Source organism: Ochlerotatus camptorhynchus, unplaced genomic scaffold (genome assembly GCF_037179485.1).
Source record: "Ochlerotatus camptorhynchus isolate MF236.1 unplaced genomic scaffold, CSIRO-AGI_Acam_v1.1 ptg000139l, whole genome shotgun sequence".
NCBI lineage: Eukaryota > Metazoa > Arthropoda > Insecta > Diptera > Culicidae > Ochlerotatus > Ochlerotatus camptorhynchus.
This window is the reverse complement of record NW_027040629.1, coordinates 2,107,290-3,172,266: the sequence shown is the minus strand read 5'-3', so window position 1 is coordinate 3,172,266 and position 1,064,977 is coordinate 2,107,290. Positions and strand designations below refer to the sequence as shown.

The following is a 1,064,977-nucleotide window of genomic DNA, read 5'->3' as shown; positions in this document are numbered from 1 at the left end:
GAAAATTTCAACCAAATCTCCTATATGAACATTAAACCAAAAGCGCCAGACCGTGTAACGTCAAAAAGAACTGAAACATTTAGAGAGTGGTTATCGCACCAAAAGACACGAGCCTGGATGTTGACCAGTGGAAAATATGAACTTTTATTTTTAGTGGCAATCTAGTTGATACGTTGCATAGGCTGCCTGTGATTTGTTGCAATATACGAACAAAATGCGCAAACTCATTAATGAATATCTCCACAATACTAACCTGAATCATGATGCTGTCTTGAGCAAAGTTGTTCCTTATAGTTTATTCTACGTGTGCTGAAATTCTGAGCTTAATCGTGTTTGCTGATCCAGTTCTATGCACGAAAGAGTGTAGGAATGTTATTTCTCCATACATTTCAACCAATATCCCCATATGAACTTTAAATCAAAAGCGCCAGCTCGTGTTGCATCCGAATGACCATTAATTTTCACAGAGTGTTTTTTTTCACCTAATGGCTCAAATCTAGGGGTTGGCCCGTTGACAAAAATGATAAAAAATGTCCCCCATATAAAAATTGTTATGGTTAATTAACTACTTCATTCGAGCAGATAAAATGACGTTTACTACCACTCGAACTTTGAAATAAAACATTATTTAGATATGTTTTCTTCCAGAACCTCGAGAAAAGTAGCCAACATTTGTGCGTTTCACAAAAAAATAGAAATTAGTTGGTCCAGTTTTGTGAAATCACTGGTGGAAAGTCACGCCAAAACTGCTTGACAAAGTGGTCAATTCTGTCCTAACGCATTGAAAGGACATTAGATTTTCTTCGTCCTACGGATAAACATTGAAAAAATGAGGGATTCGCTAGAAGCGCTTCTTTTGTTTTGAGAACAATGAGCGTAAATATTCATACAATGCGCTCTAATAGGATTTATGTTGTAGCTAATGAACTAACGCATCGGAACAAACCTATTATTGATTTTTGCACGATGAAATCATTGAAATTATTCGACGGTGAGCATGCATAAGGGCGTAAACGCGATGATCGATTCTCTTCGTCGAATTTCTCTTTTGTTAATAACTCGCTAGAATTAACGTTTCTCTATGCGTTTGCTGTTGCTTTTGATACAACCTGTTACAACTCTGCATTGAACAAATTATAGAAAATTGTTTCGCTTAGCTGTAGCAATGCAAAGAGAAAATCGATGAAGAGAATCGATTATCGCGTATACGCCCTTATGCATGCTCACTGTCGTATTGATCTTTTCTGATCGGTAGAACGGAAATGGGCGATTATGACGAAGTAGCGCTCTACCCTATAGCGTAGTGAAAGGATTTTAGTATTGTCGCGCTTATGTTAAATTCTCATTTGGTGACGGCCGAAGCGCGCCGCTCATAAGCGCGATGCAATCCCACCCATAAGGATTTTACACAGGTGTATAACTTTGATAGTATTTTATGGCAGCGGCTTGACAAGCGAATCCTGCATAAAGAGCTGGCGTTAAATCAATGGGCGCAGTTGTACGGCCATAAACAGAAAACATAGTTCCGTTAGAGTATGGCAGTGTTAAAATTGTAAGTAGAGAGTATAAAGCGAACAAAGGTCAATTTTGAGGAACTATTTTCTCACCTCTCATAACGAACATACGTTGTACCGGAGGAACATGAACTCATCCAATTTTGCACAGCAAATGCTATGTTAAATTAGACAAAGTTTACGTTGTATCCGGGGCCCGCGGTTACATTGTATATTCGTCATAATTCAGGTAACACATAGGTTGAAACAACACGTGCTATTTGGTCCAAGCATGTTCTAATCTAATCTAATACAAACGCAGCAAGTACGAGAAAGCGTCCTGGAAAATGATTAGGTTAAATAATGCCTAATAATTTTTATTGTCATCATTGACGTTTGCAGCATTCAGGCATAACATTTGATAACGGCACAAAAGCATTTGTAAACAAACTTCATCGGATAGGGGCAACTATCACTTTCCGAAAGTGGTATTGGTTTGCGTGGGCGTACTTTTGTTCGCGTGTAAAGGGCCTTAGAAAGTTTGTTTACGCGGTTGGTTTATGCCTGATATCTTTGATATGACAAAAACATCAAAACGGCCAGGCCTACTGCGTTGCATTTGCCGCAAAGATAATTCAGTGAAATGATTCGAGTTTAAATAAATCTATTTAAACATTGATGCACTTCGTGAATCTACAGGGGTGGAAGGATGCGTGGACATATCGTACCAAACGCTCCGAGTTATGTAAGAATGAATGTTACAATAATATGTGATGAAATGAATGGTTTATATAATATAGTGTAATGGAAAGATCTCACCAACTGCCTCCAATGTTAGCTAAATTTCTAATTTATAGATGACAATTGAATGATCGCACCAAAACAGGTCAACTTTACCGGGTTCTGAACAACTGCTATGAGATGTCCCAAATGGAGACTTTGTTCGGTCGCTTCTTCTTGATGTGGCTGCATCGGACTACTGGATGTTTGAGGTTTAATGGAGATCTATTTTGACGTAGGACTACGTCTTTGCTTTCTATATGGGGGTACACTTTGTTAAAACCGAAAATAGAACATGTAACAAATTAAGAAAGATTTTGAACGTTAATAACTCAGCTGCCCCTGGTCCAATTTCAATAATTTTATCGCCAATCGATCAGAAATATGGCTACGCATCGATAACAATGCTTTCGAATGTTGATTTTCAACAAAAAAATTATTGATAAACTGGTGAATGTCTAGCATTGTCCAAAAGCGTCGAATTAACTAACAAATCCACCAATTACCTACATGCATATGCTGCTTCCCCAGCACAGTCGTCAGAGAGTAGTAAGTAGACGAAACAAGTCGAAGTGGCATTCGCCTTCGATCCTCGGGCGCGTGCGAGTAGGGAAGATGGAATTGCGTAATATTTTGCACACTCATCGCCATACTCAGAACCAAACGCAAATTCTTCAAGATAACCACGATCCGTCGTCTGGCTCGTCGTGGCGGTGTCTGACGTATCTCCGGTCTGATCTACGAGGTGTGCTGAAGGTGTTCCTGAAAAATGAGATCCGTGATGCGGTCACCTACACTAAACACGCCAAGCGTAAGCGGCCATGAATGTCTTCTACGTTTTGAAGTGACAGAGACGCACTCTGTTTGGTTTCAGAGGTTACATCGTCACCAACTTTGGCAACAAAACGGCTCTTTTCAGGGCCACCAAGCTTATTACAGTAAAGAGTAGGAATAGAATTCATCTGCCTGTTTGTCCATATTCAGAACCAACGATCACACAAAATGCTCATGTAATCAAACTGGAAGGAGGGGAATAAATTATGTTGATCAACCTTGATCAACTTTGAATCGCCACGGCCGGATATTTTCGATGGAAGAAGCAAATTTACGAAAGACAGTGTCGATGAAGAGAATCGATCAATGCAGATAGGACCTATTGAAAAGTGACGCGAGATTTGTTTTCCGTACTGAGCTCCAATGCTACCGACGCCAGGGAGGCAGCTCCCACACCTGGACCGATAAACACAACCGGGGACCAACGGCTTTACTTCCCGAAGGAAGGCGTGATCAGAGATGTTATGCCTTAGAACATGCCGGTGGCGCCGACTGAGATTAGACCCAGAAGCCTGCTGGGGTGAGAGGTAATCACGCTAACCACCGACGCCGATATCTTTCAAGGTGATATCACCGCGAATGAGAACGACCCAAATTTGAGTTTAGTTATCTCAGAAATAAGAAATAAAGTGCAGGAACTCAGCGATGAGTAAATTTGCCTCATGTTTTCACAGGTTTTTCCAGGATTTTCCAGGGAAAAATTCCCGAATTTGAAAAAAGTAAAGATTGGATTCACTCAGTCTATTAGTACTACTCCAAGACTGAATAAAATTTTCGTCAATTTCCTCATCTTCTGGCAGATTTTTTAGGTTTTCCACAGGAAACCATGTGACAAATTTACTCATCGCTGAGTTCCTGCACTTTTGGCGATTATGAGTGAAGTAAACTCAAATTTGGGTCGTTCTCATTCACTGTGTACGCAAAAGTAAAAGAGCCAGTGCCGCTACTTGATAGCAAACTACTCATAATGGGAGGGAGGAGTTTCGTTTCTTATGCTACGGACACAAAACGAGACACGACTATCAGTTATTCTCTTCCGAAGTGAACGATTTCATCATGGCACCGAAAACCAGTGGAAAGGCCGCTAAGAAGTCTGGAAAGGCGCAGAAAGTCATCGTCAAGGGAGAGAAGAAGAAGAGGAGACAGCGCAGGAAGGAAAGCTATGCCATCTACATCTACAAGGTGTTGTAGCAGGTCCACCCGGACACCGGAGTCTCGTCGAAGGCCATGAGCATCATGAACAGCTTCGTCAATGACATCTTCGTATTGCTGCTGAGTCGTCCCGTCTGGCTCAATACAACAAACGCTCGACGATCACGTTCCGCGAAATCCAAATTGCGGTCCGTCTGCTGCTGCCAGGTGAGTTGGCCAAGCACGCTGTCTCTGAAGGAACCAAGGCCGTCACCAAGTACACCAGCTCAAAGTAGATTCGTACCATCTAAACAATCAATCGGCCCTTTTCAGGGCCACAAATCGATTTCCAACGTGAAAGAGGTTTTGATGATTTATTGAACTTTTAAATGTTCGAGAGCAGCGTTAGAAAAGTTCGCGATAAGAAATCAGTTGATTTGCCTTATGAAAATAATGTTGACAAAAAGTATAAGAGGTTGGAAAATGGAAAATGGGCGATTTCACGGACCAGACGCTTGAAAGGCAACTTGCAGTCAGCAGCTCGGTCGATTTCTGGTAACGACGGATCTCACGCAGAGCGACAGTTCCTGGCCGGTAGCGATGAGACTTCTTCACTCCTCCGGTGGCCATCTGTTTGAGAGGAGCCTTTTCTCCGGTGAACTTACGAGTGATCTGCTTGATGCGGCCATTATACGATGTGGATGCGTTGAACGCAATCTGTTTTAAATTTACCCAGCAAAATCATGGGCATTGGCTATAAGCAATATTTCATCAGATTCCAGACAAATCTGTACGATAGTAATTAGAACAGAAAATGAAAATATAAAAATGAGGTAAGGAAAATAATTAAAATATGGTTCAGATTAATACCTGGCTGAATAAAGATACGCATTACCATTTATTATATTAGACCACGTAGTCCTACACACTTAGATTTTTTCGCCGAGATGGTCACCACCGAGCAGCTCGGCATTTTATTTTACTGGATCTCAGTGAAAAACTTGCCGAGATTCAGCTAACAAACGGGAATTTTGCCGAGATCTCAGCTAACAAACATATTTTTTGCTGAATTTCCAGCAAAATAAAATGCCGAGCTGCTCGGTGGTGCCCATCTCGGCAAAAAAATCTTAGTGTGTACGTCACCATTGCGTACAACCCCAGGACTGTCCCTTGTAGTTTTTTTTCTTTACTACCGTGATTTTTAGCCGTAGGCTAGTTCATCACGTATATTTCAAAGAATAAGGTGAAACAAACCTATCTATCACAACAATTAAGCTGGGTTTAGACAGGGCAAGTCAATTGTACAAGTCAGTTGAATTCAACTGACTTGAACGCGAATTGAACGTGTAAACCATGCCATTCAACTGACTTGATCAACTCACTTGAATTGAAAAAAGTTGAACCAGGCTCAACTTTTCAAGCCAATTGAATTCAACTGAGTTGATCATTTGACTTGCCTAGTCTAAACCCAGCTTTGAGAAAATTGTAAATAGGGTCAAACGGGTTTTGATAGATTATTATTATTATTTAGCTTTATTAAGGAGGCTTTCAGCCTTGGGCTGGTTCGCCTCCAACCGGGTTTTGATAGAGCCCAGTAGCTAAAACCACATCGAGGTACACACAGAGTTTAATTACTGAGATTGGCTGAGTATTTCAGTATTTTTATTGCAGTATGTTGATGAATAAGTCAGAAAAATTCATCGAAAATGTCTATTTACTAGTAGTTAATGTATTTTTTTTTTTGTTTCATACAATGGGTAGGATTAAAATGATTTTAATTTTTTACGATTTATATTTGGAGACTGAGGTTAACATGTCTAGCACTTCCTGGTAGTTCACCGGTTGGTGGCTCTTTTGGTGTGTTGGATTGCGTGTCCGTGTTTGGAGCTCTACAACAGGGAATATTAGTGAATGTTTTTCCTTCAAAAACAGTAATCTGGCCGAAATTCGGTAATTTTTGAACCGCCAAGCAGCTTTACTGAGATCTCAATCATGTTTGGTGAATGAGTTGCAAATAAATAAATGTCACTTTTGGCTGAAAACTCAGTAAAACGTATTACTGCGGTGCCAAAATTACCGAGATTCAGCAAACACAACTACACACCAAATTTAAATCGCTGAACATCAGCAAAATGTTGCTGATTTTAGACTTGATGAAAGATCAGCAAACGTTCCAGCAAAATAATGCTGCTGATTTTTTCAGCAATTCCAACTTCTGTCAAAATGACAACCTTTTACTGAAAATCAGCAATCTTTACTGATCTTTCAGCAATTAAAAATTTCGACATTTGGCAGCATTTTGCTGATTAAACAATTAAATTCATTTTTTTTCTTTATTAAAGAGATTTTTAGCCATAGGCTAGTTCATCTCTTGAATTAAATTCATTAAATCAAACTTGTTTTCACTATATGAGCTTCCAGCTTCTGTAAATATACGAATAATAAAGATAAAATCACCAGACTCCTTTCCAAGTATCGTTTATTAAATATAACCAGTGTCCGAGCCAGTGTCCTTACCTACATAATTTTATCTAATTTGTAGTTTTTTTTAGCTCTTCTTCCTCCTCCGGTTTGAATTGTGGTGTACGAATGCAAAAATACTTGCGACTGTGATGCTAACAGTTTGACAGCTCTTTTACTGGGTGTTAGCACAGAGAACAGACGTTCAAGTTCGGTCAGAAACTTGTGTAAAATAAGTGGGAACGTCGCCGTTACGTGGTGTTAGCATCTCCTGATTTTCTCTATAAATTTTCCACTTTCGACCAATTTGGCGCTAGTATCGAAAAATTTTCTGTTGAAAATTGCCACTTGGCGCTACTAGCATTTAGTGTCTAGTGTAATTTGTGCAACGCCAGCGCCATCATGTTGTCAAAGAGGGTTTTTAAGTGGGGAAGTCGCCGTTAGTGGCGCTTAAGTCGAATAGGAATCTTTACACAAGTTTCTAGAGAAATTTTGTTCGAGCCTCCATGTCTGTTCTCTGTGGTGTTAGTTTATATTAGCTGATGTTTTCAGTAAAAATATCGTTTGCTGTTTTTCAGTAAAGCATTGGATTGCTGGTCATGATCCAGCAATCCGTTTTACTGATATTGAAAACTTAAATTTGGTGTGTAAGTGTATAGGTTTGCAATGTTTTGCCAAATAATCTACTCCAAGTTTTTAAAGTCAAATATTTAAATTTCATTTTATCCAGTGTCACTGAACAAACAATGATAAGGGGACTTGCGTCACCACAATGCTCATCTTTCACTCACTTCACACGAGAGGCTGGTCCTTCCTGCCCAAATCCCCCGCGCTCGAATTTGAGGTTTCGACGAAAAGTGTCCCTGTTGCATGTACTGTTGTATACCGACCGGCAGTGCTACAAATAACAGAGGGGTGAAATAATAAAATGTGTGTACAAAATTAATTCTTAAACACTCCTCCGGGTATCACTATGCGGGAAAATTTGCTGCCACATCAAACAATCGGCGAGGGGATGCTTCCTGTGGCACGTGTCTGCACAGACGGAAGGGGATGGAGGCAAACCCTTCTGGTTTTGAGCATGAAATATTACTCTGACTGGCTGACTGACTGACTGGGTATAGGAAGGCAGACTGTTTGCGCTGCTGGGAATCAGATTTACCGTATGACAACTTGTGCTACAGTATTGGTTGCAATATCGCTCATGGATTTATGTCTTATTTTATGTTTTTTTCAGAGCGGACTCGGTCACATGGAACCCACATAAACTGATGGGAGCTCTTCTGCAATGCTCAACGATTAACTTTAAGGAGGATGTAAGTATTAGCTGCATATTTTTGTTTTTGTTTATAGGCTATGATATTTACCTTAGGGGCCATACATAGATGACGAAGCATATTTTTGTCCAACTTTAGACCCCCACACTTCCCTTACAGCGCTCAGTATTTTTCTATACCTAATATATGACAAGAAAACGGTCATCTTGAATTTCCTAAATATATTATACTAGCTGAGTGAGCCCGGCCTTGCTCGGGATTCAATATAAGCTTGAGTTTATGCGCCGATTCAAAAAGGCATGCTATATTTTTTCTGTTTCATTCCCCCTTACAGATGGTGAGGGGTCTCGAACCATCATAAGAACCTTTCCCGGCCCCAAAAACCCCTGCATACAAATTTTCACACCGATCGGTTCAGTAGTTTCCGAGTCTATAAGGGTCAGACAGACATACAGAAATTCATTTGTATATATATAGATACCCTAAAAGACCCCATGTAATTTGGGAATCGGACAGAAGCTGTAAAGCAGAAAGTTTCAACTATGCCAATTGATTAGAAAAAAACCTCGTATTACATCGAAAACAAGTTTATCGCCAAAATTAAAAAAAAACTATCATCTAAAAATAATGTAAGGCAATAGCGGAGTGTATTCCATAAGGCATAAATACGTTTGGCATAATGGGCTTTAAGTATAAATACATCAGGCATAATGGTCGTGTCCAATATTTTCTCATACACATTCAAACTATATATTTTTCGGCATCAGTAATTTCATTAGTAATTGTATTAACTGAAAGTCAAAATAATATTGATCAATTACAGCATATGTTTTGGAATTACCTTACCTTCAACCTGTTTGATGAGATTCAGACGTTTTTCATATGCGTCACATATGGTCCGCACGACTTTCATAAGAATTTGGTCCCTATTCTTTTGATTTTGGCTTTGAACTGGATCAAATTAGATACCCTGTGCTCTTTTACCTTCGACAGTATTTATGACCACATGTAATAATCCAAGGGATTCAGATCTGGTGAACTGGGAGGCCATTCATCTAAGGTTGAAAAAGTTGGTCATCTGATTGAGCTTGCTATGTGAGAGGACGCTCCATCCTGTTTAAATACATAATGATCATTTCCAATCTTATACATTTGGTTTGACAACTTTCTCCAAAAATTCCATTCCATTTTAAGCGTAAACTTTAACGTTATTTTCCATGAAAATCGCACTTGCATATTCCTCCTGAAACTATCACTGGCGCGATATTTGTGTCACTCCCTGGCTCATTTTCGAGGTGGAAACCCACAATCTGTCGTTTTGAACATTATGAGACTGCTGCAGGGCAAACAACTTTTCGTCTGATAGGTCTAACTCTTCCGCAGCGTGCCGTGGTTGTAGAAGAATTGCTCTTTCCAGCCATAATTTCTTCGAAGCTTCTGGAACTTCATAAACTTTTCGTTTCTTGAAAGCTTGAAATCAGGACATTGTGCAAGAACGATTATGAAATATTAAGATCATCAATCATTTTACGTGCTGGGATTTTCGACAAATCATTTTTCTGGCTATTTTAATAACTCGTTCTGTCTTCACTGAACGGCTCAATCGGATCTCTTCTGGTCATCCAACGGCTAAATGCCCGCACCATGAACTTAACGCTACCCATCAAATCCTGTGCAGCGCTTGCGCCATCTTTCTTACACACTTGCATCCATTCTTTCTTCAAATTCTTGTCGTGTTTGAAGATCTTCCCTGTTTTCCGGAGCTTGCTCTTCATAATTGCCCAGCATTTTTCTATTGGGCGAAGTTCTGGCGAGTTTGGCGGAGTGCCCCTTCGGCACAAAAAACAACATCGTTGGCTTCGTACTACCAACCGGTGGAAACCAACGATTTAAAATTGGCTCACTACTTGACTAGCCTATTGGTCCCAAGCAAATCGATTAACGTGCCCCATTCTATTCAACAACACGATGTTTGTTTTGATTCGCTAAAAAAGTTTGACAGATAAAATGAGGGGTTCGTGGATTTTCCTATGTTTCGAAGGGTGCATCGATTAGATTGGGACCGAAAATAGTACCAGAGCTGAGCCAAAAAGTTCAACACGTTTCTTCGGGACCTACTGGTCTTAGAGTTACCTCTATGGTACTACTCCATCACCTGTTTTGCGTAATGGCAGATCTGGCCAAAACAGAGTGTCACCTTTGTGGGACCGGAGGAAGGATAGCAGACGCATCTGGAGGCATTCTTCTTTATATATTCGGCCGTTGATGGTGCTGGTTGTTATGTACGGCTTTCTGAATTTGCCGCACTCACACATCGCCTGCCACACTAAGTACTTCTTGGCAAATTTATCGACCTTCTTCTTCCAGAACTTCTCCAGAACATTCAGGCGGGACTTGCCAAAGAAAACTCCAGGCAGAGGATCTGCTTGGTGTCCGCTTTAATGTACGTCTCGTCGTCCATTACGATACATTTCGGCTGCACCAACCCCTCGCGGTACAGCTCCCTGGCGTGGGATTTGGCCACCGTATTCTGTATATCGGTTCGGGTAGGCGCCTTCCTTACCTTGAAAATATGAAGTCTGGCCCGCTTCATAGTCTGCTGGACAATTCAGACGGAAGAATTGACCTTGTTGGCCACGTCCCAAATCGAAAGGTTCGGATTGTGTTTAAAGTAATCCCTCACCTTCCTTGCGTTCACGGGGTCGATCGTCTTCGCTTTTCTTCCGCTGCCAGCTCGCCGCTGAGTCGTCTGAGTCTCCTTGAACGGTTTTACCACACGGGACATGGTTGAATTGTCGATTTCAAACTGTTTCGCGATGCACCTGTGGGACTGATCTGGATTTTCCACGACTGCTTCCATAATATTTTGTCGAAGCACTTCTTGCTTGGAAGCCATCTCGATAACCACTTTACAGATTGTGACGAGATTTTGCACATGTAAACATTACACTCTAAACTAGTTTTACGCATAATTTCATCAATTTTTACCCATGCAATAAAATGTTAACACAAAACAAAGTGTTGCATTTTTATTCGAGTACAATCTTAAGGATTGTGGGGCCTCCCTTAGCTCAGTCGGTAAAGGCGCAGCTACAAAGCAAGACCATGCTGGAGGTGGCTGGGTTCGATTCCCGGTCCAGTCTAGAAATTTTTCGGGTTGGAAAATTTCTCGACTTCCCTGGGCATAGAAGTATGATTGGACTTGCCACACAATTATACTAATGCAAAAATGGTACAGGCATCGAAAGCTCTCAATTAATAACTGTGGAAGTGCATCTAGAACACTAAGTTGAGAGCACGCAATAAGCTAATATGCCATACCCAATAAGCTTGAAATGCGAAGAAGAAGAAAGAAGAAGAATCTTTAGGATACTGAAGATTCGATCATCCAATCCAATCATCCAAATCAGGGGGGGGGGGTCAAGAATCCAAACAAAAAATGTCTACGTAGTTTATGAACAGCCCCTAAGACTAGTAAGACCCAAACTGAAATAAAGGGAACTCTCGAATTGCTTAGCAAGTTTCTAAGCTTTTTCAGAATTTGTGATCAAAATTTTATCACCTTCTTTAAACGCTGGAATAGGCTTTTGAGGTTTTCTTTTCAAAATTTTTGTGAGTTTCCAAAAGAGTTTTGAACTCGGGTCTAATTTAGAAACATTATTTTCAAAAGTTTTGTTCATCAGGGCATAGAATCGCTTTTTAATTTCTATTTACCCGCCACATAACTTTCATGGTAGGATCGCGTTTTCCTTGATATTGCCTCCTACGGACATTTTACAGACGCATTAAGGGCTAAAGATCGTCGTCTATTATAATTGAATCGAATTTAACCTTGCATTTTGGTACTAGGCAGCTCTTGCTCCAGCTATAGAAGTAGTCAGAGATTCAAGAGCATAATTAACACCATCTTTGGTTTGTAAAGGAATGTTTGGTTCGAAGTTATATTCCATAAATGTTCGATACTGCTCCCAATCAGCTCTATGGCAACCAATTGGCTACAAAGTTGACATGAATTAGTTAATACCAAATCAATAGTTGAGGGATTTCTCGCTGAAGAAAAACATGTTGGGCTGTTTGGATATTGAATAGTGTAGAACAATCATCAAACAGAATATTACCATTGGAATTGCTTTGAGCATTATTTCAAGTGCGGTATTTTGCATTAAAATCACCAATAATGAAGAATTTAGACCTATGACGGGTAAGTTTCAGAAGGTCACCCTTGAGAAAAATTTTTTACTGGCCTACGCATTGGAATGGCAAATAGGCAGCTATAAACTTAAGTTGTCCAAATTTTGTTTCAACAGAAACTCCCAAAGATTCAAAAACGTTGGTTTCAAATGAAGAAAGAATTTTATTTTTGATTCCTGTATGAACAATGATGGCAACGCCACCACAGGCTCCATCAAGACGCTCATTTCGATAAATTAAGTAATTTGTGTCATTTTAAATAACTTTTCAGTTATAATAGCGATATGCACGATATGAACTCTAAAAAAGTTAAATAGCTCGCCTTCATTATCTTTAAGAGATCATGCATTTTAATTCAAAATAATTAATGCTTTAACCCATTACTGAATTTCAAAGTAATGACAATATTGTTCGCAAATTTTACACCAGTTTGAATAGCATCAAACATGGAGTTAGTTTTTAGCATATCAGTAATCATGTCGATTAATTATTTCTGTAAAAATTCTATTATAAGAGCAGTAATGCTTCCTTAGTCAAAAGCATCAAAATTTAGAAATCCCGTTGCGCGAATCGCCTGGACGGGATTTTATTTTATTTTTTATGACTTGGAGTAGCTCAACTCCAAGTATTTTTTTTTTTCAATTCATCCTTGATCTGATCCAGGGTTTCTCCACAGTGCAGACCTTTTAAGTCAACCTTGAATAGACGTTCAGTGTTGGTGTCGTAAGTAAAAAATGGTGTTGCTTCTCAGCAATGGAATTTTGCCTGGATGATGAATCATTTTTATCATTCATGAGCATATCAAAATGATTTTTTTTTAACTAGTTCGTTTATTTACTAGGCTCAGTCGTATGTGACACTTTGCGGAGCCAAAATCAGTAATGTTTGATTTACATTTTAAATACCAGTATTTCTAGGTTAGTATTAGGTACCAATTACTCGTGGCGGGCTCGAGGTTAATGGGTAACAATTTCAATTGGAAGGATCTAGGTAGGAAACTGGTTTCTGAAGCCTCCTTCAGATACTACTCTCGGACGGTTGACCAAATCCTGACTGGGCAGGGGCAAGTAGCACAGGAACAGGAGGATAATAAGACTGGGACACAATGGCGGGAAATTGTTTGGAAAGGAGGGGATAGTCACATCAAACTCTAACATGAGACAAACAAAGGAATTCGTAGATCGCTTGCATGTAGGGAAGATCACGTGTTCCCAATACATCTCTTACTTCATGGAAGGGTTGTCTACCTCGGGCCACTAGGGTATCCAATAGTCGTGCTCTGGAGGCGTTATTACCCGGGCAATACCAAACTGCGTGATCGATGTCATCATAACCGGTTCTGCACCTACATATATTGCTGTCAACGAGGTTTATTCTATAGAGATGCGCGTCTAGCGAGTAGTGGTTGGACATAAGTCTTGACATCACTCGAATGAATCCCCGACTTACATCCAGACCTTTGAACCACGCTCTCGAAGAAACATTTGGAATAATGGAATGTAACCACCGCCCAAGAGAATTATTTGTCCAATCGTTTTGCCAACTTAAAAGAGAGCTCTGACGTACTAATGGGAAAAATTCATCATGTGAAATTCTTCTATCATAAATCTCGCCTTGTTGTGCGCCCACCTTTGCGAGAGAGTCTGCCTTCTCATTGCCTGGGATTGAGCAATGTGAGGGGACCCATACAAAGGTAATCATGTATGATCTTTCGACCAGCAAACTCATCTGTTCCCTTACCTTTGAAAGGAAATAAGATGAGTGCCTACCTTGTTTCATCGACCGAATAGCCTCAATCGAACTGAGACTATCCGAGAAGATGAAGTAATGGTCTATGGGCATATCGGAAATCATCCCCAATGCGAAGTTGATTGCTGCTAGCTCAGCAACATAAACGGAACAAGGTTCCTGAAGTTTCCGAAAGGCGGTTGAGTATTCATTGAAGACGCCGAAGCCAGTGGATCCATCAATGCGTGATCCATCAGTGAAAAATCTTCTATTGCAATTGACTTGTTGGTACTTTTCAGCAAAAATGTGGGGAATTGAGATAGGTCGAAGTTGATCTGGAACTCCTTGAATAGCCTGTTTCATGGAGAGATCATAGTCAATGGGGGAACTGTAGTTAGTAAAGCATACACGAGAGGGGTTATAGCAAGGAAGGCTAATATCCGATGACATATAATTAAGATAGATTCGCACGAATCTAGACTAGATGCTCAATTCGAGCATTTCTTCAAAGTTTTCAATCACAAGGTTGTTACCGACACTACATTTAATCAATATTCTTAATGAGAGCTCCCAGAAACGGTTCTGCATGGGTTTTACGCCCGCTAGGACCTCTATGCTCATATTGTGTGTTGAATGCATACAGCCAAGGGCAATACGTAAACAACGATATTGAATACGTTCCAATTTGATTAGGTGGCTTTTTCTTGCCGAGTGGAAGCAAAAAGAGCCATACTCAAGAACTGAAAGAATAGTCGTTTTATATAGTTTAATGAGGTCTTCCGGGTGAGCACCCCACCATGTCCCGGAAATTGATCGTAGAAAGTTGATTCTTTGTTGACACTTTTGTTTCAAATACGTAATGTGGGTACCCCAAGTGCATTTTGAATCAAACCAGACTCCAAGGTATTTGAAGGTTAAAGATTGGGTAATGTCTCTGCCCAAAATATTTAGACGCAGTTGGGCTGGAAACCGCTTCCTTGTAAACACTACCAATTCAGTTTTTTGCGGTGAAAACTCGAATCTGGACAAACCTTTTTAGCGAAGTCGAATATCCATTGGGAGGAGTATTCTTCACTATCATTGGAAGATGAGCGGTTTCGCATATAGCGAGCCTTTTTCCAAAGCGTTGTCATCGAGGTTTCTCTAGAAAGTCCCTCGATAAAAGTACGCCAGTAATTTCGTTTCTTTGCTTTTAGTAAGTTTTTAAGCTTTTTTTCTAGCTTTAGATACTTTTCAAAAAGCTCAGATCTTTCATGTCTACGATAATCTTTAAAGGCATCGGATTTCTCAAGATACAACTTTGTGCATTCGTCATCCCATCCAGGGGTGGCGGGTCTTCTTTTGAGGGATGCACTTGGAACACGTCGTTTCTGAGCTTCTAATGCGCTTTTGTAGATTAGCAAGTAACGATACTCTTCCAGTGGTGGTAGAGGATCGGTAGAATCAATACCAAGAGTTACCGCCGATACAAATTTTTGCCAATCAATGTTCCTCGTGAGGTCAAAAGGAAATTGAATTGACTGATCTGTTTTTAGACGACCACTTTTGATTGAAATAATAATTGGCAAGTGATCACTACCATGGGGATCATTGATAACCTTCCACAGACAATCTAATGATAGTGAGTTAGAGTACAAAGAAATGTCAAGACGGCTCTCTCGAGCAGGAGGGTTTGCTATACGTGTTGCTTCACCAGTGTTCAAGATAGTCAAGTTGAAATCGTCGCACAAATCATAGAAAATACCCGCTCTATTGTCATCGTATGATTCGCCCCAACCAGTACCGTGTGAGTTCATATCGCCCAGTATTAGAACTGGAGATGGAAGGATATTAACTGAACTCCAAAGCTGACGGCGGTTTATGGAAGTCCTTGGAGGGACATATACAGAAGCTATGCAAAGATCTTTGTTCTTAACATTTATTTGGCAAGCGACAATTTCAATGCCTGAAATTATTGGGATTGAGATTTTATAGAAGGGGTAGCACTTTTTTATCCCCAAAAGTACGCCACCCGCCACCATATGAATCATCTCGGTCCAGGCGGATAATGTTAAAATCGTGGAAGTTTAGTTCATCTTCAGAAGAAAGCCAAGTTTCACAGAGTGCAAATATATCACAATCAGAATTGTGAATCAAATACTTGAACGAGTCTAATTTAGGTATTAAACTACGACAGTTCCATTGTAATAAAGTGATCATATCTTGATCCTCACTCGACGAATTATCCATCGAAAGATATGAATTCACCAATGAGGGGCCATGATGCAGTCAATTGCTTGAAGTAGTTTCCGACTATAGGAACAAGCAGGTCAATAAGCCCTCAAAGTGGCGATTCGTCGGGAAAGCCGAGGGCATTCAAAATATTATCCACAATGTCCTTAAATTTAATCTTTCCTCGCTTGGACGGGAGAGTTTTCTTTGAATTGCGAGTAGACGTGGTGTTTATTTTTGGTAACCTCTTACGATTACCTTTATTAGGTAGCGGCGGGGTGGAAAAGCTGCAGCAAGGATCAGATGGAGCAGCAATTACCGATTTGTTCGGCTTTTTCAATGAATCCCCGCTACCTTCAGATTTTTGCATGCTTTTGAGAGTGGTTTTATTTTTTTCCGGCGCACTCCCAGGGAGCTAATCGGCTTCCTTTTACCGGGGGCGTGTACCTCCGGAGACTCACTCTCATCTGCTATGTCAGAGTCCAGTTCATCGGAAGACAAAATCTCAAAAGTGTTTTCATTTTGAGCGGCTGATGCCAACGAAGCAGAGGATCCATTTTGCAACTTAACCATTTCTGCAAACGTCAGCTTGGAGCGTTTTTTTATTGAACGCTTCACATTGTTGGTACGCTTCTTGTACGCGGGGCAGTCCTGCAAAGCATGAAGAGGTTCTTTGCCACAGTAAGCACATTTAGTTGCTTCCTGTTGGCAAGCACCCTCCATGTGGTCTTGGCTACATTTGCCACAACGGGGCTTGTTGTCACAAAAAGCAGCTGTGTGTCCCAACTTTTTGCAGTTGGTACAATTATATACCCTTGGTACAAAAAGTCGCACCGGGAAAAAAAACATTTTCAATTTCTAAGAACTTTGGGAGAACCGATCCAGCGAAAGACACCTGTAGTGAGCCTGAAGGGGAATAAGTCTTTTGACCATCTACCGTGGTCGCTGAATACAATATCCTGCAACCCAGAACGTCCACGGTAGATGTAGCAGCATTTTGAAGGCACCCCATACCTTCCATGACGTCATCACACGTCAGGCTCACTGCAGAGACCACGCCGTCTATCTCCACATCTCGAGATGGGATGTAGACGTAATACTCTTTGTTATAAGCCTCGTCGTCAGCAATATCATTTGCGATATTATATGTAGGCGCAGTTATACGCAGTTTGTTCCGATTGACCTGATGAAATTCGGTCCCCGGGAAACGACGCGTCAATATTCTTTTAATCCCTAAGAAGTTAAGGGCTTTCTCTTTCTGCCGAAAATAGACAACCCAAGGCGAGGCAGAGGACGCCTGATAATGGCGCTTTCTAAGTTTATCATTGGGAGGCTTACTGCCCCCCTTTGAGCCATCCATTAGAAATTAAAAATTGTCGTCAAAAAGTAATTATTATTTTACTTTTTTTTATTAACGAACCACCCTATGTGGAACGATTCTACTGGGGGAGAGACAGATGATCCACAAGCAAACAGTCAGAGGAATTTGGAATACAAAGACAGATACGTGCTACTATTTGCCCTTACCGTTTTTACCGCTATACTGTTGCTGCTCTGCCACAATAGATGCCGGTCGTACACACCGTCCGTGCGGTGGCTCACTGCTTTCTGCTGGTTATTGTTTCCAGTCGTACACACCGTCCGTGTGGTTGTCGTTTGCCGATGTGTATTACACGGCTCTTGCTGCTGACTATGGCTCCGATAAAATCAATTTGATATCTTCGAGCGGGTTAAAGATGGACAGTCCGATCGTAGGCTTCGCCAGGATCGGCTACTTCCTTATGTAATGCGCGAGTCACCTGAGGCACAAAAACTGCTTCCAGGAAAAAAAAACTTTTCGCGGTGAAAACACTTGTATAAATTTCATCAGAAGGGGGATCAAGAGATTGCCCTTTTCTTTGGCATTTAGGCGCCATGGCGGCAGTAAACCGTTTCTCGAAATCGATTGCCAAGTAGATTACAATAAGAATGCGAAGAATCGAAGAGGAATTTTCCAAATCGATATCCTAGAAGGATTACCTCGGGTAGGGTCCAAACAAGGATCGAAGAGGAATAAGAGTATAACAAGTTAAAAATTGTACCGGTAATATTGAGCACTGAAAAGTGCTGTTTAAATTTGTTGTAACGTTAGGTAGCAGTAATACTTCCTTCAGTAAAAAGCGAATAGATCCGCATGGGAAGAGAGCACGATTCTAATTGATCGTTAGGCTTTAAAAGGTTTTAAAAACAGCGTAAAAATGAACTTCTAATCAATGATGTTTTGCGCTATTAAATGCTGTATTCAACTAAAAATACTGCTTATTGCAGTTCTACACACTAAGAAATTATCGCCAATTTCGATATTTTTTACCGAAATCTGAACAGCTGAACTGTTCGGTAAAATTTATGCAATTCATTTTAATTGCTTTTCAGCTACTTTCAAACTAAATCTCCACTAAAATGACAAGATTTTATCATTTAAACAAGGTTGAACATGTTTTGAAATTATTTTCAAATTCAATAGCCTTTAAAATGAAGGTCGAAGTTTTACCGAACGTCAGCTGTTCTGATTTCGGTAAAATTTACCGAACACAAAAACAAAATCTTAGTGTGTAAAACCATAACAATTCAGAGTGAAAACCAACCCGCAGTTAAATTGTTACTTGATAATTTTGTTCTGGAATAAAAAATTTTTTTAAATGTACTTTATTTGTTATTAAACTTGTTAACAGTTTTTTTCCGGTGTGTTTTTTTTATCTGAAAAGGTAATCTAGTTTCCTACAACTTTGTTATAGATGTCATTTGGATTAGAAGAGCCATTTTTGTGCTATGATTTATTGAAAAATATAGAATTCGCCATTTTGCAAAATTAGGTGAGAGTTAAAACGCCCAAATTCCAGCACCAATTTGAATGATCTCCCATAGCGAACAATTATACTATGTTTCATGGAAATTGGAGAGAGTAGTCTGAAACTAGTTTTTTCGCTGTTTGGCGTGGATTTGCTCTTAAGATAAAATCGATGAAGGGAATGAAAGCCCTTTTCTCAAATCAATCGAGTTCATATGGTATCATTCATAATATAAAAAACTTTGAAAACGTCGGTACAGTTATTGATACACTTATCTATAATATAGAATATCGAACATATTATAAAATCGTCCTTTTTGTATTATTTTCATAGTCACTTTAACACTTATGGGTTATTCGTGACATGTTCGGGAATGAGATTTTAACTCGTGACTTTGGCGTGATGTTAACCACTGCACCAAGGCCGTCCCCACATATAATATGAATTAACCTGCAATGCAATATAAAAAGCTTTAGAAACCCTACGGAACCTCTATAGGGGGGGGGGGTGGGGGAATAATTGTTTTTTTTTTCAAGCTTAGGTGATCAATGTTGAGGTTATTTGAAATTTATAACTACATATAATCGTTTTTAAATACGGTGGTTTTATAAATGAAGTCTGCACCCAAATTTTTTTTTCTCCATTCCAGTCTCCAGTGAATAATCACTGTGGTTATTTCTAAAGCAGTAGTTTGCACTAGTTTACAATGCCACTAAAAATAACCACAGTGATTGTTCACTTCCGCGAAGAGATACGCCATACGTTTCCCCCACACGTTTATTATTTTAGTGTGGGGGAAACGTATGGCGTAATTTAGTTAGTTTTCTTTGTTATGGAGACTTTCAGCCGTGGGCTGGGATCGTGTCCTATTCTTCAATTCAGAACATCCCTAAAATTACCAAAAAATCTATGATTTTTCCCATGTTTTTAAAATACCTCTGGAAGAAACCAATTTCAGATTTTCTAGGAACAGATATCACTTAAAAGTGATTCCTACGATTCTACGCGCGGACCGTTCACGGTTGCCGATCACGAATATGGAAACGGATGTCTTTCTCGAGTGAAAGAGGTTTCAGCAAAGTTGTGAAACGCCTTAATCAGAGTAAATTCAGCAAGTGAACATAACGATTCCATAATGGACAATTTAATATTTTCGTAGTGGCAAACACTTGTTACATTTAATAGAGCTATTTGTGTCAGACACCAATCTATACACACGTCTTTAATTTTTTTTTTTGTAGTCACTGAGTGTTATCGTTACTTGTCCGAAGTTGAGATTTTAACTCGTGACATTTGCGCTACTAACTACTACACCAAGGCCATCCCCGTCTTTGAAGAAATTTTGTTTAAGCTATAATATCTATGAAATCATCACCATAAATTCTAAACAAGCAAAATTCTCACCGTGATTTATGTTGCGCACCTTAAAAAAAATCATCAGATAGAATAAATCTAAGATAGAATCAATTACCAATCAAATATTTATAAAACAAAACTGTGAGAATTGTTGCAGCACTTGGTAAAGTGCAAAAACATGTTACTTCGATACCAACGCATCCCACTGATGGTTAGTTGTATCCTTCTAGGCATCTGTATCTATCGCAATTCCGTTTGAAAAGCGTGCAAATAGAATTTCAATGTCTGTGTCAATGTCAGCTGCACGCTTCTCCGGATAGCCAGAAGGGTGATTCGTCCTATCAAAAACTTTCCGAGCACAGTTCATTGGAACTTTAGCACTTGTAGAATAAATTGTCAAAATATTTATCAGAAAATAAACTTAATTGAACAATATATTTTCAGGGACTTCTGATCAGCTGTAACCAGATGTCGGCTGAGTATCTCTTCATGACCGACAAGTTGTATGACATCAGCTACGATACTGGTGACAAAGTTATCCAGTGTGGACGTCACAACGACATTTTCAAACTGTGGCTACAGTGGCGTTCCAAGGGTACCGAAGGATTTGAGAAGCATATGGACCAGATGATGGAGATGGCCGAGTACCAGGTGAAGCGAATCAAGGAACAATCGGACAAATTTTACCTTATCTTGGAACCGGAGTGCGTAAATGTATCGTTCTGGTACATTCCAAAGAGATTACGAGGAGTTCCTCATGACGCAAAGAAGGAAACGGAACTTGGAAAAATCTGTCCCATCATCAAGTCCCGTATGATGCAGTCCGGTACATTGATGGTTGGCTACCAGCCAGACGATCGGCGTCCCAACTTCTTCCGGTCAATTATCTCGTCAATCGCCGTCATCAAGTCCGACGTCGATTTTATGCTCAATGAGATTGACCGTCTTGGTCAAGATCTATAAGGTGGAAACAATAGCAATACTTTATTGGATCTTAATTCGCAACTAGACTTAAATTGGAAGACTCTCCATCTATTCGCTGAGTATCGAGAGCAATCTTGGCGTTTGAAAACAGTAAGAAACTGCCCTGTCACACCTTTTCGACAGTTTCATTGGAGTTCAGAAGAATCGTACATTTGTCAACCAAGGAGTATCATTTTCAATGACATATCAATGACATATTACCTTAATATATAGGTTGAATTTTATTAATTTACAGTTACATATGATCTGCAAACCTAAGAATTTGCAATTTAATATTGACTAGTTAATAGAACCCGCATCTGTTATATTTACCACGTTTTTGTTTGTATGAACATATCGTTGGTTTTAACATAAAACTAACGACATAAAATCAAAATTCAAACCACGCGTTTATGGATATATCCAAACGAACAAACTGAAACGAAGTCTCTTAACAAATTACAACTAAACCATAGTAAAAGTATTTACGGAAATTGACTGTTGCGAACGATTAAACCAGAAAGAATTATATATACAAAATATATATACTATATACAGAGTACACGCATTCTCCCATTATCTATATACATGTTCATCCTGTTTCGCAATTGAGTACTGGTGACAGAAATAATGTACCTTAAAGGCATAAATTCAAACGGTTAATTTGTTCGACACAAGGGTCTGTTTCAATAAATTTCTGTTCATTTTCCATCCAATGAGCAAATGAACATTTCATCAATGTGTAGTGTGCAATAAATGAACTAATGTTAAAACGAACGGTGAGCATAACTCAACGGAATATATGTATAGCTGTACTATAAGATTATTTATTGATTTCGTTGAATGTTCCTTTGCCTCTGCTCACGGTTACGTTGTGAATGATGTAAATATAACTGCGCTAGTATTACACAAGAAACAAATTGCTTTAAACTCATATTCCCACAGCCAGAGGAATTGGAAAGATGAACGCTATAACGACTGAACGTTTCAAAAGATTGTTGACTAGAAATGCGTAATGAAACTGATTGTGCGCTTGTTAATATCGAGTATTTGCCAAAGATCTACTTTCTAAATTCAGTTACAAATCCAACTTGAGTTTATCCTCCAACGATCGAAATATCTTTAGCGACTGACACAAAGTGTAATTCAATCTAGCGTAATTAAACAATGAAGTGCTTGAAGTTTTATCACCTATACAAAGTTAAGTTTGAGTATGGAAATTTATTTAGACAGCTAGTAGTTTGATTCCAAGCATGTATTGATGCATATCTTTTAGGGTTCGAAAGCACTAGAAAATCAAGAGAGAAAATGAACAACAAAATCACAAAGTCTTCCTTCAAACGAAATGTTAATTAAACCATGATTCCCATTCATTCTCAGATACCTTCTATCGTGGTGAACTAGGGCAATGTCAACTTTAATGATAATAATGGTATTGAATAGCAGCTTGAGTAAAAGCTCTACTTCACCATCATGTATATTACATCTCGAGAGTGAAGGGAATCATAAATCGTATATTAAAGCAACTTAAGAAGAACAAATCATACTAATTAGTTGCTTGATTTGTTGAAACAGAACAAACTTGTTTAATCAGTAACAAAACAACAACATTGACACATGTATCATTAGAGAAAATTTAGAAAAAAAGAAAAAAAAAACACATGTAATTTCAAATTGAAACTCCAACGAAAGCATCTCCCAAACGTGAACGGTGTCGCGTAAGCTCGCCGATGGTTTTAACAAAAAAAAAAAAATCAACATAAGCGTGAGTAATAATGTATATGAAACAATTGTCGTGAGACAACATCGAAAACTAAGAATCAAATTAAACTTTGACAGCCCACTAACTATAGACCACTATGCCAACTAAGACACAATAGATGTTATGTGTTGTTTAAACGAAAGATAAACCAGGAAATGCAATTGTGAAATATGCAAAGAAAAAAGTTAATAAATATCTGTAACCCACAACCGGAATGCTTTTTTTTATGCAGCTGTAGCCCCTCCCCTCCGCGCATCACACTTTTATCATTCAATAATTTCGCGTAACCATAATTTCACATCCACATCCACATCTTATTCATCTTCAAGATGGATGTTTATGGTATACTTTCGTGCAATAAGGCCACTGCAAAAGGGCATGGGTTTCGTAGAACATTAGTCTCCCCCTTCTACTCTGCACGTGCGAGTGATACAAACTATTGGCAGGACTTGAAAGCAGTATTGTAACCAGTGGTGTGTCTATCTGTCTAAGATTGTTGAGATTGTCGCGAATTTAGTGTTTCGATTTAAATGTTATGAATGCCAGGATCTCTTCTTTTTATTCTGTACGTAAACGACATTTCCTTCATTCTCAAAAAAATAAAATTGCTAATCTATGCCGACGACATGAAGCTCTTTTTGGAAATAAAAAATGATGAAGACATCAATATATTCCAGAGTGAAATACACATATTCTACACATGGTGTAAAAAAAGCCTATTAGAACTGAATGTAAAAAAATGCAACTTAATATCATTTAGCAGAAAAAGAACACCATCAAACATTTCAATTGCATTAGGAAATCAGAATGTAGAAAAATGTGAAAGAGTCAGGGATTTAGGGATTATCTTAGACTCCAAACTAACTTTCATAGACCATTACAATACAATTATTCACAGGGCAAATAACATGCTAGGCTTTATCAAGCGCTTTTGCTATAACTTTCAGGACCCATACACAATTAAAACACTATATATTGCCTATGTGAGGTCAATACTGGAATATTGCAGCATTGTATGGTCTCCATTTTCAATCACGCACGAAGAAAGATTAGAATCAGTACAAAAGCAATTTCTATTATATGCCCTTCGTAAATTAGGTTGGACATCATTTCCTCTTCCATCATATGAAGCACGCTGCATGCTTATAAACATACAAACATTAAAAGAGCGTCGTGAATATGCAATGGTTTCGTTTGTAAACGATATCGTTTCGCAGCGCATTAACTCAGCAGAACTTTTATCAAAATTAAATTTTTATGTACCTACTCGACAACTCAGAAATCGAAATTTATTTGCCGTAACCCATCATCGCACAAATTATGCAAAGTTTGGGCCATTAAATCGCATGATGGCGTCTTACAATCAATACTGCGAAACCATTGACTTTTCAATGTCTCGGCATAAACTAAAACAATATTTTAACTCCATACGGAATCATAACTCGTAGGAAGTAAAAATATAATAGCTGACAATATATTTTTTAATATTCTTAAGAAAAACAAATTTGTATATGTATTTGTACTAGTCTACATCGGTTGATGAAATAAATAAATAACTGAAAGGATTCAAATATTAGTGCCAACACCGCCCACCACCCACTGGACAGCACGCAACCACTCCGCGAAGTTCCGCTACTCACAGCCAGATGCCGCTGACAGCAGGATTGGGAGGCCATCGGGAGGTGGTGTAAAGGGGCCATGATGGGGCGAAATTGGGCTGAAGGAAAATGGATCAACGATCGAGAGCGCAAGAAAATCACCCGCCATCGTTGCTAGCTAATTGCCTGGCGAAAGTAAAAAGTGGTAGTCGAAAACCAAGCTAGACAAACTCAAATCAAATGTGATATACATCATAGTGAAAGATTGTTATTCGAGTTAAAGTTATTAGTCTGCACGAGTCTTGAGGCGCGAAGCTCGATCAGTAGTGGAGGAGGAGCCAACCTACTGAAATATCCAGGTAAAAACCCCTTCAAGCCAAAACCCGAATTGCCCTCATCATTAACCGCCATCATGGTATCCTATTGTGCCCACAGGACCCCGTAGTTTACCGTTTACCGTTATCATTATCTACGGCGCGAACCAGCCGCGTTTACTAGTCCGTGTTCATCGCCATTGTGGATCGGCCTTGAGCGTCGTGGACACGTTATACCGTTCGCGAACGGCTCGGCAAACGGTACCGGGGGAGCACCCGTAGCAGAAGAGGAGAGAGAAGGGTTAAGAGGTGAATCGACTGGGCAACCAACAGTCGAAACCGAGGGACGAAGATCAGAAGCAAAGGAAAGGAGAAAGTGAAGGTGAAGGTGTAGCGGAACGGAGGAGAAGGGGGCCCCCATCGACAACGGAAGACGAAGGAAGAACTAGTGAAGGCTAAGGTAGGAGATAACCGCCATAAGATTTTCTTCGTCCTACGAATAAACGTAGAAAAAGGGGATTCGCTAGGAGCGCTTCTCTTGGTTTGAGAACAATGAGCGTAAATATTCATACAATGCGCTCTAACAGGATATATGTTGTAGCTAATGAACTAACGTATCGAAACAACCTTATTATTGATTTGTGCACAGTGAAATCATTTATATTATTGATCTTTTCTGATCGATAGAACGGAAATGGACGATTACGACAAGGTAGTGCTCTAACCTACTTTTTTAGGTAAATTTTCCGATTTTTATTTCCTTGATTTGTTTTCCGTCGATCTTGTTTTCCGTGCTGAACACCAATGCTACCGACGCCATGGAGGCAGTTCCCACACCTGGACCCTACCTATCGACCCATGCTATAAATGTTATAAATTTTTTAATTTTTTTTAATTTTAAAATATTCCATAAAGATAGCATTTGGTTATCGATGGTTCTGTTTTGATATTTCCATTTAAAACTAAAAAACATGAAACAGGAACTTAAATATGGAGAACTTAAGACCTGTGAAGACTCCGATGGATACGGGAGAATCCACTTTGGAGAATCCGGACAACAAGAAATTTGACATCTTGCCGACAATGCCAGACCCGACTTGTCCTTGTGTGGCTTCTGGGTATAAAATTCAGTCTGTCAAATAATATGTATTGGTCAGCGGCAAAACGTGGTCTACCGTACCTTGATGCGACGAAGGAATGGAAGCTCCGGTACGGATCAAATGGAAACTGAACGCCTTGGATATACTGATTCCGGTTGGGCTGGTAATAAACAGACTAGACGCTCGACAACTGGTTTCGTTTTCTTCTGCGGTAACGGTCAAATCAGCTGGATGAGTAAGGTGCAAGTTTCGGTAGCTTTATCATCTCTAGAAGCGGAATAAAACGCACTCACCTTGGCCTGTCAGAAGATAATATGGGTGAATGAGGTTGGACATCCTCAAAGCGAACCGACGAAACTATTCGAGGACAATCAAGGATGTTTTAGTTTCACCAAGGCGGAGAGGGGTAATGATCGAATTAAACATATTGACACCAAACGGAATTTTGTACGGGAACTATATGATCAGAACATCGTGAAGCTTGCGTACTGTCCAACCAACGAAATGATCGCCATTGCTTTGACAAAGTCTGTCGACCCCACCATGTTGCAGAAATTAACAACTACATTACTACACCGGTTTACAGCCGTAAACTGATTCAGCCAAGGGGGAATCAACTCTGCACACCTCAATCTGTGCCGATAATTTTCACTGTGCCGAAAGCTATGCCAAACGCTGTGCCAAAGCGTGTCAATCAAGTATCCCATGAGTTTGGCAACCCTGAAGATTAAATAGTGATGGTTCAAAAACGAAGCGTGATAAAAATAAATTTATGTATGCAGCCTAAAATCACTACTACTGCACGGAAATTTCACCAGAATAAGCAAACCAAACCAAATATGTTCCAAGAAGACTGATTGTAGCCCTGGTGCAAATCGGTTCCTTAGTTATACTCCGTCGGATGGATTCCGGAAAGCTGGATGTGGTTCTTTATCCGTGGTGTTGACTATGAAACAGTCCAACAACGATAACAACTGCGAGGTGGAGGTGGAACTGTTCAATCGGCTGCAAGCAGAGGATGGCTACATGAAGATTAGCGGGGGTTTGAACAACTTCGAGGTGTCGAATGAGATTCTGTTGTATGCCAAGGGGACGGTTCGAAGAGGTTAAAGATCGGGTTTACGTTGTTGAAATGTATTCAGATATACCTTGATGTAACGTAATTGTCACTTTTGATTTCCATCCCTGATTTCCAGCTTCCCTAATAAAAATTGTATGGTTAATTTGCTTAAAGACGTGTTCGGGATATCATCCAAACCATTTGTAGAATAGTTAAGTGATTTGGGTTATCGTTCGTTTATGGTATTTTTTTATTAGGGCTATTACCATTAAATCAAGCAATGCAATAATACCGTCGAAGATATGAGACAATGGTCCATCTATTGTTCATTTCTATTTGAATAAGTGAACTGTTATTTGTGAGATATCGACGATGGAAGTCAAAAGTAACAGTTACTTTATATTGAGGTATACCTGTATTGTTAGACGAATAAAACATAAAACAATGTTTAAAGAAAGCCTATCTAATATGCCGAAGACTGCACATTAGAGTATCATAAACAGGATGAGCTAGCGGTGGCTATGAAGAGCGCTCATCCGAGGAGGATTATTTGTATGACGCTATGTATTGGCCACCGTGTCTGTGAAATTGACCCATTTAAACCGTGATTTCCGATATTGTCGCTACCGGAAACGACAAGTAATTGTTGCAATCACATTGATTGCAAAAGTGGATGACCCTGAAGGTAATCTAGTTCTTGCTGTTGCTGGTTATGATCTTGGTGCTGCTATTTATCACCACACTTTAACAACTCTTGCAGAGAATTAGACGAAGTACTGGTTGCAGAAGAGTTCCTAGCAAAGTCCTATAGGTTTGACTTCTAATCTGGGAAACGATCGTCTAGTCCGATAGTTTATTAAATTCATTCTGAAGCGAAGATCAGCGACTGTCAACAAAGTGCGAAACCTTAGTACCTATTGAAAAATCGTCAGTAAAAAACGGTGATGCCGTTTTATAATATATTCTGTGTCATTATTGCCAATTTGTGCCCTAGCGAGCCGAGCAGTGTGCAGTGATGTGTTTCGGCACAGTATGCAGAGTTTATTACCCCTTGGATTCAGCACTCATCCAGGAGGAGTGAATCACCCTTCAAAGAGAAAAAGTGAGCAGTGTTTATTTAATATTTTTGCCAACACAGTTTTCTATTTCATGTTTTGTAACCGTTTGTTACAAGGTTTATAAGATTTTTAATTTGTGCATAATTGTTTAATGTACTGTCACGTTTTTATAAGTTATTTGGTGTTGGTTAGTAGGATAAATAAAATATTATGTGTTAAAATATTTTTAATTTGTTAGTAGGGAGTAGTGTTGAGTACTTGGCACTGATGAAGTCCGCAAGTAGTAGACGAAATAAGCGTATCTGTCAAAATATAAGCAATTATAACGGAATTGAAAGGAAATAAACCAACACACTCAAAGCTCTTCATAAAGGGACTTCGTTAAGAGGTTCGACAAATTTGAAAGATTGAGTAGGGAATTGTTTAAACTTTAAATTGTATAACAGTAAAGTGGGGAGAGGTTACAGCACATTGTGTGCAACAAGGAGATGCAGGTGGGAAAATGGAGAAAGGATTTTTGGATTGGGATATAGGCGTTCGCGTGTGAAAGGCGTCGAAAAGTTAAAGTGCCTCAAATAGCCAAACAATAATTGAGTGGTACTACTGAATTCGAGTGTGATGATTTGCTGCACCACAGCTAAATTCAGGACCTTTTGTGTTACCGTTTTGGTAGACGCCGCCATTTTGTCGGTTGACAAGATCAACCGACTTGCATGTGATCCGGCTTAGCAGTCCCTAGGGGTCTCTAGGTCTAAGAGTAAAGGAACTACCCTTCCTCAAGTCAGATCAAAAATAATTGGCTGGAAGGAATTTATCTCGGGAACCCTCCCTAACCGCCAAGGAGACGTTCCCCTCTCGGTAGAGTCACTCTGGCCTTGCCTGGGCTTTGCCGATGTAAGTCTATGAAGGAAGGCGTCTGGGAGGAATTGTAGTGTTTTCACGCGCCAACGAAACCACTTCCTCACACCGCTACTCAGTCAATTTTGTGCACGATCGCCACACCGAATCTGGCAGAACCTCGATCGTTTGACAGGACAGGGATTTTCGAACATAGAAAATAACTTTCGAAATGTCACTTTTAACCACGAGTTAAATTTAACTCGTGGTTAAAAGTGACATTTTGAAAGTTATTTTCTATTTTTCGAAAATCCCTGTGCTGTTGATCGACCAGTTTTCGTAAAGAACTTAGCCAAGGTTGTTCTTGTCTGTCAGAAATAACCACGCTCGGATAGCAGGGTTAATCGATAACTTTCCATCTATCAAATTTTAACCAAAAGTTAAAATAATCCACCAAATGGTATAGAGCCTAAAGTGAACTCGATACGAATCGAACGGTTTCTGTTTTCTCTATTTATCCGCAAGTATTTTCTCGGCTTCTGCGTCGGTCGCGTTCTGCGTGTCTGTGCTGTCCTGTTGGTCCTTCAGTATTATGGTTCACCCAAAATTTTGTCCGCACCCATTTGATTAACACGCAGAACAAACTGAGTGACTAGCTGGCCCATAGTACTGGGGTGACTGTGTGTATATGCAAGAGTTTTGCTTCGAGCATTCTGAAAATCCTTAACAAAAGGGTCATGTAGTTCAAAGTAGAGGAGAGTTGGCGAGTATTAATGAGGATATCTCCCCGTTAATCATGGAAAGCTTCGGGTCCTGTGGACCCAGTAAATTAAAAAAAAAATCTATCCGAGAAGTCCTATAAACTTCTCCGAGCTCGTTTTGCTTGCATCAAATAAATCTTTTTTTTTTCTTTTTTTTATATCTTTATTAAGGAGACTTTCTCAAATAAATCGTTTCCTCCAGTTTATTTGTTTTTGTAACAGATTTCAGGGGAATCGGTCTGGCATCCGAGAGGGATATTAAATGGTAAAGTTCGATATCTTCGTGTGAAATTCGTGTGAAGTAATATGTCACATCGAATTATTTTTTTCTCTCTACTGGACTTGATCCAGAACCGATTCTGAAGGAACTTTTCCGTGAGATAAAAAAAAGTTCATAGTACCCAAAAGATCTGCGATGGATATCGTTCACTTCTCAATCAAAAATGCATTCGAACTGATGTGTCACATCTCATAAATCGTCTATTACCAGTGTTCAAGTACGATCAGAGCAAGCGACGGTTATTTGATGTAGTTTGCTACTCGAGTATTTCGAGAGTATCAAATAAAATATTTGGCTGTTTTCAGCAAACAAAAAGGCCATCACACTATTTGACGAATTGCTAAATAAATGGAATGACAAATACAAACCAAATATTTGCCATAGCAATATTTGGTCATTACACCTTGGTCAAATATATTTGTCAAAACTTGCCCATTATTTGACGATTTGTCAAACAGTGTGATGTCAGTTTTATGATTTGTTTAGCTACGCTGTTTTTAGTTATTATAAATGGTGAATTATTTAAGTTTCGTCTTGGTTGGTTTGTCCCCAACAAAAATTAAAATCGATGTTTTCTTCGTCTTCTTTTTTCCGATTCTGATGATTTACCTCTCTATCATTAATTTGTCTTCTATGTAAGGTGAGCTTGCTTCTCACTGACTCCAATTCCTTGGGTTGCAGAACCATCTCACCATTATGGTTATGATCCGACTTATTTGGTTGGTTTGATTGCTGTTTTACGTTCTGATATTCATTCGATTTTTGTTTAAAATACTCCTTAGGGGCTGTAAATTAACTACGTAGAGAGTTAAGGGTGTTGGTTGGCAATTATCCACAGCGCATACAAATTTTAAGAATTGTATATGGGAAATTTTCTGCGCGGGGGGAGGGGGCGGGTCAAAAATAAAAAAAAAATGTATACGTAGTTAATGAACAGCCTCTTAGGTTTTTTGTTTTTAAAGTGTCTCTGAGATTCTGGAAATGCTCTCTTAACATTTAAATTTACACACGAAAGCATAAGCTGCTTCCATGTCTTCAGGTCCAGCAGCTTGAGCGTACCCGATGTACGGTTCTTTCAAGCGTGCCAGGGAGGCTGCTAAGGCATCTTCCTCGATGAATGCGTGAATCGCATCCAATTTTTCTTTATATTTGGTCTTTTGTTTTGCAAGCGATTTAATGTTTTGAGAAATCTCCTTGCACCGGCTGTAGTATTTATGAATTGACATCGTTCATCTTAGTTGGCTTTTACAGTATGTGAGCTCTTGGCGATCACCAAGAGCATTGGTCAAAATCACCTTGATTTCTTCTAAATTTTGTGGATTCCCAGCGAGGCAAAAAAGGTCCTTAGCTTTAACCTCAATTGTATTGATGACGGCGGTTATAAAAATTGTACATTGGCCATCTGAGACTCAGTCTTTGAAAACATCCGAAGTGTGGTTAGTTGAGTTCTAGCCCACCTGTGAATATCCGCCTTGGTGCTTGTTGGCCTCTCATGGCTTCAAGCATCTGTGTTAGGTTGTTCATTTGAGCGACGAGCTGATCCATGTTGAGGTTTTTGCTGTCGCACAGGAATAAGTGTTGTAAATTTGGTACGTCGTCTATTGGAATGTGCGAAAACTCTGTACTTTTCTCACATGATGCGTCAGAATTGGAGCTGTTATCGGTGATTTTCACTTGTACCGAGTTTAGCAAGCGCCTTGTTTTCCTTAAAACGTTTAGTGACTTTTGGACTTTTGGCATTTAAAACAACCTTAAAGTCAGTCAATATTGCTTTTATGAATGTTATGAAAGAGTTATGAAAATGTCGTCTATCTGGAGTGCGAAATTTTCTAGAAGCAAACTAAATATGTTGATTCGCTTCTCGGAAGCCCACCAAACTGGTATTGATACACTTCCCTACCTAAAATTTAAGAGGCGTAAATAATTTCAAAATCTCAAAGCTAATTAACCCGCTACCCGATGCGACTATATGCTAGTGCGCTATCGTTTCAGGTTGATTCGCAACTAGCAAGAGTAATGTAACAGTTCACGATTAACATTGTTAGGACGTAAGTTTATTCGATCACTCAAATCCAATTACCCGCTCTTCGCCGCGTCTATCCGGTAGTGTGCAGTCGATTCGCGTTGATTCGCGAAAGGGTTAGAGGAAATTAAAATCACTTACGATGCTTGTTGCTGTTGTTTCGTGTCGCGCAAGCCGACGATTCTGGCGCTCCAGGTGTTATTTGCAGGGGGATCCTCAACTCCTTCGACGACGAAATTGTCTGCTTGTCTCGGATGCTCTTTCGCGGGATCACTTTAATTACGTTTTGAGTTCGTAATTGTTCCACTGTTTTTTTTTCACAAATTGTCACTCTGCCGACTCCGGACGGCTGCGCCAATTAAGAGGTTTACTCTCGGTTTAACATAAAAAACAACTTTATTCTCTTATCTTCAACTACATGCGCTCACTTTTGCTACTTTAACTAAATTTTCAATAAACTAACACTCACTTCTGAAATCTAACTGATTGTTCGATCCATCGTCGAACCCTATTTAATACCTAAACTTGCTTATCCTACAATAATGTCCGGCGTGTTCGGGCTCCTTCAAATCTGCTGACGGTGGCTTGGTGACAACAGTGGCATGATCGCTGGTGTGAACGGTGGTGTGATATCTGAGTGTACTTGAACCTCAGTACTCAGCATAATCTGGACCTCTGGCGCATAACTATATAAATTAATTTTATTAAATCTTTAGGATTTGTTCCAAATCCAAATCGATTCACATTTATGTTTTAACCTAAGTGCTCCAGCTACGAAAGTAGCTTACCAATCTTAAGTGTCATGATATATAATTACATTGAATGTTTTGGAAGTCTTGGGCTTAGATACCCCGGACCAACTTATTCTAACTTTGTCCCACGCAACAGGTTTTAGTTTAGAAAAATTAAAAAAACATGTTTATAGATTTTCCATGAGCAATTAAATATCTATTGAAGCTTCACAACAATTTTCACAACGTAAACGCTTTGCTCATTTCATTTATACAGCACCATTTTTTCCACTCTTTGTTTGTTCCAAATTCAAAATAAATTACATTTCATTTTAACCTAGGTGCTCCAGTTACTACATTAACTTACCAGCCTTAATTGTTATGATATATATCTAAGTGTTTTTACATTGTTCCTGCCTTGGCAATTTAGTATTTTAAACAGGTTTTTAAAGGGTGTCCACGATGAAATTGCCACACACAAAATTGATTCGCAAAATTCGAGTTTTCATCCGATTGCCATCAAATTTTCAGGGATTGAGAAATAACTATTAAACTTCATTTTACCATTTTACTCGTATTTTATTTACAGTCCATACGCAAATGCCCGCACCTTGGCCTTAACCCCGGCCATAAGATTCTGCACAACCTGTGAATCAACCGTTTTTTGCATGTAAACCCATACTTTCTTCAGTTCCTCGACTGTCTTCACTACCTTAGGTCGTTTAAGAAGGTGCTGCTTCATAATCGCCCAGTACTTCTCGATGGGGCGGAGCTCCGGAGTGTTGGGAGGGTTGAACATTTTCGGCACGAAATTGACCTTATTGTCCGCATACCACTTCAGCACGTCCTTGGAGTAGTGGCATGAGGCCAAATCCGGCCAGAAGATTGTTGGGACGTTGTGCGCCTTCAGGAGAGGAAGCAGCCGCTTCTGGAGGCACTCTTTTATGTACACCTGTCCGTTCATCGTGTCCTGGGTCACGAAAGGTGCACTCCGCTTCCCACACGTACAGATGGCTTGCCAAACCAGGAATTTCTTCGCAAATTTGGACATCTTCTGAGTGCGGACATGCTCCGGAACGCTGAACTTATCCTTGGCCGTGAAAAACAGGATGCCGGGGATCTGTTTGAAGTCGGCCTTCACATATGTTTCGTCGTCCATGATGCAGCATTCAACTTTCGTCAGCATGTTGAGGTACAACTTCCTGGCACGGGTTTTGGCGGACTTGTTCTGCTTCTCGTCACGATTAGGGGCCTTTTGTACCTTGAACGTTCGAAGCCCAGCCTTAGTTTTGGCCTTCTGGACAAAACTTCGGCTTAGGTGCAGCTTCTTAGCCACATCCCTAACGGAGGCGTTCGGATTTCGGTTGAAGGCCCCAACTACGCGGTTGTGATTTTTGGTGTTGTACGGAATACTTTTTCCTTCACTTCTGGGCTTCCGATCGGTGGTCAACCGTTCCTCGAACCGCTTAATCACTCGCGACACCGTGGAATTCGCGATTCCCAACGTTTTAGCGATGGAACGATGCGAGAGATCCTTGTTCTCGTGATGAATGCGCAAGATTTTATCACGCACGAGCTGTTCTTTCGACTCCATTTCCGCGAGTTTTGATCACAGGACTTTAGATGTAAATAATGCACTATGAACTAAATCCACCCAAATTTTCATTAAATTCTACCCAACGGTTAAAAAGTTAGAGCAATTTCATAGTGTGGCAATTTCATCGTGGACACCCTTTAAACCTGCATGTCGTATAACAATTGAAATCTTAAAACTAAAAACTAAAACTAAATCTTATCTAAGTATAAAGGGAATTAATCGTTGGAATTGAGGATTGCAACGTTTTTTGCCTGAAATTATTTATTATTTTGTTGGACATTTGTTCTAAAGTCTCAACATTCGAAATTATATGTACTTCGGTAGTACTGCACCATCAAAATCATCTTTAGAACTTTGTTCTGAATCCTTTGAAGTGCTTTTTTCCTGGTAGTGCAACAACTAGACCATATTGGCACAGCGTAAAGCATGGCCGGTCTAAAAACTTGTTTAAATATTAAGTTTATTCGTCAGGCAAAGTTTGGATTTCCTGTTTATAAGAGGATACAAACATTTTATATATTTGCTACGTTTGGCTGGGATGCTCTCAATGTGATCTTTAAAAGTTAATTTTTGGTCAAGTATTAATCCAAGATATTTCACTTGGTTTGACCAGGAAATTGGAACTCCGTTCATAGTGACTATGTGACTACTACTAGGTTTCAAAAACGAAGCTTTAGGCTTATGTGGAAATATTATAAGTTGAGTTTTGGAAGCGTTGGGAGAAATCTTCCATTTTTGTAAATAAGAAGAGAAAATATCTAAACTTTTCTGCAGTCTGCTGCAAATAACACGAAGACTTCTTCCTTTAGCGAAAATGCCTGTGTCATCAGCGAACAAAGATTTGTGGCAATCCTGAGGCAAATCAGGGAGGTCCGAAGTGAAAATGTCACACAATATAGGCCCAAGAATGCTACCCTGAGAAACTCCTGCTCTAACAGGTAGTCGATAAGATTTGGAATTTTGGTAATTTACCTGCAGAGTTCTGTCAGTTAAATAATTTTGAACTAATTTCATAATATAAAGTGGAAAACTAAACTTTTTCAATTTAGCAATCAAACCTTCATGCCAAACACTGTCGAATGCTTTTTCTATATCTACAAGAGCACTCCAGTTGAGTGGCCTTCAGATTTGTTTGAACGAATTAAATTGGTAACTCTTAAGAGTTGATGAGTAGTTGAATGCCCATGGCGAAATCCAAACTGCTCATCTTCAAAAAATTGAGTTCGTATTGATGTGAAGCATCATTCTATTTAAAATTATCTTTTCAAAAAGTTTACTTATTGACGAAAGCAAACTTAATGAACGGTAGCTAGAAGCTTCAGCTGGATTTTTATTCGGCTTCAAAATTGAAACAACTTTTTTCCATTTATCAGGAAAGTATGCCAAATGGAAACATCTGTTAAATAATTTGACCAGGAAATACAAGGTACTCTCTGGGAGTTTTTTGATGAGGATATAGAAAATTCCATCATCACCTGGAGCTTTCATATTATGAAACTTTTTAGTTATAGACCTTACTTCGTCCAAATCAGTCCCCCAGGAATCATCAAAAATATTTTCCCGAGAGAAAATATTCAGATAATCCCGAGAAACTTGATTCTCAATAGGACTAGTAAGACCCAAACTGAAATTATGGGAACTCTCGAATTGCTGTTTCTGAGCTTTTCCCAATTTGTGATCAAAATTTTACCACCTTCTTTAAGCGCTGGAATAGGCTTTTGAGGTTTTTTCAAAATTTGTGTGAGTTTCCAAAAGGGTTTGGAACTCGAGTCTAATTTAGAAACATTATTTTCAACAGTTTTGTTCCTCAGGGCTTTTTAATTTGTTTTTGCATATCCCGCCAGATAACTTTCATGGAAGGATCGCGTGTTCTTTGATATTGTCTCCTACGGACATTTTTAAGACGGATCAAGAGCTGAAGATCATCGTCTATTATAATTGAATCGAATTTAACCTCGCATTTTGGTACTGAGGCAGCTCTAGCTTCAACTATAGAAGTAGTCAGAGATTCAGGAGCATAATTAATTTAATCTTTGGTTTGCAAAGGAATGTTTGGATCGGAGTTATATTCCATAAATGTTCGATATTGCTCCCAATCAGCAATATGGTAATTGAAAGTAGAGCTGTTGGGATTAGAAATTATTTCTTGGAATATTTCAAAAGTTACTGGAAGGTGATCAGAACCGAACTCAGCATGAGTAACCAATTGTCTACAAAGTTGACCTGAATCAATTAAGACCAAATCAATAGTTGAGGGATTTCTTGCAGAAGAAAAGCATGTTGGGCTGTTTGGATATTGAATAGTATAATAACCTGCAGAACAATCTTCAAACAGCTTCAAAATGCTTTGAGCATTATTCCATGAGCGGTGTTTTGCATTAATATCACCAATAATGAAGAATTTAGACAAATGACGGGTAAGTTTCTGAAGGTCACCCTTGAGAAAATTCTTTTGCTGGCCTACGCATTGGAATGGCAAATAGGCAGCTATAAACGTAATTTGTCCAAATTTTGTTTCAACAAAAACACCCAAAGTTTCAAAAACTTTGGTTTCAAATGAAGAAAGAATTTTATGTTTGATTCGTCTATAAACAATGATGGCAACGCCACCACAGGGTCCATCAAGACGATCATTTCTATAAATCAAATAATTTGCGTCTTTCTTAACCTTATGGTTAGATTCAAAGTGTTTTTATGTTACTTCATACGTGAAGTTAGCGATTTTCAGAGTTGGTTGGAAATGCTAACATGAAGCTTTAGTGTGATGATTTATTAGCTAGAGAATGATCTTTAGAAGAGGGGAGGTGGATAGTTCCGTTAGAGTTCGGCAGTATGAAAATTGAATAGAAGTTGAAAATGAGCGAAGGGCCATTAATGCGACAGTTTTTTGAAGATAGACGCACATCTTTTGCCTAACCCGTACGATGTACGCGGAGACTTGAAGTATTTTTTTGCCTGTAGACTTGGAGACATACTTCAAGTCTCCGCGTACATCGTACGGGTTAGGCAAAAGATGTGCGTCCGCTGACCGTTGTTAACAGCAGAGGAATTTGTACCTGGTCGGAAACGTGGAGCGTTTTCTACCTGTCGCTTAGAACGATATTGTAGGATCGCTTTGCGAGTCTTACATTCCCAAAAATTGGATTTGTGGTTTTCGCCACAATTTGAACATTTAAATTTCTTAGGATCTTCCTTCACAGGACAGTCGTCCTTTGCGTAAGAGGAATCACCACAATTCATGCATTTAGCTGGCATGTAACAATTTTTAGTTCCTTGACCCCATCCCTGGCACTTACGGCACTGAGTGTGGTTTTGGAAATTTTCTCCAGTCGTCCCGAAGTGTTCCCACTTCACACGCAGAAAAAACACTGAGGCGTAAATTAACAAAATATTTTGTTATTATTTAATACGAAATTTCTATTTGTTTCAGTTCACTAAAAAGATTCAAATGAATGCAGAAGTTCATTTAAATCAAATAAATAAAATTGTTTAAAACTGTTTTTATTGTTTTAACTAAATAATTTTTAAGTGCACATTTCCAACTGTCAGCATGTATAGACATCGTTGCTAATTATAGTTGAAAAAATCCTTCTTAGGGAAAAGCTGCCTTCAAACCTTCAAACAAAATTATGTCGATTTATATAGTTTTTCGGCAAGCAATCTATTAACTTGCATTTGAAATTTCAGCGCTGACTTGCGATAGGGCGAAATAAGGCTACCATGTTGATCATCGACGAATTAGTTCTTTGGCACTGCATATGCAGTACCCCTGTGTCTCACCGAACTTCGAGGAACAAAATCTAGCCACCTTCAACCTACTTCTGGTTCCGGAGATTCAACAGAACAATCCCTTGTTGAAGCAGCATGGTCACCATCAGCAGCTCAGTGCCAGCCGAGGTAGCAGCAGAATCGATTCAAAATTATCACCAGCAATAACAAATCAATATCATGTGTGGGATATATAATGAGCATTGTTAAACTGAGGTTAACATGTATTATTCCACTTCTCGAAATGGTTTAGAAAACCACCAGTGGGTTACATTTATAGTGGACATGGTCAAAATATATACCACCATTACCTACTCACTTGCTTTATTGGTTTTAAAAACAACCCAATTCTTGATCACTTCAGGTAACAGTGTTAAATAAAACGGAATGTTGTCTAGTGAAATGCAAACGCAATGGCTACCAGAGACCACAAGTTAATAAATGATTGCCGAAGTGGATACGAAGCAGGTTACGCACGAGATAAAAAATATATATCACCGCGAGAGTAAGAACAACTCCGAGAGCCGGATAATATTGTATGTATAACGAGAGAGAATGAGAGAAAAATGAGTAAGAGAGTTTCTGGATTCTTAAAGCCTGGTCTTGATCGACAGCTCGTTGTGAACAATTCTTGACGAATTTTTAATTTTTTTTAATTTGTCGGCTCCGATTTTGATGAAAATTTGCACAGTTGTTCTTTTTTAGTAAAGATGCCAATTTGTGTTATCAGTTCTTCAAATTGAATCACGACTACTTTTCTAACAGGGCCTGTGTAAAAATAGTACTAATGAGTTTAAAAATATATATTGCTGAAACGGTTTGTTGGATTGATTTGGTTTCTTGAGCAAAGTTGTAGATATAATTTTAGCAATAATGTTAAAAATATACATTGTAAAAAAATTCGTTTGTTTCAATGAAAAAAATTATATTTGTTATTAAAAAAGTTAATTTCTCAAAAAGTACATTTTTGAAATTTTCGTTTTATACCTTATTGAAGCTCATATTGTTTGCTACAAACTGGCAAAGTTTGGTGATGGTAAACTCAAAAACAAAAAAGTTATGATTTTTTGAAAATTTCACGATTTTTACATTTTTATTAAAAATACATGTTTTTTAACCGTGTATATTTTTTCAAGAATCGCATTTTAATTTTGGACAACTTTCTTGAAGACACCATAGCAATCAAGCAAGCCGTTTTTGCAATGTATTAAAATGTTTATTTTATAAGCGCTTTTCTACACAGGCCCTATTGGAAAAGTAGTCGAGGTTCGCTACCCCGAAAAGAAGCACCGTGAAATCAACGAAGGTATTAGAAAGAATCTTTTCAACTTCGCGCCTGAGGCTGACGAAGTGAATGAACTCAAAGAAGTTTTAGAAAACATGAAGGAAAAGTTTTCCAATGCATCCACTGCAAAAAGTGAAAAATTATTAATTTTATCGTTATTGCCTTATTCATGGTCAACACAAAAAATTATGGATCAATTTAATGCTAGTAGATATATTGTAACAGAGGCTAAGTTGATAAAGGAAGGTAATTCGTCAAAAACCGCAAAATATGGCACAGCCTTAAGTGATGAAACAAAATTGGCAGTCATAATTTTTTTTTTGAAGATGATGATATAAGCCGGGCAATGCCTGGTCAAAAAGATTATGTGTCTGTGCAGAAAGAAGGAAAACGACAAGCCATTCAAAAAAGATTACTAATGATGACTTTGAGACAACAATTAAAACAATTAGAGGAAAAATGCATTGATCAGCTTTCATTTGAACAGTGGTTTATCACGGATAGATGTGATTTAGAAACTATTGTAAAGCCTGCAGCCGAGTTTGTTTCATTTTTCTGCTTGAAATTGACAAGTTTGATACCACATGATTTCATAAAAACACAGCAATCTAATTTTTGAAAACTACATGAAATAATTTGCAAGAAGGTGAATTTTTAGTTACTTGCGATTTTTTTTTCCGAAAGCTACAGCTTTTTACAGTCTTATCACTGGAATGTCTAACAAGCTACCATTCATCCATTTGTTGTATATTTTAGAGAAAATATGCAAGTTAAACATTTAAGTTTTATTATAATTTCTGAAGAGTTAAGGCATGACTCAGTGGCTGTTAACTTATTTATTTCAAAAATGATAAGTTTTTTACGCATTAACCAAAGTAAACATATCAACAAGATTTATTTTATGTCCGATGGAGCCGCGTCACAGTACAAGAACAGGAAAAATTTTGCTAGCCTTTGTAAATTTAAATCAAAGTATGGAATTGAAGCCGAATGGCATTTCTTTGCAACATCACATGGGAAAGGAGGTACAATAAAACGCAAAGCTACTAGAGCAAGCTTGGCCAAAGAACGTGAACATCCAATAAAAAATGCAAGAGAGCTTTATAATTGGGCAAATAATAAAAAAGAAGAAGAATTAACAAAATTATCATTTAGTTTTGCCACAACAGAGGAATACGAAAGTATGGCTTCACACCTCAACGAGCAATATAATAATGCAACAATAATTCAAGGAACTCAAAAGCTTCATTCTTTTATTCCTGTTTCAGAAAATAAAATTAAAGCCAAACGTTACTCAAACTGTAATGATAATGTGTGTGTGTGTGTGTCATCCTCTATCCCTCACCCAGCCGGGGCGTTGGACAAGTAGAACTGCGAATAATTTTATCAAATCTTATGCTCCGTAATGGTGCCCTTTATGTTGTGAAGACTAGTACTTCAAAAAGGGTAACTTTTGAGGCAAGACAGGGTGTCCTCAACAAGTTAAGGGAACAGGATGCACTAAATGTCCACAACAGGTACAGCAAAACATCACATAGACGCCCTTATTCACACTAACTACTCAGGGGATAGAAGGTCAAGAAGAGCCACCGCCGCCAACTAAAGCTTGAACCGGGTACCTGGGACTCCCACGATATACCCGCGGCAATGGTCAGCAGACGATGCCCTGTGCGTATTTAGTATGTAATATGTTTTATTTGGATACACAAAATGTTTGAAGCCATGCGTCATCTAAACCATAATTTGCATCACCACAAATACACTTGTCAACAATCTTCAACTGGAACGTAATCACTAAATCACTTCACCCGGGAGCGCATTCCCGATGCTTCCACGCATATTTTTTTTTCCCTCCACTCCAACAACCAAATATCACTTTTCTTCACTTTTCTTTTTCAAGTCACTCCGTGCACAAAAGCAATGCACATCGCAAAACCCTGACAATAGATCAGCGCACTTCTCATCACCGCGTAAATAAACAGAAATTAAAATTTTCACTCGCGATGTCACAAATTTTTACTCAAACTGTAATGATAATGATACCAAAATATTCGATGTATTTTAGAAGTGATGTAAATAAAAAAATAGAAAGTAAGTGTATTACAATGAAAATAAATTATGTATCATCTGTCCATAAGGTTTCCGAATAAAAAATAAGGAAAAAAGAGCAGAAAAATGTATTTTATGGATTTAAGTTGAAATTTTAAAATAAAAAAGTAGTCGGGATTCACTATTACAAATTGTAATAGCGAACCCCGACTACTTTTCCAATAGGGCCTGTGTAGAAAAGCGCATATAAAATAAACATTTTAATATATTGCAAAAACGGCTTGCTTGATTGCTATGGTGTCTTGCAGAAAGTTGTGCAAAGTTAAAATTCAATTCTAGAAAAAATATACACGGTTAAAAAACATGTGTGACATTTGCATTAAAAATCGTGAAATTTTCAAAAAATCATAACTTTTTTGTTTTTGAGTTTACCATCACTAAACTTTGCCAGTTAGTAGCATACTCTATGAGCTTCAATGAGGCTTAAAACTACTTGAGTACTTTTTGAGAAATTAACTTTTTTAATAATAAATATATTTTTTTTCATTGAAACAAACACAATTTTTTACAGTGTCTATTTTTTACACAATTGCCAAAATAATATCTACAACTTTGCTGAGAACACCAAATCAATCGAACAAAGCGTTTCGGCAATATATATTTTTAAACTCATTAGTACTATTTTTACACAGGCCCTTTTCAAAAAGTAGTCGTGATTCAATTTGAAGAACTGATAAATCAAATTGGCATCTTTACTAAAAAGGAACAACTGTGCAAAGTTTCAGCTTAATTGGAAATGATCGGTCAGGATCAATTTGCGAACCTTCGTGGAATGCCTCTTGTACGAGTATTCTGTATACGATTTCTGGAGCGAACAGTTATTTCGCGGAAGTAAAAATGGCCTCCAAGCGTCACGACATCATGGTGCACATCAAGGCACTCAAGGACAACACGTTCTACAACTCATTCACGCAGCAAATGGTGCTACGCAATAGTCAAATTGGTGAATAATTAAATAAATAAATGAATTAACAGTGGCTCAGTAAGCAACTTGTTTGTAATCAGAATTGAACAATTTTGGTTGATTTTTCAATAAAAACAAGCTAACCTAACCTGGGGATGTAAAAAAAAATTGATTCTGAAACAATAAAAAATACGTTTCAAGCCAACTAAAAACGTTGATTACTTTAAATAATGCTTCAAGTTGATGCAAGCAAACATTTTTTTCGAATCAATAAAAACCGATGTTCCATTCAATAAACATAGAAGTATTATTTCAACTCAATGTTTTTGTTGAATTACTCCATCAATTTTATTGATCCATATTCTAATCAAAATTTTGTTAAAAATGATACGAATTTTGTTTCGTTGAACTATGTTTTTTCTGCGTGCACTCGGACATGGAGCATAAAGCTAGCTTTTCCTAAGGCCTTAAGGTTGTTTAGTTCACTAGACTTGAAGTGAACTAAATAAAAATCATTAGAAATCCCGTTGCGCGAATCGCCAGGACGGGATTTCATTTTCATTTTGATTACTTGGAGTGGCACAACTCCAAGTAATTTTGCCAGTTCATCTTTGATCTGATCCAGGGATTCACCACTGGGCAGTCCTTTCATGACAACCTTGAACACACGTTCAGTTTTGGTGTCGTAAGTAAAAAATTTATGCTGCTTCTCAGTAAGATACTTGAGAAGACATTTAAATCCGTCCAAGGTTTCAGCCAATACACGGCATTCACCCCGACGTCCAATTTGTAGTGAAAACTTAACTTTCACGAAATTCAAAAGTTCCATGCGAAGAGCATGGAAATCGGAAGTGGTTATCACAATAGGGGGAATCTTTTCCTTCTTGGCATTAAGCTGGGAAAGTTTACTAGAATTTTTCTTGGATGATGGATCATTCTCATCATCCGTGAGCAAATCAAATTGATTACTCAAATTAATTTCATCAGAAGGGGGGTCAAGAGTTTGCCACTTTCTTTTGCGTTTAGGCGCCATGGCGGCAGCAAATTTTTATCCAAATCGACTTCCAAGCAGATTAGTATAAGAATCTAAAGGATCGAAGAGGAATTTTCCAAATCGATATCCAAGAAGGATTACCTCGGGTAGGGTCCAAACAAGGATCGAAGAGGAATGAAAGTTGAACAAGATAGAAAAATTTTTACAGGTTGAGCACTGAAAAGTGCTGTTTAAATTTGTTGTATGCTTTAGGTAGTAGTAACACTTCCTTCAGCAAAAAGATAATAGATCCGCACGGCAAGAGAGCACGATGCGGACTGACTGGAGTTGTTTAGTTTATCAATGTATCTGTATAACAATTTATCACAAGCATTCTTCCAGGTTAATGAGTTTGATGATGATGATAATTCTTCTTAATATTCACATTACAATTATGACCCGATCATGTCACCCTCTTCGCGCATCAGACTGCTATTTTTCAGTAACTCCACATAATTGTGATTTTATATCTTCCTCCTTCAAGATGGATGTTTAAGATACACATACTTTGCTAGCTGACTGCTCTTTTTTCAGCTTTCATTCAGATTGGATCTATTGATTTAAATTATTTAAGCTTTCTTCCAGCTCTTCGATAACGGAACATCATTAGATTTATACTGTAATGATTCACTCTTACAGCTTTTACCCTGGTTTTGTCTGTTGATTTGTTTGGATTGGTTTTCAGCTTTTTGGTGTCGGCAGTCGCGGGCGGTCAATTTTGCTCATGCTCATGCTCTTAGTTCATTTTCAGCTTTTCGATGATGTAACGTCTTCAGATTTATATTAGGGGATCATTTTATTTAGGCTTCAGGCAAATCCAAGTACAAATGCATGATAACACTGATTCATTTAAAACCATGATCGCATCACTTATCAAGGTGAATTCTGATCCAACGAACCCAACTTACTAACAAAATCTCCTTTTCTGTGTCTTTCGTTGGGGTGCAGAGGTAAACACGGCCCACAAACAGCAAAGGTCACTCTAATATCCCTTCCCTACTCCCACCTGATTGCAAGGACGTGGCCGGCGCCGTTTTTGATCTACACAATATGGAGTCACTGAAACTTGTACAATGAGAATGGACGGTCACTTCCAACCCCATTCAGTTGATTCATTGTACAATTTCACTGATTCTGATCAATCACGGAGTAGCCACCATTGATATGTGCAGTCAGTCTAAGCTAAGCTAAGCTAAGCCTTCCATTCTATAGATATCAAGTAGCTCTACTACAACTCCATCCTTTATCGTTCGTAATACTTAACAAATAATGAATCATTGAGATACATTAGAATGCTTTATGTTCATTTGGATAAAAAGAAGACGGTCGTTTGGCAAGGACGTGATCTCATTGTATAACGATATTTTTGTAGACGTTATGCTTCTGATTATCTGTTTATTATATTATAAATATCAAAATTTCGGGATGAGGAGGGACCCAATTGAAGCGATTTGGATGAGGAGAGTGAAAATGTTAGTAACATTTCGTGGATACAAGGCGGACTCTCCTCCCCATTCATTGAAGCATTTTCCTGTTGGATGGCTCGTTTTCTGACCAAGTTGTTGGAAGGATATTCTTAACTGTCCCAAGGAAATAAATAGACGAATTGCCTATCAATCCATCCATTCGTTTTTGGTCCTTCATACAGTGATTTGCTGATGACAATGTTATTAAGCTTGATCATGTTCAACAGTGAGGAGAGCCCACAGCTATTGGACTAGTTTCCGTACTACAATGAATGGTAGACCACTATCATCATCCCAAGCACTCCTAAATTAAGAATTCCGTAAGAGGCTTTGGACCATACACGAATGGCGAACAATGATTAATTTTAGCATCGCTTTAGCCTGAATTCGAGCCATTTACACCATTTCCTAATCATCATTCAATAATCAAGGGAAGCTTAAAGTCCTGTGGACTCCCTTGAGAAGCCCAACTGATATTCTAGTAAAGTCAAAGAAACCATACGAGAAGTCCTATGAACTTCTCCGCGCTCGTTTTGTTTGCATCAAATAAATCCTTTTCTCCAGTTTATTTGTTTCCGAAAGATATTTCAGATGAACCGGTCCGGCATCTGGGAGGGGCCTTAAATGATACAGTTAGATAATTTGATGTTGATCAATTTCAAGCAAACATGTATGGCAAAAAATAAAAAATAAAACAGATAAAGGAAATCACACTATTTGAGAAATTTCCAAATAGATAGAATGACAAATGCAAACCATGATTGAACTGCTTGAAAGAATTAAAAAAAAAAACAATTAATTGTGTACACTGTATTTAGTTATTTGCGTGCTGATTTTTTTTAACTTTATTAAAGTGATTTTCAGCCGTGATCTGCGTGCTGAGATAACAATGGTAACAATGCATTTCACGTATCATCAGCTTTGAACACTAATTTACTCGAATGGCTTGGCTGGCAGTACGACTCCACTGCACGATCCAAAGCCAATTCTCACTTCATCGTTCTGACAGTAACCGCGGATAACGACTTCGTCATTGTCTTGCAAAAATTTTCGACTTTCACCGCCCAGTAGCTGTACCTGCTTGGTACCTTTCCAGCTCAGCTCCAACATCGATCCGAACGAATCCGACGCATCACCACTGATTGTGCCTGATGCCATTAAATCTCCCGGCTTGAGGTTGCACCCGGTAACAGTGTGATGTGCGATTTGTTGCAACGCTGTCCAATACAGGTTTTTATAGTTGGAACGGCAAACTGTTGTCGAGGCACCTTTAGGGGCTGCAGAAGAAATATAGGAGAACATAAATAATGATATTCAAAAAATTTCTATCGCCACCGGCTACAAACCGGTTTGACAACGCGTGGCAGAGCAAGACAAACAAAATTCTTACGTTTGATGTCCACTTCCAGTTTGATGTCGAAATTGAATTTTTGCTCATGTCTCAGGTATGGGAAGGGTTTCGGTTCCTGAGAGAAATTTTCCACTTTAAAAGGTTCCAGAGCCGCGACGGGTACGACCCACGGTGAAATTGATGTTCCAAGATTTTTCGCCGTAAATGGCCCTAATGGCACGTATTCCCATTTCTGAATGTCCCTAGCGCTCCAATCGTTCATGACGACGAATCCAAAAACGCGTTTGGCAGCTTCTTCGGTTGAGACGCGTTCTCCGAGTTCAGTTGGTGGTCCACCGACAAAGAATGCCATTTCCAGTTCAAAGTCAAACAAACGGCATGGTCCAAAGACCGGATCCGCTCCTTCGACTGGTAAAGTCTGACCAAGTGGTCTACGGATTGGTGTCCCGGATACAACCACCGAACTGGCACGACCGTGATATCCCACGGGTATATGCTTCCAGTTTGGCATCAGAGCGTTATCTTTGCCACGGAACATGATGCCAACATTAGTGGCATGGTGGATCGATGAGTAAAAGTCGGTGTAATCTCCAATGCTAGCTGGTAGATGCATTTGAACAGAGGACTGCGGAACTAGCGCAGTTTTCTGCAGATTCGTATTCTTGTGAAGTTCGGAACCCTCCAAAAGAAGATTTTGGGTAATACGACGTACTTCACCCCATGCTTCGTAACCAAGCGACATGAATGGATTCAGAACGGTAGCAGTCAGAGCATCCTGGTAGATAACAAATTCGATTAAACCAATGAACTAAAAAAATAAGTTATGAAACCTACATGATACTGCACGGGATACAAACTTTTCACGGCTCCAAGATCTAAAACATGTTCTCCGATGGCGACTCCCAGGCGGTGTCGAGACTGGTTTTGTGATTAGAAAAAAATGCAATACGTTGACAAAAAAATACTTCTGCTTCAATACTCAACCGTCATCGTTACTTACATCTTCTTGAGTGGAAAAAATGCCATAAGGAAGATTCTGGATTGGAAAATCACTATTCTCAGGGACGAGTACAAAAGACTTCATCTTTTTTAAATTCTTGCAACTGACCAGCAAAATCAGTATCAAAAGCAAATGATAATGAAACCGCAACTTTATGGTCGACAACGCAAACGACGAGAACGACAGAATTAGATGCTGTTTGTTTCAGAGGCAGACTGGAACTGAATAATTTTGGTATGTTTAGTCGTGTTTATCCGGCAACAGGTTGTTGTTTTCTCGCCGGTTTGCGTTCTGGCTAGTATTTGTATAATTTGTACATAGGCATTTGATGCATTATTTGATGTTTTTGTTACTGGATTTATATGCCCACGCTTGGTAGTGTTGATTTTGTATTTATTTGAAGCCAAATCTCTTTAACGCATGGTGTGTGTGGAGGTGGAACCACGCCTAGGCGCTTAATACAAAGGTGACACTCAAGGAAGAAGTGTTAGTTTGTCTACTAAAATGAACTATGACCATTTTGTATGGTAAGTTTTGCTATAAGAAATGCTCCTCGTGTTTCTTCGCGAAATTCATACAAAAAAATTTAGTTTAGCAAGGCATTTGTGACCAGCATACACATTTTTGTCATATGAAACAGGTCCAAACCTGTCCATATTTGTCCGATTTGTCTTGTATTCTCTATGGCAAAATAGTGATTTTTTCATGAACATTAGCGGCAAATAACTCAACACTACACTACACGAAACGAAAATCAATTATTGTATCCATGTGTTTCACTTATACATTTTTGCCATAGCATCAGTCTTATACATTCCATAAGACAAACCACATAGGTCCTATAAGAATGCATAAAAGGTATGTGTGACCGCTTATACATTTCATTTGACACATGATCTTCATTAACTTTTTGCAAGGCGTCTGCTTATTACTTGACTTATACATTTTTATGAATAATCAGCAATAGAAATTTGCCAAAAGGTATAAGGAGTTCTAGCCCACCTGTAATTACTCGCCTTGGTACCACATAGTGGTTGTTGATAAGACTTTTATAGTTTGTGTGCTATGTGGTACGGTACCCGTATAAAAAATCCAATAATAGTACAATGATATTCATGTTTTGTTCCTTATTAGAGATTTGAATAGATTTTTCTCCTTTACTTTACTTAAATCTTTGGACATTATTAGTTAGGTAGGTTCCGATTCAACACGTAGTTTCATTTTTATACCTTTGATCTTGAAATTTTTACCTAGAGGATGAGTGCGTAAGGGGGTTAGGTTTTTGATAAATCGAAATACGAAAGTCGAAGTACGTGAATATCAAAATTAATGAAGTGGAATTAAATGGAATATAACCTTTTTCTTGCTGTTTCGTTTAAGCATTCCACTAACAACCTAATTTCATTACTTCAACATTTTTGTTGATTACCATAAAATCACAACGAAATTCATGGTTTTCGGGGAAATTTACAGAGAAAATATGTTTTTGAAGAGCAAATGTACTGCAAAATGATACCACAACCATGATTTCAAAGAAAAGCCGGTCAAAATGAAAGGTTTAGTTTGGAATAGTATCCAACAAAATTTTAAGTAATTTGATGCTCCTGAATCCACATTTTGCATTTAAAATTATGTATTAAAAATCTAAAAGGGTAGAGCGCTACTTCGTCGTAATCTCCCATTTCCGTTCTAACGATCAATAATATCAATGATTTCACCATGCACAAATCAATAATAGGTTTTAATGATTACAATTGTTCTCAAATAAAAAGAAGCGCTCCTAGCGATTCCCTTTTTTCTACGTTTATCCGTACGACGAAGAAAATCTAATGGCGTTTCAATGCGTTAGGACGGAATTGAAACTCGTAGACGAATTTTGAATAAACTCGTTCAGAAAAGAGATGTAAAGCGCGAGTTGTGCTTAGTATGACGGAAATTAGATCAAAAACCCTATTGTCGATTCACAGAAATCTTAGCATACATCGAAATTGCCCAAAGAATAAGAAGAAACTAACGCAGCTGTCAAACATTCCAAATATTATTAGACGCAACAATTATCATAATCATTATCCCTTCCAATGGCAATCATGTAGCCTGCATGTGGCGAGTCAGCCATTACCCCTCCTTTACTATCGGCCTTGGATTGACTTGCGCTCTTAAGCGCCCATTACACATGTCAATATGTCAATTTTCCTTAAGTGGACCCTACACGATTGCTCTTATTGACAATAATCGTATTGTCAATACAATATTTATTGACGTCAATACATCGAGATTGACAATATTTCTGAATTCAAATCATCAATATTATTGTCAATAATTCCCCTTCGCGTCAATATATTGAAACGTGTGGGGTTTGCTTTAAGCACTTCAAGAACTTCGAGTCTAGTGAACTAAACAACCTTAAAGTGGACCCTACACGGTTGCTTTTATTGACAATAATCGTATTGTCAATACATTCTATATTGACGTCAATACATCGAGATTGACAATATTTCTGAATTCACATCATCAATATTATTGTCAATAATTCCCCTTCGCGTCAATATATTGATGCGTGTGGGGTTTGCTTAAGGCCTTGGAAAAAGCTAGCCTTATGCTCCATGTCCGAGTGAAGTGGGAACACTTCAGGAAGACTGGAGGAAATTTCCCAAACCTCATCCAGTGCCATAAGTGCCAGGGATGGGGTCACGGAACTAAAAATTGCTACATACCAGCTAAATAGATGAATTGTGGTGATTCCTCTCACGCAAAGGACGACTGTCCTGTGAAGGAAGATCCTAAGAAATTTAAATGTTCAAATTGTGGTTAAATCCACAAATCCAATTTTTGGAAATGTAAGACTCGCAAAGCGATCCTACAATCTCGTTCTAAGCGACAGGTAGGAAACGCTCCACGTTTCCGACCAAGTACAAATTCCTCTGCTGTTAACAACGGTCAGCGAGGAACAAATTCTACATTCGTACCTGTAAGTACAAATATCACCCCTGCTTCAAAATCTTCATCTATACCTACTCCCTTCATTGTTAACAACGTTCAGCGAGTAAATGGAGCTACCTATTCTGCTATTGCATCAGGTAGAAAACAAAATACTAATAAATGTAATTCTAACGAAAATATTGACTTAGGAAGCATCACTGCTCCTAAAATGGAATTTTTACAGAAATCATTAATTGACATGATTACTGATATGCTTAAATCTAACTCCATGTTTGATGCTATTCAAATTGGAGTAAAATTTGCGAACAATATTGTCATGACTTTGAAATTCAGCTATGGATTTTAAAGCATTAAATATTTTAAATTGGAATGCTCGATCTCTTAAAGATAATGAAGACGAGCTATTTAATTTTTTGAGAGTTCATAACGTGCATATTGCCGTTATAACTGAAACGTTCCTTAAACCTGACCATATTATTTCATTTATAGAAATAATCGTCTTGATGGAGCCTTTGGTGGCGTTGCCATCATTGTTCATAGACGAATTAAACATAAAATTATTTCTTCATTTGAGACCAAAGTTTTTGCAATTTTGGGAGTTTCTGTTGAAACAAACTTTTTTACGTTTATAGCTGCCTATTTGCCATTCCAATGCGTATTTAGGCCAACAAAAGAATTTTCTCAAGGGTGACCTTCAGAAACTTACCCGTCATAGGTCTAAATTCTTCATTATTGGTGATTTTAATGCAAGACACCGCTCATGGAATAATGCTCAAAGCAATTCCAATGGTAATATTCTGTTTGATTATTGTTATGCAGGTTATTACACTCAAAAAATTCCACACGTTTAATTGAAGTGTTTAAACACTCGATTTTTTAAATGCACAATCACATTTACTTTAAGTGTATTTCACCTTGGTTCAATGTGTTATACACGTTAATTTCTAGTGTTTCAAACATTGAAATGTTGAAATTTTTTCACCATCTATTCAAGTGTATTGCACATTGAATCACACTACTGTTCAAAACAGATGGATTTAAAGTGTTTTACATTTCAATACGATGTGAATTGTTGCTCAGAAAGGTAAACATCGAAAACAAGAGTTGTGACTTTATCCTATCAATCCTCCGTGGCACAGTGAGATCGAACGAAGACTCCGGCAGCAGCACACCCCAACAGTCCATGATCGAATCTCAAATCAGACCCATTAAAAAGACATGTTAAAGCTCTGGCTTCTGGAAGTTTTGTTTATATATTTGTCGATTCATTTTTAGAGTCGGTAAAGTAGAAGTCGATAAAGTAGAATATTGTAGAATATTGAACTATGATGTGCAAAGCTATTGATATCACCATATGAGGAACATAGAATCCAATTGTGTTACAATTCAAATCCATAGTGTTCAGGCATGGTTCATAGCATAAGATTCACACATGAAATGGATGTGTTTCACAATAAGCGCAAAATTAAGTGTGAGACACATGATGATGACGTGTGGAATTTTTTGAGTGTACACTGTTCAATATCCAAACAACCCAACATGCTTTTCTTCAAAGAAGTTCCTCAACTATTAATTTGGTCTTAACTGCTTCATGTCAACTTTGTAGCCAATTGGTTACCCATGCTGACTTCGGCTCTGATCACCTTCCAGGAACTTTTGAAATATCCCAAGAAATAATTTCTAATCCCAACAGTTCTAAAGACTGGCACACGCGAAAATTGGTCGACAAAAAATCGTTTCTTTCAGTCAAAATTCATTTCACAAAAATCTTCTTATTTTTCTTTTGGTAGTTCAATTAATATATTTGAACGAAAAAATGTTCGTTTATTGTTTTGGTTTGCCAAATCCAAAGTGCCGTGCATTCCGATTCATCCCTTCGATTAAATTTTGCACAGTGGTCTCATCGACCTTATTCGCCGCCGAACGCCAGTTGGATTTAAACCACCGACAAACCGACAGGAATGATCATACAAATTACAAAGGAATTTCTGCTCAAAGCACAAGACTGACATCTGCCGCCGTGTTCACGGAAAATGTTTATCCTAGCCACGAACACGCGTACAAAATTTATGAGTTGGTTCGTGTCTAATCTATTTCGGACAAATTATTTTTATCTAGATAAAACATTTCTATGGTTTTGACAGATGAGATCGATGCACATTTGAATTGGCCGGTATGGATTATCGATCAAGAGTTAAGTTTAAGTTTCATGTCGGTTTGTCGGTGTTTAAACTGCTGCTCGTTTTCCATGGATTTATTAGTTTTTTTTTTTTTTTTAGATTCCGTTTGACCGAGCACAGCTGCTCACTGTGCAGTAGCGAGTGTCACGTCTGACACAACACTTAGTGATGCGCCATAGCACAACCGGCCCCCTCCCATGACGTAATGCTTTCGGGCGGTTCCGGGGAGGGCATGGGCCTAGAGCACAGGGTAAGGTTTAGTGGGTCGAGAGTGCTACATCTCCCATCCCCACACCCTGAGTTATCTTCTCAGGTGTCTGGGAGCAGATTACCTCCTGTATAAAAAAAAGGAATGGTAGCAGCCGCTTTTCCAGGTACTCCTGGACGCTCTTGAATGATGGTTCCCGTTGTAATGAAAATGCCGCTTTTTAATCCACACGTGCATATGGCCTGCCAGACAAGATATTTTAGCCACCTTCCCTTTTCCTGATGCGGCATAAAACTCCTGTCCCGGAAGCTGTTTGAAATCCGCCTTCACATAACTTTCGTCGTCCATGACGACACAGTCGAACTTTGTGAGCAGATTCGTATAAAGCTTTCGGGACCGCTGCTTTGCCGACGTGTTTTGTTTGTAATCTCGATTCGCCACCTTCACCTTCTTAAACGACGACAACTCGGCTCGTTTCTTGGCCCGCTACACAGTAGTATGGCATACATTGAGCTTGCCAGCGACGTCCCGGATGGAGAGGTTAGGATTCCGCTTATATTTCACCGCCACCTTCTTCATCGTCGCTGCCACGTCCGGCTTACGATTGCCGCCGCTTCCAGGCTTCCTGGCGGTCGACAGACGCTCCCCAAACACTTTTAAAACGTTTGTCACGGTCGATTTGGCCACATCCAGCAATTTTGCCAACTTGGCGTGTGAGAACGTCGGATTCTCTTGCTGCGCGAGTAAAATTTTGTCACGCTGTCCCTCTTGCTTGGACGTCATTTTAAAAACTGGAGAGCAAACGGTGAAAACTCATCATAGCAACCATTGTAAATACACTCAACTTCCAAATGCAGCATATCAGGTTTTTTATGCATTTTTAACAGAAATACACCAATTTGAAGTTGACCATTTTTTGCGCGTTCCAGACTTTACTTTCAATTACCATAGAGCTGATTGGGAGCAATATCGAACATTTATGGAATATAACTTCGATCCAAACATTCCTTTGCTCTTGAATCTCTGACTACTTCTATAGTTGAAGCAAGAGCTGCCTCAGTACCAAAATGCGATGTTAAATTCAATTATAATAGACGACGATCTTCAGCTCTTGATCCGTCTTAAAAATGTTCGTAGGAGACAATATCAAAGAACATGCGATCCTGCCATGAAAGTTATCTGGCGGGATTTGCAAAAACAAATTAAAAAGCGATTCTCTGCCCTGAGGAACAAAACTTTTGAAAATAATGTTTCTAAATTAGACCCGCGTTTCAAACCCTTTTGGCAACTCACAAAATTTTTGAAAAAACCTCAAATCCTATTCCAGCGCTTAAAGGGGCTGTTCATTAACTACTTAGACAGTTTTTTTTTGACCCCCCCCCCCCATAAACTGTCTACGAAGTTTATGAACAGCCCCAAAGAAGGTTATCAGGAATTTTGATCAAAAATTCGGAAAAAAAAAACTCAGAAAGTTGCTAAGCAATTCGAGAGTTCCCATAGTTTCAGTTTCAGGCCCATCTGAATAGTCCTATTGAGAATCAGGTTGCTCGGGATTATCTGAATATTTTCTCCCGAGAAAGTATTTTTGATGATACCTGGGGGACTGATTTGGACGAAATAAGATCTATAACTTAAAAGTTTCATAATATGAAACCTCCAGGTGATGATGGAATTTTCTATATCCTATATTAAAAAAAAAAACCTGTTTAAAATACTGAATTGCGAAGGCAGGAACAATGTAAAAACACTTAGATATATATCACAACCATTAAGGCTGGTAAGTTATTGTAGTAGATGGAGCACCTAGGTTAAAATGAAATGTAATTTATTTTGAATTTGAAACAAATAGAGTTAAAAAATAAAATTAAAAAAAAACTTAGTTGAAGATGCTAATTTCAAATAACAGACTAGAGTGATAAAAAAATATGAAAGTATAGACGTATAGAGTTCATAGTTTCGTTATACCAACAGTTATACCCTAGACAGACTATGGCTTATATCATATAATATAGGCTGTCTTGCAATGAGCACTCATACATCTAGTTTTCACTGGAAATCCTATCTATGAGTGCTCATTGCAAGACAGTCTATATTATATGATATAAGCCATAGACTGTACAGGGGATTGTACGACTTTTCCCCGAAAACCAGTTCCCCGAAAACACTTTCCTCGAAAGTTTTAGCCCCGAAATACGATTCCCCGAATGAACCAGTTCCCCGAAAGGAACGTTTTCCCGAACACTATTTCCCCGAAAGATACAATTTACACTGTGCGATCTATTTAAATATAATCCTTGGGTTTGTTACAACTTATCTATATGAAATTGAGAAAAATATCTTTGCTGAATATTGATAAACAGAACAAAGTCGTTCAACACCCTAGATAAAGTTTGTGGTTATGACTTGTTATGACATTTGGCGGTTTATCAAATTGATATCTGATTGTAATGAGCATAAAGACTGAGCTTTGATATAAAGAAGGGAAAATTGTGTCAGTTTCATCAAATCTTTCGCTGGTTAACTACTTGTATCGAACAATACCACAATACACATATCAATGTGTGTCGAATTAAAGTGGACTCTACACGAGTGTTTGTATTGACAATAATCGTATTGTCAATGCATTTTATATTGACGTCAATACATCGGTATTGACAATATATCTGTATTCACATCATCAATATTATTGTCAATACTTTTAAGTATTGACAATATTTCTTACCGTGTGGGGTTCGCTTAAGACAATAGTTTGACTTTCGTTAAAACTACATGTAAAGGTCACACACTAAGATTATTTCACCGAAATCTGTGAAATTTTACCGAAATCTGAACAACTGAACGTTCGGTAAACAGTTCGGTGATTTTTCACAGATTTCCTGTAATTTTTTACCGAATATTCTGAAATCGGTGTATGGTGTTTTCTTCTTGCTCCATACAATTTTGGATTCGGCCTATAAGGAGTCGCAAAGTGACTATAGCATGTATTGCATGGGGACGCATGGTATCTTTTATTTATTAGTATGGAGTTTTTAAAGTTCGTACCTATCCAACACACACACACACACACACACATACATTGTATGCAATTAGCTCCATGGAACATACCAAGTTATACGTCAAATAATCAACTAAGATAAAAAGAAGGAAAAATCTTGCAACAAACAAAATTTTCCCTTCTTTGTATCACAGCTCGTTCTTAAACGTTTTGAAGAATAAATATCTTACTAATTTATAAAACTGATATCTAATCGTAATCAAATTAAAAAAAAACGAGCCGTTAGGGGCCATACATTAATTATGTCACGCGAAATTGAGGCAAAATTAATCAATCACAGATTTCTACACGTCCCTCCTTAGGGCGTGACATAATTTGTACATCACCCCTTATACAAAGAAGAAAAATCGTTGTTTGTTTCAAGAAATGTTCCTTCTTTGTAGCTCAACTCGTTTCTTAACGTATCGCATAATATCTATATCTAATTGGTTTTATCAAAGAGATGTCATTTTCCTTTCTTTGTATCACGGCTCGTTCTTCAATTTTATTACAATGAGATACCCTAATAAAAAATAACCATAAACGAACGATAACCCAAATCATTGAACTATTCCACAAATGGTTTGGATGATACCCAGAACACGTCGTTAAGCAAATTAACCATACAATTTTTATTAGGGTATCGCTTTGATAAATTAGTAAGATATTTATTCTTCAAAACGTTAAAGAACGAGCTGTGATACAAAGAAGGGTAAAATTTTGCTTGTCGCAAGAAATTTTCCTTCTTTGAATCATAGTTCATTCTTTGACGTATAATATGGTATGATGTATGATCCATGGAGCTAATTGCATACAATGTGTGTGTTTGTTTGATAGGTACGACCGTTAAAAAAAAACTCCATACAAACAAAGAAAAGATATCATGCGTCCCCATGCCATACATATTAGTCACATGGCGACTCCTTATAGGGTGAATCTAATAGCGAATTCGTTTATTATCGGGGTTGGAACCAGTTCCAACCCAGTGCGAAACCGAACTTTTTGTCAGTGCGAACCTCAACCTGAGCTAGGTTTTAAAAACAAACGAGCAAACTGACGTTTGTCAGAAAACAAGCAGACCCAATCTTGATACCCGATCCAGGTTGGAACTGAATAATAAACGAATTCGCTATAAAATTGTATGGAGCACGAAGAAATCAATGTGTTGAATAAAGACAAAAGTTTGACTTTCGTTAAAACTACATGGAAAGGTCAAAAGCTGCTGAAATAGGATTACACCGATTTCAGGAGCTTGACCTTTACATTTTGTTTTAACGAAAGTCAAACTATTGTCTTTATTCGACGAACATTAATATGTTTATTGTGGTATTGTTCGATACAAGTAGTTAACCAGCGAAGATGCGCAGATTCGGGGAAATGGTACATTCGGGGAAATTATTTTCTGGGAACTGTGCCATTCGGGGAATTGTATTTCGGGGAAAAGTTACATTCGGGGCAATAACTTTCGGGGAAAATGTTTTCGGGGGACTGGTATTCGGGGAAAAGTCGTACAATCGTACGGAGTATTAGAGTACGGCAGTGTGAAAATTGTACATAGAGAGTAGAAAGTGAGCAAGGACAACTTTAGGAAGGTACAAATCGGTTTTATCATCTCTCTTACTAAACTCCCCCTTTGGAGAGGGATGGTGAGGGGTGTCCACCCCCCGCTACCACTGGCAAGAAGAGATGATCACCGACACACTCATGTACCGACGATGTGTTTGAAACAGTTCTACCGATTTATACCTCGCTCAAGTTGTTATCTGAAGGAAGGCATCCAGTCGTAGGTTTGGAAATTGCAGCTATTGTTACCTCTACCACGGTATGTGCTCCTGTCATCGTCGACTTGACGATCTCGAGGGGACACGGGTAGGGTAGCTGCTGCTGCTGCTGCTGTACCTTTCGACCAATGACGGTAAAAAAAATCTACAGAAATTATGATTTGTAGACGTTCTCATAACATCAGTAGCTGACATGAACTTTTTCTATGTTAATTTTATAGTTTGATGTTTGAGTTGCAAAGGGATATTTCTGTTTTTTTTTAAATAAACTGCTTTGTAGAAGATATGAACTTGTAAATTGAAACAGCTGTTTTAAGTAAAGAATACCATCAAGTTACTCTCGTTCGAACAAAATCCAAAAAATTGATGAATATCTAAAAATCTCAAAATTCCAGGATTGTAGCCCAGAGAGAACCAAGCGCTTAAGAAATCCAAAAAGACATTTTGTCAGAATAGCAAAATAAGCATTTTGTCATAATTTGGATGAAATATGTTTAATTGAACACAACTACGAACATTTTACACATACTTGAGTTGAAATGACCGGTGTTTCATGTGCTGTTTTCTTTTACCCAGCATTCCCCATTGTTATAAAACAGATATTTTGGATAATGTGGAGGGATTTGTTTTTTTTTTCAAAAGCATTTTTACATCCGCCAGTTAACGGCGCCGGTGGTGTAGTGGTAAGCGTGATTACCTCTCACCCCAGCAGGCCTGAGGCATAACATCTCTGATCACGCCTTCCTTCGGATGGGAAGTAAAGCCGTTGGTCCCCGGTTCATGAGTTTGATGGGTCGATAGGTAGGGTCCAGGTGTGGGAGCTGCCTTCCTGGCACGTCGGTAGCATTGGTGCTCAGCACGGAAAACAAGATCGACGGAAAAAACAAACCAAAGGAAAAAAAAAATACATCCGCCAGTTAAACAGCGTTAGAATATTTATTGAAGTTCGTTCGATTAAATCAAATCAAATTTTCACCGCGCGGTCGGGATGGTCCTTAACGATATGAGCCTCCAGTGCTGCATCTTTGGCGAACAGTTCCTTACAGTAGGCACATTTGATCGAATAGTCAACTACTTCGCCACTCTTCTTATGTCTTTGAAAATGAATATAATATCCTGTGCTGCTGTTCGAAGTGTGCTCGCACACGGAACATTTGTACGGACGTTCACTGGTGTGTATACTACGGACATGGTTGAGCAGCCGAGCTCTGCAAGTAAAAGTTGGGATTGCTTCAGAATTAATCCTGCAGTAAACAAAATTGCAAACCTTACTTTATGAACGTGCTGAATTTGCACTGAGTACATTTCAAATTGCGAATTCCGAGATGTATGGCCTTTTTGTGCGCTAAAAAGTAGCTTTTGTGTTTATATTCCATACCGCAAATATCACACTTGTACGCCGATTTGGTGTGAGTGTCCTGCAATGTAGAATATATATACATACATTTTTTTTTGAACCTTTTCGCATTTACAATCTCACCTCGTGGTTCTTCCGAGACGACCAAACGTAGAAAAGTTTGTCACAGTAACGACACGGGAAGACGTGCTTTTTCGTATGTCGATTCATGTGAATCCGGAGCTGCCTTCGATTTGGGCAAACCCAGTCACAAAAATTACACTTGAACTCCTTCCCACTGTGACTTTCAAGATGGTCGACCAATCCAACAACCTTTTTCCCACACAGGTGACATTGTCGTTTTTGTCCACGATTGGGTGTTCGGCTTTCCAAATACTTGCGATAGTTCCTTTTCTTACGGGTATCCTCATCAAGTGTCTCCTCAGCTATGTCTTCAACAGGAATGGCTTCAGGGGGACTCGTGTCGTCATTTGTTGCCTCGTTAACTTCATTCAGAATGTCATCGTCGTTCATAAGGTATTCAGCATCATCGATGATATAATCGGCCGAAATCAAGTTCTTATGTTCATCTTTCAGGTTACCGTCCGATTCCAACGATGCTTCAAACTCCAGTGTTTCGTGTTTTTCAAACGTAAAATCTTCTCGATATGAATCATTCGTGACACAACTTTCGCGACATTGTTGCACGAAATTAACAAGATTTTCTATGAATGTTGTACAGTGATCACATATCACTGTGCTCCGTCCATCATTGGCCATCTAAAATAAGTACTGGTTAGGTCTGCTTCAATAAATCATATACCTTTACGCCTGAGTTACCTCGACATTCAGTGCCTCCTTTATGATAGCTGCATATGTTTGACTTTTGTACACATCCAAAAACAGGTCATACGTTTGATCAAACAGCTCTGCTTGGCATATACGACATACGTCTGCGACTTCACTTTTCAACGTACAATCTGCGAAACTGATTTGAAGCATTGGCTCTTCATCCACTGGTTGAAGAATTGGTTCTTCTTGCACCTCTTCCACTGGCTCTTCTTCAGTCCCATCAGATGTCCAAAGTAGAGTCGCCTCTACAGGTAGATATTTACATATGCCAGTCGAAAACTGTTTCTTCAGCCTGAGGTAATCCTGTAGCAGTTGCTCTGCATTCTTCCTGCGACAAAGTTTCTTAGCATGCATGGTCGATAGGATATCATAGAAAATAATCTTTCGCTTGGCTTGGGAAATTGATTCCACATTTTTCTTAACTGCCTCCTTAAGCAATTCTTGGATTTCCAAATCTGACAGAAATGATAAACCTTTCCAATGATCTAAATTATACTGAATCTGATTGTTCCAGCTCGCATCATTCGATTCATCTAAAAACAAAAATGTTATGAATGTCAGAAGGTTTCTTCAGAACGTTTTACAAACCATCCTTGCTAGTGTCATTTTTCCCCCACAGAATTCGCGCCTCTGGAGGATATGGTACTAGATCACCATTCCGGTAATTTTTCTCCGTTCTGAGGTATTGTTTTTTAACCACATACAGTTTTCTCTCCGAAAATCTGCCATAATTGGCCATCTGTTGTTGAACGTCATACAGCAATGGTTCTATGCGTTCTCCTTTGGATCGCGCCTCTTCTACACCAACATCGCGGCATGCCTTCAGCAGAGCTTGTATTTCATCTGGTAGAACATTTAAACCTCGTGAACTTTTACGAACCGATTCTGCAAAAGGACTTGCAGCTTTCATAATCTCCGGATTCTCCGCCTCCTTTTTTTCGATGGATATTTTTACGACATTCGAATGAGTTTCGGCCATTTGCAGGAATTTAGGATATTCCCTCAATATCTCCCAGCACTGCAGAAACTTAAAGTGTGTTTTGTAGCAACTCTTGTAGGTCTGCAACGCGTTTTCTAAGACGGATTCCGTTTCATCTGGATTAATAAGATTATGAATGTCCGAGAACTTCCTGACTTCACGCTGTATCGATAAAAATCGATGCCGTAAGCTGCTGGCTGTCCGAGCCTCAAGGTCCTGCTCTTTGGTAACGGCATGGTCGTACAAAATACCCCAGATATATATGTTATTTGAAACAGATTGGTTACAAATTTTCGAGGCATACATCCAGGATAGGCAAATTTGTTTATCTTCAGCAACAGAAAAGTTTTTGCCCCGGTTAGAGACCCGTTGTTTACATTCTGTTTCAGATGCTTCCGAGGACATGTCTTAGCAGAGGCTGAACTGAAATCATTCGGGTTTATGAAATTTAGCTAAACACAACCTAAATCGAAACAAATAGGCGGAAATAGGCAACGAATCGCGCATCGTACTTACCGACCAGCTGTTGCCTATCAACGAGAAAATAAATTAAATGTTAGCACTTGAAGCACTTCCTTCTATTCTAAAATTATTTTAATTGGTAAGCTGCAGTTTAATAGTATTTTTTCCATATTTTTTTTTTTTTTGTAACAATCGATACGGAAACAAACAAACAACAAATCAACTTATACACGGTTAGAAAAAAGTACCCAAAATTAAGTTCTTTTCACTCATCTCGGCACTATAGTGCAGGAACCCAAAAGTAGGTAAAGCGGGTCAAAGTAATTTTCATTTACTTATGTGCAGTTCGTATGGAATTTTCCACTGGCTTTTTAACCAAAAGTATGTTAGTTGTACCCAACAGTAGGTAAATATGATTATACTCAACGTTGGGTTCCCACACTTTACTACCCCTGTTGGGTGGTTTTGCTCCTCCGTTTTTGACAACATTAGAAGGAGAAAAGGAGACAAACTAGTCAAAAATAGGTAAAAGTAAACTTTCCGTTGGGTACTTTTTTCTTACCGTGTAGGGATGCCCAGGGTACACGGTTAACCAAAGCTACTCATTTTTTGTGTATGAAGGAAATATAGACGAGTGCACGGATGGATTTGAATTCACTCACTCGACAAAAAGTGACACAACAGCGGGGCCCTGAACACATGAATAATACTCACGTAACATTATGTACACACAGCAAAAAAAAATGTAATATCGATCAACGTAATTCAAGCTGATGTATGAAATAATGATGTAATAGCAAAAAGCAGATACAATATTACATCAATGGATGTAATTTTGTTCGCAAAATCGATGTACATCGTACAATGTGATATTACTCAACCGATGGATTGACCTGGTTGCAGCAGTTTCGATGTAATATTCAACAACTTTTTTTGCTGTGCACAAAACTTGTTAGGCCTTTTTCGCGCGAACCGAATACGCGCACGCAAACTAACAACAGTATAGGGCAGAGGATATTCTGCCCTTCCCGATAGTGCTCTTGGTTTGCGTGGGCGTACTTCGGTTTTCGTGAAAAGGACCTAGCAAATTATTTACAAAAGTTGACAGACCCTTTTCAAATGTTACGCGAGCATTATTCATGTGTTCATTTTTAGTAAACAGGGCCCCGCTGTTGTGTTGAAAAAAAATTCAGTAATGGTAATGGTTATGGTAGTCAGTAAGGTCCATGTATGGTTTTGTATTGTCGGTCAACTTTACGTGGAATATATCACGAATTGGTAATCATTAATTTACAGGCAACCTATTCGCGATATATTCCACATAAAGTTGATCGATGTTACAAAACCATCCATGGACCTTACTGAATACCATAACCATTACCATTAAAGTTCTCAAACCATAAGTAAAAAGGTTCTAATATAGTTCTCTTTCCGAAAATGTATGGAGAAAACTAAAATTTTAAATGGTAATGGTTCTTAACAACCCATTGTTTGTAAGGTTCACTTCCAAAAAACCATAATACATAAGTGATCGTTCAACCCTTGCACATCGTGAGCCCCCTAGCTTCACTACCAACAACAGAGAGAACTAAGTTGAAGTTTCGATTCAGTGTTTTAGAGTATTAATAAAGACGCAGTTCAGATTGGACGTATTTTGATTTTAATTCGACACAAATCAACCGAAAACCAATCCATTAAGCTATTTTTATAAACATTTTTTTTTTTTTTTTTTTCATGAGTTTTGTTAACTTTTTAGGTGAATTCCATTTCTCCTCGAGAATAATCGCAGCAATGGAAGTATCGCATATACATTTTGCCTTCTTTCAGAATTCGAATGATTTTTTGTTCAATCACAATGTCGGATTCTGCGATGGCTCTGTATTTTTTGTAATCAAGTTTCAAGAGTACTGGCTTATTGATACCGGTTCTTCCTGGAAGACGAATCACGATGTGAGTAAAGGGGGACGGATCTCTCGACTCTACATCCTCTTTGGTCGACTTACCCTCTGACTTTGATGAGGATTTCTTCTTCGCCTTTTTGTCACCTTTGCCAGGTTCGGAAGTCTGCTTCGTCTTGATCTGATGAATGGGAACAGCTAGAGTCTTTATGGGAAGCTTGATTGCTGGATCAATCACGGGCGGATCTGGTGTTGTTAGCAGATCTCCACTTTGAGGATCTGTCTGCGTTCGTGTGTCTTGTCGCTGGAATATGTTTCCTTTATAATGAAAGGAGCAAGACGGAGCATCCTCTGATACATTAGGAGTTACTTCTGTCACAGTGGCATTCGATTTGGCAGATCCCCAAAGTGTAGTGGAAGAGGACTCTTGCACAGTGGAGACAAATCCTTGTAACCTGTTCCCTTGGATGCCCACCTTCTCAAGAACCAAATTTTTGGACATCTTGATCTGATAAAGGAACAGGTTAAATCCTGCCATCAACGATTCGATGGTGACTCCTTCATCATCTGTCATACAATCATATGACCACATCGGCGGCAACTCCGGATCCTCCGGATTGAATCCCAAAGACTGAGCTTCCGCATTCAAGCCGCTGTCAGGATTGTCCGAATCGTCGAAAAGAGGAGCATCAGTAGATGAGGATTGTTCATCTTCTACCTCTCTGATTCCGAGATGACCATACGGACGATTGATGGAAGGTAGAACTGCCGTAGAAGAAATCTCTACGAGGGCTGCTCTATCTTCACTCGACCGCGAACTAGAGTTCTTCAGATGATAAATCTTGATCGCAGGAGACTCGTTCGGATACCTGTCCATGATAGTCTCGAGGTTTCCATCGAAAGTCGGCAACGGTACTTGCAAATGCGGGGCAGCAGCATTCACCACAATCGGTTGCTGTGGTACGAGCGATGCTACTGGGAGTTTCTGCGCTTCTTGCTTCGCTTTGTCTTCATCATTCTTCAGCTTCGAAATTGCAGTCTGGATCTTCACGAACAACTTGTTGTGGTATTTATTATAACGGAAATACTCCTCCGTGTACTCCTTTCGATGCTCCCGAGCGACGATATCACAAATCTCAAAATGTATCTTCTCGTTGTCATCGTAACACCGACGTATATTTTCCATCTGCAAATTCAGCCAGTGAATATTATTCGACTCGAGATTCGACTCTTCTTCTAGCTCTTCTGCAATCTGGAATAGCTTCACCTTCAACAGATCGCGCCGATCCAACAACCTAACGAGATTCTGCTCCATTTTTTGCTGCTCTAATCGTTTTGCTTGCGCTGCTTTCTGTTGTGCCACTGTTCCCGCAGGTTGACAATTCGACACCGATCCAAGCAGAGCATCCAACAAATTCTTCGGGGTTATGTTTCGCAACACTTTTGGGGTAACATCGCTGGGGTTTTTTTCCACTCATGTAGGGTAAAGTTTCTATACGAGCACTTGCTGCACGGCAGCATCCAAAGTTCTGGTTTATGTTCGACTGCTACGAGCAGTTTGCATACGAAAAAAAAAACACTCTTGCACTTGTTTCACTGTTGTGTCAAGGAACTAGCTTCAACACTTGCACTTGCTGCATGGCAGCATCCAACGTCCTAGTGTTTTTGTTCAGCTTCAACGCGAAAACTCAGCTTCCACTAGCACTTATGTGCTTTTGATTAGTTGCTACGAGCAACTTCCACGAAAAAGTACTTGCTGCACGGCAGCATCCAATTTTATTTTTGTTTCGTGCTCCGGACACGTCACAACATGATTCGCACTCGCACACACACAACGGTAGGACCGCGGGTACGAAGCGTCGAATGGCAGAGTGCCGATTTATTTGCACACGGTGCAAATTTGCGGAAAAGTACACTTTTTTCACTGAATTTCGGCCCAAACCAACATAAAAACCATCAATATCCGGTTCGAAGGACCAAATGTTTATAAAAATAGCTCAATGGATTGGTTTTCGGTTGATTTGTGTCGAATTAAAATCAAAATACGTCCAATCTGAACTGCGTCTTTATTAATACTCTAAAACACTGAATCGAAACTTCAACTTAGTTCTCTCTGTTGTTGGTAGTGAAGCTAGGGGGCTCACGATGTGCAAGGGTTGAACGATCAATAAGGTTAAAACTTTATCACACAAACGTTCATGTAAAGTTCCATAACCATTTCAGTTAAAGTTTAGCAAGGATTATAAACAATTTTTAACCATTTTCGGTAAGGTCAAGATATGGTTCGCGTTTATGCGGGTTAATTTGCCTCGTGTTTTCCCAGGTTTTTCCAGGATTTTCCAGGGAAAAATTCCTGAATTTGAGAAAAGTAAAGATTGGATTCACTCAGTCTATTGGTACTACCAACAATCAATACGAAACTAACGATTTTAAATTGGCTCACCATTGTAGTAGCCTATTGGTCCCAAGCAAACGATTAACGTACCCTATTGTAGTTGAAATTCTATTACTACACTATGTTTGTTTTGATTCGCTATGAAAGTTTGACAGATAACATCAGGGGTGTGTGGATTCATGCAGAACATGCAGGGGTGAGTGAAATAGCTTGGGACTGCTTGGGACCGTTGTTCTGGTACTGAGTGAGCCAAAAATAATAATGATTTTCTTCGGGACCCAGTGGTCTTAGAGTTACCTCTATGGTACTACCATAGAGGTAACTCTAAGACCACTGGGTCCCGAAGAAAATCATTATTATTTTTGGCTCACTCAGTACCAGAACAACGGTCCCAAGCAGTCCCAAGCTATTTCACTCACCCCTGCATGTTCTGCATGAATCCACACACCCCTGATGTTATCTGTCAAACTTTCATAGCGAATCAAAACAAACATAGTGTAGTAATAGAATTTCAACTAGAATAGGGTACGTTAATCGTTTGCTTGGGACCAATAGGCTACTAAAGTGGTGAGCCAATTTAAAATCGTTAGTTTCGTATTGATTGTTGGTACTACTCCGAGACTGAATAAATTTTTTGTCAATTTCCTCATTTTCCGGAAGATTTTTTAGGTTTTCCACAGGAAACCATGAGACAAATTTTACTCATCGCTGAGTTCCTGCACTTTTGGCGATTATGAGTGAACTAAACTCAAATTTGAGTAGTTCTCATTCGCCGTGTAGTCTGCAGTTGAACGTTAAAACAATCAGTTAAATTAGTTAATATAAAGCCAAGAAATACCAGTGGGTGGACGGCAACAGCAACACGCTCTTCCGAAGTGGGTGATTTGTGTATTTTTAATAATCCTGGTAGATGATCCCTTGAGCTCATAAGATTTATAAGATTGCGTAATGCTTTTAACCAAAATAAATCGAAATGAATTTCATAGATTTACCTTATGAAAACAATGTTGACAAAAATATTGAAGAGGGACAACTTTTTAGCCAAAAGAAATCGAAATGAATTTCATAGATTTACCTTATGAAAATATTGCTGACAAAAACAAAGGAAGGGGACAGACTAGAATCGAGCTATGGACTTTCAAGCAAGGGGGGGAGGTGGCTGTCAAATACGAACAATCTTCGCCTACCTCGCATAACTGGTTCCAAACGTAAACAAGCCATAAGAAACCTACAGCGTTTGTTTACGTTTGGAACCAGTTTCATACAAGATGATCAGTAGGCTGATTTGACAGCACGTCCCCCCCCCCCCAGCTTTCAAGGCCCAAACGCAATGTGGGCGGAAGCGGAACGGAAACGGAAAGTTTGACAGTTGTCACAAATGACATCAAGATGCATAACCGAAGTCGATTTGGTTCTAACTACCCGAAAAAAAATAACAACAAAAATACAATAAAAAACAATGTAACAATAAGACGAAAATTGCTCTGCATGCTTCAATCAGATTTATTTTTATTGTTCGTGAAGTAACCCACAATGAAAACACACCAATATTTAATGTAACAACAATTTTTATTGTAATAGAGTTGTTCATTATTGTTCGTGATCGAATCATGTTAACAATAAAATAAATGAAAAATACAATAAAAATCATTGTAACAACATTTTATTATGTATATTCATTGTACATCTAGGTGGCAGTTTTGCCGTTTTCGGAAGGGTACAACATTATAACAATCATTTTTATTGTCGACAATAAATATTAATGTTAGAGCATTGTTTCCACTGAAAATTTCACTGTAATTTTTTTTTCGGGTAGCTTTCAATCCGATAATTAGGCTTACTCAGATCGGGTTTTTCCGCTGCCGCTGCCGTTCCGCTTCCGCTGTCATTGCGCTCATTATTAGACCAATGCTTTGGCCACTCGTCTATTAGGTAAATTCAAATGGAAGATGCTAAAAGCGTATAAGAGCTACCTTGTGTAAGACGATAATCTTTCAGAAGTCGCCCAAAAAAAAAATCCTACGAGCAGCAAGCGTGTATTCCGAAATCTAAAACACTCGGCTGCGGTGTTTGCCGAAGTCAGAAACACTCGGCTTTGGTGCTTGCCGAAGCATCCATACACCGGGGCAAACAATTATGCACGGGCACCGGTACCGGTGCCTTGTTTGCTGCTTTTGGTGTTTTCTATCGAGCACTGGTACGGAGCGTACAACTCAATGCTCTTGGTGGTGTGTAAAAAAGGCAGTACGCAGTGTAGTGTTGCGTTTAGACATGCCTGCTGAGCTCCATCTACACGGAACCGAAAAATTACCCAAAATTAAGTTCTTTTCACTCATCTCCCATGTTCCGTTCAATATTTATAAAAAAAATCTGATCTTAGAATAAAATTGAACGAGCGTGTAACATAATGTAAAAATTCCAACGATTCTGGGTTGCTTCCTTTGAACGTGATATTATTGAGTTTGTTTACTTTCACTCGTTTGTGTGCGTGAAGCCTGATCCATTTTTGACAAATTAGAAGGAGACAAACGTTTGCTTGGGATCTTTTCCTTGTTTGTTTCCACTTCTGCAATTTCAGTATTTTCTTATCACTCCGGAAGAAGCGAAAATTAATATCAGGACGGAAATTGCAAGCCCCGAGTTTTCCCACCGCGTGAAATGGGGAAGAAAAAAGATATCTATCTAGATCGCGAAGGTTCGACGCATAGTGATTTGTTAAAATTTGTGATAGCAATTTTTCTTTCTTGTAGGCGATGATTTCCATGGATTCTCTCATAAGAAGCACAAAAAACACAAGAAACACAAAAAGAGCAAATCTCAACCGCAGCCCTTTGTGTCATCATCTTACGACTATGTCCCGGAGGAAGTGGAACAAACGGTGGAAGTTATGGAGGAGATCGAATACATGGAAGCAGATCTAGAGCCGGAAATTATCACCGAAGTTGAAGCAGAAACAGATCCAGAACCTTCAAGTTCAATAGCGATCCCTGCGGTGGCATCAACCACATCCGTTATGGCTTCTCCAGGACCTTCGGTAAAAACTACCCCACAAGGTAAAGGTGCTTCCGTGGGAAAATCGTCGAAGAAAAAGAAAGGCAAAGGAAGGGACAGTGGCACGTCCAGTGAAGAAGAACGATGGCTTGATGCGATTGAATCCGGTAAATTGGAGGAGGTGGACGACGAACTCAAGAAAATCAAACCAAAAGATCCCAAGCTGATGACTGCGAGACAGAGGGCCATGTATGAGCGAAATACTGACAAGGAAACTAACCTTGGCAGTGAATTACTGATGGCGCTTCCAACCGGGTATAAAGAAAAGGTAATGACCGCTGAAGCAATACAGAAAGCCCAATTAAAATCACAGAAGCGCAAACAGATGGCAGACGAGAAACGAGAAAAGGACAAGAAGAAAACTATGGAACGACTGTTGAAAAAGCAGGACTCAAAGTCAGTGAAGGCCAGCAAGAATCGTTTCACAAAAGCTCAACTACCCATGATAACGTACGTGAATACGGTAGAAGGTGCCACGATATCGTTACCTCCCAACGTGGAATTTCCTTTACAACCACAGAAACCGAAAGACCCACCCAAACCGATCATTTGTGGCATACCCAACTGTACCAACATAAAACGGTACAATTGTTCAAAAACGAACATACCACTTTGCAGTTATCGTTGCTATAAAATGAACGTTGATTCAATAAAACAAATCATTTGCTAGATTACTTGTTCCCTTTATTTGACTGGGACATTGGGGATTTTAGAAATCAACCTGAAATAAGAAAAAAATCATCGCCTGTAAAATTTGAAAATCGTCCTGCGTCTGATTTGATTTTTGAATTTATCGGCCAATGTGTAAATCGAATCTTGCGGTTCATGCTTCGTATGTGAAGAGACTTGTTTAGTTCTGGACCAGACCCAAACCAAAATGCTACTTACCAACAGTTGGTTCAAATAGTTTTCATAAGGAATCTTATCGGTTGCCATGTCGACTGCTACGGCCATCATTTCCTCAAGTTCCTCTGCCGTGAACGGTTCCCCTTCCTCTGTAATCAACTTTGTCATATAATCACGATCGACGAAACCCTTACCCTCCTGGTCCAGAACGCGAAATGCTTTCAGGAGTTTTTCCGGTGGGGCCGGTTCCAATCTGTGTCGGTATCAATTGGATTCAATTAGCATTTTTGCACTTTTCCTAGACGATGACTTACTTATGCTCGGCAATCAGCTGGCTGACGAACGGCAGGAACTTTGAAAGGTGAACCGTCCCATTGGAATCTTCGAACTCCGTCGCTGAAATTACTTCGTTGACGTCTGCCTCCGTGGGAACACATCCTAGGAATTAAATTTGATGAAATAAAGAAGAAGAAAACACAATATTTGTGATGGGAAACTAACCGAGGAATCGCAAAATTGTTCCGATCTCGCGCACATCAACCGTTTTGTTGCCGTGATGGTCAAAGATGAGAAAAGCATCGGCAACTCGCTTTTCTAGTTCGTTTGCGGGATTGATTTCTGTAATATGCAAAGTGGGATTGGGTTACATTGTTCAGTGTGCGGTTTCTAGCGTATTTCATGCTTACCAGGATAGTCTAAATCAGCCATGATGAACCATAAACCATCTACTACGTTCAAACAAAATCGATCAACTCATAACAATGTTGGTTACTAACAGCAACGCAATAGTGACAACAGCGAGGTATGAATCCGCATTCTAGACTAAGGTATGTACTTACTCAGGTACCTATCTTGTTCTACATCAGTACCCCTGTGGTCTATGAATTTTAACAGTGAGACCATTCTAGCCCTAAGAGGTTCTAACCCAATGTTCTTCAGTAATATGAACCAGAATGGTTTAGAAATAAACAAAATCTAGCGTTCATCGTAACTGCGATGATCGATTTTCGTTAGATTTCTCGGTGCGTTTACTATATTTTACTATATTGTATTGGAAAAATATCGGAAAATTGGATCACTTAACTGTAGTAATGCAAAGATAAAATCGATAAAGAGAATCGATCATCGCAGTTCTGAACGCTATAAATGCAGCTTGACATAGGTTTTATCCAGAAGACATTAAAAAATGCAGGTTTAGAGAGGTTGATCAGGCCTGTTCTAAACCATCACCCTCGAAAATAGATATAGAATATATCCTGGAGCCCCCAGCCTAGACAGTTTTAAAGTTAGACATGTTGAAGCTAACGGGTTCGATTTCTAATCTGGTAGAAGAATTCAAAATTTAGACGAACAATTGCTTTTATGGGCAGTACTTTTCCCCATCTTAATCGACGATATCCTGGTAGGTGTAATTGACCATGTACCAAACCGTATGTTACTTTGTCATCTTATCACTATGAAGCACCTCAACGACTTCGATTTGGCTGATGATGTCGCGGTATTAGCACCCTGGGACGCACCGTGAACAGTATTTTGGAAGCCCCCAGTCCTTCCGACAGAGTCGCGCCCCCCGCTGACATCGCTCATCGGAGTCGGCCCGGCCCTGCGATCGGAAACGAAGAGGGGGTCTTCCGAATCTCCCAATCAGGCGATTATAATTCAAGATCTGTCTTGGAACATCCCCTGCCAGATGTCGTTACCAATTCTAGATCGCAAAGCAGCCCCCGCCAGGCGACTTATCGTCACAGTCAGGTCATCTGCATGTATTACCAGAACGCTGGTGGGATGAATTCCAACATCGATGATTATTGCTAAGCGGTTTCGGATCGTTGCTTCGACGTCATCGCTCTCACTGAGACTTGGCTTGATACTCGCACATTGTCAAATCAAGTGTTTGGTTCCAAATACGAGGTTTTTCGATGCGATCGGAATCCGCACAACAGCCGCAAATCTACTGGTGGAGACGTTCTCATAGCGGTCGTCTCTGGATTGAAGGCAAAAGTTATCGAAAACGATTCATGGAATAGTATGGAGCAAGTTTGGATTACCATTAAGCTCGCTGACCGCACTTTGTTTTTGTGTGTAGTTTACTTTCCTCCGGATCGAACTCGCGACTCTACCAACAATCAATACGAAACTAACGATTTAAAATTGGCTCACTACTTGACTAGCCTATTGGTCCCAAGCAAACGATTAACGTACCCCATTCTAGTCAAAATTCTAGTACTACGCAATGTTTGTTTTGATTCGCTATGAAAGTTTGACAGATAAAATGAGGGGTTATTGGTTTTTCCTATGTTTCGAGGGGTGAATCGATAAGCTTGGGACCGAAGAGAGTACCAGAGCTGAGCCAAAAAGTTGATCACGTTATTTCGGGACCTTCTAGTCTTAGAGTTACCTCTATGACTCTACGCTAATTGAATCCCACAGTCAGTCTATTCGAGCTATAATGGAGATCGCTACAGCTGCTGACGAGATGATAATCATTGGCGACTTCAATCTACCGGCAATTTCTTGGCGATCATCTTACGGTGGATTCCTGTATCCGGACCACGACCGTTCTACATTGCACTCTGGAGCTGTAAGCCTTTTGGATCATTACAGTATCGCCACTCTGAAGCAATTCAACCACGTGGATAATGAGAATCGTAGCTTAGACCTTTGCTTCGTCACCGCTCAGGATACTGCTCCGCATTTGTCTATGGCTGTTTCGCCGTTGATAAAGTCTGTTCCACACCATCCTCCTTTAGTTATTGCACTTGAAGGCAACCAAATCCCTGAGGTCATTCCACCCCCTAGAGGTCTCCTACGATTTCCGAAATGCTGACCACGTCAGTAGCGGGGAACTTCTTTCGAATTTGAACTGGCCCAGGATACTCGTCCCTGCCGATGTCAATGCAGCTGCCCAAACGCTCTCCCATATTTTGGCTTACGTCATTGAGGGACACGTTCCAAAAAAAAGTTCCTAAACAAGGTAATCATCATCCTTGGCAAACCTGTGAACTCCGTATGTTAAAGTATTCCAAAAGAGCCGCCCTAAGAAAATACACCAAGTACCACACCCTACAACTCAAGGACCATTATGCGAGGATCAATCATGCGTATCAACGAACCAATCGCCAATGTTATCGGCGTTATCAACGAGATGTTCAACGGAAGCTTCGATCTCACCCGAAAACTTTTTGGAATTATGTGAATGAGCAACGAAAGGAGTCTGGCCTTCCATCGACAATGGTACTGAACGGCGAAGAAGCTTCATCCCCTCAGGACATTTGCCGTCTGTTCTCAACCAAGTTTGCGAGTGTATTCTCGGATGAGAACCTACCTGACGAGCACGTTTCTCTAGCAACCAGTAATGTTCCAATGTCTAGTCAATCTTTGGCAGCTATCAACATCGACCTTGCTATGATAACTAGGGCGGCTTCGCAACTGAAGTCTTCATTTAAGCCTGGACCTGACGGAGTTTCTTCCGTCTTTCTCAAGCAACACATCGATAGCCTGGTGGATACTCTCTGCCTTCTGTTCGAAACGTCCCTCTACAGTGCTGGAAATCAGCTGAGATGCAAAAGAAACATCGACAACTATCGCGGCATCACATCGTTGTGTGCCATATTTCAACTGTTCGAGTTAGTCGTTATGGAACCATTACCCGAGCAAAGCTGAAGATCAAATTGAAATCAAAATTTGCTGTTATGATGTAACTTATTTTGAATACTCTAGTTGATCTCATTTTGGTTGACTTAACGGTTAACACAGCAAAAATGAGAGCAAAATTTTACACTGTTGAAGCAAACGGAAAACAAATCCTGCTTTCAATGAAATCAATTTGATTACTCATTTTGCATTCATAATGTTTAACTGAATACGGGCCTGGCATAAATGGTTAGCATCCATGCTTCTCACGCTGAAAGACTTAAAAGTTGAATAAGTCAAATCTCTCCCCGGGCAAGTCAGGAATGATCTAAAATGTGTTAAACAAAACAAATAAACAAGAATCATTAGTTCAACAACAGATGAACTTAAATTAAATTTTAAACAAGACGTTAAGAGCAGAACTAAGTTGCTTTCATTTAAAAAGTTTTGACTGCATAATGAAATCACAATATGATATCAGACTTATGTCGCGACAATTGAAATCAAAATGAGTTTTCATTATGATAGAAACTGCAAACTTTAATATCGATTTGCTTTCATTTTGTTAACCGACTTTGCTCGGGTAGTCTCTCACTTCAAGCAGCACTTGAGCGAAGACCAGCATGGTTTCATGACAGGGCGATCGACTACTTCCAACCTTCTGTGTCTCACCTCGTACATTACGGAGAGTATGACAGACCATATGCAAACAGATGTCATCTACACTGACCTATCAGCCGCCTTCGTCAATTTGAACCATCCTATAGCGATCGCCAAACTGGATAGGCTCGGTATAATCGGCAGTCTCCTACGATGGTTCGCATCCTATTTATCTGATCTTCATTTGGAAGTTGCAATCGATGACTGCCGATCTCCTTCGTTCCCTGCCACTTCGGGTATTCTGGAAGGTAGCCACCTCGGCCCGTTGATATTTATTGTGCATTTCAACGACGTCAATTTCGTCCTCGACGGTCCACGACTGTCGTTCGCAGACGACATGAAAATCTATCTCCGAATCCGAGCCACCTGCTGACTGCCACCTTATCCAACTCAACGCTTTTGCTAATTGGTGCCAACTGAACCGCATTGTTGTAAATCCAACAAAATGTTCAGTAATCACGTTCTCACGGAAGAAACATCCAATTACATTCAGTTATATCAACAATCAATACGAAGCTAACGATTTTAAATTGGCTCACTACTTGACTAGCCTATTGGTCCCAAGCAAACGATTAACGTACCCCATTCTAGTCGAAATTCTACTACTACACAATGTTTGTTTTGATAAGCTATGAAAGTTTGACAGATAAAATGAGGGGTTAGTGGATTTTCCTATGCTTCGAGGGGTGAATCGATTAGCTTGGGACCGAAGATAAGTACCAGAGCTGAGCCAAAAAGTTGAGCACGTTTCTTCGGGACCTACTAGTCTTAGAGTTACCTCTATGGTTATATCACAAACGAAGTGACAGACGGAGCGGCTCGAAAACTTTGGTGACTAACTTGCAATTTCAATTTTTCAGTGTACCACATGGCAACACCACTACTACACTGAGATTATTAATCAAACGAAGTTCATAGAAATATCGTATGATTTTTTGCGACAAGATTTTATGTTGAATTTCATACGACCGAACTATGAAGAACTGTCAGTTTTTTGTCAATCAGCCATCGTATGATTTTTCATGCATATAACTATGAATCTCAATTTAAACGAACGATAGCTATCATAGGATATTATGAACAATTTCATTTGTCATTTCGTATGAAACTCATAAAGGATATGAATGAAAAATATAGTTTGAGTTGATTAATTACTTTATTAGTGATGGTGACGACTAGTACTTGAGTGATTTGCTTAGTTTAACCATAGAGGTAAATCTAAGACCACTGGGTCCCGAAAAAAATCATTATTATTTTTGGCTCACTCAGTACCAGAACAACGGTCCCAAGCAGTCCCAAGCTATTTCACTCACCCCTGCATGTTCTGCATGAATCCACACACCCCTGATGTTATCTGTCAAACTTTCATAGCGAATCAAAACAAACATAGTGTAGTAATAGAATTTCAACTAGAATAGGGTACGTTAATCGTTTGCTTGGGACCAATAGGCTACTAAAGTGGTGAGCCAATTTAAAATCGTTAGTTTCGTATTGATTGTTGGTTTAACGGCTTTCTAAGTCTTAATCTCACTCTAACGACAACGATTTAATCTGCCCGACGTTTCGGCCATAAACCATGAACTAAAACCTATGACTGAAGCGTCGGGCAGATTAAATCGTAGTCTTTAGAGTGATATCATAGAGGTAACTCTAAGACCACTGGGTCCCGAAGAAAATCATTATTATTTTTGGCACACTCAGTACCAGAACAACGGTCCCAAGCAGTCCCAAGCTATTTCACTCACCCCTGCATGTTCTGCATGAATCCACACACCCCTGATGTTATCTGTCAAACTTTCATAGCGAATCAAAATAAACATAGTGTAGTAATAGAATTTCAACTAGAATAGGGTACGTTAATCGTTTGCTTGGGACCAATAGGCTACTAAAGTGGGGAGCCAATTTAAAATCGTTAGTTTCGTATTGATTGTTGGTGATATTAAGACTGAGAAAGCCGTTAAACCAAGCAATTATTTATTATATTTATTATATTATATATATTAAATTGAGACTCCGAGGCAGCTCGTGTTTTCTGTAACTGTGGTAACTGTCGTCGACCCTGATGCTATTGGGAAAGGTGGAGCTGCAGCAATAGATACACGGGGGTTTTCGAACATAGAAAATAACTTTCGGAATGTCACTTTTAACCTCGAGTTAAATTTAACTCAGGCTGTGAACCATTTGCCGAGTTAATTTAACTCGTGTTTAAAAGTGACCTTTGAAAGTTATTTTCTATGTTCGAAAATCCCCGTGCTGTCGATCGACCGGTTTTCGAGCCACAGTTGTCAAAATTTAACTTCTTGTCTGTCAGAAATAACCATGCCCGATGCTAACATAAAATAGAAAATTTCTGTCAAAGATGACTTCTAAATTTATTCACCTTTCCATATGTACCGTTGGATTTGATAAAGAGTCACAAATTGTTGAGATATCGTTTAAAACCTAACACTGCTTCTTGATTCTAAATTCGTCCTACGAGTTTCAATTCCGTCCAAACGCATTGAAATGCCATTAGATTTTCTTCGTCATACACAGCAAAAAAAGTTGTTGAATATTACATCGAAACTGCTGCAACCAGGTCAATCCATCGGTTGTGTAAAATCACATTGTACGATGTACATCGATTTTGCGAACAAAGTTACATCCATTGATGTAATATTGTATCTGCGTTTTGCTATTACATCATTATTTCATACATCAGCTTGAATTACGTTGATCGATATTACATTTTTTTTTGCTGTGTACGGATAAACGTAGAAAAAGGGGATTCGCTAGGAGCGCTCCTTTTGTTTTGAGAACAATGAGCGTAAATTATCATGCAATGCGCTCTAACAGGATTTATGTTGTAGCTAATGAACTAACTCACAGGAACAAACCTATTATTGATTTGTGCACGGTGAAATCATTGATATTATTGATGTTTCTTGCTCGATGGAACGGAAATGGGCGATTACGACGAAGTACGCTCCGAGGTACGCTCTACCCTATGCATTGTAAAAAATCAACAAACTGAGTCACGTTGCATAGAAACCAGGCCAGTGACAAGGACTATACCAACAGCAGCGTTTGACAGTAGGCAGCATGTCCCGGGCTCAAATCATTTATTTTGCTGTGCTGGGCCCACTGTCACTGTATAACATGTTACCTACGCGCCTACCACTGGGGCTGATAGAAACACCAATACGATGTTATGAAAAAGGTTCACTCGTGTTCAACGTACGCACTGGTCTCTTGTGCATTGTGAACTTAACGATGGGGAAGACCTGAGTATCATACGGCAGGCTGAAGGTTGATCAGGTCTTATTATTGTGCTAATCTTTGATCATGAATTATTCAATAAAAAAAACTGATTTTGGTAACATTATTCACAATCAACATGTTCAAGACAGAGATTAAAATATTAAGTCAAATATGTATTTCAATAGCAAAAATTATCACATGACTGCTTGAAATTAAAAAAAAAAAAATCGGAAGTCTTCTTCAGATTCACCATGTCTTCAAACATCTTCATAAAACATGTATTTTCAGGTTCCTGTCTGTGTGAAAAAAATCAAATGTCTTCAAAATAAAAACTTACCTTAACAATCAGGCTAAGGCCTTGATGTCCTCTGTTGCCCGAAGAAGTCGGCTCCACTCTACTGCGAAGGGTCCTCAGGTCGCCTTCTACTTGGTCGATCCGCCTTGTCCATTGCGCGAATTTTCTTCTTGTTCCTTTTGGGTTGCTCTCGAGAGCATTCTTACGACGTGTCGCCCAATTTTTGCAGTGTGGACGATGGATGGTTCTCCCAGCAGCTAGTGCAATTCGTGGTTCATTCGCCTCCTCCACGTTCCGTCATCCATCTGCACTCCACCGTAGATGGTATGCAGCACCTTCCGTTCGAAAACACCAAGGGCGGTCCTCCATGAGCATAGTCCAGGTCTCGTGGCCATAGAAGACCACCGTTCTAATCAGCGTCTTGTAGATAGCCTGCTCCGGAGTCCAAAGTAGACACGATTCCCTGCTATAATGCATCTTTGAATTTCTCTGCTGGTATCATTTTCTGCGGTCACCAGTGAACCCAAATACACGAACTCGTCGTCACCGTCAATCTGAACTCGGAGTGGGAGGCTAACATTGTCTTCCCTATAACCTCTTCCTCTCATGTATTTCGCCTTCGATGCGTTGATGGCAAGTCCAATCCGTCTAGCTTCAGCCTTCAGTCTGATGTTTTTCCTCCATCATTTCAAAGTTCCGTGCCATGATGTCGATGTCATCGGCGAAGTCAAGAAGCTGCATGGACTTCCTGAAGAACGTGCCACTTGTATCTATCCCAGCTCTTCTTATCACACCTTCTAACACGATTTTTAATAGCAGACACCACCATGCCGTAGCCCCTTACGAGATTCAAACTGAAAACCTGTTGTTAAATTTGGCATCCCTGCTCTTCCTGAGTCGTTTGCGTGTTGTAAAAAAAAAAATTAAAATCAATAGGTAATAAAGTTAGAAACTTAAAACCGCAGCAGAGTTTATTCTGGAGAATCTGTAAAAAATATCGATGTAATGCAAACATAGAATACTCTGGATTTTCTACAATTACCCTAGATCTGGGGTGAAACATCCCCCCGTACTTACGCCAATGCATACTAAGAGATTTCCAAGGATTATTCCAAGTGAATTGTAAAGACAATTATGGAGAGAAATTGAACAAATTCTTATGAGAATAATTAAGAATGCGAAGATAAACAAAAAGAGAATTTCAAGAGTTTTCTGGAAGGATTTCCTAAAGTGTTCTGTACATAATTCCGAGACTGTTATGGAGGAACTTTCTAGGGAATACCGGACAGGATCATAACATTATCGAGGGAAATCCTGAAAGTAAAAGTAATTCTTGAGACTTTTTGGAATGATCCTAAGCAAATCCAAGAACCAGGATTAACAAAAAGGTTAATATTCTGTGACTTCGATAAAGAACAAATTTCAAAATCCTGGTCTTAGAAAACTATTTAGGATTATGAAGCACATTTATCAGAAATGTTCCTCTATGGACGGGCATTCACTATCCCAGAAATGGAGAAATTTTCGAAAATTGGTGACATGAAAAGTTTTTAAAGTTCTAAATAAAGTTGCCAAAGCTGGAAAAGTACAATGGGCGGATCACATTGAATGAAAGCCGACCACCAATCCCGCAAAGAAATGTGTTCGACTCGAATCCGACCGATATAAGACACAGAGGAGCACAGTGAACTAGGTGGTTGGACCAAGTGGAGCAAGATCTAGGAACTGTAAAACGCTCAAGAAACCGGAGACAAGCAGCGTTGTACAGCACGTGAAGCACCGAAGGACGTTGAACCAGTAAAGGTATAGTAAGGCAAGATCTGAGAGGATGTCTTGAAGAGTTGATTTATTTTCTACGTATTAGATATTGGAAAAGTGAGCTTGGGACCCAGAGCCTAACTGCCCGGAAAAGCATGTGGACGATTTCTTTTGAGGAAGTGGTCAGTAGTATGTCAACATTTTCCTAAAATTTTATTGTGAATATTTTTAGGTGATAATTACTTTGTAGTTGCAACATAAGTTCCACTAACCGCGTACAAACTCCAATACAGTCCGCCTTATGTTGCATCGATCATTACACATGCTACACCAGAAAATGTAATGACTTGAAGTAGGAATCTAGACACTTAACAGCAAATTGTCAGTTGTTGAAACATTTTTTTTTTAATTACATAAACACAAATACACACATATTGTCGAAGCAGCGGGAAATCCAGGGAAAAGGAAACAGTTACCATACACGTATTTAATATATATAGAATTGAATTGATAGGCTTAAACATTTGTTCATTCACTCATACAATAGTTCCAGTGGCTTTTGGAACAATTTAATATATTGTAATTTATCCTGTTGACGCATTGACAATGCTTTTTCTGTAGCTTGATGGGAACGTTAGATGTAAATGTGCAAATTGCTCATTTATTAATAACTCTGCACTCAATTGAAGAAACATGGATGTTCTTGAAGGAATCGATAGAACAGAGTTTGAGGTTTCTATAGCTACGTAGCTCACAGTAGATTGGTATTTAGACGAAAAGCTGTTCTCAAATTTGGGTCACAAAAACTGAAAGCGTAATAATAGCTGCCCATTTCAGACTCGCATAAAGAAAAAACTCATTGGCGTGAGTTTAAATGTTGTGATTTAGCTACTCTATGTGTGTCTACTGTGAACTCCGACCAATTGCTTAAAGTAAAACCAAGTTTCATTAGTTGAGTGAAAATTTATAAACAAAAGAGCAGTTTGTGTAAAAAAATGAGCATGCCAACCCTGGATGTAATTTTGAAACGCTTTACTGCCCATAAAGGCCTAACTGTCCCATCTCCGCTTGATTTCCAATTCATATGAGACAGTTATGCTTTTATGGGCTGTTAAACCTTATTTAACTGATAAAAGAACGATTCATCGATATTAACGAGCAAACCTCAAGATGTAATTAGAAAACCAAAATTGTCCTGTTGCACGCAGCTCGCTCACAGAGGCAAAAAATGCAAACCGCTTCTTCAGTTTCTCTTTGGCAACAACTTTTTTCTCAGCATCAGCTGATGTGTGAATCATGTGGGATTGTTCTGCTTGTTGGAGCGAAGTCGGGCTAACCCAGTGCGTTCCTCCTCCTCGTCGCTGGTATACGATGAGATCCCACCCACCGCCCCTCGCAATGAGGTAGCTTGCATCAGCTCCTGATCCGGAGCATTCTTGTTCTCGTACAGCAGAATGTTAAGAGTTTCTTCGAAAATGCGTGCTTCCGGGAACTCAACCTTGGTGTGCTTCTTATCGGTTGCGTAGACGATGGAAGTGCAGCACACTTCCGCTACCTTCTTACCATTACCGTAGAACGACCAACAGCAAATTTCACTGGAACCGATGACGTCTTTGATGAAGAATACACGACCACTAAATCGCAGCGAGAGCTTATCGAACAGTTCAATGTTTTTCAGCAGATTATCATCGGAAGTGTTGGTATAGCTATACTTGTTATTGTGACGATTAATGAGAAGCTTCACGACCGGCTTCGTAGCCGTAGTTATCAAATACTGCTCTTCCTTTTGTGACGTTATCAGTGGAACACGACAAATCGGTTCCGATTCTCGTGACTCACGTTCCTTCTTAGCAAGTACCTTCTCACATGCCTCACCCAGCTCTTCAATGCAATAATACTTGGATTCAGCTAGGAGTTCTGCGATTCCCTTGGTGGTCTCTGGCAAAGCAACGCTTCCATCCCGTAGGAAGTTAAGAATTGTGCCAAAATGAGTGCCACAGCGGTCGATGAGGATCCAGCCTAGGAGGTATGGATGTATTGTTAGATTGCTATGCTTCAAATAAATAATAACATTCAGTTACTGCTTCCAAAAACGAAAACAGAAATAATAAAATTAACTGAAATGTGCAACCTCAGTCATTGTGTTCAGCAGACTAACTTCCTCTAGGTACCTCATTATTGTTTAACTCTCTCTCCGGCCGTCAGATTCAAGGTGAAAGGAAAATAAAAGCGACAACACAACACAAAACTCCCATTCATCGAAACATTGAAATATCTCACCTTCGGAGTCAGTCAGCACCTCCATTCGGCCGCTGAACATAGCCCGGAGCATGGTGTCCTGTTTGCAGAGCGTTCCGATGGTCGTGTAGTGCAAAGATCCGCCCACATTCAACTTCACGTACTGCGATGGGTTGCCCTTGATGAGGGTTTTGTGATCACCCGACATCCTGGACGATTCGCCTTGGTTCTCAATTTTGATGGATTGTATATGTTCGATACTGTCCACTACTGTTCTTCCACGGAGGAAATCTACGGTGCAATCAATTTTACAACTAAAAACTAGTTAGCTTAATTTTCTCTACTTTTCTGTCTACTGCCTCCTCCGTCAGGGGGGCAGAAACTGGAATGATGGTAAAATGATGAATCGTAGTCTGCTGTCAAAACACGCAAGAAAAATCAGAAAAATGACTAACGTTCCACAGTAGAGTCCGCCTATGTGAGCACCCCTTATGAAGCGAACATAAGCCAGCAACGAAGTTGGTATGAAACTTGCATGAAACATTACCATAGCAATGATTGACCAAACATTTTCAATTTAATAGTAATATTTAACAAAAGTAATTTATTCCAAGTAAGAAGTGTATTAAAATGAGTGAAGAATTTGGAAAATCCGGCCTCTACATTGACGATCTCTACACACTGCGGGTGATCGATCCAGAAGTAGCCAACGAAACGAACGACCTGAAAGATGAATGTGAACAATTTACCGATAGTAAGCATGTTTCGTTTTCGTTTTCAAGCACAGGTCTAATGAATCCTGGCTTTGAAATGCCGGATATTAAGGAAAGTTATTGGATTATAGGGGATAAAGGAACAGTGGTTGGGAAATAAAGAGGTAGAGATGGAGGATTTGCTATACCTATCGACCCTGTTTCATGACCAGCAGAATCTAGATTTAGATACTAAGTTTATTTTATTACTGCTATATGTAACCTTATCATTCCCCTTTTACGATTGCTGAAGAGAATAAAATTGATTCTTGATTCTACTAACCCTTTCCCACTCAGGGCGTTTAGGCAAAACATTCTTGAAAACCAATAACTCTGAACATGTCGACTTGGTTTTGTTTTCTGACTTTAGTAGCAGGTAGCAGCATTACATATCATGCATATAGGGTAGAGAATTACTTCGGCGTACCGTTTTGGGTATATCGAACAGAAAACTTCAAATAAATCCATGATTTCAGAGTTAACAAGTCACATCCGTTTGGTACGATACTTAAGTTAAAAAACTACCGAACGAAGTCAATGAGAACGCGTGATATGAATGTTTGCACCCATTATTCTCAAAACCATAAGAAGCGCTCCGACCGAATCAATGTTTTTTTTCATCCGATAGGCCGAAGTGAATTCAAAGGCGTTTCAATGCGTTAGGCCGAATTTAGAATCCGTAGGCCGAGTTTGGGGTCAAGAAGCAGTAGGGTAGAGCGCTACTTCGTCGCAATCGCCCATTTTCGATCTATCGATCAGAAAAGATCAATAATATCAATGATTTCACCGTGCACAAATCAATAATAGGTTTGTTCCGATACGTTAGTTTATTAGCTACAACATGAATCCTGTTAGAGCGCATTGTATGAATATTTACGCTCATTGTTCTCAAAACTAAAGACGCGCTCCCTGCGAATCCCTTTTTTCTACGTTTATCCGTAGGACGAAGAAAATCTAATGGCGTTTCAATACGTTAGGACGGAATTGAAATTCGTAGAACGAAATTATAATCAAGAAGCAGTATTAGATTTTAAACAATATCTCAACAATTTGTGTCTCTCCAACGGTACGTATAGAAAGGTGAATAAATTTAGAAGTCATCTTTGTCAGAAATTTTCCATTTTTAATTTAAACTCGTTCAGAAGGTAAAGTGCGCGTTGTGCTTAGTAGGACGGAAATTAGATCAAAAACCCAATTAGATTTTTTAACAATATCTCAACAAATTGATTCGTTTTATCAAATCTACTCACGGAAAGGTTAATAAATTTAGAAGTCATCTGCAGTGACAACATTCAATTTTGGGAAAAAATAGGGGCAAGGGCGGGTTGTGCTTTGTAGGCGCAACATTAGAACTAAGCCCAAGTTCCACAAAAACATGACAAAAGTTTCAAAAAATTCGGATGAACTTTTATAAAGCCATTGTAAATGTTAAAGGCGTGGTGCATCAGAGTAACAATGGACGGAAAGATAAGGATTTTTTCTTCAAGATTCTGAGACTTTGATTGGTGATAAATGACCAGATTATGACCAGAAATTTCTGAGGAGTAAAATATTAGTTAGAGATATGAGATCTGCAGGCAATGACAGGACCTAGCCTGCAAAATTGTATGAAGTTCTATATATTTTCTTGAAGTTCGCAGAACATCTCTGATATTTGCAGAACGATTCTTAAGTTTGTATAGCTTCTCTAAAGTTCACAGAACTACTCCAGAAATTTTTTTAACGTTTTAAAATTCAGATTATTTAGATGTTTTGTTTAAAACTAATTACAGTACAATTAATTACATTTTAACTTGTAAATGAAAATCCAGTTCGCATACGTCTGCTACATTATCATAATCTATGATAAAGGTGACATAATTAATACAATGTTTAAGGATTTCAATTCTTTGTCTTCTGCCTATTCTGTCCAAAACTCCTGTTTAGGTTCACGTAAGAGAGAGGCCTTCGACCGCCAAGGATTGTCGCTAACACATTCTACAAATGCGACCACGCCTCACTAACTCGTAGACAATCGCTCAGTTTATGCTTTAGTGTTTCTGTTGCTGTTCGCAAAACTTACCTTGAAGTTCAAAACACTTTCCAGAGATCTTCTCTGAAGTTCACTGACCGAAGTGAACAGAACCTCAGTGAAATTTGCAGAACATAGACGGAGCTGCAGAATTTAAAGAAAACCTGCAAACCTTAATGAAAACTTCAGGAAAACCTACAAAGCCTCAAACAAGTTCTGGGAAATCTGAGGATCCCAATACATGTTTCCAGAATCTCTGTGATTTTTTTATCAAGATCTGTAGATTTTACTTAGGCTCTGAACCATTTGGTGGATTATTTTAACTTTTGGTTGAAATTTGTCAGATGAAAAGTTATCGATTAATCCTGCTATCCGAGCGTGGTTACTTCTGACAGACAAGAAGTTACATTTTGACTACCTTGGCTAAGTTCTTCTCGAAAACCGGTCGATCGACAGCACAGGGATTTTCGAACATAGAAAATAACTTTCGAAATGTCACTTTTTAACCACGAGTTAAATTTAACTCGGCAAATGGTTCACAGCCTTACCTGATTTTACTTACTTATACAAAACTAGAAATACTCAGAGGGAAAGATGAGCGGAGAGAATATTTTGAGCCAAATGAACTTTTAAAATCTGAGTCAATCGAACATTCCCATTAGATTTTTTCGAGGATTTCTTATTCTTACTAGATCAAATTTGAGAGTATTGCAATCGAACAGAAATTTAAGAACCTTTATGTTTCGTGTGCTTATCAAATTCAATTAGTTTTTGGAATCAAAACAGTATTCTACCTCTATTGATTAATTCTCGCGCAACACGAGAAAAGGGCCAATCATTGTTGATCGATTCCCTTCATCGATTGTCTCTTTCGCGAATAGCCCGACTACAAATTACATCTTTGATCATAATTTGATCTGTGCTGCGAGCCTAGCGAGATATTCGTTAATGTTCCCGTGGTAAACCAAACAGAAAGTCGATAAAGAGAATCGATCAACGAGGATAGGCCCTTTTCAAATGTTACGCGAGAATTGATCGCAAATGGAATGCGCAAAATAGGTCGACAAAAAAAATCGTTTTTTTCAGTCAAAATTCATATCACAAAAATCTTCTTATTTTTCTTTTGGTAGTTCAATTCATATAGGGGAAATGACGGCTTCGGCATGCCAGACTATTTTCGGCAACCCAAATTGAAACACTATTTTCACTGGATTTTCTTACGAAAACACTTCGCTGAATGCATGCAAACGATTCTTTATGCTTTCAGCTTCAATTTGACTATATTTTTACCACTGAGAAAAAGCAATCTAGCAAGGTTTTCTTGAAATGAAACACACGCACTACTAATTGTAGCTGATTTCGAGTTGCCGATAGTAGAACAGCAGATTGACATGCAGTTCAAATGGAACGGTTGCCGAAGAAAAACTGGATGCCGATAATACTCGCTCTCACTAGAGAAGATTGGAGCTTTGTAAAAGCGTTTCAAAACAGTTTTTGACAATTCTTTCAACTGAAATTGTTAGAGCAGCTGGCAGTAAAAGATTGTAAACAAACCAATAATGCATATGTGTGCGTTCCTTAGAGAAAAAGGCTATAGAAAGAAGGTCGCTGCTTAGGTTGCCGAGAATTCGTAAATTCCCCTATTTAAAGGAAAAATGTTCGTTTATTCTTTTGGTTTGCCAAATCCGAACTGCCGTGCCTTCCGCTTAACCCCTTCCATTCAATTTTACACAGTGGTCTCATCGACCTTATTCGCCGCTGAACGCCATTTAGATTTAAACTGCTGCTCGTTTTCCATGGATTTTTTTTTTTTTAGATTCCGTTTGACCAAGGCCCACTACCGCTCGATAGGGCGGAGTTCTGGGCTGTTGGGAGGGTTGTGGTCTTTGGGTACCACAACCACGTTGTTCGCATCGTACCACTCGATTGCTTTTTCCCCATAGTGGCAGCTCGCCAAGTCCGGCCAGAACAGCACAGGTCTATTATGTTGCTTTAGGAATGGGAGCAGCCGCTTTTCCAGGCACTCCTGGACCTAGAACTCTTGATTGATGCCACTTTTTAGACCACACGTACGTATGGCCTGCCAGACGAGATATTTTTCGGGAACTTCGATAGTTTGATGGTTTTGAAAATTTCAACCACCTTCCCTTTTCGTGATTCGGTACAAAACTTTGTCACAGTCGAACTTTGTGAGCAGATTCGTATACAGCTTTCGGGACTGCTGCTTTGCCGACGTGTTTTGTTTGTTATCTCGGTTCGCCACCTTCACCTTGTTGAACGTCGACAACCCGGCTCGTTTCTTGGCCCGCCGCACAGTAGTATGGGAGACATTGAGCTTGCCAGCGACGTCCCGGATGGAGAGGTTAGGATTCCGCTTATATTTCACCGCCACCTTCTTCGTCGTCGCTGCCACGTCCGGATTACGATTACCGCCGCTTTCAGGCTTGCTGGCGGTCGACAGACGCTTCCCGAACACTTTTAAAACGTTTGTCAAGGTCGATTTTGCCACATCCAGCAATTTTGCCAACTTGGCGTGTGAGAACGTCGGATTCTCTTGCTGCGCGAGCAAAATTTTGACATGCTGCTCCTTTTGCTTGGACGTCATTTTGAAAACTGGAAGGCAAACGGTGAAAACTCATCATAGCAACCATTGTATTACACTCAATTTCCAAATGCAGCATGTCAGGTTTTTTATGCATTTTTAACAGAAATACACCAATTTGAACTTGACCAATTTTTGCGCGTTCCAGACTTTAGTTGGTTAATTAATGGCTCCAAGAAATGTGCAAAATATTGCGATGCACTCAATTATTATTTTGCACGATAATCGAATCAAAAATAAAAGTAATGTGAAATGCTAGCTTCTAGCAAGGGTTACAAGATTATTTAAGTACAAATCCATGCTGCCGAATGTATTGGTTTTCTCCGCCCATCTCTCCTATAGTCGCTATATTCATAGTCTGGCGGATAGAATCTCGGGAACCAATTGAGCTGTCAAATAGCGGAAGCAATCAAGCAAATCACGACCAACAACAGAAAAGAGCACATCAGCTATTGCGAACAAAACCTCGGAAACCGTTTTCTCGTGATTCAAGGCTTGCCTACGCAAACTAACACTATCTTTGGGATGGGGAAAGATTCCCCTATCCGATGATGCCGGTAATTTGCTTCGATTGTCGAGGAAAGAATAATCAACGTTTTGTTTGTGAAAGTTGATAGGACCTTTTCAATTTTTGGTCTAAAATATATTGAATTGGTTCCGCTTTTTGATAGATCGAAATTCTATCCGCCAGACTATGAATATAGCGACTATAATCTCTCCCTCTGAGTATTTCTACTCCTAACCATGAAATCACGTAAAACGTGAATACAGTGGAATTCATTACTATGCCATTGAATGTTATATGAATCTTATTGAATCGCTATTATAGAGAGGTTACCTAAAAAACCCTGTATTTTCAGGTAAAAAATACGTTTCCGGGATGTTCAATGTACACCCTGTAACACAAAACCGGTATGTTATTTTACACACAAATCTGTTCACGATTAATCATGAAGTGAGGATTCAATTTCCGCTCCAGTCGGTGTATTTTTTCGTAAAAGGAAATTTCCCTTTGAGTTTGCAAAGTCCAATCTACAACTACTCTCTTACGCTGTATGTATGTATGTATGTAAGTAGCCACCATCCTAGCTTGGGTCTTGCCCAGCATGCGGCTCCACTCAACCGCAAGATCAAATTCCTTCATCATTCTGAATTCAACATACTGCTGTATGAAGGGCCAAAAAGGGTTGGACGGGCACGTAAGCAGAGGCACTTACGCGAAATCCGCGGGAATAAGAGAATCTCCTTCCAACAATATGATCCAACAAAATGAATAACGAAATTCGCAATACATGTTAAGCTTTCCACGGGATGATTTGTTTAAGAAGAGCGCGTCAAATTCATTGCAACTGTTGGAGTGAAATGTAACTATCTAAAATGACAGTACACATTCCCTCCTAGACTCTGGTTGGCACTCCACTCCATTGTCCAGTTAAAACTTCAATGATGCCCTGATGCTCCCTCCCGTCCTAGTATTTATTGTAATTTACATTATGAAGTTATATACAGGGTGATTCGGAATAACTGTCCCTTTTTAAAATGGTCATAACGATTGAACGCTTGCATGAATTTTTGATATCATTATATTCCAGATATTCTACATATATAATCTTCAACTAAGCATAGTTTATTTCAAATCTCTCTCCCTTTACCTTAATTATCAGCCACATTTGTCATGAAAATTAACCACAGCTGGCACGCACGCTTTAGTTCCAACACTTTTTGAGTCCTGGTGATGCGTTTAATACCCCGTTCACATTACAGCGTATATCACGTAATATACGCTGTCTTGCAATGAGCACTCATACATCTAGTTTTCACTGGAAATCCTATGTATGAGTGTTCATTGCAAGACAGCCTATATTACGTGATATAGGTTGTAATGTGAACGGGGTATAAGCTCTGATATTGAACGGATTTTCCAAGCATGCTTCCTTTGTACCTCTATAATGATGCAAAAATAAATGTTACATTCTTGCGAAGAGATTTCAGTTTCTAAAAGATAACACACGATTTTTTTAAAGATTTATGCCATTCTCCATTTTGACGTCAATGGCTGCTTGAAATCACAAACGAATGAAATTTCAAATCCTACTATCAACACAAGCTGATATTTGCACACACTTAAAACAAAAATACTTGAACATATACCCATTGAGAATTGCATATTTGTGAAATCGGTGACAGTTATTCTGAGTCACCCTGTATAATCATGTAATATATAATGTATATAAAATATGTAATAAAATAAAAAATATAATAAAAAATAAAGATGTTTTACAAAATACAAATAACCTAGATTATTGGGTCCTATACACACACTTTTTGTTTTATGTGCCATGAAATGACATAATGCATCATTGTATGTTTTGAAAATATAATACTAAAATATTGAATCAATAGACCGAAAATCGAGGTTATTTGGACATGAGACATTATATTTAAAAGGATACTACCAAACCGACCATCAAACGCACTGCCCACAAAAGCAGACACGTTCCCTCGAAAATGCAATCGAGAAATGTTCAAGAACAATCCTCATTCGGTGCATTCCCGATGTCGTCGAACGGCAAAAAAAAGGAAACTTGGTGAGCAAATTTGTGATACGGAATTTTCACTGAAAACAACCGCGAATTTCACCGCACCCAACTGCGAAACACGTTCAGAAGCACTTTTGGTACACTTTCGATATAAATTTCATTCGAAAAAACTTACTTTTTTTTTTTGCAAAAATAGTTGCAAGTGTACCAACATCAACACCGATCAGGCCAAGCTCTTTCACGCACCTTGCTGCGCATAAACTGAAATTAAAATTTTCACTCACGATGCCACAAATTTCTGGTCCGGGAGAAACAATCAAACCACGCTGATGCTTGCAATTTTGCGAACGAACAACTACTCTCTTACGCTGAGGCAAAAAAATCTTAAGAATTCTATAAGACATGACTTATGAACCTGGGCAATTTTGAATTCATAAGATACTTAGGGATTCCATAGGCACGAGCTATGGATTTCATAAGCATGACTTATGAATGATTATCGTAATACAAGAGGTACTACGCGTGGGTATTATACAAAATTATAATAGCAGTTTTTTTTATCGAAATGAAAATTATTAGTACTGCTATTATTTTGAACAATTTTACGTGGTGTCTCACTTTCCGACAGGTGTTTCCAAAAAATTTAATATTTTGTACCTAATCGTAAAATTGAACATATTTGTAGTTTGTAGCTCAATTAATCATAAGTTAACAAAGTTACATCATGTCAAAGTTGACAATTTTGATTGAAAATCGACATGCGCTGCATTTTTATCGAACACAGGTGTACTCTATTTACCAAGCGTTGTGATAGACGTGGGAACAAATCACGGAGTCAATAATCTGAACGCGCAGGAGTCGATTCCGACTATACCGACTATACTTTTTTAAGTTTCATAAGCTAACTGAAGTCTGTTTCATTAGCCAAACTTATGATTTCCATAAGAAAACCCTTTGTCGGAATTTCGTTCGTTTGCCTCAGTGTTTGGTATTATGGAAGTGATTTGAAAATTCTATCGTTATTCTAGGATTATTATGATACGAACCTGATTCTTTTATGCCTATCCAACAGAGCTCACCGAGTTTCGACGTATAATTGAACAGTTTGCGAGCATCGTGGAAAGTTTTGCTACCGAAGTTGATCATGAAAAGATGCGAGCAATAGGAATACAAAACTTGCTGAAAACCTTCTCCAAACAGAGGGAATCGGAACAGCAACAGATACAGGTAAATAGTACAGAAAATTATTGCATAAAGTATCAAAATCAACAAAAATGGCACTCACCAGTCAGATGGGAAAGTGTTTAGAGTGAACTTAATCATATTTAGGTTGATATGAGAGTTGTACACCAGTAGTAGGGTAAATGCGATCTAAAACAGCTTTGATTTTTTAAGGTAACATGTTTTCTTTTCGTAAAGTTCCCGATGCTCAATCATGGATTCAATTCCATGGTCAGAAATTCATCCAAACAAGCTAACATTATTTTTCTCTTTGTTCTTTTCAGAGTGAAATAATCGAGAAAATGGTCGAGCTAGATAAACTTAAGATCGAGTATCAATACTTGCAAAGAATTGAATCCGAACAACAGGAGATAATTGATAATTTCTATCAAAACCAATAAAATCAAGGTGGAATTTGGTCCACGAACTTAATCTTTGGGCAACACATAATTCAGATTCCGGGGAAGTGATACATCACGTACGTCAACAAAAGGGCAGCCATTTCGATCGAAAGACACTTTATTGCCCTTTCTCTTGTAACTACAAATCTGTGTTATCTGTCGGCGTGTGTTGCGTAGGCATGCAGAGGGTGAAAGAGAGGGACTTGTAATGTTTGCAGAAAATGTATGTCATTTCCGGTAAAATATACGACCCACAGAGATGCTACTTGTTTGTTTGCCTTTCCACACAAAATATGTTATCAATCTTATTTTTGTTTTCTTTTGTTTCGAGTAATATTTACATAAGATGGAAAGTTTTGCTCATGTCTTTGTGTTACAGGTAAGTTTCACTACAGATACATTTCTTTTTGCCATCTAGACACTACTGTTTATCAGGTGAATGTAAAGTTCTTGTTCTGCCAATCTAGTAAAATTTTATATTATTGCATGATTCTCAATCGCTTTTTCTGATCGGGAATAATGCTGTAATTTACATTTGAATGATCAAATTTGTAAATCTGTCCAATACTTTAGCATAGCAAATCAACATAGGTGTGGCTTTGACGTTTGTTGGCATCGGCTACTCTCAAATACTGAACATACGCAATAGTGTCATTAAGTGTAAATGTGTTTGGCTACAACTTTTCATAATAATCTAGATCCATCTAAACTTACACATTAGGACAAATGGGTACTGATCAATGGTTTACAATTTAAAATCGTCCGGTGGATGGGCGAGAGTAGGATGAAACAGGGGACAGGAAATGCTACGAGTTTCCTGTACATGAGAAGGATCATCTTCGGTTGAATTCCGTTTTGGCTGCAGGTTTTGTAAGTAGATGACGGGGTATTTGCACGGAACTTGATTTCAGAGTAACAAAAGTACTTACTGCGCTCACGATTGAATGATAGATGTAGTTATATGGGTTTGCTAGCGTGTAATGCACTCATTGACAGATTCACGTTGAAGAGGATGCCATATTGTCATCACCGGCGTCCATAGCGGAACTGGATTCGATCGATGCCACGGCAGCAGCGGCCTCTTTCTCGTCATTGTTACTTGCGGTACCTTTGGTAGTCGTTTCACAGTTGCTGCTGCTGCTGGTGCTACCATTGCTACCCACCGTCGTTGAGCTGGCGTTTGATTCGGTTTTGGGCTTCTTGCAGTCGCTTTCAGTGCCAGTCGTTTCAGGTTCTGGTGAACAAGCTCGCTTCCTCGATGCCGCACCAGCCAAGTTTGGCTTGAACTGAACTATGATTGCGGTCATGTTGTCGCAACCGGTACCATCGCCCTTTGTGTGCGGTGCCAGGCAGTAATCGAACATCTACAATTTTACAGAAGAAAGAGCTAGTCAGTCATTCTAGATGCATACCTACTTATACAGAAGAAAAGAAGATTGAGAAACCCGAGAATAAATTATATCTATAAAATACACTGAAGCAAACAGACTTCAAAATTCCATCAAGAATGACGTTCATAAGTGAATACTGGCCAATATTGGTTTCATAAGACACTCATGAATTGCATGACCGCAACTCACGAATAATATTTGTACTACGAGGTATAGCGAAAACAACATATCAAGAAGACTGGCAACTCTTCCAATTTCTCATACGTCCGCTATGGGACAGGTACAATTGCGTTATCTGCGTTAGCGTTGTTATGATATACTTCGTAGATTGGATACTAGCGACACTCACGTCTCTTCTGAAATTCTCAGTTAGGCTACTTTCAGGAATAATGCTGGGGAGTAAATATTGGTTCCAATCTAAACAAGAGTAACAGAAGCATGACTGTCGCTATTCCCGGCCACGCCCATCTTTACCATAACTAGGGATAGGGAAGGAAATGTTGATGTAATACTTACTTAACGAGAGGCCACCGACTTAGCGACACCCTCATAAGTGCGGAGTTGGAGGGTTGGGTAGGGTATTCGGTTAGGATTCACCTCAAGTTGGCGATGCAACCAAAAGTATGTATTGTTTATTTGTTGTTTATTTAATCTCTCGATAGCCGGCTATCGAAAGAACATATTCATTTTGTTTAGTGATCATGAATTTTAAGAGTCATGACGGAGAGCTTGGGATTAAACCCATGATTTTCTGCTCAGTAAGCAAAAACGATCCCTCCAGGGTCATCGAGCATCTCAGAACCATAACGCTTCACGACAATACAGGACTACGTTTTCGCTTGATATGCAAATAGTTTCCGAGGTTAATGTTCAATATCAAAAATACAAATAATGATGGTGGCGATTTATTGTGCTGTGGAAGAGCTTGGGGTTAAATCCATGATTTTCTGCTCAGTAAGCAAAATAGATCCCTCCAGGGTCATCGAGCATCTCATAATCCACAGCGCTTCGCGTCAAAGTACGAATATATGGATGCACTATCTATTATTGAATAACTATTATTTACGATAATTACATGAAAACAATAAAATATAAACTACAAATAAAACGTGACTACTAAAATCTCAAAAAGATATTATCACAAATATATTTCACGCAACCAGGAATCTCAAAACCATTAGACGCTATAATGATACTCTGCACATGTTAGACACAAGAAGAGGCCAAAAACCAAGCGTCCGACACACAAAACCCGCCAAATCCACTTGCAGTCACAATCAACGATTCTACATATCGCGAGAGCTCACGGAGCATAAAACCGCTGACTGCGACACTCTGAAAGCGAAATTGATAGCCTCTATGCTTCAAACACCCGCCCTCCAATCTCCTCCCGCATTACAACATCTAACGAATTCAAAACTCCGAAAATCACTCATCTATAGCAAGTGAGTGGAAGCAACCCTGCATGCAACTATTCTCCATAATACACTTTTTCTGCCTATTTATCTTTCTATTAGGCCTGTGGACATGCGTAAGCTTCGAAACTTCTAACCAAACTGGGAAAATTTCAGATCGCAAAAAAAAACTTGAAAAAAAACTTTCAAAGGTAATTACAAGTACAAAAAATATTGATTATTTTACGCAAAAACGAGCAAGTAATATTGAATCTCTCTTAGCTAATGCTAATTGACTGTAACAAAAATAATATGTTTGAATAAAATAAAATATGAATAAAAAGATATGCAAAATTTACTAGAAGATCATAACTTTATTGGTGAGAAGTTTCTAATAAGTTCCTCTGTATACAGAACAAATCTGATACTATAATCAGAATTGCTCAGTCTGCATGAAGCAGCTGATTTTATCAAGGAAGTTCTATTAACAACCAAGAATTAATCGTTTAAGGCATACTGAAGCATTAAGAAGGTGATATGTGTCACTATAGGAAATCATCATCGTTGCAAATATAAAGAAATTAAACATAAAACTTTGCTTCAGTACCGTCAACCTCCATGTCCATGGGGAGGGAGCTGGTACAATTACGTTATCTGCCGCTCAAAGGTAAATGCTCGTATCGAATGTTATCGCGATGATTTCAACCATATAAGAAAGGTATGTGTATTTGCTTATTCTTCTATACATTGCTTCCACCTTCGCCCAAGCGCAGCGCTACTTTATCTATCGCTTGGATTCTGGCAAAGTAGCCCGTCTTCTTGATATATTGTCTTCGCTCTTAGTAAATTTGATTTCTCAAGCGTTAATATTACACTTTTTAATGTTTCATAAGCTGATTTATGAACTTCACTGTTTTGACTTATAAATTATGTTTCATCAGTCAAACTTGTTATTTTCATATAAAATCTTGTGGCGAATTGGTTCTTATGGAAAGATTTCCTCAGGATAGGTTTCGCTGTTTCAAGACGAAAACAAATTATTGGGCAGTAGGTACCTCACATGTTCTTCTTCCTTTGTATTCTAAAGTCCCTACTGAGACCTTATGCCGGCCTTCAACTTAGTGTTCTAGATACATTTCAACAGTGTTGTTAATTGAGAGCGTTCTAATACTGTACCATTTTTTAATTAGTATAATTGTGTGGCAAGTACAACCACAAATAAAAAAATAAAATAAAATAAAATAAATAAATTTAAAAGTATCGTAGTTGGTAGTATTGCCACCTGTGGCGCGCATATTTAAATCCCTTGCGTTCGACGTTTTCACACTACCGCCATCTGTTCAACGTAGTTCCCACCACAATGTACTCAAAATATGGCGGTAATGTTTTAGCGACGATGTTTTATAGTGAGAAATATTCAATGTGTCATGTCTGTTTGTCTGTGGTACTACCATAATCTATGCCGAGGGAAGTCGAGATAGTTTTCAACCAGAAAAATTCGTAGACCGGACCGGGAATCGAATCCACCTACGTTTATCAGCATGGTCTTGCTTTATAACTGCACCTTTACCGACTGAGCTAAGACAGGTCCCACCTCGGATGTGCCTGCACTAAATTTGACAACCCCAAAGTGTCCATTTAAAACACTATTGAATATTCTACAATCGGCTCAATAGATTCCGGAGATATGATCGAGACGCAGTCGTAATTGAATGCTATTAGTACCCTATCATATCTTACCGCGTCACCATCAACCCTAAAATTCCTGTTTTCTTCCGGAGGACGGTCCCATAGCCATCTGGGTCCATGTTTATGTCACGACCCCAAATTCATTCGAATGTTTTCGAAGATCTGTGGACCTCTAAGAGCAGTTTCATAAACGGACCACTTTTGCGGATGTTCTGGATCTTCCGGAGGATGCTCCCATGGCCATCTAGGGGTCCATGTTTATGTCGCGATCCAAAATACATTCTTATATCACAGTTCCTAATGGTTTAATAAAAACCCACAGGATCAGTTTCATGGATTGACCACTTTTACGGATATTCTAAATCTTCCAGAGGACCGTTCCGTTGTCTTCAGGACCCATATATAGGAACCATGACTATATTCTGGCTTATATTAACATTTGTGCCTATTAATAAAAATTATAGATCTTAAGCCACTTGCAAAACCTATAAAACACCTTTGAAAAAAAAACATGTAACGACTCTTTTCGTAGACGACCCTATTTTCAACTAATTTAATATCAAAATAATTTATAGACCCTAGGAATTCTAGTGGTATCATAACTTTTTAGATTCATCAATAAATGGCTAAGCTATGTCATTGCAAACTTGCCGTTACACGTTTTTCTGAGACTTCGTAGTCGGCGTAATGATTTTTATCCACCGTGTTGGAATGTTAATGCCTATGGACTAAACTATTTAAACAACCTTCACTGATCTACATTAACAATAATTAATGAATTCTAAATGGTATTTAACTCTGCACATCGTAATGTGTGCCGCGATATTTAGCTGTGCCGAAAGCTGTACCAAGTGTTGCGCCGAACGTGCCGAAGTAGGCCGAAGTGTCAATCAAGGAGTCAATACCTCATGAGTTTAGCAACCCTGAAGTTATAATGACTTTTGTGATAGTGTCTACATTTTCAACTTCGTTGATGATTTATGACAAACCTTGACGTTCTGAATTCGAAACAAATTGTATCTATTTTCATGATTTCCATACGTTGTATCGTTGTATGAATTCCTGATGTCTTATCCCACAAGGCCAGGTCCTAGTATCCAATGCCATCGATTTACATTCGGTATCCAGAGTAACCTTGAAAGAAATGTACCGCGTGACCTCCATACAACACTCATTAATTTGTTCAAAATTTGCGTAAAAAAGTCACAACATAAGTTCCAAACATGCGTTTAAACGACTAATCCACTCGTGTAAGATGCGTGCTGATCATAATGAACCATTTGCTCTATTTACTGATTCAGACTGTGCACTTATTGAAGAAAACCAAATTCCCAGATATTCCCTGATATTACAGTAATTTTCAAACAACATTACAGGTACAGTACCATCCTGTCTTAGACGACCATCAGCTATTACTTTCCTAAGATATGTACTAGAGTTTCCTGGACATTTTTTCATAAAATACCACATGGACCTTTAACCCATGAAGAGTGGTTCAGTACAATCTCAAATTGAATAAAGTGTTCGACAGGCACCGCATTTTTCTAGATTCACAAATTTTAAACGTGGTTAGCGCCAGGTAATCAGTTCAAGCAGAAACCGGGCTGTTACTATGATTGATAGCGATGTGTAAAGGAAACTGCAACCATCTCGATATGAATCTACATAAAAAGCTTACTAAGACCTTTTCTAAATGTATCTGAACTCAACGCTAGGTTATATATTTTGTCCCTTGAGCACATGTTGAGACCCAGCTTCACAAGAAAGTTATTCCGGATAATATGCTTAATCAAACGCAAATTCGCAGCCGAATGGTATGGATTTCCGGTGGGAAATCGTATAAACATTACTTTCATCTCAAAAATTATGTGAGTTAATTCCATCTCTATTGCATTACCAGCAACTTCACAATACTAAAACTTCACTGAGAACTGAGAAGCAAATTCACTGAGCTAACCAGAAGACCTAGAATACTCAATAAAGCCGCTTGTCTACGTATTTGTTTATTTGGTTCTACATCAACAGACTGGGTTTAGTCCTAATGATGGATTAAGCAATACTAGGAAATACAATATAGTCAAGAAGTAACAAGCTGCAAAGGCCGTGAAATCCAACTTAATTCCTAATTCTTAAAAATATATCACGGAATCTCTGACGCAGCGAGTCGCGTGCCAAGTGAAAAACAAATAAGGAAGCAACACGATTGAAAATCCTTTGTAGACCATTGATAGCACCATACGATCTCTAGTTTGTACGATGAAAAGGTATCATCAGCATTGCGTTGTTACGGAGTGCTCGTGGTTGAACATCAACGTCGATTTGTTGTAGAATAGAAGGACAATCGATTCTGCACAAAGAATCCAGGTGAATTAACTGGCACTGACTTTCGTAGCTTGGAAGTCGATGAAGATCCCTCCAAGGGCAATCGTCGAAGGGCAAACCAGATGAATCGTCGTTTCTACTCTTTGTACACTGTTTTGGTAATTGGGATTCCATACAGGGCAGCAGTATTCTAACACCGACCGGACGAGGGAGCAGTAAAGCGACTTCAAACAGTAGATGTCCGTGAAACTTTTAGCTATCCTGAAAATTAATCCGAGCGTTCTGGATGCCTTGTCGATCACGTACGAGATATGCTGGCTGTATGTGAGTTGACAATCGAAGATGACTCCCAGATCCTGATCCTTTATGTGATTCACACGTACGTCAACGCCTTCTAGGATATAACTGAATGTAATCGTATGTTACTTCCGTGAGAACGTGATTACTGAACATTTTGTTGGATTTACAACCATGCGGTTCAGTTGGCACCAATTAGCAAAAGCGTTGAGTTGGAGTTGGAGAAGGTGGCAGTCAGCGATGGCTTGGATTCGGAGATAGATTTTCATGCCGCCTGCGAACGACAGTCAAGGACGAAATTGACGTCGTTGAAATACACAAGAAATATCAACGGGCCGAGGTGGCTACCTTGCGGAATACCCGAAGTGGCAGGGAACGAAGCAGATCGGCAGTCGTCGATTGCAACTTCCAACTGACGATCAGATAGATAGGATGCGAACCATCGTAGGAGACTGCCGTTTATACCGGCGTTCGCTATAGGATGGTTCAACTTGTCGAAGGCGGCTGATAGGTCAGTGTAGATGACATCTGTTTGCATACCCAAGTAACATTGAGAGTTTTATTGAGGTTTTAAAGCATGCTACAAGTCTAAATCATGGTCTACAGAACCCTTATAAAACCGAAATTGTTACTTGGGTATGGTCTGTCATACTCTCCGTAATGTATGAGGTGAGACACAGAAGGTTGGAAGTAGTCGACCGCCCTGCCATGAAACCATGCTGGTCTTCGCTTGAAGTGAGAGACTAATGGTTCCATAACTACCAACTCGAACAGTTTAAATATGGCGCACAACGATGTGATGCCGCGATAGTTGTAGATATTTCTTTTACATCCCTTCTTATGCAATTGGAAACATCTCAAAATGACCTGGAAACCAGGAATGACCTCAGGAATTGGGTTGCCTTCAAGTGCAATAACTAAAGGAGGATGGTGTGGAACAGTCATTATCAACGGAGAAACAGCCATAGACAAATGCGGAGCAGTATCCTGAGCCGTGACGAAGCAAAGGTCTAAGCTACGATTGTTCTCATTAACCACGTGGTTGATTTGCTTCAGAGTGGAGATACTGTAATGATCCAAAAGACTTACAGCTCCAGAGTTAAATGTAGAAGGGTCGTGGTCCTGATACAGGAATCCACCGTAAGATGATCGCCAAGAAATTGCCGGTAGATTGAAGTCGCCAATGATTATCATCTCGTCAGGCGCTGTAGCGATCTCCATTATAGTTCGAATAGACTGACTGTGGGATTCAATTAGCGTAGAGTCGCTAGTTCGATCCGGAGGAAAGTAAACTACACACAAAAACAAAGTGCGGCCAGCGAGCTTAATGGAAATCCAAACTTGCTCCACACTATTCCATGAATCGTTTTCGATAACTTTTGCCTTCAATCCAGAGCCGACCGCTATGAGAACGTCTCCACCAGTAGATTTGCGGCTGTTGTGCGGATTCCGATTGCATCAAAAAACCTCACGTATCTTTGAATCTTTATTCAATCATAAAAGTGCTAATCCAAGCAGCCCACCTATAGCACCGTTCATATCATAGTCGTTGTGCGACGACGTGGTAACGTTGTTATGTAGCGCTCGGAGTTGGACGTTAACTTTTTACTGCCCATGGTTACGCTAGAGCACCATGAAATTACAACCGATTTTTGTAAAAAAAATATTACAACATAGTCTGTACGCCAAAAATGCTACTGGAACTGTTATGCCGCATATGGCAGAACACTACTAAGAAGGGCCTTAGGTAGCCTAATCAAGGCACGGTATTACCAAGCCAGGGGCGGCGGTTTCCCGGTTCAGTCGAGGCAAATCTCTTAGGGTTGGAAAATTTCTCGACTTCCCTAGGTATAGAATATGATTGTGCTTGCCACACACTATAGAAATTCATGCATTGGTTAGCATAGAAAGCTCTCAATTAATAACTGTGGAAATGCATCTAGAACACTAAATTGATAGCCGGAAAACGCTTGTAAAAGGTGTAAAAAGCTTAGAAGAAAAAGCTACGTTCACGGTTTTGTTTTCATTTTGAGCACGCATTTGGAATCTCGTACGCTGCAGATATAACAATGAAATCGTTTCCAACTGAGGCGGTGGTGTCTTAGGTGAAAAGAACAAAAAAGAAACCCGATTTCGATAATTTACTAAATCTACTGCTCATGAACTGAACTAAAATTTCCTAGCGCTAGGAAGACGGTTAGGTTTGTTTGTGGATGGGATCGGAGAAGGAATATGATAATGTCGGAACTTCTCATCCGATAGTTGCCCTCTTTAGTGGTTGTTGTAATAGGTTTCAAGTTGCAAATTTCACAGTATATCTTACCTCTTCACAGATATCCGACAGTTTTTTGGTTGGATCCGCAATGCGATCCTGCACGAACTCAACAACGTCGTCGCTGGTCATGAAATTCCAGATCCCGTCGCAAGCCAACACCATGAATTCATCATCCGGGCAAATAGTGATCTTCTTGATGTCCGGTAGAGCGGAAATCATCTGTTCCTCTGGTGGGAGCTTCTTGTTCTGTGCACCGTAAAAAAAAAGAAACACATGTAATTCACAGCACCAAAACATTACCTCATCTAAAGCATACCATCTTGTAGCCATGATCGCCGATAGCTCGCGAAAGGTTGAGTCCACCATTCACGCGACCGTCCAGTGTAACCCGACCACCAGCTTTCTGTATCCTGTCAAATTCGACTTGATCTTCCGGCTTGTGGTCAATGCTCATTTCCAACGCCTTTCCTTTTCGGCATACGACACACCGTGAGTCACCTACAATACACGGAGCATCGTTATATTTCTGTAAATTAGAAAAAAATCGAAATCTGCTAACCGGCATTAGCTACGAACAGTTCCTTATCATGCAGCAACGCAACAACGGCCGTGCAACCGCTGTCCTTGCCTGGCTCATCCGTGATGTTATTCATGAATGCTTCATCTTCCTCGTTCATGTAATCTTCCTCTTCTTCGTCATACTCGCCTTCGCCTTCTTCATCCTCTTCTTCTTCGCTTACTTCTTCCCTGAAAATTAAATCACATTTTGAAAATTGAAACATTCTACTCTATTAAACTGCCACCAACCCGAAGGCATCTTCTTCGCCATCCTCCGTGCTTGAAGTCTCGTTCGAATCCTGAACGGGTGGAAACTCGTCATCCGTTTCCGTATCGTCGTCATCGGAATCGTAAACCGCGAGATTTGGTACTCCGTTCTTTACGCTTCGTTTCTTCGCACCAACCGGTGCAGCGGAAGAGGAGGATCCCGCTGACGAGCTATCCACACTTGCAGCGCTCTTGCTGCCTGATGACGATTCCGCTAGATCAGGCATGTTCTTGTTGGTGCTGCTTTCTCTTGCGCTATTGCTTGAGACTTCCCCATTCTCCTGTGCGGAAACTGAAGATGATACTGCCGATTTGTTAGCAGAATCTCCGACATCACCGTTAGCGACAGGGGCAGAGGAACTGTCCGGAGCACATTCTTCCGCTTTTGCTTTAATGGCAGCGATTCCATCGGATTCGCTTATCTCATCGCTTTGGTCGACATTCTTCTTAGTTGCCGACGACGATGATTCCGGTTTCTGGGCAGCTTCTTCGGTTTTGTTGCTTGAGCTGCTCACAGTGGAGTCTGCAGCATCTGCACTACCGGGTTTCTTGCTATCAGCTTCGGCTGACTTCGAAGGGCCGGCTGTGGAAGCTCCTGCGTTGCTAGAGCTGGGTCCGGGCTCATCTCCTTCCGCTAAACCCTTTCGTTTGCCCTTCAGAAATGGCGATGCCGGCTTCGAACTGTTTCCTTCCTTTATCTTGCTGAGTGCTGGATTCTTTTTATCCTTTTTGTACATTTGCAACACCTCGTTTAGGGGCATACACGCCTCCTTGCATAGATCATCAACATTATCGTCCTCTTCCTCCTCATCGTCGTCTTCAATTGCTTCTTCTCCGTTTGTTTTATCAGACAATCTCTTCAACTCATCTATGACCTTCTCGTTGAGCAAAGACGCATCGAATCCTATGAATGCGTCCTTAAGAGCTTGCTCAAAGTCCTTTGCCTTGTATGATTGCAACTTTTTGAGAAATGTAGGAAGATGCAAACTGCAATAATGGGCCACTTCCGCTCCTCCATGTCCGTCATAAACGGCGAAAAATGATGTTTTCTCATCGTAGCTCAGGATGCAGTTGTGAGCGTCCTGCAGAGTGGATAAATGCATAATAGTTATTTTGATGATGTTAAGGTTTGTGTTCTACATCGAAATATTCCCATTTCCCAAGAAACCATAAGTAAGTTTAGGGGACATCCATAAATGTCGTAGCATATTTTTAATCAATCTTCCCTCTCGTAGCATAGTTTGCTATTCTTAACGCATGGTTGGTCACAACCTCACCTTCAAAGATGTGGGTGGGACAAGGTACCTCTTAGAACTTTTTTTTATATTTTTGGAATCGGACATGTCCCACCCACTCCTCTCATGTCCATCTTCTATTTTCTTCACAGAATATCCTCAAAGTTCTCTCTTTCTCTTTCTCCATGATACTCTTGTATAACTTCTGCAGAACACATTTTTAATTTACTGCAATGCTCTTCAAATTATAATTAATTCTTGAAGTATTACCTAGGATTTTTTCGGAGATTTCCCTTGAAAATTCACTTGGGAGTTTTCCTCAACATTATGTTTTTGTATTTTTCTGACATTATCATAAACTCTCCATCGAATTCTCTAAAAATCACCACCGAAAGATTCTTGAAATACTCCTCGGAGTTCGCTAGAACTATTTTTTTTTTAATTAAATTCACTTCGGAATTTTCCTCAGAAGCTGTGATGTTGAAAATTGATCAATGTCCGACATTATGAATAATTATCTTCTTCAAAATTTCTACAAGTGAAATTTTTTTTAGGTCCACAATTTGTTAAATAAATTTTATGTTTAATATTAGTGCAAAATATTTATCTCCCTGAAGCTGAATAAAACAAAAACAGTTCTCTGAATTAAATTTATCATCAATTTATCAATTTTTATCAATTTTGAGTTAGCATCATTATTCAGTTTATCTTTCTATGTTTTTTGAGATGTACTATTGAAAAAAAGTGGTTTGTTCAAGAAAAATGAAAAACAATACCAAGTCAAATTGTCCCACAGCGAAAAGTAACCACAAGTCAGTCCCACTATAAAAAAATGTGTTAGAAATGTTAGACAACACATCGCAGCATGAGATTTGTGTCAAGACAGATTTTGTCCACTTCCCCTAGGGTATCTGGAACATGTCCGGATGTGGCCAATATAGTTCTTACGATACTCAGTTTGACCACCAATGGACATGGCTTTGAATTATCATGTGATTTGACGTATCGCTTGATGAATTTTGATTTAAAAAGGATTTACCACTCCTCCGGGGATACCCGGAACATGTCCGGGTGTGGCCATCTTGGTGCTGGTTAGTCATCATGACTCTTATTGATCTGATTTTTGAATTCTCATGTGAATTGATTTATCGCATGGTGGGTTTGGCACGTTTATGAAAAGCTCTGGTCTGATGAAGACCCATACTCACCGGAATATGTTCCGGCCATTGCTCTGGAACCAGCGGAACAAATCCAAAAACATTCAATAACGTTCTATGGGACCATAGTATCTTTCTACTGTTCAATACTGTGCTAAACTAATCGTCAGCATCGTCATGGAATTGTGACTGACTTGCGGTTATTTTTCTCATTGACGTTAAATGTAATCGCAAGTCAGTCCCACTTTGATTTTGGCCATAAAATAAAAAAAAAATGATATTTTTCCAATATTGTTGGGTAAACATAGATGCATTCTATCACATTGTACGTTTATTTTTAAATTTATCCCTCCAACATAAGTGTCAAATCAGAAAACTTGAAAAATCTTTGAACGCCTTTTTCTCATTTCCAGTTTTTTTTTACAGATGGGACTGACTTGCGATTATGGGCAGTTAAGTAAGCAGTTTTTGGAGAAATACATTACTGGATCTTTAAATAAACTACACAAAAGATTTTTCAGAAGAAAATAAATTCCCTGAGGATTCCCGGTTTTGCAGGTTTTTGTCAGATAGTAGATATCTTGCGTTTCAAAGGTTATTTTTGAAGTAATCAGACTGTTTTTACATTTCTAACTATTTTTGCGTTTGATCTTTTGGGTAATCATTAAATCTAAATTGAGAAATAAAATTAATTTTCAGGATCTTTAAAAAGTATTAGACTTGAAGTAAAAATTGTAAATTTTCCACAATTGGATTTTGTTCAAAATTTGAAATGTTTCAGAAATCTCAGAATTTTGATTTGTTGCATGCACATTTACCTAAAGGGCACTAGGCCTAGGGTCATTGGACCGTATGTATTAAACCGACAGATTAACAATAGATTATTGTTTAGAAGCCGGAGACGAACCAGCCCAGGGTTGAAAGTCTCATAAATAAAGATATAAAAAAAATATTGTTAAGAAAAAGTTACATCCATGGAATAACATTTGAGATCTCAGACTGAAAAAAAAACTCCTGGACAACATGTTAGGATTCTGAAACATTGGAAAAAAAAATCTAATTTCAAATTAGTTCTACACGCTAAGATCCGGTATCAGGTTGAGTGTAAACCGCACAAACTCATAATATGGGTAAATATGATCCATATATGAGTTAGTTTAGCAAATTTGACTTAAATTTACCCATATTTAATTTTAAAAATCCACCCATATTCTGAGTTTATCCGGTTTACGCTTAATATGGGTAAACTAAATACGGTTCGAACAAAAACGAGAATATCCCTAATAAAAAATAACCATAAACGAACGATAACCCAAATCATTGAACTATTCCACAAATGGTTTGGATGATACCCAGAACACGTCGTTAAGCAAATTAACCATACAATTTTTATTAGGGATGGGTGATAGTCTGACTGAACGTTGTATAAAATTATTCCGTTGAGTGTAGGTTAGTCCTGAATATAAATTAATTATTGTTTTATTTAAGAATAAAACAAAACAAAACAATCTTTGATTAAACATATTGAATAATTTAAGAATCTGCACGGTTCTACTAGAATAATTAATCACGATGAAACATTATTTTACACCTCATCTACCAAACGCACCTCAAATGACAGTTCAACAACCACATGAAAAACCATGGCATCGTTTCACTCTCACATCGGCTTCTTCAAGCCGCACACTTCAAGGCAAAAAGAACCACAAAATCAGGAATCAAGATGCCGGAAAACGACCATGCCGAAACGCGAAAACATTTAATCCTACACTCCCATTTCTTTGCCGTACGTACCTCCTGGCTGATCCGCCAGCCTTGCATCGAGCTGGAACCGCAAGCAAGCAAATCATTTGCCTCTTCGCTCGAATCCTTCGTTGTGAGTGGTTCCGATAGATACGCGCCCATTTTGGCTTGCAGGCAGCAGCACTTTGCAGGAGAAAATTTGCACGTTCGATTTTAACCTAGTTCCACTGGATATCACTGTTACCTCCTGGACTTATTTTGTAACTTCCGGCTTCCGGATCGTTATGCACTTGTATCTAAACCCAAACGGACACGATTCAATAGCGTACATTAGAAAATTCACCGGAGATCTGCTTTTTTCGCAACGTTTCACGGCGGCGGCGAAGGAAGAAAACAGTTTCACACACATTCGACTGTCCGTCGCGTCCGCGACTTTATGGCTAGAGTTGCCAGAACTATTTTTTTTAATATTGGTATCATCAGTGCACAGAAATCAGCATAATTATCGGTAAATATTTTGATTTATTTACTACAGCTAACTGCCCGCATAAACACGAATCATAACTTGACCTTACTAAAAATGGTTATAATCCCTGCTAAACTTAAACTGAAATAGTCTTGGAACATTATAAGAACGTTTGTTTGATATAGTTTTAAAGCTAATGTATTATAATATAATACATTAGCTTTAAAACTATATCAAACAAACGTTCTTATAATGTTCCAAGACTATTTCAGTTTAAATTTTAGCATATTATGGTTCTTTGAAACTGGACCTTACATATCAGGCATAACATTTGATAACGGCACAAAAGCATTTGTAAACAAACTTTCTAAGGCCCTTTACACGTGAACCAAAGTACGCCCACGCAAACCAATACCACTTTCGGAAAGATGATAGTTGCCCCTATCCGATGATGTTGTTGGTTTGCGTGGGCGTACTTTGGCTCGCGTGTAAAGGGCCTTAGAAAGTTTGTTTACAAAAGCTTTTGTGCCGTTATCAAATGTTATGCCATTATATATATTTTACTGTTCGGTTCGTTAATCGGTTTATCGATTATTCGAATGAAAATCGGCCAACACTACACGGTAATCGCAAAATACCCAATAATGACTACAAAGTAAGCATTTTCGAGAGAGACTGGGACTACCCATTCAATGAGTAAATATATTACCTATTTATGGGTATTTGCTACTCAAAAATGAATACTTACTACTTGTTTTTGTAGTTGCAATTACTCATAAATGGGTAAAATTTTACTCATTTAATGGGTACACAGCAAGAAAAAAATACTCAAAAATAAAGTTAAAAAAAACTCAACGTTGGGTTCTATCATTTGAGGTCCGCCGTTGAGTAAATCAGAAAAGCGGCGTCGGTTAAAATTTACTCAACTATTGAGTAATAATAAATAAACTCAAATTTAAGTTTATTTTAATTGAGGTTGCTCTTATGCGACTTTAACCATTTCATTTTCACAAGCGTTGATAGACGAGTGGTCAACACACAGGCTCCGTAATCTCAACGTCCATGGTTCGGTTCCAGCCTGCTCAGTTTTATTATTTTTTTGTCAACTTCAGGATTACTCAAAATTGAGTTTTCTTATTTAACTTAATTTTACCTAGCCCCACGGAAGCCACGTGATGAGTGAAAGGAACTCAATTTTGGGTACTTTTTTCTTACCGTGTAGTCCCAGTTTCCCTCGAAAATGCTTACTTTGTAGTCATTATTGAGTATTTTGCGGTTACCGTGTAGATGAAAATGAAACGTCATTTAAAATACATATAAGGAACGTACATAAATAATGATACAATTTGAAAGGGACCGGGACTAGTCACAAATTACGTCCCAACGGAAACTGAAATAAACACGAGTGTTCACCGGTTGAACTACCGATTACAAATTTATAACATTATTTCACTCGTTATTATCCCAAATGGTCATTACCCCGAATCCCTTGCGAAAAGCTATTGATTATATATGTTCATTATATATTAAAAGAAGGGAATATTCCTTTCTTTATCATACATCCAAAGAATTAATTATTTTCTCTTTAATATATTCAAAAAAGGGAACATTCCCTTCTTTATCGTAAATCCAAAGAATTAATTATTTCCTTTTGTTATATTTTCAAAGAAGGGAATATTCACTTCTTTATCATACATCCAAAGAATTAACTATTTTCTCTTTTACATATTCAAAGAAAGGAATATTCCTTGTTTGATCGTTTATCTAAAGAATTATTTATTTCCTTTTCTTACATTTTCAAAGAAGGGAATATTCCCTTCTTTTTTATATTATTTACATATTTAAAGTAGGGAATATTCCATTCTTTATCGTATATCCAAAGAATGAATGATTTCTTTTTCTTAAATTTTCGAAGATCAGAATATTCCCATCTTTATTATATATTTAACGAATTAATCATGTTCTCTTTCATATATTAAAAGAAGGGAATACTCAATTCTTCATCGTTTATCCAAAGAATTAATTATTTCCTTTTCTTATATTTTCAAAGAAAGGAAAACGCCTTGATCCATAAGAAGTTTTTCTATTCTTTTTATATACGCGAAAGAAGATTCCAGGAGTAACTATAATAAACAAAAAATAGTCAATCTAATACATGGCATACTTTTCTGGGGAATGGTACATTCTGTGGAATGGTTTTCTGGGGAATGGTTCATTCTGGTTGTTCGGAATACTTTTGAAAGAAATGCACCACCGTTTTTGTAGCAGCGTTAAATACAGCTCAAACTGCAAATTGTTTAATTATTCATTTAATCTGGATTTCCTTATAATATTTTCTACTCACAATTGATAGTTTTTCTTCACCTTCGTGCAACGAGTGTTATTTTCCTGTTTTGTTCCACAATCAGTATAATTCTAGTGTGACGTCTGCCCACGCTGTTAGTCACTAGTTTTATCGATCGGTTTTTAATAAAGGCACTGCACACAAGTTTCAATGTTTAATTCACTTAATTTCAGCAAAAACTAAAAAATCCAAATTCTATCCCGAAAGCTACTTCTGTCTTCCTTTGTTTTGATTTTTACTATTCCTCGATCCGTTTCAATACCAGCTATATATTTTTTACACTAGACCGGTATTTGGCCCAAACCGTGTTCCCAGTTTTCTTTACACCCCAGCCCGTAACTCCGGTTCCGCTCTGCCGGATGTCCCGGAATTACTGGGAATCTCCACTACGGCTAGGTTGGCCACTGCTCTCCGAAATACGCCTTTATTTGTCTTCACCATGGCTTGCCGGATCTTGCCATCCACAGCTTCTACAACCTCTTCAACTATTCCGCGGACCCAATTCTTCCGCTGTGCACCATCTACTATGAACACCAAATCTCCCACTTGCAACGGTCTTCGCTCTTCGTACCACTTTGTCCTCCGATTGATACTGGGTAGGTACTCCTTGCTCCACCTCTTCCACATCCTATCGGCCAGGTACCGTGACCGCTTATAAACGTTCCTCAGAGCATCTGCCAGTTCAACCTCCCCATCGACAATCTGATCCTCATCCTTGACAGCCCCGCGCAAAAAATGATTTGGTGTGATGGCTTCGGTTTCTTCAGTTTCTTGTGGAAGATATGTCAACGGACGTGAATTGACCATATCCTCCGCCTCCGACAACGTGGTCAAGAGTATTTCATCCGTTAGCTTTCTGCCGTCGTCTAAAGCTCTCATAGCTTCCTTAACAGATCTCACCATTCTTTCCCAGCTACCCCCCATGTGGGGTGTTCCGGGAGGGATGAAATGCCACTTGATTGCTGGACTTGTGACACTTTCCGCACATTCTGTACTGACCTTCTGCTTCGTTTTGTACATCTCATTGCTTGCACCCTTGAAGTTGGTTCCGTTGTCCGAAAAGAATTCGTCCGGCGAACCTCGCTTGCAGATGAACCTCCTTATCGCCATCATACAAGCTTGCGTGGTCAAACTATGCACCACTTCGAGGTGAATGGCTCGTACCGCAAGGCAAGTGAACAGAGCTACCCATCTCTTCTCTCTTCGACGACCGACCAATACTTCTACAGGACCCAGATAATCAACTCCGACCGAGCTGAAGGGGCGCAACTGCGGCGTGACCCGTTGAACCGGAAGTGGTGCCATCACCGGAACTTGTGGCTGACATCGGTTGACTTTGCACCACATGCAGTCTTTCACGACTAGCGAAATGGTTGATCGAAGCTTTGGGATGTAGAAGCGTTGACGAAGCTCGTTGAACACGGTCTCCTTGTTGGCATGACCATATTTTTCATGGTAATATTGGATGATCATACTAGTGATCTGGTGTCGCTTGGGAAGAATTACCGGAAATTTCGTATCGAAAGGAACCGATTCCGATAGCGCCAATCTTCCACCCATGCGCACAATTCCATTGGCATCGATGATCGGACTCAGCTTGTAGAGCCAGCTTGACTTGTCAACGAGTACCGGCGATTGATCCGGGTTGCGTCCACGGCTGGTTTCCAATATCTTCACTTCCTCCTCAAAGCTGTCCTGCTGGGCTTGTTTCACAAGCATAATTTCTCCTGCTTGGAGCTCGTCTTGAAGCAGCGGCGACCAGATGGATTCCGGTTTCGCTATGACAGAACGCTCCAAGTTGCGTCCCGCCTTCGATACTAGGATTGGATGCCTAGCTATTTTTCGCCGACAGTTGGCAATGAACCGAACTACGCTGGCTGCTATTCGAATCAACCTCAACCACCGTGACGTTACGTTGACGTTGATAACCGGACTGGATGCGTCGTGGAACAGCATGCATGCTTTCATCTCTTCCAAGACGTTGAACTTCGCTTTCTGCTGCTCGGGCCACTCTGACTCTGGCTTATGTAGAAACTGTGGACCGTTGAACCATGGACCGTCTGATTCCAGTGGTGGTCCTTGTCCCCATTTCGTAACGACGTCGGCGATATTCAAATCGGACGGAACATACCTCCAATCGTTAGTAGACGTCAGTTCCAATATTTCACAGATTCGGAAAGCAACGAATTGCTTGTATTTGTGCTGATCTGACCGGATCCAGCTCAGCACCGTTTGCGAATCACTCCAAAGAACGAATTTTGAAATGGTAAGTGAATGGTTTAATCTTACCGTTTGCAGCATCCTCGCCCCGAGAACAGCAGCCATCAGTTCGAGACGTGGAACTGACTGTAGTTTTAATGGAGCCACCTTCGAACGTGACATCACCAGCGAGCACCTTACATCTCCGTCGATTACAGCTCTGAAGTAGGCAGCACAACCGTATGCGTGAATGCTTGCATCAGTAAAAACATGCAGCTCCAGAGAGTTGATGGACGTTGAGCGAAACTCTTTGAAGTAACAGCGAGGTATACGTATGTCTTCCACCGTCGGCAACAGACCCGTCCAGCGTTCCCACTTACGAAGACTCTCGTCGTCTACTTCGTCATCCCATTCGCAGCCTGTTCGCCACAGATCTTGCACCACCATTTTTCCGTGGATTGTGAATGGTGTGAGCAAACCTAACGGATCGAAAAATCCCATTACGCAGCTCAGAACTATTCTCTTCGTAGGACGTTGACATTCGAGCAGATACGGCCGCACGTCTTGCCGATGCTCCATCGAGAACGAAAACTCATCGTGCCTTGGATCCCAGATGATGCCAAGTACTCGCTCAGTCCCGCTTTCCTTATCCTGATTGAAATGTACCGACTGGTCTTGCCGGACTTCTCCCAGTTCATCGAGAAACGCTCCGGAGTTCGACACCCAGTTCCTAATCTCAAAACCTCCCTTCGAGTGAACATATCTCACATCCGTTGCTCTAGTGATGGCCTCTTCGATTGTATCGACGCTGTCGAAGTAGTCGTCGACATAGTGCTTCTCTATTATCGCTGCTGCTGCTTCTGGAAATTGCGTAGAAAACTCGATGGCATTTTGATTCTTCACGAACTGCGCTTGGCACGGTGAGCATTTGGATCCAAACGTCGCTACATCCATTATGTACACGCTTGGAGAATCGCGTGATGAGTCTCGGAACACGAACATCTGTGCCTTCTTATCTGCCGCCCGTATCAGTAGCTGATGATACATCTCACGAATATCTCCGCCGAATCCGATGGGTCGTTCCCGAAAACGGTTGAGAACACCCGGTAGTGGAGTGAGCATGTCTGGACCTGTGAGCAACTGGGAATTCAAAGAAACACCATTTACCGTTGCCGCTGCGTCCCACACCAGCCTTACTTTTGCAGGTTTCTTTGGGTTCAGAACTACGTTGATGGGAAGGAACCATGACTCCTGCGGATCGAATTCAGCCAATTCTTCTTGTGTCGCTAGATGTGCGTAGCCCTTATGCTGGTATTCCTCGATCTGCTTTCGCACGTTTTCATACAACTCCGGTGTCTTCTCCAGCCGTTGCTCCAACTGTTTTAATCTGCGTACCGCCATGGGAAAACTGTTCGGAAATTTTGGGTTGTCGGTTTTCCACAGCATTCCGGTTTCGAAGCGGTCACCGACGCGCACTGTAGTACGTTCTAGGATCTCTCGAGCTCGTATTTCTTCCTTCGACTCCTGTGACACAGCAACCACCGACTCCTCCAGCGCGTATTGTTCCTTCAGCAGGTTGTGCAGATTTTCGTTAGTTATTTCATGGTGATACCCTACGAAATTCTGTCTATGCGGTTGTCCTCCTGTAGGTCCGTAAACTGACCAGCCGAGTTTAGACCTTACAGCGATTGGCTCTCCTTGTTCTCCAATTTTTGCTTGCATCGGTGCGATAACGTGAAGGTTGTTCAAACCGATTAGAATTCCGGGTCTTTGACTGGAATACGATGAGATCGGTAGATCACGAAGGAAATGGTAAACAGAAGACATTGCTGTGCCGTCCAGTGATTGTTTCGGCAGAAGAAGTTGTTCCACAGTCTGTACGGATTTCAAAAACAGCTTTTCCTGGTCTCCTGAAGCGGATATCCACAGATTCATCTTTGTTGAGCCTTCTTCAACTCGAGTGACGTCAGCGGTCCATTTTATCGTGAGTGGCTGAAGAATTCCTTTCACTCCGAGTTGGTCGGTTAGCGATCGCTCCACCAACGTAATTGAGGCTCCTTCATCCAGGAAAGCTAGTGTTTTCACTGTCCGATTCCCACAATGTAGCGACACTGGAATCATTCGGAAGAGGACAGTCCCTTGAAGATTGATGTGTGTGTTCATCACAATTGATGATACTGTTGGATGCAGCAGAGGATGATGGCGCTCCCAACACTCGCCGACGTTACATCGCATCTTGAATCGACAAACTGCATTTCCGTGGTCATTCAGACAGATTTTACACAGCTTGGCTTTTTCAACAATCTTCATACGATCCACGATCGACATAGCTTTGAAGTCTTGACAAAACCGCAGCCGGTGATCTGTACGCTTGCACGCTTTGCAAGGCTTTAGATTCTCGGGTACAGTGGTGCTAACTGCATTACTTTCTCTCGAGCTTTCGCTCACGCTGTGGTTATAGAATGCTCCTTTCTCGACGCAGGCATTGGCTTCACATGCTTCCGATACAATTCTCGAGAGAAAATCAGCAAACGTCCTCAAGGTGGCTTTCTTCTTTTTGGTTTTGAAGCGCACCCATTCGCGTTTATCGGATGAAGGAAGTTTGTCCACCAGACTCTGTACCAGCAATGGATTCACGAGATGCTGTTCCAGATCCGCCGCTTCAAGGTGGTCGCAAAGTTGCTCTACTGCATTTCCGAAAGGAATAAACGTTCCCAACTTCTCGGCCTTTGGAGGATCCAACTGCTTCACCTTCTCTAGGTGGTAATGTAACAGCTGTTCCGGACGACCATAGAGTTGTCGCAGTTTGTCAATCACTTTCGGTATGGATTTTGGTAGCAGCAATTGTCCCCGAACGCTCTCCAATGCTGGTCCTTTAAGACTCTCTTGTAGACGAACAAGATTTTCGATATCGTTGTATCCACATGCTTCGTTCGACGCTTCGTAGCTGCCTATGAACAGAGGCCATTCCTCCGGTTTCCCAGTGAATATGGGAAGTTTCCTGCAGATTCCGTTCCGCGCAGCCAGCTGCGTCTTCGTAGGTCCAGCAGATTTCTGCCCCAGCCCGTGTAGCTCTACTTTCTTCTTTACTTGCCTTTTCTTCGATTTCTTTTCCGGTTTCATTTCTTCCTCTGATTCCTCCTCAGATTCGTCGTATGTTTCTTCGGATTCCTCATTTTCCTCTTCGTTTTCTTCATCCGATCCGTCATCTCCAGAATCAGATTCTCCTTCCTCAGTTTCTTCTTCGCTGTCTTCATTTTCCGAATCCACAGGCCTTGCTTCCGTTTTTCCACTTTTTGTACCCTTTGCCGGCTTTAATCCGCTTTGGTTCTTCTCCTGTGCTAGCTTGTTGCCTTTCGAATGTCCTTCCAGTGGATCCTGCTTCCTTTTTTGGTTTTTGGAATCAGTCGTAGCATTCAACTTTCCCTTCACGCTTGCTATCTTCGCCTGGTACTTTTCACGCATTTGCTCCATTTGTTTTAAATGAGCTTGCTCATCCTTAAGAGCCTTTTCAAGCAATTCCTTTTCTTGTTCCATTTCCTGTTGCCGCATTTCGTTTTCCATTTTGAGTCTCTTTTCCTTCAGAACGCGGTCCATCTCCATCCTTTTCTGCCTCAACAGGCGTTCCATCTCCAACTCTTTCTCCTTCGCTCTTTGCTCCCTCTCTAGTTCTTTAAGCTTTTTCTCAAGAAGGGAACCGGACTGTCGATCGGACTTGACGCTAGACTTGTCCGAGTTCTCGTCCGTTACGAGCGTCTTTTTGGAGGATTTACCTTTCTTCTTTGGATCTTCCAGCTGCTTTGCCTGCTCTTCTTCAACCTTCTGGCACTTCTCCGTCGGGCAAAACCACATCTCCTGATCACGGATGTTGCTCTCCTGCACACCTACACATCGGTAGTGGAACCATTCGTTGCAGCCATCGCAAGCAATCATCCTTTCATTTGTCTCAGAAGTTGCTGAGCAGGCAGCGCAAGGGGTCATTGTAAGATTTACACTCATCTTTGAGGTTATCCGTATCCGATTATCAATTTTTGAGAATGTTCGGAATACTTTTGAAAGAAATGCACCACCGTTTTTGTAGCAGCGTTAAATACAGCTCAAACTGCAAATTGTTTAATTATTCATTTAATCTGGATTTCCTTATAATATTTTCTACTCACAATTGATAGTTTTTCTTCACCTTCGTGCAACGAGTGTTATTTTCCTGTTTTGTTCCACAATCAGTATAATTCTAGTGTGACGTCTGCCCACGCTGTTAGTCACTAGTTTTATCGATCGGTTTTTAATAAAGGCACTGCACACAAGTTTCAATGTTTAATTCACTTAATTTCAGCAAAAACTAAAAAATCCAAATTCTATCCCGAAAGCTACTTCTGTCTTCCTTTGTTTTGATTTTTACTATTCCTCGATCCGTTTCAATACCAGCTATATATTTTTTACACTAGACCGGTATTTGGCCCAAACCGTGTTCCCAGTTTTCTTTACACTGGTGAATGCTTTTCTGGAGAATGGTGCATTCTGGGGACTGAGATTCTGGGGAATAGTTTTCTGCGGAATGGTTTTCGGGGGAATGATTTTCTGGGGAATGTTACAGAACCGAAATATTTCCATTCAATCACAGACAAACAGACATAACACTGGCAATTTGTTCATCGAACACGTATTTAACGGTCAATTTCAATGTTTTTAGCTTGTATAGTACCACCACAGACAAACAGACATAACAATCGCAAGTCAAACAATCATTTAACGATCAATTTAAAAGTATCTTAGTTGGTAGTACCGCCACCTATGGCGCGCATAGTCAATTCCCTTGCGTTTGATGTTTTCACACTACCGCCATCTGTTCAGCGTACTACCCACCACAGTTTACTCAACAGATAGTGGTAATGTTTTCCCTAATAAACAAATACAATAAACGAAATGTATCCCGGATGGGTTTGGATGATTCCCCGAACACGTCGTTAAGCTCTCTTTTATGGTTATTTTTATTAGGGTTCGATTAGGTTATTAGGGTTAGCGACGATGTTTTACCGTTACCAATATTCAATGTGTTATGTCTCTTTGTCTGTGGTACCGCCACCTGTGGCGCACATAGTCAATAACCCTTGCGTTTACACACTACCACCATCTGTTCTGCGTACATCACAGTATACTAAACAGATGGCGGTAGCACAGACAAACAGACATAACACATTGAATATTTCTCACTGTAAAACATCGTCGCTAAAAAATTACCGCCACCTGTTGAGTTAACTGTGGTGGGTAGTACGCTGAACAGATGGTAGTAGTGTGTAAACGTCAAACGAAAGGGAATTGACTATGCGTGCCACAGGTGGCGGTACTACCAACTACGATACATTCAAATTGACTGTTAAATGCTTGTTCGATGAAGAACTTGCGAGTGTTATGTCTGTTTGTCTGTGGCGGTAGGGTTTTAGCGACGATGTTTTATATCGAAAACTATTCAATATGTTATGTCTGTTTATCTGTGATTCAATATTCTTGATTTCTCCATTCATTTTCGGGAAGTGAACTACATATACACAGAGAACAGACGTTAAGGCTTAAACATAATTATCGTTTAAAACTAGTGTAAAGATTCCTATTCGACTTAAGTGCCACCAACGCCGACTTCCCCACTTAAAACCCCTCTCACATAACTGCGCTGGCGTTGCAAAACAAGCTTACATAAGACGCTAATAGCGAATTTTTTACTATCGGGGTTGGAACCAGTTTTAACCGAGAGGCTGTTAACTTGAGTATTTTCCATTCATCAACCCGACTTGACATGTATTTTTTCTTCGTATTTATGTATTTTTTTAAGTTTTAAGTATCTTTGTATTAAAGTGTATTAAATTCATAATGAAATGTATTTTCCGTGTACAAAGTATTTTCGAGGTATTTTTGACTATTTTTATTACACTGAGGCAAATAGACTTAAGAATTTCATAAGACTCGACTTATGAAAGACAAATATGAATTTCATAAGCGCGACTTATGAAAGGTTTTCATCTAACATAACGTGGCTCTTATACGCCTTTAGCCATTCCATTTTCTTAAGCGTTGAAAAACGAGTGGTCAACAAACGAGCTCTGTAATCTCAACGTCCATGGTTCGGTTCCAGTCTGCTCCGATTTATTATTTTTTTGTCAACATTATTTTTCATAAGGCAAATCAATTAAATTCATACTGATTTCTTGTGGCTAAAATTCATAAGTGTTTCTTTTGGAATTTTTACGTTCTTTTGCCTGCGTGTAGGGCATTTTAGTTTCATCGTGTATGCATTTACGTATTCTTTTTATGGTGTATTATCCGAAGTGTGTATTTACAATTGGGTTGCTAAGAGCAACCGTTCCAGTCGTTGCCATTTGCGACACTATTTTACTTACGCACAGCGTTTCCATTTTGGCTTAATCACTCCTCTCCACACTGGTCGTTGCTATCAGAGTCATAATTTAAGTTACCGTTTTCCACAACGGCAAAACAAACTTTTGACGTTTATTCAAAATAGCAACCGTCTAATGCGTTGCTACCGGGTTGCTAAATTTATGAACTCACTACTTCCCAAGGTGCGGATTGCTATTTCCCCCACCTGAATAACAACCCCCGGTACGCAAGTAGCGTTATGATAGAGGTTGGTAAATGTGCATTATTTACTCATTGGTACGGTTGCTCGTTGCTCTAAGGGGTATTGAGATAAATACATATTCGTTATCTGTATTAAAAATGGGACCGAAATCCAAAATTTCATTAATTTTGGTACACTGGAACTATTTTAAATAAGTATGATTACATGAGCAAAAATCACCATCTTGGCGCCCCTTGGTGGGACTTTGTATCGAAGCGAGCTGTCAACGAATAGATTTAGTATCAACGATCAAATCTAGGATCAAATATTCAAATCTTGATTTAAAAATCGAGATGAATGTCTACGGGATCGATAAAAATATCGTTGTCCTCAGAAAACAAAGTTCTATCAGATGGTGTAAAAAAAAATAGTATCTTTTTCGATGTTAAACAATCCAATTCAAGTGATTAATGAAGTTGATCGCCCCTCGAACTCAGCCCTCGACTCAGCCACGGTTTTGCAAATCGTACTTAAGTCTTAAATATCCAAGCTAAGATAGCAGTCGAGAAAGCAGTGTTAGTTGATAACTTTCCATCTGCCACTTTTAACTAAGGGTCTGTTCATAAACTACGTAGACAGTTTAGGGGGGGGGGGGTTACAATTATCAACGGCCCATACAAATTTTATTTTTTTTGTATGCACAATTGTCTACGCAGGGGGAGGGGGGTCAAGAATCCCAAAATTATGTCTACGTAGTTTATGAACAGTCCCTAAGAGTTAAGTTTAGGTCGGCACAGCCTAAGTTTTTTTTTCTTTGGTTTTAAAGCAGGCGTTTCATTGTTATTGATACGATTAAAATAGTAGTGTGTTCAACGTAATATGAGATAACAACCCATTATTTTTTTGTAAGGTTCACTTCCAAAAAACCATAATACATAAGGTTAAAACCACTTCAAACTTTATCACACAAACGTTCATGTAAAGTTCCATAACCATTTCAGATAAAGTTTAGCAGGGATTATAAACAATTTTAAACCATTTTCGGTAAGGTCAAGTTATGGTTCGCGGGTACTGCCGAAGTAAGCATGGCTCGAACTCAGTAAGGTGAAGCGGGAATCTGCATACTTTTTAAGCTTTTTTGATTTAATTTATCTTTAAGTGTAGGAAATACCACTTAATCGTTAGTTCTGGCAACGCTTTAACCATAGAGGTAACTCTAAGACCACTGGGTCCCGAAGAAAATCATTATTATTTTTGGCTCACTCAGTACCAGAACAACGGTCCCAAGCAGTCCCAAGCTATTTCATTCACCCCTGCATGTTCTGCATGAATCCACACACCCCTGATGTTATCTGTCAAACTTTCATAGCGAATCAAAACAAACATAGTGTAGTAATAGAATTTCAACTAGAATAGGGTACGTTAATCGTTTGCTTGGGACCAATAGGCTACTAAAGTGGTGAGCCAATTTAAAATCGTTAGTTTCGTATTGATTGTTGCTTTAACTGCTTTAACAAACTGACAGCATTTGGTGAGCCGGGAACAATGAGTATATACAGGTGCAACACAAGAGGGTATTTGTTGGTATTTGTAGCAAAAAAGAGTTAACAAAGGTGATGACGAAAAACTCCTAAAAAATTGGCATGAAAAAAGTGGAGTTTGACGTCACGGAAGGTATACTTCACTAACACTACACAGCAAAAAAAAAACATTGTATTATCGATCAATGTAATTCAAGCTGATGTATGAAATAATGATGTAATAGCAAAAAGCAGATACAATATTACATCCATGGAAGTAATTTTGTTCGCAAAATCGATGTACATCGTACAACGTTATATTACACAACCGATGGATTGACCTGGTTGCAACTTTTTTTTTTCTGTGTATAACATATTTTGCACTACACGAATACCATTTTACGATCATTTCTTTACCTGTATACATCTCATTGAGCCGGGAAGCTATCTTCACTCCAATAGGAAGCTGCACCGTCGGGTTAACCTCACTTATTTTGACATCTGGCAGTGGTTTGTTTACATGGACTTAGAAAAAAATATTAAATGTTTTTTTAGATTTTTGGAGAGGAATATTTTTCAAACGAACATAGTCGGATATCATATCTTTTAATTCTTTTTTTTTTAAACCTCAAACTCACTTGAATCGACTAACAAGTGAAGGTAAACAAACCACCACTGGATGTCAAACTGATGAATGCGGGTTCATGGCGTTCATTCGTGACGTCAGCGTGCAGCATCTTATAGACGAGTGCACGGATGGATTTGAGTTCACTTACTCGACAAAAAGTGACACAACAGTGGGGCCCTGTTTACTAGAAATGAACACATGAATAATTCTCACGTAACATTTGAAACGGGTCTATCAACTTATGTGCACAAAACTTGTTAAGCCTTTTTCGCGCGAACCGAATACGCTCACGCAAACTAACAACACCATTGGCAGATGAAATTCTCCCCTTCCCGATAGTGCTCTTGGTTTACGTGGGCGTACTTCGGTACTACGTTTTTTTTTTTCGAAAAAACGTCTAAGTGCTTGTAAACAGTACCACTGAACTGTCAAAAAGGTTCAGCCTATTAACACTGAGTTCATTCGTGACGTCACGCTGCAGAACCTAATCAGGTTCTGCAGCGTGACGTCACAAATAAACTCAGTGTTAATAGGCTGAACCTTTTTGACAGTTCAGTGGTACTGTTTACAAGCACTTAGTCGTTTTTTTCGAAAAAACAAATTCTAAAATTTTTGAATTTTAACTTGAAAATTGTCGAGGAACAGCGCGGTGAAAGGATGTTGCTCGTGGACAATGCAGAAGTGTGGTTTACATCTCACTGCAGTCTGAAAAATTATCGAGAAAATCTACCCAAGAAAAAAAACGACTAAGTCCACGTAAACAGTACCACTGAACTGTCATCAGATTGAGGTTAACCCCGACGGTGCAAAACCTAATTAGGTTTTGCCAGCTGGGTGGCATGCCGCCATGTTATTGAAACCAACATCTGAAACGTCACAATTCAAGTGTGAACTTCAAAAATTGTAGAAAATCATAAAATAATATTTTATGAGTTCTAAGTTTATTTTTCACAAAATGTAAGCAAAAATATTAAGAATATCTAAAATATCAGTCACGCCTTTTTTGAAATTCTGGCTTGAATCTTCGATTTGTTTACAAATTATGAGCTGTCAGTGGGGCCCACGATTCGCGGGCCCGCAACGATGTTAGCTCTTTTCAAGGCAAGGCAAACAAGATAGGGCTGCCACCCAGCTGAGTTTTGCACCGTCGGGGTTAACCTCAATCTGATGACTGTTTACGTGGACTTAGTAGATTTTTTCTTGGGTGGATTTTCGCGATAATTTTTCAGACTGCAGTGAGATGTAAACCACACTTCTGCAATGTCCACGACCAACATCCTTTCAACGCGCTGTTCCTCGGCAATTTTCAAGTTAAAATTCGGAAATTTTAGAATATTTTTTTTCGAAAAAACGAGTGAATCGCCAAAAGTGCAGGAACTCAGCGATGAGTTAATTTGCCTCATGTTTTCCCAGGATTTTCCAGGGAAAAATTCCTGCATTTGAGAAAAGTAAAGATTGGATTCACTCAGTTTATTGGTACTACTCCGAGACTGAATAAAATTTTCGTCAATTTCCTCATTTTCCGGCAGATTTTTTAGGTTTTCCACAGGAAACCATGAGACAAATTTTACTCATCGCTGAGTTCCTGCACATTTGGGGATTATGAGTGAACTAAACTCAAATTTGAGTCGTTCTCATTCGCCGTGCAACTGCAGGAAAACTAATCCGAAAATAAAGAACGCTCGATGAACATTTCAAATGGTCCTATCTGCTTTGATCGATTCTCGTCATCGACTTTCTCTTTCGTTAATAACTCAGCTGCAAAACCTTTCCCTGTTGTATTTGACGTTTTGGACGCTAGATAAGAACCTCCTTTATCAAACTATGTGGTAGAATTAGCGCGAAATCTGTTTGCATAGCAGTGATTATGAAAAGAGAAAGTCGATGAAGAGAATCGATCAAAGCAGATAGGACCATTTGAAATGTTCATCGAGAACGGTAGAAGACAGACAGATTTGTTGTCTTTTCTTTATGGCGGTAAGCTCCAACTCGGATTAACTTTTAATACCGTCCCTGTTTGTATGATCTGAAAAATGTTTGCTCAGAATTATGTTGATTAACTCTGATGTCGACATCAAACCAGCCGGACATTCTTGATCGGGATTTAATCCGAGGATAATACCGGTTGGAGCTTACCACCATTAGTGAGATTGTTTTCATTATTTCTGACGAAGCACGCACCACACAGCTACTAGAAAAATTTATTACATACACGCTATTTCAAAACTACCCAAATTTGGGTACAATCCACCCAGATCGGTCAAAATTGAACCTATCCAAAAAATGGGGTAAACTGTGTTGGGAGTTACAAGTTGACAAGTCGACGTTGTTCATTTTGTCTATTTTTGTCACTCCCAACACAGTTTACCAATTTTTGGGGGTGATTCAGTAGTTTTTGACCGATCTGATCTGGGTGGATTAACCCAAATTTGGGTAGTTTTAGAAATAGCATGTACACATGTCCGTTGCATGGGTTTCGAACCATGACCTCCCGATCACCAGCCGTATGCCTTGCGACATGAGCTATCCTAGAATACATCATATGGGCTGCTCAATATTCAAAAAACCTTGCTTGAAACTGAATATCTATTAGCACTCCCGATCGTCGCAAGGTCCAGTGGGAATCATTAATTCATTCATCGTTGTTTAACATGAGACCAATTCTACCTCTTCACCTCTCCAATTTCCAAGGAAAGGATGCTGGGTTATTTATAAAACTAAATCAATGAATTTGTTGTCGTGAGTGATGTGATCGATGATTACGATTTAGAACACAAATAAAAAAAAGGTTGCGCTTGGGATTGAACTCACGACCTTCTACTTGGAAAGCGGAAACGGTAACCACTACTCTACTGATTTCGTCTTGTTGTTAGAATGAACCAGTGTTGTCGAATAATGAATCTAATACGTCGTTTATAAAGCATTTACAATGCATGCAATTAAAACATAGACGCATAGTGGCTATTTTTCTGACTGCATTCACCTTTAAACAGCAATATTGTAAAGCAATCCAATGAAATCTAATAATGGAGCTAGAAAACATTTATATAGGGCGTCTAATAGAGCATGTTATTAAATCAATTGAAAACATTCGAATTAAAGCGTCAATGTATGTGCAAATTACACTTATTCAGTTTGTTATTAGATCAAACTTCTGGCGTTGAAGTGGGAAGACAGTCAACGCTTATACAGTTAAGAAAATTAATCAGGTCAGAGCAACAGTGGAATAAATGTGCATCTTTCGATCTCAATGAGCTTTTTCAGCTCATAATTCGACAGTTCGTTTTATTCACCAATGTAAATATCTTAGCCTTTTTCTTTATAACTTCCATGTCAAAGATATCGGCAACTGTTTGGCAGAACAATGCAAGCTAAAACAACATGCAAATGACGATGTGGTTTCCATATAAGATAAAAGAGGAGGTTTATTCTACTATCCCTTAAACTATTTGCAACTGAAAGCAGACTCCCGCATCTTTTTTGTTAGCTTTAATTTTTCTATGTCTCCTTATTTTGCGTTGGCCTAACTTTCTTTGTTGGCCTGATAATTAAATCTTGTCTTGCTCCGTCCGTCAGTTCCCTATCTATTAATTATATGTTGTTGAGTAAGTGCTTTAATAACGGCTACATGACTCTACCATAACGTGACTTATCATGGTAAATGATATTCCCAAATGTCACAACAGAAGCACACCACATCAGGAATTATGATCCAAAGCCCACAGCCATTATCTAACAATTCACCCTATTCGAAAATTAAGCAATGTATAAGATTATTTATGATACCAATGACAATATGGGTATTTTTGGTTATTTATTCAATGATAATTGATGAAGAGCTTTGAGTGAGTTGGTTTATTTCCTTTAAATTCCGTTATAATTTAACGGAATTTAAAGGAAATAAACCAACCCACTCAAAGCTCTTCATAAATAAAGGGATTCCGTTAAGAGGTTCAACAAATTTAAAGGATTGATAATTGATGAATAAATTTAAAAGTGCACTTTTTGACGTTTCCCTAAATTTATTGATATAAATAGGCCTATTCTGCACGGCATGTGAGCTGGGGTGACAGTGACGTGATGGTGAAGTGACAATTGTCATCTTGGGTGAGGTGAGTCTCCGTGCAAATCAAATGGAGAGTCATCTCACCCGAGGTGACAATTGTCACTTCACTAGTGGCAGCGGGTCACCTCACATGCCACGCAGCACATAGGCCTAAAAGTGTTTTTAATTATTTTCACTTTCGTATACAAATATAAGAGTGCATATGCAGAATATGTCATACTGTCAAATATGTCAAATTTTTGGTCTCCCATGCAGGCATACAGGATTAGATTAAGCCCTTTCTCTTTCGACAAGGTGTCAAAAGTGACCAACGGGAGGGATCCTCAAAGTAATTGGTATTGAAAGACAAACTTTCTTATTTTTGAAATTATAAATATATGATCTACAGCAAAGTTGTAGCTGAGTCAACTTCAAGTAATTTTGAAACATTTTATCCATGTGATAAAGTTCTATTTTTTTCATCTTCTTATTGTTTATGTAAACTTTGATAAACGATAGGCTGACAGGGGTGTAATGATAAGCGTGACAGACTCTCACTCCAAAGAACCTTCTTCGTGAGGGAAGTAAAACCGTTGGTTCCCGGACCATTAGTTGATGGGTCAAGAGGTAGGGTCCAGGTGTCAGGTGTGGGAGCTGCCTCCCTGGCGTCAGTAGCATTACTCAGTACTGAAAACAAGATTGACGGAAAATAAATCAAGGAAAAAAAAAGCAACCACCCTATACTTCATTTGAAAGCTTACAATATAAGCTTCCATGAAAATCTTCAAACATAATAATAAAAATTATTGTCCTACTCTATTGCCTGTATCTTGGTAAGTAGGGCTTAGAAGATCTAATTTTGTTCCTACTAAGCAAAACTTGCACATTACCTCTATTATTTGGGCAATTTTTTTTTTCACAAAATGGAATGCTTTCGCTGCAGATGACTTCTAAATGTATTTACCTTTCCGTACGTATCGTAAGATTTGATTAAGATTAACTAATTGTTGAAATATTGTTAAAAATCTAACACTGCTTCTTGACCCCAAACTCGTTCTTAATTCGGCCTAACGCATTAAAACGCCATTGAATTCACTACGGCCTATCGGAAGAAGATACAAATTGATTAGTTCGGAGCGCTTCTTTTGTTTTTGAGACTAATGGGTGCAAACATTCATATTACGCGTTTTTATTGACTTCGTTCGGTAGCTTTTGAACTAAAGAATCGTACCAAACGCATAATGGACTTGTTGACGCCGAAATCATGGATTTATTTGATGTTTTATAATTGATAGACCCAAAATGGGCGATTAGGCCGAAGTAGTTATCTACCCTATATGGTTTAAAGAAAGGATGTTCTTGGGGTTTCTCCGTTCAGTACTCCAAATTGATTGACAATCACAAAGCTCGAATAGGAGAAAGTCAATTTTCGATTACCACCTGAATCCCCATAGTGCATTAGTAACGCCAACGTGTACCACGCGCTTGACTGTAACCCCTCTAAACTTCTACTAAATAGTATTCTAAGAAATGACAAACCGTATTGCAACGGAGCAAGCTCTCGTTTCCAAGAAGCATTTTAAAAACGAACTAAACCACCACAATTGAAATATAATGTACCATATAGCAACTAAAGCTTTCTGTTTATAGCATAAATGAGCATATATGGCTATCCGTTTTGTGTACCGAAGCACGAAACCTCCAACAGACCCTGTTGCATGCATAATATGGGCTGATGCAGTTACCCGCACCTTGAATCATACAAGGCTCACTGTTGATTATACTACACCATTGATATACATACGTATGTACCTATCTGTGCTAGGTACGGACGTGGAAACATCCAAGGGTCAAAACTCTGTCTGCCAGCGACACTGGGATTGAGAGAAGAAGAGAAAACTGACAACCGGAGAGGAAAATCACGGGATTGATACGATGAGGTCATATTGTGGTAAGGACGGAAATTATGTCCTAACTCGTTTGTAAATTTACGATAAACCTTTGTCCAGCGCAGCATGCATACCTAAATGCAGAAAGAAGTTTATTGTATGCAATTCTGTTGAGAGCTGGAGAAAATGTTATTTTGCTATTATCAGTACGCAGGCGCGTTGGAAAAATTCACTACCGATAGAATTCCAAGAAAACAACAGTCACCGTTGGTTTCAGGTGATTTGAAACTACTTTTAATAATTTGCGCTCACAACATGATCGTACAGAATCACTTGGTCATACATATCGGTGTCGATTTCCATACGGGTCGTGTTTTCGCCAAAGTACCCTCCAATAGGGTCAGGATAAACGTCCTTACGATCACAAATGTTCCGGAATATAATACCTCGAATGGGATCACACATAACAAGATAGTTTTTAGAGTTTTGTTTTGAGGCCTTGTCGGTCGTAAAGTTGTAGTAGGAAAGATCGAGCCTGGTGGGATAAAGTTTTTGTTTTCCTGTGAAGATTGCTTTCCAATCAAAGGCATTCTTTTTGTTTTTGTTGACCCGTAAAAGTGCTTGTTCGTAATCGATGTAGCCGGATATTTCGCCATGCTTTCCCAGACACCTTATGTAGATAATGGTCTAGGAATGGAACAAATCATACAGTTAATAACTGTAGCGAACAAAGTACCGAATTTCATACCGACAGCAGTCCCAGACGGTTGGCTCTCTCTCTAGCTCCTAGTTCACTTAGCAGTGGATCTGAAGTTTTTAGGTTTCTACTAAAGAATGCATTTGGATCTGGCGAGGCATACAGGAAGTCGATAACTTCCTTCCTTCGGGTCTTGAAATCGGATTCAGTTATTGACCTAGATTGAAGTGCAAATGATGTATTGATCATGCCACTGTAAACTTCTGTTATGCATACCTGAAGCCAGTTAAATACAAGCTTAGACCATTTTGTCTGTGGCCAAGATATCTAAGATCCTGAGTAGTAACGAGGCTTTTAAGGTACTTTTTGTAGGTGGAAAATTCAAGCAAACGAATGTCATGGTCAGTAATAATCATTTTGTATAGCTTTTACTTCACAATGTTGTTCAGGGACGAAATAACACATATAAAGCAATGGTTGCTAGGTGTGATAGGTCTTTAGTGGGCATTACACTGATGATGACTGCACATTGTAGTTTAAATACGCAACTGTCATACAACTGTTTGCAGTAATAAAGTGATCTCTCTACAACTCGATATTGAAGGGACCATCGAGTTATAGAATAACAATCCCATACAAAATCGCTAACACAGTAGCCATGAAATGAATGTTTGCTATGGTTCAATAACTCGATATAGAGCTAGTTGACACCGAGATCCTTATGTGTCACAAATCGAAAATCAAAATGTCATGTGACATATCTTATCACACAACTGAATAACAATTCGTCATTTTAATTGCCTGTATTGCATATCGCATATTAGCTTATTGCGTGCTCTCAACTTAGTGTTCTAGATGCACTTCCACAGTTATTAATTGAGAGCTTTCGATGCCTGTACCATTTTTGCATTTGTATAATTTTGTGGCAAGTCCAATCATACTTCTATGCCCAGGGAAGTCGAGAACATTTCCAACCCGAAAAATTCCTAGACCGGACCGGGAATCGAACCCAGCCACCTCCAGCATGGTCTTGCTTTGTAGCTGCGCCTTTACCTACTGAGCTAAGGGAGGCCCCTTATGTCCCGGGTGTTCTGGTTAAATTAAAAATAATAATCAATGTCTGACCCAAATTTGATTAATAGTCACAATCCCAAGGGTGTAAAGGAGAATTTTTTTTTTTGTAATAAGTATTAAAACCATGAAATGCTTCTTAAACTTTGAAACATTGCTCTTTTTTACTGCGAGTTACTCAGATTTGCTGTTCTGCCCTGGTTCTTCCCGTGTTTTGTTAGTCAGAGGACTGGAGCGACGGGGAAGCGTGAAGGATAAGTTTCCAATATAAGATTTTAAAGAAAAAGCTTCTAAATGAAAAAGTTTATAAAGAACCTTCATAAGATGATTTTTAAAGAAGTTTTTGTTTAAACCTTTTTTTTAATTCTTTATTTGTTTCAAATTCAAAATAAATTACATTTAATTTAAACCTAGGTGCCCCAGTTACTACAGTAACTTACCAGCCTTAATTGTTATGATATATATCTAAGTATTTTTACATTGTTCCTGTCTTGGCAATTCAGTATTTTAAACAGATTTTTTAAACCTGTATGTCAGTATAACAATTGATATCTTAAAACTAAAAACTAAAACTAAATCTTATCTAAGTATAAAGAGAATTAATCGTTGCAATTGAGGATTGCAACGATTTTTGCCTGATATTATTAATTATTTTGTTGGACATTTGTTCTAAAGTCTCAACATTCAAAATTCTATGTACCTCAGTAGTACTGTACCAGGGAGGCAACTTCAAAATCATCTTCAGAACTTTGTGCTGAATCCTTTGAAGTGCTTTTTTCCTGGTAGTGCAACAACAAGACCATATTGGCACAGCGTAAAGCATGGCCGGTCTAAAAACTTGTTTAAATATTAGAAGTTTATTCGTCAGGCAAAGTTTGGATTTCCTGTTTATAAGAGGATACAAACATTTTATATATTTGTTACATTTGGCTTGAATGCCCTCCATGTGATCTTTAAAAGTTAATTTTTGGTCAAGTATTAATCCAAGATATTTCACTTGGTTTGACCAGGAAATTGAAACTCCGTTTATATTGACTATGTGACTACTACTAGGTTTCAAAAACGAAGCTCTAGGCTTATGTGGAAATATTAAAAATTGAGTTTTGGAAGCGTTGGGAGAAATCTTCCATTTTTGTAAATAAGAAGAGAAAATATCTAAACTTTTCTACAGTCTGCTGCAAATAACACGAAGACTTCTTCCTTTAGCAGAAATGCCTGTGTCATCAGCGAACAAAGATTTGTGGCAACCCTGAGGCAAATCAGGGAGGTCCGAAGTGAAAATGTTATACAATATAGGCCCAAGAATGCTACCCTGAGGAACTCCTGCACTAACAGGTAGTCGATTGGATTTGGAATTTTGATAATTTACCTGCAGAGTTCTGTCAGTTAAATTATTCTGAACTAATTTCATAATGTAAAGTGGAAAATTAAACTTTTTCAATTTAGCAATCAAACCTTCATGCCAAACACTGTCGAATGCTTTTTCTATGTCTAGAAGAGCAACTCCAGTTGAGTGGCCTTCAGATTTGTTTGAACAAATTAAATTGAGAGTTGATGAGTAGTTGAATGCCCATGGCGAAATCCAAACTGCTCATCTGCAAAAATTGAGTTCGTATTGATGTGAAGCATCATTCTATTTAAAATTATCTTTTCAAAAAGTTTACTTATTGAAGAAAGCAAACTTATTGGACGGTAGCTAGATGCTTCAGCTGCATTTTAATCCGGCTTCAAAATTGGAACAACTTTTGCATTTTTCCATTTATCAGGAAAGTATGCCAAATGGAAACATCTGTTAAATAATTTTTCCAAGAAAGCCAAGGTACTCTCTGGGAGTTTTTTGATGAGGATATAGAATATTCCATCATCACCTGGAGCTTTCATATTTTGAAACTTTTTAGTTATAGACCTTACTAGTCCCCCAGGAATCATCAAAAATATTTTCCCGAGAGAAAATATTCAGATAATCCCGAGCAACCTGATTGTCAATAGGACTAGTAAGACCCAAACTGAAATTATGGGAACTCTCGAATTGCTTAGTAAGTTTCTGAGCTTTTTCCAAATTTGTGTACCACCTAAGCGCTGGAATAGGCTTTTGAGGTTTTTTTCAAAATTTTTGTGAGTTTCCAAAAGGGTTTGGAACTCGAGTCTAATTTAGAAACATTGTTTTCAAAAGTTTTGTTCCTCAGGGCAGAGAATCGCTTTTTAATTTGTTTTTGCAAATCCCGCCAGATAACTTTCATGGCAGGATCGCGTGTTCTTTGATATTGTCTCCTATGGACATTTTTAAGATGGATCAATAGCTGAAGATCGTCGTCTATTATAATTGAATCAAATTTAACCTCGCATTTTGGTACTGAGGCAGCTCTTGCTTCAACTATAGAAGTAGTCAGAGATTCAAGAGCATAATTAATTTCATCTTTGGTTTGCAAAGGAATGTTTGGATCGAAGTTATATTCCATAAATGTTCGATATTGCTCCCAATCAGCTCTATGGTAATTGAAAATAGAGCTGTTGAGATTAGAAATTATTTCTTGGGATATTTCAAAAGTTACTGGAAGGTGATCAGAACCGAAGTCAGCATGGGTAACCAATTGGCTACAAAGTTGACATGAATCAGTTAAGACCAAATCAATAGTTGAGGGATTTCTTGCAGAAGAAAAGCATGTTGAACTGTTTGGATATTGAATAGTGTAATAACCTGCAGAACAATCATCAAACAGAATATTACCATTGGAATTGGTTTGAGCATTATTCCATGAGCGGTGTTTTGCATTAAAATCACCAATAATGAAGAATTTAGACCTATGACGGGTAAGTTTCTGGAGGTCACCCTTGAGAAAAATCTGTTGCTGGCCTACGCATTGAAATGGCAATAGGCAGCTATAAACGTAAGTTGTCCAAATTTTGATTCAACAGAAACTCCCAAAGTTTCAAAAACTTTGGTTTCAAATGAAAAAAAGAATTTTATGTTTGATTCGTCTATGAACAATGATGGCAACGCCACCGTCCATCAAGACGATCATTTCTATAAACCAAATAATTTGCGTCCTTCTTAACCTTATGGTCAGGTTTAAGGAACGTTTCAGTTATAACGGCAATATGCACGTTATGAACTCTCAAAAAGTTAAATAGCTCGTCTTCATTATCTTTAAGAGATCGAGCATTCCAATTTAAAAAATCTACTGAATTTTAAAGTCATGACAATATTATTAGACAATTTTACTCCAGTTTGAATAGCATCAAACATGGAGCTAGATTTAAGCATATCAGAAATTATGTCAATTAATGAATTCTGTAAAAATTGCATTTTAGGAGCAGTAATGATTCCTAAGTCAAAATTTCCGTTAGAATTACGTTGGTTAGTATTTTGGTTTCTTCCCGCTGCAATAGCAGCATAGGTAGCTCCATTAATTCGCTGAACATTGTTAGCAGCGAGGGGAGTAGGTATAGATGAAAAATTTGAAGCAGGGGTGATATTTAACAGCAGAATAATTTGTACCTGTTTGGAAACGTGGAGCGTTTTCTACCTGGCGCTTAGAACGAGATTGTAGGATCGCTTTGCGAGTCTTACAATCCCAAAAATTGGATTTGTGGTTTTCACCACAATTTGAACATTTAAATTTGTTAGGATCTTCCTTCACAGGACAGTCGTGCGTGAGAGGAATCACCACAATTCATGCATTGACCTGGCATGTAGCAATTTTAAGTTCCGTGACCCCATCCCTGGCACTTACGGCACTGAGTGAGGTTTTGGAAATTTCCTCCAGTCTTCCTGAAGTGTTCCCACTTCACACGGACATGGAGCATAAGGCTAGCTTTTTCTAAGGCCTTAAGGTTGTTTAGTTCACTAGACTTGAAAAATCATTAGAAATCCCGTTGCGCGAATCGCCAGGACGGGATTTCATTTTCATTTTGATTACTTGGAGTGGCACAACTCCAAGTAATTTTGCCAGTTCATCTTTGATCTGATCCAGGGATTCACCACTGGGCAGTCCTTTCATGACAACCTTGAACACACGTTCAGTTTTGGTGTTGTAAGTAAAAAATTTGTGCTTCTTCTTAGTAAGATACTTGAGAAGACATTTAAATCCGTGCAACGTTTCAGCCAATACACGGCATTCACCCCGACGTCCAATTTATAGTGAAAACTTAACTTTCACGAATTTCAAAAGTTCCATGCGAAGAGCATGGAAATCGGAAGTGGTTATCACAATAGGGGGAATCTTTTCCTTCTTGGCATTAAGCCGGGAAAGTTTACTAGAATTTTTCTTGGATGATGGATCATTCTCATCATCCGTGAGCAAATCAAATTGATTACTCAAATTAATTTCATCAGAAGGGGGGGTCAAGAGTTTGCCCCTTTCTTTTGCGTTTAGGCGCCATGGCGGCAGTAAATTTTTATCCAAATCGACTTCCAAGCAGATTACTATAAGAATCTGAAGGATCGAAGAGGAATTTTCCAAATCGATATCCAAGAAGGATTACCTCGGGTAGGGTCCAAACAAGGATCGAAGAGGAATGAAAGTTGAACAAGGTAGAAAATTTTTACAGGTTGAGCACTGAAAAGTGCTGTTTAAATTTGTTGTAGCTTTAGGTAGTAGTAACACTTCCTTAAGCAAAAAGCAAATAGATCCGCACGGCAACAGAGCACGATGCGGACTCTTGTTTAAAACTTATTATAGACGCTTGCCCAGCGGATTGCTCATCTGACTAAATAAAACACACTCTGCAGACAAAATTTTATCATTTCATTTTTGCCGTGACTGCCTCTTACTACAAAGGGCCTGCGTTCAATTCCATTTGGCACAGCACAGTGGGACGAAATCAAAAAAGTGGGACATGGCTAGCTATTAAGTGCAGCATTTTGATGTCTTCGAAAATGTTTCCTATTGTTTTAGTACAGTCAAGATTCCTCACAATGGGAACCGGCATTAACGAATATTCGTACCATATGGGATTAGAGCTAATTTAGTGCAGGGTAATTTTAAGAAATAACTTCCTGGTGTCTTCTGCTAAGTTATTATCAAAATGGATGACCACCTTTTGGAAAAAAATTGCATCCCGAAGGTCACAAGTCTGGTGCTCCGGAAGACCCGAAACTCGAAACATCCGTAAAAGTGGTCTATTCATGAAACTAATCCTATAGAGCTCCGTGTTTTTTTTCGAAACCGCTCATAGACGTCTTATTGCAATTAATTTGAAATTATAACCGGAATGTAGACTCCAGGGACTACAGGATGGTCTTTCGGAAGATCCGCAACATCGGTAAAAGTGGTCAATTCATGAAACTGATCCTATGTAGAGCTTCACGGTATTTTAAAAACCACTCATAGACGTCTTATTAGAATGAATTTGGATTTATGACCGGAATATGGACGCTGGATACAACGGGGTGGTCCACTAGAAGATCTAGCATATCCGTAAAAGTGTCAAATTAATTAAACTGATCCCAGAGCTCCATGGATTTTTTTTTCAAAGCCACTCATTACCGTTTTATCAGAATGAATTCAGTGTTGTGATCGGAATATGGACCCTGGCGACCACATGGTGGTCGAATTAATGAAACTGATGCTGTAGCTGCGTGGTCTTTTCGAATCCACTCATAGACGTCTTATCAGAATTAATTCGGAGTTGTGACCGGAATTTGAACCCTGGGGACCACGGGATGGTTCACTGGTAGATCAGGAACATGCGTAAAATCGGAATATGCACCCTGGGGGCCACGTTATGGTCAACTGAAAGATCCGGAACATTCGTAAAAGTGGTCAATTCATGAAACTGATCCTATAGGTCTGCGGATTTTTCGAAATCACTCATAGACGTCGTATTATAATGAATTCGAAGTTGTGACCGGAATATAGACCCTGTAGACCACGGGATGGTCTACCTAAAATCTGGAACATCAGTGAAAGTGGTAAATGCATGGAATTGATCCTAAACCTCCGCGGGTTTTTCAAAACCTCTCATAGAAATCTTATCAGAATGATTTCGGAGTTTCGATCGGATTATGGTCCCAGGCGATCATGGAATGGTCCTCTGGAAGATCAAGAACATCCTGATAGTGATAAATTCTTGAAACTGATTCTCCGTTTCCGCTTTTTTTGAAAACCATTTCAACATTCGAAAATGTGGTCGATTAATGAAACTGATCCTAGAGCTTTGCACTAAAATGAGTTAGAAATTTAGAGCGGAATATGGATTTTTTTGTAATTCACTTAAAGTATACTATACACAGCTAAAAAAGTTATGTAAATTTATGTCACTATGATACACATAAATGTAGCGTTATGTATCATACAAGCTTACATTATAGATCGTGTAAATTAATGAAACATTTCATGAAATATTTCAAATATTGTATGCAACCATCCATCTTTGTAAGCAATATTTCTTGCAAGTTGCTAGTTACGTGAAAAGAAAGTTTACATGCATGAATGTTTGCATGCATGAATATTTACATCACCATTTAAATTAAGTTTTTTTTCTGTGTATTGTTATTACTTCACACGCTGGGTGTAAGATGTTGAACGAAATGACGTTGAGATTAGCTGCTAATGCCTGCTAACCTGCAAGATACACTTCCTTAAAGATAGCGTTTAAAATTTTTAATAACGAACATAAATCCATTAAACGAAGTGAAGGGGATTTGCTTTCTTGTGCAAAAATGTGCATTTTTAAAGTATTTGCAAATTTGTGAAACATTTAAAAAATGGGAAAATTCAAATTCGAAAATAGCCATGTCCCACTAAAATCATAAAATCTGTCATCACGCTTAAAGCCGTTGGTCCCCGGTTCATGAGTTCATGGGTCGATAGGTAGGGTCAGGTGTGGGAACTGCCTCACTAATGTGAAAAAAAATATTTTTTTGCCCAACAGTTTTTGAATACGTTTGAATTCGCGTATCTTATTGCCGGGACTGAGGGGGACTCCAACCACGAAAGTTGCGATTATCAGAACTGTGCTTTCTCCGATGCTCTCTCCATACTTTGGGATATAGATAAGCTAAAAGCAAACAAGAAGCGCTCATTTCCTTTCATACTCGACTTCGTTTGCTTTTTCTGCTGGAGAGAATCGAGGCAAGTGTGTGCGTCATTCTACCAACAATCAATTCGAAACTAACTATTTTAAATTGGCTCACTACTTGACTAGCCTATTGGTCCGAAGCAAATTGATTAACGTACTCCATTCTTGTCAAAATTCGAGTACTACACTATGTTTGTTTTGATTCGCTATGAAAGTTTGACAGATAAAAGGAGAGGTTCGTGGATTTTCCTATGTTTCGAGGGGTGCATCGATTTGCTTGGAACCGAAGATAGTACCAGAGCTGAGCCAAAAAGTTGAGCTCGTTTCTTCGGGACCTTCTGGTCTTACAGTTACCTCTAAGATTCTACCATGTTATACACAACAATCAAGACAAATGCTTGCTTGTGTAGGTGAAATCATATACAGAACACGGAATAAAAAAAGATTAAAAATCATTGCATCGTCTGTATGATCAACTTCTAACATTCGTTGCGATGTTCATGAACAGAGGATGATAGGAAATGGACCTAACATTCATTGTAATAAATTTTTGGTTAGCGTGACACTTATGATCGATTTCCTAGAGTACAAGATGATGTTCTCAAAATCATTTTGGAGTTTTTTTGACGACTTGATTGATCACCAGGACGATTCAGTTGAGACACATGAAAACGGATCGTAAATGATGCGCATAGACTCTAGAATAGTTGAAAGCGAGATAAAAAAGACAAAAAACCATTACATCGCCTGCAAGGTCAACTTCTAACATTCGCTACGATGTTCATTAACAGAGGATGATAGGGAATGGAACTAATATTCATTGTAATAAATTTTTGGTTTGCGTGTAGTCATAGTCGTGGTCGGTAGTAGGGGACATTATCTGAACTCCACACACTTAGATTTTGTGCCGAGATGGGCACCACCGAGCAGCTCGGAATTTTATTTTACTGGATCTCAGAGAAAAACTTGCCGAGATTCAGCTAACAAACGGGAATTTTGCCGTGATCTCTGCTAAAAAACATAAATGTTGCTGAAACTCGGCAAGTTTTTAACTGAGATCCAGCAAAATAAAATGCCGAACTGCTCGTTGGTTCCCATCTCGGCAAAAAATCTAAGTGTGCAGGACGATTTGGAGAACTTAGAACATCTTCTTAACAACGAAATGCGTGATAATGTTTGCACCATCTTACAAGTAAGGTTCCCGTTTCAACTGTGCATACAATGCCTTGGTTTTATTTGCATGCACGGTATCTATAGCTCATACCGTAGTAGGCTGTGTATAAAAGAAAATGATTTACTTATGTCGTTTTCGTTTTTACTACACTACACCGGTGTAGTGTAAGCAGCAATAAGTGCGAGTCATTGACAGTTCATCATCACTTCTTTGTAAACAAAGGTGCAACCGATAGCTACACCCTAATTTTTTTTCGGTGTTCGGCAGTGTAGCACCGGTGTAGCTACACCGCAAAAACGAAAACGACATTAGTTTGACAGTTGCACCATGACGAAGCGGCAGCGTATTAGTGATTTGTCCCACGCGCAAATGTCGCAAAAAAACATTTCAATCGCCGTGGGAGTGTCCCGGTGGACCGTCAAAAGAGTTTTAGACCGAAAAAAGAAAGGACAACTATCCGCGAAGGTGGCCACAGGTCGTCCGAGGTCAGCTCGGGTTTCGAGGGTTATCGCTGCTATCAAAAGAAAGATTCGAGTGAATCCAGTGCGTTCAATACGGAAAATGGCAAAGGAACACGGGATCAGTGACTTTACGGCACGGAAGATCGTAAAGGGAGATTGCGGGGCGAAGTCGAGGGCACGAAAAAAAAAAAAAAACTCACATGATTACCAACCGCATCCGGGAGTTACGAGTCGAACGATGCAAGAAAATCTTAAACTTCCTTAAGCAAAAAAATCCGGTAATCCTGTTCACCGACGAGAGCATGTTTACCGTCGATCCCGTATCAAATTCCAAAACCGACCGGTATATTAGTTCTCTTCCGGTAAAAGACGTGGTCGACGAGCACAAGAACGTGTATCTGACCAAGCATCCTGCTAGCGTTATGGTGTTTGGATTGGTGGCTTCCGATGGCAAAAAAATGGACCCGGTGTTCATTCCAGAAGGCGACAAGGTCAATACGGAGGTCTACATCGGGATTTTAAGTAAGTATGTTCTTCCGTGGATCAAAGAACAGTACGGTCCGAAGCCAAATGTTGTATTTCAACAAGATGGGGCTATAGAACGGCGCCGGTGGTGTAGTGGTAAGCGTGATTACCTCTCACCCCAGCAGGCCTGGGTTCAATCCCAGTCGGCGCCGCCGGGATGTTCTGAGGCATAACATCTCTGATCACGCCTTCCTTCGGATGGGAAGTAAAGCCGTTGGTCCTCGGTTCATGAGTTGATGGGTCGATAGGTAGGGTCCAGGTGTGGGAGCTGCCTTCCTGGCACGTCGGTAGCATTGGTGCTCAGCACGGAAAACAAGATCGACGGAAAAAACAAACCAAAGGAAAAAAAAAACAAGATGGGGCTCCGTGCCACACCTCGAACCGCACTCAGAAGTGGTTGCAGGAACATCTTCCGTTCTGGGCGAAGGATATGTGGCCGCCATCCAGCCCTGAACTTAATCCGCTGGATTACTCAATATGGCGCGTCATGAAGTCCAAGGACTGTTATAAACGCCACCCGAGTACAGCAAGCCTCAGACAAACATTGACCCGTACCTGGAGAGAAATGGATCCAGACTACATTATTGGAACCTGCCGTGCATTCCGGAAACGTGTGGAGGCCGTAATTGCAGCAAGTGGAAACTCTATCGATGATTAACATAGTTTATCATGAGTGAGTAGTGAGAAACATCCCCTTTTGAATAAATAAAAAATTCGAAACAAAATTCTTGAGAATTTTTTTAATTTTGACATTGCTCAATGGTGCAAACATTATCACGCATAGGTAATGCGTGTAAACCAAGGTTGCAAAGACTCATTTCAGCTAAAACAATGTTTTTCTAAATTATGAAATAATTGGATGCCATGATCAAATTTTAAATTGGTAGGATACAAGAAGAGGTTGCAAAGAATGTGTTTGACATATTAAACCTGTTTATTTCACTTCATGAGAGTCACAATCAGCGATTTTTCACAAACTCACTCACTCACTCACTCAGCGATCAGCAAATTGCTGATTGTGACTCATAGAAAGCAAAATTTACAGGTTTTATGTTTCCAACGCATACTTTGTAACCTCTTCTTGTAAGTTACAAGTAAAACATGCCGTCATACCATCTTTTGGTTTTATTATTCCGAAAAACATTATTTTAGCTGAAATGAGTCTTTGCAACCTTGGTGTAAACTCTATGATTTTTTTCTGTAAGGGCATCGAGCAAGGACATCTTGCAAAGTGCATCTTACAAGCCTTGGTTGATCTTGTTGATCATATTTTCTGAACTCTTTTTTATATAATGCATTTATTTTTCCAAGCTAATTTGCCGTAGCTTTGCGGAGCCGATATACATTGTCTAGATTACAAAATTACTTAAAACTAACGTTAGTAAAGCGGGGGCCGATTACTCGCGGCTATCTCGAGGTTAGGGGTAAAAAATTGTAACAAATGGATGGCAGGGTAGGGATTGAGAACACAAGGTTTGGAGAGCAATGTGCTCTTGATCTCGAACTAAGCGACAAACTGATGGAAACGACAAACATGGGGGTACACCGATGGGCAGCTAACAACTTGGGGGAGCACATGATGACACTAACTACTAAATCCTCAGATCTATCCGTTTTAAAAACACATACATTAAATTGCAATCGTCGAGATCTCGGCTCGCCAAGATGTCTCTAACGGTTTTTTCTCCGGGCCCGAGGGAAAGGATAACTCGGATCTAGCAACACAATGGAGGGTGCATGACCAAAGCACGTGGTCGATCTCGTAATAACCACTACCACAAGTGCACAAATTTCTGCCTGCGAGCCCGATTCGAAAGAAATGCGAATCTAACGAGCAGTGATTGGACATGAACCTTGTGTAAAGTCACAGCTCATGTCCAACCCTTTGAACCACGGCTTGATCGACACCTGTGGGAGAATAGAATGTAACTATCTTCCCAAATCACTCCCTTTCCATTTTTGTTGCCAATTGGTGAGGACTTCCTGATAGCGCCTTCCATATCGCCCATCTTAGCCAACGAGTTCGCTTTCTCGTTACCCGGAATAGAGCAATGAGATGGGACCCAGACTAAAGTGACGATATAGGAGCAGTTAGATAAAATACTCAATTTGGCTCGGATCTCGGTCAGGAAATACGAGGAGTGCTTCATCGGCCTCATCGAACGAATAGCCTCCAATGCCTCCTAAGACTATCCGTAAGAATGAAATAATGGTCAGAAGGTAGTGAGGCGATTTGATCTACTGCGTAGAATATGACTGCTAGTTCCACAACATATACGGAACAGGGTTTTTGCATTTGATTTGAGGCGCTATGAAATTCGTTGAAGATAATAAGAACGCCTGCAAAATCGTTTTCTTCTTCATTTGCTTTTGAGTGGAACAGCACGCATCGCACCAAAGCGAAGACGACGGACCACGACGAAAGCACCCACATCGACCGGAGGAAAGGCTTCCCGCAATAGGAAGCATGATTAGGCCGCCGTCATCCAGTCGGCATCGACTTGCACTGGTCACCATTTTTCAGGGCCACCAATTCAATAACGAAAAGAGTTAAGAACTAAATGATCAACATATATTTGTTCCGTCCACTAGCGGTCCTACGTCAAAAGCTTCCTTTCATGCCCCTAGTTACAGACCCATCTACAATTTTCAATTTATCTTGCGAATTTCAAGGTCTTCTTCTTCTTCTTCTTCTTCTTATTCTTCTTTCCTTTATTTAACGTCGGTCTCTGTTCCGCAATCTAGTGCTAATCTACGACGGACATCGATTACAATCCATTGACGGCAATCGAATGTGCAGGAATGCCTTCCACACCTGCGTAGGATATCGCATCCATTCAACACACATGGGCCGGGACCAACGGCTCTACTTCCACTCAGAATAGAGTGCTGAGGATGGTACTTGATCGTCCTTTCGACACTAGAATAACAAATTTACACGAAGAGGCAGGCATTGCCAAAATAGATTCCAGAATTAACGAAATTAAGACTAAATTTTCACACAAAATGTAATACTTCAGAACAAAGCATATTTGCAATTTGTATATAGTAGATTAGGTGTATATAGTAGTTGTAGGTTAGTTCAAGAGCAAATTTTCATTATGTCGTAAGTAACATTCGCACCAATCCGAGAAAAATAAAGTTTTGTTTTGATGACCGAAAAGTTATTCCTATTTTCAATTAAACTCGTATAATCTCATAGTGATAGCAATGTTTAACATATTTAGCAGGGTTTTAATCATACAAATGCAAATCGCTAGCTTTCATGCTAAAAAACACTGGTTTTGAGTCAAAAGTTATTATACATCGTTTGGTGGCCCCTATTGTTACTTAAGTCAAAGTGTATTTACCAGGATATTCGGGAGAATTATCAATTACGTCTCCTTACGTGCAGCCCTCATCATTTTAGGAGCACCGAAATCATCTTAGCAACCAACAGTTCGATTTATTCACTTTAATAATGAGAAAGCGAAACGACGAACGTACACTTTTCACGGGTTTCTCAGCGCTGTTACTTAAGGCAAACGACATCTCCATAGAAATCGGGTGACTTAAGTAACATCGAAAACTATTTTGATCGGAAGGTGATTACGTCAAAAAGCAATTTGACTGGTAAATTAATTTAAAAATGGGATGTGATCCTATATTCGGACAGTATAAAGTGTAATAGCAGGAGCATCGATTGACACTGATAGCTCGACTTTGTTTACCTTTGTTACATTCGACGTAATGAAAATTTGCTCTTGAGTTGTTGTATAAATAGTAGTTATAAGTAGTCTCTTTTTTCAAACTTAAAACAAACCAATCCCACCAAGGTGGTCATTCTTCAAACAGGCCTGATAGGACTAGGAACTGTAATTAATAATAATTGCAGTCCGCATCGTGCTCTCTTGCCGTGCGGATCTATTTGCTTTTTGCTTAAGGAAGTGTTACTACTACCTAAAGCTACAACAAATTTAAACAGCACTTTTCAGTGCTCAACCTGTAAAAAAAAAAAATTTCTACCTTGTTCAACTCCTCTTATTCCTCTTCGATCCTTGTTTGGACCCTACCCGAGGTAATCCTTCTTGGATATCGATTTGGAAAATTCCTCTTCGATCCTTCAGATTCTTATAGTAATCTGCTTGGAAGTCGATTTGGATAAAAAATTTACTGCCGCCATGGCGCCTAAACGCAAAAGAAAGGGGCAAACTCTTGACCCCCCTTCTGAAGAAATTAATTTGAGTAATCAATTTGATTTGCTCACGGATGATGAGAATGATCCATCATCCAAGAAAAATTCTAGTAAACTTTCCCGGCTTAATGCCAAGAAGGAAAAGATTCCCCCTATTGTGATAACCACTACCGATTTCCATGCTCTTCGCATGGAACTTTTGAATTTCGTGAAAGTTAAGTTTTCACTACAAATTGGACGTCGGGGTGAATGCCGTGTATTGGCTGAAACCTTGGACGGATTTAAATGTCTTCTCAAGTATCTTACTGAGAAGAAGCACAAATTTTTTACTTACGACACCAAAACTGAACGTGTGTTCAAGGTTGTCATGAAAGGACTGCCCAGTGGTGAATCCCTGGATCAGATCAAAGATGAACTGGCAAAATTACTTGGAGTTGTGCCACTCCAAGTAATCAAAATGAAAATGAAATCCCGTCCTGGCGATTCGCGCAACGGGATTTCTAATGATTTTTATTTAGTTCACTTCAAGTCTAGTGAACTAAACAACCTTAAGGCCTTAGAAAAAGCTAGCCTTATGCTCCATGTCCGAGTGAAGTGGGAACACTTCAGGAAGACTGGAGGAAATTTCCAAAACCTCACTCAGTGCCGTAAGTGCCAGGGATGGGGTCACGGAACTAAAAATTGCTACATGCCAGCTAAATGCATGAATTGTGGTGATTCCTCTCACGCAAAGGACGACTGTCCTGTGAAGGAAGATCCTAAGAAATTTAAATGTTCAAATTGTGGTGAAAACCACAAATCCAATTTTTGGGAATGTAAGACTCGCAAAGCGATCCTACAATCTCGTTCTAACCGACAGGTAGGAAACGCTCCACGTTTCCGACCAGGTACAAATTCCTCTGCTGTTAACAACGGTCAGCGAGGAACAAATTCTACATTCGTACCCGTAGGTACAAATATCACCCCTGCTTCAAATGTTTCATCTGTACCTACTCCCCTCGCTGCTAACAATGTTCAGCGAGTTAATGGAGCTACCTATGCTGCTATTGCAGCGGGTAGAAATCAAAATACTAACCAACGTTCTAACGGAAATTTTGACAATTTTGACTTAGGAAGCATTACTGCTCCTAAAATGGAATTTTTACAGAATTCATTAATTGACATGATTTCTGATATGCTTAAATCTAACTCCATGTTTGATGCTATTCAAACTGGAGTAAAATTTGCAAATAATATTGTCATGACTTTAAAATTCAGTAATGGATTTTAAAGCATTAAACATTTTAAATTGGAATGCTCGATCTCTTAAAGATAATGAAGACGAGCTATTTAACTTTTTGCGAGTTCATAACGTGCATATTGCCGTTATAACTGAAACGTTCCTTAAACCTGACCATAAGGTTAAGAAGGACGCAAATTACTTTATTTATAGAAATGATCGTCTTGATGGACCCTGTGGTGGCGTTGCCATCATTATTCATAGACGAATCAAGCATCAAATTCTTTCTTCATTTGAAACCAAAGTTTTTGAAACATTAGGAGTTTCTGTTGAAACAAAATTTGGACAACTTACGTTTATAGCTGCCTATTTGCCATTCCAATGCGTAGGCCAGCAAAAGAATTTTCTCAAGGGTGACCTCCAGAAACTTACCCGTCATAGGTCTAAATTCTTCATTATTGGTGATTTTAATGCAAAACACCGCTCATGGAATAATGCTCAAAGCAATTCCAATGGTAATATTCTGTTTGATGATTGTTCTGCAGGTTATTACACTATTCAATATCCAAACAGCCCAACATGCTTTTCTTCTGCAAGAAATCCCTCAACTATTGATTTGGTCTTAACTGATTCATGTCATCTTTGTAGCCAATTGGTTACCCATGCTGACTTCGGTTCTGATCACCTTCCAGTAACTTTTGAAATATCCCAAGAAATAATTTCTAATCCCAACAGCTTTAATTTCAATTACCATAGGGCTGATTGGGAGCAATATCGAACATTTATGGAATATAACTTCGATCCAAACATTCCTTTGCAAACCAAAGATGAAATTAATTATGCTCTTGAATCTCTGACTACTTCTATAGTTGAAGCAAGAGCTGCCTCAGTACCAAAATGCGAGGTTAAATTTGATTCAATTATAATAGACGACGATCTTCAGCTATTGATCCATCTTAAAAATGTCCATAGGAGACAATATCAAAGAACACGCGATCCTGCCATGAAAGTTATCTGGCGGGATTTGCAAAAACAAATTAAAAAGCGATTCTCTGCCCTGAGGAACAAAACTTTTGAAAATAATGTTTCTAAATTAGACCCGAGTTCCAAACCCTTTTGGAAACTCACAAAAATTTTGAAAAAACCTCAAAAGCCAATTCCAGCGCTTAAAGAAGGTGGTAAAATTTTGATCACAAATTTGGAAAAAGCTCAGAAACTTGCTAAGCAATTCGAGAGTTCCCATAATTTCAGTTTGGGTCTTACTAGTCCTATTGAGAATCAGGTTGCTCGGGATTTTCGGAATATTTTCTCTCGGGAAAATATTTTTGATGATTCCTGGGGGACTGATTTGGACGAAGTAAGGTCTATAACTAAAAAATTTCAAAATATGAAAGCTCCAGGTGATGATGGAATTTTCTATATCCTCATCAAAAAACTCCCAGAGAGTACCTTGTCTTTGCTGGTAAAATTATTTAACAGATGTTTCCATTTGGCATACTTTCCTGATAAATGGAAAAATGCAAAAGTTGTTCCAATTTTGAAGCCGGATAAAAATCCAGCTGAAGCTTCTAGCTACCGTCCAATAAGTTTGCTTTCTTCAATAAGTAAACTTTTTGAAAAAAATAATTTTGAATAGAATGATGCTTCACATCAATACGAACTCAATTTTTGCAGATGAGCAGTTTGGATTTCGCCATGGGCATTCAACTACTCATCAACTCTTGAGAGTTACCAATTTAATTCGTTCAAACAAATCTGAAGGCCACTCAACTGGAGTTGCTCTTCTAGACATAGAAAAAGCATTCGACAGTGTTTGGCATGAAGGTTTGATTGCTAAATTGAAAAAGTTTAATTTTCCACTTTACATTATGAAATTAGTTCAAAATTATTTAACTGACAGAACTCTGCAGGTAAATTATCAAAATTCCAAATCTAATCGACTACCTGTTAGAGCAGGAGTTCCTCAGGGTAGCATTCTTGGGCCTATATTGTATAACATTTTCACTTCGGACCTCCCTGATTTGCCTCAGGGTTGCCACAAATCTTTGTTCGCTGATGACACAGGCATTTCCGCTAAAGGAAGAAGTCTTCGTGTTATTTGCAGCAGACTTCAGAAAAGTTTAGATATTTTCTCTTCTTATTTACAAAAATGGAAGATTTCTCCCAACGCTTCCAAAACTCAACTTATAATATTTCCACATAAGCCCAGGGCTTCCTTTTTGAAACCTAGTAGTAGTCACATAGTCACTATGAACGGAGTTCCAATTTCCTGGTCAAACCAAGTGAAATATCTTGGATTAATACTTGACCAAAAATTAACTTTTAAAGATCACATTGAGGGCATTCAAGCCAAATGTAACAAATATATTAAATGTTTGTATCCTCTTATAAACAGGAAATCCAAACTTTGCCTGACGAATAAACTTCTAATATTTAAACAAGTTTTTAGACCGGCCATGCTTTACGCTGTGCCAATATGGTCTAGTTGTTGCACTACCAGGAAAAAGGCACTTCAAAAGATTCAGAACAAAATTCTGAAGATGATTTTGAAGTTGCCTCCCTGGTACAGTACTACCGAAGTACATATAATTTCGAATGTTGAGACTTTAGCACAAATGTCCAACAAAATAATTAATAATTTCCGGCAAAAATCGTTACAATCCTCAATTGCAACGATTAATTCCCTTTATACTTAGATAAGATTTAGTTTTAGTTATTTAGTTTTAAGCTATCAATTGTTATACTGACATGCAGGTTTAAAAAAACCTGTTTAAAATACTGAATTGCCAAGACAGGAACAATGTAAAAACACTTAGATATATATCATAACAATTAAGGCTGGTAAGTTACTGTAGTAACTGGAGCACCTAGGTTAAAAATGAAATGTAATTTATTTTGAATTTGGAACAAATAAAGAGTTAAAAAAAAAAAAAAAAAAAAAAAAAAATAATAATTGAAATTTCAAAAGAACTAAAGTTGAAAAGACGCATTTGTGTCACTTGATAAAGAACATTAAAAGTAAAAAAAGACGTAGTTAGTTCTCCGTCAAGTCAAAAAAAGGCCCCTTCCGAAGGAAGACGTGACCAGAGATTTTTATGCCTTAGAAAATTTCCACCGACCTCGACTGGAATTGAACCCAGACCTATTAAGGTGAGAAAGCAGTCACGCTTTGCACTACACCCCCGGCGCCGGCTGAACAAGGTCTTCAAGGAATGATTTTGGTTCAGTGCTCGAAATTCCCAGCTGTCAGCGACGGCTGCCAATTTCGGATGTCAAATATGACGCCAATTGCTAATTTTTCTCTGAATTGGCAATATTTCCGAATCCGACTGCGACTCCTCAAGTCCACAGCTCTGCTCGGAAGGGAACCAATTTCATCTAAACCATTATGATTTCCAAGAAGCTGGGTGTTTGTTGTTAGCATTTACCCCCACCCTTTGCAAATGGCTGTATTTGGCGCGAAGGGGGTGCCAAGGTCATATCGCAAACGAAGGCGTTGCACTTGTCATGCATCCACGGTTCCAGCACTGATGTCATCATTTGCCATTCGGTGGTTTCCGCGCGACAGGTGAGAAGAAAGGAATGTCCTTAACGGGAATGGCACACGCGGTGAAGCCATCACCCGTCATCGTTTGTTGTTCTGCACGCTACATAGCTACATACTACAGACGAGCTGTTGGCACTGCGAGAGTGCCAGGAGAAAAAACGAGCGTAAGTTAGTAGTAAAAACATTTTCATTATCAAACACGTACCGCACCCACACACATTGCTGAGATGGAGGGTTCTGCTAGTGAGTGTGTAAGTATGACGATGACGCTTGCCGCGGGATAAGGCACCGACGACAATACAAACATTGGAGAAAAAACACCCGCCAACGGTAAAACTTCCATTGATAGTAAAGAGAGCGTCTACAACGTCGCCGTGGAAGGGAGTAAACCACACGTATTTGTAAGCTCGTTGTAGGATGCTTTGAGAGAACGTGCGAGAAGAGCATCTTTTCCGAGGCAATCGTTCTGTTCTCCATGGAAAGAATGAACTTTTCCCCTTTTCCGGTTCATGAGGTACCTTTCTATGTGTGAAGGTTTATTTTATGATTTTCCACTGTGGGAGGAACAATGAAAAGCCTAGGCGGAGAGAAACTTTTCCGAATTGATTCTTCCGGAGAATGGGAGAGAGCTTGGATGGAAAGCAATAGTTGCAGCCGTATATTAGACACTTTCTTCCATAAGTTGCCATCAGAGTCGAGTGATTATTAGTAACGCTAGCAGTGTGGCAGGAAATATACGGTTGTTACATAAAAAAAAACGGGAAAAGGAAAATTGTTCTTCTGCTGTTCGTTTGTACACATAGTTTTTGTCAGTAAGTGCACTAATTTTTCGCAGACGCGCTCTGAGTGTGTGATCAAGGCCGAAATAATCTACGATAAATCTCAAAATCAACAAAGAAGAGCTACCAAAGTGAAATCTCTGCTCAAAATTCGTGAGCTTTGAAGTGAAATTTGCGATTCTTTCAACCGAGTGCTATCCCTCGATTGGTGTTCCTTTTTTCCTTGCGGTGTAGATGAAGGAAAAAGGGGGGAGGTTTTTGTATTGTGTCCGTGAAAATGTATTATCGAAGGCTACCCAGCGTTCGCCTTAGAATGCTGTAGAATAATCTGTCGTCGTGGAAGTATATTTCTAATGCCCTTGGATCAGGGTGGGAAAATATGAAAATCCGTCGCAGCGTGTTGTGATGTGAGGAAAAATCTCCAAGAATACGAAGAAAAGTGTACGGATGCTTGTGATCAATAAACACACAAGGAAGAGAAAATAGAATCAGCAGGGCGCTGTGTAGCTGTGTGAGCAGGGTGGAAAATCTTATCCTTTTTTGGTTCTGACAGCTCAGACAACCAGAAAACAACAAGGGCCTGGAGCGGTGGCGGGAGCAGCAGGAAAGCCGTCTATAGTTAAGATTTAGGTAAATAAATCAGTTCCTAAATTTGCGTTGGTTTCGACGGAAATCACGCCTAGATAACAAATGACTGCCCACAGGAGTCTGGTACGGATGAGTCCCGCAACTGAACGGAGAATTATCCTTGATTTTTCCTTCACTCTCGATTGCGTGTCAAAATTCCTTTAGCAAAAGTTCTCTCTCCAACCATGTGTGTATATACGAACGAATGCCAGTCCATGTCCCTACGCCTGACTGTGCACTCAGGTCATGAAGCATTCTGGTATACATATACCTAAATATGTACATATACGTGAAGTGCACGAGCACGGGGGGTTGACGGATTTGATTGAGGAACATATATGAACATATTTTGCTTTGCGTAAAGCTTCATTAGCTTCCTTCCCGTTGATTTTTGTATGAACAGATCTGTATTCGTAAAAAGAGAAATTTTTTTTTTTTATTATTATCAATATTTTGAGCAAAGAACAAATTGAAGTTAGTTGGGTTGATGCTGTTCAAATTGTTTATCTCATAGCAGATATGCGTGTTTCGTTCTCGCCTCGTAAACACCGGGTATGTAAATACGGGGGAAGTTTTTAAGATGTGGATGAAATTCAAGTGTTTGTCAATTTGTAAACAAATTTAGGTGAGGAAGCTGGTCCAGGGAGTATGCGGGTTCAATAACTTGCGTGAGGCTAAGTTTATAAAATATGTCTTACATTTTCTAGAATGTGGAATCACGTGTTGAATTAAAAAAATGGCTGTGAAATTGGGGGGCTATGCTCCTGAACGTACACAGCAAAAAATAAACTTTAATATTATATCCAAGAGGATGCACTTCAATCATGTGTAAAATCTCATGTATTTTTTATGGCCACAACAATAAACAAATGCAGTAAAAGCAGCGTAATGCCAGTTCATGCACTGTATTAATGATAATTTTGTCCTTTTACACCATATTTTCGACACGATTGAAGTGCATTCACTTTGATGTGATATCAACATTAATTTTTTGCTGTGTATCCTAAGCTGAACTTGCTGGTGATGTTAGATAGCTGATCGTCTCTCCATCTTCGCAGCGGCGCTGTCAATATTTGTGTTCCTGATGACGGCATTACACGTGCCCTCATCTTTACACATTTATTGTACAACATTATTCGTGTTGATGAACACTCCGCTAACAGTTTGCATCTCCCTTCTTATTGCCTCAAATATTAGACAGAGGGGTGACTTTGTGTGTCCAAAACGGTGCAGATAGTTCCTGAAGCAACGGAATTATGGCAGTTGAAAGTTGACCTCTCACTGTTCGAAAAAGTAGTGTAAATTTCTGTTACTATGATCACAGACAAACAGACGTAATTCTTTCTCCTCAATCGTCGTACGCGAATTTTAAAATTATTAGTGTCGCGAATTCCTCACCACAGCGTTGTTATCGGATCACTTTGACGTTTCTATACTTTCAATCGATGCAATTGTATGCAACACTGTTTGAGACTTTGACCTTTTTTCCGAGAATAGCTCACGGGATGTCGTTAGTGAGCTTCATGACGATATTTTTAAGGATTTAAAAAAAAAGTTACGTCTGTTTGTCTGTGCAAGTTACATTATAGGTCGTGTAAATTTATGAGACATTTGAAATATACCCAATATTCTATAAAACCATCCATCTTTGATAGCAACATTTCTTACAAGTTGCTAGTTTACGTGAAAAGTAAGTTTACATGCATGAATATTTGCATGCATGGATGTTTACATTACCAGTATAGTTCTGATTTTTTTTCTGTGTTAGTATTGATGAAGATACGCTGACCAGAATACCCCTCTTGCTACTGCTTGGTCCAGAGTTGTTCGGCATGATTCTAACTGTCGTTTGCCACTGTCCCCCTCTGTTGAATTTTATCCTAATCGGACAAAAAGTTCCGAAGATACGAATTATTATGTAAATTTTAAGTACCCCAGGGAAGCTGCCAGACTCTTTCATAAGTTATATCTCATTTGCTGCATCAAATCACATGAGAATGCAAAAATAAGATCATTGACGATTAGGTTGAGTAGGATCACGTTGGCCACATACGGACTTGTTTCGGGTACCTTCGGGTATCTGACATGAGTCAAATCCCATCATGCGATCAGGATTCGCGGGCCTTTCTTAGCTCAGTCGGTAAAGGCACAGCTACAAAGCAAGACCATGCTGGATGTGGCTGGGTTCGACTCACGGTCCGGTCTAGGAATTTTTAGGCTTGCAAAATTTTTCGACTTCCCTGGGCACTTGGTACAGGCATCGAAAGCTCTCAATTAATAACTGTGGAAGTGCATCTAGAACACTAAGTGTTGAGAGCACGCAATAAGCTAATATGCGATAAGCAATAAACTTGAAATGCGAAGAAGAAGAGAAGCGATCAGGATTCACCAAAAAGATCATTAGCGACCAGGTTGAGTGCCCAGGACAACAATGGCCATACCCGGACATGTTCCGGGTACCCTCAGGTGCATTTCCAGAATCTAGCCAAATGCCACAAAGTGACACATAAAATCTCATGAGGATTCACAATATCATTATTGGCGCTTAGGATGAGTTCCCAGGACCACACTGACCGCATCTGGACTTTGGCCGGAGGAATGACCAGAGTCTGACATGTGATGTGAATGGAACCCACAATCAGTGCAAGGATTACCAATGTCTGCAGATACTTTACCGGTTGTAAATAGCAGGGTGAATCAACTTCATTGAAGACCTTTGGAAGACAAAACGACCAGATGTCTATCTGTAATCACGTGACAAGAGACTGGCAAATCCACGAACCCTCGTCCAGTCAACAAATCCTTTGATCCCCTTAAATCACATTATTGGCAGATCATCGGCTGGGGCCTGAAAGGCCACATCACGCACTTTGTACGGAATTTCCTCCTTGATCGTACCTTCCAGGTGACTGTCGGGAACACTCGATCGGATCCGTTCCCCGAGGAAACAGGAGTGCCCCAGGGATCCGTCATAGCGGTTACGCTATTCCTGGTGGCAATGAACGGGGTGTTCAGCCGACTGCCCAAGAACGTGCACGTAATCGTCTATGCCGATGACATACTCATCGTCGTAACGGGACGAACGACTAAACGGACCAGGAATATTGCCCAAGCAGCTGTCTCCGTCGTCAGCAGGTGGGCGCTTTCTATTGGTTTCCAGCTCTCCGCTCCAAAGAGTGTACGGTGCCATATCTGTCACTCGGGCCATCTGATTCGGGGACCACCGATCACCATCCAGGACCATCCAATTCCGCTTGAGAAAACAGTATGTGTTCTGGGAGTAGTTCTGGATTGGACTCTAAGTTTCGACCAGCACTTCAGATCGGTGAAAGAAAACTGTCGTAGCCGCATCAACATCGTCAGGACAATCTCCCGCCCGCACCGCTCCAGTAACCGCGAGATCCGCCTTCGTGTCGCCCGGGCTGTTATCGACAGTCGACTTTTCTACGGCATTGAAATTACCTGCTTAGCCACCGAGAAGCTGAACCGCATCCTCGCTTCGGTATACAATACCTACGTACGCATCGTATCCGGCCTTCTACCTTCCACGTCTGCAGACGCTGCTTGTGCGGAAATCGGAGTCCTCCCTTTCCGCTATCGATTTGCTGCAGCTACTGCTACGAAAGCCGCTGCCCTCGCTGCTAAGACATCCGGGAATGATAGGGTCTTTCTCCTCAACGAGGGGAACAGAGCCCTCCACACTGCAGCCAACCTTGACCTCCCCCCGGTGGCCAGGGTCCACTGGCATGGAGAGAAAAGTTGGCGATCTAACGTTATCAAAATAGATAAGCGGATTAAGAGAGGACTCCAAGCCGGAGATAACTCTGTAGCGTTGAGGCGTTCAGTTGCAGAACTTCTTGGGTCGGTGTATCCGGGGCACGTTCATCGCTTTACGGACGGATCGCAATCACGGGCTGGAGTGGGACTCGGAGTGACAGGACCAAACTCCGCAACAAGTCAAAGTCTACCGGAGGAGTGTTCCGTTTTTTTCCGCAGAAGCCGCTGGTATTCTTGATGCAGCCATCACTCCTGCAGATCAACCGATCCTTGTGCTAACGGACTCACACAGCGTCATCCAGGCGCTGGAAGCCGAAGCCCCGAGCCACCCCTGGATACAAGCCATTACACGATATGCCCCACCCTCAACCGCTTTTACATAGATTCCCGGACACTGCGGTGTTCCTGGAAATGAGGCTGCGGACAGGCTGGTGGGATCCGGTCCATCTGGTCCCCGCTTCACCAGGAACGTACCACTCCTAGACGTCAAGCGTTGGATCGCGAATATTATCATGGAAGCCTGGCAGGAGGAATGGTTTCAGTCGCGGACCACTTTCCTGAGAAAGATCACAGAAACCGTACGACCCTGGCTAGACAGCCACAAGTACAAGGACCAACGGATCATTTCAAGACTTCGGACCGGCCATGTGAGAATTTCCCACAATTTTGGTGGGACACCCTTCCACAAGGTTTGTCCAATCTGCAGCATCCCTGCCTCGGTGGAACACGTGCTGTGTGTCTGCCCAGAGTTTCAAAGGCTACGCGAACAACACCGACTCCCAGAGAACATCAGGGAGCTACTTGGCAACGACCCCTCGACGCTGACTGCGCTGATTGCTTTCTTGAAGGACGCCCACCTGTACAACCAAATCTAGCACTCTCGTCGTTGGGTGCGCTGTCCGTGTTCTTCCACCTTCCTATTTTCCTGCCGTCGGGGTATCTCTGCCGGACTGGGGCACTGTCTCTTACGGTGGAGCTCTACCTTGTTCGCGCATCCATTCCTCACCACAGTCCCGATGTAACCCCCATTTTACATTAAGTTTTTTTTTTTAAATGTTTTCTCAGAGCCAGTTTTACGTTATGTTAATGTTAAACTGAAACGTTTCCTTAGAGGCAGGCCCTAAGCCTGACCTTCTACTATCAAATGTGATGAACTAGCCTACGGCTAAAAATCACAAAAAAAGAAAAAAAGACATTATTGAAAATTGAATAACCAAATCCATTAAAAAATCTTATTCTGATTCCTTAGAGCAGGTTCAAGCATTTCTATCTGAATTTTAATTTTAATGCGTGGCTAACTTCCCAACAAACAATTTTAGCTGCAGACTAGCTTATACAGGCAAAAATTAGCTGTATAAGCCAATTTTTTGCTGTATAAGCTAATCTGCAGCTAAAATTGTTTGTTGGGTTGACCTATTTTGGATAGAGAAAATTTAAAAGTGCTCACAAAAATTCATCAAATTTAGGTTATTGTATTACTCAAATTTGGACTAACCTCATAGAACATCTTATGCTGGTATATTGGTTTTCAAAGTATATTTTTGCGGTATAGTATCAAAATTCAAATTGGGAATTATGGGTAAATTTTATTAAAATATTCATGAATGGCACTCAATTTTACGCAAATTACGGTGAAAATTTATTCATTCGCTTGCCCACATAATATGACGTAGCTTGTTTATGGGTGGAAAACCAACCAATCTCTCAAAAAGAGCACGTTAGGTTATTTATGACTTTTCCAGTGCAATGTTATTGATAGCATAGCATATTTGTCATTTTATGGACATTTTATTTTGATATCATCCTGACATTGCGCAACCCAAGTAACATTGAAAGCTTTATAAATGTAGCATATAGCACTCTTCAAGCCTAAATCGTGATCTATAGAACCCTCATAAATCAAAATTGTAGCTTGGGAATGGTCTCAAAGGCGTATTTAGGTAGATACAAATGTTTGCGTCGAAATTTCTTAATATCAACACTTTAATTATTTGAGATATACCAGCAGAATGTTCGACAAAGATATATAACAATTTATTTTAAGCAAATTTAATGAAGAACTACCAAGGTCTGTTCAGGTACTTGCTTTTTTGCTTTGCCGAAATTTGCTGCAGCTTTTTGTAAGTTGCTGTAAGAAACTCATGTGCTGTAGAAAGTACGGGAACATACTTTAGCTTTTTACTGTACAGATTCTTACAGAATAGCAAGTGCGGAAAGAGATTGGTACATCATAGTGGTTAGCATCCTTGCCTCCCCCGCTAAAGGTCACGAGTTTAAATATCATCCCGGATAAGTGACGAATGAGATTAAATGTATTAAAATGACTATAAAAAAAACAATACTGGAACAAACCTAATGGTTCACGTTTTATACGGGTTTTTAATAAATAGCTTAGAGTGAAACCTTAAAAAACAAAGACGTAGTCCTACGTCAACATTCGGTAAATGCAAGTATGACAGTTTTTGACCAAAGTGTTCTTCTATTAGGCCCTAACATAAATTTCACATTTTTAATTCTATACAACATTTATTTCGTTACATGGCAGGAACATATATTTTTCCATGTATACATTGTATCCAGAGACTGTCCGTACCATAATTTAAAAAGATAGATAAATTAATTCTTGGCTGCTCGCTCATCAAGTATTTATCGATTATCGTTATAGTACTAGGCAGTTTGCAAAATAGTCAGGTTCAGGTCAAGAGTGATTTTCATATGAATATTAACAGCCATCAGCCACTACCTCTTGAGAGTCTGAATGATTGGGAAGTAAACAATTCTGCAATCATTTGGCATCCACTCTGATTTATGATGGTTTTTATAATGGCAATGAATAAGCCATTTAGTTTAAATACAGCATTTCACAGTGTAAAACGTTCCTGCTTAGTAGTTCACCTTTTCGCTGTTTTAAAAACCTTTTACAGTCTGGCGAGAAGTCAAAAACTGTCTTGTTTTAAAATTAAATTTAAAGTAGTTCTCAATCCCACCATAAAACTGTTCTAAAAATCAATCATAAACTTCATTAGCAATTTTTTTTATTAATGTCTTGATAAAATACTCTATAAACTAGTTCTATCATTATAAAAGGAATCATAAAACCATTCGGTTTTAAATGAGAGTAAAATGCATATATTGTTGCCTTTTCGGCTTTTGAAAGTGTATCATAAAATCTCCTCTGTTTACAAATTGAACTTTAAGGATGGATCCTCATAGTGAATAAAAACCAAATTTATGACAAGGATATCTAGAAGGATAAACGAAGTTGGAGGAAAAATTCAAGCGATGCTAACGACCGAAGGGAAGTCGAATTCAGTAAAATTTAGTTCTTTAGAAGAACCAGCACGTCCGGCGGAACGGATACCATCAACGACTGAGCATCTGGTGCACGTCCGGTGGAACGGATACCATCAATGACTGAGCATCTGGTGGAGAAGAGTGAAGTGAGCGTTCATAAAACATTGTCAAAACAGTCTGAAAACAGACCAGCCTTCTCCAGACCTTGCGAATAGATGACGATCGGAATAACTTGCGTTAGTACCAACAGCAAACCACTGAAACTGTCAGTTAGCGGACACTAGTTGGCTTCCGATCCATAGCTGCGATTTTATTAGGTGACCCTTTTACCACTTGGAAAAAATTCATTCAACCGTACATTCCTGTATCGTTTGATGGTGCACTTCCAGAACCATCCGGAAGAAGGGGATCTTTTCGGAAATGATCGAGGTTACAGCTGTGCGAAATGCGAAATGTTGTGAACACTTTCTGAGTAACTGCTTCCAAGCCATCGGGAGAGAAGCGCAACTATCGAAAGATAAACAAACTTTGACGTTTAACATTTTGTAGGCAACATTGCCGCCATAAATGCTACCATAAATCTGAACGGGTTAGGATCAAGCAAAATGGCTTTAGATAAATACAATTCAGTCTACAAGTTTTCTTCATAAAAACCATTTCAAAACCTTATGAATTTGTTAAGGATTTCTTGAAAGCAAAATAACTTTTTACAAATGGCCCATGAAAATCAACTTTTATGCCTCCGCCATATTACAATTATTTTGTTTGTTTTTTACAATCTTCGATTTTCAATCTATATTTCCTTGCATACAACTTTATTTTAGTTAATTTAGCAATGAGAAAATATTTAGAATGCAAAAATCATGAGAAATAAAAATCTCGGCTAAGCTTAATGATCGATCTGCAGAATATTTTTTTTATCATTTCATATCATTTAGTAAAATCGATGTTTTCCGTGGGCGGACTCAAGTTTTTGATGTTTTCACGTACATTTCACATCAAATTTTATGTGGCACCTAAAACTAGGCCACTTCATGAGAACTATTTAATAATTTTGGAAATTCGGCTCGATTTATATACGATTTTAATTTTAATTATTTGATAAGATCGGATGGTATTTATGAATCCTTTTTTATCTTGATTGTTGTTTTTCTAGTGAACTTAGCAAGCAGCTAGGGTAAATGGCTCGGATAATGGTTTTAATTGTTGTCAAATAGCTTTTATTGTAGCTTAAATACGGTTTTCAAATGGATCTCAATGTGTTTATCGTACAACCATTTTGCAGTAAATCAATCTTGAAGAGCTTCGAAAATATACCCTTCAGAACCTTCTCCAGAGTGGGCTAACTAGACAGATTCTAGCGTCAATGAGGTTTTGGTGGATGCATCAATGGCAAAGCAGTCTTGACCAGGGTTTTATGAATGTTGTTTTATAGTAGCTTTGTAGTATTTCATAAAACTTAAAATGTTACTTGGGAAGTCACTGACCGCAGAGCACGTTTATTATTCCGTGATGGTACCGAATCCTTGTTTTGAATGACTGAGCGTATATTTTCTATGGAAAAATGCCTCGATTACATGCTGTATTAGTGAAGGCAAGCGGTGTGACCGTAAAAACGATCTTGATAGAGCAAATAATTAGTGCAGTGTTTTCACACTCTGCCTAAGCATTCAATAATTGTACACTCTGGTATTGGGCATATGTGAGAAGTTGAAGCTAAAAAGTACGAATTACCCATAAACATATAGCAAATGAGCCATAACACGATCAACAATGAACCTTTAACTATCGAAAATGATCCACCTCTCACCCCAGCAGGCCTGGGTTCAATCCCAGTCGGCGCCGCCGGGATGTTCTGAGGCATAACATCTCTGATCACGCCTTCCTTCGGATGGGAAGTAAAGCCGTTGGTCCCCGGTTCATGAGTTGATGGGTCGATAGGTAGGGTCCAGGTGTGGGAGCTGCCTTCCTGGCACGTCGGTAGCATTGGTGCTCAGCACGGAAAACAAGATCGACGGAAAAAACAAACCAAATTCCAACAGCCGAGTGATTCTGCAATTTATTTTGCTGAGATTCAGTAAAAAAATTACCGAGACTCAGCTAACAAATAACATTTTGCTGAGATATTAGCTAACAAACAGATATTTTTGCAGTGCTAAATTTATAATTTAATAACTAGAATTCAATGCACTAGAGCTGACCCGACTAATCTAATATAACATAAACACGGCTGAAGTTCACTGATTCCTTCTATTTATAGATCAGTACCGACGTTAGCCACGTCTTCAATCTTTGGGGAAGGGAAGGATGATTAGTTCTACAATCGTTGTTACTACTTATACACACTTAAAATTTTTCGCCGAGATTCCAACAGCCGAGTGATTCTGCAATTTATTTTGCTGAGATTCAGTAAAACAATTGCCGAGAATCAGCTAACAAATAACATTTTGCTGAGATATCAGCTAACAAACAGATATTTTGCAGAGATATCAGCAAAAGTAAATACCGAGGTAATCGGCTGTTGGAGATTTTACCGAGCTAGATTAAGTGTGTAGGCTCCATACACACTGCAATCTGGTTGACAACCAGGTTGGGTTGATGCTCGATTGTATCATAGAGGTAGCTCTAAGACTAGAAGGTCCCAAAGAAACGTGCTCAACTTTTTGGCTCAGCTTTGGTACTCTCTTCGGTCCCAAGCTAATCGATTCACCCCTCGAATCATAGGAAAATCCACTAACCCCTCATTTTATCTGTCAAACTTTCATAGCGAATAAAAATAAACATTGTGTAGTACTAGAATTTTTACTAGAATGGGGTACGTTAATCGTTTGCTTGGGACCAATAGGCTAGTCAAGCAGTGAGCCAATTTAAAATTATTAGTTTGGTATTGATTGTTGATTGTATTGTGTTTTGGTTGCAAGACAAAATTGACAGTTGGTCAATCGGTTGAAGTAAAATGAACGCGTTTTTATTTAAGGTAGACGGAGTTTGAGTCTGCCAATCTGGTTGCATGTGGTGCATGTGGAAGTCGCACAAATATCGCGTGTACTTTAAATGGGTTGGTAAACAGGTAGACAAAACAAATCGAAACGCAGATTGGATTGTGTGTGTCATTTACATTTTTGGACACATGAAGATCTAAAAAAAAATACTTAAAGACTTGAAAACATACGTCTCGAATAATACTTGAAGTCTTGAAAACATAATCAGAGCACTTGATTGATCTTTTAAATACTTGCTGATCAGCCTGCCGTCTTAGAAGATTTAGAGAACTTCATTTATGCCGTATTGAAAATCTGTGAAAATAAACGAAGATCTCTAAAGTTTCCAGAATTTCTACTTCCACAAAGTTTTTTGAACTCAAAATCAGTTCTATGAATTCAACCGAAGCTCAGTGAACCCCTATACAAGCTTATCCGAACTTTCTTCATGCTCTATGAAGTTCCCTGAATTTGTGGAAGCTTCGAGAACTCCTGGGAAGTTCCATTATCTACGATGTTCCCTGAACTTCTATGATTTTTCCACAGCGTCTAAAAACTTCAACTTAGTTTCTACCAAGCTTGCAGAACATGTACGAATTTTCTATAAAAAAATGCCAACTTCTACGAAGCTCCACGAACTTCCTGCAAAGTTCCATAATCTTTATTTCAAGTTCTCTTATTTCGACCAAGACCTCAGAACATACATGAACTTCACCAAGCTTTCTAGAATACCTTAAAACTTTTCTACGTATTATCTTGAACATCCGGACTAAACGGAGGTCCCAAGTTTTCCATAAACTTCATTAAGCTTTTATGAAATAATTTCTCTTAAGTTTTATGAAGTTGTTCGAATTGCTACGTAATTTGCTAGGCTTTTTCTGAACTACTATGATGTTTGCTGCACTTCTACGGAATTCTCTGAACTACTACTAAGTCAATAAAACATTAACAATGTGCCCTGATGGTCCTGGAACCAGGGTTGCTTCCACGCCCGCTATAAAGCATGCTTTTCTGACTTATGAATGAAATCATTAGATGGTATAATGATATTTTATTGTTGCAAGATTCAAGAAGAGGTTGTGAAATATGTGTCATTCAGACACATAAAGCCAACCTGTCATTCAGGTACATAATGTTATGATTCGTGCGCTCACTCTCTCACATTTTTGGCTTAAGATGCTTGTTAAGTCCAAGGTTCTCACTTTAATATCAATATCTTTGAATTAGTATTTTAAGATCTAATCTAATAATCGTGGAATATTTCTAACATCATGGTTGACTTAAAAAATTGTCAAACTCCACGGCTAAATATCTACAAAACATGTGATTTTTTAAATGTTAAGTTTAACCTTCCTAATGCATTGGTGTCATATTTGGCCTGGAAACACTGTACATTTTTTTCTAATGCATTAGGAAGGTTAACAAACAACTTCCACTCAGGGATTTTAGTATATAACCATCGATAACGTTTGCATTGCATATTTTTGTAGAAGTTAACGCTGACGTTATCGACGGTTATCGTTCCTGAAATTCAAGATACAGAGAAATGTATATTTTCCTCAGTAACGAGAATATTAGATGATCAAATAAACTATAGCCACACCAAAAAGTTGCGGATGAACACTCAATCGAAACTTTATTCTAGTACATTAAACTCAACAAGTTTGAAAGTGTACAAAGAAGTCCGCCAGATGGTACGATTAATTTCTCTTAAGAAAAATACTTACCTAATGATAAATGTACAATGCGTCTCCATTACATTTATGCTCGGCCACGTCGCAACAAAAAGACAAACAATAAGTTACGACACTTGAGCCTCAATTGCTCCCACTATAAAAGGAACATTACGGATAGGTACACATTTCGTAGTTGTTCTTACCCAGTAGGATTAGAAACAACTTACACGCGAGGCGAATGGCACCAGCAGGTACTAATTGAAGGACAGCCAAAGTGACGCGTGTGCGGTTTGATTCATGTTGTCGCGTATTTCTTTGCTGCTGTACACAACACATGCCTGTTGGAATACAAATGGAAAATTTGTCCTGTAGAATTCAATTCTATGCTTTTGTGTGGGTGTAAGAAAACCTGTGTACAACAATCTGAAAATCATTAAGTTCTCTCACGCTTTCCACTCGATGGTGTAATAATAACGCTTTTAGGTGTGCAACGCTTTTAGGTGAAGTGTGTAGTACTGAAGGGTTATTTGCATCACGTTGGAAAACACGTTTGATGGTACTGCAGTTTGAAGTTTGTAGAGTCATTTGTAAGCAGCGATAGGATATATTTTATAAGTCTATGGTTAGGGGTGATTCAATTATGACATCCACAAAATTTTCGATTTTTCCCATACCTATTACACGTACTGTTACGTATTCTAGGACCTCCTCTCCCCTCAAGAGTGGACGTTATATTCGAATAGCCAATCGTTTTCATGTTTTCTATAAATGTTTACCATGTTCCCTTATATTGAAGGAATAGTTGTTACTCTTGACAATGCTGTAAACCAAATTCAGATTTGACCACCTGTAGTACGCCATGATTAATTTAATACAATACTTTATTTCTATTTTATTAACTGGTATTCAGTCAGATTTTTTTAAAATGAGCATGAGCATGAGGATTATTGACCATTGATGCTTGGGACTTGCTATCATCCTCAATAATCTCAATTTTATGATAGGCAACAGCAGTGCCGGCCGTGTCCGAATGCAGGTCTTTTAAGGAATGGGTAGGAATTTTTGATGATGATAATGATATGATGATATGGAACTACCAGTCATGGTAGCAAGAGAACTGTCGGTAGACTGTGGACTATCCTCGCTGTTCGACTTGATCAAGTTTAATTGTACTCAACCTGTCACTGTAAGAAGTGCCAAAAAACGGTTTGGGTGAATCCTTGGGCAACATCGCTCACGTGCAGCCACAGGATAAAAGAGAATGTCCTTTCAACAACATGATTATACATCCGGTCAAAAGACAGACCATCCAACAGGAGGGTGTCCCAATGAGTGAGGAGAAGAGCTCGCCCTGTATTCACGAAATGTTAAAGACAGAGAGTTGGCATTTCCACTCTCCTCATACATTTCGCTGCGCTCTGATGCAGCGACACTGGTGGACACTCCCTAACCCAGCATTTAGTGATTCATTAAGTAATATAATATCAAATATGTATGAAAAATAAATAAAAGGTCACCTTTTTAATGAAGCAACTTATCCACGCAAACTTCTTCTTTTTTATGTGAAATTTTGTGCAATGTTTTTGCCTACTGAGAAGAACGTCATGGGGTTAATCTCAGGCCGCTTCAAGATTTGTCACGAGTTCAAATCTCATCCCCACCAGTGACGAATGTCCCAAGAGTTTTAAAGCGAATATGAAAATAAATAAATAAAAAATCGCTTTAATTGCACACACTGTTTGGCAAAATGAACCCTGCTGCAAATCCAACCTTTTTATCCAACTAATCCAAGCTAAATCACCTCAGCACAAATTTGTTCATAAAATCTAAATTCATCATTCAAGATCCATTCTCGTGATCAAAAAATATTCTAAGTATTCTAAATCAAAGCCATGGAGGCTAACCACATCAATTACTGTGTATAGAAGAACTTGTGGGTTCTTCAATTCGTCCTGGAGCTCAGATCATTCAACTTACTAGAAACATATCCAAGTAGATCCTATGTCTATGCATATCCGTTTCCATGCATTTCCAACAAACCGTTGGGACATCTTATATGCATAGAAATATATTATAACATGTGCACATATACTCTATGGGCCTTTCTGGATATATATATATATCGTTGCTGAGGACTTCGTGCAAGGACTGGTTGATATAGTAGAACTCTGAACTCATGAGCCATTTGGATAGCCTTAAATATGTATACCTATGTAAAGAGTATCGTACCAATCCAGGTTGATCTAGTAGATAACATGTGCTGAACTCCAGGACGATTTGAAGAGCTTCAAGACGTCTTATTAACATTATATTGCTTTCCTAATTTTGTATCATAGACTTAAGAACATGGCTGAATATCTGTAAATTGTAAGAGTATCGTTTAAGGCTTCGCTTATCATTTAGATTTTAAGATATGAATTCCAGAATACTTTGAATAAAATACGTTGAATCTTTAGTTGCTACTTCAATGGAGAATAATTCATAAATTAAGCACGTTTTGAGGAAAATTGCTGTAAATTTATTAGATATCCTCTTGGGAAATTCGTCACTGGTGGGTATGAGATTTGAACTCGTGACAAATCTTGAATGTGAAGCGGCCTGAGATTAACCCCATGACGCTCTGCTCAGTAGGCAAAAACGGTCGATCCAAGACCAACGAGCCCATAATATCACATCACACCACTTATGATCGAGTTATTGTTGTAACCATTCAAACCCGGTACCTAAGATGACGATGGGTTGCAAAACATACACGATAAGCATGTGACGATGTGACCCTGAATCTCTTTAATATGAAGGAGCCTAATATTGATCTAACGATTTTCTGTACACCATTTCTCATCGAATGTTTGCTCGAGAAATGTCTATAGTCCATTTGCCTTATCGTTCATTAAATCATATAGGCATGCTGTAAGCTGTCTTGGGGATTTTCAGCTCTTTCAGTCTTCCAAAAGCAGCAAAAACGTTGTATTGTCTCAACACGTTGCACTATGGGCAAAAATGGGTCCAAAATTACCCAAAATTCGATATCTCAACAGCACGCTGAATTCCGGCCATGAAAAACGATTTTACCGAAGGGAAATCGTCCGGGGAATCGATTGCACGTAGCCCCATAGACCGGAGAGCCTTGTAGGTATGTGTTTTGGACTATTTTACCCCATTTTCCCCTACTTTTTGGAAGAAATGTTTTTTCACAGCTCTATTTTTCGTAAAACATAAGCACTTTATGCATGGTTTTAGACTACTATGTCTTTAAATAACAGTTCATGAGATATTAGGGGAATACGGGGTACACTTTATAGGGAAGTAAGGGGTAAAGTGAAAATACAATCAATGTTTTTAATAGTAAATCCATTTTTTCTTAATATCATAATATTTTTTTCTGAAAAAAAAACTTTTATTTAACTTTTCATTCCCCGGACAATTTCCCTTCGGATAAGTCGTTTTTCATGGCCGGAACTCAGCGTGCTGTTGAGATATTGAATTTTGGGTAATTTTGGACCCATTTTTGCCCATAGTGCGTTGGTGGTCATATGGGTTCACTTGACCTCACTTTTATCATCTGAAAGTTTTCTGAATCTTCATAGGAATTTTAATATGTAAGAAGCGTAATATAGGTCATGAGATATGGATTAGATAGGTGGATTAATTCAGGTTTTTATGTGACAGTTACTCTCATCACCACTCTCGATCATTCACTACAATGAGTCAAGTGATAAGTCTCAACATTGTACGTTCGATCGCGATCATAGCATCATTTTTTTTTTCAAAACTCGCCAATCCCGTGAGAACGAAAATCACACTCGCGTGAACAAATGCCTGGCTCATCACACCCACTGAACAACCTCAGATTTTAAAAACAAAACTAAGCATATTGATTGTCATATGTTTTGGTGCTTTGAATGTTGTCATCTCAGGATTGCTATAGTTAATGTATGGGATATTATCTAACTAGATTTTTTTCTCTTGTCATTTGTAGTTCAATTTTAACTGTATCTTGTCTGATTTTCGTTGAAAGAATGCACACTGGGGACAAAATCGAAACAATGTGTTGAAATTCAATAACTCATTCTTATATAAAAAAGTCTCAGAAATCGATTGAAGTAGGTTTCATCTTGGGCACGATAGGGTAAGTTGGGGTTTTCCACAGTTTTGCCCTAAAATCTCCTATTTTGCATGATTTGAATGCTGTATCTCAAGATACCGATGATATAGACGGATAATTTCTTGGGCAAAGTTGATCAAGAGGTCAAGGACTGTTGAATGATGGGCAGAACAATTCGGAATTCTTCCGCTAGGCGGCGCTAGTGAGCATTCGAAGTGTATATGTTTGTGCTGCTGTATCTCAAGATCCTGACTATTTAGACGGATGATTTCTTCGGCAAAGTTGATCAGGAGGACAAGGACTGTTGGATGATGGACAGAACAATTCGGAATTCCTCCACTAGGTGGCGCTAGTGATTATTGAAAGTGAATATATTTGTGCTGCTGTATCTCAAGATCCTGACTATTTAGACGGATGATTTCTTCGGCAAAGTTGATCCGAAAGTCAAGGAGTGTTGGATGATGGACAGAACAATTCGGAATTCTTCCGCTAGGCGGCGCTAGTGAGTATTCGAAGTGTATATGTTTGTGCTGCTGTATCTCAAGATCCTAACTATTTAGACGGATGATTTCTTCGGCAACGTTGATTAGGAGGTCAAGGAATGTTGGATGATGGATAGAACAATTCGGAATTCTTCCGCTAGGCGGCGCTAGTGAGCATTCGAAATGAATATGTATGCACTGCTGTATCTCAAGATCCTGACTATTAAGACGGATGATTTCTTCGGCAAAGTTGATCAGGGGGTCAAGGATTGTTGGATGATGTACAGAACAATTCGGAATTCCTCCACTAGGTGGCGCTAGTGATTATTGAAAGTGAATCTATTTGTGCTGCTGTATCTCAAGATCCTGACTATTTAGACGGATGATTTCTTCGGTAAAGTTGATCAGGGGGTCAAGGACTGTTGGATGATGGACAGAACAATTTGGAATTCCTCCGCTAGTTAGTGCTGTCTACGATCTTCTCTGGCTATTACATCCCAACTGTAACTTAACGCCTGCTCTCAACTTAGTGCTCTAGATGCACTTCCACAGTTGTTAATTGAAAACTTTCCAAGCCTGTTCGATTTTTACATGTGTATATTGTGTGGAAAGTACAATAATATGCCCAGGGAAGTCGAGAAATTTTCCAATCTGAAATCCTAGACCAACCAGGATTCGAACCCAGCAGGCTTCGAGTCGCAGGCTCTACCGACCAAGTTTATGGAGGCCCCCTGATCTATGAATGTAATCAAACTAAAATGCGAGATGGTAGCCTAATTAACAAGTTTTGAAGACAGTTTGGTGTACCTAGAACGTCTTAAACATATCGAATTCAAACGTAAATAATGTGCATGATATGTTTAACCCTGTTTGGAGATGTTTTAATACAAAGGGCTTTGAATCAGTGAACCTGGATGAGAATTTGATCTGAACTCAAGGACAATTTGGAGAACCGTGAGTATCTTATACACCTCAAAATCAACTATAAACGAACAGCAGAAACTGTATAAACGTGTTTCGGAAAGTTTTGTCGGTGAGATCATCGTGCAGATTTTAGTTGATCCAGTAGATCAAATAATCTGACTTCTAGAACAATTTGAAGAACCTAGAACTTCTAATACACCTTAAATTTATGTAGTTTGGAGATGTTTAGTTGCTAAGGACCTTGTATCAGTTATGGTTGATCAGGTAAATCATTTGATCTGAGCTCAAGACATTTTGGAGAACCTTGATTATACATCAAATAAATCAAAAACGATCCGCAGAAACTTTATGAACATGTCTTTGTAGGTTTTGTCGATGAGGACATCGTGCAGTTCATGGTTGAGCCAGTAGATCAAATAATCTGAACTCCAAAGCAACTTGGAGAAAAAATTGTTCTGGATTGTTCTGTCCGTCATCCAACAGTCCTTGGCCTCCTGATCAACTTTGCCGAAGAAATCATCTGTCTAAATAGTCAGGATCTTGAGATACAGCAGCACAAATAGATTCACTTTCAATAATCACTAGCGCCACCTAGTGGAAGAATTCCGAATTGTTCTGTCCATCATCCAACATTCCTTGACCTCCTGATTAACTTTGCCGAGGAAATTTTCCATCGGTATCTTGAGATACAGCATTCAAATCATGCAAAATAGGAGATTTTAGGGCAAAACTGTGGAAAACCCCAACTTACCCTATCGTGCCCAAGATGAAACCCACTCCAATCGATTCCTGAGACTTTGTTTATATAAGAATGACTATTTTTTAGTCTCTTGTTCCAGCGAGCACCGAAGTTATTGAATTTTAACACATTGTTTCGATTTTGTCCCCAGTGTGGAATGGTTTAACTAAAACTAACAAATGACGTATGTGAAGTAGTACCAAAAAATAGTAGGAGCATATAATAATATCCCAAAAGCGAATGAAGCACCATATTTAATATAAAAAAATAAATAAATGTGCAATCAAAAACATAGTTGAACTATGTTGGAATGTTTAAAAATAAAACAAAAGCTATTAGAAGGGCATCGCTCTGCTGAGTTCATCACTTCTATGATGAAAGAAATAAATAAATACATAAATAAATAAACCGCGTTCACGATGCTGGGTTTGAATTGCAAATCAATTGTGTTGATGATACACTTCATTCAAATTAAACCCTAATCGATTCTATTGATTCCCGGTTACGTCGTACTTCGGTCGAGCCCAATCCCACGCGCTATTCTCGTAATCCATATTAATCAACGTGGACGGTGGGAAGAGTGGGCAACAGATATTGCGGTGGAGTTTAAGTGCATGGACTAATAGATTTTTATATCGGACGTAATGAGTTTGTGAAAATATGTGTAATTTATGTTGATGAATATTTTATTCACTCTGATAAAACGGATCAAGACCTAGCCAGTGCTAGGTTTAAGTAGTTTGGTTCATATCAGTTGGATGTGTAATTTTGATGATTCCTATTAACCACTTCTAGAGATGTTATGTGCTCTTTCCAAGAAGAAAACTAGTTATCTGTTTTATATTGCTTTATTATTAACCGTTATCCCAAGACTACAATTCCAATGACAGAATCAACTTCAAATAACATATCCGCATTCACAGAACGGGTCTTGCTGAACCGTTATTTCCAGTTCGTTCAGGCCTGTATCGGTATCTTTGAAACGTTTAGCAGTAGCATTCATTTCACTTTGTTTCATTATTTGTCTTTGGTTTATCACAAGTCGCAGTGGACCCAGCATGGGAATCAAATAGTTGATAATATAGTCTATCCATGGAGCAACCGAAGAGCACTCAATCACCAATGTTTCCAACATAAACTCATGTATTGATATTACCTCCTGTATCATTCGTTTATGATACGAATGGACAAATATACGCAGCTGTTTCAATTTCGCTTTGGGATTGTTGAAAATTATTCCTAAACCGGAGTTACTGCACAAGGTGATGTCCTCGAGATGAGTGGAGTTGACTTGCATGGTTTGCCTCGATAGTAAGTCAATTAATGGTGACTGTAGTATGCGAATCCGCCGGAGAGCTCCAAAATTAATAATGAAATTGTATGTATGGCTATCGCAAAATGCATCCTGTACGCATAATGTGAAATCCTCTACGTTTTGCAAATGTTGTTCGTTTGTTATTAAAAATTCTCGCAAGAATCGGGAACCAACAGGGACGGTCAAGGTAAATCCTTGAATATCACATTGTTGTACCATACTCGAAAATGCACTGCACATTTGTTCAAACTTTTGCTGCGACCACTCTTCCACGACGAACCCACGTACGATTAGATTTTGGTAGTTGCAGGTCAAATTGTTCACAACTTCTGGCCCTACCACTTGGAAGTTTTTGTACCACCGATATTGCGTAATTGCAAATTGGGTGTTCTCCAGCCACGTTTTGCTTCGACGGACTGCTTTATACCACTCGTAGCAAACCTGAGATAATTTTAGGATGTCGTAATAGTCCAAATATTGAAATATTAGAAAATACAAGTGTTCTGGCATGTTTTGCCAATCCATGATAAACGCGATTTTGTTTAAATGTCGATATGTTTGAACGCAAACTAATATGTGGTTGATGTCATTCTCATAACCGCTTTTAATATGGTACTAGGTACATACACATTAACTGCGGCCATCCATACCAACCATAGGTAAAAACAATTTTGCCCTCAATTCTTGTACCGGAACTTCTGAAAAATATTAGATTAACTGAAGATTAAGTAAAATGTTGTCATTTTGACAGGAGTCAAAACTGCTGAAATTTTCAGCATCATTATTTTAAATAGTTGGACATGCTTAAGGCTCAAAACACAGTCAATCAATTAAGATTCTTCTTGTTTTTGAAATATTCTTCAATCATCATCATTAGTATACACATACATTCACACACAAGCTATTCGAAAATTTAAAGCAAGTATTTCATGATTTTACATCGTATATTTTCTGAGTAAAACACTATCACTGCATTTACTTACTTGTGTTCTTCGTAGAATTCAACAATTTCACGTAATCGAATACACAAAATGAATAAAAACTGGAGGTCAAATCTCTTGGTGAACAAAATAAAACACCAAGAAAATCACTCCGACTCCACATCTTTGCTAGGGAACGTAAAAGAATCATTGAACAAGCGTTGCCAGATGTATTACGTCTAGCAGTCAACATACATTAAAACATGCAAATATTAAGTTTCAACCAATAACATAGATGAGTGGATGATTTTAATGGTGAATGAATATCAAACACTGAATAAATAAAACTAAAAGGACCTTTTTTGGAACATAAACGTTCCAATTGCAAAGGTTAAAAAAGATTGAATTAAACACAAAAAGGGAAGATGGCAGCATTGCATGTAGCCTTTTATTGGCTTTCCCGCTCAGGGGTGTAAACAAAATGCCGTACAGCGTTGTCTGGCAGTGTGAATGTTTTGTCTACGACATTCTTATACGCTTGCATGTGTGACGCCACATTTACTGTTGCATTGAAAAGTAAAAGAATAAAAGAGATGGTAGATTTTGCTCACCATACCAGTTGATATTTATGATTCATTGACTGTTTTGGCACGGCGACGCACACTACCAACGAATTTTACCAATACTTTTAGAAAGTGATGATTTAGGAATACAAGAAGAAGAAGCAAAAGCAAATCGAGTGATGGTTAGTTGCCTCTTAACGTCAAATATCAGTTTTAAAGTGGTGTAATATATAATGTAAAATGTACGGACACGGAATCAGCGCATTTCTTTTATTTTGCCCGCATTTTCTGAATGTCCTTGACTGCCCCGCCGCTTCGTCGAAGTCGCTGCTTTGAAATTGCCCAGCATTTTTCGATTGGTAGAAATGCCGGGCAGTTCGGAGGCTTCATTAGCTTGGGGATAAATTCGATCTTGTTGGCAGCATACCACTCCAGAACCACCTTGGAGTAGTGACAGCTGGCCAAATTGGGCCAAAAGATGGCTTTATCCCTATGCTTGCGGATGAAAGGCAATACACGCTTTTTCGATGTCATGGGATGTCATCGTTTAATGGTTCCGTTTTCAGTCCACGACTGCAAATCGCTTGCCAAATCATGGCCTTCTTCGCGAACTTATCGGCAAACCCGAACCTGAATCTTCCCGGCACATCCCCACGTCCAGTCGCGATGTTAAACTTTTGACCGGGAAGCTGCTTAAAATCGAGTATGACATATCGACAGTGAGCATGCATAAGGGCCTATACGCGATGATCGATTCTCTTTGTCGATGTTCTCTTTCGTTCATAACTCGCTAGATTTAACGTTTATCGGTGCGTTTGCTGGTGCTTTTGATAGCCAATACAACTTGTTACTTCTTTGCATTGAACAAATTCTAGAAAATTGTTTCGGTTAGCTGTAGCAATGCAAAGAGAAAATCGATGAAGAGAATCGATCAACGCGTATTCGCCCTTATGCATGCTCACTGTCGATATGTTTCGTCATCGATCAAAGTGCAGCCTTTGTTGTTTCGTTCGTTACTAGAGGCGTGCTAGCGGCGCGCGAGGGGCGTACCAATTTACTTTTAGTCAGCCTTTTTGTGCTTTTGTCATCGTCAACTGCAACAAGCTGCTATAGGCCTTTTTAATGCACCACCAACGTAGAGGGCACCACGAGAAATCGAGAGGAAACGTCAACCAAACCGTTTGTTTACATCAGAAGAAGGATTTTTCACAACACAAATTAAAGCATTTTTCATTGAACATCTTGCCAATTTCCATCAGTAATTGTCTTATTTTACGATTTTCCACACATCTGAATTGATTTGCACCTAAATTATTCACACACAAGCAATCCGGAAGATCATAACCACTAAGGCACTATTGGAATTTTGCATTTTTCTCAACAGAAATATTCCTGAACACTAGCAGAATTCTTTCAAATATGATGCAGAATTAAATTTTTCAACTATTGCATCTCAGATGAATCAATTTATCAGGAAAAGTGAAAAAGTGTTCCGCTTCCAATGTCTGACGGCATTTCTGCTCACAACACTCTTTTTGACGTTCTCATATTCACCACCAGAGGTTGAATGATCGCTTAGTTTCTATTAAAAAGGCGTTTTGTACCTTTCGACCAATGACAGCATGATTAATGGTAAGCTCCCATCCCAGTAGGCTAAATCTTTAGACCCATTAGAGCCATTTCCCCTATATTGATTGATTGTAGCACAGAACAGAAGGGGAAGTGCAAACAAATCGAATCAAAAAGTGGCTAGTTTTTCTACTAAACAAGCAATGTGTTGTGGTAGCGTTCCACACGGGCTTTCTATGTGCACTCACATCATCATAGCATGCTGCCTATCTCAACTGCAGGCAGAAGATGCCTTCTACCGCTAGGTGCGCTAGTGTTCGCAAATGACAGTTGGAGCCACTTTCTGATCCGAAGTTCCACTCCTGTGTTTGTAGGGTAATGTGCAACTTCATCATAATCGTCATAGTCATAGTGAGACGAAACGACTTATCATATACTTTCTTGTCATTCAGAATAATTTTTATACGGGTTTGACATCAAAATTTATATCTAGTTTAGTTGAATTTAGGCAAACAGCAGTATGTAATCGGTAGAATATACTCATTTTAGAGATTTCCGTAGTACAAGTAACAATAATATCCATAAATGAGCTAGTAATTGTGATGTTGACTACACTGTCACGTTTTGTGAAGACAAAAACATCGATGAGATTTTGAAGAAAATCTCTATCATCAATGATAGCGACAGAAGTATCTCTGTAAAAATCACGTTGGATCTTTCATTGAAAACAAAATTTACAAACCCTGCTGCTAGCAAATAATTTTTTCAACGAACCGGCTTAAATAGCTTACTGGATGGAACGAGCAGAAAGTAGTCACACACAATTAAGTGTAAAAAAATATTGATTTTAAATAATTTTTCTGTTTTATGCAAGGGGACGACTCTTTCTACGATGCAGGAAAAAATGTGTTAAAACTTTAATTTGAACTGTTTGGGGAATGGTTTGAAATAAATTTATACATTTTAACTTAAGATTATTTTACATGAAATTGGTACAAATAAGTAACGTTTTGGAACTAAATCGTTTTATTTGGTATATTAATGGTTTGTTATAAATTATAATTTCAGAACAGATTAATATTTTTCTTATCCTTACTTTTCTTATCCGTACTTAAAGTGAGAAATTCATGTTGATTTCACATAAAGCCTTCGGTTGCTATCAAGATACTCGCTCAACTTCCTCACCAGTTCATCATAACTCATCTTTACCGATGTAAATTTATCAAAACGCGGTACGATACGACCACCAGTGGCAATTGCAATTAGTTCAACTTCGAGCCCACCAGCACAACGAATTGCTGGTAGTTATGCTTCATTGTCCTCTGGCAAATAACCAGCGTAGTCCTAGCATCCTTGGCCTGCTTAAAGTCAAGAATTTTATAATCATGCAGCTTGCGATAGTTCTTAGCCGAATTGACATTCAACATACGCTTTTATTTTGGCAGTTCAGTTTGAAATCTAGTTACGAGTTCGGACGACAACGGCACCATTAACCTCCAGCTAAGCAATATGATTGAAAAGTTTGATATCGTACTAAACAGCCAGTTCAAAGTCATAAATAATTAGCTATCCCTGCTCCAACTGGTTTGGTGAAAGTAAAATGTTTTTGATGAACTATTTCATAACTAGAATTAAAATACCATTGAATTTAACTACTTCATTTAATTTAAAATATATTGAAACTAGTATAAATATGCTTTAATACGTGATTAAAAGTAATAAATTGACGGAAAATACAACAACAAACAACTACAATAGTAACCGGTCACTACGATTAAAAAATCCAAATCTTAAAATACTTAAAAATACTTTACAATACTTATCAGATACTTCGAAATACTTAATTGGTACTAGAGCTATAGTTTAGAGTGGGATGCCCCTAGTGTTTTGCTATGGATAGCTACGCGCACGCTGAGTAGATATAAAGAAGATTGATGACGATTCTGGAGATTTCCGGCAAAAAGATGATACGCGATGCAAGTAGATGCGAGAAATGAAAGAAGCTTTTTCGAAGATTGATTCGCTAGTGTGAGATTTGTTGAGCATCTAGAATTGAGATTTAGATGTGTCGTCCCCCTCGGTTTTATGTTATTCTGGCAGCTCTATCACATGAAGCTTTGGTAGTGTCGAGTTCTCTCTATTCTTGGTCAAATAAGAATTCGCATACTAAATGGTTGATCCCTTTCATCATTAAGTCATTTGACACCTTTTTTAAATATTATCAATTTATTCTACATCCTTTTTGAATTCTCACTTGACGAGTGTTCAACATTTTAATCGCAGTGCGATGAATTTGGCGGGCTCCAGCTATTGGCTATAACTGCATTGTTGTTGCTTTCATACAATTTTCACGTAACGATTCCGCAATTACATGGTACCAGGTCTAGGGGCATCTCACTCTATGCTTTGCATTTTCCCTTATATACAAATAAAGTTCTTCGTGATATCTAAGATACCTGGAAATACCTAAAAAATACTTGAGAAATGTCTAGAGTTAGTTATTTTGCTAGGTTGCTATACCGATTCAACTTATTTGTTTGATGTCAGGATGTTGGTGAATTTGCTATGAAATTAACAGTAATTTTAATAAGAGAGTGAGCGCTGTATGCCACGAACCGTTTCCGGTATAATCTGTTCAACCAGAACCAGAGAGAGTTCTTTCTGATCTGATAGACATTTCATCCGCTAGGTTCTTGCCCGTCAAACTATGACTACGATATACCCGTTTGACGGACAAGAACCTAGCTGATGAAAATCTAAGCAAAATCGAAAGTGGCAAAACCTTTTACACCATACTATGGTGCGGACCCGGATCTCGTAGCTTCTCATCTTCTAAATGTAGAAAATGTTTATTTCAGATGATAAAAAATCATCAAGGCCAATTAGCTGGATACCAATGAAGCAATATATTTTCTTTGAACCAAAGGTGGAACCCGGGAGGATATGGTTTATTATTATTATTATTATTATTATTATTATTATTATTATTATTATTATTATTATTATTATTATTATTTGATATAATTCATCTGACACTTTTTTGTCTTAATGAATAACATAATGTAGGGTTCATACAAATATACATAAATAAAATTACACAAATTTAGTCAAGTATTACGAAAATGGTCAGTAAACCGTCGTTGCAGCGTAGACACCGGTACGTTGAAGTCGAATAAATGAAAAACTTCATCAAAGGTAGCTGACATAAATCTAACCGGATCATGCTGTCCATATAGGGTATTGCGGGGTTCAAACTGTAGGAAATTTCGTCGTCGTAGTAAACGTTCGGGGGCGTAGATATTCATTCTTGCTAGTAAGGATGGTGAATCAATGTCATTCCTGAGGATTTTAACGACGAACATCGCTTGAGCAACTTGACGTCTATTTTTCAGCGTTTCTATTCCGACTAGTTGACAACGATCCTGGTATGGTGTCAGATGCTGAGGATGACGCCATGGAAGGTTCCTGAAAGCATTACGTACAAACTTCCTCTGTACAGATTCGATTCGATAAGGACACCAAACGATTGCTCCAAATTCCAGAATTGACCGTACTAGAGCACAGTACAATGACCTCAAACAGAAAACATCACGAAATCCACTAGCAATTTTCATAATGAATCCAAGCTGCCTGTTTGCTCCCAGTGGCAGAATCAGTGACACATCGTTGATAAACAAGGAGAACAACAGTGGTCCCAGGTTGCTCCCTTGTGGTACGCCAGATTGATTAACGAACATCTCCGATTGACTTGAACCGATTTTTACACACAAGGATCTGTTGGTTAGGTACGACCTGAACCAATCCACTGAAGCAGACGTTACACCAATCTTCTCCAGCTTCTTCAGAAGGATGTTATGATCAACCCGATCGAAAGCAGCCTTCAGGTCCATGTAGACAGCGTCCACCTGCTTCCCAGAATCGACTGCTTGAATGCACAGAGAGGTAAATTCAGCAAGGTTTGTAGCAACCGACCTTTTTGGATAGAATCCATGCTGATCAACCGAAATGTAATGTTTAGAGCGGGCAAAAAGAACGTCGTTTTCGATGATTTCAAATACCTTTGAACATGCACACAAGGAGGTTATGCTACGGTAATTGCTGACATCTCGTTTATCCCCGTTTTTGAAAACTTACCCCTGGGAATTAGCTTTACTACTTTCACCATGGAGGGGTCGACGTTGGTAATATCAAAGATGTGATCCCGAATAGCTACTTCGGTTTGATCTGGTGCGAAAGGTGTCACGTAGTATGCAACTTGGTGTTCGTCAATTTTCAGCTGAGGCTCTTTTCGAGCAACCTTGAGTGAATTGAAACCGGTTGATACGGATAATGGTCCAGGTTGCCCAGTGGTTTGTTGCTGAGGTGTAATTGAAGTGGAGTTCATCAGGTTTGTTGTTTGATTGGGAGGATTAGCAGATGTAACTGGTCTCGATTCAGCAGTGGCGTTAGCAGTGGCACCGGTGTCGGTGGACTTCAGATTTGATTGTTGAGACGAGGTGCTTTTAGAATTTCCACATACGATTTGCACACGTTTGTTACCAACGATGAATTTGTCAGCTGGTTGATGAATGGTACTGTTAATATCATCGAGAACCTCGAAGAAAGAGGTATCATCGCATGATCTGGAACGATCTAGAGGATCAACCGAATCATCAAGTGTGAGTTGATCGATTGTCCTGTGAAAGGCGGCTTGATCCAACGAAAGGTTGGATGCTCTTTTCTTCTGGTCAAAAAGAATTCCGTTAATGGTTCGAAGATTCTCTCCATAGTTTCCCAGTCTTGTGTCCATCGAATCCATCCTGATGAGAAGCTCACGTAATGCCTTCATGATGATCTTGTCACGGTCATAAACAGCAGGCTCGAAGTTCAGTCGACAAGCCTGACAGAACCATAGGAGTCCCACTTGAGCAGACCATGACGCAAGATGACTTCTGTTCACTCCTACACAGCTTGGATGGTATCGCCGGTTACATGATCCACTGCAAACTATCAACTTGCTTGAGCTTAACGTTTTGTTGCATACGTTGCAATTCTCCATGACTTGAAGCTATGTTTGTCTATGGTGTATGATGTGTTACGCCTTTGGCTATTCTTCACGGGCTGCACGAGTCGATGTAGTGGTACGTGTGGGTATGAATACTGCTATGAAAACGATTGTCCGCTACTCTCGCGGGCAGATGGTGCTTTTCTCGGAAAAATCGACGTGGAGGTTAGATGAATGGCGCGTCGGAGGAATCAAACAATACACAAAGAACACTTCACTGCGTTGGCACATAAAAAGCCCAAAATCACTTCCAATCAAAAATTCACGACGAAAACTTCAGCTTTTATACACAACTACGACACTCCGTGATTGAAATCGGCACAGACGGATAATTAATTTGGTAAACAAACACAATTAAACGTGAAAAACTACTTCGTCTACAATGATGCGTGGCTCATAGTATTGACAGCTATATGTGGTATCTGTTTACATCCTATATCGATTTTGAACTCCATACTCTCGTTGTATGATATGGTGATTGACAAGTTAAAGAACTATTTGAAGCAACGGATGGAGTTAATATAATGGTTAAACGATTTTTTTTTATAAAGCTTTTATTTTTCCAGGCTCATTTGCCGTAGTTTTGCCGAGCCGATATTCATTGTTTAGATTACAAAATGGTTAAACGATAACATGAAACAATTATGGGAAAGACTAAAATAGCCGGATTAAAATTTTAAGATTTCCTACGTATTATAGAAACAAGCAATGCAATGTTTAGATGCTATAGGTATTAGAATTTTAATGGAACATTTTCGTTCATTGTAAAATTCGATAGATGTATAAACTTTCTTTCTGCTTCTGATTAGTCGTTTTCACGCTCCTGACGATGCATCAGCGCTTCCTCGACGACGCATTCGCTTGATTATCTTGGATTCTTTCGAAGGATTCTGTGACACGATTTTCTCGGTATCATGAGGTTACTTTTAGTTCCTCAACTGTACTGCAAAAAAACTACTTGGTCAGATGCTTTGTAACTAGGATTTGTGGAATGTATATATTCATTAGCATGATCTTTGTGAGCCAATGAACAATCTGTTTTCTCGCGATCGATAGACACCTTACAACGTATACTCGGGTGCATCCCATGCTAAATATCGCAAACATCGCTGTTTGTAACTACATATGTCGATCTTGAAGCTCTGCATTTTTACAGTTTGGATGGCTTAATAATTCTATTTCATAGACATAATAAAAATACTTACCCATTAACATGAGTTTTCATATGAATTTGAATAAATACACTGCGAAAGACTCGATTTAGCATACAAGTCAAGAACAAATCTCTAAACTAGCAACATATCATAAAAACAAGTGTTACTAAGATGAAAATATAACCTTAGTTTAAAATACTTAAAAATACTTACGATACTTACGAGGGATTTAAAAACATTGAATTGATATTAGGTCTTAAGTTTAGAGTGGACTGCTCCTAGCACCAGATCAAGCCTGGGACTTCCCTTAGCTCATTCGGTAAAGGCGCAGCTACATAGCAAGACCATGCTGGAAGCGCATTCATCACTTTGAGATCCAGTGGGGGTTTTTTACCTTTGCCTGTTAGTCGTTTCAAGTGGATTTGAGTTTTAAAATAAAATGGACCAAAAGATTTGTTGTCCGACTATGTGCTTTAAAAAAAATCGCTCTAAAACAATATAAAAAACATTTGAAAAATAAATAATTTCTTTTTGTGTAAGTCTATTTAAACAAACCACCACCAGATGACAAAAAAGTGAGGTTAAACCAACGGTGCAGCTCCCTACACGCGCTTGTTGAGGTTCATGAATGCTTGAGTTTCTAACCCAACAAAATCGGAAGCGATACTTAACAGAAACATCATCATTTTATTTTTAACAAAATGATTATTTTGAATATTGTCGATCCCATAGACTAATCACTATTATGATGAGGGAGCGACCCCGGCGTAGTGGTTAACATCCTTACATCTCACGCCAATGTCACGAGTTGAATCCTCACCCTCGGACAAGTCACGAATGACCCAAGAGTGTTAAAGTGACTATAATAAAACAAAGAAAAGAAAAATACTGTTCTGATGTATTCAGCATGGAGCAATATTTATCCGTCGATCTGAGTGTGCAAAGCAACAAAACACGTTCCACACGAATGGACCAACACAAATGTTGACTTTGAAACTCAGCGGTTGCCTTGATCAAGAGAATGTGGTCATGTCGAAAATCAAATTCATGCAGGCTGTTGGTTTATCGTTTAAGATTGCCCTGACTTTCAGCTAATGGATCATTTTAGATGGCTGAGTTTTGAACCCACCACAGCTTGCATTTGGCGCTACTGTATACGGACGATCCAATGTAAAATACTGTGGTAGCCACAGTACGGTGCTGTCAAAACCTCAGCATCTTCAATGATCCATTCGAATGAAGAAAAAAGCCCTAGCGCCTATACCATAGAATGCTCTCAATTAATAACTGTAGAAATGCTTCAAAGAGCACTAAGTTACCAGTAGGTAAGCTCTTGTAAAAGCGTGAATACAAATCCATAACAATTCCATATGACGCAATTCCTTAGACAACAGTTTTCAATATAATAGATACATACATACATACAATTCTCGCGTAACATTTGAAAAGAGCCTATGTATATTTTTTTGTAAACAAAGCTTGCTAGGGCCTATACGCGCGAACCGAAGTACGCCCACGCAACAAGATCATCGGGCAGGAGAAATTCTCCCCTACCCGATGGTGTTGTTTGTTTGTGTGGGTGTACTCCGGTGCGTGAGTATAGGCCCTAGCAAGTTTTGTTTATAGGCCCTTTGCAAATGTTATACAAGAATTGATCGATTTTCCTCATATTCCTCGTGCTGTTTTGCCATCGCCTGATTTTGTCAGCAGGAGTGCTCAACAACTTGCTCTAATTTATTTCCACGCACATCCAATTAAGCTCAGTACTATACCAGTGAATCATTCAGTAGATAGAATTTCAGCAACTTGAAAAACTGTCAATCTTGAATCATTTATTGTTTGTCCGATTTTGGGTTGTCGGTAGTAAAACGCCAGTAGAGCATATTAGGGTGATATTTTCCACATACAATATTTTCCATATATACGAGGCTGAACTGCATGGGCTGAAATCCCATATCGGATAAGTAACGAAAGTAATAACTCTAAGACTAGAAGGTCCCGAAGAAACGTGCTCAACTTTTTGGCTCAGCTCTGGTTCTATCTTGGGACCAATAGGCTAGTCAAGTAGTGAGCCAATTTAAAATCGTTAGTTTCGAATTGATTGTTGGTAATAAGGTGATCAACCGACTCCCAGTCAGTGCTGAGATTTTTCATTGTCATTGACAAACTTGGGCGCGATATTGCCAAAATTGTTTTTCACATAGTCACTGACAGACTTGATCATCAAAAAAACCTTCGTCAAAATCATATTCATTTTTTCGTCAATGACAAAGATTCACCAATTACAAAAAGTGTAATTTCGTGCATTATGTGTCACATTATTAAGCAGTTCAGGACGTAGATGCATGTTCATTTTAACGGCTCCATGTACTTGTGTTGCTCAAGTCATCTAATTTCGTTACAAATTTTAGTTAATAAAAAAATCTACACATGTTCGTCACTGACAGCGTCATTGGCAATCAACATGATTTGCCTTAACGATGACTGTTAGCTCAAATGAGTGACCAAAGCAGAATTGATAATATAACCGTGTATTGTTAAGATTTTGCAGCACTGCTCCCAGTTGCGTTCAAAATAAATAATTCCATCATCAAATGTCTGACCAGAATTCCCCGCTGTTACAGCAATCGACAGTAAACGAACCATAGGCCAGACATCACCACCATCAAACATTTGGCTTACAACGCCTTGACTTTGATATTTGGTAGACGTAAACACTCTTGGAACACCGAGGATGGGCGGCCTGCATTGGTGATTGACAGCATCGAAATTAATAACAAACACCAATTGATGTTTTCCATTGCACCTGAGGCTGTTCCCAAAATACAAACTGTAACCATAATTCAGCAAACGAATTCAATTATTTGCAATCAATCTTCGTTAGCAAAGTTTCTCGGGGAAATGTTAGGAGAATTATTTGCATTTATGCTTCAAACAAAAAAAAAAACAAATCAGCTCTTTGTAGCTCATGGTTCCGTGAAATAATTATTCTCAATCGTAATGAGGACATTTGTTGCATCCCATCACATCAAAGTTTTTTTTTATGTTTAGTTCATAGTGACACCGAAGTGAAAGCGTTAAGGAAAATCGAGCAAAGAAAAATGCCTAACGATTACGTCTTCATACACAATCTATACATGTTCTGATTAAAGTTTCAGAATTTATGTGAGAAGTTATAGGAAAAATTGTCGGTTAAAACAAAACGATCAAAGAGAACACAAAAGTTTTGATTGCTTTTGCCAACCGATTTATCGATAGCGATCAATTCTGCCGATGGAAATAAATTATTGACCTAATTAAAACAGTCTGGCTTGCTCTGTCTGCAGTTTCAACGGTCCGTGGGGGGAAAAAGACCATGCGACGATGTATGTATCATGTTCGGATGCTAGTGCTCTCACTGAGAAGCGCGCGAAATATTCGTTGAAAATGTATATACTTTGTAATTATTCATGGCATGGTTCAAATTGTTTCCCAGTGTTCTAGTGGGGGAGATTGCATGGTTAAATTTTTCATTTTTCGAAATGTTACTGAAATGCACTGAAGGAACTATCTTGTACTAAACCTTTACAGGATAATATGATTGTCTTATTGTCTAGAAAAGGATATCCTTAACTTATTACAACCCTGCAAGGAAATCACTCGAGTCATTTACGGTACGTCTATATGTGACTAATGTTGGCTATTTACAATTTATTTATGAACACGTGTTTCCGTGTCTCGTTCGCTAGATCGTAGATATAAAGCGTTGTTTATGCACTTTGCTACAGGACACGGTTTGCGTGAGAGATATTGGTTTTGTGATAAATTATACAAATGTTTTACAAACCTTGATTCAAGCATTCGGCATAGTCATATATGTGTTATATGCTTGAATTCACTAAACATAATAAACGGCGTTTCGGCTATTCTGGGTATGAATTTGAAATATTAGAATGAAGTTGATAGATCATCTGACATACATCAACTTCACACTCAAGAGATATCATTTTTTAGAACATAAAATGCCACACTACGATGGGGGTTGTGTATAAATTTAGCACACTTTTACTTTTAGGTGGCTAACATATAGAGAACGTTGCGTCGAGCGATGCGTGAAATAAGAATAATATCAATAGAGGACGATCCGGCATAATGGTTAACATCCAAACCTCTCACGCCAAAGTCACGTGTTCAAATTTCAAGGGTTGTGTCCTAGACACGACCGCAGTATGACGTAGAACAACGCCAAATTGATGTATGTTGTGAATATTTGACTATTATACTTTATCTTAAATTCTTCAAGTATTTCTGTGTTTCGGTTGTGGTTTAAAACACACGACAATTCATGTAAGCATAATCAGACCACCGTGTATCTTACGCATGATACTTATGATTACGTATTTAAATTTAATGTAATGGTTAAGAATTGATAGAATTTTCCCTACATACTATACCTACATTAAGTCTTGTTCTAGATTCTTTGTAGTTTGAGGTGATGAGAATGTGCGCAACTCTCCCAAATTGGCAACCCGTACTCTATGGCGGGAAAGATTATTTGTTTGTAGACAGCAAGCTTGTTTTTCAGGGATAGGGTGGATCTTCTATTGATAAGAGGGTACAACGACCTTATCAAGATGTAGCATTTTGTTTTTGTTTTGTCAACATGCTCCTTGAAAATCAGCTTGCTGTCGAGTGTTAGTCTGAGGTAGACTACCTCTTTGGACCAGTCCAACTCTGTGCCGTTTAGGCAGATTTTGTTATTCAGAGACAACGATCCACCATCAGGGAGAGTCGGAATATCGGAGGTGAATAGATTGAACAGGATGCGCCCAAAAATACTTCCTTGGGGCACACCTGCACCGATGTTAAAGGCATCCGATGTGATGCCATTCAGAGAGACTTGGAACGTCCTGTCCAGCACGAGGGGAAGTAGCCAAGTCGGAGGCACTGATTGAAAATCAGTGCCATATAGTTGTAGAATCTGGAACTCAAGTGCTTGAGCTCCAGATTCAGGATGTTGTCGAAACGCAGTTCGTCAGCCGTGATCTCGGATTCCTCGGGAAAGATGTCAGGAACCTGGTGGAGATTGGATACATTTTCAGTAACCTCAGCTTCGTGAGGGCTGGTGATGTTTTGTCCGAGATTGTGGGAGCTGACGAAACCTATCGCGGTAGCCTTCTCTTCAGGTGTTATGAGGTGAACCACTAAACCGTCAGGACAATTCAGTGGAACCAGCGGTGGACTAGGCCTCGGTTTAATTTTAAGAACTTTTATTACTTTTCAAAAGGGTTTTGCACAATCTGGGAGGGAACGGATGTTATTGGCAAAATTCTCATTTCTGAGTTCCACCATTTTGGCTTTGATAAGTTTGGTTAGACGGTTGGAATGGGTCTTCAAGGTAGGCAGCCCAGTTCTCTGGTACGAGTCTGATTAGGCTTTTAGTATTCTGATCAAGGTTCAGAGAATTACTTACCCGTCTGGAAGCTGGCACGTCTTGTTCGCGGGCTCGGGATACCGCCTCCTCGACGGCGCACAGAGATCTATCGATGTCATCAGTCGTCTCCAGTAGGGCGCCGAAATCGATGGCTTCGTCGACGACTTGTTGGAACCGATCCCAGCTTACCCGATATTAATTCCGACGGGAAGCATGAAATCGATTAACGGGGGAGCACTCCTCGGCCACCACCGGAAAGTGGTTCGAACTTAACTCTTGGTGGGCTACCGGTTGGAAGATGTTCTCCATGTTGCTGACGAAGATATCGATGATGGAGTGCACGCCGAACCGGCTCAGCCGGGTGGGAGCGTCTAGCGCCAGGATGGTGTACTGGGAATCTTACAGGTCATCGTTTAGGATTGTGCCGTTCTGATTCCACCTTTGGATGCCCCAAGCTTGATGTTTGGCGTTCAGGTCGCCAGCAGAGGCACGACAGCAGCGCTGTTTTATATCTTTTCAGGTTCAAGCAGAATGATGTGCAACCAAGTGGTACTCGTTTATGACGACTGGGTTTGGGGAAAACGTTTATTTTACGAAAACAGTAATAAAAATATGATTTCCACATTTTTCAAAAGTGTTTTGATTACAAATTGGAAAAATGTTTATTTGAGCAGATTTTTTAAGTGATATCCTATCGATAGCCGTATTTGAATTTAAATTTCATCTATAGATGACAAAGTTACAAGCGTTCAAAACCTAACACTATTTCACCACACACATATTTTTTTTGATTTGCACCCCAGTATAGTCGACAAAGACGTAGCTCTACGTCAAAATAATATCATTAATAAAACATCTTTTTTATTTCACGTGACGCAACGCTTTCGCTATGGCAGCGACCTTACTGAATTCAATTAAGGTGTTCCAAAGCCTAAAAACAGCTCTCAAATAAAAAGAAGTGATAGACAGTGCCTGTTCCGAAATTTATCGGTCGATTGTGTCCCCACGGTTTGATTTCTTTCTGCAAATCACATCGTCGGTTTCTCTGTAGTAATGTGGCTTTTGCTGTAAGTTTATTATTACAAAAATCGGTTTACATGTGTGGTTTTATGGACAATTCTAAAACTACACAAATCTTTTCACGCTTTTCCTGCATGATTTAGCATAAGTTAGATTAAGTTTAAACAATTTAGATTAAGAACTTACAATTCACACAAAATAGCATGAACTACTAAGTAGAAACAACTAGGTTTGAGTATTTAGCGGTAAGATAGTTGAACTAGCTTCTTTGATGATACGTTCACTTTGAAAATCTATTGTTAGTTGCAACTATAACTGGACTGCTCCAAAAATGCAAAAGTGTGATAAAAGTGCACGTTTACGTCAAATCGTTTTGTTGTATTTGGTGCACTTATTCCTTACTCCATAAGGAATAAGTGCACCGAAGACAACCAAACGATTTGACATAAACGTGCACTTTTATCACACTTTTTAATAAGTGAAAACGCGCTTATTTGTCCAGTTTGGTAAGAAATACGTAAAAATACAATTAGAAAGATGACACTGTAGATCTTCTCCATAATTTCCAAATTTCCATAAAAGCTTTAAGCCATTGTTTGATGATGATAATGCTGACAAGCTACAGTGGTTTCCATTAAAATAGGACTATAAACCGATTTTCATACAAACTAGCCACTTTGGCATTTTGAAACTATGTTTTTTTTTTATGATCAATTGAGCTGAAATTTTAACACACCACAAATATGCTAAATTTTGCGTGTACGGATATTTCAAATAATTGGAAGCGCTTGCCGGAAATTGACGGGCTGGTTGAAAATGGCCAACTAATACCCCGTTCACATTACAGCGTAAATCACGTGATATACCGTGTCTTGCAATGAGCACTCATACATCTAGTTTTCACTGGAAATCCTATGTATGAGTGCTCATTGCAAGACAGCCTATATTACGTGATATAGACTGTAATGTGAACGGGGTATAATTAGCACAATTGTTAAATGACATTTTCGAAGTGAAAAAGTTTTGAAATTTTCAACCATATTACCAATAAATGACGGCGTGCTTAAGAAAGTTATTAACGATATGATCAAAAATTTCCGAAATAATAGACTCGATAAAAGGTACATGCAAAATTCAGCAGATTTGTAGTTCTATGTCAAAATTTCTGCTCAATTGATCATAACAAAACATAGTTGCAACATGCCAAAGTTGGCTAGTTCGTATGAAAATCGGCCTATTGTCCTATTTTAATGGCCACCACTGTACAAAGAAAATCCATGAAAATGAGCCTTCCCAACTAACAATTTTAGCTGCAGACTAGCTTATACAGCTGAAAATTGCCTTATGCAGCTAATTTTTGTCTGTATAAGCTGATCTGCAGCTAAAATTGTTTGTTGGGTTATACCCCATACAGACTATGGATTATATCATGTAATATAGGCTGTCTTGCAATGAGCACTCATACATAGGATTTCCAGTGAAAACTAGATGTATGAGTGCTCATTGCAAGACAGCCTGTATTACATGATATAAGCCATAGTCTGTACGGGACATTAACACATAATTTTTATCAATCCTACAAACATGCTTTCAATACACCCGTCGAATTGCGTAGGAAAACGTCAATCCAATCAGACTGATTTGCATGTTTGACTTTTACAGAATTTTCATACGATATGTTCATTTCATTTCACGACACCATCAATTTACCATGAAACGTATTGCTGCGCGATTCAAGCAACATTTTCCCCGGAGATTAGTTTTGCGTAATGGACCGATTTTCCCCAAAAATCGCCTATTTCCCTTAGAGATTTCACTTCAAAATGTAGGTGGAGGAAGCTCGCAAAAGTTTCACTGCAAGACGCCAATCTCCTTCCTCTATTTTGGCTCTGTCAACGTGACACTCTAGTGACGGCTGTCGTGGGCCACTAATGCTTCGTCACAAACAGAGTTCCCAGTACTAACACAAGCCTGTTTTGGAGTTGCTTGTCTCTTCTGCGATAAGAGAAGCAAAACATTAAATTTTTAGGTATTTTTGCTTGATTCCGTCGATCTTGTTATCCGTACTGAGTACCAATGCTATTGACGCCAGGGAGGCAGTTTCTAGACCTGGACCCTAATCATTCTGATGAGGGATTTGGTTCCTGAGAAATTACCAAAAAGGTTGAATTTGGTTAGCCCTTGTTTACATACTGCATGTATGCGTGAAAGGAACGTATAATCAGTAGTTATATTTTTTCTAGGATAACTTTATGGCGTATGTTGCGTCCAACAGTGATAACTTATTTACCTTGCTTCAAATCTTTGTTGTTTTAATAATTAAATGTTCATAAATCCCCGAGGCATGTTGTCTTATAATTGAATAATAATCACAACACACTAAAGCTATACTTCTATCATTACAAAAAATAATACAATTGAAGGACACCTTCAAACCATATTTCATGGACACCTAACTTCAGAAAAAGTTAATCTCACGTGCTGGTTCACGGTTAACTCGTTAGCAGAACCGTTTTTTTTTCTAACCTTCGTCCGATCTACTTCATTGCTTTCAGTCACGCTAACAAGAATACAATTCCATTGTGTCACCTAGAGTAGAACGGTATTTTCATTGTCATGAACGTGCTTGGCATGAGATAGAAGCACCGTTTCTTTGTCCTGTTCTCCTAATGAGGATGCTCTTTAAACATTTTTGGAAACAATTAAGCATTCTGTTAAACCATTTAGACTTATCAGCAAGCAGAGATGGAAACGCACTTTGGAGCATCGTTCATTGAGTTTAGTATAGAAAACTAACAATAAATTCAATTGACTTTTTAGTAAATCCACCTAAAAATGGATATACTAAAATCAGTGTTCTACCGACCACACTTTAAAATTTTAGCACCGTAGAGCCACACTCTGTACACCAGAGTGCGCATCCGGGTGGGTTCAGTGAAAACACGGAGTGTTGCTCTACGGTGCTATAATATTGAAGTTCGATCGGGAGAATATTAGCTTTAGTCTATCGATTTTTAGAAGGATTTAATTATTGGATTGGGGGAGAGAAGGATTAGTATTTTCCATTTAATTCCACTACTTTATTTGCTTATCCTTGACAGATACGCGTATTTCGTCAACAATGTGCAGAGTTCTTCAGTGTCTTGTACTAATACTCGTATTAGTACAAGACACTGAAGAAGTCTGCACATTGTAGATGAAATACGCGTATCTGTCAAGGATAAGCAAATAAAGTAGTGGAATTAAATGGAAAATACTAATCCTTCTCTCTCTCATTATACAGGTATTCCACTAAGACGCCCACATTCATCAGGATATTGGATTGGATTGAACGTTAGTTTTCTATATTTAATAGACTCCCATCTCTGTCAGGTAGCATACCCTGCTGTAGTACATTTTTTACCCTTCTTATAAAGAAAGGTATACATACGGCCAGGGATGGAAAACCATTTACATATATTTCGTGCATTCATTTACATTCATTTGCCTCTAAATTTTTTCATCAACAGAATTACGTAAAATAGTGTTTGAAACTTTTGTAGGCTTTGATATTAGCTACATCTTTTGTCAAAAACTCAAATCTGTATCTCTTATGCATGATGAATCAGAGCGATAAGAACCCACCATTGTTTTTCAGTGAATCTAAATTGTATTCACTGAAAAACAATAACATGTTCTGCCAGCTCTATTTCGTACTGCATAAGAGATTCAGATTTTAATTATTCACAAAAGTTGTAGTTAATATCAAAAGCTATAAAAGCTTCATACATTATCTTACGGTATTCTGTTGATGAAAAAAGTTAGAGGCAAATGAATGTAAATGAATGCACGAAATGAATGTAAATGATTTTCCATCCCTGCATACGGCATGGAAAACCGACATTCGATCCGAGGTTCGAAGGGCCGATTGTTATATACCATTCTAATCAGCTTGACTAGATTGGGAAATGACTGGTTTTGTTTAACAAAGTAAAGAATGGTGTGTTTCTCAGCAACCACTGCACCAGATTAAACGCAGTAATTGCCAATAGAAGGTACCATAGTCCCATCCCAAGTAACAATTTTGGTTTTATGAATGTTCTGTGGACAATGATATTGGCTTGTAGAATGCTTTAAAACCTCAACAAAACTTGCAGTGTTACTTGGGCTGGAACGCTATTGAACATTTTTGGAATCGGTCTACTGGTTCCGAAGAATTCGCAGGAACATGTTCCGGTGAGTACGTGTCTTGAGACTAGAAGTGACCGGAAACGTGCCAAGTACATCATGCGACACTTTAATTCAATTGTGATGAACTAGTGCTCGGCCAAAAATCACTTTAATAAAGTTAAATAAGAAAGACTTTAATTCACATTAGAATTTATAAACATATTCTGGACATCATCCGGGTGCCAAGTGACCAGTTTCTGACTAGGACCAAAACCCATCATACGAAACAACACAACACATGAGAATTCGGGAACAAGTACTTGGTAGTTATATCGAGTGCCCCGTTTCGCATTGCCCGTATCTGGACATGTTGCGGGTGCCCCCGGGGAAGTGGCCAGTTTCTGACTGGGGCCAACACCCATCAGGTGACACATCAAATCACGTGAGAATCCAAAACTTAAATCATAATGTCATAGTGTCCTGGAACATATTGGCTACATCCAGAATTGTTCTGGATGCCTCCAGGGAGGTTGTCAAAATTTGTCTTCTGTGAAAACCTATCATGAGAATTATCCAATCATATGAGAATACAAAATCAAAATCATTGGCGGCTACATTGAGGGCCCAGTGTTCAGTCGGCTGTCGACAGAAGCAGAACACTCTCAATGTGTGTCACGCGATCTTCTGTTCACTCGGCAGCAACCATTGGCATTGTGTGGTCCTCCTCATTATTCTTCATCAGCAGTTCTTTCAGTCGATGCGTCGTCGACTTTGCAAAGCAACCGTTTCGTGATGAATGTGTGAGTGCTGACCACGTTTTGCGTCCATTGCTACAATGGAAGCGCTCTAACCCTCGTTGGCGAATCTGCCATACAAGTAAACCACTGGAAGCGGCTCTCGTTCTGGTAGGAGGTTTATTGGATAGCGGAAGATAAAATGTTTATTGTGTTGTACCTTTTGACTATAGTTTTAAGATGTATTGTATAGTGAACAAGAACCCTCGGCTCTGTAAAGTTAATTCGGTTGAGCCTTATCAAATAAATTAATAATAATAATAAAAAAAATAATACATTGAGGGCCCAGAACGACATTGGCCACATTGCCCTGGGTGCCCCCGGGAAAGTGTTTAGTTTCGTATTCGATCCAAAGCCCGTTAAACCGTTTCGGTTCGGTATCAGAGAAATCCAGCCTTACATTTTATATTCATGCCATTTGTTTTGCGTGAATCTATGACAAAATGTCGAAAGACAAAAGGTCGAAAGGACATAAGGTTGAAAGGATAAAAAGGTCAAAAGGGACAAAAGGTCGAAAAAACATGGGTTGAAAACCTGTGTTTTTTAAAGAAAGGGTGTAATTTAAAGAAGATTGAATTGTATTGATATTTTGTACATTAAATCACTGCTCACGTGGGAAAGAAGTAAAACCCTCTGAAAAATATAAGATTTTTATATCTCATCCTAGGTTTTCGAAATTTTTCGAAAGAACTGATCATGTGCAAAATCCTTTTGTCTTTCGACCTTTTGTTCTTTAGGCCTTCTGTTTTTCGACCTTCTGTCGTTTGAATTTTTGTTCTTTCGATCTTCTGTCCTCTGCCTCTCGACCTGTTGTCTCTAAACCGTTTTGTGTGTATAATTTTTATCTCTCTCTTGTAGCACAGACAAACAGACGTAACTCTTTGAAAAACTTGTTCTTGAAAACATAGTATCTCAAAACATATAACCTCAGTAACGACATCTCTCAGGCTTCTCGCGGAAAACAAGCTTGCTCGCTAACTCGTAAACAATATTGCATAAAAGTTCTGTAGAATGTATAGAAACGTCAAAGTGATCTGATGCCAGCGCTGCGGCGAGTAGTTCGCGGAACTGATAATATTCAAATCAATCGTTAAATGCATGAACGAAGATACATAATGAAGAGTTACGTCTGTTTGTCTGTGCTTGTAGTATCATCCCAAGTAACAAGCTTGGTTTTATGAGGGTTCTGCAGATTATGATTTAGACTTGTAGAGTGATATAAAACCTCTATAAAGCTTGCAATGTAACTTGGAATTGATAGTATTAGTTTTGAAAGGGATAGGAATAGTATCAATTGATAGGAGTGAAAATGATTAATGATAGGGATAATTTAGATGCTTGATATTGAGTATGTTAGCCGACAACTTAGGAGCAATTCTCTATTAAATGAGCAAACGACTTGGCACGGGCCCTTCCGATTTTGATGAAACTTTCAATATGTCCTCAGCATTGAAGATTATGATTTTTTTCACAGATCACGAGACCATTTTGACTCAAGATTAATTTTTGAAAAGGGCGTATTTGTTTTCTGATATGAATTTTTCAAAAAATGATATCTCTAAAGCGTTTATTCTATCAAAATTGTGTCTGAGATGAAGTTGAAGAGAATTCATTGGACTTTGGTGGAAACAAATAAACCCTTCAAAAGGTAAATTTTTTAAATAAATAAAAATAAGAATATAAAATGTGCATTTCTCTTAATTCGAACGATTTTTTCTTCGTGTCTGAAGACATTTTTTTGTTCATTAATTTATTTGATAAGGCTCAACCGAATTAACTTTACAGAGCCGAGGATTCTTGGTCACTATACAATACATCTTAAAACTATAGTCAAAAGGTACAACACAATAAACATTTTATCTTCCACTGTCCAAAAAGCGTCCTCCAACAGAACTGGAGCCGCTTCCATTGCAGCAATGGACTCAAAACGTGGTCAATACTCACACACTCACACACGAACATTGCTTTCCAAAGTCGACGACGCATCGACCGAAAGATCTGCTGATTAAGAACAATGAGAAGGACCACACAATGGTTGCTGCCGAGAAAACAGACGATTGCGTGGCACCCATCGAGAGTGGCCTGCTTTTGTCGACAGCCGAGTGAAAACACAATGCGATGACCTTTTGTCATAAGACAGTTTATTAAGAATAATCCAAGATAGAGCAATTTCAAATAAAAACGTTCATGGAAGAAAAACTTTTCATATTTTTTTCAAATTTAATGAATTTGAATGAATAAGAACATTACAATAACTGAATATAGTTCTTTAGGTTATTACAAATCAAAATGATCTTGGTGACCAACATTCTAAACGTAGTGGGCCTTTTTATATTCATGCGATAAATTAAAAAACATAAGTAATTTGGAAATCAAAACCTGTACAGCAATCGATTCATGCGTCAACACGTCTGATATTACAACAAAACTTAAGGTTTCAAGCGTTCCTGAATCCATATAATAAATCACAAACGGATGAATTGTAGCTTGGTCATTATTCCAATGATTGACCATTTTTCTAAACATTATTTTTACAATATCTCAAAAAACGACTAAACGATGTCGGTCACCAGGATCATTTTGATTTGTTTTGACCTAATTGTAATATTCTTAAGATCTGTATCCACAATAATCTAGACACCTTCAAATCAATGTAATTTTTGAAATATCGCACGAAGGAGTGAAAAATTTCGCTAATGTATAGCTGGGAGTCAATGACGAAAAAGACTAGGATTGGTGTTTACGTTCCATGTTTAGTGTTCAAGATGGCGACGAATGAAAAACACGTACGCTGGTGGATTTTGTACGGACGTTGTGTAAATCCTGACCTGTCAATCCAGGAACTAGCAAAAAATTTGATTTACCTAAATCCACTGTTGACGGTGTGATCAAATCATTTTCGGAACGTTTGAGGAAACCGAGAAGTGATAAAAACATACGACGTTCTGATCCTGTCAAGGACCGATTTTTTTTTGAATAAATTATATGTGAAAACACATGCACCCTTTTTATAAATTAGTCTTGAGTCAAAATGGTCTCATAATCTTTTGAAAAATCATAATCTCCTAAGACGCATTTTGCGCCAAATCGTATTCGGAGCTGGCAGCGCCCTCTCAGATTTCAATGAAACTTTCTGGTAGTGTGGACCTTGACTAAATATGCCACTTTGCATACTTAGTTTTTTCCAAAATTTATCTAGACTAACATTTGAGAAAGGCCAAACTTTTTCTGCCGATTTTTTCAAAAAAATATTTTGGAAAAATGACAACTCCTACAAAAATGTGTTGTATGCATGACTTTTAGAAAACTGTCCAAATTATCAAAAAAATACTGGAAAAAATTTCATTTGAGACCTACACTGAAAAAAATCGATTTTTAAAATTTAAAGTCGATATAAAAAAAGGCCATGTTTGAATTGGATGAAACTTTGCCTCAAGATAGGTAATTATGTTTACTACCAACCGTCCATACATTGCGAGATGGGCACTTTTAAGGAAAAAAAGTTTTTCTTACAAAAACTTTTTCATGTCTGAACTGATTTTTTTTTTTTATTTGCCATTTTCACACAAAACTAAACCAGTGAAGCTCAAAATCATCTCAGAATCCAATGAAGCTCAATTGGCGATTCAACTTTGTCTAATCAGCACTTAAGTTCACTTTGATTAATCGAGAATTTCATATGAAAAAGGCTCATGATGCATTTCTCGCCAAATCGTATTTGGAATTGGCAGCACCCTCTCAGAGTTCAATAAAACTATTTGGACATGTAGACCTTGTCAAAAAAAATATCATTCCCTTATTCTGTTGCCTACTACTGATGCAAAATTTGATAATATGTGAGAGAAAAAAGACAAGATTTTTCATATATCATATATCATATTTTCATACATGCTATTTTTTCCTTTTTCCAATCAAGTTAAATATTTTTGGTTCATTTTCTGAATTAGAATACCTTTTTGCCGCTACTTTGTCACCAGTTATAGGCACAAAACTGTGGACTTTCTGTGTGCCAGATATTGTCTTTGTGCTGTTATATAGTTCTTCGAGTTCTTCTGACATTTCGATGTAGTGTTCAGTGGATATGTACTCGAAACGTAGTTTTGTGATATTTTATCTATTTGTTCAACTGCCCAGTTATATAATTCTCGTGGAGCTGTTATGGTGTTTCCATAATCTCGGGTAAGACTAGCTCTCTTTGCCATTCGCTTGAGAGTGCCACCAATGGCATCACAGGGACCTTTTGCATGAGACGGCATGACTCACAAATGCTCATCGTTTCCTCAATTTCGTGGTTATATCCCATAGAATGTATTTTTTCTACCATCGTTGACGATATGGCCCGTAACTTATTTCGGTTGCATCTCGGATTATTTATATTTGCACAACATTTCAATGCTTTGAGCCTTAATTTACTACTTTGGTCCATGATAATAATTTTACCACAACTTGTCTTCACAACTTTCGTTATCAGATTGACTGCTGCTTGTATGAAATTAACCTTAGTTTTATAGTGCTCATAGGTAGAATGAAGTGGTAGGTATATAATGTAAATGGTTTAGGTATAAATAACAGAAGGGCATATAGAATTATGATGCGATACGTTGACTTCCCAAATCGTTGTTGATTCGAAAGAAGATCGCAACGGCGCCGGTGGTGTAGTGGTAAGCATGATTACCTCTCACCCCAGCAGGCCTGGGTTCAATACCAGTCGGCGCCGCCGGGATGTTCTGAGGCATAACATCTCTGATCACGCCTTCCTTTGGATGGGAAGTAAAGCCGTTGGTCCCCGGTTCATGAGTTGATGGGTCGATAGGTAGGGTCCAGGTGTGGGAGCTGCCTTCCTGGCACGTCGGTAGCACTGGTGCTCAGCACGGAAAACAAGATCGACGGAAAAAAACAAACCAAAGGAAAAAAGAAAAAGAAAGAAGATTGCAATTTAAATTTTATTCATACCTAATTCTTTATGGATAATTTGAGCTAAGAATTCTTAGTTGCTATAGGAGTATCGGATTTTACCTCAGTAGTAGACAATATAATCAATTATATTATTTTCTTATGATATAAGCCCTTTTCATATGTAATGCTCGATTAATCCAAGTGATTAGTTGTTGATTAGACAAAATTGAATCACAAATGGAGCTTCTTTGGGTTCTGAGATGATTTTGAGCTTCACTGGTTTAATTTTTCTGTAAAAATGGTACGTTAAAAAATCAGTTCAGACATGAAAAAGTTTTTGTAAGAAAAACTTTTTTTCCTTAAAAGTGCCCATCTCGCAATGTATGGACGGATGGTAGTCAACATAATTACCTATCTTGAGGAAAAGTTTCATCCAATTCAAACATGGCCTTTTTTTAAATCGACTTTAAATTTTAAAAATCGATTTTTTTTAGTGTAGGTCTCGAATGATTTTTTTTTCAATAATTTGGTCGATTTCCTAAAAGTTATCCATACAACATATTTTTGTTGGAGTTGTCATTTTTCCACCATATTTTTTTGAAAAAAATCGGCAGGAAAAGTTTGGCCCTTCTCAAATGTTAGTCTAGATAAATTTTGGAAAAACTGAGTATGCAAAAGTGCTTATTTAGTCAAAGTCTACACATCCAGCAAATTTGATTGAAATCTGAGAGGGTGCTGCCAGCTTCGATTCGATTTGGCGCGAAATGCGTCCTAACTGAAAACATGTTGAAAGTTTCATTCTGATCGGAAAGAGTCGTGCCAGATTTTGACTTTTTCTGGCGGATTTCACCTGGTAATAGTCCAAATGTAAATTAAATTAGATCAAGATCAAAGGCACTGCTGATTCATGGCAACACCCCCCCCCCCCCACAGTTGGATGCTAATAGCCAGAAAAGGCTCGTCTTTGAACCAAGCATTTCAATTACACTGATTGACACACTCTGCGAACCGTACCTGCACATCTTTCATATCAAGATTTTCATGTTTCCCGTTTGTTATGTAGAAGGAAAACACTTCATCACCGACGTTCTACGTGACTTCTGACGTACAAAACGACACATTCTACTCATACTTGATGTGTATTAGACATGCAAAACAGTTTCACAGAATATATCGACCTTACGTTGCTGCTGCAGTTCAGCCCTTTCCGGACCCATCGAATGCTTATAGGGCAGCGGCACTGGTGGTGTAGTAGTAAACGTGATTACCTCTCATCCCAAAAGGCCTGAGTTCAATCCCAGTCGGCGTCCCCCGGTCCATGAGTTGTGATGGGTCGATAGGTAGGGTCCAGGTGTCAGGTGTGGGAGTTGCCTCCCTGGCGTCGGTAGCATTGATACTCGGAAAACAAAAAATAAAACAAATTATTATTAGTACTTGTAGTGGTTAAATTAAATTCATAATTGGACGTAATCGATACAATGCATGGGCGGCTGCTTTCCGGTGAAAACGTATCCATAACAGGATTATTGGATACTGTGAACCCGTTATACCCATTCAGTGACCGTAAATAGATTTTGCTATGTTTGTTTTTGTCTTCACGGTCTGCTTGATGAACAACCGAGATATCACAGAAAGGATACTACTGGAGATAAATTTGTACATGATAAGTGAGGGAGGATCTTCAACATATCCTATACAGAGGAAACCGATAGCAGCAGGGTCCGTTATGTTCGGGACTCTTTCTCCTTCACCCACCTATGGGTGAGCACCAGTCACCTCCACTTGGCCGGAAACATGTGCTTAATTTAATTAATTAGTTTTTGTTTCGACCTAGCTGTCTTGTGTAAAATATGTGATTATGTGGTCTGCAGGCAAAGCCGCCTGGTCCTAAGGTTGCAAGTTTATTTTATTTTATAACTTTATCTTGGCCGCAGATATACAGAAACACGTACGGACAGCTCGGCCAGAACGACATACACATCCGCAGCGAAAAAAAAAGACAAAACGGTTTCACTCCGTTAGGCGTTGTCTGATCCTTCCCGAAAATAAACCAAACCGGGGCGCATTAGGCAACGTGAAATACAGAGGCGGAAAGTAAACCTATGCTGAATGTCAACACATCTGCTACTGAGAAATAAACGCCATCGTGTTGTTTCACCCATCCGCATTCGTCCGTTTTTCTCGTCTCGTTAAATGGGGGTAAATATTTCATGCTTTTGGAAAAGGGAGACCATGTTGTTCATTAGTCATCTATGTTTTGTACCGCATCCACGAAAATGTAAAATGGTAGCTCGGCAATCAAGAATGGCAGAATATTACCTAACAGGTATTGAGAGAAAACAAGTTTTCATTCAATTATCGAAATTTTGCAAGAAGCTGCCTCTGTTTATTTTGCTGTTCTGGCAAGCATAAAAAATATCATAAACTTTCGCTAGTGATGCGCCAGTGGTCACAGATGGTAGCATTTCATCATAATTAAGTGGCTCCATCTGAACCTCGTAAGTTTATCTTAGCTTCATGCTTCATTCATCATCTCCAAGATGTGGTGTTTACATCTGTGCTTTTTTGCTAGCGCTAGTGTACTAGCACTAAAAAGTAGCCAGGATAATGTAAACAGGGCGTCAGCATCTACCAGCATGAGATTTCAGGAACAACTGAAATTCGCGCTAGTTGGTTGAGCTGGTGGAGTAAGTGAACTAGCTCAAATGTAAACAGCCCATAAAACAGTTAATATGAGCTAGGTAGTGGGAAGCATGGAGATTCCCGGGTACAACAAATATCAGCTCTCACGAAACATGCTACAATGAAAGCGGAGCTCCACGCAAACAGACAGTTGCAATTTCTTGTGCGATGTCGGAACAGTGTCGGATATTTGCGCTGTATACACTTTAAAGTGGTAGTCATATCAACTATCATGACGGCCATTTTTAGACTCTTGAAGGAAATCAGTCCTTCTGAATTGTAGCTCGCCTTAGAAAGTCTAGAAGTCTATTCAAAATAGAATAATAGAGCCGACGATCGATAAATGCATTGCACAAAAAAATAACATCAAAAATCGATGTCGAAAATCAGTTCAGTGTTGAAGCAGTAGCAGCTGCTTTTCAGTCGGTCACACCATCGACATCTTTTTTCTTCTTTTTGTGCGCTTGCACAAAAGGCGATCTTCTTCAAATTCAAATCTGAAACAAGCATGTATTATGCGGTGATGTAGGGTTTTTGATCTAATTTCCGTCCTACTAAGCACAACCCACGCTTTACTTCTATTTATTGAACAGGTTTTAACAATAAATTAAATGTTTCTACCAAAGATGACTTCTAAATTTATTCCCCTTTCCATAAGTACCGATGAATTTGATAAAGAGCCACACATTGTTGAGATATTGTTAAAAATCTAACACTACTTCTTGATTCCAAATTCGTCATACGAGTTTCAATTCCGTCCAAACGCATTTAAACGCCATTGGATTTTCTTCGTCCTACGGATGAAGGTAGAAAAAGCGAGTTTGCTTTTCTTTTGTTTTGAGAACAATGAGTGCTCTAATAGGTTTTGAGTTGTAGCTTGTGAACTAACGCATCGGTACAAACGTATTACTGATTTGTGAAATCATTGATTATACTGATGTTTTCTGCTCAATAGAACGGAAATGGACGATTACGACGAAGTAGCGCTCTACTCTATAATCCAGAGTATTTAATTTTCTATTATGATAATGGAAAGGCAATGGAGATACGGATGTCGGTTGAGGGAGGCAACGTTTAATACGAACGAGCATACTACTTACTTACCAGTGGAGGTGCCGGATAATCATTTTACGTTGGTGCTGGGGAAATACGGGGAAGTGAAGCGTGAGAGAGAAACTCCCTGCGGATCTGGGCGACATGTACACTGGTGTGCAAGGCGTATACGTGGATGTCAAAAAAGAAATTCCCTCCTCGTTTAATTTCCTAAATTGTAAAGATAATATATTCTATGCTTTGCTGTTCTGTTGATGAAAATTCGGTTGAGGAAAAAAGTTATGAATGCATATGAATGCACGAAATTATAAAAATTATGATTTTTAACGAATTTGGTGAGGGGTACGGGCCTGGAAGCGTCCAACAATGGCCAATAGCTGATCTTCCCTATCGCTTCAAGATTTTACAAATCTTGGAAACTGTTGTGACATCACTTGAAGTTTCATTGTTGTATGATTTGTGAGAGCTGATATGTGTGCTCTTAAAATTTTGATGTGGTAAAGAGATAGATCGGAAATAAGGTTTCAACAGCGATTCACCTTCAGAACGCTAAAAACATGGGCACAATAAAACGGATTGCACAATTTTGCACCTATTATATGTGACATTTCATCGTTGATCGCGAAAATCTAGATTAGCCATACATTCCTACGATCAATTCTCGGTACATCCTTTTGGAAACTCACAAAAAATTTGAAAAAACCTCAAAAGCCAATTCCAGCGCGTAAAGAAGGTGGTAAAATTTTGATCACAAATTTGGAAAAAGCTCAGAAACTTGCTAAGCAATTCGAGAGTTCCCATAATTTCAGTTTGGGTCTTACTAGTCCTATTGAGAATCAGGTTGCTCAGGATTTTCTGAATATTTTCTCTCGGGAAAATATTTTTGATGATTCCTGGAGGACTGATTTGGACGAAGTAAGGTCTATAACTAAAAAATTTCAAAATATGAAAGCTCCAGGTGACGATGGAATTTTCTATATCCTCATCAAAAAACTCCCAGAGAGTACCTTGTCTTTCTTGGTAAAATTATTTAACAGATGTTTCCATTTGGCATACTTTCCTGATAAATGGAAAAATGCAAAAGTTGTTCCAATTTTGAAGCCGGATAAAAACCCAGCTGAAGCTTCTAGCTACCGTCCAATAAGTTTGCTTTCTTCAATAAGTAAACTTTTAAAAAAAATAATTTTGAATAGAATGATGCTTCACATCAATACGAACTCAATTTTTGCAGATGAGCAGTTTGGATTTCGCCATGGGCATTCAGCTACTCATCAACTCTTGAGAGTTACCAATTTAATTCGTTCAAACAAATCTGAAGGCCACTCAACTGGAGTTGCTTTTCTAGACATAGAAAAAGCATTCGACAGTGTTTGGCATGAAGGTTTGATTACTAAATTGAAAAAGTTTAATTTTCCACTTTACATTATGAAATTAGTTCAGAATAATTTAACTGACAGAACTCTGCAGGTAAATTATTAAAATTCCAAGTCTAATCGACTACCTGTTACAGCAGGAGTTCCTCAGGGTAGCATTCTTGGGCCTATATTGTATAACATTTTCACTTCGGACCTCCCTGATTTGCCTCAGGGTTGCCACACATCTTTGTTCGCTGATGACACAGGCATTTCCGCTAAAGGAAGAAGTCTTCGTGTTATTTGCAGCAGACTGCAGAAAAGTTTAGATATTTTCTCTTCTTATTTACAAAAATTGAAGATTTCTCCCAACGCTTCCAAAACTCAACTTATAATATTTCCACATAAGCCTAGAGCTTCGTTTTTGAAACCTAGTAGTAGTCACATAGTCACTATGAACGGAGTTCCAATTTCCTGGTCAAACCAAGTGAAATATCTTGGATTAGTTCTTGACCAAAAATTAACTTTTAAAGATCACATTGAGGGCATTCAAGCCAAATGTAACAAATATATAAAATGTTTGTTTCCTCTTATAAACAGGAAATCCAAACTTTGCCTGACGAATAAACTTCTAATATTTAAACAAGTTTTTAGACCGGCCATGCTTTACGCTGGGCCAATATGGTCTTGTTGTTGCACTACCATAAAAAAAACACTTCAAAGGATTCAGAACAAAATTCTGAAGATGATTTTGAAGTTGCCTTCCTGGTACAGTACTACCGAAGTACATAGAATTTCGAATGTTGAGACTTTAGCACAAATGTCCAACAAAATAATGAATAATTTCCGGCAAAAATCGTTACAATCCTCAATTGCAACCATTAATTTCCTTTATACTTAGATAAGATTTAGTTTTAGTTTTTTAGTTTTAAGCTATCAATTGTTATACTGACATGCAGGTTTAAAAAACCTGTTTAAATACTGAATTGCCAAGACAGGAACAATGTAAAAACACTTAGATATATATCATAACAATTAAGGCTGGTAAGTTACTGTGGTAACTGGAGCACCTAGGTTAAAAATGAAATGTAATTTATTTTGAATTTGGAACAAATAGAGTTAAAAAAAAAAAATTCTCGGTGCATCCTTTATCTACCCATTGAGCAGAACAACCACTAAATATCGCTGTTTTTTTAAATATTTCTTGCGTTTTGTGGACGCACATGCATCATTTTGCATGAGAATACAGGGCGTTTCTTGGGTGGGAAAAAAGGTGATTTTCCTATCTCTCCCAGATTAAAAATTGCAGTACCTAGCACTGAAAAAACTAAACGGTACCTCTATTTATGCTTTAGGATTGTAAGTCCCTCCACTTGGAGAATTATAAGGGTGTCGACTCAATGAAGAAAACATTTCCCTGATATTCTTTGAATTTCCAGTAATTGAAAAAAATCCAAATGCTGTGCCTACCCGTTTTTTGCAGATGTATATTAGTGCTTTCTGGACATTTTTTCATGAAATATCACATGGACCTCTAACCCAGTGCAATTTCAAATTGAATAAATCGTTCGATACATTTTATAAAATGCAAAGAAGACAGAAATCGACAGAACGACACATTTTAAACGTGATAAATGCCAGTTCAAGCAGTAACCGGGATGTTACTATGATTGAAAGCGACGTGTAAAGGAAACTGCAACCATCTCGATATCAATCTACAAAAAAGGATTGCTAGATCGCTTAAAGTTTTCAGCAAGTTCTTGATCCGTTTCTTATCTCGATTTACTGATACGAGAAGAGGCCTTTGCATTGCAGTTTTATCACCCTTAGAAGCTATTTTCTGACTGCTTTCGAACTCAACTCTAAGGGCCAGATATCCTCCATCTTCATGGTGACCAGCAAATCTCGATTAGCGTTTTCCTGGTTTTATTTCGTTTTCTCCCGCAATTTTGGTATTTTTTTCCGGTTTAGCGATATACATTTGAATTGTTTGTATGTATGTAAGTATTAAAGGTCCATTCGAAGATCTTGTCTTGTATGCAGCTCCACTTAATAGCAAGATCAATTTGAGCTACCGATCTGAATTCACAATATCGCTGTATGAAGGGTCAAAAAAGGAGGGGTGATCTCGCAAGCAGAGGCATTACGTGAAATCCACGGGAATTTAAGAATCTCCTTCCAACGATACAATCCATCAATACTTACTAAGCTTCCTACAGGACGGTTTGTGTTAAGACGGGTGCATCAATCTAACTGAAACTGTTGGAGTAGAATTCACACCACCACAATCGAATCGGTAGGAAAAAGATGGTGTTTATTCCCTGTTAAAATCTGGCTGTCAATCATACCATCGTCCAGTTTCAGGTCAAATGATACCCTGATGCTCCCTCCCAACCCAGTATTTATTTATATAATGAAAGCTTATGTAATAGAGAAATGAAATATTTACTTTTAGCGATATACATTTGAATTCAGCATAAAACTGAATGATATTGAGCAGAAAGTTAAATGGGTAATTCCCAAGACAGCAGCACCTTTGCTGAATCTTGAATTTGGTTCTGCGACACGTTCGAAGTCTTCGCTCAAACCTTTACATGCTTTTATTTGATTGAGAGTACTACTTCTAAACAAAATGTGAAATTCTCTCTGTATGTCCCTCGAAAATGTCTTTATAACAGTCCAGAAATTCTCTGTAGAACACTCTATAAAAATTTTAAAATTCGTCCTTAGACTCTCTTAGAATTTTAAACTCTTTCTAAGAGTTCACTGGAGCTACAGTTTTTTTAATTTGCTTGAAATGCTCCTTAAAGTTCCCATGCAATTCACCTCAGATTCTCGGCCAACAATTAAAAAGGGGTTATTAGCTTTTTTGAGCAAAAATTGAAATCCCCCTTCCAGACCAACACCGCCGAGAATTGTCTTCAAATTTTGCTCAGAATTATCTTGGAATTCTTCTCTAAATTCTGCTCTCATTAAAATTCTCTAGAAATTCCATTGGAAATGCCCTTGGAATTATCCCCAAAATTTCCCTATAAATCGCTTCCATTGGTATTTTTCACGAATCCCGGAATCTTCTTCACTCTTGGCAGGTATTGTAAAAACTCTTTTCGAGATTTTCCTAAAGTTGCCTAGAAAATATTCTCTGAAATACCTTGATGTTATATCTAGAATTCGTTCAAATTTGTTTCGGAAAAACATTCTAAAATTCTCTTAATAGTTCTTCAAAGTGTATCCTGTATCCTTAAAATCTTGTTCAGTCAAAGGTGTCGTGACCTGGTCGATGTTTCAAGCATCGAGCATTTGTCACTATGACTGTTTCAGCCAAATTGTTCCTAAAGAGCCTGAATTTATAAAGAGACGACATCTTATCCATTTGACAGGTCTTCTGCTCGTTTGGAATGACTTTTCCTATGACATTGACAGACAATTTATTGTTCCAATTTTGACATGTCGCCTCTTTATAAATTTAGGCTCTTTGGTTGTTCCTATCGTCCGTCCACTCTAAAATAAGTTAACAGAATAGGACTGGGCGACCTTGGTTCGATCTTTGGAAGATCGATCTTTTTCAAAATGAACGAATACAGTAACATTTGAAAGGTTTGCGCTAAAGAGCCTGAATTAATAAAGAGACGACATGTCAAAATTGGAACAATCGATTATCTGTCAAAGTCATAGGAGTTGAAGAAACAGAATAATACATTTTGATTGATTAGTCATTAAGGATTCGACACTACGCAAAAATTGACAGTGAGCAAGTGTAACGTTCATTTCTTCTTTGTTTTCGTTTGCTCGTTGCTTTGCGCGCATTTTATTAAAAGAAAAAAAATTCTAGCCGGTGATTTAATTGAATATTATAAAGGAAATAATTTCATAAGTACCAACGGGTAGCAACGTAAACAAGCATATTAAAAAAAAACTACAAGGGACAGCCCTATGGGGTTGTACGCAATGGTGACGTTGGACTACGTGGTCTTATACCGTATGCGTGATAATGTTTGCACCATTGAGCAATGTCAAAATTTAAAAAAATTCCCAAAAATTTAGTTTTCGAGTTTTTTTTTTATTTATTCAAAGGGGCGATGTGTCTCAGAGTCTTATACTATGTTAATCATCCATCGATCGAGTTTCCACTTTCTGCAATCACGGCTTTCACACGCTTCTGGAATGCACGGCAGGTTCTAATAATGTAGTCTGGATCCATTTCTATCCAGGTACGGGTCAATGTTTATCTGAGGCTTGCCTTACTCGGGTGGCGTTTAGAACAGGCCTTAGCCTTCATGACGCGATGTTCTTGCAACCACTTCTTAGTGCGGTTCGAGGTGTGGCACGGAGCCCCATCTTGTTGAAATACAACATTTGGCTTCGGATCGTACTGTTCTTTGATCCACGGAAGAACATACTTACTTAAAATCCCGATGTAGACCTCCGTGTTGACCTTGTCGCCTTCTGGAATGAACAACGGGTCCATATTTTGCCATCGGAAGCCACCAATCCAAACACCATAACGCTAGGGACGAGGGGACGAATCTATCTACGATGTAGAAAAGATTGTGTTTTGCTGTGGCTAGCTGCGCGCACGCTGAGTAGATAGAAAGAAGATAAATGACGATTCTTAAGATTTCCTGCAAAAAGATGATGCGCGATGCAAGTAGATGCGACAAATGAAAGAAGATTTTTCGAAGATTGATTCGCTAGTGTGAGATTTGTTGAGCATCTAAACTTGAGATTTAGATGTGTCGCCCCCCTCGGGTCAGATACACGTTCTTGTGCTCGTCGGCCACGTTTCTTACCGGAAGAGAACTAATATACCGGTCGGTTCTGGAATTTTATACGGGATCGACGGTAAACACGATTACCGGATTTTTTCGCTTAAGGAAGTTCAAGATTTTCTTGCATCGTTCAAATCGTAGCTCCCGGATGCGGTTGGTAATCATGTGAGTTTTTTTTTCGTGTCTTTGACTTCTCCCCGCAATCTTCCTTTACGATCTTCCGTGCCGTAAAGTCACTGATCCCGTGTTCCTTTGCCATATGTTCCTTATTGAACGCACTGGATTCACCCGAATCTTCCTTTTGATAGCAGCAATAACCCTCGGAACCCGAGCTGACCTCAGACGACCTGTGGCCACCTTCGCGGATAGTTATCCTTTCTTTTCTCGGTCTAAAACCCCTTTGACGGTCCACCGGGACACTCCCACGGCGATTGAAATGTCTTTTTGCGACATTTGCGCGTGGGAAAAATCACGAATACGCTGCCACTTCGTCATGGTACAGCTGTCAAACTAAGTAAATAATTTTCTTTTATACACAGCCTACTACGGTATGAACTATAGGTTGCGTGCATGCAAAGAAAACCAAGGCATTGTATGCACAGGTGAAACGGGAACCTTATTTGTACGATGGAGCAAACATTATCACGCATTCGGTATAATAAATGTTATTTGTTAACCGCAGCAGGAGCTGTGTTTTGTGTAGGAATAGGAATTTGAGTGTTTATACTCTTTAGTATGACGCGCTTGATGTAGATGGCTCACAGCGACTCAAGAAGAGCTACTGATTCCGATCAATAGCGGTGCGGCTTCTTTCTCCTTATATGGATGCTCATGTGGGCTGTAGCTCACTGCTTGCAGGCAGCTTTTCGTTGTGTACAGGAGAACACCACCACTCACCACGCGGTGATTGAATAAACACCGTTTGGTGAGACCGGATGGAATCCAACTTTGAAATCTGTGTTGTGAAAACGCTTTTCGCAAGCAACCGGTGATAATTCTAATTGTCATAGCAACAGTTGCACATTCGTGCAATTTTCAATAGTAACATTTTGAAGAAAAAATGATAAAATATTAATTCAACAGATGCGTAGACATATTTATGATCGATTGGTGATAAAATTATTGAAATTGGTTGAGGAGCAGCTGAGTTATTAACGTTCAAAATTTTTCATAATTTTGTTCCATGTTCCATTTTCGGTTTTCACAAAGCGCTACCCCATATAGAAATCACAAAAAATCAAAAGATCGATCTACCAAAGATCGATTCTTTGGTATCGATTTAATCAGTGGATCGATTCTAGAAACAAATATAACATCGATCCGTCAAGATTGATCTTTCTCTGAAGATCGTCCAATCCTACAACAGAATGGCCGCGGCCAGAGTAGACGCGATTCTTTTGAATTGGTCGCGTCGCATCGCGAATCGCGTCTACCCTGGCCGTACCCAATGATGAAACGATCCATGAACGAGCGTGATGAATGCGTTCAAACATATCATTCCGCACTCTTCCATCCCATAGCGTCATTTTAATCATACGTCCTATCTCCCTCACTTCGCGTTCTGTGCTTTGGTCGGTTCATAGACGTACATACTTCGATTTTCATAACACGAACCGCATTCGTGTATTCGGAGCTTTCCGAAATCTTTTTCGATCTTTCTTGCGTGTATCAGTCATTTCAGTGCCAACATTTCAAAGAGGCGTAATTGCTTTTGTAAACAATGGCTTTAGCTGTCGATTTCTCGCAACTGAAAGCTCACCTCTTCAAATTAACAATGCTAGATGGTAGAGGAAACGTTCCCCTACTTGGTGGTGTAAATAACTGTGAGCTTTTATTCATGAGAAATCGAAGGCTAAAGCCATTGTTTACAAATGCAATTACGCCCCTTTGAAATGTTGGCACTGATTTGTTTATTTCATGAAGGTCGACTTCTAGTGCTGCCAAATGCATTTTGCCGACATCAAACTAATTAACGGTAAGTTTATGATTAATTCATTACTAAAGGGTGATACGGTCAAAATTTGGTCAAGGGAAAACGCGTGTAAATCGATGAAATCGTTTATTTAAAAAATCAAATTAAATTTCTTTTTCAAGTTCAATTAGTATAAAATTCAGGAAAAATATTCAGTTAGGCTTCCGCTTTTCCAAATCCGAATTGCCGGGCCTTACGCTTGACCCCTGCCATCAGATTTTGTACAGCCACCTTGTCTACCTTCTTCGCCGCAGAAAGCCAGTTTGCCTTGAACTGCTGCTCGCCCTTAGCAGTTTTTTTTTGTCTTCTTTAGGTTCCGCTTGACAATAGCCCAGTATTTCTCAATTGGGCGGAGCTCTGGCGTGTTGGGAGGGTTCTTGTCCTTGGGAACCACCTGCACGTTGTTGGCGGCGTACCACTCCATGGCCTTTTTACCGTAATGGCAAGATGCCAAATCCGGCCAAAACAGTACGGAACAACCGTGTTTCTTCAGGAAAGGCAGCAGACGTTTATTCAAACACTCTTTCACGTAAATTTCTTGGTTGACAGTCCCGGAAGCTATGGAAATGCTGCTTTTCAAGCCACAGGTACAGATGGCTTGCCAAACCAGATATTTCTTTGCGAACTTTGACAGTTTCATGTGCTTGAAAACATCTGCTACCTTTCCCCTTCCTTCTGCCGTATAAAACTCCTGTCCCGGAAGCTGCTTGTAGTCGGCTTTGACGTAGGTTTCGTCGTCCATTACCATGCAGTCAAACTTCGTCAGCATCGTCGTGTACAGCCTCCGGGATCGCGCTTTGGCCGTCGTATTTTGTTTATCATCGCGATTTGGAGTCACTACCTTCTTGTAAGTCGATAGTCCGGCTCGTTTTTTGGCTCGATGCATGGTTGTAGACGATACACCCAGCTTATTTGCGGCATCTCGGAGAGAGAGGTTAGGGTTTCGCTTGAAACTACCGGCAACTCTCTTTGTCGTCTCAGCGGCTTCCGGTTTTCGATTTCCCCCCGATCCAGACTTCCTGGCTGTCGACAAACGTTCCCCAAACACTTTAATTACATTTGTAACGGTTGATTTGGCAACTTTTAGCGATTTTGCCAACTTTGCGTGCGAGTAGCTCGGATTTTCGCGATGCGCGAGCAAAATTTTGATACGCTGCTCTTCTTGCTTGGACGGCATTTTGACAACTGAAGAGTGAATTCCAAAATCAAAATAGGAGCAACATTCTACACACACACACCTTCAAAATGAGGGGTGTTCAGGTTTTTTAAATGCAAAATTGAAAGAAATACGTCAAGTTGATAATGACCAAATTTTGACCGTATCACACTTTATCTTATCATATATACTACACAAGGGTATTTAAATCTTATTGTTTTCGAAAAGAGTACGAGATATATTTTTCCAGAAGTATATATGAATCATTATTCAATCATAAAAGTGCTACTCCATGCAATGAAAAATAAATCCTCCCAAGCAAGGCCATTATCTTAAATTCTCATTTAGTTAAATAGTTCTCTGAGCTAATCAAACTGTTAAGAACACAATAAGGAACAATAACTAGAAGTACATCAGAAAAATTCATCATCTAATATTAATGCTGGGCTTAGAGAAGGTAGGGCAATTAATCAACTCAGTTGAAACCATGTCATTCAACTGACTTGATCAACTCCCTCGGAAAAAAAAGTTGTACCAGGCTCAATTGTTGAAGCCAATAAAAGATTAATTTTTAATCTGTTTTCAGTTGTAGTGGGTTCATTCTGGAAATATTCAGGAATTATCCAACAAAAACGATAGCCTCTTATATAATGTTACTATAACTTAACTTTGAGCTGTGCATCTCCATGGAAATATTTCCCAAGGATTGCCCGGTTGTGTATGGTCAGGAAGCAATAATGAATTCCGAGTCCTTCCATTTATGCAGCCACACCTTTTTCGTGCTTCCGTGCAGCGTCGATGAACCTGTGACGCCAGTTTCCACCTAAAGCTAAAGTAGTGCTCTTATCGGTCGGTAGAATGTTCCCAGTAAATAGCGAAATTTTCTTTTACCTTCTGCTACTGCATAACCGCTTTTCACATCTACTATTATGTTAATGCAAATAAGGGTCTTTGCCTAATTTGCTTGCAATTAGTGGAAGGTGGACGTATTCGGAATAATCGACTATATTGTAGCGGTTAGTATTTATCGCCGTCGTTAATGTTGCCACTTTTAGGATATTTCTTGGAATGAGGAAAATGAAATGATATTCTATAGAACACTTGAATAATTCATGATGCGGACTACCATTTTTGCAGTGAGCACAAGTGCAGGGGATCTATTCCCATTGACTCGAGTGACAGTGCTAAATGAAGTTTACCTTGACGACAATCTTCTCCACTCATCGAAATACTCCTTGTGAATTATCGCTTTCCTTCTTTATTGACAGGTAGCATTTACGCTTACACCTACTAGGCAGGTGCACATCATTTGTGCAGTAATGTAATTCGATAGCGTTTCCATCGAATCAATGATTGCTCATGTTTTCCCATTTTCTTTTCTCTATTTTTAGGTCAACTTGAAACCTTGGATCGGAACGGATACATATCAAATCGAATGCCTCGTTTCTACATATATACAAGTAGCGTAAGTTCAGAAGGTGTAAGCTGTAATCAGTAGCTTTAAAATCGATGAATTAGTTCTGAAGTCAGAAAAAATCGATTTCAATACATATCAGATAAAGTGGCTTTCCGTGATGAGTGAATGTGTACGTGCAGTGTGGTGTAAAGTGTAGGTCCAAGTAGGAAGCTATGTAAGATAAAAATCAAATTGCATCTAATGAAAAAGTGCCAGCAAAAGTTTCGTCCGTGAGCTACAGTAAGAGAGTGTGTTTTCACAGTTTCATGTGTATGTGTGATTGTAGTTCGAAGTTCGAAGTAAGTGGTGTAATAACAGAAGGAGAAAAATCAATCATCAAATTGCATCCCGCCACCCCCGGTGCAGTCGCTTGTTGCCGCCTACAACGAGTCAACTTCGCCCGATGCATACCCACGGCAGATGGAATCAGCGGAAACGGAAATACTAGGAGATCGTTTCTGCTGCTCACACCGATGCCCACAAAACGACGCGGTGATCAATTGAGGGATTGTTCCGTTTCGTTGCCACTGGACATTCTGTAAGTGTTTCACTTGTCCCGAAAGGGAGGCCTGCATTTTAATCAAATTACTTTTTCATAACCTATCTGTGGGCTGACATCGAAGTGAGGCTAGCATGTTCGATTGACACATATGTGAAACCAAATGAGACGTAGTACGAACTTTAGGGTTTAATGGAATTTTTATGAAATATGCTTTTGTCGTAGCCCGTATAACTTAGGTTCATTTATTTTTATGCAAAAAAACAATTCAATGATAGGCTGTGGCATCGTTGAGCTTACCGCTTGTGGACTCTAAGTAATCCTATGATAGGCTATGCAAATGAGTGAAAGTGTCCAAAAAGACCCTCAATTGTGTACATTCCAGGATTAATTCCTTTTTCTCATAAAGAGTCCGTTGTGGGGCACACCGCTTTCATATGGCCATCTATCAGAGCATGTGACGAAACCTTATGCCAGCATGTTGACCGTCGATTAATTGCTAGCAGATATATTTTTCTAGTTCAGCAATCTAAGCTGCAAGTAGCGATGGGCTAGTGCCAAATGACGATTTCAATTTGACCTTTTATTTCTGTACCTGCACGGTTCTAGTAGGTACCGAGCTACCCATAAAAAAGCACATTCAGGAACTCTTGCCGGTCGTCTGGCTGTTAATACCCTTGGGAGCCATTTATGCTCTCCGTTTTGGCTTTTTTGGCTTCCTAAGGCCTAGCAAAGCAAAAATCCCTACCTACATGTTTTCATCTCATTTTCCGGAAGCACTCGCTTATTGAGTTTCTCGTCTTTCCACCTTGGCCCGAGAAACAATATGATGGTGACGGCTTGCTTTTGGGTAAGGTACGACAGGGTAATATGCACCCCGGGGCAGAACACAATTTTGAGCTTTTTCAGTGGGTAACTAAAGTTATTTAACTGTTGTTTAAGTAACATTGCTTACTAAAAAGCTCTGATGGTAACAGTTTGGTGGCTAAATAGATCTAAACCGGTGCGTTTTTGGCTGTCTTCCCCTATTTTTGGGTGCATCAGCCAGCTCAGTTTTCGAACAATTCACGTGAAAATGAATCAAGTCCAAGGGCTGCAGCACAGCACAGCGGCACTCTGTGTGCTTCGGTTATAGACAGAAGGTAGATTGAAATCAATATCCATTATATGTGTATAACAAGAAATGCCGAGAAGCAGAACTGGTGCCTTCGGCTACAATACCATTCAGTTGCATGATCTTTGAACAGGAAATTGGAATCACGAAATGGTAATGAAATTAGGAAACCGAATAATTTACTGTCGAAGCGATTGCGAATCGTTGTGAGAATCAATTGATATATGGTGAACGGAATGCCGGTGATTTGGGTTTTATAAAACCTCCAATTGAGGAAACAACATAGAGTTAGCGCGAAACGTTGCCAACAAATTATTCATGTAAAGACACATACTATTATGTGGAATCATGGAACTTGAAATAAGAAAATTCATTCTGCACAAACACCTGGAGAACCTGGAGACCACGAGAGTTAGGTATCCAATTAAAATAATACTATCGAAAGTCCTATAAAACGATTCGATGCAAATGCTGAAAAACCGCATAAAACTGTGTAGTTTCTCTTATTCAACTTTCTGATGTTTGTAGGATAAGTGTAGTAATCTAAACGAATACAAAAACAGCAAAAAGGTCATAGCATGAGCATGAGCATGATTGACCACCCACGGTTGCAACTCTATTATTGCCAGATCAGCTGTAATTACACAGAGAACCAATAGACGATGCTTGGGACTAGAAATCATCCTCAATGTGTAGAAATTGGTGATCTCAAACTAGGCAATACCAGCACAGGTCAAGAAAGCAATGAGTAGGAATGTGTTGTCGTGACACTCGCTTTGATGGAAGCCGAGAACACCTCTGCACTGCCACGAGGAATCACTGGGATATTTGGTAATAGGGTTGGGATTGCAGCAGGTTTCGTTTTGGTAAACGATAAGCTGACTTGATTTCCTAAAGATCATATAACGCGAAGGAGCTTGGGATTGAATCCATGATCTTATGCTCCTTTTAATATAACACACCAATGATCGATTTGATGTTATTCCAATATATTGACATTTACAAATAAAGCAATTAGGAATCTTGAATGTGGAGGGGCTTGAGATTAAACTTTCGATGTTCTACTCAGCAAGCAAAAATGGTCGCTCTAAGGCCACCAAGCCCCTCATATCACAGCATACAAGCTACGACCGCGTTGTTATTCACAAAACACACGATAATCAAGCAATGTTAGTATAAGCTTCCTTAATATTATAGGACCTGGGATTTATTCAAACTCAAACTTGACGACGGTGCCCTTTACACAAGAATAAGCCTCTACGACCGATAATCTTTTAAACTTGCAGACAAAAAAGCTACAAAAAAAATGCTTATGCCTTCAATGAATTCTACTTTTACGCAACGTTCGTTGTTTCGATTTGGTCCTTACGTAAGACGGGAAAAAATCCATAAAACTCTAACATTTTGTTTTTGGGCTATCATGCCTCTAACTGTTTTCTAAGACTGGCGCGATGATTTTACCAGCGAACAAATATTGCACACTTTTTAAGCTATCTTGACTGAACTCTATTGCGTTTTAAAACGACTGATTACCCCTTCATATTTCACCGGACCCCGATTATGCGTCAAACTACCGCATCAAAACCACCAAACCATATAATCAAACACGAACCGCCCTCATGATCGTGTTACGGACACACCTAACAACGCATCAAAAACTAGTCTGCTAGTGTCAAGCTTTCATGTGCGATCGCAACATTTATTTTCTTTACGAATCATGCTTCACCATGATAAAAAAAATCATAATAAATTATCCGTAGGCAGCTAACCGTAAAAAACCAAGAAACATGCCCCTCTGGCAAATGGGAAACCATGAAAATAAGTCAAGACTCTCCGAAGGGACGCGTCCGCTCTCTCAAATAACGCATCTGACTCCAATCCAGCGCAAATCTGAACGAAATCTCAAATTATACTAAATGTTTCGATAATGTTTGGAATTCTGGTGTTGTTCATGTTAACACCAAAGATAGGGGCTTGGTGTATATCTTCTCGACAATCCAATTAAAATTTTTTATTCAATGTTTGTCAAAAAGTTATAAAAGCATTACCTTGCTCTATTAAAAAAATGTGAATACCTTGAAAAATTACGGAACTTTGGTCTTTTCAAAGATGATTTCCAATCATACGCTGGAATCATGTTTGTATATATGCAAGCCTGGATAACATAGTCGCTAAGAAAGGCTGTTCAACTTGATACCGTTCTGATCAAACCTAATTTGCATGTGCATGTGAATTTACGGCATGACCTGGAAAAGTTTACCTATAGTAACCTCGTATTAAACATTCATCATGTAAGGGAAATTTAATTATTGCTGCGTTTAAGGACCAAGCGCTCACCTCACGCAGAAAGGTGCTTTTTAGAAATATATATATATATGGCAATAACATGTTTGAACACACCGACAGTAGTGGCTATGCGGTGGTGTCCATTGTTGCTGAACATGACAACTTTTGTTCATACACAAGTTGGAAACTATTTTACTTCTTGATGGAGAACGTGAACAGAGCTTGGTAGAGGAAATACAGTGTGTCCAACTTGCAAAAACCGATGCAACAATCTCCCGACATGCCATTAAATTGTTGCATAGCCCAACTGAAACACCGAATAAACGATGCACATACATATAGGAAGCAGCAACACCAGTAGCAGTAACAGCAAATGTATTTAAATGACCCAGTATTTTAGAAGCAACATGTTGTTTACGCTCTTGATATGTAGAACGTTTATACGTTGGATGCTTACATATAGCAAGCCCCTTCCATCCCTAACCAATCGAGCGCAAGGTGTTAGGAGGATGTTAGTCTGTTGCATCACATGGTTCAAGTGTGTTTGCAGTGAAATGCGCAAATATTGTTAAAGTTTTGCATGTTGTTACTAACAACAAAAATTGGATGGTTCAGTTCATGCAGGTTACAGCTGAAAACTGGAAAAACTCACTAGTGAAATAAAGTCGATTTTCGTTCTTTACGTTATAAAACACAATATCGGAAGTAGTGCGCATTTTAGTGCATCATTGTACATTAGCTCTCAAAGATAGAAATAATTAGTGAGCAGAAAGATTGTATTTGTCAATTAACAGCTCATTGTATAAAGAAAATAACTCCAAGAGAGAAATAACTGATGAACATTTCCGATTTGATATTTTGAAAAACTTTTACCTATCAAAGAATAACTCATGATTCAAAGAAGAAGTCAATTCAAAGAGAGACATGATTTGTGAATATTCCATGTAGATTGTTTAATAGTTAAACGGCCATTCCATAGCAAAACGATATAGTGGGTTTCAGAATTTCGTAAACATTGGCAGTTTCTCGCAGTTTTATTTCTTATCGCAAAATAGCAGACCCTTGTTTTTTTATTATTTTTTCATTAGGGTAACCGAAAAATCGATTATTCCAAAAGGTTTTTTTTCTTCAAAAATTCAAATTCAACTTTTGAACCACTCAATGATCAAAATTTCAAAAATTATGATTTTTTAATGAAAAACATTGATTGAATTTGTTTTTTTAAATGGTTTTCATGGTTTGTAGTAGACCTGTGCGCCAATCAAAATATTTTCGGCGGCAGCATGATATGTTATTTTCTGCTGGAGGCAGCGGCGTGGCGGCGTGGGTCGGCGTGAGTTTATATCTAATGATTTAAAAAGAAAAAAAAAAACTTTCCAAACCAATCGCACGTGGACATGGACAAAAATGCTACCCACATATGAGTTCAGATTACTCAAAATCGCTTAAACCTAGGTCACTAATAGAGTAAATTTTCCAAATTTTTCCCGCGGAAATCTTCTCGAATATGGAGACAAATTAAGAAACCAGTACATAAGTTAGAAATGTGCTAGTAGACAGACTAAAACCAGAAATTTTGCTCATCCTACACAGAAAAAAATAAATGTTGATATCACATCAAAGTGGATGCACTTCAATGACATGAAAAAATATGGTGTAATATTACTTACCAAAAGGTCAAAATTATCATCAATACAGTGCATGAAATGACATTACGCAGTTTTTACGGCATTTGTTTATTTTTGTTTATTTTTGAGGCCATAAAATTCTCATGAGATTTTCGACATGATTGCAGTGCATCCTCTTAGATGTAATTTTAAAATTTATTTTTTGCTATGTATGAGTGACCTACGATTTCGCGAATTTGAGCTACCTGAGCTCATATATGAGTAACTCTTACTCATTGGCCGTACTTGCGGAATTTGTTTAGAAAAGTATGTAAAGTGCTTATTGGTGGAGTCGTATGGAAAAGTATTAAGTATAAGAAAAGTACGTTATGTAGGGGTGAATAGTATTAAAAAGCAATCTGCTGCTTTACGTAACATTTTAATGGGCCCTAGGAATTCTTTCATTTATTGAGCATTACACGTTATTAATATGTTGATAGCGATAAATTACTCTGATACATATTTGAATGCACACGCATTGTAGTGATATAACTTTTTGTTTATGTATTAGAAGATGAAGTATTTCGGATAAACGTAGAATCCCGCACAACTTGGACCGTCTGTAAGAGATTAAAAAAAAGCTTAAATATCAACGTGTTGTTAATAATAGTCACTTATTCGTCTTTATGTAAATCCGATTCGAATGATTCATGCCTGTGGGCTAGAGTGTGAACAAACGTAAAAAAAAATTAGATGACAATCGCTGCACCACACACAAGTTCTAATTTCAACGCGTTCAACATTCATTTTACCGAAAAGGTGCCACGGATTATAGAAGATTTAACGTAGGTCTACTAAATACTACTAAAATCACGACTAGAGCCATATTTACGAAGATAAATGGGTTTAAAGATTTTGTAAAAAAAATTGGTGAATAAAATTATGATTCTCCGATGAATTGCTGATGAAATGAGAAAACAAATTTCGACTACTTAAAATCGCGATTAGAGTCATATTTACGATGAAAACGCCCAAGTAACATTTTAAGTTTTATGAAACACTACAAAGCTTTAGTGTGATAATTTATTAGCTAGAGAATGGTCTTTAGAAGAGGGTAGGTGAATAGTTCCGTTAGAGTATAACAGTATGAAAATTGAATAGAAGTTGAAAATGAGCGAAGGGCCATATAACTACCTTTACATTTAAATGTTTGCTCATTGCTAAATTTACCAAAATATAGTTATATCCAAGGAAATATAGATTGAAAATCGAAGATTGTAAAAAACAAGCAAACTAATTGTAACATAGCGGTGGCATAAAAGTTGATTTTCATGGGTCATTTGTGAAAAAATTGTGTTTCTTTCAAGAAATCTTAACAATAAGGCATTTATGAAGAAAACTTACAGGCTGAATTGTATTTATCTAAAGCCATTTTGCTTGATCCTTTCAGATTTTTGGCAGAATTTATGGAGGTAAAGTTGTCTGCAAAAAGTTAACCGTAAAAGTTTGTTTATCTTTCGATAGTTGCGCTGTGGGATCCAGGGTACTTCCAGGCGGTTTTCTCCCGATGGATTGGGAGCAGTTATTCAGATAGTTTGCGATACTGTTTTACAACATTTCGCATTTCGAACAGTTGGAAGTGCAATCGTTCCCGAAAAAGATAACCTTCTTCCAAATGATTACAGAAGTGCACCATCAAACGATTCAGGGATGTACGCTTGAATGAAATATTCGAATAGTTGATTCTTTTGCCGAATAAAATCGCTGCTATGGATCGGAAACCAGCTAATCTCCGCTAACTAACAGTTTCAGTGATTTGCTGTCGGTTGTTATTTCGATCTCTGGAGAAGGCTGGAGAAGGCTGGTATGTTTTTAAACTTTCGACAATATTTTATGAATTTGAGGTAGACCTGTGTGCCGGTCATACCAACAATCAATACGAAACTAACGATTTTAAATTGGCTACTTGACTAGCCTATTGGTCCTAAGCAAATCGATTAACGTGTATCATTCTAGTCAAAATTATAGTACTACACAATATTTGTTTTGATTCGCTATGAAAGTTTGACAGATAAAATGAGGGGTTCGTGGATTTTCCTATGTTTAGAGGGGTACATCGATTATCTTGGGACCGAAGGTAGTACCAGAGCTGTGCCAAAAAGTTGAGCTCGACTCTTCGGGACCTTCTGGTCTTAGAGTTACCTCTATGGTTATACCATCGGTGGCGGCTGCGGCGTCACGGCGTTGGGCTTGATCGGCGGCTGCGGCGGCGGTGTGTATCGGCGTGCCACTATGGTGACCGTAAAAATATCGCATTAAAAATTTGAAATTAAACGATAAATAACTTGAACCGATTATATTTCATTTATATTTCTGATTAGTTACTTCATAAATTAGTGTGGGAGTTATTTTGTAACGTGATTTTTGCAGTATTCGTAGTTGTCATGGATAAATATCACTTTATCCACATTGTTCGGATGAATGCTAGACCTTCAAGCTGATACCGTCAATCCTGCTACATTAAACACTCTTTCGCTCGGAGTTCTTGTAGCAGGAATGCATAACAGACAACGATATTTTGTTCAGATCGCCAAACAGCCAAACAGAACGTATTTTGAAATTAATATTGTTTCCTTTATGTGCGTACTTTGCAATTATTGAATATTATATGCAACATAGGTATCGGGAATCGAGGTAATTGCATTTTCATTAAAAAAAATCTAACAAGCACAATCGTCATTGGCGTATGAAAAATGGTCTCGGTGGCGCGCCGACTCAAAATCGTCGGCGGCGCACATTCGAGGGCCACGCTCACTTTACTCTTCTTCACCAGATGGTCAGTCGTTGATGGTGTGCAGGTTCTTCTAAAGAAGTAAATTTGGCTGAAATCGACTTGTATTTTTCATCCTGCTTTGTCTAGCCTTCGAGATTTCCTTGTCATATATTTGATTTTTATTAACTATGAGGAACCATCTTTAAGCTCAATTTGTAAACAAAGTAATTGGGGAGTTTATGATACATTTGAAAAAGCCAAAAAAGCAACAATAAATGCTTTTTGCTCTAACGAAAAACCTACTGGTTTTATGGTTGCTTTTGTAATGATAGAACACGTTTATAAAGTATTTTATCAAGACATTAATAAACAATTGCTTATGACGTTTATGCTTGAATTACAGAACAGTTTTAAGAAAGGATTGGGAACTGCTATAAATTTATTTTTAAAACAAGGCATTCAAAGTGTTTTTTATGTTACTTCATACGCGAAGTTAACGATTTTCAGAGTTGGTTGGAAATGCTAACATGGAGCTTTAGTGTGATGATTTATTAGCTAGAGAATGATCTTTAGAAGAATGTAGATGGATAGTTCCGTTAGAGTACGGCAGTATGAAAATTGAATAGAAGTTGAAAATGAGCGAAGGGCCATTAAAGCGACAGTTTTCAAGATGACGCACATTTTTGCCTAGCCCGTACGATGTACGCGGGGACTTGAAGTATGTCTCCAAGTCCACAGGCAAAAATGTGCGTCCCTCTTGTTGCTCATAAACTGACTGCGGCTGTGGAATAGTTCTAGCGACGTTTTCATCACTACCTAAAGCCCCACGTCGCGAGAGCATTTCCAGTCGATGGTGTGTTATAATGCAGTTCTTCTTTACCCAACTATTGTGTTGCAAACAAGGCAGTTTTTGACTTTCTTGCCAGACTATAAAAGGTTTTTAAAACAGCAAAAATCTGAATTACTAAGCAGGAATGTTTTACACACTCCATTTAAACTAAATGGATTCTTCATTGCCGTTACAAAACCATCATAAATCAGAGTGGATGCCAAATGGTTACTGAATTGTTACTTGGGTGAGTCTAAAGATTTGGTAAATATATTATGATTTTCCGAAAAAAAATGGGAAAACAAATTTCAACTACCAAAATACCCCTAAAATCGCGATTTAAGCCATATTTACGGAGATAAACGGTTATAAAGATTTGGTAAAAAAGGTTTTTCGAAAAAAATTTGGTTTAATATTTACGAAGATCAACGGGTTTAAACATTTGATTAAAAAAATTATGATCTACCGAAAAAAAAGTTAACAAAATATATCGACCACCTTAATACGATAAACGGGTTTAAAGATTTGGTAAAAAAGTATGAATTTCCGATAAAATAAAATGGATAAACAATTTTTGACCCCCCAAGTAAGGAGTACCATTATTACGGAGAAAAACAGGGTTAAATGAAAATACGATTTTTCGATTTTCGAATCATTTTTTTTTTAACAAATCTTTAAACCCGTTTATCTCCGTAATTATGGGTCGAATCGCGATTATAGGGGAATTAAGGTGGTCAATATTTTTCATATCCATTTTTTTTTTCGGAGAATCGTATTTTTTTTAACAAATCTTTGTTGATCCATTTTTTTCGGAACATCACAATTTTTTTTTTACCAAATCTCTAAACCCGTTTATCGCTGTAAATATGGGTGTTATTGCGATTTTAGGGGTATTTAGGTGGTCGACATTTTTAACCAATTTTCCACAAAAAAGGAAAAAAAATCCACAACAAAAGCCTACCGGGGAAATCGCTCTCTCTCCGCAAACGTTAGATTGGCATTACATTTTTTCTACAAGTAGAAGATGTTACGAACTGCTTGATGTTGTAGATTTGAAAAAAAAAATCATAATAAAATTATTCCACAAAAAGGTAAAACAGGGAAATCGACCAACACAACCATCATATTGGTATTCAACAAATAGAAGTTAATGCAAGCTTAACCATAATGGAGCAGGAACTACAACTGTAAAAAAAAAATATTCCCTAACACAGACATCAGATTTCAGGTGTTAAGACTCATTGGCGTGTCTCATGGGGGCGACTTAGGGGACAGCTAAACCCGATCACCCCGTTTGCAAGCAGGTTGAACGGTTCCCATTATCCCCAACAAACAGAGATGTTTTTAATGTACTATATGTTGATTGCTTTTCTTAACCTTCACTTTACTTTTTTTTTAAATCTTGAATTATTGTTTTTGCACCAAATCTTTAAACCCGTTTATCTCCTTAAACATGGGTCGTATGAATATAAGCGTTTACTTTACGTTTCCCGTTAGAAAAGCACGGAAAAGTAAAGTAAACTTTTTTTTATTCATACGGCTCCATGTCTCTTATCGCGGTTTAATGAGTATTTAGGTGGTCGATATATTTTTACCCATTTTTTTTCGGAACATCACCATTTTTTTTACCTAATCTTTAAACTTGTTTATCTCCGTAAAAAATGCCTCCCATCGCAATATATTTTTTGATTTTTTTTTTCGGAAAATCACATTTTTTACCAAATTTTTAAACCCGTTTAACTCCGTAAATGTGGTTCTTATCGTGATTTTAATAGATGTTTAGGTAGTCGATATATTTTTACCCATTTTTTTCGGAAGGGCACAATTTTTATACCAAATCTTTAAACCCGCTTATCTTCATAACAGTGCGCGATTTTATTTATTTTTTTTTTCTTCAGAAAATCACATTTTTTAACCATATTTAAATTTAAATATGGCTCTATTCGCGATTTTAGGGGTATTTAGGTGGTCGATATTTTTCCCGATTTTTCGATTGTTTTTAAACCATTTTTTCGGAAAATCTATTTTTTTTTAACAAATATTAAAACCCGTTTATCTGAGAAAGTATGCATCTAATCACGATTCTAGCAGAATTTTTTGTTGTTAGAACAGAAGGCGCAATTTGTTTTACTTTTAAAATTTAGGTTTTTTTACGCAACATATCAAACAATCCTTTAGGATCCGTGCAGTCGTCTATAGCTCGTCTTCATTATCTTTGAAATCGAGCATTCCAATTTAAAATATTTAATGCTTTAAAGTCCATCCAATCCATCGTTGCTTATGCCTTTGTTGTCGTTTGGAACCAGTTTTGCGAGGTAGGTGACGATTGTGCGTATTTCTCGCGTAACTTTTGAAAAGGGCCTATTTATAGCCTGAAAAATACGTAAAGAGCAAATTGAAACATTGAACGTCGCGTGAAAGTGGAACTTAATGAAGGCCTAAGTACTTTTTCGTAGTTTTTAGTGTTCGGATTTGAAAGATCGTCGGTTACAGTGGCCTGCTTACTGAGTAGAAAAACGCGGTCCCAGGTCCTTACATATCAAAGAGATTTATGGTAAATCGCTTGTGTATCGTGTATTTTTCGAAACTCGTTGCTGTCGTTGGTTCCGGGTTTGAATGGATACAAAAATTTGAGCAACGGTATTATGTGATATGAGGGGCTCGGTGGCCTTAGAGCAACCGTTTTTGCTTACTGAGCAGAACATCATGAGTCTAATCTCAGGCCCATCCACATTCAAGATTCGTCAATCGTTTTATTTGTTAATATGACTACATGGTAATAACAGCAACTCGGTGATTAAAAAGGTGCTCGTCTGCCTAGTGGCAAACGTTTTTGCTTACTGAGCAGAAGACCGTGGGTTTAGTCCCAAGCTCCTTCGCGTTATAAGATCGTTAGGACATCAATTCAGCTTATCGTTTACCAAAACGAACCCTGCTGCAAACCCAACCCTCTTATCCAACATCCCAGTGATTCCTCGTGGAAGTACAGTGGTGTTCTCGGCTTCCATCAAAGCGAGTGTCATGTCAACACAATCCTTCCCATTCCTTTCTTGACCTGTGTTCGGGCGCGGCCGGCGCTGGTATTGCCTAATTTAAGGGCAAAGGAAGTCGACCACCCGCATAACAACGTCCGATTTGAATTTTTTGGATGAACCGTTCGCAAGAATGAACCAATTACATACACATATCCAAAACAGCAGAATGAACACAAGCGTTTGACTGTTCTTATCCGAAAAAGTATTGTTATCTAAGGACTGATCTCATTCGGTAATAAGTTCCAGAAATAGAGCAAGACCATGTTGGTTCGATTCCCGATGCAGTCTTAGAATTTGATGTATTTCAAAATAGCTTGTCTTTCCTGATCATAAGATATCATTGTAAATGCCATAAAATATGAAACTAGCTGAGTGTGCCCGGCCTTGCTCGGAATTCCATATAAGATTGAGTTGCTTTATTGTAAGTAGCCCCTCCCCTCTTATCTAAGGCGCTACCCCCTATGACCATCTCCTTATACCTTCACATGCGAAATTTGGTTCCATTTGCTTTATTAGTTCTCGAGTTATGCAGAATAGAGAATTATTTTCCATCATATTCTTGTTTTCGTAAGGGGTCATTCAAAAGTTACGTAGTATTTAGAGGCGAGGGGTGGTTTGGTCTTTTTTTCGCGCCTTATCAACCGAGACAATTTTATAGCTTTTTTATAGGGTTTTTCTCCAAGTATAATAAGATATGGGTATTTCCGGAACCTGCATGACATCTAGAAGCCGGAAATGCATGTTTGGCGTCATTTTTACTTCCAATATGGTGACTTCCGGTTTGCTGAAAAGCTGCGAAAACTCGTCAAATACCATTCAATATGGGAGTTTCCGGAACGGTATGACATATAGAAGCCGGAAATGCATGTTTCACCCCATGTTGAAATCCAAGATGGCAACTTCCGGTTTGCTTTAAAACTGCAAAAAATCGTAAAGAAATAGGCCTGGATAATATAATTATCCGGATAGACCTATCCAGTGGATAGAAATAAACGGAGTCTATCCCTATCCACATTTCTTTCCCTCCGGATAATATCCAAGTTAAAATTATCTGGATAATTTTAACTTGGATATTATCCATTATTTTTCCCTCCGGATAGTATCCGGAGTACTCCGAGCAGTTTATGTTTAGAATAGGGATGTTTGATATCAAATATGAACTCCTAAAAATGGGTATTTTTAGAATCGGGATTATGTCCAAAGGTCGGAAAATGACATCCGACGCCATTTTGAAATCCAAAATGGCGGCTTACAGTTTCATAGAAAGTGGGAAATACTGTCAAATACCCAGCAATATGGGTATTTTTGGAATCGGGGTGATCTCCAGAGACCGAAAATTGATATATGACGCCATTTTGAAATCCAAAATGGCGGCTTCCGGTTTCATAAAAAGTGGGAAATACTGTCAAATACCCATCAATATGGGTATTTTTGGGATTGGGGTGATGTCCAGAGTCCAAAAATTGGTATTTGACGCCATTTTGAAATCCAAAATGGCTGCTTCCGGTTTGATAGAAGATGGAAAATACTGTCAACTACCCATCAATATTGGTATTTTAGGAGTCGGGGTGATGTCCAGAGGCCGAAAATTGATATCTGACACCATTGTGATGATGTATGATACTATCTTAGAATCCAAGAATCCAAAGAAAAAGTGGCAAATACCTTACAATATGGGTATTTTCGGAACGGGGACGACGTGTAAGTGCCGAAAATTAATGTCCGTCGCCATTTTGGAATCCAATGATGCCGGCCATTGGGTTCAGAAAGTTTGCAATACTCAATAATATGGGTATTTTCAGAACGGGGATGACGTGTAGATGCCGAAGATCGATACCCGATGCCATTTTGAAATCCAACATGGCGGCACTCGGATTAAGAAAAAGTGTAAGTGCCGAAAATTAATGTTCGACGCCATTTTGGAATCCAATACGGTGGCCAATGGGTTCAGAATAAGTGTCAAATACTCTACAATATGGCTACTTTCAGAACGGGGACGGCCGGTAAAAGCCGAAAATCGATGTCCTACACCATTTTGGAATCCAACGTGGAAACCATCGGGTTCAGAAAAAGTGGCAAATACCCTGCAATATGAGTATTTTTGGAACGGGGATGACATGTAGATGCCGAAAATCAATGTCCGACACCATTTTGAAATCCAAGAAAGCCATTAGTTTCAAACAGAGTTTCAAATACCCTACAATATGGCTACTTTCGGATAGAAGACGACGTGTTGAGGCTGAAAATCGATGTCCGACACCTAACTGGAATCCAAGATGGTTGCCATTGGTTTTAAAAACCAGTGAAATACCTCAAAATATGGGTTTTAGTGGCAATCGGGTAACGCATGAAGACCTAAAATCGATTTCCAACGCCATTTTGAAATATAATATGGTGGCCACCTTTTTTATAAAATATGTTAAATATTATACGATATAGTCACCATATTGGATTCCTAAATGATATGAGACATCAGTTTTCGGCAGCTATACGTCATCCTCGTTCCGAAATAACCAATATTTAAGGGAATTGGCCACTTATTTTAAACCCAATGGCCATCATCTTGAATTCCAAAACGGCATAGGATATCATTTTCCGGCCTTTGGACATCACCCAGATTCCTAAAATGTCCATATTGATGGGTATTGACAGTATTTTCAATTTTATATAAAACCGGAAGCAGCCATTTTGGATTTCAAAATGGCGTCGGATATCAATTTTGGGCCTCTGGACATAACCCCGATTTCAAAAATACCCATATAGATGAGTATTTGACAGTATTATCTACTTTTCATGAAACCGGAAGCCGCCATTTTTTATTTAAAAATGGTGTCGGATATCAATTTTCGGCCTCTGGAATCACCCCGATTTCCAAAATACCCATATTGATGGGATTTGTCAGTATTTCCAACTTTTTATGAAATCGGAAGCTGCCATTTTGGATTTCAAAATGGCGTCGGATATCAATTTTTGGCCTCTGGACATCACCTTGATTCCAAAAATACCCATATTGATGGGTATTTGCAAGTATTTCCCACTTTAAAAAAAAAACCGGAGGCCACCATTTTGAATTTCAAAATGGCGTCGGATATCAATTTCTGGCCTCTGGACATCACCCCGATTCCAAAAATACCCATATTGATGGGTATTTGACAGAATTTTCCAATTTCTATGAAACCGGAAGCCGCCATTTTGGATATCATTTTCCATCTTTCCGATTCCAAAAATACCCATATTGATGAGAACATATTTCATATCAAACATCCCTATTCTAAACATAAACTGTTCGGAGTACTCCGGATACTATCCGGAGGGAAAAATAATGGATATTATCCCTATCCACTTTTTCCTTCCTCCGGATAATTTTAAAACTTTTCTATCCGGATAATTTTAACTTGACTATTATCCGTTTTAAAATTATCCGGATAGGGATAGGGATAATATCCAATGATAGATTGGATAATGGATAATGGATAGGGATAATTTTGATGCCTGCAAATACCATACAATTTGGGTATTTCTGAAACCAGTGTGACATATAGAAGCCGGAAATGCATGTTTGGCCCCATATTGAAATCCAAGATGGTGACTTCTGGTTTCGTGTAAAACTTCGAAAACTCTTCAAATACCATCCAATATGGGAGTTTCCGGAACGGTATAACATGTAGAAGCTGGAAATGCATGTTTGGCACCATTTTGAAATCCAAAACTTCCGGGTCTGGCTTCTACATATCATCCTGGTTCTACATGTCAACCGGTTATACATATCACACCGGTTCTGGAAATACCCATATTACAGGTATACCTCGATATAACGTAACTGTAACTTTGACTTCGATCGTAAATTTTTGGCAAACGATCATTCAATCAAGCAAATTAACAACACCATCGGATATATGAGACAATTACCCATCTATTGGTAATGTTGATTTGTATGATTGAATTGTTATTTGTGAGATATCGACGATTGAAGTAAAAAGTAATAGTTACGTTATATTGAGGTATACCTGTATATGATATTTTACTAGTTTTAGCAGTTTCTCAACAAACTGGAAGGCTCCACCTTGGATTTCAAAATGACGCTAAACATGTATTTTTGGGTGCTACGTGTCACACCAGTTCCGGATATACCCATATTGTATGATATTTGACGAATTTAACAATTTTCCAGCAAACCGGAAGTTGCCATATTGGATTTCAAAATGGCGCCAAACATGCATGTCCGGCTTCCGTATGTCACACCAGTTCCGGAAATATCCATTTTGTATGGTATTTGACGAATTTTCGAAGTTTTCCAGCAAACCGGAAGTCACCACTTAGATAACAACATGACGCCAAACATGCATTTCGGCTTTTACATATCGCACTGGTTCCGGAAATACCCATATTATTTTTCGTGGTTTTTTTTTTCAGTTTTCCCGGTTTCTCTAGATCAACTTTTTTTGCACGATTTCTCTATGCAACACTTTTGCACGGTACGTATCCTCGTGCAAAAACAGAATCGGGTCGCGCATCTACCAACTGAGTAAAAGAAGTTCCCTCATCTTATTTAAATTTTGATCATCGCACAATTTCGCATTCTTAAAAAAAAAGAAAGATGCTTTTGAATTATGATTCGATGAGAGGTACCGCATAATGGGTTTTGATGAACGTTAGACACTGGTAACTTACGCAGGGACACTCGGAAGATGTCCAGGTGTCGCCAATGTGGTCCTGGGCTGTCGTTATAACCATCATCGATCTTCTTTTCAAATTGCGTTGCTTTTCAAATTTTATCAGTTTTCTAAGTTCTTAGAAGCGAAAGGTTCAAACGGTGCCACTGTCAAGAGCCACCCTAATCATAAAATGAAATGAACTCCTACTTGTTATTTGCTGTACACATTTCTCGCCTAACTTTTCAAAAGGTCCTATCTAACATTTCACTCTTTTTGAGAAAAACGAGGTTGAAGACTGACAAAATCGTTTTTGATACTATTTTAAACCAAATCAACTTTTGACATTTTTAAGACCTTTAATAGTAAAATGCGATAGTTAAATTGATATTGAAATTATAATCTACCCGTTTCATACATTTTTTTTCTATGAAAACGTGAAAAATGTTACATAGGACATTTTGCTCTTGTCAGGTGTACATTGGACATGTTATATAGGACGTTTTGTTATAATCACAGTTACATAGGTCATTTATGTTTTCAACAATATTTGTTTGTTTTTAAGCATTATGAGTGCATAGTTTAGTTATACGAGTTAAACGAACAATATGAGTATTGGACAATGCATCAACTTTTTTTTAACGGTATATCGCAACACTGCCCACAGATTGTTTTGGTCGATCGTTGGTGGTCGCGTGAGCTGCTTTTTATTTGATAACAGTGTTATTTTATGGGCTATTCATTAACAACGTATACAGCTTTTCAGTATTCTTGACCCCCCCTCCCCATGCGTAGACAATTGTCCATATAAAAATTTTAAAATTTGAATGGTTCGTGGATAATTGTCAACCGCCCCCCCCCCCCCAGCGGAAATAGTAGAAAAATACTTGACAGGAAAATTCCGATGTACACAATCACATTGTTTTGGTTTGTTTGAACATTTTAGACGTTTTACTAGAATAAACACAAAGGACCGAAGTACAGATCTGCATTGTTTTGGTTTTTCTGATACTTCAGACGTTTGTTTTGATGAACATAGTTAAACGTCTTATGTAACCGTGAAACATCGTTAATGCAAATTTGGACTTCAGACGTTTTGTTAATTTAGAATTTTCACAATTCAATTGACATTAATCTGAATGTGTGTGTGTGCATAATGTTCTTAGGTACAAATGTTACAATATGCATTTATAAACTCGATTTGTTTATATTTGTTACTTAGGACCTTTTGAAAAGTTAGGCGAGAATTTATCCTACGCCGCGCGCATGTGTGTATGGGTAAGCATACTAGAAGTGATGATCTAGCACCTATGATTAGTTGGTTTTTTCATATAGAAGTATGTAATTATTTTTATACCAAAACGTTCTTCGAATCATAAGGAATCTAATGGTACCAATAATAGCCCACAAGTAGAAAGTTTGTAGCATACTTTTTGAGTTTTCAAATCAAATGAAAACGATTCTCGCTATAGACCATCGTGATGTGGAAACCAAGAAACGAAAAAAAAAACAGCTGCTGCAGCGCGTGTTCATCCAGCTATGCACACATTTCCATTTTGAATAGATTCGGATTGCGTCAGAGGGAATCATTTTACAATGTATGCTACATGCTCGTTCTTATCTAGAAATTGTTTCCACTGTTTCAACCAATGAGCTAGGCATTGTAAATGTACCTAGTCTCCTCTGTGAACAGCGAGTATACGCTACAGAGGGCCATTGCAACAAGTTGAAATTATTTCCAAATAAACCGAAAAAAAAAGTTCATGTAGTCGTTCAGTAAACATTTTATACAAACCCCAAAAGAAATCATCTGTGTCATTTAATTTACATTTTTTTGTGGAATAGTTATTTGATATGAATACCTTTCTGAAATATTGATTCTACACACAGCTAAAGATATAATTGAGAATTTTTATAAACAAGTTAATTGCTCAATATAATCATAAATAATTATTTCATAACTTATACAACAATACTTTTTCTTTCTTTGATTTTTTTTCCGTACTAAGTATCAATGGTACCGACGCCAGGGAGGCACCTCCCACATCTGGATCGTACCAATCGACCCATCAACTCATGGATCGGCTTTGCTTTCCTTTCGAAGGAAGGTGTGATCGTAGATTGTATGCCTTAGAAAATCCCGGATTGAACCTAGGCCCTTTTGGGGTGAGCGATCAACAATACTTATATATGTTCAGAAATAGTTTAAAAAATAACTATCCTGAATTTGTGGGCACTAATCTTGGTTGTGGCTGCGAGCGTGTATGAGGCCAGCGATCTTGCGGCTTGGAAGCTGGTAAATTCTGAATTCCAAATTGTTAATAACTCTTTTCTAACAACTGAAATCAATATTCAGTACTCAACTAGTTTATTCTAGACAATTTACAAACGTTTCAAAACATATTCAAAATAAATATAAAATTATTTCAAGTTTCAATAAGCAATGTCATAGTTACGATCCGCTTAGTCCTGAGGCGTGTATGATGTCAGCAAGTTTGCGGCTGGAAAGCCGATAAATTCTTAATTTCAGAATGCTAACAACTTTTTACTAACAACTTAGCAGCACCGGTGGTGAAGTGGTAAGCGTGATTGCCTCTCATCCCAAAGGACCTGGGTTCAATCCCCGTCGGCGCCGCTGGGATATTCTGAGGCCTAAAATCTCTGATCACGCCTTCCTTGGGAAATAAAACCGTTGGTACCTGGATGCGTTGTGGGTCGATGGTGGGTCCAGGTGTGCGAGCCGATACATTCTGAATACAAAATTGTTTTACCAATTTTGTTGAAAACTTTAGTCTTATGTTAAAGTATAAATTTTTATTTTTTCAAGAGCATTGCCATTTTCTTTTAGATATACAGGCATGTTTTAGAATGGCAAGCTTCCGCCCTGGAAGGCTGGTGATACTGATTGCTAAATAATTAATGAATTTTAGCTTATATGCTAAATCAATATAAAAAAGTTATTTTTCCAATGTTGCTTAAAATTTCAGTTATATTTTAAAGCACACATTTTATTTAACATGTGCATTTTCATTTATATCAACAGGCGTCTTTTAGAGTAGCGAGCTCTGGAAGGCTTGTGATAATGGTTGGTAAATAATTATACATTTTAGCAAATTCCATTCCTAACGATTAAAAAAACATGTTTGGCAATGGTTTGTTTCAATATTATTTATACAGTTGTGTTCAGAATAACAGCATGCTGATTTTCTTACAAAACGGCCAACTTTGACCTGCTGTAACTTTGTCCTCTTTTCACGCCAGAACAAAAAATATGCTCAACTTTGTATATATGAAACATAAAATTTTTCGTGGCCTTTGCCGGAAAGTTGGGGTCAAAGCAATTTTTTTAAATAATAGCAGCTTTTGGTTTGCAAATATTTGCTCTGCGAAAATTTTATAATTTTACAACTATGCTGTGTATTTGTTGATTGGGTGACAATTGTTTAATCATGAGTACTGCAACAAATTATAAATTCAAATCTTAACAGAAATACAAAACATTGGAAATGCTGTTATTTCGAACAATTTACCTAGTATCTCACTTTCCGACAGATGTATATTTTTTTTTTTTATAATTCGTTTCTACCAAATTGAACTGTAGTTCTGCCGTGAAAGATTGAACTCGATTGATCAAAAGAGAACAAAGTTACAGCATTTCAAAGTTGGCCATTTTGTATGAAAATCGACATGCGCTGAATACAACTGTATATATCTAGGGCAGCTATATATTTGCAGAATCTATTAAATTAAAATCTAGCTTCCACTAGGGCACCAGCTGGTCCTCTGGCAAAGCCGGGAGATCCGGAACTTCCGTAAATTGGTGAATTCATGAAATTGGTCCTAGAGCTACGAATTTTTCGAAAGCACTTCTACTAGACTCATCAGATAGAACTTGGACTTGTGACCAGAAAATAGACCGTGGTGGCCATGAAGGGACATTTCGGAGGATCCGGAACAACCGTTAAAGTGGTCGATTCGTGAAATTGGTCCTAGAGCTCTGCGCTATTTTCGAAAGCACTTCTAGAATGCTCATAAGAATGAATTTAGACAGGTGACCCTAAAATTGACACTGGAGGCCACTGGGTGTCATTCCGGAAGATTTGGAACAACCGTAAAAGTGGTCAATTCATGAAACTTGCCCTAGAACTCGTTTTTTTAAAGCACTTGTAGAAGACTCATTAGAATGGATTTGGACTTGTGAGCGAGAAATGGATACTGGCGACCACTGGATGACCTTCCGGATGATCATAAAATTGGTCCTTGAGCTCTGTGGTTATCTCGAAATCACTTATGGAAGACTCATTGGAATCAATTCAGACTTGTGACCGAAAAATGGACCCTGGGGCTGCAGGGTGACCTTCCAGAAGATCACGAACAACAGAAAAAATGTAGTTGAAGATGCTAATTTCAAATAACAGACTGTAGTGGTAATTTTTATACGATAGATGGAGTAGATGAAAGCATAGAGTTGATAGTTCCGTTAGAGTACGGCAGTGTGAAGATTGTATATAGATATTAGAATAGCGAACTAGGACAACTTTTAAGGAAGGTACAAATCGGTTTTTTCATCTCTCTTTACCAAACTCCCCCTTTGGAGAGGGATGGTGAGGGGTGTCCCCCCCCGCCACCACTGGCAAAAAGAGATGAAGACCGACCCGTTCAAGTACCAACTATGTGTTTGAAACAGTTCTACCGATTTTTTCCGCACTTCAATTGTTATTTGAAGGAAGGCATCCAGTCGTAGGTTTGGAAATTGCAACTATTGTTTACCCCTACCACGATATGTGCTCCTGTCATCGTCGACTTGACGATCTCGAGGGGACACGGGTGGGGTAGGTGCTGCTACTGTACCTTTCGACCATTGACAGTAATTGATAGTATGCTCCCATCCAGAGTTATGTACTTTGACTATATGTTTTTAGTATTACTTCTACGTGAAGTCAACGATTTACATAGTTGAAGATGCTAATTTCAAATAACAGACTGTAGTGGTAATTTTTATACGAAGAAAAAATGGTCAATTCCTGAAACTGGTAGTAGTAGCTCGTGGATTTTTCTAAAGTATTCAGGGTCTATTTTATTTTATTTTATTTTATTTTACTAGTCTTCGAACTGATTGTACAGACAGATATTTCTATTCACTAATCCTATTTCTAAACATTGTCTTAGATACATTAAAATCAAAAAGGACAAATACTTCATTAAGACCACGACATAACATCAAACGGATGGTTCTGTCCATAAAGAGTGCGGTGCACAGGAAGGCGGAGAAAATCTGCAGGCCGGATCGTTCTGGCAGGAATGTTTACATTTATATTGCTACGTATAGCAGTCTACGTTGCTCTTCAGGATGTCGAATATAAAAAGCCGCTGCCAAGGTCGGTAGATGTAGGCGCAGCGATGCTCGTAGGGTGGTAATCAAACCGGATCATTCCACGGAAGTAAACGAGGTGCAAATTGAAGAATGTTCCTTTGAATACGCTCGATCCGGTTAATCTGAACGACATGGTATGGCACCCACACCAGCACTCCAGACTTTTCAATATAGACTTTTCAAGCAATAAATGTCTTCAAACTGCTGCGTGTTTCGTTTGATGAATCCAAGCACTGCGTACGCCTTGGCGGTCGATAGAAAGAAATTACATTACATTTTCGGGCATTTACATCCATTTCGTTTAGCCTGCACCAGTGTAGTAACGCGTCGATGTCAGCTTGTATGGCACAGAAATCAACTAACGATGAAACTACCCGAAAGAACTTCAAATCATCGACAAACATTATAATTATTTTGATACATATGTAAAGTGGATAGAAATAAACAGGAACTTGGGTTCCAAAATAGCGCCAATCATTGATTTCCTTCCTTCCACGTTGTCCTTGTACCGCAAATACCCATATTGTGGGGGTACTTGACACTTTTCCTAACACCGATGACGTAGGACATCCTTTTTCGTCCTCTACACGTTGTCCCGTTTCAAAAAATATCTACACTAAGGCAAGTGAACATAAGAATTCCATCAAGTTCCACTTATGAACGACCCATATGAATTTCATAAACATGTCACAGTATAATTGGGAATGTACCCGCGTACCGAGGTGGCAGTTGTGGGTTCAAGTCCCACCGGTTTCCGGTAGCCGGGTTTTTCACAAAATTTTCTCCCATACGTGTGTTTCTGGCAATGTAATTTGCTTTTCAGTATCTCACTTTCTAATAAAACATAAAACAACATGACTTATGCAAGGTTTTCGTCTAACATGAGGTAGCTCTTATTCGCCTTTAGCCGTTCCATTCTTCTTAGCGTTGACAGATGAGTAGTCATGATACAGGCCCTGTAATCTCAACGTCCATGGTTCGGTTCCAGTCTGTTTATTATTTTTCATAAGGCATATCAGTTAAATTCATACCGATTTCTTGTGGTTAAAATTCATAAGTGGTTCTACTGGAATTCTTACTTTCTTTGGCTCAGTGTATATTGTGGTTTTTCGACATTTCTTCTCAAACCGTAATTTGCCATCGTGGATTCCTAAATGGCATCAATCATCGATTTTCGGCCTCTAAACGTCGTCCCCGTTCCAGAAATATCCATAATGTGGGGTATTTGACACTTTTTAACAACCCGGAAGTCGCCATCTTGGATTTCAAAATCACATGATATACAGTTCCGGAAATACCCACACTGTAGGTTAGAAACCACGGAGCTTTAGGACCAATTTTATTAAATGACCACTTTTACGGTTGTTCCGAAACTTCCGGAAGTTCACCCAGTGGCCTCCAGCGCCCATTTTCCGGTCTCAAGTCAGAGTTCGGTCTAATGGGGCTTCTGTAAGTACTTTCGAAAAACGGGAATCTGTTGGACACATTTCATGAATTGACCACTTTTACGTTTGTTCCGGATCTTCCAGCTCTCCCAGAGGACCCTAGTGGCAGATAAATTTCACCATCTATTTGCTCAATAAGTTTCCCCAATACTCCAGGACATTATATTTCCAAATTGCTTCAAAATCAGAGTTCGGCCCCAATTAGGTCAAATTTCATATGGACCTGTATTCCCATAGCGTGGTTATACCGCACTATAGGAATCTTATTGTATCCGCGCTATAGGAATCCAGCATTAACGAATCCGCGCTTTGGGAATCTTGACTGTATGTGTTAAGAGGATGAAATCAGTTTTTTTTAATTATGCAGGAGAAGTTGGCAAAATTTTCGATGGAAGAATATTAGCGCCTGCTATAAGTTTATTTCGATTTAATTAAATATTTGCTAATAGCATCGAGATTCAAAAAATTTAAATACAATTTGGATTTGGATTTGGAAACGATGATAAAGAAAAAAAAAAGTCAGAAGATACTTGATCTGAAAGAATTCAATATACTATACTAGATTTGACAGAAATATTTTTTAATACAAGCTGTTCAATAAAATATTTGTTAATAAAATCCGTAATACTGACTTCGATTTTATCCGCAAAAAAAGAATTATCCTTCGGAATTCTAGCAACCTCTATATCACTAGGATTTCCACCATTCACGAAGGCTATGTAGCACATTGTTGCCTTTGTCACAGTCATCGTGGCTTGAGCTTCCAAAACATGCTTGCTGTCTACGCAAATTTTATCATTTTTAGTCTTGAATCCAAATCCTGCTGTATTGTTCGCTGCTTCTCTTATATGAAGAAACTTCTTCTTCATGTGTTGCAGCTCTTTTCTCTTAACAATTATGACAGTTGTCCCATCTTCCGATAGACCTGTAAAAAAACGCTATGGACAAATATATGCTCTTATAAAAATATAAAATTTATGGTAAAATAAATTGTTGGAATATTTCGGCGTAAAATTTTATTAGTTGATTAGGAGCAGAGAGATATAATTTTTCTTGATGTGGAATCTGAAAGGCCACATATTATGCAACATTTGAGGATGAAATTGGAAGATTTTTTTTTTCTAAAAATCTAAAATTGAATTATATCTCATGAGAATCAAGTCGAAACAACATACAAAATGTAGGTTTTCACTATATCTACAATTCTTTCATACACAGTTTTAGTGAGAAAATTTAAACAAAAGAGTTAGAGCATAAAATATGGTTATCTCACTGAAACTGTGTATGAGAGGCTTTATATATATATATATATATATATATATATATATATATATATATATATACAGTCATTCCAAAGCAAAACGATATAGTGGTTTTCAGAATTTCGATAATTTTTTTTTTTATTGCAAAATATTAGACTACTGTTTTTTTGTTTTGTCATTAGGGTGACCATTTATTGTTAGGGTGGTCCAAAAAATCGTTTTTTTCGATATTTTTCTAAATCGCCATTTCCATATGTTCAGATCAAAATATTAAATGAAAGGTAATTAAAAGTTATTTTAAGAAAACGTACAATAATATTAAAAAAAAAATCGGATTTTTTACTGTAAACATTGATTATACTTGTTTTTTTATGGTTATCAGGGTTTGTAGACAGAGGGAGTAATATGTTTTTATATTCTTCCTTGAAAAGTTAGGCTTTTTTACATAACATATAAAAAAAATAAACGATGTGTTTTGTTTCGTTTTTGAGTTATATTTTATGAAGTTATCCAGTTTTGGCTTTTGGAGTATTGAATACTCCGACCAGGGAATCAAATCCACCGTTTCAGATAAAGATAATGTCATTCTCATTTTGGTTACACTCATGATCATTACAAACCCAAAATTCACAACTGGAGATATAATGCGATTATCATTTGTGTTACAGGTTATGATCATATGAAATAGCAATAACCTCCGTTCATCATTATCAACTGGAACTGAAAATTCCCCACGTAACACAAGAAAAACCAAATACTCTATAAAACGGGTAATTTCGAAACGGGATGACGTATATAGATCGAAAACCGAAGACCGCCATCATTTGGAAATCCAAGATGGTGGCTGTCAAAAAACTGTCAAACACCCTGCAATATGGGTATTTATAGATCAGGGATGACATACAAATGTAGAAAATTTGCTGCCATTTTGGAATCCTAGATAAAGCAAAAGCAGTACCTTACAATATGGATAATTTTGAAACCGGGATGACACGTAGATGCCAGAAGTTGAAGTCCGCTGCCATTTTGAAATCAGCGATTGATTTATGAAAAACTGTCAAATAACCTACAATGTGGGTATTTTTTAAATCAGAATGATATGTATGTCGAAAATCAATGTCCGCCGCCATTTTGATCAATTTATTTTACAGTTTTATCTAAAACCAACAGTCGTCATCTTGGATTTCAAAATGTCAGTGGACATTGATTTTCGGCCTATACACTTTATCTCAGTTCCAAAATGCCCATATTGTAGGGTATTTGAAAGTTTTTCTGAAACCAACGGCTGCCATATTGGATTTCAAAATGGCAGTGGTCATCGATTTTCTACATCTACATGTCTTCCCGGTCCATATTGTTGAGTACTTGACATCCAAAACAACTTTGCCGAAAACAGCAAATTCCTAGATTTCGAGATACATTACACAGTGATTGTTATCATTTCAGTGGATTATCGTGGATTATCGGATTATCAGTGGATTATCGTATGATCATGATGTGTAACACAAATGATAATTCATGATCTCAGATGTACACTGATCATGATTCCGTAAATTATTATTATTATACCTTATTATTTCAAATGCTACGTAATAAAGTGTATTGTTTTGTCTAACCAAAAGATGCCTGTACAGCGTTCTACAACTCTCTCTTTGACACCAACTTTCTATCTGGTTTAGTTTTGTTGCAATATTGTTCTAAACACATCATTTTGGGGTCGATAATTGACGGTTGCCTAGGCAGTATTTAAAAAATTGAGACAAAAACGTTAGCGCAAAAAAAAATATTAAAGGCTGAAATTTTTTTCAAATATGGTCGAATAAAAGTGGGAAATATGGTGCCTTGAACAAAATTGCTTTAAATTACATTCTGTTCAACTTTGCTGAACACTGCATATGTATATAAAAAAGTTAGGTTATGCATTCATACTTAAATGAAAGCCACCCTAATCAGCTAAATATTGCATCAAAATAAGGACACATTTATTCCAAACAACTTCTAGAAGGACACTTATTACCAAAAATGAAGAAAAAAATGTGTCGAGATTTTTTTCTTGCTAAATGGTCGCTTCGGACCCTTCAGGCATGTTCCAAGTGCCCTTGGGGAATTGTCCAGAACCGAACTAGAGTCCACCATGCCTCCACCAGTCGGCGCCGCCGGGATGTTCTGAGGCATAAGGGAAGTACAGCCGTTGGTCCCCGGTTCATGAGTTGATGGGTCGATAAGGAAAAGGCCCAGGTGTGGGAGCTGCCTCCCTGGCGGCGTCGGTAGCATTGGTGCTCAGCACGGAAAACAAGATTGACGTAAAACAAATCCAAAGAAAAAAAAAAACGTTTGTTAGTCTGAAATATAATTGTAATTTTAAAATAAGGCAACTTTAAAAATTCGGTTGATTTATTATGCATCCAAAATTTTAGTAATTATTTTGCGAGGAATGCAACCGCCCTTCTTGTGCGTGAGCTCGCTTGTCTAGAAGACGTGTGTTAGTCTGAAATATAATTGTTATTTTAAAATAAGGTAACTTTAACAATTCAGCTGATTTATTATGCATCCAAAATTTTAGTAATTATTTTGCAAGCAATGCAACCGCCCTTCTTGTTTAGAAGACGTTTGTTAGTCTGAAATATAATTGTAATTTTAAAATAAGGCAACTTTAACAATTCAGCTGGATTATTATGCATCCAAAATTTTAGTAATTATTTTGCGAGGAATGCAACCGCCCTTCTTGTGCGTTTGCTTGCTTGTTTAGAAGGCGTTTGCAAGTCTAAAATTTAATTGTAATTTTAAAATAGGGCAATTTTAAAAAATCAGTGGATTTATTATGCATCCAAAATTTTAGTAATATTTTGCAATCAATGCAACCGCCCTCCTAGTGCGCGAGCTCACTTGCCCATTACACATTCCTTGCGAGCTTAGGTGTAGAAAGATGTATTATGTTTTAATATCTCCGTACAGCGGCGCCGGTGGTGTAGTGGTAAGCGTGATTACCTCTCACCCCAGCAGGCCTGGGTTCAATCCCAGTCGGCACCGTCGGGATGTTCTGAGGCATAACATCTCTGATCACGCCTTCCTTCGGAAGGGAAGTAAAGCCGTTGGTCCCCGGTTCATGAGTTGATGGGTCGATAAGGAAAGGGCCCAGGTGTGGGAGCTGCCTCCCTGACGGCGTCGGTAGCATTGGTGCTCAGCACGGAAAACTATATCGACGTAAAAAAAATCCAAGGAAAAAAAAATTCTCCGTACATAGAGACATTTTAAAATTTCTGAAATATGTAATATTTTTATGATTCAAAATGAAAATAATAATATTCGAAAGGATTATTTATGAAATTCTTAAAATAAGCTTAAAAGCTTAGCTTAAAATAAATCAGCTATCTGATGTGTCAATTTTTTTTAATTTTTGTTGCATTGGAAGTTTCAAAGCTGCATCTAATATCTCTTGTACTTGGACGTGAAGTTCAAAACATAATTCAGTGGATGAATTATTTTGCAGATATCTTCGTCTCAGTGTTAAATTATTTACTTTATAAACTACATTTTTAATAAGATATGTGTCTAACAAACAACAGTTTTTAAAAGTTTTCGTTAAACCTCGAAATTTTTCAAAGAAAATCGTGAAAATGTGGAAAGCTCAAGGAAAATGTAAGTAAGTAAACATTAACTCTTCTAAATTATTGGCGCCCTCAAAGCTATGAAGCGCCCCATTTGGTAGGCGGCCCCCCCCCCCCCAATGAAGAGGGCTGCGCACGCCTGTGCACGTAGCATATGGGATTAGAGCTAATTGGGGACAAACTCTCATGCCGATGCCACTCCAAAAATAAATGAATAGGTTATTTTTTAGCTAAAAATTAATAATTGTTACCCACATTCATCAGCGTTCCTTCGAGTAACTTATTGCGTTTTTGGGTAACAGTTGGTCATTTGTGCGTTAAAATCCATTACCCATCTATTGAACATTCAGAAAAAAAAAAAAAAGGAAATGTAGACTTCTTTCCATACTAAATCTAGCCTCGCCGTTTTCATTCATTCGATGCATAAAAGTGGAATAGTAATGGCTTGTATAAATAAGTAAATTCTTTGGTTTTTATTTAAATACTTTATGAACATGATTTTTAGCCAAAAACTAGTTCATCATGGAGAGAATTTACACTGCTATGCATACTTTTTAGTCAAATGTATTTTAAGAGTATTATAATGTTCATCGTGAGTTTTGTCATACATATAATTTATTTTAAAGATTTTAAAGTAGGAAGGAATGGGTAGTTTCCCATAGAACAAGCAGAATTGTTGGGTACCGTAAAACGGGGTAGCTTTGGTAATTTTTAAAGAATATTATAAATATTTTTTACCACAACTAATGTTTGCAAAACAATTTTTTTTTTAACAAGTACTGAGGATCGAGAAACGAAGTGCTCAATTTTGCACCTTTTTTTTATATAACATAATATCCATTTAGCTAATGCGATCGTACAAATCATGGGGTAGCTATATTATGGTCAACCAATACATTTTGCAGATAATTTCAGATGTTACCGAGAAAAAGCACTTCGGGGCGATGATTTTTATTTATTTACTAATTCTTCACCAATCAAACGTCGACTATTTCAGTTATAATAAGTTTATAACGTCTGTTTTTTTATACCAACTTATCTGGCTCAACTCGAACATTTTTAGCATACTTTTGTTCATTGTCACGTCAATTGTTTCGCAATAATCGTTATAACAAAACATCATTTTATTGAACGTCCCATTTCTAGCAAAGTTCCTTCTTTGATTGTTGACATGAAAGAAATGTATGCTTCTTAGAGGACGAGTAGGAGCATAAATCTCTGTGGTGTTCACCCTTTGCACAATAACATCGTTTATCAAAAGCTATCATTGCAAGCTCTCTTCGCCTCTATATTAATTAACATACATCGCGATGGATGTTCCAGATCTTCCGGAGTACTGTCCCCTGGATCCCAGGGACAATGTTCTGCTCACATCTCCAAATTCATATTGATAAGACTTCCATACATAGTTTCAAAAAAATCTAATTCTAGAATCAGTTTCTTGAATTGACCACACTGTTCCAGATCATCCAGAGGTCCATATTCCAGTCACATCTCCAAAATAATTCTGAAAAGACGTCTATGAGTGGTTTTGAAAAAAACACAGAGTTCTAGAATCAATTTCATAAATTGATCACTTTTACGGATGCTCCGGAAATTTCGTAGCTGCTTATTGTGTCTATCGCTACCCATAACGAAAATGAATGCAAAGTAGATGAACATACGCTGTGGGTTGTTTTTATTTCTCGGCTTTCCACTTCACACTGCGTGCTGCTGCTATAGCGGGGAATGTTTGCACATGATTTGGAAATCCAAAAAGTATGCTATGAACTTATTATTTGTGTTCTATAATTGGCATCATTGGATTGCTTTTACTCTTAGTAATTATTTGATATAAAAAAATATACATAGTTCCATATAAAAATTTCAAGCAATCGTGGGCGTAATATGATCATGTCCATTTAGCGCACCTATACAAGCATATTCACCGCACGGGATAAATGCGTGCACCAAGAAGCAGTTCATTTTTACAATGATTAGGGTGGGTCTGTGCAATTATGTTGGTTGAAACTATCGTTTCAAAGACAAATCAAACTGAATAGTAGGCATTGTTAGAAATTGAGGTAATAAGAAGTTATGGTAGGGTTCCAATGTTTAGCAATTATCCATGTTCTACCCCGTTTTATCATAGCACTATTATAACACCGTGCAGCTCTCTTTGATGTAGTAACATCAGTGCAGCTCTATTTGACGCGGTATGCCATATGGAGCTTTTGTTGTCAGGAACATGTAAACTAATAACTTTTAAACAATTCTTAAAAATTGAGGAATTTCAGGAAAATGCGAACCAATTCTGAGCATTCGATAAAATAAAATCGTCACCAGAAGGCAGGTCTAATTTTATGAAATGCCGCACAGTGGATTGCTCCGATGATTCATTTTGATCATTTTGGTCAATCTCGATAGGTTCATGAGTCGCCTCGTAAAGATGGTAGTATAGTGATGGCTAATTTTATGATAAATCTGGGATTTTTTGTATTGAATTAAAAGTACATTCACTAATCCCAGTGAAAGTAATTGGGCAATATTATATTACTAAATTGTTTTTTTGGGAGTTGGCTATCGATGGATTGCCATAAATATCCAAAAAATTGCCCTGGCCCGGTGTTGAAACTAGAAAACCAAAGTAATGTCGAGTACTTTTGACCATTTTTTTCAGTAAAAACACATTCCTGTAAAAACAAATAGATTTATCAGTATAGTTTGTTCCCAAAAAATGATCTCTAATCAGTTCCGGACAGACAAGTGGAAGAAAATCCCAAGAAAACTTGCTCAATTTCTAGAAATTAGTAAAACAGTTCTCCCGGGCGCCCCGCTTCCTTTGCCCTTAAGATCACCAGTTTTTACACATTGAGGATGATTGCTAGTCCCAAGCATCGTCTATTGGTTATCTGTGTAATTACAGCTGATCTGGCAATAACAGGGTAGCAACCGTGGGCGGTCAATCAAGCTCAAGCTCAAGCTTAAGCAACATATCAAACAATCATTTAGTTTTCGACTTATATTTTTTAAAGTAATCAAGTTTGAGGCTTTCGCTCAGTTCGTCTATGTGACTAGACTACCATGCGTCTCCTTTGATACATAGCTAACATAGCTAAGTCATAAGTTGAAAAGTGAGATGGCAAACATAAGACAAAATGGGAATGGTCTTGACCAGTGAATCCAAACACATAAAGCAACCAACGACTCAGACAAAACGGTTGCTACGACTACCATGACAAACTTGCTCTGTAACACAGTTCGATCGGAGTGGCAGAATGATAATGATATATTGCTTGCCTGCTTTGTTGCAATATACCTACAAGGATGAGGACATAACTTGATCTGAATCGAGAAAAGACATAACAAAAAAAATCCCATTAGCATACGTGTATCATCTTCGGCTTTACATCGTGAAGCACCTTGTCAACAATTTGCACGTTTCCTTCTAGCGCCCCGAATGAGCTGTGTCGTACTTCTGACTTATTGTCATTAAAAAAAGGAAGAAGATTATATCATTATTGCTTTGCACTTCTGACATCGAATTATCATTCGGTTCTCGCTTGTCATTTTGTCATTTGGAGATATTTTTGATTCCTTGGTCTTGACACATTTATTTGTGAGAAATTGGAGAGTATGAAAATTTTATTTTTTTTAATTAATGCGGCAAACAAATTAGCTGTGAAAAATTATCAGCGCGGTGCATTTGGTGCATTTGGAATCGAAATAAAATACCAGACGCAAAAATCGTAAATTTCAAAATAGTGATAATGATGATGAGTTTTGCAGATGTTGTAAAAAAAACATAGTCGTGCTAGTACAAGTACAAATATTAGTAACGGTAACAGTAACAGTAATAATAACAGTTAAAATCTGAATAATCGTGAGACTTGACTGGTCATTGCGATTAAACAGAAAGAATTCATTTTCGTTTAAAGACATTGTTTACATTTGGTTGTTCCGCCTATTTAAATTGTTTGTCTAGTACTCTTCTTCGCCTGCATAACTGAATTCACTTACACCTTGTCATTCTCTAAAATGCATGAGATAATGGCTGATTTTTCCAGATATAGGAAACGGGTGCATTATGCGTCAATAGGCTATAATTTAATTGTAGCTCGTAATATTCTTGATAATGCTAGTGTACATTTGATCAGCTAATAATCCTAATATCTGTGGAATATGTTTCTCTGTCTTTATTGTACAGGCTCGAGGCTGAATAGCCATAGGCTTCCTGGGTTCTTGATGAATATAGATAGTGAAGTAAGGCTATAAGGAACGCTAAAAAATAATGGAGTCGATTAATTGACATTTCATGAAACATTCTTCAAATGAAAAATTTCATTTCTAGGCGATGTTACGCCATGAAGCATTAATTAACGTTCTCGTTCGTCAGTATCCGCCAGAGTGCAATAGAATAATTATTTAGGAAATAATTGCATTCATAAAAACTACCGTTTCTTCCGTTTTCTTTCCATTCAGTGCGCGTAAGTTTAGGAAAAACCTGGACTGCTTTGCTGAGAGCATTCTGAAATAAAAACTCTCATAAAACTCTCGTAAATTAAAATCCGGTATGGTAGAGTTGTCGCTTATTGTGGTACCTACCAGCTTTGAACGAACGGAGAGCAATGTCCTGCGGCATGAGAAGATGCATCTCAAAAAAGAAAGCATCAAACGTGTGGCACGTGTTAGGTAACACTAGTAGGAAAGCGTGAAATTGTGTTCATACGCACCCATATGCAAGGGGACTTTATTTGGGACATTCTACTCAGATATTAAGGGGGTAGTACACTATGTAACTTTCAAAAAATCGATTTTTTTGGGCTTATACATACTTTGAGATGTCTATTTTATGGAAAACTTCACCCGAAGTCCGTCCGACATTCCGTTCGAAAGTAATAGGCCAAAACGCGAACTAAAGTCCTGGCCCACGCTCAAAACTTAAAACGCGTTTTTCTCTTGATTTTTCTTGAAAAATAATAAAGTTGGCGTGAGTGATATCTCATAAACATTTCAACAGATTTGAAATCCGTTTGAAATAATGTATACTAAACTATTTTCTATACCTGCTCCCGTAGTCGATGTTCGATATCTCAAAAATTCGATTTTTGGTGCACACTTTTGTCTTCATTTCATGTGTTAATTTACTATATGTTCAAATCGTTCCCAACTTTTAAAAAATTAACATTTACAAAAAATCCTTCGTACGCAAATTGGAAATGTATCTAAAAATAAGAGAATAAAAAATTATTCTATGTCCACATGGAACCCATCCAACTAAGGAAAATTTGGCGGAATGAATAAATAAACCTACGCATTTCCTTTTTCAGGCCGCCAGTGTACATACTAACAAAAAGTTCAAAAAATAGGGGAAATGGATGTAATGTCGACCTAAGTGTCATCGGCTAAATTTTCAATAGCGACCAAAAATATCCATTAGTACCGCCTCAGTGACACGTTCATCTAGATAAAATTGATAAATAATAAATCTTAGATCCATAGGCCAACATTAGAGCCGTTTCCCCTATATCAAAAGTTTTTGTTCTGCGATTTTTGCCAAAGTTTGCATTTTCCATGAATTTTGATGAAAACCACACGGGAACAAATCCAATCTCCGAAATAAGAAAAATGCCTCATGATTTCATGAACATAGCGTATTTTCATGTTATGAAAATACACCATGAATAATATTCATGACAGGGTAGAGCGCTACTGCGTCGTAATCGCCCATTTCCGTTCTATCGATCAGAAAAGACCAATAATATCAATGATTTCGCCGTGTACAAATCAATAATAGGTTTGTTCCGATGCGTTAGTTCATTAGCTACAACATAAATCCTGTTAGAGTGCATTGTATGAATATTTACGCTCATTGTTCTCAAAACAAAAGAAGCGCTTCTAGCGAATTTCCTTTTTTTCGTCCATCCGTAGGACGAAGAAAATGTAATGGCGTTTCAATGCGTTTGGACGGAATTGAAACTCGTAGAACGAATTTAGAATCAAGAAGCTGTATTAGATTTTAAACAATATCTCAACAATTTGTGGCTCTTTATCAAATCCAGCGCTACGTAGGGAAAGGTGAATTAATTTAGAAGTTTTCTTTGACAGAAATATTAATTTTTTTGTTTAAACTCGTTCAGAAAAGAGAGATAAAGCGCGGGTTGTGCTTAGTAGGACGGAAATTAGATCAAAACCCCTATCATGAGCTATGTTTGTGTAACGCACCCAAGATTCCCGAAATCATGAATCATCCGAGTTGAAATCATGAACTAAGTTCATGTATGTAATTTTTAGCTTTTAAACCACAATATAAAGCATCAGACTGGAATCGAACAAAGAACTTTACGATCATTAGACCCATCCTTTTACCACTAGACTATCAGTACTTGTATAAAATGGAAGGCAAAAGGCGTATAATAGATATCTATGTAGGGTAAACGCTCCTATAGTTGCGGTATGTTAGAAGCGTTAGATTCCTATAGTTGTGTATGGAGACTCTGTACACAACTATAGGAACCTAACGCTTCTAACGTATTGTAACTATAGGAGCGTTTCCCCTAGTGCGGTGAACACGGTTTGCCAGGTAACGCTTGTAGCGGTCATGATTCCACTGCATTATGAAATCATGAATTTCCATCACAAAATCAAGAATCATTGTTATGATGTTTCATTTCATGATTTTTTATTCATGAAAATGGAATCGGATTTTCCCGTGCATTGATGGTAACAGCTTCTTCTCATCAGGAAGGGTGACTTAATTTCGAGTGCTGATTTAACCACGGATAATCAAACGATAGCTTCCGTGACCCCTGCCATTAATTGTAACACACTAGCTGACCTCCGCTGTTTTAATCGTATCTCGGTGGTTTATTGACCTATTTATGATAATTGATAGGTTCTAGTTTTTGAGAAAAATATATTATTTCAGATTTTCAACCAACATCCAAAATAAAGAGCTGCAGGAAAATAGTATATTCGACACAACCTCAAAGCACCTAGCGGCGCCGGTTCATGAGTTGATGGGTCGATAGGTAGGGTCCAGGTGTGGGAGCTGCCTCCCCGGAGGAAAATCCAAAAGGCTTGGTAGCCATCATAATGAAGTAATGAAATTGGGTTGTTAGCGGAAAGCTTCCGCTGGGATTTTCCTTATTAAAGAGTTATATAGATTTTTCTCCTTTAGTTTACTTAAATCTTTGGTTTTTATTAGTTAGGTAGGTTCCGATTCAACACATTGTCGTTTCATTTTTTTACCAGTGATCTTGACTTTTATACCTATGGGATTTTGATAAGTTCTTTAGTGGGAATGACACTGATAAAGACTGCACATTGTAGTCGAAATACGTATCTGTCGTAGATACCAAAATTAATTAAGTGAAATTAAATGGAAGATAACCTTTTTTGCTGCTTTATTGATTCGGATAATTATTTATACTTCCAGAAATAACAGTTTGAAAAAGGGCAGGCAAATTAGAAGTGCTTTACTAGAATTGCTCAAACTTCATGTGAACTCATCTAATCAGGCTTGAAATTATACCGAACCTTGTATAATTGATCCACCAGTCTCCAACATTTGAAAATTTATGATGCACATCCTGCAAAGTTACAGCTTATTGATTTTTTTAAGAGAGAAAAAACCTCTAACTTTACGAAAAATGCTTTTTCCACACCAATCCGGTAAGTTGCATCCATCTGTACGAGATCCGCATTCTGTTCTTTCACGAAATTTTAAATTTCGCCCATGGTGGATAAACTGGACGGTATTCTTTATTTCACACATTTCATTTCCAACAGCAATAAACGGCGCCGGTGGTGTAGTGGTAAGCGTGATTACCTCTCACCCCAGCAGGCCTGGGTTCAAACCCAGTCGGCGCCGCCGGGATGTTCTGAGGCATAACATCTCTGATCACGCCTTCCTTCGGATGGGAAGTAAAGCCGTTGGTCCCCGGTTCATGAGTTGATGGGTCGATAGGTAGGGTCCAGGTGTGGGAGCTGCCTTCCTGGCACGTCGGTAGCATTGGTGCTCAGCACGGAAAACAAGATCGACGGAAAAAACAAACCAAAGGAAAAAAAAAAATCCATCAGCAACGACAAAAGTGACCGAGATGCACTGCCCATTAGCAAGCCGAGAAAACCACTTCGGAAAGTATATTTCTCCAAAGGCTCTTATGGATGGGACAAACTAGTTTTGGTATTTTTCACGATATTTTCTCAACTAAACATGTATTTGTTAGTGCACATAGTAAAATACCGGTAGTTTTCAATCGATTCTAATGGATAACTCATTTCTGTCAAAAATACAAAACAGTCCCATTATGCTTTTATGGGTAATGCAGGCAATGGGCAATACTCAGCGATACAATAGGTGGTATTGAATAAACAGACTATCACGTGTCACACAACAACAAAATAATTGTTGCTATCGACAACTAAAAGCGCATCGATACACAATGTTTGTTTTTGATGGTTATTTTGACGTTGCACCTCTTGACGAGCTTAAATGTGTTTCATAACATCAATAACACTATAACAAAGATCACTACATTATTTTTTTTTACCTAGACTACGTCTTACGGGAAGGTACTGTCACGATTTTTTTTGTCATTTATAGATGAAATTAAAATCCGAATACACCAATCGATAGGAAATACCTTTCGTAAGCTGTTGCAAATAAACTTTTTTTTCAATTTTCTTAAAAAAAAAACTGTTTTAAAAATGGCCAAATAAAAAGTGATAATTTTATCACTGTTTTCATGAAATAAACGTTCTCCCCAAACCCAGTCCTCATAATCAAGTACAATTTGGTTTCACATCGTGCTGCTTGAATCAGAAAAGTTATAAAACAGCGCTGCTAATGTTCCTCAACTCATTTTCGCTCCGGACGGCGGGTAAGCAGGTAGCAGCAGCAGCAGCAGCAACAACAGAAGCAGTAGGAAGGTGGTTCCTGTCAAGCGCGCAGAGTTCGAGTTTTGCACCTGCTGCTGGTAGCGGCGTCGCCTCGATGGCGCAAGCGCTCCTTTCCTGAATGATAACTACAAATCTCGATTACTTTTCGGAAGCTTTTGTAAACAACGCATTTTATCGTCGGTTTGGCATAACTAATAGCTCGCCCCAACATACTAAAACCGCTTACAGGTTGGAAAATTTTTCCCCTATGTGATGGTAGTACTAGCATGCGTGGGCGAGCTACCAGTTACGGCAAATCGACGATCAAATGCGTTGTTTCCAAAAGTTGATACGTTCCTTCGAAAAAGTAATCGAGAAATACTTCTTGGACCAATTGCCGAGTTAAATTTAACTCGTGATTAAACGTGACACTTCGAAAATGCTGGAAATTGATCAGTTTTCAAACAGAACTCAGCCACGGTTACCAAAATTTAACTTCTAGTCGGTTCGAAATAACCACGCTCGTGTAGCAGGGTTTATACAACCCCAGTTTTTTGGCATAATTCTTCAAGTAGGAGGGACTTGCAATGCTTACCTCTTAGCATAAATAGAGCTACCGTCGAGTTTTTTCAGTGTTAGGTTCTGAAATTCGGCAGTGAGCGTTCAAAAGGGCATACTTGTAATGTTCGATTCTCTTCATCGATTTTCTGTTTACAGCTAAGCGAAACAATTCAAGCTGAACATTGCATTAGGTCCTAAGTAACACTGACAAGATTCTCTTCGTCGACTTTCTCCTTGAATCCACTCGGCCCAGGTATTTTCAGCACACATATCGATAAAAGAAGTTTTTATCTAGCATCTCATACAACAAACACAACAAGAAACGATTCTGTTATTAAGGCTGTGTTCCATTTGGTGAATTTTTACTTAAATTTGACAAATGGAAAATTTTCAAATAAACCTGCTATTCCAGCAGACTTATTTCTGACAGACAAGGAATCAATTTGACAGACCATTTCTCAAAAACGGCCGATGTACAACAGAGGGATTTTCGAATATCTTAATTTATTTTCGAAGTGTCAAATCTAAGTGAAAATTTTCCAAATGGAACACAGCCTTAGTATTTTTTTATTTGTTCAATCGGTAGATAAAAGATATACCGAGAACTTATTGGAGGGATTCATGGCTAATTGATATCATCTCGATCAACTATGAAATGTTGCATAACATTGATGCAAAATTGTGCACTCCGTTTTTGTGTGTGCATTTATGTTTAGCGTTTTGAAGTTGAATCGCTGAGGATCAATCTCATTACCATAGAAAAATTTCAAGAGTACAGATATCAGCTCTCACAAAAATTATAACAAAGAAACTGGAACTTCACGTTTGTTGCAGTCCAGTACACAAGGATTTTCAATTTCATGAGTGATGTCACAACCATCCAAGATTTGTGTCCTAGAAATCTTGAAGTGATAGGGAATATCAGCCATCATGACGGTCATTGTTGGACGCTTCAATGAATCACTTCAAGAAAGCCTTACTCATATCTGATTGTAATTTAGGAACCAAATGAAATAGAATATGTATTCGCATTTTTATGAGGTCCTGAAATTAACCAAGTTTTACTAAGTAGGAAATCCAAAATATGTACATAGGACCGAAATCATAGGTTACACAGCAAAAAATTAATTTTGATATCACATCAAAGTGGATGCACTACAATCGTGTCAAAAATATGGTGTAATACTACTTTCCAAAAAGGACAAAATTATCATTAATACAGTGCATGTACTGACATTACGCTACTTTTTTTGGCATTTGTTTATTTTTGTGGTCTTAAAAAGTACACGAGATTTTCGACATGATTGAAGTGCATTAAAATTTATTTTTTGCTGTGAACTTCTACTGTATTTTAAATCAATATCTAGAAAAAATGTACGAGAATTTCACTACCCAGCTTAACGCAGTCTACGTCAACCCTGCGGTCGTGTCTTGTACACAACCCCACCAATTTTTTCAATAGCTAATTGTTTCATTAATGAGCAGTTCCACGCCAAATTACGAATTGAACTGACGCAACCTTCTCAGATAGCATAGCATAGCATAGCATAGCATAGCATAAACCACGATGGACAATGTCGTAGGTGGTACGAGCTCCAAATTGTTGTTAAGAAGGAGACCCACCTTCATCCGTTGCTGTTAGATAGTGATTTGTGATTAATTACTACCTCTTATATAAAGGATGTGTCTCCCGAGGTGTCTCTCTCCAACAGACCTGAACTGTCCCGGCCACGTCCTTGCATCTGCTGGGGAAAGGGGAGGAATGTTAGTTCGACACTTACTTAAGGCCATCGTTCGGACATTTTGAGCCGTTTGTCTGTGATTTGGGTGGTTTTCCAGGAAACGTCCCGAAAATCCTGTGAAGGAAAGCGAATATCGGGAAACAAATTCCGTCCGATTGTAGCCAAGGATTTTGTTTTCCTAGTGGGGTAAAATTTGGGTGGAAAAGTGCATTCAACTTCAAGTGGTGTGCTTTTTCCGGGAAAGTGGCATTTCCACCCAAAGAGAATATGCACGTGAGTGTATATGTGCGCGCAAGGAAATGCAATCTTGCGCCTATGTTTTCCCGGGAATTTCCCAAGAAAGTATACCATATTTTTATACCAGGACATTCTGCAGACTATGCACAACATGATAGTATACATAAACATATGATTTTCGAAAATTTGTAGCATGGTTTTTCAATTTCCAAACCATGCGCCAAACATTCTCGCTGTAAATTCGTCACGGACATAGTAAAGAAGCAATCAGCAATTACGCATTTGTTTTACCACGTTGCCACATTTTCTTGTTCGTAGGTCCACGAGTCCTTTTTCGCTAGTTCGCTCATCATATCAAATTGATCAGGAATCAAAAATTATATCGAAGACCTACGACGGATCCGAAATTGAAATTGAGATCTCCATATATTCTTTCATCATATCAAACTGAACAGGAGTTCTTCAAAATCTTATCTTATCTATCGAAGACCTACGACTTATCGGGAATTGAAATCGAATGCTGCATATTCCCTCATCACATCAAATTGATCATTAATTCTTCCGAATAATCAGAAATTATATATAAAACGTATGACTAATCGGAAATTGAAAATGAGTTCTCCATATATTCCACCAACACATCAAATTGATCATAAATCCTTCTGTAGACATTCATATGTTCCCTCATCACATCAAATTGATCAGGATTTCTTACAAATTATCAGAATTAATATCGAACACGTATGACTAATTGGAAATTGAAATTGAGTTCTCCATATATTCCATCAACATATCAAATTAATCAGAAATCCTTCTGAAGAACTTCGGGCAGTTCGAATGTATTTCAAAATACAAGGATGATCAGGAATTATTTCGAAATTTCACCAAATTATCAGAAGTTATATGGAAACCCTATGACTGATTGGAAATTAAAATCGATTTCACCATAATGTGTACCCTATGTACCATATCAAAGTGTTCAGAAATTCTTCCGGATTATCAGATATTATATTGAAGGTCTTCGACTAATAGAACAATTGTAACCAAGTTTCCATGTATATCTCAATCAAATCAGGTTGATCAGGAATTCTTTCGAATTATCAGAAATTATAAAAAAAAAACTTCCTGATCAGATATTAAAATCGAGTTGTCCTTATGCCCTTACCATATCAAATTGATCAGGAATTCTTCCGAATTATCATACATTATATCGAAGGCTTACGACTGATCGGAAATCCAAATCGAGTTTTCCATATATTCCTGCATCATATCAAAGTGATCAGGAATTCTTCCGAATTATCATATATTATACCGAAGGCCTTCGATTAAAAGAAGAATTGAAATCGAGCTCTCCATATATATCCTTTTTCCATCAAATTGAATAGAAATTGTCAGTTGGTCAGTAAGAATGTATTTACAAAATGTAATAATGATCAGGAATCATATAGAAGACTTTCAAATAATCAAAAATTTGTTTTAAACCCGTTGAATACTATCCAACAATGTCAGTTTGATAAATAATTCATTCGAATTATCATAAATGATACGAAGACCTACGAAATTGAGCTCTCCATATATTCCCTGGTCATATCAGAGTGATCGGGAGTCATTCTGATTATCTTTGGTCTGTAATAATGTATTTTCAAAATTTAGCATTGATCAGGAGCCATGTAGACGATCTTCAAATGATCTTGAAATAAAACCATTTGAATATTCTTACATCATATGAGATTGGTTAGGAATTCTTCCGAATAATAAGAAATTATTTCGTGGACTTCCAACTTATAGAAAAATTTATATTGTGTTCTCCATATATTCGCTTCTCATATCAAGTCATCTTCCGAAGATCTTCGGTCAGTTAGAATGTATTTTCAAAATATAAATATGGTTAGTCGAAGTCTTTCAAATGATCTTAATTTGAAATTCAATCTTTTGAATATTATCGTCCCATATGAGGTTGATCAGCAATTCCTCCAATTTATCAGAATTTATATCGAAGACTTACGACTTACAGGAAATTGAAATCGATTCTCCATATATTCGCTCATCATATCAAAGTGATCAGTAATTATTATGATGATCGTCGGTCAGATAGAATGTAGCAAAACTTCGAATATTCAAAGGATTTTATTTCAATTTCTGACCGTTTACAGATCTTCGACATGATTCCTGTTCAACACTATGTTATGAAAATACGTTCTTATTGACTGAAGATCTTCAGAAGATGTCTAATGTCAAATGTCTATTGCTGATATATTTGTTATAAAAGGGGCGCTGGTGGTGTAGTGGTAAGCGTGATTCCCAAAAGGCCTGGGTTCAATCCAAGTCGGCACCACCGGGGTTTTCTGAGGAATAAAATTTCTTATCACGCCTTCCTTCGGAAGGGAAGTTAAACCGTTGGTCCCCAGTCCATGAGTTGATGGGCAGATATGTAGGGTCCAGGTGTGGAAACTATCTCCCTGGTGCCGGTAGCATTGGTACTCAGTACGCAAAAGAAAATCGACGGAAACAAACCAAGGATTTTTTTATATGATAAAGAAATATATGGAGAACTCGATTTCAATTTTTTTATTAGTCCAAGGTCTTCGATATAATTTTTGATAGTTCGAAAGTATTCCTAATCAACCTCATATGATGAGAGAATATTCAATGGAATTATTTTCAATGTTTAATCATGTGATTCTTATATTTTGAAATGCATTCTTACTGACAGAAGATCTTCATAACAATTTTTAATAATTTCGATTTGATAAGGAAATATTATATCAATTTATCAATTTATTTATTTAGTTAGTCGTTAATCAAAAGCGTAGATTACATTATAATATCATTACTTATGATCTATGATTTCGCAGTGCTTGGAATTATTTTTCAATTTTAGCGGTGACATATTTAGGACTATCATTTCACAGTTTTCATTATATATAGATATCATCTGACTTATCGGTCCATATTTCGCTTAGCTAGTGCGGTGGTGATCTACCGCGAACAAATGTCTATTACGCAATTTTCGAAACGGTGCATAAAAATTAAGTCTTGATAATAAATAACCTGAGTCAATGCGTTGCGAAGCTATATTGTTTACGGAAGAGACCAAGAGACGATGCTCTTTCAATACCTGAATGTTGATTAACAAGCAACATGCTTCATAAGATGGGAGAAGAAATGCTGTTCATCCCAATTAACTCATATAATAAAAACTACTTTTGGATTGACTCTATTCGTTCAATTGTGTAAGGTGTAAAGTGGAAACCAAAACGCTTTATAAAATAAAATTGCTTTATAAAATAAATATGAATTGCCTGCTCTAAGAATTATTGTGTTATAATGATCCACAATTGCTTATTTAGAATCTAGAAAAACACGTAAATCTTTTATTTTATATATTATTTATTTTATCAAACAAACTTTTACAACACCACGTCTAAAAAAACATGTACTTCATCAGCATGAATAAGCAGTTTGAGCTTTTTCAAAATAAGAGAGATATCGTTAACGTACAAAATGAAAAGAAGAGGTTCGAAGTGCGAGCCCTGAGGAACTCTTGACAGGACTTGAAATGAATTAGATTTTTTTCTCGCAGTATCTTACAATTTTCTGACGGTCCGTTCCCAAGTATCACTTGCAACATCGTTCTTGACAAATAAAACAAATCCCAGTTGTGAATAAGTTCTATATTAATTGCTTGCAAAACGTCTTGTTTTATACCCGTTGTATTGTTTTTGTGAAGTATTCAACCTTTCTGACATGCTGTTTATCTTGAAGTTATAATTCGGTATTGAATGTCTCAATTATCGGTTTACAACATATTTATAAAAAAAAAACTTGGTGAAAACTTGCTAGCCTTATAAACAACATCTTTTCGTATGTCAGTTTTAGAAACGTGAGCAAATATGAATACATCTTAAATATAACTTATTTAAAATATGAAAGTAATAAGTTATATTTCAGTGGTACACATGACTAGCAAATTTTCATCAAATACCATCAGTTATAAATGTGTTATAAACAGGTAATTAAGAGTTACAATACCGAATTATAACTTCAATATATGATACACGTAATGTTCTTGTTTTTCGAATACATTTCATTCATGTTTTATCATCCCAAGTATGGTGTGTAGAAGAGAAACGTAAAAAAAAAAAAGATGTTTGCAAAAATTGGGAATTTTATCAAGAATATGGTGTACAATTCTATTAACAGTATCAAGCTTTTTCTAAAGAGCCCATGACTTTTTTGAAAGTAGAATGTAAAGATTCTCCAAAAAATTGCATCTGCATTGGGAGTATGAGATCTCATTTTATGCCCTTTTTTCATACAATTAAATACCCCAGAATAATAACTTTAGTTAATTGATGATGGAAACATAAAAAAAATCCATTCGTTGGAAGGATGAAATTTATTTACAACATGCCCAAATTAGTAGGTTGCGTTATAATTATAATTAAGTTGCGCTAGCCAATTATATTTACCATAACATATGTGTTTTATATAGACATCACCTCTTGCACTTTTATCGTGTGACTAGACTAAGTAAAAAATCTTGAAAGCGATTCTGCTGATTTTTACTTGATTTATTTGGTTTAGTCCTAAGAAAACAATTTATTTTTAAATAAACTGCAATGTCTCATTTACACCAATGACTGCGAGCAGAATGCTCTCATTTTCTGCATCAGAAATAAATGAAATCAGCATGCGTTGATTGAAAATGCCATAGATAAGAATTTTAATTTCAGGAGGGAATAAGATACTATTTATTCGGCTATTTGGAAGAATATTTCAATAGAAATATTACAATCATAATCTGTGGCGAATAAAAAGTTTCACCTGCTATATTTGTTTTCATCCACACACGCTCAAATTCTTTAGATTAAGATTGGATAATGACTTCCTAATTATTATTTTTATGAAATTGCGATGCACTATTCATGTGATTGAAATTCTTACAATAAACCAGAATTACAATAAAAAGTGTTTCGGAGAAAAAATTCTGATCAGCCGTAAGGCTTCTATATAATTTCTGATGATTCGAAAGAATTTTATATGATGCGAGAATTTGGAATAATTCCTGATCATTCTTATAAGGTGGGATACTATTCAAACGATATAGATTCAATTTTTGGTCATTTGAAGGTCTCGACATTATTCCTGAGATCCTTATATTTTGAAATACATTCCAACTGAAAAGATCTTGAGATGAATTTATGATCAATTAAACATGATAAGAAAATGTACGGAGAACTCGATACCAATTTCTGATCAGCCGTAAAGCTTCCAACTAACTTCTGATAATTCGGAAGAATTTCGAAATATTTCCTGACTATCGTTGTATTTTGAAATACATTCTAACTGCCCGAAGATCTTCAGAAGGATTTCTGATCAATTTGATATGTTGATGGAATATATGGAGAACTCAATTTCAATTTCCCGTCAGTCGTAGGTCATCGATGTAATTTCTTATGGAATATATGGAGAACTCGATTTCAATTTCCAATCAGTGGCAATTTCTGATAATTCGTAAAAAATTCTGATCAATATGATATGATGAGGGAATTAATGGAGAATGCGATTTCAATTTCCAATCAGTCGTAGGGATTCCATATAACCTCTGACAATTTGGAAGAATTTCAAAATAATTCCTGACCATCCTTGTATTTTTAAAATCAGTATAACTTCCCGAATGTCTTCAGAAGGATTTCTGATCAATTTGATATATTCATGGAATATATGGAGAACTCAATTTCAATTTCCGATTAGTCATACGTGTTAGGTATAATTTCTGATAATTCGCAAGAATTCCTGATCAATTTGATGTGATGAATGTACGGAGAATTGATTTCAATTTCCGATCAGTCGTAGATTTTCGATTTAATTTCTGATAATTCGGAAGAATTCCTGATCACTTTGATATGATGAGGAAATATTCAAAGACCTCGAATTCAATTTCCGATCAGTAATTGGTCTTTTTTATAATTTCTGCTGATTCGGAAGAATTCCTTATAAATCTGATATGATGAGGGAATATTTGGGGAACTCAATTTTAATTTCCAATTAGCCGTATGTGTTCGATATAATTTCTGATAATTCGGAAGTATAGCCGATCAACCTGATATGATAAAGATATACCTATATGGAAAAATCGATGACAATTCTTCTATAAGTCGAAGGCCCTGAATATGATTTCTGGTAATTCGGAAGAATTCATTATCACTTTGCTAGGGTGTATATGAATCATTCGATTTCAATTTCCGATCAGTCGTAGGTCTTCGATATAATTTCTGATAATTCGGAAGATGTCCTGATAAAACTCGATTTCAATTTCCCACCATTCGTAGGTATTCGATACAATTTTTGGTCACACAAAAGAATTCCTGATCAATTTGATATGGTAAGGGCATAAGGACAACTCGATTTTAATATCTGATCAGGAAGTTTTTTTTTTATAATTTCTGATAATTCGAAAGAATTCCTGATCAACCTGATTTGATTGAGATATACATGGAAACTTGGTTACAATTGTTCTATTAGTCGAAGACCTTCAATATAATATCTGATAATCCGGAAGAATTTCTGAACACTTTGATATGGTACATAGGGTACACATTATGGTGAAATCGATTTTAATTTCCAATCAGTCATAGGGTTTCCATATAACTTCTGATAATTTGGTGAAATTTCGAAATAATTCCTGATCATCCTTGTATTTTGAAATACATTCGAACTGCCCGAAGTTCTTCAGAAGGATTTCTGATTAATTTGATATGTTGATGGAATATATGGAGAACTCAATTTCAATTTCCAATTAGTCATACGTGTTCGATATTAATTCTGATAATTTGTAAGAAATCCTGATCAATTTGATGTGATGAGGGAACATATGAATGTCTACAGAAGGATTTATGATCAATTTGATGTGTTGGTGGAATATATGGAGAACTCATTTTCAATTTCCGATTAGTCATACGTTTTATATATAATTTCTGATTATTCGGAAGAATTAATGATCAATTTGATGTGATGAGGGAATATGCAGCATTCGATTTCAATTCCCGATAAGTCGTAGGTCTTCGATAGATAAGATAAGATTTTGAAGAACTCCTGTTCAGTTTGATATGATGAAAGAATATATGGAGATCTCAATTTCAATTTCGGATCCGTCGTAGGTCTTCGATATAATTTTTGATTCCTGATCAATTTGATATGATGAGCGAACTAGCGAAAAAGGACTCGTGGACCTACGAACAAGAAAATGTGGCAACGTGGTAAAACAAATGCGTAATTGCTGATTGCTTCTTTACTATGTCCGTGACGAATTTACAGCGAGAATGTTTGGCGCATGGTTTGGAAATTGAAAAACCATGCTACAAATTTTCGAAAATCATATGTTTATGTATACTATCATGTTGTGCATAGTCTGCAGAATGTCCTGGTATAAAAATATGGTATACTTTCTTGGGAAATTCCCGGGAAAACATAGGCGCAAGATTGCATTTCCTTGCGCGCACATATACACTCACGTGCATATTCTCTTTGGGTGGAAATGCCACTTTCCCGGAAAAAGCACACCACTTGAAGTTGAATGCACTTTTCCACCCAAATTTTACCCCACTAGGAAAACAAAATCCTTGGCTACAATCGGACGGAATTTGTTTCCCGATATTCGCTTTCCTTCACAGGATTTTCGGGACGTTTCCTGGAAAACCACCCAAATCACAGACAAACGGCTCAAAATGTCCGAACGATGGCCTTAAGAGAGATACAGATAACTCTACGACCCCTCATGGGAAGGGTGAATTTTTGTTAGTAGGGGGGTAAGCCATAGGATACGCCCAGCCGGCCTTGCTGGAAATCTTTATATCAAGCATATAATAAATAGAAGCTGTAAGTAGTTTATCTGTCCGATGTTGCTGCCCATTACCTAAACATATTATTCAAAACAGTCTTCAGATTTTGGAGTTAAGAAACGTTATCAGCTCGATCTTGTTGCTTCGTTGCGCCTGAAAATGTTTGTTGATCCTAAACATATGCACAATTCATTCTGATCGATAGGAGGTTCTCATGTGTGAAAGGTTATTAATAGTATGTGGAATCGTAGATTACAATGAAGATTTGCCCTTGGCCTAACTCCCACTGTCTGGCAGTGGTATTATCGATAAAATCTGCCTGCAATCATTTCTTATGAATGCAAAGAAGCTTGAACCCGGGAGTTAGAAGGTGACAGCTCTACCGCAGCTACAATAGCCCATTTCAAGAACGCAAGCATTCCGAAGCTATTTTCACACATGATAAGCCCCGCTCCAATACATTATCGATGCAAATATACACCATTGATAATATACTGAAACTTTCAATCAAGCAGTAATGCAATACTCGATTGACGCGTATTTAGTAAGTTTTGAAATGATCGTCTTGAATTAGATGGATATTTCCTATCGGACAGAGGAACGAAAAGGTAAATAAACTTAGCTGAGCGTAACTACGCGTAGGTAAGAACAGTCGGCACCACATGCAATGGATAAGAATTTGAAAATTTTAGCTTAATGCACTTTTCAGCATCACTTCTGTACTTTCAAATTAACACTTTTTAAAAATGAAATTGTAAATTTATAACATTTTCACTAGAACAAAAACGACGTAGCAAAACAAAAACACGTCATTTTCGCAGCGCAGCCTACATCGATCCCCAACCAAAATTTGAGTTTTCAACTGACGCAACCTTCTCAGATTAAAAAAAAAAACATTGCATAATTGTTTCTTATGGTCAATAATTCGATTTTTCGAGTAATTCACCCAAAATTGCTTGATTGTATTTCCCTGAAATGGATTTATTTTTTTCCCACAACTTTGTCGCAAACGTCATTTAGATTGGAAGTAACGTTTTAGAGTTTTGGTTTGTTGAAAAATATCGAGTATGTCATTTTGAATTTCTTTGCAAGATTGAAAATGGCTGAAGCTTAGCTCAAATGTGAATTATTGACCATATCAAACAATTATGCAAAATTTCATGCAAAACGAAGAGGGTCGAGCCTGAATTATTATTTCTTTTTTGCTATTTTCCCTCTAATCCAGAAGATGACCTATTGGCCATCTTCCCCCGTGCTCTCATGCAATAAAATTATTGTCTCAATTCTCTTAAAAGCGCCAGCTGTTGTAAAAGGCATTTGCAAATCTGTGCTCTCCACAGATGTGGTCTATTTATCGTTTCAGCAATCAGAAATGACAAGTCGTGAATATCAAGACTCGTCACTGGGTGACGATAGATGATACAAATTTATATTCTACCTCAGAAATCACCTTTTTCCGTTGATGCCTTCATGATTATAAATGAATAAATAATGCTCCCTTGAAGTATGTGTATTAGTCATACGGAAATACACCACCGCAAAACGAAAACATAGCAAATTTATCTAAGGCTAAACATAACTTTTCCTTCTTCTCTATTTTTCTCCATTTCAGATGGTTACCCAAAGCGGCTATGAGGCCCATCGGGCCACCAGACACCTCCCACTCAGAGTGCGTCCTCATCGTAGGCGTTTCCCGTCCTAAGCTAGCGGCTCTGTTCTTATCGGTTATGTTGTTATCGCTTTTTCTTACGTTTCACATTCTGTACGACAGTGCTGTCTACAGCATACAGGTAAGTTGAAGTCTGTTTGGCTCATTTCCTTTGCCGTTTCCTGCCCTTGCTGCGGTCAAAGCAAGTGACTTCGTTAAGGATATGATTCACGGAAGCCGTTTCTCATACAATTGTGTTCACCTCGTGGCATTTTCTCGGGCACACAACTGACGATCCATTTAATGTACGAAGCTGAAAATACTACTTAATGTTTGCTGCAAAAAAGCAAGCATCGCATTAAACTCTCAGATACGTACGGCTTCTGGATGATGAGATTTGTGTCGCTGAAAACGCGAAGTGGTGGACGAGCATATGAGGTTTCGCTTGCTTGTCCGCGTTGTTTGTGAAATAGCTGCAGTAGAAAATCGTTTATTTAGGTACTTGATTCTATTTATGTAAATTGTGAACGAAACAAAAATGTAAAAATTTGGAATAATGGGAATGCCAGCATAAACCCTTCGTCTTATCAACGCGAACAAGAAACGGAAATGGAATCATTTCCAAAGCACACAATTTGAATTGTTACAGAGTAATTTTACTGGAATGTTTCTCTTATCCCATTTTTTTCATTCCAGGCAGCAACGGCCATATCCGAAAACAAAATCGCCATACTAACAAATCACATCCCGAATCCACCGACGATTAATCATCCCGTGCTATTCCCCAACAGGATCCATTTCCCCAAGACGAGCAGAAGACTTCCTCAAGTAATTTATTGGCAGTTGAATTTATTGTTGGAAATTGCATTCATATCGGAAAATGTGTTCTTCTCTGTGTTTTCTTTTCATTTCTCATTTTCACCACCTCGTGCAACCAATTTTCAACCCTCTCTCTCTATCGATGGAACCCACATACCACAGTGTTTGATAATTGGAGTGAGAAAATGTGGCACACGTGCGCTGCTGGAGATGCTGTATCTTCATCCACGGATTCAGAAGGCAGCTGGCGAGATTCATTTCTTCGACCGCGACGAAAACTATCTCAAGGGGCTGGAATGGTACCGAAAAAAGATGCCTCACTCGTTCCGCGGTCAGATTACCATCGAGAAGAGCCCCAGCTACTTTGTGACGCCCGAGGTGAGTGCCACGTGTTTGTGCCATAGCAAAAATTTGTCGTATTCTATTTTGGTCGTTCGTTCTGCTCAGTTTTACACGAAATCGATTTAAAATTCAACGGTGCGCTGTGTGGCGCCCAAGGGGTTGATAAGCATTTGCCGAGAACTTTTTTCCTCCCTTTTTCTCGAAGGTTAATTTTATCCCATCTCATTCTACGCCATTGTTGGATAGGGCTCATTCGATTGAAGCCACCACCATTCTGCACTGGCGGGATCCAATTTAAACCCGCTGCGGACGGAATGGTCTCGTAAAGGTTTTATTGTAAATTGTGCTGTGTTCTATTGCCATAGTAAGTTCCAGTAGTGACTCATTTCTTATATCCGAATGCTTCCTCTGTTTTCTATAGGTTGCCCTTCAAGGTTCACTGTGTATGTTAATGGATGAAAAGATATTATTTTCTCCTTTTGGCATTAACAAAAAATGTCACAACTTAACGCCCTTGAAATTAACTAAAATGAGGTCGGATTTTACTATTCTGTTAGGGTTAGGTTTGTATTTATATCTTCTTCTTTGATTATAACGAACCACTGATACTTTGCACCTACTTTTAGTTTACTATGCTTAGAGCAAAAAATTATTGCAATCAGCTCGTTTAATAATCTAAAAATATGAGCATGAGTGTTGTAGATTTTTTTTCCTTAGCTTAATTATAACATGGTAGTGGGAATTATGAAAACATGCACCACAATTTAATTTTAAGTATAATCAGAATATTTGGTTATTAGTTTTTAAATATGATCAACCCAGGTAACATTGCAAGTTTTGTTCCTTTGGTTTGTTTTTTCCGTCGATCTTGTTTTCCGTGCTGAGCACCAATGCTACCGACGTGCCAGGAAGGCAGCTCCCACACCTGGACCCTACCTATCGACCCATCAACTCATGAACCGGGGACCAACGGCTTTACTTCCCATCCGAAGGAAGGCGTGATCAGAGATGTTATGCCTCAGAACATCCCGGCGGCGCCGACTGGGATTGAACCCAGGCCTGCTGGGGTGAGAGGTAATCACGCTTACCACTACACCACCGGCGCCGTTACATTGCAAGTTTTATAGTGATTTTAAAGCATGCTACAAGGTGGACCCTACCTGGCTATCTTTAGGTGGACCCCATTTCACAAAAAAAAATTAAAAAGTGTAAATACTGTGATCCGGGGGCAAAATTGGTTGTTTGGTGATATAGATATTAAGAGAAATCCTGATAGTATTTCATGATGCGGCACGACTAGCCATTCCCCGGACTGGCCCAACTCCCGCGCAAAAAGCTCTTCGCTGGTGGTCTGAAGAGATAAAAGTGGCAGTAAAAGCTAGATGAAAGACACTTCGGCGTGTCAAGCGCCTCCCAGCTAACCACCCGCAAAAGGAATTAGCCGCAAGACCAATAGTTTTCCGCAAGACCAATAGCCAAGAGCCACTGGCTGGGAGGAAAAAGTTGGCAATCGAGACCGTTAAACATCGAAAGCCGAATTAAGGACTAGTTTATGGCAGGAGACAACTCTGCGGCGCTCCAAATCGCACAACGGAGTTGGGATAGGCATTGCGAAAAAGACCTCGTCAACGAGCTTGAGCCTACCGCCACAATGTTCTCTTTTTTCTTCCCCCCCAACACAGTATTCGCTTGGGTTCCGGGGCATAGTGGCATCCGACGTTGACAGACTGGTCGGGGTGGGACCATCTGGTGATAGGTACACCGATGAAGTTCCACTTCCGGACATCAAGCGATGGGTCGAAACTTCCATGCAGGTGGCAAGAAGAATGCTTGGCAAACCAAGGACCGTTTGTAAGGAAAATCAAGGAGAGCACGCGTCCATGCAAGAACCTTGGGAACCTGAAGGAGCAACGAGTCATCTCCAGGCTTCGCACAGGTCACACCCGGCTCTCACACGATTTTGGCGGAGGAGTTTTCCGCAAGACCTGCGTCGTCTGTAATATTCCAGCCACCGTCGAGCATATCCTCTGCGTGTGTCTAAAGTACGAGTTCGTGCGGCAACACTACGGATTTTCGGGGAATATCGGTGACATAATGGGCGATGAACCTTCGATCCTGGCTACCTTGGCCTCCTTCCTGAAGGACGCTAGTTTGTTTTTCAATGTTTAATTCCTTCCTCTCGGCCATCGGGGCATCTCTACCGGACGGGCGAACCACCTTCCACGGTGGAGCTCTGCCTTGTTCGCATTAGTCAATAAGTTAACTCAATGTCAATGGTCTTGCACGCTTTTTGACCTCGAAATTCTGCTTCATGTGCCGGTTCGAATGTTTACTGGGTTTGTACGACTTGTATCCTTCCCTGGCAAGGATGTTCCGCATCGTTTGAATGTTGGCGTTGTACCTTCAGGCCACATATCGGATAGAAAGACCGCGGTTGGTTTTAACGCACCTCAACACCTTGCTGCGCAGCTGACGATCCCTGGGTCAAGTTTTTTCGTAGGTTCGCTGATTCCTTTCCACACTCAGGGTTTCCTAGTAGGTTTTGAGCACTAGACAAACTGTTGTTTTCGGCATCTTCAGCACTTTTTTCTTCTTTCGACATTATTTCTGAACATGATCGACTACTTTGATCAAACTTGCACCAGTTGTTCTCTATAGAAGTTTAAACAAACCACTGTCAAAGATTTTCGATTCCCAACACTAGAGGCGTGCTAGTGGCACGCGAGGGGCGTACCTATTTAGTTTTAGTCAGCCTTTAATAGCTTTGACGAGTTTTTCTTTATAAAAAAGTAGATTTTTCTGCATTGTGGATTGACAAACACTTCGAGGAATTAGCTAAGTATCATATTACTAAAAACGTACGATTTTCAGCTCTCTAAAATCGTGATAATTCGGTATATTTATTCATGAAAGCACGGGTCTTAATTTTGTCTCAATTTGATCCATTTGCAAATTGTGGCGCTCCAGTATAAACATTTCTATTTGGAGCAATGTGTGAGAAATGTAGATCTGTTTAACGAAGGGGAAGCGATGAGCGCTGTAATCGTTTGTGGTGTTGTAGACAAAGCTTGCGGCCTCCCTTAGCTCAGTTGGTAAAGGCGCAGCTACAAAGCAAGACCATGCTGGACGTGGCTGGGTTTGATTCGAGAATTTTTTGTGTTCGAAAATTTCTCGATTTCCCTGGGCATAGAAGTATGATTGTAAAGGGTTATACGGTCAAAATTTGGTCAATATCAACTTGACGTATTTCTTTCAATTTTGCATTTAAAAAACCTGAACACCCCTCATTTTGAAGGTGTGTGTGTGTAGAATGTTGCTCCTATTTTGATTTTGGAATTCACTCTTCAGTTGTCAAAATGCCGTCCAAGCAAGAAGAGCAGCGTATCAAAATTTTGCTCGCGCATCGCGAAAATCCGAGCTACTCGCACGCAAAGTTGGCAAAATCGCTAAAAGTTGCCAAATCAACCGTTACAAATGTAATTAAAGTGTTTGGGGAAAGTTTGTCGATAGCCAGGAAGTCTGGATCGGGGGGAAATCGAAAACCGGAAGCCGCTGAGACAAAGAGAGTTGCCGGTAGTTTCAAGCGAAACCCTAACCTCTCTCTCCGAGATGCCGCAAATAAGCTGGGTGTATCGTCTACAACCGTGCATCGAGCCAAAAAACGAGCCGGACTATCGACTTACAAGAAGGTAGTGACTCCAAATCGCGATGATAAACAAAATACGACGGCCAAAGCGCGATCCCGGAGGCTGTACACGACGATGCTGACGAAGTTTGACTGCGTGGTAATGGACGACGAAACCTACGTCAAAGCCGACTACAAGCAGCTTCCGGGACAGGAGTTTTATACGGCAAAAGGAAGGGGAAAGGTAGCAGATGTTTTCAAGCACATGAAACTGTCAAAGTTCGTAAAGAAATATCTGGTTTGGCAAGCCATCTGTACCTGTGGCTTGAAAAGCAGCATTTTCATAGCTTCCGGGACTGTCAACCAAGAAATTTACGTGAAAGAGTGTTTGAATAAACGTCTGCTGCCTTTCCTGAAGAAACACGGTTGTTCCGTACTGTTTTGGCCGGATTTGGCATCTTGCCATTACGGTAAAAAGGCCATGGAGTGGTACGCCGCCAACAACGTGCAGGTGGTTCCCAAGGACAAGAACCCTCCCAACACGCCAGAGCTCCACCCAATTGAGAAATACTGGGCTATTGTCAAGCGGAACCTAAAGAAGACCAAAAAAACTGCTAAGGGCGAGCAGCAGTTCAAGGCAAACTGGCTTTCTGCGGCGAAGAAGGTGGACAAGGTGGCTGTACAAAATCTGATGGCAGGGGTCAAGCGTAAGGCCCGGCAATTCGGATTTGGAAAAGCGGAAGCCTAACTGAATATTTTTCCTGAATTTTATACTAATTGAACTTGAAAAAGAAATTTAATTTGATTTTTTAAATAAACGATTTCACCGATTTACACGCGTTTTCCCTTGACCAAATTTTGACCGTATCACCCTTTACTTGCCACACAATTATACTAATGCAAAAATAGTACAGGCATCGAAAGCTCTCAATTAATAACTGTGGAAGTGCATCTAGAACACTAAGTTGAGAGTACGCAATAAGCTTGAAATGCGAAGAAGAAGAAGACAAAGATTTTTCTCTCATGAGAGTATTTTTTGTCTCGCTCGCACGTTTAATGAAATCGTATTTGCGAGTTTTGTCAATCGTCTGATAAACTCACTTACCTCGGCATGCAATGCGGTTCTTATGCGTCCTTGGGAGCTTTGAGGTGGAGAGAAGTATTTGCTATCTCTCTCACACCAACGCAAATTTTGCTCCGGTCCGCTAATGCACGTTTAGATCTGAATACACCATTGAGGTGAGGCCGTGCCGTGGCATTGCACAATAGGAATTTGTATCATAAAACGACATTTAATTCAATATCTCAAAACGCCGTTGCATATGATGGAAAGTTTATACATAAAAACCTACCTTTTTGACTAGAAATCGAATCATTTTTGGGTAGTTTCAGGCAAAATAAGGAATTTTACTTTATTTTTTAGTGCCTAAAATTGCCTTATTATATAAGAGAAATGTCAGTTTATTTTCCTTGATTTGTTTTCTGTCGATCTTGTTTTCCGTGCTGAGCACCAATGCTACCGACGCCAGGGAGGCAGCTCCCACACCTGAAACCTACCTATCGACCCATCAATTCATGAACCTGAGATTTACGGCTTTACTTCCCTCTCGAAGCAAGTCGTGATTAGAGATTGTATGCCTCAGAAAATCCAGACGGAGCCGACTGGGATTGAGCCCAGGCTCTTTGGAGTGAGAGTCAATCACGCCTACCACTACATCACGGGTGCCGATAGTTCAGAATTTTGTTTTTATTATTGATTCTAGACACTTGGCAGCTGTCAAAATAGTGTAAATAGAAACAAGAATAGAATGTCGCGAGCTTTTTGCAATCTGAAATGATGCGTCGAAAACAACTGCACATGAATTTTTCGAAAATGCATCAAAGTAAATTGAACCCTCAATGAACACTAAGTTGAGAGTTGGCATAAGGTCCCAGTAGAGTCGTAATAAGCTAAAGAAGAAGGGAAGACGCGAGCTTGATCGATCATCGGTCTTTTTTTGTTGTGATGTAAGGGGCGCGGTGGCCTTACAGTCCAAATTATGATATTCTCTTCCAGCATAATGATTTGCTGAAGAAGGTCAAGCAAAATAATATTTACTGAAATATCAGCAAACATATTTTTTATTGCTGGAAACCCAGTTCATTAGAGTTATTGCTGGAAACCAGCAAAAATGAACTGTCAAAAAGACTCGTAATTTTTTGTATTAGTTGCATGGTCTTTTGATAAATAAGGCGGATAATGTCTTCAGTGTTTGTCATGTTTGAGAATAGTTTCTCTTTCGTAATTACTACGGTAGGATAAGGAAATACTTAGGCGAAGAAATATTATCCCAATGACACCACTTTTATTCACAGGTTAATTTAAATATTCGCCAAGACGTTCCTGGAAGATTTGTAAACAAGGCAATAATGCTTATGGAGATGGCTACATGTTCTTACATGTTGTGGATTGATTTAACAATAAAAACTGTTGGATTTTCAGCAAACTCTTATCAAAAACCATTTGCTGGATTGTCAGCAAAATTTACTATGCTATGGTGGTGGAGTGAAAGGATAGTACAAAGTCCGCCATGTTTCGCGCACAGTCTGACATTTGCTTATGGATTTTCTCATACGAGTAAAGAGCTACAGAGTCGCCGTCAACGCCAATATTTCTAATAAACTGTGTGTCCAGCAATAAAACATATGTTTGCTGATAAATCATTTAGCTGGAAGAAGATATCAGCATTTGGAGTGTAGGTACTCTGAGATTGGCATATACGAGAGTCAAATTTGGCACATAATTGAGTCATAGGGTAACCAACTTGAATTGGACCCCTACATATTTTGGACCCTTTTCATATATTTTCCTCGCTTACTGTCTAGTTTCTTCAAATTCATCTGGGTTGATGTTGTAATTACATTCTTTCAATTACTTGCTATGTCTCAAGATCATTAGTTCACCTCAAATTGCTTACAATTGCTCAATTTAAGCAGTTTTAGAAAATGTTATCGACAAAGTTTCATGTTTCGACGTTTGTCAAGAGGAATCGGCGTTAGTGTACTTGTTTTAAATTTGGTCTAAAATATACAATTCAATGATTTGTTTTTATCAAATCAGTTTATCTGACTTTGGAAGATGTATTTCACGTGTTTATAAAGATTTCACCTTAAGATTTTACTTAAAAAGTATTAAATAAAAAGTGTCCAAAAAAGATCGCAAAAAAATGTTACCAACTTATTTTGGACACTTATCAAATGAGAATCATCAAAAGAGCGACAAAAAAAATTCCGGTTGGTCGATCGTGCTATTATCTCAGATTTCTGATTAAATTGGTAAGTAAATCAATCAAAATTATATGAATTCATTGTTTTTAAATAAAGTTTCTTGTTTATCAGGCGATTCAAAATGGGAAAAACGGCAAAACACGTAGAGTGGTCCACTTCCTAGTTTTCCTAGTTCCTAGTTTTCCACAAAAGTTTTCCTATCTCCCAAACGCATTTAACTAAGGGGCTGTTCATAAACTACGTAGACGCTTTAGGGGGTGGGAGCGCTTGGCAGATGTCTACGGTCCATACAATTTTTTAAATTTTGTGTTTGAGACTGTCTTCTACGGAAGGGGGGGGGGGGGTTGAAATCTCTCAAAAACCGTCTACGTAGTTTATGAACAGCCCATACAAAAATAATATGGACTGCAAGCATAGAGTCAGGTCTCCGTATTAAGATATACTTCTGAATGATTTTTTTTTATGGTATGATCAGTTGTTTCTTTATGTTATATTATATTTCCTCCGTTACTCGCGCCAACTTTTGTAACACGAGTACTCACGCGTTGTACTTTGTACAACAGTGTGAGTTTTCCATTTCCTTTTTGCAGCCGAGCTACCAATCGATCTGAAATCAACGAGTATTCCTCAAAAAACTTGCTTTTAACTAAACAAGCTAAATATTTATTACAGTTAACCCCCAAAATATGCGGATAATAGAGAAAATGTAAATGGAAACCGCGTAAATGGTGTCCATACTACGAGGGTTCTGACTTAATTGGTTGCAACATGGAATATCTCGAGATCCTGACCAGATAGAAAGTTACTGTCTTGCCAAAGTAGTTCTAGAGATCATAACCTTTTTGCTGGTGGACAGTAGTTCAAAATTTACTCACTACATAGCGCTAGTATACATGTGATATATCTCGAAATCATGACCAGATAGAAAGTTATTGTCTTCGAAAAAGTTGTTCAGGAGTTCAAAGCCTATAGTTCAGAATTTTTTCACTATATGGTGCTAGTATATACGTGAAATTCTCATATAAAATATCTCGAAATCCTGATCATATAAAAAGTTACTGTCTTCGGCAAAGTTGTTCAGGAAGTCAAGGCCTTTTTGCTGGTGGACTTAAGTTCAGAGTTTTCTCACTTTGCAACGCTAGTATACATGAGGAATTCTCGCATATAAAATATCTCTAGATCCTGACCAGACAGAAAGTTACTGTCTTCGGCAAAGTTGTTCAGGATGTTAGGATCTTTTCGTTGGTGTACAGTAATTCAGAATTTTCCCTTTACGTGGCACTAGTATGCCGGTCATTCAGAGATATTTTATATGCAAGGATTTCACGTGTCTTTCAACGTCACCTAGTGAGAAAATTATGTACTTTCCACCAACGATAGGGTTTGATCGCCTGGACAACTTTGCCGATTACAGTACATTTTTAGCAGGTCTTGAGATATATCATATGCGAGAATTGCACGTATATACTAGTACCATGAAGTGAAATATTCTGAACTACCGTCCACTAGCCAAAAGGCCTTGATCACCTGAACAACTTTGCCCAAGACAGTAACATTCTATCTTGTTATGCTCTCTAGATATTTTATATGAGAGAATTTAACGTGTATACTAGAACTACATAGTGAGAAAATTCTGAACTATTCTACACCAAGCAATAGGCTTTGACCTCCTGAACAACTTTTTCAAAGACAGTAACTTTCTATTTGGTCAGGATCTCGAGATATATCATATGCGAGAAGTGTATATGTATACAAACGCCACGTGGTGAGAAAATTCCGAACTACTGTCTACCAGTCGAAAAGTTTTGACCCCCTGAACAAGTTTGCTCAATACAGTAACTTTCTAGCTGGTCAAGAACTCGAGCTATTGTATATGCGAAAATTACACGTATATACTAGTGCCTCGTAGTGTGAAATTTCTGAACTACTCAACCAACGAAAAGAGCTTGACTTCCTGAACAACTTTGCTGAAGGCATTTACTTTATATCTGGTCAGGATTCAGAGATATTTTATACACGAGAATTTCACATGTATACTAGCACCACGAAGTGAGATAATTCTGAACTATTGTACACTAAGAAATAGGCTTTGACCTCCTGAACAACTTTGCGCAAGACAGTAACTTTCTATCTGGTCAGGATATCGAGATATTCCATGTTGTAACCAATTAAGTCAATCCCACGTAGTATGGACACCGTTTACGCGGTTTCCATTTACATTTTCTCTATTATCCGCATTTTGGGGGTTAATTGTAATCAAAGTTTAGCTTTTTTAGATCGATTGGCAGCAACAAAATGGCAATGGAAAACTCATATGTGTTGTACAAAGTACAACAGCGCGAGTAACGGGGGGTTAACTTTTATGCATACCGTAAAACGGGGCGTAATTGATCAGTGGGGCAAAATTGATCGCTGAAATTTCTCGTGATATTTTTTCATGTGTAACCAGTGATGGAATTCTCACCAAAATATCATTTTCGCTTGCGATACGTTTTCTCTTGGGAACTTTCCCTCACTAGTTTCACACTCCAATATTTCCTGAGCGAACTTTCTGGGATGAGAGAATGAGATATCGCGAACTTTTTTAACTCGAATCACCAACGTGAGGATACGAAAAATATCAGATCATTTTTTCTCTCTATCTCTTTACACCACATTCGTTCTTGAAAATTGCACTGCACATTTCACAAGGGAAAGATTATAGACAGAAAGCTATCCCGAGTAAATCAATACAATCTCTAAAGACTGATAAGTCTGGTACCTGGCTGTCTACTGGCGCCTGTTGTTTAAAGTAGCCGTTATCAGGATGATGTGAACAGTTTTGTGCAACTGATTGATTGGTGCATTGGTTTCTGGCAAAAAAAATGAATGAATCAGCACAAGTGTCAACGCGACATTAACGTGGAACGGGGAGGGTAGTGTAAGATTTTGTGACTAGCAATTTTTATATTAAAACCGTTCCTCAGGATAGGGGGTTGCGGAAGGAGGAGCGCCTAATGTATCCTCATTTTCACGAAATACAGTTAATGCATGGCTCCTCTCATCACTAGTGTTCGTAATATCGTTCCTGTAAGCTCTTATGCAATAATTATATGCAGGGGGATGGTTGGGAATATAGGTGGTGGTGAACTTTTTCACTGTGCTATTACCAGTGCTGTAAATTCTCAAAATCATTTGAACATTTTTGATGAAAATTAGAAAAGTAGCTATTCGCTATCAAAGGGGACCTCCTCCGAATGGGTGATATCAGTTGCTTAGTCATTTGACGAAGGCATGGATCATTCTCATTTGAGAAACGCTATATATCATTCGATTGAGTGTAACCTACACACAAACGGAGCTCTGGTCGACATTCCGGCGAAAAAGCTAAGCCAACCCGACACCAACCTGACTTCTATCAAACCCCAACCCGATGTTGACCCGACATTGACCCGACATAAACCCAAAATTGACCCGACATTAACACGACATTGGGTCGACATCGACCTTAAATTAGCCTTACATTGATCCGACATCGGGTCGACTTGTCTGTTCGGGACCATTTTCCTGGATTTCTTCCATACTCCACTGTCGTATATCAAATGATACTGAGGCTGTGTTCCATTTGGCGAATTTTCACTTAAACTTGACAGATGGAAAATTTCCAAATAAACCTGCTATTCCAGCAGACTTATATCTGACAGACAAGGAATCAATTTTGACACACACCTTCTCGAAAATTGACCGATCAATAACAGAGGGATTTTCGAACATTATAATTTAGTTTCGAAGTGTCAAGTTTAAGTGAAAATTCGCCAAATGGAACACAGCCTGAGTGACTCAATTGACAGTGACAATGAGCTTCGAATGAGAAAGGGGCTCTTCAAATTATGGTCATGTGAGAATTCGTTTACACAATTCTGTGAATGGTTGTAGTGGTTCATCTTCAATCTAATGATATGAAAATTTACAGCACTGGTTACAAGTATCTATTATTAGCTGGTTGCATTGAGAACTAAAACCACAGACAAACAGACATAACACCTTGAATATTTCTCACTGACAAAACATCGTCGTTAATACATTACCGCCATCTGTTGAGTACACTGTGGTGGGTAGTACGCTGAACAGATGGCGCTAGTGTGTAAACGTCAAACACAAGGGAATTGACTATGCGCGCCACAAGTAGCGGTACTACCAACTACGATACTTTTAAATTGACCGTTAAATGCTAGTTCGATGAACAACTTGCGAGTGTTATGTCTGTTTGTCTGTGCTAAAACTATAAATAAATCCGGAAAACTTTGAGATTAGGGCGTAATTTCTTTTGTAAACACACACTTAATTCGCCGATTTCTCGTGAATTAAAGTTCAATCTAAAAAACTAACAACACAGACAGGTAGAGGAATGATTCATTTGGTATAGTATAGTTCGCTAGATTGTGCTTTGATTCGTGAGAAATCGCTGAATGACGTGTTTGTTTACAAAAGCAATTACGCCCAAATCTCAAAGTTCTCTGGAAATGGTATTTAATGTGAAGGATGCGAAAAATATCGGAGAGCGAGAAGAAAACAAACAGACACTCTCGCATGATCATCGCCTACCTTTACTCGCTGGAAAAAAAGAACAAAGCTGAGGGGATATTTGGTTGGTTCGAATCACGAGTACGTGTGAAATGATGTGAGATGGAGAGACGAAAGATCTTTCGCGATACGAAATGAAAATTTCTCTCGCTCTACGCTTTCATGAACTTTTTATCATCTCTCGTTCGCGAACTTTTTGTGAGAAGTTCCTTTGGGATTTATCTCTGCAATGAGCTGTGATAGAACTTTTTTTGAAAATGATTTTTCCAACACTGTGTGTAACATGTTTTTCGTTACTAAGCGTACGAATGTATCTTTGTATGCATTGTAAAAATATTATGCATAAGTACAATATTGGGTATACTCAGCGATCAAATTCACCCCGCTGATCAATTTCACCCCGTTTTACGGCACCTTCTTTGAAAATTTTCCCACCTAGACGGACCTAACAAATGCGAGATAGGAAGAAGTGACCGTCGTAATAAATTTTAGGCTCATAGGTTGAAAGAACTTTAGCATGTCCAAAATATATTCATTCCCATTCAGTGTGTCCAAAATATATTATGGAGACTGTCCAAAATCAAGTGAAAGGGTCCAAAATATGTGAATATCATGATGTAAAAAGAATTATTTTTCGAGTATATATCAATAAATAAAACATCTAGTGACATTTTACATCCAAGATGAGTAGCTTTCGAACACAACCGCATGTAAATTGCATAATATTAATAAACAAATAATATTATTTTGACATAAACGTGATCTCACTTCCTCTAGGGGTCCAAAATCAGTTGGTTACCCTAACAAACGTGAAATTCAGCTCAATCAATCACACTTTTCCGCAATTACGAATTGTATGGCCATCAATGCCCATGCTCATGAATGCAGATTTGAGCATTTTCATCGGAACTTCAATTAGTAATTGTTAGTCCGCGAGTTTATGGAATTTCCCAAAGTGGGTAACAATCACCGACAGATTGAGAACCGTCGAGGTATACAATTCGGAAGGGGGCCTGGCTTCCTAGACACCCCCGTTGGCAACGCCAATTGTAATTGCACCATTTGCGCGTAAAGGCCTTCCCTTCTTATTAATTGGCATATGGTCGATGAGTTCTTGGAAAACAAATCGATTACTTCTCCTATGTACGAAACCAGTCTGCCACTTGTGAATCTCGAATGCCGAGAAAATGCCAAATCAATGAAATCAAAACGCAACCAGTCTTACCGACGTCGGCACGCACTGCGAGACACGAAGGTCAGCTGGTGATGGCGACGGCGGTGTGTGCTCTTTGTGGATGTGGGTGGAAACATGTGTACCTACGTGAAGCTTCTGACAACCACATAGACACATTTTGAACGGAAGTCGAAAGGAAAGTCGAAAAGGAAATTTCTCTAACATCGTTTTCTGTTCGCGCGACAACGGTCCTCACGCATGTATTTATCACGATAAGTGTAAGCATACACAGCAGGGCATAACGGCAGATGACACTCAGTGTCGTAAAAAGTGGGGTGATTATTTCGTAAAATATTCCAAAAAAGTAAGCTCAGTTGGTCACGAATGAGAATGAATGATATACTCAGTGGGATTTCATCGTAAGGAAATATGATTTGTTACGTTAGCTTTTGAAGAACCACCCTAGATTTTCCCGCACCGTTCAGTTCGATGTTCTCACCGCCACTAACAGCCAATAGAGTGTGGAAATGAAATGAAAATTAGTCCCTGTCAGCAGTGTGAGAGAGTGACTTCGGTTTCGCTCCTTTCGAATTTGGGTCTACCTTTCCGTAGGAAGCGAAAAGTGAATTTCATGACCCGAGCATCGGTTGTGCCCACGGTCGGTCACTGCACTATGGGGATTCAGGTGGCCAATAAGAAGAAGATTAACTTTTCCTGAATCATGATTCGTGCTTGTTCATCGGTAGCAGGCCGACTTTTGTAAATATCAGTTACAAATTTTATTTCACTTTTCTCTACACTGAAAAGAGCTTTTCTTATGTTTCAAGGTGTTTCTGAAAGCTTATATTATAATCTCCAAATGAAGTATAGAGTGGTTATACTCCATCCTCACAAGAGGTGTATTTCTTACGTTAGCACAAAACATAAAATGAATAGTGTTATACGCGGTATAGTGTAGTATAAAATATTGAATGATCAAAACATTTTTTTATTGTCTGAATGTTCAATACAAAAATATACGATTTACTTTTGGGACAACCATTACGATTATCCTTTGGATGCCTAGAAATGGTTTACATCAATTCTGGCAGCGCTTAATTGCACAATTGAACTTTTGGTTACACGAAAGACATGGAAGAGGGTTATTTTTTCTAGGAATACGTCGATTATTCGAACATGTTGAATATGTTTACCATTTAAAACTCACATTTGAACTGCTTGTTGGCCATTTGTTGTTCAAAAAGGTCAAATATTTGCGTTGTTTTGCATATCAAGCTGCATATTTGGTCTTATATAACTGTCGATACATTTATCATCTCTTTGCATGAAATATACTTTTATCGACTTGGTTTCTGTATAAACATGCATTTTTTTTATCGTAAATGCTGCAAGAAAGTGCATACGTAAGCAATTTTTGTTTGCGAATATTAAGAAAGAATTAATTCATACTTATTTGTAACCTACGTGAAAATAACAAATTCACTTCCTCTCTAACTTCATGTTGAATATAAATAATCTGGTAATGCAGACGAATACCGAGTGGTTTTAAATACGAACTTCATGGCCAAGTTTTTTTTATCATCCTACCTTTCTCGATTGACTGCATTGCATTGACTCGATTGAGAGCATTTATACTATTCCATGATGTACATATTATCACATCTTGAGATTTGTTGGCTGTGCAGATCTTCAAGATTTTTAGTCCAGAATAGTTTGGAAAGCATCAAATCTCGATTGTTTTTTTTTTTCGAATGGACGTATCAGCTCTTGTAAACAATTAATTTGATCGTTGATTTGGCGTAAGTGGTAGATCACCCAAGCATACTAATACTACAATCAGATAGGGGAAATTTTCTCCTACCTGATAGTGGTGTTAGTATGCGTGGGCGAACTACCAGTTACGAAAAAACGACGATCAAATACATTGTTTGCAAAAGCTGATACGTCCCTTCGAAAAAGTAATCGAGAAATATCTTATTGAAACCATTCCAAAATGTGCATGTTATCAACAGGCTCTTGTCGTGACCGGACTCGATTTTTGGACCATCCAAGCGGCTTTATCTGGAACCTTCTTTCTTTTTTTTTAGTTTTCGCTAAATAGACGATTTTTTATTTTTTGCTTCCGTTCGTTACGAACTCACTCTTAAGATTCATTTATTGTGTCCTTTTTATCAACTAGCCTACTATTGATTCCACCGATCATTTTCTTTACGTCAAGCGATATATTTCGCCTACTATCGATCTCTAGTGAATGTCAGCATAACAACCGATATATTTGTCCTATTCTCTACAGCTCTCTTGAGTTTTTTGGAGTCATACAGATTTTCAGTGCATTGTTCAAGACAATAATTGAGCCTGTAGAACTTCAAGGTCATAGCTCCAAAATTGTTTGGAGAGTATTGTTGGCCCACTGCCAACATTGATGGAGACGGATGGCCACCAACACGTTAGCTCACTGCTAACCACTACTTTCACAATTTGCACAATAACGGCGCCGGTGGTGTAGTGGTAAGCGTGATTACCTCTCACCCCAGCAGGCCTGGGTTCAATCCCAGTCGGCGCCGCCGGGATGTTCTGAGGCATAACATCTCTGATCACGCCTTGCTTCGGATGGGAAGTAAAGCCGTTGGTCCCCGGTTCATGAGTTGATGGGTCGATAGGTAGAGTCCAGGTGTGGGAGCTGCCTTCCTGGCACGTCGGTAGCATTGGTGCTCAGCACGGAAAACAAGATCGACGGAAAAAAACAAACCAAAGGAAAAAAAAAAAAAAAACAATTTGCACAATATGGATGGCCATCCACGTATCAACCCACTGCTGATCGGTGACGTGGCGATTGTGTTCACACACTGTGAACACAACCATACATGAACACCACGATGATTCTATCGGCTCACTGCCGACGTCGATGATGATGGTGCTGTGATGACTCACTGCCACCGCACGCACACGTTGATGTCGACAATGCAATCAGCCTGCTACCGACGCTGGATGTCAATGAACAATTGGCGATAATGGTCCACTACCATTACACGCACGCTAACGAACGTTGGTGACGATGCAATCCAACAAGATAGCTTCCAAAGCACCCAGCGATAAGCTTCATCTACTGAAAATTCTTGCTGAACTCTGAAAAGAGCTCAACGGGTAACTCTTTTAAAGATGTAGTGAGCTATGTGCAGGTTGGGCTCAAGCTGATTCGAGGCGACGCTGAAATTAATCGGTGAATCCGGCCAGGTCAGGGGAATTTCTTCTAGCTTGGAAAAACGGCTACTTTGGGTTTGATTTAAACAATGTTTATTCCGCTGCTTCTGGTATAAAACTGAACAATGGTTCGAAAATGGCTATTGCTTTTATAACGTCAAAAGTTACATTTATGATACATTCTGCTCTGTGATTGGTCGATGGAAGCTCACTGTTTATTCGACCAAGCCAGTGACGGTCGGCTGTACTTCTCCCTCTCTCTCTACGACGACTCGATTCGTAACGTATACACACACAAAAGGATCGCGAGTGTTGTAAACGCTTCTTGGCACGGCTGACGGTGGTGATAGTTAGGAAGTTTCGCTATTGCGAACAAGTATTAAAAATCTAAATGATACCAATCCATGAGGTACATATTGTCAAGGCTCTCTTGAGCTTCACGGACTTATAAAGATTTTCAGGACATTGTTCAAGACTTCAATGAGCCTGTAGAACTTCATGATCTTACACAGTTCGAAAAAGTAGCGTAAATTTCTGTTCAATATGATGCACATAAATCGAGCGTCACATATCATATAAGTTTACATTATAAATCATGTAAAGTTCTGAGACATTTCATACAATGTAGCAAATATTGTATACAAAAGCCCATCTTTGTAAACAACATTGTTTGCAAGTTGCTCGGTTGCGTGAAATGAAATACAAGTCTACGTGAATCAATCTTTACATCACAATTAAAATTCAGAATTTTTATCTGTGTAGCTCATGAATAGTTTGGTGCGTATTAAAAATCTTATTGATACTAATCTTTGATGTGCATGTTGTCATGAGGTTGTGCTACACGTACTTATAACGATTTTCAGGACATTTTTCTAGATTTAATTGAGTATATATAACTTCAAGATATTAATTCCAGGCTCTCTTGTATTTCATGAAGCCATAAGATATATCAGGAAATTGTTCAAGATGTCATTGAGCCTATAGAGCTTCAAGATCAGAATTCCAGAGTGGTTTGGAAAGCATTAAATATCATATTGATACCATTCGATGATGTGCATATTGTCAAACGCTCTCTAAACTGCTTGGTCTCATAAAGATTTTCAAGACATTGAGAGTTCATTGGATCTGTAGAACTTCAAGATCTCCAGATCAGTTGATGTTATGTTGATGATGTATATGTTGTCAAAAAGCTCTCGAATTCACGAACTCATACATATTTTCAGGACATTGTTCAAGACTTCATTGAGTTTGTAGTACTTCATAATCTTAATCCAAAATGGTTCGAAAAGCATTAAATATCTCATTGACACCATTAGATGATGTGCATGTTGTCAAAAGGCTCTCTTGAATTTCAAGGACTCACAAAATGTCAAGACATTGTTCAAGGCTTCATTGAGTATGTAGAACTTCACTATATGAACTCCATAACGGTTTAGAAAGCATTCAATATCTTATTGATACTATTCGGAGATGTACATGTTGAAAAGAAGCTCTCTTATGTTTCATGAACTCATACAGATTTTTTGGACAGTTTTTAAGACTATATTCAGCCTGTGGAACTTCAAGATCTTAGCTCCAGAATAGTTTGGAAGGCATTGAATATCTTATGGTTACCATTATATGATGCTCATTTTATCATGAAACTTTAATAAGCTCGAAAGATGTGTTGAATTTTCGGGAACGTGCGTACCAAACAACACCGAGACTATAGAACATGAAGATCTTAACTTAATGATTAATGTAGGCACATTCTAATATAAAACTTGTAAACTAATACAGAATACGAATAAAAGTTTGTTTGGCCACCTCCGTGTATGGAGATTACCCATAGTGCGCTGGTGGAGGGGATGGCGCTTGCGTTTGCTTTTATTTTATGTTCTGTTGCGTTAATAATTTTCAGCAATGACTAGTCGGAAGAGAGACTGTTCATTTTTGCTGATCAAAGTCAGTGAGTGATAATGGGTTGGAAATTGCACCCACTTGGAAACCAGCGAGGAATTCTCACAATTCATGGTAGTTAATTATGTATTCGATCCACTGAAAATTCGATTTTTTTCGTGAGACCATCGCTGTTGATTAGTATAGAAGCAAGAAACTACCCAACTATCAATATTAGCTGCAGATAATCTTATACAGGAAAAAATGGTTTATACAGCGAATGTTTACCTGTTTTTATCTGGTATGCAGCAATAATTCTTTGTTGGGTAGGAACTAAATCATCGATTGTTTCATGCAGTAGCTCTAAACAGCATTATGGTATTTCATAGTTGTCGTTAATTATATGACGTTGACTTATATGAAATGTTTGGCTGCAAGTTTTATAAATAATTTATTTTCATAATTACATAAAATTCTTCAACTTTGCATTAGATAAACCAAGAGATAGCATCGTGTTCAGCATATGGCGAAGGTGGAATTTGCCACCAAAAAATTCTTGAATGGCTTGCTCTAAACATCTACAAAGTTCGCCAATCTTTATTTCTTGAAAATTTTCTCAACTTCTTCTAAGTTCCATAATGTTTCTTTCTTAATAGAGCCTACACAATCATGGGATGGTATCATTATTTATTGCTCTCCAAACTATTCTGGAACTAAGATCTTGAAGTTTCTCAGGCTCAATGAAAGTCTTGAACAACGTATAGAAAATCTGTATGAGTTCATGAAGCTCAAGAGAGCTTCTTGTGAACATGCACATCATCGAAGTTCTTTCAATTCGACCATGATCTCAGAATGACCTTCTCTAAACGTCAGGATAGAACATTTTCTATGAATTCTCCTAAAAATCTGAGCGTAGATAAGTTCCCAAAATTTCTAAATCAATCCCTGAAGTTCTAAGAAGTAAGCTGAATTTCTACAATACTCCCTGAGCTTCTGCGATGTTTCCTGAACTTCTAAGAAGAAACTGAACTTCTACAATTTTTGCGAAGCTCCTACAAAGTTCCTTAAACTTAGCTAGTTCATCTCGTTTGAATTGCTACGTAATTCGCTTGACTTCCACAAAGTTCTCTGAATTCCTATGAAGTTTGCTACACTCCTGCAAAGTTCGTTGCAATTTTTAAAATGTTGTTGATTTCCTAGGAAGTTCTCTGAAGTTTCCTGAATTTTCACGAAACTTCTTGGTTTATACATAATGTTTGGAGAAGTTCAACAAAATTCTTTGAACCTATACAAAACTTGATGAAGTTCTATAACATTTTCTGAAGTTGTCTGAAGTTCTATGAAATTCACTGAGGCGTAAAATCTCTGATCACGTCTTCCCTCGGAAGAGAAATGAAGCCGTTGGTCCCCGGTACACGAGTTGAAAGGTTGATTGGTAGGGTCCAAGTGTGGGAGCTGCCTCTCTAGCGTCGGCAGCATTGGTACTCTGTACGGTAAACAAGATCGACGGAAAATAAATCAAGGAAACAAAAAAAGTTCATTGAGCAATTTTTGCTGAGCTTTTCCAACGCTAGCTGAATTTCTATAAAATTTTATGCATTTCTAGAAAGTTTTCTAACCTTCTACACAGTACAATGAATGTCTACAAAGTTGTTGGAAGTTCTACGATGATTCTTAATGATCTATAAAGTTCCTTGAAATTCCATAACGTTCCTTTTACTTTCAAGAAGTTCTCCGAGCTGCTACGAAGTTCTCCTAAAAAAAATGATGTTCTCTTAACTTTTATGGATTGCTCTTGACTTCTATAAACTCTGTTTTATAAATCTAAAATATTGAACATTAACACCTTCTGCAGAACCGGTTATCTCCAGAGCACGACTATTTGAGACCCTAGTGGCCCGAGGTAGACAACCCTTCCGTGAAGTAAGAGATGTATTGGGAACCCGTGATCTTCCCTACATGCAGGCGATCTACGAATTCCTTTGTTTGTCTGATATTAGAGTTTGATGTGACCCTGATCGCCTCCTTTCCACACATTTTCCAGCCATTGTGTCCCAGTCTAATTATCCACCTGTTTCTGTGCTACTTGCCTCTGCCCAGATTTGGTCCGAGAGTAGTATCTGAAGAAGGCTTCAGAAACCTGTTTCCTACCTAGCTCCTTCCAATCGAAATTGTTACTAAAAAACCTCGAGCCCGCCACGAGTAATTGGTACCCAATACTAACCTAGATTTAAGGCCCAAGCGCAATGTGGGCGGAAGCGGAACGGAAACGGAAAGTTTGACACTTGTCATAAATGACATCGAGATGCCTAACCGAAGTCGATTTGATTCTAACTAGTTTTCAATCCGACAAGTAGGCTTACTCAGATCGGGCTTTTCCGCTGCCGCTGCCGTTCCGCTTCCGCTGTCATTGCGCTTGGGCCTTTACTGCTGTTTAAATTTTAATTACAAAATTATGGATTTTTGGCTCCGCAAAGTGTCAAACAGCCTAGTAAATAAACAAACCATTTTTTTTTAAATGCACCCTTCCACCGGCAGAATATTTTAAAAGTAGCGGTGAGAGCATGTTAAGGCATCTCGATCTCATCGAAATCGTTCAAGATTTTTTTTTTTCTAAATGAACCTAGCATCCCTGGGCTGAGTAGCTCCTGCTTTTTACGTCAGAGTAAAAAGAGCGAGAATGTGTTTTCATAAATCCATGTCTTTAAGACTACTCTTAAGCCGGGTTTAGATGATTCAATTCACTAGAACTGCGAAATGAACGACCAACAAATTTGGTCATTATCGAACTTGCTTAATTAAATTGAACGCCGACCACCATATCGGGGTGAGTTGAAATCAACTCATTTGCCATATCTAAACCCAGATTTGTGGAATGTGATAAGGGCATCGTTAAAGTGAAAGAGCCAGGAAGAGGGGTGTAAAATTGAAAGTTCGCCACCTAAACAAAGATCCTGAGTACAACTCTGCCTAGAGATGGTATCTTCATTTGAAAAAAAAAAAAATATGTATTGTATTTAGATCTGATGCTGGAAATGAGCCAAATACTATTTTTTTTTCAAGAAAGTGCTTTAGCGAAGACAACAAATCAAGAAGACTGGCAACTCTTGCATTTTCTCATACGAACGCTATGAGATAGGTACATTCACGTCATACCGCTACCGCTCAAAGGTAAATGCTTCGAACGAATTTGACAGCAAAGATTATGTCCTCAGGAGAAAGGTTTGTGTATTTGCTCTTTTTTCTATGCGTTGCTCCCACCTTCACTCAAGCGCAGCGCTATTGTATCTGTCACTTGGATTCTGGCAAAGTTGCCAGTCTTCTTGATATGATGTCTTCGGTTTTAGGCAAAGTCCTGTTATGGTCATGATTTTTTGCACAGTATTGGCTATTGGCACAGGCTATTGAAGTATGTGGAAAGTGTTGTTTACTAGGATGGTACAAAATATTTAATTTGCTCCACAAAGTTTAATCGGTTCTAAATCAAGTCCTGATCATTCTCCTAAAATTTGAGTTTATTTGGATGCGAACTCATACTGTTCTTTGAAGTTTACATGGGAATTACTATAGAAAAAGTAAAATTTTCGTTCTCAACGTTCTAGCCCTTAGTCATATTTAATGAAAAATTTGCTATTTGATCTTATGTGACATTTTCAACAACTTTGCCAAATACCACTTTATTATTATACTTCAACGTAATTATTTATTTATTGATTTCAAAACCGATAGCTTTCCGATTTGATTAATGGACTGGACTTGCATCTGTTACTTATGTCTTAGTAGCCTATTCTTCGTGCCAAACACACCAATATTACTTGGTGTGCAGTTTATGGAGCAAGAACGTCATCTTGGTAATCAATTATTCATAAATTATTCTGAAGTTCAATCCAAATGTGAAATGAATCTTTCGTACAAATATACCTTGGCTGTGAAACTCAAAGTTTAAACGTTAATTCAGTTGTTATAGATTTACTTTTTGCTCAATCGATCTCATGATAAGCTTGCATCCAAATCTGATCATTGAGGATTAATGACATACAAACAATCTTGCAAATGTTCATTACAGCTAAAATGCTATTTTTCCGATTTTTGTAGTTATAAGATATATTAATGATAATTCTTATTCACAAGATCCAAGAAGAGAAGGTAAAGTGGGTGTATGCCACATAAAACCTGTCAATTTAGCTTTCAGAGGGTCACAATAGTGATTAGCTATAACGATGAGCTACGCGATGAGCGAGCAATCAGCGATCATAAAATCGCTAGTTGTGACCTTCTGAAAGCAAAATTGACAAATTTTATATGTTGTATGTATGTATGTAAGTAGCCACCATCTTAGCTAGGGTCTTGCCCTGCATGCGGCTCCACTCAATAGTCAAGTGTCAAGTGATGTTTCCGTACTTTCTGCTGTTAGGCCGCATTCGCCTATCTCGACTAATGATGTTCGTAGAACAGGCCTACGTTTGAAAAATTCTTTCAGCACTGGCCCTGACGGAATCCCTTCCGCGATTATTAAGAACTGTATTGGAGTGCTGGCCGCACCTTTAGCATCCATCTTCAACCTCTCTTTAGATTCTGGGATCTTTCCCGACTGCTGCAAGGATTCTTTTGTTTTCCCTGTCTTCAAAAAAGTCAATAAGCAGTCGGTGTCCAACTACCGTGGTATCGCTGCTTTATGTGCAGTCCCAAAACTTTTTGAACTATTGGTGCTAGATTATTTAAAACACACATGCTCTAGTTACATCGCGACTGAACAACACGGATTTATGTCGAATAGGTCGACCGCTACAAATCTCGTTCAATACACATCATCAATCATACGCAAGATGGAAAGAGGTCATCAAGTGGATGCTATCTACACCGATCTTTCTGCTGCTTTTGATAAAATCAATCACGAGATTGCAGTGGCCAAACTAGAGCGACTTGGTTTTCACGGTTTCCTTTTTGATTGGCTTCGCTCATATCTCACCGGTCGACATATGTCAGTGAAGATTGGAGATCATTTTTCTCAACAGTTCGCTGTTTCTTCTGGTGTACCTCAAGGCAGTCATCTGGGACCGTTCATATTTTTATTGTATCTGAATGATGTTCACTTTTCGATCCGTTGCCTGAAGCTGTCTTATGCTGACGATTTCAAACTATACTTTGTCATCAAAGATCGAAGTGATGCATTGTTTCTTCAGCAGCAGGTGGACAAGAACAGGATGGTATTAAATGCTTCTAAATGTGCTATTATAACGTTTTCCACGAAAAAATCACCTATCTGTTATGCTTACAGTCTACAGGAGCAAATATTAAGCCGTGAATCTACCATTAAAGACTTAGGCGTTCTACTTGATTTACAACTCACCTTCAAGGACCATGTGGTTTATCTTTCCGCTAAGTCATCTTCTCAACTTGGTTTCATTTTTCGTTTCGCCAAAGACTTTAGGGACATTTACTGTTTAAAAAGTAGAAGGATCTGTGCCTAGGGGCACGAACGGAAGCTTGACGTAGGACCGCTAGTGGCCCGAATAAATGTAAAGAGCATTTAGTTCTTTTAATTGATCAATTATCTATTATCTCAACTCTTTCCGTTTTTTGAATTGTAGGCGTACCAAATTTGTAGTAATTTTTTCCAAAGAGAAAGTTGATTAAGAGAATCAATCAAAATCACTTGCACCTCTGCTTCCAAGTTTGGTTACAAGATTACAACTCTGGAGAGCATTTTGTGTGGTCGTTGGGGGCTTGTGGTTCTGAATTTGGACAAACAAGCATAGATAAATTCTATTCCAACTCTTTACTGATGTAAGCTTGATGGCCCTGAAAAGGGCCGTTTTATTGAAGAGGACATCCATGGCCACTTACGCTTGCCGTGTTTAGTGTAGGTGACAGCATCACGGACCTCATTTTCCAGGAACACCTTCAGCACACCTTGTAGATCAGACCGGAGATACGTTTGACACCACCACGGCGAGCCAGACGACCGATGGCGGTTATCTCGAAGAACTTTGCGATGACGCTTGGCGCCTCCTTTACCAGACCTTTTCCTCCTTTGCCACGACCAGTCAATTGTTGCTAGTTAGGTGTGAAGGAGTGGACTAGCCACCACCTTTCTACTACTGCTATTACTGTTCACCACGCCGTTCGAAGCGAAAATGAGCTAATGCCATACAGCAGCGCTCTTTTATATCTTTTCAGGTTAAAGCAGAATGATGTTCAACCAAGTGGTATAAAAGCTACAAAGACTCCTCCTATTATGAGTAGTTTGATATCAAGTAGCGACACTGGCTCTTTTCCTTTTGCGTACACGGCGAATGAGAACGACCCAAATTTGAGTTTAGTTCACTCATAATCGCCAAAAGTGCAGGAACTCAGCGATGAGTAAATTTGTCTCATGGTTTCCTGTGGAAAACCTACACACTTAGAAAAAATCATGTAAATTTAGGTGCTCTGAGAGTGACATATACGAGCGTCAATTTTGACATAAATTTGAGTCATAACAGACGCGAAATATAGCTCAATAAAACGTAGATTTTGTCGAGCAACGAACATTTCAGTCTCGGAGCACTTAATATTACATGACATGTTTGTTTCCGTCTCATCTTTTATGTCAACGACGGATTCCGTCACGTGTAAAATTAGTTATTTCTAAGTGTGTAAAAAATCTGCCAGAAAATGAGGAAATTGACGAAAATTTTATTCAGTCTTGGAGTAGTACCAATAGACTGAGTGAATCCAATCTTTACTTTTCTCAAATTCGGGAATTTTTCCCTGGAAAATCCTGGAAAAACCTAGAAAACATGAGGCAAATTTGCTCATCGCTGAGTTCCTGCACTTTATTTCTTAATCCTGAGATAACTAAAATCAAATTTGGGTAGATCTCATTCGCCGTGATATCACCTTGAAAGATATCGGTGCCGGTGGTTAGCGTGATTACCTCTCACCCCAGCACGCCTGGGTCCAATCTCAGTCGGCGCCACCGGCATGTTCTAAGGCATAACATCTCTGATCACGCCTTCCTTCGGGAAGTAAAGCCGTTGGTCCCCGGTTGAGTTGATGGGTCGATCGGTAGGGTCCAGGTGTGGGAGCTGCCTCTCTGGCGTCGGTAGCATTGGAGCTCAGTACGGAAAACATATCTCGCGTCACTTTTCAATAGGTACTATCTACATTGATCGATTCTCTTCATCGACACTCTCTTTCGTAAATAACTCGGCTTCACAAATGTTTCCTGCCGTCTTCGTCGAATTAGATGCTAGATTGTTGCTTCTTCCATCGAAAATATCCGGCCGTGGCGATTCAAAGTTGATCAAGGTTGATCAAAATAATTTGTACGCCTGCTTCCAGTTTGATTACATGAGCATTTTGTGTGATCGTTGGTTTTGAATGTGGACAAACAGGCAGATGAATTCTATTGCTACTCTTTACTGTAATAAGCTTGGTGGCCCTGAAAAGAGCCGTTTTGTTGCCAAATGAGTACGCAATTCCATCCTCCCTATTCGCACGCGCCCGAGGATCGACTTGTTTCGTCTACTTACTACCCTCCGACGACTGTGCTGGGGAAGCAGCATATGCATGTAGGTAATTGGTGGATTTGTTAGTTAATTCGACGCTTTTGGACAATGCTGGACATTTACCAGTTTTTCAATAGTTTCTTGTTGAAAATCAACATTCAATCGTTGTTATCGATGCGTAGCCATATTTCTGATCGATTGGCGATAAAATTATTGAAATTGGACCAGGGGCAGCTGAGTTATTAACGTTCAAAATCTTTCTTAATTTGTTACATGTTCCATTTTCGGTTTTCACAAAGTGTACCCCCATATAGAAATCAAAGACGTAGTCCTACGTCAAAACACTATATTTTTCGCTAGTCTGCTTCACATTAGAGTACTGTTCCGTAGTATGGGCTCCTTTTTACAGCACAGGGGTTAATCGTATTGAGGCCATTCAGCAAAGATTTGTACGTTTCGCCCTTCGTTGGCTACCCTGGAGTGATCCTTTCAATGTCCCTAGTTATGAAAGTCGCTGTAATTTGATGTCCCTACAATTACTTAGTGTTCGCCGAGGAGTCTCTAAGGCTACTTTTATCGTTGATCTCCTACTATCGGACATTAATTGCGGTTCACTTTTGCAGCAGTTGAATGTCAATATCAGACGCGTAAATGTACGTTCCTATTATTTTTTCAACATCTCGGATTCTCGCACAAACTACGGCGCTAATGAGCCGTTAACTAGCATTTGCAATATTTTCAACAAATGTTATAACTACTTTAATTTTAATATCTCCCTTGTTAGACTTAAGAATCTGTTTCATAATGTACTTTTAACTTCCTGACGGTTTCTGTTTTCTGTATTTAACTTAAGTTAATTATGTTATCATTAATATCTTTTTATGTGTTTAGGACTTAGCAAATGTATCTGTAGGATTCCATGTTATCTGTTGGTATTGAAATGATGAGGTCTTGCGCCCACTAGTGTGGGGTTTTCCCTCCAAATAAATAAATAAATAAATAAATAAATAATTAAATGAAGGATGATTTTCATTTTTGCAATTGGATTTTAAAAATTTAGAAGTCATTTGTTTCAAAATCCTGAGCTAAGAGATTTGTGGAATCAATCATGTTTTTTTTCAAATCTAATCTACGTTCAATTTTGGTATAGGTCCATACAAATTTAGGTGAACTGAGCTGTACACGCTAAGATCAGTTTACCTAGACGGTACAAAGAGATTACCGAGATTGGCTGTAAATTGCACAAACTCACATATGGGTAAATTTTTTTAACCCAAATATAGGTTCTTATGATCCATAAATGATTTATTTTTTATGCAAATTTGACTTAAATTTACCCATATTTGGGTTAAAAAATTTACCCATATCTGAGTTTGTGCAGTTTACGCCTGATTTGGGTAAAGTAAACCTACATTTGGGTTATCTGATCTTAGCGTGTAGGGTAGCGAATTACTTCGGCATAAGCGCTTACTTCCGTCAATTCTAGCAGAAACGTCAAATAAGGACTATTCAAGTTATAAAACGGGCATAACAAATTATCTGTAACAATATTTCAAACAATTTACTTCTAGAATCTCGAGGAAATAGAGTCTGATTTACAGTAAACAAGAATCGAGAATTTATTATATTAAATTCAAAACAATCTGCTGTCAAAGCACTACCGAAAAGACCACAAGGGTCACTTTCATAAAATAAACTGAGCTTCTGGATTCATACAGAACCTCACTTGAGTAATTGTATTTTGTCAAACAACTCAGAAAAAAATATAAATATTACTGGTGACGTTAATATCTATGCGTGTGAACTTGTATTTCTTTTCAGGCAAACATTTGAAAACTTCCATGAAATTACTCATAACTTAACACAATCTTTAATGTAAAGATACATGATATATGACACTTGATTTATGTGCATCATATTAAACAGAAATTTTCACTCACTACTTTTTTGAACTGTGAAGTGCTTTTCAACGCCATCATGTTTCAGTCGTTGAACATTCAAATATGTCTCTTCTGAGCCGAACCGATTGAAAAGTTTTTAATTTAGCTTGAAACCCATCATGACAGAGTCTATTTGCTGCGTCTTCGCTTGAAATGGCGGAGAAAATTAATTTTCATACTTCTGACAGTTCAATACCCCACATTCTTCAGGCGTTGCGGCATTTTACGTTGTGAATAAGCGACAAGTATCATTCTGGGAATCCATTGTCATCGTTATTTTTAACAATCTATCCAACGTAATTCAATCCGAACGTTCGTTTTGAAGTCAATATTAATTGAATTGTTGATTAGTTTAGGCACGGGTCACCCTTTACAAAAAAACAAAACGCCTCATCAAACAAACTCAGACTTTTTGGTTTGGACCCTATTTTGATGACAGCTAAAAGGCAAATGAAGTTTTACTTTCATGTTCGGCTAGCATTAGGGAGCCTGGGTCTTGGAATGGTTGCCCATTGTAGAGCAGGGATTTCACTGCTTGAATTATTAATAGTTGTGATTGCATTTCAAATGTTGCCATAGGATTGTGACCAGGGTTCTTCTTATTTTCACTTGTATTTTATGTTTTCCACTGGCTCATGGTGCCTCAATGCCTGCAGCGAAAAAAGCATTGACAGTGTTTCTATTCAGCAGTAATGCTATCGTTATCCTGTTTGTTCGAGCATAAAGCGGGGAACGAGCTTTTGTATTCATATTTTCTGTTGTAAATATGTTTGTTTACAGAGAACGGTTTAAACAGATTTATGGAACACAACGAATAAACAGCACAAGCAGGGGTTATTGTTTTACATTACATATACAATCGATTTCAACGGATGGTGAAATATTTGTTGATTTTCTGGCGTATACAACGATAAATGGATACTTTATGGTCATAAATAGTTGCTGGCGGATGGCTAGAATTCAGTTCATCCTATCTTTGGATTGGTAGTTGAATGACATTTTTCACCTTGACTGTAGTATACACCGAATATAATAAATATATTACTGCATTTGGGAATTATTGCCTCCGGGGACTTTCATTGTAACTGATAGTGAAATAGCGATGGTTATGAATTCTGCTTCCTGTTCAAATTTAACTAACGGTATTTGGATCTATACTCTAGAAAATCACAAAAACTTATGACGTTAAGCAAACAACCCGATTGTACTCGACCATGTACCTTTTTAATCTGATTTCATAACGTATCGATCAAAACTGTTGTATTGACATCCATTACAAAATGCCGCATGTGCATTGTCCTTTCCAGGTTCCAGAACGCGTCCGTGCGATGAATGCCACTATAAAGCTGTTGTTGATTGTGCGAGAACCGGTGACGAGGGCGATATCGGATTACACACAGCTTCGAAGTCACGCAGCGACGGCCACATTGCCACAGCAACAAAGTTTATCTTCCACATCGCCATTATCCAGGTGAGTGATGGATTATTAGCATTGGATTAAAGCGCATTACACAGAGGGGATTGTTTTCGCATCGGTCGAATAGTTTATTTGATGGAATTTTCAGCTGATACAGGATCGTAATTAATCATTCGACAAGTGTGGTAAAATGTGCAAGTGAGGCGACATATCGCTAATTAGTTCCAAAAATGTATTTTGGAAAATTTTCTTGATGTTTCAGTTAAGTCGAGTGTAGTGATAGTTGTACACATATACGAAATTTGTTTCACTACATCCGTCAACGATAATGTACTTCTCGTGTGATAAAATTATTCCAATTGGATTGACTCTTCGTTTTGGCATAAATGTGAGAAACCTCATTGATCCAAATCATTTGACCGTCATCGTCTTAGGTATCAAGCCCAAAATAGATCCTTAATAAGCTTTATTCGGTGCATAATACCTACGTTCCCTTTTATTGAAGAGCCAAAGGATGATGGTGTATCGCCGCTGGTGAGTTTTCATGTGACCTGTTCGTGGTTTATAGCTTCCGTCTCGAACAATCATTTTATTACCGCACGTTTAGAATCGATGGCTTGTCGTCGGCGTCATCAAACGACAATATAACAATCCCACAATTTGGTCGCCCTCAGAGGCAGAGAAGGAAACATCAACCATGGTACGCTGGAAATGATCTTCAGAGAGGTCAATAAACAGAATCGTTCCATTTTCTGCCATTGCATAAACTAATGACATCATGACGATGACTTCTTTGAACACAGAGAAAAAAAATTACCCTAAAATTAAGTTCTTTTTACTTAATTTTGGGTAATTTTGAGTTTTGCATCCCACTCTCACTTTTTGCCGTTGTCAAAAACGGAACGAGAGATTCGACTTTCTCATGACTATCGTTCAATAAGCTACTAGTAGGTATATGAGATATTCTCAAATTTGAGTCAATTGAACTTAATTTTGGGTAGAAAATACATACGAGTAAGTAATTATTTTTGCCGTAGCCAAATGCAAACTACTAAAAGCGATTTACTGAAAATTAGCTTATTGAACGGAACATGGGAGATGAGTGAAAAGAACTTAATTTTGGGTAATTTTACGGTTCCGTGAAAATGTTTTTCCTTGACTTGTTTTCCGTTGATCTTGTTTTCCGTGCTGAGCACCAATGCTACGGATGCCAGGGAGGCAGCTCCCACACCTGGACCCTATCACCTATAGACCCATCAACTCGAGAACCGGGGACCAACGGCTTTACTTCCCTTTCGAAGGAAGGCGTCATCAGATATGTTATGTCTCAGAACATCCTGGCAGCGCCGACTGGGATTGAACCCAGGCGTGCTGGGGTGAGAGGTAATCACGCTTACCACTACACCACCGGCGCCACTTGATGTACTTCTTTATAGTTTTGTTTTATCAAATCTCAAGTGGAACTCTAGTCTCAGACGTCAGCTAAGGGCTATTTTTTCCCGCACTTAAATATTTGACGATTAAGATAAAGCGAAGCCTACAATTATCCATAAATTGTGTATCACAGTCTGCCCATGATATGGTAACAGCTTTTTCACAACAAACGGCTTTCAACATTTTTTAAATTTAGCTGGCCCCCAAAATCATGTCCGATTGACCCCAATTTTGCGTAAGGTCTGGTTTAGAGACCGTATGTGAAATTCATGATGATCGTTTCCATTGGCACGCTAGTCCACAGCTATCAATTGAAAATTAATAGTCGCTTAATTTTAATCATAGATATTTGCAAGTCATTTTATTTTCAGGGAAAAAACAATTCCCGATTTATTTTGCTCAAATATCAGCTAAAATAAAGCAAGCGAGGTAATTGGCACCTACAGTGATGCCAAAGCTAACGTGAAAGTTCTCCATCCTGGGTGACTGCTTGTTTTTGCTTTGATCTGGGTTCAAATAATTTAAATTTCTGTCGAATCGCTTATTTTTTTACTGAACAAACATTTAATTTGGTTTTATCACAATGACAAGATATAATACTAAACACGCTAACTTTGTGCACTGTGTCTAGGTCGGTGCATGTTGTTGTCACCGTTTGAAGAAACTAAAAATTAAACTGGTGGAGGTTAATATCACGATTGGATTTGACTTTCTAAATGGAATTGAAAAGTCCACCATTGGCGAAATTGCCAGGTTTGAGAAGGTACTGGATGTGAATCCTGTTGAAATGGAAGCAACGTAACGGATTGCGGAGAAGAAGGCAGTCTTCAATAAGATAAAAATTGAAGAATTAATGTAGTATCGTCGTGGCTTGTTTCTTTGTTCTGAACAGGCTACTGTGGACACTTTAAAGCTTATTGAATCAAATGAAATAGATAAAAGAATCGATTTAATGTTAACAAACAACTTGTTACTGGGACTGAAATTTGTTTGATCATGTAGCACTTTCCAAAATTAAACGGAAAAGTTTATAGTTAAACGAGTTCAATAAAAAGTACACCTTTCAATAAAAAAAAAAGACCTACAATTGATGTTGAAACTTGTAAAAACATTCACAAGCACCTCTCAGGAGTTGATAAGCCGGATGGTGTATGATATGTCATGTGAAGATTATCCACAACAATGTTATGGCGAAGTACAGAAAATAGAGGTAAAGTGTCTCCATAATTTCTTTATAGTCACTTTAACACTCTTGGGTCATTCGTGACTTGTCCGGGGGAGAGATTTGAACTCGTGACTTCGGCGTGAGAGGTATGGATGTTAACCACTACGCCGGGGTCGCCGAGTTACTTGGGTTAAACTATGCCGACCGCGTACATCAGTACACCGACGGCTCCCGATCGATAAACGGAGTAGGTATCGGGATTTTTGGAGACGGTACTGCTGAAAGCAGCTGTCTTCCTCCACAGTGCTCGGTTTTCTCGGCCTCAATGTTCCGTGCCGCTACGACGCCAGCCAACAAACCGATACTTATCTTAACCGACTCACACAGCGTCGTTCAAGCGATCACCTCGGAAGCACCAAAACACTCATGGATCCAGGCGATTATCTAGTACGCCCCACTGAACACCGTGTACACATGGATTCCCGAACACTGCGGGTGCCAGGTAACGAGTCTGCTGATCACCTTGCCGGAGCCGAACCATCGGATCCCAGACTCACCGACAAGGTACCCCTACAGGACGTCAAGCGGTGGATCATGCGGACCATTCGCGCGACATGGGAGGCCGAGTGGTTCCACAAAAGGACTACCTTCATCCGCAAAGTCAGAGGGTCAACTGAAGCATGGAGCGAACAGGACCACCAAACTCTACTATAACCTGGTGGCCTGCCGTTTCGCAGAAGCTGCATCATCTGCGGGGTACCCTACACCATCGAACACATCCTGTGCAACTGCCCGGAGTGCCAAAATCTTCGGGAGTCGCTCTGGCTATCTCCAGCATCAGGGATCTGCTGGAGAATGATACTCTGACCTCGGCAGCACTAGTAACCTTCTTAAAAGATGCCAAAATCTACCACTTGATATAGCAGGAATTTTATTCGGCCGTCGGGACATCTAAGCTAGATGGATTTCCCCTATTGGACCCATGCCAGCTGAGCTCAGTTTTGTTCGGACTAAATTGAATATTTCGGCTGCCAAACGGTTTCAGTTAACATGTTGAATAGTTGATGTACCAGCAATCAAAATTTCAGAAATGTTGAAGCCCGTCCTGAAACATTACAGCTCATAAAACTTTTTTGAAGAGAAACTAAATCACAAGGTGTTATTATTTTGTTTGGTACTGTAGTTGTATTTGTTCAGCATCGATATGAAAGAACAATTTTTATAATGTGGCAGCTTTATCGGTCAATGCAAATCATCCGGTAAACTAGGATTTGGCCACTTTACCCCAAAATATAATTTCCATATTAAATATTAAATTCTCAGCGGTATCGGTGGTGTAGTGGTAAGCGTGATTACCTCTCACCGCAGCAGGCCTGGGTTCAATCCAAGTCGGCGCCGCCGGGATGTTCTGAGGCATAACATCTCTGATCACGCCTTCCTTCGGATGGGAAGTAAAGTTGTTGGTCCCCGGTTCGTGAGTTGATGGGTCGATAGGTAGGATCCAAGTATGGGAGCTGTCTTCCTGGCGTCGGTAGCATTGGTGCTCAGTACGGAAAACAAGATCGACGGAAAACAAACCAAAGGACAATTTTTATAATGTGGCGACTTTATCAGTCAGTCGGGATTATTCGGAAAACCAGGATATGGCCACTTTACACCAAAATATAAAATTCTTATTAAATCCACTTTGATCTCGTGATTCTGAATAACAAACAAAAAAATACAAAGTTCTAGGACAATTTTTATAATCTGGTCACTTTATCGGTCAATCTGGATTATCCGGAGAACCAGGATATGGCCATTATATTCCAAACCATCTATTCCATGTTAAATACGCTTTGATCTCATGATTCTGAACGACACAGAAGAAAACCGTAAGTTAGATACTTAGACCATTTTTATAATATGGCTACTTTATCGTTTGTTCTGGATACTTCTTTGGGCCAGTAGAAGGTCCCTGAGGGCGTATATGGTGTCGTTACACCATATATACAATTTCCAGTAATATACGTAAATGAAGATGTAAAACTATGTCGATAGATAGTGGCATTTCCTACTTTACCGGGAATTCGGGTTGATCTCGGAAGTCAAAAATCTCCGGTCAATGAGACTACCACCAATCGAATCAGCAAAGTTTTTCCTAAGAATATGTATAACATGTTGAACATGAAACGGTTTTAGGCAGCCGAGATATTCAGTTTAGTCACGGTTTCGTCATTTTTTCCCACTGTGCGACGGTACGCATTGCTGAAATTAAGCTGATATACGATATACGCATGTTGCCTGCTAAGGGAAACGCCCAATACGTGTAAGTGTACCACAAGAGGTCCTGGATCGTTATCTTCCGTTTGTGCTGGGGAGGTACGGAAAGGTCAAGCGTATTATCGGGAAGAAATTTCCTGCTGAGCTGGGGTTCGACATGCATGCAGGTGTGTGAGGTGATTCATTTCCTGTATCGGAAAGGGAACATTTTCTACGACAGAATCAAAAACATGTGTCTCTTGTGCAAGATGGAGAAACACAGAATGAATTCGTGCAGTAATCGGAAGGTCCGGAAGCAACTGGAAAAGGCAAAACAAAAGCAAAATGAAGTACGGTTGCAGTATGTTGGCTTGGTGGCAGGAGATGCACCATTGGACAGCAGCAATAAGGTAATGGAGGAAGAGTAAGAGGTGCTTGAGGGGGAAGCACTGAAAATAGACGCGATGATTGTGGAGGCCAAGGAAATCTGTGAAAAGAAAGCAAGCGATGCCCTAAAACAGGACCCACGACTGTTCTACGAGTGCAGTGTTGAAGTAAGTATTGAACTAGAGTATAAAGAGACAACGGAAGATTGAATTGATGAAGTTGCCAGAACAGGAATGAGGAATACGTTCTTATAGCACAGGATAATTCAGCAACCAGGAAACATCAAAAGATCTCATCACGATCTCATCACAAGATGCCCCTCTACGACAAAGCTAAAAAAAGTACAATTGTATTGATTGTATTTTTTTATTGTTATTGAAGACATGTTTTTAAAGTTTTGGATGGCCCAGGATGTTTCGGACGATGGCGCATATACTGAGTATTATCGAATTCTAGATAGTCTGTAGCTCTTTCTCCTTCTTCAAAAATTGGGCTCAATTAGAAATGTTATATCTATGTTGTCCTGAAATTGTAATGTGAAATTAAGGTCACTAAATATTCAGACAACAAAAATGCGATTTCATGAAAGCAAAACAGCTTTTTCACAAATAACTCATGGAAAATTAATGTTTATGCTATCGCCATATTGTTATTGTTCTATTTGATTTTTTACAATCTTCGTTTTTAAGAGGTTTTTCCTTTAAAATAACTTTATTCTCATCAATTCATCAATGAGCAGTAATAGAGATCACGAAAATTATCAAATTGTCTCGGTTGAGAGCAATGATTAACATAACAAATAACTATATTTTGTTTCTTAAATTAAAAATAATTAGTCAAATCAACGTTTCCCGAAGGTAGACTTATTTTTTTGATCTTCCGAAGCACATTTTACATAAGATTTAATATGTCACCTAAAAATAGACCGCAATATGAGTTTCGATAATTTTAGTTATTCTTTCACTTTAATGATGAGGAAATTTATAAGGATTTTTGACAGATTCATTTTAGAACAATGAATTTCGCAAGATCGGACGATATTTATGTTTCCCTTTTAATCTTGATTGATGCTTTATTTTAAGTGCGCTTAGCAAGCGTCAAAGGCAAATGGCACAAGTATTGATGCCAAATGGCTTTTTTTGTACTTTTAATAAGGATTTAAAATGGTTCTCAATGTATTCGTCATAGACCCTTTTTCCAGCAAGTCATTCTTGAAATGTCTCGATAATACACTCTTTAGAACCTTCTTCAGGGTGGGCCAACTAGACAGATTCTAGTATTAATGAGGTTTTGATGGATGTAATAAAGGCAAAGCTATCTTGACCAGGGTTTTATGAATGTTGTTTTCTAGATGCCTTGTACTTCATAAAACGTTAAATGTTACTTGGGTTGTTAGAAAGTCCCCTTCGTCATCAAAGTTGTTTATTTTACTGTGGCCTTTCTAACGGGGGTATTCAAAACCTGCTCACCAGAAGGCTCTACTGTGTTACATAACTCATAACGAATATACTTACCTACGGGATTGTATACCTCGTCTAATTTTATTATGTAACTTTTCGAAAAATAGCTCTTATCTTGGAAAAGAAAGGTTGTCGAATAAGGATGTCTACCACTTTACTTTATTTGATTAAAAAAATTCCATGCCAAATGACGAATCGAAAAAAAACCCGACCATCTTCTATTTGCATAAAAGTTTGTATGATCGTTTATTATGGGAAATCTTTCACATTTTTGATAAAACTCGGCCATGTTGGATCTTGTAAAAATTTTAAAATGGCACCCTTGGAATTTTTCAAAAGGTGACGTCTGAGACAAAATTGTAGAGAAACATAATGTTTTTCTGGGAAAAATATACAAAAAAAAGCTTTTACTATACATAAGAAAATTTACAAGGAATGTATTCTTGTCAGATTTTTTGTCTCTTTTTTTATGTTCATAAAAAAATGGTATGTTTGAAATTATGGAAACATGAAATTTGACAAAAATCGTGAACAAGAACTTTTGGTTAACATGTTTGATCTTTTTGTTAAATTTTATTTTCATGTAATTTTACTCAAAAAACAATGTTTGAGACATTTTAAATAATTTTATGTAGAACAATACACAAACAGCTTACTAAAAAAAAATAGACAAACAAAATGTTCAAAAGTTCTTGATCTATGGTTTTTGACAATTTTTAAGTGAACATGGTGTTAAAACTTTAAAAAAATATTCAAAACCCAAATGTGTCAAAATATACTTGCATGATTTTTGAAAAAAAAAATAAAATTAATGAAAAAGGTTATGAAAAATACAAACTTTTAAAATGTTCAATAAACGTTTGTATTTTTCATAAGCTTTTTCATTAATTTCGTTTTTTTTTCAAAAATCATGCAAGTACATTTTGACACATTTGGGTTTTGAATATTTTTTAAAAGTTTTTCTTAAAAATAAAAAAAAATGGTTATATTTTCCAGAAAGGCATACACGTATGTTCTTCTATAAAACTTTTTCAACAATATCATCACCGGTGATGCAAAATGGGTTAACAAAATGAAAGCAAAACGATGTTAAAGTTGGCAGTTCCTATCATAATGAAAACTCATTTTGATTTTTAGTGTCGCAAAATAAGTGTGATTACATATTGTGCTGTCAGTTTTTTTTTTAATGAAAGCAGCATAACTTCAAGTTCTGCTGTTAATATCTTGTCGAAAATTTGACTAAAGATCATTGTTTACTTTGACTATATGTTTAGTATTACTTCTGCGTGAAGTCAACGATTTACATAGTTGAAGATGCTAATTTCAAATAACAGACTGTAGTGGTAATTTTTATACGATAGATGGAGTAGATGAAAGTATAGAGTTGATAGTTTCGTTAGAGTAGGCCAGTGTGAAAATTGCATATAGATAGTAGAACAGCGAGTTAGGATAACATTTTAAGGAAGTTGCCAGTGGTGGCGGGGGAAGGGCCACCCCTCACCATCCCTCTCCAAAGGGGGAGTTTGGTAAAGAGAGATGAAAAAACCGATTTGTACCTTCCTTAAAAAGTTGTCCTAGCTCGCTATTCTACTATCTATATGCAATTTTCACACTGCCGTTCTCTAACGGAACTATCAACTCTAGACTTTCATCTCCTCCATCTATCGTATAAAAATTACCACTTTAGTCTGTTATTTGAAATTAGCATCTTCAACTATGTGAATCGTTGACATCACGCAGAAGTAATACTAAACATATAGTCAAAGTACATAACTCTGGATGGGAGCATACCATCAATTACTGTCATTGGTCGAAAGGTACAGTAGCAGCACCTACCCCACCCGTATCCCCTCGAGATCGTCAAGTCGACGATGACAGAAGCACATATCGTGGTAGGGGTAAAAAATAGTTGCAATTTCCAAACCTACGACTGGATGCCTTCCTTCAAATAACAACTGAAGTGCGGTAAAAAATCGCTAGAACTGTTTCAAACACATCTTTGGTACTTGAGCGGTCGGCTTTCATCTCTTTTTGCCAGTGGTGGCGGGGGGGGGGGGGGACACCCCTCACCATCCCTCTCCAAAGGGGGAGTTTGGTAAAGAGAGATGAAAAAACCAATTTGAACCTTCCTTAAAAGTTGTCCTAGCTCGCTATTCTACTATCTATATGCAATTTTCACACTACCGTACTCTAACGGAACTATCAACTCTATACTTTCATCTACTCCATCTATCGTATAAAAATTACCGCTACAGTCTGTTATTTGAAATTAGCATCTTCAACTATTATTGTTTAAGTTTTGACGTAGAACTACGTCTTTGTCGACTATACTGGGGTGCAAATTAAAAAAAAAAAAAAGTGTGGTGAAATAGTGTTAGGTTTTGAACGCTTGTAACTTTGCTATTTATAGATCAAAATGAAATCCAAATACGCCAATCGATAGGATATTCCCGAGTAACACTTGCAACATCTTGTATGAAAAATAAAAAACATCCAGTTGTAAATAAGTTATATATTAATTACTTGTAAAACATCCTGTTTTGGACGCGTTGCATTGTTGTTTGTGAAGTATTCAACCTTTCTGACAAGCACTTGTTATCTTAAAGTTATAATTCGGTATTGCATGTCTCAATTACCAGTTTATAACACATTTATAACTGATTGTATTTGGTGAAAACTGGCTAGCCTTATATACAACATGTTTTCATATGTCATTATTAGAAACATGAATACATCTGAGATATAACTTATTTATAACATGTTATTAATAAGTTATAATTCAGTTGTACTCATGTTTCCAAAAATGACATATGAAAACATGTTGTATATAAGGCTAGCAAGTTTTCATCAAAAACAATCAGTTATAAAAGTGTTATAAATAGGCAATTGAGAGTTGCCATACCTAATTATAACTTCAATATACGATACAAGTAATGTTCTTGTTTGTCGTGTTATAAACATGTTTTGATAACAATTATGAAATCTCTCAATGCATTCTACAAACTGCACTACAATATGGCTGAACAATGAAACAATGTATAGAATGAAAAAAACATTTAATTTGTGTTTTCAACATCACATGTACGTTTTGTAACAGAGAAAAGTAAGATAATTAAAAAAGAAAGTTGATATTCTATTTGTTTTTGTTTTTTGCAATGTTGGAGAATTTTATCCAGGATTTTTTATGCAATTCAATTTATTATATTAAGCTTTTTCTGAGAGCCAATGAGTTTTTTAGAAGTAGAATGTATAGATTTACCATAAATTTGAAACCGCATAAATGTTTGCAGTACGGAATCTCAGTTAAGGCACTTTATTCGCACGACAAAATTCCTCAGAAGAATAAGTTGTGTAAATTGATGATAAACAAATTCCATTCGTAGGAAGGATAAAATTAATTTACAACATGTCCAATACAGTAGGTTGCATTATAGTCATAAATAATTTGCGCAAGTCAAGCATATGTTATATATAAATCCCACCTCTTGCGCTTTTTTCGGTATAAATAAGTTGTATATAAGTGACTAGACGTAAATGTTTACCGCTGATCTTGTCATAAATAAGATATGTATACCCGTTTATGACAAATTGTGTTGCTTGGGATTACATTAAGAATCTGCTGATATATATATTTTTTTAATTTTCTTCAATAAACATTTGAAAAATGTACAAATTATAATATTATCTCTGTTTTCATAAAATAAACATTTTGCCCTACCCCAGTCATCATAATCGAGTACCATTTGGTTGTACATAGTTCTGATTGACATAAAACAGCGCTGCTGTCGTGCCTCTGCTCATTAATAGAGTCAGTGTCAGTTCCTATTGTAGTCGATGTCGATGTCGAATTTAGTGCACATTGATCAGAGCAAAATAGCTCAAGATTGATCAACCCAATGTAGTTATGTAGGGAAAATTCTGTCAATTCTCAACCATTACATTAAATTTAAATACGTTATCTCATGCGTAATATTAACAGTGGTTTGATTAGGCTAACATGAATTATCGCGAGTTTTGAACCATAACCGAAACATTTAAATACTTGAAAAATTTAGGTAAAGTATAATAGTAGTTCTACGTTATACTGCGGTCGTGTCTAGGACACGGCCCTTTAATTTTTTTTATTGAACACATTTCAGCTCATTCGTGACTACTCCGGGTGAGATTTGAACTCAGCATGAGAAGCATCCCGAGCAAAGCTGGAGATCAAATTGAAATCAAAAGTAGAAGGGTTTGTGCCTAGGGACACGGTGTACACTATAGGAGGTGAGATATTCCGGAAAATGACATTTGCGCGATGACGTCATTGCTATCCATCTCGTAAACAAGCGCGAGAGAAAGCAGTCTATGAGCGAAGTTAGTGTTTTCAATGCAATTTGCTTTATTTTATTGCTTTTATTGTGGATAATATAGTGGCTTGTGTTTTCTTCATTTAGTTAAAATACTGTACGGCTGGTGTTTATGATGCGTGATGTTAGAAATTAAAACGAGAAGCATTCTGAGCTAACGATTTTCTTTCTAGAGAGCAACACGAGGATGCCTTCTCTGGCTTTAATATTTGATTTGATCTGATGAAAGTCATTCAAATTCATTGGCCAAACCCAGACATACCCCGGATTCCACCAGCCTGTAATCTTGCTCGGAGAAATGTTCCGAGCAGATTTTCAAATGTTGTTGCGTATTTAAATTTCTACCGCAGGCTTCCAACCACAAAACTTTCAAACTTTCCTCACGCGGAAACCAAAAATACTTTAATTGTATCGAACACAGTTTATTCCCTTCGTAATTACTGCAGTTAATTACAGCACACTTCACCATTTTCAACAAATTAAACTCGCACTGCACGGCATAAAATCTATAGTGTACACCGTGTCGCACTACACAATTCGCGTTGCTACGGTTCGCGCTGTTGAAAGATAGCAATGACGTCATTTGTTTACATCCGAACCAGATGTTTACTGTCGGTAGTAGCCTGCCTTGTTATGTATGCCGTGCCTAGGGACACGAATGGAAGCTTAACGTAGGACAGCTAGTGGACGGAACAAATATGTTGTTCATTTAGTTCTTAACTCTTTCCGTTTTTGAATTGGTGGCCCTGAAAAGGGCCGGTTGTTTTTCAAAGGGTGGCCACACCAGTGCAACTCGATGCCGACCGGATGACGGCGGCCTATTCATGATTCCTATTACGGAAAGCCTTTCCTCCGGTCGATGTGGGTGCTTTCGTCGTTGTCCAGCGTCTTCGTATTAGTGCGATGCGTGCTGTTCCACTCATACGTCATGTCCGATGCATATACGTCCGTTGCTCGAAAGCAAATGACGAAGAAAACGATTTGGCAAGCTTTTTTATTATCGTTGCTTTTTTCCTCCCTATTGGTGATATGGTGAGCGAGCAACCGAGCATTGAGCTCGCTCATGTGAGCATGCGCAATGTTTCGTTTGTTCGATGCGCTCTATCGTTGCGTCCGTTTTTGGGATTTTTCGTTACTTGTCTGATTTTTGATTTTTTTTTTCCAGTATAGAAATTAAAGACGTAGGGTAAACGCTCCTATAGTTGCGGTACGTTAGAAGCGTTAGGTTCCTATAGTTGTGTATGGAGACTCCGTACACAACTATAGGAACCTAACGCTTCTAACGTACCGCAACTATAGGAGCGTTTACCTTAGTTCTACGCCAAAATTTGCGGTTATGATGAAACTTATTTTGAATACTCCAGTTGATCTCATTTTGGTTGACTTAGGCTGTGAACGATTTGCCAAGTTAAATTTAACTCGTGGTTAAAAGTGACAATTCGAAAGTTATTTTCCATGTTCGAAAGTCCGTGTGCTGCCGATCGACCAGTTTCGAGGAGAACTTAGCCAGGGTTGTCAAAATTTAACTTCTTGTCTGATAGAAGTTATAACGCTCGGATAGCAAGGTTAATCGATAACTTTCCATCTGTCAAATTTAAACCAAAAGTTAAAATAATCCACCAAATGGTTCAGAGCCTTCACAGCAAAAATGAGAGCAAAATTTTACACTGTTGAATCAAACGGAATTTAATTACTAATTTCTCATTCAAAATGTTTAACTCCATGCTCTCCATGCTTCTCACGCTGAACGACTTTAACTCAAATTTCACCCCCAGCAAGTCACGAATGCCATAAAATGTGTTAAATAAAATAAATAAACTTAGTTCAACGACAGATGAACTTAAATTTAGTTTTAAATATGACGTTAACAGCAGAACTTCAAGTTAAGTTGCTTTCATTTAAAAAGTCTTGACTGCATAATGAAAGCACAATATGAAATCAGACTTATGTCGCACAAATAAAATCAAAATGAGATTTCGTTATGATAGGAACTGCAAACTTTGATATCGTTTTTCTTTCAGTTTGTTAACTGACTTTGCTCGGGATGGATGCTAACCATTGCAAAATCAGTAATCAAATTGATTTAATTGGAAGCAAGATTAGTTTTCCGTTTGATGCAACAGTGTAACATTTGGCTCTCATTTTTGCCGTGTTAACCGTTAAGTCAACCAAAATGAGATCAACTGGAGTCTTCAAAATAAGTTACATCATACAGCAAATTTTGATTTCAATTTGATCTCCAGCTTTGCTCTTTGCGGTCTATGAGGGGTCGATAGGTAGGGTCGAGGTGTGGGAGCTGCTTCCCTGGTATTCAGTACGGAAAACAAGATCGACGGAAAACAAATGAAGGAAAAAAAAACTTTTTCATCAACAGTGTTAAGACTTGTGACGATAACTGAAATAACTAATGTTTACATTCTAGTCAAACATGTTCAAAAGTCAGATGCAGGGAAAATAGCGATTCAGCCTACGTGGCAGAATATTGTAGTTTGAAACGAGCCAAACAGAGCCATTTTCATCTCCACTGAAACTAATTGTTCGCTACATTTGTACAGAAATAACTTTAATAATTGGATCTTTGTTTTGTGTTTGTATAAAAGCCTCAAAGACAAATATAATAATTATTAAATTAGAACTAAACCAACAGAAGAAACAAACAAAATCCAATATTTTAAAAAAAAGTCGTTACATATGAGTTTCCATTTCAAGCTCTCTACCGTATGCTCTATATCTATGAATTTTATATAAATCATATCGAATTGAATAAATTGACGGCTTCATCATCGGTGCTTCAATGCGTGACGGATTGTGTGACGTACAGGCGACGACCATTAATTTGAATGGAAAGAACACATTACTGTTGTGATGTCCGGAACACGTAGCTACATCAGACGTAGCTCAGTTGTGTGACTTTTGATAGTGGGCACTTCTGAAGAAAAACACTCGTTCATACAATATTCACGGTAATTCAACAGATTATATTTAGGGCAGAAGCGTTGGTGCGTCCGAGCTTCAATATTTCAAGCAGAACGTAACGATCGTACCCGGGGGCACAATTTGTACGTTATTTAATTTTAATTTTCAGTACAAAAAATCATAATCCAACCAAAACGTAAATGACAAGAAGGAAAATTTTCTTTTCATGCCTTGCACCTTGTTTTCTTGTCTTCCTTTTTCTCCCACGTCATTGCAATCCCAGGTCATTCGAAGATTTGGCGATTCTGCCAAATGGAACCGTTAACGAAGCGTATCGGCCGCTGGCGATATCACAGTATCACGTCCATGTACACAGGTGGTTGGAGGTCTTCCCACGGGAGCAATTACTCGTTGTCAACGGTGACCAATTGATAGAGGATCCCGTGTCGCAGCTTCGGCGAATCGAGGATTTTTTAGGTGAGTAGCCTTTTATTTGTTGGTGATTCAGCGTGAAGAGGGTCCACATTTTTTTTTCTCGCTTGTGCAGAAGGCAGGATGATTCGGATTTTGTTTACTCTAATTTATCATGGTATACCGGAACGATGATGATCCATTTATGGTTCACTGTATTTCTATTTTATTACATTAGTAGGGATTTGCGACCGAAAAAGCATATATATATTTATTTTAACTCACCTAATATTCTAATATAATTTCAACAATCGCCCAGATAGACAGTAACCTAACCATAGATTTCTTATAAGTTGAGCCAATATCCCATATAGTGTAACAGCTTAAATGATAACGCTTTGTGAAGAATTATGTGTGTGATTTTATACCAGTTGCTTATGAACAAATAAACCATTAACAAAACGATTTTGAGTCAATGGCCAAAATGTAGACACGTATCCTCGATCTAAATAAATTTATCTCATAAAGTATCAATAACAATTAAAAGTTCGAGTTGCAGTAAGTGCTATTCTAAACGAAATAAAAAAAAATGGATCAAAATCCAAAATTTCCACAAATAACAATCACATGCACTGTAGTTTTCCATTAATTTTCGAAAATAGAAGCACCACTAAAATCACACGTCACATTGTTCGGTACAAACTGCTTCCCAAATGACACACGCGTTTTTCACTCTTTATTTGTTACAAATTTAAATTAAACTACATTTAATTTTAACCTTGGTTCTCCAGCTACTACAGTAACTTACCCGCCTTAATTGTTGTGATATATATATGAGTGTTTTTATATTGTTCCTGCTTTGGAAATTCCGTATTTTAGACAGGTTTTCTATACCCGAATGTCAGTGTTCACAGTGACTATGTGACTACTACTACGTTTCAAAAAGCTTGATCTAGGCTTATTTGGAAATATTATAAGTAGAGCCTTAGAAGCGTTGGGAGAAATTTTCCATGTTTGTTAATAAGAAGAAAAAATACCTAAATTTTCTGCAGTCTGCTGCAAATAACACGAAGGCTTCTTCTTTTAGCGGATATGCCTGTATCATCAGCCAACAAAGATTTGTGGCAACCCTGAGGCAAATCAGGGAGGTCCAAAGTGAAAATGTTATACAATATAGGCCCAAGAATGCTACCCTGAGGAACTCCTGCTCTAACAGGTAGTCGATTAGATTTGGAATTTTGATAATTTACCTGCAGAGTTCTGTCAGTTAAATAGTTTTGAACTAATTTCATAATACAGTCATTCTATAGCAAAACGATAAAGTGGTTCGCAGAATTTCGTAAAAATTGGTAGTTTTGTTGCTTATCGCAAAATAATTGACCCGTATTTTTTTTTGTCATTAGGGTGGTTAAAAAAAATCGACACTTTTCAAAAACGACTTTATTTTCGAAAATTCATAACTTGAACCACTGGCCCGATTTCAAAGATCAAAATATCAAATTAAAGGCTATTCAAAATACTTTTAAGGAAGAATATAATGATACTAAAAATATTAGATTTTGTATGGAAACACATTGATTATATTTTTTATGGTTTTCATGGTATAAAGATAAAAGCCGCAATATGTTTTAAAATTATTCCTTGAAAATTTACCCTGGGCATTGGCATAACTTTGAGGATTGCATAACTGCAACCAGGTCCCAGGCCTTGTCTGTATCTTTACATTTTTAAATATTCATACTAGTGATACCAGTTGTGATGTAGTGGACCACAAGTTGTTTGGAATTTAATTACTAGTCAAAATTAAATAATTGTTTTTTATTCTCTAAATAATTGAGTGTAATGACTGCAAAATGTTTTATTTGGTTCAAAACTTTTGGAATGTGACTTCACACAGGTACTACCTTTGTATTTGTCTTGATTGAGAGGTGATTTTTTTTCTTTAGATCAAGACGATGCAGTTTTGAAGAAGGCAACGATATTAACTATCTGCACGCTGGATCAACATATGTATAGCCATGATAGAGGGATAGAACATTATTTTATTTTCGAAAAAAACAGAACCATCAACAAATCATCAGGAAAGTTCTTTAGTATGGGATCCCGGAGAAGAAAAAAATTGGAAGTCCAGTCCACCACGATGTAGAAGGAAGCAGTCGATCGGTGGATCATTGGCAAGAGGTGGCTAATAACTGAAGCGAGTTTAAGGTGTTTCGCTGTGAGATCCTTATTCTAGTAATCACTTCGAAACACTTCAAAACTGCAAGTTCACAAATATCAGCTTCCAGGACACGCACCATAATGAAACTGTTACTCCACGTTCGCTGCACTAAAAATTAAATATTAATTTTATTCGGTATATTATACTGTCATTACTGTTCATACTATCATTCCAACTAATTCATTTAGGCATATTCAATTGACCTGCATTGGGTTATTATTTTGCATGCAATGATATGGGAAAAGGGGGACTCACGATTCAGCATGGAGAGTGTATGGGCCCATACATAAATTCAGTAATCCACTAAATTTTCAATAGCGACCAAAAATATCCAATGACGCGTTCATCTAGACAAAATTGATAAATAGCCACGAGTAATTGGTACCCAATACTAACCTAGAACATGCCATTTAAAAAAACAAGATCCAAAATCGCTGAACTTTAGCTCAAATGTGGATGATTTCCCATAACAAACAATTAAGCAAAGTTTCATGCAAATCGTAGAAGGTCGAGTCTGATCAATTCGTTATTTGGCGTGGAACTGCTCAATATTGATTTTCCGGATACGCTTTTGAAGCTGCACCCAACTACGGAATCCAAATAGCTCAAAGTCAGTGATACCTAGAGCTCGCAAAGCAATAAAAGTTTTCATGACGTAATTCGGTGAGCAAACAAAAACATTGGTGGTCGAAATTCGTATTCAATGAATCCTAATGATTGTTCCTGTCTGGCTGACATAGGCCAGCAGGGTGACCCGACGAATAGCAAAAGGACTGGTTTTTATGGAACAGCCAAAGCACGAACCAAACACGCGCACGTGGATGATTAATTTGCAATGTCCGATAATTATGAAACTTTGCCACGTTTTATTATTGGACATTTCTGCCATCTCAATGAGGCTGGACCACTCTTCGGATGGTAGCTCGTGCCAAGTTTGCCACTTGAAGCGTTCTTTCTACCTTGATCAGAAAGAGCACCCAGCACAAGAGAAACAGAATTTGGGATAACCAGTAGGAATATCTTTCGTTGTTCTTTCCATTTTATGGGGCCAGTCATCAGGAAATATCTGACTGCGGAAAGCGAACGAAAATAATTTGACTTTCCCACTTGAAATAATTGATATTTGATTGTTTCATTTTGAGAAGCACGTCTCGTTGTTGGACAGTGGTTTACCCCTTGTCGATCCAAAGTGCCCTGGTTACACATTCTATGCTATGCGGTATCCCGCTAGCATTGTCAGCTAAAACACGGCATAGTATGCATCCAACGATTATTTTAAAATTTGAATTTTGTAGCCAAAATTTCTTTTGACAAATAAAAAGCATGAAAACCCATTTTTGTGCTTTTTTAAGTTTTGGTAGATTTTATGATTTTTTTAGCGGAAGCTATTGGATTTTCAATCAATTTGTGCAACATCAATTTTCTTCTCTCATCTTCCATCAGGCACAACTTTTTGTAAGCTTCACGAATCGTGACGAAATTTGCATCATTGAATGAGGAACACTTTCCAAGTAAACTGTTGTCAAAAAATTCCAGAATCTAGGGGCGCTGCTGCAAAATAATTTGTGCATCCGGTTTCTAACTGAAGCAGACATTAATACCAGTGAATCACCTCAAAAACCATTGCAGATGCCGGGGTAAGACAGCGACCCTAAGCTTAAAGTAAAATTTAACCAAAACTATATCAAATATGATTATATTGATTTTCAGGAAATTTCCTTTTCATTTGATGATGTTTTAACACGAACCAAAACAAGTCCAAATAATGCAAGAAAAAAATCAGGCCTAGGGGTAAGATGGCCACATGATCTAAAGAAGATATAGAAGATTACTGTCTTCAGCAAAGTTGTACAGCGGTTGACCGGTTGGTTAGAGAACAGTAGCTTAGAATTGTATCACAATATGGCGCTAAGTTAATTTGCTGTATAAAATAGGGGAAATGTCTCTAATCTTGGCCCTTGTATCTAAGATTGGGCCCATCGCTAAAAATCTGCTATTTATCAATTTTGTCTAGTTGAACGCGTTATTGGGACGTCACTAATGGATATTTTTGGTTGCTATTGAAAATTTAGTCGATTGCTGAATTTATGTATGGGCCCAAATTAGGGACACTTAGGCCGACATTACCTGCATTTCCCCTATATCTTGAGATCTTAACTATATAGGAAGTTTCCGCTTTCGGAAAAGTTGAACAGCTGACTAAGGCAAGGGGCGTGCACTTCCAGGTATGAGTGCGTGATATTTTAAGCACTTCGTTTGAATTTATATACTTTTAGCGGTATTGATAGCAATCATCAAATAATTAACAATAATTAATGTAATGAAACATAAATTAAATGAATTAAAATAGCAAAGTTGGCCAGAAATCAAAATATTTAATTAAATTAAGGGTATATTTAACGTAATGAATGCAAGATCAGAGCGTAAAATTATTGACTGCTAAGGCTGAGTGTGAAAGCACTGCACTATTCAATCCATTGCTCTGTGCAGACCGTTTGTACCAAACGGTAAAGGACGAGGCAATGAAAGAGGCAAGAAAAAAAATTCAGTCACTCCCGAACAGGCGACTCACACCACTTGTCTTCACTCACACAGCATGTAATTGAGGCATTTTTCCATAGAAAATGTACGCTCAGTCATTCAAAACAAGTATCACGGAAAAATAAACGTGCTGACTGTGCTACTGACTGAGTGCTCGGCTATCAGTGACTCGTTAACCTCTGAATCATTCAGACTCTCACGAGCCAGTGAATGATGAGGCAGATGGCAGTTCATATTCATGTGAAAATGACACATTGAACCTGACTGTTTTGCGCAATGTGCAAGATTTTAAATATTTGGTCAGCAGGCTGCATAGTATTGAAAGACTACCCAACTAACAATTTTCACAATGTAAACGCTTTACTCATTTCATTTATACAGTCTCAAGCTGTATTCAAACGTTATACGATATGAGGAAACCTTTACTCAACCTCTATACAAGCAAATCTGGCGAACTTAGTCAGCTACTTATGGCTGTTGGAACGGTCGGGAGAAGCTCTTATTGCGTATCCATTAACGCTTCTATACAGCTGTTATCCTGCAGTTTAGTTGTGTGCGAACTTGAAAGGCACTTATTCAATATTTTCCCGATTATCCAATAATCACTACACAGCTTTCTCTTGAAGCCGGGTTAAATATTATTACAACTTTTTTTGTTGGAGGAATTGATTGAGTTTATTTTGCTGTGAGAATCCATTTAATCGAAATTATTTATAAGCACACCACCAAATTATTTACCCTACACCGGAGAACCTGGAATCGAACTCGAGACGACCGTATTGGCAAACCTTGACACTACCAACTTCGCAACGCCAACACTTTGAACTTATGTAAACAAATCAACATTCCTTTCTACAACAAAATCGCTGAGTAGAGGCTTTATAATAGTACACATGAATCACTTTTCTCGACTAGTTATAAAAGAGCAGAGTAAAAGCTGTAAAACTGCACACGTCTAAAAATAAACCTAGTTGACTGTGAAAATGCTTCCGAAGTAGCTCTAACACAGTTTATAAGCTGAGTATAGGTTGTTTAGTTGTTGAAAAAGCACTTTTGATGTTTATGTTATTCAGCAAGAGTGGTCGGTTGTGTAGAAGCCATCAAATGAGTAATATATTCACTTTGTTAGCTTTGCTTTGCAGCTACAAATTGAAAGGTGGGTAGTGTGTGTATAGAAGTGACATTAGCGTTTTTTGGCTGATGTTATGCAGTGCGACTGACAAATTGAATAATGGTTGTGAGAAAGTTGAGTAAACGCTCTCCAAAACTATTTTGCTAGCTTTTGCTTCTTTTCAGCTACTTTACAGCACAACGCTGGAAAAGTTGGCTTACAAAGCTAAAAATGTTAGTTGGGTAGTGCGTGCCGCTTAGGCCAAGGTGATCAAAATTGTGGACAGGTTTGTCCCGAATTATCTCACTAAGTGGTGCTAGTGTGCAGGTGGGCTTCACGTTAATGTCCGGATCATCTAAAATGTTGCCAATGGCAGAAAATCTATTTGATAAAAAGCACATACTGAAAGTTCACATTCATGCTTGCGCAATTTGGGGAGACAATTGTGAACTTATTTGTCCAAAACTCAAAAACTGTTGGTCACTTGAACAAGTTTGCCGAAAACAGCTACTTTCTAGATGGTTAGAGTATCAAGAAGAGATTTGAGTGGGTTGGTTTATTTCCTTCAAATTCCGTTATAATTGCTTATCTTTTTGACAGATACGCCTATTTCGTCTACTACTTGCAGACTTCATCAGTGTCAAGTACTCAACACCACACACCACCATTTGGAAGGACTTGATCATCTTACCAAAATTGTGGGAAACAAAAGCTTCGTAGAAAGCCAAAACCTAGTTTCATTAATTTACCACTTTTACAGATGTTCCGCATCTTTTGTTGAACCCCCCGAGGCCAAATGACGAATCGGAAAAACTCCACCTTCTTCGATTTGCATAAAATTTTGCATTATTGTGTATTATGGGCATTCACATTTTTACAAAAATTCAGCATTTTTGGATGTTGATTTTTTTCTTCGAAATTGCGTCTATGCCATTTTTCATTAAATTGTAGCACGAAAACGTCACTTTTGATCGAAATGATGAGACACAATTGTAGAGAAAATAAAGTAATTCTGGGAAAAATATTGATTAATTTTTTTTTTATATTTTGAGTAAAAATTCCAAAAAAGTTTTAAAAATTCAAATGTTTCAAAAAGTATACCTTCAATTTTTATTTATTTTTTAAAAAAGAGGTCATAAACATTACAATTTTGGAATATTTAGAGCTACCCAACAAACAATTTGAGTTGATCAACAGCCATTTTTTAGCCGAAGAGTCTTAAGCTCTTATTCAACATTCAATGTTTGTTGGGTATTGATGCTTGAGAATTGCCAAAAATCGATTAATGAAAACTTTTGGTTATATTTTTGAACTTGTTGCTAGTACGCTGTTTATGTAATTATTTTTAAATACTCCTAAAGTTTGCATTTTATATGAGCTTAGTTAAAAAATAATACAAATATTTAAGATACAACACTTTTTGAGATACTTTAGTTCTTAACCCTCTTTTGGATTTTTTACCAAAAAATAATAATAATAAAATACCGTGTATATTTTTCCCATAAAGACTTTTCTTTTCTTTAAAATATATTCAAAAATCTTATTGACGCCATTTTGAAAATAAATAAATAAACAAGATCCTAAATGACCGATCTTTTGAAAAAATGTGAATGTCACACAATTATGCAAATTTTCACGCAAATCGAAGAACGTCGAGCCAAAAATGCTATGTCTTTATTCTAATTGGCCCGGAAGCGTTGGGAGAAATGTTCCATTTGTGTAAATAAGAAAAGAAAACATTTCAACTTTTTTGCAGTTGGCTGCAAATAGCACATGCAACATATTGTCCATTAGCGTAAATGCCCGAATAAACATTGGTGGCAACCCTGAGGCACTTCAGGGAGGTCTGAAGTGAAAATGTTATACAACATACGGCCAAGAATGCTACCTTTAAGAACTTCTGCTCTGACAGGTAGTCTATCAGATTTTGAATTCTCATAATTTACCTGCAGAGTTCTATCAATTAAATAATTTTGAACTAATTTCAGCGGAAAAATTAAGTTTTTCAATTTGACAAACACTGAATGCTTTTCCTATGTCTAAAAGAGCAACTCCAGATGAACAGCCTTCAGATTTGTATGTACGAATTGAATTAGTAACTCTTAAGTGTTGATGAATAGTTTAATTCCCATGGCGCAATCCGAATTCTCATCTGCAAAAATTAGGTTCGTATTGATAAAAAGAGTGATCTATTCAAAACAGCCTTTTCAAAAAGTTTACTTATTGAAGAGATCAAACTTAATGGACGGTAGCTAGAAGCTACAGCTGAAATTTTTATCCGGTTTCAAAATTGGAACAACTTTTGCATTTTTGCAGTTATCAGGAAAGTATTCCAAGTGGAAACACCTGTTTTCTGATTGCCTCTCATCCCACAGGGCCAGGGATCAACCCCAGTCGGCACCGCCGGGATGTTCTGAGGCATAAAATCTCTGATCATGCCTTCCCACGGGAAGTAAAGCCGTTGGTCCCCGGTTCATGAGTTGATGGGTCGATAGGTCGGGTCCAAGTGTGGGAACTACATCCCTGGCATCGGTAGCATTGGTGCTCAGCACGGATACCAAGATCGACGTAAAACAAGTCAAGAAAAAAACAGAAACATCTGTTAAATAATTTTACTAAGAAAAATAATGTGAGAGTTTTTTTTAAGGAGATAAAGAAAATTCCATCATCACCTGGAGCTTTCATATTGTGAAACTTTTTAGTTTTAGGTCGTCCATACCAATTTCCCAGGAATCATCCAAAATATTTTCGCGAGAGGAAATAATCAAATACTCTCGAGCAACCTGATTCTTAATAGGACTAGTTCAACCTTAACTGAAATTGTTGGCACTCTCAAACTGCTCAGCAAGTTTTGGAGTTTTTCCCACCTTTGTTATTAAAATTTTACCACCTTCTTTAAGGAGAGTTTAAACCCCGAGAAACTTTCCGGTGCATTTTTATTTTTTCAAAAATATTGGGAAAAATTATCAAAAATCCAAAAAATCATTTTTTTCCTTAAATTTCTGGGAAAATTTACATGTAAAAATATTTTTTTTATCACACCATGATAGGTATATACATCATTTTCCAGAATGCTTTCAAGAACTGGCTGTGTTGGCGTTAGATTAGATTAGATTATGCCATGATGACTTATAAAAAATGTTTTTGTACGTGTATTTTCTTTGAAAAATTAGAAAAATGTGAATATTTCATAGATTTTTGATATGTTTTTCCAAATTTTTTAGAAAAATCAAAATGTAATTATTTTTTCCGAGTGGTAAACTAGGTTTGGAGCTCTTGTTCATTTTCGTCACATTATTTTCTTTTGTTCCTCAGGGCAGAGAATCGTTTTTTATTTGCTTTTGCAAATCTCGCCCTCTTTTGTTGTGGGATGGCGTATTCTTTAATATTGCCTCCTACGGACATTTTTCAAGCGGATCAAGAGCTAAAAATCATCGCCTATTATGATTAAATCTAATTTAATCTTGCATTTTGGTACTGAGGCAGCTCTTGCATCGACTAGAAGTAGTCAGAGGTTCAAGAACATTATTAATATCATATTTGATTTGCAAAGGAATATTAGGGCCAACGTTATATTCCATAAACGTTCGATATTGTTCCCAATCATGGTAATTTGGATTAGAAATTATATCTTGAGATAACTGTTTCAAAATTTACTGGCTGGTGATCAGAACCGAAGTCAGCATAGACATGCTTGGCTTACACAGTTTTGGTCACGAAATGCTCATTTGCTAACTTTGCACACAGTTGACGAAACATAGTTCTTTTTGAAGCAGTAGATATAATAGAGTTTAAGCTTGTAACAGATACGTAAAAAAGTAGATTTTAATTGTAATAATAAACTGTATTTGTTTTTGCGTTCTTCCCCGATTTGAATAAATCTTTGCATTATTTGGCTGTTATGGGCAATCATTCACATGTTTACAAAAAAATCGATCATGTTGGAGCTGTGATTTTTTTTTTTCAAGGTGTCGTCTTTGTTATTTTTAAATAAATTGTAGCACGAAAACGTCGCTTCTCGTCGAAATTACGTCTGATAGAAAATTGTATAAGAGTTTTTTGAGTGTGTTGATTTTTTTCACATTTAACTAAACAGTTTGCTTGGTAGTTGGTACCTACATTTAGTCTCAAACAGGTGTGCTACGATGTGTGTTTTAGGTAGAATGCTAAAGAATCTTGAGTATCCGTTTTCTTGATCTCTGTTAAGCAATGTTGATGGATTATGTTTAAATATTTCTAAATTTTCTGCTACGTCTAGTTTCCAAGGCGAAGATAAACTCCACAGTATATTAATATTATCCTTTGTCAAATTGTGCCTCTTTGTAAAGATATGTTTTGCAACCTTAGATTTAAATTCATAATGAAGTCCTTTACCTATCTCTTCGTTAGCCTTTTTTATCGCTGCTATGTGTTCATTAAAACATGTTTTCAAAGTCCTTTTCGTCTGCCCAATGTAGATATTATTGCAATATTTGGTAGACACCGGCTTTACTAATTAATTTATAAGTCATAGATAAAAGATGGATTCATCAGTAGTGTTTAGTACTTGGCACTGATGATAAGCAATTATAACGGAATTAAAAGGAAAAATAATCAACACACTCAAAAAGCTCTTCATAAAGTGATTCCTCTAAGAGGTTCGACAAAATTAAAATATTGAACAAAGTTGTATTTTATTTTTAGAAATTTGGAGCACAAATTTCAAAAAAGTGTTAAATTTTTTTTTGTCAAATTCTTTAACTATTTGTTAGTACGCTTTTTATGAAGTTTTTGCACAGGAAACGATATTTGTGCCATTTTAAATCGTTATCCGTGCAAAAATAAAAATAAATAATAAGCAAAAATATGACCTAAAGTGTATGCTCTACGATTTATGTAAATTTTCAAGTGACCATGGTTTTAAATACTCCAACTCTCAAAACAAAAGGCCAAATTTTTCCAAAAATGTGAATGATTTCGAATAACACACAATTATACAAAGTTTCATGCAAATCGGAGAAGATCGAGTCAAAATTTTATTTTATTTATCCTATTTGGCCAGTTCCAGGCCTTTGGTGTAAATGATTCCAGCTTTGAAAATTATTCCATGAGCGGTTATTTGTAAAAAAAATCAACAATAATGGTCAAGATGTATTTAATTTTTTACTGGAAATAACTGTTTCACGTGAATTCATATTCTCAGAGCGAGAGTATGGGTAGAGTTTAATTTTTAGCAGAACAAATTCCCTGAATTATGTTAATATCTGTCAGTAGATACTCTAAATCTTGCTTTAGCTACAAAATCGATTAAAAATCCCATAGAATTACAGCGACATTCACTATTAGCCGTGTTTTGTAGTGTCAGAATAATGGATATTGTTTCCCATTACCACATCCAGTACCATGGTCTCATCGGAGAATTATCTCCAACACGGAGGCAAATAAATATAATAATTTCATTAGGCTCGACTTATGAACTACACATATGAATTTCATAAGCGTGACTTGTGAATGATTTTCATCTGATCATCATTAAGTAGCTCTTATACGCCTTTAACCATTTCCTTTTCCCAAGCGTTGAAAGAGGAATGGCCAGCACACGGGCCTCGCAATCTCTCAACGTTCAGTGTTATGTTCCAGCCTGTTAAATTTTATTATTTTTTTGTTAACATTATTTTTCAAAAGCAAATCAATTAAATTCATACCGATTTCTTGTGGCTAAAATTCTTAAGTGGTTCTTATGGAATTCTTACGTTCTTTTGCCTCAGTGTTCGTGTCGTTAGGGCAGTGATTTTTTAATTAGCCAATTTTTCAGCAGAAGTAAATATTGTTTGACTCTTACGGGTGTTGAGATGCACAGAAAAACATTAAAATGTATTTTAAAATATAACGATTGCCTTATACAGTCTACCCTCCATAAAGCAAATGATTAATCGATTGAGATCAACAGAGAAGCATTTCGAGATTGTTTCATAATGGTGAAGCGCTTTTCACTTTGACATGATTAATTAATGCTATGGTACTTATATTTGTTTAAAGCGTAATAAATTACCCATCAATTCAAATTCATTCACTTCCCCCTTGCAATGAGATCAACACGAACTATTATCCTACATTTCAGGGATCGAGCCCCGAATCGGTAGCAACAATTTCTATTTCAACGAGACGAAAGGTTTCTACTGTCTGCGCAACGAAACCGGCGACAAGTGCCTGCGGGAGACGAAGGGCCGCAAGCACCCACGGGTCGATCCGGTTGTGGTGTCCAAGCTGCGCAAGTTCTTCGTCGAACATAATCAAAAGTTCTACGAACTGGTTGGCGAGGATCTCGGCTGGCCGGAGGAGTAAGGGGTCACCACTGACGACTGCCAGGTGTTGTCTTTTGTTTCAATTTTCTGTTCGAATTTCCGTTTCTAATGACGATCCACCCTGCGCGTATCCAATCATCGCACAAATGAAGGTTACACAAAGTGTAGGTAAAATATATCTACAAGAAGCTATTGACACGTCCCCCGCAAGGAAACGTGAGAAGGTGAGTGTAAAACTGAACTGAATTAAATTAGGAGTCACGATAACCAGAACCACTAGAGGAAAAATGCAAAAGGAAACAAACTGACGCTGCGGATTACTACAACGGAGAAAGTAAGAATGGTTACTACCAGCGCACGTTTTTAAAACGGTTAGATAGGTATTAATTAATATGAAATCGATATTTTCCTACCGCAGGGGGTGCTTTAAGCATAAATACGAAGGCTGCACGTAATGATTGGGGCCGGGAAGCTTGAACGAATATTAGATGCTTTATCTTTAATAGTCAGCAATTCATGCCCGATAAGTCAATGGCGAGTTTCATCAAACCGGTATAATAATTCTCTAAATTTTCAAAGCAGTGATTTAATTTCCGTTCACGAACTTTGAAGTCATCAGTGGTAGTCGGATTGAAACGGCACATCCGTTCTAGAGCTGTGAACTACGTGACTTTATCACCGCACAAACATTATCATTTCTAAGCTTTGCATCGTACACTATGTACAAAATGCATTCACCAAACTCCCTGCATGCGCTATTGGGATCATAGTTTCGAATATCGTCACCTCATGAGCTGTACGACGTGGTTAGCAGTACCTACGGTATTGGAGAAGCCCAGATGGGGAACCAGTTTGAAATGTCTCCCCTCATTTCCGGCTGTTATCGTGTCTACGGCTCAAGCAAACTGTATGCACGTAGTGAAAATAATTAAACTCATGGAATCCCGTCGTAGTTGTGCTTTCATTTAGATCGAGCTTGCGGGGAAAATTGTTCCATTGGATTTGTCGTCGGTACTGGGGAGCCCTTTTGAATCAAAAATCCATTAGAATCAGGGACGCCAACGGAGCGTGCCATACGAACGTGTGCCTCCTCTACTTGCTTCCTTTGCCATCGTTTACACAACGCTCGATTCGGTACACTACATCAAATCAGTTCATAGAGGACAAGGGATAACCACAGGCAAACAGACATAACACATTGAATATTTATCACTGTAAAACATCGTCACTAACTCACTACCGCCATCTGTTGAGTACACTGTGACGAGCAGTACACTCAACAGACGGCGGTAGTATGTAAACGTCAAACGCAAGGGAATTTACTATGTGTGCCACAGAGGCGGTACTAATAATTAAGCAACATTTAAATTGACCGTTGAATGCGTGATCGCTGAACAACATGTTAGTGTTATGTTGGTTTGTCTGTGGGATAACTGTTGACTGACTTCGTGACTGGTGAGCTTGTTCGCTCCCGTTCACTTATTTTTTTTATACTTAGCAAAGCACAACCGCACTCTTTTCCCTGTCCTTGAGGAGTATGTAAGGACGGCACTCAACTTCCAAGGAATAAATTTATGTAACACTGCTCCAAACCGAAGGCCAAGCGTCAAGACAGATGAATTTCATTACGGAGTGAGTAAATGGCTTGCGTGATGTGGTTCAGAACATGTCCGATAAGATTGTAGGAATATGCAAGCATGTCTGTGTGCACCGACCATCCACCGACAGACCAACTGAATAACCGACGTGGAATCGGTACCCGCAACCCATCAGACACAATTTCGCTCCTGGTTGCATTTTGGCAGTTGTGGCAGATTGGTGAGGGTGAAAATTGTTATCTAATAAATGGCAAGTGATAGAGAGCGAGAAGGTCAAAGTGAAGGTGGATGGTGTTTGAAGCTTTTCTGCCGTTGGGATGGATCATTAAGGTTCTTTTGTGGATCTCAATTTGTATCCTGATGTTATGTTTGACGCTTATGTCGTGAACATGCTAGATGCCCTGGTAGCATGTAATTTGTAATTTGTAACTAGAAACATATTGTCAAGATGGGCACATGTCTCTAATTTGGCGAATGTTGCAGTGTACTATGGGTCAAAAGTTCGACCTTAGTTAAAAACTTATAATATCTCATAGTCATATCCAAGGTTGCAAAGACTCATTTCAGCTAAAACAATGTTTTTCTAAATTATGAAATAATTAGATGCCATGATCAAATTTTGAATTGGTAGGATACAAGAAGAGGTTGCAAAGAATGTGTTTGACATATTAAACCTGTTTATTTCACTTCATGAGAGTCACAGTCAGCGATTTTTCACAAACTCACTCACTCACTCACTCAGCGATCAGCAAATCGCTGATTGTGACTCATAGAAAGCAAAATTTACAGGTTTTATGTTTCCAACGCATACTTTGTAACCTCTTCTTGTAAGTTACAAGTAAAACATGCCATCATACCATCTTTTGGTTTTATTATTCCGAAAAACATTATTTTAGCTGAAATGAGTCTTTGCAACCTTGGTCATATCTCCAAGCAATTGGAATCAAACATTTTACATAACATGATACCTAATTCAAGGTTCCTGGATACCTGGACGCACCTTGAGTAGATAGAGAGAATACTGATGAACATTTTGAAAATCCCTTGTAAAATGGTGTAGTGCGATGTGACAAATGAAAGCAGATTGATTCGTTAGCGTTCGAGATTTTTCAAGCATATTAGAGAATTGAATTTTAGATGCGATGCCACCCTTGGGAAGAATATACCAGTCGAATAGCTGAGCCATTCCATGAACAATCACTGATGAATCTACTGTCGCCATTGGAATGAACTTTTATTTTTAATAGAGGTTTTTACAGAGTATGAAGTGGGAACCCAAAGCGGCATCGGTGGTGTAGTTGTAAGCGTGATTACCTCTCACCCCAGCAGGCCTGGGTTCAATCCCAGTCGGTGCCACCGGAATGTTCTGAGGCATAACATCTCTGATCACGCCTTCCTTCGGAAGGGAAGTAAAGCCGTTGGTCCCCGGTAGGATCAGGGGTGGGGGAACTGCCTCTCTGGCGTCGGTAGCATTGGTGCTCAGCACGGAAAACAACATCGACGGAAAACAAATCAAGGGAAAAAAATAAGTGGGAACCTTAATACCATCAAGCGTCAGCGATGACAAAAGGGTTCATTCGTCAAATAACAGGTGTATCGCATGTTAAGATACTTTTACATGAACACCTTCTGCAGGATACTTCACATCATAACAGAGTCAGTCCATCAATTTTGATTGGATTTGAATGCTGACGCTGATAGACCCGTCATTGCAGTTTCTAAACTCGCTCGATTTGTTGAACAGGAACATCAATTTAAGAGTTGAAACGCGCGGGGAAGTTGAAACGGTACGTGTATTTCTTAGCGGAAGTGAATAGTCACTGTAATTATATTTGAGAGGCATTGTGTACTACTGCAAACTACTAGATTATAAATAATCTCTGTGGTTATTAACTTCCAGTGAGAGATACACCTACCGTTACAACTTCTGAACGCGTTTCAACTTGCCCCAGTGTAGGGCAAACCCAGTGTACTTTATCCAGCTTGTGAAATCTTTTGTATTTTTCGGATCCTGGGCTTGATATGTTTCTACAAGTAACTACTACTAAGAGAAAGAAAACAATTTCAATTAATGTTAATGTTTCGAAGTATATTATGATCCCACCCAGACAACCAGAAGTCGTATTACAATGTACAGACAGTATCGTAAATTGCTACAGTTTAAGTCAATATCGTATTTAAGAATGGCGTACCTCGCATTATGTTTAAGTTAAATCGTATAGAATGCAAATTTCCGACCCATATACGATAACTCATTTTTCCGTCATACTGTATCACAAATTAAATCGGATTACATCGTAAGACTTTTCAAAATGTATTTGTTATTACAGATTAAATTGTATATAATGTTAAATCAACTCGTTTGAAATTAAATTAAAATATGCACGTATATGGCCTCCACTTGTGTACGTTTAAGCCATTTATTTGCATTTTATACGAATTGTTTGTTTGTATATGTGTTTATATATCACGAAAACAACTTTGAATATAAGTGCATTCTGGTTGTCTGGGCAGGCATCAACAAATTTTGCCAAAGCTACCAACAATTTTTTAGGATCTTGCACCTAGGCAAATCTCCTATGTCCCGTGTTTGTGAAATTTTCCAAATTCAGGACTTGTACAATTGTAACAATTGTGAAATTCGAACAATTGTCAAAATTTTGATATCTATATACATTTACGAGATTAAACACTATGAAGAAAACAGGATCCTTGGAGGAGGAGGATTCGCAAGTAGCATCTCAAGTTGTATCGAGGTTAGCAGAAATTTTGGAGACTTTAACAAATACCTAAAAAATTAAAGTATGAGACATACAAATATTGAATTGAAACATTTAAACTTAACTTAAAATTATACTAAATTACATGCTAAAAAAACAATTTATAAGCTTAATAAGATTGACGAATGTATTGAGAACCATTTGAAACCCGTATTTAAGCTACAATAAAAGCAATCAAAACCTTTTTTAACCCATTTTCCCTAGCCGCTTACTGAATCCACTTGAAAAGGATTCAAAATAATCTTTATTTTGATCAGTGTCTGTTTTTCTCATTTAATCTCAAACGCACTGACTATCGCGTCTATCCAGGGTAGATGAATTGCGTTTGTTTTGAAAATCTTCCCTGTTAACATACGAGTGAAATGAACAAATGAGTCAATCCATCAACGAATACAGGTTTGTTAATATGTATCAACGCTTGAGTTTCCAATCCTCACAAGAAAAAAAAAAACAAATTCAATTAGGCACAAATGATTATTTATAATAATGTTCCATCGATCTGACTGAAAAAAGCAACATAACACGTTCCACAACGGTATATTGATGTAAAACGAAAATAATCATTTCGCATTTGATACTCAAAATCATCCCCACCAAGATGATTATCCATATTGATATTACAACAGAACAGGCGATAATGAATACGCATCTTTGAATGAACAAAAACAAATGTTGACTTCGAAACTCAGCGGTTGCCTTGATCAAGAGCATGTTATCATGTCAAAATTCAAATGCATGCAGGTAGTTGGTTTATCTTTCAAGGTTGCCTTCATTTTCAGCTTATTTGAGTGTAGAAGAAAGGTTTTTTTCAGCTCTGATTTTCATAACCGGTAATATAAAAATCCTATTTAATTTCCAAAATTATTAAAATGGTTCTCGGTAAGCGGCATATTAAATCTTATGTGAAATGTACTGAAAAACGAAGAATTTAAAGAGTAAACAAAATAATGGAAATATGGTGGAGGCTTAAAAGTTGTTCATGGGTCATTTCTAGATAGAGCTGGAATTAGGGCGTAGCAGCTTTTGTAAACAATGACTTCTATCGATGATTTCTAGGAACTAAAGGCACGCCCACGCAGACCAGACCTACCCGACGAAGAGGTTGGTTTGCTTGGGCGAGCCTTGAGTTTGTAGAAATCATCGATTGAAGTCATTGTTTACAAAAGCTGTTAGGCCCTAATTCCAGCTCTATCTAGATTTGTGAAAAAAGTTTTTTTTTTGTATAATGAAATCCCTAACAAATTCATAAGGTTTTAAAATGGCCTTTATGAAGAATACTGACTGAATTTTATTTACCTTAGGCCATTTTGCATTTATGAAGGCAAGTTGCCTGCAAAAAGTTAAACAGTCAAAGTTTGTTTATCTTTTGATAGATGCGTTGTGCGATCATTGCATCGAGGTTTTACTCCAGCGTTCTTCCAAGTGATTTTCTCCTGCTGTATTGGAAGCAGTTACTCAGGAAGTGTGCGGTACTGCTTGCAACTAAAATGGAACAGCTGGAAGCTCGATCGTTTCCGAAAAAGATCCCTTGCTGCCAAATGGCACCTGAAGTGGACCATGCAGTTTAAATTAAGTACGCTTGAAAGAAATTATGCGACGAGTTGACCCTTTCGCTGAATATAATCACTGGTATGGATTGGAAACCAGCCAATATCCGCTAACTGACAGTTTCAGTGGTTTTCTGTCGATACTGATGATCTGAAGAAGGCTGGTCTGTTTCATACGGTCAACACCGGTGATGCAAACGCCAGATGCTCAGTCGTTGCTGAAGTCGACTTCCTTTCGGTCTTTAGCATCGTATGAATTTTTCATCCTACTTAGTCTATCCTTCAAGATTTCCTTGTCAAATTTTTTGTTCTGATTACTATCAGGATCCAACTTTTTAGTTCAATTTGTAAACAGAGTAATTGAGGATTTTACGATACTCTTTAACAAGTCTAAACAACAACAATATATGCGTTTTACTCTCATTTAAAACCTGAATGTTTTTATGATTGCTTTTATACATTAAAAAATAATTGCAAATAAAGTTTATGATTGATTTGCAGAATGGGAGGGAGGGATTGAGAGTTGCCTTAAATTTATTTTTCAAACAATGACAGTTTTTGACTTTCTCAACATACTTTAAAAGGTTTTTAAAATATCAATTACTAACCAGGAATATTTTCACTTTGAAATGCTGCATTTAAACTAAACGGATTGTTCATTTTCATTATAAAACCATCATAAATCAGACTAGTTTGCCAAATAGCTGCTGAAATGTCACTTGGATTGCCACGCAGTGCACATAGTTATGCAAAATAGTACCAATTGGATGATATTTCTGCTATATACCGGATTTTTTGGTTGGTTCAGGTTAGTACGTATCCAAAGACTAGAAGTGCCATAATATACCACATGAGAATTCAAACACATGATTAATGAGTATCCGGATGAACCAGCCTAAGGCTGAAAGTCTCGTTAATAAAGGAAGAAAAAAAAGAACGGGTATCCAAAATACATTGTTCGTATACAGACATGTTGCAGGTACTCCTGAGCAAGTGGGCAGACTCCCTTAAAAATGTTGTAGTAAATCCACAAACTTAATTTGGCTTTCCATGGCAGTTAATTAAACCTACCGTCTTGGGTTTGATGATGTTGTGCCATAACTGATTAAGTTATTCAATTCAGGGTAATTTCAATTACTATAAAAACCACTAATTCAGATAGTGTTCCAAAACGTTGCAACGATGTGTTATCTGTAACTAGTCACATATACAGTTATGCAATATTCTGGTTTCAATTGAAGTTTAAACTGGGACATTTTGACAGCTACCATAGTAATACCATAGAGATATGTTTCATCATACCCGCCACCTTGAAGCAATTCAATATTTTACAAACAACCTTAAAGATGACAACTAAGGCTGTGAACCATTTGGTGAGTTAAATTTAACTCGTGGTTAAAAGTGACATTTCGAAAGTTATTTTCTATGTTCGAAAATCCCCGGTTTTCGAGCCACGGTTGTCAAAATTTACCTTTAGCATGTGATCCAAGTTCACGATTTCAGGAACGAAAATCACGCTATAGGTAGTGATGAAAACGTCGCTAGAACTATTCCACAGCCGCAGTCAGTTTATGAGCAAAAGAGGGACGCACATTTATTTGCCTGTAGACTTGGAGACATACTTCAAGTCTCCGCGTACATCGTACGGGTTAGGCAAAAGATGTGCGTCTATCTTTAAAAACTGTCGCATTAATGGCCCTTCGCTCATTTTCAAACTTCTATTCAATTTTCATACTGCCGTACTCTAACGGAACTATCCACCTACCCTCTTCTAAAGATCATTCCCTAGCTAATAAATTATCACACTAAAACTTCATGTTAGCATTTCCAACCAACTCTGAAAATTGCTAACTTCGCGTATGAAGTAACATAAAAAAAAACACTTTTAAACAGGGTGCCTTCCATTCATTTTGACTAAAAAAATGTTTTAGGAAATTATGGAATAATAAGATATTATGATGGTATTTTGTATGTGTAAGTAACAAGAAAAGATTTTAAAGCTTGTGTTTGACACATAAAACTTGCAAATTTAGCTTTGACAGAGCCACAATGAGCGATTTTCTGATCGCCTCTTCGCGAAGAGTGAAGAGCGAAGAGTGGGTGAGATAAATGACAAAATCGCTTATTGCGAACCTCATACAGCAACATTGGCTGATATTATGTGTCAAACATAAACTCCACAATCTTTTCTTGTTGCTTACACAAACAAAATATTATTATAATATCTTATTATTCCATAATTTCATAAAACATTTTTTTAGCCAAAATGAATGGAAGGAACCCTGCTTTTAAAATAATATACTGTTTTCTTCGGCCAGCACGCATTTCATTCAAAATACGTTGGAATTTTTTTTTTCCTCTGTTCGGGACCTAACACTACTGCGACCAGTAAATTGATCTATTGTCGTATATCCCGTGTCCTTAGTTTAGTGCATGTTGTATTACTGCATCACTATTGAGAAATGATGAAGTATTCGATTTAACGGCGCCGGTGGTGTAGTGGTAAGCGTGATTACCTCTCACCCCAGCAGGCCTGGGTTCAATACCAGTCGGCGCCGCCGGGATGTTCTGAGGCATAACATCTCTGATCACGCCTTCCTTCGGATGGGAAGTAAAGCCGTTGGTCCCCGGTTCATGAGTTGATGGGTCGATAGGTAGGGTCCAGGTGTGGGAGCTGCCCTCCTGGCACGTCGGTAGCATTGGTGCTCAGCACGGAAAACAAGATCGACGGAAAAAACAAACCAGAGGAAAAAAAAGAAGTATTCGATTTTTTTACAGTTGCCACTCTTGCATTTATCGCAAGGATCCGACTCTAATTGAAAGGTCCCGCTATTTATACCCTTCGGAGTGTTGAAACACCCTCCAAAGGCGCGCCCCTTTGTCAGTCAAAATTGGATTCCTTAGCAACAAAATTAAGGTATGACACCGATAATGACCATGCATCAGAACCCTAGTCTTAACCACTTCAAACTAGGGAACAACGAAGAGAAGATTAGGAATCACATAGATGAAGACAACTAACTCATTTTTTTGCCTTGTTTCAAGATCATCCTCGGTAGACGAAGCCGAGTCTTGTCACTATCAACAAGGCATTAAAAGTAACAAGGACTAAGATGTGTTCCTTGGATTACTGAAAAATCCTGTTTCCCTAGTTTGAAGTAGTCAGGACTAGGAATCTGTGGCAGATCTCACATCCCGTAACGTACCACGAAAGAAAAGGTGATCTACCCACGTTACGGGGCAAATACTCATTACGTTCCTATTTTATAACGTAGGAAGTATTTGACAACACCGGTGAAAACAAACGCGAACGGTAGTAGCCGAAGCTGAATGATTACGATGAGTGATGACACCGCTTCGTGTTTTGATTTGCGCTGTACCATCCGCTCAGATGTGTAGGTTCGTACATGTATAGATGTTGGTGTGCGTGTTTTCTTCCAACGCAGCAGTTCACCGTTGTCTCGTCAAAAACCGTTTGGCGCTGTTATCTGTATCTATAAATTCCAAAGAGTGAAGGGAGTCTGGTAGCAGGCATCTATCCAGCAGATGAAATGGACACACTTTCAGTTCAACAAATCAACACCAGATGCAATCGGGGATCCTTTTCTTCGAGATATACGGCCAGTTTGATGACACGTCCCATTGTGTCGGGCCACCATTCTGCTCAGCTGCATTCACTAATAATCAACACACTATTCGCGACGGATCCAACCACTCTGTAAGTATAAATTCACCAACAATTGAAAATGACAGCTGCAGCTTACCATGTGATCCAAGTTCACGATTTCAGGAACGAAAATCACGCTCAAATCATGTATCACGAAATAATGATTTTATTTTGTGTTTCTGTAGCGTTACGAACTCGTTGGTCGCGCTGAAAAGGCGTGAACTAAGTTCATGGATTTGGGATTTATTTCATGAAAATGTAATTAACTCGATCACGTTTACGGAAACTAAGTCATGAATTCAAATGAACTAGCAGTTCAGGATATCGTAATTTATTGTTCACGAATACCGGAACGAATTTTATGGGCGTGCGTTGACCGGTGGAAACTAGCGATAAATTGGCTCACTACTTGAAAGTTTTTTAGCTACTACTATGAAAGTTTAACAGATAACATGAAGGGTTCGTCGATTATCCTATGTTTTGAGGGGTGCATTGATTAGCTTGGGACCGAAGATACTACCAGAGCTGAGGCAAAAAGTTGAACACGTTTGTGAAGTTTTTGGTAGCGAGCCCATACAGCACCGCATTTTCGCCCGTTCAGGCAAAATTATATAGGTAATCTGGCAACCTTATGTCTTCGGTTGCTTGTATTCGGGTTTTTTCGTCATCACCATCATTTCCTCCCATCATCATTTTTTAGATCATTAGTCAGTATCAGTAGCTCGATGTGAATAAACCTAAATTCATAAAGTTAAGATTTTCTGTGGTGAAATAAAAGGTGCAGAAGAACTCTTGTTCTTTAATTTTGTGCATCCGAAAATTGCAAGTGTGTGTATCAGTGACATTCGGAGTACTGGCATCTCTGCTCTTCTAAAGTGCATCGTATGCACTTTCTTCCCTGTGCGCACACTGGAGCCGTGCTGTGGCCACCATTCGCAAAAAAAGACACAACGTAGGAGTAAGTTTTGAACATTTAAAACGAAAAATGTACTTGTTCAGAAATTCGTTGTTTGTTTCCCGTACGCTGTTGCCACCACCGCCGATTTAAGTCAACGGCGTCACACCGCTACTCAGCCAGCTCCGAGCAAAGTATAGTTTCCTCGCCGCCGCCACCGCTACCACCTTTGCAATAACCTGCGCACAGGTCTAAGTCTAACGTCAGATTCGTATTGACTACAAATGTACTGGGTTGATCAATTTCATCAATACCGACATTTGCAAATTTCTAATTTAAATTATTTTCTAGATAGAATAGAACGATAGAATCCTCGTAGCTACTGATTTTAATACCATTAGTTGGTCGATTTCCTATCATTAGAATTTTTTTCGACATTTTCGTTAAACAGTGATCAATTTACTACAGGTACTGTAGCGCATAAATTATCACTCTTCAGTTTGTTAAATTACTTCCGACTCCAATTCCACAGCCCTGAGCCACAATACACACACGACCAATCACATGAACTCTGAGAGACAGTAACTTTTACTCAGATGTATGAAATTTGTGAGTAACCTACACGGTAAGAAAAAAGTACCCAACGGAAAGTTCACTTTTACCTACTTTTGACTAGTTTGTCTCCTTTTTTCCTTCTAATGTTGTCAAAAGGGAGGAGTAAAACCACCCAACAGGGGTAGTAAAGTGTGGGAACCCAACGTTGAGTATAATCATATTTACCTACTGTTGGGTACAACTAACTTACTTTTGGTTAAAAAGCCAGTGGAAAATTCCATACGAACTGCACACAAGTAAATGAAAATTACTTTGACCAGCTTTACCTACTTTTGGGTTCCTGCACTATAGTGCCGAGACAAGTGCAAAGAACTTAATTTTCGGTACTTTTTTCTAACCGTGTACGTTTTTAGAAATTCCGCATACACAGCAAAAAAAATGTAATATCGATCAATTTAATTCAAGCTGATGTATGAAATAATGATGTAATAGCAAAAAGCAGATACAATATTACATCAATGGATGTAATTTTGTTCGCAAAATCGATGTACATCGTACAACGTTATATTATACAACCGATGGATTGACCTGGTTGCAGCAGTTTGGATGTATTATTCAACAGCTTTTTTTTCTGTGTACATCTGAGTAGAAGTGACTTTCTCTCTGAGTTAGTCTGATTGGTCGTGCACTATGGCGCCATAAAAATTTAAACAATAATAAATAAATTATTTATGATCATCTTGAAGTTTTTAAGAAGACTGATGGTTCAGTGCACCGAATGCTCATTGTGGGTTCAGTCTCAGGTCCAACCATTTGAAATATTTGCAGTTATGTAAATAGCCAATAGCGTTTACCAAACGCATCCTAACGAGATTCAAACCCTGTGTTATGAGGATGTCCGCACCTTTCTTAAATAAGTGTCCAGCTATCAATCCTTTCTATTCTCACCAGTTGCAAGGACGTGACCACACAGCAAAAAAATAATTTTGATATCACGTCAAAGTGGATGCACTACAATCATGTCGAAAATATGGTGTAATATTACTTGCTAAAAAGGACAAAATTATCATTAATACAATGCATGAACTGACATTACGCTGCTTTTACTGCATTTTTTTATTTATGTGGTCATAAAAATTACATGAAATTTTCGACATGATTGTAGTGCATCCACTTTGATGTGATATCAAAATTATTTTTTTGCTGTGCAGTACAGTTCTCGCTCATTAGAGAATGTACCGCTTCCATCTAACAGGCAGTGATTAATTCCAAATTGCTGCCTGTGAGGAAAGGAATGGACGCCTACATCACTCCTACACTAATCTAGGACTTGTACCACCTACGAATTTGGTTAATGCTAATGCGAATGCGATCATGGTGTTTTTAATAGTATGAAAGTAGGAGACAAACCAGACCATGGCTGAAAGTCGCGAGTCCCTTCTAGTTACATATTTTTGATTTCTTCATATTTTGTCACGTTGAATCAAAAAAAATATAAAACTCGAAGGTGAAATTTCTATTGCAACTTTTAGATTTTTAATAATTTACGTTAACGTTTCATTGCTGATATACAGGAAAACGCGTTTGTAAAGTTTTGAGATTTTCTAGAACAGCTAGGTTTTTCGAAAGGCTAGAAAAGAACTAATTTATGGTGAACTCTCTAACTATGTATTCATAATACGCTTCATATTCATCAATGGATTGCCAATAACGCCTAGCAAGTATTTATTATTCATAGCAAAACTAAACTCAAGCGCTGCGCGGTTCGTTCTATTGAAAACAAAACCCACCCTATCGAGACCATTCACTTGTAACACAATCTTTAAAAAAAAACATTCGCGCTCTCGATGGCTTGATCCTTGGCAAGACAGGATGTTCCGGGAATTTATAAAACAACAGGAAAAGCATTATCACATCACGTGATGCCACCCACACGTGTGTGGCGCAACATCCTCCGCACTCACCAACCACCCCCACATTAAACCACTCGAGGGACGCTGATGCACTGCTTTGTCGGACGCTTTCTGTACCCTATAGCTTTCAACGGCGCGAAGAGCAGCTTTAGTTTGTTTCTCGTCGGTTTGGCAATTCGTTCGGCTGTTGCAGGTATGTAGGTAAATGATGCTTAGGGTCGAGTAGCAAGAAGTTTCTTATTTCAATGTGAAATAATTACAGTAATTTGCATAAACTTAGATTTAAGAGATTGGTTTATTCTTGCTGTTTAAATCTACGCCCACGACAATGATGACGACGTGCTAGAGGACGAAGCTTGGGTGGGTCATTAGGATGAGTGTACCTTCAGGAGAATTACTGATAAACATGATGTCGAATACATCCTACATGTTTTTATATTCGTTGATGGTGAACCCAAGTATAATCGTATTATTTATTCAATCAAATGGCCCAGCATAAAGAGCTACCGAGAATTGGATTAGCTTTCCCAGGGAAATGCAGATTTTTTCTTCGAAAGCATGGGATAAGATCTTTCTTCCTACTCATGTGAATTTCTTAGAATGGTAATGGTATCTTCAAGATGTAATCTGTATTATTGATTTAAATTTAAATTTGAATCGATTCGATGGCAAAACCGCTCCACCAAATCAACAACTGTTTCTATTTTTATCTCTACTATAAGAGCAGAGACAAATACATATATGTGCACGGAAAGAGAGCAAAAGATCATGGGTATAGTTTTTACGATCAAAGCGATGAAAAATTCACCTTCAAACATATAAAACATTCAACTTATTTATAAAATCCCTTACTACAGTTTCCAGTCATTCATCATGCTCCTACAGTCCCACGCAATTCAGGAGCGTGAGGATCTCGAGAAGATGGCACTTTTTACGAACTTTCTTTTCCCCTCTCTTACTTTTCCATGGGAATCCTCGTCATCCTCGTGTTTCTTTTCCCTATCACGGATCCCACAGGCTGTTAGTCCCCTCATCAATCGACACGGGGCGTACTCGGGAACTTTTTGCCTTCGTTCAAGTGGATGCTTGGCCGGATGAGAGGGTGCTTCTTTTGGGTTGTGCGTGTCATTTGTCGTTGCCACCCCGCACCACCTGCCTGTGTGTTGTTCGATATCACCAGCACCTAAATTTATCCCAATCTCAAGTAGGTATTTCGGGTTTTTGCTTCTTGGCTTTCAATTTGTCTGCCCGAATGGTTCGAACGTAGACTGAAAATAAGTGTTATAAGGATAATTCTGATGGTGAGGATATATTGCACTTGAACTTCACGATTGACCTGTCCCTTATTTTTAAGATTTTTCTGTTGGATAATCTTATTTTTTTTTCAAACGGATACTTCGAGCTTCATAAGATTTAGCGCATTAATATTATGCTTTTAGTTGATTGAGTGTATAATTATCAATATTCTTCAACAATCAATCTGGAAATGAACTTATTTTCCTAGTAAATCTCTTTTCAACAAACCGTATCCAGCAAGTACCTTATGAAAAAATTGCTATAACTTATCCGGTTGAATTTCTGACTTCCTAAAATTTTGCTTTGCTTGCTTTTTTTCTGCACTTGGCTCAATAAAGAGATAGGCCATTCTAAAGGAACGCCGAAAATGTTAACGTATTCACGTATGTCAACCGTAATAACTCGTCCCTGGATCTACTCTTCCACCCGCTTGAAAAGGGAACGAGAGCAAATGAGGAGCCAAGTTTAGGAAAAGTTACAACGCCACGTAATCCGTGGAAGGAAAGCAGCAGCAACTTCTGACGGAAAGAAAACCCAAATAAAAAGATTATATTGCTCGGGATGACTTCAAAAGACAGAGGAATTGAGTGAACAGCCTAGGCAAGTGGATTAGGTATGGGTGATAATATTGAATGCTATGGGATGGTGATCATACTTTTTTATCTTTTGTTTCTAAAGTGATATCACCCTAAGAAAATTATGTTGTGCTCGACGTGAGTTTTCCTCAGAAGGGATATCGTAGAAGAAATTGAAGGGAAAATGTTTTTTTTAACAAAAAATGAAAAGCTCCTCAAACCATGGAAAAAGGATCCTTTACTGTGCAGCTACTCAGATTTACTGTCCTGCCTTTGTTTTAGTCAGAAGAGCAAAGCGACGGAGAAGCATCTAGAATTAGTTTCTAAAAGATGATTCTAAAGCTTCTAAAGATTCTTAAGAAGATTCTAATTGACGCTTCCAGAAGTAGCTTCCAGAAGGGACTTTTAATGAAGATTCTACATGGCCAGGACGCTAAATCTGAGTAGCTACGCAGTAAAGAAGTATTTCTCCAAGTTTTAACCAGCATTTCATCGTTTTAAGGTAATCGCTGTGAAAACCTTCATGAGTTCATTAAGGAGATGACCTGGCTATAATTGCATATCAGTCCCATATGGATATTTGCCAATTTTGAGATAACAACGCTATTCACTATCAAATGGCATCTAATTTTATATTATGTGATAAAACTATGGACTTTGTTCATGAAAAATGTGAAGACAACATCAGGTCAGTTGTCCCATCAAGCAAAATATTCGCATATCAGTCCCATCCTGAAATTCAATCGCCCATAGTTCAAGTTTAAGATCTGCTTTTTGAATTGCCATATTTTTCACTGATATAACAAAACATGCAAGCTTCATTGCAAAAGATTTTAACTTGAAATTTTTTTTCAAATAAGGGTAATCGAAACAGTTAGTTTTGCTTTTCACGACTTTTCGGTCGTTTATTGTGGCATTTTTCAAGAGTTAAACAGTCTACCGTTTGTCGTTAAATGTTGGTTGTTGCCACGATAACCTTGGAGGAGCTTCCTGTATGGCTCATAGAGTTTAATTTTAATTAACATGCGAGACTATACGACACTACACTTTACAACGGTAATACAACGGTTCTTCTTCAACTTCAGAGAATTTTTCAAGGTGCGAGACTATACGACACTACACTTTACAACGGTAATACAACGGTTCTTCTTCAACTTCAGAGAATTTTTCAAGGTGGTTACATCAACTCCAGAGAAGTTACAGAAACTTTAAAGAAGTACTGAAAATTTCAAGGATATCTGTAGAATTTAAAGAAAGTCCAGACAACTTTACAGAGCTCTAGAGAACTTGAGGTAAATTGTGGGAACAATACAATAAATTCCAGGAGCTACAATAAGCTTACAGATCTTTAGGGCAGTTCCGATAACTTCAAGGAAGTATTGAGATCTTATGCAAAGTTCCAACTTATGAGGTGGTTTAAAGACTTACAGGGTGTGTTGAGAATTTTAGAAAACTTCAGAGATACATCAGGAGAACGCAAGGGAACAAAAGAGACATTTTTAAAATTGTAAAACAGTTTCATTAATTTCTGGACGAGAACTACAGAAAAGCTCCAAGAGCATCAAGGACCATAAAAAATCATCAGGGACCATAAAAAAATCATCAGGGCAGTTATATTAACTACAAGTAAATTGCAGGAAGTAGCTCCAAGAACGTCAATCAATTTTCGAAACTACAGCAAAGTTCCGAAAGCAACTGGAAATTAGCAGAACATCAAGAGAATGCGGAAACAGTTTGAGAAAAGTTCCATAAATTTCCAAAAAAATTAGAAAAAAGGCAAAAGTTCAGCAAAGATCAGAGAAAGTCAAGGCAGGTCAATTAGTTTCAGAAAACTGCAATTTTTTCAAACAAACAACTTCCGAGAAGTTTAGAGGAATTTAGGGCAATCTTATTAACATTAGAGACGTTCAGAGTACTTTTGGTGAAGATTAGATAACTTTAAAGCAGTTACATTAATTTTAAAAAAGTGCCAGGAGCTTGAAAGAAGTTTAAAGGAACTATGGAAAATCCCTTTAATGGCATGTATATCTCCTGAAAACTGGAAATTGCATGATCTTCAGGAATGTTCCATACATTCCTGGATGATTGCCGAGACATTAGGCAAGTTTTTAAAACTTCAGGGCAGTCCAGAGAAGTTCAACGAAGCTTTTGAAGAAAGAAGGTCCTTGGGTAGTTACAATAACTTCAGGAAGCTCCATTTTTTTTTTGAAATTCAAAAGATCTTGAAGCTTTTATTCCAGTTAAAAAAACTTCAAACAATATTAGGAAACTTAACAGATGTTCCGAGAATTCCAATAAATTACGGGAACTACAGATAAGTCTCGAGAGTTACAGAAAATTAGTAGCAGAATCACGGCAACTTAAGAGAAGTTCCTAGAACAGTTGGTATATTTTGCAAACTTAAGGAAAATCCAAAGAAATTCAAAAAAAAAAAATTTCATCAGCATACTTCAGGAAAGGTCAAAGAAGTTCAAAACAGTCCCATTAACCTTAGGAAATTCTGAAAACTTTTAAAAAGTTTTGTGGAAATCAGGGAAATCCAGAGAATCTCTGGGAAGTCCAGAGAACTTCAGGGAAATCCAGAGAGCATATAGAAATTCCTAAAAGCTTTAAAATCTGTTCAGAAGTTTGAAAAAACTCCGAGGTTTTCAGGAAAATTACGGGTTTTAGCATCTGAAAGATTTCGAGAAGTCTAGAGAAGTTCTTACAACTTTAGGAAAATTATTACCAATTGGCATATAGTTTGATGTGCCGCATAAGGGTTTTGATTTAAGAAGAATCTGACCTCGTAAATCAACCATGTCATGATAGAACAGTTGTTATGAATTTGGTTTATTAAGATTAGGATCTGGATTCACATCGAGCTTACGAATGTTTTTTACGTCTCAAAAATCGAAAGCTATCAAAACGAATTGATTGGGTTGTGTGAAAGACTCTCTTCCCTGTAACTATTTTTAAGTTTTATGGCGAATTAATTAGCATAGCATAGCATAGCATATGCAATTGCACAAATCGTAGGTGGATATATAAAGATCAGCTCGTTTATTCCGCAAAAACATAATATGTTGTCGCAAAAAGGATACTCGGGATATTAAGTTTCATGGCGAATTAATTACACACAAACTATTCCCATACCTCAGTGTCTATTAGAGAGCACTAAATTGTGCTTACATATTACGTTCCTTCATTAAAATTAGGGCAACTCGCATGAATTTAAGGTAGTCGGGGGCGCAAATATGATAATTCAGCTCTCAATTTACCATCAAAGCATCAAGGATGTTAATCGATAACCGTCGATAACACCAACGTTAATGTCTGCAATGGAGAATTTGCATTGCAAACGTTAAGGCAGACATTGTCGCCGGTTATCGATTAACAATCCTGTACAGCACTGATGGAAAACCCTAAACATCTGAACAAATATCTGGCTGCGCAACCATTGTTCTCATCTTAGCGTTCATTGAGCATTTCTCTAGCTAATAATTGAGAGCGTTATAAGTCTACCTTTGCATCATCAATTATACCCTCCTTCCAGGGAGCCCTTCATATTCAGCATGTTGTTCGACTGCGTTCCAATAGTAATTTATTAGAAGTTCAATATGTCAATTTTGAGTTAACTACGTAATATTTATCTTATAATAATTTGTTCGATAACCTTAACCGTTCATTAGATATTACTGAGAAACCCATTGCATAACATATTTCTACTGCCATTGCATTCCACCGTTCTCTATTATATCGGTGTGTTTCTTTTGCAATCATAACAAATGATTAATTTGGGTATGTTCACAGCCATTTTCCACAAGATCATTTCATAGCTAGTTCGTGCAAGACATGGCTAGCGGGTCTTTTCAAATGACGGTGTACATCCAGTTCTTCTTCAGCAACGGACGACCTAAGGGAGGAGGGAAAACTCGTTTCCTTGCTGTTTCGCCAGATCATCCTAATAAACCATCCAATATGAGATTCGAATTGACAAAAAAAATCGAAGGAATACGAATTTCCATCCAAACAAAAGCAAATTTTATGAATTTTGTATTATGTTTCCACGATGCTCTCTGACTAACGCATTGCTGCTCCCGGCTACCGGTACGGTGTGACTGTGTCATTCCGTTGGCTTTGTAACCAATACAAATTTGCATTCCTCCTTCTGTGGCTTCAGTTTCTTGCGAGAATGAGGGTTTTGGCTGCTGAGGAAAGATGACATATGCTGGAAAGGGTAGGTTCTGCGCCATGATTGGATTTACTTATCATTACTAGCTCACTGCTGACGTTACTGGCCCTGACCCTGCGTGCAGAAGACACTGGTGCTGGTCTCAAACCTTTTCTTCTATGTGAATTTACAAGGCTCTGATAGATTTGAAATTATAGATTGAACAAATAGGTTGTTTTTTTTACACTCGTTCATCCGTTTATTTTATTTTTTACAAATATTTTCTTTAACGATTGAGCTACACAGGTGCATGAACCTTTATGAATACGTATGAAATGTCTCATGCATTATTATTGTGTATGTAACATTGCCTCAAAAAATGGAACAATACTGTACACATGGGGCTGTGTCATTTCGCCGAAGGACGTTTCGCCGAACTACATTTCCCCGAATGACATTTCGCTGAATGGGTCATTTCACCGAATGGGTAATTTCATCGAATTTTAATCATGAATTAATATACAATTGAATTGAATTTGGAACGCATTTAAATAAAAGATATTCCTGTGTAATCAGGAATCATTTCTATAAAAGTAAAACATTGATAATTTAATTTTTTTTAATCAGTACAACTCGAAAGAACTGACCATGGTCAAAAAAAGGAAGCAATCTTATTAATTAAAATATCTATTATTTGAAAATTTCTGAAATCAGTTCATCACAGCTCATGTTCAAAAGAAGGACGCATTTCATTTGAATAGTTTGCCAGGTTGAAAAAACAGAACCATCTTAATCTTTTTTCGAGACTGATTTCAAAATTTACTGAGCTTTGAGAAAAGTTAAAAACATCCTGTACTTCAATTTTTCGTAGACCAATGCATCAAATCACAATACGCATGGACATTTTTGGATGCTAGTGCAACATTGTCAACAACGGCTTTCCTTAGGCTGACATTAAAGCAGTTCTATGCCAAATGACGAATCGGAAAAAAAAACTCAACCTTCTCCAATTTGCATAAAACTTTGCATAATTGTGTATTACGGGCAATAGTTCACATTTTTACAAAAATTCGGCCAATTAGGAAGTTGTAATTTTTTTTCAAAATGTCGTCTTAGACATTTTTCAATAAATTTAAGCACGAAAACGTCACTTCTGATCGAAATGACGTCTGATACAAAGTTGCAGAGAAAAATAGAAGAAGGGGTGGATGGAGGAGTAAGGTACATGGTATTAGAGTAAAAAAAAATAAAAAAAAAGAGTTAGGGGAAATGGCTCTAATGTAAGATTGGGCCCATCGCTAAAAATCTGCTATTTATCAATGTTATCTAGATAAGCACGTCATTGGGACGGTAGTTATGGATATTTTTGGTCGCTATTCAAAATTTAGTCGATTGCTGAATTTATGTATGGGCCCAAATTGGGGGCACTTAGGCCGACATTACATCCATTTCCCCTATCTTCAATTTTAATATTTTTTGTTTTCAATATTTAAAACCATGGTTACTTGAAAATTAACAAGAATCGTTCAACAAGAACATGATGTACAGAACTCTTACAAACCAAAATTGTTACTTGGGTAACCTTAGGTACTCCATAATAACACTATGTATAAGAACATTAAAAATTAAAGCTATACCGTGCAGGATCAAAATCCATCTAAGTGCTGTAACATGCATGAGGTAGATTGATTTCTTTGGTGTACAGATTTCTGTCGCAAACGGTACACATACATTTTTTCCCCTTGATTTGTTTTCCTTACTGAGTACCAATGCTACCGACGCCAGGGAGGCTCCTACTTCTGGACCCTACCTTTTGACCCATTAGGGGACGGCTTTATTTCCCTTCCATGATCAGAGATTTTATTCCTCAGAAAATCCGACAGTGCCGACTTGGATTGAACCCAGGTACACCTACAAGTTGGATTTTTTTTAGTGACAAATGGTAAGCGGACAATCTAGGATGAGTAAATCACAGCCCAGGTCCTCATAAGCTCCTACTAGAGATGGTCGGGTATGGAAATTTCAATACTCGAACCCGACCCGTACCCGACTGATTACATTTTCAAAAAACCGTACCCGATCCGAACCTGACTTCAAAATACATACCATTACCCGTACCCGATATCAATACCTGTCCGTACCCGACACGAACCCGATCCAAAATATCCAGCTAAAACTGAAATTTTCGAAATGCTATTCTAAAATTAAAACTTTTTAACAACATATTTATTTTCGATTCATCATTCAGTATTTTACAGAATAAAGGAGTGAATATGAGAGTAAACATTAAATTACCGGTAGGCCAAAAACGCTTATTCATGTGAACGAATGTCAATGTACTTAAAGTTCCCGGTGAGAGGTTTGTTCTTTCACACTTGATGGCAGCGTTGCCAGATTGTTTTAAAACTTATCGGTATGGAAGGTATTAAAAAATCGGTATTTATCGGTATTTACTATTTAATTAATTTTATATCTTCGTCGTTTTTGAAAGTGAAAATTTTAACGATGGTGACGACTGGGACTTGAGGGAAATTACTTTATATAACGGATTTCTCAGTCTTAAAGCACTCTTCAATTTTTTTAATTTTTTTTTTCTTTTAAATATCGTTGTCCTCAAGTGGTGATCAAAGATGTGACCGAGTAGTTTTTTTCTTCAATTAAATATCATTAAATGAAACCAAAATATGGAAAATCACGAATAAACTATTGACAATAACGACAAAAAATATTTTCACTTGAAAAAGGCCACAACCCAAGGCCGAAATGTCGGGCAGATAACATCGTAGTCGTTGCAGTGTTTTAAGACGGAGAAAGCCGTTAGCAAAGTAAAATTTTAGCTTCTGAACTATGATCGGAAAATTCCGGAAGAAAACTCCGAGGAATGTTTGAATTAGCTTCTGAACGAAGCTGAAAAAACATCAAGGGAAAGATGAAAGAAGCTTTCCTGGATGAAGTTCGAGGAAAGTTCTAAGAAAAGTTGGGAAAACATCCGGAAAACTTTCAAGACACGAATTGAGAAATTGATAAACTGTCGGAAAAAAATCGTGTGTCACATCCAACAGAAGCCAGAAAATTTCGGTAATCGGAAGTATACTTCCAGAAGTAGCCATTTCCAGGGAAAGCCAGAAGAAGCTCGGAAAAAACTTCCAAGAGAAGTCGAACAAAAAACCTTTGGCTTATGGTCAAACTTTCAGAAGAAGGCGAAAGAAATTTATGGGAGAATTAATTGAGCTTCCTGGAGAAGACGAAAGAAACTTCCTTTAGACGCTGGCAGAAACTTCCTAAGGTAGATTGGAAGAAACATCTGGAGAAAGTCGGAAGCCAGAGCGCTTACGGAACAGTCGAAAGAAACAAAGACATAATTCCGGAAGAAAGAGATTCATGGGGATGTTCTAATGATGTTCTAATGACCGTTGTTGGAGCGGCAGCTCTCCAACACAAGAAGAATGAAATGTGCTGCACGATTTGAAGTGCTCTTTCACGTCTCTTTGGAAATGAAAGTGCAGTCTCGCAACAGCGTGTGTTTTATTCGCAAAAAATTGAGTAGCACCCGATCCCCTGCTGCAATATTATGCTGGGTTCCTTTGGATTATGTTTCCACCTCCTGGTAGTGTATGGCCTACTTCTACACTTCCGTTTTACGATTTCTGTTGATATCGGCTGCTGATGAAATCGATGATGGAGCTCGACGTTCGAGATCCAATTGTGATGTCACTTGGCTCGAATTATATACTGCAGGCATCGGTTAACGTAATTTCTACTGATACGCATCAGATTTCGCTGGCGTTTAGCAGCACAGATTGCACGTTGAAATTGAAAATCCGGATTGTTGTGCGTTGACTAATCTGATTTCCTGATCCTGATATTTCGTAAGCTTGCAAACCGTATGGATTCGTGTATGAGAAAACAGTCCGTAAAGCCTTGGGGTAAAATTCACACTTACAGAAAAACAACGATAACTTTTCCTCAGATGCTTTACCCGAGCAACCAAATGCGGGTTGTGTTTATTTTCAACTGGAGACTTAACAAATAATTCCTGGTAAAAAAAAACATGCTCATTCATTCTATTGAAAAATAGTATTTTGCGCAAAATATGGCACAATTGACTGTTGACTTTCTCCACTGCTTGCCCAGCAACCGTAAAATTGGAAGGGTTGTCCGTGTAAACATGCAACAATTTGGTCTTGTTGACATTGATGGTGTGATCCACAGAGGAGCGTTCGTCTAGGTCGTTAAGCTTACTTTGCTTATCAGACCGCCGTTGGGCTGGTAACGAAACGTCATCAGTCAGAATGAAGTCGTTGAGGTGCACCATAGTGATAGCTTTGCCTAAGCAGCTCTCGGTTTGGTACACGCTCAATTGCACCTACCATGATGTCATCAAATAAAATGAAGAACAGTAGCGATGATAGTATAGATCCATGTCTATCACAAGCAACGACCACAATAGGATCGGACAAGACTTTATCGTAGTCAATGAATACCAAATAAAGGGACTTAAGGATTTCGGACTGCTCCAGGATGATACGGAGCGTAACAATATTCATCGATCGCAGTTACATGATACACACAAAATCACGGCCTCCCTGTTCGGTAATTTTTTACTGGGTTTTTGAACAGCTGAAAAAGTCATAAACTTAAAAAAATTGTAAAAAATTGTATAAAAGTGATTTTTTCTTGAAATTTATACAGACTGTGTTCTTATTACATTTATTTGATGATAAAAATAAAATATGTTAAAATTGTTCGTTGCATTACGTGTGACCGTTATTTTCAGTTTACTGACTTTTTCAGCTGTTTGAAAACCCAGTAAAAAATTACTGACCCCAGTAAAATAATCTCTGTGTGTACCTCGAAAATTGTTGCACACAGTCAGATGCCCCTTCTTTTCGATCTTCTCTTAGACATTCTGCATCAAGTTTGTTGTTGCGGTGTCCCAGATATTACACACTAATTATTGCAACATTTGCACGGATAGTATAGGGTCAGCTTTGAGCATCTTTGCTGATCTTCATTTGACCTTGGGAGCTTTGTTTGATAATGAACCAGATATCTTCATACAGCTTCCATAGCTCTTCATTATAAATCATCAGTGGCCTTAAAATTGATAAATCAGCCGCCATGATAAGATTTGAGCCATTGTCGATTTCCCGTCCACAGACCCACACAATCCCGATTACGGTCACCTCATGCACTTTATAATGTTCGATTGGTCATCAGCATCACAAAATCACGCACTCTTGCATTTCACCCATCAAGATAAAAAAGTGTACCTGTAGATCAATACAGCCTATCCGTATGTATCGATAATCCTTTCCAGCAATCCTCCTGCAGCGCTATAATTTTGAACTCTCGGATCCTAAAAAATTCGGAAAGAATACGGATATTTCCCAAGAAATTTAGAATTCAGACTTACATGGATGTTCCAAGTTTCCAATCGTTTGGTCGTTTTCGTTGCCTGAGGCTCATTGCTTCGGTCCGTATTTGAAGTTTTAACTTAACACTTATGTCGTTTTCGTTTTTGTGGTGTAGCTACACCGGTGCTACATCGCAAAAACGAAAACGACAATAGATTATTTTACAGGAGTCAGTGTTTTTTACTGGGTTATTGATTCGCTGAAACAGTCGGAAAAAAATCAAATGACCTTCATCCGTAAGGAATCAATAAAATCGAAAAATTTAATGGGGCTAACATAACTAAGTCTGAACACGTTCGGATTAAATTTTCACATTTTTGAATTTTTCACAGATTTTTAAACTTTTACCGAACAGTTCCGCAATCCGTAAACTTTTACCGAACAGTTCCGCAAATTGGTATGTAGGCAAAAGTTGTTTACTTCAAAACTTTTGAAACCATTTACTTAAGTATGTAGTGAACTGCGTGGAAAAATACAACACGCATTTACTAATTGCTTGCCTTTAGATTAGGATGCAAATAGAAAATGAAGCATCGCTCCAATAAACGAAAAACAAATCTGCTACCTAAAATTCAAAAACATCCAAACAACAAACAACTAGGAACGCGTTCTCTCAGTGCCATTCATGCTTTATACGTTTATCTTAGGAACGCAGTGATAATAAAAACCTCACCAGAACTATGTTACAATAAAAAGTGGCACCATTAATGCTCAACCAACATAACCTTCCGCCCACTTTCATCGCTTCAAACAAACCCACTCCCATGGATTTGAGTCCCGAGCAGAACACAGGCATCCATTTTTTCGCACCACTTCTATCCTCTGTCCTCCGCATAGCTCCTTCAAACAGTTGAAAAGTTGTGAGGAAAGTTTTATGAATATTTTTTCACGCTTTCACCCGTTCCTATTGCGAAGGTGAGTGTATTCACAAAATGGGTTCCACTCCTCATCAGGAACCCATAAAAAATCGAAACGAGTTTCAGTTTGAAAGCCCCGGTGCCAACAGCCAGTCCCTGTCGAGCCAAGAAGCAATAAAACCGAAACATCAACAAGGGATAGCGAACATCGTCAGCAGAAGGCGGCATGATGATCCTGTGTTCGACGCACCTTTGCAAACCGAACGGACGAATATTCCATACAATTCAGCAAAATTCACAAAATAATTCAAAACGAGTGAAGCTCTTTATGAGACATTGATTGCCTATTTATCATTTAGCATTGTCTTTTGTCGGAAGTCGATTTTTAAAGCTATAGGAGTTTTCACTATGTAAAATGGATACACTTTATTTCTTTATGGAGAACTCGCTGCTAAACACAACGCACATTCAAAGATAGAGAGGAAGTTTTGAACGATTGCGTTTCGTTACGATATCTTTCGTCATCAACCTTTGTGTACGGTATCTTCCACCATGGCAAATATGTCGAAATTAAATTCTGAAATTATGCTGAATTTATGAAGCTAATAATGCGCTAACTGATATCCATGCTAGAAAGGCAATGGTGAACAGAAGTAAGTTCTGGTAGCTCTCGTGCACTGATTACAACCAAATAAATAATTATACATCAAAGCAGGTTCACACCCGCTCCTTACGAGTGGGTTAGTTCCTAGAATAAAGTGGAAATGCTTCCTGTGCAAACGAATAATCAAGTCACATACACACTCGTAACTGGATGGTGGCAACATGTGAGTGACGCTAAAAATGGTTCTTGTTACTCTCTGCAAACACCCGACCATGATTATAAGGTTCATCATCGACCGGGCGAAGCACAAGGATGCATCTTTGTGTTTTGTTTCGTACATGCTCCGAAACACCTTTGCTCGCTTTGGATGTTTGATCCCCGTCTCTCGTGTCGTGATGTGAATCACCTACGGTGAAATTAACGAGCTAATAGGTTTGTAGATTGCTGGAAGATTTAATGGACATAAGGGAAAAGTTGTTTGCGATGCTTTTCTGGTTTTATTTGATTGGTAGTTGGTTAGAACTATCTAGATAAGTAGCTATGAAACAAGATACCCACAGGCTTGACTTCAGTTATGATTGTACTTGCATATTTAGTAACTAGATAGGAGTTGTTCTTAGTTCGTACAGAAACGCACACTTCCGCAATAGTAAATTGAAATCTTTTATAGCATGTTCTACCATCTCTATGGTACCTCTTCAATAAAGGAAATGCTAATGCCGTTTTCAACTTCAACCGGCATTCAAGACTGTAGCTGATGTAACATAATAAAGATATCTTGATAAGAGTGTACCCATTAGACTGATGCAATGATGATTGAAAAATTTTAAATATTCCCTCCACAGTGCTCAAACGGTTCGAAATTGGGTCCTGAGTAAAGCCTGTTCCAGTTAGTATTTGGCCGCTTCTTTTTAATTACTGTAGCGCCTCTAGTTGTCGTAGAAAGAAACTATTTACAGCTTTTTGATCCGGAAGGATTTTTTAGTAGTGAAAATTTCATCAGGATTCATATAATTGTTCAAAAATTATCGAAGATGGAACGTGACAGACGTGAAAAAATTCTGTACACTCACTTTTTGATGGACGATAAAACTTACGTAAAAATGGACTTTGGACAAATCCCGGGCCAAAAATTTTACTTTGCTAAACGTAAGGGGGATGCTCTGAATAAATTCAAATTTGTCTTTGGAAATAAATTCGCTCGCAAGTTGATGCTTTGACAAGGCATCTGCAGTTGCGGAAAGAAAACAAAGGTTTTCATCACTGGAGCGACTATGAATGGACAACTTTACAAGGAGGAGTGTCTCCAGAACATAATTTTGCCGTTCATTCAATCACACGAAGGTCCCGTAAAGTTCTGGCCTGACTTAGCCAGCTGCCATTACAGCCACGATGTCATAGAATGGTATAAGCCGAATAATGTCGATTTTATTGAGAAAAGTATCAATCCACCAAATTGTTCAGATTTTCGTCACATTGAAAAATTTTGAGCAATTTGGGGAAATGTCTCTAATGTTGGCCTATGGATCAATTTTATCTAGATGAACGTGTTATTGGGACGTTACTAATGGTTGCTATTGAAAATTTAGTCGATTGCTGAATTTATGAATGGGCCCAAATTAGGGACATTTAGGCCGACATTACCTGCATTTCCCCTATCAAGCGGAAATTGAAAAAATTGTGGCAAAACAATCGAAACACCATCTGATTTGGTGAAGTGGTGGAAGAGGATGGTAGATGAGGTGGACAGTACTACTGTGCAAGACATGATGAGATGCATTCCTAGAAAAGCTCGATTATTCATCCGAAAAGCTGAGGAATAATTGTTGTTGTTTTCCCCCTTAAAGCTTAATAAAAATCCTACAAAATGATACACTGGAAAAAGGTTTCATGCAGTTTCCATTGGGAACGCATATGATATTTTTCCAACCAAATTAATGATTTTTATCTGAAATTCGCATAATATTCATATGATCACATGAATTATATGTGATAAATCACATAAACTTCATTGTAGTCATAAGGTTCATGTGATTTGTTGGTGCGAATCCCAATTATGAGATCACATGAAAGTTATGTGAAATTCTAATGGATATTTTCCATTGGAAATGTGATTTATTTTTTGAGTGTACCTTTAGCATTTTTGTACTTTATTTCCCCTTGGAGAAATAACCTATTTTGAGTGGCCAAATTCTAAATGGAACCGACTTTAGCCTCCTTAAATTTAAACTCATTTAGTTAGAAACTGATTTAGCACAAACTGTAGTAGTAGCCGTGATGTGTGTGATCTATTCTATAGACAGTCTAGTTATAGACATGTGGATACCAGTTTGACGTTTCCAAAAGAACTGTGTATTCAAATGAGCAGAAGAACTGTCGCATCTTTTTGTTGGGCGAAGTATTGTAATTTTAGACATTAATAATCCTATCTTGCTCTACCATAAGCCGGCTGCCTCGAAAAACTTCTGTCCTACTCCAGCTGCTACTTGTTTGGTTTGTTTTAATCTTTAGCTTGGTATTGTCTAACTTATTTCTACGCTTATATACTACCTTATGCTACAGCCCCCTAGGATTTATTTGGCCCTCTTTAGAATTGTAACTGTAATTATTTATTTTTCTTACACCTCAAAACTGTTCCGTTATTGCCTATTGAGAAGTTTAATTAAGAAAAAATTAGCACCACCCCCCCCCCCTTGGATTTTTCTTTATATACGCCAATGAGTATAACTCTGTATCTCCGCGGTTTTCAAGGAAAGTGATGTGATCTTATAAAGCATGGTAAGCAAATGACGCGACTCTAGCAACTCAGTAATGTAAAAGGGCTTGGGTTCTAACAAACGATCTTCTGCTCAGTAAGCAAAAACGGTTGCTCTAAGACCACCATGTTCCTTTCATCACAACAAGCTACGACCGACGATAGAAACTTACAACAGACCACCTAACATATGTGGAACTCGATCATCAAAAATCGACCCCATTTCAGTGATTTCAAGTGGTATAGAAGGACATCAATCTGTCAAATTGATTATACCAGCTGTAAAATGAGTAAGGGGATCAAGGGGATAGTCAATTTTATTAAAATAATTCTAACGTGGTTAATAATGATATGTCTCTTCTCAAATACTCCTGTACTAATGTCTTAGTATTTCCTTCACCATTTACGGTCTTTATTTATAATTATATAGCTAGCTTTAACAAAATCATCACCGCACAGCATAATATTAACGTTTACATTGAAAAAGTAGACATTATTTTCCGTTGACATTTTATACGATGACCTGCCACCCAACTATTTACAGCCCAATTTTGATACCAAAACGTATTGTTTTTCTGTAATTATGGCCAAAAAAGTGAGGAAACTCAAAACTGTAATTAATTGCATCAATCTTTGATTATATTATGTTTCATATAAGGAAAAATACGACTGTGCAAATTTTGGGTTAAGTGCATACATTTTGGAGTCCAGAGAGCAGCAGCAAAATATTCGAATTGTTTGCATTACAGTAAATTACTGTTTAACAACGCTCTTGATTGTCTTCTGATCGACTTGAAAATACTAGTGAAAATATCCTTTGAAAAGCCCCCTGTAGAGCTAGTCGAAAAAAGAATGGCTGCATTATCAAATGAGCTGTAAACAGCCAACTCCGTCAACAATTTACACTCATTGCGCATTATCTTGACAATTGACAATTCACCTTTTCGTTCACTATGTAACTCTTTACTCCTATGGTAAAATCCATAAAATCCCATAAGCAAACATCGGTCTCTGCGTGAAACTTGGTGAACATTTCCTTACCCTTTTACTCCTATGAAAATGCCATAAGATACTGTCAATCTTTCCGTGAAAGGACGGTGGCTTGCTGATACCTTGGTGGAATGAAGAGATAAGACAAAGCCCGCTAGATTTCAAGCATAAATGTCAGATGCAGATTTTACCATAGGAGTAAAAAGTTGCAGAGTTACCGTCAACATCAATGCTTATTGAGCATGCAACCATATATCTGCTTTCTTTCATAAGGGCCAATGCCGCAAACGTAAATAATTACTTTTTCGGCGAATTTCTCGAGAATGAAAACTCACTCAAGTAAACCACCACGATGATTGTGTAGAGCGAGAGTCCTCCTATCCGATAAAATTGGTGGCTTCAATGTAACCTTGAACTACGAGAAATTTACGAAAGAAGCCATTGTTTACGTTTTCGGCATTGGTCCTTATGAACGCTGAGTGTCGATATCACGAAAATTTTGTTTTCACACATCGATGTCCAACTATGCCACTGAGGCAACACAAAAATGGGGTCAACTTTTAGTCAGCTATTTTACATGAAGTTCCACATATGTTATGTGATCAGACTGAAGGCTGAAGCAAGGTGGATTAGACTTGTCATCAACGCATCGAAGACGAAATACTTGAGAGGAAGAGGTTCTAGGGAAGACAATATTAGCCACTTACCCCAAGTTCAGATTGACGGTGACGAAATCGAGGTGGTCGACGACTTCGTCTATTTGGGACCGCCAAAAGTGATGCCAACAGAGAAATTCAAAGACGCATCATGGCAGGGAATCGTGCCTACTTTGGTCTCCGAAGGACGCTTCGGTCGAATAAAATTCGCTGCCGCACGAAGTTGACTATGTACAAGACGCTGATTAGACCGATGGTCCTCTACGGCCACGAGACCTGGACTATGCTCATGGAGGACCAACGATGTTTTGAACAGAAGGTGTTGCGTACCATCTACGATGGAGTGCAGATGGATGACGGAACGTGTAGGAGGCGAATGAACCACGAATTTCACCAGCTGCTCTGAGAACCATCCATCGTCCACACTGCACAAATTGGGTGCCTATGACGGGCTGTGCATGTCTTGAGCATGCCGGACGACAACCCAGTGAAAATGGTTCTCGAAAGCGACCCAACAGGAACAAGAAGAAGAGGATCATCGAGGTGGATCGACCAAGAAGAAGGTGACGTGAGGACTCTTCGCAGACCTCGAGGCTGGTGACACGTGGCCATGGATCGAGTAGACTGAAGATGACTTCTTCGAACAGCTGAGGACATCAAGGCCCCACCCTGTAGCATACGCGATCGTATAAATCTTGAGCGACTTTTAACAAACACAACGTAATTAACCACGTGCATTTGCAATCGCGATCGTGATCTAATAGTGCGGATTCAAACAGAACGAATTTAAATTACACTCTAAAGCTCTTCATTTAAATCAGAAATGACTAACAAAAAAACAATGATTCTAATCCATTCCACGGTGCCCGGAATGCTTAATCATGTTTCAAAATGAACAAAAGCTACACTCATCACGCGTATTTAGCCGCAAAAACCTAACACACGCGATGGATGTTATCCCACCGGGTAACAAACGGAAGTCAAGAACAATGATAATAAATTTATAAGAATGTTTTTTAAACTAGAACATCCAAATGGTGCGGATTCATATATTATGAACTCAAATTGCACTGCCTTTGCATTCACTTAAAAATCGACGAAGAGAATCGATCATCGCTGGAACGCCCTTATGCATGCTCACTGTCGAGTTATTGATTTAATTTGCATCCCAAAGTTTAAAATCGCTAAAAACCTAAAATTTCTTGTGAAAATCGAACTACAAACCTTGCCTTAGAAAACCCCAGCCCTATACAAAGACAATCAACCCATCCCCCTACTGGAGCTTATCCACTTGAGCAGCACGCCAAAACAATGCCCCATTTTTAGACGATAGCAGATATTCGAAGCCACATGGTAATAAATAATATGTAAACATTATGCCAATGACAACATTATCCCATAAAATAGGGAACGGAAAATTTATATGCCCGAAACTCGGTCACTTGTTCTTCCTCCACGTTGGTTTCGCTAATATTGTGCAGCGCATTATTTTGCCGTGAAACCCTTCCGTCCTACCGACATCCCCACAGGCATCCAGGCAAAGGCTGAATGAGGACTAAAAATGGCTAAAAAGCATTTTTTCCGAACATAATCTCGATAATTACTTCGACATTGAAGGCGCTTTCACTCGAAGCGTGTTCCACCTGTTTTCGGGTGCAAAAACACAGATAGTATTGTATCCCTCGGAAATGGTTGTGTTTCCCATTCAGGTCCGGCACCATCCACGGCACGGCACGACATAGCGGGCGTTGTGAATCAAGGTGAGATTGGCCATGGTCCAACGATAACCACTGAGGCACGTTTTGTTTCGTTCCGTTCCGTTCCTAGCTCGGCGGACATAAATTTTTATCATCGACTGATTTAAAGGTTAATCCGGGTGTAAAACGCAAACAATACTAGCAACAGAAAATGGCAAACAAGGCACCTGATGATAGGTCCTGCCTGACTGTGGCCAGTCTTTGTTTATGGAGAGCGAATATTTTTTTTTCGCTTTAACCACGGCGTTATTTACATGAAATAAAAAGCCTATTTTCGCCATGTTCACAGCTTCTTCCTTTTTTCTGGGTCACTACATTGTATTTTGGATTTGCCTGGGTACTGTATTTGTGTCGGGCAGTTCATAAAAATGGACCGAAAAAGACTGCAGTTCGGGAAATAAAAATCATGATATGGGTTGATAATTGAGATTTCTGCAATTAATTCTCATATTCTTTCGGCTTTAAGGGATGCTCAAATTATAAATTATGTTTCACACATCGCATTAAATTCTTAACAAGATTCTCTCTAAAATATACTTTCACTAGAGTAAAACGACTTTTCAGTCAAGTAATCAGTAACGCTGGTAGATCACCTTTTCGTGGTGCGTTACTAGTATAAGATCAACCTCCGGACCCTAGTCCTGACCATTTCAAACTAGGGGAACAGGTGTTTATAGTAATCAAAGCAACACATTTTAGTCCTTGCTACCTTTTATGCCTTGTAAATCGTGACAAGACTCTTAGAAGTAGTCACAATGCCTGTTGAATTAAGAAGTTAATTTAAATTAAATTTAAAATTAAAATTAAAATTAAAATTTATGAAAAGGCGGATTTTTTTGGATAAGCTTCACTGGGTAAATTACTCAGCGCTTATCTACTATCTTCTTCTTCTTCTTCTTCGCATTTCAAGCTTATTGCATATCGCATATTAGCTTATTGTGTGCTCACAACTTAGTGTTCTAGATGCACTTCCACAGTTATTAATTGATAGCTTTCGATACCTATACCATGTTTGCATTAGCACATTAGCGAAGACATCATATCAGGAGACTGGCAACTTTGCCAGAATCCAAGCGACAAATACAATAGCGCTGCGTTTGAGAGCGTGGAAGCAACGCATAGAAAAATGAGCAAATACACAAACCTTTCTTCTGAGGATGTTATTTTTGCTATCAAATTCGTTCGAAGCATTTACCTTTGAGCGGCAGATGACGTGATTCTACCTGTCTCATAGCGTTTGTATGAGAATATGAAAGAGTTGCCAGTCTTCTTGATTTGTTGCCTTCGATGTTAGTGTAACAAGTACAATTATACTCTATGCCCAGGGAAGTCAAGAAATTTTCCAACCCAAAAAATTCCTAGACTGGACCGGAAATTGAACCCAGCCACCTCCAGCATGGTCTTGCTTTGTAGCTGCGCCTTTATCGACTAAGCTAAGGAAGGCCCCATACTATAGTGCAAGGTAAAAGTGGTTGTTGCAGATATTTCTTAATGAACCCAGCGGCAAGTTGCGTATCAAATGGACTTCCCAAGTAACAACTGCAACATCTTTTTATAAGAGAGAAAGAGAAATATTTTACTCAATGATTACATAAAAGTAACCATGAAATATAAGCAGTTTCAAATCAAGTCAACATGAAGTTACATCATGGCCTTCTTAGTAACATGACACATTAATGTCACATTTTTTTTTCCTCTGTTCGGGACATAATACCACTGCGGCCAGTAATTTGATCTATTGTAGTATATCCCGTGTCCTGAAGGCCCAAGCGCAATGGCAGTGGAAGTGGAACGGCAGCGGCAGCGGAAAAGCCCGATCTGAGTAAGCCTACTTGTCGGATTGAAAACTAGTTACAACCAAATCGACTTCGGTTAGGCATCTTGATGTAATTTGTGACAACTGTCAAACTTTCCGTTTCCGTTCCGCTTCCGCTCACATTGCGTTTGGGCCTTTAGTTTAGTGCATGTCGTATTACTCCATCACTATTGACAAATGATGAAGTATTCGGTTTTGATACAGTTGTCATTCTTGCCTTCATCGTAAGGAATCGATTCTAATTGAAAGGTCCCTCTATTTATACCCTTCGGAGTGTTGGAACACCCTCCAACGGCGCGCCCCTTTGTCAGTCAAAATTGGATTCCTTAGCAACAAAAATAAGCAATGACACCGATAATGACCATGCATCAGAACCCTAGTCTTAACCACTTCAAACTAGGGAACAACGAATAGAAGATTTGGAATCACATAGATCGACTAACTCATTTTTCCCTTGTTTCAAGATCATCATCGGTGGACACAACCGAATCTTATCACTATCAACAAGGCATAAAAAGTAACAAGGACTAAGATGTGTACCTTTGATTACTGTAAAATCCTGCTCCCCTACTTTGAAGTAGTCAAGGCTAGGAATCGGTGGTAGATCTAACATCCCGTAACGTAACACGAAAAGGTGATCTACCCACGTTACGGGGCTAATGTCACATGTCACATAATGGACATTGGTAACATCATAGTCAGATTGTCACAATATTAAGATAAAATGCGACTTATCTGGTCTCAATGATGACACAGTGTAACGTTTTTGTGTCGATCTAATGTTAACAATGTACTGTAACTGAATAGCCACACAATAGTGTCCGAAAAGTTACGAATATCTTGACCTGTCAAATTCGTGCGGAACAGTTGTTACGCTGAAACTTTATTTTTATAACGAATATGTAGCTTGGCCACTGTTGTTTGCCGCATTACAATTACATTTTCGTTTCAGCGTAACCCTAATAGTCGCATGTCTCCGATGGTAACACAAATGCAATCTCTATTATCTGGAAAAATGAAAGCTACACTGCAGCTCATAAATGTTGCACCAATCACAATCTAATTGTTTGTTCCTTTTTATTATCCAAATGGTAAAATATTAAATTAATGGTGATGCTGTTGTGTATCCTAAACCTTAGGGACAAATTAATAGAAACGAGTTTTTATTCTAATCTCAAGTAATTTTTCATATCATGAAACTTTTTGTTAAAAGTGTTACTCTCAAATTGAGTGCAGGATATTTTTTTCTTCGAATCATATGTGACCACAAAAATGATAATAATTCAATTAAAATATATGATGGCGCATTTATTTTATGACAAAAGTCTGTTCCATTTAGAATTCAGCCGCACAAAATAGGTCATTTCTCCAAGGGGAAACAAAGTAAAAAAACGCTAAATGTATCATTTTGTAGGATTTTTATTTAGCTTTAAGGGAAGAACACAACAAAAAGTATTCGCCATATACCTCTCATCATGTCTTGCACAGTAGTACTGTCAACCTCATCTACCATCCTTTTCCACCAAATCAGATGGTCTTTTGATTGTTTTGCCACATTTCTTCAATTTGCGCTTGATGATTGCCCAAAAATTTGTCATTAAGACGAAACTCTGGAAAATTTGGTGGGTTGATACTTTTCTCAATAAAATCGACATTATTCTGCTTATACCATTCTATGACATCGTGGCTGTAATGGCGCTGGCGAAGTCAGGCCAGAACTTTACGCGACCTTCGTGTGATTGAATGAATGGCAAAATTATGTTCTGGAGACACACGTAAGTTTCATCGTCCATCAAAATACATCCATTATACTTGGTCAGAACTTGCTCGGACAGCTTCCTTGCACGGTTTTGGCAACCAGGTTTTGTTTTGTTGGGCTGTTTGCTGGTATAGTACGACCGGAAACCTTCTCGCATACAGATTCGCCGAACTGTACTGTGTGCCGCACTGAACCTTTTTGCCAAATCACGACCGGAGTTCCCAGGATTCTTTTAGACTGCCCTTATGACCTTCGCTCGTAGTTTTCGGTCATATTATCATCCACTTCTACGTTTGTTTGTTTTTTTTTGCACGATCCAACGTAAGTGTTTCTCGGTAACGTTTAAGCACGGTATTTACAGTCGATTTTGGAAATTTGAGAGCCTTTGCAATCATTCCTCCTGACCACGTTGGATTTTGCACGTGAGTGTGCAGAATTTGTTCACGTCTGTCACGTTCCATCTTCGATAACTTTTGAAACTTTTGAACAAGTATATCCTGATGAAATTTTCATTACTAAATAACCAATCCTTCCGGATCAAAACGCTGTCAATACTTTCTTGCTACGACAACTAGAGGCGCTACAGTAATTAAAAAGAAGCAGCCAAATACTAACTGGAACAGACTTTATAAAACGCATAACTTCACCGTTAATATAAAACTGCATATTTTTTTCTGATAGGTGTTTTCGTTACAAATATCTCTTATGATTATTATAATTTTATCAAAGCCTCAAATTGTGTATGCCATAAAGGCACCCTGTAAAACAATATTCATCGTCGACATTAAACTAAAGTTAATCAACGCTTCAAGTTAACTTATTTATGATTGTATGTAATCTAATATTGTTATTTCGTCACTACTGTGTAACTAGTTTTGTAACATTGGATTGGTTACATATTAACTCACATCTTGCGCTTTTTTGGTTGCATTGCTGTTGCCTTCATGGTTGCTGTAATGATTTTGCGGCTCATAATTTGGACACAAAATAGTGGCAGCAACTTGTACGTGACAACTAGTTCTACTTGGGTTGTGTCTAATCGTATTTTATAAAATGCTACTAGTCCGGGAAGAAAAATAAAATTTGTATCAAAAATTTGATGCTTGCAGATAATTTCGCTGTTTATAATGTGTTGTGATTCAAAGAGTTCGAAAGAGGTTTTATGGTGGTGGGTTTTGCATTAGGAAGAGTGCCATGTTCCCTGTTTATGAAATGACATTACGATTTTTTTTTCTTTATTTAGGAGATTTTCAGCCGTAGGCTGGTTCATCTCCGAGATGGCATTACGATTTATCCTAGGCTACTATTTTTGAAAATCATAGCTGATAGATCTTGTATGGAACGCTTCGGAATTTTTAGAAAAAAATAGGGCGCACGCTTGATCCAGTTTGGGATACATTATTGACTGCTTTCGAGAACGTAATTTCGTTTGAATGGCTTGTTTAACCAGGGCTTGAACAATCGTCACGTGAGCCATAGCTTGTTATGATAGCCTAAAGAATGCGCAAAGAAATATTGAACATCGCGTGAAAGTGGAACTTAATCAAGCACTTTTTGAAGCTTTTAGTATTCGGATTTGAAAGATCGTCGGTTGTAGTGGCTTATTTACTGATAGTCAAATCGCTTGTTTATCGTGTATTTTGCGAAACTTGTCGTCGTCTTCGGTACCGTGTTTGAATGGTCACTACAACTCGAGTAACGGTATGATGTGATATGAGGGGCTCGGTGGCCTTTGAGTGACTGTTTTTGCTAACTGAGCAGAACATCGTGACTCTAATCTCAGGCCAACCACATTCAAGATTCGTCAATCGTTTTATTTGTTAATATGACTACATGGTAATAACAACAACTGGATGATTATTAAGTAGCTCGTTTGCCTAGTGGCAAATGTTTCTGCTTACTGAGTAGAAGACCGTGGGTTCATTCCAAAGCACTTTCGCGTTATATGATCGTTGGGACATCAATTTAATTCAATTGTTGTTTGGGATCCCTCGGTGGATTATTTTCAAACAGGTCTCAAACGAAAGGTAAAAAGTAATATTTTCATATGGTGAAAGGTTTAGCTATGCTTAGTTTTTGGTTATAAAGCATCACCATAAACACACCGTGAACCCATGTTATCTGTCAAATTTACGTCAACAGAACGCAATAGTGTACATTTTGTGTGACCATTTAAAGAGGATATCGCGCTACGGAGGTAAATTTGGGAAATTAGTAGTCTGAATTTTCATCGAATTAGGGAGATATTGAGTAAGGGAAGTTGACTGTAAATCTTTCAAAATTATTAAAAAGCATTGTGGTAATCTGTGCCATAGTTGTGCAATTGTGAATTGCTTGGCAAATTATATTAAAAGTTTGGTTTGGTTTTGGAAAAATATTATATGCTTAACTGAGAGCAATTACGTTTTTATTTGTAAATTGTGATCATTTGCTTCAAAAGTTATGTCTATTTTTGTTAAAAATTGTTAAAAATTTGTGAAAACTTCCTCCGAACTTGCGCCAGACTTTCGTTCAACTAGGTTGAAAATTGTGGTTAATTTCAAGAAAGCTGTGGATTTCGATAAATTTTGTGATCAAGTTCATTCAAAGTTGTGACCAATTTCTTTTGCAATTGTGACCATTTTTTGAAATAATCAGCATTGTAAAGTTATGGCCAATCTCTTGGTAAAAAGACATAATCTATTTATTTGAAAATAACGATTGTTGCTTACTAAAGCTGTGTCTATTTTGCTGAATTTGGAGAAAAAATATGATCAATTTCGGTGAAAGTTGTAAATTGCTTCTCATGAAATATTGTCGATTTCAGGAAGTAGGCCGCGCTGCAAAAATGACGTGTTTTTGTTTTGCTGCGTCGTTTTCGTTTTAGTGAAAATGTTATAAATTCACAATTTCATTTTTAAAAAGTGTTAATTTGATGTTGAAAAGTGCATTAAGTGAAAATTTTTAAATTACTATCCGTTGCATGTGGTGCCGACTGTTCTAACCTATGCGTAGCTACGCTTAGCTAAGTTTATTTACCTTTTCGTTCCTCTGTCCTCGATAGGAAATATCCATCTAATTCAAGACGATTATTTCAAAACTTACTAAATACGTGTCAATCAAGTATTACACTACTGCTAGATTGAAAGTTTCAGTACATTATCAATGGTGTATATTTGCATCGATAATGTATTGGAGCGGGGCTTATCATATGTGAAAATAGCTTCGGAATGCTTGCGTTCTTGAAATGGGCTATTGTAGCTGCGGTAGAGCTTTCACCTTCTAACTCCCGGGTTCAAGCTTCTTTGCATTTATAAGAAATAATTGCAGGTAGATTTTATCCATATAATACCACTGCCAGACAGTGGGAGTTATTATTATTATTTATCTTTATTAGGGAGGCTGAAACGCCTCCACAGTGGGAGTTAGGCCAAGGGCAAATATTCATTCTAATCGACGATTCCACATACTATTAATAACCTTTTACACATCAGAATGAATTGTGCATATGTTTAGGATCAACAAACCTTTTCAGGTGCAAAAGAGCAACAGGATCGAGCTGATAACGTTTCTTAATTCCAAAATCTGAAGACTGTTTTGAATAATATGTTTAGGTAATGGGCAGCAACAACGGACAGATAAACTACTTACAGCTTCTATTTATTAAATGCTTGATATAATGATTGCCAGCAACGCTGGCTGGGCGTATCCTATGGCTTACCCTCCCTACTAACAAAAATCCATCCTTCCCGTGACACTTATGAGGGGTCGTAAAGTTCTCCGCATCTCTTTAAAGTAAGTGTCGGACTAACATTCCTCCCCTTTCCTCACCAGATGCAAGGACGTGGCCAGGACAGCTTTGGTCTGTTGGAGGGAGATACATCCTTTATCTAAGAGGTAGTAATTAATCACAAATTACTATCTAACAGCAACGGATGAAGGTGGGTCTCCTTCTTAACAACAGTTTGGAGCTCGTACCACCTATGACATTGTGTATCCTGGTTTATGCTATGCTATGCTCATGAAATATTGTCAATTTCATAAAAGAATATGAACATTTTATTGTAAGATGCAGCAAACTTTGTTTAAACGTTTTACCATTTGATAGGCAAATATGATTTAAAAGGTGTTACCAATTTTGTTATAAGCTGCGACAAATGCCAATACAAATGGAAATTTCTGCTTTTCTCATGTGCAAACTTAGAAAAAATCATATAATTTTCGGTCAAGGGTCGATTTTGATATAAAATTGACTCATAACAGTACCAAATATTAGCTCAATAAAACGTACTTTTCGTCGAATAACGAACTTTGCAGTCTTGGAGCGCCTAATTTTTCATAACATGTTTGTTTACGTCTCATCCTTTATGTCAGAGATGGATTCCGTCACGTGTAAAATTAGTTATTTTCAATGTCGTTTTCGTTTTTGCGGTGTAGCTAAGCTGGTGCTACACTGCCGTACACGGATATAATTCAGGGTGTAGATATCAGTTGCACCCAGGCTGGATGGAGCTCCACTCACGAGTTTGAAATGAACCGAGCGTAGCATTTTTCTGAGGAGTAGAATGCCTACTACCAAATCATTGCACTGAGCTTCAGAGCTTGTGAGCGAAGGGGGATAAAATGAGAGTGAGGTTTGCTGCCATTCATGTTCATGTTTTCTATCACACGCTCTTACTCTTATGGGGTGTTTACACTTATGCTATTTCACTAGCGCTAATGAGCTAGCTGCTAGCAAAAAAGCACACTCGCATAATGTAAACAGGGCTTCAGCGTCTACCAGCATGAAATTTCAGGAGCAACTGAAATTCGTGCTAGTTGGCGAGTACACTAGCGCGAGTAAATCCGCACAGATGTAAACACCCCATTACTCTGGGTGAACTCCGAGCTTCTTGCGTCGAGCAAAACAGTCATCTGGAGTCTCGAAAAGCGCACCTCACGTCAAATCATCCTCTCGCTGAAGTTCACGCTCCCTCTCTCTCGAGGAGTTTTTGTTTACTTCTTCCATATTCCTACCGCCACTCACTTGAGGTGAGGGCTGGCTAAACTCGCAGGACAAGAGTGTTTTAAAACCTCCAGTGAGTTTGAGGAGTTTTGGCAAGACTGGTTGCACCTTTGTTTAAAAACAAATGATGTTGAGCTGTCAATAATTCGCTTGTTGGCCTTACACTTAAGGTATACTGCACCGCGAAATCGAAAACGACAAAGTTTGTAGTATTTTACTCGAAACTCTATTTTCACTGCAAAAGAATGTAACACATTTTGTTAGAAGTGACGACAGATTTAGTAAAAGATTGCTTTAATGTGCTTAAAATTATAATGGATTTTTTTTAATGGTTTCCTCTACATTTACAAGCACAATTTCTTTTTTTTTAATTTAAAAAATGAAAAAAAAACAAAAAGTTGATAACAAAACATATTCAATTTAATGTTATGCTTAGTCAATGAAAACAAACCCATTTAACATATTTTTGAAGAGCAACTCGTACAGCAAAATGAAAACAAAATTTGGTATCAAATCTATCAATTGCGTAAACTGATATCAAATTATGATTTCAGTTTGATGTTGATATCGAAACTTGATTTCAATTTGCTGTCATTTTGATGCTGGACTTTGCTCGGGATATCGCACCCTGTATCTTCACACTGTACTGTACACCATCCATCATAGCCTTGATCAGTCTGGTCTGTTTGGCGGGAAACCCGTTCTCGTCCATAATTATCCATACCTCATCATGGTTAATAGTATCGTCAATTGGAGGCGAACCAGCCCAAGGCTGAAAGCCTCCCTAATAAAGATAAAAAAAAATAGTATCGTCAAGGGCCTTGAAGTCGATGAAATGGTGATTCGTTGGGACGCTACATTGGACGAATTGGTTTGTTGTCTATTGGCCGTCCACGAAATCACCTTGATAACTTCTTACAAATCTGTTTGTGAGCGACGATAGACGGCGAAAGATAATCTAAGATGGTTACTAGATTAAGGGGGTTATTAACCCTCCCGGCTACGACCAGTAGTGTCCACAACATAATTTCCGACTCTGTTATACACTGGACATGAAATGCCCACACGAACAGGTTTTCATTATTTTACCACCCACAACCGTACCCGTCTTATAATTGATTACAACAAGCAACACACCACACATTGGCATCTATCAAGCAGTACCGTAAATTAGCTAAGACATTACAGGATATCCGTTTTGGAAAGTACATATGTCGTTCACAGTCAAGTAACGATAATATAGGAACCTAAAGCTTGTCTTACACCGACCAACCACAAATCAAGAGCAAATTTTCATTGCGTCGAAAGTAACAAAGGTAAACGAAGTCGGGCTATCAGTGTCAATCAATGCTCCTGCTATTACACTATATTCTGTCCGAATATAGAGTCACATCTCATTTTTGAATTTATTTACCAGTAAAATTGCTTTTTGACGTAATCACCTTTCGATCAAAATATTTTTCGATGTTACTTAAGTCACCGAATTTCTATGAAGATGCCGTTTGTCTTAAGTAACAGCGCAGAGAAACCCATGAAAAGTGTACGTTCGTCGTTTCGCTTCCTCATTATTAAAGTGAATAAATTGAACTGTTTGATAATTCTCCCGAATATCCTGGTAAATACACTTTGACTGAAGTAACATTAGGGGGCCAGTATTTTTAGCACGAAAGCTAGCAATCTGCTTTGTATGATTAAAACCCTGCTTAATATGTTAAACATTGCTATCACTATGAGATTATATGTGTTCAATTGGAAATAGCAATAGGGGAAACGCTCCTATAGTTGCGGTACGTTAGAAGCGTTAGGTTCCTATAGTTGTGTATGGAGTCTCCATACACAACTATAGGAACCTAACGCTTCTAACGTACCGCAACTATAGGAGCGTTTACCCTAACTTTTCGGTCATTTATACAAAACTTTATTCTTCTCCGATCGGTGCGAATGTTACTTTTGGGGGCGACTCCGGCGTAGTGGTTAACGTCCATACCTCTCACGCCAAAGTCACGAGTTCAAATCTCACCCCCGGACAAGTCACGAATGACCCAAGAGCGTTAAAGTGACTATAATAAAAAAAAAAAAAAAAAAAAAAAAAAAAAAAAAAAAAAAAAAAAAAAAATGTTACTTTCGACATAATGAAAATTTGCTCTTGAAATGATGGATGACGAACGTAACGAATGGTGACGGATAGATCCTATGAATTTTCGCGCCACCTCATATCCACATCAAATCACTACTAAGGTTTTTATCGTAGTAGGGTGTATGTACCAGTTATGGTTATGTGTTCCTATTATGGAATGGTGCAATTATAGTATATGGGAATTCCATAGGTAATCATTTTAACACACTAATAATAGGAAAGTATAACCATAACTAGAACATCCACCCTGCCTACAGAAAAAGGCATTCATTTGCTTGAAAAGAGTTAAACGATTTTTTTCATCCGTGTGATCGTTGACTGGTTTCACACCAGATGAACAGCTATCAACATTTATGCTTGAATCATTCAAATGGCTGATTGAACACAGTTCCTATGAAGCTTGTTGACTACGAATGCGAAACCAACCAGTAATATTCCCGTTCCAGAAATACTAGGTACCTACATAGTTACGGCGTTCAAGCTTCCCGGCACCACTTCACGACGAGCAAGCCTCATAATTCAGGGGAAATCTATTTTTGAGGCGTTATGTTTCCCCTCCCGGTGAATTTACATTAAATAAGCATTAGCGCAATGGTTTATTTTATTTCTCCGTTTCGTAGCCACAGGCAAATCTCGAAAACGAGTGAAATCGCATGAAAGCTCCGAACGAAAGAGAGAGACGGAAGTAGGTATACCTAAGTGCATGAGTGCCACGTACGGATGTAAAACGAAATCAAAGCACGAATTAAATTCCAATAAATCCTAGATTGAGAGCAGCAAAGAAGGAAACACAAACGAAAGTGAAAACATCAACCAACTTAAAAGCAATACTGAACGAGAATTATGTTTATTATTTTTAACCCTGTTTGTTCGAGAAAAAAATATCGACGGGAAGACAGCTACATTTGTACAGCAGTAAGCAGTAAGCAGTTTTACAAAGAGAAGCTGAAGTCAGCAACGAGCAGCGGCATAGGGTAAGCTAACTTCACAAATATCAAATCTATCGATTCCTTTGAAACCCGAATGAATCAAGCGAATGTCATTAGGAGAAAACGTTCATTAGCGATATCATTCATACATAAATGCAGCATATCCAGATACATATCATGAATGTGAAACAAAAAATGTGATCAAATATTGATATTAAGATACGAAAGAGCAAGGCAAGCAAGCAAGAATTGCTCTGAGATTAACACCGATGATAGGGAGATTCCAAGCATTGCACATTTGTATTATAACAATAAGTATAAATTACCGGTCTTTGTTCTAAATTTCATATTCAAATCAATTATATTTTGTTTTGTAGAGATAATTAATTATTTAAATAAACATTGTTAGAAAAATACGCAGCAGCAATACAACAAAACGGGAGTGCCTACACAGTAACCAAAAATACCATTCATCAAGTAGCGAATGTATTGAATAATAGAGGAGCGGATTCAAATCCAACTTCCTTGGAAACCTTTGCGAAGGTAGTTTCTAGCAACACTGCCAATAAAAACAAGATGGGCGTTGCTCAACTCGCATTGACGACGAATCTGTAACTATTTGCTCCCATGAGTGGCTAAGAGTAAAACGTGAGCAACATGATGGACTATTAATTCATCGACAAATACTATAAGCAACTGTAAGTATGTGCGAAAAGAGATGTCAACGTCAATGCGAATTGGATTGGACTTTGACATTTCATATAAGTCCTGATGAATGTAGGCGTCTTTAGTGGAATACCTGTATAAAGCAAGAAGGAAGGATTAGTAATATCTATTTAATTCCACTACCTTAATTGCTTATCCTTGACAGATACGCGTATTTCGTCTACAATGTGCAGACTTCTTCAGTGTATTGTATTAATACTCGACTCATTTGGCTCTAAACCAACCAGTTCACTTCTCTTTTACACTTGACTCTCACTATCAAGAAACGATTCATCATGGTATCATAGAAACCAAGATGACATTTGGTCCAAGTTAGAAACTGGTCACTTCCATAGAGGCATCTGGAACATGTCCGGATGTGGTCCTAGGCATCCATAAGACAACCATTAAACTTAATTATGAATGCTCATGTGATTTGAGGTGTCGTGTGACGGGTTTTATTCCAAAGCAAAAACTTTCCACTACCCCGGAAGCACCCGGAACATGTCCGGATGTGTCCAATATGGTCCTGGGCTAACGACATGACTAAAGGTGAGCTAAACTTTGATTTCTCATGTGATTTAGGGTGTCGCATTATGGTTTTTAGTTCGAGTCATATTCTGGCCACAACCCGATGTGACTTGAGGTGTCACATGTTGGGTTTTAACTCAAGTTAGATTTTGGCCCTTCCCCTGAGGAACCCATAACGTGTCCGGATGTTGCTAATTTAGTTCTGGGTACTCAAAATGACTACTAATGATCTTAGTTTGAAATTCTCATGTGATATGATGTGTCGTATGAAGGCCAGTTAATTTGACTTACATAAAGCTTGTTTCCAAAATACTCATGTGTTTTGATGATAAGACACATGATTTTACTGCCCATAAAATCATAACAATCCCATATGGATTATTATCAGAAATGAGTTATTCATTGAAGAGTATTACGATCAAAATATAGACAAATTTAAAAATATTATTCTTTTTCAAGTTCCGTTAGAATAAAATACAGAAAAAAAAAGGCTCAGCTTAGCTTGCGGTTGACCGAATCCGAATTGCCGGGCCTTTCGTGTAACTCCTGCAATCAGATTATGTACAGCTACCTCGTCCACTTTGTTCGCTGCAGAATGCCAGTTTGCCTTAAACTGCTTCTCGCTTCCAACAGTTTTTTTTTTTTGGGTCTGCTTCAGGTTCCGCTTGACGATGGCCCAATATTTTTCGGGAGGGTTCTTGTACTTGGGCACCACCTGGACGTTGTTGGCGGCATACCACTCAATGGTCTTTTTCCCGTAATGGCAAGATGCCAAATTCGGCCAAAACAGCACGGAACAATCGTGTTGCTTCAGAAAAAGCAGTAGATGTTTTTCCAGACACTCGTTCACGTAAATTTCCTGGTTTACGGTCCCGGTTGCAATGAAAATGTCGCATTTTAAGCCACAGGTACAGATAGTCTGCTAAATCAGATATTTCTTCGAACGAACTTGAAATATACTTGCCGGTTGCCGTATAAAACTCTGCCCAGGAAGCTGTTTGAAATCTGCCTTGACGTAGGTTTCGTCGTCCATTACCACGCAATCAAACTTCGTCAGCATCGTGTACAGCTTCCGGGATCGTGTTTTAGCCTTCTTGTTTTGTTTATTGTCGTGATTTGGAGTCACTACTTTCTTAAAAGTCGACAGTCTGGCTCGTTTTTTAGTTCGATGCACGGTTGTAAACGACAATCCCAGCTTGCTTACGACATCTCGGACGGCGAGGTTGGGGTCCCGCTTGAAACCGCTCGCCACTCTTTTTGGCGTCGCTGCGGCTTCCGGTTTTCGATTTTCCAACCGATCCAGGCTTCCAGGCTATCGAAAAACGTTCCCGAACACCTTTATCACGTTGGTGACAGTTGATTTGGCCACTTTTAATGATTTCGCTAACTCGGTGTGTTCCTCTTGCTTAGACAACAATTTGATCTCTGACGAGCAAATTTAAAAATCAATGTAGAGGCATCATTCTGCACACATACACACCTACAAAATAAGGGGTGTTCAAATTTTTTAAATGCTCGATTAAAATATATGCGTAAAGTTTAAGGCGACCAAATTTTGATCGTAACACCCTTTAGAATATATTGTAAACTACCGAAAATTTAAACTGGGCACTAAAAGCTGCATGTTTTGTTCCGAAAATACCGCAAAACATACCAAAAGTAGGTTGCCTTATCAATGACAGTCTATGGAGGAATAAAGGTTAAACAGCGTTTTTCACGGCTTGCTGTTTTTCCAGATAGGACTGATATGCTTTTATGGTGTCCGGCCATTTGGCCGAATGCCGTTTGGCCGAATGCCATTTGGCCGAATGTCGTTTTGCCGAATGGGTCGTTTGGCTGAATACTTGAAAAGAGACTTCCAATTTTTGAACACTGCTTGATCCTAAATGGTAGCCCTGTGGACTCTTTTTTTACTTTCCACAATTATGGTTTTTTGACATTATAAATATGGGATTTTTGGTAAAATTGTATATTGTATCAATCTGATTTTTTTTTACTTTTTATGGCTTCATTATTCGTATAAAGATGAGCTTGTAGTTATGTAATTAGTGTTTTTAGCTACCCTTTTTAACATGGGCAGTTCTTTGGAGTTTTGTTGTTCGGCATTCGGCCAAATGACCCAAAACCGCTTTTAAAGGCAGCTTAGGTCCTAGTTATAAACTGACCACTTTCCTGAGGAGCCCCAGAACGTATCCGGTTGTGGAAAACAAAGATTGAATTGCAGATCTCCACGGAATTTTGCATAAGTGTTTGTTTTGGTCAATCATTCAGATTGGATTGATTGATTGATTTCTTTATTAAAGAGACTTTCAGCCGTAGGCTGGTTCGTCTCTGAAAAATAATATATGAAAATACCTAGGAAAATACAGTTGATACAAATTCATTTTTTTTTCGCTTTCTTCCTAGCTGCTTATTTTTGCTCCTCGTCTTGACTAGTGAGTCCGGAACTGACAATTCGTCTTCTTTTTCTTCCATCGAATTTTCATTTCCTGCTGATTCATCATTCTGGTAACCCTGGTTCGTAATATATTGTTTCGCATTGTTGTGTTTTTGTTTCGTTGACAGCCTTCGTTTGTTGGTGACGGTAAGAAATTCATCCGATTCACTATCCGTCGATTCTTGTGCGCTATTGTTTCCATCAGAGTGTTGGTGCTGGGTGTTTTTGCTGGTTTCGCCTATTGTAGATTGGGTTTGATTGGTATCGAGTAATGTTTGTTCGCTGTTTTCATCGTTTGTGACCTTTTCTGCGTCTGTAGGGTCATTTACAGTAATGCGTGATGTAGAGCTATTACACTTTTGTCGGGGATGAGCCTTTTGTCCACAGAACCTACAGGTTTTTGCTTGATTGCGATATGTAATCAATGTTGTCTCACCGTCGATCGTTAGATAGGAAGGGATGAGTTGTTTGAGCTTCATCCGTACTACACGTACTCCATTGTAGATGCCGGGAAAATAATTTTTCCACATTTCTCTGCTGATGGAAAGAATAGTACCGTATGGTCGCATACTTTCTAAAATCACCGTGTTAGGTGTTTTCGGAGGGAGATCATGGATTCTCACGTTAACGGCTTCGTCTTCCACGAACACGGGAATTGTGTAAGCTTTTTTCTCGCACTGCATAGTGTGTTGTAGATGGTGTGATGCAAAGTAGCGCTTGGCTGTTGCTGCATCTACCATCTCGACGTAGACACAGTTTCTAACATTGTGAAACTGGATGTTTAAGGTGTCCGCTATGTCCAGTTTCAACTCACCGTACATGCATCTGGTTGCTTCGGCAGCACACTAAAGTCTACTACCAAGTTAAAATTCAGCAATGCAAAATAAATAAATAAATGTCGAATTCAATAGTTTTCAACATATCATAACTTAGCTACACCGGCGCGTAGTGGTAAGTGTGACTGCCTCTCACTCCAAAGAGCCTGGATTCAAACCCAGTTGGCGTCGTTAGATTTTTCTGAGGCATACAATCTCTAATCTGTAAAGCCGTTGATCTCCGGCCCAAGAGTTGATGGGTCGATACGTTGGGTCCAGGTGTGGGAACTGCCTCCCTGGCGTCGGTAGCATAAATCATTACTCAAATCATCACTTCCAATCGAAATGATGTCAGAGCTACAGTTGTAGGAAAAAATAATTCCTTTTCCAAAAAAAAAAAAAAATATACTCGATACGACCATTCTAGTATTTTTGAATGAAAAATAAAAAAAATCTTAAATAATATGAAAACACCCTCTTTAATGTTTCTTGAATATTTATTATAAAATAGTCTCTGAAAAATGCTTAGACATTTTTTTTGCGTGAAACTTTGAGTAGAAAACTATTATTTAGGATTTCAAACAAACAAAAGCATGAACAAAAATTTAACAATTCGGTCAGCAGTTCTCGCGTAACATTTTAAAAGAGCCTATCCTCGTTGATCGATTATCTTTATCAACTTTTAGCATATTTTTTAGCTTTGTGAGCAGGTGCACTCCCACGTTATTTGTGGAGCAGAGAAGGAGGAGCTAATACCCCAGACAGACTACGGCTTATATCATGTAATATAGGCTGTCTTGCAATGAGCACTCATACATATAGTTTTCACTGGAAATCCTATATATGAGCGCTCATTGCAAGACAGCCTATATTACATGATATAAGCCATAGTCTGTACGGGGTATAAGAGTTCATTTGACAGCATGTATATACGATTTCGTGAGCTGTTTCAGCAAAACAATTTGAAGCTTCGAAAGATTTTAAAGATGTTTTCTTGCTCACTTTAAAAATTAAACCGACAGAGTTCGCAATACCCAGGTGCCAATCAACGACGAACATTGATTGTGATTCATTGACGCCAATCGAATCATCAGGGAGGCGGCTTCCACACCTGGGTAGATATCGCACCCATAAACACATTACATCGAAACGGACTTACTTCCCATCAGAAGGAAGACGTGACCATAGATTTTTTCGCCTCAGAAAAATCCCAACGGCCTCGGCTGAGATTGAACCCAAACAAACTGAAGAGCACTTTAATAAAAAAATGACGCAACCTTCTCCAATGTGCGTGAAACTTAGCATAACTGTTTGTTATGGGAGATCATTCACATTAGTGCTAAAATTCGGCAATTTTGGATTTTGCATATTTTTACCAGTTTTTAAGAGTCCATGGTTCTCAGTTTTCTCATAAGCTTTTTTAAATAAAATTTTTAAATATTGAACTAGGACATTTTTTGCAATTTTTTCTCAAAATTATTGAACAAAATTAAGCTAGAAAGATTTTATTTTTCTCTGCAACTTTATGTCAGACCTCGTAACATATGAAAAGGGCCTATCATCTTTTATAAAAATAACTTGTAAGACCCTTTACCATCGGGCAGGGGAAATCCTCTCTTACCCGATGGTATTGTTGGTTTGAATAGGCGTACTTCGGTTCGCGCGAGAAGGATCTTACAAGTTTTGTTTACAAAAGATGAAAGGTCATTTTTAAATGATACGCGAAACTTCATTAAGATTAAAAAAAGACCTTTCCAGACTACATTATGTTTAAAACTGTTAAATACGCCATGTTGAAAAAAAATTCATAATCCAAAGTGCCGAATTACAGCCTATAATATACAATTATACACATAGGGAGAGTGGAAATGCCAACTCCCTATCTTTAACATTTCGTGAAAAGAGGGCGGGCTGTTCTCCCCACTCATCCTCCTGTTCGATGGCCTGTTTTGTTGACAATATCAGAGTCGAACAGTAAGGATAGTCCACAGTCTACCGACAGTTGTCTTGCTACAGTGAGTGGTAGTTCCATATCATCATCATATCAAAACAAACAATTATACACAGTTTCATGCAAATTTCATGCAAAGGTTGAGACTGATCGATTCGTGATTTGGCGTGGAATTGTCATTTTATATATACGCCATTTTGTATTTTTTGGAAGATTTAATTCAAATGAAAATGATTGAACAATATGATGGGTCATCATGATCACTGACAATGTTTTTTTAGTTCCATTTGGGGTCTCAACCAAATATGCAAAATTTGGGGACGATTGGTTGTAACCCGGCTTTGTATGGAAATTAGTATGAGAAAACCTACTTTTTTGCATCTTTATTACTAGGGACCACAATTTTGCACAAACCATGCATCTAAATACGTTAAAGTATAGCCCAAGAAGTGTTTGTTGAAGGATGTGTGGTGCTAGAATGCCTCTAAAAAAAGTTATAGCTGTTCAAAGATTAATGCTTCGAATTAAATGGCAAAAAAAACCCTTTTTCTGCCAACACTGCCGGTGTACCAATGAAAGTCAGACTCGAAACTGAAATAGCTTCGGAGTTTCTTATCTTATCGATTTGGTATGTTCAGATGAATTATTCACAAACAATTTTTCAATCTCATCTCGGCCTCCTCACTCATATAAATGGAAGTAAAGCTTCAAACTGCAATAACTTCGGTGTTTATGATCTTGTCAAGTAGGTATGTTCAGATGTATTCAAAAACATGTGCTCCATTTAATAGGCGTAGTTAAATATGGGGGGGGGGGCTTACTGTATGCTTTCCGGTCCTCACTTATATCAATGAAAGTAAAGATAAAGACTAAAATAACTTCGGAGTTTCTCATCTCTCGAGTTGTTAGGATGGGTTATTCAAAAACATTTGCTCAATCTCATAAAAGCAGTTTTAAAGCGAATACGTCCGTTCTCTTCCCTACTCTTTTGGTGCAATATACAATACAATATACAATGATCGTGCGTGCAATAATCTGTATCATTACTCCACTCGTTTGCCGGTTTTGCATGAATCCGGTCTAAATTTCGAAAAGGAATCAGCACTATTAGAAATGACGTTCGACTTGGGAACCCAACTGAAACGTACCCCACTTAAAGTTAGCCCAACAAGCGAAATCCGAATTTCTGAGACGAAACTGGTGAAGACTGTTTTCGTTTTCTCCTGTTTTTGGTTTTTGACGTAAGACTACTTCTTTGTTTTCTATATGCGGGTGGACTGAATGGCAGCTTAATATTTTAAACAAAAGCTATATAGAAATAATATAGCAGCTGGACTAATAATTCAAACAACATCTCCTGACAAACAAATGAACGGACAAGTGGATATTAAATATTTACACTACAACAAATTTTCGTTTTGAAACTTCTTATAGAGTAACACCCCCCCCCCTCCCCCCACTTTCTAACTACGCTTATGAGATTGAGCAAATATTTTTGAAGAATTCATCCTGAACATACCAAATCGATAAAATAAGAAACTCCGAAGTTATTTCAGTTTGAGACTTTACTTCTGTTGATATGAGTGAGGGAGCGGGGTATATTATTACCCCCCCCCCCCCCACTCTTACTTTACATATGAGATAGAGCTATTGGTTTTGAATAATTCATCTGAATATGCCGATATGGTCAAGATAAGATATTTCAGTTTGGAATCTGACTCCCATTGGTACACCGGCAGTGTTGGCAGAAAAAGGGATTTTTGGTGTTTCACTTGCTCATCTCAACGAGTCGATTGGTATATGACACTCGGCCCACCACGCCTCGGTTTCAAAAGCGTTATGTATACCCTTCTTTGTGAGAAGGGTATAAATATAAACGGATATTCAACCAACTGTGATCGCTACAATAAAATAAGCACAGTAAAATCAACATTCCGAATTCTCCAAGATTTGAAAGGAAAGACTTTTCCTTGAATTTTGAGACTCCTATGACTGAAATTTTGCATGCGGGCATCTTGAACAAACACATTTTTTTTCATGATATTTTAATAGCCTCCTACAAAATGATTGAGCGAAAATTGGCCCACAGCAAAGATCGCCAAATTAACTCATATTTTGAACAAACAATAAAATGTAGAAATTTACTCACATTTTGAATAATTAGGTATGTTTATATGAATTGAAAATCTCGTAAAAACATAATTTAGTTTTATTGAAGTTCTATGCGATTACAATATTCTCCAATCTTATCGTGATAGTGCACGTTTGGTACAGATTTTGATTGATCGTTTTTGTCAACAAAAAAATCTGCTGATCTTTTTCCCTGAGTATTTTTACTATAGAAACTTTTTCATTTGTAGATCAAATCGTGCCATGTCAGTTCTAACTAAACTTCTGTCCAATATATTGATCATATTTTTTTTATGAGTTGATCCAAATTTTGAATAGTGCTATGCAATCTCCCAATCAATGCAAATAAGAGCGCAAAAGGAAGGAAACTTTAGACATGGGCAGTAATTGAAACATATCAACTCGAACATATCGTCACCAGTCAGTGTGGTGAGTAACAGATAAGTCTTATATTTAAATGTATATGTACATAGAAAATTAGTACGATAGCACGCGGTTGAAAATATGCAGAAATACAAACAAGATTAAACTACTGTTAGTTTACTTTCTAGAGTCTTCAAAATGCTTATTTTAGGATTTTAATTTTAACAATATCGAGTTCATTTGCGAGGAGGTGGTACCATTACGTACAAAACACTTACTGATCAAAAATGGTTGTTGAAATTTTAAAGTTTAATGAAGGTTTGTGTTTGAGTTTTAAATATCGTTGATTTCTGTTCCTATATTGTTAAACATGGAGAGAAAGGAAATATGTGCCATCATTGAGCTAGTAAGACTTGAAAACCACCACCACCACCACCATACGTTATGTTTCACCTATCCTCGAAAAGTGTATGAGTATTCTTTAATATCTACGACCCGCAGTGTACAGGTTAGCTAATTTTCGTTTCAAATCACACATCAAGTCCGTCTAAGCGATTACGCCAAAAACTTGTAGCTGTTGGATGATTTTTGTATCAACTTTATGGTCAGATTAAACGGAACCTTGAAACTATCAAACATATCATAGCAGATACAAGACACTCTTTCCAAGAAAAAAAACTACTATTTTTGATGTCGTACTTATTCAAAGCAGTGAAAAAATAGTCTAGGAACATAAAAGAAGAAACCAAAGCGCAATTTAATAGTATAAATTGAAGGAAACTCAAACATATCACGTTCTATACAGAAATCGATAACTGCTAGTATTAATAACTTAAACGATGAAGTGATAAAAACATATCAATCAGACGAATCGATAAAGAGCGGAAATTTTGCATACCATATTTCGGTTGACAAATTCGTTCTCCATTGACTTTGGTTAATTCATTTACTTAGCAGGCAAATCTCGTGATAACTGCAGACTTTAGAGTAATCGTTGTTGAAGACATGCAGAACTTTTTGACGATCCCCGGCAACAGCAACAACTACATATCGTTACAACCAAGTCCGGATAAGAATTAAGGTGAAAAACTGCAGACCTAGAGAAGAATATAAGCGACTGTATACAGCTGTACATATCATTGAGCATTAAATGGGATAATCTGTAAATGTTCGAAGACGTGAAAGTATTTATAGCGTTATTTTTTAACGAGGCAGAGATCAAATTGAGAGATTTATTGGATTATTTACTGTAAACTATTTAAATTAAGGATTTATTACGATAAGTGCGAGCGTATGCGTGTAAGAATCGGAATTAAGGCAAGTTTAAGTAACTAGATTTAAGGTTAAGTGCGTGTAATTTTATCATTCATTCATATTGAATAGAGAGAAGGGAAATCCATTGAATTAAAAAAATAACAGGAAAATTTTAGTGAACTCAAAATTGTAGCAACACACAGAGAGATGGTAGTTTGGGTTAAGTTTTCATACAGTTTATTAGGAGAAAATGAAACCAGCTTGGAAATTGTTCCCAACCAATTGTGTATGTATACAGAAAGATGTGCAGAAAAGTTGCATTTAGGTGAAACAGCAACCCATTGAGTTAACAATTATGTTCCCAACAAAACTGTCTAGCAAATGACCCAATAATTAGTGATAGTCGCAAAACCGCAATTGATGCAAGCAAAGTTAATATAACCAAACAACGATCATTTTTATACGTTGAGAGAGTGTGATTTTACTCTAGCTTTTAATGAGACGACGACGAGTACATTTGGGTACATTTGCAGCCCAACATTTTTGTTGAACGGTTCAAGCTTTACTAATCCCACGGAAATGCTTTTCTCGGTACCAACACCACTTTTCAGGAAATGATTTCGTTTCAAATCTATTACATATTGATAATCTAGGAAAATGCCAATTGTTAATAGTTACACAATTATATTCACAGTTACCAAATAGGTTTAGTACAGATTGAGTTGAAAGTATCATCGATGATTGCAATAATGCAAACAATACAAATAGAAACAAATCTCGCGCCAAAATTTTAGTTGCATTGAAACATATAGAACTGATTGCTATTTACAAATAAACAAACACAAAAACAGGTTATATAATTTCCCATTGGTGATGAAAATCCAATAAAGTTCTGTCATCCTCTCTCTGTCCCAGGGAAAAAAAAAAAAAATCAAACAAAATTAAACTCCCCAATCTCTTCTCATAATCTAAATGGTTTGTGAAATTTTGTCATCGTTATTGTGAAGTTCTCTGTCCCTTTTCATCGAACGTCTTAAAAACAAAATTTTCAATTTAAAGAAAAAAAAAACCCAAATGAAAATGCGTAGCATGCTGATTAGGTCACGTCAAATCCAGAAATCTAAAAACAAAATGTCTGCTGGTCATAATGTCAAGAGAATAACCACGACAACCTTCATGGACTTTAATTATCAGTACACAAAAACATAAACAAAAAACAAAAAAACAAAACTATCAAAAACAAACTTAATGGAAATCAAATCATGTTTTAAACTCTTTTATGACTCCAAACTTATCTACATACGATTATGATAAGTTACTGTACCTCAAAGATTGAGACAAACCCGGAAGAAAAAAGAAAATGTTAAATAAAAAGTGAATGTATTTTAAAAGTGAATGCATTTGGGAGAGTTGTTTTCTTTTCTCCGGTTATTGTGAATATCACCAAGTACAAAGCGTCCCCATAATCAGCCGAGCTCCAAAAGCAGAACGCACAGTCAGTGAGTGATGAAAGTTTTTACCCACCAGACCGACCCAAAATCGACACAATTTCGTCAAAAGTTATTTGAATTTTTCGGGCTCTCCCAGGAAACACTTATCAAATAGGGGAATTTACGTATACTCGGTAACCTAAGTAGCGACCATCTTACTATAGTTTTTTTCTATCAGGAACGCACACATATGCAGTATTGGTTTGCTCATAATCTTTTCCTGCCAGCTGCTCTAACAATTTCAGTCGAAATAATTGTCAAAAACTGATTTGAAACGCATTTATAAAGCTCCAAACTTCTCTAATGAGAGCGACTATTATGAGCAACACCTTTTTATTGGACAACCTTTCTATTTGAGCTGCGTGTTAAACAGCTATGCTTTCATCGGCAACTTGAAATCCGCAATATTTTGTAGTGCGTGTGTTTCATTTCAAGAAAACCCTATTAGATTGCTTTTTCTCAGTGGTAAAAATATAATCAAATTGAAGCTGAAATCCTAAAAAATCGTTTGAATGCATTCAGGGAAGTGTTTTCGTGAGAAAATCCTATGAAATTAGCGATTCAATTTGGGTTGCCGTATAGTCTGTCATGCCAAAGATGTCATTTTCCCTATGCACACTATGCTTATTTTCAGTGGCGTTTCCTTAACCTCAATCTACCTGTGCACCAACTCTCAAAACATAAATAATTATCAAAATATTGCTTGCAATGGATAGATATCGAGTAAACTAGAAGATTAAGTGTATTTTTCAACCGATTCGAGTATGAATATGGTATTAAATTTGGTTTTGAAAGCAGGCTTGCAATTGCTCATTATAGCTGAAATGCTATTTTTCGTTAGTATGAAACAATGGGATACTATAATGATAATTTTTATTTGTAAGATGCAAGAAGAGGTGGTAAAGATTGTATATTTTTTTTTTATAATTACTTTATTTGTACAGGCTCAATCGAATAAACTTTACAGAGCCGAGTTATCCTTTGCGTTATACATTATTACTGTCTTAAATTTAAAGTTAAAGGAACTGGACCGAGTACTCGCGGTTGTCTCGAGGTTAGTGGAGATTTACAATTTTTTGGATGGGAAAAGGGAAGAAGGAGGTTTGAAATGTGGTTTACGATACAACTATTTAATTAATCCTAAAGCATGAAATTATTTCTATTCATCTTGAAAACAAACATTGAAAAAAAAACCCACACGTACAAAATACAAACTAAACACACGGTTAATCAAACTTACAATCTAAGGTTAATATCCTTAAAGTAAACATATATGAGTTTCATAAACTCCAGATCGCGTCTAGCCAAAATATCCCGAACTGGAACATTAGGTTGTCTACCTCGAGCCCGAAGGGAATCATAAAAATGTGATCTGACTCCACGATACTCCGCACAAGACCAAAGGATGTGATCAGCGTCCTGGTAACCTTGTCCACATTCACAGAGATTGCTGTCTCCCAACCCCACACGGAACAAGTGAGCGTTTAGACAATAGTGATTGGACATGAGACGAGACATCACGCGTATGAAGTCTCGACTCAAGTCCAACCCTTTGAACCATGCAAACTTCGACACCTCAGGGATAATTGAATGTAGCCATCGTCCCAAGCTCCCTTCACTCCATTGATGTTGCCAGCTAACGAGCGACTGCTGACGATAAATAGAAAAAAATTCACTATAGGCGATCTGTCGATCATAAATGTCACCTTCCATAGCGCCCACCTTCGCAAGTGAATCCGCCTTCTCATTGCCCAAAATTGAGCAATGCGAAGGGACCCACGCGAAGGTGATGATGAAAGAGCGCACGGATAAAGCACTAAGCAGTTCTCGTATTTTCAAGAGAAAATACGAGAAGTGCTTTACCGGCCTAATGGAACGGATAGCCTCGACAGAACTGAGACTATCCGTAAAAATAAAGTAGTGGTCTGGAAGAAGTGAAGCAATAGTTTCCAAAGTGTAGTGAATTGCTGCCAGTTCAGCCACATACACAGAACAAGGAGCTTCAAGTTTTCGAGAGGCGCTATGAAATTCATTAAATACACCAAAACCAGCGGACTCCTCTATTAGAGATCCATCTGTGAAAAACGTTCTTGCAGAATCAACATGGCCAAACTTTGCAGCGTATAATGACGGAGCAATCATAGGACGATGATGCTCTGGAATTCCGCGGATTTCCTGCGTCATAGATAAATCAAAATTCACTGAATTGCCGAAATCGGAGAAGACTACACGATTGGGAATATTTCTTGAAGGGCTGACATCCTGTGTTAAATAAAGGTAGTACAAAGTCATAAAACATGTTTGAGGATTTAGCTCCAGAAGCTTCTCAAAGTTTTCGATCACCAGTGGGTTCATTACTTCGCAACGGGTGAGGAGCCTCAGAGATAACTCTGAAAAACGGACGGATAGTGGCAACATGCCCGCCAGCACTTCGAGACTCATAGTATGAGTCGAGTGCATGCATCCTAACGCGATACGAAGACAACGATACTGGATCCGTTCCAGCTTGATGATGTGGGTTTTAGCTGCCAACTGGAAACAAAAACTACCATATTCTAGAACCGATAAAATCGTTGTCCGGTACAACGTCAGAAGATCTTGTGGATGAGCTCCCCACCACGTTCCGGTAATTGTTCGGAGAAAATTGATCCTTTGTTGGCATTTTCGTCTCAGATAAAATGGGCCGATACGAATTGTGATCCGACGCGGGTTTATCAGGCTTTTTAATGGCTATCACCCTCACTCGTCTCCAATCGTCGGGAACAATATTGAGCTCCAAGAGCTGATTGTACAAGTTCAACATGCGCCTCTTAGCGACGTCTGGGAGGTTTTTCAGCAAGTTGAACTTGATTCTATCAGATCCCGGGGCAGAATTGCCACACGAAAGGAGAGTGAGTGAAAGTTCCACCATTGAAAAAGGCTGACTGATTTCGTCTACCGAATTCGCGGTTTTGCGAGGAATCAACTGCGACGGCACGGAATCCGGACACACTTTTCGCGCGAATTTAAGAATCCATTGATCCGAGCATTCCTCACTTTCGTTGTTAGTAGACCGGTTACGCATTCTTCGCGCCGTACTCCAAAGCGTATTCATAGACGTTTCGCGCGACAATCCGTCTACAAACTGCCGCCAGTAACCCCGTTTTTTGGCCTTGATGAGGCTCTTGAGTTCGCGTTCAAGAGATGTGTATGCGTCGAAATGCTCGCGTGTTCCGCGTTTCCGAAAAAGTTTAAACGCGTCGGACTTTTTACGGTAAACCTCCGTGCATTGTTGATCCCACCAGAGCGATGGTGTTTTCTTACGAATAGACGATCGCGGCACCGGTCGTGTTTGAGCTTGAAGTGCGCTGTCGACGATGAGATTAGAGAGGAAATTATATTCCTCCAACGGCGGAAGCTCTTCCACTGACGATACTGTATCGCCTATCGTGGATTGGAACTTAGTCCAATCGATGTTACGGGTTAGATCATACGCGACGTTAACGGATTCTGACGAGTTGAACCCACTGGCAATCGAAATTTTGATCGGCAGATGATCACTACCGTGCGGATCCTGGATTACATGCCAAGTGCAATCCAACGATAGTGAATTAGAGCAAAAGGTGAGGTCTAATCTGCTACCATTCGAGGATGGACCAGCCAAACGTGTTACTTCTCCATTGTTAAGTATTGTCATGTTGAAGTTGTCGCAGAGATCATAAATCAAAGTAGAACGGTTATCATCGTACAGCTCCCCCCAGCCTGTACCGTGGGAGTTAAAATCTCCCATGATCAACCATGGAGCGGGAAGTACCGCACATATGTCGAAAAGTTGTTTGCGATTAACAGAGACTCTAGGAGCAATATATACAGAAGCAATACAAAGGCTCTTACCTTTAATGGTAGCCTGACATGCGACAACTTCAATACCGGGGAATTCGGGAAGATTCACTCTATAGAAGGAATGGCACTTTTTGATCCCCAAAAGTACCCCTCCTCCACGTGAATCCTCACGATCCAATCGAATAATGTTAAAATCATAAAAAGGGAGATCAATTTCTGAAGAGAGCCATGTTTCACAGAGGGCAAATGCATCGCAATTATTGTTATGGACTAAATACTTGAACGAATCTAATTTCGGAATAAGACTTCGACAATTCCACTGTAGAACAGTGATCAAATCCCCGACCTCGTTTGGAAAATTATCCATCGAAGGAGATGATAGCTGCAAGAAGGGGCCATTTTGAAGTCAATTGCTTCAAGAAGGATTTCACAGTGGGAAGCAATGTGAGGACAATGCTTTTCAGAGGATCAGAAATGTTGAGGTATTTGAGAATACCGTCCACAATGTCATCAAATGAGAACAACCCAGATGAAGAAGGGATTTCTGTTCTTAAAATTGGGGCATCAGGGGTTTTGGATGTCCCCGGAAGAGGTGGAAAATCCTGGGTATAGTCAGTTCTGCGGAATCCAGGAGGAGTAGAAGTCTCCTTTTTTCCACCACTCCTTGATTTGGGCAAGCTGATTTGGGGTTCTTTATTTGCAACAATCCGCGAACGGATGCGCTTTCGTTTCCGTGCAGAACCTTCCGGAAAACTGAAAGAAGTTCCCTCCTCAGCCAAGTCAGAGTCAGTCTCGTCATCTGACAAAAGAGAAAAGAGATTTTTGTCATTGGTCGATGGCGTGGCTGTCTTAAGCATTTCTGCAAAAGACCGCCTGGAACGTTCCTTAAGGGAGCGTTTCATTTTGTCCCCGAGCTGTTTGTACGCCGGGCACGACGAGAGAGCATGAGGAGGAGTTCCATTGCAGTACACGCATTTTGGTGCAGTAGCTGCGCAGGCGCCATCCTCATGCTTCTCCCCGCATGTGGAGCAGCGTGCCTTGTTGCCGCAGTGGGAGGCCGTATGTCCCAACCGCTTACAATTCTGGCAGTTCATGACCCGAGGTACAAACAACCGCACAGGAAGACGAAGTTTTCCCAGCTCGATGTATTGAGGAAGGGCAGATCCAGAAAAGGTCACCCGAAACGAGTCTGTGGGGGTAAAACTCTTTTTACCCTCGCTGAGCGATACTGACTTCATTCTATGAACGGCCAGTATCTTTACCGGAGGAAGCAAGGGGTTCTTAAATCGGCCAACCGCTTGCTTCTCCAGTATCTCGGGGTTCAGGCTCGCCTCAGTGACCACGCCTTCGATCTCCACATCAGAGGCTGGAATGTACACCCTATATTCCAGTGTGAAAAATTGGGAAACAGCAATTTCATTGGCCTGTTTCAGGTTAGCGACGGTCACACGAAGTTTGTTGTGCCTAACCTTCGTTATTTCGGTCACGGCAGAGAATCGCTTTGTCAGATCATCAGATATCTGAACAACATTCAAGGGTTTGTTTTTGGGCTGAAAATAGACAACCCATGGGCCAGTCGAGTCATTCGGGTAGGCCCGCAATCTGGTGCTTTTCTCAGCCTGCCCATCGACAGACTGAGACGACGAACCAGGGATGACATCATCATTTTTCTTAGATGAATGGTCATCCATGTCGTCTTCTGACAAAACATCCATTTTGTTCAACTAGTGGGAGCGCAAAACGCTCTCCCACTGAACGCACAGACACAATACACAGAAAACACTACAAACACAGAAATACAAAATGAAAATTTAACTAATGGGGGAGGAAAAGAAACAAAAAAAAACAAAAACTTATCTGATAATTCTATACTACTACCACCGAGCGTTATATGTGTAGGCGTTTACGCAGATGGCTGGAAGAGACGCGCTGCGTGGATGACCTTCGTTGTGGTGCACTTGATCGAGGCTCGGTACTCAGCGCACACAGGCGCACGATGATTGATGAACGATGTAGATGTAGAAACGGGTGCTCACACTCGATGATGATGATACGTGCGCGGGTATGCGTAAGCGCGTATGCGTGACCACGCAACGATGATGCCCAAATTAGTTCGCGAATTTCCAATAGCACGGATTACTCTTTCCGAAAATGCCACTTTCTACTAAAAAAACTCACTTTTCGATCAATTTACCGGGAACTATGCCAGGAGTCACTTAGTGAGAAAAAAAACTGATAATTTATATCAAGCGAATACCGAGAAAACTTCCAAAACAACGGAGCGCGAAACAAGTCGACCGTACTTCTTGCTAGGACGCAGTGAGATGAAGATTGTATATGACATATAAAATTTGTCAATTTGCTTGCAGAAGGTCACAACTAGCGATTAGCTGTAAAGATGAGCAACGCGATGAGCGAGCTATCAGCGATCATAAAATCGCTAGTTGTGACCTACTGAAAGTAAAATTGATAAATTTTATATGTCATACACAAGCTTTACCACCTCTTCTTGCATCTTACAAATAAAAAATATAATTTTAGTATCCCATTGTTTTATAATAACGAAAAATAGCATTTTAGCTGTAATGAGCAATTGCAAGCCTGTTTGAAAGTTGGTGCACAGGTAAAAAGTGCTTTTTTTTTACAGATTTCTGTGAAATTTTACCGTAATCTCAACAGCTGAACGTTCGGTAAATATTTAGATCGATGATTTTTAACATTTTTCCTGTAGTTTTTCACAGAATATCTTTGAAAAATTACAGGAACAATGTGGAAAATCACCGAACGTTTAGCTGTTGAGATTTCGGTAAAATTTCACAGAAATCTGTAAAATAATCTACACAGAAAACAATTCTGAATTTTAACTATCGAATACCCTGGACAGACTATGGCTTATATCACGTAATATAGGCTGTCTTGCAATGAGCACTCATACATAGGATTTCCAGTGAAAACTAGATGTATGAGTGCTCATTGCAAGACAGCCTATATTACATGATATAAGCCATAGTCTGTCCGGGGTATAAAATCTCTCTTCGTTTAATTTTGAGCTATACTTGGCATAAACAGTGAAATCGTTTACAAGCTTGCATGCAATATTGCTAATTTATGCGATATTGCGCTTAAATTTACACGAAATATCGCGTAAATTTATGCCAAATCTAGCGTTAATTTTATGTGCGCTATATCTCGCAGAAATTTACAATAATTTTTCAAACGGTGTAAGTGAATGAGGAGAATCGATATAGATACTCAGTCTACTAGTATACTCCTTGACTGAGTAAAATTGTAATAGATTTTCCTCATATTCGAGAAGTTTTTCCTGGAAAAATTTCGGAAAATTTAACTCACTTTTGAGTGCATCTACTTTTGACGAATTGAGTCGACTCGACTCAATTTTGTGTTGGTTTGAATGACCGTGCTCACTTTTTATTCGGTAGCAGTGACATCTAGTGTTGGGTGAGAGTAACTATAACATCGTGCACGGCCGATTAAACCAACTTAAATTTGAGTTTGTGATTGTGATTGTGATTGTGATTGTGATTGTGTAGTATAGAAGGGGTCAAGAGCCAGGTCTCCGATACTTTTATGCACCGTACATGCTATACCAGTAGAAAGGGGGTGGCATCACAACATATTTACCAGTAGGTTAAATAAGTTCTGTGTAATCCACGAATGTGAAACAGGGCGAGCCATAATAACATCACCGGTAGGGTAACGTATCGGCAAGACCCTATCTCAACATTGATGTATTAGCTGCCATAAGGCAAGAAACAAGGAAGGGTTCGTGTCGATTCATAGATAGCTGTAACTTAAGGTGGTTAATTCGCGTATATGTAAAATATAGGTAAAATTTGTACGAAATTACCTGATTGTTTATGATGCCTAACTTTACCGTAATGGCGCTCTTGATAGGTCTGATGATGAGTCCGATGAAAATCCCAGCATGGCGTTTATTTCCTCATCAGGGAACCCCTCGAATTTCGTTTGGTAAAGGGGGTAAAGGTCATCGCTGCTGCTATCGTCTGATACTGTTCCATCGCTCGCTTCCTACACAGATTCAACCATTGTAGGGGCGTTGTAGGTGGCGTTTTGAAATTGTTTTCTGTTATTTGCCAGCTCTTTCCAGAAATTCAAGGAATGGCCCGATCTCTTGATATCCTGTTTCACACCAGTTTTCCAGGTGTGTACGGCGATCAACTTTTTTCTTCCCTGTGATTTATGAACGTTGTCTTCTTCAAAACTTCGGCTTGATCTAAATAAAAGAAAATCGCCTCTCGATAAAGCCAAATTCAAAGGTAGGTACCTGTATGATGTCGCATTTCAAAAGTGTTGAACCAAATAAATAATAAAAAAATCTTTTTATTTTTGCAGCCATTAGACTCAATTATTTAGAAAAAAAAAAACAATTCATTGTTAAAATCATAATTCTAAGCCACACAATTCCAACAAACTTTTGGTGCGCTACATCCCAACTGGCATCACCAGTGTGCATCTTTCAAAATGTAAAGATACATACAAGTCCTGGGACCTAAGCGAAGACAACAAATCAAGAAGACTGGCAACTCTGCCTTTTTCTCATACGAACGCTATGATACAGGTACAATCACGTCATCTGTCGCTCAACGGTAAATGCTTCGAACGAATTTTATAGCAAAGATTACATCCTCAGACGAAGGGTTTGTGTATTTGGTCATTTTTCTATGCGTTGCTTCCACCTTCACTCAAGCGCAGTGCTACTGTATCTGTCGCTTAGATTCTGGCAAAGTTGCAAGTCTTCTTGATTTGTTGTCTTTGAGTTAAGCCATCCTCAAGGTTATGCCCAGGCACCAATTCAAATTTGAGTTTCTTTCACTCAAACCGCAAAAACGTAGGTTACTCATAGACTGAGTCACACAGTCTAGTAGTAAACAGTAACCCCTCCATATATGCGGTGGGTGGTACCGTCCTTCCTCCTTTGTTTCTCCGCTGTCCTTCATCCAATTGAGCTGATTTTCTGTAGATACTAGTTTACAGACACTAATCACATACAAGAAATCAGTGTAATTGGTATAAAGGACAGCCGAGTTCCACTCACCGCATATATGGAAACGTTACTGTACTCCTGGACTGATTTCCTCATATCCCAGCAGATTTTTGAGAAAAGTGAATTCAATTTTACTGTCACTGAAAACGAAACTAAAACACTTTTACTCATTCGTATGGAGAAATTTCAAAAAGCGTAGGTCACTCAGCGCATGAATAATCTAAGCTTTAAGCAAGAAAAATACGAATAAGTAAAAGTGACACACTCTCTGAATAAGATTAAATGGAAGATAACCTTTTTTGCTGCCGGCGCCGGTGGTGTAGTGGTAAGCGTGACTGCTTTCTAACACCCCGATGGGTCTGGGTTCAATCCCAGCCGAGGTCGGTGGGATTTTTCTGAGGCATAAAAATCTCTGGTCACGTCTTCCTTCGGAAGGGGAAGTAAAGCCGTTGGTCCCGGCCCATGTGTATCTGTGTTGAATGGGTGCGATATCCTACGTAGGTGTGGAAGCTGCCTTCCTGTACATTCGATTGCCGTCAATGGATGGCAATCGATGTCCGTCGGTGAGTGGCACTAGATTGCGGAACAGAGACCGACGTTAAATAAAGGAAAAAAAAAAACCTTTTTTGCTGTTTTATTAAAAGCATTCCGCTAACAACCTAATTTCATTATTTCAACATGAATAAGATTCGTTTTCAATGAAGTCTACGCGTAACCTACGTTTTTGCGATTTTGAGTGAAAAACCATTAAATTTTCTCCGTGATGCACTAGCCTTCGCCTGAAAATCAGTTTAATAAAGTATTAAAGAAAAACTACAAGGGACAGCCCAATGGGGTTGTACGCAATGATGACGTAGGACTTCGTGGTATGATATAATAAATATTTTTGTTAACTGCAGCAGGAGCTTGTGTTTTGTGTAGGAATAGGAATTTTAGCGGGCTTCTCTCTGTTTATACTCTTTAGTATGACTATGCTTGCCCTGAAAAGAACCTTTTGATATGAATTTTAGTTGGGACATGTTCAGAAAATTAACTCTTTTGGAAAATGCTGGTGGCCCTGAAAAGGACCGATGGTAGTACAGGCTTTGGAAGATTATGATGACGTGTAGGCAGCTGCGTATTCAGTGACGGCATCACGGATCACATTTTCTCGGCACACCTCGGGTTTTCTCGTACATCAGACCGGAAATGAGCTTGACACCATCACTTCGAGCCAGACGACGAAGGGCAGGCCCTGGATGTTATCACACGATGACACTTGGCGACTCTTTTTACCAAATCCTTTGCCACCCTTTCCACGACCAGTCATGCCTCCTGGTTGTTTACCATTGAACGGGTGAATCGCAACTAATGCGAAGGCGCAGTTAGCTGCCTGTTATATAGACAACCAGCTCTGCCGGTACCATATTTTCTCGCTTCCTACACAGTAACCAATGAGAAGTGAAAAAATATGGTACCGGCAGAGCTCTAGGCGCCTAATACATACGTGATCAATTGCGTAGGAAATCAGTTTGGCACGGCATTTGTGATCAGCTTACACCTTCCGGTCATATGAAACAGGTCAAAAACCGTCCAAATTCACCCAAAAAAAATTTGTTTTGAACTTCTGTATGGCAAAATAGTGAACTTTTCGTGAACATTAACGGCAAAGAACCTCACCAACACTGGGAGCCCGTGAGTTCCTGCCCACCTGTCATATTTCCTGCCTAGGGCAGAGCTGGTTGTCTATATAACACGCCAAGAGCAGACAGTCCTGGCCATGGATGTCGTCCACGCATCATTATCACCAACAACCAAGTAACAAAACGGCCCTTTTCAGGGCCACCAAGTTCATTTAAGAAAAGAGTTAGAGTAGAATTTTTAAAGAACTACAAAAATAGTTTTCACCATTAAGTCAAGGCTATTTTTTCTCATTGATGGCGCTGTTCCATTGTTATTAAGTTAGAAATTTGTTAGAAAGTGGTTCTTTGAATGCATATTATGGTCAAAATAAGTCAAAAGAAATCATTCATTATCGTTCAGTTTTTGCCTAGAAATTTTTGATAAATAGTATTTTCTTGCAGGCTTTCTTGTTAAAAGGGAGGGAATTTTTAAAATGGGAGGGATTTCAAATGTTAATCCTCCCTCCCCCACCAAATGTTACAGAGTGTCATCAAAATACATGGAATGTTGAGATATTGAGATCGTGAGAGTGAATTTTCTCTTTCAAATTTGAATGTTTTGGCTATCTGTTGATTGGTAGTGAAGCGGTTAAAAATGTATGGGAAAAAACCTTTTTCTTATTTAACTCTAGATTATTTAACAAAAATTTCCAGGAAAAAAACTGCAAGGCAAAGTCCATAAACGATTTCTTTAAGTTGTCGTCAACTTTTTTTGGAAAGCTATTCGCATGTGAAGCAAGGTAAATGCATATGGATTTCATGCATTACATATGTGATATATTTTTTGAGTGATTACATCTCTGGAGAGCATTTTGTGTGGTCGTTGGGAGCGTGTGGTTCTGAATATGGCGATGAGTGTGCAAACTATTACCTTAGAGAAATAATTATATAGAGAGCTCACTTAATCATTTCTCGAATAAAATAATTTCAACACTGTCATAAGCGCAATCTATTGATAAACGGGTGAAGCTTTTTGTTCCTGCCTTGCGCATTTTGTGTTCGTACCGTGCGCATGCATATTAATTACCGGCGAATTTTCGTTGACAATGAAAACCGAGATGACGACAACTTGATCAGCTGAAAGTTAAACTCGATTGATTTTAGAATAGGTCCGATCTTCATTTGTCGATAAAATGATCGATTTACTTTATTCGCTTTCTAAGGCGATCTGAGCGATGGATTTGCAATACTTATACATGCAATCAACAGTTCAAGGTTTGACCTTTTGATTGCGTGAGTCAATATTGCAAATCCATCGCGCTTGTGGTAGAAACCGAATAAATTTATTCGATTCTTTGATCGAAAAATGGAGATAGGACCTATTCTAAAATCAATCTAGGTCCATACAAAAGGTCTATACCACAATAATAAAAACAACCTCAATTTTTGATGCTTTCCTCATTTTTGAATAATTCTAGATAAACATTTCAAAGGGTGCTATCTGCATTGATCGATTCTCTTGATCGACTTCCTCTTTTGTTAATAACTCAGCTGCAAAACTTTTCCTTGTTGTATTTGAAGTCGATGAAGAGAATCGATCAAAGCAGATAGGACCATTTAAAATGTTCATAGAGAATTATGTTGTAATTATTGATACAAAAAGATCTTTGCTTCTACGGAAAAAAGTGCGTTGGAATCTTGGTTGGAATGCATTTTTTGCATTTCTAAAATTAATATTATCAAATTATATCCCGGTACTGTCATTCCTTCGGTGTTGAACCAGCTTCGAACGGATTTTGGAATTCTTCGTCACTGTGCCCGTTTCAGACACGCTTCGTGCTTTATTTAGCTGCATGCCTATCCGGTAGTCCAATGTACACTCGATATCTGATTTTCGTAGAATGTATAATTTTCACAAGTTTACTCCTGAAGCGTGTATCAATAAATAATTACTTGTTTGGTAAGTTGACAGCTGGTAGTTCATCGTACATGTAAAATGCGCACGCTTGCTGTAAATTAGTTCACCCGTTGGCTGTCATAATTGAAAGAGGCGCTGTTTCAGTGATGCGAGGTTTCCTTCGAAATGAGCTCTCTATTATAATTATTTCTCTAAGCTATTACGCAACACCATCCTCCCTTTTCGCACGCGCCCGAGGATCGGAGGCGAATGCCACTTCGACTTGTTTCGTCTACTTACTACTCTCTGACGACTGTGCTGGGGAACCAGCATATGCATGTAGGTAATTGGTGGATTTGTTAGTTAATTCGACGCTTTTGGACAATGCTGGACATTTACCAATTTTTCAAAAGTTTCTTGTTGAAAATCAACATTCGGAAGCATCGATGCGTAGCCATATTTCTGATCGATTAGTGATAACATTATTGAAATTGGACCAGGGGCAGCTGAGCTATTAACGTTCAAAATCTTTCTTAATTTGTTACATGTTTCATTTTCGGTTTTAACAAAGTGTACCCCCAAATAGAAATCAAAGACATAGTCCTACATCAAAAAAACACTTAATTTTGAGTTGATCTCTTCGACTGTGCAAGCTTTCCAGAAAGCTTTTGCATTGGAAATGAGTCTATCGCAACGAACACGGTCGACCAAACTACCTCAAAATTGAGCCGAGTCGACTCAATTTCGTCAAAAGTGGATTTACTCAAAAGTGAGTTGAATTTTTCAGGCATTCCAGGAAAACTTCTCGAATATGAGGAAAATCGATAGTCTTTTAGTATATGCCTACACGCAAAACAAATTTCTCTTACATCCAATGTAAGGTTGGATTTATCACATCCCCTGCATATGTTTCATATAACAAATTTTGATGAACATTTCAAATGATCCTATCTGCTTTGATCGATTCTCCCCATTGACTTTCTCTTTTGATAACTGCAAACATATTTCGCGCTATTTTTATCTCATAGATTGATAAAGGACGTTCTTATCTAGCGTCCAAAAACAACAAGGACATGTTTTGCAGCTGAGTTATTCGAAAGAGAAAGTATATGAAGAGAATCGATCAATGCAGATAGAACCTTTTGATTTTTTTTTTCATTCCTTTATTTAACGTCGGTCTCTGTTCCGCAATATAGTGCCAATCACCGACGGACATCATCCATCCATTGACGGCAAGGCAGCTTCCGAACCTGCGTAGGATATCGCATCCATTCAACACATTCCGAAGGAAGACGTGACCAAAGATTTTTAAGCCGACCTCGGCTGGGATTGAACCCAGACCCATTGGGGTGAGAGAAAGCAGTCACGCCTACCACTACACCACCGGCGCCAGCTGACCTTTTGAAATGTTTATAGAGAAATGTAATGGAAGTCCTTGCAATGGACTGCGCATACAAGCAAGTTTTTCTAAAATGCAAGTGGTTTGCAGGTGGCTAATGTGGCCCCTTTGGTTTCCTTGATAGAACCCGTTAAGTTTTCGTACTAAGTAAGTTGTAGTTCACAGACCAGGGGCTAGAAGCTCGAAGTCCCCTGAACGAGTTCCAACCGGATTCGTGACCCGATCGTTCCCACAGGGTCACAGAATCCTTAGAGGACCCCACCAGTACCTCGAGTAAGGTGCCGGGACATAACCTCTCACCGAAGAAGCCACCTCTCCGGTGTCCGCCATTGCACAGTGGTCCAGAATGCAGATTTAGGTGGAATGATATGTTTTGAGCCTGAAATTGAAACTTTAGACTAAAAGTCTCTTGAACAAAGTTGTTCCTTATAGTTAGGCCCTCATTTTTATGACAATAAATTCTAGGGTGGTTCCTATTATCATTAAAATCAAAAATCTAAATTTTTTGTTTGAATAAATTAAGGCATACATTCTTCGGCAAAGTTATAGCTGAGCTAATTTCAAGCAACTTTATTGAAAATAACTTTTTTGTATCTCTTAAATTATCCGATTTAGAGCTATTTTCTTGAATTGAGTTAGGGTGGCTCTTGAAAAAACAGTTTTTTTGCTCTAGTTTTCTTATTTCAAATTTCTCAGCAAAAATGTGCTCCGATAACTTTTAGATCTTAAGAAGGTGCAAGTTTTTGCTGCACAAAGCTTGTCAATATCTTTCGCCGATCAAGAATTATTGATGTTTTTATACTAAAAATATGCACTTTTCAAATGTTAATATCTCTGGTTGGGACAAACAAAAAAAAAGTTTTTTTTACGGCATTTGAAAGGGCGCATGTAATTCTCAATATAATGACAAAATTGGAGGTATCTTATTTTTTAAACTCGTATAAAATCAATTTGAATTTAGTCATATTTTTTATTATAATTTGGGTATATCTTTTTTATTAGAAGAGATACAGGCAACAAATTCAGATATAAAACATTCGTCTAAAAGAGTTTTAAAATTCTCTAGAAAATAACTTTCATGAGAAATTTCAAATAAAAAAGTCATTGTAGAAGAGACTTTTAGTCTAAAGTTTCAGTTTCAGGCTCAAAACATATCATTCCACCTAAATCTGCATTCTGGACCACTGTGCAATGTGACTTGGCATAAAGGGTGATACGGTCAAAATTTGGTCAAGGGAAAACGCGTGTAAATCGGTGAAATCGTTTATTTAAAAAATCAAATTAAATTTCTTTTTCAAGTTCAATTAGTATAAAATTCAGGAAAAATATTCAGTTAGGCTTCCGCTTTTCCAAATCCGAATTGCCGGGCCTTACGCTTGACCCCTGCCATCAGATTTTGTACAGCCACCTTGTCCACCTTCTTCGCCGCAGAAAGCCAGTTTGCCTTAAACTGCTGCTCGCCCTTAGCAGTTTTTTTGGTCTTCTTTAGGTTCCGCTTGACAATAGCCCAGTATTTCTCAATTGGGCGGAGCTCTGGCGTGTTGGGAGGGTTCTTGTCCTTGGGAACCACCTGCACGTTGTTGGCGGCGTACCACTCCATGGCCTTTTTACCGTAATGGCAAGATGCCAAATCCGGCCAAAACAGTACGGAACAACCGTGTTTCTTCAGGAAAGGCAGCAGACGTTTATTCAAACACTCTTTCACGTAAATTTCTTGGTTGACAGTCCCGGAAGCTATGAAAATGCTGCTTTTCAAGCCACAGGTACAGATGGCTTGCCAAACCAGATATTTCTTTGCGAACTTTGACAGTTTCATGTGCTTGAAAACATCTGCTACCTTTCCCCTTCCTTTTGCCGTATAAAACTCCTGTCCCGAAAGCTGCTTGTAGTCGGCTTTGACGTAGGTTTCGTCGTCCATTACCACGCAGTCAAACTTCGTCAGCATCGTCGTGTACAGCCTCCGGGATCGCGCTTTGGCCGACGTATTTTGTTTATCATCGCGATTTTGAGTCACTACCTTCTTGTAAGTCGATAGTCCGGCTCGTTTTTTGGCTCGATGCACGTTTGTAGACGATACACCCAGCTTATTTGCGGCATCTCGGAGAGAGAGGTTAGGGTTTCGCTTGAAACTACCGGCAACTCTCTTTGTCGTCTCAGCGGCTTCCGGTTTTCGATTTCCCCCCGATCCAGACTTCCTGGCTGTCGACAAACGTTCCCCAAACACTTTAATTACATTTGTAACGGTTGATTTGGCAACTTTTAGCGATTTTGCCAACTTTGCGTGCGTGCTCGGATTTTCGCGATGCGCGAGCAAAATTTTGATACGCTGCTCTTCTTGCTTGGACGGCATTTTGACAACTGAAGAGTGAATTCCAAAATCAAAATAGGAGCAACATTCTACACACACACACACCTTCAAAATGAGGGGTGTTCAGGTTTTTTAAATGCAAAATTGAAAGAAATACGTCAAGTTGATATTGACCAAATTTTGACCGTATCACCCTTTACCTACTGGCGCCACCAAACGCTCTTACTCAACCACCGTTACGATCTTCAACCCCGCGGCCAGCGTTACCGCCATACCTACCACCACTGAGCTCGTCACCGTCACCATCACCAACACCGTAGTCTCCGGTGCAGTGTTGGAAAAGTTCGCGATATTTCACGAAGTTCACCAAGGGAAAAGTTCACGAGTCATAGTGAGTTTTCGCGAACTTTTCCATTACTGCTGCGGTGTAACCACGGCCAGCGTTAACAACGCCGAATCCACCACCAGCCCGTACAGAATCACCACCGCCGTATCCACCACCACCACCACGTGCAGCATTACCGCTTAAAAGATCCATCAGTCGCCGGCCGGCCAGGTATCTGTAGAAAACATAACCTCTAAAGTGTAATTCAGTAGCTTTTTCATTCAATCACACTATATCAGAGTCCTGATTAGCCCGGTAAATCACTCCAGCCGACCTTGAAGCTAAGAATTGACCTCCAGATCGAGCTAGCCATCAAAAGAGATCGTTGGATGACCCACCCTCATTGGTAGGCCGTTGCTTAGCCAAGCCCGCTGAGGTGTTTGTCCTGGTAGCCCCCTAGGTACCCCACCCGAACAGTAACACACTAGATTGCGGAACAGACACCGACGTTAAATAAAGGAAAGAAGAAGAAGAAGTGTGCACGGAGCACTTAAAAAAATTGAGTGGAGTTGATTGGATATCGCCAAAACTTAGGTTACTCACAGACTGAGTAAAATGTTTCTCGCTTTTAATCAAAGTATGAGGAAAATCGATGAAAATTTTACTAAGTCTAGGAGTATACTAGTTAAAAGACGAAGTGGAATCTCTCTCAATTTTCATCATATTAGAAAAGTTTTTCCTGAAAAATCGAGGGAAATTTGAGTAACCTACGTTTAAACAAATTTGAGTGAACGTTTAATTGTCCGACAAAGGTGATCCTAATATTTTTTTTCCAATCCAAGTTTGGTCAAAATTGAGCACTTTTTGAATTTTTGATAAGAATATAATGAAAAACTGCGTTCTTTTTCCCACAAATATTCAAGTTCTCCCGCAAATCCAGATAATCCCAATTATCAAATTAGGCACAGTCAAAGGAGCAGTGGAGAGCAGGGGGTTATAGAGTTGACTGACCCTAGTCCTCACTAATAATTTGAAAATGCGATAATAATGGGAGATGCATGGACTCAAGATATCAGATCTAAACTGCCCATAATCGCAAGTCAGTCCCATCTGTAAAAACTGGAAATGAGAAAAAGGCGTTCAAAGATTACAATGTGATAGAATGCATCTATGTTTACCCAACAATATTGGAAAAATATCATATTTTTTTTTTATTTTATGGCCAAAATCAAAGTGGGACTGACTTGCGATTACATTTAACGTCAATGAGAAAAATAACCGCAAGTCAGTCACAATTCCATGACGATGCTGACGATTAGTTTAGCACAGTATTGAACAGTAGAAAGATACCATGATACCATGGTCCCATAGAACGTTATTGAATGTTTCTGGATTTGTTCCACTGGTTCCAGAGCAATGGCCGAAACATACTCCGGTGAGTATAGGTCTTCATCAGACCAGAGCTTTTCATAAACGTGCCAAACCCACCATGCGATAAATCAATTCACATGAGAATGCAAAAATCAGATCAATAAGAGTCATGATGACTAACCAGCACCAAGATGGCCACACCCGGACATGTTCCGGGTATCCCCGGGGAAGTGGTACATCCTTTTTAAATCAAAATTCATCAAGCGATACGTCAAATCACATGATAATTCAAAGCCATTTCCATTGGCGGTCAAACTGAGTATCGTAAGAACTATATTGGCCACATCCGGACATGTTCCAGATACCCTAGGGGAAGTGGACAAAATCTGTCTTGACACAAATCTCATGCTGCGATGTGTTGTCTAACATTTCTAACACATTTTTTTTCTAGTGGGACTGACTTGTGGTTACTTTTCGCTGTGGGACAATATGACTTGGTATTGTTTTTCATTTTTCTTGAACAAACCACCTTTTTTCAATAGCACATCTCAAAAAACATAGAAAGATAAACTGAATAATGATGCTAGCTCAAAATTGATAAAAATGCAGATGGGACTGGCTTGCGATTACCGGCAGTAAAAAGACTGTGGGGTACTCCCACTACCGGAGATTGGCCACTGTTTATCTGGCCTCGTTACCAGACCAGCCTCCGTTAGCCCAGTTGGTATAGGTCCCGATTTAAAGTAAAACCATACTGTAGGCGGCTGTGTTCTGTCTAGGAATTTTCCGGGTTAAAAATTTTCTCGACTTCCCTAAGCATAGAGTATGATTTCACTTGCCTCATAATAATACTAAAGCAAAAAAGTTCTCAATTAGCAACTGCGGAAATGTAAGAGAAATGGAGTTGAATGGGACAACGCAGCTCTCTGAAGAATTTTCCATTCTAGTGAGTGAGGAATTGGTGGAAGCCCCTGTTTTTCTTTATAAACTCCCGTAGATACAACAGTTGGTGGTTCTCCCCCGAGACGCGTATAGTTTATGCTTTATGGCAATGGATTTGTGATATTCAGTCAATGTACTCACTATTCGAGATATAAATACTATCCGTTTTCTATTATTCACTGCTCTCCAATTAAATATATTTTTTTTAAAGATTTCTCTTTTATATTTTCAATACATTTTGAAGTTCTCCAGATATTTCACATAAATTACACCATTTTATCAGAGTAATCAATTATACGCTTCTTTTGCTTTCTCTCTGTCTACAAAATACAACATAGGAACAATGCAATCGCTTATGGATCATATCATACAAATTCTAAATCACTGCAAGTAAGTTTTTATAGTTAGATTTTCTCCGCTTTGTGTTGTTGTTGTTTGATTTCCGTACCAACTGGTATTGTCCATTATCCTAACACAGAATGCAGCTGTTTGCATTAAATACCATGACTGATTTTTTTTTACAACTAAATTCACGGAAAACAGTTCAAGCTGTCCTCTTTCATATTTGTGTTTTCTTACATGGCTAGTGTGTTCTATATAAGGTATAACATTGTTTTACATCAAGAGATCATTTTTCCGTTGCTCAAATCAACAATATACCACTTTCTGATATAAGTAGAATGAAATTTAAATAAGTTTCAGGTTGCCGTTTGTTATCGCTTTGCTGGAAATTATTAAAAAAAAAATGCCTAGGTTCTTTGCCTGCGTTCGGTTAGAAACGATATGCACGTAATATGAAAACAATTGGTAAGCAACTACTGGCAATTTACGTCGTTTGAGTGTTTGTTTCGATTTGTTTTTTCTCATCTATGAATTATAAAACTATTAGTTTTCAGAACCTGTCTTAGTAAAAGCTTGTTTCCTACGTGTTCCGCTTAGTAAGCGCACTGGTAATCTCTGTTCGGGTTGTTTTGATTCGTTGTCATTGATTGGGAAGGATTGGGGAAAAATTCACTGGGGATTTCGCTGTGTCGGTTTTAATACGCTATTTGAGTCTTTGACTTTTTTGTGTAGTTATTGTCCAAAGAAAACCGATGAGTTTAGAGTTTTCCGCATCCTATTGGCAATTTCGCTATTCCTAATTATTTGTTTAATATACATGATTGGTTGAATAAAAAATTGAAATGGAATGTAAATGTTGCTTACGTGTGAAAAATTGGCTAGAAAAGAAGAGCATCATGTTAGACTTGTAATGTGGGGGTAGCGATTCTATGAGAGAATTGTTAAGATTGAATCATGTAATACTTTCGGTGTGCAATGACTGGGTTTTGCGTAAAAAGAGTTGTTTCGAATACAATCTTGAGAGAGCTAGGATGTTTTCTTCTTTTTTTTTTTGTTTAATTCAGTTTTGTGACAATCGTGACCTTATGTTATTCGTTCTATTATGCTTCGTTGCGATTATTATTGTATAGTGAGAAGTATTCGTTACTACGTATGGTTTGAATCGGAAGGAAACAAAACTTTTGCTATCTGACCTACATTAAAATAATACCGTAATACTTTCCGCATGACTTTCACATTCTTTTTTTTTTTGTAAGTGACTTTCAATGTTCAGAGAAGCAGATTTCAGGAAGCATTTCTGGCGATTTATGTGTAGCAGTTATATCGATTTGAAACATAACAAAATAGGAATTTGTAATGAAAATGTGTCTCGGTATGATTTGCAAGCCACAATGACTACCCATTGTTAATGTCCCTAATATCAGCCAAAGTGTCTCTAATATTGGGCCCATTTATACATTTCGAAGGAAAGCTTTTGCATATACATTTTGAAGGAAAGCAATTTGTTAAAAGCAATGTTTCAGTAGCAATCAAAAATATCCATCTGAATTGTCTTGACGCATTGATCTACGAAAAAATCAAGAACAGGAGATTTTTATCGATGGGCCCAATTCTTTTATTAGAGCTATTTCCCCTACGTAGTTTTTTCATGCCACAAGAGTTATCTTAATTCGTTATGCTGAAATTTTGGTAAGTCGTGATTCATAACATCTACGCATCATTCGAAAAATTACCAAAGTCATAGGTACTCTACAATACTACTCTAGATAATACATTTATCATTCGCTAGTTGGGATGCAACTTCATTTTCATCTACGGAATGCCATTCGTTAGTTGGGATAGCTTTTAGCTGTAAAAACAGTAGTTTTTCAATTAGATTATTCAAGGCTAGTTTGACATACTTTTCTGATGGCATAATGTGCCTCATTCATACTGCAATATAGTTGTACAACCAGGCTAGGTGGATGCTCGGTTGTATCAACAATCAATTCGAAACTAACGATTTTAAATTGGCTCACTACTTGACTAGCCTATTGGTCCCAAGCAAACCATTAACGCACTCCATTCTAGTCGAAATTCTAGTAATACACTATGTTTGTTTTGATTAGCTATGCATGTTTGACAGATAAAATGAGGGGTTCGTGGATTTTCCTATGTTTCGAGGGGTGCATCGATTAGCTTGGGACCGAAGATAGTACCTGAGCTGAACCAAAAAGTTGAGCTCGTTTCTTCGGGACCTTCTGGTCTTAGAGTTACCTCTATGGTTGTATCGTGTGTGAAGTGGTAGTAATACAAGATTGATAGTTGTTCAACCTGTTAAAATGACATCAAAGCGTTTTGATTTAAGATCGGCGGAGTCAAAGTCTGTCAAACTGGAATGGGGAAGTTGCACAAACATGGCGTGTATGCGTATGGGTCGCATGAAATCATCTAATTGACCACTTTATCAAGCAGTTTTAGCGTGACTTTCTACCAGCAATTTCACAAAACTGGACCAACTTATTTCTATTTTTTTATCAAACGCACAACATTTGGCTACTTTTCTTGTGGTTCTAGATGAAAAAATCTCAAAATAATGTTCTATTTCAAAGTTCGAGTGATAGTAAACGTCATTTTAACTGCTTGAATGAAGTGGTTAATTGTAAAAATCCCAACCTAAAAGCAGCCCGACGAGAAAATCCCAAACGTTGTTGGGCTGTTGAAAATCTAAAAACAAAATCAGTTTTTAAATGATCGACGTGTGCCATGGCTGATATTAGACGTGTTTGATTTCTGGCGTCACAGCTTTCCAAACTTTCACGCTCCTCTTCAGTCTCTTTTTCGGCTGGTTACGCTTCACCATCCGGCAATTTGAATTCTTTTTGAATTGATATTAATTTAATGATATTATACGAATAACAGTAATTAAGATTGGGATATTACATTGAAGAGAATCTCCTTCTATTGGCCGAGTCATACAATTTGATTTTCTAGGAACATATTTGATGTCAGTGTTGCACTGCCTATAATCCCATATTAGTCCCATATGGAAAAAGTAGGCATTGAGAAAATAGCAATCGAAGTAACTGTTACGAAGTGTGATTCCCACTCAAATATTTGAGAAATCTTAGCAAATTTATTATTATTTTTATCAAGTTAAAATCAGTTGCATTGAAGCTTGCATATTATGTTTTATCAGTTAAAAATATGGCAACTCGAAAAGCAGAACTGTGACCTCTAGATGATTGAATTTAAGGATGTGACTTTAAGCAATTACTTTGCTTGATAGGTCAAACTGACTGGATGTTGTTTTCACATTTTTCATGATCAAAGTCCGTAATTTTATCACATAATATGAAAGTAGATACCAGTTGATAGTGGATACCATTGTTATATCAAAATTTAAGATTGTAGGCAGTGCACTACAGCGTGATTAAAAGTTTCAGCACATTACCTATGATATACTGCTACTCATGGCAAGTCTGTCGCACAGGATAAATCAGCAATCCAGGAAAAATGTGCTTTTAGTACCATTGCACAGAGGAGTTTTTTGTCGAAAAGCTGGCCAAAATGGGGAAATTCTAAAGTTTCGGTTAAATTTATGCAATTCAATTCAATTGATTTTCAGCTACTTTGAAACTAAATCTACACTAAAATGACAAGATTTGATAATTTAAACAAGGTTTAAACATGTTTTCAAATTATTTTCAAATGCAATAGCCTTTAAAATGAAGGTCAAAGTTTTACCGAACGTTCAGCTGTTCTGATTTCGGTAAAATTTTCCGAACACGGACCCATAATCTTAGTGCGTATGATAATTAAAAGTATCACCGATTGCCTGCAAAAAGCGATTTACCTAACACAGATTTCAAAGATGAATTCCACCTGGTCTCACCAAACGTTGTTTATTCAATCACCGCGTGGTGAGTGGTGGTGTTCTCCTGTACACAACGAAAAGCTATCCGCAAGCAGCTAGCTATCAAGGCTGGCCTCAACCACTGAACGGATTCAGTTCCTATCATCGTGTCAGTGCTTTCGGCGCGTGGCGTTGAACATTGTTCTCCAGTACACAACGAAAGCTGCGCTCACATGAGCATTCATAGAAGGAGGAAGAAGCCGCACCGTTATTGATCGGAATCAGGAGCTCTTCGTGAGTCGCTGTGGGCCATCTATGCCAAGCGCGTCACCCTCATTCCAAACAACATACAGCTCACCAGCCTCATCTGTGTTTAGCATCCTAATAGGTCAGCATTACTCAACCATCACGACAAAAGGGTCCTTTTCAGGACCATCATACATTTTAAAAAGAGTATTTTTTGGACATTTGTCAAGGTCAGCAATCGGATGTTCCCATATCAAGATAGAGCTGGAATTAGGGCGTAACAGCTTTTGTAAACAATGACTTCTTTCGATGATGTCTTGAAAGTCAAGGCTCGCACACGCAAATCAACATCACCATCAGGTAGGGTAAGACTTCTCCTACCAGACTGTAATGTTGGTTTGCGTGGGCGTGCCATGAATTCCTAAAAATCATCGAGAGAAGTCATTGTTCTTCTGTACAAAAGATGTTATGCCTAATTCCAGCTCCATTTAGATATGTTTAAATCTAACATACCATGTACTTTAAAAGGCAACATTGGGGGTGCAATTTCAAAAACCAACGTTGGTCGTATCATGAAAGTGGTCTGATTTAGATCCAGAGATGATGGATTTTAATTCTTAATACGCCAATCGATAGGAATTTTTTCTACGAATCTGTTAAAATTAATTTTCATTTTTTTAAAAGTCATTATTGAAAATTGCACGAATGTGCAACTGTTGCTATGATAATTAAAATTATCACCGATTGCCTGCGAAAAGCGCTCTCCCTAACACTGATTTCAAAGTTGAATTCCATCCGGTCTCACCAAATGGTGTTTATTCAATCCAGTACTCAACAAAAGGCTCCCCGCAAGCAGCGAGCTGCAGCCCACATGAGCGTCCATAAAAGGAGGAGGAAGCCGCACCGCTATTGATCGGAATCAGTAGCTCTTCGTGAGTCACTGTGGGCCATCTATGCCAAGCGCGTCATACTAAAGAGTATAAACAGAGAGAACCCCGCTCAAATTCCTATTCCTACACAAAACACAAGCTCCTGCTGCTGTTAATAAATAACATTTATTATATAAGACCACGTAGTCCTACGTCACCATTGCGAACAACCCCATAGTCCTTTGAATTTTTTTTTTATATTTTTTTCTAATTCTTGGAAATCAGCTTTAGATGTACTACAACTCCACAAGGTACTGTACGAAACACCGACTAAATTTCTGAACTTAGAGAATACGTGAAACTCTATAGTATGCGGAGTAAATAACTGCAATTTCAAAAAAAATTTGCAGTATAGCTTATATTTGTAGGCTCAACAAAGTTTTGAACGTTGTCCTAATTTATTATTCGAATCCATGAAGCTTTGAGGGACCGCAAAGCATGATGTGGGACATAAGCTGTATTAGAAAATAACATATTCAGGACAACCAATGTGCTTGCCGCCAGAGAGCGACTTTTGAATACCCTCGAGGCCCAAGGAAGACAACCCTATATCCCTATCAGAGACGTGTTGGGTACCCGCGATCCCTGCTATATGCAGTCGATTTATGTGTTTCTGCAAATGTCTAGTATAAGAATTTAATTCGTTTTGTATCTCTTTATTAGTTTTTGTTTGTCTTGTCCCCCGTCTCGATGAGTCTCATCGTCGCCCACTGGTCACCATAGCCGGTCGAACTCCAGACGAATCTAGAACCACACTACCATTCATACTGGCGACAACGCTCTGATGAGACAACGAAACCTTACCCCCAAGCTCCTCCCCTTTTCCTATCCTTCGACAATGTACCTCTCTAACCTCGAGTAAGCCGCGAGTATTCGGCCCAACTCCTACTAGACATAGAATTAAGTGAATTTTGTTACAAACAAAGAAGAATGAATTATCGGCTCCGTAAAGCTAACGCGATTGAGCCTTAAAAATAAACGAATTAGATAACCAATGTGCTTGAAATACAGATGTTAAATTTCTACAGACTCAATGCGATAGACAAGAAAAATGATGGAGGTACATTTATCATTTTCCAGGATGCTTTCATGAACTGGCTGTGTTGGTGTTATATAAGATTGGATAAGAATGGATGTAATTTCGGCCTAAATGCCCCTAACTGGGGCCCATGCATAAATTCAGCAATCGACTAAATTATCAATAGCGACCAAAAATATCCATAAGTACCGTCCCAATGACGCGTTCATCTAAATAAAATTGGAGACGAACCAGCCCAGGGCTGAAAGTCTCCTTAATAAAGATATAAAGTCTCCTTAAATAAGATAAGATAATTTTGATAGTCTTAAAAATGGTTTGCTTTGTAAAATTTCACAAAAAAAGTTTCACCGAAGAGTTCAAAAATATGTCCAAAAGTTGTTGTTCAATGATTTATGTTAATTTTTAAACAATTATCTTAAAAATTGTACAGAAGATTGCATTTATCATTAGCTTTTAAATTAAAAATATTCTTAACAAAAGAGGGTATTTTTTGTTTTTTTTTTTTAAGTTTTGAAACATTTTTGGATTTTTTCCTAACAGTTTTTACCATCTTCATTTTTTTCTGAAAAGGAATCATGTTTTCATACAACTTTGCTTCAGGCGTCATTTCGATTGAATTAAAGTTAAATTTTTAGCTCAAATGTGTATAATCTACGATAACAAACAATTATGCAAAGTTTCATGCAGATCGGAAAAGGTCGCGTCGATTCGTCATTAAAGCTCTTCAGACTCATCAAAGTATTGTAAGAACCCTGATCAAACCGGTAAAGCTTCGTGGAGGCCCATAATATCATGCGGGGTATAATGTTGTAATGACGTAGTATTTCGGATTCTTAAAATCATCCTGTAGTTTTGATCTTCATGTTCTACAAGCTCATCAAAGCCTTATACGAATCCATGAAGCTTCGTGGCACCTCATGTGGGACTTAAGCTGTATTATATAATCCAAAGTGCCAGAAATTCAAATCTAAAATTTCTACAAGCTCAACGAGGTATTGTGCGATGATTCGACTAAACTTGTGCACCCGTGGAACACATGGGCCTCCATAATAACATCTGGATACACTTTCATGTTCTCTGAAAAATCCACGCGATTTTCCTTAGATGAAAGACCGAAGCTTTCAACATTGCCCATATTACTTGATTTAATAAAAAAAAAAAAAGAACAGCAATCACAGCCCCTCGTGAAGCACGGCCGTTAATTATAGCAGACAAATGCCTTCTGTGCAAATGCGATTTTCGGAATCTGGGATAACTGTGAAATACCCCACAATATTGGTATCTTCGGAATCGGAGTGACATGTAGGAACCAGAAATCCATGCTTGACGCCATTTTGAAATCCAAAAATACCCATATTGTGGGCTATTGACAGTATTTTCCAGGTTTTCTTGAACCGGATGCCGCCATCTTGGATTTCACCCTACACGTCACCCTGATTCCAAAAATACCCATATTGTGGGGTTTTGACAGTATTTCACAGTTTTTCATGAACCGGATACCGCCATCTTGGATTTCAAAATGGCGTCAGGCATGGATTTCCGGTCCCTACACGTCTCCCCGATTCCAAAAATACCAATATTGTGGGCCAAAAAATTAGATTTTTTTCGAACTAATTCGATTTACGAAGTCCTGGTTTGGTTCGTAAATGGAGGTTCCAGTGCATAGGTTTTCAAAATTATTTTGAAGTTGAGATCTCGATGGTATTCATAGTATTATCAAGGATTTATACTTCTATTGACAATATTTCAGAGGTTCTTCAAATCACAACGGAGTTGAGGCTTAAACCTTTTAATAGAAGGATTCCATGATATCCGACTAACAGTACAAATCTGTAGCATATCGTGGAAACATATCGCATCATGTTGGGCAAACTGCTGTGTTAACAAAATATCTTAGGTTCTTCAAAGTGTTTTGAAATTCAGATCTTAAAGTTTTTTTTCAGTTATAGTCACTTTAACGCTCTTGGGTCATTTGTGACTTGTCCGGGGGTGAGATTTGAACTCGTGATTTTGGCGTGAGAGGTATGGATGCTAACCACTACGCCGGGGTCACCCCCAGATCTTAAAGTTTTAAAGCCTTATCGACTTGTTGCTATATGTCAAAACAATCTACATATATGAGTTCGTATTGAGCTCCATGGAATCTTATTACATCATATTTGACACGCTTGGATTCAAAACAAATATTCTAGTTTTACAAGATTGATGATGGTCGGCTGGCTCAACGAAGGCTTTTACGTTCTCGCATCTAACGGTACACACCCAACCGAGGAATGTAAGATTTGCTTACAACAATGAAGGATTCATCATCGCAGGATGTTAGTGGAGCGATCATTTTCTCTCATATCCGATTTCGTTTATTATTCTGCTGAACGGAGAGAATCGTGGCAAGTGTGTGCGTCGTTCTACAATGTTATAAAAAAACCTTAATGCTTGCTTGAATACTCGAAAGCGAAGACAAAATACGATTTAAAAAAGATAACAAATCATTGCATTGTCTGCATGGACAACTTATACCATTCTCTGTGGTATTCGATAGAAAATGCAACTAACATTCAATGTAATAAATGTTTGGTTTGCGTGTAAAGGAAGGAGCGAATTCTCAATCCCAGTTCATTTTTATGATGATGGATTGTAGTTTTGATGTAAATTTGCAGTAGTGCATTACAAATACATTAAATTTACAACCCATCATTATGAAATTAATCCAGAATTCTGTGAATCTTTCCTAAACTCTCACCCACGTTTCCGTTAACCCATAAAAATTGATCCCTTCTATAAACCTACGGGATCTTTGATTAAAAGGGTAAAACTTTCTATTGTTCCATGATTCGAGCTTCTTGCAGTCATAAGAAATGGTTACAGGGAAATTTTATCTACAATGAAACTGCTAGACAGGGGAAGTTAGATTTTACATAATACATACACCCATATATACACAAAGAATTCAGTTCATACTTAAAATGTGTAGGGGTTGAGGTTGGATATGTTAAAATCGGCATCGTGAAGGCCGTTGCTAAGGCTGAAATCTAGCAAGACGTCATCACCTGCTTTGTCCGATAAACCGATATCTACCCCACCGTCCAGACTAAACAATCCAATCATCTGGTCTCACGGAGCTAGAAATAAACCATCTGTTTCCAAGCAGACAAGTTTGCTTAGAAAGTCTAGTAGTATCACTAACGAAACACCGACCTCGCTGCACATGTGCAACCAGCAAAAGCTAGCAGGTGCCCCATTATCAACCATTTTGAACTAAACAGTGGAAAAATTGGAGTAAACTAACGCACAAAAAAAAAAACAATGTTGAAAAGTAATAAAAAACACCTGTTGATCGGACGATAGCAATTTGCTTCGACTCTGTCGTGGTGATCCAGACGGCTCGCAGGAAAAGCTCGACGGATGATGGCGAAATTGGACTTTGCACCAATCGCATTTCGTTTTGCGAACACGTGCCATTTAGAGCCAATTAGCGGGAAGTAAACAAACATGGCACCCTGAGTCATCAGTGTTTATGATGAGATTCGATTGCGTTTCGGTACCGAGCAAGGTGTGAACAGATGGATTGGTTATGCTCCTAGATTTGCTCACCTGATGATTACCTACGTATGAACACCGACCGGGTGATGTGGAAACGCATGGTACCTAGCTTTCCGAGCGAATAAATTCGATAAACAAAACCTTACATAAAATCAACAGAAATGCTTCCGGAAGTCTCCGCTTTCTTCGTCAATGATGGCCTTAAAAATAATTCCTTACCTAGTTGTTCGGTGAAAAGTAAAATAAATACTGATGAAATTCGATGAAACCTTAATTAATATCTTCTGTACAGAAAAAAAAAAACAGTAGGTGAAATAAACCGCACTAGGTATAAAAACAAATGTACAAAAAGTAAAACAAAAATAATCCTTACAAACAGGATGAGATTTCTCCCTACCAGGCTAAAAACTTTTATACATTCTAGAACGACTTCTATGCGCTAATGAGTTTCGTTCGTCCTATCATCTCCTAACCTGCTGCATTCTTTCTTATTTTGGCATCCATTTGTCAAAAAATATAGCTAAATATTTCCCAACATTCCTAAGCTTAACTAGTAGAAAGCAATAAGTTACAATCAGGGAATAATTAAGTTAAAACTGATTTAAAAAAAACATTCACCTAAATATCTCAAACTCACACTTGTCTCACTCGATCTCACTTGTTTCCTACTCTCGCTCGCGTGGTAGCATTCTTTGCCTCACTCCCTTTCGGTCCTGTGGTGGTCAATGTTAGTCTAAGAATACAATGGCGGTGGTGCTCGTCGAATACTGGGATCCTGCGAAGGGCCGTGAGACGGCTGTCGATGCTTCTTCCGATGTTGATGGTTGGTCAGGGGACTGACAATTGTATTTTTCTGCTGTAATCGTTGGGCTGGTTGCTGGTGACGTTTCTTCTGAGGAGCAGACGGCTGCTGCATCAAGAGATGCGTTTGATGAGATTTGAAGAACGAATTGGTGGCATTAGGGTAACAATTAGTATCCCGCCTCCAGTTCGGTAACTGAATGCCCTGTCTTTGGCACTCATGTGCATAGGCTGCTAAACTGTCACAGTAGCACTGCTTATGGGGACATTCGCACATGTCAATTTTGCAGGATTCGAAATAATGTTCCGGGTTCAGCTGGGAGTTGCATTCACCGAAAACGTCCATTTTCAAAATTTTACATAACGTGAAGAATTTTTTCGATTTGCATTGAGAGTTCTTTGCAGCCATCTCTTTCTTCCTAGGACGCGTGCATGCCTTCTCTCCCCCAACCGCCCACGACTGTGCAAACTTCCACACATTATCGGTCATGTTGATGCCGGTCCTGGAGAACATGTCATCCCGAAACACGTTGTTATAGTTCCCGCACAGTCCACAAAGTTTATTTTTATAAATAATAGGAACCTCCACCTGAATAAAATTATTCCCATCCCAAGTCAGCTTGATTCCGATACTGGTGCTCACAATCACTTCCGTGCCATCGTCGCTTTTGTAAACATCCAACACGTCATCCAGCTTGAACGGAGGGTCCACTCTACTGCCATTGATCTTGACTCGCATTTTCTGACCAAGATTTACTTTCAAGTTGCCCAATTTTAACGTTACCGTTTTGGTCCAAGATGAAGATTTTGTCAACCTCGCGTCATTGGTCACCCGGATCGAAAAGGTGTGACCCTTGCAGTCTGCCGTCAGTTGATACTTGCAAGAACCCTGAAAGCTGTAAAAGTACCCGTCGAATGTTTTGTAGTGTGGATCCCCAAATACCGTGCATACTCCGGGACTTTCGACGCACTTGGAACAGCATTCGTCTTTGGGCTTGATGAGCGTCTCGTTGGGTTTGCATTTCTGAGCAGGACATTGGATTCTGGCACATCGGACCTCACCCGATCGACATTCGCAGGAAGCACACGCATTTAAGCTCCAGGTTTCACCGTTCTGAAATAAAAGAGAATAGCGAAAGTTGTTAGTTGTACACCAAGAGGAACGTTGTTACATTTATAGCGGAACTTCTCGAAAAGCTCAATGGCAATATACCGGTAATAATCGAGGCTATAATATCACAAGCAAAACACACACAGGGTCGAATATCATAAATCAATCGGCTTATTTCGACGAAATCGGAAAGTGTCTGTGTGTGTGTGATGTATGCAAGTGTTAGTTACTCACTTTCGCAAAAAATGGCTGATCAGATTTTAGTAGAACAAGTTACAGCTTATGTGTTTTGGGCTCCAGTAAAATCTTATGTTTATACCAATCGGATACGTGGTTCCGGAGATATGAGCAAAAAATGTAAATTTTTCAACTCACTCTTTTCTCGGAACCGAGTGAATCTGGTTCCTTTTTGTTTGCAACATTATTGATGTTTATTCGGATCAGACATTTTGTTCCGGAGAAATGATCAGAAGTGTAAAATTTTACAATTAAACAGATAAACTTACTAACTTTTCTCGGAGATGGCTGAACCGATTCGAGTGCAACCGGTTAATTTTTTTTTTGTATCTGATTCCCATAAAACCCAACTAAATTTTATCACAATCAAACATTTGGTGGAGACATCATGTCCGGACCAATTTCCCCCAGTGAACCTTATCGCATGAAAATACAAACCCACATTAGGGTGCTTCATTTTGACAAAAAAAAAAGAGTTAAATTTGTTGCATTTATTGGTAAAGATTGATGAAAGTTTAGAGATCGTGCAAATGGTTTGAAGTTTATATGGAGATTTTCTTGAATTACTATAGGAATATCACTTACATTGTTCTAATTTTGGTTCTAGTTGTCCAAACGTTGAAAAAATATAATATGTTGCAATGACAATGACCAACAAGCCTGTTGTTGTTGTGATGATATACATAGATATTGTTGTCTGGCACATATTCAACTATCAGTTTATCCTATTTTGTGGACTATACTAAAGTCTGGAACGCGCAAAAATTGGTCAACTTCACATTGGTTTATTTTTTTTAAATGTATAAAAAAACTGAAATGCTGCATTTGGAAGTTGAGTGTATATACAATGGTTGCTATGATGAGTTTTCACCGTTTGCTTTCCAGTTTTCAAAATGACGTCCAAGCAAGATAATCGGATGTTCATATGCACGTGTGTTCTAAATAGCAGCATTTTCATTACTACGGGAACCATCAATCAAGAGATCTACGTCCAAGAGTGCCTCAAAAATCAGCTGCTACCATTCCTAAAGCAACATAATAGACCTGTGCTGTTCTGGCCGGACTTGGCGAGCTGCCACGATGCGGACAACGTGGTTGTGGTATCCATATACCACAACCTTCCCAACAACCCAGATCTCCGCCTTATCGAACGGCCTTGGTCAAACGGAATCTTAAAAAACTAATAAATTCCTTGGAAAACGAGCAGCAGTTTAAATCTAACTGGCGTTCGGCGGCGAATAAGGTCGATGAGACCACTGAGAAAAATGTAATGGAAGGGGTTAAGCGGAAGGCACGGCAGTTCGGATTTGGCAAACCAAAAGAATAAACGAACATTTTTTCCTTTAAATATATGAATTGAACTACCAAAAGAAAAATAATGAAAAATTATGGTATGAATTTTGACTGAAAGAAACGATTTTTTTGTCGACAAATTTTTACGCTTCCAGTCTTTATATCGAAAAACTTGTGTGGCAAAATAGTGTCAGGTTTTGAACGCTTATAACATGGTAATTTATGAATGAAATTCAATTTTTAACCACACCATTTTAAACAGATTGAATATTAGATTTTTCTGGTATAAACATTATAGATGTTTATCATTAGCTAACTATTGAAAATTCATCCAAGTTTTTAGCAGTAACCAACCAATAACGTGCTCGCTCGCTATAATTATTCAGAAAACAAAGACGAATCGGTACCACTGTCATTTTTGGCGTTACCGCGTTGCGAAAAAAGGTCAGGTTTTGATCACTTTTAACTCTGTCAATAGCGGATGGATTTTAATTATTAACAAGCCAATCGATTGAAAGTCAATTTCAATATTCAATAGGTCACTATTGAAAATTACACAAATGTCCAACTGTTGCAATGGTGATCAAAATCGAATTCAATCCGCTCTCACCGAACGGTGCTTATTCAATCACCGTGTGTTGTGGTGCCCGATCGGGCGTCATTAGCAGCAGCAGTAGCAGTGCTTTCTGCACGTGGCGATGAACATTGTTCTTCAGTACATAACGAAAGGCTGCCCGTAAGCAGCGAGCTGTAGCCCACATGAGCGTTTATTCGCCGAAGAAGGAGGAAAAAGCCGCACCGCTACTGATCAGATTCAGTTGATTTTCGTGAGTCGCTTTGGGTCATCTATGCCAAGCGCGTCACTCTCGTTCCAAACAACATACAACTCGTCAGCCTTATTTGTGTTGAACACCCTAATACCTCAGCATTACTCAACAATCACGCCAAAACGGTTCTTTTTAGGACACCATAAATTATTGTTGTTTAAGAGCTAATTTTCATTGAACGTTCGCTCGCACTGGTGACAGCCACATCACCTAAAAAGCTCTTTGATAATGTATCCAGCAACCAAACGTTTGTGGTCAAATGCGTAACAGTATTCAAGTGGTACATACCAATTCTCGCAATGACCGAATACCACATGACCTTGTCAATCAACCTGAAACACCTCGAAATAAGATAAGGTTTTCTCCATGATGCTAGAAAAAAAAAAACAAAAAAATCTCGAATTTATATGATTGATCGCAAATATCTCACGATTGGCAAATTTTAGTAAGAAATTCCTCTCATCAATTTTTTTGCATTTTTTTTTTAATATCTATTGAATAATCCAAAAATTCCGTGCGTTTTGTGCACGAACATGCTTAATTTTCTCATCAGAAAACGTGGCGTTTCCGTGATGGGAAAAAGTGGTTTCCCTAACACAATCGCCGAATATTTATACCGAGTACGCAATCCTACGTCAAATCTACGGTCGAATCTTGGATATAACCTCTTACTATTTTTTTTTCTTTGCTTTTTCTCTTCATTGACCTACATACATCAGTAAAATACAGAAAAAAGGTGGAACTTATAATCAAAGAGCTGCTCAAACACCCACCAAACGGAAGCATAGGACTCGTTCAAATATTACGAGGCCTGAGGCCTCGTAAATATATAATATATATAAATACATGAGGCCTAGTATCAAAATTTTGTATCGGGTGGTCAAAATCAATTTTTATTTGCTTCTTTTTTTACTCCAAAAAATATTTTTATGCTCAAAAAATGTATGTACAAATAAGCTCCGATAGAAAAATTTGATACTAGCCTCAAATAAGATCAACTAAGATTTCGTTTGGTGGGTATATCAGCGATTCTGATTTTTTTTTTCTGTTTTTCTGACAGAAACACTGTGGATACTCTATGCCGAGGGAAGTATGGACAATTCGCAACTCGAAAGATTGTCTAGACCGGACCAGGAATTGAACCCACCGCCTCCGACTTGGTAGTATCAACCGGTGGAAACTAACGATTTTAAATTGGCTCACACTGGACTAGCCTATCGGTCCCAAGTACATCGATAATCGTACCCCATTCTAGTCGAAATTGGAGTGCTAAACTATGTTTGTTTTGATTTGCTATGAAAGTTTGACAGACAAAATGAGACCGAAGATTAGAGCTGAGCCAAAAAGTTGAGCACGTTTCTTCGGGACCTTCTAGTCTTGTCTAGTCTTCTAGACCTCTATGGTAGTATCGTGCAATACTGACTATATACTATCTGAGACCCCGATTTGATATATTCACAAACCGCAATGATCATTATATTATATGATAGAACTCCATAGAATTTTGGTCAACATTCCTAAGATTGAAAAAAAGATCATAACTCTTAATAATTCTAAGAAAACATGATTACATTTTAATCGCGTAAAATTTTTAACTGATATTTTTCCGAGTTTAAAAATTTTCAAATATTTTATTTTCTTGTAAAAATTACATCTCCACAGTTCAGTTTGGGTTCTACCCAAAACGGTCAGTTACAATCGATTAGACCGAATTCGTGTCGCTCTGCGTTCGGACCATGGACTCTGGCGGGCAAATCGACGCTGTTTACACTAATGGTTGCACTTGACCGAGTAGAGCTCAACATTCTTTTGAGCAAGCTTGAAAAATTTGGAGTGTCTGCATCCTTCATCCCGTTCGCTTTGCGTTAAGATTGGAGCTTCTCGTTCTGAAGTGTTCACGAACGTTTTCGGCGTTCCCATTGGCCTTGCTAGACAATTTATCTGGAGGGGGCCTAGATAATTATGGAGAGGGGGCGTATAATTCTGGAGGGGGCCTGGCCCCCCTGGCACCCCCATTAGCTACGCCAATGGGCGTTCCCCATGGAAGTAATCTGGGACCCCTTCTGTTTTCGCTTTTCGTCAACGAGCTTTCGTGTCTACTGCCACCTGGATGTCGGCTACTCTACGCTGACGATGTCAAAATGTATGTGGTTATCGGGGAGTTGCAGCTGATAGTGGATCGTATGCAGAGTTGGTGCTCCCGTAGCTTCTTGACGCTCAGCATCAACAAGTGCAATGTGATATCATTTCACCGCAAACAAAACCCGATAATATTTGATTATTCCATTTCCGGACAAACATTAGAGAGGATTAGCCAGATCAAAAATTAGGGGGTTTCACTCGGCTGTGAATTGACCTTCAAACTACAATGACATCCTGACTAAAGCTAACAGGCAGCTTGGCTTTATGTTCAAAATATCTGAAGACTTTCGCGATCCGCTTTGCCTGCGGGCGCTGTATTGTTTGTTAGTACGTTCAATCTTAGAGTATAGTGGTGTCGTCTGGTGCCCGTACCAAGCATGCTGGATAGCCAGATTTGAGAGTGTACAGAGAAAGTTTGTTCGCTACGCGCTTCGTCGTCTGCCCTGGCGTGACACGGCTAACTTGCCGTCTTACGTGGATCACTGTCGTCTGCTTGGAATTGACACCTTTGAACAAAGAAGACGTAACGCTCAAGCGAGATTGATTCCCCCGAATTACTTCGGAAGCTTTTCTTTTCCGCACCTGAGAGAGTGATTAGACGGCGTAATTTTGTACATCTCGCAGCTCGTAATCGGCAATATGGGTTGAATCAGAGATGCCAGATTTACAGACATGTCTGTGAATTTGCAGACTTTTATTTTTTTCACAGACATTTTTTTCGTTACAGAAATTTACAGACTTTTTAGTTTTTTCACAGATAGGGGAAATGACGGCTTCGGCATGACAGACTATTTTCGGCAACCCAAATTGAAACACTATTTTCACTGGATTTTCTTACGAAAACGCTTCGCTGAATGCATGCAAACGATTCTTTATGCTTTCATCTTCAATTTGACTATATTTTTACCACTGAGAAAAAGCAATCTAGAAGGTTTTCTTGAAATGAAACACACGCACTACAAATTGTAGCTGATTTCGAGTTGCCGATAATAGAACAGCAGATTTACATGCAGTTCAAATGGAACGGTTGCTGAAGAAAAACTGGTTGCCGACAATACTCGCTCTCTCTAGAGAAGATTGGAGCTTTGTAAAAGCGTTTCAAAACAGTTTTTGACAATTCTTTCGTCTGAAATTGTTAGAGCAGCTGGCAACAAAAGATTGTAAACAAACCAATACTGCATATGTCTGCGTTCCATAGAGAAAAAGGCTATAGAAAGAAGGTCGCTGCTTAGGTTGCCGAGAATACGTAAATTCCCCTATTTACAGACTTTTGTAATAGAGTGAAAAATTTAAAATTTATTTGGTTACACTGTTTTACATCTTTAATCAAATTACACGTCCGATGCATTTTACAACAAGCATTAGAAATTCGCGCGTTTTCAAATCCACCACACGAACGAGCTATCTCTGTTATAGAGAATAGTGAAGTTTAACGTACGCACATTAGTGGGTGCATCACCGTGTAAATTTGTTTATTATTTTCCTGCAGTTTTAATGCTGAACGAAGCAGCCATTTTCGCCTTTTTGTGCCTGAATAAGAGTCGTCAACATGTGGAAAAAAGCGAGAAAAATCAAAGCAAACCCGAGAGGAAACCCGATAACGACCTTTTTCAAAGGATCAGGTAAGCTATACGTTAAAGAGAATCAATAAACATACTTGCACTAATCATTATGTTGAGTTCCACGTGATTTGAGGTAGCGCACGATGCACTTCAGCGCATGTCAGAATCTGATTGATTGATTGACATGTCGGAATCTGTCCACTTCCCGGGAGGTACCCGGTACATCTGAAAGAGGCCATTGTGATCATTGGATCTGAATATGTCCACCATTGATCTTATAGTAAAATTCTAATGTGATTTAGGTGTCGCATGATGAGTTACACTCATATGAACTTACATAAATACACACATACAGAAACATTTTCTGATCCCGTTGAGATGAGTCATTGCTATATGCCATTCGTTTCTGAGAGTCTTTGAACGAATTTGTGTTTTTCAAGTGATATCAATCCTTTCGGTACAACTTGGTGTACGAGAAAGGCAAAAACGGTGGCATCAGCAAATTGTGTTGCAAAATATAATGAATATGTTGCTTGATATAACTTATTTTAAAACTGTATTTATAAAATCATTACAACACATCTCACTGCGTCCTAGCAAGAAGTACGGTCGACTTGTTTCGCGCTCCGTTGTTTTGGAAGTTTTCTCGGTATTCGCTTGATATAAATTATCAGTTTTTTTCTCACTAAGTGACTCCTGGCATAGTTCCCGGTGAATTGATCGAAAAGTGAGTTTTTTTAGTAGAAAGTGTCATTTTCGGAAAGAGTAATCCGTGCTATTGGAAATTCGCGAACCAATTTGGGCATCATCGTTGCGTGGTCACGCATACGCGCTTACGCATACCCGCGCACGTATCATCATCATCGAGTGTGAGCACCCGTTTCTACATCTACATCGTTCATCAATCATCGTGCGCCTGTGTGCGCTGAGTACCGAGCCTCGATCAAGTGCACCACAACGAAGGTCATCCACGCAGCGCGTCTCTTCCAGCCATCTGCGTAAACGCCTACACATATAACGCTCGGTGGTAGTAGTATAGAATTATCAGATAAGTTTTTGTTTTTTTTTGTTTCTTTTCCTCCCCCATTAGTTAAATTTTCATTTTGTATTTCTGTGTTTGTAGTGTTTTCTGTGTATTGTGTCTGTGCGTTCAGTGGGAGAGCGTTTTGCGCTCCCACTAGTTGAACAAAATGGATGTTTTCTCAGAAGACGACATGGATGACCATTCATCTAAGAAAAATGATGATGTCATCCATGGTTCGTCGTCTCAGTCTGACAATGGGCAGGCTGAGAAAAGCTCCAGATTGCGGTCCTACCCGAATGACTCGACTGGCCCATGGGTTGTCTATTTTCAGCCCAAAAACAAACCCTTGAATGTTGTTCAGATATCTGATGATCTGACAAAGCGATTCTCTGCCGTGACCGAAATAACGAAGGTTAGGCACAACAAACTTCGTGTGACCGTCGCTAACCTGAAACAGGCCAATGAAATTGCTGTTTCCCAATTTTTCACACTGGAATATAGGGTGTACATTCCAGCCTCTGATGTGGAGATCGAAGGCGTGGTCACTGAGGCGAGCCTGAACCCCGAGATACTGGAGAAGCAAGCGGTTGGCCGATTTAAGAACCCCTTGCTTCCTCCGGTAAAGATACTGGCCGTTCATAGAATGAAGTCAGTATCGCTCAGCGAGGGTAAAAAGAGTTTTACCCCCACAGACTCGTTTCGGGTGACCTTTTCTGGATCTGCCCTTCCTCAATACATCGAGCTGGGAAAACTTCGTCTTCCTGTGCGGTTGTTTGTACCTCGGGTCATGAACTGCCAGCATTGTAAGCGGTTGGGACATACGGCTTCCCACTGCGGCAACAAGGCACGCTGCTCCAAATGCGGGGAGAAGCATGAGGATGGCGCCTGCGCAGCTACTGCACCAAAATGCGTGTACTGCAACGGAACTCCTCCTCATGCTCTCTCGTCGTGCCCGGCGTACAAACAGCTCGGGGACAAAATGAAACGCTCCCTTAAGGAACGTTCCAGGCGGTCTTTTGCAGAAATGCTTAAGACAGCCACGCCATCGACCAATGACAAAAATCCCTTTTCTCTTTAGTCAGATGACGAGACTGACTCTGACTTGGCTGAGGAGGGAACTTCTTTCAGTTTTCCGGAAGGTTCTGCATGGAAACGAAAGCGCATCCGTTCGCGGATTGTTGCAAATAAAGAACCCCAAATCAGCTTGCCCAAATCAAGGAGTGGTGGAAAAAAGGAGACTTCTACTCCTCCTGGATTCCGCAGAACTGACTATACCCAGGATTTTCCACCTCTTCCGGGGACATCCAAAACCCCTGATGCCCCAATTTTAAGAACAGAAACCCCTTCTTCATCTGGGTTGTTCTCATTTGATGACATTGTGGACGGTATTCTCAAATACCTCAACATTTCTGATCCTCTGAAAAGCATTGTCCTCACATTGCTTCCCACTGTGAAATCCTTCTTGAAGCAATTGACTTCAAAATGGCCCCTTCTTGCAGCTATCATCTCCTTCGATGGATAATTTTCCAAACGAGGTCGGGGATTTGATCACTGTTCTACAGTGGAATTGTCGAAGTCTTGTTCCGAAATTAGATTCGTTCAAGTATTTAGTCCATAACAATAATTGCGATGCATTTGCCCTCTGTGAAACATGGCTCTCTTCAGAAATTGATCTCCCTTTTTTTGATTTTAACATTATTCGATTGGATCGTGAGGATTCACGTGGAGGAGGGGTACTTTTGGGGATCAAAAAGTGCCATTCCTTCTATAGAGTGAATCTTCCCGAATTCCCCGGTATTGAAGTTGTCGCATGTCAGGCTACCATTAAAGGTAAGAGCCTTTGTATTGCTTCTGTATATATTGCTCCTAGAGTCTTTGTTAATCGCAAACAACTTTTCGACATATGCGCGGTACTTCCCGCTCCATGGTTGATCATGGGAGATTTTAACTCCCACGGTACAGGCTGGGGGGAACTGTACGATGATAACCGTTCTACTTTGATTTATGATCTCTGCGACAACTTCAACATGACAATACTTAACAATGGAGAAGTAACACGTTTGGCTGGTCCATCCTCGAATGGTAGCAGATTAGACCTCACCTTTTGCTCTAATTCACTATCGTTGGATTGCACTTGGCATGTGATCCAGGATCCGCACGGTAGTGATCATCTGCCGATCAAAATTTCGATTGCCAATGGGTTCAACTCGTCAGAATCCGTTAACGTCGCGTATGATCTAACCCGTAACATCGATTGGAAGTTCCAATCCGCGATAGGCGATACAGTATCGTCAGTGGAAGAGCTTCCGCCGTTGGAGGAATATAATTTCCTCTCTAATCTCATCGTCGACAGCGCACTTCAAGCTCAAACACGACCGGTGCCGCGATCGTCAATCCGTAAGAAAACACCAGGTGGGATCAACAATGCACGGAGGTTTACCGTAAAAAGTCCGACGCGTTTAAACTTTTTCGGAAACGCGGAACACGCGAGCATTTCGACGCATACACATCCCTTGAACGCGAACTCAAGAGCCTCATCAAGGCCAAAAAACGGGGTTACTGGCGGCAGTTTGTAGACGGATTGTCGCGCGAAACGTCTATGAATACGCTTTGGAGTACGGCGCGAAGAATGCGTAACCGGTCTACTAACAACGAAAGTGAGGAATGCTCGGATCAATGGATTCTTAAATTCGCGCGAAAAGTGTGTCCGGATTCCGTGCCGTCGCAGTTGATTCCTCGCAAAACCGCGAATTCGGTAGACGAAATCAGTCAGCCTTTTTCAATGGTGGAACTTTCACTCACTCTCCTTTCGTGTGGCAATTCTGCCCCGGGATCTGATAGAATCAAGTTCAACTTGCTGAAAAACCTCCCAGACGTCGCTAAGAGGCGCATGTTGAACTTGTACAATCAGCTCTTGGAGCTCAATATTGTTCCCGACGATTGGAGACGAGTGAGGGTGATAGCCATTAAAAAGAATGATAAACCCGCGTCGGATCACAATTCGTATCGGCCCATCGCGATGCTGTCGTGTATTCGGAAATTGATGGAGAAAATGATCCTTTTTCGCCTCGACAAATGGGTTGAGACGAACCACCTTCTTTCAGATACTCAATTTGGTTTCCGTAGGGGTAAGGGAACGAACGACTGTCTCGCGTTGCTTTCCTCGGAAATTCAGTTGGCTTTTGCTAAGAAAGAGCAAATGGCTTCTGTGTTCTTGGATATCAAGGGGGCTTTTGATTCAGTATCCGTTGAAGTTCTTTCAGAGAAACTCCACGCTTGTGGATTGTCTCCATTAATGAATAATTTTTTGTACAATTTGCTGTCAGAAAAACATATGAGCTTTTCTCATGGAAACTCTACAGCTTTTCGATTTAGCTACATGGGTCTCCCCCAAGGCTCATGTTTAAGCCCCCTTTTGTACAATTTCTACGTTAGAGAAATTGACAATTGTCTTAATGACAATTGCACGGTGAGACAACTTGCAGATGACGGCGTAGTGTCTATCACAGGGCCAAAAGAGGTTGACCTGCAAGGATCCTTACAGGATACCTTGGACAATTTGTCTACTTGGGCTATTCAGCTGGGTATCGAATTCTCCACGGAGAAAACTGAGTTGGTCGTTTTTTCTAGGAAGCATAGCCCAGCACAACCGAAGCTTCAACTTTTGGGTAAGCCGATCACTCATTCTATGTCTTTCAAATATCTTGGGGTCTGGTTCGATTCCAAATGCACCTGGAGATCCCACATTGAGTATCTGAGACGAAAATGCCAACAAAGGATCAATTTTCTCCGAACAATTACCGGAACGTGGTGGGGAGCTCATCCACAAGATCTTCTGACGTTGTACCGGACAACGGTTTTATCGGTTCTAGAATATGGTAGTTTTTGTTTCCAGTTGGCAGCTAAAACCCACATCATCAAGCTGGAACGGATCCAGTATCGTTGTATTCGTATCGCGTTAGGATGCATGCACTCGACTCATACTATGAGTCTCGAAGTGCTGGCGGGCATGTTGCCACTATCCGTCCGTTTTTCAGAGTTATCTCTGAGGCTCCTCACCCTTTGCGAAGTAATGAACCCACTGGTGATCGAAAACTTTGAGAAGCTTCTGGAGCTAAATCCTCAAACATGTTTTATGACTTTGTACTACCTTTATTTAACACAGGATGTCAGCCCTTCAAGAAATATTCCCAATCGTGTAGTCTTCTCCGATTTCGGCAATTCAGTGAATTTTGATTTATCTATGACGCAGGAAATCCGCGGAATTCCAGAGCATCATCGTCCTATGATTGCTCCGTCATTATACTCTGCAAAGTTTGGCCATGTTGATTCTGCAAGAACGTTTTTCACAGATGGATCTCTAATAGAGGAGTCCGCTGGTTTTGGTGTATTTAATGAATTTCATAGCGCCTCTCGAAAACTTGAAGCTCCTTGTTCTGTGTATGTGGCTGAACTGGCAGCAATTCACTACACTTTGGAAACTATTGCTTCACTTCTTCCACACCACTACTTTATTTTTACGGATAGTCTCAGTTCTGTCGAGGCTATCCGTTCCATTAGGCCGGTAAAGCACTTCTCGTATTTTCTCTTGAAAATACGAGAACTGCTTAGTGCTTTATCCGTGCGCTCTTTCATCATCACCTTCGCGTGGGTCCCTTCGCATTGCTCAATTTTGGGCAATGAGAAGGCGGATTCACTTGCGAAGGTGGGCGCTATGGAAGGCGACATTTATGATCGACAGATCGTAAGTTTGATTAACCTTGTGTTTAGTTTGTATTTTGTACGTGTGGGGTTTTTTTTTCAATGTTTGTTTCCAAGATGAATAGAAATAATTTCATGCTTTAGGATTAATTAAATAGTTGTATCGTAAACCACATTTCAAACCTCGTTCTTCCCTTTTTCCCATCCAAAAAATTGTAAATCTCCACTAACCTCGAGACAACCGCGAGTACTCGGTCCAGTTCCTTTAACTTTAAATTTAAGACAGTAATAATGTATAACGCAAAGGATAACTCGGCTCTGTAAAGTTTATTCAATTGAGCCTGTACAAATAAAGTAATTATAAAAAAAAAAAAAAAATCATTACAACAGTGTAAGTGTTTAGAGCCAATTCATCATACATGGCTTCGTTGTACAGTACTCTGCATTTCTCGATGATGTTTATTTCGATATTCCTTCATATCTGAATCGTTTCAGCAACCCTGATCAGTGCTGCAAAATCTCGAGAATACTCGGTGATATTGATAATTTTGCTTTGGTCACTCATTTGAGCTAACAGTCACAGTCTAGGCAAACCATGTCATTTGTCAATAACAATACTGTCAGTGACGAACACGTGTAGTTTTTTTTTATTAACTAAATTTGTAACGAAATTAGATGACTTGAGCAACACAATTACATGGAGCCGTTAAAGTAAACAAGCATCTACGTCCTGAGCTGCTTGGACAACAAAAATGTGACACAGAATGCACGAAACTACACTTTTTGTTACCAGCTGAATCTTTGTCTTTGACGAAAAAATGAATGATATTTTGCCGAAGGTTTTCATGAGAATCAAGTCTGTCAGTGACTATGTGATGAACAATTTTGTCAATATCGCGCAAAAGTCTGTCAATGATAATGCCAAATATCAGCACTGACCCTGATCCTGATTCATCAACACTTTTTGAGCACGAAGTGTTTAGAATCGCATAGCTTATGAATTGCTCTTTTGATTGCCAATTTCTCCATATTTAGGTGGTGGAATGTTGAACCTCTCACTAAGATGTGCTCATTCCCCCACTGCTGGCGTGCAAAAGGACCAGTACTAAGTAAATAATGGATTTCTTCACTACATGGCATATAAGATCGACTCAAATTCAAGTTTAAATTACACTCAAAGAATAAATCACATATCCAATGGAAAATATTCATTATAATTTCACATAACATTCATGTGATATCATAATTAGGAATTGCACCACAAAATCACATGAACCTTATATGTCACATGAAATTTAAGTGATTTATCATATAGAACTCATGAATTATATGTGAAAATCAGATAGATATCATTGGATTTATTAATAGAAACATGTTATATGCATTCCCAATGGAAACTACATGGAAACTTTTTTCCGTGTACTAATTTCATATGTGCATCAAGATGTTGGTCTTATTAGAAAACAAATTCCTGTTAAATTTCGTAAAGTTTTACTCAGTCTATGAGTTAACTACGTTTTCAAGAATATGAGCAGTGTTGGCAAAATCATCAATCACATAATATTTTTCTGCTCTCATACGCTCTCAATATCAGACGTGATATTGGATCAAAATATCATGCTTGATATTGATTTTACAAGCTCCTTTGATATTGCGAGACAATTCACAGCATGCAAAAATCAAGCTGAGAGTTGACTCGACACAAAAATGATTCCGTTGCACATCGTTTTCTTAGAAACAAGGTTGCAAAGACTCATTTCTGCTAAAATAATGTTTTTCGGAATAATAAAACCAAAAGATGGTATGATGGCATGTTTTACTTGTAACTTACAAGAAGAGGTTACAAAGTATGCGTTGGAAACATAAAACCTGTAAATTTTGCTTTCTATGAGTCACAATCAGCGATTTGCTGATCTCTGAGTGAGTGAGTGAGTGAGTTTGTGAAAAATCGCTGATTGTGACTATCATGAAGTGAAATAAACAGGTTTAATATGTCAAACACATTCTTTGCAACCTCTTCTTGTATCCTACCAATTCAAAATTTGATCATGGCATCTAATTATTTCATAATTTAGAAAAACATTGTTTTAGCTGAAATGAGTCTTTGCAACCTTGCTTAGAAAGAGAAAGCATAGTTTGCTATCTCTTTTTAATCTTCACCGATAGCAGACACGAAGGGACTGCTGCAAGCCGTTATTGAAGTTTCAGTTGCATTCGGGTGTAAAGCAAAAATCATTAAACACAATCTCACCACAGTTTGGTGAGATTTGCAGTTGGTGAGTTTTTTTGCTTAATATTCTGACCTGCGATATCACAGCTTGCAAATCAGCCGCAGATGTTTGTTTGTTGATTTTTGTCTTCGAAAATCAAGCATGATCTTGCGCGTTGGTGAGATTTGATTTTTTTGATATTTTTCCAAAACTGAATATGAGTGAACTTATTTCAACTTGGAGTCGACCTTATTTGTCTTTAATCGTAATTTATCTTTTTTTTTAAATGCTTTTAAGTTCTTTTTTGCTCGAACATGACTTTTACTGACATATTTAAAAAATTTCATCTATCTCATGACCAATCAGGTTTCTAGGTGTAGCTAATTACTATCAGAGCTACTGGATTGTTACTAAGGTCGAGTGATTGAACAATTCGATGTCTTACCTCATAAACCTGACCCCGGTGGGTACAAGTGGACTTGAACTCTGCTGGCACCGGACACGAAGGACAGCAATCATTGAGACCTTGAACCTGATCTTCGATGGCACATTCTAGCACCGGACATGTGTTCTTCTCGCAAAACGTCGTTCCATTACGACATTCACATGCCGCACACTGGTCTGCTTTGTACAGCGCACCATGGAAGTGGACCACTTTACCGATTACGCAGTGCTTTTGAAGGCCAAATTTGACCTCTTCTCGGCGTTCCATGCAGCGGGCACAGCATTCTCCTGGGATCCGTATCTGCTTGCTGGCTGGACATTGTAGCACTGGGCAGGACTTTTTCGAACATGTCAGCTTGCGCCCGTCACAGGTGCACTTAACGCACGGATCCTCACTCAAAGTAGCCTCATTCGTTACTTTTTGACCGTTTAGCTGGCATCCTGCAAATTTAAAAGAAGCAAGAAGAAGAAATTAGCACCATTAGTTATAACATTGATTGGGACAATTTCGAAAGTTGTTCTGAAATCTTATACCTAGAATTTGTCAAACGATTCGAACAACGCTCTCATTGGCACAAAGACACTTGATATACTTATTCACAACAAAATAAAAAAAATCATGAAGGTACGAACAACACACCATCCCCAATGTTTCGGGAAGAGAACTCATGCCAAAAATGCCAGCGACGTTAGTTTGATCTACATTTCAATCGGCAATGGAACTGGACCAAAACAAAAATGGCAAACAAATAAAAACATTTGCGATTCCCGCTTAAGGATATATATAAACAAAAACAGATATCCAATTTCAATTAAAAATCGATACGGAAAAAAAATGCAAGATTAATCGCAGATCTCAGTTTTTTTTGTATTGTTGATCTGGAGCCAAACTGGCAAAACATCCTCACCCGAGCAAAACCATGAATCTATTGAGCGGAACAACAGCTTCTCTGAGCGTGTTGTTCTGAGCAACATTAGCAGGATACAACTATTTTTCTATCGATATGTGTCGTATTTATAATGCGGCATTGGTGGTGTTTTATTACGATAGCCCGTGGGAAGGGTATATAGTTTTTTTTTCCGTTGTATTTTAAAGACACTAACTAATCAATCCTCATTTGAGCTTTAATCGATATTCAATCGCCTTTTGCATTCGTTGGCACTGTGCTGGTGGTCAAGGTTGTGAATTAATAAATCCATCGATTGTTGGATTACTTTATGTCATAGAGGATCAACGAGACTGGTAGCTGTTCGTAAATACAATGAAATTCAACTAGTAATTGGAGGAATGGTTGAAATTTTTCAAAGCTAGTGAGTTACTGACATCCACATCATACAATCGTCGACGGACGATTCGAGTCCTGAACTAACAGTCAGCAACAGCAGCAGCAGCAGCAGTGTTATAGTTTTTCATCGGTATCATTATTACAACTCTTTAGTGATATTGTCAGTGGGACTCGAGCTAGCTCTGGACGTTAACGACCACAAACGGTCTTCAGGGTCTATGTGCCTCAAATCCGGCGAAAGACAAATTTGTACTTTATTAATGAGCCAATATTTATCACTCATTGTTTCGTAGGATACCGAAGCGAGGGAGGAGGTTGAACCAGAAGCGGCTCATATGGCACAGGTGGGGAAAATTTACGGGCTAACATATGCTACATTCGGTTAACGGTAAATTTACTTTGGTGCGGTTTTCAGCAGTTTTTTTCGATGCATAATTTTTGATTGCAAAGAAAATTGATCATCACTTTTATCGATCCATTCTACACACGATGATGACTTTCCACAGTAATCTGAACTGATGCTTCGATGAAAACTGGGTTTCCGTTCTTGACTAAAGCACCGAAGTAAATTGCCCCCTAATCTGCAGACTAATGCGGTTCGTCTTCTTTTATCACGCCAAACTCTCGGGCAGACGACCGAATGACTGCCCATGGCTCCAGCACGCGCGATCACCCGAACAGAATGATATTTTTGAAAACGAGATTCCTCGTTATTTATTGCTTTATCATTAGCAAATTAAATGATAGGAAATTTTTCTCCCCTTTGTTGTTCGTAGCGGGCCCATTGTGTCACGGTGTCTTGAAATAACATAACTCAAGTGATGATAATCGAACGGCTTCCCCTTGGGCATTTCGCGAGGGAAATTTCTGCAAACACGAAATTTATGATCCTTTTCCCGTTTCCGTGAACAATCGGAATTTTCAGATTAACAGAAAAAAAATGACTTTATCTTTATGTGTTCGGTTCGCTAATTTATTAATGATTTTTGCAAACGACATGTGAGCACATCTAACATTGAAATAAGAATGGAATTTTCGGTTTTGTGTGTATTAATTTCATAGTATGTGACAGGGAATGGCAAACATCGTCAGACTTTGCATTTTGAATGCCTTTAAATCGTGCTGCAGGAGTGTTCGGGATCGGCCATTGGCAGGCTCATACGAATAATTCAATTATGATATTGCCAGCAGGATTGGCTAACATGAAACGTCACAAGTCTGTCCATTGCAAGAGAAATTGATCACATACAATAAATAACGTGAAAACTGAATGAAAACCAATTTGCTCCCGCATTACGCTAATAAATCTGCACGAGACAAATCACTTCCTTGTCTAACGACAGTTCAATTCTGTCCGGCGACCGACAAGGCAGATCGACGGTCATGCTTTCCTGCCAACCTTCGGCGATTGATTTGTACGCAAACTTCTCGTGGGCCTGAAGACCACTCGTAGCGCAGTCAGGTTATAGGCTTGATCTGTCTATTTTCAGAAAAGTGGGCGGCGAATATGATTTACATCTTTATTTGCCTCAATTCATTAGCATTATATGGCAGTTTAGAGTAAGCAATGAATGTATAAAAAAATCCCAACGCGTGGATTACGTACCCCTCCGCTGCTTCATTGCTGCTACGATGCTTGTGTACTACAATCTGGCCAAACGAATGACTGGTGGGATCACTAGCTACCAACCTTCAAATCGATTTTGACATTGTCCAGAACCACTTCCTACTACTACTGGTAATGGATTGTGCTAGCACAATTAAAATTAATTCATTTTATGCAACTCGATTCCGCTGTTTTCATTAAAATGTAATAACCATTGAAAATGATAAATAGCATCTGAGTAACAGATCACTTTCACTTTCCTTTCTTTGAATTTCAGATGGATTAACCTGTCAGTTGAGACATGATAAGCTGTCCCAAGTAACATTTTTGGTTTTATGAGGGTTCTGTAGACCATGGATTTGGCTTGTAGAATGCTTAAAAACATCGATAATACTTGCAATGTTCCTTGGGATGTTAAGTAAAAAAAAATCTCACCCGAAGAACCAGTGCGAAATTTAATACTCAACCAGCGTTTCTCAATGTATGGGTTGCGACCCACCGACGGTTCATTTTTTTTAGGAAACTCTTACTGTGATTTTTTTTTTATTTTTTTTTTCGGAATAGATGAAATTTCATAAATTCCCTGAAATTTATTTTTAAGTATTTTCTTTATTTCCAACATAAACAGTTCATCCAAGTTATACTGGTTTCGTGATCTATGCCATCATGAATAAAAGATGTCTTATTTTTCATTCATTTATTTAAAGTAATAAAGTAACTCAGCGACTGAGTCAAGTAGACTCACTTTCTTTTTTTCCCATATACATTTTACTCAGTTTCGCAAAAAAGTGGAGTTACTAATAGCACTGAGTAACTCCACTTTGTACGAAACTGAGTAAAATTGGAATGTGAAAAAAGAGAGTTAGTCAACATGACTGAATCTCTGAGTTACTTTCAAGGGCCAAGACATCTCTAACGGGTATCGCGGGTTGTTTTCCTCGGACCCTGAGGGATGTGAATAACTCAGATCTGGCAACACGGTGTAACGTACATGACCCAACAACATGCTCGATATCGTGATAACCACTGAATTGCTGCCTGAGAGCCCAATTCGATAGAATTGCGAGTCTAACGAGCAGTGATTGAACATAAGCCTTGATATAACGCGTATAAAGTCGCGGCTCATGTAAAACCCTTTGAATCATGGTTTGTTCGACACCTGTGAAAGAATATAATGTAACCATCTTCCCAATTCAGCATCATTTCATTTTTTTGCCAACTGATGAGGATTTGCTGACGAGCAATGGAGAAAAATTCGTTGAAGGCGATTTGTCGCTCAAAAATATCGCCTTCCATAGCGCCCACCTTAACCAACGAGTCCGCTTTCTCATTACCCGGAATTGAACAATGAGATGGGACCCAAGCTAAGGTGATAGTATAGGAGCAGTTAGATAAAGCACTCAGTTTAGATCGTATTTCAGGCAGGAAATACGAGGAGTGCTTCATCGGCCTCATTAAACGAATAGCCTCCAATGAGCTAAGACTATCCGTAAAAATGAAATAATGGTCAGGCAATTCGCTCTACTGCGTAAAATATAGCTGCGAGTTCCGCAACGTATACGGAGCATGGTTTCTGCAGTTTATAGGAGGCGCTATGAAATTGATTAAATACACCAGCATTTATGGTTGACCCATCGGTGAAAAAAACTTTTATCGTTACTTACATGGTGGTACTTGATTGCAAAAATTGAGGGAACAACCATCGACCGATGGTGATCTGGTATTCCGTGAATTTCTTGCATCATGGTCAAATCAAAATTTACAGAGGATGGCTTGAAAGCAATCGCGATTGGAGATTAATGAAGAAGGACCAACCTCCAGGGTCATGTACTTATAGTACAAACTCATGAATCTTGTTTGAGGATTTCGGTCGAGCAGCTTCTTAAAATTTTCTATTACCAATGGGTTATCTACTTCACAACGGATAAGAAACCGGAAGGACAGTTCCGCGAAACGATCTGTCAGTGGGAGAACACCCGCGCGTACTTCGAGGCTCATCGTATGCGTCGAGTGTATACAGCCAAGTGGTTGCAGCTTCAGGATATGTGTTTTTGCCGCGGATTGAAAGTAGAAGCTACCGTACTCTAGAACCGAAAGGATGGTTGTTCGGTACAACCTGATCAGATCTTCCGGGTGGGCTCCTTACCAAGTCCCGGTAATTGTACGAAGAAAATTAATCCTTTCCTGGCATTTTTGTTTCAGATACGCAATATGTTTTCCCCATGTGATGGTTCATAGATGCACTGAACTTTCAAAGATTCAGGTTTGGAAATTTTTGAAAAAAAATCTAAATCGAAATTTTTAATAATAATTATATTAAAAGATGTACAGTTCATCCGAGTTTTACTGTTTTGGCACCATGAACAAAATTTGCAATCCCATGTTTTTCCTTCTTTTAAAAGCTGACAATTCTTTGCGATTTGACTTTGGCAAATATCTTCTATAGCATTTTTTTTTTCTTTGAAAGGACTTTGAATTGGGTTTTTTAAAGCAATACTCATAAGTCAAACAAAGGTGATTTCTTCCATTTAATTCCACTTAGCATTTTGTATCCATGTCAGATACGTATTTCGACTACAATGTACCAGTGCTATTCCAACTAAAGACCTATCGATATCCAACCCTCTTAAGTACTCATCCCATAGGTAGACATGTCGAGATCTGATCTAAACATAAAACTACAACGTTCAGAATTGAAATCAACCTAACTGATATCCCTAGATAAAATAAAAAAAGGAAAATCTAAATAACTGTTTTTCTTCTTTTGAGCATAAGACGGAATAATTATTGGCGTTTTGAGTTTAATATAGATAAGACTTATTTATCCATCTATTTTCTGCTATTTGTTCTCTTTTTCAGACCAGAAAATTTTCTTCACTGAGTGTTAAAAAAATAATTTTCCGGAATTTGAACTCTTTTGAGCAAAGCCACCTTTGGTTTTGGTGATGGAAAATGTAACCTCAAATAGGCTGAAGACGCTATTTTTTTATGATTCCGGGGATCCGGTGTTTTAATAGTTAGTAACAAAATCAAAGAAATTTCACGACTTTTATAAATAACTGCTTAATAGATACAAATAGATTTTACAATTATCTCAAAGTGTTGTTTTTCTTATTGCTACTTTTTATGCCTTTTGGCATGACTTGCGACCGGCCAGTTGACAGCTAGAGATCGAGCTGTCTCAATGACGCTGAAATTCTCTGGGTTGATTGTGGTAACGAGGGGACTTGCGGTGCATCGTAACAGCCGTAGCACGGCTAAATGACCATTCGGTCTGATGACCATTCGGCCTAATGACTATTCGGCATGATGACCATTCGGCCCAGGGGTTGAAACGATTGACATTTTTCACTACACTCACTTCGTTGTCATGCGCGAAAGTCTGACTGTATTTGTACTAGGATTGGGTGATCTTCAGAGAAAGATCGATCTTATATTTGGCTCAAGAATCGATCCACTGATTAAATCGGTATCAAAGAATCGATTTTTGGTAGATCGATCTTTTGATTTGTTTTTAAATACGGTTGTTTACGTTGGTACCCCTATAAATTCTTTACTTTATAATATTCAATTAAATCACCGGCCAGAAACTTTTCTTTGAATAAAATGAGAGCAAAGCAAAGAGCAAACGAAAACAAAGAGGAAATGAAGATCACACTTGCTCCCTGCACGGTAACCGCAAAATACCCAATATTGACTACAAAGTAAGCATTTTTGAAGAGACTGGGACTACCTATTAAATGAGTAAAAATATTACCCATTTATGAGTATTTGTTACTTAAAAATGAATACTTACTACTTGTTTTTGTAGTTGTAATTACTCATGAATGGGTAAAATTTTACTCATTTAATGGGTAGTCCCAGTTTCCCTCGAAAATGCTTACTTTGTAGTCATAATTGGGTATTTTGCGGTTACCGTATGTCTATGTGTGTGTCAATTCAGTTAAATTGCCAACAAAGTACACGGAAAAACAGAGTGATATATTAATGATTTAAGTTGAATCATTTTCGAGAGAAACGCGACAACTCATAATGAAGAATAAATTTTTACCATTTTCGTGTAGTTTTGAATCAATAATGTTTATTCAATCAAAATGTTTTATTCTTTTTCTCCGTGTAGACTAAATGTGACGGTAGGAGGGAGGTACAAAAAACCTTCAAATGTTGTATTCGTAAACATTGGAAACGCAAATAGTGACGTAATTGTAATCCAGCTAATAACATAGGGAGCGATGCTGATGTTGACGTTATGTGCGTTAAATTTACCACGCAGTCTGTGATGAGATTAAATCCTTTTTTTTTCGATGTAAGCACACCTAAAAAAATTTTTTTTATCGATCGATACGTTCGAAAGAAAAAATCGTTTTTTGGGATCTTTTCGTGGACAAAGAATCGATCCAAAAAATTGGAAATCGAGATGAAAAAGATCGATCTTCCAAATTTGTACATTCATCTTGTAAAATTATGGACTGCTTAAGGTGTTTCCTCGTAGAGTCCGTTTTTCCATCACACCTCGCAATTTTAAGAGCACACATCTCAAGATCTACGAGGTGTATACATCTGAAAATTTCAGACATTCCTTGCTTCTCCGCAGCAAACAACAAGTAGTAGTTTTAGCTACGTACATTCACAGAAACCTTATTATTTTCACATGTAAAGTTGCGAAGTGTAACACAAAAAAGGACGCTACAGGGAATCACCTTAAGCTGAGTGTGAAAGCACTGCACTATTCAATTCATTGCTCTTTCCAGACCGTATCTACCAAACGGTAAAGGACGAGACAATGAAATAGCCAACAAAAACATTCAGTCACTCACGAACAGGCGACTCCCACCGCTTGCCGTTGCTCACACAGTATTTATTGAGGCATTTTTTCATAGAAATTGTATGCTCAGTAATTCAAAATAAGGATTGGGTATCACGGAAGAATAAACGTGCCGGCTGAGCTACTGACTGAGTGCTCGTCTGTCAGTAACTTGTTTACTTCCCAATCATTCAGACTCTCACGAGGCAGTGAATGATGGCAGTTCCTATTCATATGAAAATGACTCATTGAACCTGACACTTTTGCACACTGATCTCACATAACATCTCATAATACAGACGGTAGAACAACATTCGAGCAAAAAGAAAATTATCAAATTATTTTGTTCTAATTTCTCAATTTTGGGAAGATTATACCATTTCAGACAAGAAATATTATAAGGCTGCTTTCTATTTTCATAATTCACACAAGCACACCATGAGAAAAACTAAAATACGTTTACGGTCTTCGGCGACAGTGTCGTATGACAGAGACTGTCATATGATATTTTAGTTTGGTACTGTCAGGTGATAGCTTGTTTTGCAAGTGTCGGAAGCAAGGGCAGACGATTATCACAGAAAATGCGTCGACTACGGTGACCGCTTACACTACTGATTCGGCCTGATGACCATTAGGCCTGATGACCATTCAGTGTGATGACCATTCGGCCTGATGAACATTCGACCTGATGACCATACGGCCTGATGAATATTCGGCCAAATCACCGTTCTTCCAAATGATCATTCGGCCTAATGATTCAGCCTTAGGGATTGATTTAAATTTCAAATTCAATATCCAAATAGTAAGAATATCGAAGCTTACATGTTGACAGCAAAATATCGACTGCAGCTCAATTATTACATAAGATCCGGTTTAAAATGTAATTGAAGGTGTCATATTAGACCGAGGTTAGGGACATATACCTTATAAGCAAACAATTACAAATTAAGTAGCGCACTAGCGCTGCCTGGCGAGTGAACACTAAACTGAACTGTTTACCATATAATAGATCTAGTTCATTAGAATAACTTTGAATCTTCCATAAGAGCAGGATCTCTAGATCGATGATAGGTAGTTCAAGTTGACCATTTTCGAATTTGCGCCATCTAGTGTGTTAGTTCTGCAACATCCTAGCCTCAGCTCCTTCAACTGGAATTTCTGATAATCTTTGCTGGAGGAACAAATATCCTATATGGTGAGGATCTCGTTTAATGTGCATCATATTTTTTACAATGACCCCTTCCCACGAGAGACCAATATTTTTAATTCCACTAAATTTTAATTGCAAAACATTTGTAATTTCAAAAATCCATTGAAATATCGCTAAGATTCGGAAATTTGAATTTGGGGTTAAATTGACCCTATGTATGTATGTATGTAAAGGATGCCACTTATTGTTACAGGGCACAGCCATAAGACAGTGGACTGTTCACCTCGTATGACTTGATCAAGTACGATACCTGGTTGTATTTCAATTTACCATTGTATGAAGGGCCAAAAACGGAGGGTGGACGTGTAAGCAGAGACGCTTACGCATGATACACGATGAAGAATCTCCTTCGAATGATAAAAATGTTCCAACCCGATACAGAACAAGTCCCAATGAGAGAAGAGTCCACATTCAACTCACGAAATGTTAACAACAGGGAGTTGGCAATTCCACTTACAATTTATCTAGGATATAACACCTTTACTCAAATTGACCCCATGGTACACCAAACCGGGAAATGCAAGATTCTATAACAGAATTGCATGAAAAGTATGCACAATTTGTAATGTTTGACTGCATGAACAGATTCTGTAATGAGGTCGCCTTAAGGATTTTTTTTTTAAATATCATCAAATTTTGTTATGTTAGCGTAATTTGTGAACAAAATTTGTTTTCCCAAATGCATTGAGTTTAGAAAACCATATCGTGAAGGTTTTATTAAAAAATATGCATTCTGTAAAAACTTGGAAAAAGTGCATTTTAAATTGTTGTATGAAACATATGCAGAGAATGCAATAAATAAATCCTTACATTGGATGTAAGATAAACAACGCGAGGTTTAAAGGCATAGACGAAAGGTTAAAGGATCGATTGTCTGTTTTCATCTCTTGACAAAATAATTTAGTTATGTTTCTCTTGAATAAGTCAAATATAGCGAGGGACCGAAATCCATACATCTAAGAAATGAATCAAAATTTGTACAATTCTAACAAAACACCTAGTTCAGTCCTCCTCCGTACTATGCTTAGTTTTTGCTACGTAGTCGAAGTTTTTAGGCTTCGAAAAAAAAAATATGATAATTTTCCCATGACTACTGAGATTGTTGAGTTGATTGATCCCGGCTCGTAAGGGCTCATTGCAAGAATTCTTTCTTATTTCTCAATCACCAGCTAGGTGAATTAACAACCATCGGACGAATTATTTCGGGCAAAGAATGGCTGAGGGGCTCTCGGCCGTAGTCATGTTCGCAGGCAGAAGAGGAAACGGTAATAAAATCATCAAATATGATTATACCTCTGATGATGACCATACGTTGCCGGTATAGAGGGAAGGATGATGTGTGCCGAGGCAGGAAAGAGGCAAAAAAGAATCAAAGCTAAAATACCGCGGGACCAACCACCGATTCTACTCCGGGATAACCACCGGGTTGTGGCTTGCCACAAGAAAAACAAATATGGAACCCGAAATAATGTGCACCGTAAAGGGCAGAGAAAATCGAAATCACTTACAATAATGATGAGTTGTTTTGAAATTTCCCATTCAATCAACACAATGGCATCAAAAGAAGCTGAACGAGAAGAAAGGCCAAAATCTGGGCACGAAGCATTGCGCAATAGATGGAACTACAGCCGGCTTCATGTTAGACATAAGCCGTATGAAACCCGTACTTCGCTGACTCTAACACTACTGAAGATGACCAGTGAAATTTGTTACAGCAGAACCAGCTTAAAATACGGACCAGATGTGTGTGCACACTCTTCACAACTTCCAGATGGGTTTATAAGCATGATTCGACATATTTTCAAGAATAATGCAAACCAATTAGGCACTGGAAGAGGCTGATGACTGCTGATTCCCACTTAATCCGGTCTCTGCGCGCCGTGTGGAAACATGACCAATCAAAAAGTTACACGATCAGGTGTTTTTTCGTGCTAGGGCTCACGGTTAGAGCGTTGTTTCAGATTTATATTTTTTTCTTCACCCACGCAAATTCCGTAAATTTGCTTCGAATGCACGAACATGCGCTTAACTCTGCGAGGATAAGCATTAATAATGGCTTAATCCTATGCGAGGAACGCTTGACATAAATTAGATTGGATATAATCTGCATCTCGCTTCTTTCCCGTTGAGGAACGATTTTTTTTTTATATTTGCAGTGCCCAACTGTGAGACACTGACGGTAGAAAGAGGCAGGTTGTTGTGAATGGTTGAACAAAAGCATCGAACAAGAGGAGAGAAATGAACGATTGAATTTATACCGTACAGATTACGCATAATCTAAATTGAATACAAATTATAAAATTTATTATGGTTATCTTTATTTATGTTGAAGAATCCAAAATCCATTAAGCGAATATCTTTGCAAATTTGTTTTAATAACGAGTGCAAATTTGTCATGCGTAGTCGACATTTTTTATATTTGTTTGGCAACCTGCAAGAAGCAGCTGGTAGGTAACTAAGGTCGGATGTCCCGAAAGATCTCAGCAAACAAAGCAACTGTATCCATAACTTTCGTTGGTAAGGAGCAAACATAAATGATCATTTTTGGTGGGCGTGACTGCTTTCTCCTCCCAATGGGTCTGGGTTCAATCCCAGCTGAGGTCGGTGGGAATTTTCAGAGGCATTAAAATCTCTGATCACGTTTTCCTTCGGAATGTGTTGAATTGGTGCGATATCCTACGCAGGTGTGGAAAACTGCCTTCCTTTCCTGCACATTCGATTGCCGTCAATGGATGACAATCGATGTTCGTCGGTGATTGGCACTACTAGATTGCGGAACAGAGACCGACGATAAATATGGGAAGAACGACGACTTTAGATTTCTCTGTCAATAAGTAAAACGACAACCATTGGTTTCTATAACGCCTACATTGCAGATAGTCTCCAGTTTATAGTCAACATTTTTCGCTTCTTCAGGTGGTCAGATGAATTTTTCTTCGGCATAACTAGTACATAGAATGCTGGTGCACCACAGTGGTCAAAAGATTTCAAAATTAGTCCTGATTAGTGATGCACCGAATATTCAGCTGCCATATAGTATTCGGCCGAATATCATACATTAAAGTCGAAAAATGTCCCTGAAGAAACATGCACACATAATTAAAATCACCGAATTCGGTAAAACAAGCAGAACAAGCCGCTAAAAAATTTCAAACGACCGTTACACGTGAGAAATCGATAAACTTGTCAAATTTTGTGTTTTATAAATAAATGGGGTAAACTGAACAAAGTCTGTACAAGTTCGGGAAAAATGTACTAATTATTGAATTTTTCGCTGGTTCACTTGGCTACTTTTTGCTAACATTGTCATGTAAACTCCGAATGCTTGGCCAAATAGCACTATTCGCTGCCTTCTCTAGACCTGATAATGTTCTCAAAATATGACTTGATTTGGTTGACATCTGGGGCCACTTTATGAAGACGAAATTCCTTTCACCGACACTCTATCACCACCTATTTAATTTTGTTTAATATGCGTTATGATCCATTTTCCTTACTTTTTTTTTAGATAGATATGTTGATGGAAGATAAATTAATGTAATATTCAAGTGTTTTCACGTGAGAAATCCTTTAAATATATATTTTCATTTTCCGTCATATAGGGGAAATGTATGTAATGTCAGCCTAAGTGTCCCTAATTTGGACCCATACAAAAATTAAGCAATCGACTAAATTTTCAATAGCAACCAAAAATATCCATTATTACCGTCCCAATGACGCGTTCATCTAGATACAATTGATAAATAGCAGATTTTTAGCGATGGGCCAATCTTAGTTCTATAGGCCAACATTAGAGCCATTTCCCCTACGTCATGAAACCTCTGTTGATGTTTTCCATGAAAGATGAATCTATCAAAGTCAAGCGCTCTTTCACTCGTCTGCTTTACCGAAGCTTGAAAGAAAGGCCAATGCAGCTTCGTCGCATCGATTTGGTCGATTGAAGCTGATATTGTGACGCATCGAATATGAGCACCTTAGTAAAAGTTAACGTTTTCACAGATTTTTGCTAAAAAATAACATTCAGGAATCATGTGAAATAGAAATATAAGTTCTTTAAGCAACTGTTACGTGTACTGCTCGCTGTAGAACCAGCGGATCGGTAAAATGCAATACAGTGAATGCAATGCTTGTTTTGTTGACTGCATATCTTATAATGTTTTAGAGATTTCGACCTCCGTTAGACGCCCTGATCAAAACCGAATATTTCATCATCAATAGCAGTGATGGATCGCTCTTCTGGTCGCAGTGATTTTATGTCCTGAACGAAGAAAAATTGCACCGAGACAGAAAAGTTCGTTACTCGACGAGAAAAACATTTGATTGACTGAATTTCGCGTCTGTAATGACATAATTTCATGTCAAAATTGACGTTCGGATATGTCAGTCTCAGACTTCATAACAGAGATTCAAGCTGGCCAGCCAATATTTTGATGTGAGTAAAGTTAGGGTGGACCCTTTGTTTAGGTAACTTTGGGTATGTTGTCGAAGATTTCAGCGTATTTGTTTTAATAATTAAAGAAACGCTGTTTGATGGTCGCTCGACCAATCAATATTAAATATAAACGCTCAAATTCACATGAAACATTAAACATAATCTTTATTGAGATTTCGTTTTTATGACTTTCGCAGTCTTGGGTAATTCAAACAGTTAGTTTTGCATTGCCCGACGTTTCGGCCGTTTATTGTGGCCTTTTTCAAGGGTAAAACAGTCTACCGTTAGTTTTACCCTTGAAAAAGGCCACAATAAACGGCCGAAACGTCGGGCAATGCAAAACTAACTGTTTGAATTACCCAAGACTGAGAAAGCCATAAAAACGAAATCTCCATAAAACCAGTCGAACAACCAAATCATAATCTTTATTTGAACAAATATGCTCAATCGTACGTATGAAACACGTCTAAATATGATAACTGATTTCAAATTCCAGGGCAAATTTCGATCCAACCAACACAACCACATAGGGGGAAGGCCATACGAGCCATATAACTTATTAAATCAATCTGATTTTTTACAAACTTGTTGAAAATGCTTCTAATATGCATCTCCATGTAAACCGTATCAAAATTCAATCAGGGGAAATGAATGTAATGTCGGCTTAAATGCCCCTAATTGGGGCCCATACATATATTCAGCAATCGACTAAATTCTCAATAGCGACCAAAAATATCATTTAGTACCGTCCCAATGACGCGTTCATCTAGATAAAATTGATTAATAGCAGATTTTTAGCGATGGGCCCAACATTAGAGCCATTTCCCCTATATGTCTAAGATAATGATAATAATGTAATATTGCATGAAAATCTCTAAAATATTATAAGATTTGAAGTCATAATTTAATCGATCGGCTGGTTATACAGTGAGCAATACATGTAACAGTTTCTAAAAATACCCTATGTACATGATTCCTAATGTTTTTTTCTAGCGAAAACCTAAAAAAAAACATTATTAGAGTGCTCATTAGGGTGGCCCAAAAAAACACTTTGTCTGGAAACCTGTGGACTCACCCTAGCCATAGATGATACAAAAAAACTTTTGTATGGTGGCAACTCTGATAAACGTGATTTAGAGGTAGCCCCAAAGAGACTATTGGAAAAAGCGGATTTTTCATGGTCAAAGCTGAACAAATATTTCTAATGCATCGAAATTTAGTGAAACCCAGCAATTTTAATTTTTTGTTAACATATTCTTTGGGGTCCCTACGATATGAGAAAAAATTGTCATGGCCTGCTGGATGCTCCATTCTTTCATAATTATTTTTAATTCCCAGGTTTTTTCGATTTTTTCAATGCATACTGTCATCCAAACATCAAAAGTTTCTATCAAATCTAAATTTATAGTTGATTTAATACAATTAAAATATTTACAAAAATATTATAAACAACATTGCGCAGCAAAGTGTATACCTATTGTTATTTAGTAATTCATGATTTTATGGAGAAAGGAAAACCATATTTTTTTTCAAATTTCATTTAAAATCTTTATATATTTGCAATGTTATACAAAAACGCTCAATAAATAAGATGTATTTCAAAAAGTAAACATTTCTAAGGGTTATTCTGATTTAAAGGTTCTCATAAAGGGTGTCCCACATCAAATTGCTTCACGGAAAAAACGCTGTAGAAAATTACCGATTGGCTATTTTCTATTGAAAATTTGGGTAGAAGTAGTTTAGAGTGTATTGTTTACACTGTATTTTTATCACTGTCAGTTTTTTGAACGTTGAAAAAAGGCGTCACCAGAAAATCAACGTCGCGAATTGATTTTGCGCAAGCACCTGGAAAGTCCTCAACTCTCTTATCGGGACATCGGAAAACAACTCGGAATCGTGCAATCAACGGTGAGTCGTGTGATTAAACGTTACTACGAAACTCTGAGCATCGAACGGAAGGTGAAATACGGTCAGAATGGATGTTCTATTAGTGATCAGGATCACAAGCGTGTCGTGAAAGCGTTTTAGTGGAATCCCAATGCTTCAGTCAGAGATGTGGCCAAACAGTTGAATCTGTCCAAGTTTTTCGTTCAAAGAGCCTAGAACCGGGAGGGACTCCATACGTACAAGTGCAAAAGGCTCCAAATTATGACGAACGGCAAAATACGGTGGGAAAGTCACGGGCCATGAGACTTTTATTCATTCATTCATTCCATACCCTTCTAATTTCCCGAAGAATTTACCTGCAGTTCTTGTCGCAAATCTTATTGAATACTTTTCAAAATTATTTTGAAATTCTCAAAGAAAGTCCTTAAGAATACTTTCCAGAATTCTCTAGCAGTTCTCAGCCGAATGCCTACCGAAACTACACCCATTGATGAAATATTAATTAATTTAATGTCGTGGAGAAGTTGTTAGGAAAACCTCTTTGAACTTGCCCCATTGCCACATCGCCTTGGCCGTTTTCGCCACCCACCGTCTCTGACCCTGACCAGGACTGATTCCAGCACTGCACTCAACAAAGTCCATCAGTCCTGGAAAGCTGAAAAATTTCAATGAGTCCGATGCCTGAATGCCCCGAAATGCCTGAAACCAATATGAACATTGAGCTAAAATTAGACTAAATGAAATGGCTTATAGCTATTCAGCCAGATATCACAGATTAACAACCACTGCAATCATATTCTTGTTCTCAAATTATTTCGTATCATTTTCTGTACCGGTAAAGTAAAAAACGCACAGTTTGTAGAAAGTTGTCGCTCGTGTGCAAAAACAGTAATGTAATGTAATGTACAGACCTTTTGAGATTATAAAAAAAGCATCACAAATCTGAAACAGCAAAAACATCACCACCGTGACTGCGCAATTGTAGGTATAGCTTTTTGGGGGGTCTCACAAATCGAAAGCTGTCCGCCTTTCCGCACTCATTTGGGGATGGAACAATAGAATTCCTTCCCTCTGGAATGCCAGATAAAGGCAAATAATCATTCTACTCGTGCGGTGGGCTAACTTTGAACCCCAACAGGACCGATGAATGGATCAATGCCTAAGAATCGTTGAATACAGGAAAAAAAATGTTAAGTGAAAAGAATTTTTATGCTTGCCCCGCGATAACTTCGTGTCGAGCGGGGAACATGCAATTAAGATATAAATAAAGTAAAATCTCTTTCTGTGTCTCAAAAGTAAGGAAGAGATTAAAAGAAACAATAAGATAAACTTTAAAACAAAACGCTTTGGGAAGAGCTGATCTACCGACTTGCGACCATGCGAGTATAAGATCGAGAAGTGTACGGTGGGTTCTTCCCTCTGAGCTGCAGCAGCCCGTTTTGTATGTATATCGTACCTTCCCGACCATGTCTGTCTGTCTGGCGCAGGATCGGAGATTGATAGCAGAGAATGACCTGCAGAGGCTTGGGAATTTCGCTCACTGTCGGTGGTCTTGAACGATTGCTGATGTTCTGTTCTTTGTGCTGCAGTCAACGGGTACCACCGGACAATCGGTCCGCTACCGCTACCGACCGTCGTCGCGTCCATTGGCAACAAAAACACACTTTTTTCCACATCTTACCGACAGCGGCGACGATCCAGCGATTTCGGGCTCGCATGTCTTCATTCACATTCGTCCTATTGTCTTGAAAAGTCAATAAAATAAAAGCCAACAAGCCTTTTCGGATTGGGTTCTGGACGTTGTTACCTTTTCCTTCGTCGTACCTACTACCTTTGTGTGATCTGGGACAGCCTGCTGTAGGTAAAGAGACGTTTTAAACCCGGAGGCCTTTTATGTGACCATTTGCCTTCCATGAATGGACGTGAGAGATGATTCATCCAGTTAATTTGGAGTGAAATGCTCCGGTCGGTTCCAGTGACAGCTGACATAACAAGCGTATTATGGGATCCGGTTCGATTTTTGTCTGTTTGTTGACGCAATTACGGATAAATGTATTACATACAGTAAGGTGGGGCAGAAGTTTGAGCTTAGTTGCAGACCTCATTTAAGATTTACAGCTTTCTCTTACAGAACTTTAATGAGTTTTCAGTCCATTCTGAGCTAGAACGATTGTTTGGCAGAGTGCTCAAAACAAACTTTCGCCCCACCGGTGCACAGTGGGCAAAAATTGACCTAGAGTCACACCAAGTAATAATGTCAATAACACAGGTATAAATTTAATTACTTCATTATGAAGGCTACCAAGTCTTTGGAAGTTTTTCTTTATCAGAGAGTTGCATACTTGACTTAAATCTTTGTTTATTTTTTAGATTCCGATTCTACACATTGTTGTTTTATTTTTATACCTGTAATCTTGACATTCTTACCTAGGGGATGAGTACTTAAGGGAGTAAGATTTTGATAATCCTTCAGTGGCAATGACACTGAAGACAGCACATTGTAGTCGATACGTATTGTCATGGATACCAAAATTAATTAAGTGGAATTAAATGGAAGATAAACTTTTTTGCTAGTTTATTTAAGCATTCCGTTAACATCTCAATTTCATTACTTTATTATAATTTTTAAGAATTTCTCGATTTGAAATATGGCAATGTGCACATAGAATAAATACATTTAGGACATAGGAAAAAAAAATCAAAATATGTGTTAATTAACAATTCTTTAATAAGAAAGTTTAAATTGAAATAGTTTTGGATCTCAAACCAATATGTCTTCGAATTCAAATGTAAACAAAAGATCCCGAAATTGTATCAATTAACTTAAATAAAAAAATAATTAAGAATTAAAAAAATTTAGTTAGTTTTCTTTTTAATTAAATTTTGGTGGTTTTTTTAATTATTCCAAGGGAGGATGTTTCTCAGAGTCTTAAACTATGTTAATCATCGATCGAGTTTCCAATTGCTGCAATTACGGCCTCCACACGCTTCCGGAATGCACGGCAGGTTCTAATAATGTAGTCTGGATCCATTTTTCTCCAGGTACGGGTCAATGTTTGTCTGAGGCTTGCTGTACTCGGGTGGCGTTTGGAACAGGCCTTGGCCTTCATGCTGCGCCATATTGAGTAATCCAGTGGATTAAGATTGGGGCTGGATGGTGGCCACATATCCTTCGCCCAGAACGGAAGATGTTCCTGCAACCACTTCTGAGTGCGGTTCGAGGTGTGGCATGGAGCCCCATCTTGTTGAAATACAACATTTGGCTTCGGACCGTACTGTTCTTTGATCCACGGAAGAATATATTTACTTAAAATCCCAATGTAGACCTCCGTGTTGACCTTGTCGCCTTCTGGAATGAACACCGGGTCCAATCTTTTGGCCATTGGAAGCCACCAATCCAAGTTCAAGTTTTTCTTGCATCGTTCGACTCGTAGCTCCCGGATGCGGTTGGTAATCATGTGAGTTTTTCTCCGTGCCCTCGACTTCGTCCCGCAATCTTCCTTTACGATCTTCCGTGCCGTAAAGTCACTGATCCCGTGTTCCTTTGCCATTTTCTTTATTGAACGCACTGGATTCACCCGAATCTTCCTTTTGATAGCAGCGATAACCCTCGAAATCCGAACTGACCTCGGACGACCTGTGGCTACCTTCGCGGATAGTTGTCCTTTCTTTTCTCGGTCTAAAACCCTTTTGACGGTCCACCGGGACCTGAGAAACTTCCCTAGATTCTGAGGCCTACAGCGTTTTTCCGAGAGGAAAATCCTTTGATATAAGAATAACAACAAAATTAAGATTTTTAAACTTCGAAAAATCTTGAATTTCAGTTATAGGAAGAATCATGAAAAATCAGATTAATTTTTTTTATCAGATTTTTAAGATACCTACCGTACCTTCAAATGGCAAGGAGTTTTGATCGAAGAGTGCTGTGCTTATATACGGAAGCATACAAATTTCCTCCCGTCAAATTTTTGGATTTTGCGTTGTTCCGGATTTTTTTTAACAGTAGAGTGATATTGGTAACGAACGGATATTTGAATTTCCTGAATCGAATTCTACAGTGCGCGGATTGTGTCGGGCGGCCAAGAGGTGTTTCAAGACTACATCCGGGACATGCCGTGCAAGCTCTGCCACAAACCGGAATACCCCGTGAAGCGAATTGTCTACATTTGCGACTTCCCCTGTAACACATCAGGCCAGCTTGGCGGGTTTACTTGGCCAGAATTGGTGATTTCGTTCCATTTTGTCCTTTATAATATTTCCATGCTGAAATTTACGAGTACACACCTTACTAGTACTGATACTACAAACATTTCCAACTCTAGACCAACAATTGAAACAGGCGGAACAACCAAACGTAAACAATGGCTTTAAATGCACATTCCTCGAGAATCAAAGCACATCCAAGCAATCTAACACCGTCATCTGATAGAGCAAACTTCCTTTATCTAATGGCATTTTTAGTTTGCGTGGGAGTGTTTTGATTCTCGAGAATTTTGTGTTTAAAGCCATTGTTTGCGTTTGGTTGTTCCGCCTATTTTAATTGTTGGTCTAGAACTCATTTAATACGCGTCAATCAAGCAATACAGCTTGATTGAAAGTTCCAGTGCATTATTAATGATTCCCACATTGAAATATATTGGGGCGAGGATAAATAAAAACTTCTTCGGAATGCGTGCGTTCTTGAAATAGGCTTTTGGAGTTGCGTTAGAGTTGTCACCTTCTAACTCCCGGATTGCAATCATTTATATAAAAATGGTTGAGGAGGATTCTATCCATAATGCCACTGCCAGTCAGTGGGAGCTAGATTGTAAATACACACACACACACCTACCGGACTTCAAATGGCCATATTCTAATGTTTGAATAAAATGCATTTATGTAGAATTCGAGCTTTCGAGATCACGGAGTTAGATATAAAATCTAGATCAAAGTCCAAAATTTAACTGTTATTCCAATCGAAAGGAATGAACTCCAAACATGTACGATTGTGCCCATGTTTGAAACTAGATGCTATTTAAAATACTTTCTACAAAAGATTATTGGGTTATTTAATTTTTTATTTGAAATGGACTTAGTTTTGGTTGAACTCATTCGGTGCAAATTAATTATTTACTCGTACTTTAAACGGATAAGAGGTTTTTGCATGATCTGAATTTATATTATAGATGTTTTAAATCATCTACTCTATCCTGGAGTGTTAATTCTTGATAAAATAGCTGAATCACTAGTCTTTCCTATAGAAAATAAACAGACATGTTCATAATATCTTTATACATCATTCAAGATTCCATCAGTTTCTATTAGCTGGAGTACTTTTGTATACTTTCAGATCAGCCTGCAGTCTTGAAAGAATATATGAGAGACTTCATCTGTATTTTCTAACAGTTGGAAATCATCAGAACTTGATTAACCAGAAGTCTTGAAATAATATCCAAAGAACTTTACTAATATCTACGTCTATCTAGAGATCTTTTGAATTTTAGCTGCTGTTTACAAAATATCCTGAACTTCTACGAAGTTCCCTAAATTTATTTCAAATTCCACATTTTTCCGTCTCTCTTAATTCTACGATTACTTCTGGAAAGACCATCATCATCTACGAATATTCTTGAACATCTGGAAATTTCTTGAAATTTAATGAAGTTCCCAAAACTTCCAAGAAGTTCATTGAGCTTTTTATGAAGTAAGATTTCTGCCAAACTGTAACGAAGTTCTGAAGCGAGAATCTCTGAAGATCTTAGAAGTTTGCTGAACTATTTTTAGATCTTCTACAAAATTCCCTGCACTTATATGAAGTTTTATGCAGGTTCTCAATTGCTACGAAATTCCCAAAACTTATACAAAGTTTGCTGCACTTCTACGTTTCTCGTTGATTTTCCACGAAGTTCCATTTTCATTTATGGAATTTCTTGAACATGTACGAAATTCCCTGAACTATGCCAAGCTCATGAGGCTTAATAAAAGAATCCTGTAATTATATGAAGATCCTCGAACAATAATGAGGTTCCCTGAAATTAAATATTGTTTAACTTCTACTAAGATCCCAAGACTTAAATAGAGTTCACACTTCTACACAGTTTTCTGAGCTTTTCCAAAGCTCCCTGAGTTTCTACGAATTATTCTGAAGCTCATTGAAGTTCCTTGAACTTTTGCTAAGTTTCGTTAATTAATACAATGTTCGCTGAACTTCTTAGAAGTCCTTGAAGTTTTACGAAATTTCCAGATGTTAAAGAAAAATCCCTGAACTTTTGGCCAATTTGTAGAGCCTGAAGACGTCTTATTATTCTATTTATTAATTAATAAATATTATAATATAAATAAAATATATAAATTCTCTACATTGTTTCTTCTAGTCTAGAACATTAAGAAAAGTAGACATTCATAAATATCAATAAAAATAAAAAGTAACTGTTGTGAAACTGCTGGACAAAATACCGATGTTTAAATAAAATACTGAAAATTCGTGGGGGAAGGGGGTGGGCCCGATAGCTATGTCAATGGCAACTCCAGTTATCTACAGCCACATAATTCTGTGTATTCTATAGCAGGAAGTCAAAAAATAAATTACAACTGAGCTCATACTGTGTAGACTAAATTAGGGTAATGAATAACAGTTTTGCAAACTGCCGCTAGATTGCAGACGTGAAACACATAGTTTCTTATGTAAAAAGTCCAACGAATCGATTGGAGCATGTGTCAGATAGTGTAGATCTTGAGATATAGCTCATTTTGCACCATTTTCCACAAAACTCGTTATTTAAGGATAATTAATAATTATGACTTTTGGGGAAAATAGGACAAAACAGGTTATATCTTTAGCCTGCACCGGATGAGATTAGTAGTAATTGAATTTCTTGGTTTCCTACCATATCATCCACCGCATTGTATGGCTGTAGATAACCGGAAGTCACATATAAAGCCAAATAACTTCTAATTTCAAAATTCAGAAAATGGTAGTCTGCACAAGTCAAAACCAGTGGCATTTGATTCCCCGGATTATTTTACATAAGGACAGGTATCTCCTACCTCTTGAAACCAGTGGCATGAAATAAGTGCAACTCTGGGTCAGTTTTTGCCCACTGTGCGGTGGAGCATAAGTTCACAAACTTAATGGCAGTTTTTGGAAGTTTTGCCACTGCAAATCATTAAATATCCCTTGATGGTGTGAAGGACGTAAAGAAACGCATATGCACATATATTGTTATAACTTGGCAAACCACGTAATCTACTCGAATATAATGTTTTTCCACAATAATGCAATAGATTCGCGAGGATTTTGTCACATTCTGCTACACTTATGATTTTTTAGAGTAAATAAATGCATTTTTGAAATTTGTGAATGGGTTTGGGACACGACTCGCACTTTTGACACAATATAGGCAATTTCAGTTTCTGATGATATATCAAAAGTCTGATACTCCAAAAATCATATTCAAGAAAAACACAATCATGCCCTGAAATATAACTACCCCTTCAATATTGAATTTTTCTTGTTGTACGTCTCCAAAGTTTGAACAAACGTTACAATCTTTCATCCCAAAACACACTTTTGCTTATAATTCTTCGAAAACACCACCAATTTTTGTGATTTTTTGGTAGAAAGTCTGTCTCTAAAAACCTTTTGTCCCATCTTACCCCTAAATGCAAATGATGATGGTCCCACATCTTACCCCTAAAACGGTTTGAGCTAGTCGATGGATGTTTAAGATACTTAAGTATGACAACTTAACCAGACTAGCAAACAAAACGACTAGATACAGTTACAGATATCAATACCCTCAAAAAATTTCAGTTGCTTCACAATGATATAAATGTGCAAAGGCTTAGGCGTTCACCTCCTTATTCACCCTTTTGTCCACCTAAAATATTCACAAGCATTCCCAGCGATGAACAGTTCATGAATAATCTCCAAAGTATTCTAATACACTAGCATACCCGGAATCTGTTGCTGTCATAATTTTCAGCAATGTTAGGAATGCTCACGAGTCCCCGGAATTCAGTTACAAAACGTTTTACTAGGTTCACTTTTTTATCAAATGTTAAATTCCGCACTTTATAGTATATCCGTAATACGCGCGCGAGGCTCAAACCTTTATATTTATAGTCACATTTACTTTTTTTTAATCAACTAACTTGCGTTTATCATACTTTTTAAAACGCTATGGATTGTAGACTGCTGCAAATTGAAAATTTAGTCGATTGCTGAATTTATGTATGGGCCCAAATTAGGGACACTTAGGCCGACATTACCTCATTCCCCCTTTATTAACTTAAGCATACCGCCAAAAAAAAAAACGTTTTGATTTTTCTAAAAATAATGGAAAAAGATATATTCAATACAGTTTCAGTTTTTCAAGTCTTTCTGCAAAAATCGAAACTTCGATTTTGTTTCGAGTTTAACTTTTGTTCATGATTATATAGAAAAAATAGATCAACTTTTTTCAGAAATCTAAGGATTTTCTTAGGTTTTTGATAAATTTTTTTCCAATATTTAAAAAGAAATCAAAAAGGACCAGAAAAATAATTCGAAGCGGTTCCCCTTTACATAAGATATCTATTCCTTGGGACCTCTCTTAGTTCTGACGGTAAAGATTCAACTTTATAGCAAAATGCAGCTAGGCAGTGGAAATTTACCGGTTTGTAAATTTTCTTTGCTTCCAATAAACTTAAAGAAAGTAGATTGTATTTATCAAACCACAATTTGGTTGCTTATGTGTTTCTTCAAAAAATATGTTCTATTCCAATTTCTAGAAAATTGTTTGCACATTAACAGCACCATCTATAAGCAGTCGTAAATATGACATCTTTCAACTAGCAGGAGATTCCAAATTCGATTCCACGCTGCGTGATACCGATTGAATCCAGGTGACTCCATCATCATCAAAATATGAATTTATAATTCATATGCTTTTAATAAGGTTGAACGGCTGATTTTATTTGCTGTCGATAAAGAGCGCGAGCTGATCATAAAAATCATCACCGGAGGGAGTCTCGTCGGACAGCCGTCAGTCAGTCGGTTCGGTACAGTTCACCCACCTTGATCCAGTTGTGCCAACGGTGATGGTGAACTTGCAGTGGAATTCCGCAGAAATTTTTCCCTATCCGCGATTTTCGAGTGTTTGTTGACGAACCAGGGCCAAACATTTCATAAGTGATTCCCGCTATAAAAATTCCAAACTCGAATCGCATTCACAGGCAGGGGTGCGCCACTGAAAGCAGCCTTTTGCCAAACTATGTCGTCGTCGTTCCAGGGCCGCCCAGATTCCTCCATTTACTCCAATGTGGATTATGATGATGGAGGTGAATATTTTCTCCCTCCGGTTCGCGCTTCGGGCAGTGTCAACTGTCACGCTTGCAGCACGCCAGCTCCTCTTACCGGTTTGTATATAAACAAGCAAAGTTTAATGGCATCGATAAAATCCAAAAGTCCAAAGATCTTGAATGTCAGAGGTACATTCTCTGTATCCAGAAAGCTGACGCGTTGAAAGGATTAAGTCCAATGAAGCGATGAATCCGAACGGGGGGCTTTGGCCGATTTTGCTCTCGAGAGCCATCAGCGGCATCAAGTGTGAAAAGGCAAAGATTGTTTACGGTATCATATTTAGTTTGTGTTGTGTTATGAATACATTCTATTCTCTACTGTTGTTGGTTGATCTGTTGGTGGCAAAGTGCCGGCTGAGCTTAGGCGGACGTTTAGAAGACGACTTGTATTATGAGCGCAATTCGTTGACCTACGACAATAGGTTTCCCGAAGGGACGGTCCGTAAAACCACATGATTGACGATGGGTCGTTGTGCTCGTTTCTTGAAAACTAAGTGTTTACATCTACCCGATACACAAAGAATAGTAACTAATTGAAAAATATTTACACAACAAGATAAAGTGTTCTATTCTGCTCAGTCAAGTGTGCGGAATTGGGAGGGGGCGATAATGGATGATAGAAGTGTTTTTGCTTATAAGATTAGTGTTTAGGTCTGTCAGGTATTGGATATTTTAACTTGATCCCTGACCTTAATAGACCATTCTATGAGAACTTTCCAAATTAGTACCAACCCCAGCCCGGTTGAATTCTATTCCCGTTAGACAGTTGGGTCCGATCCCCAAACCGATCTAGGGATTTTTAGGTTTGAAAAATTCTCAATTTTCCTTGTAGATGCCCTACAATGTACGAATGAGCGGCGCCAGTGGTGTAGTGGTAAGCGTGATTGCCTCTCGCCCCAGCAGGCGTGGGTTCAATCCCAGTCGACACCACCGGGAAGTTCTGAGGCATAACATCTCTGATCACGCCTTCCTTCAACCAGATTTATCGTACAAACTATTTCGATAAAATGAAGTAGAGATTGCACGAGCCCAAGGCCCAACTGCAAAGAAATCGTCAAAATTCGTCTTGATGAGCCGATTTCCCATATTAAATTTAGTTCTACGGTGTTTAAATGAAACTGTCATTTTAGAATGCTATCTATTGTAGCACTGGCCCAGCGCGGTATTGAATCTAAAATTGAAAAATCGATTATTTTGGTACGATTATTCGATTTTTTTTAATCGATCTCAAACATACCATAAATCGACTGGATCGATCTTTTTCTATCGATATAAAAATAAAACATATTCGCATTTGAATTATCTCAGCGCACAATTATATTGCGATATTGAATTTAAAATCGAAAAATCAATTCTTTTGGTTCGATTAATCGATTTTTTGAATCGATCTCAAACATACCAAAAATAGACTGGATCGATCGTTTTCTGTCGATTTTTGATTCGATTTAAAAATAAAATATATTCGCATTCGAATTATCTCAGTACACAAACAATTGGATTTCATAAAAGCATAGAACATGGATTGTTGAGCCCTTGGAAATCTTGGATTCCTAAGTGGTGTTGAACAATGATTTCCGGCCGCTGCACGTCGTCCACGTTCCGAAAGTACCCATATTGTTGAATATTTGTCAGTTTTTCATAAAAGAGTTTTGAAACAGGAAGGTGACGACTGGATTGTGTATGTTTTTCTATCTCTTTAATATTTCCAATCCATATTGTAGGATATATGACCATTTTTCTAATACTTAATTTTAGAAATAATTACCATAACTTTTTCTCAGTATTCTTCGGATTATTTTGGAATTTCCTTCAGTATTTTCTTAGCATTCCAAAAAACTTCAATTGAATTATTCTTTAAATAACTTTTGAAATCTGCTCAGAAATTCCTCAGAATATGCTTCTCATGGAATTCCACTTTTAGTTTCGATGAAATGCTCATAGGAATGCACTGGAATATTCCATGAAAATAAGTAAACCCTTGAAAACCTTCTCAGAATTCATATGGAATTCACCTTAATTTAATTTTGATAAATACTCAGAATTCTATAGAATTCTTTTCATATTTCTCCTGAAATTATAGCCAGAACTTCCTTGAAATTATATAAAGAATTCTTTAAAATTCCTCTAAAAAAATAACTTTTAACTCTCCTTACAATTCCTAGCCAATATTCTTTGGCATTCATTAAGTTTTCTCCTCTCAAGTTTCGATCTCCCGTTGAACTTCTCCTCAAAATTCACTTGGAATGCAACCAGAAATCTTTTGGAGTTATCTTCATATTTGCTTAGTTATTATGCTTAAAATATGTTTTTATTTTCCTTCTCACCTTGGAATTCTACTTAGAATTAAGTTGAAGGTTTTTTCGTTTGAATTCAGCTCAGAGCTATCTTGGAATTTTTCTAAGAACTCCTTTAAACATCTCTTGAAACAAAAAGTCCTCAAGATCACCTTAGAAGCATTCAATAGATGTCGCTTAGAAATTCGCTTTAAATTCTTCCAAATTCTCAAGATAATGCAATAAAATTAGTCATTAGCTCTATAAAGATTATTTTTTACAAAGTCTGAGGAATCTAAATTTTGATTTTGAAATTTGCACTAAATCTCAGGTTTAAGGTTTATTCAATCAACCAAATCTTAAAATTTTGTCTCGGATCTCAATTAATTCGATTTAAAGATGTCTAAAACAAATTCAAACTTTATTCCTTTTGCTTTATACCAGTCACAATTTTTGCGTTATACCAGTCACACAGCTCAGTCGATTTTAAATCAGGTACTGCCTTCACGCAAAATTTGGTTGCGATATCATCACTGGCCTATGGATGTTTTTATGGGAATTACCATGAGAAAAAAGGTTAGGTTAGGTTGGCTTTATTAGTGAGACATTGAGATCGGCAATTTTTTCGCGTACGCCGTCCCATCCCAACCTACTATTCCATATTATTCTAAGGCTAAGGTTTCTATCCGTGCTTATAGAAAATGTTTACGCTTCAACTTTGCTCAAGACCACTTTTATTTGAAATTTATGAAAATTAATTATCTTCTGACATTTTCCATCAACTGCTGTGCAGGCAACATTGATGAAATAGACGCAAATAATAGGGTAAAAGAATTAAGGCTAATATGTCATATTACTATATCCAGAGTTGCCCTGAATGCAGTAAATTAATGGCATCCTAACAAACGCTCACTAAAAGAAAGGAAAACTCCCATAGGTATATGTGAAATTACCAATAAACTCGCAATAAATTATTGAAAATGAGCAATTGACTAGTGGAAAGAAGCAATTGATTTTTTATTTCACAGGAAAAACAAAAAAAAATAATTAATTGAAAAGATGCAATAGAAAAAAAACAGCTTCGAACTGTTTCCATAGTAATTAGCATATAAACTTCAAAAGGGTCAGTACACTATGATATCGGAACCAAATGAGATCAAATTTGGATAAAAATTGGTTTTAACTTAAATTTTCAACCACCCTAAAAAGCATCTTCATCACACTCATTTGGGTGTGTGAAGACTAATATAAAGCCAAATAGGATAAAAAATAACAATTTAAGACTCCACCGTCGCTTATATGCATCAAACTTTGCATAATTATGTGTTATGGGCAGTCATCCATTTTTTTTTTAAATTTCGTTCATTTTGGATTTTTTTATTTTTTTTAAATGGCGTCTAAACGGTTTTAAAGCATGCTACAAGTCATAATCACGGTCTTCAGAACCCTTATAAAACCAAAATTGTTACTTGAATAGTGCGCATGTGAGCCTCCTGTTCAGTCTGAGTGTTCTTTTTTAAACTCTGGTCATTTAAGAAGTAGGTGTCTTTTGCAAAATAGTTCAGGTGACCAAAGCTTTCCAGCTGGGTGACAGATTAGTAGACAGTTTCTGTCTTATTTGTCTAATCTGAAATTTTAATAAAAACAATTTTACTATTGGTGATGAACCAACATATTCGACAAAGTTGTTCTCCCGTATAACCAAAAAGTTAGAACATTTCGAAGGTAGCAATTTTATTTTTAAATTATCATTTCATGAAAGACCGACTATAGCTATATCTCAAAATAATCCACAGAAATTGCTGCAAATGTGACCTACAGCCTAAAATTTTCCGCTTCTCTGAGAATATGTCTAAACGACGGCCATGCATCGGTTCCAAAAGAATGTTCAACCTGTTATCTGAACTCTTTAGTCTTCACATGACGTGTGTAATTTTATTTGTTTTGCCCTTCTACCACCTACGATGCCGCCGGCCGGTAAGAAAAGATCCAAAAAAAACAACCACCATCACTGATCGGCACGCCGCGGGTACATGAGGTGCGGCCTTCATCGTGGCCTCGATTCCCTCCTGTGCGAGAGAGAGGCTTCCCAGAGCGCACACAACACAGCGCAGACCTCTTTCAAAAACGATCCCGATGATGCGTTCTGTTTATTCATCCATCATTACGGTGGACGGAGCATTATTATATTCTACATCATCATTTAGTTATTAACATTTTTATGTTCTCAACCTTTCAAGACACAATTTGCCTCTCTTTTGGACTTGAGTTTTTTGTTGGCAGCGGGCCAGCAGATCTTGGCGAAGATCACAGAAGGACCGCGCGCCGGTCGAACTAATCCCGCGGGATCTGTTTCTTATTAACCTCTCTTCATTGAGGTAACGTCGTTTTGTTTGACTAAGTGCCCTTCTGTGAGCTTTCAGGAAAGATCGACAAGATCTACCGTGCACGGCTACTGCACCTGGTCTGTGTGCCGATCAACACAGGCATCCTCCGCGAATGATTCAGGTGACTTCTTTGTTGCCAACCGGATCTCACAACAAACCGCCCTCCTTTTCATCCCAATCTAGTGAATTATATGCATCAGGCAGAGCGAATCGATGTGAATACAAAAAATCAGCACAAGCGCTAGAGTTCGATAATTTATTGAATTTCACGATCTGTTATTCATTTTTGGACTCGGATTCTCAGGAAAATGGAAAGCAATCAATCAGAAAACGGGCAAAAGGTAAATGATGGCTTTTGGAGACTTTGGGGGATCTGTTGTTTTTTAATGATCACCGAGACAAGCCTGTTCCCACGGGGAAGATTTCCATTAAGATGGCAGTTTAAATGATAATGATTCGATCCTGATAAATTAAAATTATTTCGAATTACTGACAGAAATTCCAAACGGATCCAATGCATGTCGACAATGCTATAAAAACACATCTACTATTACAGAAATAACAGCATGATTCTTCAAAACTACGATCACCGTCAAAAAAAAGTCTATGGACCCCATTTCAATAGTTTACTAGCGAAAGATTGCAATAATTCAATTTAATAAAGCTATCGACAAAAATCAATTCTATTGCACATTCCATGAATATATTCATACAGTGTCCTTCTACAAGGTGTAAACAGATATATATAACCAGCCGCCAAGAGAAAAAAAATATTTCAAACAAATGCTCTAAGCTCATCCCCGTTTTATAAGCATGTTTATCACCCCAGAAATGCGCATTCCACCGAGCTCGTCACGAAACTTTGCCTCATAACACCAATAATATTGTGTCGATCTCCATATTTAATCCCATAAATTCACGAAAAAGCGAATCAATTTCGCGCGCTTATCCTCTAACGTCCTCGACATAATTCGAAGTTTGCTGGCTGGCGAGTAAAGGTGAAAACTTGACACGAAAATTAGACCTCCAAGAAGTTGAGTCAGGCGAATCTGGGATCGGATGCCTGATTCCGCTATAAAGCTTCCAAATCTGTTAACAAATTAACATTTTGACACTTCCCTCCGATCACTTGAAGGCTCTCCTTTTCTCTAGCTCAGTTGATCATCATCTTCATCGTCACCACCACCTTCACCACCGCTGCCACCGCCAAACCGCGTTCCCAAGTTGGTGGTTAGACTGGCCCAAATGTATTTGGGAGGATTTTTATTCATCTTTTTCATACTCTGAAATTATGAGCTAAATCGGGTTAAATGATTTATAATACATTTTGACCAAAAAGCCCATATACACTTTGAACCAAAAGTGCCAGCTCGTGTTACAACAAAATGAGCTGAAACTTTTCGAGAGTGGTTTTCTCACCAAAAAGCACAATTCTGGGGGGTGTCCCATAGGAAATTTGAATTTTTTGGGCCAGTCTATTGGTGGTGAGCAAGTTAAATATGCTCTGGGAGACAGCGTGAGATGAAGCATTGAGCTTTTATCTCCAGGCGATGTGATGCTTATGTATATGATAATATGACATTTTTATAGTACCAATCACAAAGACGAACCGCACCATCGTAAAAATATAAAATTATTACGGAAAAGAGCCGGATGTATTCCCTTAGGTGAGTGGTGGCAACTTTTCTTCCCACCATGTATTGAAGAATTTCATGAAATATATTCAGAAATAGATAAAAAAAAATATTTATTAATAGTTGAAGTTTTTTTACTCTGCTGTTGATATTTTGCAACGCGACATATTAGCCGGGATTGAAGTGCACGTTTCACAGTGGTTCTTCTTCTTCCTTTATTTAACGTCGGTCTCTGTTCCGCAATCTAGTGCCAATCATCGACGGACATCGATTACCATCCACTGACGACAATCGAATGTGCAGGAAGGCAGCTTCCACACCTGCGTAGAATATCGCACCCAATCAACACACATGGACAGGGACCAACGGCTTTACTTCCCTTCCGAAGGGAGACTTGACCAGAGATTTTAAAGCCTCAGAAAAGTCTCACCGACTTCGGCTAGGATTGAACCCAGACCCATTGAGGTGAGAAAACAGTCACGCTTACCACTACATCACCGGTACCAGCTAGGTTTCACAGTTGTTGAGCCCAAATAAAAAAACGTTATGTTGGGTATGCAAACGAGATTTTAGAAAAATGGTGTCTTCTGAAAAATGGGTAAGGAGGGATTGTGATCTGATTTCCATCATACTAAGCACCACCCGTGTTAATATGCTAATATCTCTTGTTGGGATAAACACAAAAGAATTGCTTTTGATGACTTTTAAAAGGACGTATATTATTTTATATAGGATTTTTGATTTAATTCACATCCTACTAAGCACAACCCACGTTTTGTCTCTCTTTTTTGAATGGGTTTTAACAAAAAAAAAATCTGTCGTGGATGACTTCTAAATTTATTCACATTTCCATACATACCGTTGGATTTGATAAAGAGTAACAAATTGTTAAGATATTGTTTAAAATCTAATACAGCTTCTTGATTCTAAATTCGTCCTACAAGTTTCAATTCCGTCCAAACGCATTGAAACGCCATTAGTAGATTTTCTTCGTCCTACGGATGAATGTAGAAAAAGGGGATTCGCTACGAGCGCTTCTTTTGTATTGAGAACAATGAGCGTAAATATTCATACAATGCGCTCTAATAGGATTTATGTTGTAGCTAATGAACTAACGCATCGGAACAAATCTATTATTGATTTGTTCACGACGAAATCATTGATATTATTGATCTTTTCTGATCAATAGGCTTTTTTACACAACATTTAAAAAAAAATCAACGATGTGCTTTTTTTCGTGTTTGAGTTATATATTTTTTGAAATTATCATGTTTTGGGTTTTCCCTCAATGTTCCTATGCGACTAGACTACCATGCGTCGTGACCACGTTACATTCACTATAAATCAATGGAGACGCATGGTAGTCTAGTCCCATAGGAGTATTGAGCGGGAACCCAAAACATGATAATTTCAAAAAATATAACTTAAAAACGAAAAAAAAAACATCGCTGATTTTTAAATATGTTGTTTAAAAGAGCCAAAATTTTCACGGAAAATATTAAAAAAAATGCGCCCTCTGTCTACAAACCACGAAAACCATAAAAACAAATGTAATGAATATTTTTCAATACTATATACCAATTTTTCATACAATCATATTTGTATTTGGATTTTTAAATACCTTTCATTTTATATTTTGATCTTGGAAATCGGCCTATTGGTGTGGTTCAAATGTTATGGTTTTTGAAAAAAAAAAGTCATTTTTGTCTTTCAGCATAAATTCCCTCCGGACTTGGGCATCGACAAGTACACAGGTGTACGGGATGTATATATGGTCGTAAAAAAGGAAATTTCCTACTATCTGCATTTCATCACTTGTGTTTCTAATGTAAGATGGTGGTGGAGGTGTAAGGTGGACGAGATGGATGTATTAATATGTAGAATTGGTACGCTTCTTTTTGTTCGTTACAGCGTTCCTAGTGGTCGGTTCCGGAATTTTTTGACAGAAATTTGATTACAATGTCTTTTGCTTGAAATCCTTTACAAAAATTAAAAAAAGTCTACGTTTTCTTGAATTGCCCCGCGATGGAAGAAAAAAGAAGAGAATTAATTCTGCACACAAGCTACGCGCAAGGGAGTTGGAAACGGACAAAACCACCGTTTCAAGGAACGATTGTCTGTTTCCCGGAAGGTGCAATCAAGGCGTTGAAGCGGTACAGTGGACCAGGAAGTGCATCAGAACGTCATAAAGGATTTCAAAGTGAATCCAGGAATACGGACGTTGTTGTGGGCATCAAACTCGGTGCTGTTCACAGTATAGTTCGGAATATACACATTAGAGACGGATCCTTGAAGTATCGGGCCATTAAGCAACCGAACCGAACCGTAAAGCAAAACATTATGGCAAAAACGTGGGCCCGAAAGCTGTATGGCCAGGTGCACACCAAATTCAATGAATGCATCCGTATGGTCGATAAAACGTATGTCAAATTGGACTTCAAACAGCTTCCGGGAGAGGAGAGTTTTATCTTGCCAGAAGTCGCAGAGATGATCACAAGAAACAATATAAGTTGTTGTGGAAAAGTTTGCCGGTAACCTGATGATCTGGTAGGGAATCTGCAACTGTGGCCAGAAGACTCCGATTTTCATTACAATCAACTATATGAACGGACAGTTATACATCAAGTTGACACTATAGTAAGAATGCGCAACAGTAGAAATCATTGAGGAAGGGAACTATACCGAGAAGGAGCGAATAAAGGTTGAAGAGAAAGCCAAGCAGCTGGCGCTATTGAAGGGAAATCGATTGGAAGATGAAAAGGAATTGTGTAGCGGTGCCGGTGGTGTAGTGGTAAGCGTGATTACCTCTCACCCCAGCAGGCCTGAGTTCAATCACAGTTGGCGCTGCTGGGCTGTTCTGAGGCATAACATATCTGATCGGGCCTTCCTTCGGAAGGGAAGTAAAGCCGTTGGTCCCCGGTCTATGAGTTGATGGGTTGATAGGTAGGGTCCAGGTGTGGGAGCTGCCTCCCTGACGTCGGTAGCATTGGTGCTCAGCACGGAAAACAAGATCGACGGAAAATAAATCAAGAAAAAAAAAGAAAAAAAATTGTGGGCATAAAGCGGAAGCAAAGCTATTAAAGCTATTAATATCCCTCCCAGGAAAAGTAATGATTAACAGTTATGCTAAAATGCAAACTTTTTTAGTGTCCAAAATCATGAAAACTTGGAAACTGACAAAAATCGTAGAACAAGAACTTTTGGTAAAATTTTTGAACTATTTGTTATTATGCTTTCTTATTTGTTCCACGATTTTAAGTTTTAAGTGTTCATAATTTTAATTGTTTCAAAAATAAGCATGAAATAAATATGCCAAAAGTTAACTTATGGGGTTTGTTTTATTTTCTGAAAGTTTGAAAAGGATCAGTCAACTAGATAATTTTCTACAGAGTTTTTTTTTCCGTGATGCTATTTGATGTGGGACACCCTTTATCGGATTCAGTGTAAAATTTTTTAAACAATTTCAAAGACGCCATTTTGAAAATTTTACAAGGTCCAAAATGGCAGAAATAAAAAACAATTATGCAAAGCATCATGCAAATCGAAGAAGGTCAAGTTTCTCCGATTTGGCATATGGCGTGGAACTGCTTGTCTACGAAAAAAAAATCAAGAATCAAAACGTACGTAAAGAGCGTTAAATATCTTGAAAGAAGCTCTCTTCAGTTCAGCTGTTGAGATTTCGGTAAAAATTATCGAAATTGTCGATAATTCCTAAGTGGGTAAGCTTCACGGACTTTTGGGATATTGTACAAGACTTCATTGAGCCTGCAGAACTTCAATGATGATGGTTGTATGGAAATTTCCCAATATTTTTATTTCTTTCACATAGAAATAGGGTTAAGATCTATTTGTAGGCCCACTTAAGCACAACCCGCACTGTACATCACTTTTTCAAACGATTTTTTACACAAAAGTAATTATTTCTACTACATATGGCTTAAAATTTAATTTACTTCTCCATATGTACCGTTGAATATGATGCAGAGTTATGCATCTGGCTTTTAGAGACGGTAAGTTTGTATGATGATTTCCTACACACTTAGAAAAAATAATGTAAATTTAGGTGCTCTGAGACTGACATATACGAGCGTCAATTTTGACGTAAAGTTGAGTCATAATAGACGCGAAATTCAGCTCAATCAAACGTACTTTTCGTCGATTACCGAACTTTTCAGTTTCGGAGCACTTAACATAACATGACATGTTTGTTTACGTCTCATCCTTTACGTCAAAGATGGATTCCGTCACGTGTAAAATTAGGTATTTCTAAGTGTGTAGACTAATAACGTACTAGAACTAGCCAAATATTCACTATTGAAAATGATCTATCATTAGACTAACCCTTTCGTACACCATCAATTCATCGATCAAAGTTCACTAGGCAAAGATTCAATCGAACTGTACCCTCGGAAACCCGTTTCCATTCGTATCAATCTGTATACACTCGGAATGCCACTTAATTATAGATTAGGCATATAATCAAGATCACAACGAGCAGATAAAAATCAATTTTGTAGTCTCTTCGGTCTCCCCAAGATGTGGCCTACCCATGACGACATTCGATCGAATCTGTTGAGGTGATTCATTTTGGTATGCCACCACCACCACCACCATCTCTTGTCTACAGATCGGGTCCCAAAAACCTAATAACAACTCACTACAACTGCCGATAGGATAGGGCTGGACGCCTGCTGACTATTGCTGCACTGCCAGAAAGGCCATGTGGAACAATAATGAATGGGAAAAAAGTTTCAACTTCGCGGTCAAGAGGCCCAACCGTGTTAGAGAAGTGATGAATAATTTGTTTTATTAAGTTGTTAGAGGGATTGGATTGGTAGAAAAATTGAGATAAATTGATTGTTTCTGATTCGGAAAATTTTGGTGTGTATAGATGAATAAAATATGTACATATTTTTAATATTATACACGATAAGTGGTTGTGAAACTTTGCATCGTCAACAGTCTTTTCCAAAACGTAATTCTTTAAATTTTACTCATTTTAAATACTGCATAGTGAAATTGCTCGTAGGAGTGTGATTTAATGAATTAAAAGGCACACAGAGGTTTTTCCTGAAACTAGGTCCATCTTACAGAATTCAAGCTTGAAATGAAAATCCAACGACAATGTTGTACAATCCGAATATGCGTTGAACTATTAAGGAATAAAAAAAATCTTTAAAAACAAAGCTGTATAATAACCTTCCTGGTTGAAGTTATGCTTCAATGTCCCAAACGATGAGATCAAAATGGATGCTCTCGTGTAAAGAATCAAATTATATAAACAACACAACAATCTGTTGTGACATTGATTTTCCCCGCTGTAATCAGTTCATCGAAAAATCATGCAGTAAGTTCTGGTGGTCCTGTCCAATCAAAGCGAAAAAGAGAAGGCCTGAAAATTGGCCATGCCATGCCATACTAACCGCACGAAGATATGAATAATAACAAAAATCAATAGCCGCCGGTCGTCAATTTGCGAGCCACATCTCCGCCGTGTTTTACGCTCACACCGGGATCTCGTGGTAGATGTTTTGACCACCCAACCAGCAGTAAATCAAAAAATTATCAACATAAAAACACATGTGTATTAATGAGATGCCGGCCGGCCGGGCGATTCGTCAGTTGGTCGGTCAAATGGATCCGCGTGGCTCTTCGGAGCACATTCGCTGGAGGTTTTGGAGCAACAAGGTGCGAAAGGCAGAAAGGTGAACCGCGTGTGTGTTCACCACGTATACAGCGTTAGGCTCATTACAAATTTAATGGTTTCGTCCAACAACACTAACGATTGATGGGAAAAGGATGGGTCTTCGTTGGAATAATTCCGAGGGTCTCCATCGTCACCGTTGGCATCAATCTCCGGCAAACAAGCAAACCCTCCAACCAAATTATGTGATTATGCTCAAAAATTTCTATATTTGCATCCGGGGAGGTGCTCGTGGACGAAGCTTATTTAGCCAACAATTTCAGAAGTTCGGTAAAGGTTAATCGAATCGGGTTCACCTAATTTATGGCGGTGGTCGATAGACAGTTTTACGATTTGGAACCGATTTTGCCGCGCGCACTTGAAGTAGAGCCCGGAACTCCCACGTAGCCGGCGTATGTTGATGAAGACGATGAAGATGATGATGTTGCTGTGTACCCCGACGAGGACCGTATACCTAATATTGTATCATAAATCATCGGTGAGAAACGAGATGAACATAACCCCGCAGCGCCAGCGGCATTCTCACAAGAATTCACCGATTGACCGAACATAACGAAAGCAGAGCTAATAGAGGATGAAAGATGATCATGTAATTATCAGGCTTTTTCAATCGATATTCAACTGACATGAGCATGGAAACATGCCGGCATGAAAAATTTGGATAACGGAAAGGGGAGAAGTGAAGAAAACAAAACAAGAGCACACGATCCAGCGTGGATTCCCGCTTGCCCCTTTTCAGAAGATCTTCTTTATTGGAAGCTAATTTGATTATAATGAGTTGGTTAATCGATTCGTTAAAGAATTGATAATGGCTACTTAAATTGAGATGCCAACGATTGAAACGAGCTAATCGTTGCAGATGGGTGGCCTCGATAGGCCATTGGAATGCGGGATGATGAAAGAGCACTTCTTCTCCAATGGAAGTGGATTTCGATGGAAAAAAAATGCTTCATATACTTACTCACCTAAACATACCGGGCAGCACTGGCCATTTTTCAACGGAAGAGGATTCGAGCAAGGGGTGTAGCATTTGATTTGTGACCGCGTTATCACACCGGACACACATTTGTAATGTTCACACGGATCGTCCGGATCAGTCCACTCGGTGCCGCTGTCTATCATCCGACCTTCGTGTAGGCAGCCTGAAATAGAAGAATTACAGAATGGGTTAAAATTCTGGCGATAATGCAAGATAATGCGGCCATGCCAATGGACCAATTTCAAAGAAATACAATGCAACGAGATTTCGTAGTCACATGTTGCGTAACTTTTGAAGTAATATCATTTAAGAATATTTTTATAAAATTTTAATTATTGTATTGCCAAAAATAAGGGTTTCAATCTCGGTAATACCGATACTGAAAACCGGTGATACCGGCCAAAAATACATTACCAAAATACCGGTTTACAATTAGTGATGTCGTGGTAAATTTTGCTGTTTTATTTAAGCATTCCGCTAACAACCCAATTTTATTACTTCATTATGATGGCTACCAAGCCTTCGGGATTTTCCTTATTAGAGAGTTGTATAGATTTTTCTTCTTTAGTTTACTTAAATTTAATAACCGGCATCAACGAATCAAATTCGTTGATGTCACAAAAAATTACAAAAATATTTGACGAACGGCTATCAAGCTTATCAAATGACATGGCACTATCAATAAAAGGGGCCGAATAATTACCTCATCATCGTCATCCATCGTCCAGAACTTCTGGAAATTCTTGAGGAAGTAAATTTGTATCTGGGGCTGTTTCTAGTCTTCAGATAAATGCTGCAGAACCGCATCAGAAGACCTTGGAGGAAGAATTAGCTGAAAGTCTTCCAGTACACAACAATAAAATATCTCCAAAAACTGACCATTCATCTCCTGGATGGTGGTTTTTAGGCAATAAATGGCACTGGAAGCAGGACTGGTCTAAATTTGACGCAAAACAACGGACTCGCAGGTTGCAGGAAAAAGCTGCTGGAAAAGCCAAACGGAGCAGAAAACGACGAAAACAACAACAAATCCACACCAGCAGTACCAAAAACATCGTCCAGGGATCGGACAAGCAACTACTGGCCACAGCTAAAGTACAATTTGCTGGTCCGCCATTGACCACCGACCACCCAATTGCAGCCCTCTCGGTCCCAAAGTTTATCAACTTGAAACCATCAACCAATACCGAACAGAAAAGCAGGTACAATACAACAATAAGACTGAAACGCCGTCATCACTTCTGGAATCAAATACAACTTCTGGATGGTCACTCGAGCCTATGCGCCCACCCATCGTAAGCTTGACGCAACAATCAGCTGATGGGGACGGGCGTTTCCTGAAAGCACGACTACGGGACACAAAAATAATGTACATCGTTCGCCTTTATTTGGCATATATGCATGACAAGGAGCCATCGTTTTGCCATGAAGGAATGACAATTTTTTTTTTTTATTTATTTAACGTCGGTCTCTGTTCCGCAATCTAGTGCCAATCACCGACGGACATCGATTGCCATCCATTGACGGCAATCGAATGTGCAGGAAGGCAGCTTCCACACCTGCGTAGGATATCGCACGCATTCAACATACATGGGCCGGGACCAACGGCTTTACTTCCCTTCCGAAGGACGACGTGACCAGATATTTTTATGCCTCAGAAAAATCCCACCGACCTCGGCTGGGATTGAACCCAGACCCATCGGGGTATTAGAAAGCAGTCACGCTTACCACTACACCACCGGCGCCGGCAAATGACAAATATTAGCATCAAAATTAATTTGCCATCCAAAGGACTACCGACTTCAGCGGAGGAACTTCGGAAAATCTTTTTCGAGGTGTATGAAGAACATGGTGTACCAAAACAGGCGGCATCTGATGACTTGGAATCTATTACCGTCATCTTAACAACCCAAATTTTCGGAAGCAATGACTCCTTTCGACGAGAAAGAGGTAAATAATAATAATAATGAACATTTTTTATTAACCGACGTACTTTCAACAATTTCTTCACTTAAACAGAATGCGACTGAAATTGTGATTTACTGTCAAAATTTCAATCGCACGAAAAGGCCAGCTAAAATGAACGAAATCTATCAAAATTTATAATGCTCGTCCTTCTCGGTCATTCTGGCAACTGAAACAAGCTGGGACAAAAGCGTGAAAAGTGAAGAAATCTTTGGAAATGCCTTTAATGCATTCAGAGCCGATAGAAATTTTCATGCAACTCAGAAGAAGTCAGGCGGTGGAGTACTTATAGCTCTTTCGGCCAATTTTAACTCAGAACTCATCTTTACACCTAATTCTACAGAATTTGAGCAAATTTAAGTGAAATCGCACATAGACGGTGAAACGCACGTGTTCGCCTCAGTGTATTTTCCACCAGACCATGCTCATAAAAGCACTTATGAAGCCTTCTTATGTATCTTACTCCCAGCCGTTGGGGATAGTAAAACATTGCAGATCATTTTTGACAAAACTGCTAATTTAGGACTGAACCAAATTAACCACATAAAAAACCAACGAAATTGGTATTTGAATTTTTTACTAACGAATATTTATGAAGATTTCTGTGTGACCGAATCATTAAATCCACTGTGGAAAAATGAAGCGTTTCACACAGAAATTGAATATTCTTTATTTGTGCATGAAAACTAAAGACCCAACGACTGCGAATTCGAAGAAGTCTTTGAATACAAATTAGCAGACTACGAAAAAAATTTATTTAAATCATACAGTGTCAATTGGCAATTAATTTTAAGGAATGTAGGAAATTTCGAAATTGGTATAGACTTGTTCTACAAATGTTTAACAGAAATAATTTCGGAAGAAATTCCTTTGAAGAAAAAAAGACGCAACAGAAACACACAAAATCCAATCTGGTATAACAGATAAATAAAAAACTTGAAAAATCGGAAGCAAAAAGCACATAAAATTTATAAAAAAAAAACACAATAGTAGTAATAATCTATTAATTTATTTGGATATATGCGATCAACTGAATTTAGCTATTAGTACTGCAGTTGAAGACTTTAATGCAAAACAAAATGAAATAAAGTCCTCTCCAAAGAGCTTCTTTAATTATGTAAAACCGAAGAAAACAAATCAAGAAGACTGGCAACTTTGCCAGAATCCAAGCGACAGATACAATGGCGCTGCGCTTGAGTGAAGGTGGAAACAACGCATAGAAAAATGAGCAAATACACAAACCCTTCTTCTGAGGATGTAATCTTTGCTATCAAATTCGTTCGAAGCATTTACCTTTGAGCGGCAGATGACGCGATTGTACCTGTCTCATAGCGTTCGTATGGGAAAATGGAAGAGTTGACAGTCTTCTTGATTTGTTGTCTTCGGTAAAACCCAAATTAAAATCTGACAATGTTCCTTCAATAATGCATCTCGACGAAAACGTAGGTGATAGCTCGGAAAAAACGGCAATCTGCAAAATTTTTTCTTTTCATTTTCTGAAGAAGATCGCGACCACGATTGTTTTGTATTTTTCCCAGAATTTTCGAGGGACATTGGCAATTATCTTAATCAACTTCAAGTGCAGGATATTTTGCAGGCTTTAAAAAATGTAGATGCCTCAAAAGGTTCTGGACCTGACGGAATTCCTCCAGTATTTATTAAATGTCTAGCAATGGAACTCACTGCTCCATTGTTTTGGCTTTTTAATATGTCCCTGGAATCTGGAACCTTTCCAAAAATTTGGAAAAGCTCATTCCTAGTGCCTATCTTTAAATCGACCTCGATCTCGACAAATTTACTTGAATTTATAGACTATTCATTGAATGCAATGGATAATTGAAACCACGTAGAAGCTCTCTATACAGACTTCAGCAAGGCATTTGACCGCATTGACATACCAATGCTACTTTTTAAATTGCAAAAAATTGGAATTGAGTCAGGGCTTCTAAAATGGCTTTAATCATATTTAACTAACCGCCAACAAAATTCAACGGAAAGAAATCTAGTCCAAATCAAGTCACTTCAGGCGTCCCCCAAGGCTCTCATTTGGGACCTCTTCTTTTTATTCTATACGTAAACAACATTTCTTCAATTCTCAAAACACTTAAATTGCTTATTTATAGCGGTGACATGAAGCTCATTTTGGAAATAAGAAATGAAGAAGACATCAATATCTTCCCGAATGAAATAAACATATTATATGGTGCAAAAAAAGTCTATTAGAATTGAACGTAAAAAATGCAACTTAATATCATTTAGCAGGAAAAGAGTAACTTCAAATATTTCAATTGCACTAGGAAATCAAAATGTAGAAAACTGTGAAAGAGTTAGGGATTTAGGAATTATCTTAGACTCTAAGCTAACTTTCATATACCATTACAACACAATTATTCACAGGGCAAATAACATGCTAGGCTTTATCAAGCGCTTTTGCTATAACTTTCAGGACCCATACACAATTAAAACACTATATATTGCCTATGTGATGTCAATACTGGAATATTGCAGCATTGTATGGTCTCCTTTTTCAATCACGCACGAAGAAACATTAGAATCCGTACAAAAACAATTTCTATTATACGCTCTTCGTAAATTAGGTTGGACATCATTTCCTCTTCCATCATATGAAGCACGCTGCATGCTTATAAACATACAAACATTAAAAGAGCGTCGTGAATATGCAATGGTTTCATTTGTAAACGATATCGTTTCGAAGTGCATTAACTCCACAGAACTTTTATCAAAATTAAATTTCCATGTACCTACTCGGCAAGTTCGAAATCGGAATTTGGATATGGGCCATTAAACCGCATGATGGCCTCTTACAATCAGTACTGCGAAACCATTGACTTTACAATGTCTCGGCATAAACTTAAACAATATTTTTACTCCACTCATGGCATTAAAACTCATAAAAAATAGGAAAGCTGACACTGCTCAATGTTTATTAAAGACAAAATTATACTTTTAACCTCTTTTCCAAAGTTGACGAAATAGATAAATAAATACATTTAAAGGGCGAACACGAAATTATTGCGACACCGAAAATGTCATGCTAATTTTCTTATAATGTTTAGAATCAAACCAAAATTTTAGGGTAGTTTTATACATATATTTACTTCAAAAATCAAAAGAAAAGTTAATCGATGGAGCCTTGAGTGTAAAATTGAACGCATTTTCGCTTGATGCCCTCCATCAAAGTCTTTACAGTGTCATCCGGTACCAGTTTCTCAGTTTTTTTTTTCCATTTTCTTAACATGTCCTTCTCGTCTTTGGCTGTATTCTTGCTCTTCCGAAGTTCCCGCTTCATTATTGCCCAGTACTGCTCCGGACGCAGCTCCGGACAGTTTGGCGGATTCATGTCCTTTGGAACAAAATGGACAGAATTGGCCTCATACCACTCCAGGACACTTTTAGAATAGTGGCTTGATGCCAAATCTGGCCAAAATAGCGGAGCTTCGTCGTGCTGCTGCAAGAACGGCAAAAGGCGCTTCTCGAGGCACTCAGATTTGTAGATCCCGCCCTTTGTCACTTTGAACTTGCTCTTGCCGGTGAAAAACTCCAACCCCGGAATTTGCTTAAAATCGGCTTTTATATACGTTTCGTCGTCCATCACACAGCAGCCATATTTTGTCAGCATCTTCTCGTAGAGCTTCCGTGCCGAGTTTTAGCCGTCGATTGTTGCCGCTCATCGTGGTTTGGAAAGTTCTGTACCTTGTATGTTTGTAGTCCAGCTCTCTTCTTTGCATTCTGGACGTAGCTCTGCGACATGCCGATCTTTTTAGCCAAATCACGGCTTGAGACGTTGGGATTTGCTTTAATCATCCGCTTCACCTTTCCCTCCGTCGTTTTGTTCTCCGGTCCCGGTTTTCTTCCAGCTCCTTTGCCGTGGTCCAACGTCAACCGCTCCTGGAAGCGCTTCAACACTCTGGAGACGGTTTAATGGTGAATGTTCAACATTTTTCCCAACTGCCGGTGCGACAGGTCAGGAAATTCCAGGTGTTTGGAAAGAATTTGTTCTCTCAACTCGCGTTGGTTCACCTCCATTTTCGTTGAATCGAGAAACACGACTTCGAGTTTGACAGCATGTATACAATACACATCAATGAGAAAGTGTGCAAAATTTGGTTGATTTTTACCCAATGGTAAAAAAGTTATGCCCTGTTGAATGTGTCGCAATAATTTCGTGTTCGCCCTTTAAGTAAACAAAACTGCATACGAATATGTACTAGTCTACGTTGGTTGACGAAATAAAATAAATTGCATTATTTTATGATTCTTCAATATTGTACAAATATTTACACAACTACACATAGTAACTCGGAGCGTTTGGTACGGTATGTCCACGCATCCTTCCACCCCGTATTGATGTTTATATCATATCTCAAATATGCTGTAAACATCAATTAGACAAGGAAAAAGATTAGACCTCATTTAACCTGATCATTTTCCAGGATGCTCTCTCGTACTGGCTGCGTTTGTATTACATTAGACATAAGACATTAGAAAGGTTCTGGTTTATAATAGGTTTTGTAAAATTGCCCCAATGTCACCAAAAAAAATCCTGGAAATGGTTTAATCATTTAAAGTCATGAGATTTGATCTAAGGCACAATGGGTGTTGTATTATTGTTGTTGTTGTATAAAATGTATTTGATCACTTCTCTGCCGGTATGATTTGCCTCATGCTAGACTTTGGTATAAATAAAAGATACGGACAACAGAATCAAGTTCTGATATGGCCAATGTGTTCTGGATACTCAATATGCCCACCAGTTATCATGTTTCCCATTGATTTCAACATCAAAATCACTAAATTCAGAAACTCACTTATCGAATCACGTTATACTCGTAGATTTAACACATGGCCGGCACATAGGCTATAAATGCACATCGACCTCGAATTTTCAATTACACAAAACTCGTGTCGTGGAAGCTTATATTTGTGCACCTAAAGTTTTGAAGTGGTAGTGAGAATAAGGATCTCACAGCGAACCACATTAAAGAATCAAAATAACACTACATAGATCATCGATCGAAGGGGGCATCGACATGTGGAAATATCGACTTATGGAGAGTACGATGCATGGACAAATGCAGGGATAGCTGAATCCATCGAAATATACAAAATATATGAATATAGAATTTATAGAATTATAGAATTTTGAGTTGTGGAGAGTTGGCTGTATGTAAATCAATCGAGATATCCATGGAAGGGGTGGAAGGGGTTTGTGATAAATACATCGGCAATACATTAGGAATAGGAAAAACGCGACGAAAGAGGGGAGGGTCCTCTAATATGAATAAATGATCTTTTTCCGAAACGATAATTTCAAGCATATTTTTTGTTCGCATTGCTGAATTTTTGAATAATAATTTTTTTTTTTTGAGAAACTGGTCCACCAATTTAAGAGTAACTGGATTCATTTTATAGGTAACGTGATTCGAGGGCAAATTGATCATAATGCCTTCCGTTTTTTTCCGGTGATAAATATCAGAAGATCTCTTTATATGTTTTTCTCTTGAATTGTTTTCCGTACTGGGTACTAATGCTACCGACGCCAGGAAGACAGGCTCCCCGCCTGGACTCTACCGATCGCCCCATCAACTCATGGAGCGGGGACCAACGGCTTTACTTCCCTTTACTTGGAAGGCGTGATCAGAGATTGAACCCAGGCCATGTGGAATGAGAGGCAATCATGCTCAGTACCGACACCGCTAGAAATTTTTATTGTATTTCATCACAGTACTCCAATGATAGTTTGTATAAGTTTTTCTCACGAATAAATAAGTTTTTCGGCTTAAAATTAAATTTCATTCTACTGACGGTCAATGTTTTGATTAGGTTGAACGTTGTTTTATTGACTTAATCAAGCGTCACTGAATTTGAGTCATATAATAAATTATGGAAAAAAAGTTCCAAATAATCCGTGAAATTTCTACTGATTTCCAAATAAATTGGCTACATTTAAGTGCAACTGTATGCATACAAAAACTGTTTTGCATTTTTTGCTAAAAATTCACCTCACAGAATGATTCTAGCTTCTGATACGGATTCTGTGAACCCAAGTTCATGAATCACATTTGCTACGAATGCACTGAGAAGCAATTTGAGAGTCTGATAAATTTTACACACCGACATTTTCAAAGTTGAAATTTCAGGTATGCCCTATAAATAAAGCACCCGATATGATAAGTAATACTGTAGAATGATAGCTACTGATTTTAATACCAATATACTTTTTGTAGAAATTTGTTTCGATATTTACGATAAACCGTGATAAATTTGATACTTGAAAAATGTACTAGTTATGGCATGATCCAGTTATGGTTTCCCCGATAGAGAGGAATAGCAAAACCAGAGCAAAATAATATTCAATTTTACTATCAATAACTTAGTAAGATATTAGTAATAACATTTTGCTATTGATATGATATCTATCACGAATTTAAGAGATAATTTTGATCCGATAGCAGAATAATCTATTAATCGGTTATTAAATTGATTAGGCCCAACGGCTTAGGCCCTGAAAAAAAACATAAAGTTACAAATATTGAAGAAAGAAATACGGATCGGAACAATCGGCACAGACCTACGCGACGAAATAAGGACTACGATTGAAAACTCGTAACATGGAACTGAAAATCGCTCGGCTTCCAGGGCTGCGATAGGTTAATCAATGACGAACTTCACCAGTAGAAGGCAACCTGCGGACCCTTCGCAGACTACGAGGCTGGCGAAGTGTGGCCATGGATCGAGTAGAGTGGAGATGTCTTCTTTGGACAGCAGAGGACAACAAGGCCTTAACCTGATTGGTAAGGTAAGTAAATTGATTAATTTTAAACAAAATTCTACTTCTTATATCAATAAAACTAATAGCAATTTTTGATGTTATGTTCCCCTATTTCAATAGTAAAACTTGCTATTGATTTGATACTCTACTTGGGTAATATATAGCTGAAGCATTCCTTTTTTCATAACGTTTGGCATAAGAGATATTTTCTTTGTCAAGGTACCAGAAATTCTACAAACTACTATAATTTTAAAAATAAGCATGGTAATTCTGACAATAATCGATCGAGATAAAAACTGCCAAAAGCAACGAATTTTTTAACAAACCGCCACTTGTAACTTACCTACACACTTATCACAGCACCTCCCGGGAGCCTTCTTGTTGTACAAATAGCAATCGTCCACAGCTGGACAGCTTTCCGGTTCACACTCCACAAAGCCATTCTGAAAATAGAAAACAATAATAAAAAGATTGTTAGTCTCTCGTGATGCATTGCATAAACAGAATCGACGACAGCCATTCATTCATAATTCTTCCATTCACATCAGGAATTGCCATTGAAATTTTCACGCTTATCACCGGCTCCCATTCATATTACTGTGCTTGTCCCTGACGCCGATATCAAGAGTAACAAGAACCCACTCTTATCGGCCTTCGCCTAATGATGGTCACGCAGTTTACTTGTATTGTTATCCAAATGGCAAAATCTCGACGTCGGAGCAGCGCCCGGTCAAGTTTAAAGCCAGCAGCGCAGTAGCGATTCGAACATTAGCATAAAATTTTACTATCCATTGACTGTTAGTTTTACGATTGCCGAAAGGACATTTTATCGCCCAGAAAGTTGAAGTAGTAAACGTTAATTTTTGCAACAGTCATTCTAGAGATGCCGCTGTCCAGATCAAATCCGCACAGATCTGTACGTAATCAATATTCACAGCCGATGGCGAAAGTTAAATGGGACGTGATTGATTTTTGCAATTGCGGAAGAAGTTTGATTTATCTCCGCACTTACCATGCACGCCTTGCTGGATTTTAATGTTTATTGAATTCATGCAGTTGTTTTGTTGGCTGGCGCTAGACTTTCCATCTAATTGTGCACTCAATTGAATTTGAATTTAATTCTGCTCTGATTGGAACTTCTACGATTTTTTTTTTAATGATCGAATGGACTCGTAGGGGAGAGTGGACACACTTGATCCCCTGTTTTAATTATGAGTATACCTCGGTGGAAAAAAAATAAATTTGATGCGGTGTTTGCACAGTCTATTAGGGAAACATCTTGTGTTACATTACAAATGCTCTAAAGCCTCCAAAGTGATACAGAGAGGTATCGTTGTTTGCGGATGGACTTTTAGCTGGTATTCCTTTTTTTCAAATTTCTAGCTGTCTAACCTGATAGTAAGAATACTGACCGCAAATGATATCCAAATCAAAAACCAGGTCTCAAGAAATCTAGAAATAAGTATACCCTCTAAAATGCCATCCGCAAACAACGGTACCTCTCTGTATATACATAAATTCTCAAAAGTACGTGTTTTCTGAAAGATGTCGAAAAATTAAAAGAGATGACATGTTTGTATGTTAACAAGGGAGAGTGGGCTTAGGGATCTTTTATATGAAATGTTTGCAATAATCTCGAGCGGCCGACATGGGGGATCAAGTCTTCATTAACTGAGTTTTGAACTTCAAATCATACTTAACGAAAGATCAAAAGAAACACAACAAATGATTCTACATATTCAAAGCTTTGAATTATGGAAATTTTGTGAAGTTATACTATAGGCTATTATAGGCTACTTTCATAAATATAAACTTTCTAAGAAAATGTCAGTATACCATTACCTTCCCTTTAGACGAAACTTGTTGGCAACTTGCCCTAAAAAATCCCATATGAATTTCGAAAGAATAGAGAATGATCAAGCGTCCCCTTTTATTGTAAAGCAATCATCCCCCGGAAGCTGGCTTCCAACTCACGTCAAGCAATATTTGACATTCGGCTGCGAATGCTTAAAGTTTTCATCCTGATTTATGGTATTAAACATTCAATCAGCTAAATTGCTCTAGCATGGTAAACCTTTGTTGTTCCACTATGGCTCCAGCTGAGGAAGACTACGGACATTTCCTGAAGATTTCCGCTTCCCATCGTCGTTGGCCATCGTCAGTAGATAGCAGAAGTATCCCTGTTGTCATTTCCTATCCTTGTAACATAGTGCCCTAGCCATTACTTCTTTTCCTATGATTTCATTTCAGTAGTTGCTCATATATATCTTCTCTAGATGGGTTACATCGTACATACAAGCACGGGATGATAGGAAAAACCGGATGACACGAAAAGCATCTGTCATTGTCGATGAAACATGGCAATAAACGAAGAGCTTTATAACTCGTGCACACAAGTTGATAATGTAAAGCCATCGCCATCGTTCTTATACACTCATTCTGACTGCCAGATTTGACCGGCTGCCAAAAGGAGTTTTTTCCCACGGTTGCTTACAAGAGCAAATCAAATAGCTTGCTGGTAGAACTGCACGCCAGGATGTCAGTTGGATACATTGTTGTACTGCAGTAGATTTACTGTCACGCTGGGATACTGGCGCTGTGGGCTAAATATAGTGAATGAAAATCCATCCCAAATGTTCAGACGGGTAGTGTTGAGATGCTTTGCATAGTAGCATAGTCATTATTCACGTCTTACTCGATAATGTTTTACGACAAACAAAGCCTTTAGATTATTTTATATGACTCCGTATGTTTTAGTCCGAAACTGCTAAAAACTTGCTTGCAGGGTTGCTTTCATGATATAATGATATTTTGTACTTTTAAGTTACAAGAAGAGGTTGTGAAGTATGTGTTTAACACTTAAAACCTGTCAATTTCAGATAGTCACAATTATCGATTTTGCGAAGTCAATGAAAGCAATCCTGATTGCTTGAATTTCAATCAGTCTTTACACGTTATTTAGTTAACAATATTGGAAAAATTAATCAAATGATGTTAACAAAACAGTATTATCATAATTTCAAAGTTTTAAATTTTTCTTAAAAAAAAATTGAAAATGTCAAAAATTATTCCATAAAAGTTCTCAAATTTTAGGTGAAGGTCTCTATTTCAAATGGTGAAGATTTTGGCGATGTTTTTTTGGATACTAGCAAACGCACCATCCTTAATCAAAGCTTAAGCGCCTTAACAGTTCAAATCAAAATACATAGAATAATGTTTTTCAACTTTTTAGATCTAAAGCAGATTAACACAATTTGGAACACCGAACCATAATTCGATTGTATAGCATGGTATCATAGAACACTTATTCATTTACTAATCACTTTTTTATTACTTCATTCGTGAAGTTAACGATTTACATAGTTCGAGATGTCAATAACGTCAATACCAGACATAAAGTGAACATTTTATACGACGGAGATGAAAGTATAGAATAAATAGTTCCGTTATAGTAGGGCAGTGTGAAAATTGTATATAGAAATTGGAAAGCGAGCAAAGGAAGGGACGAATCGGATCGAGCATTCCCTTTGCCAAACTCCTCAGTTGATGAGAGGTGGTGAGGGGTGTTTCTCCTCACCACCATTGGCAAAATGAATGATCGCTGATTCGCTCATGTACCTCCGGTTACAGTTCTAACGATTGTTACACACTCAAGTCGATGGTTTTATTTTTTAATTTGCAGCTATTGGTTTCCTCTACCACTGTCTATGCTTCCGTCATCGTCAACTTAACGATCTCAAGGATAACCGGGTAGGAGAAGTGCTGCTACTGTACCTTTCAACCAATAACAGGTATTACAATGTAAAATTACAATTTGAGAGCAATATTTTTCTCAACAAACATCCAGTGTGTCCTCATATATACTTCAAAGAACCAATGCAGTATGAGTTCACATCCAAATAAGCTCAAATTTTAGGAGAATGATTTAGAATCGATTGAGTCTGGTGGAGCAAAATCGATATTTTGAGCCACCTTACTGTCTATATACCACACTAACAGTTTTTTAACGGTTTTAGACCCCCCTCCCTCTGCATGAGCAATCGTTCATATATTAAAACAACACAGTTCGAAAAAGTAGTGTAAATTTCAGTTCAATATGATGCACATAAATGGAGGGTCACATATCATATACGTTTACATTATATATCATGTAAAGTTCTGACACATTTCATGCAATGTAGCAAATATTGTTTGTTTACAAGTTGCTCGGTTGCGTGAAATGAAATACAAGTTTACGTGAATGAATGTTTACATCACAATTAAAATTCAGAATTTTTATCTATGAAAGTTATATTCACCGTGAACATTTGGTAACCGCCCCTAAAGTTTCCACGCGGTGTGTGGACAACCCATAGGTTAAATAAATTAATGATCCAGGATTTGTAATTTCCAAAAGAGACTTCGAAAGGTTTCCAGACTTGCTTTTCTCAATCTCGAATCCTTTCTACGCTTTTGTAATCAACTTGAAATTATTCTAAATTATATTTAAGTGTGTATTCACCAAGGGGTAAGTCACTTAGCACAGCTTGAGCACATCCATCGGCACACCTTCGGCATACCTTTGGCACACCTTCGGCACAATTTCGTAGACATTGGATTGTTGTAATTAAAATGGGAGCACTGGATAACTGTCATAGAAGTTGTGCACAACATTACGTGCTGTTTGACTGTATATTCAGGAACATGCTATTCCGGCCTAAGACCCATTTTGGGCCTATCAAGCAAAAAACATCAAATAAATCCATGATTTCGGCGATAACAGATAAATTATGCATTTGGTAAGATACTTTAGTTCAAATGCTACCAAATGAAGTTAATAGGATCGCGTGATTTGAATGTTTGCACCCAATATTCTCAAATACAAATGCTGCGCTCCGACCGAATCAATCTTTATCTTCATACGATAGGCCGAAGTAAATTCATTGCGTTTCAATGGCGTTTCAATGCGTTAGGCCGAGTTTAGAATCCGTAGGCCGAGTTTAGAATCCGTAGGCCGAGTTTAGAATCCGTAGGCCGAGTTTGGCGTCAAGAAACAGTGTTAGAGTTTTAACAATATCTCAACAATTTGTTTCTCTTTATCAAATCTTACGATACGTACGGAAAGGTAAATAAATTTGGAAGCCATCAGTAATAATAACATTCCGTTTGGTGCTAAACTACGCTAGATTAAGAAAGACTAAGTGCGGGTTGTGCTTGATAGGCCGGAAATGGGGTAGTTAACCCTATACCACAGGAACTCAGACCAGCAGTTCACTTATAGATCTAAATACGAAATGTAGGTTCTAGATTGGGCTCAAGAGAAAGAGGCAGTTAATCAGACCCCATTAGTAACCCTTAATTCAAGTAATGCTGCAACTCATACAAAACAAACTAAAGAAGCCTATTCATCATCCTCTATAGTCGGTCTTCAACAATGTCCCCCACCGGTTCTTTCCGGCCGTTAATAGACCGATGCTTTTCACATCGCGAAAGGCTAGGTTTCTGGTCCGCCTTTGAGGGCATTATAAAACACTAAAACAAAGGATTTCTATTACCCTATGGAAAACAAAACACCAACATTTCGCAAACCCGCCACTTCCCGTGTCAAGGTGTCAGAAATACCGGGTTGCCGGTATGGGTATTTTACAAACAATTGCAGCTTGCTCTATGACCAGCACAATCGGCACACTTGTGGTACACTGACAAAAAAGATGACCCAAGATTGGTGTGCGGAGTGACCTACCCCTTGGTCTTCACATAGTTTTCTTGTTAGTAAATATTTACGATGTTCCATAATACCCTTACCAACTGTATCGTAAATAAAAGGTATGCATTTTATGATAGCAACAATTATAATTGCCATTCATGCCTTCTCTTGCTCGAAAAAAATAGTGTTACGCGTTACACCTACGGGGTATGTATTTCAAAATGTGTTATGTTTATGAAATGGAAGTGGAGGGGAGTATAAAACTGCAATTTTGGCTTTACATAATTTGTTACAGATCCTTAACTGTCATTGTTTTGTGCCCTGTATAAGATTAAATTAAAATCATTCATAAGTCACGCTTATGAAATTCATATATGTTGTTCATAAGTCGCGCCTTATGAAATTCTTAGGTCTATTTGCCTCAGTGTACCGACGCCAGGGAGGCAGCTCCCACACCTTTACCTTACCTATTGACCCATCAACTCATGGACCGGGGACGAATGGATTTACTTCTCTTCCGAAGGAATGCGTAATCAGAGATGTCATGCCTCAGAAAATCCCGTCGGCCCTGACTGAGAAAACACCCAGGCCTTTTAGAGTGAGAGTCAGTCACGCTTACCACTACACCACCTGTTAATCCAATCGAATTATTATGACCTAAACACGTTGGATGTGGACCAAATTCGGAGGAGCTGTTGTTTAAAATTAAGATTCAGTCGGAGTCGGTACTTTTTCTTTGACTCCGACTCCTTATGCTCAAAAATTCGTCCAACTCAGACTCCAACCCGAAGCCCTGAAAAAAAGGCCAATTCCCTACCACTTTGCCACAAACGTCATTTAGATTATACAAAACGTTTTCGTGGTATAACCAAAACATAATTTATTGAAAAATATCAAATACACCATTTATAAAAATGGGACGCTAAACAAATTTCACAAATTTTAATAACTACCCACAGCGAACCACTCTGCAAAGTTTAATGGAAATCAAATATCATTTAATGACAAGTTCAAGTTTTTTTTTAACATTTAAGCTTTAGGCAGGGAAGATGTACCACATGGTTATGGCCTTATGCTCCTATTATGATGTGTTCCAGTTATGATCTATGGAATTCCCATATGCTTAATGAGAATAACCACCACAATAGGAACGTATAACCATAACTGGTACATCTACCCTAATATAGGTTGTAGTTTCCAATGAAAGATTTCTCTCACATCCTTAACCTCTTACCGGTGTATGTGAAAGTGACACGGTTCTGCTCATAGCAGTGCGCACGGGAACAAACCTGAACATTTAAACAATTCTATCGCGGCTCTCTCAGGTTGCTCGTAGAAAATTGCACCCTTCTGTAACAACATTAGCACCTTGAGGCGTCCGCCGGCTGGTCGTCGCCGGGCTCCGTTCTCCGCCGTCATATCGACAGACAGCGAGCCGGTTGAATTAAATTGTAGAGGCACACCAAATTGACATTTAGCCGGTTGGTTTTACGCGGTAGCTCTCCAACAGACGTCGCCGCCGCCGACGACGACGACGCTGACGACGGACGTAATTCCAATCTCGGGTGGCAGTATTGCTGCTTTTCATAATCCGCTAATAGACAAACAGCGTAATCGCCGATGTGTGTCTGTTTGCTGAGAGATCGAATCAACCAACCAACCCCTCGGTCTGAGAAGGGGGAGAGAAAAAAATGTATGTGTGTACCCGTGAATAAAGATAATAATTCAAGCTCTTGCGGCGGATAAACGGTATTAGTTCGTTTCCAGCCACATTTGTGCGGTAATTACTGACGCCTTAATTACGTTTCTTTATTCTATTTATATATCATTAAGGGAAACACAACGAGCTGCAAGATAACATGCTGCCCGAGACGGGTGAGTCTACACTGTATGAGATAGATCCTGATCGATTTGGTTGGGGAAAAAATGAAAATATCATTATTTCACTGGAGCAATTTTCTGAAGGACAAATTGACTAATAATTATATTAGACATAGTTGTTAAGACTTATTTGCAACGTCGAAATTGAACGAACGTCAATAACTTACATCTATTGGGTAGATTCAATTTCTATATAATAGGGTAGAAAATAGGTCCGAATGATGAGTAGGGTGAGTGTGTCAGTTAAGGCACTAGTGCTCCAGTCTTTCTCCGTAGCACCAAACTCGAATTTCAAATAAATGTTCATGGTTTAATTTGCGTAGATGTATAGGAATATCTAACGTTATATCGAAATAGATTTTGTAAAGAATGAAAAAAAAAATTGAAATTTAAGATAGGACATTTACAAGACCCAAGGGCCAAAAACTGGCCTATTGAACTACAGGACGCTTGCACATCTATATTTATACTTCATTCACAGGTATTTTTCATCAATCACCCTTAGGATAACCTTACACTATATGAAGCACCATTTTATGGAGGCGCCCGATATTTTGTGCCATACCGTAAGTTGCCTTGATCAACTATTTACCGTGAAATGGTGGCGACGAGGCTTGATTACAATAACTGCTCCTGTTACTGCAGCCGTTGTCGTAGTCACCTCCGCCGCCGTCGGGTGGATAAATTTCCACGTAATGTGATTTAATAATCTGTCTCCGCCTTTAATTTAAACAACAAACTTTTTATTTTAGATAGTCACCATAGCACACTTAAACTACAATTTATTATGTGCACGATCGGACAGACATTAAAAATTCCTCGCAAAATCTTGAAGTGCACCAGCTTTTGGTTGTACCAAAAATAATGATGCTGTGATTTCTGAATTCGTCTAGAATTTGATTAGATGTTTGTAATACAACATAATACACAAACAACTGCCACTGTGTTCGGCTTGCTGAGAAAATTACTCTACAAAGAGCATAGGAACTGGAATGATTTTGAAATTCGTTGATTTGTGGAAAACGAGAAATGAATAAAAAAATCTCAATGTTTTATTCGATCACCAAAACGCCACTTTCTGCCATAGGCGATAATTCCCTAACTGAAATACTGTTACGATGCCCGATAGGAAACCGATTCACAGTTTTTTATTCGATCCAGAACGTGCGTGAACCTTGCTGAGAGCTCCGTGTGTAGGAAAACATTTAATTTACTGCAAATATCGGAGTGAGGAGGCGCCACCACCACAAACAACACCGCAGTGATTTTCTGGTCGTTTGGCGCCATCTTGAAAAATCCGCATATCAGCGGATATAATGATTGTAACCAGCGGAAAAAATAACACACTCTTGGCGCGGTAGGAAAATGATTGACACAGTATACCGCTTATAAAATATGTTAATTGATCAACGATCATGAAGGGGGAGCAGTGGGTAAAAATTATAGACCACACTCACGTAACACCACTACTAGGCGTAGCAAATTGCTGCTATATTTAATCGTGTCTGGGCTGGCTCCCCGCCTCAAGCGCAATTTAAACGGAAGAGTGCCATTTGACGTTTCTGCCTGGGCGCAGCATTTTTTGCACCATTAATTTCTTCCAAGTGCTCCCAACTTGAAATAACCATCGATTAAAGAAAATATAAGTATCCTGAGGACAAAACAGCCGGATTAAACCACAGTTTTGCTTTTTTATCATGGCCCTCCGCTTTGAACAAGCCTTCATAGTTTGGCATAAATTCTCGCCTAATGTTTTATGGATCAAACAGTAATGACCCGATTTTGTAATCTCCTCCAAGCATCTTCCACTTTTATCTTCCAATAATTTCACAAAACCGAAATTAAAATAACCATCTTCAAGATGGATGTTTAAGGTATACTTTGGTGCAATAAGACCACTGAAAAAGCGCATGGGTTTCGTAGAACATTAGAAAAGATTTTCAAAATCGGTACATTACTGTATAGGGTCGATTCAGTCCGCCATAAACCAAAGGCGCCGTATATTTTAATTCTCATTTTGACACTTTCAACTTTTCTCTCGAAACTGCCCCGAAGGAAAACTCTCCCGACGATAAATATATTTAATATCTTGATAAATATCGCCTGGTAAATTTTACTTCCCCAGCATCTTCTCGCTTCCTAATTGATAGTTGCCATGGCTTTGGGAGTGAGGACGTGTCCTTCTGCGAATATAAGAGCATTTATGGTTTTTCCACTGTTTATTCTCTACACAAGAATGAATTTAAATTTGCTTTAGATGCTTCTGTCGGCACGATGTATAACGCAATGAAAATTTCCCAGCATCCTTGCACACGCTATCGCTGCAGCAGTCATATCCTCCTTTTCGTCACGGGCCGGCAGCAGCTTTCGACGAAGTGCACTTAGTTCTGGCATTGAGCGAAAAACGACATGGAACACTACTTCACTGTGTCGTCACATGAACATACGTATAGCTGTGCCATGCGCCGGCTGCAGAATAAGATTCTAAGCAATGCAAGTTTTCCCAGAAAAAAGGAATCTTCTACTATGGAAGGTAGGTACACAACACATGTGTGGAAGATCGAAAAATGGTTCATTGAGCACTGACCCAATTGAATAGGATGAATGATTTATTGGAGCGCTGTCGGTGCTCTTGAGAAACTTTCATTCTATGGCAAATATTTCAGTGGTTTTTGTTGGGGAAAGTTTGATGGCCCGTAAGTGCGATGTAGTGGAACTCCTTTCTAAGTGGATTTCCCATCGACAAAAGTTGAATCAAAAGGTACGTATGTCGCGGGGAGCTCAATGAGTGGAAACTAACAAGCAACTCAGGTGAACTTTTGAACTTTAGTTGGGAAATATATTTCAGTACAACTTTTGACACTTCCTACACTTTTGCTGGTCCGACGTCCTTCGAGATTTTACTTGCTGCGATGCGCCAACTAACTCAGATCGTGGCTGCATGACTTCAGTTTCTTGAGCGATCCACACTTTCTAACACCACTTAGCTTGCTGCGCTCTTCTGTGCCTTGTACCGGTCGGAATCGAGGCAAACACCATTTTTGCGGGGTTGATGAGCGGAATTCTTCCTATTGTCCAAGCAATTTTGTATCCCAGCTCCTGACTATCAGCCCGAGGTTTGTGCTCTAGAAAACTTCAAGTGATAGGGCATACCACCAGGATGAAAAATAAAGTTGGTCGATTTTATTGATTTCTTACTAGCACCGATCATTTTGAATGCACCGATTTTTTCAACCGTTCAAAAACCCGGTTAAATTTTATCGTCTTCGATTATCTGAATTCAGTATGCAGGCATACAAAATTAGCTTCAATGTTTGTTGTAAATCTAATAAATCCTTGATCAATCAATGTCCAGATAGTTTCTGTCACTCACGTATAATTTAACACTCGGTTCTACCACCTATTTCACTTGGTAAGGGTCTGACTGATTTTAAACCACACGAACTGTTAAATCAAAGCCAATCGACAATCTTGTTTTCATTGACAGTGTTGTCAGAAACCCCCTAGGCATATGTTGTCAATATCCAATATTCTATTATTGTAGAGCCTTGCTAGATTTTCACATCTTTTGATTGACAATACATAACTTAAGTTGCTATTGCTAATTTACTTAATTGCTTTACCATGGTTATCAGATCGTTTCGAGCTTTTCAACTTAAGCTTGAATTGTCATGCCTATCGCTAGTATTTGTATATTTTCATGCAAGACTTCTTTTATCGATTGCTGACAGTTTTTCCATTATTACAGCAGGTGAGCGTTGATTTTGTTCTTTCATAATTTCAGGAGTGGCTTCAACTTTCCCACCCACTCTTATGGTACGTGTCTTACCAACGACCAAGAAGTTTTGTCTAAATAACAAATCTCCCTCTGTGCATCGAACTTTAGCCCTTAAACCAGGTTTTTGACGCATAACTCTGCTTCATAATTATTCTTTATTTGATCTTTGAATAAGAATAAATCTTTTAAAAGGAACAGAGAAGTAATTTTTCTTCTAAAAGACACCTCTTCGAACTATAAAAGAAGTGTCTCTTGGAAAAAGAACTATACTATGCTTGGAATCAATTGGCTTCCGTCCCAAGTTATCAATAAGACCGCTAATCGTCCTTTATGAATGTTTAAGTAAATATAGGGCTTGCGAAATTTATATTATTCGTATTAACATTTCCAAAAAAAATGCAACGCACTGACAACCACACCATGCTATTACAGCTGATAATCTGACGCCAAATGCAATTTTTTCTCTGAATTGGCAGTATATCAACATCAACCTTATATCACACAAAGGGCAAAAATTGGGTTTGTTGGTGACTTGAGATATGCCATGAGGACTCAATAATTTCGGATGCATAACTTATAGAAGGATTTCGTACACAGATAAAAATTCTGAATTTTAATAGTGATGTAAACATTCATTCACGTAAACTTGTATTTCATTTCACGCAAACGAGCAACTTGTAAACAATGTTGTTTACAAGAATGGGCTTTTGTATACAATATTTGCTACTTTGCATGAAATGTATCCAAACTTTACATGATATATACTGTAAACTTATATGATATGTGACGCTCCTTTTATGTGCATCATACTGAACAGAAATTTACACTACTTTTTCGAACTGTGTATATTTTATAAATATGAGTAGCATTTTCCATTTATAATATTTTTCCATTACCGGTTTATTACCAGTTTTACCAGTATTAAATTTTTCATTACCGAAAAACCGGTTATCAGAAAGCATACCCGCACAGTTCAAAAAAGTAGTTTAAATTTCTGTTCAATATGATGCACATAAATGGAGCGTCACATATCATATACGTTTACATTATACATCATGTAAAGTTCTGACACATTTCATGCAATGTAGCAAATATTGTATACAAAAGCCCATCTTTGTAAACAACATTGTTTGCAAGTTACTCGGTTGCGTGAAATGAAATACAAGTCTACGTGAATAAATGTTTACATCACAATTAAAATTCAGAATTTTTATCTGTGCAGTAATGAGAACCATTGGGAAAGATAATTAAAATCGTTTCATCACCAAACATTTTTAGATAACTCCCCGTCATTTATAATACATGCTGAAATAATGATTATAAAATAATGATTGGTAAAATCATTTGCTTACCATACTTTACCAAATATTAAGGTACAGAGAAGTTGTAAGGAGCACGACCCAAGCAGCACACTTCCATTGAAATAAGTTGCTGCAGCTTGATTGTGACTGGAATAAGTTTGCACACAAGTTACCACAATTCTTCAGTGACAAGTGTGCTGCTATGATAGTAGAGGCTTATCGGAGCACTAACAACGAAGAACAACTATAATTTCTTGATTAGAATTTCATGGTTTAAATGAATATTTTAGAGTATTGTCATTTTCATTCTGGATTCAATATTTTGAACTAGGAGTTGGAGTCGGAGTTGTTCTTGTTTTCCGTGCTAAGCACCAATGCTACCGACGCCAGGGAGGCAGCTGTCTCACACCTGGACCGGGGACCAACGACTTTACTTCCCTTCCGAAGGAAGGCGTGATCAGAGATGTTATGCCTCAGAACATCCCGGTGGCGCCGACTGGGATTGAACCCAGGCGTGCTGGGGTGAGAGGTAATCACTCTTACCACTACACCACCGGCACCGCTTACCTCGAATCATAAATTTGTAAAATTCCCTCCGAATCCAACTTTGTCTCCACAACACTCGTTTGTCGACATCAGCCTGTCTATCTTGTTCACTTCTACTATTTACAAAATCCAGAGCTCTCTGATTCGGCAGAGTAACGAAAACACTAATTTATTTCCATTTCGTCAAGCCAGTGTAGACTACATACAATGATTATTACAATGTTTACTTACATACTATGCATTAATTCTATTCTGTTTTAGTTTAGTTTGTATTTGCTGCTTGGACATAGTGATGTCAATAGTTCCGCAATGCAAATTATATAGGCGCATCATTCGATTGATTGGGCTATTATAGTGAGAACCTTTGCAATACGGTTTTTTTAACCTCATTATGCGTAGACTTGCATACATGGTGTAAACAACAGTTCTTTTCATTTAACTAGCATATATAATTGTTCTATAAAATTCAACGACGGTTCACTTGAGACTAGATATTTGAAAATAAATAAGATTAACAAACAAAATTATAATTCAATTAAATTGGCAAATGTTACACAGTGACTACCAGGGCCGGATTTGAGGGGAGGCAAAGGGGACAAATAGGCTGCAGGGGCAAATAGGCCCTTTATTATAGGGGGGATAATCCCTAATTACTTTATTATACAGCAACTTATTCCGATTTTATGTTCAATCGATACAATTTTATTCGGACGAACCTTGTCAGTTCAAACATCGTTCATATCGAATATTTTAAAAATCATCATAATTGTGCACGAAATCAACTCAAATGAAAACACGTTTCAGAAATTCTGCAATTCTGCAAAAAAAAGGACGAAGTTAGCGTTCTCTGTGACGCTGTTGAATACACACCCACAAGAGATGGTCTAGTATAAAAGAGGAGCGGACTGGCTGGTTTTGAGCCTCTCTTTCAAAGCCTGAGCCAATAGAGCAGCGCTTATCTTAATTACGTTGTGTGTTGCTAAAAAAAATCACCTAAGTTTAGGTTACCTGTAGTTTTTGAATAACCACAAAAGGAAGACCTCGGCAATATCATCTTTAAAAATACAGTGTGATTAAATAAATTCTCAAACGTTTCGATTCTTGATGTCATAATTAACCAGTATCAAGCTTTCACAGCACAAAGACAAGCAGCTTTGCAGTGTGTCGGGAGCAGATTCATTCTTCGAAACCAAACTGAACCAAACTAAAGCCCTGAGCATCCCGGATTCTAAATCCGGTAGTGGTTACTACTCGAGCAAACTCGGTTAACAAAATGAAAGCAAATCGATATTAAAGTATGCTGTTCCTATCAAAATTGAAAACTCATTTTGATTTCAAATTTCGTGAAAGAAGTCTGATCTCATATTAAGCTTCCGTTATGCAGTCAAGAGTTCTTTAGATGAAAGCAACTTAACTTCAATTTAATTTCCCTGGCAGCAATCCCTCTAACCCATCAGTCCTCTCCTGATCTAGAAGACGAACATTAAACTAATTCAACGAATCGACGAATAAACATAAGCAACAAAACGTGAAACACCCTTTAGTCTCTCTCAATCAAAACTCCTGACATTGAATTGTTTAAACCGAGCTTGCAATGCTCGTTTCAACCAAAATATTATTTTTCGGAATTATGAAACAATAGGATATTATAATGATAATTTATATTTGTAAGATGCACGAAGAGAATGCAAAGTTTGTGTATGACGCATAAAACCTGTCAATTTCGCATTCAGAGGGTTACAAAAAGCAATTTTATGATTCGTGAGCGCGCACTCATTGCTAGCGCTCATCATTATAATTAATAGCTAATTGTGACACTCTGGAAACGAAATTGACAGGTTTTATGTGTCATACACAAATTCTACATCTTTTTGTTGCATCTTACAAATGCAAATTATAATTGTAACGTATCATTGTTTCATAATTCCGAAAAATAGTATTTCAGCTGAAATGAAAAATTACTGTCAATGAAAGCAAGATTAGATTTCCGTTTTATTCAATAGCGTAAAATTCGTTGTGTTTAGTTGTGAATTTCGAATCCTTGGAAAGCCAGAAAGAATGTCCCAACCGAAAAAAAGACAAGAACCCGAATAGCCCAGACCCGGTCTGGCATTTCCGGTAGGTCGAATTTTGTCGACGCTCAAGCGGGAAAACTACGCTGACAGCCTCAGAATCGATGCCAATGCCTACCTGGTGGCTCTACTGGAGTATCTGACCACTGAGCTGATTGAACTGGCCGGAGTCCCTTGCAAGGACAACAATAGTCTCGTAATATGTTGCCTTTTCTGCCATCAGCATTATTCTTCGTCACATTCAGCTGGCCGTTTGGAACGGCGATGAATTGAGTATGCTTCTGGGCAATGTGTGCATCTCACAGAGAGGATAACTCCCCACCATTATAGTCAACTGCTGCCCAAAAATACCCGGGTGAAGAAGGGGCCCCGTAGCGATGACAACAATCCGAGCCAGGAGTTCTGATCCCGTCGTCAAAGTATGGAGATACTTTGTACCTTTGCATTTTATTTCTTTGGAAAGGCCAAAATGGTTTACTTCTCATTGACGGGATTATTTTGTTTTGATTTCATTAAGCCATAATTGCTAGTTGAACTTAAGGTCCGCACTTAATAAACATTAAATATCGAAAAAACAAATCTCTCAGTATTGCTGTGATAAAACGAGATACAAAACAAAACAAGATTAACTAAAGCAATAAAAAAGGTAAATTTTTAAAAGAAATTTGTTTTGCTCGGGTAAGCACTCAAAAAATTAGATTTGATTCCGTAGTATGAATGAGTGTACTACTATAAGTAAGTATGTAAAGTCTGGTCTACTTAAAATCTGGACAAATAAAAACAGGATTGATTTGACGTAAGAAAAATGTATTTTTTTTCAAATGTACTTTCATAAAAAAATTCCAAAATTATTCCGACGGCGTTTGGATGAACTCGTGGAATATCTTTTGAATTCCCACCATCATCTGCCGCACACTGGACTGGTCAACCTCAGCGGCCATTTTTTGCCAATATCAGTGCAGTCTACTGAGTCGTCTTTCCAGTTTTCTATAACTTCCGCTTTATAACTAATTGCCCAATACTTTCGATTGGGCGGAATTGCGGGCAGTTGAGTGGATTGATATCCTTGTCGACGAAATCCACCTTATTGTCACGGAACTTCACTGGACCTTTGTGTGCCTTAATGAAAGGTAGTATACATTGCTCCAGGCACTCTTGCTTATATAGCTTCGAGCCCATTGTTTTGTTGGTGACGAAAAGCTTGGTTTTGAGCCAGCAGCTGCAAATACCTTGCCAGATCATCAGTTTCCGGGCGAATTTATTGGCGAAAACAAACATGAATTTGTTGGGGATATCACCCCGTGTTGTGGCCAGATAAAACTCCCACTGTAGAAATGGCGACGTGGGTGTGCAGGATCAATTTTCTTTTCTCGTCTTCCGTTTAGTTCAACTTTTTCAATACTGCACGTATTGAGACGAAACTTTCACCACTGAAACATGGGTACGAGTGTCAACACAAAGCACTATCAAAACATTCAAAATCTGACCACCAGATGCGCTGCTATAGAATAAATAAAATGTCAGGATTCTAAACGGACCAGACTTTATATAATCCACCTCCCAACCATCCATGGCCGGCAATGCTTTTATGATAGAAAATTGTCTGCAGCTATATTTTGTTATCCCATTTTGATAGGTGTAATAAATTCTAGCCCTGAAGAATCTGGAAATTGGTGTTGAATTATAAACTTTTCTTACATTAAATTGATATTTCAACTGCACTGTGTGCAGTTAAAGTCTTCATAAAAGTTTCTACAATTGGTTAATAAAATTAGTTCAAATATATGCCGTATAGGTAGCGGTACTACAAAACTGTTCTTAGCTACATGCTCTAGATTCGGTTGGCTTGACACTTGAAATCGATGCCGAATTAAGTCAAGATTGACCACAGTGCAGGTATGTAGGTTTTAGTCAACAAATGTCACAAATCTATTAAGAGTTAGAAACAAGACTGGGAAAAGAATAATACCCAGGATGTACAATAAAAATGAAAAAAAAAACGCTAGAGGTCACAATGTTTTGAAGATTCCAATACAAAAGTTTTCCAATTAAAACATGTTTAATGGGAAGGATATGTTTGTTCATGATGGAATGATGAAATTGTGAACTATACCAATTTTAGTCGAATGGCCAGACACCTGCAGCAGACCGTTGTTTTATTATCCGGAGCTCTATATGTTGGAACCACTTAATAAAAATCAATTCGAGATTACAATAAACTCAGAAAACACGTTCTGCAACAACATAACCACCCAAAAATGTCGGAAAGATCAGTTTGTATTCTTTCCCCCAAAGAAAAACAAATATAAAACATGGTAACGCAAGTTAAGCCAATCGTCCGCTGACAGAACCTACTGCGTCAGATCAAATATGTCATGACAGGTAATAAATTCAAAATAAATGGAGTGGTAATTCAAATCGACGGTCTATTTTCTCTCACCATCCATTACCAACTCTTTTGCATAAACTTTAAATAGGTATAATTTCGTTTCAAAACTTTCATTTTGAAATCAAAAAAACTCCAATTGTGAATGTTACAAACCACCCTAAATTGTACATTTATGGTTAATAATAATGTCCAATATGCGCTAAAATTCATTAAGCCTGAAGGCACCTCAAGGTAAACCTGCCGAGCATAAAACCCAATCTCTCACGAGTCCCCACCCCCCACTCTTACTCTGCTGCCTGGCCTGGTGGATTGATGTTTTGTTATTATTTTCACCAGCGGAGTATCATCGACTCAGACCTCAGACTCGCGAGACCTTGCAAAATAACAGTGTTCGGAAATGTAGGTTCCGAGTGCGACCGGGGTCAATCTCTAAAGGCAATGCTGCACAAAGTGAGATGAAGAAAGTGGGAAGTTTAGGTTCCGAAGCAATGCAGTAGACAGGCAAAAAAACTGGTTGGGAGAAATTGTCTATAAATAGCACCACCGTGGTTATTCGAGATCAATTTCTCGTCAAAGTGCTGAATTTATTATATGCAGATAATTTTTTTTTTTGCTTCTGCAACGTCCATCAACGCCCATCCATCCATCGTTAATCGTTGACGATGGTAGATTGATTGCGACACAAGCCGGCTGCTGGCTATCGTAGAAGTAATCGAGAAGGACAATTTTATGTAGATGGACCGCATATGGTCATGGTGATGATGGTAGGTGTCGTTAGACTTACGAAACCGAACTCAAGGTGTACCTCTCAAAGTCTTCAAAAAGGGGATGGCCGAAATAGTATCACACAGGTAAGCTACCAGTTTGATTATTAGCCCTAAAATATGAGTCTATACAATGATTAACAAAATTAAAGCTTCCATTTCCCGGCGGTTTTCAGCATCTCGAGATTCGAGATATATAAATTCGATCCACAAAACTAGCAAAAAAAATGCATTAGCATCAAACTAAATTTTGACCGATTTTCATAAATGTATGTTTGGATTTATAACAATTGCTCAACTTTACCGATCATCTCCTTTAAAAAGTAATTTCAAGAAATAGATTACTTCATCACTTTCGTCAGGCATTGATGAATACTTGCATAAATTTTAAGAATCAAAGCAGACTCGATCAGCAATAGAAGTCGGCTTGACGAACAATAACATCTTTCAGGACTTAGAAAGCAAACCCATACAATGTTATGTAATGATTGCTAAGCATCAGTTATAAGATGTTTACGTGAGATGTTATGGTTTAGACTAGCCCACAAAAATAAGAAATGTAATTTAACGAATCAACGAATCAATAGTAAATGCTTTTTAAGATTTCTCTTCTATTCCATCGTGCAAAATTTTGAAATCATCGCCATTTTTTCTTTTTCTCCTATTTGCCACGAGCGCTATCATTAGATCGTTAGCCTTCGTAGAGAATAGAAGAACTATGAAAATGATGATGATTAAAAAATTTCGCATGGTGAGTAATGGGAGAGAAATCTTAAAATGTTTTTATTTTTCAAATGGAGTATTTTTTTTAAATGTGGATCTGCTACAATGGTAGAACCAAACTTTTTTCTAAATAATTTGTTCGCAAAATAGATCTATTTTAAGATTGCACTCGTATTCCTCCTCGCGGAAAATTTTGAAATCATCAGGACTTTCATAGTTCTTTTATTCTCCACGGGGGCTAACTTTGATTTACCAATTCAGATCAGAATTCTCATATCTGTCAGTGCTTATGAACTGTTTTACTTCTGAATGATTACTTCAAATTTACTGCTCTGATACATAGAGGGTGTCCCAGAAAGTATAAGCACACTTTCAACTCACCGCCATTTCTACCCCGATGAAGTTTATCAGCTGTTCATCGATGTGTGTTGTTGTTTACTAATTACACTATTCCCAACCGAAAATGGAGAAAGTAAGTATCGGAGCAGTTCAAACCGCCATCTGGAAGTTCGGTGAAGAAGTTACCTTCGAGGACACATCAAAATATGGCCGTAAACCGGTGAACCGAAAAGTGGACCAGAAGATCACCAAGCTTTCGTCAATAAGAAAGTGCCTCTGTTCGAGATTTGGCCAAAAAACTAAGAACAACGTGCCAAGTTAAGAAACGGGCTGAAAACGTTCACGAAGTAGAAGAAGCCAAAACGGAGTCAGAAACAAGCCGCATCCGTCAAACCAAGGGCTCGGAAGCTATATGAAGCCTGCTGTGTGGAAAATTGGCGTATGTTATTATGGACGATGAACCATACGTCATATTTAATTACAATATGCTTCTGGGAGACCATTACTATACAGTCCGTGATGGTCAAGAGTTTCACGATGCCCATAGGTCAATTTTTACTGGAAATTTTTATAAGAAGGCCATGGTTTGGCAAGCAATATTTGAATGTGGCAAGTTGTCAAAGCCATTTGTGACGAAGAAGACGATGAACACTGATATTTACGTTTGTAAGTGTTTGAATCGGCGTCTGTGGTCCATGATCCGTCAACATGAAATCCCAGTACTATTTTAGTCCGATTTGGTGTCAATGCACTACTCGATAGACACGGTAGCTTGGTACAAAGCAAACAATATGCAATACGTGCCAACTTTTCGGGTCCTTTCCAAGGGATATTTACGGAAACACTTCAAGGCAGCGAATTCAATCGAACAATTTGAAAAAAAAAACTGGACAAAGGTGGCCAAAATTATCGCCAAGGAATCTGTGCTGAAACTCATACACGGATAGAAATCTCCTTATACCTTTTGGCAAATTTCTATTGCTGATTATTCATAAAATGTATAAGTCAACTAATAAGCAGACGCCTTGCAAAAAGTTAATGAAGCTCATGTGTCAAATGAAATGTATAAGTGGTCACACATACCTTTTATGCATTCTTGTAGGACCTATGTGGTTTGTCTTATGGAATATATAAGGCTGATGCTTTGGCAAAAATGTATAAGTGAAACACATGAATAAAATAATTGATTTTCGTTTCGTGTAGGCAGCGTCAGATCAAAAGTTCGCTGCTTTGCATACGATTAAAGGAACTGTGGATTATTTTTATCCAATTGAAACAGAATACTATAGAGAACATATATATGAAATAAAAATATGAGTTCATTACCATAACGTTTTTTTTTTATTATTCCAATTATAAACTGAGCTTATACTTTCTGGGACACCCTATAGAAGGATGCTGTTTTTTAAAAGTTATTCCGATGAGTGCACCTAAGTCTGAATTGTATTGTTACGTTCCAACTGGAATTATGCGTCTGTCTTCAACTTTCATTTTAATTGCCGTTACTTGGAAAATGGTGACTATACAAACCAAATAATGTTGTTTTGTCAATCACCCATATTCCTATCTTTCTTCGATTTTTCTTGTCTGGTTCGAACGGTTGGAATGAAAACAAGAGTATGGATGAATATCTCACGATATATGCAATTTGCATGTCAATCTTTTTCGAAAGATAAGAAGATAAAGAAAAATGAAAGTTATGAAAACTATAACTAGAAGTAGAATTATATGTTATGGGGTTTAATCCATTATATTGGGAGTTTAATATGCTACATTGAAATAATCAAATAAACATTCCATTTATTCAATTACAACGTTTGCTATTTTATAGACTTGTTATTGAGCCAGGTAGATAAACTTAAGTTTTAGTTGAAAGTCACTTGTCTGTCATATTTATGATTTGTGATGTCAGGTACACTTTGATTTCTAAAGTTGTTTTGCTATAACTAACATTAGTAGCTTTCCGAAAGATGGGTGAACATATTTGGAACCTAATTATGAATAGTAAAATAAGTGATTTTCAAATTTCGAAAATTAAGCCTTATTTTAAGGATTTATTCAATAATTGCCCAATTTCATAAATTTTAATTTGGAGTTGAATTTCTAAATCATTGATTTCGTTATTAATATATTGCCGGCGCCGGTGGTGTTGTGGTAAGCGTGACTGCTTTCTAACACCCCAATGGGTCTGGGTTCAATCCCAGCCGAGGTCGGTGGGATTTTTCTGAGGCATAAAAATCTCTGGTCACGTCTTCCTTCGGAAGGGAAGTAAAGCCGTTGGTCCCGGCCCATGTGTGTTGTGAATGGGTGCGATATCCTACGCAGGGGTGGAAGCTGCCTTCCTGCACATTCGATCGCCGTCAATGGATGGCAATCGATGTCCGTCGGTGATTGGCACTAGATTGCGGAACAGAGACCGACGTTAAATAAAGGAAAGAAGTTATTAATATATTATTGACTGGAGCAGCAAAAACAATATTGTAGTCCTGCGTCAACTTTAGATACAACTCATTACTTCTTATTTCTACATTTTAAATTTCAACTCGGAAAAATAGCTTCAAATAGGTAAATGTTGACCGATTTGTCAAAAATTTTGAACAAAGCCTCAAGATTACATAGAGAACAAGTAGTAGTATTGCGAGAGGGGAGGATCATGTTTTGATCACCCTAATGGCGTCTAAAGATAGATATATTCGATTTGTTTGAATAAAAATCAATTTAATTAGAAAAATCCCAGCGAGTTTCAGTAAAACCACCATAAAGGTGCATATGTGTCTGAAACTTTGACTTTTCGCATTCCAAAACCGTATGAAAATCAAAAATCGGTTAAAAAATGATTGAGTTACTTATGATAGTATCCGTTCAATTACCCAAAATTGGTTTTTAACAATAACTATAAATTTTGGGGGTACATATTAGAAAAATTTCAAATGTGTCTCCATGGTGTACTAAAGTAGGCTAAACATCTATAATAGGTCTCTTAAAAACAAAATTAGCGTGTAACACCGTGTTATCAGCCGCTTAGTAGTGAATCGCCAAATATTATAGGGTAGAGCGCTACTTCGTCGTAATCGCCCATTTCCGTTCTATCGATCAGAAAAGATCAATAATATCAATGATTTCACCGTGCACAAATCAAAAATAGGTTTGTTCCGATGCGTTAGTTCATTAGCTACAACATAAATCCTTTTAGAGCGCATTGTATGAATATTTACGCTCATTTTTCTCAAAACAAAAGAAGCGCTCCTAGCGAATCCCCTTTTTCGTACGTTTATCCGTAGGACGAAGAAAATATAATGACGTTTCAATGCGTTTGGACGGAATTGAAACTCGTCGAACGAATTTAGAATCAAGAAGCAGTATTAGATTTTAAACAATATCTCACCAATTTGTGACACTTTATCAAATCTAACGGTACGTTTGGAAAGGTGAATAAATTTAGAAGTCATCTTTGACAGAAATATTCCATTATCAGTTACAACTCGTTCAGAAAAGAGAGGTAAAGTGCGCGTTGTGCTTAGTAGGACGGAAATTAGAACAAAAACCCTATCACACAACACAGTAATTACGATACGATAATCGTAATGAAGAATGTGGTAAAAGGTTAATGTAACGAAGAAAAATCAAAATCATATTCGTTAAAATCAGTGTTGTTAATGCAAAAGACTGTTGAATTATTTAAATACTAATACAGCATTATTATCAATCAGTGGACCAAGCCCAAAGTTTTACCCTTACATCAGAAAAAAACTAATCACTCTTTTTTTTTTATAAACCCCTCATAGTTTTCTAAAATTGGAGGAGAGTATAAGTAAAATTCATCATTTGTTCAGGATGAATTCCGACCGACGGGAAGAGATAAAATTCAATGAACAATATTTATTATAATAATCACGGATTCAAATCCATTCGTTAAAGGCGCAGCTACAAAGAAAGACCATGCTGGACATGGCTGGGTTCGATTCCCGGTCCGGTCTTGGATTTTTTCGGGTTGGAAAATGTTTTGACTTCCCTGAGCATAGAGTATGATTGTGCTTGTCTTACAATTATACTAAAGCAAACATTGTACAGGCACCGAAAGCTCGCAATTCATAACTGTGAAAGTACTTCTAGAATACTAAGTTTAGAGATCGCAATAAACTAATATGCGATAAGCAATAAGCTTGAAATGCGAAGAAGAAAGAAGATGAAGGATTTTTGATTTCTGAAACAGATGTCGCTAGTAGAACATATAAAAATACGACGATTTATGTTGTATGCAGAAAACTGGAAATGATGATTTTGACAAAATTGGAATCCTTTCGAATAAAATATTTGGTAGGTACACATGGTAGCATTTATTAGTACAGAACTTGCCATATATTATCATTCGGAATAACTTATTGCCCATAGGACAGTGGCGCCATGCTGTTAATAGTTGAGAGATCAAAACCGACAGCTTAGGTAATCCATTGAACGACCATCAGAGTTTGAATCATAATGTTAAATCGCCAAGCATTTAATCTGTGAAAGCTTTAGCAGTTAATCATAAAACGTTTTTCGTACCGGTCATTTACAGATTTGATTTCGCAAAATAGAGGAAGCAGAGGCGGCTTAACAAAGTGAAAATTTAGGTCATACACAATTTCCACCAAGATAAACATTCAAATCAATTATCGTGGAATGCAACACCATTATCATCGTACTAAAAAACGGATTTATCGCTCTCGGCCTCACGAGGTGTTAATTTGCCCGGGCTCGCGCCGATATTCAGGGAAATCTACAATCACTTTGGGGGCCATATCTTGTGGTAATTAATCAGACTCGTCGTGTCTGGGCTGTAGCTGCGGGCCCAAAGTCCAATCCGTGTTGGGGTCCAAGGGTATAGATTTCATCGCCTTTGGCAGCGCATTGACGTGATGAGGGGATGAACCATCGCCGTCGACGCTGGGAAAAATATTAGATGGCGCCAACGCATTTCCCCTCTCTGGTTGTTGGTGGAAGAAATGAACGTTATCAAGGCATGATGAATTGCGAAAAGTTGTCTTGAGTGAAAAGAGGCTGGAGCTGGTTCCGGTTTTCGATGCTTTTTTTTCTCCTGTACTCACACGGGTTGAAGGGTGTCAGCAATCATGATCATGATTGAATGTCATAAAAAGATTGTCCACGATAGGCACATCTAGCCGTTGAAAGATTGCCAGGGGACGTAATTTGCTCGTGTTAATAATAAGCATTATTCATAATTGTTTTCATATCATTAACCATCTCCTCGAGATGTCACAAGCGAAATGACTATCATCGTAACCTTCCTGGTTCATCATGCTGTCGAATGATGGGGATCACCAACGAGGAAAGACTGGGTCCGAATGTCTTTTATGATTTGGATAAAAAGCTAACATTCAGTATAACCTGTTGTGTATTGTATACCGGGATAATAGTCACTGCGTCATTCTATATAGGAGGGTGCCCTTGATCAGACGAACAGATTGCTCAATCAAGACCATCAGGCACCACCGCAAATGATGAACAGCTCCGACCCGATGGATTCCCATTTTTATTGCGTGGCATTTTCAGTGGCTTCTGGAATCCATCAATTTTCAGCATCCTACACAAAGCGCGAGAAATGATTGCGTTGTGGGCGTCTTTTCTACTTCTGTTCGGCAGTCAGTTACTATTATTATGGCTCATTCCGTGGATATGTGAATGATAATAAAAAACGAAGTCCGAGCGCCACCGCCACCGTTGACCGATGAGATTCTGTTGGATTTCGGGTGGTTTCGGCACGCACAAAGTTGATTCTGATGATCCAGTTAAATCAAGCGGCAATTTATAGGGTGCCTTCCGGTTACTGATTGCTCGTCTCCTCTCTCGCAGTGCAAGGCGGGGTACGTTATCCAGTAGCCTTTTTAATCAAATTCAGCTAGTCGGTTATTTCCTTTCAGCTTTATGATGAAGAGTGCTATTGCTTGATTGAGAAACAGAAAAAAACTGCTTATTTAGAATACTGATCACTTTCGGCAAACAAATATAAAGACCACTTTATTTAAGCATTTTTTTACAAGAAATAGTAACAGTGGAACATTATTTTTTGGCAAATTGAAACAATATGGAAAATATCCAGCAACAGGTATGGTTGATGAATTATATTTTTTTTGCAGTGAATAAAAACAACACTATTCGGACATCGTTCAGATAATTTACTCAAAACGCCGTGTACGAAATGACGGATTGACCAGCTTTCATGGATGTACATCGGATTTATCATCACCAAAGATTAATTTGAGTGCTTACATTCATAAATCTGTTGGTTTTTTTTTCGGAGAATTTTTTTGGTGATTTCCAATATATCTTTTGGTTCTTCAGAGCCGTTCTCTATTATTTGTATCAACTATGATAAACTGAATAATTCTAGTGAGATTTTAACGCTTACTTATTTAAATTTAAAAAAAAAGTGTGCATTTATGAGGTGTTTACACTTGTGTTGATTCAAGTGCTAGTGAACCTGTAGTATCGTTAGCGTTAGCGTTAGCGTTAGCGTTGTTATTATTCAAGTGCTAGTGAACCTGTAGTTTGCAAAAACCCATTATGTAAATAGTTTTTGGATGCTGATTAACATAGGTGCATCAATTTGTGGTACAAACTTGATCGGATTACACCAATTTTGGTTAATCAGCATTATGAACCAGCACATATGTAAACAGGCCATTAGGGAAGAGAAATAAGATAATTTCTGAATGATATGTGGTTCGGTTACGTTTGGCTGATGGCAGGAATTGGACATGGGGCAATTGGAACATGAACGGTGTAAATCATCGTTTATTTTAATTTTATGTGATTTGCTGTGATATTTAGTTAACCCCAGATTCTGACCACTCAGCTTGTGTGACCAAATTTATTTTTGTTAATTGAACTTTCAAACGGTATGATGCGTCGTAAGATAAGTTTAGGTAAAAAATTTTCTCAGGACACTTCCTGAGGCCCTGAGGGTATGTCCAATGGTGACCCTAATACAAAATATAATCGTCAGAAATATTGCACATTTCACACCAAACTGGACAAATAAACGCGTTTTCACTAATTAAAAAGTGTAATAAAAGTGCAAGTATCCGTCTTGGTGTCTTCAGCACACGTATTTGTTACAAGGCAAACAAGAAGTGCTCCGAAGACACCACAACGATTTAACGAAAACGTGCTCTTTTATCACACCGTTTTCATTTTTAGAGCAGTCCAGTTTCAGATGCAATAAACAATACTTATTTTAAATGGTCATATGATTTAATGTGTCATATGAAAGATCTTGGACATGTCAAGTTCTGATCTTCCCCGAAGGTACCTGCAATATGTCTGGATGTGGCTAATGTGGGCCTGGAAACTCAATATGATTGCAAATGATCTCATTTAAAGAATTCTCCTGTGATTTAATGTATGATGGATATTGACCCATGTTTTAAAATCGGAGTTGAACTAGCCAGTTGGTTAAAACCTCCATAATAAAGATTATACAAAAATATTTTTGGAAATGCGGTCCTGACCACTTAATAATAACTTCCATTGAACTAGGTTTTGAATTCTCATGTATGTGAGTTTTGATTCATGCCAGAAACTGGTCATTTCCCCCAGGGATACCCGGAACATATCAGTATGTGACCACTGTGGTACTAGACACTTAAAGGATCAAGCTTTCAAGGCCAAAAAATAGCGAAATATTGGGATCTTTTTCTCGGAAAGTAAGCGACATATTTCGAAACGGGTTACACACATTAATTGTTCTTACATTCATCTTCGAACATCATTATATTATATGATTCCTGGTGGTGTTTGTTCCACAGGGCGCCACTTCAAGGAGGAGGCCATTTTAAAAAGATGTTCTGCGGTGGCCCCGCTGGCACGAGCATACATTATCTTCAATCAAAACTTTCAAAGGGTTCACATTAACATTCAGGCGGCAATCAATGGATTTAAAAAAAAAATGTTTTTTTTTTTTTTTGAGAAAATGGCAGCCGTTCAAGGTTAAAAAAAAGGGTTGTGTCCTAGACACGACCGCAGTATGACTTAGAACCACGCAAAATTGATGTATGTCATACATTTTTGACTATTATACTTTATCTTAAATTTGTCAAGTATTTCGATGTCTCCGTTGTGGTTCACTTTTTTTTTCCTTGATTTGTTTTCCGTGCTGAGCACCAATGCTACCGACGCCAGGGAGGCAGCTCCCTCACCTGGACCCTACCTATCGACCCATCAACTCATGAACCGGTATGGCACATATAACTTTTCCGCGTTTTGGTTTAGTGAAACGGGACCCAAGGCTCATTCCTAATTGTGAAAGGCGATTACGCCGTCCACCTTTAGCCGCTGACTTGGTCCTGCTTGTTACAGGACCAAGTGCCACGCCATCCGAAGCAATGGTAATGAGCAAAAGAACGACAGCAGCGCTGTTTTATATCTTTTCAGGTTCAAGCAGAACGATGTGCTACCGCACCTGATAGGATTACCCGCCGTTTTTATGAATGGGGCGGGGCAGAAAGTATCTTTTGTGGAGACTATGTAAAAGAAAGGCTGGACTTCGGATGTTAATCTAATTGCATATTTAGAGGTACCAGATATGTTTTACAGTCAGTTGTTGGTAATTCACCAACAGAATAGAATGTACGCCTTTTTTAAACAAATTTTTTCTCAAATTTGAAAGTTTTGGCTCTATGGTAGGCAGGTAAAAAATTAACGGAATTTACTTTTGCTTTTACTTATAATTGTAGTTAGCTTATAATGTATTTCCCGGAATAAAGTGATAAGTCGATGTCTTTTTCGGGTTGTCGTTTAAGAGGAGGTGTTTTGCATGTATGCCTTTTCCAAGTTTCTCATTTCCTCATCCGCTGACTTGCTCCTGCTTGCTGCAGGACCAAGTGCCACGCCGTCCGAAGCGATAATGAGCAGAGGCTTATTTATATCTTTTCAGATTCAAGCAGAACGATGTTCAACCAAATGGTACTCGATTATGACGACTGGGTTAGGGAAAATCGTTTATTTCATGAAAACAGAGATAAAATTATCATTTGCACATTTTTAAAATGCTTTTTGCGGAAAATTGAAAAAAAAAACATATTTATTTCAGGAGAATTGTAATGTAATATCCTATCGATTGGCGTATTTGGATTTTATGTTCATCTATAAATGACAAAGTTACAAGCGTGCAAAACCTAACACTTTTTCACCACACATATTTTTTGATTTGCATCCCAGTATAGTCGACAAAGACGTAGTTATACGTAAAAAAAAAGAAACTGTCATTAACTGGCTATAAAAATCGAATTTTAAAAATATGCGAAATCCGAACAATCAAGGCCTTAAATAAACAGCTCTAAACTATAAATAAAAACAACTGAACAAATCGGATGTATTGAATTTGATTTATCACGGAAACCAACTTTGAAAATGAATTTTCGAGTTAGGTGCGTTTAAAATATTAGGTTATATTCCCGTTATCATGGAAATGGTACTCTTCAAAGCCACATAACTTCGAAATTTTGTATAGGATCAACTTTAAATTTTATGAAAAAAATCCTAAAGGGATTTCCTAACTTTGACAATTCCTTGCGGCCATATTGTTGAAGCTACAAGTGTCAAATAGGCTGTCATTTATTCAGTGTGTCTTACTAAATTACCATAGAGAGTTAAAGCGTCCAACAGCACGTGCAAATGATAAAATTGTTTTATCAAAGTAAGTGTTCTTTGCGAGCAACGTTCCGAGCGCTTCGCCCATTTTACGGTCGCAATAATCGCCCTGCCGAGAGGACTATTCGCAATGTGGTGAACAAATTCGAAGAAACTGGATCGGTGAACGCTCAACCACGTGAACGGAACGCAAGGTCTGCCGAGAATATGGCCGATGTACGCGAAAGTGTGCAGGAGAACCCGCAGCAGTCGATTCCGCGCCGCGCACAAGAACTGGGCCTCTCGCAGGCTTCAGCTTGGTGAATTCTGCGTCGAGACTTGGGTCTGCACCCATACAAGATCCAATTGACCCAGCAGGTCAAGTTTAACGATCATAGACATAGTTTTGGAGCAGTTGGAAACAGACCCCGGTTTTGGCAGAAAAACCTTCTTTAGCGACCCATTTCTGGATGAACGGGCAGAAATGTCGAATTTGGGACAAGGCCAATCCACACGAGGTCCACCAAGTGGCAATGCATCTCCAGTCACTGTTTGGTGTGAATTTTGGGCCTGATGCGTCATCGGTCCGTACTTCTTCGAAAACGACGCTGGCGAGGCTATCACCGTCAACGGAGAGCGCTACACGTCGATAATTATCGACTTCTTCTGGCCTAAAGTGGACGATATGGATGTGAACGATATTTGGTTCCAACAGGACGGTGCAACGTGCCACACAGCGCACAAAACAATCGATATTCTCCATGAGCGATTTCCGGGCATTGTTATTTTGCGCGGAGGCGATGTCAACTGGCCACCAAGATCATGTGATTTAACCCCGCTAGACTTTTTCTTGTGGGGTTGTGTTAAATCGCAGGTCTATGCCAATAAACCGCAAACCACCGATGCCCTCAAAGCCAACATTACTCAAGCCATCAACGAGATTCATCCCGATTTGTGCGCCAGAGCAGGGCGTCACAATATCAGCTTCAATCGACCAAATCGATGCGACGAAGAGACTGCTGGCTTTCTTTTTCTGTTAAAGTCGAACAGCTTCGCAGCATTCTAGAACCTCAGTCGGCGTGCACAACCAAATGTTCAATCGCTTGCCTCTCTTTCTCCCGTCGCTCCATTGGTCTTCTTTTCAAGCTTCGGTGAAACGGATGAGCGAAAGAGCGCTCGACTTTGATAGTTTTCTCTTTCATGAAACACATCAACAGAGGTTTCATGACGTATATGACGGAAAATGAAATAACACATTTAAAGCATTTCTCACGTGAAAACACTTGAAGATTACACGTAATATGTTTAATTTATCTTCCATCCACATATTTATCTAAAAAAAATTAACGAAAACGGGACATAACGCATTTTAAACAAATTGAAAGAGCGGTGATGGAGTGTTCGTGAAAGGGGATTGAAAGCCATAATGAGGTTTCGTTTAACTAGAAAATCGACATTACTTACGTTGAAAGCGATGAGCAATGCAACGACGAGAAGAGCCACAGCCAGCGTTTCCTTCTAAGAGTGCTTCTTTTTCATTATCATTTCTTGTTGATAGTCTAGCTAGGCGTTATAGAAATGAAGCGTTGAACACATTTGTATGAGAGAAACAAAACTCGAGTTCATTTTAGAGCTTCGAAAATGTAGAGCCCTGCGCCAGAGTAATATAAACTTGGACCTCTCGGATGCACGCCACCAAGCGAAGCCGAGGCGGCCATTTGAACGAATCATATTCCATACATAATGGTATTGATAGGCCTTTCAATCGAAAAATAAATTTCGTCAATATCTCACATACAGTTTGTTTTATTCAACTTTAAAAACAGGAAACGCTTAATGGAAAACCCTTTATACACACTTTCGATTTATGCAATAAAAAAAAACGTTTTTTTTTTACTTTACAGGTACCTAGACATGGCCCCTTAATAAGCTACATTGAACTAGGTTTGGTATTCGATCTACACTAAAAAAAATCTGAATTTTAACCATCGCTTATCTAATATCGTGTAAATTCACACCAAATCTAGCATTAACTATGACAAAAAGTCGAAAGTTAAAACGTAGAAGGACAAATGGTTGAAGAGAAAAAGGTCGAAGGGACAAAACGTCGAATGGAAAAAAGGGTGAATGAACAAAAGGACGAACGGAAAAAGGTCGGAATGGACAAAAAACCAAATGGATAAAACGTCTAATGAACAAAAGGTCAGTAGCTTTTATTTAGCAAAGAACTGCTCATGTCATCATCAAGATTGAAAAATATTTTTCGAGCATTTTTTGCTGGATTGTTCAATAGCTTCTACACAGTGAAAAATTCTGAATTTTTACTATCGCGTAAAATCACCTCTCGTTTAATTTTGAGCTAAAGTTGGCATAAACATCAAAATTGCTTACAAGCTTGTATGCAATTTTGCATATTAATGTGATATTGCGCTTACATTAAGATGAGATATCGTGTAAAATTACGCCAGATCTAGCGATAATAACGTGTTCGCTATATATCGCAAAAATTTACATGAATTTTTCATACGAGTTACTGCCAAAGATCTGCTGATGTTTTAAAGAAGGAGTTAGGTTCAAACGAGAGAAATAATTTTCGAGTACATCATTCACACACTAAGAAATACCTAATCTTACACGTGGCGGAATCCACCTTTAACATAAAGAATGCGACGTAAACAAACATGTCTTGTAAAATTAAGCGCTCCGTGACTGAAAAAGTTCGAAAGTACGTTTGATTGAGCTGCATTTCACGTCTATTATGACTCAATTTTATGTCAAAATTGACGCTCGTATATGTCAGTCTCAGAGCACCTAAATTTACATCAATATTTTTTAGTGTGTAGTTTACTCAAAGCCAAAGTTTGGAAACTACTTGGAACATGTCTGGGTTTAGTAATTTGGTGCTGGGCACTTAATAAACTAGACGTTCGCTAATTGAAAAGCTTTTAACTTAAAGCCCGCTAACTGAAACATGTTTCAGTTAAAGGACATTTATCTGTCAAATGTGTACATTTCAAAATGTCAGATGAACCAAACGAGCATGAGGGTGAACATTGACGGTATAGATGGCGTATCATTTGACGGGGGAGGTGCTCAGATGTTGTGACTGGCCATGTATTAAGTGTACCAAAATACGCTACGAGGGAGGAGGGGGGTCTATAGCTGGTTAAAAATATACTACGTCATATATGGTCTAGTTTATAAATTTCATTTAACTAACGTGTGAAATCAGAAACTGGTCACTTCTCCGGATGTTCCAGGGCACATGATCCGGATCGTCTAATATAACTACTATTGAACAATTTGTTGAATTTGCATGTGATTTCCGGTGTCACATGATGAATTTTGGTCTAAGTAAGAAACAGGTCACTTCCTCGAAAGTACTCAGAACATCTGAACTCTTGGGTTCCGTCCCAAACGCAAACATTATCACCACTTTCAATCAGCGTACCGTCACTGTCAGTCGCCGAGCTTTATTCTAGTTTCCTTGCGGCCATATTGTTGAAGCTACAAGTGTCAAATAGGCTGTCATTTATTCAGTGTGTCTTACTAAATTACCATAGAGAGTTAAAGCGTCCAACAGCACGTGCAAATGATAAAATTGTTTTATCAAAGTAAGTGTTCTTTGCGAGCAACGTTCCGAGCGCTTCGCCCATTTTACGGTCGCAATAATCGCCCTGCCGAGAGGACTATTCGCAATGTGGTGAACAAATTCGAAGAAACTGGATCGGTGAACGCTCAACCACGTGAACGGAACGCAAGGTCTGCCGAGAATATGGCCGATGTACGCGAAAGTGTGCAGGAGAACCCGCAGCAGTCGATTCCGCGCCGCGCACAAGAACTGGGCCTCTCGCAGGCTTCAGCTTGGTGAATTCTGCGTCGAGACTTGGGTCTGCACCCATACAAGATCCAATTGACCCAGCAGGTCAAGTTTAACGATCATAGACATAGTTTTGGAGCAGTTGGAAACAGACCCCGGTTTTGGCAGAAAAACCTTCTTTAGCGACCCATTTCTGGATGAACGGGCAGAAATGTCGAATTTGGGACAAGGCCAATCCACACGAGGTCCACCAAGTGGCAATGCATCTCCAGTCACTGTTTGGTGTGAATTTTGGGCCTGAGGCGACATCGGTCCGTATTTCATCGAAAACGACGCTGGGGAGGCTATCACCGTCAACGGAGAGCGCTACACGTCGATGATTATCGACTTCTTCTGGCCTAAAGTGGACGATATGGATGTGAACGATATGTGGTTCCAACATGACGGTGGAACGTGCCACACAGCGCACAAAACAATCGATATTCTGCATGAGCGATTTCCGGGCATTGTTATTTCGCGCGGAGGCGATGTCAACTGGCCACCAAGATCATGTGATTTAACCCCGCTTGACTTTTTCTTGTGGGGTTGTGTTAAATCGCAGGTCTATGCCAATAAACCGCAAACCGCCGATGCCCTCAAAGCCAACATTACTCAAGCCATTAACGAGATTCATCCCGATTTGCGCGCCAGAGCAGAGCGTCACAATATCAGCTTCAATCGACCAAATCGATGCGACGAAGAGACTGCTGGCTTTCTTTTTCTGTTAAAGTCGAACAGCTTCGCAGCATTCTAGAACCTCAGTCGGCGTGCACAACCAAATGTTCAATCGCTTGCCTCTCTTTCTCCCGTCGCTCCATTGGTCTTCTTTTCAAGCTTCGGTGAAACGGATGAGCGAAAGAGCGCTCGACTTTGATAGTTTTCTCTTTCATGAAACACATCAACAGAGGTTTCATGACGTATATGACGGAAAATGAAATAACACATTTAAAGCATTTCTCACGTGAAAACACTTGAAGATTACACGTAATATGTTTAATTTATCTTCCATCCACATATTTATCTAAAAAAAATTAACGAAAATGGGACATAACGCATTTTAAACAAATTGAAAGAGCGGTGATAGAGTGTTCGTGAAAGGGGATTGAAAGCCATAATGAGGTTTCGTTTAACTAGAAAATCGACATTACTTACGTTGAAAGCGATGAGCAATGCAACGACGAGAAGAGCCACAGCCAGCGTTTCCTTCTAAGCGTGCTTCTTTTTCATTATCATTTCTTGTTGATAGTCTAGCTAGGCGTTATAGAAATGAAGCGTTGAACACATTTGTATGACAGAAACAAAACTCGAGTTCATTTTAGAGCTTCGAAAATGTAGAGCCCTGCGCCAGAGTAATATAAACTTGGACCTCTCGGATGCACGCCACCAAGCGAAGCCGAAGCGGCCATTTGAACGAATCATATTCCATACATAATGGTATTGATAGGCCTTTCAATCGAAAAATAAATTTCGTCAATATCTCACACACAGTTTGTTTTATTCAACTTTAAAAACAGGAAACGCTTAATGGAAAACCCTTTATACACACTTTCGATTTATGCAATAAAAAAAAACGTTTTTTTTTTTACTTTACAGGTACCTAGACATGGCCCCTTAATAAGCTACATTGAACTAGGTTTGGTATTCGATCTACACTAAAAAAAAATCTGAATTTTAACCATCGCTTATCTAATATCGTGTAAATTCACACCAAATCTAGCATTAACTATGACAAAAAGTCGACAAATGGTTGAAGAGAAAAAGGTCGAAGGGACAAAACGTCGAATGGAAAAAAAGGGTGAATGAACAAAAGGACGAACGAAAAAAGGTCGGAATGGACAAAAAGCCAAATGGATAAAACGTCTAATGAACAAAAGGTCAGTAGCTTTTATTTAGCAAAGAACTGCTCATGTCATCATCAAGATTGAAAAATCACCTCTCGTTTAATTTTGAGCTAAAGTTGGCATAAACATCAAAATTGCTTACAAGCTTGTATGCAATTTTGCATATTAATGTGATATTGCGCTTGCATTAAGATGAGATATCGTGTAAAATTACGCCAGATCTAGCGATAAGTGGGCGACCCCGGCGTAGTGGTTAGCATCCATACCTTTCACGCCAAAGTCACGAGTTCTAATCTCACCCCCGGACAAGTCACGAATGACCCAAGAGTGTTAAAGTGACTATAAAAAAAAAAAAAAAAAAAAATCTAGCGATAATAACGTGTTTGCTATATATCGCAAAAAATTACATGAATTTTTCATACGAGTAACTGCCAAAGATCTGCTGATGTTTTAAAGAAGGAGTTAGGCTCAAACGAGAGAAATAATTTTCGAGTACATCATTTACACACTAAGAAATACCTAATTTTACACGTGGCGGAATCCATCTTTAACATAAAGAATGCGACGTAAACAAACATGTCTTGTAAAATTAAGCGCTCCGTGACTGAAAAAGTTCGAAAGTACGTTTGTCTGGGTTTAGTAATTTGGTGCTGGGCACTTAATAAACTAGACGTTCGCTAATTGAAAAGCTTTTAACTTAAAGCCCGCTAACTGAAACATGTTTCAGTTAAAGGACATTTATCTGTCAAATGTGTACATTTCAAAATGTCAGATGAACCAAACGAGCATGAGGGTGAACATTGACGGTATACATGGCGTATCATTTGACGGGGGAGGTGCTCAGATGTTGTGACTGGCCATGTATTAAGTGTACCAAAATACGCTACGAGGGAGGAGGGGGGTCTATAGCTGGTTAAAAATATACTACGTCATATATGGTCTAGTTTATAAATTTCATTTAACTAACGTGTGAAATCAGAAACTGGTCACTTCTCCGGATGTTCCAGGGCACATGATCCGGATCGTCTAATATAACTACTATTGAACAATTTGTTGAATTTGCATGTGATTTCCGGTGTCACATGATGAATTTTGGTCTAAGTAAGAAACAGGTCACTTCCTCGAAAGTACCCAGAACATCTGAACTCTTGGGTTCCGTCCCAAACGCAAACATTATCACCACTTTCAATCAGCGTACCGTCACTGTCAGTCGCCGAGCTTGAACAGAAACAAAAACTAGTGGATCATCAGCAGTAGCTTGGTGGCCAAATGACGACCGTTTATGAATACTGAGTAGAAGATCTTGGATTTTGTACCAAGTTTCGCCACATTATACGGTCGTCAATATCGTTATGTTTTTTTCTTAACTTACTGTATAGTTAATCATAAACGAACCCAGATGTTTATAAAGAAAGGGAGAAGAATTAGTAATTTCTATTAAATTTCACAAAATTCAGACTTCTTCAGTGTCTTTTAATAATACCCGACAAGATACTGAAGAAGTCTGCACAATGTAGACGAAATATGGATATCATCAATATGGATCAAGGATGCGTAATAAAAGTAGTGGGATTAAATGGAAATTACTAATCCGTCTCCCTTTCTTCATACAGGTATTCCACTATATACGCACAAGTTCATCAGGATTCAACCTTTTTATCCAAAAATCCGGTGATTTCTTGTTGATTCCATATTTGACCTGCATTCGGACTGAAAGGTTTGAAGGAAAACAATTGTACCCCATGGACGGTGAATGCTAGTCGCAACCATAAGCTGTTAATTCTATGCATCTGGCAATAAAGGAATAGCAAACACGGGCAATTTTGCTCAGGCTCATGTCAATGTTTTGACTATTAGTGCCTAGTAGTGATTCTCTATCTGCACCGATAGATCTAATAAAAATGTTTGTTAAATTTCTTACACCTTACTTATTAACACTAATAAGATTTAACAAACTGTTGTACTGAAACTGCAACAAAGTGCTCTTTGAGAACTTCATCAGGTGATAATTCTGAGTATTCTTAGATTGAGCCGTTTTTGCATTTAAACGAAGTGTGAGAATATGATGCTTCATTTCGAAAGTAAAATGTCTGAAATCAGTCCATATTTGGGTGGCAACCATCCAAATATGGACTGCTGCAAAAAATATATAAATTGATGGAGGTTTAGGGGTCATGAAAAAGTTTTATCTTTCTTCAGGAGTTTCTTGTAAGTACCTCCGGAAGTTTCTTCTGATTCCCTTTGAAAGATTCTCCGGAAAATTCTTCTAACTTATAAGTTATAATTTATTTTCAAGAGTTTATTTTTAATATTTCCCTAAATGAATCTTAAGATCACTCCTGGAACTTTATTCTAGTTTTCTTGGAATGTTAACCTCAACTTTGTTCCGTCTTTATTATGACGTTTTTAAGACTTCCACCTGAATAGTCCTGTAGCTTCTCCTGGAAGTTAATTCAGGTTTTTCTAGACTTGACCTGAAGGTTTCTTCTGACTGACATTGACCAATTCTAACGATTTATCTTCAAAGCTCCTTCCAGCAGGAGGGAAGCTAACATGCCCCGGAAATATCTACCAACTTCTTCTGAAAGTTTCTCTAATCTTTTTCTGAAAGCTTCTTCCGACTCATCCCGGAAATTTCTTTCGTCTTGGATGTCGAGAGTCTGTTAGCTTCCTGCGAAAAGTTCATCTAATTTTCTCCGGAAGTTTTTTTTTCGGCTGTTCTGGAAGTTCTTTCCAACCTCTCCAGAAAGTAGCCATTGGCATCCATTCAAGATTTCTTTTAATTTATTGATAGTTCTTAGCAGAGGTAGTTTCCCGGGAATGCAATATTTAGAAAGGACGTATATTTAACATGCTTTTTTTGAAACTAAATCGAAAAAGCATCCATAGAATTTGGTGAAATTAGTAGAAATTGATTCCCAGGATGTCACTGGTACCGTAAAACGGGGTAACATTGATGGTTTTTTAAAGTATAATCTAAATATTTTTTACAGCAGTGAATGTTTTTCAAATTTTATATTTTTAAAACAAGTACTGAAGATCCAAGAGTTAATTCGTTAGTAATATGTTGAATGAAAATTAAAGCATTTGCAGGATTTTTTTAGTTTTGTGATCGAACTTCAGTATTTTGATTTGGGGTTAATTTGATAATGTAGAAAAAATGAGTGAAACTCAAACAATTTAGTTCTTTAAATATAAAACTTTGAATGAGTAAATAATCAGAAAACTTCATAAGCACTAAGAATACAACATTGAATTTGTGTTGGCTGTATCGGAAATACATTTCATAAGTGATGGTTTGAGTGCTTTTTTCAAAAAGGCGAAAAACACGAAAATGTTTTTTTTTAATATTTTTGTAAAATATGTAACACATACTATATAAAAACTATATACGATATCAACGGAAATACCCTAAGCTACAATATGGAACCAATGTTTCTTATTTGGAAAAAGCACAGCGAGTAAATTTATTATGTATATTATACTATCAAAGTTACCCGCATTATCAACGATACCCCGTTTTATGGTACTTCAAAATCTAAAAAGGAAAATATGATCTTCTGCAAAGCAATTTCAAGTTTAGTGTATTCCATTCGAAAAAATGTAAAAATGTAAATTAAGACGAAAATTAATTCATAGTAAACATATTTTAGCGAAACTATAGCATTACTTCCAAAAACATATCCGACAATGCCCATAAAACGGGAGTTCACTGTACACGCAAATCCGCCGCCGCCACCGCCGACTACGCGACGGGAAGGCAGAGCTGAAAAGAGAAAGCAAGTCGGCATACCTTTTTCGCGAGGAGACAGCCGCCAGATAGCCACCACCAAAGAGTGTGTGAGTATATATATTCGAAATAAAAGAGGCAAAAACGAAGCAAGTGGTACGCGGCAAGCAAACGGCCTTTATCGACCTTGTTCATTGTATAATAACACTTGGCCGGCCGTTTCGCTTTACGTTGGTTGTCCGGACTCCGGTGTATGATGTCGGTGGATACACGAATGTAGGTATGTAAATGCTGAGCCGAAGGCTTGGAGCAGCGGGGAATCAAACTGGTCGGTAAGTGCCTAGCAAGTGTCACATCGTGGTCCAGCAATAGTTTTATACGATGGGGTGGATGAAATGTTTCTATTAAATTTCTAATCAAACAAATAACAAAATTGTTTTGGATCCTATGTGAATTGGAGCCTATCATGAATTTACGATATGTTGATATACTGAGTTTGATAAGATTATCTCAATTTTACGCAACAGACTCACCCTAGCATACTTCCGAAGACTTAATAGGAGAAGGATACAAAAAGCGAGGAATGACGGCATTTGAAGAGAACGAATCTTTGTAAATGAGAAATATTTCTCATTACCCGTCAACTACCATCGAAAAAGAAGAAAGAGAATAAGCAAAGGCACCCGGACGTATACGTGAACCCCTACATACAGTTACTCGGGAAATCGTGAAACAGAAACATGCGGCAGCCTCTATCTTGCCTTGATCTTCCAGCAGAGCAATAGTAGCGTTGGTTGTCATCAACAAAGCTAGTTCCATTGCATTGCCCCATTCCGACAGATGACAGAAATGAGATATTTCCCTTCATTGCATTTGCATGTTCAGCCACTTGGAAGCGGTAGTAAAACCAACCGTTTTGTTACATGAATTCAATAAGACCCTTCAAATGAATGGCAATCGCCACAGTTCCTTCATTCTTTGAGTTCACCCGTTCTCTTAAAAGAAAAACTTCCAGTGAGGAACATTCATCATTGAGAAAGAAATGGTGCAAAGCAAAGAAAAATTCCTAAACCGAATCAACAAACAAAAGGCAAAAATGAACGGTAAGATCAACAAACTGTCTCGTCGTCCCTTCCCAGCGGGGGCAATTCTCACGTAGGATTTGGACCCTCCAGGTAGACCGATAGACCTGAACCTAGACCAACATCAATGAATCTTATGAATTGCTTCTGCACACTGACTGCAACCTGCTGCAGCAGGACCGAAAAGTTTTCTAACTTCATTAAGCACTGGCGCCAAGGCTGTCTATTCTGTTGCTTCTACTTTTTCCCCGGAAACTTTTGTCCTCGTTGCTAACGTGCGAAGGATATTGTGAAGGACTTATCTACCTATTCGGAAGTTTTTTTTTTGCATTGGTATGCGGAACGACGATTCAAGTGAACGGTGTTGATTCACAAATCTGGCAGAAGTCTCTTGATGTGAGGATAACATGGATGACGATAATTCTACCTTAGGGATGAGGAATAAAAAAGTCATAAATTATGGCCACTTGAATAGGACTGCTTGGAAATTAACATAGGTCCAAAGCAGGTTGGAAGAAAAATAACCGTTGAAGGTGCGAAGGAAGTTGTTAAATAAAGTGTGCCCACAAAAAAAAAAACAATGCCTTCATTTAATACAAAAAAGTAACAGATTCTATCGTATCGTATAAGATGTAAGTTGGAGTTAATTGATTCCACTAGCTTCAAAGGTTATCTTATGATCAATACTACGTAGCTGGCAGAGTTTCAGTAAGGACACTCAATGATTCTGCAGCCATTGTTCGCGAAAAGCAATAAAGCATAAAAAGTTGCATTAGTATACATAAAGTACTGTCAGATTTTAAAATTTTGGAAGATTTTTATTACAATCCTAGTCCTAGAAAACTGACATATGTTTGATGGTAACACATTATTTAGTTTCGTTTCTTCGATACAATTTTTAAATATCCTTATCCTTAAGATTATATTTTAAAGGTGATATCAAAACTATTCGAAAAAATGTTATTTAACTAGGGCCACCAAGATTCAGTCTTCGGACACTTGTCTTGTCTTTGAGGAGATTCAAATTTCGGACACCCAATTTTATATAGCTGAGTGTGCCCGGCCTTGCTCGGGATTCAATATCAGCTTGAGTTTATTGGCCGATTAAAAAACGCATGCTATATTTTTCTGTATGTCATTTGTATGGGAGCCCCCTCCCCTTACTGAGGGGGGAGGGGTCACAAACCATCATAAGAACCTTTACCACCCCCAAAAACCAGTGCATACAAATTTTCACGCCGATCGGTTCAGTAGTTTCCGAGTCTATGAGGGTCAGACAGACAGACAGAAATTCATGTTCATATAAAGGGGAAATGGCCAAGGTTGCAAATACTCATTTCAACTAAAACAATGTTTTTTTTTTTTAATTATAAAATAATTAGATGCTATGATCATATTTTGAATAGGTACGATACAAGAAGAGGTTGCAAAGAATGTGTTTGACATATTAAACCTGTTTATTTCACTTCATGAGAGTCACAATCAGCGATTTTTCACACACTCACTCACTCACTCAGCGATCAGCAAAACGCTGATTGTGACTCATAGAACGTAAAATTTACAGGTTTTATGTTTCAAACGCGAACTGTGTAACCTCTTCTTGTAAGTTACAAGTAAAACATGTCATCATACCATCTTTTGATTTTATTATTCCGATAAACATTATTTTAGCTGAAATGAGTATTTGCAACCTTGGAAATGGCTCAAATGTTGGCCAATGGATCTAAGATTAGGCTCATCGCTAAACATCTGCTATTTATCAATTTTATCTAGATGAACGCGTCATTGGGACGGTACTAATAGATATTTTTGGTCGCTATTGAAAGTTTAGTCGATTGCTGAATTTATGTTGGGCCCAAATTAAGGGCATTAAGGCCGACATTACATCCATTTCCACTATATAGATTTTGTTTCAGCTGCGAACGATAGAAAACACTGCATAATCTCATTTTTTTTTTTCATTATACCTTCGTTATTTTTTTTTCCTCTGTTCGGGACCTAACACTACTGTGACCAGTAAATTGATCTATTGTAGTATATCCCGTGTCCTTAGTTTAGTGCATGTCGTATTACTCCATAACTATTGAGAAATGATGAAGTATTCGATTTTTTTTACAGTTGCCACTCTTGCATTTATCGCAAGGATCCGACTCTAATTGAAAGGTCCCGCTATTTATACCCTTCGGAGTGTTGAAACACCCTCCAAAGGCGCGCCCCTTTGTCAGTCAAAATTGGATTCCTTAGCAACAAAATTAAGGTTTGACACCGATAATGACCATGCATCAGAACCCTAGTCTTAACCACTTCAAACTAGGGAAAAACGAATAGAAGATTAGGAATCACATAGATGAAGACAACTAACTCATTTTTGTCCCTTGTTTCAAGATCATCCTCGGTAGACAAAGCCGAGTCTTGTCACTATCAACAAGACATAAAAAGTAACAAGGACTAAGATGTGTTCCTTGGATTACTGAAAAATCCTGTTCCCCTAGTTTGAAGTAGTCAGGACTAGGAATCGGTGGTAGATCTTACATCCCGTAACGTACTACGAAAAGGTGATCTACCCACGTTACGGGGCAAATTAGAATTCATCTTGAATATCATTATATTATAGATTTAACGTAGGATTACGGGCTCGGTATCAATATTCGGCGACTGTGTTAGGGAAACCACTTTTTCCATCACGGAAACGCCGTTTTAGATCACCATTGCAAAAGTTGGAACATTTGTGTAATTTTCAATTCATTTTAGCAGATTTGTAGAAAAATTTCCAATCGATTGGCTTGTTTAGAAACCAATCCACTTTAGAAAATCCATCCGCTATTGACAGAGTTATAAGAGATCAAAACCTGACCACTTTTCGTAAAGCCGTCGATTTTGGTTTTTTGAAATTGCACCTCAAAAAACTGTCCGACGATATGCTATGGAACTCTCCTATGCTGTTCCTATGCTCCTAAGCTCCTATGGAATTCTCCTTGGCAAAATTCTTTCAAAATTCTTCTCAGGATTCCTATGGAATTTTCCTCTAAATTGAAAATTTCCGCAGAAATTTAGTATTTTGTTCTTAATTTTCGAAGAATACTCCGTGGAAATCTTTAAGCGCTATCTTCAGAATTTGATTACCTAGGAATTTTTCTTGGAATTCCATTTCAAGAAACTTGGAATTATCAACAAATATTCTTGGATGTAGTTGAAGATGCTAATGTCAAATAACAGACTAAAGTGGTAAGTTAGTATAGAGTTGATAGTTCCGTTAGAGTACGGCAGTATGAAAATTGTAAATAGAGAGTTGAAAGTGAGCAAGGACAACTTTTTAGGAAGGTACAAATCGGTTTAATCATCTCTCTTTACCAAACTCCCCAATGAAATATTAATATTCAAATAGGTGAGATCTTCCGTGAAAGTCTACGTACTCACTTCCATTGTAACCAATTTGTAGCAAAAGATATTTCAAGATACAGCGTCAAATCCCATAATTGCTTCAAAAGTCAGCCTAATCTAATGTACTCAAGTAACATTCCAAGTTTTATAGAGGTTTTAAAACATTCTACAAGTCTAAATTATGGTCTACAGAACCCTCATAAAACCAAAATTGTTACTTGGGTAAGCTGTTCAAAATCTTAAGGATCAAACTGAACAAATTCACGTAAACTGACGAATCCATTTCATTTTACCTTCTCCAAATTCCATGAAAGTTCGCAAAATTATTCTGCAAGGTTGTGGTTCGGCCATTTTGACTGTCGCCTAAATTTTTTGAAATACCTTATTCGATATTTTTCAAAAAATCATAGCATAAAAACGGCTCATCTAATCAACATAAAGTCTGAGAAAAAGTAGTAGGAAACCAGATGGTCCTTTCAGAATAAAATGCACAATTAAAAAAAATCACCAATTATTAAAAAAAAAAATCAACAAAACCAATTACTTAAAACTTCATTAAAATAAAAAAAGGTGAATTTTTAAGATTTTCAAACTTATGTTTATCACAGAGATTTCATGTGATAAATTTTGAAAAAAAAATGTTAAAAATTACGCAAAAAAAGTTTATCCACCCCCAAACGGATACTACGATTTGAGTGTTTTTTACAGAGTTTTAGTGTGTATTCTGCAACTTTCTCGAATGTAAACATTGTGTCTAGCTGTCATTCAGCGCTCTTGAAGTTTTCATGCTCAAAATTTCAGTTTCGTGTTCAAAATTGGAAGTTATTTGTTGTAAAATGCCCAAAAAGGCACAAATTTCGAACAGTATCCGAAATTTGATTATTGAACATCACTAAAATGGCAAAAGCTACCGTGATATTGCCGATATTGTCCAGTTTCGCAAAGATACGGTCGCTAGAATTGTGCAGATGTACAAAAAGCGTGGTTCTATCTCACCAGCTATCGCTATCGGGGCGTTCTTCAAAGACAACTGGCCGAATTGACAGAGCTATTGTGCAGAAGGCGGAGCTGGACCGGGGACTATCAACTCCAAAAATTGCGAAACAGATTGAAAGCGAGTTTTCCATTCAACTGACATCACAATCCGTACGAAATCGTATTCATAAGAAAGGTCGTAAGGACAGAGTAGCTCTTAAGAAGCCATGGTTGTCCGTAAAAAAATATCAAAAAAAGATTGAAGCGGGCCCAGGACCACATTTCATGGACCAGTGATGACTGGAATAAGGTGATCTGGTCAGATGACACGAAAGTAATGCTATTTGGGTCTGATGGTATCACAAAAAAATGGCGGCGAACCGGTGAAAGTTTGAAAAAGATCACCTTATTCAAGTCATCACTGGTCCATGAAATGTGGTCCTGTGTCCACATAAAGTTCTTCAGCCTTTTAGACGAATCTTAATCTGAGTTCAGAATATACCCAGTTTTGAAGTTTTGCTAGACATCTTTCAAAGTTCAGCGGGTCTAAAAGCAGTACAATTTTCCCGTCTCAACGACTCCAGATGCATTTCCGAAATCCTGATTTAAGAACCCTGAATCTGTCCATAAAGCATTCCGGTCTCCACCAGTATGCTCTTTAGGTATACTTATCGAATTCCCTGGACACCCTGTACCAAACGCTATTGCATACTTACGACTTATTTCTGTCATAAACAACTGGGACTGAAATGTTCTACTCGGGAACTTCTTATATCACTGAAACAACTTTGATATTCGTGCATTCTGGTAGTCGGGATTTAAAAAGTTTTTCATAATTAGAAAAAAAAGAGTATTCAAATAAATTTCCACTTTGCCTTTTTTAGTTTATGATAATCACCTCTATCGTGACTCGATTCAGCATCAGCGTTTAGTTCTTATACAATCGTCCATTCTATGATGCCTCCCGGCAACAAAACTGATTATCCTTACCTTGCAAATGCATTTGTAGCATGCTGTCATGTCGATTTTGACCTCTTCACCTTCGTTCACGCAAGGCTCTCTAATACCAACTGCAAAGAGAGGAGGAAAATAAGACATAATTTATGGGAAATGTTGTCGAGTTGATGGTGGTGATTGTAAGAAGAAATAACTACTACTACTAGTACTACAAGGCAATATTGTAAACAAAATGCTTTGACTGGTGAACGCGCAGATATCCCACAAGCCCAATACTGTTTATTTCTACGACGGCACTTGGCTAAGAGTTATCAATAGGCTTCGAATAGCGAGATCAAATCTATTACCATTCCTCCACGAGCCAGCCAGCCAGACAGACGGATAGACAGTTCGGTTCGGTTTTCTTGGCGTTTGCCGAGATGGCTGACATGATTTTAAAAGGGAAAAAATATGACGAGAGATGGAAAAAAGCACAACAACTTGAGCTCATGTTTCATTTAAGTGGGACAGGGTCAAATGTATCATTATGGTTGTTTTTATTATTTATCTATATAAAAAAGTATGCTTCTAGTCAGCCTGTTTCGCGACAGTGGATTTACTACGCGAGGCAATCAAAGGCAGGGCTAGCAACAATAAGACACTTGCCTATAAAAATTGCATAAACGAGATTCGTTAAATTCAAACCATGTCATTATGTTTCATGGTACCAGCTCCGGCTTTGTGTTGTACAGTTGTAAGCACGTGTTCATGTACTGCGAACGTGTGACGTTGGCTTTGTCATTAATGGATTCTAAGTAACTTCCCGCACAACTTGCTTGAAACTGTGATGATTCCCTTTTAGAAAAGACAACGTATAGCTGAACGAGTAAATCCAACACAAGTATCCAGTCATTTTCCGAATAAGTACGCCAAATTAGTCACACTACCCAAAAATAAAACTTGTCAAAATGAATAAATCACTGATATTTATTTTTAAATCCTGTTCGTGTGTATTTTTAGCACATGATACACTTCGTACATGTCACTGCCCGCAACCACGCTCCACGCGCAGATCCGCATTTTTTGTTTTTTGGTTCACAAAAATGTTGTTGGCGAATTTGGAAAGACTTCCTCTGCTGCTGATACTGATCCGAATCCGATTGCTTTCCATTCGGATTTCGCGACTTAGCAGAGAGCTCTGACCCCCGCCCGGGCCGGATGATGACGGAAGCGTAAACAAATACAGAACAAGTGGGAAATAAGAGGCAATAACTCCAACCGGCTGGGATGAAATTTTAAACTTTTCGTTTGCACGCAGTTGTTTACATTCCAGAAGCATGGGTGGTGACATTTTTTTTAATTGCATAATTTGTGCAACTTTCAAGATTTCTTTTCAGTTGGACCTTTTCATCAATTCAAGAATCGCTAAACTATTGATATTTAAATCGGTAATGATGTAACTTGAATTCAATATTTAAATTGCAAAATAAATGTATGAATGACCATTAGGGTGCCTCATTTTGAATTAAATATTTCCAAAGATGGCAGGAGTTTATTAATGGAATTAGAAGGTGAATTGTCATTTGGAGAAGAACAATGCTGGGTCATTGAGGAGAAGGACAAATATGGATGTATCAGCTTCGTACTGCAGATCTTGAAATATAAGACAAAAATAAGGATGATAACTTTAGCTAGCGTGATTCTCTAAGGAAGCCTTAGAGTGAAACTCAAAAAGCACAAATGTCAGCTTCCACAAAACAAACAATTATGAAATTGGTACTCTCTGTTTATAGTAGCGCAGCAAACAAGGAGTAGCAATTGAAGTTTCATGCTAAAGCTTCCTTAGAGTATCACCTTAAGCCAGTAATTTATTTTTTCCAAGACCCCGAATAAATTGTTTATAAACACAGAGAAATCAACATGCAAGTTTCAGTATTTATATCATTTTTGAAAGCCAGGATCGAAATAAGTTTAACAAGTCTTGAGGTTTAAATAACTGTTTATTGTTGTTGTGTTCTAATTGATAATTTTCAGGCCACTGCAGGACATTCTGGATATTGACATCCTGCAACTTTTACTTGACGTTCATTACAAACGCATTACACACGCCATAAATATTGTGGAAAAATACTGTCTCACTTTTCCGTAGTAGAGAAATTTATACTATACTCACTGACTTCTAAGAAGATATTAATTATAATAATCCGTTTAAAAAGTAAATTGCTGAAAATTCCGGAAGTAAATCATACGTCCCTTCATTTGGTTTAAAGTACATAACACACTTTTTTCGGATCAATCGGAAATTTCACACGACCGGAAAATTCACTCTCCATGTTGACAAGTTTACCAAAAACAAATCCATCTTCCTTCACGGATGTTTGCGTCGTCACCGTGGTAAGGTACCGTTTGTTCCTCCCTGTTGTGGCTGCTGTTGCAGATGTTACCACCAGTTTGTGAGAACGGGCGAGCCTCGTTGTCTGAAAACTTTATAACATCTAATCTTGTTGCATATTTGACTCGGACAAACAACGACGACGTGCGGAAGACGACAACATCCCAGCATCTTCCGCAGTCGTGATAAGTACTGCTCTTCTCAACAACGACCGACCGCTACGTTAAATTAACAATGAGAAATGTTGATGATGAAAATCTTCATCGGGAGATATCAACTATAAACTCCGGATGAGGTGTAGAAGCATAACATCGTCTCCTTGAATGCAGTTGTTGTTTTTATTTTTGTTTATGGGAAAGTACATATCTGAACGTCTGCATCAGAATCCAAGGATCGAGATGTGACCAGAGATCTTGTAGGCGAGATACGGCCACACGATTCGCGATGTCTGTTAGTGCCGGTCAGCGTGAGATAATCCCTTCACTTGGGTGGATTAAATGCCGTGCATCTCTGCGGACGAGAAAAAAGACAGTTTTAACAAGGTGTCACCTGGAAAGACAAAGCATGTTTTCAAGTCTTGAGTTGTCTTGTTAAATGGGGAAATGTTACGTTACGTGTAGTTGAAAATGTACACGCTCAAGAGTTTCATTGATCCTTTGTCAGATCAGAACATCAACAGGTGAGCGGTGCTGAGTTTCGAAGGGCACAGCCTGTAGAGGTTGTGTGGGCATGGGAATTTGTTTCTTATTCAAACTGGAGGCGCCATTCATCACAAGATGTGAGGATGTCAATATTTGCTATTCCTACACACCGGTATACTCGGTTTTATTTACTTGTGAGTCATATTTCAAACAGAATGTCTTCTTGCGTTTGTTCTGACGGAGAAAATTTAGCTGAATGTGTGTGTATGGTTATGAGTGGTTGTTTTTCTGAATACACTGTATGACAAACTGGAATTTTTTTTTTTCGAGTGTTGAAAAATGTATCCATATTTGATTATATTTGATTATTTGAAAACGCTATCTCAATCACACATTTCGGTGATATTTATAATACTTAGGCAGTGTATTAAGCACGCGGAGCACCTCCATGCTGCAAGCTCGCTGGTCTCATAGCAGCCAGTAGTGTTCGCAGTGGTCCAAATGGTGAAAAATGTGATCGCGTGGAATTACTCCAAAGCCTTTTATTTTAGGTAGGGGAAATGGATGTAATGTCGACCTAAATGCCCCTAATTTGGGCCCATACATAAATTCAGCAATCAACTAAATTTTCAATAGCGACCAAAAATATCCATTGGTACCGTCCCAATGACGCGTTCATCTAGATAAAATTGATAAATAGCAGATTTTTAGCGATGGGCCCAATCTTAGATCCATATGCCAACATTAGAGCCATTTCCGCCACATAGTGTCTTGGAAGAAAATTTTAGACTTGTAAAGCCCTATCTTTTGGTGGTATCCATTGTTTGATTAATCTCCCTAAAAGTGAGACACAAAATTATTATTTTTTAACTGCTGATATTCCGCCGCACACCTATGCAATCGATGCAATCAACATTTTGGCGAATGTGCAATCAATGCTTGGATTCTGTAATCAGCTCATTCAAATTTTCATTATTATACCCAGAGTATACCCAGAACTAATGTTTCCTACTTGGGACATTCCGGGAAATTGACCAGAAATCACTTTTCCTGATTCGCAGGAAAATGTTACAATTTCCTGAGAAACAGCTAATGTGTAACAGTTTGTTCTGAAAGTAGATCATATTACACATAAAATTATTCCCGGGAAATTTTGTTTAAGTTTTCTGGAAAACTATCAGAGAATGTTGCAATTCCAGAAGTACATCAGAAGGAACATCCAGAAAACTGTGAGTAAATTTTCCGAATTAAACAGGAAACATCAGAACAGAACATGCATTCCTGGGTAAAATTGGATGAAACTTCCCGGGCAGTTCTGAAAATCTACCTGTGGAGAATTTAAGAAACTTTCAAGAAATTTCTCGGTAGAGTCACAAGAAACTTCCGGAAGAAGTTTAAAGAAACTTTTAGAGGAATTCTTTTGAATAATTTTCTAGGAGAAGTTGAAAGAATCTTCCGAGAGAAGCCAGAAGAAATGTTCAAGGGATGCCTGAAAACCCTCTTGCGAATTCAAAAGATATTTTGAGAGAAACCCAAAATCTTCGGGGTCAAAAAAATCTTCCAAGGTTAGTTGAGATAAAATTCTGTGAGAGATTGGAAGGAACTTTGGACTGAGTTTGGAAGAAGTTTAAAAATTGTATGAATTATGCGATTAAAATCACACAATGCTTCATAGATTCCCCAGATATATCTGGAACAATAACGGATGTAGCTAATGTGGTGGCGTGGGAGCACACTCTATATTACTACCATGGAGCTAGCTTTGAAAATCTCATGATGGGCTGTGATCCAAGTCAGAAACTGGCCACTTTCTCGGAGACATATGAAACATGTCCGAAAGTGGACTATGTTGACTGGGGAGTACGATATTACTGCCATTGAACATGTTTTTTTTTTTTAATCTTATGTCATTTAATATGCCTCCGGACGCGTTTTGATACTGAGACAGATACTGATTACTTCCCCGGGGGTACCCAGATCATATCCAGGTTGGCCAATCTAGTCCTGGGCACTCAATATGACTACCCTTGATCTTGTTCACGAATTCTTATATGTGTTGATGCTTCGCATGATGTGTTTATTTTTTTACTGATTTGTCGTCAACCAGTGTAGACCGTTTGACAAATTCTTACTTAAACGCTAGTTGATACAATTTTACTCCAAGTGCTTGCATAACATCTACATTTTATTATTGATGCCTAGCTAGCCTTGTGAAGAAAGTTTTTTTAAGCGACATCACTCTATTCAATGGGCCATTTTTGGCATAGTTTGTTCTTTGAGTAATCTCTGTTAGTATTAAACAAATTTCTATTCCGCAATGAGCGAGAAGGAGAATAAAATTTTATATTTTCCCAAATCTCTGGGCTGTTAACTTTTTGCGAAATTACATCGTTTATAAAAGCAATCATTGCGAGCTCTCGTCGCTTTTTGAGCTCATCTAAATTAATTAACATGCAACGCGATTCATAAGATGGAACCGCAAAACTCGTCTAATCCAACATTCTTAGGGCAAACAACAAGAACAACTTTTGAACTGATTCAATGCGGTTTACATATGTATCATGATATGGAGCCCAAATATTCGAGAAGAGGCCTCACATATGCTACGTAAAGTGTTTTGATTGTGTAAGGATCATTGAAGTACAAACTAAATCTTTTAATTAACCCGAGAATGTTGCTTGCTTTGTAGATAATGTTATTATAGTGATCATCAAAGGTTAATTTGGAGTCGAGGGTAACACCTAAGTATCTGACTTGATAGCATATATGGACTGTTTTCTGGCCAAGAGTAAGTTGGCTACATTGTTTAGTATTATCCAAGACGTTTCTAGTCTCTCAACACGAACTCACTGGAACATTATCCGGCCGTATCTCCGGAATAAATTGATTTAAAAGATGTTCTATGGAAAATTTCATTTGGAATTTGTTCCGTCAATGGTACAGTGGTTACAGAGATGCCGATCTTGAACATTTTTGCCACACACACACACAGGTGTGTTGGAAAATGTCGACGGTTCATACACATTTAAAAAAAATGCATATGGATGGCTGTCCTCGCAGATGGAGGGGGTCTAAAACCTCACAAAAACTGTCCACGTAGTATGCGCACAGCTCTATAAAAATAATAAAAATCGTCTTGTTTATAGGCCAAATGAGCATAAGGCTTAAATTGACTTGAAAACGACGAAATATAAAATTGTAGAGAAAGTCTTGAAATATACAAAATCGTAATTAGTAAAATTACACTAAAAAACAGGCTTTTTAATCACCAAAATGATCATATAAGCACCAAAATGGCATCGAATCGGCAAATTGGCCTTCCAAACGATTTTCTCGTTCTGCTATAATTTGGTTTTTCAAGCACCGAAATAAGCTATAAAGCACCAGAATTGCCGTAAATTACCAAAATTGTATTTTAAACCTCCATCTAAAAAACGGCCAGGCCTACTGTGTAGCATTTAAGGGACAAGATGATTCAGAAACCTGCAGGGCCTGTTTAAGCCAAAGATTTAAACACAATGCATCAGAATTCAATAAATGGATGGAACGTGGACATCTCGTACCGTACGTTCCGTTTTATTGTTATTTATAAATGATTGGTCGTTAGGAGCATCTAGTCTAAAAATGTTAAGGGATGCTCCATCTTCCTTTAGTGGTCCGGACATAAGCATTAACTATTGTCCTAGCCAGGCATGGAAAATCATTTGCATTCATTTCGTGCATTCATTTACATTCATTTGCCCCTAACTTTTTTTATCAATAGAATTCCGCAAAATGATGTGTGGAACTTTTGTAGGTTTTGTTATTAGCTACAACTTTTGTCCAAAGCTCAAATCCGTATCTCTTATGAATGACGAACCAGAGCAAATAGAATCCACTACTGTTTTTCAGTGAATGTATTTTACATTCTCTGAAAAACAGTAACAAGTTCTGCCCGCTCTTATTCGTGATACATAAGAGATACAGATTTGATTTCTTAACAAAAGTTGCAGCTAATAACAAAACCTACAAAAGCTCTATTCATCATTTTGCAGAATGCTGTTGATGAAAAACGTTAGAGGCAAATGAATGTAAATGAATGCATGAAATGAATGTAAATGATTTTCCATGCCTGGTGCTAGCCCTATAAGGCCTATGGTTATAGCGCCATTACTCGCTTTCTGAAAAGAGATGAAGGTAATAATAAAAAAAGCTAGTTTTGTGGGCATCTTTAAGAGGAAGTTCACCGAACCGAAAATTAAATTTCTTTTTCGGTGCGTTTTTATTTTCCCAAAAATACCGGGAAAAAACTTAAAACATCCAAGAAAATCAGTTCCCTCCTCAGGTTTCTGAGAAAATTCACATGAAAAAACATGTTTTCCGTCTCATCATTAAAAAAAATTAAACACTCAGCAAAACCGAAAGGTCGCTGTTTCGTGTTTTTTAGTCCAGCTTTATGCCATGATGACTAGAATTGCACATGAATCCTCCTTAAAAAATCAGAAAAAAAGTGATGTCTTTAGATTTCTGTTATCTCTTTCCAATACTTTTACAAAAATCAAAACGTAATTATTTTTTCGGAGCCGTGAACTTCCCCTGTGCGTGTGTGTGTGTGTGTGTGTGTGTGTGTGTGTTTGTGTCTTCACGCCAGCTGACCACAGTTCAACAGTGGAAATAAGGAAAAATTTAAGTCTGCATCATCGATCGATTTTCATTAACACCAGCTATGTCTAGAACCTAACACACAACTTGTTGCCATATGGGTCATTCCAGCTCAAGTGGGTATACCACCTGTGGTCGATGTCACCAATTTGAGCCAAACTTGACCAAAATGCTTATTTTGGAATTCTGAACAAACGCCTTTTTTGATTTTGCTCTAATGTGCCTAGATCCTTCTGGGCTACAACCGAGATGGATCTCTCAATTAATAACTGTGGAAGTGCATTTAGAACACTAAGTTGAGAGCACACAATAAGCTAATATGCAATAAGCTAATATGCAATAAACAATAAGCTGCAAATGCGTAGAAGAAGAACATGACATATACTTTCATGAATGGAGAGTGTGTTTTCAAAAAATGAAAAATAAAGGTTCAACGTTTATTTTTCTTTATAACTATAATAAAAAAGCTTTCTTACTCGTGAGATTGTATGTACAAAAAAATAATTAATTACTCAAATAACGGTATTATTCAAGTAGCAGCTGTCATCCACAACTGTAATTTTATATACCTGACAATCTATCGGATTTCATCGTACTTCACGTTTTGGCTGTATCCAAAAATTTTCACTTTTAGAACCACAATTAAATTAAAGACAGAAGTAAATAAATGAGGTAGTTATGATTTCAAAGAATGATAATCCAGCCAAGAACATGTGTAAAATAACATAAAAATATTACTGTGCCATCAGCGTGAAGGAATTCAAGGAAAAATAAAAATATATTAAATAGCATTGATTTTTCACCAGAAAAGCTCAAAACTACCTCTCACTCATCTGGCCATATCTCAAAAACTGTTTGCCCAAATCATTTGCCCTTGGAAACACATAAAGTAGAAGAGTTTTCCAAAGTGTGGTGAAAATTGGAGCCCAAAATATTAAGAAACTAAACATCCCACGCATGGTGAAAATAGGCTATTTTTTGACAATTTGGGTACCTTCCAGTAATCAGTCTGTTTACTGTAGTTACTATAACAAAAACAAAACGTTTTTACACATATAAGAAACTACATTAAAAAACCTTCAAGTTGACGTTCTAAGATCACGAATAGCTTATTTGGTTGTGGAGTAATCTCTTCTGAAAGTTGAAATTCTTAAAAATGCCGAAAATCCAGGGTTGTAGCCGAGAAGAATCTAGGCACATTCGAGCAAAATCAAAAAAGGCATTTGTTCAGAATTCCAAAATAAGCGTTTTGGCTCAAACCGGTGACATCGACCACAACTTTTTTAAATGCTGTACCCACTTGAGCTGGAATGACCCATACATAAATTGAAATGGTTCGCAAAATAATTTAAAATATAGAATGATCTCACCGATCTCTCAAAAATGACATGGTCCAAATTGCAGAGTTTTCGTTTTGTAAGCAGCAGAAACAGAAGAGCAGCAACGCCTCTAGCCATAGATGTGCCGCTGGGCGTCTTCGCCCTCCTTCTTTTACAGCTCGGAAACAGAAAATACAGAAGAACCGAAAATAACGGGAAACCCGAATCACAGCTCACATGACCGAATTCCGTTAAAAATACTTATGGAAATAGCCTTCAATTTTTATACTCACGCACTTTCTAGAAAAAACTTATCAAGGGCCTTCAACCAAAAAATCGAAAAAAACGCGACGAAAAATATGAAAACTGACAAATTTTCGCGTCCGTTTAGAAGCAGGGCACACTTCGATCAAAACTTGCAGTCAAAATTGTATTTTAAACCTCCATACCGTAAAACAGGGGGAAGTTGATCACTTTTCTACTGATAAATCTGAATATTTTTTCAACCATACGATTGGCACACAAAACAAATACTTCTCAAACCTGTACTAGCAAATACGTTTCGAATCTATGATGTTAGTTATTAAGTTGCTTGTTCAGTTTATTTTTTGGAATTAAAAAGAGATCTGAAATGAAAATTTTCAATTCTAGAATGAAGTACACCATGCAGAGTTTTATGCATAGCAGTATTCAGAAGTAAGCATTACTTGATTTGTGTTCGCTGAAGAAGAATCTGGTGTTAAAATTTCTCCAAACTTCTCAGATTAGTATGTAACTTAGCATAATTGCTTGTTATGGGCAATGATCACATTTTTTTTCTAAAATTCAACCGTTTTGGATCTTGTAAAATTTTCTTGAAATTAATAAAAAATTAGTACGGAAAAGGCATTTCTGACTGAAATGACATCTGACCAAAAGTTGAAGAGAAAAACTATGTCTCTTTGGAAAAAATAAACAATAAATGTTTTTGTTTAGTTATTTCCAGTAAAAATTAAAATACAGTCCCTTGCCCATTTCATGATTTTTTTTTTATAAAAAGGTTAATGAAAAATGAAAACTTTTGATATGTTCAAAACCATGGACAATTGAAAACTGATAAAAATCGTAAAACAAGAACTTTGGGTAAATTTTTGAAAATTTTTGATAATACGGTTTTTGTATATTGTTTCACAGAAAACAAATTAACAAACAGTTACAAACATTGTTTTCTAAGTATAAATTACATGAAAAAAACGTTTCAAAAATTTTACCAAAACTTTGCATTTGGCGTGGAACTGCTCTATATCTCTTAAATTACATTATTAAGGCGTTAACAGTTAAGCGCACGAAAATGACATTTTCAACCAGAGCACACATGCACGTTTTTGCAAAAGCGCCAAAATTTCATGTGATTAATGTTAGGGCTTCTTAAATATATACTTAAACATATACTTAATACACCTCAAACACTAGAAAACAAATGACCAAGCAAATTAAACATTGCATGTCATATAAGTATTGCACTTATAATCAATGCATTTGGTGCAACACCAACCACTTTCCATAGACCGCAAAACGGAGGCGAAGGCCAAAAACAACTCCACATACATTGTTGCAGAGCACCTAACATTGTTGTGCTGCACCCCGTTTGCTCTTGTACGCTTGTCAAAATAAACATCTTATCTAACAGCTTATGTCCATAACTATTATGAAATTTGTCACCCAGCATCGACAGCTTCTAGCCATCTGGGCGACAACGCCATCCACCAAACAGGTACCCTACATTATATAGTTTTAGACTGCTTTTGAACTTGTGTGTCTGCCGTGCTGCTGCGGTGTTTGTTTTCTACTTCTTCTGGTGTTCGAGTTGTTTGAGAGCGGCTATTAATTAAGACAGTAAAAAGTGGCATTCAAAGTTTCCGATTGGATGCACTTTTGGACCGCATGGTCGTCGTTGCATGATGGCGACAAGCATTCCGAAAATTTTCGCCACTTCCGGTTGGGAACCGGTTCATGTTAACAACTTGACTTGCCAGACTTTTGCGATTTTAATGTAGGTTATCCTGTTATTACAACAGCGAGCGCACCAACCGAAGGCTTGCAATTCAAATTTTTGATTAAAAATATCAACTTTTTTTTTCTGAACAAGAGCGCTCGTGGATGATGAAGGTTGTTTTTTATTCTCTCTCTTTATAGCACAAGTGCTTTCTGCAAGTGCAACTGGATGTTGGAGCAGCATTCTTCTCTGTCCGTGCGCGCGTTTCTTGATACAACCTGTGCTCGTCGAGTTCACGAGAGGGACAACAAATAAAACAAGAAGGAATTTGGATGTTTTATAGACACTTTATAAACCAGTCACGAAAAAAATCGCAAATGCTTGCAAATTGACGTTCGGTGAATGTGTCTCTCGAGGGCTTCGTGTGGAACCGGTCAACAGCTATCCAGCTCTGGCTATGATGGAGGCTATTATCAGAAAGCGCATTTTAGCCGGGAGCTTTATTTTCGAGAAGATACCTCTCCGTACATTCGAATACATATTGACATACATACGGATCTTGAGGCCAAGCGCTATCAAACCAAAATTTATAGGTTTGCCCGGCCGGCGACGACGGCGTACGCTGAAGATGACTCTCACAAGATGAAACCAACCAAATAGATCCGACGATGAAGAGGCTGTCGAAAACTCATCAATCGTTACCTCGGGTCGTAAACAACTATAGAGGTATAGAGGCGATTGGAAAAGGTGACGCAAAAGTGCTGATGCTATTTGTTTGAACGGGCTCCGACCGTGGCCTCAACCCGCAGCAGACACAACAACTATAACGAGCTGGAGACATGCGACAGCGACAACAGGTTTGGCAGTGGTACAAGCAGATAAAAAAAAATCGCACACAAGAACGCGGATCTTCATTCGATGTGGAAATTAATAATGTACACACAGGCAAAACCTGGCGACAGGGAGTGCCGGGGTCGTCTGAGGGAATTCTCTTTTTTATTATATAGGTGTAGTCTATCAAACACCTTAATCCAGAATCTAGTAGCAATTACTTACTACGAACAAATCTTCATTTGAGGTAGCATTTGCTGGAAATTGATCTTTTTCGATACCGTTTACTCACACCAACAAACCCAAAGCCAGATCCGATTAGTAGTAGTTTTTATACCATTTCGAGGTGATGATGATGCTACTAAGCCATTAGGAACTGAAGAAGTCAAATCTTTCGCATAATCAAGCCACGGTCAATCGCTATCGGACAGAAGTGATGATTTTTTGACTGGCTTCATCCACGGCGACTTTGACAGTTTAGATTTAGGAATTGATGGCGTGTTGCACCACCATATCTCTCACATCATTTAGGCAAAGGCACAAATGAAGCGTGCGGCCGTGCTTATAATTAGTTTACTATAGTACAATTAGATTGGCTCAAACAGACACTATCGCTCCATGGTTAAAACGGAATTTTATGAAACTTGATTATATACCTAAGATTTTCATACACAGAAACTTACAGTGTTGAAGTCGCAATTTTCCGAAACACAGATTTCATTTTAACATCTTGGCAAGAGGTAGAACAAATAATTATTTACTTATCGGTATTGTGCTGGGCTTGATTGACTAACTAATTTTCCGTGCATTTTGGTAAAATTTGTAGCATATAAAAGAATTTTATTTCAATTACAAAAAATGAGCGTATTTTATGCGAATTAAATTATGAACAGTATTTCAAGAAACACTCTTTATTTTTGTAAAAATGCGTTTTATTAAAATTGCTTAAAAACCATATGAGGATGAGCATTAGCATAAACTTTTTTTTATGAACTTGAGAATAAATCCACGATCTTCTGCTCAGTAAGCAATAAGCTAACCGAGTTTCTCAATTTGTTTTTTAGTACTGTATTAGTGAAATCTATATAAAAAAGCTTGAAGCTTTCGAATGCAGTTCAGAATAGTTTCTTTAATCTTGACTAAGGAAAACCGCTACCCGTTGCCAGCCCCCGGAAAGAGATAGTATCACTATAAGCCATCGGACATTGACCTGCTGGATTCGCACCATCGCGATCACCTTGGGTTCTTCATTGCCCATCAGCTAACACAGCTTCCAACATACACCGCATTGGATCTTTCTTTTTTCTTTTCCCACTTATCAGACCGATCTATTTAGATTGCGCCCATGAGAAATTTTCAACAATCTACAGTTTGTTTAAACATGGTTTTAAATGGTTAAAATCACAAAATAAAAATGCTTAACGCAAAAAAAAACAATACAATCTACAATCCAATCTACATATACAAACTCAGTTAGTCATGCTCAAAACATTAGCAATAAATCATGGATATTTGATAAACCAGCAGCTATGATCTCAGAAATCTATCTATCTAAACTAGATACCTGTAAGAGAGAGAGAAACGCGGAGACAATTAAAATAGCTGGCAACATTCTCCTACACAGTAGCATGACGCCTTCCATGACTCGTCGTAGTCCTTTGGTTTGTTTTTTTCCGTCGATCTTGCTTCCACACCTAGACCCTACCTATCGACCCATCAACACATGAACCGGGGACCAACGGCTTTACTTCCCATCCGAAGGAAGGCGTGATCAGAGATTGAACCCAGCCCTGCTGGGGTGAGAGGTAATCACGCTAACCACTACACCACCGGCGCCGTTGTCTCGTCGTAGTCGTCACATATTGTTGTTTTAGTGAAAATTGAAGTGAAGTAGTATGACGTTTTTTCGATTACCCAACGATCAGGATCAGCGAAAAAGTGAAATCAGTTCTGGATGATAAATAACAATAACTGTATTCTCCACCCATTGCATCTGAAATATTTCAATACTTTATTATTTCTATAATCCCAGCGGCATGGGAGAGTTGACACACTTTTTTTCCTTGATTTGTTTTCCGTACTGAGAACCAATGCTTTCGACGCCATCATGGAGGCAGCTACCACACCTGGACCCTACCTATCGACCCACTCATGGGCCGGGGAGCAACGGTTTTACTTCCCTTCCAATGGAAAGCGCGATCAGAGATTTTATGACTCACAAAATCCCGGTGGTGCCGACTAGGATTGAACCCAGGCCTTTTAGGGTGAGAGGTCATTACGCTTACCACTAAACCACGGCACCGCTTAATAGACACACTTGATCCTCTGTTGAAATTTTTGATATATCTATATGGGGGAACTCCTAGTGCATCTTTAAAAATACTCTAAAGCCACCACACGCTGTTAATCTGTGGCAGATTAATCAATTCTCATGTACATCGGATTCATCTTCATTAGGGTGCCAATGAATGTATGGGAATAAATGAGACCATCGACCAAAACGAACCATATACAAAACGTTTATTGGTTAAAAAAAACTATGCAAAATTTGAGCTCAATAGGACATGACTTAGGGGTGCCAAAGTTTAAACATTTTTCATCTGAAATTTTAGAAATTTGATGCCAAATGACTTAAAATGCATGAAACATCGAGATCTGGTGTTAGCTTAAAAATATTGGCAAAAATTTACTTTCTTTTCGTGAGATCCGGGATATGGAACATTGATGAATTGGTTTATAAAATTGATCAGAATTAATTCCAAACTTTTTGTATATCATTTAGACCCATGACTAGCGATAGGATAGAAATACTGCACCAGGATGGTTCTATTATATTTCAGTAAAAATGCAAGCAAAGATCATAACTTTTCACTAAAGGCATCTAAACATCACTCCTAAAATCTTCTCGTAATTTTAAATAATGTACAATTAGTTTGGAGATAATTGAGAACAAATTTATAAACCAAATAATCAATGTTCCATATCCAGGATCCTACACTCACCAAAATATTTTAAGTTCCAGAATGTCGATTTTTTGTCAATCGAATAAAACCAAAATTTTAAACTATTTTGTAATCAAAATTCAAAATGAACGTTTACATTGGCACCCTAATCTTGACTTAAGGTTTGTTTGGTTGCTTACATTCCTAAATAAACACAATGTTGGTGGATTTTTACACATGGATTTTTGGCTCTTCAGAGCCAACCCTAATATTTGTGAGGAAAATTCTTAAAAAAAACTCAATAATTCAAATTTCCCCTCATAGGAAACCAATCGATTTAGGAATAGCACCCAGAATAAATTTTTAATAAGGAAAAACCGATGTGCATGAAAGTTGATTAACTCGACAGTTTTGACACGGAATGGAGATCTATTAGAACAATCTGAATATTATATCCTTAGTAATTGTAAATAACGCATTGTAGAAATAACTAGACGAATACATTTTATTGGTTGCACACACTTAGAAATTAGTACCGACTTCGATAATTCTTTACCGAACTTTCAACAGCTTTGAGTAAAACTTTGACCCTCATTTCAAAAGCTGTTGCACTTAATTTTAATGTCAAAACACTGTCAGCTTTGGTTAAATAACCGAGTCTTGCCATTGTGGGGTAGTTTCCCTTGTTTTGTATCATTAAAACCAATGAGTTAAAATACATGATTTCTATCGAACAGTTCAGCTGTTGAAAGTCCGGTAAAAATATCAAAGTTGCTAGTAATGTCTAAATGTGCATGACATATAAATTTCAGGATGAGCGTGATGCTTCTAAAATATTGACTTGTAGTTGATCAAATATTCAAAGTTTGGATTTTTGGTTTTGGTTTGATGAATTTGTAAGAAGTTTGAGCCATACTAGTCAAATTCAGGGCTGTGGTTTTCTTGGCAAGTTTAATTTTCTGCCAAGTTTAAGTTTGTAAAAAAACATAATCTCATGGTCACATCTAAGTAACATCTTAAACATTATTTTTAAACTGAGAATTCGAATACTTCCCAAGGAGACAAGGATTTTTAAAACCTCAGAATAATAATCCCAGATTTTGTATGTTTATTAGATCTTTTCAAAATTTCTAGATACTGGATGGTTGGTTGTTTTTATTATAGAGGCTTTAATGATCCTGTGGCCATACACCTCTCGCTTCTAAATACCTTGAAATCTTGAAATTTTCCACTAATTCACATGAACTTCGGCCAAATGGCGCCAAACGATCAAACATCTGTAAAGATGGGTAATTCGTGAATCTAAATCAGAAATCGAGGTAAAAGAATGTTTTGCATATAAGTAGGATGGTCCAGATCTACTACAGGATCTCCTGACTTTCTGAGTCCATATTCAGGTGAAAACTCCGAATCAATCCTTTTCAGAACTGCGAGTTTTTTTTTTCAGAAAAAAAATAGGTTCAGCAGAATTCCGTAAAATGATGTATGAAGCTTTTGTAGGTTTTGGTAATAGCTACAACTTTTGTCAATAACTCAAATCTGTATCTCTTATGTACGACGAACTAGAGTGGGCAGAACTTGTGTGATGTAATTTACATTCACTGAAAAACTGTGGTGGGTTCTGTTCGCTCTGGTTCTTCATGCATAAGAGATACAGATTTGAATTATTCACAAAAGTTGTAGCTATTTTCATAATCTACAAAAGCTCCATACATCATTTTACGGAATTCTGATGATCAAAAAAAACCTAGAGGTAAATGAATGTGAATGAATAAGAGATTTTCCATGCCTGGATATGAGTCTGTTCTAGGTTCATTTTGACATTAATTTGCCACTTTTAAGGTTATTCTAGATCATCTGGAGAACCGTCAGTCAGAAAAGTCAGTTTCATAAATTAAACAACACTGCTTGTGCTGGAAATCATGATACTTCTGGAGTCTGACTGAAATTTAGTTCGTAGGTAACTGGTTTCATATAATTTACAATTTTCGTACACTAAAACTTCTCCTAAAGTTACAACATTTTCCAAAATTCACACTGAAATAAAATTGATAGTTCTATTTTTCTTTATAAATTCATTTATTTGTCAAGGCTCAATTGCGTTAGCTTTGCGGAGCCGTAATTCAATATATATTACAATATTTCTTGTGACTAAAGTTAGTAGAACGGGGGCCGATCACTCACGGCTTATCTGATCTGAGCTGTGTAGAAGATGCAGTGAGAAGAGTCACATTGTAAGAAGAAGCCGTGGGGCATGCACAACAGCTGCAGTGGAAATTTACAATAGAAAAAAGTGCGACGATGCAATCATTGCAGAGCCATATCGAGTTCTTCCTGAAAACGGTGGCGTACGAAGATTTCTAGATCACCAAAATCATCGGAATCTTCGTATTTAGCTGCTACGCACCTCAATGGAGCAGTTCCACCAAATGCTTGATGTACTCACCAAAGAGCTCATCGGACGAAGACGGATTTCAATGCTTTGGTAGTGTATTGGGGGATCAGATGTACCAACGCAATTGGGTACAGTCTACGGGAAGCTCTTGCAATGTTGGAAGCTAGTGTAACTTGCGAAGAAACCATCAGCACCTTTCGAGAAGGTGATCGGAAATCAACTATCGACGGCACGTTCTGCATTATGTCCTTTGTGGCAAATATGAACTGGACAGTGTATAATGGGTACAGTGATAAGTGAAAGAATCTTTTTGTGGAAGCTCGCCGTGTAGAATGGCGATCCAGGCGTTCCCAAAACACGTTAAGGGTGGTTATGCATAAATGCCTAGATTAAGATCATTGCTCAGACAGATGGAAGGTACAGGAATTAGTAGTGATGCTGAAACCAGGAAACCTCCGGTGATCCAGCATCCCATTCGCCAATATTCTTATTGAATAATCTTTAAACACTACTGGAAAGGAATATCCTCAACAGGCTGACGAAGAGTGAGCAAGAACTGTCGAAGAGCGAGAAAGGATTGTCGAGGATGCAGTTCAAATTCTGGAAAGGAAAATCTACGGTGGATGCAATACAATGATCGAGAGAGCCGAGAAGTCATCCAAACAGAAACGGAGGGGATATCGATTTTTCGCCGTGATAACGATAGACATCAAGAAAGCATTCAACAGCGCTAGCTGGGATGCTATCGCCAATGCATTGCACCACATGAGGGTCCCTAGTTATCTTTGCAGGATTCTTTACAGTTACTTCCAGAACCGGGTGCTGGTCTACGAGACAGACATGGGACAGAGGTCGATTAGGATCACGACGGAAGTTCCACAAGGCTCCATCCTTGGTCTAACGCTCTGAAACGGGATCTACAACGGCGTGCTGATGCTCAAGCTGCCCAATGGTCTCGAAATCGTTAGCCTCGCGGACAACGTCGTTCAAATGACGCTATGCGAAACGTGAGAAGAAGTTGGACTGCTACACAATACTAAAAAGTTATGTAAATTTCGGTTCCCTGAGACCAACACATATAAGCGGGCCTTTTGACATAAGAATCAGTTGAAAGAAACGTGAAAATCAATTCAATCAAACGTTCTCTTTGTCGACTAGCTGATGTTACGGTTTGAAAAGACTTAATTTTACATGAAATGTTTGTTTGCGTTCTATGATTTGCGTCCAATATGGATTACGTCTCGTGTAAAAGTAGTTATTTCTAAGTGTGTAGCAACCAAGACGATCGAAACGATTGAGAACTGGATAGCCCACCACAAAATGGAGGTGCTGCAAAGCGGCGTATCAGGCAGAAAGCATCGTCAGGGAGCATGTCATAGCCTCAAAGCACGTGCTGAAATACCTAGCAGTGATGATCGTCAACCAGCTAAACTTCAACAGCCACGCTGATTATACCTGCACGAAGGCTAAGACAACCATGGTAGTTGTTAGAATCATGCTGAAAAATTCAGGATGTTTGCCCTTACCGTGAATAATATCGTCGATTTTATGTGTCAAAATGCGGATACGCGGAATGCCGTCAGCAAGGTCAGTAGCGAAAATACTGTCGTAGCTGCAACGTAAGTGGAGAGACGATCTACGAATCACTGGGTTGTCCCAGGGACTAAAGGCTAAAGGCGAGTAAGGGTTTATTTTAATTTGCATAGCAAAATCGCTCAAATAGAAGGTAAACAATGACTGGTAGAATTTTCGCACATTATGTTTACCATCTCAAACCTTCAAAAGCAGTTTTGGAACATTTTATTATTGTGCAATATATCAAGTTGATATTTGGAATTCAATTTTTTGCATTTTACTGCCGTTTTCCCTAGTTCCCATCTCTTCATACAGTAACCCAAACCCTACAGTCATAAAACGCAACCAGCCAGGAGAGATGATCAAGTTTCCACCCCCACTGATGCTATTCCCTGGAAGCCAGGCTTGACTAAAGCGAAACCAGTTTGGTATGGTGAGCCCTTTCAAATTTCGACACATTAAATCGTGACACAATCTCAAAGATGGCAAGAGTAACGTAGCAGGCAGCAGCGAGTTCCCTTTCAGAAGATGTTCAGATGTTGTTTATTTTAAATACTGGTAGCTGTGTGACTTTCGAAGATGATTATCAAACATGAATATTTTTCGTCTTCTGTTTCTCGTTTCTGGCTTCTCGGATGGATGATGGCACTCGTGGCTTGCCATTTACTATGTATATCTCTATTGCAGGGTTGTCGACAAGCAATGGCCCGTCGGAGGCACTTCTGTGCTTCCGTCCACCAGAATTTGATTGATTGTAAAAGATGGGCCGTTGAGTTGGAGATACGCACGGATCTATGTAAATATTTACATCGCAATCATGGTTTTATTAGCAAAATCATATTTCCAAGAAAGCGATTATTTAGCTATTGGGTTTGTCAGTTGCTTTCTCATCGCATTGTATAGATGCAGAATGAATAGATGAATAAGTGTTTTATCCGATGATATTTGACCTAAATATCAAGACTGAGATACGTAAATTTTTCTAGACTCGACGGAACATCTCAATCAGAAGTAAAGATTTGTGATACCCAAAATATTTTCATTTTGGAAAATTTATCGATTTACTTGAGCGTAGGGTATCATTGAGCTCACCACACAATATACGAATGCAAGTACAATACAGGCTAAGAAAGCTCTCAATTAATAGTTGCGGTACTCAAAGAAAGCTACGTTGAGTGCGGGTGTGGAATTTCCAAGGAAAGAGGATAGAACTCCTTTTTTGAATCAAAGTCCTTTTGTTGCGATATATCGACTCATATGCGAGTTTAATAACTTGCTCAGTTCTTGTATCCATATCTGCTCGCTATAAGTGAATTTATGGGCAATCGAAAAGATTTTGAGATGTCAGACGGATCAAATCTCGTTATAGATGGAGAAATCCAGATTTTAGTTTATTAATTAACGATGATTCATACCCCAGTACTGAAATAAAGAAACTGATCGAAAGCATATATGTTTAAAGTCAAAGTCATAGCAGGATATTTTTTAATAGCACAAACAATTAAAATTGAATTCAAAACCCAAATAATAGTCAAATATAAACTCACCTAACGCAGCATCCGCATTGACAACATCCATCAGCAGGGACCAGAACAGCGCACTGAACAGCACTAGGCTAAGCGATATTTTCGAACTGGTAGCCATCTTTGCTGTGCTTCACTTAAACCACACTGATTAACTTCTTCACCGTTTCACTCAACCTGGATAGCCCTCATTGAACAGCACTAACAGCAATCATCGATCGCCGAGAAAACAACCTGAAACAAGAGCAAGAGAAAGACAAATAAATTAGACGATAATAGTAACGAGTAGAATAGCCACCGTGTCCAAAGGGTTTACCCTAATTGGCTTAATTGAATTCTTCCCATGAAAACGTACGGCGTTAGGGATTACCTCTATGAGTGAATCGCAAAAAGAGACTCAGTCTCCAAGGCGCCTCTACGCGGAACTAATTAAAACGTGTGAAACCACCTTTTGGCCATGGCCATTGAAAAGCCCTCACAGCTGGAATACGCACGCAAATAATGTTCGACCGAGCGTTTATCATTGCAAAAATCCCCATCCGCTTAGGAACGTGTGACGCCGTGTGTAGAAGAGTGAGTAAAAGAGGGAGAGGCGAAAAAAGCCGTTTCAATTGAATCCCACAGAAGTACCCTCTTCATCCTCACCGAAGAGGCTTCGGGTTTCCCTAAGCCGTGGAATCTATCGGTGGACCAACGACGTTATAGAGAAAGAGAGACAGAGATCTTAAGAATGCACAAATCCAAGGTGCTGTGGTGTGGTGTGCCGTACTTTGAAGAAGCGCTAGGAATTGTAATAAGCTGAGACGATGACCACGACGACGTGATGGCGGTGGCAGCGGATGGAACGCACTCTAGCGCCATTAAGTGAAGAGCAAACAAATCAACGAACAAAATCCGAAAAATTGGTATCCGTAATTCGAAGTAAAAACAAACAAGTGTATAAACAATTGAGCAAATCAGACATTTCATCATGATAGATGATTATCATGGTCAAAACTGTGCGTTGAAGGATAGGTCAAATATAAAAGAATAAGATTTGCCGAAGATGCGGACGGCCCGTTTGAATATGGAGAATTGCCAGTTTCAAGCCACTTTCAACCAAACTATGAGTTCTGGCTGTGCAGTCAGCACGGGGAATCCCATATGGTTAATTTCAGCTCATCTGTCATCACAATTTTCACCCCTGAAGATGGCACCAATAAATGCTGAAACTTTAGGGTGAATAACAATATAAAATCAAAATACGGAATAGATCAAGCAAAACAGAGATTGTTGAAATGTAACGTGAGAATTCTCACAAAAACAAACATAGATACTCTGGAGATGGAAATAAATAATAGTGCCTATCCTATTAACCGACTCAAGCGCTGTCAGTTTCCTGACCCGCGGCCCTTTGGTAAACTATGGTCAATAAGTATGTAGATAGAGGAAAGTAAATAAAACCATGATTGTTCCACGCACCGACATTAAACTGCAAAGTCGTGAATAAATCTGCGTCGACAACACCGAAGGTACAGTGTGGTGGCGGTGAAGAAGAAAGCTACCTCAAAACGTATTCGTGCACGTGAGTTGAAAAAAAAACTACTGCAATCTGTTTAAGTTTAGGTATCTAAAGTCGTGATTTCTTACTTGTTTAAAAATTCGCAAGAATGTTGGCTTCTAAAACTAGCGTGGATGTGATAGTAAAGGTGTATTTGTATACAACCAGTGCCAGGTTCCAGTGACACCGCATATGGAAAAGTTGAGCCACAAGATGTCGCAAGCCACCTGTTCATGCCCATTAGGGCGGTCCAAATATTGAGAAATAATATTTTTCTTTAAATTTCCAGATTGATACTTTCTCCGAGAAATACACTCTCTATTAACATAAGCTGATTTCGTTGCAACTATTTGCTTATACAGTAAAAGTTACATTTTCAGTAGTACATACTCACATTTCTCGAACATGTACACACTTAGAAATAACTAATTTTACACGAGACGGAATCTATCTTTGACATACGGGTTGAGACGTAAACAAACATGTCATGTAAAATTAAGTACGCCGAGACTGAAAAGATCGTTACTTGACGAAAAGTACGTTTGATTGAGCTGAAGTTTGGCATCTGTTATGACTCAATTTTCTGTCAAAATTGACGCTCGTATATGTCAGTCTCAGAGCACCTAAATTTATATGATTTTTTCTTAGTGTGTAGTCCAAATCTTGTTGCTTAATGCTTACTGACAATAGCTTGTTGATACTATTTCATATGAATTTGTTTGATGAAAACTTTATTAAAGCATATTCACACACAGAAGTCAGATTCTTATACAACTTCAGAACCAATATAACAATCATATGACATGAGTCAGGAAAATATTGTCAAATCATTCTTAGGAATTACAACCTACAAGTTAAAAAATATTGGTCTAAATTGGACATACAGTCAGGTATCCTTATTCCCGGATGTGTTTTTGCTCGTATTCCTTTATCAGGATTCCTAGATGCTCGAGCTTCAGCAGGTAGAATGCTGACCGGATATGCTATCCTTATCAGTGAATTAACGGCGTCCAAGCATAAGGAAAAATAGTATGCACAGAAAAAAAAATCTGAATTTCAACTATCGCGTAAAATCTTCCTTCGTTTAATGTTGAGCTATACTTGGCATAAGTAGCGAAATCGTTTACAAGCTTGCATACAATATTGCTAATTTATGCGATATTGCGCTTAAATTTACACGAAATATCGTGTAAATTTATGCCAAATCTAGCGTTAATTTTATGTGCGCTATATCTCGCAGAAATTTACATGAATTTTTCAAACGGTGTGGATGAAAAAACCATCCGGGAATAAGGATTCCTCACTTATACTAAAATCATTAAAATTAAATTTGTGGTGCTTTTTCAGATCTTCCATACATTTTACAGAGCTGAGATTATCAGAGATAGCGTTTATCATCAAACAATACGAATAATTCTTTTTTTGCACCACCCTATTGATCACTGGTGCATGAAGCCAGATGCGAAATTCCTTTGATACTTATAGCGAATTTGTTTATTATCATAGTTGGAACCAGTTCCAACCTAGTGCGAAACCGAACTTTTTGTCAGTGCGAACCTCAACCTGAGGTAGGTTTTGAAAACAAACGATCAAACTGACGTTTGTCAGAAAACAAGTAGATCCAATCTTGATACCCGATCCAGGTTGGAACTGAATAATAAACAAATTCGCTATGAGATGTTTTCGACAGGCGCCAATGCCCCTACTTACTTTTCTAATGATTAGATCTTTGTCTTTTATTGCCGATGGAATTTCACAGGAGCTTGTAATTTCGATTACCGACTACAGCGCAACAGCAAACGGCGCCGGTGGTGTAGTGGTAAGCGTGATTACCTCTCACCCCAGCAGGCCTGGGTTCAATCCCAGTCGGCGCCGCCGGGATGTTCTGAGGCATAACATCTCTGATCACGCCTTCCTTCGGATGGGAAGTAAAGCCGTTGGTCCCCGGTTCATGAGCTGATGGGTCGATAGGTAGGGTCCAGGTGTGGGAGCTGCCTTCCTGGCACGTCGGTAGCATTGGTGCTCAGCACGGAAAACAAGATGATGATGATGAGCAATGAGCAATGAGCGCAATAGAATCATCAAGTTGCCATAAGGCACGGAATGAGACTATTGCATGGCTGGGTAGTCAAAGTCTTCCATTCGTTAGTCATTTCAGGTGGATTAGAACAGGTTTAGGTGGGCGTTGGCCAGATTTGGATTTTTCAGATAAAATCCTGGATAGAACCCTGTCATTGAACGTCGCGTGAAAGTGGAACTTAATGAAGGCCTAAGTACTTTTTCGTAGTTTTTAGTTTTCGGATTTGAAAGATCGTCGGTTACAGTGGCCTGCTTACTGAGCAGAAAAACGCGGTCCCAGGTCCCTACATATCAAAGAGATTTATGGTAAAATCGATTGTGTATCGTGTATTTTGCGAAACTCGTTGTTGTCGTTGGTTCCGGGTTTGAATGGATACAAAAATTTGAGCAACGGTATTATGTGATATGAGGGGCTCGGTGGCCTTAGAGCAACCGTTTTTGCTTACTGAGCAGAACATCATGAGTCTAATCTCCGGCCCATCCACATTCAAGATTCGTCAATCGTTTTATTTGTTAATATGACTACATGGTAATAACAGCAGCTCGGTGCTCGTCTGCCTAGTGGCAAACGTTTTTGCTTACTGAGCAGAAGACCGTGGGTTTAGTCCCAAGCTCCTTCGCGTTATATGATCGTTAGAACATCAATTCAGCTTATCGTTTACCAAAACGAACCCTGCTGCAAACCCAACCCTCTTATCCAACATCCCAGTGATTCCTCGTGGTAGTGCAGAGGTGTTCTCGGCTTCCATCAAAGCGAGTGTCATGTCAACACAATCCTTCCCATTCCTTTCTTGACCTGTGTTCGGGCGCGGCCGGCGCTGGTATTGCCTAATTTAAGATCACCAGTTTTTACACATTGAGGATGATTGCTAGTCCCAAGCATCGTCTATTGGTTCTCTGTGTAATTACAGCTGATCTGGCAGTAACAGAGTAGCAACCGTGGGCGGTCAATCAAGCTCAAGCTCAAGCTCAAGCTCCTAGAAGACAAACACATGTTGACTTCGATACTCAGAGGTTGCCTTGTTCAAGAGAATGCTGTTATGTCAAAATTCCAAGGAGGAATCAACTCTGCACACCTCAATCTGTGCTGATAATTTTCGCTGTGCCGAAGCGTGTCAATCAAGTACCCCATGAGTTTGGCAACCCTGAAGATTTAATGACTTTTGCGATTGTTTATTTGTAATTGTGCAAGAAAACGAAGCGTGATAAAAATAAATGTATGCATGCAGCCTAAAATCACTACTGCAGCACGGAAATTTCACCAGAGTAAGCAAACCAAATCTTTTATGTTCCAAGAAGACTGATTGTAGCCCTGGTGCATGCCGGTTCCTTAGCTATACTTCGTCGGATGGATTCCGGAAAGCTAGATGTGGTTCTTCATCCGTGGCGTTGATTATAGAACAGTAAAACAACGATAGCAACTGCGAGGTGGAGGTGGAGCTGTTCAATCGGCTGCAAGCGGTCGACGGCTACATGTAGATTAGCGGGGATTATCGCTATCGAAGTGGTTCCTGTTGTATGCCAAGGGGAAGGTTCGAATGGGTTAAGGATCGGGTTTAGGTTGTTGAAACGTATTCAGGTTTACCTTGATGTAACGTAACTGTCACTTTTGACTTCCATCACTGATTTATAGCTAAAAACCATTAAATCAAGCAATGAATAACACCATCGAAGATATGAGACAATCCACCATCTATTGTTCATTCAGATTTGAATAATTGAACTGTTATTTGTGACATATCGGCGGTGGAAGTCAAAAGTAACAGTTACTTTATATTGAGGTATACCTGTATTGTTAGACGAATACAACATAAAACAATGTTTAAAGAAAGCCTATCTAGTATGTCGAAGACTGCACAATAGGGTATCATAAACAGGATGAGCTACCGGTGGCTATGAAGATCGCTCATCCGATCCGTATGATGCTATGTAAATACATGGCCACCGTGCCTGTGGAATGAACCCATGTAAACCGTGATTTCCGATATTGTCGCTACCGGAAACGACAAGGAATTGTTGCAATCACGTTGGTTGCAAAAGTGGATGACACTGAGGGTGATCTAGTTATTGCTGTTGCTGGTTATGATCTCGGCGCTGCTATTTATCACTACACTTTAACAACTCTTGCAGGGAATTAGACGAAGTACTGGCTGCAGAAGAGATCCGAGCAATGTCCTATAGGCTTGACTTCTACTCCGGGATACGATCGTCTAGTCCGATGGATTTATTAAATTCATCCTGAAGCGAAGATCAGCGCCTGTCAACAAAGTGTGAAACCTTAGCAACTATTGGAAAATCGTCAGCAAAAAACAGTGATGCCGTTTTATAATATATTCTGCGTCATTCTTGTCATTATTTGTGCGTGCCGAGCAGTGTGCCGTGATGTGTTTCGGTACAGTGTGCAGAGTTGATTACCCCTTGCAAAATTCAAATACATACAGGTAGTTGGTCTATCTGTTAAGGTTGTCTTCATTTTTAGCTAAGTAGAAGAAATAATTTTTATCAACACTGGTTCTAAAAGACAAAATCCATTGTTTGTGTTTGTATTGTTTTAATGCCTATTTCAGAACTTTCTCGTAATACGAGCAGTTTTAACTGACGTTGGAAATCTTTCTTTTAACCATCCAGATTCACGTACTGCTTATGAGTAACAAAATATGAAACTTTTTAAAGTTTTAATTCGTCACACTACAAGTATTTGAATCAACTAACAATCAATTTGTCATCTTCATAAATCGCTATCATTTTATGTCTAAGTAATACAAACTGGAGCTATCCTGAGAGACCACTATATAAATTTTCGCATGAAAACGGAAGAAGCTTTATCTTCTTGGAATTTGGTCAACCATATTCTGAATCAGATGCAAGTAGATATAAAAGATAAGACAAGTAGCTAGAAAAATAACTTGATCAGAATAATGTTTTATCCCTCAAACCCTTAATGGTTATTCAGATGGTATTGGTAAGTTGTCCGCTATAACAAGTTAAAAGTTTATTCTGCTATCAAAGCATAATTTAGCGGCACCGGGTGTGCGGTGGTAAGCGAAACTGCCTATCACTCCAAAGGGCCTAGGTTCAATACCAGTCGGCGCCGTCAGGATTATCTGAAACATAAAATTTCTGAACACGCCTAGGAGGTAAAGCCGTTGGTCCTTGGCGGTGGAACCATTGGTACTCAGTACGGAAAACAAATCTAGTAAAAAAGAAAAAAAAAAGGATGATTTGGAATCTTTATTTCATGTGCTAATTTTCATCTAATAGCAGAATAAGATATTAATATGTCATTAAAATGATTAATTTAAGCACCATACCAATAGCTTGATGAAATAAAAAAGCAGATGATATTAATTTCCTGTGATTTTTGCTATTCCTAAGATATGGCAACAACAAACTTTGCTACTCAGTTATGGTCCCATAGATTTTTTGATATTATTTCTAATATGTTACCTCCTATATCAATCAAACTAATAGCAATTTTTGATATTCTATTCGGGATAGGCGTATCAAGAATGTTGGGCTCCAGGACCTTCTTTGAATTTTAGTGCACTTCTTTAAATATTGGGCTTGGAATAGTTTAAGAAATTCCGTAGAAGTTGAAATATTCAATAGAAGTTTATTTAAAATACGGCGATCTCAGTATAAGTTCTAAGAACTTCGCAGAACTTCATAGAAGAGCAATAAATTTGATAAAAGTTCAGGGAACTTCGCAGAAGCTCGGTCAACTTTACAGAACCTCAGCAATCTTTGTGGGAGTTCAGGAAGTTTCAAGGAATATTGTAGAAGTTCAACAAACTTCCAAGAACTGCAGCGTTTTTTGGAACTTTGTTTTGCCCATATGCTTATTAAAATTCCTAGAAACTTCCCGGAAGTTTGGAACATGACATCCAGCCACGGTAGGAAAATTTTATCAGGCATACTATGATTAAAATCAGTGGTGCAACTTAATTGCAAGCGAAAGTGAATTGTGGATAAGGAGGAATAATTTGAGAACTTTGCTGGAAACTGGAACAGCCTAGTGCACCGGATACATGATGATTATGACGATGAATAAAGCTTTTGACCATTCAATTTTGGACAAACATGTACTTTCAATTAAAAAAAATGATCGCCTAAATACTTTATTCACAAAGGTATAGTTACGAAGAAGCTTGAATTCCTAAAATAAAAAATTTTGATTTTTTAAAAATATTGCTAATACCCCGTTCACATTACAGCCTATATCACGTAATATAGGCTGTCTTGCAATGAGCACTCATACACAGGATTTCCAGTGAAAACTAAATGTATGAGTGCTCATTGCAAGACAGCGTATATCACGTGATATACGCTGTAATGTGAAGGAGTATAAAGATATTCAAAATCTAGGAAATTCAGTTTTCTCCTAAGATTCATGAGAAAATAATATGTTAACTGTTCTTGTTTCTCTTCACGAAAAAAGTATGACCCGAAACCAAACCAGAAGGTCATTTTGTGCGGTTTTTTTAAGTCCAACTTAAAACGTAGGTATTTTTATTTAGAAACATCAAAACGTCGAAATTTAAAATGTTATTAAAAAATTCAGATTTTTTTTTAATTTATTTTTGTTACACGTAAAATCATCGAAGGGCACTAGGCCAAATTGATAGAATGAGTATATATTTTTTTTTTGAAAATAATTACATCTATGGAATAACATTTGAATTCTCGGACTAATCTCGGACTAATTTGTGAACATTACATTAGAATATATTTTAGCATTAGGCCCGATTTTTACATTTTATAACTTTGCGAGATTCCTGACTTCAATACGGTGTTTTAAAAGATCTCAGATTTAATAAAATCAAGGCTCTTGGACTTTAACGAAATTTTAGGATTCGGATACTTTGAAGCATTACGATGAGATTTGTGGCGGTAATTCTAAAGAAATTCTGGGAGAATTCCAGGTTATTTTGAGAATTATTTCTAGAAAATGTTAAGGACAACTAAAGGAATTCTATGCTAGTTCTGAAGAGACTACTATGGGGATCGTGACTCTAAAAAAATTGAACAGAATTTCAGGGAGGATTCAACTAGAATTAACCCTACGGTTAAATTAATGATGATATGACTACAATCCTGAAACAACGCCTAATGATGACCTACGACGGGAAAACTCTAAAATGATTATCAATCAATTAACACTTTATCTGTATCTTGGGGGTCAATATGACCCCTGGCAATTTTTGCAATCTTGATTATTCATCAAAACGATTTTTCTCTGACATTTTTGCATGCTAAAGTCTCCTAAAGCCTGCCTCTTAGTTGAGACATATTATCGAATTTTATATAATAGCTACCCGTTTTGAAGGATTTTCGACAAAGGGTACAGACAAAGGGATAATCAAATTCCGAGTAGAACTTCCAAGGGGATTTTTTTCTTATTATAGTTCAAAAAATTCTCTGCAGATAGTTTCCAGAGAATACCTCAGAGAATTCATAAGAATTTGAGGGATTTTGAGGAGTTTCTGGGAGAGTTTGGCAGGAAATGTTGAGCATATTCCCAAAGATTTTCTGAGTAGTGTTCCAGGAGATTATCAAGTTTCAAGATAGTTTCATGAACATTTCAAGAGGTCCTCTAATGGGCATTTTGAGAAGAACTTCAAGGTAATTCAGAGGTCAATGTTATGCACAATTATACTAAAATAATATATATTTCAGATGATAATTGAAGATGATAGATGAAGACAAGGAAAACAAAGAAAGAACATAAAAATGGAAGTAAGGGCTGCCAGCAGATGAATCAAGAGGTATTCGAAACAAAATTGGTAAGAAATGTCCATTAAAATTGATTTAATACAGATGAAAAAATTTCAAAACTATATACATGCCAGATTTGGAAATAATAGTTTTTGAATCTGGAAGTGTGTTTATGATACCATTATCCATTTGATAAAGGTAGAGTAAACATGCGGGGCTTATTGTAAGTAAAAGTGACCTCGGAGTGGTCGTGAATTACCAGGCATTCTGAAATGGGTCACTGGAGCTGCAATAGAGCTAACACCTTCTAACTCCCGGACTAAACCTGCTTTAAATAAAGAGTAATAAAAAGCAGTTTTCTTCCATAATAACACTGCCGGACAGTGGGGGTTGGATTGTACACACACACACACACACACACACACAACTTCAAGGTAATTCAGAGGTAGAACAAACGAATACTATAGTAATGGTATACCAAGAGATTTCTGAGAAAGATTCTTAGCGAATTGTAAAAAACGTCGAAAAACTGAAGAAAATCCCTGCGATAACTGGGGAAAATTACCGCCTCGGAAATAAAAAAATATTTTCGGAACGTTTTTATTTTTCTAAAAACATTGGAAAAAATATCAATAATCCAAGAAAATCGGTTTCTTCCTTAGATTCTTGAAAAAAATTACATCTAAAAATAGTTTTTCTATCTCATCATGAAAAAATATTGGAGTCCCAGCAAAACAGAAAAGTTAATGTTTTGTGTTTTTTTTTAGTCCAACTTTATGCCATGATAAATCACAAAACATATGTTTGCACGTGAATTTTCTTTAAAAAATAATAAAAAAAATGAATTTTTTTTTAGATTTTTGATATCTTTTCCCAATAATTTTAGAAAAATTGAAACTCATTTTTTTTCGGAGTGGTATGATTCCCCGTAAGAATATGTATGTAAATGTAGATTGAATTTCTAGAGTTTTTGGAGGCAATAGCTAAAGTTTTGTGAACTGAATTACAAGACAGTTAAGGGCTACTCACATTAGATCCGGATCTGAAGCGTTGCGGCAAAGTGACTGCTAAATCTTTTGTCTAACTGTCAAATTTACGTAAACGCAACGTAAACGAATATAATGTGGGTGGCCTTTTATGGAACAAATTTCTCATATCTATGGAATACCGGATAGAATTGAAAGATAATTGTTGGACGTCTTGACAGAAAAAGTAATTCTAAAGAATGATCTTAAGGAAATTCTTGAGACATTTGCAAATATATCCTGAGGTAAGCTCAAAAGAAAAAGAAATAAGTAAATTTAAACATAAAGTAAAAACATTCCAGGTTCCGCATAGACATACAAGATACAGGCTTAACACAAATTCTTTAAATCCTGGGACTTTGATTGACGTTAGTTAGTAGCCAACCTGGTAACAGCTCCCAAGTCTACTGACGAACTGGTAATTGCATTTGTTCCATCAAATGCATAATATCCGTTAAGATATTTCTAGCATCCCTTCCAGCGTTGCTATATAAAGTTTACCATAGCAGCTACTCTCAGCCTACAGTCCCATTTCAGTCAATTAGCATAACAAGGAATCACTTGTTTACGGTGATTGAAATTGTAACTCCGGACGGTTTTGTCACCAAAGCTAACCAATGCCATGAGAATTTAAGCGACATATTCGTGTGTCCCATTCATTATAACGTACAATGGAAGCTGTGACCACCCACTCTAAAAAAAAATGCTGATTGTACCCTTCCAATAATAAAGCAACGTTTGTCTTCTGTCGTCTGCCGGATGATATATGTGGCTATCTGACAAAAGTTCGCTAGATTTATTGACCACACTTTAATTGATTCAAGGGCCTTTGGCTGCTGTTGCCACCCAAGCGAGCGGAATAAACTAATAAACCAATTCAACGATATTCAACAGATTGGTGCTTTCAATAGCTGCCATGCTTTGCAGGGTTGAAATTTAGCAATATCCTTCTAAAAAATAGTTACATTGCTCTAATTAATTTGCATCAGCTCTACTTTAACGACACCGACCACTTGAGAACGCGTATGTTGTAGCAACGATTCCAGATATCAATCCGTGCAAGGTGCTGTCCAGTTTCGACTTGTTTATGTTTACGGTGAATTTGTCGCTACGTCCTTGATGCTTAGCAGGTAGTAAACAGAATATGGAAGTGTGTGATGAGAAATGTTAAACGATTTTTATTTTTCAACATCATCAAGGGAATGTTTATCGTCTCTCAGTCCTGATGATTCCAGGCTTTGATCATGGTTTCAACGGTAGTATGTATTGTCGTTACAGCTGAAAGCTGTAAAAACTTACTAGCAAAAATAGATTTAACTCTCGTTCTATACGTGAGCCATAGTGTCGAAAGTACTGCGCTGATATCGCACAATGATGCGCTATAAAATATAGAACGAGAGTAAAATCGATTTTCGCTAGTAGGCTTTTCCAATTTTCAGCTATAGTGACAATATTATGGTACCTTAACATGGATGTAGTGAACTTAAAGACTATTTGCCGAAGATTTTTTTTTTTTTTAATCTTTATTTTAGAGATTTTTAGCCTGAGGCTAGTTCATCTCTTTATTTGCCGAAGAGTTTTAACCTGGACCCAGGTTAAAGACCATCATGATGCCTATTGATACACTTTACATGCATACTAGCGTCGCGTAGTGAGATAAATTGAACTTATCTGTTCACCATCCTGAATTACTTTGGAAAATAAAGCAACATTCTAGATAGCAAAACGAGAAAAGGCCCTATAACGTGCACCAATATCATGTGAACATAAATTTGCAAATTTTGAATAAACGTAACAAATCGATTTACATCCTTCCAGAAATTTTATAAGAATTGAATCGATTCAGTCACACGTGAAACTGCTTAATTCGCAGCTTGTAGATTGTTTATAAATATCACTCTGTTGATTTGCATCACAGGCAACCTTGAGTTGGATAGACCTAGTTCGCAGTCCTATTGGTACAAGTGCAGTTTTAAGACAAACCTAAAAAAAAAACTTGGACCCCCCGTAGGGCATCTCCTAAGGGGTTGGTTTTCGTTTGAACACGCAGCTCATAACCTACCGTGGGTTCAGTGAAACCACCTTTGAGCTGTATTTTCCGCTTCTCCAGAGACTTTCCCGTACCTACTGTTTCTGTCAATAAACAAACACAATTGGCCAGGTCATATTAGTCTGAAACTGCTCCTGCTTTTATTAGTGTTTAGTTTCGGAGAACAGACGCATTTCTTCCAAAGAAAAGTACGCAGCCGCTCGATCGGCAATATGTGTAGACTCCAACAAAAGACTAAATTTAAAGTTGCGACTCTAGCTGCTCACAAACTGGTCTCTGCCGAAGTGCTAAGTCGAGAACACGATATAGGGGAATACATTCAGACAAACGGCCGTCTGACTGACTGACAGACTGACTGAGTGGTGTTGTGCAGTTCGGTCCGGTTGCATGGGCCCATAACGTTGGATGTGCGCTCGTCAGAGAGAAGCGGCTCAATTTTCGGAGATGGAATAATTAACAGGTGTATAAATATTTACTTCCTCATAATTCAGAGAAGCGTTTCGAAGCGATGATTCGCACGATCAGGTGTTTGAGTATTCCTGCTCGTGTGGCATAAATTTTGGCAGCACGCACTCTTCTACCCGGTCGGCGTCTGCTTCGTGAGTGGAAAATACAACGTTCCGGCACATTAGGGTGATTCTAGTGTTGGGGATTTTCAGATAATCGTTTCCCTATATTTAGCGTGTTTAGTAAAATATCACAAGGATTTTTTTTTTCCTAGGCTTTATTCGGGAGATATATTACAACGATATATCTCTATTCTATAACACATATGGTAGATTGCTCCACCAGGCTCAATTGATTTTATATCAGGTCCTGATCATTCTCGCTAAATTTAAGTTTATTTGAATGCGAACTCATACTGCACTGGCCCTTTGAAGTTTATATCGGAAAAGTATAAAGTTCACTTTCAACGTCCTAGAACTTTGCCAGAATGATTTACACAAAATCTTGCTTATTGTTCTTATGTGAAATTTAATCAGCTATAACTTTGCTGTAGCAAAGTAACTTTTTGATTAGACTTCATGGTAATTAGTTATTAATTGATTTAGAAGCTGTTAACTTTCTGATATGATTTATCGACTGATTTCAGAGCCACACTGCATCTTCCGTTGTATAGAGATACCTATCCACACACAGATATCAGTTAGTGATGGTATCATGTCCTGTGCTGCATTGTTTTCAATTATAAACTACAATTAACAGATCAATAGTTTCAGTGCCTCTGCCGGACGGACGGTAAAGCTATCGGTGTTATTTTATTTTATATCCGTAACACAACGTAGGGATCCCGCCCGTGCTCGATCAGGCTTCTATGACATAGGGGAAATGGCTCTAATGTTGGCCTATGGATATAAGATTGGGCCCATCGCTAAAAATCTGATATTTACCAATTTTATCTAGATGAACGCGACATTGGGACGGTACTAATGGATATTGAAAATTTAGTCGATTGCTGAATTCATGTACGGGCCCAAATTAGGGGCATTTAGACCGACATTACATCCATTTCACCTAGTAGCCTGGATTGTTTGCCCTATTTTTCGCCCCAAGCACATCAATTTTTCCTGCTGAGTAGTTCATGAAGCATGTCAGGAGAATATCATCTTCATAATTAATTAATAACTAAAAATTAATAACAAATGCGACCTTCAGCAAAGTTGCAGCTGAGAAAATTTTACATGAGTAAAGATAGCAAACTTTGCCGCAAATTATTACAGCGAAGGGCTAGAACGGTGAGAACAAAACGTTCACTGTTCCTATAGTAATTCCTATTAAACTTCAAAAGACCAGTGCAGTATGAAATTGCATCCATATGTGCTCAAATTTTGAGGGAATTGCCAGGAACTGATTTGTAATCGATTATGCTTCATGGAGCAAAATCAATATTTTTAACCACTCTAATGGCTACAAATTTCTATTATGGTGTGACCTATGGGATTTCCATATGTTATAATTGGAACACACCATAATAGCAAAGTATAACCAAAACTGAGGTGATTCATTTAGAAAAATGTGATAAATTTCTTATAGGTCACCCTCCAATTTAATTCAAAACGAGTCTGTCTCACAAATAGTTTGAAATTTGTATGGGAAATACTAAGGAAGCATTTTAAAATTCACTTATATCGCACTAACTTTGGTTCTAGCTGTCCAAATGATGAAAAAATAATAATATGGACTTGCAATGACAATGACCAACAATCATATTTGACAGTAATGCAAGAAAAAGAAAAATGTAAAAAAATACCTAATTGGTAGTTGAATATGTGCCAGATAAAAAAATCAATTTCATCATAACAATAATAGGTTTGATGGCCATTTTCAGCTAATCGTTATTGTGACCCTCTGAAACCTTAATTGACAGGTTTTATGTGTCATACACACACTTTACCTTCTCTTCTTGCATCTTTATAGTAAGAATTATCATTCAAATATCTCATAGCTTCATAAATCCGAAAAATAGCATTTTAGCTGCAATGAGCATTTTCAAGCTCGGTTTGGACAATATAAGTGAAATTCAATAATTTCCCATAGTAATTCGTAAAAATCTTCATATAAACTTTTAACCATTTGCACGAGCTCTAAACCTTTTTTGCAGAGACTCAAACTTTGGGGTTATGGAGGGTAGCCTATAAGAAATCCAACAATATTTAAAAAAAAAACACCTTACTGACAAACTTACCCTAATGAAAGTGCAGTTAAATCGAATTAATTAGCCAATCTTGAAAAAGAAAAACTTATTTCATCTTCAACTTGATGTGATGTGATGTGAATGGAACCCATCATCAGTGCAAGGATTACCAATGTCTGCATATATTTTACCGGTTGTAAAGTTCTGCCTGATGGTTTGTGCAGCAGGTTGAATCAGAAGAACAAAACGGCCAGATGACCATCTGTAATCACGTGACAAGGGACTGGCAAATCCACGAACCCTCGTCCAGTCAACAAATCCTTTGATTTCCTAAGGCAGCTCCCCTCCAACCCAGTATATAATATAATGTTTTAATATATATGAATTACAGTTATGTTCCACCACATGTTCAAAAATTTGCAGACATTTGGCGTTCAATGATGATTTCAAATACACAAAAAATGGGATGTGTGGAGAAAACTCCATTAAGAATTTGCCAAATTTAAGAGAATTCTGTAAATTTAGTTTAAATAGATAAAATCAGAATCAATTTGACGTGTCCAATCATCGAAAATGTTACCCGGATTAATAACCAAATAAGCATTAAAAATTCCGAGAAAAAAAAACGAACTTCATGTTCGTTCACACGCGCAGCCTACTCAACTTATTTCATCTTCAGCTTGATGACTAAAAATTAATAAATCTCTCCCCATCTTCACATATCTTTCTCGAAACATTCCCAAAATTAAGATACGTTAGCATCAACATCAATAACACCAAAAGCACAAAGCTCATCTATATAGCCAGGGTTGTCTGTCAGGGTGCAATAATACTTCCAATATAGGAGCTCTGCTGGATCGAATCAGGATACCTCCACTGACCACATGGGTGTGGTGTCAGTTTTGATGTAAACTATCTGTATTTTAAAAGGCACCTTTTGATTTGTTGATACAAATTGCGGTAAGAACAAACGGCAGCCGGTGGTTTTGGTGGTTAATCAGTGAGCATGCTGCTGAAATCGGACACTGTTTAGGTAAGCGATATTGGGAAGCTGTTCAAGTGTGCTACTGCAGATTCCGGGGAATTTGTGCATTCACGGACCATCGACAACGGCAGAAGCCTACATGCATCATGGCGACTGGTTTGGCTTCTTCATGATTCCCGCGAACCAGTAGCGACAATGCAACTCAAGGGACGCTGCGCGGTGGAGGAACAATGTTGCAAGCATGATTGGTCTCATGATTTAGTGCAGTAAACGTGCATGATAACAGGACATAGTTGGATAGCATGGATAACTAGTTTGCATATTCAATTCGATACCACTCCGGCTCCGACACAGGGCAATACACTTTTTTATACGCGCTGGTATGGTCGTTGCTTTACGGCTCTCTGGTACAATTTTATTGTCGCACATTTATCATACATAAAACATGAGTCATAACCAGGGCGAGCTCACGCTGCTGCTGCTCAGTGCACCCTGTTGGCAGTTGGGCCTGGGAGCAGCTCGAATGAAGGTTTCATTTTAACATCATGTCGAAAAGATGAGCATTTCTCCGGAAAAATCTTTCCGTAAAAATAGCTGCTTCATCAATTGGTGAATCAAATGTTTACTCATTACGTTAAGCCGATTGGGCTTAAAAGATGAGTCATCGATTTTGTTTGTCTTTAATAATTGATCGCAAATTTAAAATTGGCATTTGTCGTCAATAATTACCTTTACGCCATTAATCATAAATAAGAGATGAATTAGCCTACGACTGAAAATCTCTATGATAAAGTTTTAAAAAAATTAATCAAAAACTTTACATCAAGAAAGTATAGTACAGTAGGCTTTCCCCCTCAATTCACCTCACCAAACCAATACCAAAATGTTCCTAAGAATTCTCAATTTAATTTGCACTACGATCTACCGTATGCGTGATAATGTTTGCACCATTGAGCAATGTCAAAATTAAAAAAAAAATCACAAAAATGTCGTTTTCGAGTTTCTTTTTTATTTATTCAAAGGGGGGATGTTTCTCCGAGTCTTAAACTATGTTAATCATCGATCGAGTTTTCACTTGCTGCAATTACGGCCTCCACACACTTCCGGAATGCGCGGCAGGTTCTAATAATGTAGTCTGGATCCATTTATCTCCAGGTACGGGTTAATGTTTGTCTGAGGCTTGCTGTACTCGGGTGGCGTTTAGAACAGGCCTTTGCCTTCATGACGCGCCATATTGAGTAATCCAGCGGATTAAGATCGGGGTTGGATGGCGACCACATATCCTTCACCCAAAACGGAAGATGGTCCTGCAACCACTTCTGAGTGCGGTTCGAGGTGTGGCACGGAGCCCCATCTTGTTGAAATACAACATTTGGCTTCGGACCGTACTGTTCTTTGATCCACGGAAGAACATACTTACTTTAAATCCCGATGTAGATCTCCGTGTTGACCTTGTCGCCTTCTGGAATGAACACCGGGTCCATTTTTTTGCCATCGGAAGCCACCAATCCAAACACCATAACGCTATCATAACGTTCTTGTGCTCGTCGGCCACGTTTTTTACCGGAAGAGAACTAATATACCGGTCGGTTCTGGAAATTGATACGGGATCGACGGTAAACATGCTCTCGTCGGTGAACATGATTACCGGATTGTTTCGCTTAAGGAAATTCAAGATTTTCTTGCCTCGTTCGACTCGTAGCTCCCGGATGCGGTTGGTAATCATGTGAGTTTTTTTTCCCGTGTTTCTTTGCCATTTTCCTTATTGAACGCACTGGATTCACCCGAATCTTCCTTTTAATAGCAGCGATAACCCGCGGAACCCGAGCTGACCTCGGACGACCTGTGGCCACCTTCGTGGATAGTTGTCCTTTCTTTTCTCGGTCTAAAACCCTTTTGACGGTCCACCGGAACACTCCCACGGGGATTGAAATGTCTTTTTGTGAAATTTGCGCGTGGGACAAATCACGAATACGCTGCCACTTCGTCATGGTGCAACTGTCAAACTAAGTAAATCATTTTCTTTTATACACAGCCTACTACGGTATGAGCTATAGGCTACGTGTATGTAAAGAAACCCAAGGCATTGTATGCACAGGTGAAACGGGAACCTTGTTTGTACGATGGTGCAAACATTATCACGCATACGATAGCTGCACATATCTTCGCCCTGATTTGATGTGATCACTCAAGTTAGATTTGTTAACGAAAATATTTTTTGCACAAATCAGTTAGCCCTCAGCTGTCAAAGAAGCGGCAGTTGTTTTTCAGTTGATCAGTAGTTTTCTTCTTTTGGTGTGCCTGCAGCTCGGTCAGTGCCATTGTCGTCACAGTTGGAAGCAACAATTTCGACAACAATGGTCGAAATATCCAAATGGAAGTGCGAAGCTCCCCATGGGTGCGATTGCCAATTTCGTGAAAACACTGGACGTGAATCCTGTTGAAATGGACGCCACGTACCGGATTGCGGAGGAGAAGGCGATCTTTATTAAAATTCAAATCTGAAACAAGTATGCATTATGCCCCGATGCATAACCCCAAGCATTTAATTTTACATTATGCTAATGGAAAGGCAGTGGAGGTTGCAGGGAACAACGTGCAATACATACGAGTGTACGATTTACCATCGGAGGTGCCAGAATGATCCAACGTTGGTACTAGGGAAAGACGGGAAAAAGAAGCGTATCATCCGGGAGTAATTCCCTGTGTATTTTTGCCTAGACATGCACACTCCAGCATCTTAGACTTCGACATGTATTCATGGACTGAAAAGGAGATATACCTAAGGATTAATGCTAACTCTGCAAAGCAGAAGGACACTGGATAAATTCCTTTCTCAAGCGGAAGGCCAGCAAGCAGCAAGCGGAAGAGGAAAAAAAGCAGGACGAACAGGATAAAAAAAAACCAAGACCATGACAATGAACATAGCGAATACAGCATGTCGGATAGCAGTTCATATGCTAGTGTAGTGGCAGAAACCAGGAATCAGAGGAATTAAAAGAGATGCTGCATGAGAAGGTGGTTAAAATGAACGTGATGACGCCGGAGACTGAAGCTTGAACTGACCTGGTGTCATCAACGGCAGACACATTGTGTGGATCTGTCGGTATACGAAGCGATGCAGGAAAATAAAGCTCCAAGATACATTGAGCCAACCAAATAAATACACAGGGGAAAAAATACTAAAATCATTTATAATTTTCCAGCAAAAAAGGCATGTTGCTATTTTCAGCAAAACTAAGTACCTTCAATAGTTTTGAACGTGATACGAATAAATCATTTACGAGAAATAAATTTATAAAAAGTTAATATTTTATATTAAAACCGGGGTCACCCAATGTTAGTTTTTACAAACCAGTATAAAACATTATACATGAGAGATAGACAATTGATACCTTGAGATAAGTTGCTTCTAATAAATTATCCTGCAACCTTGTTGAACATTGTGCCGATCTATCTTAAGTAACTAAAAAATTGATCATGAGTTTAATCCAGTGCTGAAAATGGTCACCGTTTGGTAAATGGTAGGTTTGAGCTACTATGACGACCATGCAACATCGTCATCAATCAAAAACTGTATCACAAGTGCTTCATTCACTGCTGATAAATAGTCTGTCATTTTGTATTGTATTACGATGCCAGAAGCTATAATCTAGCAACTAACACGACAAACACCACCGAATAATTAACGAAAAAGAAAGTCGATAAAGAGAATCGATCATTGAAGATAGGCCCATATCCAATCAGAAAAAAATACAACAAGTGCGAACACTTCCTGGAGCACATAAATTAAAAAAGCAAGTGCAAGCGCTTTTCGATATGTAATTGATCGGAATAGTTTTCAACTATTATTTTTTCAAATGTATTTCAATTGAAGTTTAAGATTGAGCTATATTCCTCGTTGAGTTCATACTGAGCGTTGATTCCGAGAACGTGGATACCACCTTGTGTTTCTCCTCGACTGTGAGTATTGCTGTTTCCTTGTTACTCTCGAAATGTGAATTTTCAATCTGGACATATTAATATTCACAGTATATGGTAAAACCAACCGGCATTTTTTACCTTCGCATTCAAAACAGTTCAATGGAGAGTTTTGTTGCGTGACACGTTTCATGAATCGTAATATTTATTAATAAACCGTGAATTTTTGGCAGAGTTTCCATTGGGAAAGAACCCTTTACCTCCCGCAATCGTTGAATGTTTCGTTCGGAAACGACTTATCATTCTCAGAATCTGGAAATATGCACAACCACTGGGATCAATGACACAATACTATTTATAGCCAGTGATCCTGCGCTATGTCCGCAAAACTTTTCAGCCTCTTCCTTTGACGAAGAAGGATACCCGGAATCACTGTTTTCGTCGTTAGATATGGTATTTATTTCCGGTAATTACCTTCCGATTTCCCGGGAACTTGAAGTCTCCTTCCACTTCCCTCGGAAGATTCTTACAACTTCTTCGACGACATTCCTCCACATCCCCCAATAAGTCCTTCTGTTTTCTTTTGGGAGTGTCTTCGGACTGTTTCCGGAAGTTCCATCAGAGTTTCGTTGACAGCTTTTTTTTCTCGAAAGTTTCTTCTGACTTTCTCCAAAAGAGGATTTTGTTTCTACCACAATTACATCACTTGATCTTTCAGACCAGACGCGATGATTTTATTTCAACTTCCCGTGAAAGTTCCTTCCAACTTAAATCGATTATCTCTTCCTATATTCTCCACACACCCAATATCTTCCGGCTTTCTCCGGAAAAATAAAGCAAATTTTCCGGAAATGTTTCTCGTTGGGTGTGAAATAAATTGTTCCATATAAATACTCAATGTGTAATTTGTGTAAAAATAGCTATTTCCCTTGAAAACGAATTGAATTTCCGGGAATCAGGAAACGGTGCTTTTGATAAATTCTCAGGAATTATTTCTCGGGATGAACTGGAAGCTAAACAGGTCACTACGTTCATAGTGGACATGATGCGAATATTCCAATGGGAATACAATATTGGGGAATAAAAGTAAAATGACGTTTTGTGATGTTAATAATTAATCTGGTGTCAAAACTGTGCTCTCAAATAGTGTTTCTTGTAAATCTTACTATTTTTTAAAAACGTTAAATTTTGGCACCGTGTTAACGTGATAAACGGGTACTGTAGGTGATACTCAGCACCAGCGTTATTGTCCAAAATTTCCTCTATGACGAAGTCTATTCCAGTCCTTGATGAGTGAAGCCCTCAGTCAAGTTTTGTGTTAAAAATAACTGTATGATAATATATTGTCTTTGTACCGATATTGTACATGTTTAAAAATAAATGTTTATGAAACAATAAAAAATATCAAATAACGATGGGCATCAATGGGGTATTGACGATAGTATTTATATTTCGGTATTCAGCTAAGCAGTCTTTAAATTGATTGGAACAACCGATTATCGAAATATAAACAAATAACGATGCTCAGACTTCTAAACGAACGAGACTGATATTGTTCACAAGATATTCTACTCAGTAAGCTAAAACGGTCGCTACTAGACCAACTAAGTCCTTACATCACAACAAACCAGTAAGACTGACAATTGAACGATCACATGACATGAAGCTATTCAAATGGAGTAGAGTTTATTAATCAAGTGGTAGTATTAAGAAACAGAAGAAGAAGCATGAGATTCATCCCACGATCTTCAGCTCTGTAAGCAAAAACGGCCACCAATAGGCTATCGAGCCCCCCATTCCACTGCAAACCACTACGACTGCTACGAACGCCATGATCGTGTATTGGTATCATCATTCTAATCTGGTGATGACGACGACGACAAGTGTCACGCAAAATGAAATAAAAGTAAGGCATCGACATAAACGAGTAACCTTTCTACTCTTCTTCAACTTCTGCCTACAGGCAGCTACAGAAGCTACAGGTCAGAATTGAGGGCAGTTGGGTGGATTGATGTCCTTTTCGAAGAAATCTACCCCGTTGTCTCGATACCACTGTAGAACTTCCCCGCTGTAGTGGCATCTTGCCAAATCAGGCCAAAACTTTACAGGTCCATTGTGAGCCTTAATGTTCGGAAAAATACGTTTTTTTTTTCAGGAACTCCTGCTTGTACATTTTGGAATCCATAGTGTTTTATTCACGAAAACCTGGGTTTTTTGTCCGCAGCTGCATATACCTTGCCAGATAATAAGTTTTTCTTTTCCGAATTCGAACATCCTAGGGCAGGGTTACTTCCACTCACTTGCTATAAAAAAATGTTTTTCGGAATTATGAAATAATGAAATAGTATAATGCTAATTAGTGCTTGTAAGTTACAAGAAGAGGTCATGAAGTATATGTTTGACACATAAAATCTGTCAATATTGCTTTCAGTGCGTCACAATTAGCGATTTTACGACTCGTGAGCGCTCACTCTGAGTGAACGCTCGCGAATCATAAGATCGCTGATTGTGACACTCTGAAAGCGGAATTGACAGGTTTTATCAGTCAAACACATACTTTACACCCTCTTCTTGTTACTTACAAGTACAACATATCATTATAACATCTAATGATTGCATAATTCCGAAAAATATTTTTTTATAGCTAGTGAGTGGAAGCAACCCTGTCCTAGGGACATAACTTCGAATTTTTGTCCGGGAAGCTCCCCATAATCCATAATCGTCGTCCATGAGGATGCATTTTTCGTACTTTGAAAGAACCTAGTTGTACATACAACTTCCGGGCACGTCTTTTGGCCATTAGATTCTGCTTCAGCGGCCTGTTTGGTTACTTACTGGCCCAAAAAGATCAAAATCCTGCTGGCTGACGAATCCTTCTGACGGTGCTTTGGCTGCCATTGAATTTATTGACGATAACATAATCCGACAGCCCTAGGTTTGCCCCAACCATTCTCAACCGTTCTCAAATGCAGCTTCCGATCCTTAGTTCCATTACGAGGCTTGTTATGATCCTGCCGATCAATATTATGCCGCTCACGGAAACGTTTGAGAACACTGCACACGGTCCATTTAGCCAATTTCAACGATTTCGCGATTTTTAAACCTGACCACATCGGATTTTCCAAGTGGGTGTCCAAAATTAATTTTCGTTTCTCGGCTTCCATCAAGTATAACTTTTTTAAACAAAATTTCAAAACAAACTGCTGCCAAAACATTCCAGATCTGACCTCTAGGAACACTGCAGTGAAATAAACAGTGCGATTATTATTTCATATTAGATATGAAATGACTCAAGCGTTATCTACTACACAGCGAATTTATATTCAGATCTAGAAAGCAAAAAGTTCATTATCTCCACCGAACGCTCACTCACCTCACGAATGCAGATCGAAATCATATCAACATGGAAAGAAGAATCAATGAGTACACATCCTACAATACTAATACATTTCACTTATTAGCAATAATTTTAGTTGTCCTATTTCGTTCAATTTTCAAGCGAAGAAATACTATGTGAAATGAAAACGAAAACAATCACAGTCGTTTAATCAAAGCCACGGGTAATTCCTGATGGGATACATGTATTGATTTTTCCTACGCCCACTCGCAACAACTATTCATTGTAGTATGGAGGAAAAATCTACCATGTAATTTATAAATTACAAGTCCTAGAATCTCGAAAATTTTACAAAGAGAATCTTGAATGACTTATCCTGGATATCAGTGATCTCAAAAATATTGCAATGTCACGATGTTTTGAAAATTGCTCAAGGCTGAATGACTTTGACAGTTTTCGAAAGTGTTAGAATCCATGAAATGTCTCCAAATGCTGACTCTGACTTCTTTAAATTGGATATCTTTATTTATTTGTCAAATCCAGGTAGTCTCAGAATCTTGAAAAGTTTTCGCATGACACAATCTTAAAATGTCATGTTTAGGATTGTGTATTTTCATATTTTTCTGTATATGTCTGAGATATAGCATTTTTGTAAACCCAATATGGTAATTTTCCATAAAGACTCCAATTTTTTTAATTCAATAAAACCGATCAAAACGAATGTTTTATGAAATCAACTAAAAGCACAGTTCAACATATAACTAAAGCTCGGAATTAGCTTTAAGATGATAGCAGAATGCCATCAAAATTTCATAACGAGTAAACTAACCACAGTTCAAATCTCGCAAAACACACCACGTAATGGAATTTACGTGCAACTGATCCCAATGAGCGATGGAGACACAGCTCACTGCAGCAGCAGCAGCCGAGAAACCAGGAACTGTCTGGCTCTAAACGAATACCTCCAGTTTCAAATGTCATCAAACCACGAACGGGAGAGGCTGGCGGGAAAGTGTTTGGTTGCTGCTACTGCTAGATGTGTCTCGCCGGAAGGTCATCGTCATTGTCGTCGTCGTCGTCGTCGTCAATTCAAAGTGTTGTCTAACAGGATATTGACGAGGGGAACTGTGGGGTGGAGAACATTTGAAAATTTGAAACCATTTTGCAACATTGTTTTAATAGGTCAGAGCTCATTCTGAGCCATGTGATTGAAAATGTGAGCATTATTTAAACGTGACATCATTCACGCGCCAGCATCTCCCCCCTCCCCCCGGCGGATTCGTGGTATTAGGTTTTGTTTTTGTCTATGATGAGCCTGCGATGTATTGATCCGAGTGGGCAAAGGCTTAGGGGGGTGTGGGGGTGTTTTTATTAGCAGGCGTATTTTTTTCTATAATTTTATCACAGCACATCATGATGATTGGCGCCAACAGAGTCTTGTGGCTTCGAATCGCGTTTCTCGCGGAAATATGATTCTGCCGATCGGGTGGTGGTGATTCTTCCCATCCTCTCTCACCGTCGTCACCTTAACAACTCCCGAGCCGTTGTTATGCGGTTTGCCCATGGAAGCTTCCCGCTGCCAATGATGGAATATGTTCAGACGTCGTTGTGTTTCATCTCATTTTCGGATAGGAGAAATTTATTGCCATTATGATGATGGCAAGATTTATTATTTGTTTATATTTTTGATAGGCTATTTAGCGGCTTTGTTTGCTTGGAATTTTCCTTCCATCATGATCATTGAAAAGTGCAATACTCATTATCTGATTAATGTCAGATGTTATTATTACTAAAATTACTTATATTACTCAATTTCCCAGAAGAAGCTACATGAATCACACAGATGTAGTTACCAGCTCCGAGAGTCCGTGCTTGCCCGCACAAGCGAAGTGTCAAATTCACATAAATATAAGCTTGATGTTGACTTGTTTCCACTGCTAATGGGCCGTTTTTGGTGCTTCATAAAATTGAATCGCCATCATCATTTGTTGTTGATTCAATTTGATAAACGGTAATTGGCTTTTATCTACCCACAGCGATCCAGTAGTGGCTCAGTACATGAGCCATACGAGTGCGGTTTATTGTGAATGTGTTACTATATTATTTTTTTTCGTTTCATAAAGAGCTGTTTGTCTTTGATGAGAAGTTATATACGAAAAAAAGTAATCAGAAAAATAAGTGTCTCTTAGCGCCAAACACATAAGGATTAGATGTGTGTTTCTTACATTACGTATCACTTTTTGATACTTTATTTAGAATCCACACTTTTAAATTCATCCAGAAGCGTAAATGCAGATCGTCTTACAGATGTGTACACAAATCTGACGAATCTACGACAAAAGATCGATGAACTAAAGATCGAATGGACAAAATGGCAAACGGACTAAACGTCGAATAACATTTAAACTTTCATCACATTAAAAACAAATGCACAAAGGGTCACTAAAGGAAAAAAGATGCACGAGATCAGCTGGAAATTACACGAGGTAAATTTTTCATAACGATTAGAATTGATATTTTTCTGTGTGGATCGAAAAAGTGGAAAGCAGCCTGCAGAGCCTCTGAAGATACCGAAGCTGGTGAAATGCAACCATGTGTCGAGTGGAATGGACACGAATTCTTTTTACAACAAAGGACAACCAAGCCTTAGCCCAAATGGTAAGGTAGAATGGACAAAAGGTCAAAAAGTCAACGATAAAATCTACAAAACGTCCAAATGAACTGCTCATAATCCAAAGAAGGAGTATACTCTGCGAAATAAACTCTCCACATTCAAAATTCAAAAAATGTCCGCAGCCCAGATTCGAACCAACGCTGAGAAAATTTTTCATCGAATTTTAAAATTGTTACTCATTTTACGAGTATATTAGCCTGATTGAATTTATTTTTCGATTCTTTTCATATTAGAGCAGATCTAGATGCACATGGCCGTGATTCTGACTCATTTGTTGAGTTTCGTTTACTCAAATTAGCAAAAATGTAAGTCACTTATAGACTGAGTATCGTTTTGATTCATATTTCGGACACCTTCATATTTCGGACACTTTATAATTACATCTTGAAATATCTATACACCTGTATAATATAAATATTAAAAATATATCACGCTTGTTCCTTTAATCAACCCACCGATTTTCGGTAGTTGCTGTTTTTTAAGTTAGCAGAAAAGGTAGAAATAGGTTAAGTACTCGATGTGAACATAGTCGTGTTCTCGGTATTACCAATCCGGGTTCTTAAACACGATCCTTACATGGTTCTTTATTCTTTATTCTTTATTGGGAGCAGAGAAAAGCCCATTTTAGTGGAGCTTATAAAAGCTTTTTTTCTCAAATGGGCATAAAACCTCCTCATCTTTTCGCATCAACAGAACAGTACATTTCAAATGATACATTATTAACTTGAGACTAAACAAAATACGACCTTATTATATTTCTTACTACTACCTATAATTTACTAACTGAGCACTTCACGGAACCTATTTTTATTGATGGAACGTGACAGATGAAAGTCGAAGACATGGTAAAAACGGTTGAACACATGACACATACTACTAAAAGGCTCATTATAGCCATAATTAGTACGGAATGTCGATATACGCATAAATTGATGAGAACGGAGAGTACGAAGACGAATATCAAAATTCAACTCACGTAACAGTGTAGGACAATCTATGTGAGATTGAACAACATCAGATATGAAACAAGCCTTAGTGACATTCCTACGAATCTCCAGAAGGTCAAGGTCAATTAATTTACAACGATCTTCATATCTAGGGAGATTATATGGATCATTCCTAGGCAAATGTCGAAGAGCAAAGCGAATAAACTTATGTTGGATAGCTTCTACTTACTGAACGCTGTTCTGATAGTAAGGAGCCCAGACCACAACTGCATACTCCAATGTAGAGCGAACTAAAGAACAATACAATACAATCCTCTTTCTATCGGGGACGATCATTTGAATAACTTCATGTCATCGGGCTTGAACGGTCGTACCCAACAAGTAAGTTGTTTAATGGCTGAATAAGCCATTTTTTTAGCCGAAGGAGCATATTTTTGCCTGAAAAAGCTCTTATTCAGCATGCAATGTTTGTTGGGAAGTAGGAACCGTTTACATTACTGAGTTTTTACGGTCAGAATGTTTTTTATTTTTACTCAGAAAGATCACTTCACTTCCGAAGTGAATCCAGATCCAACCTACCATTCCCACTGATAAAAACGTGTCAGTCGTGAAGATACAGATGCGGTCTCTTGTAATAACAGATCACATCAACAATCCTCGCCCTCTCTTGTATCCAGTGGTGTCACGGTGAATTAATAGCTCACTGATAATTCAACTATAATAGAATAGCTTAGAAAGAAAGGGGTGTAAGTGACTTTGATCAATTCTCTTCATCGACTTTTCTTTCGTTAATAACTTAGCTACAAACACATTGCTGTTTTGAATGCTAGATGAGAACCTCCTTTATCAAACGATGTGTCAGAAATAGCGATAAATCTGCGAAAGTCGATGAAGTGAATCGATCAATGTCACTTACACCCCTTTTTCTAACCCCCTCATTTACAATTTGGGAATTAATACAAAATTTAGTTCCCTCTAATTAAAACTAGGGTACGGGTAAACTTCTCTGCAATCATCTTGCTTAAAAACACTAATCTAAACGTTACGATAGACGTTTCTATATTTGGACTTGCCCTTCCTCAGAGCATATAAAGCTATGCAGTCTTTCGTTAAACACAGTTTGAAAAAGTAGTGTAAATTTCTGTTCAATATGATGCACATAAATGGAGCGTCGCATATCATATAGGTTTACATTATATATCATGTAAAGTTCTGACACATTTCATGCAATGTAGCAAATATTGTATACAAAAGCCCATCTTTGTAAACAACATTGTTTACAAGTTGCTTGGTTGCGTGTATTGAAATACAAGTTTACGTGAATGAATGTTTACATCACAATTAAAATTCAGAATTTTTATCTGTGAACGCAGAAAGTTTTACCATCTTAATCTTAAACTAGCCCTGATTTACCTGGAGTGTTCATTCCTTCATTAAGTTCCCTACATTTTCATGAACTTCTCGGAACTTCTCTTACGTTTTAACAATTTACCTGATGGAAAGTACTTCTTTGAAGAAACCACAGTTTTCCAAAAAAAAAATTGGAACAATTCTGAAACTTTCAGAATAATCAATAATTCTTAGGAACCTCTTGAAAGTTCCTACAATTAAATCACGGATTCGTAACTTCCCTGAAAATAGTGAAACTCTAGTTCTCTGGCTTTCTTAGAAATCATGTCCTTATAGTTTTTTTTTCTATTTTTTACTGAAGCTTATGGTGCTGTCCTGAATTAATAGAATTTAACATTTACAGATTTTAGTTCTAATAAGTATTCGTCCCAAAAACTACAGATCTTAAAACTTCACCGAAAGTCTGAACTTAGATCTCTGAGCTTCCCTGGAGATCTCGAAAGCTAACTTTTTAAATTCTACAAATCTCCTAAAGTTCTGCATACTTTTCAGATGATTTGGTTTCTTGATGATTTCTTGACATCACTGATGTTTTCTGGATATTCCTGATGTCATAGAACTTCTTAAAAGTTGCTACTTTTTTCTGTTAGGCTAATGAATCATCGGAAGTTCCGAAATCCTAGGTATTTTCTTTCATTCCGCCGAACTTCTTTCTATAATTTTTATTAAAGCTCTTGAAGTTCTCTAACCTTTTTCTGTTGTTCTCGCTACTCTTCTGATGATGTTCCTGGAGTTGCACTGAAATGATTAAAACATAACCTAAAGAACTCTAAGCATCCCGACGTTTTTTAATTTCTTTCAACATCAGTGATGTTTCTGAGGTTCTGTAAACTTCCCCGATGTTCTCAGTATTTTTTCGAAATTTCTACGTTCCCACTGGTTTCCTGGCTTCAATGTAACTGCCCTAAGTTTATCTAAATTTAACTACAGTTCCCGGAATTCCATTAAAATTCCCGAAAATTCCTGTTATTGATGGTCTAAGTTCCTACAACTGCTTGAAGCAACGTACATCCTTTAAGATCTTTAATCTCAACTTAATTTTTGGCAACATCTATAAAGTTTCTGCAGTTTTCCGGAAGTTAATGGAACTGCTCTAAAGTTCATAGATCTCCATTCTAGAAATTTTCCCGTAACTCAAACTGCCCTTAAGCTATTGGAGCTCATCTGAAACATTTTAAAAGTTGCCCGTAGTTCTGGACATTCTTGAACCTTTCGGAATAACCCTCAAGTTTCGAAGATTCCTTTAAATTCTTAGATTTCCAATTTTTTCTCGTTTTCCGCATTTTTTCTGATACCTATGGAACCGACGAAAAGTTTTCAAAACTTTCCTGGAGTTCTCGGAACTTCATTAAAAATCTCGCAATTTTTCTAACGTACATGGAACTTCCAACTTTTGAACTTTGTTCTTGGAAAACTTGTAAAGTTCCTGCATTTTTTATGAACCTAATTGAACAGTTCTTAAGTTATCAGATTTTTCCTGAAGTTTTCTGAACTTCCCTAAAGTTTCTACAGTTCCAAAGTTTCTGAAATTCTCAAGAATTTAATAAAACTGCCACGATATTCTATGTTTTTCATCTAAGTTCATATTTTTTTCTGAAATTAATTTAACTGCCCATTAGTTTTAGGAATTTACCTTAAAGATCTAAAAGTTTCATGTAGTTCTCGGAACTTACCTGAAGTTTTTTTTTTTTATATTTATCCGAATGTTTCGGATATTCCCTAACGTTCTTATGGAACATCCCTGAAGTTGTCGAAATATCACTAAAAATAACCATTGAAAACTGACCAACTGCGGTATCAAATGATTATGTTTTCTTTGGAAAATTTTCAGCATGCTAAAGGCAAGGCATTTTTTTTAATTGGGCGGTTTTTGGCCTGCTTTTATGACTAGCTAGATAGAGCAATATTTCTAAACTTTGAGAGTGCCCAAACTTAGTGTAAATTGACATTCACAAATTCCTTTCCTTCCTGCTTTTGAATATGTGGATAAGGTGGTCGAAATATAATCAAAATGATTATATCTGCATCTTTTATACAAAGGAAACAATGAATTATGAATATTTTAATACTTTACTGATGAATAAGGGGCTGTCCATAAACAACGTTGACACTTTATGAGTTATTATATAGTATCCCGTGCTCCCGAATAGACAGTCATCCATACAAATTTCTCACTTTCAACCATTTTGCAACACTGTTTTCAAGGCCTGAGCCCAGTACTGCGTGCTGTCAACAATATCAATTGACTTTTAGATATTGGTCCAGCAATTCCGACCCTGACATCAGCCGGTACGGCTTTGATGTTACTATCCATAAGAATATCTCTAGGGAAAAGTTGAAAATCTATGTAAACTATGTAGAAGTAATACTAAACTATGTACGTAGAAGTAATACTAAAACATATAGTCAAAGTACATGACTCTGGATGAGAGCATACCATCAATTACTGTCAATGGTCGAAAGGTCGAGATCGTCAAGTCGACGATGACAGGAGCACATACCGTGGTAGGGGTAAACAATAGTTGCAATTTCCAAACCTACGACTGGATGCCTTCCTTCGAATAACAATTGAAGTGCGGGGGGGGGGACACCCCTCACCATCCCTCTCCAAAGGGGGAGTTTGGTAAAGAGAGATGAAAAAACCGATTTGTACCTTCGTTAAAAGTTGTCCTAGCTCTCTATTCTAATATCTATATGCAATCTTCACACTGCCGTACTCTAACGGAACTATCAACTCTATGCTTTCTTTTCCCACTGCGACCAAGCAAGAAGTACAGTCGACTTGTTTCGCGCTCCGGTATTTCGGAAGTTTTCTCGGTATACGGTTGGTTTAAATTATCAGTTTTTTCTCGCTTAGTGATTACTGGCATAGTACCCGGCTGAACAATTATCTGAAAGTGAGTTTTTTTCTGAGAAGAAAGTGTGTTTTCGGCATCATCGGAAGGAAAATTGTTTTTGCGATTGCCAATTCGCCAACCATTTTGCGCACCATCGGTGCGTGATCACGCATACCGGCACACAGATCATCGTCATCGAGTGTCAGCATCTGCCTCCGCATTTACACCGCTCATCTATCATCGTGTGTTCAGCTGAGTGCCGAGCCTAATACAAGCACACCACTACAAAGATCGTCCGCACACGCGCATCGAAGGTCACCCACGCTGCGCGTCGCTCCGCTGCTGCTGTGTAATCACTCGGTGGTAGTAGTATAGCAGATAAGTTTTTTTTTCCTGTTTCTTTCTCTCGCCCATCAGTTAAATTTAATTTTGTGTTTCTGTGTTTGTAGTTTTTTTCTGTTTATTGTGTCTGTGTGGTTTTAAGCATCGTTTCAGTGGTAGAGCGTTTACCGCTCCCACTAGTACGGCAAAATGGACGTCTCGTCAGAAGACGATATGGACATTTTGTCGGAAGTTGACACCAGTTTGCCACTCGATGGCAAGAAAAGACGAAAACGTCCTGTCATTCATGGTTCGTCTCAGAAAAACCCCCGATCGCGAGCCTATCCAGATGACTCGACTGGGCCATGGGTTGTCTACTTTCAGCCCAAAAACAAACCTTTGAACTTGATGCAAATTTCCACTGATCTGACGAAGCGATACTCGGCCGTGACCGAAATCACGAAGGTTAGGCATAATAAACTTCGTGTCTCCGTCTCTAACCTGAAGCAGGCTAACGAGATTGCTGCCTCCCAGCTCTTTACGATTGAGTACAGGGTTTACATAAAGGGTGATACGGTAAAAATTTGGTCAAGGGAAAACGCGTGTAAATCGGTGAAATCGTTTATTTAAAAAATCAAATTAAATTTCTTTTTCAAGTTCAATTAGTATAAAATTCAGGAAAAATATTCAGTTAGGCTTCCACTTTTCCAAATTCGAATTGCCGGGCCTTACGCTTGATCCCTGCCATCAGATTTTGTACAGCCACCTTGTCCACCTTCTTCGCCGCAGAAAGCCAGTTTGCCTTGAACTGCTGCTCGCCCTTAGCAGTTTTTTTGGTCTTCTTTAGGTTCCGCTTGACAATAGCCCAGTATTTCTCAATTGGGCGGAGCTCTGGCGTGTTGGGAGGGTTCTTGTCCTTGGGAACCACCTGCACGTTGTTGGCGGCGTACCACTCCATGGCCTTTTTACCGTAATAGCAAGATGCCAAATCCGGCCAAAACAGTACGGAACAACCGTGTTTCTTCAGGAAAGGCAGCAGACGTTTATTCAAACACTCTTTCACGTAAATTTCTTGGTTGACAGTCCCGGAAGCTATGAAAATGCTGCTTTTCAAGCCACAGGTACAGATGGCTTGCCAAACCAGATATTTCTTTGCGAACTTTGACAGTTTCATGTGCTTGAAAACATCTGCTACCTTTCCCCTTCCTTTTGCCGTATAAAACTCCTGTCCCGGAAGCTGCTTGTAGTCGGCTTTGACGTAGGTTTCGTCGTCCATTACCACGCAGTCAAACTTCGTCAGCATCGTCGTGTACAGCCTCCGGGATCGCGCTTTGGCCGTCGTATTTTGTTTATCATCGCGATTTGGAGTTACTACCTTCTTGTAAGTCGATAGTCCGGCTCGTTTTTTGGCTCGATGCACGGTTGTAGACGATACACCCAGCTTATTTGCGGCATCTCGAAGAGAGAGGTTAGGGTTTCGCTTGAAACTACCGGCAACTCTCTTTGTCGTCTCAGCGGCTTCCGGTTTTCGATTTCCCCCCGATCCAGACTTCCTGGCTGTCGATAAACGTTCCCCAAACACTTTAATTACATTTGTAGCGGTTGATTTGGCAACTTTTAGAGATTTTGCCAACTTTGCGTGCGAGTAGCTCGGATTTTCGCGATGCGCGAGCAAAATTTTGATACGCTGCTCTTCTTGCTTGGACGGCATTTTGACAACTGAAGAGTGAATTCCAAAATCAAAATAGGAGCAACATTCTACACACACACACACCTTCAAAATGAGGGGTGTTCAGGTTTTTTAAATGCAAAATTGAAAGAAATACGTCAAGTTGATATTGACCAAATTTTGACCGTATCACCCTTTACCAGCTCGTGATGTGGAGATCGAAGGTGTGGTCACCGAAGCGAGTCTGACCCCCGAGATCTTGGAGAAGCAGGCGGTTGGCCGTTTCAAGAACCCCTTGCTCCCCCCGGTGAAGATACTGGATGTCCAAAAACTGGGCTCAGTATCTGTCAGCGAGGGTAAAAAGAGTTTTACCCCCACAGACTCGTTTCGCGTGACCTTTTCTGGTTCAGCCCTTCCTCAGTATATCGAGCTGGGAAAACTTCGACTACCTGTGCGCTTGTTCGTTCCCCGGGTCATGAACTGCCAAAACTGTAAGCAGTTGGGACATACGGCGTCCCACTGTGGCAGCAAGGCACGCTGTTCAAAATGCGGGGAGAAGCACGAGGATGGCGCCTGCACAGTCACGGCACCAAAATGCGTGTACTGCAAAGGATCTCCTCCTCATGGTCTCTCGTCGTGTCCGGTGTACAAACAACGCGGGGAAAAACTAGAGCGCTCTCTTAAAGAACGTTCCAGGCGGTCTTTTGCAGAAATGCTTAAAACAGCCAAGCCATCGACCAACGAAACAAATCCCTTCGCTCTTTTGTCAGATGACGAGTCTGGCTCTGACTTGGCTGAGGAGGGAGTTTCTTTCAGTTTTCCGGAAGGTTCTGCCCGGAAACGAAAACGCATCCGTTCGCGGAAAGTTGCAGATCAAGAACCCCAAATCAGCTTGCCCAAATCAAGGAGTGGTGGAAAAAAGGAGACTTCTACTCCTCCTGGATTCCGCAGAACTGATTATACCCAGGATTTTCCACCTCTCCCGGGGACATCCAAAACCCCTGATGCCCCAATTTTCAGAACACAAGCCCCTTCTTCATCTGGGTTGTTCTCATTTGATAACATTGTGGACAGTATCCTCAATTACCTCGATATTTCTGATCCTCTGAAAAGCATTGTTCTGGCAATGCTTCCTACTGTGAAAACCCTCTTGAAGCAGTTGACATTAAAGTGGCCCCTCCTTGCAGCAATCATCTCCTTCGATGGATAATTTTCCAAACGAGGTCGGGGATTTGATCACTGTTCTACAGTGGAATTGTCGAAGTCTTATTCCTAAGATAGAATCGTTTAAGTTTTTGGTTCACAATAACGATTGTGATGCATTTGCTCTGTGTGAAACTTGGCTCTCTTCAGATATCGATCTTCCTTTTCATGATTTTAACATTATTCGACTGGATCGTGAGGATTCGCGTGGAGGAGGAGTACTTTTGGGGATCAAAAAGTGCCATTCCTTCTATAGAGTGAATCTTCCACAATTTCCAGGTATTGAAGTTATCGCATGTCAGGCTTTTGTTAAAGGCAAGAGCCTTTGTATTGCTTCTGTGTATATTCCTCCCCGAGTTTCGATTAGTCAAAAACAACTTTCAGATATCTGTTCAGTTCTTCCTACTCCACGGTTGATTATGGGAGATTTTAATTCCCACGGTACAGGCTGGGGGGAACTGTATGATGACAACCGTTCTACTTTGATATATGACCTCTGTGATAACTTCAATATGACAATTCTTAACAATGGAGAAGTAACACGTCTGGCTGGTCCATCCTCAAATGGAAGTAGATTAGACCTCACACTTTGCTCTAATTCATTATCGTTGGATTGCACGTGGAATGTGATCCAGGATCCCCACGGTAGTGATCACTTGCCGATCAAAATTTCGATTGCCAGTGGGTTCAATTCGTCGGAATCCGTTAACGTCGCGTACGACCTCACCCGTAATATCGATTGGACAACGTTCAAGACCGCGATAGATGAAGCCGTGTCGTCGGTAGAAGAGCTTCCACCGTTGGAGGAATATAACTTCCTCTCCAATCTGATCTTGGACAGCGCGCTTCGAGCTCAAACTCGGCCGGTTCCAGGAACGTCTTTTCGTAGGAAACCTCCTACCCCTTGGTGGGACCAGCAATGCACTGAGGTTTATCGTAAAAAATCCGACGCGTTTAAGCTTTTCCGGAAACGCGGAACACCCGAGTATTTCGAAGCGTACTCAACTCTTGAACGCGAACTCAAGAGCCTCATCAAAGCCAAGAAACGCGGATACTGGCGGCAATTCGTGGACGGTTTATCGCGCGAAACGTCGATGAATACGCTTTGGAACACGGCGCGAAGGATGCGTAACCGGTCTTCAAACAACGAGAGCGAGGAGTACTCGGATCGGTGGATTCTCAAGTTCGCGCGAAAAGTATGTCCTGATTCCGTGCCGGCACAGATGATTCCTCGCGAAACGACGAATTCGGTAGACGAGATCAGCCAGCCTTTTTCAATGCTGGAGCTCTCACTCGCGCTCCTTTCGTGTCGCAATTCGGCTCCGGGGGCTGATAGGATCAAGTTCGACTTGTTGAAGAACCTCCCAGACGTCGCTAAGAGGCGCATGTTGAACTTGTTTTGTCAGTTCCTGGAGTTCAATATTGTTCCAGATGATTGGAGGCGAGTGAGAGTTATAGCCATTAAAAAGCCTGGAAAACCCGCGTCAGATCATAACTCGTATCGTCCCATCGCGATGTTATCGTGCATTCGAAAATTGTTGGAGAAAATGATCCTTTTTCGCCTCGACAAATGGGTTGAGACGAACCACCTACTCTCAGATACTCAATTTGGTTTCCGTAGGGGTAAGGGAACGAATGACTGTCTCGCGTTGCTTTCCACAGAAATCCAGTTGGCTTTTGCTAAAAAAGAGCAAATGGCTTCTGTGTTCTTGGATATTAAGGGGGCTTTTGATTCAGTATCGGTTGAAGTCCTTTCAGACAAACTCCACGCTTGTGGCCTTTCCCCATTAATTAATAACTTTTTGTACAATTTGCTGTCAGAGAAACATATGAGCTTTTCTCATGGAAACTCTACAGCTTCTCGATTTAGTTACATGGGTCTCCCCCAGGGCTCATGTTTAAGCCTAAGCCCCCTTTTGTACAATTTCTATGTCAGAGAAATTGACAATTGTCTAAGTGACAACTGCACGTTGAGACAACTTGCAGATGATGGCGTAGTTTCTATGACAGGGCCCACAGGGGTCAACCTGCAAGGACCCTTACAGGATACCTTAGACAATTTGTCTACTTGGGCTATCCAGCTAGGTATCGAATTCTCCACGGAGAAAACTGAGTTGGTCGTTTTTTTTAGGAAGCATAGCCCAGCACAACCGAAGCTTCAACTTTTGGGTAAGCCGATCACTCATTCCATGTCTTTCAAATATCTTGGGGTCTGGTTCGATTCCAAATGCACCTGGAGATCCCACATTGAGTATCTGAGACGAAAATGCCAACAAAGGATGAATTTTCTCCGAACAATTACCGGAACGTGGTGGGGAGCTCATCCGCAAGATCTTCTAACGTTGTACCGGACAACGATTTTATCGGTTTTGGAGTACGGTAGTTTTTGCTTCCAGTCGGCGGCTAAAACTCACATCATCAAACTGGAACGTATCCAGTATCGTTGTCTTCGTATCGCGTTAGGATGCATGCACTCGACTCATACGATGAGTCTCGAAGTGTTGGCGGGCATGTTGCCACTATCGGATCGGTTTTCGGAATTGTCCCTCAGGCTCCTCACCCGTTGTGAAGTTATGAACCCACTGGTAATCGAAAACTTTGAGAAGCTTCTTGAGCTAAACCCTCAAACTCGTTTTATGTCATTGTACTACGTGTACATAAGTCAGGATGTCAGCCCTTCACAGCATAATCCCCATCGTGTATGCTTCTCCGACTTCGGCAATTCAGTTAGTTTTGATTTATCTATGACGCGGGAGATTCGTGGAATCCCAGAACATCATCGTTCCATGATTGTTCCGTCAATTTACGCTGCAAAGTTTGGCCAAGTTGATTCTGCAAGATCGTTCTTCACAGATGGATCACTAATAGAGTCGTCCGCTGGTTTTGGTATTTTTAACGAATTTCATAGCGCCTCTCGAATGCTTCAAGCTCCTTGTTCCGTATATGTTGCTGAACTGGCGGCAATATACTATTCGCTTGAAACGATCGCCTCACTTGCACCAGATCACTATTTTATTTTTACGGATAGTCTCAGTTCTGTCGAGGCTATTCGATCCATGAGGCCGGTAAAGCACTCCTCGTATTTTCTCATGAAAATACGAGAGCTTCTGAGTGCTTTATCTTTAAGATCTTTTGTCATCACCTTTGCATGGGTCCCATCTCATTGCTCGATTCCGGGCAATGAGAAGGCGGACTCACTTGCTAAGGTGGGCGCTATGCAAGGCGATATTTACGATCGACAAATCGCCTACAATGAATTTTTCTTCATTTATCGTCAACAGTCGCTCGCCAGCTGGCAAAATAAATGGAGTGAAGGAAGTTTGGGACGATGGCTATTCTCGATCATCCCTAAGGTGTCGAAGAGTCCTTGGTTCAAGGGGTTGGATGTGGGTCGAGACTTCATTCGTCTGATGTCTCGCCTCATGTCCAATCACTATTCGTTAAACGCTCACTTGTTTCGTGTTGGGCTGGGAGACAGCAATCTCTGTGAATGTGGACAAGGTTACCAAGACGCCGATCACATCCTTTGGTCTTGTGCTGAGCATCGCGGAGTCAGATCTGAACTGTACGATTCCCTTCGGGCTCGAGGTAGACAACCTAATGTTCCAGTTCGGGATATTTTGGCTAGACGTGATCTGGAGTTTATGAAACTCATATATGTTTACTTTAAGAATACTAACCTTAGATTGTAAGTTTGATTAACCTTGTGTTTAGTTTGTGTATTGTGCGTGTAGTTTTTTTTATGTTTGTTTTCAAGATGAATAGAAATAAGTTCATGTTTTAGGATTAATTAAATATTTATATAATAAATCATATTTCAAACCTCCTTCTCTCTTTCCCCATCCAAAAAATTGTAAATCTCCACTAACCTCGAGACGACCGCGAGTAATCGGTTCAATTCCTTTAACTCTAGATTTAAGACATTATTCATGTATAATGCAAATGATAACTCGGCTCTGTAAAGTTCATTCGATTAAGCCTGTAGAAATAAATTAATAAAAAAAAAAAAAAACTCTATGCTTTCATCTACTCCATCTATCGTATAAAAAAAAATTACCACTACAGTCTGATATTTGAAATTAGCATCTTCAACTATGAAAATCTTACTTTTATCTCAATAAATCAACTTTTTTGTATAACCGATGCATTGTTTTAATATTACTGATGAGTTTTCTAAAGATCCGTACTCGATTAGCTGGCGTATATAAGAAAAATTTGCGGCAAAACTTTGAATATCAGTGGTCTTTTACGATGTCAATGACATATGCGCACTGACATTGAGGCGATGACATTGATATTCTAACTGTGTGAGCTGATACTGACATCAGGTTGGTAGTGAAATTTATAATTTATCATAAATTTAATCATTGTAAAGCCTCGGACAGTTAAGATCTAGATGCAAGGAAAAATCACAAACAACTTGTAGTTCTGTTCAAACCGGACAGATCTAATACGAAAATAGATTTTTTGTCGCTAACCTAGAACTTGCAAATCATCCCACATCTGTGGCCATCATTCCGGTCGGGCAATTTCCAATAACCCCCACTCCTACACTCTTGACCTCGATGAACAACTGGTTGGCCTAACATCGTCGTGCGGTGCCTGTGCTGATGGTTGGTGATACCGCAGACATAAACGCGATAGAAATACGGGATCGCGGCTGCACTGCACTGGTGTTACCGCATTAATTTACGTGCTTCTAAGCTCATATAAACCAGCTGGTCGTTGTATTCGAGGGGGTATTAAACTCCAGTCCATCGAGAAGCATGTTTATGATCCTCATAACATTAGAGTTGATATACGGTTGATGAGAAAGAGAAAAGTGCCCGACTCAACCGACTCAAAGTGAGCTGCCAACAAGGGACCTCAGTTGAGTCGGTCGATGGCTGTGTGGATACTACAGCAAACAAAAAACGCCTTGTTGATGATATTTATTTGTTCTAGTCTAGTTACTAATTTATCTTCGACAATAATAAGAGTGAAAACAGTTTGTTTTATTAGCTGTTTCGGTGAGAACGGGACGCTTGCTCGGTGTGAGGCGGATGTGTTTATACGTTTCCGATTTCGGTCGGTTCGCAGTTGGTGAGTTTCAGAACATGTTGGCCGCCGCACCGCCTGTGGCTTCATACAATTTCCAGTGTACGGCGGCAGTGACTAAAGTTCACTTTGAGAAGACACAGGTTGCGAAGTGTGTTGGTAATTAAACAAGGTATCCCGCTGTTGTACGATTAGGGTGCGTATATTTGCGCGAGGTTCAACTGAAACAAAGTTCGTCGAAAGAAACAGAGGCCCAAATTAACGGAACGCTGTGAGGTTGGCCACATGGCAAATGTTCCTTCCTTCAATGTAACAGACTCATGAGGATCATTTATTTCGCATCATGCTCTGGTGTGCACACTAATCACTTAAAACGTAAAGTTCCCCAATCCCTCATAAGCTTCACTAAGCGACTTGAATCTCATAGATGAAGTAATCAACGGCCTTTTCAAGAGTGCCGCACTGATTCGACCCTAAACCCTTAAGCCATAAATAACCCTCGCGTACCGCTCACTACTGCATGTATATGGACTCATATAGATACAGAAAAATCGCTGATGGCGGCCGTACGTGACCGAAGATCGCATTCCTAGATCGCACTCCGATAATCAGCGGTAGATCAGCAATCACTACACTGAGCTCGCTATGATGGCCAAAGTGAGCCAACATCAATTTTCGCGCTTTAGGAACTAATTCCTCACGTGCCTTCCCCGCAACCTACACACGATACACACCCCTTGATCGACAAGTCCAACAGGTGCAATACCTGGCGGAATTGTCTTATATCTACTACTTTTGCGTCGGCTGTCTTCTGCGATTGCACAGTCCCGGCACGTAGCAGGCGTTGTTTAGAGCGTTTTTGTAGCAGGTGACAAAAACACAATGAGCTCATAAAACAAAAATAATGACGTGTGCTGCGTGATTAGACCTGCTTTGCTCTAAGTCACAGTCCGGCTTTACTATTCGAAGGAGTCCACGGGTTTCGTTTCAGAGAATGGAATAGATTTAGATCGCCATCCAGCGCCGCACTATCGTCTCTCTCCCTCTATGGTTTATGCTCGGTTTACACTAATGCTGTTTCATAATGCTGATTGGTGTAAACAGGCCAAGTTTGTGCCAGAAAGTGATCAGCTGCAAAAACTGTTTAAAATGCTGAAAACCATTATTGTTAGCGACAAGCAGACCAGCACCAGTGAATCAGCACAAGTGTAAACCGGGCATTACTGTTGCTGCTGCTGGTCAAGCGATCTGATCTAGTGAACGTTGCTAGCGGACTTGTTCTAATGCGATGATGGCTGGTTATGGCGGCAAAAAAGCAATTACAATTGTGGCGTGACGACAAGCCGACCGGAGGAATGTGATCGGGTTTACAGAGTGGGTGGATTGTCTTGCCAACGTTTTCCAACAAATTGTAGCAACACTGGGTGCCGAAAACGAATGAATTAACGATAATTATAAAATGTTGCAATTGGTGGACAGTTTTCCAAACTCTGATAGGAATTGCTTTTTAGTGGACATGTTACAGTGGTTGATCTTAGCCGCCCTGCCAAATGTTTCACAAATCTCAAACCACGGTAAAGCCACGAATAATATGAAAAGTGATAAAAATACTACATACAGCAATACTCCGAATAGCGCATCTTCTCGGCTGTCTTCCAACCAATTGAGTTGATTTTCAGTAGGTGACAAGTTTATAGTAGACCCTAATCAATCACATACAAAAAAAAAAGCCGCTCAATTGAATGGAGGACAACCGAGAAATTGCGGTGGGTGGACGGCACCAACCACCACGCTTTTCGGAGGAATCCTGTAATACAACAAAAGGCCTGACTCACAACGCATATCGACCGGTAGGATCAGCGTCATCAACTTTTGTTTTGCAACTGCAAAGTAGTAATTTACAATGACCGTAAACGCTGACCACAAATCATCACAAAGCGTTGAACTTCGCACTCATCATGTTACCGATCGTGCACAACATTTTTCAACATTTGCATACGAGGAGAAAAAAGTGCAAACCTGAAAAGCAACGCACGCATAGGAATTTGACTTCCGAAATCAATCCACCGCAGTCGTCGGTCGCCAGCTTTCCGCTTTCCGTTTAGACGGTAAATACATACATTTAATGGATCGTTTGTGTTATGTAATTGTAAAAAAATACGAGCTTCCAGAACGTGCTTGGCATCGCGTTTTGGCTGATTTTCCTGATTCCAAGGTCTAAATAGGAAGTGGATTGGCTGTATCAATTTTCACCCATCCAAGCATGTTTAGCAGGCGCTGGAGAGCCGGGTAAGAGGTTCGAGGTTCTTGGAAACGAGAAATATGATTGATTGAGCAACATAGGCACATAAAAAAGTGCATATTAAGGAATGTTTGCATTGCTGGGCAAGTTGACGATAGTGCTTATTTTCCACTGACTGGAAATTGAAAATGAGTCGAGTCGTACTGTGTTTACTGGTTCAGAAACGAACTTCAAAAGCAGTTTTTAAATTATGCTCAAAATTTAGCATATAAATTATTGTTTACAAGTTACACTAGAGCATAGTGGCATAGTGCATTTGACGTTACCCAACTGAAGAATAGCAAACTTCAGAAGGCTGTGTAAATTTTTGCAAAAATCTTAATTTGCATAGGCATGTATATAAAAATTAGGGAAAACAGCGTAAAACACGGTTTTAGGACAAAAGGTCGATGGACAAAAGGTCGAAGGACAAAAGTTTGCAGGACAAAAGGTCGAAGGACAAAAGTTCGCAGGACAAAAGGTCGAAGGACAAAAGGTCAAAGGACAAAATATCGAAGGAACAAATTGTCTAACGGACAAAAGGTCAAATTATGCGAAGAGGGACAAAAGGTCGAATGATGCGAAGGGGGAAGGTTGAATGGACGAAAGGTCGAATGGACAAAATGCTGAATGGACATAAGGTCGAATGAACAAAAGGTGCAAAGTATAAAAGATCGAATGGACAAAACGTCGAATGGACAAAGGGTCGAACTTGACAAAATGTCGAAATCGACAAAAGGTAAAATGTACAAAAAGTCGAAAGGAAAAAATGTTGAAATAGATACACTGGTCAAATTGTTGGTTTATCCTGGGGGAAAAAATCTCAAATATTTTTCATTCTTTAAATCATGAGCGAATCTTTGTCAAATTAAGGGGTTACGCCACCCTAGGATTTTCAAAAAATCGATTTTTTTTTACATAAAAAGGTACTCTGAAGTGTCAAGAATAAGGGACAATTGGTTCCTTGTCGAAGGTTTGTTATCTTCAACTATATATTCCCTTACTTTTGCCAAAAATCTGTACCTCAAACTTCAACCGCGTTTTTTTTTTGATACAACATTTCTCTCCGCGGCCCACACGATAGCATCTGCAATTTTGACTCAATTTGATCTAGACTTTGACGATCGCATTCTCTGATTAATTATCTAGAGAAGTACATACGAACTTTTCAATTGATCAAAAAATGCAATTGTGGTAAACAATTTTAGAAACAAATTTCAGGCGAAAAAACTGAGTTTTTGCAAAAACAAGTCCCATTTGCGTAAAATTCAAAAAAATTTCATCTCCGCATGTACTTCTCTAGGTATTCGTATATAAAATAAGAAAAACCACTCGTTTTTGTTCTAGGTTCATATTTACGACGAAGAAAGTGTGGGCCGCGTAACACTACACGGGAAGCAGGAACTCGCAGTGCTGCCAAATGCCACACATGGTTTCCCCTTATGAAAAAATACTGTAAGCACCCCTAATTATGTGTACTATAAGCCCATATAAGTTAATTTAGTATGTGACTTTATTAAATAACAAAAAAAAATTAATGAAGTTGGTGCATTTTTCTGTATTCTAGGGTGGCGTAACCCCTTAAGGTAACAAATAGTTACTGCGCGTGTCACTGTAATTAAAGAGAAAAATAACTCTTTAAATCATCAACAGTTCCTTGGTATTATTTGATGGTTTTTTTAAACTTATTTTTGTCCATTCGTCCTTTTGTCCCTCTAAGTTCAATTTAACCTTTTTCCATTCGACCTTTTGTCCCTTCGACATTATGTCCCTCTAAGTTCATTTTGTCCATTCGATATTTTGACCCCCTTCTCATCATTCGACTTTTTGTTTGGTAATTCGACCTTTTGTACCTTAGACATTTTGGCATTCAACCTTTTGTCTTTCGTCTTTTTGTCATAGATTCGCAGGACAGTTGGTCGAATGACAAAATGTCAAAAGACAAAAGATCGAAAGGACAAAACGTCGAATGACAAAATGACAAAGGTAAAAAACGTCTTATGAAAAAACGCCGAATGACAAAAGGTCGAAAGGACAAAACGTCGAATGCCAAAATGTCTAAGGTACAAAAGGTCGAATTACCAAACAAAAAGTCGAATGATGAGAAGGGGGTCAAAATATCGAATGGACAAAATGTCGAAGGTACAAAAGGTCGAAACGCCAAAGGATCGAATCATGAAAAGGGGGTCAAAAGGTTGAATGATGAGAAGAGAGACAAATAGTCGAATGGCCCAAAGAGGGACAAAAGGTTGAATGGCTCAAAGAGCAAGAAAAAGTCTAATAGACCTAACGTCGAATGATTACTAAAAAAAAGTTCGAATAATTAGAAGGATGACTTCATATTCTTTCTACACGTGCGCACATTTGTTATAAGCACAAGCTCACTACACGTTTCTGCAAACGTGAAAACTCACAAATTAGTGAATTTACTCATATGTGCTTAGTGCGAATCTTGATTTCAATGTACATAACGAAACAACATCAATGTTTAAGAACACATATAGATATTCCATACAGATTCAGAAAATGGAAGGAAATTGTAGGAAAATTAGAAATTAATAGGGATATACCGATGAGTGGATTATATGCCGTAAATGTTAACAAGCTACAAATTTTAGCATCCATGCATACCTAATATTTTTAATGTAGGGGAAATGTCTCTAATGTTGGACTATGGATCTAAGATTGGGCCTATCGCTAAAAATATGCTATTTATCAATTTTATCTGGATGAACGCATTATTGGGACGTTACTAATAGATATTTTTAGTTACTATTGAAAATTTAGTCGATTGCTGAATTTATGTATGGGTCCAAATTAGAGACACTTAGGCCGACATCACCTGTATTTCCCCTATATGAAGAATGTTGCTAAATATCCAATTGAGTGAAAATGCATTTTCTTCTTCTACCTTAGTTTGAAGCTCTTAAACGAGTTGTCGCCTGCTTTCAATTTAGTTTTCTTTAATCACTTCCACAGTTATTAATTGAGAGTTTTTCTATGCCAACCAATGTATGAAATTGTAAATTGTGTGGCAAGTACAATGATACTCTGTGCCCAGGGAATCGTAAAAATTTTCATTCCAAAAGATTTTCTCGACCAGACAGGGATCGATTCGTAATACCGAATCTACACTGACTAGGCCTGTATTTTATACTCACTAAGAAATAACTAATTTTACACGTGACGGAATCCATCTTTGACATAAACAGGGTGGTCACTAAACTGATGCAAAATTTGAAATTTTCGCTCCACAGTGTTCAAACGGTTTCAAATCGAGTCCTGATTAGCCTCCGAAAGTTTAAACTCATTTGACAAGAAACTGACTTGGCACAAACCATTTGAAGTTTATATGGAAATTACTATGGGAAAACAAAACTTTTTGTTCATTGTCTTCTGGATTTTTTTACATATTGTACTGTTAACAAATTCTATTGCTATTCTTATGGGAATTTTTATCAGCTACAACTTTGCGCAAAATTGTTTTTCAGCCAAACGTCAAATTAAATAGTTATTAATTGTTTAAAAGATTGATAATCTTACGGCAAAATTAAGCAACTGTATTGTGGGCAACACTGTATTCTGCAGTGTGACATAGTAACCATGATTTTTGTCCTCTATTATACGCGCCATAAACACCAATGTTGCCTGCTGAACAGTTGATGGAGCATAATCATTAGACATTAGTGACTTGAATCATTAATATTTTTTGTTCCTTACATTTGATCGAAAAGTGGTCTTGAACAAAGTTGTAGCTGAGAAAATTTTCAACAAGCTCAGTTATCAGTTACTAAATTATAGTGAACTGGTGAATTTTGAGATGGATATGAACCGAAATTATATTTTCGCCATAGTTATTCCCATATAAACTTCAAATGGTTTGTGCCAAGTAAGTTTCTCACTAAATGAGTTTAAATTTTGGGAGGCTAATCAAGGCCCAATTTGGAACCGTTTGAGCACTGTGGAGCGGAAATTTCAAATTTTTCATCAGTCTAGTGGTCACTGACTTTAAGAAATTTAATTTCCGGTTGTTTTCCGGGTGCCCAGTATATGTTTCTCGGTTTCATATAAATGGCTAAATATGATTAAAAAGATGGATTGGGGAAAAAGTATCGGCATGAATTTTAAAAATTCAACAAATCCTAAAAGCATCGGAGTGCCATCTCAATTGTGAAACAAAATTAATTTTCAGAATTTTTAAAATCAGCGCGGTTCCAAGATAGCCACAAATTGTCAAATTATGTTCCATAAGCGGGATAATTACTAAAAGATCAAAATTTGAAATGTTTTCAAAAGTCTCAGAATGTTGAAATTGTTCCAACTAACATGTAAATTTGTCAAGGGCACAGGCCAAGTGCTACTGGGTCTGGATGTTATAAAGTGATAAATGCACTTAGAATTTCTAGTTGAGAACAATGCAATAAAATCTACGGAATGATATTTGAATTCACAGATTAAGAAATTTTCGGACTGACATAAATAAGGAAATTTGATGATTACATAAGAAAATTTTAAACAGGCTAGGCCAGTTTTTTTTTTCATTCTTGAGCTTATCGAGATTTAAAACATCGGAAAATTTAAAGTCTCAAACTTGGAGTAAATTTCAAGATCCGATTTAATAACATAGGACTTGGACAACATTTTAAGATTCTGAAATTTGAATAATTTTCTAGAGAATTTTGATGAGCATGCCAAATGAGTTTTCACGAGAATTGTGGAGGAATCATTCTGAAGGGATTTTTAGAAGTTTCAGGTCTGTAATTTTGACAAGTATTTAAAGAAAATAGTAAAGCGGATTCCAAGGTACTTCTAAAAAGACTATGATGGGGATTTTGAGTAGAATTCCAGGGAGCAAATCTAAATTCGGAGGAGGCTTCAAAGAGAATTAGCCCTGTGATAAGGAGCGTTTCAAGATAACTCCAAGAAAATTCCAAAAGATTCTCTCAAGGGAATTTTTAGATGAATTTCCAGAATTTTGAAAAAAAAATGTATTCTGAATGTAAAGAGACAGATTTAGTTACAGGAGCATTTTCACTTATAAGTATCAAAAATATATGGTATGGTTCCAATTGAATTCCCACACACTTAAAAAAATTACATGACATGGTAATTTAAGTCTCATATTTTATGTCAACGATGGATTCCGTCACGTGCAAAATTAGTAATTTTTCTAAGTGTGTAGATATTTCTTGGTTTTTCCCGGATGTTTATGATTCCCAGTTAATTCCCGGTACTTCCGGTATTCCTGGTTCAATGGTCACCCTGCATAAAGAATAATTCGTAAAAAGATATGTCATGTAAAATTAAGTGGTCCGAGACTGAAAAGTTCGTTATTCGACGAAAAGTACGATTGATTTAACTAAATTAACGTCTGTTGTTAATAAATTTTATGTAAAAATTTATGCGCGTACATGTCAGATCGATCAAAGAGTGCTGTGCCTGCGAAAAATTGTTCTCCGATCATATTTTTGAAGAACAGAGACTTGATTTTTTCTGAATAAAATTCCACAGTATCCAGCAGTATTTCAATACCACATTCGGGATATTTCATGCAAGCTTTACCACATACCGGATTAGTTCATATCGGCCCCCGTGAAACGAACCGTCTACAATTAGGGCTTATCCTCCAACAAACACATCGAGGCAGCTTGTTGTAACGTTTTATTTATATCGAAGGCTCCTCCTTAGGTTTCGGAAGATTAAAAAAATGCAAGTGGAACCAGGGGGCTATTACTGAGCCGCATTTTAAAACCTTCATGTTTATGGAACAACGAAGCAACCTCTTAATGTTTTAATTGACTTCGAATATGCCAATACGTGAAAACCTATAGGTACCAAAACGTCAAAATCAAAGAGATGTTGGATTCGCGCTGAATGTAGAGGGTTTGACAGCTGTAGACGGGTCTAGACCTTCCTTGAAATTCTACTCACACACAAATCTACGGTTCGGTTTCATTTTCAATTCTGAGAGATTGGAGATTGTCGTGGATTATCTTCAATTGTCAGAGATAGTGAAGTTTTCTGGTGTGCTATAAATTGAAGCATTGCCGTGAATTCCACAAGCTGGTCTTCCAGAAAATCCAAAAAACAAGTTATAACGCTGACTCTAGAGCTCCGAGATTGGTTCGAAGACACTTGTAGTTGTGGTATTAGATATAATTTGGGTTTGTGTAATGAATATAGAATAAATAGAAGTTCCAGATCAACATTAAAAGTGGTCATGGCCACTATTTTTATAAAAAAAAACACTTTTAGTTGCGAAATCAGGATTACTTCTGTAGGAAACCCGAAATATTCGTACGAATGCCAGATTCAAATCCTTTCTATTTTCTCCACTTCAATAATTACAAAATTAATGGTTTTCTAGGATCGAAATCACAAGAATTTTGAAAATTTTGGTTCCTAGGAAGAAAAAATCTCAGATTTAAAATACTGGTTGCGATTCTGCAGCTTTTGAATGTTAAACCACAGACCAACAGACGTAACTCATTGAATATTTTACACTGTAAAACATCGTCGCTAAAATACTATCGCCATCTGTTGAATACACTTTGACAGGTAGCACGCTCAACAGATGGCGGTAGAGTAAAGACGTCAAATGTAAAGAAATAGACAATGTGCGCCAAGGGCTGCGGTATTACTAACTAAGACACAGTTGAATTGACCGTTAAATGCTTGTTCGATGAATAACTTGCGAATGCTATGTCTGTTTGCCTGTGGTTACACTGAGATTTTTTTTTAATCTCAGACTTAGAACAAATTTTAAGATCAAAGGCCAAGGTGTACAAATTCTGGCCCGTTCCTAGAAAACATTAAAAAACCCCAGACTTGAGCATGCTCACGAACTGGTATTTTTCATAATTCTGAAAGGACATTCAAATTTTCGTAATTCTACTTTTAAAAAAATCACTTCCTCACAGGCCTTAAAAAACTGGTCTGAATTCTGTTCAATTAAAGGCTGTGAAGAGCTTTTGGGATGCGTTGAGTTATTTCCTTTTAATTCCGTTAAAATTTGCCTTTCTACATATACGATTATTTTGTCCACTTCATGTAGACTTCCTCAGTCTCTAAAGATGAACCAGCCTAAGGCTGAAAGTCTCGTTAATAGAGGAAAAAAAAAAAAAAACAGTGCCAAGTACTCAAGCAACACTACTTAGACTCTAAGTCTAAAAAGTTTGATATAATCAAAGTAGACTATATCCAAAATTGTTGAGTGTATCGGTGTATGTATTTTTTGTGGTTATTAGAGTTGTAAATTCAACATTTTTTCTATGACTCGGATTTTTCCAATTCAAAATCGGAATTTGTGTAACAACCCTGTCTTGAGCTTTGAGTCTTTGTTTTAAAAATTAAGCCAATGTTGAGTCAAAGGTAAAATCGGTATTTTATGTTTCCCAGCCTGACCTTCTACGCAATTTGCCAGGTACAATACACGGCCAATGAGAGCAACTCAAAATTGAGTCGAATTTAACTTAAAATTGCAAAAAGTTGTGTTACTCTGAGTGAGTTAAAATTTCTTAGATTTTCCAGGGAAAACTTCTTGAATATGAGGCAAACCGAGATATATTTCAATAATTCTATTAAAATACTCCTAGACTGAGTAAAGTTTTGGTCGACTTTGCTGATATTCAAGCTGTTTTTCCTTGGAAAAAAGATTTTTTGTTTTATATTATTTATTGTTGTCATTTAAAGTTGACTTATACGTAAAACTTTTTTTTTCTAAAATTTAAAAAAAAATCTTTGAAAGAAAAAAATTGTTGTCTTAAATGAATGGTTTCCTATTTTCTTCTTATGAGTTATAATTCCGTATGGAGTAAAATTTTTGTTTTACTTTATGCCGAAATTTTGTAAAGTCATTGGTTTCGTAGTATTGATTGTAAGAGGTCATCATGCGAATGGCCCATATTTTGCATAATTTATGCGATGATGTTTTACGACAAATAAATTTCGATTTCGGAGTTCCCAAGTAAGTGCATAGAAATTTAATTTTGATTCAAAATTCTGTCAATGCGCTGCGAAACGATATCGTTTGGAAATGAATTGCATATTCACGACGCTCTTTTGCGTAATTGAAAAAGGAGACCATACAATACTGCAATATTCCAGTATTGACCTCACAGATAGGCAATATATAGTGTTTTAATTATGTATGTGTCCTGAAACTTATAGCAGATGCGCTTGATAAAGCCTAGCATGTTATTTGCCCTGTGAATAATTGTGTTGATTGATATATAAAAGTTAGTTTGGAGTTTAAGATAATTCCTAAGTCCCTAACTCTTTCACATTTTTCTACATTTTGATATCGTATTTGAAATTGTTGATGTTGTCCTTTTGCCATTTAGAGTTGAATTCGACTCAGTTACTGAGTTACTCTTAACGGTCGTGTACTACTAGTTTGGCATGTTTTTCCATACCGCGTAAGCCGATTTCATTGGCAGCATAAATTCAACCTTCTCTATCGCGGCATTTTCTTTTCTAGTGATACCGAACGTGTATACACATATAGAAGCGTGTTTATATGCGCTTCCATCCATTTACATCACAGACTCACTTTGTTAAATCACTTTTAATCGTTTGTTTACACAATTAAATTGGTTGTGGATACTACCGTAAACGAGCTCGAGCCGACCAATGCGCGTAGTATGTGATAGAACCGGCCGCGATGCGATGCACGATTCTACGGAATCTACGGGCCCGCAGGCGGATAAATGGGCATTTGTTGGCAGGTGTGTCGTCGTTGCGTTGGTGGGATTGAAATTTTCCAAAAACTACAATGTTGTCATAATTTGAATCGTAAAGTTTTATTGTATTTCCAGACGGACTATACAAGATACATCTCTTCGCGGATGCGAAATTCTCTGACGCAACTGGACTGTTTATACTTGACCAAACTGTGTGTTTTTTTTTTCCTGCCTTTTCTGCAAATCCCGCCAAATCACTTGCTTGTTTCATCAGGCGATAAACGTCTAATATTAGTCTAGCAGCCAATTCACACAATCCATGAATTTTCTCCACATTGCAACGCTAGGTTTCCCCATGAGCCTGACTTTGTGTACTCTTCCCAACGGAGATTTCTTGGTTCCGCTTCAAACGGAAGAACCACCCTAGGAGCGGTCGCTGAGCTGACCAAACAGCATCCCAGCAAGAGGAAGTCTTTTGGCTACTGTTGCCCGCGTGCGTTGCGAATCGTCATCTCGCCGTCGTCGTAGTCGTGTTGGTCGATGTCGTGTTGGTAGTTGTCTTTTTTGTCTCGATCGAAACCGAGGTTCGGGGCCTATCGCTATCTCTCAAGAATGAATTAGCTAATTTCCATCTATCTAAACATTTACATTATGCAAATGGAAAACGAAAATTAATTCGTTCGCTGGAAAGCGGCATTTGGCTGAAATTGGTAGCAGCATCTATACTGTAGGGAAGCGCGGGGTCATAGTGAACGTTGATTATCATGAACAGGTTTTTATAAAAAAATAATAATAACGTACAAAGTTTTTTATGACTCGATGAGTCTTCTATATTTTCTATATGAGTAAGCAAAACCTAAAAAAAAGCCCAATACGCGCAGTTAAGAAGACAGTTAAGAGTTAAATTACATTGTGAGATAAACAGATTTTTTTTTCCAAGGCAGAAAATTCTAACCCCACATTTGACTATATTGTGGTCCCTTGAATAAAAATCTATGTCAAACCTATGCCACGTTTTTGAGGTACCACTCTCTTTTTGAATCGGGATATTATTCACAATTTCGGCCATTTACAAAACATATGGCATTATTGCTGTCCAGGAATTATTTGTTGAAAATGGCTCAAGGAGCATTTGCTTGGAATATTTCTAATACGATGAATTTTATGCAAACGTACAATTGAAAAGATTAAATACGCCTTAAACCTTTGAAAATGCTCTATTACTACTCAGATTTACTGTTGTTTTTAGGCAGAGGAGCGTAGCGACAGGCAAGCGTCTAGGATGCGCTTTCAAAAGAAGCTTCATTTAGAATCTTCTTAAGAAGCATGCTTTGTTTAGAATCTTCTTAAGAAGCATGCTTTGTTTAGAATCTTCGTTTAGATCCTCTGACAAAAAAATCCACGGGCACTACAGTAAATCTGAGTAGCTACGCAGTAAAGGAGTGTTGTTCAAATGTTTAACGAAAATTTAATTGTTTTAATGTTGCGATATTCATTTTCTCAAATATTGTTTGACTTTTACCAAACAGTTTCATTGTTTAAAAATCACCGAACAACGAAAACGAAGCTTAGTGTTTACTAATAGATTTTATTGAAATAAATATATCATATTCTTCAATACATCGATTCCGATATATTTTCATAAATTTTCAGCTGTATCATTAAGTGTCATTTAAAGAATCTGTAAGTTAACAGCAAAAACAAAATATATAGAATGTTCCTGAATGCATTGGCCGTAATATTGCGGATCTTAAGAAAAAAAAAATCCGTCCGGCGGCTACCATAGAGTTCTACCGCAGCTGTCAAAGTTCTACCGCCAGTATGAAATTGAGCTGATTACTGAAAAAAAAACATAGTGTACATTGACTTATTTGAAGTGTTTTTACTGGCAATTCTTTGAAGGCTTGTTTATTTGACAGCTGCGGTGGAACTTTTTCTTCTTCTTGGAATTAATCCGTAAAACGTAAATAAATCTCTGGAACACAATATCTAACTGGATGATCAATAAAAACACTAGGTCAAAAATGTAGCTTCACAAGTCATGAACAAATCAAGCTGAACAATGCATTAGGTCCTAAGGAACATTGATCCGGACAAACTGACGCGATTGGTCATGGCGACGATGGATCGAGTGATGTGCGTTGTTCGAGTATCGGGGACACTCTCGAGTCCCTTTGAATCTCGAAGGGGGCTACGGCAAGGTGATGGACTTTCGTGTCTGCTGTTGAACATTGCGTTAGAAGGTGTGATCAGAAGAGCTGGAATAGACAAGAGTGGCACGATATTCATGAAGTCAGCTCCTTGGCTTCGCCGATGACATTGACATTATGGCACGGAGCTTTGAGATGATGGCGGAAACGTACATCAGACTGAAGGCTGAAGCTAGGCGGATTGGACTTGCCATCAACGCATCAAAGACAAAATACATGAAATGAAAAGGTTCTAGGGAAGACAATGTTAGCCTCGTCAACGTACATCAGTCTGAAGGCTGAAGCTAGTTGGATTGGAGTTGCCATCAATGCATCAAAGACAAAATACATGAAAGGAAGAGGTTCTAGGGAAGACAATGTTAGCCTCCCACCACAAGTTCAGACTGACTGTGACGAAATCGAGGTGGTCGATGAAAACGATATCAGCAGAGAAATTCAAAGACGCATTATGACAGAGAATCGTGCCTACTTTGGACTCCGGAGGACGCTCCGGTCGAATAAAATTCGCCGCGGCACGAAGTTGACTGTCTACAAGACGCTGACTAGACCGGTGGTCCTCTACGGCCACGAGACCTGGACTATGCTCGTGGAGGAACAACGCGCCCTTGGTGTTTTCGAACGGAAGGTGTTGCGTACCATCTACGGTGGAGTGCAGATGGATGACGGAACGTGGAGGAGGCGAATGAACCATCCATCGTCCACATTGCAAAAATTGGGCGACTACGGTGGGCTGGGCATGTCGTAAGAATGCCGCACGACGACCCAGTGAAAATGGTTCTAGAAAGCGACCCAACAGGAACAAGAAGAAAAGGCGCGTAGCGGGCAAGGTGAATCGACCAAGTAGAAGGTGACCTGCGGACCCTTCGCAGACTACGAGGCTGGCGAACTGTGGCCATGGATCGAGTAGAGTGGAGACGACTTCTTCGGACAGCAGAGGACAACAAGGCCTTAGCCTGATTGGTAAGGTAAGTAACATTGATCGATTGTCTTCATCGACATTCTCTTTCGTTAATAACTTGGGCACAGAACCGTTTCTTGTCGTGGTTGTCGTATTAGAAGCTAGATAATAACTTATTTCAACGATCTGTGTGCTGAATAAATAGCTGGGAATGTCTTAACATGACCGTGAGGATGCAAAGAGAAAGTCTACGAAGAGAATCTTTCAAATGCTACTTAGGGCCTAATGCATTGGTCAGCTTGAAATGTATACCCCAGAAGGCATCATATTTGGATCTCTATTCATGTGTAACAAGCCGTCATGATTTTCGGTTCTATGTCTTCGTCTCACACAGTATTTAATTTTTGACGTATAGTTTGCGAGATATCATCATTGACCAATTTTCTCTTACGAACAACTAATCTCGTCTACCAACAACAGTAGGAGATCATGCGGCACGGCATCGGCGGACGATTCAAACGCAAGTGGCAACAGACTGGATTTCCCATGGACCAGAGGAGGCAAAACTTTGTAGTGAACTTTTGTGTTCTTGCTTGCATATTACGAACGCGGACAATCTGGTCTTGTGTCTCGTTGTTGGGGTGGTGGTTTATGTGTGTTTGTATGTGCCTGTTTGTGCTAGTGAAATGAGGCAATAGCAAGGCGAGAGAAACCCCTTTTTGGTTTTTCATTCCAACCTCGTAGCTAGACTACGGTTGATGTGTTTTTTGCTATTCTTTCTCGAGTGAGGCCAGAAATGAAGAGATAAAGCCAAAATTCAAGTGAGTGGCAAATATCAGCACTGGCATAATATACCTACCCTACCCCTTCTTTTCGGGGCACAAGACAATGGAAAAGCGCAGAGAAAAAGTTCTTGACGAAGTGGAGATAAACAGTGGCTTTTATTTTTCTAATCTTGAAAATGGCGCCTTTGCAAAGATGTTTTTCGTTTTTTTCATTTCACTGAGACCCAGCATGGGAAATATGTTCCATAAAAGGGTGGTGCTGATGATTACGATTAATGCCTGTATCGCGCTTAATTCCATAATTTGTGTCTATTTTTTTTTTCAATCACTTGATGATGCTCATTATGATTTCATAATTGTCTGTCTAACTGATTGATAGTACATAAGGTAGAGTTTTTTATAAAGAAAGAGAGAAGGATTAGTAATTTCCATTTGATTTCACTACCTTAATTGCTTATTCTTGACAGATACGCGTATTTTGACGTCAATGTGCAGACTTATTCGAGTATTCTTTCCAAAAAGAAGAAGTGACATCGGACTGACTGGATGGAGAGTTACTCTATTTATAGCTGTGTAAAGTCAAACGGCAATGGCAATGCGTTGAACAATCCAATTTCACGTAAAACAGTTACGTCGGGAATGGTTTAAAAAAGAGCAATGTTGTGGTGCAATGGGATACGTGACAAATACTGATCAAAATCATAGTTGATTCCTTCCGAGGAGATTATTATAAAGACATATGTAGTTGTTGTTTTTTAATAATATTTAATATTGCGTGACAGTTGTCATCATCAGTTGGTGATATCAATAAAAGATCATGGTGTTTGTAGGGGTCATAGTGGTCGGCCTCAGGATTTATAAAATCGATCCAATTTCAAAAGCTTCATGTTGCAAGGTTTGAACAATCGTCATTCATAGAAATTGATTATGATGTAAGGAGCTCGGTGACCTTGTAGCAACCCTTAAAGCTAACTGAAGAGGTGATCGTAGGTTGAATCCCAGGCTCCTCTTATTATAAAAATTTAAAAAAAATAATAAAAACTCAAGTACCTCACAATGTCTATAGAATCAGTGAATTGGCACAATGAATCAACTGCGCTTTGAGTGACCGACCATTTTCAATGTACAAGTTTCAGTGGCTCCATATTTTAAATGTCAATAACTGCACCGTGTACGAACTTGCAATCAGGTGGAAGCAGGGGAGGAATATTATAGTGACCTTTGTAGTTTTGGGGATCATAGTTACCTTTGCGTCCCAATAGCGATCACAGGAGTGGTTCTGTAAGTAGGTAGGGTTCGATGGATCAGGATTTTCCTTGATAAGTGATCGTGTACAGCAAAAAATTTTGAATTTTACTTCGGTTGCGTGTAAACTTATATTTAATTTAACTCAAATCAGCGACATGCAACAAATGTTGCTTACAAAGATGGTCAGTTATTTAATAATAGATAGTTCATCCATACATTCGTACTTTGACGCGAAGCGCAGTGGATTATGAGCTGCTCGATGACCCTGGAGGGATCGATTTTGCTTACTGAGCAGAAAATCATGGATTTAATCCCAAGCTCTTCCACAGCACCATCATTTGTATGTTTGATATTGGACATTCACCTCGGAAACTATTTGCATATCAAGCGAAAACGTAGTCCTGTATTGTCGCGAAGCGTTATGGTTCTGAGATGCTCGATGACCCTGGAGGGATCATTTTTGCTTACTGAGCAGAAGCTCTCCGTCATGACTCCTAAAATTCATGATCACTAAACAAAATGAATATGTTCTTTCGAAAGCCGGCTATCGAGAGAATAGTATGCACTTATGAGGGTGTCGCTAAGTCGGTGGCCTCTCGTTAAGTAAGTACTACATCAACATTCCTTCCCTATCCCTAGTTATGGTAAAGATGGGTGTGGCCGGGAATAGCGACAGTCATGCTTCTGTTACTCTTGTTGAGATTGGAACCAATATTTACTCCCCAGCATTATTCCTGGAAGTAGTCTAACTGAGAATTTCAGAAGAAACGTGAGTGTCGCTAGTATCCAATCTACGAAGTATGTCATAACAACGCTAACGCTATAATATTGAACAGAAATTTACAATACTTTTTCGAACTATGTAGTTTTGCTTTAATGTATCATATTCCGAAATTGAAACTTGCGATCTTTTGCGACCCCATCAACTCAATGATGTAAAGGTGCCTGGAATAAAATCCACGATCTTAAGTAAGCCAAAGCGGTTGGACTAGACAACCGAGTCCCTTACATTACAACTAACAATCGTATTTTACCGAGCAAACCTTGTTTTTCGCACAGTTTTGACCGAGTTCTATCTCACTAGAGATTTTCTACGTACCTGTGATGACGATGACTGCCACGCAAAATGAATGACACATTTTTTTTTGCATTATTAGATAGACTTTTTTTTTTTCTCTGTTTGAAACATAAATCCACTGCGTCCAGTCATTTGATCTATTGTGGTAAATCCCGTGTCATTAGTACTATTGAGAAATGTTGATGTATTCGGTTTTGATACAGTTGCCATTCTTGCTTTATAGCAATGATCCGACTCAAATTGTAAGCTCCCGCTCTTTGTTGGAACACATCCAAAGGCGCCTTTGTCAGTCAAAAACGGATTCCTTCGCAACAAAATCAAGCAATAACACCGATAATGACCATGCATCAGAACCCTAGTCTTAACCGCTTCAAACTAGAGAACAGCGAATAAAATAATTATAATCACGTAGATGAAGACTAACTAACTCATTTTTCCTTGTTTCAAGATCATCCTCGGTGAATAAAGCAGAGAGGTAATCTACTAGGTGTTACTGGGAGAGACTTTCAAATTATCGCAATGATGTCATTAAGAAAACTACAGCAATGAAGGTATACCATGAATTTCAATCAGAACCGAGCATTACGGACCAAATATTGCATATCGTATGCTATCTTGCCCGAACTCTATTACATTTTAAAACGATTCTTTTTTCTCCTCCACAATTCTTTAGACTCTCGCCGTTATGTCTTACAAAACACTTAAGTAAGTTGCTGTTCGAAAACAAACACCCTACCCATCCCATAGACAACCGTCCATTTTACAAAACGGCCCTCATGACCGTGTGAGGCAGGACGCGTACGCATACGGCAACACATCAAAATTTAATCGGTCAAGTGACAAGCCTGCAAGAGATCGCGATAGCGACATTTATTTTCACGAACAAGATCTTAACTGATCACACGTACCTAACCCAGTTTACCCAAATGATTCAGCTGGATTGAACTTATCAAATCAATCCATAATCGATGTCCGGGTACGAATTCCAGAAGCTTCCACACATATTTTCCTCTAGCTAATCCTAAAACTGCCCAATAATTAGATATGATTTATTTTTCTTCCATATCATTTTCATTTTTGCTTGGCTGGCACTTTAATCATCAATCCCGGTCATTTACGGCGTGATCGAACGTGTTTTTTTTTTATTCGTTTTCGAACACACCACACTCGCGTGAGCAAAAGCCCAGCTAACAAAAGATTACGCACGATCGAGGTCATTCAGGGTAACAAAGGGTAATGCCAGAGCACACCAAGCACCATCGTATCTGCAACACGAGAGCTAAAACTTATTCAATCAAATCAAATTATCGCGTACGGGATATAAAACTAATGAATTGCGATCACCGGTCCACGATAACACAACCGAAAAACTCCAATCACTCCAGAATAAAACATATTCGAAAACTAATTTTATCAAATTATCACGATCGAGCTCGGGATCATCATAAAATGTGACCGAACCAATCAGCCCCTCACACAGAACTCTGAGTGGACAAAACGTCACATGGTCAAAAAGTCGAATTGATAAAGCGACAAATGGATAAACATTCGAATTAAATTTAAAAGAACGTCGAATTGACAAAAGATCATGGAATGGGCAAAAAGTCGAAATGGACAAATTACAGAATGGACGAATCATCGAATAGAATGTTCAACTTTTCCTATTTATATTGTTTCAAAAAACTACTGCTTAGGGACTGTTTATAAAACATGTAGACACCTAAGGGGTGCAAAATGGATCAACCTTTAGGGGTTGGTGAGTGCCTACGGTCCACAAAAATTTCCAAACATTTGTATCAACGCTTGTCTACACGGGAGTAGGCGTGTCTACGTAGTTTATGAACAGCCCCTTTTGTTATAAATAAGTAGTCAACTCCTTGAGTGAGAACAAAGTTTGGAGAATTTTCATCTGGAATATTCAGCAGCTTTTATCTGTCAAAGGATAACTGTTGTTATAAAGAAGGAGCCAACTTCAAAATAGAGATGTACCTATAACTTTCGACATTTGTCAGTGATATCTGGCAAATAATTACTCACTCGTTAAACAAATAATTTTAAATTATTCTCAAAACTCCAATATATTTATTTTTTTTAGAATTCTAATAAAATTTTTATCGAATTCACTCTTACACGTATACGTAATACAAAAGAACTTTTTTTTAATGCAGAACAACATACGAAAACAATGGCACTGAAACATTATGTTCGAAATAACGTGACAGTACCTGATTGCTCTAAAGTGAACCCCACACGTATCAATATATTGACGCGAAGGGGAATTATTGACAATAATATTGATGATGTGATTAAGCAAACCCCATACGCATCAATATATTGACGCGAAGGGGAATTATTGACAATAATATTGATGATTAGAATTCAGAAATATTGTCAATCTCGATATATTGACGTCAATATAGAATGTATTGACAATACGATTATTGTCAATAAAATAATCGTGTAGGGTCCACTTTACATATATATTAATACCGATGTATTGACGTCAATATAGAATGTATTGACGATACGGTTATTGTCAATAAAAGCAATCGTGTAGGGTCCACTTAACACTTCGACACAAACATATACACTCCTTCCATTATTCCTCACCTGGCCATTCACACATTGTCGTTCTCAGTGACTAAGAAGAAGTACACATCTGCATCATAGGTACTTAAATGCGCTTCTTGCAAGTCGAGAATGACGTGTCCTACGGCTGCTGTTCACAACCAATTAGTTCAACGGAAGCAACCCCCATTCACAGAACCAATCCGATTGAGCCCTAACGTAGCAATCTGAATCACGCTTTCAAAACGCCAGGAAAATCACAAACCGAAATGCAGCGCACATTTGGTACTCTCACGCACGTACCAGCTCACCCCGCTACATCAGCCAGAATTGTCCAACAACGTGTTCAATACAGATGTGTGTTGGCTATTTTTTTTTTTTTTTGCAATATAGGGAGAACTCTAGGAGGAGCAATTTACGGACGTACGAGGGAAAAAAACTGTGAATCGGTACTACTGCTGCTGCTGTTGTAGCTGTTTTTAAACTCATCTCACGTGCTCCACCGAATCGCACCACACTTACTCTAATGGAACGAAACTTGTCCGGTCCAAGCACGGCTTATGACACCAAGCCCAGCCGATCAAAATATGAGCAAACCACCCGTCAGAGAATTCAGACTAAGGAGAAAAAATAAATTCTCGAAACAAACTTTGTTGCTAATGCGCTTGGTCAATTTTGTCATTCTCTGTGATATGTCTGTTCCAGTTTTTTTCCTTCTCTCTGCTTCATGTGCATTAGCGTTTTTGCATATAAGTTTGAGATAAAAAGTGAACAAAAACCTTCTTGTAACGTAGAACCAGTCACACATACAACGTGGGATATGCGTTTTGTAACAGCTCATCGGAATTGGCGAACAGCTCAGCTGTGTTCTAAGCTTGCCATAAATGTGGAGCAGTGGTTCATAAGGCGTGCTCTACTGAAAAAAAAGGATTTTTAATCTCGGATTCAAGACACCCTTTTTCATTCAAAAGTACACTTTGCCCCACATTCCCTTTGCAGATCACCGACGTCTGGGATGGCCACGAGGACCGGAGCTCAAGGCATGCTAACGATGTTGATGTCATCGTCGATAACGTCACGGGCCGTCTCGTTAGGCTGACAAACGAATGTCCCACATGACGGACGGCAGCAGACGTCGCGTGTATAGAAGATGGGAGGTAGTGTACGTGTGTGTGTGTGGCAGCAGAAGGTATAGGTATCTCATCAGAAAATTCAAAGTGGTCACAGCCAGCGTTGCCAGGTCATTTTCAGAAAAATCTGGACCAGGTAAAATATAAAATCTGGAAAAATCTGGAATGCTCCAAAAAATCCTCTTTTTAACATAATGCTATTGAAATCAAAGTGATTTGCCAATCTCCCGTAAAAATAGGTCAGTATGATCATCTGGAGTTTATTTAAAGTACTAGAATGGTTGTATAAATTACATGTTTAAATAAATAATATAAAGCAAATAACTTGTTGGTATTGCTAAAATCATCCAAAAGTTCAAAAGTATTGACACGGTGTGCCCAAAAAGTTCAAATATCCATAACGCAGCATTTAAAATATTGAGTTAAATGTGGGTAAAAAACAGCAAAAAATATGGTTAGAATTGTTTTTTTTAAACTGTAACATTTTTAAAAAGAATGAAAAGAAAAAAATCAAGGAAATTTGATGGGATGGATTTTTGAACTAATAGTCCATGTAGTCCTTACTATTTGATGCAGTACCATAATTTAATGATTTTATTAGTTCTAAATAATTCTATTATTACTCTGAGGTTGATCAGATTTACAATTTAATTCTTGACATCATACAACACACAACACCCAGCAGACCAGTAGGCAATTTTATTTTTAAGCAAAACTCATCGGGCTGAAGTGGGAATCAAAGCCTAACATCGTGGAACTCACACACAGTTTACCTCCACTCCACTCCACTCTTCGCATGACCATTACGAATAAATTAATTAGAATAATTTTATTATATTACTAAAATAAAAGTCTGATAGCTTCATTTTTGAAGTCTCAAGAACTTCCTGCGTCCCAGATCATGAATTTTTTGTTAGTCTGGATTTACTTGGAAATCTTTACAGGATATCTTCGCCTTCTTTTTAGTTTTATTAGAATCATCCTAGAATTCTATCATTTTTTTTCTATACTCCCCTAAAATAATCTTGAAAATATATAAACTTTTCCAGTAACATTCTAAAGGGTCACGCACATTAGATCCGGATCGGACGCGTTGCGGCAAAGTGACAGCTAAATCTATTGTCTAACTGTCAAATTTACGTCAACGCAACGCAAACGGATCTAATGTGGGTGGGCCTTAACAGTTCTTAGCATTACCTCTTGTAATCTCTTATAAATCACTCTCCATTTCCACAACTCCCTCAAATTGGTAATAATTTCCAAGAATTGGCTCAATTTTGTGTCCATTTTTCTCTATGAAATTCTTAAAATATTCTTAACAATTTTCTTGGTACACTCTTCAGAATGACCGTCACACTCTTCTCAGACCCATCCGATAATTCCCTTTAAACTGCTTCGTAGGTAAGGTCAGAATTGTTTTGAAATCCTTTTCAATATTCCTAAGTACTCAAGTACTTTGTCAAAATGGTTTTGAAAGTCTCCTAGAAATTGTGCTTAAAATTTTATTAAAATTAGTCTCCATAGAAACATTGGACAGAAATCCTTTGAAATTATTCTCACGATTCGTATCAGCATACTCCTTAAGTTTCGTTATAAGAATTTTCTATGATTTCTCTTCCGGATTGTATTCCCTTTATTGACAAAATCTCCATGGAATTGTCATCAGAGTTGACAAGACAATTGACACCGTCTTCAACCAGAGGTTGCACAGACTCAATATTTAACACTAGACAACGGACAACACACCACACCCATTAGACCAGTAGGGAAATTTTCAGGTTGCCAAAATTTGCAACGGCTGGAGCGGGAATCGAACCACCAAAGTAGCTTGAAATTCTCCTTTGATTTCACAAAGAATTCGCCGCACACTTAATTGTGAACTATTTTCAGAATAACCTTAAAATTCCAATAATGTCCAACGTTGATGACCTTTAATAATTAAAGTAGCAAGTTTGGCTTTTTATTTTTGATAAGAGGGTAAATTAATTTCAGTGATATTTTTAAAGCAACATGTTTAAAAAACCTGGGAAAATCTGGAACATATTTTAAAAATCTGGAAATATACGTTGTCTGTCTGTGTATCTGGCAAGACGACTAAAAATCTGGGAAATCCAGATAAATCTGGAATACTGGCAACGCTGGTCACAGCAATACATGGTACGAAGAGATTTAGAGAGAGAGAGTGATCCAAACAGCAGCTTGCACGATGAGTGATCCATCAGCTGGATACGTAACGGGTTAAAAAAAGTATCATACGAAAGCCATCTTTCGTATCCCAGAGACAAAGGTTGAAATGACTAGGCTCAATCTGGGACCAATGACTATTAAGTAGGTTGCATTCATCGTTTTACCCAGAAATTCTAAAATAAACAACTGCAATAGATTTAAAAAATAACATTAATAACCATCATCTCAATATCTCCCTTTCAGCTGGTGCCGAAACTGACTGTAGTTACACGCAACTAAAAATGTATTACATTAAATGTTAGTTGCATTTCCTACCATCCTCCGCAGAGAATGATATAAGCTGGCCATGCAGACGATGTAATGATTGTTTATCTTTTTTATTTTGTGTTATGTCTACGCTATAGGGTTTTTGATCTAATTTCCGTCCTACTAAGCACAACCCGTACTTTACCTCTCTTTTTTGAACGGGTTTGAAAAGAAAAGGAATATTTCTGTCAAAGATGACCTTTAAATTTATTCACCTTTCCAGACGTACCATTGGATTTGATAAAGAGTCACAAATTGTTGAGATATTGTTTAAAATCTGCTTCTTGATTCTATATTCGTTCTACGAGTTTCAATTCCGTCTTAGCGCATTGAAACGCCATTAGATTTTCTTCGTCCTACGGATAAACGTAGATAATGCGCTCTAACAGGATTTATGTTGTACCCAGTGGTGGCACGAGTCCTGGAGTTTAACATTTTTTCCTTAACATTTGATACTTTTTGCGATAACCATTGTGACGACACACAAAAACAAACTGGCAAGCGGCAAAAATGTCATGACATTTCTAAACTGTTTTCTGCCAGCGACAGAACATTTTCGCACAAAGAAGCAGACAAGACCGGCGGCGCGCGCGACATAAATTTATGTCGTGTAGAATTTTGCTGATTTCTGGCTAATTACTGCATTTATTTGATGTTTATTGCATGGAATTAAAAGATAAGAATGAAGACTGACCACTCATAAGCATTGATGTTAAAATTATGCGTAAATAAGGGAGTTGGTAATTTACTGTCACACGCAAGCCTGCAGCTAAAATTTCATTACAATAAACTGTTTGGAAAAATCAGACTGCGAGATTTTATTTATTCTCTATCTCCGCTGTTCGCTTGGAATGTAGTTATAAACGGCCGTCCGTGTGCTGGCTGTTTTGTTTCGCTCTGGACGATGGTTTTTCAAAAAATGTACTGTTGCCACCTCTGGTTGTACCTAAAGAACTAACGCATCGGAACAAACCTATTATTGATTTGTACATGGTGAAATCATTGATATTATTGATCTTTTCTGATCGATATAACGGAAATGGGCGATTACGACGAAGTAGCGCTCTACTCTACTATACCACCAACCTTTTTATGTATTGCATTGTAGAACGACGCACACCCTTGTTGAACTTCGTTTCTCTTCAATTTCAATCAAATCGTACTATGAGCGCTACTTATTCGGTTTCAGCCTATCCATGTTCCAAAACATGGAGAGACCAGTGAAGAAAGCACAGGTTTGACAATCGCATAGTTCGTAGTTCGAGTCTAGCAAGCAACCTTTTTGCATGCATTGCAATGCATTAGGAAAAACGTTACGATAGGGGGGGGGTAAATTTCTCCTCGGTTTAGCGTGACATAATTAATGCATGGGCCTTAATGATAAGTGGCTGAAAGCTGGTATGCCTGAAATTTACTATGTCAGAAGCATCACTTATCTTAAGCACCATCCGGAAGGGTAGAAGCTAGATGAAATTGTTTGAAAAAATACCAGCAGTTAAATTTCCAAAATCAAGTAGAATTTACAGTTAATTTCCCATAACTGATAACTAACTAAATCAACAACAAATTAACAGTCCAGCCACAGACTATAGTTTATTTTTTCTTTGATTTGTTTTCCATCGATCTTGTTTTCCGTACTGAGTACCTATGTTAGCGACACCAGAGAGGCAGCTCCCTCACCTGGACCCTACCTATCGACCCATCAACTCATGAACAGGGGACCAACGGCTTTACTTCCCGCAAGTGGGAATAATTCGTTTTCGATGCATATGACATGACTATGTCATGTCAACAAAAGTAAACCACAGCCTAAAGAAATCATTCATGAACTTTATCGTTCACTTATTACCCGGAAATTATTGTTAAACAAGCTACAACTAAATAAAAATTATTTTTCCCTATACATTTTTACCCGCTTTACTACCAGTCCCAGAGAGAGAAAAGAAAATTAAAATTTGAGAGAGAAAATTCGCTCTCAGGAGCTCAATCTCTCAACATGCGATGTATTATGATGACACTCGATTTGTGATTTCCCTCTCACAGACTACAAAATAGAGTACCTGATGCTGCAAAACATGTCTGGTGTACCCAGAGATGCCAGATATATGGAAATCTCCGTAGATCTACGGATCTGACAATTTTTTTTGCGGAAATACGGATCCCTAGGCAAAACGTACAGAATTCGGTACAGTTTCTACGGATTTTTTTTATTCAGTGTACGTCAGTTTACTAGTTTCCTCCCTTCAGAATCCAATTTTACGATCCAGAGTATAATCTGATTCTGAAGGGAAAGAAGCATAAAGTAAAATACACCCCTGCAACTTGTGAACCGTTTTCTTGCTCGCTTTCCAACGCAACGAAAATACACAACGTACTACAAGACCCAATTACCGAGCTGTACCTGGAGTTCCTTAATTTAATTCTGCCGATTGTCGATAAAATTAACAAGCTTTTTCAAGCAAAAAAGCCAGAAATCATATCCATGCACTCTACTTTGATATGAAAAGTAAACCAAATCTTGAGTTATTTCGTAAAACCTCAAGTTTTGCTCGCTGCTCCTAATCCGAAAGAGCTTAGATTAGAAAACAACGATTTCAAACCATTGGGTTAAATATACTTTGGCGTTAAAGTATCAGTTCTCATCAGCTCCGTAAAATACGGCAGGAAAAGAATTACAGAATTTCAAAACCGGTGTTTATGATTCAATGTGGAGCTGGTTAAGCAAATGCTTAAACGATTGCAATTGGATAACGTGGTATTCAAGAATCTAACCCTCTTGGAAACTCTCGAAAAAAAACTGAAGCAATCCACTAGTTTGGGTCCTCTACTCGGTCATTTCAACAACGTTATTGACAAAGAAGACTGGCAGCAAGTCGATAATGAGATCAGTGAGCTGCAAGTTTTCGATTTTAAAGACATCGGCGTTACGGATGAAGACAATGCTGACGATTTTTGGACTAAGATTGTTGAGCTGTGGAAAATTGAATTGAAAATTTCTTCTTTCCATTTCTTCGGCGGCTACTGAATGCGATTCTTGCATTACCGCATTCTTCCGCGGCGGCTGAACCAATATTTTCAGTCTAACAAGACTAAACACGAAACACATTATCAAACGAAACGCTGGTTGGAATATTAAGAACAAAGGATTGGCTGACAACATTTGGAACTTCTAGCTCAGTTTCAATCCCAGTAGACAAGCGAAGCAAGTTCAACTCTGCAATGTATGTCACTAAATCACAGACAAACGAAGAAGAGGAAAAAGATTTCAGTGATGTTCTGCAAGTTTTAAACAAAATTTGTTATTGTCTGATATAGTAAGTTATTCTAAAATCATTTTAAAACACCTAAATGAAACAAAAATGATAAAATACACAAATATATTTCAAACAAACTGTCTGATTCACCAAGTACTTTTATATTCCTTAAATGAAGTAATGAAATTGGGTTGTTAGCGGAATGCTTTAAATAAAACAGCAAAAAAGTCCTGATGAATGTGGGCGTCTTAGTGGAATACCTGTATAATGAGAGAGAGAGAAGGATTGGTATTTTCCATTTAATTCCACTACTTTATTTGCTTATCCTTCACAGATACGAGTATTTCGTCTACAATGTGCAGACTTCTTCAGTGTCTTGTACTTATACTCGAGTATTAGTACAAGACACTGAAGAAGTCTGCACATTGTAGACGAAATACACGTATCTGTCAAGGATAAGCAAATAAAGTAGTGGAATTAAATGGAAAATACTAATCCTTCTCTCTCTCATTATACAGCAAAAAAGGTTTTCTTCCATTTAATTCCACTCAATTAATTTTGGTATCCATGACATTTTTATACCTGTGATCTTGACATTTTTACCTAGGCGATGAGTAGTTAGGTTTTGATAAGTTCTTTAATGGAAATTACACTGATGACGACTGCACATTGTAGTCGAAATACGTATCTGTTATGGATACCAAAATTAAGTAAGGGGAATTAAATGGAAGATAACCTTTTTTGCTGTTCTATATTTCTTAAAGAAAAGTATACATAGCACTTGTAAAAACCAACTTTTGACGTTAGACCCGGAGGGTAAAGTGTCTTATGCCAATCGACTAAGCTCGACGAGATCGACAAATGTATGCGTGTGTGAGTGTGCACATGTTAGTACGAGCGGTTCCGAAAAATCGAAATTTAAAACCATTTTTTTTTTCAAAAGTTCAAATAAATATTTTGCACAATAATTCATAAAAAATAGCTGGAAATACTGTCAGGGCGGGGTAGACATGTTTTTATGCAGAATATGTAAAAAAGGAGGGACTACGGATTTTAATCTAACTGCATATATAGAGGTACCTTACTTGTTTTAATCGCACTGCCCTCTATTAACAATTAACGGAACTAAGTGTAGCGTAATTTCTTATAGATATCACCATTAAGAACAGCAGTGACATCTAAAGGAAAATTAATGCAGAAGCATGGTAACATTATTAATTTGCTGCTCGGGGTCCAAGATGCAGGATGCTCCTCAATCTCAGAACTCTTTCAGGTGCAATTCAATACAATCGACGGTAGAGTCGATTTCGCCTAATAGAACTTTTGCTGCAGAAACTGCTTGATTATTCGTGTGCCTACGTTCAAGAGTTTCAAAACCCATGAGTTGACAACTGCTACACCGAATTCCATGATCGATCGCACTAGAGAGCACTGTGGAGATTTTAGGCAAGTAGGATCCCGAAACTCATCAGAGATGCTGAAGATGAATCCGAGTTGCCTGTAAGCTTTGGCTAAGATATTCGTCAAAGCAGAAACAAGTGTAATTCCTAGATCACGATCTTTTTCCACACGCTGCAGAGGTTTCCAAGTAATATTGCAAGTTTTATTGAGGTTTTAAAGCACTCTACAAGTCTAAATCATTGTCTACAGAACCCTCATAAAACCCAAATTGTTACTTGGGTTGTTTATAACCAAATATATGTATCTATAGATCGTATAATTGAATGTACTACGATTTTAGTTTGCGAAAAAAAGGGTAGGCCATGCTTGAAGAAGAATGGCGTGTTTGTGCTTGCACTCCGCGTTTTTCTTTCAATCTAAAGTGTTGGTGAGAAAAAAATAGTTCAAGTATGGAATAAAGTGTTGCTGCAGCCGCTGAAAATATCTTCGAGTTAAGAGTCAAGTGGCAGTTACGAACAAAATATCTACTCAACTTCCAACTCGTTCGATGCAAGTTCTCATCAAGGAGAAGTAACTAAAGAAGGTCTCCATTCGTGAAATTTTGTAGGATTTTTTTAGAGACTGGAAAAGTTTATGATAACCACAGTCGTTTGTGCTGGCAATCGGAGTTGTGCCCTTGAAGGAGGAAAAATAATGTTCCAACCGACCGGATTGAAGAAATCCGACATGGGTCCGAAGGGAAGTTGATTCCGATTGCAGGTGAGTGTTAAGAAACCATGCTATTTTTTCTGTTTGTTTTAGGTAAGGTGTCTAACCAACGACTACAGTTCAAGGGTTGATTAGAATCTGGAAAGATGAAGAACGTTCTCTACTCGACGAGATGGATCCGGAATTTTGACGTTAGTGTTTGAAGGAGATACCTGAGATGGGTCGAAGAAAGTCTACGAGGAGGCCGGTTGCTGTTCATGCATCTCCACTTGGTTATTTGGAAGAGATACGAAAAATATCGAAAAGTGATAGAGAAAGAGAGAGAAGAGCATTCCACTACAGATGACGATTATTCAACAGGACTTAACGAGGATCGAGATGACAAAGATTCAGCAGCAAGGACACAATACATAAGCGGTGAGATCTAACTGATTACAACTAGATATAAAAATATGAAATGCATCCTACTAAACACGTGCCATCTACAAAGCAGGAATTGCTTTGATGATGGAAGTGTACACGCTGTACCAATATACATTTTATATCGGTACTACGTGTATGCGGGGCTTGTTGTAAGTGAAAGTAACCTCGGTATGGACGTGAGTGACCAGGTATTCTGAAATGGGTTACCGAATCTTAACAGAGCTATCACCTTTCAACTTCCGGGCTAAAATTGTTTGCAATGGAATCAGTATAAGATGATTAAATTGCAAACATTTTTCTTCCATAAAAACACTGTCGAACAGTGGTAGTTGGATTGTATATACATACATACATACATACATAATACGATTTTAGTTTGCGATGAAAAGTGATGATAGGGGAAAAATTTACTTCAGCCTAATCGCCCATTCCCGGCCTATTAAGCACAACCCGCACTTAGTCTTTCTTAATCTAGAGTAGTTTAGCACCAAACGGAATGTTCTTATTACAGATGGCTTCCAAATTAATTTACCTTTCAATATGTACCGTTAGTTCTCATAAGGGGTCGCGAAACATTCGTTTATTATTGAAAATGCAACACTGCTTCTGGCGGCTCAACTTGACCGACGGGTTTTCTTGAGCCTATTAGCCATTCAAACGCCATTGAGATTCTCTTTGGCCTATCGAACGGAAATTCGCGTGCGCCTTTTGTACACTTTAGGTGCGCCTTTTGTGTTCGAGATCTTATTTTGCGTTCTTCAACACTTTGTCTTGCAGCTATTTCCATTTGTAATAATAACTTTCCGTTTGGTGCTAAACCACGCTAGATTATGAAATAACAAAAGCGGGTTGTGCTTAATAGGCCGGGAATGGGGTAGTTAACCCTATTGCATTTATGAACACGCAACGTGAGAAGATTTCTTGAGAACCACTCTTTGAAACTGTCGGTCAGGGCTCCCCCTGCAAGCAATCAGTGAAGCATCGCACAACCACGTAAATCTTGACAACGTCTGACTAGGAATGATCGGCAGCCAGTTAGAAGTATCATACCAATTTCTCTTATGAAAAAAGAGAATAGCTTGCTGCCTTGAGGAACGCCTGAGTTGTTTGAGAAATGGTCCTGATTGATGATAAATGCATCGACATACATGGGAAAATTTCATCATCTACTGAGTAGTAGCCATCATAACCGATTTGGACACATGTTTTCAAGATGTCTGAAATGCTTACCTTTGAAGCTAAAATCCCAGATTAGAAACTGAATTTGAGTAAAAATTTTTGATCAAATCTTTATGTTTTTCTAGTCAAATTGTTTTTTGGAGTTTAAATTATCAGTTTCTGGCAGATATTGCCGACGATGACATTCATTGCCACTAGGAATCGATGCAGGCAAATTTTAAGTTTAGCGAATTTCTATTGCTGATTATTCATAAAATATATAAATTAAATATTAAGCAGACGCCTTGCAAAAAGTTAATGAAGCTCATGTGTCAAATGAAATGTATAAGCGGTCACACATACCTTTTATGCATTCTTATAGGACCTATGTGGTTTGTCTTATGGAATGTATAAGGCTGATGTTTTGGCAAAAATGTATAAGTGAAACACATGAATAAAATAATTGATTTTCGTTTCGTGTAGCACACAGAAAAAAAATTGAATTTTAACTGTCTCTTAAAATCTCCTCTCGTTTAAAGTTGGCAAAACATTGAAATTTCTTACAAACTTGTATACAATATTGCAGATTTATGCGAAATTGCACTTAAATTTACATGAAATAAAATTATACATGTAACAAAATTATGCCAAATTTAGCGAAAATAACGTGTACGCTATATATCGCAGAAATTTCAATGAATTTTTCAATCGGTGTACAGCAATTCTAGTAATTTAACATATTTCCCAAATGTTATATGAAAGCATTTCTATTTTAGGGCATCTGCTTTTTTTCTGCTTTAATTAACGATGGCCTATTATGTTAACTATTTCTTATTTTATTTCAGAAAAAAAAACTGAATTTTATCCCTCGCGTTGAATTTTTAGCTAAAGTTGACATAATCATCGAAATTGGTTGCAAGCTTATGTAAAACATTATTATTATTATTTAGCTTTATTAATGAGGCTTTCAACCTTGGGCTGGTTCGCCTCCATGATGTAAAACATTGCTAATTTATGCGGTATTGCGCTTAATTTTACATGAAATATCGTGTAAATTTACGAAAAATATAGCGTTAAAAACGGTGTAGCTACCGGCATCGATTCCTATTGGCCAAGTGGGTCAAAATCGGTAACATCTTCCAGAAACTGTAAAATTAGGCTCTAAACAACAATTTGTCCGTAAAAACATATAAATTTGATAAAAAAAAAAAAAAAAAACAATAGCAAATTCAGTTTGAAATCCGGTCATTATGACGTTAAAAAAGTTAACACGCGAGGAAAGTTAATTAACTTCATCGTGGTTCTTAATTATGATGTAGATATCGACAAATAACACCACCGTAACGCTGCTTTCATTCACGTTTCTGTTGTAAACCAGCCAAGGTGGACAGCAAGTACTCATGGTCTTCAATCCATAGAACACATTAAGCACGATAGCTGTACTTTTCATGCGCTATTCACATGTACCTATCCCAAAGAATGTAATCTACTGACTTCGAAACGACTTCGTACCAGTTAATGTAAAACACGTGACGGACGTTCACACATGTGTACCTCAGGTATGGTCTAATGGTTTTTAGTATGTACGTGATTTTCAATAAATGATTTTTTATTTCAATATGGGTTGCTTCAGGAAACGAAAAAAGCAGGAGAATATTCTCAAATTGCGAACATTTTAGTAAACCCTAACAACTAACAGTTTAGCATTTCTTTCATGTGTGATATAAATATTATACAATAAACATTCAATTCTACAATTTACCAGCAATAGGTAGCTATCTAAGAATTTGTGTTTGTGTTTCCCTCGGCTCGCTTGCAGTAGGTAGTTGGCTGCTAAGCGCGGAAAGAATGCAAGAAACAGGTTTCTCGAGAACAATAAACAAGCTCAAATCTACGGCAACCTCGGAAATAGACAACGAAGCAACGTACAACGAAGAAGAGAAAAATCCCGCCCACGATAGTCGTGATGCTCCTCCCACTGTTTTCAGTCGGTTTTTGTGTCTCACCCACAAATCTCTACCGCACCGGGGCGCACTGTGCGCTCCGTACCGTGCTCGTCGTGTGCAGTGTGCGGCCTTTAGTTAGTTCGTCTCTTTTCCGAAGCCTTATTTCCGAGCTTCTTTTATGCGCTCTGATTCGGTTTTGACTTTTGTGCTGTTAGATCAAATCAAACGCCCATTCAAGGAGCGGTGGGTACTGAAAAGTTAATGTGCTATTTCGAACGAAAAGGAAACAAAATTTATTCCGATCGAATGACAATTTCTTGGCTCCAGTAACAGGTGCCAAGCACGAGATCGAATAACTGCGCGAAAAAAAAAACTAGAAATGAACACCAGATGATGGCTTCAATCATTGTTGTGAAGCTGTGATCTCGTGCAAGCAGCTGGTAGTATACACGGCCGATTGAACCAACGCAAAAACATAGGTTACTTGGAGACTGTGTAAAATTTTCTTCGCTTTTCTAGGAAAAACTTCTCGAGTATGAGGATAATGTAAGAGAGGTTTCATTCACTGTCCTAGACTGAGTAAAAGTCGATTTTCCTCATATTCGAGCACACGATTTCGTCAAAAGTTGGTTTATTTAAAAGTGAGTTAAATTTTCCGGGATTTTCCAGGAAAAACTTCTCGAATATGAGGAAAATCGATAGAGGTTTAACTCAGTCTATTAGTATACTCCTAGACTTAGCAAAGTGTTCATGGGTTTCCACATATCTGAAGAAGTTTATCCTGGAAAAGCCCGGAAAATTCAGCTCACTTTTGACTTAATTTTCAAGACAAGACCGTCCATGCAGATTTTTGAGGAAAAGCGAGGAAAATTTTACTGAGTCTATGAGCAACCGTCGTATTTGCAATTTTGAGTGAAAAACCACTCAATTTTGAGTCGACCTCATCGGCGGTGCAGCAGCACTGGCATTCAGTGTGGGGAATTTTTCGAATACTTCTCCAACCTGGCGCACAGCGATGTGTCTCTGCTGTGAACGCAAACCATGAACGTGGTACACCGCATAGGTTCTGAGACGAGTTCGTCGGACAACTATGCATGTGGGGAGTGGCAGCCAGTGGTGATGCTGTTTCAGATCACTGCGGACTCTTTGAGGTATTCGTGGCTGCAAGCGAATAAAAACTTGTTTTATTCTCGACGAACACCGTCGAGCGAGTTGGTCCGTACAAACAATAACAACAACAACGGAGATCAACTTGAATGCGTTGAGGATTCAGCCTAATACCTTTGACAGACATGATTGTAGTACCGTTGTACTCCTTCAATCCAGTACCACAACCAACGTACTAGATTTAAGATTAAAGAAGTTCATGATGTCGGTTGAAGGTATAACTGGCAAGGCTGTCACAATTGGCGCTTAGTTTACGTTTCGCGCGTTTTTATATGTCTGTGACACGCATTTTGTGGAAATTAGATATAATTTTCATAATTGAGTTTTTCAACTATCAATTGTCTTTAATTAGAATGTTCGTAACAACTATTAAAAACTTCACATTCTTCAGAAACTTAAAAGCAGAAAACTTCAAAGAATTCGTGAAAGTGTGTAAAAATTTACAGGGATATTTACATTAGAACTCAAGAGCCCCCACAACTTCTATAATTTGAAACATTCGACACTGCAATAACGTTGGAAATTCTTCTAGGAGTATTATGAAATCGTGAAGTTTAGATAGATCGGGTCTCAGAGTTTCTATAACTTCCCAAAGGTCCCAAAGCTCAAGAACGGCCATGAATTCCACCGCAAATTGGTTTTCCGGATGATCCGAAACATCCAGTAATATCTTAAACACGTTTTGATAGCAAATTCCTCAGCAACCGATTAACAACCAGAAAACACTGAAGCAGTTTACTTAGTACGCAGAAAGAGTCAGTTTATCCACGTGCTTTACAATGCTATAAAAATGGAAAATAGCATTTTTGGGAATCAAACTTTCCAGCAAATGATATTCCACCAATTAAAACTAACATTTACATCTTTACCGTCAACTGCGCCACTCGAATACTTTCGAACCAATTTGAATACATGTCATTGCACTAAAACCCCAAGCATAGGCGGTTAATGTCGAAATAGGCAATTGTTGATGTGCCGCGTTCGTATTTTTTTTTCGCTCATTCACGCCATGCAGTACCAGATGCCAAGTGATGCGTGCCTAAATTTATTTAACTTGTGGAACAATAAAACGAATTTTATGAGCAGTCAAAAAGATAAAACACTTTGCGACCCGCAAGAAATAATGCTCATATAGCACCTCCTTCTCCTTGCTTCACAGCCTGCAGCCATGAGCTAGGCAAATTGGTGAAGAAATTCGTCACACAACTGAATTTTATGCGGCTTATGGATGTGGAATGATGGTTCTCAATTACTGTGTCATTTGTGAAATAGCAAGTTATTTCGCATTCCAAACATCATCCGATGGATATTGCTGAAAAGCCTATCAAACTTCTCAATTCTCAATGCAAGGGGGTGGAAACTAACCTGGTTGTCTGACATGTTAAATCTAGCATGTAACATCAAATCGAAACTTCCACCAAATGACCGTCATTTAGCACTCGTGTAATTGCTATAATTATATATTTTTTACCAATCCGACGAAGCAAATGCGCACGCGAACGAAATAAGATAAGAAAACAGCTGTGAACGAGCCAATTCTAGTTCCGGGCGGCACGTCAGAATTACTGCTCCTTGTTCTTGGCATTGTAATAAGTGTGTTCTTGTTCAATGTTCATATGCTGCCAACATGGCGATAAGAAATTCGACGTAACAGCAACAATGCCACGCCGTTCCCCGGCAGTCTACTGCGGAAAATTTATAACTGCATCTACAGTCAACTCTTAACCACGATATTCTATGACTTAACACCATTTTTGCAATGTATTGACTATTTTGGCATTTAAAAGTTCATTTTTAAAGCCATTCTGCCTATTCTAGGTATGTATGATAGATTAGAAGTCATTTTTGGCGGTTTTTTTTTATAATGAGGATGTACATGCCGTTTTGATGACTTATTGATGCTTTCAAACCAATCTGGATATTCAAGACTTTGTTTATTATTTTCTAAGCCATTTTGATAAGTCTGGTGTTTTCAAGACTATTTTGGGGATTTTATGCTATTTTTAACTTTTCAAAGAGCACACGGAAAATGAAGTCAACCTTTTCTTGAAAATGATGTATCTCGAATTTAATTAATCCGTTAAATAATGCCGTTGTTTATTAATCTTTTGGTCACGCTACCTGTTTTTGTCGTCGCACCATATAATCCGGATTAGGATTTTTTAAATCAAAATTTTCAGAGGCCAGTACTATTTCCGTAGTGTAATTCAAGATTCGACTATATACTATTCTATTAGATTCTATTGAAAATTATTCAAAAAATAAGAAAAAAATATTGAAAAATAACTTTAATAGTTAAATATATCCGATTACGGTTTCCAACACCCACCAACCCCCCCACATACACAGAAAAAAATCTGATTTTTAACTATCGCGTAACATCTCCCTTCGTTTAATGTTGAGCTATACTTGGCATAAACAGCGAAATCGTTTACAAGCTTGCATACAATATTGATAATTTATGCGATATTGCGCTTTAAATTACACGAAATATCGCGTAAATTTATGCCAAATCTAGCGTTAATTTTATGTGCGCTATATCTCGCAGAAATTTACATGAATTTTTCGAACGGTGTAGAATGTATACGTGATTTATGAAACGCTCATATGTACACTTTGAAAATCCTTCAATACATATATCTCGATGATCTTATGCGGCAGAATTGGACAAATGAAGACGCATGGTGATCCCAAGGTGGTCTTCCTGTGAACCTTTCTCTCTTAGGCCGTCATCTTCATTAATGTGACTCATGAGTATAGGATTTCAATCGGCTATGTGTCACAATCAAGATTGTAACTTTCATTCCCAAACAAACAATAACAAAGGGGCGAAAGAAATCTCTAGAAGCACTAATAGGAAACAACCCTACAAATTACACATCCGACCACACAACTCTCTTTGTCACGTTTTCTTGGGATCGAAAATTCGGACCATCGAAAGACAGCGCCAACAAGGTAGTAAAGGATTCTCCGAATGAATTACAAAGGATAACGTGATAATGGAAAACATAGCTAACGAGCACGTGCAGCCTGAGAAACATATACGGTGTTATTGTTTGATGAAATAATAAAGGTTTATTTCGGAAAAAAATTTACATTTACTCTACAAATTAAGTGTAGGACTAGATCAGGCTCTACATTCATTCCAACATAGATGAGTAAATAAGATCTAGAATAAACTTCAGAAAGATGCTTATGCATTAGGGTGGATCAACTTTACAACCACCTGTTCCCGACTGTTTAATAAATGCGTATTGACGTCCACAAAAACTATGCAAAATTTGAACGAGTTTGGTTATAATCTCGCTTTGTGGATAATGTTAAATGTTGTATGTGAAAATTTATGGGAAACGGAACGATTTTATTCATTTGATTACCAAAAATCCAAATATTGCTCAAATTTCACCAAATCTCGGACTTAGATTGCCAATATTATACAAAACAATTTTGTCGAAGCCTGGAAACAGATTTGATCTTTTAACAAAAAGTTAGGCCAAGTGTTCCACATGTACCTACAAGCTCTTATATAGTCTGTAGGTATGCGCCGAGCAATAGGTTTAAATTAACATAATAATAACATTTTTATCAGAAGTCTAATCGATTTGCAGTGTTTGACAAAGTAGATGTGCATAGTACTCCCAGTCTAGTTCCGAGCTTTGGATGAATAATATTTGAATTTTTGACAAGCAAATGAATAGGTTCGTTTTGTATCCCCTACATTTACCAAACAAAATTTGAAATTCTCCCGAAAATCTAGATCATAACCAATTTTGTTCAAATTTGACACCGATGTTGGGGACCTCAATACAGATCGGAAGAGCAGTGGGGAACAGGGGCACTTGACCCACCCTATTATACACAGTCAATTCTCCTTTTCTCGATACTGAAGCATCGAGATATAGATATCGCAACGCATCGTCACTATTGTAACGCTTCACTTAGATTAGGGTAACTGATGATGGTTGGACCTATTTAGGTCGGTTTCACACGACGTCAACATTCATGTCGTATTTGTTTTATGAATTCAACATATAATTATAAAAAATGCGTGGTTAGGGGAAAGATCTACCTTTCTTGTTTCTAATAATAACATAAAAAGTTAAATGTTATGAACAAATGATTTTATAAAAGGTTTTTATTCAGCAAAGAATTATGATGTTGGTTGGACCTATACTGATCTTGGTTGGACCTAAAAAATGATGATGGTTGGACCTATTTTTGCAAATGCTAGTTTAGCCCATATTTGTTCAAAAACTTTGTTTAGAGCTTATTGGTTTCATGAAAAAACCCTTTTTATACAGTTTTTATGAATTTGCTATTTAAAAAAATCAAGAAATTTGAGTTTAACTTCGTTTTTAAAAAAGTTCACTTCCACGCATTAGCTATTCATCATGGCTCATTTTCTCGGAAAATCATTGACGCGATTTGGAAAATTTTAAACGTCAAACTATAGGTATTGTGGTCCCATTGAGAGCTATCGAATATTTTTGGAATCGGTCAACTGGTTCCGGAGATATGGCCGGAACAAGTTCCAGGGTATATGGAACATGGACCTAATTTTGACATGGAAGGAATAAAACCTATCATTCGATAACAAGATCAATAACAAAATTGAGTGCCTTGGACCACATTGGCCACTTCCGGGCATGTTTTGGGTACCCCCGGGGAATTTAGGGGCTTAAAATGACAGAATATCAGAACTTATTTCCGGTTTTATAGTTCTTTTTTCTCCTAGGAGTTTTTTTTTTCGGAAATATGTTTCAGTTAGCAATTTTTAGTTTGTTAACATTTTATTTCAAATTAATTCACACATAGAAGGTGTATGAGAAGTGCTTAATTTAAATTCATATTAACAGATTCTTTCGGCGCTTTCGTGGTAGTTCGGAAATCGGTGGTTACCCTTTCAGCCAACCTGACGATGGAATTCCTCCTTTAAATTTTCGCCCAACTAGTGACGCAAGGTCTTTAGCAGCTTCCCAGATCTTTTTGGCCGTCTTGGTACAGCCAGAAGCAGCGCACATACAAACCCAATCCTCTAGCTGGTTCTCCAAATCAACACTCAACACTATTTCCCTTCCATATTTCTTGCCGTGGCTTCCCTTAATTTTTGCGTGAAGTGTCGTTTTCGGAATATTGTACCTTTTCTGTGCCTGTAAGTGATTTATTTCTTGCTAAAAGAACAGCCTCTTGAAAATTTTCGACTGTATAACTCTTTTCTTTAGCCAATTTTTCAATCGAAGAAAATGATCACTCGGCCAAAACGAAATCGAATTTCAAATCAGCTGCGCATGAAAGATGTAGACAAACCGAAGAGCACCTAGGTGCCGTCTTAGGAAACACATAGGTCCAACTATGATCATATTTATCTATTCGAATTTCGTCAATTATTCAAACATTTTAGTGAAACCAATGGATAAATGGCGAACTAACGTGTTGTTTAAACCTTAAAGCAGTATTTTACTGCATGAAAATAAAAATAAATGTGAAAAATATTCCTTTTTTGTATGTTTGAAAGTAAGGCATGATGACGAGCAAATGCGTGGAAAGTGAACTGTTTTGAAAACACATTGAAGCTCAATTGTTTTGAAGTTTTATTTTTCTATAAAACACCCATGCAAATTAAAGAAAAAGAGTTTTTTTATGATAGTAAAGTGGTCTTTGAAAAAAAAAATTAGCGAAGACTGACTAAACTAGCGATTGAAAAAATAGGTCCAACCATCATCAGATTTTCGATAGATCCAACCAGAATCAATTACCCTACTATTTTAATCTTAGCACCGGGAGAATACTCCGGGGACTTCTGTTGGTTGCTATTTTGAGATCAGCGACATTCTGAAAATCAAAACAAGATGAAAACTATCACATTTATTATTATGCTTCATTTTTATCGTTCATTGTGATCATAAGTATGTTAAAATACTGAATTGGAATATAAAGATAGCATGTCAAAATTAGGACCATTAGTTATCTGTCAAAGTAAAGACTGGAACGCTCAAAAATTGGTCGACAAAAAAAATCTATTCTTTCAGTCACATAATTCATATCACAAAAATCTTCCTATTTTTCTTTTGGTAGTTCAATTCATATATTTAAAGGAAAAAATTTCGTTTATTTTTTTGGTTTGCCAAATCCGAACTGCCGTGCCTTCCGCTTAACCCCTTCCATTAAATTTTGCACAGTGGTCTCATCGACCTTATTCATCGCCAAACGCCAGTTAGATTTAAACTGCTGCTCGTTTTCCATGAATTTATAAGTTTTTTTGAGATTCCGTTTGACAAAGGCCCAATACCGTTCGATAGGGCGGAATTCTGGGCTGTTGGGAGGGTTGTGGTCTTTGGATACCACAACCACGTTGTTTGCATCGTAGCACTCGATTGCCTTTTCCCCATAATGGCAACTTGCCAAGTCCGGCCGGAACAGCACAGGTATATTATGTTGCTTTAGGAATGGTAGCAGTCACTTTTTCAGGCACTCCTGGACGTAGATCTCTTGATTGATGGTTCCCGTAGTAATGAAAATGCCACTTTTTAGACCACACGTGCATATGGCCTGCCAGACGTGATATTTTTTCGGGTACTTCGATAGTTGATGGGTTTGAAAATTTCAGCCACCTTTCCTTTGCCTGATGCTGTATTAAACTCCTGTCCCGGAAGCTGCTTGAAATTCGCATAAGTTTCGTCATCCATGACGACACAGTTGAACTTTGTGAGCAGATTCATATACAGCTTTCGGAACCACTTAAACGTCGAGAACCCGGCTCGTTTCTTGGCCCGCTGGACAGTAGTATCATAGAGGTAACTCTAAGATAAGTAGGTCCCGAAGAAACGTGCTCAAATTTTTTGGCTCAGCTCTGGTACTATCTTCGGTCCCAAGCTAATCGAAACATAGGAAAATCCACGAACCCCTCATTTTGTCTGTCAAACTTTCATAGCAAATCAAAACAAACATTGTGTAGTACTAGAATTTCGACTAGAATGGGGTACGTTAATCGATTTGCTTGGGACCAATAGGCTAGTCAAGTAGTGAGCCAATTTAAAATCGATAGTTTCGTATTGATTGTTGGTAGTATGGGAGACATTGAGCTTGCCAGCGACGTCCCGGACGGTGAGGTTAGCTTATATTTCACCGCCACCTTCTTCGTCGTCGCTGCCACGTCCGGTTTACGATTGCCGCCGCTTCCAGACTTCCTGGCGGTCGACAAACGCTCCCCGAACACGTTTAAAACGTTTGTCACGATCGATTTGGCCACATCCAGCAATTTTGCCAACTTGGCGTGTGAGAACGTCGGATTCTCTTGCTGCGCGAGCAAAGTTTTGACACACTGCTCCTCTTGCTTGGACGTCATTTTGAAAAATGGAGAGCAAACTGTGAAAACTCATCATAGCAACCATTGTTTATACACTCAACTTCCAAATGCAGCATTTCAGGTTTTTTTTTATGTATTATACACCAATTTGAAGCTGACCAATTTTTGCGCGTTCCAGACTTTATTGAAAGAAGTTATTCCAATCGAGTAAGACTTCTACATTCAGACAAACATGCTGAATGTAAAGCCTTTCTCAAGATTCGAAGAAGAGTTTGAAGTTGTGCAATAGCACTGTTTGGCCAGGATACGACTAGGCCCTACGTTGTGTCTTTACAGTGTGATGGAAATCGGCGAAGACTTTTCCAGAGTATAATTAAAACACTGCAATTATTTACCACTTGTTTCACTGTTTTATTGCCTCCGAAAGGCATCCTGCCTGCTCGGAGGAGGACTGAATAACTTAAACTATTCATCAAAAATTGAGTCCTTAAATATTAGTCCCGAACAATAAACTCACTCACAATAATTATTTACAACTAAAAACAACCATACAAAAGGTAAACAATAACAAATGCATACAAAACACTATGATACAAACAATGTGGATCGCATCGCTACCATCGTGCCGGGGGGCTTCTACTGGTAACGATTTATATATTCAAATGCCGTAGAGCCCGGCACCGATGGTGCGATCCAACATATCGGCACCCCAAAACGAATGTTTTGAATGAAGTTGAATATAATTAAATTTACCATGATGGTGGTGTCTTATGACGCTGTGGTCCAAAAGAGTGACACTTCGGTTCGATAGTGAACGCTTCGGTGATAGGACGCAGCGGTCCGGCGGGTGCACGTAGGAGTTCGGCAAATGGATGTATGGATCTAGTGGGAGAACGCGGGGGTCCAGCAGTGGACGCAGGGGTCTGGTAGTGGCGCAGTGATCCGGCAGTGGACGCAGGAGTCCGGCAGTGGACGCAGGGGTCCGGCAGTGGACGCAGGGGTCCGGCAAGTACACTGGGATTCATCAGATACGTTGGAGTCCGATGAGATCACAGCTAGTGTAACTGCAGTGCATCTATACTTCAATGGCACTAGTTGCTCGTTTACCATGGCGGCAAATTGATCCATACGTATCCCATGCCGATGATGGAGCGATGGCGAATATGAGCCCCTCGAGAAACAAAACTTCGATAGCGACTTCCACAAATCTTCATCCAAGTGAATCCTGGTCACGGCACCATATGATCGCGCACGGGCGGGATCCCTACGTTGTGTTTTTGATCGTTGTGATAGGTACGGAGATGGAAATAAATAAAACACACAGTTTGCTTGACCGTCCTGCCATGGCGGAGGTATTCGAGATACTGTATTGTTTTCTATATTTCTTTGTATAGTAGCTACAGTGGGTAGGGTAGTTGTACATGTAGATGACATTGCACAAACAAGCACTTTTCAGTCACACCGACTTCTCGGCTTTCTTTGTAACGTGGCTATTTTTATCGGGATTCGGCACATGGTCTAGAAAATCTGATAATTGAGTAATAGTTTCCACCATCAAATCCAACCGATGTCGCCCCGCCAGTTGTGGATAAAACAGTTTTTCGGTATGGAGATTTTCGAAAAATCGTCGATTTCTGTCCATATCTTGCTTCAAACGGTGTGAACATTTCTTCATTTTGTTCTGTTTAGTAATGGTGACATTATGTAGAAATAATGTATCGGACATATTACACAATTATTGATATTTTAATTATAAGTGAACTATCTGCACATATTTCTGAAAATTCCGATTTGGGAACCAGAAAATCCCGGCTTTGATTTCAGAAAATATTACCTTCGGGTTCAAAGAAGCCAAGAGTCAAGCCCAGAATAAAATTCATTGAATGAATGAATAAGATTCAGAGAAAACCGCTCACTCAAAAGAATCCCCTCGCGATATTCAGACGTTCTGTCATTACAAATAAATTCATGGGATTTTGATCATCTCATCAGGGGCGGGAAATTTCGCATAAAGTTGTTTCACTAAAGGACGTTTCGCATAATGGACGATTCGTATAATGGCCGTTTCGCATGATTTCTCTATCTCATGAGGACGTTTGTTCTAAGTGATGTTTCACATTTTGTTTAACTGTTTGAGTATCACATTGCAGGGCATTCAAATGTGTAGGGTAAATTACGGCTTCGGCAATACCTTAACCTATTATCGTCAGGGGGTAAACAAAGTCCTAGAGCACTCAAATTTGGCCAATACATGCTCTGAAACACAATGTATCCACATGCTAAAATAGAGCTCTCAAGCGTTTGTTTAGCCCCTGACGATAATAGAATAAGGTTTTGCTGAAGCCGTCATTTACCCTACAAATTTGAATGCCCTTCGGTACATAATTATATCGCGATGGTGATACTCAAATAGTTAATCAAAATGTGAAACATCACTTAGAACAAACGTCCTCATGAGATATAGAAATCATACGAAACGGCCATTATACGAAACGTCCTGTAGCAAAACGACTAAATGTCCCGCCATGAATGTATTTGTCGTGACAGAACGTATGAACATTGCGAGGGGATTCTTTTGAGTGAGCGGTTTTCTCTGAATCTTATTCATTCATTCAATGAATTTTATTTTGAGCTCGATTCTTAACTTCTTTGAACCAGAAGATAATATTCTCTGAAATCAAAGCCGGGATTTTCTGGTTCCCAAATCGGAATTTTCAGAAATATGTGCATATCATATGCAATTAAAATACCATATTCTAATAAAGAATAAGCTAAGTCTGTGTTACATCTTCGCAAGCCTTAGCCCTCGAACGGAGAATAAAATTCTACCATATGTTCTAAATAATAACATTCGGCAAAACAGGTCATTCGGTGTAATAGCAGTTATGCTTTCCACGGGATGAATTGTTTGATTAGGGCGCGTAGTATTCATTGAAACTGTTGGAGTAAGTTATATTATATTGAGGCCCAAATAATTTAAAATAAGATATAAAAAAAAAACATAGTTAAAATTAATTAATGAATTAAATTTACGTAATAAAAATTAGAGACAATCCTATTTAAAAGGTTAGGAACTTGTAGAATGAAATATTGTATTAATGAATGTTAACAAAAGCCCTATGTCCAATAAGAAATCATATGTTTACCATGATCTATTATACAACAGTTTTTTTAATCAAAATAGCTAGTTTGGTTATAAACAATTACCCAACATTTAAAGTTAGAGTAATGTATAGTTGAGCAAGCATCTGCACAGGACAGAAATCTTTCACGTGTTGGCTCTGTGTTCATTTTGGAAGGTGCTCAGGATACTTGAGTGAGTTGAGTTGACTTTAATGTCAAATTGACAGTTAGTAGTCCTTTCAATTATATAATAAAAAAAAGTTCAACCCTGGCGGATAAGGGGCTGTTTATAAACTATGTAGACAGAGTTTAAGGGGGGGGGGGAGGATGGCAATTATCCACAGCCCATATAAATTAAGAAAAATTGTATAGACAATTGTCTACGCAGGGGGAGGGGGGTCAAGAATCCCAAAAAAATTGTCTACGTAGTTAATGAACAGCCCCTAATTGTATTTAGAGCACAACATATCTGTAGTCCAGTTAGAATCCGGAAGCACTGTTTATTTTATAGCAGCACCCCTAGTTATCAGTTCTGGAATGTTTAGACAACAGTTTAAAAATGGTCCTCTGTCAGCGTAGATAGCGTAGGAAAGCTACCCCTACAGCGGGGAGGAAATTTAGTGGTACCGTGACAACGGGGTTGTTCTTATCGAAAAGGACATTATGCCACCCAGTTGCCCCTAATTCCGTCCAATCGAGAAATTTTGGGAAATTAACGAGCGATAGTTGAAGACAACTGGCATGTTGACCAGCAGCGTACTACAGATGATGGCGAGAATTTCAAAGAATGTTCGTGAATTTCTCAGAAACCCATCGGAATAATTGTTTGATATTGTATTAACTACTTAACATGTATTGACTACTTAACTCTCAAACCAAATCAATCCAATCCCGAGATAGAGCTGATTTATTACTTCCAGATTCTAACTGGACCAACGGTACTTATGGATTCACTTGACTTAGAAAATTTCGTAAGTACAACATGAAGATAGATATATATTAAAATGCACGATGGTAAATCAGTTTTTATATTATACTAGCTGAGAGGGCGAGCACACGGGATTCAGTATTAGCTTGAGTTTATGCGCCGAACCATCATAGGAACCATTCCCGGCCCCAAAAAACCCTGCATACGAATTTTACGCTGATCGGTTTAGTTGTTTCCGAGTCTATAAGGGTCAGACAGACAGACAGAAATTCATTTTTATATATATGTAGGGTTAACTACCCCATTTCCAGTTTATTAAGCACAACTCGCACTTAGTCTGTCTTAATCTAGCATAGTGTAGCACCAAACAGAATGTTATTATTACTGATGGCTTTCAAATTTATTTACCTTTCCGTACGTACCGTAAGATTTGATAAAGAGAAACCAATCTTTGGGATATTGTCAAAAGTATAACACTGCTTCTTGACGCCAAACTCGGCCAACGGATTTTAAACTCGGCCTAACGCATTGAAACGCAATTCAAACGCCAATGAATTCACTTCGACCTATCGTATGAAGATAAAAATTGATTCGGTCGCTCCGCTTCTTTTGTTTTTGGGAATAATTGATGCAAACCTTCATATCACGCGTTCTTATTGACTTCGTTTGGTAGCTTTTTAACTAAAGTATCGTACCAAACGCATAATTGACTTGTTAACTCTTAAATCATGGATTTATTTGAAGTTTCCTGCTCGATAGGCCCAAAATGGCCGATTAGGCCGAAGTAGTTCTCTACCCTACATAGATTTATAACTACATCATTATTCAGTGGGTACCAACAAGTATAGAGATATAAAGTAAATCAACTTACTTTGGGTGATGCTTCGCCACTTCTCCAGCCGCAAACGTACGCCTGATCGGAAATAACCCGGTAGCAGCTCTCGATTCAGCAGGCTCAATTTCAAACTCGTATTGTTTGATTTGTAGATTATTTGCACTGGGGTCCACTACTACTACAGATCGTTGTGGCGTTGATATCAAACAGAAGAAGAAACAGCAGCCGACCTAAAACGCACGCAGTACTTGAACGCGCGTAACGTATACATGAAACATTAAAAATCCGGACCCAGAGAGCGTCGAGAAATCAATCAAAATTATAGAAATATGTTTCAGTTGTCAATAAACGTCACTCTTCATTATAGCAATCATATGCACGATCATTCACACCGGGGACGACTATCGAAAACGAAAAAAAAAACATACTACACACACGATGGCAGGCAGGCAGCACGGGAACCGAAATAAGACCTCGCGCAATCGTCTGAATGTCGTATGCCAACAACCAACCAACTGATGGGAAAGGTTGTGTAGTATAAGAGAGCAACATCAGCAGCAGCCACTTTGCTGCGAGACCGGCCGAGAAGGGCACAGACATCACAGACTTCACAGATATCGACGACGATCGACGACGAGCCACTTTCGCGTATCGTATTCGCACCCCGCGGTCGCGTGTACTACTTAAACTAGTTTGTGAGGCCGCCGACGGACGACAACGACGTGGTGCCAGTGTGCCGGAGTCTCCGACATTGTAGAAGTGGTGATCATATAGGTTTTAGCTGGATGATGCGGAGACGGGCCTCAAAATCGAACCATTTTTGAGCTGTCAAATCGAATCAATTTTTTACCCTCCACGTAACGAATACGGATAGTATTGCAGTACATCAATAAGGAAAATATTCAAGTTCGTCTCATTCTATTTGCGAAGGGGTGTAGCAAAAATGTAAGTCACTTTTTCCCAAGGCATCAAAATCATTCCTTTAATATTTTTCATCAAAAAATTATTCCTTCTGCTTTCATGAATTTACGAAGGTAAACAAGCATGAGTCACGATTTGGCTCTACCGAAAATGCAGTTTGACAGCGTTAACTGTCAACTGATAGCGATGAATCTATTATTTCAAGGCTGCCAGCAGTGAAAAAAAATCACTCCGCATCACCCAGGGTTTTATTAGCATCTCACTGAGAAATCGGGAGCTACCATTAGAAGATTTGAAAGCTTTGTTTTCGTTTGAACAACAAAACAAACAATATGCAGAGTGACCTCTATTAACAGTTTGAGGAAATAATGGGTTCGGGTCGATTAAAAAATGACGTCCACTCTTTAACGAGGATCCCAGAGTTTGCAACTGTACGTGTAAAAACTATGGGGCTTACGCCTGCTCTCAACTTAGTGTTCTGTGAAACACTTCCACAGTTATAATTGAGAGCTTTCCATGCCAACAAATGCATGAATTGGTAGATTATGTGGCAAGCGCCACGATACTTTATGTCCAAGTAAGGCAAAACCATTTACAGCCGAAAAACACGGGATTGGGATGCAAGCCCGCCACGTCCGACTAACTAGATCTTCGATTGAAAATATTAATTAAAAATGCCCTAAAATCCCTATTCGAACGAATACATTCAGAAGCTTTATATAAGAAGCTTTAAAAATTTAAATTATAATTCTGATGACTTGGACTGCTGAAAAATCCTGGATGCCAGTACGAAATATTCCCAGGTGAGAAAATAAGAATTTTATGCCTATGCAAGTGAGCGTTAATGGCTATTCTTGACAGCAATGGTTGCTCCAGGTTGTGTTAAGTCCATAGGCCATCAGGTAAAAAGTGAGACGAATCAAGATGGCTTTCAGATTCAAAAGACCCTGAAGACGATTTCAGATAACCTCCATATCCAACGGTCTAAAAGCCACCACCAAAGTTCATCGGAACCACTTCGTAGGTAAGCTCACTGAATACTGCGTTGAAATGTTCACAACTTGCCTCACAATCTATACCATGTTCAATTCCCAAGTCTTTCGGTATTACCGTGAATCCATATCTCCTTTTAATTCTCCCAAGCACAACCCTTCATTACTTCTAAGCTTATCCAGATAAAGGGTGATACGGTCAAAATTTGGTCAATATCAACTTGACGTATTTCTTTCAATTTTGCATTTAAAAAACCTGAACACCCCTCATTTTGAAGGTGTGTGTGTGTAGAATGTTGCTCCTATTTTGATTTTGGAATTCACTCTTCAGTTGTCAAAATGCTGTCCAAGTAAAAAGAGCAGCGTATCAAAATTTTGCTCGCGCATCGCGAAAATCCGAGCTACTCGCACGCAAAGTTGGCAAAATCGCTAAAAGTTGCCATCCCGGAGGCTGTACACGACGATGCTGACGAAGTTTGACTGCGTGGTAATGGACGACGAAACCTACGTCAAAGCCGACTACAAGCAGCTTCCGGGACAGGAGTTTTATACGGCAAAAGGAAGGGGAAAGGTAGCAGATGATTTCAAGCACATGAAACTGTCAAAGTTCGCAAAGAAATATCTGGTTTGGCAAGCCATCTGTACCTGTGGCTTGAAAAGCAGCATTTTCATAGCTTCCGGGACTGTCAACCAAGAAATTTACGTGAAAGATTGTTTGAATAAACGTCTGCTGCCTTTCCTGAAGAAACACGGTTGTTCCGTACTGTTTTGGCCGGATTTGGCATCTTGCCATTACGGTAAAAAGGCCATGGAGTGGTACACCGCCAACAACGTGCAGGTGGTTCCCAAGGACAAGAACCCTCCCAACACGCCAGAGCTCCGCCCAATTGAGAAATACTGGGCTATTGTCAAGCGGAACCTAAAGAAGACCAAAAAAACTGCTAAGGGCGAGCAGCAGTTCAAGGCAAACTGGCTTTCTGCGGCGAAGAAGGTGGACAAGGTGGCTGTACAAAATCTGATGGCAGGGGTCAAGCGTAAGGCCCGGCAATTCGGATTTGGAAAAGCGGAAGCCTAACTGAATATTTTTCCTGCATTTTATACTAATTGAACTTGAAAAAGAAATTTAATTTGATTTTTTAAATAAACGATTTCACCGATTTACACGCGTTTTCCCTTGACCAAATTTTGACCGTATCACCCTTTACTTCCTAGAGTAATGATGGACATATGTATATCCTTTATTGCTGCCGAAATGCACTAGAAGTGCATTCAAAGTCCGGAGATCTACAATACAATATACAATATTCGACATCAAATGTACCGTACCTAATCCTCAAGTCCGTAATAAAATTCTAACAGAAGGGGTGCTCTTAAGTGCTCACGTAATTATTAAATGGCCGCATAATGCCAAAACTTTGAACTGGCTTAAAAGTTTTCAAATGCTTTATCAGCTTCTATCGTGTATTTTGGGGAGAATCGGGCAAAATTGAACTTTTTAAAAGTCTACACAGTGTTAAAAGGGTGCCATTTGATTTTCTTGAAATTTTTAGAATGGATGGGTGATGTTTGAGTTAATTTTCCCGGGCGCCAAAAAAGTTTTCAACTGTTTTATTAGGAACTATCATACACAGTTCGAAAAAGTAGTGTAAAATTCTGTCGTTATGATGCACATATATGGAGCGTCACATACCATACAAATTCACATTACAGATCGTGTAAATTTATGAGTCATTTCATGAAATATTCTAAATATTGTATGCAACCATCCATCTTTGTAAGCAATATTTCTTGCAAGTTGCTAGTTTACGTAAAAAGGAAGTTTACATGCTTCAATTTTAGCATGCATGGATATTTACATCACCATTAAAATTCATAATTTTTTTTATGTGTATATTATGGGGAGTATGGGGACATTTTTTAGCTCTGCGCTGTATGAACTGGGCTGCATTCAATTTCTCTAATAATTATACAATAGATGGGTGCTATTTGAGTTCTTTTCCCGGGCGCCAAGTAAGTTTTTAGCTGTTTTATTAGATTCTATCAATACATGAAATAGCAAAATTGGGGGAAAATCAGGCAAAATTTACCATATTTTGAGGTCTACACAATATGAAATGGAGGGCATTCGATTTCTCTGATATTTTTACAATGGAGGAGTGCTGTTTGAATACAGTTACCGGGCGCCCTAATATTTGTTTAACTGTTATATTAGGCCCTGTAGTAGTCCATTTTGCCTGATTTTTGGGGAGAATCAGGCAAAATGAACTACACACCAAAAAAAAAATGAATTTTAATGGTGATGTAAATATCCATGCATGCTTAAATTGAAGCATGTAAACTTCCTTTTTACGTAAACTAGCAACTTGCAAGATATATTGCTTACAAAGATGGATGGTTGTATGGTATGTGACGCTCCATTTATGTGGATCATAGTGACAGAGAGTTACACTTCTTTTTCGAACTGTGTATTTGTTGAGGTCTTCATAGTAGGAAATGAGCTGCATTAGATTTCCCAGATATTTTTAAAGTTTATGGGTGTCATTTGGATTTCCCGGACGCCAAATAAGTCGTCAATTGTTTTATTAGGTTCTATTAAGAATTTTGGGGGAGAATCGGACATAATGGACCATTTTTAGAGGTCTACACAATATGAAATGGGTACCATTCAATTCCCCTGATATTTTTTACAATTGATGGGTGCTATTTGAGTTCGATTCCTGGACTCCAAATAAGTTTTCAACTGTTTTATTAGGTTTTATCATATATTTTGGAGGAGAATCGGTCAACATTGACCATATTTTGAGGTCTACACTATATAAAACAGGTGGCATTTGATTCCCCTGATATTTTTACAATCGATGGGTGCTATTTGAGTTCATTTCACGGGCATCAAATGAGTTACAAAGCGCTTTATTAGCTTCTACCATGTATTTGGAAGATTCGGGAAAATGGACTTCTTTCTGAGATCTGCACAAGATGGACCCATCACCAATCAGTTCATTGTATCTTTTTACATACATAGGTATAGGCCATCAAACTAGCGGCATCTAATTAAGTACGATTACAAGCCCGGTTTTTCCCACTGTGCACTGGTGGAACGCAACCTTTAGATTGAGAACGAGTCCAAACGGATTTACGGATTTAAGCCGTATATTAGACAAGGAACAAACACAACTAGTGTACCAAGCTTGTAATCCAAGCTCGTACAATAATTAGAAGACTGCCTTAGCTAGTTTTTTTTTTGCCATTTGATAGAAACCTGGAAAGAATCAGATGAATAGCTAATTACAGATTAAATAAAAAAAACTGAAACGGAATAAGCATATTATATGCCGGATATACTTCTTTTAAGCTTGAGAGAGTTTTGAGTCACAATTTACCATTATGTAAGAAATTGGGAAACTTTACTCTTGAAACCGTTCCATTTATTTCGGAAATTTTAACGATTTTCGCAGTTGGAAAATTGAAACAAAGTTCATTTCGTCTTACCATTTTCGTTGGGAAACGTGACTTATGCCTTTGTTAATTATGACAGATTATGTTATACGATGCGACGAATTCCAGCGATATTTTTTTTAAGTTTTTTAGTTCATTTTATTAAAAAATGTGGCAAGTTTGCTGTTGATGTTGAATGAATAAGTATGAATTTTATTTGCAAAAATGATTGACCGATGTAATTAGATGTGATATCCGCTTTAGTTTACCCAAGCAACATTGCAAGTATTATCAAGGTTTTAAAGTATTCTTGAAGTCTAAACTACGGTCTGCAGAACCCCCATAAAACCATAAATGTTACTTGGGTAAGGTCATAGTGGCGTCAATTTGTCGAAACTCTGTAGCACTTCCACGCAAACTAACAACACCATCTTTTTGGGGAAGCATTACCCTTCTTGATGGTGGTGTTAGGTTGCGTGGGATTGCTAAGAGTTTTGACAGAATGACGTTTGAATCTTTGTTAGCAAAGGCAGACACGTCCCTTTGAAAAAGTAATCGAGAAATGTATATTTTTAGATGCTAGTGAAACATATTCAAAAAACCCTTTTCCTTCAAAATGTATGTGTGGGCCCCGTATTAGGAACATTAACCCTATATACAATCATAGAACGCAAAATTCTGTCAACTGGCCTTTTCAGCAGAAAGGAGAAATGCGCTGAAAACCATTAAATTCCACTTATTGGGGTAATTTCCCAAGATTTCAAACGGCCTTTGCTTTAGCCAAACGTCGCGGTGTGTGCTCCCGGTTTACTCATTCCTTATGGGAAATAAAATTACCGTAGTCCGGGGGCAAATTGATCACTTAATATTGTAAATATAGAAATAAATTATAAATATTGAGTGATTTGATTATTTTTAGGACCTTTTTAAAATCCTAAATTTGAAAACATCGATACGGAGTGAAATTGATCAACCCTTCAAATGACTTTTGAGTAAATTTCTAGTAACTGTATGGGATCTCTATCAGATGTAAGAATCCTTTTGCAAAGTGTATTTTTAGCAGAAATTAAAATAAAATTTTCTCGAAATGCATATTTACGCCTTCTTATAAAATCACTGAAAATTTCACAGAAAACTATTTATTTCTTCATTTTGAACACATTTTACCGTTATATTATAAATAATTCAACCCTATGACCGTTTGTTTAAATGCTGATATTCAATGGTATTGAACGTCAGTTAAATACAATTGTAAAGAATGCAGTAAAATCGACTTTTTTGTTATGAGAAACTCGTCAAAGCAATCATTGGAGACTCATGATGAAATGCTATCAAGGTATCACGTGAAATCTATCACAATTGTATCACTTGAAATCTACGTGACAACTAAAAACGTAACCCATAAATCAATAGGCTGCTCAAGTAACCAACAAGCCCGCTAATTGCCCTTTTTGCAATATAATGCTGATATACGGCTGATATAGAGTTTTAAAGCCCTATAACAACCTTATATTGCAAAAAGGGTGCTAGGCGATTATGAGAGGAAACGTCAACCAACCCGTTTGCTTACATCAAAACTACAATTTTTAAATCTCAAATTAACGCATATTTTTATTCATATCTTGCAAACTACTATCGAGACTGGTCTTATTTTATGATTGCCTACAGATCTAAGCTGATTTACAGCTCAAATAACCACACATTAGAAATCCGAAAGATCATACCCACTGCAAAATTGATATAGAAAACGAAATATGTCACGTGGATGACGATTTCTAGCACCTGCGATGGATAGTCAGGAAATGTGAAAATATTTCCCCCTTCCTATGTGTCACGGTGCAAATTTCAGCCCTCATAACTTTTTTAAGAGTTTCCCCATTCACCACCAGAGGCTGAAACGATCGCTTAGTGGATTTGCCTACTTCCTCCCGGTGATCAATTTTCCCCCGGACGACCTTTCATTAGGTGAAGTTGCTAATTTTTACAGCAAAAAACTGCATGAAACTTGTGCTAAAACCCTTTGGAAAAAAACGGATCTCGAAGATCTAGAATATGATTTCAACGAAACAGTTTAAACATCAAAAAGCCAATTTTAGGAATTCGTTTTATGTCAAGTTACTTTTGTGTCACCCAATATCCATATTTTTGAATTGAGAGCAGTCCCAGCTGAATGTGTGCATAAGAAAAGATTGTCTGGACTTAGTTATTTATGCAACAAATTTAAAAATGAAAATTTTTTCAGCAGTCGTACATTCGGAGTTACATACAATTTTTTTGCAATTTTGAAAAATACCCTTTGTGTGTTAATTATTTCTATCTGTAAATAGCGCAGTTTCAAGAGTGACTGCATATGAACGCCCTTGCGTATGATCAAACCGTTTTAATCAAGTAGGCTATGAAATATCACTGTCAAAATTTTTCAAGCTATCGGCAAGGCTATACTTAGCAACTTGCGAAAAAGTCTTTTTAGCACTCATTACTGAAAAGTGTCATTTTTCGACGCTGCTTTGAATAACATAATGGCCTACCTTTCATAACTAAAATAACAGATTCAAAACGTGCCGTAAAACGGGGTAGCATTGATAGTTTTTTAAAGTATATTCTAAATAATGTTTACAGCAATGAATGTTTTCAAATTTTATATTTTTAAAACAAATACTGAGGATCCAAGAGTCAATTCGTTAGTAATATGTTTAACTAAAATTAAAGCATTTGCACTACTTTTTTAGTTTTGTGACCGAGCATCAGTTTTTTTTAATTTGGGGTTACTTTGATAATGTTCGATGAATGTGGAAAAAAATGGCTGAAACTCAAACAATTTAGTTCTTTAAATATGAAAATTTGAATGAGTATATAATCAGAAAACGTTATAAGCAATAAGAATACAACATTGAATTTCTGACGGCTTTATCGGAAATACATTTCATAAGTGATGGTATGAGTGCTTTTTCAAACAGGCGAAAAACACGAAAATTTTCTTTTAATATGTTTGTAAAATATGTAACACATATTACCATATAAAAACTATATGCGATATCAACGGAAATACCCTGAGGTACAATATCGAACCAATGTTTCTAATTTGGAAAAAGCGTAGCGAGTCAATTTAATCTTTACATTATACTATCAAAGCTACCCGCATTATCAAAGATACCCCGTTTAACGGTACTTCTTTTCAGTTTTACTTTTTCGCACTATTAGTTTAGTTGGGAAAAGTTGGCTGTAATGTTAGTCTACCGGTATTATACATGTATTATGTATAATAGTCAACAGGTATTATGATGCAAAGTTGCAAAAAAATGTTTTCTGCCCAAAAAATGATCAAAAATAATTGTGGAAAAAAAGGAAAAATTTGTATACCAATAGTTGATTTATGATATTTTGGACAATTTTGAAGTGTCCATTGTGACCACTCCAGAAAAGTTATTTCTGATAAGATTTAAAATAAATTTAAAATTTTTAAAAAATGTACTTTTTTGGTTATTGAAGTTTTAAACAGTTTTTTTTTTCATTTATGACGAAAATTTGTGATGTTTTTTTTTTCAGTAGAATTTGTATTCTGTAATTACAATCCATTTTCCTACAACTTTGTCTCAAACGTCATTTCGTTTAGATGAGTCGTTTTCGTGCTATGATTTATTAAAACAATATTCGCCATTTTGAAAATTAGGCGTAAGTCAAAAGGGCCGAACACAAACTTGGTTTATTGCCCCTAGTGAACAATTATGCGAAGTTTCATGGAATTCAGAAAAGGAAAAATAAAATTGATTCGTCAGTTGACGTGGAACTGCTCTTAAGCATAAAAAATCAAAGACAAATGTATTACTCCTCACAAAACTCTCATCAATTGTAACCTAATCGCTAATCAAAATATGGCTGAGGTGTAAAAAAGTAATCATGAATAGCTACATTTTTCAAATCGCCAGCTAGTGAAAACTGAGTTTGTTTGAAAAGAAGCACCTATCTAAACTAATCTTATTACAAATATTTAAAATTACAATTTTCGTTATTTTGCTAAAATCCTAATTATTTTACGATTTCCACTTTCCCAACAGAGTTTATTCATAGTCGGTCCTGAGTGTATCCAAAGTTGCGTTATAGGGGAAATAACTCTAATGTTGGCCTATGGATCGAAGATTGGGCCCATCGCTAAAAATCTGCAATTTATCAATTTTATCTAGATGAATGCGTCGGTACAAATGGATTTTTTTGGTCGCTATTGAAATTTTAGTCAATTGCTGAATGTATGGGCCCAAATTAGGGACATTTAGGCCGACATTACATCCATAGAAAACCGTATTTTTAAATAGTCCTGTGTTAAAATTCCAGCCAAAACAACATGTGAAAAGCGGTCTTTTCACACACAAATTTGAAACCTTTTGAGCACTGCACTGTGGCCCATCTATGTCAAGTTTTCCCTACTTCTAGAGTTTGGTAACGTTGAAAAGTTCAAAACTATGATTTTCAGTATATAGCTGTCGGTGACGAACAATGCGCCTCCATTTAAACGATAACATTTCTCAACCGACCAAGCTCTAATAAAACCATCAACAACTTCTACATTTTTTTCCAATCATTGATTAAAACTATACCTACTATGCTTTCGACTCTAGATAGCAACACTGCCCAATGACCTCCGAAGGAATCACACTAGCTAGTAGTTGTATACAACGCGATCAATTGCCTGTCGCGGTCGCGTTTGCTGGCTGGTGGAGTATCATTGTACAATACGCACTATGCGTTGTGTATGATAAGTCTCCAAAGCCACCGACGCCGACGCCGACACCCCCACCGCCCCCGGTCAGATCTATCTTTAATGCGTGCGTGCTTGCTCTTACCCGGCCGTACCACTTCTGGCCATAAATTGTTGTCAGTGTTCGTATGTTTGCTCTATCGTTTCATTTCTCACATCTCTAAACGGTTATTATTATTTAATTAATTAAGAGATTGTTGGCACAACAATAAGTAGCGAATGTTATGATCTGCAACGTTTGCTTCATCGGTTTCGTTTATGTTGCCTCGTTCTCGCGGGGTCATTGTGGCAGGCGGATTGCGCGAGGTTCAAACTCTTGATATCACACTCTGGGTAGAATTTTCCACTGCTGCGAACGATGACTGTTAAGACATTTACATCAGCTATTTACTATACACACGTTCTTCTTCACGCACAGCTATTTCAGCCCCACTATCAGCCGTTGGGGTTGCCCAGTGGTGGTTTGGCAATCAGCATCCACATTCCTCTACACGGAGAAAAAGATTTGTAGAAAACCAAAACCCCTGGACGACACTCACGATTCACTAATCCATCATACGCATAACCCCGCGTGAGGCGGCGGCGCTCTCTTGTTTCTTCAGGAGCACGCCGTCGCCGCCGTCGTCGTGCCGTCACTCTTCAAGTGTCTCTTCTCTTTTGCAAATCTTCACATCCGCGCGCGCGGAGCTTCTGCCTCTAATTGATTTAACATACTCAGCTGTCGTTTGCCGAATTAAAGAAATCACATTTCTTCAAACACAACACACCGGGGACCGACCGCGACGGCTCGAGACGAAAAACAGGTTGGAGTCGGTGTAAGATAGGAAAAAAAACCAAACGTTCGATCTAGGCCCGCACTCTACACTTGTGGCCACGGCAGGAGAATTAAGCTAATCTTACAAGTCGCGACGGGCGATACAAATAGAAAATCTCCAGCCCTGGTCTTTCTTCCCGCTGATGATTCTCGTATCGCGAGAACCGATGGAGATATTAATTTAATGAATAAATCGATACACACTACACACTGGCCCAAGAGACGGGGACACGCAAAATTACATACTACAACAAAAGTTCCCGAACTGATCTCTCCCTCTACTAACAAAACTATCTCCCGGTCCGGTCCGTACAGTGTCTCTACAGTTCGGAGGCGCCGTTCTGTTTGGCACGCTGTAGCAAAGCAAACTAACTCGAAGGAGCGGAACGCCAGCATTCAAGAAACATCACCCCGACAGCGACGAATGAACGCTTGCATCTGGTTTCTACCCGAACGCGATGAACCTGCCTGCCTGCCAATGAACCAGCCCCAATCGGCTCATGGATGAAAAGAGATAGAACGAAAACATTGCCCACGATTCGAATGAATTCCCTACACCCAATCCCCCATCATCTACCAGCAGAAGTGAGACAAACAGAGGAAATTATATTTTCCTTCGGGTGAACAAATGTGGATTCCCCTTTCGCACATTGATGTGCCGGTGTGCTTCATCAGGGGGCTAATACCTACTTACCTACCTAGTCACCATTGTTGCACAAGTCATACACAGATCAAGAAATTACCTGTGAGCTCGTGGCTGTTACTTATTTCATAATATTGAACGCTCTCTTCTGTACTGCTCTGCGTCATAAGCATTAGAAGATCTAACAGGTGATAATGAACTCGTGATGCTATGGATTAAATACCTAATTCACTTTAGTTTGGGGAAGGTTAGGAGTGGGATCGTTGAGGAAATGGACAATATTCTTGTTATGCTGATACCCATATCACTTTCATGATTCGTAGCGCATTGAAAATTTAAAATTTATTAATCAACTGTCCAACATCAGGGGGGTTCAAAGAATCAAATCATAAAATCGCTGATTGTGACGTTCTTAAACCGAAATTTACAGGTTTTATGAGAGTTGAAGATGCTAATTTCAAATAACAGTGGTAATTTTTATTCGATAGAATGAGGAGATGAAAGTATAGAATTGATAGTTCCGTTTAGAGTACGGCAGTGTGAAAATTGCATACAGAGAGTAGAAAGCGAGTGTGATAAAAATCGGTAGAACTGTTTCAAACTCATCGTCGGTACTTGAGCGGGTCGGAGATCATCTCTTTAAGGGGGAGTTTGTTCAAGAGAGATGATAAAACCGATTTGTACGTACCTAAAGTTGTCCTAACTCGCTTTTCACACTGCCGTACTCTAAACGGAACTATCATTTCTATATCTCCTTATTCTATCGTATAAAAATTACCACTTTAGTCTGTTATTTGAAATAAACATCTTCAACTATGTAAATCGTTGACTTCACGCAGAAGTAATATTAAACATATAGTCAAAGTAGGTTTTATGAGTCAAACGCATACTTCACAACCTCTTCTTGTAACTTACAAGTACAAAAATATCATTATAACCAAGTGAGTGGAAGCTATCCTGGTTAAAAGTAACAATACACCATCGCGTCCCTTTTGACACAATTTTGTGTAGGTGTAGGTGTAGGGTAGGTGTAGGGTAGGTGTATATTGCCAATATCTCTTGCATCCCAAAACTTTTTGAATCAATCGTAAACGACAAAAAATTTCAGCAAGTAAAAAAATCAAATTACAGACTTCTAATCTTCATGAATTTGTAACCTTCTCTCTTAGAGCATTGGACAATGTCAAGCACGTAGAAGCTCTTTATATTGAGTAAAGCTGAAAAGCATTTGACCGAATCGACATAGGTACCATTGCACAGTTGGAAAAAATCGACGTAAAAGGAGAAAAAATAATTATCTCTAATCAGCGATGATTTACCCTTTGCAAATATAATGATTCTTATGGGGAAAAGTCTCAGAAATCCAGTGGAACTAGTTTCGTCATATGCAGAATAGGGCAAGTAGGGTTTTTTGGAGCATTTTACTCAAATTTCTTCAAATTTTGTATAAATGACTTTAAAAATACCTCATTGTGGTTAATATACGTTCTGAAATATTGTCACTCTTGTAGAAAAATCATCTGGAGAATCCATTACAAATTGTTTCATACATCACCAATCTGTGCAGACTATGCATTTTAGTAAATTTTACATTTTACCCCTTATTTTAGATAATTTTTAAAAGACAATTATAGTCAGTGATAAGAAAACCTGTCCAATGATAGTCCTTCTTGAAGGAAAACACCTTAGGGATCAAAAAATTACGTTTTAGGTTACATCGAAAGCAGATATATATAGCAGATGCGGGTGGTTTCGAATGAGTGGACGAGCGATCTTGCGATGGTTGATGAAGCATGGTGTGGAGAAAGCTGACAGCACGACTACCAAACTACGGGTAGTGTTCGACGCCTCTTGTCGGACGGACAGCGGAGTATCCCTTAATCAAGCGTTGATAGTGGGTCCTGTGTTGCAGGATGACGTACAGGATTTATCGCTTCGCTTTAGGATGCACCAGTTTGCGATTATTGCCGATGCTGAGAAAATGTATCGACAGGTTCGTCTTCACCCTGTTGATTTTCCATTGCATCGTATTCGCTGGCGGTTCTCCTCTTCGGAACCGATCAAACCATCGAACTAACCACCGTTACCTACGGTACTGCCTCCGCGCCGTACTTGGCTACAAGATGTCTTCTAGAGCTGTCAAAGGAAGGCGCTGATCAGTTTCCTCAAGCGGCGGATGTCCTGTCGAAGGATTTTTACATGGATGCTGACCGGTGTCGACGACGAAGAAGAAGGACGAGAATTATGCAGACAATTGCGAAACCTGTTGCAGTCTGCTGGTTTTAATTTACGTAAATGGGCGTCCAACTCGCCGTCTATTCTCTCGGTCATACCGCCAGAACTGCGTGAAGAACGAGCCGTACTTGAACTAGATTCCCCAACAACCATCAAAACCCTTGGACTCATATGGGAACCATTTACGGATCTACTCCACTATTCCGTTCCCAAATGGTCCCAAACTAACACAATCACAAGACGAACCGTGCTGTCAGACACAGCAAAACTGTTCGACCCACTTGGGTTGATTGGCCCGGTGATAGTCCTTGCTAAAATCTTTGTCCAATCTCTCTGGCGAACGTCTGAATCCTGGGACGATCCATTAGACGAGCTCCAACAGCAGCATTGGTTGGAGTTCCTTCTACGTCGCTTTAGTCACAACAGTAAGCCCGGCAATCGCCATGATCGCACTTATGGATTCTTACGTACTTCGGAACTCACTGAAGCCACCAACAACCTAGTTTGGTTGGCACAACTCGAAGTTTTCGCTAAAGACATCGCAGCAGTAACCGACAACAGTGAGGTTGCACCCAATTCGGACTTACGAAACCTTGCTCCAATTCTCGTCGACGGAATCCTTAGAATCCGTGGCCGTCTTAGAAACGCGGCTATACCCGAGGATAGGAAACATCCTGTAATCCTACCGGCACGGCATCCCCTTACCAAGTCAATTGTTACCTATTATCACCTGAAAAATTTACACGCCGGACCTCAGCTGCTTGTAGCATGTGTCCGGGAAAAGTTCTGGCCAATTCGCATTCGAAACTTGGCACGAAGCATCGTGCACGCTTGCATAAGCTGTTTTCGCTGTAATCCTCGTAGCTCATGGGAGATCTGCCTCCAGAAAGAGTTACTCCAACGTTGCCCTTCCTCAACACCGGGGTAGATCTTTGTGGACCGTTCCAGTATCGTAAAGGCAACAGGGCTCCTCCAACAAAGTGCTTCGTAGCCATCTTCGTGTGTCTTGTCACTAAGGCAGTTCATGTAGAGCTTGTCTACGACCTCTCCACTGTAGCGTTCCTAGCAGCGCTGCATCGGTTTATCGCTCGAAGAGGCAAGCCGAACCTTATAGAGTGTGACAACGCAAAAAACTTCAAAGGAGCAGCAAGGGAACTGAAAGAGCTGGCGAAGCAGTTTCGTTCACAACAACGTCAGGGTGAAATAGTTAACCGCTGTGCAGACGACGGAATAACGTTCAAATTCATTCCTCCACGCAGCCCAAACTTTGGCGGGTTGTGGGAAGCGGCGGTGAAGTCCTTCAAACATCACTTTCGTCGAACCGTTGGAAACTCCGTTCTATCTCAGGATGAATTCGTCACCCTGCTGACTCGAATCGAAGCCTGCTTAAATTCAAGACCGTTAACTCCTCTTACGGCTGACCCCAATGACTTGGAAGTTTTAACGCCGGGTCACTTCCTCGTCCATCGTCCTCTTACTTGCTTTTCTGAACCCGACCTTTCGGAGGTACCTCGAAATCGGCTTGACCGCTGGCAGGAGAATCAAGAGCTTCTACGGCGCTTGTGAAAACGGTAGACTATCGACTACCTGTCTGGCCTTCACCCTCGTACCAAGTGGACACGAATACGGGACAACATCACCGTAGGAACGATGGTTCTTCTGAAAGACGATAATCTTCCACCGCTGAAGTGGAGATACGGAAGAGTCAGCAATGTATACCGTGGAGACGATGACAATATCCGGGTAGCAGATGTCCGGACAACAGAAGGAGAATATCGGCGCGGCATCGCAAGGATTTGTGTGCTTCCCATTCGTCAAACAACAACCGAATCAACTGGTGTACCCGGTGGCAACCCAGATGACCACTAGGCTCTTCCATCGCAGTACTCAGTATTGCGCAACGAACGGAGGCCCTTGGTACTCCGGCATGTGCCGCGCAAACATGGCTACTCCGATGGGCAACCATTGAGTATGCCCAACCCCGATGACATCGAGACGATTTACGCAACCCCCTGAATCGCTACGAGAACGTCGTCATAATCAAGAAGTTGTTGTCCAGTAATATGAGCAATCGAGCACAACCTGGTTTGCTCACCGGTGTCGCTAATCTACGGTGTTGAGAAGTACCAGAATCTAAATCGATGGTGAGACCGGCGAGTCTTACCGTATTGTGGCGACACACCAGAGGACCATTATTCGATCAGGAAACATCTCTCAGCATCACTCGTCGCAGTTAAGTCGGTTGAAAGGTGCAACCTTTCTCCCCTATTATGAATTTAATCAGCAGTGTTACACGGTTATACGCGTTAGTGCCTGTTATACTATACCCTCAGGTACTGTATTACTGTAAAAATGACTGAGGAATCGAATGGTGATGGTTTCATATTGACAAAATGTCAGTAAATTGCCCATTTTGCCCAATTTCCCCCTTCAACTGAAAAAAACAAGCCATGATATACTTTTATACGAATTAAGGTCTGTTATTTGGATCGTTCGGGCACTTTCCCTCTGTAAAAATGTGTGAGGAATTTAATTTAGATGGTCTCATTTTGTGCTGACGTCAGCTTATTACCCATTTTTCCCGATTATCCCCTTTAATTTAATCGAATTCACGCATGTAATATTGAATACTCGTTTATTATATCATTGTAAATATGTTTTAAGCATCAAATAATGCTTGTCTCATCTTGTGCAGACTTTAGATAACTAAACATTTTACCCGATTCTCCCCTTTTATTGAAGAAAAAAGTAAAATCATACTCCCCTCAGGGATTTCATTTAGGTCCAATTATTTTTATTTTGTACGTAAACGACATTTCCTAAATTCTTAAAAAATAAAAGTATTTATATATGCAGACGACATGAAGCTCTTCTTGGAAAAAAGTAGTTCTAGCGATGCTGAAGCATTCCAGAATCAAATCAACTTATGTTATACTTGGTGTAGTAAAAGTCTACTCGAACTCAACGTAAACAAATGTAACGCAATAGTATTTAGCAGAAAAATAGAAACACATTTTTATATTGTTAGGCAACCAAAAAGTAGAAAAATGTAAAATTGTAAGGGACCTTCGTGTAATTCTAGACTCCAAACTAACTTTTGTAAAACATTATAGTACAATCATAACGAAAGCAAATAGTACGTTGGGCATTAAGAGGCTCAGCAATAATTGTCAAGACCCATACTGCCCATAATCGCAAGTCAGTCCCATCTGTAAAAAAAACACTACATGAGAAAACGGCGTTCAAAGATTTTTCAAGGTTTCTGATTTTACACTTATTTTGGAGACAGTAGAAAGATATCATGGTCCTATAGAATGTTATTGAATGTGGATTTGTTCCGCTGGTTCCAGAGCAACGACAGGAATATATTCCGGCAAGTATGGTTCTTCGTCAGACCAGAGCTTTTCATAAACGTGCTAAACCCACCATGCGATAAATCAATTCACATGAGAATTCACTAATAAGATCAATAAGAGCCATGATGAGTGACCAGCACCATGTTGGCCACACCCAGACATGTACATCAAATCACATGAGAAACTGTTAAACTGAGTATCGTAAGAACTATATTGGCCACATCCGGACATGTTCCAGATACCCTAGGGGAAGTAGACAAAAGCTGTCTTGAGACAAATCTTATGATGCGATGTGTTGTCTAACATTTCTAACATATGTTTTTTCTAATGGAACTGACTTGCGGTTACTTTTCGCTGTGGGACAATTTGACTTGGTATTGTTTTTCATTTTTCTTGAGCAAACCACCTTTTTTTCAATAGCACATCTCAAGAAAACATAGAACGATAAACTGAATAATGATGCTGACTCAAAATTGACAAAAATGCAGATGGGACTGACTTCCGATTACCGGCAGTTTAGCATGTAAAAAATCAAAATCTTGGTGGCCTTTTTAAAACTGTACATATTCCCTGTGTAAAAAAGATCTGAGTGTACAGCAAAAGATAACTAGGCCTGAGCGCCAAGCTAGGGAGGGGCGAAAAAAAATAGGATAGAAATTTTGGCCAAATGCCATTTCACCGAATGCTATTTCACCGAAAGCCTTTGTGTTGATGAGATCTGGCTACGCCTATGCCTGAGCGTAAGTAAGCTAAATAACTAAATTCCTTCAAATTTAAAACATTTGTTGTGGATTTAACTACAAATCAAAAGAACAGTTAGAAGCCGGGGGTTGTGACCCATTATACAAACTTAAGCCTCTCTCGTGTACATTCTTTATCCACAACCATACAAACCACACTCGGAACAAAGATTGTATTGAACCAATTAAACATTCAACACCTTGATCATACATAGGTAGACAAATTTAATTTCAAGCTCCACATTGACTGCACTAGGAAATGCTCCGGCATACCACGAGGAACTAGAAGGAAACTATCTTGAGCAAAATCTTTCATGCGAACAATGTCATGGAAACTCAATAAGTTGTCATAGGTTTAGTTAAGTTTTTTTTTATATATTTATCTAAAGTAACAGAAATTTATGATGACATGCAAAAGTTATACTTTATATATAATACATATAATGATATAATAATAGTGTTAAAGTGAACCACATATTTCTGGAAACTAAAAAAGGACAATTAACACCTAACACTACTTAACAGTAGACAATGGACAACACTAAATACCCAGTAGACCAGTAGGGAAATTTTCATTTCGCGATAAGTTCTATTGACTGCATAACTGCCCATAAGTGAAGATTTGTCTAATGTTCTGAAAACTAAATTCTGAGTAAAAAGAAGTTTGAGTGTTTTAAGCTATAAATCAATGAAATCACAAACATATCGTTGGTCAAACTAGATTTAACTCTCGTTCTGTACGTTACACATAATGTCGGACATAGTGCGCATTATAGCGCAATTGTGCGAACACAGCGCACTATGTCCGACACTATATAAAACGTACAGAACAAGAGTCAAATAGATTGTCGCGTGTGGGGTTTTCCAGTTTTCAACTGTACCAATAATATCGTGTATAAAGCTATAATATATGATAGAAACTGGTTAATGCTGGGTAATGCGCAATACAGATCCCATTGAGATCACTAGCCTCTTCCCAGCAACTCCTATCCCTACCTCCCCGTGGTACCGGCCGGGAACTGTGAGCAACCTTAGGGAAGATCGGGTAACCAACCCCGGTGGGAACTTTGGTCATAGGCTGACAGGGAAGTGGGGGTTTGCTTCGGCAAGCCTGAGCGTCTGTTCTCCAGGAGGAGCGGCTCACAACAGCGTCTGTTCCCATGTTAGGGACGGCTGATCTACGTCCGAGTGCCAGTGAAGGACTCTAAGCACAACTGTGCACCCTGGTCCTCCGGAAAGTTAGGGGGTTGGTGTCAGGCCCTGCGAGCCAGCCGTAAAAAAAGCATTGGAACGGAAAATCAGCAACAGAGGAATACGAACCGAGACCAACGGCAACGACCCCAGCGACGAAATAGGACTTGCGATTGGAAACTCGGCACGTGGAACTGTCGATCTCTCAATTTCATCGGGAGCACCCGAATACCCGCCAATCTACTGAAGGACCACGGATTCGGCATCGTAGCGCTGCAGGAGGTGTGTTGGACAGGATCCATGGTGCGAACGTTCAGAGGTAATCATACCATCTACCAGAGTTGCGGCAACACACGCGAGCTGGGCACAGCTTTCATCGTGATGGGCGAAATGCAGAAGCGCGTGATCGGTTGGTGGCCGATCGACGAAAGAATGTGCAGGTTGAGGATCAAGGGCCGATTCTTCAACTTTAGCATAATCAACGTGCACAGCCCTCACTCCGGAAGCACTGATGATGACAAGGACGCATTTTACGCGCAGCTCGACCGCGAGTACGATCGCTGCCCAAGCCACGACGTCAAGATCATCATAGGAGATCTAAACGCCCAGGTACGCGCAGAATCTCGAGGCAACGTTGCCAGAGGAGGGCGAGCTCGATGTGCCCCCTCTAGAGGACTGCTGGAGTACAGTAAAAGCAGCCATCACCGACTCAGCCGAGAGCACCATCGGGTACGTGGAAAGAAGTCGACGGAATGAATGGTTCGACGAGGAGTGCAGAGCGATTTTGGAGGAGAAGAACGCAGCGCGGGCGGTAATGCTGCAGAATGGAACCCAACAGAACGTGGAACGGTATAAACAGAAGCGGAAACAGCAGACCCGCATCTTTCGGGAGAAAAAACGCCGCCTGGAAGAAGCGGAGTGCGAGGAAATGGAACTGCTGTGCCGTTCCCAAGAAACACGGAAGTTCTATCAGAAGCTCAACGCATCCCGCCACGGCTTCGTGCCGCGAGCCGAAATGTGCAGCTTCTTGACGGACGGACGTGAGGTGATTGAAAGGTGGAAACAGCACTTCGATGCGCACCTGAATGGCGAGGAGAACGTAGGCACGGGAGACCAGCGCAATGGAGGAAACGACTACGTCAGTGCAACAGAGGACAGAACTGATCCAACTCCCACGCTGAGGGAAGTTAAGGACTCCATTCAGCAGCTCAAAAACAACAAAGCAGCTGGTAAGGATGGTGTCGCAGCCGAACTCATCAAGATGGGCCCAGAAAAGTTGGCCACTTGCCTGCACCGGATGATAGTCAGGATCTGGGAAACAGAACAGCTACCGGAGGAGTGGAAGGAGGGGGTAATCTGCCCCATTCACAAGAAAGGCGACCATTTGGAATGTGAGAACTTCAGAGCGATCACCATTTTGAATGCCGCCTACAAAGTGCTATCCCAGATCATCTTCCGTCGTCTATCACCTAAAATGACCGAGTTCGTGGGAAGTTATCAAGCCGGTTTCATTGACGGCCGATCGACAACGGACCAGATCTTTACCGTACGGCAAATCCTCCAGAAATGCCGTGAATACCAGGTCCCAACGCATCATTTGTTCATCGACTTTAAGGTGGCATACGACAGTATCGACCGCACAGAGCTATGGAAAATCATGGACGAGAACGGCTTTCCTGGGAAGCTGATCAGACTGATCAAAGCAACGATGGACGGTGTGCAAAACTGCGTAAGGGTTTCGGGTGAACTATCCAGTTCATTTGAATCTCGCCGGGGACTGCGACAAGGTGACGGACTCTCATGCCTACTCTTCAACATTGCTCTAGAAGGTGTAATGCGACGAGCCGGGCTCAACAGCCGGGGTACGATTTTCACGAAATCCGGTCAATTTGTATGCTTTGCGGACGACATGGACATTATCGCAAGAACATTTGGAACGGTGGCAGAACTATACACCCGCCTGAAACACGAAGCAGCAAAGGTCGGACTGGTGGTGAGTGCGTCAAAAACAAAGTACATGCTAGTAGGCGGAACCGAACATGACAGGATTCGTCTAGGAAGTAATGTCACGATAGACGTGGATACTTTCGAGGTAGTGGAGGAATTCGTTTACCTTGGATCCTTAATGACGGCTGACAACAATGTGAGTCGTGAAATACGAAGGCGCATCATCAGTGGAAGTCGTGCCTACTACGGGCTCCAGAAGAAACTACGGTCAAAAAAGATTCACCCCCGCACCAAATGTACCATGTACAGAACGCTAATAAGACCGGTGGTCCTCTATGGACACGAGACATGGACTATGCTCGAGGAGGACCTGCAAGCACTCGGAGTTTTCGAGCGACGTGTGCTAAGGACGATCTTCGGCGGTGTGCAGGAGAACGGTGAGTGGCGGCGAAGAATGAACCACGAGCTCGCTGCACTCTACGGCGAACCCAGCATCCAGAAGGTGGCCAAAGCCGGAAGGATGCGGTGGGCAGGGCATCTTGCAAGAATGCCGGACAACAACCCTGCAAAGTTGGTGTTCGCTACTGATCCGGTTGGCACAAGAAAGCGTGGAGCGCAGAGAGCACGATGGGCGGACCAGGTAGAGCGTGATCTAGCGAGCATTGGGCATGACCGAGGATGGAGAGCGGCAGCCGCAAACCGAGTATTGTGGCGTACTATTGTTGATTATGTCTTATCTTAAATGTGATGTTGTACAAATAAATGTATGTATATGATAGAAACTATACTGTTGCGATAAAAATTTCGAAAAATATGCTCCCAAAAAGTGGATATTAGACAAAATCAGTTTTCAATCCCCATCCCCATCCCCCAAAACTGAATGTTTTTGAACAATTTTCTCATCTATCATAGGATCATGGATAAAGATCATACCAACCAAGCGATACTGCTTTTGAAGATTTAGCATATGTGGCGTAAATATTAGCCGTTTCCAGCTAATCCAAACACATAAAGCAACCAACGGTACAGACAAAACGGTTGCTACGACTACAATGACAAACTCGCTCAGAAACATACACGGTAAGAAAAAAAGTGCCCAAAAGTACCTTCTTTTTACTCATCTCAATGTGCAATTCGTATGGAATTTTCCACTAGCTTGTTACCCAAAAGTAAGTCAGTTGTACCCAAAAGTAGGTAAATATCATTATACTCAACGTTGGGTTCCACACTTTACTACCCCTGTTGGGTGATTTTGCTCCTCCGTTTTTGACAATATTAGAAGGAGAAAAGGAGACAAACTAGTCAAAAGTAGGTAAAAGTGAACTGGCCGCTGGGTACTTTTTTCTTACCGTGTAGCTCGATCGGAATGGTAGAAGGATAATGATTTATTGCTTGCATCCTTTGTTGCAATACACACGGATGAGGACATAGCTTGATCTGAATCGAGAAAAGCCATAACAAACAAATTCCCAACACACGTGTATCATCTTTGTCTTTACTTCGTGAAGCAGCTTTCCAACAATTTGCTCGTTTCCTTCTACCGCCCGAGTGAGCAGTGTCGCACTGGCTGCTTGTCATGAAAAAAAGGAAGAATATTATATCGTTATTGCTTTCCACTCCTGACATAGCGTTATCATTCGGTTCGTTGATCGCTTGTCATTTTGTCATTTGGAGATATGTTTGATTCCTTGACCTGTTCTTTATTTATAAGCAGAGACGGAATCCAACTCTCACTTCATGGCACAAAAAATACGACAGAGACCACGAAGCTCACTTAACTTAACTAAAGAACCCTGCCTTACTCACGAAGCTTTTCTTTTTCCAAATCGTTCTTAGTAACAGGTATCAATGGTATCAATGATCAATCAAGTGCTTTTAAAGAAAAATTGGGAAGCGGCTAATTTAACTCCCTTCGTTGTTGTAAAATGTTATCAGTTTTCAAAATGTCAGTACGCAGTGTAACATTTAAGAAAATATATACACAACGAATCATAAGCATTAGATTTCTAAACGAACATTACAGCAGTATTCAGTCCCAATGTTAACATTGAATTGCGTCGATTGAAAACAGTAAAAACTATTTAGATGGTGAAAGTTACTCGTATAAAGCTCTAGTAATTAATGGAGAAATATGTCAAATAATTATTGTTGCAATTAAATCCCCCGTCAGTCATGATATAAAATCTCAATTAATCGTAAAGCAAAGCAGCACACATTGCGCTCTCGGTCGTATGCCTCGGTAAAGCACATGCATGCTGCCGAGACGACGTAAACAGATCGTGGGTCGTTAAAAAGTACTGCATATAAAAGCGTAATCTGAAATAAATTAATATAATTCGCCAATAATATAACTGTTTCCAACATCACTTGCGCCGCTCCGATTCCATTGCCTTGCTTTTATTTAAATTCTTCGCCAGGTCTCCAATTCGTTTGTTCATCACTTCGCGATTCTCCAGCCCACAATTGCAGCCCCAACTTGCTCACATCGCATCGTATGAAGCAGCAGCGGTTGTAGCCAAGGAACATTGCACTACGATGGAAGATTGTAAAATCATATGTTTGCTCTTCGTGGAACATTAAAATAATTTTATTTATTCATTATCAGCGAATCACACATACTCCAAGCTCACGCTTTCCATCCCTGACTGAGGAATGTCGTCCGCTTGGCCACCATGGAAGGCGTGGAGAGGGGCATCAGGTTGCACCGTTGTGGGTACCTTACATCAAGTAAATGCTTATGATTAACAGAAGAATTCCTCCCATCGTCGTCGTACTGGGAGATAGATTACAAGAGTTCATTGAAGTGCGGTAAGTGTCGACGGACCGTTCGAGACGTTTGTTTGTTGATTCCTTTTGTTTTCGTTGATACTTTTATTATACATCACTTTTGATAGCGCCGCCGTAGTAATTGGATCGTGAAACGGAGGACACAGCGGACTCATTCGCAGTCATGACATATAGGCATGACAATTTGTATTCTGAACAATTTCACCTAAGTACAGAATGAAAGATTGTTGATCATTCATTTAGCGGATTACATTATACTCATTATCAGTTCATATTGCAAAGACTTCTTAATTTCAGTATAAAAAAGCATAAGTTCCTTAAACAAAAGAGCAGATGTTATAGAAAGAGCATACCCTTCATATCAAATGTCATATATCTTATTACCAGTGAAAATTTGAAAAATGGGTGGAAACATAAGAAAAGTTTCCTTTTAAAATTATTCATGATCACTAACATGACAGAATTTACCTTTGCCAAATTTGTAAACTTTTCTTCTGCATTAGAAGATTACATCGGTTGATTACATTGGTAATTGGCAATGCATCAAAACGTGACGTTCAGTGATAGTATAGCTTTACGGTACACCTAACTGTATGAGAAAGGTAAAAAATCTGTTTATTCATTAGTCGATGATTTTCTAAACAATCGGGCTGATTAGAAAATCATCGACTAATGAATAAATAGAAAAACCCCTGAACTATTCTGAGAATAGCTGTTGTAGTTCGTCTCAATTCTGACCTATGAAAGCACACTTTGAATAGTCACTGAAAAACCCATGTGAACACCAGGGTGAAAACTGAAAACGTATATAAATTTACCAATAACAAGCCGTTATTATGTACGGGGAATATAGATGAATCATATCTTCAAAATCACAAGAGACAAAATAATTATGATCATGTTTCATCTTGTCCACAGACTGCTCTGCCTTGCGGTAATAATTACACAGACGCGCGAGCACGACTCTACCAAATACTAACGAAACATCTAAATTATGAATCACATCGCTTATGGTTGGCTCGGCACGTGACAAAAATTTCCAATTTCCCCTGATGTGGCACACTTGCTGCCTTTGGTCCACTGTACCCGTTGAACAATGATGAACTTTAGGAAGATATTCGTAGCCAGAATGTAAGTAACTAGTTCATCTAAACGTACGGAACGGGTAAACAATAGCTATTAAGCAAACACAACGCGACTATCTCACCGTTGAAGACTGCGAATATTTCACTAGCTACGGGACCGTTGCATAGCACAATCAAAATGATAATGGCTGTGATTTTATTACAGCAATAACGATGACACTGAAATTGAACCCAACAAATCAGGCTTCAGTGATGTCACGTTTTGTTCAGTGTTGAAAAAAATAGTAACCGTTGTCTTAAGTCCATTGTTCTTGTTCTTGTTTTCTTCGAATTAAGAGGAACTTTGCGAACTGTTATTTGATATATTATAGCAGCTACTGCATATTTACATCTTTCATCAATAAACACATAACCTACAAGTCGTCCATACCAGAGTTGGTAACGGTCAGTTTGGTCAGTGGCGCTTCTTGTTATCCTTTAGCCTAACTATTTTCCTAAGCTTAGATAGACCATTGGTGAATATAATGTGGGCGTCTTAGTGGAATACCTGTATAATGAGAGAGAGAAGGATTAGTATTTTCCATTTAATTCCACTACTTTATTTGCTTATCCTTGACAGATACGCGTATTTCGTCAATAATGTGCAGACTTCTTCAGTATCGAGTCGAGTATGCTGAAAATACTAATCCTTCTCTCTCTCTCATTATATATGTTTAAGTTAATTTGTGGTAAATTTTGATTTTTTTTTATGAAAAGTGAAGCCAGTTATTTTGGTAACACATTTATTTCCAAAATGATTTATTAAGATAACATTTATATTTAATTGGTGCACCACCTATTTCATAAGCTTGCAAAATTATTAATATTAAAAAACTGGGCTGTTTGAATCCCAAATCTTCCAACAACAGAGAATGCCGATACTTTCTTCTGTCACCATATTGTACCTTTCAATTACGAAAAGAACATTTTCACACCATGAGATCACGTAAAATTTACGTGAATTTCACATAACCTTCACCAGCACGACACATGGATTCGACCAGTAAATCCAGTCAATTTCATGCCATGTAGTTGAATTTTACGTGTAGCACGTAAATCTTATTAGATTCATGTTTTAAGAAGTCACCTGCATTTTCAGGTAAAATTTACGTTTGTCATTGATTCAGTGTAGAAATACGTCTTTGTACACTGCAATAAAAGTTCACTTAATATTCACCTGAAAAAGTACGTAGATATTTTCCATCGTACTCTTCAGGTGAAAATTACGTGTTTTGCGAATGAAAATCTGTTCCATGTGATTCATATAGAAATCAAGTGATTTTTACGTAAATTTTATCGAACGTTCCGATGATCTAGACATAGGTTTCACTTAAAAGCTACGTGAATTTTAAAGTAAATGTAACTGGATTTTATAGTAATATTCAAGTGCAAGGGTGGTAGATTTAATTTTAATTTCGGTTTATTATTTTATTGAATTTATCATAAACAATGCATTCTAGTTCAAACAGCAAAAAAAAAACACAATTCACTGATTTGCGATGTTGTTCAATTTCAGATAAAGTCCCTAAATTTAATTTATTTTTTTATTAAACTCACGCTTAGAAAACTTCAAGTAGACGATCTAGGGATTGTCCACATATTTGCTATTGTCGCCATATTGAACTTATGAATAAGCAAAGAGCACTAAAAAGAAATCTCATTCGTAAAACCTACGTGAATTTCACATAACTTTCACCAGTATGACACTTCAACTCGACCAGTCAATCCAGTTGAATTCATTACCATGCCATTGAATATTAAGTGTAGCAAGTAATTCGTACTGTATTACTATCTTTAGGAAGTTACCTGAATTTTCAGGTGAAATCTACGTTTCTCGTTGGTTCAGTGTAGAATTACTGGGGCACAAATCAAAAAAATGTTATAGAGAAATAGTGTCAGATTTTAAACGTTTATAATTTTGCCATTTCTTGATGAGTTTCAATTCCTATCACACCATTTGATTCAGATTTGAAGTAAGATTCGTATATTATAAAGATCATTAGCATACTATTTTTTATCAAACTTTTTGATCACAATCAACCAACCGTGCTTACTTGCTATAACTATCGAGAGAACAGAGAGATACGAGCCGATAGCAAGGTTATAAAAGAGCGTACCTGTACGTTTTGTTTCAGTTCGTCTGTGGTTGTCACATCGTTCGGCGCCGTTGATTCGTTCCAATATCGACATTTCCATCACATAGGGGAAATGGATGTAATGTCGGCCTAAATTCCCCTAATTTGACCCATGCATAAATTCAGCAATCGACTAAATTTTCTATATCCATTAGTACCGTCCCAATGACGCGTTCATCTAGATAAAATTGATAAATAGCAGATTTTAAGCGATGGGCCAAATCTTAGATCCATAGGCCAACATTAGAGCCATTTCCCCTACATAGAGGGTTACTATGTTCAGCACCGTCAACACCGTTTGAAAAATTCTTGCAAATTTCTGCGAATTCGCATAAACCAGCATGATGCTTACAAGCTTGTAAACAATTTCGTTGGTTATGCCGAGCTTAGAATTAAACGAGGGGACATGTTAAGCGATGGTAAAAATTCAGGTTTTTTTTTCTATGACAACAGATTTTAAGCTACACGAAACGAAAATCAATTATTTAATTCATGTGTTTCACTTATACATTTTTGCCAAAACATCAGCCTTATACCAACAATCAATACGAAACTAACGATTTTAAATTGGCTCACCACTTTAGTAGCCTATTGGTCCCAAGCAAACGATTAACGTACCCTATTCTAGTTGAAATTCTATTACTACACTATGTTTGTTTTGATTCGCTATGAAAGTTTGACAGATAACATCAGGGGTGTGTGGATTCATGCAGAACATGCAGGGGTGAGTGAAATAGCTTGGGACTGCTTGGGACCGTTGTTCTGGTACTGAGTGAGCCAAAAATAATAATGATTTTCTTCGGGACCCAGTGGTCTTAGAGTTACCTCTATGCTTATACATTCCATAAGACAAACCAGATAGGTCCTATAAGAATGCATAAAAGGTATGTGTGACCGCTTATACATTTCATTTGACACATGATCTTCATTAACTTTCTGCAAGGCGTCTGTTTACTAGCTGACTTATACATTTTATGAATAATAATCAGCAATAGAAATTTACCAAAAGGTATACGGAGATTTCTATCCGTATACTGTACAGAAGCACCATGAACACCACCCACAAGGATACAACCCTAGGTAAACCAACTCTTTACCGTCTGCAACGATCACCAACCAGGGCTGGCAAATGTCATTTTCAATGAAAGATCTCACGCGATATTTACAGAGATACTCCTGTCACTATCATCAGATGAGAAAACGATGATAGAGATTTTCTTCAAAATCTCATCGAATTTTTCATCATGACAAAACGTTACAGTGTTGTGATTATCGTAATTACTAGCTCATTTATTACTTTTCAAGTTACTTGTACCGAAAAAATCGTAATAATATATTCACTCTACCGATAACATACGGTTACATGCTTGAATTAATCTAAATCAGTTAGAAATGTAGATGTAAAAACCGTAATAGAATTATTCTCATGAGTGCTTGATCATTGGAAAATGACAAGAAAACGAATGATAGGTAGTTTCGTCTCGCGATAGCGAGAGGATCTGTTTTCTCATTCTCACATGACGGTGGTGATATTTACCAGCTCTGTCACCAACATCAAGGAAAACACACATTGATTCACGATTGCGGGGTGATCGGATAGATATAGGAAATCATGTATGTTATAGATAATTAGTTGCAATTATCCCGGTATGGCAAACGGATCCTAAGGGCTCTACTTGGGTAGCAATATTAAATGTTTTGTGTAAAAATGTATATTTGTTGTGTGTAATAAAGAAGATTAACTTTGAAAAGTCGGTTTAATGTAAACCCGTATTTTGTGTAACCAAATATGGCCGTTCACAAAAGTTATTTATTTAATGCATTTGCATAAGAGAAAAATATAACATTATATGGCTGTAAGCAAAAAAAACCGAAACAGAAAGAAAAAACCATATTTTCGACATTTTTTTCTTCTCCATATAACTCGAAACCAGTAGGCTGTGGAAATTTTACGTCTTCTAAAGTGTTGTTTATTTTGTCAAGATAAACAACTTTGCTCAAGACATCAAGTCTCTAAAACGTCAGAGAAAGAAGTTAGATTGTGGGGCCATCTTTGCGGAAGAGCTTTGAACTATTTGTTTATGTCAATAGATGGTCCTTATTATGATGGGAAACTTTGCCCAAAACACCAAGTCGCGGAAATACATCGTTTCGGAGTTATTAATTTTGCTCCGTTAGATTTCATTCCTGGCCCAGTGTGCATTGGAAGGACGGTCAGAAGGTCTGACTAAAGCACTATTCATCTCGGGAATAATGCACTAAAACGCCATCATACCACCAAAAAATAATAACGTTTCGCGCCATCGCAATCAGGACAATTGCTATTCTTGGGTAAAACCACCTTTGATAACTTCACATGGTACCACCTTGACATTTAATCACGGAATCTCCATTGTAAATACCTGAATATATGTACATACCAACAAAGTAGACTATCCGCAACTCAAGGTACATTTGGACACCTCATGGATTCTGGCATCTGCATAATTGGATTGGACTACGGAAAATCTCATCATTGGCATGCATTAGATGAACGAAATCTATGCCACTACACTTGATTAGCTGTATCACTTTGAACACTGAACCAGTGGAAACTCCTTGTTTCACATGTATATGTCCCGCCGAAGTCAAACAATATTGGATCTAACATTGTAAACAACTGTCTGATCTGGACCGGTCATCAGTTTACCCACGGTTTATGAATGGGAAATACATACGGTCCTTCGGAATCCCCGCGGTTTATGAATTCCTATGGATTTTGAATTGACGATACTGCTTATCGTCACCACTATTGGCACTGGTCACCGTTTCATCATGCGAAAATCTCAACCACCAAAACAACCACCTGTTATCGAGTCACGCGACGAATCACTACTCATCTTATACTTCCACCGGATTGAATCACACACGAAGAGGGACCATCAACAGTCGTTTTGCCTGGTCAGTACACTTATTGGTATATGTCCACCGAAGCCTGGACATTGGATACTACACCCGTTAATTTGAAATTATCCTTATCATGTAAACAACACCGCACGATCCCGACACCAAGATAACAACCACCAAACAAGGAAAGATCACGAACACCGACTAGTACGGCATTGGAGCCCAGCACAGTACTAGTTTCTAAGATCTTCAACTGAGTCATCACATCTGGATAGTATTCCGAAATTCTCTTCTCTCCTAGTACTAATCATGTCTGTGTTTGACACGCAAATAAGGGATACTCGTGACCGGAATATCGTTGGATTCGTGTAGGAAAACTCACACTAATGGCTACGGCTACATTCGAAACGGACATCGATCACAACTCTCACAATGCAACCTGGTTCGAACAATTGGACGCTCTGTTGATATTTTGCAATGCCGAAGTTTCTCTGTTTACCACAGTGACTATCACCGATTAATCCTACCTACCTATCCATACAATCAACCTCGAGACGGTACAGACGATACACATCTATTCAAGCTGAACATTGTGTTAGGTCCTAAGTAACATTGACAGACTCTCTTCGTCGACTTTCTCTTTGCATCCCCACGGCCATGTAAAGACATTCCGAGGTATTTTCAACACGCAGATCGATAAAAGAAGCTTTTATCTAGCATCTATACGCCAAACACATCAAGAAACAGTTTTGTGTTCAAGTTATTAACGAAAGAGAAAGTCTACGAAGAGAATCAATCAATGTTACATAGGACCTGTGTTCTCTCGCGGCCTCTCTATTTACTACGGTGGACAAGTGGTCGAGCAAAATCTACCTACTTCAGAGTGATCCCCGATAGCACCAATGCAACGGTTGTATGCACACTGGTACAAAATACGGATCGCCAAGGCGCAAACCCTGGTAGGATTTAAACTCAATCCCCCACTGACACCCTATCACTATTCAAATTGTTGCTAGGGGAAACGGTTCTACGGTTCCATTCACTATTCTCGTCATTTGGTGACCACAAGCGTAGCAGACCCAATCTTCTGCGTGATACAGATGCTGTTAGGGACAACAATAACAATATAATCCAATTCGCATTTGTTTGGTCGGGAATCAATAGGTCATGGAAGTAATCATCCTCAATGTGAGCAGCAGGTGCTCGTAGAACCCAATGCGGTTTACCTCCCAATAGTTTGGTTGGCCTACGAAAGAGGTCTTAGGCTAGACCTACCGTTCTTAAACTTCACTTTGGTTGGATGATTGGATAATTTGGATATCTGATTATAACTTCATGGAACCCGAGCGCTACTAGGAGTAGTGCTCAATTTATAAAAAGGGACAGATGATTGGAATATTGTTTGTCTGGTGAACAAAGACGTTTCCCACGGTTGACAATAAGTATCGTCTTTCAAGAACCCGTTGTCGACGGATTCGATAGAGATTCAATCCAATGGGCCCGGAGGAATTGAACAACATTTGAGCAATAGGATGCTTACACGTCCATCATAATAAGTTGCTGCAACATGATTGTGACTGAAATAAGTTACACATAAGTAACCACAACTGTTCAGTGATAAGTGTGCTGCTAGGGTAGGATGGATAGCGGACTCTTCCCAACACCGTTTCCCAACCTAGCACATATATCTTCCACATAAAACATAAAACAAACAATTTACTTACAACACTTATTACATATTTACAAATTCCATTACACATCACACCTAACATATTATAAATCCTTGTGCCTCTACTCCACTCAGCTTCCTAAAGAGTTGATTCTGATCAAAATTGACGGGTTGACGATGTGAAGTCGCCAAGTAGAGATGTCGGTGGGAAAGCAACTTGACATGCGTTACACCTGTCATTGACGCAATATTGTGGGTCCCGTTTTAGATCAGGGTGAGGTTACAACTGATAAAACAAAAGCCAACCGAGAATCACCAATCTTGTTTTCATTGATGGTCAGATTGTCAAATAAATTTATTTTAAATCTACTTATCTCCTGTTCTTGAGTCTTGCTTCATGTTTGCATCTTTTGTTGGGCCATCCTTAGTTTTTTTTTGCTATTTTTTAAATAACTAACAAGAAACCATTAGAAAATATAAGCTTAATATAGGCTTAAGGCTGTGAACTTTAATATGTTTTGAAGCAGGGTGCCTTCCATTCATTTTGACTAAAAAAATGTTTTAGGAAATTATGGAATAATACGATATTATGATGGTATTTTGTATGTGTAAGGAACAAGACAAATTTTTAAAGTTTGTGTTTGACACATAAAACCTGTAAAATTAACTTTGACAGAGCCACAATGAGCGATTTTCTGATCGCCTCTTCGCGAAGAGTGAAGAGTGGGTAAGATAAATGACAAAATCGCTTATTGCGACTCTCATGCAGCAACATTGGCTGGCATTATGTGTCAAACACAAACTCCACAATCTTTTCTTGTTGCTTACACAAACAAAATATTATTGTAATATCTTATTATTCCATAATTTTATAAAACATTTTTTTAGCCAAAATGAATGGAAGGAACCCTGTTTTGAAGTAATGAAATGGGGTTGTTAGCGGAATGCTTAAATAAAACAGCAATTCCATTTAATTAATTTTGGTATCCATAACAGATACGTATATCAACTACAATGTGCAGTCTCCATCAGTGTCATTCCCACTAAAGAACTTATCAAAATCTAAGTACTCATCCCTAGGTAAAAAAGTCAAGATCACAGGTATAGTTTCATTTTTATACCTGTGATCTGACTTTGGATGTGCTACACAACTTATTGATGGAATATTGCATATTTCCTGATTATAAGTAGCATTTTCCAATCCGGACACTTTTTCACGCTACCATTAAGGAATTTTTTGAGTAAAACTTTTCAAAATTTCATTGAATCAAGAGTGTATAGAATCACAGTAGGCATTGGTTGTCAGGATAAGTTTATTTATTTACATCATGGCTTCACCGGAGCAAGCACGTCGCGATTCGATCTTGCACGCTCGAATAAAAAATCCCAGGCGATCTGCTCCTGGCAGTTTTTTATCAAATTCATGAGCAAGAATCGTATAACTCGGTTGACCGGAAGAGTGCCCCAAAAGAATGTAAAATCAAAAAGAAGTTGAAATTTTCCAATTAGTTTCTTGTCTGGCAATAGTGCGCTGAAAAGCAAAACTTTCGTTACTTCTGGGACCATGAACCAGCAAATTTACCAGAAGGAGTGCCTACGGAAGAGACCATTGTCTTTTCTGCAGCAGCATGAGATGGATTACTCAAATTCCACCAAACAGTAGTACAGCAAAAATGGCGATACAGTGGTACCCAAGGAGATGAATCCGGCCAATACTCCGGAACAAAGACCAGTTAAGGAATACTGGTCAATTAATCATGTTTTGTTGTCTTTGACATCATCCACATCCAACGGCGCCGGTGGTTTAGTGGTAAGCGTGATTACCTCTCACCCCAGCAGGCCTGGGTTCAATCCCAGTCGGCGCCGCCGGGATGTTCTGAGGCATAACATCTCTGATCACGATCGACGGAAAAAACAAACCAAAGGAAAAAAAAATCATCCACATCCAGAGAGCCAGTCACTTTCGAATGTATGGGAATGGTAGGAAACCATTTGGAAATGCATGAAAATTTTCAGTTTTTATTCATTATCGTCTTTATGGGCAGTTTAAGATGCATGAAAATTGCACGAGTACATTACTATGGTGATAAGGTAAACACTCGTTTATTTATTTCCTTCTGTGAAAGCATATTTAGTCACAAATCGTGGATTTTCTGATATTCTCCATACTGCAGAAATAATTTTCCTCCCACTGAAGGGGCGCCATCTCTCGGATCTTCAGTATAGCTACTACTCAAATCATATAAATAATTGTGAAGCACATACTGGAGAAAAAGGGTGGAACTGTAATTTACCCGAAGGATTTCTAGCGAAAATAGAATTTGGCAGCTAAACAAGAGGGAATAGGGCTCGTGCAAAAGATGATGGACCGTGTACGAAGAAAAGTTCGAGCAACGGTGAAAAAAACCCGATTTACATGAAAGTAGATTTTGGACACAGCTTACGGAAGTGTGCTATTTTGATAGTATTGACTTTTTGCCCCAAGATCTCACTAATACAACCTTGCTAGTGAAGCCGTGTAAAATCGATTTGTTTATTATTTTCAACCACGAAATCAGCTGTCAAAGTGTTCGACATGACAGCGGTTTGTTTTCTATTTTCAACCAGTAAAATGCATGTATTAGTGAAACTGCTCACTAATACTAACGGTGGTAGAGAACTCTATAGCAAGTGACTTGCTGCCTTCGGCAAAGTAGTTCAGATAAACAAGACCTATTGGATGGTGCACAGTTCAGTTCAATTTTGTTACCAGGAATGTTAGTGCACCTTTGATGATCGCAGTAGACCACGCTTGAAAGTTGACATGTTTTTCTTTTGCTGCGTATTTTTCGTCAGCGAATTAAATTTGTTTTGCTTTGAATTTGTTAATGTGTGTGCTGAAATTTAGTTTCAAGTGTTCATAAAGTTATCATTTAGTGATATATCATGTTTTTCCTGTGTTGAGCCAAATTTGATAAAAAAAGAGAAGAATATAGCAAGTGAAAAATAGAAATATGCAGTGACAAAAGAAAGAAGCAAGAAAAAAGTTTGCCTTGAGTGATTCGGTTGACCTTGAATTTAACCTCCAAAATCTACGTCGCAGCTTCAGTTCTATTGTTTGGTGTCGGTTTGATTGCCTCTCGGGAGCCCGGTTCTCCGAGTTCGGATGCCACACTTTCGGCGTGTAGTTCTATTGAGAGATTCGTCACCGTGGACGAGTTTAACCCGGTCCGGTTACCGAATTAGCCCAAGAAAGAGCTGATAATGTGTCCGTCGCAAGTTTTGGTGCTGATTCGGTGGCAGACTCAGAAAGTTTTCCGCTTGCAAAAGTGCTCGACTGCTGGTCTCTTGCCAGTGTCGGAGATTGCGACTAATCTGAAAGATGCCTCGCTGGATACGCCCAAGACCGGACGGGGTGCAACTGGTGGCCGCGAGGGGTTCCTGGGAAAGCACTAGACGCAAACATCCTCCCAGATGACCATGGCAGTGCAAGAAAATTTGTGTTCGGAACTACGGAATCCATGGATTGGAGGATCAAATTAACATGGTGAGAGCAGTCCAAATACTTTTTACAATAAAAAAAAAACCATAAACTAAATACGTTCCAGGATTCAAAAGAACATTTTGAAACTGAAAGTATGTGCGTGTAATACTAATATCGAATTTATAGAGGTATTACATAAATGCGGGGCTTATTGTAAGTGAAAGTAACGGAATGAGCGTGACTCTCCAGACATTCTGGAATGGGTTACTGGATCTGCAAAAGAGCTATCACTTTCTATCTCCTAGACCAAAACTGTCTACAATGATCATAAATGTGACATTGTAGAGAGAGTTCTTCCATAATAACACTGCCGGTCAGTGGGGATAAGTTGGAATACACACGTACACACACACAGGAATGTTAGTGCACCTTTTATATAACGATTCTTTAATTCGAAATTGTGATTATTTATTCATATTCATCATATTGATTACGTCCCAACTGGAACTTTGCATTTGTCTTCATTTCACTTGTCGTTGAGTTACTCTGCCGTCGTTACATGTAAAATGGTGACTACACAAAAGTGCACAGCTACAAAGCAAAATTATGCTGGAGGTGGTTGGGTTCGATTACCGGTCCAGTTAAGGAATTTTTCGGATTGGAAAATTCCTCGACTTCCATGTGGATAGAGTATGATTGTACTTGATACACAATTATACTAATGCAAAAATGTTTTTTTTTTTATTCTTTATTTAGGAGATTTTTAGCCGTAGGTTCATCTCCGTGTCAAAAATGGTACAGGAATCGAAAGCTCTCATTTAATAACTGTGGAAGTGCATTTAGAACACTAAGTTGAGAGCACGCAAGAAGCTATTGGCTATTGGAGGACAAAGGATAATAAAAGGTATGAAAATAGTGCCATATTGTTTGCAAACTTAAATATAGGTCCATTCCTTTTTGTAAACGGCGATAGAACAGTTCTGTTGTGCGTTTAAACTATATGTTACTGTGAAATATTCCAACTGACTTTCAATTTACAGATAAATTACAAGCTGAAAGTCTGTTAACCCAATTGATATTCAGTTTATCTCTCATAATTCTGCAACATCAAAGTATGCAATGGTATACTTTGAAATATTTTAGACCGGTTTTATTCAGTTATTGAAAGTTGGACTTGATTTTGAATGTGATAGGGTTCTGAGTTCTGATTTTGAATTTTGAAAATTGAATCGTCAAAGTTAGGGTATTGTATGACGCAATATTTTAAAACTTTTAATAAATAATCGAATTTTGTACGATATTTAATTAAAAGTATAAATCATGAATTGTATGATTATTATTGAATTGAGCATCTAAAACAGCCGCGTAGTCCTACGTCAATAATGTGGTCGTGCTTCGGTCACAACCCTTAACTATTTGTTATAAATCAGGTTAGGTACAGAGACACCGTGAAATAAATGCAGTGCACGTTAATAAATAACCAGACGACAGAAGTTTTGACAATATTTTCATGTCAGTAGGTCATATGAATAAAAGACATTCATCATGTTTGCAAGCATTAAAAGAGATGTCGCTATCTGCGTAGTGTGATTATTTCTCCCGGACCAAAAATTAGTGGCATCGGGAGTGATAATTTTTAATTTCAGTTTATTTACGCGCTGCAAGGTGCGTGAAAGAGGTCGGCACGATCGGTGTTGATATCGACAGTGTACCAAAAGTGCTTCTGAACGTGTTTCGCAGTTGGGTGTGGTGAAATTCGTGACTTCACGGTTGATTTTCATTGAAAATTCCGTATCACAAAATTGCTCACCGAGTTTCCTTTTTTTGCAGTTCGATGACGACGGGTTTGCGATAGAAAAATAAGCATCGGGAATGTGCACCCGGATGTATTGATATGGTGAGTACGTTCCAGTTGAAGATTGTTCTTAGACATTTCTTGATTGCATTTTCGAGGGGACGTCCGGAGAGCTTTGAGATTTGGGCGTTGTTGCTTTTGCGGGCAGACGCGTTGGTCACCAGTAAGGGCTACCAGCATATGAATTAAGAGGTATTCGAAACAAAATTGGTAAGAAATGTCCATTCAAATCGATTTAATACAATTGAACAAATTTCAAAACTACATACATACGTGCCAGATTTGGAAATAATATGTTTTGAATCTGGAAGTGTGTTTATGATACCATTATCCATTTGATAAAGGTAGAGTGAACATGCGGGGCTTATTGTAAGTAAAAGTAACCTCGGAGTGGTCGGGAATTACCAGGCATTCTGAAATGGGTCACTGCAATAGAGCTAACACCTTCTAACTTCCGGACTAAACCTGCTTTAATTTAAAGGTAATAAAAAGCAGTTTTCTTCCATAATAACACTGCCGGACAGTGGGGGTTAAATTGTACACACACACACAGTAGGCCATATGAATAAAATAATTTACTTAAGGGGTTACGCCTACCTGCAAACTTTCAAAAAATCGATTTTTTTTTATTGTCCTAATCGAAAGTATACAAAGTCAAGAATATTTCCTCAAAAGATCAAGTTGATCCGATGAAAATTGTGAAAGTTATGCGACGTACAAAAATATTCACTTATAGTGGACTAAACCCAACTTGAAACTTTAAACGCGATTATCTCGGAATCATATTTTCAAAACCGGTGCCAAAAATTTCTCGAAATGTATACATTCGATTCGTCCGATTCGTTTTGATTTCTGTTCAGTACTATTTTGTGCAGTCCACGATCGTTCGGATTTCGTCTATCATTTAATTTCGATTTTTTACAGCCGATCAAAGACAAATTTTAAGGATCAAAAATCGGCACTTCAACTTTGCAAGGCCGCCATTTTGTCAAAAAAATTAAAAAGAAAACCGAACGATCAAGGACTAGTTTAACACATGCTTAACGATTTGGCATGGTTTTTTTTTATTTCAGATGATTACATCACAAACCGCAGTTGGCACCGCAAAAAGCGTTTTTTAGAATATCGTCCACGGGGAGCAGCCGTGCGGGGCACCAGAACCTCGTTTTTACAGCATCGACTGATAAATGCACCATTTAATGTGCGTTCAATAAACGGCAGAAAACCGATTTTCAATATGTTGCGTCGTTTTCGAGAAAAAAAAAAATCCAAACTTTCGCTTTTTTCGGTCTTGCAGGTAGGCGTAACCCCTTAACTCGCTCCATAAGAAAAGCAAGGGAAAGGAAAAGAAATACTTTTTCATACTGCCTAATGTTTTCAACAATATGTTTGCTAGGCTGCTCCTCACTTAAATTGTTATGTGCGATTAAACAGAATGAAACGGAAACGGATACTTAAACTAATGAAGGAAAAATCCGATCATCTTTTGAAACTATCTCACGTTGTGCAACCACCTAATGACTAATGAAGGCTATACGGCATGAATTTAGTATGTTATGAGTCAGAAAAACATCTGGGAAAATATTTGTCACATCGAAAACGGATTGGTCATATTCAGTGTATTCTGAAGGAGCATTCTCTACTTCTAGAAACTTTTCATGAACAAAATGTTTCAACTTTAGGTGATGATTCTCTTAACATGTGATTTGAATTACTATTTTTGGAACAGGAACTAAAATGTAAATTGTCTATTTTTTAAATAAATGCTACCATTTTTCGAGCCATTTTAATGCTGGTGTTTTGAATTTTACCGTATATCAAACATACTTATTAAAAATGCATATCCTTAAAAGTAAACAAAACATGACTACAAACTATGCATTGACATGCGGAAAAACAATGCTTAAGTGACATATTTACCTACTGTCAGAGATAGGGAAGGCAAGTGACGAAAACGAATCTTAATAATAATTCAATACCTACATCCATTTCAGTTTTCTTGTAGAATGGCAAAATCTCCTAGCATATCTCGAAACATATATCGATTGAGTAATATCACTCATATTTCTTTCACTTGTTGCATTGTTATTCTCACTGCTACCAAACCCATTTTCTGTAGAGAAAACATGGTCCTACTAGTAGAAAACGCAATCAGATAGCAAAATTTATTGGTGCGATATGGTGACAGATCATAATGTTTACACCTAACGGCAGCCCTTACCACGCGCCAAGATAATCTGAATGGTGGCAAATTATAGCACAATTAATCTAGATCTATTGCAACTAGTGGCGAGTTTTCCCCTGTTTGCGTCGCCTAAGGACACAATATAATACCACGCGCGACATTGTTCGGCTTAAAGTGGACATACATGTAAGGCTTGGTAGTCATAACTAATGTTCACGTGGTACATGCATTTTTTGTTGCCGTCTGGAGCAACAGACATGATATCTACCTACTATCACCTCGGCGCGCGGCGGGCGACCTGTTGCACTTTTAAGGAAATCAAACTGCCTGCCAGTTGTACCACTTGCTGCATGCGCCGGCGCGAAATTATCATTGTACACTCTATAAAAGGTTAATTGATTGAAATTCACAAGACGCAGCCTGATCGCAAAAAATGCTGGACATTTTCGCTAACAAATGACGTGTCGATATTTGATGACAAAAGTGTGTGCTTGTGTGCTTTCATTGTAAATCAAGTGGTCGTATTGGCATTCCAGAAAGTAAACAGTATGGCAATTCAAGTTTTTTGTTTCTCTCCATCCCTGCAGCTCAGCTCCAGACACAGGCAGCATCATGCCATAAGTTCTTGCAGATTGCGAGTGTGCACCACTTACTTCGTTTGTTCGTATTCCTACGAAATGTACATGAGTCAATCTCGGCTACGTGCGGCATCCAAAAAGTCGACGTCAGTCCATGATCGAGCGCACGAGTGCTGTTCTTTAGAGCCATTACATTAAGACCGTGGATGCGTATATGGTCTTTGAAGCGCCATGGACTGAAACACCCGGCGACATGTACAGAGGGGACCCCTTCGCCGGAACGGGCTATAAGTCTCGCAAAACATGTCGTACCGTTTCATTGAACAAATATGGCACAACGAAGAGTGCGTGGCATCTGTATTATTCTTTGACTATGTTTGAGCAAATTTGTCCCGGCCTTACATGTTACTTCTTTTGGTTCCTCAATTTAGTGCAAATATTTGGATACCTATATTATACAATTTCAAATATTTAAATTGCAGTATATTTTGCACAAATTTAATGAGTTTTTAGATCTTACTACAACAACACATGAAAATACGTACGCTGCATAGTGCGCCATTGAACTGCTCTGCGCTGTTTATTTGTTTAATTCCTCTGATTTTGGTTTACATGAATGTGTTTTAAATGTAATACTAAAACTATTGCAGCATCCTCGAGGTTATAAATCTTCTTGTAAAGAACCTGGAGATTTCACCAAAGTCATAGAGGTCTTCAACCAGCGAAAAGGTTCGGATACATGAAGTGAGTGGCTCGTAAGAACCGTAGGACGTCCGATCAAGTCTGGTCAGCAGCAAACACGAAGACTTCTGCCTTTATATGCCTTTGCCTTACTATGCGGGTGCATCAATTTCACCATTCAAAAGCGTTGCAACGAGAGTAGCTAGCTGGACTTTTTGGCGTCGCTGCAGCGAATCGAGTCCTAAAAGCCGGCATCGCTTGGAATACGGAGAGAGATTTTGAGGATCTAGCCAGGGTAGACTTCTGAGCGCAATACGTATAAATCTACGCTGAACACGTTCAATCCTGATGTCCCACGGAGGAGTCCAAATTACTTTAGCATTTTAAAGTATTGGTCGTACCAGTGCACAGTAGAGTGCTTTGAGTCGGTGAGGATCGGGGATATTTTCGTGAAGAATCCCAATTGACAGCGGAAGCAGAACGGCAGTGGCAGCGGAAAAGCCTGAGTAAGCCTACTTGTTGGATTAAAAACTAGTTAGAACCATAGGGTTGAAACTGTTGACGTTTTTTACGACACTCACTTCGTTGTCATGCGCGATAGTCTGTTTTTATCCGTACTCTCATGCTCTACCGTTGTCTCTCTTAAGTGGACCCTACACGATTGCTTTTATTGACAATAATCGTATTGTCAATACATTCTATATTGACGTCAATACATCGAGATTGACAATATTTCTGAATTCACATTATCAATATTATTGATAATAATTCCCCTTCGCTTCAATATATTGATGCGTGTGGGGTTTGCTTTACATAACACAAACGGCAGAACAACATTCGAGCAAAAAGATAATTTTAAAATAACTATCATATGACATGTGTGATTTCGTTCTAATTCCTCAATTTGGTGTAAAGTAAACCATTTCTGATCAGAAATGTTATTACTAGAACATCGTTGCTTGCTATTTTTAGAATTCACACAAGCCTAACATCAGCAGCTCTTATTATGAGAAAAACTAAAATACATACTTTCGTGAAGGTCTTCGGCAACAGTGTCGTATGACAGAGCCAGTCATATGACATTTTAGTTTCAGGGTGTCTACTCAATCCAAGGAATCAAATTCCCTGAGTTTTCCAGGTTTTTCCAGGTCGAATGAAAAAAATTCCAGATGCATACAAATTATAGACATTATTATTTTATCGAACCCCCCCCCCCTGTTTGCTGGTGTTCACACTGCTTGCACATGTCAAAAGAACTGTCAATTTAGATTTCAAAGCAAAACTGTATAAGAAATCAAAAGTAAATACTTCCATCATGAATTACCGGAAAATTGCTCTAGTTGCGGCAGACGTATTTGCTTTTATTATTTTAAATAAAATGAGAAAGAGAAGGTGAACTTTGTGGGGTAGGAAATGGTTGCTCAGGAGGAACACCGGCAGGAATTTGGCGCATATTGTCCATCAAGAGCTGCGATATGAAGATGAAAATGGATTTCAAAACTTCGCCAGGATGTCGATACCAACTTTAGACAAGCTAGTGGGAAAAGTTCTCATTAGATATACATGATTCCTTGAGTTCTGAAAATTTCTGTTAACAACTCAATTCTGCAAGGTCTTCAAACCTTCTGACGTCCCTGAAGTTTTGTTTCTGTTCTCCGGTAAAATTTCTTTAAAGATCAACAATCTTTCCTGACAATCTGCAAATGTCTCGGTAGTTCTACAGATTTCTTTGAAGTTCTGTGTGTCCTTCAGAAGTTCTGCAAATTTTTCTAAAAATCTACAAAGTTCCTGAATCCCTGAAGATTTAAGATCCTTGAAGATCAACAATTATCTCTGATGTTCACAAAATTTCTAATAATCTACAAACTTCTCGAAAGTTCTGTAATTTTCTCTGCAGATTTTTATGATTCAATGAATATCTGCACATATTTCTGAACATCTATACAATTTTCTAAAGAATTAAAAGATTATCTAGAAATTTTTGAGCTTTTCGGAAGTTTTAGTAAGTATTCTGAAGTTTTTCTAATTTTCTGAAGCTGTGCAAATATCTCTAAAGATCAGCGAACTTACCTGAAGTTCTGTAAATGTCTTTCAAAATCTAAGAACCGCAGTAATATTCTGAAAATTTATTTAAACATCTGCTAATTTTTTAGTAGATTTACGACCTACCCTCTGAACTTTTCTGAAGTTCCTTAAATTTATTTCAAATTCTGTAAAGTTTTCTGAAGTACTGTATTTCTGCTCTAAAGATCTACGAACTGTCCTGAAGTTCAATAAATTTTACAGTAGATCTCGGAACTTTTCTTAAGTTCTTTAAATTTCTTTGTGGATTCTTGATCTAAAGATCGGCTAACTTTCCCGAAGATCTGTGAGTTTTGCAGAAGTTTAGCAAATTTTTCTAAAAACGTACGAACTTTCTGACGTTCTACAGACTTCTCTTAAGATCTACGGACTTCTCTGAAGTTCTTTAGATCTATCTATTTCCGACTTCCATGGAGTTCTGCAAAATATTGTACTTTTGTACTTCGCTGCGAATTGTTTTTGGAATTGAGGTGCTTTTCTGACATTTAACGAATTTTTCTGAAGATCTCACATTTGTGTGAAACTGTAAAACTTTCTGTCAAATTCCTGCAAATATCTTTAAAGTTCTGTAACGTTGTCTTAAGCTCCATAGCTCTATTCCCAAGATCTACAAAAAAAACTTGAGGCTCAATAAATTTCTCAGTAGATCTGCAAACTTCTCTGATGTTTTGTAAATTTCTCTAGGGTTACCCTGAAGATTTGAAAATTTCCTTGATGATTACCTAAAGTTGTCAAAATTTTTCTGAAATATTGAGCTTCTTTGAAGTTTTAAATGTCTCTCACAAGATCTACAAATTTTCCTGAAATCGTGTAAATATTTTTTTTAAATCGCCAAACTTCCCTGAAGTTCTGCAATTTTTACTGAAGATCCATTAACATTTCTGAGATTCTTGTGATTTTTTCAGAAGTCCTGTAATTTTTTTCAAAATTCTGTAGCTATGTTCTGAAGATCTACGAACTTTTCTGATGTTGAATAATGTTTCGAGGATCTCCAAACTTCTGTGAAATACTTTATATTTCACCGTAGATTCTTGGACTTGTCTGAAGTTATGCGAATTTCCCTGAAGATTTGCAAAATTTTGCTTATAGTTTTACAAATTGATTTGAAATTATTTTTGCTTGCTTGAAGTTTTGAAAATTTCTTTGAATATTTATCTGAAGATGTACGACCTCTCATGTGATTTTGTTTTTATGAATTTCTGTTAATAACTTTTAATTTGTTTGTAGTTCTGTTCTCAAGATCTACGAACTACCCTGAAGCTCAACAAATTTCTCAGTAGATCTCCGACCCTCTCTGAATCTCAAAAAAATTCTATGTTGGGTCTCAGACCTGCTGTCTGGCATGCTTATTCTTATACAATACATGCTTCGTATGCTTCCTCTTGACGGTTGCCAGTCTCTCTTTTTCGGCTGTTTCCGTTTTACGACGATTTTGATCCTCCACATACAAATCAGCGAAGAGCGAGCGTGACAAGACTCTCTGAATGAACTTGTCTCGTTCGCACACGTTGTCTTAGCTGTCAGATGCTTGTCAAGTTCAGTGTCCTTAAGAAACGTTTCGAGAAACTGAACGAAATACTTCTTTTGAATTACGAATGAAGTGATAATTGGAAAATTCCCTGAGTGGAACCAAAATTCCCTGAATATTCCAGGTTTTTCCAGAAAAAAAAAAATTCCTTGTAAATTCCCGGTTTTCCAGGTTTTTCCAGGTAGTAGACACCCTGAGTTTGGTACTGTAATTTGATAGCTTGTTTTGCAAGTGTCAGAAGCAAAGGCAGTCGATTATCAAAGAAAATATGTCAAGTACGGTGACCACTTACAAGACTGATTAGAACCGAATGGACTTCGATTAGGCATCTTGATGTCATTCATGACAACTGTCAAACTTGCCGTTTCCGTTCCGCTTCCGCCCACATTGCGTTCGGGCCTCTACTCACACCATTTTCCTCAATTCCTGAGTGACAGGCTGAAAATAGTGCACCATTTCACTATAGGGATTTAGGTGTGTAGTAGAGTTAGTGTAGAATAAAGAATGAGTAAAATCGAGTGAGCGTGAAGCGTGATAGACCGTATGTAAACTTAATATCATTGGTTCGAGAATATTTATAAGCTAGCAGGTATAAGGTATAATAATGTACCTAAGCTCGTTGACGGTATTAGGTGTATATAGTAGTTGTAGGTTAGTTGTAGTTATAAATAGTAGTTATAAGTAGTTTTCTTTTTCAATTTAAAACAAACCAATCCCACCAAGGTAGTCATTCTCTAAAACAGGCTTGATAGGACCAGGATTTGTAATAAATAATAATTGAAATTCAAAAGAACTAAAGTTGAAAAGACGCATCTGTGCCACTTGATAAGTTATACAATCGCGAAGTGTGCGTAGTTCTGTTCCCTCGCGCTACTGATGGAAATAGATAGAGAAGATAATAGTTGCAGCGAGTGAAGGTAGTAGTGGTATTTCGTGTTAGGAAGGTAGATTGTCAGTGCCATGGATTCAGAGGAAAGAGAAGGAAATGAATAAGGCTGCAGTGCAGTGAGAAGGAACCCAAAAAAGTCCGCCCTGACGATCGGATACGGAGGGATGGAAATGGTTTGTTTGTTGTTTGGTGATACGGAGGTTTGTATTTTATTCGAGTCTTTTGATGTTTGTTACTGCAACACGGTTGGTGTGCGACTATAATGCGTTTGATATTGCGGTGGTCAATGGCTAAGCATTAGTGTGCGTAAAGTCTTCTCAACGAGTTGCTTGTACGAGACGATTATGAATGAGAGATGGCCCAAGCAACAATTTTTGTTTTATTGAAGTTCTATAGCAGTTGATACAACCAAATTATAAAACCTTCACTGACGACCACATTGCTTTAACAACCTCCTGAGAACCGCTATACAGCCATGTCATGGCCAATTGGCCCAGTTTTAATGCATTCATTATAACTTGATATGCGAACTACCTTAGGAGCAAAGGTTTTATGTTAGTTTTATCACACTCTACACGTGGTTGTCAAAAATGCAAACATAAAACCTCCTCCAGGTCAGAAAGTTTTAACAACCTTTTGATGACTACCATAAAACTATATTACAACCGCATAAATCGCTCCTGAAGAAGTTGATAAAACATGATACGCAAAACATTTTGACAACCTTGAAGGTTTTAAGTTGGGGTTTTTGGATGATAGTTAATATTGAGAAATATTTTATTGTGGTTTTATTCTTTTGATGTTTGATGTGGAATCATGATCCTTGTCAGTTGGTAATAATACCTGATATTATTGTATATTGAAAATAAAACGACTTTATTACAATTTTAAACCAATCTGTATATGCTTGACAGCATGCCGTGCAATATTTGTGGTGATTATTATACCAAATAGGAGCATAAATTCAGTGCGCCATATGAATACTAAAAAATAGGGATATTTTTAATTTGTCTGCATTTGCACCATGCATTAAAGAGTCATTAAAAGATTATCTATTTAGTACAAAACTGTTACTACTGTTGAGCAATAACCAGTCATTTATTATTTAATTATACATAGATGTGTGAAAGTGTTTTATCGCCTATCAATTAAAGCGTAATTATTCATACTGTGTTAAATTTGTTCATACGGCGACATTTTTTTCGTTATAACTTGCTACTCCTTAAAAATACCTCAATATAACATATTCTCCTAGATTGGAATTCTATAGCATAACATAAACCTAATGGTTGTATCTTAGCATTTCGTAGTCCGAATTGAGAACGTTAAGTTATATCTAAGCTCTATAATAGCTTGCTAGTTTTATTCGGTACAGCGAATCAAAACAAAACAAAAACCATGGCAACCTGTCAAAAAGTCAACATTCCAAGCGATCCTCCTATTTTATCTTGTAATCAAGATGTAAGAAATGCTTATTGGATCTTTTAAAAGCATTTACAATACAAGGTGTGAAGCCGTGATGCAAATACTGACTATCTCCAACCGGATTTAGTGAAACTGTCTGCGTTGTTTTAAGAAGGGTTCGTGGATCTGTCGGAAGTGTATCGGAAAGCCGCTTATTCAATATTTTTAAAAGCTCATTCACCACACTGTGCCTTATGTTGAATGAGGGAGCCCATAAGTGTAGATACTCCAGGAGTTTCATAATGGCGATTGTCTCATTTTCATCGTGTTTAAAAACACTGAAGGGATTTTCATTTCATGTATCTCAATAGATTTGTTTTTTTTTTTATATTGGTAACAATTTTCAGAGTATTTTTTGTTATTGTTGTAGTATATTTCTTATCTGTAAATTTTAGGCCTCTGATAAAGATGATGGTTGTAATGAGGTTTTGATGAAGGTCTAAGACTGCTTCAAGTTTTATATCGGTCATAAAAAGTATGCCATAAAACATAATTGTATGTTTTGTTTTGGTTTTATTCTGCAGTTATAAGCAGTGATATAGAGCCGCCTTACAGCTACCATTAAAACTATGAAGTCTGAGTTTTAATTTAGTAGTCATAAAAGAGTTTTATATTCGACTTGACGGCCTGATTTTATGACAAGCACACAAAACCGTAATACAACCACAGGCTGCAAGGGATGCTATGATAAAACAATGATAAAATAAGAATAAATCTTCCAAGCATTTAGATTGTTACTTGGGAGGGGCATGTGTGTGTGTTGAGCTGGTAATGACTGTATAGACGAGAAAAATGGTGAGTTCCAAATTCATCGTAGTTGCCGGCGTGATCACCGTGTTAGTTGCCGTAGGCGGTACCATTAGTGTATTTGGAATTGACCATCATCCGCTGAAGCTGTATGAGTTGTCGCGTGTCTCTGTTGTTCATTGCATGGCAGGCGAAAGCTGGATCGTGTTTTGTCGTGGAGTGTTGTGGTTTTAGATGCACGATTACCCCCTACCCCATTAGAGCGTGACATAATAAATCATCACCCCATATGAAACTGTGTAGCAACTAATACTTCCCCAACATCAAAATTAATTTAAACATTTTTATATGTATATTATTTGCATTTCATAGATTACACATATGTTTCACTTCACTATATCTCCTACAATACATTTCATATTATATTATATTGTACTGTATTGCATTGTTTTATATTATTTTGCATTATTTCAAATGTGTCTCCTTATTTTTCAGCTTTATATAAAATATTGCAAGTTTATTATTTCTTCCAGTTGAAGATTGTTCTTACACATTTCTTGATTGCATTTTCGAGGAGACGTATCTACTTTTGTGGGCAGTGCGTTTGGTTGTCGGTTTGGTGTGGTTGGTGGCTCACCCGCGCGTTGTGGCGCTGCCGTCAGGTAAGGGAAAATTTCTCCTATCTGATGGTGGTGTCGGCATGCGTGGGTGGGATGCTGGTTGCGCCGGATTGGCGATGGGATGCATTGTTTGCGGGAGTGGATGCGTCCCTTCGAGGGAGTATTCGAGATTTATGTATGTTCATCGTTCATCGTTTCATTTGTCAGAGTGATGACCACGGTCGCATGATGCATGTTCCTCGACTTTTTTACGGTTAGGTGTATACGAATAATTCACTATGATTTTATTTCCATCTTGATATAGTTTGAGTTTGAATACATCCTAGGTCCTATTATATTATTATTAAATATTCATTGATAAATATTTATAACAGGGTCAAAACACAACTGGAAGAAGCAACGTAACATCATTTGATTTTCTCTAATGTATGGTTAACGTTTATATGACAGTGAAATTAACCATTTTATTTTTCCTTTCCAGGATAGAAAGTTACATAACTTATTGATATATTTATTTGTATATTTGTAAATACTTATTTAATCAAATTCTGCATATGAGTGATGAGGAAGCTTATTGTGTTCGCGAGCCCTCCGTTTAGGCTGGACGCATTGATTTAAATCTTTAAGTTTATTTTCAGTTCTTCGACATTTTTAGATTAATATTATAATGATTCACTATTTTCAGCCTTCGTTCGAAAAAAAAAAACATTGGAATGCATGATTACAATTGCATAAAAACTGTTAAATGTCCAAATAACCTCGATTTTTCTGACTATTGATGCATTATGAAAGTTTACCATTATTCAAAAAAACATTCCATATTGCGGTAAGAAATTCCATGGTGCATAATAAAGTGTTTGTTTCAATTCCAATAAAATATCAGAAATTGAAATCAGTTGAATGTATTGAGGTTAACTGAAATCGAGCTTATTTGTATTTTGTAATACTTGTTCATTTAACATTATTTTATATATTGCATGACTAGTAAATTAGTTTTATTTCACATATTTAAAATCTCATTAGATCACTATATAACTATCATTATATAACTATAATTTTCATTTCTAGAAAATAGTTGTCCTGTAGATCCTGAAGGACCAGAAGGTGTATCAAATAGCTTATCATTGTTATTTTCTTTTTATTTTATTATAATATAATATGAATTTGGCCGGTTGCTTTTGGTGCAGCTTCACTTGGTTATTTGGCTGAGATCATTCCTTTTTATGTATTTATACAGTAACCCCTCCCTATCGTTTAAACAACAATTCAGCTTATCGTTTACCAAAACGAACCTTGCTGCAAACCCTACCCTCTTACCCAACATCCCAGTGATTCCTCGTGGAAGTGCAGAGGATTTCTCGGCTTCCATCAAAGCGAGTGTCACGTCAACACATTCCTACCCATTTCTTCCTTGACCTGCGTTCAGGCGCGGCTGGCGCTGGTATTGCCAAATTTGAGATCACCAGTTTTTACACATTGAGGATGATTGCTAGTCCCAAGCATCGTCTATTGGTTCTCTGTGTAATTACAGCTGATCTGGCAATAACAGAGTAGCAACCGTGGGCGGTCAATCATGCTCATGCTCATGTTCCTGATAGCTTATATTGTAAGCTTCAAAAATGACGCATAAAGTGGTTATACTCGGCCATTGAAAGTATAAAACATTGACTGACAAATAAAATCTAAGTCTGAATATGTTCAATAAAAAAAAAGTACAATTTAGAACGATTTAGATTCGGGTCATGCATTACAATTATGCAAGCAAGCTGGATATCAAATTGAAATCAAAGTTTTCTGTTATGATGTATCTTATTTTGAATATCTCATTTTGGTTGACTTGACGGTTAACACAGCAAAAATGAGAGCAAAATTTTACACTGTCAAACGGAAAACTAATCGTGCTTTCACTCAAATCAATTTGATTACTGATTTTGCACTATCAATATTTGGGGGGCGACCCCGGCGTAGAGGTTAGCATCCATACCTCTCACACCAAAGTCACGAGTTCAAATCTCACTCTCGGACAAGTCACGAATGACCCAAGAGCGTTAAAGTGACTATAATATAAAAATATCAATATTTAACTGAATAGGGGTTGTCCATAAACTACGTAGACAGTTTTAGAGGAGGGGGGGGTTGACAATTATTCACGGCCCATACAAATTTTAATTTTTTTTTGTATGGACAATTGTCTACGCAGGGGGAGGGGGGGTGAAGAATCCCAAAAAAACTGTCTACGTAGTTTATGAACAGGCCCTTATCTGTTCCTGTTCGCTACGATAACCACCCTGTTGATGTACATGAGCTCGACTTTCGTAGAGCAGATTTCGTCGCACTGAGGCACTCGCTTGCCCAAGCAGATTGGCAGTTCCTTGACACGTGTTCATCTATTGATGAAGCCGTCAACTACTTCGCTGAGGTCGTTGGCCGGGCAATAACTGATTCTGTCCCATTGAATAGACCCTCTCCCAAACCCGCATGGTCCAATGCTCGACTACGGAATTTGAAGCGTCTGAGATCGAAGGCCCTCCGTAAATACTGTCGTACTCGTAACCCATTCACCAAACGATTATTTTCAACAGCGAGCAACGAATATCGCACATATAATCGCATTCTTTACAAGAGCTACACAAAGCGTGTGCAGGCTAATTTACGGCTTAATCCAAAGCAGTTCTGGTCATTCGTGAATACCAAACGAAACGAGGAGGGGCTACTAGTCGAAATTCACCTGGGTGATAGAATCGTCAGCAATTCCCTTGAGAAATGTAATCTTCTGGCAGAACATTTCAAAAGCATTTTCAATGACACTACACACTATTTTTATTTCGCTGGGAACCAGCAAAATTTTGCTGGATTTTGCCGAGCTGGAAAACCAGCAATCCATCCAGCAAAGTAAATGTTGCTGACAATCCAGCAAATGGTTTTTGACAAGAGTTAGCTGAAAATTCAGCAGTTTTTATCTGAGAATATCCGTGACATTTTGCTGAAAATTCAGCATTGATTAAACAGTATTTTTTTTCCGGAAGTTTCCTTGTATTTTAATTGTCAAATTATTTTAAAAATACATTAGGAAAATTTATATATCTTTCACTTTTTAATGTTAACCTAATCCACAACATTTAAAAACATGTAGCCATCTCCATAAGCCTAGCCTTGTTTACAAATCTTCCAAGAACATAATATGGTCGAAGATTTTAAACAACCTGTCAATAAAGGTGGTGTCATTAAGGATAATATGTCTTCGCCTAAAAATAATCTTACCGTAGTAATTACGAAAGAGAAACTATTCTCCAACATCACAAACTCTGAATACTTTGTCCGACTTGTCTATTGATAGACCATGCAGCTAATACGAAAAATTACAAGTTCTTTTGACAGATGATTTTTGCTGATTTCCAGCAATAACTCTCATAAACTGGGTGTTCAGCAATAACAAATATGATTGCTGATATTTCAGTTAATTTTATTTTGCTGGACCTTCTTCAGCAAACTATTTTGCTGGAAGAGGATATCAGAATTTGGTGTGTACGGCTTCGTTGTCCCAAGTTGCCGAAGCGGTGATTGACACTCCCAGTGATGCTTTCAATTTTTCGATTACCTCGGATATGTCTTGTTCAGACTGGAGAGTTATAACATGTTATAACTGTTGTCAAATAATTGCAACACAGAAACCACCATCACGATAGCGCTATAACATGTTATAACTCTGTAGTCTGAACGTACTATTACAGTAGACCTCGTCGAATCCGCCATCAAGAAGCTAAAATTTTCTAATGCTGCTGGCCCTGACGGGATCCCCTCAAGCATCCCGAAACGATGCTGTTCAGAGCTTACAACACTGCTTTCGAAGCTGTTCAATATTTTATTACAGCAGGGGGAGTTTTCTACGCGTTGGAAATCGTCATTCATGTTCCAGATCTACAATAAAGGAGACAAGAGAAACGTCGAAAATTACCGAGGGATCACATCACTCAGTGCCTGCTCTAAAGTTTTCGAAATCATCATCAACGACGCATTGTTCTCTAGCTGCAGAAATTACATTTCTCCTGACCAACACGGTTTTTATCCCAAGAGATCAGTTTCAACAAATTTAGCTCCGTTCATTTCTTTATGTCTTCGGAGTATGGAAGCTGGAGCGCAGGTGGACGGTGTATATACAGATCTTGCATTCGACCGGGTTGACCACTCCATACTGCTAGCTAAACTTGAAAAACTCGGTGTATCCTCGGGTTTAACTCGTTGGTTCAAGTCCTATCTGACCAATCGGGAACTTTGTGTTAGAATCAAATCAGAGCAATCGGACTATTTTACAAACAGCTCCGGTGTTCCTCAAGGTAGCAACTTGGGACCATTGCTATTCTCGATTTTTGTGAATGAGGCCGGACTGATCCTCCCAACTGGTTGCCGATCGTTCAACGTGGATGATGTGAAGATCTATGTGATTGTTCGTAGCTTCGCCGATTGCTTGCGGCTTCAGCACCTAATCCATTCTTTTGAAGAGTGGTGCTCAAGAAACTATCTCACGTTGAATGTACAAAAATGTAATATTATCTCATTTCATCGCAAGCTGAAATCAGTGGCATTCAACTATACGATAAATCACCAACTTCTGCAACGTGTGGACAATGTTCGTGACCTAGGAATCACGCTGGACTGCGCCTTAACATTCAAGCTTCATTACTCGGGCATCGTTGCGAAAGCTAACAGGCAACTCGGGTTCATTTTCAAGATCGCTGACGAGTTTCGCGATCCTGCCTGTCTAAAAGGTCTATACTGCTCTCTACTGCGATCGATCTTGGAATTCAGCTCGGTAGTATGGTGCCCGTATCAAGCAGTTTGGATAGCGAGGATTGAATCTGTTCAAAGGAAATTTGTTCGGTATGCCTTTCGTCATCTTCCTTGGAATGACCCTGTGAACCTTCCGCCGTACGAAGATCGTTGTCAACTCCTGGGTCTTGAAACACTAGAACATAGGCGGACGATTGGTCAGGCCGTGTTCGCAGCGAAAGTACTTATTGGTGATATCGACTCTCCAGGAATCTTGGCTGAATGCGAAATCTATGCACCCGAACGAGTTCTTCGGTCGAGGAGTTTCCTGCATCTTGGACCTCGTGCTGCGAACTACAGCTTGCATGACCCAATACGGTTCATGTCTGGGCGTTTCAACGAGTTTTATGAGTTTTTCGACTTTAACTGTGCAGCGGAAACCTTTCGTCACCATATTCAACGCAGACTCCTGAGAAGGTGAGTAGCTGTCCATTTAATGTACACGTGAAGGATTGTGCTACCTGTTTATTTTTTGTTTCCAGTTTAACTGCATGACGAGGACTTCTACCTGATTCACGGACTACTCTATGCCATAATAGGATAACTTTTTTTTATGATATAGACTTGATTAATGTTCGTTGAAATTGTATTGTATTATGTATTGTGATTCATGTATTTCGAAAAGATATGGGGTGTTTTCGCCTTTTCTAGGCTTTTCCCCATCAGGCTTCATTTAGACACATAACGTGTCCGATGAAGAAAAACAAATTAAATGTGAGAATGTGTAAAAAAAATCGACGGAAACCGGTGGGATTTGAACCCACAAATCCCATTCAGTAGGTACAATTATAGTACGGGTACCACTAAGATCCACTTAATATTTCATTAATTATGTGTAGGCAAACAAATCCGTTTCCCAGCTACCGCAACCTGTGGAACATGGATATATTTATCCAAATCAGATATGCCTTAAATGTTGATGCAATTTGAAATTTATTTGAAAATATAGACGAGAAAAAATCGAATGGAAAAAGAAATGAGTGTTAAGTATTTTTTTTTTTCGTGATTTGTTTTCCGCGGCAGCTCCCACACCTGGACCCTACCTATCGACCCATCAACTCATGAACCGGGGACCAACGGCTTTACTTCCCTTCCGAAGGAAGGCGTGATTAGAGCGATTATGCCTCAGAACATCCCGGCGGCGCCTACTGGGATTGAATCCAGGCTTTCTGGGGTGAGAGGTAATCACCCTTACCACTACACCACCGGCGCCGCTTAAAAGAGTGTATAGTAGAAAAGATTCAACTTTGTGTACGGTTTTTTTTTCAAATTGGAACAATACTGCAGCCGTAAGACGATGATTATTAAAATCTCACGTAGTGACCTAGTGAGTTTTTCGCCCTAATTGCATTCGTTCAAATGACGTTTGGTCTAGTTGCCTTATAAACTTGCTAAACTAAATGTTGCCCCTCTCATTCTTTGAACCCTGTCACTTGTATTGTCGATCGTGGTAAGCACATCCTAAAGCATGTAATAAATTAGTTGTTACAAATATATTCTAAAGTTGTTGAGGTCATCGAGCATAATATGAGTAGATCGCAAACTAAACTAAAAATCTATATTTTAACAAAATCGCTTATGAGACCGACTTGCGGTGAGCGACAGAAAAGGCGTTATAAACTATGAAGGTATATTCGATTGATTAGGATGATACAAACTCGGAGTAACGAAAACATCCATACGGTAAGGTAACATGCGTTTGGTACTTTGTGAAGCATTCGAAGGAGACGCATGGCCATTTTCTGTATTAATGATTTTTACCGGAAATGGAATCCGCATTTTAAGAGGCAACTAACCATCACTCGATTTGCTTTTGCTTCTTCTTCTTGTATTCCTAAATCATCACTTTCTAAAAGTATTGGTAAAATTCGTTGGTAGTGTGCGTCGACGTGCCAAAACAGTCAATGAATCATAAATATCAACTGGTATGGTGAGCAAAATCTACCATCTCTTTTATTCTTTTAATTTTCAATACAACAGCAAATGTGACGTCACACATGCAAGCGTATAAGAATGTCGTAGACAAAACATTCACACTGCCAGACAACGCTGTACGGCATTTTGTTTACACCCCTGAGCGGGAAAGCCAATAACTGGCTACATGCAATGCTGCCATCTTCCCTTTTTGTGTTTAATTCAATTTTTTTTAACCTTTGCAAATGGAACGTTTATGTTCCAAAAAAGTTCCTTTTAGTTTTATTTATTCAGTGTTTGATATTCATTCACCATTGAAATCATCCACTCATCTATGTTATTGGTTGAAACTTAATATTTGTATGTTTTAATAAACTTATGTTGACTGCTAGACGTAATACATCTGGCAACGCTTGTTCAATGATTCTTTTACGTTCCCTAGCAAAGAAGTGGAGTCGGAGTGATTTTCTTGGTGTTTTATTTTGTTCACCAAGAGATTTGACCTCCAGTTTTTATTCATTTTGTGTATTCGATTACGTGAAATTGTTGAATGCTACGAAGAACACAAGTAAGTGAATGCAGTGATAGTGTTTTACCCAGAAAATATACGATGTAAAATCATGAAATACTTGCTTTAAATTTTCGAATAGCTTGTGTGTGAATGTATGTGTATACTAATGATGATGATTGAAGAATATTTCAAAAACAAGAAGAATCCTATTTGATTGACTGTGTTTTGAGCCTTAACAGACATCAAAATCCATACACCCGAAAAATGATTAGAAATCCATACTGAAACTTAATAAAGATATTTTCCGAGTCCGTAAGTCTGTGCGAAAACCACACCAAGTTGAGATTTTTTTTCTCTGAGATATATCCTAAATTAAAACAGGGGATCAAGTGTGTTCAATCTCCCCTATACATTCTTAATGATTTGCGTCAACTTAGTGTTGTATTTTCTAGTTGGTATTGAATGTCAATTACATCTCTGCATCCAAACTTTTACGCCCCAACTAGAACTTTAGGTTGCCCTCAACTTAGTATTCTTTGAGCACTTCTACAAATGAATCTAAAAATAAAAAATTAATAATAATAAATATGAATACAAACGATTTTGAACCTAACCTACTTCAAAAAGATCTCCAGACTGCACAGGTCGGCTTACACATAATAATTCATATTCCACCAATAATAAAGCAAATGCAACTCATTTTAATTTACTGCCATGTCAACGGCCGAGCCAAATAAATCATTTAATTATTTATTTTGTGACAAAACACACACCCGAATGCCTGAATCAATAATGTTTCCCATTGCTTATGGAAGTTAATGCGAACACCGAATGTGTGACCCTCTTCATGCTGTCGTGTGATTATGCCACATACAACTTCCATGTGCAACTGGGGATTAGCGGCACCAAAAGGGTTAATAAAAAGCAATTTAATTTATGGGCGAATAATTTGACTTGGAATGGTGCGATAATAAAGTGCACAGGTGTACACAGTCGGAACAATACAGCAAATATTGAATGAGCATACATTTATTTGATGTTGCTTTTTGTGTCTCCTTTTTGCAAATCGCGTGACTGTTTCCAGGCGGAGAGGATCAGGAGAATCAACCACGCCATAAATTCTATATTCAGAGGGAAGCTTTCCACTTACATTTTCATTCACAACCCAGCCATGCAAACAAAAACTCCTCCGCCACATTGGTGCTCTCTCCCCCCGCAAGGAACAATGCTATTTGAAACGCCGAACGGCATTGAAATGCACAATCCATAATGTTAATTAATTATAAATGTAATTCGATAGGCTACCCGAACGAACGAGCTGCGGAGAAAAATGGTCAGAACCAGACACGACGACGAAAGCAGCAAGAAGGCCTTCAGACCTTCCAGCCAGACTTGAAGTGCCATGCACTCCACCTCCTCCATGGAATAATATCAAAGCAAGTCCGTATCGAACTTATTGGCGAACAGTCAGTGGTGCGAAAAAGATCGGTATTAGTATTCAATCAATAGCGCTTGCCTAGCGATTAGTATACGTCTTTATATTCAAATCAATCAAATTTACGGCATTAAAAAATAAATAATTCCACTATTGCTCAATCACGCTCCGTAGGTACTCCCGGACGCGCTCTGCAGGGCGGCTGCTTCCAGTACAGCTTCAACCAATCAATCGTCGGCTTGCTGAATTTGAATGAACCTGAACCACTGTTGACAATAATAAGTTTGAAGCCCACGACAATTGTGCTGCGTGATTTTAAATTATTCTCACGTTTCTTATAAATTGTTTCAATTTGGTAAATAATTAATAACTGATGCTGCGAAGCATGCGTTAATAGCCTTTACACTGAATCAATACCTGCTAAGTCAAAACCTGGAAATTGAAAACACCTTGCCAAACAAAAGAACAGTAGTTGTGTTGGTACCATATATCTTCTTCTTTAGCTTTATTACGTCCCAACTGAGACTTTACACCGACTCTCGACTTAGTGCTCCTTTGTGCACTTTCACAGTTGTTGATTGAGAGCTTTCTAAGCCTGTACCATTTTTGCATTGGAGTTTTGTGTGGCAAGTGCAATAATACTCTATTCCCAGGGAAGTCGAGAAATTTCTATACCGGACCGAGATTTGAAGTGGAAAAATTCCTATATCGAATCGAATCGAACCCAGCCGCCTACACATGGTCTTCAAGCTGCGCCTTTGCCGACTGAGCTAAGGGAGGCCTTATTTTCATGTAATTCCTATAATGATCATATTTCATAATTGAAATTTAGTTAATCTGTGATTTAATGGATCAATTTTCAAACTTTGCTTTAATGTCTCTCAAACCTATAACCTTCCCATCCAATACGACGGAAATATATCTACTAAGTAATCTCCAACAGCAAGATCGATCCTACGACAGCAAAACAACACTCCCATAGATAATTCAAACGGTCTCCAATGGCAGATAACACGAATCCACCCAGTAATGTAATTGCGGTTAATTGACATTTGAATGTATAATCAACGAGAGAATATCTAATTTATTATGTTCATAATTTTGTTTTATTTAATTGAAATTCTCCTCCCGCAACGGGGCTCGATAGAAGCAACAACAACTACAGTTGCAGATGCAAAACATTGATCTGTCTAACACTACAAGTCCATAACTCAGCAGGGTTGTTGTGAATAGGTAAACCACTACTGCCGCTTTGGCAAGCGGATAATTTGCCCGCAGACCCTGCGGGTCCTCGCGAGCATGCAATCGAATGCATGCACGGTGGCACACTGAGCGAACTGGAACGCTAAAAGAGGTTATAAGTAGTTATAAGCAGGTTCTCATACATTTGAACATGGTCCGTGAAGGATAATTTTTAACGACAATCAAATAGGACCACCTTCCCTGTTGATTTTCGAGTAAAGGTCCAATATGTTGTCATACCTTGGCGGAGTAGAGTGTTTAAGGTCAATTAATCAACGAATTTCGAAAGAGATCAATCGTCGCACTTGCTAAAAGTAAAAATTCATTGGCGTAGTAAAAGGTGATAACCAGAAATGCGAAAACAGGATCAAAAAAATATCTAAATATATTTGTCCAGAGATGGGAATTATTCTATGGTGAACTCATGACCAGTGCTGATAAAAATCCTTTCTTCTACACTCAATTTAGCTGAAAATGAAGAAAACCTTAACAGATAGACCAACTACCTGCATGAATTTCTATTTTGATATAAACAAATTCCCTTGATCTAGGCAACCTCTGAGTATCAAAAATAACATTTGTTTTTCTTCATTCGTGGCTGGATTCTCATTATCGCCTCTGTTGTTGTAAATATTGATATTCGTCTTCATCTTGGTCGGGATGATATTGAGGATCAAATGCAAAATGATTATTTTCATTTTAAACAAATGTAGCGCTGAAGAACGTGGTTTTTAGACATAAGTCGACGGCAAATTATTGCCTCAAGCTGATCTGATGATAATATCGATGATTTAGGCAGTGTGGTCGACAATATTCAAAATAATCATTTTGCCCAAAATGTCGTTGATTATTTTGCTTTTGAGGATCACTTCTGATTTTAACAATTTTGGGTTTGATAATCGAGCACTGGTGAATATCAACAAACGCGTATTCGTTGATGTATAATAAACTCATTTGTTCATTTCGCTCGTTTCGTAACTACGAAGATGTTTAAAACAAACGCAATTCATCGACACTGGGTTGAAGCGATACTCCTTGCATGTGATAGTAAATGATAAAAACAGACACTGCTCATGACGATGAAGTATGCGACCGATGAGACTCAAAGCGGACACCTTCGCGGCTAGTTTATTCGACCGACAACGACAACTCGATTTTCTGGAGCACAACATTGTTCCGGATGACTGGAGGCAAGTAAGAGTTATCGCCATTCGAAAACCCGGTAAACCCGCGTCGGATTATAACTCGTACCGTCCCATCGCGATGCTGTCATGTATACGGAAATTGTTGGATAAAATGATTCTTTTTCGTCTAGACAAATGGGTCGAGTCGAATGGTTTACTTGCAGATACGCAATTTGGATTTCGGAGAGGCAAAGGAACGATCGACTGTCTTGCGTTGCTTTCAACTGAAATTCAACTGGCCTATGCGCAAAAACAGCAAATGGGTTCAGTTTTCTTTGACATTAAGGGAGCTTTTGATTCTGTTTGTATCGACGTCCTTCCGGATGAACTCCACGATAGTACGCTTTCACCAATTATGAACAACTATTTGAGCAACTTGTTGTCTGAGAAATTTATGAGCTGCTCTCATGGAAACTTGACAACTTCACGAATTAGTTACGTGGGTCTCCCCCAGGGCTCATGTTTAAGCCCCCTTCTTTATAATTTTTATGTAAAAGACATCGATGGTTGTCTTGATGAAAATTTCTCGCTAAGGCAGCTTGCAGATGATGGCGTTGTTTCCGTCACCAGGCCAAGTGCATATGCATACCTTAGACAATTTGTCTACTTGGGCTATGAAGCTAGGTACCGAATTCTCTCCGGAGACAACTGAGTTGGTTGTTTTTTTTTCTAGGAAGCATCATCCTGCACAGTTACAGCTTCAACTAAAGGGTAGAACAATCACTCAAAGTATATCTGTGTCTGGTTCGATTCAAAAAGCACGTGGGGAAAACATATTGCGTATGTGAAACAAAAATGCCAACAAAGAATCAATTTTCTTCATACAATTACCGGAACTTGGTAGGGACTCCGTAGACAGTTAAGAAGTTTTGCTTTTTTGGGAAAATCTAAAATTTAAAAAAATAAAAAGATCCCAATCATCTTTTCGCACTTTTTTCATTTTTTCCCCAAAATCACCTCTCTCTAAAGGGTTACGCACAGCCCCTTATTGTGTTCGATAATTTAAAATAATCCCAAATGGCATTTGTGATATTGGCACGAGGTTTATTAATTTACAATATACTTACCAAGATGCATTATTTGAACAATGCCATCCTCGTCCGTGAATGATATGTTTATTCCAAACACCGATTTCGAGTGCCGGGTGGCCGCATCAACCTTAAGGCAAACTACCTTCTGCCGAAATTTGGCAGACATAATTTGCCGCATAATTTCAGCGCCTCTGCGAATTAACGGAGGCAGAGTATTCCGGGAGATTTTTAGGCCGCATGCCTTCCACAAGGGGCCCAAAAGCAAATTGGCACCTTCCCATTCTGGATACCTTATGGGAAGGTTGTGCTCTGTTACCATTTGTAACGTACCCAGAAGCACATCGCCCCTAGTGGTGTCCACTTGCACTTTTGTTGATTTCACACGCTTTGCAGTTTTTTTGTTGCCGGTCAATAGTTTCCTCCACAATATCTAGCCTCTGGGCCACTTCCGGGTGGCAAGCATTTATGTGCCGTTTGAAATTCCCCGGATTAAACACTTTTTGTATGTAGACGCATTTGCGATCTGCGTCTATATCGGCGAGGCAACGATATTTGCTCCCATCGCCATCTTTTATTTCTTCCACCGCGTCACTTATCTTCCGTTTTAAACTTCCACGGTTCGTCTTGCTCATATTGGCAACTGGTAGCACTCGCCGCGAGTAGTAAACTGACTCACCGTGAACGTTCATTGAGGCCTGCACTCTTATCCGATCACACCAGTTCGTAAAGAACGAGAGAATGGAACGAAAGAGAATGGAAGGCAGCAGGAATACTCTTCGCACACAGGAGGTCACTCGCGAAGACTCGCGTTAATGGCATCGTTCGGTTCGTTCAGGATGTATGCTTTGCTTTCGTTATACCAAACGCATTTAGAGACGGTAAGCGCTTTTGAGTCGTACGATGCGAGTATCAGTAACCTTGGTAGGGAGCACACCCGGATGATCTGATCAGGTTATATCGAACAACCATCTTGTCAGTTCTAGAGTACGATAGCTTCTGCTATCAATCCGCGGCAAAAACACACATCCTGAAGCTGCAACGGGTTCCATACCGTTGCCTCCGTATCGCGCTTGGCTGTATGCACTCGACGTATACGATGAGCCTCGAAGTACTCGCGGGTGTTCTCCCACTGACAGATCGTGTCGCGGAACTGTCCTTCCGGTTTCTTATCCGTTGTGAAGTAATAAACCAATTGGTAATAGAAAACTTTGAGAAGCTGCTCGACAGAAATCCTCAAACGAGATTCATGAGTCTCTATTACGAGTACATGACGCTGGAGATTGCCCTTCTTCATTCAATTCCACTCGTGTTTGCCTCCAAGACTTTTACAGTTCCTCTGTAAATTTTGATCCGACCATGTTGTAAGAAATCCGTGGAATACCAGATCACCATCGGTCGATGGTTGTTCCCTTAATTTTTGCAAACAAGTACCACCATGTCAGTAAAAATAGGAGTTTTTTCACAGCTGGGTCAACTATAAACGCTTCCACTGGATTTGGAGTATTCAACGAATTTCATAGCGCCTCATATCAACTGCAAAAACCCTGTTCCGTATAAGTTGCGGAACTAGCAACCATATTCTACGCAGTAGAGAAAATTGCCTCACTACCATCTGATCACTATTTTATTTTTACGGATAGATTCGATCAATGAGGCCGATAAAGCACTCCTCGTATTTCCTGACCGAAATCCGAGCTAAATTGAGTACTTTATCTAACTGCTCCTATGCCATCACTTAAGTCTGGGTCCCATCTCATTGCTCTATCCCGGGTAACGAGAAAGCGGACTCGTTGGCTAAAGTGGGCGCTATGGAAGGTGATATTTTTGATCGACAAATCGCCTTTGCGGAATTTTTCTCAATTACCCGTAAGCAAGTCCTCACCAACTGGCACCAAAAATGGAATGAGAATGATCTGGGAAGATGGTTACATTCTATTCTCCCACGGGTATCGAACAAGCCGTGGTTCAAAGGATTGGACATGAGCCGTGACTCTATACGTATCATGTCGAGGCTCATGTCCAATCACTGCTCGTTAGACTCGCATTTCTTTCGAATCGGGCTGGCAGGCAGCAATTTGTGCGCTTGTGGTAGTGGTTATCACCCTCCATTGTGTTGCTAGATCCGAGGTATCCGCATCCCTCAGGGCCCGAGGAAAACAACCTTTGCGGCCCGTTAGAGACATCTTGGCGAGCCGAGATCTCGATTAATTTAATTTAAGTCATGTGTTTTTAAAACGGATCGATCTGAGGATGTAGTAGTTAGTGTCATCTTGTGTTCAAGTTGCTAGGTCCCCATCGGTGTCCCCCATGTTCGTCTTTTTCTCCAGTATGTCGCTTAGTTCTAGATCAAGAGCACATTGCTCGAATTGTTACAATTTGTTACCCCTAACCTCGAGATAGCCGCGAGTAATCAGCCCCCGCTTTACTAACGTTAGTTTTAAGTAATTTTGTAACCCAAACGATGAATATCGACGCCGCAAAGCTACGGCAAATGAGCCTGGAAAAATAAACGCATTGAGCTTCCTATAATAAGATAATTCAACAATACATACACCATATTTTTGACACGATTGAAGTGCATCCACTTTGATGTGATAAAAAGGGTAAACTATTATGCATGAAGTTCCATTTATGTTATGTGCGCCTATGCTCACTGTATAAACGGTCATCGATCCATGTCCCAGGCAACACAGTACAATCATAATCACACTCGCTACCTGCCAATAAAAAACGAATTCACCTTGGTATATGGTCTTCCCTAAATTATAATCCACCCATGACGAGATACGCCCCATCTTATTTTAAATTCCGACAAAAATGCTCAAGGAAGTAAAATAAGATGATTTCTGAATAAAACGTGGTTCTGAGTGTATTGTTGTTTATTAATTTATTTTATAAGGCTCAATTGAGTTAACTTTACAGAGCCGAGGATCCTTTTTTACTATACAATACATGTTAAAACTATAGTCAAAAGGTACAACACAATAAACACATTATCTTCCGCCATCCAATAAGCAAAACATGTTTATAATTGCGTTCAAAAATCAATGTTGCGTGGACTCGTAATAAAAGACCTGTTCTGCTTTGTCCACCCCAAGTAACAATTCAGTAATCATTTAGCATCCAATCTGATTTATGATGGTTTTATAACGGCAATGAACAATCCATTTAGTTTAAATATAGCATTTCAAAGTGTAAAACATTCCTGCTTAGTAATTCAGCTTTTTACTGTTTCAAAAACCTTCTATAGTCTGGCTAGAAAGTCAAACACTTTCTTGTTTTAAAAATAAATTTAAAACAGTTCTCAATCCCTCCTTAAAACTGTTCTGTAATTCAAGCATAAATGTCATTAGCAATTGTTTATAAATGTCTTAATAAAATACTTTATAAACGTGTTCTATCATTATAAAAGCATCCATAAAACCATTAGGTTTTGCATTAGAGCAAAAGGCATTTATTGTTGCTTTTTAGGCTTTTTAAAGTACATCATAAACTCCCCAATTACACTGTTTACTTACTTACTGTTGAGCTTAAAAAATGGTTCCTCATAGTTAATAAAAGCCAACTTTATGACATATAAATCTCGAAGGATATACGAAGTAGGATGAAAAATTCAATTCGATTTCAGCAAAATTTACTTCTTTAGAAGAACCAGCACACCATCAACGACTAACCATCTGGCGGAGAAGAGCAAACTGAGCGGCGCCCTCGAATTCATAAAACATTGTCGAAAGTTTAAAAAAACATACCAGCCTTCTCCAGATCTTGCGAATAGATGACAACCGACAGCAAACCACTGAAACTGTTAGTTAGCGGAGATTAGCTGGTTTCCGATCCATAGCAGCGATTTTATTCGGCGAAAGAATCAACTCGTCGAAAATTTCATTCAAGCGTACATCCCTGCATCGTTGGATGATGCACTTTTGTAACCATCCGGAAGAATGGGAGCGATTGCGCTTCCAGCTGTTCGAAAAGCGAAATGTTGTAAAACAGTATCGCAAACTATCTGAGTAACTGCTCCCAATCTATCGGGAGAAAACCACCTGGAAGAACCTTGGATCCCACAGCGCAACTATCGAAAGATAAACAAACATTGACGTTAAACTTTTTGCAGGCAACTTTGCTTCCATAAATACTGCCATAAATCTGAATGGGTTAGAATCAAGCAAAATGGCTTTAGATAAATAAAATTCAGCCTACAAGTTTTCTTCATAAAAGCCATTTTAAAACTTTATGAATTTGTTAAGGAATTCTTGAAAGCAAAACAACTTTTTCACAAATGACCCATGAAAATCAACTTTTATGCCACTGCCATGTTACAATTAGTTTGCTTGTTTTTTACAATCTTCGATTAACAATTTATATTTCCTTAGATATAACTTGTGTTTTGGTAAATTTAGCAATGCGAAAATAATAAAAAAAAAACTCGACCAAGTTTGATCTGAAGAATCTTTTTTTTTTTTCAATGTTAAATAATTAGTCAAATCGACGTTTTACGAGGGTGGACTTATTTTTTTCGATGTTTTCACGTACAGTTCACATTAAATTTAATATGGCACTTAAAACTAGGCCACTTAATGAGAACTATTGTAATGAATTTGGATATTCAACAAGATTTTCAAACCATCAGTTTCTATTTTAATTATTTTGATAAGATCGGATTCATAAATCCTTTTCTATCTTGATTAATGCTTTCGTAGCATGCGGCTAGGGTAAATGGCTCGGAAAGGGTTTTTATTGTTGCTAAATAACTTTTATTGTAGCTTTCAAATGGTTCCCAATGCGTTCGTCATACAACCTTTTGCAGTAAATCAATCTTGAAGAGCTTCGATAATACACCCTTCAGAACCTTCTCCAGGGTGGGCCAACTAGACATATTCTAGTCTTAATGAGTTTTTGGTGGATGCAAAAATGGCAAAATAGCCTTGACCAAGGTTTTGTGAATGTTGTTTTATAGTTGCTTTAAAGTATTTCATAAAACTTAAAATGTTGCTTGGGACCACCCGTGCTCCATATCGTACTTGGGATCAGGGTGCCTTCCATTCATTTTGAATATAAAATGTTAATGAAATTATGGAATAATAAGATATTATGATGATATTTTGTATGTGTAAGTATTAAGAAAAGATTGTAAAGTTTGTGTTTGACACATCAAACCTGTAAATTTAGCTTTGACAGAGTCACAATGAGCGTTTTTCTGATCGCCTCTTCGCGAAGAGTGGGTGAGATAAATTGCAAAATCGCTTATTGCGACTCTCATGTAGCAAAATTGGGAGGTATTATATGTCAAACACAAACTTTACAATCTGTTCTTGTTGTTTATACAATCAAAATATTTTCATGATATCTTATTATTCCATAATTTCTTAAAACATTTTTTTAGTCAAAATGAATGGAAGGCACCCTGCTTGGGATCATAAACGCCATTAGACTTTGTTGTAATATGATGAACCACTCAGTATTTTCAGAAATGTAAGGATTCAATTTAACACTTCTATTATTATCGTTAACTTACTTAAGCGACTATTTGTAGGTACTTGACCGTTTTGCTGAGGTGTTCAAAGCTTGCCTTCAAGAAAACTTAATTTCTGGATATCTTCAGAGAATTGAAGAATTTGCAGAGAGCAGGGGTACCAAATAACTCCAAGTTCCATATCATACTCTTCCATGTTCCAGAGTTCTGCAACTTCGTAGGATCAGGGTTGGGGCTATATGGCGAACAGGCATGCGAAACTGTCCATTTTTTGATTGTGGACTAATATGGCAGAAGATGAAAGTTCCAGAGATGTCAGAACATTACGACGATCATTGCTCAGTTCCGTGAACAGTGCTCATTTGTAAAAACTGAAGCATATCCGAACAACAGATCATTAATCTATATTTGTTATTAAAATTCACCTTTAAACGCAAAAAACCTTAGCGTAAAAATGTTACTTGAAAAAAAATCTTTTAATTATATTTAATCGAAAAGCCTAAAGGGTGTCCACGATGAAATTGCCACACACAAAATTGATTCGCAAAATTCGAGTTTTCATCCGATTGCCATCAAATTTTCAGGGATTGAGAAATAACTATTAAACTTCATTTTACCATTTTACTCGTATTTTATTTACAGTCCATACGCAAATGTCCACACCTTGGCCTTAACCCCGGCCATAAGATTCTGCACAACCTGTGAATCAACCGTTTTTTGCATGTAAACCCATGCTTTCTTCAGTTCCTCGACTGTCTTCACTACCTTAGGTCGTTTAAGAAGGTGCTGCTTCATAATCGCCCAGTACTTCTCGATGGGGCGGAGCTCCGGAGTGTTGGGAGGGTTGAACATTTTCGGCACGAAATTGACCTTATTGTCCGCATACCACTTCAGCACGTCCTTGGAGTAGTGGCATGAGGCCAAATCCGGCCAGAAGATTGTTGGGACGTTGTGGGCCTTCAGGAGAGGAAGCAGCCGCTTCTGGAGGCACTCTTTTATGTACACCTGTCCGTTCATCGTGCCCTGGGTCACGAAAGGTGCACTCCGCTTCCCGCACGTGCAGATGGCTTGCCAAACCAGGAATTTCTTCGCAAATTTGGACATCTTCTGAGTGCGGACATGCTCCGGAACGCTGAACTTATCCTTGGCCGTGAAAAACAGGTTGCCGGGGATCTGTTTGAAGTCGGCCTTCACATATGTTTCGTCGTCCATGATGCAGCATTCAACTTTCGTCAGCATGTTGAGGTACAACTTCCTGGCACGGGTTTTGGCGGACTTGTTCTGCTTCTCGTCGCGATTAGGGGCCTTTTGTACCTTGAACGTTCGAAGCCCAGCCTTAGTTTTGGCCTTCTGGACAAAACTTCGGCTTAGGTGCAGCTTCTTAGTCACATCCCTAACGGAGGCGTTCGGATTTCGGTTGAAGGCCCCAACTACGCGGTTGTGATTTTTGGTGTTGTACGGAATACTTTTTCCTTCACTTCTGGGCTTCCGATCGGTGGTCAACCGTTCCTCGAACCGCTTAATCACTCGCGACACCGTGGAATTCGCGATTCCCAACGTTTTAGCGATGGAACGATGCGAGAGATCCTTGTTCTCGTGATGAATGCGCAAGATTTTATCACGCACGAGCTGTTCTTTCGACTCCATTTCCGCGAGTTTTGATCACAGGACTTTAAAACTTGCAGGATGTAAATAATGCACTATGAACTAAATCTACCCAAATTTTCATTAAATTCTACTCAACGGTTAAAAAGAGTGCAATTTCATAGTGTGGCAATATCATCGTGGACACCCTTTACTCATCCTCCGACTTCTCTACTTACCTCGGTTTCTCTTCTCTTCGGTTTTACATGTTTTCCACCGCTCTGTTGTCCCTTTTTTAATCAAAAGGGAGATAAGGCTCTTACTACCAATGTTTTGGGTATTCAGGCATGGAAAGCAATAATCAGGGCCCAACAAAGTCACTTTCAATCGAAAATCGTCAAGCGACGACGAAGCTGTCAACCATCACTTTCAATTGAAAGTCATTCCGTCATCTCTTCGACCAGATCCCCTTCAACATCAACAGAACCACTTTCTATCAGTTTTCATGCTGTTTGTTTTGGCTTGACTCGTGTTCGTTTCGTATTTCATTGTCAAATGAACTTACTTTCGTATTGAAGCAAAACTATTCGATCCACATTCGCCCAGATTTTCTGACTTTTGTTGATTGTTCACTCATTTAAGCGCATGTGCACGTGGATGTTAAATTTATCATTGACGGGTGGTTTGTTTTCTCATCAATATGTGTATTTTTTTTTAATCGGGGTGACGCCTAGAAGCCGGAAATCGATATCCGTGCTATTTTGAAGTCCAATATGGCAGCTTCCGGTTCAATAAAATGTGTAAAATAGGTCAAATACTAGAGCTGCACCGAACAGTGCTATTTGGCCTGGTATTTGGCGTTTACATGCGAAGTTTCGCTAATATCTGACCATTTTCTTACAAATGAGTGGTCGACAAAACGATTGAGTGAAATTTTGTTAGTTCAACGCTTGATATTCGGCCGAATACTATGTCGGCCAAATATTCGGTGTAGCACTATCAAATACCCATCAATATGGGTATTTTTGGAATGAAATAGACTGGACTGGAATGGACGTTTTTGGAAAAGAACTTCACTGGTTGCAGGTCTAATATTGATGGGTTTTTTTTTTTTTTTTTAATCGGAGTGACCTCTAGAGGCTGGAAATCGTTGGTTTTTTAAAACAAAAGTGGTAAATACTGATGCCGACCCATCCATATTATTATTTTTGGAATCAGTATGACGAATAGAGAATGAAAATCGATATTCGACGCCAATTTGAAATCTAAGATGGCAGCTTCCGATTTAATAAAAAAGTGCAAAATATTAATTTCCATTTAATTCCACTACCTTATTTGCTTATCCTTGACAAATACGCGTATTTCGTCTACAATATGCAGACTTCTTCAGTGTCAAAATACTGAATACCGAAAAATTCCCATCAATATGGGTATTTTTGCAATCGGGGTGGCTAGAGCTTGGAAAAAGATATGCGACGCCATTTTTTAATTCAAGATGGTGGCTTCCAGTTTAAGGAAAAGTGGGAAATACTGTTAAATACCCATCAATACGGTAATTTATGAAATCGAGATGACGTCTAGAGAATAAAAATCGATATCCGACGCCATTTTGAAATCCATGACGGCGGTTTCTGGATCAAATACCATATATATGTTTTTTTTGTATCAGGTTAACGTCTAGAAGTCGGAAATTCGATATCGAAATTTTGAAAACCGAAACGACGGCTTCCGATTTGAGAAAAAGTATCAAATTCCCTAAAATATGGGTAGTTTCAGAACGGGGATGATACGTAGAGGTCTGAAATCGATGTCAGACGCCATCTTGCAATCCCAAATGGCGATTTCTGGTTTCTGGACATGCAAATGAGTTACTGAAAAGCAGAGCATGCACGAACTTGGGTCTAGGTCACATCACAAACTACGGTACATTAAAGTTTAATATACTTCCCAACGACTTGAAAGCAATAATTACCAAAATCCCCTTTAAAAGTAAGCTGAAGCAGTATATAATAAGGAATGTAAATAAAATAGAAAGTTGAGTTTGCAACGATATGTATACCCTTCTTTGTAAGGTCTATTTGTGAATTGTTCGTCAAACAAATCTGAGCAACAATATTCATAAAACCTGTGACCACTAGTTGTGCACCATCGCTAACAACTCACTGTCTACTATCGGCAACCCCAGGATCTTTAACGACGACGAGTATGAAGTCTGCCACCAATTTTCAATGTAATAGAAAAGAGCACTTTTTGTCTCAAGTATCTGCGTATATAAAGCCAGGTACCACTGGAAATATATGTACGATGATTAGCATATCCCTCCAGAGAGATAAAACAAATCATTTGTAAGTGCACAGACGGAGAATGAAAAACGGGACCATTGGAAAAGATAAATTAGTTATTCAATGGTTTTACAAGATACCGTAGTGAATGTTTAATTTGATCTTTAGAATGGAACTATGAGCGCATAAATATGTCACCCTTGATTATTACGGTCAAACAAAGCAATAAAACATTAGACAGAAAATGGCAAAAGTGGTTAACCCATGATTGCCACAAAATCGGTGCAGTAAAATTAACTTACGATTAGAACTGATTTTCATTTTAGCCACTAAGTACCAAAATATGCTTACAACGTCTGATCTTTTGAAGGCACCTTAAAAGATAAAGTACCTTTCTATTTTCCATGCACGTTAAGACACATATTTGACACCTCCAAAATACCAAATACACTGGGGCCAGTTGTACCGTCCACCCACCGCTATCTTTCGGTTATCCTTCAACCAATTGAGTTGATTTTCTGTAGAATTTTTTTTTATTGGTAACACTAATCACATACTAAAAAAAATCAGGGTAATTGGTTGAAGGACAGCCAAGAAACAGCGGTGGGTATACCGCATAAATGGAAGGATTACTGTGATGTAAATTTGCAGTAAAATGTAAAGTTGCAAGGAAAATGCTTTACTAGCGTCAACATGAGACTTAGTGCGAAAGTTATGAAGAGGGCAAAATTGATAGTTCCGTTAAGTGCAGCCTAAACGGCATCAATACAGGGATGCTCCTCATTAAATTTGTTCTATCTGATGGACTATTCCGAGATGAATGATAACTTCTCTGACAAAACATGCCCAGGATTACGCCCCACGTGTTGCTGTAATCAAAGAGCAGGGAAATATGTGGGAAAATATTGAAACCCGAAATCTTTTTTTTTTTTTAGATTTCTTGTCAATATGTTTATTATTTTTTTCGTCGTCAATATTTGAATCATTGTGATTGTTAATACTTTTGAGTATTGACAATATTTTTGCCCGTATGGTACCTGAAGAACGGCAGCAGGAAATTTATATAGAAGTTTAAATTGAGCGAGGACCATTTAAATTACACATGGCAGTACAAATCAAGCGGGCACTTCTTTTGCAAAACTCCCTACACAAAAACAGGTTACGTCGCATGTTATTTTCAATATTTTTTAGTGTTTAGTAGGTGAGGGAAGGTGGGTTAACGAAGGGGTTACACCACCTGTACTGGCAAAATAAGTTTAAGTAGGATAGAACAGACTAAAATGCACCCCGGGCCAAAACGCCCAATGTGGTTTCTTATAGCTTTCCATTCTTAATTCTGGGATTTTTTGTTAAAAAATGCTGGTTTATTGTAATGATGATATGGAACTACCACTATAGCAAGACAACGTCAGTAGACTGTGGACTGTCCTCGCTCGATCAAGTCTAATAACATCTGATGGGGGCGACCCCGGTGTAGTGGTTAGCATCCATACCTCTCACGGCAAAATCATTCCCGGACAAGTCACGAATGACCCAAGACCGTTAAAGTGATTATAATTTAAAAAAAAACATCTAGGGTAAATGACGGCTTCGGTAATACCTTATTCTATTATCGTCAGGGGGTAAACAACATCACTGCACCTATTGGCCAAATTTGAGTGCTCCGGGACTTTGCTTACTCCCCTGACCATAATAGGTTAAGGTATTGCCGAAGCCGACATTTCCCCTAATTGTTCTCAACCTGCCATTGTATAAAGGACCAAAAACGATTTGGGTAGATCCGTGGGAACATCGCATCAAAAGGATCATACAATCAATCAAGAATCAAGCAATCCAACAGGAGGATGACTTAATTAGACCTGTGCGCCACCGTACCACGCCGCCGCCGCCAACACTTTTTCACACGCCGCCGCCGCCGATGGTTTTGAGTCGGCGCGCCACCGTGATGATTTTTGATACGACGCCGTTAAAATTTTTGATACGCTGGCAATGTAAATATGTGTTTTGTACTTTTAAATTTTATAAGACGTGTTTCTTGCCAACCACTGTTCAGAATTTTACAAAAAGAACCAAATTAATGGTATTTTTACTATAGAGCAGATTTTATGAATTGGTTAACTGGGTCCGGTGATACGGACAGAACATCGATTTTCAAGACTTCAGAATGATCAGGTATTATTCTGAAGATCGTCAACTGTCCAACATTTCAGTTAACGCCTCTTGGATATTATCTCGTGATTCCAGGCGGCTTAGAAAATATTCCGAATATTCTACCTATTATTCTGAAGATCTCTAATTGTTCAATAAAACAAATCATGTCTCGAAGATATTCTCGCAAGAAAGTAGGCTGATCTGGAATTATTACCATGACAAGATGATCAAGGGTCTGCATAATGTTCTCTGGATAATTTGGCAATTCATATGGTTCAGACGATATTTTTCTGAACATCTTTAAGTGTTCAATGAATCATATCTGTTAGATATTTTCGTATCATAGCAGGTTGATCAGGAATTATTCTAAAGAGCATCAGATGATCAAAGCCCTGCATCATGTTGTCAAGACTTTCAGTCGATCAGGTGTTATTCTGGAGGCCTCCAACTATCCAGTAATTCAAATCTCAGATATTTTTCGGAAAGCAGGTTGAACAGGAATAATTCTAATGTCCTTCAGTTGGTCAAATACCTGCATAATGTTCTCTGGATATATTGGCAATTCATCTGGTTGATTAATGATTATCTTGTCATGTCTTTTAGATTTTCTTGCTATATAGCAGGTGGATCAACAATCCTCCCAAAAATGTGCAATTGATCAAGTGCTCTGAATTAATCATGTTTACTAGTTTATCAGGTATTATTTTGAAGATATCCAACTATTTTGTATTTCAAAACATGTTTGTACAATATTTTTTTCCAGAAAACAGGTCGATTCAGAAGTATTCTTAAAACCTTTATTTGATCAACGAACTGCATAAAGTCTTCTGAATTTTTTGTCAAGGCATTATTTCAAAGAACTTCAGTTCATCATTGATCTCCAAAAAGTTCTTTGGATATTTTGTCAATACTTTGTTTTTTGTTCTGGTATTATTCTGGAGGTTTCCAATTGTGCAATAAATCAATTCATATTTCTTAGATATGTATGTATGTATGTAAGTAGCCACCATCCTAGCTTGGGTCTTGCCCTGCATGCGGCTCCACTCAACAGCAAGATCAAATTCCGTCATCATTCTGAATTCAACATACTGCTGTATGAAGGGCCAAAAAGGGTTGGACGGGCCCGTAAGCAGAGGCACTTACGCGAAACCCGCGGGAATAAAAGAATCTCCTTCCAACAATATGATCCAACAAAATGAATAACGAAATTCGCAATACATGTTAAGCTTTCCACGGGATGGTTTGTTAAAGAAGAGCGCGTCAAATTCATTGCAACTGTTGGAGTGAAATGTAACGATCTAAAATGACAGTACACATTCCCTCCTAGACTCCGGTTGGCACTCCACTCCATTGTCCAGTTACAACTTCAATGATGCCCTGATGCTCCCTCCCCTCCCAGTATTTATTGGAATTTACATTATGAATTTATATATAATCATGTAATATATAATGAATATAAAATATGTAGCAAAATGAAAAATATAATAAAAAATAAAGATGTTTTACAAAATACAAATAACCTAGATTATTGGGTCCTATACACACACTTTTTGTTTTATGTGCCATGAAATGACATAATGCATAATTGTATGTTTTGAAAATATAATACAGAGTATTGAATCAATAGACCGAAAATCGAGGTTATTTGGACATGAGATATTATATTTAAAAGGATACTACCAAACCGACCATCAAACGCACTACCCACAAAAGCAGACACATCCCCTCGAAAATGCAATCGAGAAATGTACAAGAACAATCCTCAACTGGAACGTACTCACCAAATCAATATATCCGGGAGCGCATTCCTGATGTCGTCAAACGGCAAAAGAAGGGAACTCGGTGAGAAGATTTGTGATACGGAATTTTCACTGAAAACAACCGCGAATTTCACCATCTAACTGCGAAACACGTTCAGAAGCACTTTTGGTACACTTTCGATATCAATTTCTTTTGATTTTTTTTATTTTTTGCTAAAATAGTTGCAAGTGTACCAACAATCGTGCCAAGCTTTACACGCACCTTGCAGCGCGTACATAAACTGAAATTAAAATTTTCACTCGCGATGCCACAAATTTCTGGTCCGGGAGAAACAATCAAACCTCGCAGCGCCACACCTTCTGATGTTTGTTATTTTGCAAACATCATGAATCATGTTTTCTTTCTCGATTCTAAAACTTCTCGGAAAGCGAGCAAACTACCACTCACACACGTATAACCGTCCGGGAGGCAGAGTGCCAGCGCTAATCCGGCAAATGCAGCCGAAAACTATGAAGGCGAACGCACGCACAAAACAGAGAACAAACACAACCTTATCCAAAGAGGTTCCGTGCGCGACTGTCAATTCATATTTCATATTTCTATTCATATTTCTTAGATATTGTCTCAAAATAGAAGGATGATTTGAAAACATAACAAAATTTCCAGAGTATCAAAGTTTTTCATATTGTTTTCTGGATCATTTCTCAAGACTTCAGGTCGATAAGGAATTATTCTGAAGATTTCCAATTGTTCAATAGATCAAATAATGCCTCTGAGATATTTTGACGTAGGACTACGTCTGTGATTTCTATATGGGGGTACGCTTTGTGAAAACCAAAAATGGAACATGTAACAAAATTATGCAAGATTTTGAACGTTAATAACTCAGCTGCCCCTGGACCAATTTCAATAACTTTATCACCAATCGATCAGCAATATTTCTATGCATCTATAACAATGATTTTGACTGTTGATTTTCAACATGAAACTATTGAAAAATTGGTAAATGTCAAGCATTGTCCAAAAGTGTCGAAATAACTAACAAATCCACCAATTACCTACATGCATATGTTGCTTCCCCAACACAGTCATCAGAGAATAGTTTCTAAACAAAACAAGTCGAAGTGGCATTCGCCTCCGATCTTCGGGTGTTTGCGAATAGGGAGGATGCAATTGCGTAACATTTTGCACACTTATCGCCATATTTCGAACCACACGCCCTCAACGCTCTCCAGCGTTGTAATCTTGTAACCAAACTTGGAAGCAGGGGTGCAAGTGATTTTGATCGTTTTTCTGTTTCGTAAATAACTCGACGGCAAACACATTAATTACGTTTGTTGTTCTGGATGATAGAAGAGCATAGCAGAAATAGTGCGAAATAGGTTAGTGAAGCCATGGTCATCAAAAGAGGAAATCGATGAAGAGAATTGATTTTCACCCCTCTGCTTCTAAGCCCCTTAATTCAGTTGTCGTCATAGCAATGAAAACTAGCATCGCACTGCTTTTGGTTCTTGGGTTACACTTGCTGGTTGCAATTCTGCTGTTCGACATTTTCGAAGGACCACCAAAAAACATGCAATTGCACTAGGAATTCCATAAAAATCTAGTTATTCGAATAACGATTAATCGTAAAAATTTTACAGCTATTCGATTAACTATTTATCGAATTTTCAATTATTCAAGTGCGTTACCGACATCCCTTCTCATTTCATTTCTTAGTGCAGTAGAGAAAATAAATACAAGTACTAATTTATCTGAACAGACATAGAGAATAACCATGACGTGAAACAGGATCATAAATTCGCCGAAAAAGTGTTAAGCGTCTATCTGCTAATTACCAACTTGTTGAGAGAAGGAGTTTAACGAGAAAAACTAAAAAGGGGAGGAGCCTTAGCTGGGTGGACACTGATATTCTGTGGCCTGTCGCAGGCACCAGTTCAACCCCTGTCCAGCAGCAGACCGGCCGAGACTCTTGCGAGTGCCCAATCATTGAACCGAAGAATATGGGATTGTCCGGTCCGATTTGCTGATGCAGCTGCCTACACATCATCATCATCTTCCAAAGACTTTAGGCGTGTACTACTATCGGCCCTTTTCAGGGCCACCAAGATTTTCCAAAAAAGTTAAATTTCTGAACATGTGCCAACTAAAATTCATACCAAAAGGTTCTTTTCAGGGCAATCATAGTCATACGACCCGTTCAAATTCGTATTCCTACACAAAACACGAGCTCCTGCTGCAGTTAACAAATAACTTATATATGACTACGTAGTCCTACGTCACCATTGCGTACAACCCCATAGGGCTGTCCCTTTGAAGTTTTTCAGCTGATCGATGAAGACTATTGGCACTGATCACTGCATATCACTCAGAGAGCACATACAATCACCCAAGTATTATGGACCAGCTAGTCACTATTATGAGCCAGTCAGTTCTGCGTGTTAATCAAATGGAAGTGGTCCATAATTGTGGGTGACTCAAATCATCAAAACATCAGAACGGATACCGCACTACTTCGACGGCAAAAACGCTTGAAAAACTAACGAACAACGTCGTTTCACTGCACTCCCATTAGTCGCCATGCAACTAAAAAGCGGCGAATCGCGCCAGTGCCTGGGAGCCTTAATACGCCAAAGCACGCCGGCGCCGTCGCCGCCGACCAAGGTCATTGGCGTCACGCCAGTACGCCGCCGCCTCCGAGGCAAAAATGGTTTCCACGCCGCCACCGCCGCCAAAGAATACACCGGTGCACAGGTCTAGCCTTAATGCGTGGGGAGAATAGCCTTCACGAAATTTTAGGCAGAAGTGCTAGTTTAAGAACTAGCAATGCTGCTTGCTAAAATTCATGATTTAAAAACTGGAAAGCTATGGAAACGGGTATCGGGCGTTTTGCAACGGGGAGCATTTTGGATTGCCTTCCCCTAGTGTCTGCGGCAGGGAATAGTTCTAGCAATGTTTATCACCTAAAGCCTACTGTTGACGAAAGAATTTCCCGGTTTCGGTCATTCTTCTATAACTGTAACGCTGTTTATACCCGCTCTATTCACTCTCTCGTTATGAACAACGTAGCCATCTCGGAAAGGGCAGTAGGTTAAGGTGTTGCGTGCGGAACCAACATCAGAAGTCAGATGCTTATTACTTTCTCAAACATATCTTTGTTACTTCTTGCGTTAATTTGAAAATTACAAATTTGAAAGAAAAATGCTTTACTAATGTGCTTTTAAAAAATAAAGTGTAGTTATGCATCTTTTCCAAAAAATTTTAAAATCCGAAACATTCCGTTTCACAATTTAAAAGTGAACAGCAGAAAAGACAGCATCGGTAGCAGCAAAACAGAAATGGCCAAAGCGCTATAAATCATAAACTTTTGCCGTCATTACCAATCGTCAATTGCAGATGATGTGATATGGCTAAATACGATTGCGTGAATTGACGTGGAAGGACCATGAACTACGTAACTAAGGAAATTGATAAAACACACCCGCATCAACATCACTAACTATTGTAACGTTAGCGGAAGACGACCTCACTGCTCATGCATCATGCATTCCGAGCAGATCGAATCGGCCACAGGTACAATGCTTCCATAACTTTAACTTCATATAAGGAAAGGGCCTGACGCCACGTCGGGCTGGACTTGGCGGGACCCGCTGAGCTCGACGGTCCGCATCCACTGCGATACCTGCAAGTGACACGCGACAACGAGGGGCGAACTGCGCTGGACCACAAATAAAAACTGGATCATCAACTTGTGCGCACGAGTTCGCTGTTCGATGTTTTGTGATCACTGTGTGAGATGGAACGTGTGCTTGCATTTTGATGCCCGATTGTGCTTATAAGGCAATTGTGCAGTTTAAATCAGCGTGATCTGATTATTAATGAACAAAACGAAGCGCAACTGATATTGGCTACCTGAAAGGATGACGGATAGCATTTTTCTTATTCTTCTTTGCTACTGAGTCCCAAATGGAACTTAACACCTGCCCTCAGCTTAATGTTCTTATTTCAGCACTTCAACAGTTGTTCGTCGAGAGCATTCTAGTTTCTAAAATGAACCAAGAATCGAACCCACCATCTCCATCTTGGTTTGCTTTGAAGTCACGCTTGTATTGACTGAGATAAGGCAGACCCCACAGGACAGGTGACGATTTACACGAGGCCAATAAAGGGAATTTCTTTCTAAATGAATTACAGCGAAATACTTTCTACAGATGCGATGTTAAACATGATGCTAAAAAGCGCTTCAAAAGTCACTTTATATGCTTTGACGCATGATTGTGAAGCAAATTGGAAGTCTTCTCCCTTAGTCTATTAACACAAAATCGAATCAGTGGCACTTTCATGCTATTCCTTACCTACAAATAAATAACCAATTCCGTCATTTTTGATCAAATATAAGGCATTACACCGCAACCCACATTCCACCACGCTGATTGATCTCCGCGCGGAATGCAAACAACTGATCAACTCAACGACGGCAGGTAAGAGACGTGTACTTACAAGAAAAGCCCTGTTATCAGTGCTATTGAGGCAAGTCACGCTTCAAGAATTTATCGCTATCTGTAAACATACCGCATACGCTGTGAATATCACGAGTCTTCTAATCATCTATCAGACGTCATCAAAGAAAGACGCTCGTCGCTTATCTTCCCGTGCTGAACATCGTCCTATTTCAATCAATTACAATCAGCGTCAACTTTGATCTGTTCAAATATGCCATTTGATGCAGAATACAGTCACAGTCATATATAGTATATTTATCACCATCTTCTACGTCACTGTTCAATGGAACGGTCAATCGGAAAGTAAACATTCCAAAATATGCCAAAGATAAATAGTATTATTTAGTAATAAACACAAAACGACGGCAATTTTGACGGTTGTCCGGAAAAAAAACTAGATTAACTCGAACTTTATGAATACAGAAGTACGAGAATCATGATTCGCCAGGTAGATTTATTTGTCGTCCAAAACTCGCCATAAATCTAGGCAATCGGGCAGTTAGTCAACCCTATTCTCTATTGCTTTCAACACGGATTACTTATAAAACAAAAAATGTGTGTATGGTAAATCCGTTTCGAACAGAATACAGAATAGGGGTAACTTGGCATTCGTCTTGATAAACGATTTTATAGATCATTTAATCGTAAAAAAAAAAACAATTTAAGAACTCGACGTTACCCTCGCAACTTAACACTTATGTGCGAGAGGCCTTTTTTGCTATTTTATTCCCCCTGTTATTCAAGTGGAAGCTGGGTACCCGGACACCCCATCACGCACATAAGCAAAAATGGTCGTTACTAGGCCATCGAGCTCCTCACATCACTACAAACCTCGAAATGAGTCAACCTTCGGCTGAAAGTATCGTAAATAATGATTACCAACCATTCAACCCTTACAAACCACAACGACCGCTCAGTCCATAATCTCAACCCATGTTGGTAAGATATAAAAAATCAAATCTCACTAATGATCATGATCACGCTAGATTTTCGTAGACAAAAATCAACAAGCATTATATTTTTGGCTTATAAGTTCAGAATGTTCAGATGCAAGGTCTTAGGCAGGCTTGCTTTCTCTCACTTGCTATAAAAAATGCTTTTTTTTTCGGAATTATGAAATCATAAGATATGTCATAATGATAATTAGTAGTTGTAAGCCACAAAAAGAAGTTGAAAAGTATGTATTTGACAAATAAAACCTGTCAATATTGCTTCCAAAGTGTCATAATAAGCGATTTTACGATTCGTGAACACTCAGTCTGAATAAACGCAAACAAACCATAAAATCGCTGATAATGATGCGTTGAAAGCAATATCAACAGGTCGTATGTGTCAAACACATACTCTGTATTATATAATGCTAACGAAAAATTCAGAGAAATTTTCTTATAACCCATCGTAAAATTAAATAGAATGCTATTAATCTACTTTCTAGAATGCAAAATTTCCGCACCGTAGAGCCACACGAGAGCGCTCTCAAGTGTACCTTCAGTAAAAACACAGAGTGTGGCTCTGCGGTGCGAATATTTTGATTTGTGATAGGGAGATTCAAATAAGCATGATTGATGCGTACGCGGCTGCTACTCCGTTATTGCAAATCAGCTGTAATTACACTGAGACCCAACAGATGTTGCTTGGGATTAGCAATCCTCCTCATTGTGTAAAAACTGGTGATCTCAAATTAGGCAACACCAGCGCCGGCCGCGTCCAAATGCATAAATTACTGGAATGTTGCATCCAAGGGTTGGGTATATAGCAAGGTCCGTTTTGGCAAACGGTTCATTGAATACAGTGATGGGTTCGAGTTAAGAAAATAAAAGCGACTAGCGAATCTTGCTCAGTAAGCAAAAACGATCGCTCTCAGGCCACCGATATCACACCATTTATGATCGAGTTGTTATAGCCATCATCTTTTCCATACATTCTTTTTTTTTCCTTGATTTGTTTTCCGTCGATCTTGTTTTCCGTACTGAGCACCAATGCTACCAACGCCAGGGAGGCAGCTCCCACACCTGGACCCTACCTATCGACCCATCAACTCATGAAGGCCCGATCAGAGATGTTATGCCTCAGAACATCCCGACGGCACCGACTGGGATTGAACCCAGGCCTGCTGGGGTGAGAGGTAATCACGCTTACCACTACACCACCGGCGCCGCTTCCATACATCCTTCTTCATTGACGAAGAGTGTCCGACAGTAAACCCTTTGAAAAAATCCTATCGCATCTTTTAACTTACCTTCTCTTTTTTTCTATGCATGGACAAAAAAAAGGTAAAACCAGTCGAACGTACATGTGAACAGATTAGTTACCGTACTATAAGCGATTCTTATTTTTTCTAGAGTCTAGATGAGGAGTAATGATTGTTTTGTATAGCTGTGTTTTACGGGCAATAATTAAATTGTTTTTCAATCGACATAGAATTCCATGCTTCTTGGCAATTTTCTTGATGACATTGTCAATGTGACAGTTGAACTGAAGTTTATCATCAATAATCACGCCAAGATATTTAATCTCCCGAACACGATCGGTCTCATCATTAATTACAACAAAGACGTTATCATTTACTCGATTCCGCGAAATTACCATGAATTAAGTTTTACTTGTATTCAATTTCAACTGCTTACACTTCAACCATCTACTTAGAGATCGCGAATATTCATTCAAGTGTGAGACGGCAACTTCTACAGCTTTAGTTGCAATGAATAACAGTATCATCTGCAAACATATTAGTGTCGCAAAACGTAAAACATGTCGCAAGTCGTTAATATACATAATAAATAAAAGGGACCTAATACACTTCCCTAGGGCCCTCCCAGGTTATTCCCCATGGGACTGGGAATACAATTATTAAAAACAGTCCGTTGAGTTCTGTTAGATAAATAGCTTTCAAACTATTTATATGCAGTACTCATAATTCCAAAGCGCTTGATTGTACTTAACAGTAAGGGCCTAGTAATTGTTTCAAAAGCGCGTTCCATATCCAAAACCGGCGACAGTCGTATCTATACGCTCCAAGTTATCTTTCCACTTCGCTAATGCCCAATTCAACGCGGTTTCACAAGAATGACCTTCCAGATATCCCGATTGTCCTGGTTTAAACAAACTATTACTATTTGAATACTCCAACAGCTGGCCTTTAACAACAAGTTCTAAAAATTTCTCTAATGTGTGCAACATGTTGTTGGAACGAAACTCTTCGGCTTTGATCGTTCCGGCAACTTTTTGGATATCTCTGATCACGCCTTCCGTCTGAAGGGAAGTAATGCCGTTGGTCCCCGGTTCATGAGTTGATGGGTCGATAGGTAGGGTCCAGGTGTGGGAGCTGCCTCCCGTGCTCAGCACGGCAAACAAGATCGACGGAAAACAAATCAAGGAAATAAAAACTTTTTGGATAGGAAACACTAAGGATTCCTTTCAAATCTGTGGCACATGTCCAGCAATATGTGGCCAATGGCATGAAAGCAATCTTGAATAACTCTAGCATTAACATTATCTACTCCATCCGATTTTCCAAATGAAAAGCAAATAACTGTAAGGTCAGCTCTTGCTGACATTAAAAGTTATGGACCGCAATTACTAGGTTTTAAAAAAGATTTCAAAATTGTATATAACTCTTTGCTGTTGTTTTGGTGCTGGGCATATTAACACGAGTTTTTTTTATCGATTGTGAATATTTAATATTTTTTTATATATTGCGTTCCTTTCGTGGTGTTTTTCCTGAGTTGGTAGAACGACTGGTAGCAGAAACTATTCTCTTATCATGATTGAGGCGACCTCTTCTTGTGAATAATCTTGATTCCTCGTACGGTTTGAGTCTTCTGCTTCGTTCTCAATTAAAATGTTCTGATTTTGATTTCTAGCTGGGCAAACAAGACTCGACGAACGATTCTCCCGTTTCAAGAGACGGAAAGCCACATTTTGCGCGCTACAAAAGTCAGATAAATCCAACGTACTTATAATCTGAAATGCATTGTATCAAACCGGTTACAACGGCTTCCAGGGATTGAAACTGTATATGTGTCCAGATCTTCGAAACGTCATAAGAATTTTTGGGTCCGTTAAGGGCCAGAATAATCAATCGTCGCACTCCTGAACCGTTAATGTCAGAAAATTAATCAGTACTTTCATCAAGATTCAAACGTATTTTGAATGATCCTTGACCTCCATCGATGCCGATTTTTTATTGAAGAGCATAACTTCGAAACAGAAATTTATTTGATTCAAATGATTAACAGCCAATTGTCATACAATTACCCTTTCCACATTTGCACATGGCAGGATAACAACTTTCACAAATTATTTTAGGATAATTCAGATTACGTATGTTTGCTGTAATCTGGTTTTAAAATTCTGCTGACTACAGGGTTTGATTAATGGGTTTAGGCTGTTTTACTTTTTTAAAACACTGAAGCACTTTTGAACGATTCTCCTCGTGATTAGGCATTATGATTATCAATTTTGAAGTGAAACAACGTACGCCTGACAAATCTTCAATTTTGATACCATGACATAAACAATGACAAAACAACAGTTAGGAACATCTAAGACCTTGCATCTGAACTTATAAGCCGATTTTTGCAGTTATTTTAGTCTTACTTTTTGCCATGATGACATAGAACAAATGTTTTAACAGAGGAAAAAAGTATTGTTTTATGATACTAAAGGTCCCAAACTGTGATCGTTTGCAATAAAACGTTAGGTAAATTCACTTTTTTTAAAGGCGCCTTTAAACATAGCGTACACAATTGAACATCGATCATTGATTGATTTGAGGAGCTCGTTCCAGTTGATCATTGTTATTTATTATCTTTAACTATCCTGCGGGATAGCCTCGATCGCACATCTTTTGATCAGTTGGTGCGTTTGGAATACGCAGGCTTGACACTTGGCTAATTCTAAGTTCTTTTTCATAGCTTCATGTCCCAGGGCTTAATGGCCTTGCTTAGTAGCAACCAATTTTGCTTACTAAGTAGAAGATAGCTGGTGTTGTTAGTTTCTGTAAGTGAGCTAGCAGTTGCCACAAATCGTCGATTGAAGTGATTGTTTACAAAATCAGAATAGTTACGCTTAACTTCACTTCCCAAAGTAGATCCATTTCTAATTTACCCTTCTCAATAACAAAAACATCCTGCCTATGACTACCGTCGAGATCCAGCGAGATGAATGGATTACTTATTCCAAGCCCCGTTAATTCGGATCTTTATGTTGATTTTGCTAGATCTGGTCAGTCTAACCGTGGAGTCTAATCGTCAAAGCCAGAGAGGCAACTCCACGTAGACCCTGTCTATCGAAACCATCAACTCGTATGTTTCTATCAATCCTGAACGTTTACTCATTCGCTTCTCACTTTTTAATTAAATTTATGAACATTTTTATATATTCCTACACAATTGTCTTTGACCAGTTAATATGCAAAAATACAATTCACAGAAGCGATGCCAATCAAACGATTAATTTGAATAACAAAACCAGAAAATACATTCATAATCCATTTAAATACCACAACTTAGCTCCATCATGATGTGCGTGTGCAGTAACAACTGACATACATTCAGCTGCACTAATTAGATTACAAGATTACTTGAAAACAATATGCAAGTTCTATCGCAACGCCACAAGGCCCTTGTGGTCACAATAATAAAAACTGGCCGTAAATTATTCTACATTTGATCCTCTAAAGATTTACAATCAAATCACAGAGTTGTTACCGGCACATTTGCCATAAGGTTTCAATACTATTTCTAAAGATTATTTTGTCAAGGTATTAAACTAGGAATGTAGCTTTTTTATTGCAACTATACCTTTGGGAGTCCTATTATCGCGAGTTACGATTTATAGTTATTTTAACTTGATTCCGCAATAATGTCTTCATTTGAATTTCACAAATGCTCTCTCCCGCTGTGGGTGCTAACAGGTTCACGTGCTACTGTTGTGAACAAAAGAAATATGTAGGGCGAATGATTTTGATGTCAACATACAAATAGAGTATATTAAGATGTCAGATGATCAGAGCTGCAAGCATTTTCATGAACTAGTAAGGACTAGCATACTTACTCAAAATGCTCTAAAGTGTTAATTGTTCGGACTATTCAGCAACGAAATTAATCAGCATACACCGTTCGGAGCAGAGTGAAGTAAGACCATGATGCACTCAAAATCTAAAATGGAAAACCGCAATCAGCATTATGACAGGAAAACAATATAGAGATAGCAGCATACTTACACTTGCAAAGGTATTTAAATCCACGGGCCATATTTTCCAGGCCATCAAAGTTAAAGGTATTTGAGCTTTATTGATCATCTGTAGGATTATCGTTCGGAACTGACGATTTGTGTTGTACCACGGACAGTTGTACGCTGCTTCCGCTGCCTGAAAACTCTGTCGGATAATCATACACGCATGTCGTCAAATCAGTTAATGATTTCCAACTGCGCAATTTGAAGTAACTTACGCTTTCCACAATGTTCTGTCCGTAGAAACATAGAAGAAATAGTTCGACGAGGAAACTTGCAAGAAATAGTGCAAATTTTATCAAAGTGTATCCAGAGGCTGCCTGCAAGTAAAAATGGGTGTTGGTAATTCGTAGATTTGGTTCAGTAGAAAGCCAAAAGCCAAGTCTACAATACAGTGGCATTATGGGTGATGGTTTTATGTTACTACTGATAGAGAGTTTATCGTGGTAGTCTTCGCAAGCGTTTTGTCTATATCGGAGGAAAATCATTCTCAAATCTCATTCATTGAGCCTCTTTGAGAGAATAAACTCGCATGTGAATCTGGCAAACAAATCTCACGTTTATGATTCTCATGCATTTTCACGCACTCACACTCACACGCCAAAAAATCATTCCAGTTTGAAACCATAGAAACCGCTCAAACGTCAATTGATAGTCCCCTTTATTCTGCCCCGTGAGTGAGGTGAGCTGACTCGCTGTCACTAGTGAGGTGACAAAAGTCACCGCGAGTGAGGTGACTCTCCATTTGATTTGCACGGAGAGTCACCTCACTCGCGGTGACTTTTGTCACCTCACTAGTGACAGCGAGTCACCTCACCTCACTCGCGGCGCAGAATAAGGGGGAGTATGCTTATGTAGGGGAAATAGCTCTGATGTTGGCCTATGGATCTAAGATTGGGCCTATCGCTAAAAATCAGCTATTTATCAATTTTACCTAAATGAACGCGTCATTGGGACGGTACTAATGGAGATTTTTGGATGCTATTGAAAGTTTAGTCGATAGCTGAATTTATGTATGGGCCCAAAATAGGGGCATTGAGCCAACATTACATCCATTTCTCCTATGTTGTGTTAGTCTTCCATTCACTGATGTAAAAACAACACTAATAACAATGAATAACGCCAAAATATAAAGCAATGAATGTTTGAATGGGACAAGTCACTTGACCGTTTTCTCTTGTTACTCTAATTTTTCAAATCTGGTAAGTGAAATGTAGCTGAGGGAATTCTTGATCTTATGATATCATTAACTCATTTTTTGTTTTTGTTTTGCTACTTAGTCCCTTCTGACTTAACGCCGACCATATGATCTTGTATAGTAAAATGTAGTGCTGTTTTACATTCAAAATCGTCCATTTATATTTTTACTGGTCTGAGGAAAAGTATTCTGAGGGATTCTGAGTCTAATTTGGTGCAAATTATTTTTCGAACAAATGGGCTGAAAGCTTCAGAGGCTTCCAAAAAAATCTATTTTAGAAGATTTCCGCATAAGGACTTGTTTCAGGACACATAGTTCCAGAGACATTCCGGTATTATTTGGGGTGCTAACATGCTAACGGTATCCCAACTACCGTAAGGTTGCCATCCACCGCTCACGAAGGCTTCCTGTACCTTCCTTTAGCATCCTTTCGGAAAACAATTGCGTCTTTCTAGGAGCATGAGTGGTGATCTTACGGTGATTCCAGTATATCTCTGGAACCATGTGTTGAGTCTGCTTGAATCTATACTAGAAGATATTTCTGGAACCATCTAAAAACTTCACCCCATTTCAAAAGCCACATGTGAAAAGGGCACACAAATCTTCTGTGAACAAACCCTTGCAGTCCCTTCTCTCGTCACCCGACAACATCACATATCAGGCATAACATTTGATAACGGCACAAAAGCATTTGTAAACAAACTGTCTAAGGTCTTTTACACGCGAACCGAAGCACGCCCACACAAAGCAACAACATCATCGGATAGGGGCAACTGTCACCTTTCCGAAAGTGGTATTGGTTTGCGTGGGCGTACTTTGGTTCGCGTGTAAAGGGCCTTAGAAAGTTTGTTTACAAATGCTTTTGTGTCGTTATCAAATCAGGCATAACATTTGCTACATGCTGGTCTCTCTTTTGTACTATTAATGTAGCACACCATGGATTTGAGAGTCATGCGACGCTACGTCTCACAGCTCGCTGTCGCATTTGTGTACGCGTGAGATTTCCGGAAGCCTGGCTGTGTCAACTGGATCTGTTTTGCCTCAAATCCGGGAGCTCAAGTTTACTTTATCTATCAATTTCACTCCCATTAAATCACATTTGGATGATTAAGGCTTTTTAGATTTTATTTTAAAACAGGAATATGAACAGAGACGAAAATACCGGATGAAACCCCAAGCGCCAACGCTGGATTTCGGTTCAGGTGGAAGATCATACATCCACACATATTGAACGTGGTCTCCCGTATTTGACATGTGTACTGCAGGGCATTTCCATTCCGAGTTATATGTACGTCAATGCATGCCCCATTGATTTTTTCTAGCTTGAACTTAACGAAAAAAGCTTTCTCCTTCGAAATCCGGTGAGCTGCTTATATTTTAACGAGATTCGCATGCAGTGTGTTTGCCAAAATTTAGAATTGGGTTTCGCACTTCCCTTGGAGATGCTAAATTTGTTGTGTATTAGAGAACGCTTGCACAAAAAGACTAGGGTGGGAAACGGATTCGAAACTCAAATTTCATTAGCCAAATACATCCGTAGACCATATAGGTCCACCGTTGTATAATTGGAAATGCACCCCTTCAAACGTACACTGTTCTCTATATTTTTTAATCGCAGTTCGTACCGCTCAGACGCTTACAACCTCTTCCTTGGCCAATTTTCTCAAGGAAAATCCGCTCACAGTGCGCCATTTGTGCACGATACTTTTTCGTTGTTCCGGAGTAAGACCACGCATTTTGACAGGAAACACAAAACTGCGCACTTTTTTGATGCTATGTTATCATAAATGAGTAAACAAAAGGACGCAGCCAAAAAATGTGACCGTTAAAATAAGGTGTGCTTATACTTTCTGGAACAGTCTATATTCTTTGATATTTTACCTCTTATGTCTCTTATGCTGATCAACACCAAATTTTGGTATCAGGTCAGGTATTCATTAGTTATTTTCTCCCACTCGGGAAATTGCCTTTCCAATATAGCTCGCTCGGGCCGGTAGAGGGAAACAATCAACTTGTTGGCAAGCTGCTTCACAAAGTAACGTCGAAAATGATACACGTGTGTTAATCAGATTTTTTTTTCTCGATTCCGGTCAAGTTATGTCCTCAACCGTGTATATTGCAACGAAGCAGGCAAGCAATATATCACTATCCTTCTACAACTTCGATCATGCTATATTACAGAGAGTTGGTGCTTTGTTTGCTCAGATTGATTTATGTTTGCATACGTTGTTGGTGCATTCTCTATTGCTACCCGGTAAACCGATAGTTGCTAAATTCATAGTCTGGCAGAAAGAATCTCGAGAACCAATTGAGCTGTCAAATAGCGGAACCAATCGAGCAAATCCCGACCAACAACAGAAAAGAGCACATCAGCTATTGCGAACAAAATTTCGGAAACCGTTTTCTCGTGACTCAAGACTCGCCTACACAAACTAACGCCATCTGTAGGTTGTGGAAAGTTTCCCCTATCCGATGATGCTGGTAATTTACCTTCGATTGGCGAGGTAAGAATAATCAACGTTTTGTTTATAAAAGTTGATAGTACCTTTTCAATTGTTGGTCTACAATATATTGAAATGGTTCCGCTTTTTGATAGATCGAAATTCTATCCGCCAGACTATGAATATAGCGACTATAGGTAAACCTCAATCGCACATGATTCATTGTTCGGTTGGTCTGATGAACCAGCGTTTATTTAAACACGAGTTTGGCTATTGTTCGCACGCAAAAAAGAAAAAAAAGATGCTGTGATCGCGACCGAACATACAAAGTTTAGACCAGGCATTTTGCTAATTGAATGAATGACGGGGTTGAAAGCTCCAGAATGGGTTGAGACATGGGATAGTTTCAGATACAAGTGTGAAAAGGATCAATAAGTACGGCAAGTAACTCTCCTTGAGGTTCGACCGGCACTGGTTCCTTGCCCAAAGGCGCTATGGAAAAAGAAGTAAATTCTGGAGTGAAGAGGGTCATAAATTGTGTATGCACTTTTTTTATATCGAGTGCACTTTTTGAGAGATCCGGTAGGAGGTGATTTTATATATACAGCCATTCCATAGCAAAACGATATAGTGGTTCTCAGAATTTCGTTAAAATTGGTAGATTTGTTTTTTATCGCAAAATATTAGACAAGTTTTTTTTTGTCATTAGGGTTACCATTTCCATATTAGGGTGGTCAAAAAAGCCGATTTGTTTTACAAAAATTACTTTTTTCAAAAAATTATAACTTTGAACAACTGAGCCGATTTAAAAGATCAAAATATCAAATGAAATGAATGAAAAAGTCGTTTTTGAAACAAATCGATTTGTTAGACCACCGTAACAGCGAAATGGTCACCCTAGTGACAAAAAAACGGGTCTAATATTCTGCGATAAGGAACAAAATTACAATTTTTTACAAAATTCTGAGATCCACTATATCGTTTTGCTATGGAATGGCTGTATATATTATACATTATGTATTCGAATTAACCGTCCGGAATTCAATGCACTACGATACTTCAAGTTTGATAGTGATTGTGAGAAAGAGCGGAAAAAGAGTAGGCCTACAACTCCTCCTTAGAAATAGACCAGTTCCACGCCAAAAAGCAAAAAAAAAAAAAATTTTTAAAATTGACTCGACTTTCTCCAATTTTTATAAAACTTTGGTTATTCTTTGCAAAAATTCAACCATTCCGGAACTAGTTTATTTTTTCTCAAAATATTTGACCAAAATTTTTGTTCTTCAATTTTTGGCAATTTTCAAGTGTCCATAGTAACATTAGATATTCCAAAAGTTTGTATTTTTCATGAACTTTTTTTTAAATATATAATTGAAGATATTTTTGAGATAATTGAGTTCTTAAAACATTTTTTGAATTTTAACTCAAAATAACTGAACATTTATTTATTTTCAACCCACAACTTTGTATCAGACGTCATTTTGATCAAAAGTAACAATTTTGTTCCACAATTTATTGAAAAATTACAAAGACGCCATTTTGAAAAAATAATACATTTTTGCAAAAATTTGAATGATTTGAATGAATGAAAGTGTTATGCAAATTAGAGAAGGTCGAGTTTTTTTGATGCGCCATTAAGCGTGGAACTGCTCAATAGTTAAATAATCAATTGTAGGTTCTAAAAATGTTCGACCCCATAGAGTCTCTTATTTGAGCCTACCAAATAAATGACTGGAAGAAAAAGAATGAAGTTAATATAAATGCACAATGCATGGGTTTGTGCAGATCACGTAAGTGCATCCAAGTGTAAGTGTAACAAATTGATTCAATGTATGATACTTACGGTAACCATGAAGCCTTGAATGCAAATTATGAACGAACTTACAAAAAAGTTATAAAACAACGCAAAATTGAAAATTACATCCATTGATTTTTTATACCTACAAAAGAAAATTATTCGTTAAGTTGGCAATGTAAGTAACACGTAAGACAATATTCACTCTTCAATCTTTTGATGTTTTTGCACAACATTGAATAGACTTTCGTTTAAAGTTGGTAGCTTTCCGTAGGTATCGATAGATTCATTGGTTATGTTTTCCAAATCGTACTTCAAGATCATAAAATACACACATAAATGGGCGGAAAGAATGCAGAACAAAGAATCGAACCCCTGTAATTCAACGCAAATTTCGGTTAACCAATAACAAATAGCACTACAGTCGACATTACCATGTGTATGATGATAGCAAAACATCCTATCACAAGGTACAACGGGTATATAAATAAGTACACGAACCCAGAATAGGGATCAAAGGGCCACCAAATCAGAAAGGGCAGTTGACGTACCCATTCACCCGTAATAGTATAGTGATATATCATCTCCGGAATCGACAGAAGCGTAAAAGCCATCCCACTCACAACGTTAACGACTGCTACTATTGTTGTAAAACGAATTGCAGGTTTCATCACTTTGTCACATATTATTTGATGTTCTACGCTACGCACCTATCGTTGAGGTTTCATTTAACAGATAAACACATTCGATTCATCATCTTTCGAACAAAAACATCTTACCGATGCATCCCAATCATAACGAAGAGTTTGTACCAATCCCGCAATGGTGTTTCTCTCGATGGCCAGAACTAACATCTTCATCACTCCGATAGTGCAAAAACCAACGCACGGTGCTTGAAATGTAATCTCCAGGAATGTGAACTCGCGCTGTAACATTTGCACTAAATAAACTAATTCACCACATGAGGTGTAAAACAATAAAATAAACGCAATCAGGAAAATAGCATTCGTTCTCAATGCGGATCCAAGCGTATCCGGGTAAAATAAGCTGCAAGACGGAATTCCTGGAAAAAATGCGATTCTATCAGATAAGAGATGTATCACTTAGAATACATTTAATATTAACCGCTTGTTGCAAGAATGAAATCCAGTGCTTCAAAAGTTTGTTCGAAATTCACCATTTTGGAAAAAAAAATGTGCCAGCTGTTTCTGTTGATTACTAGTCCCGACGAATGCAAATGATGTTATGAATGAGCTGGTATCCGATGCTAATATACGTACCAGTTCAAATTTAAAAAAGAGCTCGATTGCAATGAACATAATTAAATTTTGATGACATAAGTATAGTGTACGAAGTTAATTGTTGTCCGTTGTTCAATTTAGAGCTGTGTGATAAACCCATGCCTAACCCTTCCTGTGGGCTCATCAACCATCGATGGATGTATTTTTTTCCTTTGATTTGTTTTCCGTCGATCTTGTTTTCCGTGCTGGGCACCAATGCTACCGACGCCAGGAAGGCAGCTCCCACACCTGGACCCTACCTATCGACCCATCAACTCATGAACCGGGGAACAACGGCTTTACTTCCCTTCCGAAGGAAGGCGTGATCTGCCCTGCTGGGGTGAGAGGTAATCACGATTACCACTACACCACCGTCGCCGCTATCGATGGATGTAGGTAAATGAAAGTATTAGGGACCTAGAATAAACATATTAGAATCATAAAACATTCTGACACCTTCAAAATTTGAGGTCAAAAGTTCACCAAGGGAAAAGTTCGCGAGTCATAGTGAGTTTTCACAAACTTTTCCATCACAGATTACAATTATAGCCAAGATCTTGTTCTTTTTCCCATGAGCGAGAATTTTGTTCTAAGTCTAAACCGACAATGTCGACAATTTTCACTAATTCACTCATTCTTTATCTTGAACGTTTTTTTTTCAGCCCAAGATCTCAAAAAATGATCTAAAGTCTCAGAATCTTAAAAAGTCATGAAACTCTAGAATTTTGAGTAATGAAGCAAAAAAGATTGAAGTTTGGAATGTTAAACCCTTTTTTTCTTCAATGCTTTTTACACTTCTGTAGCGAGCATTTGCACTTCCACAGCTATGAATTGAGAGCTTCCCATGACAACCAATGCATGAACTTATGTATCGCGTGATAAGCACACACTGATACTCTATGCCCATGGAAGTCGAGAAAACATCCAACCCGAAAAATTTCCTCGATCAGACCGGGATCGAACCTGCCGCCTCTGGCTTTGTAAATCTGAACCTAGACTATTGAAGACCCCTCTAATCTTTAACCCTCTACTGCCCAAATTATGGAATCTTTAATCTTTTCGGAGTCTGGGAAGTCCCAAGCGTAAATTGTTCTAGAATTTTAAATTCTTTAAGAAACGCTTACTTTTCAGGACACAACATTTTTAAACTCTAAAAACTGGGGTTGAAAAGGGCAAGGAAATTTAGAATACACGTGGATACAATGGTATCAATTCATCGATGACTCTTTCACATCCTGCTTCAGTCATAAATTATTTAAATAAATTGAACGGTACTGGTTTAAATCAGAAACCAATTACATATGCATCAGTTTGTATGATCTATTCATTGGAATCAATCAAATGCAGTTTCACTTGATAGGCAAGCCGTTATTACTCAATCTACGCCGAACTGTAAATCCCTTTCTACTGGACACTACGAAAAAGACATGTAAATTTCAGTGCCCTGAGACCGACACATGCAAGCGGCCCTTTTGACATAAGAATCAGTTGAAAAGGACGAGAAAATCAATTCAATCAAATGCACTATTCGTCAAATTGCATATGTTTCAGTTTCAGGACACTTAATTTTACATGCCATGTTTTTTAAGTTCCATGATTTGCGTTAAAGCTCGTGTAAAAATAATAATTTCTAAGTGTGTGGACTCGGTACGGTTGGTACCCGAGCAAAGCCCACCAGCAAAATGACAGCGAAAGCAAACTTTGATATCAACCCTTATAATAAAAAAATATAGCCGGTGCCGGTGGTGTAGTGGTAAGCGTGACTGCTTTCTAACACCCCGATGGGTCTGGGTTCAATCCCAGCCGAGGTCGGTGGGATTTTTCTGAGGCATAAAAATCTCTGGTCACGTCTTCCTTCGGAAGGGAAGTAAAGCCGTTGGTCCCGGCCCATGTGTGTTGAATGGGTGCGATATCCTACGCAGGTGTGGAAGCTGCCTTCCTGCACATTCGATTGCCGTCAATGGATGGCAATCGATGTCCGTCGGTGCACTAGATTGCGGAACAGAGACCGACGTTAAATAAAGGAAAAAAATAAAAAAAATATACCATACCCGAACGGTAACCCAAGAACTGTTCCACAAATGGTTCGAATGATACACACTTAGAAATACCTAATATTACACGTGACGGAATCTATCTTTGACATAAAGGATGAAACGTAAACAAACATGTCATGTAAAATTAAGTGCTCCGAGACTGAAAAGTTCAAAAGTACGTTTGATTGAGTTTAATTTTACGTCTATTATGACTCAATTTTACGTCAAAATTGACGCTCGTATATGTAAGTCTCAGAGAAGCTTAATTAACATAATTTTTTCTAAGAACACGTAGTTAAGAAAAATAACCATACACATTTGATTAGGGAACATCAAACTGAAATCATAATTTGATTTTCAGTTTACAAGATTGACAAACTTAATAACAAATTTTGTTTTCATTTTACTGTACATTTGCTCTTCAAAAATATGTTTTTATTACCTTAGCCAAACATCAAATTGAATACTCGTTTTGTTATCAACAGGAAAAATGTAAGGGTTCCTGGAGTAAAATGCACCAGTTAAGGAAATCAAGGTGTTTTCTCGATAAAATTAAAAGCAACAGTGAACATCATGTATCGACTAAATTTTCTTGAGCATTATTTAGTTGATTATATTCGCAACATAGGCACATGAAAACTTTGAAAAAATATCTAAAAAAGTGATTTAAGAAATTGATAAAATAATCTGGAAATGCCACTAACCAGGGCAAAATGCACATATGCTGGTGCAAAATACACCCCAACAATTTTTTTTTTTTTTTTTTTTTTTTTATAAAAGTTTAGTTTTTATTGTCAGTGTTTTTACAATTAGTTTTCTATATCTAGATGAAAATTCAACTCAGCTACATCAATTCTACCGTTACTTCCATTAACAAAGCAGATGTAATTAATAAAAAGTTTAAGAATTTCCACACGTTTCGTATTTCCTATTCCTATTAAGGCAGGTCTCACCAGGTCTTCAAATGTGAGTCGTCTCCATCCATCCAAAATGCCTGTTATCCTCTGCTGCAGGACCGTCCAAGCCGGGCCAACACGAGTGCAGGTGCAGAATTTATGGAGGAGAGTTTCCGCCGTTTGGTTGTCACAATGTGTGCAGTTCTCGTCCGCCACACGCTGCATCACAAAAAATAGCTTGCGATGCTCGATCTTCTCATTGACCAGGAGGTACAGTCTCGTCCGCTGCGCTGAAGTGAGCTGCTTCGCCGCAATGTTGCGCCACGTGCGCGGCCAGTTGGTTGTCGGGCTATTACGTTCCACCCTTGGCAGGTCGGTTTGGAGAACGAAATGTTGGTGGATTTGATCGGCGGAGGGGTTTTGTTGGATTTGGTGGGGAATTTGGGATAAACTAGATAGGATTATTTTGAGGTCAGGAAGACCTATAGAGATTGCTGGGCGGGGATTTACGTGGAGCAGAAGGGATCTATAATAAGGAAGGGAATCGATCTCACGAAGGTGCCGGTTAATGGCCAACGACTTACATTTTAGTGCTGGTAGATGCAACTTCAGTCCTCCGTCTTCTCTGCTCCGTGCTAGCTGCATCATTGGGACGTGGGCCACCATTCCTCTCCATAGGAAGGTACCCATCGTTGATGTAATTTTCGCAGTGTGCTTGGCAAGGGGCGGCAGTATCGACGACAGGTACCATATTCTGGAGGTGCCGAACGTGTTCAGCATGATGAGTCTTTGGTGCAACGTTAGTGTCCGTAGAGAGTGCAACCACATTTGCTGCGCGAACTTCCCTACCTGTGCATCCCAGTTCAACGTCGTCATCAAGCGGATTGAGTTTGCGAAGACAACACCCAGAATTTTGACTACATTCGCTGTTTGCAGCCATGGGGTGATGATCGCGTTGCCTTCGCAAAACCCAACGTCAATGGCAATAGTCTTCCGCAAGTTCAGTTTGGCGCCGGCGGCTAGCTCGAAGCGAGTGAACAGACCATTCATCGCCTCGATTTGCCCGACCGATGTGACGATGACGCTGATATCATCCGCGTAGGCCACTAGCAAATCATTTCCGCACGCTTGCTCGAGTCTGACCACCAGTGGGTGGAGGTACAGCACGAAGAGGTGCATGGACAACGGGTCCCCTTGCCGTACGGAGCGTTGGATTTCGAAAGAGCGAGAGAGATGCCCATTGATGAGCAGCCGTGAGGTTGAGCGATTGGCAATCTGTGCCAGCAGAGCGATGAGATTCTCGTTGAATCCGAGGGAGCGCATGGTCGAGAAGAGAAATGAGTGCCGGACCCGATCGAACGCATGATCGAGATCGTAGCTTATGAGCTTCCCGGCACGGCGATGGTGACGGAGACTGGCGATCCGATCTTTCAGAGCAAGGGTGGCTTGGAAGATGTTTCGCTCGGAGTTAGAGCATTTCTGTCCATCGCTCAGCACGTGGTGGGCTCTCATCACCCGCTCTAGCCTGGTCTTGATAATGCGGGAGAACAGTTTGTAATCGCTGTTGAGCAGCGAGATCGGACGGTAGGATCGTGCCGTGTTGTCTCCTCCTCTCTTTTTAACCAGCACGATAATGCCTTCCACAAATGCGGCGGGAAGATTGCCGTTGAGCGCTTCGTTGAGCAGCAGGTTCAGCTCTCGGTGGATAACGTCGAACATGCGGTAATAAAACTCTCGCGGGATGCCGTCGCAGCCGGGAGACTTTCTGGGAGCACTTGTTGTTATTGCCGACAGAATTTCTGCCGTGGTGATTTCACTCGTGCAGGCTTCATTCAGTGGGTCGTTCGGCGGAACGGCTCTCTCACAAACGAAGCTGTTGTCGTCTCCACCGTTTGCTTCTTCCGAGTAGAGCTCGGAGAAATAGCCCAGCAAGTGCGCCTCGATCGCTTGCGGTTCCTCGATGTTTGCATTTTGCTCCGTGGCCAGTTGTGTGATGACGGTTCTCTTTCTCCGCCTCTCCCCCAACTGGAATATCGACAGTGGTTCCCCCGCCACGTGCGTTTCGTTGATCCGCATGAACGTATGGGAGAAATTACGCTGCAGTGCCAACATTTCCCCTTTCAATCGATTGATCGTGGTTATCAGTTCTGGGTGCTGGTAATACCCGTCGTACGCTAACCGTAGCTCCGCATAGAGGCGCTGGTGTGCGCTGTAGAATTCGTCGAAAACTTCTCGAGATTTCCACTTGAAGAACGATTTTATTTTAGGCTTAGCGTACGAGAGCCACCATTCCATCCATGACCCGTAGTTCCTGCGTTGGCGGGTCCAATATTGCCACTTATATTGGAACTCCCCAACGTTTTCGTCAGTTAGAAGGTGGGGCCGAAGTGACCAGAATCCACGGCCGTGTTCGTGTCCAAGTTGGGGGAGGCATATTCGGAGTGTCAGCGCTTTGTGGTCGGTGAACGAGCAGACATGCGTGTGTGCTGCTCGCAGATTATCGCGCAAAACGCTGCTGACATAAATGCGGTCGAGGCGCGATTGAGCATTTCTGCTGACGTAGGTGAAGCCTGTATCGCGTGGACAAAGCTTTTCCCACACATCGTGCAGCTGGAGCTGCTGCACAGCTGTTTTGAGTGAGGGGCTTGTGTTGGGGCTACTTGAATCGCATGCTCGCAGCACACAATTAAAGCCACCAGCCAGAATCACATGCTGTGTCCGATGACGGAGGTAGTAGGCAAGCGTCCCATTAAAGAAATCCTCCCGAGCTGCGCGCTGCGAAGAGCCGGAGGGAGCGTAAACGTTGCAGATAGTTGTATCTTGCACTCTCAGCGCAAGCAGTCGGCCGTCCAGACTTCGTTCGACGTGAGTGGCATGGATGTGGTCCTTCAGAGCAATAGCTGTACCTCTTCTCATGTGGTCTACATTGGCGAAAACGATGAAGCCAGGCAAGGAGAGCTGCTCATTTTCAACCTCTTGCAGACACACAATATCGAGGTTTTGGCTACTGATGAAGGTTCGGAGCGCATTTAGTTTTGTAGGGTTCGTGATGGTGCCGATGTTGATGGAAGCAACGTTGTAGGATGTGAGAGCCATTTATGGGAGCTTCTCTCCACCCCGCTCTTCGTCCTCGCTGGTCCGGCGCGGTTTCTTTGCTCGGCGGTCGGCCCTGTCCCGCCTGCTACTCGTGGATGTTGAAGATTCGTCGGTTTCGTTGCCATTCCCGCTCTTGCTCTGCGATCGCAGCGCGTGTGGGGGCTTCTTGAACAGGTCAACCGTAGCCGTGCTGGTGTTGGCTGGTTGGGCAGTTACCGATGGCACTCGTTGCGACGACGACATTTGCGCTAGTAGTGGTTGCGGACACAGGGACGCTACAGCTGTTGCGGCCTGGCTACTACTCTGCGCATTCGTGTCCGTCTGCTTCGGCAATTCGGGAAATGCACCCAACGTTGCCGTTGGTGGTGCGGTAGGTTTCGGCTTGACTGGTTTCGGACCAGCTGGTTTTGGTTGCGGTCGTGGACCCGTTTGCTTCGTCACGTTAGCGTAGCTCTTCTGGACCAGAAGCTTTTTGTTCTGGACACATGATATGCCAGTGTGCGCTTGCTCGTGACAGTGGCGACAGGATTGAAGCTGTCCCTTGTAAACGACAAGCGCTCGTTCGCCGTCGATGGTGACCCACGAGTCAATATTTTCCTTCACGAGCATTCGAGCAGACCATATGCCGAGCGAAATACCACCGAAATCGTAGCCTTCACCCCACATTAGCTCGCGAATCGATATCACCTCACCGAACGCGCTCAGGAACTCTACCACTTTCTCTTCGGACACGTCTTCGGGCAGGTCATGCACCTTCACTTCCACACTACCATCCTCCATGGTAATACGAAGCTTGTGCTTCTTTCCGTCCAGTTCAACTTCGTGCTTCTCGTCATGATTGTCAACGATTTTTTGTGCTAACGCCAGGTCATTGACCTTGACGAAAGCACATGCTCCACCGCGGTGGCACTGTAGTCTCTGCACGTCTTCTTTCTTCAGGCCGAGCACTGAACGGCAGAAGCCGTGCACTTTCTCGAACGACGGCTTCACGGGGAAACTCGAATAGTCAATCTTGAAAGTGTTTTCACGCCTCATCGCGGACACTGCACACGCGACGCGGCACGATACGGATAGCAAAGCTAAAAAATATCTTCAACTATTGACTATTGAAATAGCGCTAAAACGTCAAGAAAAACACGTCCGCGCGTCTCAGAAGCTGAGCGATAACTGAATGAGACTGTCTTTGCCATCTTATAAATCAAGACCAACAATTGAAATGGCCTTAACTCCATTTTGTAAACAAACCTTGTAAGGCCATTTCCTCGCGAACCGAAACCTTCATTCGCAAACCTAAACCACAATCGGGTAGAGGAGAATTTCCCCTACCTGTTCATTATGTTGGTTTGCCTTTGCGGACTTCGGTTCGCGAGAAAATGGCCTTACAAGGTTTGTTTACGAAATGGAGTTAAGACCATTTAAATTGTTGGTCTTGAAATGATGATGACCAATTGATTGATTGAGGCGACCTCTGCTTGTGGATAATGTTGATCCCTCGTACCGTTTGAGTCTTCTGCTTCGTTCTCAATTTAAATGTTTGGCTCTGATGTTGGTTTCTTGTTGGGCAAACAAGACTCGAAGAACGATTCTCCCGTTTCAAGAGACGGAAAGCCGCATTTTGCACGCTACAAAAGTCAGATAAATTCAACGTACTTATAATTTGAAATGCATTGTATCAAACCGGTTACAACGGCTTCCAGGGATTGAAACTTTATATGTGTCCAGATATTCGAAACGTTATAAGAATTTTTGAGTCCGTTAAGGGCAAGAATAATCGATCGTCGCACTCCTGAACCGTTAAAGTCAGTAAATTAATCAGTACAGTATCAGTACTCATCAAGATTCAAACGTATTTTGAATGATCCTGGACCTCCATCTATGCCGATTTTTTATTGAAGAACATAACTTCGAAACAGAAAGTTATTTGATTCAAATGTTTAACAGGGAATTATCATACAATTACCCTTTGAACATTTGCACATGGCAGGATAACAACTTACACAAATTATTTTAGGATAAGTCAGATTATGTTCACTGTAATCTGGTTGTAAAATGTTGCTGACTACAGGGTTTGATTAATGGGTTTATGCTATATTGCTTTTTTTAAACACTGAAGCACTTTTCCACGATTCTTCTTGTGACTACAGAGCCAAAATTTTTTTTAATATCACATCAAAGTGAATGCACAGTTGGCAAACCGATTGGGACAATGGAAATCTTGGACGGTGGTTACATTCAATTATTCCTAATGTTTCTTCGAGAGCATGGTTTAAAGGCTTGGACTTAAGTCGTGACTTCATTCGCGTGATGAGTAGACTTATGTCCAACCACTACTCGCTAGATGCTCATCTCAATAGAATAAACCTCGTGGACAGCAACATCTGTCGGTGTGGAAACGGTTATGATGACATCGATCACGCAGTTTGGCAATGTACGGATAATGACGCCGCCAGAGAGCGACTTTTGAATACCCTTGAGGCCCAAGGAAGACCACTCTTTGTTCCTATCAGAGACATGTTGGGAACTCGCGATATCTGCTATATGCAGTCGGTTTATGTGTTTCTTCAAATGTCTAGTATAAGAATTTAATTCTTTTGTCTTTTGTCTCTCTTTAATAGTTTTTGTTTTTCTAGTCCCCTCCGCTCGATGAGTCTCATCGTCGCCCACTGGTCACCATAGCCGGTCGAACTCCAGACGAAACTAGAACCGCACAACCATTCATACTGGCGACAACGCTCTGATGAGACAACGAAACCTTACCCCCAAGCTCCTCCTCTGATCCTATCCTTCGACAATGTACCTCTCTAACCTCGAGTAAGCCGCGAGTATTCAGCCCAACTCCTACTAGAAATAGAATTAAGTGAATTTTGTTACAAACAAATAATAATGAACTATCGGCTCCGTAAAGCTAACGCAATTGAGCCTTCCAAATAAACGAATTAGTTAAAACAAAAAAGTGGATGCACTTCAACCGTGTCAAAAATATGGTGTGATATTACTTGTCAAAAAGGACAAAATTATCATTAATACAGTGCATGAACTGACATTACGCTGCTTTTACTGCATTTGTTTATTGTTTTGGCCCTAAAATTTACATGATATTTTTGGCATGATTGAAGTGCATCCTCTTGGATGTAATATTAAAATTTATTTTTTGCTGTGTAGGCATTATGATTATCAATTTTGAAGTGAAACAACGTACGCCTGACAAAATTTAATCTTCAATTTTGTGACCCTAAACATAAACAACACTTAGGAACATCTAAGACCTTGCGTTTGAACTGAAAAGCCGATAAAAATAGTCGAATTTGCAGTTATTTTAGTCTTACTTTTTACCATGATGACACAGAACAAATGTTTTAACTCGTTAATTTTTCACAAAATCAGAGAAAAAAAAGTATTGTTTTATGATACTAAAGGTCCCAAACTGTGATCGTTTGCAATAAAACGTTAGGTACATTCACTTTTTTTAAAGGCGCCTTTATACATAGCGTGCACTATTGAACATCGACCATGGATTGATTTGAGGAGCTCTATCCAGTTGTTTATTGTTATTTATTATCTTTAGCTATCCTATATTAGTCCCGAGGGGGCGACTCTATCTACGATGCAGGAAAAATTGTATTTTGCTGTGGTTAGCTGCGTGCACGCTGAGTAGATATGAAGAACATTAATGACGATTTTGAAGATTTCCTGCAAAAAGATGATGCGCGATGCAAGTAGATACAAGAAATCAAAGAAGATTTTTCGAAGTTTGATTCGCTAGTGTGAGATTTGTAGAGCATCTAGAATTGAGATTTAGATGTGTCACCCCCCTCGATTAGTCCTATCATTGGACTAGGTACACAATCACGCGTAATAAGTATTCACAATCGATAAAGAAAACTCGTCGTGAATAGGGTAAATTATGGCTTCGGCACCCATTGACTGTTTTCGGCAACCGAAATTGAAACGTTTATTTTACTGTATTTTCCTATCAAAACGCTTCGCTGAATGTATTAAGCCGATTCCTTACCTTTTCAGCTTTAATCTGATTACATTTTTACGACTGTGAATTCCTGTTATACCATATTTTTCTTTAAATGAAATATACATACTACAAAATACGGCTGATTTCGAGTTGCCGATAATAGAACACCTGGTTAACACGCAGTTCAAATGGAAAGGGTGCCGAAGAAAAAGAGACTGCCGACAATAGTCACTCTCACCTGAGAAGTTTGGAGCGTTGTAAAAACATGTTCAACCCGTTTTGATCAATTCTGTCGATTGGAATTGGTAGAACGACAAGCAGCAGATAAATGTCAACAAACAAACCTGTCATGTATGTGTGTGACGCTGAGAAATCGCTAATAGAAGTTCGGACGCTGCTTAGATTGACGAGAATACGTAAATTCCCCTATGCACAAGAAGGAAGATTGATCAGCATCAAAACAACAGCAAAGAGTTATGGAAAATTTTGAAATCTTTTTTTTTCTTTGTTGTTGTCTTTACAGACGGCTAAGACCATAGTTTGGTCCATCTCGCCTTTGAAATCTTTATTAAAACCTATTAATTGCAAACCGCGGTCCATAACTTTCCAGAACAATCAGGATATTGGGAAGGTCATTCTTGTGAAACTGCGTTGAATTTGGTGTTAGCAAAGTGGAAATACAACTTGGAGCGTAAAGAAACGATTGTTGCTGTTTTTTGGATCTGAAACCCGCTTTTGAAACAATTTCTAGGCCCTTACTGTTAAGTACAATCAAGCGCTTTGGAATTATGAGTACTGCATATAAATGGTTTGAAAGCTATTTATCTGACAGAACTCAACGGACTGTTTTTAACGATTCTGTTTCCAGTCCCGTGGGGAATAACCTTGGAGTGCCCCAGGGAAGTGTATTAGGGCCTCTTTTAATTATTATGTATATTAATGACTTGCGACGTGTTTTACGGGTGTGCGAAATTAATATTTTTGCAGATGATACTGTGTTATTCATTGCAGCTAAGGATTTAGAAGTTGCCGTCTCACACTTGAATGAAGATTTGCAGTATCTAAGTAGAGGGTTGAAGTGTAAGCAGTTGACATTGAAAACAATTAAAAATAAATTTATGGTAATTTCGCGGAATCGATTAAATGAGAACGCCTCTGTTGTTATTGATGATGAGACTGTTGATCGCGTTCGGAAGATTAAATATCTTGGCGTGATTATTGATGACAAACTTAAGTTCAACTCTCACATTGACAATGTCATCAAGAAAATTCCCAAGAAGTATGGAATTATATGTCTATTGAAAAATGATTTAACTGTTGTCAATAAAATACAGCTATACAATTCAATCATCTCTCGTCATCTAGACGTTTGCCCATCCATTTTATTTCTGTCAAATGCAACACAAATATTGAGATTGCAGCGCTTGCAGAATAAAATAATGCGTTTGATTTTGATTGAACGTGCAACAACAATAGCAGAATTTAGGAGACATTGCATTTCACACGTTAAAACTGTGTTTTGAACGGTTATCCAGTGATTTTTTTTAATGAATTGACAAATTATGTATCTTGACGAAGTTATTTTTAACGGATTATATTGTATGGATAGCTGTTATAACGACTTTTTAATAATTATTGTAGCACTGCAAAAACTATTTTGTTCGCCACGATGGTGATGATGGATTTTTTATATTTGATTTAATAGTAGTAGTGAAAAAAAATTTTTTTAGTCGTCTACAAACGTTTTAGCCTGGCACGCGTAATACGGATATAGAGGACTAAATTTAACATTTAAAAAAAAGGCAATTTTGAAGCTTATTTGGAAGATACCTTGAGTTAGTAGTATGTTTTCTGGCAAATGTTGGGGGTTTGTGAGCATTCCTGACATTGCTGAAAATTATGATAACATCATATTGCGGAGTTGCTAGTGTAATAGGATGCTTTGTTGATTGTTCATTAAATCTTGATCGCTTGTAATACTTATGAATATTTTAGGTGGACAAAAAGGCAAACTAAGAGGTGGACGTCTGAGCTTTTCCACATTCATATCGCTGTGAAGCAACTGTAAACTCTAGAGGGAATTTATATCTGTAACTGTAACCAGTTCGATTTTGTTTGCAAACCTGGTGAAATTGTCATATTTAATTATCTTAGAGATAAATCGTCCAGCTCAAACCTTTGTAGCGTTTAGAGGTGAGACCATCATCATTTCATCATCATCCTGCGGCATAATCTCGATCGCACATAATCTTATGATCGGTTGATGCGTTTGAAACATGCAGGCTTGGCAGTTGGCTAATTCTAAGTTATTTTTCGTAGCTTCATCTCCCCGGGCTTAATGGCCTTGCTTAGTACCAACTAATTTTGCTTACTAAGTAGAAGATAGTGGGATCTAAATACCCCTGGCCACTTTGCATTACTGAGCTGATAGGGTCGCGTTCTCGCATAATTTTTTTATCACACGCTATTTCAAAACTACCCAAATTAGGGTAGAATCCACCCTGATCGGTCAAAACTGAAGCTACCCAAAAATGGGTAAACTATTTTGGGAGTGACAAGTTGACAAATGGACAACATCGACATGAATCCGATCGACTTTGTTCATTTGTCAACTTGTCTCTCCCAACATAGTTTACCCATTTTTGGGTAGGTTCAGTTTTAACCGATCTGGGTGCATTCTACCCAAATTTGGGTAGTTTTGAAATAACGTGCAAGGTCTAAAATGTCAATTCAAGCGTAACAATTCAAATCGACGAATCTGATTTTGTAAACAATCACTTCAATCGATGATTTGTGGCAACACAAAAACTAACAACACCAGCTAGTAGGGCAAACTATCTGATGATGGTGTTTGTTTGCGTGGGCGTTGCCACAAATCGTCGATTGAAGTGATTGTTTACAAAAGCAAAATAGTTACGCTTAACTTCACTTCCCAAAGTAGATCCATTTCTAATTTACCCTTCTCAATAACAAAAACATCCTGCCTGTGACTACCGTCGAGATCCACCGAGATGAATGGATTACTTATTCCAAGCCCCGTTAATTCGGATCTTTGTTGATTTGGCTGGATCTGGTCAGTCCAATCGTAGAGTCTAATCGTCAAAGCCAGAGAGGCAACTCCACGTAGACCCTGTCTATCGAAACCATCAACTCGTATGTTTCTATCAATCCTGAACGTTTACTCATTCGCTTCTCACTTTTTAATTAAATTTATGGACATTTTTATATATTCCTACACAATTGTCTTTGACCAGTTAATATGCAAAAATACAATTAACAGAAGCGATGCCAATCAAACGATTAATTTGAATAACGAAACCAGAAAATACATTCATAATCAATTTAAATACCAAAACTCAGCTCCATCATGATGTGCGTGTGCAATAGCAACTGACATACATTCAGCTGAACTAATTAGATTACAAGATTAATTGAAAACAATATGCAAGTTCTATCGCAACGCCACAAGGCCCTTGTGGTCACAATAATAAAAACGGGCCGTAAATTATTCTACATTAGATCCTCTAAAGATTTACAATCAAATCACAGAGTTGTTACCGGCACATTTGCCATAAGGTTTCAATACTATTTCTAATGATTATTCTGTCAAGGTATTAAACTAGGAATGTAGCTTTTTTATTGCAACTATACCTTTGGGAGTCCTATTATCGCGAGTTACGATTTATAGTTATTTTAACTTGATTCCGCAATAATGTCTTCATTTGAATTTCACAAATGCTCTCTCCCGCTGTGGGTGCTAACAGGTTCACGTGCTACTGTTGTGAACAAAAGAAATATGTAGGGCGAATGATTTTGATGTCAACATACAAATAGAGTATATTAAGATGTCAGATGATCAGAGCTGCAAGCATTTTCATGAACTAGTAAGGACTAGCATACTTACTGAAAATGCTCTCAAGTGTTAATTGTTCGGACTAGTCAGCAACGAAATTAATCAGCATACACCGTTCGGAGCAGAGTGAAGTAAGACCATGATGCACTCAAAATCTAAAATGGAAAACCGCACCCAGCATTATGACAGGAAAACAATATAGAGAAAGCAGCATACTTACACTTGCAAAGGTATTTAAATCCACGGGCCATATTTTCCACGCCATCAAAGTTAAAGGTATTTGAGCTTTGTTGATCATCTGTAGGATTATCGTTCGGAACTGACGATTTGTGTTGTACCACGGACAGTTGTACGCTGCTTCCGCTGCCTGAACACTCTGTCGGATAATCATACACGCATGTCGACAAATCAGTTAATGATTTCCAACTGCGCAATTTGAAGTAACTTACGCTTTCCACAATGTGCTGTCCGTAGAAACATAGAAGAAATAGTTCGACGAGGAAACTTGCAAGAAAGAGTGCAAATTTTACCAAAGTGTATCCAGAGGCTGCCTGCAAGTAAAAATGGGGGTTGGTCATTCGTAAATTTGGTTAAGTAGCCAAGTCTACAATACAGTGGCATTATGGGTGATGGTTTTATGTTACTACTTTTGTCTATATCGGAGGAAAATCATTCTCAAATCTCATTCATTGAGCCTCTTTGAGAGAATAAACTTGCGTGTGAATCTGGCAAACAAATCACACGTTTATGATTCTCATGCATTTTCACGCACTCACACTCACAACGCCAAAAAATCATTACAGTTTGAAACTCAGAGAAACCGCTCAAACGTCAATTCAGGCATAACATTTGATAACGGCACAAAAGCATTTGTAAACAAACTTTCTAAGGCCCTTTACACGCGAACCAAAGTACGCCCACGCAAACCAATACCACTTTCGGAAAGGTGATAGTTGCCCCTATCCGATGATGTTGTTGGTTTGCGTAGGCGTACTTTGGTTCGCGTGTAAAGGGCCTTAGAAAGTTTGTTTACAAATGCTTTTGTGCCGTTATCAAATGTTATGCCTGAATTGATAGTATGCTTATGTAGGGGAAATGTCTCTAATGTTGGTCTATGAATCTAAGATTGGGCCTATCGCTAAAAATCTGCTATTTATCAAATTTATGGTAGATGAACGCGTCATTGGGACGGTACTAATGGAGATTTTTGGATGCTATTGAAAATTTAGTCGATTGCTGAATTTATGTATGGATCTGATAAACCAGCGTTTTTTTTTAAACGGAAGTTTGGCTATTGTTCGCACGCAAAAAAGAAAAAAAAAGATGCTGTGATCGCGACCGTACATACAAAGTTTAGACCAGGCATTTTGCTTATTGAATGAATGACCGGGTTGAAAGTTCCAGAATGGGTTGAGACAGATACAAGTGTGAATAGGGATCAATCAATACGACAAGTAACTATCCTTGAGGCTCGACCGGCATTGGTTCCTCGCTCAAAGGCGCCATGGAAAAAGATTACTGTGGGGGAGAGGGTCATAAATTGTGTATTCACTTGTATATATCGAGTATTGCACTTTTTGAGAGATCCGGTAGGTGATTTTATATATGCACGAAATTCTGAAAACCAATGATCGAAGCAGGCCGCGCTGCGAAAATTACGTGTTTTTGTTTTGGGGCGTCATTTTCGTTCTAGTGAAAATGTTATAAATTTACAATTTCATTTTAAAAAAGTACAAAAGTGGTGTTGAAAAGTGCATTAAGTGAAAAATTTCAAATTCCTATCCCTTGCATGTGGTGCCGACTGTTCTAGCCTACGCGCAGTTACGCTCAGCTAAGTTTATTTACCTTCGATAGGATTTATGTCCTCGATAGGAAATATCCATCTAATTCAAGACGATTATTTTAAAACTTACTAAATACGTGTCAATCAAGTATTGCACTACTGCTTGATTGAAAGTTTCAGTACATTATCAATGGTGTATATTTACATCGATAATGTATTGGAGCGGGACTTATCATGTGTGAAAATAGCTTCGAACTGCTTGCGTTCTTGAAATGGGCTATTGTAGCTGCGGTAGAGCTGTCACCTTCTAACTCCCGGGTTCAAGCTTCTTTGCATTAATAAGAATTGATTGCAGGCAGATTTTATCCAAATACCACTGCCAGACAGTGGGAGTTAGGTCAAGGGCGAATCTTCATTCTAATCGACGATTCCACATACTATATTAATAACCTTTTACATATCACAATGAATTGTGCATATGTTAAGGATCAACAAACATTTTCAGGCGCAAACAAGCAACAGGATCGAGCTGATAACGTTTCATAATTCCAAAATCTGAACACTGTTTTGAATAATATGTTTAGGTAATGGGCAGCAACAACGGACAGATAAACTACTTGCAGCTTCTATTTATTAAATGCTCGATATAACGATTGCCAGCAACGCTGGCTGGGCGTATCCTATGGCTTACCCTCCCTACTAACAAAAATCCAACCTTCCCGTGACACTTATGAGGGGTCGTAGAGTTCTCTGCATCTCTCTTAAGTAAGTGTCGGACTAACATTCCTCTCCTTTCCCCACCGGATGCAAGGACGTGGCCAGGACAGCTCTGGTCTGTTGGAGGGAGACTCATCCTGTATCTAAGAGGTAGTAATTAATCGCAAATTACTATCTAACAGCAACGGATGAAGGTGGGTCTCCTTCTTAACAACAGTTTGGAGCTCGTACCACCTATGCTATGCACGAAATTCTGAGAACCGCTATATCGTTTTGCTATGGAATGGCTGTATATATTATACATTATGTATCCAACTGAACCGCCCGGAATTCAATGCACTACGGTACTACAAATTTGGTATTGTGTACTACACTGAGAAAAAGCGGAAACAGAGGAGGCCTACAACCCCTTCTTACGATTAGACCAGTTCCACGCCAAATAGCAAAAAAAAATAAGAAATAAATGACTTGACCATCTCCAATTTTTATGAAATTTTGATTATTTTTTGCAAAAATTCGGGTATTTGGCATCTAGTATTTTTTTCCAAAATGGCGTCTTTGACATTTTCCAATAAATTGTAGTTTTTTTTTGTTATTTCGAGTAAAAATATTTGACCAAAAGTTCTTGAAAATTTTTGACAATTCCGGAGTGATTTGAGATTTGGGCGTAATTGCATTTGTAAACAAACACGTCAATCACCGATTTCTCACGAATAAAAGCTCAATCTCGAAAAGTAATAACAATGATTCCTCTATCATTTGGTATAGTTTGTTTGTGAGATTGAGATTTTATTCAAGAGAAATCAGTAATTGACGTGATTGTTTACAAAGGCAATTACGCTCAAATCTCAAATCACTCCGGAATTTTCAAGTGTCCATGGTTATATTAGATATTCCAAAAGTTAATTTTTCATGAGCCTTTTTTAAATATAAAAATTGAATATTTTTTAGATAATTGAGTTCTTAAATTACAATTTATTAAAAAATTACAAAGACGCCATTTTGAAAAAAAAAAACAGAGACGAACCAGTCAACGGCTGAAAGTCTCTATAATAACGAAATCAATCAATCAATTAAAAAAAAAAATTACAAGTCGAATTTTTGCAAATATGTGAATGATTGCTCATAGCACACAATTATGAAAAAAAGAGATGAACTAGCCTCAGGCTAAAAATCTCTATAATAAAGAAAAAAAAAAAAAAAAAAAAAACAATTATGAAAAGTTTTGTGCAAATCAGAGAAGATCGAGTTTTTCCGGTGGCGTGGAACTGCTGAATAGTTAAATAATCAATTGTAGGTTCTAAAAATGTTCGACCCCATAGAGTCTCTTATTTGAGCCTATCAAATAAATGACTGGAAGAAAAAGAATGAAGTTAATATAAATGCACAATGCACGGGCTTGTGCAGATCACGTAAGTGCATCCAAGTGTAAATGTAACAAATTGATTCAATGTATGATACTTACGGTAACCATGAAGCCTTGAATGCAAATTATGAACGAACTTACAAAAAAGTTATAAAACAGCGCAAAATTGAAAATTACATCCATTGATTTTTTATACCTACAAAAGAAAATTATTCGTAAAGTTGGCACTGTAAGTAACACGTAAGACAATATTCACTCTTCAATCTTTTGATGTTTTTGCACAACATTGAATAGTCTTTCGTTTAAAGTTGGTAGCTTTCCGTAGGTATCGATAGATTCATTGGTTATGTTTTCCAAATCGTACTTCAAGATCATAAAATGCACACATAAATGGGCGGAAAGAATGCAGAACAAACAATCGAACCCCTGTAATTCAATGCAAATTTCGGTTAACCAATAACAAATAGCACTACAGTCGACATTACCATGTGTATGATGATACCAGAAAATCCTATCACAATGTACAACGGGTATATCAATAAGTACACGAACCCAGAATAGGGATCAAAGGGCCACCAAATCAGAAAGGGCAGTTGACGTACCCATTCACCCGTAATAGTATAGTGATATATCATCTCCGGAATCGGCAGAAGGGTAAAAGCCATCCCCATCACAACGTTAACGACTGCTACCATTGTTGTAAAACGAATTGCAGGTTTCATCACTTTGTCACATATTATTTGATGTTCTACGCTACGCACCTATCGTTGAGGATTCATTTAACAGATAAACACATTCGATTCATCATCTTTCGAACAAAAACATCTTACCGATGCATCCCAATCATTACGAAGAGTTTTTACCAATCCCGCAATGGTGTTTCTCTCGATGGCCAAAACTAACATCTTCATCAATCCGATAGTGCAATAGCCAAAGCACGGTGCTTGAAATGTAATCTCCAGGAATGTGAACTCGCGCTGTAACATTTGCACTAAATAAACTAATTCACCACATGAGGTGTAAAACAATAAAATAAACGCTATCACGAAAATAGCATTCATTCTCAATGCGGATCCAAGCGTATCCGGGTAAAATAAGCTGCAAGATGGAATTCCTGAAAAAAATGCGATTCTATCAGATAAGAGGTGTATCACTTAGAACACATTTAATATTAACCGGTTGTTGAAAGAATGAAATCCAGTGCTTTAAAAGTTTGTTCGAAATTCACCATTTTGGAAAAAAAAGTGCCAGCTGTTCTTGTTGATTACTAGGCCCGACGAATGCAAATAACGTTATGAAAGAGCTGGTATCCGATGCTAATATACGTACCAGTTCAAATAAAAAACAGAGCTCGATTGCAATGAACATCATTAAATTTTGATGACATAAATATAGTGCACCAGTATGAAGTGAATTGTTGTTCGTTATTCAATTTAGAGCTGTGTGATAAACCCAAGCCTAACCCTTCTAATGGGCTCATCAACCATCGATGGATGTAGGTAAATTGAAGTATTAGGGACGTAGAATCAACATATTAGAATCATAAAACATTCTGACACCTTCAAAATTTGACGTCAAAATTTCACCAAGGGAAAAGTTCGCGAGTCATAGTGAGTTTTCACAAACTTTTCCATCACAGATTACTTTTTTAGCTGGACCGTTTATCATCTATCTATAACCAAGATCTTGTTCTTTTTCCCATGAGCGAGAAATTCTAAGTCTAAGGTGCCGACAATTTTCACTAATTCACTAATTCTTTATCTTGAACGTTTTTTTTCAGCCCAAGCTCACAAAATGGTCTAAAGTTTCAGAATATCAAAAAGTCACTCAAACTCTAGAATTTTGGGTAATTTTTCAACACCAGAATTATGAAAAAATATTGAAGTTTGGAACTCCAAACCCTTTTTTTTCTTCAATGCTTTTTACACTTCTGTAGCGAGCGTTTGCACTTCCACAGCTATTAGTTAGGAGCTTACCATGACAACCAATGCATGAATTTGTGTATCGCGTGATAAGCACACACTGCCCAAGTAACCATAGGCACGTTATTTCGCCTTTTTGGCTATATACAGCTGAACAACGGCTATACCAGTGTTTGCAAGTTCTGATGAGGCCCGTATATAGCCAAAAAGGCGAAATAACGTGCCTATGGTTACTTGGGTGAAACTCTATGCCCATGGAAGTCGAGAAAACATCCAACCCGAAAAATTTCCTCGAGACCGGGGATCGAACCCGCCGCCTCTGGCTTTGTAAATCTGATCCAAGACTATCGAATACCCCTCTAATCTTTAACCCTAGTCTTATTTAAATTTTTTTCTAGAATTTTAAATTCTTTAAGAAAAGCTTACTTTTCAGGGCACAACATTTTTAAACTCTAAAAACTGGTATTGAAAGGGGTAAGGAAATTGAGAATAAACGTGGATACAATGCTATCAATTCATCAATGACACTTTCATAGATTATTTAAATAAATTAAACGGTACTTGTTTAAATTAGAAACCAATTTTATATGCATCAGTTTGTTTGATCTATTCACTGGAATCAATCAAATGCAGTTTCAAATCAAACCCTACTTCACTCGATAGGCAAGCCGTTATTACTCAATCTACGCTGCACTGTGAATCCCTTTCCACTGGACTCGGTACGCTTGGTACCCGAGCAAAGCCCAGCATCAAAATGACAGCAAATCGAAATCAAATTTTGATATCAACCCCAATAAAAAAAAAACATACCATACCCGAACGATTAGCGGCGCCGGTGTTGTAGTGGTAAGCGTGATTGCCTCTCACCCCAGCAGGTTCAATCCCAGTCGGCGCCGCCGGGATGTTCTGAGGCATAACATCTCTGATCACGCCTCCCTTCGGGAAGTAAAGCTGTTGGTTTCCGGTTCATGAGTTGATGAGTCGATAGGTAGGGTCAAGGTGTGGGAGCTGCCTCTCTGGCGTCGGTAGCATTGGTGTTCAGCACAAGGCTAGTAGTGGATATGAAAACAGTGACCAAATAGTGACTTTAAAGCAATAAAAAAGTGACTAATAGTGAAATTTATTGATCGAAAAAAATGGTTACAATCAGGGCTATTCTGCGCGGCGTGTGAGGTGAAGTGACAGTGAAGTGATGGTGAAGTGACAATTATCACCTCGGGTGAGGTGACTCTCCATTTGATTTGCACGGAGAGTCACCTCACCCGAGGTGACAATTGTCACTTCACAAGTGAGAGCGTGTCACCTCACCTCACACGCCGCGCAGAATAGGCCTGAATTTTATAAACTCACAACCACAACCCATCCTGATCATTTTTCGTGCTCCTTTAAAATAAAAAAAAAAGGCGCCGGTGGTGTAGTGGTGCGTGATTACCTCTCACCCCAGCAGGCCTGGGTTTAATACCAGTCGGCGCCGCCGGGATGTTCTGAGGCATAACATCTCTGATCACGCCTTCCTTCGGATGGGAAGTAAAGCCGTTGGTCCCCGGTTCATGAGTTGATGGGTCGATAGGTAGGGTCCAGGTGTGGGAGCTGCCTTCCTGGCACGTCGGTAGCATTGGTGCTCAGCACGGAAAACAAGATCGACGGAAAAAACAAACCAAAGGAAATAAAATAAAACAAATCATGGTTTACCGATCGCATAAGTTTGCCTCGAGAAATTATTATTTATTCATTATACAGTGAACAAGGAAGTCAGGATAACCGGGAAAAAGGCGCGAATTCTAAATCACCGGGAAAAAAATCGGGAAAAGTCCGTGAATTTCGATGACAAACCGGGGAAAATAAGATTCTGGAACTTTAAACAATTGCAAGGCCCCTGGACTTTAAAATAATTTCAGGATACAGTCACTTTAATGAACTAAATATTATGAGATTTTGAAAAGATTTTAGGATGAATTCTGCAGATAACAACAATGTGACTCTAAGAGAGAATTTACTAAAACTCCAAGTCAAGTCTTGGGACTTCAGACGTTCAGAGTAGAATCTTTAGGTAGTTCTTTTGGAAAATTCATGACGATTGTGAAGCGGATTCCAGGTCCATTTCAAATGAATATTCAAAATAAGTTCTTAGAAGAATTGTGATGGCAATTCAAAGGAAATTCTTAGAAAATTTAAAGATAATTTCAAACGAATTCTGAGTTTCATGGATCTCACAATAAAAACCAAGGGAGTCGAATTTTGAGGGAACAATTCCAAAGGAAATTCTGATATGAGTTTTATGAGAATTCCGAGTTTAATTCCAAGAGCATCTCGAGTAGAATGTCAACGGTATTCCTGAGGAGAATTCCAAGCGAATTTTCAGAAGAATTTAGTGGAGAGCTCCAAGATAGTTATGAGCAAAATTGTGTGACAATTCTGAGGATAATTGCATGTAAATTATAAGGAATATTCAGACTAATTCTAAATAGAATGTAAGAAGCATGTAAGGCTCTGAACCATTTGGTGGATTTTTTTAACTTTTGGTTAAAATTTGACAGATGGAAAGTTATCGATTAACCCTGCTATCCGAGCGTAGTTATTTCTGATCAGGGTGCCTTCCATTCATTTTGACTAAAAAAATGTTTTAAGAAATTATGGAATAATAAGATATTATGAAAATATTTTGATTATGTAAACAACAAGAAAAGATTGTTAAGTTTGTGTTTGACACATAATACCTGCCAATTTTGCTACATGAGAGACGCAATAAGCGATTTTGTAATTTATCTCACCCACTCTTCGCTCTTCACTCTTCGCGAAGAGGCGATCAGAAAAACGCTCATTGTGACTCTGTCAAAGCTAAATTTGCAGGTTTGATGGGTGAAACACAAACTTTACAATCTTTTCTTATTACTTACATATACAAAATATCATCATAATATCTTATTATTCCATAATTTCATAAAACATTGTTTTAGTCAAAATGAATGGAAGGCACCCTGTTTCTGATAGACAAGAAGTTAAATTTTGACAACCGTTGCTGAGTTCTTCTCGAAAACTGGTCGATCGACAGTACAGGGATTTTCGAACATACAGAATAACTTTCGAAACGTCACTTTTAACCACGAGTTAAAATTAACTCGGCAAATGGTTCACAGCCTAAGTAAGTTTTAGTAAGTTTTTACCAAGCGAATCTTTATGCCCGGCTGTATTTCCCTGTTGTGAAATATACATTTTAATTAAGCATATATGCGATTGAGCCGAAGAGATCACTAAGCTAAATGGGTTATAATTTAGTAATCAGAAATTTCCCTGGCTCAAATCAAACGGGATAATCACGAAAATTTCGGGAAAACCCCGGGAAATTACAAATTGCGATTTGCTGGTCACTATGATTAGGGTCTCTTCATAAACTACGTAGACATTTTTTTGGGATTCTTAACCCTCCCCCCCTCCCCCTGCGCAGACAATTGTCCACACAAAAATTTTAAAATTTGTATGGACCGTGGATAATTGTCAACCCCCCCCCTTAAACTGTCTACGTAGTTTATGAACAGCCCCTTATGACTAATGCTAATTTGATTTTTGTTTTATGTCACCCAAAATTTGAAAATTTAGGTCTTTTAAAAATTATTTTCCACTCTACGCTTTATCCTTAAAGTACACTTTTTCTTATTATTGATTTATGGTTTTATCATTCAATGAGTCACTTATACGTAAATTTAATTGTTGTTTGTTATTTAATATGTGCCCCTCCTCGTCCTATTTGAGTGATGTCGGACATAAAATGAAAATATTATTTGCATCATCCTTATGCCTTATTAGGTAATCAAATAATAATAACAAGGCAAATGTTTACAATTTTTAGACAATAAATTTTAAAGACCTCGGATATAGACATTTTTGAAACACCTCAGATTTGTATAGCTCTAAGAGCTACACATCTTCTCTAGATAGCGGTCCAAGAAAAAATCTCATTATTCTGGAACGAGGAAAATTTTCCAAAATGGAAGGATCGTGAATACACACGGCAAATTAATCTGACTCATATTTGAGTCAAGTTAACTTAAATTCGCAAAAACGTAGGTCACAGAAATGAGTAAATTTTTACTCAAAGATGCGTAATTGTCACTCATATATGAATAAATGGCATTCAAATATCTGTGATATTTGATCATATTTGAATAAAAATGTACTCAAATGCGAATTCTAGTTAACGGGGCTCACATATGAGTCAGATTTATTTGCCGTGTAAAATATTTTGCATGCATCTCGGACTTAACATCTGGAAATCGAAAAAAAAATTGAAAGATTCCGGGATATCGAAATCTCTAAGACAAACAAGTTGAGAAACTTGTGCGGCCCGGAATAATTTTCATATTTTGAATATAGGGAATGTAAGTTCACAGTCCTTGAAAAATTTAAATTAGTAAATTTTCCAAGACCATTTTTTGAAATATCTAAGACTTGGAAAACTTCCAAGATCACGAAGTAAAGAAGCCAGGATGTTGGAATCAGATTTGTTTTTTTATCGAAACCTCAGAAAATTTGCGATCTTTTACTATTTGGTCTGGAAATAAAATCGAAGATAACGGACCTGAATGTCCAAATCACGGAGATGAAATAAATAAAAATATTGTCAGCACGTAAAAAAAAGATCGACGGAAAACAAATCAAGGAAAAAACATAGACACTAGCGCCACCACACTATGAGGGTTTGCATGATACAAGTGGTTATTGCACGGACGTAAAAAGGAACTCACATGATGAGTAAAGTTTACTCACTTTCTATTTGTTTAATACAACATTTTATTCACATTCTTCAAAACTGGATTTACTCACAGCTGTGAGTAAATCCACTTTTGACGAGTGAGTAAAATCATAGAGGTAACTCTAAGACCAGAAGGTCCCGAAGAAACGTGCTCAACTTATTGGCTCAGCTCTGGTACTCTCTTCCGTCTCAAGCTAATCGATGCACTCCTCGAAACATAGGAAAATCCACGAACCCCTCATTTTATCTGTCAAACGTTCACAGCGAATCAAAACAACCAGTGGAAACTAACGATTTTAAATTGGCTCACTACTTGACTATTGGTCCCAAGTTCATAAATCTATAAGCGTACCCCATTCCAGTAGAAATTATAGTACTACACTATGTATGCTTGTTTTGAGTCGCTATGAAAGTTTGACAGATAAAATGAGGGGCGCGTGGATTTTTTTATGTTTCTAGGGGTGCATCGATTACCTTGGGACCGAAGATAGTACTAGAGCTGAGCCAAAAAGTTAAGAGTTCCAGTTAGATTTTTTGCCGAGATGGGCACCACCGAGCACCTCGGTATTTTGTTTTGCTGGATCTCAGTTAAAAACATACCGAGATTAATTTTTTTACCTCTATGGTACTACTCGGTCTATCATAAGTATTAACGAACAAATCCGCTTAGTGGGATGATTTTTCAGCTGTCAAACTGTAGTTTTTCCTGCAACTAGATGCTATCCAAGTATCAACCATGAATTGTAAAAGCCCAAACGCAATGTAAACGGAAGTGGAACGAAAACGGCAAGTTTGATAGGTGTCACAAATGACATCAAGATGCCTAACCGAAGTCGATTTGGTTCTAACTAGTTTTCAGTCCGACAAGAAGGCTTACTCAGATCTGGCTTTCCCGCTGCCGCTGCCGTTATGTTTCCGCTATCATTACACTTGGGCCTTAAAGGCTAGCTTGACAACAATTTACTGATTTTTTATTAGTTGGGACGTAAACCAATTTGCCAACTCCCAACTAAAAAACAGCCCGACTAGAAAACCCCCAACGAGCGAATGATGACTGTACTTGTATTCAGTGCAGTGTTAAAAAGTATGTACGATTCGAGATAGAACGACATGATGTGAAATTTGAAATAATTTATTAGTTGGAGACTGGGACAGTAGGCTAAAACAACTCTAAATCAAATTCCGATCCAAAGTGTGACGACTAAAAATATGTAAGATGTAAACCATTAATCACGTCGGTTGAACTGTTCATTCGCGTGGGATTCCCCATTTCCTACCTCTTCTACAAAGTACCCCACAAATATGCATTGCATACCTAGCGCCAGGTTAAATTGCAATATCTGAGTTCATTCTGACAAAGTGTTATTATTTATTACCGAAAAGATCTACATACACTTTGACTCACGGCGATTAAGTATGAGACTGAAATAGCATAACATTCTTCATGAATCTGACGTTTGCAATTCCGCAACACGTTCTAAATATCCAAAATTACTTAAAAATGTTTGACGAGTAAAGCAAATCTGTGCTTGCAAAATTTTAGCAAAAGTCGAGTTTTTGCATTCCATTCTAACACAAATAGCCATATACTTCTGTCTTAAAAAAACATGGATGAGCAGTTGCCATGTGAACTTATCAACAATGATAGTGAGGTTTAGGCAGAGCAGTCCATAGTATGCCATGGCAATATGTTCATATCGGACCGTTCATATATACAGTGATAAGCAGGCTGTGGAGTGTAATTTTACCAGTCATCCAATGGGACATACCCCCAGAATACCCCAAATAACGATAGATATAGGCAACAGGTACTAACATAAATAATAAATATGTAAACAACATTTCGAACGTAGTTAGAACTGCTTCTAAAGGGTACCACCCTCGAACGTTCGGTTACCATGACCACGTGGGATCCCAAACATTGTGCCCAGTGCAACCCACTTCATTAGAATCAACAACAAATACTGTGCATGGCTTGCATTGCTAGTTGGTTTCGCATTTATCTTGAATAATGTCACTATTTAAAATCTGTAACTGGTGGAAAACTCAGTGTCCCGACGTGGAACCCAACTACGATTCATTTTCCGTCCACTGCACACGGTTGTGCCTGGAGGAAGGTGAAAAAGATAGCATAATCGTGGGCTCCCATTCGGGTCACCTATCGATTTACCAGCCATCGAGTAGAAGCACAGCGGACGGAGAATCTGACGAGGATCAACTCTTTGAAAATGTGTTCCAGTATTCAGATGTGATATTGGAAACTAAATTAACACTTCCTGTCATTGGAATAACGAGTGGAAAATTTACTACGTAAGTGGATTGTCAAAAGGAATTTAAATGTCATAACCCAGAGCCTAAATGTTGTCCTCTTCAGAGCGGCCAAAGCGGACCCAAAATTACACATTGCTGTGTTGCATCCAATGAAGGTGTGCATTTACCAACTTTTAACGCTGGATGGCATTGCTGACCATGGTAGGTTCATTCTTAAAACTATACATTACAAGGCATTAACTCCCACTATGTTCTTCTCAGGCGATCATACAAAACTGATGATGCTATACGAGCACCCTCTCGGCAAAGCAGCATTTTCATTATGTCGGGGAAACTTTGGGGGTGTTAAAGGGCGCGATTTCCTCTGCATTCAACACATGGATGGTTCCTTGAAGTTTTTCGAACAAGATGGAATATCGTTCGAGCGTGATTTGCCAGGTGAACGGAACATTCCCTCGCCGATACATTACATACCCAGGACCGATTGTTTCGTAACGGTGTCCCCTGGTTGGGATCTTGAGTGCTACCGATACCAAGATCTTTCTGAGCCAAATGTCTCGCTTCGAAGAAATGATCCCATCTGGTCGCTGTGCATCGGAGAATATGCACTGGATTTGAATGTGCATCAAGTATCAAAGTATACCAGTTATTATTTTATGTGATCAAATGTTACTAATCGTTACAATTTACAGTGTGGAGTCGGTTATAATAGTTTTGGGAGAGAACAATCTATTTTGCCTAACAGATACCGGAAAACTGAAGTTTATCAAAAAACTGGATTACTCACCCATCTGTTTCTTCTCTTTCGTCATCGGATGGTATTGGGGTAGGTGGAAGTAGCATTGTATCACGAACAAAATATTGCAATTTGCAACCACCAAAATATCTCCTTCAATCCCTGTCTCTGTTATACGTTTAAACTAGTTCTATCTTACACTTTCTTTTACAGAACCAGATGCTCGACTTATGATAGCAATAGTGTCGGAAAGTGGTTCCTCACTGCTGTATGAGGGTTCCCAAATAGTTTGGTCTGCAGAGCTACCAGAAGTACCAGTGGCATTGTCACGTGCCAATGTATCTGGATTGCCAGGGGCACTTGTGACGCTAGACAACACCGGTGTCCTTAGCGTGGGCTTCCTCGGTTCGGAGCCCCATCTCTTCAAAGTACCTCCGTTGAACCTCGCTCCTTTGGAGGTCGCAAAATGCCAAAAGGAAATGATGGAATTGGAAAAGGAAATTCGAGCCGGAGTTGATTTTAGCGATATTGCCTTGATCAATGCTGCCACGGAACGGGACGTAGCATTGCACGCTATACTCGATCCGAAGCTTGAACGATGTACCTTTTCTACTAACATCTCAACCGAGGAAATAAGTGTCAGCATGTGTCAAATTGTAGTAACAGCAACAACCCGCATCAATCTAGAATTGCTTCAAATATGCGTTGCAACAGATCCAGCACTAAAGTGTAGCAAAGAGATTTTCATGTTTCGCGATATCGGAGCCGACAAGGTTCAAAAGGTAGAAACCTGGATCTATCCTTTCGAGGCAGCAATTCCAGCTGGCTTAACGGTTCATGTTTCATGCTCTTATACCAACAAGCAAGGCATCTCAAGGGTGCTTCAAAAATGTGTCATTCTACCGCTGGAAATGTTTGTTAAATCAACTCAGGCTTCTAAAGAAGCCAGTCATAAGGTTACGCTAACAGTTCACAACTCGAATGAAGGACTTGTTAACCTGTTTCCGGAATTCTTTAGTGAAGGAAGTCCGCACGCCCTAGGATTGCTGTCGGTCATAACAGGGAGCAAGGCCACCATTGTGGCAGCGAAGAACTCTAACCGTTACAGGTACTGCACTATTCATTACGATTTTTTTGAAAGAGTACCCTGAATTGACATCTATGCATGCATAAACATGGTTCGAATGTAATACAATACATAATTTACTTTATGTTTACATAAGTTTCAATAGAAATAGTATGCGTTATCAGCAATACCAGACCAGTTAGCAATCAGTCAGTCATCATTCCTGAATACCCCCAGTAGGCCCTTAGATAAAGATTTGAGCAGTTCCACGCCAAATGACGAATCGATCAGTCTCGACCTTTCTTCGATTTGTATGTACTTTTTTTTGCGTAGGATTACGTTTTTTGGCAACATATTGGGGTGCAATTTAAAAAAAAAAAACAAAATCGACCGTGTTACGAAAAGAGGTGATAATAACTCTGTCAATAGCGGATAGATTTTTATACTAAACAAGCCAATCGATTATAAATTTTTCTACGAATTTGCTAAAATGAACACTTTATCAATTATCAATAGGTCACTATTAAATTACACAAATGTCCAACCATAGAGGTAACTCTAAAACTTGAAGGTCCCGAAATAACATGCTCAACTTTTTGACTCAGCTCTGGTACTCTCTTCGGTCCCAAGCTATTCGATTCACCCCTCGAAACATAGGAAAAGCCAATAACCCCTCATTGCATCTGTCAAACTTTCATAGCGAATCAAAACAAACATTGCGTAGAACTAGAATTTCGACTAGAATGGGGTACGTTAATCGTTTGCTTGGGACCAATAAGCTAGTCAAGTAGTGAGCCAATTTAAAATCGTTAGTTTCGTATTTATTGTTGGTCCAACTGTTGCAATGGTGATCAAAATTATCACCTATTGCCTGCAAAAAATCGCTTTCCCTAACACAGATTTCAAAATCGAATTCTTCTGTTTCATGGGCACTTTTTAATTAGAGCGTAACAAATTACATTATAATAGCATGTTTATGAACAACATTTTATGATAAAATTTAATAGAATGGTTTCTGCACTCAGTCGAACGTTAGGTTTTAACATTGTTTTACTCTTTCAGGGTACAATCAGAAGATCTGTCAGCAATACCGTTGATAATTTCTGCACTTATTGAGCGAATACAGCGACGCAACGGAAGTAACACTGATCCGGATAGCAAGAAACCTATTTTAAAAGTTTCCATTTCATCAAGCCCCCCGATCGAAGGATTATTGGAGGAGATCGATAAACATTACAATCTTCGGCTGCAATACAAAAAAGTGTCGGTATGTATTTAGGTATAGGTAAGTGAAGCACGTTTGGAATCAGTGTCGGAAAGATCATTCTCAAGAATTTCTCACTCAGCTCTCACGAGTGAAAATGTAATGTTATTTCGTCTCACTCACATCTCATCACAATGTAGACGTTTGCGGCCACCGCAGTTGATGAAAATCAGGAAAATCAGGCAAATTAATGCCACGCCGGTGATAATATTTGCCTGGTGATTTATTAGCATACAGCTGCACCAAAGCCTTGACAAGATTTGCCTGAGCCAATTTATGGTTGCGAATAAATGCTAAATTTTTTTTTCACGTGATGTACATTAGGGTGGGTTAAGTTTGTATGGTGGATCACAACCCCCTGTTGCCCACTGCTTTTCCGATGTGGTGTCAAATTTGAACGAATTTTGCAACCAGGCTTGATGAAACTCCTCAAATTCCCTAGAGGATTTAAAATTTACCTTGCGAGTTTAGGCAAACACGTGGTTTCTACACAGCAAAAAAAGTTGTTGAATATTACATCGAAACTGCTGCAACCAGGTCAATCCATCGGTTGTGTAATATCACATTGTACGATGTACATCGATTTTGCGAACAAAATTACATCCATTGATGTAATATTGTATCTGCTTTTTGCTATTACATCATTATTCCATACATCAGCTTGAATTACGTTGATCGATATTACATTTTTTTTTGCTGTGTACGTGAAGAACGTTTCGAATTGGTTCCATAATGTGGCCCCAGTTAACATGGAGAAAGCGGGTTGCATCACTCTGAGAGATATGATCAGCACCTCAATCCAGCTTTCCATGCTCGGTAATGGCGGCCTGTTTGTATGAATAAATGTATCCTTCACTGTGCTTTTTGACACTATCTGGATGTTCGGATTTTAATCCCTCCCTTTCCCTCTCCCAGGAACAGAAAAAATGGAACAACATACGCCCTCCAGTTAGTGTCAAAAAGTACAGTGAAGGATACATTTATTCATACAAACAGGCCGCAATTACCGAGCATGGAAAGCTGGATATCTTACATGGAATCAAAGAACAATTCTTTTTATAAACGTGGTACTTGTTGCTCGAAAATATCTATTTAGAGAGGGTTTACCATTTCCCTCGTTTTACCTTCCTCTTTCTCTTCCATTCTCTATCACTGATTGCGATAGCTCAATATGTAAGCGTAAGTTCATATGCGGAAACATCACTATGCCACATATCTCGAGAACGAGTAAAGATTGTGACGTAAATGTTTCCTGGACTATTTTTACGAATATTGTTGTTTATGCAATCGATCAGTTCGTACCGAAGAAAACTCCAACCGAAAATAAAATTATTATATTAAAACAACGAAATTACAATGATTTTTACTGTTGAATTTCGAGTACATTAACATTTATTGTTAGATTATTGTACGGGAGAAAATATGGAATTCGATTTTTAACGATACAATGCTCAAACAACGAAAATTAGTGTGATGAGATCAAATTTGTTTGAGAAAAATCACTTTTTTATATTGTTAAGATGCTTAACAACCTCCCTTTTTACTGTAAATTTATCAAATACCATGATTTTCATTGTTGTGAATCTTGAATTCGTTGTGATTTTATAGTGATGGACAAAAATGTCCAATGTTTTGACAGTAAATAACATGGTTACAATGACAATGAAAATATAACTCACCCTCCATGATCAAACCCTCGTTTGAAACGTCTTATCGTACAGACTATGGCTTATATCATGTAATATAGGCCGCCTTGCAATGAGCACTCATACATCTACACGGTTAGAAAAAAGTACCCAAAATTAAGTCCTTTTCACCCATCTCGGCACTATAGTGCAGGAACCCAAAAGTAGGTAAAGCTGGTCAAAGTAATTTTCATTTACTTGTGTGCTATTCGTATGGAATTTTCCACTGGCTTTTTAACCAAAAGTATGTTAGTTGTACCCAACAGTAGGTAAATATGATTATACTCAACGTTGGGTTCCCACACTTTACTACCCCTGTTGGGTGGTTTTGCTCCTCCGTTTTTGACAACATTAGAAGGAGAAAAGAAGACAAACTAGTCAAAAGTAGGTAAAAGTGAACTTTCCGTTGGGTACTTTTTTCTTACCGTGTAGTTTTCACTGGAAATCCTATGTATGAGTGCTCATTGCAAGACAGCCTATATTATATGATATAAGCCATAGTCTGTACGTAGTATAAAAGCTTCTGGAATCACGTGAAAGATCAACCAAAGGAATCGGGTCTGCCCTCCGCGATGTCCAACGGGGATCGATAAATGTCTAATGTGGATGGTATCGCGAATCTATTCAGGTCACATTTCTGCAGTGTTTTTGTCAATGAGGAGCTCTCTGACGAACACGTTTCAAATGCTGCAAGTGAGTACGTTAAGCTGTTTAATCTCATCCACTGTATAGGAGTCCTAAGCGCACCATTAGCATTCATCTACAACCTCTCGTTGAATTCTGGAATCTTCCCTGATGGCTGGAAGAATTCTTTCGTTTTCCCTGTCTTCAAGAAAGGCAATAAGCAGTCAGTAATCAACCATCGAGGCATTGCGGCTTTATGCGCAGTTTCAACACTTTTTGAGCTGATAGTTTTGGACACACTTGCCTCTCTTGCACACTTCCTCCAGTTACGTTGCCTCCGAACATGGATTTATGCAGAAGAGGTCCACTGCATCAAATCTCGTGCAACACACATCTTTAATAATTCGCGAGCTTGAAAAAGGTGAACAAGTTGAACCACAAGATTGCTGTTGCCAAATTAGAGCAATTATGCTTCCATGGTTCCCTTCTTAATTGGCTTCGTGCTAACCTCACAGGTCGTCAAATTTCAGTGGAAATAGATGACTGTATTTCTCAGTCGTTTCCGGTTTCTTCTGGTGTACCCCAAGGTAGTTATATTGGGTCGTTTGTATTTCTGCTGTATTTGAATGACATATTCCCTTTTCAATCAGGTTTCTGAAGGTATCTTATGCGGATGATTTTAAACTGTATTTCAGGCATAACATTATAACATTTGATAACTGCACAAAAGCATTTGTAAACAAACTTTCTTAATGCTGCTTGAAGGTTAGTTGACAATCTTAGGACTTAGTTAGACTTAGGACTTTGACTGTAGTAATATCATAATGATATTGAACCTACTATCACAGACAAACAGACGTAACTCTTTGAAAAAGTTTTTCTTGTGAACATAGTATCTCAAAACATAGGACCTCAGTAATGACGTCTCTCGGGTTTCTCGCGGAAAACAAGCTTGCTCACTAACTCGCAAACAATATTGCATATAAGTTCTATATAATGTATAGAAACGTCAAGGTGATCCGATGCAAGCGCTGCGGCGAGTAGTTCGCGGAACTGATAATATTCAAATCAACCGTTAAATGCGTGAACGAAGATAAACAATGAAGTGTTACGTCTGTTTGTCTGTGCTACTACCAGTTGATTTGTTTCATGCAGCTGGAGATCCAGAGCCAAAGTGCGGGATTCTCACTATGCCCCACCTGTTCACTATACCCCTCCTTCCCCTATTTTGAACTAGACCCCTTGTACCACCTCTAAATTCAAACGTAAAAAGCGTTAAAAGCTCAATTTTTAATATTTTACTTAATTAGTCCCAATAGTCTCCGAACGATTAAAAAAAGCCCCACCCTAGCGTTTCAACCATCGATCTAACAACTAAAATTGCGGTAATATGTTATTTGGAATTTAAAAAAATATAACGATCGCCTATGTTTTTAGTAAATATTTTTCATGCGATCAATTTAGGGAGTTTTTTAAACACTAAATCCATCTTTTAAATTTGTCGATCCTCTTAACGAAATCTCTTTATCAAGAGCTTTGAGTGTGTTGGTTTATTTCCTTTAAATTCCGTTATAATTGCTTATCTTTTGACAGATACGCGTATTTCGTCTACTACTTGCAGACTTCATCAGTGGTGTTGAGTACCGTGCCAGCACCATATCTGACGCGTCCCTAATGATGACGCACTCGTCTAATTTTTATCGCATCTCGATTTTGACAAGATATTTTTTAAAACTTTGTTACACCATCATCACTAGAGCACAGGAACTAATATTTGCAGAAGTAACATTTCAAAAATAATGATTGAAAATAGTAGAACATTATTGAGTGCGTCGATTTAGGAACCGCTTCGAATATGGGGCCCCCACGGTACTTGGCACTGATGAAGTCTGCACGCCGCCAGCGACCACCTCTACTCTATTGGCGATCTAACGATAGACGCTTTCCCCCCTATTCTGCGAGTCACGTGACTCTCTCTCACCGGTGAGGTGACTATCCATTTGATTTACATGGAGAGTCACCTCACACGAGATGACAATTGTCACCTCACCGGTGACAGAGAGTCACGTGACTCGCAGAATAAGGGGGTTTATGTTATCGTTAGATCGCCAATTGCACATGTTATCGTTAGGCCACCCTTCTGTTTAAGCCACCCGTAACAGACCTAAGGATAGGCTGCACGATCCGGAGAGAGGAACCACTCTTCCCTGTCAGCATCCAAACATGGTTCCACCGGGGTTGGTTACCCGATCTTTCCTATGGCTACTCGTTCCCCGGATACTAATACTTTTCTTTCGGATCCTTACGGTATGTACCGGTATGGTGGCTGTGTTTTTTTTTTTTAACTTTTTATTTGTTTCAAATTCAAAATAAATTACATTTCATTTTAACCTAGGTGCTCCAGTTACTACAGTAACTTACCAGCCTTAATTTTTATGATATATATCTAAGTATTTTTACATTGTTCCTGTCTTGGCAATTCAGTATTTTAAACAGGTTTTTTAAACCTGCATGTCAGTATAACAATTGATATCTTAAAACTAAAAACTAAAACTAAATCTTATCTAAGTATAAAGGGAATTAATCGTTGCAATTGAGGATTGTAACGATTTTTGCCGGAAATTATTAATTATTTTGTTGGACATTTGTGCTAAAGTCTCAACATTCGAAATTCTATGTACTTCGGTAGTACTGTACCAGGGAGGCAACTTCAAAATCATCTTCAGAACTTTGTTCTGAATCTTTTGAAGTGCTTTTTTCCTGGTAGTGCAACAACTAGACCATATTGGCACAGCGTAAAGCATGGCCGGTCTAAAAACTTGTTTAAATATTAGAAGTTTATTCGTCAGGCAAAGTTTGGATTTCCTGTTTATAAGGGGATACAAACATTTTATATATTTGTTACATTTGGCTTGAATGCCCTCAATGTGATCTTTAAAAGTTAATTTTTGGTCAAGTATTAATCCAAGATATTTCACTTGGTTTGACCAGGAAATTGAAACTCCGTTCATAGTGACTATGTGACTACTACTAGGTTTCAAAAAGGAAGCTCTAGGCTTATGTGGAAATATTATAAGTTGAGTTTTGGAAGCGTTGGGAGAAATCTTCCATTTTTGTAAATAAGAAGAGAAAATATCTAAACTTTTCTGCAGTCTGCTGCAAATAACACGAAGACTTCTTCCTTTAGCGGAAATGCCTGTGTCATCAGCGAACAAAGATTTGTGGCAACCCTGAGGCAAATCAGGGAGGTCCGAAGTGAAAATGTTATACAATATAGGCCCAAGAATGCTACCCTGAGGAACTCCTGCTCTAACAGGTAGTCGATTAGATTTGGAATTTTGATAATTTACCTGCAGAGTTCTGTCAGTTAAATAATTTTGAACTAATTTCATAATATAAAGTGGAAAATTAAACTTTTTCAATTTAGCAATCAAACCTTCATGCCAAACACTGTCGAATGCTTTTTCTATGTCTAGAAGAGCAACTCCAGTTGAGTGGCCTTCAGATTTGTTTAAACGAATTAAATTGGTAACTCTTAAGAGTTGATGAGTAGTTGAATGCCCATGGCGAAATCCAAACTGCTCATCTGCAAAAATTGAGTTCGTATTGATGTGAAGCATCATTCTATTTAAAATTATCTTTTCAAAAAGTTTACTTATTGAACAAAGCAAACTTATTGGACGGTAGCTAGAAGCTTCAGCTGGATTTTTATCCGGCTTCAAAATTGGAACAACTGTTGCATTTTTCCATTTATCAGGAAAGTATGCCAAATGGAAACATCTGTAAAATAATTTTACCAAGAAAGACAGGGTACTCTCTGGGAGTTTTTTGATGAGGATATAGAGAATTCCATCATCACCTGGAGCTTTCATATTTTGAAATTTTTTAGTTATAGACCTTACTTCGTCCAAATCAGTCCCCCAGGAATCATCAAAAATATTTTCCCGAGAGAAAATATTCAGATAATCCCGAGCAACCTGATTCTCAATAGGACTAGGGGAAACGCTCCAATAGTTGCGGTACGTTAGAAGCATTAGGTTCCTATAGTTGTGCATGGAGACTCAATACACAACTATAGGAACCTAACGCTTCTAACGTACCGCAACTATAGGAGCGTTTACCCTAGTAAGACCCAAATTGAAATTATGGGAACTCTCGAATTGCTTAGCAAGTTTCTGAGATTTTTCCAAATTTGTGATCAAAATTTTACCACCTTCTTTAAGCGCTGGAATAGGCTTTTGAGGTTTTTTCAAAAATTTTGTGAGTTTCAAAAAGGGTTTGGAACTTGGGTCTAATTTAGAAACATTATTTTCAAAAGTTTTGTTCTTCAGGGCAGAGAATCGTTTTTTAATTTGTTTTTGTAAATCCCGCCAGATAACTTTCATGGCAGGATCACGTGTTCTTTGATATTGTCTCCTACGGACATTTTTAAGACGGATCAAGAGCTGAAGATCATCGTCTATTATAATTGAATCGAATTTAACCTCGCATTTTGGTACTGAGGCAGCTCTTGCTTCAACTATAGAAGTAGTCAGATATTCAAGAGCATAATTAATTTCATCTTTGGTTTGCAAAGGAATGTTTGGATCGAAGTTATATTCCATAAATGTTCGATTTTGCTCCCAATCAGCTCTATGGTAATTGAAAATAGAGCTGTTGGGATTACAAATTATTTCTTGGGATATTTCAAAAGTTACTGGAAGTCCGAAGTCAGCATGGGTAACCAATTGGCTACAAAGTTGACATGAATCAGTTAAGACCAAATCAATAGATGAGGGATTTCTTGCAGAAGAAAAGCATGTTGGACTGTTTGGATATTGAATAGTGTAATAACCTGCAGAACAATCATCAAACAGAATATTACCATTGGAATTGCATTGAGCATTATTCCATGAGCGGTGTTTTGCATTAAAATCACCAATAATAAAGAATTTAGACCTATGACGGGTAAGTTTCTGGAGGTCACCCTTGAGAAAATTCTTTTGCTGGCCTACGCATTGGAATGGCAAATAGGCAGCTATAAACGTAAGTTGTTCAAATTTTGTTTCAACAGAAACTCCCAAAGTTTCAAAAACTTTGGTTTCAAATGAAGAAAGAATTTGATGTTTGATTCGTCAATGAATAATGATGGCAACGCCACCACAGGGTCCATCAAGACGATCATTTCTATAAATTAAATAATTTGAGTCCTTCTTAACCTTATGGTCAGGTTTAAGGAACGTTTCAGTTATAACGGCAATATGCACGTTATGAACTCTTAAAAAGTTAAATAGCTCGTCTTCATTATCTTTAAGAGATCGAGCATTCCAATTTAAAATGTTTAAAGCTTTAAAATCCATTACTGAATTTTAAAGTCATGACAATATTATTAGCTAATTTTACTCCAGTTTGAATAGCATCAAACATGGAGTTAGATTTAAGCATATCAGAAATCATGTCAATTAATGAATTCTGTAAAAATTCCATTTTAGGGTCAGTAATGCTTCCTAAGTCAAAATTGTCAAAATTTCCGTTAGAACGTTGGTTAGTATTTTGATTTCTACCCGCTGCAATAGCAGCATAGGTAGCTCCATTAACTCGCTGAACATTGTAGTAACACTTCCTTAAGCAAAAAGCAAATAGATCCGCACGGCAAGAGAGCACGATGCGGACTGATGGTATGGTGGCTGTTGATTCTTGGTATCGCTTACATTTCTTCCTCAAGTACTTGTAACTCCTCTTCCGTTACCTTGTCATTGTTGTCGAACGATGCACCTTCTGCCACCACACCAGCCAGGCGCGGATTTTGAGGGGGCCGAGGGCCACCACATTTCAGTAGCCCCCACAAATTTCGGACATTCCAATATTAAACCAAACCGCGGCATTCCGTTAAAGAAGTGACATGCAGCTTCGATGGTTGGCAATTTTGGATCGTAGTGCGTCAGTAACAAATCTGACTGCTTGAATTGTTCAAAAGACCGCTGGAAATCGAAATTCAACTACCAGTAGCTTGTCGAGAGGTTACCAGCGCGAAATTTCGACGTGAAACCCATGTTCTTGTAGACGTTGCAATAGCTGCTCTACCTGTTGACCAATTTCACTTCTGAAACTAGGCGGTTGTACAGGGAGAAGCAGCATATTAGAAATATTTCATCCAGTTTCAAACGGTGGTTAATATCACGTGTGCTTATAACTTCTGGAACAGTATTTGTCTTTACTACTTAGTCTAATCTTTTTGTGTATTTTTTTAATAAAACATAAAATGTGATTATCATTGAAATAGAGCGATCTACACTTAATCGACGAAAAATAAAAATAATAAAGGTATATATGGGCTCTATTATGTAAGTCAAGTCGAGCGTCACATTCTGTTATACCAAAATAAACCAGTGACGCTCGATTCGTCTTACATAACAGGACCCTATATATGTGCCCAGCGTGACTTACAAATGGATTATACATTTTAGGACGAATTGGAGGTTCGCACAGGTCAAATGCGACTTTTTGAGCGTAGATTTGTCGTTAAGCTGCAGGAACGCTCGTTGCGAGCCTTAGATGGAATACTGATGTTGCTGAAAAAGAATCACGTTGGAATAGCTAAAACATATGCTGAATTGAAAGCAATCAATTCTCAAATCAAGATGTAAGATAAACGAAATTTCATTGACACAACTCACACAATAGGTAACGATATGCGATTTTCCAGATCTCAAATCCATCTTTCAGGGCTTTTCAGTTTGTTCGAAGCCTGTTTCGTCCATTCAGATATTTCAGCGAAATGCCTGGACACGGTCAGAAGCATTTTTACGACACCCGTGTTTGACTGTTCTGAGCACAGTTGGGAGGAAATGATACAACCGATGTTAAATTTCTTATCCCAAAACGGACCCCTCCGTGCAACGACGGGCATATCGTCATTCGATGAGAAGTACGTGTTTGCCGTGGATGATAACTTTCACCTGGAACAGTTCAAGAAACAACTTACGGCCTTGTTTGCTCGTATCGGCGAGAAGCGTTCCAAAACTAGACGATCCAGTGCGGATTTCGAGGAAGAGTTGGAAGAACTTGCTGATGAAAATGAAGCAACAACGAGCGAATGGGTCAGTTACGAGAAACCGAGTGATATGCCTCTATAATAAGGATGTTTAGGTTAAGGAAGATTTAGGTATGTGCTAAGTGGCTTAGTAGGTGCTTGTCATCTATCCTCGTTATCTCGTTTAATGTAATGTGATAGTGAACGAAAGTAGATCTATCACTATCTAAACTCAATAAACAATGGTAAAATTATTTGCTTTCTAATTTAACTTATACTGTACCATAAATCGAACAGTGTCTAATATTGGACAGGTTGATGTTTAATCAACATTATCCGATAAAACTGCATTTCTATGATTATCAGTGTATTCTCGTAATCGCTTATTCATAGAGCAAATCGATTAAACCTCGAGCTGTCCATAATTAGGCACTGTTCAACTGATGGTGCTTGTACGGTACGATTAAAATGGACCACCAAAAATCATTCACTAAAATCAACCATTATCATTTATTTTATTTATTTTTTTCGTTCAGGAAATGAAGAAAACCATATCAGTAAAGTTTTGTGTTATTTGTGTATTGTAGGCACCTCAAAACCATTTCCAAATGCCTTTCTCCTCATACCTACCATCAGATTTTGTACTTTTTCTGCTTTGTTGTTTGTGGAGATTGACAATTGACAATACAGTTAGATATCGATTTTGCCAACAAGTTGTTTTTGCCGTTTGTGTGGTCCACAGGTTTATTATATGTCAACCTTTAAGTCGGTTTCTTTCAAGTCCTTTCTTCAATATAACAAGGGCATACAAAAATAAGAAACAAGGAGTTGAATTAGACAGTGTTGCGAAATTTTAGCTTAACGATCATTGAGTACTGTTGGCAAACACGATATCTCACTATTATATCATCAATATTATTAAAAATGTTTCCAATATCAAGCCTAATAGAAAAACACCATAACGACGATTTCACGGTGCTTAACGACGGATCGGGTAATCATTGAGATCATGAGTGACGGTTTACTGCAGAAGTCAACAATACAAGATGACAAAGTACCAGGGCTTTCGGATTGCATTTAGGCAAGTACAGATATTTTGCTGAGTTGTTTGTTGGCTTTATATTTGAAGTGGATACTGATAATACTTTTATGTTCTATGTACTACAAGAATCAGCTTTGATTAAATAGTTTAATAGAACTCGTATATCCCATACAAGATCGATCTGCTCACACTAAAGTAAGAAGTTAAAGCTTATTCTAGCCAAATCTAGGGATAAACTTAATCTAGTGCCCTTGTTTAAGTGTTTCGCAAAAAGAAACTATAGTTATTATACCTCAACTGAGTTCAGTGAACAAATAGAAAGGGCAACAAAACTTACCCTTGTCCAAGGATCACAGCATGATGCATCGGGATCACGGAATTCAAATCGGAAGTTAGAAATCCTTTAGGTGGTCGCAATTTTCACGATGGCAGGGAAGTTAATTTTAAATATTGACAAAAGTATCTCAAAATATAATGGACTAAAGGTTGATTAACTTCAGATCAGGATTCAGTCCCCATTAATTGGCGAATTCGGGATAAATACTTGTTGACCTATTATGTTGTTATAAACTACTTATGAAGTGGTTTTCCAACAGTAGAAGTTATTTCATATTTTCTGTACTACTACAATGTTCATTTAATCTTTTTGAATACTGAATTCAGGAAATACAATTTTTGAACCTACATGTGGTTAAAAACAAATTAAATTAAATTCATGAAAATAAATAAAATAAAATTCAATGTGCAGCAATAATAAAAAAAAAAAGTACTTAGGCGCTAAGTAGTGACCTTTTGCGACCATTCGTTACGGTGGAAAGCCGTCAATATCTGTATGCTGTTTTACTTAGGCTAGAAAGAAAATACCAAACCAAAGAACAATGTTAAGTTCGTTCAATAATCGGCACTTTGTCTTACACAATTCACTGAACTAGTTTCACAAGCAAAGACCAAGACAAAGACAGATGCTATTTTGTTTTTTGTTCTTGATCGAGGAACTGTGTCAACAAAAACCGAAAGATGTGAAGCTTTAATTTAGGCTAACAGTCTAGCAAAACTTTTGCATATTGCACCAAAACTTTAAAACACGCATTGAAAACACATCGACAATTTGCTCAATGCTCCTCAAACTCATTGTAGTCGTCACGATCAAATCACGCGAACAACTATGGAAAAAACTACTTCCTTCTATTTCCCACTAGGAGACTGTTTTTTCTTAATCATACTCACCTGTTGCTGTGCCGTGACAGATGCCTGCATTTGCTGCTGTGTTGCCTGTTGTGTTTGCAACAGGCTTGTGCTACCATCTGGTGCTGCAGATGCTGATGTTATAATCTGTTGCGACTGTGCTTGAATCTGTAGAACTTGCTGCGTGGCTGTCTGTGTTTGTTGCTGTTGAGACTGACCTCCAGCGGTAACTATCTGTTGGGTTTGTTGCTGCAAGTCTGCGCTGGTAACAGTTGCCACCGTTTGGGGTTGCTGGACTGTTACTGCTACCAATGACCCACTGGATGTTTGTAACCGCACCGGACTAGCATTTTGCCGTTGCTGATTTTGTAAAGCGGTCAAAATTGCTTGCTGTTGTTGCTGGGGTGTGGCTCCAGCCGCCACCTTGATGGTTCCGATATTCTGGGTGGGAACATGTGTTCGAATATTGCCAGCCGCAATGGCCTGGGCAGCCGATGTCGCAGTCACAACCTACAAAAGATGATGATTGTTAATGCCAACAAAATTTAGGGTAAGGAAAAAATCGTTACCATACATACCTGTATAGTTTGCCTCTGATTAGCCTGTTGTGAAACGGACACAGGAATGACCCTTCCGACGCTAGTTTTACCCAGAACAATTTGCCCTCCTGCCGCCAACGACGCTGGCTGAGCGTGCCGGATGACTTGCTGTATTTGTTGTACGGTTACGGTACCTGCAGGAAGATTCTTAGGACCCTGAACGAAAAGCTGCGTTGGCTGACCAGCTTTGCCAGCTACTTGAGTAATTTGAGTCATTTTACCACTTTTTCGCTGAGCAGCAATGATTTGCTGCTGAAGCTGAAGTTGACGAACCTGACTTTGATTGCTAATCGTCTTCAGTTGACCGGGTTTTACCTGTGAAAGTGTCATTCCCGTTGCTACTGTTCCAGTCGAAGTCTTCACCAGTGTAGCAATTTGCTGACCGGATGTTCCGGCTTGCTGCACTTGCAGGTTAGCAGGAGCGAAAATCTGTGTCTGTGGCATCAGCTGTTGCTTATGCTGCTGACTGATCAGTTGTCGTTTCATCATCATTTGCATCTCGCTTTCAGTGACCGGTCGAGTGATCATTTGTTTCGTTCCGACTTGTTTGATGAACTGTGTTCTCTGCTGTCCAGCGACCTGAACTGTGGCTATGGTTCCTGCCTGAGCTGTGGAGACGGCACCGGAACTGCTACTGACCGTAGCAACTGATACTTTCTGTCCAGCCGATTGCACTTGTAGGGTCTGTCCAACGGGTCCCGTTTGGATTATGTTGCCCTGAATAATAGCAGGACTGACCAAGGTTTGCTGCCCGCCGGCCTGTTGGAGTACAGTTGTGCCTCCTTGAGCGGCATTCGGATGTAGTACCTTAAGCTGTTGTCTAATTGGTTGCTGGCGGTAAAATTGTATCTGGGATGTATTGATTGGTTTTCCCGCACTCGTAACAGTTCCCACCGATATGCCTTTGGCGACGACACCGGAAACTTGTTGACCAGCCATGGACAAACGAAGCTGTGCTGTCTGTAGCTGAGCCTGCGTTAGACCTTGCCCTAACCCGCTAACACTCACCACCGTCGGGCTTTGGGATCCCGAACGTTGATGGAGAACCACTTCTTGCAGCGTGCCAGGCGGAGCAACTATTCGTTGGGCTCTCAAAGCAGACGTCGTAAGTGTGGCGACCTGCGATTGTTGCATCGGACTGCCCGTCGTCATAACAGTACCAACTGTGGCCAACTGTGCAACAGACACCACTTGGGGCAGAGACTGCGTTGCCAAAGTTTGTACAATCGAGTTCGAAACCTGCGTCACAACTGGAGTGCTCTGGATGATCTGCGGCGTTGATTGATGAATTGACACGATCTGAGGCTGCGACAGTTGATTAGCCGAAATGGTCGTCACCGGTGTTGTTAACACGACAGAAACCTGTTGCTGTTGACTGTTCTGAGCAACAGCTAACTGTTGCGTCAGGAGATTTTGATTCGAGGGACTGGCAACGATGGCCTTCATAATTTGTTGCTGATTGGAGTTGGAACAAATATTAACCACGGGCTGAGCACGTCCAGTTTGCATGGAAGAAGGTGCCTGAACGAGTGTCGCCACCGCTTGGGACGCATTCGTCCCTACACCGCAGACGACGATCGTTGCTTGTCCTCCTGCGGCCGCAGTAGCTATGTGTTGCTGCGTGTGCGATTGAAGCCGGATCTGCTGTGCCACTTGCTGTTGGATGTCGTGTGTCGACTGTGATTGGGTGATTTGCTGCTGTAAATTGAAGAAAATTTAAGAAGTTGCATTTATGTTCCAAACGGTTGCCTTGAACATAATTTTCTTCGCGACTAGAATCCACCGTACGTGTTAGAAGAAATCGAGAAATCTCGATTACTTTTTCGAAGGGACGTATCAGCTTTTTTAAACAATGCATTTGATCGTCGGGCTGGTGTAACTGGTAGCCCGTTCACGCATACTAACACCGAGAAATTAAGAAAACATAATCATGTAGTTGAATAAGAAAAAAAAGGCCATCCAGAGCTCGACTAGTTCACTGATTTTCGACTCGTTTGTTGGTGAGGTAGTAATTTTGAAAAAAAAATATAAAAGAGGGCTGGGTCAGTTTTAGAAATGGTATGAGTAATTTATCAGAATTTTAAATCATTTTGTCAAAATTTAGCCAACATTAGTTCTTATGTTGTTGGTAAAAACGGTATGGATTTATTATTTAAAAGTCAGTAAAGGCGCAGCAAGACCATGCTGAAGGTGGCTGGGTTCGATTCCCGGTCCGGTCTAGGAATTTTTCGGGTTGGAAAATGTCTCGACTTCTATGGGCATAGAGTATGATTGTACTCGCTACACAATTATAATAATTCAAAAATTGTACAGGCATCGAAAGTTCTTAATTAATAACTGTGGCAGTACATCTAGAACACTAAGTTGAAAGCACGCAATAAGCTAATATGCAATAAGCAATAAGCTTGAACATCAACAATTTACGAATTTGTTTCGAAATTTACGCGGCACGCATCCGCGCGTAAAAACGGACTCCAGTGTAAATAGGATATTTTGCTAATACAACTTACGTCAAACATGATGTGATGAGGTCCGTCTAAGCTCTACGGATTCTTTCATGACATCGAACAAGACTCATTACTCCAGGAGAATTCAGAGAACCAGATATACTCAGATACTATATATTCCATAGATAAGCGAAGGCACAAAAAGTGTTTTTGGAAACCATGAAAAATAAATGCTCTTACTGGCATTCGGGAAATATGTTCATGCCATCATAGAGCTCTTCGTTGTGCAGTTTTGTTTTGAGCCCAAAAGTTTCAAATGAAGTGCAAAGCAAATCTTTGCAACAATGAATCAAGAAGTGGTTAGCGTAATATTTCCTTCTTCCTTTTTCCGCGAAATGAATCGGAATGTGGAGTGTGAAAAGCATTTTGTGCCCATAATATTACAATACTTCCCCTGAAAAACACTCCATGACGAAGTCATGTTCGTTTGGCTACACTAACTGACAGTTCGTTTGGCTACATTCTACTTTTCCCCCGCTTATCTTTGGAATCTATAGTATCTATAATGACTGATACTGATCATTCTTGTATGAAATTGGATCCAAACGTAAACAAACCCTGTAGGTTTCGTATGGCTTGTTTACGTTTGGAACCAGTTATGTGAGGTAGGCGACGATTGTTCACTCAAAATAATTCATACGTCAATGCTACGTGAAAAATCACGTAGATTCTAAAAAATGCTTTTTTATTCCAGTTTATCTGACAAAGGTAACTATCATCGGACTTTGGTTGTATATGAAATGAAGCGCCAGTTACTTTTACTGCACGTACTTTTTTAAATTCATTTTGACAGCTGCATTCCGCGTTCATTCTGTGTATGAAGAATAAGCAAAATGGCGCCTGTTGAAAACAAACTGCAAGAGCTGCTAGTTCATTTAAACATCACGCAACATTTCTTAGAAATATTTGATGGTAAGAACGGTTTAATGTGAGATTGTATCTTATATTGATGTGTCTTTTTTGATTTGAATAGAATGTGGAGTCGATTTTGTCGATTTGCTCAGAATTACGACTGATCAACTTCGCAAGTTTTTGGAACCAACAAAAATTTTCTGGCGTATGAAGTTACAAGATCTTTATCTGTAGTAGATGTGCTAAAAATTGAGTTATTTGAAAGTTCTCCAGTATCAGTACACAAAATCGGTGATCAGTCTAAAATGTATTTTCGAGTTAAAAATAGTTCCAATGTTAATCCTGTAGAAGCTAGTTTGTAGTTTGTAATAAAATTTGATATATTATTCATATTGTTTTATTGCATTAATATATTTTGCATTATTTTCCAATTATGTATTTTAGTTAGGAGCATACGAATTGGAAAATAATGCAATCATTGTAATAATTGACTATGAATCAATCAGATTATATATAAAAAAAAACAAAAGGTAAAAATCAACGCAAAACAACGTGCTTTCCACAGAATTTTTTGATAAAATTTACTGGATTATCATCTAGGTTCTACCTAAACACTCCGTAAAAGATACGGGAGAAGTCACGTAGCTATTACGTGAAATTCCAGTGAGATGAGAGTTCATTAGTTCATTCTGTACTACCTATGATCCACGTGAGTGCTACGTGAAAAGTGCGATGGAAAAAAGCCACGTATGTTTTCACGTAGCATTGACGTGTGGATTATTTTGAGTGTTCATATTTGAAGCCACCTCCTCCTCTTGATAATAACAACCTGGGTCTGGCAAATTGATAAACAAAACAAGATAAGCGTGACTCTCTCAAAGTGAATGTAGTAGATGTTGAGTTTGATATTTTCGTTTTTCGATAGGAATTGGAAGGTGGAGCTACGAGAAGATTGTGTAGATGCTTTGCAAGTGTACTGGTAAAAAAGGAACAAGGTCACGGGAACTATTTTGAAGTGATTTGTGAAATTTGTAATAACATTTCGTATCAGAAATGGTTTAATTTACAATGTTTTTCGTAATTATGAAACCATTAGATGCACGCAGAGAAATGATTTTTAAATTCAAATGGATATATAATAATAAGATATTTTTGGTATTGATTCAAATATTTAATTAATATTTGATATTTTAATTCAAAGACAAATATTTCAAATCAACAAGCCGGTTGTAGAGTCAATAATCTGTTTGTTGATTCAAATATAGTTAAATCGCTGATTGTGACGCACTGAAAGCAATATTGACAGGTTTTATGTGTCAAAAACATACTTCACGACATCTTCTTGTTACTTACAAGTTCTTATTATCATCATAACATCTAATGTTTTCAGATGACCCATCATTTCCCGTGACCCATCTTACCCCACCTTACCCTAAGTCTTATTGGTAAACTTTTTCTTCTTTTTCTATCCCAGATTAAGGAAAATGAAGTCGGCAAGCGATCCTCTAAAAAGTACAAGTCAGTTTACATACACAGGTAGAGTAAAGTATACAAAACAGAAAGTACAAATAGTTAAGAAGTTAACAGAATTTGATCAAAAATATATACTAATATATTCGATTCGAAATACAGTACTGGACAGATAAATCATACGCTCAACCCAAAAAAGTACATTACATCATATGTTTGCTATTTTGCACGCAATTTCAGCAGTATATTAAGAAAAGTTCAAGTATTTCTCATGGTGCATTCAATTAGCTGAATGAAAATTGTTATAATATTCTGCTATTTTTGTTGCAAATTTAAATAAATATATGCTCACTTTTGTGCTTGGACAAAATAAATCATACACTCCTAAGATTTTATTTTTTAGCCATCGAATAAAAACAAAATCTGAAGATTTGGCATCACGGTGTAATATTTGACAGTTCTTGTTCCGGGAAGCGTGCGCATCGCACCATTGTGTTTTGTTAGCGTCATTTGAAAAGTGAAAAATGTCGGGAAAGCAGATTTCTCTCGATGTTAGAAATTTGGTGATTCGCGATCGTGAAAAAGGAATTTCTTTTCGGAAAATTGCCGAAAAGTACTCGATCCAGTTGGAGCTGTTCAGGACATATGGAAAAAGTACGAAACACGAGGAATTGTGAGGAATTTATCCGGACAAGGACGTCATCGTGCGACAAGTAATCGTGATGACATCATAATTGTTCGAATGGCTATGCAGAATCCGAAGTAATCGTCGAGGCATATTGTGGAATCGATGGATCTCAATGTAAGTCGACGTACTGTTCGCCGGCGACTTAATGACAGCGGTTTGAAAAGCTGTTTGGCATCGAAGCGTCCTTTTATTAACAAGCGGAACCAACGGAAGCGACTGGAATTTGCTAAAAAGTACGCCGGAATGACTGTGGACTTCTGGAAACGAGTTTTGTGGACGGATGAGAGCAAATTTGAGTTATTTGGACAGAAAAGGCGATCAGGGGTTTGGCGAGGTTCCGGTGACGCTCTAAGGAACCATACATTCAAAAGATGGTTAAACACGGGGGCGGAAATATCATGGTATGGGGAGCATTTGCGTGGTCTGGTGTTGGAATCTTGGATCATATAAAGGGAATAATGACTGCAGATGTGTACATTGACTTGTTAAGTGAAAATCAGGAAGTTTCGCTACTGAAAACTGGCCTGGAATCCAATTACATTTTCCAACAAGATAAATCGGATCAAAACGCTGGAATGGCGTCCCAATCTCCCGTTCTCAACCCAATTGAGAATTTGTGGTCTTACTTGGACAACAAAGTGGTTTCCAACAAAAACGTTTATTTTGAAGCACTTGAAGCAGCGTGGGAGAATATCGATTCAGGATATCTACAAAACCTTGTCGAAAGTATGCCAAGACGGTTGGAAGCAGTGTTGAAAGCAAAGGGTGGTCATACCAAATACTGAGAGTGTTGAAATGTAAGTTGAAAGTTGAATTAAATAAGAATTTTCAATAAGAAATCAGGCGTACTCGAAATTCAACTCGAAATTCTTCTTTTACAACTTATAAATGATGATTGAGAAAGTCATACAATATATTGAATATTCTATACCTGCACAGTTTTAGCGAAAAACATACAGAAGTATTGCCGAACAAACCATTATTGTATGTTTGAATCTACCTGATATATCGAGCTCCAAAGAAAAATTATATGGGTGTATGATTTATTTTGTCCAGTACTGTCTATACAAACATATTTTAAGATCAAATTCCCGGATATTTCCCGCTTGGTTTCGATTCCCGGTTCTCCCGGTTGAGTGACCACCCTGATTAGGTAATGTATTGCCAAAACCATCTTTATCCTATCAGTGGTGACCGAGGAGAATATTTTTAGAAAATACAATAGTTTCACCAACATCCTTAAATATTAAAACGAGATGCTTACTTACCTCAAATTCTTGAAATAAAGGTTTATCCTGTTACTGACATAAGATTGTGAAGTGACTAGCTTTAAGCCACCCCTCTTGATTCTAAGACATAATAAATATTCAGAATTTTACACATGTTTGTAAATCCACGATCTTGATGTTGAATTCCAAGACATACAAAAAAAATACAAGTCCCAGAAGACTTTTTTAAGTTCACGGATCTTAAAAATCGGACATCTGGAAAATGAATCAAACGTATTTAGAATACAATTAAAAGAAATAAGGAATGCGTCAAAGAAAACCAAAAGCTCAGACTTAAAGAAATCAAAATCCTGATATTTGTAAAGTTCCGGGGAAATGCAAAACGGGGTCTCAGGATAGCCTAGTCAATTAAGGCTATTTTCTAGACTTTCGTGGACAACCAGGACGATTAAGCATGACTCACAATATACCTACAAATGCGTGCTTGGATTGGCATAGAAACCTCTCACTTAATAACTGTGCTTCAAAGAAAACTAAGTTGAGAGTATGAGAGCCCCACCTAAACCACCGACAAACCGACATGACACTTAATTCTGACTTATGTCCGAAAATCTTAAACGGTCGATTTAAATGTACAGTGACCCGAACTGTCCAAATCATAGGATTGTTTGATCTAGATAAAACATAATTTGTCCAGAATAGATCAGACACGAACCAATTCATAACTTTTGGATGCGGGTTCATGGTTTAGCTAAATATTTCCCGCGAACCAGATGTCATTAGTGTACTTTTTTTTTTTTTTTTTTTTTTTTGTTTATTAATTTATTTGATAAGGCTCAACCGAATTAACTTAACAGAGCCGAGGATTCCTGGTCACTATACAATACATCTTAAAGCTATAGTCAAAAGGTACAACACAATAAACACTTTATCTTCCGCTATCCAAAAAGCCTCCTCCATCAGAACTGGAGCCGCTTCCAGTAGTTTCATTGTATGGCAATTTGTTGTACGCCAACGAGGGTCAGAGCGCGTCCATTGCAGCAATGGACGCAAAACGTGGTCAGCACTCACACACTTATCACGAAACGGTTGCTTTCCAAAGTCGGCGACGCATCGACCGAAAGAACTGCTGATGAAGAACAATGAGGAGGACCACACAATGGTTGCTGCCGAGTAAACAGACGATCGCGTAGCACACATCGAGAGTGGCCTGCTTTTGTCGACAGCCGAGTGAACACTGATTAGTGTACTTTGGTCAGATTTTTTTTTTTGTTTTTGCTATGGTCATTCATGTCGGTTTGTCGATGTCTAAACCATGCAAGAAGGCTCACGCAGAAATGGTTCTCGGTCGAATTGACATAGGTGAATTTATCCCCTCCGCCCATCTAGGGATGGATCACTCTTTTGGGACTTTTTCATTACTTTTTAATATTGAATGCTCACGTTGAATCCAATTGAATGTTCAGTTAACCCTTCTTAAAAATAGATAGTTATTCTAATATCCCTATCAACATTCAAAATTTCCGCACCGCAGAGCCACACTCATTGTTTTCACTGAAGGTACAGTTGACCTAAGTAACCAACAAGCCCGCTAATTCGCCTTTTTGCAATATAAGGCTAATATGCGGCTAATATAAACCTTAGCATGCCCTTGTTGGTTACTTGGGGAGAGCGCTCTCTCTAGTGCACCTTCAATCAAAACACAGACTGTAGCTCTGCGGTGCGGAAATTTTAAGTTAGTTGAGTTGGTAAGTTGTGGTAGTTGAATTAACTCACATGAACCGTGTATTGTGGCCTTTTGTTTAACTCGTTTTTTTCAAAGCCCATTTGTTATTCATATTTTTTAAATTAGTATTATACACTGAAGCAAAGTAACGTTAGAATTGAATAAAAACCAGTTATGACATTTCGACAAGAGAATTTTTTATGGAAATCATAAGTTTGACGTATGAAACTGAATTCATACGTTAGCTTATGAAACTTAAAACACAATAATACACAAAAATGTACTGCCTATAATCGCATATCAGTCCCATGTGGATTTTCGTTAATTTTAAGATAACAACACTCTCCACTATCAATTGGCATCTACTTTCATATTATGTAATAAAACTACGGACTTTGATCATGAAAAATGTGAAAACAACATCAAGTCAGTTTGTCCCATCAATCAAAGTATCAGTCCCATCCTGAAATTCAATCGTCCAGAGGTCAAGTTACAGTTCCACTTTATAAATAGTCACATTTTTCACTGATATAATAAATCGTTCATGCTGTATTGCAACTGATTTTAACTTGACAAAATGATCGAATAATTCACTTCTTAGCTTCAACTGCCATTTCCTAAATGCCAACTTTTTCCATATGGGACTGATATGGGATTATGGGCAGTGTAGCAGACCCTTCAGGTAGGACGGGAGGCAATGTATAGACCGGCAATCGGGCCAAACAGCCTGCACAAAGCCACCTAGAGATCACCTGACCAACACACAGAAAATCAAATCGATCACGTTCTAATCGACGGGAAATTCTTCTCCGACATTATCAATGTCAAACGGCGCCGGTGGTATAGTGGTAAGCGTGATTACCTCTCACCCCAGCAGGCCTGGGTTCAATCCCAGTCGGCGCCGCCGGGATGTTCTGAGGCATAATATCTCTGATCACGCCTTCCTTCGGATGGGAAGTAAAGCCGTTGGTCCCCGGTTCATGAGTTGATGGGTCGATAGGTAGGGTCCAGGTGTGGGAGCTGCCTTCCTGGCACGTCGGTAGCATTGGTGCTCAGCACGGAAAACAAGATCGACGGAAAAAAACAAACCAAAGGAAAAAAAAAAAATTATCAATGTCCGCACGTACCGCAGTGTGAACATAGATTCGGACCACTACCTAGTTGCAGTACACTGAACCAAAGAGAAACGTAAATTTCACCTGAAAATTCAGGTAACTTCCTAAAGATAATAATACAGTTCGAATTACTTGCTACACTTAATATTCAATGGCATGGTAATGAATTCAACTGGATTGACTGGTCGAGTTGAAGTGTCATACTGGTGAAAGTTATGTGAAATTCACGTAGGTTTTACGAATGAGATTTCTTTTTAGTGCTCTTTGCTTATTCATAAGTTCAATATGGCGACAATAGCAAATATGTGGACAATACCTAGATCGTCTACTTGAAGTTTTCTAAGCGTGAGTTTAATATTAATAATTTAATCCTTATTTATTAAATCCTAAATTAAATTGCAGAATGCGGAATCGGATTGATTGAGCTCCTCATAATCTCAATCGATATGATTCAAGATTTATTTCGACAAACGGAAGTCAAATGGAGGTTAAAAAAAGAAACGTTTGTAATCGAAATTTGAAGATGTCAATACACCAATACTTAATTTCCTGTTCCTACTATTTCATACAGAAAATGATTAATGAAAATGAAAATCTATGAGATAGAGTTGAATTGTGATCTAATAAAAAATAAATTAAATTTAGGGACTTTATCTGAAATTGAACAACATCGCAAATCAGTGAATTGTGTTTTTTTTTGCTGTTTGAACTAGAATGCATTGTTTATGATAAATTCAATAAAATAATAAACCGAAATTAAAATTAAATCTACCACCTTTGCACTTGAATATTACTATAAAATCCAGTTACATTTACTTTAAAATTCACGTAGCTATTAAGTGAAACCTATGTGTAGATCATCGGAACGTTCGATAAAAATTTACGTGAAAATCACTTGATTTCTATATGAATCACATGGAACAGATTTTCATTCGTAAAACACGTAATTTTTACCTGAAGAGTACGATGGAAAATATCTATGTACTTTTTCAGGTGAATATTAAGTGAACTTTTATTGCAGTGTATGCAGGCGCTCAAAACTCTCGACGGTGCATAACACCCGTCGAAGTCGAACGCCGCGACCCAACATTGAGCAACTACGGGACGCCGGAGTTGCCAAGAACTACGCGCAGCAGCTGGGAGTTGCACTATCCACGGAAGAGCAGCTTGGCGCAGCTACTCTTGAAGATGGCTGAAGGGACATCCGTTCTGCCATAAGTAGTACTGCGGACCAAAGAAATGACTGGTTTGACGGCGAATGCAAACTGTTAGTAGAGGAGAATGCTGCAACACCGCACGAGATTGAATGTGGAGCGATACAGACAAGCGCAGAACAGACAAATCTCGGTTTTCCGAAGGAAGAAGTATCAGCAGGAAGACCGAGATCGCGAAGCGATGGAAAATCTGTACCGCGTTAACGACACACGGAAGTTCTACGAGAATCTTAATAGTTCGCGCAAAGGCTACGTGCCGTAAGCCGATATGTGCAAGGACTTGGACGGTAACCTTCTTACGAACGAGCTGTGCGATCACACTGCTGAGCGCCGCCTACAAGGTACTCTCCCAAATTCTATGCCTCCGCCTGTCACCTTTTTGCAAGAGAGTTCGTGGGGCAATACCAGGCGGGATTCATGAGTGCCCGCGCTACCACGGACCAAATTTTTGCCATTTGGCAGGTTCTGCAGAAATGCCGCGAATACAACGTGCTCATACATCATTTCTTCGTCGATTTCAAATCCGCATACGACACAAACGATCGAGATCAGCTATGGCAGATTATGCACGAGTACGGATTTCCGGATAAACTGACGTGATTGGTCAAGACGACGATGGATCGAGTGATGTGCGTTGTTCGAGTATCGGGGACACTCTCGAGTCCCTTTGAATATCGAAGGAGGGCTACGGACTTTCGTGTCTGCTATTCAACATAGCGTTAGAAGGTGTCATCAGAAGAGCAGGGATAGACACGAGTGGCACGATCTTCAGGAAGTCCATCCACCGCCGAAAATGATACCAACAGAGAAATTCAAAAACGCATTATGGCAGGAAATCGTGCCTAAAATTCGTCGCCGCACGAAGTTGACTATCTACAAGACGCTGATTAGACCGGTGGTCCTATACGGCCACGAGACCTGGACTATGCTCGTGAAGGACCAACTTGGTGTTTTCGAACGGAAGTTGTTGCGTACCATCTACGGTGGAGTGCAGATGGATGACGAAACGTGGAGGAGGCGAATGAACCACGAATTTCACCAGCTGCTGGGAGAACCATCCATCGTCCACATTGCAAAAATTAGGCGACTGCGGTGGGCTGGGCACGTCGTAAGAAAGCCGCACGACGACCCAATGAAAATGGTTCTAGAAAGCGACCTAACATAAACAAGAAGAAGAGGCGCGCAGTGGGCAAGGTGGATCGACCAAGTAGATGCGTAACTCATGCCTATGGAATTCATAATATTGCCCAGGTTCATAAGTCATGTCTTATAGAATTCTTAAGATTTTTTTGCCTCTGTGTACTTATTTTTTGTTATTGTTTTTAAGGATGCACCCTTTGTACCCTTACCAAAATCCCACCCCCGCTCATCACTATAACTTTTGATGACATCAACATAATTGAAATCATTTTTTACTTATGTTTAATGTGGATATATGTGGGAAAGGTTGAACAGCACTCTCCCTTATTCTGCGAGTCATGTGACTCTCTGTAACCGGAGAGGTGACAATTGTCACCTTATATGAGGTGACTCTCCGTGCAAATCAAATGGAGAGTCACCTAACGGATGAGAGAGAGTCGTGTGACTCGCAGAATGTGGGGGACTGTCTTAGAGCATCTTTTTGATAGTTTCTCGATTAACTTGAGAAAAAACCGTGCTTGGAATATTGTCTCGGGTGGGCCTAAACCGTTCGAAATCCTATATTGATTTTTTTTTTCTAAGTAAACTTAACACTTTTTAAGTGAACTTTCTAAATTCTGGAATTAAGACAAATAAAAAAACATCCATGATTCGGAGACTTTGAACCATTTTCAAGATCTGGGACTCAAAACAAATATTCTGAATGCTGATAATTGGTAAGTTTTTCGAAGAACCAGATTTCGAAAAAGTTTCATAATTCCCTTTGATGCTTACATTTTTTTCAAACCCTGGATTTTAAAATTTGTAAAGATTTCGGACTAAACAAATATTCTAAAATCCCGGATGAAAATTCTCGAGTTTCTGGGACTTGAACATATTTTTTTACACAATTTATATGACCAGTTTTCGTATGTTTAGTTGTAATCCATAGTTTGAGGTAGTTGTTTTTATTGATACGGAAGATGATTTTCTGGAAGGAAGTATGTACCTATTTGATGTCGGGACAAGATGAACTGCAACTTCGAAAACAAAAATCATTTAAAAGGCGAAATACGACCCGCGTGGAATGCAATTTCGTAACAAATCTATGTGGTAGTAATTTCGAGAAAATTATGTTCAGGACATTTGCTTGCGACGATTGAAATATTGTTTGATAATTCGAACCTGTACTTGCTGGACCTGTTGTGCTTGTTGTTGCTGCTGGTGCTGTTGTTGCTGCTGCTGTTGTTGTTGAGCTAGTTGCTGCTGCTGCTGTTGTTGTTCCTGCCCCTGCATCATAACGGCACTCTTTTGCTTTTCCTTGGAGATTCTCTCCGCTCGACGGGTTGCAATCTCCACCGGTGTCAGTGGAGTATCGTAGTTTGTAATGCCGTATTCGGTCAGCACTGCTGCATGTTTCGGATTTTTCAACTGTGGGTTGGCTGTCACTTGCTTGGCATGCGGTGCCTTTTTGCTGAAGGCCAGCTTGATGTTTTCAAACTTGGTTCGCGATAGCTTGATGAACGAACTGTTTCCATCGCCAGTGAAAAGCTGAGCAGTTCGCATTGCTCGCATTCCCTTCGAAGGAGGCTGTTTCAGGGGATTCTTGCTCTTTTTCTGCTTCTTTGGACTTTCGAGCAGCTTTCCTTCCTCACGAGGAATGATAACCGCTTCGTACCGGTAGCGGCACTGTTTCGGAAGACGATACGTTCTGGAGCTTTGATTAACGATATCGGCTACCAGATCCCAGTTGGGAGTGTGTCCGGGAGATACCAACATCAGGTTCAATGGCAAACCTTGTAGGTTTTGGATCACGTTCAACATGGCCATATCCTCATGTATCATCCATTCAGGCATACCTTCCGGTTCGACTAGTTGCTTAACAGGCAGGGCTGGCTTCAGACCCGCCATCGGGAAGGGCTTAATAATGCCCTTGTAGCGCTGGAGTTTGTAATCCTTCCGTAACTTCGCTATTTGCGGTGATGGACGATCGAACAAGGACCGTGGGGCATAGTATGTATCTTCTTTCCTAATCTTGGCCGGTCGGCGGCCATCCGAATAAAAACCGGCCTCCGAGCGGCTTCTTTTGAATTCCTTTTTCACGTACACGGGTGGTAGCTGTGATTCGGGAATAATGTCCGCTTCGTACAGGAAACCGAGCGCATGGTCCACGTAGATGTCATTGTCATCTTGAGGCGGTGTCGGAGGGCACCACATCTAGATTGTTCATAAAAAAAATGTCTTTAGAAATACTACTAACAATATTCGGTCTGGTACGCACAATCAGGTCAAGAGAATTAATTTAAAAACAAATCAATCTACTACTTACCGGCATTTTTTCCATCGTGTTATCCGATATCCAAATCTATAAGTAGAGAGAAAAGAGAAAAAGAGAAAAGGGCTTTGATAATTATTTTGTTAATTTTCGTAAAGCATAATTCATTGCTATCAATCAATTGCCTTTTGGTTAGGACTATCTGATGCCCATTCTTCGTGTAGCAAGAAGAGAAGAACAACATTCACTATTGCAGCACCACTTCCGAATGGGCATCAGAGAACAGAAAAATTAACAAAATAAATTATCGCCTTGCTGTTTTTTTGTGTGGCTCTGCTAATTTGCTACCCTAATAACTGTGCGGCTCCATCCGGCAGCGGCTTCAATTTATTACATCCGAGGCAGTTCGGAATGGCAAGGCTGTTACGAAAATGTTGATCTCGAGTTCCTATCGCTCTTTTACACAACACAAATATTTTGGTGCCAACAAGAAAAGTCGTTGCCATTAGTGGGTGTTTGAGAAATGGTTGCTTCCATCAACCTCTGCCATTGCCAGACCGAGCACTGGTCAGTTCCAGTTTGCAGATTCGGTGCAAATTAGCATTCTACGTACAACAGCATTTTCCATTTTTTCTCTCTTTTTCTCTAATACAGATTTGGATTTTGATTTTTTTTTTTCTCATTGTAAATTAGATTTGGATATCGTTTTTTTTCGATTTCTGCTTTCTAGGTTCTAATTTTGTTTGCTTTTCTTTGAATGACACCAAAACACCGATACATACAGACCTTACCGACCAAATACCAAGGACGATAAATTGAGCCGAGCTTGACAGAATGACAGTTGAAGAAAAGTCCACATAACTTGTTTGTTTTATAGTTTTCAGCAAGGAATTGTTTATTCTATCAATTATTCTTATATGTTGCTGCTTTTTGGCCTAGCATCCTAGCGCTTTCAATTGGATTATTTTTAGTACAATTTGTGAATGATATTCAAGACGGCTAGAATAATCTTTTAGATTTTGATCGATGTTCAACGCTAGAATTGGTATTCATGTACATATTTGCTAGTTAATATTTAATTGTTTAGCTCCTATTGTTTTATTTTCCACAGATTGATTCTTAGTTAGTTTCACTGAATCATACACTTTTTTGAGAGTCCCTTGTAGAAACAAAAATTGAAATGCAGCGTCACCAACCCAGTTAAAAAAAAAAACAATTTGAACAATTTTGCTTCCAGCCCAGAGGAGTTGTAGTCTCCCTCCCAGCAGACGAAAATAACACGTCTGGTAGTCCCAGTTGTACCGTGCTCAAAAGTGATATGAATGCACCATCATCAGTTTTTCGTACGCTCGTCAAGTTGTTGGTTTAAATGACGCCTAGTCATTTGTTCTTTAACTAATGCTGATTCCGTAAGTTCCTCGGAAAAAACAACCAACAACATCAGTACCTATATCAATTTCATTCAAAGATGCATCATATCTCACTAACGCAACCCTGTGCCGAAACACTTGCATTAAATATTATTAGATTTCTTAGGTTTATTCTCATTTAACTTCATCGCAATCACCTCCTAAGCATGTCGAAAGTTCGATGGTCGGCAATACCAAGATGCAGAGTTTGAAATAGTATTTTTCCGTTTATTATTGCTCTTATTGGAACAATGGACGTAACAAAGAGGCTTCCATCCTATTTCGAACCACCATTTGTTTACTGACGATTGCTTATATTCAAATCTACCGTTCCGTTCTAGCCACGCTTTAGATCATGAGTTGCATTCTGTAGCGCTTCATCTGTGAAGATTTGCAGCTTTAGAATTTTCAATTCTTGAGATCGAAGGTGATCCAGCATCGATTGGAATTGTATCTTCATTCCAGCTTCAGTTATAATGATGGTTCCTTGAACTGGATAGCATCTTTTCTTGGTCAGCAAAGATTGCTTGTACGATATGTACAGCGCTACGTTTCGTGTTCTGGCACCTAATCAGAATTTATTTCACTGTGCCTTCGTCAGTCACGCCTAGGCCGAGTAGCAATGTCAACGCTTCATCTGGGTTCTCATGTTTTCAAAGCCGTGAAGCACGATTACGGTTGGTCTGAGTGTGGCTAACTGAATCAAGGCAAATGCTAGCGGCTTCGGACTGCCAGTCTCCATACATTTAGGTACTAAAGGTAATTGCTTCCTGCCTCTAGCAGTAGCTGAAGACAATGGAATGGAACTTGGTTTAGTACAGATTGTGGCAAGGATTGTGTTTGTCTAGATTGAATTTCCTCCATAGTAGGTGTGCCGAATTGTTCGCTCGAACTTACAACAGTCATAGTCATCGTGTAGAAGCTCATCATTTCTCGAGCCTTGCGATTTTGACGTTCAGTAACAGTGGCCTGGTCTGGATCCTCACACACGTCAAACACTAATTCTGCCTTGTAACAGTTTTCAATGCAAGTATTTTGGTACAGGGTCGCGAAACAATCTTATTTCTTCGGCATTGTTTAACATTTTCCTTGTGTTTACATATCCTCATCGAACGGTGTGCTCGGTGTTTTGCCCGTTTAGAAGTTTGTGAGTACATTTTGAGCACTATAATTGCATGAGCTGATTCCAAACCAAAAAAATAACTTGCCTAAAACGCAAAAATCTAAAATTTAAAAAGAACACAAAGATGAACTTACTCAATAATGATAATACGGCGCAGCTAACTGTATACACTGAATTAATGATTTAAACTGAGAGACTGTCTAAGATATAATTGCAAATAAATAACTGATGAGTCCCTGTGCATTTCTATCTAGCGGCTTTATAAACATATTAACACGGCATTATTTCTTCTTCCATCAAAAACTATCACCACTATCACTATGTACATTCTCTTTCCATACGCCACCTTCTCCTCGTTCCCTGAGGAGATTCCGCTCACGTTTCGCCATTTTCATGTGTCACTACACCATCAACCTTAACGGACGCCCGAGTTGTGCGCCCAGCGTGCAGAGGCGTAACCGATTTGTCACTTGCCACTGAGTCCGAATTCTCACTGTTAGCCATGGTAGCAGCTTTTGGCGTTTTAGAAACCCAACTATCTAGGGTTCGATTGTTAGCCGATTTCGTCGTCAGGGACTTTTTAAACTTTCTTGCCTTTGGAGACGGTGTTCTCTGGGGTGCGGCAAACCCGTCCAACACCTTGGCATGTTTCAGCTGTTTTACATCGGTGACCAGAATCTTCAATTCCTTGATCGTTTCCGACACTTCAGGATCTACAACCAAAGCGGTGGCACTGGTGTCGGTTTGCGGGTGTGTGGTAGATAATTCCGTAGCAAGCGTGCTCTCATCTTCCGTTGTGACATTATGGTGGTTATTGACCGCACTAGTCGATTCATCTTCTACAACAGATGATGATTCATCGTTCGTTGGAGTATCGCTTTTACTGTCGCGCTGTTCAGCAGACGCATTCTTTTTACCCTTGGAGCTGTCTCCGGTTTTAGGTCTCTTTATGGCAAGAATTGGGCTATCATCCAACGTCCATAGATTTATCTTCACCGAGCCACGAGACCTCGTTCGAGGAGTACTATTACTACCCTCACCCGCACCGTTGTCCGATTGTTTGGAATCATTTAACGCCTTATGATTGCTGCTGCCATCATCCTGGCTTTGGCTACCGGATTCTTCATCCTGCGATGAATAGTAGTTATTCATCTGATTTGAATCCGAGTCCGGTGCATCATTCGAATCTATCATTACATCTAAGCTGCACTCACTGTCGAACTCTTCCGTGGGTCTCACTTCTTTCACCACATCTTTGCTTTTATCCGTTTCACTTTCACCATCCTCGTCATCTCCTCTAGACTCACTACCCCCGGTACCTCTTTTTGCTGGGCTTTTCCTCAACCGCTTTCTACGCAAATTAACCGGCCTAGCGTTATTATTACGAACACTTTCTCGTTTTGTCCTACTTGTACTACTTGCCGGAGATTCACTTTGTCGCCTTAGTTTCATCTTCTTTGTTTTCCTACCAACTAACGCTGCCATCGTTGCTCTATTTCTAGCCTTATCTGTGTTCTTGTCTTCTTCCCCTGCTATTGATGATATTGATCCCTTACGTTTACCGAGAAGCATTTTGTGTGAATTTTTAACAATCGCGACTCTTCTATGGATAAGCTTCCTTCCATCTTTACTAACGTTATTATTGTTGGCTTTTCCACCACTAGAACTACGGTTAAAGCTAGATTTATTAACCTGATTGCTTGCGTCCTCCCGGGAGAACGTCAGAAGATCGTTCTCCTCCACTTCCAACTGCCGAGCGGCTTCTTCTTCGCGTTTGGACTGGGCCAACCGGTTTGCCTCCCACTCGCGTTTCTGCTGCTCGATTTCCGCCTCAACTGCCTTCAGCTGTAATGCCGTCCACGTACCTTCGGTGTCCTCGACGAAGCGCATCGCGTATCGTTCGATTGGACTCAACTGCAAGAAGGAGAAAAATGTGTTAGTTGTTCAACTTCTTGTTTTCAGCTAACAGCTACAAAATCAAGTGTCCGAGAACTGTGATAGCATTTAGATATACCGTTAAGCAAACTAAAAGCGGTCTGGATCGTCGATAATAATTTTCCCAAAATGAGTATTTAAACTCAATATACATATTGTTAACAGCAATATAAAACAATATGTGTAGGTAATTTGGGGAGAGTAAAATATCACAACAAACAAAAGACCAACCTGTTTGATAAGATTTTGAACTTCCTTCTCAGCCTTGCTCATTTCCGGTTCCTTCTCTTTGGGTTGTTGTTCCTGGTCGATCGGAATGTTTTCATCGAATTCTTCCAAATCGGCCGATGCTTCGGCCTTTGCGAACTTGGCCGCCTGCACATCTTGGTCGTCCTCGGCAGCTGCCAGGGCTGATTCGAATACATTTATCGCGGATTTCGATTCCTCCAGTGTACCACCACTGCCGCCTGGAGGTGTGATAGTGGCGGTGCTCGTTCCAGCTTCCATACTCTGCTGCAGTCTTTCCTTGCGCTCTCGGTCCCGGTCGATGACCTCCGCTAACCGTGTCGAAGCATCCTCCTCCACAACATCCACCGTGAAGAGATCCTGGATAGTTGAACTCTTGAAGTATGCAGTCGTAAAGTTACCACCCTCGATGGCCAAGTCTCCGAGCATCCTCTTCTGATTGGCTTTCTTGAGAATATTTTCCTCGATGGTCTTTTCACTGACCAGCCGATAGATATGGACATCTCTAGTCTGACCGATCCGATGGCAACGATCTTGTGCCTGCGCGTCCATGGTAGGATTCCAATCGGAATCGTAGAATATCACAGTATCCGCCCCGGTGAGATTAATACCAACGCCACCGGACCGCGTGGAGAGAATGAAAGCAAAAACTCGCTTGTCGCCGTTGAATCTTTCCATCAACAGTTGCCGCTGTTCGACTTTGGTCGTGCCATCCAAACGCAGATATATGTGGCCGTGGTAGTTGAGGAATGCTTCCAACACATCCAACATACGCGTCATTTGGGTAAATATCAACACCCGATGACCACCATACTTGAGCTGCTTCATCAGTCGGTCCAAAGTCTGAAGCTTTCCGCAGTCGTACTGGATAAGACGGGGATCCGGGAACTGGAAAACAATATTAGGAACATTAGTATTGAGTCAAATTAGTGTCGTGCGTGTTGCATCACAACAAAAGCCAATTTCTAACAAACGTGAAATTAGCCACTAAAATGATGCCCTGAGAGAGTGTAGCAAGGTTCTAGAGGCCTATCGCGATAGACGCAAAAGTCCGCTGGATGGTCAATGCTTGGGGTTTATTCTGGCTCTATTGCAAAAATCGTAACAAAGAAGAGCTTCGAAACAATCGATTTTAAGAGCCAACTGAAAAGTTAGTACACATTACGATTAATTGACGCGCAGCACTATGGTTCAATAAGCTTGCCCCGCAACATTGCTTCAAGTCGCGCCTTAATTAGTATTGATATTACAGATCCTCGATCAGCTCAAACGCTCACAATATTGCTGCGCGTCAATGTGTCGAGTGTGAGCTACTTTTGAAAGAAGTTTAGACCTCACTCACCTGTGTACTCATTGCCGATATAATCGGATGTAGGATCTTCAGCGCGGGTTTCAACCTTTCCTGGATTGCTTCATCCGTATCTTGTTCCTCATTTGTCCGGGAAGGATAGGGATGTGATACATGGATACTTGGTGCCGGAGCACAAACTGCAGGTACGTAGATGACAAAATTGTTGAACACCGATCGAAATTCTTCCGCTCGCTGTTCGATGGATTTGATGGCCTTTGCCAGACTCCAACTGCCATTGCGCCACACTTTCTGACAGTAATAGGGTCCTACGGAGATAATTGGAACCGCATCCACGTCCGCGAAACCTTCATTTAATGCTTCAGCCACGGATTCACGTAGATCTTCGCCATACATTGGAACGGCATCACATCGCTTCTGGTTCATCCGTCCCAGTAGCTCTAGGATTTGACTTCTTCGTTCTTTGCGCGACTCGTCCACACTGGCCAGGTAAAATTCGGTGCGTATTTTTTGCTCCAACTCTTCCTGTGTCAAGTTGGCGGCGGAAGTAGAATAGGAATGATGCCTAAGTTGTTGAACTATTGAAGTAGCTAGTGTTGATGAGATTGGACTTGCCGTCGAAGGAACATTTTGGTTGCTGCTGGCTGCCACCTTGGTTTGCGTGACGCTTCCAACGACATTTACTGCAGAGGGAGTACTTATACGATTGACCACTGTTAGACGTTGTCCACTGGTGGTCATAAGCGTAGTTGAGGTGCTACTACTCGGCGTTAGAATCAACTGCCTTCCAGCGGAAGTTTGCACAATTTGCGCTACGTGCCCAGCACTGAACCTATTACTAGGAGTACTACTATTGCTAATGCTACTACTGCTACCACTAATCATATCACATCGTTTACGTAGATTTACAGCCGACGATTGTGGATCGTCGAGCGGAATCGCTGTTACCGTTGCCGCCGGTTGCGGATTGATCTCTTCGATCAAAGGTTTCCTATCTACTAGCGAAGAATTTACAAGCGGAACATAACGCGTTCCTTCAGTCTTCATGGCTGGACTGGTTCCAACTCGAACTCCAGTACTATTTCTGCTGATGATTGTTTCCTGAACACGCAAATTTGGCACCCGGACATGCAGCTTCAGTCTACCCGTAGGACATCGTGGTGGTGGTTCCGGTGTTGAATCGATTTCCTCAATCAACCGCTTCGGCATGCATAACCGTTGCGAGCGGTAAGCGACGTATGCGGATAGGAACAGTTCCAACTTCACCAACACCAGATTCAGGGAAGACAGGTCTACTTGCTGTGCAACGAAAAGAACGACATTGAAGGTTTTGCACCCTTTTGATCAACGGACAAAAAAAATAACATACCGTGAATGGATCGTAATTAAACATATTGTATACGAGCGAAGCTGTTCGGAAGTTGATCCCTTCCATTCGAAATGGCGAAATGGTTGGACGTTCCTCGAACATGTTGGGGTGGTTGCAAACCTTCCGGAGTTGCATCAGTACGTTGATCACGCTTAACAAATTGCCTGAGGCAAGCGTTTCCCGCGTTCTGAAACGAAAATAATCGCGTTATTTAAACCAGTAATACGGAACTTAATCTCAATGTACGTACTTTGAACGACTCATGAAATCGTCGTACAAAAACCGTTGCCTTTTGGACAACCGGCACATGACCACATGTTCGTATTTCTTTGGCATTTGTTTCTCGACCTCCGATTTCAACCGACGCAAGAGGAACGGTCGTAGAACCTGAAATTAAATTGAAGCAGAATTCTCATTACAAATCTGTAGTTTCGGGCTTTTCTTCTAATAGACGTAATCTCCAACATTATGATTATTGATCCAACATACCCAAAGAATGAATAAAATCAAAATGAAGAGAACAATAAATTAACGGGTATCGGAACGGTATACAGACTGCGAAAATAAAATATAAACATAAAACGTAATGCAAAACACACCAAAGCCGACTGCTACGTTGTTATCAAGGCACGGAAGACACTCAAATTTCAAAATCAACCAGACAGTCTTGATAAAAATGCAGCTTCGCCCAAAAAAAGAACCCTACTTCACCACGAATGAAATGATCCCTTTAGAAACTTGGACACGACGACGAAAACAAATAAAACGTGGAAAAAATAATCATAATACTACATTACGTACAGGTTACAGACCTTATGAAGGCGTTTGATTATCGTCTCGTTGTACTCCGAGTTGCCTTCAATCATTCCCGTCATCGGATTGGAGAACCATTCCTTAAACTCCCGATGGGATTGGAAAACGTGTGGCATCAGGAAGTGCATCAACGACCACAGTTCCATCAGGTTGTTCTGCAGGGGCGTTCCCGTTAGCAGAAGGCGTCTGTCATGGAGAAACGAGCAAAAATTAGCTAATTTGGTTCACAATGGAGTATTGGAAGATAAATTCGTTCAGATAAAAATAAAAATCAGACAAATGCCTCGATTGTCATCTGATGAACAGCTTCGAAATTCTAAAACAGACTCTCGATGCCGATCAGTGCGTTTAGTAGAATATCATCATAAAGAAAAGAAGGGGTTGGGGGGGGGGGGGTGATCTCCGTTTTCAGTTACACTTATCATACTCACTGTTCTGTTTGAAAATTCAACAGCAGTTGCCACCGTTGTGACTTGAAATTTTTGATGTTTTGTGCCTCGTCCAGGATAAGGTATTTCCACTTTTTCCGTCGAAAACTCTGATGATCCTGGATCACCAACTTGTATGATGTTATGCACACATGGAATGCGTTCACCTTAGTCCAACCCGTCCTCTTGAGTTTACGCTCCTTTTGGGATCCATAATATGTGAGTATTTTGAATCCGGGGCACCACTTCTTGAACTCCATCTCCCAGTTCAGCATCACAGACGACGGAACGATGATCAAGTGAGGTCCCCAGTTACCCCTCATGCATGCCAAATGGGCCAACAGCGAGATGGTTTGGATGGTTTTACCCAGACCCATTTCATCCGCCAGGATTCCATTCAGCTTACGATCGTGCATAGTCACCAACCAATCGAGCCCAATGTGCTGGTACTCCCGCAGAGTGTGCTTCAGCAGGAATGGAATTGGTGTCACAACACTAGTCGACGAGAGGGTATTGCCTTTTGGCTGAATACTTTCGGCGATGGCGGCGGCATCGTTCAGAATTTCATCCTTTTCGCTCTGACTTTTGCCGGCCATTTCATCGTCGAGTAGGTTCTTCAGACCAATGTCCTCGTCCTCGTCGTTTTCCTGCTGCTCGTCCATATCTTCGTCGGATGGAGATAATTCTTCGTCATCAGAGTCCTCCTCCGATGGTTCAGATTCGGCTTCCGATTCACTCTTGCCATCGTCCGAGTCGACTTCCATCTTTTCGTCCACCTTGGGCGGTGGCCGGTTATACTTTGCCATCAGCTCCTCTATACTCATTTCGTTTTCAGCCTGTAAAGAGGGGAGAAACTTGGATTACCTATAATATTTTGCTAGCAGTCAAATAAGACTTACATTCAGTTCATCGATTTCCTGCTTATGATTCTGATTCTTTTCCTGTTTTTCCTGCTCCATAATAGTACCCTCATCATCAGTGCTGTTCTCGGCTGCCGAAAAGTCCTTATCATTACTTTCACTTTCCTTGTCGCTTTCCTCCGGTTCCTGAAAAGTGTGTTATAATATGAAAAGGCGTGTTTTTTTTACATAATATGAAAAGCTGATGTTTTGGACCGCAATGGCTTCAATCAGGCAAATGCCTCGATTGTCATCTGTTAGGAAATCGACTGCATCCAGAATGGAATTGATCAATGTTCAGGTACTTGTAATAGAGTCATCATGGAAGCTGAGCTGGCGACATTTAATCAGATTCTTTAGAAATGGCAAATAGTTACTCACCGATAGAATAATCTTATCCCTGTTCTCCAGGTAATCCTTCGGCAGGTGCTTCAGGAAGTCATCGAGATCCATTTCGGATTCCTTCTGAAGAGCCGCCACCTCTTCGTTGGTTCCGGTTGCCTCCGCTTCCGCCTTGGCAATTGTTTCTTCGTCATCATCGGAATTTTCGCTATCGGGCTGGAACTCATCATCGGAGGCATTCGGCTTCGGCTGAGGTGAGGGTACACGACTTGAACTCAAGCTGTTTGCCTTGCTCGTGTTTCGATCCTGCACCGCTTTGGGTTTGTTCATTCCTTCCACTAGCTGTTGAGAGTATTTTTCTGTTTGATCTACGATGAAGCTGAGCTGCTGATCAAGAGCTTTCTTGCGCTTTTCTTCCAGTTTGGTTTGTTGCTTGTATTCAACCAGCTTTTCCACATTGCCCCAGAAGATCTTGATTTCCTTGGCAACAAAGGCGGCTATACGCTTTAGCTGCTGCTCTTGGGCCTTCTCGGCCCGCTGCGCAGCCATTGCCTTGTCGAGGAAATGCTTCTGGACCATGCGGGCACATTTCTTGGCCGCAGCTTTCTTCCATTTTCGTTCCTGGGCGAAATCTGCGGCCAACCAAACCATTTCCTCAAGCAGATAGTCCCAGTGTGCCTTGGGCCGCTGAGGCTCCTGTAGTTTTGGAAGCCGTCTCTCGCTCCATAGACCCTCCTTCTGCAGTTCCTGTATCCGCTGCATCACGTACACCTCTTGTTTGGCTTTGTTGGTATAATGATCTTGACCGTTGCCACCGGTTGCAGCGTTTGAGGAAGTTCCATTGTGCTGGGCATTGGAGTTTCCACTGTTACCATTTCCGGACGCCACCGAAGAGCCACCGCTTGCCACCTGAACTGCACTGGTTGATGCAGAGGCATACGCAGAGACTCCCAACGTTGATGAAGCCGTCGCTGCAACGGGAGTTGCTGGGACGTGCTTCCGCTTTTCGATGGTCGTGGTCGCTCCGATTCCGATCGGATCCGGAATAATGGGGGTGCCGCCTTAAAAAAATGTAACGAAACAAGGAAAACATACAAACAATCAACAAATCGGCATACACAGACCAGGTACAACATTGAATATGGAAACTATAAATCAGACAAATGCCTCGATAGTCATCCTAAAAATAAGCTTCTTTTGCCTCAAAACGAGGCAAACGAAACAATCAGTAGTAAAGTCATCATTAAAAGAACTAATCCGTACGATAAAGCAAACATAGGGTTCACACGATGCTTCTTGTCGAAGTTGGAATGTTGCATGCTTTTCTGTCAGCCATACAAGTTTTCTATTGCTGTTTCGAACTATCTACAAACCAATGATAGCACTTGTGCTAAATGACCGATGGACATGAACCAAGAAAAATAAAACATTTGAATATGGGAAATGGTATGACTTTTGAGAAACAACAGAAAGTGGAAACTGAAACATTACTATGCCAAATTAAAAGCATCATCATTCGCTCGAGAAACATTCATATATTGAGAAAGCAATGGAAATTAAAACACGCGCTTGTTAAAGTAAACTGAGAATAGCAGCTAGTGAAACTGAAAAAGGAAACAATGAAAGCAAAACATATGTCTTGTTTATTTGATTTTTTTTTTTTTAGTGAGTGGAACGGTGCGAACCTGGCACCAGAGGTACAGAGGGGTTTCCTACCACAGATGGTACGCTAATCTGACCAAAGACCATCCCGTGGCGACCTCCCTGAGGTCTTCCGGGTATGTGACCTACATGTACACAAGGGAGAAAAGAGACAGAAGCCAAGAGAAAAAGTATAAAGATGCGGAAAGAACAAGGAGACAAGTGATTCCGGGGTAATTCAAAACTTATCCTCACTCAAAACCGTAACGAAATAATTCTAAAACCGATTGGATTCAATTTAAAGTAGTCACTCATTGATGTTTTTATTTGTGTAAATGTTTATCTTGTAAACTTCGACCTACAGGTTTCCGAAATGTCCCATGTATCAAGCGCTAAAGTTAAGGCCGATTGCGAATATAAGGCTTGGTAATGATGAGCTTAGTGTATATTTACAGGATAAACATGTGGAAATGATAAAAGGACCAACTCAATCAGACATACACAATGTGGTCGTGTGCAAACTGAAAAATTAGATGTTTAAATAAACGTGAGTTGTGATAGAGGTATGGATTGGTGGCATGTATGAACAGTCAAACAAACCGAAGGGTTTTCACAAGTGAAACAAACAAAACCTGCAAAAGCATCGAGTTAGTAGGCACAGAATCAAATGGTAGGACTTTACCCTGCTGACTCAGCTGAGCCACTGCGGCTGGTAATTGCGTCGACACGGCTACTGGCGTCGCTCCTACACCTGGAATTTTAATTTCTGCTCCTTGGGGTAGGTTCGACGACGAGCTTCCGCCGCTGGTCGACAGCGATGACGGTAGCGATCGGTTCGATTGCTGTAAAATGGAAAGCGCCCGTAAGTGATCTGTAGCACGATGATTTACCTACAACGAACCTGTTTAAGTATTTCTCCTGCTTCTTCCAGATTGGATGATAATGGTTCTAACTTATACGTTCTCATAAAGTTCAAAAATGCTGGCGTATGTGGCTTCTTTCTCCATACAGGATATTCCATCATAGTACCACCGGACTGAAGAAAAAACAGTTCCGCTACATGTTCAGAGTACCTGGTCGGGGGAAAAACAATATGGTTTGGTTCATGTTAGTATTTGAAGCTTTGAACAGTTGGAATATTGTGTTAACTTTATACTACACTGGCTTCAATCAGACAAATGCCTCGATTGTCATCTGATAGGAAATTGGTCGCATCCAGAATGGAATTGACCAATGTTCAGACACTTGTATTATAGTCATCATGGAAGCAGAATATTTCTATGAAATCCAAATGAATACATATGGGAATTTAAAGGGAATTTTGAGAGAATGCTGATAAATTTCCGAAGGATAACGCTTAAAAAGAATTATGGAGAATAATTAAAGCAAACCCCCCACGTGAGAGTTATTGAGTAGTAAAATAATTGTACCATGAAGTCTTAGTTTCCGGGAGAGGATGCCTAAATTGCTATGCAGATAATTTCGCAGGCTGTTATGTATAATAATGTCAGGAGAATGCCAGAGCGAACCATAAGATTATTTAGGGGAATCAATCCCGTAAATAACTCTGAAGACATCTGGGATCCTTCTAAGGGAATTCGTGTGAAAATGCCATAGGTATCTTCTAAGAATAAAGAAATTGTCTAGCTAATTCAGACATAGAAAAAAATCAAGATTCCGGACACAGAATTCTAGATTCCGGACTTAGTACATTGTTCATGCTTACAAAAAACATCTTAGATTCCGATATAAGAAAACTTTTCAAAAGCACAAGTCCAACTTGCACGGCGAGTCGGATCTCATCATAATGGGAATCACGATGGACACAGGTTATCGATAACCGCACTTCCGGATAAATCCCTACCCGGGTGTTCGAAGAAAAGTTGCGGACGTCGCCAGGCATGGAAAATCATTTGCATTCATTTCGTGCATTCATTTACATTCATTTACCTCTAACTTTTTTCATCAACAGCATTTCGCAAAATGATGCACATAATTTTTGTAGGTTTTATTATTAACTACAAGTTTTGTTAACAAGTCAAATCCGTATCTCTGAAAGATGACGAACCAGAGCGAACAGAAGCCACTACTGTTTTTCAGTGAATGTATTTTACATTCACTGAAAAACAGTAACAAGTTCTGTCCGCTCTAGTTCGTGATGCATAAAAAATACAGATTCGCGTTTTGAGCAAAAGTTGTAGCTAATAACAAAGCCTACAAAACCTCTTTATATCATTTTGTGGTATGCTGTTGATGAAAAAAGTTAGTGGCAAATGAATGTAAATGATTGTCCATGCCTGGACGTCGCCAGAATTTACCGAATTCATGAACATTTATTCCGAGAGTAAACAATGTTATGAATTCCTAAAAGGATTTCAGTATGTTAAATTTAGCATAAATTACCGGGTATCAACTACGACATACTTTTGCTAATTCAACACCTCTTCAAACATAAATCCGATTGCGTCGTAGGCATCCCTAGCTTGCGCAGTTTCAGCTGTTGCATATTAAATATTGATTAGCAAACGGGTGCTTATAATCTTCAAATTAATTAATTTTCCCTTACCTTTTAGTTCGGTAATATAGACTTAATTGTAGTTTGTAGAATAATATAGCAGTTTCTCCTAAATTTCTATTAATAGATGTAGCCTATTATTTAAGAACACTAGTCAGTAATTTGATTCGGTATTTATAATTTGTTCTTCTCACCTTATGTTGATCAGTATTAACTGTAGGAAAAAAACTATGTTTAAGCACTATATAGGTTAGCTTAGGTTAAGAAACTAGATTTTTAAGGATATTAAATATAGAATAATTTTCACTTTCACTTTCTTATCTATCGAGCTACTTTTGTCTTCTATCCCGTTTGGCAAGTCATCAACGGATGACAAATCGCGATCACGACAGCGAAGGTGACATAGCGATCATGCGAGATCAGTGACGGGTCCCGCTGCTCACTTCTCATCACTCACAGGAAGTCGAGGGGTTCGCCGAATCGGCGTAGTAACACCGGGAGTTGTGTGATACTGCAAAAAAAAAACAACCGACTGCTATTTACGTGCGTCTTATATTTACAATGCTAGATAGAGCTAAAATTAGGGCGTAACAGTTTTTGTAAACAATGACTTCTCTCGACGATGTCTCGACAGTCATGGCTCTCCCTGGCAAATCGACATCACCATCGAGAAGGGGAAAACTTCTCCTTCCCGATGGATTCGTTGGGAGGCGTGCCTTGAATACCCAGAAATCAACGAGAGAATTCATTGTTTACAAAAGCTGTTTAGCCGTTATTCCAGCTCTATCTAGAATGGACAACAGTGAACTACACGATAAAAAGTTGTCACATCTAACCCAAATGCTCAGTCTGTCATTCGGCACTACGAATCGAAGTGATTTATCATTAATTTTCAAGTGAGGGGCTGTTCATTAACTACGTAGACAGTTTTTTTTTTTATTATTGACCCCCCTCCCCCTGCGTAGACAATTGCCCATACAAAATTTTTAAAATTTGAATGGACCGTGGATAATTGTTAAAATATGTAAAAATTGAAAATTTGCCTTTTTCTGTACGTTTTGGTAATCAAAAAGCTTATCAAATCATAGGAAAAGTGGTCTTCTAGGAAATTGTAAGTGGCTCCAATGGTAATGTATATCTGCAGGTAAATAGTTGATTTTTAGACTACGTAAACGGAAGCTCCACCGCTTAAAATTTTCTTTATTGTTGCAGGATCGTTGCATTATCCCGGAATGCAACGAGGATAAATTTCTACTTTTTCGGGTTTCGAATTCGGGGAGCAATAAATTTGCGCAGATAAAGGAACAGGAAAAGACCGAATTGCTCCCATCATTTTGTTGAAGCAGACTTGGTTGAATATAAGTCCCAAAGTTTGTTGTCGTGGGGTAATTTGAGATTAATTTCATGTGGCCACTCCCCGCGGGATGGAAAATTTGCAGCACAAACCCATTCCTCTCAATTCTTGATTTGCTGGTATAGCCCAGGCACACAATATGCTAGGTATCTAAATCCGCTAGCACGGAGGAGTCCATAATCCAAACATAATCCAGTATATCCAGCAGACTGACTTGGACGTCGATTTCGGGATGGGAATCTACAATCATACAAAACATAACCTAAATAATATCGGTGCATCAAAAAACGCATTTTCATTATCTTTCAAAGACATTGCAATGAAAATTAACATAACATTATATTATTCGACAAACAATAACAATGATAGTATCGCACTATTTTGAACTTTTTTTTTTCAATAATTTATAATTCAAACTCTGGAACAGGGCTTTACATTTTCGAAGCTCTAAAATGAACTCGTGTTTTGTTTCTCTCATACATACGTGTTCGACGCTTCATTTCTATAACGCCTAGCTAGACTATCAGCAAGAAACGAAAATAAAAAAGCAGGACGCTTAGAAGGAAAGGCTGGCTGTGGAACTTCTCGTCGTTGCTTTACTCATCGCTTTCAACGTAACTAACGTCGATTTTCTAGTTAAACGAAACCTCATTATGGCTTTCAATCCCCTTTCACGAACACTCTATCACCGCTCTTTCAATTTGTTTAAAATGCATTATGTCCCGTTTTCGTTATTTTTTTTAGATAAATATGTGGATGGAAGATAAATTAAACATATTACGTGTAATCTTCAAGTGTTTTCACGTGAGAAATGCTTTAAATATGTAATTTCATTTTCCGTCAGATACGTCATGAAACCTCTGTTGATGTGTTTCATGAAAGAGAAAACTATCAAAGTCGAGCGCTCTTTCGCTCATCTGTTTCACCGAAGCTTGAAAGGAAGACCAATGGAACGACGGGAGAAAGAGAGACAAGCGATTGAACATTTGTTTGTGCACCGTGCACGCCGACTGAGGTTCTAGAATGCTGCGAAGTTGTTCGACTTTAATAGAAAAAGAAAGCCAGCAGTCTCTTCGTCGCATCGATTTGGTCGATTGAAGCTGATATTGTGACGCCCTGCTCTGGAATTTAAACCGACTGTCATAAATTTATCACCATCGACTAGTACACTGAACTAACGAGAAACGTAAATTTCACCTGAAAAATCAGGTAATCTTTCAAAAATATAAATCCAATAAGAATTACATGCTACACATAAATATCAATGGCATGGTAATGAATTCCACTAGATTGACTGATGGAGTTCAAGTGCTATACAGATAAATGTTAAGTGAAGTTCACGTAAATTTTAAGGGACCTCATGATGTGAAAACTGTCTGCGTATTTGTTAGTTCAAAATGGCGGCAGATGAAAATATGCGAGTTTTGTTTCTAGGAGATTGGGATTTTTAATGTTTGTGAGCGTAAGTTTGATTAATATCAATATATGAATCCTAATTTTCAATACCCAAAATAAATTGAAGAGTGTAAAATCGGATTGAGCAGTCCTCACAAGCTTAATGGCCGAACTACAGGAGTGCTTACAACAAAAAGACGTCTATTGGAGACATGATGTCCTTTTCGAAGTCATTGGTTGTTGGAGGAAAATAAATGTAAGGATCAAACTTAATGTTTTAAATAAACCAATAACCAACTTTAGCTTTATTCAGGAGCAGCAATTTTTATAGAGCATTATGGAGCAAACAAATGCAAAACAATCAACTTAACAACAACCAGTCAACAGGATTTATAATTAAGAATAAGTTTAATACACATGATAGTTACTAAAAAGAACAGTTTTGTTTTACGTTAATTATAATAAAGTAAAAATTGAACAAATAAGTTAAATTTTATTTAAAAAAAATCCGGATGAAATAATGCAATACCACTGTATTAAAACACATGAAACATACCACAAATTCACATAAATATTACTACAAAATCCAGTGACGATTACTAAACAATTCACGTAACTTTTAAGTGAATCTAATTTGATGATCATCGGAACGACCGATAAAATTTACGTGAAAATCACTTGATTTTCATATGAATCACTTGAAACAGCATTTCATTCCCAAAACACGTAATATTCACCTGAAAAGTATGATGGAAAATATCTACGTACCTTTTCAGGTGAATATTACGTGAATTGTATTTGCAGTGTACTATTTCCTGCCACAAGTGACGCATAAATTTCACTTGGATTCTACTATATGTCGTAAATTTTAATGATGACGTCGGAAGTCGCTTTTCCCACGCGCGTGTTTCGGGTTGGTGGGCGCGACAACTCTCATTTCAAATTAACTGTGCATTATTTCCGCATTCGCCCTCTGCAGTGAGTTTGAGCCCTGAAACTTGTGAGTTTGACGGAACCACCAGCACCAAATTGTCGGGGTAAACTGACATTACACTGGAGTTGTCAAGTTGCCCCCGGGTTGATAGACACTAATAGCGAATTCGTTTATTGTCGGGTTAACACCACCGACGAACCGACATGCCACATCAGGAGCATTTCGTTTGTCCACAATTCGAATTGTCAAACGAGCGATTCGAACTTTTAAACGGGCGATCAGATCTGTCAAATGAGGTTAGACGCAAAGCAAGGCAATATTAATTATACGTGGATTCGTGGATTGTGCTACATTTCCCCGAATCCCATACAAACATATACCCCATTTCCCGAATCTAATTTCCTCGAATGAAATCCAAAATTTATAAAATACCTTGACTCGCGATTAGGTTGCTTTCGCGAGCATTAAGAAGACATCTTTGTCTTGAATATTGCTACAATTAACCTTAAAAGAACAGCTCATGATTAAAAGAAGGGAAAATCTCTGTTCAAAGTAAATCAATGGGGCGAGAGTTTTAGTTAGGCGGCGGCAGTACCAGAAGTGGAAGTGTAAAAATTGGTAATATATTTTTAAGAGATTTTCCCTTCTTTTATACATGAGCAGTTCTTTCGAGAACTTTGGCAAAACTAATATCGATGATTTGACAGATTGCTAATATATTTTTAGGAGATTTTCCCTTCTTTTTTAAATTTATTTAAGAGATAAGGGTTGAAAATTTCCTTACCTTTTTTTTCGGGGATGTGGCATTCGGGGAACCGGCATTCGGGGAAATGGGTATTCGGGGAAACGACATTCGGGGAAATGTAGCACAATCGGATTCGTGTCCTTGATCATGGTATGACGCGATCGGATGAGTAGATGTCGGTAGTGTTTAACGTATTTTAAATATGGCGTCTTGGGCACGAATTTGAAAGTAGCTTGTATGAGCTGTCACGTCGGTCCGTCGGTGTTAACGATTGTACGACTTTTCCCCGAAAACCAGTTCCCCGAAAACACTTTCCTCGAAAGTTTTATCCCCGAAATACGATTCCCCGAATGAACCAGTTCCCCGAAAGGAACGTTTTCCCGAAAACTATTTCCCCGAAAGAACTAGTTTCCCGAAAGATACAATTTACACTGTGCGATCTATTTAAATATGATCCTTGGGTTTGTTACAACTTATCTATATGAAATTGAGAAAAACATCTTTGCTGAATATTGATAAACAGAACAAAGTCGTTCAACACCCTAGATAAAGTTTGTGGTTATGACTTGTTATGATATTTGGCGGTTTATCAAATTGATATCTGATTGTAATGAGCATAAAGACTGAGCTTTGATATAAAGAAGGGAAAATTGTGTCAGTTTCATCAAATCTTTCGCTGGTTAACTACTTGTATCGAACAATACCACAATACACATATCAATGTGTGTCGAATTAAAGTGGACTCTACACGACTGTTTGTATTGACAATAATCGTATTGTCAATGCATTTTATATTGACGTCAATACATCGGTATTGACAATATATCTGTATTCACATCATCAATATTATTGTCAATAAAAGTATTGACAATATTTCTTACCGTGTGGGGTTCGCTTAAGACAATAGTTTGACTTTCGTTAAAACTACATGTAAGGTCACACACTAAGATTATTTCACCGAAATCTGTGAAATTTTACCGAAATCTCAACAGCTGAACGTTCGGTAAACAGTTCGGTGATTTTTCACAGATTTCCTGTAGTTTTTTACCGAATATTCTGAAATCGGTGTATGGTGTTTTCTTCTTGCTCCATACAATTTTGGATTCGGCCTATAAGGAGTCGCAAAGTGACTATAGCATGTATTGCATGGGGACGCATGGTATCTTTTATTTATTAGTATGGAGTTTTTTAACGTTCGTACCTATCCAACATACACACACACACACACACATACATTGTATGCAATTAGCTCCATGGAACATACCAAGTTATACGTCAAATAATTCAACTAAGATAAAAAGAAGGAAAAATTCTTGCAACAAACAAAATTTTCCCTGCTTTGTATCACAGCTCGTTCTTTAACGTTTTGAAGAATAAATATCTTACTAATTTATAAAACTGATATCTAATCGTAATCAAATTAAAAAACGAGCCGTTAGGGGCCATACATTAATTATGTCACGCGAAATTGAGGCAAAATTAATCAATCACAGATTTCTACACGTCCCTCCTTAGGGCGTGACATAATTTGTACATCACCCCTTATACAAAGAAGAAAAATCGTTGTTTGTTTCAAGAAATGTTCCTTCTTTGTGGCACAGCTCGTTTCTTAACGTATCGCATAATATCTACCCTAATAAAAATGTTATGGTTAATTTGCTTAACGACGTGTTCTGGGTATCATCCAAACCATTTGTGGAATAGTTCACACATTTGGGTTATCGTTCGTTTATGGTAATTTTTTATTAGGGTATCTAATTGGTTTTATCAAAGAGATATCATTTTCCTTTCTTTGTATCACGGCTCGTTCTTCAATTTTATTACAATGAGATATCGCTTTGATAAATTAGTAAGATATTTATTCTTCAAAACGTTAAAGAACGAGCTGTGATACAAAGAAGGGAAAATTTTGCTTGTCGCAAGAAATTTTCCTTCTTTGAATCATAGTTCATTCTTTGACGTATAATATGGTATGATCCATGGAGCTAATTGCATACAATGTGTGTGTTTGTTTGATAGGTACGACCGTTAAAAAAAAACTCCATACAAACAAAGAAAAGATATCATGCGTCCCCTTGCCATACATATTAGTCACATGGCGACTCCTTATAGGGTGAATCTAAAATTGTATGGAGCACGAAGAAATCAATATGTGTTGAATAAAGACAAAAGTTTGACTTTCGTTAAAACTACATGGAAAGGTCAAAAGCTGCTGAAATAGGATTACACCGATTTCAGGAGCTTGAACTTTACATTTTGTTTTAACGAAAGTCAAACTTTTGTTTTTATTCGACGCACATTAATATGTTTATTGTGGTATTGTTCGATACAAGTAGTTAACCAGCGAAGATGCGCAGATTCGGGGAAATGGTACATTCGGGGAAATTATTTTCTGGGAACTGTGCCATTCGGGGAAAAGTTACATTCGGGGCAATAACTTTCGAGGAAAGTGTTTACGGGGGACTGGTTTTCGGGGAAAAGTCGTACAATCGGTGTTAACACCAGTTCCAACCTAGTGCGAAACCGAACATTTTGTCAGTGTGAACCTCAACCTGAGCTTGGTTTCAAAAACAAACGAGCAAACTGACGTTTGTCAAAAAACAAGCAGACCCAATCTTGATACCCGATCCAGGTTGGAACTGAATAATAAACAGTGGCGTTTCCTTAACCTCAATCTACCTGTGCACCAACTCTCAAAACATAAACAATTATCAAAATATTGCTTGCAATGGATAGATATCGAGAAAATTAGAAGATAGTGTTTTTTTTTCCGTTTCGAGTATGAATATGGCATCTAATTTGGTTTTGAACGTTGGTGCACAGATAAAAAGTGAGGTTATGGGAAGCCACTGTGCAAAGGTTAACATGCACCAAAACCGCTTAAGGGACGACCTCGAATCAGTAAAACCGTTTAAAACTAAACATCTAAATTACGTAAGATACGAAAATCGTGCAAATTGCGAACGCCGCGCAAGACAACCATAGAGAAAAAACAGCTTATTATCACTTAAAGCACAGACAAACAGCCGTAACTCTTTGAAAAAGTTTTTTCTGAAAACATAGTCACCCCTATTCTGTATTTCGTTTCGAACGAAATTCTCATACAAAAAAATATTTTTTTGTATGAGAATTTCGTTCGAAACGAAATACAGAATAGGGGTGAGTATCTCAAAACATAGGGCCTCAGTAACGACATCTCTCGGGCTTCTCGCGGAAAACAAGCTTGCTCGCTAACTCGCAAACAATATTGCATAAAATTTCTATAGAATGTATAGAAACGTCAAAGTGATCCGATGCCAGGCGCTGCGGCGAGTAGTTCGCGGAACTTATAATATTCAAATCAACCGTTAAATGCGTGAACGAAGATACACAATGAAGAGTTTTTTTTTTCCCTTTGGTTTGTTTTCCGTCGATCTTGTTTTTCGTGCTGAGCACCAATGCTACCGACGCGCCAGGAAGGCAGCTCCCACACCTGGACCCTACATATCGACCCATCAACTCATGAACCGGGGACCAACGGCTTTACTTCCTACTAGGCGTGATCAGAGATGTTATGCCTCAGAACATCCCGGCGGCGCCGACTGGGATTGAACCCAGGCCTGCTGGAGTGAGAGGTAATCACGCTTACCACTACACCACCGGCGCCGTTATAATGAAGAGTTACGTCTGCTTGTCTGTGCTTAAAGGGTGCCACAAAAATAAATGTTGATTAATTTTGGTTTCCTCCCTAGAAATTCTTTGTTTCAAATTAGTTATTTTACCGCACGTATTTTAAAGTTTCCCGACCGTACCGAAAAAATTCTAAACTTTTCATAACCACGGCTATGCAAAAAAACGTTTCTTGCTATTTTGCCATAGTTCGATAGAAGCAGTTATTATCTAGTGCACAAATCGTCAGATAATGGTTTTGCAGCTACAGAATTACTAACGAAACCGAAAGTCGATGAAGAGAATCGACCAAAGTAGAGAGAAAATTTTGAAATGTTCATCGAAATTATCAACATAAAGATATTTGATCATGGATAAAAAAATGGATAAAAAAAATTGTGCAAAAGTAGGCCGACGTATTTTTGATCTTCATCCAGCCTTAAAGGATTAAGAGTATTATCAAGAAAAGACTTCCTAGTTAGTTGCATGAAAAGAATTTCATGATAGGTCACACGGTTCCAGAAATTATTACGAAGACCCTTATAACGGGTGTCACTTCACTGTGAAAACAAAGTTAAGTGATAAATTGTCATTCACGGTAGTCAGGCATATCAAATAGGAATCACTTAACCGTGAGTGAAACACTTTCACTTCACTTCCTATTCCTTTGTGTCACCCGTAATAATGGACGAAATTGCTTGAAATACACCAAAAAAGTGCAATCCGGTCTTCTAAAACATAAAAATCTTTTTCGTAATTTATCAGCAGAATTCTCGAAAAAACAACTTTCCAAATAGACCAATGTTCATTGATCGATTCTCTTCACCGACTTACTCTTTGAATCACCATGGCCGTGTAAAGGCATTTTTGTGGATATTTTTGACACACAGTTTGATGAAAGAAGTTACGATTACAATTCAGCATCCAATGCCAAAAATACGCCAGGAAACGGTTTTTGTAGTCAAGTTATTAACGAAATAGAAACTCGATGAAAAGAATCCATCAATGTAAGATTGGTCCTTTTTAATATAAAGAGATAAGCATTAGTAATTTCCAGGGGCCTGGCTGGCGGCCATGTTTTTGATGCTTTATCTGTTCTTGTCTTTCTGCTTACAGCACGATTTTGCTTCCCTTTCCTTCATGTATACGTCAGGCCGTATTTAAATAAGACCCGTGATCTTGCCTACTGTCAAATGTATAGGATTGATATGGGGTTGTCAGTTTCCTGGTAATTTCCATTTCATTCCACTACTTTAATAGCTTATCATGATAGATACGCGTATTTCGACAGGACACTTAAGTCTGCACATTGTAGACGAAATACGCGTATCAGTCAAGGGTAAACAATTAAGATAGTAGAGTTAAATTACTAATTCTTGAACTTATCAAAATCTAACCCCCTAACTTAAGGGGGTTAGATTTTGATAAGTTTTTTAGTGGGAATGGCACTGATGAAGACTGCACATTGTAGTCGAAATACGTAGGGTAAACGCTCCTATAGTTGCGGTACGTTAGAAGCGTTAGGTTCCTATAGTTGTGTATTGAGTCTCCATACACAACTATAGGAACCTAACGCTTCTAACGTACCGCAACTATAGGAGCGTTTCCCCTAATGGATACCAAAATTAATTAAGTGGAATTAAATGGAAGATAACCTTTTTGCTGTTTTACTAATTCTTCTCTATCTTTATACAAGTACACTGGAGTCGCTTTTTACGCGGGTGATACGTCCCGCGTAAAAAAAAACCGCGTAAAAAAAAACCGCGTAAATTCCGGAATCCGCGTAAAAAAAAACCGCGTAAATTCCGAAATCCGCGTAAAAAAAAACCGAGTAAAAAAAGACCGTGTAAGAAAAAAACGCGTAAAAAGCGATATACCGCGTAAATTCTGAAATCCGCGTAAAAAAAAACCAAAATCCGCGTAAAAAAAAACCGCGTAAATTCCGGAATCCGCGTAAAAAAAAACCGCGTAAATTCCGAAATCCGCGTAAAAAAAAACCGCGTAAAAAAAAACCGTGTAAAAAAAAACCGCGTAAAAAGCGACTCCAGTGTATTCCACTAAGACGCCCACATTCATCAGGATTCCTTTTGAAAAATTGAGTGGGAATGTATTTTAAAACACACACAAAAATGATTATTGTACTTTACATTCGTTTGAACGCTTTGCTATTTAGAAACAATACTATTTTTGCGGTAGTCAGTGAATAATAATGTTGAAAATTCAGTACAAACGGTAAAATCACAATTTTACTTTGAATTTCATGCTACAGTATAGAAGAAAAAACATAGGACGTTTTCACTAGTCAAGTTGCACATCGGACATGTAACGTCGGACGATGTTTCTTAATGACATAATCCATGAGTGTTACATTGGACGTTTTGTTACTAGATGATACTACACACTAATCGAGTCAGTAGGGTTTTACTGAGTTTTTGAATTGCGGAACTGTTCGGTAAAAGTTTAAAAATCTGTGGAAAATTTATTAATGAGAAAATTTGTTCTGAACTTTTACATACTTAGTTCTGTTAACCTCATTTAATGATAGAAAATAAAATTGGTCGATTTAATTGATTCCTTACGGATAACGGTCATTTGAATTTTTACCGACTTTTTCAGCAATTCAAAAACCCAGTAAAAAAATACTGACTACTGTAAAAAAATCTTAGTGTGTAGATTCCTTTTCACAGATTTCAGAATAGAGTACCTAACCTAACCATGCCCAGCCTTTAGAAAATGAGCACCAATCATGTTAGGCAGTCCAAATGTCCGAATTAATAATCGTGTACCCATCATTTCAAACAACTATTTCCCCACCTGAATAGCAACACTTCTTCTTCTTCTTATTCGCATTTCAAGCTTATTGCTTAGCGCATATTAGCTTATTGCGTGCTCTCAACTTAGTGTTCTAAATGCACTTCCACAGTTATTAATTGAGAGCTTTCGATGCCAATACCAATGCATGAATTTGTATATTGTGTGGCAAGCACAATGATACTCTATGCCCAGGGAAGTCGAGAAAATTTCCAACCCGAAAGATTCCCTCGACCGGACCGGGAATCGAACCCGCCGCCTCCGGCTTGGTAATATCGTGCCTTTACTGTCTAGGCTATGAGGCCCCACAATTGAATAGCAACCCCCGGTACGCAAGTAGCGTTATGGAAGAGGTTGGTAAATGTGCCTTATTTACTCATTGGTACGGTTGCTCTTAATGGAAGAAATTGTATCACTTATGCCGCGGATACACTTGCATGACCTACTATGAGCAAGAGAATTATTTGTATAATAATTATGAGCACCATACAACAAACTATACACAAACTATACAAGTGTGACCATGGATGTACTTATAATTTATTATACAAATAATGCTCATGCTCATAGTTTGCCATCCAAGTGTGTGGCCGCGGCATATTGCAATGATAGAAGAGCAATAGTATGTATCGATTAACTCAATTGGTTTACATTTGTTTCTAAGGACCTTTTGAAAAGTTACGCGTGATTTCCGACTATTTTCGGCACACAGTTCGATAAAAGAAGCTATTTTCTAGCATCTAATACGACAAGACACGTCAAACGTTTCTGTAACCGAGATATTAACCTTTAATATTAATTGTAATTTATTTAGTCAAACGTAATCCTGATGGATGAACCTTTTATCAGAACAACGAAAATTATTACCGGAAGAGAAAGTCGATGGAGTTAATCGATTGAACGTTTTGCATTGTTCTGGATGCTATATGATAAAAGAAACCTTTAACCACCATCCCTAAACGACAACAGTTTGATAATAATAAAGATACAGATGTAAAACAACATTTCCACTTACTTTTCTTTAATGCTCCTTAATCTCATATACTTGTGTTCTAGAATGAGCTTCTTGAGGGCGGAAATGTCATGTTCTACTTCGACCACAGGATTTTGCTCTAACTTTAGACGTTTTCGGGCCGTAGGCGAAACGGGAACTGACCCGACAGGGCCTACAACTGCACCCGCACTTGTTCCAGTCACTATTCCACTAGCCGTCTGAATGTACGTACTTCCACTGCTTGCTCCAATGTTACTTCCAAACACACTCACAATGCCACTTGATTGATTTCCAATTATTATTCCACTTGCACTAGTGTTATTGTTTCCACTTCCTATAACAGCAGTACTCTGCGTTCGCACTCCACTAACCGATTGTGCTCCGATAACGTTTAATTCATTGCTTACACTACTCACACCACCAATTACATTACTGCCACTGTTTGTTGATGACACAAATTGTTGCTGATTGTAGTGCACTGCTCCACCAGCACCGACAGTGCCGGCTGGAACCAGACTAACTGTATTGTTTGTAAAGTTTTGCTGTTGCTGCTGCTGTTGCTGTTGAAGTGGCTTATTCACGAGTCCTGATGCAGTGCTCTGCATTGGCTGTAGCTGCTGAAAGGTATGCTGTCTTTCGTCGGCTGGCGAACGGGACATTGGTGATGTAGCAACCACAGGCCCAACGGGCAACTAGAATACAAAACAAACTTGCTAATCGTTGTTTATAAATACCGGTACCTTAAACTTACATGGCCTGCACTGCTGATGCTTGATATTCTGCGGTCAGTCCCAGCAGGAAGGGCTAGGTTTTGACCTCTCTGCCCTCCCGCTGAATCACCTTCATTCATTTTTTAATCATCTGCAATGGAAAACAAAAAAATAAGCATTAGCAAAACTTTTCTGACGAAAACTCAGTATTTTGCAACCATTCACATTGATCAGACAAATGCCTCGATTGTAATCTGGAAATACTTCGCCGCTCAAGAATAGAGGAGCAAAATATTCATTTATTTAATGTACATTTTTCATCATTCAAGATCAAGCTTGATCTGCTTTTCCTCACTAACAGAGTGCTTAGGTAAACAAAGCGTAAACAAAAATAGCCCGCGTTTTACATCTTCACTGCTGTCACTGTTTGAAACGTTGTTCATCTCTGGATACATCTTCACCTGATAGTGCTGATAAAGTTGGAACTGTTTCAATCACCATCGTAACTGTTTTTATACATATTACCGAACTTTTTTACGAACGTAATACGCAGAACATAAGCATATTCCATTATTTATTACTTCTCCATGCTTAAAACATAGTTGTAAATTGTTCACATAAAAAAAAAAACTACAAAAAGTATGTGTATTTAAATTTCCGATCAAAAGCGTTGGAAAATTTTAATTTACAAAAATAAAATAATCACTACAGCACAGCACTTCAGCAGTCAGCGAGTTGAACCCACCGCAACAAGCAGCAGCCATCTTGAAAAATTCTCTTGTCTGAGGACTCGCCCTGTGTTGAGGATGGAAAATTTTAAAATTACCTCAACTAGCTAGCGAATTTGATCCTAGCTTGGGATTTAAAACATTCATTCCAAACTCGCGATGCACTTTCACTCGGTTTCGAACGGTTCCGGGTGGAAAATCGGTACGATTTTCGGCACTAATTTGCAAACTTATGACACGAACGACAAAAATGCTTCCTTCTTCGCGACTGCCGGAAAAGAGAATGATGGCTTGCCAAGAACGAACACCATTTTGAGAGCAGCATTGCCAACAGAATGAAAGCTATTTCCGGCCGTAGACGCCAAGCTACGCGCTCAAGGGGTGATTCGTAGAATTTAAAATGACAGTTCGTACACACTTCTTAATCACGGCTTCCCTGTTCGGTAAAGGCCAACGATTACTCTCAATTCGCCATGAGCCTGTAACCTGGAGAGATTTGCTGCTGGGGGAACGTCCAGTGTCGTTTTTATCATTAAGAGCCGAAGCCGAAAACGATCAGAGCTAAGGAAAACGAAAATCTAGGCAAAAATGATGAACAACAGAAAGCTGCAGTAAACATAAACATAAGCGGTGAAACGTGATTGAATGTATGCGTTAAAGTTACACTGTTATTTTTTTGCTTTGTAGCTTTCCGCTTGACAGTTAATATCATTAATATTTATACTAAAATCTATAATAACTATCATTTTGTGCAATTTTTACACCAAATATTACTTCAGATCAAGTTGTACTTCCCCTAGGGTACACTCAAACAATTTATCACATATCTAATGGATGAAAACCATGTGAATTTCACATAGCTTTCATGTGTTCACATAGCTAAACATCCCACCACAAAATCTCATAAATATTATGAGGCCGATGAAATTCATATGAAAAATCATATAAAATTAACGCGATCGCATAAATGTTCTGTGAAATTCAGATGAATTCCATTAATTTAGTTTATATGGATGAAAATCATTTGCGTTTCCAATGGAAGCTACATGAAAACTATTTTCGGTGTAGTAAAGTGTGGGAACCCTAATAAAAAATACCATAAACGAATGATAGCCCAAATGATTGAACACGTCGTTAAGCTCTCTTTTATGGTTATTTTTATTAGGGAACCCAACGTTGAGTATAATCATATTTACCTACTGTTGGGTACAACTTACTAACTTTTGAGCTTAAGCTTGAGCTTGAGCTTGATTGACCGCCCACGGTTGCTACTATGTTACTGCCAGATCAGCTGTAATTACACAGAGAACCAATAGACGATGCTTGGGACTAGCAATCATCCTCAATGTGTAAAAACTGGTGATCTTAAATTAGGCAATACCAGCGCCGGTCGTGCCCGAACACAGGTCAAGAAAGGAATGGGAAGGATTGTGTTGACATGACACTCGCTTTGATGGAAGCCGAGAACACCTCTGCACTTCCACGAGGAATCACTGGGATGTTGGATAATAGGGTTGGGTTTGCAGCAGGGTTCGTTTTGGTAAACGATAAGCTGAATTGATGTCCTAACGATCATATAACGCGAAGGAGCTTGTGACTAAACCCACGGTCTTCTGCTCAGTAAGCAAAAACGTTTGCCACTAGGCAGACGAGCACCTTTTTAATCACCGAGTTGCTGTTATTACCATGTAGTCATGTTAACAAATAAAACGATTGACGAATCTTGAATGTGGATGGGCCTGAGATTAGACTCATGATGTTCTGCTCAGTAAGCAAAAACGGTTGCTCTAAGGCGAGGGGCAATTCACTGCTCTCAAAATGAATCGAAAATACGTGAATGAAAAAAATACACAAAAATTCATCATAACTCGTCATTACTCAAAAAAATGCAAAAAAATACAAAATTCGGAAAAAAAATACACAAATATTCGACGAATAATAAAAATACACGATAATTCGCCATTTGCACGAGAAATTCGAAATATGTACAATCAAAATGCTGAATTCGGACAAAATGCGTAAATTTATTATTTTATATTTTAATCCGAGCTCGAATCACAAAACAATGCATTAATGAGTAGGATTTCACCCATTTTTAAGAAAAGTGCCTTTAATCGTTTATTAAATAAAACAACATTAATGAATAGTTGTAACCCAAATATAAGTAACGAAGGCGTAACAGACTTGGTAATAGATGCTTATTTATGCGTAATGAGCGAGGTAAGGGGCTGTTCATGAACTACGGGGGGGAGGGGTTAGTTGACAATTATCCACGGCCCATACACATTTTTAATGTTTTGTATGGACAATTGTCAACGTAGGTGGGTGGGGTGGCTCAAGAATCCCAAAAATCTGTCTACGTAACTAATGTCAAGCCTAGGAGAAACTGCTATATTATTCTACAAACTACAATTAAGTCTATATTACCGAACTAAAAGGTAAGGGAAAATTAATTAATTTAAAGATTATAAGCACCCGTTTGCTAATCAATATTTAATATGCAACAGCTGAAACTGCGCAAGTTAGGGATGCCTACGACGCAATCGGATTTTTGTTTGAAGAGGTGTTGAATTAGCAAAAGTATGTCGTAATTGATACCCGGTAATTTATACTAAATTTAACATACTTAAATCCTTTTAGGAATTTATAACATCGTTTACTCTCAGAATAAATGTTCATGAATTCGGTAAATTCTGGCGACGTCCGCAACTTTTCTTCGAACATTTTATAAATTCTTTTGGTCGAACCGATAGATGTCGTCGAAGCATCCCACAGCTGGATCTGGAAGAGAAGCGAATACAGTGGTAAGGGTGAGTGAGCAGCTAGTCGCAGAGCCCGCGATAGATGTTGTCCACTGTGCGCCAAGTACCGTCGCCGATCCCTCTCCTAGTGGCCAGGTAATTGTAGATAATGCCAATAAATCGAACCGACCGGTGACTGGGACGGTCCCAAAGCAGTCTGTATGTGAAGGAAATAAAGATGATAAACCTGCTAGTGTCGTAAGCGGGGTCAGACGTAATCCGCCGCGGAACGCGCGTTCGATTCGGTTGTCAGACTGTCAATTGTGTGGGGAGCTTAACAGTATGGAAATGGTTCAGTGCGATAGTTGCAAGCGGTGGTTTCATTTTTCATGTGTAAAGGTAACGCAGGAAATCCAAGATGTAAGTTGGTTCTGCGCCAGCTGTGCTACCCTGAGCAGTAAACAACCAACGGCTCCCCCCGTAGTTGATCGAGACCAAACGGCAACAAATCCACCCCCATCGCAGCGATCTAGGAGCATTGGAAGAAGCTCACAGAGCGAGTCAAGAAGGAGATTGAAGCTGCAGTTGCTGAAGATCGAAGAGGAAAAGAAATTGGAGCAGAGGTACCTAGAGAAGAAATTTGAAGCGCTTCTTGAGTACGGCAGTGATACATCAACAGTGATTAGTGAAACCGAGGCGAATAGAACAGAGAAGATCGAGCAATGGGTAGCTGATACGGAGCGGTGTGGAGAAGACGCAGATTCCGGTCTGGAACCAGAAGAAATAGGAGGACCTGTTTCAAGCAACTTGAGAGGTTCTTCAGAGCACCAGGCTCAACATTTCGGACGAAGTATAAGCCAGCCAGCGCATCCACAGGATTATCCAGCACCATCAGGGTTCCGTAGTTCCCAACCTGCCCATCATCCGATCATCACTAATCATCCGTCGCTGATTGAACCACGCTCGTTCGTTCCGGGTCAAGGGTCAACACCGATGCGTCAAAGTCATCAAGTGCCAACGTTTCCGTCTATGCCACATATCGACGATGAAACGGTATGCATTTTAAACAGAAGCCAGCTGGCCGCCCGGCAGGCAGTCTCGAAAGATCTCCCGGAGTTCAGCGGAAATCCTGAGGATTGGCCACTCTTTTTCTCAGTTTTCACCAACTCCACCCAAATGTGCGGGTATTCGAATGAGGAAAATATGCTGCGGCTTCGAAAGTGCCTAAAGGGAAGGGCATTAGAAGCAGTCAAGTGCCGTTTGCTCCATCCATCAAATGTCGGAGGTGTCTTGTCTACACTGAAAATGTTGTATGGCAGACCGGAAGCAATTGTGCAAGCAATCGTGAAGAAGGTTCGAGCTTTGCCATCGCCAAACATCGATAGGTTAGAGACGGTGGTCAACTTCGCGCTCACCGTAGAGAACTTGGTAGCAACAATCCAAGCATGTGAAGTACATGATTTCGTCTACAATGCCTCGCTACGATACGAACTGGTGGAACGACTACCTTCGACCTTGAAGCTGGATTGGGCTAAACACTCTAGGAATAAACCCAATCCGAACCTGCTTGACTTCAGTTCGTGGCTGTATTCAACAGCAGAAGACGCTAGCGCGGTGATGGCATCGGTAAGCGGGGACTCAAGGCCTCGCTCCAGCAAGAAGGATGGATTCCTCAACGTACATTCAGAAACCGAGTCGAGTTGTAACAGATTGTACACGGCGTCGTCGAAAGCGAAAGCAACAGCATCTAGTGAGTCGGAGAAACAGTGTCCCATATGTAAGGCCGGTTGCCTAAGCGTTTCAAAATGCAAGCGTTTCGCAGAATTCAGTTACGATTCGAGATGGGCTGCTGTGCGAGAGTGCAAACTTTGCCGAAATTGCTTACACAACGGGTCATGCAGACAACAGAAGCCATGCGGAATGAGTGGTTGCACTTATTTACACCACCCTCTCCTCCACAGTGCCGAACGACAGCAAGTTAACAGATTTTCAACGGGAACAACCACCACTGCTACCATGCTTGGCATACACATTTTTGGTCACAAACTGCTCATTTGCTAATAACTTTGCACACACTTGACAAAACGTAGTTCTGTTTGAAGCAGAAGATAGAATAAAGTTTAAGCTTGTGATAGGTACGTAAGAAAAGATAGATTTTAATTCTAGTAATAAACTGTATATGTTTTTGAGTTGTAAAAATGAAGTGAGAAATGTTCGCTGCACATCTCGGACTTTAAGCTTAAACATTCATTGGTTTTGATTCAAATGTTAAAATTTACTTATTCTTTGCATACCTATAGTAAGCTTTGATCCTAATCTATCAATTATTTTCAAGAAAATCAATTTTCAATAACTGAGTGAAAATTTATTAAAAAAATGAGCAATTGGTGAGTACAACTGTGCATGCCAAGCATGACTGCTACTACGTCAGAGCGAACAGCCCAGCAGAGCTGTAACATCCACCAAGGACAGTCAAAACTATTGTTTCGAATACTTCCAGTTCGTCTTTACGGGCCATCCAAAACAGTGCAAGCGTACGCATTTATCGATGACGGGTCTGAACTTTCCTTAATGGATCAAAGCCTAGCGGAAGAGCTAGGATTGAAAGGACCACGGAAGTCATTATGCCTGAAATGGACGGGAGAAACGCAGCGATTGGAGAATGCGTCACAGCTAGTAAGTCTACAAATCTCCAGTTGCAGTAATCCGAACAAGAAGTACCAACTTTCCTCTGTACATACCGTGCAAAGCTTACAAATTCGACCACAGACGCTGCTGTATTCCGAGATCCAGGAGAAATACCAACATCTTGCTAGGCTACCGATCGAGTCGTATGAGAACGCCTGTCCTCGGATACTGATAGGTCTTGATAACCTTAGTCTCGGACATCCGTTGAAGTGCAGAGAACGACAGCCGCAGGAGCCGATAGCCGTTAAGACACGACTTGGATGGACCGTCTACGGGAGCTGCGAACCCGAAGACGTCGTTGAACATTCCGTGAACTACCATTCTCTCCAGATCTGCAAGTGCAACAAATACAGCGATGAAGATCTTCACCAAGCCGTAAAAAACTATTTCGCACTGGACAGCATTGGCATCGTGAAGCCCGACAGACTTCTACAGTCGCAAGGCGACCAGCGTGCACAGATGCTCCTTGAAACGCTAACGAAGGCTCAAAATGGGCGGTATGAATCCGGACTTCTTTGGAAGTACGACAACGTTCGTTTGCCGGATAGCAAACCAATGGCGTTGAAGAGATGGGAGTGTTTGGATAGAAGGATGAAACATGACCCATTACTAGCAGAAGCAGTTAAAGCGAAGATCGAGGATCACATCACGAAAGGTTACATTCGGAAGCTGACTGATGAGGAGGTTCAAGCGAAATATCCACGTGTTTGGTACCTACCAATGTTCCCGGTGGTAAACCCAAACAAACCTGGAAAGACGCGGCTCGTTTGGGATGCGGCGGCAACCGCCCACGGAGTCTCATTGAATTCCGTATTACTAAAGGGCCCGGACTTATTAACGTCGCTGCCATCAGTACTGACTCAATTCCGAGAATTCCGAACGGCAGTTTGCGGCGACATTCGTGAAATGTATCAGCAAGTCTTGATGCGGGAGGATGATCAGCCCTACCAGCTCTTCTTCTATGCGGACAACGGAGAAAATCCAAGCACTTACGTCATACAAGTGATGACCTTTGGAGCCTGCTGCTCCCCGAGTACTGCACAGTACGTAAAAAACCTTCATGCAAGTAAATTCGAACAGGACTATCCGGCTGCAGTCGAAGTGATCGTCAAGCGTCACTACGTTGACGATATGCTATTGAGTGTCGAACAGGAGGAAGAAGCAATCAAGCTAACGGGTGATGTGAAGAAGATACATGCATTGGCGGGATTTGAAATTCGTAATTGGGCGTCTAACTCTCGGGCAGTACTGGAGGCGCTGAACGAATCAGCCACAACGGAGAAAAACCTGGGCGGTGAACATACGGTTGAAAAGATTCTTGGAATGTGGTGGAACACTACCTCAGATCACTTCACGTTCAAAATCTCCAATCGTATAGACGAACTTTTTTTATCGGGAAGCCGTCGACCAACAAAACGGGAGGTCCTTCGGACTCTCATGATGATTTTCGACCCGCTTGGGCTGATTGGCCACTTCCTAATGGTTCTCAAGACGCTTCTGCAGGAAATATGGAGATCTTCAATCGGTTGGGATGATTTGATCAACGATTCACATTTCGAAAAGTGGTCAACATGGTGTGCAGCCCTTCCTGGAATAACAACGCTTCAGATCCCTCGATGTTATCGGACATTGACCTCTACAGCCGAAGACAATGATATCCAGCTACACACATTCGTCGATGCGAGCGAAACTGGCTTTGCGGCCGTGGTATATCTGAGGTTCCAAGAAGCAACTATCATTGAGTGTGCGCTAGTGGGATCTAAGACAAGAGTTTCACCTCTCAAGTTTCTGTCAATTCCACGCTCCGAGCTTCAAGCCGCGATTATTGGAGTTCGGCTAGCAGACACCATAGGCCATTCGCTGTCAATCAAGGTGAAGCAGCGATTCTTTTGGACGGATTCTAAGGATGTACTCTGCTGGTTGAATTCCGATCACCGGCGTTATAGCCAGTTCGTCGCCTTTCGTGTTAGCGAAATTCTCGAGACGTCGGATGTACGCGAATGGAATTGGGTTCCGAGTAAGCAGAACGTAGTAGATGAAGGAACGAAGTGGAAAAACAATCCCGACTTGTCCGCTTCCAGTCGCTGGTTTAGTGGTCCAGAGTTCCTGTGGAAACCGTCGGATCAGTGGCCTACCACCAATCATCGCACCGGAAACACCACCGAAGAACTTCGCCCACACTTGCTGTTGCATGCGGAAGTCGCAAACCCGGTGATCGACCTGCATCGTTTCTCCAACTGGCAGAAAATGCTTCGCTGCACAGCTTACGTTCTTCGCTATGTACGCAATCTGAAAATCAGCGTATATCAGATGGAACGGATCAACGGACCCCTACAACGACGAGAGCTGAGCGATGCTGAATGCTATCTGTTCCGAACAGCACAGAATGCCGTTTACGCAGATGAGATCACCATTCTCTCTAGAAACCGGCACACGGAGAATCCAGATAGCTCTATCCCTAGAAGCAGTACACTTTTCCATCAATGTGCCTTTCTAGACGAACACAATATCCTCAGGGTTCGAGGTCGAACGCAAGCTTGTCCGCTCATCGCCCGAGATGCCGCTCAACCGATCATACTGCCTCGTGAGCATCCGATCACACGGCTCATCCTCCTTGATTTCCACAAGCGATTCAACCACCAGAATCATGCAACAACGCTCAACGAAGTTCGTCAACGCTACCGTGTTCCCAGACTGAAAGCGACGTACAGGACTGTACGGAAAGAGTTCCAGGAATGCAAAAACGACCGTGCGTCTCCGCAGCCTCCCGCAATGAGTGACCTGCCACCGTACCGTCTCGCTGCTTTCACACGACCGTTCACATACATGGGGGTGGATTACTTTGGTCCTATAACCGTCATCGTAGGACGACGTTCCGAAAAACGGTGGGGAGTCTTAGCAACATGCCTCACAACCCGCGCTATCCACTTAGAACTAGCTCACACACTGACAACCGACTCGTGTATCCTGGTGATACGAAACATCATGGCCATGAGAGGGACACCTGCAGTTATCTTCAGCGATCGTGGTACCAATTTCCAGGGGGCATCCAAAGAACTGAGAACAGTGATGCAGAACATCGATCAGGAGCAGCTCATGCAAGAGTTTACGACGCCTAATACGGAGTGGACCTTCATACCACCAGCAAGTCCACACATGGGCGGGGCTTGGGAACGCCTGATCCGCAGTGTGAAATCCAATCTCCATAAGTTACCGTGGACAAGACTTCCAACAGATGAGATTCTCTATAGTACGTTACTAGAAATTGAGAATGTCATAAACTCACGACCTCTGACGGACATCCCTATGGAAGACGATGAATCACCGGTGTTGACACCCAACCATTTCCTGCTAGGATCGTCAAATGGGATGAAGTCATGGGTGCCGTACAACGATAGTCCCAATGTGCTCCGAAACAACTGGAAACTATCACAGGCTATGGTCAACGAGTTCTGGCGGCGGTGGTTGAGGGACTACCTTCCGTTTATCACCCGGCGCACCAAGTGGTTCATGAAGGTGAAACCAATCCATGTGAACGACGTAGTGGTCATCGTAGACCCGAAGGCCCCTCGTAACAGCTGGCCTTTGGGACGAGTCATCGCAACTAGACCTGGACAGGATGAACAAGTGAGGAGTGCCACCGTCCAGACTGATCATGGCATCTACGAACGGCCCGCAGTGAAACTCGCCGTGCTTGACGTAGGCGTTAGGGATCAATACGCTTCCGGAGGACCTGCTGCGCATTCGGGGGGGAGTGTTACTACGCCTATCGATTCGGCGAACCCCTCGACTTCCTGTGAGTGATGAGAAGTGAGCAGCGGGACCCGTCACTGATCTCGCATGATCACCACTGCATGATCGCTATGTCATCTTAGCTGCCGTGATCGCGATCTGTCATCCGTTGATGACTTGCCAAACGTGTATAGAAGAAAAAGTAGCTCGATTGAAAGAAAGTGAAAATTATTCTATGCTTAATATCTAAAAGTTTCCTTAAAATCTAGTTTCTTAACCTAAGCTAACCTATCTAGTGCTTAAACATAGTTGTTTTCCTACAGTTAATACTGAAATCAACATAAGGTGAGAAGAACAAATTACAAATGCCGAATCAAATTACTGACTAGTGTTCTTAAATAATAGGTTACATCTATAAATAGAAATTTAGGAGAAACTGCTATATTATTCTACAAACTACAATTAAGTCTATATTACCGAACTAAAAGGTAAGGGAAAATTAATTAATTTAAAGATTATAAGCACCCGTTTGCTAATCAATATTTAATATGCAACAGCTGAAACTGCGCAAGTTAGGGATGCCTACGACGCAATCGGATTTTTGTTTGAAGAGGTGTTGAATTAGCAAAAGTATGTCGTAATTGATACCCGGTAATTTATACTAAATTTAACATACTTAAATCCTTTTAGGAATTTATAACATCGTTTACTCTCAGAATAAATGTTCATGAATTCGGTAAATTCTGGCGACGTCCGCAACTTTTCTTCGAACACCCACCTAAACCTGTTCTAATCCACCTGAAATGACTAACGAATGGAAGACTTTGACTACCCAGCCATGCAATAGTCTCATTCCGTGCCTTATGGCAACTTGATGATTCTATTGCGCTCATCTTTTGGCACCACCCAGGGGAGACTTGGTCCTGTACCCAAAGCTTAACTTATCTCCATTCCACTCAGCTTCTCGCAATTTCTTGTGATATAGTGGGCGGAATATTATTATATGAGACAGTTCAATGCAGACGTCTTTCCAAATTTGGCAGATCGACAGGTAATCGGTGAGTTACCACGATAGTTGCTATTCAACAACTCGACAACGTCCCATCGTCAACGCCTGCTATGAGAATTTCCCATTGCAGACGCCAACGAAATGACGTCATCGAGCTATAGATCAAATAGCCTGTTTATCGCCTGGTACCTTATAGCACGATGCTAGAAGGCGAACCGGAAGAATCGATGAGCTACCTCTCCCCCACATTAGGTACAACTAACTTACTTTTGGTTAAAAAGCCAATGGAAAATTCCATACGAACTGCACACAAGTAAATGAAAATTACTTTGACCCGCTTTACCTACTTTTGGGTTCCTGCACTATAGTGCCGAGATGAGTGAAAAGAACTTAATGTTGGGTACTTTTTCTAACCGTGTATAGGGCTTGAGTGAGGCAATAATCATTCGATGTTTTGGTTCAGTGTACCAAGTTTCCAAACCTGGCGTCTAGTGTCAGAACTGGCAGACTGCGGGCGAGTGTGTGCGTGATGTTTGTTTTGTTATCAACAAGTTGTTTCGTTATCGAAATATTTTTTTTAAATAAATTGATGCCGGTATTTAGTTAGTGGTCGTAATTTAGGTATTTAATGATTGTTAAAACTTTCCTCAGGACAAAGAACTTATAGGTTTAGAAAAAATCATCACATTGTTATAATTCAAAATCCTATCGTTTTTTTTCTGCAGTGAAATGACTTCTGTGACATTGAGTTCAGAAATACATCCCGAACTGACGGAGTATGTAGTTAAATTGATGTTGAAAAACCGGATCAACACGGTGTTCGATTTTGCGAAAGCAGAAGATGATCGCTTGATGCGCATAACGAATCTCTCGTACGAAGATGTTAGTGCCATCAAAAAAGATATAATTTTGCAGTTTTCTGGAAACAGCATTCAGGTTGTAGAATATTTTCAATATCTAGAAGAAATGGTTGAACCACTAAGAACCGGCATAAGAGGACTTGATCTGTTGATCGAAGGCGGACTGCTTCCTGGCCATGTGATGGAAATATGTGGGGAATCAAGTTCTGGGAAGACTCAAATGTGTACGACGATGGCAGCAAATATTGCCCTCAAACATAAGTTGGATGTCTTTTATGTAGATACAAAATGCGACTTTTCTGCTCATAGGGTTCAAAAAGTTTTACAGCTGAATAAGTGCTCTGATGACGAGATGAAAGAAGCTATGGCAAGAATCAAAGTTGAGCGGATATTTTCACCCGAGGGCTTGATTTGTGCAATGGAGGATCTACTCGTTAAGGTGGATGACTGGGAAAAATTCAAAGTTCTGATCATAGATTCTTTACCTCCGCTTTGGTACCTGCATCAAAACTCAAAAAGCATGTGCTATCCATTGGGAATGCTAACGCGTTTGATTGGACTGCTAAGGAAGCTAGCTTCTGAAAATCTTATCTCGGTAGTGTTGGTAAATCTCAAAATAGCTTCGTCCGATTCATATGCCCTGGGCGGCGGCTCGAAGAGAATAATCAACCAGAGAGAATCTAGTGCGTATCCAGCATTGGGACGCTTTTGGGAGACGGCGCCTACAACCAGAATACTGATGAGCAAAATCGAGGGAAACGATACTGGACAGGAGAGGCTATTAACGATCTGGAAGTGCAGCTTTCTAAAATGCGGCGATCGACAAATGGTAACACTGACTGATGCAGGTGTTGTTTAGTTAGCCGTTTTTTCGATTAAATAAGCTAATTACACCATCATGCTTTGAATTTTCTGAGAAAAATCCACCTAAAATAATATCTACAAAACAATTATATGAAGTATTAACTTTCGAACCAGCCTTGTATGAGCTTTGTCTTTCAAGCCGAACAATGGATTGGGTCCTAAGCAACACTGATCGATTCTCTTAATCGACTTTCTATTTCGTTAATAACATAGCTATACAACCGTTTCTTGACTTGCTAGATATTTGTTTTCTATCATCGAACTGTGCGGTGAAAATAGGAAAATTTAATTTAACGGTTCTTTTCAAGATTTAAATGAATACTGTCCCCTAAAAAAAAAGGTGAATTGTGATATGAATAACTTACACATTGATTTTATAATGTGCTGATTTGTACTATGTATTAAACATCTGTTCATCTTACTGCTGGCTTCCATGAAATCTTTACAATTGTGGATCACACATAACTCGTTCTTGTTGCCGGTTGGACTTAAATCCCATACTATTATAATACTGGAGTAAATTTAAAATGTCAAGATACGTCGACTATTCTATTTTAAATCGTAAAAGTCAACTTCAAGTTACTGTGCTCACTTACCATCCCGAGCTCCTTCTCAAGGTTTACCGCTATATTTTTCCCTTTGGTACATCTTAAGAACCTTTTTCGGTGGTACCAATTCCCGGCTCAGCCCAGGTCGTTTTTTCTTATTCGTTTGTTTGCGGGCCACCTGAGTCGCTTCCGTTTGTCCACCAGAAGGGCCCTCTGCACTTGCGGGTTCTTCTGTTTCAACCTGAACTCCATGCAAATCTTTCTTCAGTATAAGATCGGAGTCGTGAGCAAAATTACACTTGCTGCCGAATCGACAGCGACCCTTCCTATAGCTCCAGCAAATTTTACGCTTCTGCTCACTGATTTCATGTTCCGGATCAATCTGAAATCGTTCAAGAGCGCTTTATTTTAAGACAAACTATGTAACCGGGTTAACGGTTTCGGTATCATGGAGTTATTATGGGGGATCAGCCATGCCGGGTTGATGAAACTTTACAAATAACATTACCATTTTGACATGCTTCTCCAAACTTGCCATCTTGGCGTCTTCTGCTTCCTTAAAAGGATTACTAAAGACACCTCCAGGAATCGACTTCTTTTCGTTGGCCAACATTAAACTTGCACTGGGAAGCGTTGAAGCAGTACTGGAGGAACAAAATCTACATCGTCACATTGAACTAACGAGCTCCAAGCGTGTTTGCATGTACCTCTGTGTGGTGTTGTCCGTTTTCTTTTCCTCACAGTTTGATTCATCGCCGGAATTACTGGATCCGGATGACGAACTTTCATCCTCGTCACTGGTTCCATAATCTGCGACAAGGGAGAACATAATTCGTGTCTGTTGCACCACGAATAAAGCCAAATTTTAAATTATTATTCAGGAAAAAAATGTTTTTTTTTATACAAAAAAGTCCTATGCAAAATGGAAAACTTTTGTGTGTAAACAAGTTATGACAACACTAACGAGGATTCCATAACGCAAAATTGAATAATAATTTGAGAAAACGTGTAACAATCATAACGTTTCACGGAAAGACGAAATGACTCAAAATTAAGTGTTTTGTACGTTTTGTACTCATTTTGACAACTATAAGTGCACACAGAAAAACAAAACTACCCACCGCTTGGGTTTTTTAAACTTAAATTTGAGTTATTTGACCTATGCCCGTTTCATTTCCTCTCGCTATTGTTGTCAAAAATAGAACGAAAGATTCGACTCAACCGTCTAGTTCCGTACGAGAAGCCAAAATTGAGTAATATGCGATATACCCAAATTTGAGTTAATTGAACTTAATTTTGGGTAGAAAAAATTGAAAATAACTTAGCGATTGGTAATTTTTTTTGCCGTGCTTAAATGCAAACTACTTTGAGCCGGTTTACCCAAATTTGGCTTATCGTACGGAACATGGGAGATGAGTGAAAAGAACTTAATTTTGGGTTGTTTTGAATTTCTGTGCAACCAGTCAAAACCGAGGGGCGATTCACTTGTGTATTTTTGATTCAGGCCAACGTATTGAAGTATTTTTTTTTTATCGAATAAGCGTGTATTTTGTGTAATAATGTATATTTTGAATATTATGTATTTTTTTGTGTATTAGAAAAATAAAAGTGTATTTTTATGCATTAATGTATTGAAAATCAGATATAATGTCGTTTTCGTTTTTGCGGTGTAGCACTGGTGTAGTGTAAGCAGGAATAAGCGCGAGTCTTTGACAGCTCAACAGCATTTGCTTGTAAACAAAGGTGCATCCTATATCTACACCCTAAAATATATCGGTGTACGGCAGTGTAGCACCGGTGTAGCTACACCGCAAAAACGAAAACGACATAAGTGTATTCTGTCATTTCAGTGTTTATGTTTACCACTCGAACCGAGGATCTCCCTTTTTATGGCACAGACCTGTTGGTCCATATTATCGAACCGAGGATCAAAAGGATGAAACTCACAATGTTGACGTTTTGTTTGACAAATGCACAACACACGTTAACTTTGAAATACCCACTGATCAGTAGAATTTTACCCATTTTAAAGAAAAGAGGCTTAACTCATTAACTCATTAGGGACTGTTCATTAACTACTTAGACAGTTTTGACGTAGAACTACATCTTTGTCGACTATACTGGGGTGCAAATCAAAAAATATGTGTGATGAAGGAGTGTTAGGTTTTGAACGCTTGTAACTTTGTCATTTATAGATGAAATTAAAATCAAAATACGCCAATCTATACGATATAACATTACGAACCTACTGAAATAAATATTTTTCCAATTTTTCTGTAATTAAACTTTTGAAAATGTACAAATGTTAATGTTATCACTGTTTTCATGAAATAAGCCTTTTTCCCAAACCCAGTCATCATAAACGAATCCCTAATAAACGAATACCACAGACAAACAGACATAACACATTGAATATTTCTCAATGTAAAACATCGTCGCTAAAACATTACCGCCATCTGTTGAGTACACTGTGGTGGGTAGTACGCTGAACAGATGGCGGTAGTGTGTAAACGTCAAACGCAAGGGAATTGACTATGCGCGCCACAGGTGGCGGTACTACCAACTACGATACTTTTGAATTGACCGTTAAATGCTTGTTCGATGAACAACTTGCGAGTGTTAGTGTGAATTGTATCCCGGATGGGTAAACTATCCCACAAATGGTTTGGATGATACCCCGAACACGTTGTTAAGCTCTCTTTTATGGTTATTTTTATTAGGGATACCACTAGGTTGCACATCATTCTGCTTGAACATGAAAAGATATAAATCAGCGCTGCTCTCCTGCCTCTGCACATTACCGATTCGGACGGCGTGGCACTAGCTCGGGCACTAGGTCTTGCAGAAAGCAGGAAACCACAATGAGGAATGCGACACAATAAGAAAAAGAAATGTTTGTAAACCCGCTCCCCCTTCACAAAAACCTCTACCCCCCCCCCCCCCCCCCTAACAATAATCCGAAAAAGACATGGACTTTGACGATCACTTTTTTCCGGGAAATAAATTTTAACCAAACCACAATTATTAGTAACAACCAGGACCGTACACGATTGCTTTTATTGACAATAATCGTATTGTCAAAACATTCAATATTGACGTCAATACATAGGTATTGACAATATTTCTGTATTCACATCATCAATATTCATGTCAATAATTCCCCTTCGCGTCAATATATTGACGCGAAGGGGAATTATTGACAATAATATTGATGATGTGAATTCAGAAATATTGTCAATCTCGATATATTGATGTATTGACAATACGATTATTGTCAATAAAAGCAATCGTGTAGGGTCCACTAAAGGATAGTACAAAGTCCGCCATGTTTCACGAACAGTCTGACGTTTGCTTATGGATCTTCTCATAGGAGTAAAGAGCTACAGAGCTGGGGGGGGGGACGTGCTGTCAAATCAGCCTACTGATCATTCTTGTATGATACTGGTTCCAAACGTAAACAAACGCTGTAGGTTTCTTATGCCTTGTTCAGACTGGAGAGTTATAACAGTTCAGTTATAATCATACGTTCAGACTACAGAGTTATAACATGTTATAGCGCTTTCTTGATGGTGGTTTCTGTGTTGCAAATTATTTGACAACCGTTATAACATGTTATAACTCTCCAGTCTGGACAGCGTTTGAACGTACTATAAAGGGCCACCCACATTAGATCCGTTTGCGTTGCGTTGACGTAAATATGTCAGTTAGACAATAGATTTAGCTGTCACTTTGCCGCAACGCGTTCGATCCGGATCTAATGTGCGTGGGCCTTAAGGGGTCTAGTATTTTATTACTACTTCACTCAATTTTGAGTTTATCTCATCGGTCGTGCACACATTACATGCGTTACTCACGTGAAATTTAACTTCAGTTTGGACAGTTCAATTTGCGATCAACTTACTTCAACTGTGATTGAGTACGTTCAGAAAGCTGATCAACTTCATACTTTATTTTGTTCGCTTTCAAGCAATAAGAACACCAACCACCAGATCGGAGACGAATTGAATCAACTTGAACCGTCATTATCACTCTCGATATCTCACGCCATATTTACAGTGCAGGAGCTGTTGGTGTGCACGAATTTTTGATTTATTTTTCGATAAATTCACTTACAATTTTTTTAAATCGAATTTTTTTATGAATAATAGTGTCTTACAAAACATTCGGAAAATGCTGAAATTTATTGGTAACTTGTGCTTCGGATGGTAAAAAATAACTTAACCATATTTACACTCATGTTACAGATATTGGTGCTAATCTGACGGATCCTATGTTCCAAGGCGTCTATAATAATTCCACTAAGCATCAGGCTGATCTGAGCAACGTTTTGGAACGGAGCTGGGCGGCCGGTGTGCAGAAGATTATCGTTACATGTGGTACACTTTCCGATTGCGATCCGGCTTTTAAAATTGTGAACGAAAATGGTAAACAATAACTACCTTATAATTTATTAAAAACTGCGAACCGGTGCTTCTACTTCTTTCAGATAAGCTGTTTACAACCGTCGGTTGTCATCCGACCAGATGCGGAGAATTCGATGCCGATCCGGAAGGATACTTCGCGTCTTTGTGCAATAAAATAGATGAAAATCGTGACAGGGTCGTAGCGATAGGAGAGTTCGGTTTGGATTACGATAGACTTCACTTTTGTGAAAAGGACGTTCAAAAAAAGTACTTTGAACAACAGTTAAAACTAGCCGAAAAATATAAACTGCCATTGTTTTTGCATTGCCGTAATGCACATGAAGATTTCATTGAGATTTTAAGAAGGAACCTAGAAAAAATTCCCAAGAGAGGTGTCGTTCATACGTTTGACGGGACGTTAGAGGATGCCCAAACGTTAATCGACCTAGGGTTCTATATTGGCATCAATGGTTGTTCTTTAAAGACGGAGGAAAATTTAAAGGTGGCTTCTGAAATACCAGACGACAAAATAATGGTTGAAACGGACAGCCCCTGGTGCGAAATTCGACCATCGCATGCTGGCTCAAAGTTTATCCATACAAAATTTCCAGCCGTCAAAAAAAAGGAGAAATGGGACAAAGATATGCTTATTGCTGGACGATGTGAGCCCGCCATGATCATGTAAGTTTCATTATTAATTTTTAAAAAACTGTGGGCTAATTAAGTCATATTTCCGATTTGTAGGCAAGTACTAGAAGTGCTAGCAGGGATCAAAAATAAATCTGTGGAAGACCTTGCAGAACGCTACTACGATAACACTATCAAAGTATTCTTTTCTTGAATAAAAGTTGCATTTGATTCAAACAGTAATGACATTTGCTTTCAATTCTTGAGTTCAGTGTTAATCGTAAATTAAAAGAAAACAGATCATCTATCTGAGCATGTTAGTATAGGAAAAAAAAGGTCGGTTAAGATGGCAGCAAACAAACGAAATGAGAAACTATTCCAAAAGCGAAGGATTGGGAGTTACTCCCACTTTTTGAACTCGCAACCATCTGGCGGCTTAACGTCCACAGGCTTGGCACCTACTTCGGCCCAATTGGTGCTGAGGACGGTTCCACCAGATTCGTAGAACGATTTCATCATAGCCTTTTTGGTGTCCTCGTTTGCGTCCGCATATATTTTTCGGAATAGGTCCTGCACTGCTTCTTCACCCTGTTTTCAAATAGAACCTCGTCATTGAAGCTGTCAACTATAAATAGAATGATTATCAAACCTGTGGTTTGTCTTCCGCTTCCTGTTTTTCGATCTCCTTAGTTATCTTTTCCCAATCGTGCTGATTCTTTTTCGCGCTCGCTTCTGCTGATTTGATTGCTTCCCGTCGCTCCATAGCTTCCCAACGATGGCCGATAAGCTTCGCCAGCTTGATTTCCACCTTGCTAGGAGTGGCTTTGTACGAACTTTGCTCGACATTGATGGCGTCCCATAGTTTGATTGTTATCGGTTCGATTCCGTCCGCCTTGAGCTGAACCTCGCTCTGTTCGAGCGTGACGGAGTAGTTTTTTTCAGCAGCATTTTTTAGCAAAACTGTAACAGTTACACTCGTATCCGATTGATACCAGTCGTACTTGACCGTGCTGGTCATCTTGAGTTCTTTGTGCTGTTTTACTTAGCGAATGATAGTTACAGATTTTCCAAAATTTAATACCTAATGTTAAAAAAAGGATGCTTGATCATTCACGCACAAGAATGTTTTGTATTTTCTAGAAAATAATTGACAGATCTGTTCAGCGTTACCATCAGTATTAGCGTTACGCAGGTTGGACCCGAGAATCCAAAAGGGTCTCTCAGCATAAAAGGCCAGCGCTTTACAAATCAAGAGCAAATTTCCATTACGTCGAAAGCTGAGTGGTCGAAATCTGGGTATGTTGCCTATTGGTCCCAAGCAAACGATTAACGTACCCTATTCTAGTTGAAATTCTATTACTACACTATGTTTGTTTTGATTCGCTATGAAAGTTTGACAGATAACATCAGGGGTGTGTGGATTCATGCAGAACATGCAGGGGTGAGTGAAATAGCTTGGGACTGCTTGGGACCGTTGTTCTGGTACTGAGTGAGCCAAAAATAATAATGATTTTCTTCGGGACCCAGTGGTCTTAGAGTTACCTCTATGGTATTACCTATGCACTGATAAAATTTCAAAGATTGGTTTTATGTGTCACACATGAATTTTTGCAATGTGATCAACAAATGAAATCTATGTTTCGGACACATGCTTAATACGTGTACACATAAAAGTCAAGTGTAACCACACATAATATTCATTTGACTCATAAATTTCATGTGTGCTTCTGGGTGGATTCTGTTTATGTGTGGTCACATGAAAATCATGTGGAATTTCACATGGAAATTCGTCAACAAAAATGTGTGGAATTTTATTAGTGTGGTATTACCAACAATCAATACGAAACTAACGATTTTAAATTGGCTCACGACTTGACTAGCCTATTGGTCCCAAGCAAACGATTAACTTATCCCATTCTAGTCGAAATTCTACTATTACCTTGACTACTACACAGCACATCGAGTGAGTCCGCAGCTACAGAGGTGACAATACGGGGGCAAAAATGAACAACTTTTCTGTCAAACGTGAACCAGCTCGTGATTGGCTGATTTGATGTGTGTAAGATAGAGATAGACATAGATAAAGATAGAGAAAGAGATAGAAATTAAAGAGTAAGAAGCCAATTGTCACCTCTTCCCTAGCCTCTTCCTCTTAGGTCGGCAGTATAAATACTCAGAGGGAGAGTGATGGGCGGAGAGAATGTTTTGAGCCAAATGAACTGTAAAAACTGAGCCAGTCGAACATTCCCATTAGAATTTTCTGAGGATTTCTTATTCTTACTAGATTAAATTTGAGAGTATTGCAATCGGACAGAAATTCAATCACCTTTATTTTTCGTGTGCTTCTCAAATTCAACTAGTTTTTGGAATCAAAAACAATATTCTAACTCAATTGATTAATTGATCTTCATTGGAAAAAAAAAATGTGCAAAATATTGCAATGCAATCAATTATTATTTTGCACGTAAATCGAATCAAAAATAAAAGTCATGTGAAATGCTAGCTTTTAGCAAGGGTTGCAAGATAATTAAGGTACAAATCCCTGCTGCCAAATTGTATTTTGTTTTCTCCGCCTATCTCTCCCTCTGAATATTTCTAGACAAATAAAAATCCAGCTGTGTTGTCAAAAAATAAAACGGTCAGGATTAGAAATACTCAGTGGGAGAGAAGAGCAGAGATGATGTTTTGAGCCAAACGAACTGTCAAAATCTGAGCCAATCGAACATTCCCTTTAGATTTTTTTTATTCTTACACTGATACAAAATCCATTGGCAAAAATACTATATTTCTGGTTTAAACTCGGCTCAAACAATGAAAATAAATGTCATGAGATTAGATTTGTTCGAGAAAAATCAGTTTTTTATTGTTAAGGTCAGGTTAAGGTGCTTAACAACCCCGCTATTTTACCACAAACGAAGTGACAGACGGAGCGGCTCGAAAACTTTGGTGACTAACCTGCTATTTCTATTTTTCAGTGTACCACATTGTGGTAGATAGAGTTGGTGTGGAATAATAATAATGAAATAAATAAAAACTTGAGAGGTGAGTCAAGTAATGAAACACTCAATTTGAGTTAAACTAAATTAGAGTGGAGCGTGGCAGAAGTGATAATAGAGAGATGCGAACAAAATCTCATGCTTAGTGAGGGGAAATTCTGACACAGCACGGAGGTATAAAAACGAGCTACCTAAGCTCGTAGAGGTCATTCTTGTAACTAACTTTGGAAGCAACGGAGACCAAACAGCAGCAGTAGCAGCAGCAGCAGGAGCATCAGCAGCAGGAGCATCAGCAGCAGGAGCATCAGCAGCAGGAGCATCAGCAGCAAGAGCAGCAGCAGCAAGAGCAGCAGCAGTACTGGAAGCAGATTAGTCGAGATTCGTGTAGCCGTGACCGAGGCTGGAAACCTCGGTCCGGTCACGACACACACCATCTTCTTCTTCTTTCCTTTATTTAACGTCGATCTCTGTTCCGCAATCTAGTGCCAATCACCGACGGACATCGATTGCCATCCATTGACGACAATCGAATGTGAAGGAAGGCAGCTTCCACACCAACTCTATCTACCATCTGAAATTTTGAAAGTAATAGTTATGGCTGATAATATTGAAGATAATGAAAGTTGAAACTGATGTCAATATTGTAGTGGAAATGATGAATTCTATAACAATAATGATAATAATAATAATAATAAAATAGGATGCATGTGTACTCAAGAGTACAGGAGGGGAAGGATGTGGTAGATAGAGTTGGTGTGGAATAATAATAATGAAATAAATAAAAACTTGAGAGGTGAGTCAAGTAATGAAACACTCAATTTGAGTTAAACTAAATTAGAGTGGAGCGTGGCAGAAGTGATAATAGAGAGATGCGAACAAAATCTCATGCTTAGTGAGGGGAAATTCTGACACAGCACGGAGGTATAAAAACGAGCTACCTAAGCTCGTAGAGGTCATTCTTGTAACTAACTTTGGAAGCAACGGAGACCAAACAGCAGCAGTAGCAGCAGCAGCAGGAGCATCAGCAGCAGGAGCATCAGCAGCAGGAGCATCAGCAGCAGGAGCATCAGCAGCAAGAGCAGCAGCAGTACTGGAAGCAGATCAGTCGAGATTCGTGTAGCCGTGACCGAGGCTGGAAACCTCGGTCCGGTCACGACACACATGGCAACACCACTACTACTGGATTGTACCACATGGCAACACTACTACTAGATTGAACTAGCATTTTCACCAAATGTACTAGAATGTTTTGGTTCTATCTCTTTCACTCTACTCAAAACTGAAATGCATAAAAAAATGATAAAATGAAACGCACTCTTTGAACACTGCCAAAGAATCATTGTACACAAAATCAACTTTGTTCAAATCAAAACAAAAAAACTAACCCATCTGGTGGATGATGGCACAAGCTTCCAAAAAAATTCTATTACAGTGAACCACATTATTTAAATGGATTTCTTCGCCACCCGCATAAACGCGAACCATCACATGACCTTACCGATAATGGTTATAAATTGTTTATAATCCCTGCTAAACTTCAACTGAAATGGTTATGGAACTTTACATGAACGTTTGTGTGATAAAGTTTTAACCTTATGTATTATGGTTTTTTGGAAGCGGACCTTACACATAATGGGTTGTTAAGAACCATTACCATTCAAAATTCTTGTTTTCTCCATACATTATCGGAAAGAGAACTATATTAGAACTTTTTTACTTATGGTTTGAGAACATTAATGGTTATGGTTATGGTAGTCAGTAAGGTCCATTAATGGTTTTGTATTATCGCTCAACTTTACGTGAAATATATCGTGAATTGGTAATCAGTAATTTACAGGCAACCAATTTGCGATATATTCCACATAAAGTTGATCGATGTTACAAAACCACTCATGGATCTTACTGGCTACCATAACCATTACCATTAATGTTCTCAAACCATAAGTTAAAAGGTTTTAGTATAGTTTTCTTTCCGAAAATGTATGGAGAAAACAAGAATTTTGAATGGTAATGGTTCTTAACAACCCATTATTTGTAAGGTCCACTTCCAAAAAACTATAATACTTAAGGTTAAAACTTTATCATTAAACGTTCATGTAAAGTTCCATAACCATTTCAGTTGAAGTTTAGCAGGGATTATAAACAATTTATAACCATTTTAGGTAAGGTCAATTTATGGTTCGCGCTTATGCGGGCAGTTAGTCGTCTGTCACTTCGTTTGTGATTTTACTGTAAATTTCTCAAATACCATGATTTTCATAGTCGTGAACCATAAATTCTGTTTTGATTTTAAGGCAATCAACAAAATTGTTCAATGTTTTGACACACTAATAAAATTCCACACATTTTTATTAACGAATTTCCATGTGAAATTCCACATGATTTTCATGCGACCACACATAAACAAAATCCACCCAAAAGCACACATGACATTTATGAGTCAAATGAATAGTATGTGTGGCGAGGGGCGCGCCCTTTCAGATATAAGTGCGTGATATTTAAAATACATCCCTAATAAACAAATACCATAAACGAACTGTATCCCGGATGGGTAAACTATCCCACAAATGGTTATGATGATACCCCGAACACGTCGTTAAGCTCTCTTTTATGGTTATTTTTATAAGGGATCGTAGTTATTTAAATACTTTGAAGACAGTAATAACAAAGAAGAATTTAAATACTTAAAGCGGTATTGAAAATAATTAACAAATAATTAGCGATAATTTATGTAACGACAAATAATTTAACTATATTGTTAATAATTTATATATAAAATTTGTGAGTAAATAAAGTATTTATTGAAATTCAGAGTTTATTCAAAGTATTTAATGCAGTAATGGTCAGCAGGCTGTGTACCCGCATAGAAAAGAACCATTTCTAGAACAGTTCAAACTTCACTGAAACCTTACTAGCTATGTTAACTTTATACAATATAATATACACTATAGTATTGAAAGACTAGTGCGTGCCCCGATGTGTGGTTATACATGGCTTTTATGTGTACACATATTATCATTATGTACATAGATATCATTTCAGTGCCAACATTTCAAAGGGGCGTAATTGCATTTGTAAACAATGGCTTTAGTCGTCAATTTCTCGCAAATGAAAGCTCACTCATGAAAATGAATGACACCAGCATGCAGAGGTATGTTTCATGTATCAGCTAGCATTTGTAATTTGGAGAGGTGGGTTTGAATTTGCGAGAAATCGACGTCTAAAGCCATTGTTTACAAAAGCAATTACGCCCCTTTTGAAATGTTGGCACTGATTTGTTGATCACATTGCAAAAATTCATGTATGGGACACATAAAAACAATGAAATTTTATCAGTCCAGTAAATATCATGGTTTCAATGACAATGAAATTCATTGTATTTTTATTGGATTTTTTATGGGGTTTTAAACCAAAGAGTTAGCCCATGCATTATCTGTCAAAAAACCCGAAAACGTATGCATTGTTCGCCTGCCTTAATAATATTTAAATTGAACGCTGAAATACTAAAGCCCTTTAATTAAAGTATGGACGACTGTCACCACAAAACTGAAAAAAAGCTGTTCCAATCGAGCAAAGCGGTGCATTTTGACGGTTCGATTGGAACAACTTTTGACAGACGTCCATACTTTTACTGTAGGGCTTTATAATACTAAGGCTAAATACGTGTTCGATACTGAGCAGAAAGTATTACACCTGTTTGTCTGTGGCATTACGGAAATATCGATTTAAATTTTCCGGATTAAGGAGAACATACTGTAAGTATATCGTTTTGTATCGTTCAACTACTGTCATTTGTCACTGTTTTGGTGAAGTTTTGTTTACTTCTTTTGTTCATTTTTCCGTTCATTTTCATATTTCCACCGATTTCCACTGAACCGTGCTCGTTTCCTCCACAGCACAGAGCAGCATAAGCAGTAGCAGCAGGTAGTAGCAGTCACAAGTCTCAAAAGTGCAAGTTTTTCGAAAGCTGAGAGAAAATCAGTCGCACATTTTGCGATAACGCAGCTATTGTGTACGGCGTAGAATTTTGCGAAGAAAGTTGTTTATGTGCAAGCAAACGACGATCTAGAAACGATGGACGATTTGAAACTCACGACCGATTAGAATATTATGATTTCAAGTTAAATAGAGCACAACGGGGGTAGGTACCAGATAACACTCGGATGGGTTTCCCCGACACTTTCTACGGTGTTTTTATAACGATATGAAAAAGGAGCGTTCGAAGAGCAGCAATACCAAGGGCTGGACTTTTAGAACAAAGAGAAGGAGAAAAAGGCAACTTGTAAAAATTGGAGAACATTTTCTTGGTTTTTAATTTCGTGAAAAAAAGCTTTTCGTGTGAACGTCCTGAAAAACCGGGTCTAGATCCCGAAATTTACCAGCTATCGGAGCGGAACGAGTGTAGTGGCATAAACTCGTAATTGAATTACGATTACAACGCGATTTACTAGCTTGAAGGAAGGAGTGATCAGCGCAAAGAAACGAAAAAAAAAGCTAACGGAGCATTAAAAAAATAGCGACTGGTAGAAATAGGCACGGAGGCATCGAAGCAACGACAGTCTAGCCAAACATGAAAGCCATCGAGGCAAAAATCGTCGTTTTGGGTTCTCAAGGTGAGTATCTTTTTTCTTTCGTACGCTGTTTGTCAGTATTTGTAGTTTGTTATTCTAGTGTTCTGCTGGTCGAAAGACCTTCGACTATACGACATATTTACAAATCATGTATTTAGTTTAACTGTCTACCGATACTTGTTGTGATGATTCGATCTTCCGATAAATCAGTATCGCTTTACGTATAAAGTATATTATATGATCTATGGAGAAGATAAAAAACGAAATTGTATTTTTTTAATTGAATTTTTAAGTCGAACATCAAAATCTTTTTCTCCAATTTTAAACTTGGAAATTGGATTTTTAACAACACAAACTAAACACCTAATATAAACATTTCAATGCAGTAACAGCAGTGATATATAGGTAGGTTAATATCAAGCTTCCTATAAACTGAAATAATTTTTGATAAAATATTATATATCTTGACTTAGTGTTTGGCCTTCGCCTGGTTTTAATATATTTTTTCATTGATTTATTAATTTACCTTAAAATCATAGTTCGATGACATCTGTTCTTATCTAATCATTTTTATTGGCAGTGATTTTGTAGTCTAGCAGAATTACGATAGTAATTTTTGCGATAAAGTTTGCTTCCATTGATAGAAATTGATTTCGGCAGGCCTCGTATGAACTTCGAACGGTCTATTCCAGTGGTGCTCAGCTGAAGGCATCTGGCGGGTCATATTGCTAGTTTCTATGTGAAATGCGAACTGTACTTAGCGCCTTAGTGAGGGGTGAATTCAAAGAGTCTCCTTAGCGACATTCCACAAAATTCATTGCAGCAATAATAAAATAAATTTTTAGAGAAGTTTCAAAGCAATGCTGACGAGAATTGGAATTCTGAAACCATGATAGAGAATTGTGATAGGAATTTGAAAAGAATCTGAACTCAACTTCAAGAGTCGATTCTAAAAGAATCCTGAAGAGAATTTAACATGTTCAACAGTGTCAAGGAGAGCTTGTTTAGCAGTTAGTTTTGAGTTAATTTCCATGGAAATTCAAACTAACACTAATTTAAACAATTTAAAGTTGATTCTAGACATAATCCTTGGTCAGTTTGCGGGCATACATTCCACAGACTGAAAGCATTCTGTGGGCTGCACAAACTCACTCAGGCCCGCGGACCGTTGGATGAGTACCACTGGTCTAGTACATTTATTTCCATGCATGAACTGGATACACTAAACTGCGCGTCTAAATTAGTCCGTGTTATCTTGCAGAGGATTTTGTTTTTTATCAGTTTCTATTTGCCAGGTTTATGTCACTGCCTTGGATACCTTTTGACTAATCATGAATTAAAAACGTGCGATAATCTTTTAGTATGCACACGAATTTAACCGATGCCTGATAGCATCAAGTGTATGACAGATTACTCTAAACTGAAGCAAGGTAAGGGTAAGAGCTTGACAATGTTGAAACATACACTGATAAAATTTCAAAATTTTTTTTAATGTGTCCCACACATGAATTTTTGCAATGTGATCAACAAATATACTTAATATGTGTACACATAAAAGCCATTCATTTGACTCATAAATTTCATTTGTGCTTCTGGGTGGATTCTGTTTATGTGTGGTCACATGATAATCATGTGGAATTTCACATGGAAATTCGACAATAAAAATGTGTGGAATTTTATTAGTGTAGGGAGCTGTACCGTCGGGTTATCCTATCTTTCTTTTTACATCTAGTGGTGGTTTGTTTACATTGATACCAGGCCAAATCGCCGCTGAGCCGCATCCAGTTTGTGTTTCCAAACTCGGCTAGACTGCTTCAAGCCGTACAATGCCTTGTTCAGCTTGCACACCTCGGTCTTCCTTCTTCCGTCAACGAAGCATGGGGGCTGTTCCATGTATATTTCCTCGTCGAGGTCACCCTGCAGGAAAGCCGTCACTGCATCCATCTGGTCGATCGTGAGGTCGTGCTTGATAGCCAGGGCAAAAAGGTATCGCAGCGAACTATAGCGAACAACGGGAGCATACGTTTCATCGTAGTCTACCCCGTTTCGCTGTGAGTAGCCTATGATGACCAGCCGCGCCTTGTGCCGTTGAACTCCTCCTGCAGCACCACGTTTCGTTGTGTACACCCATTTGCACTTGATTACCTTCCTTCCCTTCGGTAGCTTGGTGAGCCCGTCCCGAGCCAATGCTTCTTGATGAGAAACGGGGTCGTCTTCGAATTCACCATCCATGCCAGATGCTAATGCCACTAGACCGTCGTTGTCACTCGGTCCACTAGTGCTATCGTCAACGGGAAACCATGGAAGTCGCTCGATTCATTGGAGATTGGCTGTGAAAGTGAGATACCAGGAAGGCCAGTGCTATCAACGTGAAAATCTTTGTACTTGGCTGGAAGCACGTGCACCTTTGACCGAGGTGGTTCTGAAGCTTGTCGCAGAGGGAGCACAAGGTCAGTCAATGTGGATGTGTTGGTATCGTTATCACCGCTTGAATCATCTGCTTCATGGTTCTCGTCTTCTGTATCCGATTCGCAAGGCTCGGTCGGTTCAATCGGAATAATCGGCTCGAATACGGTCTCGAACCAGTCTGGCAAACGTTGCCTTGCTACGCCGAGCATCGGGACCTACAGCTTCAGATGGGACTCCTTCGTCTAGGAAAACGACTTCACGACTCTTGATAGTTACCTTCATCTTCGGGTCGTATAGACGATATCTCTTGGTTTCTTCATCGAATCCCGTCAGCACGCATTCGTGGGATTTGGGGTTCCACTTGCGTCGTTTCTGCTTTGGAACCTGGACCAAGGCTTTCGTTCCAAAAACACGAACATGTGAAAGGTTTGGCTTTCTTCCACTCCACGCTTTTTCGGGGGTCACACCATGACCACGGGTAGGTGATCAATTGATCAGATAAACAGCTGTTGACACAGCCTCGGCCCAGAAGCCTTTCGATAACCTGGATTCGAATAGGAGACATCGCGCTTTCTCCACGATGGTCCGATTGGCGCGCTCGGCCAATCCGTTTTGCTCGGGAGTGTAATCGTTGGTTGTCTCGTGTCGGATGCCCTCTTTCTGCAAATAACCTTGGAAACCATTGTTCAGATACTCCTTACCATTGTCAGTCCGTATTGTTTTCAGCTTCTTGCTAACATCTCGACTTCTGATTTGGTTTTCAGGAAGTACACGAACATACGTCTAGTTTTGTCATCGATGAAAGTAATGTAGAACCGATTACCGCCAATCGAATTCATCTCCATCGGTCCACTGATATCCGAATGAACCAGTTGTAACACCTCGGACGCACGGGATCCGCTTTTTGGAAACGGCAATTTCGACTGCTTTCCCATAGGGCAAACGCGACAGTCTGCAGCGCTAGCTTCAACATTCAGTGTAAGCCAAGATGACCCATGCGTTTGTGCCAGAGATCGAGACTTCCAGCAGCATTACACGACAAAACCTGTGTGTTATTCGACGCCTGGTCCAGCTTGAATTGATTGTTGGAGTGGCTATCGGTTGCCACCAGCTCGTCGTTTGCGTTGTGCACTTTGCAGCCATCGTTGTTGAAAGTTACGGGATACCCCTTCTGTAAGATTCTGCTGACCGAGAGAAGATTCGCCGTCAACCCATGAATAAGCTGCACGTCACTCACTGCAACGTTGTCTTGAGCATCCCTGCATACCGATTGAAGATTTGCCGTTCCGCAGGCAACAATATCCATCATGCCACCGTTAGCTGCAACAACCTTACCGTCTGCTTGATCTAGATTTATGAGGAGCTCTCGATTGCTCGTCACGTATTGAACAGATCCGACTTGATGAGCTTGTGGAGCAAACCGATCTGCCGAGAAAGTCCTTTGTCCTCGAATGCCGTTTCCAACTTGGTCCATGCAGCTTCGGCCGATTCCGCGTCCTCAATGTGCACATAGATTAGCGGATCGAGAAGCAGGATCAGTTTCAACCGCGCTCGCAGATCCTTCTGCACATCCACCGGTTCGAATGTTCCGTCTGGTTTCTGCTTCGGCTTCACTGCATCCCAGAGTCCTTCCAGCTGAAGAAAAGTTTTCGCTGCGAACTTCCATGAGGACCAGTTGTCCCGTCTAGCCAATCTCTCGATGGGAGGAATACTTGAGGAACCGCCTTGAGAAACTCCGTTGGAATTCGAACTTGTAGTCATTTTTCTATCTTCTTTCACGCTGGGCCCATAACCTGTAGAGAGTAGCTAAAGACGTCTGTACGTTGGTAGTGGTTAGAGAAGAACTAATTTTAATTAAGACGTTTACAATTAAGTATAAATGTCAAGGCTAGCTTCGATTGCTAACAGCTTCGCTTCAACAGTAACTAGTCTTTGAAGCGGTGCATTTAGCAACGTGAAGAGCTGCAGTGTAGAAATAATATAGGTCTAAGTTAGCCATGAGTTATTTGAATAAAATTCAAGCACAACATGTGAAAAGGGCATACAAGCTTTTTGTAAACAAACCTTCTTATGCTCTTTTTTCGCCACCCATATGACACCAACGTAAACCTTTAACATCACTGGGTAGGGGAAACTTCCCCTTCCCGATGAAATTACTGGTTTGCGTAGGCGACCCTCGGTTGACGAGAAAAGGGCCTACAAAGGTTTGTTTACAAAAAGCTTGTATGCCCTTTTCACATGTGGCTCTTGAATTCGTTCTTCTTTTGTCGTCGCTCAAACGGACTAGACGCTATTTTATTTTGCTCATTGACTTCTCGATACAAGATCTCACTAATACAACCTAGCTAGTGTAGCCGTGTAAAATCGATTTGTTTATTATTTTCAACCACGAAATCCGCTTTCAAAGTGTTCGACTTGACAGCGGTTTGTTTTCTATTTTCAACCAGTAAAATGCATGTATTAGTGAAACTGATCACTAATACCATAGAGGTAGCTCTAAGACTAGAAGGTTCCGAAATAACGTGCTCAACTTTTTGGCTCAGCTCTGGTATTTTCTTCGGTCCCAAGCTAATCGATTCACCCCTCGAAACATAGGAAAATCCACTAACCCCTCATTCTATCTGTCAATCTTTCATAGCGAATCAAAACAAACATTGCGTAGTACGAGGGGGGCGACACATCTAAATCTCGATTCTAGATGCTCAAAAAATCTCACACTAGCGAATAAATCTTCGAAAAATCTTCTTTCATTTCTCGCATCTACTTGCATCGCGCATCATTTTTTTTGCAGGAAATCTTCAAAATCGTGATAAATCTTCTTTCTATCTACTCAGCGTACGCGCAGCTAGCCACAGCAAAACACAATATTTTCTGCATCGTAGATAGAGTCGTCCCCCTCGGCGTAGTACTAGAATTTCGACTTGAATGGGGTAAGTTAATCGTTTGCTTGGGACCAATAGGCTAGTCAAGTAGTGAGCCAATTTAAAATCGTTAGTTTCGTATTGATTGTTGCTAATACTAACGGTGGTAGAGAACTGTATTTCTCCCAAGAGGTTATGGGCCCAGGGAACCGATAAACCGGTTTTTTTTACCGCCGCTCGTAAGATAGTCGCGTTCGGGAGTGTTCCGTCGTTTTTTCAGAGCTTGAGATGGCCACCCGTAAAAATAAGTACCATAGAGGTACACTGAAATGTATTGTAACCATACAATAGAGTTTATTGTATTTACAATAAATCGTATTTCCGCAACGATAAAATAACAATAGAATGTATTGTTTTTACAATAGAATTTATGGTAAATGGGGAAATATACAATAGAACAAGGGGGTTGTTATGTATCTTGCAAAAATCACTATTTCCCGAACAAACTTGAGCCATTTACCATTAATTATATTGTTGTTCTATTGTTGAAAACTCTTACAATTGTAATAACAATATGTTAAAATTTCTTGTACAATATACGCACAATAAGATCGATTGTTGGCAATAGATTTGGATGTAATTGTATTTTATTTTATGGTAATTGTATGGTTGTTATTTTTTCGGGCACAATCGAGAAATTGGGTGTCCCACGTCTAAACGGAAGCAACTACAGCAGCTGGAAATTTAAAGTTGTGCTGTTGCTGGTTCGAGAGGATCTCTGGAAGTACGTGACTGGCACGTGCCCAGTGCAAACGGAAGCGAACGCAGCAGCGGTAGCGGCGTGGCGAAAATGTAACCACAAAGCGAGGGCTTCAAACGGTCTTCTGGTAGACGATAGCCAACGAAATCTGATCCAGGACACCACTACGTCAAAGGAAGCGTGGGAGAATTTGAAAAGGAACTACGAGCGTATGACGCTCACGTCGAAGGTATCCATCCTCAAGAAACTTTGCGACGTGCGGTACACCGATGGGGAGGAAATCGACAAGCACATCACCGAGTTGCAAGATCTTTTCGAACGGCTGTCGATTGCAGGCCAGGTGCTTGATGCTAATTTTCAAGTTGCGATGGTCCTTCGAAGCATGCCGGATTCTTTCAATCCACTTACAACGGCACAGGAAAGCCGTTCTGATGCTGACCTAACGTTCGACCTAGTCAAGATAAAGCTGGTGGACGAGTTCCGTCTCCGAAGACATCGTGCTGGCGAATGGAAGACCTAATTTCGACGATGCAGGATGTCATTTTCGACGATGCAGGATGTCGGATTTCCAAGGGCAGCAAGGTTATAGCTCTTGGCTCGGTATCTGGCGGTTTGTACAACCTTCGGATCACCCACAGAGCACATATGGCCAACGGCAATTGTCACTCGGAACATTGTTAACACTCGTGGCACCGGAAGTTCGGCCACAGAGACTCAGAAGCAGTCGCCGAGTTGGAATCGAAGAATCTGGCTACCGGGATCAAGATAGTGAGCTGCGGTGTTAAAGCTGTGTGCGAGTGTTGTTTGGAGAGCAAGTTTGCCCGGCTCCCTTTCCCCAAGCAATCCAAGAAGAAAACAAAGCAAGCACTCGACCTCGTGCACACGGATCTATGCGGAACGATGAACACACCAGCGCCAGGTGTTTGTCGATACTTCATGGCGATTACCGATGACTTCACGCGGTTCTCACTGGTGTATTTTTGAAAGAAAAACTTGCAAGCAGTTGATTACATCAAGCATTATGTCTTCTTCTTCTTGTTCGTATTTCAAGCTTATTGCTTATCGCATATTAGCTTATTGCGTGCTCTCAAACTTAGTGTTCTAGATGCATTTCCTCAGTTATTAATTGAGAGCTTTCGATGCCTGTACCATTTTTGCATTAGTATAATTATGTGGCAAGTACAATCATACTTCTATGCCCAGAGAAGCCGAGAAATTTTCCAGCCCGAAAAACTCCTAGACCGGACCGGGAATCGAACCCAGCCACCTCCAGCATGGTCTTGCTTTGTAGCTGCGCCTTTACCGATTGAGATAAGGGAGGCCCCTTAGCAATCAAGCAATATGTGCAGGAGATGAAGACAACGTTCGGCAGGTCACCGAAAGTAATTCGATCGGACCAAGGTGGTGAGTTCAAGAACCAGCAACTAGAGAATTTTTATCGTCAAGAGGGCATTCGGCAACAGTTTAGTACCAGCCACACACCCCAGCAGAACGGATCAGCTGAAAGGAAAAATCGTTCGTTTGTTGAGATGGGAAGGTGCATGCTGCTTGATGCCAGAATGCCAAAGCAATACTGGGCTGAAGCAGTAAACACAGCGTGTTACCTCCAGAACCGTTTGCCGTCAAGTGCCGTGCCGGAAACGCCATACGAACTGTGGACTGGAAAGAAACCAGACGTCACCCATCTTCGATTGTTCGGATCACAAGCCTTCGTGTGGGTTCCAAAAGAGAAGCGTACGAAATTGAACCCAAAGTCGACGAAAATGTCCTTCGTCGGTTATTCGCAACAGCACAAGGGTTACCGTTTCCTGGATCTAGCGACGAACAAGGTTCATTCCAGTAGATGAGGTTCGGAAAACCGAACCTCACAAGGGAAGTATCGTTTTTTATCCTTGCAAACCTATTTCCGTTGAGGATGATGAGAAACCCGTTGTTACAGCCGATAAATTCGAGTTGGAGCTTTCGGAATCCGATGAAGACGATTTCGAAGGGTTCTATGATGAATCCTTCAGCGCCAGAGAAGATTTTGACACTGCCACCGAGGACGAAGTCGAAGATGTACGACGGTCCAGCCGTAAAAATAATGATGAACCCCGTTCCGATGATGAAGCTATACGCAGTCATGAACGCCACGAGTGGAAGAAGACAATGGATGAGGAATTCGGAATCCTTCAAGAAAACTCGACATGGGAGATCGTGAAGCTGCCATAGAAACAAAAACCATTTGCATGCAAATGGATCTTCAAGAAAAAGCTGGATGAGTCTGGCCAAGTGACACGTTACATAGCGCGACTCGTAGCACATGGCTTCAGTCAGAAGTTCGGTATCGACTACGACGAGGTTTTTGCTCCAGTAGCCAAACAAACTACGCTTCGAACGCTGCTGACGATTGCCACACGTCGATCCCTGCAAGTCAAGCACATCGATGTGAAGTCAGCATACCTGCACAGAGACCTCACCGAGACCATTTACATGAAGCAACCAATGGGCTATCAAGTAGGATCTAAAGAGGAGGCAAGGGGAAGGTCACTCCGCGCACTAATCTTGAGTCATCTTTTTTGTCAGTGTGCTGGTCATAGAGCAAGCTGCGATTGTTTGTAAAATACCCATCCCGGCAACCCGGTATTTCTGACACCTTGAATGTTTTGGTTTGAAATCGTAAGGATAAATCGGATTGAGGATGATGCGGGAAGTGGCGGGTGCGCGAAATTTTGGAGTTTTGTGTTCAAATGATAGTAAAAGTCCTGTGTTTTAGGGTTTTATAATGCCCTCAAAGGTAGACCAGAAACCTAGCCTTTCGTGATGTGAAAAGCAACGGTCTATGAGCGGCCGGAAAGAATTGGAACCGGTGGGGAATATTGTTGGAGACTTCTGTAGTTTGTTTTGAGTGAGTTGCAGCATTATTTGAATTAAGGGTACAAATGGGGTCTGATTAACTGCCTCTTTATCTTGAGCCTACTCTAGAACCTACATTTCGTAGTTAGATCTATAAGTGAACTGGTGGTCTGAGTGCCTCTGGTATTTTCAATTAGAGACCTTATTGACGTTTAATCATCTTTCTGTCTAATCTGTTTCCCTCTTGCTCGCACTCGTTCGCTTTAAATGATACAGTAGTGTGCGGCGATTAAACGTCAAAAATCTCTAGAGGATGTTCCTAAATAAACAGTCAAACAGCACGTAATGTTGTGAACCTGGGACTTGTGAACAACTTCAATGACAGTTGTCCAACCGTGCTCCCATTTTATTTACAACAATCCAATGCCTACGAGATTGTGCCGATGGATGTGCCCAGCTGTGTCGAATCTAATTTCGGCACAATGTGCTGAGTGACTTACCCCTTGGGAGGAGGTGTGTTTGTTGAAGCGTAGCATATACGGGCTAAATCAAGCGGGTCGTGTCTGGAACCAGAAAATCACGGAAACGTTGAAGCAGCTTGGGTACAAACTATCCAAGGCAGACCTCTACGTTCGGCGCATCGATAATCAATTATCGTTCATATTGTTGTACGTCGACGATATGTTGATTGTGAGTCCCGACAACAACGAATACGAGAGGATCTGTCGAATACTCGTCGAATATCTGTCGAAACAATTCAGGCTCAAACGTGTTCCGGCAGTTTCCGGAAGATTGCTGAAAGGTTTGACATGGGCCAAGCGAAGCCATCGAAAATACCCATCCTAGGTATCCAAACGTGAAGCAAAAGGAGGAGTGTGTGCACCAGACCCGATTGCTGCGTTTATTCTGGGACGAAAAAAAAACTACCTAACTAATTTTTTCCTTGTTTAAAGGTCTTCATTGGTGGGCAAAGCCGAGTCTTGTCACTATCAACAAGGCATAAAAAGTAAAAAGGACTAAGATGTGTTTCTTTGATTACAAAAACAATCCTGTTCTAATAGTTTGAAGTAGAAATGCTCAGAGGGAGAGATGGGCGGAGAGAATATTTTGAGCCAAATAAACTGTCAAAATCTGAGCCAGTACATTCACATTAGAATTTTTCCGAGGATTTCTTATTCTTACTAGATTAAATTTGAGAGTATTGCAATCGAACAGAAATTCAATCACCTTTATGTTTCGTGTGCTTCTCAAATACAACTAGTTTTTGCAATCAACCACAATATCAAAGATATTTAATTAACAAGATATCCCATTAATCAATTCCTCGTACAAGGCAATGGATACACCACCCTTATGTGATCGCAGTGACATCTAGTGAGTGCACATTGAAACTGTGGGGAGTCCCCCGATAACTTCACCACCAGGGCTCAATAAATGACAGGTGTCAGTATGACAGATGCCAGCCGAGGGAAGAAGATGATCGATGTCATCATCATTATATTTCGATAGCAAAATTCTCGCGTCACTTTTCAAATCGACCAATGTAACAAATGTAAACAAACCGAGTTAAGCGATACAAACTGTTGCTCTTCTATCATTGTATGTCATACAAAAACATCCATCCAAATTCACTTTCATTTATTTAAGATAATCAAAGGTAAAAAATTGTCCAATGTACAGTTTGAAATGATGGGTACATGATTGTTACTTCGGTCATTCGGACTGCCTAACATGATTGGTGCTCATTTTTCAAAGGCGGGGCCAATCTAAAGGTAGGTACTATACTCTGAAATCTGTGAAAGGGAATCTAGTATCATGTTGACAAAACGTCCAATGTAACACTCATTGATTATGTCATTGAGAAAAATCGTCGAATGTAACATGTCCGATGTACAACTCTACTTGTCAAAACGTCCTATGTGGTTTTTTCTATGTTGTAGCATGAAATTCAAAGTAAAATTGTGATTTTACCGTTTCTTCTGAATTGTCAACTTTATTATACACTGGCTACATTAAAAATAGTATTGCAAAATGTATTGTTTTTAAACAGTTAAATTAATAATCTGTCGAACTTCAACTTCGATTTTCTCAAAATGGTGGATATGTTACATTGGTCTATTTGAAAAGTGACGCGAGAATTCTCACTTTGTTACGATTGTATCGGTTTTCAATCATCACGGTGTTTCGCGAAAACCCATTAATGGGTATAAAAATACCCATTTCCGCTAAAAGTGCCCCTCCTCATTTAATGGGTAAACTATGGTTTACTCATAAATGGGTAAATGGGTGGTCTGTCAATAAATGGGTGTTTTTTCACCCATTTTCTTATATTGTGTTTACCGTAAAATGGGTGAAAAAATACCCATTTTTACAAATGGAGGATGCAAGCGATCGTTGATGTAAAAATGTTTTTAAAACATTGAAAATAAATGCAGGTGTTCCGCTCAAATTTTTCACGAAATATTATAATACAAGTTATCCATTGTATTGTCTTATCCGTAAGCCTCTCCAACGTTTTGGATTCTAACATTTTCCGGAGATCATTGCTGCGGACAGTAACTGTTTGCATCGAGGTTTGCATTCCCAATGAGCCGGTGACGGAAATGAGACGATAAAATTTCGAAGTGTTTTTTCACCCATTAATGGGTAAAAAATATACTCATTATTCAACCGTGAACTGATTCTTTAAATGGGTATTTTTTCACCCATTTTAGGATTTCAAAATTCCCCCATTTTTTGACAGCTGCATACATGGTTTGAAAATGGGTATTTTTTTACCCATTAATGGGTTTTCACGAAACACCGTGATTACCACGTTATACGCAACAGAAACGCTTGAGAATACAAGGACACATCCAAGCTGGCCTTGTAATATGTTTTTCTTTCGAGTGAACGAGTTTCCAATATCACCACCGGTATCAGTAAGATGCATTGTTTACAATAGCAGATACGTCCCTTCGAAAAAGTAATCGAAAATTGATGATTTGTGAATCTGTTGCTCAACATAATCTTTATAAGCATAGAAGTATACTTCGAAAAACGCAACGTATTGAAATCATTGCTTTGTAATAAAATATGCCATCTTCCTTGGCCAACGCTGCACGCATTCTATTAAAAAATTACATTGGAATAATGATTACATTCCTATTTTATAAAGAAGGTATTTGTCAACGCCACCGAAATCGCAAACTGAAGCTGCCAGAGCTGAGTGATGATGAGTGATGACACCGCTTCGTGTTTTGATTTGTACTGTACCCTCCGCTCAATGGTGTGGGTTCGTACATGCATAGATGTTGGTGTGCGTGTTTTCTTTCAACGCTGCAGTTCAACGTTGTATCAAGAGCAAATTTTCATTACGTCGAATGTAACAAAGGTAAACAAAGTCGAGCTATCAGTGTCAATCGATTCTCCTGCTATTACACTATATACTGTCCGAATATAGGATCAAATCCCATTTTTAAATTTATTTGCCAGTCAAATTGCTTTTTGACGTAATCACCTTCCGATCAAAATAGTTTTCGATGTTACTTAAGTCACCCAATTTCTATGGAGATGCCGTTTGACTTAAGTAACAGCGCTGAGAAACCCGTGAAAAGTGTACGTTCGTCGTTTCGCTTTCTCATTATTAAAGTGAATAAATCGAACTGTTTGTTGCTAAGATGATTTCGGTAGTCCTAAAATGATGAATGGGCTGCACGTAAGGAGACGTAATTGATAATTCTCCCGAATATCCTGGTAAATACACTTTGACTTAAGTAACAATAGGGGCCACCAAACGACGTATAATAACTTTTGACTCAAAACCCCGTATTTTTTAGCATGAAAGCTAGCGATTTGCATTTGTATGATTAAAACCCTGCTAAATATGATTAGTCAGAGGAAAATAATAAACAACTTTACACGGCGTTGCTCGCGCTAGTGTGCGTGCTTTAAACGTCACTAATCTCTATAGAGATTTTCACGTCCGGTTGTATTGGTGCGATATGTAAGAGCGTGTTAGTGAATATCCGAGGAAAATACATAAAGCTGGGTTTAGATTAGGCAAGTCAAATGATCAACTCAGTTGAATTCAATTGGCTTGAAAAGTTGGGTCTGGTTCAACTTTTTTCAATTCAAGTGAGTTGATCAAGTCAGTTGAATGACATGGTTTACACGTTCAATTCGCGTTCAAGTCAGTTGAATTCAACTGAGTTGATCATTTGACTTGCCTAGTCTAAACTCAGCTTAACAAATCGATGTCAAACTCATTTTGACAGATCTACTTTCATACACTTTTTAGGTTAGCCAGAGGAAAATAATAAAAAACTTTACACGGCGTTGCCCCTAAAGCCCTACAGTAAAAGTATGGACGTCTGTCAAAAGTTGTTCCAATCGAACCGTCAAAATGCACCGCTTTGCTCGATTGGAACAGCTTTTTTCAGTTTTGTGGTGACAGTCGTCCATACTTTTACTGTAGGGCTTTAGTTGCCCCCGCTAGTGTGCGTCCGTTAAACGTCACTAATCTCTATTACCAGGAAGTGTTGACTTTAAATAATGTTGAACCGAGGCGATGCTCGACACCCCTGTACCAATGTCGAATATTTCAGAACAGATGTTGTATAGGGGGGCCTGAAATGATCTAGTTTGTTTTTGATGATTTTCACTAGGAAAATCGGAAAATTGTATCGCTGTAGCTTACACGCTTAGAACTCCTTTTCGACGTCCAAGAATGCCATATAGCTGAGGTTTTAGAAACTGCTTTATTCCGCCTGATAATGTCCGTGACACAAACAATTTGGTGGAAAGTCGAATGTTCTTTTTCGATAGACCAAAGAGGAAGTTCTCCATGTGGTAGCTTTTAGTTCTTTTTTAACTTTAGATAGTTACCAGCAATATGGAAAGTTGGCATTTTTGAAGCACTTGTTAGAAATCAAGGGTAAGATAAAGTTGTTTTACCAGATGTTTTAACCCAATGTTAAGCATGTTGTCAAAGACAAGGGGCTTCATGTTCTAAGATGTTTTAATTACAGCTATCGCATCATCAGTCGTCACAATCTGTTCATCCTAAAACGCTTCAACACTGTGGACTGTTTCAGACACGAGATCTTCAAGTGGACTTACAACCCTGTTACTCAACTGGTGCGAACTGAGAAAGAGATTTCCAAGCAAATGAAGCGAAAAAAAAAACAGTTATTGTATATTTAAGGATTGAAATGCACATGAATAACAAACGTGACAATTTTGTTTGAAGTAGAGATTGTTAAGTATTGGTAGGTAAAGTTTTTATTTTTATCAGACCGCCAAAATTTACTTTCATTAAGATAACGGTAATCGTGCTGTAGCACAAGCGACCTTTGATTAATTTTGCACATGCGGAATGTGCATCTAGTGCAAACCAGTAAAACAATGAAGTAAACAATTAAAGCTTAATTTTTGCTATTCTCGGTTTCAGGTGTCGGAAAGACTAGCTTAGTGGTAAGATATGTTTCGAACGTGTACACAAAGGAAGTTTCGCCAACGATAGGAGCGTCATTTTTCACATGCAAAGTTAATCTAGAGGATTTCAAAGTCAAAATGCAGGTATGTCTGATACACCGTTCGTTTCAAAGAATACTTGTAGTACCAGAATTTTAAATTGCCATTGCAGGTCTGGGATACAGCCGGACAGGAGCGATTCAAAGCGATGGCACCGCTGTACTATCGGAATGCAAATGCGGCTTTGCTGGTGTTCGATCTCACGCAGTACACCTCCTTTGTTGAAATCAAAACTTGGGTTCAGGAGCTCCAGAGGAATGTACAGGAGCCAATGGTACTCTCACTAGTTGGCAACAAGCTCGACCTGGAAGAGAAACGGGCAGTTTCCCGGGAAGAAGCCTCACTGTACGCGACCTCGATTGGAGGAAATTATTTTGAAACTTCAGCACTACAGGATCAGGTAGATAGGAAAACTGTGGCATTACGTGCGTCAAAGTTTGCATCAACTAGATTGTGTGTATTTTAGGGAATCGAGCAAGTGTTCATTTCCATTGCTGTTGGACTAATAAAACTTTCTGGTGAACAAATTTGTCCATCGTTGAAACGGTATGAATCGTCGGATTCATTGGTGCTATCAGGATACGCCAGTGGTAAGCTTAGAATTATTATTCAGTTTTTATATTGTTAACGCTTCGCTTATCAAAAAAGGTTTGCTAGTTGGAGCTACCACTCGCTTCGCTATAAAGAATGTTTTTCGGAATTATTAAATCATAAGATGTTTTAATGATATTTTGTACTTGTAACATACAATAAGAGGTTGTACAGCACAGGCTTGGAAAATAATTTACATTCATTTCTAGCATTCATTTATATTCATTTATCTTCAACTTTTTTCATCAACAGAATTCCGTAAACTGATGCATGAAGCTTTTGTAGGTTGAGTGCATACAGATTTGAATGATTCACAAAAGCTGTAGCTAATCAAAAAACCTACAAAAGCTTCCTGCATTATTTTACGGAATTCTGTTGAAAAGTTAAAAGCAAATGAATGTAAATGAATGTAAATGATTTTCCATGCCTGGTAAAAGTATGTTTATGACACATAAAACCTGTCAATTTCACTTTCAGAGAGTCACAATCAGCGATTTTATGGTTCATGAGCGTTCACTCTGACGCTGATTGTGATTCTCGGATAGTGAAATTGGCGGGATTTATGTGTGTGTGTGTGTCAAACACATGCTTTACAACCAGGGCTGGCAAATTTCATTTTCAATTAAAGATCTCGCGATATTTACAGAGATACTTCTGTCACTATCATCGGATGAGAAAACGATGACAGAGATTTTCTTCAAAATCTCATCGAATATTTTGTCATGACAGAACGTGACAGTGTTGTGATCATCGTAATTACTAGGTCATTTAATGCTATTAAAGTTACTTGTACCGAGGAAATCTTAATAATATATTCACTCTACCGATTACATATGGTTGTTTGCTTAAATTCATCTTAATCAGTTAGAAATGTTGATGTCCACACCGCATCAGAATTATTCTCATGAGTGCTTGATGATTGAAAAATGACAAGAAAGCTAATGGAAGGTAGTTTCGTCTCGTGATAGTAAGAAGACCTCTGTTTTCTCATCCTCACATGACGGCCGAGATATTTACCAGCTCTGTTTACGATCACTTCTTGTAACATACAAGATCAAAATATCAGTACCGTGACATCAATGAGATACAGAGAGAGGTGAAGCAGATCGTGAAATATGGTTGTATTAGTAATCCAAAAAATCAACGTAAACGCAATTAGTGACGTCACTAATTGCTTGTATCGTAAAGGGGTTTTACAACACCAACCTGGTCTATACAAGGTGTGGAATTGTAGGCCTGAATGTATTGGTGCACTTCGTTTTTCACTCGGCTTTCATTCCGCTTCGCACGATTCGTTTCTTTCGTTCACTCAATCACCCTTGTAGTGACGTCATAACGTTTGTTTCGATCGGCGCATGCATATAAGAAATTTAATATGGATTTTAGAATTTATGTATGGTACCAAAATTTATAAATGGTCTGCCACTAAATGTTGAGATACTTTAATGATAATTAAATTATCACACTGTATACCATGAAAAAGCAGCCTATTTGTGAGTTTTTGCCTGTTTCCAAGTAAGGAGTTATCTAAAAAACCAAATCGGCAGCTGATATTTCCCGCAGACTTTACAAAAGAATAGAAGCAAGCAGAATCATCATGCAAAAATAGCTACGATTTGTTTTCCTTCTTATTTCGCGAAATTACTTTCGAGTGTTATGACGTCGTCACCATCGTCTCCCACAAAGTTTACATTTTTCCCTCTACCAACACATACGCCAGGGCTAGATCTCCACACCTTGTATAGACCAGGTTGTTACAACACAACTTAACCGACTGCTTCACCTCGGTAATCCAGCTCATTGCCGTGACATGCCCTACACTGAAAAAAGTTTTCACTTAGTTTCTATTAGGAACGCACATAGTATTTTTCCAAAAACAAAAACAATGATTTTTACCTGAATATCACATAGCATTAGAAATTCTATATGAGAAATCATATAGATTTCATTGGACACATAACGTTCATGTGATTTGGTGGTGCAATTTCCAATTATGAGATCACATGAAAGTTATGTGAAATTCACATGGATATTTTGTGATTTATTTTATGAGTGTATTACAGACAAACAGACATAACATATTGAATATTTCTCACTGTAAAACATCGTCGCTAAAACATTACCGCCATCTGTTGAGTACACTGTGATGGACAGTACGCTGAATAGATTGCGGTAGTGTGTAAACGTCAAACGCAAGGGAATTAACTATGCGCGCTACAGATGACGGTACTACCAACTACGATACTTCAAATTGACTGTTAAATGCTTGTTTGATGAACAATTTGTGAGTCTGTTTGTCTGTGCTTCACGTTTAAATCAGTTAGACAAAAAATTAATACGCAGTGATTTATGTTTCTTTACGCGTCATATGATTGTGTATTGTATAGGTACATTTTGCCATAAACATTTGATTTGCAATTTATACAACAAAAAATTGTGTACACTTTGAATCATCTCTATATTAAACAAACACGGTGCATCATGAATACAATCTCTGTTTCGTTGCCCTTGTTCAATTGATTCAGAATGTAAAACATACGTTAGGAAGTACAAGGTACGGCGGTGCTCTAAATCTGTGTTTTTTATTCTATTGACATTTTGTTTTATACGTTAGGGTGGTTCAAAATATCGATTTTATGAAATTTGTTATGCATTAGTAAAGATGACTCGATATGCTAATGTTTGCGATGATTATTTTGAAAAAAAAGTCAATATAAATCGCAACATTTACACACGCAGTTTATTGACGAACCCCCGGTATTAGGTGTAGCGCGGGATTAGGGCAGGTCACGGGCATAATTTCTAATGATTTCATAATTAAAAAAAAAACAATTTAGCAATTAGCAAAGCCAGTGGAAGCAACCTTTTTTTGCTAGCTCATGATAACAAACTTACGTGTCACATGTAGCTCACCATGTGCGTCGCGTCCACCATGTGCAACCTGTGCACGACACAGGTGTAAATAATAAAAAAAAATGCGTTAAGATTTTTATAGAGTTTATGGTCACATTATAGCTGTACTTCTTTACTCCATACCACAAGTGATCATGAATACACTATTTTATAGTGTGACTCAATTAAATCTTCGACCTTGGTTTGCATCAAAAAGGATTAAATTCAGTTCAGATTGTCTGCTTAATCCCTAATGCATTGATTTCTAAGCATGTCGATATCACTACCATAACAAAACTCGTTAAATAGTGCACCTAAAAGCGGGTTTTTTGTTTGGCGGGTGGCAAGTTTGTGAATGGTCAAATGCCTGGTGTAAGCCAAGCAGACTTTCTATCAGCTCTTGAAACATACCACAAATTTTCCACAATAGATGACGGTTTGCATTACTAGTTGTAATTGAAACTTTCAGCAGTCACGCGTCAGACGGGAGCAACACGGAAACAGCAGTCTGGTACGCTTTGGACGTGTATCATATTTGCAAACCGGTTTGAATGTGTGAGTCCAAATTAGATTGTGATGTATGGGTGCCTAAAGCGTGCATTTCTCGCTGTGCACTTAGATATCTGATTGCAGACAAAGAGAGCAATGGAGAAAGAGAGCGCAAAAGCTCGCTCTCACTCTCTTGTCAGTTGTAAATCTCTCAATTACCAGCGAGTCAGTCGTGAATACTTTTCAAGTTTCCAACGAGGCTTTCAGCGCAAACTTAAGCTACACCCGAAATCCTTTTGGAACTACGTAAACGAGCAACGCAGGGAATATAGCCTCTCATCGTCTATGGAATTCAACGGAGAAGTTTCTGCCACTGTTCAGGATATATGCCACCTTTTTTCCGAAAAGTTTGTCAGTGTATTCAGTAATGAGATACTAACTGACGACCATATTAACCTGGCTGGCAGGAACGTTCCAGTAAACGATCAAACACTGGGTGCAATTGATGTTAATGCAGAAATGATTTCTAAGGCTGCGACTCTGCTCAAGTCATCCTTCAATCCTGGACCTGATGGAGTTCCATCTGTATTTTTGAAGAGACATATTGCTAGCTTGTTAATTCCGCTTCTTCGCCTGTTCCGAATGTATCTCTCAGGTGGCATATTTCCATCTTGCTGGAAATTTGCGCACATGTTTCCCGTCCACAAAAAAGGAAGGAAACGAGCTGTGGATAACTATCGATGAATTACATCGTTAAGTGCCGTTTCGAAGCTATTCGAGCTAGTGATTATGGAACCGTTGCTGTCCCATTGCAAGCAGTATTTGAGTGCTGATCTACATGGGTTTACTGTCGGCCGCTCTACAACTACCAATCTGCTGTGTCTCACATCGTATATAACCGAAAGCATGTCGGATCGGGTTCAAACGGACGTTATTTATTCAGACCTATCCGCAGCATTCGACAAGTTGAACCATGCTATTGCGATTGCTAAACTCGGCAGGCTTGGTGTATGTGGTAATCTTCTGAGTTGGTTTCGATCATATCTTACCGGTCGGCAACTAAAAGTTGCCATAGAAGATTGCAGATCAGCTAGCTTCTTCGTCACATCAGGTATACCTCAGGGAAGCCACATGGGACCGTTAATTTTTATACTGTACTTCAACGACGTGCATCTGGTCATCGAAGCTCCTCGGTTATCATATGCAGATGACCTCAAAATCTTCCTACGAATCTGCTCCATTGCTGACTGTCACTTTCTTCAACGTCAACTGAATGTATTCGCTAGTTGGTGCAGGTTAAACAGAATGGTAGTGAACCCAGCCAAATGCTCCGCTATTACGTTCTCACGAAAACAACAACCGATAATATTTAGCTATGACCTGCTTGGCTCGACAATCGAACGCGTGAATCAGATGAAAGACTTGGGTGTGATCTTGGATTCACAGCTTTCATTCAAGCAACACATCACATATGTTGTTGATAAGGCGTCAAGAACTTTAGGGTTCATTTTTAGGATAGCTAAAAACTTCACTGATATCTACTGTCTAAAATCTCTCTATTGTTCGCTTGTTCGATCGACACTTGAGTATTGTTCAGCTGTTTGGAACCCAAACTATAACAACAGTGCCGAGAGAATTGAATCTGTTCAACGTCGCTTTCTTCGTTTTGCGTTGCGTAGATTGCCTTGGAATGATCCGTTTCGATTACCCAGTTACGAAAACCGTTGTCAACTTATCGATCTAGAACTTCTCCGGACTAGAAGAGACTCAAGCAGAGCCCTAACCGTGGCCGATATCCTGCAAGGAAGGACAGATTGTGAGGCTATCCTGAGGCAAATTGACCTGAACCCGACCCGACCGCTTCGTAATAACCTTATGCTAAGACTGCCTCTACGTCGCACAAATTATGGAGCGTACGGTGCGATTTGCGGACTGCAGAGAACATTCAACAGAGTTGCATCTGTTTTCGACTTTCATCGATCCCGTGATGCGCTTCGTCGAAAGTTTTCTTCTGTTTATCGCCGACAGGAGTAACTGACTATGTTTTTTAATGTTTTTTATGTTATGACCATGCTTGAATGTATTTTTTTTAACATAGTTGATAAGGTTAAAATCATTGGGGCTTCATCCAGCCTGTTGATGTAAAACAACAGTAAAACAGAAACAGAGTATAGTTTTTGGATGTACTCATAATTTATTATACAAATTACCGATGGATGCGCCGTTGCGCCAGTCACAACTTATGAGCTTCCCCTGGTTCATTCTGATATCGTTAATAAAGAGTTGATTAATTCAAGTTTGCTACCGAGGGGACTTCATAAATTTTCTCTAGATTTTGACACTGTTTTGTGTCAACAAATGTTTTAGGAAGTGTTTGACGGATATTCTTCAGTCGAAAAAGTTGGCCTTGTGATAAAAACGAGAATTAGTTACGTTTTGCAATTCCTCTTACTTCGGTTAGCGCGAAAAGGACCATAAAAGTTTTCAAATCTTACGTTAGGTAGTGATTAATATAGTAATTGAGAATATGTCCCTCGAATTCATGGAGCTTTTCAATGCAAAAACAAATATGTGGTGGTAAACTATTCGAAACAAAGTTTGGTGCACAGGTAAACAAATGAGGCACGCGACGCCTCTGCATGTATCAGTTATGGTATAATGTTGCTAATTTGTGGTAAATCCTGATATTTACCCCCTCAGACTGCTTCTCAAAAACAGGAAGCACTTTTGTCAAGAACATGCGTTTATGTACATTGCCCATTGTAAATTAAGATCATCAATTTCTATTCAGGAGGATGAATATTGGTTTTCTATCTAATTGCAAGTGAACTGGCAATAACGGAGTATTACCATAGAGGTAACTTTAAGACTAGTAGGTCGCGAAGAAACGTGCTCAACTTTTTGGCTCAGCTCTGGTACTATCTTCGGTCCCAAGATAATCGGTGCACCCCTCGAAACATAGGAAAATCCACGAACCCTCATTTTATCTGTCAAACTTTCATAGCGAATCAAAACAAACATTGCGTAGTACTAGAATTTCGGCTAGAATTGGGTACGTTAATCGTTTGCTTGGGACCAATAGACTAGTCAAGTAGTGAGCCAATTTAAAATTGTTAGTTTCGTATTGATTGTTGCTTATACTTTGTTCAGACTACACTCAAAGATAAATTAAATCAAAAAAGCTTGAAAAGTATGCACTTTCCCACTTTACCTTATTGAGTCCGAGCCATGATTACTTCGACAGTAGTCATGCATGATTAAACTCGAAATAATCTTTCCAGTATTATTTTATTCTTTTTCAATACTGATATATAATAAAAAAAGATTAAAATTCAATCAAAAAATTTTAAAATAGAATAAAAAATGATTAAAAAATATTCAAAAAAAGATAATCTACAATCTAATCAACCATGATTAAACGGGATTAATATCAGATGCTTATTTTTTAGAAAGAGAGGATTAATTTTTAATCATTCGATATGATTAAACTGAGTTTGTGTGTGTTTGTGTGTGTGTGTGTGTGTGTGTGTGTGTACAATCTAACCCCCACTGTCCGGCAGTGTTATTATGGAAGAAAACTGCTTTTTATTACCCTTAAATTAAAGCAGGTTTAGTCCGAGAGTTAGAAGGTGTTAGCTCTATTGCAGCTCCAGTGACCCATTTCAGAATGCCTGGTAATTCACGACCACTCCGAGGTCACTTTTACTTACAATAAGCCCCGCATGTTCACTCTACCTTTATCAAAGGGATAATGGTATCATAAACACACTTCCAGATTTAAAAAATATTATTTCCAAATCTGGCACGTATATAGTTTTGAAATATGTTCAACTGTATTAAATCGATTTGAATGAACATTTCTTACCAATTTTGTTTCGAATACCTCTTGATTCATCTGCTGGCAGCACTTACTGGCCCTTACCGGCGACCAACTCGTCTGCCCGTAAAAGCAACAACGCCTAAATCTCAAAGCTCTCCGGACGTCCCCTCGAAAATGCAATCGAGATATGTATAAGAAAAATCTTCAACTGGAACGTACTCACCAAATCAATACATTCGGGAGCACATTCCCGATGCTTATTTTTCTCTCGCATGCCCGTCGTCGTCGAACGGCAAAAAAAGAGAACTCGGTGAGCAATTTTGTGATACGGAATTTTCACTGAACATAAACCGCGAATTTACGAATTTCACCACTCCCAAATGCGAAACACGTTCAGAAGCACTTTTGGTACACTTTCGATCAATTTCTTTCCTCGATATGATTAAACTGAGTTTAATGTAAAATTGATTAAATTTCAAGCAAAATGGGAATAGTTCAATTTATCAGTGTATAGCTGATATCATGTAATATAGGCTATTTTGATTTCAAAAGTCATACCTACGATTTCCGGTAAAAATTTGACGTATGAGTGCTTATTGTATAGACATTTTCTGAACAAAGTAGGACACCTTTCATGTATATTGTAAAGTGGTACTTGACAATCGATACCAATTTATTACTCATTTTCGCCCAAAAATACTAATGGCAAATACTAATACCTGTACCTACAACTAACAACATACGTTCTGTTTTTTTTTATTTCAGGTATGAATGGCGTTGTTCAGATGGGAATACCGGTCGAGTGTGATAATGTACTGACGGACGGTACCGGCCGGTTGGAGACACCTTCCTGGAGTAGAGAACACATAGCACATGCGGACGAGCAACGAGCTGGCTGGTGCTGTTATTAGGAACTTTTTTCCCAGATGATGATTGCTTGACAAATGACAGAAAGATTACAAGAAACCAGACTTTCACTTGTGATAATAATTCCTGATCCCACATTGATTAATCGAAACACACACTATCTTACAATAAGGTCACATAAGTTTGTAAATAACGCATAACAGGAGCGAAACCTGCAGTTATAAGAATAGCAATTTAGCGCACTAAGCAATGACCAAAAGTATTGGCCGACGATGTAGAGTTTTGTCGTGTATTTCGAACCAGAAATAGCTAGGGCTTCGTATGATGTATTTCGTTACACACTCCAAAAAGCACCTCATGACAAAACTGATCTCTCGGAAAAGAACACGTTCTTCTGCGAATAGGATTTGTGGAGCAGTAAAAATCAACTCATATCACAGCATCGAGTACTCATTCATATATTTATATTCATATATTGCTACGAGGGTCAATTACAAGTCATAATTAAAGATTTGTTATTAGATTACTTCGGACGCTTGTAATAAAACATATTTTGAAAAATTTTACCGCCAAATTTTTGTATATGTATTTTTTTATTCTTCGAAACTGTAGCTTTTATGTGGTTTGCAGTAATCTGGACCAAGTGTCAAATAGACGTATCTGCTTGTCGACAAAATGATGTTTTGGATGCATTTTAACAACATAAAAACTGATAATTGTTTAGTTGAAGATGCTAATTTCAAATAACAGACTAAAGTGGTAATTTTTATACGATACAAGAGGAGGAGATGAAAGTATAGGATTGAAAGTTCCGTTTAGAGTACAGCAGTGTGAAAATTGCATATAGAGAGTAGACAGCGAGCTAGGACAACTTTTTTAGGAAGGTACAAATCGGTTTTATCATCTCTTTACCAAACTCCCCCTTTGGAGAGGTATAGTGAGGGGTGCCCCCCCCCCCCCCGCCACCACTGGCTGATAATTGTTGATTTTAAAAATAGACGACACCCCCTATGATCTCAAAATTTAGCAAAAGACATGTGCACCTCCCTACAGTTGTCAAATTTACTTTTGGGAATATTTCTCAAAAATTACTTTTCCGTTTTCTTTTCAGCTGCGTATCAGGCTTTATGTTGTTAAAATGCATCCAAAATATCAGTTATGTGACAAACGTAAAAATTGGGTTCTTTGGGTATTGGGGTACATGCATATTCGTAATCTGCATTAAAATGGATCCCAAACCCAAAATTTCATCAATTTTGGTACACTGAAACTATTTTAAATAAGTACGATCACATTTGCAAAAATCACCTTAATAGCGCCCCTCGATGTCACTTTGTATGAGAGCGAGCTGTCAGTTTGGCAGTTTAGTGTTTCAACAGTGAAGTTATTATTTTGCTTTAAATCTTGATTTAAAAATCGAGATGAAAGTGTGTAGGTTCGAAAAAATATCACTGTGCTCAGAAAACGAAGCTCTTTCAGATGATATATAAAAACCGATATTTTTTTTTTCAAGATTAAAGAACCCAATTGATCAGATCATATTCCTCAAGAAAAGTGAAATGTCAATCAGAATGCTCCACCTTTATGTCGATCACGATACTAATATAATAGCATAGAGCTAACGCTAAGACTAGTAGGTCCCGAAGAAACGTGCTCAACTTTTTGGCTCAGCTCTGTTACTATCTTCGGTCCCAAGCTAATCGATGCACTCCTCGAAACATAGGAAAATCCACGAACCCCTAATTTTATCTGTCAAACTTTCATAGAGAATCAAAACAAACATAGTGTAGGACTAGAATGGGGTACGTTAATCGATTTGCTTGGGTCCCAATAGGCTAGTCAAGTAGTGAGCCAATTTAAAATCGATAGTTTCTTATTGATTGTTGGTAATAGAGCTTCCCTAATAAAAAATAACCATAAACGAACGATAATCCAAATCATTGAACTATTCCACAAATGGTTTGGATGATACCAAGAACACGTCGTTAAGCAAATTAACCATACAATTTTTATTAGGGTTTCCTTTACCGATTTCAGCCTGGTACGCAGCTGAAAAGTAAAGCCTGGTACGCAGCTAAAAAGAAAACGCAAAAGTAATTTTTGAGGATTTTTCCCAAAAGGAAATTTGACAGCTGGGGTGTTTTCTGCTAAATTTTGAGATCATAGGGGGGTGTCGTCTAATTTTAAAATCAACAATTATCAGTTTTTATGTTGTTAAAATGCATCCAAAACATCATCTTTGCAACAAACGTTAAAATTACCTAACGAAATAATTGATCAGACCATTATTCCGCAAGGAAAGTGACATTTCATTCAGAGCACCACCTTCATGTCGATCACGATACTAATATAATTGATCTTTCCTTTACCGATTTCTTTTGAACTGCGTACTGGGTCAAGAAATGCTAAGGAAAAGTAATTTCTTTAGCATTCCATGTCCTATCCCGTAGCAGGTAAAAAAGTCATTAGATTTCAGCCTGCTGCGAAAAGTAACTCGTAAATTTTATAATGGCCTTATAGTATCGTTCAGAATCAGTACATATATTTATTATTTATTGCAAACATTGCAATTGATGTATCTTATATTTATAAAAAAATGTCCAAATCTCTATGGTCACCCTAATCGTTCCAGAAGAGATTCCGTACAAATACTTCCATTCCACTCTGTACTTGAGAGGCTTATGTTTACCAACACCTGTTGCCATGACTACGGAAATCGTCAGCTGTTTTTTATGTTGTTGTTGCGTAGCATGGGAGAGTGAATAACGCTTGACTTTGAAATTTGTGTATTTATTTGAAAAGTTTGCAAGTTCACCAATTTCAATTAAAGTTTATATTTGTGACAAAACGGGAAATAAACGAAGAACGTTTCAACTGGAACTATGGATATGAAAAGTGATACAAATGATGGGATAGGAGTTTCAGATGATGTGCATAGCATGCAGAAGGTGAAATTTAAATTTAAAGAGCGCAATGGCGGGTAAGTATCGTTCAATACTATAATATTTATTATTGTTGATGTTGATTCCGCTGATTCATATTGATTATATATGGACGTTACCTTGTTGCAGTTATTTATCTCAAAGACCTACAAAGTACCGACAAGACATGTTATTAGAGTTATTATTGTTGTACGTATGTATGTATGTCACCTTGTTGGAGTTATTTATCTCAAAGTACCTACAAGACATGTTATTAGATTCTATAACATTCCCCAGGAAACCATATGGGATGAGAGGCAATAACGCTTACCACTACACCACCGGCGCCGCTAACCATCCACAATAGATCCGTTTGCGTTGCATTGACGAAATTGGACAGTAAGACAATAAATTTGTCCGCAACGCGTCTGATCCGGATCTGATCTAATGTGGGAGGCCCTCAATAATTAGCTTTGTTTCTGAATGATATGTTCAAGATATTAGAAGCACACGGGTGCCTTTGAGGTATGAAAAGATTCCGTAAAATTAAATTGATATGTTCCTACACAGAAAAAAAAGTTGTTGAATATTACATCCAAACTGCTGCAACCAGGTCAATCCATCGTCATTGATGTAAAATTGTATCTGCTCTTTGCTATTACATCATTATTTCATACATCAGCTTGAATTACATTGATCGATATTACATTTTTTTTGCTGTGTAGGTGCAAAAACATGTGAGTATTTTAAAGTTTATTGCATGTCGAATGTAACATTTAACGATTTTAAAATATACAAGCCAGTCAGTGCTATTCCACTTTATTTGCATCGCATGAGTGAAACCGGCGAGGCTGGATTTTGCATATAAATAAAGGGCTGTTGATTAGCTACGTAGACAGTTTTTTGGGATTATTGACCGCCCCCCCCCCCCTGCGTAGACATTGATCATGCACAAATTTTAAAATTTATATGGGCCGTGGAAAATGCCACCCCCCTAAACTGTGTAGGTAGTTTATGAACAGCCCCTATGTCTAATTTATTTTTTCTCTTTGATGGCGGTAAGCTCCAACTCGGATTAAATTTTAATACCGTCCCTGTTTGGATGATCTGCGAATTGTTTGCATAGCATCGTGTTGAATAACTCTGATGTCGACATCAAAGCAGCCGGACATTCTTGATCGGGATTTAATCCGAGGATAATACCGATTGGAGCTTACAGCCATGAGTGTGCATCTCATATTATTGCCGCTACAGTTGAAAACTGGAAAAAACCCACAAGCAAAAATCGATATAATATATAAAATATTTTTTAAATTTAATTAATCACCGCATGCGGAACTTGAATAGGTTTCAATTGCATCTGACCTGACTGCACTCACATCCTCCCAACTCCGGATGACTCACGAATGACTTATAAGGGGCTGTTCATTAACTACGTAGACGGTTTTTTTAGGATTCTTGACCACCCCCTTGCGTAGACAAATGACCCTACAATTTTTTAAATTTGTTTGGGCCGTGGATAATTGTCAACCCCTCCTAAACTGTCTACGTAGTTTATAAACAGTCCCTAATGTTAAATTTCTTTGGTTAGTTATAAAAAATAATAATGATTATTTTTGTATTTGTTTTGCTTCTTTATAGAATACTACTCAATATTCATCACACAATATCGCACAATGGGCGCGTTATGAGAATTCGGTTTATCCACGTTTGCTTCAGTCATAATAATGAAAAACTTATTGCGGTTGATCACAGGTTGTACTGATTTATTATGTGATTTTTTTTTTAGTTGATATTAATTTACGTCTTCCAGGGATAACTTGTTTGTGTTCAACTTGACTACAAGCCAGTATTGGGTGATTCGAAAGTGTGTGAACCGTATCACAGCTATTGAATCTATTCCTGGTACGAGCCAACTTTTACTGGGCAACAAGGATGGACTTCTTGTAGTTCTTAATTGTGGTGAGTATTTGTATTGTGCAATTTATGCTATCTTTTGGTTAATTTTTCTCACAGTTATCTTGTCTAAACATAACGTACGGTCTCTTTGTTAGAATAACTTTAAAAGGAAAAAAATCGGAAATTCAGGAAAGAGGGCGCTTTCCTCGTCATTTTCATTTTATGATGTACAAGGGGGTCAGGGGCCATGTCACCGGTGTGAATATTCACACCATCCATAATACACCTGAGAAGGGGATAGGAGTGAGCAACACAGCATCTTTACCCATGGGGGTTAAAAAAGTTCTGCGAGGTATACTTATGGTAAACCAGCTGCTCAGGGATTGTAGAAAGGAAAGGGTTGGGTAGGTTTTGTGTGAAAAGCGCATAAGTTATTATCGTATCGTTGAAAAATGACCTCGTTTGGTTTGCACTCTCGTCACATAGCGCATCGATTACATCACACCGTCAATGAAAAAGAAATTAAAAGAGATTGAAAGAGATTATTAGTGAGTTTTAAACTGTGATTTACCTATTAGAAATACATTTGTAAAATTGTCTCCGTGTACTGAACAGCCATCCCTTTTGCCCTCCCGCCGCCTAAACGTCTGAAGGAGTGTGACGTCAAACTCCGTCATCCATTCAATCAGCCGGAGAACGAAAGAGCGTGCAATGAGCGTCAGCGACCCTAATAAAGGGTGGGGGAGCACCATACATACCACAAATCGTGCCACCGCACCACATATTGTTGGGATGATAACCCGAATAGGTTGTTAGGCACTTCTTATGGTTATCGTTCATGCGGGTGTTTCAAAGCAATTTACATCTAATCAACCCTCTATGGTCACGGATCTGGCAATCTTCACATGACTATGCGTCCCGGTGACGACTACTACGATCTAGCCGGTTTACAATAGGTTTTATACAAGAGTACTAGAATAGATCGCAGTATACTTACAGTTTTCGTCGTTCCCATGTACTCCTTGTTTACCTTCAATACTACTTCCTTCTCTTGTTGTACATATTGTGATTCTGGATATGCCACTTCCATCATCCTTCTGACACAAAATAATGGATCCTCGCTCCGGAAGGTCTTCAAAACTGGGAGGATTAAAATCACCCCTCGTGCACAACCCTTCCACATGACCGAAAGAGCGCTCGGTCCGATTGGTCTCACCCGATATTCTTGAAATACTTGACATTTTGAATGAAACATTGCCATTTCCAGACTTCGTGTTGTTGTGAAGGTTTTGTGCTTAATGCTTACTGTGTCTTTCGCTTCGTATTTCTAAGAATTGACTCTATAAATAGAAAAAAAACAAAAACAAACACAACGCTTCCCGCCCACAAGCTGTAGATCGAGTGCAGAATCTTTGTGATGATACTTTCCAAACGTGCATACCATAGAAATAAATCCAATTCAATGAAGGATGGATTAAAAAACAAATGATTTCCACTACGACTAAATCCAGCAATTCTACTGAAATATCAAATGCTGTGCTTAATCATTTATTATTAGTACAGAGCAATAAACAATGTACGGTGATGATTAATCTGTTTATATGCTTTTATAAAAGCGGGTTCAAATGCACTTTTGGTAAGCATCAACACTGATCTGGCAACACTAGTGTGCATCTTTCCAATGTGGTAAAGATCCAGATCAGCCCTGGGACCTGGTAGCCTAATTAAGCTACCTCAAGGTTTTGCCAAAGCCCAGGGTTTTCCTCGTCATTTTGAAATTATTACTTAAATTTTTCATCGGAGCACTTTTTCACACAAAATATGGGTCATTTTGAGCGTTTATGTCTATTTTTTAGGAGCTTTTTGTATGGATCGTTGTAAATAAAAAAATAAATAAATTGTTGTTCCAGAACCCCGATGAAAAATTTAAGTAATAATGTAAAAATAATGGGAAAAGTGCCTACTTTCGAATGGTGAAGGTTTCGCGTATGTCGATTTTTGTTTTGTTTTAAAGTTATTCGCCAAAGACTACTTTTAACACATTCAATCAGTGTTGTCAAAATCAGAAATCAATTGATATTTTTCCGCTCTCATGCGCTCGCAATATTACGCGTGATATTGGAACAAAATACCATGCTTGATATTGATTTTACAACCTCCTTTGATATTGCGAGACTAATCACAACGTGCAAAAATCAAGCTGAGAGTTGACGCGACACCGCGCGACACAAAAATGATTCCATTCATTGCACATCGTTTTTTTTAGAAAGAGAAAGCATAGTTTGTTATCTCTTTTTAATCTTCACCGCTGGCAGACGCGAGGGACTGCTGCAAGCTGTTATGGAAGTTTCGGTTGCATTCGGGAGTAAAGCAAAAATCATTAAAATCAATCTCACCTCAGTTTGGTGAGATTTGCAATTGGTGAGTTTTGTTAGCTTAATGTTCCGAACTGCGATATTACAGCTTGCAAAATCAACCGCAGTTGTTTGCTTGTTGATTTTTGTCTACGAAAATCAAGCGTGATCTTGGGCGTTGATGAGATTTGATTTTTTGATATTTTCCCAACACTGCATTCAATGAAATTATGGATATAATTATTATTTTTTCATGATTTAGCAGTAATTTTCATGGCATAAAAATTGTGACGGCTAAAATTTCAGCATTTCAGGATATACAGCTCCTGACTTTTTCAGGAAAAAGTTGATGAAAAATATAGGAATGACTTTTCAGTTTTACAAATGGAATGAATTTCTACAAATGGAATGAATTTCCATCAATTTTGGATTATTTTATTAAGGACTTCTTATTCACTTCAATGCAATGAACTTCAATCATGTCGAAAATCGCATTTAATTTTTATGGCCACAAAAATAATCAAATGCAATAAATGCAGCGTAATGTCAGTTCTTGCACTGTATTAATGATAATTTTGTCCTTTTTGGCACGTAATATAACACCATATATTTTTTCCAACTGATCATTTGGCATAATCCCCGAAAAATCATGGACAAAATGAAGTTAAGGAGGCGTATTATACCTGTTTAGACTGATTCAAATTTGGAAGTTTTCGCTCCACAAATCTTAAACGGTTCCATATAGGGTCCTAATCAGCTTGCCAAAATTTGAGCCCTGACTTCGCACAAACCATTTGAAATTCATATGGAAATTACTATGGGAAGATCAAGTTTTTCGTTCGTATCATTCTAAACATCCTGCATGGTGCTTTGACGGCATATTCGTTATTCGCACGTATAGAAATCTTGCTCAGCTACAACTATGTTGAAGTTCCAAATTTTGTAGGACTTATAGAAAAATTATTATTCTATAAAACTTAACGACATAGGGTAGAGCGCTATCAATCAGAAAAGATCAATAATACCAATGATTTCACCGTGCACAAATCAATAATAGGTTTGTTCCGAGGTGTTAGTTCATTAGCTACAACATAAATCCTATTAGAGCCCATTGTATGAATATTTACGCTCATTGTTCTCAAAACAAAAGAAGCGCTCCTAGCGAATCCCCTTTTATACATTTATCCGTAGGACGAAGAAAATCTAATGGCGTTTCAATGCGTTAGGATGAAATTGAAACTCGTAGGACGAATTTAGAATCAAGAAGCAGTAGTAGATTTTAAACAATATCTCAACAATTTGTGACTCTTTATCAAATCGTATGGTACGTATGGAAAGGTGAATAAATTTAGAAGTCATCTTTGAAAGAAATATTCCATTTTTTGTTCAAACCCGTTCATCAGAAAAGAGAGGTAAAGTGCGGGTTGTGCATAGTACGACAGAAATAAGATCAATAACCCTAACTTTTCCACTCATTATTTATTAGTTTGTTTATCTGCCAACACTGGTATGAAAAAATTATCGCTAGTAAGCCAAGCCAATGTTTTTGTTTTCAATATGTCAATCACGAAGACATGGGTACAAAAAAAGGTGTTGTGTTCTAACTTGAATGTGTTCCTCGTGGGTCCGGTGAAAGCAGACTTTGTTTTGCAGAAGACTCCGACCAATAGAGAGACATTGCAGGTGTTCTTCTTTTCCCGACTTGTTGACATGATTTCCATTATAGAAAGTCTCTCAGTAATGACTAAAAAAAGTCGGGAACCTGCCAGTGAATAACCTGAAGCGAAGTGATGCAGTTAAAGAGAGGATTAATCGGCTTTTTGTGATCTGGTGATGTATGTAGTTGCATATAAGTATTGTGAAACATATTACATAATAAACTATTTATTTATAGATCTACAATCAATTAAAACAGGGAATAACGCGAGTGACATCTACCGGCGACAGCAATTCATTCGTAACAATTCGGGACAATTGAACTGTACATTGATTCACCAAGCAGAGATAGTATTATAATCATTTTTACTGTTAATCTAAATTGGCAGTACATTATATTCTGGTAGAAACATGATGCTGCAAACATCAGTGGTGAAACGGAAGATATACTGCTCCATAATCTAACATCAGAACCGGGTTCATCACATGGCAATGAGGGCAGGCACTCATCAACGATAAACTTATCGACTCTTCCAAAAACAATTATGCTGTAAACTACAGCTCGATTAGACGCCATCGTATGAAAGATCATGAGAAGCTGACCGAAGAAATAGGTAAACTTGTCAGTTTCGAGCCCATTTCGAACCGAACGTTCCACTTACCGTTCATTGGGATGGTAAGCTTCTGCCGGGCTTAAATGAGAAGAAAGTAGATTGCCTACCACTATTGGTAACCGGTGAAAACATGTACAAGTTGTTGACCGTCCCAGCCCTTTGGAAAGGGACAGCGTTTATCGAGGCAACGGCAATAAAAGATGTCATCGAAGATTGGGATATAGTTGAGCGAGTGTCAGCTACGTGCTTCGATACAACTACGGTAAACTCGGAACACAACGTAGCTGTGTAGCCCAAGCTTCTGGGCAAAAATATGTTGGCACTGGCCTGTCGACACCATGTGGCCGAAATTTTTCTCAAGCATATTTTTGAAGTTTACGGAAATGATTCAAATTCCAGTAATTTCAACGATTTCAAGGAATTCCAAAAAAGCCTGAACGATAGCTCGCTTGAAACCAACTAATATAGAAAGGTAGAACATTATCTTGCGTTTGAACGTCTTGCCGCTCCTTGAAAAAAATTCAATCGTTGATTTCTGTGTGAAAAAAATAACCGAGCACCAACTTCGAGGCGATTATGAGGAACTTTTGGAGCTAATAATGTTTCTCGGTGAAATATCTCCGAAAACAGCTAGTTTTCGGAAGGCTGGAGCTATAAACCGAGCAAGATGGATGGCTCGTACTATTTTTGTACTGAAAATGTGGATGCTTGATGATCATCTCGACATTACAAATCATTGTGTATTTTTATTGCACAATGTTAAGTAATGTATCGGCTGACCAATGCTGCTATTGCTCCCAGGGTGGATCTTGAGTTTATCAAGATCTTTACAGGTATCATAACCAAAAGTACACTCAAGTTGCAATTCGTGTGATTTAAAATCATTTGTGGTACTTAACGGAAACGACAATAGCATTATCGTTTTTCAAAGTTGAAGTTAAATGATCGAAGCACTGCACAACCCGAGAATTGTTTATGACCAGCCATCTGCGAGCACCAAGAAACGCAAACACAAAGTTCCACGATTCAAGCCTTCAAAAAGACCTATTTATTTATCGAAAAGCTCATTATTGAGTGACTTTGTGACGGAGGGAACATGTGCGTTTTTCGATATTTTGAAAATTGGACGAGATTTCCTAAAGAGTGATCCTGCTGAATGGTACAAATCTAACGAATATTCGGGTGCGCAGAAACGGGTTGCAGCTCTACGTGTAGTAAATGATTTAGCAGAACGGGCGGTAAAGATGGCTCCAGATTTAAATGGAAAATAGACGAAAAATTCCGAACAAGAACAATGTTTGTTACAAGTTATGGAATACCACCGTTCATTGAATTAGTTGTGTTATAGAAATAAACAAAACTTGTTAAATATAATAAATACACGCAAAATTGTTCTTTATTAAAATCATCTAATCTCTTACGGTTGTTTGCGATGTATGACATTTTATTTCATGTTGTATACCATACTAGTGCGCATTTCATTAATTAGGAAATATTTTTCGGGTCCATGTTAAATACTACAGATACTCGCAAACAAAAACATCCACGGTGTACAGTTCTGCCTACGGCTGCCGTTTACGGATATGGGAACGGATTTTCTTAACAGTAGATTTTCGGAACTTGTTTTGACAGTATGTTTCAACATGCTCTATAATTTTTCAACTTTGCAGTAGTTTTAAAATTATTTTACCTGGGAACAAAAAATTAACCTTTTATACATTCAATTGATTAAGCCATGGCATTTTAAAAATATTTGCTGAATAGATGAGTACAAAACGATTTATAACATTGAAAAAGCACGGAGAGGAAGGGATAACAGCTAACAATTCCATATTTTAGAATAGAAAACAGCAATTTTTTAGATAAATCCAGATCATTGAAACGATATCTTAAAGATAGATGATACATCTGCAATATCTCTACATTGAACAGAATCTTCTGCAAAACAAAGTCTGCTTTCACTTGACCCACGAGCAACACATTCGAGTTAGAACGCAATACGTTTTCTGTACCCATGATGCGGTTTCTTACGTGATTGATACATTGAAAACAAAGACATTGGTTTGGCTTACTAGCGATAATTTCCTTATACCAGTGTTGGTAGATAAACTAATAAATCAAGACTTAGAAAGTTATGTCGTTAAGTTTTATGGAATAACAATTTTTCTATAAGTCCTACAAAATTTGGGACTTCGACAAGTAGCTGAGAAAATTTTCTATACGTGCAAATATCGAATTTTTCCTCAAAACGCCATGCACGATGATATGAACGAAACACTTGATTTTCCAATAGTAATTCTCATATGGTAAGATGATGAGGACACAATATGGAACCGTTAAGACTTGTGGAGCTAAAACTTCAAAATTTGCATCAGTCTACTGTTTACCCTACTAGGACTTAACGCCGGCCTTCAACTTAAAGGTTGGACACGAAAATCTTGTTGGGGTTTACAAATGCGTTTTATGTTTCATAGTTCAATGTAACAGCTATACATTAGTAAGTATTATGCCTATTGTAAGACCATTGTCTTCCTTTTTACCACAGGACATTGCTCGAACTTTTCTTCGTACACGGCATCATTTTTTGCTGTTGCCACTTGTTTGGCTGCCAAATTCCATTTCCGCTTGAAATCCTTCAGTTCATTTGCAGTTCCACTCTTTTTGTTCAGTATGTACCTCACAATCAGGCTTGCCAAAAGCTCCATCAAGAGTCATCAATAAGCTGAGCTCCAGCATATTTTGATGATGATATATTTTGCTCTCACGGAGCTATACTTGATGCTCAAGCTGGGCTCTTGCCTACCCGCATCGCTGAGAGGGATCCGGAGCTCGTTCTCGGGCAGCGTTGCCAGGTTGCCAGATTTATTTAGCACAGCCAGAGAAATTTTTGCTCTGCCAGGCAGATTTTTTGAGAAATCTGGCAGCTTCCTATGTTAATTTGCTGTGCCAGATTTTCGCCAGACATTTTTTTCGGGTTTTGCCAGATTTTTTCTAAATAAGCCTGGCATCTCTGTTCTCGGGTGTACATCGACTCTGCCTACAGAGCAGAAATTTTAACTTCGTGATGCGCTCGTGCAAAGCAGTAAACTTGGAGCTTCGTGATGTATTCGCTCTTAAGCAAACCCCACACGCATCAATATATTGACGCGAAGGGGAATTATTGACAATAATATTGATGATGTGAATTCCGAAATATTGTCAATCTCGATATATTGACGTCAATATAGAATGTATTGACAATACGATTATTGTCAATAAAAGTAATCGTGTAGGGTCCACTTTATATTGGCTCTTGATGGCTTTTCCCAGTGCGCATGAATGAGTGAATTGTGTTGTATTCGAGAAAGAAGTGCACAACCAAGAAATTTAAAAAATGGAACGTATGCATATATTCCGTAACTCCAAATTGTCAATTGTATTCGTAGGATAACTGTCTATATTCTCGGTAAACGCCCCTATTTTAGGCAAATCATAATAGCGCTCGTGTTTGTAAACTAAACCACGATTTCGGCATTTCAACTGTCTCGTCATCGTATAGCAGGTCATCTCTTGTGTTGAAAACTAAAATCGCAATTGATATTCAAGAGATATTGGGCTATGCCGGGAATACATACATAGAGTCGTAGATATAAAAATTCTACGCGTTTCTATCATGTATGAGTATGGTTGCCATATCAAAAACTTGAAAAGGAGGACATTTCATTTAAGGTTTGGCGACTAAGGAGGACAATGATTCCTTTTCTTAACATTAAATGAGGACAATGAGTTTTTATCAAACGTTTTAATATGTGCGCTATCACAAAATTCTCGCGTAACATTTTAAAAGGGCCTATCCTCGTTGATCGATTCTCTTTATCGACTTTCTCTTTGGTTTATCAAGGCAACATAAAGGAATTTCTCGCTAAGCTCGCAGCACAGTTCGACAGAAGATGATGTTAGCTTGCGCCTGAAACAACACACTGAATATGAAATTCATTTGCAGTCGGGTTATTCGCGAAAGAGAAAATCTATGAAGATAATCGATCAACAATGATAGGCCTTTTTCTCGTGTTGCGCGAGAATTCATGATTTGCAAAGGTTCAATTGAGATTGTTAATAACTTGTAGTCGTTACCTATTCAATTCATCTTCTCGATATACTTCTGAAAAATGCATCAAGCTAGCCTTCATAATTCATTTTTGATACTTGGAAATGATCTAGTCTAGCTGATTTGCATGAAAACTACTACTTTACAGCATAAAACCATCCCAACTTTTATCATTTACAAAAATCAGAATACATGTCATCGCTGATAAAAACCAACATGGAACATCTAAGCAACCTGTTAATTTTACCATTGATTCAGCATCGGACTCTAAAGGCCCACGCACATTGGATCCGGATCGGACGCGTTGCGGCAAAGTGACAGATAGATTTCTATTGTCTAACTGTCAAAGTTACGTCAACGCAACGCAAACGGATCTAATGTTCGTGGCCCTTAAGGCCGCTGCCATAGTGGGAGCGAAAAGGCGCGATTAGCGTTCTATACAAAAGAATTCATATTATTTATATTATTCCTTACATTCGATTTCAGTATGCCTCTTCGTTCTCAGTATGGCAGCGGCCTAAACAAAATACCTAAAATCCTATAGAACCAGAACGTCAAAATCGAACACATGTTAGATTCAATCTGTGTGGCGGTGTTCCATTTGGTGAATTTTAACTTAAATTTGACAGATAGGAAATTTACAAATAAACCTGCTATTTTTTTTTCCTTTGGTTTGTTTTTTTCCGTCGATCTTGTTTTCCGTGCTTAGCACCAATGGTACCGACGTGCTAGGAAGGCAGCTCCCACACCTAGACCCTACCTATCGACCCATCAACTCATGAACCGGGGACCAACGGCTTTACTTCCCATCCGAAGGAAGGCGTGATCAGAGATGTTATGCCTCAGAACATCCCGGCGCCGCCGACTGGGATTGAACCCAGGCCTGCTGGGGTGAGAGGTAATCACGCTTACCACTACACCACCGGCACCGTTGAAAACCTGCTATTGTACCAGACTTATTTCTGGCAAACCAGGAATCAATTTTGACAAACACCTTCTCGAAAATCACACGATCAACAACAGAGAGACTTTCGAACATTATAATTTATTTTCGAAATATCAAATATTTTTAAAATAAATTATAATGTTTGAAAATCCCTCTGTTGTTGTCCAATTTTCGAGAAATTGTTTGTCAAATTCGATTCCTGCTTTGTTCGAAATAAGTCTGGTAGAATAGCAGGTTTATTTGAACATTTTCCATCTGTCTAATATAAGTTAAAATTCACCAAATGAATCGCAGCCTATAAATGTAGGGGGGTTGACAGCTGTAGTATACTCCTAGTACCACTATCGAATGGAATTTGCTAGATAAGATGAGGTTGAGTCATAATTAAACAAATAAGCTCAGCAAACAACGCTCTTTGAAAACAATTTTATGAATATGTTAAAATATGTTATATGTAATTAAATATGTAGAAAAATTATTGAAAAAGGAGGACATGTCCTCTCTTGGGATACCATACGGTAACCCTATGTATGAGTTGCACATTGCAAATTTAATGCTGTGCTGAATTTTGAGGTAGAGTAAATGCATTTTTTACCCAGCTGATTATTTAAAATGTTAATCGATGAACGCGTGATAATTATCACACGTTCATTGAATAACGTTTCAATTAACATTGATTTAAATTTCTTTTCAAATTGAAGTTGTGTTTTGTTTTAATTTTTTTCTCACAAGATTTACACTTTAATTCACCATCTACTGAATCTCCTAACTTGTTGAAGAACAGAGCCGTACCAAAATTTGATTTGCGTTTCTGCGACATCAACAACGACATGCGACAACGCTACACCAACAATTGAAATAGACGGAACAACCAAACGTAAACAATTGTTTTTAACACAAATTCCTCGAAAATCAAAGCACATCCAAACAATATAATACCATCATCTGATAGAGCAAACTTCCTTTATCTAATGTCAATTTTAATTTACGTGGTAGTGTTTTGATTCTCGAGAATTATTTGTTTACAACCATTGCTTACGTTGGGTTGTTCAGCCTATTTCAATTGTTGGTCCAGAAAGATTTCCGAGCTACCGTGTGTGCAGCGAGAGTAGCGAATTGAATGAATGAACATGTTAAAAGGCAACAGGAGAATACGGAAACACCACCAAGGGATTATTCATAAACGTAGTAATTAGTACTTTTACTAGTTTCGTCAGAAATATAATTTCGTATATCCACTCATAAAGCACTTAGCGGAAAAAAAAACGATCAAAGATTATTGTGACTGAGTTTGAGTAACCCAAAAAGTGGTCCCCAAGTTTAAAAAACATCAATCTCTTAAAATGTTACGTTATCTGGGAACTGTCCTATAGTCCATTGAATGTATTGTTGTGTTGTTGTGTATCATAATATTGAATGAAAGAACCGTGTAGCAATCAAAGGCCGTGCGTGCTCTCTCCGAAAGCATAACGAAGCTCACCGTTTTACCGAGTCCATCCCGAAGTTCAAAATGTTGTTTGGTGAGCAGAGCCGATGTAAATCATTCCTCACCCAAGAACGACCCCGCATCGCTCATCGTGATGCGTGTTTGTGGAAGTCCAGCTTGAGCATCAATCTGAGCTCGAGCTCTTTTGCGCTCTTTGGATTTGACATCATTGCTCTTTATATGTTAGGGATGAAATAGCTCACGATAAATGAGCATCTAAACGGCATAATCTGAGTTTGAGGAGTTTAGGCAAGCCTGACTCACAATTGACCAGTTTTTCTCTATTGGCCTTAGTTCCGGAGTATTGCCAAGTCCAACCAGAATAGGAAATCCACCTCATGCTGCCCTATAGAAGGTAGTAGTCGCTTCCGTAGGCACTCCTTCTGGTAAATTTGCTGATTCATGGTCCCATATGTAACGAAAGTTTGGCTTTTCAGCCCGCAACTGCAGATTGCGTGCCAGACAAGAATTTTTTTGGGGAATTTCGACTTCTTTTTGATTTTACATTCTTCCGGGGCGCTCTTCCGGTCAACCGAGGTATACAATTCCTTTGGAATTTGATCAAAAACTGCCAGAGGCGTATAGACCGGGCTAGCACCGGTGAAGCCATGATATAAACAAATGAACTTATCCTGGCTTAAAGCCTGGTAGCCGGCTGAAAAGGATTGATCAACTCATCATTCCGCAAGGAAAGTGAAATTTCATCATTCAGAATCACGATACTAATGTAATCGATCTTTCCTTTACTAGCGGCGCCGGTGGTATCCAGCATTTTACGAGCGCTTATGGCCGCCACAATCTGGCTGAGTTTTTGGTAGGGAACACATGAATTGACGTTTGGGTTGGGTCGTTTGACTGGTAAATGTTCAAATTTGATCGTTTACACGTCAAACAACACAAGCTAAACTTCAAATCTTATGTTCCCTACGAGAAACTCAGCCAGATTGCGGTGGTCATAAGCGATTGTAAAATGCTGGATAGTGAGTTGATGGTTCATGAGTTGATGGGTCGATATGTAGGGTCCAGATTTGGGAGCTGCCTCCCTGGCGTCGGAAGCATTGGTGCTCAGCAAGGAAAACAAGATCAACGAAAAACAAATCAAGGAAAAACAAATCTTTCCTTTACTGATTTCTTTTGAACTGCGTACTGGGTCAAGAAATGCTAAAGAAAAGTAATTTATTTAGCATTCCGTGTCCTATCCCGTAGTACGTAAAAACGTTAGCGTACTTTTCAGCTACGTACCTACCAGTCTTCAAGAAATGTTAAGGAAAAGCTTCCGTGTATTTTGCTCAGGGTCTTCTACAGATTTCATGCTGTGCATTCATGATTCCGGAGATTTCTTACCCGGAAACTGCTCGTCGTTTACCTCAAAACCAGGAAATTCATCTTCCGAGCTTACATTGCGTTGAATTAATTCACCACCGGCAATCAAATACTAATTCTCACATCCTTATAGTATTAAATAATCAAGAGCAGACATTTTAAGACAATTGAATCCGAAACATCCAAACACGTGAACTGTCGAAACGGTCGAAACAACAATGAAACACCATTTGGCGTTGACGGCACTGTCGAGACAACGTATCTTCACGCAAAAATGGGCAGTTTCTTATGGGAGTTTTCGGTGGAGTGAAAAGATAAGACAAGGTTTGCCATGTTTCACGCACAGAATGATAGATGCTTATGTAATTTCACCATAGGTGTAAAGAGTGGTAATTCATCACAGCAAGCTGGGATACTGTTATGCGTTTATTCTGACTCATATTGCCGGTTGCCTTGGTTTTTAGACTAAATTAGAGTCCTTTTAGATTGGGTCGACGGGGTATTTTGGTTTGGTGAACAAAAAATTGTTTCTATTTTCAATTAGATGGATAATTCTTTCAAAATTCCCATTAACTAACATCTCAGGAGTGTTGCTATCAACTTAGTAAGGTATTGAGAGTGTTCCTGTTGAAAAACAAACGTTGTTTAACCAATCAATATGTTACGACCTTTTGCATGCCGTGTTTTTACATTCGACCGTGCGCTTTAAAGCGGTTTAAAAATGCATTATTATGAGTAAGTACTCACAAAAAGCGTAGTTATCATTTTATAGACCACCCACAACCGTTTTACATTGAATATTTGGTAAATTTGCACTTTTATTAGGAAAAAACAACAGGTCTTTTGTACAGTTTTTACGCTTCTGTCAACTTTGTTACACGATTGACACCCCCATAGAAGTTAGGTGTCGTATGTAACATTGAGCTATGTTTTGGTCAGTTGGCACATACGACGAATAGATTTTTGATGAGAAAATGAAACAGAAATGAATTAGCGGGCCCAAATTTTGCCTTTAGGAAGAGTAAGCAGAGTAGAGTCTGGTAGCATTAAAATGTGAATTTGTTTACGTTTGTTACATACGACCCAATCAAAAAGGACTCCAGTAATGTGAAAATATATGACAGTTGAAAACATATGTTCACACGTCAAAGTACAAAGATAATAACAGGTAAACAACCCGATTATTCGATACGCCACCTTGGAATGCCCCCTAGCTACTGGAAACTGTTGCAACAAAATGAATCAATGTATGAAAACGGTGTGAAAATTTTGTGATGTGACAAAATTATTTTGCTGGGATTCTAATTGGGAGCAAAATATGCAATACATGTGAAAATAAAACATGTCAGTCACGATAATTTTTCCTCAGTCTTCTAGCCATGATTTTGAAAAAATAATTAACAAATTGCAAGTAAAAATATTTTTCAATGTATATGCTAGCTAATAGGATGCATATTTCCAAAGGGTGCCTTCCATTCATTTTGGCTAAAAAATGTTTTATTATATTATGGAAGAATAAGATATTAGGACGTATGATAAAAGCGTTTACTTTATGTTGTATACGTGCACATTTCACGAGATACGAAACGTCAATTGACGAAACTATGATTATAAACCTTAAACTGGCAGCACGGCCAGCTGCTTAAAAACACATTCAATACATTGGGAGATTGCCGTAAAAGCTCGACGCAGATGTCGTCACTGTATGATGATGATAATGTTGACAGACTGCATATAAAATTCGTGAAAATTAGCATTAAATCATAATTTTCATCAAGTTTGCGTAAAATCCTTTCAATATAACATTCGAATTGAAGAAGAAAATGTTTTCACGATCAGACTGATGTGCAGCTTTGACTTTTCCAGATGAACTTTCATAAGATATATTCATTTCATTTCACAGCTCCATCAATGCTGCATCGTACATATGATGTAAACAGAAGTAAATTGCTCAATTACTCAAAATAAAGATGATTTGTCATCTTGTTATCACTTTATAAACCATCGAGCACCATTTTATAGTATGGTGCGTGTTGAGTAAATCATGTTCCGTTGCGTTTTCCGTCGAAAATTGTTAGTATCAATATGTTTACCTAAAAAGGCCAAAATGAACATTTATTGAATATTGGCGTCCTATACAACCATTTCTCCATTATCACCAGCATGATACAATCTTTTCTAAGTAAATTCACTTAATTTCCACTTTCATGCAACTGCGCAGGAGGAAACCTCTACCTGTGGGTGCAAACTTCTTTTCCTTTATTTAACGTCGGTCTCTGTTCCGCAATCTAGTGCCAATCACCGACGGACATCGATTGCCATCCATTGACGGCAATCGAATGTGCAGGAAGGCAGCTTCCACACCTGCGTAGGATATCGCACCCATTCAACACACATGGGCCGGGACCAACGGCTTTACTTCCCTTCCGAAGAAAGACGTGACCAGAGATTTTTATGCCTCAGAAAAATCCCACCGACCTCGACTGGGATTGAACCCAGACCCATTGGGATGTTAGAAAGCAGTCACGCTTACCTCTACACCACCGGCGCCGGCTGGGTGCAAACTTGTTATGCATAATTTTCCATGAAAACATCTCCGATCCATACCGAAATAATAACAGTTAGTTTGCAAACACGTTTTCTTACACGATTCAAGCAAAAGTTTCCACCGGAAATTATTAGTTTTATTGAAGAGGACATCCATGGCCACTTACGCTTGGCGTGTTTAGTGTAGGTGACAGTGACAGCATCACGGACCTCATTTTCCAGGAACACCTTCAGCACACCGCGCAGATCAGACCGGAGATACGTTTGACACCACCACGGCGAACCAGACGACCGATGGCGGTTATCTCGAAGAACTTTGCGAAGACGCTTGGTACCTCCTTTACCAGACCTTTTCCTCCTTTGCCACGACCAGTCAATTGTTGCTTGTTGGGTGTGAAGGAGTGGACTAGCCACCACCTTCCTACTGCTGCTATTGCTGTTCACCACGCCGTCCGAAGCGAAAATGAACTAATGCCTTTTTTTACTTTAAATGATCTATATTTCTTGAATTTGTGTGGTTTACATGTATAACTTATCAAGTGACACAGAAGCGTCTTTTCAACTTTAGTTCCTTTGAAATTTCAATTATTATTAAATACAGTTCCTAGTCCTATCAGGCCTGTTTTAAGAATGACCACCTTGGTGGGATTGGTTTGTTTTAAATTTGAAAAAGGAGACTACTTATAACTACTATTTACAACTATAACTAACCTACAACTACATCTAATCTACTATATACAAATTGCTTATCAAAGCATGTTCTGATAAATTAAATTTTTGTGCAAATTTAGTCTTAATTTCGTTAATTCTGGAATCTATTTTGGCAATGCCTGCCTCTTCATGTAAATTTGTTATTCTAGTGTCGAAAGGACGATCAAGAACCATCCTCAGCACTCTATTATAAGCGACTTGGATTTTGTTCCTGTGAGTCTGTGCACATGATTCCCACACCGAAGCTGCGTAGAGGATCGCAGGTGCTATGATTTGTTTGTAGATAGCCAGTTTATTCACACTTGAGAGGCGGGATCTGCGGCAAATCAGCGGATATAGAGACTCAACCAAGGCAGAACACTTGACTACAGTTTTCTCTACATGCGAACGGAAGAGCAGCTTTTCATCAAACAACATCCCGAGATAGGTTACTTCGGCAGACAACTCAACCCTTGTGCCATCCATGATTACAGTACAAGATGGAGCCGGTTTTAGTTTGGGCGATTGCCGATGGAGGAACATGATCGCTTGTGTTTTGGAGGCATTGATTTTGATTTTCCACGTGGTGGCATAATCAGCAAAGGCGTTAAGGCATCGTTGAAGTTTGTTCGTTATTTCGCGAGGCATCCTTCCTTTGACGGCTATTGCGGTATCATCTGCGAACAGGAAAAACACGCAACCGTCACCGAGGGGAGGAATGTCGCAAGTATAAATGCTGTAAAGCAAGGGGCCCAGCAGAATGCCTTCCGGGACACCTGCTGGGATGGAAAACGTGTCTGAAAGACAACCATTCAACGATACCTTAAACGACCTTTGCTGGAGGTAGTTACGGGTGATTTTAACCAGATGTAAAGGAAAGTTGAAGTTACAAAGCTTGTACACAAGTCCATCATGCCAAACATTGTCAAACGCCTTTCAACGTCTAACAAGGCCATGGCTGTGGACTTGGATACAGCTTTGTTACTTCGGATGTTATTCATCACCCGTACTAGCTGATGATTGGTGGAGTGCCCCTTTCTGAATCCAAACTGTTCCGGAAGGAGAATGTTGTTTTCCTCGACAAACGTGTGCAAACGATTGAGAATGAGTTTCTCGAACAAATTGCTCAGCGCTGAAAGGAGGCTGATTGGTCTGTAGCTTGAAGGCAATGTTGGATCCTTACCGGGCTTGCGGATTGGTATAATTTTTGCTACTTTCCAGATGCTTGGAAAGTAGTGCAGATCCAAGCATCTGTTGAAGATAGCGGTTAGAAGAGACTGCACTTTCATGCTGAGTCTCTTCAAGATCAAGTTGAATATACCGTCAAACCCGGGGGCCTTCATGTTCTTGGTGCATTTCAGCGCTGAGCAAATCTGTTGTACTGTAATCATATCCATCGGAGGCACGACACAAGGGGAGGCGCATCAAGGTGTTGAACGCATTGCGTAACCTGATCTTCGAGCGGACTTTGGATATTCGAGCCAAGCAAATGCGATGAAGCGACATGCTTGCCGATCGCATTTGCTTTCTCCTGTGGGGTGATTAAAAGCCGATCGTCATCATTTTCGACTCTGAGAGGTGGAATGGGTTTGGGATGAGTTTTCAGGACCTTGGCTACCTTCCAGAATGGTCTGGAGCGGTCGTCCAGATTCTGGACAACACGCCCGAAACTTTCATTTCGGAGTGAGTCCATTCTGGAAGCAATCTGTCTGTTCAGATCAGCCATTTCACGTTTTTTGCCCAGATCTCCAGTCCTCTGAAACTGGCGTCTACGAACATTTCTCAGGCGAATCAAAAGTTGGGTGTGGGAATCAATGGCAATAAACTTACCCCTCACAGGAACTGACACGTTGCAGCCCAGTTCAGCCACCACCGGTTGGTGGTCGGAGCTGATTTCGTTCAAGGCTACCGGCTTGGACAAGCCGATATGTGTCAGGAACAGGTCTAGCGTCGATGGGTTGCCCGCCGGTGAGATGAATGTTGATTCATCCGAAAACCAAACGGAGTACAACCCATGCTGTAAGTGGTCGAACAGGAGACGACCGTTCTGGTTCTGCTGGTAGTTCCGCCAGGCCTCATGGCGAGCATTCAGATCTCCTCCAACTACGAAGCGGGAACCGGTACGGGTGATGGTGGACAGGCCCTTCTTAAATTTAGCCGCTAGTCCACTGCTGGCGGCACACTGTCGAGGGCAGTAGACGGCGATGAACTGAACGTATGCAGTCGACGACTCCACCTCCACACCAAGGGCCTCGATGATAGAGGTGCGAATATGGGACAGAGTGTGGTATTTTATTCCTTTCTTGACGACGACCGCAACACCACCCCCCCTGGAGCTGGTGCGATCAAGCCGGATAATGTTGTGGTCAGGCAACCAGAAGCTGTCGCCGGACTTTAGATGGGTCTCGGTTAGAATGCCCACGTCGATGCTGTGCTTGTGGAGGAAGTCGCCAAGCTCAATCTCAAATACTGGATGATGAACTTACCGAACACTTGGATCTGTTCGGGCTTATTGCGGCACTTACGAAGAGCACCGGACATGTTGACGAAAATTTCCATCAGTTCATCCGCTGAGAACAGATCGGGGTTGTTGTTTTGCGCTGTTGGTTGTCTCCAGAATCCAGGGGGGGATGGAGAGTTTTGGCCAGCAGAATCACCGAAAGTTGCTTGAGCGGGATGCACCCGCGAATTCGCTTGCCTTTGCTGAGGAGCACGAAGAGGTGGAAAATCCTCCGTCCGAAATGCCGTCCTTGCGTCCTGGTTGGTTGTTAGTTGCCACCTGTTTTCGGATGCGTTTGAAGTCCTCGCGTTTGGAGCACTGTCTGTCGGAACCTTGATGTCCACCACCACAGTTGGCGCATTTTAACGCCACGGCTCCATCCGCAGGGCAGTTGGAAGTGGCGTGTTCTTGAGCGCAGTTGCTGCAGCGTGGCTTGATGTTGCAGTTGCGGGTACCGTGTCCAAAATTGAGGCACCGCTGGCACTGCGTTACGTCACGATGGCCGCCACGGTATGGCTCCCATCGTACGATGATGGAGTAGATCGATCGGATGGCTTGCAGCGCATTGAGAGTCACCGTCCCTTTCTGGAAGTGCACCAGGAAGAGGCAATCCGGGTACGTCTTCACGTTTTCGTCTCTCCTTGTCATTCGGAATACAGCGATTGGGGCTAGCTTGTACCGGTTGATTTCAGCTTCGATCATCTTGGGGTCGAAGTTTGGTAGACCCCTGATGACTACCTTGAAAAGCTTCTCACCGGGGATGTCGTGCGTGAAGAATTCCGCCTTGGAATCCTTCAGATATTTCACGGCCACTTCGTACTCCGCTTTTGTTCGCAGCATCACCTTGGTGCCGATCCTGCCGAGCTTAAACTCAGCTGCAACGCCCAGCGATGAGAGATCGCCAATCAGCGTGTTGAGTGGTACTTGCTTCACCACCAGTGGAGGAAGCTTGATTTTCACCGCACTCGGGCCGGCAGAATTCTCGGTTTCGACGGCGTCGCCGAAATCACCGATGTTGCTGGCGTTCTTCGCGGTAACATCGTCGCGTCCGCTCGTATCATCGGACTGTCCTTGATTCTTCTTCCAACATCGGTGGGAAGAGTAGCGTACCTATTTGAGGTAGGTACCGAGCTACCCTCACCACTGTTTTTCTTCTCCGGTTGGTCACGAAGTCTGCTCCGGGAGCGCTGTCTTCCCATCACGCGATGCGACCGAAACTACTGACGAAGCGACGTGCAGTATATCTGCGAACGTTTGTAACAAACTATAGGTTAATCGAACAACTCGACAGAGCGAACAAAGACCGAACTGTACTGCTTGACGTTCAAGCAGAGAATCATCATGAGCTAATGCCATACAGCAGCGCTCTTTTATATCTTTTCAGGTTAAAGCAGAATGATATGCAACCAAGTGGTACTCGATTATGAGGACTGGGTTTGGGAAGAACGTTTATTTCATGAAAACAGTGATAACATTATAACTTTTTATTTGTACATTGGAAAATGCTTGACATTACCACTTTTTTTAATACTTTCACGTTAAAAATCATCATTCGAAAGCAATATTATAGATGCGTCGGAAGATTTATGATCGATTGGTGTTAAAATTATTGAAATTTGTCCAGAAGCAGCTGAGTTATTTATGTTCAAAATCTTTCGTAATTTGTTTCATGTTCCATTTTCGGTTTTCACAAAGTGTACCCCCAGTATAGAAATAAAAGACGTAGTCCTACGTCAAAATGTAACTCAATTACCATTAGTAGAAAACGAATCCTACCCGATAAAACAATCACTTTAGGAAACCAGATCGCAGCATAGTTTGGTCTCCTTTTTCAATCACACACGAAGAAATAATAGAGTCCGTTCAAAAGCAGTTTCAGTTTCATAACATTTTTCAATAATGTTATAGTAACTAATTTCTGAAAGAATTTACTTGTGTTTTATACAATTAGTATCAATGCTCCGTCATATCGTATCTTCAAGTGCTCGTCGCAAGCACCACATTTCGTTCAGGCTCTTTGGAACTACATGTGATGAAACATGAAACGCAGCTTTACAGTGCATTACACATAATTACTCATTACTTACTGCCTCAGGCTAAAAATCTCTAAAATAAAGAAAAAAACAAAACAAACATTACTTACTCACACATGAAATCCGCTCGACCAACCTGGCAGAACGCGCCCTAAACCTCATTGAACCAAAGGGCTGGGATTTTCAGTTCCAAACTAGGATATTATCAAAAATTATCTCGTAGCTACATCGACGATGCATTGGGTACATCCCTATCATTTGGAAACAGAAGATGGTTTATTTTGTTATGTATGGTAATTTGCATAATTTGAGTTTTCCGTAAATAAAATCAGCGTTGCATAATTTTCATGACTCCTTGCCTTTTTAGAGTTGCGTAAAGGGTATATTTTGAGAAGGTACACTAGTAGTATAGTAGTTGTTCCCCACGCGATTGAGATGCATGAAATAACTCAAAGTATGAGTCCGAACTAATGTTTGCGGACGCTGCATGCGTGCATGCGTTCAGAATTGGCTGCGAATGGCTCTTTATGTAATTGCATTTCTGTTGTTTCTCGCCCACAGACACCGGCAATGAACTAATGCGCTTAAAAGCTCACAATGCACGAATCGAGCGGATATCCTTTCCGTCTTGGCACGGAAAACATCAACAATATCCACATCCACACTCGCATCCGCAGCAAAAACAGGACGCAAAGTACTCTGCAAAACCGACCAACTCATCCGGCATTGAGAATCAACAGAAAGCTAAATCGAGCAAAATCGCCTTACCGATGTTCCTAGTAACGGCGGTCGGATGCGCCAAGTTGTTCGATGTGCGAAATTTCTTCGAAATGCATCAATTGAATTACGGGACAGCAGATTCAATGAAGCGCATTGAACAGCTACAGTGGGTTCCAAAGACGGATCTATTGCTAGGTTGTGGACTGGACGGAATGCTCAGGCTCTGGACCACTGATTTCAGACTAGCCAAAGAGTTGAACCTGAACAAGATGAGAACCAACTACTTGAAAAAGTTTCAAATGGGAACTATTATGTGCGATGGAACTATCTGTGAAAGTCAGGACGAATCCAAGCGTGAAGTTGAGCGAGTAGTCCAAAGCATGACTGATGATGGACGTACCAAAGGGTATGTGAAATCGGCTCAATTTACCCGTAGCGGAAAGTTTCTCCTGCTTAATTGTATGGACAATTCTTTGATTATACTTGCTTGTGATGCCTGGCAGATATGCAAAATAGTAGCACTTTCTAGTTTGTTCATTACGCATTTCGAAATCGTACACGTAGAACAGCATCCACACTCTCAGGCCGAGTTTGTGATGGCAGTTAAAACAGTTGAGAGTGATTTGTTGCTAATGAATTTGGAGGACGGTTGCAAAAGCTTCGTAGTTCACAGTCCGGAAAGCAAATGCTATAAATTCCGACTCTCCAACAACGGCAAAATGCTGGCCAACGTGCTGAAAAGCGGTGAAATTTTCCTCCATAATTTGGAATTCCATTTGTGCGCCGTGAATGCGAATAAATTACAACATTTGGCAGTAGGGAGACCAACAGGAAAAACACATCCGCGACCATCGAAAACAACTACAAGTACCACTACCGCACAACAACGGACGAGAGAACCGGTGGCGAATAGTAATTTAGCCACTCCCTCCATTGTAGCGACTCCGTCATTGTACACTGTACCAGTCACGGTTGCTTCTTCCGTTTCAACGTCGACCGGACAAATAGTGTCCGTATTCCGGAAGGAGAGCAAGCTTAAAATAGATAAACGATTGGAGGAGATCCACGATAAGGTAAGCTGCACTCGGTTTGCTTGGCAAAATGCAAGGGCCCGTTGTTGATTTGAATTTTGTCCGTCATCCGGTTATTGCCATCCACTGCGGATGGTAAGAATGCGGTGGTTTTGCTGTTCATGTTGATTTTTTTCTAAGATAATGAATTGGTTATTTGATGCTGTAGAAACAATAACAAGCAATGATCTGCAAGCTTGTACCTAGCATTGAATGTCATGCCATCTAATAGCTAGTGCTAGCTAGAGTCTTAGATAGCAAACTTGATTAGTTTCATTCGTAGGTTTTGATTGAAAATAAATTTAATTTATTCATGTTTACAGAAGTCACAAGATAGCAAGCATACTTGTGCTTCTACTTGACGGTGTCTACGAAACAGAATTAGGCATTAATTTGTAAAGTTTGTTTTTTCTCTCGATCTTTATCAAAATAAAATCTACTTGAAGCATTATTTTTCCTATTTTTTGTATGCTTTCTGCATTTTTTATATTCTTTCTATCATTGTTTTATGATGATTGTTTATTTCTATAAAAAAAACTTTTAAACTATTTGCATGCTTGCTACAACTAATTACACTATCTTCGCACAGTTCTCGTTCTTGCTATGTTTTGAAAATGTGAATTTGACGTCTCTTTTTGTTTTGTTGTTTACAATCACGTTCTATAAAAACTGCCTGTAGGGAAGAAAGAGGCGACACAAATATTTTCCTTTGGTTTGTTTTTTTCGTCGATCTTGTTTTCCGTGCTGAGCACCAATGCTACTGACGTGCCAGGAAGGCAGCTCCCACACCTGGACCCTACCTATCGACTCATCAACTCATGAACCGGGGACCAACGGCTTTACTTCCCATCCGAAGAAAGGCGTGATCAGAGATGTTATGCCTCAGAACATCCCGGCGGCGCCGACTGGGATTGAACTCCTGCTGGGGTGAGAGGTAATCACGCTTACCACTACACCGTCGGCGCCGTTAGCCACAAATATTTATAAGATACATACGTTATTTATTAGTTCTTCTTATTTTTCCTGGACGACTAATTGAGTTTTTGCATTTGCTTTCAGCTGTGCCCGCAACTCCCTCAACCCTTTCCCGCCCAGAGTGTCAATTTTAAAAACCAGTATCTCTGGAGTGTCTTGAGATATTGGCCTGCATTTTTTTCGTTTCGTTTGTTTGGCAGGCTCAAATGTTATAAAAATAACATAGCGGAGCCGAGTAACATGAAATACCAATTTTGGTACTCAAAATACAAAAAAATAAATATAAAAATGCATTTTATTACAGGATTTTCCTGGGTGGCGATCGAAGCGGTGACAAAGCGATCTTCTCCCGTTGCACGCAACTTCTTTCTTTTCCGAATTTGTTCCTAATTTTCATTAAACCCGAATTGTGATCGCTGCTGCTGCTTCTGAACGTCGTTTCCCGTTGCATGCTCTCCGCTACTCTCGTCGGTCGTCGGGGTCGTCACGTCCATTTCGTTATTTTCATCCAACATCTTCGACCCCGTGTCCGTTTCCTTGTCGCTAATGACTAACGACGCACCTTCCACCACTACACCAGCATACGTACTGCTGCTGTTTTGTTTTCTTTCACTTTGCTGCTTTCCTTTTTCCTTAAGTTGCTTCTCCGGTTCCTTCCGAGCCTTCCGCTTGGGACATGAAAGCTTCCGGTGTCCGTCCGCCTTGCACAGAAAACATTTATCTTTGTTGCCATCATAAAATATATTTCCTTAGCGATTGAAGAAATGTAATGATGTGGGGATTTCCTTCTTCACATCCATATATATATACCGCGTATCCCTGTATATACCTCATGGCACAGATCAGTTGGAAATTTCTCCCGGGTGATGCGTTTAATTTTTCCATATTTCCCCAGCACTTTATCCAGCTCGCTGTCGGGTACCTCTGGTGGCAAGTCATACACACGCATATATTGGATGAATTCACTAGCATGCGACATGCGTACCTTTGTCGTCGTTCCATTCGCATAATGGAAGATTAAATCCTCTGAATTATATGTCAGAGCATGGAGCATCGTTTCTTCTGATTTGAACTTCATGAAGACTCCCCTTTCCTCACCAATGCGATAAACAGCTTCAATTTCAGCCGGATCCGCGTCGAGTGCTTTGGCGAAATTTACAATCTCTACGATGTTTGATTTAGCATCACCATGGCTGAAGCTAAACTTGATGGTGGTTTTTATTTCACACATCTTGCACCGTAGCAACAAAAGGCACCGAACTGCTAGCAACGAACAAAGAGCAACTATATACCTAATAGCGAGTCTAGAAAATAGGCTATCGCGTGGTTCACATCGAAATAAAAAAAATCGACTGCTGCTGGAACAACTATGGATTTTCTTCCGATAAAAGAATAATACAGGTAATATTTTTACAAAAATCTGTTCTAATTTCAGAAAGTTATAGCTCACAATGTCTAAAAAGGCACAGTAACCATGGGCGGGAAAGAGTTAATTTTTTCAAACGTTTTCTACCTCCAATACATTGGTCTTCCCTTCGTCTTTAATCCAAAACTTTTTCTCCGGAAAGTCTACAGTTCACGCAAAACAAATGGCATGAACATCCAATGTAAGGGTGGATTTGTTACATCCTCCGCATGTTTTTTTTTTTACCAAAAAATGTAATGGCAGTTCTTACAATGAACTGTAGCGTATAAGCAAGTTTTTCCAGAATAAATATGTTTGAAATGATTTTCTAGTGTATTTGGGGATCCAAACTTTGTCCGAAAATTTAGTAAATATAACAAAATAATAAGATTATTAAAAAAAAAAACCTTTAAAGCGGCTGAAATTCTCTTTAATATAGAAATCTAATCTAATCACATTACATAATCTGTTCATGCGGTGGAACATTGCAAATTCTGTTTGCTTTTTGCACTCGGTTGAGTGTTCCAAACTTGTAGAAAAAACTCGCGTCATTCCAATCACACTGACCCAGAACCGCTTTTATTTAGTGCCGCTGCTATCAGGAAGTTTGAGATACCTGTTCTTATGTAAAAAAATCCGTTGAATTCAATGATTAAGGGGTAATTTTTTTTTTTTTATTATAGTCACTTGGGTCATTTGTGACTTGTCCGGGGGTGAGATTTGAACTCGTGACTTTGGCGTGAGAGGTATGGATGTTAACCACTACGCCGGGGTCGCCCCCTGGAAAGGGGTAATCAACTCTGCACACTGTGCCGAAACACATAACGGCACACTGATCGGATCATTAGCGCACACTTTGACAAGTATGACAAAAATATAATATAAAGCGGCATCACTGTTTTTGCTGACGTTTTTCCAATAGTTGCAAAGGTTTCACACTTTGTTGTCAGCCGTTGATCTTCAGGACAAAATTAATAAATCCATTGGACTAGACGATCAGTTTCCGGATTAGAAGACAAACATATACTTTGCTCGGATCTCTCTTGCAGCCAGAACTTCGTCCAATTCCCTGCTTTATTAAAGTGTGATGATAAATACCAGCAACAGAAATAACTTGGTCACGTTCTGGGTACTCCACTTTTGCGACCAACACTTGCTTGGCGTTTCCAATAGCCACAATTCTTTGGTGCAAACAATGTAAATATTTACCTTTTTTGAAAAAACCCAGGTAATCATGATGTTTGATTATTGAAAACAATATGAATGAAGAAAAGAGACCAACTGATGTCATGATTACCTGAGATTTATCAAATAATGTAAATATTTACAACGATTGCATCGAAGAATATCGGTAATCACGGTTTACATAAGTCAGGGTGGCCAGATACATAGCATAATAAAAATCAGGACCTTACCTCCCTGGATGAGCGATCTACGGAACCACCGGTCGCTCACGCTGTTTATTCTTTCAATAAACAGAATGATACCCTAATGTACATTCTTAGACAATTTAATAGATTGGCTTTCTTTAAAAAAAAACTAAGGTTTGTTTTATACACCTAACAATATATAGTTTTAACAACCTAAACACGATCAATAAACCCTTCAAACCTTCCTCTTGCCATACAACAGAACAACATTCGGAACCTCGTAGTTGTCCATCTCGAGCAAATCGATCAACTTTTTTTTTCAAAATCCCCACTAATCTTGAGGTACACAGTTCGAAAAAGTAGTGTAAATTTCTGTCACTATGATGCACATAAATGGAGCGTCACATATAACACAAATTCACATTACAGATCGTTTAAATTTATGAGTCATTTAATGAAATATTCTAAATATTGTATGCAACCATCCATCTTTGTAAGAATTATTTCTTGCAAGTTGCTAGTTTACGTGAACAAGAAGTTTACATGCTTCAATTTTAGCGTGCATAGATTACATCACTATTAAAATTAATAATATTTTGGTGTGTAGCTATCATCCACTTGCAGCCGATTGAACAGCTTTACCGCTGCCTCGCAGTTGTTATTGCTGTGGTACTGTTTCATTATTAACGCCATGGACGTAGAACCACTCGTCTTTAACGCGTTTTACCGGATTTATGAGGATCCGACGGAGTTGAGCTTTGGAACCTGGTTTTGTTGATGTTAAATGGCCTGAATCTAGGATCAGATTTGGTTTACTTGGCCTAGTTTGTTTATGCGGGTGGAATTTCGGTGCTGCGGTAGTTATTTTATGTTAGATACATCAATTCATCACGCTTCGTTTTCTTGCACAATCACAAGCAAACAATCACAAAAGTCACTAAATCTCCAGGTTTGCCAAATTCATCGGATACTTGATTGTTACGCTTCGGCACAGCGTTTGGAACAGCTTTCGGCACAGCTAAAACATTCGGCACAGATTGAGGTGTGCAGAGTTGATAAACCCCTCGGAAGGGCCCCATTTTGCTCGTTTCTCCCCATTTTCAAATAAAAATAACAGTTATATTGCTTTATAGGCGACTGCTAGTAATCGACAGCCATAAAATGCACTGAACGGCATAATAGAACGCTAAAGAAATCAGCTACAGATAGAACGCTAAGAAAATCAGCTATAATTTAACCCTGAACAGACCAATGAATTAGCCACCATAATAAACAAATACACACCTAGAAATAACTAATTTTACACTTGACGGAATCCATCTTTGACATAAAAGGCGAGACGTAAACGAGCATGTCATGTAATATTGAGTACTCCGAGACTGAAAAGTTCGTTTAAAGATTTTTCTTTCTTTGATTTTTTTACGGCCGAGCCAACGGCTTTACTTCCATTCAAAAGGAAGGCGTGATCAGAAATTTTATACCTTTAGAAAATCGCGGCGGCACCGACTGGGATTGAACCCAGGCCTTTTGGGGTGAAAGGTAATCACGTTTACCACTACACCACCGGCGCCACTATATGTTTAAAGATTGTACTCGAAAAAAAAAATGCAACACTTTCTTTTGTGTATGAGTAAAACTAGTTTAGAGTGTAATGTTTACATGTGCAAAATCTCGTCACACTATAGTCGCTATATTCATAATCTGGCGGATAGAATCTTGGGAACCAATTGAGCTGTGAAATAGCTGAACCAATCGAGGAAATCCCGACCAACAACAGAAAAGAGTACATCAGCTATTGCGAACGAAATTTCGAAAACCCTTTTCTCGTGACTCAAGGCTCGCCTACACAAACTAACACCATCTTTAGGTTGTGGAAAGTTTCCCCTATCTGATGATGCTGGTAATTTACCTTCGATTGGCGAGGAAAGAATAATCAACGTTTTGTTTATAAAAGTTGATAGTACCTTTTCAATTGTTGGTCTACAATATATTGAAATGGTTCCGCTTTTTGATAGATCGAAATTCTATCCGCCAGACTATGAATATAGCGGCTATAGTCACAATTTGTGAAGTGGTTATCTAGATAGCTTCAAAGCAAGAAGTGCTTCGGGAAAAAATATGGGAGCGGTCGTGGAAAATCCAGGCTAGTCCCACAGCTGGATCGTGAAATAGTTTGGAATCGACAATCCCACTCTGTTTCGTGGAGACCCAGACAACCCAGCGGCGAGCTGGTGGCGGAAGAAAAGCGAAGACGACCGTCTCCGTGAACGCAAGGAAGGTGAGGGATCGCTTCAAGCGCAATCCGAACCTTTCGATTCGGGACGTGGCCAAGAAGCTCAATTCTTCCGTCTGGTTCATCCAGCAGACAATGAAGCGGGCCGGACTTCATGTCTTAAAGGTAATGAAGGCGTCTAACTGAACCGATAAACAGAATACGGTGGCCAAATCCCGCGCCAGGAAGCTGTACCGCGAGTTGTTTGTGCAGCCGAAATGTATCGTAATGGCGGACGCCAAGCAGATCCCCAACCTGGAGTTTTTCATCGGCAAGTCCCACCTGGATGTTCCGGAGAAGTTCCGGAAGAAGAAGGTAAACAAAATTGCCAGTGTGGCAGGCGATCTGTGGGTGCGGCAAATTGAGCAAATATATAAATAAGAATGCCTCCAGAAGCGCCTGCTGTTCTTCCTCCGGTTCTACGAAGATGACACTCTGTTTTGGCCGGATCTGGCATTGTGCCAATACGCGAAACCGGTGATGGAGTGGAACGAAGCCAACGATGTTGTTTTTGTGCCGAAGGAGGCAAATCTGCCAAACTCGGCAGAACTTCACCCAATAGAAAAATTCTGGCCGATTATGAAGGGCAAGCTCCGGAAAACAGGGAATGTCTTCAAAAACGACAAGGATTTGAAGAAAGAGTGGATGAAAGTGTGTAAGAAAGATGGAGTAAGTGTTGCACAGGATTTGATTGGTAGCGTTAAGTCCAAGGTGCGGGAATTTAGTCTAGGAAAAAATTGTGTACACTTAGAATCAATATCCAGAGGCGTCCCACCGATGGCTTGGAATTGCAAATACAACTGTGTCTCGTGTGATAGGTACCTTTACCGAGCATCTGAGTAGCCGAAGGAAGGACGGGAGTTGTCGTAAAAGTGGACAGTAAAATGGCCTGGAAAGTGGTGCAATAGTTCAAGAACCATCCAAACATGTCAATTCGAGATGTCGCTAAAAAGTCCAAGGTGTCAGTCGGTTTTGTGCAGAAAACCATGAATCGTGCTGGATTACATGTTTACAAGGTGCAAAAAGCCCCCAACCGGAATGAAAAGCAAAACATCACTGCGAAAACCCGCGCCCATGAAACTTCACACGAAGTTGTTAACCAAATCGTGTTGCATCGTGATGGATGACAAAACTAACGTCAAGGCCGACTTCCGTCAAACAAATTTACAAATTTTGTAAATCATAACTCATTAGTAGTTTTCATTCCCTGAAAATTTCAAGAAAATCCAATAATCGGTTTAATTTTGGTGAGTAAATATGTGTGTGTCATTTTTATCGAATACACCCTTTAAGCATTGGCCGCACAATGTCTCAGTGCATTTTTAATCGTTATCAGCATATAATTCTATGCTAACTCACATTTCACTATTCAATGACATAATTTGTTCACCCAGTCACCTGTTATTAATTTTAATTTTTATTATTATAAAAACTTTAAAATTTTACTTTTCCTCTACTGTTTTGCTCATGTACCTACTCATTTCCCGTGTATCATTTCATTGTTGGTCGGTCCAACTGAAAAAGAAGAATATTTGTGTTACGGACAAACTTGTATTTCTAGCGTTCAGAATCATAAAGGCCTATCTGCGATGATCGATTCTCTTCATCGATTTTATCTTTACCAGATAAGTGAAGCCGCGTCATTAACAAAAGAGACTATCAACGAAGAGAATCGAATCAATCGATCATTGCAGATAGACCCATATGAGTCTGAACGCTAAGTTTGTATATCAGAAGATGATGAAGTAGAAGATATCCAATTACATTCGGTATGCTTTTTTTACCATTTCAGATATCGAAAACATTGGTCAAAAACAGACTGCTTCCTATTTTGAAAGAGTTTGGCGAATATCCGGAGAAGCATCGTTCCACCATTTGGCGTACTCTGCTCGAACTGCCACACAATGCCGATTGCTTCAATGCGTTGCTACTGCAGGGACACCATACTTGTGTGGCGGATTACGATCGCAAATTTTCCGGCTTCGAAGGACGTACGGTTCGGAACATGAAAAAACTAGTTTCCTGTCTGGCTCACTGGTCAGCGGTTTTTGCTCAGTGCGATTTTGTGCCATTTTTCGTGCATCCCTTCGTTCTACTGTATCCGAATGATTCGCTTACGTGTTTCGAAACCGTTGCCACGGTGTTTCTAAACCAGTGTCAGTTGTGGTTCGAGTTTGCTCCACTGGAACCGTTTAATTATTTGGGAATGATAGAGAACATTCTGTGCGAGTATGAGCCGAAGCTGATGAATTTTTATCGTTCGGGCAATATATCTTCCCGAGTCTATGCCCTGACGTTGATGGAAACGGCTTTTGCGGAAAACTTTGATGCCAATCAATGGACTCGTCTGTGGGATCACATACTTTCGAACGAAACCTATTTTATGTTGTTTTTTATTGTTGCGTACAACGCTGCCCACAGAACGACTATCATGAATTGCGCCACTGAAAAGGATGTTGAAGCGTTTTTTCGTGAACCATCCCTGATAGACATCAACAGGCTGTTGAAAAGGACTTACGATATAGCGGAACGATGCGCGGAAGGCATTCATCCCGCGTACTACATGAAATCGTTCGTATCACTCAGCGGTATTACAGAAGAGGCCAAAAGCTCTAATTTAGACGGGCGCCATAAACCATACCAACGTTATGGACCCAATCAGCTTCTAAATCGTGATGAGAAGCCAGTCAGAAGCACGTACAGCAAATTCAACAACTTTCCGAAACAGCTGGTCGACATTAGAGCTGACGAGTTGAACTGTTTGAAAATGGAACAACGCCGATTGGAAGACAAAATAGTCGAAATGGAAAAATTGGAGCACATGCTGAAGGACCGAATGGTGGAAAACTCCATTCAAGAGGAACATGACAAACGGATGAAGGGTGAGAAGAACTGTTGCAATTAATATTGGGGAATGCAAGCAATGCACTATTCACTGTGTTTGGGATTATATAGGGTGTTTGAAAATTATAAGAACATATTTTTCAGTACACGCAAAATAAATAGCATACAGAAGAAATGTAAGTGTAGATTTCATACAGTAATCCCTCCATTTATGCGGTGGGTGGCACCGTATCTATATCTCTGCCGTCCTTCAACCAATTGAGCCGACCTTCTGCAGATAATTAGTTACTGGTTGACAATAATCACATGAACAAATAATGTTATCGACAAATATAAACACACTAAATCTACATGTTTTTGCTGAAGGCAGTATGTGGCTAGGTGCATTTCTTACACAGTTATAGCACTTGTTTAACTCTTTGTAAATAGAGTAAATTTTCGACTGCGTATAGGGGAGAAGGTGGCAAGCTGGGACACAATATCAACTACTCTTTTTAAAGCTTAGATTATGTAAGTTAAAGGTTTGGTTAGCGCCAATTCATAAATGAGTGAATAATGTGATAGAATGTTCGTGTGTTTTGCCTTTTCTGAGCATGAGCACGGTTGCTACTCTGTTATGGCCAGATCAGCTGTAAATACACAGAGAACCAATAGACGATGTTTGGGGCTAGCATTCATCCTCAATGTGTAAATACTGGTGATCTTAACCTAGGAAATACCAGCGTCGGCTGCGCCCGAACGCAGGTCAAGAAAGGAATGGGTAGGAATGTGTTGACGTGACACTCGTTTTGATGGAAGCCGAGGAGTCCTCTGCACTTCGACGAGGAATCACTGGGATGTTTGGTAAAAGGGTTGGGTTGGGTTTGCAGCAGGGTTCGTTTTGGTAAACGATAAGCTGAGTTGATGTCCTAACGATCATATAACACGAAGAAGCTTGGGATTGAACCCACGATCTTCTGCTCAGTAAGCAAAATCGTTTGCCAATAGGCAAACGAGCTATTTTTTAATCATTGATTTGCTGTTATTACCATGTAGTCATATTAACAAATAAAACGATTCACGAATCTTGAATGTGGATGGGGCTGAGATTAGGCTCAGTAAGCAAAAATGGTCGCTCTAAAGCCACCGAGCCCCTCATATCACATCATACCGTTACTCGAGTTGTTGTGACCTTTCAAACCTGGCACCGACGACGACAAGTTCTGCAAAATACATGATAAACAAGCGATTTGACCATAAATATCTTTAATATGAAAGGACTTGGGACCGCGTTTTTCTGCTCAGTAAGCAAGCCACTGCAACTGAAGATCTTTCAGGCTATCATAACAAGCTATGACCGACGTGACGATTGTTTAAGCCCTGATGAAGCAAGTCAAATGAAATTACCTTTTTGAAAGCAGTCAATAATGTATCCCAAACTGGATCGAGCGTGCGCCCTATTTTAGTCTAATATGATTTTAAATTTTTCCTGCTTCGGTAAATGTTGAGCATTTTGAAGATATGTTTTTTTTTTAACCAAGAACCAATGACAAACCCTTGCATTAATAGTCCCTTTAATGTTGTCCATATAATCATAGCTAATCGATTAGTATTTAGAAAATTTTATAATATTTTGTGACTCCGACAATAAATGATAAAAGATCTTATGTATCCCTAATTTATTAAAATGTTCAATAAACGTATAATTATAAAGATTTTGTACGTTTTTTTTTGCATGAAAAGGATTTTAATATTCTACAATTTGGTGAACTTCAATACTTAAAGGTTTCTTATTTTTATCGAAGAGATTCTCAATTCCTCATCTCATCTATTTATCTTTAACAACTTACAAAATTATGTTTGAAAACTTAGTTTTGGTAGATATTTACCATTTTATTCGATAATAGTTTTTCAATAATCACCATTATAATAACTTGAACATTTATTAGAAACATTTTATTTTAGATATTTCTTAAAGTATGGGTTAGGATTAGATAAAAACAAAAATTGGCACTTATGATTATTTTTGAATTACAAATTAACAGGAGCAACAAAGATAATAATATTCAACCACAGATGTCGTTTGCCTGGCATAGAGAAGGTAACACCAGAACTCGCTTGAATGAATGCTCAACACTCCGGAAGACGGAATTTTAACTCGTATCACTAGAAAGGCGAGGCCTGACGGTTCCCTTGTGAACCTGGTTTCAGACGGAATTACGAAAATAGTGAAAATATGTTAACCAGAGCTGCTCTTTTGAATAACAGACTACCACTGAAGCTACTTTTTCATTTTATATTTCATGACGTCACAATTTAGGGTACTTGCATGCTTTATTTTCGGACCGGAGTCCACGTTTACGCTGGTGATGATACTGTTGGTGATGCTGATTAGGGTTGGTCGTGCTGGCGATGATAACGGTGGTTGACCATGATGGATGACAATTTTGGTGGTGTGATGGTGAAGGTGGTGGTGGCGGACGGCAGCAGCCGATGATAGCCGGTAACTAGATTCAACCCGGTAACACTAGCGTTGAACACACCCCTTGTAGCACACTTGTTTCAAATCAATTAATTATATGATTTGAGTAGTAGCTATACTGAAGATCCGAGAGATGTCGCCCCTTCAGTGGTAGGAAAATCATTTTTGCAGTATGGAGAATATCAGAAAATCCACGATTTGTGACTAAACATACTTTCACAGAAGGAAACAAATAAACGAGTTTTTACCTTATCACCATAGTAATGTACTCGTGCAAATTTTGTGCATCTAAAACTGCCCATAAAGACGATAATGAATAAAAACTGAAAATTTTCATGCATTTCCAAATGGTTTCCTACCATTCCCATACATTCGAAAGTGACTGGCCCTCTGGATGTGGATGATGTAAAAAACAACAAAACATGATTAATTGTAGAAACTTATATACGACTTATATACGGATCAGTCATAAACAAGTTGCTGTAACTTATTGTGATGAAAGTGTGCTACTCGGGACGGTGGCTTTGGTTACGGTGGATCTACGATGGTGGACGGGTAGTTTTAATGATGGCGGATGTGGCTTTTGGGGGGCGGTCACTGCCTCTCGATGTGGCAATAATCACAATGGCGGCCTTCCGAGACGTCGGAAACACCCAGCCTCTTCGCGGACCACGAAGCACCATCGTTCCACTCACCGGACACTTTCCTGTCAGATTAGACCGCAAAATAAAAGAAAAAGGCCCTTTGGACCTAACAACCAGCATTATTCCCCAGTGACGTCACTCTTCTAAACCAGCATAGCTTTCACAATCTTACAAACTAAATTACCTTTTTCTCATATATAATGAGAGAGAGAAGGATTATTAATTTCCATTTAATTCCACTACCTTATTTGCTTATCCTTGACAGATACGCGTATTTCGTCTACAAGTCTGCACATTGTAGACGAAATACGCGTATCTGTCAAGGATAAGCAAATAAGGTAGTGGAATTAAATGGAAATTACTAATCCTTCTCTCTCTCTCATTATACAGGTATTAGGTACTAAGACGCCCACATTCATCAGGATTTTTCTCATAGTTTTCCTGGTTTCTGTTGGTTCAACTGAGAGTGGTCGGTAAAAATTTTACTTAACGGTTAATTAACTTCACTCTTTTATCGTATACTAACACGAGGCTACAAAAAATAAGAAGAGATAAACACTGAAATTAACACGTTTTCACCATGCGGTTTTTTAATTCACTACCTCTGATGTACTCTTACACACGCGCGCACTTCTACTCCGTTCTAGGATAAGTTGGAAAAAGATCTAGAAGCTGAGCTATGTATATAAATTTTAAAATAATGTCCTTAATCTAGAACATTCCACTTGACATTTATGTTTTGTGTTGTGAAACACCTTGCTATCAAAACCATACGCGCCATCTGTGGATGAGCTCAGGTACTAATAGGGCTGGGATATGTTTTGCCCGCTCAAACTGTTATAACAGAATCGCACTCATATCGGTACTCGTGGAAGTGGAACAGGCTCACACACTCGCAAGCCAACAAGTGAGTGCCACTGTTACCAATCATTAAGTGAATGTGCTAGTTTAATCTGAAGGGCGTATTCGTTTTATACGGTTATAAGTTTGTGGAGGAGCCTACAAGTAATAATTTGGAACCACTGGTTACAGACCATCAGACCATCATGGAATAAAGTTTAACACAAAAGTCGCACAAATGGACAATTTCATTTTGTTTTCCATCCAATTGTGATGATTTAAAAAATATATATTAAAATTTTTGACACGCTAGAAACAATTTGGATTCTAATTTGAATTCCCTTCAAACTTCCACCATCTACTGAATTTTTTTGTAATTCACTCTACAGTATTGTTGGTATTCTCAGTTTATTCTATGTTTAAAATACTCTTGTTATATGCATTACAGTTCCTTTGGTAATTTCTTCAGAAACCTTTTGAAATTCACCTCCGACCTGCTATTGAAGTTTGCTAATAATTTTCTTGAAACTTTCATCAGAAAACATGAAAACACCTGAAAATTTTCTCAGAACATTGAAATTATCTCTCGGGCTTAAAGATTCTTTAGAATCCTACACACTTAGAAAAAATTACCGACTTCGGTAATTCATTTACCGAATTCTCAACAGCTGAACGGTCGGTAATGTGTTCGGTAATCGAGAACATTACCGAAAAATCTGTAAACTGAATCAGCAAAATTAGCTGTCAAATTTACCGAACGATCGGTAACGTTTACCGAAAAAACAAGCTTGATTTGTAATTGATTTTACCGGAGAACTGTAATTTTGGAGTCGATATGAAAAATAAAAATTACCGAAAGATCTGTAATTTTTTAAAAAGTCTACCGACTTAAATTTAATTCACTTAAATATTGTTTCAAGGTGTTTTTCGGGTTTTATCAATTATACAAATTAAATACAAATACTCAGATGAATAATTTTTTTGAGTTCATTCAATGATGTCTCTGATTCACGGGTAGAACTTGCTTCATCGCATTGAGTAGGCATTTCATGGCCGATGAAAAGGGTTTCCCCGAGTGGATCGTTTCCCTTCGTGATACTTCCGGCTGGAACAAAGCTTTCAAGTGGATGCTTTTCAATTATATGGCGTTTTAAAGAATAGAAGTTTCTATATCTTGCATCACATTTCTGATATGTACAATCAAAAATTGTGTTTTCCGGTATCTGTAACAATGGGTATTTATTTAGATAACGAAATATTATTACTTACGGAAAATATCTACGATTCGCTCATCTTGGTGTTGCAGCTGGTCCATAACAGCCTCCATAATTGAACTTTTTATTTTTCACAAATTTTCACTTACAATTTTTTTTTAAGAAGGTCGAAAATCAGAATATGGTGAATTTGACGTTTCTCGCTGTGAAAACTACCGAACTCGGTAATGGAACGGTTTGTTTACCGAAACTTCAGTAAAATATTTCACCGAAGTCAGTGATGAAGCTGATTTACAGATCTGCCGGTAATTTTTTTTACCGTTTTCGTTGAGTTGAAATGAAATCACCGAAATTCGGTAATTTTAGCCAACATTGTCTTATTATAAGAACTTTGAAAATATTTCAATGTGTCAGATTCTTGGGAATGTTTAAGAGTCATTGGAGTTTCATGGAAAAGAAAAAAAAATTCAAAGTTACAAACTGGATTTAAAGAAGAAAATATTTAAAAAAAATTTAAAATCTGAATAATAATTCTCAATCTTAAAAACCAAGAATCATGAGGATTTTCGTGATCTGTAATTATCAGGAAAAAAATTGTAGTTTTTTTTCGAGTTTTCCGAAATAATGAATCTAACTTCCATCCGATTCGGAAACTAAAACAAATGTGGAGGATAAACAATAAACAAAAAGTTGACAAAAACCAGTTAAACTAAAAATTTATACTTTTTTCTAGATACATGAAATCTAAAAAATATATATTTTGCGACTGAGTTAGGAGGGCAGTTGCGCCCCCTTGCCTCTTCTCTTGGCTACGCCTATGGCCTCTAGCATGCTTTTCCTTTAAATACCTGCTCGAAATGAGATTTGCCATTAAGTTCGCTCGTCAGGTAAACTTCTAGTTACGTTGCTGGATTACGCAAAATACTCTACAATTTTCAAAATATTTTTTACTGATTTTATTTTCTGATTTTTTTTTCCTTGATTTGTTTTCCGTCGATCTTGTTTTCCGTACTGAGCACCAATACTACCGACGCCTGGGAGGCAGCTCTCACACCTGGACACTACTTATCGACCCATCAACTCATGAACCGGGACCAACGGCTTTACTTCCCTTCCGAAGGAAGGCGTGATCAAAGATGTTATGCCTCAGAACCCAGGCCGGTTGGGGTGAGAGGTTTTCACGCTTACCACTACACCACCGGCGCCGCTTTCTGATTTTTCAACACCAGTTGAATCAAACTTGCTTTTAGTTGAACAACGGAAAACATAAAATAAAATAAGACCGTGTAAAAAAGGGTTTGGTGTACTGTTATTATACCGAAGACGACAAAGATGATGATAATTTGCATGGAACGATATGTAAGGCAATGAATGGCATCCTTATTGCCGCATAATCTGTATATATGTTACCATGAAGTTATGATCGTTTTTTTTTGTTTGTTCTATGGATATATGCATAATGGATTCGAACCGACTGCTAGTTGGATATGGAGACATAAATTAATATCCGGTTATCTATCGTCAACTTCGAACAGTGCTCGGAGCATTTTGAACGATATATAGCTATAGCATATGTGCACGGAGAGCAATGAAAAATTATCATAATGCGAGATGAAAATTATTGGCTTGGAAAATCCTTTTTGCATGCTTCTTACATCCGGTATTCGTTGTGTTTTCATTAAGCAAAATTGATTGGGTAATGACTTTATGTTACTATTACGGTATCAGGAATTTTAAATGAAGAATAAATTATACTGTGGTTCGATTTTTTGTGCACTCTGGTCGCCTGATAAAGAGTTTGATTTCAAGATGAGAAAACGAGTAGTGGCATGGTCCTGAAGATGATAAATTTGACTCTCCTTTGCAGAGGTTGAGAGGAAGTACGAAGAGGCTCTGACGAGCGAGGAGCAACGGATCGAGATGCAGCGGAAGCTACTGTTACTGCACAAGAAACAATTACGGGAACGAGAGAATGAAGTCCTGACAGAGTCGAGGAATGTGTTGCTGCGGAAGAGTGCTGCTGCCCGTGAATGCGAGCTCGAGACATTGCTGAAAACGTTGCAGCAGGAGGTAAGAAAATTGGATAGGTAGGAAATTTGCCTGCATCATTCTCACATTAGGGGCTGCTCATAAGCTACGTAGACCGTTTTTAAGAGGTTTTAAACTCCTCCTCCCGCCTCGTAGACAGTCGTCCATTTTTGGAAATTTGTATGGACCGTTGACATTCACCACCCGTTGAAGTGTCTACGTGGTTTATCAACAGCCCCTTAGTTGCAGCTCCAGATGATGCCACGGGCCTTAAAAAATGATGAGTTTCTCTTTTTAGTCGAATTCATAGGAATTTGTTTGAAGAGAGGTATACGATGCATAATATTATGTTTTACCTCGATTCCGATTTCTATATTTTTGATAGGTACCTACATAGTTGTTAGTATCCATTATTTTTCAGATATGAAAAATTTACGTAGAAGCTTTGTTCTCGTGGAACTTAAATTAAACGTTTAATGATACCAAACAAATGCTTCCGGATTTCTATAAAAAATTGAATGATTTTCAACGTAGTTTGAACTCTGCCCATAAACATAACAATCTCATGTGAATTCGAATTGGATAAAATCATTTATCTACTGTAATCGATTCTACCTATCTAAATATGTCCAAAAATATCAAAACTTGGTTGTCCCAGCCATAAAATACCATGAAAGCTGGCTTGCTGTTTTTTTTCCAAATGGGACTGTTATGCGTTTATGGGCAGAACTATAGAATCAACTAAAAATATATAAGTTTCTGCTCAAAATTTTCAGTTTATTTTCAGAACACAACATACAAAACAAAATTACACATCGTTGCATCGACTAACAACAACAATTTTGATTCGAATAGTAGTAGATTTCGAGTTCTAAATATAAGGGAAAAGCAAAATGCAGCATACAGCCTACGAACGCGTGACAATTGCGCTGCTTCTAATGTTTACCAATGCCATTCGATAATTCAATTGACTCTCTCGCCACTCTCCATATCATTACAGAGACACTGCGAAGAAATCGATCTCATGTTTGCCGAAGAGGACATGAAATTGCGGGAGATGGAACTGCTGGCAAAACGGTACGATACAAATGCGAAATTAGTGGACGATCGATCTTTGGACCAACGATACCAGCAGGCAATTCAACAGCTGGAACGTCAGAAGCAAAGGCTCTACGAGGATATTGAACGGGTAATAAAATTTGTTCCGTTTCCTTTCATGTTTTCACTCTCGCCTCCCTCCACCCGTTGTCGGTAGGTGGTGGCGCATTTCCTGTGATTGCCATAATATAACGGATCTATCCTAAAGCATGGGGATGGTCCGTGTTATATACGTCCTTCGAGATGGCTTTGGGGCGGGCGTTTGCTGAACCTGACTTTTTATCTCGGGGGATGTATCAGATGCGAAGCTCAGGAAAGGCCATGTCCATCTTCAGCGCATGGCCCCGTGATATAATGGTCTTGTCCTTATCCATCTAGTTTCGATCTAGGCTGATTTATTTAGGTTTCGATGCCGATTTATAGGGTGTGCCGATAAATGTTCTCTGCTGACACATGGGGTTAGAATTTGATTGAGGGTTGCGTGCGTAAAATACAGCCGAAGTTACTAAAAGTGGCACTTTTGTTGCCGAGGATGAAGAAGGAAGCTACCGGACGGCAATAACAATGACTGATTTGCTTACGTGCTTTAATTACTGCTATAAAATTTATTCGGTGGCAGTTAAGATTGGTGCAGTGTTAGCTTTGTTTGGAATTATGGGCCGATTATTATTTATTGTGCATTTACATTTTTGCAATCCAAATCAGCATTGTTGTGATTATTCCGAAGGAAACCACTGATTCCTTTAGCGAACTTCCGAAGAGGTTGCTACAAAGCTGAAATTTTATTTATTTCTTAGTTTTATAAACCTATCATATTGATAAAAACTTACATTTTCAGTCTCCTTATTGCTAGCTCTAGTGAAATCATCATTCTTTATACAGCATTAAATAGCAAAACGATATTCTCAGAATTTCGTAAAAAATTGTGGTTTTTTTCCCTATCGCAATATATTAGACCCGTATTTTTCTACGGCCCTTATCTACAAACCATGAAAACAATAAAAAACAAATGATTGAAATCAATGTTTTTCAATACAAAATTTTCATATTCCAACATCATTATTTTTTTCCTCTGAAAACCGACTTTCCATCCGAGTGTTATATACCAATCGACTCAACTCGACGAGATCGGAAAACGTCTGTGTGTGCAAGCATAGGAAAATTCATTAACTCGCGTGTGCACCATAGACACAAAATAGTCATCCTCACTTACAAACAGATTTCCCAACGAGTGTAATTCCTCCAACCAAGTGACTCTGCTGGTAGACTCGGAACTCACAGCAGTAGAAAGAAAAAATGAAGGATTAACTGAAACAGCCGAACAATTTTCTTTATCGATGTAGAACGCGATTGAATGCGTAAAAACCGAACGCTTACGATTTAAATAACCGAGTGTGATATTTTTGATTTTGGCTCAGTGATTTAAATCGGTTGGCCACAGCTGTTTTAACACTCCGGTAAAATTTGTAACACCAAACTTGCTATGTTTGAAAAACCATAACTCAGTCATTTATTGACGAAACTACAGACTTTAAATAACAACGCGGAATAGAGATTTTCACGTCCGGTTGTATTGGTGCGATATGTGAGAGCGTGTTAGTGAATATTCGAGGAAAATACATAACAAATCGATGTCAAACTCATTTTGACAGATCTTCTTTCATACATTTTTTAGGTTAGTCAGAGATATAGAGATTAGTGACGTTTATCTCACGTGAATTTATTCCTGAAGATCTTTACTTCAGAAATGGAATATGGTTATAAGAGTATTTGCACTTTATGCTTGCTAAATTCTTAAGTTCGCCTTTGTAAAAATTGTTAATATATTTGTTTTTAAGGGGCAATCATTCACATTTGTGCTTTTTTTTTAAAAGCAATAGTTTTGGAATTTTCGTACGGCAAATGATTTCAAAGGTCTCAAATATTAGCAATTATAACGGAATTAATAGGAAATAAATCAACACACTCAAAAAGCTTTTCATAAAGGGATTCCATTAAAAGGTTCGACAAAATTAAAAGATTTCTCAAATTTTCATTTCTGTGCCAAAATTATAAAAAAAACGTTCTAATTTGGCAAAAAGTTCTTGTTCTACGCTTTTTGTCAATTTTTAATCGAAGAAAGTTTTCAATATTTCATATGTTTGCATTTTGCATAAGCTTATAAAAATTAATCAAAAATATTGCACAAGGACATTTTTCACACATTTTTTTTCAAAATTGCTTAGTAAAATTCTTTGCTTAATTTTTCATAGAAAGACTTTATTTTTCCCTACAACTTTGTCTCAGACGTCATTTCGATTAGAAGTGATATTTTCGTGCTACATTTTATTGAAAAATGTTGCATACGCGAATTGCAAGTTTCAAAATGACCGAATACCCGGCCGAATGTGAATGATTGTCCCTAACAAACAATTACGCAAAGTTTCTTGCAAATTGGAGGAGTTAGAGCCATACATTTTTTTTTTTAATTATTTGGACTGGAACTGCTGTACAGTTTTATGTAGAGGAATGGCTTCGGCATGACAGACTATTTTCGGCAACTCAAATTGAAACACTGATTTCACTGGATTTTCTTACGAAAACACTTCACTGAATGCATTCAAACGATTGGCTTTCAGCTTCAATTTGATTACATTTTTACCACTTAGAAAAAGCAATCTAGCAGGGTTTTCTTCAAATGAAACACACGCGCTACAAAATGCTGCTGATTTCGAGTTGCCGATGAAATCCCTCCCCTTGGCTAGTTTTTTAACCTGGACGTTGGTGGGCGGGCCTAATCTTATGCTTCATAGTGGAGCGTTGGAGACGGTTGGTTTAGGTCCGGCATCGTTGGCTCATGCCGTGACAGAATGGCGTCATGAGTATGCGATGAGGATTACTGAGCTTCCCTCTCTGATGAACCATTGCATAAGAGAACCAAACTTCTAGCCTGAAGTGATAGTATCACACTTGTTACTCCTTTATTTGAAAGCCGCGTTGTAGTACGCTTACGTATAGGCACTGACGTTGGGTGCGATACTGGCTGGATTGGATGGGTTTTGCCGCAAATCACTCTTATTTTATTTATTTTTACGCAGATAGATTTATTTGGGTTTGCAAGGGAATTATACTATTAAAATATTTCAGAAAGTGCCCAACGGTGCCCCTGCTACTTGCGTGACAAGCTTTCGTTGTTGTTTTCATTTAGGTATTACTCAGGGAACAATGTTAAACACCATTTTTGTACATGGTATTGCAACTAATCTTATATGTGCTTCATTTTGATTTGGGATAAGTGTTTGAACTATGGCTCGGGATTTCCACCGTGGCGTGCTTCTATTGTGACATAACCATACGTATTTTTGTGGTGCAAAATAGTAGAAACGTGTGAGCGTAGTTGAAGCATATACCCTATGTAATTTAAAAATCAGATAAGAAACTAACTTCAAAGTGAAGCATTTTAGTCACTTGAAGGGTGTCACCTGGGACGAACTAAATATAGGTCAAAGTCAAAAACAACTTGAAACACGTTAAATTTTAGATAACATTCATAAGTGCAGGTACTTAATAAAGCATGGTAGGTAGATTAGAGATTTCAATTATTTATTAAATTAGACTAGAGATATCATAATCATCAAACGAACTTAAATAAGAAAATTTAGACAGCCTAGTAGCATTAAGTGAATTAACAGAAGAGTTAGGAGGCGGAGGGTCCGCTTAGGGAGGCAACTAGCCTTTAAAGCAACTGGCAACTAGCTTTTTCATGTATTGTCTGTTTATTTTGATTATTGCTTTAAAATATCAATTTGGTATATATGTGAAAGGATGAATCAGTGGGAGATGGATTTTCGGTTTCTTTACATTTAGAATTTACATTTACATTCCTCAAAACCCCTAAATAACCGGCCTCTTCAATCCCTTCCTTTTCCCATGGCGTTCAAGTGGTCCGCATAGACTATTCAGCCATTACCCGTCCTTTATCCTCGGCTTTGGATTGACTTTCGCTCCCATTGCCCCACCAAACGTTGCAAAATGAAAAATGAAAATGATTTCGAGTTGCCGATGAAATCACAGCTGTTTAACACGCAGCTCAAATAGAAAGGTTGCCGAATGAAAAGATGTTGCTCACAATAGTCGCTCTCCCTAGAGAAGGTTGGAGCTTTGTAAAAGCGTTTCAAAACAGTTTTTGACCATTCTTTCAACTGAAATTGTTAGAGCAGCTGGCAGCAAAAGATTGTAAACAAACCAATACTGCATATGTGTGCGTTCCTTAGAGAAAAGAGCTATAGAAAGATGATCACTGCTTAGGTTGCCAAGAATACGTAAATTCCCCTATTAGATTAGATGGTTTATATTCTCCAAATCGTGCTGGATTGGAGTTCAGACCAAATGATCAATCTCGACTGATACAATGCCCTTAGCAACGATACATACCCAAGCAGATGTACATCGTTCACGCTCCAATTCCAGGTGTATAAGATGTTTTAGATTCTCTAAATCGTTCTGGAGTTAAGATTAAATGATCTACTACTAAATCTAGCGACTGATACAACGCCATTAGCAACACAGCAAAAAAATAATTTTGATATCACGTCAAAGTGGATGCACTACAATCATGTCGAAAATATGGTGTAATATTACTTGCTAAAAAGGACAAAAATATCATTAATACAATGCATGAACTGACATTACGCTGCTTTTACTGCATTTGTTTATTTATGTGGTCATAAAAATTACATGAAATTTTCGACATGATTGTAGTGCATCCACTTTGATGTGATATCAAAATTATTTTTTTGCTGTGAACAGCACATTTTCAAGCATATTCGTAGAGTCCACGCGCAACAATTACGATTCACTTCTATGTATCTTACATGTTCTAGGTTTTCCAAACCGTTCTCGACTGCAGACCAAATAATCTACTAGATCAACCATTACTTATACAGTATCCTTATATGTACAATCAGAGTTTAGAAGTCGATACACATCATTTACGATCCATTTGATGTATACAAGATGTTCTAGGTTATCCAAATCGCCTTGGAGTTTATATCAAATGATCTACTATAGGGCTGTTAATCGATATCCGATCAATAGGAGATGTTAACGCTGACGTTATCGACGGTTATCGATTAACAATCCTGATCTACTAGATCGATTACGACTAATACGATGCCCTTAGTACTGAAGTATGTCCACACAGATTCATAGAGTTTATCTGCATAATTTACACTCCATTTTTATGTAAATCTGATGTTCTAGATTCGACAGATCGTGCTGGAGTTCACATCAAATGATATACTAGATCAAGCTCCACTGCAACAATTCGCACGCACCAACACATTCGCATAGGTAAGCGAAGCAACTGCTGTAAAACGAAAGCCATTGAGTAGGTTATCGCGAGTTTCAGAAACGACTAGATTAGCGATGGCGCTGGTACACAGTGTGAAGAGCACATTGGTTAATAATGAGCTTAGTGATTTTTCCTTCGGCCATATTACGTTGAGTGTGGTTGCAACTATAGAGATGGGTAAAATGGATCCCTCAGGTGAATGGTTCAGAACCGGTTTATTCATATAAATGATCCGGATCTTTTGAATCGATCATCAGTTCACTCGAACCCAGTTCAAATACGTGTGCTCAATTTGAACATTTCGTCATTAAATATATATGAAAGTATTTCTTTAAATATTTTTAACAATATCATTATAGTGAAATGTTTTAATTTGAAAATTATGCGTCTCAATCGAATCATCGATGAACAAAAGGCAGATCAGCTAACCTCCGATGGCTAACTGGAATGAGCTGTCAAATGCAGGAAGACAAACAAATGAAGCAGAACTTAAGAGCGAGCGTGAGGTCAGAGTCTCAAAATTTAATTTAATTATCATTTCTGACACACAGACAAAAAAAATCTAAATTTTACTGGTGATGTAAATATCCATGCATGCTAAAATTGAAGCATGTAAACTTCCTTTTCACGTAAACTAGCAATATGTAAGAAATGTTGCTTCCAAAGATGGATGGAATATTTCATGGAATGTCTCATAACTTTACACGATCTAAAATTTAAACTTGCATGATATATGACGCTTCATTCATGTGCATCATAGTAACAGAAATTTAAACAACTTTTTCAAACTAAGCAGCCCAGTTCTGAAAGTCGATCTGAGCAAAAACAGAGAAAAAAAAAGAACCATGAATCTTCTAAACGGATCTGGATCTGATTACACATCTCTATTAGCAACCACTTTGAGCTGTCATTATTGTTAGGGCCCGTTCAAATAGGTCGTATGAATAAAAGCGTTTACTTTACTTTTCCCGTAAGAAAAGCACGGGAAAGTAAAGTCAACTCTTTTTATTCATACGGCCCAATATAACGTTATACAAAAAGTGTATTTTTGAATATCGCTCACCCCTCATCTCGCAGTTTTCCTTCACCTCATACATGACGTTTAAAGCATTGCCAGAACGTAATATTGGAACCTTCCCTTAGAAGCTGGTCGCTCAGCAGTAAATAGATTTTATGGCATTTCAGTCCCCATCCACTTCGTAGGCAGTAGCCTGTGCTAATTGATGGTTATTTACATACTTGGGGCGTTGGCAATCATCCTACTCACTAAATTGTCCACGTGGTTTATCGACAGTTCTTTGAATGTCTTGATTTTATCTTTCATCTACAGGTATCGTATTATGACTCAACTGGAGCTGTAGCAGCCACCATTTACAGCAATGTACGTTCTGACAAAAGTTACAATTTTCCAGCTGGCTATTTAAAGGAAGATAATGGAATGCTTAAGGTGCGTATATTGTTAGCAACTTTGTGTACAAATCATCTTTTGAGCAGAAATCAAAGCAATCAATAGAATGAGATAAATACAGTTCCATCTCTGTAATTGCTAGTAGCCCATCCTATTTCAACACAGCATGATTCAGCAATATATACGTCTATAAAACGCAATTTCACAGAACAAAACGCATTGAAACGGTTGTGGCCTGTTCCCAGTATACCAAGCCCATTTTCCTTGTTCATCCGTTCTGCATTTCTAAGCATGAAGCGATGCTAAAGATTCAGTAAAGTTGTGGGTGTATGTAACTAAATGGGGACAACACCGATGGACATGCATTTTCCAATTTCACGTTCAATTTAATTCTGCTTTACAAGGGGTACGACTGGAATAGGGTGGATTTGCTAATTGACAGACAATGGACATCTTTTGGGCCAAAACTTTGCTATGCTAGTATTTGATTGATGTAGGAAAGATTAATAGTCTATATTTAGTTGTAAAACCCTATTATTGCCTTGATGATCTAAAATGTATAACTTTGAATATTGATGTCTTTGAATTGAAATAGAACCCATGCGATTTTATAACTCTTCCTTACTTTTAAGTCAATTGTCTTTTATATTTTTAATCACATTCTGTGTTTCGATTTTTCTTCTTCGCAGGACTACGAGATGAAAATAAAACATTTGGAGGCTCAACTGGAAACATTAATTCGTGTTCAGAAGCCATCATGAAAAAACTTTATAAAATGTGGATATACTAATTAAATGCTGAAAATAATACCAATGTTGCAGTGAATGTTTATTCAGAAAGTAAAGGCTAAAAGCTAATCCCATTTAAAACTACATTAACGCCTTACAAAGCCACACTGAGCGCTTTTCACTTGTAAATGGAGTGTGTATTAAATGTGAATGCTGCTTTCCAATAAATAACACTCTCCCTTCCACATACGTACAGTTTGGAAAGTGAACTCAAATGCATTCACAGTCATAAGGGTTAGGTATGTACGAGGATCTGGCTGAGAGCTAATGGTAATTTCTAAATTTGCATTACAAATCTGCTAAGCTGCAGCAGAATCGAGATGGCACGGTCATAGCTTTTTGCATCGTCTTTAAGTACACCCCACACGACGAAAGATTCGTCTGTCAATATTTTCACATCAATATTTCGATCAACATTTTTCCTGGGTCATAAATTACAGGGCCGCTCCCCAATACATTTGTTACATTCGATCGACTTTTCCGAGATAAATGACAACTTTACTGACCCAGGCTCAGTATCTGGTCCCTGCTGACTGCTGTAGTCAAACACAATTGAAATTGTAAGGGAAATATTGAAACACGAAATCAAACATTTTTGGTTCTGCGTCGATATTGATCATCAATATTTGCATAAATATTATTGACAATACTTTTGAGTATTGACAATATTTTTGCTCGTGTGGTGGGCGCTTTAGATATGTCGTAGGTATGTATACACATATCCGAAGCGGAGCTAAAAGTGTCGTTGATTTGGTAAACTTACATGCTCCATATGACTATGTGCAATGTCGGTGCAATGTACACCAGGGGCAGCAGGGCAACCAAACGCAACGCAGCGGCAGAGAAAGACGTCTTCTAATTTACATAGTGCGACAGCGACAGCGACAGCGGTTAGTGCCATGTTTGTGTTGTCCAAATTTAATAAAGTGCATCAAATGGAGTGCATGTATTGCACCTGTTTCCGTGTTTTGCGCAACTGATCAACCAAATTTGAAAAGAACAAGCTTGGCATAACTTTACTGACACGAGCAGTTCCATGCCAAATCTTTCAGGAAGGGTCTAGCACGCATTTAGATTAATTTGACATGTCTTGCATCCCATCTAGATGAATTTTTCACATGTTTTCTGATATGGAAGGTGATGTGCTTTCCAGGGGTCAAGGGACCATTACGACAAAAAATATAGTAATTTTAAAGTATCCACCGTTAATAGCCCGATTAGGGCCATTTTTGCAATATAAGCCTGATATAGGACTATCAGTTTTTATATTAGCTGTATATCAGCATTATATTGCACTTTTTGTATTAGCAGACTTGATGGTTTCATGGGTATGCTGTATTTCGGCTGTTTTTTTATGAACCGAACTGGTTTCTTTTTAATCACAATAATATAGTCGTCTCTTTTTTCATTTCCTTCACCTTTTACTCAAGCATATCTATCTCTTCGTCTGTTTACTTGTCGTTGGTGTTGGTAAACGATGCACGTCCAGTGTATGTACAACTACTGCTCTGTTCTTCATCCTGTTGTTGCCTTTCGATTTGTGGACGCTGTCAACCTTCTGCTTCGTTCAGGCATTCATCTTGCATAAGAAACATTTATTTTCAATCCCTTCCAATTGAGGAAATGAAGCGTTCTTAGAATGATTATCTTCGCATCTACACTGAGAAAAAAATAACATAAGAATTCCATAAGGCATGACTTATGAAACTGGACAATTTTGATATTATACTTGGTAAGTTTTTTTAACGCTTCAGTAGCGAGCGTTTTGTATGCTCATAAGTTAGTATTCTTGATCTAGATGTACTTCCACAGTTGAGAGCTTTATATGCCAACCCATTCATGAATTTGTATATTGTGTGGCAATCACAATGATCCTCTATGTCCAGAGAAATCGTACCGAGTCTTTACAGACTGGGCTATCTGAGGCCTTTCATTTTCATTTCATATGTCACTTCCCAAGTAGCACAATTCTGTCCCAAAAAGTTGCAGCAACTTGTTTATAACTGAAATAAGTCGTATATGAGTTTCTTAAACCAATTTATAACAAGGTGCTACTAGGGTTATGAGTTATGTCGACTTCGGCAATCATTGCCTTTTTCGGCAACCAAAATTTAAACGTTAATTTCACTGTTTTTTCTAACCAAAACACTTCGCTGAATGTATTCAAACGATTCCTTAGTTTTTCAGCTTCAATCTGATTACATTTTTAAGACTACACAGCAAAAAATAAATTTTAATATAACATGCACTTCAATCATGTCGAAAATCTCATGTACTTTTTATGGCCACAACAATACATAAATGCAGTAAAAGCAGCGTAAAGCACTGTATTAATGATAATTTTGTAAAAACTCTTTCAAAAAGTTTTGAACAATTCTGTCGATTGGAAAAGATAGAGAAGCTAGCAGCAGATGAATGTAAACAAACAAACACGTCATACGTGTGCGTGACGCTGAGAAAATGCTAATATAAGTGCAGAGGCTGCTTAGATTGACGAGAATACGTAATTTCCCCTACCTGCATAGGTTAATTATTGGTTCGAGATATAAAACAACATTATTTTACCAGTATTTTTTCTCCAAATCATTTATTAATTCATTTTTTTTCCATTGACTAAACATTTTTTGACATTCATTTCATTTTACATTCTTAAACACTAGTTAAAATTAAATATACTCGGTGGGTTTTCAACCAGTCGCACAGTGGGAAATCAAAAATAGTAGGACATATTTGCGACGAAGACGAAACTAATAAGTGTAGCATTTTGATGTCTTCTTTAACGTTTCTTCATTTTTGACTATGTTATATGAGTAGTGAAAATATTCGCTTAAGGAGGGTATACACTCAGATAAACAAATAACTTTTTTATGTCTTGTTGATCTTGTCTATGTTGATGTACATCCATGAAAACATTGTAAATGAAGTCATTTAAAGAAACTTTGCCCGAGTTGAAACTTTTCTATCTCGCTAGTGGACGAAGTTATAGGGTGAAAATGCAGTACAAACGGACATACCCCCTTAAAAAGTGTTTTTTTTTTACCATAACTTTTTTGTTTGAATTTTACCATTTTTTTTCAATGTTCTACAAAGTTGGAAGTGCTTTAAAAATGCATGTTTTTGGACAAGGAAACAAATCGTTATCACTTTGTTTTAAGGATTTACGTCCGATGTATGTAAAAGTGAACTATATTGCGCTCCAAAGTGATGTATTAATTCATATAACTATTTTTTTTTCTTCTTTTTTTTTCCCTTGATTTGTTTTCCGTCGATCTTGTTTTCCGTGCTGAGCACCAATGCTACCGACGCCATGGAAGCAGCTTCCTCACCTTGGCCCATCAACTCATGAACCGGGGACCAACGGCTTTTACTTCCCTTGCGAAGGAAGGCGTGATCAGAGATGTTATGCCTCAGAACATCCCGGCGGCGCCGACTGGGATTGAACCCAGGCCTTCTGGGGTGAGAGGTAATCACGCTTACCACTACACCACCGGCGCCGCTTGAGATTTTTTTTTCTGAAAGATGTCTAAAAACGCATTTTGAAAAATTGGGGAATACTTGATCCCCCTTTGACGGCATGTATTGATTTATAGGAGAGTGCACTCAGGATCTTTTCATATCATGTTTTTTTTTTCGTCGAACCTCTGACATCATATATGTGTGTGTGTGTGTGTGTGTATTCCCTCTAACCCCCACTGGCCGGCAGTGTTATTATGGAAGAACTCTCTCTACAATGTCGCATTTATGGTCATTGTAGACAGCTTTAGTCCGGGAGTTAGAAGGTGATAACTCTATTGCAGATCCAGCAACCCATTTCAGAATGTCTGGAGAGTCACGCCCATTCCGAGGTTACTTTCACTCACAACAAGCCCCGCATGTATGCATCACCGTTATCAAATGGATATTGGTGATACATACACACTTCCAGGTTCGACAATATTCTTTTCAACCCTGGCATGTATTTAGAGTAATTTTGATATTTATTTTTTTTTTTTTAAATAAATGGAAAGCTCTCACCATATTCTGCTCTTCCGCCGTCGTTATTTGCTTCTTTTGGAATCCCTTGAACTTTTTCTCTAACGCTTCGTATTTCATTCCGTGCTTCACCGGCAATTTCCTTCCGTAGACCGTCCTTGGTTGGTTGGTTCTAATATGATTCCGCCTTTTTTGGTCGGTTTGATGTCCACCATCTGTTATTGAATTGCCATGGTGATCTGGGACGAGGCTCACGTCCAAAGTCACTGGTTCATCGAGCGCTCCGTTTGCGAAAGGAGAATGAAAGAAATACGAAAGGGATCAGTTTCAAGAAGTGACAGTTTCATCAGATTCCCCAACTAACCATACTCAAGCAAAGTACGAATATACAAGCTATATTGCGACTATATGGTTACTTGGGTACTCATATGGCCGTCAGAATGGTTCATCGGTTGCGAAGTGAAGTATTTCTGAAAGTGATGCGTAATATTTTTCAATGTTTTGAATTTATCCTAACGTTACCTCAATGTTATATGACAGACAAGCAGACACAACACATTGAACATTTATAATTGTAAACCCTACCGCCATCTGTCGTATATACTTTGATGGGCAATACACTCAACAGATGGTTGTAGTGTGTAAACGTCAAACGCTAGGGAATTGATTATGTGCACCACAAATGGCAGTACTACCAACTAAGAAACATTTAAATTGACCGTTAAAAACGATTTTGATGAACGTTTTAAGAGTGTTATGTCTGCTTTTCTGTGATCATACCTTCACTATCGCAACTTCGGGTAATCTGCGGAAGTACTTGCATTTTTCTCAGGCACTTTTGATCTAACTGCAATTACTCTCTCATACTCGAAATGTGCCACGAACAAATTGGCACAACGACGCCCTATACGCTCTCTGACCGAAGCGCAGGGAACCTCTGACATCATATATACATCAAAATATCAGTTTTGCTTCACCAAGCTCAATCGATTTCAAAGCAAGTCCTGATAATTCTTCAAAAATTTGAGCCCATTTGGATGTGAGCTCATACTGCACTGGGCCTTCAAAGTTTGTATGGGAATTAATATGGGAAAAGTGAACTTTTTTATCTCATGGTTCTAACGCTTTGCTGGAAAAGTTTGCAATTTGATCTAATGTGAAATTTTCCCAGCTACACCTTTGCTGAAGACTACTTTTGGATTGAATATCAGGGTAATTAGTTACTAATTAATTAGGAAGATGGTATTCTTGTGACATGCTCCATCAACTGCTCAGCAGGCAAAATTGGTGTGCTTGGTGCGATGAATAGGGCAAAACAGCCAAGCTACTTTAATTTTTTTTTGTATATGGAACTACCACTCACTGTAGCAAGACCACTGTCGGTAGACTCTGGACTATCCTCGCTGTTCGACTTGATCAAGTTTAATAACCTCTAAAGGTCCGCGCACATTAGATCCGGATCGGACGCGTTGCGGCAAAGTGACAGCTAAATCTACTGTCTAACTGTCAAATTTACGTCAACGCAACACAAACGGATCTAATGTGCGTGGCCCTTAATTGTACTCAACCTGTCGTTGTATGAAGGGCGAAAAACGGATTGGGTGAATCTGTGGGCAACTATGCCCATGTGTATTCACGGTATAAATGATAATCTCCTTCCAACCTTCTTCATACAACCGGTCAAAAACAGGCCATGGAGGATGCCCCAATGAGTGGGGAGAAGAGTTAGCCCTCTTTTCACGAAATGTTAAAGACAGGAAGTTGGAAATTTCCACTCTCCTCATCCATTTCGCTTCAATCGGGTGCCCCGCCCAACTATCATTTTCAGCTTTATAAGCCAACTTTTCCAGCGTTTTGCTGTAACGTAGCTGAAACAAAGCTGCAGATACAGCTACAAGCAGAAGCTAGCAAAATAGTTTTGGAGAGCGTTCACTCAACTTTATCACAACCATAATTCAATTCGTCAGTCGCACTGAATAACATCAGTCAAAAAACGCTAATGTCACGTCTATGCAAATATTAATCAACTTTTAACTTTTAGCTGCAAAACAAAGCTAATAAAGTTAATATATCAGGCATAACATTTGATAACGGCACAAAAGCATTTGTAAACAAACTTTGGTTCTCGTGTAAAGGGCCTTAGAAAGTTTGTTTACAAATGCTTTTGTGCCGTTATCAAATGTTATGCCTGATATTACTTATTTGGTGGCCTCTATACAATAAACCACTCTTGCTGAATAACATAAACATCGAAAGTGCTTTTCAACAACTGATCAACCTGTACTCAGCGAATGAACTGTGTTAGCGCTACTTTGGAAGGTATTTTACAGTCAACTAGATTTATTTTTAGACTTGTGCAGTTTTACAGCTTTTACTCTGCTTCTTTACAAAGCTTAATTAACTAACCGAGAAAAGTGGTTCATGTGCACTATTATAAAGCCTCTACTCAGCGATCTTGTTGTAGAAGGCCATGTATTTTTATTTACGTCAGTTCATAGTGTTGGCGAAGCGAAATTGGTAGTATCAAGGATCGCCAATGCGGTCGTCTCGAGTTCGATTTCGATTCCAGGTTCCGGTACAGTGTAAATAATTTGGTGGTGTGCTATATAACTAATTTCGATTAATTTGATTCGCAGTAAAAAATAAACTTCATAAATTCCTCCAAAAAAAAAAAAAAATGCGTGAAGAGAAAACTGTGTAGTGATTATTGGATAATCGGGTAAAGGTTGAGTAAGCACCTTTCAAGTTCATACACAACGAAGCAGCAGGATAACAGTTGTATATAAGCGTAAATAGATATGCAATAAGAGCTTGTCCCAACCGTCAAAACAGCCATAAAAGTAGCTGACTGTTCGCCAGATTTGCTTGTACAGAGGAGGTTGAGTTAAAGGTTTCCTCTTATCGTATAACATTTGAATACAGTTTGGGACTGTATCAGCGTTGCCAGATATACCGATTTATCGGTATTTATACCGATTTCTGAACTAGATACCTATATACAGATAAGGTTCTTCAGAATACCGATTTTTAAGATTTTATACCGATTTATACCGATTTTTTTTAAATAATCAAAATTATTATTGCCTGTCCCCGCTCGAATTTCGGAGGAATATCTTATATTTCATTCTTAAAAATCATCTCTAAAGATGCCTTATGCTTCATACTCTTTTGACTACTATTTGCATTTCCTACTTTTGATTGGCTACCCATCATTCGAGAAATATATTTTTAACATTATTTAACTTCCGGAAGTTTTTATTCATTTTTAAACTTCCTGAAGTTTCATCCAACTTTCCCTGGAATTTTCTTCCACTTTACCTTGGAAGCTTCTTCAGCCTTCGCTCGAATGATTCTTTCATCTTCTCCCGCCAGTTTTTTCAACTTTTCCGGAACTTCAAGGATGCTATCAGATTTTTATTGCGAATCCACTTTAGCTGCAGAAACGTTTAAGAACCTCTGAAACTTCAGAAAAAGTCCAGACTTTTGTATAAGTTTCGATGAATTAAAGACAGTTTCAAAAACTTCTGTTACTATTCAAAAACCCGGAAATTTATGAAAAGTCCAGCGAACTCCAGTGAACTTAAGGAAATATCATAAATATTTTGAAAACTTCACGAGTCCAAAAAACTTCAGGGAAATTTAATGGTTTTCAGGAACTTAAGTGAAGCTCAGAGAACATCAGGACAGATCAATTAATTTAAATGAAATTGCTGAAATTATAAAGGAGTTTCTAGAAACTCAGGCAATTTCCGAAAACTTCAGCAATGACCTGAGGGGCTCATACAAATTTACGAAACGTAAGGAAAGTTACATGAACATTATAACATTGCGAGAACATTTTATGGGAAGCTCTATGCTCTTTTAATGGCAGTGTCGATAACTTTAAAAAAAAAAACGGGAAGATCAGAGAACTTCAATGCTGATGTTACAATACATTCACATTTTAATCTTCAAGAAAGTCCAGAGACCTTCAAAGATGATAAGACATATTCTGGTAGTTACAGTTCCCGCATTTTTAATGAATTTCGAGGAATTCTGGAATATTCCTAAGTGCATTTCAGGAATGTTCCGAAAACTTGAGGGAAATTGTGGAGTCTTCAGGGATGTTTTATTCTTTCGACTGTTCCGTAAGCGCTCTGGCTTCCGACTTTCTTCAGATGATTCTTCAAATCTACCTTAGGAAGTGTCTGCCAGCGTCTCTAGGAAGTTTCTTTCGTCTTCTCCAGGAAGTTCAATTAATTCTCCCAGAAATTTCTTTCGTCTTCTTCTGGAAATATGGTCAGCCAAAGGTTTTTGTTCGACTTCTATTCCTAGCTTCTTCTGGCTTTTCCTGGAAATGGCTACTTCTGAAAATTCACTTCCGATTTCCGAAACTTTTCTTTGGATGTGACATCCGATTTTTTTCCGATAGTTTATTTAAATTTTCGCCACAACTTTCTCAATTCGTGTCTTGGTAGTTTCCGGATGTTTTCTCTACCTTTTCTTAGAACTTTACTCGTACTTCATCCAGAAGAGCTTCCTTCGTCTTTCTCTGGATGTTTTTCAGCTTCGTCCAGAAGCTAATTCAAACATTCCCCGGAGTTTTCTTCCGGAATTTTCCGATCATAGTTCAAAATCAAAAATTTTGCTTTAATTAACGGCTTCCTCAGCCTTAAAACACTGCAACGAATACGATGTAATCTGCTCGACATTTCGGCCATGGGTTGTGGCCTTTGTCAAGGGAAAATATTGTTTGTCGTTATTGTCGTTATATTTGTTTGTCGTTATTTTAAGACTGAGAAAGCCGTTAAATAAAACAATTCCCCTCAAGTCCCAGTCTTTACCATTGTTTAAAATGTTGCTTTCAAAAACGGCAAAAATATAAATTTAATTAAGGGGGTAGTACACTTTGAACGTCCAAAAAGTAAGGCATTTTCGTTAATTTTTTTAAGCAATAAAACACTCAGGGAGGGCAAATATGTTATAACCCATTTATTAGGCATCCTTCGAACTACAATTTGTATTTTTTTGAACTCGATTGGCGTCTCCCTGTGGCCGGTGCATCAGGTCGCGCGGGCGTCCTCGCGCAGAAGTCGGAAAACGGCGTGGGAGAATACTCCTTTCCATGTGATCCTGGAACATAAATCGAACAAAAATCCTGATTAGTAATGAAATTTGGGTTAGAAATACGTACTCCTATTTTTTTTTAAATTTTTTTTTTCAAAAATTGTGGCCTTAGGAAAAAAAAGTCCATTTTTCACCCTAAAAATACTAACAAAATCGTGGATTAAAAATCCATTTTTGACAAAATCGAAAATGTGGATACGTAGGGGAATTTACGTATTCTCGTCAATCTAAGCAGCGTCTGCACTTCTACTAGCATTTTCTCAGCGTCATGCACATATATGATGTGTCTGTTTGTTTACATTCATCTGCTGCTTGCTTCTCTATCCATTCCAATCGACAGAATTTTTCAAAACGTTTTGAAAGCGTTTTTACAACGCTCCAAACTTCTCAGGTGAGTGTGACTATTGTCGGCAGTCTCTTTTTCTTCGGCAACCTTCCCATTAGAACTGCGTGTTAACCAGCTGTTCTATTATCGGCAACTCGAAATCAACCTCATTTTGTAGTGCGTATGCTTTATTTGAAGAAAAATGTAGCATTACTGGATTGCTCGATCGTTCAAATATAATCAGATTGAAGCTGAAAGGCTAAACAATCGTTTGGACACATTCAGGGAAGTGCGTTGATGGGAAAACATAGTGAAATTAACGTTTAAATTTTGGTTGCCGAAAACAGTCAATGGGTGCCGAAGCCAACATTTACCCTATTTCTAAGCAGAATTTAATTCTTGACAAGAAAACCTACACTCATAAAATTCGACACATTTTTATTGACGAATTTACATGTAAAATTCCACATGATTTTCATGTGTCCACACATAAACAGAATGCACCCAGAAGCACACATTAAATTTATGAGTCAAATGAATAGTATGTGTGGTTACACACGAATTGTATGTGTACACATAAGAACTATGTGTCCGACACACACATATCATTTGTTTATCACATTGCGAAAATTCATGTGTGGGACACATAAAAATAATCATTGATTTTTTATTAGTGTAGGCGATATCCAAATTTGATGATAACTGGTTTCGAGATAAACGCGTTTAAAGATAAAATTGCTCTCTTTGCGCGCCGGTACATGTTTTAGGAAATCGCTTCGTAAAGCGGTAAGGAATATTCTGGCGGACTTGGAGTCTTTTCTAAATTAAAGTATACATCCCAAGGAACATTTTAAGCCAATGAATTTTTTTTTGAAAAATCAAAGTGTACTCCCCCATAGTAAATACCGATAAATACCGATTTTTCAATACCTTCGATACCGATAAGCTTTAAAACAATGTGGCAACGCTCTACTCTATGGTCATTGCGCAAAGTATCAAATGTTAAGGGCAAAAACGTTAAACTCCAGTACTCGTGCCACTACTGCTCGTAACACAACGGCTTCAGTTTGCCAGCACACATTCTATAAGACGCAGCGCCAGATCCTCACCAGCCGAATCAAATCGCGACCAACGCCGAAATCAAAACCGACAACTTCAGCGTCCGAAAATAAACGCGTCTAATAGCGGCCATGGCCAAGGTAGGAAATTATAGGTTGGCTGGAACTAACGGTCTAGTGTTGGTAAGTTATTTGCCGTTAATTATCATGAAAAGTTCACTATTTTGGCATAAACAGTGTCTAAAGAAAATAAATTACGGGCGGATTTGGACAGATTTGGACCTGTTTCATACAACCGGAAGGTGTATGCTGGTCACCACAAATGCCATGCCAAATTGATTTCCTACGGAAGTGATCAATCTTTGATGTGAATGCCACGAATAAACACGAGGAGGATTGATTGTAGCAAAACTTGCTATATACAATCGTCAGTTCATTTTAGTAAACAAACTAACACTTCTTCCTTCTGTGGCACCTCCGATTGCCCGCCTTGGGCCACTAGACTGGCCCACATTTATATGGGGGGAACATTTTATAATTTTTTTCAAAGGGGCAACCTCTAGGTTTGTGTCATTAGGTGAGAAAACCACTCTCTTAAAATTTCAGCTCATTCGGATGTAACTGAACTGCTAACGTTGAAAGCCAAACTGGCAAAACATTCAGGCTACTAGGGGAAATGGCTCTAATGTTGGCCTATGGATCTAAGATTTGGCTCATCGCTAAAAATCAGCTATTTGTCAATTTTATCTAGAAGAACGCGTCATTGGGACGGTACTAATGGAAGTGTGTCCTGCCTCCCCTATAGCTTGACATTCCATAGTTATGGGTATTTTTAACGCATAAACATACAGTCTTCAAATGTTAATATCTCTGGAAGATGGGATTTTTTTCGTCATAAGGCACCTACCACTACCACTATAAACTAGTTATATTCAGAAAATCCTTAAAAACAGAATTAAGTCATTACAGACCATGTGGTTGAAGACGATGATGATATAAATATAAATAAATTTACTGTGACGATTCACTGTACTAATACAGCAATCCACTTTTTGGAGATTAGACAAAATTCCATGTAGAATTTGAAGCGTGTTGCTCAGTGCTGAATTTGCATCACTATTTGGGTCGAATTACTCATAATCTGCGCAAAATATTTCATGCACAATGGCAATTAGATCTTTTACAGCTTGGTTGAATTTCATACTCATCCGTATCATGGAAACCGGCTCTAATTCATCCAGCAGAAATCATTGACCCATTCCCTTACAAATTAATTTATCCATGCATACTCCAGTGAGAGGTATGTGCTGCAGACTCGCATGCTGAATGATTTATTGAGGTACAATATTATCAAGATGAATATTTTAAACAGCTCGATGCTGCTGCATGGAGATGAGCTTGTAATTTAGTTCCTAACTGAACTGTAAAACATAGCGATTACGCACTACCTGCTCCCGGTTTGTCACCATCATACAAAATTTGCATCATGAGATAATTCGTCTGCAGCAGAAATTATCATCGCACTTTAAAGCCTGCGCTGACAATGATTTACGGCCCGAATGAGGTGATAAATTTTCACTTCTGGCAGTGCTCTAGTTTTGGACGCATTATAGCACGCGCTGGTGGACGCAGTATAGCACAGGATGGTGGACGAATTCATCATGTATCATGGATAGGAATTTCCTAAAATATCACTTCTTCACTTTGCCATCAGTTGAACGGATCTCCAGACAAGTGTATCAGTTGAAGTGGTTTATGTGCCATCAATTTTATTAGATTATTTAGAAATAAACACAGACCATCTTAGTTTAACAATCTGCAATACCTTATTCTCATCAACAAGAAAACGTCGTTAAAATGTAATAAAAACTTTTCTTGATTTCTATCTATGCGATGGACTAGACAGTGTGGTTAGGAACAAAAACTATTTTGATGGTGTTGTAAATATTTTGTTTTGTCGTCCTCATATCTATAGCTGCAAAGCACACAACCTTCAGCGGGTCATGAGATGGTAAACAAGTCCAAAACAAACGAAATGGAAATTTACAATAGTTTTATTTTTGTTTTCTCTTGATTTCACCAAAAATAAGATGAGTCATATCGTGAAATCAGATTGCGAGTGTCCGTTATTAGTGAGATATGAATGTCCTGGAATTTGAAGATCTCTGTAGCGCAGTGTTTTAAGCAACCGCCCGCTAATTTTGTCTCAGCTGTGTTCTATAAAATCCAGTAATTTATTTACATGTGATTAGTATCAATCATAATTCAGCCGTATTCCTAATGCAGTGCATAAGTGTAGTAAGGCGGTGGGAGGTGCGAATGCCAATTCCAAGACTCTCGATTCCAAATACTGCCACGGGTTCCTCTACACTAGACCTGTGCGCCGGTTCACCGGTCCACACAATTTCAAACGACAACTAAAAATTTCATCATAACTCAAGAATTAAACAACATACACGCTAACTTGAAAGTACTCATTAATGAGTAAAAAAAGACCCATTTTGAAGAAAAGTGGCTTAACTCATTAATGATTAAACAATTTTACCCATTAATGAGTATCTGTTACCCATTAATGATTAACAATTACTCATTAATGGGTAACAGATACTCATTAATGGGTAAAAATTTTACTCATTTAATGAGTTAAGCCACTTTTCTTCAAAATGGGTCTTTTTCAACCATTAATGGGTACTTTCAAGTTAGCGTGTACACGGTTGATCAAAACGTCAACCAAAAGGGTATGTATTCAGTTTTCAAACGATGTTATTACATTTCACCGTTTCGAACGAACTGTCGCACTTTACTTGTGATCGATGCCATCATGATCTGCACAGTCACTGGTGACACTGTACCGGATAACTTATTCCACTTTAAACGCATTTGTTGTGCATTTGTCACTTCTTTACCGCATCCTCGAAGTTTTCGCTTGACAATTGCCCAATATTTTCGACCGGCTGAACTCAGGGCAATTCGGAGGATTAATCTCTTTGGCGACGAAATTAACATTGTTTGCAGCATACCATTCTAGTACCTCCTTAGAGTAGTGGCAGCTGGCTAGATCCTGCCAAAACATAACGTTGGTCTTGTGTTGCCGAATGAAGGGTAAAATCCGCTTATTCAGACACTTTTTAATGTAAACCTTCGACGTCATTGTGTGAGATGTGATGAAAACCTTGGTTTTAAGGCCACAACTGCAGATTCCTTGCCAAATCATTAGTTTCCGAGCAAACTTATCAGCAAAAACAAATTTATACATGGAAGGGACATCCAGGTAAAAATTTCATCCGGGGATTTGACATATGTTTCGTCATCCATTTAAATACAGCCATCAAATTTCGTCAAAACTCGTTCGTATAGTAATCGTGCTCGCTTTTTGGCCACTAAATTTTGTTTCAGGGAGCGATTCGGATGTTTACTGGCACAAAAAGACTTATATCAACAATCAATACGAAACTAACGATTTTAAATTGGCTCACTACATGACTAGCCTATTGGTCCCAAGCAAACGATTAAAGTACCCCATTCTAGTCGAAACTCTAGTACTACGCAGTGTTTGTTTTGATTCGCTATGAAAGTTTGACAGATAAAATGAGGGGTTATTGGTTTTTCCTCTGTTTCGAGGGGTGAATCGATTAGCTTGGGACCAAAGAGAGTACCAGAGCTGAGCCAAAAAGTTGAGCACGTTATTTCGGGACCTTCTAGTCTTAGAGTTACCTCTATGCTTATATCCTTTTCTTGAAAGTATGTTACGCACGGTGGAAAAGTTGGAATCGTATTTCTTTGCCAAATCACGTATGGAGACACCTGGGTTGCTTATCACGTACCTTAACACCTTTCTCCTCAGCTCTTTGTCCCTAGTGCCACTTTTATGATAGATGCTCTACGCTGTGCTCTATCCCCACTCAGAGTATCCTTTTAACGTTTGATTACAAGACTCACCGTTGACTTTGGGAATTTTAACACTTTTTCTATTTTTGAGGTAGACCTCGAAGGGTTCTCTAGATGTTTGTGCACAATTAATTTTCTTTTCTTAATTTCCATGATCCGTAATTTCGGGATGCGTCGATCAATCGAGAAAAACTTTTCACCAATTTCTTCGTCAATGAAACATCAACAAATGCCTGTCAAACGTTTTTTGTTCCAACCACCAGGGGCGCGGTGGTGTATTAAACCGTGCGTCCAGATTTACTTTGAATCGTGCTTTATAACGTTGAAGCACACGCTTTTCTAATCAACATGAGGCTTAGTGCGACTTTTATTAGCTAGAGAAAGTTTTGGAGACAACAGAATTGATACTCCGTTAGAGTACGGCAGTATGACATTTTGAATAAGGTGTACGGGTGCCCTCTTGGGAGTCTAAAGTAAGCAAAATTCCCTGCCACAATTCGTCTTTGAATATACCTAGGAGAAATAAATGGAAATGTTATTTTCTCTTACCGAAATAAATAAAAGGACGCTATTCAAAAATGGATGTAAATAATTGTTAATTTTCAATGCATGATTTAGCATGCCATCAATTATTACGGCTACAAATTAATCAAAGAGTTAGTTCCAATAATCATTAATCTCGATTTTTGCTAAACTTTAAGCATATCTAATCGGTAGAAGTTCTCAAAATTCACAAAAATCATTGCACAATGGGATTTTTTTTTCTAAAAAGGCATTTAACTCAATATCTCAAAACGCCGGTGGATATGATGCGATATTTATACAACAAAAGTTAGCATTTTGACTAGAACTCAAATGCCTAGGTGGTTATGTACGGCATGAACCATTTTTAAGTAATTTGAGGCAGTGTTATAGTCGATTACTAAGTGAAATGTCAATCGATTTTAATAAAATTCTTTTCAAAGCTAAGATTCGTAAGAGAGTCCTTCGTAAATTCTCTAGACTTTCTACGCTTATTTCACCGTCTCGCAACTTGGGCTGTGCTCCTTTTGCTGAATTTAAATTTAAATTTGGCAGATGGAACATTCTCAAATAAACCTACTATTCCACCAGACTTATTTCTGACAGACCAGGAATCAATTTTGACAAACACCTACTAGAAACTCGGAAGAGCAACAACAGATGGATTTTGGAACATTATAATTTATTTTCGAAGTGTCAAATTTAAGTGAAAATTCACCAAATGGAATACAGCCTTAGGCTGTGTTCTATTTGGCGAATTTTCACTGAAGTTTGACAGATGGAAATTTGTCCAATAAACCTGCTATTCCAGCAGACTTATTTCTGACAGACAAGGAATCAATTTTGACACACATCTTCTCGAAAATCGACCGATCAACAACAGAGGGATTTTTGAACATCTTAATCTATGTTAGAAGTGTCAAATTTAAGTGAATATTTACCAAATTGTACACAGCCTTAGTGTCCTAGATGCACTTCCAGCAGAACTAACAACTTCATTAAATTATTGGGAGGGCAAAATGTTTTTGCTTGTTATTTTTACAAAATGGCAGAAGCTAGTTATCCTGACAGAACTCAAAAATCAGTTCTTGAAGCGTCTTGTAAAATTATTTGCCGTGCGGGACCAAAATCCGTACAGAACCGAAATCCGTACACCCTGTTGATTTTTTTTATTTGTATGCATCATAACAATGAAAATATTACACATGAATACAGATTCGTGTTCATTCATGCATTAGCTTGATGTTTACGTCAACAATTAAGCAGTAGGTCATGACATTAAAATAAGAAAAATAAAAAACCTAATCACGTGTCAGGCTTTGCTGTCAATCGGTTGCGTTTTTAACGATTTTCTAAGAAAATCACCCGGATTTACTTCCAGTTGTTAAGCGTATTTAAGTGGTTTTTGCAAGTAATTTCCTGAAGATCGATCGGAAAGGTAAGTGTTTATCATTTTATATCTCAATTCCAAGCAATTGATCATTCAAATGGTATTTATTTATCAAAATTACTACTGTACGGATTTCGATCCATATTTAACAGCTGATTCTAAAGCCGTACACATGTGTATTAACAATAACGATTCTACTTTATCCAATGTTTTTCAGTAGATCATGGAAGCGCCGGAGGATTTGGAGAAGGCTATGGCAATGGTGCGTGCGGGAAAATCTTACCGGGAAGCATCCAGGGATTTTGCCGTTCCATTCACCACCATAAGAGATGCCGTATTGAATCGCTACTCGCGTAAAAAAGGAGCTCCACCTGCGTTCACGGCCGAGGAAGAAGCAACGATCGTGCAATGGGTGCTTTCTTTGGCCGCGGCAGGTTTTCCTGCAGGCGAAAAACAAATGGGTACCTATGCAATTTGATAATAGTCTCATCCATTCTTCGTAATTTGTTTGCCAAATCATTGATGACTACATACTTTTAAATGTAATGGTTCTCCTTTGAGTTATCAATTGAAATTCGTGTTGATAGGTTATCTCATATGTCGGAAAATTGGCAGAATCGTTCCATAAGGAAAATGCGTTTAAATATCCAGTCCCAACTCGCGGCTGCATGAGGCGGTTTTTGAAGCGTCACCCGGAGCTAGCAAAGAGAACGGCCAACAATCTTGGAAAAAGGATAGCAATAACTGAGGGTGGTGTAAGGGAATGGTTTTTCAACGTTCAAGCCTATTTGGAGGAAAATAACATTGAAGAAGTCCTGTCAGATCATACAAGGATCTTCAATATGGATGAGAATGCCTTCTTTTTGGTGCCACGTAAGCAACGAGTTCTTGCAGGAAAGTATTCAAAAGCAGTTCAAGCCTTGTCTGTGAACTGTGACAAGGAGAACTACACGGTTCTAGTCTCGGGTTCAGCTGCTGGTAATCTTGCATCTCCATTAGTTTTGTTTCCCTACAAATTCAGAATTCCTGCCAACATCGTGAAGAGTGTTCCGAAAGGATGGTCTGTAGGCCGATCTAACTCCGGTTGGATGAATTCAGACATATTCTACGAGTTTATCTCGAAGGTGTTCTATCCGTGGGCTGTTGAGCTCAAAATTACATTTCCCATAATTTTATTTGTTGATGGCCATTCATCACACGCTACGTTCGAGACGGTGGAGTACTGTAAGCAGAAGAACATAATATTGGTATCACTTGTTCCGAATGCCACCCACGTGATGCAACCACTCAATGTAGCTTTTTTTTGTTCCCTTGAAAAAGGCGTGGCAAGAAGAGTTAAAAAAGTGGAGTTTTGAAAATGATGGGGAAATGATTTCCAGAGCCGATCTTGCTCCACTTTTAGAGAAAGCGATAGACGGTATGGCGAGCAAAGAATCTTCATTGATCAATGGGTTTCGTAAATGTGGTTCATATCCATTCGATGCAAATGCAATCGATTATCAATCGTTTCAGAATCCTTCCGATAAACCATTATCGTCTCCGGAACAGTTTGGACCAGAAAATCTGCATGAAGACGATCTGCCACTCTCTGATGATGTTCGTCCAGTGCCAGAAAAGAAAAAAAAAATACTAAAATTTCATGCAGTGCTTAATATCGAAGTTGGACCCACGTCAATTAGCATCATTTCGAGATCACCGTAATAATCTTGTCTGGTCTGGACCTGTGGAAGATACTAGTTTGTTTTACCTCTGGCATAATGCAATGGATGAGATCGAAGGCCCACCGGAATTTATGATCGTTGATACGCCATTTATAACCATCGAGGGAGCCGATATTTCATTCATCGACAACTCCGGTATTACTTCGAACAATGCAGTATGGAATACTGAAGAAGGTGGATAACAAAAATCCAATTTAGTTTATTTTAAATATAATAGTCTTCTCTTCAGTTTGCTCTTATTGATTCGACAACATTGGCCAAGCTACACCACTCAGCTTAGTCCCGGTTATTAATGTCTTGTAGCGTTGAGCTGGAGTACGCTCAAGCTCCAAAATATTGCGTATCTTGCACGTTTCATAAGTCAAAATTTCAAAGACCTCGAAGTTGTGATAGGAGGTAAACTCTAGTAGAATATTTAACCCAAAGCACTGGTAAAGAATACAATCTTGGAGGAAATGAATCCTTGAACATGATATTAGTTAGCACAAAAATCAGTTATTTTTCCTTTGAAGCGATTGGAGCTCATGAATCTAACGCTGACATTCAAACGAGTATAGATGTTTTGGACTCGCAGGCAAACAACTTCTAAAAAATACTTTATTCAAGCTTGAAACATGTTTTTTACATTGATTTGGATTGATTCAGATTCATGTACACTGCACCAAAACATCCGCAATACTTCGAATGATTATTGCATTGCTCGAGCCCCTTAACAATATGCATTCGAATTTCGGATGATTTTCTTATGGTTGAATTCGTCGTCAGATGATGAACATCCATATGACTGTCATCCAAATACAGGATGATTTTCGTTTGAAAATTAGCTATAAAACATACGGCACTCAGAGGACAAACATTTAAGAATAGTGTGAAATATTGTGTTTTGCTGTGGCTAGCTGCGCGTACGCTGAGTAGATAGAAAGATTTATCACGATTTTGAAGATTTTCTGCAAAAAGATAATGCGCGATGCAAGTAGATGCGAGAAATGAAAGAAGATTTTTCTAAGATTTATTCGCTAGTGTTAGATTTTTTGAGTATCTAGAATTGAGATTTAGATGTGTTGCCCCCTCGATATAACTAAGGTAGTTAATACTAACATGTGATGTACATATTTCGTATAGGGGTACCCATATTATGACCATGCACAATAAAGGTCAAGAAATGAAGTCGATTAATTTAACGAGCATTTTGAGATCATCATTAACAAAATAAAGGGTGTCCACGATGAAATTGCCACACTATGAAATTGCTCTAACTTTTTAACCGTTGGGTAGAATTTAATGAAAATTTGGGTGGATTTAGTTCATAGTGCATTATTTACATCCTGCAAGTTTTAAAGTCCTGTGATCAAAACTCGCGGAAATGGAGTCGAAAGAACAGCTCGTGCGTGATAAAATCTTGCGCATTCATCACGAGAACAAGGATCTCTCGCATCGTTCCATCGCTAAAACGTTGGGAATCGCGAATTCCACGGTGTCGCGAGTGATTAAGCGGTTCGAGGAACGGTTGACCACCGATCGGAAGCCCATAAGTGAAGGAAAAAGTATTCCGTACAACACCAAAAATCACAACCGCGTAGTTGGGGTCTTCAACCGAAATCCGAACGCCTCCGTTAGGGATGTGGCTAAGAAGCTGCACCTAAGCCGAAGTTTTGTCCAGAAGGCCAAAACTAAGGCTAGGCTTCGAACGTTCAAGGTACAAAAGGCCCCTAATCGCGACGAGAAGCAGAACAAGTCCGCCAAAACCCGTGCCAGGAAGTTGTACCTCAACATGCTGACGAAAGTTGAATGCTGCATCATGGACGACGAAACATATGTGAAGGCCGACTTCAAACAGATCCCCGGCAACCTGTTTTTCACGGCCAAGGATAAGTTCAGCGTTCCGGAGCATGTCCGCACTCAGAAGATGTCCAAATTTGCGAAGAAATTCCTGGTTTGGCAAGCCATCTGCACGTGCGGGAAGCGGAGTGCACCTTTCGTGACCCAGGACACGATGAACGGACAGGTGTACATAAAAGAGTGCCTCCAGAAGCGGCTGCTTCCTCTCCTGAAGGCCCACAACGTCCCAACAATCTACTGGCCGGATTTGGCCTCATGCCACTACTCCAAGGACGTGCTGAAGTGGTATGCGGACAATAAGGTCAATTTCGTGCCGAAAATGTTCAACCCTCCCAACACTCCGGAGCTCCGCCCCATCGAGAAGTAATGGGCGATTATGAAGCAGCACCTTCTTAAACGACCTAAGGTAGTGAAGACAGTCGAGGAACTGAAGAAAGTATGGGTTTACATGCAAAAAACGGTTTTACAGGTTGTGCAGAATCTTATGGCCGGGGTTAAGGCCAAGGTGCGGGCATTTGCGTATGGACTGTAAATAAAATACGAGTAAAATGGTAAAATGAAGTTTAATAGTTATTTCTCAATCCCTGAAAATTTGATGGCAATCGGATGAAAACTCGAATTTTGCGAATCAATTTTGTGTGTGGCAATTTCATCGTGGACACCCTTTATCATCAATGGTATGCAAATACGTTGATTAGACCAGGGTGATTTTATATATTTTTAAACTAAAATTTAAAATCTAGCTCCTAAGAAATATTCAAGAAAATATCTGAAGACTCAACCCATGGGTTGACACGAATTCAAAATAAAATATATAGGGGAAATGGCTCTAATGTTGGCCTATGGATCTAAGATTGGGCCCATCGCTAAAAATCTGCTATTTATCAATTGTATCTAGATGAACGCGTCATTGGGGCGGTACTAATGGATATTTTTGGTTGCTATTTAAAATTTAGTCGAATGCTGAATTTATGTATGGGCCCAAATTAGGGACACTTAGGCTGACATTACATACATATCCCCTATCAATAATTGAGCTATTTTTTTAACAATCCTGGACACAGGGCTGGAAAGCACTTCAGAGCGTTAGCATAGCAAATTTGTGCATGCATCTCACAACACTCGACAAAGAATGTGTGGTTCTCCCATTTACTTCGCACACGCTTTTCCAACTAATCTGTGAGAAAGTGATCCACATAATGAGTGGTACACTCCGTGCGGCACAAGGAGCGAATATAATGCAACAAGCGCTAGTATCTTCTTTGAATTCTTTGCAGGCTTTGCTATACAGGAGATGAAGAAGGGCATAACGAAGAAGAATTTTGTCTTTTTGCTGGGTTTCCCTGTGCAACCCTACACTGAGTGGAGCTCTTTGCGTCGGAGTCGTCGGAGCGATGGCTACACATTGAGCTTTCGTTATTTCTGTGTGTGTCGTGTCTACTCTTCTACGCTGCTTTACACTTGCGCAGGGTGAAAGACAAGCAAACTTTGTGTTTGCGTGATCACTTTGTTTATTTCAGAAAATCACTACACTGCGCGCATTCGGGTGATCAGATGACAGCCCTGCCTGAACATAAATATAAGAAATCAAGATATCGCACGTTTGTCCAGAGTGGTTGATTAATCAACTTTCATGTCCTTCCGATTTTTCTCCATCACCAATTGTTAGTTTGGGTGCTTACATTCCTAAATCGGTTGGTTTTAAAATATTCTGCTAGAGTAAATTTTGCGTACATTTTAGTATGGGAAGATTCTGTCCATAACCTATTATTTGTATGAAAAATAATGATGAAATAGAATAATTATAAGTTTCCCTGACAGAATATTTTAAAATGTACCGATTTAGGAATGTGAGTGCCCAAACTAACTTTTGGCGAAGAAAAACCCAATGTACATGAAAGTTGATTCGTCCGCCATTCTGGACACACCGTGTATCGGACAATTGAAAATTAAAAAAAAAAAAAAACATAGATAGAATTATTCGAAACTTTGGACTTCGAAACATTTTCAAGATTCTTGAACTTGGAAAAAAATTCCAGATTTTATACTTGAACCATTTTCATTATTTTTGGACTAAATATTTCTTTTCCAAAATCTCGTATATCATGAACTAAGACAAAATGTGAAGGCCCCCAGTTAAGAATTGCAAATCCTGAATTTATTAACAATAGTAAGAACTCAGAAGCATTGGCGTAGCTAATGGGGGTGCCAAGGGGGCCAGGCCCCCTCCAGAATTATCCAGGCCCCCCCAGAAATGTTTGATGTTTTTTTTACTCGCCGGTATTTTGTCAAGCTTGTCAATTGTTAACAGCAATTATTAAAATTTGACCGCAAACAACGATTTTTTTAAGTTCTTTATGTTGATTACTTTTCTTATGTTCTGCACGAGAAGAAACAATTTTGAGAAATAATATTATAGCGATAATTAATCGATGGCATAATAAGACGTCTGCAGGCTCTACAAATTGGCCATGAGCCCAGAAATTTTTCTTTAACTTCTGGGAACTTCGTACAACTTCAAAGACTGCTAAGAAGTTTGCATCGTAGAAATAAAGAAATCTTAATAGAAAATCTGGGAACTTCATAGGTCTTCTGAAAAACTCGTAGAAACGAGGAACTTATAAAATTTCGGTAAACTGCGTAGAAGTGGAAAATTTATTTCAGTTTGAGCAGTTTCTTAGAAGTTAGTTAATAAGAATATTAGCTAGTCCGATGCATTGAATAAAAAAATGTTCTGGATGAATGCTTTATAACTTTTTTGCTCTTTATATATCAGAATTATGGCATTCAAAATGCGGTATCATAAAAACCTGAGGAAATTAAGTTCTTACCTGATTTTCCATAACTTTTGTCAAATTTCAAGATTTTTCAAAAATTTTAAGTTTTTATTTTTTTTTACTTGCTTATTTCGAAAAATTCTGTAAGTCTCAGAATCTAGGTAAGTTTCCCAAGATTTTGAATTACGAATTTTGAAGTCCAGGAAATTCAAAGCTTGTCTAAATCTATGATATCCAAACCCTTTCTTAATCCCTAAAATTTATTTTCAACAGGATTTCATCGATTCTTTTTCTTGCATATTTATTTTGAAGAGTTTTATGTAAATTTTGATTAGGCTCACCATGTGATAATTATTTGAAATTCTCATTTCATTTGTTTTTAATATTTATGTACTATATTGTACTTTTTTTTATGAAATGACTACCTTCGTCTTAGAACATTGACAATTGATCTAATTTCGTTGACTTTTATTTAAATTGGTATTCGAAAAATTTATTCTTATAATCTGTATCAGAGGTATCTTTTTTTGGAACAAAATCTGGAAAACACATGGGTTTGAGATCTCAAAACTATTTTTATTTGAACATTCACAATGTTAAGAATTGTGCATGGACATATGTCTTTCACATTTTCTTAAGTCCTAATGTATGAAATTTATTTTGTATGCTTTTGACCATGTTTGAAAGCCAGAATTTAAGAAAATTATAAAATTCGAGCATCAAGATATTTAACTGATGACGCAATATTCAAAAACCAAACAAAAGGTAGTTACAAAATTCATAGACATACCTAACTCTGAGAATTTTGTTAAGTTTGAGATGGTAAAATTTATGAGATCCAGAAACTATATGATTTCATTAGAAAATGCATGAACAAGTGATCATTGCTTGTTCAAAATCAGCAAGCTTTTAAGTCTCCCACAATCGAGGTCCCAGGTTGTTATGAATTAAATGTAATCAAGTTTATTGTATCACCAATAAAATAATAGTAAGCCTCAATGTCTTTTGTTCACAGAAAAAAAAACCGAAAAACAAGTTGCATGGACCCCCAATTTGATTAAATAGCATCTTCTCCAGTTTTTATTTAACCGTAGTTAAGCAAAATAAAAAAAAAATACAACAGCCCCCCCCCCCCCCCCAATTTTCTAGCTACTCCAATGCTCAGAAGAAAACAAAAATGTAAAATATTGTAATTATTCTGTGATGTACTATTACTTATAACTATTTGAAACCCCAAAATATAAAAGTATATAAATATAGATTTTGGACTTAGAAAAATGATCATGAATTTATTTTTTAAAGATTCTAGTTTCCATTCGGTTATATGCAAACCATTGCACGCCCAGGGATGGTGGGATAACTTTCTTCTACCGGACCGGGAATCAAACCCGCTGCCTCCGGCTTGGTGAAGGAATCGTTAGCTTATTTGGATAACCAGATGCTATCTACACTACATTCATAAAATAATGACAACTTCTAACTCACACAGCTCACTAAGCGTAACTCCAAGGATACGTGTAGGTGCTCAGGTTGACACCCGCTTCGCTATTGAATCGCCTATCCCAGTAAACATCCAATCTAAGTTTGCAGAACTTTCATCGTACAATTAGAATAAAATATGAATATCATCGTAAAACAAACACATCCATTGTCAACGAATCCAAACACTCAAAAGGCACAGCTTCGTATTTTCCCAGCACCAATCTACGTTTCGACAAGCTTAGTGTCATGCCAACCTTTGCCGACAACGTGAGCTGTGTACAGTTTAGATGTTTTATCTGAGAGTTCCATTTATTTTCCATTTTATCATAAACATTTGTAGCGCGCTTGTTTTCGTTTGTGGTCCATTTTTTCGACGTTGTTCTTCCACCTTTCGCTTATCTGATGGCACAAATGGCTCGCGAAAATGACAAATACCCTTTTTGCACTTCCGAAATAATAGCTTTGTCAGAATTATGATGTTTTTGTTTAAATACTCGAGAATCCGTTAAATTCATACCATTTGTGTTGTGATCAACTTTTGCCAACTGATTTTCTGCTGTTCATTTTAATCCACATAAATGGAAACGGATTTTGCGTTGGAATTTAATCCACCATCGGCAAACTGTACGTGACATTGTTCGGATGTATCGAGACTAGCTAAATATAGATTAAATAAGGCTCCTGTCAGGGTGGCGTGATGACGGATTCTCCTAGAATTATTGTCGTCGAAAAAGTTTTGTCAAGATTATTGGATCAAAGAAAAGAAGAATCACAGGGTTGATGGCACTGGCGATGGGTTTTTTTTTTCCGTGGGGAGATTTTCTGGTAAAGCCCTCGAAAAAAGTTATCTATAGGTAGCACTCGAAAAATTCTCATTACGCATAAAAGCTCTTCTTTGGGAAGATGCTGTTGGTTGCTCTTGAGCATCTTTTCACCTTCATCCGTTGGAAAAGTTTTTGAGATCCATCTCCATTGTTGGAGCACGTGTCTTTTATAGAAAGCAGGTTAGAGGGCAGCAACAGAGCGCCTATATCGCTTATATAAAGCGCCAACCCTGTGTCATTGCCATTCGTTTCGTTACAAGGGATTGTAAGATATTGCTTGACTTTGCTGATATAGGTTCATGCTTAGATGCGAGTTTCACAAATGTTATACATATAATATAATGTTAGCGATGCATTATTTAGATTTATTCACTATTTTTTGGACGAGTCGAATAGACACCCAACCAGGAAATGTAAAATTATATTACCGATTTGAATAAAATGTGTACAGAATTTGTAATGTTTCACCGCATGAACAAATGCTCTAATGTGGTCCCCGGGAATGTTTTTGAATAATGTTGTAATTTTTATGATGGCTAATTTTTCGAACATAGTTTTTTTTTTTTTTTTTTAACTCCTTATTTGTTCCAAATTCAAAATAAATTACATTTCATTTTAACCTAGGTGCTCCAGTTACTGCAGTAACGTACCAGCCTTAATTGTTATGATATATATCTAAGTGTTTTTACATTGTTCATGTCTTGGCAATTCAGTATTTTAAACAGGTTTTTTAACCTGCATGTCAGTATAACAATTGATATCTTAAAACTAAAAACTAAAACTAAATCTTATCTAAGTATAAAGGGAATTAATCGTTGCAATTGAGGATTGCAACGATTTTTGTGCTAAAGTCTCAACATTCGAAATTCTATGTACTTCAGTTGTACTGTACCAGGGAGGCAACTTCAAAATCATTTTCAGAATTTTGTTCTGAATCCTTTGAAGTGCTTTTTTCCTGGTAGTGCAGCAACTAGACCATATTGGCACAGCGTAAAGCATGGCCGGTCTAAAAACTTGTTTAAATATTAGAAGTTTATTCGTCAGGCAAAGTTTGGATTTCCTGTTTATAAGAGGATACAAACATTTTATATATTTGTTACATTTGGCTTGAATGCCCTCAATGTGATCTTTAAAAGTTAATTTTTGGTCAAGTATTAATCCAAGATATTTCACTTGGTTTGACCAGGAAATTGGAACTCCGTTCATAGTGACTATGTGACTACTACTAGGTTTCAAAAACGAAGCTCTAGGCTTATGTGGAAATATTATAAGTTGAGTTTTGGAAGCGTTGGGAGAAATCTTCCATTTTTGTAAATAAGAAGAGAAAATATCTAAACTTTTCTGCAGTCTGCTGCAAATAACACGAAGACTTCTTCCTTTAGCGGAAATGCCTGTGTCATCAGCGAACAAAGATTTGTGGCAACCCTGGGGGAAATCAGGGAGGTCCGAAGTGAAAATGTTATACAATATAGGCCCAAGAATGCTACCCTGAGGAACTCCTGCTCTAACAGGTAGTCGATTAGATTTGGAATTTTGATAATTTACCTGCAGAGTTCTGTCAGTTAAATAATTTTGAACTAATTTCATAATGTAAAGTGGAAAATTAAACTTTTTCAATTTAGCAATCAAACCTTCATGCCAAACACTGTCGAATGCTTTTTCTATGTCTAGAAGAGCAACTCCAGTTGAGTGGCCTTCAGATTTGTTTGAACGAATTAAATTGGTAACTCTCAAGAGTTGATGAGTAGTTGAATGCCCATGGCGAAATCCAAACTGCTCATCTACAAAAATTGAGTTCGTATTGATGTGAAGCATCATTCTATTCAAAATTATTTTTTCAAAAAGTTTACTTATTGAAGAAAGCAAACTTATTGGACGGTAGCTAGAAGCTTCAGCTGGATTTTTATCCGGCTTCAAAATTGGAACAACTTTTGCATTTTTCCATTTATCAGGAAAGTATGCCAAATGGAAACATCTGTTAAATAATTTTACCAAGAAAGACAAGGTACTCTCTGGGAGTTTTTTGATGAGGATATAGAAAATTCCATCATCACCTGGAGCTTTCATATTTTGAAACTTTTTAGTTATAGACCTTACTTCGTCCAAATCAGTCCCCCAGGAATCATCAAAAATATTTTCCCGAGAGAAAATATTCAGAAAATCCCGAGCAACCTGATTCTCAATAGGACTAGTAAGACCCAAACTGAAATTATGGGAACTCTCGAATTGCTTAGCAAGTTTCTGAGCTTTTTCCAAATTTGTGATCAAAATTTTACCACCTTCTTTAAGCGCTGGAATTGGCTTTTGAGGTTTTTTTCGAAATTTTTGTGAGTTTCCAAAAGGGTTTGGAACTCGGGTCTAATTTAGAAATATTATTTTCAAAAGTTTTGTTCCTCAGGGCAAAGAATCGCTATTTAATTTGTTTTTGCAAATCCCGCCAGATAACCTTCATGGCAGGATCGCGTGTTCTTTGATATTGTCTCCTACGGACATTTTTAAGACGGATCAAGAGCTGAAGATCGTCGTCTATTATAATTGAATCGAATTTAACCTCGCATTTTGGTACTGAGGCAGCTCTTGCTTCAACTATATAAGTAGTCAGAGATTCAAGAGCATAATTAATTTCATCTTTGGTTTGCAAAGGAATGTTTGGATCGAAGTTATATTCCATAAATGTTCGATACTGCTCCCAATCAGCTCTATGGTAATTGAAAGTAGAGCTGTTGGGATTACAAATTATTTCTTGGGATATTTCAAAAGTTACTGGAAGGTGATCAGAACCGAAGTCAGCATGGGTAACCAGTTGGCTACAAAGTTGACATGAATCAGTTAAGACCAAATCAATAGTGGAGGGATTTCTTGCAGAAGAAAAGCATGTTGGGCTGTTTGGATATTGAATAGTGTAATAACCTGCAGAACAATCATCAAACCGAATATTACCATTGGAATTGCTTTGAGCATTATTCCATGAGCGGTGTTTTGCATTAAAATCACCAATAATGAAGAATTTAGACCTATGACGGGTAAGTTTCTGGAGGTCACCCTTGAGAAAATTCTTTTGCTGGCCTACGCATTGGAATGGCAAATAGGCAGCTATAAACGTAAGTTGTCCAAATTTTGTTTCAACAGAAACTCCCAAAGTTTCAAAAACTTTGGTTTCAAATGAAGAAAGAATTTTATGTTTGATTCGTCTATGAATAATGATGGCAACGCCACCACAGGGTCCATCAAGACGATCATTTCTATAAATCATGTAATTTGCGTCCTTCTTAACCTTATGGTCAGGTTTAAGGAACGTTTCAGTTATAACGGCAATATGCACGTTATGAACGCTCAAAAAGTTAAATAGCTCGTCTTCATTATCTTTAAGAGATCGAGCATTCCAGTTTACAGTATTTAATGCTTTAAAATCCATTACTGAATTTTAAAGTCATGACAATATTATTTGCAAATTTTACTCCAGTTTGAATAGCATCAAACATGGAGTTAGATTTAAGCATATCAGAAATCATGTCAATTAATGATTTCTGTAAAAATTCCATTTTAGGGGCAGTAATGCTTCCTAAGTCAAAATTGTCAAAATTTCCGTTAGAATTACTTTGGTTAGTATTTTGATTTCTACCTGCTGCAATAGCAGCATAGGTAGCTCCATTAACTCGCTGAACATTGTTAGCAGCGAGGGGAGTAGGTACAGATGAAAAATTAGAAGCAGGGGTGATATTTGTACCTACGGGTACGAATGTAGAATTTGTTCCTCGCTGACCGTTGTTAACAGCAGAGGAATTTGTACCTGGTCGGAAACGTGGAGCGTATCCTACCTGTAGCTTAGAACGAGATTGTAGGATCGCTTTGCGAGTCTTACATTCCCAAAAATTGGATTTGTGGTTTTCACCACAATTTGAACATTTAAATTTCTTAGGATCTTCCTTCACAGGACAGTCGTCCTTTGCGTGAGAGGAATCACCACAATTCATGCATTTAGCTGGCATGTAGCAATTTTTAGTTCCGTGGCCCCAACCCTGGCACTTACGGCACTGAGTGAGGTTTTGGAAATTTCCTCCAGTCTTCCTGAAGTGTTCCCACTTCACTCGGACATGGAGCATAAGGCTAGCTTTTTCTAAGGCCTTAAGGTTGTTTAGTTCACTAGACTTGAAGTGAACTAAATAAAAATCATTAGAAATCCCGTTGCGCGAATCGCCAGGACGGGATTTCATTTTCATTTTGATTACTTGGAGTGGCACAACTCCAAGTAATTTTGCCAGTTCATCTTTGATCTGATCCAGGGATTCACCACTGGGCAGTCCTTTCATGACAACCTTGAACACACGTTCAGTTTTGGTGTCGTAAGTAAAAAATTTGTGCTTCTTCTCAGTAAGATACTTGAGAAGACATTTAAATCCGTCCAAGGTTTCAGCCAATACACGGCATTCACCCCGACGTCCAATTTGTAGTGAAAACTTAACTTTCACGAACTTCAAAAGTTTCATGCGAAGAGCATGGAAATTGGAAGTGGTTATCACAATAGGGGGAATCTTTTCCTTCTTGGCATTAAGCCGAGAAAGTTTACTAGAATTTTTCTTGGATGATGGATCATTCTCATCATCCGTGAGCAAATCAAATTGATTACTCAAATTAATTTCATCAGAAGGGGGGTCAAGAGTTTGCCCCTTTCTTTTGCGTTTAGGCGCCATGGCGGCAGTAAATTTTTATCCAAATCGACTTCCAAGCAGATTACTATAAGAATCTGAAGGATCGAAGAGGAATTTTCCAAATCGATATCCAAGAAGGATTACCTCGGGTAGGGTCCAAACAAGGATCGAAGAGGAATAAGAGTTGAACAAGGTAGAAATTTTTTTTTTTACAGGTTGAGCATTGAAAAGTGCTGTTTAAATTTGTTGTAGCTTTAGGTAGTAGTAACACTTCCTTCAGCAAAAAGCAAATAGATCCGCACGGCAAGAGAGCACGATGCGGACTGTACGTAAGTGATGTGATTTTCGCAAATAAACACGAGGAGTATTGATTATAGCAAACCTTGCCACATACAATCGTCTTAGTTCATTTGCGTACCCAAACTAAAACTTCTTCTTTCTGTGGAACCTTTGATTATCCCCCTCAAGCTTTAGCTCAGTCGGTAAAGGCGCAAAGCAAGACCATGCTGGAGGTCGGTGGGTTCGAATCCCGGTCCGGTCTACGAATTTTTCGGGTTGGAAAACTGCTCGAATTCCCGGGCATAGAGTATGATTGTACTTGCCACACGATGATAATAATGCATAAATGGTACAGGCATCGAAAGTTCTCAATTATAATAAGTATTGAAGTGTATCTAGAATACTACTAAGTTGAGACCACGCAGTAAGCTAATATACGATAAGCTGAAGAAGTGTGGATGATTCATCAGTGACTATTTTTGCATGCTGGATCGTTTACGATTGCATTCTGCTGAGAATTTTGTAGAAATAATCACTTTTTAGTTTTCTGACTTTAAACATTAGGGGCGATCCATTTATTATGTCACGCTAAATTGAGGACAAAATAATCTCAATCCCGTCTTAAGTCCCGTTTTTCCTATACCTAATGCATTGCTTGTCACAAAATAATAAACACCCTTCCCTTGTTAGAGCTTGAAATAATATATGCAACACCCCTAGCTTGATTAAATTTAAATTAGTATTAACATGGTGGTTGATGTGGTCAATCTCTTAGCCAAAACATATCTCACCCGCTGATTTAAATCGGTAGCGTTCGAGCTACCTCTGTAGAGCAATTATATCGGCTGTCTTTCAGTGTATCCTTCTTTCGTTCTACTGCTTTCAGTTCCCAGTCTACGTGTATACCCTAATAAAAATGTTATGGTTAATTTGCTTAACGACGTGTTCGGGGTATCATCCAAACCATTTGTGGAATAGTTAAAAAAATTGGGTTATCGTTCGTTTATGGTAATTTTTTATTAGGGTAGTCACTTGGTTGGATGAATTTACACTCGTTCAGCAATCTGTGTGCAGTCGAGGATGGCTATTTTGTTTCTGTGGTTTCATTGAATGAATTTTCCCATGCTTGATAACTACTGATAAACAATATTTCTCATAATTTAGTGGTCTGAAATAGATTGTTTGGTTAAGGCGTGCAGACTAAATTATTAAATGTAGGCGAAGCAGAAGCATGTGTTGTGTAGGATCAGTCTTGTAAGCGGTCACGGTAGTCGACACATTTTCTGTGATAATTGACTGCCTTTGCCTCCGACACTTGCAAAACAAGCTATCATAGTACAGTACCAAACTAAAATGTCATATGACAGGCTCTGTCATACGACACGGTCGCCGAAGACCGTCACGTATGTATTTATTTTAGTTTTTCTCATATTAAGAGCTGCTAATGTGGTACTTGTGTGAATTCTGAAAATAGCAAGTAATGATGTCCTAGTAATAATATTTCTGATCAGAAATGGTTTGATTTACACCAAATTAAGGAATTACAACGAAATCACACATGTCATATGATAGCTATTTTGATAATTTTCTTTTAGCTCGAATGTTATTCTACCGCTTGTGTTGCGTGAGAGAGACGACGGTAGAGCATGAGGGTTCGAATACAAACAGACTGTCGGGCACGACAACGAAGCGAGTGTAGTAAAAAACGTCAACTGTTTCAACCCCTGTGTAGGAATGAGGATTGAAAGAGATGAAAAACTTTGTTTACATTTGCTTTTTTCAATGTCGATAAAGAAGAACATACGAGACTTTTACTCGGGTTGACATTTCTCTTCAGGTCTTACTCAGTAATCTTAAAAGCTCTTTGGATACTCCAGCATTTTATTGGCCGATTATTTCGCCTTTTTCGGTCTTACATCAATATGTGAGAGATCCATAGAGCCGGTCAGCTGTTAATGGTAGAAATTATAAGCGCCTACAATGCTTATATGATGTAACCTCAAAGTGCTTGTTGGTTACTTGGGTAGTTTTAAAGGAAAAGGGATGATGCTGCTGCAGCACGTGACCCGTCAAAATTTTGAGCAAAACTGTTTCCCTGATTTTTGAATTTTAATAACATTCTTGAACTTTAAATCTTTCCAGGTACACTACATCCATAGGGCACCAGCAAATACTAAAAGGGTTTCGCCCATGCATGAAACGATAATTAATTCATTCTGCTGTGACCCTTACCACAGCCATCTAAAAATAGCATCTATGTTAGGTTCTGTTATGAAACACACACCGAGAACATTCCCAGGGCTGTGATGCTTTCATGTGTTGTTTAGCTGTACAAGCAGCTATAAACTTTTTTAATTAATGATTGCTTGCTACCTACCTAGTTTGGTTTCGGTAAAATAGTATGTTTTCTTCCAAGAAAAAAAAAATATGTGGAAAACAGCAAAGATGTATTTTTTTTTAAATAATTTTACTTTTGAAACAAAGTTTAATCTTGTTTCAGCCAACAACGAATTAACGAAGCAATCTTGAGGCATTATTTTATGTGTAGGTAATTTGCATTTAATGTATTGGCATTAAGGATGGTATGTTTGAAACAAACTGTGGTAAGAGGAGATCTGACAAGCTCTGGAGAAGCTCTTCCGGATGTACTAGGCGAGTACACTGACCCAGCCTGGCTGCCGTTTTGTGATGATGTTTAAATTGAGGTTGCACTACAAATTTGATCCGGTCTTTGGCTTGACCCTTCTTCCTCAAAATCGCTACACGAAATCGTTAACAAAACCTGGTAGGGAGAACCTCAGTTTCTTCTTCAAGATGAGCTTGTTCCCGATGTTTTTGCAAATATTGCATCGCCTGCTTTTCTTCACGGGTTTTTGCCTTAAAATTCTTCCCGATATCAAACAAACTCCGCAATGATCCATGAAATGTGTTCCTTTTTTCGACGTCTTTCTTAGCCATTCTAAGTTTGCATTTTAATAAGGCATCCAGGTATTGAAAAATAGCAACAGTTTTTTCTTTATGCTTATGTCATTTACCAAATGTGTTAAGTTTTTTCTTCCAAGCATCCTTTAATTCCTTTATTGTTAGGAAGGCACTAAGCTTACAACTTTTTTTTCAGCACGCAAATGAAACATATATTTACGAAAAACTTCACTATACGTCGGCAAGTTAACAGCATGGCCGAGCTACGGCAGATATTCTCCAACTAGTCAAATGTCAACCATTTTTAACAAACTGTCGTACTATTCTCTATCAGTTCTCTGCTTGTTGTCTTCTTCAAACGCACTACTGATTGATCATACATCCTCAGATCGCATCCTTTTTTATACTAAAGCATAGGTAGAAAAAGCCAAGGTAGAAAAGTTTACGTAGAAATAAGTACTTGAGACCGTGGCTTGCCTGTAGGAGAACACTGTTAGTGTGTGTTTTTTAATTAATACCCAAAAGGAAGCCAGATAAACATTATGCTTTATGCGGGTACTTTTTTGGCACCTATATGGGGTAGGAATTTAAAAGAAACACATATAAAGAGTTATCCCGTATTAGGTGGATATGTTAAAAAGTCATTGTACTTTCGTCAGATTGTACTGTAAACTAAACAGCACTAACGGTTGTCCTGTACAATCTTCGGAATTATTCTACGATTTATGTCTGTCTATGCTTCTATTTTACGTGGTCTCAGATACTAAAAAGTAATATCATAAAATGTTTTAAAGTTTGGGTTCTTGAAAATTCCAAAACACAACATGATGATATTTTCAGATACATGCGTTTGGTAAAAAGTAATGGTTTTTACATACCTATTTTGATTTTTGGACCACCCTAATGAAGAATAATTGGACCACCCTAGTGAATTATTTCGTATTAGATCCTAAATGGTGGTTTATTTCGATATATAAGCAGGTTGGAGACAATTGTGAACAGTTTTAGAAGCCGACTCATCAATCTTCTATATTCCATATAGAACTCATGAAAAAAAATCTAAGCCAAGAAAGTCGATTTTTGAAAAAAAAACAAATTTTTCGAGGTAACAACAAATCTCGTTTCATGCATTTTTAAGACATTTGGCATCAAATTTTTTTTTTGATTTCCGAAATTTCATGGGAGATTTTCGAGAGTGAAAAAAGTCAAACTTTGGCGTTTGCGCCACCCCTAAATCATGTCCGATTGAGCTCAAATTTTGCATAGGGTCATTTTTCGAGGCAATAAACATTTTTTATATGGTTTGTTAGCGAAATTAAAAATTACCATTTTCGCTGGCAGTCTAATGAGCATGATTGACCACCCGAGGATGCAACTATGTTATTGCCAGATCAGCTGTAATAATAAACAGAACCAATAGACGTTACTTGGGACTAGCATTCATCATCAATGAGTAAATACTGGTGATCTAAAATTAGGCAATACCAGCGCCGGCCACGTCCAAATGCATGCCATGAAAGGAATGCGTAGGAATATGTTGTTTAATGAAAGCTGAGAACACTTCTGCACTTCCAAGAGGAATCTCTGGGATGTTCGATAAAATGGTTGGGATTGCAGCAGAATTCGTTTTGGTAAACGATATGCTGAATTGATGTCCTACCGATTCCATAGCGCGAAGATGCTTGGGTTTGATCCCACGGTCTTCTGCTCAGTAAGCAAAATTGGTAGCCACTAGGAAACCGAGCTCCTTATATTACAAAACAAAAGATCAAGCTTCCGTTCAATTCGCTCTAACTTTACATCGATCCCGGCGATGACCTCACCGACGACGATAACAACTGTTCTTGAGAAGAATTTGATATGGATCTCCAACAAACACGTCTTTCTTTAAACTCAAATATTACTTATTTAACGTATCCGTCTACCGGATTTCATTCCGCTCAGTGTAGTGTAAGGGGCTTAGGTTCTAATCCACGATCTTCTGCTCAGTAAGCAAAAACGGACCATGCCTCAGGGTTATCAAGCTTCTTAAAATCACAACACAACACCAAAAAATATGATTGAGTATTCGCTTGGTATGTAATGAACAACTAAGATACATGCTAATTTATATAGCTTCAGTGGTTAATGGTTAAATATTCGAATGGTACTGCCAACGACGTCGAATTTGGAACTTACCATCTGTCTAGGATATGACACCTTTGCCCGGCACCTCCACTGGATCTTTATGTCCGCTATATGTCACTGTTTGCAAAAATATCTAATAGCAATTACCTTTGTCGAAATAGGAGGTTCATGCCTACCGATTTCCCCAGAACCGGTCGTTTAGTCTTGGGCGTATCCAGTGAGACATCCTTCAGATTGCTCGCAATCTCCGACACCGGCGAGAGCAGTAGCCGAGCACTTTTGCAAGGGGAAAACTTACTGGTTCACGGCAACGTCGACAACCGAATCACCACCAACACTCGCGGCGGACACATTATTCAGCACTTTCCCGGGCTAATTCGCCAACCGGACCGGTTTCAAACTCGCCCACGGTGACTAACTCTCGATACAACTACACGCCGAAAGTGTGACATCCGCACTCAGAGAAACGGACTCCCGGGACGCAATCCACTATAGCATAATTTCATGAACACATAAAACTCAATTACAGCACAAACAAACACAAGCATGTCAGATTTCAAGCGAGGTTTACTGCGATCACTTCTTGCCGAAAAAAGCATCCAGCCAGTGCTGTAAATTCTCAAAATCAATTGATATTTTTTGATGAAAATGAGAAAAGCAGCTATTCGCTATCAAAAGAGACCTTCTTCGAATGGGTGATATCAGTTACTTAGTCATTTGACGGAGGCATGGATCATTCTCATTTGAGAAACGCTTGATATCATTCAATTGAGTGTAACCCACACATAAACGGAGCTCTGGTCGACATTCCGGCGAAAAAGCTAAGCCAACTCGACACCAACCAGACTTCTACCAAACCCCAACCCAATGTTGACCCAACATTGACCCGACATAAACCCAAAATTGACCCGACAACAATAAGACATTGGGTTGACATCAACCTTAAATTTGCCTTACATTGATCTTACATCGAGTAGAATTGTCTGTTCGGGACCATTTTGCTGGGTTTCTTCCATATTCCACTGTCGTATATCAAATGATTTTTTTTATTTATTCAATAATTTATTTGATAAGGCTCAACTGAATTAACTTTACAGAGCCGAGGATTCTTGGTCACTATACAATACATCTTAAAACTATAGTCAAAAGGTACACACAATAAACACTTTATCTTCCGCTATCCAAAAATCCTCCTCCATCAGAACTGGAGCGGCTTCCAGTGGTTTCATTGTATGGCAGTTACGCCATCGTGGGGCAAAGCGCTTCCATTGCAGCAATGTACGCAAAACGTGGTCAACACTCACACACTCATCACGAAACGGTTGCTTTACAAAGTCGACGACGCAACGACCGAAAGAACTGCTGATGAAGAACAATGAGGAGGACCACACAATGGTTGCTGCCGAGAAAACAGACGATCGCGTGGCACACATCGAGAGTGGCCTGCTTTTGTCGACAGCCAAGTGAACACTGGTGTATCAAATGATAGTGAGTGACTAAGTGAATAAAACTAAGTGTGTAGATATTGCGCATTTTGCACCACGGTAGACTCCTGCGCTGTAAATAATCCCTAAGATTTTTTTTCGTGCGGGTAACTTTTTTTTATTAATTTTTAATTCTCTGCAACGCTAGGATGACGATATGATATCCTTTTATAAAATATACCGCTGAATTTCATTGAGAATGGTAGGGATTTTATGTTTACTGGCTTGAGCGAAGACAAATCTGATGGATTATTTCCAACGCAGGGGTCTGCTTTGGTGCAAACCGAACGGTGAAAGTTCATAACAAAAATTTCCCCATTCATTTACGTGTATCACTTCTTGCGTATGTTGTGAAGAAGCTTGCAAACAATTTTATCATTTACTTTTTCCGTACCGATCAAGCGTCATTGCAGAGGGAGTTTTGCATAAAAAAAAATGCAAAAGGATTATGTCATTATTATTTGCCGTTACTGGCAATGCGTTATCATTTGGCTCGTTGATTGCATGCGATCTTGTCATTTTGAGATATGTTTCATTCGCTACGTGTGAGACAAAGTTGTAGAGGAAAATAAAGCCTTTCTAGAAAAATATACACGGTAATTTTATTAAAATATTTTTGCATTTTTGTATACACCCATTCCATAGCAAAACGATATAGTGGTTTTCTGAATTTCACAAAATATACGATCCGTATTTTCATATTTTGTCATTAGGGTGACCATTTCCATCTTAAGGTGGTCCAAAAAATCGATCTTTTCCATTTTTTTTTAAATTTTTGAACCACTGGGCCGATTTAAAAGATCAAAAAAATCTAATTAAATGTAATTAATAATACTTTTTAGGAAAAATATATCTCTATGAAAAAATAGGGAATTTTATTTAAAAACATTAATTGTATTTGTTTTTTTTTATGGTTTCCATGGTTTGTAGACAGAGGACGCAATATGTTTTTAATATGTTTTTTTTGCCGATTAAGAATTTTTTACACAACACATCAAAACATTAGCGATGTGTTTTTGTTTTCGTTTTGAGTTATATTTTTTTTTAGTTAGGGTAAATGTTGGCTTCGGCACCCATTGACTGTTTTCGGCAACCAAAATTTAAACGATAATTTCACTATGTTTTCCCATCAACACACTTCCCTGAATGTATTCAAACGATTCTTTAGTCTTTCAGCTTCAATCTGATTATATTTGTACGACCGAGCAATCCTATTATGCCAGATTTTTCTTCAAATGAAGTATACGCACTACAAAATGGGGCTGATTTCGAGTTGCCGATAATAGAACAGCTGGTTAACACGCAGTTCTAATGGGAAGGTTGCCGAAGAAAAAGAGGCTGCCGACAATAGTCACACTCACCTGAGAAGTTTGGAGCGTTGTAAAATCGGTTTCAAACCGGTTTGAAAAATTCTGTCGATTGGAATGGATAGAGAAGCAAGCAGCAGATGAATGTTAACAAACAGACACGTGATATATGTGCGTAACGCTGACAAAATGCTAATAGAAGTGCGGACGCTGCTTAGATTGACGAGAATACGTAAATTCCCCTATCAAGTTTTGGGTTTGAATAAAAAAGTCTCTATGAATGTCATGGTAGTCTAAGATCAGAAATTAAAATAAGTATAGATAATGTGACCATGTTACAGTCGCTATAAATCAATGGAGATTCATGGCAGTCTAGTTGTATAGGAGTATTGAACGAAAACCCAAATGATTGATATTTTGATTTTTTAAATCGGCCCAGTGGTTCAAAAGTTATGAATGATTTAGATTTGTCCCGTCCGTATTCACCATGCGCCTCCATCGTCGGTTATTTCAACTTCCAATGAATTTTTGTCGAAAACCTGATAGATTGTCTGATTTTGGTATCAAATGTAATCCATCATGATAATCCTAATACTAATAATCGGTATGAATGCCAAAATCACTATAAACGCCAACTTCCCAGTTACGTTGAGGTAATATTCTGTTGAACTCAAAGTAGCTACCGTCACCGCGGGGTTCTGAATCGGATGGACCCATGTGTGGTTATTGTTGAGTGAATCCCTAGTTCGAGTAGGCAAAAAATCAGCATCCACCAACTGATAGTGCACTTTAGCTGAGGCGTGTACGATAAATCAACAAACACGCGGGATAATTTATTATTTTCTGTCCCAGCAGAAACATTTCTCTTGTGTGTCGTTGGGAAATTTGAAACGTTTTCTGACCTTGGAGGATCCGTAGACTTGTTGGATTGGCGGTGATAAAAACGAGCAATGTTTTATGGGAAAAAAAATCAGTAGTGATATCTACGTTTTTTAGGTGATATTTATGTCAGTAATTACTGGGGATATATTTAATAATATTTATTAATATTAAATACATAGGTGAAGTGATTAGCTGGAAGCTAATTTCATTGATTAAAAATGCCACTTTGAAGTGGAGCCTATTTAAATTATAGAGAGATAAATTCATTCAAAAGTCTTTCTTAACCCTTCAGCGGCCATAAGGGAACCGTTCAAGTAAATCAATATATAGGGGAAATGGATGTAATGTCGGCCTAAATGCCCCTAATTTGGGCCCATACATAAATTCAGCAATCGACTAAATTTTCAATAGCGACCAAAAATATCCATTAGTACCGTCCCAATGAGCAAAGGGCCATTTTATTCAATTTTTATATTGCCGTACTCTAGTGGAACTATCTACCTACCCTCTTAAGACCTTGCTCTAGCTAATAAATTGTCACACTAAATCTTTATGTTAGATATTCTTTAATTTGTTTTGGTATGTTCATGATTGGCACCTGAGTGGCCACCTTGATTTGGTTCTAAACAAAAAAGTAATTTTTTTGTATGGATTTATTTTTAACGTGTTTTAGTGGTCCTTCCAACCTCTCAGTAAATATAGTATTTCAGGGTTGCCACCACCAGTGCTGTAAATTTTCATATCATTCGATTGAAGATGAACCACTACAACCATTCAATCAATTCTGTGCAAACGAATTCTCACATGACCATAATTTGAAGAGCCCCTTTCTCATTCGAAGCTCATTGTCACTGTCAATTGAGTCACTCAGTATAGTTTGATATACGACAGTGGAGTATGGAAGAAATCCAGGAAAATGGTCCCGAACAGACAAGTCGACCCGATGTCGGATCAATGTAAGGCTAATTTAAGGTCGATGTCGACCCAATGTCGTGTTAATGTCGGGTCAATTTTGGGTTTATGTCGGGTCAACATCGGGTTGGGGTTTGATAGAAGTCAGGTTGGTGTCGGGTTGGCTTAGCTTTTTCGCCGGAATGTCAACCAGAGCTCCGTTTGTGTGTAGGTTACACTCAATCGAATGATATATAGTGTTTCTCAAATGAGAATGATCCATGCCTTCGTCAAATGACTAAGCAACTGATATCACCCATTCGGAGGAGGTCCCCTTTGATAGCGAATAGCTACTTTTCTCATTTTCATCTAAAATGTTCAAATGATTTTGAGAATTTACAGCACTGGCCATCACTAACTTGCTGTACAATATTATTTTTTGGAATTAGTATACCATCAGATGTTGAAATGATATTTTGTTCTTGCAAGCAGGGTTGCGGCCATTCCTTTGCCATAATTTTTTTTTATCGAAATTTTGAAGTCATTAGATGTTATGATGACAAGTGGCATTTGCAAGTTACAAGAAGAGATCGTAAAGTATGTGTTTGACACATGCAACCTGTAAATTTTGCTTTTAGAAAGTCATAATTTGATGCTCAATTAAATCTCAAACCTCTTCATGAATAGTGTTAATGATCATAAAATTGCTGATTGTGACTCTCTAAATGTTTCAAACTAGTCGACAGTTCTAAAAATAAAACTGCAACACAATCAGCGTAACGCACCGTTTTAAATGGTGTTGGTGCAAATTTTGTTTGTTTGGGTGATTCGTAATCCAGTATCTGGTAACGAGTTCGAACCACGAGAAGAGGACCCGGACGACAGACAGACAGACAGACAGACAGACAGACAGACAGACAGACAGACAGACAGACAGACAGACAGACAGACAGACAGACAGACAGACAGACAGACAGACAGACAGACAGACAGACAGACAGACAGACAGACAGACAGACAGACAGACAGACAGACAGACAGACAGACAGACAGACAGACAGACAGACAGACAGACAGACAGACAGACAGACAGACAGACAGACAGACAGACAGACAGACAGACAGACAGACAGACAGACAGACAGACAGACAGACAGACAGACAGACAGACAGACAGACAGACAGACAGACAGACAGACAGACAGACAGACAGACAGACAGACAGACAGACAGACAGACAGACAGACAGACAGACAGACAGACAGACAGACAGACAGACAGACAGACAGACAGACAGACAGACAGACAGACAGACAGACAGACAGACAGACAGACAGACAGACAGACAGACAGACAGACAGACAGACAGACAGACAGACAGACAGACAGACAGACAGACAGACAGACAGACAGACAGACAGACAGACAGACAGACAGACAGACAGACAGACAGACAGACAGACAGACAGACAGACAGACAGACAGACAGACAGACAGACAGACAGACAGACAGACAGACAGACAGACAGACAGACAGACAGACAGACAGACAGACAGACAGACAGACAGACAGACAGACAGACAGACAGACAGACAGACAGACAGACAGACAGACAGACAGACAGACAGACAGACAGACAGACAGACAGACAGACAGACAGACAGACAGACAGACAGACAGACAGACAGACAGACAGACAGACAGACAGACAGACAGACAGACAGACAGACAGACAGACAGACAGACAGACAGACAGACAGACAGACAGACAGACAGACAGACAGACAGACAGACAGACAGACAGACAGACAGACAGACAGACAGACAGACAGACAGACAGACAGACAGACAGACAGACAGACAGACAGACAGACAGACAGACAGACAGACAGACAGACAGACAGACAGACAGACAGACAGACAGACAGACAGACAGACAGACAGACAGACAGACAGACAGACAGACAGACAGACAGACAGACAGACAGACAGACAGACAGACAGACAGACAGACAGACAGACAGACAGACAGACAGACAGACAGACAGACAGACAGACAGACAGACAGACAGACAGACAGACAGACAGACAGACAGACAGACAGACAGACAGACAGACAGACAGACAGACAGACAGACAGACAGACAGACAGACAGACAGACAGACAGACAGACAGACAGACAGACAGACAGACAGACAGACAGACAGACAGACAGACAGACAGACAGACAGACAGACAGACAGACAGACAGACAGACAGACAGACAGACAGACAGACAGACAGACAGACAGACAGACAGACAGACAGACAGACAGACAGACAGACAGACAGACAGACAGACAGACAGACAGACAGACAGACAGACAGACAGACAGACAGACAGACAGACAGACAGACAGACAGACAGACAGACAGACAGACAGACAGACAGACAGACAGACAGACAGACAGACAGACAGACAGACAGACAGACAGACAGACAGACAGACAGACAGACAGACAGACAGACAGACAGACAGACAGACAGACAGACAGACAGACAGACAGACAGACAGACAGACAGACAGACAGACAGACAGACAGACAGACAGACAGACAGACAGACAGACAGACAGACAGACAGACAGACAGACAGACAGACAGACAGACAGACAGACAGACAGACAGACAGACAGACAGACAGACAGACAGACAGACAGACAGACAGACAGACAGACAGACAGACAGACAGACAGACAGACAGACAGACAGACAGACAGACAGACAGACAGACAGACAGACAGACAGACAGACAGACAGACAGACAGACAGACAGACAGACAGACAGACAGACAGACAGACAGACAGACAGACAGACAGACAGACAGACAGACAGACAGACAGACAGACAGACAGACAGACAGACAGACAGACAGACAGACAGACAGACAGACAGACAGACAGACAGACAGACAGACAGACAGACAGACAGACAGACAGACAGACAGACAGACAGACAGACAGACAGACAGACAGACAGACAGACAGACAGACAGACAGACAGACAGACAGACAGACAGACAGACAGACAGACAGACAGACAGACAGACAGACAGACAGACAGACAGACAGACAGACAGACAGACAGACAGACAGACAGACAGACAGACAGACAGACAGACAGACAGACAGACAGACAGACAGACAGACAGACAGACAGACAGACAGACAGACAGACAGACAGACAGACAGACAGACAGACAGACAGACAGACAGACAGACAGACAGACAGACAGACAGACAGACAGACAGACAGACAGACAGACAGACAGACAGACAGACAGACAGACAGACAGACAGACAGACAGACAGACAGACAGACAGACAGACAGACAGACAGACAGACAGACAGACAGACAGACAGACAGACAGACAGACAGACAGACAGACAGACAGACAGACAGACAGACAGACAGACAGACAGACAGACAGACAGACAGACAGACAGACAGACAGACAGACAGACAGACAGACAGACAGACAGACAGACAGACAGACAGACAGACAGACAGACAGACAGACAGACAGACAGACAGACAGACAGACAGACAGACAGACAGACAGACAGACAGACAGACAGACAGACAGACAGACAGACAGACAGACAGACAGACAGACAGACAGACAGACAGACAGACAGACAGACAGACAGACAGACAGACAGACAGACAGACAGACAGACAGACAGACAGACAGACAGACAGACAGACAGACAGACAGACAGACAGACAGACAGACAGACAGACAGACAGACAGACAGACAGACAGACAGACAGACAGACAGACAGACAGACAGACAGACAGACAGACAGACAGACAGACAGACAGACAGACAGACAGACAGACAGACAGACAGACAGACAGACAGACAGACAGACAGACAGACAGACAGACAGATAAAATGAGGGGTTAGTGGATTTTCCTATGTTTCGAGGGGTGAATCGATTAGCTAGGGACCGAAGAGAGTACCAGAGCTGAGCCAAAAAGTTGAGCACATTTCTTCGGGACCTTCTGGTCTTAGAATTACTTCTATGGTACAACCGTCGGTCGGTTGATAGAAGCGTTGAAATTCCGGGTACGAGTCGATTCCTTTTTATTTTGGTTCACTGCAGGTTTAGCCAATCAAGAAACACGGTTTTCTGTGATTGGGAACCAGGTAGAAGGATCGCTGGACATTGTTCCATCATATGTTTTGGAAGACTCAGCTTCAATTTGATCAGCATTTTCAGTACACTTTGGAAAGGCAGCAACCACCTCAGAAGATTCTAAACCTTGTTTGGCTGGTTTACCGGGCGAATTAGGAGCAACGGGATCTTTTTCAGTTTTTGATTCCCTACAGAAAAAAACTTCGAGAGACGAGGAGTTTTAGCCAGCACTGCTGCATCTTTCTCTGCCTTCTGCTTCGAAGCTGTCCTCTTCGGATCACTAGATGGCTGAATGATTCGAGGCATTATTCAAAAACAGCTGAAATAATAATATTATTTCGTTAAAAACAATAAACCAGATTCTCTGCATGACGCATATAAAACTTACGTTTTCATGTTTCCTTCCTATGAGAGGTTGCAAAAAGCAGTTCTTTGAAAGACTATTTCGAGTACCCTTAACACGACCTCACAGGAAAATAATCAGCTTGCAATTAAACCAATCCTTGCGATGCTTTGTTTTGATTTTGAGAGCTGATTTTTTTTGCATGTTAAGAGATTTCTGACGTTTAACTTTCATTCACTACACGCTAACTTCTGCTTACTCACCAGGTGAGTCGATCGTACTCACTTTCATCCGATGTATCGAGTTGTCAAAAATTGAGTAAACGAGAAATGTCAAACTGAGTAAAAGCCACTCAGTCAGCAAAATCCTGGACTTGGAAAAAATGCCAGTCATGTCGGAGGAAACCTCATAGAAAATGTTACTCAAAACCGGCTGAAATGCCTTCAGGTAAGTACGAATTGCTTAGGGAAACGGTGTTGAAACGTTTTTTGCTCCGGTAGAATGAATCCGGAGCAGGCAATTTCCATTTCCTTGAATAAAAATCAAAACAAAACCCTCCCCGCAACTGAAAATACCGGCGAGTGGATTTGACTCAGTCTACGTGAGAACGTAGTTTACTCAAAAGTGAGTCAACATAAGGCTACTCAATTTTGAGTAGCCATACTTGCCGCTGAGATGAGTAAATTCGACTCAATTTTGAGCGTGTAGCACACGAGGATGAATGGATTCATTATTTTCCCATTGATCTATTGACGAGTGCACGGATGGATTTGAGTTCACTCACTCGACAAAAAGTGACACAACAGCGGGGCCCTGTTTACTAAAAATGAACACATGAATAATGCTCGCGTAACATTTGAAAAAGGCCTATCAACTTTTGTAAATAATTTGCTAGGTCCTTTTCACGAGAACCGAAGTACGCCCACGCAAACCAAGAGCACTATCGGGAAGGGGAGAATTTCCTCTGCCCGATAGTGTTGTTAGTTTGCGTGAGCGTATTCGGTTCGCGCGAAAAAGGCTTAACAAGTTTTGTGTACATAAGTTGATAGACCCGTTTCAAATGTTACGTAAGTATTATTCAAGTGTTCATTTTTAGTAAACAGGGCCCCGCTGTTGTGTCACTTTTTGTCGAGTGAGTGAACTCAAATCCATCCGTGCACTCGTCTATTTCCCTCTCACGTTTATTCTGGTCAACTCAAAATTGAGTCGAATTTACTCATCTCAGCGGCAAGTATGGCTACTCAAAATTGAGTAGCCTTATGTTGACTCACTTTTGAGTAAACTACGTTCTCACGTAGACTGAGTCAAATCCACTCGCCGGTATTTTCAGTTGCGGGGAGGGTTTTGTTTTGATTTTTATTCAAGGAAATGGAAATTGCCTGCTCCGGATTCATTCTACCGGAGCAAAAAACGGTTCAACACCGTTTCCCTAAGCAATTCGTACTTACCTGAAGGCATTTCAGCCGGTTTTGAGTAACATTTTCTATGAGGTTTCCTCCGACATGACTGGCATTTTTTCCAAGTCCAGGATTTTGCTGACTGAGTGGCTTTTACTCAGTTTGACATTTCTCGTTTACTCAATTTTTGACAACTCGATACATCGGATGAAAGTGAGTACGATCGACTCACCTGGTGAGTAAGCAGAAGTTAGCGTGTAGCTCACACTTTGTCAAAAAGCCGTAGAGGATGTTCATTTGTGTTCATTTCGTGTTCAACCTAATCAATGAGGTACATAGAGAGGTGGCGCAGATGTACATTTTTAATTCAAGTTCATCGCAATGCCATCACTTAGACGGTTCATTCGAAAGTAGTGATGTTCAATGTAGGTACGTCCAATATTCTTAAATAAAATTAATTATGAACTGAACTTAAAGAACCTTAATGTTTACGTACATATGTTAATGTGAACGTAAAACGTGAAAGTAAAAAAATAATTTGTATTAGCATAAAAATATGATAATTTTATAATTACAGAAAATATCTGACCGGCCTCTGCGGTCGGAGCATTTGTCCCCTTTGCCCCCCCCCCCCCCCAATCCGGGCCTGGTTCAACTAGGTGGATTGATTGGAATTTTAGAGGCATTCTTCTTTATTTAAAATAGAGAAACCAACTTTGTTGATGTAAAGCTATTTCAAAACATCACAGCATGCAAGATACTCAAAAGAAACGTAAAACTTAAATATTTGCGTGAAGCTCATAAAATTTATCGTTTAATTTTGGTGCACCATGCAGTAGAATTTTTATTGTGCCACAGCTGCAAATCGTATTACCGCAATCACGTGGCTTCTGTTCTTTTGCAGAGTTTATCCCCGGAAGGGACCGGCAGCAATAAGCAATATTGCTTCGAATTGGAATCGTCCGCCTCACCATCGACGAGCCCACAACGGGAAGGCACCAGATAAAACCTTGGGCTTGGGACTTGGGCTGATGCATTGCTGCACGGGGCAATTCCATTGGACCAGTAGCGGGATGTCATTGGGATGGTTTGTGATATATTTTATTACATCTTGGTGCATTTTTCTCCCATTGTAAAAGACTAAGGAGAATGGAGCTGGGAAAAAACTCCCATGCTGCACATGAATCGCATTTCTAGCCATAAATCCTGCAGCTTAGCGGATACACTGCCAGTGACAAGGGTTTTAATATATTGGTCGATGATAGAGGAAATTGTATAATTGAAGAAAAGTTAATAAAATCTGTCAGAGGTCATCTCGCCAATTGGTCGCCAGTTCGGTATTTGGGAAAATTTATAGCTCTATGTGGGGGTATGTAGCTTGCAAGAAAAATTGCAGTCGATTCCAATTGGGAAAGTATATAATCTTCATCGCTTCTTATATTCTTAAGATATTGAAAATCTTTTCGGATTAGACTCTTTACAGTATCAGTTTTAGGATCGATTCTAGCTGGATAGTTCATCGATGCAAGGGAGGCGTAGGATTAGTTTGATTGGGTATACGATATGCAGGGTAAGTTTGGCTTAACGTTTCGCTGTGACTGGTCTGACCATCAATTTCGATAAGATCAAAATGCTGGATGGCAACAGAGAAAACCCTTTTAATTCTACGGATTTCAATTTTTAACGTGAAATCAGCGCTGTTGTACGTGGTTCATATCAGCGGAAAGTGTTCAAAAGCTGCAGCTGTAGGTCTGTATATACCGATCCATCGTCGATGTCCTCAGAAGCCGATATTAACAGAAATTAGAGAACATAACGTGCACGAAAGGATGGAATCGAAGTCTGTAAGCAAAGACTAAATTGAAGCCAGAGACCTATTGATTATGCCATTATTCATTTCTGACTTCCTGAAACTTCTGCCAGTTCAGTTCCATTGGATTTCATCATCTTTTTTTTTTTTGCTAAAAGCAGACCAGCAAGTAAATATAATCAAGTTTAAATATCAAATAAAAAAAAAATGCGCAACTTTATGGTGGAATAATAATTCTTCACACGTTTCGTACCGCACCGTATTTATGGAACCGTTCGGCATGGACTCGTTTGCACCATATCAACCATTCGACTACCGTTCGTCCCGAAATGTTGCGGTTTGACGTCTGCAATAAAAACAAAAATGTTCGGCCGAAGTATCCTATAACGAACGAGAATACATTAATCATATTCACTTTATGTTTTTTGGGATGAAAGCTGTCAGTTATGACACGTAAGAGACATTGCATTCGATATGCCCTAGGGTTGAATTTCGTCTTGTTTCTGCGTCATGTAAAGTAAGAGTTCTTAAATTACGCGACCACTGAGAGCAACTTAAAATTGAGTCAAATTTGACTGAAAACTGCAAAAAGTGGGGTTACTTAGTGAATGTGTAAATTTTTTTTCGTGATTTTCCAGGAAAAACTTCATGAATATGAGGAAAATCAAGAGATGTTTTACTCAGTCTATTAGTATACTCCAAGACTGAGCAAAATTGTGATCGATTTTCCTCATATTCAAGCAGTTTATCCCGGAAAAGTTGAATTCGACTCAGTTACTATTATCGGCCGTGTAGAGTGTTATTTCATTTCATTTCATGCTTTCGATTTATCGTTCTGTACGGATTAATTCTTGTAAATGATAGAGGGGAAATGACGACATCTGCACTTATTTATCTATTATCGTCAGGTGGTACACGAAGTCTTAGAGTGTTTATTTTTTGGCAAAACGATGCTCTAATTGTACCTTTATGGAAAAAAATCTACGCTCCACTTACGATGACAGATGACAGGTAAAGAAGTACCCAAGCCGTAATTTATCCGATAAGACTTCTATTTGATTGTTGGACAATTGCCCCAAGTCTACTGAAATGAACAATTTTGTGTCTTCCTTCTAGTGGTGACGGTGGGTTATTTTTCTTTTAAAGTTTGCCAAATTTATTGATCAGTCTTATCATTTCATTGTATTTTCATGATTCACGATGTGGGTGTAATTCCCCATTTCTTGGAAGATAACTTCTGGTTTGTGTTTGCCTTAATCCCAAGTTCAACATGACGATGTAGCATCGATGATGGCATTTGCTTTGAAGATCGTTATTTCCGGTAATAGATTAATGGTCCTTTTGCTTTGTTGGGAAATCTCTTTGTGTACGCTTGGATAGCTTCGTGGGTGATGAGACCATCAATGGTTGTTAATCCAATCTATTGAGTAGGGTAAACACTACTATAATGGAGTACAGTAATTATTTGAAGATTTTTGGTGTAAATGCAATGTTGATCGCTAACTCATTATCTTATTTATCGATAAAATATGAAAATTACAAGTCCTTCAAATCTCATTGCATTTCCACCTATATGTATTAATTTATTTATTGGGAAGGAGAAGCTCAGTTTGAGTAGAACCATAAATGTCCTTCTTCAAACTAGCGCAAGGTCCGGCATACAAGTTACATACATAAACTGCCTTTTATCGCACATCAGTTCCATACGGATTTTCAACAATTTTGAAATAACAACGCTATCCACTATCAGTTGACATAGCATCTATAGTACCTAGACATAATAGGGGGGTGACACATTTAAATCTCGTTACTAGATGCTCAACAAATCTCACACTAGCGAATCAATCTTTGAAAAATCTTCTTTCATTTCTCGCATCTACTTGCATCGCGCATCATCTTTTTGCAGGAAATCTTCAGAATCGTCATCAATCTTCTTTGTATCCACTCGGAGTGCGCGCAGCTAACCACAGCGAAACGCATTTTTTCCTGCATCGTAGATAGAGTCACCCCCCTCGGGTTAACCTAATTTGTTTTTATATCTGGCGGTGGTTTGTTTATATAGTGTAAAAAAAATTTAAATTTTTTTTAAAGATTTTTTAGAGAGCAATTAATTAAAAACTCGAATCCACTTAAACCGTCGTCAGCGTGCAGCATCCTATTGCGAGCAGGATTTCGAGTGTAATCTCATTGCCATGGACTGAAATACTATAGGAAGAAGAAGTAGGGACGACGGGGTAAAACGTAAGCTTGAATTAAAATTTAAGCGAAAATATATAAAATATACGCGATAAATTAAGTGAACATTAATCATAAGAGTACTTTCCCTAATTACATATCTGTAATCTTGTCATTAGATGATGTTTATTCCGAACCAAAAAGAAAATGCCTTGAAAAAATCATGCGGGGTAAGGTTGGTCTCCCCTAGGGCCACATGGAATATCACATGATCCTGGTCATATAGAAGGTTGCTATTTTCAGCAAAGTTGTAAGTTAGTTAAGTGGTTAGAGAACAGTAGCTCAATATTTTCTAACTATGCGGTGCTAATGTGCAAGTAAATATTTCATGTATTACATAAATCATGAGATCTTGACTAGGGTAAGTGGCTAGAAATCCCTTTATGAAGAGCTTTTCGAGTGTGTTGATTTATCTCCTTTTAATTCCGTTTTAATGAAGTCTACAAGTAGTTGACAAAATACGCGTATCTGTCAAAAGATAAGCAACTATAACGAAATTAAAAGGAGATAAATCTACACACTCAAAAAGCTCTTCATAAAGGGATTCCGTTAAGAGGTTTGACAAAATTAATAGATAATTCTAACGGAAATTTCGATAATTTTGACTTAGGTAGCATTACTGCACCTAAAATGGAATTTTTACAGAAATCATTAATCTAATCTAATACAGTCGAAGCTCTTTATAGCGACATCGCAGGGGACTGTCGTTATAGAGAACTGTCGTTATAAAAGATAGTCGTTATATAGAATTTCAATGTCGTTATAGAGAGAGAAACGTTACTCCATGCTAAACAATCAATGTTTATTTTTAGATGATTCCAGATTATACCAAATCAAATGTCAATTCATTCTTCTCCTAGAACCTGATTTTTTAATTAGTCTGGAATAAACAAATTTCATAAATAATATTTTTTAAACATTAAATATATGTTTATATTTACCTCCAAATGAATCAAAACCTTTCTCAGTGATCATTTTCAAACTTGCTTCAGTAACATCAGTTTCAATGCTGCTCTCATTAATACATATTAAATGGTTTGGTTTGACAAAACCAGCTTTAACGAAGCAATTAACAGTTGTGGATTGTTTAACGTTGTTATGCCATGCATCAGCTATCATTTTAATGCACTGTAGTAAATCAATTTTCAGTGATTTACCATTTTCAATAGCATTCAGTTGATATTTCAAAAGCTTGTTGCGGTAGTGAACTTTCATAGACTTGATTATGCCAAGATCAAGTGGTTGGAGCACAGAGGTCATATTTGGAAGAAAATATGCCAGTTTGATGTTGCTCAACTTTTGCTGAATGTTTGGATGGCTGGGACAGTTATCGATAAAGAAAATTACTCGCCTTCCTTCAATCAAGTTTAAGCACCCATTCTTCAAACATGAAGCTTACCATCCATGCTTTTTTGTTGCTTCTATAGATGACTGGCAGGCTCTTGATATGTTTAAAGCATCTAGGTTTAGCACTTTTACCAATGATCAGAAGCTCCAACTTTTCTGATCCGTCCATATTTGTGGCGACAGCAACCGTAATTCGCTCTTTAGAGTATTTTCCCCCATGACATTTACCACTTTTGAAACAGTATGTTTTATTGGGTAAGGATTTGAAAAATAGACCCGTCTCATCTATATTAAACACATCTTGTGGACTGTAGTCAGCAGGACATCGCAGCAGAGGCAGACCCAGGGGCTCATGGCGGTGTAGCCTCAATAAGGAAATTAAGCAAGTCGATAGAAATCTGACCTGGGCCCAGGTCAAGGCAAGAGCGAGCAGCCGCCCAGGATGGAAGTCTTTCACGTTGGCCCTTTGCACCGCTGGTGGTACACAGGACCCTTAAGTAAGTAAGTAACCACTACGTGAAAATCTCGGTCAGGTGGTCAAAATTTACGTCAAAGAAAACTACGACCAAAAAACTTCTTTTATTAAACCTTCAAATTTAATATTGTCTACGGCTATTAAACCACTGTGAGATGCAAAAAGTACCTTCCTGATACTGAAAAATGTCGCAATAGAGAATGACAAGTATGGGTAAAAAGCAACGATGGTGTGTCGTTATGGGTAAAGGTCGTTATAGCGAAATGTCGCAATACAGAAGAGGATTCTTATGAGAATTTGAAGGGACCTGTGATAATGTCGTTATAGAGAGATTTGTCGTTATACAGATGGTCGTTATAAGGAGCTTCTACTGTATGCTAAAAACTAAATCTATTTTTGATGCAATTCAAAATGGAGTTTATAATATAGTCATGACTTTGAAATTCAGTAAAATATTTTACATCCTTTACATATTTTGAAAGCTCGATCTCTTAAAGATAATGAAGACGAGCTATTTAACTTTTTGATAGTACATAACGTGCATATCGCCGTTATTACTGAAACGTTCCTTAAACCTGACCATAAGGTTAAGAGTGACACAAATTATTTAATTTATAGCAATGATCGTCTTGATGGAGCCTGTGGTGGCGTTGCCATCATTGTTCATAGACGAATCAAACATAGAATTCTTAATTCATTTGAAACCAAAGTTTTGAAACTCTGGGAGTTTCTGTTGAAACAAAATTTGGACAACTTACGTTTATAGCTACCTATTTGCCATTCCAATGCGTAGGCCAGCAAAAGAATTTTCTCAAGGGTGACCTTCAGAAACTTACCCGTCATAGGTCTAAATTCTTTATTATTGGTGATTTTAATGCAAAACACCGCTCATGGAATAATGCTCAAAGCAATTCCAATGGTAATATTTTGTTTAATGATTGTTCTGCAGGTTATTACACTATTCAATATCCAAACAGCCCAACATGCTTTTCTTCAGCAAGAAATCCCTCAACTATTAATTTGGTCTTAACTGATTCATGTCGACTTTGCAGCCAATTGGATACCCATGCTGACTTCGGTTCTGATCACCTTCCAGTAACTTTTGAAATATCCCAAGAAATAATTTCTAATCCCAACAGCTCTACTTTGAATTACCATTGGGAGCAATATCGAGAATTTATGAAATAGAACTTTGATCCAAATATTCCTTTGCAAACCAAAGGGGGCAGTGCGTTTGGTTGTCGGTTTGGTGTGGTTGGTGGCTCGCCCGCGCGCTGTGGCGCCGCCATCGGGTAGGGGAAAATTTCTCCTATCTGATGGTGGTGTTGGCATGCGTGGGCGGGATGCTGGTTGCGCCAGATTGACGATGGGATGCATTGTTTGCGGGAGTGGATGCGTCCCTTCTGGGGAGTATTCGAGATTTATGTCTGTTCATCGTTCATCGTTTCATTTGTCAGAGTGATGACCACGGTCGCATGATGCATGTTCCTCGGCTTTTAACGGTTAGGTGTATACGAATAATTCACTATGATTTTATTTCCATCTTGATATAGTTTGAGTTTGAATACATCCTAGGTCCTATTACATTATTATTAAATATTCATTGATAAATATTTATAACAGGGTCAAAACACAACTGTAAGAAGCAACGTAACACCATTTGATTTTCTCTAATGTATGTTTAACGTTTATATGACAGTGAAATTAACCATTTAATTTTTCCTTTCCAGGATAGAAAGTTACATAACTTATTGATATATTTATTTGTATATTTGTAAATACTTATTTAATCAAATTCTGAATCTGAGTGATGAGGAAGCTTATTGTGTTCGCGAGCCCTCCGTTTAGGCTGGACGCATTGATTTAAATCTTTAAGTTTATTTTCAGCTCTTCGACATTTTTAGATTAATATTATAATGATTCACTATTTTCAGCCTTCGTTCAGGAAAATACAAAAAACATTGGAATGCATGATTACAATTGCATAAAAACTGTTAACTGTCCAAATAACCTCGATTTTTCTGACTATTGATGCATTATGAAAGTTTACCAATATTTTTAAAAAGCATTCCATATTGCATTAAGAAATTCCATGGTGCATAATAGGGTGTTTGTTTCAATTCCAATAAAATATCAGAAGTTGAAATCAGTTGAATGTATGGAACTGAAATCGAGCTTGTATTTTGTAATACTTGTTTATTTAACATTATTTTATATATTGCATGACTAGTAAATTAGTTTTATTTCACATTTTTAAAATCTCATTATATCACCGACCTCGGCTGGGATTGAACCCAGACCCATTGGGGTGTGAGAAAGCAGTCACGCTTACCACTACACCACCGGCGCCGGCTGAATGTTGATTTGTTTGATAGCGGTGATTCTCTTGAACAAGCTATGGGCGATATGGATAGCGCGTCTTTCTAAACACTTCCATGTAAGGCCTTTGGTGTGTAGTATACGGCAGAGAGATGAGGCTGATATTCTCATCCGGAAATGATCTTTAAACAGTTTCCCAGCTTCCTCGAGGTATGGAAGAGGTTTTTGTTTATACAGGTTAACCAACCAGCGTTTCTCTGCTCCAAATTTTCTGGTAATAGCTGCATTTTGCCTTCTGCCAAAAGATCCATCCCGTTTGTAGACAGTAATCCAGTTACTGATAGTTGTCCTGTGTTTGCCTTACATAAGTGCAAGTTTGGCCCTCGAAAGACCCAGAAAATAATACTAATTTTTTAGATGCTAAATGTTGTAGTCGAGGTTGATGTCATCTAAGCTGTCAATTTGCAGAGTGATATTTTTTGACATAAGGAAAAATCTGCAGATAGTCTAAAAGGGAATGCAATAAGCAATATTGCTGATTGCATCTGAAACTGGACTGTCCCAGCACTTATTGCTTGCATCATAAGGAATAAGTGCACCGAGGACACCAAGACGATTAGACGTAAACTTGCAATTTTATCACACTTTTTAATGATTGAAAACGCACTTATTAGTCCAATTTGGTGTGAAATGCGCAATACTTTTAAGCATTTTAATATTACATCACTTCTGATTGGCTGTTACTGCGCAACGCAAAAGGAAAGAGAAATGTACTACAAACTACAATCTTCATTATGATTGGTTGTTGTCATGTTAGTAGGGAAGCCGTTTGCTCGAATGGGGAGGAAGGAAGGGACATTTTTACTGCTGCTGAACCGTTGAAGGTCGGTAAACCCAGGGCGTATAGAGTGCCAGCGGCGGTGCAAGATCGTCTCGAAACTTATTCGCTGTTGCCAACAAGACGCTTCCTTCAGAAAAAATGTGCAAATAAATGAGTAGGAAAATGTTTGTAGAAGACAACTTTCACTACAATTTGAGTATTTTATTTAACAGTGATATCTTAAATAATATAAACTTTTTTAGAAATATAATCATAAGCTTTACTACTTATTACTACTCTATTACTCTACTATGTAGAGGCTTCCATCATTATATAAAAATAAAATCATAATTTATGTTACTGTAAGTACCACCCTACTGTAATTTTCATTAACATAAATGACTTCACAGCAAATACTATGCTGGTAAAAATGCAATTACAGGATCAACATATTTATTGACCCCTATTTTTCATTCCTGGACAACTGTGCGTGCAGTGCTTCAGCTAGGTTAACGCACCTTCAGTGTTTTTTTTTTTTTTTTTTTAATAATTCGTTTATTTTTCCAGGCTCATTTGCTGTAGCTTTGCGGAGCCGATATTCATTGTTTAGATAACAGAATTACTTAAAACTAACGTTAGTATAGCGGGGGCCAATTACTCGCGGCTATCTCGAGGTTAGGGGTAACAATTTGTAACAAATGGATGGCAGGGTAGGGATTGTGAACACAAGGTTTGGAGAGCAATGTGCTCTTGATCTCGAACTAGGCGACACTCTGATGAAAAAGACAAACATGGGGGTACACCGATGGGTAGCTAACAACTTGGGAGAACACAAGATGACACTAACTTCTAAATCCTCAAATCTATCCGTTTTAAAAACACATACATTAAATTCAAATAGTCAAGGTCTCGGCTCGCCAAGACATCTCTAACGGGTATCGCGGGTTGTTTTCCTCGGGCCCTGAGGGATGTGGATAACTCATATCTGGCAACACGGTGTAAGGTACACGACCAAACAACATGCTCGATATCGTGATAACCACTGCCACACGCACATAAATTACTGCCTGAGAGCCCAATTCGATAGAAGTGCGAGTCTAACGAGCAGTGATTGGACATAAGCCTTGATATAACGCGTATAAAGTCGCGGCTCATGTCCAACCCTTTGAACCATGGTTTGTTCGACACCTGTGGGAGAATAGAATGTAACCATCTTCCCAATTCACCATCATTCCATTTTTGTTGCCAACTGATGAGGACTTGCTGGCGAGCAATGGAGAAAAATTCGTTGAAGGCGATTTGTCGCTCAAAAATATCGCTTTCCATAGCGCCCACCTTAGCCAATGAGTCCGCTTTCTCATTACCCGGAATTGAGCAATGAGATGGGACCCAAGCTAAGGTGATAGTATAGGAGCAGTTAGATAAAGCACTCAGTTTAGATCGTATTTCAGGCAGGAAATACGAGGAGTGCTTCATCGGCCTCATTGAACGAATAGCCTCCAATGAGCTAAGACTATCCGTAAAATGAAATAATGGTCAGAAGGTAGTGAGGCAATTCGCTCTACTGCGTAAAATATAGCCCTTCAGTGTTATGAAGCACAATCTCAAATCTCATTCATGGAGCACTCTTGAGCGAATAAACCACGTGCGAGTTTACAAACAAATTTCACGCTTGGTCCTAAATAGAGATAATAATAATAATAATATAATTTCACGCTTGAGATTCTCTTGCATTTCCACACATTCACAGTCACAACGCCGAAAAATCATTCAAGCTCAAAACTCATAAAATTCGGTCACTCGTTAATTGATGGCATGCACATGAAATTATGGTTAGTTTTTCAGATTTTAGTTTTGTAGTTTTTTTTGCTGAACACTGCTTTTGACGGGATAGCTGCCTGGTGGCACGGGCTATTATTTTTATTATTATCACCGTCTTCAACTGAGTCGTGCAATCTTAAAATTTTTGTTTAGTAAATTTAAACTAAAGCATTTGTCTTATTTTTGATCACATTTTTAGTCAAGTTAAAATCGAACTATACATTAACAGCATTAAAAACTAAAAGGCACGGTGAGACGATCGGATGAATGTGGCCGTAGTTTGTCCTATGGGATGGAACAGCTTACAGCCATGAATTGCGGAAGCATCGGGGAGGAATATTCAGCGTCGGGTGAACCATGCTTGAATTCCTGCCTTCTCTTATTAGTTGGCATAGTTACGAAACAAGTCAAGCTTAATGAGCTATCCATGCATTCGAATAATATTAATGATGGCCTAATGTCCGAAAAATAGACCAACGTTCACTTTGACAAAGGTTACCACAGCATCTGATGTAAACATGTCACTCAAGTAAAGTAATTACTAACTTCTCGAAATCAAAAAAGCAAGGACCACAGAAGAACTTGAACTCTGCAAATTGCTTGTCTTTTATCGGATAATTTATGACTTTTTTTATACTCGAAAGTTTATTTATTCGTATAATCCTTTCCTGAGGGACCGTAGCAACCCGGCTATCGTACGGGCTAAAAATAAGTGCACAATTTACGACAGCAGTCCTACTCCCAAAGGTAAGTGTATATGTGAGGACGGTTCAGAGTGCAGTTTTTTCCCTATTCAGTTGCTCTCTTATTGCAACTCGTACTCTGAACTCACATATATTTCTCACTCCCAAAGTACGGGGTCTCAGGAAATATGTGGAAGGAAGTGTGTGCCAGCGTAGCTGTTGGATGATAAATTTTTAACTCTTTTATACATCTGCTTACTCGAAAATATGAATATAATTTGCTGAAATTACATTCCATTCAGGGCCAGGACGGTACACCACTTCCTACTACTTTCTGCTTTTATAGCCAAGAGAATTTTTTATTTCTATTTCTGCCAGCCAACAACAGCGGTAGCAGCATTTGCAACTTAGCCCCATACATCACACAGATTATGCGGGAAGCGAGGCACACAGTCACTAGCTCGTACCAACACGTGGATGTAGTTTTACTAGGTAGGGTAGGTGTTCCTGTACTTGTGGTGAATAAAGGTAGAAATTCAGATAGTGTTAATTTTCATCGGTAACTCTCCTAAAATAAAGTAAATTTGCATATTTAAAACTTAAAATAAGCCCAAAATTGACGGAGAACAATAAGTTTTCCTTGCACCTATAGTTGCTGTAGTGTTCCTTTAATAGTGGAATCCATTAGAAACCACTATTATAGGAATCAAAATTAGAAACTATCACAACTACTAGAACAGTGGAGGACGTGTTTTCCATAGATGTATACAGTTTAATCACAATGTAATATTTTTCCAGCAAATATTAAAAATTGTTGTATACAAATTGTATGGAGAATATTTATTTATTTTTTTTAATAAATAAAATGTCTTAGTTCCTCCATTACTGGCTCACCCACCCTGCCGGAAGTAACCGGAATAAAGAATCCTTTACCTACGTGTAACGCAGGATGTTTCACGGATATGTACATGTATATATAGCGCGCAGTGTTGCTACCGTTGCTTAACGCGGGGATAGCAACTTTTTCACTTTGCTATAAATTGGTTCGCGGTAGGTACGTAGCGAATACTGTTTCACGCCGAATTGTTTAGTTTCAGAAAGTTGCATGCATGCATTCAGAAGTGGATATCGTTTTGTTGAACAACTTCAGAAACTACATGTTTGAAATTATTTTTATTACCATTGTTGTTTTGCAGTAAGACCAGGCGGAAAAATGGCAGCTTTTTAGTTTTTATAATCAACATTAAAATAAACCTCTACAATAAGAGGTATCGACAAACTAATGGCATTGCAATTCAATAATGATAGACGCTAATAAATGTTTGCTCTAAAATACTGACGTAGTTCCAAATCGGGTCCTGGCAAAATTTGAACGTTTTTGGTTGAAAACTGACTTTGTACAGACCATTTAACCTATATATGGTAGTTTCCGTGCACAGTAAGAACAAAGTATCTTGTTGTTAATTAATTTATTTGATAATGCTCAAACGAATTAACTTCGCAGAGCCGAGGATTCTTGGTCACTATACAATACATCTTAAAACTATAGTCAAAAGGTACAACACAATAAACACTTTATCTTCCGCTATCCAAAAAGCCTTCTCCATCAGAACTGGAGCCGCTTCCAGTGGTTTCATTGTATGGCAGTTACGCCAACGGGGGTCAGAGCGCTTCCATTGCAGCAATGGACGCAGAATGTGGTCAGCAGTCACACGCTCATCACTAAACGGTTGCTTTCCAAAGTCGACGTCGCATCGACCGAAAGAACTGCTGATGGAGAACAATGAGGAGGACCACACAATGGTTGCTGACGAGAAAACAGACGATCGCGTGACACACATTGAGAGTGGTCTGCTTTTGTCGACAGCCGAGTGAATACTGAGAACAAAGTATCTCTAAATTAAAATCTTTTCACTTAACTGGAATCTCAAATTTGAGTATAAGTATAAGTATACGTATGTAGATTGATTAGTTTATTCTTTGGGTGTCTTTTACTCATCTCCAACCAAAAATTAAGTTTTTTTTTGTTCCAAAACTACGAAGCAAAAAAATAATTTTGGTATCACATCAAATAGGATGCACTTCAATCATGTCGAGAATATGGTGTAATATTACTTGCCAAAAAGGACAAAATTATCATTGATATAGTACATGAAATGACAAAATGCAGCTTTTACTGCATTTGTTTATTTTTGTGGCCATAAAAATTACATAAGATTTTCGACATGATTGAAGTGGATCCTCTTGGAAGTAATATTATACGTATATATGAGTCGTCCCACACATACATGAGAACTAATCCATTTCTCGAAGATGTACACAATGTGTCTTCAAAAGCACTGATACAAAAATAGCTATTTATGCAACAAATTTGCTAACAGAAGATTTTGTTGGATAAACTACGACTGACAAAATCGAATTTTGAAACATTTGTTGTACAGAAAAAAAGAGTTTCGAAGAATAGATCTTTTTGACACTGTTATTTTAGTTAGAAATAGAAGGTCATTATGTTATTCACAACAGTGTCGAAAAGTGACACTTTTCAGCACTGACTGCCAGAATAGTTGTTTAGGTCTCAGTACAAACGGCCGAATGATGAATGGCCATTTGTCCTGCGGCCAGGCTGATTTCTCGTCGATGCTTTCTTCCGGATCTCGATGTACTCGGTGCGCTTCGGGTAGGCCTTAGTTGTAGCTTTGTGATCAGCACCACAGTTGGCGCAAATGGGATCGGCTTCATCGAGTCTGTCGCAGGCGTCGGTTTTGTATTGTTTGCCACACTTGATGCAGCGGCTGATCATATGGCAATTCTTCGTTCCATGCCCGAACAGTTGGAAGTTCAAGCATTGGGTGACTCCACGGCTGACCGGCTTGTACCGCTCCCACTTCACCACAATGTTGAACAGGACGCGGATGCCCTAGAGGTCCATCAAAGTTGTTGAGTTCTTCTCAAGGTGGACCAGGTATAGCTGGTCGTGGTATTTGACGGCCTTGTTGTGGCGGGCCATCTTGTGTAAGTGGACAGGCTTTTGTCCATTAGCCACCAGCTCTTCCAAGAGGACGCCTGTGTCCTTGTCGTATAGTCCTCGCATGACCACCTTGAACGGCTTAACAGTCTCGATGTCGTGGGAGAAGTACTCCACCTGTGCTTGGTTCAGTATGGTCTGTACCGTCTTGTAATATTTTAATGCCGGAACCATCAATTTGTATCCTTCCGTGCACAGCTGGATGGTGCACCGGACGCCCTTCGTGATGTAGAAGTTTATTTTTTCCCGCAGTCCGGGAGGAAAGCCTTTCACGTAGAAGGGCGACATTCTGTCCTTTCTCGGCGGTCCTGTTGTTACCGTCAGCGGTTCTGCACCGTCCTTCAGAATGGAGAACCGATTGTTGTCGAGCAGCTTCTTCGCGGCAGTCACGTTGTCATTTTTGTCTTCAGGCCTAGACCGTTTCCCGGGATTTCCGGCACTCGCGCGATTTTTTACCCATGGCTGGGTCAGCGAGAGCATCTCTATTCAACGCGAGAAAAAGAAAAACGGAACAACGCAATCGAACTAACGAAGAGAGCGAGAGAAAAAACGTCGACTGTACTGCTCAACAGACCGCCAGCGAATGATTCAAGAATGAGCTCGACACCGCCCTCTTAAATACACACTACGAAAATGTCATGTAAATTTAGGTTCCCTAAGACCGACACATGTAAGCGGCACTTTTGACTTTTGAAAGAAACAAGAAAATCATTTCAATGAAACGTTCTCTTCGTCGAATTGCTTATGTTTCAGTTTGAGAACACTTAATTATACATGAAATGTTTGTTTACGTTCCATGATTTACATCCAATATGGATTACGTATCGTGTAAAATTAGTTATTTCTAAGTGTGTAGTTTTTGCTGGTTGACTGTTGACATGCCAAAAAATGGATGGTACAGTATATTGAGGTCTCGGGGTAGGAATGCATGCTAGTGATTAATCGATTCTTTGATTTACACGATGTTTTAGACGATGCTTGATCGATTGATGCCAAAATATTGAAAATGTATCATGAAATAGCTGAGTCATAATCATTCAAAACCTGACCACTATTCGTTACATGTTCATTTTTATACTCGCAAAGTTTACCCTCATATGGAAAACAAAGACGTAGTTCTGCGTCAAAAAGAAACAAGTTCAATTGGTGGCTTTGGTGCGTAGAATAAGGAAAAAATGTAAACTTTTGGGAGAATAGTTTGGACCTGATTTGGAACCGTCCGAGTAAAGAATTCCAAAATTAAATTAGCTTGATATTCGTAAAATAATGGGCATAAACAGCACAGAAAATGTCCATCCCCAAGAAGTATTTCACTGGCGTGGAAATTGAAAGTCTTGAGCAATGAACTTGTTTTTTTTTCGCTCACAGTAAAATATGAAGCTACCTACCTTGTAAGGAGGATCCTGGTAGGGCCTCCAAAACTCTGACATATGCGCCAAACGACGAGAATCGTCTATCAGAACTCCGATTGGTCTGCCTTGCTAGCTGTTTGTCCAACTCTACAGCAGAATCCACATCCAAGGATGTGCTAAGCATTCAACAAGCTTTCCAATATCCTTTCCCATAAATTTTCCCAAAAGTCGATTTGATTAGCGTAATAAATTCAATTTTAAATTACTAATTTGAAACTTGAAGCCTGGTGTTTATTGACAAGAAATCACAAAAAGTTTCAACAGGATAGACTCTGGAAATAATAAATTTATTTTTATTACTTTGCAACACATTTCACTTATGGATTTTTCACTACGTTTAAATTGTTTTCCCCATCACTAAGACTTTGTTTCAATTAGCTTCTAGATTCAGATTCGATTTAAGACTTTACAGATCGGTGGTTTGAATCGAGTCGGTGCTCTTTCCGTGATCAGAAGCCTTTTTTTGTTTTCCAAATTTCGTTTTTATTCCGGTCCTATTGTGCTTCATTCTAAATATTCGTATTAAAATTTTCTTTGTTGTCTGATCGATTAATTGACCACTTTGTCAAGTAGTTTTGGCGTGACTTTCTACCAGCGATTTCACAAAACTGGACCCCATAATTAATAATTTTATTAAACGCACAAATGTTGGCTACTTTTCTCGAGGTTCTAGAAGAATAAATCTCAAAATAATGCTTTATTTCAAAGTTCGAGTGGTAGTAAACGTCATTTTTAGTGCTCGAATAAAGTGATTTATTGACATGCTACTCCCCTTATTACCTACTGATACGAGCACTTTGGTTGCCTATTTCTGAGGTAAAAATTAATTCCACAAAAAGGGTTGTTGAAACTTGGACTGTAAGTCCGTTTCAACCTAATATATTGATGAGTTAGGTAAAGAAGTGTGCGTTTGACTAGTACTGTCGCAATAATGACTCTTCGCTCATATTCAACTTCTATTAAATTTTCATACTGCCGTACTCTAGCTGAACTATCTACCTACCCTCTTCAAACCTTTCTAAAGCTAATAAATTATCACACTAAAGCTTCATGTTAGATAGTATTTCCAACCAACTCTGAAAATCGTAAATTTCCCGTATGAAGTAACATAAAACACTTTGAAACCATATAATTAATTTAACGAATATAATGTCTGCAGAATGTGAGTTGATTTTATTACAACTCATAAATATTGTACGTAGTGTTGGCAAAATCAGCAATCAATTGATATTTTTCCGCTCTCATGCGCTCGCAATTTCACGCGTGATATTGGAACAAAATATCATGCTTGATATTGATTTTACAAGTTCCTTTGATATTGCGAGACTATTCACAACGTGCAAAAATCAAGCGGAGAGTCGACTCGACACAAAAATGATTCTGTTGCACATCGTTTTCTTAGAAAGAGAAAGTATACCAGTTTGCTATCTCTTTTTACTCTTCACCGATGGCAGACACGAAGGGACTGCTGCCAGCCGTTATGGAAGTTTCGGTTGTGTTCGGGTGTAAAGCAACAATCATAAAACTCAATCTCACCACAGTTTGTTGAGATTTGCAGCTGGTTAGTTTTGTTAGCTTGATATTCCGAGCTGCGATATCACAGCTTGCAAAATCAACCGCAGTTGTTTGCTTGTTGATTTTTGTCTACGAAAATCAAGCGTGATCTTGGGCGTTTGTGAGATTTTATTTTTTGATATTTTACCAACACTGATTGTACGCATGTGTGGACAACATGATTTTTTCATCCATAAATAAAAGGGATCTTAGCCAATATTGGTCAAACGTGCCTTCAAATCATTCTGCATTAATACATTTTCGAAAAACCGAAAGTTGATTCTCAAAAGTTTGTTCTATTAATTTCACGCGGTGATCAGCTTTTCCCCGGCTTAGGGTACTTAATTTAATTGCACATATATATCACATAACCACGAAACACAATCACTTACAAGCGTTTGCAGAAGCGTGCCCGCCTTTCTTTTACGTCAATGTGCACTGTGCAGATGCAAACCATGAGAGTGTCGTTGATGACTTTATTTAATATTTTCGAAAAATGAAGTGGGCCTGATGCTGATGTAATTTCAAATTGAACGATAGCATGTGGTAAGGAAAAAAACTTGCTGCAATATTAACCCGATTTCTAATTAGCTCCACCAACTATCCGACATCATAAATTCGTTTACCGGGTAATAACGAAATTTCCAATAAATTGTTTTAAATTACGTTCCACCAGAAATAATGGTGTAATTAAATTAGTTGGTACGAGGCAAAGTTTTATTAATCTACGATTCCTACACGTTATATCCCTGATAATCGCATTAGTGGTAACCGCTGCCTGGTACTAACATGTATATCTCTAGAGCATTCAGCTATTGTGTTCCCCATCGAACCCCTCCCTGTATGGGGTAGTTAAAATGGATCCCGGAATTGGCCGGACAATGTGCATCAGAGCATTGTCGAATCCAACCAGCCACGGTTGGAGGATGGATGAAATGGTCGGCGGTCGATTTGCAATTTCATACATATAAATGAGCCGCACCAGCCACTAACGTGTGGTACCTTTGGGGCTGCAGGTGCGAACAGGCCAAACAATCATTTGCTGTGACTGCCATTCATGTTATTACACAGGCCATTGAAAGGGTATTATTACTGCTTTAATGGGTTAGTTTTGAGCAACGGTTGTTCTTGCAGCTGCCTGCCCAACTAAATAGGACGAATGCTATCGCTATTCACATGAATGTCCCATATTAATAGGAGAATCCATAGGTGTTTGGTAAATGGGAAAGGGAGAAGTGCATTTGACCTAGGACTAGGTTCATGTGAACATGGCCGGATTTGAAGGTGGAGGGAGGATGGTAGGAGGAAAAATATGATCGTGCATTTGATATTTAGACTTCGAAAGCAGATAATATGGGCCCCCTCTTAATGATAGAAACCCCGGGCCCCCAGTATCCTAAATCTGGCACTGCGTATGAAATAAAAAGTATTTCACGTTTCCTCGTCAATCAAAGGGGTCATGCAATAATTACATGAGCAGTTATTTTTTATATTTTTAAACCTGCCCATTGTAAGTTTTCGTAAAATTAAACAAAATTCCTATCCCCCTTGGTAAGATATTACCCTAAATGCTTACGTAATTATTGCATGGCCCTCAAGCAACATTTCTGTGGAGATTTCCATTGCGTAATGCACTAATCCCAATAAAAAAATAAGATAGAAAATTCATGTTGTCAATTTTTCAATAAAGGGTTATGAACGGTTTCGCCCCCCGCCCGGGACCTTATGCCAATCACGGGGTATTTCTCTGTAACTAATTTTGTCGCAGACACTCTCATTCATATATCTTGCACACCTTCCATCCTGGGCGCTGCTCACTTTAGCCTTTATCTTGTTACAATTTGTTTTGCAAACTGGATTTAAATATAAGTAGAGAACATATACAAGTTAGCTATTTAAGAATTAGTGTGCATCACCTGGTAATTACCGTGCGACAACCCCTCGTCAAGTAAACAACGATCGTTAAACGGAACGCACCGCAAACGTTATCGCTTTTACACGCACACACAGTCAGATGGAAACCGAGTACAGGCACCGGCGGTACCGGCAGAAATTAGAAAGCCGAAGACAGAAGTCCACGGATCACCGTCGCGAGAAGCAGCGCTAACGTTCTTTTTTGCACGGTGCACGCGAAAAGGGCAGAACGGCCATCTTTGGTGTACGCTCATATCGCGAAAAAAGTGTCCACGCAACTGCAGTCCTCGGTAAGTGAGGCGCTTGAGGCGATGAATTTCTTGGCTAATCGACGGTTTATAAAACACTAGGTAGCAGAAAGGTGTGATTCAAATAATAAAAAACCGTGCTGGAGAGGGGATTCCCTTGGACGGGGCTGTTCCGTTCCTAGTCGTCGGTATCTTATCCGGGTCATTTCTTCATCCGAGAGTCAGCACCGAAGGAAACTTTCCTGCAAAGGAAGTGGTTCTCGTACAGAGCTTCCGACTAACAAAACCTATTAATAGGACCGAAGACCACGCACTCAACCCCCACGTGGGTAAGATACTGTCTGGACGTTACATAACCTTCAACCGGTGAACACTGACGGTCCACCACGAAGTGACTGTACATCCGTCAGACTCCGTCAGCTGGGTAAACCCAAGAACAACAAGAGCCCCTGGAGGGTGAGTAAACTTGATCCTGACGCACAATGTGGGTAACTAACGCCGGTTGCCCTATAAGGCTCTTTTTATTCATCCATCTTCATAGATGGGACGAGCGTGACAGGATTCCGTCGCTTCTTTTCACGACCGTGCTCTAGTGCGAGTTCGTCAATCAACGTGAAGCAGCCAGCTGCACCGTGCCGTCTGATCGCGGCGAAGGCGCCTTGGTGTCGAGTGGCTTGGAGAGGTGAGCTCGACGGTGGATTGCAGCACGGCTAGCCCACGTCAAGCGAAACGGATCCAAGTTCTGATGATCAGAACTGTGGTGTGCGTGTGTGCCGTACGGAGAGGTCGTAGCCAGTGTGAGCTCGGCTGTGCTAATCACGCTGGTGTAAGTAGGCAAGGACGAACTCTGTGACCGGTCTAAGACAGAATAGCTGGTGCTATCTGGCACCGACAGCAGTGGGTTGACACTGATGTGGGGAGAAGACGTGGCGGCTGAGGCAAGCCGGAATTCTCATCTGCTTTCAACATCGTGCGCAGTGGATGCAGCATGATAGCATTCGAGTCATTTTCAGCGTTTGCGGTGTATGAGTAGCCAGCCAGCAAAACTCAACGGGCCCTCGAGTAGAAGAGTACAAGTATTAAGTTTAAGTAGGACAGGAAAGAAGTTAGGTATATGCAAGCTAGGACATAATGTGATGTCACTCAAGGAAAAAATAACCTGCTCCAATGTACATCCACCCTTTTTCGTTGATTTAGTGCGCATATGGTCCAAATCAGTAGCTAGTCGGGTGGTCTGTAGTTTCTCTTTCTATGTCAGGACCTATCCTCGCAACAATCTATACCCAGGTCACATTCCTATCGACTTGTATGATTTCCTTGTTGAGGCTCCGTCACCATGAGCTACTGTGTCTGCCTCTGCTGCGATGTCCTGCCGAGTTTTTATCCAGCACTTGAAGCTTGCTTCCCTTCTTAGTGTATGGGTGTCCCACGTTCACTAACATTTTCGAAATTCAGTTGACATCGGGTTTTGATTACATAGAAGATGAAGCTCAGTATTCAAGATACAGTTGTGAGGCCACCAGGCCCGAATTATATACCACAGACAAGAGTGATATCTACCTACATGCACCATGTCTCGCTGGCGTGTAACATAATGTAACATATGAGTTGTACATTCGGATTTGGGTGCGTAGACAAATTTGAATTGATCTCCAGATAGCTCGTAACATAGCAAAGGCAGACCTGGCCTTTTTGATTTGTGCACCTATGTCTCTATCGGTCCTATTGGCTATTGGAAGTATTCGGCTTTCTCAACTGCTTACCCTGCTACCGCAAAGTTTGAAGGGTTGTACGTGTTGATATCCAACGATTTGCTCTTAAGCTGGGTTTAGACAGGGCAAGTCAATTGATCAAGTCTGTTGAAAAAAAAAAAAAAATTGGGCTAGGCTGAACTTTTCAAGCCAATTGAATTCAACTGAGTTGATCAAATGACTTGCCTAGTCTAAACCCAGCTTTACTGACGTTGATTGTTAGATTTGCCGCAGAGGAGCGTTTGGCTAAGGTCGTAACCATGAGTAACCACCATGACGGGCCTAATCAAATACATGCGGTAATTAGCAAGTGTGTGTATGTGTGTGTCATCCTCTATCCCTCACCCACCCGGGGGCGTTGGACAAGTAGAAATGCGAATAATTTGATAAAATCTCATGCTCCGTAATGGTATAAAGGGCTGTGAAGGCTAGTACTTCAAAAAGGATAACTTTTGAGGCAAGACAGGGTGTTCTCAACATATTAAGGGAACAGGATGCACTAGTAGCCCACAACAGGTACAGCAAAACATCACATAGACGCCCTTATTCACACTAACTACTCAGGGGGTAGAAGGTCAAATAGAGCCACCGCCACCAACTAAAGCTTGAACCGGGTACCTGGGACACCCACGATATACCTGCGGTAATGGTCAGCAGACGATGCCCTGTGCGTATTTAGTATGTAATATGTTTTATTGGGATACACAAAATGTTTGAAGCCATGCGTCATTTAAACCATAATTTAATTTGCATCACCACAAATACACTTGTCAACAATCGTCAACTGGAACGTACTCACCAAATCACTTCACCCGGGAGCGCATTCCCGATGCCTCCACGCATACTTCTCTCTAGCCATCCCCAAACAATCCCTCCTCCAGCGACTCCAACCACACAACAACCAAATATCACTTTTCTTCGCTTTTTTTTCAAGTCACTCCGTGCACAAAAGCAATGCACATCGCAAAACCCTAACAATAGATCAGCGCCGTTCTCATCACCGCGTAAATAAACTGAAATTAAAATTTTCACTCGCGATGCCACAAATTTCTGGTCCGGGAGAAAAAATCAAACCACGCAGATAGCGCCAAATCTTCTGATGCTTACAATTTTGCAAACATGATGAATCATGTTTTCTTTCTCGATTCTAAAACTTCTCGGAAAGCGAGAAAACCACCACTCACACACGTATAGCCGTCCGGGAGGCAGAGTGCCAGCGCTAATCCGGCAAATGCAGCCGAAAACTATGAAAGCGAATTCACGCACAAAACAGAGAACAAACTTAAAACACAACCGTATCCAAAGGCGTTCGAAACTCGACCTGGTCTACCGAAACCATCGGGTAGCCCGAAATTCCACATTGTAAAATATCACATAATAGGTTTTTGCAAGATTACAGGTAAAGTCTTAGTCTGGATCAAGTTAAAAACAAGCGAAGCTGTTCATATTAATTTTCCCAAACATGGAGTAGCTATACAGCAGTGGAAAATTATGTCAGATACGACATAATGGTGCTGATTTGAAGTAATTAATCTCCTTTTCTTTGCAGCTCCGAGTTTTTTATCATTCTCTTTAAATATGTATGTAAGCATCGATAAAAATGGATGAAACAGATGGAATTGATAATAATAGTAAATTTAGAGACTAATTATTTTATTAATTTAAACATTATGAGATCATAACAAAGCTTCGATATTTTACGGTACCGCACGGAGAACAAATTCGTTAAGTTAAGATAACAATCCTTATAGTTAATTTCACATGGAAAAATATTCTTGTTTGAAAGAAACCTATAGTTATTCCAGCATTAATTTGACCGTCAACTCAAGCGTATCTACCTAATAGATTCAACTGTTCATCTTATACTCAATTCAATTATAACAACCGTCAAATGTAATTTATTTATATAATTTGGTTTCAACTGATCATCATAAATCCACATACTTTTAACTTGTGATGCGTAGAGCAGGCCATAAGATACCTGGCTCTCACGCAGATGAACACGGTTCAAATCTAGGCTGAATGTTCTTGTTCACTTTTTTATGATTTTGCAGTTGTGTTAAAAGTTAAAAGCAAAACAAACTTCCTTAAATGTCGATAATGAAGAGCAGTTCGTTTAATAAACATTGTAAAATTTTGCTTTCCTAACAATAGTTTTCTTGAATCAACTGAAACATAGTTGTATATTGAAGTTTGACGTTTGTTCATCTACTGAAAAATATAGTTAAGCCAACCGAGGAGCCAACTATGGACTATAGTTGTTGCCCTCTGTATATAGTCAAACCAACTATATTTTCGGGTTATTTCTAAAACAATTGAACAATTTAGTTATTATGACCGGAAAAATAATTGTGTCTGCTATAATTTGTTCTCCGGGAGTCTTATTGTATCATTGAAACGTAGTATTTTGACTACTTTTATTAAATTTTGAATAATTTCAGCTGAATTTGTTTGGATCCGTAACAAGTTTGTATCGTCAATAGTTCATATACGCCTTCATAACACTTTTTCTCAAAAAACTCAAGTTGAAGTATTTTAAAACCTTCATTGATTTGATTGTTAGGATCAAAACTAACTTCCTGTGAAGAAAAAACTAAGGAACATGAAAGTTGCAAAAAAATTTCTTCAAACATAGCGTGTGTCGATGGATCTCCGATAAAAAAACTGAAACAGTGCTCTACTTGGAACGCTGGCGACACTCCTACTAGATTTAGGAAAATTATGTTTTAAATTAAAAAAAAAACACGACTCCGTAAAGCTCCCGTAAATGACCCTTTTTAATAAATGAATTGCATAAAAAACATTATAGTAAAAACTATAAAATCTAATGAATCGTTTTTCTCGACACTTTATCCAGGTCTGTGTACGCCACTGGCCTAGTTGATGACTTTGGTTGCAGGTTACCATAAAATTCTATGCTACGTAAAACATGGCATGGTAAGCGATTCGGTCGCAAGTCAACAGGAGCTACGAAATGATTGTCTCAAAGTTGGTTGAATGTTTCAATGTGGGCCTGTGGGTTACTGCCATAGTTACCTTTTATGAGTGATATCTGGATGCAATGATAAAAGTAATAAAAAGAGGATTGCCCCCCCCCCCCCACACACACACACAAAGATCGCTGGTGCATTTTAGTGTTAGGTAATAAGTTTACCTTTGTCTGTACCTAACCTTTTAGCTTACGGCTTTGAAATTACAGTGAATATTCAATGTGCAAAATGTGTCTTTACTGTGCCTCGTTACGTAGCTATTATTTTTGTGGAGAATGCTATCTTTAAATTCATCCCGATTTAGCGAATCACTATCATGATGCATAAATAACAACATTGTGAGCCGATAAGTAGAAACGATAGCCGGGGATTCCATCAATTCACAACAGACAACACATTCGATCCTTGCATAAATAACGTAGGCTATAATCTGGTAGCATGGGTAGCATGCAAGACGGATTCATCTCTTACTTTGGCATCGACTTCTTCTGGGCCAAGCTAAAGCTGTGTTGAGCTACCCCTAAGAGTCACGTTGACAGCTTGTGTATGAAAATCCTGAGATGTCCCTTGGAAGCAAGCGAATGTTCGGCATTGCAGCACTATAAACACCCGGCCCGGGTCCAAGCTGCCAGGGGAATTGTGAACACCATCTTCTGGTGCAAATCTTACACATACCAACGACGACCCTGCCTCACCCTTCCAATTCGTTTCACTGTGAGACTGGTTCACACTAAGCTGCTCAATGAAATGGAGATTTGTTGTGTCTGTTGTTCTGCGAAAAAGTATGTTCCGGCTCTGATACGATTGGTTTTCTCCAGGACAACGAAAATGTTTAAGTAGAAAAGGATAATTGAATAGGAATCTCCTGAGGCTGGATTTCACTGTCGTGCACGGAAGCTATTATTGCTTTCTGATTGAAACAAGGCGATAATAAATGTTACAATATAAAGTTGTGCTTCGATATTTCGTTTCCCATAAAATAAGTGCACTGTGAAAATAAACTAAAACTTATCAATATTCTAACGTTGTGAATTGAGCTCTTTATTAGTGTGCTTCGTGAGTGTGTGGTAACATAAATCCGTAAAAAAATACATAAGAAAACTCAATCGATCTCATTCTGACAGATCGAATTACAAATATGTTTAGGCTAGCACCGGGGGAAATAATAAACAATTTTACTCTGCGATACACCCGCTAGTATACAAACATGTCGCTAATTTATCACTAAGGGTTGCATCATGCAAGCCTTGTGTCTTCAGAAAAATTGATCTAGTCTTAGTCCTTAAATTGGTGACATCATTTTTGTTCAGAACTATGCCACTAGGACGGTACTGCGCCAGATTAAAAAAAAAAAATTACAAGGAACGAACTGTTGACGTATGACTACGCTACTAAATGTTAATTATTTTGAGTAAAGTAAAGTGAGTCCGGATATGCAACGGAACCCCACCCTGGGTGATTGTAACGCCAGACAGCACTTTGTTTAGTTCCTCGTCGTTACGGAAAGCCAACAGCACTTGACGGTGCCAGAGAAGGAAGAAGTGTTAGTTTGTTTACTAAAATGAACCTAGACGACTGTATATGGTATGTTTTACTACAATCGCAACTCCTCGTGTTTATTCGCAAAACTATTATCACTTGCGTAGGAAATCAATTTGGAAAGGCATTTGTGACCAGCATACACCTTCCGGTCGGTAGCTAGGTAAGCAGTGGATAAAGGTGGAAGTGTCCAATATCTCTGAAGAATGCTCGATTAATTCACGAATTGATTATGGGAAAGCTATGATAAACCGACAGGGGCCATTTTACACCCCAGGGGTACGTTATGGACAGTCCAACCATTTAGGAGTTAATGTGCCTTATTTTAAGTATTGACTGCTTCGCCTCTACTGATAGGCTATTGGGATGTCCCAAGTACGGTTATATTAGTAAATTTAGGCTTTGAAACATTGATTTCATGTCCCAGACAGTTCGAAAAAGGAGTACTATACACATTTAATAATAAGATGCACATAAATTGAGCGCAATTGGTCACACAAGTTTACATGATAGATCGTGTAAAGTTATGAGACATTTTATGAAATATTTTATACATTGCATGCAACCACCCATCTTAGTAAGCAACTTGTATATCTTTGTAAGTTTCTTGAAAGTTGCTAGTTTGCGTGGGAAGGAAGTTTACATGCATGGATGTTCACCAGTAAAATTCAGATTGTTTTTTTTTTGTGTATGATTGTGTGGGTGGTATAAATGATACGACTAAATTTAACAATTACTGACTTGCACGTACATAATTAACTTCACTTTTACAGCTCAGCTGTTTGCATTCGGATTTGCAAATTATTTGGCATAAACTTTATCAGACCAACGAGCAGCAAACCAAATAATGCTGATATGATTGCAAAGGTGAATTAACATAAATGCATGCAACTTACTGCTCATTTCAATGAATAATTCACAGTCATTGCTTTGCGGTGCTCATAATCATTTATTATGCCACTCATCAGTGTGCCATATTACTCTCGGTTTGTTCAAAGGACGAAATGAAAAGAGCTCATCAGGCAGGTCGGATTGTTGCAGTTCATATAGTAGAATGGTGCCGTGCGGTTGGCAAAATTTCGTATTTTGTGTTCAGTAGATACGCTTCTAATGTTTTGGCAGTTATTAGATTAGAGTATAAATGTCTATAAAGTGCAAGGATGCTGATTTATTTGGTGGCGATGGTTGTTAGAATAGTCAATTATATGAAAAGAGCCAGCTGGCCTTGTTGCTTCTCACGGTGGTTAGTTGGTAAGGTATTATAGCGTAGACTATTAGGAATTCACCAGCATGGCTATGTTCTTCAACAGTGGTTCTTGATCTTTTGTCGATTGCGACCCACTTTGAGGAGTTTTTTTTTCCTCTGTTCGGGACCTAACACTACTGCGACCAGTAAATTGATCTATTGTAGTATATCCCGTGTCCTTAGTTTAGTGCATGTCGTATTACTCCATCACTATTGAGAAATGATGAAGTATTCGATTTTTTTACAGTTGCCACTCTTGCATTTATCGCAAGCATCCGACTCTAATTGAAAGGTCCCGCTATTTATACCCTTCGGAGTGTTGAAACACCCTCAAAAGGCGCGCCCCTTTGTCAGTCAAAATTGGATTCCTTAGCAACAAAATTAAGGTATGACACCGATAATGACCATGCATCAGAACCCTAGTCTTAACCACTTCAAACTAGGAAACAACGAATAGAAGATAAGGAATCACATAGATGAAGACAACTAACTCTTTTTTTTCCTTGTTTCAAGATCATCCTCGGTAGACAAAGTCGAGTCTTGTCACTATCAACAAGGCATAACAAGTAACAAGGACTAAGATGTGTTCCTTGCATTACTGAAAAATCCTGTTCCCCTAGTTTGAAGTAGCCATTCAGCGTTTGAACGTGGTTCGGTACAGACGTAGGATTGAAAGTGTGCTGCAGTTATCGAGCAAATATTGAATTTGAAACAAAACCCTAGTTCCTAACAATAGACTTCTGTTTCGCTATTGTTAGCGCTGGACTCTGGAACCGTAACGGAACAATAAGAAATGGAAACGAAAAAGATTCATGCAGCTGCCTGAAGGTCATTTTGGGCCGAAAACAAAGATGCCAACTGATCGGGAGATCTTCGGATTCTTCCGGACACGGAGCTGGAATACGGTGTGTATGTTATGTTTCATACAGAGGAAATGATGAAGACTGAACTGTTGAAATGCCCACCCGAAGCTACGTTCGTGTATGAATGTCACCAGGAAACAAAAGTTACGTTCGCTGCAGCACGAGGTAACTTCAGGTACGTGAGAGTTTTTGGGCTTCCTATTGAAGTGGAAGACAAGCACGTGGCGATGGCCATGTCTAAATACGGGAAGATTCAGCACATGGTACGCGAACGGTATGGAGCAGACACGGGCTACCCCATCATGAATGGAGTGCGTGGCATCCATATTGAAATGGAAAGCGAGATCCCATCTCAGATCTACATTCAACACTTTCAAGCGAAAGTGTTCTATGACGGAATGTCTAGCAAATGCTTTGTGTGTGGCGGCACAGACCACGTGAAGGCAAAATGCCCCAAACGTACATCTGTCAATGAACGACTGAATCAGCAAAGCGGTCAAGGTAAAGGGTGTCCACGATGAAATTGCCACACTATGAAATTGCTCTAACTTTTTAACCGTTGGGTAGAATTTAATGAAAATTTGGGTGGATTTAGTTCATAGTGCATTATTTACATCCTGCAAGTTTTAAAGTCCTGTGATCAAAACTCGCGGAAATGGAGTCGAAAGAACAGCTCGTGCGTGATAAAATCTTGCGCATTCATCACGAGAACAAGGATCTCTCGCATCGTTCTATCGCTAAAACGTTGGGAATCGCGAATTCCACGGTGTCGCGAGTGATTAAGCGGTTCGAGGAACGGTTGACCACCGACCGGAAGCCCAGAAGTGAAGGAAAAAGTATTCCGTACAACACCAAAAATCACAACCGCGTAGTTGGGACCTTCAACCGAAATCCGAACGCCTCCGTTAGGGATGTGGCTAAAAAGCTGCACCTAAGCCGAAGTTTTGTCCAGAAGGCCAAAACTAAGGCTGGGCTTCGAACGTTCAAGGTACAAAAGGCCCCTAATCGCGACGAGAAGCAGAACAAGTCCGCCAAAACCCGTGCCAGGAAGTTGTACCTCAACATGCTGACGAAAGTTGAATGCTGCATCATGGACGACGAAACATATGTGAAGGCTGACTTCAAACAGATCCCCGGCAACCTGTTTTTCACGGCCAAGGATAAGTTCAGCGTTCCGGAGCATGTCCGCACTCAGAAGATGTCCAAATTTGCGAAGAAATTCCTGGTTTGGCAAGCCATCTGCACGTGCGGGAAGCGGAGTGCACCTTTCGTGACCCAGGACACGATGAACGGACAGGTGTACATAAAAGAGTGCCTCCAGAAGCGGCTGCTTCCTCTCCTGAAGGCCCACAACGTCCCAACAATCTTCTGGCCGGATTTGGCCTCATACCACTACTCCAAGGACGTGCTGAAGTGGTATCCGGACAATAAGGTCAATTTCGTGCCGAAAATGTTCAACCCTCCCAACACTCCGGAGCTCCGCCCCATCGAGAAGTACTGGGCGATTATGAAGCAGCACCTTCTTAAACGACCTAAGGTAGTGAAGACAGTCGAGGAACTGAAGAAAGTATGGGTTTACATGCAAAAAACGGTTGATTCACAGGTTGTGCAGAATCTCATGGCCGGGGTTAAGGCCAAGGTGCGGGCATTTGCGTATGGACTGTAAATAAAATACGAGTAAAATGGTAAAATGAAGTTTAATAGTTATTTCTCAATCCCTGAAAATTTGATGGCAATCGGATGAAAACTCGAATTTTGCGAATCAATTTTGTGTGTGGCAATTTCATCGTGGACACCCTTTACTTATGCAGGAGTGGTTACTGATGGTGAAAAGAAGGAGGATTTTCCAGCGCTCATCGATTTTGCTTAGCAAACAGCAGGTGGAGATGGATCGAGTGCATCAGCTGGTCCAAGTAAACCAATCAGTGTGGATGCTCTTTTTGTGCAACCAACGGAAGAAGCCAAGAAGGAAGGTAGCGAAGAAGTCCCTCTGACAACAGCAGAGGACAATGATTTGATGGAGTTTGAAGAGGTCAAGGGAAAGAAACGTTCAAGAAAGCAGCAGAAGAAAACGGTCAATGAAGGTCTACGCTCCAGTTCAACAACGTCGGATTCGGATGGCACTTCAGCGGCCAAAGTGAAAATCAACACCTCAGGTAACGATTTGATTAAAATGCAGGTGAGAAGGTCTCGTTCTAAACAGAGTAAAAAATGAATTTCACATACAACATTGCTGCCGTCAATCTGAACAGTACTAACAACTTAGTCTATAAGATGCTCTTGAAAGATGTTTTGCACAATCATGATGTGGATATCGCTTTTTTACAAGAAGTAGTGTACGAAGACTTTTCCTTTGTATCAAACTACAACGTCATCGTTAACATTAATACTGACAAAACAGGAACTGCAATTCTTCTGAAAAATAATCTTATTTACAAACATCACATAGTAGATCCCTCAGGGCGTTTAATATCTGTTGTAATAAATGGTGTAAATTTCGTGAATGTTTATGCATTCTCTGGCACAAATAAAGAAAAGCAACCTGACAATCTTTTTCTGAATGATACAGCAATCCATTTATCAAAATCGGATTGTAACTTTTCGGTTATTGGGGGTGATTTTAATTGTATTCTAAACAGCACTGATTCTAATAGCACGGTGAAAAATTATTGTAAAGGGTTGGGTAAATTAGTAGAACAACTACAGTTAAAAGACGTTTTAAAGAAATTAGGAACGGCTCAATACACTTTTTTGCGAGGGGAAAGTGCATCTCGATTAGATCGGTTTTACGGTCCAGAAGCATTTGTGAATCGAGTACTTGACACAAAAACAATTACGGTTCCTTTTTCGGATCATCGTGCAGTTTTGTTAAAACTGAAAATGGAAGAACAGGAGTGCGGAGCGCGGTAGAGGTTACTGGAAGATCAATCCGAGCGTGATACAAGATGATGCAGTGTCGGAGCGTTTCAAGTTAGAGTATGCTCGCTTGAAAACCAGGCAACTTTATGCAGACAGGAGTTCATGGTGGAACTTCGCTTTCAAAGCTAAAGTGAGGAATTTTTACAAAGGGAAGAGTTGGCGGCTAAATCAAGCTCATGCAGCGGAGAAAAGCAGGCTCTATGCAACGCTTGAAGATTTAATTAGACAGAAAAAATATCTGGAGAACAATTGGAAGGAGACATTGCATCGGTAAAATCTAATCTATTAGAGATTGAGCATAGAAGAATACGAAACTATGAGCACAAGATTAAGGAATCGAGTCTGGCAGAGGGGGAACGTCTGAGTCTCTTCCATGTCACAAAGAAATTAAATAAAAGTTCACTTGAACAGTGTAGTACTGACACGAATGGCTTACAGAACACTTCAGAGATGCTTCACAATATTTATGATTATTACAGTAAACAGTTTTCCAAAGAACCAGAAGAAAATACAAATGATCTTGATAACCCATTGAACAACATATCATTGTTTTTAGATGCAGCGGATAGTGCTAGTCCAATGCATCCGATCACCACGGAAGAAGCTTTCATTACTTTGAAACAATGTTCAAACAAAAAATCACCAGGACCAGATGGACTCACTTATGAGTTTTATCTGGAACATTTCGACACAATAAAAGATGATATGATTGTGGTATTCAATGGCTACCTTAGTGGCACAGTGATACGTCCAAAGGAATTTAGTGTGGGTATCATCACTTTGATACCAAAGAAAGGAAACCTGGCTCTGCTGGAAAATCATCGGCCAATCAGCTTACTAAACACAGATTACAAACTTTTCTTTAAAATCCTGGCAAACAGAATAGCAAAAGTAATTGGTAAAATAATAGGTCCAGGTCAGAGTGCCATTGTAGAAGAAAGAGGTTGTGAAAGGAGGTTGAAAGATATTAGGCGGATTGTAACAAGAGCGATGGAGTCTAAGAAGTTCATAGGATTCTTGCTGACTGTTGACCTTGAGAAAGCTTTCGACAAAGTAAATCACAATTGGTTATGGAAAGTGATGGAAAAGCTCCAGTTTCCAGCAGATTTGATCGGATGCATCCGTAACATATATGAAAAAGCAACATCACGAGTCCTTTTCAAAGGATTTCTTACATCGGAGTTCTCTATAGGTTCATCAGTGAGACAGCGATGCCCACTTAGCATGCTCTTGTTCGCACTGTAGGTAGAACCGCTAATAAGAACTATTAGTAACAGCAGCTGTGGGATCCTTATATATGGTAAGTTCTTGAAGGTTGTTGCATACGCGGACGATTTGAATATTTTCATCAAAACTCAAGAAGAGTTTGATTTGGTGATGCAAATCCTCAGCTCTTACGCCTGTTTTGCTCGAATAAGACTAAATCTAGAAAAATCTTCTTTTCTACGGTTTAACAATGTGCCATCTGGACCACAATTAGTCAAAGAAGTTAACAAAATCAGGATACTGGGCGTTATTGTCTGTGAATCTTGGAGCAATATGATTGATGTTACTTACGAAAAAAATATCAAGGATGTTAATTTCTTATTACAACGGCATAGGTGCGGAATCTTAATTTATACGAAAAAGCATGGCTTATGAATACTTTTGTTCTTTCAAAATTGTGGTATGTCGCCCAAGTTTTGTCACCGAAAAATAAACACCTTGCAAAGATTAAGAAAGCTGAGGGACAGTTCCTGTGGAACGGGCATATATTCAAAGTTTCACGAGATCAATTATGCTTAGATTATGAAAAAGGAGGCTTAAAATTAATTGATCCTGAATCTAAATGTCAAGCACTGTTCATGAAAAATATTTTGTTTAACAAAAACGGTGAGGAAAATGAAGATAAAAAATACCTAATGAATTACAGAAACAAAGGACAACTAACACGCAATGGGAAGGAATGGATTGAAAACGCAATCCGTATAAAGGAGGAATCTGTTTTGAAAACTGTGAAAACAATGTATTGGAAATTAATTAATGATAAAAGGATTACAGTAGGAATAGAAAATCGATTTCCTCAAGTCAAATGGGATGTTGTATGGGAAAATATAGATCAAAATTTCTTACTTTCACCTGATAAATCAATTGTTTATAAATTAGTCAACGATATCATTACAAACAAGGAAAAGCTGTTGGAATATAATATTGGAAATTTATCCAATGTTGATTGTGAAGTTTGTGGCGTGCCTGATAATAATTTGCATAAAACTCGTGAATGCAAAAACACAACAGAAATTCGAGATTGGGTAAAAAATATCATGCGGAAAAAGATGAATACAGAAGTTGAACATTTTGATCATTTACTACAACGGATATTAAACAAAAAAAATCAGCAGAACTGTGCTGTCTTATGGTTAGGGATACATACGTTAGCTTGGTGCATTTCAAATGAAGCAAATGGTAGCCTTTATTGTTTATTAGAGAAGCAAGATGGAACAATAGAAATATTTTTAAGAAATGCTTCGGTAGTTTCTTAAATTGTGGTTAGATAACATGTTGTTAATGAAAACTGATGTAATCGTTGAAAGAATGCGTGATAGAGTGATTGAGGATGTGAATGATTGAGAGGATGAATGCAAGAGTGAATGAGAGTGTGTGAGAAACTCTATTTTAATCATAATTTTAATAAAAAAAAAATAATAATAAAACACAAAAATATTAAAAAATTTAAAAAAAAAAGTAGTCAGCACTAGGAATCGTTGACAGATCTTACATCCCGTAAGGTACCACGAAAAGGTGATCTACCCACCACGTAACGTTTTGAGTTCCTCAAACATAATTCCCAGGATGAATATTTTCATAGTATCGAAATATTGAATATAATTCTTCTTCCTATACTTTGTTTTCGATAAATGATCATGATGATGATGATGTTTTTGATTATTTTTTATTAGGCCGGAGCAAATATTTTTTTTTCCTACCCACCCTCTTCAAAATTTAAAAAGTAAGAGGTTTTTGGTTTGGAAATTGTGACGAGCCATATAAAAAAAACTATGGTCCATACAAAAAATGTGACAAAAGGGGGAGCGGGGGTTGAACATGGGCCAAATTTGCGTGAAATAATTAATGGACCTTCGCTATGGAATGGTATAAGCTTTTTCGAGCTGAGATATAAAAATCTAATAAATTTAATCCAGTTTCGTTATGAGGATTTATCGAACATTGTAAGTAATTTCAATAATTATTTGTTTTGAATATGCGATAGAAAAAAGTTTATATTTCGGGGGCAAAATGAACAGCTCACGATGGTGGTAAAATGAACAGTGTGCAGATGGTTCATATTACCCTCAGCACTGGTTTAAATGGATCATTTTAGATGGCTGAGTTTTGAACCCACCACAGCTTTCATTTGGCGCTACTGTATACGGACGAACCAATGTAAAATACTGTGGTAGCCACAGTACGGTGCTGTCAAAACCTCAGCATCTTCAATGATCCATTACCTCCACTGTATGTTCATTTCACCCCCAGTGTATGTTTATTTTTTTTCCCACTGTATGTTCATTATACCAGCAAGCCTAAAATCCAGCCTTGTATTAGAAGATGGTGAAAATACAGGAATTTTAATGATTTATTTTTTATTTTTGATACATTGCTATTGCATGAATATGAATGAAAGTTTTACTTTATTCGATATGTCCAGCATTATATTGGTTTATAAAAAAGGAAACGGTGACATTGTTTAGGGTATTAATTTTACTCACAGTTCCCTTATATGTCAAACGAAAGACAATTATAATGGAATTAAAGGAAATAACCCAACCCACTTTTTCAGAGATGAACTAGCCCGTAGCTAAAATCTCCTTAAAAAAGATTTTAAAAAGAAAGAACTCAACCCACTCAAAACCAAATACTCACTCGTTAAGAGGTTCCTGTGAGGCGTAAAATCAACTGCACCTGCTGCCGAACTTCCAACTCAAAATTATCGAAGCCATTGGGGTTGAAGTCGACACATCGCTTGGCCCCATCACCATCATTTCGGCTTACTGCCCCAGACAATTCAACAACAGGGATGGGTCGACAGCGGACCTTTGACGAGATATCTAGGCGACGGGAAAAATATATCATTACTGGCGACCTGAACGCCAAACATCAAGCCTGGGGCAACAGCTGGTGCAATCAAAACGGCACCATCCTGATCAACGAACTGCAGGAAGCGCAGTACAACATCTTGAGTCCGGACACTCCCACCCGGTTGAGTAGGTCCGGTACTCACGCCACACCATCGTTATCTACATCAGCAACATGGGCAACATCTCGCAACCTGTCGTGTATCAAGAACTCAGCTCTGACCACTATCCGGTGGTGGCTGAAGTGGGTTTCTCAGTCAACAAGTTCCAGGCATCGAGACGAAACTACCATCGGGTAGATTGGTCGCAGTTCACACACTTAGTTTTTTCTACCGAGCTCGGCTGTGCAAATCTCGGCAAAATTTGTTTCACTGAGATCTCAGCAAAAGTGATATTTGATAGTTGAATCTCGGATAATGCTTAGCTGAAACTCAGCAAACAAATGAAATGTTTGCTGAGATCTCAGTAAAACTTTATTTGCCGAGATTTGCACAGCCGAGCTCGGTAGAAAAAAACTAAGTGTGCAACACTGCGTTGACACCAGTATCGACTATGACGTTCACCCGGAAATGACCGACAACATCAACCATGCTTGGCATACACAGTTTTGCTCATTAACTGCTCATTTGCTAATAACTTTGCACAGAGTTGACGAAACATAGTTCTGTTTGAAGCAGTCGATAGAATAGAGCTTAAGCTTTTTATTGGTTTGTAGAAAAAGGAGATTTTAATTATAGTAATAAACTATATTTGATTTTGTGTTGCAAAAATGAAGTAAGCAATGCTCGCTGCATATCTCGGACATTAAGTGTAAAAATTCATTGGTGTTGATTCAAATGATAAGATTCACCTACTCTTTGCATGTTTACAGTAAAGTATGATCCTAAACTATCAATTACGTTAAAAAAAAAACTAAATTTCAACAACTGAGTGAAAAGTTATTAACAAATGAGCAGTTGGTGTGTACAACTGTGCATGCCAAGCATGCTGTGCTCCATCGATAAAGGGATTTCCCGGGCCAGTGAGCAACATGTTCCAGTATCCAGGCAGGTGAGTAATACTCTGAACCTTGACAGGCCTACTAAAAACCTCATTAGACTCCGCAACACGATTCGCAGGCAGTACCAGCGTACTGGGCTGACCAACCTGAAAACCAATTGCAACCGTTTGAACAAAATCATCCAAGCCAGGATGATGGATCTCAGAAATACCGATTTTGCAAACAAGATTCGTTCTCTTCCAGATTGTGCTAAGCCATTCTGGAAAATGGCAAAGATTTTAAAAATAAGCCGAGGCCCATCCTTCCCCTTGCCTCTCCTCATCAGAATCCGGGTCCATCCTTACTCATAACCCCAGTTGAATAGGCCAATGCTCTTGGTCAACACTTTGTGAATTCACATAACCTTGGCCAAGCCATGGTGAGTCCCACGAGCCTGCAGTATCGGAGGAAATGTCTAGAGTCGCTGCCACCCCCGTCGTTGTCCCTGACGAATGTAGAATTTCGGCTGATGAGGTGATAGCAGCCATTAAATCAACCAAGAACATGCAGGCCGCTGATGTCGAGGGAGTGGTCAACCTCGAGTTGAAAAACTTGACTTCTTCGAACACCTTGCAGCGGTCTTCAATAAGTGTTTGGTGCTTGGCTTCTTCCCTGCATGCTGGAAGTTAGCCAAAGTCATTCCAATCTGCAAGCCTGGCAAAGACCCTACCAGTGCCAAAAGCTATCGCCCCATCAACCTCTTGTCCTCCATCTCGAAGCTATTCGAAAAGTTGATACTCAGCCGTCTGCTGGTGTTTTTAAATGATAATAACACCTCAATTTGGGTTTAGAAAAGGCCACTCTACCATCCACCAACTCGCACGGGCTACTCACATCATGAAGCGGAACAAGCCCGTTGCCAATACATCTGCCATGGCATTTTTGGACGTCGAGAAGCCGTTTGACCATGTCTTGCATGATGGTCTAGTTTTCTTAAACAATTCACCTTCTGATACGTTTAACATTAATGCAGGGTAGCCTCTTTGGTCCTATTTTCTTCAACATCTTCACGTCAGATGTTCCTCCCCTTCCGGGTGGTGGTATTTTGTCAATGTTGGCGGATGACACTGCCATCATCTATAAGGGTCGAGTGATCCATGCTCTGACGAGAAAACTCCAATCAGGCCTGGATGTTCTGTCCGACTATTTCAAAAGCTGGAAGATTTGTATCAATGCAGCTAAAACACATACCATACTACTTCCACACTACAATTCACCTCAGCTTGCCCCGCCTGGTAACTTAAAAGTCCACATTGATAATACTTCCATTGAATGGTCAAGTGAAGTCATCTGCCTTGGTCTCACCCTTGATAGCAAGTTGCTGTTCCGTTATTATGTGGACAAATCATCCACCAAGTGCAACATCTTGATTAGGTCGCTCTATCCACTTATCAACAGAAAGTAAAGCCTTTCCATAAAAAACTTGCCGTCCACAAGCAAATCATCCACCCCGCTATTGAGTACGGAACGCCAATATGGGAGAGCTGTGCTAAAGGGTGATACGGTCAAAATTTGGTCAAGGGAAAACGCGTGTAAATCGGTGAAATCGTTTATTTAAAAAATCAAATTAAATTTCTTTTTCAAGTTCAATTAGTATAAAATTCAGGAAAAATATTCAGTTAGGCTTCCGCTTTTCCAAATCCGAATTGCCGGGCCTTACGCTTGACCCCTGCCATCAGATTTTGTACAGCCACCTTGTCCACCTTCTTCGACGCAGAAAGCCAGTTTGCCTTGAACTGCTGCTCGCCCTTAGCAGTTTTTCTGGTCTTCTTTAGGTTCCGCTTGACAATAGCCCAGTATTTCTCAAGTGGGCGGAGCTCTGGCGTGTTGGGAGGGTTCTTGTCCTTGGGAACCACCTGCACGTTGTTGGCGGCGTACCACTCCATGGCCTTTTTACCGTAATGGCAAGATGCCAAATCCGGCCAAAACAGTACGGACCAACCGTGTTTCTTCAGGAAAGGCAGCAGACGTTTATTCAAACACTCTTTCACGTAAATTTCTTGGTTGACAGTCCCGGAAGCTATGAAAATGCTGCTTTTCAAGCCATAGGTACAGATGGCTTGCCAAACCAGATATTTCTTTGCGAACTTTGACAGTTTCATGTGCTTGAAAACATCTGCTACCTTTCCCCTTCCTTTTGCCGTATAAAACTCCTGTCCCGGAAGCTGCTTGTAGTCGGCTTTGACGTAGGTTTCGTGGTCCATGACCACGCAGTCAAACTTCGTCAGCATCGTCGTGTACAGCCTCCGGGATCGCGCTTTGGCCGTCGTATTTTGTTTATCATCGCGATTTGGAGTCACTACCTTCTTGTAAGTCGATAGTCCGGCTCGTTTTTTGGCTCGATGCACGGTTGTAGACGATACACCCAGCTTATTTGCGGCATGTCGGAGAGAGAGGTTAGGGTTTCGCTTGAAACTACCGGCAACTCTCTTTGTCGTCTCAGCGGCTTCCGGTTTTCGATTTCCCCCCGATCCAGACTTCCTGGCTGTCGACAAACGTTCCCCAAACACTTTAATTACATTTGTAACGGTTGATTTGGCAACTTTTAGCGATTTTGCCAACTTTGCGTGCGAGTAGCTCGGATTTTCGCGATGCGCGGGCAAAATTTTGATACGCTGCTCTTCTTGCTTGGACGGCATTTTGACAACTGAAGAGTGAATTCCAAAATCAAAATAGGAGCAACATTCTACACACACACACACCTTCAAAATGAGGGGTGTTCAGGTTTTTTAAATGCAAAATTGAAAGAAATACGTCAAGTTGATATTGACCAAATTTTGTCCGTATCACCCTTTAAGTACCAACATCTCAAACTCCAACGGATCCAGAACAAGATCCTTAGGATGATTCTCAAGAGTCCCCCGCGAACTCAAAATTCTGAGATCCACCGATCTGTCTGCTCTTCAGACACTGGAAGTATCGGAGTACGCTCATCCTCGATAGGTTCAGAGATGCCTGTCTGAGATCAAATCACGAGATCATACGCAATCTTGCTAATTAGGTTAAGTAACACTAGTTTACAAAACAACATAAAAAGTGTGAACTTTAGTGGTTGACCAACGTTTCTAATGCAAAATCCTACGCTGAATTCAATGCCGTGGTCAGAAAAAATTAAAGTAGAGCCATTTTTGAGATATACAAAAATTTTGATTTTTTGAATTTTGGACAAAAGTACGATTACTAAAATGTCAATATCTTTGGAACTAGTGCACCAATTGAACCAAAATCGTTCACTAGAATATTTTTAATTAAAAATTTAATTTTGAAGTCATTTAAAAATTTACAGCATTTTTTTTTTATTTTTCCTGCGAATTTTCCATAAAAATCTTGTTTAAATCAACATTTTTAATGGGATAAAAAGATTCAAAAAATCATTCCATAATTTATTCTTAAAGTCCATTCAAAACTGGAGAAAATGAGTCTTTAATGGATGAAATCGGTTGGAAATTGTCGAAGTTATGATTTTTTTTGTAAAATCATGGAAATTGTATGTTCTAAGATTGGCCGTTGTCCCGCTCCTAGGTTCATGCACCCCTTCCAGTAAGCCTTTCTGCGGACGTGTACGCATACGGTGCATTTCACTAACACTACCAGCTGTCACGATAAATTAAATGGGATATTTTCAACAATATAATTTACGCTAGTGTTTGTGAGACCGCTCGGCGAGAACCTAACGCAACCAACTCAATTTGACAGCTTTCTTTCTTTAACATTGGTTAACTACGACAAAACGTGAATTCAAGTGTAAAAATGATCCTCAAAAGTTTTGTTACGCGTGTGGCAACTATATATTTACAAAATCGGTCAATTTCACTGCTTCGTTGCAAACTGCATACAGGCTTTATTTTAAAATTGATCCTGGAGACTTTGACGAACCGTGGATTCCAAAAGTATTATGTAGTTCGTGCAAAACGTGCTTGGCTAGGTGGATGTCAGGCGCAAGGTAAATTGATTTTTTGAATAACTTTCATATAAACAATTTATGTACAGCATGGTAGTGCTTTGTTCTTTCCTGATCGACATTATCTTACTTCATCTATTTTTGATAAGTGTTAATGTCTTACTTACTAACTCACTTATTTGTTATCTGTCAGTCGCTATTTGTCCTTTGACATGCCCACCATATGGCGTCGACCGTTTTGTCATGCAACGGATTGTTATTTCTGCTTGACAAAAGTTAAGCAACAAGGACGTCACAAAACAGTTGAGTATCCACAAGTGGCTTCTATGACAAAACCTGTTCCACATTCAAGTTCGGTCCCGTATCCTGTTTATCCAAAGCGGAAACGAGCGCCCTCTGTTGAATCGACCGTTACAAAAAGTGAGGAGGAATTCAAGGAGGAATGCGAGGAAGACTTCGAGGTGGAATTGGAAAGAAACCCAAAACTGTTTACACAATCTAAATTTAATGATTTGTTGCGAGATCTCGACTTATCGCAGGAGAAATCAGAATTGCTGGCATCACGCTTGAAAGAACACAACATGCTGAGCAAGGAGGTCAAAATGTCTTGTCACAGGAATCGTCACAAGAAATTTGACAAATATTATTCTACAAAGGACAAGGCATGTTTTTGCCATGACGTAAACGGCTTGTTTGAAGAGTTTGGTGAGCCATATGATACCGTTTATTCATCGATAGCAGCAAGTTGAGCTTGAAAGCCGTTTTACTGCATCAAGGGAATGAGAAACCTTCTATTCCATTAGCTCATGCCGTTAATATGAAGGAAACGTATGAATCAATGGCTCTATTGCTCAATTTGATAAATTACAATCAACACAATTGGAAAATTTGTTCCGATCTTAAAGTGGTTGCCATGTTGACTGGATTGCAACAGGGATACACAAAATATATGTGTTTTTTGTGTAAATGGGACAGTCGAGCTCGTAAGGAACACTATGTCCGAAAAGATTGGCCAAAACGGGATAATTTCACAATTGGTAAAGACAACGTTAAAAATGATACTCTTGTGGTAAAAGAACGCATAATACTTCCACCACTACATATAAAACTTGGGCTATTCAAAAATTTCGTCAAAGCGTTGCAAAAAGAAGGGCCGGCATTCCAGTACTTGAAATCAGTATTTCCAAATTTATCTGACGCAAAGATAAAGGAAGGTGTATTTGTTGGCCCACAGATCAAAAAACTGCTCAATGATTCCGCATTCAATACAGTTTTGACACCAGATGAGGAAGAAGCGTGGAAATCGTTCCAGCGTGTTGTCACAACCTTTTTAGGAAATTTCAGAAGTCCAGATTATGAGGAAGCCGTCGATGAATTGCTCAAAAATTATGAGAAAATAGGTATAAATCAAAAATATTGTGTTTGTTACATATAATTAATTTCAAATCCTTTTATTTCACTGAACACCAAACACTGAACACTGTATGACCAATGTAAAATCATAATCAATGGAAAATAAACGTAATTTTACTACTAGTTAAGATTTTCCAAATTCAAATCAATTTACATTCATGTTTTAACCTAGGTGCTGAAGTTACTACAGTATTGAAGATTTGATGAAATGGTGATCAAGCAACTTATTTATAAATCAATATTTTATCGGAAAATCCTTTCTGGATAATTTCCTGGTTTAATACGTTGGCAACTCAATTTCAAAAATATACCAACCACATAGCAAAATCTGTATATTCAGTATATAGCTAAAGTTATGCTTACAGCATCAAATACAAAACTGTTGAATTCCCCGGTTTGCAAGCTCTGTCAAATGTATACAGCACAACTCTTCAATGAGCATCTGGCGATTAAACTCAAATTAACTTTACACTGCATATTTCCAGCACGTTAAAGCAAGCATAAATGGTCGACAACTGGGATTGCAGTAGGTATGTATTTGCCTCAAGCTATTTACCTGTTTCAGGAGAACAACTACCGTAAAGTTGGAAAGCATTAACGATAAAGTTGAGAGGAACCGGGGAACAAGTGCCTCTTGTTCACTGTAACTTTAATCACCACCACTATTAAGATGCAGACCGAACGATGCGCAAACAAAATAAGAGCCAAACTATGTAGCTATTCCTTTGCAGCATTGCGGCGCTCTAGTTTGAAAAGCGACAATTTGCTTCTTTTAATCTTCGCCTTAATCTCCGACCGGAATGATTTCCCCGTTTTGCATATATTGTTTAATTGGGCCGTTTCGATGCAAACTGCATCTGAGGTCTCGCTGTCTCAGTGTTAAGAGCCCCACATGATGGAAGCTACAAGAGGGGATGCATAAAATGCTATTTGTACGCCCTAAAGCTGGGCTAAACCATTGGCATCAAATGCACCCTAGAAATTACATTACTGACCCGGATGTGAATACAAACGATGCAAACATTATGCATTTACTTCTTAGAAATGGGAATCTTCAAAGTGCTATGCGCCTTGGTAGGGAAGAGCTGATTTAATTTTTACAGTTATAATTGCACAATTTTTTTTCTTGATTTGTTTTCCGTCGATCTTGTTTTCCGTATTGAGTTCCAATGCTGCCGTCGCCAGGGAGACAGCTCCCACACCTGGACCCTATCACCTATCAACCCATCAAAAACTCATGGACCGGGTATCAACGGCTTTAATCAATCCCAACTGGGATTGAACCCAGGTCTTTTGGGGTGGAGGCAATCACGCTTACCACTGCACCACTGACACTGCTTAGAAACTTTATGTTTTTGGATGCATCATATAGAGATTACTAAAGTATGATTGCGTCAGTGATTTGTCTTCATCGGAAAAAAAATTGTTTGATTTGTTTCCAATTATGTGGGATTCATCATCAAAGGATGTTAGTGGATACCGCATGAACCGAAGATGCGATATACCTTGTTGCGGTCCAATGCAAAAAAATTGGAGACCGAAAAATGTAGAGTGTCTTAGTGAGGTAAATTAGTTATGTCGAAAAAATAGGAATCAGATAGCCGACTAGACTCGAAACCACGAACGTTGCGATTCTGAGACCTGTGCTTTCTCTACTGCTCTCTTCATGTCTATGAATATGGATAGCCTAAAAGCAAAGATGAAGCGCTCATTTTCTCGCATATTCGACTTCGTATGCTTTTTCTGTTGGAGAGATTCGAGGCAAGTGTGTGCGTTGTTCTGCAATGTTCTACAATGTGCGTCGTTCTACAAGCTTACTGGTATCGTCGAAAACGTGGATGAAACACGAAATAAAAAAGACAAAAAAACATTACATCGCCTGCATGGTCAATTTCTAACATTCGTTGCGATGTTCATAAACAGAGGATGATAGGAAACGGAACTAACATTCATTGTAATAGATTTTTGGTTTGCGTTTCTTTTTGGCCAGTACAGCGCTCCTAGTGATTGGTTCTGGGATTTTTTGACAGAAATTTGTTTTCAATGTCTTTCTCTTGAAATCCTGTGCACAAATTAAAAAAAAAATACGTTTATTTTAATTGCTACGCGATGGAAGAAAAAGATTTCCCGGAAGGTGCAATAAAGACGTCGAAGCGGTACAGTGGACCGGATACTGCGTCAGAACGTCATGAAGGCTTTTGTTTTTATAAATTAATAAATAAATAAATAAAAAATATAAATAAAAATTTAAATTACATAAATAAATAACTTAATCAAAATTATAATAATAAATAACTTAGTTAATAAGTTAGTAAATAACTTCACAAAAAAAATGAGAAAACATAATTACAAAAATTAATAAATAAATAAAAGAATAAGTAAACAAATCAATACGTAAATAAATAAATAGATAAATAAATAAATAAATAAATTAATAAATAAATAAATAAATAAATCAATAAATAAATAAATAAACAAATTAATATAGAAATAAATAAATAAATAAATATATAAATAAATAAATAAAAAAATAAATAAATAAATAAATAAATTTATAAATAAATAAATAAATAAATTAATAAATAAATAAACTTATACATTAATAAAGGGATAAATAAATAAATCAATGCATAAGTAAATAAATAATGAATAAATAAATAAATCAATGCATAAATAAATAAAAAAATAATAAATAAATCAATACATGAATAAATAAATAAATAAATAATTTAAAACAACAAAATAATAAATAACCTTGTAAAAAAATTATAAAAAAAACAATTAATAAGGATATCTATAAATAAAAAATAAAATAAATAAATCAATAAATTAACAAATTAATTAACAAATAAAAAATTTAAAAAAAAATGTAAAAAAAAATGTAAAAAAAGTGATAAATCAATAAATTAGAATACAAATAAATTAATTATCACATGAACAAATTAATAAATTCATCAAATAATTAACAAATTATTAAATTTTGTTATGACTAAACATATCAATAAATAAATAAGATAATAAATGACAAAAATAATAAATTTCAATCTTAATAAATAAATCAGCAAATTAATAAAAAAAATTATTAATAAATAAGAAAATCAATAAAAAAAATCAATTATTTAAAAAGAAATAACATGTTTTAAATGAATTTTAATAAACAAATAACACAAGTTTACAGCATTTTTGAACTCGGTAAGGTGATGATCATTTCCAATGCAAAATCCTACGCTGAATTCAATGCCGTGGTCAGAAAAAATTAAAGTAGAGCCATTTTTGAGATATACAAAAAATTTGATTTTTTGAATTTTGGACAAAAGTACGATTACTAAAATGTCAATATCTTTAGAACTAGTGCACCAATTTTAAATCTTTTTTTATGAAAATGAAGCTAAATAAATTTGCTATCGTTCACTAGAACATTATGTCTTAATTAAAAATTTAATTTTGAAGTCATTTAAAAATTTACAGCATTTATTTTTTATTTTTCCTGCGAATTTTCCATAAAAATCTTGTTTAATCAACATTTTTAATGGGATAAAAAGATTCAAAAAATCAATCCATAATTTATTCTTAAAGTCCATTCAAAACCGGAGAAAATGAGCTTTTAATGGATGAAATCGGTTGAAAATTGTCGAAGTTATGAGCATTTTTGTAAAACACTTAAAAATGTTGCTGAAATACAACAGCTTTAGAGTTCCTTTTCTAGGTGTCGTTGTAAGCATCCAAATCGCATGTAAAGTTTTCATGGGAGATTCTTTTCTCTACATATCAAATTGATTAAGGCATATCAGGATTTAAAACCGAGTTGATACAAAAGAAATTTATTTAGGTTTTATTAAAAATGATTGAGAATCGAATAATTTGTCTTCGATGTTTTGAACTTGTTTCTCGAATCAGAAACCAACAATAGTCACCCATCATTGCTTCATCCCAAAACCCTTGGTAACGACGTTCCATCATCTTCATTTGTTGGTGAAAACGTTCGCCGTGCTCATCACTCTCGTCACCAAGATTTTCCGGGAAAAAATCCATGTGAGAATGTAGGAAATGTATCTTCAAAGACATATTCACACCTGTGTTCAGTGAAATAAAAGGATTTGAAATTAATTATATGTAACAAACACAATATTTTTGATTTATACCTATTTTCTCATAATTTTTGAGCAATTCATCGACGGCTTCCTCATAATCTGGGCTTCTGAGATTTCCTAAAAAGGTTGTGACAACACGCTGGAACGATTTCCACGCTTCTTCCTCATCTGGTGTCAAAACTGTATTGAATGCGGAATCATTGAGCAGTTTTTTGATCTGTGGGCCAACAAATACACCTTTCTTTATCTTTGCGTCAGATAAATTTGGAAATACTGATTTCAAGTACTGGAATGCCGGCCCTTCTTTTTGCAACGCTTTGACGAAATTTTTGAATAGCCCAAGTTTTATATGTAGTGGTGGAAGTATTATGCGTTCTTTTACCACAAGAGGATCATTTTTAACGTTGTCTTTACCAATTGTGAAATTATCCCGTTTTGGCCAATCTTTTCGGACATAGTGTTCCTTACGAGCTCGACTGTCCCATTTACACAAAAAACACATATATTTTGTGTATCCCTGTTGCAATCCAGTCAACATGGCAACCACTTTAAGATCGGAACAAATTTTCCAATTGTGTTGATTGTAATTTATCAAATTGAGCAATTGATTCATACGTTTCCTTCATATTAACGGCATGAGCTAATGGAATAGAAGGTTTCTCATTCCCTTGATGCAGTAAAACGGCTTTCAAGCTCAACTTGCTGCTATCGATGAATAAACGGTATCATATGGCTCACCAAACTCTTCAAACAAGCCGTTTACGTCATGGCAAAAACATGCCTTGTCCTTTGTAGAATAATATTTGTCAAATTTCTTGTGACGATTCCTGTGACAAGAAATTTTGACCTCCTTGCTCAGCATGTTGTGTTCTTTCAAGCGTGATGCCAGCAATTCGGATTTCTCCTTCGATAAGTCGAGATCTCGCACCAAATCATTAAATTCGGATTGTGTAAACAGTTTTGGGTTTCTTTCCGATTCCACCTCGAAGTCTTCCTCGCATTCCTCCTTGAATTCCTCCTCACTTTTTGTAACGGTCGATTCAACAGAGGGCGCTCGTTTCCGCTTTGGATAAACAGGATACGGGACCGAACTTGAATGTGGAACAGGTTTTGTCATAGAAGCCACTTGTGGATACTCAACTGTTTTGTGACGTCCTTGTTGCTTAACTTTTGTCAAGCAGAAATAACAATCCGTTGCATGACAAAACGGTCGACGCCATATGGTGTGCATGTGAAAGGACAAATAGCGACTGACAAATAACAAATGAGTGAGTTAGTAAGTAAGACATCAAAAATAGATGAAGTAAGATAATGTCGATCAGGAAAGAACAAAGCACTACCATGCTGTACATAAATTGTTTATATGAAAGTTATTCAAAAAATCAATTTACCTTGCGCCTGACATCCACCTAGCCAAGCACGTTTTACACGAACTACATAATACTTTTGGAATCCACGGTTCGTCAAAGTCTCCAGGATCAATTTTAAAATAAAGCCTGTATGCAGTTTGCAACGAAGCAGTGAAATTGACCGATTTTGTAAATATATAGTTGCCACACGCGTAACAAAACTTTTGAGGATCATTTTTACACTTGAATTCACGTTTTGTCGTAGTTAACCAATGTTAAAGAAAGAAAGCTGTCAAATTGAGTTGGTTGCGTTAGGTTCTCGCCGAGCGGTCTCACAAACACTAGCGTAAATTATATTGTTGAAAATATCCCATTTAATTTTGCGTGACAGCTGGTAGTGTTAGTGAAATGCACCGTATGCGTACACGTCCGCAGAAAGGCTTACTGGAAGTGGTGCATGAATCTAGGAGCGGGACAACGGCCAATCTTGGAACATTCAATTTCCATGATTTTACAAAAAATTTCATAACTTCGACAATTTCCAACCGATTTCATCCATTAAAGGCTCATTTTCTTCAGTTTTTAATGTCTTTCTTAAGAATAAATTATGGAATGATTTTTGAATCTTTTTATCCCATTAAAATGTTGATTAAAACAAGATTTTTATGGAAAATTCGCATGAAAAATTAAAAAAAATGCTGTAAATTTTTAAATGACTTCAAAATTAAATTTTTAATTAAGACATAATGTTCTAGTGAACGATAGCAAATTTATTTAGCTTCACTTTCATAAAAAAAAGATTTAAAATTGGTGCACTAGTTCCAAAGATATTGACATTTTAGTAATCGTACATTTGTCCAAAATTCAAAAAATCAAAATTTTTGTATATCTCAAAAATGGCTCTACTTTAATTTTTTCTGACCACGGCATTGAATTCAGCGTAGGATTTTGCATTAGAAACGTTGGTCAACCACTAAAGTTCACACTTTTTATGTTGTTTTGTAAACTAGTGTAATATACAACAAATAAATTTATAAACAAATAATTAAATGAGCAAAATAATAAAAAATAAAAAAATCAAAATAAATAAATAAGAAAAAAAAAAATATGTGTATGAAAATAAAAAAAAAAATTAATGTTGTTGTAAAATAACAAATAGAGTCCATATTCATATTTTTCCTATACACAAGATTCAATAAAATCTAATTTTAGCTTTAAATCCAAAAATCGCTACAACATATCAGGTATAACATTTGATAACAGCACAAAAGCATTTGTAAACACTCTTTCTATGGCCCTTTACACGCGAACCAAAGTACGCCCACGCAAACCAACAACATCGTCGGATAGGGGCAACTATCACCTCTCCGACAGTGGTATTGGTTTGCGTGGGCGTAGTTTGGTTTGCGTGTAAAGGGCCTTAGACAGTTTGTTTACAAAAACTTTTGTGCCGTTATCAAATGTTATGCGTGATATCAAAATATCAGCGATGTGTTTTTTTTTTTCGTTTTTGAGTTATATTTTTTATACGTTATCAAGTTTTGGTTTTTCGCTCTATACTCCTATGCGAATAGACTACCATGCGTCGCGACCATGTTACAGTCGCTATGAATCAATGGAGTCACCTTGTTACCTTGGTTGAATTCAAGTTGAAAATGCGATATTTCTATGGCCACCAAAATTATACGCTGATGCACGCCGTCGCCTCACAGTGGGATGAAATCAAAAATAATGGGACATGGCTATTTTTAAAATGGGAATATATTGGACACGGTGTATGCAACAATATTATAATATCACGAGCAGTGGTGGCACAAGTACAGGTTTTTAACATTTTTTCCTTAACATTTCATACTTTTAGCAATGACCATAATGAAGACACACAAAAAGAAACTGGCATACGGTAAAAATGTCGTGACATTTCTAAGATGATTTCTGCCAGCGACATAGCATTTTCGTACTACTGGCATTTATTATATCCGCCGTTCACTTGAAATGTACATATTCAAGACCGCCCGTGTCAAAGCGGATAACCACAGGTGGGCTGGAACTCACGGACCGCTAGTGAGTTATTTGTCGTTGATGTTTATGAAAAGTTCACTATTTTGCCATAAACAGTGTCAGTGTATGCTGGTCACAAATGCCTTGCTAAATTGATTTCATACGCTAGTGATGGGAATTTCGCAAATAAACACGAGGAGGATTGATTATGGCAAGTACAATCGTCATAGTTCATTTTAGTAAACAAACTAACATTTCTTCCTTCTGTGGCTGTTTTGTTTCGCTCTGGACGACGGCATTGAAAAAAAAAATGTCCACCACTGAGTAAGAGACAAATTGTATGCATTTAAAAATTATAAAATAAAATAAAATTAATAACTAATTTGACGCACTTCTTTAAGCAAATGCTATTCGCTAGGTGTGATTTTCCACGGACGTAATGTGCAAATATTTCTACATGTGCTACGTAACGAGAAGTTTCAAAGCGTTGTAACTTTTCGTGAATTTTAGTTAATCCAATTTTCCAGTTAGGTAGGTACATACAATTTTCTGTTGCGGCACTATCGGCAGAATGGTTTACATTTGCGTTAACTGTGAGACTTCTCGATAGCCTACTAGCATTAGATGCACACCATATCATGCTGAGGTTCGATTCGTGGTCTGGCAGAGATAAATTAATGAACTGGTGATCTCACAAAAAGCATTCAATTATACGAAATACAGAGCAGACATGTGCTCCAGTTGAAAAGAAGATCTCCGTAGCGAAATGACAATTCTGAAAAATAGACCCGATGTTGTTGTAAATGGTCAGCAAACACGCTGTGCACCCAGGTGTATAAATAATTGCATTTCAGCTAGAGCCCTCCAGCATGCTGACGCTGATACTGCTCATTCGTTGTAAAAAATGAACGTCGATGATCTGGTCCTTTAAAACAGCATGCACACCAGTGCACCATGCTTTCGCGCTAAAACCCGGGAAGAATTGAATAACATTCTCTTTGCCAGATTAAATTGAACGTAAAATTGGAAAATCACGACTAGCGCCATTGTTTCCGAAAGCTTATCGCCGAAATGGATGCGTTGCATGCCATCGTGGAACTACGACCGGTATTGTCATCGGTACCTACTGCATCCATGTGTTGGCTATTGTTCGGGGTGCTTTTGTCAGGCCAATAATCACTTTTGATGTACGTGTTTGTTTTTGAATTGGCTTTATATCTATCGTTGCTCACATCGTCTTCTTGGTTTGCGAAGGTGTGCTCCTATCTGGATGAATAAATTTGAACTTTGTTTCGAAATTGGATGTAGGCATGAATCTTTTGAAATGATTGAATATGCGTTGTTGATTTTTTCCGCAAACTTGTTGTGTGTTATGGGCAATCATTCACATTTTTTACAAAATCTGGCCATTTTGGATGTTGTATTTTTTTTTTCAAAATGGCGTCTTTGTAATTTTTAATAAATTGTATCACAAAAACATCACTTCTGATCAAAAATTTGAAAAAAAAATGTACGTTGTATTTTTTATGTAATGTAGGAGAAAATTCCTGAAAAGTATAACTCAAATATCTCAAAAAGTATAACAATTTTAGACATAGTTTAGAACTTTTCCGTTTTTTATGAAATATGTTTTTGCATACCTGGTGCGCGTCCCCATGTTGAGAGCCACTGCAATAATCCAATACGATATACTGTTATGCATTTTTATGACCGTTAAGGGACGGCTAAGCGGCGCCGGTGGTGAAGTGGTAAGTGTGATTTTCTCTTACCCCAAAGGGCCTGGGTTCAATCGCAGTTGGCGCTGCCGGGATTTTCTGAGGCATAAAATCTCTGATCAGGAAAGTAAAACCGTTGGTCCCCGATCTACGCAATGATGGATCGATAGATAGGGTCCAGGTGTGGGACTCTCAGTACGGGAAACAATATCGAAGGAGAATAAATCAAGGAAAAAAAGGGATGGTTAACTTTTGCTTTATTCATTTGACTTTTCTGACAACGACGTGGCGTTGTTTACACATCATCACCTATGAGTATGACGCTTTGCTAAAAGCGCTTTCTCTGCTTAGTGGCCATTTCCCAACGCTATAATGAATGTCGTTAAACCCATAAAAATGTATTATTCAACTCGCACCCCCATTTGATGCCACTCTCCACTGTTGCAATATGCAATTTAACAAGAGCATCAGGTCGGGGAGTGTGCCATGTGCCACACTGTCATCATTGTGGTCGCGTGTGAAAAGCGAGGGCAAGGAAATCGCATATAGGGTAATTTGCCAATTGTTGTACGTGGTGCCTTTTTTTTTTTTTGCTATTTTGGTAAATGAGAAAGTGCATTTTTTTTTTATTTATGTTTCAATTTATGATCCAACCTGTAAATCCACGACTCATAGGTTATTTATGTTCGTAAAAATTTTGTTTATTAAAAGTCTTTATTTGAGAACTAGAACTAAATTTTTGCACCTATCAATTCCGTTGATATTATATTCTTGCACACTTTGTATCTATTAAATCAAAATCAGTGTCTTTTTTGTTATGAGAATGATTTAGTTACTCTTTAAGATGTTTGAAAGTAATTTTTTGTGTATAACACAAACGACATCAGTTATTGTCAGATTTAGGCGTCATCCCTGTAGATAATAATCCAGGACAATTATGTTACCGCATAAATATTTTGCACTTTATAACAGGGAAGTCAAATATGGAAAAAAATGACTGTCATACAAAAAAATCAAGATTTTGTTGTGAATTTTACAATGTTATAAAGCGTAATGCAACAGGTTGTTAGATATAACTATTCATTTTCTGAGAGAGAGAGAGAGAAAGAGAAAGAGAGAGAGAGAGAGAGAGAGAGAGAGAGAGAGAGAGAGAGAGAGAGAGAGAGAGAGAGAGAGAGAGAGAGAGAGAGAGAGAGAGAGAGAGAGAGAGAGAGAGAGAGAGAGAGAGAGAGAGAGAGAAAGAATATTCATTCCAAGCAGTTCGAAAAATAAGTGTAAATTTCTATTCAATTCATGCACATACATGGAGTGTCATATATCATATACGTTTACATTGCAATGTAGCAAATATTGTATAAAAAGTAAAAAGATCTGTGCCTAGGGGCACGAACGGAAGCTTGACGTAGGAATGCTAGTGGACGGAATAAATGTGTACAGCATTTACTTCTTTTTATTGATCTATTATCTCAACTCTTTCCGTTTTGAATTGTAGGCGTACCAAATTTGTAGTAATCTTCTTCAAAGAGAAAGTTGATTTAGAAAATCAATTAAAATCACTTGCACCCCTGCTTCCTAGTTTGGTTACAAGATTTCAACTCTGGAGAGCATTTTGTGTGGTCGTTGGGGGTTTGTGGTTCTGAATATGGACAAACAAGCACAGATAAATTCAATTCCAACTCTTTATTGATATAAGCTTGGTGGCCCTGAAAAGGGGCGTTTTATTGAAGAGGACATCCATGGCCACTTATGCTTGGCGTGTTTAGTGTAGGTGACAGCATTACGGACCTCATTTTCCAGGAACATCTTCAGCACACCTCGTAGATCAGACCGGAGATCCATAGTAGCACCCTTGTTATAAATTGGTCTTGGAAACTTATATACGACTTATTTCAGTTATAAACATGTTGCTACAACTTCTTGGGATAGAATTGTGCTACTTGGGATACGTTTGACACCACCACGGTGAGCCAGACGACCGATGGCGGTTATCTCGAAGAACTTTGCGATGACGTTTGGCACCTCCTTTACCAGACCTTTTCCTCCTTTGCCACGACCAGTCAATTGTGACTATGGCATGACCAGACACTCCCGGGTAACTAGCTCAGTAGCATGAGACCTCTGAACTGTGTCGCAGGGCCGGCATGTTACTGGGTATTCGGAGGGGCTACGCGGACAAAGTATGAAACACAGGAATATTCACATTTTCTAACACATTTATTTGCCATATTCTGTGGCGTGTGGGTGTGGGTTTTCACATATATATGGCGTGTATGCGAGGGTTTTAAAATTTGCACTGTACTCACAGCTGCAGCGGGATCTCCTACGGCGTCGCGATGCTGGCGTTGGCCCACACGGCTGCTCCTGCACTACCGTGTGGCCGGAAACTTGCGGCGCGGGCTGCAGACAGTGTTGTTGCAGCTTTGGGAGAATGGCGGATCTGGTGGCGTTCATCAGCCACATACGGCTCAGCAGGCGTTGCTGGCTCGTTTGGTTGGCAGGCGTCTTCCGTCGTTGACGGCATCGGCTGACCGTGGCATGGCCACCTTGGTCGAGCCGAGACGGGACCCTCCTTGGCAATTAAGGCCATCGGCCTGAGGGAATCGTCCCTGACGGACGATCGAGGATCATTTACTGTTAGGCTCGGAAGCCATCTTGACTTCCGAGCCGAGCCGTGTAAAACCGTTTTATGTACGGTACGAGGTCCTATTGTAGGGTTATATTTCCGTCAGGTTGGCTGATAACAATAATTTAAGCCTATTTACCGGAACGGAGGCAGTCCAACATCCCAGAAACCCCACAAGGGGAGGGGGGGGGGGGGGGTTACACTAAATGGCACTGCACTTAAAAATACCGGTCTTTTGCACACGGACGCCTGTTTGTTTGTGGTCAATTTTCCACTGAAAGATGGCCTCTGCAATATCTCCAATCATTATCATTCTCCCTCTTTTCGCACAACCATTTTTGTGCGAGATGTTGTATAAAAGTTTTTTTTTTCCCTTCAGTAACGTTCTTGTTCTTTGCAGCGGCACAAACCCTCTCGATCTTGTGTGTGTCTACTGTTTTAGGTTTAACAAAACGTGAATTTTCACAACCAACAATAACTCATACAGAAGAAAATCCACGGATTGTAACCAACTGGTTACACAATTGTTGATTGTTAGGTGTGAAGGAGTGTACTAGCCACCACCTTCCTACTGCTGCTATTGCTGTTCACCACGCCGTCCGAAGCGAAAATGAGCTAATGCCATACAGCAGCGCTCTTTTATATATTTTCAGGTTAAAGCAGAATGATGTGCAACCAAGTGGTATAAAAGCTACAAAGACTCCTCCCATTATGAGTAGTAGTAGCGAAACAGGCTCTTTTCTTTTTGTGTACACGGCGAATGAAAACGACCTTAATTTGAGTTTAGTTCACTCATAATCGTCAAAAGTGCAGGAACTCAGCGATGAGTAAATTTGTCTCATGGTTTCCTGTGGAAAACCCTAAAAAATCTGCCAGAAAAAGAGGAAATTTACGAAAATTTTATTCAGTCTCGGAGTAGTCCCTGGAAAATCCTGGAAAAACCTGGGAAAATACTAGGCAAATTTACTCATCGCTGAGTTCCAGCACTTTATTTCTTATTTCTGAGATAACGAAACTCAAATTTGGGTCGATCTCATTCGCCGTGATATCATCTTGAAATATATCGGCACCGGTGGTTAGCGTGATTACCTCTTATCCCAGCACGCCCAGCTGGTCCCCGGTTGAGTTGATGGGTCGAGTAGTAGGGTCCAGGTGTGGGAGCTGCCTTCCTGGCGTCGGTAGCATTGGAGCTCAGTACGGTCACTTTTCAATAGGTCCTATCTACATTGATCGATTCTCTTCATCGACACTCTCTTTCGTAAATAACTCGACTTCACAAATGTTTCCTGCCGTCTTCGTCGAATTAAATGCTAGATTGTTGCTTCTTCCATCGAAAATATCCGGCCGTTGCGATTCAAAGTTGATCAAGGTTGATCAAAATAATTTGTACCCCTGCTTCCAGCATTTTGTGTGGTCGTTGGTTCTGAATATGGACAAACAGGCAGATGAATTCTATTCCTACTCTTTACTGTCATAAGCTTGGTGGCCCTGAAAAGAGTCGTTTGTTGCCAAAGTTGGCGATGATTTAACCTCCGAAACAAAACAGAGTGCGTCTCTGTCACTTCCAAAACGTAGATGACATCCATGGCCGCTTACGCTTGGCGTGTTTAGTGTAGGTGACAGCATCACGGATCTCATTTTTCAGGAACACCTTCAGCACACCTCGTAACTCAGACCGGAGATACGTCAGACACCGCCACGGCGAGCCAGACGACGGATGGTGGTTATCTCGAAGAATTTGCGTTTGGTTCTGAACATGGCGATGAGTGTGCAAAATAGTACGCAATTCCATCCTCCCTATTCGCACGCGCCCGAGGATCGGAGGCGAATGCCACTTCGACTTGTTTCGTCTACTTACTACTCTCTGACGACGGTGCTGGGGAAGCAGCATATGCATATAGGTAATTGGTGGATTTGTAAGTTAATTCGATGCTTTTGGACAATGGTGGGCATTTACCTGGTTTTCAATAGTTTCTTGTTGAAAATCAACATTCGAAAGCATTGTTATCGATGCGTAGCCATATTTCTGATCGATTGGTGATAAAATTATTGAAATTGGATAAGGGGCAGCTGAGTTATTAACGTTCAAAATCTTTCATAATTTGTTACATGTTCCATTTTCGGTTTTCACAAAGTGTACCCCCATATAGAAATCAAAGACGTAGTTCTACGTCAAAAAATGCACATCTTTGCCATCACATCAGCAGGCGAAATTGACATATTTGATTTCATGCGGAACAGAGAGAGATTAAGGAGGAGAGTAGATCGAGGCAGAGTGGAGCTAGTGCATGAAAAAACGAGGAGACAGTTTCCAACCACCGGAGAAGATCGATTGTAAGTGAACAAAAAAGGGAAAAACGACAGTGAGGAAATATATGGAAGAGAAGAAGATTGAGAGTGAACGTGGTTTGTAGTGGTTCCCCCGTGAGTGCTTGATCCGCCCGGGTTTCACGATTTCAAGTGGAGAGTACGGACATCACAATCAACGATATTGGTTGAGGGGATCCGGGGGCGATTGCCTGGTTGTTCGGCGAGTCGCGTGCTGGTGGTGGACGAGCGTCGTACCATTGTCGTACCACACGCGCCGGGTGAGTGATAACCGAAGCCTTTGAGCACAGACAAACAGACGTAACTCTTTGAAAAACTTGTTCTTGAAAACATAGTATCTCAAAACATATAACCTCAGTAACGACATCTTTCTGGCTTCTCGCGGAAAACAAGCTTGCCCGCTAACTCGTAAACAATATTGCATAAAATTTCTATAGAATATATAGAAACGTCAAAGTGATCCGATGCCAGCGCTGCGGCGAGTAGTTCGCGGAACTGATAATATTCAAATCAACCGTTAAATGCATGAACGAAGATACACAATGAAGAGTTACGTCTGTTTGTCTGTGCTTTGAGGTTAGGGTCTAGTGAGGTCTGGCGGGTCCATCCCGCTGCTAGTGCACAATATCCGATGAGCTACCACCCCGGAAGCGAGCACGAGGATCGTTGACAGGAGTACCTGAATCATCGAACCAGATCCCCGTCTGAATGTCCGGAAGGTAATGACGAGCCCACTCTCTCTCTCTCTCTCTCTCTCTATTTCTCTGCATGCATGCATAAAAGACACCACGGCCAAATACCCCCCCCCCCCCCCCCTTCCACATTAACAATATGTATCTTTTGTTCAATGACAATATGTAAATGATGAGACAATTTGTTGTGTTTGTGCCACTATTCCTGAATAAGTTATTGTTGTCCCCTTCAATTTTTAAGCAGGTTGTGAGCCCACCGATCAGGAAGCTGGCCTTGATATGTAGGTAAGAGTACTCGGTTCGAGCTAGTTACACGTTGAAGCAGCTGACCTAAATGCTTCGTTTTTCGAAAGTGTGTTCACCTGTACTTCGACATGACAGCTTTGCTCATATTTCTTTGCATAACAGCCCGAGCAAAGTAAAATACCAAAATGATAACAAGTTCTATTACCAGGTTATCACTTTTTGATAACTGAATATGTTATCATTATGGTTGAATTAACAGCCAACATAACAAAAATGATAACAAAAAATTGCTCGTTGGATATCACAAAAATAACTAATTTTGTTATAATTGATAATATCCTAAATAACAAATTCTGTACGCCATACAAATTTATTTCATAAATTTCAAATCATGTTATCATTTTGATATCAAAGCCTTACGCTGATAACTGAAATATGATTAGGGATTAAAAGCACTATTTTCTATTGTTTCAATGCAATAATATTTAAAGTTTTGAACTAACCTGGCATCGTTAATAAATATATAGTGAATTTTTCATGATAACAACTGATAACAAAATTGATCAAGGCTGATAACTAAATAAGTTATGCGATAACAACTGAAAACAAATGATATCTGGGATAACAAGACTTGTTATCTAGATGATATCGGGTTGTTATTCTACTTTGTTCGGGAGCACTCTTCCTGCTATCCAGCTTTCTTCAGAGGAAATACGGAAACCTCTAGAAGATGTTGACACAAACAAAGGGCCCGGCACGGACGGCATTCCTCCATTGCTTCTGAAAAATTGTTCTTCTACACTAGCACCCCCAACTGCTCGTTTATTCAATCGCTCGCTGCAGGACAAGACATTCGCGACTGCATGGAAAACGGTCGTATCGATAGTACCAATTCACAAATCCGGAAGCTGTAATAGCGTTGATAACTATCGTGGCGTGTCCAAACTGAGATGTCTAAATATATCAGGTTGTTATTTTATTTTACTCGGGTCTCTGAACAGTTTTATTTTAACTTGTCTAAAAATATGTTTAACAGTAGGATTAAAGATATAGTTTATATTTTGTTATAATATGTTCAATCTGTACGACTCAGCCGAAGATGCACAGCAAAACATAAATTTTAATATTACTTCCAAGAGGATGCAGTTCAATCATTTCGAAAATTTCATGTAATTTTTATGCCCACGAAAATAGAAAAATGCAGTAAATAAGCAGCGTAATGTCAGTTCATGCACTGTATTAATGATAATTTTGTGGGAATTCATAAACAAGTCCAATGGTGGTTATATCAAGAGGCCAGTATCACATTTGACACATCTGGACATCCACAATGCACGTTGAATAGTTTCCAGTTTTTAACTCATCATACAAATCATAAAATTAAGAAGGATCAGCTCACTCCTTTGGTGGATTAATTCCGGTTACATACCATGGTAAACGTTATGATCATGGGTAAATGCTCCACAGTGAACATGGTGAAGTGTTCAATAATTGGAAAATCACCCTAGCACTCAGTCTGACAAAAACTTTTGCACCCCAACGTGGCATCAGGTTGCACATGCACGTACACACATTTTAGGTAGATCGCTACATCCACTCTCGACCAATGGCTTGGCAAAGAAATTGCGACAATCAGCGATGCGTTTTTGGAGACGATTTTACGCTTTCGATGGGTTTTTTTTTACGCTCGTTTCCAGCTGCTTCATGTTTCGACGATAATTCATTTTCAGTTATGCATTGCCGACAGCGTTCTTCAGCAGTTGACAAATGTGTGCGATGTGAATGTGACAGGACAGGTTGTGAATTTTAGGAAAGTTTTTTTTTTCAAGTCGACTTCGGCAATACCTTAACCTATTATCGTCAGAGGGGTAAACAAAGTCCTAGAGCACTCAAATTTGGCCAATAGATGCTCTGAAACACAATGTTTCTTCAAAATTGAGCTCTCAAGGACGTTGTTTACCCCCTGATGATAATAGGTTAAGGTATTGCCGAAGCCGTCATTTACCCTTCGTCAGGTAGAATAGCGTCATGCTATCTAAAATAATAATCATCATTGCATTTCAGGCTGTGGCTCGAAATAAATTAAAATTAGGGATTTTTTCTTCAAGAACATCGATACGCATACCCCGCTAAACGAAAAGCACATTAAAAGAAACGAGGTAGAGCGAGCTTGATCTCACGGTAGGGCAATGTTGAGAATCGGTGCTGAGGAACGAACGTTGAGAAAAGTAGTTAACATTTAAATCAATTATAAGAATCGTAATGATTCGTACCTTTTTTTCAAATCTTAAAATTAATATTGCTTGAAAAAATGCTCTATTTTCTGATTTGAATCTTATCTAAATTATTTGTTAAACATTATAGCAAACCCCCTGCTGGGCATATTGAACACATTATTCTCGTTAACACATTAAAATAGCTCTTTTGTGCAGATGTACCCGGGAAGTAACGTTTACTGGGAAATTTAATTTTATTATAATATTTTCATAAACGTCTTTTAGAGCATCAAATTGTTCATTCGAGTGAACGATGTCTATAAAATGCGGTTGCATTTATATGAAAGTCATCACGTTCCGTCTGGATGCGGTACTACAAAGAGCAGCACGTGGACCGGTGTTTAAAGAAAGTAATTCAAAGTGATTTGTGCTGGAGGGGTGGCAATAACTGTAAGATTGAAATTTGAAGAGAAATATTGAAATTAATTTTATTTACCTTCTGGTTTCGAATCAAGAAAGTTGGATGAGTTGTTAGGGGAAGGTGGGGATACTTTATCGGGGGGTAATTCTTCGCAGCATACAGTGTAAATATTTTCGTTTTTTGACAAAACTCAGGTAATCATGACAGATCCTGACGCAGTAGGTCTCTTTTTTCATTCATGTTTGATGATGTCATGATTACCTGTGATTTGTCAATGATGTAAATATTTAAACGTCGTGCATTGAAGAATTTGTAAATGCGGCCCAATTTTCTACACCATAGGGAGGTATGAACCCTTATTTTATAAAATAGTATGATATCGAAGACAACATATCAAGAAGACTGGCAACTCATCCATTTCCTTATACGACACCTTCGCTCAAGCGCAGCGCTACTGTATCTGCCGCTTGGATTCTGGCAAAGTTGCCAGTCTTCTTGATATGATGTCTTCGATGATGTCTAGTGTTCAAATAAATAATATTTCTTGCACATCAACTGTATATTAAGAGATTTTTTTTACGTGCAAAAATAGAGAAAATGAATCAATCCACCGACGGTGAGACTTGCGCTTTCATTACACTTAACCAACCAAAGTCCCATCATTTGACATCAAATCGCACAATGATGCATTCGATTATTAGTCATAATTCGAGCCAAGGACCCTGGCTTACCCTGAGATTGTTCCGAAAGGTCCCGTAGACATGGCTATGGTTTAAGTCTCCCCACCTCGAGTGGATCAAGTCTCTTTATTGGATAATATTTGTATTTATCAATTCAGGCGTAGCATTTGATAACGACACAAAAGCTTTCGTAAACAAAAGTTGTCAGGCCCCTTACACACCAACAACATCATCGGGCGGGGGAAATTTTCCCCTTTCCGAGAATTGTATTGGTTTACGTGTGCGTACTTCAGGTCCGCGTGTAAAGGGCCTTACAACAAATATTGTGTGTCGATAGCCATATTTGACTATGATAGTCACTTAAACCACAGACAAACAGACGTAACACTTCATTTTGTATCTTCGTTCACGCATTTAACGGTTGATTTAAATATTAGCAGTTCCGCGAACTACTCGCCGCAGCACTGGCATCGGATCACTTTGACGTTTCTATACATTCTATAGAACTTTTATGCAATATTGTTTGCGAGTTAGCAAGCAAGCTTGTTTTCCGCGATAAACCAGAGAGATGTCGTTACTGAGATCCTATGGTTTGAGATACTGTGGATAACTGACCATCAGCCGGAAAAGAATCTGCCCGATATCGCTGAACGTCTTACCTCCACGGTGGTTGATGATTGAGAGAGGAAAATGCCGTGTCCAGTTCGTTGTCCTCGCAACGCTCATCATGGCTTACTACGAGTCCCTGCGATAGTGCTGAATGTTCAGCACACTGCACAGAGAAGCATTGGGCGTTCTTTGCACCCACACATATCTTCCCTTCACTCATAAAATTCGTTTCATGGTCATAGATCCTTCCCTGTTTCACGAGTTCTCTGTTCCTCAGTCCACTTAATAACTGTGCACGCACGAATCTGTCCTCGTCGTCAACGCTGTAGTTTCACGATCGTGCTTTACACATCAACCCGGCGTGAAAAGCGACCGCCGTTTTCCTGCTTCATTCTAGAAAAAGCCTCGTGCTCTGCTGCCGTGTCCGTTCGGCGTTACTGGTGTGTTCCAGTGTGTTCTGGCTTGCGTTTTTGGTGGGGATTGCTTCAGGGGTAGATGGGCTAACCGATGGCGATCTCGATGAATAAGCAGATGTACCTTCCTAGTTCGATTTTTTTGTCATCGTGTGTGTCGGTATCGGAGTCACTAGCATCACTCTCTGAGATGCTGCTGCTGTCGCTACTAGAAATCATCTCAGAGTCGATTTTGTTATCGATTTGAACATCTTCCTCAACGCAGCCGGTTGGTTCGTCAACCAGTCGAACATACCTGCCGTTGCTCTCAGTCATATTTCTAGGATCTGCTCTCGGGTCCACGTGATCATAAGATCCGCAGCGCGATTTTTTTAATCCGCTCTGTTAATGCAAAATGTGTCCGGTGCGCGATCGTAAGATCCGCTGCTAAAGAACCGGTCATCATTTCATCAATGCGCGACCTTTCCGATCCGCTTTTCAAATGCGCGACGTTTTGATTCGCTTGCGCGACTTTTTATGCCCGCTTCCCCAATGCGCGATCTATCTGATCCGCTCATCTTGTGCACAATCTCAATAGATTTGCGTTTTATGCACGATGCGCGATTTTTTTAATCGACTCAATCTAACCTCACTTTATTTTTATATATATTCTTTTTTTTCTGTGCGGCGTTGAAAATTTTGGGAGATTCTTTTCCGACTTCTAATCGAGGTTCTGATTTTTGCGTTGCAGCAAAGGTTGGTTGTTGCAACTCCTGGCAGGATCGCCATTGTGGATTACTGACCATCAGCCGGAAAAGAATCTGTCCGATATCGCTGAACGTCTTACCTCCACGGTGGTTGATGATTGAGAGAGGAAAATGCCGTGTCCAGTTCGTTGTCCTCGCAACGCTCATCATGGCTTACTACGAGTCCCTGCGATAGTGCTGAATGTTCAGCACACTGCACAGAGAAGCATTGGGCGTTCTTTGCACCCACACAGATACTATGTTTTCAAGAAAAACGTTTTCAAAGAGTTACGTCTGTTTGTCTGTGCTTAAACTGTAGGTAGTGTGATCACGTTGCACACTGTGCCAGAAATGCAATCTAGCGGAGCAAAATTAAAATCTCTTAACGAAGCATTTCCGCGACTTGGTGTCTTGGGTAAAGTTTCTCATCTTGATAAGGAATGAAGGTTTGAATATTAAATTTTACGTATTGATAAGAGTTGTTTATTTAGTAAAAGTAAACAACTTTGTCGAAGACATGTAGGTCTTCAAAACGTCAGAGAAAGAAGTAAGATTGTGGCGCCATCTTTGCTATTTGTTTATGTCAATAGATGGTCCTTATTATGATGAGTAACTTTACCTAAGACACCAAGTCGCGTAAATGCTTGTTTCGGAGTTATTAATTTTGCTCCGTTAGATTGCATTTCTGGCCGCGTTGTCAGATAAATTCTCAACAGTCAAATATTGACAAATCTATGGCAGAGAAAATGGCTAGTCTGATCACAGCTTTACATAAAACCGACTTTGAAGGCATTAGGGTGGGTCAAATTTACAAACCCCTGCTCCCCACTGCTCTTTCGATTAGTTTTGAGGTCTCTAACAACTGTGTCAAATTTGTAAAGGCTGACTAAAAGTAAATTGGTACGCACAAAAAGACAATAAGTTTAAAAAGTCCATTAATGGTTGCTTAACAGTACTTTTATTAAAACTTCAAAGTTACAGCATTAAATGGTTGCATTACTCCAGTTCGAATGAAATCTCGAACCTTCCTCTTGATGGTGCCCGCACAGTGGAAACGGACACGAAATCAGCGCAATTCTTCCATTTTGCCCGCTTTTGCTGGATGTCCTTGACTGCCTCGCCGCTTCGTCGAAGTCGCTGTTTTGAAATTTCCCAGTATTTTTCGTTTGGTTGAAATTCCAGGCAATTCGGAGGATTCATTAGCTTGGGGACAAAACCGATATTGCTGGAAGCATACCACTCCAGAACCGCCTTGGAGTAGTGGCCGCTGGCCAAATCGGGCCAAAAGATGAGTTTGCCCCAATGCTTGCGGATGAACGGCAATACACGTTTTTTTCTGGCATTCTTCGATGTCAACATGGGATGTCATCGTCGAGGATGTGACGAATGGTTTCGTTTTCAGGCCACAGCTGCAAATCGCTTGCCAAATCATGGCCTTCTTCGCGAAATTGTCGGCAAACACGAACTTGAACCTTCCCGGCACATCCCCACGTCCAATCGCGGTGTAAAACTTTTCATCGATCAATGTGCAGCCCTTGTGTTTCGTCAAAACACGGTCGTACAAGAGCCTTGCACGCTTTTTGGCAACGGAATTCTGCTTCATGTACCGGTTCTAATTTTTACTGGCTTTGTACGACTTGTATACTTCTCTGGCAAGGATGTTTCGCACCGTTTGAAAGTTGGCGTTGTACCTTCTGGCCACATCTTGGACCAAAAGACCGGGGTTGGCTTTAACGCACCTCAACACCTGGCTGCGCAGCTGACGATCCCTGGTGCCAGTTTTTTCGTAGGTCCGCTGATTCCTTTCCACACACAGCTTCCTTGTAGGTTTTCAGCACTCGACAAACTGTTGTTTTCAGCATCTTCAGCACTTGCTTGGAACTGGACCACTCCGGATGCACAATATTTTTCTACTTTCGAGTTCCATTTGACGTTATTTCTGAATGCGATCGACTACTTTGATCAAACTTGCACCACTGTCAAAGATTTTCAATTCTCAACACCAGAGGCGTGCTAGCGGCGTGCGAGGGGCGTACCAATTTACTTCTAGTCAGCCCTTATTTGGTTACGATCTGGTTTTTTTAACGATTCAATGGAAAAAGGTATGGAATATAGAATGATACTATTGATTATCAAAAATTCAAAAAAATGCTCAATGTTTTCCAAATCTAGGACTAGCAATGGCAGAACTATGCAGAACAACTTTATCGATGATCGCAAATTGATTTGACTTTAAAAGACGCAATTGACACCGTGTCTTCAGCCAGAGGTTGCACAGACTGAACACTTAACACTAGACAACAGACGATAAACAATCCTAGTAGACCAGTCGGGAAATTTTCGGGATGCGAAAAGTTCCACCGGCTGGAGCGGGAATCGAACCCTCACTTCGTGACACTCTCAATACACCTGAACGATGGATGACGCCGCTAACCGCACGACCACGAAGCCCACTACTAAAATAACGTACCTTCTACTTTAGACCTAGTGCATACCTACAGAGGGATATGTAAGAATATAGGTATGCGCGGAGCACTAGGCCTACCCAACTAAAATTTTCAGCTCTATAAGCCATCTTTTCCAGTCGCACGCTATTGTCACTTCTATGCAAATATTAATCAACTTTCAACTTGTAGTTGTTGCGGCGCCGGTGGTGTAGTGGTAAGCGTGATTGCCTCTCACCCCAGCAGGCCTGGGTTCAATCCCAGTCGGCGCCTCCGGGATGTTCTGAGACATAACATCTCTGATCACGCTTCCTTCGGAAGGGAAGTAAAGCCGTTGGTCTCCGGTTCATGAGTTGATGGGTCGATAGGTAGGGTCCAGGTGTGGGAGCTGCCTTCCTGGCGTCGGTAGCATTGGTGCTCAGCACGAAAAACAAGATCGACGGAAAACAAAAAAAAAAAAAAAAAAAAACTTGTAGCTGCAAAACAATGCTAATAAAGTGAATATATTACTTCTGTACAACCAACCACACTTGCTGAATAACATAAACGTCAAAAGTGCTTTTTCAACCACTAAAAAAACCTGTACTCAGCGAATATACTGTGTTAGCGCTACTTTGGAAGTATTTTTAAAGTCATCTAAGATTTATTTTTAGACTTGTGCTGTTTTACAGATTTTACTCCGCTCCTTTACAAAGATTTTCCCGACTAGTTAAAAATTGATTCATGTGCACTATTATAAAATCTCTTCTCAGTGATCTTGTTGTAGAAGGTCATGTCACGAAGGTCATGTTTACGTCAGGTTAAAGTGTTGGCGTAGCGAAGTTGGTAGTGTCAAGGTTTGCCAATGCGGTCGTCTTGAGTTCAAGTCCAGGTTCCAGTGCAGAGTAATAATTTGGTGGTGTGCTCATAACAAATTTAAAGTAATTGGATTCTCGCAGCTATATGCAACCAATAAATTCCTCCATCAAAATAAGTAAACAATAATTAACCCGGCTTCAAAATAAAGCTCTGTAGTGATTATTGGAAAATCATGAAAAGGTTGAATAAGCATCTTTCAAGTTCCCACACAAGAAAACAGCAGAATAGCAGCTGTATAGAAGCGTAAATGCATATGCAATAAGAGCTTGTCACAACCGTCCCAACAGCCATAAGTAGTTGGCTAATAGCGAATTCGTTTATTATTGGGACTGCTTGTTTTCTGACAAACGTCAGTTTGATCGTTTGTTTTTAAAACCCAGCTCAGGTTGAGGTTCGCACTGACAAAAAGTTCGGTTTCGCACAGGGTTGGAACTGGTTCCAACCCCGATAATAAACAAATTCGCTATAAGTTCGCCAGATTTGCTTGTATAGAGGTTGAGTAAAGCTTACGTTATATCGTATAACATTTGAATACAGCTTGAGGCTGTATAAATGAAATGAGCAAAGCGTTTACATTGTGAAAAATGTTCTGCTCAGAGGTCGAATTTATTTTCAGTCTTCGGCAAACTTGTTCAGCATAGTTTTTCAAATGCAAGTCTCAGATTTGGTAAAAATTGAGCTATTTTGTAACTTTTGACAATCAATTGAATAGTATCGTCCCGTTTCCCATACATTTTCGACATGCATTTTCCTATACATACTTTGAAGTTTTATCGTTTTCTCGAATTCCTTGAGCATTGAGTAATATTAGAGTATTTTGGCGCCAGCACTAAACTAAAATTCGAATGTCTGTCTTCCGACTTTTATGGAAATCATGGTTATAACATGGGCTTGCCACAAAATAAACAAGCCCAGGCATATTGACTGGCATAGAAAGCTCTCAATTAATAACAGTGGAAGTGCATCTAGAACAATAAGGTGAGAGCCGCTAAAATGCTCGCTACAGAAGCGTAAACAGGCTAAAAGAAGATAGACCACTGTACACAGTGCCTACAGCAGTCTCTACACAGAAAGATGGAACAACTAAATATCGAGATAGAAAGTGCAAAATAAGTACTCCGCTATCACTGCTTTTTTGGATGAAATTTCGTTCTCATTGATGAATACTTTTAACGTACTCTAAAGTATAACCAGAACACTTACATACTTTTCATTAATTTTATTTACTCAAACACTAGTATTAAGAGAGATCTTATTTATGAGGACATTTTATCTCGATTTTGATTAATTTTTTTTCTTCGCTTCGAAAGTATCCAAAATCAAGTGTTGCGATTGCTCTTAATTTTGGATGAAAATTCGCAGCGTACGCCATATTTATTTCATTTTCGATTTCTATTCTGGCGGAAGCAACAGAATTTCGTGACCTATAATCGGTAGTGCATAAGGTAGTGAATTAACATTACCATTGAACTGACGTACTGTTCGATGGGGTAAGTTTTCAACATTCATGTGAATTTAAAGTCAGAAATATACAGGAGTTTTAATTATTATAGACCCCGGTCGAAAGAAGATTATGGTGTGCGGTTTCGGTGATCGAAGTGTCCAGTTGAGGAATACCCCAAGTAACAATTTCCAGTTGAAGAAACGCATTCGTTTTGATTTTGTTCAGCTGCATGTTGAATAATAATTGCACAATGTGTTCACCACAACTTTTATAAAACCCTTGTTTACACTGGTTTGGAGAACCTATACAACTGCAACACAAAGGTGTTGTCTAACGTATTCAGTAAAACGTTTACCCAAAATCAATTTCTTGTTGAAGCAACGGTTCCATTGTGATTTTATTCAACTGCATGCTGAATAATAACTGTACAATTTGTTTATTACAACTTCTGTAAAACTCTTGTTTACACTGGTTTAGAGAACCTGTTCAACTACAGCATTATATGTATACGCGGTATAGGAGTAGAAGCAACTTTTATACAACGTTTATAGATACATATTTAAAGTCAAGCTTTATTGTTTTGGTGAAAGCTCTAATACAACGTTTGTAGACACCTCCTAACAGCTGCTTCGAAATGTATTAGAGATTGAACCTGAGAGGCGTTTGTTACACTCTTTTATGACTCCTAAATAATCACTATACAGCAAGTGGTGAAAAGCGTTTATAGCTCTTTTTAATGACTCCTTAATAACCGTTGTGTAAGTACTCACAATATTCACAGATTAAAATTAGTTTAACAATTGTCCTGGTACGCCAAAATAATTGCTTGTACAGTTTTTATTAATTTAATTTATTTGTGCACATTGAAAAAAATATGTAATAACGCCATAATTCACATTCTGTGATCATGGAGGAAGTAGTAACAAGCATCTGTTTAATCTTTGATTGATATTCTTTCAATTAATCTCTCTAATCATTAATTGAGAGAATTTATCTAGAAAAGTTATCGTTGATTATATGATATATGTCTTAAATTGATGTTTGCATTTATTAATAACACCTATATATAATTTACCTCTACTCCACCGAGGGTTTCTCGAAGCAAGATTCGAACTCATGACCCCGGATTGCCAGCCGCTTCTGTTTCCATCTGCTCTATTCTTGAATACATATTTTGACCATATGAGAGAAGTATATGATGCTCATCTTGAGTGACTTCTCTTGCAGTCGAATAATCATTGCCTTATGGTCATATAAACGTGCCTATCACTTGTGCTATTTTTAGCAACAAAATTGTGGTTGGTGGTTGGTCGAACGTAAACAATCATTTAAGAGTGCTCCAAGCAGCTTTTGAAGCTTTTAACCAGATGGCAATACAACTACATTCTTGTACAACTCTGGAAGGTATTATTCAATGTTTGATCAACTCAGGTGTTTTATAAGAGCTTCCAATGGTTTGTTTTGATGCGTTTATTTCACGTTCTATATTGCTCTTGTCAATCAGTTTGACTAAGGTGCTATAAAAGTTCTCGTAGGTCTTATAAAGCATATAGGTAAACCGAACGTAAACAATCATTTAAGAGTGCTCCAAGCAGCTTTTGAAGCTTCTAACCAAAAAGGCAATACAACTACATTCTTGTACAACTCTGGAAGCTATTATTCAACGTTTGATCAACTCAGGTGTTTTATAAGAGCTCCCAATGGTTTGTTTGATGCGTTTATTGCACATCCTATATGGCTCCTGTCAAACAGTTTAACCGAACGTAAACAATCATTTAAGAGTGCTCCAAGCAGTTTTTGAAGCTTTTAACCAAATGGCAATACAACTACATTCTTGTACAACTCTGGAAGCTATTATTCAACGTTTGATCAACTCAGGTGTTGTGTAAGAGCTCCCAATGGTTTGTTTTGATGCGTTTATTCCACGTTCTATATAGCTCTTGTCAATCGGTTTGACTAAGGTGCTATAAAAGTTCTTGTAGGTCTTATAAAGCGTATAGGTAAACCGAACGTAAACAATCATTTAAGAGTGCTCCAAGCAGCTTTTGAAGCGTTCAACCAACAAGGCAATTCAACTACATTCTTGTACAACTCTGGCAGGGTTGCTTCCACTCACTTGCTATAAAAAAATATTTTTCGGAATTATGCAATCATTAGATGTTATAATGATATGTTGTACTTGAAAGTTACAAGAAGAGGCCATGAAGTATATGTTTGACACATAAAACCTGTCAATTCTACTTTCAGAGCGTCACAATCAGCGATCTTATGATTCGTGAGCGTTCACTCAGAGTGAGCGCTCACGAGTCGTAAAATCGCTGATTGTGACGCACTGCAAGCAATATTGACAGATTTTATGTGTCCAAAAAAAACTTCATGGCCTCTTCTTGTAACTTACAAGTACTAATTAGCATTATACTATTTCATGATTTCATAATTCCGAAAAACATTTTTTATAGCAAGTGAGTGGAAGTAACCCTGAACTCTGGAAGCTATTATTCAACGTTTGATCAACTCAGGTGTTTTATAAGAGCTCCAAATGGTTTGTTTTGATGCGTTTATTCCACGTTCTGTATAGCTCTTGTGAATCAGTTTAACTAAGGTGCTATAAAAGTTATCGTAGGTCTTATAAAGCGTATAGGTAAACCGAACGTAAACAATCATTTAAGAGTGCTCCAAGCAGCTTTTAAAGCGTTTAACCAAAAAGGCAATACAACTACATTCTTGTACAACTCTGGAAGCTATTATTCAACGTTTGATCAACTCAGGTGTTTTATAAGAGCTCTCAATTGTTTGTTGGGACCTCAGTCAGGACAACGGACATCCACACATGGTCAATCTGGAGCACAAGATGGATATCTACAGTACCAGCTAAATATTGAAGAGAAACAATTACATCCAAATTTTTGCGATAAAATTTCCTGAGATAAAAACCCAATTTTAAGTTTTTTTTTTACCAAATAGTCACTCTTTATGCAACAGATACCTTTTACTCAAAATGATGTCTTTGCAAAATATTGAAAATTGGATACTTGGCAAAGAACTCAATTTTGTCTGGTTGCACTTAGGTGTCAAGATGAGTACAAAAAACTTAATTTTGAGTTGTTTCGTCTTTCCGTGTATGTCAGAGCACTCGATGGAAGATTTCAGTCCAATTGACAAGTGAGAACGTTACTAGGCTAAGATAATAACCCACCCCAACATTTTTCGAATGTTGACACTTTGAATATTCTATTCTGTGACGCAAGCACACTCTTTTCTCACCTCTATTTCGTTCTTGGTGGGAGACACGACGGTTTCGCTCGAGTGAAAAAAAGGTTCAACATTCCCTAATTTTATTCGAATACATGTGGAACCGCCCGAGACAGTAATCCTCTCGTTCAGCATAACTGACGTCGGCAATCATTTGCCGTTCGTATGCTAATGCCCAGCTTGACACTTACCAAACAAAAAATAGAATCCTTTCTCCGTGACCGAACTGTGGCTCTGTCTGTGGCTGGAGCATCCTGCAGAAGCAACCCCAGCGAACAACGCCGTGACGCTTTTTGGAGCTTCTGTTCTGTTTGCGACACTAGATAGCAGAAAAACGCCTTCTCATGGCGGCCGTGCTAGTCGTATTGAGTTTTCCGAAAATGGAGAAACTGTTTTAATATTTATGAAGCGTAACCCCTGCTCGAATAATAACGTGTGTGAGCGCACATATATTCACACAATTTTCTCGCCTTCAAGGCCACACCAAATCAATCTTTTCCCCCACCCAGCTAACGAAAAACGAGTTGATCGTCTGTCAGAACCTGGAGGGAAAGTTAGGTAAAAAAAGTATACACATTCCTTTCAGCCATATATTAGTTTTTGGAAGAGACACATGGGGCAAATATTCGAATATTCCACTTCGCTGCCCTTTAGGTTGAACGATTTCAAATTGAATAACGGGTATCCATCTGTTTGTCGCTGTTTGGCGAGGCTTTATTGAATTATAAAGCCTTTACAAATCATGACGAATAAGTCAGCCGAATGCAGAGGTGTCAGCTCGTGAAAAAGCAGCAATGATGATGGATAACAAACGATGGATTGATCGTTCTAACGGAAAAGTCTTCTGTTGAGCACTGGAAAGAGTATTGGATAGCACACATCGACGAAGTATCGTGACTCGGCGGTTGGGAGCTGAGGATTATCAAGAGTTGATGGTGTGCAAACATATTATGATTTATCGTAGCACGAGTTCGAACTTTTTATTGATGCTTTAAACTGCTTTTCAGCATCAATGCTGATGACAAGATGTGTTGGCTTATTGTAATAAATCTTGCGTTTCCTGAATCCTTTTCACCTCATCGATGATGCAGACACAGCTGGTAGGCGTGAGGGGTGAGGGTGTGATAACAGCCTTCGAATGGCTTTCATGAAAGTCTTATTAGCAAGCCTTCGTTGAAAATTCAATCAATCTACTGGAAATGCTGAACCGTGTTACAATGGTGGGAACATTCCACCTTCGTGTACAGAATGGGGTGGGCAGCACGTTTGCCGCTAATAATAGATTAGGCTCATTAATTTTCAATGATGTAGCTTCTCGAACTCAGCCTAATGTAATTATAGTGAAAATATGGCTGGGCCACTGAGCAGAATGGATTCCGCCAGGAAATCTACAGCTCCTGGGGCTGTTGAGAAACTTGATAGCATCTTTCATAAATTGCTCTGTGAAGTACAAATTATATTCATTATTCATTATTGATAAACAGCTCAGTTGTAATTCAGAATTGCGGATAATAGGTTGAAGGTGTGGCTCGAAGCTAAGCTGTTCAACACGCATTCTAATTCCAAACGGCCATGTTTATGCTACAGTCAGTGTTAGAATGGTTTCTTTACGTGAGAATAAAGAGCTGCAACAAATCAACAGAGTGCCAGCAATGAGGTTCTATATTTTTGTCCATACCTTGGGGTCAATTTGACTCCAGGGCACTTTTACAACCTAGATTTTTTTTTGTTATTTGGCAATTAATTTGTTCAATTTTTTCGTGAGTAGGTGTGTTCTCTTGAAATCTTGAATACTAGATGAAATCTGCTCCTAAATACTTGAAAGATCTCTAACTTGGGATCAACTTGTGTGTGTGTGTGTGTGTGTTTTTTATATTAAAGTTTAGGAAAGCTTTAAAAGCCTGGCCTGTTGGCACGGTTGCCTAGCCGTTCCACTAAAACCTTACTCCCTCCACTGTCTGCATTCCCCCGGGACCATGGTGAAGCAACTACTTCCGAGAGAATGTGGGGGGAGATATCTCCTTTCGCACTGCCTCGAACCTTGGACAGTCGAAGACCACATGCTCCGACGTTTCGTCCACGTTCTCACACTCAGAACAAAGGGGTGATGCTACGTGTTCGAACCCATGCAGGTATTTCCTGAAGCAGCCTTGGCCAAAAAGGAACTGCGTCAGGTGGAGGTCGACTTCTCCATGTTTTCTGTTCACCCAGGTCGAAAGAATCGGTATTAGTCTATCACCCAAATTCTTGTTTTCCTTCGAACCGTATTTTCCATTTAAAAAACTTTGTTTTGTATGGAAAATACGGTTCAAACGAAAACTAGAATATGGGTGTTTGTGTTCTTCCACTGTTCTCCACCGTATTCCACTCCTGTTGCCACTTAGTCAACGACTCCGCTTTCTTCAATTTCCGTACTCTTCCGGGTTCTCTCCGCCTAAAGCAGTTGCTGTTCTCCGCCTTAGGGATCATTCCGGCGATAACGCATACTGCTTCCGACGAGATGGTTCTGTACGCAAACACGACTCGCATGGCCATAAGCCGGAACGTTTCTTTTGGTTCTGCTTGATTTACAGCGTAGCAACCCAGCCTGGACCTCAGTATTTACCACAATACACTGGTCAGAATACGCCTCTTGCTATTGCTGGGACCAGAGTTGTTCGGCATGATACTATAGCTATCGCGTTAATGGCCTTCGAAGTTTAACCATACATCGATCATCACTCCCAGGTGTCGTGACCGGACCGAGGTTTCCAGCCTCGGCCACGGCTACACGAATTAGCGATGCAGCTCTCACGGGTGCGCTGCTTCTATTGCTGCTGCTGGTGGTCCGTCACAACCAAAATTCGTCACAAGAATACCTTCTACGAGACATTGACTTTAAATGATCTTTATTTCTTGTATTTGTGTGGTATTACTTATTATGTATTACTTATCAAGTGACACAGATGCGTCTTTTCAACTTTAGTTCTTTTGAAATTTCAATTATTATTAATTACAGTTCCTAGTCCTATCAGGCCTGTTTTAAGAATGACCACCTTGGTGGGATTGGTTTGTTGTAAATTTGAAAAAGGAGACTACTTATAACTACTATTTACAACTACTATATACACCTAATCTAAGCATGTTCTGATACATTACATTTTTGTGCAAATTTAGTCTTAATTTCGTTAATTCTGGAATCTATTTTGGCAATGCCTGCCTCTTCGTGTAAATTTGTTATTCTAGTGTCGAAAGGACGATCAAGAACCATCCTCAGCACTCTATTCTGAGCGACCTGGATTTTGTTCCTGTGAGTCTGTGCACATGATTCCCACACCGGAGGTGCGTAGAGGATCGCAGGTGCTATGATTTGTTTGTAGACAGCCAGTTTGTTCACCTTTGAGAGGCGGGATCTGCGGCAAATCAGCGGATACAGACACCTAACCAAGGTAGAACACTTGACTACAGTTTTCTCTACATGCGAACGGAAGAGGAGCTTTTCATCAAACAACATTCCGAGATAGGCACTTTGGAGGTGGCGTGGTCTTGAGCTTAATGTTGCAGTTGCGGGTGCCATGTCCGAAGTTCAAACACCGTTGGCACTGAGTCACATCGCGATGGCCGCCACGGTATGGTTCCCAGCGGACGATGATGGAATTGATGGAACGGATGGCTTTCAGCGCGTTAAGCGTCACCGTTCCCTTCTGGAAGTGTACCAGGAAAAGGAAATCCGGATACGCCTTCATATTTTCGTCCTTCCTTGTCATCCGATAGATGGCACCTGGGCCAGCTTTTACCGGTCCCAGATTTCAGAACCGATAAACTTTGGGTCGAAGTTTGGTAGGCCCCTGATGATGACCTTGAACGGTTTTTCACCGGGAATGTCGTATGTGAAGAATTCCACCTTGGAAGTCCTCATGTGGGCGATGACAAAGTCATACTCCGCTTTCGTACGGAGTACCAACTTGGTGTCGACTCTGCCCAACTTGAATTCGGCTTTGACGCCCAGCGATGCCAGATCCGCGTTGAGCTCGTTAAGATAGGTATTTTTCACTATTGCCGCGCTCATGTCGGCAGCATTTTATTTTTCGGCACCGTCACCGAAATCTCCGGTCGTCGCAGAGGCATCGTCGCGACCAATCGTGCCATCGGACTTGCCCCGATTCTTCTTTTTCTTCTTGCTGCGTTTTTCCGTCATAGCTGGCTGGATATTCCCATCCATGGGGAGAACAGCAAACCTGTTGGATGTAGGTACACCGAGCTTCCTTCACCGGGGTTCTTGACCTTTACCTTTACTTTTCAAATGATTTTCCTCTTGATTTTTCGTGAATATTGCAAGAGACTAAAAAAAGACAAGTGTCTAATAGAACTAGTGATGATTGGCCGAAAAATGTACCGAAGCAAATTTGGAATTTTTTTCGCGCTGAAAGAAAAATTGCAGGGTGTGGGTGGAAGAACAGGGTGATTGTACCTGAAAAAATGAACCTCGTTGTGCTTAAGATACTGCACGCTAACCACAGTGGAATGATTAAAATGAAGAAATTGGCTAGATGGACTATAAACTGGCCAGGACTTAATTCCGAAATAGAAGAGTTTGTTAAAGGCTGTGATTCGTGCGCTAAAATGGAAGTAGTGTAAAAGGTGAAATCTACTGTGATATGGATACCAACATACCGTCCGTTTAGTAGATTACACGCTGATTTCTTTTATTTTGATAAGAAAACTTTTCTGCTAATAGTGGACATTCCTTCTATATGGCTTGAGGTGAAATGGATGCGGTATGGGAAAAATGCTAAAACGGTAATTCAAAAATTCATTTCTGTTTTGCTCGTTTTCGTCTACCAGATGTGGTTGTAACAGATGGAGGTCCTCCATTTCACCGAAGACATCATATCAAGAAGACTGGCAACTTTGCCAAAATCCAAGCGACATATACAATAGCGCTGCGCTTGAGTGAAGGTGGAAGCAACGCATAGAAAAATGAGCAAATACACAAAGCCTTCTTCTGAGGATGTAATATTTTTTTGTAACATTCGTATGAGAAAATGGAAGAGTTGCCAGTCTTCTTTATTTGTTGTCTTCGATTTCACCCTATAGAGTTTGTTAAATTCTTAGAGTGCCAAGGAATTAAAGTTCTTAAAAGTCCACCATACAACCCAGCAAGCAATTGTCAAGCAGCAAGGATGGTGAGAGTCTTCAATGTTTAAAAAAAATCCTGTTTGATGATAAATATAGAAGACCGATTGAATCTTTTTTAATCAACTATAGAAATAGTTGTCTTGGTACGGTAGGGAAGTTCCCTTCAGAAAGAGTATTTTTGTACAAGCCAAAGAAGCTGCTGGATTGGATCAATCCACGGAATAATTACAAAAATAATTTGCACAAGAAAAAAATGATTTATTACCAGTAAACACTGATAATTAAACATTGAGTTAAACAATAGCTGTTCCGGATAATTTGGATAAGCTAATGGCAGGGGATAAGCTGTTTTACAAAAAAAAAAAAATAATGATAAAAACGATTTGCCTATGTAGATAAGTGGAAGCCAAATTTATTAAAAAAGATTCCTAAAAATATATTTCAGGTAGGGTTTTTGATCTAATTTCCGTCCTACTAAGGACATTCCGCACTTTACCACGCTTTTTGGAAAGGGTTTGAACAAAACATGGAATGTTTTCATCAAAGATAACTTGTAAATTTATCCACCTTTCCATACGTACCGTTGGATTGGATAAAGAGTCAAACAATGTTGAGATATTATTAAAAATCTAACACTGCTTCTTGCTTCTAAATTCGTCCTACGCGTTTCAATTCCGTCCAAACGCATTGAAACGCCATTAGATTTTCTTCGTCCTACGGATAAACGGAGAAAAAGGGGATGCGCTAGGAGCGCTTCTTTTGTTTTGAGAACAATGAGCGTAAATATGCATACAATGCGCTCTAATAGGATTTATGTTGTAGCTAATGAACTAACGCATCGGAAGAAACGTATTATTGTTTTGTGCATTGTGAAATCATTGATATTATTGATGATTTCTGCTCGATAGAACGGAAATGGGCGATTACGACGAAGTAGCGCTCTTCCCTACCATTGAGTTGTCACAAGCTCGCCTCGCCGACAATCAAATGTATTCGTATCCATGGGCATGCCAGCGTCCAAGAAGAGACACAGAAGTGTTTCTGACGAGGAAGACTTCTGGGGTTTCCCGGATGTTTCTATGGTGCCAGAAGATGTTCATCTAGCGAAGAAGCGTCATGTGCAGATACGAAGTCCTATCCTGACGAGATCCAGGGGTGCTTCAGCCAACAAAAGCTATTAAATGATACAGAAAAGTAAACAATCGCAAAACAGTCGTATTACAGATGTCGAAGAGAAGCAATCATTTGAAGTTATTGAAATATTTGAATGTATAAAATGAAGTCTGAAATGTGTTATAAAATCAATTATGTATGGATTTTATAAAATATTGATAAATCGCTCGGAACACTTTGCAGAATATCTTCGGAATGTTCTCAAGTTCATTAGAATCATTCCCCTTCTGAGAGTTCTTTTTAGAATACCACTAAAACTTAAATAATTTTAAAATTTTCAATGGTATTCCTTTGAAATTTTCTTAATAACAGTCGACAAAATTTTCGAATTTTTTAGAATAGCCAAAAAATTCGCAGAAGTTTCCTTTCATAATTCTACTTAAACTTCGCATGCAATTCATTTCAGATATGCTTTGAAATTCTGCACAGTACTATCTTGGGATTCTCCTCTGTAATTGCCCTTGGAAACTTCCAATATTTCCCTCCTCTTCAGAATGCCTTGGATTTATCCTCAGAATTCCTTGAAGCTTTCCTCAGAATCCCTTTCTAATTACCCTCGAGTTCATCTCGGGTTTTTCTTAGATCTCACCTCAGAACTTTCTTGAAATTCTTCTCAGAACTCCTTCAGAAATCACTATGAATTGTCTGAACTTATTTGGGATACTCATTAGAATTGAACCTGGAATTTTCCTCGCAATCGTCAAAACGAACGGATTTACCTTGGAAGTCGAAGATTTCCGCCAGATTTACTTCCAAGAGAACTATGACTATTGAGGATGACTATTGCATGTAGAAAAAAGACGAAGGCCAATTATTATTCGCAACTGGGGAATAAATAGGAAAATTAAAATCGCAGCAGAGTTTATTCTGGAAAATCAGGAAAAATATCGATGCAATGCAAAAATATAATGTTCCGGTATTTATTAATTCCGTCTTATTATTAATTGTTGTACAGATTGACGTGATGAGACATACGCCTCTTCCAACATGTTAATCGTCAGTTTAAACTTGCAGCAGGTACAAATAAGGCACAATAAATTTAAGAAATCTCAGTGTAAAGCTTACTTGCACATTATATTGGTTCAATTTATGGTTGGTTTTGGGTGGCCTATTTGAATCCGGGATAATATTACAGTATTATGGGCCACTTCCATTTGATTAACACGCAGAAATGACTGACCCATAATATTGTCTAGCTGGCCCATAATACTGGGGTGATTGTAATTTCTTTCGATTGCCGATGGTAATTAATAATGTCACTCGGCCTGAGACAGCAATTCCAATAAAACCCGGTAATAAATACATGACCACTATGTGGTAGCTGGTGCACAATAATGATGAGGCCACTGTTGCCTTGTCTGTCGTGAAAACTTCCGGAACCCCGGAGGCCTCCTACTAAAACCAAACTAATTTTACACATATAATATGAAGGTAATTACCTGCTCATCGCTGTAGTTATCCACAAAATCTTCAACGAAATTGTAAATCCTTATTTTTTTCCTTTGTGGGCCATCTGAGGAATCAAGATTACTGAACAAGATCTCGGTGTCGGAGTCATCATCAGACGAACTTGACGATGATGATAATAACATTTCAATAAATTCCATGTTCTGTAACGAAAACGTACGAATTAAATACAATTAAACAATCTTATCACAACACTTACCTCAATTTTTCTATGCTGATTTTCAATCCGTTTAACATTCGATTACATTCGCGAATGGTGAATAATGTAAACAACATTTGATTTTGACAGCTAGCGTTTGTGTGTATTGGTGAACCCAGGTTGGATCTCAAAAAATCGACAGAGCGAACCTCTTCAAGTTTGAGTCAGACCCAGGGCGGATCTGGATCCAACCCACTCGAATAAAGAAACGTTTTGACAGCTGTTAGGGCGGATCAAGGGCGGAACTAGTTTCGCACTAGAAATAACCGAAAACGACATTCTTTGTTACGTTTCATACATCAGCTTTAACACATGCTACCAGTCATCTTCAATAATAAACTAAAATTATTAGTTCTTGGTACACCAAACTGACCGTTGCTGCACTTTATTGGAGAGTCGCAAGTCGTAGTGCATTTGGGTCCAGATCACGCCACTCCTACCACTTCCCGAGCTGCTGGTCTTTTGACAAACGTCAGTCTGATTTTATGTTTTTAAAACCTACCTCAGGTCAATTTCAATAGGAGGCTGGAAACTATCGACTTTTTTCTCTGCATATCAGAGCGTCGCTGGGCTAGAAAAGTAACGTCATCTGCCAAATCGAATCCGTTGAAATGCACCATCGTGTTAAGCTGCCAAAGCTGTGCTATAACTGATGCATATGCCATAGCTGGCTCACTTACCCTAACTGTATAAAATGCGATGATTAAAATTTTATTCTTAACAGAAAAATGTGTTGAAGTGAGCTCGTTTTGCTTGGATTACCATTAGCAACGGCTGATACGCAAATATAATATTCTGCACTTGTATTCCCATCAATCAAACAAGAGAGAGGAACTTGACTATACTCCTATGATTTGGCTTCACAAAAAGAACAGTGGATGGAAATGAAGGAAAGGTAGAATGTCAGAAACGTGATAATCATAATTGCGCATTTGGGTACTCTTCAGGAACTTAGTTGGCAGTGGCTCAATGGCAGAGATTCCGGCATCAATAAGATCCCTACTTGAAAAGTTTTCGTTGAGAAAGTACTGAGAAAATATATAGTGCCTCTAACCCGGCTTCCATTGGGGGCCTTTTTTTTAATCTCAGCTACAGTCTTTGTTGCTGGGTAATTCTGAATCTAGCCAAAAAATAAACTTTTCTACCATTCATTGTTCGGGTTGCTTCTTTTCTCCGTAATTAATATGATTGCGAGTTGAGTATTCTTTTCACACTCCTCAGCACGTTGGCAGTGTTGGCTAAGTTTGCATTTGCTTGTAATGGTGCTGGCCACTCAAGTTACCGCTTTGTCAAGTCATCTTCTAGAAAACACCCCATTAAGTGCCGTCTTGAAGGAACTCTTACGCGAAAATTTCTGCAAACAAAGGAAGGTTAAGGCGTCGGAAGTTGTGACGGGTGGGGTTACAAAGGAATGTAAAAACTAAGATCTGAAACGGAAAGGACAACACAGCGCTCGTAGGCAAGGGGTAAAGAATAAGAAAAGTAATTGAATTTGCATTTGACGGGATTTGAATTAATCTTTTCGAACGAGCCATTGTTGTGTGTATCCTGTCTTCCGCTTGAGTGGGCAAGAAAACTTAATGGTCATGAAAAATTTATTGAGGTAACTTGAGCTTTTCGCAAAGGTTGGTTTTTCCGTTGAATTTTACAACTGCCAACGCAAATCAGAAAGCCTTGGAATGAATTATGGTGAACAAGAGTGCCATTTGCGCGAGCCTTTAACCTTATCACGCGAATCTGCTCCGCAATAAACAACCAGCTTGTTGGCAGGAAGTTGGTCGACTAGTGGGCATTTGAGAAGCTGCTGTTGCCCCTACAACAGGTGTAGGTGGTAGGAACGTTTGCAAAATTGCCTAAGTGTGGATCTCAGAAGCAATTGCCATCAAGCTAAATTTGTCGCAATAAATTGGATTTGGGTGGTAAATCGCTGAAAGAGACAAATTTGGAAGATTGTGATTATATCAGTGTTGTTGGCAGCATTTCTGGTTTCATGGGTAATTAATAAAATGATGATAGTTCACAAAGCTATCTGTAATTTGTGTAAAGTGGAAATCCCACGCTCGCTATCTGTTGGTAATCTCGCAACCTGTTGTTATTTTTTTTCAATAACAAATTTAGTTTTCTGAAGCTAATGGCACCATGTTTTAGATTTCCAATGATTAATATTTTCAAGAGAAGTGAAAATTCTAAAGAATTTTAAGAAAATTTCGCCATTCATACATATCACGCCAAAGTCACGAGTTCAAATCTCATCCCGGACAAGTCACGAAAGACCCAAGAATGTTAAAAAGACTATAATAATAACAAAATACAAAATTCTCAATTCTTACAACAACGGCGATAACTATAGGATAATAAAAAAAACTCAGCGCAAAACTTGCGAGTGGAGTATTGCCTCTTCCTGCATTAGCGCAGTTTGCAGTTTTGGATTGGACCCACTGAGGTGGACTTCCATATTCCACCAAACAAAGTCAATAGTGGGGGAATTAAGTTGAATTGTATGTTCACTTCAATACACTATTCCGCTACCGGCTTCTTGTGCTGGTACACAAATAAAATTATTTTGTAAACTTAAACTACACACTAATGCAGTCAATAATGTTTTACTGGGTTTTTAAATTGCAGAAATTTTCGGTAGAAGTTTAAAAATGCGTGGTACATTAAAAAATGAGAAAATTTATTTCGAGCATGTACATTAGACTGATGCAAAATTTTAAATTTTCGCTTCACAGTGCTCAAACGGTTTCAAATCAGGTCCTGATTAGTCTCCCAAAATTTAAACTCATTTGGTAAGAAACTTCCTTGGCACAAACTATTCAAAGTTAATATGGAAATTACTATAGGAAAACCAAACTTTTTGTTCATTGTCTTCTATTCATTTTCCATATTGATTTTTCGAAAATTTCTGTAACTATTCTTACGGAAGATTGTCTAAGCTACAACTTTGCGGAATATAGTTTTTCAGCCATATGTCAAATTAAATTGTTATTAATTGTTTAAAAGATTGGTAATCTTATGGCATGATCAAGCAGCTGTTCTGTGGGCAACACTGTATTCTGCAGTGTGACATAGTAGCCATAATATTTATGCTCTATTCTGCGCACCAGAATCACCAATGTTGCCTGCTGAACAGTTGAATGAGCATAATCTTAAGACATTAGTGACTTGAATCATTAATAGCTTTTGTTCCGTACATTTGATTGAAAGGTAATGTTCAACAAAGTTGTAGCTGAGAAAATTTGCTACAATCATTGTTATCATTTTTAAAAGCATAGTGATGTGGTCAATTGTTAGATGGATATGAACAAAAACATTAGTTTTCCCATAGTGATTCCCATATAAACTTGAAATGGTTTGTGCTAAGTCAATTTCTTTTTAAAGTAGTTCAAATTTTGTGAGGCTAAGTAGGACCCAATTTGAAACCGTTTAAGCACTGTGGAGCGAAAATTTCAAATTTTGCATCAGTCTAATGTACATACTTAGCTCTGTTATCCCCAATAAAATTTGACGATTCCATTGATTATTACTTACAGGACAATGCTCTGATCGTCGAAGCAAAGGGCAAAACGACGTGTGCAGCACTTCTCTGGAAGGTTCGAAAGGATCTGGGGTTGAAGGAACTAGGAGAGAACGTGGTGAAAACCACTCGCAGCCAGAAAGGCGAGATGCTCTTTGAGCTGAAGAAGGATCTTTCGATCAAGAGCTCAGCCAAGTCTCTTGGCGAAGGTGCGAGCGTTAGACCTCTATCCCAGAAGACAGTGGTCGAGTGCAGGGATCTGGACGAGGTTCACTACAGAAGAGGAGCTGAGAAGTGCATTGAAGGTGCACTGTGATCTAGGAGATGTCCTGATGTCAATCCGGATAAGGAAGGCGTACGCCGGCATGGAAACGACGGTGATACGCATTTCAACAATTGCAGCGAACAAGCTGTTGGAGAAGGGCATGGTCAAGGTTGGATGGTCAGTGTGCTCGCTGAGAGCCACTCCTCGGGTTACCAAGCTGCAAGTGCATGGGTTTCGGTCATCTGTGATCTGTGCAGGAAATGCGGAGAGAAGGGTCACATAACAAGAGGCTGAACAAAGCAATCGAGGTGCATGCTCTGCAAAAAAAGAGGACGAAAACGATGTGTGGACAGAGCACGACCCTGACCACCTGCACCGTACGGAGAAAGAGAGGGAGATAGCGTCGAAGTTATCAACGGAACTCGTAGCAGTGGTGAAAGGACTGAAGGTGCAGAAAGCTCCCGGTCCGGATGGAATCCCTTATGTGGCGTTCCAGGCGTCCCCGGACATGTTCAGAATGGTGCTGCAGAAATGCCTGGACGAGGGTCGCTTCCCGGCCAGGTGAAAGATACAGAAGCTAGTGTTGTTGCTGAAACCAGGAACACCGCCGGGGACCCAGCATCGTATAGGAATGTATGCCTGTCGGATACACTCGGAAAACTCTTGGAGAGGATCATCCTAAACAGGCTGACAAAATGCACGGAGAGTGAGCACGACTTGTCGAAGAGGTAGTTCGGATTCCGGGAAGGAAAATCAACGGTTGATGCAATTTGGATAGTGGTCGAGAGAGACGAGAAGGCGTCTAAACAGAAGTAGAGAGGAAATTGAGCGGGAGTTCCACAAGGCTCCATCCTTGGTCAAACGCGCAGTTGCAGATTACCCATCACAAAACGGAAATGCTATTGGTCAGTAAATGTAAAGCGGTGCAGTGGGTAGAAGTCACCGTCGGGGAGCACGTAATAGCCTGGAAGTCATTTTCGATAACCGGCTAAACTTCAATAACCACGTCGCATATGATTATGAGTTGAAGGCCATCAACGCGATAACTAGAATCATGCCGAACAACTCTGGTTCTTAACGGCGCCGGTGGTGTAGTGGTAAGCGTGATTACCTCTCACCCAGCAGGCCTGGGTTCAATCCCACTCGGCGCCGCCGGGATGTTCTGAGGCATAACATCTCTGATCACGCCTTCCTTCGGATGGGAAGTAAAGCCGGTGGTCCCCGGTTCATGACTTGATGGGTCGATAGGTAGGGTCCAGGTGTGGGAGCTGCCTTCCTGGCACGTCGGTAGCATTGGTGCTCAGCACGGAAAACAAGATCGACGGAAAAAACAAACCAAAGGAAAAAAAAACTCTGGTTCTAGCAGTAGTAAGAGGCGTCTTCTGACCAGTGAGTCGTCGTCGATACTGAGGTATGAAGGACCAGTCTGGGTTGCAGCGCTGGAAACGAAGCAGAACGAAAAAAAACTGAGGACTACATTTCGGCTCATGGCCATGCAATTCGCGAGTGCGGACAGAACCATATCATCGGAAGCAGTATGCGTTATCGCCGGAATGATCCCTATCGGCATCATCCTGGCTGAGGACAGCGAGTGCTAAAGGCGGAGAGATGCCGGAATCGTACGGAAAGTGGTGAAAGCGGAGTCGTTGACTAAGCGGCAACAGGAGTGGAACACGGCGGAGAACGGTAGATGGACACATAGACTAATACCGGTTCTTTCGACCTGGGTGAACAGAAAGCACGGAGATGTCAAGTTCCACCTGACGCATTTTTTTTTAAATTCTTTATTTAAGAGATTTTTAGCCTTAGGCTAGTTCATCTCTATCCACCTGACGCAGTTCATGTCTGCCCATGAAATACTATGAGTATGTGTGAATCTTATGCTGTGAACGATGCCTCAACACTATTGGTTCGAATTGTGACACACTTGGAGTCTATGTGCCTCACATGGTGATATCAATAGCTTTGCCCATCATAGTTCAATGGTCTACAACATTCTACTTTACCGACTCCAAAATCTTACTCATGCCCTTTTCAATGGGTCTGATTTGGAAATTGATCCTGGACTGTGTGGGTATGCTGGTGCCGCTGTCTTCATTCGATCTCATTGGGCCACGGTTGTTCTCATATATGAAGTTGGTTGATAAGGATGAAGTCACAACTCATGTTTTCGTTGTTTACCTTGCAGAACAAGCAATTCACATCGCATTGAAATGCAAAACACTTCTGTCGTGACCTGTATGTGACATTGACGGACGAACACGGTGACTGCTCGTGTGACTGAGTGAAATGTTGCGGAAAAGTCACGACAACTTCCATCCATCAAATCCATCTGTTTTGAACAGTAGTGTGATTCAATGTGCAAGACACTTAAATTGATAGAGAAAGGTTATAAACATTTCAAAGTTTCAAACACTAGAAATCAACGTGTAGAACACATTGAACTATATGAAAAATCAAGTGTTTAAACACTGCGATCAGGCGTGTTAAATTGTTTGCAGTGTCAAACCGCACTACTTTTAATATAATGGCGACAAAACGGTCTGATAAGGCAACGAAAATCAATACTCCTTCGATCCTAATCTTCGACAATCCCAAAAAACTTCAATGAGTGAGCTCAACTACAGACTGAAAAATTCTTGGTTACAACCAACCAGTTAGGACAACCAGTTCTTTTCATGTTTACAGTTTTTGTAATATGCTATTCCATTAAATTGGTTTGAAAATAAACAACGGGAATCCAATCCAACTTTTTCCATGTGTAAAATCTGGCAATGTGGCCTATTTCTAACTTGAAGCAGAAACAGATCAAATCTTCTGTTGGCATCTGATCCCCTATTTATAATTTCTTATCCAATGCAACATTTGCCCTTTTTGAAAAGTTACACTTGAATTGATAATGTATCAATAGATGAAGTTGAATTAATTTCCTGTATTACAAATAACTTTCTTTAATGTAGGACTCTCATATAAGGTCCGTTCTCGTACCAGCAGATACTTGCAGTTTCTGTTCAGAAAGTTATTTCTCTACATTCTGCTCTTGCTTCCCCTCAGTATAAAACAAATGTAAGTTACAGATGCTGTACAAAATCTGCCGTTTGGAGACAGGTTTATTGCAGCGATGATTGATATCTATTACGAACAATAAATTACTGCTTAAAAAACTTTAATCCAACCATATTTTCAGCTTGATTTTAATTTATCACTGCAATCACTATATTAATCACAGTTCTGCCAGTGATAGCACTGGATGTTGCAAGCTAGATGCTAACTTTCAGTCTGGTTCAGCGTAAAAGTCCATAAATCACTTTGTACCATGGATGCTGCATTCAGTTCATTATGAAGCAATGGTTTGGCGCAGAAAAGTTGCTCTTGTGCAGATAATTCTCTATTTATTGTAATCCATCATCCCTCGAAGAGCAAACGTTGCTCTCAAGGGTACACAACACATTTGTAACCACAGCTTTGCATATTGCAAGCTAATGATCCGATAAAGTTATTTACAAACAACCATGAAATATTTGATGACCTAAACTGCTAAAAAATTAATGATGTGAACCCCATCCATCACCGAGTGCGAAAAGTTAAATTAAATCGATTTACCCACTTTGCGGCACCCATCCGGAAAGACAGCAGAAAGTTGACATCGAAAACAACAACAACTTTTCAAGTTCATAAATGTGATGCTGTCGCTTCACTTTTAATCGCTTGTAAACATGCTCTCCTAGAGCCGATGTCGTTTAGTCGACATTTTGTTGTTGTTTTTGTACGCCCTTTCGATCGATGCTTTGAAGGTAGCTGTGTCTTCAACATTGATTCCATGAACTTTTTCAATTACGTGTTTCAGTTTCTATCCCCTCGAGATATTCACCAAAACATTTTGTAACTGATCTCCATCAGTCTGGTGTGACTTGTTCTTATTTTGTCATTCGAGACATGTTTTTGTAGCATTTTTTCAATCAAAAGTGGTAATTAAGCGATGTTGGCAATTTCGTTCTTTGCTCCCTTTCTGTTACTTTTGTTGTTGTTGTTGTTGTTGGAATTGTGAAATTGTTCTTAAAGTACGCCTTATCTCCGTCAAGCTGTCTCAACGAATGTCCAGAGCAGACATGATGATATTTCACCTGTCAGTTCATTTCATTTCATTTCAGTGGCGAAAAGTTTGACACCTAAATTTTGATTTCAATTTAAGTAATACGGATGGCTGGATCATGATCGGTTTACTGAAAAACAGCAAACTATATTTTTAACTGAAAAGTTCACTGCCGGTACTCGCATATCAGTCTCATTTAGTTTTTCATCACTTTTGAATTATAGTTTTGTATCTAGAAAACGTGAACAAATAAGTAATGGTAAATTCTCGATAACTTTTTCGAAGGGACTTATCAGCTTTTGTAAACAATGCATTTGATCGTCGGTTTGGCGTGACTGGTAGCCCGTCCACGCATACTAACCCCGCTACCAGGTACGGGAAGATTTCCTCTATCTGATGGTAGTGCTAGCATGCGTGAATGAGTTACCGGTTACGCCAAATCAACGACCAAATGCATTGTTTACAAAAGCTGATACGTCCCTTCGAAGAAGTAATGGAGGATTACTATAAGATATTTTGGCATTTCTCTTATATCGCTCTATGTTTAGTTCAAGTGCTCAGGATGCTGTCAAAATTTTATATGTGGTTGCCATGACAACGCCTACCATTGTTGTGAAGAAATTGGTGATGATGTTAGGTGTTTTATAAGTTCAAGACCAACAATTGAAAAGGCCTTAACTCCATTTTGTAAACAAACCTTGTAAGGCCATTTTCTCGCGAACCGAAGTACGCCAAGGCAAAATAACAGAATGAACAGGTAGAGGAAATTCTTCTCTACCCGATTGTGGTTTAGGTTTGCGAATGTAGGTTTCGGTTCACGAGAAAATGGCCTTAAAAGGTTTGTTTACAAAATGGAGTTGAGGCCTTTTCAATTATTGGTCTTGAGTTATCAGGATCATTGATTTCATATTACAGAACTAGACTTCTATTACACTTGTTCCGTTCACTCCCTGCTTTATATGACAGCATATCATTGTTTTCGTGCATCGTAGCTGGATGATACTGGACTCGGACAACTCTGCATCTTTTGACGGCAAGCCAACATATTGCTGCTTTCTAGCTGTAGCAATCGTCCTGGTCGTTGACGGCCGGGTGTTTGCTCACCTGCCGGAGCACTCGTATCCAGAGACTTGGTTCGTTGGAGAAGGAGCGTCAGGTCTAGCTCTGATCAGGTTTTCCCACAGCGAGACCAATAACACGAGCGACACTTGAACTACTGCACTGCAGTAGTACTAAGTACTGTAGTACTGCTGCTTCTTTCGCAAAAAACATTTCTACTTTCTTGTTTTTACTGCTAGTGAAATTTTTGTATTTCTTTATAATTAGTTAGCTCAAAGCAAATCGAACCGCTCTAACAAACGTATCAACAGAACGGATTTTTTTCCCGAAAGGAATACGAACGCGACGTGAAAAAAATTGGTGCAGATAAGCGAACATGGCTGGTTGAATTGTATCGCTGCAAACCGACTCTTTATCTGGACGAACGAAAGCGGTTGTTCGGAGACACGTTGGAATTATCAAAATTTAATCTTCCTGGATGAAGTTAGTTCTGATAATAGGCCAATGCTTAGATCTTGAGGATACAGAGTAAGAGGTGAACGTTTGATTTGTAGGGGGAATTTTTTTCAGAAAACCCAGAATATCACTGTTATGCGTCATTGGAAAAGAAAGGGTTAACTGAAGCATTCTCGACAGAAGGGACTTTTAACGAATGCTGAAGAAAATTTGCTTTGGAATCTGGAACGGTTCAGTGCTACCCTGGGTTCCATTCAGTTTGGATTCTTGATGGTACTAGGATTCATTGCGACGCTGCAGTAATTTCCTATCTCCGGTCATTGGGCATTTATGCCATATTCCTGCCATCCTACTGCCCTTTTTTTCAATCCGATAGAATTTGTATTTGGGATGATCAAACGAAAGCTGAAGAGGACGTATCAAGATAACCACAATAAACATATTGATCTAGCAGTGACGGAAGTATTAACAAACCCAACTGTTTGATTCGAATGTGATCTGATTTTTTAATTGTTATGGTAAATTCAAAAGAAAACAAAAAAATATTAGTTTCTGTGGTCCACGTCTTCGATGTTACTGACATTTCCAGTCAGAGAAGCTCCAACATCCGACTCGTTGAATGTGACTGCTACTTCCGCTGCTGAGAGAAATGATTCGCCAAAGCGGTCATGCGCTTCAAATGCCTCAATGTTCTTTTTCAAAAGAAGCATTTGAGAAGTTAAGCATTCAACGGTTTTTTCAAGATTGTTGAATGTTTCTCTTATGAAGATGATTTCATCGTGATACTAAGCGAGTGTCACGTCAACACATTACTACCCCTTCCTTTCTTGACCTGTGATCGGGTGCGGCCGGCGTTGGTATTGCCTAGTTTAAGATCACCAGTTTTTACACATTGAGGATGATTGCTAGTCCCAAGCATCCCCTAATAAACGGGTACCATACACTAACAATATAATAGATGGTACGACCATACCACATAAAATTGAGATGATTTCTAACTAGTTTTCAATCCGACAAGTAGGCTTACTCAGATCGGGCTTTTCCGCTGCCGTTGCCGTTCCGCTTCCGCCGTCATTGCGCTTGGGCCTTAAGTGGAAAAAAAAAAATCAAAAAAAAAAAATCAAGAAAAACCATCAAAGCAAGCACGTCTGTGAGTGAGCTGAGTGATTGTGACTGAGAAAATAATCACTTTATGGGGTGGCTTTCTCAGTCTTTTTGTAGAAACGATTATTTTTTACGTTCCCGACGTTTCGACCGTTTGGTTGTGGTCTTTCTCTTGAGAAAGACCACAACCAAACGGTCGAAACGTCGGGAACGTAAAAAATAATCGTTTCTACTAAAAGACTGAGAAAGCCACCCCATAAAGTGATTCCAATCAACCAGTCGAAACCACCATGAGAAAATAATTTCAGCTCATCCCTATTCCCCTGTTCTCAACCCAAATACATCCCGCCAAGCGTTACTTCCACCAGCCACAGCCACAGCCACAGCCACAACCACAGCCACAACCACAGACACAGACACAGCCACAGCCACAGCCACAGCCACAGCCACAGCCACAGCCACAGCCACAGCCACAGCCACAGCCACAGCCACAGCCACAGCCACAGCCACAGCCACAGCCACAGCCACAGCCACAGCCACAGCCACAGCCACAGCCACAGCCACAGCCACAGCCACAGCCACAGCCACAGCCACAGCCACAGCCACAGCCACAGCCACAGCCACAGCCACAGCCACAGCCACAGCCACAGCCACAGCCACAGCCACAGCCACAGCCACAGCCACAGCCACAGCCACAGCCACAGCCACAGCCACAGCCACAGCCACAGCCACAGCCACAGCCACAGCCACAGCCACAGCCACAGCCACAGCCACAGCCACAGCCACAGCCACAGCCACAGCCACAGCCACAGCCACAGCCACAGCCACAGCCACAGCCACAGCCACAGCCACAGCCACAGCCACAGCCACAGCCACAGCCACAGCCACAGCCACAGCCACAGCCACAGCCACAGCCACAGCCACAGCCACAGCCACAGCCACAGCCACAGCCACAGCCACAGCCACAGCCACAGCCAGAGTCGGGATATTTATAGTAGACGATCGACATCGAGGCCGACATAAAAGAGGCTGTCAACGGTGGGTTGCCCTCTTTTAATTCAAACAAAACACACCCCCAATGGGGTATTCTGTAAACTAGTTGAAACACGCAAATATTAAATTAGAATATCAAATTAATCAAAGATGAAGAGCCAGGTAGGCTAATCAATTAAAATGTTAAATCAATGTACTATCATAATCAACAGAAATAAACATAATTTTACTACTGCTGGATCGCCCTCTATAAGGTGAACGAATTCAAACATAAGGTTTTTTACTATATAGGGGAAATGGCTCTAATGTTGGCCTATGTAAGATTGGACCCATCGCTAAAAATCTTCTATTTATAAATTTTATGTAGATGAACGCGTCATTGGGACGGTACTAATGGATATTTTGAGTCACTATTGAACAATAAGTCGATTGCTGATTTTATATATGGGCCCAAATTAGGGGCATTTAGGCCAACATTATATCCATTTCCCCTAGTTTTTCTAATTTAGTCCTACATTTAAACACGCAATACCTTATTTCCTTCATCTTCTTTCGATCTTCACCTTGGATAAGTTTTGGGAAGCATTTCTGCCCGATGCCATTCTGGAGAAAGCAAACGACCCTGAAAACGACCCATACAAAAGAAGTCTAACAGGTGAAGTTGATCGTGCAGGTTTTTATGCAATGCAATATTCAGGAGTTAGCAATTATACTTGATTTGTGTCAGCTGAACAAGAAACTGCTAAAAGTACACCTAAAGCAGGTAACTCGCATTGTTCACGCCCAAACGCGAACGACAGTCAGTGACCGTCGTAAGCCCCACCCATTTGTTAAATTTCTCTCAACCAACGATCGAGCAAGGCGAAAACCAGAAGATGAAGAAGAAGCAGCACAATAGTATAAAAGCAGCGAAGCTAGTGGCATTAGTATTAGTATGGTTTTAATTGTCAAACTGTATACAACTAGAGAAAAATAAATAAATAAAGCTATCCTAGTTTTTTTACAACATCCTCTGATTCGGCATTGTGTTCAACTGAGGAGGAGTAGTACAGCGTTTTTAAATACAGTCCACCGCTGGTTGAGTGCTTGCTGTCGACGGGCTTGCGGAATCCCAACCGTCCTTATCAGGACAAGAAAAGTTTTTCGTTATCCCAAGCGCCTGAGCAGAACACTCATTTTACGAAGAGTTCCTGTTTGAGTGGCACCCTTTCCCTTTCCTGTCTAGTCAGGACACGATTAGTTTTGCCGCAAGAGAACTAGGAAGTCCCACCACCCCCCGTCTGGTACGGCTCCGACACGCATAAATCTTTCACATAAGATCATTTTTATGATACTAAATCGTTCATTTCAACGAAATCTGAATTCAGATTTGGGTTCAGCGACTCAACATTATGTAAAATATTGAATGTCGTAGAACTGCACCAAAATAAATGCTAATTCTGATAGGAATTTTTAGGAACAGTTGGAAGTTGCATATTTCATCATTTCCACCATAGTGTACATTTGATTGTTTAGATACGAAAATTGAACGTTGTAGTGATTAATTTCACCCATTTTACGGTACTAGCAAATTTTGAAATGTTAATCTCACTTCCTACTACATTTCGGTGCGAAGTGATACAAACCAATCATGCTTCTAGCAGCTTTATCCCCCTGTGGCACCTTTTGCTTTTGTGTAAACAACGTTACGGGTGACCGTGACCACATGCTGCAGAAAAATGTCTAATTTGTTAATTTTAAATATTTGTGAACGTGCCATAGCACTCGAAAACTGCACTGGGTCTATCGCCGGAGGCAGTGTGCATACAACCAGTGAAAATGTTTATCTTTATCCAAATTAAATTAAGTTTGTGTATGTGTTTATGTTAAATGGATGTTTGGATTCACAGTAGTAGACTCTGGTTCGGTTTCGATGGCTCTTTGTTTGTTGCACATGATTGGACGTTTTGCTTGTAAGGGGGTGGTGTCACCAGTGTATTTGAGAGCGGCTAAATCACAGGCAAGTTCTGTTACTTGGCTCGCCTGTACAGCGTAGCACCACTTTTTGTCACAACTTTGAATTTTAGACTAGGAAGACAAGCAAATAGAAACGAAATGCTGTTCACATGACAGTTCATGTTTTATTCATTAACTTTAGTGTTTGGATCAGGCTCAATGGCAGTACAAAATTGATGATACTTCAAGCACGTTGGTATAAAGAATGGCTGGTTGAAGTTCTTGTTTTCTTCACTAGGTTTTTTATATCTTATCTGAATTTAATTCACAAATTTCTCAACATGTTTGTTTACCTATAGTCATAGGAAGCTTCTGTTTTTTTTTTTCTGATTTCGGGAGAGTGTGAGTCAATGCCCGTTCTTATTCGGGAGTTGTTCCCCTGGAAGCTCAAAAATATACCGATGGTGGACGAACATAATCAAGTTTAAACTGTCTCTTATGAGGACTCGCAATGGATTTTCCTCACAAGGCATCTATCATATCACGCAGGAATCAAGCAGTCCCGTACGAAAGCTTGTAATGAATCTGCCGCTCAAGGCATGCATCAGCTCGCGCAGGAGTCAAGCTGTCCCTAATAAGGGATTATAATGGATCATCCGCTCAAGGCATCCATTGACTCACGCAGGAGTAAAGTTGTCCCTCACGAGGGACCGCTCAAGGCATCCATTGACTCACGCAGGAGTCAAGTTGTCCCTCACGAGGGATCGTAAAGGAACTACCATAAACTCTCGCAGGAGCCAAGCTATCGCTCACTTGGAATTGCTGATATTGGTTCACATTTGGTAGTCATCTCGACGGAATGCTTGAATTGATCTGTAGAGCGGCCTTAGTGACTTGACTAGTTGGAGGTAGCGATTCGTCAAACTTCGGTACATTCGAAACTGCTACAGTTCTTGATTGGAACTACAACCAAACGAGGGCGTGATCGACGACGTCACGGTCAGTTTGGGAAGCTGCATTTTCTTCCTCGCCAACTCTTGCTCGTGCTGCATCATCAATTCTTGAGAACTTAGAGATTTGAGCGTCATTGTTTTTTTTAAACAAACACGTCAATCACCGATTTCTCGTCAATGATAGCTCAATCTCGCGAATAAAGTATACCAAATGATAGAGATATTATTCATTTACCTGATCGTGGTGTTAGTTTTCTAGTTTTCATTTATTCGCGAGAAATCGGTGATTGAAGTGTTTGTTTACAAAATAAATTACGCCCAAATCTCAAATCACTGTGGAATTCTCGCTCAAGAAGATCTTGCTGTTCTTAGAGAATCTTCATCTGCGCATTCCGCATATCAACTGCATTTCCATACGTCGACGTGATGATCGTAGTTGTGATCAGGCATGGAAAATCATTTGCATTCATTTCGTGCATTCATTTACATTCATTTGCCTCTAACTTTTTTCTTCAACAGCATTCCGCAAAATTATGTATAAAACTTTTGTAGATTTTGTCATTAGCTACAACTTTTGTCAACAAGTCAAATCCGTATCTCTTATGCATGACGAAGCAGAGCGAACAGAAGCCACTACTGTTTTTCAGCGAATGTATTTTACATTCACTGAAAAACAGTAACAAGTTCTGCCCGCTCTAGTTCGTGATGCATAAGAGATACAGATTTGAGTTATTAGCAAAACATGTAGCTAATAATAAAACCATCAAAAGATCTATACATCATTTTGCGGAATGCTGTTGAAGAAAAAAGTTAGAGGCAAATGAATGTAAATGGATGTATGAAATGAATGCAAATGATTTTCCATGCCTGGTTGTGATCAAGGGCGTAGCCAGGTTTCCAGCTGGAAACCTGACTACGCCCTATGGTTGTGATTGGAGTTAAAAAAAACCGTAGAATTGCCCATCGTACACACTTAGAAATATCTAATCTTACACGTGACGGAATCAATCTTTGACATAAAAGATGAGACGTAAACAAACATGTCATGTAAAATTAAGTGCCTCGAGACTGAAAAGTTCGAAAGTACGTTTGATTGAACTGAATTTCACCCCTATTATGATTCAATTTTATGTCAAAATTGACGCTCGTATATGTCAGTCTCAGAGCACCTAAATTTACATCAATTTTTCCAAGTGTGTAGCCATTGCTCCAACGATTTTCTCGCACTCAGCACAACTCCATTCCCGTCTGATGATGCTGGCGTCCACATTGACACATCCAAAGTGGTACCAGTCTCGACAGTGGTCGTATCGCATTATATCGTTGACATTGTTCGATTGGGAGGACATCGGTTCTTTCCGTCTCTGGCATTTGTTCGCAGTTCCAATGGCGAATTACCATCCAAATTCTTTATGATTGTTGGATTTTCCCCTTTCGGATCTTCTCAGAGAGACGTCAAAAGCTAGGTTAGCTTTCCGTAACTTAAAGATGTAACGAATTCATTTTATTTTAGTTCAACGATTACATTTTAACATACATACATAATCCAACTAACAATTTAGTTTTCTTAGAGGCAGGGTTACTCTGCAAAGTTTGTCCATGTTAATTCTGCAAGAACGTTTTTCACAGATGGATCTCTAATAGAGGAGTCCGCTTGTTTTGGTATTTTTAACGAATGCTTCAAGCTCCTTGTCAGGCTTGATGGAGCCTCACTCGGGAGTTTGAAATGAGCCGAGTGTAGCTTCAGAGCTTGTGAGCGAAGGGGAATAAAATGAGAGTGAGGTTTGCTGCCATTCATGTTCATGTTTTCTATCACACGCTCTTAAGCTGGGTTTAGACTAGGCAAGTCAAATGATCAACTCAGTTGAATTCAATTGACTTGAAAAGTTGAGCCTGGTTCAACTTTTTTCAATTCAAGTGAGTTGATCAAGTCAATTGAATGGCATGGTTTACACGTTCAATTCACGTTCAAGTCAGTTGAATTCAACTGACTTGATCAATTGACTTGCCCTGTCTAAACCCAGCTTTACTCTCACTCTGGGTGACCTCTGAGCTTCTTGCGTCGAACAAAAAAGTCATCCGGAGTCTCGAAAAGCACACCTCACGTCAAATCATCCTTCGCTGAAGTTCACTCTCCCTCTCTCTCGAGCAGTTTTTGTTTACTTCTTCCATATCCCTGTCGCCACTCACTCGAGGTGATGGCTGGCTAAACTCGCAGGACAAGAGTTTTTTAAACCTCCAGTGAGTTTGAGGAGTTTCAGTAAGCCTGCTCCTTGTTCCGTATATGTTGCTGAGCTCTTCATCTTCCTTTATTTAACGTCAGTCTCTGTTCCGCAATCTAGTGCCAATCACCGACGGACATCGATTGCCATCCATTGACGGCAACCGAATGTGCAGGAAGGCAGCTTCCACACCTGCGTAGGATATCGCACCCATTCACAACACACATGGGCCGGGACCAACGGCTTTACTTCTCTTCCGAAGGGAGACGTGACCAGAGATTTTTATGCCTCAGAAAAATCCCACCGACCTCGGCTGGGATTGAACCCAGACCCATTGGGGTGTTAGAAAGCAGTCACGCTTACCACTACACCACCGGCGCCGGACTATGTTGCTGAGCTGGCGGCAATACATTATTCGCTAGAAACTATCGCCTCACTTGCAACAGATCATTGTTTTATTTTTACGGATATTCTCAGTTCTGTCGAGGCTATTCGCTCCATGAGGCCGGTAAAGAACTCCTCGTATTTTCTCATGAAAATATGAGAGCTTCTAAGTGCTTTATCTTTAAGATCTTTTGTCATTACCTTTGCATGGGTCTCATTTCATTGCTCGATTCAGGGCTTGCTAAGGTGGGTGCTAAGGAAGGCGATATTTACGACCGACAAATCGCCTACGATTAATTTTTCTTCATTTATCGTCAACAGTCACTCGCCAGCTGGCAAAATAAATGGAGTGAAGGGAGTTTGGGAAGATGGCTATACTCGATCATCCCTAAGGTGTCGAAGAGTCCTTGGTTCAAGGGGTTGGAGGTGGGTTGAAACTTTCTTTCGTATGATGTCTCGCCTCATGTCCAATCACTATTCGTTAAACGCTCACTTGTTCCGTGTTGGGCTGGGGGATAGCAATATCTGTGAATGTGGGCAAGGTTACCAAGACGCCGATCACATTAGTTTGATCTTGTGCTGAGCATCGTGGAGTCAGATCTGAGCTGTACAACTCCCTTCTAGGCGTGATTACCTCTCATCCCAGCAGGCCTGGGTTCAATCCCAGTCGGCGCCGCCGGGATGTTCTGAGGCATAACATCTCTGATCACGCCTTCCTTCGGATGGGAAGTAAAGCCGTTGGTCCCCGGTTCATGAGTTGATGGGTCGATAGGTAGGGTCCAGGCGTGGGAGCTGCCTTCCTGGCACGTCGGTAGCATTGGTGCTCAGCACGGAAAACAAGATCGACGGAAAAAAACAAACCAAAGGAAAAAAACTCCCTTCTAGCTCGAGGTAGACAACCTAATGTTCCAGTTCGGGATGTTTTGGCTGGGCGCGATCTGGAGTTTATGAAAATCATATATGTTTACTTTAAAACTATTAACCTTAGATTGTAAGTTTGATTAACCTTGTGTTTAGTTTGTATTTTGCACGTGTGTTTTTTTAATGTTTGTTTTCAAGATGAATAGAAATAAGTTCACGTTTTAGGATTAATTAAATATTGTATCGTAAATCACATTTAAACCCTCCTACTCCCTTTTTCCCATCCAAAATATTGTAAATCTCCACTAACCTCGAGACAACCGCGAGTATTCGGTCCGATTCCTTTAACTTTAAATATAAGACAGTAATAATGTATAACATAAATGTTAACTCGGCTCTGTAAAGTTTATTCGATTGAGCCTGTACAAATAAAGTAATTATTAAAAAAAAGCGATCCCATGAAGGTCAGGCGTACCATGCGCGTTGGGTTCAGCTTCCATCTGTTGTCCGTGATGGCACCCGTCTTAGAAAAAAGCCTTTCAGATGGCACTGAGGAATGGGCGATGTCAATACGACTTTTACAGAATCGATTTTTTTTTTGCCACAACGCTCCAAACTTCTCAGGTGAGTGTGACTATTATCGGCAGCCTCTATTTTTCGGCATCCTTTCCATTTGAACTGCGTGTTAACCAGCTGTTCTATTATCGGCAGCTCGAAATCAGCCGCTTTTTATAGAGCGTATATTTCATTTAAAGAAAAATCTGTCAAATAGGATTACTCTATTGAAAAAATTTAGGTATATTGAAGTTTTTTTTTTCAAATGTCCAAAGTATTGTTGAGATACGAAAATTGAACGGTGTAGTGGTCAACTTCACCTGAATTATCAACTTCACCTCAGCGGTAATTAAACCCTTCAGAGCGGATAAATTTTAACAATAAATAAATATAATTGTTATGCTGATGCAACCGCAATACTGCTAACAAAGACAGTTTTCTCTTCTCGATGGCTAAGGATCGAGAGCAGTAATGGAAAAACACATTTCGTTAGCTCGATATCTTTTGTATACACAGTATTGGAATTGGAATGTCAAAAGCATGCTTCGGATTCAAACAAAATGTACATGGTCCCTACGAGAATAGGATTCCCGATTATAGGTAGTCTAACAAATCGATTTACCTCTCCAGACGGCACTTCTTTCCCTCTTACGCTATCTAAAGAGTTATTTAATTTAATCCGGATACCTAGAGTCTAGTACACAACATCATTGCCTCGTTTAACCAAACCATCGAAGGATTTCATTCTCTGCTAGTAGTTGTATGGGAAGAAGATTTGTAATCAGCGCATTGTTTGCATAGCAAAGAGAAAATTCATTTAGCTGTATCCGGAGGCTGAGGTTTGACTTCATCAGTATTTTGTTGGTGGTTTGCTTCAGCTTAATGGTGCATTAATCGGTGTTGGGAAACGAAGCAGACAAAACAATGTTCCAAATCAGCTGTAATTGGGAGCATTGCATAGTGGTTTGAAAGGTCAAACTGATGGACTTTTTATATTTACAGCGGTATGCCTTGGAAAGAGTTGTTGTTGATGACAGTTGACGTATTGATTGGTTATTGTTTTATGTTAGAATCATCACAACCGGGTAAAAATGTGAGCTTTTTAATTTGGCAAGATAAATATTAGTGTTCATTTTTCAGTTTAGTCGGTAAAGGCGAAACATATTTTGACTTCCCTGGGTATAGATTATCAAAGTAATGTTTGATGAGCAATAGTTCAAAAAAAAAAACCTTCCTGTTGTTGATTTATCACGTAGTCACGTTGTTTGTAATCTCGTTGGGATGTGACTCTAAGCCGCAACCTTTGATATGTGGGTGCTGTATTAATAACCATTCAGGTTACTGAAAACGAAATGTACGTGACAAAGCCACGTTTCTTGACACGAGGCTAATACTCGTGCCATACCAACTGTCACATGGCATGGTGGGTGTAATAATTGTACACTCCACCAATCTAAATCCAGCCTAATACCGAGCCAAGTGGGTGAGATAGTTGAAGGTTAAAGTTGAAAGATTATCGTCTTCCTCGTTGTCACCAGTGGTCACATTTTCGTTAAATCCATAACCGTCAATCAACGAATTGATTAGGGATCTTTTGGTTATGCTTCGTTAAAGCATTCGCTAATTTTATGTGTATGGATTTTTATACTAGAGCCTATTTAAAATAAGGTAGCTTCAATGAAACTTTATATAATATCAAGCTTCCCTGCTTGAAAAAAAACGACAATGATTTTAACGGGAATTTGAAAAATTGGGAATGCTCACTGACTTTGTTCAAAGATGGATTGATGCAGATTTTATGGGTGTATAAGTTTTCATCGACGTCTTTATACAATTTAACGCTTTGATCTCGGTAAGAGCAGATGCTAAAGGGTGTTCCGTTTAAAATTCGCACACATAAAATTAATTCTCAAAATTCAAGTTTTTATCCGATTATCACCAAATTTTCAAAGAGTAAAAAGAAACCACGAAAGTTAGTTTTGGCATCTTTCATTTAATTTATTTCCGATTGCGCGAACCTTGGCCTTAACCCCAGACATAAGGTTCTGCAAGACCTCAGAATTGACAGTTTTTTTTTTACATTTTAACCTATGCTTTCTCCATTTCTTCTAAATTCTTTACCACTTTAGGCCGTTTTAGAAGGTGCTCCTTCATCGGAGTTCCGGAGTGTTTACCACTCTAGCACGTCCTTCGTGTAGTGGCATGATGCCAAATCCGGCCAGAAGATCGTCGAACCGTCGTGAGCCTTCAGGAGAGGGAGTAGCCGCTTTTGGAGACACTCTTCCAAATACACCTGTCCATTCATGGTGCTTGCGGTAACGAAAGGTGTACTCCGCTTTCGGCAAGTACAAATCGCTTGCCAAATTAATAACTTCGACTACTTCTGTGTCCGGCGGTTCTCGGGAACATCACACTTATCCTTGGCAGTCACATGCAGGTTTTCTGGAATCTGGTTGAAGACCGCCTTCACCTATGTCTCGTTATCCATTACGCAGCAGTGTGATTTCGTGTACTTCTGGTCGTACAACTTCCGGGCACGGCTTTTAGGGGACCGTATTCTGTTTCTTGTCACGGTTTGGGGACTTCTGAACCTTAAACGTACGTAATCCAGCTCGAGGTATTCTGCACGAAAGTCTTGCTCACATGCAACTTGTTAGACACATCTCGATCGGTTTCCGTTTAAAGGCCTCAACCACGCGTTTGTGATCGTTCTCATTGACCTGACGATTTTTTTCTGGATCTTCGCTTACGATCAACAGTTAGACGTTCTTCAAACCGTTTTATGATACCAGACACCGTGGAATTCGCGATTTCCAACTTTTTTCCGATGGCAGATCCTTATTCTCAAAGTACTCGTGCAAAACTTTTTCGTCGTGCACGCACTGTTCTTTCGTCGTTATTTTGAAAACTTTTGTGCACCTGATGAAATCAACTCACAGAGTGTAAACAATAGACATTAAACTATGTCTACGCAAAGTTTCAATTAATTTTACCCAACGGATCAAAAGTTAGAGCAATTTGAGTGTGTGTGGATTTTAAACGGTACACCCTTTACTCGATATAGTTAGAGCTTTAGTAAATAAATGTTATCGGCTTTCAGTCTTTTAGCGAGTAAAACGATGTTTTTTCTCTACTCCCAACGTTTCAATGGTATATTCCATCTTCTTCAAAAGATGGAATATACCATTGAAATGTTGGGAGTAGAGGAAAAACATCGTTTTACTCGCTAAAAGACTGAAATCCGATAAAATTTATTTACAAAACAGTCCACAAGTCGATAGCATTACTATGTTAGAGCTTTAAGTGCTGGTCTTCTGGATGACAACATCGAAAAGTTATAGATTTTCAAAGGTAATGCACACTTGATAGAAACTTTTATTTGTTTATAAATGATTATAGTTCCGAATAGTCAAACCTGTCCATAGCTACCTTCTATTCAATTTTCATACCACCGCACCTTAACGGAACTATCTACCTACCCTCTTCTAAGACCATTCTCTAGCTAATAAATTATCACACTAAAGCTACATGTAAGAAACCAATTTGTTGTTTATTGTTATTCGATGATTATAAGTTTTTGAATATACCTATATATAGGTTTAATTTTAAGATAAACGTTAACGTTAACGCCGTTAACTTCATATTTAGTTTGTTTTGTGTAACAATTTCAACACTCATGGGTCATTCGTGACTTTTCCGGGGATGAAATTCGAACTCGCGACATTGGCGTTAGAGGTATGGATGTTAAATGTCAGGGCCGTCCCTTTAACTTTGATGTCCGGAGATGAACCAGCGTCTGGCTGAAAATCTCTTTAATAAAGACAACCAACCAACCAACTTTGATGTTTCAATGTGAACGCGTTAAATTCACTGATGCATGTTAACGGTGAACGACGCTAACTTTGTGGTCAACGGTGCCCACCCACGACTAGTTGTCACACGGTTTTAGCAGAAGATTCTGCCTAGTTGAATTAGCTGACGACGTTGCTGATGTGTATTGAATTTAACGTGTCGTTTCATGCTTGACAATGCTATAGTTGATTGCTTTTAGGCTTGGTTTTAGGTGTGAACATCAAGTGGGTTGTCTGGTTTATTGATGTGAAAAGAACAACAGTTACGGTGGTATGTGGTTTGCATATATATTAGACTGTCTATAATCCCATACCAGTCCCATATGGAAAAAAAGTAGGCATTGCGAAAATGGCAGTCAAAGCTACGAAGCGCAATTCCCATGTAAATATTTGATATTAATAAAATAATAGTAAATTAATTGATATTTTTTTCAAGTTAAAATCTGTTGCAATCAAGCTGGCATGTTTTGTTATATCAGCGAAAAATATGGCATTTAAAAAAGCAGACCTTTAACTTAAACTATGGTCCAAGCATGGAAAAATTCATTCACTCGTGCGAGCACCACAGAATCAAAATAGCCATCCTCACCTACAAACAGATTGCCGAACGAGTGTAAATTCTTTCAACGAAGCGACTCAGCAGGTCGACTCAGAACTGACAGCAGTAGAAGGAAAGAAGGATCAACTGAAAGGCAGCCGTACAATTTTCTCTACCGAGGGAGAACCAGATTGAATGCGTAAAATCCGAAAACTAACGATTTAAATAGCCGAGTCAGATAGTTTTTGGCTCACTGATTTAAATCAGAATTGGCCGCAGAAGTTTTTTATGTTTAAAGCTAAAAAATAAAAAGTGATTCTTTCTGCATAATCCTCATTCAGTTCACTCAGCAGAATGAAATCATAAAAGGTTCAGCATGGAAAAATATAAGTGAGGAATCATCCACACTACTACACTCAGAATCATTCATGTTACGCTCAGCTGTCTGTTTTGCTCAATTATTCTACACTCCAACGCAAAACCCCATAAGGAACTGTCAAAATGTGTGTGAAGAAACGTCGCTTCGGGACTGGTGTCAAGGCGAATAGGATTTTTTTGGCCTATGCCTGTATCTGGTTACCTGATGGTCACTATGGGTGTACCCCTCGCATACTCCACAGTTCATATTTGCCACCAGCGACGCACTACAAAAGTGACGGCGATAATGTTTTCCCGGCCGTCTATGCAAAAAGTGCTGATGGTGTTTTCATTGTACAGCCTAACATTCAGATTTGTCAGAGCAGTAGGCTATTTGTGCGTATATGTCATAATGCGGAGGTTAATATGCATATCTGATGTAATTTATATATTATTATTTGTTTGAATGTTTTAATACTTCGAATGGTTTCCAATAATTATGATTATAATGTAATTATAATAAACCCTCATCGTGTCTATATCATTGCACATATTTAACGTTCTCACGCTTTACACATTACCGTAGAACCCCGTTAATTTGAATAGCTAAAATCGAAATTACACGGCGCTCATATAGAATTTTATATACCAGTTAAGTTAAACATTAAAGGCTGACTAAAAGTAAATTGGCACGCACCAAAAGACCTGTAATTCGTGATTCAATAATTTTAAATAGTCCATTAATGGATGCTTTACAGTAATTTTACCAAAACTTCAAAGCTACAGCATTAGATCATTACATTTCTCCAGTTCGAACGAAATCTCGAATCTTCCTCTTGATGGAGCCCATCAGCACCCGTACAGTGGAAACGGACACGGAATCAGCGCATTTCTTCCATTTTGCCGCTGGATGCCCTTGACTGCCCCGCCGCTGCGTCGAAGTCGCTGCTTTGAAATTGCCCAGTATTTGTCGATTGGTCGAAATTCCGGGCAATTCGGAAGATTCGTTAGCTTGGGGACAAAATCGATCTTGTTGGCAGTATATCACTCCAGAACCACCTTAGCAGCTGGCCAAATCGGGCCAGAAGATGACTTTGCCCCTATGCTTCAAAGGGGCACAAAGTGCAACCCGGTTCGGATATTTACTGGCTTTGTACGACTTGTATCCTTCCCTGGCAAGGATGTTCCACACCGTTCAAAAGTTGGCGTTGTACCTGCTGGTCACATCGAAAGACCGGGGTTGGCTTTACCGAACCTCAACACCTTGCTGCACAGCTGACAATCCCTGGTTCCAGTTTTTTCGTAGGTCCGCTGATTCCTTTCCACATTCAGGGTTTCCTTGTAGGTTTTGAGCGCTCGACAAATTGTTATTTACGGCATCTTCAGCACTTGAGCCAGCTTGGAACTAGACCACTCCGGATTTTCCAGGTGTTTGTGCACAATATTTTTTCTTCTTCCGAGTTTCAATTGATGTTATTTCTGAACGCGATCGACTACTTTGATCAATCTTGAACCAGTTGTTCTCTATAGAAGTGTAAACAAAACACTGTCAAATATTTTCGATTCCCAACACTACAGGCGTGCTAGCGGCACGCGAGGGGCGTTCCAATTTACTTTTAGTCAGCATTTAATACCCTACTACACATTTACTACACCTTAGACTGATGCGTAACGCAATTGGACACCTCCGTAGGGGCACCATTTAAAAAAAAAATCTAAATTATGGCCATTTGGCTGTGGTTATAGCTACTCAAACTAACGGGATCTACGGTAATTTCCCCCATGAGTTCAACAACTTGAATTGAATTACTCTCGCCTCAATATCCAATTCTATTTTTATTTAGTCTGGGGCAGCAGCATTGCCATGATGAGAATTTTTCCCCACTATGCAAATGTCGAGTGCTCGCTCCCTTGAGAATATAAATTTTATGTCAGACTGCCCACCTCAGGTATCTGTGAGACTTCCATTTAATTCCAATGTTACCACATCAGTGGTTGAACTTGACATGAATGTGAGAGATGTTGCTTCCAAGGATGTGCCTATCAAATTATAACAGCTGGATGATTACTAAGTAATGATATCAAGAAAACCCCGCTTACATGAATGCTCAATATCGAATCAAAATGTAAGGAAAAAGCACTCTCAATTTTATTTCAGAAATGACACCGCACTTTATATTAACGTAGATGTCATCTAAGCCAATGATGATACATTTAGTATAGCACCCGTGAATCTTGATAATGGTAATTTTAATTGAATACTGTTGATTTTGGTTTGCATTCTACGTTTCTTTGGATGCATTTTTGTTTATATAGTCTGCTTGGAGATTGAGTGTGTGTGATTTTCCAGGCGATAATTTTTTTTTTCAGTTAAAAGATTAACCTTCCTAGTGCATTGGGCCATTATGGGTGTAAGGTCCCGAATAGAGAAAAAAAAAATTGAATTATATTAATACAAAACTGGTACAGGCTTAGAAAGGTCTCAATTAACAACTGTGGAAGAGTTCAAGAAACACTAAGTTGAGTGCTGGCGTAAGGTCCTATTAGGGTAAACAGGTATAATACACCCCTCCAGGTTTCCGTTTCACCTGTGCATACAATGCCTTGGTTTTCTTTGCATACACGTAACCTATAGCTCATACCGTAGTAGGCTGTGTATAAAAGAAAATGATTTACTTAGTTTGACAGTTGCACCATGACGAAGTGGCAGCGTATTCGTGATTTGTCCCACGCGCAAATGTCACAAAAAGTCATTTCAATCGCTGTGGGAGTGTCGCGGTGGACCGTCAAAAGGGTTTTAGACCGAGAAAAGAAAGGACAACTATCCGCGAAGGTGGCCACAGGTCGTCCGAGGTCAGCTCGGGTTCCGAAGGTTATCGCTGCTATCAAAAGGAAGATTCGGGTGAATCCAGTACGTTCAATAAGGAAAATGGCAAAGGAACACGGGATCAGTAACTTTACGGCACGGAAGATCGCAAACGAAGATTGCGGGGCGAAGCCGAGGGCACGGACAAAATGTTCATCCGGGAGTTACGAGTCGAAAGATGCAAGAAAATCTTGAATTTCCTTAAACGAAAAAATCCGGTTATCCTGTTCACCGACGAGAGCATGTTTACCGTCGATCCCGTATCAAATTCCAGAACCGACCGGTATATTAGTTCTCTTCCGGTAAAAAACGTGGTCGACAAGCACAAGAACGTGTATCTGACAACATTGTGTGTCTTGCGCAAATAGCTAACTTTTATTCGGATTCCTGCCCACATTGAAAATAACCATGAAAAGTGCTTAATAACCTGTTGAGGTTATCTTCCGAACTATATGATGTATGGTTAAACCATATGGGTTACATTTCATGTATGGTACATTTTATTAGGGTGGCGCTCTCGGGGTAATTTTTAAGTAGAATATCTTCTCCTATTCTTCTCTATCTACAGAAATGGGAAAGGTCAGTTCACTCCACTGCACATAAAGGGTGTCCACGATGAAATTGCCACACACAAAATTGATTCGCAAAATTCGAGTTTTCATCCGATTGCCATCAAATTTTCAGGGATTGAGAAATAACTAATAAACTTCATTTTACCATTTTACTCGTATTTTATTTACAGTCCATACGCAAATGCCCGCACCTTGGCCTTAACCCCGGCCATAAGATTCTGCATAACCTGTGAATCAACCGTTTTTTGCATGTAAACCCATACTTTCTTCAGTTCCTCGACTGTCTTCACTACCTTAGGTCGTTTAAGAAGGTGCTGCTTCATAATTGCCCAGTACTTCTCGATGGGGCGGAGCTCCGGAGTGTTGGGAGGGTTGAACATTTTCGGCACGAAATTGACCTTATTGTCCGCATACCACTTCAGCACGTCCTTGGAGTAGTGGCATGAGGCCAAATCCGGCCAGAAGATTGTTGGGACGTTGTGGGCCTTCAGGAGAGGAAGCAGCCGCTTCTGGAGGCACTCTTTTATGTACACCTGTCCGTTCATCGTGTCCTGGGTCACGAAAGGTGCACTCCGCTTCCCGCACGTGCAGATGGCTTGCCAAACCAGGAATTTCTTCGCAAATTTGGACATCTTCTGAGTGCGGACATGCTCCGGAACGCTGAACTTATCCTTGGCCGTGAAAAACAGGTTGCCGGGGATCTGTTTGAAGTCGGCCTTCACATATGTTTCGTCGTCCATGATGCAGCATTCAACTTTCGTCAGCATGTTGAGGTACAACTTCCTGGCACGGGTTTTGGCGGACTTGTTCTGCTTCTCGTCGCGATTAGGGGCCTTTTGTACCTTGAACGTTCGAAGCCCAGCCTTAGTTTTGGCCTTCTGGACAAAACTTCGGCTTAGGCGCAGCTTCTTAGCCACATCCCTAACGGAGGCGTTCGGATTTCGGTTGAAGGCCCCAACTACGCGGTTGTGATTTTTGGTGTTGTACGGAATACTTTTTCCTTCACTTCTGGGCTTCCGATCGGTGGTCAACCGTTCCTCGAACCGCTTAATCACTCGCGACACCGTGGAATTCGCGATTCCCAACGTTTTAGCGATGGAACGATGCGAGAGATCCTTGTTCTCGTGATGAATGCGCAAGATTTTATCACGCACGAGCTGTTCTTTCGACTCCATTTCCGCGAGTTTTGATCACAGGACTTTAAAACTTGCAGGATGTAAATAATGCACTATTAACTAAATCCACCCAAATTTTCATTAAATTCTACCCAACGGTTAAAAAGTTAGAGCAATTTCATAGTGTGGCAATTTCATCGTGGACACCCTTTAGGAGTATTTTACCGAAAAAGTTGTCCATAACTACAAATCGATGATTTTTTGTTGAAATTGATTCAATGTTTGCCAGTTATGTGTTTTTATTTAAAATAGTATCAAAAAATTAAGAAAAAGGAATAATCCTCCTAACAGTGCAATTTGATTTTTTTCTCTATTGGTTATAATTTATCTAATAAAATCTATAAAATATGTTGCAACATTATTTCATCATCCATTATAATAAATCCTCTTAAAACACTAAAATACGACGTTCTAAACCCTGAAAAAAGGACAAAACTTTTTAAAACTGCAAAATGAAAAATTTACTTTGGCAAAAAATACCAATGTAAAGGGTGATACGGTCAAAATTTGGTCAATATCAACTTGACGTATTTCTTTCAATTTTGCATTTAAAAAACCTGAACACCCCTCATTTTGAAGGTGTGTGTGTGTAGAATGTTGCTCCTATTTTGATTTTGGAATTCACTCTTCAGTTGTCAAAATGCCGTCCAAGCAAGAAGAGCAGCGTATCAAAATTTTGCTCGCGCATCGCGAAAATCCGAGCTACTCGCACGCAAAGTTGGCAAAATCGCTAAAAGTTGCCAAATCAACCATTACAAATGTAATTAAAGTGTTTGGGGAACGTTTGTCGACAGCCAGGAAGTCTGGATCGGGGGGAAATCGAAAACCGGAAGCCGCTGAGACGACAAAGAGAGTTGCCGGTAGTTTCAAGCGAAACCCTAACCTCTCTCTCCGAGATGCCGCAAATAAGCTGGGTGTATCGTCTACAACCGTGCATCGAGCCAAAAAACGAGCCGGACATCGACTTACAAGAAGGTAGTGACTCCAAATCGCGATGATAAACAAAATACGACGGCCAAAGCGCGATCCCGGAGGCTGTACACGACGATGCTGACGAAGTTTGACTGCGTGGTAATGGACGACGAAACCTACGTCAAAGCCGACTACAAGCAGCTTCCGGGACAGGAGTTTTATACGGCAAAAGGAAGGGGAAAGGTAGCAGATGTTTTCAAGCACATGAAACTGTCAAAGTTCGCAAAGAAATATCTGGTTTGGCAAGCCATCTGTACCTGTGGCTTGAAAAGCAGCATTTTCATAGCTTCCGGGACTGTCAACCAAGAAATTTACGTGAAAGAGTGTTTGAATAAACGTCTGCTGCCTTTCCTGAAGAAACACGGTTGTTCCGTACTGTTTTGGCCGGATTTGGCATCTTGCCATTACGGTAAAAAGGCCATGGAGTGGTACGCCGCCAACAACGTGCAGGTGGTTCCCAAGGACAAGAACCCTCCCAACACGCCAGAGCTCCGCCCAATTGAGAAATACTGGGCTATTGTCAAGCGGAACCTAAAGAAGACCAAAAAAACTGCTAAGGGCGAGCAGCAGTTCAAGGCAAACTGGCTTTCTGCGGCGAAGAAGGTGGACAAGGTGGCTGTACAAAATCTGATGGCAGGGGTCAAGCGTAAGGCCCGGCAATTCGGATTTGGAAAAGCGGAAGCCTAACTGAATATTTTTCCTGAATTTCATACTAATTGAACTTGAAAAAGAAATTTAATTTGATTTTTTAAATAAACGATTTCACCGATTTACACGCGTTTTCCCTTGACCAAATTTTGACCGTATCACCCTTTATCGTAAATTCGCAATAACTTACAAAATTTTCTGCCGTAAATCATGTGTTAGAACCCTCATCTACATAACAATATCAAATAATCTGCCCGAAAATGCCTGGAACATTAACAAAACTACCTTTCAAACATAAACACGTAAGCAAAAACCGTGACTTTCTTCAACCTTGAATATTGATAATTACCATGTTTGCGCTTTGAAAATCATTGCTTCTTTGGTTCAACATATTCTACATACCTTTATCTTTTAATTCAGGTTGATGCTTAGCTTAAAATTCGAAAAGCTTTTGAGAGAACTTTTCTTATTCTCAAACTAAACTTCGACATGCAACTAACAGAAAAACATTGACAGCTGACAACGGGATGGAAACAAAACAAAGGAAGCCAAAATGGCTAACACATTGTGCACTGAAGAATTAGGAACACATTTTCGCGCCACATAATGTATTAGTAAGCTTTTTTAGTTTTGTTATTTTGGCCAGCTTTTTTGTCAAAATACACTGCACTGAATTATTTATACACCAATTAATTGTTTCTTCATTCTCCACGGAACAGTATCAGTTTAGTTAGTTTTTACGAAGTGAAATCTTGATCTCACCGTAGTTTTTTGGCGTACTGCTCCAGTCGATATTTTAGATAAAAATCAATGCATAATTTGATTAACATATTTCGATTGTTTTTTCCCTTGATTTGTTTTCCGTGCTGAGCACCAATGCTACCGACGCCAGGAAGCCAGCTCCCACACCTGGACCCTACCCATCGACCCATCAAACTCATGAACCGGGGACCAACGGCTTTACTCCCGTACGTGATCAGAGATGTTATGCCTCAGAACATCCTGGCGGCGCCAACTGGGATTGGCCTGCTGGGGTGAGAGGTAATCACGCTTACCACTACACCCCCGGAGACGATATTTCGATGGTTGTTGTTTGATCTAAAATGTGCTCTGCCAGTCGATAAAATATTTGAGTATGATAGTTGGAAATATTCATTAGTTTTAGATTATCCAACAAACAATATAATTTGCCAACATTAAAGTTGTCTGTTGGGGAGCTACCCAACCTCTTGAATGTGATCTCCACTGCCAGGAGAACGTACCTTTTTCTTCCTTAATGGATCCGTTCTTCCTTCGGATCCAATCCTTGTATTGTCGCATTTGCCCAAAATTCCACGCGGCCTATCCCATTTTATGAGAAAGGCCGTGCTAGTTTGGAGTCATAGCAACCATGTTTATTTACCATAAATTGCAGCATTGTTTTCATTTACAATACTAGCAGAGTTGCAAAAGTAATGTATTGAGTCATGTCTCAAGAAGATATTTAGAATCTGGTTCTTTGAACACTGTGTAATGGAAATTACCCTTTGAGTATTTTCTCTTGAAAATTTAGAGTGTATTGTTTACACTATATTTTTATCGCTGTCAGTTTTCGAAACTTGGAAAAATGGTGTCACCCGAAAAGCAACGACGCGAATATACTTTGCGTAAGCACCTGGAAAATCCTCAACTCTCTCATCGGGACACGGTGAGTCGTGTGATTAAACGTTACTACGAAACTCTGAGTATCGAACGGAAGGAGAAATGCGGTCAGAATGGATGTTTTATTAGTGATCAGGATCACAAGCGTATCGTGAAAGCGTTTAAGTGGAATCCCAATGCTTCGGTCAGGGATGTGGCCAAAAAGTTGAATCTGTCCAAGTCTTTCGTTCAGAGAGCCAAGGACAGGGAGGGACTGCTTACGTACAAAGTGCAGAAGGCTCCAAATCGTGACGAACGGCAAAATACGGTTTGAAAGTCACGGGCCCGGAAACTGTACACCCAGATGCTGACGAAGTCTCATCGTCTCATCATGGATGATGAGACTTACGTCAAGGCGGACTTCCGGCAGCTTCCGGGGCTACTGTTCTTCACCGCCCAGCACAAGTTTGATGTTTTGGAGGAAGTAAGGAAGCAGAAACTTTCGAAGTTTGCCAAGAAATACATGATTTCGACAGTGAGCAGGGTGTATACGATTTTAAGGCATAAAGTCGATGATCGATTTTCTTCATCGATTTTCTCTTTGCATTGCTACAGCTAAGCGAAACAATTTTCTAGAATTTGTTCAATGCAGAGTTGTAACAGGTTGTATTGGCTATCGAAAGCAACAGCAAACGCAACGAGAAACGTTAATTCTAGCAAGTTATTAACAAAAGAGGAAATCGACGAAGAGAATCGATAATCGCGTATACGCCCTTATGCATGCTCACTGTTGCTTTGGCATGCGATCTGCTCATGTGGCAAACAGAGTGCGCCATTCGTGACTACCGGGACTGTAAACTGGGAGATCTACCTCAAGGAGTACCTGGAGTGGTACGAGGCCAACAGGGTCACTTTCGAACCCAAGGACATGAACCCCCCCAACGCACTGAAACTAAGGCCCATCGAAAAATACTGGGCTATTATGAAGCTGGCACTACGGAAGCATCCCAAGGAGGTCAAATCTGAGGAAGACATGAAGAAAAAGTGGATTTCCGTACAGAAGAAGCTGCAGCCAGATGTTGTGCAGAACCTAATGAGTGGAGTTAAGCGTAAGGTATGAGCGTACGGTTACGGTTGAATGAAATAAATATGCCAAAAGCTTACTAATGAGTTATCTTTTGCTGTCTGAAAGTTTGAAAAGGATCGATCAACTAGGTAATTTTCTACAGCGTTTTTTCCGTGATGCAATTTGATGTGGCACAGCCTTTGCCTATATGGGTTCTTTTATTGGATTTCTCAAGACAGAAAGTTGTGCGGATTTACAGTAAATCGAAATCCACCGTATGCAAGTGGATTAAAAGTTACAAAAACAATGGGTATTTTGCCCGAAAGTAACGTGCGAAGGTGTACCGAAAGTTTGCAGTGGAACAACGGCAATGGCTATTGGATTTATTTCATCGTTAGCCAGTCCTATACATTGATGAAGCTCGTGACCGGTTCCGTGAAAAGTTTAATTTAAGAATCAGTGCTGCCTCAGTGGTACGGATCTTGCAATTCGGTGGTATGGCCAGGAAGAAAATTGAACGCCGTGAAATCCAGATTCGGTCTAGTGAGATTTTAAAATTTATTGTTGAACTTAGTGTAATCAAATGGTGTTTGCATCAACTTGTGTTTTTGGATGAAGTTTCATTCGATAACCGAGCAGTGGTGGCTATGGGGTCAAAGGGAAGAAGGTGTTTCATAGAGATGAACTCCGACGGCGCTCCAGGTGCTTTTTGGAAAAGTACGGATTACTTGAAGCATGGTACTTTTAAACGGATACATTTTTTAGATTGTGTAAAAAAAATTCGCTTTGACAAACAAGTATGTAAAAGTATATCCAGGTTATCATTCGGTCTGGATTATGGATGGTGCCAAGAATCATTGCTGCAAATACATTATTATGTATCTTCGCTCAGTGTTTCTACCAGCGTACTGTCCAATGTTCAACCCAACAAAAGAACCTTCAACGTAATTACCAGGAAAACAGCAAGCAAAAACTTTCCATCACAATAACTGAAACTTTCGTTCGATACACAAACATTCCATGTACAGATCTATTCCGAAAGTGTGGGTATTTTCCAGGAGGATTTTTTTGATCCGAATGTAGGACTTGAACATGCAAGCTGTCAGCGATTTCGCTGTTTATGCCAAGTATAGCTCAAAATTAAACGAAGGGAGATTTCACGCGATAGTTAAAATTCAGAATTTTTTTCTGGGTTGACGTGAAGGCTTTCACTTCCTTGCTGAACACACGGTCTGCGTTCATGCGGAAGGCACGGTTCGTTTTCGAACGAGCGAGGGGTCACAACAGTAACAAAGTGCTACATTTTACAATAGAGTGTCACATCGACATACTAGGGGTGATAGAGCTTATAAAATTATTCATTTTAATTTTTCCTAGTATGAGCGACATCATTTTCGAGGGATTATTTTCACCGCAGAAGTCTAAAATGCGCAGTGCAAAATGCGTAGGTATCACATTTTTTGTTATTTTAATGATTAATTTATCTAATGTTGCTATCATCGAACACTGCCGATCTGTAGCATATCATCCCTTTCCATGGTTTGATTTGGTTTTAAATGAAAGATTCTGGGTGTAATTAGTGTCAAAACTAGAAAATAATATCTATAAACCCTACTCTCAACACAAACATTAGCTCTATCAGTGATTTGATATTATATTTTAACTATTTTGTGTTGGGCCATAAACCACTCGCCCATAATGGTTCGATCCGCAAATTGCTGATTGTAATCAGTAAGCAAGAGGTATCATTTGAAAATTATTACAAATTAAACTGTTGTGTTGGAAGAGGAGCAGGGGTATGTAATATCTGGTTCGATTAATATCCGATCATATTGTTTGCTTCCGACTAGAAATTTCGTTGCATGCAATGATTGTTTTGTGGAAAACATATTGCGCCACAGTTCAACCGCAGTTGTGCATTGGATGAAAACTCACTATTGAAATCGAAACTTTGGAAAATATACCAGTAGGGTCGTTCAAATTTGAAGATAAATAACTAATGAGGTGTGATTATAGTCGCTGTGTGTATATAGCCGGCGGATAGAATTTCGATCTTTCAAAAAACGGAACCAATTCAATATATTGTAGACCAACAATTGAAAAGGCACTATCAACTTTAATAAACAATAGATCTTTCATTGTCAACCGAACGCAAATTAACAGCATCATCGAATAGGGGAAACTTTCTTCAACACGATGATGGCGTTGGTTTGCGTACACTGTAACAAAACATCATCCTCTGTTTGAATGCAACCTTAGACCATTCAAAACGAAACATCGAAATCGCTTCTTCGAAGGATAGCTGCGCCGGATGACGGTTGTTTTGTAATCAGAAGATGTTCCACTCGAATACAGGATGAATATTGATACGAGAAACGAGCGAACCTCGGTTGAAATACGTCATGCTTTCTGTAGAATGATTGTCATCGCAAAATTAAATGCATTGGTTCAGCACCATAATGTGTATCATCCGAAGCGATGATTTAAATAATTCTATAGAACGTCATTTGCTGATCTCAGTCGGTGCCAGTGGTATAGTGGTAAGCGTGACTGCTTTCTCACCCCAATAAGTCTGGGTTCAATCCCAGCTGAGATCGGCGGGATTTTTCTGAGGCATAAAAATCTCTGGTCACGTCTTCCTTCGGAAGGGTCCCGGCCCATGTGTGTGTTTGAATGGGTGCGATAACCTACGCATGTGTGGAAGCTGTCTTCCTGCACATTTCATTGCCTGAATGGGAGCGTCAATGGATGGAAATCGATATCCGTCGGTGATTGGCACTGGATTGCGGAACAGAGACCGACGTTAAATAAAGAAAATGGGGTCATTTGCTGATCTGTGCTGACAAACGAGGTGGAAACACAGTCATCGCTTTCAAAAGCGGTACGAACGTTGGTAAAGGGTGACCGGATATTGTCTAAATAGTGATGGAGGAAGTTTCCTCTAACAACAAATTATTTTTGTATCCATGAGTAATGGCTATTCATGGCTATTAAATATGAAAATGTAAACAATCAAATTATAAATCTAATCTAAAGCATTTGCAAGTCATCCCATCTTAAAATTATGGTCCTCTGAGCGCTATATGTTTAAAGTCATTTTTTAAATAAATATCATGCTTTATTTGGATGAAAGTCGTATGAATGCTCATCAGTTGATGATGAATTCAATCATATGGTAATTATCCAAAATTCGAAAGCACACACACTTAGAAATTATTATTTTTACACGAGACGTAATTCAGCTTTGACGTAAATCATGGAACGTAAACAAACATGGCATGTAAAATTAAGTGTCCTGAAACTGAAACATATGCAACTCGATGAAAAGTGCGTTTTTTCGAGTTGATTTTCTCAACCTTTTCAACTGATTCTTATGTCAAAAGGGCCGCTTGCATGTGTCGGTCTCAGGGCACTGAAATTTACATGTCTTTTTCGTAGTGTGCATTGTTATGGTGATACGATATGTCACATTTTTTTGCTTTTTTTCTCTCCTTCCTATGTGTCAGTGAATCAATTTTCATTGATGTTGTAGTGGTATGAGTGTCATATACTAATTTGTAAGAAGATGTCTTGTAACCGTCGTAGAACGTCCTCTATAAGAACTCCTGCAAACACAGTGGCTTATGCGCCACTCTCGATAACGAGAGACCTCTGGTCGTGTTGAATAAGGTTGCTCGACTTAACTGCTAGAAGCATGAGAGAAATTCTCCGGGGATTCTCAACGGTTTTTCTATGAAGCTAACACATCTAGATGGCCACAAACTTCCTAATAAAGGTAACCGAGGTGGATGTGAAATAAAGAAAAGTAAACGCAAGGTGAATGTGCTCGAAGTGAAAATGTTGCAAAGCGAACGGTAAGCAAGAATTACCGTATGGACTGATTCACCACAGGGCTCTTGGTTCAGGAATGAATTACAAAAGGTAAGTTATGTTAAATTCATTTATATATATATTAATTCTATTTTCTTTACAGCATAGCAGTGTATGTGTAAGTGTGAGTGTTGATTTGTGTGTCATGGCCATGAGTGAACATACCTGCGCAGGGTTTATGTTGGCTGTCAGTTGATGATCATCAGCCCCCCCCCTCGCGCATGGATGGCGTGCGATGAGTTCACCGTCGCACGGTGAGATGGTCGAATTTGTCTCCGGACCAAAACGATCAGGACACTTCGAATCGTTAGTGTCGCCGGAAGATGCTTCTTACAACAGCGGCCGAACTAAAGGTGCGGGGGAGGATGTCGGCAAAACCGGTACTCTACCCGATCATTCGTTTCCGAACGCAGGCCGGCCAGTCGATTCCTCTCGACCCCGTTTTACTGCCAGCAATCTGGCGGGCCAAGCGAAGATCCTCAACGGTCCTTCGTCACGCGAACTCAATTCAAAGATGGCGGGAAAAAGGCGAGCCTTTTGGCCGTATATTAAAAGCGCCCGTTGGACGCTGATGTCCAACGCCAAAAGAATTTTTTTTAAACTTTATTAGAGAGATTTTTAGCCGTAAGCTAGTTCATCTCTATCAAAAGAATATAAGAAAAATATACTAACAAATAAATTGTAAGATAATTTACGTTTCAATTTATAACCAAAAATTCTTTGAGCAGTCACTGAGCAGTAGAGTGATGCAAAATTTGAAATTTTCGCTCCACAATACTTAAACGATTCCAAATCGGATCCTGACTAACCTCTCAAAATTTGAACCCATTTGGTGAGAAACTAAGATGGCACAAACCATTTGAAGTTTGTATGGGAATTACTATGGTAAAACCAAGATTTTTGTTCATGTCTATCTAATAATTCACCATATCGGTTTGCTTCAAAAGCTTTCAACTTTACTTGTAGGAAATTTTCCCAGCTACAACTTTGCTCAAGACCACTTTTTGATTAAATGCAAGGATCGAAAATTATTAATGGTTCAATCCACTGATGTCTTATGATCATGCTCAATCAACTGCTCAGCAGGCAACATTGGTGTTTCTGGGGCGTTGAATAGGACACACAAATTATGGCTACTACTGCAAAATACAGTGTTGCCTACAGAGCAGCTGCTTGATCATGTCATAAGTTTACCAATCTCTTAAATAATTAATAACTATTTCCTGTCTCGTTTTACATAGAAACGATCTTCAGCAAAGTTGTAGCTGAGAAAATTTTCTATAAGAATAGCTATCGAGTTGTTTTGCAGCTCAATATGGAAAAAGACTAGAAGGCAATGAACAAAAAGTTGAGATTTCCCATAGTAATTTACATGTAAACTTCAAATGGTTTGTGCGAAGCCTGTTAGAAAATGAGTTGTAACTTTTGGAGGCTAATAAAGGGCGAACACGAAATTATTGCGACACCGAAAATGTCATGCCAAGTTTCTTATAATGTTTAGAATCAAACCAAAATTTTAGGGTAGTTTTTACATATATTTACTTCAAAAATCAATAGATAAGTTAATCGATGGAGCCTTGAGTGTAAAATTGAACGCATTTTCGCTTGATGCCCTCCATCAAAGTCTTTACAGTGTCATCCGGTACCAGTTTCTCAGTTTTTTTTTCCATTTTCTTAACATGTCCTTCTCGTCTTTGACTGTCTTCTTGCTCTTCCGAAGTTCCCGCTTCATTATTGCGCAGTACTGCTCCACCGGGCGCAGCTCCGGACAGTTTGGCGGATTCATGTCCTTTGGAACAAAATGGACAGAATTGGCCTCATACCACTCCAGGACACTTTTAGAATAGTGGCATGATGCCAAATCTGGCCAAAATAGCGGAGCTTCGTCGTGCTGCTGCAAGAACGGCAAAAGGCGCTTCTCGAGGCACTCAGATTTGTAGATCTCGCCATTTACTGTGCCCTTTGTCACGAAAGGCTCACTCCTCAGTCCGCAAGAGCAGATGGCCTGCCAAATGAGATATTTGGAGGCGAACTTCGACATTTTCTTCTTCTTAAATTTGTCGTCCACATCGAACTTGCTCTTGCCGGTGAAAAACTCCAACCCCGGAATTTGCTTAAAATCGGCTTTTATATACGTTTCGTCGTCCATCACACAGCAGCCATATTTTGTCAGCATCTTCTCGTAGAGCTTCCGTTACCGAGTTTTAGCCGTCGATTGTTGCCGCTCATCGCGGTTTGGGAAGTTCTGTACCTTGTATGTATGTAGTCCAGCTCTCTTCTTTGCATTCTGGACGTAGCTCTGCGACATGCCGATCTTTTTAGCCAAATCACGGCTTGAGACGTTGGGATTTGCTTTAATCATCCGCTTCACCTTTGCCTCCGTCTTTTTGTTCTCCGGTCCCGGTTTTCTTCCAGCTCCTTTGCCGTGGTCCAACGTCAACCGCTCCTGGAACCGCTTCAACACTCTGGAGACGGTTGAATGGTGAATGTTCAACATTTTTCTCAACTGCCGGTGCGACAGGTCACGAAATTCCAGGTGTTTGGAAAGAATTTGTTCTCTCAACTCGCGTTGGTTCGCCTCCATTTTCGTTGAATCGAAAAACACGACTTCGAGTTTGACAGCATGTACACAATACACATCAATGAGAAAGTGTTCAAAATTTGGTTGATTTTTACCCAATGGTAAAAAAGTTATGCCCTGTTGAATGTGTCGCAATAATTTCGCCCTTTAACGACCCGATTTGAAACCATTTAAGCACTGTGGAGCGAAAAAGTCAAATTTTGCATCAGTCTACTGAGCAGTGTGTTAACCCTTCGTGATACACAAAGTCCGGAATCTATTATCAGCACATTTAACAAAATATCCTACTTTTAGCTTTATTTTACAAACTAAAAAAAAAAAAACGATGAAATTTAAATCACAGAGCTCACTACTACTCATAAGCCGGCTTTAAAATGAAATGCCCTATACGATCATCAAAGTCAGCTATCAAGCTTCAAATTTAATAGTCATCGTTTTTTCGTTGGACTTTACAAATACTTATTCAATTAAATTACACGAATTCCCACAGTATACTGTAATTCTAAAATATGTAGGCCATCTACGATTAATCCTAACACTAACAATCTGTACACAATATACACTCAAACATAATAGTAACACAGCTAGATTAAAATTTAATATTTGTTCCAAATAACCGCAGAATAAACTGTGTTTTGCATAAAAATTCCGTCGTTTTTATACTAAGATTGAATACGTGGACTGTAAACGTCAAAACATTACTTTTCCGTATGAGTTCCAGAAAGATATTAAAGATAAATGGAAGGTGAAACAAGGATTTTTAGGCTTATTTTCCCGAGTATTTCCACAGTAAATCGTCGAATAAGAGACCATTTGCAGTTGTAAGTAACTTAGAAATGCAATAAAAAACAAATTACAATTCTACCTATCTCAGCGATGATTTCCCCGAGGATTTCCCGTATGATCATGAACCCAACAACTACGTCGGTGGTATAAGTGAGCCTCAGGAAGGATCGAAATGTTGATTGTTGTCACTCATTTAGAATTCTGCGTCGGATAGAAAGTGCTTTCAGGGACGATGACGGAGAAGCGGTTCAGAAAACCATCCATCAACGGTTCGACTTTACGTGTTGGATACAGGCGTGTAAGACGAAGAATCCCTTCGCTAGTTACTTCATCCCGATTGGAGAGGTTACAAAAACGATGTGCAACGTACCACCATTCTGCTCAACTGAAACTCCTGCCAGGTCATTCGAAACGATATGAAGTTAATATCCGTTTCAGACTGCTTCTCTACTAACGAGTGAAAACTCGGTAAAGTGGCAATACTGAAGGAAAAAACCCTTCTTATCTCCTGGATGCTGGCCCAGAAATTTGTTGACTCAGCTGGTGATGGTAGCGGTATTAAAATCAAATGTATTGTATATATGTATGACAAAGAATATAAATAGCTTTCAATGTATCCTTATATATTTTGGTTTCCAATTCACTCAAAATGATCATAAAAGCTTAATGACAGCTAAACAAAAAAAAAACCCAGTTAATACTAGAATTGAATACAAGCAGAAAATGCATTACGTATATGTACACAAGAACTTTTATCTAAAATTGAATAAGCTTTTAAAAGCAAGAGAGCCAGGCAGCTGAATCTGCAGTTCATTAAATTTAATTACTGCTATAGAATTTTAGCATATATATAAAAATGTAAATATTTATGAATAATGATAACATTTTTTTTTAATCTACTGTAGAAGTAAAGTTAAATAATCAATCAACATTTTTACAACCAGCCGGAGAACGTTACAGTCTTTCATACGCATACCAAAACTCATTTATTTAATGATTGCGGGGACAGCTATTATTTCACGACGTGCCGTATCACCTTAAACGTCTCGAGCAATGCGATAATCATTCGAAGTATTGCAGATGTTTTCGTTCAGTGTAGGCGAGAAAAGGGTTTCCGAAATTTTGTTCACAAAAAGCTGATGTGGTCTTTTATAATGTTGATCGTGATATGCTCGATTGATTCCGCTATTTGACAGCTTAATTGGTTCCCGAGATTATTTTCGCCAAACTATACATATAGCGATTTTAGTCTGGCGGATAGAATCTCGGGAACCAATTGAACTGTCAAATAGCGGAACCAATCGAACAAATCACGACCAACAACAGAAAAGAGCACATCAGCTATTGCGAACAAAACTTAGGAAACCCTTTTCTCGTGACTCAAGGCTCGTCTACGCAAACTAACACCATCTTTGAGTTGGGGAAAGTTTCGCATATTCGTTGATGCTGGTTATTTGCGTTCGATTGGCGAAAAAAGAATAATCATCGTTTTGTTTATAAAAGTTGATAGTACCTTTTCAATTGTTGGTCTAAAATATATTGAATTGGTTCCGCTTTTTGATAGATCGAAAGTCTATCCGCCAGACTATGAATACAGCGATTATAATAGTGACTATAAGTCGATAGATGACCATTGATTAATCCTGCGGCGAGATTCACACCGAAATCCCGTTTTATTTTTAGCTGAGTTGAATTTATAACCAAAGCGAAGAAGACAAAGCATTACAATATTATCTTGCATCTGTTTTTTTTTCAAGAGAAGAGGTAGAGTAGTTGTCGCTTGAACTAGCCATGATTTTAAACATCTGGGTTTGAATTTCAGCGGCAGAGCTACTTGATTATTTATGCTGTTAAGGTGATTCCCTGTAGAGTCCTTTTTCGTGTTAAACTTTGCGATTTCACACTTTAAAAATAATAAGGTTTCTGTGAATGCACGCAGCTGAAACTACTATTTGTTGTTTGCTGCGGAAAAGCAAGGAATGTCTGACATTTTCAGATGTATACACTTCGTAGATCTTGAGATGTGTGCTCTTGAAATTGCAAGGTGTGATGGAAAAACGGACTCTACGAGGAAACATCTTAATCAAACTATGGGGAGGGTACAGAACAGAAGGGGGACTGCTTTTTTTTTATTTTGATGACGATCTTAAATCAGAAAAATACTCAAAGATATGTTTCCTAAAAATGTGTTTTATAGCCCAGTTTATACCATATTTAGTTTTAACCTATGTGGAATTTTGTATCATGGTATGTGTTCAACCGGGGAGTTAACACTGACTTCAAAGTCGTCGGATAACGTGCACAGATAATTAAACTCGCGGACTTAAACGGTGTAAAAAGTGGACTGTATTTTTCTTCCTAATTCTACAATGTACATGTACAATTAGTCACACGCGACGTGTACTGAAAACGATGTACTCGTACGGAAGGTTTATTGCGAACTAAATTATATAAAATTCTATGGATCTATTTAAGTGCGTGCGAAGTTTTTATCATCGGTTTCCTACCTACACTCGTCCCTACCGTTGATCGTGAAGCGATCGATATGGTACGGGATAGATTGATAAGGGACATTGGGCAGAATAGGTCAACTATATCTCCTACTGTTCATCTACTCGGGTCACTCATGATCGAGTGAGTGATCTTGCAGTGGTATGGTTTTTTTTTATAAGTAGAAACCCGTGAAAGTGGTGACCGGTGCGAACAGTATGTTAGAAATATAATGGGAAACAGTTATAAGAATATTGATATTACATAGAAGATTTTGTGTTATTTTGACTACATCCTGGGTTTAAAATGCAACAACTGGTGTTACAAAGATCAACATAACCAAAACAAACCAAAAACAAAATAACACAACCAAAACAAAATAAAAATATTACACAACCAAAAATAGTCGTGTTCTTTCTCTAAGAGATGAACTAGCCTAGGGCTAAAAATCTCTCAAATAAAGGTAAAAAAACGTGTTTTTTCTTTCTGAACGGGTAACGACTGCAATTGTTTCATTTGATGATGTTGATTGTAATACCTGTATTTTTAAATCATATTAAATCATTTCAAGATTGAATAAAACAACATACCTATTTTCAAAGGGCTTGTCACTAGACTGGTGCAACATTTGAAATTTTCGTGTGCTTAAACGGTTTCAAATTAGGTCCTGATTATCCTTTCAAAATTTGAGGTCATTTGATATTAAACTGACTTGGCACAATTCGTTTCAAGTTTATATGGGAATTACTAAGGGAAATCGAAAAATTTTGTTCATAGTCTTAGCCTTTTCCGATATTGCACTGATAAAAAGTTCTAGAGCTTTTGTTGTGGAAATTTTTCTTAACGTTGCAGAAAATTATTTTTCAGCCTAACGTCAATTTAAATAGTTATTAATTGTTTTAGAGATTGATAATCTTATGGCATGATCAAGCAGCTGTTTTGTGAGCAAACACTGTATTGTGCAGTGTGACATAGTAGCCCAATGATGAACATAGAGAGGTGAAGCAAATAGTGAAATATTGTTGTATTACTTCTTCTTTCCTTTATTGAATGTCAGTCTCTGTTCCGCAATCTAGTGCCAATCACCGACGGACATCGATCCCATCGATCCCACCGACCTCGGCTGGGATTGAACCCAGACTCATTGGGGTGAGAAAGCAGTCACGCTTACCACTAAAGGGTGATACGGTCAAAATTTGGTCAAGGGAAAACGCGTGTAAATCGGTGAAATCGTTTATTTAAAAAATCAAATTAAATTTCTTTTTCAAGTTCAATTAGTATAAAATTCAGGAAAAATATTCAGTTAGGCTTCCGCTTTTCCAAATCCGAATTGCCGGGCCTTACGCTTGACCCCTGCCATCAGATTTTGTACAGCCACCTTGTCCACCTTCTTCGCCGCAGAAAGCCAGTTTGCCTTGAACTGCTGCTCGCCCTTAGCAGTTTTTTTGGTCTTCTTTAGGTTCCGCTTGACAATAGCCCAGTATTTCTCAATTGGGCGGAGCTCTGGCGTGTTGGGAGGGTTCTTGTCCTTGGGAACCACCTGCACGTTGTTGGCGGTGTACCACTCCATGGCCTTTTTACCGTAATGGCAAGATGCCAAATCCGGCCAAAACAGTACGGAACAACCGTGTTTCTTCAGGAAAGGCAGCAGACGTTTATTCAAACACTCTTTCACGTAAATTTCTTGGTTGACAGTCCCGGAAGCTATGAAAATGCTGCTTTTCAAGCCACAGGTACAGATGGCTTGCCAAACCAGATATTTCTTTGCGAACTTTGACAGTTTCATGTGCTTGAAAACATCTGCTACCTTTCCCCTTCCTTTTGCCGTATAAAACTCCTGTCCCGGAAGCTGCTTGTAGTCGGCTTTGACGTAGGTTTCGTCGTCCATTACCACGCAGTCAAACTTCGTCAGCATCGTCGTGTACAGCCTCCGGGATCGCGCTTTGGCCGTCGTATTTTATTTATCATCGCGATTTGGAGTCACTACCTTCTTGTAAGTCGATAGTCCGGCTCGTTTTTTGGCTCGATGCACGGTTGTAGGCGATACACCCAGCTTATTTGCGGCATCTCGGAGAGAGAGGTTAGGGTTTCGCTTGAAACTACCGGCAACTCTCTTTGTCGTCTCAGCGGCTTCCGGTTTTCGATTTCCCCCCGATCCAGACTTCCTGGCTGTCGACTAACGTTCCCTAAACACTTTAATTACATTTGTAACGGTTGATTTGGTAACTTTTAGCGATTTTGCCAACTTTGCGTGCGAGTAGCTCGGATTTTCGCGATGCGCGAGCAAAATTTTGATACGCTGCTCTTCTTGCTTGGACGGCATTTTGACAACTGAAGAGTGCATTCCAAAATCAAAATAAGAGCAACATTCTACACACACACACACCTTCAAAATGAGGGGTGTTCAGGTTTTTTAAATGCAAAATTGAAAGAAATACGTCAAGTTGATATTGACCAAATTTTGACCGTATCACCATGACACCACCGGCGCCGGCGTATTGTTGTATTAGTAAACCAAAAAATCAACGTAAACGCAATTAGTGACATCACTAATTGCTTGTATAGTACAGGGGTTTTACTCAAACAACTTAACCGGCTTGATAGCCATGATTTTTGAATTTTATTCTATGCGCCAGAAGCATTCATATTCCCTGCTGAACAGTTGATTGAGCATAATTATAAGACATCAGTGATTTGAATCATTAAAAATTTTTATTCCTTACATTTGATTGAAAAGTGGCAACGAAACATAATTTTGAATCCACATGAAGCGCGAACGGACATCGTACGGAATAGTTAAACGGAAAATTGAACCTCAAAAATCGAACATATTTTTCAATAATGACCACTCTGCTCCGACCTTTCAATTACGGGCGTATGACGAAATGGTGACACTCTGGTGAGTGCAGCGAGCAAATTAATAAGCTTAAAAATGCTCGCTGTAGTTAATTAAAAACGAACAAAGTTATTTGCATCGTGATTGCCAATTAAACTTTATGAAATGCTGCGAGACATTCTAGCAGAAGTCAATTTATCCTTCTGCGCGCCAGTTTTTTGTTTCCCCCGATAGACCTCTGGTGGTTTGTGCGGCGAAAAAGACATGTCGCAATTGGATGCAATTAATGAACCCTCACCACTCATTCGAAACAGGCTCGAACGAATGAGTTCTCCCGGTGTGATGCAGTTATAACCTGGGAGTTATAACTATGTAAAAATGCAGGGGAGGATAGTCAACAATTGGATGGTCACCAGAGCTCCACACTTAATTGAGAGCAACTGATATGTCATTTTGAAAGCTACACTAAACATTCGCTTACTGAATGGGACTTTGGATCAGGCCTGAACATACTCATTATAGCTAAAATACTACTTTTTACTATGAGATATTATTTGAATAATTTGTTTTAGTCTTTCGATCGTCAATTAGTTCGAACGCGTTTTTCAGTCGCTGCTGGCCACGTGCTTTTTTGTTTTGACTATTATTGCTTACGTCTCGTTTTCGTTATTTCGTGTTGTAGCGTGCTGTTGAAATGAATACCAATTGTGAAATTTTCCAACCAGATTCTGCCACCGATTCGGTAATGTGAGCTTGTGCTGGATGCCCAAGAAAATTTCATGCTGCCTGCGTGGGAGTACCTGTGCTACGAGGATCGCTGCGGAGGAATGATAAATGCCAGGTTGATGTCATGTCTTACATGCTGCCGTGCTGTAGCTCGTGCCAAAATTTAATCACGGCTAACTTTAAATTTAATTCGCTTGTGGAGCAACAGGCGAAATTGACGGATTAAATTAATAAAAACACACAGGTGACTCATCGCTCTATAGTTCACCTTAATAACACAAGCATAGTACAAGAAGCGATCGACCGCCTTGAAGTGTTACTCGTCGATATCAAAAATTAGCTGACGCAAGCTTTCCAACAAACCATATCGTCATCAATGAACTCAATGATGACAGGTATAGGTGATGACCTGAAATAATTGAATGACGATATGAAACAAATAAAAGGTTTAACTTTAGACATCGCTTCACCCATGCATAACAACCCGATATTGGGGTTGGAGATATTAGACGAGCTGAAATCTTTATCAGCGAATATAAATGTAATTGATTCCAAAATCAAAAATTGCACTCCAGAATCAGTTGACTCGTTGGAATACGAGTTGAATGACATTAACAGTAAACAGCCGATCGATCACTCAGGCTGGCGTCTTCTTGGTTCCAGAAAGGTATGGAAAGCTGACTGGATAGAATACGATAATCGTAAACTGTATAGATTGAATCAGCAGAAACAAGCTGGAATAGCACGAAAGCGAAAAAAAGCAGGCGCGCAATAATATCAACAACCATGCTCACTCCACTGCCACTCACCAGCACAGAAGGAATGATTACGGCAACAATAACAATCACAGCAATAATAACTGCAACAATGATGGGGGTCGCAATGGTAACCGCCTTCTCCCACCGGACAGGATTCTTCTCGCGGCAGCAAAAGAGAGATTCTCTAAGCCACCACCAACGTTCGATGCACTACCGAACCCGAGGAACAATGTTTTTTAACCAATTTGACGAATTCCGGACAGCTTGAAGGACTGGTAAATAGTTTTTATACTAATAGCTTTAACGATACGTTAGTTCAAAGCCAACCAAAATTTACAACTGAGGCAGTTCTTACAACCTCCTCTCAACTAGACTCATCAAGTGAAATTATAGTAGGGAAAATGGCTCTAATGTTGGCCTAAAGATCTAAGATTGGGCCCAGCGCTAAAAATCTGCTATTTATCAATTTTATCTAGATGAAAGCGGCATTGGTACGGTACTAATGGATATTTTTGGTCGCTATTGAAAATCTCAGATTCCTCTGGAAAAATGTTAGGAATCTGATGAAGATTGGTTGCATTTTCAGCAACCCTAGATTCATGAGGGCTGACGATGTTTTGTCCGAGATTATGGGAGCTGACGAAGTGTTGACCTATCGCGGCAGTCTTCTCTTCAGGTGTTATCAGATGAACCACTGGGTCGCCGGGACGATCCAGTGGGGTCAGTGGTGGAATGGGTCTTGGCTTATTTTTAAGGATTTTCGTTAGTTTCCAGAAGGGCTTTGCACAATCTGGGAGAGAGCGGATCTTGTTAGCAAAATCTTGATTTCTGAGGCCCACCATCCTGGCTTGGATGGTTTTTGTAAGACGATTGCAATGTGTCTTCAAAACACGTAAACCAGAATGCTGGTATTGCCTTTGGATGGAGTTACGGAGTCTGATGAGATCTTTGGTTATTCTATCAAGGTTCAGAGTATTGCTCACCTGTCTGGATACTGACACGTGTTGTTCCCTGGCCCGGGATATCGCCTCCTCTATGGAACGCAGACATCTTCAGGTGACTCTGGAAGGACACCGTAGTCGAAGGTGGAGTTGACACAGTGTTGGAACCCAGCTGACGCGATGATAGTTGTTTCGGGAAGCTGGGAATCGGTTGACGGAGCTCCTGATGGGTCACAGGTAGCGAGATGTTGTCTCCCATGTTGCTGAAGAAGATATCTATCGTGGAGTGAACGCCAGACTGGCTCAACCGGGTGGGACAGTCCGGCGCTAATATGGTGTAGCGAGCCTCTTACAGGTCATCGTTCAGGATGGTGCCGTTTTGGTTGCGTCGACTGTTGCCCCAAGCCTGGTGTTTGGCGTTCAGGTCGCCAGCGATGATGTACTTTTCGCGCCGTTGAGTTAGTTTGATGATGTCCCTCCGCAAGTCTGCTGCCGACCCGTCCCTGATGGTGACTTGCTTCGGGCAGTAGGTCGCAATGATGGTGATAGGGCCAACAGGAGTGGAGACTTCTACCCTTAAAGCTTCGATGGTTTTCAGCTGGAAGCTCGGCAGAAGCCGACAGCAGATGTTTATCTTTACAGCAATGGCCACTCTTCCTCCCCCGGAGCTGGTTCGATCAAGTCTTAGAAATCGGAAGTCAAGAAGGTAGATGTTTACCTCCGGTTTCAGGTGGGTTTCGGTGATAACGGCAATGTCGATGTTTTGTTTGTTGAAGAAATCAACGAACTCGATGATCTTGCTTTTGAGCGAGCAAGCGTTCCAGTTGGTGATCTTGATGGTTTCACGGTTCATAACTAAGCATGAAGGTAGCCACAGCTTGGAGCTGGTCGGATTTGTTCTTGATGGTGTTGGCAATAGCGTGCATCTTGAGGAAGATGATCATTAGTTTCGCTGCGGTGAACCAAGAACCATCGTTGATTTCGGACTGCTGTAGGGACGGTGCATCCTGACGCCAGTTTAGCCCAGGGGCTGTGGGGAGATCCTGCGGCTGTGGAGCAGCGGTCGTCTCTTGGCCTGAGTTTGCAGGGACTCGGGCAGTTTGAAGTTGAGCGGTGGCGGCCGCCTCAGCAGCCAATCATTGATTGAGTGGCAGCGGTGGCAGCACTGTGATCGGTCGTCGAGGTATCGGCTGGAAGTTCTGGTAATTAATTTGAGGCATTTTCTTGCGGCCAAGCTGGTTTCTCGTCGATGTTTTCTTCCGGATCTCGATGTACTCGATGCGCTTCGGGCAGGCCTTGCTTGTAGCTTTGTGATCAGCACCGCAGTTGGCGTAAATGGGATCGGCTTCATCGAGTCTGTTGCAGGCGTCGGTTTTGTGTTGTTTGCCACACTTGATGCAGCGGCTGATCATATGGCAATTCTAGTTCCATGCCCGAACAGCAGGCTGAGTGACTCCACGACTGACCGGCTTGTACCACTCCCGCTTCACCACTACGTTGAACAGGACGTGGATGCCCTGGAGGTCCATCAAGGTTGTTGAGTTCTTCTTAAGGTGGACCAGGTATAGCTGGTTGCGGTACTTGACGGCCTTGTTGTGGCGGGCCATCTTGTGAAATTTGGACCGACTTTAGTCCATTAGCCACCAGCTCTTCCAAGAGGACGCCTGTGTCCATGTCGTATAGTCCTCGCAGGACCACCTTGAACGGCTTAACAGCCTCGATTTCGTGGGAGAAGTACTCCACCTGTGCTTGGTCTAGCATGGCCTGAACCGCGTTGTAATGGTTCAACGCAGGAACCATCAATTTGAATCCTTGTTGTCGAGCTTGACGCTTTCCGAACGCAAATATTGTACTACCCGACTTGGTTACAAATAAAAGTTTATAAACAACAACGTAACAACAATTAATCACGATTGAATCTACACTTCGACCCAGTGCTTAAATTGTGGCAATAAAGGAACGAGCGAGAGAGTGCATGAAAAATAAATATTCGCAGAATTTTTTTTTCATTTCCCCCTTTGTAATATTCCAAACTTTTGAGGGGGGTAGGAGGTTGACAAAAGAAAAACTTGAGATTCGTTCCGGCCTTATTTGTTTCAAATTCAAAATAAATTACATTTCATTTTAACCTACGTGCTCCTGTTACTACAATAACTTAAGGCTGGTATTAATTGTTATGATATATATCTAAGTGTTTTTACATTGTCAATTCAGTATTTTAAACACGTTTTCTTAACCTGCATGTTAGTATAACAATTGATGCCGTAGTTAGTTAGTTTTCTTTATTAAAGAGGCTTTCAGCCTTTGGCTGCTTTGTCTCTGCGGTGTATCATATCACTGATAACATTTCAAAGATTATTTTTATGTGTCCCGCACATGAATTTTTGTAATGTGATCAACAAATGATATCTATGTGTCGGACACATACTTAATATGTGTACACATAAAAGCCATGTGTAACCACACATACAATTCATTTGACTCATAAATTTCATGTGTGCTTCTGGGTGGATTCTGTTTATGAATGGTCTCATGAAATTCATGTGGAATTTCACATGGGAATTCGTCAATAAAAATGTGTGGAATTTTATTAGTGTAGAACCCCGTTAGTTTGAATAGCTGAAATTGCAATTAATTGGCACTCATTTAAAATTTGTTTAATTGGTACCTCTAAACCGGTACCCTATGGCGTTACGCACCTGTGTAGGGATACCAGTTATACAAATTCTAAAAAAAAATGGTAAAGCTATTTAATTACAGGGGTTTCTACGGTGTACTGAACTGGAGTCCAAGTCGAAGTTGGCATAATTTCACCGACTACAACTCCGTTTCCGCATACCTGGTTAGAATGATAAAAAATTGCTGGCAAGCGCTCGAGGGGCAAGTGTTTAAACTAAATCTATATTTGTCTTCCATCTACTTTCATACCGATTTCCATTTCGTTCAGAAGAAAGTAGATCAATTGAGCAAATCTACCTCGCTCAAAAGCATCTGAATCAGAATAACTTTTATGCAAATCGCCACTTTCCTGCTATCCCTAGAAATTTTGCATCAAAGTGCAGCATATGCTCTCAGCTCCTATTCATCTGCAAGACGAGGTTTACCAGATCCACTTTCATCCGAAAGCAAGCACCGAATCCAGTCGTTCCGCACATACACGTTTCGACTGGATTGCTACATATACCGGTTCTATGTATTCTAACCTTTACCATCACTGTAAGGTCAACTGGTCCAACACTGTGAGTAGAAGGATATAGATACATTCCCAGGCTAGTTAAAATTTTATCAACTGATTATTATAAAAAAAAAACAAATCGTTGGCTAATAAAAGTTTAACACTTGTTGTGGCTAAACCATGAGTGATATTTCATCCGTCAGGTTTAACTTCTGTGTGTTACACACGCTAACTTGAAAGTACCCATTGATAAGTAAAATTTAATCCCACACGGCGAATGAGAACGACCCAAATTTGAGTTTAGTTCACTCATAATCGCCAAAAGTGCAGGAACTCACCGATGAGTTAATTTGCCTCATAGTTTTCCCAGGTTTTTACAGGATTTTCCAGGGAAAAATTCCCGAATTTGAGAAAAGTAAAGATTGAATTCACTCAGTCTATTGGTACTACTCCAAGACTGAATAAAATTTTCGTCAATTTCCTCATTTTCCGGCAGATTTTTTAGGTTTTTCACAGGAAACCATGAGACAAATTTTACTCATCGCTGAGTTCCTGCACTTCAAATTTGAGTCGTTATCATTCGCCGTGCATTGAAGTAAAGTGGCTCAACTCATTAATGGGTAAAACATTAACCATTAACGTATTTTTTTACCCATTAATGAGTAGCCACATCACTTCAAAATGGGTGAACAATTACTCACTAATGGGTACATTCGTGTTAGCGTGCAGTAGAAATCAAACGATTGAGAAATTCTAGAGGTCAAACTCGCAGCAGACAGCTTCGAAGCACTCTCATACAAGGAATTCCGGTGTGGCACAGTTCGCCATATGCACCATGTGCCAATGTTTGTATCATGGCAATCATGCATATTTCACTACACTTTCTTGCTACCCCGCTTGGTCCAGTGAAGGCGACCAGGATCACGTTTGCTTTCATTTTGAGACAACATTTTGCCAGCACGAGCAAGTCAAGTAATGGTAGGTATTTGCGCTTTAACTTTATCCTACTTCTGTTGTTTACTGATGCGGTTGGGCCTAGAGGGGGCTATACAAATGCACAACTGAATTGAAACTTGTACACGTGTTCTCCAAATTGGGTATGGAGATCCGTTAGGAGAGCATATAGAATCAGTTTATATATTTATGTATTTATTGTAAAGATTGTTTGGATTTTTTTTAACAATTCAGTACAACGATATCAAATACATTCTGAAATTGTGGAGCTGCTTTTTAGCATCCACCCGAACATGTTAGATTATTATCTTTCATTTTCGTAAGAAAGATTAGTGAATTCTGCATAGTGGAGAGCAGGATCCAGTAAACTATGTTCTTGAAAAATTGACTAATGTTTATTAAAATTTTCCTCAACATTTTTATGTGGCTACAACCAGTTTATTCCTTAGAAAATGTTCTGTGTTCTATGCATTTGCATCAGGAAAAAATATAAACTTGCATTGTTATTGATGGAAATGTTTCGTGACATGAACAGATTCTGTAAAGTGATCGCCGGAAGATTTTTTAAAAATAATTGTGTAATCTTTATGGTAGCTTTTTTCGAACAAAGTTTGTTTCCCTAAATGCATTGCATCTAGAAAATCATCTCGTGATGGTTTCTATACAAAAATATGCATGCTGAAAAAACTTTTGCTCACTTCAGTTCATTGCAAGAACTGCAATCAGATTTGTTGTATGAAACATATGCAGAGGATGCAATAAATGCAATCTTATATTGGATGTAAGTGAAATTTGCTTTGCGGGGGTCCTCATTATAATTAGCAAATTTTCTCACGGAAATGCTACGTTAAGGAATTATTCATTTTGCCAGCTAGATTGCAATCCTGGCCTACTGTGCACTGATGTTAGCAATTTTCCGCTCTCGTAAAGGTATATTCTTGAAGCACATGACTGGAAATAAGGCATTATACATCACTACATAAGGTGGCTCCTTGTTGGGTCGTAGGAAAACAACAGTCTGTATTTACTGGCTAAACTACAACAGAAAACATAAACTGTATGTGTTATGGGTACTTTAACATTTTTGTATGCGCATGAAAGGAGAATAAAATCGTAATTAAAAACATTCGCAGGGATTAACCTGGATATTGTATGTTGATGGCTTCAATAACAGATATTAAACGGAAGAGAGCATAGAGAAAAGCTGATCTTTGATTTTTGCCTTTGTTATAGCAATATCCGGAGTCGCCTTCTTGCTGTGCAGATTTACTCTTGTCGGGATTGGTATTGGGCATCATGAACAAAGAAACTACACGCTAAGGGGTGTGGGTTAATTATTCTGGTGGAGGATTATCCCGTCTATTTTAAGTAGTGGTCTGCTAACCTGACAGGTCCTTGAAGTCAACATCCTTTAAATAAAAAATCATCATCAACAATTCAATATGATGATACTTGTTTTATCCAACTTTTTACGCACGCCATAATATTAATGTATCACCCCCCGGTGTGTCGTTAGGCTATTACTGGTACTGATTTCATAGCTTTGTTGTAGAACGTTCTGATATTGAAATGAAAACCTTCCAGAAATGATAATGTTATCATCGACAAATACCTGAAATCAAAAATATTAGCTCCTATGAAAAAATAAATGGAAATTAATTAAAAAAAATAATTACTTAATTAGTTCACAATAGCCCACAATACTGCATCACCGTCAGTGCTGACGAAGGGGTTCGCCCATCAAATGACAGATGTAACGCATCCCAACTATACCCAACTAACATTTTCAGCTTTGTAAGCCAACTTTTCCAGCGTTGTGCTGTAAAGTAGCTGAAAAGAAGCTGCAGATACAGCTACAAGCAAAAGCTAGCAAAATAGTTTTGGGGAGCGTTTACTCAACTTTCTCACAACCATTATTCAATTTGTCAGTCGCACTGAATAACATCAGCCAATAAATGCTAATGTCACTTCTATACACACACTAATCAACTTTCAACTTGTAGCTGCAAAACAAAGCTAACAAAGTGAATATATTACTCATTTGATGGCTTCTAAACAACCAACCACTCTTGCTGAATAACATAAACATCAAAAGTGCTTTTTCAACAACTAAACAACCTGTACTCAGCTTATAAACTGTGTTAGAGCAACTTCGGAAGCATTTTCACAGTCAACTAGGTTTATTTTTAGACCTGTGCAGTTTTACAGCTTTTACACTGCTCTTTTATAACAAGTCGAGAAAAGTGATTCGTGTGCACTATTATAAAGCCTCTACTCAGCGATTTTGTTGTAGAAGGGAATGTTGATTTGTTTACACAAGTTCAAAGTGTTGGCGTAGCACAGTTGGTAGTGTCAAGGTTTGCCAATGAGGTCGTCTCGAGTTCGATTCCAGGTTCCGGTGCAGGGTAAATAATTTGGTGATGATGATCTGTAACTAATTTCGATTAATTTGATTCACAGCAAAATAAACTCAATAAATTCCTTCATAAAAAAGCGTAAACACTATTTAACCCGGCTTCAAGAGAAAGCTGCGAAAGGTTGAATAAGCGCCTTTCAAGTTCACACACAACTAAACAGCAGGATAACAGCTGTATATAAGCGTTAATGGATATGCAATAAGAGCTTCTCCCGACCGTTCCAACAGCCATAAGTAGCTGACTAAGTTCGCCAGATTTGCTTGTATAGAGGTTGGGTAAAGGTTTCCTCATATCGTATAACGTTTGAATACAGCTTGAGGCTGTATAAATGAAATGAGTAAAGCGTTTACATTGTGAAAATTGTTATTTGGGCCGTCAAGTTGGGTTTTCACCGACATCACTACTTCGCGACTTCCATCGACGCTACGTCAGTCCGTGAATTTCGATCAGATTCAAAGTAGACGCTGGTGCAGACAGTGACGCAGTATTGTGGGTAGGTAAGACATAAAAATTTAAATTCATTTCAATAATTTATGTTTTCATGAAAAGCTAATATTTTTGATTTCAGGTATTTGTCTATGATAACATGAATATTTCTGGAAGTGAACTGCTGGGGACCGAATATGCTTTCCTGAGGTGATTTTTTTTATTGTTAGCTGGATCGACAGCGAAACTTTAAGCATTCGTTGAAAACTTGATCTCGGACTTTGTAAGTGATATCTACATCATGCGTAGTGGAAGAATAGGAATGTTTGGACCTAAATTGGTATGAAATGAATAGTTTTATAATAATTTTATAATTTTAAATGCTTTATGGACTGCTTTATTATTACAGCAGCAATTTATTATGTATTACTGGCTTCCACGGCTTCATATAATTTGTGAACCTGTAGAGTTTCCGTGAGAAAATCTCATATATTTCTTGGACAACAAATTGCTCAAGATGTTGTTCATAATTGTTGAATACGCAGTTTTGTGATGTGTGTCCAAAAGGAAATTGATACAAACTGAGTCAAAACTTCAAAAAAATTATACCCTATTGCTATGCGTGAGCATATACCAGTTGAATATCAGTAGAAATCAACGCAAGGCAGTCGCTCTTCCTTTTGTCGCTGCGAAACCTAAAGTGCATATCTGAAAGTTCGTCTGTATATAATCACAGCCTCTGTCTGTGAAGTGTTTTCCCCCCATTTGTTTTCATAGTAACATTTCTTTGAAAAAAAAACAAAGTTTCGTTACCACTTCTGATCTCAGCAGCAGAAGCTCAGCACTAGACTGCCAATGAATGTATGGGAAAAATTTGGCCATCAAATTTCGCTAACAAACCATATACACATTGTTTATTGCCTCGAAAAATGACCCTATGCAAAATTTGAGCTCAATCGGACATGATTTAGGGGTGGCGCAAACGCGTCAAAGTTTGACTTTTTTCACTCTCGAAAATCTCCCAAGGGGGGGGGGGGGGGGGACATGAAATTTCGGAAATCGAAATTTTTTTTTTGATGCCAAATGTCTTAAAAATGCATGAAACGTCGAGATTTGGTGTTATCTCGAAAAAAAAATTTCTTTCAAAAATCGACTTTCTGGGACTTAAATTTTTTTTCATGAGTTCTCTATGGAATATAGAAGATTGATGAGTCGGCTTCTAAAACTGTTCAATATTGTCTCCAACCTGATTATATATCGAATTAAACCACCATTTAGGATCTAATACGAAATAATTCACTAGGGTGGTCCAATTATTCTTCATTAGGGTGGTCCAAAAATCAAAATAGGTATGTAAAAACCATTACTTTTTACCAAACGCATGTATCTGAAAATATCATCATGTTGTGTTTTGGAATTTTTAAGAATCCAAACTTTAAAACATTTGATGATATTACTTTTTAGTATCTGAGACCACGTAAAATAGAAGCATAGACAGACATAAATCGTAGAATAATTCCGAAAATTGTACAGGACAACCGTTAGTGCTGTTTAGTTTACAGTACAATCTGACGAAAGTACAATGACTTTTTAACATATCCACCTAATATGGGACAACCCTTTAAATGTGTTTCTTTTAAATTCCTACCCTATAGAGGTGCCAAAAAAGTACCCGCATTAAGCATATTGTTTATCTGGCTTCCTTTTGGGTATTAATTAAAAAACACACACTAACAGTGTTCTCCTACAGGCAAGCCACGGTCTCAAGTACTTATTTCTACGTAAACTTTTCTACCTTGGCTTTTTCTACCTATGCTTTAGTATCAAAAAGGATGCGATCTGAGGATGTATGATCAATCAGTAGTGCGTTTGAAGAAGACAACAAGCAGAGAGCTGATAGAGAATAGTACGACAGTTTGTTAAAAATGGTTGACATTTGGCTAGTTGCTATCTGCCGTCGTTCGGTCATTCTGTTAACGTGCCGACGTATAGTAAAGTTTTTCGTAAATATATGTTTCATTTGCGTGCTGAAAAAAAAAAGTTGTAAGCTTAGTGCCTTCCTAACAATAAAGGAATTAAAGGATGCTTGGAAGAAAAAAACTTAACACATTTGGTAAATGACATAAGCATAAAGAAAAAAAAACTGTTGCTATTTTTCAATACCTGGAAAGCCTTATTAAAATGCAAACTTAGAATGGCTAAGAAAGACGTCGAAAAAAGGAACACATTTCAGTCCGCATCGTGCTCTCTTGCCGTGCGGATCTATTTGCTTTTTGCTGAAGGAAGTGTTACTACTACCTAAAGCTACAACAAATTTAAACAGCACTTTTCAGTGCTCAACCTGTAAAATTTCTACCTTGTTCAACATTATTCCTCTTCGATCCTTGTTTGGACCCTACCCGAGGTAATCCTTCTTGGATATCGATTTGGAAAATTCCTCTTCGATCCTTCAGATTCTTATAGTAATCTGCTTGGAAGTCTATTTGGATAAAAATTTGCTGCCGCCATGGCGCCTAAACGCAAAAGAAAGGGGCAAACTCTTGACCCCCCTTCTGAAGAAATTAATTTGAGTAATCAATTTGATTTGCTCACGGATGATGAGAATGATCCATCATCCAAGAAAAATTCTAGTAAACTTTCCCGGCTTAATGCCAAGAAGGAAAAGATTCCCCCTATTGTGATAACCACTTCCGATTTCCATGCTCTTCGCATGGAACTTTTGAACTTCGTGAAAGTTAAGTTTTCTCTACAAATTGGACGTCGGGGTGAATGCCGTGTATTGGCTGAAACCTTGGACGGATTTAAATGTCTTCTCAAGTATCTTACTGAGAAGAAGCACAAATTTTTTACTTACGACACCAAAACTGAACGTGTGTTCAAGGTTGTCATGAAAGGACTGCCCAGTGGTGAATCCCTGGATCAGATCAAAGATGAACTGGCAAAATTACTTGGAGTTGTGCCACTCCAAGTAATCAAAATGAAAATGAAATCCCGTCCTGGCGATTCGCGCAACGGGATTTCTAATGATTTTTATTTAGTTCACTTCAAGTCTAGTGAACTAAACAACCTTAAGGCCTTAGAAAAAGCTAGCCTTATGCTCCATGTCCGAGTGAAGTGGGAACACTTCAGGAAGACTGGAGGAAATTTCCAAAACCTCACTCAGTGCCGGAAGTGCCAGGGTTGGGGCTACGGAACTAAAAATTGCTACATGCCAGCTAAATGCATGAATTGTGGTGATTCCTCTCACGCAAAGGACGACTGTCCAGTGAAGGAAGATCCTAAGAAATTTAAATGTTCAAATTGTGGTGAAAACCACAAATCCAATTTTTGGGAGTGTAAGACTCGCAAAGCGATCCTTCAATCTCGTTCTAACCGACAGGTAAGAAACGCTCCACGTTTCCGACCAGGTACAAATTCCTCTGCTGTTAACAACGGTCAGCGAGGAACAAATTCTACATTCGTACCCGTAGGTACAAATATCACCCCAGCTTCAAATTTTTCATCTGTACCTACTCCCCTCGCTGCTAACAATGTTCAGCGAGTTAATGGAGCTACCTATGCTGCTATTGCAGCGGGTAGAAATCAAAATACTAACCAAAGTAATTCTAACGGAAATTTTGACAATTTTGACTTAGGAAGCATTACTGCCCCTAAAATGAAATTTTTACAGAAATCATTAATTGACATGATTTCTGATATGCTTAAATCTAACTCCATGTTTGATGCTATTCAAACTGGAGTAAAATTTGCAAATAATATTGTCATGACTTTAAAATTCAGTAATGGATTTTAAAGCATTAAATATTGTAAATTGGAATGCTCGATCTCTTAAAGATAATGAAGACGAGCTATTTAACTTTTTGCGAGTTCATAACGTGCATATTGCCGTTATAACTGAAACGTTCCTTAAACCTGACCATAAGGTTAAGAAGGACGCAAATTACTTGATTTATAGAAATGATCGTCTTGATGGACCCTGTGGTGGCGTTGCCATCATTATTCATAGACGAATCAAACATAAAATTCTTTCTTCATTTGAAACCACAGTTTTTGAAACTTTGGGAGTTTCTGTTGAAACAAAATTTGGACAACTTACGTTTATAGCTGCCTATTTGCCATTCCAATGCGTAGGCCAGCAAAAGAATTTTCTCAAGGGTGACCTCCAGAAACTTACCCGTCATAGGTCTAAATTCTTAATTATTGGTGATTTTAATTCAAAACACCGCTCATGCAATAATGCTCAAAGCAATTCCAATGGTAATATTCTGTTTGATGATTGTTCTGCAGGTTATTACACTATTCAATATCCAAACAGTCCAACATGCTTTTCTTCTGCAAGAAATCCATCCACTATTGATTTGGTCTTAACTGATTCATGTCAACTTTGTAGCCAATTGGTTACCCATGCTGACTTCGGTTCTGATCACCTTCCAGTAACTTTTGAAATATCCCAAGAAATAATTTGTAATCCCAACAGCTCTACTTTCAATTACCATAGAGCTGATTGGGAGCAGTATCGAACATTTATGGAATATAACTTCGATCCAAACATTCCTTTGCAAACCAAAGATGAAATTAATTATGCTCTTGAATCTCTGACTACTTCTATAGTTGCAGCAAGAGCTGCCTCAGTACCAAAATGCGAGGTTAAATTCGATTCAATTATAATAGACGACGATCTTCAGCTCTTGATCCGTCTTAAAAATGTCCGTAGGAGACAATATCAAAGAACACGCGATCCTGCCATGAAGGTTATCTGGCGGGATTTGCAAAAACAAATTAAAAAGCGATTCTCTGCCCTGAGGAACAAAACTTTTGAAAATAATATTTCTAAATTAGACCCGAGTTCCAAACCCTTTTGGAAACTCACAAAAATTTTGAAAAAACCTCAAAAGCCTATTCCAGCGCTTAAAGAAGGTGGTAAAATTTTGATCACAAATTTGGAAAAAGCTCAGAAACTTGCTAAGCAATTCGAGAGTTCCCATAATTTCAGTTTGGGTCTTACTAGTCCTATTGAGAATCAGGTTGCTCGGGATTTTCGGAATATTTTCTCTCGGGAAAATATTTTTGATGATTCCTGGGGGACTGATTTGGACGAAGTAAGGTCTATAACTAAAAAGTTTCAAAATATGAAAGCTCCAGGTGATGATGGAATTTTCTATATCCTCATCAAAAAACTCCCAGAGAGTACCTTGTCTTTCTTGGTAACATTATTTAACAGATGTTTCCATTTGGCATACTTTCCTGATAAATGGAAAAATGCAAAAGTTGTTCCAATTTTGAAGCTGGATAAAAATCCAGCTGAAGCTTCTAGCTACCGTCAATAAGTTTGCTTTCTTCAATAAGTAAACTTTTTGAAAAGATAATTTTGAATAGAATGATGCTTCACATCAATACGAACTCAATTTTTGCAGATGAGCAGTTTGGATTTCGCCATGGGCATTCAACTACTCATCAACTCTTAAGAGTTACCAATTTAATTCGTTCAAACAAATCGGAAGGCCACTCAACTGGAGTTGCTCTTCTAGACATAGAAAAAGCATTCGACAGTGTTTGGCATGAAGGTTTGATTGCTAAATTGAAAAAGTTTAATTTTCCACTTTATATTATGAAATTAGTTCAAAATTATTTAACTGACAGAACTCTGCAGGTAAATTATCAAAATTCCAAATCTAATCGACTACCTGTTAGAGCAGAAGTTCCTCAGGGTAGCATTCTTGGGCCTATATTGTATAACATTTTCACTTCGGACCTCCCTGATTTGCCTCAGGGTTGCCACAAATCTTTGTTCGCTGATGACACAGGCATTTCCGCTAAAGGAAGAAGTCTTCGTGTTATTTGCAGCAGACTGCAGAAAAGTTTAGATATATTCTCTTCTTATTTACAAAAATGGAAGATTTCTCCCAACGCTTCCAAAACTCAACTTATAATATTTCCACACAGGCCTAGAACTTCGTTTTTGAAACCTAGTAGTAGTCACATAGTCACTATGAACGGAGTTCCAATTTCCTGGTCAAACCAAGTGAAATATCTTGGATTAATAATTGACCAAAAATTAACTTTTAAAGATCACATTGAGGGCATTCAAGCTAAATGTAACAAATATATTAAATGTTTGTATCCTCTTATAAACAGGAAATCCAAACTTTGCCTGACGAATAAACTTCTAATATTTAAACAAGTTTTTAGACCGGCCATGCTTTACGCTGTGCCAATATGGTCTTGTTGTTGCACTACCAGGAAAAACGCACTTCAAAGGATTCAGAACAAAGTTCTGAAAATGATTTTGAAGTTGCCTCCCTGGTACAGTACTACCGAGGTACATAGAATTTCGAATGTTGAGACTTTAGCACAAATGTCCAACAAAATAATTAATAATTTCAGGCAAAAATCGTTGCAATCCTCAATTGCAACGATTAATTCCCTTTATACTTAGATAAGATTTAGTTTTAGTTTTTAGTTTTAAGATATCAATTGTTATACTGACATGCAGGTTAAAAAACCTGTTTAAAATACTTAATTGCCAAGACATGAACAATGTAAAAACACTTAGATATATATCATAACAATTAAGGCTGGTACGTTACTGCAGTAACTGGAGCACCTAGGTTAAAAATGAAATGTAATTTATTTTGAATTTGGAACAAATAAAGAGTTAAAAAAAAAAAAAAAGGAACACATTTCATGGATCATTGCGGAGTTTGTTTGATATCGGGAAGAATTTTAAGGCAAAAACCCGTGAAGAAAAGCAGGCGATGCAATATTTGCAAAAACAGCGGGAACAAGCTCATCTTGAAGAAGAAACTAAGGTTCTCCCTACCAATGAAACCATTTCGTTTTGCGATTTTGAGGAAGAAGGGTCAAGCCAAAGACCGGATCAAATTTGTAGTGCAACCTCAATTGAAACATCATCACAAAACGACAGCCAGGCTGGGTCAGTGTACTCGCCTAGTACATCCGAAAGAGCTTCTCCAAAAACAGGTACGTTGTGATGTTTTACTGATGTTTTTTTT

At 38.8% G+C, this 1,064,977-nt stretch overlaps 23 protein-coding genes across 38 annotated transcripts; 10 read left to right on the top strand and 13 right to left on the bottom strand.

The window, feature by feature from the left end:
- Positions 1–4,163: 4,163 nt before the first annotated feature.
- LOC135700594 (glutamate decarboxylase-like) lies at positions 4,164–23,223 on the top strand. The gene is made up of 3 exons (XM_065221123.1): positions 4,164–4,294; positions 7,936–8,014; positions 20,734–23,223. Exons 1-3 carry the CDS (start codon positions 4,164–4,166, stop codon positions 21,250–21,252), a joined length of 729 nt encoding a protein of 242 aa, XP_065077195.1. The 3' UTR covers positions 21,253–23,223.
- A 22,551-nt stretch (positions 23,224–45,774) lies between these two features.
- Positions 45,775–47,533, bottom strand: Faa (fumarylacetoacetase). The gene is made up of 4 exons (XM_065221116.1): positions 47,290–47,533; positions 47,124–47,207; positions 46,329–47,064; positions 45,775–46,215 (listed from the first exon to the last, which is right to left on the bottom strand). Exons 1-4 carry the CDS (start codon positions 47,371–47,373, stop codon positions 45,872–45,874), a joined length of 1,248 nt encoding a protein of 415 aa, XP_065077188.1. The 5' UTR covers positions 47,374–47,533; the 3' UTR covers positions 45,775–45,871.
- Positions 47,534–58,375: 10,842 nt separating this feature from the next.
- Positions 58,376–61,257, bottom strand: LOC135700584 (uncharacterized). 2 transcript variants are annotated; one of them, XM_065221114.1, is made up of 6 exons: positions 61,116–61,257; positions 60,209–61,022; positions 59,609–60,153; positions 58,913–59,548; positions 58,705–58,850; positions 58,376–58,640 (listed from the first exon to the last, which is right to left on the bottom strand). In XM_065221114.1, exons 2-6 carry the CDS (start codon positions 61,002–61,004, stop codon positions 58,397–58,399), a joined length of 2,367 nt encoding a protein of 788 aa, XP_065077186.1. In that variant the 5' UTR covers positions 61,005–61,022; positions 61,116–61,257; the 3' UTR covers positions 58,376–58,396. The 2 variants fall into 2 exon arrangements, with proteins under 2 accessions (XP_065077186.1, XP_065077187.1); XM_065221115.1 differs by having other exon boundaries at positions 60,209–61,017.
- Positions 61,258–67,899: 6,642 nt separating this feature from the next.
- On the top strand, positions 67,900–69,079 carry LOC135700583 (INO80 complex subunit B). Its single transcript, XM_065221113.1, has 2 exons — positions 67,900–68,049; positions 68,105–69,079. The coding sequence occupies exons 1-2, from the start codon at positions 68,013–68,015 to the stop codon at positions 69,073–69,075; spliced, it is 1,008 nt and encodes a 335-aa protein (XP_065077185.1). The 5' UTR covers positions 67,900–68,012; the 3' UTR covers positions 69,076–69,079.
- A 12-nt stretch (positions 69,080–69,091) lies between these two features.
- On the bottom strand, positions 69,092–69,959 carry LOC135700593 (dynein regulatory complex protein 8). Its single transcript, XM_065221122.1, has 5 exons — positions 69,938–69,959; positions 69,753–69,896; positions 69,566–69,689; positions 69,294–69,504; positions 69,092–69,233 (listed from the first exon to the last, which is right to left on the bottom strand). Exons 1-5 carry the CDS (start codon positions 69,957–69,959, stop codon positions 69,144–69,146), a joined length of 591 nt encoding a protein of 196 aa, XP_065077194.1. The 3' UTR covers positions 69,092–69,143.
- A 9,074-nt stretch (positions 69,960–79,033) lies between these two features.
- Positions 79,034–81,470, bottom strand: LOC135700582 (BTB/POZ domain-containing adapter for CUL3-mediated RhoA degradation protein 3). Its single transcript, XM_065221112.1, has 2 exons — positions 81,118–81,470; positions 79,034–80,856 (listed from the first exon to the last, which is right to left on the bottom strand). Exons 1-2 carry the CDS (start codon positions 81,281–81,283, stop codon positions 80,132–80,134), a joined length of 891 nt encoding a protein of 296 aa, XP_065077184.1. The 5' UTR covers positions 81,284–81,470; the 3' UTR covers positions 79,034–80,131.
- Positions 81,471–81,689: 219 nt separating this feature from the next.
- On the top strand, positions 81,690–90,673 carry IFT20 (intraflagellar transport 20). The gene is made up of 3 exons (XM_065221125.1): positions 81,690–81,829; positions 90,053–90,207; positions 90,486–90,673. Exons 1-3 carry the CDS (start codon positions 81,706–81,708, stop codon positions 90,600–90,602), a joined length of 396 nt encoding a protein of 131 aa, XP_065077197.1. The 5' UTR covers positions 81,690–81,705; the 3' UTR covers positions 90,603–90,673.
- Positions 90,674–90,702: 29 nt separating this feature from the next.
- LOC135700595 (probable protein phosphatase CG10417) lies at positions 90,703–105,350 on the bottom strand. 2 transcript variants are annotated; one of them, XR_010517586.1, is made up of 7 exons: positions 104,982–105,350; positions 100,778–101,877; positions 100,530–100,717; positions 100,287–100,468; positions 100,019–100,216; positions 91,532–91,966; positions 90,703–91,461 (listed from the first exon to the last, which is right to left on the bottom strand). XR_010517586.1 is itself a non-coding variant. In XM_065221124.1 (6 exons), the coding sequence occupies exons 1-6, from the start codon at positions 105,090–105,092 to the stop codon at positions 91,601–91,603; spliced, it is 2,145 nt and encodes a 714-aa protein (XP_065077196.1). In that variant the 5' UTR covers positions 105,093–105,350; the 3' UTR covers positions 90,703–91,600. The 2 variants fall into 2 exon arrangements, 1 of the variants encoding a protein (XP_065077196.1); XM_065221124.1 differs by having other exon boundaries at positions 90,703–91,966.
- Positions 105,351–108,061: 2,711 nt separating this feature from the next.
- LOC135700591 (uncharacterized) lies at positions 108,062–113,872 on the bottom strand. Its single transcript, XM_065221121.1, has one exon. It carries the CDS (start codon positions 113,870–113,872, stop codon positions 108,062–108,064), a length of 5,811 nt encoding a protein of 1,936 aa, XP_065077193.1.
- Positions 113,873–124,855: 10,983 nt separating this feature from the next.
- On the bottom strand, positions 124,856–125,705 carry LOC135700581 (cilia- and flagella-associated protein 299-like). The gene is made up of 3 exons (XM_065221111.1): positions 125,566–125,705; positions 125,341–125,506; positions 124,856–125,279 (listed from the first exon to the last, which is right to left on the bottom strand). The coding sequence occupies exons 1-3, from the start codon at positions 125,703–125,705 to the stop codon at positions 124,887–124,889; spliced, it is 699 nt and encodes a 232-aa protein (XP_065077183.1). The 3' UTR covers positions 124,856–124,886.
- Positions 125,706–145,196: 19,491 nt separating this feature from the next.
- On the top strand, positions 145,197–311,333 carry Hs3st-A (Heparan sulfate 3-O sulfotransferase-A). Its single transcript, XM_065221163.1, has 8 exons — positions 145,197–145,892; positions 205,080–205,682; positions 254,487–254,664; positions 255,219–255,350; positions 255,504–255,719; positions 284,132–284,295; positions 298,477–298,670; positions 310,578–311,333. Exons 2-8 carry the CDS (start codon positions 205,411–205,413, stop codon positions 310,799–310,801), a joined length of 1,380 nt encoding a protein of 459 aa, XP_065077235.1. The 5' UTR covers positions 145,197–145,892; positions 205,080–205,410; the 3' UTR covers positions 310,802–311,333.
- An 82,538-nt stretch (positions 311,334–393,871) lies between these two features.
- Positions 393,872–637,057, bottom strand: cv-2 (crossveinless 2). 12 transcript variants are annotated; one of them, XM_065221148.1, is made up of 9 exons: positions 618,301–618,776; positions 617,987–618,073; positions 607,522–607,886; positions 522,504–522,713; positions 502,300–502,379; positions 457,676–457,775; positions 448,561–448,737; positions 411,053–411,492; positions 393,872–396,614 (listed from the first exon to the last, which is right to left on the bottom strand). In XM_065221148.1, exons 4-9 carry the CDS (start codon positions 522,598–522,600, stop codon positions 395,433–395,435), a joined length of 2,076 nt encoding a protein of 691 aa, XP_065077220.1. In that variant the 5' UTR covers positions 522,601–522,713; positions 607,522–607,886; positions 617,987–618,073; positions 618,301–618,776; the 3' UTR covers positions 393,872–395,432. The 12 variants fall into 12 exon arrangements, with proteins under 12 accessions (XP_065077220.1, XP_065077221.1, XP_065077219.1 ...); XM_065221149.1 differs by lacking the exon at positions 617,987–618,073; XM_065221147.1 differs by lacking the exon at positions 617,987–618,073 and having other exon boundaries at positions 607,522–607,732.
- A 6,790-nt stretch (positions 637,058–643,847) lies between these two features.
- LOC135700616 (deoxyribonuclease TATDN1) lies at positions 643,848–799,167 on the top strand. Of its 2 annotated transcripts, XM_065221177.1 has the most exons (5): positions 643,848–643,852; positions 798,075–798,094; positions 798,153–798,332; positions 798,395–798,992; positions 799,056–799,167. In XM_065221177.1, exons 2-5 carry the CDS (start codon positions 798,079–798,081, stop codon positions 799,150–799,152), a joined length of 891 nt encoding a protein of 296 aa, XP_065077249.1. In that variant the 5' UTR covers positions 643,848–643,852; positions 798,075–798,078; the 3' UTR covers positions 799,153–799,167. The 2 variants fall into 2 exon arrangements, with proteins under 2 accessions (XP_065077249.1, XP_065077248.1); XM_065221176.1 differs by lacking the exon at positions 643,848–643,852 and having other exon boundaries at positions 798,022–798,094.
- On the bottom strand, positions 711,981–716,462 carry LOC135700590 (odorant receptor 4-like). Its single transcript, XM_065221120.1, has 6 exons — positions 716,370–716,462; positions 716,024–716,193; positions 715,867–715,963; positions 712,351–712,452; positions 712,122–712,277; positions 711,981–712,056 (listed from the first exon to the last, which is right to left on the bottom strand). The coding sequence occupies exons 1-6, from the start codon at positions 716,460–716,462 to the stop codon at positions 712,000–712,002; spliced, it is 675 nt and encodes a 224-aa protein (XP_065077192.1). The 3' UTR covers positions 711,981–711,999.
- BBS9 (Bardet-Biedl syndrome 9) lies at positions 724,435–737,307 on the top strand. Its single transcript, XM_065221183.1, has 8 exons — positions 724,435–724,749; positions 724,814–724,911; positions 724,972–725,347; positions 725,403–725,536; positions 725,660–726,554; positions 727,575–727,779; positions 736,532–736,707; positions 736,771–737,307. Exons 1-8 carry the CDS (start codon positions 724,451–724,453, stop codon positions 737,198–737,200), a joined length of 2,613 nt encoding a protein of 870 aa, XP_065077255.1. The 5' UTR covers positions 724,435–724,450; the 3' UTR covers positions 737,201–737,307.
- Positions 738,192–781,735, bottom strand: dom (domino). 2 transcript variants are annotated; one of them, XM_065221126.1, is made up of 19 exons: positions 781,565–781,735; positions 780,780–780,889; positions 780,050–780,720; positions 766,534–766,705; positions 766,315–766,474; positions 765,677–765,778; positions 764,031–765,052; positions 763,650–763,796; positions 762,754–763,586; positions 762,322–762,508; positions 761,760–761,896; positions 761,510–761,696; positions 760,174–761,439; positions 758,817–759,719; positions 758,343–758,564; positions 754,173–754,208; positions 753,029–754,060; positions 739,903–741,621; positions 738,192–739,834 (listed from the first exon to the last, which is right to left on the bottom strand). In XM_065221126.1, the coding sequence occupies exons 2-19, from the start codon at positions 780,876–780,878 to the stop codon at positions 739,325–739,327; spliced, it is 9,405 nt and encodes a 3,134-aa protein (XP_065077198.1). In that variant the 5' UTR covers positions 780,879–780,889; positions 781,565–781,735; the 3' UTR covers positions 738,192–739,324. The 2 variants fall into 2 exon arrangements, with proteins under 2 accessions (XP_065077198.1, XP_065077199.1); XM_065221127.1 differs by lacking the exon at positions 765,677–765,778.
- LOC135700580 (DNA repair protein RAD51 homolog 4-like) lies at positions 792,325–793,376 on the top strand. The gene has a single exon (XM_065221110.1). It carries the CDS (start codon positions 792,366–792,368, stop codon positions 793,353–793,355), a length of 990 nt encoding a protein of 329 aa, XP_065077182.1. The 5' UTR covers positions 792,325–792,365; the 3' UTR covers positions 793,356–793,376.
- LOC135700579 (uncharacterized) lies at positions 793,729–794,807 on the bottom strand. The gene is made up of 4 exons (XM_065221109.1): positions 794,616–794,807; positions 794,417–794,552; positions 793,957–794,290; positions 793,729–793,871 (listed from the first exon to the last, which is right to left on the bottom strand). Exons 1-3 carry the CDS (start codon positions 794,735–794,737, stop codon positions 793,973–793,975), a joined length of 576 nt encoding a protein of 191 aa, XP_065077181.1. The 5' UTR covers positions 794,738–794,807; the 3' UTR covers positions 793,729–793,871; positions 793,957–793,972.
- Positions 799,168–799,307: 140 nt separating the features above from the next.
- On the bottom strand, positions 799,308–799,984 carry Sgt1 (suppressor-of-G2-allele-of-skp1). The gene is made up of 2 exons (XM_065221182.1): positions 799,588–799,984; positions 799,308–799,526 (listed from the first exon to the last, which is right to left on the bottom strand). The coding sequence occupies exons 1-2, from the start codon at positions 799,954–799,956 to the stop codon at positions 799,338–799,340; spliced, it is 558 nt and encodes a 185-aa protein (XP_065077254.1). The 5' UTR covers positions 799,957–799,984; the 3' UTR covers positions 799,308–799,337.
- Positions 799,985–805,815: 5,831 nt separating this feature from the next.
- On the top strand, positions 805,816–830,113 carry RabX1 (RAS oncogene family member RabX1). The gene is made up of 5 exons (XM_065221181.1): positions 805,816–806,547; positions 820,802–820,929; positions 820,997–821,284; positions 821,351–821,474; positions 829,442–830,113. The coding sequence occupies exons 1-5, from the start codon at positions 806,505–806,507 to the stop codon at positions 829,585–829,587; spliced, it is 729 nt and encodes a 242-aa protein (XP_065077253.1). The 5' UTR covers positions 805,816–806,504; the 3' UTR covers positions 829,588–830,113.
- Positions 830,114–832,301: 2,188 nt separating this feature from the next.
- On the top strand, positions 832,302–881,041 carry LOC135700568 (TBC1 domain family member 31). Its single transcript, XM_065221096.1, has 9 exons — positions 832,302–832,523; positions 834,106–834,219; positions 834,278–834,426; positions 855,161–856,392; positions 864,204–865,293; positions 872,282–872,484; positions 873,443–873,631; positions 880,203–880,319; positions 880,970–881,041. Exons 1-9 carry the CDS (start codon positions 832,426–832,428, stop codon positions 881,039–881,041), a joined length of 3,264 nt encoding a protein of 1,087 aa, XP_065077168.1. The 5' UTR covers positions 832,302–832,425.
- Positions 881,042–940,524: 59,483 nt separating this feature from the next.
- Positions 940,525–941,454, bottom strand: LOC135700589 (uncharacterized). The gene is made up of 2 exons (XM_065221119.1): positions 940,909–941,454; positions 940,525–940,866 (listed from the first exon to the last, which is right to left on the bottom strand). Exons 1-2 carry the CDS (start codon positions 941,452–941,454, stop codon positions 940,525–940,527), a joined length of 888 nt encoding a protein of 295 aa, XP_065077191.1.
- A 66,337-nt stretch (positions 941,455–1,007,791) lies between these two features.
- On the top strand, positions 1,007,792–1,015,431 carry LOC135700588 (protein TsetseEP-like). Its single transcript, XM_065221118.1, has 2 exons — positions 1,007,792–1,007,893; positions 1,014,790–1,015,431. The coding sequence occupies exons 1-2, from the start codon at positions 1,007,792–1,007,794 to the stop codon at positions 1,015,429–1,015,431; spliced, it is 744 nt and encodes a 247-aa protein (XP_065077190.1).
- Positions 1,015,432–1,064,977: the final 49,546 nt, after the last annotated feature.

Coding starts and splice junctions, on each gene's coding strand:
- LOC135700593 (XM_065221122.1), bottom strand. CDS start 69,959: ATGGCTGATTTAGACTATCCTG. Junction 69,690..69,752: donor AACAATTTTGCGATTCCTCG/GTTAGTTTCCCA, acceptor TTTAATTCCTAG/GATGTGTTCCCACGGAGGCA. Junction 69,505..69,565: donor CAGCTGATTGCCGAGCATAA/GTAAGTCATCGT, acceptor ATACCGACACAG/ATTGGAACCGGCCCCACCGG.
- LOC135700568 (XM_065221096.1), top strand. CDS start 832,426: ATGGATATGAAAAGTGATACAAATGATGGGATAGGAGTTTCAGATGAT. Junction 865,294..872,281: donor ACATGACAAACGGATGAAGG/GTGAGAAGAACT, acceptor TCTCCTTTGCAG/AGGTTGAGAGGAAGTACGAA. Junction 873,632..880,202: donor TCTACGAGGATATTGAACGG/GTAATAAAATTT, acceptor TTTCATCTACAG/GTATCGTATTATGACTCAAC.
- Faa (XM_065221116.1), bottom strand. CDS start 47,373: ATGAAGTCTTTTGTACTCGTCCCTGAGAATAGTGATTTTCCAATCCAG. Junction 47,208..47,289: donor TTTTTTCCACTCAAGAAGAT/GTAAGTAACGAT, acceptor TCACAAAACCAG/TCTCGACACCGCCTGGGAGT. Junction 47,065..47,123: donor TGTATCCCGTGCAGTATCAT/GTAGGTTTCATA, acceptor GTTATCTACCAG/GATGCTCTGACTGCTACCGT.
- LOC135700590 (XM_065221120.1), bottom strand. CDS start 716,462: ATGGTAGCAGTCGTTAACGTTGTGATGGGGATGGCTTTTACCCTTCTG. Junction 716,194..716,369: donor ATACTATTACGGGTGAATGG/GTACGTCAACTG, acceptor ATTGAATTACAG/GGGTTCGATTGTTTGTTCTG. Junction 712,057..712,121: donor ATTTAAATACCTTTGCAAGT/GTAAGTATGCTG, acceptor TTTCCATTTTAG/ATTTTGAGTGCATCATGGTC.
- LOC135700595 (XM_065221124.1), bottom strand. CDS start 105,092: ATGGGCGCGTATCTATCGGAACCACTCACAACGAAGGATTCGAGCGAA. Junction 100,718..100,777: donor GGCGAAGAAGATGCCTTCGG/GTTGGTGGCAGT, acceptor TTTAATTTTCAG/GGAAGAAGTAAGCGAAGAAG. Junction 100,469..100,529: donor ACTGTTCGTAGCTAATGCCG/GTTAGCAGATTT, acceptor CGTGTATTGTAG/GTGACTCACGGTGTGTCGTA.
- BBS9 (XM_065221183.1), top strand. CDS start 724,451: ATGTCACTATTTAAAATCTGTAACTGGTGGAAAACTCAGTGTCCCGAC. Junction 724,912..724,971: donor GGATGGCATTGCTGACCATG/GTAGGTTCATTC, acceptor TGTTCTTCTCAG/GCGATCATACAAAACTGATG. Junction 725,537..725,659: donor CGTCATCGGATGGTATTGGG/GTAGGTGGAAGT, acceptor TTTCTTTTACAG/AACCAGATGCTCGACTTATG.
- LOC135700582 (XM_065221112.1), bottom strand. CDS start 81,283: ATGTCGGGTGATCACAAAACCCTCATCAAGGGCAACCCATCGCAGTAC. Junction 80,857..81,117: donor GGTGCTGACTGACTCCGAAG/GTGAGATATTTC, acceptor CATACCTCCTAG/GCTGGATCCTCATCGACCGC.
- dom (XM_065221126.1), bottom strand. CDS start 780,878: ATGAATGAAGGTGATTCAGCGGGAGGGCAGAGAGGTCAAAACCTAGCC. Junction 761,440..761,509: donor TTAATTACGATCCATTCACG/GTATGTTATTTT, acceptor TTCGTTGCACAG/CAAGTAGACCTGTCTTCCCT. Junction 739,835..739,902: donor ATCAGAGGCAAACTATACAG/GTATGTATGGTA, acceptor CATCTTTTGTAG/GTTGTGACTGCGACATCGGC.
- LOC135700588 (XM_065221118.1), top strand. CDS start 1,007,792: ATGTCAATCCGGATAAGGAAGGCGTACGCCGGCATGGAAACGACGGTG. Junction 1,007,894..1,014,789: donor TGGAGAAGGGCATGGTCAAG/GTTGGATGGTCA, acceptor CATCCCGCCAAG/CGTTACTTCCACCAGCCACA.
- LOC135700580 (XM_065221110.1), top strand. CDS start 792,366: ATGACTTCTGTGACATTGAGTTCAGAAATACATCCCGAACTGACGGAG.
- LOC135700581 (XM_065221111.1), bottom strand. CDS start 125,705: ATGATTATTACTGACCATGACATTCGTTTGCTTGAATTTTCCACCTAC. Junction 125,507..125,565: donor TTGTATTTAACTGGCTTCAG/GTATGCATAACA, acceptor ACTTCAATCTAG/GTCAATAACTGAATCCGATT. Junction 125,280..125,340: donor ACCGTCTGGGACTGCTGTCG/GTATGAAATTCG, acceptor TTCCATTCCTAG/ACCATTATCTACATAAGGTG.
- Sgt1 (XM_065221182.1), bottom strand. CDS start 799,956: ATGACCAGCACGGTCAAGTACGACTGGTATCAATCGGATACGAGTGTA. Junction 799,527..799,587: donor AAGCGGAAGACAAACCACAG/GTTTGATAATCA, acceptor ATTTGAAAACAG/GGTGAAGAAGCAGTGCAGGA.
- LOC135700594 (XM_065221123.1), top strand. CDS start 4,164: ATGGCACCGAAAACCAGTGGAAAGGCCGCTAAGAAGTCTGGAAAGGCG. Junction 4,295..7,935: donor ATCTACATCTACAAGGTGTT/GTAGCAGGTCCA, acceptor TGTTTTTTTCAG/AGCGGACTCGGTCACATGGA. Junction 8,015..20,733: donor CGATTAACTTTAAGGAGGAT/GTAAGTATTAGC, acceptor ATATATTTTCAG/GGACTTCTGATCAGCTGTAA.
- LOC135700583 (XM_065221113.1), top strand. CDS start 68,013: ATGGGGAAGAAAAAAGATATCTATCTAGATCGCGAAG. Junction 68,050..68,104: donor TATCTATCTAGATCGCGAAG/GTTCGACGCATA, acceptor TCTTTCTTGTAG/GCGATGATTTCCATGGATTC.
- LOC135700616 (XM_065221176.1), top strand. CDS start 798,046: ATGAATAATAGTGTCTTACAAAACATTCGGAAAATGCTGAAATTTATT. Junction 798,095..798,152: donor GAAAATGCTGAAATTTATTG/GTAACTTGTGCT, acceptor CTCATGTTACAG/ATATTGGTGCTAATCTGACG. Junction 798,333..798,394: donor TAAAATTGTGAACGAAAATG/GTAAACAATAAC, acceptor TACTTCTTTCAG/ATAAGCTGTTTACAACCGTC.
- cv-2 (XM_065221159.1), bottom strand. CDS start 522,600: ATGGCTACCAGTTCGAAAATATCGCTTAGCCTAGTGCTGTTCAGTGCG. Junction 457,776..502,299: donor GCTACAAATGCATTTGCAAG/GTAAGGATAATC, acceptor TTCTATTTTCAG/AATGGCTTTGTGGAGTGTGA. Junction 396,615..411,052: donor ACCGGGGTCAGGTTTATGAG/GTAAGACATCGA, acceptor CTTTTATTTCAG/AACGGTGAAACCTGGAGCTT.
- RabX1 (XM_065221181.1), top strand. CDS start 806,505: ATGAAAGCCATCGAGGCAAAAATCGTCGTTTTGGGTTCTCAAG. Junction 821,285..821,350: donor CTTCAGCACTACAGGATCAG/GTAGATAGGAAA, acceptor TGTGTATTTTAG/GGAATCGAGCAAGTGTTCAT. Junction 821,475..829,441: donor GCTATCAGGATACGCCAGTG/GTAAGCTTAGAA, acceptor TTTTTATTTCAG/GTATGAATGGCGTTGTTCAG.
- Hs3st-A (XM_065221163.1), top strand. CDS start 205,411: ATGTGTATGTGTGATTGTAGTTCGAAGTTCGAAGTAAGTGGTGTAATA. Junction 255,351..255,503: donor CGAGCAGAAGACTTCCTCAA/GTAATTTATTGG, acceptor CACATACCACAG/TGTTTGATAATTGGAGTGAG. Junction 284,296..298,476: donor TCCACATCGCCATTATCCAG/GTGAGTGATGGA, acceptor TTGCAATCCCAG/GTCATTCGAAGATTTGGCGA.
- IFT20 (XM_065221125.1), top strand. CDS start 81,706: ATGAGTGAAGAATTTGGAAAATCCGGCCTCTACATTGACGATCTCTAC. Junction 81,830..90,052: donor ATGTGAACAATTTACCGATA/GTAAGCATGTTT, acceptor CCTATCCAACAG/AGCTCACCGAGTTTCGACGT. Junction 90,208..90,485: donor CGGAACAGCAACAGATACAG/GTAAATAGTACA, acceptor TGTTCTTTTCAG/AGTGAAATAATCGAGAAAAT.
- LOC135700584 (XM_065221114.1), bottom strand. CDS start 61,004: ATGTCCTCGGAAGCATCTGAAACAGAATGTAAACAACGGGTCTCTAAC. Junction 59,549..59,608: donor AGGAGGCACTGAATGTCGAG/GTAACTCAGGCG, acceptor TACTTATTTTAG/ATGGCCAATGATGGACGGAG. Junction 58,851..58,912: donor CGTCTCGGAAGAACCACGAG/GTGAGATTGTAA, acceptor TCTACATTGCAG/GACACTCACACCAAATCGGC.
- LOC135700579 (XM_065221109.1), bottom strand. CDS start 794,737: ATGTTCTCCCTTGTCGCAGATTATGGAACCAGTGACGAGGATGAAAGT. Junction 794,553..794,615: donor ACGGACAACACCACACAGAG/GTACATGCAAAC, acceptor TTGTTCCTCCAG/TACTGCTTCAACGCTTCCCA. Junction 794,291..794,416: donor TGGAGAAGCATGTCAAAATG/GTAATGTTATTT, acceptor GAACGATTTCAG/ATTGATCCGGAACATGAAAT.
- LOC135700591 (XM_065221121.1), bottom strand. CDS start 113,872: ATGATTGCTTGCGATGGCTGCAACGAATGGTTCCACTACCGATGTGTA.
- LOC135700589 (XM_065221119.1), bottom strand. CDS start 941,454: ATGCTCTCGCTGACCCAGCCATGGGTAAAAAATCGCGCGAGTGCCGGA. Junction 940,867..940,908: donor ACCACGACCAGCTATACCTG/GTCCACCTTGAG, acceptor ATGGACCTCTAG/GGCATCCGCGTCCTGTTCAA.